Source organism: Leopardus geoffroyi, chromosome E2 (genome assembly GCF_018350155.1).
Source record: "Leopardus geoffroyi isolate Oge1 chromosome E2, O.geoffroyi_Oge1_pat1.0, whole genome shotgun sequence".
NCBI classification, from domain to species: domain Eukaryota; kingdom Metazoa; phylum Chordata; class Mammalia; order Carnivora; family Felidae; genus Leopardus; species Leopardus geoffroyi.
Window position 1 is genome coordinate 25,184,614 of NC_059335.1, and position 1,153,433 is coordinate 26,338,046.

The 1,153,433-nt window shown below is 38.2% G+C and overlaps 7 protein-coding genes, 6 long non-coding RNA genes, 1 other non-coding gene and 2 pseudogenes across 24 annotated transcripts; 8 read left to right on the forward strand and 8 right to left on the reverse strand.

Moving 5' to 3' along the window:
• Window positions 1–8,717: 8,717 nt before the first annotated feature.
• Window positions 8,718–34,525, reverse strand: LOC123577825 (annotated as a pseudogene).
• Window positions 34,526–35,333: 808 nt separating this feature from the next.
• LOC123577827 (60S ribosomal protein L30-like) lies at window positions 35,334–41,842 on the forward strand. The gene is made up of 2 exons (XM_045440115.1): window positions 35,334–35,404; window positions 41,430–41,842. The coding sequence occupies exons 1-2, from the start codon at window positions 35,334–35,336 to the stop codon at window positions 41,782–41,784; spliced, it is 426 nt and encodes a 141-aa protein (XP_045296071.1). The 3' UTR covers window positions 41,785–41,842.
• Window positions 41,843–46,577: 4,735 nt separating this feature from the next.
• On the forward strand, window positions 46,578–81,655 carry GPT2 (glutamic--pyruvic transaminase 2). The gene is made up of 12 exons (XM_045442636.1): window positions 46,578–46,684; window positions 46,902–47,166; window positions 54,901–54,990; window positions 57,092–57,200; window positions 62,056–62,189; window positions 64,772–65,015; window positions 69,082–69,161; window positions 71,288–71,424; window positions 74,615–74,789; window positions 76,264–76,419; window positions 77,508–77,620; window positions 79,129–81,655. Exons 2-12 carry the CDS (start codon window positions 46,924–46,926, stop codon window positions 79,217–79,219), a joined length of 1,572 nt encoding a protein of 523 aa, XP_045298592.1. The 5' UTR covers window positions 46,578–46,684; window positions 46,902–46,923; the 3' UTR covers window positions 79,220–81,655.
• Window positions 81,656–103,250: 21,595 nt separating this feature from the next.
• On the reverse strand, window positions 103,251–121,574 carry DNAJA2 (DnaJ heat shock protein family (Hsp40) member A2). Its single transcript, XM_045442637.1, has 9 exons — window positions 121,380–121,574; window positions 119,601–119,660; window positions 119,093–119,316; window positions 115,811–115,891; window positions 115,426–115,559; window positions 113,517–113,713; window positions 105,958–106,102; window positions 105,692–105,819; window positions 103,251–105,097 (listed from the first exon to the last, which is right to left on the reverse strand). The coding sequence occupies exons 1-9, from the start codon at window positions 121,455–121,457 to the stop codon at window positions 104,906–104,908; spliced, it is 1,239 nt and encodes a 412-aa protein (XP_045298593.1). The 5' UTR covers window positions 121,458–121,574; the 3' UTR covers window positions 103,251–104,905.
• Window positions 121,575–186,658: 65,084 nt separating this feature from the next.
• NETO2 (neuropilin and tolloid like 2) lies at window positions 186,659–246,663 on the reverse strand. Of its 4 annotated transcripts, none has more exons than XM_045442638.1 (9): window positions 246,209–246,663; window positions 234,409–234,465; window positions 231,518–231,658; window positions 230,356–230,604; window positions 226,487–226,531; window positions 226,277–226,404; window positions 208,301–208,529; window positions 193,015–193,128; window positions 186,659–191,235 (listed from the first exon to the last, which is right to left on the reverse strand). In XM_045442638.1, the coding sequence occupies exons 1-9, from the start codon at window positions 246,240–246,242 to the stop codon at window positions 190,655–190,657; spliced, it is 1,578 nt and encodes a 525-aa protein (XP_045298594.1). In that variant the 5' UTR covers window positions 246,243–246,663; the 3' UTR covers window positions 186,659–190,654. The 4 variants fall into 4 exon arrangements, with proteins under 4 accessions (XP_045298594.1, XP_045298595.1, XP_045298596.1 ...); XM_045442639.1 differs by having other exon boundaries at window positions 226,508–226,531; window positions 246,209–246,662; XM_045442640.1 differs by lacking the exon at window positions 234,409–234,465 and having other exon boundaries at window positions 246,209–246,656.
• Window positions 246,664–257,982: 11,319 nt separating this feature from the next.
• ITFG1 (integrin alpha FG-GAP repeat containing 1) lies at window positions 257,983–605,225 on the reverse strand. Of its 2 annotated transcripts, XM_045442649.1 has the most exons (18): window positions 604,779–605,225; window positions 603,001–603,073; window positions 596,929–597,074; window positions 595,054–595,111; window positions 593,522–593,596; window positions 569,306–569,400; window positions 520,590–520,651; window positions 504,751–504,832; window positions 452,131–452,225; window positions 443,653–443,825; window positions 385,619–385,769; window positions 382,512–382,620; window positions 343,937–343,980; window positions 319,439–319,517; window positions 269,889–270,013; window positions 265,047–265,129; window positions 261,646–261,763; window positions 257,983–258,114 (listed from the first exon to the last, which is right to left on the reverse strand). In XM_045442649.1, the coding sequence occupies exons 1-18, from the start codon at window positions 604,984–604,986 to the stop codon at window positions 258,055–258,057; spliced, it is 1,836 nt and encodes a 611-aa protein (XP_045298605.1). In that variant the 5' UTR covers window positions 604,987–605,225; the 3' UTR covers window positions 257,983–258,054. The 2 variants fall into 2 exon arrangements, with proteins under 2 accessions (XP_045298605.1, XP_045298606.1); XM_045442650.1 differs by lacking the exon at window positions 603,001–603,073 and having other exon boundaries at window positions 604,779–605,176.
• On the forward strand, window positions 328,465–329,668 carry LOC123579101. The gene is made up of 3 exons (XR_006702620.1): window positions 328,465–328,540; window positions 329,089–329,217; window positions 329,372–329,668. It is a non-coding gene; the product is annotated as an uncharacterized LOC123579101 (long non-coding RNA).
• On the reverse strand, window positions 337,759–337,862 carry LOC123579521. Its single transcript, XR_006702822.1, has one exon. It is a non-coding gene; the product is annotated as a U6 spliceosomal RNA (small nuclear RNA).
• LOC123579099 lies at window positions 554,258–555,059 on the reverse strand. Its single transcript, XR_006702619.1, has 2 exons — window positions 554,552–555,059; window positions 554,258–554,481 (listed from the first exon to the last, which is right to left on the reverse strand). It is a non-coding gene; the product is annotated as an uncharacterized LOC123579099 (long non-coding RNA).
• Window positions 605,226–605,246: 21 nt separating the features above from the next.
• PHKB (phosphorylase kinase regulatory subunit beta) lies at window positions 605,247–875,148 on the forward strand. Of its 7 annotated transcripts, XM_045442647.1 has the most exons (33): window positions 605,302–605,372; window positions 606,770–606,822; window positions 607,566–607,660; window positions 651,294–651,383; window positions 653,149–653,287; window positions 673,201–673,300; window positions 678,253–678,360; window positions 681,985–682,065; window positions 725,109–725,224; window positions 756,799–756,862; window positions 765,675–765,770; window positions 767,044–767,241; window positions 771,107–771,164; window positions 771,713–771,790; window positions 773,803–773,961; window positions 784,443–784,537; window positions 824,760–824,815; window positions 825,341–825,434; window positions 832,202–832,285; window positions 832,846–832,950; window positions 834,393–834,475; window positions 834,675–834,765; window positions 840,282–840,343; window positions 840,430–840,592; window positions 841,770–841,851; window positions 843,750–843,807; window positions 846,146–846,236; window positions 849,058–849,260; window positions 861,212–861,346; window positions 866,965–867,094; window positions 870,793–870,900; window positions 873,474–873,614; window positions 874,260–875,148. In XM_045442647.1, exons 3-33 carry the CDS (start codon window positions 607,606–607,608, stop codon window positions 874,395–874,397), a joined length of 3,261 nt encoding a protein of 1,086 aa, XP_045298603.1. In that variant the 5' UTR covers window positions 605,302–605,372; window positions 606,770–606,822; window positions 607,566–607,605; the 3' UTR covers window positions 874,398–875,148. The 7 variants fall into 7 exon arrangements, with proteins under 7 accessions (XP_045298599.1, XP_045298598.1, XP_045298600.1 ...); XM_045442644.1 differs by lacking the exon at window positions 606,770–606,822 and having other exon boundaries at window positions 605,250–605,372; window positions 607,548–607,660; XM_045442645.1 differs by lacking the exon at window positions 606,770–606,822 and having other exon boundaries at window positions 605,253–605,372.
• A 79,384-nt stretch (window positions 875,149–954,532) lies between these two features.
• On the forward strand, window positions 954,533–971,633 carry LOC123579104. The gene is made up of 3 exons (XR_006702623.1): window positions 954,533–954,605; window positions 956,618–956,632; window positions 971,588–971,633. It is a non-coding gene; the product is annotated as an uncharacterized LOC123579104 (long non-coding RNA).
• LOC123579102 lies at window positions 960,743–963,961 on the forward strand. The gene is made up of 2 exons (XR_006702621.1): window positions 960,743–961,248; window positions 962,533–963,961. It is a non-coding gene; the product is annotated as an uncharacterized LOC123579102 (long non-coding RNA).
• Window positions 971,408–987,436, reverse strand: LOC123579103. Its single transcript, XR_006702622.1, has 3 exons — window positions 987,357–987,436; window positions 975,274–975,278; window positions 971,408–971,466 (listed from the first exon to the last, which is right to left on the reverse strand). It is a non-coding gene; the product is annotated as an uncharacterized LOC123579103 (long non-coding RNA).
• Window positions 987,437–1,067,197: 79,761 nt separating this feature from the next.
• On the forward strand, window positions 1,067,198–1,067,851 carry LOC123577828 (annotated as a pseudogene).
• Window positions 1,067,852–1,110,410: 42,559 nt separating this feature from the next.
• LOC123578394 lies at window positions 1,110,411–1,144,418 on the forward strand. The gene is made up of 4 exons (XR_006702358.1): window positions 1,110,411–1,110,422; window positions 1,123,962–1,124,065; window positions 1,140,711–1,140,718; window positions 1,144,407–1,144,418. It is a non-coding gene; the product is annotated as an uncharacterized LOC123578394 (long non-coding RNA).
• LOC123578393 (dnaJ homolog subfamily A member 1-like) lies at window positions 1,126,733–1,128,080 on the reverse strand. Its single transcript, XM_045441309.1, has 2 exons — window positions 1,127,777–1,128,080; window positions 1,126,733–1,127,213 (listed from the first exon to the last, which is right to left on the reverse strand). The coding sequence occupies exons 1-2, from the start codon at window positions 1,128,078–1,128,080 to the stop codon at window positions 1,126,894–1,126,896; spliced, it is 624 nt and encodes a 207-aa protein (XP_045297265.1). The 3' UTR covers window positions 1,126,733–1,126,893.
• Window positions 1,144,419–1,153,433: the final 9,015 nt, after the last annotated feature.

Below are 1,153,433 nucleotides of genomic sequence, written 5' to 3' on the forward strand. Positions count from 1 at the left end.
GACATATCCACCATTATAGTATCACACAGAATAATTTCACTGCCCTAAAAATCATCTATGTTTCATTCATCCCACCTCCCCCTTAACCCTTAGCACCAACTGATCTTTTTACTGTCTCCTTAGTTTTGCCTTTTCCAGAAGGTCATATCGTTGGAATCATACAGTATGTACATTTCTCAGATTGGCTTCTTTCACTGACTAATATGCATTAAAGTTTTCTCCATGTCTTTTTAGGGCTTGATAGCTCATATCTTTTTAGCGCTGGATAATATTCCATCACCTAAACGTACCACAGTTTATTTATCCATTCACCCATTGAAGAACATCTTGCTTGCTTCCAAGTTTTGGCAATTATGAATTCAGCTGTTATAGGCATCCAGGTACAGGTTTTTTATGGACGTAAGTTTCGAAGTCACTTGGGGAAATGCCAATGAGCTCAATTCCTGGATCATACACCAAGAGTATGTTTAGTTTTGTAAGAAACTGCCAAACTGCTTTCAAAAGTGGCTGTATAATTTTGATTTCCACCAGCAACAAGTAAGAGTTCCTGTTGCTGCATTGGGTGTTATCAGTGTTATGGATTTTAGCTATTCTAACAGACGTGTAGTGGAATTTCATTGATTTAATTTGCATTTCCCTAACGACATATGATGTGGAGCATTTTTGCATATTCTTGTTTGACATCTATATATCATCTTTGGAGAGATGTTTGTTCAGGTCTAATGTTGAGCACCTTTTCATGCATGTGTTAGCCATTCATATATACTCTTTGGAAAAATATCTATTCTGGCCTTTGCCCATTTTTAGTTGGATTATTTGGGGGGGGGTTGCTAATGAATTACATGAATGAATTCTTTATATATTTGGCTGTTAACCCATCATTGGATATGTGGTTAGCAAATATTTTTTCCCATTCCTAGATTGCCTTTTCATTTTGTTAATTGTTTGTTTTGCTGTGTATAAACTTTTTAGTTTAATGTAGTCCTACTTATTTATTATTTCGTTGCTTTTGCTTTAGGAGTCATATCCAAAAAAATCATTGTGAAGACCCATGTCAACAAGTTTTTCCCTATTTTTTAATATAGGAGATATATGGTTTCAGGTCTTACATTTAAGTCTTTAATCCATTTCAGGTTAATTTTTGTGAGTAGTGTGAGATAGGGGTCTTCTGCAAGTAAATATCCAATTTTCACAGCACCATTTGTTAAAGAGACTGTGTTTTCTCCATTGAGTATTTTTGGCTTCCTTGTCAAATATTAGTTGATTATAAATGCATGGAATTATTTCTGGGCTCTTCATTCTATTACATTGACTATGTGTCTATTTTTACGCCAGTACTATACTGTTTTGATACTAAACATTTGTAATATAGTTTGAAATGAGGAAGTGTGGTGCTTCCAGCATTTCCCTTTTTTCCCAGGATTGGCTTGCCTATTCAGGGACTTTTGTGGTTCCTCATATGAAATCTTAATAAGGATTGCTTTGAATGTTTTGGGTAGTATGGACATTTTAACAATATTAATTCTTCCAATCCATGAACACCAAATATTTTTCCATTTACTTGTGCCTTCTTTAATTTCTTTTATCAACGTCTTTTTGTTTTGCCTCTTGGTTAAATTTATTCCTAAGTATTTTGTTTTTCATGTATTGTCAATGGGATTGTTTGCTTTATTTCCTTTTCTGAAAATTCATTGATACTGTATTGAAACACCACTGATTTCTGCAACTATACTGAATTTGTTGATTAAATCTAACAGTCCTTTGGTTGAGTCTCTAGGATTTTCTATATATAAAATCATCTGCAAATAGAGACAATTTTAGTTTTCCTTTCCATTTTTGGTAACTTTTATTTCTTTTTCTTGTCTGTCTGCTCTGACTAGAACTTCCAATACTATGTTGAATAGACGTGGTCTGAGTGGGCACCCTTGTCTTATTCCTGATCTTAGAAGAAAAGCTTTAACCTTTCACCATTGAGTATGATGGTAGCTATAGGCTTATCATATATGGTCTTTATCATGGTTAGGTAGGTTCCTTCTACACCTAATTTGTTGAGAGTTTTTTTTATCATGAATGGATATTGAATTTTTTCAAATGCTTTTTCTGTATCTACTGAGATGACCATATGATTTTTCTTTTTTTTTTAATTTTTTTTAACGTTTATTTTTGAGACAGAGAGAGAGCATGAACGGGGAGGGTCAGAGAGAGGGAGACACAGAATCTGAAACAGGCTCCAGGCTCTGAGCTGTCAGCACAGAGCCCGACGTGGGGCTCGAACTCACGGACCGTGAGATCATGACCTGAGCCGAAGTCAGCCGCTTAACCGACTGAGCCACCCAGGCGCCCCTGATTTTTCAATCTCATACTTCTAATGCAATGTATCATATGTATTGATTTGTATATGTTGAACCATCCTTGCATTCCAAGTATGAATTCCACTAAATCATGGTATGTGACCCTTTACTGTATTGCTTAATTTGGTTTGCTAGTATGTTGAGAATTTTTGTAAGGATCAAGGATATTGGCTTGTAGTTGTCATCAAGCCTTATCTGGGTTTTTTTCATTTTTTTTTATGTTTATTTATTTTTGAGACAGAGAAAGACAGAGCATGAATGGGGAAGGGTCAGAGAGAGAGGGAGACACAGAACCTGAAGCAGACTCCAGGCTCTGAGCCGTCAGCACAGAGCCCGACGCGGGGCTCGAACTCACGGACCATGAGATCATGACCTGAGCCGAAGTCGGACGCTTAACTGACTGAGCCACCCAGGCGCCCCAAGCCTTATCTGGTTTTGACATCAGAGTAATGTTTGATTCATAAGATAAGTTTGGAAGTTTTCCTTCCTCTTCAATTTTTTTGGAAGAGTTTGAGAAATATTGGTATTAATTCTTCTTTAAATGTTTAGTAGAACTCACTAGTTAAACAATTTGGTCCCGAGCTTTTCTTTGTCACAATGTTTTTGAAGTACTTACTCAATTTCCTTACTCATTGCTCAGATTCTCTGTTCTTCCTAATTCAGTTTTGGTAGATTGCATGTTTCTAGGAATTTATCCATTTCTTCTAAGTTGTCCAGTTTGTTGGCATTTAGTTGTTCATGTGTCTTATGATCCTTTGTATTTTTGTGGTATCAATTGTTATGTCTCTTCTTTCGTCCATGATTCCATTGCTTTGTGTTCTCTTCTCTTCTCTTCTCTTCTCTTCTCTTCTCTTCTCTCTCTCTCTCTCTCTCCCTCTCTCTCTCTCTCTCAATCTCTCTCGGGTAGTCTAGCTAAAGGATTGTCAATTTTGTTTACCTTTTCAAAGAACTAACTCAGTTTCATTGATCTTTTCTATTGTTTTTCCTTTATTTCATTTGTTTCTGCTCTTATCTTTGTTATCTCCTTCCTTCTGCTAACTGTGGGCTTAGTTTGTTCTTTTTCTAGTTCCTTTAGGTGTAGAATTAGGTTGTTTAATATATTTCTATTTTCTTGTTGTATGCTTATATATATAAACTTCCCTCTTAGAATTACTTTCACTGCATCCCATTAGTTCTGGTATATTGTGTTTCCATTTTATTTGTATCAAGATACTTTTTGATTTCTCTTTTAATTTCTGCTTTGATCCATTGTTTGTTTGGGAATATGTTGTTTAATTTCCACGTATTTGTGAGTTTTCCAGTTTTCCTGATATCTAGTTCCACACCATTGTGGTCAGTGAAGAAACTTGGAATGTTTTCAATTTTCTTAAATTTGCTAAGACTTAGGACGCCTGAGTGGCTCAGTCAGTTAAGCGTCCAACTCTTGATATCAGCTCAGGTCGTGATCTTATGGTGGTGGGATAGAGCCCTGCGTTGGGCTCCACACTGAGCATGGAAACTGCTTGGGATTCTCTCTCTCTGCCCATCCCCCACTCATGAGCACGCTCTCTCTCTTTCTCTCTTTCTCTCACAATAAATAAATAAACATTTTCAAAATCTGCTAAGACTTGTTTTGTGGCTCAACATTTGATTTATCCTGGAAAATACTCCATGTGTGCTTGAGAAGAATATGTATTCTGTTGTTGTGGTGGTGGTGGTTGTTTTTGTTGGATGGATTGGGTTTTAGACGTCTGGTAAATCCATTTGTCCTATAGTGTTGTTCAAATACACTGTTTCCTGTGGCACCTGGGTGGCTCAGTCGGTTGAGCGTCCGACTTCACCTCAGGTCAGGATCTCATGGTCCATGAGTTCGAGCCCCCAGGCTCTGGGCTGATGGCTCAGAGCCTGGAGCCTTCCGATTCTGTGTCTCCCTCTCTCTCTGCCCCTCCGCTGTTCATGCTCTGTCTCAAAATTAAACAAATGTTAAAAAAATTTTTTTTAAATACACTGTTTCCTTATTGATTCTCTGTCTGGTTGACCTACCCATTGTTGAGAGTAGAGTATTAAAGTCCTTAACTATTTGGGGCAACTGGCTTGGCTCAGTCAGTGGAACGTGCAACACTTGATCTCAGGGTTGTGAGTTCAAGCTCCATGTTGGGTTCAGAGGTTACTTACAAATGAATTTTTTAAATAAAAATTAAAAAATAAAGTCCTCAACTATTTTTTTTAATTTTTTTTTAATGTTTATTTATTTTTGAGACAGAGAGAGAGAGAGCATGAACAGGGGAGGGTCAGAGAGAGGGAGACACAGAATCTGAAACAGGCTCCAGGCTCTGAGCTGTCAGCACAGAGCCCGACGCGGGGCTCAAACTCACGGACCGTGAAATCATGACCTGAGCCGAAGTCAGCTGCTTAACCGACTGAGCCACCCAGGCGCCCCAGTCCTCAACTATTATTATATTGTTGTGTATTTCTCTTTTCAGTTCTGTTAGTATTTGCTTTATATTTTTAGATACTCTGATAATAGACACATAAAAAGTAGCAGTTTTATGTCTTCTTAGTGGATTGACCCTTTTATCATTATATAATGACTTTTGGTCTCTTTTGACCATTTTTTGCTTAAAGTCTATTTTTACTTGCATAAGAATAGCTCCCTTGCTTTCTTTTGTTTACCACTTGCTTGAATTATCTTTCTCTATCCCTTTACTCTTAGTCTATGTGCACCTTTAGAGCTAAAGTGGATGTCTTATAGGCAATATATCATTGAATCATGTTTATTTTTTTTTAACAATTCAGCCATTATGTCTTTTGATGGGATAATTTAATTCATTATTTTTAAAGTAATTATTGGTAGGTAAGTTCTTACTATTGTCATTTTGTGGGTTTTGGTTTGTTTTGCAGTACCATTGTTCCTTGTTTTTTTCTTATTGAGGTAAAATTAACATATAACATTATATTAGTTTCAGATGTACAACATAATGATTTGATATTTGTGTACACTGCCAAATAATCACAAGTCTAGTATATTCTTGTCACCATATAAAGTTACATAATATGCAATTCAATATTATTGGCTGTAGTTACCATACTGTACATTACATCCTCTTGATTTATTTTATAACTAGAAATTTATACATCTGGACCACTTTCTCCCCTTTTGCCCACCCCCTCACATCTCCTCCCCACTGACAACCCCATCTGTTCTCTGCCTCTATGAATTTTGTTTGTTTTGTTTTTTTAAGTTTTTATTTTAAATTCCAGTTAGTTAACATACAGTGCAATAGTAGTTTCAGGTATACAATGTAGTGATTCAACACTTCCATTGAACACCCAGTGCTCATCACAACAAGTACACTCCTTAATCCCCATCACCTATTTAACCCATCTCCCCCACTATCTCCCTCTGGTAACCATTAGTTTGCTGTCTATAGTTAAAAGCCTATTTCACACCACATGGGTGGCTCAGTCAGTTGGACATCCGACTCTTGATTTCAGCTCAGGTCATGGTCCTGGGATTGTAGGATTGAGCCCCACGTTCAGCTCTACACTGAGCGTGGAGCCTGCTTGAGATTCTCTCTCTGTCTCTGTCCGTTTACCCTGCTTGCATGTGCTCTCTAAAATAAATTTAAATTTTTTTAAAATAGTCTATTTCTTGGTTTGTCTCTCTCTTTTCCCCCGTGCTCATTTGTTTTCTTTCTTAAATTCCACATATGAACGAAATCATGGTATTTGTCTTTCTCTGACTTTTTTCCCTTAGCATTATACTCTCTAGCTCCATCCATGTCATTGCAAATGGGAAGATTTTATTTTTTTGATGACTGAGTAATATTCCATATTACTCCATATTACATATACATATATATGTATATATACATATATATATACCACATCTTCTTTATCCATTCATCAGTCAATGGACACTTAGGCTGTTTCCATAATTTAGCTATTATAGATAAAGCTGCTATAAACATCAGCGTGCATATATCCCTTTGAATAAGCATTTTTGTATTCTTTGGGTAAATATCTAGTAGTGCAATTGCTAGATCATAAGATAGTTCTATTTTTAACTCTTTGAGGAAACTTCATTCTGTTTTCCAGAGTGGCTGCACCAGTTTGCATTCCCACCAGCAGTGCAAAAGTGTTCCCCTTTCTTGCATTCTTGCCAACACTTGTTTTTTGTGTTGTTGGTTTTAGCCATTCTGACAAATGTGAGGCAATATTCATTGCAGTTTTGATTTGTACTTCCCTGATGATGAGTGATGTTGAGCATCTTTTCATGTGTCTGTTGTCCATCTGTGTGTCTTCTTTGGAAAAATCTACTTATATAATTTGCCCATTTTTAATTGGATTATTCATTTTTGGGGTGTTAAGTTTGAGAAGTTCTTTGCGTATTTTGGATATGAACTTTTTATGAGATATGTCATTTGCAAATATCTTCTCCCATCCTATAGTTTGCCTTTTAGCTTTGTTGATTGTTTCCTTCACTGTGCAGAAGTTTTTATTTTGATGAAGTCCCAATAGTTTATTTTTGCTTTTGTTTCCCCTGCCTCAGTAGACATATCTAAAAAGAAGTTGTTGTGGCCAATGTTAAAAACATTACTGCCTGTGTTAGTCTCTAGGATTTTTATGATTTCAGGTCTCGCATTTAGGTCTTTAATCCATCTTGAAATTGTTTTTGTGTATGGTGTAAGAAAGTGGTCCAGTTTCATTCTTTTGCATATTTCTGTCCAGTTTTCCTTAAATCATTTGTTAAGGAGACTTTTTCCCATTGGATATTCTTTTCTGTTTTGTTGAAAATTAGCTGGCCATATAATTGTGGGTTTGTTTCTGGGTTTTCTATTCCGTTCCATTGATCTATGTGTCTGTTTTTGTGACAGGACCTTACTGTTTTGTTCACTACTATAACTTGAAGTCTGGAATTGTGATGCTTCCAGCTTTGCTTTGCTTTTTCTAGGTTGCTTTGGCTATTCGAAGTCTTTTGTAATTCTATACAAATTTTAGGATTGCTTATTCTAGCTCCATGAAAATGCTGTTGGTATTTGATAGGAATTGCATTAAATGTATAGATTGCTTTGGGTAGTATAGGCATTTTAACAACATTTGTTCTCCCAACACTTGAGCGTGGGATATTTTTCCATTTCTTGGCATCATCTTGAATTTCTTTCATGAATGTTTATAGTTTTCAGAATACAGGTCTTTTGCCTGTTTAGCTAGGTATTTATTCCTAGGTATCTAATTGGTTTGGGTACAATTATAAATGGGATTGATTCCTTAATTTCTCTTTCTGCTGCTTCATTATTGGTGTATAGAAATGCAACAGGTTTCTGTATGTTGATTTTGTATCTTGCACCTTTACTGAACTTGTATATCACTTCTAACAGTTCTTTGGGGTTTTCTATATAGAGTATCATGTCATCTGCAAATAGTTTTACTTCTTCCTTGCCAATACGGATGCCTTTTTTTCTCTTTATGTTGTCTGATTGCTGTGGCTATGACTTCTAGTACTATGTTGAATACAGTGGTGAGAGTGGACATCCTTATCTCATTTCTGACCATAGAAGAAAAGCTCTCAGTTTTTCCCCATTGAGGATGATATTCGCTGTGGGTTTTTCCTATATGGTCTTTATTATGTTGAAGTATATTCCCTCTAAACCTACTTTGTTGATGGTTTCTATCATGAATGGATGTTACATTTTGTTATATACTTTTTCTGCATCTATTGAAATGATTGTAATGTTCTTACCCTTTCATTTATTAATGTGTTGTATCACAGTGATTGCCTTGTGAATATTGAATCACTGTTGCATCTCAAGAATAAATCCCACTTGATGGTGGTGAATGATTTTTTAAATGTATTGTTGGGGGACATCTGAGTGGCTCAATCAGTTGAGCATCTGACTCTTGGTTTTGGCTTGGGTCATGATCTCACATTTCATGACTTCATGCCCCATATTGGGCTCTGTGCTGACAGTGCAAAACCTGCTTGGGATTCTCTCTCTCTCTCTCTCTCTCTTCTCCTCCATTGCTCATGTTCTCTCTCCCTCTCTCCCTCTTTCTCTCAAACTAAATAAACTTTAAAAATAAACAAACAAGTTGTTGGAATCAGTATGCTCGTACTTTATTTAGAATTTTTTTTACCAATGTTTATCAGGGATATTGGCTTGTAGTTCTTTTTGCTGTTGTTGTTCTTTTGTTTTTATTCAATAATCATGAACTTAACTCTGCAATCCAGCTAGACTTGGAAGGGAATAAGGAAAATATGGAACCCATAGAACTGCAGTGAGAGCACAAAGATTATAGGATATTTCAAGCAGATGGGGACAAAAGGGTGCCCTCTTGAGGTACAGGAGTGGTCTGGAAGTTAAGATAAAACACAAGTCAAATTTATTAGATTTGTGCACAGTTAGCAATAGTTATCTTTTTGCTGGTCTTGCCATTCCTGGGCCCAAAGTGCTCCATGGCTTCCACAATATTCATGCACTCTTTCACCTTGCCAAAGACCACATGCTTGCCATCCAACCACTAGGTCTTGGCAGTGCAGATGAAAAACTGGAAACCATTTGTGTTGGGTCCAGCATTTGCCATGGACAAGATGCCAGGACTTGTATGCTTCAGAATGAAATTCTTATCATCAGATTTCTCCCCATAGACGGACTTGCCAGCAATGCCATTATGGCACGTGAAGGTACCACCCTGGCACATAAATGCTGGAATAATCCTGTGAAAGCAGGAACCTTTATAACCAATATTTTCTCCCCAGTGCTTACAGTACAAAAGTTTTCTGCTGTCTTTGGACCTTTGTCTGCAAACAGCTCAAAGGAGACACGGACCAAGTGCTCACTGTCTACAGCAATGTTGAAGAACAGTGAGGTTGACCATAGCTGGAAACCGCAGGTGGCTCCAGGGTGGCAGTGTCTGCAAGGCCTGTAGTTCTCTTTTCTAGTGGATTCTTTATCTGATTTTGATATGAGGCTAATGTGGCATCATAAAATGAATTTGGAAGTTTTCCTTCCTTTTCTATTATTTTGGAATAGTTCGAGAAGAAAGGTATTAACTCTTCTTTAAATGTTTGGTAGAATTCCCCGTGAAGCCATCTGGCCCTGTACTTTTGTTTGTTGGGAGATGTTTTGATTACTGATTCAGTTTCTTTGCTGGTTATCAGTCTGTTCAAGTTTTCTATTTCTTCCTGTTTCAATATTGGTCATTTATATGTTTCTAGGAATTCATCCATTTCTTCTAGATTGTCCAATTTGTTGGCATATAGTTTTTCATAATATTCCCTCACAATTGTTTGTATTTCTGTGGTGTTGGTTGTTATTTCTCTTCTCTCACTTGTGATTTTATTTATTTGGGTCCTTTCTCTTTTCCTTTTGATAAGTGTGGCTAAGGGTTTATCAACTATTAATTTTTTCAAAGAACCATCTCCTGATTTCATTGATCTGTTCTATTGGTTTTTTTGTTTGTTTGTTCTATATCATTTATTTTTGCTCTAATCTTTAATATTTCCTTCCTTCTGCTAGCTATAGGCTTCATTTGTTGTTCTTTTTTTTTTTTTTTTTTTTCTAGCTCCTTTGGGTGGAAAGTTAGGTTGTTTATATGAGATTTTTCTTGCTTCTTAAGGTAGGCCCGTATTGCTATTTACTTCTCTCTTTAGCTGCATCCCAAAGGAGTTAGACTGTGCTGTTTTCATTTTCATTTATTTCCATGTTTTTTTTTTTAAATTTCTTCTTTGATTTCCTGGTTGACCCATTCATTGTTTAGTAGCATGTTGTTTAACCTCCATGTCTTTGTGGCCTTTCCAAATTTTCTTCTTGCTGACTTCAAGTTTCATAGTGTTTTGGTATCTTTTTGTTTGTTGAGGCCTGATTGGTGACCTAGTATGTGATATATTTTGGAGAGTGTTCCATGTGCACTTGAAAAGAATGTGTATTCTGCTGTTTTAGGGTAGAATGTTCTCAATATATCTGTTAAGTCCATCTGGTCCAGTGTCTCACTGAATGTTATTGTTTATTGATTTTCTGTTTAGATGATCTGTCTGTCCATTGCTATAAGTGGGGTGTTAAACTCCCCTACTATTATTGTATTATTATCAATTAGTTCCTTTATGTTTGTTCTAATTGTTTGTTTTATATTTGAGTGCCTTATTGTTGGGTGTATAAATATTTATAATTCTTAAATCTTCTTGTTTATTATCATCTCTTGTTACAGTCTTTGTTTTAAAGTCTGGTTCATCTGATATAAGTATTGCTACTCTGGCTTTCTTTTGACATCCATTTGCATGATTGATGTTTCTCCATTCCCTGACTTTCGATTTGCAGGTGTCTTTAGGTCTAAAATGAATCTCTTTTAGCAGCATATAAATGGCCCTTGGTTGGTTTTTTTTTTATCTGTTCTGATACCATATGTCTTTGAATGTTTAGTCCATTTAGAATCAAAATAATTATTGATAAATATACATTTAGTGCATTTTATTATTTGTTTTGTCATTGTTTCTTGAGATTTTTCTCTGATCCTTTCTTGTCTTTCTCACTTTTGGTCTTTCCTTTCCACTCAGAATCCCCTTTAATATTTCTTGCAGAGCTGGTGTAGTGGTCACAAACTCCTTTAGTTTTTGTTTGTCTAGGAAACTATCTCCCCTTCTATTCTGAATGATAGCCTTGCTGGATAGAGTATTCTTGGCTAGAGATTTTTCTTATGCATATCATGCCACTCCCTTCTGACCTGCCAACTTTCTGTTGAGAAATCTACAGGTAGCATTATGGGTTCTCCCTTGTAAGTTAAGGAATTCTTTTGTCTTGCTGCTTTTGAGATTTTTTTCATTATCACTATATTTTGCAAATTTAATTACAATATCTTGACCATGGATGTTATAGGAGTTCTCTGTGCCTCCTGGATCTGGATGTCTGTTTCCTTTCCTACATTAGGGAAGTTTTTAACTAATAGTTAAATTTTTTTGCCTCTTTTTCTCTCTTCTTCTGGGACTCCTATAATAATCCTATAAATGTAATGTGATTACATTAGATGGAGTCACTAAGTTCTCTAAGTCTATTCTTGTGTTCCATAATTATTCTTTCTCTCTTTTGTTCAGTTTCATTATTTTCTATTATTTTGTCTTCTATGTTACTTTTTTGTTCCTTTGCTTCTTACAGTCTGCTGTTCATTGCATCAAGCCTGTTTCCAATCTCAGTTATTGTATTCTTCATTTTTGACTGATTCTTTTTTAACTTTTATCTCTGTGGTAAGGGTCTCCCTGATGTCTTCTATTCTTTTCTTAAGCCCAGCAAGTATCCTTATGATTGTTGCTTTAAATTCTCCATCAGGCATGCCACTTATATCGGTTTTGCTTAGATCTCTGGCCATGGCCTTATCTTGTTCTTCCATTTGGGATGAATTCCTCTGTTTTGACATTTTGTCTAAGTCTCTGCCTTCTTCTCTGTGTTAGAAAAGCCGATTGTGTTTCCTGCTCCTGAAGTAATGGCCTTTTGAAGAAGAGATTGTATAGTGTCCAGGGCCTGGCTCTTCCAGATTGTCTCTGGTGTGTGCTCTGTGCACCCTGGTGTTGTGTTTTGGCTGCTCTGTCCCTCAGGTCAGTCTCCTTCAGGGGCTCTCTTTGCCTGCAGTGGGCAGTGCTTGGTCCTTGGCCAGAATGTGGCAAGTTTTAACTAGGTGTGCTCTGGTTTGCTTGTTAAATGAGACCTGATACTACTTCAACTGAACTGAGGCTTTGCACAATTCTCTGGTTAGGAGATGTGGTTTGGGCAGCAGTTCCTGCTGCTCTTCTGGATGCCTTTTATTCTTTTTTTCTTATCTAATTGCTGTAGCTAGAACTTTATTTGTTCTTCTTTTTCTAGCTCCTTTAAATGTAAAGTTAAACTGTTTATTTGAGATTTTTCTTGTTCTTGAGGTGGGACCTTTATTGCTACAAAATTCCTTCTTACAACTGTTTTTGCTGCATCCCATACAGTTTGGAGTGTTGTGTTTTCATTTTCATTTGCCCCAAAGTACTTTTTATTTCTTGGTTGATTTCTTCATTGACTCATTGGTTGTTTGGAAGCATGTTGTTTGGTCTTCACATGTTGGTGTTATTTTCCACTTTTCTTCTTGTAGTTGATTTCTAGTTTCATGCACTGTGGTTGAAAAAGATGCTTGATATAATTTTAATCTTCTTAATTTACTCTTCTTAAATTTATTGACACTGTTTTGTTGCCTAATATGTGATTTATCCTGAAGAATGTCCCATGTGCACTTGAGAAGAATGTGTATTCTACTGTTCCTAGAAGGACTTTTCTCTGAGAGAGATTAAGTCTATTTGTTCTAATGTGTTGTTCAAGGTTAATGTTTCCTTATTAATCTTCTTTTATTTATTTATTTATTTATTAACCTGTTTTATTTTTTATTTTTTTAAATTTACATCCAAATTAGTTAGCATACAGTTCAACAATGATTTCAGGAGTAGATTCCTTAGTGCCCCTTACCCATTTAGCCCACTTAGCCCATCCCCCCCTCCCACAACCCCAACCTTATTAATCTTCTGTCTGGATGATCTATCCATTGATGTTCTCTCTCAATCCATTGTACTCTTCTATCCATTGATGTTCTCAAGGTTAATGTTTCCTTATTAATCTTCTGTTTGGTTGATCCATCCATTGATGTGAGTAGGGTTTTAAAGTTCCCTACTATTATCATATTACCGTCAATTTCTCTCTTTTTGTCTGTTAATATTTGCTTATATATTTAGGTGCTCCTATTGTGGGCACATAAATATTTATAAGTGTTATCTCTTCTTGTGGTTTGATTCCTTTATCATTATATAATGCCATTCTTTGTCAATTTTTACAGCCTTTGTCTAAAGTATATTTTGTCTGATATAATTATTGTTATCCCAACTTTCTTTTCCTTTCCATTTCCATCCCTCCTTCCTTCTGTGTGTGTCTTTGGATCTGAAGTGAGTCTCTTATAGGCAGCATATTTTTTATCCATTTAGCCACCTTATGTCTTTTGACTGGATTACATAACAACCTGTGTAATGTAGCAGTCTATTTTAAGTTGGTGGTCATTTAGGGGCACCTGGGTGGCTCCGTCAGTTGAGCATCCAACTTTGGCTCAGGCCATGATCTCATGGTTCATGAGTTTGAGCGCTGCATCAGGCTCTGTGCTGACAGCTCAGAGCCTGGAGCTGGCTTAGGATTCTGTGTTTCCTTCTCTCTCTGCGCCTCCCCCACTCATATTCTGTGTGTGTCTTTCTCTTTCTCAAAAATGAATATGAAAAAAAATGTTTAATTTGGTGGTCATTTATGTTCAGACACATTCCAAAAACACTACACTTTTAGTGTTTTGATGTCATAATTTCAATGTTTTTATTTAATGTATTTCTTATCTAATTAATGTAGATGTATTGGCTTTTACTACTTTTGTCTCTTAACTCTCATACTAGTTTTATAAGTGTTGATCCACTACCTTTTCTATATGTTTGCCTCTACCAGTTAGAATTTTTTCTTTCATTTATTTTCTTGTGTCCAGTTATGGCCTTTTCTTTCCATTTAAAGAAATCCCTTTAATGTTTCTTGTAAAGCACATTTGGTGGTGATGAAATCCTTTAGCTTTTGTTTGTCTGAGAAACTTTCTATCTCCCTTTCAATTCTGAATGATAATCTTGCTGGGTAGAATTTCCTTGGTTATAAGTTTTTTTCCTTTAAGTACTTGGGATATATTGTCCCACTTTCTTCTAGCTTGCAAAGTTTCTGCTGGAAAATCAGCTTCCCTTATATATAAGTTTCCCTTATATATAACTATTTGCTTTTCTTTTGCTGCTTTTAAGATTCTCTCTTCATCTTTACTTTCTGACATTTTAGTTGCAGCGTGTGTCTTGGTGTGGATCTCTGCATTCATCGTGTGTGGCAGTCTCTGTGATACCTGGTAGTTGTCTTTAAACTATCCTCATTTTTTTTTAAATTTTTTTTTCAACGTTTATTTATTTTTTGGGGGACAGAGAGAGACAGAGCATGAACGGGGGAGGGGCAGAGAGAGAGGGAGACACAGAAGTGGAAACAGGCTCCAGGCTCTGAGCCATCAGCCCAGAGCCTGACGCGGGGCTCGAACTCACGGACCGCGAGATCGTGACCTGGCTGAAGTCGGACACTTAACCGACTGTGCCACCCAGGCGCCCCTAAACTATCCTCATTTTTAAAGATACTTTTTTCTTTTTGCTGTTCAGTTTTGGTGATTTGCATTACCCTGTCTTCCAGATCACTGATTTGTTCTTCTGCATCATTTAATCTGCTGTTGATTCCCTCTAGCGTATTGTTTATTTCTGTTATAGTCTTCAGCTCTGATTGATACCTTCTCATATTTTCTATCTTTGTTGAAGTTTTCACTATGTTTATTCTTCTCCTGAGTTTGGTAAGCATCTTTATGACCATTACTTTAAACTCTTTATCAGGTATATTGCTTATCTTCACTTCATTTAGTTTTTTTCTAAGATTTCATCTCGTTCTTTCATTTAGAACATATTCCTCTCTTTCTTCATTTTGCCTAACTTTGTATGCTTGTTTCTGTGTATTAGGTAGTACAGCTAAGTATCCCAGTCTTGAAGGAATGGCCTTATAGTAAAGATGTTGTGTGGTACCCGGAAGTACAATCCCTGGCCACCAGAGCCACCTGCTCCAATTGTGTTGCCTTTGTAGTATGGCAGAGCCATAGGTGCTTTGGGTACACTGGTGGGGGGTATGGCTCCTGTCTCAGCTAACTATAAAGACCAGTTTTGACTGTTGCTGGTGCGCTGTGGGCAGAGTTATCATTCTGTCAGCTGTGAGGCCCAGCCAACACACAGGGTTGTGTGATGCTTTCAAAAAGTCATACCCCAAGGCATTAGCAATCTAGAAGGAGATTCCAAAATGGCAGCCATCACTGCTGGGATCAGCAGAGCAGAATGACGTAGCAAAAATGGTTGCTGCCAATTTCAATCCCCAGAGAGAGACCCAGCTGCCTCCTGCCTCCTGCCTCTCCAGCTGTTTCTCTCATTCATAAGTGGGTCTCCTTCACCTGTGATCTATGTACTTTTCCATCTGATGTTTTTGTGCTAGTTTCTAGGTCAAGTGAGTCTGCACACAAGCCCTTCAAAAGTGCATTTCCCAATAGTTCTATAGTTTTCCTTGAAGTATTCCCTGTTAGTTTTCAAAGATAGCTTTTTGCCAGATCATCTCTCTTGTGTAGAGTTAAGGTTTGGGGTGCCTGATTTGGAGCTCGAATATCTCACTCCTCAGGGAAAATTTCTGTACATTTGAGATCCCTCCTGACAGTGGAGTGCTGTACCTGGTGTGTAGTTTTTTTTCCTTAGCATAACCACATCTCTGCCTCTTCTACCCATCTCAGTGCCATCCCTTGCTGGGAGGGTCTGTCCATCCAGGTTCTAGGTCATCTTCAGAGGCAATTATTCTGAACGTAGGTGGAGATTTGTTGTGTCCATGGGAAGAGGTGAGATCAGGATCTTCCTAGGCTGTTATCTTGAAACCTCCCCTTATGTTTCATGTTTTAAGGAACTGTCAAACTGTTTTTTTCAAAAGGAGTTGCGCTATTTTTCTGTTGTCTTTTTAATCCAATAATATTTATTTTAAAAGATTATCTTGAAAAGAAAAAAAAAGATTTTGTAACTGTATGGTGACAGATATTAACTAGACTTATTGTCTAGTTGTCTTGACTTATTGTCCATGCTGCCCTGCTGCCCTGGCACCCATGGCCTAGGAGCAAGGAGAATGCGACCTATGCTGCCTGCTGGCCACGGGCTGCCACCTTCACCCCTGCTGCACTTGGCGCCACTCTACCCACCCTACCACCCCCTCCCCTGCCCTTGGAGCTGCTGGCATCTCAGCCACCTCCTGTATTTTTTTTTCTGACCTGAGATAATTCTTTTTATTTTGACCAAAAAGGTGAGTCAAGTAGGGACACCCAGCCTTCCACCAACAGTCACTTCTCCAAACAAGCCGCCTGTCCAGACACCTTGGTCCCAGGCCCAGCTAGTCCAGGGGCCCTCATGGGCAGCAGGAACAGGAGAGAGGAGGACACAGCAACAGGGTCAGGGTCCCTATGGGGCACCCCTGGCCACCCCCGCCCTACCCCACCCACTCTGAGCCGCCAACAGCCAAGATTCAAGCAAAACCAGGAGAGGGAGGCCTGGGGGGGGGGGGGGCGGGGAGGAATCTCTAAAATAACCCCACCCTGGAAACAAACCAAAGTGAGCCTAAGTTCCTCCTGGGAAGCAGCCCCAGCTCTCACTGGTGTATTTCTCTCAAAATAGCAGAGCCCTCAGCGGAGGTGGGGGCGGGGCGGACAGGGACCACTCTGAAGACTTGCCGTGGTGATCATTTAGCAATATATACATATACAATCATTATGTTGTATACTTGAAACTCATACAGTGTTATATGTCAGTTACCCCCTGATTTCTAAAAAGATTATTTTGGTTTTGAATTTATTTCTTTGTGGTTTTTAAAAATATTTATTTATGTATTTGTTTAATAATCTCTACCCCCAGCGTGGGGCCAGAACTCATGACCCCAAGATCAAAAGTCACATATTCTACTGCCTGAGCCAGCCAGGTGCCCCTTCTTTGTGTTTTGTATGTAAAGTCATTTACATTTTTATAGTTTTATTGTTTCATTAAGCAGTATATCTCCACAAATAATATACTACAGTCTTAGCTCTTGACTGTTAACTTTGGCTTTTCTTGGCAAAACCAAACCAAAAACAGTAAAGTTTCTTTTGCCACATTAGGATGAAAAAATAAGTAAATTTTCCTTCTCTAATTTAGCTGATAATAATAAATTACATGCATTTTTTAAGACTTAATTAAAACTTAAATGATTATAAATTTAGGAGCAGCTTAGCTGGGTGATTCTGGCATAGAATCTTTCATGAAGAGGTTGTAGTCAAGTTGTCAGCTAGAACCCAGCTATCTGTAGCCTTGACCAGAGCTGCAGGTTATGCCTCCTGGAAGACTCACTCCCATAGTTGTCAACTGGCAGTCCCAGTTCCCTGCTTCATGGATCTATCCACAGGGATGTTTGAGTGTCCTCATGTCAGGGAATTTCCCCCCAGATCACATAGTCTAAGAGAGACAGCAAGGGTAAAGTTGTGATTCCTTTCATGACTAAATCTCAGAAATCACAAATCATTATGTCTGCTATATTCTGTTCATTAAAAGTGAGCCAACAAGTCCAGTCACACTTAAGGAGAAAGGAATTAAGCTCCATTTCCTGAAGGGAGATGTATCAAAGAATCTGTGGACATCTTTTAAAAATACTGTCTTTTAATGACACAGCAGCTAAACTTCCACAGGGCAAGTGATCCAAGAGAGAACAAGAAGGATTCCACAATGTCTTTTATGGCCTAACTTCAGAAGTTATATGCTCATTTCTGCAATATCCTATTGGTCACACAGGTCAGCCTCATTCAGTGTAGGATGGTACTAAGTAAGGCCATGTAACCCAGGAAGCAGGTATCATTGGAGGCCATTCTGGATGCTGGCTACCACAGATACCAAAGGAAGCAATAATTAATTCTGCCAGGGCATGCTGGGGATGGCACCACAAGGGAAGTGACATAAATATGGGCTTTTGTGGTCCCCCAAGCCCTAAGAAAAATGAGAAAAAACAGTCGAAATCATCTAGTCTCTCCTTGACTTGAAGACAGGAAGAAAGTAAGAACCAGAGCAGGTGCCAGAGGACTCCACTTTCCACTGGCTTTTGATGTTATCTACTTTACCCAAGAGCTGTCATGCATGCTATTAAAGTAACTGTAGGTGCTCTAGTCTCACAATAAGCAATCAGACCAGGTAGGAGCTTCTTTAATAACAGGTATTAAGTGCTCAATGAACCAAAATAGCTATTCAAAGCCACTTTTTGCTCTCTGTAATAATTAGGACATGAACTTCCCCGGGGAGATTAGGAGAAATGAGATGTAGCAGCCTCCACCTCTACTGCTGTCATTGTTTTAACATTCAGAACACAGAGTCTCTACTAAGAAGTCTTTTAAAGGTTTGAAATTTTTGGTGGGAGAAGAGAAGAAGACCAGTGGGAAGCCCAGCAGATTTTTAAAATATAAAATTTCCCATTTCTCTCAGAAAACTAAAAATAGCTCTTGGGTTATAAATTATAAGTCTCTGTTCTTTCTTGTTTTGTTGTTGTTGTTTTTCCCCAAAGCTTTGGAATCAACACAATGCTGCAAATGTGGTCACATTTATTCTTTTTATTTTATTATAAACTTTACATACTTCCACAAAAGAACCATTTACATAGTTTACAATCAACAGTAACAAAAATAAATTCAAAGACTGTCCAGGTAAAGAAAAAGAGGATGACAATCCTCATCTTTGGCTAGAAAGAAGACTTGTTTTTACTCCTACATGGACAATAATGCACTGGGTCAGGGAACACTCATTGCAGAAAAGCCACAGGGTCACAGTGACTCAAGAGGCCAGTCCTGCTTTACAGCTGGGCCCCACTGGACAGCTCAACCAGGCACTATCCTTACTGAGTGCTGAACTCAGCCCACTGGCCTACCCTGGACACAGAGGTGCCTCCAGGGGTGTCTATACCTTGCTTTGCGCCCTTTGCTTTTTCCTCTCATAATATTAAGTGCTATTTATTGGGCATCTACTCTGTGCCTGTGCTTTACATTAATTGTCCCTCTTTCAACTCAAACCCTGCAAAATGGTATCATGAACCTCATTTACAGTTAAGTGAAGCTCAGGGAATGTATGAATCAGGAATCTTTCTTTTGCTGAAACAGAAAACCCAAACTCAAAATAACTTAAGCAGAGTATTTATTAGTTCACATAACCAAAAAAGCCAAGCATATTATGGGTGTCAGGCACAGCTGGATCTATGTGCTCATGTGAACCACAAGGGCCACGTTTCTCTCATGTTTCTCTCTCTGCCCCTTGTACCTATACTCCTTGTGGGCAGGCTCTTCCTTCTTAGTGTTAGGAGATGGCTGAGGCAACCAAATATGCTACATTTCATTAAGTGTGGCAGCTGTGGAGGTGCTCTGTTTGGATCTCCCTTCTAAAAGAAGTTGCTATTCAGCTGCAAGGAGACAGCCTCCAGTTGTGCCACCTTCAGGATCTTGCCTTTCCTGGTCAACTACCAGGCAATGACTAGACACGGCAACAAGTCACTGCTGCCCAGTGCATGACCCCTCTCATGATCAGTGTTTGCTCCAGAGTTCCCATGGGATTGGCTGACTGTCAGATATGACTGTGTTCTCAGCCTCCCCCTTTATTTTTCACAGGCATTACCTTCCTTCCCCCCAAACAATCCTTTTGTACTTCAAAACCATCTGTGTCTTCCTCCTTCACCACCTCCTTCTTGCTTCACCCAGATCCCTTTAGATCCCTTTGAACTGATTTTCAGTGTGTTCTTCTAACACCCAGCACCTACAGCTATGTTAAGGCAGTGTTTGCAGAGCCTCAAAACTACCCCTTCACCCTAACTGAACATTCAGAAAGTCTAGGACCTAGGTAACTCCCATGCTTCCTCCCCTCCCACCTAACTGGTGACTACCAGGTTGAGGGTTTCAATGCTAAGGCTCTCTGCCTCTAGGCAGGTCTTCTGAAACATAATCTACCCTCCAAAACTCCCCTATAGCATCAGGCTGAAACTACCCTCCAGAGGACTTTGCCTGGGATCACACTTTGCCTGGCTTTCTCACCTGTGCTGCCCTGCTTCTCACACTTCACTTCCCATCTGCCCTGGGAGTACTTCCTTAATAAATTACTTACAGATGAATCCTCTTCTTAGTGTGCTTCTCAGGAACCCAGTCAAGAACCAGCAGCTGGGACCACAGCACCTGTCAAGTGGCCTCTTCCATAGAGCAGATTCTGCTGGGTCCTCTCCCTCTTTTTCTTCCATCAGGCCTATGGGTTGTAGCTGCTTCCTACTGCCACTAACTCTAGCATGCTTCCCCAGGTCTTGATTGTTTCCCTGGGTTCCTTCTAGTGAGAAATAGTAGTCCTTTGTAAGTAGTCCTTTGATTAAACTCTCCCCAGGTACTGCTTTGGAGTGTGCTGTTTCTTGCCAGAACACTGAATCATAAATATGACCATTACAGGATTTATTTTTTTAATTACCTATCTACCCAACCATCCATCTATCCATTCATCCATCCATCCATCCACCCACCCACCTATCTTATCTATCTATCAAATCTATCTGGTCTATCTATAAAATTCATAGTACCCTAGAGGTTTGAAATGAGACAGAAGTTTAACATTGTGAGATGATTACCCTTTTCCCCTATCCAATCAGTTAGGCTCTGGGAGTGCAAGAAGGTAAATTGGAGATAATATAGAAAATCTGATTTTGAGTTTCTTCCTGATGTAAAGACAGAGGTAGTGACCTCCTCCTTCCAACTGGCCCTCAAAAACCTTCCAGCTGGAAATAGCCAGTAAACAACTTGCAAAAAGTGACATCTGGCGCTAGATGGCGGACATGACCCACCAGTGCCATTGCTCACAGAAGCCACTGACCGACCCAGCTTGCCTGGCTCTGCAGGTCCAGCAAAAACCAGTTTGCCTGCCAGCTCTCCACTCTTAAATCATGGTTGTTCCTCATTCCTCCAACACAGAGGCAGCTTGTGGTTTTCCAGCACCTCAGGTACCGGACCACCCTGCCTTGCCAGAGCCTGGGAAGGTTTGTATTTGTATCTCCCTATAACAGCTCTCCCTCAGTGCATCTGTTACTAGACACTAAACACTGATGCACACCCAAGGGTCTGGATCTCCGAGGAAGAGAATGTAGAATATAAAGGCTTGGGGGAATCCCTGTCAGTACAGGAAATATTAGTGTATTTCAGCTGCCTCTCCTTCTGGCTAACTGACCTCCACGATTGCTTTGGCTGGCCTCCCCCAAGCCCTTTTGGCTTTAGCAAATGAGTAACATCAGTTAAAATCATTGTATTAATAAAGACACTTTTAGTTGCAAGTCACTGAAGCCCTGTGAAAATGAGCTTAAGCCAAATAAAAAGATGGGAGGTTTAGCCAATAGCTTTGAGAGCCATATGTGAATTTAGACACAATTATTAAACTCATTAGACACATGAGTTTTAGGTATGGCTGGATCCAGGTGCTGAAAAAAAATCATCAAGAATCTACCTGTCTTCATCTATCTTTTTCCCTTTTCTTTTGAGTACAAACTCCCAAGCACTAAAAGAATAGTTTTGCTGAGACTCCCAGACTTGACTGAGGTCCAAATTCATCCCTAGACTAATCACATGATCACTAGTCAAATGCCTATTACTAAAAGAAGGCAGTGGTGAGAATGAAAATAAGGAAGGCTTAGATCCCCAAGAAGAAAAATCAGGGTAATATCACCTGGAGAAGGGACACAGGACAAGCCAAGTCAGCAGATGCCCATGATGACCAAGCAGCCTAGTTCCCTTTCCTCTCTCCCCTACTCACAATCTACTGACTCATTCAGTACACCTCAAAGTCTCCTGACAGAAAGCCCTCCTAGCTTTCCCTCTGCACTCCTACTCAGGCAAAAGTCCTGTTTATCCAACCTCTGTGTCCTCCTACCACACAGTCTCCTAATATCCTGTTCTTTTCCTTCAAAGCACTGATCAGTTCAAGATTGTAAAATGACGTGTAACTATTAACCTAGTGTGTATCTTTCTATGAGATTGTAATCTTCAAAGAAATAAGATCTTGTTGTCCCAAGAGCCTAGTACAGTCACTGGTACAGTAGGTACTTAGTAAATATGTGTTGATTCATCCACTGGAGATAGTAAGTCCAATCAGACACGGTCCCTGCCTGGCTTCTATGCTAGTGAAGGAGATAGCCGAGTAAATCACTGCTCACAGTCCAACTGCAATGCTTTCTCCAAGAAGGGTGGACCCAAGGGAGTCTAGGGGAGGAACATATAAATCAGAAGGATCCAGGAATGTTTTCCTGAAGAGTCATGATGTTGACCTAACTTTAGGAAAATAAGCAAGATGAATGACAGGAGGAAGATGCCCTTAGAATAATGTTAGAAAACAGGGAAATGTAACATAGCCTGATACAGTCCTGGGAGAATTGATGGCCTTGATCTCATTTCATTAGCCACCCAGAATAGGGATAACCATATAGGAATTAGGCCTTTTAGCTAAGACTATGCCTTTTAAAAAAAGAAGAAGAAAAGGAAAGAAAGGAAAGTGAAAGAAAGAAAAGGAAAGAAAAGAAAAGAAAAGAAAAGAAAAGAAAAGAAAAGAAAAGGGGGCAGTTCTAAAGTAGAGTTTGTTGGACAGAAAAACTAGCTTAAAAGGAGAGGGAGGAGCCTTCTGATTACACCAGCAACTGCCACATAGTAGGTCCTCATTAAATGTGTGAATGCCTGGATGAAAGTCATTGGAATCCATTGTTCTGCTTAAAAGCACAAGTAAAGCCAGACAAGGATATGGCCCATTAAGAATCCAAGCAGACTCCCAAAGGCACACAAAAGAAATAAAGGGCAAAAGAAAGTACTTTAAAGCAAGAAGATTTATATAACGCTGTCTGCGTAGAATAAAAATGTGCCCAGCTTTGCATGCCATTTTCTGCCAGGATCTGAGATTGTTACTAAGAAAAGGGTGGGAGGAGGTTGTTGGGAGAAATCAAATGCCAGGCGGAGACACAGGCACAGAGAATTCAACATTGGGGATTTGAAAAGAAGGCCTGGAACACAAGCCTCTTTTGTTTTTCAGGCTTCTCTTAATTACCATGTTCAAGACCTGAGATTTATGAAAAAGGCACTATTCAAAAGGACAATTTACACTCCATTAGAGAGAAAGTTCAGTCACAGTCCCCAGTTTCCCCTCTAGTTGCAACCTGAGTCATTTGTGGGATGGCTGTGTTAAGTATGGAGGAGAGCTAAAAATGGTTTATAAGTCAGCATGTTGCATCACAAACTGAAGTGGTTGCTGCTCCCAAGGCTGGGAGCAGAATCATGAATCAGAGTCTAAAGTTCTAGAACAATGTTTGTGAATCAAATCTCACAATGAGTTGCTCTTAATGGCATTCTACAGTGATGCCCTCACCCACCCCCCCATCTCCTCAATGCAAACCATACCTCATCATGCATATGCATGGAACCTGCAAGCATATCTTTCCAAACTAAGATGGATGAGTTGATGAAAGGGGTCACTTCCAGTCACTTTATCTTAGCTTATCCCACCTTAGATTAAAGGAACACTACCCTTTATTGAAGACTTGCTGTACGGAATATTTCCCCTACTTTCTCCTCAGGATCATTAAATCTGTCAATAATGGCAAAGACTTTAGATCTTATCCCATGCCTTTCTCTATTCTAAGTGTTTTATGCATATATAATCAATTTTATGTCGCACAATCTTATGGGGGGTATTGCTGTCATCCCCTACTTTTCAGATGAAGAAGCTGAGGCCCAAAGAGGTTTGGTAATTTCCCAAGGTCCATAACTCTTAAATGGTTATGTCAATTTTGGAACCAAGGTCATTAGGCTCCATAGTCAACACTCCCAACTGCTATGATATGTTGCCTTGTAAGAGGGGGTGCCATCTAAGTCAGATGGAACCATTCCTTGTCACAGCCCCACTCTGTTAACCATTCCTGGTGTCCTTCTACCCACTGCTACCACTCAAGAGATGCTAAAGAAGCTGCCAACCTTGATTAGGCATGAGCCAATCAGCACATCAGTTTTCTCCTGACCTCAGTGATTGGCTCAGAGCTGGGACTGTGACCCAATCAGAGCCAGTGAATCATGATGGAATTTTTCCTGGGGCCTTTGGGAGAAAGAAGTCCTCTGTTCTCTCCTGAGAAGCAAGTGGGGAGTGTGGGGAGATGAGTTACTACAGCACTTTACTGCTATGAAGAGAGACCACTAAGAGGGAGTCAACAGAGAAAGCAGAACAAAGAGAAGACCTCCCAGCACAGGACTATGGGGGCATTGCCAAGAGTACCTAGTGTTGGGCTCATGCCATGCAATATAATGGGAGCCCCTGAAGTTGAGTAAGGCATAGTATTGCCATGACCCCATTGGGGCCCTGAATCCAGTGACTCTTGAGGTGTCAAATACCTCCACACTGTGTGGTTCCATGAACCAGTGTATCCCTTTTTAATAGCCAATATGAGTACGGTTTTTTGCAACTTGAATCATAATGCACTATAATCAAAACAATCTCCACAAACCTTATGAAAGGGGAGCCCAAAAGCCCATTAGTTACCAATACTGTGGTGGAATAGTAAGATTTGCTGATCAAAGATAAAACAATGTCTAAGGCCCTCACCATGCTATAGAACAGAGAAAGAGCAAAATTTCTTAAATTCTCAACCATTCTCAAGTTTTACATTTTTTGTACAAATGGAAAACAGCACAGATAATCCTCCCCAAATGGCTATTAGCAGGTTCATTTTCATCATTACATTTAACTTTAGTTAATGTCAAAATGACTTTAAATGCTCTGTCAGCAGGGCAGAAGGTTATGGGACAGAAGTTTGTTGAAGATAGGGCAAAGTCAGCCAGGCATCAAAAAAACAGCCAGGGGATTTGGATTGGTGAGCTGGTCAAAGAGGACTTTAGCCTTATGTACGTGTTAATCTCTTATAAAGGAATGTATTTGTAAGTCATTCATATAATTAAAAGTTAACTTCAAAATAGGGTTAAAGGACAAGTCACGTAATTGCATTATCTTTGACAAGTATTATCATACTTTTGGTAGTTTTATGGTTTTATTAACACAAATATGATGTGCACATAAGCTGTATGTCTATTCATTTTCTTCACTACACAACCTGGTGCCACGATTGGTGACTCTGATGGCCAGCTGAGCTGCTTTTTCCCTAATGGCTTTGTGGTTCTTGGAGGAGACATTGTAAGCACTCTCTGCACAGTAAGATTTGTTGCACATTAGCAACACTTCAAGCTCCTTGACAGTTCAGACTAGGAACTTCTGGAAGCCACCAGGCAGCATGTGCTTTGTTTTCTTTTTGCTCCCTTAACCAATGTTGGGCATCAAGATCTAGCCCTTGAATCTTCTGAGCACCCTATGGCTCTGGGTTTCTACTAGTTTCACTTAATTTTGACATATGGGTCTGACTGGTACCAGATGAACTTCTTGGTCCTCTTTTTAATGATCTCAGGTTTCACCAGAGGTCTGAGGGTGACCATGATGAAGTAGGAAACTTCTGCCACCTCCTACAGACAGTGCTGAGGAAGAGCTATCATACCTTTCTTTTTTTTTTTAATAGTAGAATCCCTCAAATGAAATGTTACATAAAACACTGTAGTGAACATCTGTTGTTTCCTCTTTTTTGATATAGAGTTCAAAAATATGATAGCTTGCTTCCGGGGACCCATCTTCTCCTATTCACACTTAACTGTGGTTTAGGCACATGGTCCTGGATGAAAATATAATTTGCTTCCTGAGCTCTCCTGGCACGTTTCCCACCCACACCCCCCACCCCCCGACAATTCTGGAAAGAGACAGCAGTGGCATGGTTTTCTAATCTCCCTGAATCCCCTCCCCATCAAACAAAAAAAAAAACAACAAAAAAAAAGCAGACAGTAACTAGATACTAAAACCAAAAACAACTGTGGACAACAAGGTCAAATGACAAGGTGTCCCCGCAAAATTCAAAAACACGAGAGTGAGGACAACTAGTACCAGTATTACAAAATCTGCATTATATTCACATTGATACAGGAGAAAGCAGAGGGAAGAAACAGGGCAACTGATGGGATGGCAAAATTGTATTTATGGAAGGCAGAATGGGCTGATTCAAGCAAAGCAGTTGAAGCAACAGACGGTTTGCCTGTTCCAATATTGGATGAGTACAAGGGGTCTCCGATAAGATCTGAAGAGGCTGGAGCAGTTTAAACAACGTGGATTCCTAAAGCTAATTGACCAAGTTCCCTTCCACAAAATTGATGAAAAATATAAACTAGTATTTCAAAACTAGCTAAAAGATACTTCAAAAGATACAAGGTATCAAAGATTAACATGAATCAGAACTAGAAAAATACTGCAGTTAAATGACAAAACTTAAAGAAAATTCAGAATAAAAGTGATTTCAGAAATAAAACTAAACCAGAAAGAAACAAGAATATATATAGACTATAGATATTGCCTTATATGAGAAGTAGAAGGTGAAAAAAGAAAGCTTTTAAAGAATAAAGAGAAAGAAGATTTGATAGAAAGTGACAAACATTGAAGCCATGTAAATAATATATAACATGTTTTTTAGGGGTTACTGCAAATGAAAACCAAACCAAGGTAACAACATGACAAATAGTAAAAATAATTATTCAAGAAAACTTTCTTAAAATAAAGATTTTTAAACTACATTTTGAAAAGTCACCCCTTAAAACTGAAAATATTGACCCAGAAAGACAAACACTAAGACATATTCTAAACTTCAAAGAGAAAGAATAAAATTGATCCTTTTTTGTATCTAGGCCAAAAGGCCAAATGAATTATAATAGAAAAAAAATTAGATTTCCACTAGATTTTCAACAGCAATTCTTTATGCTGGAAGAAAATAGAGTCACATATTTAACATATCAAGGAAAGAAAATGTGAGCCAAAGATTTTGTATCCAACTGAGTATAAAGGGCACAGAAACAAACAACCTGCTATCAACATGCCAAAATTCAGGGAATCTTGCCCAGAATTGTAGTCGTTTTGAAAAAGGGTTGGTTGTGATTAAGATGAAACATGAATTACTTCTGAGTGGCCAGCAAAGTTCTATCTCTTATTGTAAGTGGTGGTTATAAGAGAGTTCACCTTATGTTAATTTTCAAAGCCATATGTTATGCTTGGTATAGTTTTCTGTATATGTGTTTTATTTTTTAATAAAAATTTTAAGGGGCACCTGGGTGGCTCAGTCAGTTGAGCATCTGACTCTTGATTTGGGCTCAGGTCATGATCCCAGGATCATGGGATCCAGGCCCATGTTGGGCTCCTTGCTGGTCATGGAGCCTGTTGAGGATTCTCTCTGTCTCTGTCTCTGTCTCTGTCTCTGTCTCTGTCTCTCTCTCCCTCTGCCCCTCTACATTACTCTCTTTCTCTCTCTCTCTCAAATAAAATTTTAAAATTAAAATTTAAAAAAAAGCTTAAAAACAACAAACAGGGGCACCTGAGTGGCTCAGTCAGTTTAAGCAGCCAACTCTTAATCTCAGCTCAGGTCATGATCTCACAATCATGAGATCAAGCCCCACATCAGGCTCCATGCTAAGCATGGAGCCTGCTCAAGATTCTCTCTCTCCATCTCCCTCTGCCCCCCACCACTTGCTCACAGGCACATGTGCGTGCTCTCTTTCAAAAAAGTAAAATAAAACACTAGACAATTACATTTAGAGAAATTTGAATATGACCAAAGATAATATTAGGAAACTATTGTTGTTAAATTTTTAGGTATAAAATAAGGGCATTGCAGTTATATAGTAGAATGTTCTTATTTTTTGGAGATGCATGCTGAAGAATTTACTTATTTTTTTTTCAATATATGAAGTTTATTGTCAAATTGGTTTCCATACAACACCCAGTGCTCATCCCAAAAGATGCCCTTCTCAATACCCATCACCCACCCTCCCCTCCCTCCCACCCCCCATCAACCCTCAGTTTGTTCTCAGTTTTTAAGAGTCTCTTATGCTTTGGCTCTCTTCCACTCTAACCTCTTTTTTTTTTTCTTCCCCTCCCCCATGGGTTTCTGTTAGTTTCTCAGGATCCACATAAGAGTGAAAACATATAGTATCTGTCCTTCTCTGTATGGCTTATTTCACTTAGCATAACACTCTCCAGTTCCATCCACGTTGCTACAAAGGGCCATATTTCATTCTTTCTCATTGCCATGTAGTACTCCATTGTGTATATAAACCACAATTTCTTTATCCATTCATCAGTTGATGGACACTTAGCCTCTTTCCATAATCTGGCTATTGTTGAGAGTGCTGCTATAAACATTGGGGTACAAGTGCCCCTATGCATCAGTACTCCTGTATCCCTTGGGTAAATTCCTAGCAGTGCTATTGCTGGGTCATAGGGTAGGTCTATTTTTAATTTTTTGAGGAACCTCCACACTGTTTTCCAGAGTGGCTGCACCAGTTTGCATTCCCACCAAGAGTGCAAGAGGGTTCCCATTTCTCCACATCCTCGCCAGCATCCATAGTCTCCTGATTTGTTCATTTTGGTCACTCTGACTGGCGTGGGGTGATATCTGAGTGTGGTTTTGATTTGTATTTCCCTGATGAGGAGCGACGTTGAGCATCTTTTCATGCGCCTGTTGGCCATCCGGATGTCTTCTTTAGAGAAGTGTCTATTCACGTTTTCTGCCCATTTCTTCACTGGGTTATTTGTTTTTCGGGTGTGGAGTTTGGTGAGCTCTTTATAGATTTTGGATACTAGCCCTTTGTCCGATATGTCATTTGCAAATATCTTTTCCTATTCCGTTGGTTGCCCTTTAATTTTGTTGGTTGTTTCCCTTGCTGTGCAGAAGCTTTTTATCTTCATAAGGTCCCAGTAGTTCATTTTTGCTTTTAATTCCCTTGCCTTTGGGGATGTGTCGAGTAAGAGATTGCTACGGCTGAGGTCAGAGAGGTCTTTTCCTGCTTTCTCCCCTAGGGTTTTGATGGTTTCCTGTCTCACATTCAGGTCCTTTATCCATTTTGAGTTTGCTTTTGTGAATGGTGTGAGAAAGTGGTCTAGTTTCAACCTTCTGCATGTTGCTGTCCAGTTCTCCCAGCACCATTTGTTAAAGAGACTGTCTTTTTTCCATTGGATGTTCTTTCCTGCTTTGTCAAAGATGAGTTGGCCATACGTTTGTGGGTCTAGTTCTGGGGTTTCTATTCTATTCCATTGGTCTATGTGTCTGTTTTTGTGCCAATACCATGCTGTCTTGATGATGACAGCTTTGTAGTAGAGGCTAAAGTCTGGGATTGTGATGCCTCCCGCTTTGGTCTTCTTCTTCAAAATTACTTTGGCTATTCGGGGCCTTTTGTGGTTCCATATGAATTTTAGGATTGCTTGTTCTAGTTTCGAGAAGAATGCTGGTGCAATTTTGATTGGGATTGCATTGAATGTGTAGATAGCTTTGGGTAGTATTGACATTTTGACAATATTTATTCTTCCAATCCATGAGCAGGGAATGTCTTTCCATTTCTTTATATCTTCTTCAATTACCTTCATAAGCTTTCTAGAGTTTTCAGCATACAGATCTTTTACATCTTTGGTTAGATTTATTCCTAGGTAATTTATGCTTCTTGGTGCAATTGTGAATGGCGTCAGTTTCTTTATTTGTCTTTCTGTTGCTTCATTATTAGTGTATAAGAATGCAACTGATTTCTGATTTTGTATCCTGCAACTTTGCTGAATTCATGTATCAGTTCTAGCAGACTTTTGGTGGAGTCTATCGGATTTTCCATGTATAATATCATGTCATCTGCAAAAAGTGAAAGCTTGACTTCATCTTTGCCAATTTTGATGCCTTTGATTTCCTTTTGTTGTCTGATTGCTGATGCTAGAACTTCCAACACTATGTTAAACAACAGCAGTGAGAGTGGACATCCCTGTCGTGTTCCTGATCTCAGGGAAAAAGCTCTCAGTTTTTCCCCATGAAGAATTTACTTTAATTTACCTTTTAAATGTTTTAGCAAAAACAAAAATCAATGTCAAGTCACATTTTGTTATTTTAATTTCTAACTGAGATATAATATAGTATTATGTATTATATACACATGTTAAATCTTACAAAGAAATGGGTTTTGATAAATGCCATTATTCTATCAAAATACAGAATATTTTCCTCAGAACATTTCCTCCTGCCTTTTCCAAATCAATCTTCTCTCCAGCCCCTCACTGAGGGAGCCACTGTTCTGATTATCTCTTTCACCATAGATCAGTTTTACCTGATGTAGGACTTCATATAGTGGAGTTATGTAACACACAATCTTTAGACACATTTCTTTTTTTATATCTTAATATCCCTAAAAATTGGAATGTATCTTAGAAATTGGTGGTGTTTAAACAATAGCAGTGTTTATTTTATTTTCATGTAAAATAATGGGGTGTCTTACAATCAGTGTCATCTTTGATTTGATGAATTATTTATATATAAATGAAACAAATATAGCAAAAATGTTAACAGTTGCTGAATCTTGTTGGTGGATATATGAATGTCCTACTTTTCTATGAGTTTGAGCATTTTTATATGAAAAAGTTTACTAAATAAATAAATAAAAGGATACCACAATTGTTATACCCTGCTTTGGCCTTTTTTCCTCCTTAATTAAAGTGACCCTTAAATAATGGAATTAGCTGGAGCCTTTCCTGACCTCTGTGAGACCCTGACTACAGTAGGGACCTGGGTGCTCTAGACTAGTACAAGTCTTTGTAGAATTTGCCTTTTTCTCAGATATGTTATTATTCTATGGTCTATTTTTCCAAATTTTTCAAAAGCTTCTGTCCTCTGTGTCCTGAGAAAGAGGAGCTCTGCACTTGTGATCAAAGTGCCTAGTCAGGTACCAAATCCAGCATGCTGAGGGCCTGAGTCTGAGGCAAGAAAGAAAAGCTAGGGCCCAGAACTAGCACCTTGAAAATGGAAGACCACGGTACTGGTTCTCTAAGTATAGACTTACTTCCAGTTCCTCCTTATGAATAATTGTAAATCCATATAATGGGTACAGAATATATAAAGATGGAATTTTGACATTAATAATATAAAATTTGGGAAGATGGAGCCATATAGAAGTAGAGTTTTTGTATGTGATTATAGTTAAGTTGGTATCAATTTAAAAATAGACTGTTACGGGGTGCTGTAATATATATATATATATATATATATGTAATATATATATATTATATATATTATATATAATGAGATATATATATTTATATATATAATGAAATATTTTTTAATGTTTACTTATTTTGAGAGGGGGGAGGGTCAGAGAGAGAGGTAAAGAGAGAGAATCCCAAGCAGGCTCTGTGCTCAGTGTGGAGCCTAATGTGGGGTTCCATCCCATGACCATGAGCTTAAGACCTGAACCGATATCAAGAGTTGGGAGCTTAACCAACTAAGCCACCCAGGCATCCCTGTATATATAATGGAATATTATTCAGCCATAAAAAGATAATGAAATCTTGCCATTTGTAACGACATGGATAGAGCTAGAGAGTATAATGCTAAGCGAAATGTCAGTCAGAAAAAGATAAATACTATATGATGTCACTCATATGTGGAATTTAAGAAACAAATGAGCAAAGAAAAAGACAGACAAACCAAGAAACAGACTTTTAAAAAAAATTTTTTTTAACATTTATTTATTTTTGAGACAGAGAGAGACAGAGCATGAACGGGGGAGGGTCAGAGAGAGGGAGACACAGAATCTGAAGCAGGCTCCAGGCTCTGAGCTGTCAGCACAGAGCCCGACACGGGGCTCGGGCTCACAGACCGCGAGATCATGACCTGAACCGAAGTCGGATGCTTAACCAACTGAGCCACCCAGGCTCCCCAGAAACAGACTCTTAACTACAGAAAACAAACTGATGGTTACCAGAGGGGAGGTGGGTGGGGATGTGGATGAAATAGGTGATAGGGATTAAAGAGACACTTATGATGAAAAAAAGTAAAATGAAATGATAAAACAAAACATATGTGGTCTTTGTTCTCAGTTCCCGGCACAGAGCTTCTAAAACCCTTGGAATATCATGAGTAATAGGAGTGTCTTTAGTTATTCATAATGAGTCCCTCTTAACCATATCTGAGTTTATGCTAAGAAGGTGGCTGAAGGTGAGCCCTTAGATAGTTTCAAGGGAGGAGCTGGCCATGCACCATGATTAGAGGATTGGAACTTTCAGCCCCACCTGTAAATTCCAGGGAGGTGAGTGAGTCTAGACATTGAGTTCAATCACCAATGGTCAATGATGTAATCAATCATGCCTATCTAATGAAGCTTTGATAAAAACTGAAACAAGGAGGCTAGGGGAGCTTGTGGGTTGGTGAATATTGATTTGCTGGGAGGATGTGTTGCAGGATTTTTTTTACCTCAATACCCAGTGTTTGTTGTCTCACTGCTTCAAAGAATGAAGAGGTGGACACAGAAAGAGCAGCTTGCAAAAATTTATTAGAGTATGAGATCAGAAAGGAAGAATAGTAGAAAAGCTCTCTTTATAGAGAGGAGGCATTGGAAAGTGAATGCCTGCAATTATAGGCAAGGGTCCTTGTTTTTCTGGTCGTTCTCCCCTTTCCTTCCCCCTTGTTCCTTCTCAGGTTCTACCCTTATTGGCTTGATAGCTCTAGGTGCTGGGTTGTCCATTCCTGATTGGCTCATTTCCATTGTATGAGGGGTGGTCTATGGCCATACTGTTCCTTGTGGGTCATACGTTTTATGGTCTATTACTTATTTTTAGTCAGGTCTTTGTCAAATTCCTGAGGGGAACCTTAGGGGGAGGAGATGTGTCTTACATTCTTAAGAGGAACCTTATGCCCAAGGGGCTTTGCTGTGGTCAGATGCTCCCAGCTATTCCCCTCTCTGAACATGTGACCCCTTTACCCCTAACTGCCTTTAGGAATTGGGACAAGACCAACAGATCTTAACTGCTTCCTGCTGATGGGCAGGCAGGGAGGGGTGGATGATGACAGAAAGACAGTCAGGGCAGGTTCAGCGGTCGATCCAGATGTCTGATATAATGGGAGGGTGTTTGGAAAATCTGCACTAGCAAAATTTTCTTGGATGTCTTATTTTTTTTTTTTTTGGCATATGCAACAGCATCTACAAATGACATATAAAAAGAATATTATACCAACAAACATCAATATTCCAAATGTAATGCCTCCTAGGGAGGAAGCCACACCATAGGAGAGAAAGACACATTGTAGCCATCAAAAAAATCGCTGGCATGTCTAGTCATATTTTTTATTAATTTGACTATAGTTTTTCCTCTCTTTCCCATACTTATTTGGATCTTGTAATAGTGTTGATTAGAATAACTAAGTACCTGAACTAGATTTTGGTTCTCAATCTTCAAATCTTCCTTTGGCCATCCAGTTTCTATAGGAACAACTCCATCAGGTGTAATTTACCTCAAGGAAAGATTGACCTTTGATATCCAGATTGCTGTAAGTTTAGGCAATTGTTTGTCTGTCCTGGAGCTAGTAGTTTCTAATTCAGTCATAATGTCTCTTTCTAGCAAGGGAGTGAGGCTCTCTGGCATTATCAAAAAAGAATGTGAAAAAATCAAGTCTCCCCATATGCACCCCAGTGGCTGAGAAAAAAAAATTTAGTCTTAAATTTTCTGGAGATGCCTCTAATAGTTACACTGCATTTGGATAGTTGGCCAGGAGGTGGAAAGGACAAAAAATGTGGCTCCAGTGTCAAGAAGGAAATCAACCATTTTTCCTTCTATATCTAGAGTTACCTGAGGTTCTGGATTTCCAATAAGTAATTGGTTGAGGGGAGCCACTGTAAAGAACCCTGGGCAGCATCAGTCCCTTTCAGGGACATTGGTTATCTGAGCCCTTGCAGATTGAGGTCCCTGAAGGCATTCAGATCTCCAGTGACTGTCTCCACACAAGGGGCCTGGCTTATGGGTTTCGACTTCAATTGTCCCCTCTGAGGACATTCTCATTTCCAGTGCCCTGAAAGGCCACATAATTGGCCCATGATAATTAATGAGTTGCTCATCCCCATATCTCTCAACCGCTACCAGAACCCCATGTTTCAGCATTAAGAGTCTGATTCAACAAAAGCATTGTATCTTTCCAGGTAAACTCAAAAACATACGTGATAGTCTGAAAGGCCTCTATATACTTACTTGGATCATCAGAAAATTTACCTAGATCTCCTTTTATCTGTCTTGAATCTTGTAATGAAAAAGGTACTTGTAATCTTATCATAGTGGTGCCTCTTTGTGTCCCTTCTCCTGGCACTCTAACTTCTTGTAGGGGAAACACACCTGTTACATTATGGGGAGGGCCTGAGTAAGGTGGGCAGCAGGGAGCAGAAGTGCACATTTGTGGGTTTTTTTCTTTTAAGTCTGGATATATAGATCGAGGACCCAAGGAGGAGGAAGTTGAGGTGGAAGATTTCCCTTCCTCCTTCTCTAGGTCTGCTTTGGGTACAGGTAATGGGCCCTTAATTGTTTCTTCTGATTTCTGGACCTTGGAAAGGGCTGCCAATAAGCCAGGGTTGACCTTGCATTGCATACACATGTCGCAATTTTTCTCTTAAAGCCCCAAAACATCAAACATAGGGGACTTCTCCCCATTTCCCCTCATGTTTACAAAACAAGTCCAATTGTAGGATAGTACTATAATTGGTATTTCCCCCTGGCGGCCAGGTTTCCTCCTCCAATTTGTACTCAGGCCAAGCCTCCATGCAAAAGAAAGTGAGTTGCTTTTTCAGAATGCATCCCAAAGGAGTTTGGCATTGGTTGGGGAATTGCTCAGCTATAGAAAAAAGGGGAAAAGGCATCCCTTATCTCAATTTCCTATGACTGGCCAGGAAAAAACTCATCTCCTGACCCCAATTGTTGGCCAGGAGAAGCTTCATCTCCTGGCCCTGCATTTTGGCTGGCTCTGTGAATGGCGGCCAAAAGCCCTGTCAGTCTCGTGAGGTGCTGGGAGGTACTTTTACCCGGGCTTGACCCTACCTCTAAGAGCTGGCCTGTCTTCCTCACTTTTTCCTACCCCTCCATTTCCCACCTGCAGGACTTTGGGGGTATCTACTATAAGCAAGACTCCCTTGGTTGTAGAAGGATGCACTAATTTTATTTTGGCCCAACAGCAATTTACATATCGATTATCAGCTGTTGAAGGGGGGTGCTGTAAGGGCCAAAGTCAAGGTCTAGTCCCCTGCCTCTTTCAGTAATGCCCACATAAATATGTTCCAGCTATGTGGGTGTCCATTTTAAAGTCACTAGATTGGTACAAGTCAGCATACACTGAGCTAAGTGTAACAAAATGGCTCCCATGTGTCCCGGTAAAAGCCCTTCATGTCATAGTCATCCATCCTTCAGGCATGGGGTGCATCTATTCCTCTGCTTTGCAGAAACAACACAAATGTGGAGCATTTGGAGGCCAGCAGTCAGGGTATCGCTGTCATTTCCCCAGTTTTTGGATCAAAGGAGGGGCAATTATAATCTTATATCAGTGTATATCATTTTAACCTTAGTCCATCCTGACCACACATAAAATTCCTTTCCAAAGATTTCCCTTCATGAACCTTCTACAACTTTTCTTTGCATCCAAATTTTGTCCCAAGCCATCTCTCTCCAAAGAACCAGTTTCACTCTAGGACAAAATTACTTCCTTTTACTTCAACAAAAATGTATTTCCATTCCTTATGTTGTTCTTACACATCTACTTTTCTATATACAGAGTTGCCTTCCTTATATCCATCAGTCTTAACCACATCTATAGAATTTTAACTCTTAGAAACCTTAGTCTCCAGTGAAAACTCAGTAGTAACCAGTGAACTGTTACATCAGAATTCCTTAAATGGCAAACTTATGAATCAATAAAGCACAAAGCATGTTTTCCAACAGACCCAAATATCCTTAGTTTTTCTGCAATAAGTCAAAAGCACAAACCTATGTTTAGTAAATAATGTTTCAGCATTCCATCCAATTTGGAAGAGGCCTAAATGTCCAATGAATTTAATCCAGTTTATCATCCAAGAAAAACTTTATAGTTTCAGGTTATCAAAGACCTGAAAGCTATCTTAATGATTACCCATGAAAACTTTAAGACAGACCAAATTAACTATCATTTTAAGTCATCTTTTTGCTAGCAAACTGCGACAGACATAACATGAGCTTATTTGACCTTCAGTAAACCTAGGTAGAAAAAGTTTTTTGGATTTAGTGCTGATAACTCTAAAGACATGTCTATCTTAATTAAACCAATAAACTAAAATCTGTTTAAATACTGAATATGTTCCACCTGTGTCCATTTAAAAGTCAATCAATTTGTTCACCATTGTCAATTTTTATCTGGGGCACCAGTGGGGAAATCTGAAGTAAGCGGTACAAGTAAGGGGGTGTTTTTTACCCCTGGACAGCAAAGGAGGAGTTAGAGCCAGTGGTCCCTGAGGCACCAAGGATTGTATAAGAACCAGTTTGTAGGCCGCACCCAAGGTGGGGCAGAAACAGGAATAGAGAGGGGAAGATGAAGAGGTGAGGTTCATAAAGAAGCCTGGACACAGATAAAAGCCCAGAGGGCTGAGAGAGAGGTCTCCTGGTCCTGCAGCCTGTCAGCTCAGACAGATGAGCAGATGCAGATATTTTTTTTTCTCCCACCAACAAGTGGAAATGGGCAGTCCATGTCAGGCCAGAAAAGATGGGGAAGTTCCTAGAAACAAAAGGAGTTTTGGCAGCTGCTTGGGAATATTCCTTACTTAAAGTCCCAATCCCAAGGTAGACTAACCAGAGACAGTTGGCTCTAATTATCATCTGCATCTTGAGGGAGCCTGCCAAATGTCTTCTCTCCCATCCACTCCATGGACATCAGGGGCAGGAGGAGGGTGGTGAGCCCAGGTGGCATGGAAGTCAGTGCTACTCTCTGCTCTGGAAGAGACATTTGAAAATCAAAGATCCAAAAAATGGGGACCTGGGAGGTGAGCCATGCCAGAGTGTCAAAAATGGAAGCAAGCACAGGACTGCCTTCCACTGTAGTTAGGAAACTTGTGAGTAAGACCCCTTGGAAGTCATCCAGATAACTCCTGGAGAATATCCAAGGGATCAGTCCTGGGCTCTTCCACCCATTTCCCAAAGGGAGAGGCTGGCCAAGACAGAAAGAGAATTCCACTGGTTACCCAAATGGATGATCAGGGATCAGGTCCTGCCAAAGGCCTTCAAGCATCCATCAAAAAGTCACCTTGATCAGGACCCACCAGTTGCTGTTTGGCCTCCCCTGAGCCCATGCATCCAGAAGTTTTTCTCAAAAGGAAATTGGGGCTCCACCACACTGACATTCCCAATTATATTGGGAGATCAGGTGCCCATTATTTAGTTTGAGAGTTTTATTTATGATAGAAAGAAAAGGGGGGGGGGTGCTGGCTACTCTTAACTTATGGTTGGAAGACACTGATATCCCAGACAAGCCCCCAAAGAAATGCTGTAGGATTTTTTACCTCAATACCCAGGTTTTGTTGTCTCACCACTTTGAAGAATGAAGAGGCGGACACAGGATGAGAAGCAGGAAAAAGCTTATTAGCGTATAAGGTCAGAAAGGAATAGTAGGAAAGCTCTTTTTGCAGAGAGGGGGTATTTGAAAGTGAATGCCTTTGACTACAGGCAAGGGTCCATGTTTTATAAGGTTCTGGTCGCTCCCCATCCCTTCCCCCTTGTTCCTTCTCGGGTTCTTCCCTTATTGGTTTGATAGCTCTAGGTGCTGGGTTGTCCATTCCTGATTGGCTTATTTCCATTGTATGAGGGGTGGCCTATGGCCACATCATTCCTTGTACGTCTACTTATAGATGTTTTATGATCTACTACTTATTTTTAGTCAGGTCTTTTGTCAAATTATTGAGGGAAACCTGAGGGGGAGTAGATGATATCTGTCACATTCTTAAGAGGAACTTTATGCCCAACGAGCTTTGCTGTGGTCAGATGCTCCCAGCATTGTTCCAAAACATGTGTTTTTCCCCACCCAGGGACCTCAGGTCATAATCTTTCCCTCTCTGCCTACTAAATGCTACCTTTTCCTATCATAGCTGGCTCGCCCAAAGAGGGCATGGAAGCTCTGTGCCGTCGCACTTCCCCCACCCGCCCATACTTTGCCCTGTTCATCTCTTCCATTTAGCTGCTCCTGAGTTGTATTCTTTATCATACAATTGTAATCATAAGTATATGGCTTTCCTGAGTGCTGTGAGTCATTCTAGAGAATTATTGAGCCTGAGTGGAGTGTCTCAGGAACGCTTGAGTTTGTAGTTGTTTAGGCAGAGTGCAGGTAGCTTGGAGACTCTACTTGTGACTAGTGTCAAAGTGGGAGCAGTCTTGTGGGACTGAGCCTTTGAGGTCTTAGGTTCAAATTTCAGCTCTGCCACTTATTAGCTATGTGATTGTCACAAGTAGCCCAATCTTTCTGAACATCAGTATTCCTGTCTATGTAACGGGGATCATAGTAGTAAGTATGTCATTGGGTTGTTCTGAAGCTTGTATGAGACAATGCAGTAGAGTGCTTAATACAGAACCTGACACATTTAAAATGCTTAATAAATATTAGCTATAATTAAAAAATATTATTAATAAAGAAAGCTTTGTGCCAAACCCAAATCACAGATAATGTTCTAGGTAAATATCTGTGCCTGTGTCCCCAGGCATAAAATAAGAAACAGATTTCCTTTCTTAAAATTTCTTAAAACACAGAAGAGTCTGAAGAATGAACAAGAGCTAGAATTTAAAAGCTAAAAGAGGGGTGCCTGGGTGGCTCAGTTGGTTAAGCCTCCGACTCTTGGTTTTAGCTCAGGTCATGATCTCACAGTTACCGAATTCAAGCCCCCAACAAGCTTGTGCTCACAGCACGAAGCCTGCTTGGGATTCTCTCTCTCTGCCCCTCTGCCCTGCATGCACTCTCTCTCAAAAAAAAAAAAAAAAAAACAAAAAACAAAAAACAAAAAACAAAAAACACCAACAACAACAAACCCCCCAAAAAGAAAACAAAAAAACAACAAAAAACACGTAAAGTTGAAAGGAAACTTTTTTTTTTTTTTAATCTAAAAGAATAAATGAGAACTACAAAACAAGGCCTTGCAGGGCACCTGGGTGGCTAAGTCGTTTAAGCTTCTGACTTTGGCTCAGGTCATGATCTCATGGTTTGTGAGTTTGAGCCCCACATTGGGCTCTTGCTGACAGCTCAGAGCCTGAAGCCTGCTTCAGATTCTGTGTCTCTTTCTCTCTCTGCCCTCCCCCACTTGTGCTTTGTCTCTCAAAAATAAATAAATGTAAAAAAAATTTTTTTAATAAAAAAATAAACATTAAAAAATTTTTTTTCAAAGCATAAGACCTTGCATAAATATTTTTTTTCTCCTAAGTTCCTAGGTCCTGAAACTATTTTGCAAGCCTCTCTAGGTGAAAGATTATGTGGCTTCATGAAGAAAATATCTGGGAAAAGTTGGAGAATAAAACAGCTGGAGATACTGATTCAAGCCATTGCTTAATATTTTGTCTGTGCTTTAAGGCACTGAATAGCTAAAATCACTGAGTTTGCTGCTAAGGGTTTTCTTTATATTGGTCTCTTGGACTGTTTCTGAAGTCTCCCCAATGTCCTTCATGGAAAAAGTAAAGTCAGAGTCCTCATACCCCCACAGGACCAGGAAGCAAGAAATCAAGGAATGTGGAACAACAAATACACTGAATGAAAGAGGCTGTATTTGCTCCTGAAGCTTATACAATTGCTCTTTCTCCTTTGCTTTTCTACCCTTTCCTCTCCTCATGTTCAGTACTTTCTGGATTTTTTTGATTTGGCTGCTAAGACTACAACATTCTACCTCTGCTTTGACATGTTGTCAATGCAATACTGAACTGTAAATACTGCTTTTGTGAAATGTCTTTATTCTGTCTCAATCTCTGTAAATTACACTTAAGTTGAACATGCCAGTTGCCTTGTCTAGCTTGGCTTTGTATCTTTACAAGTTTATCTTTAACCCACTTTGCAGGTCATTTCGAAAGCTTTACTGATACGTGTGTCCTGGCTATTAGCTCAACTCAACTAATATTTGCTTGTTAGGGAGGCAATAATTTGCCTCAAATTGACTCAGAGCAGACGGATCTCAGTGAAATTCCCTGCTAATTTTCTCCTCAAATCTCAAGACTGACTTTTTTAAAAAATTACCTTTATTTAGAAAGGAAACCATGAGGAGCAAGGATAGAAGCTGACTGGTTTGTGGCAGAGACAGAGAGAGATGGAGAAGCCTGAGCAAATGCTCCCAGATCCACTCACAGTAGCCATCTCTGAAATAACACCACAACAGTCTAAGAGTTACATTGTTTCCCTTTTTAAACTTTCCTGTGGGGCACCTGGATGCCTCAGTCAATAGCTTCCGATTTCCACTCAGGTCATGATCTCACAGTTGGTGACTTTGAGCCCCGCATCTTCTCTCTCTCTCTCACCTCTGTCTCTGCCCCATCCCCTTTCATTCTTGCTGTCTCTCTCTCTAAATAAGTAAAAAAAAAAAAAAAATTTCTTGCAACATACAGGAAATCCTTGTGATTACTTTTTATTATGGTAAAATATACATAAAATTTACTATTTTGAGCATTTTAAAATTTTATTTTATTTATTTATTTATTATTATTATTATTATTATTATCATTATTTGGAGAGACATAGAGAGCAGGGGAGGGGCAGAGAGAGGGAGACAGAGGATCCAAAGCTGGCTCCTCACTGTCAGCATGGAGCTGGACACAGGGCTTGAACCTACAAACAGTGAGGTCATGACCTTTTCAAGTTTTTTAAAATTTATTTATTTTGAGAGAGAGAAAGAGAGAGAGAGCACGAGTAGGGGAGTGCAGAGAGAGGGGGAAAGAGAATCCCAAGCAGGATCCACGCTGTCAGCACAGAGGCCCACACAGGGCTCCAATCCATAAACTGTGAGAACATAGCCTGAACCAAAATCAAGAGTTGGCCGCTTAACCAACTAAGCCACCCAGGTGCCCCTTATCATTATTTTTTAAAACATTGACAGTATGTTAAGCAAAAGGAAAAATTAGTCATCAATAAGCCCACCACTCAAAGATAACCATCATTAACAATGGACTGTTTATTCTTTCAGATTTTCAAATCTATCCTAATATCCATTAAAAAAGAAGTTAAAAAATATCATTTTAGGGGCACCTGCCTGGCTCAGTCTATAGAGCATGCAACTCTTAATCCAGGGATCATGAATTCAAGCTCCATGTTGGGCATAGAGCCTACTTAGAAAGAAAGAAACAAACAAACAAAGAAAGAAAGAAAGAAAGAAAGAAAGAAAGAAAGAAAGGGAGGGAGGGAGGGAGGGAGGGAGGGAGGGAGGAAGGAAGGAAAGAAGGAAGGAAGAAAGAAAGAAAAAAAGAAAAATATCATTTTAGTCTTGTCATTCCCAGGCATCTTGGTTGGGGCTGATTCACACCTAAAGCAGGAAGATAGTGGCAGCAAAGAAGATGAAAAAGTCGCTGGAGTTGGTCAATTCTAGTTTCCAACTCGTTATGACAAGTGGAAAGTACATGCTGGGGTACAAGCAGACTCTGAAAATAATCAGATATGGCAAAGTGAAACTGGTTGTCCTCGCCAACAACTGCCCAGCCTTGAGGAAATCTGAGATAGAATACTGTGGCATGTTGGCTAAAACTGGCGCCCATCACTACAGTGGCAATAATATTAATTTGAGCACAGCATGGAAGAAATATTACAGAGTTAGCACTCTGACTAGCATTGATCCAGGTGATTCTGATGTCATTAGAAGCATGCCAGAACAGATTGGTGAAAAGTAAATCATGCAAAACTTTTCTTTAATAAAACTGACCAGAGCTTGTTTTAAAAACACTGTTAAAAAAATTGTTTTTAACACTGTTTAATCCTCTCAGGAAGGATTAAACACTGTCATCACCTTACTGACAGGTAAGGAAACTGAGGCTCAGTGAGCAGAGGCTGCAGCTGTGACTGAGGGAGTCAGTTGGGCTTGAAGAGGAGGCTGAAATATCTTCAAGCTAGAGCCAGTAACTTAGAAATCAGGTAGAAATGCAGGTTGTTCTGCAGATGAGGAGGCTAAGGCCCAAGAAGAGGACAGTGCTGGCTCAAGGTCATACATACAACAGGATAGAGACAAATTTGGAACCAGAATTCAGAACTCTCTGATCTATGCTTTTTCCACTATGATACTGCCAAGCCTTGCCTTGCACCTGTGGTTCTCAAACTTTAGTGCACATCAAAATACTGATTATAGGAAAACCCTGGGTAAACCCACCCCTGGAGTTTCAGAACCAACAAATCCAAGTACAACTCTGAATCTGCATTTTAAGGAAACAATCAGGGGCTCCTCAATAACACTTTAGAATCACTGCCCTGGATCAAGGCATTTGATTATTAAGGGTACTAACTTCTACTGAGCTCCCCAAGTGTCCTTGGGAGCAAGAGACCAAGAGTTACCCTTAAGTCACCCGAGCACCCAGCTTGAGCATGATTTGACATTCTGGAATGTCATCCATCTCTCACTCCAGCACCATAATGCGCATCTGCTCTTGGAAGATCCTCTCACTTTCTGTTCTGGCCCTCACTGACTACAAGGACTGGCTGCTCTGCACTCTTGGGGGCTACTCTTAACACTTACTATGCACTGCCCATCTCCTGCTGGACTGCAAGGACTTTGAGAGCATGGACCTTGTAGAGAGCTCGGACCTTGTAGAGTCTACTCCATTCATTGATTCGACAGAGAACTTCTGTGTAAAAAGTAATATGCCTTTACTTTGCCCTTTAGACCAGATTGGAGATGCAGAAGAGCCTATTTCTCATCATCCATTCTTCAGTCCAGGCCAACAGTGGACCTTGCTGGGACCACAATCCATCCTCTCGCACCCTCTACAATCCATCTTCATGAAGCAGAGTTTAAACATAAATAGGATTGTGTCACTCCCCTACTTTAAGCTTTCCAGAGGCTTCTAATTGTTCTTAGGATGAAAACTTAAATTCTTACATTTAGGACCTAGGCCACCTGTCCAACACCACTCACCTCTGACCCTTGTCTTCTAGCTCTGCCCCTCTTCCTCACTGTCTGCTCTACAGTCACCCTAGCCTCCTTGGAGCTCCTCACCAGTCCCTGGCCTGGGATGTTGTCTGCCTCATCACTGACAGAGATGGAGTGTGAAGTGCAAGATGGATATTAGGGATCTACTTCTATAAGTGGAAGTGGGAGGAAGCAGGCTTGCCAAAGCCTCAGCCAACCTCCTGGGGAAGGCTTGGAGCAAATATTGCTCCAGCACTTGCTGAGTCTTGCTCTGTCACTAAGTTTAGGCTTCTCCAGTTAGGGTGTGATGGCAACCTCAGGCAAGGCAGTTCTGTGCAAGTGAGGCTGACACTGATGGCACTGACAGGTAGAGGCTGTCTGCTAACCACACCCCTTGGTTGAAGGCAAGTTCTCCCCTCCTATTTTTTAGGCAAGTTTTTCCTTGATGGGTGAGGGCACATCCCCATGTCTACCACATGGGTCAGTACTGCTATCCCTTATCATCCTGACAGGCTTCTGGGTAGTTCATAGGCTTCGTCCTCTGGGAAACCTTCACTCAGACCTCTGGGCTATAAGTGCTAATAAAACTCTGTCCTTTTTCTCCCCAGTAGTTATCACAGTTTGTAATCACATGCTTGTGTGTGTGTGTGATTATCTAACGGATGTCTGTCTTTCCTAAGACACTGTATGTTTGTGCAGGCAAGGACCATCTGTGTGACTCACTATAGTCCCAGAGCTCAGGCCAGTACCTGGTACATGGTAAGGAATGAAGTAAAAACTTGTTAAGAAATGAAGACTCGTACCATGTCTTGCAAACAAATGACTTTCCCAATTATGTGGATCGTCAAGAGCTTGCTGTGTATTTGGAGTTCTCATCCAGCTCACAGGGAGGACATTCATGACTATTTCAGGTTTTATCTTTAATATTTAGGAGGCTGCTCCTGCCCCACACCAACCTGGTCTAAAGGGCAAAGTAAAGGCAAAGTTCACACTATTACCACCATCAACATCACCACAACTACCACCCATAAGCCTTTTAAGGGCCCAGTGCATTGCAATGTCAGTGCAAATTTCCAAACCCAGAGAGCTATACGAGCCTGGTCCCTGCAGGTATGGGCTACATCACTGGGTTAGAAATCACAGTCCCTGCTCTACACTTAGCTGTGCCATCTGAATAAGTCACTTAATCTCTTTGAGCTTCACCTGTAAGATGGGGATAATGCCTGCCTTTTTCACTTCATTGATGTCAATCAGGTTCAAATGCAGTGATAGATAGGAAAGTGCTTTGCAGATTGTAAAGCATGGCTCATAGGAAAGAAAGGGAGCTTTCTTTTCATGTAATCGTGACAGGTTGGCAAAGGACATAATTGGGACACTAACTTGTTTTCTACCATGATGACGTGGGAGCCCACGTAGATGGACTGTGTGCTAGGCATTGTTTTTCCCAGTTGTGCAAATAGATTTGTGTTCCCCTCTATGCCTGCCCTTCCTTCTACCTCCTCTGCCCCTTCTGATCAGGGGTGGAGACAACAGGAAGTGCAGCAACCCTTGGGTGAACAGTGAGGGACTGTGTTGACATCAGATGCAGGTCAAGGTTAAGTGTGTTTAGAGGTGGAGGGGTGTGTGGGTGTGTTTCTCCACAACTGGGCAGAGCAGGTGAGAACATGACGTTGAAGGCAGTGTAGTCCTTAGGGAAGCCAAACTCCCTGGGGGGAAATCTTTTACCTGGAAACTGAATACCTGGCCACTGAGACCGAAGCCAGGAAGAAGACAGTATAGACATAGGTGCTGGAGGTGGAACCATTGATGAGACGCCCAAATAAACTTCCAGGGTCCTTGGTGGGCAAGCCAGTTTGCTAATAGGAATATTCAGAGAGATTTTTGGTTTCTGCTGCTCTCTCCATCCCATTTACGCTTTTATTGGTAATCAATTTATTTAATCCAGGTATATGGCATTCTCTTGACAAGGATGAATAAGACTGACCCACAGCACTAGGTTCCAAACTTTTGGCTTTTTCAGTTACCTCACTGAACTTTCTTCACAGCCCCATGACGTAAAACTAAGCTTACAAAGGCTAGGTAACATGCTCAAAGTCAATCAAGAGGTAAGGGACTATATGTAGCTACATTTAAACCTGGATTTTCCAGTACCTTCTCCCCTACACTGCTATGGAGGGTTTTTTGTTTTTAAAATTTGCTAATTTATTTTGAGAGAAAGAGAGAGAGAAAGCACAAGGGGAAGAGGGGCACAGAGAGAGGGAGGGAGGGAGAGAATCCCAGGCAGGCTCCACGCTGAGTGAGGACACCCACACTCACAATAGTGAGATCATGACCTGAACAGAAACCAAGAGCTGGTTGCTTAACTGACTGAGCCACCCAGGTGCCCCTACACTGCCGTGTTTTTTAAGTTCCCCTCCCCCTCCCCCTCCTACTTTTACACATCTACTGTGAGTGTGTGTGTTTATTGGGGTGAGGGAGCTTTGGGCTGTTTTTCTACCTGAAAAACACCTAGGCAGTGTTTCCAAGATGGGAAGGGACCTTATGGGTTACTTAATCCAATTTACTTTGCAGATAGAGAACCTGAGGCCCAGAGAGGGACAGTGACTTTTCTCACATACTCCCTGGATTTTGGGGTCTCAGACCTGGTGTCTTCCAGTCCTATTCTTGCCCACCCTCAGGGAGCCAGGGTGCCTCTGCCTGTTAATATCTTTGCCAAAAATAATAGCTATCCTATGCTGAGCAGTTATTCTTCAAATATTTACTAGTGCCTACTATGTGCCAGGAAACTTTACAGGTGCCATATGAATAGGATGAACAAAGAAAACTGCCCTTCTTGAGCTTACATGGTGAATGGAGCTTAACAAGTCAGTAAGAAGTATATAAATACGATAATTTCAGATGCTTGCAAGGAAATAAAGAGGCAATGACGGTGGGGTAAGACTCCAGATGGAGTAGTCAGGAAAAGTCTGACCACCTGGTACCTGCCAGGTGCTGATCCTTTAATTCTCACAATAACTCTTAAAATCTAGGTTCAGACCTCCGCTTTTCTAACAAGGAAACCCACATTCAGAAGGGGTAAGAGTGGCAGTGAAGTCCCAAACTCCTAACCTACCAGCCACTGTAGGGCCCTGGATGATGAAACTCCGGACGAGGACTGCACCATCTCTCAGCCTGCCTCCTCGCAGGTATTGGGTAGTGGGGGGAGGGGCTGTGGGAAGGCGGGATGCCCTCCAAGGAGACGCTGCAAATAGCTCTAAATTCGCAGAAGGCTGAAAGAACAGCCCCTGGCTGGCCCCAGCCCAACTCTGGCCGCAGCCCAACTCTCAGCACCCTCAGCGAGGACAAAGAGGCTGCCCCCTCCCACTCGGGCAGCTTCCGAAGACCGTTCCCGCCTCTTGTCCGGCCCCGAATCGGGCCGGCGCGGGGCACTTTGGGACTTGTAGTTGATCCAGTCCCCCACACCAGCTCCGGAAGCAGACTGGGGAACTACAAGGCCCAGGAGTCAGTGGGCAGGCCCGGGGCGGATCCGCCAGCTGTGGGTGTGCGATCGCTGGGGGCCGGGCTGTGCGGGTTGGGGCGCTGAGATGCGGCTGCTGGTGCCGGAGCCCGGGACCAGTTTTAAGCGCGCGCGCTAGCGGGGCGCGGCGAGGGGTGGCCAGGCGGTGGCGACAGGCACGTTGATGCATGCGTTAGGTGCAGCTTTTGCAAAACTGCTAGGCTCTGCAGTGGCGCGGTGGAGGGTCCGAGTCGCCGGGGGATGGGCACCCAGCCCCGGAGCCAGGCTGGCACTGCTCGCCGAAAAGGCCCTTGGCTGGGTTTGGGGGCGGGGGCACTGGTGCTTGCCTTGGATTGTGCACGACGTGTTCGTTCTTTTTCTTTTTGTGCCAGGGTTTTCCTGAGCGGGCGCGCGATGCAGCGGGCAGCGGCACTGGTCCGGCTGGGCTGTTGCCCTCGGACTCCAGGCCCGTGGGGCCGTAGTCAGAGCAGCGCGGCCGCCGAGGCCTCCGCGGTGCTCAAGGTGCGGCCGGAGCGGAGCCGGCGCGAGCGCATCCTTACGCTCGAGTCCATGAACCCGCAGGTGAAGGCTGTGGAGTACGCGGTGCGGGGACCCATCGTGCTCAAGGCCGGTGAGATAGAGCTCGAGCTGCAGCGGGTGAGTGCGGGCGCCGGGCTAGCGGGGTGGGAGGGCCCTAGTAGGGCCCAAGGGGAGCTGAAGTGGGGTAGGGGGAGAGCAGTAGCTGCCTGCGCCTGGGGTCCACCCGCTTGACTTACTCCCACCCCAGTGGCCAGCTCCTTAGTTGGCTAAAAGAAGAATGTCCATCTCCCATCCCTTCATCCAGTAGTGCCGGGCACCTGGCACAAAGTAAGGCCCTTAGATACCGTTCACTTGTTGAATTGAATTCATCAGTTGTAATTGAGCGACTGTAGTGCCAGGCACTGCACGTTATGTGACTGTCCTACCCAAGTGAAACCAAGATCCATGGGGGGAGGGCAACAACAAGCAGTAGAGAAATAGACGAGAATTTCAGATAGTGAATAGTGCTTTGAAGAAAGTAAAAGGGAGGAGCGGTGTAAGGAGGTGCTGGATGAGAGTGGTGGGAAGGATATCAAGTTAGGTTGGAGGAGAAGGAGGAAGGCTCTAAGACTTGGGTTTGTTCCCAAAGCCTTTTCCTTTCCATCTGAGACCTTTTGGGTCATTCTGCCAGTAATGATTTCATGACAAGAGTGGATGTGTGGAGGAGGATCCTGAACAATTCCTTCCTTTAGGCCCCTCACTGGAACCTTGATTAGCCACCACATTTTGTTTTCTGAGGACACATTCGTCCCTAGTGAGTAGTCAAAATCTTGGGCCTTTGGGGCCTTGGTAGGATGGCTCTGGGACTTTTTTCATCTCAGTGGCTGGCTGGCTAGGATCATGGCTTTAGTTCATAGTTGCTGTAAAGTGACCACATCCCCAGGGGTGACTTCTCCCTCCTTCCAACCGGGTGACTGGGTGTTTGTGAGAGATGCCCCTGTAGGACACCAGTTCTAATCTGAGTGGAATTTAGGAGGCCATGTCAAGAGGGGCAATGTAAAAAAAAAAAAAAAGTAAACACTGCTAAGATTTGTAAGATCTGATGAAATAGCTGCTTGCTTAAGATAGTTCTAACCCAGAGGGGGTGGGGGGGTGGGGGTGGGTTCCTTGATCTTGCTCTCAGAGGCACTAGAACTGGATGACTGGGGGGCAAGTTGATTACTTACTGTCCCTTGAATGCATGGGAAAAAGCTATGGTGGAATGCCCAGTTCTCCTGACTGAAATTAATGAGCTGGACAAATCAGAGTCCAGTGTCTCCCTCTGACTCCTTGGGTAGGGGTTTGATTGGGGTTTGGCTTAAAGGAGGCTGGCTCAGTTTCTATGGGCCAGGGGCAGAAAACATGAGTTTTGCTGCTCTGCTTCTTGTTGATATCTGGCTGACTGGAGGTGACGGTTCTGGAGACAACAGTCTTCCTGTTAAAACAAAGCTGAGATTAGATTGTTTCTGGTTTATCACTTTACAGCTAATTTCTCGGATTCCAGAGCTGGTAGGGGTTCCAGGGATTATCCCTATCTATCTTTTGCTAACTAACAGCTTGGTTGTGGGCTTCATGAAGTAGGAGGATGATTAGGACAGAAAGGGGCCCTGTCTTTGCCTTCAGGAGGTTGACTGCCATACGGTTCTCTAGGCCCGAGCCTCTCCTCCCCCAATTTTTTAAAGATTGGTGGGATTTTTTAGCAGAGAAAAATGTAAGAGCATTCCATGTGGGAGCAGGGCTGTGAGCAAAGACAGAAGGTTCGGAAATTCTGGGCATTTGTGGAAGGGGATGGTGCTGTTGGAAGAGCGCTATGGCAGGGGCATATGAGAGATGAATGGAACAGAAAAGGGGGACTGGAGTCTTGGGTGCTGGGCTCAGGACTTTATGGTGCAAAGTTTTGTGGTGTGAAGTGGGGGAACTATCAAGGGTTTCCAGTAGGGTATGGTTCCATGATTGAGGTGGACAAATTTATTGGTCATTTAAGCCAGAAACACCTGTGATTTCTGGTATAAACACCTGTGATTTCTGGTATAGACACCCTACACTCCCATGGCCTACTCCTGAGTGAGTAGAGGTGTTTTCTGTCCACTTTGCATCGTCTGGTGTTTTCATTCAAGCTCATCTCTTCGTGTTTTATTCTCACTTCATCCGAGTCTCTGTTTCCCAGTCTAGGTGCTGGAGACATAGCTCGACCAAGCTGGCATAGCCTCACCTAAACCTTTCTTTTTGGGAGACCACCTCTGTCCACTTTACTAGCTTACACAGGGCGCCTTCTGAGAGAGCCATATTTTCCCAGTCTTTTTTGGCATGCAGGGTGGGGGGTGGGGGGTGGGGAGAGGGCTGGGATTGACACAGCTTCATTTTTTTTTCTACCTCTGTTTTGTATTGCAGTGACCGAAACTGGACTGATGTTATAAAGGGTTTGATTGGGTAAAGATGGGATGAGCAAGGGTTTGCAGGGAGTAGGGTGACTTGGGGTGAATCTCCTATGCTCTCTGGGCTTTGGTTTCCCTGGTCTATAAGAGGAAAGAGGTGGCTTGTGGGCCCAAAGTCCCCCGCCCTGACTTTTGTACCATCTTGTCCATCTGAAGGTGTCCTGGCCATTATGCTACCTTATGGAATTATTTCACCATGCGCTCTGCAAACACTACCCACTGTTTGGCTGGACACATGGTTCTGATGTTTGACTTTGGGGTGGCTTGATGGGTGAGTCCCATCCTTCTTCCTTCTGTGATAGAGGGGAGAATCCTCAGGAAAGCCTGAAGGAGGGGGGAGGTTGGCTAAGTGGGTATGAAAGGCGCCATTCTCCAGTCCAGTCTGTGTGCTCTCAGGGAGGCCTTGTTTCTCCCTGACAGCAGCTCCAAGGGGGGAACACTGTTAGCTTTTCAGATCGTGCTGTTAGCTGGGAGCGGCACTTAAAAATAAGCTGCAATTAGCAGGAGTTTTGAAAAGATCTGTCAGTTCTTCCTCAACCTACTTCTTTTTTCCTTTACTGCAGGAGGGGAGGAAGTTGGCACAAGTAGAGACAGAGGAATGGCTTTACTTCTATTTGTAAAATACATACAGTTGAGGCAAAACATTCATAAATAGAGGGAAAAACTGGTTATGACTGTTAACATCAGTGTGTGCTCATCTAAACCCTGGTAAAAAATGGGGGGTGCTATAACACATGGTTATAGTCAGCTAAGAACTAAGATTGAAAACCCTGGCTATTCCAAGCACAGGTGGTGAAATCTAATTGGTCATTTTCTTCAGAGTTTAGATGCTACTTTAAAATAAATGTGTAGGGGCGCCTGGGTGGCGCAGTCGGTTAAGCGCCCGACTTCAGCCAGGTCACGATCTCGCGGTCCGTGAGTTCGAGCCCCGCATCAGGCTCTGGGCTGATGGCTCGGAGCCTGGAGCCTGTTTCTGATTCTGTGTCTCCCTCTCTCTCTGCCCCTCCCCCATTCATGCTCTGTCTCTCTCTGTCCCAAAAATAAATAAAGGTTGAAAAAAAAAAAAAAATTAAAAAAAAAAAAATAAAATAAATGTGTAGGTAGGGGCGCCTGAGTGTCCAATGCCTGATTTCAGCTCAAGCCATGATCCCAGCCAGAGTCATGGGATCGAGCCCTGCATTGGGCTCCATGCTGAGCGTGGAACCTGCTTGGGATTCTCTCTCTCCCCCACTTGCGTGCATGCTCTCTCTGTCTCTAAAATAAAGATGGGACACCTGCATGGCTCAGTAGGTTAAGCATCTGATTTCAGCTCAGGTCATGATCCCACAGTTCATTGGTTTGAGCCCTGTGTCAAGCTCTGTGCTGATAGCTCAAGCCCTGGAGCCTGCTTTGGATTCTGTGTCTCTCTCTCTCTCTCTGCCTCTCCCCCACTGTGCATGGGCATGCACGCATGCTCTCTCTCTCTCAAAAATAAAAAACAAAAAATAAAGATAAATAAAATAAATGTGTAGTGTGGGCTTATAATAGGATGAACCCTCTACCACCCACCCTGCTCAAGTCATCATAGACCTACACCCTGGGCTTTGCTTTTATGTGCTGTGGGCCTCAGACAGGTCTTTCAGACTACCTTGGCCTCAGTTTATTCCTTTGCAAAATATTTCTCCTAAAGCCTAGTTTGCAATGTCCGTAACAATGCTTTGAAAACAGCTAGAAGCCAGTTAGAACTCTTAAGAGCCGTTTTCTCAAACTAATGAGAGTTGCTTGAGGAGAGGCACCAATGGACCCCTGTCCTTGCCTTCGTGCTGAACCTCTTTGGGTCTGGGAATGTGCATTCTGTGGGGTTTGCTCTGTCTTTCCTGAGCCTTAGCCTTGCTGTCATGAATTATCCTATTTGGAGCTCATTCATCTTTCATCCCTGCTTCTGCCCCATGAGTCTCAGTTTCTATGGTTGACCCTCCCACAGACCCCCAGAGTTCAGAAGCCTACACCCAGCCTTCCCTGCTTTCGTGGTTAGGAAACTCAGACGTTGGAGCTCCCATCTAGTCTCTTAATTGTGGGCATTTATAGCTTCAGCTGGGTTTCTTCTGGCTTTGTTTGTCTTTCCACAATGGTTGGGACCAGACCCAGTGCTGAGCCTCAGTTTCCTCACTTGTGAAATGCACCTGTTTTCAGGGACAGTGGGGACTGGTTTGAGTTTGTCTCTGGGGCCTCCTTCTGGGGCTGTCTGTAGGACTTCCTGCATGCCCTAGTCCTGTCCACCACCTGAAGGTCTTTTCACATGGTGTTCCTGGCCTGGTACTTGCTGTGCCTTCTCTCCCTTTCCTGCACCCACGTGTTATTCGTTACCAGCCTGGGCTCTGAAGGGTGGTAGTATCTCCTGTTTTGCTCATTCCTGTCACTGGGCATGGGCAATCCATAAGTATTTGTTGAATGAGAAGGAAATTATCTGGGGAAAAACTGTCCTACCAAGCCTTTCCACCCACATGTCACATGAAATGACAGGGGCCATCACTCACTCAAGGAAACTGCCATGTGCCTGTTTGAATCATCTGTCATCCAGGGTGCCTGGGTGGCTCAGTCAGTTAAGCGTCCGACTCTTGATTTCAGCTGAGGTTTCTCACAGTTTGTAAATTCGAGCCCCGCATCAGGCTCTGTGCTGTGCATCAGGCTCTGTAGCCTCCTTGGGATTCTCTCTCTCTCTTTCTCTCTCTCTCTCTCTCTCTTTGCCTGTTCTCTCTCTCAAAATAAACTTAAAAAAAAAAAAATCATCTGGCATCCCCTCAGCCCTCATGGTGATGCTGGGCCTGTAAGCAGGGAAGACAATGATAATCTTTCTTTCTCCCTGCTAACACCTGCTGAAATATGCATCCCTAAGAACCCAGGGGCCTACTCCCCTGATCCTTACCTAAGCTGAATGTTGGGAAAGGAGCTCCCCTGGGTGGGACCTTCATTTCATTGCTGCACAGGGAGGCAGCTCTGGGCTGAATATATGCAGGTGGATTATCTAGATGGGCTCTAGGATACTGTGAGAGGAAACTAGGTTGCTAGTGCTGACCTGGCAGGCTCCTGGGCAGGGCTGAAGCAAGGTTAGCATTGGGTGTGCCTGTCAGACCTGGATGAGTCACTGTGAGCAGGAGTCTGTCCCTTGCTCCTTGGTATTTCCCATTCCATGTAGATCTTGAGTGTCCAGATACAGAAGTCTGCCCAGAAGTTTCCTCTATATGGTGGCCTTTTGGGCAGGCCCATTCACGGGAGCCAGTTTTCCACCCCACCCCCCAAAACATCCATCACAGCAAAGTGTCTGGGGTCTGTGGGTACCCAGACCCAAGAAAGATGTTCAGTGTTCCCAGGCTCCTTGTCAGCAGGCCCTGAATTGGTTGAGCAGTGCAGAGGGAGGGCACGGGAAAGGGACATCCAGCGCTCTGTTCCAGGCATCATTCCCTCCCTGCATTGGGTTGGCTGAGGGCCCGCAGCTGCATGTTTGTTCTTGGCCCTCGACTGTGACCGAGTTACTCCCTACCAAAGAATGGACTATGCCCATACCATGGAAATCACCTGTGTTCAGCTTGCTGAGCCTTGAGAACTATGCAATTCAGTCCGGCTGATAGAGGGACCTCTGCCAGGAGCCCAGGCCAGTGCCAAGGGCTGGGTCAGGCCTGCCCCTTTGCACACAATGGCCTGGGTCCCTCCCCCATCCCCAGCCTCTTGCCTCCCATCTGTGGGGCAAGCCCTGAGGCTGCATGTCTCACTGCCTGTCTCTAAGGTGCGTGCTCTCACTCCTGTCCTATCCCTGGAGCAGAGGGTGGTGTCACCCCATGCCTTGGCCCTCAGGACCCTTTGGCTGCTTCTCCCATTCACCCTGGGACCTCTTTCCATATTGGCCACCTCCAAAGAGCTCCGCAGAAGGAACACAAGGGAATTAAAAGGGAGCTTTCCCCCACAGAAGCTTTTGGAGACTTATCAAGCCCTGTTTATGAAGGTCTAGGGCCATTTATGGGACACCCTCCTCAGCCACCCATGCCTCTTTGCTCCAGAGCAGCCAGAGAATTTCTATAGAGGAGGGTCTTAGGGGTGGCAGATGAGGGTCAGGAAAACTTGTGTGCCACTGTTTTTTACTTAAAGTATACATTACTGATTTTAAAAAAGGGGAAGTTTTCTAAAGGTGCTTTTATTCACACATTGTGTGAAATGGAGAGAAGCGTCAAAGCCATAGAATTGTATGTTTAAAATTTGTGTTTAGCATGCCCTTGAGGAAAGGGCAGCTGGAGATGGGAAGGTGGCCAGGCCTTCTACCCAGGCCACCCCTCGGTCCTGCCACCTCCTTGCCCCACCTCCTTCTTCCTCCACCACGACCCTCTCAGCCTCGTCCTTGGTCCGGCTTTGTAAGATGATGTTTGTACTCTGCCAAGTGCTTTCGTACTGTTTGTCTCGGATAATCCTTCAGCCGCTCTGGGAGGTCCTGGAACCTGCTACTGATTCTTACTCTTCCAATGGCTAATTCTGGACTTATCAAGGAGCTCTGTGGAATCCCCACATTTCTAGATCCCCACAGTGCTTCATCCAAAGTGCATGAAGTTACATCAGCCAGGACTGACCCCTTCAGTCACCCCCAGTGACGTTGCCGTTGGTGAGGTCTCTGAGTTCCTCCTCTCTGGGACCTCCTTCCTGGGCTGAACACATTGTTCAGGCAGTAGCCATGAGTTTTCTCATCAGCCAGTCTTTCCATCCCTGATGCTTTTTTTTTTTTTTTTTTAAGTAAAAATCAACCCACATTTTTTATTCTGCAAAGTCAGATTGCAGGGGAACAACCTGAGAGGTCCCTGCTGATTGGGGTCTTCTGGAGGGGAGGGTGGCCTTAGTGCCCCTGCTATTTAGGCTGTCAAGGTGGAGCTGCACTTGGGGACGAGTAGTGGGAGCCTCTCCCTGATGTTGGCAGCCTCTGCTGCTGACCCCTGCCTTCCACCACTTTTGCCCCAAGGCCCTCTTTTAGGCATCCCTCCCAGGCCACAGCTGGCTGGCCCTGGACCTGCAGCTGCCTCAGGGTGCTGTGGCGGCCCTGGAGAGCTCTTTCAGCCTTCTCAGAAGGAGGGGGGGTGGTGCTGCGCAGTGAGCATAGTGGTTAAGAAGAGTGATCTTGGAGTGACCTCAGGCAAGTTTCTTAACTTTGAAGCCTCATTTTCCTCATTTGTAAAATGAGATTAATACTAGTTCTTCTTCATGGGGGTGGTGGTTAAGGTTAAATGGGGCTAGCCATGTCAAGGGCTTGGCACTATGCCGGACACCTGCTAAGGCTCAAATTAGGAGTGTTTATTAATATCCTGTGGGGGCATTGCTTGGCCTCTGGAATCCAGGATCTGAGAGTCTCCAAGTAACCACCTGTTGCCTTCTCTCTATTCAGGGTATCAAGAAACCATTCACTGAGGTCATCCGTGCCAACATTGGGGATGCCCAGGCCATGGGCCAGCAGCCAATAACCTTCCTCCGACAGGTAAGCTGGCCCTCAGGAGCAAAAGCTGCTGGGAGAGCAAGGTACTAGAGACTGGTAGAGCCAGCCCATTTCTCTGATGTCCCCTGGGTCTCTCCTTCAACCTCTTCTCCTTCCAAAGTTGTCTAGAATTCCTAGACTCATTTTGGGGTTACTCTAGTGTACAAGGCTCCCAGGCATGCCTTTCCACGGTCCATGGTCTTGGATACTGAATTTGGAGCTTGGTTGATGAGGGCATCAGAGAGGCAGCCTGGAGAGGTAGAGTCCCAATGGGCTGGGAGGTGGTATGTGGGAGTCCAGATACAGCTTCCCAAGTGAGACACCCCGAGTTTAAGTGTTAACTCTGCCATTTACCAGCTGTGTGGCTTTGAGCAAGTGGAGATCACCAGAGCATTGCCTTGGAGCACAGCTGGGGGCCTCAGTGCAATGATGAGTGTAAAACGCTCATCCCTAGCCCAGCAGGAGAGTGTGGGGTTGGTGATCACTGTCAGCTACTGCTCTCCTGGCTGCCTTGCTGATGTGACCCAGCTTGCTCCTGAGGTCTCCGGGAGACAGGTTTTAATGTTTCAGTTTGAGCACCAACCACAAGGATGCTGCATGAGCTCAAATTGTGGGATTGATGGGCTAGAGGGGTAAAAATAGGGCGTGAGAATGCCATAGGGCCTCCTGAACAGAGACTGGAGACCAGCTGTGATGAAAGCTGTTTCCTAGAGGAGAATTGGGGCCCTTTTTGGAGCAAAATATGGTCCTTGTGTGGTTAAGGTTCACAGGGTCAGGCAGGCAGGGAAGCTGAGCACTGAAGTCCCCAGTTCTTTTCTCAGCCTGTGTCTCCTGCTGCAGGGGGCGATACAGGGAGGGGCGACCCTGCCCAGCTCTTGGTGGAGGGGTGTGGGGGTGCTGGGGGACCTTAGCTCAGGGAGCACACATAGGGTATGAGGAAAAGAACCGAGGCTGACACTGACCTGAAGGACATCCATTGGCCTCCCCTGCTGTGGCCACTGCTGCTAACCTCAGGAGCATGCCAGCTGACTGTGAATATAAGAGACCCCAAACTGGGCCCAAGATGGAGAAATGGATCAGACCAAATAGAGCAGCTCAGCCAGGGAAGTGGAGGCAGGAGGAGGCTGGGGGGCCCTGGTTGTCCTGGAATCATGCAGCTTTGAAGGGGAGAGGCAAAAGATGTTCCCCACACATGTCTGGGACTCTGGGCATGAAGAGGCTCCTGTTGCCTCAACCTTTCTGTCTGGCTGACATGCTCCCAAATCCTGCTCTGCCTTGGCAAGCCCAGCCTCTCCTACCTGATGCTGGCCTCCTGCAGCCTTCACGCATCTCGTTTCTTCTTCACAAGTGCCCCTGGGAGGAGGGCTGGGTCACTGCCCTTGTACAAATGAAGAAGAATGAGGCTCCAAGAAGCCAGCACCTGCCTGAAGTCACCCAGCTGGGGTCAGAGCTATGAGCACCCTCCTCCCCTTAGTGGTCCTGGCACAGTTCCTAAGCTGCCAGCTTAGACTTGCCCAGTGAGCTGGGGTTTACCAGCACTTTTGCAAACATTTCCTTGATTAATCCTCTTAATTTGTGAAGTTAGGGTGATTTTCTCTGTTATAGAGATGAGAAAGCTGACCGGCTTTCAATTCTGGCCAGGAAAGGGGATGATGGTGAGAAAGGGGGAGGGGGCCTGGGGCACGGGGATCAGGGCCAGTCAGTCTGTGAGTTAGGAAGAGGTCTATATTCCTGTCAGTTGGGGCTTACCTGCTTGCTCAGTTCTCGCCCCTTCTCGGGAGCCCCCTGGTGTGTGGACTACTGTCCTCTTTGGAAGAGTTGGTGCCAGAGACTGAGTAACAGGCTAATTCTGTCCCATGGATCCTCTTCTGGAAGACCCCGTATGGGCCCCAAGCCCAGGTCCTGAGGGGGGTCCAGGACCCCACCTTTCAGCATGAGAGCCCAGTGTGCTCCTCCCCCACCCGCCCCCAAGCTCCTGCCAGCTGGAACCCTTGTGGAGCACATCTGCCACACATCCCCGAGTTGTCATCTTCGTACCCCTCCTGGGGCTCTGGGGTGGGGGTGGGGGGGTGCTGGGAGCCCAGCCATGCCTCTTTTCCCCCAGGTGATGGCACTCTGTACCTACCCAAACCTGTTGGACAGCCCCAGCTTCCCAGAAGATGCTAAGAAACGAGCCCGGAGGATCCTACAGGCTTGTGGCGGAAACAGCCTGGGTGAGGCCCCCAACTGGCCAGGTCCCAGAGGGTGTGAAATGAAAGTGTGCTCTGAGCGTGGGCTTGGGCCCTGACCCTGAATGGAGAGTTATTCATGTGAGTGAGTGTGTGAATGTTCATGGGATGGTGACCTGCAGAGTAAAGGGAAAAATAGTGTTCCTCTTCTTGTCTGTGCTCTGCTAACCTGTTAGCTAGGCAGTGAGGTCAATGCCCTCTTTGGTAAGTCGGGGCACATCAGGTACAAGAGCCTACATTTGCCTGGGTTTTGGTGTTACACCTGGGAGCCAGCTTGGATAGCTGAGCCCTCTGTCAGAGGAGAGAGTTTAACCCAGTGACTGGCCTCACTGACAGGCAGTTGGGTGCAGTGTGTGGCTTTGTCTAGCCTTCTTGCCTGTCTGTGGCCCCTGCCCAGCATCCAGCAAGTGGCAGTCAGTTACGGGAGAAGGGAAGTACCGTGAGATGCCTGTGACCCCTGTTTGGTGGCTTCCTTCCTTCTGGCTGTGCTTCCGCCACCCCAGCCTCTGGTCCTCTCTGCTGGAAGCCCATGTCCAGCCATTTGCCTCCTTATTGAGGGGGCACACCAGGCACCAGAGGGCTCCATGGAGGGAGGCCCCAGAAGTTGGCCCCTGTACATGTGAAAATGATATTCTCTCTCCCTTTGCTGCTGAGATGGATTTCCAGCCTCTGGCCCTCTGGCTCTTTGTTCTCATCTTATGTTCTTTGTTCTGTTTGTTTTTGCCCCGTTCCTTTGCCCAGCACCTACACAGGAGATCCAGCTTTCCTCACTACAGGAAAAACAGTTGTTCTTAGAGCTTTTTTAGGACATGTGCCTAAATGTTCTAGAATGTGGAAGAAGGATTCTTATGGCTTGTTCAGCAGAGGATCAGCTACCTTTGGCCTTTCTGCCATCTCCCTGCCTCTCCCCTCCCTTTTTCTGCTCTTTCCCTTTATTGAGAGCCCTATGTTTGCTTTCCTTGCCGTGGTTACCCCACCAGCCCTCTGTCCAAGTCTGTTACTGTCCTTTTTTTTTTTTTTTTTTAATGTTTATTTATTTTTGAGAGGGTGGGGAGGGGCAGAAAGAGGGAGACACAGAATCTGAAGCAGGCTCCAGGCTTTGAGCTATCAGCACAGAGACCTAATGCAGGACTCAAACTCATGAACCATGAGATCATGACCTGAGCCAAAGTCAGACGGTTAACTGACTGAACCACCTAGGTGCCCTGGTCACTGTCCTTAATGGTGTCCTTCTCAGGAAGGGGCCAGCTGCCCCTTGCTTCCTGCCCATCAGCCTGGGTAGGGTGTGGGCCAGCACCTTGTGTGGCAAGGCCGAAACCACTAGCTGGTAGAGAGCTGCCCAATAAGCCCAGAGGCCCGGCCTCCAAGCTCTTTTCCTTCTGCACCCTCTGCCCAGCCCAGAGGACAAAGGTGCTTCTCAAAGACCCCTTGGCCATGGGCCTAAGACTCTTGGAAGCTGCAAGGAGAGAGAGGAGGAGGGAGTGTTTGCCTTCTGTGTGTCTGGTGGGAATGTCTGGGGAAGGGGGAGGAGTTCTTTGTTTCATGTAGGAAACTTCATCAAGTTTTGCAACTCTGTCAGTCAGGCTATGGAAAAGAGTTTGAGAAGCCATGTTCCTGGGAGTCTCCTCTTGGGGTATTGTAGCAAGAAGAAAGTTGGCCTCTGGGGTTTTGGGGACCTGCACTGAGTTTTTTCTGAGGACCTTATGAGGATACGTGAGGTAGGTGCTCTCTGAGCCCCTCTCCTCATCCTTGAACTAGGAAATACTTTGTACTCATCTCCTAGGCTTGTGAAGAAGGTTGAGATATGTGCTAACCCCCCTTGTCAGGTATGGAGAAGCCCTGTCCCTGGAGGTTGCTACCAGTTCCTGTCCATTGCTGAGGACAGGGCAGTATCATCAGGGGGTGGTGCTCTGTCACCTAAGCCTTAGGCAGCCTAACAACCTGCCTGCCCATAAGGGTAAAGGAAATAGAAAATGTCAGTACCCAGGGCTACCCTGACCCAAGTGGGGATTATTAAATACACATACAAGGTCTTAAAGCTCACCCGGATATGTTTTTATCATGCCCTTCAAAATTACTTCTTACTAGAGTTTCCTTTATTATCTGTTTGACAAGTAATTCCACTCTCAAGTTGTATCTTGGATCTTAGGTAGGATTAAGGTGGAATCTAGCCCTTATCTAGTCCTCCCTGAGCACGCTCTAGGTGTTGAGGGACACTGGTGAACCAGGTGAATGGAATTTCCATGCTCACAAAGCTCACTGTCAAATTTGGGAGAAACAAACATTAAAAAGAATTGACAACAAAAAATGTTCTAGTTTTCATGAGTTCTTGGAGAAAGAGCAGAGAGTTATGGGGCTTTAACAAGGGATTCTAATGTCCAGGGAGGGTTTAAGGAGCAAATACCTCTCAAATTCATGTGGAGGGTGAGTAATAGAGAACCTGCAATGCATCAGAAGAAATGGTGTGTGCAAAGGCCCTGAGGTTTAAGAACTGGGTGATCAAGTGAAGAGGTCTGGATGGGGCGGTATGTGATGGGGCTGGGAAGTTTGGTAGTGGTGATGGTGCCAGTTTGTAGGCCATGGGAGGCAGGTTGCCATCAGCTTGAGGGCAGTGGGTCCCAAGCTGGGGTAGACCAGGCAGGGGGATAGGTGCTGTAGCAGAGATGCACAGAAGAATCCGGCCCCTGCCCTCAGGGAACTTATATTCAAGATGGGGAGGCAGGGCTTCGTAAATAACTGGAGAAATTGCAGGTCAGGAGAGAGGCTGGGGGTGGGGCAGTATCTTTATGACAGGCCCCCTGGAGAGAGACTAGATTAGAGCTTTGAAGGACTAGTGTGGTTTGGAGCATAACAGAAAAGTTAAAGGAAAAGGGTTGGAGGGTCATGGCCTACTGGAACAGGGCATTTGTGGATGGCAGAAGGCCTGGGAATTCAAGGAAGTGGATGAACTAGAGGCAAGAAGGAAGGGGAGACTTCATCCCATGGCGAATGGCCCATGGAATGAAGAGAGCATTGAGAGAAGGTTTAGGAAAATAGGGAGCCCTAGCAAGTTTCTGAGGATGGGAGTTCAGCAATAAGTAAGTCACTCAGTAGAGGGAGAATTCTCTAACACCAGCATTTGTACTTCCCCACTGTTTTAATTTACAAAATATTTCAAATGCAACAGAATACCCAAAGTAATGTAACAAAAGACTTTATACCTACCACCCAGATTTGATACATGTTAATGTTTGCCTTGTGAACTTTAGAGAATTGGCCCAGCCTCCCCTTCTTTTCCCCTTCCGTTTTATAGCTTGTCAGAGGGGAAGTGTGAGCCAGTTTCACACAGAGGCTGAGGCAGAGCCTGCCTGGCCTTCTTCAGCAGAGCCTCCAGGGTGCAGGGCCTGGACTGATATCCACTGAGGCCCAAAGAAGCCCCATCCTGCCTCCTGGTGGTGGTTTTGCAGTAGACTTAGAAGGAATAGGCTGGTTCTTTTTATTTTTTTTTTTTATTTATTTTTTTTTTTAAATTTTTTTTTTTCAATGTCCATTCATCCTTGGGACAGAGAGAGACAGAGCATGAACGGGGGAGGGGCAGAGAGAGAGGGAGACCCAGAATCGGAAACAGGCTCCAGGCTCTGAGCCATCAGCCCAGAGCCTGACGCGGGGCTCGAACTCACGGACCGCGAGATCGTGACCTGGCTGAAGTCGGACGCTTAACCGACCGCGCCACCCAGGCGCCCCTAGGCTGGTTCTTTTTAAATGTGGTATAAAATGTAAATGGTATCAAAGGATATAGAATGAAAACTCTGCCTCCCACCTCTGACCCCTAGCCTCCTCTTCACTTCCCCAGAGAGTTCAGCTCACCATTTTGAGACTCCTACCAGATCTTGTGCATGTGCAGCTACCTATTTCCAAATTCATTCTAAAAACATAGTGGCTTGACCTAAAAAAAAAAAAAAAAAACAGAAAAACCCAACAAACTCTTTATTTGAAGTATAGCAAACCTATAGTAAAATGCATAAATATTAATGTACAGCTCATAGTTTTTGCACATGTACACACCTGTGTAACCCCCACCCAGATCAAGACATTGAACATTTCCAGTGCTGCAGAAGGCTCCTTTGTGCCCCCTTGGCAGTCATACCCCCCCCCCCCCCCCCCCCCCGAGTGGTCACCACTGTTCTTCTACCTTCCAGCACCGGAAATTAGTTTTGCCTGTTTTTGAACTAAATGTAAATGGTAGTCTGGATTTTAATCCAAATGATAGCCTAAGGATATTGTTGACATGGGTGGGGGTAGGGGAGTCATGCCCAGCAGCCCCAGGGATCTGTGGTTAGTACCGATCAGGGCTCTGGACTCCTGGGGCTGGCAGCTGGTGCCATTTTGGGTTGACCCATTCTTCCAGGTTCTGTGGAACTGTGTGTAGGCAGAGGTGATAAAGACATAGCAAGCGTAGCTGTAATGATTTATACTATTGTAGAATGTATATAAATCCCACAAGGGTGGATAAAACAGGTATGGGCACATTTAACTGATTGGAAGCCAGGGCCTAGAATAATGCTTGACATATAATGGGTTCTCAGTGAATACTGAGTGGATGAATGGGGGGGGGGGGGGGGTAGATGAACAAATATGCAGATGGATGGATGGCAGGTGGATGGTTGGATGAGAGGGTGGGTGGATGAAGCCCGGATAGGTGATTAAACAGCTTGCCACCATTCCACAGCCTAGAGTAGTGGGAGTTGGGTCCCTTCCAAGACCTTCCCAACCCCACCCTAGCTAATTATATAGATTTCACTGACTCCATAGCACCAGTTACCATGCCTCTCTAGTCACTGTCTTGTTTGCTGTCTTGCAGGCTCTTACAGTGCTAGCCAGGGCGTCAATTGCATCCGTGAAGACGTGGCTGCCTACATTACCAGGAGAGATGGCGGTGTGCCTGCAGACCCAGACAACATTTACCTGACCACTGGTGCCAGTGACGGCATTTCTGTACGTGTTATCTAATGTTCACCCATGTGAAGAATAGCCTTGCATGCTAGGGCCAAGCGTGTGAGCCTACCAGCAGGGGGATGGGCCTGGGAGGGAGGGGTTGGCTACCCTCTGGTTCCTGCTGTGTCCCCCATCCTGCTGTCCTTACCCCATTCAGTCATCTTGAAGCTGGATATTCCTGCAGCCTTGGTTTCCCTCCAGAGTGCACACCTGCAGATCCAGCTGGAGAAGAGCCATGGGCACTCAAGGGTGCATTGGCCTTTCTCTCACTTAGTACATACTGGTGTTCCTTCTCTGCCAAGCACTGTACCAGGTGCTGGGGAGATGGTGGCAACCAAACACATTTGGCCTCTGTTTACATACTCGTGTTGGATCAGACTAGCCTTCATATCAAATAAATGTCTCATCACATGCTTTCAGTTTCTCTTCTGAGTGAACAAGACAAAATGCTACAGGAGGGGCAGCAGGTGGCAGGGGTGGCTGTCAGGGGGCAGAAATGTTTCTACAAGGATGGCTGAGCAGAGATCTGGAGGATATGTAGGTGTGAACAGGAGAGGCAGGGGTCAGGGTGTGTTTGGGACAGAAGGTCAACATGTGCAGAGGCTGTGAGCTGGAAGGAGGCTTCGTGTTTGGAAATGGAGAGATGAAGTGAATGAGCACCTGTAGCAAGGGCCAGTTTCCAGAAATGGGCTAGGGAGGCAACTGGAGCCCGAGTCCTATAGGGCTTTTGTGGCCATGTGAGGATTTAGGTCATTGTCCTAATAACAATGTCCATTGAAGGATTCGAAGGTGAGGGGAGTGATGTAAGGACATGGAGATAATTAAATTTGTGTTAAGTTTTAACTTTGGCAGGGAAGGGGCATGATCGGGATGAGGAGGACTAGGAGGGGGAAGAGGTGACTTGGGCTGCGGGTCAGCTGTGGATGGAGTGAAGAGGTGCTGGTATTAAAGTGTGCTTAGCAGAAGGGGCCTGAAGTCCTGGGTCTGAGGGACCTGTGGTCCATTCCCATGTAGTATGCCTCTTCCTGTGCCTAATCAGTGCTAGGCGCCTTCAATTCACTTATTTTCCCTCCTCAGGGAGTGTGTGCTGACCTTTCATTTTATTTATTTTTTTTTTTCAACGTTTATTTATTTTTGGGACAGAGAGAGACAGAGCATGAACGGGGGAGGGGCAGAGAGAGAGGGAGACACAGAATCGGAAACAGGCTCCAGGCTCTGAGCCATCAGCCCAGAGCCCGACGCGGGGCTCGAACTCACGGACCGCGAGATCGTGACCTGGCTGAAGTCGGACGCCCAACCGACTGCGCCACCCAGGCGCCCCTGACCTTTCATTTTAAATGGTTATCTTTGTCTTTTGACCTCCAAGGCTCTTGTTTCTAATGTTTACTGAGTGCTTTCATCCTTTCCCAAAAGCTTTCAGATGCTTTAAACTCTTACTGGAGACCATGAGGAAACAGGCCCAGTAATGTTAAGTGGTCTGCAGGCTTTAAATCAGCCTCTTGTGGAATTTGGGATTCGAGTGTTGAGGCTCAGGTCTTCAACCGCAGCATATTCCGTTGTGTTCTGTTGTCAGAGCCCCTTGTAATTCCCAGAGAAACCCACATACACGCAGAGGTCCTGGAGCAGGGGAGGGAGGTGTCTTCAAGATTTAGGGAAAAGAATCAAGTTGTTGAGCTTCTTAATTTGGTGGCGTTCTTGCAGCAAGGAACTGAGCCTGTGTGTAAGGTGGGGGCTCTGACAGAAGAGGGTTTCTTATGAACTACTGCCATGTCCACCAGTAGGCCACAGGACTCACATGACCTGATTTCTCAGGAGTCCTGCAAACCTTGAGCCCACACAGCTGTGGAGACAACCAGGTTGAAGCACCACCTGCTGATAGTAGATGGGTATTTTCTCCCAGTTTGACAATCCTTTCCTTGTTCAGGGGTCTGTCCAACCTTGGGCAATGGTAATTACTAACAAGACAGATTTCCACTGCCCATCCCCACCAGGACAGACGGAATGAGCTTAAGGGCTGAGGTCAAAATATTATTCCGAGACGGCCAGTTTGTAGACCACTGCTTTAGAAGACCTCTTTAAAAAGTAGAAGCATAGGGGCGCCTGGGTGGCGCAGTCGGTTAAGCGTCCGACTTCAGCCAGGTCACGATCTCGCGGTCCGTGAGTTCGAGCCCCGCATCAGGCTCTGGGCTGATGGCTCAGAGCCTGGAGCCTGTTTTCGATTCTGTGTCTCCCTCTCTCTCTGCCCCTCCCCCGTTCATGCTCTGTCTCTCTCTGTCCCAAAAAAAATAAATAAAAACGTTGAAAAAAAAAAAATTTAAAAAGTAGAAGCATTGAGTCTTTTAACTACTGTGCTGAGAACGTTAAAGCATTTCATTTTGCTTATTCCTCATAACAGACCTCATTTTACACATGGAGAAAGTGAGGCTCAGGGAAGCCAAGGGGCTCATGTGGGCTGCACTGCAGGCAGGCAGCAGGGTGGCTGGTGAAAGGCTAGAGGTGGGGCCTCCCGGAGTATCTGCCTGGCAGCCCCCAAAGGGTGCAGGGTGGCAGTATTCTTGGAAGACATGGCTTCTCTATTGCAGACAATCCTGAAGATCCTGGTCTCCGGGGGCGGCAAGTCACGGACCGGCGTCATGATCCCCATCCCACAGTACCCCCTCTACTCGGCCGTCATTTCTGAGCTCGATGCCATCCAGGTGAACTATTACCTGGATGAGGAGAACTGCTGGGCCCTAAATGTGAATGAGCTCCGGCGGGCTGTGCAGGAGGCCAAAGACCACTGTGACCCCAAGGTGCTGTGCATCATCAACCCCGGGAACCCCACAGGTCTGTGCTTCGCTTCACCACTTTATTGGGGAGTAGGGGCAGGGCAGCCGGTGTACTACAGGTCTGGACACGAAAGAGTTAAATAATGTGACGTTCTCTTTGCTCCCCTTTCCCAATCTAGTTCCAGATTTGTTAACATAAAGCCATAAAATCTGCCACAGGCCACCTTAGGAGATGAGCAAATGCGGGCATATTTTTTGGACAGGGTTGCATTATTATTAAGACCAGTTTTTTGGGTTTTTTTTTCTTTCTCCCATTCTTACATTTGCAAAGAATCTCCTTGAGGTTACTTACAACCCATCACCATTAATCATAGGCCTCATTTTACCTTTACTCCTAGTTGTTTTTCTGAACCAGTTTTCAGAATGCTGGTGTGTGCGTTTTTTTCTTTAACACAGCGTTACTGTGTACTTTGAGACCTGGAAAGGAAATGCCATATTAAAAACAAAAGCAAACAAACTGAAAAAACCTGTTTCCAGAAGTTGAAAAGTACGCCTAATTTTGCATATTTTTCTTTAAAAAAAACAAAAAAAGTCCAGCCCTGCATGTTTGGATCTTTCTGGGCTGCTGGCTTCATTTGCCCCCAGTGCTATTTGGATGCTGAGAACAAGGGCTCCTCTTTCCTCCTTTGTTGAGATAAATTGGGTCAGGGCCAAAACGCGTTGGAGTTGATTGTGGAATCTGCTTCTTTGGAACATTAAATGATGCTTCAATCAGCTGAAAGCACCACTTGAATTCCTGAGTGCAGAAAATGGGTGCGCCTGGCTGTAACACTCATTTATTTACATCAGCTCCCTGGGGGTAGGAATGCAGATTCTAGCTCTAATGCAATAGGAAAATGACTACAGCTGGGTTCTCAATCCTGGTTGCACATTAGAATCACAAAAGGAGCTTTTAAAAATGCCAAAGTCATGGCTGCATCCCAGAATCTCTGGGGATCGGGCCCAGGCATCAATATTCCTCACAGCTGATGATGAGAACCACCACGTTAGGACAGTGGTTCTCAGACTTAAGCTTGTTAAAAAGCAAACTGCTGGACCCCGCTCCAAGAGATTCTGATGTAATTAGGCTAAGTTGGGGCATGAGAGTTTGTATTTCTAATGAGCTCCCAGGTGATGCTGTTGCTGCTGGTCCCAACTTGAAGTAACAGTTCCTACATCTTGGGAAATACTCTGTATACCTAGTTTATATTAGAGGGTTGGTAACTTTTAAGGCCAGGTGTTTATGCATATCTTTTCACCTGGTTCTCTGGGAAGAAATAATTGCATCAGAGACTTTACTATTTTTTTTTTTTTTTTTTAATTTTTTTTTTCAACGTTTATTTATTTTTGGGACAGAGAGAGACAGAGCATGAACGGGGGAGGGGCAGAGAGAGAGGGAGACACAGAATCAGAAACAGGCTCCAGGCTCTGAGCCATCAACCCAGTGCCTGACTCGGGGCTCGAACTCACGGACCGCGAGATCGTGACCTGGCTGAAGTCGGACGCTTAACCGACTGCGCCACCCAGGCGCCCCGAGACTTTACTATTTTAGGTAAAGGGATCATGGGAGTGTATATTAATATGAGTAATTTTTAGAATAACTGTAAGTGGGCAGAGGCTGGTGTTGCTTTCTGGGGTCTGAAACATGTGAAAATTGGTGAGCTCTTGGAAGATGGGGGATGAAAAATAGAAACTCCCTGTGATGGCCATATCTTGTCTGGACCACACACTGACCACTTGGGCTGAAAGGTGTCAAAATGGACTGGGATATTAAACCAGGCCTCTGGGTTCTAAGATAGAAACCCAGCTCAAGATTGCAATTGGGTCATAGAACTGTAAAGTCCAGAGGTGAAGGAGCGCACCTGAATCAGCATCATTGTCATAGGAACCTCGGTCCATTTCCCAGGTCTCAGTTGGAGTCCTTCTCAGGAAGGATCTGTCCTTGGTGTGACCTTCAGCAGCTCCAGCCATGGCCCACCAGCTGAGCAACCTCAGCAGAGAGCCTCACCCATAGTTTTAACAAAAATTCCAGGCCAGACTCTCTTTGGCCCAGCTTAGGTCATCTGCCCATTCCTGCACCAGTCAAATCACCAAGACTGTGGCCAGGTCTGTGTCCCTTGGCCCTGCTGGAGTGCAAAGAGAAGCAGTTCCCCATATAATAGCTGAGCTCTGTCACTCAAAGGAGGGTAGGACACTGGGCAAACAAAGCAACAGATTTTCTCTTTGGGTTGTGGGAAATTTCCTTTGGCCTGGCCTCTGGTGAGAGGCACTTGGAAGACCCCTCTCCAGCCTTCTGTGTCAAAGCCATCCCTTCTATGAGGTGGTCTCATATCTCCCCCTGCTGGGCACAGCTGTGCCTTGGCCCTCTAAAGCCATTTATGACTGTCCCTTCTACAACACTGTATGTATTTGTCCACCCATTGGCTTAGAGGCATGTTCTGAGTGACTCCCAGACACTGGAGAGAAATAAGCTCTGTCCTTATCCTCAGGGTTGCGTTGCACACATCAGTGGAATTATTTACATATAGTGTGTCTGTTCCCTCTATTGAGCTGCAGGCTTTCTGAGGCCCTGGTCCTTGTTTACTTCCTTTTTGCACTCTCCTTGGCATTATATGCACATGGTTTTGATATTCTTGCTGCTCAAATCTTTGCTTGCATTCTAACAGGATAGTTTGTGGGATCAGAGGCATGGAAGGGCAAGCCCAGTAGGGTTTGCAGGCAGACTCAGCCCCCTGGGGAGCCAGCACCTGGCTGTCAGTGGGAAGAGTAGTTGTTTCCTTGTAGAATCCCGGGCTGACTCCTTTCCAGAATCCCAGAACCCTGAACTTCAGAGGAAGCCTGGTTTGGTGCTTGCTTGGCAAGAAAAAGCTGGACCTTTCACAAAGGAATTGAGCTTTAGTAAAATAATTGGTTCATTGCTTAGATAGTTCAAAGCCGAGATCCTGGCTGAATCATACTGTGCTCTTATATATCTATTTTTTTCCATACATGTCCTTGATATTTTCACACAGAGAAGACTATAGGTATTTTTATTTTTAACAAAAAGGTAACGTATTCTATGTATATAAATAGTACTTGTGCATACATATACACATACGTACAGAGTTATATGTGATATGCATAGAGACACATACATATACGTCTTTAAAAATGCTGTTTCTTTACTAAGTCAGTAAGTATTCTGACTTACTGGGATTCTGGGTGTTTTTCCGGAAGGTATGTGAGCACTGCTGATACCCCCAGTGCCACACCCATAGCAGGTCTCAGGAAACACTGGGGAAAGTTTCCATTTCCATCTTGCTGCATTTGTTTCTCCCCCATCTAAGCCCATGGCATTTCTGGTGAACTGGTAGAGTAATATTTTGCTATTTGTGCTCATTTCTGTTAAACGGGTGCTGATTATTTCCACTGTTTGTGTTGAGTCAAGTGCTCAAGGGTAGACCTTAAAAGGGAAGACTGCTGAGTGTTCTCCATCATCATCAGTGATACATACATAACTCCCACATGGCCACGAACAGGAGACACCAGAGCTGGCACACAGGCTTGTACATTTTGTGCTTACTTTGCAAATATTTACCGAGCACCTGCTGAGTATGGGCTTTGAGGATACCCGATGAGCCATACAGACCATGTCCCTGCCTCATGGAACTTGTGTGTGCCTCTCTGGGAAGTTGTGGTAACTGTCCATCAGCCAGTGTGATTCTCTTCGTTGGTTCCTGTTGGTGTGTGGTAAGGGGGGCTCAGAGATGATTGATTTAACCCCTTCCTGCTCCTTAAGACACTATCCTCCAACACAAACATACCCCACCACCCACCCACACACACCTCTCATAAGAATAACAAGAAAGTTGAGTGTGAAACACTTCTCCCTCCACATACCTGGCATAAGTGAGTCAGACAGATGGGGCTGAGACTTGGGAGTCCCTAGAGGTTGACTACATCCTATTAGGCACAGCAACTAGGGTGGTCCCTAAGGGTCATGCAGGAACACAGGACACCTGAGTGATTCTGGGTGGGATTCTTGTCCTAGGGACAATTTAAACAGCATTACAAACTGCATTCTGGTTTTGTTGGGGATTTTTTAGGTCAGGTCCAAAGCAGAAAGTGCATAGAAGATGTGATTCACTTTGCCTGGGAAGAGAAGCTCTTTCTTATGGCTGATGAGGTAAGAGTTGCCCAGCTCTCTCCTCCGTGAGGAGTGAGGCTGAGCTTTCTCTTCTAGGGGGAGGGAGCCAGGCCTGACTGTTCTGTACCACAGGGAAATTTCTAGGTGTTGGAGGAGTGATTCTAACCAAGGAGGAGGATGTTAACAACCTGTGAAACTGTGACCTAAATCATCCCTCTATTCGGTTGGATTCTTGATTATAAATTTCAGAAAGTTAACCCAAACCACTTTAAACTTTAAAAGAGGGGCATCTGGGTGGCTCAGTAGGTTAAGCATGTGACTCTTGATTTTGGCTCAGGTCATGATCTCAGGGTTTGTGAGATAGACCCCTGCATTGGGCTTTATGCTGATAGTGGAGCCTGCTTTGGATTCTTTCCCTCCCTCTCTGCCACCGCTCCCCCCCCCCCCCCCTGCCCCTCACCTTCCTGCCTGGTCATGCTCTCTCTCTCTCAGAATAAATAAATAAACTTGAAAAACAACAGTGGGGTAAAGGTGTGGGGCTAAGTTCAGGGACACAAACCATATCCCTCAGATTCACTCTCCTTCCACTTAGGCCTCACAACATTGCTATCTTCCCAGCCTAGAAAGAGAATTTCTCCCTGGTGATTCTAGCAAAAGTCTCAGAGTTGAGCCTGAATCACACAGCTTGGGTCACACACCCACTGCTGAACCAATCACTGTGGCTGTTGGTTGCAATATGCACATTGACCAGGCCCCATACAAGGGGCAAGCTGTCTTCCCTAAGAGCAGGGAGCAGTGTTCCCCGAGGGGAAATCAGGGGACTCTCTCTCAGGAAGGGAGAGTGGATGCTGGGTGGACATAATGCTGTGTTCCTGTGCCTCCTGTGCTTCCATATCTACCATCTCATTTAGTCCTCACTGCAGCCTGTGAAGGGAGGTGGGGAAATTTTAATTAATTTCATGGTTGCCACTCCTTGAACCCCAGTTCTGGAGCCAAGGCTCCCCATTTTTTTCTTGCTTTGCAAGGAAGAAACTCAAGGCCTGTCAGATTCTATTTCACTTCTTCATTTCTGCATGATTCTGGTTAGTGGTAGCTCCTAGCACCCTGGTTTCATTTCTTTGCTCATTAGCAACCCCCCCCCCCCACACACACACATAACTTACCCACTAAATTGTTGCCATGATTAGCAGATGGGCTAAAAATCTTCCTTTCTCTCTCTCTTTTTTAAATTCCAGTAGAGTTAACATACAGGGTTATATTTGTGTCAGGTGTTAAAAATCTTCATTTCTAAAGGAGAGAAGGGGCAGCAGAGTGACTTCGTGCACTAAACTCCTCCCCTTGAGGTCCAGGAAGAGGAGGGCATGAGGAAGTTCATCTCCAAGGGCAGAGGAAGGTGCTTGCCTGCTGAGTGTGGACTATGTGGACAGGGAAAAACAAAGCATGTGTGGGTGCCATTCATGTCTACAGTCTAGTGGGAAAGCTGGCAGTGAAATGAATAGAAAAACAGTAGTTCCAAAGGGGGTTGGTGTCGTAAAAAGCCAGGAGAGCAACACGTTCAGCTCTTCAAGTATGGAGGTCAGAGGATAGCTCCATGAACTGCTTCAGTTATTTTTTTTTAACTTTTTAAATTTTTATTTTTGAGAGAGAGAGAGAGCAGGGGAGGGGCAGAGAGAGGGAGACACAGAATCTGAAGCAGTCTCCAGGCTCTGAGCTGTCAGCACAGAGCCTGACATGGGGCTCGAACTCCTGAACAGTAAGATCATGAACTGAGCCAGTCAGACGCTTCACCGACTGAGCCACAGAGGTGCCCCTGAACTGCTTTCATTATTAATCTTATGGAAAGAAGTAAACATTCAGGGAGGAAACTTGCTTGGGCAAGTAGGAGTCCTGACATTGTCACTGGTCAGATGAGGTAGAAAGGAGATCTGAAAGTTGGGTGGAGGTGAGTGTGGGTGAATGGGAGAAATCAAGTGGGCATACAACTCAAAGCTTTTCTCCTTGCGTGTTCTACAAGGTTCCTTTGGGCACATCTGCCTTATTCCTGGAATGGGCTTTGTAGCACACAGCCTGACTGCAGGTTGACCCTGAACACCTGTGCCCTTCCTACATGGGCTCAGGCCTCTCGGGGAATATGGGTGACTGTCCCTGTGTCCCTGTTCCCCCAGGTGTACCAGGACAATGTGTACTCTCCGGACTGCAAATTCCACTCCTTTAAGAAGGTGCTTTATGAGATGGGGCCTGAGTACTCCAGCAACGTGGAGCTCGCCTCCTTCCACTCTACCTCCAAGGGCTACATGGGCGAGTATGTTGGCCCCCACCTTCCTCCCACTGCCTCTGGGCCTGCCCCATACCAGATCCCCTCTGCCCTGCCCCACACTCAACCTGAACAGAGAAGGCCGCCTTTATCTATGGCCTCTGCTGACCTTAGAATCAGGAGACAGGCCACATCTCCCCAAGGGGAAGCCCTGTGATGTGAGGACAGCAGGACAGCCTTGTGCAGAGGCTCATATAAAATAAGGTCATGCTTGAAAGAAACCTGACTGCAATAAACAATGCAAATGAAAGCAGGACCTACAGCAGCTTCCAACACTAGTGTTTTCTGCCAGCCCGGTTACTGTTGCTCCAACATTGACTGAAATCTGAGGGGCCGGAGAAGGCAGGTTGAGTGGACAGATGGCGTCAGGGCCAAGCTGTATGTGTACCTCACCCTAGCACTGGGGCCAGAGAGTCCACTTCAATCCTGTATTTGTTCATTCAGCTAATACTTTTTGATGACCTGCTCTGAGTCCAATACTGATCTCGGCACTGAGAATACAGCAGTGAGCAAACCACAGCAGTCCCTGCCCTAACAGCTTATGTTCTAGTGAAGAGAGAGGCAGTAGACAAATGAATAAAATCATGTGTCAAGTGGACAAAAATAGAGAAGAAATGGGAATGCGGGTGGTGGGGGTAGAGTCATTGAGGAGGAAAGAGGGAGCTATGCAGGTATCTGAGGGAGGAACATTCTAAGATGAGAAAATAGCATGTGTGAAGGCCCTGAGGCATGCCTGGAATATTCAAGGAGTAGCAAGGAAACTGGAAAAGAGTAAGTGAGGGGGAAAGTAGCAGACATGGAGGCCAAAGAAGTCGTAAGAGACCAGATCATCTGGGCTACTTAGGTTATTTTTTACTTTTACTCAGAGTGAGATGGGATCTGTTGGAGGATTATAGCAGAGGCATGAACTCACCTGACTTAAGTTTTACTGGATACTGTCTGGTTGCTGTCTGGTGAGGGCAGGAACAGAGACCAGTCAAGAGGCTGTTATAGCCAGGCAAGGTATATATATGACCGTGGACCAGGATCGAGATGGGGAGAAGACGCTGAATCCTGGATATATTTGAAGGTAGAGTGGACAGGAGTGGCTTGATGGAGAAGATGACTGTGAGACAGAGGAATCAAGAATGATTCCCAGGCTTTTTATTCAAACAACAGGAAGGATGAAGTAGCTAGCCATCAATGGATGAGGAAGGCTGTGGGTGAAGTAGGTTTGGGGGAAAGATTGGGAGTTGGGTTTTTGACGTGTTGAATTTGCAAATGCTCATTGCATGTCCAGATGGAGATGGATGTGTGAGTCCCCAGCTCAGGGCTGATAGCCAGCTGATTTAAGTTTGGGAGGTTCAGTGAATGAGTTGTTAGATCTCTGAACCTGGACATCTCACAAGGAGCGAGGTAGACCCTAGGTAGACCAGGGACTGGTTTAGGCCCTCACTGCTCAGAAGCTGGGGGAGAAGAGGAGGAACCTGCAGAAGAGAATGAGAAGGAAAGACTAGTGAGTTTACAGCTAAGGGCATTCATCCACCAACTTTGTGGGGGTTCTTTTATGCGCCAGCTGTCAGGTTCTCCCTTGTTAAGCTGAAGGCCGATGGAACCATGAAGCTTGGAGGAATATTTTGGCCAGGTTGATGGAGCTGCATCATGGGGATGATTACCCAGCTGGCTTTATTTGATGTAGGCAGGGGTTAATTTATGCTGGTCTTTCTGGTCTATACCAATAGCAGTGCTTTATCTCTGCTAGACTTTTGTGTGCTATGTAGCTCTTTTCCTAAACAAGTCTGTTCTCTATGAAGTCTTTTTTCAAACTCAGGTGTTTTTATCACGTACTTAGTCGTGTCTCCATCTGTGTTATTGATTATTGTTTTTAACAGTCTGCTGGATGTTGGTATCCTGAGTTATGACCTGTAGTCTTCAGATCCTGATTACCTGGGATTAGACTGCTCTTCTCAACTTGGTTTTCTGCTCATCAGCAGAGGATTAAGCAGAAAGTTGTTTCTTTCAGCCTTTGTTATGGGAAACCTTTCTGCAATACTAGAATTTCTCTTCTTGCCTTGGAAAGTCCAGTCAAGAGATGAGATGGGAACTGGCCTTTGCCAGTTCAGTTCTGCAGCCTAATTCCAGTGGCATTTTATTGAGTGTTTCACTGTGTCAGGTCTTCTGAGGTTGAGGGTGTGGAGTATACAGAGGAAGGTAAGACTAGGTACCCACCTCAGGGAGTCTGCATTTCTGCAGTCTTAGTCTGAACGTTATCTATCACAGTCCAGAGAAGGAGGTACAGCTCCAGAAAGTGTGACTGCTGGGGCAGATTCAGGTTCGAAAGTTTTTGTGTTTTTTTTTTTGTTTTGACTCATTGCAGATTTCATCTTACTTTCCTGTGATTTCAGTCTATATCAAATATCTATATCAGGATCCTAGTGGTGATAAGTAATGGAAACTAAACTTGAACTGACTTTCACCAAAGAGGTTTTTTAAAAAAAATTAATATCAGTAAAAAGTCTAGGAATCTTAAAGATGTCAGTAGGACTCTGTCCCTGATTTCTTGCTTTGCCTCATTGTCTTTCTCAGCTCTGCTCTCCTGTAGGTTAGCTTTGTTTTCAGAAAGCAGAAAGTTCCAGCAAAAGTCCTCAGACTATGTTCATAAGCTCCAGTGAATCAGGTACCTACCCCTGGAGCCTGTGCAGGCTTGAATCATGTGCCCCTTTAGAACAGGGGCTAGTGTATTAGTTAGGACTCAGGCTAAGCGGCTTTAACAAAGAGGCCCAAAAATATAGTGGCTAAAACAAGTGGACCTCTCTTTGACATAACAGACCAAAGGTAGGGGAAGTCCAGGACAGGCTGTGCTCCACGAGGTCATTCAAGGACTAGGCTGGTAGGACGGCTCTGCCATATCAACATGTGGCATCCATCTCTGGCACTGAGGCTGCTGCTCCAGTGTCTCATTTCTCAGGAAATGGGGGAAAAGAAGGAAAAAGAAGAGAGCATACTTTTTTCTTGTAAGGAAGTGATGTGGAATTTGCTCGTGTCACTTCTGTTCACCTTCCATTGGGAAGAACTTGGCCATATCTGACCACTCAGCATTAGGAATGGGGATGATTACAGAACATTCTGGCTGACCGGATTGCATTTAGTTGAGGCCTCTCTGTGACTGGTGGGTCCTCTCCCCATCTTCAACCTGCAGGTGTGGCTACCGAGGAGGCTACATGGAGGTGATCAACCTGCACCCTGAGATCAAAGGCCAGCTGGTGAAGCTGCTCTCTGTGCGACTGTGCCCGCCAGTGTCCGGGCAGGCTGCCATGGACATCGTTGTGAACCCCCCAGTGCCTGGAGAGGAGTCCTTTGAGCTGTTCCACAGGGTGAGTTGCTGTGTTCTGTAGCCCATCTGCATCCCTGCCACAACAAGGGTCATGGGTATTCATGGTGTATTCAGGATCACCGTGGCCAGCCTCTCTCCACACCTCTGATGGGTGCTCGTGGTTCCTCTTGATGCCTAAACCACCCCATGAGGTTCAGTGTGAAAATATAGTTGGGCTGTGTTCTGAAGTGGAGGACTGTCCATGCATGTGGGTGGGGGACCCCTACCCCTTCATCCCCTGTGAGCACCATAGATGGGCAGTGATCCCTGGAGGATTCTGTTACTAAACTAAAAAGGAGAAAAGGATGGGCGTGGCATTGGTTCTAGACCATAGGCCTGCCTTTGGCCCAACCAGATGTTCTCAGAGCTCAAAGTAATCCAGTTAGACCCTTTCCATTCATTGCAAGTGACAAAAACCCGACTTTAACTAGTCTACACACAAAGGAATTTGTGGGGCATGTAACCAAACAGTCAGTTCCCAGCCATTCTAGGCTCACATTTTTTTTTAATTGTGGTAAAATACACAGAACATAAAATTTACCATTTTAATCATTTTTCACTGAACATAAAATACACTGACATTGTTGTGCACCCATCACCACCATCGATCTCCAGAACCTTTTCCTCATCCCAGACTGAAACTCTATACCTGTTAAACACTAACTCCCCATTTCTCCGTCCCCCCCCAGCCCCTGGTGACTAACCTCTGTTCTACTTTCTGTCTCTATGAACATGACGACTCTAGGTACTTCATCTAAGTGGAACCATACAGTATTTGTCTTTTGTGACTGGTTTATTTCACTCAGCATAATGTCCTCAAGGTACATCTGTGTTGTAGCATGTGTTAGACTGGGCTTCCTTTGGAAGGCTGAGTAATATTCCACTGTGTGTGTAGACCATGTTTCCTTCATTATCAGGCCACAGCTTCCATCCCCTGTTCCAACAGTACTTGCAGAAGTCCTGGACTGACACATGTGCACCTCTGAGCCAGCCAGTGATTTGCTTTGCCTGAGTCACATGCCCTATGCATACCACATGGATTGAAAGTGGCCCCCCAAAATGAAGTGGTTGGGCCATCTCCTAGAAGCATGTTCTAGGGCTCTCTATCCAGGGCCAGGTCCACTCAGACCGCTGGGCAGGGATGAGGTTTTCTCATTTTGAGAAATAACCTCCCTCCTGGTAAGAGAATAGAAGCCATGACACAAGTTACCCAGGACCTACCTTTTTCCCAGAACTCCCTGCACTTATGGGCCTCAGGGCCCACAATAGCCTTTTGGGCTGAGCACCCAGAGAAGTTTCTGCAGAGGAATGTGTCACCCACCTCCTTGATTTGCTGTGTTCCTGCACACACAGGCTCGCTTTTTACCAGGCCACCCCATTCCCCTCCACCCCCGTGTTGAAGGGACAGTTTCCAGTAGCTAGAGCCATTCCATGATGCCCAGAGGTGCTGACTCTTGTTTTCTGTGTCTCATCAGGAGAAAGAGTCTGTCCTGGGTAATCTGGCCAAAAAGGCTAAGCTGACAGAAGACTTGTTTAACCAAGTCCCAGGAATTCACTGCAACCCCTTGCAGGGAGCTATGTATGCCTTTCCTCGGATCTTCATCCCCAGCAAAGCCGTGGAAGCAGCTCAGGTTTGGGGTGCTGGGCCGGGGCTCACTGGGTTCGCTTGGAATTGCTGGGTTGGGGGTTGGCTCTTGCCTTGGGGAGCAAAAGTGCTGGTTCTGGAGGCTCAGAATTTTTCGGACCCCTCGGCCAGATGGTGCTTATAGCATAAAGGTGATGGGCCCCCGGAGGCCCAGCCCTGCAGCATGCTGTGGTGAAGGGGCAGAGATGAGGTCAGCCCCAGGCGAGTGGTGCTGATCTGGGCTCTGTTACCTCCAGTGTTCTGAAGGCAGGTGCCCAAGCGTGACATGATGCATTTAAAACTGAACCCACGCTGGGGAAGCAGTGACAGTCGTCTCTTCTGCGCAGTGACTGCCCTAGAGCATCACTTCTCAGTCCTTGAATGTCAACACAAAATCACCTAGGGACCTTGTTAAAATGCCAGTGATGGTTCAGGAAGTCTGTGAAGGGGCCGAGATTCTGTGTTTGCAACAAGTTTTCAGGCCGTGCCATAGACATCTGCCTACTTTAAGGATCAGAAGCCAGAGCAGTGTTTCTGAAAGTGTTGTCCTTGTGTCCCTTAAACCTCCTCAATACCTTGTTAAACATTCAGAATCTGGGCCCTCCCCCACTCACTCAGACCTGCTGAGTCAGAATCCCTGGTGCCCGAGAAGCCATTTAACAGGTACCCCAGGTTGTAAAAACCAAGGTGCAAGAAGCACTATGAACAGAGCCCCCAAGCTGCTGTTCCCTAAAAGTCCCCCTGGGCACAGACCTCAGGGCCATGTTGTCAAAGGTTATGCAACTTGGCATATATATAGGGGACCACCATCAAAGCTTGTGGAGATAGTGCCTGGCTGTGGGGCACAAAGGAAAGGAACTCTCAGTCCTGGGCAGAGAGCGAAGTACCACAGCCCATGACCATCCTCAAGTAGCCCGCAGGTCCCAGCTTCTAGCAGTTTCCAGTGTCCCACCCTGGTCCTTGCAGGGAGGGTGGATGAGCCCTGTCACGGGAAAGAACCTACCGTTTCCATTGTGTTTGACTTTGAGTGTTCAGTGGTGTGTTTGTGCAGTGCAAAGCCGTAAATGAACTCTCAGTCCTGCCCTGCTCCCACAGGCCCATAAAATGGCCCCCGACATGTTCTACTGCATGAAGCTCCTTGAGGAGACTGGCATCTGTGTTGTACCTGGCAGCGGCTTCGGGCAGAGGGAAGGCACCTACCACTTCAGGTACTGCTGCCTCTCTGTGCCAGGGGACTGGTCCCAAGTTTGTCTTGGAAAAGACAACCTGTGTTATCATAGAACACAGGCTGGCTTCAGACACTGAGGTGTGTGCAGCCCCAAACTCACTGTGGCAAACCACCCGCCCTGCCCACTCCCATTCTGTCCTGTTGCAGAGCCAAGCCAAGACCTGGGTCTGGGGATTAAGGAAAACTATGGGTAGATTCCAAGGTCATCTCCTTGACCACTCTGTGCCCCCCTCCATTGCCTCCATCTGTCACATACTATCCAAAGTGTCCCCAGTGGGGGGGTGTTTTCTTCTTTATTTCCATGTCCTTTTCCAACTCCATGATAGCAGCTTGCAGTACCCAGGTGCTCAGTAGCTTATCCAAAAGTCTGCAGAGACACCACATCTAAAACAATGGAATTGGTTTCACTTACTATGACACATTTCACAGGGTGTGCCAACTCTGCCCCTGTGTGGATGGCAACCCCAGGAGCAGAGCAGGCTGGAGCAGCTCAGCCCAGGTTTCCCCTCTGAAGCCAGTTCTAACAGAACAGCATCTTCTCCACGCTTGGTGCTCTCAGATGTCTCCTGCAGCAGATGCTAAAAAAAGAAATGTCATGAGCTTAGTTAGCACCTGGAGCCAAGTCCTGACTCAGGTTGTGGGCAGTGTGCCCTGGATGGACAAATGTGTCTGGTTGGCCTTTCTACCCTAGTGAGGTCCACCTTGGCAGTTCACGGCTCATTCAAAAAAAAGGTTAAATCGAGAGGGCTGACTTTAAGGTGGTGAAGCAAACCAACAGTATTAGAGGAAGTATTAGTTACTATGGCAACTTGGGAGTTCTTTTGGAGGGAGAGTTGTAACTGGAGGTTCTCACTGTAAGAGAGATTTTTTTTTTTTTTTTTTTTTTTTTTTTGAGAGAGAGAGAGAGAGCAAGCAGGGGAGGAGCAGAGAGAGGGAGACAGAGAATCCCAAGCAGGCTCCACACTGTCAGCACAGAGCCCAATATGGGGCTTGAATTCACTAACCTGAGCCAAAATCAAGAGTCAGATGCTTAACCTACTGAGCCACCCAGGCACCCCAAAAGAGAAATTTTAAAAAGGCCCACCTACCAGGAAGAACATCTTGCTCTGTATCTGCAGGAAACACCAAGTCATGCTCTAGAGGAAGTTGTATACACAGGTCAGAATGTTGCATGGGCCTTCTGTGATAATGGGTGGACGTGTTAGTGAGATTAAATGCTGCCGGCATCTTACTGCTTTTGGTCATACATGTTACTTGAGTTAAAAGTAATGTACAAATTCGGGCAGGAGGTGGTTCAACAAGTCAACAAGTTCCAGGTTTTGTCCAGGGGCTGGTGTTATCGCAGTGGACAAGACAAGCCTTCCGCCTCCCACACTGTTTGCCCACATTGTCACAACTGCAACTGAAGGAAGGAGCTGCCAGGTTCATTCCTCTCCCCTTTTCCAAAACAACTTATGTCCAGGCTGATGCTATCTTCTTTCCTGACAGAATGACCATCCTCCCTCCGGTGGAGAAGCTGAAAACAGTTCTACAGAAGGTGAAGGACTTTCACATAAAGTTTCTGGAGAAGTACGCATGAGGATTGCTCGGGCCCAAAGGGAGACCCAGTTGTCAGGCCTTCCTCCTGATGGCCCGCCCACACCAGACTGAACTTGCCTTCCCCAGCGACTCTGCCTCAGGCCTCACAAAGGCCACTGGTGGCTTTTGTTGTCATTTTGCCCCAAGAGACTTCTTTCTTTGTGCCTTGATGTTGGGAGCACTTCTCTTCTGAGCAAATGTGAATTGGGGATATCTCAGAAGCCCTGTTTTTGTTTGTTTGTTTGTTTTTTGTTTTTTTAAGCAACCAAAGTAGAGGGGACTTGCTCAGCACATGTGGCCGGTGTTCTCTGAATCCATTATTGTGCTATTGGAGAGGCTATTTGGGGTTTAAAACAACCAGGGTATGTATGTTGGGTGACATGTTTCAGATCTGAAGAAACAAGAAGGTGCTGGGAAATGTATGATAACCATGGCAAGAAGTGGAAATCCTAAACTCACCACCGTGATCTGTGAAATAAAACCATTAGCGGTGTGAAAATCTAGTTCTTCAAACAGGAGAGCCTGGAAGTCCACTAGAGGCTCAGAGAGGGCCCACCATTCTGGCTTGTAGGCAGACAGCCTATCTCTCAGACAAGAATGGTGAAAGCAGTAGCATGTGGGTTGGACTAGATGCCAGGCTAGGTTGTGACAGGTACTGGGGGCAATGGCCAAGTCAAAGCGTTCTGCAGGGGAAGAGTGGGTGCAAGCCAGGCTCCGAGTTGAACCAGATCTCCACTTGGGAGCGCACATCAGGTAGTGAGGACTCTGCAACAGGTAATTGAGCAACAGGTAATGAGGGCTTTGGGGGTGAAACGTTCCCTTAAGCATGCTTAGGTTGGGACCCCCATCTGGGAGGTCTCCCTGGACTTCAGGGACACAGGGTACAGCCTGTCCCAGTCGCATGGAGGCGTTCTGCCTGCTGATGTGTGGATCCATCCTGCCCTTAGCCAATAGCTGTTTTCTACCAAGGGCTTGATTTCCACACATCGCCCTCTGTTGGTGACAGCAGGGACAAGGAAACACTGAAGATGTCCACAAATGAGGGGGGGGCATCCTCAAGGACTTGACCAATCAAGCCCCCTCCCCCTCCCCCAAACAATCCCCTCCTGTAGTGTCTGTTGTTTCAAATCAAATTCAGTCCATTTCCTAGCTGATAACTGGTCAAAGTGCCTGGTAGCTTGGCTGCTGTGGGCGAGTACATGTAATTGGATTCGAAGTTTATAAAAGTATTTTAACTTAATGCCAAGCGTTTTGCCTCACGTTTGCTGCTGGCTCCCCTTCCAGACTCTGCAGACTGTGCTGTAGCATCAGTCATGTCTCCAGCCAGGGGAGTATCCTCCACCAGGCCTGCTGCTTCCCTGGCATTAGCAAACCTGGGTCAGGGCCTGACCCACACTTTGAAAACAAATGGGTGCCATGGGAGCAGTAGGCTTATCTGAGAGACCCTTCCTACCATTGTCCTTCCCCAGTGGGCAGTGAGGGAAGCCAAGGCCAGCTATAGAGCCTGGGGGCCCAGCAAGTCCCAAATTGGAATCAAAGGAGCTGGAGAGACAAAAATGAAGAGAAGTGAACTTTGAAGGCAGCCTCCTATGCTGTAATTTCCACGCTTGGGCCCGTGCAGGGGAATATGATAGAACACTACAGACTGCCCCTACTTGCTAACATTACAGTTCCTGTGAAGAAAGTAGCCACAATCTACAGTAACAAAGGGAATGTTTGGGAACTTTTCCTTCCTTAAAAATTGAGAAAATTGCACTTGTGCTTGTTGGATGGCACATCAACCAGAATGTGTCCCAGAGTTGTGAGGTTTCTGGTGGAGAGGTTACATAGTAGAAGCTAGTCTATTTTTTATATTTTTGTAACAATTGCTTTTTTCATGAGGGGATGAGGGGGTTAGTATTTGTAGTCTTAACGAGTCTAGTAGTTTTTTATAAATCTCTTCAGATTATAAATAACATAAAAACTTTGCAATGTTTACATGATTTTTTAAAAGATGCTGTATGCACTTGGTTTGCTTTTAAAATAAAAATGTAATAGGTCAGCTGGTTTAGGAGGTTAACTTCATTCAGGGTAGGATTGCTGATCATGATAGATTTGATTTTTTACAGACTTTATTCTGGCATCTTGTTTGGGTACTGCCAGAGAAAGTCATTTGTCATTTGGGGTCGCACTTAAATCTACACCTGCAAAGTTTTTTGTTGTTCATCTAGGTCCGCACATGAGGAATGCCAGACTGTACCTCTGGTGGTTGATCACCTCGTATCCTGAGGCCCAGCATGTTGCTGTCCCAGTGTTGTGTGATTTTGCAGGAAGAGCTGACAGGCCTGCCTGTCCCTGTTTCCCAATTTAGATTCTCATAGGCATCTCCTGACAAAGGTACTTAATGATAGCTCTGCTGGAAATTTCTAAACAATAAAATACATGTCCAAAATGGTGATGGTGTTTAACTTTCCTTGTAGTTTAAAAGTCAAACAGATATCACTAATTATACATCTTCACTCTTTGTAATTTAATGGTCCTAGCACTAGAATGAACATTTTCCTCAAATACTACAAACTTCTCTCACAATTTCTCAGCTTCCGTTTCCTTTTAGGTGTCAATCCTCAGGACCCTGAGCTGCTTTTTGTTGCTTGAGGTAGGAAAACATAGATTCTTGAAATGAGATGTTGTTAAAATGAATACAGACCTTGGCTGTCTGGTGGAATCAGAATGAACATCCTCTTCACCGTGGTCAGGAGAAGCTTGAGAAGCACAGCAAGGTCAGTGGGGGAAAGGAGTCATTGATACAAGGGATTTCATTCCTTTTCCCTAGGCTTTCCCAGATCTACATCAGTTTTGATGTGTGGTTTTGAATTCAAAACTATTTTTCACTCAAAACTAAAATTTCTATGTTTTTATTAAAAAAGAATTGGAGGGGTGCCTGGGTGGCTCAGGGTGACTCAGTCAGTTGAGCATCCAACTCTTAGTTTCAGCTCAGGTCATGATCTCCCAGTTCATGGGATCGGGTCCCAAGCTGAGAGTATGGAGCCTGCTTGGGATTCTCTCGCTCCCTCTCTGCCCCTCACCCCCTTATTTATCTATTTAAATAAACATAAAAGAATTGGAAAATGGAAAAAAGTAGGATTCTTTCAGTTGGAAGAAATGGAAACCTACTCAGAATAGCCTGAAGTAGGAAAGAGGAATTTATTGAAGTCCTGGAGGGAAGCTGGCTTAGGTTCTCCTGTTCACTTTGTTAAATGCAAAGCCTGTCTTGTCCAGCTCCACGTTGAAAAATTCCAAGGAAGGACTTTGATTGGCTAGCTTTGTCCGTGTCCTTCCCTGAATCAGTCTCTGTGGTCCAGAGTGATTTGGCTGGCCCTGTGCTTGCTGGTGAGGCAAAGAGGGGCTTAGAGTCACCAGCCCCATCAGAGCCATTGGAGGAGCTGCTCTCTGTAGGATAGGGGACTTCATTTACTATATGTGGCTCTTTAGAGAGGACTGGGGGAGAGAATGGTGTGTTTAGGGTGTGTTGAGGGTCCTTACTGGTTGATAACCAAGGGAACTAGAGATGTTCTCTGCATCTTCCCTCATCATTCATTTACATGGAAACCTATACAACTTGCCTGGAGACTAAACTTTGTGTAGCTATTATACAGAGAGTTTATTAAATAGGGATTAGAAAAGACTTATTATTCAATATTATTTTTGGTATGGTTTGCTGTAACACACCTAGAAAGCTGTCAGCAAATGTTTGATAAGTACCATGAGCCATGGACTTCTAGGAAACAGGGAGTCAAAGCTAATAAAATATCACCGTCCTCAAAAAGCCATACGTGCAATGGCCACCAGACAGTTGAGTACTCAAATTCAATCCACCTAGTGTGCTGGGCTTAAAAGAAGCATGTGGGTCAGGCATAGGAGAAGGGGATGATGCTGTTCTCTACCAATTTAAGGATTGGTACTTTCTGAGAACCAGATATCTTTGGCTTTCATCCTGCCCCCAAGCCAGGAGACACCCCTCTCCCTAAGAAACAAAGAAGATGGAATTTACTGCCACTGCTCAGCTCTCTTCCTTAAGAGGCACAGGTCATCTAGAGTTTCTTATTAAAATTTCATTCTCCCACTTAAAAAACCATACTGATGTTTTTTGTCTCCCCAATTTCATCTGCCTTTGTTCTGAATGCACATAATGCGGCATCCCCTTGAAGTCCTTTTGAAGATATGAAATGTTGAAGATTTTAAAGATATTAAAGATTTTGAAGATATTTAAACATCCAGAATCCTAGTGATAACTGACAAGTTCAGACCACAAAAGTATGCATTCCACAAAAGTGTAAAACTCAAAAAATAATCTGATTAGCAAAGTAAACATGTTTGTGTGGAAAAGTTAGAAAAGAAAGAAAAGTTCAGAAAACTTGAAATCCCCTAACCAAAGTTAATTAGAAGCCTAACATTCTGGGAGATTTCCTTACTGTCCTTTTCTTGAGAGGATATATATATATATATATATATATATATATATATATATATATATATTCATTTTAAAATTTACATCCAAGTTAGCATATAGTGCAACAATGATTTCAGGAGTAGATTCCTTAATGCCCCTTACCCATTTAGCCCATCCCCACACACACAACCCCTCCAGCTACCCTCAGTTTGTTCTCCATATTGAAGAGTCTCTTATGTTTTGTCCTCCTCCCTGTTTTTATATTATTTTTGTTTCCCTTCTCTTGTGTTCATCTGTTCTGTGTCTTAAAGTCCTCATATGAGTGAAGTCATATGTCTTTCTCTGACTAACTTCGCTTAGCATAATACCCTGTAGCTCCATCCACATAGTTGCAAATGGCAAGATTTCATTCTTTTTGATTGCCAAGTAATACTCCACTGTATATATACCACATCTTCCTTATCCATTCATCCATCAATGGACATTTGGGCTCTTCCATACTTTGGCTATTGTTGATAGTGCTGTTACAAACATTGGGGTGCATGTGTCCCTTCGAAACAGCACACCTGTATCCCATGGATAAATACCTAGTAGTGCTATTACTGGGTCATAAGGTAGTTCTATTTTTAATTTTTTCAGGAACATCCATACTGTTTTTCAGAGTGGCTGCACCAGCTTGCATTCCCACCAGCAGTGCAAAAGAGATCCTCTTTCTCTGCATCCTCGCCAACTTCTGTTGTTGCCTGAGTTGTTAATGTTAGCCATTCTGACAGGTGTGAGGTGGTTCCTGAGAATATTTTTAATGTGGTTGAGGTGTGTATGTGTGTGTGTGGTTTGAATCCTGTTTACTCCCTCAGCATCACAACATGCTAATAAAGGTGCCTGATGAGCAATTTGGATGGTCACCTTACCAATTCTGTGGAGGATCCCATCATTTAGTTAACTGTACTCTTAAGCATTTAGATTGTATATTGTTCTTGGTTTTTAAAAATAATGCTGCATAACTAGCATCCTCACATTAAGAGGGTATCACACCTCCCTTGCCCTTGTATTTAGGCTTCTTGTGGAACATTCTTAGGATTCAGTGTTTGCCATGAGTTTCAAGGGCTTCCTCCCAAGGGCAGAGTCCAGAGTAGGGTAGACCATGGTGCACACCTAGGCTCTAGCTCTTACCAGTTGTGGAATCATTGTGCCCCTTTTCCCATCTGTAAAGTAGAGCTAATAATACCAACTCATGGAGTAATAGGATAATTATGAGGATTAAATGGGGGGATATTGTGTGTATGTGTGTGATTTAGCATATTTCCTGGCAAGTAGCCTCACTTATTGAGCATTTTCCATGATTATCTCCAGTTTAGAGTGGTGCTGATATGACCTATGTTTGATAATGTTGAAATTGAATGGGACAATATGCCAGATACAATATGAAAATGACAGAATCAGTGAGGACCATTTGCCAAAACTTCTGAACATATTCTATGAGGCAGAGTCCAATGGTTAGTTATTTTTTTGTCTGTGGTAACTTTTTTTTTTTTTTTTTAGCCATGGTTTCTGAAATAAAAATGCCTTGAGTCCAGTTACACTGGAGTCTTTATAAGGTAAGTCCAATTTAAAAATCACTTTTTACAACTGGACATTGTAACTGGACATTTGTTTTTGGTGTGGGTCCATCTTGACTGGCTGGTGCCAGTTAAGAACTGAAATTACTGGGCTCCTTGGCATTTACATGGGGTTGTGCCCTCCCTCAAAGGACCTCTGTGGGCCTTTATTCCTTTGTGGTTAAGGTAAACTGCTGTTTGCCATTGCTGACTTAAAACTTCAAAACAGGGTGCCCCCAATCTTTTGAGTCAGCATCATAGGACACACATTGGGTCCAAAACCCCACTCAAGGGTACAGAGTATGTAAGTTAGGGTTTTTCTGGTTGCACATGACAGAAGAACAGACCTGACAAGTTAAGAACTGGTACAAAGGTAAGAGAAAGGTACATTTCTCAGCTTCCCTTTCTTCTATATATGGCTACAAATTCAATGGGACATAAATAGCGTCACGTGGTAACTGCTGGGAACTTCCCTTAGCAGAAGGCTACCTCCCCTTTGTCCCTTTTCTTCCTTGTGCTCTCCTCTAGCTGCTTGGAATCTAGCTGTAATGGGTGGCATCTGAGCCATGACAACAAGGACAACATGTATGTACATAGTGAACACTGTGAGACTTAGCTATTATTTCTGCTGTTGTGTTACTCCACCCTAATCTAAAGACACAATCTATTGGGCTTTCAGAAACATCTGCCTGGAGTTTAGCTTGATTGTCCCATCTTGTTACCCACTAGGGCAGCTTAATAAGTGTTAGCAACATTCACAGATATGTTAGAGCTTCTTGTCATTCATGCTGGGTACAGTGCTCAGTAATGGGAACACAGCAGTGAATAAGACATGGTCCCATGATTTATAAGCTTAATGACCCATGCTAGTAAGAGTGGGGATACATATTGGTAGGAGTGTGAATTTGTACACCTTTTGGAAGGGCAACGTGGCGCTGTCAATGGTAAACATATATATGCCTACTATAGGAACCAAGACAGTATGGTGTTACTGAAAGGACAGACAAAAGAACAGAATAGAGTCTAGATATAGACTCATACATTTGTCACTGTAGCATAAAAAAAGACCACACACTCACATATGTACATATATATCTTTGATACACTTGTATTGACAAAATAACTCTTGATACAAAGCAATACAAGGAGAGGTGCCTGGGTGGCTGAGTTGGTTAAGCATTCAGCCTCAGCTCAGGTCATGATCTCACGGTTCATGAGTTCAAGCCCCGCATCTGGCTCTCTGCTGTCAGCATGGAAGATCCTCTGTCTCCCTCTCTGTCTGCCTGCCCCCCCCCACTTGCACACGCATGCTGTCTCTCAAAAATGAGTAAACATTAAAAGAAGACAAAGCTGGGGCGCCTGGGTGGCTCAGTCGGTTAAGCGTCCGACTTTGGCTCAGGTCATGATCTCACGGTCCGTGAGTTCGAGCCCCGCGTCAGGCTCTGTGCTGAGAGCTCAGAGCCTGGAGCCTGTTTCAGTCTGTGTCTCCCTCTCTCTCTGACCCTCCCCTGTTCATGCTCTGTCTCTCCCTGTCTCAAAAATAAATAAAATGTTAAAAAAAAATTAAAAAAAAAAAAAAGAAGACAAAGCAATACAATGGGAAAGAAAAGTCTCTTCAACAAATGGTACAGACCTAAAATGTGAGCTAAACTATAAATCTTCTGGAAGAAAACATAAGAGAACATCTTTGCCACTTTGAGGTAGATAAATATTTCTTAGGACAGAAAGGCACAAATCATAAAAGAAAAAATTGATAAATTGAACCACATCAAAATAAAAACTTCTGTTTTTTAAAGAACACCATTAAGAAATGAAAAAGCAAGGCTCAGAGAGAGAGAAGACATTCTCAGAACATAAATCTCATAAAGGACTTGTATCAAGAATATATAAAGAACTTTAAAACGTTAGTAACAAGACAACCCTATTAAAAACCAAAGGAAAGACTTGAACAGACATTTAACAAAAGGAAATATACAAATGGCCAATAAGCACATGGAAAAATGTTCAATATCATCGGTGCTCAAAAAGAATGCAAATTAAAAGTACTAAGATACCACTGGAATGGCTAAAATGAAAAAGAATGACAGTATCAAATGTCAGGGAGGTGGAGTGATCAAAATCTTGATCATGGGAGTGAAAAACAATCCAATCACTTTGGAAAACTGGTAGCTTCCTAACGAAGTTAAACCTACATCTACTCTATGACCCAGCAATGCCACTCCTAGATGGGAATTCATCCAAGAGAAATAAAAACACATGTCCTCGAAAGCATTGTATGAAAAGGCTTTGTTTGGGATTCTCCTCCTACACTGTGGCCTAAAACCTTTTGCTAGGCAGAAAGCTGGGGCACCCTGCAGCTTGTTCCATTTGTTCCTCATCTCTCAAAGAACACTATCTTGTGCTGCCTGTTGTTTAATACCTCGCCTATTGTTTTGTAGGGTTTTTTTCTCCAATTTTTTAGTTGATTAAGGTAGTCGGGTAAGTCCAGTCCCTGTTACTCCATCATGGCCTGGAACAAAGTTCTGTTCCATGTCTTCATAGAGCTGTGGGTTACACCACTGTATTCATTTGTCAAAACATATAGAACTGTCCACTTATGACCTGTGTATTCCACTGTATGTAAATTATAACCCAACAGACTTAATTGGGGCAGGGGGAATGCATATGTTCCTTGATCTAAAAATTCTACCTGTAGGAATGTATCCTAGAACATTTCCCACGTGTGAAAGATACATGTACAGGGATGTTCTAGGCAGCATTGTTGGCCATAGCAAAAGGGATGGGAAGACCTAAGTATCCATTAATAACGAATTTGTGTATCTCTTCAAAGGAATACCATGTAACTGTTAAACCAGTTTAAACTGTTAAACATCTATATCTACTGACATGAAAAGTCATTCAAGATACACTTTTTTTTTTTTTTTTTTTTTTTTAGACTGAGAGCACGAGCAGGGGAGGGGTAGAGGGAGAGAGAGAATCCCAAGCAGGCTCCACGCTCAATGCAGAGGCTGATGCAGGGCTTGATCCTACAACCCCTGAGCTGAAATCAAGAGTCAGACAGACGTTCAACTGACTGAGCCACCCAGGTACCTCAAGATACACTATTAACTAGGATTAGCAATTGCACTTGCCACATGTAGTATAGTGATGGACATCTGCAGTATTGTCTGATCAGACTCACCCCATCTATTTCCTGGGAATATTCTTCCCTCGCCCAAGTAAGGGAGCTGCTCTTAGGTAAACCTGCCAAACCCTTGGTCTTTGGATGAGCAGTAAGTCCATTCCCAGGATTTTCTAACTTGAAACAGAGTCTAACTCTCCAAAAACTGAAATTATTAAAACAAATAAATAAAAACAAAAACAACCCATGAAACTCGAACTCCAAAGACAACATGGATCTTGTTTCATGGAGGAAAAGGGATTTTCAGCCAAACTGACATTCGTAGAAAACCAGAGATGAGAGTCTATGGCCCAAAAGCTTAGCAACATCCCTGAACTTCTGATTTCTTATATTTTAAGGGTCAGTAAACCCTCCCTTTTGTCAAAATTAGCTGGAGTTGTTTCTACTACTTTCAGACAAACTACATCTCAGTATATACAGAGGGATTATATATATGTGGACTATAGATGCTCAAACTACTCAGCCTGATTTTTAGCAAAGAGAGCTGGGAGAAGGAAATGGTGTGACTAAAGCCATCCACAACTGTTGCCAGTTTTGTTGGAAGTGAAGCTGGGTCTGGTTTCAGCTGTTTAAAAGTAGAATTGTGTGGATTTTTTTTTATTATTGAAGTATAGTTGACATACCATATTATGAGTTTCAGATGTTCAACAGTGATTTGACAGTTCTATACATTACGCATTGCTCACTGCAATCAACATAGTTATCAGTTACTATTTGTAGTTACCAGTAACACATAAAGTTATTATAATATTATTAATGATATTCCCTATGCAGTACTTTTCATCCTCATGATTTATTTAATTTATAACTGGAAGTTTATGCTTCTTAATCCCTTCACCTATTTCACTTATTCCACTATCCTCTCTCCTCTGACAACACCAGTTTGTTCTCTGCATATGAGTCTATTTCTGCTTTTTGTTTGTTCATTTGTTCTGTTTTTTTAGATTCCACATATAAGTGAAATCATATGGTATTTGTCTTTCTCTGTCTGACTTAGTTCACTTAGCATAATACCCTCTTGGTCCATCTATGTTTTTGCGAATGGTAAGATCTCATTGTTTACTGTGGCTGAGTGATATTCCATTATATATATATATATTCCATATATGTGATATTCCACATATACACACACACACACACAGTAAAACCTTGGTTTGCAAGCATAATTCTTTCTGGAAACATGTTGTAATCCAAAGCATTTGTATATCAAAGCGAATTTCAAGAACCATTGGCTCAGTTGTGATCATGTAATGGTCAGCATCATGTACTATTCATATTCCAAGACATAGCTCATTTATCAAGTTAAAATTTATTAGAAATATTTGCTTGTCTTGCAGAACACTCACAGAACAAGTTACTAACAATACACAGTTTTACTGTGTGTGTGTGTGTGTGTGTGTGTGTGTGTGTGTATTTATCACATCTTCTTTATCCATTCATATGTGGATGGACACTTAGGTTGCTTCCAAATCTTGGTTGTTGTAAATAATGCTGCAGTAAACATAGGAGTGTATACATCTTTTCAAATTAGTGTTTTTGTTTTCATTGGGTAAATACCCAGAAGTGGAATTACTGGCTTGTATTTTGAGCAGAGAACAGGAACCTACTGGGTAACCTTGAGATAGAACTGTACCTACATAGTATCTGTTATGGGAATCAGTCTCTCTCACTTTCTCCCTCACTGTCTCTCTTGATTTCCATCTCTCAGGCTCTGCATCTCTCTTACAGACAAGGGATTTTCCCCTATAATGCTATTATTCTGTCCTAAATACTTAAGGAGAAAATTCTTAAGAAGTCTGAAGCATCATTACACTGCTAAAAAGTTGCAAGCCTTTATTTGTCTTTACAGCACTGCTGTATCCATCAGATTTAGTATTTAATTGCTTAATGTAATCAGTGTGTTTCTGAGGGGGGAAAATGTGTAAACCAAAGGATTTTTCTTTTTTTTTTTAAATATTTATTTATTTTTGAGAGGGAGGGCAGGGGCAGAGAGAGAGGGAGACAGAATCTGAAGCAGGTTCCAAGTTGTCATCACTGAGCCTAATGCAGGCTCGAACTCACAAACTGTGAGATCATGACCTGAACCGAAGTTGAACGCTTAACCAACAGAGCCACACAGGTACCCCAGAATTTTTCATTTAAAAAAAAATTTTTTAATGTTTATTTAATTTTGAGAGAGACACAGTGCAAGCAGGGGAGGGGCAGAGAGAGAGGGAGACTCAGAATCTGAAGCAGGCTCCAGACTCTGAGCTGTCAGCATAGAGCCTGACACGGGGTTCGAACCCACAAACTGTGAGATCATGACCTGAGCCAAAGTTGGACGCTCAACCAACTGAGCCACCCAGGCACCCCAGAATTTTTCATTTTTAAAAATTTTTTCTTTTAAATAATAGATGTTGTGTTTATCATAAAAAATTAGAAGACACAGAGAAGAAAAAAGAAGAGAAAATCATTCATGACAGTATGACTATAATCTGGGTAGTGCAGAATGCAAAGGGTTTAGTGGACATTTTGTTAAGTGTGATAATGGCATTGTAAACACACAAGAAATGTCCTTTTTAAAGATGCATCTTGGGGCGCCTGGGTGGCTCAGTCAGTTGGAAGTCCAACTTTGGCACAGGTCATGATCTCATTGTTTGTGGGTTCAAGCCCTGTGTCAGGCTCTGTGCTGGCAGCTCTGAGACTGGAGCCTGCTTCAGATTTTGTGTCTCCCTCTCCCCCCTCCCCCTCCCCACCCCTTCTTTCTCAAAAATAAATAAACATTAAAAAAATAAAATAAAGGTGCAGGTTGAAGTATGTAGGGATAAAACCCAGTGATATCTGATATTTGCTTTTAGGAGATGGTGGCTCTGTGAACTCACGGTTTGTGAGTTCAAGCCCCACATTGGGCTCTCTGCTGTCAGCACAGAGCCCACTTCAGATCCTCTGTCCCCCTTGCCTCTGCCTCTCCCCTGCTCTCTCTCTCTCTCTCTCTCTCTCTCTCTCTCTCTCTCTCTCTTTCTCTCTCTCAAAAATAAATAAATATTAAAAAGTGGGGCTCCTGGGTGGATCAGTCAGTTAAGCGTCCAACTTCGGTTCAGGACATGATCTCATGGCTCATGATTTCGAGCCCTGTGTCGGACTCTGTGCTGACAGCTAGGAGCCTGGAGCCTGCTTTGGATTCCATGTCTCCCTCTCTCTCTGCCCCTAACCCACTCACATTCTGTCTCTGTCTCTCTCAAAAATAAATAAAAACATTAAAAACATTTTTTTTTTTAATTTTTTTTTCAACGTTTATTTATTTTTGGGACAGAGAGAGACAGAGCATGAACGGGGGAGGGGCAGAGAGAGAGGGAGACACAGAATCGGAAACAGGCTCCAGGCTCCGAGTCATTAGCCCAGAGCCCGACGCGGGGCTCGAACTCACAGACCGCGAGATCGTGACCTGGCTGAAGTCGGACGCTTAACCGACTGTGCCACCCAGGCGCCCCTAAAAACATTTTTTTAAGTAAGATAAAATACTTCAAGAGAAAGTTCATTTTTTAAATATTTTTGAAAGAGCGCACAAGCAAGGGAGGGGCAAGGGAGGGAGACAGAGGTTCCAAATCAGGCTCCAGGCTGACAGCAGAAAGCATGAATGTGGGGCTTGAACTCCTGAGCCATGGGATCATGACTTGAGTAAGAGTCTGACAGTCAACCGACTGAGCCACCCAGGCGCCCTGAGAGGTCGGTTTTTATTTATTTATTTATTTATTTATTTATTTATTTATTTATTTATTTATTTTTAACGTTTTATTTATTTATTTTTGAGATACAGAGAGACAAAGCATGAACGGGGGAGGGTCAGAGAGAGGGAGACAAAGAATCCGAAACAGGCTCCAGGCTCTGAACTGTCAGCACAGAGCCCAACGCGGGGCTCGAACTCACGGACGGCGAGATCATGACCTGAGCCGAAGTCGGCCGCTTAACCGACTGAGCCACCCAGGCGCCCTGAGAAGTCAGTTTTTAAAAACAAAACAGGTGAAGCAAGGATGGCCAAATATTGATAATGAATTGGGGCAATGGATGTAGAGCAGCTCATTATATAATTCTGCTCAAGTGTGTATTTTCATAATAAAAATATCTTTAAACATATATAAATGTGAAACAGAGAAAACCATTATTTTCAACTTTGTGTACCTCCTGTCAGAATACTTTTGAAAGCACATATTTTTTTAAATAGTACCATATTGAATGCATTTGCTATTATATATTTAACATTATGTCATGAAGCATTCTTTAAAACATTGTGTTTTAACAAGTACATATGATGCATTGAGTGGATGTAACAAAATTTAATGGGGCATTTTCGGGTAATTTCTAATTTCTCACAAACATGAATGATCTTTCAGGGAACATTCTTGTATTGAATCTTGTAGCACAGCAATCTTTCCCTAATATAAAGACCTCAACGGGGATTTCCAGATAAAAACATGTTTAAGCACCAGGGGGAGCTGGTCACCTACAGGATCCCCACAGGCAGTTTTTGTTTTGATTTGTTTTAAAGCAAGCCCTCACAAAATTAGCAGCCGAGCCCATCTTGAACTTCCTATTTCAGCTTCATAAGATGAAAGTGTCAAACACCTGGCCATACAGCTCCTAAGCAGTGTCTGGTACCCAGTAACACTTAACAGATCCCCTGGACATATGCCAGTTACATGACTCTATCAATTTAGAGATCCTGTGCATAGAGGGAGGTGAGATGGGTGGTAGACATTCTTTCTTTATTACTCACTGGACAAGTTTCTTAGCCTACAGATGATTCTTTCTGGTGCATTCCTGTACATCCTCATAAGCCTTGGGGTTATTTTGACATTTTGATTGGCTTTGAGGACTTGATCAGAAGGAAACTGAGGGATGCCTGGCTGGCTCAGTCACTGGAACATGTCACTCTTGATCTCGGGTTTCTGGATTCCAGCCCCACAATGAGTGTAGGGATTGCTTAAAAATAAAATCTAAAAACAAATAAAAAAATAAAAATAAAGGAAACTGAGATGTTTAACAACTGACTTTCCTCAGAGATTGTGGAGATCCTAATTCAGAGTTCCTCAGGTCCAGATGCTGCCTCCAACTCCCATCCCTGAATAGATACACATTGGTCTGTCAGAAAAGGTGCTCTATTGGGGCGCCGGGGTGGCTTAGTCAGTTAAGTGTCTGACTTTGCCTCAGGTCATGATCTCGTGGATCGTGAGTTCGATGAGGCCCACGTCCAGCTCTGTGCTGAGAGCTCAGAACATGTAGCCTGCTTTGGGTTCTATGTCTTCTTCTGTCTCCCTCTCTCTCTGCCCGTCCCCTGCTGCTCTCTCTCTCTCTCTGTCAAAAAAAAATAAATAAACATTAAAAAAAAAAAAGGTACTCTAGGGATGACCTCCCAACAATTCAACTGGTCAAAGATGACAGTGGAGAAGGACAGAAGCACCAAGGCCAAGAGTAGAGGCAACACTACCTCCCTGCCCACCCCCAACAAATGAGGACAATTGATGTTTCTCAAACACATAAAATGCCATCACCTTCCATTCCCAAGCCCTTTCTATATGGACATGCACTGGCATTGCCTGGGTCATGTAGTTTAGATGAACATGCCCCCCCACCCCCCGCCCATGATCACGATTGGGGATGTAACCCAAGACCAGCAACCCTGACCCCAGTGACAGGTTTAAGGATGGCATATGTCCCACACAAGCCAACGAGAGCCCCACTCGGGACTTTTGCTCAAATTATGGAGAAAGAATTGCTGCTTTTACAGGGTTACTGACTTGGTTGTATAGCATCAGGTAGAAGAGCAAGTCCTTGAAGTTTGGACTTGAATTAGCATCCCCTCTTCATTACCTATTGGCTATGTAACCTTTATGAAATCCCTTAATATCTCTGAGATGTGTTTTCCTTATCTGTAAACTGGGGCAAGATAATTTTCTACTTTACAGCGTTGATGTGGGTTTCATATGATGTAACACATGTAAACTACTGGCACATATCAATCATTCCATGAAGTTTGTTGGTTATTATGACACCATCCTCAACCTGGCATATGAAGGCAGCAAGCTTCCATCTTGTTAAGCCTGTTAGTCCACAGTACTATTGCTCTCTCACCAAATATATGTGTATATTCTTTTATACTGTGTGTGTGTGTGTGTATAGTATCTTAATACTATAAGTATACTGTATATACTATATATATATATATATATATATATATATATATATATATATATATATAATCTTAATCAGATTGTGACCATACACCTGGGATTTGGGGGGGAAACTCCCAATATCAAGTATTTGATCCTGTTGGCAGAAAACAAGTAGCAGCTTCTGGTCAAAGGAACATACAGTCCCATCCATCATTGATAGGAAAGGACCATTGCTGCTGTTCTGGTCATGTATTTTAGGCCCTGCCAGGAGATAGATTTGTATCAGGCAGGCTTCAGTCAGTTGTCAAATGACAGAAAACCTAACTCAAACTGGGTCTAATCACAAGAACTGAGAGTGAGGAAGGTCTCTTGGGGCAGAACTGGGCAAACTTTTCCTGTATAGGATCAGATAGTAAATATTTTAGGCCTTATAGACTATATGGTCTCTGTTGTGACTAGTCAACCCTGCCATTGTAGCATAAAGGTACCATATAAAATACGTAAAAGAAAAATGAGTATGCCTGTGTTCCAATAAAACTTTATTTATAAAAACCTAAAGAGAGGAGATTGAAAGAAAGTAGCCAAAATATAGAAAATGCTATAATATAGAAAAGGCTTATAAACCTTTAATGCTCCTGACATACTCTGCATTTTCTGTCCTCTTCAAACAAACAAAATAATGTTGACTAGCTGGGCTAGGGATCTAGTCTATGTGGATATAACAAAGGGAGGTTCTTTCTCTCTGTGGATCTACTATATCGGGAGTTCAAATTCAGGACCTTAAAGAAGGGGATAGTGAATGCTGGGGAGCCTGTGTGCTGAGATTTTACTTCTTTATAAGCTGATTTCTTTTGTGCCAGCTCTAATTTCTTAGGCAGACATCTGGAGCCAGGATTGTCCATGGATCAAGACTCTTGGACTTTCAATGATACAAGATAGTGTATACATATTGTACACAAGATGGGTCTCACTGCTTCTTACAACTGGTGTGTCTTTGTTAATTACAATCACAAAATGTTTTAGATGTAAGTATGTACTGATCAGTGTTAGCAGAATGTTAATCAACCATTATGTACTTATGTTTTGAAGTGTCTTGGTCAGATAAATATGTATACCATTGGCAAAGGCATTCTAAGAACTTTCTGTGGACCAGATATTAGTTTGCTGAATCTTGTTTTGAAGAAATGTAGTCATTAGTCTTCTTTGAGTAAATATGAGGAATGACAAGGAAACTCTGTGGACAAATTCTTTGAGACCAAAGCCATTTTAATCATAAGGAGTCAAAGTTTCTAAAGGAGAAGGCATAGCTGTCCAGTGGATTACTGCTTCTCCATCCTTGAAGTATTAGAACTTTGCATCAACATAAGCTGTGACAAGAGCCTAACCTATAGCTACATAGGTTCACCTATAGTTGAATCTCTTCTCTTCGATAGCAAAAAATGAAACATTCAAAGCATAAATTCCTTTAATGGGACCACTACAATGGACATGTCTGGATTATTGGGATACATTGGGAAGATGCAATACTGTCTTTCCTAGGATAATAATTCTGGGTATCTAGCTACTGACTAATGTCTAGGACCAAGCCAGAGAGGACCTAGAACTTAAGGAGCTTTAGCTATAAGACATCCCTGGATCAACATGGTGAGAAAGAGAATGAGATGAAGTGTCACCATGTCTATCATGCCACTGCTACCCATATAGAGTCATGTTTGTAGAGCCTGCTCGTTAAGAGCATTGGGAACAAGAGATCAACTATGTCTTCAAAGAAAGAGCTCAACCCCCATTTTGTCTTTAGGTGCCTAAGCAAGGCCAAAGCCTTGGAGACTTTAGTCTAGCTGAAATCAATTGCGCATAAGGGAAGCCCAATTCTCAATGATATCAGTATTAGTTCATAAGGCTTGGTACTGAGCCATCTTTAGTTGGGTATTTCACTGAAGGATTATCTATAGTGTCTCAGGAAGTGGCATTCTCAGGCATTCTCCTTGACTGAATCTTGTGACTTCTAAAGTTAAGTAGACCACTTGAAATATAGATCCCCATTTTATGGTTTTGGTTCTACTGTGAGTTATATCATACCTTTCAGGACTGAAAATTGTGCCTTAATAAAGTAAAAATGTAAGTAACCATAATTTGTTTGGCAAGCAAAATATTTCAGCATGAGGTCTTTGGTACTGAAGAGGTTGAGAGACTCATTTTGGTTCTGTCCTCCAAATCTAGTGTTCTAAGAGGGATATATTATTCTCTAGAGTCCTTTTTCAGAGATTTTAGGTCATTATTTCATATCTTCCAGATTAGATTCAGAAGGTCAAGAGGCACTCCTTTCATTCAATAATTATTTATTTAAAGGCGCCTGGGTAGCTCAGTCAGTTAAGCATTTGACTCGATTTCAGCTCAGGTCATGATCTTACAGTTCGTCAGTTTGAGCACCACATCGGGCTCCGTGCTCATGGTGCAGAGACTGATTCTCTCCCCCCATCTCTCTCTACCCTTCCCCTGCTAATGCTCTCTCACTCTCAAAATAAACAAACAAACGAACTTTTTAAAAATAAGTATTTATTTAGGTTCTATGAGCCAGCATTCAATGCATTAGAAGCTTAACTTTATAATCGGTGGTTTGTGTACAAATGCACAAAGATGAGCACCTGGGTGGCTCAGTCAGTTAAGCATCCGACTCTTGATTTCGGCTCAGGTTATCATCTCTTGGTGCATGAGATCAAGCCCCACATCAGGCTCTGTGCTGGCAGCATGGAGTCTGCTTGGGACTCTCTCCTCCTCTCTCTCTGCGCCTCTTTCACTTGTGCACACTCTCTAAATAAATAAATAAATGTAAAAAAATGCACAAAGACATATTTATGGTGTTATTATCCATATTACTGCTTTCAATAAGACATAATTGGAAGCAATCCAAATATCTATTGTGAAAAGTAATGAGGGAAAATCTCATTTAGAATGAAGTCAAGAGAGGCACCTAAGTGGTACAGTTGGTTAAGTGGCTGACTCTTGATCTCAGCTCAGGTCTAGATCTCAGGGTCCTTGAGTTCAAGCCCCCCTGTTGGGCTCTATGTTGGGTGTGAAGCCTACTTAAAAAAAAAAAATGGAGTCAGGAAATCTGAATGGGGACCTCTCATACAGAAACTTTCTGTCACAGCTTACTTCACATTCCTGAGCAAGAGGTTCACATTACTGCCCCCAGCAAGAGCGAGGATTTTCTCCTTGCCCAGCAACAGTCCAGCTAGTGAGAAACTAACCACAACTCAGCCAATGAGAAGCCATCACCACCCTAAAGTCTTGCTTTCCTCCAATAGACTTGTTCAAAGCAGCCCCTCCTAGCTTCCTCATTTTCTCTATAAAATAACATTTTCCTCCTTTATTCTCCAGACTTGCCTATGTTTTGCCATAGCTTGCATGTCCTGAATTGCCATTCTTCTGCTATTTCACAAATAAACTCATTTTAACTGGCTATTTTTAAGGTCAACATTACCGATAGAGAATTGGATGATGGTTCATTCAAACATCAGAACTGTGAGGTCGTTAAAAGAAGACATAGACCATTATGTATTAGTATGCAAATATAGCAAAGGAATAAAAAGACCAAAGAAAAGTTGTTAAAGAAGTTGTATCCCATTTGCACAAACACACACATGAAAAATGGTAAAAGTGACTGTATCTGAGAAGAGGACTAAACATGGGACGTTTGGTACTATGTGTATTAAAAAAAAGTCTTGAAGAATAAAGACTGATCTGTTTGTATTGATAGTCTCATTAGTATGGTATTTGAGGAAAGCAGTTTATTCATTTTTTCACATCTCATTTTTTAATGATCATGTGCTTCCTTCCTAACAGAAAACATAATTTAAAAAAAATTTTTTAACATTTATTTATTTTTGAGACAGAGAGAGAGAGAGAGAGCATGAACAGGGGAGGGTCAGAGAGAGGGAGACACAGAATCTGAAACAGGCTCCAGGCTCTGAGCTGTCAGCACAGAGCCTGACACGGGGCTCGAACCCACAGACCGCGAGATCATGACCTGAGCCGAAGCTGGACGCTTAACCAACTGAGCCACCCAGGCGCCCCAATAATTTTTAGATCACAAGAGGGGATTAGCTGGTCACACATAGACTGGTAAAATACACCACTAATTGAAGGTCCTCAACCTTCCACTGCTGAAGAGCTTCCTCAGGTCCTTCTCTTTAGCCTGACTCATGGGGGTACTGGCAATAGGTTCACTTTGGCCAGAGATTTAACTGAACTTTCAGAAATTAAAAACAAACAAGAATCATACAACATTCTCTAGAAGGCTGTGCCAGACTAAGTCTGCTTCAGAATTTTATCAAATCGCTTGCAACTGGAGATGAATTAATCACAAGACTTTTGGAGTAATTATTAGATTACATGTATCTCTTTGTAATCAAACTCCAGCTATTTATATTAATATAAAATGTGTTTACTTGGCACTGAAAGAACATAAGAATTGCAAAGTAGCAAGCCAAAAAAGTCCAGGTTTATAGATCTAACTTACTCTGTATGGACAAAGTAAATGGGTTGGCAAGGAGAGACAAGAAAATGAGTACTATAAGTAGTACTTGAGGAAAAATACACAAGACCTAGTTGATACAATTGTTTTAAAAAATGTTTTTAATGTTTATTTATTCTTGAGAGACAGAGAGAGATAGAGCATGAGCGGGGGAGGGGCAGAGAGAGAGAGAGAGAGAGAGGGAGACACAGAATCTGAAGCAGGCTCCAGGCTCCGAGCTGTCAGCGCAGAGCCCAAGGTGGGGCTCAAACTCACGAGCCGTGAGATCATGACCTGAGCGGAAAGCGGACGCTTAACCCACTGAGCCACCCAGGTGCCCCTAATTGATACAATTGTTAACAGTAACTTCATGTGGGCTTCCCAAGTAAAATATCAGTTACCAGGTAGTATCTGCAATGTCCTTCCTACTCACCAGAACCAGATGACTGTTCTATGCAAAACAGTAGCTACTATACCAAAATAAACACTGAAGGTTTCAACTCCAGTGTTATATATTTTAGTTAAAATTCTTTATACGACCCAGAAGGACAAGTAACAAAAGAAAAAAAAATAGATAAATTGGGCTTAAAAATTAAGAATCTTTGTGCTTCAAAGGACACTATTAAAAAAATGAAGACAGCCCATGTAATTGGAAAAAGATTTTGCAAATCAAGTGTCTTAATAAAAGATAAACTGTTGGGGGCACCTGGGTGGCTCAGTCATGTAAGCGTCTGACTTCAGCTCAGGTCATGATCTCACAGTTTGTAGGTTCAAGCCCCGCGTCAGGCTCTGTGCTGATAGCTCGGAGCCTGGAGCCTTTGGATTCCTTGTCTCCCTCTCTCTCTCTGTCCCTCCCCCGCTTGTACTCTGCCTCTCTCTCTCTCAAAAGTAAATAAAATAAAACATTAAAAAAATGAAAAAAAAGATAAACTGTGGTACATCCATACAATAGAATCTTATTCGGCAATTATAAGAAATGAGTTATCAAGCCACAAAAAGATATTGCATGAATCTTAAATGGATATTGCTAAGTGAAATTCAGTCTGGAAAGATTATAATTGGCTCACTCCAATTATATGAAATTCTGGAAAAGCAAACAGTAAGAAGTGGTTGCCATGGGTTCAGGAGCAGGGAGGGGCAGTTGAATAGGTGAAGCACAGGATTTATTTTAGGGTGGTCACACTATTCCGTATGACATTGTAATAGTAGATACATGACAATGCATTTATCAAAACACTGAACTTTATAGTTCAATGATGTTTAATGTATGCAGATTTAAAAAACTCATCTAGGAGGTGGTGGGGGTTGTTCATAGGATGAAATGCAGAGCACAACAAAACCTAAGTGTGTTACAAACATAATAAATAGTCTCCCTGAAGAGGGTGAGGTTATTGACCTAAGTCACTTTGGAAATGATATCTATAAAATTAAAGGTAAAAGGAACTAAGTACTCCACGCTAGTTGATAAAGTTGTTTCCCATGTGGGCATGTGTTTATAGTTCTGCTACCACTATACACGTATACTGGAATTCAACAACTAAGCAAATGGTATGCAGATGGTAGGAGCAAGCTTTCTCAATGTTTCACTGAAAGAACACTAGACTGATTCATTCATGCAAGCAGGTCTGTTAGAAGCAAGTTTTATACATGTGCCTTTACAGAGTTTTAACAGGCAGCAGTGTGTGCTGAAGTGTTTCACTGAGATAATACTGTGAGATTGTGGTAGAATAAAAATACACGCATTTGGTCTTTATTCTTGGTTCCTGGCATAGAGCTCTTAAAACCCTTGGAATTTCCTGATAGGAGTGGGAGGAGTGCCTAGGAGTGGGAGGAGTGTGTTTTTTATTCATAACAAGATCCTTTCAACCATACCTGAGTTTATGCTAATAAGATGACTCTTGTAGGACATGCTGGGAGCTGGTTACCAGAGGAAACAACCACATGATTACAGGGGTGGAACTTTCAGTCCCACCTCCAGCCTGAGAGAGAGGCTGAAGATTAAGTCCAATCACAAATGGCCGATGACACAGTTCTGAGACCATTCTTCCACCACTAAGATTAGGGTGGCAGGTATCAGGGATAATATTCTTTTAGCCTTGTGAGCTCTCTGGGCATAGTTGTGACCTTGCCAGCTCCAGCTGCCCAGCTGCCTCCTGGTCCACTACTTTGATGACACCATTCAAGTTTAATTGTAAAAGACTGGTTAATTATAACAATGCATCATAAAATGTTCAGAAGAAAAGGAGAATGTTTTGTGAACCGTGTTTTGTGTGTGCGTGGCAGTTTTAGGTTATTAATTTTTAAAATAAGTACTTCTTAATGGAAACAATTTAGCCAAAAATCTGTCAATCTTGAGACCCATTAAAACAAAAGTTGAATGAGACAACAAAAATAAACCCATAAATGGCCAATGAACTTAATTATGCCTATGTAATGGAACCTCCACAAAAATCCTAAAGGACAGGTTCCGGATAGCTTCAAATTGGTGAACAACACATCAAGGTGCTGGGAGAGTGATGTGCTCAGAAAGGACATGGAAACTCCACATCCCTTGCCCTATTCATCTCTTCCCTTTGGGAGCTCCTGAGTTGTATCCTTTATAACTGACAGTTTAGTGTTTTCTATGAGTGTAGCAAATTATCAAACCTGAAGTGGCATTTGTGGGTAACCCAATTTATTACCAGTTAGAAGTACAGGCAACAACCTGGGACTGATGATGGACACTGAGGTCAGGGTAGTCTTGTGGGACTGAGACTTTAACCTGGGGGGTCCACACCAACCCCAGGTACTGTCGGAAGTGTTATGAGCAGAGGAAACAGGTTTTTCTTTATACTAATTTTTTCCTACAGCTAGTGATGTAAGAAACAACTTTACACGTGTAATCAAGGGACATTCTGTAGAAAACTTAATCAGTATTCCTCAAAATTGTGTTGGTCATCAAAAACAAAGCAAGTCTGATAAGTGTCACAGCAAAGAGGAGTCTACGAAGGCATGACTAAATGTAATATATCCTGGAACAGAAAAAGACAAAAACTAAGAAAATCTGAATAAAGTATGGTGCAAAGGGTTTGAATACATTTCTCTAAAGATATACAAATAGCTAGTAAGCACATGAAAAGATGCCTAACATCATTAGACATTAGACAAAGGCAAAAACCGCTTCATTACCCACTAAGGTGGCTATAATAAAGCCAGATACTAACAAGTGTTGGCAGTTAATGTGGAAACATTGAAATCTCATATATTGCTGGTAGGACTATAAGATGGTGCAGGCTTTTTGGAAAAATCTGGCAGTTTTTCTAAAGATTAAACACCATGTGACCCAGCAATTCCACTCCTGGGTATAGATCTAAAATAATTCATTATTCAAGTGGAAATAAAAAACGTATGTCCACCAACTGATAGATGTGAAAACAAATGCGTGGTATTGCTAGCTATATAATAGACTGGCAATAAAAATGAACGGATACATACTAGGATGGGGATAAACCTTGAAAACATAATGAACAGGTTACAAAAGGCCACATATTGTTGACTCCATTTTATATAAAATGTCCAACAGACAAATCCTTAGAAATGGGAGGTGGGGAATGGGATGGGAAGTGACTGCTAATGGATTTGGGGTCTCTTAATTCTTTTAAATGTTTATTCACTTCTGAGAGACAGAATGCAAGCAGGGGAGGGACAGGGAGGGAGACACAGAAACCCAGTTTCCAGACTCTGAGCTGTCAGCACAGAGCCAGATGTGGAGTTCGAACTCACGAGCCATGATCATGATGTGAGAAGTTGGACACTTCACCTAATGAGCCCCCCAGGCACCCCTTGGAGTTTCTTTTCTAGGGCAATGAAAATGTTCTGGAATTAGACTATGGTGGTGGTTGCAAACTCTAGAAATATACTGGAAACGACTGAGTCGTACACCTTTTATAAAAAGGTAGATTTAATGGCTTATGAATTGTTATTTCAATAAAGTTACTGAAAAGACTCTTTGTGCTGTTGATACTATACATGCTTATTCTGTAAACAGGTGCTCTACAAAAGCAGAGCACAACTGAGTGAAATAACAGATCTCAACAAGGTTTTATTCTCCTTCCATATGGTTTTCTTTGCTATGGCCAAAAAACCTGAGAATTAAAAGAAAGACTACACTGAACAACTCTAATGTTTTATAAACCTTTATTGGAAAGGCTACAAACTTCATATTGCCACTGCATTTCTTAACCTTAAAGTGGTTGTGGGGAAGTAACCTTGGATACAAAACTACTATGCTGTTGAATCTTGCCCAGGCTGGTTGTAAAATATTTTTTGTACAATGGAGGTAGAGTGGATAGGGCAATAATTTAATCCTCACAGGCCTTGATTAATGCCAGGACACTTCCTGACATCCCACCCCCACCCCCACCCACCCACCATTCAGGTTATCTAGTAGGCCTAGAAATAAACTACAAGTACTGTATTTAGGCTCAGGGATGGCATAATACATTTTTTAGTTTTCAGTTTTCCCCATTTGTTCTTTTACAAATGTAAAATGTATAACTGATGTCTCTTTTCCCTAAAATTAAAGTGTGTTCTAAAAATATCTACTCTGGGAATGAAAAGGTAGTAGAAGATGGAAAGAGCAACACAACATCCTTTTCATAGTTTTACCTGATTTTTCTCATACCAGCCTAAGAGTCTTACTTTTCTATAAAACATTAGTAATCGATGCTTCCCCCAATTTCAAATATTCAACTTAATGGAGACAGAGAATCTTTAACTTAACATTTAATGAAAACAGAGCATTTTAACAGGTTCTATGCAGACATGGTTCTAATATTGATTTGCTGTTACCTTATTTTTAAAAGGGGGAGGTGGTGGGGAAATACAGAGGCTAGGTTAACCTGGCCCCAATGCTCAGGATTATAACTTATGAGTTACAGAACTCAGATGTCCTTGACTGTACAAAGCATCAGTTGAAGCCAATAAAGCCTGTTTTTACCAACATGTCAAACTTTCTTTTTGCCTTTTAAAACTATAAAATGGGCATGTACCTGAAGCATAAGCTTCAGGCCAATGGGCTTTTAAGGGCTGCTTAAGAACCAGAATGAAGGATACATTCTCCAGCTTAAAGATACATTTTACAGTTCAAAGTATGTTTTTCCTTCTAAAAATGTGACACAAAGAATAATTTATACCAACTGCTTTTTATTATTGAGTCTCAGAAACCTTTCACAAGATGGTTAAAAAAAAAAAAAAAGAGGGGGGAAAGAAAAACAAAACAAAACAAAACAAAAAAAAAAAACTTTACAACCACAGCTAATGTTATTTTCTCCATTGTTCCCAGTCAGCTCCAAACCCATTGTGTGCAAAGCCCATTTTTCCATGCATCTAAATGATAGATACAGGCTATGAAATTCTTTATTCTATTTGTAGCAGCTTACGCAGGTGCAGCCAAACACAAAGCTTCAGGACAAATTGTACACAAACTTTACAATGTGGGATTTGGATTTAAAATATGAACATAAAATCTACACAAAACTGATAAAAATCAAGCACAGATACCAGGACTGAAACTTATAACCCATGTGTGAAAGGGAGTCTTGTTTCCTTTCAAGTGCTTTATTCTGCTACAGAACAGTCAAAATGAAGATGTAAAGCTTTGTGGTTAGTTTAAATTATACACTCTGTAGATACTATACCAATTTTAAAAGTTACACATAGACCAACAGATGTCCATCAGTTCATCTGGATTGACCAGACACTCCAGCTGGATAGCTGAAAGCAAACCGAGCAAATGTGGAAAGAAAATCCACCTGTGCAATTTGTTTGCAGAGTTTACTGATGGGCACATTGCACTCCTGGTCCATGATGGCTGCTGCTTTCTTCATCAGAGCTATCATTATAGGCTTCACGCCTCTGACCACCTCCTGAGCCCCGAGTGCTATCAAATTCTTGAAGCTCTACCTCCTCTGTATCTCCAATGATGTTTGGAACTTCTGGTCGAGATGGCAGAAGGTCTTCTAGTTCCTTCATTAAAACAAAACACAGATTAGCTGGGAAATATCTTCAACTTTCCTTTGGATACAATCCAAGATATATGCTTGAGAATTAAGATAGGTCAACCTATGTGCACTTTAAGCCAGAGATCACAAACTGATGACACACAGGCCAAATCTGCAGAAATCTTTTGTACAACCGAACTACTACTTAGAAAATAAAAAGCCAGAATCAGTTCCCAATATTAAAACACTGAAAGATTTCACATGAGACGTGCCTTCCCACATAGAACAGCTAAAAGATGCTAAGCTGGCATACTATGATATGTTGGATGCCTTTTCAGGTGAGGGATCTGGTCTCCAGAGAGCCCCAATCCTCCCAACACCAACTCATACCCAGTCTGCTTTACTTCTTTACTATTCCCTGCTTGGCCCTGTCAACATTTACACCAGCAAGCCTCGCATTTAATAACCACCAGAACGGCCCAACAATCACTCAAATGTTAAAAAAGTAAAATTTTATAAATTATGTGTTCTAATCTTAGCACTAAAAACAAATGAACGGTGACAAAGAAAAGCAACTATTATTAAACTTTAAGTTATCTGCTGCTTAAAGAACACTTACAGAAAGCTTGTCTGGGTTGATCCAGTTGTTTTCAGGAAACTGCACATCAAATTTTATGTATAGATCACCTTTTTCAAAGGGATTACGATACTGTGGCATTCCTTCACCTCGAACTACACGGACACATCCTATTGAGTAAAAAGGAAACTATTCAGAATTTATTCAAGAAGGTACTCAATAATTCTTTTGAGAGTCACTAGCTATAAAAAATTAAAAATCACAAAAGAACACATGGAATCCTGGGTCAAACAAAAATCAAGATCTACCTGGTTCAATTACTTTTCCAGGGGGGTATTTCACCACAATTTGACGTCCATCAAGGTGTTTAAATGTGAACTGAAATCCACACAAAGCTTCAACAAGTCCTATCTTGTATGTCATGTGCAAATCATTCCCGTCTCTCTGGAACACCTACAAATAAACCACACAAAACATTTTAAAAAAGTACGGAGCCATGACCTGTTGTGCTGTGCTCCTTGAAATAATTTCAAAACCTTAATTCTACCATTCATAGTAAAAGCCAAACTGTCATCATCCCTAATTCCCTAAATTTACATAAGGAAACTTAGCTATTTTCACTTCATATGCTAGAAAATTCTGTCAGAAAAGCACTGGAATCGAGAAAACAATGGCTCATAAGGCAGGCTGAGGCTCCAAAAAACAGAACCAGGTATATTCTGCAATTGTGGCCCATTTCCTGACTCTGCCTCTGAGCAAAAAAAAAAAAAAAATGGTGCAGACAGTCCAGTAAGATTCTGTAGAACAGGTTCACCTTAGGACTGTTCCCCAGATGTGATCCTAACAGGTAAAGGGGAGAGTCCAAATTCAACATAAAGTTCAACCAGTAATGTTCAGCCAGTAAACGGGCTCACACACATGTACAAAGAAGTTTTATCTCATCTAAAATTCAAAATTTGCTTAGGTGAATGTAAATCAAACAGCAAATGCTAAGGGTGACTAATTACACTATAAGCCTATTGACTAGGTAATGCAATGATTATTCAAGAAACATCAAATATGTTTCTGAGCTTTTAACGTATAGGAAAAATATATCCAACTTCACACATACCTGACTTACAATTTTTGCTTATTAGAATTTACAAATATCAGGGCACCTGGGTGGCTCAGTCAGTTAAGTGTCTGACTTTTGATTTCGGCTCACGTCCTTCTCATGGTTGAGATCAAGCCCTACTTCAGGTTCTGTGAGGAGTGTGGAGCCTGCTTAAGATTCTCTACCTCTCTCTGCTCCTCCCCTGCTCGCATACACTCTCTTTCAAAAAAAAAAAATAAAAATTTACAAATATCTATACTTAGCCTTTGAGATTTAGGATGAAACAAAATTTACAATGAAAGGTCACTAAGATTTTTTTCAATACAAAATAGTCTCTTCCAAAAAAACAATGCTGGCTAATTCAGGAAAAAGTGGAAATCTAAAAGATATCCTCTTTTCCTAAATTATCCTCCTAAATTTACCCATGAGGAAAAGTTAATCTCAAACCATTATCTTGGATCAGTAGTCCTGAACCAGCAGCCTCAGCAGCACCAGGCAACTCGTTAGGAATGCACATTCTTGGGCCACACCCCATACCTACTGCATCAGAAACTATGGAGGTAGGGCCTAGTAATTGTAGTTTTAACACCAGGTGATTCAGGGGCGCCTGGGTGGCTCAGTCGGTTAAGCGTCCGACTTCGGCCCAGGTCCGTGAGTTCGAGCCCCTCTTTGGGCTCTGTGCTGACAGTGCAGAGCCTGGAGCCTGTTTCAGATTCTGTGTCTCCCTCTCTCTCTGACCCTCCTGCATTCATGCTCTGTCTCTGTCTCAAAAATAAATAAACGTTAAAAAAAAAAAATTAAAAAAAAGAAACACCAGGTGATTCTAATGTATGTAAAAGTTGAGAACCACTGAATGTATATTACCTATGTGCATTTCTTTAAGTATTTCTCACAATGGGTGAAAAAATTAAGTTCAATAAGGATTCTTCAATGCAGAATGTTTTAATGCTCTAATATCTATAAAATGTTAGTGTTTCTAAACATCTTATAATATTATTGTTCCAAGAACCATCTATAACCAAATATCCTTTGATTAAAACTACATTAGAAATAGGGAACAAGGGGCACCTGGGTGGCTCAGTCAGTTAAGCATCTGACTCTAGATTTTGGCTCAGGCCATGATCTCATGGTTTATGAGTGCGAGCGCTAACAATGAGGTGCTTGGGATTCTCCCTCCCCTCCCCCCCCCCCCCCGACTCTCTCTCTCTCTAAATAAACTTAAAAAAAAAAAAAAAAAAAAAAAAAGGAATAAGAAGGGACACCATGCTCCTGGATAGAAGAGCTCAACTTAAAGTGATTCCAATTAAAAATGATATCAAGGCGACAGGGGGTGGCGGCAGGGACTAGTGGACAGGTGAGTAGATTAGAAAACCTGGTGCTAAAATTCAAACAGAATAAACAAGCAAGGACACTCAGGGAATTTTTTAAAAACCATGTTAATTAGAGGCCCCTGGGTGGCTCAGTCGGTTGAGTGTCCTTTTGTTTAGTGTCGGTTGTGTTTGACTTCAGCTCAGGTCGTGATATCAGAGTTCATGAGTTCGAGCCCCACATCAGGTTCTGTGCTGATAACTTTGGCGCCTGGAACCTGCTTCAAATTCTATCTTCCTCTCTCTGTCCCTCACCCGCTTACGCATACTCTCTCTCAAAAATAAATAAAAAACAACTAATTAAAAACCAAGAACCAGATAGTAAAAGACTTAAAAGCAGTAAGAATTTCTGGAAAACAAAGGTACAGAGAACAGAGAAGGGACTAACATCACCAGATATGGTGATTTTTTGCTATGCAAATGCACAATGGTAGCCATAACACCAGAACAGATACACACCTGTACTGAAAGATGAATACACATGATTTACTGCACTCTCAAAATCAAATGTTTTTTGATCAGAAGATTTATACTGTTTCAGCTAACAGCACCCACCCTAATCTCATGGCCTCATAATTCCTTCAGCACAAGTGTTGGGAGTGGGGGGGGAGAAAATAAAAGAAAAAAAAAAGCCCCTAACAAAAGAACTACAAGCTTTTTCATGAACTAGTTGAGACTACCCAACTTTTCTTAGAGGTTAATATTTTTGGGGCATCTGGGTGGCTCATTCGGTTGTGTCCAACTTCAGCTCAGGTCATAATCTCACAGTTCATGGGTTTGAGCCCCACGTCGGGTTCTGTGCTGACAGCTCAGAGCCTGGAGCCTGCTTTGGATTCTGCGTCTCCCTCCCTTTCCGCCCCTTCCCTGCCTGCACTCTGTGTCTCAAAAATGAATAAACATTAAAAAAAAAAGGAGGTTAATATTTTCAGTGGTATAAATGAAACAAGATGCCTAAATCCCACCCTGGGCTCAAATTTACTTTATTGGTCATAATAAAACCAAATCTTTGACCTCCTTCTAGCTGAACTTCCACTCTAACCTCTACCGTCTTTTATTTTCTACTTTACACAGTTACATTTACATCTGCTGTCTGTTGGAAATTCCATGCAATCCACACCTTCCAACAATTTTAAGAGGTGACCTTCTTCCAAATACCTCCCCATAGCCCTAAGAAAGAAAAGTAGCTTATTCATGATCTCATTTGATTCTACAATATCCTTCTAAGGGAGGCCTATCTTTGTATTTAGTAAAGCCAAGCCAAGCCCAGGGATCCCAAAGCTAGTAAATGGGGAGTCAGAACTTAAGTCCTTGTCTCCAAATCCAGTAATCTTCATTTAAAAAATTTCCATTTAATTATGTAGCAACATTAGAAACATCAGTTAGGCATTAGACTCCTGATTTTGGCTCAGGTCATGATCTCACAGTTCCTGAGATGGAGCTCCACGCTGTTAGTACAGGGCCTGCTTGGAGGATTCTCATTCCCTCTCTCTTTCTGCCCCTCCCCCGCCTGTGTGCTCTCTCAAAATAATTTTTTTTTTTTTTTTTATGTAGCAACATTAAAGAATGAATATAGGGATTAAAAAAAAAAAAAGATTTCACCATTAGTCTGACATACCAAAAACTCTCCGCCTAATAGAAGTTAAGCATTACTTAACTTCCCCATTACTCTCCCGCTACTACAGTGCCACACATCATTTGGTAACTGTTCCAACGATATAGCAACGAAAATACCCACGTGTTGTCTGAACCATCTCAAAATACAGTTTATACCCAAGCATACTATAAAGCTTATAAACATCTCAATTACTTGGCTATCTTTCTGCCTTCATCCTTTGTATGGTGGTGTGCATGAAAGGCATGACTGAACAAATGAGGAAGTAGCTAAAATACCAATTAACAGAGAATCTAGAGTTACAAATATTTCAACCTATAAGACCTTAAGACAGAATTCTAGGAATTACTGTTTTTTTAGCAGTCAAGAAGCCCTTGCTATTTGCAGGATTAGCAATATCCACAAAGGGCCTAGATGTAGATAGTAATTTATAGTTTTGCCAAGGCAAGAAATTTGCCCTGAGAAAAACAAAGGAGAGCAAGCCACAACCTAGCATGGGAATTGATCTAATCAAATTCCCAGAATCTGCATCTCAATATGGCTTTATTCTCTATTAGATTCGATTCTTTAAGTTTTATTTATTTACTTTGAGAGAGAGAGTGAGGATAGGGAGAGGGAGGGAGAGAATCCCAAGCAGTCTCTGTGTCAACACAGGCCTCGATCTCATGACCATGAGATTATAATCTGACCTCAAATTAAGAGCCAGACACTCAACCGACTGAGCCACCCAGGCACCCCGTGATTTTCAAAATTTATTTGTAGAAATCACCATCAAATGGGAGAAATTTTTAGTGTAAACTAATAAAGTGGTGACTTGTGATATAAAGACCTTCAGAGAAACTCAAGTCAATGAGATCAAGTAATGCCAGAACCCTGTCAAAGGCTTTTATAGTCAAGAATCTGGGTGATTACTAAACAAGTTTCCTGAATAGCTCCAGATACAGCTTTCAAGAATAAAGGCTTTTTACAACTGCACCAAGAACCATAAAGTACCTAGGAATAAACCTAACCAAAGAGGTAAAAGATCTGCACACTGAAAACTATAGAAAGCTTAGGAAAGAAAATGAAGACACAAAGAAATGGAAAAACATTCCATGCTCATGGATTGGAAGAACAAATTATTGTTAAAATGTCAATACCACCCAAAGCAGTCTACATAGTCAATGCAATCCCACTTGAAATAGCACCAGCATTCTTCTCAGAGCCAGAGCAATCCTAAAATTTGTATGGAACCACAAAAGACCCGAAATAGCCAAAGTAATGTTGAAAAAGAAAACCAAGGCAGAAGGCATCACAATCCTGGACTTTAGCCTCTACTACAAAGCTGTAATCATCAAGACAGGATGGTACTGGCACAAAAACAGGCACATAAACCAATGGAATAGAATAGAGAACCCAGAAATGTACCCACAAATGTATAACCAACTAATTTTTGACAAAGCAGGAAAGAATATCCAATGGAAAAAAGACAGTCTCTTTAGCAAATGGTGCTGGGAGAACTGGACGGCAACATGTAGAAGAATGAACCTGGACCACTTTTTTACACCATACACAAAAATAAATTCAAAATGGATGGAAGACCTAAACATGAGACAGGAAACCATCAAAATCCTAGAAGAGAAAACAGGCAGCAACCTCTTTGACCTCAGCCGCAGCAACTTCTTAATTGACAGGTTTCCAGAGGCAAGGGAAACGAAAGCAAAAATGAACTATTGAGACCTCATCAAGATAAAGATAAAAAGCTTCTGCACAGCAAAGGAAACAATCAACAAAACTAAAAGGCAACCAATGGAACAGGACAAGATATTTGCAAATGACATATAAGATAAAGGGTTAGTATCAAAAATCTATAAAGAATTTACAAAATTCAACACCTGAAAACCAAATAATCCCATCAAAAAATGAAAGACATGAATAGACACTTTTCCAAAGAAGATATACAGATGGCTAACAGACACATGAAAAGATGCTCAACATCACTCATTATCAGGGAAATACAAATCAAAACCACACTGAGATACCACCTCACACCAGTCAGAGTGGCTAAAATTAACAACTGAGGAAACAGATGTTGGCGAGGATGTGGAGAAAAGGGGACCCTCTTGCACTTTTGGTGGGAATACAAACTGGTGCAGTCACTCTGGAAAACAGTGTGGAGGTGCCTCAAAAAGTTAAAAAATAGAATTGCCCTATAACCCAGCAATAGCACTACTAGAAATTTATCTAAAAGGTACAGGAGTGCTGATTCGCAGGGGCACATGTGAAGAGCATGTGCTATTATAGCAGAGCTATCAACAGTAGCCAAAGTATGGAAAGAGCCCAAATGTCCATCAACTGATGAATGGATAAAGAAGATGTGGGGTGTGTGTGTATGTATCTACATACATACATACATACACACACACACACACACACACACGCAATGGAATACTACTCAGTGATGGAAAAGAATGAAATCTTGCCATTTGCAACATGGATGGAACTGGAGGGTATTATTTTTATTTTTATAATCATGTTTAATTTTTTTAATGTTTATTTATTTTGGAGAGAGACAGAGAGTGAGTGGGTGAGGGACAGAGACAGAGAGGAAGACACGGGATCTGAAGCAGGCTCCAGGCTCTGAGCTGTCAGTACAGAGCCTGACATGGGGCTCGAACTCACAAACGGCGAGATGATGACCTGAGCTGAAGTCGGACACTTAACCCACTGAATCACCCAGGCACCCCTGGAGGGTATTATACAGAGAACTGAGGGTTGATGGGGCTGGGGAGTTGGGGAAAATGGAAGATGGGCACTGAGGAGGGCACTTGTTGAGATGAGCACTGGGTGTTTCATGTAAGTGATGAATCATGAGAATCTACTCCCAAAGCCAAGACTACACTGTATACACTATATGTTAGCTAATGTGACAATAAGTTATTAAAAAAAAAAAAAAAAAAAAAAAAGAATAAAGGTTCACAGGGGCACCTGGGTGGCTCAGTCAGTTAAGTGTCCTACTTTGGCCCAGGTCATGATCTCAACAGTTTGTGGGTTCAAGCCCCACGTCAGGCTCTGTGCTGACAGCTCAGAGCCTGGAACCTGCTTTGGATTCTGTGTCTCCCTCTCTCTCTGTCCCTCCCCTGCTAGCATGCCCTCTCTCAAAAATTAATAAACATTAAACAAAGAAAAATAACAATACGCTCATAAACAAAATAAAGGCTCATACTATACTATATGGCACATCAGAAAATAGAGGTGCAATGGTATAATCAAAAGAATATACACTAGACCACATCGTTGGACCAGTTAATTATGCCTTGAACCTAAAATACAACATAAGAACAGAATAAATTTTTTTTAAACTGTAGTACTTTTTCTATCAAGAAAAGGTCACTTGGTTAACCCAACATGTAAAACAATTCAACAGAAAAGCACTGAGGACTGAAGCCCTATCTATCCACCATTCAACACCAATCAAAGGAGTTTCACAATGAAAAATAAGCTGCCTTAGATCATCTGGTCCAATGCCCTTATTTTCAAAAATAAGGAAACTGGGGTACAGAAACAACAGGATTACTTACGATTACAGTGTAATCAATGGCTGAGCTGCAACCAAAACTGACTCCTTTTCAGTGCTTCTGACTGCACCTGGCTTGTTGGTCTACTAGTCAGTTCTTATGAACTCAGCCCAAGCACTTAACAAGTTCATTTAAGTTCAAAGTTGTTCCAGAGAACCCAAAAAGATCTAACCCGTACCTTGAGCAAAAGACTCATTTCTGCATAAAACAAAAATCAAACAAACAAAAAGGAAATTACCTCATGTTCCTTCTCTTGGAGCAAAAGAACAATGTCTCCTGGTTCCACTCCTGGGGCCTGATCTGCTTCCCCAGTGAATGTAATTCTCTGTCCATGTTTCATGCCTTTGTCTACGTGGACTTCAAGAATCTTCACTTCTTTAATCACCTTCTTGCCTTCACATTTTTTACAGCGGTCCTTTTCATTAATTACCTCTCCTAGAAAGAGAGGTCATTCAAACTTCCAGCAAGAGAACCATACCGCACTCTTAAGATATGTCTTGATAATGCTTTTATTCATTAAATAAACGTTCCGAATCTAACTGCTATCTAAAGTTTTGTTTAAACTATCTTTCTTAGAAACTTGCATCTTACTACCCAGTCTCCTCTATTTCAGAGTATAATGTATTTTAAAATACACTTTCTTGGCTGACTCATCTCCTAAATTTAAAACAAAGTCCAAGGATCAACAAGGAAACAAAATGCGTGGTCAAATGCTAAAGCTTCTACAAGTGCTTCTTCATTTTTTGTTTTCAGTCTTAGTTTCATATAGGTTTAACTCTGTCAGAGACAACCCAAATAAAAATTTAAATACCCTTTATGGATCATTATTACATTGTATAATCGGTACTGGATTTTATTTATTTCATAGACTAACCCCTGTTCAGGTGTCCTATTATGGATCTTCCTTTTATTTAGGTGCACCATCATTGACAATTTCCAAAACCAAAGAAGAGATGGCTGAATTTTATCTGACACTGAGTATCTCCATACCATGTTTAGAACAACACAGCTTTTCTATGCATTCTTCTGAAACATTTAATTAGTGGTATAATGAAGTAAACATGAAGTTGTACATAACTTATTATGAAAAAATATCATTGATTTTTGATGGCTGATTATTGGCACACATTAATGCTTAGATGACACATATAATTAATGACCTCAGGGACTGTTTCTAGAACACTGCTTTCAAAAAGTATGTTCTGTAGAACACCAGTTCCTCACAATGGTAGTGGTACACAGGAAAAGATTTCAGTAAACTTGGTTCTTGACGGCAGAAACTGTTAGAAATTTTAATAAGGGAAAGTGCACTGAGACTTTACAAGAAGGGAATATAATATGTAGTTTCTCCATTATCTCATCACTTCCTGGAGCAATTTGGAAAAACATGCTCTAGAACTGTTTTCAGTGTGGTAGCCACCAACCATTTGTGGCTATTTAAAGTTTAAATTAATTAAAATTAAAAATTCAGTTACTCAGTTACACTAGCTAAATTTCAAGTACTCAATAGCCACAGGTGGCTAATGGTTACCATACTAGACATTGCATATACAGTATTTTTCCGTTATTGTAGAAAAATTTTATTAGATAGCACTGCTCTACAACAGGGTCTGGCAAACTAAAACCCACAGGCCAAATTGGGTATGCCCTTGTTTTTCTAAGAAATGTTTAGCTGGAAGTCAGTCATGCCCATTTAGTTATATATTGTCTGTGGCTATAAAAGCATTACAAGGATGGGGTGAGTAGTAGTTTCAAAAACCATTCTGAGCCTAAGTATTTCAAAGACATTCAAAGCCTAAAGTATTTACTTCTGTGAGAAGGACTTCAATCCCTGTAACTACCCTTAAAAGCTAGCAGCTCACAGTACAATCTGTTGCTATCTCCCTCTTTCTCAAATATAACCTTTAAAAATATAAAGGGACAAAAAACTTTGCTCATCTTTTTGGAACTTTAAAAGACTAACATTTCACTGAACATAACGTAAACTTACTATTTGTGTTCATTGGGCCTATACATAATAATTATTTTCATTTTTTCTTTTGGAACTGTATGAATACACATGTTAAAAAGAAAAAATATAAGCCTCTCCAATTCCTGCATTCCCAATCCATTTCAACATAAAAGCAGAGAAGTACTGGCATGCATACCTTCTCCATTACAGTCAGAACACACAGACTGCATCTGTTGTACCATTCCCGGAGCCAGCTGTCTTATCATAATGCGTACACCTCGACCCCGACAAGCACTACACTTCTGAACAGCTCCAGACTTTCCACCTTGGCTAAAGCAAGCAAAAGTGTAAATGAGATTTTTGCCCATAGACCATTCCAATAGGTCATGGAAAACAAGAATTGTGCTTTTCAACTTCATCTTCTCAACACCCAATGACCAGTATTTAAATGGACTTTCAGAAGTATCAGAAAATGTTGAGTTGGGTAGTTTAAATCATGAACAATTTTTACCTGGTAGAGACTAAATGTACCACTGAAAGATCAGATGAAATGCATTTTATAAACTAGAACACACACTTACCCACTGCATGCACTACAGAGTACATTCTTGCTAAGTTGTAGTTTGGTTGTCTTGCCATTATACAGATCTTCTAAAGATACTCTGGGGAGAAAAGAATTAGATTCAATCAAATTTTGCCAAGTTCTCCTAAATACAAGATATACATGACAGCTGACACAGCAAATTCCACTATAGCCTTTTAAAACAAAGAATTAAAAAACATCTTACACTAAGTCAACTAAGGTTTTATTTTGTGGCTCAAATTAACAGGATTTTATGGTTATGGACGGTATATATGGTGTCAAAACCAGAACCTACAGGATCGGGCCAACAATTTACTATGCTGCATTTTCTGATAAAGTTGATAACTGCACAAACTCAAGGATCAACCTTCTTCTGGCCTCAGGCAGGAGCCCCTCCATCTAATCCAACCCTGTGAATGTGGTACAATTATTATCCTCATCTTACAAGACAAAACTGACCCTACAGAGGTTAACTTGCCTTACTTGATCACACAGGCAGTTTGGCTCCAGAATCCATGCTCTACTAAAGACTCTGTTCCCCTCAAGGACAAATTTTAGAAAAGCTACAAAGTTACATTACAACTTATGGGAGTTATATGCAACTTAGATTGTATATGTCTCAAAAACAAAACAAACAAAAAAAAAAGTGACCTTGTCAACAGTGTGACAGAGAGGAGGAAAAGAACAGGTTTTCAAGAGAGAAGTTTTAGAGGTCTTAAGAAACCACTGACTTATAAGCAAAATTATATATTTGAGTTAACTTTTACCAAACTTTCAAAGGGGTCTATGATCAAAGTAGGGAGGTTTAGGGGCGCTTGAGTGGCTCAGTCGGCTAAGCTCCCAACTTTTCATTTTGGCTCAGGTCATGATCTCACGGTTTGTGAAATCAAGCCCCAGCATCAGGCTCCACACTGAACATGAAGCCTGCTCGGGATATATTCATTCTCTCTCTCTCGCTCGCTCGCTCGCTCTCTCTCTCCCTCCCTCCCTCCCTCCCTCTCTCTGGCCCTCCCCTGCTCATATGCATGGTCTCTCTCTCAAAATAAATAGACATTTATAAAAAAGGCAGAGCTTATAAGCCTATTAAAAATACACAACTGATAAAACCCAACTACCTTTATACAGCAGATGAATTATAGGACCATTCATTTCCAAACCAACCTCAAAAAAAATCTATATATATCAAGTCTCAAAAACACTATTCAGGGGCGCCTGGCAGGCTCAGTCAGTTAAGTGTTCACCTTCGGCTCAGGTCATGATCTCACGGTTCATGAGTTCAAAGCCCTGCATGGGGTGGGGGTGGGTCTTTCCTAATTTAATTTTTAAATTAAAAAAAAAATTTTTTTAACACTATTCATTTAGGATCTGAAAGCAATGCTTTTAATGTGCTTTTTTTACCCATCTCATTGTGTTTTTAAATTTCTTTCAGCAGTAAAGATTTACTTTAAAATAGAGCAACAATAGTTAAAAGTAATTTGCAAAGCACCCATAGTATTTATTTTGTGGTATTCAAACTTTCCCAAAATCATTATTTCAAGCTAATATTTGTACACATTCTAGGCAGTATAAGAATAAGACACTTAGGGACAAAACATTATCAACACTTGCAAATAATGACATAGCTACAGCTTAATCTTAGACAAAAGCAATTGGCTGCATCTTTCTTTTAGTACTCATAACAATCTTTAACCAAATCATTTACAGAAAAAAAAAATAGGTATGTCTTTTCCTCCTTGTATATTAAACTGCAATCAGTATGCAAAACCACTATCTAAGAGGCCAGAAAAATACGCACTTCAACATGGCCAATGGACAAAAAATGTGGGTAATAGTCTGGCCAAGCTGGCACTATCCACCAATGGTGCTAAACTGGCACAATCCTTTACAAGGCAATTTAGTTGTATCTATCAGCCTCAAAACACTGATGCCTGCCTGGGAATCTCTGCCAAGAAGAGACAAAGCTGTATATAAAGATACTCAAAGCAGTTACTCATTACAGAAAAATATTAGCAACAGCTTATAGAAAAGGTGAATGATTAAATAAATCATGGAATGGAATATTATAAAGCCACCCAAAATGAAATGTAACAACAGGTAAATTCTAAATAATATTAAAACAGGCATTTACTATATAATTTGAAAAAAATTTTAAGGAGAATATTAAGAATTTATTAAGGTACAGCAAGCACTCTCTTGATCCTATTTACTTCTTAGATCACTTCTGTATCAAAGAAAAAAGAACAGGGGCGCCTGGGTGGCGCAGTCGGTTAAGTGTCTGACTTCAGCCAGGTCACGATCTTGCGGTCCGGGAGTTCGAGCCCCGCGTCAGGCTCTGGGCTGATGGCTCAGAGCCTGGAGCCTGTTTCCGATTCTGTGTCTCCCTCTCTCTCTGCCCCTCCCCTGTTCATGCTCTGTCTCTCTCTGTCCCAAAAATAAATAAACGTTGAAAAAAAAAAATTTAAAAGAAAAAAGAACACACACCATACAAGTATTACTCTTCGAATAATATCCTAATGATAATTTCTGAGGATAAATTCTTTTAAAATACAAACAAATTTGAGAATGAGATTCAAACAATGTAACAGTTTACACTTCCTCTAATCTACTCAAATATATAAATTAGGTAATATGAAATATTTTAAATAAATGATGAAAGTCAAGTCTCTGGCATTTGCTAGTAAAACCATTATTGGTTCGTGAAGAGGATAAAAGACCTCACAAACTTTGCAAAGTAAAATAGCTATTTTCATACTGTAGAGGGCCATCGGTGGTTAGCAGTCTAAGATCAAGGTCAGACACCATTCATATGTTGGCAGGTTAATGTCAGGCTTGAAGCCAGCAAGCTCCATGGAAACCAATTTAGGAGAGTTCACATTGAGGATCAAGTAATGAGTGACTGTAACAGTGTAAACAAACTAGTCAGAGAGTCACTCACTTTGTAAGTTTTTAAGCAAAAAGTAACTTGTAAAGTTTAAATACTTAAAAAGCAAATAATCTTCATAATTGAAATTTTAAATGATTTAGTAAAAGCAACTTCAGACGCATATAACAAAACCACCTACCTACTCACTAAAAACACCATCCTTTCAGATCTGTAGCAAAGTACAAACACCTAGGTTACCAAATTCAATTTAGTCACCCAAAGAAGATAGCAAGGACATGGAAATTTTTTTTTTTTCTGACAAAGGATGAACATTTTTAATACATTTCTCTTTACTGAGCATTACTACATGAAAAAGTAGTACTTAATATTTTTTTAAGAAAGAAAAAAGATATTTACTTAAGTGGATGCATCATGTCTTCTCCTCTTCTTCTGCCATTTCGACTTCTACTCTGATTGCCCATAAAGCCGAACAATCCCCCACCAAAAATGTGAGAGAAAATATCATCCATGCCACCACCTCCGCCGCTACCTTCCCGAAGACCTTGTTCTCCATATCTGTCATATAATTCACGTTTCTCAGGATTTGACAGTACTTCATATGCAAAACTTATTTCTTTGAACTATAAAGAAAAGTAACAAGGAAAACAATTGGGTTCTCAGGAAGAAGAGTGGGGGAAAGGTTAAGGGAATCTGGAATCTAAAAGAAAAGCTACAAATTACATTTGGTTTGATTCTGGTCCTACCTCCCCCTGCCCAGAATGTGGGCATTCCCATTACAAAACCAAAATATTCTTAACGTAAAGATTTGGCTCTACAGGCATAGATGGGACTTTTCTTACAACGTTCCTGTTTTTAAGGAGGGCAATTTAAAACTGAAACCTCATGGGGAAAAGTGTCAACTTACTTTGTCACCAGCATTTGGATTCTTATCAGGATGATATTCCTTGGCTAACTTTCTGTATGCCTTCAATAAAAAAGAGAATTTTTAAAAAAGGTTACATACAAAATCTGCTTTAAAGATTTGTGAGTACTAAATATCCATTTTTCTGAGAAGCAATTGTTCTAAAATCAGAACCTTCCAAAAATTATCTTTTATTCACTAAGACTGTTTGGCATCTAGATTCGTAATTACTAATTTATCCATCCCAATACTGTTTACTCACTAACTTGATCCAAAAAAGCAGACAGCAGCTATACTTGAACAATGCCAGAGAAAAACCAAAATACTGGAAAATTCTGCATCTTCACTATTGTCAAATGACTTTGATGGCCAGTAACCAGACCAAGATGACTCCAATGAACTCTTAAGAAATGACTGTCAAGGGGCGCCTGGGTGGCTCAGTGGTTGAGCGGCCGACTTCTGCTCAGGTCATGATCTCGCAGTCCGTGGGTTCGAGCCCTGCGTCGGGCTCTGAGCTGACAGCTCAGAGCCTGGAGCCTGTTTCAGATTCTGTGTCTCCCTCTCTCTGACCCTCCCCTGTTCACGCTCTGTGTCTGTCTCAAAAATAAATAAACGTTAAAAAAAAAAAAATTAAAAAAAAAAAGAAAGAAATGACTGTCAAGCTTAGCAAACTGCAAAACATTACTACTAAAAATTAAACTAAGAATCTCTGCTCAGGATAGCTCCTGCCTTTCCTCTAGTTGAAATACCAGGAAAAAGCCAGGAGAAGCTTTTAATATTTCATGTGGTGGATTTATTAGGGTCTTAATTAATTGGAGTGACCTCAGTCTTCGCGAAGTTGCATACATTTTAGGTGGCTGGGATATACAGCACTTAAGTCTTTATTCACAGACACATGAAATTATATAATACAGACTAGCATTTCCGGTAAGGTAACAGGAAGTCCATTTTACTCTCAACTGTATTGGTCCCAGTGCCTAAGGAGCATTCTCATTTTTTCTCAGCTTACAAATCTGGATACTCTAAAATCGGGGAAGACGGTACAGGGTTTAATCAAATGCCGCAAGTGCCTTGAAATCCTTAGATCAAAGATTCGCAGCACTACAAACAACAATAAGGTCTTATATTTATTTTTAGTGTGCACTCAGATGTTTGGCCGAGACCCACGGCTTATTCCCGAAGCGGATACAGAACATCTAGGTTACCTGCCCACAGAACAATACATCCGAACACAGACCCAAGGGTCTGTGAGCGGAGGAGGAAAAGAGCGAGGTGCTCCTGCGGCCGCGACACCCAGGAAACATCCCCCACTGCCCGGAGGCACCGACGGGGGCGGCCTCAACCCTGCCGCCAGACCCTAGACCCAGCCCCGACTCGGCTCCGACGCCGACTACCACGACGTGGACAACTTCTCTCCCGGGGCGAGATGCGCTGCGCGCCTCTGTCCAACCTGTTTTTCCAGGGTGGTGACCTCCGCGCGGGGAGGGCCGAGCAGGCTGCAGCCTCCCGGGAGCGCCCAACCTCCGGCGCCCGCCGGGGGAGACAGGAAGGAAGCGTTCTTCTGGTGTTTGCGCAGGGGTGGGTTTTATTTGCTGCATTTGCGGGCGGGCGGGGCCGACAGCCCAAGGTCAGCCGAGGCCGGTCTCGCCGCCACCGCCCCCCAGCCTGGGCCCGCCGCGTCCGGCGCCGGCTCGTGGGCAGCCCCGTAGCGCGGCCTGGCCGCCCCAGCCACGCAGGCCCGCGCCCCTCACACCCTGCCTGCCCCGTCCCGCTCCCCACTACCTTCTTCAGCTCGTTCTCGCTGGCACCGGGTGGGACGCCCAGAATGTCGTACAGCTTAGTGTCGGCCACGTTCGCCATGGCGGCCGGCTGGGAAGCGCTCAGAGGAGAAAGCGACGGAGCGCAGCCAGGCCCACAGCGGCGTCGGCGGCAGCGCAGGCCGAGGAAGACAGCGAGGGGGAAGAGGGGCGGAGCTGAACTTTGACCCGGCGCACGGCGCGCCGTGACGTCACTACGCGGAGTCCGCCCCGAGCGCTTGGCAGCGACAGTTGAGGGTCGTGGTGGTGACCGAGCTTGTGGTGGTGGTGACCGAGCTTGCGGTGGGCTCGCTTTTGCTCAGGGTCCAAGCCCTGGGAAACTGAGACAACAGTGATCTGCGCTTTCCAAGGATTCAGCTCCCTGCGAAAGGCGTTTATGGAGGGTACTGAGGGGATGAAGAGGCTGTCCCTTTGGTCAGCTTCGAATCCGGCGGGCGAGAAAACCGGGCCGGGCCCCCGCGGGAGGCCCCGTTGAGGTAGTCCTCTGAATCCGAGATGCCGCAGGTGGACTCTCTGCGTCTAGTTCCCTCGGGGCTACGAGAAAAACAGCTCCTGGGGGGTGGGTGTGCGTGTCTTTCTGTCTGCGTGTTTGTTTTGTATTAAGGAATTTTTAAACACCAAAGGTAGTATGTTACACCGAGGAGTGCAACAGTTAGCTACATTTTACCGATTTTGTTTCATCTCCTCCAGCCTCATACTCCTTAATCTTAAGTGTTTTAAGGGAAACCATTTTATTCATAAACATAAATATATATGTCTCTAACATGAGTTTTTAAGGCATAATCACGTCATCACATTTAGCCCATGTTCAGATTTTCACAATTGCCTTAATCACAAATTGTCTTTTTACAATTTGTTTGTGGCTTCGGGATCCAAATTAAGGCCGACCCGTTGGGTCTGGGTCATGTGTTTAAGTCTCTAACTTGATAGCTTTAAAATTAGCAAACACCAGAATTCTAGATGGTATAAGGCAGCCTGACAGGACACAAAATCACCTGGTGATTGATGCCCGTTGAGATTTATATTCGCTTTTCAAAATGTTTGCGGTGCACCTACCACGTGCTGTGATGGTACAGACACGGACTGGGGGAGGGGTGTCACAAGAGAATAAGCCCTAGTGCCTGCCTTCAACTCACTAACGATTTATGGACAGGAAAATAAAATGTTCTGATCCTTTGCAACCTGAACTGGTGGTAAAGACTCCAACATAATTATCTCACTCAGGCTAAGCTCTCTTCCTCGGCATTCCTCCAGACCTAGTTGTGGAGGGCCTGGAGTACCATGCCCAGGAGTTTAAAGTTTATCCTGAAAACCCTGGGGAGTAATTGATGGGAAGTCATGGTACTGTTTCCACCTAACTCTTCCCTTTTCTTCCAATCCTACCCCAAATGCTGTTCTTTCAGTGAAGTCTTCTTTGATTCCCCAATCCGGTGAATACCACTGTCTCATCTGTGTTTCCACTACCTTAAGTTTGTGCCTCTCCTAGATGGGTCTGATGTGCAATTTAAATAGTTTTTTGGTGTGAGTCTGAACTCCATTAATAGGCTGTAGGTTACTCAGGGGAAATTCATTCTTCTGTACCCCACAGGGTCTGGTTTTGAATGCAGTAAAGGCCTCAGTAATTTCAGTTTCCCCACTTCCTTTTCACATTTTGAGACATTCATAAAAAGCAGTGTAAAGTTGTAGTGAAGTTAGATTATGTGGGTTGGTGGCCTGATTCTGCCATTTATTACAATGTGACCTTGAGCAAGTTACTTAATTTTTCTGAGGCTATTGCCTCATGTGTCAAGTTAGATTTAATAGTATTTATGTCATTGGCTTATTTTCAGGATTAAAAGAGTTAGTAGCATACTTAGAACAGGAGCTAAAACCAACTATATTAGCAGTTGGTTTTTACCCATTTGCCTGTAGGCTGTTTCCATATCTGTCTATTCGTTTTGTCTTTATTCGTTTAAATACCTGGCTTCCTGAGCGGGATTCCCCAGCTTCCTCCTTGCCTATGTGGAATGCCCCTCAGTCCTTTTTCATGATCTCACCTCTCCAGATCTCCCAGCTTACCAATTACCATACTTTCTTCTTCATTCAACAGTTCCTGCTCCACCTGAGAATATGAACTGAAAACTTGGTCATTATTGCAACCTTCATGTAGTTTACCTTATTTTCATCCTTTTTTTTTTTTTTTTTTTTTTTTGCCCATAAAGAGTTAAAAAGAGCTGGACTTTTCTGTTTCAGTTTTACTCAAACTTTTTTTTTTTTTTACAAGAAGGAAAAAAATCCTCATTTAGTTCAATTTTAGTTTCTGATATTCTATTGAAGAGTAGCTGGGTAAATTCCCTCCTTAGCTCAAAGTTATTTTTTTTTTTTTTTACCTGTCTCTAAGCCAGCACCATAGTTCATATTTTAATTTTGTTTTCATTTACTTATATTTTCTCCATTGCTGAGTGTTCATTGTAGTCAGTATGGTTATTTGCTAATTTTATAGGTCAACAAGTTATTTCAGAACAGTTCTGTGTGTTTCAGCTGACACATGCTCTCCTCCCTGTCATCACATACTGAGTCAAACCTGTGTCATTGTGAGCACTATAATATTTCAGCCACTGGCTTTGTGTTTTTAAGGTAGCTCTTTTATTTTAGCTCCATATTTAACTAATGCCATGAAGGGAACAAGACCTTTATCTCATTTCATGTGTCAGGCACCATAAAATGCTGAGTCACAGTCATCTGAGGGCTGCTGTCAGTAGGCAAATGATTTAAAGTTGGAGGCTCTAGTGATTTCAGATTTATGCCAGGCTTATATTCAATTCCTTTTTAAAATTTTTAATAATTTGGTGTAATTGTGCGGGGTTGGGGTGGGGAGGAGGTGGTGGGTAAGGACTAGGGACGAAGTGTATGAACTGTAAGAGTTTTAAGGCCATTCATACTGTTCACAACTAACACAATACAGACTATGTAATCCATTACTTTGCAGATAGCCCTGTATATATGATTTAGGCAGTTCAGACAGTTTTGCTTTCAGCTTTTTATCTAATTAGTTTTGAATGTACAGGGCAGGTGATGCCAGTTAAAATATTTTTCAGGGGATACAAAAGAAAGTGCTAATGGCTCTTGTCATGAAGATATTAAGACTACAGAATTGATGATTGTTGGTACTCTGGGGAGAAAAAATTGTGGGGTTCGGATCACTAAATTCTTTGCAGTTCCTCAACTAGATTGTTCAGTGATGGAGCAACATGGTTGTATATGGTGTATACATACAAATATTTATATACATACAAATATTTATATACATATACACACACAAATATATATACACATATGTGTATATGATTGTATATGGTGTATAGCCCCACTGCTAACCTGTCAAACCATGTCATGTCAAACTTTTCCATATCAATTAGCACACTGTAAAGGTTCAATTTGCTTATAAATTGCAATGGCATAGTAAGCATAAGAATGGATGTTTAGCTATCTAACTGTTTGGGAAAAAATAGTGGAGAAAATATCTCTACATATTCATTCATCATCAGATATATATTAGGGCCCATAATGTATCAGACATTATCAGGGTTAGGGATATAGTCATAAATAAAATCCCTGCCCTCAACTTCTATCTAGGGGGGAAGACAGTAAACAAATATATGGTATATCACATGGTAATATGTACTCTGGAGAAAAGGAAAAGGGATAGAGAGTATTGGGATTGGATACTATTTTTATTTAGGGTATATGGGGAAGACTTAATTGATAAGGTTACATTTGAATTTCAGTCTAAAAGAAGTGAGGATATTTGAGTGACCTCCCAGGCAGTGGGCCTGCCAAGGCCCTAAGGCAAAACAGGCCTGTCTTACTTACAGGAAGGAGGCAAATATGGCTGGGTACAGCATGTTAGGGAGATAATGGAAGGAGAGGTGGTAAAATCACAAGTTGTGAGAGACCCAATTAGGTCCATTTTATTTTATTTTTAAATTTTTTTTAACTTTTATTTATTTTTGAGACAGAGAGAGACAGAACATGAACTGGGGAGGAGCAGAGAGAGAGGGAGACACAGAATCTGAAACAGGCTCCAGGCTCTGAGCTGTCAGCACAGAGCCCGACGCGGGGCTCGAACTCACGGACCGTGAGATCATGACCTGAGCCGAAGTCGGATGCCCAACCGACCAAGCCACCCAGGCGCCCCTAATTAGGTCCATTTTAAAGACTTGGCTTTTATTCTGTGATGAGAAACCATTAAAAGGTTGTGAGCAGAGGGAAGACCTAAGTTACCATTTTAAATGTATCACTCTGATAGCTGTGCTGAGAAGCTATTGCAATAAAACCCAGGCTGAGACATGAAGTGGGCAGGATAGAAGAGGTGGGGTTGGTGAGGATTGGTTGGATTCTAGATGTATTTTGAACTTGGAGCTGACAGAATTAAATGTTTGTTGGAAATGGGAGTGTGGTAAAAATAAAAGTTCATGTTAAATTAGAGATGTTTATTAGATATTCATGGAGCAATGTTAAACAAATAGTTGGGTTTATAAGAATGGAATTTGAATGGGGAGTGTTTCAGGTTAAAGATGTAAATTTGGAACCCCTTCAACATATTGGTGGTGTATAGAGAGATAAGGCTGGGTAAATTTATCTAGGATGGTACATTGAATAACTGCATGTTAGAACCCCCTAGAGAAGCTTTTTAAAAATGGCAGTGCCTAAGTCTCTCCTCCCAGATGTCCTGACTGAATTGATCAGAAACAGGGTAGGGCATTGTATTTTTTTTTTAAAGTCTAAGGTGATTCTGTTTTTGAACACTTAGATTGTTTACCCTTTTTTAAAAACGTTGTAAACAATACTTATATGAGCTTATAGTCTAATTTTTGTGTATACTTTTTGTTGCTCCTGTAGGATACATTTCTAGAATATTGATAGTATTTCTGTCAGTTTCAAACATGAAGAACATATAATTTTGTTCTGGAGTACAGTTCTTAAAATACTCCAAAGCTATGAATTTGCTTAATAAAATTTCCATGCCTTAAGCATTACAATAATTGTTATTAAACAATTGATAATATAGATTAGGAAAAACATCCAAAATCTATAGTGACATTTAAGTGTCAAATCTTTCTCCTACACATAGTGCTAAGAGGTCTCGTGATTGTTTAATCAGAAAAAAAAATCATAGTTTACAAAAAACAAAAAAATGAATAGCGTACATAAAGCTTATTCAATTCTGATTTAGTCATTAAAGTAGTCACAATCTTGGATTCAGTTTTTTTTATCAGGCACCTTCTTTCTTGGTGAATTTCATCAAAGTAAAATCACAGTATCAAAGATACACAAAATAAAGTGTTATTAAATAAGGATTAAGGAAACCAATTAGGAAGCTTAATTGCAGGGACCCAGGAGAGAGAAAGGTAGACAATCTGGAGTAGGATGACAAAAGTGAAAATGGAGAGGAATGAATGGATTTGGTATATATCTCAGAAGTAAGGCTTGGAGGTAGGATGGATGATCCTCAAAGCTGTTTCCGTATATTTCTCCCTCCTGCATTCCTAAAAACAAAGCTTTTACTATCTAGTCACCAGACTATATCACCTACTACTCCATAATGCATCGTCAATTTATTAACCCTTAGAGTCATTCCCCCATATTTCTCAAAAATTTTAGCTCTTGGCTCACTCTTTCCAACTCTACTACTGTCTTAATTCTTGGCCTGAAATATATGTGTAAATGATCCTTCCAACACCCTGACCTCTCAGTTATTACAACTCAAATCCAATGATCTTGTCCTACACTGCCTTGGAACTACTTACTCTCATAGTTTTAGGACTTGATCATTGCCAAACTATCCTTAGTCCCATTTACTGACTAGCTTTCCATTCCCTCTAAGACTCTTGATTCTAACAATCTGTCAACCACACCAGGATTGGATTTAGCAAAGTGGAGACCATTAGTGAGAATAGTAGGACTTTGAGACTTTGCAGGGGAGAAATGATAATTTTTGACAGTGAGATTTTAACAAGAATGTGGTAAATTGACATTGTTAAATAGATTATGGGTCATGGCCTTATATGACTCACTGATTGTTTTAATGTGGATATTGAAAAGAAGAGAAGATGATGTCTAGAGTTTTGACTTGAGGCTAAGCTGCTGATAGAGTCATTTACATAGATAAAAAAGACTAAGGGGATAAAAAAGAGCCTAAGAGATAAAAAAACAAAAACAAAAACACAGATTTGCTGGTTATATGAATTATATTCTATCTAGTTAAATTTGAAATTCTAATATTTAACTAGAGCCGTAGGCTAAGGAATCAGACTGAATCACTTGGAACTCAGGGAATAAGTCAGGGCTGGGATACACTTGTAGCAGTTATCCTGTGGTAGCATTCAAAGTCTAGGGATTAGAGGGCAGGAAGCCCAGGGATAAGGAGGAAAAACAGGCACAGTTTGAGTGGCCTACAGGTTTTTCTTTGAACAAGAAGGCAAAGGTAAATTCAGAAAAGGGGATGGAACTATAGGAAATTTGATGGATGGTGAATTCTAGAGGAAGAATTTTAGCCTTATGATAATTTGGGACCCAATCCACAGGAATTTAAATTTCTAGTACCAGCCAGTATTGCTTTGAAACCTTTTCAGATCTGGTGTGATATGCTTCATAAACCCAAGATGATTTATTACAGAACTTTAGTTATATTAAAGGGTATCAGATATTTTTTCAATTCTAGCCTAATCAAGAGTCCTAATGCTTTCTTTCTAAATATCTGGGTCAGAAGGATTAACCAGTTTCTCAAATGAAAAAGGAAAAAAAAGTACTTGATTTAATCTACAATAGAAAAATTTCATTAAATGACTTTTGGGATCAACTGTTTGCTAGGATTATCTATCTCAACTTGAATGGTTCTTACACATATAAGTCCATAAATGTAGACATCTTGCTAACAAGATTACCTCACCCCATTGCCTATATTTCTTAACTTATCCTTCCATTTTTCTTTTAAGTTTATATTTATTTTGAGAGAGGAAGCACACAAGCACCTTGAGCAGAGGAGGGACAGAGAGGAAAGGAAAGGGGGGAAGGAGGGGCAGAGAGAGAGGGAAAGAGAATCATAAGCAGGCTCCTCTCAGCATGGAGCCTGATGCTGGGCTCCATCCCATGACTGTGAGATCACAACCTGAGCCCATATCAAGAGTCAGAAGCTCAACTGACGGAGCCATCCAGACACCCCCTTCTATTGTTTCTTTATACAAGTTAAATATTTATATTCTATCTCCACTTTTTGTTAATATGAAAATTAGAATACTATATGTACTTCTCAGCATTGGCTTTGATCACCTAATGAATCCTGAAAATTCTATATCAGTATATAGACTTATTTCATTTTTTTCTAATTTTTTTATAGGAACATACTTTGTGAGACTATACCATGATTAATTCTTTATTGATAGGCACTTGTTATCTGGTAATTAAGGTATGTATCTGTGCCAAAGATGAAAGTGCCTTAGAAGTTATTATTTCCCAACTTTTAGAAAATAAGATCCATTTCTTAAGGGACATCTATAAGGCTGAATCAAGTTTTGAATTTATTTTTAGTAGTTTAATTTGTAAAGGAAGTTGCTTTAATCAAAAGAAATTTTCAAATTTTCTTTGGAACAGAAGGCATTACTTTTAAATATCATGGAATTAAAGAGCTCCCGGGGGGGCTATATAAAGCCAACAGCCATCAGCATCAACATTTGCCATTTGAGCTTGAAGTTATTAGCTTTCTCCTATGATTCAGGGAAGGATACCTTGAAACTGAAAGAACAGTAGCTTTGAATTACAGTTTCTAGGTCAACGTAATGGAGACTACTTTAGCTGTGGTTTAGCTGTGGACTTGGCTAGCAGATCTTTCCTGCTAAGAAACAAGCTACTCAGGTCAAACTGGAAAAATACATAGAAGGAATCCAGAGGAATTTTGGTCTCAGTGATGGAAGACCTCTTTTCCTCCAAAAGAAACCATGTCAAAATACTGTGTCTTCTTGGAAAGAAGATCCCATTCTGAAATTTTATTTAGAGAAACCAAAGATAGGCCATTTAGATGCTTTTTATCTGGCAGATTAGTGGACTGGCAGACTGAGAAGGGTCATAAATGAATGGCCCACCTTATCTAGAAAGCCATCATTTCAATGGTGGCCTAAGGTGAAGTGCCACCTAGCTCCTACAAGAATTTCTTGAGTTCTTTTGTCTCTTTTCCTGGCAGGATTAATGAAGTCCTAAATGTTAGTTGTGACCACTCCCCTAAAAGTTGCTCTGGGAATTGCTGCAAGTTGTCATCAAATAACAACAATAACAGTTATTGAATGCTCATTCTTGCTAGGTGCTATAGAATGGGCATGACCTTTTTCCTCAAAGACCATGCACCATGAAATTTCAACACTGCCTGTTCTCCAGCAATTAGATTCCTGAACTGGATGGATATTGAGAAGTGAATGTGGTTCCATTGCTCTTTGAAGATGGGAGATAAACAGTAATTGTTAGGTTCCAGAATGCTCTATAAGGGTAAGGGAAATGTCATCTGTAGATATGTGCAGGCCAAAGACTGTGGTTCTTATGTTTTGTAGTAAGTATTCTGAGTGTGAAAGTAATTTAAAAATTCCTTCCCATTTTTCTATATGTTTCATGGGAGCAGTAACTACATCTCTCTTGTCAAAGCATGATAAGGAAGACTTTATTCATGGTGGGGGGGAGCACTATTGTGTGATAGGTATAGTAACCACTTGGATAGAATGTTGCAGTTTGACAGAGAGATTGGGCTCAACTCTGAATAGAACATGGACAAGTGGGAATTTATAGCCAAGGAATAGGGTGGGGTCAGTGGAATGAAAATTACTAAGAGGACACATTTGAGGTAAGGGGAGATTCCAGCTAAACTGACCTAACAAGATTCCTGCTGAAGGCAGGCCAGGATGATCATAGGCAGGCAGGGGATGGTGGAGGATGAGGAACCTGATTACATATTGAGGGTGATCAAATATGAAGGATGGGGGGGGGGGGGGTTCTGGTTAACTGATTTATCAGGATTCTTATTTAAATTGGACAAAGCAGAGGTAAATTAAGAAATCAAAAAGTTAGACCTCATTGAAAAAGAGTTCAGGGGAGTCTGAGTTTGCATTGAAATACTGTTCACATGTGTGTAAAGCAAAAATATAAAACTCCCTGAAAAAAAGTAATGCATGCCCCACTGAATTTCTTAACTTTGGGACATGTGCATGCTGGCATTTACCACACTGGATTATGTGCAACTTGAGTGTCTAACCCAGTAGACTTTAGGCTCTTAATGAGTAGGATTTATGGCTTTTGTCTTTATTTCCTATCAGAGTACCTGGTCTAGACAGTACATGTTTGCGGAGTGAATGAATTTTGTATTATGAATTTTGAATATATTATGTTTCCAGGCATTTTCCATATGAGTTTCCATTTAAATCTTTTTGTTTATAATATAAACACAAAGTTTTTTTGTGTTAAAAAATATACACATTACAAATGAGACCGGGGTTCTGTGTTGCTCAGAAACATCTGCTCTTGTGCTTTTATTGTGTATGTTGTAATTCAATAAAAATTCCTTTAGATTCCTATTGACCTTGTATTATTAATATATTCCCTATCAATTATAAGACATGCATTTGAGGATTTGTTTTATAATAAGTTTGATTTCTTCTAAGTTTCCATGTTCTGTTTGTTTTAAGAAGTTTGTAAAGCATAGGGATACCTGGGTGGCTCAGTCAGTTAAGCATCTGACTTCCTCATGGTTCGTGAGTTCAAGCCCCTCGTCGGGTTCTGTGCTGACAGTGTGGAGCCTGGAGCCTGCTTCAGATTCCTTGTCTCCCTCTCTTTCTGCCCCTCCCCTTCTCATGCTGTCTCTCTCTCTGTCCCGCAAATAAATGTTAAAAATAAATTTTAAAAAACAGTTTGTAAATCACAAAAGTGGCCCTGAACACACACAAGCCTCCACCTCCCCATTGTCCTAGCACTTCCACTTTCTATCCTAATGCCCTCATCCTTCCAGTTGCTCCCATCACAAACACACTCCCCCTTATTTCACCCTGAACTCGTTTTCCATTTCTATCCACTCATGTTATTTCATGCCTCTCTACTCTTAAACCAGCAATGAAGTGGCTTCTAAAGTACTTGTCAAATTCAATTTGGTGACTGGCTATCAGAGTTATATCAATTTTGAAAATAAAACTAAATCTTTTTGGACCTCTTTCATTTCCCACCTCCCCTACAACACCTGATAATGGAAACACAGTGGAAACCTTTCATTGTCTTTCCATCCCCAGCAATTATTCACATTCTCCTACTGAAAGTACTGAACTCTGCCCAGCAGACATTTTTCTTCCCAAATAGCCTTAAGTCTTTTGAATTTTCACCTCAGGAAATATGTGGAGTATTTAAAAAGCAGTCACTTTGGGAACACCTATTTATAAAATTTTATATAAATCTTTACCACATCAGCCATACTATAAAGAATATCAACCACCTTTATCTTAAAAGGCTAAATAAGACATGTGCCCAAATCACTCAACATGTAGAAGATTCAAATTTGGTCTAAAAGATTTCGTGGCATTAACATAATCCCAGTGAAACCTGTAGACATGGTGTTTGTAAAGGTAAAATCTATGCCTGCCAAACCTAGTATTCCTCCTAAAGTACAGTCACTTGATTTCTGTTTGTAAGTGTCATCTATACAGCACAAGTATTTATGTCAGATTCACAGAAGGTAGTATGTATGCAGATTTTTATAACCCATGTGTATCTTCTTTTCAACATCCAGCCATTGTGATTTCAATCTTTCCACAAATTTTTGTTGAGCACTTACTCTGTTAGACACAGTGCTAGAGACTAGAGATACATTCATGAATAAAACAGCAAATTTCTTGCTTTCATAGAGCTCGTATTTCAGTTAGAATTGGGGTGGGGGGAAGAAATACAAAAGAGAATATCTGATAGTGTCAAAAGCTAAGGGAAAAAGACAGAATGGGGCTACAGAGTGCTGGGAAAGCATGAGACTAGGGGTGGGAGAAGCTATCTTAAATAGGGTAGCCAGGGAGGACCTCACTAGAAAACAATTGAGCTGAGACCAGAAGGAAGGTTAGGGAACTGGCCATACTGCCATACTGCTCTTTGAGGGAAGAATGTGTTCAGTGGGCTTGGTTGATTAGGTTTTGTTTTTGTTTCCTTCAAGAAAGCTTCTTCTAACAGTCTCATTGAAAGAAAATATTTTTCTATTTCAGCAGGTCATTCCCATCCAATTACCATATACATTCTACCTTCTTTTAACTTTTGAAGGGTTTAAATGGATCATGAAGATCACAAAATCCATTTCCAACTGAAATACATTACTAAATGAAATGCATCATCATATCAATAACTGTAAAGACAGAATAGAGCCTATTAGTGATATGATACAGAATTCAGTCCATCTATTAGAATCATGGCCAAGATATAGCAGAAAAGAGACAACTCTCTTGCCTAGCTGTAAAGGGTGAAAAATGCAGAGTAAAAATGTGAGTTAGGCTCCTTCCCATTGCTAATAATGAAAGTAGATGAGCTGGGAGTACCTGATTTAGACATTTTGTTTTCAAATTAGCCTTTCTTCCCAAGGGATTGGTGATTTCAGTTAGGGTTCTTTGGGTGGCAAGGAACAGAGGTCCCCCTGAACTTATTTAAGTAAAGCAAGTTTTATTACAAGGATTTACAAGGTTTGACCCCTGAGTTCCCAGACCAGGAACCACTTTCCAGGAACCTGGGACCAGGAACTGTGCAGCTGTGGGAGCCCCCAATTCTGGTGTCCTACTCTGTCCTACTCTGTTCACTAGTTTCCTTTACCTATTCTCTAATAAATAGCTGTTGAGTTACCACTGGCTTTGGCTTTTGTTTTGACTAATTGCTGATTTTCCTTTTAATATTAAAGTAATACAGGGTCATCTGTGTGGCTCAGTGGTTAAGTGACAGACTCTTGATCTCGGCTCGGGTCATGATCTCACGGTTCAGCAGATCGAGCCCCACGTTGGGCTCTGCACTGATAGTGCAGAGCCTGCTTGGGATTCTCTCTTTCCCTCTCTCTCTGCCCATTCCACCCCCGCCCCCCGCCCCCTACTCACATGTGTGCATACGCTCTCAAAATAAATAAACTTATTTTGAAAAATAATGAGTTAAATAATAAGTTATGAAAAATAAATTAATACATTCATGAGTAACGAATTATTTCTCTCTCACTCCAGACCCTTAGCCTTGTCCTCCAGGAGGCAATTTCTTTCTTTCTTTCTTTCTTTCTTTCTTTCTTTCTTTCTTTCTTTCTTTCTTTCTTCTTTCTTTCTTTTTTGTTTATTTATTATTATTATAATTTTTATTTACATCCAAGTTGTTAGCACATTGTGCAGTAATGATTTCAGGAGTAGATTCCAGTGATTCATTCCCTATGTGTAATACCCGGTGCTTATCCCAACAAGTGTCTTCCTTAATGTTACTTGCCCATTTAGCCCATCCCCCCACCCACAACCTCTCCAGCTACCCTCAGTTTGTTCTCTATATTTAAGAGTCTTTTATGTTTTGTCCCCCTCCCTGTTTTCATATTATTTTTGCTTCCCTTCCTTTATGTTCATCTGTTTTGTATCTTAAATTCCACATATGCATGAAGTCATATGATATTTGTCTTTCTCTGATGGACTAATTTCGCTTGGCATAATACACTCTAGTTCTGTCCACGTTGTTGAAAATGGCAAGATTTCATTCTTTTTTTAAAATGTAATGTATATTTGGGGCACCTGGGTGGCTCAGTCGGTTGTGTATCCGACTTTGGCTCAGGTCATGATCTCACGGTTTGTGAGTTTGAGCCCTGTGTCAGGCTCTATGCTGATAGCTGGGAGCCTGGAGCCTGCTTCAGATTCTGTGTCTCCCTCTCTCTCTGCCCTTCCCCTGCTTGTGCTCTGCCTCTGTCTCTCAAAAATGAATAAATGTAAAAAAAAATTTTTTTAAATATATATTTATTTCACATGGTAGAAAGACTGTATTAAAATGACATCCTGGCCTAGTGTTAAAACTGAAACCAAAATAGGTAGGGAGGGGTGGGAATGTAATTCCTATTTATTTATTTATTTATTATATGAAATCTATTGTCAAATTGGTTTCCATACAACAACCAGTGCTCATCCCAACAGGTGCCCTCCTCAATGCCCATCACCCACTTTCCCTCTCCCCTAACCCCCATCAACCCTCAGTTTGTTCTCAGTATTTGAGTCTCTTAAGATTTCATTCTTTTTGATTGCCAAGTAATACTCCTTGTATGTATATACCACATCTTCTTTATCCATTCATCTGTCGATGGACATTTGGGCTCTTTCCATACTTTGGCTATTGTTGATAGCGCTGCTGTATACTTTGGGGTGCATGTGCCCCTTTGAAACAGCATACCTGTATCTCTTGTATAAATACCTAGTAGTGCAATTGCTGGGTCATAGGGTAGTTCTATTTTTAACTTTTTCAGGAAACTCCATACTGTTTTCCAGAGTGGCTGTACCACCTTGCATTGCCACAAACAATGCAAAAGAGATCCTCTTTCTCCTCATCTTCACCAACATCTGTTGTTGCCTGAGTTGTTAATGTTAACCATTCTGACAGGTGTGAGGTGGTATCTCATTGTGGTTTTGATTTGTATTTCCCTGATGATGAGTGATGTGGAGCATCTTTTCATGTGTCGGTTGGCCATCTGGATGTCTTCTTTGGAGAAGTGTCTATTCATGTCTTTTGCTTATTTCTTCACTGGATTATTTGTTTTTTGGGTGTGGAGTTTGAGAAGTTCTTTATAGATTTCAGATACTAACCCTTTATCTGATATGTCATTTGCAAATATCTTCTCCCACTCCATTGGTTGCCTTTTAGTTTTGCTGATTGTTTCCTTTGCTGTGCAGAACTTTTTATCTTGATGAGGTCCCAATAGTTCATTTTTGCTTTTGTTTCCCTTGCCTCCGGAGACGTGATGAGTAAGAAGTTGCTGCAGCCAAGGTCAAAGAGGTTTTTGCCTGCTTTCTCCTTGAGGATTTTGATGGCTTCCTGTCTTCTGTTTAGGTCTTTCACCCATTTTGAGTTTATTTTTGTGTATGGTGTAAGAAAGTGGTCCAAGTTCATTTTTCTACATGTAGCTGTCCAGTTTTCCCAATGCCACTTGCTGAAGAGAATGTCTTTATTTCACTGGATGTTCTTTCCTGCTTTGTCAAAGATTAGTTGGCCATGTTTGTGGGTCCATTTCTGGGTTCTCTATTCTGTTCCATTGATCTGAGTGTCTGTTTTTGTGCCAGTACCATACTGTCTTGATGATTACAGCTTTATAATACACCTTGAAGTCTGATTGTGATGCCTCCAGCTTTGGTTTTCTTTTTCAAGATTGCTTTGGCTATTCAGGGTCTCTTCTGGTTCCATACAAATTTTAGGATTGCTTGTTCTAATGCTGCTGTTATTTCGATAGGTATTTCACTGAATATGTAGATTGCTTTGGGTACTATCGACATTTTAACAATATTTGTTCTTCTAATCCAGAAACATGGAATATTTTTCCATTTTTTGTATCTTCTTCAATTTCTTTCATAATCTTTCTATAGTTTTCAGTGTATAGATTTTTCACCTCTTTGGTTAGATTTATTCCTATGTATTTTATGGTTTTTGGTGCAATTGTAAATGGGATCAATTCCGTGATTTCTCTTTCTGTTGCTTCATTATTGGTGTACAGGAATGCAACCGATTTCTGTGTATTGGTTTTATATTCTGCAACTTTGCTGAATTCATGGATCAGTTCTAGCAGGTTTTTTGGTGGAATCTTTTGGGTTTTTCATACAGAGTATCATGTCATCTGTGAAGAGTGAAAGTTTGACCTCCTCCTGGCCGATTTGGATGCTTTTATTTCTTTGTCTGATTGCTGAGGCTAAGACTTCCAATCCTCTGTTGAATAACAATGGCGAGAGTGGACATCCTTGCCTTGTTCCTGACCTTAGGAAGAAAGCTCTCAGTTTTTCCCCAAGGTTCTTCTTATTAAAAAAATGGAAATGTATAAAGTATAATAAAAACTTTTATCTTATTGAAATTAAACACTGATCTTCCAGTATTGGATATGGAGGGAGAGTCTCTGATGAGGAGGTATAGCCAGCTACTGTTATTCTACTTATGTGTATGATGCTTACAGCTTTTACTTAATATACTTAATTGTAGAAAATTTGGCAATTCAAGATAACCAAAAATAAAACAAAACTCTTCGTTACTTGGTGTTCAATAAATCATAACCTTGTTTTGTGGCATATCTGTACATCTGCAGAACACGTGGCACTGATGCACAGAATCACGACTCTACATTGTCTCCTGAAACCTCAAAGACTAAAACTTGCTAAGGAGGTATAGCATAGTTGATTCTGACGGTTGCTTGGCCGCTTACTGTGTAGCATGAGGCAAATTCACTGCTCTGCACTTCAGTTTCTTCATCTATAGAACTGGGATGGTAACAGTACCTACTTGAAGAGTTAGGAAGACTAAATGTGTAATAGCTGTAAAGTGCCAGGCACACTGTAAGTGCAATACAAATGTGTTATTACCATAGAAATCATTTTAATGTTTTAGCCCAATTCTTGCAAAATTGAGAACACATGTAGGTCTCATTTAATAGCTCTTATTTATCTAGAAGAATTGGTTAATCAGGGCACTGCCTTCCTTGACCATGTCAGATAACAGGAAATTTATTGTATTTGGTGTTGTAGAAGTATATATTCGAAAGGATGGTTATCATCATGGGTAGCTTAATATAGTCACAGAGTGATAGATACAGAAGTAATTACAGAGTGTGTGCATACATGATCTGGTACACATCTATATTTTTCCTAGCTTTGCCCACAGAGAGAGCCTTAGTAGCAATGAGCACATCCAATACTGAGATCTTGTTTTCTAAACACCATTCTCTAATAAAAGAAATCAAGTCTTGGGCTACATGGGTGTATCAGTTGAGCATCCAGCTTTGGCTCAGGTCATGATCTCTCAGCTGGTGAGTTCAAGCCCTGAGTCAGGCTCTGTGATGACAGCTCAGAGCCTGGAGCCTACTTTGGATTCTGTATGTGTCTCTCTCTCTCTGCCCTTCCCCCGCTAATTCTCTCTCTCTCTCTCTCTCTCAAAAATAAACATTAAAAATTTTTTAAAAACTAAAAAAACCCCAAAATATAAAATAAATATATAGGAGTCCATAGTGATATAAATACACAATTGAATAAATAAATAAGTAGAGAAGAGACAAATCTTCCTTGCCAAAGAATTTATATTGATAACCACCCCTCCTTGGGAAATGGAGCATAACCTCCACCCCAGCACCAGAGTGGGCTGCATTTAGTGATTTTCTTCCAAGAATAGAGTATGGGGGCACAGGAGAGTAACTTTACAGTGGAGAAATGTGGAAACACTACCTGAGCCTGGTAATCAAGGTTAACATCACCAATAAGTCATGTTGATAGCATGTACCCTGATAGCATGTGATGAAAAGGTTATTTCACCTCTGTGATGTTCTTCCTAAAAATGCATAATTCCATATCTAAGAAAATAATCAGACAAATCCAAATTGAGGGACAAAGCACATGATCAGTAATTCTCAAAACTGTCCCAGTCAGGAATAACAAGGAAAGATTGAGAAACTGTCATAGACCAGACAAGAGTAAGGAAGCTGGACAACTAAATGTAACATGATATTCTGGGTGTTACTTTGGAACAGAAAAAAGACATTAGTAGAATAAGTGAAATCAGAATAAAGTCTGGAGTTTAGTCAATCGTACCAAGTTGGTTTCTTAGCTATGACAGATATACCATGGCAACTTAGGATGCTAGCAATGGGGAAATTGGTTGAGGGGTTTATGTGAACTCTCTGTGCTATCTTTACAACTTTTCTCTAAATCTAAAGCTATTCTAAAATAAACAGTTTATTAACCCCACCTTTTTCCCAAAAAAGGATAGCCAAATATTTGTTCCTTCTGGGTGTCTGCTCCATTAGAGACTCTACTTAGTCTGTTCCTTATTTGGGTATCTGGGCCTTTAACAAACACTATGGTAGGACTGATTAGTCCTACTTGCCATTTATCAGTGTCCTTCCATTTATGCCCTTTCAGCCACTTTTCAATTCCTGTATTTTTATCCAAGTTATATTAAAATAATTCATAAAATAACTTTGAAACATCTATCATGTGCTTAGATACCAAAACCTTTTTCCTTCATACATTTATTTTATAATGCCATATCATTCTTCTCAAGTGGTTTGAGACCATATAGTCTTAATATTTGTTATTTACGATCCCATTGTCTTCTAGACTTTGGCACTTGATTTATTATTTAATTTTTTAAAAACCCAGAAAGTGGAATCCATAATCCCTCATTTATCAGTTCTTAAAGAACAATAGAAATGATTACAACTTTAAGACTGAAGTCTGATGGAAAGACTAATAATAAATCAATACTACATTTGTTAATCTGCCAAGATTTGGAGTGGATTATTTTAATTAAATGGAAATTATAAAAATAACTTTTAAATCCCATTAGTATCCTCAAAGGTATTTTCTCTGCAATTAGTGACTAGAATGTATTAAGATTTTCCAAGGGTACCTCAAGCAGCTTTTGTTATGTCCTTTTCTAAAAGATGTGTAAATTTTTTTAGTGAAAAATTTTCCTCTATTCTTATTCTCTGAAAAAAGGTGTCAATATTGCCATCATTTAGAAGGAGTTTTAATTTCTTACTCTTTTTCCTGTTTTAAAAATAAATTCTCTATTGTCTGTCTTGATTTGCCTATACTTGCCTATAGAGTCTTATGGGTTCATTTTTATAACAAAAGGAGCATAAACGAGAAAGTCTAAAATAGAAGTTGCAACCTGGTGACCCACAGGCCAAATATAACACAAAGATTTGTTTTGGTAGGTCCCATATAACTTAGAACTTTTTCACATGAAAGTCTAGATTTCCATATTCTCTTAAAACAGTTCTGACAATATGAGTCTCACATTTCCACCTGGCTGCAATTAGCCATACCTGAAAAGCGTCTTCCTTCATCTAGTTGTACAAATACTCCACAATGCCACAATCCTTATCAATCTAAATTGTAAGACACTCAGTTTACCCCCATTCATGCCTCTCTGCAGCTAATTGAATTTCCAAGTCCTGATGTAGAATATAAAATACTTTCCTGGTCTAAATGATTTTCTTTGAAGTGTCGTAAAGAGAAAGAAAAAATAACTAAAGCTATGTAGCAAAATGAACTTTGTACAAACCTTCCATAAAATGAATTTAAAGTGATCACTCTACACATATTTAGAAAAAGTGATAAAGAAATTAATGTTTTACTGTGAGTGTGCTACCTTTGGAATAATACTCTTGAAGGTGCCAACCAAAATTTGGGGTTGGTACTTATGGCAAGAAGTACAGTCACTTCCTAACCAGCACCTACCTTTGCTGTTGGGATACTACACAGCCCTAGTGACTTTAGATTACATGCCGAACGTCTTCTCAACTTGAAGCGTAATTGTGACTGAACAACATCAGTTCTCAGATGATGCAGTATGATCAATGGTATTGAAAGAAGTAAAGTGGCCTTTCTGCATCCTTTATCACAATGATGGCACAGTTACATGTGAGACTTTGCTGCTAAGAAGACAGAGCCTACCCAACATGACAGAGATGTAGATTCTCAGCCCAACTTCCTGGACTATATTGGACATTGAAATTTTAATGTTTATGCCATGGTGAACAAAACTGTACATATTTTCACATTTTCCTAAAAAGGTTAATCTATGATAATACTATATAACAACAACAACAACAAAAAAGGATTGTTTTCAGCTTAATAGCATATATATCCTACTTTTTCTCTACTTATTATAAGAAATTAATTTTGTCTTAAGTATTTCTAAAATTATCTGCTGATGCATCTTAGAGCCCTGAATCAAAAGTCATATACAGGGACATCTGTGTGGCTCAGCTGGTTAAGCGTCTGACTCTTGATTTTGGGTCAGGTAATGATCTCATGAACCCCGAGAGCCCCATGTAGACCTCTGGATTAATAATGTGGAGTCTGCTTGGGTTCTCTTTCTTTCCCTTTCTCTCTGCTCCTCCCCTGCTCATGCTCACTCTCTCTCTCAAAATAAATAAATAAATAAATAATAAAAAGAGTCATATATGCTGTCGATTAGCCTAATGACTTTTTTATATCCTTGTGTCTAAAGTCAGCAGGAGTTAGTGGAGATCTGGAAAGTTGGTTTGAAGGCAAGAAATCACGAAGACCAATTGTCCAGAAAGTAAAGAGGACCAGTATGACTTGGGGAGACATAGGCGGACATTGCTCCCACCCTGAAATTGTTCATTTCCTGGTATCAAAGAGTTGATCCAGGCCACTTCTTGGGCCTGGCAGCTCAGCCTCCTGCCTGAGTCTTCTCAGCTATTCTCATTAGGGCTTCTGTCCTCAGGAGCAGACTAAGAACAGATTCTATGGCCCTCTGGTTAGAGCTTACCAAGTCCCTTTTAACCCTAGGAAGTGAGATTGAAAAAAGAACACCAGATTTTAGTGAAAAGAGCCCCCTGGAAAATAATGCAAAGTAGAGCACATCCTATGGATTTTCCTTTATATGATGTAACAGGAGGGGGCTGATGTGCTGGGGCCAGCTGGGGTCAAATGTAGGTGGAAGGGAGGGCCAGCTGGGCAGTGACAGAAACCTAAAAGCAATGCTAACAGAGCAGTAGCACTGCAGCAGGATAATGGCTCCTTCTACCTGTTTGCTATTCACCCCCTCCCCGTGTCCATCTGTCCCAGACTAAGACAAAGACTGAGGGCTGATAGATTGGGGGAAAGGGATAAGAGGGGCAGGGAAAGTGATGAAGGTTTAGACCCGAGTGAAATCTGGATAAAGGGGGTCCAATGTTCACCAGTGGGAAGTGCATAAAGAAACATACTAAATCCCAAGAATCTGAGAGCAATAGATTTGTGCCATGCTTCTTGGGAAAGCTGCAAAATCCTAGAGAGGAAATGGTCACATAGTCTGGGTGGATGTGGGTATGGAGAGACACAGTTACTTCCCAAGCCCAGACACAGCAACGGAAGCAGCAGCAGAATGGCCCAGGTGCCATTCACTATAGTGTGGACCGCGCTATGCCACCACCAGGATCAGGCAGATGGGGGGAGGGACGGCTCCTTGGACAACTAGTAGGCAACAAACTCCAACTTCCTGGTATGACAAAAGCCTCTAGAGCTTAGATACAACCACAGGAAAGGGAGGAATTCCACATTTCCACAACCTCAGTCAAATAGGGGTCTTGATGGAAATTGAGTTATAGAACAACAGAAAAAGTTCTTTTTCTTGCACACTCCAATTGCGTGCCCAATACAAAATGTAAATTGATCTGGTTTTTACCAAAGCCTACAGCACTGTGAAGCTGAAATCCTAAAACATCCCTGCTTACACACAGCTATGGTCAGAGTCTGAAGTGAATAATGTGTGGTGGTGTATTGCTTATTGGTAATGAGTGATTTATTTTGTGATCTAAAGTTTAAACCCCTTAATATGCGATCCCAGGGTGGGAGTGGGGGAACGACTTGGAAATGTAAGAAGCAAAACTGAAGAATAAATAAGAATAGAGAAGAAGCAGAAAGTGTTTTAATGAAATTTTTCTAACATGAAATTTGCTTTAGCCAAACAAGGTAAATTAGTAAAGCAATCTGCTTCTTGGTACAACTTTTATTAAAATTTGGTGAAAATGGGAAATCTGTGTATAAAATGGGGACATATGTATTTATATGTGCATAGGAAATGTCTGCGATGATGCAGAAGAAACTGTTATCACTAACAGAAATTGCCTCCTGGAAGGCATCACAATCCTGGACTTCAAGATGTATTACAAAGCTGTAATCAAAAAAATATAAAAACAGGGAGGGGACAAAACATAAGAGGCTTTTCAATATGGAGAACAGAGCGTTACTGGAAGGGTTGTGGGAGGGGGGATGGGCTAAATGGGTAAGGGGCATTAAGGAATCTACTCTTGAAATCATTGTTTCACTATATGCTAACTAATTTGGATGTAAATTTAAAAAAAATAAATGAAATAAAAAAAAAAAAAAGAACCTTATACATTTCCCATTTCCCTTTGCCTGTAAGAAAGCTCAACATAACAACTGCACAGGTCCTTATGGCTGACTCAAAGATTTTCTTGGTTGTAATTTAATTCACTTTTAAAAATATTAAATCAGGGGTGCTTGGGTAGCTCAGTCAGTTGAGCATCCGACTTCAGCTCAGGTCATGATCTCACAGTTCATGGGTTCGAGCCCCACATTGGGCTCTGTGCTGACAGCATAGAGCCTGGAGCCTGCTTCGAATTCTGTGTCTCCCTCTCTCTCTGCTCCTCCCCCACTCATGCTTTTTCTCTCTCTCTCTCCTTCAGAAATAATAAAAAAAATTAAATCAGAGGTGCCTGGGTGGCTCAGAGGTTAAGCATCCAACTTCAGCTCAGGTCATGATCTCAAGGTTCATGGGTTCAAGCCCAGGATTGGTCTCTGTGCTGACAGTGCAGAGCCTATTTGGGATTCTCTCTGTCTCCCTCTCTTTCTGTCCCTCCCCTGCTTGTGCTCTCTCTCTCTCAAAATAAATAAATAAACATTAAAAAACATATATGTATATTTTTAAAAAGTTCAAATCCAAGGCTAAACTGAAAATAAAGAAAATTTCCCCAAGTGCCAAACAATAAAGGGAAACTCATACCAGAGTGGTACCCATGCAAGTTAGTGACATGATGGCCCAGAAGACAGTGGATCTGGATATTGCCCAAACATTTTATTGGCCACAGTGGGCCTCCAGCCACAAGTGGTGAGGGGTTGAACTTAACCACTGCATAAACCTGGGGTCTGGAATGGCTGCATCTCTGTGATTAGGGGACCAAAAACATTGTTCATCTACCCAAGCATGGGGGTTTATCTTGTCAGGGCTCTGGATAAAAAAAAAAAAAAAAAAAAAAAGAACAAATTGAGCACTTAAACATCCAAATTTCTTTTTTCTTAAATATATATATATATATGTATATGTATATGTGTATATATATATATATATATATATATACACAGAGAGAGAGAGAGAGAGAGAGAGAGAAAGTTGAGATAATTAAGTAATGTGAGAAATTACCCTGTGGAAAAATAATAGACTTGATAAAATTCATATATCTCTGGACTCAGGAAGCACCCAGGATGCTGAGCAGGATGGACAAACCTAATGTGCCCTTGAGGTGTTTGCTTTGTCAGTTCAGGTTTTCATAAATTTAGCGTTCTTAAAGGAGAGCTCACCATACACAGAGGGCCATCAGGAAGGATTTAGGAATGCTTTGGGCAGCCCCAACAAAAGAAGCCAGCCCTTTTTAGATGCCTGGACAAAGAAAGGCTCAAACCACAGAAACCCTTATTACCTGGAAGATTCTTCCATAGCACTCTGTCCCCCAGGGCTTGGCAGACCACTGGGTGTCTGCACAGGACACTGGATTAAACGGTTGTGGGTTGACATAGGAAGAAAGATTAGAAGAGCTAAAAATGACTACTGGGCAGAGTCACACAGTGAGCTGACCAGCTAGCTGCCCACTTAGTCCTGTGCTACGTGGAGCAGTCCACAGGGTTAGCAAAGGCAATGTCAGAAACTGAGAACAGGAAGTTGAGGATGTGAGCCAGGGGAAATCTGCCAGAAACACTTTCCTCAAGAAGAGAGGATGTTTGTAAGGAGAGAGGACTCAATACTACACAGGCTCTGCAGCATCTAATGAAGTTACTGTGCATCAGTTAGCTGGTTAATTTGGTCCATGAGACAATATGATCTGCCACTTGTTTTCTTATTCATCCTTCAAGACATGGCTACAAAGTCCCCTCTTGGAGAACGTTCTCTGCCTGTCTCTATCCCAGCTTCGGTTCTGCCCCCTCCTCAGTGTACCTTTGGTTCACGTCCATATGGTGTCTGTCTAGTAACCCTAACAAAAAGACCACAGTGGCTAAATCCTAGGGCAGTGACCTGGCATGATTTTGGATCATGGAGCCAAATGATGGAATGTCCAGACAAGCTCCCACACTCCACGCATTATTCAATTGGTGCCATACAGGTAAGGAGTTAAGTCAACTGCGCTAATAGAAGTTGATACAAATACAGTCTTGATGCTAATCAGGCAAATAGAATCCATTTATTAAGAAAAATCACAATTCAGTGGGGAGAGACCAAACAGGTTTCTTGACATGGTATAGAAAAGAGTTAATGGACTATGTTTTGCTCTTCATTGATATGTTTTGGCATCATTTACATGGTAGTAATAATTTTATCCCAACAGTTAAAAAAAAATTTTTAATTCCGTGGAACATTTTTTTTTATATATTTTCTGTCCAACTCTGAAGGAATGAGAAAAATCAGGAGAGCCAACAATCTATTTTTAAATGTTTAAGTACAGCTATATTATTATTTTTTTTTTTAACAGAAGATTTAAATATTTATTTTAGCTATTGTTAGTTATTGTTCCTTAAGGCTTTATGTGGATGCTGGTGGAACTCAAAGTGGGTTATATTCTTTGAATAGAGAGAAATACAGTCTGTATGAAATAAACCATGATTTAAATAGATTCCTTGACTTATTAAAAGTGGTTCTTATCATAAGCCCAAGTTTTGAATTGGTAAAGGCATTTGTTAGAAGCATGCTCCAGTGCTGAAATCAGAAGTAGGGCAACAAATTCATAAAAAATCCATTTATAAGCTCAGCAACTCTCCTTTTCACAAGCAGCAACTTCTCTCCTGAATTGGTTCAGACTCACAGCTCTTACTGCAGAGATGGTTCTGCTCTAGAAAGTGCCAACATGATTCCAGTCTATTAATGCCTTGAAGGACACAGAACTGTATCTTTTTTTTAAAATTTTTTTTTTCAACGTTTATTCATTTTTGGGACAGAGAGAGACAGAGCATGAACGGGGTAGGGGCAGAGAGAGAGGGAGACACAGAATCGGAAACAGGCTCCAGGCTCTGAGCCATCAGCCCAGAGCCTGACGCGGGGCTCGAACTCCCGGACCGCGAGATCGTGACCTGGCCGAAGTCGGACGCTCAACCGACCGCGCCACCCAGGCGCCCCAGAACTGTATCTTTAATGCAGCTCTTGGTCTAATCTTCCTGCCAGAAGGGAGCCTACAAATCTCCAGGAGCCAAAATTGTTGCTGTAAAATTGGAGAACAAAAAAGCGGTTTTTTCCTATCAAGCCACGTGTGCTGGGCTGAGGCACACATTCAGTGTCTCTCTGTGCAGATGAGGTGATAGGTGCTCCATTTCCGCTTCTAGGATGCTATGGCAAGGGAGGGGCACAGGGCTAGAGGTGCATGTGGTTACAGAATAAATGCTATCTTGGGACAGAGATTTAGTCAATAAACAAAGGACTTTCTAGATGGAGATGGTAAAAGGCTTGATTTGGAATATGCAGGCATGAAACTAGTTAACTCATTTATTTGTTCAAAGTAAGTGGTAAAATTGGGCCAAGTCTACAAACTGAGGCTTTGGGGGCCATTTTGTTTGGATTTGGGGAAATACAGTGGCTCCTCCTACATGGTCCTCAAACCTACCTGATCTTCAGTCACCCTGGGAACTTTTAAAATACAAATGCTTAGGCTTTCCCCTAGATTTACTGAATTAGGGGTGGGAGGGTGGGGCCCAGGAATCTTGAGTTTGGGATACACTGGACCTTAGAGAAAGAGTTCAAGCTTAAGACTAGGCAGATCTTGGGGCGCCTGGGTGGCTCAGTCGGTTAAGTGTCCGACTTCGGCTCGGGTCATAATCTCATGGTCCGTGAGTTCGAGCCCCACATCAGGCTCTGTGCTGATAGCTCAGAGCCTGGAGCCTGCTTCAGATTCTGTGTCTCCCTCTCTCTCTGACCCTCCCCCATTCATGATCTGTCTCTCTCTGTCTCAAAAATAAATAAACATTAAAAAAATAAAAAAAAAAAGACTAGGCAGATCTTGTTTTGTGACTCTGAGCATGTTTTGAGCTTTCTTAGCCTCAGAACCTCTAAGAAGAGCAACTTTGGGGTGAATCAATGAGATGCTAAAGATCTCAGAGGGTTGGTGCAGAGGCTGGACATTATTGGGTATTTGGTAACTGTATTAGTCCACTTGGGCTACCATAATAAAAATACCATAGACTGAGTGAATTAACAAATATTTACTTCTCACAGTTCTAAGGGCTGGGAAGTCTAAGGTCAAGGTGCCAGCAGATTTGGTTTCTGGGGACAGTCCTCTTCCTGGCTCATAGCTGACAGTCTTCTTGCTGCAACCTCACATTGGCCAAAGGGGCATGGGTGCTCTCTGGAGCCTCTTTTATGAGGGCACTAATTCCATTCATGAGGGTGCCACCCTCATACCTTAATCACCTCCCAAAGGCCCCATTTCCTAATACTATCACTTTGGGTCTTAGTATATCAACATATGCATTTTGTGGGGATACAAACATTTAATATATAGCAGTAACTGTGGGCTGCCATCTCCTTCCTAATTCCAGCACACGATGGCCTTTGGGATTTCCGTGGACATGGTGATACTTAAACCATAATTAGATGGCAACATGGCAGGTCAAGAAGCTGGCTAAATCACAAAGAGGAAGTACTTGACATCCTGGTGAGTTATGATAACCTCACAGTGAACCTGATTAAGTATGTGGCTGCCCAATCAAAGGCCAATAGCAGTTGGATGGAACCAGTTGAGCAGGCTGGCTTAAGCCTCACGGCTTCTGATTCATTGAGGGACATCTGTTGTCTGGGGTCCCCCAAGCACTTGATAATCATGCTTCATGCTCACCCTGGATATCTTCAAGGTTCGCTTCATTCTCACCAGAATTGGGTGGAGGATGGCCTGCAGGATTCCCCTGACAGCACCTTGCTGACCCAGGATCTTCCTCAGGGTGCAGAAATTAAAGGAACTCAGGGGCATTTGTAGCCACAGAATAAACATGGCTTCCTGGATTGTCCATTTTATTCAAATGCTAGAGGAAGCAGCATTGATTTTACACTAATAATAGCTGATGTTTATTGAGTGTTTGCTTTGTGCCAGGCACGTTCATCCTAATAACAATCTTATGAGGAAACCCTGTGAGGTAGGTACTATTATTATTTTTGTTTTAAAGATGAGGAAAAACTGAGAAACAGAAAGGTTAAATAACTAGACAAAGGAGTATTGAAGGGGAGTGAGGAATTTGAAGAGAAAAGGCATTCTTGGTAGAGGGCACAGGGCACGTGCAAAAGCCCTGGGGCAAAAAGAAACACTGAGAAAAAGAAAGGCCAGCATAGCTGCTGTGCAGAGAACAAGAAAGCAAGAATCACCAGATCATGCAGGGCCTCTCAGACCAACAATGATTTTGTTTGTTATCATAAAAGCAATGGGAAGCAGTTGAGATTTTTGTTTTTAATTTCCCTTTTATTATTGAAATTTAAACATATATATGGTAGCAGAAGAAAATAACAGACCCCTATGCACCATCATCCAGATTCAACAATTAACCATTTAAGCGTTTCAAACAGGAAAGTGACATGATTAGCTAGCTTTATGTTCAACCAACCAACCAACCAACCTTCTGGCTACTGTGGAAAAGGAATTGGAGGGAGCAAAGAGGACATGGAAAGAATGTTGAGAGGCCACTGCAGTGCTCCAGGCAACAAGTAGTATCCTGGCAAGGTGAGAACAAACACAGGGCAGCAGACAGATTGAGGAGAAATGAAAATGAAAAAAAAAAAAAAAAAGAGGAAATGAAAATTCAGGAGAGTCATGGGTTGGCTTTCCCCAGAAGTAAACTCTGATACAACTATTTGAGTTCAAGTGGAGTATTTGGGGGTCAGCAAATACTGATGGGAAAGAGGGGAAGAGAGATAGGGAAGGGAGGAGGGCAGACAGCTAGTGCTTTCCCAAGCCAGCTACCCCATGGGCAGGACCAGCTGCATTATTTGCAGGGCCTAGTGCAACATGAAAATGTGACGCCTGTTGCTTATAATTTATTAAGAATTTAAAAATAATGGCAGCAGAGTGGCCAAGCACAGGGCCTTTTGGCACTGGTGACTTAGGCAGTTATGTTGCATACCCATGAAACCTGTCCTGCCTTTGGACTTGATCCTGTGGGAACCTTGGGGAAATAGTATAAATTTCATCAGAGAGATGAGGGTTGAGATAGATGAGAGATGAGGGAGCCATTGGTCATTATTTGAAGGCTGCTCCTGGAGAGGTCGAACTTCCTGGCACTTCCAGCCTGCCTTGCCTAGGAAGAATGGCTTTCCCTGACTTCTTCATGCAGATCCTGACAGTTAGAAGATGAGAACCATTGCCAATGACCAGAGGTGCTCAGTCCTGTTGGCTGGATACCAACAACATCTGCTGTAGGCGCTGAGGATGGGGGGTGGTCCAAAGAGACATGAGGTGACTTCTAGGTCTCTAGCTTAGGCATTGGAAGGTCAGAGGGAACTTGAGACAGGGAACACCAAAGGGGAGCAAGTGGGGACAGGTCAGGGAAGCAACTTACTTTGGTCTGAATGTGTTGAGCTTGACTCATTCTCATGGAGCTGTCAAGAAGGCATTTGGAGTTTTGGCTCTTAGGCTTAGAGACAATACTGGCTATGGGCGTGGGCAAAAGTGCCTGGGGAGGGTAGACAGAGGGCTGTGAGACGCCTGATATCTGCAGTCCACAGGCTGAGGCCAGGCCACAGGCTGGCACTGGGGGCACTTAGTTAACTACAACTAAAATCTGCTCCCTCAGCCCCTGCTCCTCAGGCCCTGGCCTCTGAGCCAGGGCAGTCATGTGGCCACCTGCACTGATGGCCTCTCCAGGGAGGCAGCTAGAGCCATCGTCCTGCCCAGGCTCCTGTAAGTGTCTTCTTGTCCCAGCCTTGGTGGGAGCAGAGAGCAGATCCTCTAAAACCATCAAAGTCAGGATGACCTCTTGCCGTGCCCCCCCTGAACACTCCCCAAGCCAGGCCAGGGGTGGACAGAGGCAAAAGGAAGTTATAAAATCACCTGTACCAATACTGAAATCATTTTCCACCCTTATCTCCAGTTTCTGTTTCATGGATTTTCTCTGTGCAAATAAAACCCTAAGTTTACCAGTAAATATTAAAACAATGAATTTTCCCCCCAAATGGGGACATTGAAATGGCTAGAGTTTTATAGAATCTCATTACCAGGAGCAATGAAAGTGTTCAAAACTTAGTGTGTGGGTGTCCAGATGACACGGATACTTCTGCATACTTTAATGCCTATTTAAAGACAGGGCACCCAGGCTCCATTTGTGTCAAGAGAGGCTCCTGGAAGTCACTGTATTTCTGACCATTAAGTCAGTCTGAGTTTCCAAATAAAGAGGAAGATAAATGAGTCGGACCTGTCAGTCCCAGGCAACCCTGGGCTCCTTGGCCCAGTAATTGCTTCCTTATTGTTCTTTCTTTTCAAACACTCACTGCTCTCCCTTTTAGGGTGAGAAATCTTCCCAAGGGGCAATGGGGGGGGCCCAGGAGCCCACCACAGGGGGAGTCCAGGCACAGGCTAGGGCCTCCATCTTGCATGCTTATGGCTTTACTTCAGGTCTTCTTGGGCAGAGTCTTTCTACTTTTCTTGTGCTTGAAAGACCATACATACATGAAACTACCTCCCAGGTTTTGGTGTGGGCCAGTTGAAGCAATTTGAAAAAAGGCCAGAGTGCACATCTCCATTAGAACTTTTGGAAAATGGCAAAAATGATGAATGTATTCTATTTGTCATTGTGGAAAATTAAACATCTAGCCTGTTCATTAGTTTTTTTACTTTTTTACTTTTTTCTTTTTTTATGTTTTTGAGAGACAGAGAGAGAATGAGAGAGAGAGGGTGTGGGGGAGAGAGACAGTGCTCGTGCACACACACACACATTAGCATGAGCAGGAGAAGGGCAGAGAGAGAATCTTACGCAGGTTCCACACTCAATGCTGAGCCCAACAAAGGGCTGGAACTCACCTGAGTCCAAACCAAGCTCTGGACTCTTAACTGACTGAACCACTCAGGCGTCCCTAATTTTTTTACCTTTTTTTTTTTTTTTTTTTTTTTGAGAGAGAGGGCACAAGTGAGCAAGAAGCAGAGAGAGAGAGAGAGAGAATCACACAAGGGACAGAGAGAGAGAGGAAGACAGGGAGAGAGGGAGAAGCAGGGCTCACTGGAAGCAGGGCTCATGTTTTACTTGAAGCGGGGTATAAGCTTACCCGATGTGGGACTTGAACTCATGAAGTGTGAGATCACGACCTGAACTGAAGTCAGATGCCTAATGATGCCACCCAGGCACCCAATCTTATTTTTTTTTAATCCAGCTACTTTGACATGGCAGAAATACAGCCTGAGAGCCTCTTATTTATTATAATTTCATGCCTGTTTTACTCAGTGATGATATTTAAATCTTGAGCATTAGGTTTGACATGAACACCACCCCAAAATAGCCAGTATATGGTGTTGGTATGCATTGGCCTAATAACAGTCCTGCTGTCCTGTTCACTCTGGAAGTGAAGGGAGGAAGAAGGGGCATCGAGGCAAGACTTTAGGTGGCATTTCCATTTGTCCTGGTATCTTGCTGTAAACTGGAGATGGTGCAATGCTGGGGAAAAGGTGGAGCATTAGGTTGCCCTGGTGTTCCTGGGAACTCAGTTCTGGGGGGCTGGTGGCTGCCTGGCTGCCCTCCCCCAGGGCAGACCTGCTGCTTCTATCTGTCCTCTTGATACCAGAGTGGGTGAGAACACAGATACCAAGGACTTGGACTCCAAAGATGGATAATCTGTGATATAAAAAATGACACTCTAAATTGGTTCCAAATACAAGGATGTTTCGTAATGCTGCTGGTGCTGATTGTCTCCTGTAGCTTCATGCTTCAAATGTTTTCAGCCAAATAGAGAGGACTAATAGCCATCAAACTCTTGTCCAGTGTAATTACCATAAATCATTATAAATGGGTTCTAATATTGCTAGAAACATAGATGCACAGCCATGGTCACGGGGAAATGGGGCCAAGAGATTGTTTTGCTGAGGGAATGTGGTATCGCATTGTGTTCATGAGACTAGCTTGAACCCTTGCTCAAGAAGTGAAGGAGATCTCCCCAAAATGCTTTGTGACTATTACAGGTGCCATCAAATGTGGGAGAGAACTGGAATGTCGCACTATTCCAGGAGAAAAGTCAGTGGTCACCTCTCGGTAGGCAGTGTTCCAGCAATAACTATAAAGGTAAGAGCTAACATTACTCAAGCATTGGCTTTGTTTCCAGGTTTCATTCAAGGGACTTTACGTCAATTAACTAACTTGTAAGGTAGGCGTGGTTATTATTCCCATTTTACAGTGAGGAAATAGCTGGCAAGTGACACAGGCAGGTACTAACTACCTGGTTACAACTTTCTTTAATCCATTTCATACATATAGTGACACCTCCAGGTGCCTTGGGGGAAACACAGAAGACCCAACTTCAGCCCTTAAGGGTCTGCTCCCTGTGTCCTGCAGACACAAGTTTGAAGACAATGGAGGGAAGGCCCCTTGTGGTTGGAGGGGTCCCAGGGAAGACTGGGGACTGGGGATATTTGAGCAGAGCCTTGAGAATAGGTAAGGTTCTCCTTGTTTTCAACAGCTCATATCCCCATGGTGTGAATGTAAATTCCAGGTAAAAATGTGAAGTTTGCATTTTTATTTTATCTCTGGCCCCAAACTGGATTAAATCAGCCCCTCTGCCTATCCCAGCTTCTCTGGGACCTGCTTGCCCAGCCTTCCCCACCCCACCCCCTTAGGGCTTTTGCTAGAGGGTCAGGATGGTTGCCAGATTTAGCAAATAAAAATACAGGCTATTTGTTAAATTCTAATTTCAGATACACAGCAAAACAAATTTTTAGTTTAATTATGTCCATGCAATATTTGGGACATACTTATACTAAAAGAATTTTTCATTTGTTGTTTATCTGACATTCAGATTGAACTGGGCTGTCCAATGTTTTCATCTCACAACCTAATATCCAGCCTCTGGGAGATCACCCTCAGCCCCCTCAGGCCTGTGGCCCCGGCCTTGAACCCAGACCCTCCCAGTGGCCTTTCTCTGGTCTACTTGAAACGCATTCATTTAGTTTTTAGAAATGGCCTGAGCACTCACATGAAAGAGAGCCCCATGCTAGACTCTTTGGGGGTGAGATGAGCTGGCAGGGTGGGCCCTGGAGAACCTCTCACTCAGTGGGACAGAGGGGATATTGTCACAAGGGGAAGGGCCAAGTACAATGACTTGATTGTGGGCTGGGTGGAAGGTTCTAGGAGGAGGTGGTCTTGCAGGGGCACTTTGAAGGAAGGGCTGTACCTGGCGATCAAGGAGAATGAGGGCAGGGGCTGCCATGGAGCTGGGTTCAGGCCAGTTACCACAGCCTCCAGAGCATATTCCAGAGCGTATCCTCTGTTGGAAAGTCTGGTGAATAGAAATCAACACTGCTGGTTCCTAACTCTGGCCACCAGAGGGCGGGCTGGCTTGTGAAATGATTTTCCTCCACCGAGGGGAGGGAAAACCGACTGAGCCTCACCCGGCAGAGCTTCCCATTTTTTTTTTTTGCTCTGAAACCATGTCAAAGAGGAGAGAAAACCAAGGGTACATCCCCTCCTCCTTGTCAATGAAGGGTCTTGCTGAAAGTCTCATGAGAGCCAAGACAGCACCTTCTCAGGTCAGAAGAGAACCCCCAGCACATAGTGCAAGGCCCACCTTTCTGAGGGTGCCCAGGAAATGTGGGAAGAGAGGGAGGAAGAAGGAGGGGGGTAGAGAAGAAGGAAGGAAGGGAGAAGAAAGGAAGGAAGGAAGGAAGCAAGGAAGGGAGGGATGGAGGAAGGAAAGAAGGAAGAAAGAAAGGAAGGAAAGAAGGAAGGATGAAAAGAAGGAAGAAAGGAAGGGAGGGAGGGAGAGAGGAAGGAAGGAAAGAGGGTAGAACAGATGGAGGGAGGGAGGGAGGGAGGAAAGAGGTGAGAATACAAGAGAGGACACACACTCTGGGTGTGATCAGCATTTCCTCTACCCTCTTTCCCCTGTTAAACATTCTAGAGACCCTAGGGCCATAATTTTCTTATTTGCAGGAGAGAAGTTTCATTCATTATTCAACAAGCATTTACTGAGCCCACAGTCTCTGCTATCCCAGGAGGAACATTCTAGTAGGGCCACAGCATGTATGCCACAAGATTCCCTCAAGGGTCTCTATAGGGCTTCAGAGTTAATAAAGCATTTTTACAGGAGCTTTTGTATTTGTCCTCTAGGCAACCGAGGGCAGAGGCAGAGGCAAGATTATTTTTTTCTTTGATTTAGAGACAGGAAGCAAGGTCAGAGATCCCAAGTGCTGCCCAAGATGACTCAGTAGTGAGTGCATCCATTTGGCCTCTTTTTCAAGCAAATGCTTCAAATGTAGTGATTTGAGAAACGTAACAGGAGAAAGTGATCTTGTTTGAGGAATGAATTAATGAGCTGAGGAAAAACTGGAAACAAGCTGATGTTTGAAGGGGCAAAGAGGCTCAGCACCTCTGGACCACGGAAGGCTGTACCACTGTTCTCATGGCTTTGTGGGTTTTGAGATCATCACAGTGTTTTTCCATAATTTAGGGCCCTCAGTGTGCTGGGAACTCTGCCAAACTTTCCACATAGATTATCACGTAACCCTCACGACAGCGTCACAGGTAGGTACTCAGGGAGGTTGACTGACCCTTCAAGGTCACGCAGCTGGGAGTGGTGAGGGTGGTTCCAAGCCCAGGTGTCCACTCAGGAAACTGCCTTCTCTGGATCACAGCAGTGTGAGTGCCTAGCTCTCGGGCATGTTCATGGATGTTTGTAGAAAGTTTGTCATGTCCTAATGTCACCTAGTCATATTCCACTGACTTGTTGAGTGGGGAGGTAAAAAAAGGAAGTTACAGAACACCCCAGACTGGCGTGTTGAAAAACAAGATTTCATGTGGGCATATATTTTTGTTTATGGGAAGAATAATCCTCTGAGAGGACACTAACTAAGCTATTTTCAACGGTCACCTATGCAGTGAATGGAATTAGAGTGGGGGCAGAATAAGGGAGAATGTCTGACATTATTCTATGATCGTGGCTACTGTCTGAAATTTTATACTTTAGTAGTGCCTGGGTGTCTCCCTTGGTTAAGTGTCTAACTCTTGGTTTCTGCTCAGGTCATGACTTCATGGTTCATGAGTTCATGAACATTGGGTTCTCTGCTGTCAGCACAGATCCCACTTCAGATCCTTTGTCCCCCTGTCTCTCTACCCCTCTCCCCAACTCTTTCTCTCTTTCTCCCAAAAACAAACATTAAAAAAAGTTCTTAGCGCACCAGGGTGGCTCAGTCAGCTAAGCATCTGACTGTTGGTTTCAGCTCAGGTCATAATCTCATGGTGTATGGGTTTGATCGATCCCTGTGTCAGGCTCTGCACTCTTAGATTCTCTCCCTCTCTCTCTCTCTCTCCCCTTCCCTCCTCTCTCTCTCTCAAAATAAATAAACTTTAAAAAATTGAAATTCTTGTACTTTAAAGACCTTGGAAATCTATTGTTTGTATTGTGAAAATTTATGAACAACATAAATGCCTCTCACCAACACCATAGGTTCTCCCAGTGCATCTGGCCTGGCTGCCCTCCCAGTTCGACCTAGGGTGGGATTGAAGGTCTCCCCATCTGAGAATGGGAGTCAGCTCAGATTGGAGTAAAAGGAAAGGCAGTTGTGTGGCTGTGGCAGCCTCCCTCCCCCCGCAGTGGCTGCTGGGACTGGAACTGAAAGTCTGTGGGAGTGTGTGCACACACATATACACATACACAGACATATTACACCTCCCCCCTACACATACCCTATAATCTGACCTCTGCTCCATAATTCAGAGGCTTCTCTGTGCCTTCAGGCCTTGCCTCCTCCTGGAAGCCTGCTCAGGGCTGGGGATGCACATGTGTTCTCTGCCACAGGCCCCATCCCTGAGGACTCTCATGGCTAAGCTCTCTCCCTGACTTGCCTCTATACCTGATAACTCTGACAGCAATGGGCCTAGGAAAGGAGACCCAGGATCCTCTAGTGTCCTGGAAGATCAAGGCCTTGGGCAGTCAGCAATGATTCCAGGTTACCTTCTTGTTCCCCTTTTCAAAGGAGAGAAAGTCTTTCTCCTCCCAGCCCCTCCACAGGCCTTCCCTTGTCTAGAATACCTAGGCAGAGTGAGCTCCATCTACACAGGATCCCAGCTGGTAGTAAACATGTTGATACATATGCACATATATGTAGAGAAAATTTTGGGAGGTGTTGCCCAAAATGTTCACTGTGGTTACCTCTGGGTAGGGGATTGTGGATGAGCCTCACTTGTTCCTTTTCTCACATTTGTGGCTTGTATTTATTTAATTTTTAAAGTTTGCTCACAGCTCCAGAGAAAAAAATCATCCAGAGAGGAAGAAAGAGAAAAGAAGTAGAAGAGATACACAAAAAGCAAGAAGAACCAAAGAAGAAGCAATGAAGAGAGAATGAAATAAAATGAGAGAGGGTATAGGGGAGCAGAGAATAAGACTGGGAAGCAAAGAGCAGAGGAGAACTGGTGGTGGGCTGAACTCCTGGCAGCACCATGGTCTCCCTCTCAGGCCACACCTCAGGTCCTCTGGCACTTTGGGCAACCTGGCATCTCTGCTGGTGATGGAAGCAGCAGATGCTGGAAGGAGCCAGAGCAGTTGAGTGTTAGGAGACAATCCTCAAATGGGTCTCTCATATTTCTGCACATCTCCCAAGCAAGATACTGGAAAAAGTAGTCCAGTCTCATTCTTTGGCATGTAGCTATCCTGTTTTCCCAGCACCATTTGTTGGAGATACTGTCTTTTCCCCATTGTATATTCTTGCCTCTTGTCACAGATTAATGACCATATAAGTGTGTGTATACTTCCAGACCCTATTCTGTTCCATTGTCTGCTTTTGTGCCAGTGCCATACTCTTTTGATCACTATTGCTTTGTATTATGATTTGAAATCTGAGAGTGTGGTATCTCCAGCTTTGCTCTTCTTTCTCAAGATTTCTTTGGCTATTTGGGATCTTTTGTGGATCCATACAAATTTAGGATTATTTGTTCTATTTCGGTGAAAAATGTCATTGGTATTTTGTTGGGGATTGCATCGAATCTGTAGATTGCTTTGGATAGTATGGACATTTTAACAATGTTAATTCTTCTAATCCATGAGCACAGTATAGCTTTCTTTTATTTGTGTTGTCTTTAATTTTTTCATCAATGTCTTATAGTTTTCAGATTACAGGGCTTTTACCTCCTTGGTTAAATTTATTCCTAGGTATTTTGTTGTTTTTGATGCAATTGGAAATCGGATGGATTTCTTAATTTCTTCTTCTGATAGTTGGTTATTAGTTTACAGAAACTAACAGATTTTTGCATATTGATTTTGTATCCTGCAACTTTACTGAATTCATTTATTAGTTCTAGTGGTTTTTGGTGGAATCTTTAGGGTTTTCTCTGTATAATATCATGTTATCTGCAAATAGTGACAGTTTTTAAGTAAAAATTCCTTTCTAATTTGGATGCTTTTTGTTTCCTTTTCTTGCCTAATTGCTGTGTCTAGGACTTCTAATACTATATGGAAAAAAGAGTGGCAAGAGTGGCCATTCTTTTCTTGTTCTTGATCTTAGAGGAAGAACTTTCAGCTTTTCACCACTGAGGATGTAGTTAGCTGTGTGAGGAGATTCTTTCATAAAACAGTTTGAAGGTGGAAGGCAATATCCTGGTTTGGAAGGTGACAATGAAGCAAAGAGATCGTCCATTGCTCTATATAAGAAATGCAAGGAGGGGCACCTGGGTGGCTCAGTGGGTTGAGCATACAACTTTGGCTCAGATCATGGTCTCATGGTTCATGAGTTCAAGCCCCAAATTGTCTGTCAGCATAGAGCCCACTTCGGATCCTCTGTTCCCCTTTCTCTGCTCCCTCCCCCACTTGTTCTCTCTCCCAAATGAATAAATATTAAAAAAAAAAAAGAAAGAAATGCAAGGAGATTTTGGGTTGGGGTGGGGTAGTGAAGAGAAGACAGGAGGTAGGGTGGGAAATGAGGGACAAAGTGGCAGGAAGCTGATTCTTAGTAATAATTAGTAACCCTTACACAGACTTATTCTGTACTGGGCACCGTCCTAAGTTCTTTCTCAAGTATACACATGTACCTTACAAAATGATTTAATCCTCCATTCTGCAGGGATTACTGAGCACGTCACATGCTCAGTACGTGGTAGTGCTGGTATTTGAGCCAACACCATCTGGCTGTCAGTCTGAACTCTTAACTGCTAGGCTACACTGCCCCGGTGTCTTTGAAAACAGTCTCGTATGTCATTATATGTCATTTGTGAGTGGCCGTGTAAATCTTCTTTCCACCCCACCTCCATTTCAGTAGAGATTGTCTGGTTGGAGTGTCTGGGGAAGCGCTGAGTTGCATGTTGGCATCAGCATTAGCAGAGACACAAGAACAGACATGGGAGTGAGACAAGAGTCGTACTCAAATTGCAGACACCAGCAGGGGCAGGAGGGGACCCTGAGTGCAACCATCCCCAAGGAGTTGCAGATCTTGGGGACAAATATTGGATTTCTCATTGACAAGTGATCTGAGGCCCCCACAAGCTCAATTTAAATTTCAAAGAACAGCATATATATATATGCTATAACTGGCATCTGGGTTATAGGAAAGCTCTGTGATCTCCATTTCACAGAATAAGAATAACCCAGAGAGATGAAGAAACTTGTCCAAGGTCACACAGTGACATGGGGTTTGAACTACCTGTCCTAAAAAATACCTAGAGAAGATTTGTGCCCTAAGAATACAGTTCCTGTCACCTGGGTCCCCAGGCTGTTCCAAAGCTGGAAAAGTTCATGTAACCCTTTCTCTTCATCTATAGGCTGCCTGGATCTTTCAGGTAAATTACCTTCTTTGGCCTAGGAAAGCCAAAGGTGTTTCTTCACTTGCGATAAAGTACAACTAACAGATGGATGTAAGGCCTGCCCAGTGCCCAGCCTTGGCCTGGCCCTGGGCATGTAGGCCCAGCCTCTGCCCTGGGGGGGCTCATAGTCAGGAGGGAAGAAGCTGCCATTGTCAGAAGGAAGCTGATGAGAGGGTGTGTGTGCTACCCATCACCCAAAGCCTCACCTGAACTTCCCCAAAGACCGTCATCCTCCAGGAGCTGGGGCAGGAGTAGGGGCAGATGGGGGAGGGGGGACGTGTCCCTCATTTTCAGTGATGGGATTTGGATCTATAAATAGTCTTCAGAAATAGAGCAGAGAGAGAAGTCATTTGTGGGCTTACATTAATTCAGTAGTGGCCTTTTTCTTCCTTATTAGACGAGCTATTTGATTCTATTCAAACTGAAAAAGATAAAAACTACTTGATTCAAAAAGTCTATTCTGCCCCCTTGATGCCCCTCAGGATGGGGAGTCACATGTTATGAGGCCCTTGCCAGGGTGCGTGTGCAGGCAGATGGCTGACTGGTGTGGAGGAGGGACAATGAACTCCAGGGCCCCTTCTTTCCTTCTCTTTCCAACAAGGCAACAGAAAAAACTAATCAGCATCAGTAGCCACAGGGGAGAAATTCATTAGCAGATCTGGTTTTGCATAATTTAGTAGTTGGCATTAGCAAATTAAGTCTTTTTGGCTTTCTTCATTGTAATGGTCATTAGAGAAAACAAGAAGAAAACACAGGCTCATAATCCCAACAGTTTTCTGGGGATGATAATTAATAACAGCAATAATAAACTGCTAATAAGACTTTGCAATTTTCCCTTCCACTCGCGTTGTCCTGCTTTTCCTCACAACTGTAGCAGAGGAAAGCAAATCTGGATCATTGTCCTATTTGATGGACAGTGAAACTGAGGCCTGGGAGGCATATGCAGGTCAGGAGGGCCTCACTGCCTGCCTCAGGCATGTCCATGTGCTCGAACTCAGGGCCAGTGTGTGGTCTCAGGAGAACCAGGCTCAGGCAGGACTAATGGCCTTCTCAGTGGGAGCCTCAATTCTCCCTCAGCCAGAGCAAATCCTACTAACAGCAACAGCAACAATCATAAAGCTAACCTTTGTTGAGTACTTCCAGGCACCAAACGCTTTACATACGTACTATCTCAAAAATAACAGCCATGAAGTAGGCATTGACATTAGCCTCATTCATTCGTGAGGAAATTGTCTCAGAGAAGTGTAACAGACACTGATTGGAGTGGCTTCCTGGTTCCTAGTGAATCTTTTTCTCTAGGAGTGATGTAGACACATAGGAGGCCAGTGGCTCTGCCTTTGTCATGTGGCCCTTGACAAACCTGACTGGGCCAGGAATGGGCAACTGACTTGAGCTTGGCCAATTAAAGTCCCTCTCTGGGACTTGTCAGGGAGCTAAAGCAGGGGAGCAGTCCCCTTCTGGTGATGGCTGACATGGAAGAAGTCAGGAAGGCAGATGCAGTGATGGGGCAGGGAGGGGCGGGCAACACCCTGTGGTATTTGAGTCCTTTGTTCTAATTGTCCCTGAGGCACATGGGTGGTGAGAAGCCCCAGTGTCCCCCCTTTTCTGGTTTCTGTCTCTCTTTTTTTAATGTTTATTTATTTATTTTAAGAGATAGAAAAAAAGTGCGTGTGTACACAAGTGGAGGAGGGTCAGAGAGGAGGGAGAGAGAATCCCAAGCAGGCTCTGTGTTGTCAACATACAGCATGATGTGGGGCTTGAACTCATGAACTGTGAGATCATGACCTGAGCACAAACCAAGAGTTGGACACTTAACCAACTGAGCTACCCAGGTGCCCCAAGTTTCTGTCTCTTCAAACCATGAGTCATAAGCTAGGACCTTGCTTGGTGTCCCCCAAGGAAGCATGTGGTGTGGCAGGGATGGCAGTCTTATTCCCTTTCACCACAGTGTCCAAGGTCTCCTGAGCCTCTCCTGTCTAGCCATGTCTGGGGGCATGGGGGACAGCAGGGCAGACCTCTAGCTTTGATGGCCCCCTGGCAGTGGGGTCTGTAAGTCCTGTGCCCTGCAGAGGAACCATAGTGAAGGCAAAGTGCACTGAAGCTGAGTCTTCAGCTGAACCCTCAGTCACTAGTGTGGTGCATGGCTCAACCCCTATGCTCTGGTAGGACTGGCAATGTTGACCATTTGGGGCCTTGGAATTCCTGAGAAAGGAAGCCACAGCCATCTTGGGTCTGGAGGGAAGGGGTAGGTGAAGATGGCCATGAATCTGCTCCTGGCCTTTGCTCTAGACCCAGCCTGTGGCCATGCCTCTGGGGGCTCCCAATCCATGAATTACCATGGAGAGTTTCCCTGCCTTCTCGTCCCACTCCTGGGCTTTCCTGAATGTCAGGAATCTAGCAAGTGCTTTTCAGGATCTCTCTCCTCCCCATTTTACAAGTCTTTTGAGAAAAGTTGGCCCCAGGCTCCTATGGAATTCCCACAGTCCGGGCCTCCTGAGTAGACAGCCTGAGACGTGTGCCACAGGTGGTTGGCATACAGGGGCTGCCGTTAAACTGCGGAGGCTCTGCCATTGCTAGTCCTGTCATCTGTAGGGACATTCTTTGACCCCTCCATGCTTCCAGTTTCTAAATCTGTAACAAAAATCCAGCAGCCCTGACTGGAATTGAGCCGTGGTCTCTGACTCCAAAGCCCAGTTCCTTCCATCCCTGCCCCGCTGCATAGACCAGCTAGGAATAGTGAGGGGGCAGTAGGAAGGATCAGGATACTATGACGGGACATGAAGGTGGATGTGGTTTGAGAAATTTGATCCTCTGCATCTGGTCCTGTGGTACCATCACTCTAGGTGAAGTCAGAGGGCACACACTAAGAACTACCCTGGTGAGAAGTGACTTGTAGGCCATGTGCCCATCCTAACTGACCAACCGATATTCAGAACTTGGTGGAAACTTCTTTATGCTATTTATGAAACAACAAAGAAACAAATTCTAAAAAAAAAAAAACAAAACCCATCTCCTGGTGTCAGAAGCCACATACAGCACCAGAAGAGGATTGCTTATGGATGTGGCTTTCAATTGGTCACTGTCCTGAGGAAGGTGTCCTCTATCCCAATCCCTCCTATTTTCTATAGCTGGACAGGGTCCTCCAGTGGGGAGGACAGAGCCCTCTTCCACTGCACAAAGTTCACGGGACCCATCACTGCTGCTGGACCCCAGAGCTAAATGTTGGCGAGAACTTGGACCAGGCACAGTGGGGACAGGGAAGAATGGAGATCCAGCGAAAAAGATGGTCCATTGTGGTGGGCAAAGTTTAGCTCTTGAGGCCAAGATACTAGTCTTGCAGTGACTCTTCTCCTCACTTGTCTGTCCATCTGTCCACACACCCACTCAACACAAAGCACCTATTATCTAGTGCACTGAGGGGAGAGGCTGAAATAGGCGGTTCTTCCCTGGGTGGAGTCACTAGTCCCTAGTCCAACCCCAGTTCCCTGGGCTCTGAGTCTGTATCTGGCCAGCCCTTCTGAGCACACAGGATAAAGGGAAACTAACCCACAATCCAGAGTCCTGGGAGATGGAGGTAGAAATATATATTCACTGATTAGTCACCAGTGAGAATTACAACTGGCAGGCAGAGGTCCGTATGGCCTGACCAGTACATTTCCTCCCTGCTGACCAGTGATGCGGAAGGCCTGGTTATCAGAAGAGGTCATGATGGGCACGCTGCAAAGCCAATGACTTGTGCGTTGGGAAATGGTTGCCTGAGGCAGCCCCCATTCCCAGTGTGGCCCTGCCTTCTTCCAGAACCTCTCAGGTCAGGCATTTCTTCTTTTAAAGAACTGAAATGAGGCCACCATTCTCTTGGGAACTGCTTGGGAGGGTATGGTCTGTCTCTGTTGCTGATTTCCCCTCTTTCATACTTTCAGAGCCAGCCAACCCCCTGTGACAGAGACATTCTGTCTTTAGACATGTTATTAGTACTTGTAATCAGGTTATGGTTGGTCTTGCTGACTGAGGGCCCATCTCTCTAGAGTGACAATGTGTGATTCTGCTTTTCTCTGGGAAAATTTCATAGTTTAACTCTCAGAGAGTGATCTTCCTCCTTGTTTTCAAGTCTTTGAGTGCACCTGAAGCACACCTCCACTTGGCACAAGGCATGCAGAGATGAATAGCACACAGTCTCTGCCTTCCTTACAGTTGGGAGGGAACAAAAGGCATGCTCATGAACAATGAACTACATTCCTGGGAGTCTTTAGGAAAAGACTCATCCACTGGATGATCACTCCCCCATCCACTGGAGGCATATTGTTTGCTTGCAGGGATGCAGGCATCCAGTTGAAGCCATGAACATTCCTGGTTGGTGAACATTCCTGCAAATACTGGGAGATTAGTGAGGGCTGTAGCTATGGCATCCCAGGGTGCAGGGCCTCTGGCTCATCTTCTCTTATGTGCCCTCCACAACTTTCCTGGTATCCCCCATTCTCAGGCTGCCCTTCCTAGGTAATGTGAAGTCCCAGGATTATGTGGTATCCCTGGGTAGTGTGAGCCCCAATCTCTTTTGTGTCCTAACTCCGTCTACACTCAGCCTGGAGATCTTAAGGACTGAAAATGAGGTTACTATGTGCATTTTAGTAGGCTATGTTTGATGAGTTTGGTATTTTTTTTAATGTTTGTTTATTTATTTATTTTGAGAGAGAGAGAGAGAGAGAGAGAGAGAGAGATCAGGGGAGGGGCAGAGAGAGAGAGGGAGAGAGAATCCCAAGCAGACTCTGCACTGTCAGCACAGAGCCCAACGTGAGGCTCAAACTCATGAACTGTGAAATCACTACCTTAGACAAAATCAAGAGTCAGATGCTTAACTGACTGAGCCACTCAGACGCCCTGATGAGTTTGGTTTTAAAGTGAAGAAACTGAGTTCTTAATAGTGCAATTTCAGGCAAAATTGGGCACACTTAAGCCTCCTTAGAGCTTCCAGAATCTTAACAGGATGTAGACCTTCTCTCTTACTGGTGGGACCTGGGGCAGATCGTTTATCTTATTTGAAGATCAGTTCCTTTGTCTGTAAAGCAGGAATGGAAAATATCAGAACCCACCCACAGGGCTGTTGTGAGGGTTCATTGAGATGATATGTGTACAGGGCTTAACACTTGGTCTTAGTGCTTGTGAGGCAAGGATTCAAAAAACATCAGCTCTTCTTTTTCTGGTGGCATGGCCTCTCTGAGTTGGCTGTGTAAAGGGTATCTCTCTTTGCTTCTCTGTCCCTCTGGCTGTCCTATCTTTCATTTTTTTCCCCTCCTTAGCCCTGGCCCATTCCTCAGGAAGTGTGGCACTCCAGAAAGGAAGTGCCTGCAGAGGGCTTTGGGAATCTCACTTTGTGGGGTATTGGGGTTGACTTGGGTAGCAACACCCCAGCCCAGAGAAAGCCCCACTTTCTTCTTTTAATTAACTAAAATCTCTGCCTCCTGATTAATTCTTGTCAAGAAAATTGTTCTTCATAGTTTATAGCTATTTTCCTTTCCAATGAGTGTCTAATTCCTGGAATGCTGCCCTAATTGTATTGTGGCTGCTGAGGAGGTGATAAAGGTAGGGGCTGGTGTGTGTGTGTGTGTGTGTGTGTGTGTATTTGCTGGAGGAGGTTCCAGAAACTGGAACTGGGGAGCTCCTGTTGATTCCTTCTGGGTAGTGTACAGGGTAGAAATAGGTCCCTCCTGACTCTTCTTTCCCTCTTGGACTTTGTGCTGTGTCTGAAGTGGTGCCTGAGTGACCTGACTACTCTCCTTGAGCCACATCAGCTGACCTGAGACATGGGCTTGGAAGACAGAGTGGGTATGCTCTGCCCCTGGGATGCCCAGAAGGGCCACAGTGGCATATCTGGGTTCAACAGAGCAATTTCCGCTCCTGTCTTCTGGCCTTCACTCAGCCCTCATATGGCCAGCTGTTGTAGTCTCATCTGAAACAAGTCTGTGAAACCATGTATTTTATGAACTAGCTATATTTTTATATTAAATATATAACAATTTCAACAAAATAGTTCATGTTATGTTTTACCTAAAATCATCCCCATGTCCCACCAGTGGTAGCTGCCACTCTATGAAAACATCTTAGCTTGAGTTTTGGCTAAGGGAAAAGGGGTAAGAGTTCATGCCATGTGCACTTGCTAAAATCCCTCTTTCTAGGCTAGGAAGTGGGTGAGGATGGAGGCTGTAGTAAGGAGGACGGAACACATAGTAAGTAGCATGGTGTGGGTACAGGAAAGAACACAGCTTTGCATTCAGATCTGTGTTCAAAAACTAGGTGCCTGGGTGACTCAGTCAGTTAAGCATCTGACTTCAGTTCAGGTCATGATCTCACCACTTGTGAGTTTGAGTCAGGCTCTGTGCTGACAGCTCAGAGCCTGGAGCCTGCATCTGTCTCTTTCTCTCAAAAATAAATAAACATTAAAAAAATTTTTTAAAAAACAGCTCATGCTTTATTTTGTATCCAATTCAGGGGAAGCTAATTTATTTTGATCTTCTAGTCCATGTAACAGGGATAACCTCTATCTTGTAGTAGTGTTGGGAGGCCAAATGGGATAGTATATCCAGTACTTAGTATAGGGCAAACTCTTAATAGATGCCAATTCCCTTCCTTTCTCTCTTCTGGTATTTGATTAATCAATCTGTACCAAGCTGTTAGTGAGATAATGTGCCTCCCCCTTTCCCAAGGGAGTTTTTGCATTTACCCTCAAGGATGAGTCTCAAGGATCACAGGCAGTAGCAGTACAGCAGAGAGGCATTTAGGCTGAGTAGCAGCTCCCTGGTGGGCACCAAGGTCTCAGATTTCACCCTGGGGCCATCACTACTGCTGGCCTGGTAGGCAAGACTTAAAGTGGGATCGCAATCTCAAGTCATCCAGAGACTGGGCTTGTAGTAACAATGAGCACAGGATGACACCTGTGCGGGTGGCAGTGCTGACGGCACGCTGGAGAAAGCCTGATGGCACTCAGGTTCATGGGAAAGCAACAACACTTTATTGGCTAAATGAAACAGGTTTGACAAAACAAACAAACAAAAGCAGAAACAGACCCATAAATGCAGAGAACAAATTGATGGTTGCCAGAGGGAATGGGCAAAAAGGAGTGAAGGAGAGTGGGAGGTACAAGCTTCTAGATATGAAATGAATGAGAAAAAAAAAAAGAAACAGAATAAAAAAAAACCCCAGGGCACTGCTAGTTTACAACCTGTCAAAGCAGGCAGGAATTATAGTCACAATATTTAATGACTAGAAGGCTGGTTATGAGACACAAGCAGCTCCCCATTTCAAGCCTCTCCATCCCCTAAAACTCTGGGTGGAGGGAAGAATGAACTTCCCCCCTGGGTCCCCAAGGCCTGAGCTGCAGCTTCCTGTCCTCATTTTACACCCAGTCTATAAGGAGTCACTGTCCTCCTGGGCTCTGGCTCAACCTCTTTCTGGGCCTCCTTGCCTGGGGGCAGAGCTGCTGGGCAATGCTTGCTTCCAAGCTGTGTGGAGTCCTTAGCATGTGTAGGCTGCTCCTGCTGACCCTGAGGGGCCCTGCCACCCAAGATGGCCTGGCCTAACTGCAAATCCAGGCCACTCTGCCTGTGGTGGTTTGTAGCTCAGGTTTCTAGAGCTCAGTCTTTGGGGATCTGAAGCCTCTTTATTCTTGACTTCTGAGCCTCTTACTGATGGGAGAATGAGTTGTGCAGACTGGTTTATAACCTTCTCTGAGACTTGGCTTCCTGCATCCCAAGGGTGGGCTGAATAAGATGCCAATCTGCTTGGGACGGTGGAAATCATGAAGGTCAGGTACAAGGGTATATGTATGGCTTATATTTCCTCTGGCCCACCTACTGCAGGTCAGGAATGGCCTGTGACTGGTGACCGATCCAGCTCCAATGATCACATCATGGGGATTATCTGGTCCCTGTCCAGCCCTCCTGGTGTGAAGAGTCCCTCACACCTTATGTGTTCCAGTTTGAAAAGCACTTCTACTTCTACACTCCCTGGGAGCCTGTTCACTGCCGCCAATCTAGGCAGGACAGGGAATGATGTATTTATGGTTTTGGTAGAAGATGAGAGGTCAAGGGGCTTACCTAAAATCAAACAGAAAATCGAGGATAGTGTCTGGATTGGATAAAAGCACAGACCTGCCTCCAGGGGCTTTCCTCACCACCCTCTACCTCTCTTTCCCACATCTGCTACCCCCTGTTGAGGAGCATGGGGTGTGAATGGACACATTCCCTTCTATTAAACAGCTAGAGAGGGACAGTGAGATGTGAACAGAGGAGAGGGGAACAGTGGGCATTTAAAACCCAGTTAAAACCCATGTTTCAAGGCCCATTGTGGACATCTATCAGATTATGTGTGTCTCACAAAGTATACAACATCATCTATGATATTTTAGAGCCCCAAATGTTTCACTTGAATTCCTCAAGTGGAGGACCCAACTAAAGGACATTGCACTAAAGCAACCAGACAACCAAGAGGACATGGAACTCTGCAGGGCAAGTGGTCCAGTCTCTCCACCAAGTTTAATCACATAAAAGGAATACTGTGCTAGATTACAGGAGACCTAAGGAATGTACCAAGTGCCATTGGTGGTCCTGGATTGGACACTGGTTTGGTGAAGTGGCTGTAAGCAGGTGGGAAAATCTGATTGTTGTTTGTTCACATGAGCAATGTTCACATGATATGAACATTTACTAAAATGGAAGGGAGACTGTTAACTGAAGAAAATAGGTTAGGAAACAAAATAGGTTTGTATCAGACATATCCAAATTGAAAGACATTCCATAGAACAATTGACTGGGCCATTCAAAATGTTAATATCGTCAAGGACAAAAAAAAAAAAACGGGAAATATAATTTAAAGAAGATGGACAGAGGCACCTGGGTGGTCTGTCAGTTAAGCATCTGACTCTTAATCTTGGCTCAGGTCAAGATCTCATGGTTCATGAGTTTGAGCTCCTCATCAGGCTCTGCACTGACAGTGTGGAGCCTGCTTGAGATTCTCTCTCCCCATCTCTCCCTGCCCCTCTCCCTCACTGTAGCTCTCTCTCTCTTAAAATAAATAAATATTTTTAAAAAGATAAAGAAGGGGTGCCTGGGTGGCTCAGTCGGTTAAGCATCCAACTTCAGCTCAGGTCATGATCTCGTGGTTCGTGAGTTCGAGCCTCGTGTCAGGCTCTGTGCTGACATCTCAGAGCCTGGAGCCTGCTTCGGATTCTGTGTCTCCCTCTCTCTCAGGCCCTTCCCCTCTTGAGCTCTGTCTCTGTCTCTCTCTCAAAAGTACATAAACATTAAAAAAAATAAAAATAAAAAAGATAAAGAAGATGGACAACTTAGTCCAACTAGTGATCCTTGATTAGACCCAGATTTTAAAGAAAAAAAAAAAGAAAAGAAAAGAAAGTCTAGCTTTGTGCTACCCAGATGTCCCCTCAAGACTTGCTGACCAACTGGAGGAAGAGTAGTCAGCAGACAGCTCCTTCGGATCTGTTCCAGCTCATGCCCTTCCCAGGGTGATCCCAGGGAGTGACTGATCCAAGAGGGACCACAAAGCCCACTCTGGCTCCACACAGGACCTTCTGATGGGCAGCTCTAACTCCAGAGAATCTCCATTGGGTAGACTGAGGCTTCATCAGCTCTCATGCAACACTTCATGTCTTCCTCTACCTGATCATGCTTCCTACTGCTTCCTTTCACAGGAGTTGATCCCAGATGAACATCTTGCAACCCATACTCCATCTCGATGTGTCCATCCAAAGAACTCAACCTGTGACACCAACTCTAAAGGACTGCATTGGACAATTAGGGAATTTTGACTAAGGGCTGTATATTAGTTAGTAGTATTGTTTCTGTGTTAACATTGTTGAATATGGCAATTGCTGGGTGGTGGTATAAGCAGACTGTCCTTGTTCTTGGGAAACAGGTTAAAGTATTTCATAGAGAGAGGTCAACTTAGTCTCAAATGGTTCACATATATCTACATATCTGTGTTGCTATATTATCTATACAGATCTCCCTATATAGATATCCAGATACCTGGATGTAGATACATATGTAACTACATAGAAACCTATATATACTAGAAATAGAGACAGAGACAAAACAATTGCTGCAAAATGGTACCAATTCATGAATCTAGGTGAAATGCTTACAAATGCTCATTATATTAGTTCTTCAACTTCTTGTAAGTTTGAAATTTTTCCAAATAACAGCTGGGAGAAAAAATCAATAGCTATAGTTTGACTTCATTTTGGTAAAAACAATACACGTACATGTCTATGTGCAGAAAAGGTCTGGAAGGATGTACACTAAGGAGCCACAGTGTAATCTCTGAGTGGTTGGAAATGTGTTATTTTCATTTCACTTGTCAGCATTTTCTCCTTTGCTGAAATTCACATGTAATGAAAAATTACTAAAATAATTCATCAAGGCCAACAGCAGGGGAAATGTGGGCCTCCCTGTGACCCAGGAGGGCAGTGGGCTGGAAAAGGGGGACAACTCCTTCACTTCCTACCCTCCAACAAGTGAGATTAAAATTCCAATAATGTCACTGCTTCTACTGGCTGTCCAGCCTCAGGCTGACATGGCGCTGACTTGAGAAAATGAAATTATTGAATAGGAGATCACCAGTAACAGATGAGGCTGGCCCACTGGTGGAGAGTGTGGGCTGCTGGCTACTTCAGGTCGCCCAGAGCTCTGTCTACAGATACCAGACACATGTTATTTCTGTTTTCCAGCTGTGTGTTGGTGTGGAGAAAACATGAGTATTCTTTGAATTACATTTAAGATTGAATATTTGCACCTCTCTCAGGTGTCATTGTGCAACTATCAGTTCTGATATTTTTGTAACCTTTTTATTTTTTATCTTTATTTTTTTTAATTTTTAAAAAATATTTATTTATTATTTTTGAGAGAGATCTGTGTTGCTGGGATCCTGGGCACTGAATTGGGTCTGGGTGGGAGACACAACCCAAAGTTCAAGACAGTCACCTGGATGTCTCCCAGATGCTGCAAACTCAAAATTTTCTGCTTTGAAATCATATATTCAAACTCACTTCTATTCGTGGAGACCTTTCCCAAGCTCTAGGCTAGGCTTAGGACCTTGCCCTGTGCTCCTGCTGGTCCTTCTAATTCCTCTACATCACTCATCACATTAAAAAAAATTGCTTGTTTAAATCAGCCTGCTCTAAGAGCTTCTACATTCGTGAGGACAGGGACCATGTCTGTCTAATTCCCAATCCTTTATGCCTGGCAGTTGGTAACTCAACATTTGCTGAATGAATGACAGAGTGAAAATTCAAGTCACAGTTGGAGAGGGAAGATGGAAACCAGTCCAGGAAGAGCAGCAGCCTCAAGCACAGGTTTGAAATCAAAAGCCAGAGAGAAAATGAGGGATATGAAGCTACACTCAGGTATCGGCTGGGAGGTTGGGTAAGAAGACTATGGCCCAGGCAGGATGCTGGGATCTGACCACAGAAGGGACAAATCTCCTGGTAAGCTGATTTAGTCCCTGTTGTTAAGCTTTCTTCAGGCACCCAGAAGTTACTGAACACTGGATCCCAGATGACTGACTCTGCACCCATGGATTTTCTCTCTTGATGTGTGTGGAAGTCCTCAGCACAGATCTTGGCACTTAGCACTTACTGATGCTAAATTGACAGAGCAAAGTTATATTAGCCAAAGAAAGAAAGGCAGCTGTATTTATTAGGGTTCTCTGGTTACAAGCAAGAGAAACTGACTCTGGCTAACTTACACAAGCACTTAACTAGAAGAGAAGTGGAAGAAGCAGTCTTTGAGACTGACAGGATGAGTACAGCTCTGGGAATATGATATCAGAAACAGTGAGGTGTCTCGATAAGGAAGAATTTCCTTCATCCATCCTTAGTCCTTCTTACACCCAGCCCAGGAGGGATAGGCTCCTTGACAGTCCCATCAAGTCTGCATGCAGCAGGAAGGGGTTCCCCAAATGAAAGGGGTATAGATGTTTACACTCCCAGCCCCTGTGTTGACTCAGTGAGAGTCTCTCCTGGCACTGGCTGGGATGTCTTGCCTTGTCTAGTAATTTGTCCTTCACATAGAGTTGTTGTCCTTTCCCTAAGCCTTGAGCTATATGCCTGAAACTTTTTGGCTTTCTGGGCTACCCTGATCTGATTCCCCTTGTTTTGCATTTTGCATCCACAGGTTCAGCCTTCCTACCCTTAGTTCCAGAAGCTGATCCCCTCCCTTGCCTGGGAGGGGAGGTCAGATAAGTTCCCAGGAAATCTGAACCATCAGCAATCATAGATGTGAGCTGGAAATTGGAGGCCAAGAGGGGATAGATATGTTGTCACTATTGGTGCGTGAGTTAAGGGTAGATTCACAGCCATAGCCTAGGCTTCTCTGTTTCCTGGACAATACATTTTTGCTTTTAATTATAGAAGTAACATATGTTCATGAAAGAAAATCTAGAAAGTATGTGAAAGTGACAAGTACCCACCCCAATACACCCACCCATTTATATTTTAGACCCAAATCTTTTGACGTCTACCTAGTTTAGCTGGGGAGGCAATATAGCAAACTGGTTGAGAGAATGGGCTCTGGAGCTCCAGCCCTGCCAGTTAGTAGTTATATGACCTTTTAATGTTCATTAGCTTCCCTAAACTTCAGTTATCACCTAATGTAAAGAAAAAGCAGAGAGATGTTTGTTATATAGTAAGTACTTAACAAATCTTGGTAAGTGCTCAATAAACATTTAATTATATTAACATTTTATGCCCTGTCTATGCTGCCACACTGCCTGGCCCAATTCTTTCCCTGAATTATTTAGGCAACTTATCTCAATCCTGGCCTTCTGGGGTATCATCCATTTGTCTTGGGGAATAATTTTTTTTAAGCCATTTTTAAAAATGTTTATTTATTTTTGACAGAGAGAGAGAGAGAGAGACAGAGCACGAGCAGGGGAAGGGCAGAGAGAGACAGAGACACAGAATCCGAAGCAGGCTCCAGGCTCCCAGCTGTCAGCACAGAGCCCGACACGGGGCTCGAACCCATGGACCATGAGATCATGACCTGAGCCGAAGGTGGACGCTTAACTGACTGAGCCACCCAGGCGCCCCAGGGAATAATTTTCTTTATTGGACCCACTCCATGCCCTAAAAGCAAAGCTAGCATCCAGGAGATTACATGGAACGATTGGGGCAGGAAGTGTGGCGAGGATGAAGATGAAGTGCATGGAAGAGCCAACTGAGCATTATGTTGGCCCACAGCAGGTAGGCTCTGACTGCTCTCCCCTTCCAGTAATAGTGCCCTTACTCCCTTTTCCTTCAGGAAAGTCTTCTCCCTAGGTATTCCAACCCACTGCCTTTGTTGGTTCAGTAATTGGCAAGTGATCTCAGCTGGGCCCATTAGATTCTTCTTGGGGCTTCGTCTTTGGAATCAAGGCTGGAAGGATGTAAATGTGTGCTTGCCATATGGAGGAAGCCTGCTTGCAGGGAGAGAGAATGAGATCAATATCAAGAGATGCACAGATGAACCTGCAAGTGTCAAGTTCTGGGTTCCAGTCCCTGAAGCTCTGGTTCTTACAGGACTTCTGAATTATGTGGGTTTTCCCAGTATTCTTCCCAGCCATGTGAGCCATGTAATTTTCCTTTTTTTTTTTTTTTTCTTTTCTTAACTGAATTTTTTTTCTTAACTGAATTGTATTAGGCTGTTATTTCCAAGTCAAAGAGTCCTGACTAATACAAATGCTTTGTTTGTAAATGTGGAAAGACAGTTGTGTAATCATTCTGTAATTTTTTCCATTCTGTCTCTGATGAGCAGGAACATTCTCCCCAAGTATGTAGCATTCCCAGCACACTGACCAAGATCAAGAGAACCCCAATCTTTTGGGACTAGGTCTTGCTGATTACTTATTCAAGGCTCTCTGGAGTTGCTCTCTGTCTTATTGATTGCTGATATACTCTGAAACATTCACTCCATCAAGCAGAATTTGAGTCTCTCAAGCCTTTGGAGTTATTTGAAGAAACTGTGATCCTTTCATCTCTTCTGGTTTCCTTGGAGCTTGTTCTATCCCTTTCATCTCCAGCTCAGCACTATGAAAAGGTGTAATGGCATGAGATCCTGGAGTCTCGATGTGTATGAAAGTATATAAGCATATTCTGAGCAATCAGAATTAATAATGTGGCATCCATATCCTACTTGCTTTATTATCTCAGGCTTCTTTTTTCTTTTCTTTTTTTTTTAAAGCATGCCCGGATGAATGGGACATCCCAGGGAAGACTTGTGCAGTCCTCTGTCTGGTAGAGGTGCAGGAAGAGAGCTGGTCCCATGTAGTCAGGGATGCAACAGGCTTCCAGTTTGTTGCCAGCTTGAGGATTCCCCTGCAGTCAGAGACTGTCTTCCCATTGTCTGGGAAGCCTGCCCACCTTCTCATCAGGTTGTCACTCTCCTCTTTCAGGAAAGTGCACAGAACACTTCAGAAAGCCTTCTGGCTTGATTCCTTTCAGTGCCAATAAATCCAGCATTTGTTGTTTCTTACATGTGCTTTTTTTTTTTTTTTTTTAATTTCTTTGAGCCTTGGTACTTATTGGGGGCAAGAACAGTGTGTCCTTAGATTTCCTTTAAGAACGTCATAGAAAAAGCAAGAGACAAGGGGCTCAAGGCCAGTTTAATGGGTTCTGGGATATGTCTAGATTTCATCATCAAGGTGAGGATATAGAACTGGGGGAATAGGCTTTGTGGTGTGTACTTTCTAGGATAGAAATGCTGAGAGGGCTATGACCAACTTAGAGCTTTCAGTTGCATAAAATTCATAAGAAGAAATGAAAGAGGATGTTTTTCCTACTCTCTATTTGGTTTATCTCTGCTCTAATCATTAGTAATACTGTTTGCTAACTTTGGGTTTGGTTTGTTATTTTTCTAGTTTCTTGAGATGTGAAGTTAGGTAGTTGATTTGAGATCTTTTTTGATGTAAGCATTTATGGCCATAAACTTTTCTCTTGGCACTGCTTTCACTGCATTCCCTAAGATTTTAATAGGTTGTGTTTTTATTTTCATGTGTCTCAAGCTACTTTATAATTTCCTTTATGAGTTCTTCTTTGACCCACAGTTGTTTAAGACCATGTTGTTTAATTTCCACATTTCTATGGATTTTCCAGTTTTCCTTCTGCTATTCATTTTAGTTTCATTTTTATCATGGTTGAAAAAAGTTGTTTGTATGATTTCAGTCTTCTTAAATTTGTTAAGAATTGTTTTGTGTCTATCATGTGGTCTACCCTAGGGAATGACTCATTGCACTTGAAAAGAGGTGTATTCTGCTGCTTTAGGCAACAAAGTCTCCCTCCTCAACTAACCTGTAGTCAACTTCTGTAAGGAAATGAGGCCTCTGCCTTAGTGCCTGTCCTCATTGGGGCTGCCTCACCCAGTTGTAGCGATAAACTTGCTAAATTATCTTACAGAGAATCCCCCCACACTTGACATCTGGTCACCCTCAATCTCAAATCAAATTCTTCACCTGCTTCCATCCCCCCAAGTGATGTCTGATCATTTTGGTCTGCCCTCAGCAAGAATCCTGTTCAAGTGTATTTACTAGAATTTTTCCTTCCCTTTGATATTTCCTGTTAGTAATTTTCCATCCACTAACCCCACTCTGCTCCTTGGCTACAAATATTCAATTGTCCATGTTGTATTTGGAGTTGAACCCAGTTCAATATTGAAATCTCTTTTTCTTGATTGCAATAGTTCCTGAGTAAAATTTGTTTTTGTTTCTGTTTTTACCACTTTAACCACTGGTAGGTCTTGTTTTTCCTTAACATTGGAAGGAGGATTTTCTGAATATTCCCACAGATATAAATGTGCAAGTGACTTTTGGCTTGATTTGTTGGCATTTGCAAATATAAATGCTACTGTGATAATTTCGTTGCAAACCAGTCAACCGGTCATATCTGAGCAACAACAACAAAATTAAGACTTCTAACCAATGTTCTACTGGGCCTCTCGAGTGTTCTAAGGGGTCAGCAGAAGTTGTGAATCCCACCAGGATGAAGTGATCAGGTGATAAAGAGAAAATTGTAAAAGCAGTCAGAAAAAGAGACTTAGTATATATAGAAACAACAAATGGCCACAGACTTCCTGCCAGAAATGATGCAAGCCAGAAGACAATAATAATCCATCTTTAAAATGCTGAAAGACAAGAAAAATCTGTCACCTTAGAATTATATAACCAGCAAACATGTGTTCCAAAAATACTTTTTCAGACAAACCCCATGAGACCTATACTACAAATTGTACAGGAGTTCTTCAAGCAGGAAGAAAATGATACCAAATAGACACTTGAATCTTCACAAAGAAAGAGTGTAAGAAATAGTAAATATGTGGCTAAATGTAAGAGATCTCCTTTCAATAACTAACATATTTAAAAAAGAAAAGATAATTGAGGGGTGCCTGGGTGGCTCAGCCAGTTAAGATTTTAACTCTTGATTACCTCTCAGGCCATGATCTCACCAGTTGTGAGATCAAGCCCTGTGTGGGGGCTTCACACCTAGTGTGGAGCCTATTTAAGATTCTCTCTCTCTCTCTCTCTCTCTCTCTCTCTTTTTCTCTCTCTCTCTCTCTCTCTCTCCCTCTCCCTCTGCCGTTCCTCCATCCGTGCTCTCACACAAAAATAGAATAGAATAGAATAGAATAGAATAGAATAGAATAGAATAACGAATTAAAAAGATAATTGAATACTTAAAGCAAAAGTAGTAACAATGTATTGTGGGGTTTTAGTAAAATATATAACAACAAAAGTGGAAAGGATGGAAGGGAAAAAAGGAATGCTGCTGGTATAAGGTTCATGTATTACATGTGAAGGGAAATAAAATTATTTGAAGGTAGACTGTATAAGTTAAAAATGTGTATTGAAAACCCTAGAGCAACCACTTAAAAAGAAGCAAAGCTATAATAGCTAATAAGCCCTTAAGTAAAAATAAAATGTAAAAATAAAGAAAAAAAAAAACCAGTCTAACACAAAAGAAACCAGGAAAAGAAAAAAGAATAAAGAGTGGATGGGACAGGGGGCATCTGGGTGGCTCAGTCGGTTAAGCATCTGATTTTGGCTCAGGTCATGATCTCATGGTTCGTGAGGTCGAGCCCCATGTCAGGCTCTGTGCTGATAGCTCAGAGCCTGGAGCCTGCTTCAGATTCTGTGACTCCCTCTCTCTCTGCTCCCCGCCCCCCTCATGCTCTGTCTCTGTCTTTCTCTCAAAAAATAAACATTAAAAAAAAGAGTGGATGGGACAGATGGTACACATAGAAAATGGATAGCAAGATGGTAAATTAAAACCTAATTATATCAATAATTACATTAAATGTAAATGGTCTGCATTATCAAGGATTTAACTTGCAGGTCTATAATCATTACATTGTCAAGGATAAAGTGGATAATTTCATAATGATAAAGGGGTCAATTCAACAAGAAGATAATCTTTTTTTATTAATTTTATTTATTTATTTTCAAAAATTTACATCCAAATTAGTTACCATATAGTGCAACAATGATTTCAGGAGTAGATTCCTTAGTGCCCCTTACCAATTTAGCCCACGCCCCCTCCCACAACCCCTCCAGTAACCCTTAGTTTGTTCTCCATATTTATGAGTCTCTTCTGTTTTGTCCCCCTCCCTGTTTTTATATTATTTTTGTTTCCCTTCCCTTATGTTCATCTGTTTTGTCTCTTAAAGTCCTCATATGAGTGAAGTCATATGATTTTTGTCTTCCTCTGACTAATTTCACTTAGCATAATACCCTCCAGTTCCATCCACGTAGTTGCAAATGGCAAGATTTCATTCTTTTTGATTGCCGAGTAATACTCCATTGTATATATATATACTACATCTTTTTTATCCATTCATCCATCGATGGACAGACATTTGGGCTCTTTCCATACTTTGGCTATTGTTGATAGTGCTGTTATAAACATGGGGGTGCATGTGTCCCTTTGAAACAGCACACCTGTATCCCATGGATAAATGCCTAGTAGTGCAATTTCTGGGCCGTAGGGTAGTTTTATTTTTAGTTTTTTGATGAACCTCCATACTGTTTTCCAGACTGGCTGTACCAGCTTGCATTCCCAACAAGAAGATAATCTTATATGAGTTATGCATATAAAAGAACTTCAAAATTCTTGAAACAGAAAATGACAGAAGTGAAAGAAGAAATAGGCAAATCTACAGTTATAGTTTGAGATTTCAAAACACTTCCCTTAATAATTGATTAAAGGGGCACCTGGGTGGCTCAGTCAGTAAAGTGTCTGACTTCAGCTCGGGTCATAATCTCATGGCTTGTGAGTTCAAGCCATGATCTCATGGCTTGTGAGTTTGAGCCCCACATTGGGCTCTGTGCTGACAGCTCAAAGCCTGGAGTTTGCTTTCAATTCTGTGTCCCTCTGGCTCTGCCTCTCCCCTGCTCATTCTCTCTCTCTCTCTCTCTCTCTCTCTCTCTCTCTTTCTGTCTCTCTCAAGAATAAAAAAAAAACATTAAAAAACATTAAAAAAATAATTGATTAAAAAGCAATAGATATATAGAAGACTTCAATAATGCAATTGAAGACTTTCAACCAACTGTGCCAAATGATATTTATAGAACACTACATTCAGTAACTACACAACACAAATTCTTTTAACTTTCAAATAAAATATTTAGCAAGAGAAACCATATTCTGGGCCATAAAATGAATTTTAATAAATTAAAATGACAAAGATCACACAAGGGGTGTATTTTTAACCACACAAGAATTAAACTAGAAATCAGTAATGGAAATATTGCTAATAATAGAAAAGTCTAAAGCCAATGATCAAAGCTTCCACCTTAAGAAGCTAGAAAAATAACAAATCAAGCTGAAATCAAGTAGAAAGGAGAAAATAAAACTATAGAAGTGAAGTCAATAAATAGAAAATAGACAAACAATAGAGAAAATCAATTAAATCAAAGGCTGGACCTTGGTAAAAATCAATAAAGTTGCAATCTACCTGGACTGATAAAGGGAAAATGAGGAATTTCTAATATTGAGAACAAAGGAGGAATCAACAAAATTAAAAAGCAATACTGAATAGGAGAAGATATTTGCAGATGACATATCTGATAAAGGGTTAGTATCCAAAATATATAAAAACGTATACAATTCAACACAAAGAGCAAATAATCCAATTACAAAATGGGCAGAAGACATGAACAGATATTTCTCCAAAGAAGACATCCAGATGGACAACAGACACATGGAAAGATGCTCAACACACTCATCATCAGGGAAATGCAAATCAAAACTACAATAAGGTGTCACTTCACACCTGTCAGAATGGCTAAAATAAAAAACTCAAGAAACAACAACTGTTGACTCTCAAGGGAGAAAAAGGAAAGCTCCTTGCACTATTGGTGGGAATGCAAACTGGTGCAGCCACTGTGAAAAACAGTATGGAACTTCCTCAAAAAATTAAAAATAGAACTACCCTACAATCCAGTAATCACATTACTGGATATCTACTCAAAAAACACAAAAACAGTAATCTAAAGGGATATATGCACCCCTATATTTATGGCAGCAATATTTATAATAGCTAAATTATGGAAGCAGCCCAGTGTCCATTGATAGATGAATGGATAAAGAAGATGTGATATTTATAAACAATGGAATATTTTTTAGCCATAAAAAGAATGAAATCTTGCCATTTGAAATGACACAGATGTTGCAAGAGAGTATAATGCTAAGCAAAATAAGTCATTTAGACAAAGATAAATACCATACAATTTGACTCATATGTGGCATTTAAGAAACAAAACAAACGAACAAAGGAAAATAAAGAGAGACAGAGACAAATCAAGAAACAGACTTTTAACTATAGAGAATAAACTGATGGTTACCAGAGGGGAGGTGAGTGGGGGTGTGTGTGAAATAGGTGATGGGGATTAAGAAGAGCACTTGTCATGATGAGCACTGGGTGATGTATGGAATTGTTGAATCACTATATTGTACACCTGAAACTAATATAACACTGTATGTTAACTATACTGAAATGAAAAAAAAAAAAACATAGGAGGATTGCTTTGGCAACACATATACTAAGAACAAAGGAGGGGACATCACAAGAGATCCACAGAAATCTAAAGGATAAAAAGGAGATTTTATACTAATTTTATTCCAATAAAATCAACCTAAATGAAATGCCCAAATTCTTTGAATTCCAGAACAACCCCAAAAGGAAACAGAAAAACAAAATAGCCCGGTATCAATCTTTAAAGTGAATTTCCTATTAAAAGTCTTTAAACATGTTTAGTCATAGCTTCACTGGTAAATTTTATCAAACATTTAAGGCTGAAATAATACTAATTCTATGCAAAATCAGAAAATGCAGGAGGAAGTAAAATACTTCCCAACTCATTTCATGGGCCAGAATTGCCCTTACACTGAAGTCAAAGACATCACAAGAAACTTTATAAACCAATATTTCTCATCAACATAGATGCAAAAAATCATTAACAAACTATAAGAAATCAAATCTAGCAGTATATACAAAGTATAATATACACTATTACAAGTGAATTTATCCAAGGAATGCAAAATTTGTTAATCATTTGGAAAATCAACCAATGTAATTTACTGTATAAAAAAGAGAAAAACCATAAGATCATCTCAATAGATGCCAAAATAGCACTGGATAAAATTCTATGTAATAAAATCCCTTAGTAAAGTGTAAATAGAAGAGAACTTCATCAACCTGATAAAAAGCATCAATGAAAAATGTATATCAAAGTAATATTAAATGGTGAAAGACAGAATGCTTTCCCTCCAAGATCAAGAACAATAAAAGGATATCTACTCCCACATTTCTATCCAAAATCTTACTGAGAGCCTTAGCCAGTGTAGAAGGCAAGAAAGAGAAATAAAATGCATGCATCATGTAAAACTGCTTTTACTCACAGATGTTATGTTTGTGTGTATAGAAAATCTAAAGGAATCTATAAAATGCTAATAGAATGAGTGAGTTTTGCCATCTTGTGAATAAAGTCAGTATACAAAAAAATCAATTGCATTTCAATTTATCAGTAACAATTAGAAATTTAAACAATGAATTACTGAATACAGAATATAATTATGTTTAAATGTTTAAAGAAAAGAAGGAGAATAAAAACCAGGAAAATTTCACAATGCATATATCTGATATAAGACTTGTATTCAGTATATATATAACTATTATTGCACCATGAAAAGAACACAAGCCAATCTAAAAAATTTTGCCAAAATATTTGTATAAAAGCCTAACCAAAGAAGATATGTAAGCACATGTAAAAAAGCACAACATCACTAGTCATCAGGGAAATAGAAATTAAAACAATGTGGTATCATACTCATTAACATGGTTAAAATTAAAAAGACTAATCATACTAAGTAGATTAGTATGCAGTAGAGCAGATGGAAATTTCATACATTGTTGGTGAGGCTGTAAAATGGTACAACAATTTTGGGAAAACAATTTGACAATTTCTTAAAATGTTCAACATGTACGTAGACATAATCTAGCAATCCTACTCTTTGATATTGATATGAGATGTAAACATATATGTTCACACCAAGACTTGAATGTGAATGTACACAGAGGCATTATTATAGCCAAAATGGAAAACAATCCATATGTTCAACAAAAGAATAAATAGATTGAGGTATACTCAACTATGGAATACACTCAGCAATAAAAAGCTATGCACTATTGATACACACAGCAACATAGATCAATGGGAACATTATCTTGAGTAAAAAAGCCAGACATAAAAGAATACACAACATACAATTCCATTTTTAGAAAACTCTTGGAAATATAAATCTACACTATAGTGACAGAAAGCAAATCAGTGATGTGAGGGGTTAGGGGAAGGTGCTTAGGGAATCTTCTGGGGTTTTATATCTTGATTTGTATGTGCCTACAGAGGTGTGCATATTTATTAAAACTCATCCAACTAGGCACTTAATTATATGCATTTTGTTGAATGGCAATTATACTTTAATAGAATTAACAAAGAATTTCATAGTATCTGTGGGTTTTGAAAATCCCAATATGAGAAACTAATCTAAAGTCATCATGGGTTGAAAGAACCCTGGAGACATCTCACAGAAGCAAATGCAAATCCTTTGTGGATGCAATATACTCACACCTGTCTTCATCAGATTCCCACAGTTATAAAGCCTTTTCACAGATGTATTCACAATAAAAAGAAAGTTAACAGCCAAGCCACCCATGAAAACCAAGTACCACGTGCATAAGTCAACAGAAAGAATAAATAACTAAAACTCTCAAGAAAGTTTGGTAATGAAATTATGGAATACAGAATATAAAATTGTTTAAAGGAGAAAAGAGAATAAAAACACAAGAAAAGAAAAGGATACCATAAAAAGGAGCAGATAGTTTTAGAAAAGAACTAAATGGAATTTCTAGAAATAGTCAATATAATAGTTCAAGTTAAACACTCATTGGAACCCAAGAAAACCAACTATTGTGAGTTAAATAGAAGTTAGATACAACAAAACAGAATATGTAGCACATGGAAAATATGAAGGGATGGAAATACTGAGAGATTAAGAGACATGAAAGATAAAATTTTCTACAATGGAATCATATGGAACCACAAGAATAATATAAGTCCATATGTAGATATACTATAGGAAGTGACAGAATAGAAAAGAATATTGTACAATTATTAAGAGGGAAAAGAGGTTATAAATAAAAGAATTTAGATTTATAAAAGAAGCCAGCGGTGCCTGGATGACTCAGTTGGTTAAGCATCCAACTCTTGGTTTTGGTTCAGGTCATGATCTCCTGGATCATGAATTTGAGCCCTGTGCCAGGCTCCACACTGACAGTGCAAAACTTGCTTGGGATTCTCTCTCTCCCTTTCTCTCTGCCCCTCCCCTGCTCATTCTCTCTCTCTCTCTCTCTCTCTCTCTCTCTCTTCTTCTTCTTCTTCTTCTTCTCTCTCTCTCTCTCCCTCAAAATAAATACATAAACTTAAAAGAAAAAAGCCAGATCATCTAAACACTGAGAGAAAATAACTGTCAATGTAGACTTTTATACCCAGATAAATTTTCAGAAAAGCAAAAATTGGACAGATCACTAGGCAGAGTGTCTATAAATAACTTCCAAAGGAAAGCAGAAGGAAAGTGAGCCAGATGTAAGGTCTGGGATGCAAGAAGATATGAAGAGCAAATGAATTGAAAACCATAGAGCAAAGTTTAAATATTCAATATAAACATAAAAATATTGACCATTTTGGGGATATATAAAAAACAAATTAGAATTAAAATACCTGTAAGATGGAAGGTGGTAACTGGAAATAAGGCATTATATGATTCTTGTTCTGTTCAGAAAGATAGTAGATATATTAATTTCAGACTTGATGCATACATGAGATAATGTGAAGGTCAGTCACAAAAGTAAGACATAGGTATTTAACTTCTAAACAATATAGACATGGGAATGATAAAAACCAAATTCAGGAACTCTGAGGGATAGGGCTGGAGAGAGAGGTGAAACTGGAAAGTATTAAGCAGGGCTCTGGGTATGGGGTGCTCACTATTCTTTTTTTTTATTCTTTTTTTTAATGTTTATTTTTCAGAGAGAGAGAGAGAGAGAGAGAGAGAGAGAGAGAGAGAGAGAATGAGAACAGGAGCATGAGCAGGAGGCGCAGAGAGAGAGGGAGACAGAGGATCTGATCTGGGCTCCATGCTGACAGCAGAGAGCCTGATGCAGGGCTTGAATTTAGGGACTACGAGAGCACGAGCTAAGCCGAAGTCAGACATTTAACCGAGAGCCACCCAGGCACCTCTACCTCCCCTGTTTTTTTTTTTTAAATGTTGGGTGCCCTTTATTTTTTATACCTTTTCAGAAATCTGAAGTATTTCTTCAAAACAGAATTCAACAGCTTCTGGTTATTATTTTTCAAACCCTTTAATCTCTCTACAGCAGTGATTCTCAATCAAGGTTTATTTGAGCCCTCTCTCCAGGGGACATGTGGCCATAACTGGAGACATTTTTGGCTGTCACAAATGGGGGTGATGCTATTGGGACCTAGTGGGTAGAGGGCAGGAATGCTGGTAAACATTTCACTGTATGCAGAACATTCCGCCCATAACAGAGAATTATCTGGCTGTAAATGTTAATGGTGATAAGTTTGAGATATCCCATTCTTTTAGAATAAGCAAATTATTTTTTTCAAAATAGATTTTTCTCCCTCTCCCTTCCATTTAAAAGAAAATGAAACTCCATTTTGTAAATCATGAGAAGCAGAAATGATATCAGATGGTGACTTCATCCTCAGTACTTTTCATGTACATAATTATTTTCAGAAAGTAAAAATCCTTGATAAAGTCTTCAGGAAAAACATGAACTTTGTAAATAGGTAGTGTTAAAAATTAATTTACCTTTGGTTGATTGATAAAGCGCCATGAGCAGAGCAACAACTACTATGGCATGAGTTTGGAATTTATATACGAAGTTTCTATGAAATAATCACTTTCATTTTCTCCATCTCCAAGAAGGGACAAAAAGGTAACTGAGAAAGAAGCTGTTTGTTCTCTTGTTTTCTTGTTAGTGGCACATTAGTATTCGACAGTGATGCTGTACTAAATTCTGGAGCTGCTACTGAAATGTCATCATTAAATTCTGACTTTACACATCTGGCATGCTGCCTAAATGCAGCTCAGTGTATTAAAGTGTAGATTACAGTCCAACAAATCAATGCTCTTGAATTGTGAGTTTATGTAAACCTGCAATTATAAACAGTGTGCAATCACTTTCTATGCCTACCTGATGAGGGGAAGAAAAGCAAGCTGTTTTTCCAGGGTGAAGGGGTGAGAATGCCAGCTTAGAATAGAAGCATTCTCCAGCACATCCTTTAAGACATGGCTTTTGATAAAGGAATTTTTTTGCATACCTCTTAGCCTACTACTACCTGTACTGTTTAGGGAAGTTCCTTTCTTTTTCACTGACAGACTTGGGAGTTTCTTCAGGGAACTGGTTTGGTGTTTTAGTATTTCCTTAAAAAATCTGTGAGCATTTGTGGTAATAGGAAAACAAAACAAAACAAGAGCTACGAGGCCCCTAGTAGAAAGGCAGGCACTTCTAATCCCACAGAAAATGAAGTTTCAAGCAGCACACTCACTGACTGCTATCTAGCAATTAAAAATGGCAGGATGGGGAAGACCAGAGATTCTTTTTTTTTTTTCAAGTTTATTTATTTATTTTGAGAGAGGGAGAGGGAAAGAGGATCCAAAGCAGTCTCCACACTGTCAGCACAGAGTCTGATGTGGGGCTCTAACTCACGAACTGTGAGGTCATGACCTAAGCTGAAACCAAGAGTCAGATGCTTAACCAACTGAACTACCCAGGTCCCCAACCAGAGATCCTTTTGATGCTTTTGCAGAGATCAGAGTACAAGGAACAGGTACCATCCTATTTCTAGAGGCTAAGGTTTGATGGATTCATATTAGAAAAGGATTTGGGACACAATTATACCCACAGGGCAAAACAATGTCAGCAAAGTCAGCTTCAAACTCAAAGGAAAAATTTAAACACAGATACAATTAAAGATAGAACTTTATCTTCATAGCAGGTAGCTGGTGGCTGTCAGCCAGTTATTGAAAACAATTTTAGAAAGAAAAACTTTCCAGGGTTGGTCTTTCAATCATATTTTGGCCAAAATAAAGCAGAGTAAAAAAAAAAAAGCGTTTTCTCAGGAAATCTTTTTATTACAACAGAAAAATCTCTATATAGAAGTGTTTTTGGCCACATTTCTCATTTGAGAATAGGGTGGTTCTGGACATGAAATGCTTGTATTTCTTTTCTCAGTGACAGTCCCCTCCACCTTTTTTTTTGGAGGGGGGTTCCATTGCTTTTGGGAAAACCAGTTGTTCCAAGAGTCACCTTTTCATGTAATGATAGAGTTGTAACCAGCCCTGCAGTCTAGAAACTGTGATGGAAATGTGGAAGATGTTGACTGAATTATGGGAGCATGATACAGAATCTGAATAGAACTTTATTCTTTATACATTTCTAGATAAATTCATTTTCCTCAGAAACTTGATGAGTCACTTAAAAGGGGCACTATTCAAGGGTTAGGATTTCATTTAATCTAACCTACATTTCAAATGTAGAATCAAATTTCAGTGTTTTGCCATACTTGGGAGACAATGGATCTAGTTAAGTGTTTTTATCTGTGGCTAGGGAGGCTAAGATAGCTGACAGGTACTCATGTTGGAAGAAGACCAACTCTTCTTATTCCATGCTGCCAGATGCAAGATGATATGCCCATTGCTTTCAGGTTCTTTTGCAAACCTAAAACATCATGTTAAATTTTCATCAACTATTTTTCCCCCTGGGATCGAATTGGGATATGCCATTGTCCTTTTCTAGCTTTGTATTAGTTATCTATGGCTGCATAACAAGTTACTCCAAAATTCAGCTTAAAACAACACCTGTTATCTTGGATATCTGCATCAGCTATCTTGGTGGCATTCAAGGTCTTTCACAGGTTGCAATCAAGGTGTTGTCTGTGGTCATCTCAAGGCTCCAGTGTGGAGAGCACCTTCTTCTAGATGTGTTGCTGGCAGAATTTCAATTCTTTACAGGTGGTTGGATTGAGGACCTCTGTACCATGTTAACTATTGGCTGGAAATCCCCGTTTCTTGTCACATGGACCTCTCCAAAGAGCATCTCAGCACATCCCAATTGACTTCCATCTGGGCAGAAAATCACAAAACTACTAGTGTGTGAGCAAGACAGAAGCCAGTCTGTCACCTAATCTCAGAAGTGAGAGGTCACTTTTGGCACATTCTATTCATTAGAAGCAGGTCCCCAGATCCAGCTCACATGCAAAGGCAGGGGATGACAAAAGATTGTGAACACCAGGAGGCAGAATCCCTGGGAGTCAACCTAGAAGCCTCCTACCACAAGCTTTATTCATCTTTTTTATATTAAAAATGAATGAGGAAGTAAGATTGCCTTTAGACTGTGAACGTGAAAAACAGGGGCAGTTACAGCAAGTTTACTATTGTTAGTTGGATGCATTTTCAGAGCTAAACTGTCTTCTGAGGGTCTAGAAAGAACTCCCCTACAATTCATGTGACTATATTTTGGCTCAAAAGTTGTTATTTCTCTGAAACACTGTTTAATACAATAGGACAGTCATCAAAGCATGGTTCAATACCTAGATTTCTGATGAAAATTCCTTCTAGCAATCAGCCGTTACTCAAAATGTTTCAATAAAGTATGTACCCGCTGAGTGGCCTGCTGGCACCAGATGTTACAGAGTATGACAAAGCTTGGCAGGTGAGAGCACTTTCAGATAAATGCTGTTTCTTGATCCTAAATAACACAGAAAGTAAAATTGCTCTGTAACTATTTGCAGAGACAGACCAGTGGTAACTGCTTTTTCTTGTCTTTCTTTGCTCCTTGATCTTTGTCTATATGATTGTAAAATTCAAACGACTTTTTTTGCCTTCTGTTGCTTTCTCCTCAGTGAAATCCACTCATCCATTCCTGCTGAGCAGTGGCTGTGACAGTTACATTCCACACCTCAAAAGGACGGTGTGTTCTGATAGCCCACTCTGGAAGTCCTCGCTGCCACTTTAGTGACTGGGTGTAGCAGACTGTATTTGCAGGCAATCGAACACATATTCTCCTTTAAAAAGTTCTTTTCTTTTTCTTTTAGCTTAAGATTAACCTGGAAACTTAAATGGTGTAACAGCCTGAGGATGCTCTTATTTATTTATTTTTTTATCATAATTAAGATTACTTTGTCAAAGTAAAGCTTTGGTACTGGATAGGAAAGCCACTGGATAGGAAATGCCAACTTCGCCCTATAAGGAAATAAGGCTTCTTTGCCACTTCTGGAGACTTTGCAAATTGAGACAAGCAAGGAAAACAAAACACAAGTTTTGTTTCCAGCTCAAGGGTCATATTCCCTACTGTGAAGTGTCAAACCCAGGATTAAACATAGAAGAATTCTTATATGGTCTGGAAGTTCAACTCTAAAAAAATTAATTGCTTTAAAAAAACCATTTAGCTTTTTGGGCTTTTGTAGTCATTAAACCAATCACAGAAATATATGAAAAAGTTACTCAAAAAAATTCAGAATTTTTGTTATTAGTAGAGGTATATAAAACATGGAAAACTGATTTTGCAGGGACCTAAAAAGATATCTGAGGTCAACTTGTCATAATGGCTCATAACTCAAATCATTCTACAAACTCAAGAGATAATAGCACATAAATCTTTAATTTCTGGAGTATACATTATTTCCTTTAGATTAAAAAAAATCACAAAAGCAAAACACTGAAGCTGTTTTTATCTAGTGCCAAGCCTATAAATTGTTAACATTGTTTATTAAGAATTCACAGTAATTGTCTTGCAGTTTGCAGATGCCAAGAAGTCATGGCAACAAAATTGTAGAATAGTGTTACATAGATTAAAAAAAGGTAAAATATAATGCTTTGAAAAAATTATAGAATAAATTACATTTTAAATCAGAGTGGTAGACAAGCTTACATGGAACATCTGGGCTGCTGTTTAGAACTGTTTGACCTTTAAAACTTCCAGCCAGCTAAAGCAGGGAAAAACAGCAAAGGCAAGGAAAGACCATGGGACTAGTTCTGAGATATGGGTACTCTCTCCTCTTTTCTGGGCCTCAGAATTCTCATTAATAAAGCTGGAGCAGATCATCTTTCTTGGGATCTTAAAAAAAACCCCAAACTAGATTCCTTCTAATCATGAACAACATAGCACACACCATTTTAATAAGAGGGCATAATCCCCTTTGAGAATCACTCCTGGAATCACAACGGACTTTTTTCCTATTCTGTGTCCTCAGTTGACACACTCCTGAAGCCAGAAAGCATCCTGCTCATCTGACAATTGCACAACTATAAAAATGTTCAGAAGTAGTCACTTAGGAGGTCCTTTTAATGCCTAATAATTGCATGAAACATGACAAAGACACAAAACCTGTCATCCAGAGTTAACAAAGCCTTTTTAATCTCTTTTGTGATGTGAAATGTGGAAAATCCTTTGCTTTTTGTTAAACCTTTAGGTTGAACATTTCCCCCCACAAAAGGTACATCACACTTCATTCATACATACTTTAGATGTTGGGATTTGTAGGTTTCCTGCAATTTCTGGGCACTTGAGGGTTGGTATCTTGTGCTAAACTCAGGATCACAGATGAAAGGTAACAACAGTATAGTAGAGGTGTCCTTAATGCTGCTCCTGAATTGAAGATATTCTCCCCTCCAGATTTGTATTTTCCACTGTATGTTTTAACAACTGGCTACTACATTCTCTATGAAGGGTGTAATAACTTCCACAAGATGGCTGAAGTTCATCTCCATTACTAAAATTTATGGCTTTTACTTTAGTAAACAATTTGTCAAGTTTTCTCACTGACCTCAAAAATGATAGACTACATATGCAGCAATTAGCATTATGCTGGTAATAATGCCTAAAAATTAGTTCCATTCTCTTCCCTTCCTATAGTGTACTGCCAAAATAAATGTCTGACTAAAAAATAAATGAGGCCTAGTCCCCATCTATAGTTCAATGAAGGCATACAATACATGGCAGTTTAAGGCTGGCTTAGCTAATTTGATCATCTGGCTCTTCAGTTCTACCCCTGCAGACAGACTAACTCATCAGAAACCCCTGATCCTGGACCAAATTAAGAGGTGCCTTCACTACATAAAGATTTACTATTTAGACTTCTCTCTGCATTTTGCTTTTTTTTTTTCTTTCAATTCAGAGGAAATGTTGTTCTGTATAGAGACCCTCTCTTTCTTTAGTTGAAGAGAAAACTGCAAGTAAGTTTGGGTTGTCTACTGTGGAAAACAAAAACTATTTCTTTTGTTTCAGTAGCCAGAAAATTTAGAACAAACTCTGTTGTCCAAGATTTACTTGCTGAGTTGCCTGAAACTATGTACTTCTGTGCTCTTTTAATGTTAAATGTCTTCTTTAAAGGCTCTATTTTGTAGGCCTCTTCACGACCTTTTAAAAGAAAATAGGATACAAATTTCAAAAATAAAAATAAAAATATAGTTACAAGTGACTCTCATGAAGCATACTGTATTATTTTCTACTATAAGGTAGGTGTTAAAGATGAATTTAACAGCTGTTTTTATAATGCAGGTGATTTTACACAGAAAATATGCTAGCTTTCCTTCATCATGAAGAATGAGATCACAGTTATTATTATACTAAATAATTACTATGCAGTTCAAATGTTAGCTGGCTACTAATACTAGAATGACTATTCAACATAGCTACTGAAAGAATTTCTATCTAATCTGGCTCTGGTTCATTAGTTCAATGAATACTACATTCATTAAGTCTTTCTACCTTCCCAAATTCTATTTTTAGAACAGGAAATTATGCTGACTTAAAAAACAACTTAAATCATAAATATACTATGTATAGGTTTTTGTATCTCCTGGATATTATATTTAAAAAAATAAAAAATGTGATATAAGAAACATGTTGAAGGGGTATCATATATGTATATTATTTAAGGTCCCAGTTTTCACTAATCTGAGAAAATGCATGGATGTGATATCTTAAAAAATCAATGAAATTCCATGAAACTTCAATTTCTCATTTCACTAAGAATTTACTACAAAATATATCAAAAATGAGAATTTATCTCTTTTAAACGGCATGTCTGTATTAGTTATAATTTGATAAATGGTTCCTTTTCATATATTTTTTAAGATCCAAAATCTCAGTGTAATAACATGATTGAAGAATCATGTAACAATGTATATTTTAATATAAGATTTGTGTAGTGATTTGGAATAAATAACACACAGTGAAAAATTTATCATAAACTAAATGCAATAACAAAAAAAAACCAAAGCTATGTACACATTACCAAGGTCTTTACAATGAGTTATAACGTGGAGCTCCATCACAGCATACTTGTATACAAAGCCACTAATGTGAACACTGAAATAAATCTGTCATGTAGGTCTTTAATCTTGATTTAATAAAGTTTTGTACAGTATCAAATAATATCAAAAGTCTAAAAAAACACAATGAGTTTTTATATCATGTTTATAAATTATTGTTTATATACCATAAAAAACATAAGGTCAAAAGTGCAGTTTAAAAAAAAGTGGAAGTTGTTATTCTTGGTAAGAACTAGAAAAATGTACTATCCCAAGTACGAAGCCATCTGAGGGCTTTTACAGTTTCTTAGGAATTCTCCTTTTACTCTCACACAACCTTGGTTACCATACGCTATAAGATAAACCAATATAAAGGGAGCAAAATCATCTTCTTATAAAAATAACAGGGAACACAAATCTGGTGGTGAGAAATGCTGGAAATAAACATAATTACAGGCTTCTTCCAAAATGAATTAAATGACTTCGCTCACAGGAATGAATGGGCTATCACTGAATGTGACCAAATTTGGGAAATTTCAAAGGATTTTCAGAAATTCTAATCCTTAAGTTTTTAGTCATAACTGGCAAGGGTGCATACATCCTAGGATTATGAATTCTTCTAGTATAAGTAAGACAAGATAGGACCTAAAGGCGATAAATCATACCATTTACCATTCACAAAAAATAAACACTAAAAATCCAGTAACTAAAAGGCAGCAGTATAGAAATTAGTCAAGAAACAGATGGGCGAAACAGAACTCCGGGTCTTAATTGGCACTTACCACAGTAACTAGTTATATTTTGACAAATTCTAGAACAAATGCCTGTATTGAAATATGTGTGGTATGATAACCACTTATATTTAGCAAGAAACCAAAATGGTAAAATCACAAACTTATAAAACAAATTAAATTTAGAGAAAAGAAAAACAAAAGGAATGTAAAGAAAAACCTTATTTTTAAACTTATTGTGGGATCACAATATTGACAAACTGTATCAATCAAGAGCAGTATTCCTGAAGCAGCCTGAGCCTGGCTCAGCAGAACTACTTCACTCTTTAAATGCTATTTAACTGGTACTTTGTTTATGTGACACCAAGCAATAAATGATTATTATTTTTTTCACTGAATGGAGTAAGTTCCTTGGTTGGCTTAACATATAGACTGCCTGAGATAATAAAAACTTCACCATTACAATAGATTAATGGGAAATGAAGGTCTTCCTAGTTTCGACAGGAGAAAAGGGTTGGCTGCTGGAGAGAATGGGTGCTCTGTAGGCTGCATACGTACATACTTAATAATTAATGTCCCCTTTTGTAGAAGATTAAAAATCGATGGATATGGATGCTTGTGCAGAATCATCTCGCCCCCTGACATAAATTTCACAAGGAATCTCCTCCATTACTCTGTCTTCTAGGGCCTGTTCAGGGCACTCATGTGCCTGTTTGAAAGTGTAGCTACTCTTTTTGAAGGTGCTATTAAATGTTTTCATTGGCTGTGGTTGTGCAAAATCATTTCGGAAAGGCAGTTCCATGGAACTCAGGTTGGTCCTGCTTTGTTTGACACTGGATGCTTGCGATCCGCAGTGATGGTCATGAATGCACCGGGAGGCGGTGGAGGAGCGCCGCATCTTCTGGTAGTTGTCCAGTTCTTCTGACAGGTCGGCTAGGTCTGCAGAAATCTCTTTGTCCCTTAGTGAAAACAGTTCATAATGAGGAGGATCAAACACTTCCTGAAATCCAGTTTTATTAAAAGCAGTTTTGCAAGCCATGACCTTTTTTCGAGGTTGTTTCACTTGTACTAAAATAGAAATAATGAGAAGGACCAAGACAATCCCTGATGTAATGCCAATAATTGTTCCATGAGTTTTAGTGATTTGTTCAAATAGTCCTGCTTTTTTCTTTTCTGCAGAGAGAGAAAGAGAAACAATGAGGCTTTCAAAATTCATTAATGACCCCTGTCCCAAACTGGTAAGGTATTTTTAGGTAAAGCAGAACACATGGGTCAAACAGACCACAGATGATGCCACCTAAAATTAGGTTTTTGAACAAATAAAACAATACCATTATGATTTCTGGTTAAATTAGCCAATCATAATATGGCTAGATAGATTACATAAAAGAAAAAGGACTTGGTTCTTGCAAATTAAATTCAATACATGAACATAAAGAAAATGCCAGGGGCGCCTGGGTGGCTCAGTTGGTTAAGTGTCCGATTCTTGATTTTGGCTCAGGTCATGATCGCAGTTTGTGGGGTCCAGCCCCATGTTGGGCTCTGTGCTGACAGGAAGGAAGCTTGCTTGGGATTCTCTCTCTTTCTCTGTCCCCCCCCCTCCCCCAGCTCATGCACGCACATGTGCTCTCTCTCTCAAAATAAATAAACAAAAAAGGAAAATACCAAACAAATACTCTTATTCTATCAAGTTTAGCTTTCTGTTCTATGGTATATCTTTTTTTTTTTTTTTTAATGCTTACTTATTTTGAGAGGGAGAGAGTGTTCATGAGCAGAGGAGGGGTAGAGAGAGAGGAAGACAGAAAAACCCAAGCAGGCTCTGTACTCTCAGGGCAGAGCCCATCGTGGGGCTTGATCTCATGAACAAACCATGAGATCATGACCTATGCTGAAATCAAGAGTTGGATATTTAACTGACTGAGCCACCCGGGCTCCCCTATGGTATTTCTGACAAACTGCCATGTTGAGGTATATCCACAGTATCTCCACTAACCGCCATCAGCAAGAGAGAGCCTGTCAGGCTAACCCACTTAGGCATGTTATTATCACAATCTACATTTGAATGATTACCTTAAATTACTTCAAGTACTTAAGACAGCCGTATCAGATCACATTAACTTTTCACAGTAAGATATTTATTGAGCTTTTGGAGAATAAAAGGGAGGTAAACTTTAGGACTGAGACAGTGAGTTGATAATGTTTGTAGATATTCAACTATTACCACAAGTCACATTTACCTTAGATATACACTAGAAATAGAACATAGGAAATTTTATAAAATGAAAAAAAGCGGTTCTTACAAGTCTGTTTTTGCTTTAAAAAAATTTTTTTTTACATTGATTTATTTTTGAGAAACGGAGTGAGACAAAGCGTGAGCGGGGGAGGGGCAGAGAGAGAAGGAGACACAGAATCTGAAGCAGGCTCCAGGCTCTGAGCAAGTGGTCAGCACAGAGCCTGATGCGGGGCTCGAACTTACAAACTGTGAGATCATGACCTGAGCCGAAGTCGGACGCTCAACCGACTGAGCCACCCAGGTGCCCCTGTTTTTGCTGCTTTTTAAGACTGAATGCATCAATATTTATTAAACAGCATTTGTATATAATTTAAAAAATACTACTATTTTAGGTAACTTTATAAATTATTCAGAGAATAAGGTATCTTTACAATATGAATAAGAAAATAATGAAATATTAGAGCAGACTTTTGAACAACTTAAAAAACACAGTACATAAAAATGAATGCTTTTGTTGAGAATAAGTATTTTTCTTTACTTTCACCACATAACAGAGGTCTACACTCTATTTAAAACAAACATTTATATTTTATGTTTCCATTTCTGCCAAAGCAGCTATTGCTAAGTACAGTTGTAGAAAAGGGCATTTTAAGTCTTTCTTAATGAAGGGCAATGGTCACTTTTCTATGAAAAAGGTTGGCCTTTGCCATTGCACTCACCTTTACAATGATTTTCATCCCAAGGGTATGCACAGTTCTGAACACCATTACAGACTAAAGAATTATTGATGCACATGTTGCTGTGGCAAAAGAAAGTGCTACCTGTGCAGGGAGCTGCAGGAAAGAAAAACAATTTGTTGCTAAGAACTCATTTTGGTTTATTTACACTTAAACTTGTTTCATGAATACACTCCTACTATATAAACAATAAGACAAAGGCCAACACTCTCTGATATGGTCTCACCTAAACTTTTACTTAAGGGTGCCCAAGTGTCATTTAAAAAAAAAAAAATTTTTTTTAATGTTTTATTTATTTTTGACAGAGAGAGAGAGAGAGACAGAAGCATGAGCGGGTGAGGGTCAGAGAGAGAGGGAGACACAGAATCCGAAGCAGGCTCCAGGCCCTGAGCCGGCAGCACAGAGCCCGACGCGGGGCTCGAACTCACAGACCGAGAGATCATGACCTGAGTCGAAGTCAGACGCTCGACCGACTGAGCCATCCAGGCGCCCCCCCCAAGTGTCATTTTTAATGTAATGAGAATATGAATATATTTGCCATGGTTCTCAAGGAAGTAGTACATAGCCTGGTAGCATTCCAAACTGTTAGAAGAAAATGTTGGTGAGGATGTGGAGACACTGGAACCCTTGGTGCATTGCTGAAGGAAATGTAAAATGGTACAGTTGCTGTGCAAACAGTACGGAGTTTCCTCAGAAATTTACACAGATTACCATGTGCTGCAGCAATTCTATTTCTAGGTACATATCTCAAACAACTAAAAGCAAAGATTCAAACACATAACGTACAGCCATGTTCATGGCAGCATTATTGACAAGCACACAGCAGCATCATTCTACCAAAAGGTAGAAATAATCTGAATATCTGTTGATGGATGAATGGATAACCACAATGTGGTGTACACATATCTAATGAAATATTATTCAGTGTTAAAACTCAGAAGGAAATTCTGGCAAATGCTACAACATAGATAAATCTTGACATTCATTATGCTTGAAGGAAGCCAGACACAAAAGAACAAATATTGTAGGATTCCGGGTATATATATGGTACCTGGAGCAGTCAACTCATTGACAGAAAAAAAGCGCAATAGCTACCAGAACCTGGAGGAAGAGGGAAATGGGGAGTGTTTAATGGGAGAGTTTCAGTTGGGAATGATAAAAAAGTTCTGGAGATGGATGGTGGGGATGGTTGCAGAAAAATGTGAATGTACCTAATGCCACCAAACTATATACTCAAAAATGGTTAAAATGGCGAATTTTATGTTATATAGATTTTACCACACAAAAAAATAACTCTTTAGAATTTTAACATTAAAATTTTTTAAAACAACAAAGATTTTGGAACATATACCATGTAATTTTGTATTTTGTATAAACTGTTCTTTCAGCCTGAAATGTCTCCTTCCTCCTTTCCCTTCCTGGTGACCATCTACTCATCTTTCAAGATCATCCAAAATGTTGCCTTGTCTGTGAAGATTCCCTCAATTCTCCTAGGCAGCTAGGGACCCCTGTGTTCCGGTCATACTGTATATGTGCTTCCATCTAACACTTCTCCTTGTTTGTGTAAAAATTTGTTACACTAGATTAGGACTCAGTGTGTTTACTTTAGTTAGGAAATAAAGTCTTAGATCAGAGACAAAAGTACCAGCATAGTAATAACGTGTATTTCAGTGTAAAGACACACACACACACAAATCTGAAAGTCAAGAAGGATAGCTTATTTTTTCTTCCACTCAAAAAGACTGCAGAATTATGACAGAAGCTCCTAAAAATCAACTAACCATTTTGATTTCCAAAAATATACTCAAACACAATGTATTTCCTGTCTAAAAAATTCTACATTTATTTTGAGAAGATACATGTCACATCAAGGGAGGAAAACTGAGTACCACTCTCTATTATACTGACAGGCTTCAAATATTTATTTTATTTTTTATTATATGAAATTTATTGTCAAATTAGTTTCCATACAACACCCAGTGCTCATCCCAAAAGATGCCCTCTTCAATGCCCATCACCTCCCCTCCCCTCCCTCCCACCCCCCATCAACCCTCAGTTTGTTCTCAGTTTTTAAGAGTCTCTTATGCTTTGGCTCTCTCTCCTACTCTAACCTCTTTTTTTTCCCTCCCCTCCCCCATGGGTTTCTGTTAAGTTTCTCAGGATCCACGTAGAGTGAAAATATTTTTTATATTTTCTTTTTTTTTTTTTTTTTTTTTTTTTCAACGTTTATTTATTTTTGGGACAGAGAGAGACAGAGCATGAACGGGGGAGGGGCAGAGAGAGAGGGAGACACAGAATCGGAAACAGGCTCCAGGCTCTGAGCCATCAGCCCAGAGCCTGACGCGGGGCTCGAACTCACGGACCGCGAGATCGTGACCTGGCTGAAGTCGGACGCTTAACCGACTGCGCCACCCAGGCGCCCCTATATTTTCTTTTTAAAAGTTTCTTTTCAAGGTGTGCCTGAGTGGCTCAGTTGGTTAAGCACCTGACTCTTGATTTTGGCTCAGGTCATGATCTCACAGTTTGTGGGCTCTGGGCTGACAGTGAGGAGCCTGCTTGGGATTCTCTTGCTCTTTTTCTGCCCCTCCCATCTCACGTGTGAGCACACATGCTTTCTCTCTCTGAAAATATATTAATATTAAAAAAAAAGTTTCTTTTCAAGATGAAAAGAAATATCTAAAATTTTATGAGATTAATAACTGAATTTCTTCCCTAAAAGTATCTTTTTAAAAATAAATATACAATGAAACTTATTAAAACAATGAAGTTAGTATTTCTTTCCCTCTAAAGAGAAGGCCCTATCTTTAGGTTACAATCATAGGAAGCTTTGGAATACCTAACCACATTGTCCAATTGCATCATCAGTAATAAAACTGACAGTCTGATAAAAAACAAACAAACAAAAAACCAATACACACATAGAAAACAAAAACCTGACAGTTTGGTATCCACCTGCCTGACCCCTTTGTCTATTTCTCAGTTTGGCTCTGAAAATGGACTATAGAAACAGGTATTTATTGGGTCCCAAGGAAACCCTAAAACATCATCTGATATCTATCAAATATTTATTAGACTTATAATGTAGGTCAATAGACAACATCCATTGCATCACTAATCATCAGGGAAATGCAAATCAAAACGACAATGAGATATCACTTCACACCTGTCAGAATGGCTGTCGTGAAAAAGACAAGAAATAAGTGTCAGTGGAGATGTGGAAAAAAGGGAACCTTCATGCACTGTTGGTGAGAATGTATACTGGTGCAGCCCCTGCACCAGTATAAAGTTTCTCCAAACAGTATAAATGTCCCTCAAAAAGTTAAAAATAGAATTACCATATAATCCAGCAATTCCACTTTTGGGTATATATCTGAAGAAAATCAAAATACTAATTCAAAAAGATGTATGCACCCTTCTGTTCATTACATCATTATTTATAATAGCTAAGATATATAAGCAACCTAAGTGCCCATCCATGGATGAATCAATAAAAATGTGTGTGTGTATGTGTATACACACACATACATACAATGGAGTATTACTGAACCATAAAAAGGAATGAAATCTTGTCATGTGTAACAACACGGATGGACCTAAAGGGTATTATGCTAAGTGAAATAAAAGAAAAACAAATACTGATGATTTCATTTATATGTGGAATCTAAAAAAACAAATGTACAAACAAAACAGAAAGACTAGAAATAGAGAACTAATGGTTGCCAGAAGGAAGTAGGGGTGCGGGGGTGAGATAGGATGAAATAGGGGAAGGGGATTAAGAGGAACAGTCTTCAAATTATAAAACAAGTAAGTCATGGGAATATAATGTACAGCTTAGGGAATACAGTCAATAATATTATAACAATTTTGTATGTGACAGATGGAACCTAGACTTATGGTGGTGATCATTTCATAATGTATGTAAATATCAAATCACTGAATAGAATATCATCCACTGACTGAATGTCAATTATTCTTCAATTAAAATAACATCCAAAATTGCTTTGCTATTAGAGAGCAAATATAAGTTCTCTTTTTTTAAAAGACTGTTTATTTATTTATTTATTGAGATAGAGGGGAGGGCAGAGAGAGAGAGAGAGAGACAGAGAGAGAGAGAGACAGAGAGAGATAGAGGAAGAATCCCAAGCAGGCCCTGCACTGTCAGTGCAGAGCATAACGCAGGGCTCGATCTCACAAATGTGAGATCATGACCCGAGTCAAAATCAAGAGTCAGATGCCTTACCAACTGAGTCACTCAGGCACCCCTAAAATCTCTTTTTAAGGAAGAATCCCCCAAAAGTAATATTCACCCAAGTTCTAGTTCAGCAGGCTTATCTATGGTTAATCATTATGAACTAGGATTTGTTTATCTTTCCTCCCTCCCTATTATAAATTAAACGGAATGTAGGCATGACGTTTATATACAGTTAATTATTCAGTGCACTAAACTTTTAGGCTTGCTTATTTGCTAGGTACTTACCCACTCCAGTTTAAGTATAATAACCCTTAGGTGGCTCTGATAACTAAAGAATCTAAAATAGCTAAGAACTGTGAATAGCTTGGGAAATCATGCTATGAAGCACAGAATGGAAAAAAAAATGGATTAGTAATTAAGAAAAATTGTTTCTGTTATTAGTTAACCTGTCTACTTTGAGATTTTAACTAACTCCTTGGGTCGCTGTTTCCTCTTTTTAAATGAATGGGATAGACTGTTATCTCAGACTTCTGGTTCTAAAATCAATGAGACTATGAAATTAGTGGTTTCAATCATGTGGATAATTCTATTCTTAGAAGTATCATGTATATAACAAGTAATTTACTCAGAGACTGAACCCATCACATGTATCATTTAAACTATTAAGTAATATTTCATGATTCTTAAAAAAATGTTTGATGGTTTCAAAACTTACAAGGGCAATACATATGAGTTACATGAATAAGCCATTAGGTTGAGGGCAGAAAAGCCAAAGAAAACATATGATGGGGTGCTTGGGTGGCTCAGTCAGGTAAGTGTTGGGCCTTTGAGTTTGGCTCAGGTCATGATCTCATGGTCTGTGGGATTGAGCCCCACTTTGGGCTCTGAACTGACAATGCAGAGCCTGCTTGGGATTCTCTCCTCTGCCCCTCCTCTGCTTGCGTGCTCTCTCTCTTAAAATGAATAAATTGAAAAAAACCCAGTATGGTGGTATTTTATTTAAGTACAAACTTAGCTGGTAACCCACTTCAGTTGTGTCATGTATATTATAAAATTATATTACACCCATGTGTGCAGTTTAACATAACAAATGGCCTAGAGAACACACAGTATTTTTTAATTTCTCACTTCTAAAAACTGGAGTTTTCTGGCTTTTTGTTTATGTATCATACCACAATCCTAATACATACTATATCATATTACCTGCTGACCTCTAATTTTACCTATCTTATCCAGTTCACAAATGAGAATACAGGGAACAGAAGCTATTTTCAAGACAAGCTGAGTGAGGTTGTAAGTACTGTGGCTTCTAGGCATGCTGATTTTGAGTCAAACTATCATTAGCTCTTTAAGTTTATCCATAGAACATTGTGTGACCACATTTGGATTCTCTTTATGGTTCAAAAGTGGCAAAAAAAAAAAAAAAAAGACAGGTTTTCTGCTCAGAGTTTCTCACTGACTAAACAGTAAGTAGAAAACACCCTCATGAGGTTTTTATTTTATAGAATTCTTTACAATTGCTCCCCACATGATTTAAAGCAATTAGAAAGCAGCAGTGATATCAGGTTTTGTTTTGTAGAAATACATTATATTCATAATTACAGATGTATTAAGCTCTATGGATTTTCAGTGGGTAAGCATAGCTGTTTATGATGAGAATCAAAGTATCAGTTATTGACCTGGGATGCTAATGACATGCTTCAATTAAAAACTATAAAAAATGGCTGAATTATAGCAATTTATAAGTAAAGGGCAAAGAGAATAGCAAAAATAGTGCCAGTTATGAACTATTTTCTACTTCTAGCCTGAGGACTTTCTCTTTTCCCTTTCACTCACTACTGGATCATGGCATGAGAAAGAAGAAGGGTTATGGTTTCAGCCCCCCTTCCCTTCCCATGAGATGTGGCAATGATGCTGAAAGATGGTCTGTCCTTCAACTAGGCCCGCAGGGACCTATAGGCAGTATGTCACTGAAAATCACATTATGGATTTATTTTGACAAAAATAACTTCTGTTGCTTTCATGGTTGTAGTCCTAGAAATTATCTTCCTAAAACCATATCCTGTCTGAAAGAGTGAGGTGTATATTAGTATTCAGTGCTTGGGAAGAGGTCAAACATATTGACTGACTGTCATTCTGTATCTTTCACTTTAGCCAAGTTATATTATTTAGTCATATCTGTAATCCACAATGGGTAGGTATGAAGTGAATATCTCATGCAGATTTAGTCCATTTATGTAAACCTTTTCTGAAATATTGATTGTTTTCATGGATGGATTCATAACAGTTACAAATTATTAACAGTTTAGAGAAAAACAAAAAAGTTTAACAATTTGAATTAATGATGAGCATATAAAAATGTATGGTTTGGAGCTCTCTAATGTGATTAAAAGGAGATTTCCTGGGCACCTGGGTGGCTCAGTTGGTTAAGCATTTGACTCTTGATTTCGGCTCAGGTCATCACCTCACGGTTCATGGGTTCAAGCTCCATGTCAGGCTCCAAGCTGACAACATGGAGCTTGCTTAGGATTCTCTCCCTGTCCTTTCTCTCTACCCCTCCCCCACTCCCTTCCTCCCTCCCTCTCTCAAAATAAATAAACATTAAATAAAAAAAGGAGATTTCCAAACCAGGACTTTTGTTTTAGAAAACTTATAAAATCCTTTACTTTGATCACATACATATGACATTCGTTTTTTGGAGGGGTGGTTTTCTTGTTCTTCATGGATAATAAAGCTAAATTTAGGATATGGAGCTAAGTCTATTGCAACCTTTAACTTAGTTTTATATTTAATTATTGTAAAGACATCACTTGAGGGAGGCTTTTCACCTGTTTACTTATCAGATTTGTACTGATGGAGACATCACTAGTGCAGATACAGAAATACCTTAACTAAAACACATCAGAGAATAATTTTGCATTTAAGATTTAGACCAGTGTTACCCAAAATATAATGTAAGGCAAAATATGAACAAGTAGCCACAATAAAAAAGATATTTAGAAAGAAACAAGTGGAATTAATTTCACTAGTACCTTATTTAACCCTATATATCTTTGCAGAAAAGAGAAATATAGAAGGACTGAGGCTGCTACCTTTAGAAGGGTCTGTGTGCAAGTTTGGCCCTTAGTTTTGGCAACTGAGAACCTGACTTTCCTCCATTCTCTGACTGGTAAGGTTCATGGTGCCTAGAGTTGGTGTGAACAACATCATTTATGCCATATACCTTCTTTCCTTTCGTGAGTCTACAATTTTGGTACAGGCAAGGCAGATAGATGGTGCCTATGTGCCTAGCCCCCAACAAAAACTTGGGTGCTGAGCTCTAAGTGGGTTCTCTGGGCAGAAACGTACATGTTACTGCATTCTTTGTTGCTTAAGAAATGCACATGCTTAGTGTGCCCTTCATGGGAGGGAGAGAGGATAAGGAAGTCTGTGAAAGGATTTCTCCAGACTCAGACAGTATTTTTCCTTTGTTGATCCTATATCCTTTCACTGTAATAAATTTTAGCTGTGAGTATTCAAATGTATGCTGAGTCCTGTGAGTCCTTCTAGCAAATCACCTACCATGTGGGTGGTGTTAGGGAGCCCTGAAACAATATCCAAAATATCCTCATTTAACACGTATATAAAATATGAGGAGATATTTTACATTATTTCTTATCAAGTCTTTGAAATTCAGAATAAATCTTCATAATTATAGCACATTTCAATTTAGATGGGCCACATTATGAGTGTTCAATAGCTACATGTGGCTGATGGGTACTGTTGGAAAACACAGGTACAAGATGTTGGGAATAAATAAGACGAGGAGAAAGGAAAACGGCTGAAACGCTTTCTTGCTAACTTTAACTGTATCTTTGTATCAAGCACTGCTTTGTAGTCATTTGAAATAGTGAAGCAGCCTTTACATAGCTGTTTTTTTCAAGTTTGAAAAGTTGATAAAAATTTTCTGGACACAGTTGATATCCATCAATAGGGCAACAAGCAGCAGCAGCAGTATACTCCATGCAAGTATTACTGCTGAGCTCAACATTTCCCACTACTTGAGAAACTCACTAAATCCAAAATAACTCAAAGCTTTTTCCCTTCATCTGTCCAATTTTCACTTTCTAAGTCAATCAGACCCTAACTGTAGGTATCTTTGACTCATTTTGATCAGTCCCCAAATCTTGTGTATTCTACCTCCACAACTCTTCTTTCTTCTGTCACTGCTCTGGTTCAGACCTTCCTGGTCTCCCCCTCTGACTATGGAAGTTAGCCTCCTATGACCTCCACGCCCCAATTAAAGCACAGCTCTGATTACATCATCTTATAGTACAAGACCCTTCAAAACTCCCCAAAGCTTATAACATGAATTCTAATTTTATTTTATTTTATTCTAGAGAGTGTGTATTCACGCACACACAAGCTGGGGAGACAGGCAAAGGGAGGGAGGAAGGGGGAGAGAGAGAATGAATGAAATCTTAGCAGACTCTATGCTCAGTGTGGAGCCCAACACAAAGCTCAATCCCACGACCCTGGGATCTTGACCTCAGCAGAAATTAAGAGGCGGACGCTCAACAGACTGAGCTACATCATGAACTCTAGTTTTTGTCTTCCTAAAAAAAAATTTTTTTAAGTTCATTTTTTTCATTTTGAAATAAAGAGCATGAGTAGAGGAGGGGCAGAGAGAGGGAAGGAGAGAATCCTAAGCAGGCTCCACACTGTCAGCACTGAGCGCGATGTGGGGCTTGATGCCACAAACCATGAGATCATGACCTGAGCCAAAACCAACAGTCAGGTGCTCAACTGCCTGGGCTACTCAGGTGCCCCTACTTTTACCCTTTAATTTAAAGGCTTTCTAACTCTAGCTAGGCTCCATGCCCAGTGCGGAGCCTAAAGCAAGGATTGAACTCATGGCCTGGAGATCAAGACCTGAGCTGAGAGCAAGAGTCGGACGCTCAACCAACTGAGCCCACCCAGGCAACCCTAATCTTTTTTTTTTTTTTCAGTTTTTAATTTTCTTTAAGTTTATTTCTTTGTTTTGAGATAGAGTGAGAAAAAGCAAGAGCACAAGTAAGGTAGGGACAGAAATCAAGTTGATGCTCAACTGACTGAGCTATACAGGTGCTCCATGAGCTCTAATTTTAGCCTTTGTAAAAAAATTTTTTTTAAGTTTATTTATTAATTTTGAAAGAGAGAGCATGAGCAGGGGAGGGGCAGAGAAAGAAGGAAAGAGAATCCCAAGCAGGCTCCACACTGACAGTGCAGAGCCCAGTATGGGGCTCAAACTCATGAACTGTGATATCATGACCTGAGCCAAGATCAAGAGTCAAATGCTTAACCGAATGGGCCACCCAGGTGCCCCTCTAATCTACCTTTTGACTCATTTTTCTCTCTTCTTTCTTCTACTACTTCTTGTGGTCCAAATTGGCTCCATGCTTTTGTTCATTCTGTGGCCTCTGTTTGGAATAGCAACCTCAATTATCCAACATTTCTACCTTCTAAAATCTCAAGGATAAACTCCAAGGTCCTACCTTCAAGGACTACTTGCTCCATAATCAATGCTGTCTGCTAGAAGTAACCTGGATATTTAATCAGGAAGCACTTTGTTTTCTGTCTCAAACAGTCATTGTCATAGTCAATCCTGTAACTGCCTCATTTGCATCTATGTCACCTCACCTAAGTGACTATAATAAGATCCTTTAGAGCAGGGAATGTTTCATCCATTTCTGTATCTTCATAGCAAATAGCATCTTGTATGATAAATGTTAAATAAATGAATGGAAGGCAGGTAGGAAGGCTGGTTGGCTAAATTGGCTTCATAACCCAACTGCCCATCCGGCAATTCATCAAGTCTTGTAAAATTACAGACAGAAGAGTTCAGCTATAATAAAGCTTGTGTAGGTCACATACAATCATGATATTAATATAGAATCCATGGAACAATAATATTTTGAAATTATAAGTAAAGGGAAAAAGTACTAATTCCTAAATTTCTGAAGGAAAATATCTGATAGTATCTTACTCTTACACCTTTATATTTACAAATTTTGACTTGCAAAAATCATATAGTTTACCATTTTACTCTATTCACTTAGGATATAAAGGCGAAAATATTTCCTTCTCTTACGAGGACAATATAAACCAGTTATTTTAAAAATATATATGATGTGAACATACACACTAAACTATCTTGGGGCAGTCTGGATAAATCTTTAAATGGTGATTTTCTTCATACAGAGGTGACTGTGAGGAAAGGGATTAGTCAGAGAGGCTAATCAGCCCTCTCCAAATGTAGATTAAAGTTAAAGGCCACTTAAAACCAAGCCAAAAACATGAAGGTATTTTTGAAATCAGTTAAAAAAACTTTTTTAATGTTTACTTTTGAGAGAGAGAGAGAGAGAGTGAGAGTGAGCAGGGAGGGGCAGAGGGAGAAAGAAGGAGACACAGAATCTGAAGCAGGCTCCAGGCTCTGAGCTGTCAGCACAGAACCTGATGTGGGATTTGAACTCACAAGCCATTAGATCATGACCTGAGGTAAAGCCAGATGCTTAACCAACTGAGCCACCTAGGCACCCCTTGAAGACAGTTTTCTTTTTTATTTTTATTTATTTATTTATTTTTTGTTAATTTTTTTTTTCAATGTTTATTTATTTTTGGGACAGAGAGAGACAGAGCATGAATGGGGTAGGGGCAGAGAGAGAGGGAGACACAGAATCGGAAACAGGCTCCAGGCTCTGAGCCATCAGCCCAGAGCCTGACGCGGGGCTCGAACTCACGGACCGCGAGATCGTGACCTGGCTGAAGTCGGACGCTTAACCGACTGCGCCACCCAGGCGCCCCTCTTTTTTAAATCAAAGGTAATGTAATATGATTTACACTTACAATAAGCAAAATCAAAATAATTATCAAAAGTACTGACAAGTCACTTGGACTTTTACAGGAGATAGAAAGGCAATAGAACCAATTTTTCCTTGGGATTTGTTCATGTGAATTATCAGGAATTTAAGGGAAGAATCCTAAAATCTGTCCTCAGAGTTCTTCCACTTTTAAGCTGGATTAGTATCTACAGTGAGCTACAACATCCTTTAAGATGAAAAAATTCTCACACGCTCACAAATTAGTAAAGATGACTTTTAAAGACTTAACTAAGATAAAGAGAAAACCCCATTATAACTACAAAGAAAATTTCTGAAAATACACAAAAGGAAATTCAACTGTGTTGCCACAAAAAATCAATTAACCACAAAAGGAGGTTGTAATGAAGAAAATGAGGGAGAAAAAGCTTTAAGACATTTAAAAAACAAACAGCAAAAGTGTAGAAGTTCTTCCACCTTAGTAATTACTGTTAATGTAAATGAGTTAAACCCTCTATTCAAACAGCAGAGATTGGCAGAATAGATAACAAAACCCCCCCTAGATCCAACTATATACTGTCCTACAAAAGACTCACTTTAGATTTAAAGATACAAATTGGTTGAAAATAAAAAAAAAAAAAAAATGGAGAAAGATATTCCATGCAAACAGTTAACCAAAGAGAGCTGGGGTGGCTATACAAATATCAGACAAAAATAGACTTTAATGTCAGGGTACTGACTGTTGCAAATGATAAAAAGGGACAATGCAGATTGGTAAAAGGGATTCATCAAGAAAATACAATTATAAAAATATATAAATAAATAAAATATCAGAGCCCTAAATTATAAGAAGGAAACACTATCAGAATTTTAAGGGAGAATTAGATATTCTACAATAATGGCTGGAAACTTCAATATCCCACTTTTAATAATGGATACAACAACCAAACAGAAGATAAATAACCAAATGAAAGAATAACACTATAAGTCAACTGGAGGACCTAATAGATATGTAAAGAAAATTCCACCTAGCAACAGCAAAATATACATTTTTCTCATGTATAAGGAATTTTGTCCAGGATGGACCATATGTTAGGCCAGCCATATACACACAAAAATCTTAAAAGACTGATATCATACAAAGTTTCTTTTCCAATCACAATGAAGTAAAACTAGGTATCAGTCACAAAATAAAAACTAGAAAGTTTGTAAATATGTGGGAATTAAACTACACCCTCTTCACCAACTGGTCAAAGAAGAAATCACAAGGGAAAATTAGATAATACCTGAGACCAAAGAAAATGAAAACACAACATACCAAAACTTATGAGAAGCAATGAAACAGTGCTAAGAAAGAAATTTATAGCTATAAATGCCTACATTAAAAAAGGAGAAAGATCTGGAACCATTAACCTTAAAGAGCCAGAAAAGGAAGAGCAAACTAAACTCAAAGTTCTATGCCTTTGTCAGTAGTACTGAAATTATAAAGAGAGAGAATAGAAAAACTAAAGAAAAAACCAAAAAATGGTTCTTTGACGAGATCAACAAAATTGGCAAACTTTAGTTGCAATGATTAAGGAAAAAAAGAAACAGAGATAAAATGACTCAAATTACTAAAATCAGAAATGCAAGTGGAGACATTATTACAGATCTTATAGATATAAAAAGGATTAGAAGAGAATACTAACAACAATTCTACACCAATAAACTACTAATCTAGACGAAATAGACAAATTCCTAGAAACATACATTCTACCAAAATTGAATAAAAACCAAACAGGAAATCTGAACAGATCTCTAACTAGCAAGAATATTGAATCGGTAATCAAACTATTTCCCAACAAAGAAAAGCCCTGCACTGGATGGCCTCACTGATGAATTCTACCAAATGTTTACAGAATGTCAATTCTCAAACTCTTTCAAAAAGCTGAAGAGAAAGGATCACTTCTTACTTATTCTATGGATCAGCATAACCCTGATACCACAGCCAGACAAAGATACTACAAGAAATTAAACTACAGACCAATACCTCTTTATGCATATTGATGCAAAAATTCTCAACAAAATACTAGCACTGAATTCAACAACATATTAAAAGGATTATACACCATGACCAAGTGGGACTTATTCCTGGAACACAAAAACAGTTCCACATACAAAAATCAATGTAACACCCCACATTAACAGAATGAAGAGGGAAAAAATGACATGATCATCTCAACTGAATCAGAAAAAGCATTTGACAAAATTTCATGATGAAAACACTTAATAAACTAGGGCCAGAAGAAAATTTCCTCAATGTGATAAAGGCCATATATGAAAACCCCACAGCTAACACCATACTCAATGGTGAAAGGTTGAAAGCTTTTCTCTTAAGATCAGAAACAAGACAAGGATGTCTCCTTTCACTTCTATTCAACATAGTACTAGACGTTCTAGAGAGAGCAATTAGGCAAGAAAAGGCAATAAAAAGCATCCAAATGGGACAGGAAAATGTAAAATTATCTGTTTGCAGATAACATGATCTTATATGTAGAAAACCCTAATAAGATTACACACACACAGACACACACAGAGCTAATCCAGTAAAGTTGTAGGATACAAAAAACAGCATACAAAAGACAAAAGTAAGGAGCATTTCTACACACTAACAATGAAAAACTGGAAAAGAAAATAATTCCTTTGTAACAGCATTAAACAAAAAAATTCTTAGGAATAAATGTAACCAAGGAGATTCAAGACCTGTATACTAAAGAGTACAAAGCACTGTTGAAAGAAATTAAAGACAACAAATAAATGGGAAGACATCCTGGGTTCATGGACTGAAGACTTAATATTAGGATGACAATACTACTCAAAAGCAATCCACAGATTCATTATGATTTCTATTAAAAAACAAAAAAACAAAAGTGTTTTCTGAATGTTTTCTTTAAGAGAAGGAAAGAGCTTCTTGGAAATATGGTTGGTTCTAGGGCTGGACCAGGGAAAACACAGTTGAGCCTGGGCCATCTTGTGGTAACAGAAAGTAAGAAAGTGATTTTTTTTTTTAAAGGCACATCAAAAGGATAAAGGAGACAACTTGAAGGAGCTCCCAGTGGCCAAAGCTGGGATTCTGAGCAACAAAATAATGTCAGTACTATAATAATTATATATCATATATAATTATATATATAATAATGGCATAAAATAAAAATCCATAAACTCATACTGATATAAATAACTGAATAGATAAATGAGGGGGAAAAACAGCTCTTTCTCACAGTTTAATTACAATTAATAAGGGTAGAAGGAATAATGGAAACAGAAAACTCCCATTAGGTAAACACTACAGGAATACCTATTACATGAGAAACTAACAACAGTGAGCAAAAGGATATTACATAGTCTCAAAGAGAATTATTAATTAAGATGAAAAAATTAGTAACTTTATAGTGGAGGAACCTGACAGCACGTTAAGCAAGTGACTGAAGTTAATGTCAGACAAATCCACATTATGTACCCCTGCCTCACTGGTGTTATACACTGAGAAAGATATAATGTGATTTCTGGGGTACTGACAGAAATACGTAACTTCAAATGAATCCATGAGAAAACATCAGACAAACCTACACTGACAATCGACTAAATAAATGGCCAATGCCCTTCAAAAGTATTAAGGTCATTAAAGACTGAGGAACTGTCACAGATGGAGGACACTAAAGGACAGATGAAAGTAAATGCAATGTGGACATTAATGGGAAAACTAGTGACATGTAGATAAGGTCTATATACTGGTCAATAATACTGAGTCAGTGTTATTTTTCAGTTTTACTACATTATTAGGGGAACCTGAGTGAAAGGCATATGAAAACTCTACTATTTTCATAACGTTCTATATGCTTAAAATTATTTAAAAATAAAAAGTTAGAAAAAAAACAGCCTATCTAGATCTTTGATGAGCATGGTTTGGTAGATTCATAATTATTCACCATGCTGAATTACTACTGATAATTTTTTAAATCTTGAAAGAAGTCTCCACGTTCTGCATTCCCTATCACATTTATACCTTTATACTAAGGTAGTGCTCCAATTTAATGTATTAACATGGTTTTTCACCCAGGACAGTTAATTCCTTGAGAATAGGGGCTAAGACTTAGTTATTTCTACATCCTGTTACTAGTCTTTGCCAAAAGAAAATAGAACTGAATTCCGAATAAATGAAAATTATGTAAAAGATCTCAATGCTATAGGATTTACTTACGCTCCACAAAGGAAGTAAAGAGCATTCTGAACCTGCTTAGCCGACTACCTTCATCTGCCCACATTCGGATCACTCCAACTCCTGTTTTCAGCATGACATCATTGGCCACAGTGCTGCAAAACTTGGCCTTCAGGTTTTCAATAGAACTGCTTCCATCATAAACTGCAACGAAATTTCTCTTGCATTCATTTGAGTGCTCCATTTGATAATCTAGGAACCTCAAATAAATCTGTAACATTAAAACAGAGAAAAACACTGCTTTTGAAAATATAAATTTGAATTTTCTAGTTCTGCTATCCAATCAACATGGTAGACTAGATTATAGTAGCTGACAGATAAACAGATAAATCTAACAACAGACAAAAGGCTGGGGCCTAAGCAGTTAAAAGACTAAGACACTCTTTGGCCTCTTTCTTTGCCTTAATGGAACTAAGCATTTAAGGAATCTTAAGTTTGTGTTTGATCTATAAAGAGAAGAAACTTTTTGTTCCATGAGGCTCACCGGTTGTCTTAGTTTCCTTATTATGAAAGCAATCTTGTGGTACTGACAGATTGGGAAAATAAAAGAATCCCTCATAACAAATGTAGTTTTTTAAAAGTTTTTCTTCACGTTTTTAAAGCCCAAGTTTAGTAGTAAGGTATATACAACCTGGTTTTTCATGTAACACATCAAAACCATTTTTATATTACCTATACTCTTCATAACCATAAACATTCCCATGATGTGCTGTCATTTATTTACCCTTATTCTATACTGCATATTTAAGTGGCTTTAAAATTTCACCCCATAAATGACAATTTCTAAGGTTTCTGTCAGGAAGATGTAAACTGTAGTACCAAAATAAGCACTATTAGTATTCTAATTTGATTAGCACTCTTCTTCTTGAAATTTTATAGGCAGCTTGCCACCTGGCACTAAGTTCTTAAAATATGCTTGGTCCACTCTTGTTTAAAGATTTCCTTTAGATTGTAGGCTTAGAAGGACTGTGCGCATTAATGTTCAGGTTGCGGGTTTAGAAGGACATTGTGCTTATCTCTAAAATAACTGAATGAGGGGCGCCTGGGTGGCACAGTCGGTTAAGCGTCCGACTTCAGCCAGGTCACGATCTCACGGTCCGTGAGTTCGAGCCCCGCGTCAGGCTCTGAGCTGATGGCTCAGAGCCTGGAGCCTGTTTCCGATTCTGTGTCTCCCTCTCTCTGACCCTCCCCCGTTCATGCTCTGTCTCTCTCTGTCCCAAAAATAAATAAACGTTGAAAAAAAATTTTTTAAAATAACTGAATGAAGGAACTATTATTCTTTACAGGCAAGGAGAAAATGAAGACTCAGATAGATTAAGGAATTTGTCCAAAGTTACTCAGGGTGAAGATCTGACCTAGGCTGGACTGACTCTAACATTTGTGTTCTTCCCACTCTCTGGGATGCCCTTCATGCAGGCACAAGCACAGTTCAAAAGACTTGGGGCACCTGGGTGGCTAAATCAGTTAAGCATCTGACTCTTGGTTTCGGCTCAGATCACAATCTCACAGTTCATGGGTTTGAGCCCTGTGTTGGGCTATGCACTGACAGCACAGAGCCTGCTTGGGATTCTCTCTTCCTCTCTCTCTGCCCCTCCCAGCTCTCTCTCGCTCTTAAAATAAATAAATAAACTTAAAAAAAAAAAAAAAGACTTCATATAACAAAAACGTAATGTCATAGATCTCTTCTCTCTAAAATATCTTGATGGCACAAAACTAAGCAAACAAAAAAATATAGCTCAAAGGGTTAAATTTCGACCAAATAACTTTAGCTTACTTGAAATGACCAGTTTGCTACTTCCAAGAGAATGGTGGAAAATTGGTAACTAAATAGGATCACCATTTCAAAACCTCATAAAACCTTTATAAATGTATTACATATAAGCAATAGGTTTCCTTAAATATATCATTTATTCTCATTAATTCCATTGTTTACATAACCAAAGCATTCTGTCCATGGTTCTGTGGTAGTGAGCAAGTTTCATCAATACAGTAATTATTTGCCTTCCCTATTATACTGTAAGGTCTTCCAATGAGAGAATCATGTGCTAATTATATCTAGTGTAATTCTTGCTCATAGCAAGTAATGAATACATGGCTAGGCTTATAAAACTATGAACTGGTAGAGCTAAATATAAGAAAAACAATAAAGAAGTCTGAAGTATTTAACCTTTTCTGTAATCCAAAGAAACATGGTACTACACAAGACCACAGTAAATGCTTTAACTTTTTAAGCCAAAAGTTTTAAGTCCTATGATAATGACATTCTTTTCTGAGTGTAGCAAAATACTGAAATAAGTTTAGTTCAACTAATTTTCAGAAAATATTTCTAACAGTATGAACCTAACAAATTGAAATAGGTGGGAGGGGGGCACATATAACTCTTCTCTCACCCGGACTGCATGACAACAAATCTACTAAACGCTCATCTCTTATATCTCTTATCCCACTCCCACACCTTCCCCAGGGAGGTGGAGTTACTTTGATGGTGGGGAGTCTGGTCTCTCTTTCCCTGGACCACCAAGTAGGAAGCAGTGACCTTAGTGGGTTTCCTCTGCAGATGCAAACTTTCCTTGGGCTGGGATGGTCCAGGCTCGATTTAGGCGAGAAGTACAACTGGTGGGTAAGGAACTAGCAAGTCTAATATGACTCTCTCACTAGCCTTTGTTGTAATAAAGGAGTTATTTTGAATCTCCACATTCTCAGTGTGGAGGGAAAAGGGGATGCAGTCTACTGGAACTCCTGAAGACTCCAAAAGAAATGCAATGACATCCTCAGAAAGCAACTATGGACATATCTTGGAGGTACTGCATGTTTGGTTCCAGACCACAATCAAGTGAATACTACAATAAAGTGAGTCAAATGCATTTTTTGGTTTCCAAAACTGGCATATAAAAGTTGGCTTGCACAGTAGTCTGTTAAGCATGCAATAACATTGTCTAAAAAAAGTACATTCCTTAATTCAAAAATACCTTATTGCTAAAAAAAATGCTAACCAGCATCTGAGCTTTCAGCAAGTCATTATCTTTTTGCTGGTGGAGGATCCTGCCTCAATGTTGATGGCTGCTGAAGGCTGGGGTGACCGTGATGTCTTAAAATAAGGCAACAATGAAGTTTGCTGCATCAATTGACTCTTCTCACACAAATGATTTCTCTGCAGCATGCAATACTGTTTGGTAGCATTTTACCCACAGCAGAACTTCTTTTAAAATGGAGTCAATCCTCTCAAACCCTGCCACTACTTTATCAACTAAGTCATGTAATATTGTGAATCCTCTGTTGCCGTTTCAAGAATCTTCACTGTATCTTCACCAGGAAGAGATTCCATCTCAAGAAACCACTTTCTTGCTCATCATAAGAAGCAACTCATCTGTTAAAGTTCTATCATGAGTTGCAGAGATTCAGTCCCACCTCTAGGTTCCACTTCTAATTCTAGTTCTCTTGCTGTTTCCACCACATTTGTAGATACTTCTTCCCTGAAGTCTTGGATCTTTAATTTGTAAAAAATGCAGTAAAATGAAGTGTGCCGTATAGCATTCCAGATCAAAAGGAGATCCTTGATAATAGGCAGTACAACTACTGACATTAGATCCTTATCTTATAGTTGACATAAAATCAATCCTTAAATGTTAAAACCAAAGCACACAGATCAAAATACATAAGTGTAGTTCTACAACCTATGGTTAGGAAAGTTTATTAAAAAAAAACATAGAAGACACAAAGTATAAACCATAAAGATAAAAATAATCAATTTTACTACATTAAATAAATGGACTTCCAGAACCACCCAAGATGAAACAGTATGGCTTAACTAAAAAATCAGAATAAAATGTGGAAAGCAACTACATGAAGATTCTGGAAAGTAAAAGATGGGCCTTGAAGGAAGTCAAACTTGAATGACCCATAAAGGAGGTGAGATTCAGTTTTTTCTTTCTCCTTTGTGTCCTGGGCGGATTCATGGAACTCACAGCAAAAAACAGACAATGAACTCAGAGAAAGCACTCCAGCCAGAAGACTGAGAAATTGGGACGAGGTGTGTGTGTGTGTGTGTGTGTGTGTGTGTGTGTGTGTGTCTGGTTTGTTTTTCCCACTCTACCAGCTCTGCCCAGGGTCAGCACCAGTCACAGATTTGCATGCAGCAGCTACAGCAGCAACTGAAACCTCAAGAGAAATCCCACCTCCTGAACTAGCAGAACTAAGAAAAGGATATGATGATGTCAAGAGAGTGTGGAGGGAGTTCCCTCACCCCATTTTTTCCCCCCTCTCTCTCTTAGTCACTCAAAACTCACAGGTCAGGAGGCAGAAACACTGAAGAAACTTCTTTTTGGCCACCAGAGGAAATGAGAAAAGGAAACGTTATCTGGAGAATGTGAAGGAGTCTTGGAGAGCAGAGAACTAAAGAAAAAGCACTAATTCTGGCTTCCCTACATATTCATGGCATACCTATCTGGCTTACCTGCATATTCATGAAACAGAACTAAAGAAACATGACAAAGATGTTGAGAAACCAAATTCAAGTACCTGAGCAGGACATCCCGTGGATAAGCCTCTACAGCACAGCAAAGGCCCCAAAAACTCAACAAATGCTGGAACCACCACCCACACGAAATGACATGGTACATGCAATCTGAATCTAACTGGGTAGACTGTCTGACAAAATTAAAATAAATAATAACAAAAGCCAACATTTTCCAGGCATTTTTAACAGGACCCAGAGTCTCACAATGTTATATTGAAAATATCCAAGACATAATAAAAAATTACATATAAAGACCCAGGAAATGGGATTAATTCTGAAATGAAAAAATAGTCAACAGATCTCAATCCTAACAGGATCCAGATATTGGAACTGTCAACGCCTTTATTTTTTATTTTTATTTTTTAACGTTTATTTATTTTTGAGACAGAGACAGACAGAGCATGAACAGGGGAGGAGCAGATAGAGAGGGAGACACAGAATCTGAAACAGGCTCCAGGCTCTGAGCTGTCAGCACAGAGCCCGACGCGGGGCTCGAACTCACGGACCGCGAGATCATGACCTGAGCCAAAGTCCGACGCTTAACCGACCAAGCCACCCAGGTGCCCTTTTTTTTTTTTTTTTTTTTTAATTAAAAAAAATTTTTTTTGTCAATGCCTTTAAAGCAACAATATAAACATGCTCCGTGAGGTAAAGGCAAACGCTAAAGGAGTAGACAGATTATAGGAGAGAAATAGAAATTGTTAAAGAACCAAGTGGAAACCTTAGAACTGAAATTGAAAAATATAATGTCTGAAACTAAAAAAAAAGAATCCACTGTATGGGCCCAATAGGAGAATGGGGATGGCAGAGTGAAGTCAGTAAACTGGAAGAGGACTCCTGAGAATCTGAGATACTGAGTAAAAAGGGTTGAGAACATATGAACAGAGCCTCAGGGACTTGTGGAACAATTTCAAAAGGCTTAAAATTCATGTCCCTTAAGTCTCAGGAGAAGAGATTCTTACAGAAAAAAAGATTTGAAGAAATAATTGCTAAAACTGTCCCAAGTTTAGTGAAAGACAAAAATTTAGATTCAAAAAGCTCAGCAAACATAAAACAGGATAAAAGCAAACAAAAACCAAGGCCTACACACATCAAAAATCAAAATCAAAGACTTGAGAACTGACAGAGAAAAATGATGCATTTTGTAGAAGGGAACAATTTGAATGGCTGTGGATTGCTCTTCAGAAATCAGTGCCAAAGGCAGTCTATCAAAATTTTTAAATGTTGAAAAAGAGAACCTGTAAACTTTAGAATTTTATATACAGCAAACATGTTCTTTCAGGAACGAGGGCAAATAACACACCCGGGTGAAGATGTAAGAGACTCAGAGTTTGCTGTATACAGACCTGCTATAAAAGAAATGCTAAAGGAAGTTATTTATTTATTTATTTATTTATTTATTTATTTATTTATTTGAGACACAGAACGAACAAGCAAGAGAGGGGCAGAGATAGAAGGAAGCTAGCTATTTATTTATTTATTTATTTGTTTGTTTGTTTGTTTGAGACACAGAACGAACAAGCAAGAGAGGGGCAGAGATAGAGGGGGACAGAAGACCGGAAGTGGACTTTCTACTGTCAGCAGGTGCAGGGCTCAAACTCACAAGAAGGAACTCATGAACCTTGAGATCATGACCTGAGCCAGAAGTTGGACACGCAACAGACCAAGCCACCCAGGCACCCCTAAAGGAAGTTCTTAGGTAAAAGAGAAAGGCTACTAGAATGAATCCTAGAACTTTATGAATGAAAGGAAGCAGATATGGTAAAATATCTGGATAAATATAAACCATCAAGAATAAAAAAAAAAAGAGGATGGGGCGCCTGAGTGGCTCAGCTGGCTAAGAATCTGACTCTGGATATTGACTCAGGTCATGATCTCATGGTTCATGCATGGATTTAAGCCCTGTATCAGCCTCTGTGCTGACAGTGCAGAGCCTCCTTGGTATTCGCTCACTCCCTCTCAAAATAAATAAGCTTCAAAAGAAAAAGAAAGAAAAAAAGAGAATATCACTACAGACCCTACCATCATTAAGAAGACTGAAAAAAGGGGGTGCCTCACTGGCTTAGTTGGTGGGGCATACATCTCTTGATCTTGGGGTTGTAAGTTCGACCCCATGTTGAGTGTAGAGATTACTTAGAAATAAAATCTTTCAAACAAAACAATAAAAAAAATACAGTAAACAGTTCTATGCCCCCAAATCAGATGACTCAGATGAAATGGACAAATTCCTTAAAAGGGACAAACTGCCCAAACACTTCTAAGAAAAATATGTAACCTGAATGGCCATATCATTTATCAAAAATAATGAATTCATAGTTAAAAACCTTACAAAAAAAGCTCCAGGCCTAGGTGAATTCATGGTTAAATTATACCAACCATGCAAGGAAAAAGTTATGCCAATTCTTTTACCAAAGACATAAGGAATCTACTGATCAGTATTTCTGCTGTCATACTGTGTTTTATAATAAAATATACATATTTCATCTTCATCTCTGTTTCTGGCTCAGAGCTCCCAAAACCCTTGGAATTTCCTGAGCAATAGGAGCAATGGGAGGATCTTTTGTTGCATTTGGTCTCTTGTCCTCAGTTCCTGAAAATGTTCTAGAGCCATAAAGTTGAAATGGGTGTCTTGAGGCTCTTTCAACAATTATTTATGTTAGTGAGGTAACTTTTGGAAATCCCCTAAAGATGGGGGCTGGTCACTGGGGTAAATAACCATGAATTGAGGGTTTACACTTTCAGTTCCACCCCAACTTCTAGGGAGAAGAGAGGGCCAGGGCTGACAGCCGATGATTTAATTAGCCATGCTTATGTAATAAGGCCTCCATAAAAAAACTCAAAAGGAAAAGGTTTCAAGAGCTTTCAAGTTGGTGAACCAGAATGTTTCCATATGCCATTGTGCTAAACCCCATACTCCATGGGTACAGAAGCTCCTTTGTTCAGGACCTCACCTGTATTTTTTCATCTAGCTGTTGATTCTTATCCTTTAATATGCTCTGTAATTAACTGGCAATTTAAGTAAGCAAACTGGTTTCCTGAGTTTTCTAAGTGGCTCTAGCAAATTAATCAAACTCAAGAAGGGGCTCATAGAAACCTCTGATTTATAACCAGTTGGTCAGAAGCACAGGTGACAACCTGGATATAAGAATGGCATCTGAAGTGGAGGCCAGACTTGTGGGACTGAGCCCCTAACCTCAGGAATCTGATGCCATCTCAGGGTAGATACTGTCAGAACTGAGTTGAATCACTGGACACCCAGATGGTGTCTGAGAATTGCTTGGTGGTATAAGGGAAAAAAGCCCACAGTTGGAAATGGTATCAGAACCATCACTCCAGAAAATAGATGCAAAAATCCTCAATAAAATATTAGCTAATCTAATCCAGCAACATAGAAAAATGGTAATACTTTTACATAATCACAACCAAATATGGTTCATCCCAGGTATCCAAGGCTGGTTTAAATTATGAAGAATCAATATAAGTCTCCATTATAAACAGACTAAAAAAAAGAAGATACATGATCACTTTAATCTGTTAATCAACATCCATTCATGATGAAAATCTTAGAAAAACAGCAGAACTTCTGTAATCTGGTAAAGGGTATCTACAAAAACCCAGAGCTCACACCATACTTAATGGTGAAAACCTGAATGCTTTCCCCCTTAAAATCAATAACAAGGTAACTCCCATTCAGCACCATACTGGAAGCTGTAGAGTGCCAGAGTGTAGACTTTAAAGCTCCAATAATCAAAACAGTGTGGAACTGACAAAAGGACAGACACACAGATCCATGAAACAGAACAGAGCCCAGAAATAGATTCTTACAAATGAAGTTATTATTATTCTTTTAACGGAGGTACAAAAGCAATAATGGAGAAAGGATAGTCTTCAACAAATGGTGCTGGAAAAGTCAGACATCCATAAGCCAAAGAAAGAAAGAAAGAAAGAAAAAGAAAACAAACCTTGGGCTATACACAATACCTTATACAAAAATTAACTCAAAATGGGTCATAAAAATATAAAATTATATAACTTTCAGAAGTAAATATAGGAAAAAAATTATGACTTTGGGTCAGGCAAAGAGTTCTTAGATACTTTAAAGGAAAATTCATTAAAAAATGAATAATTTGACTACATTAAATTTTTTTCTCTGTGAAAGACACTGTTGAGTAAAAAGAGCCACCAACTGAGAGAAAATATTTGTATATCACTTGCCAAAAGACAACCCAGAACTCAAAAGTGAATAGTAAGAAAACTACTCAATCTTAAAATGGGCATAGCCAACACCACTAAAGATTTAGACATTGCAAATTTGCAAATTAAAACCCATTGCATTATATCTTCATTAGAGTAACTATAAAAAAAAAAAAAAAAAAACAAACAGCTGATAATACCAAGTGCTTAGAACTTACGTAGAGCAATTGAAAATCTGGTAACATTCCTTGTGGAAAGAAACGCAAAACAATATAACCACTCTGGAAAACAGCTTGCTGGTTTCTTATAAAGCTACCATGTGAATCAGCAGTCTCCTGGATGAATATCCAGAAAAATTAAAAACGTGTTTACACAAAACAGCCTGTACAGAAATGTGTATAGAAGTTTTATCAATAATAAAAAAAACTGGAAACAGTCCCCATGTTCTTCAGCTGTTAAGAATAAACTATAGTATATCCACATCATAAAATCTGTTCATCAATAAAAGAAATGAACTACTGGTACATGCAATAACAGAAGAATCTCAAGCGCATCATACTAAACAAAAGAATTCAGACTCATACATACTGTGTGATTCTAATTATAGGACGTTTGGAAATGGTAAAACTATAGAACAGTAAAAGATAATTAGTTGCCAGGGATCAAGATTAAAGACGGGTTTTGACTGCAAAGGAAGAGACCAAGATAATTTCATTGGGGTAATGGAATGGTTCTTGATTATGGTGGCTGTCAAATGACTCTAAGCATCTGTCAAAAAATTTGTATGTTACTTGATATGACCAAGTGTCAGCAAGGATTGAGTAATGAAAATACTCTTAAAAGAATAAATTGCCACTAACACTTTGGCAGCCTTTGGCATGCTCTGGTAAAGCTAAAGATGGTCATGTCCTACAACACAAAACTACACTTCTAGCTATATAACCAAAAGAAGTCATCATACATGGGCATAATGAAAATACAAAAATGTTTATAGCAGTATTATTTAATATATTAAAATGTGAAAGCAAATTAAATGTCTAAAAAGAGAATGGTGATTTATTTCTACAATTGATAAAAAATTTAAAAATATACAGAATAGTATATATTTTTATAGTACATAAATATGAAAATACAAAATTGTATAGAAATTATAAAACTCGAACTCAGGGTATGTAGGAAAGCTAAAGGGAACATATGAGGCTTCCTCTATACCTGTAATAGTTTTTATTTTTTAACGTGACAATATTTAATAATTATTTAAATGTTTAAGAAATTAGGGTTGCCTTGGTGGCTCAGTTGAGTGTCTGACCCTTAATTTCGGCTCAGGTCATGATCCCAGGGTTGTGGGATTGAGCCCCGTGTCAGGCTCCGCACTGAGTGTGGAGCCTGCTTAAGATTCTTTCTCCCTTTGCCCCTCTCCCAGTCTTGCACATGTACTCTCTTTTAAAAAGGTAAAAAATAAATGTTTAAGAAATTAATATTTCTTAGACCTTGTCTTTGAAGTACTTCATGAAGAAATAATTCGAGATTCAAAAATTTTTAGGAGTGTTATTTGGAATACTGAATATTGGAGAATGTTACTTTTTCAAAACAATTTTTTAATGTTTATTTTCTTATTTATTTATTTTTTTTAACGTTTTATTTATTTTTGAGACAGGGAGAGACAGAGCATGAACAGGGGAGGGTCAGAGAGAGGGAGACATAGAATCTGAAACAGGCTCCAGGCTCTGAGCTGTCAGCACAGAGCCCGACGCGGGGCTCGAACTCACGGACCGCGAGATCATGGCCTGAGCCGAAGTCGGACGCTTAACTGACTGAGCCACCCAGGCACCCCTAATGTTTATTTTTGAGAGTGAGCAAGGAGGGGAGGGGCAGACAGAGAGGGAAACAGAGAAATCTGAAGCAGGCTCCATGCTGTCAACGCAAAGCCTGATGTGGAGCCTGAACTCATGAACGGTGAGAGCATGACTTGAGCTGAAGTCCGACACTCAACCTCCTGAGGCAGCAGGGTGGCTCAGGTAGTTAAGTGTCGGACTTCAGCTCAGGTCATGCTCTCACTGTTCTGTCTGTTCAAGCCCTGTGTCGGGCTCTGTGCTGACAGCTCAGAGCCTGAAGCCTGCTTCAGATTCTGTGTCTCCCTCTTTTTGCCCCTCCCCTGCTCACACTGTGTCCCTCTCTCTCTCAAAAATAAACATTAAAAGAAATAATAAATAAAATTGTGTTAAACTAAATGACTAAACAGATGATATAAGAAAGTTAAAGGAAAACATGTTAAAGACCACCCTAACCCATGAATACTCAATATGGAGTAAACTAGTTAATGGGTGATGTTTCAGAAAAATCCACTTATAAAAATATATACAAAAGAAGTGTGCAAGTAGTGTTCCAGTCCATTGTTCTCAGTGGCCTTTCCACAAAAAGAGAGGCATACCTTATTTCATCTTGCTTCACAGATACTGCATTTTTTTTTTTTTTTTTTACATATTCAAAGTTTTTGGCAACCCTGCATCAAGCAAGTCTATCAGTGCCATTTTTTCCAACAGCATTTGCTCATTTTTGTCTCTCTGGATCACACTTGATAATTCTCACACTATTTCAAACTTTGGTATTATTATATTTGAATTGCAACCATCTCATGATAAAACTCTAACAGATGAAGTTTCTCATGGATGAGCAAAGAAAGTGATTTCTTCAGATGGAGTGTACTCCCGGTGAAGATGCTGTGAAGACTATTGGAATGAGAACAGAGAATTCAGAATATTACATGAATTTAGTTGATAAAGCAGCGGGAGGGCTTGAGAGGATTGACTCCATTTAAAAAGAAGTTCTACTGTGGGTAAAATGCTCCCAAACAGCATCGCATGCTGCAGAGAAATCATTTTTGAAAGGAGAGTCAATCACAGCAAATTCATTGTTGTCTTATTTTAAGAAATTGTCACAGTCACCGCAGCCTTCAGCAGCCACCACCCTGATCAGTCAGCAGCCGTCAATATCGAGGCAGCAAAAAGACTATGATTCACTGAAAGCTCATATCCTGGTTATTAGCATTTTTTAGCAATACAGTATTTTTGAATTAAGGCACATACACTGTTGTTCTAGACATAATACTATTGCACACTTAACAGATCAAAGTACAGTGTAAAACAACTTTTAGATGCACTGGGAAACTAAAAAATTCATTTGACTCACTTTATTATAATATTTTCAGGAGTACAATACAGTGATTCAACAATTCTATACATTACTCAGTGCTCAACACAGTAAGTGTAGTCACCAAACATTATTACAGTATTACTATATTCCCTATGCTATACCTTTCATGCCTGTGACTTATTTATTTTATAACTGGAAGTCTGTACCTCTTAATTTCCTTTGTCTACTTCACCTATTCCCTCACCCACCTCCCCTCTGGCAACTACCATATATGTGTAGTTTTACCTTTAGATACTTAATTCAATTTTATTAGTTTGTATATTCCACTGACAAATGCATTCTATCCAACTGCCACAACTTTATCTTGAAGGGTAAGTATCTCCACTTGTTTTTATTCAAAACTGTTATGGTTCTTCTGAATGCTTTCCTCTTCTATGTGAATTCTAGGATTAGCTTGCCAACTTCCCTAGAAAGCCCTCCTGGGATTTGGAATGGAATTACTTTAAATTGATAAATTAGAGAACAATGAACATTTTTGTGATACTGAATCTTCCCATCCATGAAAATGATCTCCCTCTCTCCCCCATTTCTGTAGGCCTTCTTTAATGCATTTCAATTGAAAAATTTGCTTCCTAGTACCTTATGATTTGTTCTTATTGTAAATAGTGCTTTAAAAAGTTTGATTTTCTAACTGCTTTTGGCTTTAGTTGAGAAAAGCAGTTGATCTTTATAATTGATGAACTTTTTTTCTCTCATTTTGATGCCCCAACCAGGATTTCAGAACACTAGCAAATAAAACAATGACAACAGACATCCCTGACTTATTCCTGACTTTAAAGGAAATACTTCTAAGGTTTCACCATTAATTACAACGTTTGAATTAGGGTTTTGGTAGATACTCTTCATCATGCTGAAGATATTCTTCTATGCTGGACTTACCAACGGTTTTTTTATCGATAGGTTTTAAGTTTCACTGAATATTTCCTCTGCATCCATTGACATAACTGGATTTTCTCCTTTAATCTGTTAATATGGGAAACTATATCATTTGATTTTCTAATATTAAACTGTCCAACAATTTCTAGGTCATGACTTTTAAAACAAAACCATTATAAATAATCCTGGTGTATAATTCTCTCATGCTATTTAGCTCTGATAGAACAGGCTGGGGGAATGTTCTTTTTTCTTCAATTTTTTTTTTTTTTTTTTTAATTTTTTTTTTCAACGTTTATTTATTTTTGGGACAGAGAGAGACAGAGCATGAACGGGGGAGGGGCAGAGAGAGAGGGAGACACAGAATCGGAAACAGGCTCCAGGCTCTGAGCCATCAGCCCAGAGCCCGACGCGGGGCTCGAACTCACGGACCGCGAGATCGTGACCTGGCTGAAGTCGGACGCTTAACCGACTGCGCCACCCAGGCGCCCCTTTTCTTCAATTTTTATTATGTAACATGTTCCTTGACTATTTGGTAAAATCTAACGTGACCAATTTTTCTTTTTTCTTTTGGTTTATTTATTTATTTAGAGAGAAAGGGAGAGAAATCCCAAGCAGGCCCCGTGCTGTCAGCGCAGAGCCCAAAGTGGAACTCAAACTCACAAACTGTGAGATCATGACCTGAGCTGAAGTTGGACACAACCAACTAAGCCACCCAGGCACCCCGACCAATTTTTCTGTTTACCTATTTTAAGTAAAAAATCAATTTTGATAATTTGGTAAGATTTATTCAGGTTTTCTATTTAATTAATTTTGGTAAACATATATATGTATGTAAATACGTATTGTACACACATATGTTTCAGGAAACTGTCCATTTAGACGGTTTGCAAATTTATCAGCAAAGAATTACTCTTAGTATCATCTTCTAGTCTAAAACAGTTTGATTATGGAAAATTTCAAATGTGCAAAAGCAGACAAAATAGTATCCTAAACTCATGCCCCATCTCCTAAGTTGTTAATTCAGCCAGTCTTGCTTGAACTGTAATACCCCTCCCACTTCTGCCTCACATACTGAGACAAATCCCAGAGAGATTCACAGGTCAACAGTTCTAGGTGTATTGCTATTGACCACTTAAAAAATAATCTCAGTACTATTATCAAACCAAATTCTTCATTATCAAATACCAGTGTTCAGACTTATGTCTTTTAATGTTTCCTTCTTTTACAGTTTGCTTGAATACACAAGTTCATTTGACTTTTATATTTCTTTTAATGTGTAGATTCTACTGCTGTGTTTTACCTGCCTTGTCATTTATTTAAGAAACACTCAGGTTTTTTGTTGTTGTTGTTTAGCAGGTCTTCTTCATAGTTTGTCTTATGATGGTTTTTAATCTCTGCTGTAGTTGATTCATGACTGTTTCCATTTCTAAATATTATTTAGGTCTTTTTTTCTAAATCAATCTTGGCAGAGGTGTGTCTATAGTAATCTTTTACAAATGGCCAGCTTTTGGTTTTGTTGATTCTTTTTATAACTTTGTTTTAAAATACTGTTTATTTCTGCTTTCATTATTACCGTTTCTTTGGATTCCTCTGGTCATTCTTCTAACTTCTTGAGTTGAATCTTAGCTTATTAAATTTAAATCTTTTTCTTCTTCTAAAATAAGCATTTATAAAACTCCCTTAAAGTACTTTTAGCTGCATACCACACATTTTGATATGTAGTATTTTCAATATTACTGAGTTTTAAATCTGTTTAAATTTATGTCCTGATTTCTTCTGTGACCTATTAAATACTAGCTGGCATATTATTAAATTTCTAAACATAAGGGTTTTAAAGGTATCTTTTGGTTACTGGTTCCCAATTTATGTGTATTTTTGTCAGAGGATGCTCTGCATGAAACTAAGCACTGGTACATATTTCAGACTTCTGTTTTTAGTTTTAGCGTATGGATCAGATTTTATAAATGTCTCACGCATGCTCGTAGAAAATGCTTATTTTCTGGATGTTGAAAGTAAAGTACCATGTCTTATCAGGCATACTGCATTATTTAAATCTTCTGAGACTTACTAATTTTTTTGTATGCTTAATTACTGAGAGGTGAAATTAATTACCCACTATAATTGTGGATCTGTCAGTTTTGCTCAGCAACTATCAATTCATGTTTTGTACATTTTGAGGCCATATTAATAGATAAAATTTAAAATTATTACCTTCCTTGCAAATTGGTGACATTCTTGATTTGTATTTTAATAGCTATATCATATATCTTTTGGTATTTGTGCTATTTCTTTTCTATTTTTGTTATTTCAAAATTTTCTATAGTTATCCTAAAACAGGATACACTTGGATTTTAACTGTAGTATTTGGTCCATTTATTTTTTGTGCTCAGAGATATTTTAATTTTGCCCATATTCTTAAATGATAGTTGAGTACTGAATTTTAGAATTTTAGCTTGGCAGTTATTTTTTTCTTAGCACTTTAAGGACATTAGTATCTTCTGGCTTCTATTTTGCTGTTAAGGATTCCGATATCTCTCTTTTATCTCTAGTTGTTTTAAAGATGTCTCATTGTCTATGGTGGCCAATGTAGGTAGGTGTCAATTAAAACTTTTTTCTTGCTTTGGGCATCACTTTGTGTCAATGTTTTTTGTCAGCTTGAACATCTTCTTTTCTTTTTCTTTCTTTGGTTTATTTATTTTTGAGAGAGAGAGAGAGAGAGAGAGAGAGAGATGGAGGGAGAGAGCATGAGCAGGGGAGGGCAGAAAGAGAGGGAGATAGAGAATTGGAAGTAGGTTCCAAGCTACAGCCTGGTATGGGGCTTGAACTCATGAACCATGAGATCATGAACTGAGCCAAAGTCGGATGAACTTACTGAGCCACCCAGGTGCCCCAGCTTTAACATTTTCTTTTTTTTTTTTTTAATTTTTTTTCAACGTTTATTTATTTTTGGGACAGAGAGAGACAGAGCATGAACGGGGGAGGGGCAGAGAGAGAGGGAGACACAGAATCGGAAACAGGCTCCAGGCTCCGAGCCATCAGCCCAGAGCCTGACGCGGGGCTGGAACTCACGGACCGCGAGATCGTGACCTGGCTGAAGTCGGACGCTTAACCGACTGCGCCACCCAGGCGCCCCAACATTTTCTTGATAAACTGCCACTACCCCACCCCCTGGGCAATTTTCTCAGATCTATCCTTTAATAACTATACCTTTTACTTCAAGAAGTTTTACTTGGTTATTTTAAAAGTGTACTTGGTCATTTTTCTTTCTCATCTTTTTGATTCCTTCTTATAAGGTACTTAAAACACTTATGTTCTTAGGGATCTAAGAAACTCCTTGCTGTTATGCCTGCTAATTCACTTGTGGTGAGTTGTCTGCTTATGTGGTTTTTTTTTTTTTTTTTTAATGTTTATTTTTGAGAGAGAGACAGAATACAGGCAGGGGAGGGGCAGAGAGAGAGGGAGACACAGAATCCCAAGCAGGCTCCAGGCTCTGAGCTGTGAGCATGGAGCCCAATGCAGGGCTCAAACTCATGAACAATGAGATCATGACCTCCGCAGAAGTTGGATGCTTAACCAACTGCACCACCCAAGCTCTAGTTGTTTTCTAATTTTGGGTTGTGAGCATACCTTCAGCGGTATTTTACTGGTGGCAATCCTGTAGCCTCCATGGTTATTTTGTATTTATTTTTGCCCGGTGTCTCTAAAAAGGTTATTTGAGGTCAGGACCATTTTGTTAATTTTTAGACTAATTGGTTCCTGGATTGGGCATGGAATGTAAATTACATACATCCCAACCTCTAATATAAACAGGTTTCTAGGTAAAAATTTTAGGGGAGACCCCAGCCTTATCCCTGAGACTGAGCCTGGAAAGATAAGCTTCTTCATTATCAACCTATGTTAGTGGAAGTTTTTTTTCTAAACTACCACTTCATAGCAATTATCTCTCTTTGAGAGTTCCAGCTTTATGTGAGGGATCTCACAAACACAAACCCCAGGCCTTTTCTGTCTCACCGTGGCCGTTAACACCAAGCTCCTGGCATGTCTTCCGGTGAATAGTCAGAGTGTACTGAAATCAGCAAGAGGCATTTGTACCATCGATTTCAGTTTTCAGTTTATTACTCTGGTTTATAGTTATCTCTCTTCATTTCTAGTCCATTAAGAATTATCTTTGGGGGGCGCCTGGGTGGCGCAGTCGGTTAAGCGTCCGACTTCAGCCAGGTCACGATCTCGCGGTCCGTGAGTTCGAGCCCCGCGTCAGGCTCTGGGCTGATGGCTCGGAGCCTGGAGCCTGTTTCTGATTCTGTGTCTCCCTCTCTCTCTGCCCCTCCCCCGTTCATGCTCTGTCTCTCTCTGTCCCAAAAATAAATAAAACGTTGAAAAAAAAAAAAAGAATTATCTTTGGAAATCTTACCTATGCTTTTAAAAGAGTATCTGTTATATTTTACCCAATATTTCTAGGTGTTTTGTAACAGGTAAGTTTTCATATAATCTAATCCATCATATTACCTTAACTCCAAATTTGATTTTCATAATTCTTTAAAGGTTTGTTCTCTTATCCTCACCCTCTCTTTTCACATGTATCCACATTAAATATAATTTTAACTGTGAATATTCCTAGAAGTATAAATTAAAAGATTTTTTGCAAAAGTAGTTAGCAACCAATCTCAATCTGCCAGAGTTATTTAAAAACATCCTTCCCTGTGGTACTTTCCAATCATAGTGCTACATCATTAGCACAAGACAGCATGGAAAGAAAGAACACAGAACTGAGACTCACTATATTTGTGTTTTGGTTTTGACACTATGACCAACTCTGAGAACCTTGATAAGACACTTCAACCTCCTGAGGTCTATTTTTCCTCCTTATAACATTTTTTTAAAGAATCTATGATCGTATGGATCAACACTTGTACTTTCCACTTAGGAATACACAGATTTTAAGAATCTCAAAATTTGTGTGATATTCCTGAATTTATATTGTAGTTTACTTAACTATAATAATGCTGTGATGCCCAATCTGATTGCAATAAAATCAATTTTTAAAAACTTGTAGTATCAGTTTATACAATAGTAAGTATCTGCAGGAATCAAAAAAATATATTATGCAATTCAATGTCTTGTTACGTTCTTTTCTAAAGTGACTCAGTACATAATAATACCTTGGCTTTTGGAGTAGCTTTAATTGTCCATATGCAATCAACTGCTTGGCCAGGTTTTGTTTTCTCTTCTTGTTCTACCTGACTAGAACGCACTATTCCATCAGCTCCCGAGAGCTCAAACTGGCAATCTAGAAAGAAAAGTTGAATGATGTTCAAAGGAAAATAAGACTGATCAAAATGCCATGAGGAAAAAGAGGTGATATACTAAACCTGGGATGGGATTTAAAATACCTCCTAGGTAAGTAAAGTCTGGATCTGTAACAGAAAAAAGAAGAAAGTCATTGGCATTGAGATAGTTTAGAGTTACTTTAAGGCTTAATGTCTTAAGTTCTATCTAATGCTAATTTAATAGCAAAAGCAAGAGAAAGCTTTCATTGGTATGGATTACAGATCACTGTTTCTGGGCATGCTTAGGTGTTTGTTTATAGGAGCAATGTTTTTTAAAATGCTAATATTTATACTTCTGATCCCATCATGAATAACTTATTTATGCCACCTGAAAACTCAGAACTCTCTGTCAATTGTGATAGCTAGTCCACTGAGGGATGAATGAATGTATATACAACACAGTGGAGTATTATTCAGCTTAACAAAGAAATGAAATTCTGACACAAACTACAACATGGATGAACCGTGAGAATCCTAGATTAGTCAAATTCATAGAGACAGTAAGTACCAGAAGCTGGAGGAAAGGGGGAATGGACAGTTAGTGTTTAATGGATACAGAGTTCCAGCGTGGGTTAACAAAACAGTTCTGGAAATGGGTAGTGGTGACCACTGCACAACATTGTAATAAATGTACTTGACATGTACTTGTACACTTAAAAAGGATTAAAATTGTGAATTTTATAAGTTATTTGTAATTCAACACATATACAAAGAAGTAGCTAGTGAGCTGTGTTTTCAAAATGGCAGGGAAAAAATGACTAGCTGATATACAGGGTATTCTGCCCTATGAAGTAGTTCATAGAAGACTGAGAACCAACAGCATATATCAAATAACTGATTAAAGTTAACTGGTCAGGTATTTGTTTTTATGAACTAAACCAATTAACTGAAGTAACGATATTTTGGTGTCAAAAAGGCTTAAAAAATCTTAAATATGAATCAAATCTTTACAAACTGAAACAAAAAAAAATCAAAAACAATGCTCTTAATACTGTTTTTAAATATTAAAAATCAGGCTTTTTAATATGTAAAGATTCTCACTTTAAAGAAAAGTAGCTCTTTTTCTATTAATGTATCATGAAAGCAATTTTATATGGATTATGGCTAAAATATAGACAAATTAGAAGAAAATGTGTAGGGTTTCTAGAGTGTATTACCTTACGTTTGCATTTTATAGTACTTCAGAATTTCTACACCCACTATGCTAATTATAGCAACATCAGGAAAACTATGTAATATTCTATTTTATAGATGAGGAAACTGAATGAGAGAGATAATGATTTTCTTAGACCATATATATAATGGCAAAGTCAGGACTAGATTGCAATTCTCCAGACAATTTTTGTTACCCTACCACCATGTTGCCTTTATAATGTGGGTAAGGCTGCCACAGTTTTACCACTGAAGAAAAAAATATCAAAATAAATAGGTAATGCATAATTGGCTAATTATGGTTGTGTCTAGGTATTTAAAATCATATTTATAAAATAAATTTTTCAATAGGGATCAATAAAATCAAGAAGATGACTACTACTACTAATGAGAAATTAGTATGTTTTAAATGGAATTCTTTAAGCTATTGGTGATATTTGTTGAGGCAGAGGACTCTTAATGTATTGCTACTTCCTGGAAGTAGCAACTGGGATAATTCTGGAAATTTTAATGCAATAATGACAAAATTCTACAATTCTTGCCTACACATGAAGAAACTCTGATTCATCTGGCAGGTAGTTCCTATGACTTTTTACTCCAATGCTGTTTAATTAAATTTGTCTTTGATATTTCTCTGCAAAAGAGCTGAAATGTCACTGACCCCTTTCAGCAAGGTTGATTTAGTTTATTAAGTTAAAAAAGAAAAGTCTGAGATGTATACTCAAGCTAAAAGTTTCTCCCCTACTTTTTTTTTTCAATATGGTAACCATGCATAAAGTATCTGTAATAAAAAACAATTTTAACAAGAATTGAGCATCCAGCTAAATACAATAAACTGTGATTGAAATAGGTTTTGCAGGCTATTTAAAGATTCTGAGATGTTTTAAACTAGCAGTTTTTTCATTCTGGCAGTTTGGTGTATATAGGTCCTATATGAACTTTCAAATTAAGTTTGATAACTCTGTAATTATTTAAAATTATTTTAAATTCTGGAAAGGACAAAACTATGGAGACAGTAAAGATCAGTGCTTGCCAAGAGCTAGGGGGAGGAATGAATAGGCGGAGCACAGAGGATTTTTAGGGCAGTGGGAATACTTGGTATGATACTGAAATGGTAGCCACACATTGTCATACATTTGTCTAAACACACAGAACACCCAACACCAAGAGTGAACCTAATCAATGTAAACTATGAACTTTGGGTGATGTTGTGTCAGTGTGGGTTCACTGACTGTAACAAATGGACCACTCAAGGAGCAGGATATTGATTATGGAGGCAGCTGTGTTTGTGCGGGGTTGGAGGTATATCCTAACTCTGTACTTCCTGCTTAGTTTTGCTGGGAACCTAAAACTGTCCTAAAAAATAAAAGTCTAGAGGTAAATTTTACTTTCTAAAAACGTTATCCTTTTGGTATTGAGAACATAAATATTGAAACAATGCTTAAAAATTTCCATAATGTTTACTGACAAGAAAAAAAAAAGTTGATTATGTTGTTTAGGCAAAAAAAGCAGGTAATATAGATACATGGTCTCAGTTATGTAAGACAAAAAGAGATACAGAAAAATATCTAAAGGGATACATACCAAATTGTTAACAGTGGTTTTTTATATAGAAGATGGTAAGATTATGGATATTTTTTCATTTAGATATATGTGTTTTTTAATTAACAAATTTCTTACAAAAACATAAAAGCAAAAAGATTATATAATTGATAAGTTACTTTTTCATTGTTTCAGTCTCTAAGTTGTTTGAAGACAGGAGCAATAACTTGTAGATCTTTGTGTTTCCGTATTAGGGATATGCATGGTTTTACACCAGAGAGGCTTTACAATTCTCACAGTGTTTATACATACCACAGGATAGGGAAGACTGGTGGAGTGGGCTGAATGGAGACCCTAATTTGAATCCTCAGAACCTGATAATATTACTTTATGTGGTTAAAAAAAAAAAGTTGAATATTACAAAAGACGTGACTAAGTTAAGGATTTTGAGAACAGAGGGTGATGTGAACATGGAGGCAGGGACTGGAGCGATGTGGCCACAAATCCAGGAACGCTGGGGCAGCCCCCAGAAGCTACGAGAGGTGAGGAATGGATTCTCCCCTAGAGGTCCCGGAAAAAAGGTGGCGCTCCTGGGTTTTCGGCCCTCCAGAACTCGAGAGAATAAAATTCCACTGTTTTCAGCTGCTAAATTTGTAGTTAATTAGTTAAGGCAGCCTTAGGGAACTAATACATCAGGTACTCCCATTTGACAAATAGCAACCGTCAGGCACAACTGTGCCTAAAGTCTTACAGCTATTAGGTAGCAGAGAAAGGATTCAAACCCAGATCTTTTCACCTCCAAGTGCAGAGCAATATTTTTTCTATTGCTCAATACTTCTTAGAGACTACTTATTCAAATGAGGGGTTAATTCAATCATTCCAATGCAAAAAGCTGCCAAAATAATTTTTGGTAAGGATTATGAAATTAAGACAATTTGCTGTATTATTTTTAAAGTGTATTTATCTTGATTTTTCACCCTTGATAAACACTATAAAACATAAATAAATCTAAGAAAAATGTGTTACCATCTATGAAATGCTTCAAATTCAAGTGATATAGTTCTATTTCCAATTTTTGGGTTTATTCACAGAGTGATTTCCCTCTGGCCTTGTTAATTTTTTTAAAACCTTAATTTGATTAACTTGACTAAATTCTCTTTTATATACATAAGATTCTAAAACCAGAGTGAGACCCACTGAAAAGATAACTTCATTACCTGGAATAAATGAATATTTTGCTCGAAATCCCAGTCCTTCAAGTTCTTCATCAGAACTAAACTTAATCCACATAAACCTCCCCGTTGATCTAATTAGTGGAGGGCTTTTCACACCACAATATCGATCTATAAGTGGAGAGAAACCAAATGGCCCATCTCGAACTTCCAAGTGGTCAAACCGACATTCAAATGATGGTTCTATATAATAATGTTCATCAAAGGTCAACTCTATTCTTTGACGTGGAGCAGCTAGAAAATAAGAGCAAGCAAATCAGGGCAACACAAACAAAGAAAAGTAATAAATGTCCTGACAAAAGTGGGGAAAGCAAAACAACTACCTACTATTTCACAGAGGAGCATCATAATGAGGATTGTTATGCATAAAATTCATAATTGATGTTATATTTTATTTTATTTTATTTATTTATTTTTTTAATTTTTTTTTCAACGTTTATTTATTTTTGGGACAGAGAGAGACAGAGCATGAACGGGGGAGGGGCAGAGAGAGAGGGAGACACAGAATCAGAAACAGGCTCCAGGCTCTGAGCCATCAGCCCAGAGCCTGACGCGGGGCTCGAACTCACGGACCGCGAGATTGTGACCTGGCTGAAGTCGGACGCTCAACCGACTGCGCCACCCAGGCGCCCCTGATGTTATATTTTATATCAATAGTAGCAATGCTACTTTGTAGAACTGTAGCAATCTTTCCCTTTGGCATATGCTGTTCATTAAATTAGTTAAATGTATTTAATTAAAATTACAGTAGAAAAGCTAATGCTGAGTTCATGAGATACAATATACAATGAATAGAAAAACAGAAGAAAGGAACTAATGTAACTATGGACATAAGTTTGCATAAAGCATGATAAGAGATGCCAGTAAATTTAAGTCTTAACAGAGAAGTTTCTCATATATACCAACACATCTGGTTGAATTATATTTTAAGAGATTCAAAATTCCTATAAATTTCAATTTTTTTAATTGTTAATGTGTTTGTTAATGTGTTCAGTACTCAGAAATATTTATAATTACTAGAGTTTAATTCAAATACATGTTTTTAGATTTTGTTCAAACTGGTTCAAACTGGGCATCTTACCTATGTAACTTAGTTTTACAAAAAAGTAAAAATTCATCCATTAAAAGATAGAAATTGGTCAGATACCTTCCAAAATGTAGATACACTCCTTGTTTGGTGGATAAGAGTCAGGATAATTTGGTGAAGCAAAATGACCTCCATTGCTGGTTCGAACCCAAATGCCACACTGGGTTGCAGGAACATGCTTGATTCCAATATTTTGTCCATCTTAGGGAAAAAAATCACATTTAAAACATGAATTACAGCAAAAGAGAATAGTATTCTCTTTTCCCCACAATTTAACTACACATTTGCTCACTAAATGTTACACATATACTGTATACAATTTTGCAAGAACCACCACTAAGTTTAGCATAAAAAACAACACAGTGAAGTGAGAGAAAGGTAAGATCGTATGCTGTGCTGGTGAGAAGAACTTGCTGCTAGAGGACAAGTTTACCCTGTAGGAGAGCAGGGAAATAAAATGCTTAGATTTTACAAGGGCAAAACCGTGTGGGAGAATCTGATAAATCAGTACAACTCTATAAAATTCAGTTCTGACATAAAAATAAAAATAAAAATAAAAGGATCCCAGGGGTTTATCTCTACTATGGTGCCTCTATATTTAGTTTAACACAAAAGCCAAATAGGATCCAAAGATTACAAAGGATTTTGGCTGAAAACTGTAGATTAAACACATGCATTTAGTTCTCTATCCTCAAACTCCACTTAACAGTAAAGGATGTTTTAAGGGCATAAATAAACCTTTAAAGAGGTCTAAACGTAGGTGCAATAACAACTGGCAGTGCCTGATATCTCTGGAAGCAGGACAGGTGTTGACAGGTGGTGGTAAAATTGTGCTTTTTAAAAATATGAGGCTTGGGTAAAGGTCTATTTAGAATCAATATGATTTCTAATACTCTCCCCTACTTCACAAAACCAGGTAGCTGCTACTCTATCACATCAGAAAATGAGGTTATTCCTTTGCAGAAGATAAAAGCAGGGTTACTACATTAGGAAGCACCAGGAACAGCTGACGGTGACAAGACCAACCTGCAAACAAAGAGACTCAGGAATGTTAACACAGTGGATGGCATTCCCAGCCTCTTCCCCTGCTCAACTCCCTTAAAGCTTCTAAGCAGGAAATGGAAAGCTTCCTCTCTAGGGACTCTAAACACTCCAAAGAAATCGAGATCCAAGCAAGAATGCAGACTCAGGAATTCCCCAGTGTTGGGTCACTCACCAGTGAGGGCCACAGTTAACAAGTCTTTCCTACACTTGCAGACAGCTAATGATCAGATTTTAGTGCTCTTCTCATAAATAAGTGGACATTCAGGGATCACCATATTTGAGGAAACCCTCTAATATGAAAAATGAATAAAAAAAAAAGAAAGCAAAGCTGAGGAAACAAAGATGTAAAAAAGAAACAAAAACAAAAAAACAAAAACAAACACACACACACACACACAAACATTTAATCTCCTTAGAGAAAGAGAGTATATCTATAAGAACAAGAATACTTTAAGAATATTTGGAAAACAAAAAGCTTCTAAAAATAAAAGAAATGAAAAATTAATAGAAAGTTTAATGAAGAGAGCTATAAATGGCCTGTGCCCTGTTTCTGTAAATAAAGATCACAATGGAAGACATCCTTTTCCACTCACATGCCTACCATCCATAGCTACTTTCACACTACAAGAGCAAAAGTGTATAGTTGCTTCTGAGACTGTAAGGCTGTAAAGTTTTAAATATTAACTATCTGGCTCTTTAAAGAAAAAGTTTTCCAGTTCCCGGTTTAGAGGATGAAGTTGAAGAAGTCTCAATAGAGACTACTGAGAAGAAAACAGAGTAGAAAGACAGGTGGAAAATAGAAAATAATAACAAAAATACCCCATAACTAAATAGAAGTTTCTTAAAGATAGAATAGAAAAAAATAGAGAAAGATAATTTAAGAAATTAAAGGGCACCAAACTGGCTCAGGCAGTACAGCATGTGATTCTTGATCCTGGGGTTGGGAGTTTGAGTCTCATGGGGGGTATAGAGATTACTTAAAAAAACAAAATCTTAAAAAAAATTTAAACAAGGAAAAAAGGAAATAAAAATTTCCTAAATTAAAAGACAAAATTTTCATATGGATAAAGTTTCATGAGTGACTTAATGTAAATTCTGAATACAGAGGTGACCAGAATTACAACACAATTACACTGAGACAGGTGGTATGGAAGGAAAGTAATAGAACATTTGTATATACTAGGGGGTAGAAAATGCATGAAAGAGCTAAATTCTCATCTTCTATGGTAGAAAATCATTATCTAATACCTAAGACTGAAATAATTAAGAATTAACAGTATATTTAGTAATATGCAGCAAAATTCCAAAAGATTCAGCTAAAATACTGGTTATCTCCATGGAGAAGGAAGTAGAGTAGCATAGGATGGAGGACTGCCTTTTCATCCTTAACTTTTGAATGCTTTGATTTTTGTCACATGTACGTATAACTTAGAGGAAAATAAAAAGTAAATCAGAAAGTGTATTAAACCCTGGCATGAAAATCTGGTTCAAAAATCACACTAGCTTATCTTCTTTCATAAACAAGGACAATCAGAACAGGTTACAGGGCTTTGAATAAGATACTGATGGAAGTATTTCACTTGTCTACCCTGAAAAAAGGGATTTTTATTTTTGCTGAGTGATAAGCACAAATCTCATTTAATTTCTGGATATAATCCATAGTGTGCTAGGAACCACTAGTAATGCCAATTTAAAAAATTTATCAATCAGGGCAAGACTTTATGTTGACAATTTAGTTAACTGCAGCTGAACCCAGTTAAATTGAGGCTGATAGGTTGACAGAAAGCCTTAGGTCATTGTAACACCCCAGAGGGACTATGGAAATAGTATTCAAAAGTTGCAATCCCTTCCTATAAGCCATCCCACTGTCCTGGATAAGTGGTAAGTTATCACTGTAAGTACTTTACCTTGGGTCTTTTGGGCCACAGCAATCCCTTCGACTACAAGTATTGTTATTAACAACACTAGAGAAATGACAGAAAAAAAAAGTTAAAAAAGTGAATCCATATTATCTTACTAAATTTTTAAGGAAAATCAGATGATAAAAAAAAGATTAATCAAGCCCTTTCTTGCTAACATTCATTCTCAAGATTTTTAAGGTCTAAATGTTGTGTTCTGATTTACTATTTCACAGTTAACCCAAGAAAAAACACGGTTGATACTGTACTCATTTACACAAACACTAACAGTGTATGGCATTTACAGCATTTTTCAATTTGTGACAGATTAAAAACACAGTTTTTTTGCAACAAACTTTGTTTGCCCTAATTTATATTTACTATGTAAGTACTGTAAAGTAAATATAGACTATATTGTATACATTTGTTGTACTCCATCTCAAAAGGTTTACATGCATTCTATGGCTGGCTCTGCAATGTATTATACCAAAGTTCAATTAGTGATTGTGAGAGCACTTATAATTAAGATGGAAGTAAGGGGGCAGCAGTCTCCCAGAAATCAATTCAAGATGTTTTATAGCTGCACATAACTATGCTGTGTCCTGTGTTACAAAAGCCAGCATATTTAGAAAATGAAGCTTTAGGCCGACTTCGGCTCAGGTCATGATCTTGCAGTTCGTGAGTTCGAGCCCCACGTCGGGCTCTGTGCTGACAGCTCAGAGCCTGGAGCCTGTTTCGGATTCTGTGTCTCCCTCTCTCTGACCCTCCCCTGTTCATGCTCTGTCTCTCTCTGTCTCAAAAATAAATAAACGTTAAAAAAAAAAAAATGAAGCTTTCTCCCTGAGTTGAACATTTCTGAGACCCAGTCACATTGAATTGTTTTGTGTATGTATGTATTTTGATGATTCTTTTAAACATTTTATTTTTATGAATGGTGCATGGATAGCTTTCTCTGTCCCTTTCAATGTAAAGTTCACTTGCCTCAAAATCTTGTGAACTGGAATTTTTATTATTCATTCAGTCAATAAGCACTTACAGAGTACCTACTGTCAAGGATAGCAGGCACTGAGGATGCACAGATGTTGGGGGAGAAATACGGCAAAATATTTAAGAGTATGGACATTACGAGTTCGGTGGATACAGGCTGAAGTTCAAGTTTTGCTGTGTACCAGCTGTGAGGCCTTTTTTTTTTTTTTTTCTGTGAGCCCTTTTTAACTCAGTTTACTTATTTGTAAAATGGAGATGCTGTACTAGTAGCACTAACCTCAAAAGGCTGTTGTGAAGATTAAATGAGATGATAGCACTGGTGTAGCACTGGTTACATGCTAGGCACTCTGTTACATAAATGATAGACCGGAAACTACCATCCTTGAGTTAGTCTATTGTCAATGACAGTTTACAATACAAGGTGAAATGAAGTTTAACAGGATTTATACAGAAAGCATAATGGAAGCAGGGATGGGAACCATTCATTCTGCTGAGGGTGAAGAATAAAATGAGGAAAATTTCAGAAACAGATGGTATATTCTATTTGTACCTTACAGTACCTCAACCCAGGATACAGAGAAAGAAACAGCTTAGACAAAACCACGAGTGAGCACTTGCTTATGGCAGGTCGGCAAACTCTGAGTTCTATACAGCAGGATGAGCATGTGGAGGACCAGTGGTGTATCAGGTGACAAACAGAATGAAGTCTGATGTTAAAAGTCTTGACAAGCATGCTGAAGAGTTTGGACTTTTGACTATAATGAGAAGTCATTGTGAGTTTTTAAAGTAGTGTGTGACATTATCACATCTGTGTTTTTGACCAATGATCCTGATGGTTGTGTGAAGGGTAAACTTTTAAAGAGAGGGGAGAAGGGGGTGCCTGGGTGGCTCAGTCGGTTGGGTGGCCGACTACGGCTCAGGTCATGATCTCACGGTCTGTGAGTTGGAGCCCCGCATCGGGCTCTGTGCTGACAGCTCAGAGCCTAGAGCCTGCTTCCGATTCTGTGCCTCCCTCTCTCTCTCTGCCCCTTTCCTGCTTGGTCTCTGTCTCTATCTCTCTCAAAAATAATAAACATTAAAAAAAAATTTTTAAAAAGAGAAGGGAGAAGGATATTCAAAATGGAAGCAAAGATGATGAGATCTCTAAGCGGAGCAGTGGTAGTGAAATGGAAAGGAGGAAAGAATTTATAACATGATTCAGATGTCGAGTTAATTGTAATTGGTGACTTACAGGATGAAAGCAGGGAGAGAGATGGGGGCATTGAATAGGTTGCTAGTTAAGTGACTGGTAGACAGTCACGCAATAGCATGTATTGAGTATCTACTTCCCAAGTCACCAAAGTAAAAAGATAATTCTTGCCATTCAGTTGTTTACATCTTAAAATCTAATTGCTTGGCATCTTCATCTTTAGTTTCCTGTATCCTTGCTGACCTTTGTCTCCTCTGTCTTCTGTCAGCACCTTTAATTTCCTCTTCCTTTTCTTTGGTGGCTAGTAGTGTTGAAGACCTCCTGTTATGTAGGACAATCAATCCTCCCTTCAAACTCTTCACAACTCTTCACTGGATCAGAGTTTGAAGAACAGAGAATTGAAACGTGTTTTTTTAAAAACAGAATATGTGTAATCAAAAAGAAAAACCTAGGGTAATATTAGATATCTGACAATTCAGCAAATAACACATCCATTTGTATCAATTTGTATCTTGTTAGAGGACACTACTTCCCAAGGCTATCATTCAGATGATACACAACTGATCAAAATTTTGTGCTCAGTATACCTTTCCTCCTGAATCACAGACATAACAATTTACTAGTCCTCACATTTATAATTCATGGTATATAAGTAACACAAAGCCAGGCAGAAAGGGCAAGTAAGGAATCAACAAACTGAATCCAGGAGAGCAAGAGTAAAGCTATGGCAAAGGGATGAACTATGCTAGTTCATTATTACATAATGATCAATAATTTGGCTACATAAAATATGGACTTAAGAATTTTACAGAGTGTGCAACTAAGGCAGATCATTTTAAAAATAAAATTATAAGCCCAAATAAACCTATTATTCTTTTCTACTCTATTCAGAGGGTGGCTCACAATTTTTTTCCCCTGAATCTTTAAAAAAAAAATATTCACAACTCAATAAACCAAATGAGCTATGCTACTGAATATAGAAATGATATATAAAGAATACGGTGAATCTGCATAACAATCAGGGATAGAAATATTTAGTGACACAGTTGTGACTACTAATCATTCTAAATTCCATATCATAATAAACATAGTTTCCTCCCAGTTGTATAATAGGATCTTTGCAAATTGCTTATTATAACAAGGCTGGGATATTAAAACAAACTCCATTAATGCCAAACACTGGAATTATTTAACTATAAGAAGCAGTGCCATGCTGCTTTGTTCTGTCTTTAGCCCCAACTATGTGCCACTGCTCCCTTCTTCCTCTTACCAAAAGGATCAATAATTTCTCAAATCTAGAAATACCACACACTTCAAATTAAAAGATAATGTACCCAAGAAGGCACTAATTCATTAAGGTAGAAATCCATGCCAAAATAAAAATTCTAAACTCCTTAACCATACAGTTTAATTACATAAAGAAGGGTTTGTGATTTGATGCTTAAAAGAGGGAATGCTCATTATTTATGCCCATACCTCTAGTTCTGGAGTTTAGGCGAGGCCTTGTAATGTGTGTACAGACCTGACTTAAAAATGAAGACTTAAATGATAAAGACAGATGCTATTCAAGGTGTTAAATACCAGTCCTCAATGCTACTCCTTTTACCTTGAAACACTGTCCTATTAACTCTATGCAGAGTCTTCTCCCCAGGGCTTTCAGTTTAAAGGCCTTACCCTGAACTATAAAAATCAAGATCAAGTTTATTCTTTCCACTGTTACTTAACAGTGGAAACTCTGGCCAATGCAATACTGGAAAGGAGACAAAATTATTATTTATAGATAATGTTACTTAAAACCTAGAAGTCCCAAGAGAATTACTAGGAAATTATTACACCTATTAAAAGAAGAAAGTAAGACTAAAACAAACAAACAAGTAAACAAATTTAATACAACGGAGTGACGATAGGTTTTGGATAATAAAACAATGTGAAGGTAACAATTCTTCCCAATAAGTTACATATTTAATGTTTTAATCAAAATCTTAGTTTTCTGGAGGACTTAAAATGTTGCTGATAACTCATCTTAAAAGCTTTTTCATACGGCCCAAGAAAAATTAAAAAATAAAAGACATAAAATACATAAAAATAATATATACTTATTACAAAGCTATAGTAATTCAAAATGTAGTAATGGTATAGGAAGAAACAGATGATCTGTCAACAAACATAACCAGCCCCACTGTATTACAGGCAGTGGTCAGTCCTTGAGGCTACAGCAATGAAGCAAGCAGCCCTGGTCCTTATTCTCAAGCTTAAAGATAAGAAGATAGAAGAAAAAGCTGAAGAAATGAAATGAAATAAAATAAATAAATAAATAAATAAATATATACATACATACACACACACACCACAATTTATTATATGTATGGTATTTGAAACTCTTGGTGAAATGATTCTGGGATAACTTGTTAATTATTAAAAAAAAAAGTAGGTCTGTTCCTTCAAGCTAAATAGAAAAATAAACACCATATTGAAAAAACAAAAAGTTGAATTATCTATGTATATTTTTGGGTGGAGAACACCTTCATTTACTAAAGACAAACAAATAAAAATTACAAATAACTGAGAAAAAAAGATTATGCCATAAGAAAAATGTGCCAAAACCAAAAACAATGAAGGACACCTGGGTGGCTCAGTCAGTTGACTGTCTGATTCTTGATTTGGGCTCAGGTCATGATCCTAGGGTCATGGGATTGAGCCCATGGAGTAGAGCCTGCCTAAGATTCTCTCTGTCTCAGTCTCTCTCTCTCCTCCTGTCCCTCTCCCCAGCTTGCATGCATGCTTCTCAAATAAATTTTTTAAAAATGCAAAAATTTAGCCTAATATAAAAAAAAGGCAGATTCTATTGTTGGTCAGGATATAGAAAACTGACATACACTGTCACTGGACTGTAAACTGGCATACCTTTTTGGAGGTTAATCTGGTAATATATACCAGTTTAAAAATGCACAAATCCCACCCAGCAAGTCTACTTCCAGGTGTGAGAACTGAATCAATCATCGGGACAGTAGCGTGCAATGTAAAAGATAATCACCCAGAGAACTTATTAAAACACAGATTTTGGAGTGGGGTGGCGGGGGTGGGTGCCTCCAGAGATTTTGACCCAGTAGGTCTGGGTTGGGGCTTGAGAACTTGCATTTTAACAAGGAAGTCCCCCATTGATGCTAAAAGCTTCTGGCCCTGGGAACATACTTTGCAAACCAACTACTACAATAAGAGAATGATGGTAGACTGTAAGAAATGGAAAGAGGCTGCCCATTTTCTCCATTGGTGATGGCAGGGGCAAGTTTGGGCCAAAATGGATGTGGCAGGGTAGGGGACTAGCAAAAAGGAGTTGATGAGTTGGTTTTGGAAATGTTGCTGAACGCTCTGCTACCTATTCTTATAATGTTCCTATAAATACTTCTTATTTCTGGGCATCTGCACTTGCCATGGATCACCCTTTGCTTCCACTAGAGTACCTTTGCACTGTTTAAGACATGCACTTTCAAAATTAATTTTATCTGATAGCATTCAGATTTTTCACTTCTGTGACTATTTAACAGTTCTCAATCTCTGCCTGGTTTTCTTTTACTGATTTTACACAGTTTACACAACATAGAATATATTTCTGCCAAGTATACAAACTGTGGAGGTAAGTAGTCAAGGGCTAGAGTGAAGGTTATATCATTACTAGGGATCTTCTATCTTATTCAGTTGTAGATGATTTAAAAATTTTTTTTTAATTTTTAAAATGTTTATTCATTTTTGAAAGAGAAAGAGCACAAGCAGGGGTGGGGCGGGGAGGGAGGGGGGGAACACAGAATCTGAAGCAGGCTCCAGGCTCTGAGCCCAACAAGGGGCTCAAACTCATGAACTGCGAGATCATGACCTGAGCCCAAGTCGGATGCTCAACCGACTGAGCCACCCAGGTGCCCCAGTTGTAGCTGATTTTAATTCCAAGTTCATCTTATGGTCCAATATGTATGCCAGAGTGCCAGTCAGTATATCTTCATTATAGCTACTCACTCCTGTGTCAGCAAAAATGAAGAAATGACACAGGACATTCCTCCTTCCTTTAAAAGACATTTGCCCAGAATTTACAGTGATTTCAAAATAAAATTTTTAACTGAACAAAAACACCACCACTTTCCCAAAGTTGCACACACATGTGATTGGCCAAACTTAGTCACATGACCACACCTAACCCTATGGAAAGCTGGAAAATCTAGTCTTTCTGTTGGGTATTCACGGGCTTAATTATAATTCAGAGAATTACTGAATTATAAAATGGATATTGGGAGACAACTGGCTATTCCTGCCACAGTTCCCTATAATCTATTCTGTACTCAGCAGCCAGTGATCCTTTCAAGACATAAACCAGATCATATCACAGCCTTTCATAAAATCTTCCAATACAGTCCCATTACATTTAGAATAAATCCAATACTCTTTACTCTGACTTCAGAGGTCCTACATGATCTAGCATCTGACCTCCCGATTGCTACCAATGGCTACACAGCCCTTCTTCTCATTACTTCTATACACCAAGCTAATTCTTGCTTTAGGGACTAGTTTATTCCTTTTGCCTAGAATCTCTCTGCATGGCTGGGTTCTTCTGGTCATTCAGGTTTTGTGACTGACTTCTAAAGAAACTCTACATTTTCTCCTTCATCCTACTTTATTATATAAATATTTTAATTACTATTTATATGACTTGGTATTTTCTTGCTTATTATTTGTCTCTTCTTACTAGAAAGAGGAGCATTGTCTGATTCACTGATGCCTCTCTAGTGACTAGAAGACTGTCTGGCCCACGACAGCATTCAATAAAAATTAGATGAATACATGAAATGACTAAGCATGATCCTGATTATGTCTTTTCTGTTGACTACAACATAGTACAGAGAGCCCTGCATTAACAAATTAAGCAGCACACATCTTGGTTAACAGTAATCACACAGATGACCCAGCTTCTTTTATTTGAGCATACGTCAGGGACAGGAAAAGAATTGATTTTTTTTTTTCTTTTCAGATATCTAGTCACTACTCTTACTTTCCTCAAGCTGGCTCAATTTACTTGTTAGTAACTGAGTGTGCCTCTTTCCAATAAGCCTTCTTGTTTTAAGCACTTAAGGTTTGTAGAATCTATCATGAGATGCCATGATGTAAAAACCACCTAACTCTTTACTGCTCTATAATGAGAACAGAATGGAGTTTGATGACAGTCCAAATGCTACTTGAGGTAGCAGTAACTTGTTTTCAATAAACTGTGTTCCACAGGATGGAGTACCCAAATGTAATCAAACTCAATTTTACTTATTATTATTAGTTAAGGAAGAAGATGGATTTGGGTGCCTGGGTGGCTCAATTGGTTAAGTGTCTGACTTTGGCTCAGGTCATAACCTCACAGTTCCTGAGTTCGAGCCCCACATCGGACTCCATGCTGACAGCTCAGAGCCTGGAGCTTGCTTCGGATTCTGTGTCTCGCTCTCACTCTCAAAAATTAGTAAACATTAAAACATTTTTTCAAAAAAAAAAAAAAGACACAAAGAAGATGGGTCTTGGCAAACTCTGGGATCACTCCAGCCTACATATGCTAATCCCACTGCCAACCACTTTAACAAAGATTAACTGTAGCAGTACTTTCTTTCCTGCAGAATGTGACAACCTCTTTGCTGGCCAAATGCTCTGCAGACAGCAGTTTTGTATCTTCTCATTTTACAGGAGCCTTCTTTAGACATCCACAGCAACTACCATCAAATTTTAACGTGACCAGATCACATTTTAAAGAGTGAGTCTTCTCACACACTAGTGCTGTTAATTTCCAACATGCTACTCTAGGCATATTTAAACCAACATGTTTTAATATCATTTTGCCTAGGAAGAACTGAACTTTCAGATTAGTAAACTGCAATTTTGTGAGTAATATAACAAACACATTAAAAAGTATCAGTTTTGGGGGGCCACTCTGATGAGCCTTTGAGAGGGTGAGGTCCCTCACCAATTAGAGCAACCTTGCTCTTATCTATTGTCTTTGTTTAGTTTTTAAGTACCTCCTCATAAGGGTTCCTTTGAGGTAGCTCTCCTGTTAACCTAAGTTTGGAAACCAGTGGGCTGGATAACATCTTTGGTTCCCCTTTCCAACTTGAAGACCATAATAACTGGGATCTCAAAGTGATTCAGGGATACATTTTTTAAAATGTCAACAATTACTGTGCAGGAGCATAATTCAAAAATGAGACTGGAAAAAAAACTGCAGGAGACTCTGAATAGGTAATAACCAAGAGGAGAACTTGGGATCGTTTTAAAACTTTAGATATGAATTTTACTTACAGTTTATCTTTTTCTATCTTATTCCAAAAAGGACTGAAGGTGGTTTTGGTTTGAATTTGTTTTATAATGCACGTGTGTCTGTATTACAGGGCTGCATGTTTTCTCTAACAGGTGATCATGGTTTCAAAACACAAATACACTGGATTCTAGTTTGAGGATTTACTACAATAAAACCAGTATTTACTCATACTTTTCAGTTTTCAGCATTAAAACATTTTCTTCAACTCCTGGGGGGAAAAGCTGAAAAGCTAATTTTTAACAAGACTGTGCTTAAAGACTTCACTATTAAAGGGACAGGTTTCCAGTACTGTACTTATTTTGGTATGGTTTACATTTTTGGATGATGTGTAAGAATGAAAGACAGGAATTAATTTTTGCCAGTCTAAGATTTTAAAAATACAGTGTTGAGGGATATTTATGATTTTAAAAATATAGCATAGAGGGATATTTATGCTCTTACACAATAAATTTAACCTCAGTTTATACAGATTTAAATATAACAGAGTCTAATAGGTTTCTCCAGAAGTGTGCAGAGTGAATAAAACAGTAAAAAATGGGTTTATAATACTAATGCAGTATTTTCATGTGACTATGATGTTTACTTAACTTTGGCAGAAAGTTAAATTTTATAAGACCTGGAGTGATCGCAAACAGTTAAAAGTGAACTATTCAGTAATAACATGTGAAAGATTTAAAAAGCCTAGTACAAGTTATCCTTTTGTTCTCACTGCTGAGAGTAAAACAAAAAGAATCAATGGCATCTTAAAGAAAATTACCTTCCATTTAAAATCTCACACACTCATTATGGATGATTTGTTTTAGTAGAAATTGACCATAATATTCCAAACAAGGCTTTAGGTAGGTAATATCTGTAATTATGCAAATACTAAAGAACTGCCTCTGATAAGAACCTCTTCAGCATTGAAACAATTCACCTTACAGAACACTTAAAGGCTGCCTTTTATGCCTTCATGCGCACAGTGAATGGCAGGATTCCAATATTTTTCCAAAAGATAATTAAAAAAAATTTTTTTAACGTTTATTTATTTTTGAGAGACAGAGAGACACAGAGTGTGAGTGGGGGAGGGGCAGAGAGAGAAAGACACAGAATCTGAAGAGGCTCCAGGCTCTGAACTGTCAGCACAGAGCCCAACACGGGGCTCAAACTCACAAGCTGTGAGATCATGACCTGAGCCGAAGTCGGACACTTAACCGACTGAGCCACCCAGGCGCCCCTGATAATTTTTTTAATTAAAAATGCCAATTTTTGTGTAGGTAACACACTTACTTGGTTAAAAAAAAAAAAAAAAATCAAGTGGTACAAATGGGCATACAGTGAAATAGAAGTGTTCCCCTCACTTTGGTCTCTGTCTCCCAGATTCCTTTCTCAGAATCAACTTTTGTTAATTTCTTTAATCTTTCCAGACCAATTTCCCATATTTACAAGAGCGCGTGCACACACACATACACTTTAGCAGACTTAAAAATAGCTTGTTTCATCTCTAGTAAGCCTACAACAACTTAATTTGAATTTTAAAAATACTTCAGCATGTAAAACTAGTGTAGGTTTTAGTGTACTTTAAAAAAGAAAAGCCAGATACTACATTGTTTTCACTGTCAGCTCTGTCATCACCACAGAATCCTTTCCTCAAAGGTGCAACAACTAAATGCTTCATCACAGTGGCCAGAGAGGGCACTGTGTACCAACGACAAAGGCATAGGCAGAAAAGCAGCGAATCCCTTCACCATTCAGGAGGACCAGAGATTCTCTCCTATCCAGCTCAGTTCTCTCAAGTTCAGCAGGAAGAGCTGTATAACAGGGCTAACTGATTTCTCCCCAAGGAGGCTACCCAGATGGACTGTCATGATGTTGATAACCTTAAAGCAATCAGAACAATGAAGCAAATTTGGATCATGAGGACTATCAGAAATCTTACTGTGCATATATGATTTATTTTGAAAGAGTAAAAGAGAATCTTAATTTCCAAGGAATGGCTATGTAAATTAGGATTTACAGATAGGAAAACTACATGAAATTAACCTCAGAGTTTTAAATTGTAACATAATAAAGGAATCACTAAGAATTTATGGGGTGACATGAAATATTCACAAGGTAGAAAGTCCTAGGTTACCTTAGTACAAACTGTATCTGTAAGCATACAGTTGGCTAGTTAAACATTTTAAATTAAACTGCTCAAATCTCCATTATGAATTTAGGTATGTCTGGAGAGCAGGTAATTTGTCCAATTAAAATTTAAAGCAAAATTAGACTGAATTTTCTAATAAACAAATTTGAGAAAAGTATTAATATGGAATGGGAAAAAACACCCAACATCTGTCACTGTACAAAAATCAGCATACAATAAGCTATATATGACACTAATACAATACCTTAACTCCTTACCCAGTATGAAAAAGAGAATATTTCATAACATTACGAACGTTACAGCTATTCAGTTTTTAATTTAAATCGGTAGGGAAAAAGGGAAGCCCTTTTTTTTGTGTGGTGGTGTTTTCCTCTGACGACTGAAAAAAGGACTTATTCAGTCCGAGTTTCGGAAGCAACTTTGTATCACAATCTTAATTACCTATGTATATAAATTTTAATCTAAAATAACACCTTCAGGAAAATGCAAAGCAGCTACAGCACGTTTGAGAGCTTTGTGCACTTGGCAAGTCCACTGTTTTAATTCCCGGCACAACAAATCAGAAAGAACTACACGACAGCAGCACGGTATTCCGAGGTCCTGGGAAGCGCCGGGGCGCGGCCACGAGCAGAGAGCTCCCGGCCGGGCAGACTCGGGTCGCGGCGCCCGCAGTGGTGCCGCAGCCTCCACGGCCGCAGCAGGTGGGACCCGGCCCGGCCCGCAGGCCGTTCCGCCACCCGCCATCGTGGGGCTTTTGGAGAGCCGCTCCGCGACTCCTCGGCTGGGGCTTTTGTTGTTTGTGTGGAATGACTTTCTGTCATTAAATGCTGAAAACAGACCAGTCTTCGCCCCACTTACACGAACCCCACAACTTTGCAAAGCGATGCGAGGAATTTTAAGAAAGAGGCGCGAGGACACAGCTCGGAGGGCCCCGCCGGGCCGCCGCTTCCTGATCTCCCGTTTGTTCCTACCAGTGCCCCCGGAGCCTGTCAGACACACAGAGCGTAGGGGAGAGGCGCTCGGAGAGCAAATCGATCCTGGGCGGGCGCGAGGGCTTGGCGGTCCGCGCGGACCAGACAAAGAGGCGCGTCGGGCGCCCGGCTCCAGGGAGGGACGCGAAGACGCCGGTCTCGGCCCGCAGGGGGCGCCGTCCGCGGCCCCGGGCGCTTACCTTTGAGGACCGCGCAGAGCTGCTCCAGGGCCATATTCCCGAGCGGCCCGGCGCTTCGCGAGGGGCCGAGGCGGCGGCTAGGAGGAGGCGGCGGCGGCGGCCCTCACGGCCCGGTGCGGCGGCAGTCCCGCTCGGTCCCCATCGCCGGCCACCAGGATACCTCCCCGCGGGGCACGGCTCAGGTCCTGCGGCCCGCCATGCTCGAGCACCCCGGCGGGCTCACGCGCTGCCCGAGCCCCCCGACGGGCGGCACCTTCTGCTCCGTGACGCTCCGTCCCATTGACCGCCCCGGAGGCGAGGCGCGCTGGCGAGAGGGACGGCACCGACGCTGGCCGCCACGCCTGCGGCCGCGGCGCGGACCCCTCCGAAGTGGCGGGCGCGGGGAGCCCAGGCTCATTTAAGCGGGGAGCGCGAGCGCCGCGTGCCGGCCGCGCCGCCTGCGCGCATGTGCCCGCCCCCCGCCTCCGCCCGCGTGCCCCTCGCACCCTCCTGGCCAATCGCCTGGCGGGCCCGCCCGCGGCCTCGCGCCCTGGGAGGGCTGCGCGCCCGCGACCGTTGAGCTGGGGGCGGGGCGAGGGGGTGCGGGGCGCCGCCGTCTCGACCCCTTCGGCTGCGAACTGCTGATCCAGAGAGGCCGGCGCTGAGGGAGAGCCCGGCCCATTCCCCGCCGCCGCAGGGCGTCCGGGGTAAGCAGGTCCGAGCCCTCGAGGCCTCTGGCCCCAGGGAGGGAACGGGGAGCCCCGAAGCCCTTCCCCACCTGGCCATCTCCGCGCGCCCTCTCAGATAGAAAGGGGAGCCGACCCCTCGGCCTCTTAGGACTCAGCTCAAGGTCAAAACTCTGCCCCAGTTTGCCCCTGCTGGACTATCTGCTTTGGGCAGGGGGCGTGGATCTGGGCGGGGCTCAGGGGCAGGGGGCGCTTGAGGCTCTCACCTTCCCTTAGCGTCAGGTAAGTTAACCTGACGGCCTTGGGGATTATTAACATTTCCTGAGCACTTCCCAGGTTGCCAGGCAGAATGCCAAACACTATGCATATCAACCCCTTTTAATCCTTACACCCAACTCATGCGGTAGGTACTGTTAGAGAGTGGGAATAACGAGGCCAGAAAGGTTAAGGAATTTGTCCAGAGCCACACAGCAAGGGAGAAAGACAGGGTTGTGAACCTGGAAAAGCTGCGGTATTGTCCACTAAGCCATGTTGATGGGGTTGCTCTACTCTGCTGCTAAAAAAATCCAAATTAGCAAACTGTATTAATATATCTTGTTTTATTTTCTCCATAGTAATTGTTATGCTCTGAAATTACCTAGCTCTTCTACTTGTTTTTTTGTTCATCACCTATTTCCCATTTACCCCTACACCACTAAAATATGAACTGCTTGAGGGCAGGAGGCTACATTCATAGAGACGCTCAACACATGCTTACTGAGTTAACTATGCAGAAAACAATAATAGGTGCTGGGGACTTAAGGCTGTGATTAAGACTCTACTTACCATAATAGAGTATTTGTGCCTGTATGTGACCTCCAGTAGGAACTCCACAAATACTTGTCTAACAAATTATAGTTAAGGACAATGTTAGGCAACCGAAAAAAACTCTTCCAGGATGCCAAGCTCTTTTTCCTTCTGTCCCTCCAAGAAAGGCACAAAAGTAAGTATTCACAAGGTTTGCAAGTAAAAACATATTTAACAGAAATTAATAGCAAGATATTTGGTCTTTTGCCATGTGCTATGGGAGGTATAAAAGATGTGTATGTTTGGGTTCCCAAGACAAATCACCTACAAATCACAAATCACTTGTGAACCAACTAGTAAATAAAACATTCAAGATCCTTTCCCACAAGTATAAAGTGACATATTGGAAGACTAGGACAGTAGTAAGTATTAAATTTAAGTCACAGACAAATGTGGACAAAAAGAATTAGGAGGAAGGAGTCCTCTCAACTTCTGGAACAGAATAGGTTTCTTAATGCATAGTTGTTGACTGAAGGAAGAATCAGTGTGTGTGATGTCATCAGAGAATACTTCATGAAGGAGATGACACACAAAGAATGGAAAGGCTGTGTATGGATGGCAAGTGGAGAGGAGAGAAGGCAGAAGAGCTTTCAAGTCAGGCAAGGAGCAAGTGTTAGCATTGCATTTGGGGCAAGTGCTGTGTCTGGTAGTAAAGATAGAATATGAAATTCTTGCTTGAATGCTAGGCAGAGGGGTTTGTGCTTGATTCAGGGGCCAGAGGCATAGTTTTTAATAGTGGAGTAATATAGTTCTGGAAAGATTAATCTGACAGTTCACTGAGGATATAGTGAAAGTGGGGAGGGTATTAGAGCAACTGTATTGATTCAAAAAGTGTATACACAGTACTCACATTTGGCCTAGTAGCTCTTACTGGTAGTATCATTTTGATGAAACCTAAAAAAGTTTTTTCCTCTAGGATATTGGCTATAGATTGGGGATGTTCATTTTTGGCTCCCTTTAAGACACCTATCTTTTGGCTGTACTAGTATAATTGTCTGTAGTACATTTTTCAAGGAATGTGATAAAGCACAATCATAGTTAGGACTACTGTGTGGCCATATGTTAATCAAAAGGAAAGCACTTTGCATATGTCTCAGTTGGAGACTTCTGTATTTGAATTAGTTTCTCTCAGAAGACCACCCAGTAGCACTCAAGTCTGTTTCTAGGTTACCTGCCAATTCCCAGGTGACTGGGGACTCTGCCTTCATTGCATCCTGCCCGATCTTCCAAGGCATAGATATAACTTCTCCAACTCCTCACAGAATCATTCCTAGTTTATATATTATTTTTTAAAAAAATGTTTACTTGTTTTTGAGAGAGAGAGTGTGTGAGCAAGGGAGGGGCAGAGAGGAAGGGAGACAAAGGATCCAAAGCAGGCTCCACACTGCCAGTGCATGGAACTCACGAACCCGTGAGATCGTGACCTGAGCCGAAGTCAGATGTTTAACCACCTGAGCCACCCAGGCACCACTCATTCCTATGGTTTAAGTTGGCTTTTCTCCGACCAGGTTCCCTGTTGCACTTGAATAGTATGTAGCACTGACTTACTATGAAAATGAGTCATAAAAAATACATCATTTTATCTCAGTGTATACTGAACAGCTTTTTTTTTTTTTTTTTTTTTTTTTTTTTTTTTTTTTTTAAAGAGAGAGAGAGAGAGCGAGCAGGGGCGGGGACACACAGAATCTGAAGCAGGCTCCAGGCCCTGCTGTCAGCACAGAGCCTGATGCGGGGCTTGAATTCATGAATGGTGAGATCATGACCTGAACCAAATTTGGACCCTTAACTGATTGAGCCACCCAGGCACTCCCTGAACAGCTTTTTGTTGTCTCTCTTTTTCACTAGAGTTTGGGAGCTCTAACATCTTATTAAATGATAGCCTAGGAAGGTTGGTGGTTCTGTTTAGAGATTTTTATGGACTGAATGTTTGTTTCCCTTAGAATTTATATGTTGAAGTCCTACTCCCCAGTATGACTATATTTGGAGATAGGACCTCTAAGGTTAAATGAGGAGGGGGCTCTATCTGATCAGATTAGTATCCTTAAAGAAGAGACACCAGGGAGTGATCCCTTCTCCTTTACACTCCAACACAGAGGAAATGACCTGGGAGGACAAAGTGACAAGGTGGCAGTCTACCAGCCAGGAAGAGTTCTCACCAGAAACCCAAATGGCTAGAGCCTTGAAATGGGACTTCTGCCTCCAGAACCAGGAGAAAATAAATGCTGCTAAAGCCACTCAGTGTATGGCATTTTGTTAGGGAAGCCTGAGCAGACTAATACAGAGATATGATTCAGGAAGACAGGAATTTACACATAACCAAGGTGATGTACAGAAACATTTTTTCATACTAAAGAAGCATAGGGGTCTTACACTGTTTTTCATATAGCGTGTGGATATGGCAACAATGATGGTGAAATTTAGTGAAAAACAATATCATATAGATGAAGATTTCATTGTAATTATACAACTGTAGGGACAGAAAAGAGGAACTTAAAAAAAATTTTAACCCATTGTATTAGTCTGCTTGGGCTGCCATAACAAAATACCACGTACTGGGTAGCTTAAACAATAGAAATATATTTTCTCACAGTTCTAGAGGCTGGAAGTCTAAGATAAATGTGCACATAGGGTTGGTTTCTGGTAAGTCTTCTCTTCCTGGCCTGCAGACTGCAGACTTCTCGCTGTGGCTTCACATGGCCCTTTCTCTGTGCACTGTAAATGTTTCTTCCAGTTATAAAGACACCTCAGACTGCATTAAGGTCCCACCCTTATGACCTCATATAATTTTAATTACATTCTCAAAAGCCCTTCTCCACCTGTATCACACTGAGGGTTAAAACTTCAACATATGGATTTGGGGGACACAATTCAGTCCATATACTCATATTAGGCACAATTCAGTCCATATACTTATACCTTCATGAACCAAAATTATTCCTTTGTTACCGATTTTGAAGAAGAGCTGCTTCCAGGGAGTCAAAACCAGTTCTTTCAGTAACACTGTCACCTACACTACACTTGTTTCCAAATTTCTACTTTTGTAATTCCAAAGCAAGGAAGTTTTTAAGAAATACTGCCTACCACCAGTACAAAAGTATTTCAACTTTATCAGGAGAATTTCTGATCAACCATTTACTTTCATTTGATTGTGAAAAACTAAAAAAGGTCCTAATGATAGTCCTTAGAATAACATTGCTAACATATATGGTATCATTTTCTTAAAAGCCAAAATCCCATTTTGGAGTATCTATTTACCTTATGCTTAAACCTGTTTATAACAAGCTGAAATGAATGCTGGATTATTTGTACAACATGAAACCATAATTAAACTGTAAAATTCTTTATATAGTTATTTGGTAATGTTTGATAGATAATAGAACTTTCCTATATGTTCAGCTTAAGGACTGAATAATATTTGTGCTGCTTTATATCCTATGCTATTAATGCTAGTGTGATTAGAATGTGTATATATTCAACTATATATTGGTGTTCTTCAATTTTAATTCTTGTAAGGAAGTATCTAAATTATTTTTTTATTAACAAAAATCTCAAAACTATTTTTTATGCTATAAAATACATAAGATTTATAATGAAACTTATATTTATAGATATGTGACCTACAAAAGGATCTTTGGGAAACTTTTGTAAGAGTATCTTAAAAGTTGTGAAATAAAATGACATATCTGATAAAGGGTTAGTATCCAAAATTTATAAAGAACCTAAACTCAATACCCCAAAACCAAATAATCCAGTTAAGAAATGGCAGAAGACATGAATGGACATTATTCCAAAGAAGACATCCAAATGGCTAATAGACACATGGAAAGATGCTCAACATTGCTCATCATCAGGAAAATACAAATCAAAACCACAATGAAATACCAACTCACACCTGTCAAAATGGTTAAAATTAACACAAGAAACAACAGATGATGGCGAGGATGGGGAGAAAGGGGAACACTCTTGCACTGGTAGTGGGAATGCAAATTGGTGCAGCTACTTGGAAGACGGTATGGAGGTTTCTCAAGAAGTTAAAAATAGAACTACCCTACAATCCAGCAACTGCACTATTAGATATTTACCCAAAGGATACAAAAATACAGATTCAAAGGGGTACATGAACCCTGATGTTTATAGCAGCATTATCAACAATAGCGAACTATGGAAACAACCTAAATGTCCATTGACTGATGAATGCATAAAGAAGATGTAGTATATATATATATATATATATATATATATATATATATATATAGTATATATGCAGTAAATATTACTCAGCCATTAAAAAGAATGAAATCTTGCCATTTGCAACAACGTGGATGGAGCTAGAGTGTGTTATGCTAAGTGAAATAAGCCAGTCAGAGAAAGACGAATACCCTATGATTTCACTCATATGTGGAATTTAAGAAACAAAACAGATGAACATATGGGAAAGGGGGTGTGGGCGAAAGAAGAGAGAGAAAGACAGTTCTCTGTCTCTTAAAGACAGAGAACAGGGGCACCTGGGTAGCTCAGTCGGTTGAGCATCCTACTTCAGCTCAGGTAATGATCTGGGGGTTTGTTCATGAGTTTGAGCCCCATGTTGGGCTCACTGCTATCAGCATGGAGCCCGCTTCGGATCCTCTGTCCCCCCCTTTCTGCCCCTCCCCTGTTCATGCTTTCCCTCTCTCTCTCTAAAATAAACATTAAAAAAGAACAAACAGGATTGACAAAGAGAGGTAGGTGGGAGATGGGCTAGATGGTTGATGGATACTAAGGAGGGCACTTGTGATGACCACTGGGTATTGTATGTAAGTGATGAATCACTGAATTCTACTCCTGAAATCAATATTGCAATGTATGTTAACTAACTAGAATTTAAATAAAAATTTGAAAAGGAAAAAAAATTGTGAAATATAATACTTATTCAGAGAACTGTCTGAAACAAACATGTATGTTAATTATAAAGCTAAGTGCCATGTAAACACAACCTAGATCAAGAAATAAAGCTTCACTTATACCCTGAAGCTCCCCATGTGCTTGTGCCTGATTATAATCTCTTATTTCCCCAGAGTTTATTACTATTCTTCATCATTTCCTTCCTTTTTTTTTTCCTCATGGAACATAACTATTTTTCTCCTTTTTAAAATTTTTTTAAACGTTTTATTTTTGAGAGCGAGAGAGAGAGAGAGAGAGAGAGAGAGGAAGAGTGTGAGTGGGGGAGGGGCAGAGAAAGAGGGAGACACAGAATCTGAAGCAGGCTCCAGGCTCCAAGGGTCAGCACAGAGCCGGATGCGGGGCTCGAATTCATGAATCGTGAGATCATGACCTGAGCCAAAGTCGGACGCCTAACTGACGGAGCCACTCAGTTGCCCCTCTCCTTTTTTTAAATTGAAGTATAGCTGACATACAATATTAGTTTAAGATGTACAACATAGTGATTTGATCATTGTATACGTTACAAAATGTTCACCATGATAAATGTAGACACCATCTGTCACCATTATTATAATCTTATGGACCTTACTCTCTCTGATGTACATTTCATCCCATAACAGTTATTGTGGAACTGGAAGTTTGTACCTCTTAATCCCCTTTACCTATTTTGCCCATCCCCTCACTCCCTCTTCTGTGGCAGCCACCAATTTGTTCCTGTTTCTGATGCTTTGTTTGTTTGCTTAATTTGCATTCCCTTAATTTGAACACCTTTTTATATGTTTATTGGCTACTTGGATTTCTTTTTTTGGTGAATGACCTGTTCAAAACTTTTGCCCAATTTTTTTACTGGGCTTTTAAAATCATTTTGTAGAATTTCTTTATTTTGGATACTAATCACTTATATGTGTTGAAATATTTTCTTTAATTTTATGGCTTTTCTTCCCCTTTTAATAGTGTCTGTGGTGAATGGAAGATATTAATTTTAATATGCTCTATACATACAAAATTTTACTTTATAGTATTCTGAGTGACTTGAATAAGAAACCCATCCCTACCCCAGGATCATGAACTTATTTATGTATGTTAAAAATACTAAAAGCTTATAAACTTGCATTTCACATTTAGGTCTTGAATCCACCGGTCTCTTTGCTAATACTACACTGTATTAATCATTATAACTTTATATTAAGTTTTGATATCTGATAGAGTAAGTTCTTGTTCTTTTTCGAGATAGTCTTGGCTATTCTTGGCCCTTTGTATTTCCATATGCATTTTATAAACAGCTTATCAAGTTTAGCAGCAACAACAACAACAAAAATCTGTTGGGATATTGAGTGGAGTTGGAGATGATTTGACATCTTTACAATACTTTGTCATCCTGTCCACAAATATGGTACAGATGTACATTTATTGAAGATTTCTTTAATTTTCCTCAAGAAAGTTTTATAAACCCCACTGAGATGTGATGCAACTTGTGTAATTGATTCCTGTATAGTTGACTTTATTTGATGCTCTTATAAATGTTACCTGTTTTAAAATCTATTTTGTATCTGATATAAATTATATATTCAATGCATATATAAAAATGTGTTTGATTTTAGAAACTACCAAAGTGTTCTCCAGAGTCGCTTTATTCTTTTATATTCCTACCAGGAATATGTGAGAATTTCAGTTTGCTCCAGTTGTTCCTCATCCATGTCAGCACTTGGAATTGTCAGTATTTTTTGTTTTAACTGTTATAATAGGTGTGCAATGGTATCTTTTCATGATTCTTCATATTCTTTTACCTAACAGCTAATGTGGGAAATCTTTTCATCTGATTAGTTGCCATTTGCATATCTTTTTTAGTAATGTGTCTTCCCCACTTTTAAATTGTATGTATTTTAATTTATTGTTGACTTTTGAGAGTTTACTATACATTCTGGATACAAGCCCATTTTCGGATATATGATTCGTAAATATTTTCTTCCCATATGCAGCTTGTCTATTCATACTCTTGAAAGTGTTTGGCAAAGAAAATGTTTTTAATTTAGATGAAGTCAAATTTGTCAATATTTTCTTTTATGGATCATACTTTTGGTGTCATTTTTAACAACACTTTGCCTAACCCCAGTTCATGAAGATATTCTTCTATGTTTTCTTCTAACAGTCTTATAGTTTTATGCTTTACACTTAAGTTTATGATCATATTATCATATGAGGTATTTTTGTTATTTATCATATAAGGTATGAAAGTTTAGGTCAAGGTCCCTTTTTTCTCTTTGCATATATCTGACCAATTATTCAAGCACTATCTGTTGAAAAGACTGTCTTCCACCTAATCACTTTTACACTTTTGTCAAAGATCAAATGGCTATATTTGTGTGGGTTTCTTTCTGGGCCCTCTACTTTGTTCCATTGCTCTTCTATTTATTTGTCAATACCACACTATCTTGATTTCTATAACTTTATTCTAAGACTTATTGTAAGTCTTAAAATCAGATAGTTTGATTCCTCCAACTTTGCCTTCTTTTTCAAAATTATTTTAAGCTACTTTAGTTCCTTTACTCTTTTATATAAATTTTACAATAATCTTGTCTATTTCTACAAAAACAACAACTGCTGGGATTTTGATAAGGATTAAATCTATAGATCACTTTGGGGAGTGTTACATTTTTGCTTGATTGAATCTTCCAACCCATGAACACAGTCTTTACATTCAAGTCTTCCTTGATTACTTTAATCAGCATTTTATAGTTTTCTGCATACATATCCCATGCATGCTTTGTTAATAGTTCCACATAAGAGTTTCATTGTGTTTATATAGAAATGATTGTGTTGGGGCACCTAGGTGGCTCAGTCATTTAAGCGTCTGACTTCAGCTTAGGTCATGATCTCATGGTTCATGGGTTCAAGCCCCGCATTGGGCTCTGTGCTGACAGCTCAGAGCCTGGAGGCTGCTTCAGATTGTCTCCCTCTCTCTCTCTGGCCTCCCTCCACTTACACACTCTCTCTCTCTCTCAAAGATAAACAAACTTAAAAAAAAATGATTGTGTTGACCACGAATTTGCTGAATTCACTTAGTTCTAGGAGGTTGTGTGGGTGTATAGATTCTTGGGAATTTTCTAGGCACTCATGTCATCTAATAGGGACAGTTTTATTTCTTCCTTTTCAATCTGTATGCCTTTTGTTTCATTTTCTTGGATTAAGATTTCCAGGACTATGTGGAAAGCTATCAGTGGGAGAGGACATACTTGCCTTGTTCCTAGTCATTGGGAGAAAGCATTTGGTCTCTCACCATTAAGTATGTGAGCAGATTAGCTCAGATTTAAAAAACATCATTAGCTGCAGATAAAAAAAAAAAAAAAATGCCCCTTAGGGTGAAGGAAGTTCTATTGATAGTTTGCCTAGATTTTTTTTTTTTAAATCAGGAATGATGTTAAATTTGTTAAATTTTCCTTCTGTGTCTATTGAGAGGATAAAAGATGGTTTTTCTGATTTATTAGTATGGTGAGTTCTACTGCTTTTTTTTTTTTTTTTTACCTCAAATAGTGAAATCAGTTTTGCATTCTGGAGGAAACCCACTTGATTATTACATGTTATCTGTCTACATATTTCTGGATACAATTAACTAATGTTCTGTTGAGTTTTGCATCTATATTGGCCTGTAGTTTTATTTTCTTGTAATGTACTTGGTTTTAGTGTTAGGGAAATATTGACCTTATTAAAGGAATTGTGAAGTATTCCTTTCTCTTCTTTTTTTCTTTTTAACATTTGGTTTGCTTATAACACTACTCCTCCATATATCCTGACTCCCAAGTGAGTTTTAAACCTCATGCTATATCAGTTTATAGATACTCAGCCTAACAGTCTTTAGGGACAGCGTGGAATAGTGCCTGGCACAGTATTGCTGTTGATAACTGTTTAGTGAATTTAACTGAGTACTGTAGTCAGGGGATTCTTATCTTGCATGAACTCACAAGGAGGCAATGGGTGAATCAATTTTCCTCTGTCTCATGGTCCAGAAGGTGATTTAGACTTTATAATTACTTACAAAATATTTACAAATTCACCAAAATACTTTGTTTCAATACACAGTATTTATTAAGGAGACATATTAACATGCATAGATACACAAAGTAAACCACTTATACACATGCCATTCCCAGTGAATTGTAAAGAAAAAAATAACACAAAGAACAAAATTAAATTTTGGGGGGTTTTTGTGTTTTATAGGCATCATATGTCCATTTGCACATTAGACAATCATTAGCACTGACATATAAACTTTTCCCAGTCTTAGGTTTAAATCTTAGGGTAACTTTTTGGTGAGGTGAAGTTCACAAAAATTTGCATTGAAGTGTGAGTGTAAATTAGAGAATGCTTTTGAGAATAAAAATGTGGTTGAAGATTTGCATTCTCAGATGCTATCTACAGCAGTTTCCTTTCAAGAAATCAAATACTCTTCATTATCACATGATTAGGATCAGTGTTCAAAAGAAAATTTTTAGTGCACGTTAATTCTTGGAGGGTACTATCATTTGTAGTTAATATGAGCAAGTAATAAATTGTTATATAAGGTGTCAACCACCCTAAGAATTTAGGCTTTCCAAAGAATATGATTTCTTCATGCCTGAAAATAAAATTCTATTGAGTCTATATATTTTGATAATTAGTTGTAGAAGTCTGTAAAAAGCAAATCTAAAAATAGTAACAATGACAACTACCACTTAATTGAGCACTAACTCTGTGCTAGGCACCAAGCTAAGCACTTCACATACATCATCCCATTTGATGTTTACAAACTCAAGTAAGTAGTATTCTTAGCCCCATTTGTAAACAAGAAAACTGAGGCTCACAGATTAAGCAATTAGCCAAATTCAATCACCTTGTGACTGGTGAAACTGGAAATTTAAGGCAAGCCTGTTGGACTGCAATTCCAAAGCCAGAGTACCCAATCACTACCCTGTGTGCCCTCAGTGAGTGATTCCTGGCCCACTGTGGCGAAGGTGAAATAACTTTACCTGTGATACATTCACAAAAGTATAATTTGCAGTTAGAAGAAAAAGCAAGACCAATTCAAATGGAACACAAAAATCCCTGCTCATTTATTTTTATTTATACATGTCTTTTTCCATCATCATTATTCTAATAAGATTATAAATACATAAACACCTGAGTACATGCAACACATTCCACAAAGGAACAAAAACATACAGCACATTTAAATAACCCAAATCTTTGTATACAAAGTGCTTTAAAAAAAGACCTTGTGACACATTCAGACCATATTTATTTGAATACTTTTCAATAATTACCAAAGGATACATCATTTATAAATAATATTCAAAATCCCCTATTTTCTTCTATCAGCCAAATTTAGTATTTCAATTAATCAAGTGAATAGCTGTTCCATTACATAATATTAAAGGCAAGTCACATAGCATCAAAATGAAACCGATGGGCTTCTTGTCGTTTTTCTCTATCATCTGCTTTCTGAAAAAGAATTTTAGACTAGGTTATAAATGATAGGAAAATGTCAATAAAAGCCATTTCTGAAACGTTAATTAAAAAAATCTTAAACCTCTAAGCCAGTAGTAGGTAAACGATGTGATTTTATTATGTAATAATGTTATGAAATTTTTGTAGTTTACAGTAGCTATTTTATAATTAAGAACCCACTAACTGAATTGAAAAACCAACAAGAATGGGCTAAATGGGTAAGGAGCACTAAGGAATCTACTAAGGAGCACTAAGGAATCATTGTTGCACTATATGTTAACTAATTTGGATGTAAATTTTAAAAAGTAAAAAATACAATTAAAAAAAACAAAGTACTGTCCAGGGGGAAGATAGATTTTCTTTTAAAGGGATAATAAACTCAAGAAAACAAAACAAAACAAACAAACAAAAACTAAAAAAGAAACAAAAAAACCCAACAAGAAATGTTCCTTTTCCTTAAATGCTGAGTTGGTTATCATTTATTATTTATTTGAAAGTAGTAGTAGAAATTTAATTCTACAAGGATGGAATTAACTATTTTTCCCATTCTTTCTTATTTTATTTTTTAATAAAGTTTATTTATTTTGAGAGAGACAGAGACAGTGCCAGCGGGGTAGGGGCAGAGAAAGGGAAAGAGAGGGAATCCCAAACAGGCTCTACACTATCAGTGCAGAGCCTGATGTGGGGCTTGAACTCATCAACTGTGACATCATGACCTGAGCCAAAGCCAAGAGTTGGAAGCTTAACCAACTGAACCACCCAGGCACCCCAACTATTTTTCCCATTCTTAACACTATAAGCAAATCTAAGCAAAGTACATTAATTATTTTTGCATTAACCTATTGATTTAGCATATATTCATTGACCTTCCACTCCCAGCAAAGTACTGTGCTTGGTATTTTGAGGGATTAGAAAAATCCTCAGTTTTGTATCTTGTTCTCAAGGAACTTAAAGCCTAGAGAGAAAAAAGCAAACCATATTGAATTGACTGTATTTCAGGGAAAAAAAGTGAAAAATGTCACTAATATTCTGGGAGAGAGATTACTTCTAGGTTGGAGTGAGGAAAGGGAAAGCTTTGAAAAGATAGTAGTCATGGAAATGAGGGGAAGGGGCATTCATTCCAAACTGGGCATGAAATAGGTATAATCATGCCAAGTGGGGCAGAAGCATGGAATACTTGAAAGCAACTGGTAACAAATAAGGTTGGAAAGGTATATGGTGGAGTCCTATGGAAGTTCTAAGAATGATAGGCTAAGGAGTTTACAGATTTTAGGCAGAGATTTTTGAACAGAGGAGTGACATGATTAAGGCTAAACTTGATGATGAATAATATGGCTGCAGTGCAATCAATGAAGTGGAAAGGGAAAGAATGAACTCCAGGAGACCAGGCAGGACCTAACAAGGAGCTGAACCTAAAGCCCCTGGGAGTAAGAATGCAGATGTGGGGTCAGCTGCAGGGATTGCTATGGAATCAAAATCAGTGGGGCAACTGATCAAATTTTATAGTTAAGTAGGAAAGAAGACAGACAAAGCTTTACAATATTGTTTGTTTTTTAAGTTTATTCCTTTTGAGACAGAGAAAGTGTACAAGCAGAGAAGGGCCAGAGAGAGAGAGGGAGAGAGAATCCTAAGCAGGCTCCACATCCAGCGCAGAGCCCTCCACTGGGGCTTGATCCCACAAACTGTGAGATCATGACCTGAGTTGAAATCCAGAGTCAAAGGGCTTAACCAACTTAGCCACCCAGGTGCCCCTACAATACTGGTTTTATGCTGCTTGTAAGTGATCTAGGTAGAGATGTCATGGAGACGGCTAGAAATGGGGGAAGAGACCTTTAGGGAGAGATGAGTGTTAGGGGTATTTGAAGTAATAGTGTGAAGTTATGCCTTTGGATAAAATTGGCAGGAAAACTGTACAAAGAAGACACCCTAAGGCAGACACCATGGTTAGGAAATGGTATGGGGCGCCTGGGTGGCGCAGTCGGTTAAGCGTCCGACTTCAGCCAGGTCACGATCTCGCGGTCCGTGAGTTCGAGCCCCGTGTCAGGCTCTGGATTGATGGCTCAGAGCCTGGAGCCTGTTTCCGATTCTGTGTCTCCCTCTCTCTCTGCCCCTCCCCCGTTCATGTTCTGTCTCTGTCCCAAAAAAAATAAATAAACGTTGAAAAAAAAAAAACTGTGGTTGTTCACTAAACAATTCAGACTTTAAAAAAAAAAAAAAAAGGAAATGGTAGAAGGGAGCACCCAGCATAGGTGAAAAAGAAGTGGTCAGAAAGGTAGAAGAACCACAGTACCAGAGTGGAGTATATATGGTTAAATACACATCTGTATTTAAAACTTCAATTTTCAGTCACTGAATCATTATTATTATAAGTCCACAATGTTTATCCTGTAATCAGATGATCTGAGGAATTAAGAAATTAATTTCCTTTCCTTTATAGGTCTAGAGCTATTTAATACTTCAGACTGTGTTCTGATACTTCTGGAAAAAAAATATGTAGGATCGCCCTTTATTTTACTTCTTAAGTTGCAATCTTAAAATTAACTGAATATGTAAGTTTCTGTTATCATTTTTGATGGAAAGGAGTAATTTTTTGGGAGAGACAAACCTATGAAAATTTATCAGAACAGTTAAATTTTTCTCTTTTTCATAAGTTAAAACAGCTAAAACACATGGTAAATTTAGTTAATAAAAAATAATTATAATGGGCATGACAATCCAGAGAGAGTAGTTACAAAAAAAAAAAAAAAAAGAAAACAGTTGTATGACACAAAGAAGACTTTTTTGGGGAACATTGTTGGAACCTGCTAGTTATATACTTTAATATATATTCCTATTAACACATGTATTTAATTCATATTCACATTTTCATAGAAATTGGTTTTTCAATTTATATCTCAACTGCTAGTAAATTTATGTGATAGCCTCTTCTTTCCTCCTCATAAACACTGTATAAGGAAAAACTATGTTTTTGGAGTGTTGTTTTTAATTATTTAGGAGTTATACTAAAGAATAGAAATATGTTTAGTGCAAAGAATACTTTACAAATAGAAAAGATGTTTATCACTTTAGTTGTTACTTCCCACCCAAACCTTGAGAAAATCATTTAACTTGTCTGTGTTTCAATTCTTTATATAGAGATAGCTGTTATTCCTGGAAAAAAGGGTTCATGGCTCTAAGTAGATCATAAACATAGGCTTGTTAAAAAAAATTATTTTTTAGGACTTTATGACATTGTTTTTAATTAAGTTTTTCTATATTTCTGGTAATTTTTGGGTGATCATTTTATTACTATTATACAGCATTGAAGTTTTAAAATAATTTTAAAATAATTTGTATGAATTGTTAAGAGACATTTGTAAGTTGAGAGGATGAAAGAAATTATCAGTAAGATGACATTATGGACAGAATGTGAAAAATCAGAAAATCTTAGTTACTTGAAAAAAGTTTAAAATATAATGTTTTTAGAGAGCAATGTATTACTATTCTAAGTTAATAAAAGTTAATATTTCATTTAAATGAACAAACCTTTTCCTGCCAATGTAAAATGCCAATTATTGCCAAGATGAAAACACAGACACCGATGAGAGCTATAGCAGTAAGTAGGACGATGTTACTTGGTGTAAGGTACAGCTTGGCACTCCAGCTGTAGATAAAACAGAATCATTAAAATTACACATTTAAATGAAAAATCACAAAATTCTACTGAGACCCAAAAGCAAATAGCTATTAATTAATGAAACAGTTGATTCATCAATTAATTAATTCTCCCAACTATCCATTCACTATAAATAAAACAACAGCACTTAAATTTAGATTGGGCTAAGAATACTAATGATCCTACAGAGTTCAGATTTCACTCAGAGAACTGAAACAGAATAGAATTTTTGATGAGATGCTTCATTATTTTTCTTTGATCCTGTGAGAATTATTCTTAAGTGAACCTATTAAGGGTACTTAGGACAATCTTAGAGATTGTTTTTATGTCTTGATTTACTTGCTGAATTTGCAAACTTGAACTTCAAGACTACATAATTTTGATATCACGTCACCTTATTTTCTGATCCTTGTTCATATATGTACTATGGCCAACTAAAACAGCCATATAACTAAGTGGGTATAGATAGATGGCTTGTGTAAAAACACTTCTACCATTTCTGAGCCATGTTGGAGGGTTTACATTACCACAATGACATTGAGACTTCTTACAAAATCACTTTTAGTCCCTCAGTGTTAATGACAATATACAGACTTTAGCATAAATAGAACTAGCTCTTTCCCTACTACGTAATATGGCACTTGCAAACCTTGAAAAGCTTAAGCTCTATATCACCAACACTGCAGGTGGTTATATACAAAGAATTTTATTCTCCCTGAAAATAGATGATGGATATATTTTCATTTTAAAGTCACCTACTGTTATTGTATTACTGTCAATTTCTCCCTTTAGGTCTGTTAATGGTTGCTTTATATATTTAGGTGCTCCTATGCTGGGTGCGTAAATATTTACAATTATTATATCCTCTGGGTTTTTTTGGACTCTTGTGTTATTATGTAATGCCCTTTGTCTTTTATTAAAGTCTTTGTTCTAAAATATTTTGTCTGAGATATATATATGTATATATCATATATGTATATATATACATATATGTATGTACATATATACATATATACATATATATATTATATATATGTATATATATATATAGCTACCCAGCTTTTTGTTTCCATTTGCATGAAACATCTTTTTTCCTTCCTTTGACTTTCAGTATGTGTGACTTTACATCTGAGGGGAGTCTCTTATAGGAAGCATATACATGGATTTTTAAAAAATATATTTAGCCTATTTTTATTTTAAAAGTTTAATGAAAGTAAGATCATTCCGATGAATAGCAAGTAGTAATTGACTTATTTTGGGATAATTAAAATTTATTGATCTGTAAGTTAGCCTCTAGTCAATAAATCTCAAAATACACCTCAAACTAAAATCAATTACGTTTTTATTATGTACATAAATTTGAAAAGAACATTTCTTCAGAAAAAGCAAGAGAAACATGAAAAATGTTGAGATTATAAAAGAAAACTGTAACAGAATTTTCCAAAATTCAAAAGTAAGAAAACCAAGAAAATGAATACTGTTAGTTGAGGTTAGTTATTCTCAGTACCTTACTTCATACTTAAAAAAAAAAAAAGTTCTTTCATGAGATTTTTTTGGTAGTTCTTTTAAAATAAACAACAAAAAAATGAAAAGACGTAAGAAAAAAATCTTGGTAAGAAAAAATATGGACAAAAGGCCAATGTTTAGTTTCTTACTCAGAAGCAATCAGTTCTTACCAATTTCCTGCATATCCTTCCAGAGATATTCTATACATACATAGACATATATGCACAAATATCTTCTTCAAATCACAAATGGTTGCTTATTGTACATACTCTAAATGCATTTCCCTTTGTCTTTTGCTTACCACTCTATTTTAAGAGATTGTTCTGTGTCATGATATTAGACCATATAGAAGTACCATAATTTATATAGTTTCCTATCCATAGTGCAGATTTTTTAGTTTTGTTATAAATTTCATGTATAAAAAAGTAACAAACACATAATATAGACTCATTAAAAAATATCTGAACTCAGACTATAACTGTTTCTAGAGATGTTCTCTCTTTTTAAAAAGATTTTATTTTTAAGTAATCTCTACACCCAACATGGGGCTTGACCCACAACCCCAAAATCCAGTCATGTGGTCCACTGATGGAGCTAGCCAAGTGCCCCTCTACTGATGTTATCTTATTTCATGCCTAATGATGTGATAAAGTTGTTTTCTTAAGTAGTTTGCTTCTAAAGCCCTTAAATCTACCATAAAATATATCCTGTAGTGAGCTGGTAAAGTGGCTCTCTCGGGTGGGGAAAAAAGACCTTATTGGCAGTTGCCAATTTTCATGTTGTAAATACTCCCATCATAGCTGATTTTAATGTTACCTCACTGAACACAGTGGGAAAAAGACGCATACCATCAGCTCATGAGATGGCATGAGCTGGTTCTAGCAAACCATTGAATATATTCCATTGAAAAATTTAATAAAGAACAATACAGCTTGGATTTTGAGAAGAAATGTAACAAAACAGCACCCTGCTGGTTACATATTCATAGATAAATTACACCCTTCCTCTTTGGTTATTTTCCATAACTGATATCAGACTAACTTTAAGGACAACTTGTATTCTTTCCAATGAAACAAGTGTTAGTGAATACTTTCATTACCTACTTTTTAAAAATGATGGAATGAATCTAGTATTTTAAAGAAAAATGAAAAAAGATAAGGAGTTAGATTTAAATGCTATTATTACAGGAGGAATATATTCTGCTAAAGATAAAAAACATCTACATTTCACTGAAAATTTACTCTATGCTGGGCACTGTCTTAAACATATTTCATCTTCATCTTTTTAAGGTAGGTGTTCTACTTCCCACTTCACAAATGCAGAAATTGACCATCAGCAGTGGGTCTTAGTTTCTAGTTTAGGTCTGTTTGACTCCAAAACGTGTGCCTAACCACTGTGGGATATATACCACTTCTCTAAGCATTTATTAAAAAGATCAATGCTTATTGAAAAATTCAGCACTCTGAAATTTTAGAATTTATAGCTAGTGAACTGAAGATCAGTTTATTTAATCAGAATATGTATAAATCCCTAATTAGTTAACCTGCTGTTTTTCTAATAGGGTTTAATTTGTTTTCCATAAAAAAAGTCAGGGACCTTTTGTGTAGGAATGTTTAGTCATTTAAGGTTTGCTGTAAGCAAATTAAATGATGGCACTCATGGGAACACAGCAGGAATAGAGACAGAGTTTTTAAAAGATGTAACTGTTTCTATGATTCTGAATTGACAGTATTTTTACCAAAATCAGTTCAAGCAAGGGCATTACCTTCGAGGAACATTGTGAGGATATGGAATAACAATTAGCTGGGAATTTGGAATGATTGCAGTCCACTCTTGTTTTCGTATAGACTGGAAAAAGAATGTTAAGAACATTTAACATCTAGTATACTTTAAAAACAATTATTAGATTAAATTGAAGGTGGCAGCATAGGAGGACACTGGGCTCACCTCGTCGTGCTGATCACTTCGATTCCACCCACATCTGCCTAAATAACCCAGAAAACTGCCAGAAGACTGGTCGAACGGACTCTCCAGAGCCAAGCGTAGACAAGAGGCCCATGGAGGAGGGTAGGAAGGGCAGAGAGGCAGTGCGTGCTACACGGACTGGTAGGAGGGAGCTGGGGCGGTGGAGGGGCAGCCCACCTGGCAAGGCAGAGCCCCCGAAGTCTGACTTGCAAAAGCAGAGGGGCCAGACCCTATGAGTTCTGACAGCCAGTGGGACTTACCATCTGGAATGTTAAAAGTCAACAGCTCTGTTCTCAGAGAGCGGGGAGGGCGAGAGGACACTGGGAGGGAGAGTTGTTGAGCCCCAGAACACAGAGCTCAGCTTGGCAGGAGAACAAAGGCGCTGGGAAGTGCCATTTCCCTCTCCCATCTCCCAGCTGAAATTCCAAAGGGAACCAGTTCCCCTCACCAAACTTGCTTGCACCGTGCAAATGCCCAACGCTGCTGTTCTGTGGATCCACGCCTCTGACGGGCCTACCTCCCTCCCCGTGCTGCAGGGTTTCTCCCACAGGGGACCACCCATGGCAAACCTAGCTAAGCCTGCCCCTCCCGCCCCTGTGCACCTTGCAGATCCACCCCGGCTAATACGCCCTTGGCCATATCCATTGAAGCAGCAGCACAAGCCTGGCACTGTGCAAGTAGCCCAGACAGGGGACACACCACTCCACAGTGAGTCCTGCCCTTGGAAGAAGGGAAGATAAGGTACACACCAGTATGACTGTGGCCCCAGCGGTGGGCTGGGGACAGACATCGGGTCTGACTGCGGCCTCGCCCACCACACAAGTTACTCCTGATAGCACAAGAAGTGGCCTACAGTTTGGAGTTACCACAGGGACTACCCAAAATAACAAAACGGAAGAACTCTCCTCAAAAGAAGCTCCAGGAAGTAGCAACAGCTAATGAATTAATCAAAACCGATTTAAACAATATAATGGAATAAGAATTTATAATAATGGTCATAAAATTAATCACTGGGCTTGAAGAAAGCACAGAGGCCATCAGAGAATCTATTGCTACAGAGATGAATTAAAAAATGCTATAAATGAGGTGAAAAATAAACGAAGGCGGCCATAGCACGGATTGAAGAGGCAGAGGAGAGAATAGGTGAATTAGAAGATAAAATTATGGAAAAAGAGGAAGCTGAGAAATAGAGAGATAAAAAAATCCAGGAGTATGAGGGGAGAATTAGAGAACTAAGTGATGAAATGAAACGGAGCAATATCCATATCATGGGAATTCCAGAAGGAGGAAGGAGAAAAAGGGGCTGAAGGTGTACTTGAATAAATCATAGCTGAGACCTTCTCTAATCTGGGGAAGGAAAAAGGCATTGAAATCCAAGAGGCACAGAGAACCCCCTTCAGACGTAACGTGAATTGATCATCTGCACGACATATCAGAGTGAAACTGGCAAAATACAAGGATAAAGAGAAAATTCTGAAACCAGCTAGGGATAAACAGGCTCTAATTTACAAAGGTAGACACATAATAGTAGTAGCAGACCTACCTACTGAAACTTGGCAGGCCAGAAAGGAATGGCAGGAAATCTTCAATATGATGAACAGAAAAAAAAAAAAAAAAAAAAAAAAAAAGCAGCCAAGAATCCTTTATCCAGCAAGCCTGTCATTCAGAATAGAAGGAGAGATAAAGATTTCCCCAAACAAACAAAAACTGAAGGAATTCATCACCACTAAACCAGCCCCAAAAGAGATCCTAAGGGGGATTCTGTGAGTGAAATGTTGCAAGGACCACAAAGGACCAGAGACATCACTACAAGCATGAAACCTACAGACATCACAATGACTCTAAACCCATATCTTTCTATAATAACACTGAATGTAAATGGACTGAATGCTCCAACCAAAAGATATAGGGTGTCAGAATGGATAAAAAAAACAAGACCCATCTATTTGCTGTCGATAAGAGATTCATTTTAGACCTGAGGACACCTTCAGATTGAAAGTGAGGGAATGGAGAACTATCTATCATGCTAGTGGAAGTCAAAAGAAAGCTGGAGTAGCCATACTTATATCAAACTAGACTTTAAATTAAAAGTTGTAACAAAAGATGAAGAAGGACATTTTATAATAATCACAGGGTATTATTATAAACAGGGTATAACAGCAACAGAAAGACAAAGAAACTGATCCCATTTACAACTGAACTAAGAATCACAAAGATCTGTATGCTGAAAACTATAGAAAACTTATGAAGGAAATCGAAGAAGATACAATGAAATGGAAAAATATTCCATGCTCATGGATTAGAAGAATAAATATTGTTTGAATGTCAATACTACCCAAAGCAATCTACACATTCAATGCAATCCCAATCAAAATTGCACCAGCATTCTTATCGAAGCTAGAACAAGCAATCCTAAAATTTGTACGGAACCACAAAAGACCCTGAATAGCCAAAGTAATATTGAAAAAGACCAAAGTGGGAGGCATCTCAATCCCAGACTTTAGCCTCTACTACAAAGCTGTCATCATCAAGGCAGCATGGTATTGGCACAAAAACAGACACATAGACAATGGAATAGAATAGAGACTCCAGAATTGGGCCCACAAAAGTACGGCCAAGTAATATTTGACAAAGCAGGAAAGAATATCCAATGGAAAAAAGACAGTCTCTTTAACAAATGGTGCTGGGAGAAGTGGACAGCAACATGCAGTAGAATTAAACTAGACCACTTTCTTACACCATTCACAAAAATAAACTCAAAATGGATGAAGGACCTGAATGTGAGACAGGAAACCATCAAACCCTAGAGTAGAAAGCAGGAAAAAAACCTCTCTGACCTCAGCCGTAGCAATTTCTTACTTGACACATCTCCAAAGGCAAGGGAATTAAAAGCAAAAATGAACTATTGGGACCTCATGAGATAAAAGGCTTCTGCACCGCAAAGGAAACAATCAACAAAACTAAAAGGCAACCAACGGAATGGGAAAAGATATTTGCAAATGACATATCGGACAAAGGGCTAGTATCCAAAGTCTATAAAGAACTCACCAAACTCCTCACCCGAAAAACAAATAACCCAGTGAAGAAATGGGCAGAAGACATGAATAGACACTTCTCTAAAGAAGACATCCAGGTGGCCAACAGGCACATGAAAAGATGCTCAACGTCGCTCCTCCTCAGGGAAATAGAAATCAAAACCACACTCAGATACCACCTCACGCCAGTCAGAGTGGCTAAAATGAACAAATAAGGAGACTATAGATGCTGGCGAGGATGTGGAGAAATGGGAACCCTCTTGCACTGTTGGTGGGAATGCAAACTGGTGCAGCTGCTCTGGAAAAGTGTGGAGGTTCCTCAAAAAATTAAAAATAGGTGTACCCTATGACCCAGCAGTAGCACTGCTAGGAATTTACCCAAGGGATACAGGAGTGCTGATGCATAGGTGCACTTGTACCCCAATGTTTATAGCAGCACTTTCAGCAATAGTCAAATTATGGAAAGAGCCTAAATGTCCATCAACTGATTAATGGATAAAGAAATGTTAGTTTATATATGCAATGGAATACTATTTGTCAATAAGAAAGAATGAAATATGGCCTTTTGTACAATGTGGATGCAACTGGAAAGTGTTATGTTAAGTGAAATAAGTCATACAGAGAAAGCAGATACCATATATTTTCACTCTTAGGTGGATCCTGAGAAACTTAACAGAAGCCCATGGGGGAGGGGAAGGGGAAAAAAAAGGTTAGAGAGGTAGGGAGCCAAACCATAAGAGACTTTTAAAAATAGAATAAACTGAGGGTTGATAGGGGGTGGAAGGGAGGGGAAAGTGAGTGATGGGCATTGGGGGGCACCTGTTGGGATGAGCACTGGCTATTGTATGGAAACCAATTTGACAATAAATTTCATATTAAAAAAAACCAAAAACCAAAAAAACCCCAATTATTATTATAAATAAATAAGGAAAAAGCTTAAGTACTCCTTGATTAATTGAAATCCTATGTATGGATTAAGCTAAATTGATATATAATAAGCACCAAATAGGGCTCCTGTGCCCTGGTGGCAATTTTTTTTTAATCTTTTGAAGGATTATATTTCTGTCTCTGAATATAATACTTATTCAACAGTGTATTCAATACACATTCAATACATTCAATACAACACATTCAATACACATTCAATACATTCAATACAGTGTATTCAATACACAACAGTGTATTCAATTTATTCAATAAATACTTATTCAACAGTGTAGGAGGCATTGTTCAAAGTGCTATGTACAAATGCTGCTTGAAGCTAAAATTCGAGTGGAGGTGGAGTATGACAAACAATAAAATACATATTATGTTAGATATTCAAGATGAAGAAAAAAAGGAGAAAAGAGGGATAGGAGGTCATGAGGTTTATGAGAGAGGTGCTAGAAAACTATATCTTCAAATTATGATGTGTTCTATGTAAGGCAAGTTTAGGTAGATCACTATTTCTTTTTCTTAAGTCATTATGTCTATTTTTCTACATCTCTTTAAAGAGATTAAAAAAGTTTGAATTATTTGAATTCAAATATTCAAATTGTTGAATTCAAATACTAAATAGTGAATGTTAAAACACAGATTCATTGTAAACAAAATAAATTTTTACTCACCTTCTCTCCGGATGGACGGGGAATGCCAACATAAAGATGATCAAGAAAATTTGCACTTCGACCTAAGCCAAGTACATTGTATGGTAGTTGGAGAGCTAAATGTGCTGACTGGCTGAGTTGTCCAGCTACATTTATTAAAAAAAAAAAAAAAAAAAGGCATCTTTGTAAACATTGCTCTTATCAAACATTAAAATGATAAAAATGTTAACAATTTAGGTGCCAGAACTTAATTCTTTAAGGATAAAAATGTGAAATGAAATGTCTCGATTATTAACATTAATGATTCACTTTTCAAAGAAAGCAGGTTTATTGAGATATAATTCACATACCATAAACATCACCAACTTAAAATGTGTAGTGTTTTTGAGTATATTAAAAACGTTGTTGAACTATAACCACAAATTTAGAACATTTTCATCACCCAAAAAGAAATCCCATACCCATTAGAAGTTACTCCTATTTCTAACCTTTACTCTTTCAGCTATGGGTAATCACTAATCAGTTTCTCTATAGATTTGCCTCTTCTAGAGATTCATATAAATACAATCATACAATGTGTGGTCTTTTTATGAATAATGCTGCTGTGTGAACATTCACATACAAGTCTTTGTGTCAACTTGTTTTCCAAAATGGCCACAGCATTCTATATTCTGTATTCCCACCAATAACGTATGAAGGTTCCAAGTTTTCCACATCCTTGCTAATGCTTCCTCTGTCTTTTTGATCATAGCCATCCCAGTGGTTGTGAAGTGGTATTTCTCATTGTGGCTTTTTTTGCATTTACCTAATGCCTAATGATGCTGAGCTGCTTTTCAAGTGTTATTGGCTATTTATGTAGCTTCCTTTTCTGTTAAGGTTGGTAATAGTATCCTCTTTCATTATGGACTTTAGCAATTTGAGTCTTCTCTCTTTTTTTTTTGTCAGTCTAGCTAAAGGTTTGTAAATTTTGTTAATCTTAAAAAAATCTTTTAATTGGTTTTCTTTATGTTTTTCTTCCCTTCTTATTTTCTTTCATTTTTGGCTTCTGCTTGCTTTGGGCTTAGTTTCCTTTTCCTTGGCTAATTCCTTCCTTCCTTCCTTCCTTCCTTCCTTCCTTCCTTCCTTCCTTCCTTCCTTCCTTCCAGTTTATTTATTTATTTTGAGAGAGAGAGAGAGAGAGAGAGAGAGAGAGAGAGATAGCGCACAAGCAGGGGAGGAGCAGAGAGAGAGAGAACCCCAAGCAGGCTCTGCACCACCAGCACGGAGCCTCATGTGGGGCTCTAACTCATGAACTGTGTGAGGTCATGACCTGAGCTGAAACCAAAAGTCAGATGCGTAACAGACCCACCCCAGGTGCCCCAGGTAGTTTCTTAAGGTGGTTATCAGTTTCAGATTTTTCCTATTCCTTAATATAGGCACTTACATCAATAAGTTTTCCTCTACAAACTGGTTTAGCTGCAGCCTATATATTTTGGTATGTTGTGTTTTTGTTTTCATGCACCTAAGTATTTTCTAGTTTCCCTTGTGATTTATTTGACCTATTGGTTTTTTAGGAGTCTGTTGTTTAATTTCCACATATTTGTGAATTTTCAAATTATTATTGATTTCTAATAGCATCCCATTGTAGTTAGGGAACATACCTAGGATGATTTCAATTCTTTTAAATTTATTGAGGCTTGTTTTATGACCTAGCATATGGTCAGTCTATTTTGGAGAATGTTCCATGTGTGTTTGGGAAGAATGCATATTCTGCTGTTGTTGGGTGGAGTGTTCTGTACAGTTCTGTTAGGTTTTGTTGGTTTGTAGTGTCATTTTCTCTTTCCTTAACAATCTTATGCCTGATTTGATCCATTATTGAAAGTGCAGTATTAAAGTCTCCAATAATTTATTTTGAATTATCAATTTCTGTCCTCAAGTCTTCATGTATTTGGGGTGCTCTGTGGTTAGATGCCTATGTCTTTATAGTTCTTATAGCTTCCTTATGGATTACCCTTTTTATGGTCATTATAAAACGTCCTTCTTTGTCTCTAGTAACAATTTTTTGTCTTAAAGTCCAGTTTAGTCTGATACTAGAATGGCCACTCCAGCTCTCTTTTGGTTACTTTTTGCATGGCATAATTTCCCCCATATTTTTACTTTCAAGTTATTTGTATCTTTTTTAAAAAAGATATTATTTTTTAAAGTAATCTGTATACCCAGTGTGGGGCTCAAGCTTACAATCCTGAGATTGAGAGTCACTGAGCCAGACAGGCACCCCCCTCCCCAAACTTATTTGTATCTTTGAACCTAAAGTGTCTTTTGTAGATGGCACATAATTGAGTCATATATTATCCATTCTACAAATCTCTGCCTTTTGATAAGAGTGTTTATTCCAATTACACTTAGTTTGATTGCTGATAAGGCAGGATTTATGTCTCCCATTTACTCTTAGTTTTGTACATGTTTTATGTCTTTTGAATTAAAGGCACTACTACTTTGTTAAATTATTTTAGTATACTATTTTAATTCCCTAGTTATTTCTTTTATAGTTTTTGAATTATTTTCTTCATGGTTGCCATAGAGATTACAATTAGCATATTAACTAACTTAATTCTTAGTGCATATAACAACTTTGCTCCAATATAGCTATTGTCCTCCCCTTTCTTTTGTGCTCTTATATGTTATATTTTTATACATAACCAGCTCATCAACACAGATTTACATGATTACTTTATGCACATTTAAGTCAGATAGGAAATAAGAGACATTACCATATTTTCTATTTATCTATAGTCTTACTGGTGTTTTTACTTAATTGTGTGGATTTTAATTACTGTCTAGTTGTCCTCTAAGCTCAGCCTGAAGGGCTCCCTTTAGCATTTCTTTTAGGGCTGGCCTGGTAGAGATGAATTGTCTGTTTAAAAAAAAATTTTTTTTAATTTTTATTTTAGAGAGATTAAGAGGGAGAGAGAGAAAGAGAGAAAGAGAGAGAGAGAGAGAGAGGGAGAGAGAGAGAGAGAGAGGGAGAGAGAGAGAGAATCTCAAGCAGGCTCCACATTCAGTACAGAGCCCAATGCAGGGCTTGATCCCACAATCGTGGGATCAAGACTTGAGCAGAAAACAAAAGTTGGACACTCAACTGACTGAGCCACCCAGGTGGCCCTGAATTGTCTGTATTGTTTATCTAGGAATGTCTAAATTTCTTCATTTTTGAAGAATCGTTTTGCCACATATAGAATTCTTCACTGACAGTCCCCCCCCCCCCCCCCCCCCCCACCTTTAGCATATATCCTCCTCCTCTGGCCTCTATGGTGTTTGTTGATAAGTCAGCTGTTGATCTTATTGAGGCTCTCATATATGTGATAAGTAGCATCTCTCTTGCTGCTATCAATAGAATTTTTGTCTTTGTTTTTTGACAGTTTGACTATGCGTGGATCTCTTCTTAGAATTTGCTGGGCTTCTTAGATGTGCATATTAATGCTTTTCATCAAATTTAGGTGCTTTTGGCCATTATTGCTTCAGATATTTATTTTGCCCCTTTCTTTTTCTCTTTTCCTTTTATGAATCCCCTTATACATATGTTGGTATGCTTGATGGTGGGTCCATAGGTCTCTGAGTTTTTTTTTTTCTTCTATAACTCAGGCTGTATATACTTCCTGTATACAGAAATTAGTATTCAAGTTTGATCCTATTCAAGTTTGCTTATTCTTTTGTCAACTCAAATCTGTTGAGTCCTCTGCTGAATTTTTCTCTTCAATTTCCATTTCCAGAATTTCTATTTGATTTTTAAAATGATCTTTATCTCCTTATTTCCATTTTCTATTTAGTGAGATATAGTTGTCATATTTACCCCTAATTCTTCAATCCTGGCTTCTTTTAGTTCTTTAAACATATTTATAATACCAACTTTATAGATTCTGTCAACTATGTCCAATATCTTTGGGTACATTTTCTGTTATTTTATTTTATTTTTTTAAAAATGTGTTTGTGGCATAATTTCCTGTTTCTTTGCATGTCATATAATTTTTGGTTGAAAGTGGATTTCTTAGATAATATAATGACTGTGGTATCAACCATCTCCTTTCAAGGATTTGTTGGTTTTTCTTTGTTGGTGGCGCTCATTTGTTCAGTGAGTTTCCTGGATGAATTCTATAGATCCTTCATTCCCTGCCACAAAGTTATTTTATTTTCTTATTTTTAAAGTTTTTATCTTAAGCCTGACTTCCTAGGGGATATACTTGAGTCAGCAATGACTGGTCACAAGATTTCTTTAAATATCTTGTCTATATGTCTTCCACACTTTGGGGGATTTGTGTGTGGAAGTATTCCTTCAAACTTCAGGCAGTTTACAGATTAATTTTAGTTTTCATGTATTGCTTAAGCAGGGCCACAAGGTAGTATTTGAATGAGGTAGTTTCATTTCTAGGCATGTTCACAGCCGTATAGATCCCTATGAATATATTGGAGTTTTTCAAAGTCATTTTGTTCCTCAAGATTTCCTTTTATACGTTGAACAGGTTCTTGTTTCACTATATCTGAAATCATAGGCCTAGGTAGCTTAGATTTTGCCAGCAGATGATTGTTCTTTTTGGTAATGCCCCAGGGATAGGGCTTTTTAAAATTTGTAAAATAAATTTTATTTTTTACTGCTGGGCTGAACTCTGAGTCAAATCAAACAGCCCCCAAATCCTGAGAATGGGGATTTTCCAAGGAGTTGCTAGTTTAGATAAAATATTGACAGTGCTATGGGGATCGGAATTTTAATGGAGCTCCAAAGGTCAGTCCTGTCCACTGACTGTGAGGCTGCTAGCTTTTCCTCGCTGCTGTACTGCTCAGTAGAGAAGGTAGTTCAGATGGGAATAGCCTGAAGTAAAAGTGCCACAGATCCTGCTGTCTTAGTGAGGATTAGTAGTTCTTCTTGGATACATACAGACACACTCCATTCTATAGCTTTGGTTAATTTCTTAAATTCTGAAATGGTTGATACTAGTTGTTTGGCCAGTATTTTTATTTCCCTTTTTGGGGAGAGCAGGTTCGTGTAGTCCTCACACTGGCATTCCAAAAGTCAATCTCTCCCTATGAGTATATATATTTGCTAGGTGTTTGTTACATAATTAAGCTGAACATTTAAACACTAAGACTGGGGTGCCTGTGTGGCTCAGTATGTTAAGTGGCTGACTTTGGCTGAGGTCATGATCTCGTGGTTCCCATGTTGAGCCCCACATTGGGCTCTGTGCAGACAGCTCAGAGCTTGAAGCCTGCTTCGAATTCTGTTTCCCTCTCTCTCTACCCCTCCTCCACTCGTGTTGTCTATCTCTAAAAATATAAAAATTAAAAAAAAAAAAGGATAAGACTAATATCTAAAAATTTTAATATTTAGTGGGACTCTCTTAACATCACTAACATTACCTAGAAATATGAAATAATTTGAAAGTATACATGATTTATTATATAGTTCTTATGTTATGTTATGATTTATTATATAGTTCTTATGTTAGAAATAGAAATGTATAATGGAAAGAGTGAACTTACGTATAGGCATTTAAAAAACGTTAATGTATATAAAATTGTAAAGCAATATAATGATTTGCAAATTAGAAGAATTAGTCTGCCTTATGGAGTTATGCTTATTGAATGAGAGTGCTTAAAAGTATCTTGTCCTGCCTGGTAAACACTAAATACAGGTTAGCTGTATTTGTTAAGATAAAATTTACTATTACATGGTTGAAGTAAAAATCAAATATGTATGGATTTTGCTACAGTACCAGCAAAGACTGACTTAATAGACATCAAACTACTCATATAAATTATTTTCCTATAATTACCTTGCTGTAAAGAACTAAAAATAAGAACATTTATCGAGTACTCTGTTAAGAACATAAATTTCAAATTAAAAGAGTATGTTTAGTAAGAAAACATGTGGCATGTGGATGGGTCAGTTGGTTAAGCAGCTGACATTGGATCATGTCATGATCTCGCGGTTCATGAATTTGAGACCTGCATTGGGCTCTGTGCTGACAGCTCAGAGACTGGAGACTGCTTCAGATTCTGTGTCTCCCTCACTCTCTGCCCCTCCCCCCCAACACTCTCGCTCTCAAAAATAAAGCAGTAAAAAATTGTTAAAAAAAATAAGGAAACTTAAAACTATTAAAAATAATTAGCATAAAATTATCCAAAATCTCAAAATGAAGACATAATTATTATATTTTAGCATACTTTCAATCATGTAATTTTTTTCCCTAGGTATATGCATGCACAGATAAACACATTAACATAGTTTGGTATTGTTGCTTTTCACTCAGTATTATTTTATGAATATTTTTTCATGTTATTAAAATTCTTTAAAAATAGGTAAGCAGAAAGATCATTGTAAAACTGAAATCCCATTAAGAGAAAACCAAAGTAACAGTTAAAAGACATTTATTATTATAAATGCCTTTAAAAATTATTTTTTCTAAAATCTACACAGACATGATCAAAAACATAATTTTAAGCAAAAATGAACTACTGGGACCTCATCAAACTAAACTGAACTAAACTAAACTAAACTTCTGCACAGAGAAGGAAACAATCAGCAAAACTAAAAGGCAACCAACAGAATGGGAGAAGATATTTGCAAATGACATATCAGATAAAGGGTTAGTATCCAAAATCTGTAAAGAACTTATCAAACTCAACACCTAAACAACATAATCCAGTGAAGAAATGGGCAAAAGACATGAATAGACACTTCTCCAGAGAAGACACCCAGATGGCTAACAGACACATGAAAAAATGCTCCAAATCACTCTTCATCAGCGACATACAAATTAAAACCACAATGAGATACTTTATACCTGTCAGAATGGCTAACATTAACAACTCGGGCAACAACAGATGTTGGTGAGGATGAGGAGAAAGAGGATCTCTTTTGCATTGTTGGTAGGAATGCAAGCTGGTGCAGCCACTCTGGAAAACAGTATGGAGGTTCCTCAAAAAGCTAAAAATAGAACTACCCCATGACCCAGCAATTGCAGTACTAGGCATTTATGCAAGGGATACAGGTATGCTGTTTTGAAGGGACACATGCACCCCCATGTTTATGGCAGCACTATCAACAATAGTCAAAGTATGGAAAGAGCCCAAATGCCCATTAATGGATGAATGGATAAAGAAGATGTGGTATATATATACAATGGAGTATTACTCGGCAATCAAAAATAATGAAACCTTGCCATTTGCAACTATGTGGATGGAACTGGAGGGTATTATGCTAAGTGAAGTTAGTCAGTCAGAGAAAGACAAAAATCATATGACTTCATTCATATGAGGACTTTAAGAGACAAAATAGATGAACATAAGGGAAGGGAAACTAATACAAAAACAGGGAGAGGGACAAAACAGAAGAGACTTATAAATATGGAGAAAAAAAATGAGAGTTACTGGAGGAGTTATGGGAGGGGGGTTGGGCTAGATGGGTAAGGGGCACTAAGGAATCTACTCCTGAAATCATTGTTGCACTATATGGTAACTAATTTGGATGTAAATTTTTAAAAATAAAAAATAAAATAAAATAAATTCCAGTTAACATACAGTGTAATATTAGTCACTCTACTTAAAAAAAATCTTAGTAAAGCAGTATCTTGAAAATCTTTATCAACATATAGAAGTCACCTTTTTTCATGAAGAGTGAAAAAGACAATGATTAAGACTCATCACATGAAGACTCTCTTTTGAAGTAAACAGAATGACATCTTGTAATAACTTTATAATTCCTTTCATATATGTTTCTCTTTGGGATTACATTACTCAGTGAAACTAGCAAAAAAGGGAAAGATGAAAATCTTAAGACACTCCAAAGTTAATTTCTCAAGATTTCACTGGTAGTCTGTGTTAGAGTCAGCCCACGAATATACTTAAAAATTTTTGTTTAATGTTTATTTATTATTTTTGAGAGAGAGAGAGAGAGAGAGAGAGAGAGAGAGAATGTGAGCAGGGGAGGGGCAGAAAGAGAGGGAGATACAGAATCCAAAGCAGGCTCCAGGCTCTGAGCTGTCAGCATAGAGCCTAATGTGGGGCTCTGAGATTATTGCCTGAGCTGAAGTCGGATGCTTAACCGACTGAGTATACTTTTAACTTCCTATCAGTGTTCTCTTCACTACATGAGATTGCCTTGGTGATGAATTCAAGACCATTGCATTACACAAAAATCCAATTCATTTTCCTTCAAAATTAACTTAATGATATGTATGATTACTGCTTTTGTTTAAGTGTCCTCTCTGCCAGTTTGTAAATCTTGTAAAAAATTCTTAAAAGCTATGTGAAGAGCTAATGGAGGATAAGAACATGAACTGTGGATGTAACTTTGTATTTGCTGTCCATTGCCTTAACAGAGATAGAAAATACATTGCTGTGACATGATGTGTCAACTTATAAACTTAGAGACTTATAAAACAATGCTATGTTACCATATGTATACTTTAAAAAAAGAAAAAAGAGGAATGTTAAAAAAGACCATAATTTTATTCCCTACATTAATCCTCTAATATCATCATTTTAAAAATCTACTGTTGGAGAGGGAGGAGCCAAGATGGTGGAATAGCATGTTGGTTTTTTTTGTGTCTCAAGTCCATGAAATACGGCCAGATCAACATTAAACCATCCTGCACACCTAGAAAACTGATTTGAGGATTAACACAACAATCTGCACAACCTGAACCACAGAACTCGGCAGGTATGCAGCACAGAGAGGTGAACTGGGTAAGAGAGAAACCACGGAGGGCAGGGAGCTATTTTTGCTTGTGGAGAGAGGATAGAAACAGGGGGAGAGTATTGGAAAAACACCCCCCCCCAAAAAAAAAAAAGCAGCTGGAGAGAAAGTGGAAAAGTGGAAAGAGCCACAGGGACTGAACTAAAAAGGGACAAAAGAGAAAGGAGAGTGTTTAAAATCCACTGAAACTCTATAAACAGGGGGAGCACAGCGTCTGAAACTCCACAGCTTGATACCTGGTGGTGCTCTGCTGGGAAGGGAGAATCCCCAGGGGTCCTCAAGCCACAGGGGAGAGGTGGTTCCCCAGTGGGGAGGATCTCTGGTATAGGCTGTGTGGCCCCCCACAGGCAAATGTGCCAGTAGACCCTGGAGAACAACCACATTTGCTGGTACTGGAACAAGATCGTTGAGGGTAAAGACTGGTGCCAGATGTGTGTTGAGATTTTACATAATCCCTGAAACACTGCTGCTACACGATCGTGTGAACATATTCTGGGGCGGGCTGGCAATCAGCCGTAGTCTCTGGGCGTTGGCAACAAACAGCATGGTCCCAGGAACATTCCTGGGTGTGGCTGGCACCTGGCCATTGCTTGGTGAGATCCTGCCCAGAAGGTCTGCGCAGGACAAAGCCACAGTCCCTCAGAAGTGAGGGGCTGGGAAACACAGTCACATCTGAAATAAAACTCAGGAGGGAGGCACCGCCTGGCAAAATGATGGCTTGGTCACAGACAGTGTAGAATCAAGGAGTGGATGGAAGCCAGAGACAAAGGATGGGTGTGTGATTGCTGATCTGGGAGAACGGAGTTCTGATACTAGAAACTGGATATCTGGGTGACACCATTTTCACCCCTCCCGCGCATGCGCATACACATCTACAAGCACCACAGCAATCCATTCCAGTAAGCTATGCAGCGCCATCTAGTGGAGAACAGACCCCTTACACTAAGCCCTGCCCAACTGGGCCAACCTCGCTTTCAGGAACACAAGTCTCTCTGCCTGCTTAGTTTACAGACCATACTTGCTTCATAGTTTCACTTCTAGGGGAAAATGATGTAATTTCAATCGTATTTCAGTCTGTTCACTGGTCCATCTATTTAATTTTACTTTTCTTTTGTTTTTCTTTTTTGTTTCTTGAATACAGAAAGAGAAAAAATTTATTTTCATTTTCAATTTTTATTAAAAATATTTTTTCTCCTGTATTTTTCACTTTTTTGTAAATTTTTCAAATTCTATTTTACTTCCATCATTTCATTTTATTCTATTTCAATGTATTCAGTTTTTCAAATTTTCAAATGTTTTCCTTTTTTTCTTTTTCCCTTTTTTCTCTAATCTGTCAAGATCCTTTCAACAACCAGACCAAAACACACCTAGGATCTAGCATCATTTATTTGATTCTTTTATGTGTATGTGTTGCTTTTCATCTTTTAATTTTAATTTTTTTGCTTTATTAATTCTTTTCTTCCTTCGAAATGATGAAATGAAGGAATTTACCCAAAAAAGAAAGAGCAGGTAGAAATGACAACCAGGGACTTAACACAGATACAAGCAAGATGTCTGAACCAGAATTTAGAATCACGATAATAAGAATACTAACTGGGGTCAAAAATAGATTAGAATCCCTCTCTGTGGAGATAAAAGAAGCAAAAGCTAGTCAGGATGAAATAAAAAATGCTATAACTGAACTGCAATCTCAAATGCATGCCATGGTGGCAAGGATGGATGAGACAGAGCAGCAAATCAGCGATATAGAGGACAAACTTATGGAGAATAATGAAGCAGAAAAAAAGAGGTAGACTAAGGCAAAAGAGCACAATTTAAGAATTAGAGAAATCAGTGACTCATTAAAAAGGAACAATATCAGAATCATAGGGGTTCCAGAAGAGGACGAGAGAGAAAACAGGGTAGAAGGGTAATGTGAGGAAATCATAGCAGAAAACTTTCCTAACCTGGGAAAAGACACAGACATCAAAATCCAGGATGCACAAGGGACTCCCATTAAATATTACAAAAACTTATCATCAACAAGGCATATCATAGTCAAATTCACAAAATACTCAGGCAAGGAAAGAATCATGAAAGCAGCAAGGGAAAAACAGTGCTTAACCTACAAGGGAAGACAGATCAGGTTTGAACCAGACCTATTCAGAGAAACCTGGTAGGCCAGAAAGGAGTAGCAGGATATATTCAATGTGCTGAATCGGAAACTATGGAGCCAAGAATACTTTATCCAAGAATTCTTTATAATTCAAAATAGAAGGAGAGATTAAAAGTTTTTCAGACAAAGAAAAATTACAGGAGTTTGTGACCACTAAACCAGCCCTGCAAGAAATTTTACGGGGGACTCTCTCAGGGGAGAAAAGACAGAAAAACAAAAACAGACCAAAAGCAACAAAGACTAGAAAGGACCAGAGAACACCATCAGAAACTCCCAACTCTACAGGCACACATACATATATACTATGGAGTATTACTTGACAATCAAAAAGAATGAAATCTTGCCATTTGCAACTATGTGGATGGAACTAGAGGGTATTATACTAAGTGAAATTAGTCAGAGAAAGACAAATATCATATGACTTCACTCATATGAGGACTTTAAGATAAAAAACAGATGAACATAAGGGAAGGGAAACAAAAATAATATAAAAACAGGGAGGGAGACAAAACATAGGAGACTCTTAAATATGGAGAAGAAACAGAGGGTTGCTGGAGGGGTTGTGGGAAGGGGGATGGGCTAAATGGGTAAGGGGCATTAAGGAATCTATTCCTGAAATCATTGTCGCTCTTTATGCTAACTGACTTGGATGTAAATTTAAAAAAAAAAAAATTAAAAAAAATCTATTGTTGGAGATGATGGATTTCTCCTTATTTTTCACTATTACATTAAACTGATAAGAATAGAGCCAAAAGACCGAGAAGTGATTAGTCTTTCACCATTGTAAATAATTCTTTAGTGAATATCTCTGCACATCAATATTTGTCTGCATGTAGATTAGTTTTTTTATATTCCTATATGTGGAATACTGGATCATGGAGTAGAACATTCATTAGATAAAAGAACAGTCTCTTCAACAAAGTGTGGTGGGACACCTGGATAATGATACAAAAAAGAAAACCCGATTTCTAAATGAGGTTGTATCTACTAGTTTTCAATGAAAGCACCTATTACACTCCATTTCATTTTTTTTTTTTTTAGGGTGAAATTCACATAATGTACAATTAACTACTTTAAAGTATAAAAATTAGGTGGTCTTTAGTATATTCACAATGTTGTGCAACCACCAGCTTTCTCTAGTCTCCAAACATTTCATCACCCCATAAATATAACCATACTCATTAAGTAAAAACTCCCCATTCCCTTCTCCTCTCGTAACCTCTAATCTGCTCTCAGTCTCATGTATCATATAAAAGGAATCATACAACACGTTACCATTTTTGTCTGGCTTCTTGCACGTAATGTTTTCAAGACCTATATAAATTGTAGCAATTATCAGTACTTTACTCCTTTTAATGGCTGAATAATATTCCTTGTATGTATATACTTTATTTAGCCATTCATCCACTGATAGACATTTGGATTAATATGTACATTAATGTACAAATATCACTTTGAGACCCAGCTTTCAGTTCTTTTGGGGTACATACTCAGAACTAGAACTCCTCAGTTATGTAAGTCTGTAGTTCTACTTACTTGGACTGGTAACCCTGTAGTTACAGTACTTTCCCTCCCTCATATATACACAGTCTTCCAAGAAGTCAAATATATGTATGTCCACAATGCAAACACATTTCTAACTTCATTGCTGTCATCTTGATCCAAGCTACATATCATCTCTGGCCTGAATTATTTTAATTGTTTTCTATTTGGTTTCTTTGCTTTAGCTGTTGTTCTTCCTATTGTTACTACTTCACTCAGAATAAAGATTTGTCCTACCTAGTTTACATTCTCCACTCCTCATTTAACTCCATTTCACCTTCTACTCCTTAATCTCCCTTCCTTCTTTTCTAAGACACTGGTCTTTTCACTGTTTCTTGGAAATTACAGGAATGCTTATACCTTCCAGGCTTGACACTGGCTTTCTCCTTTGTCAAGAATATTCTTCAAAAGAATAATAACTTTTCAAAAGAATAATAATATTCAAAATAATAATATTCAAAATTCAAATATCCAAAATTCATATTTTCAAAAAGAAAATATTTTTATTCAAAAGAATAGCATAACTTTATGTCTAACTCTCTTATCTCCTTCAAATCTTTGTTCAAATTGACACTTTCTCAGAGAGGCCCACTTTGGCCACTCTACACAAAATTGATCCTGGCTTTATTTTCTCCTGCCCCACAGTACTTATCACTTCCTAACAACTAAATAGTGTTAAATATATTACTTACTTATGTTTATTACCTCTCTCCCCCTACTAGGATGTAATCTCCATGAGGGGTAAATTTTAGGTCTGTTTTATTTATTTCCATATTAGAAGAGACTAGAACAGGCTAGGCATACATTAGGCACTCAGTACATATGTGCTCAACAAGTGAATGAATACATGAAGGAAATTTTACCCTCCAAATGCATCAGACCTGAGTCTTGTAATATACTCCCTGCTCAAAAATACTATGTCAGTTTATATCACATAGATAACCAGTACAGAAAGATTGTCTACCTAAAGGTAAATACATAAAATGCATTTGTGATACTCCAGCCACCAGATTCAAATGCCTGCAGGTTCTTTTATGCCTGCATCATAATTGGACTTTCAAAAAACAGTTCAAACAGACATTTATGTAATTAAAAAATTAACAGTTTTTAAAGTTGATTCGTTCTTATTCTCCAGGAGAATATTATACTGACATGCAATTCTGACTGGCAATTCTGAATGCCACTGTAAAATAGATTATGCTGTAATTTAAAATACTGAATTAAGTAAGAAGGTAGGACAGGAGATAAATTTCACTTGGTTTTGAGGTAAAATATTGAAGCCAACTTCATTGTTTAAGAGTACTAGATATTAACTTTTATCATAACTGTAGCTCTGATATCTTAAATAATGTATATATGCTGACATAAGAGGTGGGAAGAGTGGAAGGGAAAAGTCACTAGCTGAAGGGGGGAAAAGCCACTGAAATTTTATCTTTCTTGGTGTGTGTGTGTGTGTGTGTGTGTGTGTGTGTGTATGTGTGATTCTGAGTCAAAAGGACCTTGAATTCTATCTTCCCTGCAAGCCACAGGGAATTTGCATCTAACAGTAATGTGTGTAACTCCTCTGGCACTGCCCTGGCTTGAGGAAAAATAGCATCTCTATAAAAATGAGATAAAAGAACACATTCAAACACCCAAATTTTTATGCAACTTTGGAGAAAAATATGCCTCTTCTTGGGAGAGAAAATTGTTCTGAGAAGTATTCATTATCTCAGATGGATGGCTCTGAAACAATAGTACATTGACATCAATTAAAATGGAGATGAAGAACACCAAGAAAGGACAAAATATGAAAATTAAATACACTCTGTAAGCAATAAGAATTAACAGCTATTAAATGTGTCTGATTTGGGGCGCCTGGGTGGCTTGGTCGGTTGAGCGCCTGACTTCGGCTCAGGTCATGATCTCATGGTCTGTGAGTTCAAGCCCTGTGTCGGGCTCTGTGCTGACAGCTCAGAGCCTGGAGCCTCCTTCAGATTCTGTGTCTCTTTCTCTCTCTGCCCCCACCCCTCCACTCTCTGTCTGTCTCTGTCTCTCTCTGTCTCTCAAAAATAAATAGACATTAAAAAAGTGTCCAATATGCCAAAAACCGTGGCAAGTGCTTCTTGTATGTTATTTGTTAACAATAATTGCATGTGAATAGGTACTATTATTATCTCTACTTTATTGTGAGGAAATCAAGAGGTTAAGCAATTTGACTAAATGGTAGAGGTAGGGCTTTATTTTTGGCAGCCTAATTCCAAATCCCACACCCTTCATCATCACCTGTGATCTTATTTTCAGTTGAAAAAGAAGTGTGATGTTTGTCTTACTGCTCTATAAAAAGGGTTTCTAATGACACAGAATAACCCCCTCCAATGACATTTGATCTTTTACTGTTTGGATCTGTATAGTATTTGTGATATCCCAGGATATGGTCTGGGAATCTGTTTGTTGTTCCAGTTAACATGACATTTGTTAAGTTTTGATTTTTTTTTTTCAACGTTTATTTATTTTTGGGACAGAGAGAGACAGAGCATGAACGGGGGAGGGGCAGAGAGAGAGGGAGACACAGAATCGGAAACAGGCTCCAGGCTCTGAGCCATCAGCCCAGAGCCTGACGCGGGGCTCGAACTCACGGACCGCGAGATCGTGACCTGGCTGAAGTCGGACGCTTAATCGACTGCGCCACCCAGGCGTCCCGACATTTGTTAAGTTTTGTAAACCCAGGCTGTAAGGCCATATTTAATGGTTGTGGCATGTGGGCTTTGTGATGTTCTGGCTTTTTAAGGAATTCTGGGAGATGAGGCTGGTGTATTTTGTTGATCTTCTACAACAGGCACCAACTTGCTCAAGAGTTTAATCCAATTATATCCATGCAGGATTCGATTATGAAAAAGACTGTGCTCTGGATATAGACTAGCCCTTGATCTACACTAGAATAAACTCAGGTTCTCTGGCTCATTCAAGACAGTTAAAAGGGCAGAGTGAAAATTTTAGGACTAGTTTCATTGCTTATAGGGGGATTATAAAAAGAAATATCATCATATTTTTTGTCATGTGGTATGCATGATAAATTCTATTTTCCTATAAGAATTATGGAGATTCTAAGAATTAGTAAATTCTATTTCCTATAACAATTATGAGAATATCAGGTAGGGGACAATGTTTCTCTACAAGGAAAACCTGTAATTTTGAGAAATTGGATAATAACATGAGTGGTCAAGGTTAAGAAAAATGAAGGTAAGATTTATAAAGAAAAATATGCTCCTAAATAGATTTAATATTTTTTTATTTTTTTTATTAACGTTTATTTATTTTTGAGACAGAGAGAGACAGAGCATGAACAGGGGAGGGTCAGAGAGAGAGGGAGACACAGAATCGGAAACAGGCTCCAGGCTCTGAGCTGTCAGCATAGAGCCCGATGTGGGGCTCGAACTCACAGACTATGAGATCATGACCTGAGCCGAAGTCGGACGCTCAACCGACTAAGCCACCCAGGCGCCCCAATAGATTTAATATTAACTCTACTTCATTATATAGGAACTCTTCTATAAATTATTTGGCCAGCAGTGTTTCCTCTTACTCATTGGTATGTACTCTTTAATGGCCTGTTTCCAATTGTCTAGCTGCCTAAGAGAATCATGCTTTTGGTATAATGTCACTCTATCTTGAGTCTTTCCACTGTTAAGTAAGAGATGTTCCTTTAATCAATATGTTCTCTGTTCATTAGGTGATGTAGATATACCATCTCTTCCTGGCAGGGCAAAGAGATGGAGAAAGGGACTGTTCCAGGAACTGATGTTTTTTTTTCCCCCTCATAACAAAGTTGTCAAGAATGATTAGGATTCTATAAAAATCAATGGATTTAAAGTCTTGATAAATGGTAAAATTAAAAATCAAAAAATACATTATCACCTGCTTTCCCTTGCTGCTGGTATATTTTAATAGCTAACAGAATAAGTTTCTGATATAGGTAATAAAATATTACTGGCTAAAATAGTTATCACAGTCCCTGGTATGTAAATGACAACCTGAGGTAAAAATTTGTATTATTTCATATGATAAGTTTCGTTGTAAAATTTACCAAATCAGATATCCTAGCCAGAAAGTCTAGCAGTTAAGAAAACAAGTGCTAAAATGGATTAAAACAGTGATGATTTTTAAAATACTTGTTTGAATCTTTTATTCCTTAAAAATTTTTTTTTAAAATGTTTTTTTTTTGTTTTTTGTTTGTTTGTTTGTTTTTTTTTTTTTTGAGAGATATAGACAGAGCACAAGGCAGGTAGGGCAGAGGGAGAGACAAGGAGACCCAGAATCTGAAGTTGGCTCCAGGCTCAAAGTCGGCTCTGTCTGCACAGAACCCAATGCGGGGTTTGAACTCACAGAACCATGAGATCATGACCTGAGCTGAAGTTGGATGCTTAACTGACTGAGTCACTCAGGCGTCCCTCTTTTATTCTTTTTTTAAAATTCCAGTATAATTAACATACAGTGCTATAGTAGTTTCAGGTGTACAATATAATGATTCAACACTTCCATACAACACCTGGTACTCATCATGATAAGTGTACTTTTAATCCCCATCACCTATTTCCCCGGTCCTCCCCACCCCCCACCACCGCTAACCCTCTGGTAACCCCTAGTTTGTTCTCTATAGTTAAGAGTCAAAACAGTGATGATTTTTAACATTTAAATTCATTGCTGAAGTGTTTAGCCAGCTATGGGGAGAGATAGCTAATTCCTAAATACAGAACACAGTTAATTATGAAAAAGCTACTTGTTGTCAACAGTCTACACTTACCTGTCTTTCTCAATACCATACTATAATCTAACACCAGAATTTGAAGATGTATAAAAAGAAGACACAATAGATTTGGAAGGTAAGGAGAAATTTTGGAGAGAAATTTTGGAGAGAATAATAAAGTATTGATATTTCATTTTAAAAATTGGGTACATTTCAGCCTTAGTCACTTGACATTTAAAACATTTACCAAATTGGAGCTTAACTTCTTATTTTTGTTTTAAAATTCATTGATTTTAATTAAATGGATGGCTACCCACACAGAAAAAAAGAAGTGAAGCAGTTTTTTTTTTTTTCTTGATGGTAAAACCTCCTACTGGATTATATGACTAAAGCACATCATTTTATTGAACTTTGGGAAAAATCTAGTTTCCAGTAAGTGGATGTTCACTAATCACCAAGTTTGTGACTGCCTGGAGAAGCACCTTAACCAATCTATGGTCAAATTACAAATCTGAGACGTGTTAATTTAATGTCACTATATGCATATTCCTGTTTTTTAATAGTCCAATTTAGTAATCAGCTTAAGAATAAGAAATAGTTGGGGCGCCTGGGTGGCGCAGTCGGTTAAGCGTCCGACTTCAGCCAGGTCACGATCTCGCGGTCCGTGAGTTCGAGCCCCGCGTCAGGCTCTGGGGCTGATGGCTCAGAGCCTGGAGCCTGTTTCCGATTCTGTGTCTCCCTCTCTCTCTGCCCCTCCCCCGTTCATGCTCTGTCTCTCTCTGTCCCAAAAATAAATAAACGTTGAAAAAAAAAAAAAAAAGAATAAGAAATAGCCTGTCTTCATAGGAAGGCATAAATCCAAGCAGAGTAAGTTGCTAATACCTTTTAAAAAGTATGTGATGTTACTAAGGTGCTCTAGAATGTGGATGTAGAAGAAACATCCTGCATTATCTTACGTGAATAGTGTATGGACATTTGTGAGGTTACATGCTCAAATGCTAAATTCCTGGATTTCAGAAGTTAAAGGAGTACAGCTATGGAAAAATTCTTTAAAGAACTGTTGGCCTCTTTTCCTGGTAGTTGATGGGTGACTTATAATGGAGAGTGATGGAATCCACTGACATTTGACTGTTATTCCTTTGGAGTATTTTGAATTATATCTGAACTCAGCTTCTAGATAACCGACAAGGATAAAGTGATAAAATACGTGGGAGAACCTCCTACTAGATTGAAAATAGCTCCATGAAAAGAGGTGCTGAGGTGTTTTCAGTCTAGTGATGTATTCCTTTTTATGACCTATTTCTAGGGTATAGCATAGTGGCTGACACCTAACAGGCACTTGGTAAATATCTGTTGTACTGACCGGAAGATCTGGTAGTAAATAATAAAGTCTAATTTGTATAATTGTTTAACTTCAGGTTTTCCTGAGGTCTTACACAATACGCCATATCAATGATTACTGTTGAAGACATTCATTTTGCAGAGAACAAAAAAAGGGCATTGGTGGGGTAGGCAAAATGGGTGATGGGCAGTGAGGAGGGCACTTGTTGGGATGAGCACTGTGTATTGTATGTAAGCGATGAATCATGGGAATGTATTCCCGAAGTCAAGAGCACACTGTTTATACTGTATGATAGCTAACTTGACAATAAATTATATTAAAAAAAGACATTCATTTTAATAATAACCTGACATCAGCTTAACAACTGGCACTTGAACGAATGTATTCCTTAACACAGGAGGCTTGTGATGTGGTATTATGGAAAGCACATAGGATTTGAAGACCAAAGATGGTGTTTTAACACTGCTTTGTGTGATTTTTAGAAAGTTCCTGGATTTCTCTAAGACTTAATGTGTCTATTTATCCCAAAACATATATTGAATGCATACTATATATGCCTTTTACACAGAGATGAAAAAGAGACAAACCCTGACCTGGAAATCCTTAAAGATATAACTGAAAAATATAACTTGAATGTTTCTTCATTCTTAAAATTAGAATTACAATACCACTTATTCATGGACTTGGTGAAGTAATTACCACACTGGTACGTATTTTTTTTTTAACATTTATTTATTTTGAGACAGGGAGAGACAGCATGAACGGGGGAAGGTCAGAGAGAGAGGGAGACACAGAATCTGAAACAGGCTCCAGGCTCAGAGCTGTCAGCACAGAGCCTGACGCGGGGCTCGAACCCATGGACTGCGAGATCATGACCACGAGATCGTGACCTGGCTGAAGTCGGACGCCCAACCGACTGCGCCACCCAGGCGCCCCTAAACCACACTTTCTTTATCCACTCATCAGTTGATGGACATTTAGGCTCTTTCCATAATTTGGCTATTGTTGAAAGTGCTGCTATAAACATTGGGGTACAAGTGCTCCTATGTATCAGCACTCCTGTATCCCTTGGGTAAATTCCTAGCAGTGCTACTGCTGGGTCATAGGGTACATCTATTTTTAATTTTTTGAGGAACCTCCACACTGTTTTCCAGAGTGGCTGTACCAGTTTGCATTCCCACCAACAGTGCAAGAGGGTTCCTGTGTCTCCACATCCTCGCCAGCATCTATAGTCTCCTGATTTGTTCATTTTGGCCACTCTGACTGGCGTGAGGTGATATTTGAGTGTGGTTTTCATTTGTATTTCCCTGATGAAGAGTGAGATTGAGCATCTTTTCACGTGCCTGCTGGCCATCCGGATGTCTTCTTTAGAGAAGTGTCTATTCATGTTTTCTGCCCATTTCTTCACTGGGTTATTTGTTTTTCGGGTGAGGAGTTTGGTGAGCTCTTTATAGATTTTGGATACTAGCCCTTTGTCCGATATGTCATTTGCAAATATCTTTTCCCATTCCGTTGGTTGCCTTTTGTTTTGTTGGTTGTTTCCTTTGCTGCGCAGAAGCCTTTTATCTCATGAGGTCCCAATAGTTCATTTTTGCTTTTAATTCCCTTGCCTTTGGGGATGTGTCAAGTAAGAAATTGCTGTGGCTGAGGTCAGAGAGGTCTTTTCCTGCTTTCTCCTCTAGGGTTTTGATGGTTTCCTGTCTCACCTTCAGGTCCTTCATCCATTTTGAGTTTATTTTTGTGAATGGTGTGAGAAAGTTGTCTAGTTTCATCTTTCTGTATGTTGTTGTCCAGTTCTCCCAGCACCATTTGTTAAAGAGACTGTCTTTTTTCCATTGGATATTCTTTCCTGCTTTGTCAAAGATTAGTTGGCCATACGTTTGCGGGTCTAATTCTGGGGTTTCTATTCTATTCCATTGGTCCATGTGTCTGTTTTTGTGCCAATACCATGCTGTCTTGATGATGACAGCTTTGTAGTAAAGGCTAAAGTCTGGGATTGTGATGCCTCCTGCTTTGGTCTTCTTCCTCAATATTACTTTGGCTATTCGGGGTCTTTTGTGGTTCCATATGAATTTTAGGATTGCTTGTTCTAGCTTTGAGAAGAATGCTGGTGCAATTTTGATTGGGATTGCATTGAATATGTAGATTGCTTTGGGGGTATTGAAATTTTAACAATATTCTTCCAATCCATGAGCATGGAATATTTTTCCATTTCTTTATGTCTTCTTCAATTTCCTTCATTAGCTTTCTACAGTTTGCAGCATACAGATCTTTTACATCTTTGGTTAGGTTAATTCCTAGGTATTTTATGCTTCTTGGTGCAATTTTGAATGGGATCAGTTTCTTTACTTGTCTTTCTGTTGCTTCATTATTAGTGTATAAGAATGCAACTGATTTCTGTACATTGAATTGTATCCTGCAACTTTGCAAAATTCATGTACCAGTTTTAGCAGACTTTTGGTGGAGTCTATCAGATTTTCCATGTATAATATCATGTCATCTGCAAAAAGTGAAAGCTTAACTTCATCTTTGCCAATTTTGATGCCTTTGATTTCCTTTTGTTGTCTGATTGCTGATGCTAGCACTTCCAACACTGTGTGAAACAACAGCGGTGAGAGTGGACATCCCTGTTGTGTTCCTGATCTCAGGGAGAAAGCTCTCAGTTTTTCCCCATTGAGGATGATTTAAGCTGTGGGCTTTCATAAATGGCTTTATGATGTTTAAGTATGTTCCTTCCATCCCGACTTTCTCGAGGGTTTTTATTAAGAAAGGATGCTGAATTTTGTCAAATGCTTTTTCTCCATCGATTGACAGGATCATATGGTTCTTATCTTTTCTTTTATTTATGTGATGTATCACATTGATTGATTTACAAATTTTGAACCAGCCCTGCATCCCAGGAATAAATCCCACTTGATCATGGTGAATAATTCTTTTTATATGCTGTTGAATTCGATTTGCTAGTATCTTGTTGAGAATTTCTGCATCCATATTCATCAGGGATATTGGCCTGTAGTTCTCTTTTTTGCTGAGTCTCTGTCTGGTTTGGGAATCAAAGGAATGCTGGATTCATAGAATGAGTCTGGAAGTTTTCCTTCCCGTTCTATTTTTTGGAACAGCTTGAGAAGAATAGGTATTATCTCTGCTTTAAATGTCTGTTAGAATTCCCCAGGGAAGCCATCTGGTCCTGGACTCTTCTTTGTTGGGAGAGTTTTTTTTTTTTGTTTTTTTGTTTTTTTTTTTTCAACGTTTATTTATTTTTGGGACAGAGAGAGACAGAGCATGAACGGGGGAGGGGCAGAGAGAGAGGGAGACACAGAATCGGAAACAGGCTCCAGGCTCTGAGCCATCAGCCCAGAGCCCGACGCGGGGCTCGAACTCACGGACCGCGAGATCGTGACCTGGCTGAAGTCGGACGCTTAACCGACTGTGCCACCCAGGCGCCCCTGTTGGGAGAGTTTTGATAACTGATTCCATTTCTTCACTGGTTATGGGCCTGTTCAAGTTTTCTATTTCTTCCTGTTTGAGTTTTGGAAGTGTGTGGGTGCTTAGGAATTTGTCCATTTCTTCCAGGTTGTCCAGTTTGTTGGCATATAATTTTTCATAGTATTCCCTGATAACTGCTTGTATTTCTGAGGGATTGGTTGTAATAATTCCATTTTCATTCGTGATTTTATCAATTTGGGTCATCTCCCTTTTTGAGAAGCCTGCCTAGAGGTTTATCAATTTTGTTTATTTTTTCAAAAAACCAACTCTTGGTTTCCTTGATCTGCTCTACAGTTTTTTTAGATTCTATATTGTTTATTTCTGCTCTGATCTTTATTATTTCTCTTCTTCTGCTGAGTTTAGGCTGTCTTTGCTGTTCTGCTTCTATTTCCTTTAGGTGTGCTGTTAGATTTTGTATTTGGGATTTTTCTTGTTTCTTGAGATAGGCCTGGATTGCAATGTATTTTCCTCCCAGGACTGCCTTTGCTGCATCCCAAAGCGTTTGTATTTTTGTATTTTCATTTTCGTTTGTTTCCATATATTTTTTAATTTCTTCTCTAATTGCCTGGTTGACCCATTCATTCTTTAGTAGGGTGTTCTTTAACCTCCATGCTTTTGGAGGTTTTCCAGACTTTTTCCTGTGGTTGATTTCAAGCTTCATAGCATTGTGGTCTGAAAGTATACATGGTATGATCTCAATTCCTGTATACTTATGAAGGGCTGTTTTGTGACCCCGTATGTGATCTATCTTGGAGAATGTTCCATGTGCACTCGAGAAGAAAGTATATTCTGTTGCTTTGGGATGCAGAGTTCTAGATATATTTGTCAAGTCCATCTGATCCAATGTATCATTCAGGGCCTTTGTTTCTTTATTGATCCTGTGTCTAGATAATCTATCCATTGTTGTAAGTGGAGTATTAAAGTCCCCTGCAATTACCACATTCTTATCAATAAGGTTGCTTATGTTTGTGAGTAATTGTTTTATATATTTGGGGGCTCCCGTATTCGGCGCATAGACATTTATAATTGTTAGCTCTTCCTGATGGATAGACCCTGTTATTATATAATGCCTTCTTCATCTCCTGTTACAGCCTTTAATTTAAAGTCTAGTTTGTCTGATATAAGTATGGCTACTCCAGCTTTCTTTTGACTTCCACTAGCATGATAGTTCTCCATCCCCTCACTTTCAGTCTGAAGGTGTCCTCAGGTCTAAAAGGAGTCTCTTGTAGACAGCAAATAGATGGGTCTTGTTTTTTTATCCACTCTGATACCCTATATCTTTTGATTGGAGCATTTAGTCCATTTACATTCAGTGTTATTATAGAAAGATATGGGTTTAGAGTCACTGTGATGTCTGTAGGTTTCATGCTTATAGTGATCTCTGGTCCTTTGTGGTCCTTGCAACATTTCACTCACAGAATCCCCCTTAGGATCTCTTGTGGGGCTGGTTTAGTGGTGATGAATTCCTTCAGTTTTTGTTTGTTTGGGAAAATCTTTACCTCCCCTTCTATTCTGAGTGACAGACTTGCTGGATAAAGGATTCCTTTTTTTTTTTTTTTTTTTCTCTTCATCATATTGAAGATTTCCTGCCATTCCTTTCTGGCCTGCCAAGTTTAAGTAGATAGATATGTCACTAGTCTTATTGAGCTCCCTTTATATGTTAGAGCATGTTTATCCGTAGCTGCTTTCAGAATTTTCTCTTTATCCTTGTATTTTGCCAGTTTCACTCTGATATGTCGTGCAGAAGATCGATTCAAGTTATGTCTGAAGGGCGTTCTCTGTGCCTCTTGGATTTCAATGCCTTTTTCCTTCCCCAGATCAGGGAAGTTCTCAGCTATTATTTCTTCAAGTACACCTTCAGCAACTTTCTCTCTCTGTCCCTCCTCTGGAATCCCTATTATACGTATATTATTGTGTTTCATAGCATCACTTATTTCTCTAATTCTCCCCTCGTACTCCTGGTTTTTTTTTTTCTTTTTCTCAGCTTCCTCTTTTTCCATAATTTTATCTTCTTATTCACCTATTCTCCCCTCTGCCTCTTCAATCCGAGCTGTGGTCATCTCCATTTTATTTTGCACCTAATTTATAGCATTTTTTAGCCCCTCTTGACTGTTTCTTAGTCTCTTGATCTCTGTAGCAATAAATTCTTTGCTGTCCTCTATACTTTTTTTAAGCCCAGTGATTAATTTTATGTCTATTATTTTACATTCATTTTCTGTTATATTGCTTAAATCGTTTTTGATCAGTTCGTTAGCTGTCACTACTTCCTGCAGTTTCTGTTGAGGAGAATTCTTCCATTTCGTCATTTTGGATAGTACCTGGAGTGGTGCGGAACTGCAGGGCTCTTCCCCTGTGCTGTCTGGAGTAACTTGTGTTGGTGGGCAGGGCCACAGTCAGACCTGATGTCTGCCCCCAGCCCACCGCTGGGGCCACAGTCAGACTGGTATGTACCTTATCTTCCCCTCTCCCGGGGTCAGGACTCACTGTGGACTGGTGTGGCCCCTGTCTGGGCTTCTTGCACACTTCCAGGCTTGTGCTGCGGCTTCTGTGGGATCTGGCTATTAGCTGGGTTGGATCCACTAGGTGCACAGGGGTGGGAGGGGCAGGCTCAGCTTACTTTGCCTTTGGTCTGCTCTTTGCCTCTGGTCTGCTGTGGGAGGGGCCGTGCTGCACCGGGAGAGAGGCAGACCGGTCGGAAGGATGGATCCACAGAAGCACAGCCATTGGGTGTTTGCATGGTGCAAGCAAGTTCCGTGACAGGAACTGGTTCCTTTTGGGATTTTGGCTGGGGGATGGGCGAGGGAGATGGCGCTTCCCAGCGCCATTGTTCCCTGCCGAGCTGAGCTCTGTCCTCCGGGGCTCAACACCTCTCCCTCCCGTTGTCCTCTAGCCGTCCCGCTCTCCGAGCAGAGCTGTTGACTTATAACATTCTAGATGTTAGGTCCTGCTGGCTGTCAGAACACACTCCATCCTGCTCCTCCGCTTTTGCAAGTCAGACTCGGGGGCTCTGCCTTGCCGGGCGGGCCGCTCCTCCACTGCCCTGGCTCCCTCCCACCAGTCCCTGTATTGCACACAGCCTCTCCGCCCTTCCTACCCTCTTCCGTGGGCCTCTTGTCTATGCTTGGCTCCAGAGAGTCCATTCTGCTAGTCTTCTGGCAGTTTTCTGGGTTATTTATGCAGATGTGTGTGGAATCTAAGTGATCAGCAGGACACAGTAAGCACAGCGTCCTCCTATGCCATCTTCCTCAAAACTCTAGTGTAGGTATCATATGTTAATCAACTTGGAGAGACCTGGAGACAATCACCTGGCTATAATATACATAAAACAAAAGTACCTTATAGTTTTTCCTTTACCAAAGTCCTTTCTTTCACATGCAGCTTCTTTCTGGAGAACGTGATGAAAGTGTGACTGTCAGGAAGCGTGTTCTCTTAAACTCTTAAGTTCTCACCTTTTGCTTCTGTATATTTCTTTCCCTTTCCTGACTCCTTAAGTCTGCAATTACCAAACACACCTTTTTTTTTTTTTTTTTTTTAATGTTGACAGGTCCACCTCTGTAAATTCTTTCACATTTGGCTCTTAAGGAAAGCAGAATACACTTCTTTTAGTATTTATTGTTTTATAACAAACTGACCAAAAGTTTGGTGGCTTACAACTATAACCATTTTATTTCTTATGGCTGGGCAGTTTCTGCTGGTTTTGACTGGGCTCACTCTTATGGCTGCATTCAGCTGGTAGGTTGGCTGGGATGGCTGAGTAGGTCTCTCTCCTTTTAGGCTTAAATTCTCTAGGAGACTAGACTGGCTTCTTTACATGCAATCTCGGGACAGCATTCCAAAAGGGCAAGTATCTAGTGTAAGAGTTATCAAGGTTCTACTTGTGTCATTTTTGCTCATATCTTTTTGGTTAAGCAAAGTCAATATGGGAAGGGCCTATATTATGAGTTATTGGGGGTCATTGGTGTAGCAGTTTACACCTCGGTGGTCATTAAGCTAAATGATAGTTTTTTCTTTTTCTCTCTGATTTTTAGTTTGGGAAGTTTCTATTGACTTCTTCAAGCTTACCGATTCTTTCTTCAACCATGGCATTCTTAATTTCTGTTATGGTGCTTTTGGTTTCTAGCATTTCCTTTTTTTCTGTTTGAGCCCTTAGGATATTAATCACAGTTATTTTAAATTCGCAGTCTTGGGGTGCCTGGGTGGCTCAGTCGGTTAAGCGTCCGACTTCGGCTCAGGTCACGATCTCACGGTCCGTGAGTTCAAGCCCCGTGTCGGGCTCTGGGCTGATGGCTCAGAGCCTGGAGCCTGCTTCCGATTCTGTGTCTCCCTCTCTCTCTTCCCCCCCACCCCGTTCATGCTCTGTCTCTCTCTGTCTCAAAAATAAATAAACGTTAAAAAAAAAAATAAAAAAATAAATTCCCAGTCTTAGAATTCCAAATTCTCTGTCATAACTGATTCTGGTTCTGATGCTTGCTTTGTCTATTCAAATTGCCATTTTTGTTTGTTTTTTGCCACTTAGCATGCCTTTTGATTTTTGTTGAAAACTGGTCATGTATAGTGTGAGGCTTTATGTTTATCAAGGTATGAGTTAGGCTGCAATTCTTGGTTGCTGTAGCTGTGGGTGTCAGAGGCTAAAATTTCCTTTAGTGTCCTGTTTTCATCTTCTTTGTTATCTTTAGACTTCCTCAGAGACTCTTTTTTAAAAGGGCTTGATCCTTGCTCACCTGTAATCCCCTGTTATACAGGAGCCTGGTTAATGTTGTGGTAAGATGTTGGGGGAAAGGTTAAGTGTTCTATAGGTCTACAATTAGGTCTCACTCTTTTAGAAAGTCTATGGCCCTTTACATGTGTTTCTCAGGTCCCTTCCCCTCAACCTTCATCCATTCCCGATGGTGAGACAGGAAGACAAGATGGGGCTAGAGGTGGGTATTTCACTTCTCTTAAACCAGTTAAGTAAGATCTAAAAACCTAAGTTGATTAGGTTGTTGTATAAAAATTTCCCCTGAGATCAGGGCTTTGTTAACATGAACAGTAGCTCTGGGAGTCTTTAAAAATGTTTAATTTCCCCCTCTTCCAACAGCAGCACAAGGAGATTTTTTTTTTCCAGATTTTGACCCCAAGAAACTGGTATGGCTCCTAGATGTGAAACTCATGAAAGTGCGAAGTCCCCTAAGTCTGGACCTCCAGGACTTTTTAATCTCTTAAACTAGTCTCAAACTCCATCTCCAGCAATTAGTCAATTACCCTTTAATTGTTCTTGCTGGCCTCATTGTGACATCTGCTCTATTACGCTGTGATTCTATGTATTTGCCTCCTTTCCAGTTTTGGGGGCAGTGGTTTGCTTTGTGTTCTCAATTTTCTTATGAGTCTAAGAGGACTTGTTGATTTCCATTTTCACCTTTTTTTGGAGTTAGGGTGGGAGTATGAATTCCAAGCCCTTTACCTGTTGGACTAGAAACAGAAAGTCCCCAACACTGAACTTGTTAAAAGGAGATTTTTCATTCATTTGTTCATCATTCATTCATTCTTTCTTTCTTTAAAAATTTATTTCAAGAACTGGGCAACCAGGCATATTCTAAGATTGTTTATTGATTTTTAAAAAATATAAAATCCTTGAAATAAATTAAATAGGACTCATATTCCCAGTTACTACATACTGCGAATATGGCTAATTAAGTAACATATATTGTAATGGTTAGTAAACTCTCTAACTTAAACTTAGAAATAACAAATATTTTGTGTAAAGAACAATAACCATACTAAATTTCAGGGGTGCCTGGGTGGTTCAGTCGGTTAAGCATCTGACTTAGGCTCAGGTCATGATCTCACGGTTCATGAGTTCGAGCCCTGCATTGGGCTCTGTGCTGACAGCTCAGAGCCTGGAGCCTGCTTCAGATTCTGTGTCTCCCTCTCTCTCTGCCCCTCCCCAACTCATTCTCTGACTCTGTCTCTCTCTCTAAGATAAATAAACATTAAAAAATATTAAAAAAAAGAACAATAACTATACTAAATTCTTGGCTATTTTTCCAAGTTATACAAAGATACTAGAACAACTAAATGAAATCAATGGGAACATCCGTCTGGGATACTAGAGATTTTCCTCAATGCACTTAAGAAAGTAAAAGGAAATATTCAAAGATATTATAGCTTTTGTGTGTGGTATAGATTTCAAAAAACAGAACAAGATTTTATTAATTGTTAAATTATTTTCTTTTTGTGTTTTTGTACTTTCCTAATGTCACATTTTTCATATTTTGACTTTGATAATACTTCAAACTTCTTCTTCTTTTTAATGTTTGTTTTTGAGAGAGAGAGAGAGAGAGAGAGAGAGAGAGAGCATGCATGAGCAGGGGAGGGGCAGAGAGAGAAGAAGACACAGAATGCGAAGCAGGCTCTGTGCCACTGTCAGCACAAGCCAGACATGAGCTCAAACTCCCCAACTGTGAGATCATGACCTGAGCTGAGATCAAGAGTAGGCACCTCAACCAACTGAGCCACTCAGGCGCCCCCTTTACCTTTCTTCTTCTTCATTTTTCCTGATACATGTTGTACCAATCCTTCAAATGAAGACTTCCTCCACAAAGTGTTACCTGTCAATCAGTCCACAATGATCTTTTCTTTCTTTGAACTTCTTTTTTTTTTTTTAAGTTTATTTTTGAGAGAGAGAGAGCGAGCATGAACGGGCAGGGGCAGAGAGACAGGGAGACAGAATCTGAAGCAGGCTCCAGGCTCTGAGCTGTCAGCACAGAGGCTGACATGGGGCTTGAACTCACGAACTGTGAGATCACGACCTGAGGCGAAGACGGATGCTTAACTGACTGAGCCACCCAGGCACCCCTTTTTCTTTGAACTTCTATAGCACTTACTGTTTGCCATTAATTTGACACTTATTGCTTTGTAATTACTACCTATGAAGATATTTGAAAATATTTATGTTTAGCTTTATATGAAATATAAAGTTCCTCATGGTAGCAACTGCATCTTAACATTTTTGCACATAGCAACTGGCAAACTGTCCTGCTCAGTTATCCAGGCAAATAAGGTCAAGGGCATCAAATTTCTAGGAAGTCTTATAAGTAATGATATGGAATCCTTGTCTTTCTTATGACTCCACTCTAGATACATAAATCTCATAGAAGAAAGGGCCAGTGAATAGTGAAGTCATCATCTTCCAGAAAGTTGTCTTCTGACAAATCCTTTATTAGTTGGTTATCATGTTATAGCAGCATTATCAACAACAGCCAAATTATGGAAAGAGCCCCAGTGTCCATTGACTGATGAATGGATAAAGAAGATGTGGTATGTATATACACAATGGAATATTCTCAGCCATCAAAAAGAATGAAATTTTGCCATTTGCAAAGACAGGAATAGAGCTAGAGAGTATTATGCTAATAAGTGAAATAAGTTAGAGAAAAGTAAATTTTATATACTTTCACTCATATGTGGAATTTAAGAAAACAGAACAAACGATCATAGGGGGAAAAAAGAGAGAGGCAAACCAAGAAGCAGACTTTTAACTATAGAGAACAAACTGATGGTTAGCAGAGGGAGGGTGGGTGGGGGGATGGGCTGAATGGGTGGTGGGGATTAAGGAGGACACTTGTGAGTGATAAGCACTGGGTGTTGTAAGTGTTGAATCACTAAATTGTACACCTGAAACTAACACATTGTAGATTATGTTAACTAACTGGAATTTAAATAAAAACTAAAAAAAATCAGGTTATTTTTTCTTGTTATCTGTCCAAATAAACTGTAGACTTTTTGAGGATAATGAATATATTTCATACTGCTTTTTTTTTTTTTAAAGATTTTATTTTTTTAAAGTACTCTCTATACCTAATGTGGGGCTTGAATTCACAAACCTGAGATCAAGCATCGCATGCATTACTGACTGAAAAATTCCCTAATCTGGGAAAGGAAAAAAATATCCAGATCTAGGAGGCACAGAAACTACCATCAAAATCAGTAAAATCAGGCCAACACCATGACATATTGTAATTAAATTTGCAAAATATAGTGATAAAGAAAAAATCTTAAAAGCAGCAAGACAAAAGAAGTTAACTCACAAGGAAAAACCCATAAGGCTAGCTGGAGATTTTTCAACAGAAACGCGGCAAGCTAGAAAGGAGTGTCACGACATATTCAAAGTGCTGAATGGGAATAATCTGCAGCCAAGAATACTCTTATCTATCCAGCAAGGCTATCATTCAGAATAGAAGGAGAGATAAAGAGTTTCTCAGACAAACAAAAACTAAAGGAGTTCTGAACACTAAACCTGCTCTGCAAGAAAATATTAAAGGAAACTCCTTGAATGCAAAGGAGAGACCAAAAGTGACAGACAAGAAAGGATCAGAGAAAATCTCCAGAAACAATAAAACAAATAAAATGCAATAAATACATATCTATCTTTGAATATAAATGGACTTAATGCTCTCATCAAAAGACAAAGGGTGTCAGAATGGATTAAAAAGACAAGACCTATCTATACGCTGCCTACAAAAGACTCATTTTACATCTAAAGATACCTGCAGATTGAAAGTGAGGGAATAGAGAAACATTTATCATGCAAATAGATGTCAAAAGAAAGCCAGAGTAGCAATACCTATATTGGACAAACTAGACTTTAAAACAAAGACTGTAAAAAGAGACAATGAAGGGCATTATTATATAGTCATAAAGGGGACAATCTAATAGAAAGACCTAACAACTGTAAATATTTATGCACCCAACATTTCATAGAACCCAAAGAACATTCTAATTGACTTTTAAAATTTACGAAACTAGTTTTCAGTTTATGATTACAATGAGCCACACACTACTATCGTAGTAAAGAAAATCACTGGTTTTGGTTTGCCAAAAGAAATTTTTTTCTCCAATTCTGAACTGAATATTTCTCTTCATTGTCCCATCTTAAAAATGGATATTTTATTAACAAATCCATTAATGTATGTATTTCATAAAAGATATGCTTAAACCTTTTTCTAGATGAATTAGAAATCTATTTTAGAGCTCATTTCTTTTCTAATAGGGTCAAATACATGTGTCATGATCCTGCTTTTTAATTTTTGTTAGTCCTGTGGCAACTTAATCATATATGAATGTAGATTCAGTTGTAGAATATGAGTTAAAATATACTAATCAAAAAATATATGCAGAACTAAGTAAAATTATTTCAGATTTCTTGATCCTTTTAATGTGTACAGCTTGTTGGTGGTGACATTTTTCTTGCTGGGCACTTGCATTTTAAGGATTTTGTACTTTTCTGCTGTAGCTAAGATTTATGGTTTTATGGTACAGTTCTGATCTGTTGGGTAAGCTACAGCAGAGTTGCAGTCACTATGCTAAAAACCAAAAGAAACAGAGGTGCCATTTATATATTAGCAATATGCCTTACAGTCAACTATTTTATTTCAACTGAAAACAATATGACTAATGAGAAAACTTTAGTTAACGTAAACAGAGTAAGACTTTTATGCCTGAAACATGCTTAACAATAAGAGTAAATATCTTTCCCTAGGTGTTTTCCACACAGACATTCCATTTTTCCATTTTAACTGCTAAAATAATTTCTATTATTAATAATATAGTATATTAATTGTCATAAGTATCAATGGATAGAGGTACACACATAAAGGTACTTGTTTTTCATCCTTGGTAATTACCTGGAAATTGTACTATGCTCATATTGATCTTTTCTACCGACTAAGTTAAAATACTTATATAAGAATGATGATGTTAAAACAAAGTATATCCTAGAAAATAAACATTTTTAAATAGTGCTCTTAATAAAATGAGTCTAATTAATTGCAATGCCAAACAGTCCACTACACAACTGGTAGATTTCAAACGAGACTGTCAAATACTGTTAACATCTGAGTACCATAGCTCATTAATCAGAAATTCCTTCATTTTTGGTTCCATGATATATTCTTATATAATGTTCCCCTTCTCACATACATGAATGAGACAAATGAATCAATAAACAAATTGCTTGGTAGTATTGTATAAATGAAGTTTTATTAGATAGATAACTATTTTTTTTTTTATTAGAAAGTGAGAACAAGTATAGGAGAGGACCAGAGGGAGAGTGAGAGCGAAAGCAAGAGTGAGAGAGAATCCTAAGCAGGCTCCATGCTCAGTGTGGAGCCCAATGCAGGGCTCAACCCATGACCCTGGGATCATGACCTGAGCCCAAATCAAGAGTATCAAGAGTTACAGATGCTCAACCGACTGAGTCACCCAGGCACCCCTGTATATATTTTTATTCTAGAAGCTTAAAAAGTGACAGATGTAGAAACCAAGTCAGCTGTGTCATGAAAGTGAGGTTAAGACACACAAGTTTTAGGTTGTTGTATGCCTTTGCCACTGCCCCCACCCCCTAGATCTACTACTGTCATTCTCTCATTTGAGAAACTAAACCTCAATTGTGGCAAGAGGAACTGGCAACGTATAGACCAGAAAGTTTTTTTGTCCCATTCCTTCTGGATTAAAATCACTCAGGCTAAACTTTCCCTTCTGTGAAGATACTAATAGTGGATTCATGTTTCCTAATTCCTCCTGCTAAGTATAACTAAAATCCTGGAACTAGGTAGAAAGATCATGTCTTGAGACATTTTCCCCCCAGTTTTACTGAGATATAATTGACACAGAGTTCAAGGTATATAGCATAATAATTTGACTTAAACTGTAAAATGATTACCACAATAAGTTCAGTTAACATCTATAATCTCAAATAGATACATAAAGAAAAAGTTCTTTTCTTGTGATACGAACTCTTAGGATCTAATCTCGTAACTTTCAAATATACAACAGTGTTAATTATAGCCATCATGTTGTATCTTACATCTCTAGCACTTATAACTTATATGTGAGATCATACAGTGTTTTTTAAAAAAATATATTCATTTAGGGGCACCTGGGTAGCTCAGTTGGTTAAGTGTCTGACTTCAGCTCAGGTCACGATCTCACAGTTTGTGAGTTCGAGCCCCACATCAGGCTCCGTGCTGACAGCCCAGAGCCTACTTGCTTCAGATTCTGTGTCTCCCTCTCCCTCTGCCCCTTCCCTGCTCATGCTCTCTGTCTCTCAACAATAAATAGATGTTAAAAAATTAAAAAAAATATTCATTTATTCTGGGGAGGGCACAAGCAGGGGAGGGACAGAGAGAGGGGGACAAAGGATCTGAAGCAGCTGACAGGCTGACAGCAGCAAGCCCGATGTGGGTCTCCAACTCACGAATTGTGAGATCATGACCTGAGCTAAGTTGAACACTCAACTGACTGAGTCACCCAGGTGCCCCAGATGATGGAGTATTTATCTTTCTGTCTTACTTATTTCATTTAGCATAATGCCCTCAACGTCCATCCATGTTGCCACAAATGTCAGGCTTTCCTTTTTTTATGGCTGAATAATAGTCAATTTGTGTGTGTGTGTGTGTGTGTGTGTACACACACATGTCACAACTTCTTTATCCATTCTCTGTTGATGGACACTTAGGTTGTTTTCATATCTTGGGTACTGCACATAATGCTGCTGTATACATAGGGAGCAAATATGTCTTTGACATAGTATTTTAATTTCCTTCAGACATATTCTCAGAAGTGGAATTGCTGAATCATCTGGTAGTTCTATTTTTAATTATTTTCAGGAAACTCCATACTGTTTTCTATAGTGGCTGCACCAATGTACAGTGCTACCAACAGGGCAAGAGGGTTCCCTCTTCTCTATATCCTTACCAGCATTTGTTATCTCTCATCATTTTGATGATGGCCATTCTAACAGGCATGAGGTGATGTCTCATTATGCTTTTGATTTGCATTTCCTGATGATTAGTTACGTTGAGCACCTTTTCATGTACCTGTTGGTCATTAGTATACCTTTTTTTGGAAAAGTGTCTATTCAGCTCCATTGTCCATTTTTAAATTGGATTACTTGTTATTTTGCTATTGAGTTGTATGAATTCTATATATATATTGGATATTAACCCCTTATATATGATTTGCAAATATTTTTTTCCCATTCTGAGACTATCTTTTCATTTTTTTGATCACTTCTTTTGAAGCTTTTTAGTTTGATGTAGTCCTATATTTACTTTGTTTAATTTTGATTTTTTTTTTGTTTGTACTTTAGGTATCAGACCCAAAAAGCCATTGCCAAGACCCATGTCAAAGAAATTTTTTCCTGTGTTTTCTTCTAGTTTTATGGTTTCCAGTCTTATATTTAAGTTTTAGTCCATTTTGAGTTAATTTTGGTGAGTGTTATAAGACCGGAGTATAGTTCCATTCTTTCACAAGTGAATAACCAGTGTTCCCAACATCATTTATTGAAAAGATCATTATTTCCTCTGCTAAGTATTCTTGGCTCCCTTGTCAAATGTTAGTTGACCATGTATGTGGGGCTTTATTTCTGGGCTTTCCATTCTGCTCCACTGGTCTATGTGTCTATTTTTATGTCAGTTCCATACTGTTTTAGTTACTATAACTTTATAATATAGCTTTAAGTCAAAAAGTGTGATTCCTCTCACTTTGTCCTTCTTTGGAGACATTTTTGTTTGTCATGACCAGAGGGTGTTAGTGGAACCTAATGGGTTGAGGCCAGAAAGGCTGCTAAACAACCTATAATAAACAGAACAACACCCACAACAAAAAATTACCTGGCCCAAAATGTCAATAGTGCTAATTTGAGAAATCCTGCCATAGATTATAAAATACACAAATAATATAAAATTTATGAATATTTAGTTAGGATTCCCCCTTTCTATCTACTTGCCTAAATAATATTATCTGCCAGACACTTTATGGCACTGCAAACAAAAAGATGAATTGGGACAAGATTTGATATCGAGAACAAACTGAGGGTTGCTGGAGGGGTTTGGAGTAGGGGGATGGGCTAAGTGGGCAAGGGGCATTAAGGAGTACACTTATTGGGATGAGCACTTGGTATTATATGTAGGGGATACATCACCGGATTCTACTTCTGAAATCATTATTGCACTATATACTAACTTGGATGTAAATTAAAAAACAAAAATAAATATAAAAAAAGGGAAAATATTTGAAAATTGAGGAGCTTATAATTTAAGGGAAAAAGAGGAGAGGCAACTCTAGATGGCCCTGGGTTCATTTTCTCCTACCTTTTGACAACCTAGTAAGAAGTTGGCTCAGCAGGTCTGAGTTTGATCTATAAAAGAACAAGCTAATAACTGAAGCTTAGTTCCAGAGATTTTTCCTTTCTAAGAAGGCCATTTTCCTTAACCAGGAATTTCTCTTTTCATCTAGACATTCCTCATTTTCTTCCAAGATCTGTAAAAAATACATTCTCTGGACATTTTATCTTCTACTGGAGCATTCTCCATGGTGCATCCCACTACAGTTGATTAAGGTGTGCCTTGCTGTAATATAGTGAGAGGACAGAGGGCCATGTATTCTGCTGTTTCTCTCCCTGTCAGTTATCATTAAACCTCATTGCACTTTTACACTACTTGGTACAAGTGATGAGTGTGTGCATACCTCCTTTAAGAACAAGCAAGGAAGGAAACAATTAAACAAAAAAAGCTGTAATAGAGTTATAAACAAATGTGAAGAAACTAGAAGCTATCAAAGTATAAAAGTATTTCTTTTAGCGAAGTTATTGAATTTACTATCTGAAGTAGCACTTTAGAGGAAAAAAAGATGCTGTCTTTCACCCCCTTAATTAAGTTTATTCCTAGCTATTTTATTGTTTTTGGTGTAATTGTAAATGGAATTGTTTTCTTAATTTCTCTTTCTGTTGTATAGAAATGCAACAGATTTATGTACATTGATTTTGTATTGTTTGACCTTATTGAATTGATATTTATTAGTTCTAGTTGTGGAGTCTTTAGGATTTTCTACATATATTATCAAATCATCTGCAAACAGTGAATATTTTACTTATTCTTTACCAATTGAGATGCCTCTTACTTCTTTTTCTTGTCTTATTGCTGTGGCTAGGATTTCTAGCACTATGTTGAATACAAGTGGAGAGAGTGGAATCCTTTTCTTGTTCCTTATCTTAGGGGAATAGCTCTCAGTTTCCCCCCATTGATTATGATGTTCTCTGTGGGTTTTTCATACATGGCCTTTATTATGTTGAGGTATGTTCCCTTTAACCCTACTTTGTTGAGGGTTTTTTTTTTTTTTTAATAATGAATGGATGTTGTACTTTTTTAAATGCTTTTCATGTATCTACTGAAATGACCATATGTTATCCTTTCTCATGTTGATGTGATGTGTCACACTGATTGATTTGCAAATAGTAAAACATGCTATACAGGAATAAATCCCAGTTGATCGTGGCGAATGATTTTTTAATGTATTGTTGGATTCAGTTCATCAATATTTTGTTGAGGATTTTTGCATATATGTTCATTAGAGATACTGGACAGTAGTTCTCTTTTTTTGTAGTGCCTTCGCCTGGTTTTGGTGTCAGGGTAATCCTAGCTTTCCCTCCTCTTCTATTTTTTGGAATAGATTGAGAAGAATAGGAATTAACTCTTCTTTAAATGTTTGGTAGAATTCACCTGTGAAGCTTTCTGTTCCTAGACTTCTGTTTGTTGGGAGTTTTGAATACTGATTCAATTTCATTGCTGGTAATTGGTCTGTTCAAATTTTCTGTTTCTTCCTGCTTCAGATTTGGGAGATTATAGGTTTCTAGGAATTTATCAATTTCTTCAAGGTTGTCCAGTTTGTGATATAATTTTTCATAATATTCTATTACAATCCTTTGTATTTCTGTGATGCTGGTTATTATTTCTTCTTTTTTATTTCTTATTTTGTTTATTTGAGTTCTCTTTTTCTTGATTAGTATGGCTAAATGTTCATCAATTCTGTTGATTTTTTCAGAGTACCAGCTCCTGAATTTCATTGACATGTTGTATTTCACTTTTAGTTTCTATTTCATTTGTTTCTGCTCTAATCTATTATTTCCTTCAACTAGTTTTGGGTTTTGTTTGTTATTTTTTTTCTGGCAACTTTAGGTGTTGATAGGTTTAAGATTTTTCTTGTTTCTTGAGGTAGAACTGTATTGCTATAAACCTCCCTGATTGGGTTGTGTTTTCATTTTCATTTTTTTCCCCATGTATTTGGATTTCCTCTTTTATTTCTTGGTTGACCCATTCATTGTTTAGTAGCATGTTATTTAACTTCCATGGGTTTTTGTTCTTTTTAGATTTTTTCTTTTGGTTGATTTCTAGTTTCATAGTGCTGTGGTTAGAAAAGATACATTGTATGACTTCAATCTTTCTAAATTTGTTGAGACTTGTTTTGGGGCCTAATATGTGATCTATTCTGGAGAATGTTCCATGTGCACTTGAAGGAATGTGTATTCTGCTGTTTTAGGATGGATTGTTCTAAATATATCTGTTAGATCCATTTGATCCAGTGTATCATTCAAAGCCACTGTTTCCTTGTTGATTTTCTATTTGGATGATCTGTCCAATGTTTTAAGTGGGGTGTTCAAGCCCCCTAAAATTATTGTATTACTATCAATTACTTGCTTTATGTTTGTTATTAGCTGATTTATGTATTTAGGTGCTCTCATTTTTTTTTTTTTTTAAATTTTTTTTTTCAACGTTTATTTTATTTTTGGGACAGAGAGAGACAGAGCATGAACGGGGGAGGGGCAGAGAGAGAGGGAGACACAGAATCGGAAACAGGCTCCAGGCTCTGAGCCATCAGCCCAGAGCCCGACGCGGGGCTCGAACTCACGGACCGCGAGATCGTGACCTGGCTGAAGTCGGACGCTTAACCGACTGCGCCACCCAGGCGCCCCTAGGTGCTCTCATTTTGAGTGCACTAATATTTATAATTGTTTCAACGTCTTGTTGGATTGTTCCCTTTATGATTATATACTGTCCTTCTTTGTCTCCTATTAACTATCTTTGTTTTGAAGTCTATTTTGTCCAATATAAGTATTGCTACCCTGGCTTTATTTTCACTTTCATTTGCATGATAAATGCTTTTCCATTCCTTCCCTTTCTGCCTTCATGTGTTTGCACTGAGTCTCTTCTAGGCATCATATAGGTGGGTCTTGCTTTTTTATCCATTCGGTCACCTTATTTTGATTGGAGTGCTTAGTCCATTTACATTCAAAGTAATTATTGATAAGTATGTACTTTTTGTCATTTTGTTACTTGTTTTATGGTTGTTCTGGTAGTTCTTCTCTGTTCTTTTTTTCGCTTGCCCTCTTCCCTCATGGTTTGTTGGCTTTCTTTAGTGATATATTTGGAAACCTTTCTCTTTATTTTTTTTGCATATCTATTACTGGTTTTTGATTTGTGGTTACCATTAGTTTCATATATAACATTTTAGGTATATAGCAGGCTACATTAAGTTGATGGTCACTTAAGTTTGAATCCATTCTTTATTCTTTTCCCTTCACATTTTAGGTATATGGTATCATATTTCAAATCCTTTTATTTTCTGAATCCTTTGACTGATTTTTATAGATATTCTTAATTTTACTGCCTTTATGCTTCCTTCTTTTCTTACTCTTACTTATGGTCTTTCCTTTCCACTCAAAGAATCCCCTTTAACATTTCTTATAGAGCTGTTTTAGTGTCATGAATTCCTTTAATTTATGTTTGTCTCGGGAAAGTATCTCTCCTTCTATTCTGAATGAGAGCCTTGCTGGACTCTTCTTTCAGCAGTTTGAATACATCATGCCACTCCCTTCTGGCCTATAATGTTTCTGCTGTAAAATCAGCTGATAGCCTTATGGGGTTTACCTTGTATATAACTGTTTTATTTCCCCTTTCTGCTTTAAAAATTATCTTTATTGCTACTCTTTGCCATTTTAACTACCATATGTCTTAGTGTGGACCTCCATAGGTTGAGGGCACTCTGTGCCTCATGGATGTGCATTTCGGTTTCCTTCCCTAGATTTCTGAAGTTTTCAGATGTTATTTCTTCAAATACATTTTCTGCCCCCTTTTCTCTCTCCTCCCTTTGCGAATGTTATTATTCTTAATGATGTCCTAAGGTTCCCTAAGTCTCTTTTCATTTATTATTGTTATTTTTTCTCTCTTCTGTTCAGCATGCTTTCCATTACCATGTCCTTTAGGTCACTGATACATTCTTCTGCTTCATTCCCTCTAGTGTATTTTTCATTTCAGTTATTGAGTTCTTCATGTCTGATTGGTTCTTTTTCATATTTTTTAAGCCTCTTTGTTAAGTGTCTCACTGAGAACCTCCAGGCTTTTCTCCAGTTCAGTGAATACCTTCATGACCACTACTTTAAATGACCTATCAGGCATATAACTTATCTCTGTTTGGTTCAGTTTTCTTGCTACGATTTTGTCCTGTTCTTTTATCTGGGATATGTTCTCCTGTCTCCTTATTTTGTCTAAATATCTGAGTCTGTTTCTATGTGTTAGCAAAGTCAGCTATAGCTTCTGCCTTGAAAGTAGTGGCCGTAGGAAGAAGAGATCCTGTAGGGTCTTGCATTGCAATGTCTCCTGTTCACCAGAACCTGGCACTTCAGGGGTGTCTTCTGTATGTGCTGTGTGCACCTACTGTTGTGGCTAAGCTGCATTTGCTTTCAATCCAGTTGTCTGAAATGGTTTTTTTTTTTTTTTTTTTTGCCTGTTGTGGGCAGGTTTTGGTCCTGTGTTGTTAGTCGGCCAGTTTGGGGTTGCCTTGGCCTTGAGTTGAGTCATAGCTGGTGTTTGCCAGAGACGGAGTAGCAGCAAACTACCCAGCACTTTCCCTGTGTTGTCCCCTGAGAAGCTTTGGGTGGTGGATGGGGCCTGCAGCCAGACCAGCTATCTGTCCTTAGCTTACTGCTGGGGCCATAGCTGGACTGGTATGCGTGGTTATCTTTCTTTCTACCAGGGGCAGGAGTCACTTTATAGAGTGGTGCTGGCCTGTCGAGGCTGCTTGCATACCGTCAGGCTTGTGGCACCACTTTGAATGGATTCTGGACAAGGTGGGGTGGGTTCACAGGAGAACGCGGGAGTGGGGCACACTGTTAGCAAGCTAGGTGGGGTATGTTGGTGCTTTCCTGTTTTGCGTGGGTATCTGTGTATCTAGGCTGGGGAAATTGAGGGAAATGGTGTACACCAGCTTCACTGTTTCTGGAGAAGTCTCCCAATGATTCCTGCCCCGCCAGGTTATACTCTGAGATTAGTAACAAATCTTTCTCCCATATACCCAATGCATTTTGAAACTTGCTTCTATGCCGCATCCCCTTGGGCTGTTTGTGCTCTCTCCTCAAGGGTGGGGGACTCAATTTCCCACTGCCCTGCTGGCTCTTCTAGAGCTCAATGTGCTGTGTTTTTTGTTTTCGTTGTTATTTATTTTTTTTTTTTTGAGAGAGAGAGAGAGAGACAGTGCAAGTGAGGGAAAGGCAGAGGCAGAGAGAGAGAGAACATCCCAAGCAGGCTCCACAGTCAGCACAGAGCCAGACAGGGCTTGACATGGGGCTTGATCTCATGACTGTGACAGCACAACCTGAACCGAAATCAGGAATCAGATGTTTAACCGACTGAGCTACCCAGGTGCCTCAAATGCACTGTCTCTTAAACTCTCCTATTATTAACCACTTTTAACACAACAGATAGTTATGTTCAACAAATAGTTAGAATTTGATGAAAGTTATAGGTCCCCGAATCTGCTGATTTTTAAACTGCCAGATGTGAAGCCCCAATGACTGCAAGAGTTTGTGAAATTATGTCCCTCTGTTTTTCAAAGCCACGTTATGGGGATTAGTCTTCTGTGCCTGGGGTGCTTGGTGTGAGTGAATGTTTCTTTCCCTTCTCTGAGCTGCTGGGTCCCTCCTTCCTAAAGCCAGTCCTGCAGGTCCATTTAGCTCCAGACCACATCTCTGTCCTTCCTACCCTCTTGGATGTGACCTCTTCTGTACATTTAGCTGTGGAGAGTCTGTTCTGCCAGTCTTTGGGTTATCTTCTGGATTATTTACATTGATGTGGGGATTATCTACTTGTATCCTTGGGACAAGCTGAGCCCAGGATCATCCTATTCTGCCATTTTCCCTACAAGTTCTCTATCCATTCATCTGTTAATCTACACTTGGGTTGCTTTCACCTTTTGGCTTTTGTGAATCAAGCTGCTATGAACATGGGTTTACAAATATATTTTGGAGACCTTGTTTAAAATTCTTTTGGGTATGTACCCAGAAGTGAGACTGCTGGATCATATAGTAAATTCTGTTTAATTTTGTGAGAACTGTCATTCTGTTTTACATAGTGGCTGCACCATTTACATTATTGTCATGTCTGTCTCTTCAGACCGCTATAAAAAAAATGCCATAGGCTAGGTAGCTTATAAACAACAGTAATATATTTTGCACTGTTCTGGAGGTTGGGAAGTCAGAGATCAAGAAACTAGCATGATTGTATTCTGGTGAGAGTCTGCTTCCTGGTTCATAGTCAGAGCCTTCTTGCTGTGTCCTCGCATGATGGGAAGGGGGAGGCAATTCTCCAGGGCTTCTTTTATAAGGGCATTAATCACTTTCCAAAGGCCCCATCTTCTAATACCCTGGATATTAGGATTTCCACAGGAATTTTGGGGGAATATAAATTTCTGCCTATAGCATATGACTAGTATACAGGGTTCTATTTCTCTGCATCCTTACCAATGCTTGTTACTTTCTGCTTTTTTGTTTGGTTAGTAGTCATCCTAATAAGTGTGAGGTAGAATCTCATTATGGTTTTGATTTGTATTTCTCCAATGATCAGTTTTATTGGACACCTTTACAAGTATTATTAATCATTGGTATATCTTTTATGGAGAGTTATCTACCCAAGTTTTGTCCATTTTTGAATTGTTTTTGTTTTTGTTGTTGAGCACTGCCACAGATTTAAGATTTCTGTCTGAGGTAATAACTGATTCTAAGTGCTTTCCTATTATATTTCATTTAATAGTTACAACTGCATAGCAGCCTTTGAAATAACTATCCATTCACAGGGTAGAGTGTGAGAAGAATTAATGCTAGGAGAACCTTAATGAATATCAATTAGCTTGTGAAACATAGCAGACACTTAAAAAATTGATTACAAGGTTTGAATCTGTATATTTTTGTTCTTAATATTTAGTTTTTGAATCTGAGAACTAAGCCTGAGTTGGCCAATGTTATGGAATAATTTTTTTCTGTTTTCCATTTTAAGAAGTCTTTAGAACACTAGTGTCTCCTTTCTTAAACTACTTGAGTGTATTAAATGATATCTTCCTAGGTGAGAAAGATAATTTAACTCTTTAAAAAATTTTTTTTAAATGTTTATTTTTGAGAGAGACAGAGTGCGAGCAGAAGAGGGGTAGAGAGAGGGAGACACAGAATCTGAAGCAGGCTCCAGGCCCTGAGCTGTCAGCACAGAGCCCAATGCAGGGCTTGAACTCACAAACTGTGAGATCATGACCTGAGCCAAAGTCGGACGCTCAACTGCCTGAGCCACCCAGGCATCCCAAGATAATTTAACTCTTAATAACAAACACCCATTCCATCTCATCTACTAAATTATTCATATATCACTAAAATAAATTCTAAAATATTTACAGATTAAAGAATAAGTACTTCTTACTACCTACTTTAATATAAAGGAATAACAATAGTCACATAATATTTGGCAGAGTGTTCTATTTGGTTCCTAGTGTTTAGCCTATGAATACTGGGTTTTCTAACCTACGAATGTAACTAAACCATTCTTTTTGTTTTTTTACATAGAATGCCTGTTCTATGTATTATTGAAAAACTTTCAAAAGTATTTTTGCTTACATGGAAAAAGTTTAAGGATACCAAAATTAATATAGTAAAAACACATTTAATAAAACAATCTGGTCATACATTTTAATTTAATTATTTTATTTCTTTGGTTAAAATACCTGAATTTACTATAGTCTTAACTGTTGAAAATGTAATTTCTTTGTCTTAAATGAAGAATGTTAGAAATATTAGAAATTTTAAGGTACATCTATTATCTTCTTCAGAATGTATTAGGAAAATGGAAATCTATGTTCATTAAATCAAGGAAAAAAGAAATGCAAAAGCAGAATACCAGAATCATAACATTTCCTTGTTTTACTGAGAATTTTTCTCCTCTTCCTTATGTACCAATATATGTACTATTATGATACTAGAGTGCTTTTTAAAAAATTTTTTAAAATGTTTATTTATTTTTGAGAAAGAGACAGAGCATGAGCAGGCGAAGGGCAGAGAGAGAGGGAGACACAGAATCTGAAGCAGGCTCCAGGCTCTGAGCTGTCAGCACAGAGCCTGATGCAGGGCTCGAACTCACGAACCAGGAGATCATGACCTGAGCCCAAGTCGGATGCTTAACCAACTGAGCCACCCAGGCGCCCCACTAGAGTGCTTTTTTAATTCTTATGTATTTACATTTTAAAAGCTTTATGCACTATATATAGCTGAAAGGAAATTTTATGCCCAGTATTACAAATCAGAACATCCATGTACAATGCTTTGTACAATGCCTGGTCAGAGTAAGTACTAATCACTGTTGGCTATTATTATTACTGAAGAGTATCCTCAAGTCCTAAGGACATAAAAGATAGTAACAATGTCCCTTAGAAACAACATCAAGCAGTTTGTTAGAATCACTGGTCAATTTGACACATCTCTGAAGGCAAGGGAAATAAAAGCAAAAATGAACTACTGTAACCTCATCAAGATAAAAAGCTTCTGCACAGCAAAGGAAAAGGCAACCAATGGAATGGGAGAAGATATTTGCAAATGACATATTGGATAAAGGGTTCATGTCCAAAATCTATAAAGAACTTACCCAAACTCAACACCTGAAAAACAAATAACCAGTGTAGAAATGGGCAGAAGACATGAATAGACACTTTTCTAAAGAAGACATCCAGATGGCCAACAGACACATGAAAAGATGCTCAACATCACTCATCATCAGGGAAATAGAAATCAAAACCACATTGAGATACGACCTCATGGCTAAAATTAACAACTCAGGCAACAACAGATGCTGGCAAGGATGTGGAGAAACAGGAACTGGTGGGAATGCAAACTAGTGCAGCCAGTCTGGAAAGCAGTACAGAGGGTCCTCAAAAAATTAAAAATAGAATATCCAAGGGATACAGGAGTGCTGCTACATAGGGGCACATGTATCCCAATGTTTATAGCAGTGCTCTCAACAATAGCAAAATTATGGAAAGAGCCTAAGTGTCCATCAACTGATGAATGGATAAAGAAGATGTGGCTTATATATACAATGGAATACTCTTGGCAATGAGAAAGAATGAAATCCTGACATTTGCAACAACATGGATGGAACTGGAGGGTATTATGCTAAGTGAAATAAGTCAGAAAAAGACAGATATATGTTTTCACTCATATGTGGAATTGTAGAAACTTAACAGAAGACCATGGGAGAGGGGAAGGGGAAAAATAGCTTCAAACAGAGAGGGAGGCAAACCACAAGGGACTCTTAGATACAGAGAACAAAGTGAGGGTTGATAGTGGGGGGTAGAGGGGCAGGGTGAAAACGGGTGATAGGTATTGAGGAGGGCACTTGTTGGGATGAACACTGGGTGTTGTATGTAAGTGATGAATCACAGGAATCTACGCCTAAAATCAAGAGCATACTGTATACACTGTATGTTAGGTAACTTGACATATATATATAAATTGTGGGAAGAATCAGAGCTGAAGCAATACTTGCTCACTGATATGAACTAGCATTAACTTTACTATTTTACATTCACTTTAATGCTGCTGGGAGCTCCTATATAAAGAGCCTTTCAGAATGTTCTTTAAAATAAAACCAAGACTTGGAAAGCACAATAAAATTCAATTTATCCTGATCAAAACACAAAACAAACAAACAAACAAAAAAGCTTCACTGGTAAATTGACTCCTCCTGTCACTTAACTACTAAATAAAGTAGGATCAGCAACCTCCTAGAAAGTCAAAGGATGTACCCATTATTTAAATGCTGTTTCTGAAATCACTACAAAACACAAATCATTAAGTACAAAGTCTTAAGCCTAAACCAAAACCAAACATTATAAAACAACAGTTTATGTTTATTAAATTTAGTCATTTTCACTTTACACAGTTACCATGGTTAAAATAGAAATGAAACAAAGATTATTAGGGATAATTTCCTCTTTTTAGGATACCCTAAGCTTTTTACAAGATGACACTTAAAAATATTGTAGTAGTATTAAGAATGTACAGGTTTTGTAGCATCTTTTCATGTCTGGTAGTCATCTGGATGTCTTCTTTGGAAAAGTGTCAATTCATGTCTGCTGGCCATTTCTTCATTGGATTACTTGTTTTTGAGGTGTTGAGTTTGAGAAGTTCCTTATAGATTTTGGATACTAACCCTTTATCTGATATGTCATTTGTAAATACCTTCTCTCATTCTGTCAGTTGCCTTTTAGCTTTGTTGATTGTTTCCTTTGCTGTGTAGAAGTTTTTATCTTGATGAAGTCCCAATAGTTTATTTTGCTTTTATTTCCCTTGCCTCTGGAGACATGTCAGGTAAGAAGCTGCTGCAGCCAAGGTCAAAAAGGTTGCTGCCTGTTTTCTCCTCTAGGATTTTGGTGGTTTCCTGTCTTATATTTAGGTCTTTCATCCATTTTGAGTTTATTTTTGTGCATGGTGTAAGAAAGTAGTCCAAGTTCATTCTTCTGCATGTCACTGTGCAGTTTTCCCAACACAATTTGCTGAAGAGACTGTCTTTTTTCTACTGGATACTCTTTCCTGCTTTGTTGAAGATTAGTTGGTCATCTATATATGCCCATTACTGGGTTCTCTATTCTGTTCCATTGATCTATGTGTCTGTTTTTGTGCCAGTACCATACTGTCTTTATGATTACAGCTTTGTAATACAGCTTAAAGTCCAGAATTGTGATGCTTCCAGCTTTGGTTTTCTTTTTCAGGATTGCTTTGTCTATTCAGGGTCTTTTCTGGTTTCAAACAGATTTTAGGATTGTTTGTTCTAGTCTGTGAAGAATGCTGGTGTTATTTTGATAGAGATTGTATTGAATATGTAGATTGCTTTGGGTAGTATTGACATGTTAACAATATTTGTTCTTTCAATCCATGATAATGGAATGTTTTTCCATTTCTTCATGTGTTCTTCAGTTTCTTTCATAAGCTTTCTATAGTTTTCAGCATACACATCTTTTACCTCTTTGGATAGGTTTATTCCTAGGTCATTTATGTTTTTTGGTGCAATTGTTTTTTTTTATTTATTTTATTTTTTTTTTTTAAACATTTTTTTTTTCGTTTTATTTATTTTTGGGACAGAGAGAGACAGAGCATGAACGGGGGAGGGGCAGAGAGAGAAGGAGACACAGAATCGGAAACAGGCTCCAGGCTCTGAGCCATCAGCCCAGAGCCCGACGCGGGGCTCGAACTCACGGACCGCGAGATCGTGACCTGGCTGAAGTCGGACACTTAACCGACTGCGCCACCCAGGCACCCCTTTTGGTGCAATTGTAAACGGGATCGATTCCTTACTTTCTGTTTCTGCTGCTTCATTATTGATGTATAGAAATGCAACCGATTTCTGTACATTGATTTTATAGCCTGTGACTTTGCTGAATTCATGTATCAGTTCTAGCAGTTTTTTGGTGGAGTCTTTCAGGTTTTCCATGTAGAGTATCATGTCATCTGCAAGGAGTGATAGTTTGACTTCTTTTTTCCCAATTTGGATGCCTTTTATTTCTTTTTGTTGTCTGATTGCCGAGGCTAGGACTTCCAGTTCAATATCACTCATCAACAGGGAAATACAAATCAAAAACACACTGAGAAACCACCTCACACCTGTCAGAATGGCTAAAATGAACAACTCAGGAAACAACAGATGTTGGTAAGGATTGAGAGAAAGGGGAACCCTTCTGCACTATTGGGGGGAATGCAAACTGGTGCAGCCATTCTGGAAAACACTATGGAGGTTCCTCAAAAAATTAAAAATAGTACTACCCTATGATCCAGCAACTGTACTACTAGGTATTTATCCAAAGCATACAAAAATGCTGATTTGAAGGGATACATGCATCCCAATGTTTATGGCAGCAGTACCAACAATAGCCTAATTACGAAAAAAGCCCAAATGTCCCATCGACTGATGAATGGTTAGAGAAGATACGGGGTGTGTGTGTGTGTGTGTGTGTGTATAATGGAATACTACTCAGCAAGCAAAAAGAATGCAATCTTTCCATTTGCAACCACATGGATAGAACTGGAGTGTATTATGCTAAGAGAAGTAAGTCAGGCAGGGAAAGACAAATGTACAATTTCACTCATATGTGGAATCTGAGAAACACAACAGATGAACATAGGGGAAGGGAAGGAAAAATATGTTAACACAACAGAGAGGGAGGCAAACCATAAGAGACTGTAAAATACAGAGAACAAACTGCAGGTTCCTGGAGAGGAGGTGGGTGGAAGGATTGATGGGCATTAAGGAGGGCACTTGTTGGGATGAGCACTGGGTGTTATATGTAAGTGATGAATCACTGGGTTCTACTCCTGAAACCAATACTACACTGAATGTTAATTAACTTGACTTTATAAATACATTATAAGAAAGAAAAATAAAAGAATGTGTATGTTTTGTAGTTAGTGCTGAGTTTAAGTCCAGCTCTACTAGTTAAGAGCTGACTGAAACAGCTAAATTACTTGAGCTCCCGGAGCCTCAGCATCCTCAGGTGTAGACTGAGGGCTGCCATGCAAGGGTGCTGTGAAATTCAATGAGATACCATAGAGTGAGTCTGCAATAGTGGCCAGCACAAAGTAGAGGCTTTATAATAATAAACACAGATCTATTAATTTTAATTCAGTTTTTTCAATAGTTTATACTACTTTATGTTAGATGAAGAAATTGTTTTTGCAACCAGTTATGAACTGTCACTATAATCTATTTTGGTTAAGCTTTCTGTTCAAGTTTTCTGTCTCAAATCTTATTTTAAAGAAATATAAATCCTTGAACTGGTTTTATGTTAGCATTTCAACCAATACTTGGGTGTCCTAGAAAGGGCAAAGCACATAAAGACAAAATTAGGTATAGAACCAGTCTTTAATGAGTCTATAGTCTAATGGGAGATAAGACAGATATATAACTATTTTTTTTTTTTTAATTTTTTTTTCAACGTTTATTTTATTTTTGGGACAGAGAGAGACAGAGCATGAACGGGGGAGGGGCAGAGAGAGAGGGAGACACAGAATCGGAAACAGGCTCCAGGCTCCGAGCCATCAGCCCAGAGCCCGACGCGGGGCTCGAACTCACGGACCACGAGATCGTGACCTGGCTGAAGTCGGACGCTTAACCGACTGCGCCACCCAGGCGCCCCTATAACTATTGACACAAGGTAGAGTGTGGTAGGTGTTATAAGAGAGGTACACCATCAAGTTCTACTGACGTTTGCTGGGAAGAGAGTTTATTTCCAGTTTTTGAAGGAGGGTTAGTGAAAGACTGATTGCCTAAGTTATACTTACTTCATTAAATGAAATAAGTACATCTTTTTTTCATGTGTTCTGGAACAGCTTACCTAGCAATTAAATTATCTACATGTTAAAACTCAAACAGAATTAACTGATAAAAGATAAAACCAACTGGTCCCAGGAACTTTTTTGTACAGTTTGATATGTATCTGAACTAAAACATAGATAAGTTATTTGTTCAAATTGTCTATATCCTTATTCAAATCTTGACTAACAATGATGTATTAAAGTATTTGTTTTTAGTCGTGTTTGTCAATTTCTCCGTGAATTTTATTAAACAGCTTTTGTTTTATGGAATGTTTTTTATGCTGAAGCAGTATTACAATTGAGAGTCTTAAGTGTGTATAATTAGCTAAAAAGGAAACTCATTCTTTTATATTTCATTTATTGTTAAGCCATTATATAAAAAGAGAATGGTCATATACGGATTCTTCCTTTTTTTGGTGCATAAAAATGGACGAGTAACAGCAACTCTTTTTATAGCTCTTCATGGTTAGGACTCTAGGAATCTCAAAGAAGCCCATTAATATGTTAGGGTTCCTTTTCTTATTTAGGGAATTGAAATTAGAACAGTTGTATTTACTATGATTTGGACCTCCTCTCAGTCAGCTAGCCATCTGTCAAAAACGGACATCCTTTGCTTAGTCTTATTTCTTTTTTGTTTTGATTGCATTTCCCTTTATTATTTATTCAAATATACAACTAGAAGTTTTTATTTATAATCACATATTAAAAAACCTATATATAACATTGTAGCTTCTATTTCACATATGAGAAAACTAGAATTAGTCTAGGTTGTAGACTGGATTCCTAATTTTTACTTCTTCTAAGAATAGCTTTGTTAACTAAGTTACCACTTCACATTTTGGTCAAAATAACTCAGGTAATGTCTCCCAATTTCTCTGTTACTTCAACTGAAAAGTAAGGATAATGATTTGGCTCCAATATGGCTCATAATCGGGATATATGAGGAATGAACGTTAGTATATTTATCATAAGGATCTTTTTGTAATCTGATGGGCACAGTTTCTGGTGTGAAAAGATGATGATAATTTTTGTCATCCAGCTTACCTTGCCAATATATTGATTGAAGGTGTTTTTGTTTATTATGGATATTGTATCAAGTCTTACCTGAACCATTTTTCAGATATCCATTTGCATCTACAGTTGTATACATGATATAAGGTCCAGGCTGATTTACTCCAAAGGGCTGCAATAAAAAAGGAATAAATAGTTAAGCCTACAAAAGTAAGTAAGTCATTTGAAGTTTCAGACAAATCTCTTACAAATAAATTAAAACAGTTTTACAATAATTATATAGAATATATGTTATATATTATGTATATTATATATATACATATATACATATATATGTGTGTATATATATATATATGTATGAGTAAAAGATTCATGAGTAATACAACATATTACAATACAATATATATATATACACACACACACACACACATACATACATACATATATGGCAGTTAGAGAACATTTCCTTAAGTAGACAACCTGTTAAGTATTCAAAAGAAAACCTCTGTGGGGCGCCTGGGTGGCTCAGTCAGTTAAGCGGCCGACTTCGGCTCAGGTCATGATCTCGGGATCCATGAGTTCGAGCCCCGCGTCGGGCTCTGTGCTGACAGCTCAGAGCCTGGAGCCTGTTTCAGATTCTGTGTCTCCCTCTCCCTGACCCTCCCCCATTCATGCTTTGTCTCTCTCTGTCTCAAAAATAAATAAACGTTAAAAATTTTTTTTTTAAATAAAAAAAAGAAAACCTCTGTTAGTAGAAAATTCTCAACACTTTAAATGATTTCATAGTTGCATTTATAGTTATTTTATTGTATATTTCTAACATCTAATATTATTCTTTATTATATTAATGTGAATATTTTAAGCAAAATTTACTACTTTTGGTTCCACCTAGAATAGAGTTAGCAGAGTCTTATTATGACATTTCTGTTGAGTATAGAATTCCTTTTCCCTTCTGGGATGGATTAGACATAGTTTACATTTTCCCAAAATAAATATCAAAATGAATAAAATCCATCCATAATAATTATAAAAGATTGGAAAATATTAATGAATAGTTCCACCACATTTCTTCTCTTATGCTAGACTTCAGAGAATACATTATTTTCCAGTTTAGGAAAACACAACTGGCAGAGCCTAGTTACAGTCACGATGTTTGGCTCCAATTTGTGTATTTATTGTTCCTTACTTCTGGAACATTCCTCACACCTTGATACAATGATTTATTCTCTCTATATATCAACACTAATTAAATAGAGTACAAAGAAACCAATGTCTTTAATGGGTATCCTAAGAGGAGATGACAAAATGATTAAGAAATTCTTTGAACACTTCACAGAATTCAAAATTCTACTGTTCTTCCCACTAAAGTAGAGAAAAGTTAACTAAGACATGTAGATGGTCTAATGATGTGCTAGAAATGATTTTCCTCCAGGATGACAGGCCAGAAATAATGGATTTAATTGATATGACAACTACCTGATTGAATTTTAAGAGTGTTAGAAGTCTATGGACTTTCAATGGTCATGAGAAAACAGGTTGCTCTAAGAATGGAATTATTCATAAGATATAACTGAGTAAAAGATTCATGAGTAATACAACTACTAACAACAAACTTATCAATGAAGTCCTTTTTTTTCTTAAAATATTTTTTTAATATGTATTTATTTTTGAGAGAGAAAGAGTGAGAGCGTGAGCAGGGGAGGGGCAAAGAGAGAGGGAGACACAGAATCCGAAGCAGGCTCTGGGCTCTGAGCCGTCAGCACAGAGCCCGAGGTGGGGCTTGAACCCACAAGCCATGAGATCATGACCTGAGCTGAAGTTGGGTGCTCAACTGACTGAGCCACCCAGGAGCCCCAGTGAAGTCCTTTTCTGGAGGAAAAAAAAATATTTGTACACTTTGTACAACATATATTACTTCAATGAAAGAATGACCAAGACTCTTGCAAATGGGCAAGAGAAAGCATTGTTCTTTAGATATGCACAATTTTAAAGCAACTACAGGTAGTTTTATAGAAGTTACACTATGGAATTATCTTCATGCAATTATTCCTTTTTACTTTATAGTTTTATCATTTATGCAAATGTGTTAAAATATATTTGGTTATGCTTGTTTTAAATTTTTATGTAAATAGAACAATACTGTATGTATCTTTCTGTTTTTTTAAAACTTGCTTTTTAAAATATATTATTTTGAGATGTATTCATGATTAAGCATGTAGCTGTATAGTTCATTTACACTGCTTTGGAATATGCCATTCTATGATTAGGGTATATTTTTCATTCTATTGTTGATTGGCACTTGTTTCCTTTTTTTTTTTGCCATGATAAACATGGCATTCTTATGTATGTTACCTGATGCACAAGTGCTAATAACATTTATCAGGGGTTATGTACCCAGAGCAGAATTGTAAAGTCAGAGGATACGTGTGCATCTTCAAGTGTACTAGGTAGTGCCAGTTTTTTAAAAAAAGTTTTTATTTAAATTCCAGTTAACATACAGTGTGATATTAGTTTCAGGTGTACAATATAGTTATCCAACACTTCCATACAACACCTGTTGTTCATCACAACAAGTGCACTCCTTAATCCCCATCTCCTATTTCACCCATTGCCCTACCCACTTCCTATCTGGTAACCAGTTTGTTCTCTATCGTTAAAAGTTTGATTCTTAGTATGCCTTTCTCATTTCTCCTACCCCCCTCCCCCGCCCTGCCCTTTCTCCTTTGTTTCTTAAATTCCACATCAGTGAAGTCATATGGTATTTGTCTTTCTCTGACTTATTTTGCTTACCATAATAACCTCTAGTTTCATCCATGTCATTGCAAATAGCAAGATTTCATTATTTTTTATGACTAATATTCCATTACATAGATACCACATCTACTTTTTATCCTCTCAAATATAGGGTTAGAGTTAGGGCCAGGGTTAGGGTTAGGATTAGGGCCAGGGTAAAGGTATGTGCCTGGCATCCTGCAGTTCAGAGACCTTTCCATAGAGTTAGGTTTAGGGATTAGGGGCTAAGTGTTAGGTTAGGGGTAAGGTTTGGGTTACGCTATGTGCCTGGCATGCTGCAGTTGAACAACCTCCTCAGAGAACAAAACCCCAAACTTCTGCTGGGGTGAGAATAGACATGGAAGCCATCTACAAAGCTGAGGCAAGGAGAGGATTTGGGGCTCTAAACACTCTTTGAATAGATATTCAATATTTCCTTCTGTTTTTTCCATTATGTTGGTAGGTAGCAATATTATTATTATTATTACTGTTGTTAAGTTTTAATTTAAATTCCAGTTAGTTAATGTACAGTGTAATATTAGTTTCAGGTGTACAATATAGTGATTCAACGCTTCCATACAACACCAGGTGCTCATCACAAGTAGTGCCATTTCTTTCTTTCTTTCCCTTTCTTTCTTTCTCTCTCTCTCTCTTCTAAAGTGGTAATACAGGTTTACACTCCTACTAGCTGAATGTTGCTTCACATGCTTAGCAACAAACATTGCTAATGTGGTATACACTTCTTAATATGAATTATTTCATCTCTCCTAGGTTTATTTCTTTGGAATAGGGTATGCCCTTTCATAGTTTACTCTTGTCTCATCCCACTGAAGCTTGAAATAATATTTATGAGGCTACATTTATCACTGTGTTACAACCTCAAATTTACTTCATTACCCATGGTCTCGTCTATGTGCTGGAATATTGGTATCTTGAATATAAGCAGTGTTTTCAGTGAACTTCCCCAAATGTATTCTAGACTATTTTTTGTACTTCACACTTGAAAAATTTCATACTATTATCCACAGTACCTTATTTTACAGATTTACTTAGGCATGTTTTTCTCTCTTGTTCTATATTCATTTAAAAAATAAGGTCAGCAAGTCACTATTATGAGTCTTAAAGCTGAATTTCACTTCTCACCATGGGTCGGTCACTTTAATATTGAAATCCAGATTCAATTCCTCCATACAATAGTTCTGAGTATGGTGGAAGGTCCCTGGGTCCCTGGGATATCCCAAGGTCCCACTGTAAAAGGGTGAATAATCAGCAGTGGCACTAAACTATGGTTGTTCATTAGGTATTTCAATTTAGCCAACATTTTCTTGAAAATGACAAGGCAAGTCTGTCATTTGTAGGAAAATGACTGGCAGTATTCGTGGCTAATGATAAAATTTGAGGTTCTCAATGAAAATTGGAATTTTATTTATTTTTTAAATTTTAGAGAATGAGCGTAAGTAACGGAGGGGGCAGGGGTGGGGGGAAAAGGGGGAAGAGAGAGAGAGAGAGAGAAAGAAATATCTTAAGCAGGTTCCATGCTTAGCATGGAGCCTGATGTGAGGCTCAATTCCACAACCTGGGATCATGACCTGAGCTGAAATCAAGAGATGGACACTCAATGGACTGAGCGAGCCACCTAGGTGCCCTGAAAATTGGAATTTTAGAAGACTTGTATCCACCGTGAGCCTGAAATATTAAAAACTTAACAACTTTTCCGATGTGATCAGTGGTGATATAACAAGTGTGATTTTATTTTGTTTATTTAATTAATTAAATTTTTTAGTAGGCTTCAGGTCCAGTGTGGAGCTCAATGCTGGGCTTAAACTCATGACCCTGAGATCAAGACTTGAGCTGAGATCAAGAGTTGGACACTTAACTGACTCAGCCTCCCAGGCACCCCTAACAAGTGTGATTTTAAAATATTATATAATGAAATATGTTAATATTGGGAAGATCTGCATAACTTGGTAAACCAGTATTTTCCAAATGACCAATGCATGATGTTATTAAATCATTCATGGATAAAAGAAGATTCAAAGTACAAGACAGACCAATGGATTTTAAAATAATAGAGGAGAATCACTTCTAGAATGGTATAGTAAGGACCTCAAAAATCTCCTTCATAAAAGCAATGAGAACACTGGTAAAAAAAAAATTGTCAAATCCTTTCAGGACTCTGGAAATCAAAGTTTTGCAAGCATCTGAAAAGAAGAGAACTTCAAGAAAAGAACTGAATATTGTTAAGAATAGTGCACTTTGCTGCATTTTAATTTGTCCTATTCCTATAACCCTTTCCCTAGCTCTGAAGTAGGCTTTGAAATCAGCAGCTCTGCAACTACATTAGCGTGAAAATGAAAGCATAGCAGCTAATAGAGGGGCAGAACAGGTTGGGAGCTCCCAAAGCCTCATCCACAGAGAAATGTCACTATTTGCTGTGTCTGGCAGTTTTCACCAAAGCTCTATTCTAACTATCTTTATTTGGAAAGACTGAGAACTTGCTCTGGGTGGAGAGCCCTATCACACTGGGACATTTATTAAAAACAATCATTAGCAATTGCTTCTTTGATATCAGTTTGGGCTAATAAGAGGTTGACCAAATCTTAAAAGGCAAAATGTGAACAAGATGTTCAAAGACGGGCTTTGAAAAGCTCTGACATATTTCTGGAGACTAGCAGGCCACACACGTGTAACACTGTTTCCAGACAAAAGACCACAAAGGCCCTAATCTCTCATCTAATATCTCATTTAAGGAAATGTCTATCCAATTATATCTGACTCTTAGGCTGAGTAGGGAATTCAGTGGCTACACACAATAGAGACTTTAAAGTATTAGCCCAGGAAAATCACTGAAAAAACAGGAGCAACAACAACAAACACCAAAAACAACAAACCCAGGGGAGAGATCTCCATTATATAAAATGTCTGGTTTTTAACAGAAAATTATGACACAAATAGGAGAGTTTGGTTCATACATAGAGGGAAGAAAAGCAGTCAGTAGAAATTGCCCCCAAGGCAGCCTAGATGTTTGACTTACTAAGCAGAGATTTTATTTTTATTTTTTTATTATTTTTTAAAATTTAGGGGCGCCTGGGTGGCTCAGTCGGTTAAGCGTCCGACTTCGGCTCAGGTCACGATCTCGCGGTCCGTGAGTTTGAGCCCCGCGTTGGGCTGTGTGCTGACTGCTCAGAGCCTGGAGCCTGTTTCAGATTCTGTGTCTCCCTCTCTCTCTGACCCTCCCCCATTCATGCTCTCTCTCTGTCTCAAAAATAAAAACAAACATTAAAAGTTTATTTACAAAAAAAATTTAAATCCAAGTTTCTTAACATATAGTGTAATAATTATTTCAGGAATAGACTTTAGTGATTCATCACTTACATATGACACCCAGTGCTCAACCCAACAAGTGCCCTTTGTAATGCTCATCACCCATGTTAGCCCATCCTCCTACCCAACACCCCACCATCAACCCTCAATTTGTTCTCTGTATTTATGAGTCTCTTACGGTTTGTCTCCTTCTCTGTTTTTTTTTTTTAATTTTTATTACTTTTGCTTTCCTTCACTATGTTCATCTGTTTTGTTTCTTAAATTCCACAGATGAGTGAAATCATATATTTGTCTTTCTCTGACTTATTTCACTTAGTGTAATACACTCTAGTTCCCTCCACATTGTTGCAAATAGCAAGATTTCATTTTTTTATCGTCAATATTCCACTATGTGTGTGTGTGTGTACACACACACACACACCTTTATCCATTCATCTGTTGATGGACATTTGGGCTCTTTCCATACTTTGGCCATTGTTGATACTGCTGCTATAAACATTGACGTGCATGAATCCCTTCGAATCAGCACTCCTGTATACCTAGTAGTGCAACTGTTGGGTCATAGGGTAGTTCTATTTTTAATTTTTTCAGGAACATCCATGTTTTCCAGAATGACTGCACCAGTTTGCATTCCCACCAGCAGTGCAAAGGAGATCCTCTTCGCATCCTTGCCAACATCTGTTGTTGCCTGAGTTGTTAATTTTAGCCATTCTAACAGGTGTGAGGAGGTATGTCATTGTGGTTCATTGTGGTTTTTTTTGGGAGGGGGGCAAATAAAAGTTTATTTGAGTTAGCTTGAATGTGGGGCAATATAGTATAAAAAACATGTCTTTATTTTTTACTTTATTTTTATTTTTTTAAAAATATAATTTATTGTTAAGTTAGCTAACACACAGTATGATACAGTGTGCCCTTGGCTTTGGAAGTAGATTCCCATGATTCATCACTTACATGTAACACCCAGTGCTCATCCCAACAAGTGCCATCCTCAATGCCCATCACCCATTTTCCCCTCTCCCTTGTCCCCATTAACCCTCAATTTGTTCTCCATATTTAAGAGTCTGTTATGGTTGCCTCCCTCTCTTTTGAAACTATTTTTTTTCCCTTCCTTTCCCCCCATGGTCTTCTGTTAAGTTTCTCAAATTCCATATGAGTGAAAACATATGATGTCTCTTTCTCTGACTTATTTCACTTAGCAAGTAATTAATTAAAAAACCATGTTGTTGGCACATAATGCATGAAGATGTAATTTGTATGACAACAAAAGAACAAAAGAGGGGGGAGTAAACTGACGTATACTGGAGCAAAGTTTTTTTTATGCTATTGAAATTAAGTTGGCATTAATATGAATTAAATAGATTGTTTCTAAGATGGAAACTAATTCTGAGAGAAACTACTAAGAAAATAAGTTAAAAAAATAGAGTATAAGAAACAAGGGATTTAAAATCCCATCTAGATGGTAACCCAATTAGAGCTGGAGTGGCCGTACGACACTTTAAGACAAAATACACTTTAAGAGGAAATTTGTTACTAGAGACAAAAAGGACATTTTATAATGATAAAAGGAGATATAATTATACATTTTTTTAATGTTCATTTATTTTTGACAGAGAGAGAGAGCATGAGCAGGAGGGGCAGAGAGAGAGGGAGACACAGAATCTGAAGCAGGCTCCAGGCTCTGAGCTGCCAGCACAGAGCCTGACATGGGGCTCGAACTCACAGACCATGAGATCATGACCTGAGCCGAAGATGGACACTTAACCGACTGAGCCAGCCAGGCACCCCAAAAGGAGACATAATTATAAATGCACCTAACAACAGAGTTCCAAAATACATAAAGAATTGATGGGAGAAATAAATAATTCAACAATAATGGCTGGATACTATTATAATTATCAAAAAACCAGTTTTATTAATGTATAGTACAATGAGGCAGAAGATCAACAAGGAAATAGATGACTTAATACTATAAATCATTTAGATGTAGCAGATGTGGAAAGAACACTGCACTCATCTCCAGCAGAATGCATATTCTTATCAAGCACACATAGAACATTCTCCAGGGGGAACCAAGTAGTAGACCATAAAACAAGCCTCAATAAATGTAAATTCACAAATGTATGGAAAATTATTCAACAGACTTGTAAATAACCAGTGGGTAACGTAACAGAGGAAGAAAAATTCATTGATATGGTTTAAAATTCCTCACTACAAGCAACCTGTCAATAACTGCCACTTGTTCAGCCTCAGTATAGTATTAATCTGAACAGGAAATCAAACTTCCCCATTTTCTACTATACATGTGTGAGAAGTAAAATTTTTTTCATGTATTTCAACGAAAACAACAAAAAACTGAATGCAAAAAGAGAAGAATCTTCTGTCTTCTATTATGGCAGACATTAAAGAGATTTAAAAAAAAATGTAAAGCAATGCCACTCCACTAATTTTTAAATGTGGAAGGTATAGTTAATTTTTTCATAAAATATAGGTTATGTTAACATACAATGGGTTTATTGTTATTTTTAAATGAATTAATAGAAACATTAGCAATTATTTGTTTTTAATTTCAAATAGAGTAATAGTGATAGACATAACTCAAAGAAAACTCTTTGGGGTCCTTAGACCAAGAAGTTTTAAACCACTGTGTACATAATGAGTAATAAATCCTGCTTTACCTTCCCCATTTGAAATGATATGACTGATACCTCTGCCTATAAATCTTTTTGGTCTCTTACTCTATATGTCATAGCATTACACATGTTTCAGAGTTGTTTTTTTTTCCCCAAGATAGTGCCACTTGGCATTTATATGAATACTCAGTACAGAATATACTAAAAAATGATCATGCTTACACTGAGTGCCAAGATACTTGGAATAATTTTTACCCTGTGTCTCTTCTAATACAGTAGAAGTGCTGGTAGTATTGCTATATCTTTAGTATCTTTTACATATCTGTATTAAGAATTTCTGAAATAATTCCTCTAGTTCATGTAAGTATTTATGCACACATCTTAAATTCCTTTAGGTGAAACCTGAAAAGGTAATATGCCAGGAGCCCAAACTATGGGAATGTCAATCAGGAATGATGATAACACATCTGTGAGTTTCACATTAATTTCTTCTTCACACTTCCTCTGAAATGGATTTTTGTTCTGTTATGGACTGAATGTTTGTCTCCACCCCAAACTTATATGTTGAAGCCACGACTCCTAATGTGCTGGTATCTGGAAGGTAATTAGGGTTAGAGAGGTCATGAGAGTGCAACCCTCGAGACACCACAGAGCTTGCTCTCTCTCTCTCCATGTGCTCAAACCTAGAAAGGCCATATGAACACAAAGCAAGAAGGTGACCCTTGGCAAGCCAGGAAGAGAGCCTCCATCAAAACGTGACCATACTGGTACCCTGATCTTAGACTTCCAGGTTCCATAACTGTGAGAACATAAATTTCTACTGTATTTTGTAATGGTAGTTAGAGCTGATTAATACAATAATTTTAGGCCTGTGAGTTATTCCATATATTTCATATATTGAGAGTATTTTAGGTATTAGCTTTTCAAATCCTGAGAATAACAATGTAGTTTTTAGAGTCAGACAATATGGATTCAAATTTCTCCTCTTTAATTTATTTTCTGTGTGATCTTCGGCAGGTTACTTAACTCCTCCCTGTTTCAGTTCCCTCATCTTAAATTAAGGATAATCACAGTACCTCTCTCATAGGATTATAGTGAAGACTGAGCAAATATGTGTAAAATAATTAGAACAGTGCCTGGCACACAGTAAGTATCCAATATGTATGCATTATTGTTTTTTAATTTTGGTAATGAAATCTCCTTTTCAATTATGTTGAACTATTAAGTGAGCAAAATTATTTTGATTATAACCAGAAACATTTATCAAGTTCACCTTCTTTTTTTTTTTTTTTTTTTGTAGGATTCTAAAACTACATGAATAATTTCTTTGCGCAAGAATTTATCTTTGGAATAAAATTCCACTTCCAAGTATACATAATTGCTGTGTAAGACAAAGATGGCCTATAGTAAATCCCTTTCCCCAATGTCCAGGGCTGTGGACTGGACTTTCAAACTTTAGAAAGCACTGAACACCTGGAGTGACTGTTAAAATACAGATGGATTGAGTGCATCCTCAGATGTTCTTATTTCACATGTCTGGGTGAGCCCTTGGGAATGTGCATTTCTTACACTTTCCAGAGATGCTGATGCTGGTTGTTTGGGGACCCCACTTATCTACTAGGACTACATTTTGTATACTTTATAAAAATTATCAGCTTATGAGAGTATTTAGCATACCCTAAGTTTTTGTTTAATGATTGGATTTGATTGAATACAAGAGAATAAAACCATTGATTCAGTTGGGTACACAGAAAACACTGAGACACTTCTCATTCTTTTCAATTGCTTGTAGTGGTGTGGATTTTTTTTTTTTTTATAGTAGCAATGCACCTTTCTTAACCAACACAAATTTTGCAAAGCAGTAAAATGAGAGTTCATAGAATTGAAATTTCGCAGATTTGAAAGGCAGAGAGATTCAAGTTGGGAATCATTAAGCTTTCTGAATTGTGTGATATAATATGAAATGTTTATTTACTTTAAATTATTTAGCTCTTAAAAGGCATGATCTGAAAGTATTTATTGTGTAAGTGCTTTCACGTGGCCTATACTATTATGACTTGAGCATACTCAATTTTCATCTGTAACTACAAAATAGTGTGACCTTTTCCTCTTAAGGGCAAACTTAAGGCTACCAGATAGGTATATAAGTGAAGTGTAGGGTCTTGTTGGAATATGTGTGGGAGTAGAATTCCCTTGACAAGCAAGGAAGCAAGTAGTATACATAAGAAAATATGGATATTTCAGCATTAAATAACCTTTATTAAATTTGCAAGCAAATTTTAATTTGGAAGTGATTTAAATTGAGAGAAAGAACAATCATGTAGACGGAAGCACTCCTATCTTGAGCAATAAATCAGAGTATTTCAAATGAGAGAATCTTATAGCTTGTACAGTTTCACAAGAGATAGTTTAAAATGATTTGGAGGGAACATCTCTGAAACAGCAAATATTTGACTGAATGGATATTTAGGGTGCTAGCTTAAAAAGTTTAGTTAATCAGAGAAAGATGAGAGTAACTTTTACTTTCTATTGTTGTTATTCTGCCCAGATGTCTGCAAACATTTTCTCTATAGAGCCAGATAGACAGTAAATATTTTAGCCTTTGTGGACCATAAGGTCTTGCATTGCCAGTTACTTTGATATAGCATTAAAGTAGCCATAGATAATATGTAAATAAATGAGTGCGGCTGTGTCCCAATAATACTTAATTCACAAAAACAGTCAGGAAGCTGGATTTGTCCACTGGATGGTGTTTTCTTGCCCCTGTTCTATTCAACAGAAAGAACAATAAGGCAGAAATTATAAAATTCTAAGTAGTTTGTCTGATATGGATGATCACTCTAGCATAAGGTTTATATGTGCCAATGATGTGTTTTAACGTTTAGAAATGTTTTCCACATACATGGGATAAGGAAAAGGTACTTACTATAAATGGGAAGACTTGTAACAATACATAAAGTAAACAATCTCTTTTTTATCACTTTCTATATTAAGTAATTATCGAGTTCTTCACCATTTCATGAGAGTTTCTTCCTTTTTACAGTAAGACATCTAAGTTCCTGAATTGAACAGAAAAAGACACAGGTTTTTTTTTTTTTTTTTTGTCCCTGGTTTGTAAGTGGGGGAAGAAGGCTGAGTCAGGGTCTAGGAATGGACCTGGTGCTGCTTTGGAGGTCGTGAGTTTCATCTGAAGTTTACAGACACACTTTTGAGGATGTAACCTGTAGTAAGTGGTACAGTAATCTTGGTTGTCTAAGTGTTAAGAGTTCTTGCTTAATGAAACAAATGCATACTAGTTTCTATAAAATGAACTGTTTTCTCTTTGAAATTCCTCCCCCCTACAGAATTCACACTGAGGTCAATGTTCCCCCCTACACATTCCTATGGAGACCTAACATCCAGGATTAGCAAGAAGTGTATTAAATGTCTTTTTTTTTCGAGCTGCCCAAAGAGTGTCTTTGAAGACACTCTTGAATTGTTTTTGCTGTGGACATTTGATTTCCTAAACAATCCAAGCCCATTCCCCTCTTTTATGCTTTTACCCCATCCATTCCTCTCCCATCCCTCCAATTTTTAACTACCTGAATTGGGTATGTTCGCCCAGTTATAAGCACTCCTAACACTGGGTACTTTACTACTGAAGTGCTCATCATTCTTGTAATTCTTCATATGGTCTTGGATTGTGAATTCCATGAGGTTGGATACAATTTTGGATTTGTTCACTGCTGTATCCCAATGTTTTATAGTGGAGCCTGGATCATGGTAAGTGCTTAACAACTATTTTTTTTCAATGACTGAAGGAATGATGTGGTTTTATAATTCAGGTCACAAGAATTTACTCTTAGTAGCCCCAGGGCCTACAGCCACGTCAACCTTAGGCACTAAATAAATGATGCCTTCGCATATACTATTTTCCTCTACCTGGACTGCCCTCCTTCTGCTTCTGTACCTACTAAAATCCTAGTCCTTCAAGAATCAAGTCATGGTCACCATGGAAGACTCTACAGGTTGTCCATTTTACCACTCTAGGGGGTGCCACTGACATAGACTGTGACATGAATGGTGAAACCCTGGAGCTGTGCAATATAAAGGCCACTCCCAGCTCAAATATCTCATTCTACTAGTATGCTGTACTAGTGTACTAGACTGTGATCTCCATGAGGGCAGTGATTTTTGTCTCATGTAGCACCTAGAACATAGCAGGAAGTGAATAAATAAATATTGACTGAATACATGAATGACCTCCTCAGTCATAAAAAAATCATTGGTCCTTTATGTCTTACATCTTGTCCTTGCTTTTGGTTTGGCAACTTTTTTTGTGTGGAATGATGTTTATAAGTGCCTCACGATTATGACCCAGTTCCCAGTGATTCTGAATCTTCTTTTTTATACTGGAATGTGAGGGTTTTAGAGAGCCCATAATAGTAAGATTGAAGGCATGATGCCATATCTACACACAGGCAGATCAACTCTCCACAGAAATTTCTGGAAATTGTGCACAACCATGTTTTAATGTGGCCTGAAAATTTCACATCAGGGTGTGGTACATACAGTTTAGGTCACAAACCATGGTTTTTGAGAAGTGCTGTTTGAGAGTGAAGGCTCTGGAAACTTAGATAGGAAGCACAAATAAGCCTTAATGGATGACAGTTATACTCACAGGTGCCAGCCCAAACATAAGGTACACCACCAGGTAGTGATGGCTTGAATTGTATAAAAGAGTGGTGTCCCATGTTCTGAAGAGTTGGGGGAAGGGAGGGACTGTGTCATACGTGTGGGTGACCAAACCTCATGTTTTCAGCAATGATATCTAGTATATTGTGATTTCATATTCTGTGTATTTTGGGGTCTCAGATCATACAGGAGCATTTTTTCTCTTGGATTCACTGCAAAGCCCAAGGATTTACTCACACTTTCCTGGACACACCTCACTTAACATGACATTTGTACAATGATGTTTTGTATCAGGCTGAGTAAGTGGTAAAGCAGTCAATCATTGAGTGTATAACCCTAGGTAAGCATTGCCAAACAATGGCCCCTGTGGCAAACCTGGCCTGCATCCTATTTTCATAAATTTTTATTGGAACACAGATTTTTGCTCATTGCTTACATATTGTCTATGGCTGCTTTTACTTTAGAGTTGAGTAGTTGAGATGGAGACCATGTGACCCACACAAAGCTGAAACTACTCTCTGGTCTTTTACAGTTTGCCAACTTCTGACTTAGGAGACGAAGCCTCCTTCTGTCATTAGAAGAAGTCATGTTGTATTTTCGTTTTTAAATTGAAGTATAGTTAACATAGAATTTTACAGTAGTTTCAGTTTTTATCTTCAAGGCAGAAACATATTTGTTGAAAACATTTCATAAATTGAATTCATAAATTTTGGTAAGAAAAAATTAAGACATTAGCTATTCCTCTGGAATGCTGAGCCCTATACCCCATCATCTAGTAAGTTCACTTTCTGTGTGAAAATCAGTACAAATCTCTCACATTGTCCCAACTTTCCTTTTAAATGTCATGTCTGATATTCGTTTGAGAGAATTCAGAGAAGCTAAATGAAAAAATATTAGTGATCTCTCAAGTTTTCCATTCTAGAAGTAAACAAGGATTATATTTGGCTCATTTTTCTTGTTCTAGGATGTGTCATATTGATGCAACACTGTTTGGGTGCTGTATTATACAGATTGTTTTAAACTAACTGTCCTCTGTATGCCTGTTGAATTATAGAAAATCAGGGTTTGAATACATTTCTTTTCTTCATTAGACTATCTTTTTAAGTAGCCTAGACAAATCTTGGGGTTTTTAAGTCACTGTTAAGTGCCTGATTATCTAAGGATTTGTTTTAAGGTCTTGGGCTCCTACTTGGAGACTACAGTATATTTTACATCATTGGCTCTGGATGGTAAAACTAAACTGGAAGAACTTGTAAGACACATTGTGTTAGCTAAAATCAATATTAGGTTTAACTATGCAATATAAAGTTTATGATTCTAAAATGTTAGAAAGATAGGCGACTTACATATGGATTTATTTTTCTCATAGGTAATTTTTTTATCTTGTTCATGTTTTTATAAACACTCATGGATATTTTTCCTTATTTTCATTAGTGTTAACTGTATTGCCTAATTTAGTTCAATATTGAATTTTTTCTATTATTTCTTATTTGTTTAAGACATTAAATTCAGTAAATTATTTATTTAATTTTGGTTATTTTCCTGTTAAAAATGCAAGGAATTTTTCCCTTTGTAAAAGACTATAAAAGGACATTAAATGTAGAAAAATTTCAATTTTTTTCTATCCTTGGTAGAGGAAAGATGATATTGCCACCGTCAGGTGTGATAAAAAGGCAAATACTTAGAATTAAAGGTAGAATAATATTTTAAAAAGATATCAAATACATAAATCTGTTTTGATCAATAAATATTTGTTGTAGCAAAGACTAGTGTCTTTTAAAGATGGGAAGGTAAAAGTACTAAATCGGATTATTTTCCTTAAAATAAAGACAAAGAGAAACTTACTTGGCTTATACTTTCTCATATTATTCCTACACAGAACAAATACAAGCCTGAGAATATTTCTGATTGAAAAGATGAAAAAAAATGTTAAAGATACATCTTGTTCTGCTACATATATTAAAAATCTGTTTGTAGTAACAACTGAAACATCTGTCTCATAATGAGGTATCTCTGAGAACATAAATAAGGGATGTTTTCCCTTTATATCAGGGCTTTGCAGAATGCATTTCTCTTGTGAATAGCTTGTAATTTATTCTGCAAATGTTCAAACTTAACAATGAATATGTTAAGTGATTGTGGTTAAGAGGTGGTATGTGGATTGTGATTGTGGTTAAGAGGTGGTATGGTACATTTATCAATGAAGGCCCATAAAAAAAAAGGAAACCAAATTTTAGGAAAAGCTCATTTATTCATACATAAATATTTATTGTGCTACTATGTGTCAGGCCACTGTGTTAGGGAGTAAGTACAGAATAATAAACAAGACCCAGTCTCCTTCAAGGGCTGAACACAGAAAACTCACCAAATACAGAAGTGGTAAGTAGCAGGACTATGCATAGGGTGCTAAGAAACAACAGACGGTATATCCAGACCTATGTCAGTGGGGAGCCCAGGAATGATTCTCAGAGGAAATACTGTCTGAAAGCTGACCTGAAGGTCACATGAAGGACTCTAGGAGAAGGTGGAGAAGAGGAGGCTTCAGGACAGAGAAAAAACATGCAAGAGGCTGGAGATGAGACAGAATGGCAGAACAAATAGTTATGTGTGGCTGAGAGAGCTGGGAGTGGGTGTGAGGAGAAATGGCAAGGAATATGGCTGAAGAGGTAAACAAAAGCTCAAGCTAGGTCAAACTAGGTCTAACTAGATTTGGACCATTTTTCAAGGACAAAGAGAAGCCACTGAAGGTCTGTATTTTAGAAAGATCACTGGGGTACCTTTTTGAAGGATGGCTCAGATAACTCCCAACAGTCAGGCATGAAAAGCAAGAACAATGATAACCTGGACTAAATGATGATTGGATAGAGGAAGGATATTTAAGGGTTGAGACCAATAACCTAGTAGATCTGGGGGGTAAGGGAAAGGAAAAAGTAACTGAGAAAGGGAACATAAGAAGTGGACTGAGTTTTTGCGGGGAAACACTGGATTTCAGTTTTATCAGTCCCTGTAAGACACTCAGATATAAAGGTCTGAAGCTCAGGAGAGATGGCTGGAAAACAGGGTTGGGAGTGATCAGTATACAAATGGCAAAACCAAGCACCCCAAAACAAAACAAAACAAAACACCCACCAAACAAATAGGGGAGAGACTGAGATAACTGAGAGAGTAGAGTGAGAAGAGAACCTAGAGTGAGAGCCTGAGGAGCACCTGCATTTCCAGGTGGGCAGAGTAACTGTCCATAAAGGAAAAGGGAGAATGGCCAGAGAAGTGGAAGGGAGCCAGAAAGCATGAAAATAAAGGAAACCAAGGAAAGGAGAGTGTTCCTAAGAGTGGTCAGGAGAACCAGGCCTCAGGTCAAATGCTAGATTACGACAGTCGGTTAAGGATATGGAAGTAACTAATTGGGAGAGATCCAATGGTGGACAACTTAATAAATTTGACTGAGCAGAGAAAACCGAGATTAGGTAATAGCTGGAGAGGATGTGAGGTTCTGGAAAATATGCATATTTGCTCTTGCAGATAAGAGAGATTTGGGTACTCCTTAAATGCTGAAGGGAAGGCAGCAACAGAGAGGCGGAGGTTGAATACACAGGCTAGGTAGAATAAACAATGGAATGAGGTCTCTGAGATGTGGGACTCACAGCATAATTAGTACATTGATTAATAAAAAAAATAGCAAAAGGGATGGGTGTGGATGAAGAGATTATATTTAGTGCTATAGAAGATAACTGAAACTGGTAAGCACGGGCCCTGTGCTATGTTCTAGGACATACAGACAGGCAAAACAGATCCTTCCTCTGTCCTCATGAAACTACTTAAAAGGAATATGCATGGATTCTTTTTGTATATAGCAGATTAAAGGACTATTTCCAACCCTTTGTTCAATGAGAATACTCATATGCCTGCTTATAGACTCATAATCCATAAAGTGGGAAAAGTCAGCAGGCTTTGGTTAAAAGAATTACCAATTGACAGAGAAAGAAGCTATAATCTCTACTAACACAGTATATGTTATTATTTTTAAAATGTTTTTATTTATTTTTGAGACAGAGAGAGACAGAGCATGAGCAGGGGAGGGGCAGAGAGAGAGGGAGACACAGAATCTGAAGCAGGCTCCAGGCTCTGAGCTGTCAGCACAGAGCCTGACCCGGGGCTCAAACTCACAGACCGTGAGATCATGACCTGAGCTGGAGTCGGACGCTTAACCTACTGAACCACCCAGGCGTCCCCACAATATATGTTATATTGTGAATAAAAGATTAAAAAAAATTAGTTTGGTATTTAAAGAGAAAAATCAGGAAGTAGGAATAAACATACTCTTTAGATTCACAGATGTTTATGGTAGCTCTCACTAAAAATATTGATATCCATATTTCATAAATTTGTGATATATATCAAAAAAGATTTACATTATAAGAAAAAAGTCATGAAGTCAAATAGACCTCTAGTCTTATCTTGAAGGCAAACAGAACACCAGAATTTCTCAAAAATTTGGAACTCATTATCCTTGCTAATACAGGGATGTTATAGAGGCAGGAAAATAACCATTACCATTGACAAAGAATAGCAGATACACTTTTTGAGTATTTATTGTGTATTAGACCTCTGCTCTGATTTGCCTACATTAATTCTTCTAATCCTAATAAAAACCTTAGGAGGTAGTGTAGTAGGCAGAATAAGGGTCCCCTAAAGATGTTCACATCCTGGGGGCGCCTGGGTGGCGCAGTCGGTTGAGCGTCCGACTTCAGCCAGGTCACGATCTCGCGGTCCGTGAGTTCGAGCCCCGCGTCAGGCTCTGGGCTGATGGCTCAGAGCCTGGAGCCTGTTTCCGATTCTGTGTCTCCCTCTCTCTCTGCCCCTCCCCCGTTCATGCTCTGTCTCTCCCTGTCCCAAAAATAAATAAATGTTGGAAAAAAAAAAAAAAAGATGTTCACATCCTAGCTCCCAAAACCTGTTGATAATCTTATATTGCAAAAGGGAATTTGCCAATGTGATTAAGGATTTTTTTCCCTTAAGAATGTGGAATGCTTCATGAATTTGCATGTCGCTCTTACCCAGGAGCGATGCTAATCTCTGTATCACTCCAATTTTAGTATATGTGTTGCTGAAGCAAACACATGATTAAGGGTCTTGAGATGGAGAGATTATCTTGGATTGTCCAGATGGACCCAATATAATCACTACAGTCCTTATAAGTGAAAGAGGAAGGCAGGATTGGGTTAGGGTCAGTGGTATGAAGATGCTACATGGTTGGATTTAGAGATGGATAGAAGGGCCATAAGCCAAGGAATATAGGTGGCCTTGAGAAGTTAAGGGCAAGGGAATGGATTCTCCTTAAAGCCTCCAAAGGAATGGAGTCCTGCTCTGTGAAGCATATTTGTATTTTTGACTTCCACAACTGTAAAAGGATATATTTGTGCTGTTTGAGGCCACTAAATGTATGGTAATTTGTTACAGCAGGAATAGGAAGCTAACATAAATGCATACAATTAGTTTCCCATTATACAGATGTGGAAAATAAGGCTTAATAGGAGTTATATAACTTCCCCAAAGTTACTGAACACAGTTGAAGAAATTCTGATTTTACATTCTTATTTTCCCTTTGAAGTAGGAATCTAGGTCAATGACTGAGAAATGAATGTGGGGATGGATTTAAGAAGATGTTGGAAAGGATATAAAATAGTTTTTTTTATGAAAAAATGGGAGTTTCTGGTCTAACATGTAAAAAGTCCTTATCTTAGAGAGATATACATGGAAGTATTTACAGAATATAAGACATAATGGATTTTCCTTAAAATAGCTTAAGAGGGGCTGTGAATGGAATTAGTAGGTGGTGGTATATGATGATAGTGCTGAAGGTGGATGGTAGTATGGACACAAGGAGTTTTATTATATTAACCTATACTTCTATAGATGTTCAAATTTTAAAAAAAGTTAAACAAATTTCAAGGAAAAGAACAATAAATGACACAGAGGAAGACATATTGATAAAAGCCATGAAGTAACAAGAACAACTTTTAAAGTAAAGCAACACTCACAGAGAAGCTATCAGTGGTGACTGAGGAAAAGTAAGTAGCATAGGGAGGAGGGTCAGGGAAGGTGAGAAGGAGGGATAGCCAAGGGGCACAAAAAAACTTTTAGATATAGTATGTGTTTCATTATATTGGCATGATATATCCATATGTAATGGATATATATTTCCAAATAAATATATATATTGTGTATATATATATAATATATACATCATAACATCAAATTGAATATATTCATTATGTGCAGCTTATTGCATATCAGTTATGTTGGAATAAAGCTATAACAAGGAAAAATAAAGCAATACTGATAAAAATGCAAGGAGAGGGGCTCTTGGGTGCCTCAGACATTTAAGCATCCGACTTTTGATTTTAGCTCAGGTCATGCTTTAATAGTTCATAACATTGAGCCCCATGTCAGGCTCTACGCTGACAGTATGAAGCCTGCTTGGGATTCTCTCTCTCCCTCTCTCTCTCCCCTTCTCCTGCTCTCTCAAAATAAATTTACTTAAAAAAAATCTTTAAAGAAAAAATATGAGGAGAGTTTCTGGTCTGACCTGTAAAGAGCTTGGAAGTCCTAACTCCTCAGAAAAAGAACAAAAAAGCTGAAGTAAAAAAGCAATTCTCCTTAGATTCAGAGAACTCAGGTCACAGGGCAAACTGCTACCCTGACACTGGAGAGAGGGGTGGATACAGAATCACAGCTTACTGGGAGCAGAGGCCTAAAAGCAGATGACTGAAACTGGAGCTAGTACTGGTAGGACACTTAAACTGTAATGGAAAAATTGCTGGAAGCTCAATAGGAACTAGTTTGAGAATTCAAACTCTGGAAGAGGGAGGTAAACAGTCTTAGAGGAGCCCCACGCTTTTCTGAGTTTTACCTCCAGAAGTCCCACCAGATTCTCAGGGGTAAGATTGGGTCAGAACTCTCATGCTTCTAGCACAGGGAGGGGAAGTAAGCATTCTGACATAGGCCCAGAGCCCTTGGTTCTTAACACCTTACCCTCAAGGAAAACTATTTTACCAGATCTTAAGTGACCTGGGTTTAACCTGGGGGAAAGGAAATGCCTAACTTTAGCCCTTTCTGGCCTTCCTGTCTTGCTCATGGGGGAGGGGAAGCAAAGAAGAAGCACATGTGTATGCCACATCCCAGGGACACAGGCTCACTAAAAGCCCGAGACCTAATCATAGGAGTATAGGATGCATTTTCTAACTCCTGCGCCTTACCACCACATGAACTGGGCTTCTGTCTTATAATGGGATTATAGCTAAAAGCACTGCAAGCCTCAGACCCTGTTTAAGAAGTGGGAGAAAAACACAAAGACAATAGGGAAGAAAAAAGACACTGGAGAAAACTGCTTCCTCTGACAGCATAGCTACTGCAAACAGTAAACACAGTTGTTAGAGTTTTCCTAGCTGGATAAACATAAAACCTCATGCTAAAGGCCCATCTACCTTCGTTCCTTTCACCCAATATATAATATCCGATTTTCAACAAAAAATTTCAAGGCATGCTAAAAGGCAGAAAACAAAGTTCAAACTTTGTTTGGACAAAGCAAGCATTGGTACCAGATTCAGATATAGCAGAATGTTAGAATTAGCAGACCAGAAATTTAAAAGAACTATGATTAATACATTAAGGGCTCTACTGGAAAAAGTAGACAGCATGCAAAAACAGACTATTAATACAAGCAGAGAGATGGAAAGTCTTAAGAATCAAACAGAAATGATAGAAATAATAAAAATGAAGAAAGCCTGGATACGGCTGAACAAAGGATCAGTGAGCTTGAAGATCTAGCAATAGAAACTTCCAAAACTGAAACACACAGAGAAAAACTAATGAAAAAATTGAACAGAACTGTGGGACAAAGGTGTAACATATGTGTCACTGGATTACTGGAAGGAGAAGGAGAGAAAGGAATAGAAAGAAATGTTTGAAATAACATGACAATTTTCCAAAATTAGTGACATATCAAACCACAGATCCAGGAAGCTTAGAGAACACCAAACAGGAAAAATACTAAAAACCTATATTTATCTATGCATATCATATTCAATCAGCAGAAAACCCAAGACAAAGAGAAAATCCTGAAAGTAATCAGAGAAAAGGAATGGGCGAAAAGATGACTAGGAATCCATATAAGACTATGATACAATTAAGAATGCTCATTTCAGGTAAAGACTATGAACTAGTGGTGGTACCAATATGCAAGTATGTTTATTATTTTTTTTAGAAATGCCCAGGAGCCTAGGTCTAGGACTGAAGAAGGTAAATAGCTTGGGCTAACCCAGGGCTATAATTTTGCTAGGCAGGTACAGTAGAAGGAGAGTGCTTAATGGGAGTTAAAAGTAATGGCAGGAGTGAGGTTGATGTATGGTAGCTACACGAGGAAGGTAAAGGCAGGAGTGGGCTGATTACAGGTCAAGAGACTAACAGCCTTAAAGTTGAACAGGTGTAGTAATGGGAAAGAGAAGGCTGGAAAATAGTTTGTAGTCAAATAGCTGAATGGATGGCATTAAAATTTCAAAAGTAGGGTACCTGGGTAGCTCAGTAGGTTAAGCCTCTGACTCTTGATTTTAGGTCAGGTCATGATCTCACACTTTGTGAGATGAAGCCCTGAGTTGGGCTCTGGGCTGACAGCATGAAGCCTGCTGGGAGTTTCTCTCTTCCTTTCTCTCTGCCCCTCCCCTGCTCGCCTGCATGCCTCTCTCTCAAAATAAATAAATAAACAAACAATAAAAAAATTTCTAAAGTAAAATAGCTCTGGTAGATAAGGTCCAGAGTATGAGCAGGGGTTTTCAAAATGGAGATGAAGGAATTTGGGTGGGATTGGTTTCTGATTTGAATAATTCTTTCCTTTCTTCATATTATCAAATAGGTTGCCTGTATCAGGTGGGAACATATTAGTAGCACAAGAGCTATCCAACTCATAAATTAAAGTGGTAAAGAATATCATGTGGTAGGTACATTTTCCCTCTTAGTTTCACATAGGGTCATATACCTGATGTAAAACTTTATACTATGTTCAGTACAAAGCAATATGAAGAAGGCCTACTTCTTCATAAAATACAAGAGGGCATACATTTGATATATGGAAAACTGGGGAAGTATAGTGTGCATTTGTTTCTTTTAGGTTGTCATAAAATTGTGATTTGTGATATCAGTGAGGCAGGAAAATGATATATGTGAAGGCAGTTCAGCAGGATCTGAATTTCAAAGAAAATAATAAATGGACGAATGGGAGGCAGATCTGTCACCAAAAAAAAAAGCCCAAAGGTGCAGGACTGTTGGAGTAATCATCGTAAGAACATCTCTCTGCATGGTGAATTTTACTTATGTGACTTTCTAAAAAAAATTTTTTTAAACGTTTATTATTGAGAGACAGAGAGACACAGAGTGTGAGCAGGAAAGGGGAAGAGAGAGGAGGAGACACAGAATCTGAAGCAGGCTCCAGGCTGTCAGCACAGAGCCCGATGCAGGGCTCGAACCCACAAACCGGGGGATCATGACCTGAGCTGAAGTTGGACACTTAATCGACTGAGCCACCCAGGCACCCCAACTTATGCGACTTTCTAAATGAAAGTTCTCCATACAATTAAAGTTGCTTTTATTTTAAGATAAAGAGAATGGGAACATTATTGATCTCAGAAGTATTACCTGCAGCTGCTTTAATCATACAGCCTTTCCTATCCACTTTTCTGCCAGAACTTATAGGTAAAATGAGTGGGTTTCATTTCAATGTTTTACAGTTCTTTGCTTGACCATGTAATGAATATGGTCAATGACAGGAAGCAAGAGGAATTGAATAATTCACAGATTAGGTAGACAATACCTAAATCACCAAGTTAATCTTAAGCCTCTGATTAATTACATCTATACTTTAAAATTTTTAAAAAACAGACTTTCTTGTTTAGAGCAGTTTTAGATTCATAGCCAAATTAAGTAGAAAGTACAGAGAGTTCTCATACATCTTCTGCATTCTCCTCCCCATAGCCTCCCCTACTATATACATTTACATTTTTATAATGATATGAAAGCAGATGGACTTGACCAGGCACTCATATACATTCATAATAGATGTGATGCATTGTCCAGATATTTTCTTCAGGACTGAGGCACTTATTCCCTGAGCTCCTCAAAGTGTTGGCTGCTGATAGCTCACAGCCGGGTTCCTACCTGGACACTGTTTTCAGCCAAAGGGAGCTGGCTCCTACTAGCTATAAGCCTTTCCTGGAGACTGCCTGCAGGCAAAGTCTGATTAAAGCAGGAATACAAACGCCTGGCTTCTCTGCCTCTATTTAAGCCATTTCTGAAGGGCCAATAGCTGTTGCTTTGGAGTTGAGTCTAAATTAAATCTCTGCATGCAAATCTCTGGGTTAGGGTCTGTTTCCACATGTCTCAAATATGTGAAGTTTCCCAACCATACACAAAATGTTGGTCTTGCAGTGCTTAACTGGGGTAGTAAAAGTATGAGACTATAACCAGAACACCTAGCTTTGTGCTGTTCCAGTACTTCATAGCTCTATGATTAGATAATTTAATTTCACTAAGCTTTAGCTTCCTCATCTTTACATGGGGGGTAATTCCTCATGAAACAAGGTTATTATGAGGACCCAAGCAGGGATACGCCCACACCCATACACAATATAATATTCTTATTATAATTTATATGAACTGGCAATTTAAAAAACTAAGCCTAATTATTTTTACACTTTGTTATTTCACTGAAGCACAGAAAGTCAATATTAAGACTACACCAAAAAAAATCATTAATTATTTACTATATGCTTGACCTTCAGTTATGTACCAGGTATACATGATGAGAGGGTTCTTGACCTTAAGGGATGCCAGTCTAGTATAGAGAGGCATTTAATATAGAGACGTGAGCTCAAGTATTATATATGCTAAAATGGCGGTAGTATGCCTTATGCCAAGAAATTATGGGAAGGTATCAGAAAAGCCTTCATAAAGGAGGTGAATCTTGAGGTGAGAATCTTTTAGACAAGGTATTTTATTCTCAGTAAAGTTTTTTGAGCACTAAAGGATACTTTAATCACTTCTAAATAATAACAACTTGAATGTAACTTATAAGTATTTTGTGAGTATCTATTATGCAGAATATTTTCACTGAAAATTTTACAACTGAGATTTGTTTACTTACTGTTATCTTACGAGGACAGTCATTAGAACACAGACCACTAAGAACTGTGGAAAAATAAAGAAAAGGCTATTACTACTATATTATTACTTTAGCTTATATTTAAAGTTAACTCTAATTTTTCCCCTATAATCTATTAACATGCTCTACTGAATCATAATCACAGGCAGAAACCAAATCAATTCCTTTAGATCTGAGTAAATCAAGTTTCTATTGTTTATTTTATACTGATATTTTAAAAGCTTTTATTAAGCAGTTAAGATGTTGCTGTTTTGTGAAATATACAGGTGAAATAATTAATTATATTTATATCATACTATACCTGCTGTTGGTTCTATTTTCCAAGTATAAGACTTAGAATCTGACAGAAGTGCTAAATGCAAACCAATTAAAATGTATGCTGAGAAAAACATTTTATATCTCATATTAGACTTTTTCCCACTTATCTAGTCAAAGTTGTTGGGTCAAAGATTTTGGGTACCCTTGATAACTATTATGGAGAACACAACTATAAAGAATTGACGGGTCTGTAACAAATACACAAAAATAATTTAATGACACATTTATTCTATGATCACCAAAAAAGAAAAGGTTAGAGTATCTGAATATTCTTTATATAAGTAACATGAGTTTTGAAATATAATTATATTACCACCTCTTCATGTGAAGTGATACCTCTATAAGAAAGTGGACATTACCACTCCTGTAACTTTATTCAACACAGTGTTGGAAGTCCTAACCTCAGCAATCAGATAACAAAAAGAAATAAAAGACATCAGGGGTGGCTCAGTCATTAAGTATCCAACTTCGGCTCAGGTCATGATCTCATGGTCCGTGAGTTCGAGCCCCATGTCAGGCTCTGTGCTGTCAGTTCAGAGCCTGGAGCTTGCAGAGGATTCTGTGTCTCCCTCTCTCTCAGCTCCTCCCCCTCCCCTGCTCTCTGTCTCTCAAAAAAATGAATAAATGTTAAAAAAATTAAAAAAAAAGAAACAGAAATAAAAGACATCCAAATTGGCAAGGAGGAAGTCAAACTTTCACTCTTCACAGATGACTGGATATTCTTTGTGGAAAACCCAAAGGATTCCACAAAAAACTGCTAGAACTGATACATGAATTCAGCAAAGTCACAGGACATAAAATCAATGCACAGAAATCAGTTGCATTTCTATACACCAAAAGAAGCAGCAGAAACAGAAATCAAGGAGTTTATCTCATTTACAATTGCACCAAAACCCATAAAATACCTAGGAATAAACCTAACTAAAGAGGTGAAAAATCTATACACTGAAAACTATAGAAAGCTTATGAAAGAAATTGAAGACGCAAAGAAATGGAAAAACATTCCACGCTCATGGACTGAAGAACAAATGCAGTTAAAATGTCGATACCACCCAAAGCAATCTACATATTCAATGCAATCCCTATCAAAATAACACCAGCATTCTTTACAGAGCTAGAACAAACAATCCTAAAATTTGTATGGAACCACAGAAGACCCTGAATAGCCAAAGCAATGTTGAAAAAGAAAACCAAAGCTGGAGGCATCACATTTCCGGACTTCAAGCTGTTTTACAAAGCTGTAATCATCAAGACAGTATGGTACTGGCACGAAAACAGACACACAGATCAATGGAACAGAAAAGAGAACCCAGAAATAGACTCACAAACATGGTCAACTAATCTTTGACAAAGCAGGAAGGTGTATCCAATGGAAAAGAGACAGTCTCTTCAGCAAATGGTGCTAGGAAAACTGGACAGCAACATGCAGAAGAATGAACCTGGACCACTTTCTTACACCATGCACAAAAATAAACTCAAAATGGATGAAAGACCTAAATGTAAGAGAGGAAACCATCAAAATCCTAGAGGAGGAAACAGGCAACAATCTCTTTGTCCTCAGTTGCAGCAACTTCTTACTTGACATGTGTCCAGAGGCAAGGGAAACAAAAGCAAAAATGAACTACTGGGACCTCATCAAAACAAAAAGCTTCTGCACAGTGAAGGAAACAATCAGCAAAACTAAAAGGCAACCGATGGAATAGGAGAAGATATTTGCAAATGACATATCAGATACAGGGTTAGTATCCAAAATCTATAAAGAATTTATCAAACTCAACACCCAAAACACAAATAATCCAGTGAAGAAATGGGCAAAAGACATAAATAGACACTTTTCCAAAGAAGACATCCAGATGGCTAATAGACACATAAAAAGATGCTCAACATCACTCATCATCAGGGAAATATAAATCAAAACCACAATGAAATACCACCTCACACATGTCAGAATGGCTAACATCAACAACTCAGGCAACAACAGATGTTGGCAAGGATGTGGAGAAAGACGAAGTGCTTTTGCACTGCTGGTGGGAATACAAACTGGTGTAGCCACTCTGGAAAGCAATATGGAGGGTCCTCAAAATTCTAAAAATAGGACTACCCTATGACTCAGCAATTGCACTACTAGGTATTAAAGGATACAAAAACACTGATTTGAAGGGGTACATGCCCCCAATGTTTATAGCAGCACTATCGACAATAGCCAAATTATGGAAAGAGCCCAAATGTCTACTGAGTGACAAATGGATAAAGAAGATGTGGTATATATATACAATGGAATGTTACGCGGCAATCAAAAAGAATGGAATCTTGCAATTTGCAACAACATGGATGGAACTAGAGTGTATTATGCTAACCAAAATAAGTCAGAGAAAGACAAATATCACAGGATTTCACTCATATGTGCAATATAAGAAACAAAACAGATGAACACAGGGGAAGGGAAACAAAAATAATATAAAAACAGAGAGGGAGACAAACCATAAGAGACTCTTAAATACAGAGAGCAAACTGAGGGTTGCTGCTTGGGTGCTGGGTGGGGTATGGGCTAAATGAGTGATGGGTACTAAGGAGGGCACTTGTTGGGTTGAGCATTGGATGTTATATGTAAGTGATAAATCACTAAATTTATTCCTGAAATCATTATTACACTATATGTTAACTAACTTGGATTTAACTTAAAAAAAAAAAAGAAAAAAAAAGAAAGTGGCCATTATGTGCTATTAAATATTCTATATGTTATGCATTAAAGAGGGATGGCATACAGTTGTGCTTGGTAAACATGAATTATTTCAATAAAAACTGTAAATTTTTCATTCAAACATATCCATAGGAAAAAGGTATGCTACTTAGGTTAGGTATATAAAGTATATATAAGGTCTATACAGTATATACAGGACACCAGAAAATAAGCATGGCATACTTCACCACAAAGAAGATACCTGTTTGTTGACTATAGTGCACTTACATGAACTACAATCTGAGGAGACAGTAAACTAAACGTTTTATATTTGGAAAACAGTTTTCATTATTTAAGTTTCTTATCATAGCACAGAGCCTGGTTCTCTTTTATTCTCAAACTTTCCACGACCTAACTTTTTCTTTGTTCCTCTCTTCCCTCAACTCCAGGCAGATATTGGTCATTCTTTTCTTCTTGTCACAAAATGATTTTCATAAACTTCATTAAAATCATTATCTTGCTGAATAGTAATTATTTTCTCACAAGTCTGTCTTTGAACTAGTATGTAAGCTCTGCATCATTTTCTCCTTATTTTCTCAGGGTCTAACCCAACATATTTGCTCAATAAGTACCTGTTGAAGGAGGAAAAATATGGATTATTCAATAAATGGTCCTGGATAGTTGGCTACTTGGTGGAAAATAAACATAGATTTTAACTCATAAAAATTATATCTGGCAAAGACACAAATAATATAAAGAACTCATTTTATTTTTTTAATTTTAGTTTTTTAAAAAATTTACACCCAAATTAGTTAGCATATAGTGCAGCAATGATTTCAGGAGTAGATTCCTTAGTGCCCTTTACCCATTTAGCCCATCCCCCCTCCCACAACCCCTCCAGTAACCCTCAGTTTGTTCTCCATATTTATGAGTCTCTTATGTTTTGCCCCTCTCCCTGTTTTTATATTATTTTGTTTCCCTTCCCTTATGTACATCTGTTTTGTCTCTTAAAGTCCTCATATGAGTGAAGTCGTATGATGTTTGTGTTTCTCTGATTGACTAATTTCACTTAGCATAATACTCTCCAGTTCCATCCACGTAATTGCAAATGGCAAGATTTCATTCTTTTTGATTGCTGAGTAACACTCCATTGTATGTATGTGCACACACACACACACACACACACCACATCTTCTTTATCCATTCATCCATCGATGGACATTTGGGCTTTTTCCATAATTTGGCTATTGTTGATAGTGCTGCTATAAACATTGGGGTGCACGTGTCCCTTTGAAACAGCACACCTTTATCCCTTGGATAAATAACTGGTAGTGCAGTTGCTGGGTCGTAGGGTAGTTCTATTTTTAGTTTTTTGAGGAACCTCCATACTGTTTTCCAGAGTGGACACACCAGCTTGCATTGCCAGCAACAATGCAAAAGAGATCCTCTTTCTCCGCATCCTCGCCAACATCTGTCGTTGCCTGAGTTGTTCATGTTAGCCATTCTGACAGGTGTGAGGTGGTATCTCATTGTGGTTTTGATTTGTATTTCCCTGATGATGAGTGAAGTTGAGCATTTTTTTCATGTGTTGGTTAGCCATCTGGATGTTTTCTTTGGAAAAGTGTCTATTCATGTTTTTTGCTCATTTCTTCACTGGATTGTTTGATTTTTGGGTGTTGAGTTTGATAAGTTCTTTAAAGATTTTAGAGAACTCTTATATTTTAATAGAAAGACAGGCCAATTAAAAATTGGGCAAAGCATCTGAATAGCCACTTTTCCAAAGTAGATACAGAGATATACAAAGCTCAGGAAAAGATGCTCAGCATCATTAGCAATCAGGGAAACCAAACCACATCCACAATGCAACGCATATTTGCAATATCCAAGAGGTGGAAGTAACCCAATAAATGTCTGACAAATAAGTGGAAATAAATAAAATGTGGTATATATACACAATGGAACCTTATTCAGCTTTAAGAAGAAATCCTGTCACATGTTACAACATGAATGAACCTTGAAGACATTATGCTAAGTGAAACAAGCCAGTCACAAAAAGACAAATACTGTATGATTCCATTACGCAAGGTATCTAACAGTGAAATTCACAGAAACAAAAAGCAGAATGGTGGCTAAGGGTGAGGAGAAGAGGGGCAGTTGATAAATGGGTATAGAGTTTCATTTGTGCAAGATGCAAAAGTTCTGGAGATCTGTTCAACAACATGAATATACTTAACACTACCAAACTGTACATTAAAAAAAGGTTAAGATAGTAAATTTTATGTTTTTTTTTTTACCACAATAAAAAAAAATGGTTAAGATGGTAACAAAACAAAATGAAATAAACTCCCAAGATACCATTTCATACTAATTAGGATGGGTACAATAAAAAAGTCAGATAATAATGTTGGTAAGGATGTAGAGAAATAGGTCCCTCAAACATTTCCGGTAGGAATGTAAAATGGTTGAGCTACTTTGGAAAACAACCTGGCAATTCCTTAAAAGGATAAACACAGAGTTCCCATTTAACCCAGCAATTCCATTCCTAGGTATATCTCAAGAGGTATTAAAATAGAGAAATGAAAACATATGTCCACATGAAAAATTGACATGAATGTTCACAGTAGTATTATTCATAATTGCCCAAAGTCATCAGCTGATGAATAAATAAGCTGTGGTATATTCATATAATTAAATATTTTTTGGCAATTAAAAGGAATAAAGTACTGATAATGCTACAATATGGATGGATCTTAAAAACAGTATGTATGGTAAGTGAACGAAGTCAGTCACAAAAGACTACACTTTATATGATTCCATTTATATGAAATGTCTGGGATAGGCAAATTTATGGACACAGAAAGTAGTGGCTGCCTAGGGCTGGGGTAGGATGGGGTGGGGATAGGGGATTGAGAGTGATTACTAAAGGGCTTCTGTGGTAATAAACATTTTTAAAATGTATTGTGGTGATGGCTGCATAATTCTGTGAATAAGCTCAAAGCCACTTAAGTGTATACTTCAAATGGGTGAATAGTATGGTACATGAATTATATCTCAAAGCTGTTACAAAATAAAAAAGACCATAAAAATTTAAAAACTAATGAAGGGGTAAACTTTCTTTTAAACATACATTACAAAGGCATACTGTTGCTCATATACAAAGACCTTCTAGGTATGAGTTCAAAGATCATAATCCAACAGAAACAAAGGATATCAAGAAGCAATATCCAGAAAGAAAATGCAAATAATCAAAAGCCATGAAAACACTCAACCTTACTAGTCAGGGGAAAAAAAAAATCAATTTTATACCTAACAGGCACAAAATAAAAGGCTGAGAAAAATGTCTGCAGGAAAACAACAAAATCAAAGACAAATGACAAACTAGGAAAAATACTTGCAACACATGTCACAAAGGATTAACTTCCCTAATATATACTATGGTGCATTTATAAATAAGACAATGAAAAAGGGTAAGGACTGTTTGTAAAAATAAAAATACAGATGGCTCTCACACATATGAAAAGATGCTGAAATTTACTCAGTATAAGAAAGACACAAAATAAAAGAGACAATACTTTCACTTACATGACTGGCAAAACTAAAAAAGTTAATAACCCGTTGGGTTGGTGAAGGTATTAGGAAATATGCATTCTTATGTACTGCAGGTAAAAGTATAAGCTGATACAATTTCTATGAAGGGACATCCTATACTATACTGTAGTGTGTGTGTGTGTATGTGTACGTGTATGTGTATGTATGTATATATATATACACATACACATTCGAGCTACAAAGTTCGAAACTGGGCAGAATTAATCTATGGTGTTGGAAATTAAAATAGTGGATACTTTTAGGTGAAGAGGGTTAGTAACTAATAAGGTGGCATGAGGAAGCTTCTGATTACTGGTTATGTGTTTCTTGATTAGGTGTAATTACATGAGTACATTTATTTTGTGAAAATTTACAGACGTGTGTACTTAGATATATTTTTCTGTATGTATATTTCAATAATATGTTTATTTAAAAGATGCACATGTTATTTTTTAATAATTCCATTTTTAGAAATTTATCCTACAGGATATTCTCTGTGGCATTATTTATAATAACAATAAGAGATTGAAATAGCCTTGATATCTACTTTAAAAGAACTCATTAAATTATGTCCTATCCATACTATGTGATACTATTCAGTAGAAATAATGAATGAATAACTGATGCTATCAGTTAAAATAATGAGGCAGCTCTAGATTATATTACTGTGGTATAATCTTTAAGATATGTTGTTAAGTGGAGAAAGTAAAGCCTAGAACAACCATTTATGTACAATAAAAGTATATACACATATAAGCTCATATACACATAAAATATCTTGGAGCGATACAAAGAACTTGTCTTTGGGAATAGGAATTGGATCATTGGGAGACAGGTTAAAGGGAGACTAATTTTTCACTATATACTCTTGTATTTTTTTCATTGTTATCATGTATTACTTATTTTAAAAACCAAATTTATTAATGAAATAAAAACTTAGAGCTCTCAGATGAATATATGCGGGACAGTGTCATATGCTGGTGGGAATATAAATGTGTGTATCTTGTGGGAATGATAATTTGGTATTATCTATTAACATTAAAAACACAGCCCCTCAGCTTATCGATTTCATGCCTGGAAACCACCTATGTGTCTGCTGAGAGGAAACATTGGGTAAACTGTGGAATATCCATAGTATTATGGAATGGCATGGAGTTATTAAAAGAGTGAAAAAAGACCTGTTAAGTCCTAACTTGAAAGGGTGTTTATACTCTCTTGCTGAGGTAAAAAAAACAAGATGCAGGGAAACATGTTTAGTAAGATTCTATTTGCAAACGTATGTGTCGGATAAATCTCACAGACATAATGCTGAGCAAAAGAAGCCAGATGCAAAGGGTACAATCCTGTATTCTTGCTTTTACGTGACATTCAGAAAAGGGAAAATCATTCTACGGTGACAGAGATCAGGACAGTGGTTATACTTTTGCAGGGGAGTACTGACTGGCTTGGAGGATCTTCTAGGGTATGGCAAATATTTTATCTTGATCTAGGTGTGGTAGAAGGGGGTATACCTATGTAAAATTTCACCAAGCTGTAGACTTTCACCATATTTCCTTAGTAACCCCATCACTATTACTTTTCTTATCACTTCACACCGACCTGACTGTATGCCAAAGTGGTTACCCTGGATCTGAATTTTTCATTATGCACATCTATTTTTTTTCCTCTGAACACTGCTGCAAAATCTGTCTTCTTAATTCACACAATTGTGTGAACAAAGGCTCTCTTTGATGAAACATGTAAAGAGTGTGATAGTTTTTTGTGTAAACTTGACCAGGCCATGGGGTGCCTAGATGATTGGCCAAAAATTATTCTAGATGTTTCTGTGAGAGAAGTTTTGTATGAGATTAACATTTAATTGGTAAAATGAGTGAAAGAGAGAGACAAGAAAAAGGAAGATGGTGGCGCAGGAGGACGCTGGGCTTACCGTGTCCTGCTGATCACTTAGATTCCACCTACACCTGCCTAAATAACCCAGAAAACCGCCAGAAGACTAGCAGAACGGATTCTCCAGAGCCAAGCACAGAGGAGAGGCCTACGGAACAGGGTAGGAAGGGCTCAGAGGTGGTGCCCGCTACATGGACTGGGGGGAGGGAGCCAGGGTGGTGGGGCAGTCTGCCGGCCAAGCAGAGGCCCCAAGTCTGGCTTGCAAAAGCGGAGGGGCCGGGTGGAGTGTGTTCTGACAGCAAGCGGGACTTAACATCTGGGAGGTTATAAGTTAACACCTCTGCTTGGAGAGCGGAAAGGCTGGAGACAACAGGAGGGAGAGCTGTTGAGCCCCAGACGACCAGAGCTCAGCTTGGCGGGGAACAAAGGTGCTCGCCAGCACCATCTCCCTCGCCCATCCCCCAGCTAAAATCCCAAAGGGAACCAGTTCCTGTCAGGGAACTTGCTTGCACTGAGCAAACACCCAACGCTGTGCTTCTGCGGATCCATCCCTCCAGTGGCGGCGGGTCTGACTCCCTCCCGGTGCCTCAGGGCCCCTCCCAAAGTGGATCACTGAAGCATAAGCGAGCTGAGCCTACCCCGCCACCCACCCCCCCCCTCCGCCCCTGTGCACCCTGCTGAACCACCCCAGCTAATATGCCAGATCCCCAGCACCACAAGTCTGGCAGTGTGCAAGTAGCCCAGATGGGCCACGCCACCCCACAGTGAATCCCGCCCCTAGGAGAGGGGAAGAGAAGGTTCACACCAGTCTGACTGTGGCCCCAGCGGTGGGTTGGGGGCAGACATCAGGTCTGAATGCGGCCCCACCCACCAATGCAAGTTATTCAAGACAGCACAGGGGAAGTGCCCTGCAGTTCTGCGCCACTCCAGGGACTATCCAAAATGACGAAACAGAAGAATTCACCTCAAAAGAATCTCCAGGAAATAGCGACAGCTAACAAGCTGATCAAAAAGGATATAACAATATAACAGAAAGTGAATTTAGAATAATACTCATAAAATTAATTGCTGGGCTTGAAAACAGTATAGAGGACAGCAGAGAATCTATTGCTACAGAGATCAAGGGACTAAGGAACAGCCAGGAAGAGCTAAAAAATGCTATCAATGAGCTGCAAAATAAAATGGAGATGACCACAGCTCGGATTGAAGAGGCAGAGGAGAGAATAGGTGAACTAGAAGATAAAATTATGGAAAAAGAAGAAGCTGAGAAAAAGAGAGATAAAAAAATCCAGGAGTATGAGGAGAAAATTAGAGAACTAAGTGATACACTAAAGAGAAATAATCTACGCATAATTGGTATTCCAGAGTAGGAAGAGAGAGGGAAAGGTGCTGAAGGTATACTTGAAGAAATAACAGCTGAGAACGTCCCTGAGGTGGGGAAGGAAAAAGGCATTGAAATCCAAGAGGCACAGAGAACTCCCTTCAGACGGAACTTGAATCGATCTTCTGCATGATATATCATAGTGAAACTGGCAAAATACAAGGATGAAGAGAAAATTCTGAAAGCAGAAAGGGATAAATGTATTCTAACATATAAAGGGAGACTGATAAGACTCATGACCGATCTCTCTACTGAAACTTGGCAGGCCAGAAAGGAATGGCAGGAAATCTTCAATGTGATTAACAGAAAAAATATGCAGCCGAGAATCCTTTATCCAGCAAGTCTGTCATTTAGAATAGAAGGAGTAAACGTCTTCCCAAACAAACAAAAACTGAAGGAATTCGTCACCACTAAACCAGCCCTACAAGAGATCCTAAGGGGGATCCTGTGAGACAAAGTACCAGAGACATCGCTACAAGCATGAAACCTACAGACATCACAATGACTCTAAACCCATATCTTTCTATAATAACACTGAACATAAATGGACTAAATGCGCCAACCAAAGACATAGGTTATCAGAATGGATAAAAAAAAACAAGACCCATTTATTTGCTGTCTACAAGAGACTCATTTTAGACCTGAGGACACCTTCAGATTGAAAGGGAGGGGATGGAGAACTATTTATCATGCTACTGGAAGTCAAAAGAAAGCTGGAGTAGCCATACTTATATCAGACAAACTAGACTTAAATTAAAGGCTGAAACAAGAGATGGAGAAGGGCATTATATAATAATTACAGGGTCTATCCATCAGGAAGAGCTAACAATTATAAATGTCTATGTGCCGAATACGGGAGCCCCCAAATATATAAAACAATTACTCACATACATAAGCAACCTTATTAATAAGAATGTGGGAATTGCAGGGGACCTTAATACCCCACTCACAGCAATGGATAGATCATCTAGACACATGGTCAATAAAGAACAAGGGCCCTGAATGATACATTGGATCAGATGGACTTGACAGATATATTTAGAACTCTGCATCCCAAAGCAACAGAATATACTTTCTTCTCGAGTGCGCATGGAACATTCTCCAAGATAGATCACATATGGGGTCACAAAACAGCCCTTCATAAGTATACAAGAATTGAGATCATACCATGTATACTTTCAGACAACAATGCTATGAAGCTTGAAATCAACCACAGGAAAAAGTCTGGAAAGCCTCCAAAAGCATGGATGTTAAAGAATACCCTACTAAAGAATGAATGGGTCAACCAGGCAATTAGAAAAGAAATTAAAAAATACATGGAAACAAATGAAAATGAAAATACAACAATCCAAACGCTTTGGGATGCAGAAAAGGCAGTCCTGGGAGGAAAATACATTGCAATCCAGGCCTATCTCAAGAACAAGAAAAATCCCAAATACAAAATCTAACAGCACACCTAAAGGAAATAGAAGCAGAACAGCAAAGACAGCCTAAACCCAGAGGAAGAAGAGAAATAATAAAGATCAGAGCAGAAATAAACAATATAGAATCTAAAAAAACTGTAGAGAAGATCAACGAAACCAAGAGTTGATGTTTTGAAAAAATAAACAAAATTGACAAACCTCTGCCAGGCTTCTCAAATAGGAAAGGGATATGACCCAAATAGATAAAATCATGAATGAAAATGGAATTATTACATCCAATCCCTCAGAAATACAAGCAATTATCAGGGAATACTATGAAAAATTATATGCCAACAAACTGGACAACCTGGAAGAAATGGACAAATTCCTAAGCACCCACACACTTCCAAAACTCAATCAGGAGGAAATAGAAAGCTTGAACAGACCCATAACCAGTGAGGAAATGAAATCAGTTATTAAAACTCTCCCAACAAAGAAGAGTCCAGGACCAGATAGCTTCCCTGGGAAATTCTAACAGACAGTTAAAGCAGAGATAATACCTATTCTTCTCAAGCTGTTCCAAAAAATCAAAAGGGAAGGAAAATTTCCAGACTCACTCTATGAATCCAGCATTCCTTTGATTCCCAAACCAGACAGAAACTCAGCAAAAAAGAGAACTACAGGCCAATATCCCTAATGAATATGGATGTAAAAATCCTCAATAAGATACTAGCAAATCGAATTCAGCAGCATATAAAAAGAATTATTCACCATGATCAAGTGGGATTCATTCCTGGGATGCAGGGCTGGTTCAACATTCGCAAATCAATCAACGTGATACATCACATTAATAAAAGAAAAGAACCATATGATCCTGTCAATCGATGCAGAAAAAGCATTTGACAAAATTCAGCATTCTTTCTTAATAAAAACCCTCGAGAAAGTCGGGATAGAAGGAACATACTTAAACATCATGAAGCCATTTATGACAAGCCCACAGCTAACATCATCCTCAATGGGGAAAAACTGAGAGTTTTCCCCCTGAGATCAGGAACACGACAGGGATGTCTACTCTCACCGCTGTTGTTTAACATAGTGTTGGAAGTTCTAGCATCAGCAATCAGACAACAAAAGGAAATCAAAGGCATCAAAATTGGCAAAGATGAAGTTAAGCTTTCACTTTTTGCAGATGACATGATATTATACATGGAAAATCCGAGAGACTCCACCAAAAGTCTGCTAGAACTGGTACATGAATTTAGCAAAGTTGCAGGATACAAAATCAATGTACAGAAATCAGTTGCATTCTTATACACTCATAATGAAGCAACAGAAAGACAAGTCAAGAAACCGATCCCATTCACAATTGCACCAAGAAGCATAAAATACCTAGGGATAAATCTAACCAAAGATGTAAAAGATCTGTATGTTGAAAACTGTAGAAAGCTAATGAAGGAAATTGAAGAAGACATAAAGAAATGGGAAAACATTCCGTGCTTATGGATTGGAAGAATAAATAATGTCAAAATGTCAATACTACCCAAAGTTATCTACACATTCAATGCAATTCCAATCAAAATTGCACCAGCATTCTTCTCGAAGCTAGAACAAGCAATCCTAAAATTCATATGGAACCATAAAAGGCCCCGAATAGCCAAAGTAATTTTGAAGAAGACCAAAGCAGGAGGCATCACAATCCCAGACTTTAGCCTCTACTACAAAGCTGTCATCATCAAGACAGCATGGTATTGGCACAAAAACAGACACATAGACCAATGGAATAGAATAGAAACCCCAGAACTAGACCCACAAACGTATGGCCAACTCATCTTTGACAAAGCAGGAAAGAATATCTAATGGAAAAAAGACAGTCTCTTTAACAAATGGTGCTGGGAGAACTGGACAGCAACATGCAGAAGGATGAAACTAGACCACTTTCTCACACCATTCTCAAAAATAAACTCAAAATGGATAAAGGACCTGAAGGTGAGACAGGAAACCATCAAAACCCTAGAGGAGAAAGCAGGAAAAGACCTCTCTGATCTCAGCCACAGCAATTTCTTACTTGACATATCCCCAAAGGCAAGGGAATTAAAAGCAAAAGTGAACTACTGGGACCTTATGAAGATAAAAAGCTTCTGCACAGCAAAGGAAACAATCAAAATAAAAGGCAACCAACGGAATGGGAAAAGATATTTGCAAATGACATATTGGATAAAGGGCCAGTATCCAAAATCTATAAAGAGCTCACCAAACTCCACACCCGAAAAACAAATAATCCAGTGAAGAAGTGGGTAGAAAGCATGAATAGACACTTGTCTAAAGAAGACATCTGGATGGCCAACAGGCACATGAAAAGATGCTCAACGTCGCTCCTCAGCAGGGAAATACAAATCAAAACCATACTCAGATATCACCTTACGCCAGTCAGAGTGGCCAAAATGAACAAATCAGGAGACTATAGATGCTGGAGAGGATGTGGAAAAACGGGAACCCTCTTGCACTGTTGGTGGGAATGCAAATTGGTACAGCCACTCTGGAAAACAGTGTGGAGGTTCCTCAAAAAATTAAAAATAGACCTACCCTATGACCCAGCAGTAGCACTGCTAGGGATTTACCCAAGGGATACAGGAGTACTGATGTATAGGGGCACTTGTACCCCAATGTTTATAGCAGCACTCTCAACAATAGCCAAATGATGGAAAGAGTCTAAATGTCCATCAACTGATGAATGGATAAGGAAATTGTGGTTTATATACACAATGGAGTACTACATGGCAATGAGAAAGAATGAAATATGGCCCTTTGTAGCAACATGGATGGAACTGGAGAGTGTTATGCTAAGTGAAATAAGCCATACAGAGAAAGACAGATATCATATGTTTTCACTCTTATGTGGATCCTGAGAAACTTAACAGAAACCCATGGGGGAGGGGAAGACAAAAAAAAAAAAAAGAGGTTACAGTGGAAGAGAGCCAAAGCATAAGAGACTCTTAAAAACTGAGAACAAACTGAGGGTTGATGGGGGGTGGGAGGGAGGGGAGGGTGGGTGATGGGTATTGAGGAGGGCACCTTTTGGGATGAGCACTGGGTGTTGTATGGAAACCAATTTGACAATAAATTTCATATATTGAAAAAAAAATAGTGAAAGAGAGTGTTCTTCATACTGTGGATGGGCTCCACCCAATCAGTTGAAGGCCTGAATAGAACAAAAGTCTGACCCTCTCCTAAGTAAGAAGTCTCCCAACAGACAGCCTATACACTAGAACATGAGGTTTTCCAGGGACCCCTGGGTGGCTCAGTCAGTTAAGCATCCAACTTCAGCTCAGGTCATGATCTCACGGTTCGTGGGTTGGAGCCCCACATCTGAGCTATCTGTGCTGATGGCTCCGAGCTTGGAGCCTGCCTCAGACTCTGTGTCTTCCTCTCTCTTTGCCCCTCCCCCATTCACATTCTGTCTCTCTCTTTGTAAAAAATTAACATTTAAGAAAAAAAAAGAACATGAGGTTTTCCTGCCTGACGAACTGGGACACTGGTTTTTCCTAATTCTATAGCTGCCTGCTGGCTTTGTGACTCAAACTGGGACAGTTTACAGAGTGTCCAGATTCCAAATTATGGAAGACTTGGCAGCTTCCAACATTGCATGAATCAATTCATTATGCTGGTGGGATAATCTCTCTCTCTCTCTCTCTCTCTCTCTCATAGTCTATTGGTCCTGTTTCTCTGGAGAACAGTGAGTAATACAGTACGTTTCTGCAGTTATTGGGTCACTAACAATATTCTCTTTGCCATATATGCCATTCATCAGTGGATATCATCAATATTTTCCCTTATTGATCTTTAACACCATGCAAGAAGGTGAGTTAATTTCTACTTCTTACTTTTTGATCATGGCCTTCCACCTGGAATGTTGTGTTATTTCCCATTTTGGTTATTCCATTCCATCTTTCTGGAACTAGGTTCTCACCTATCATCTTCACAGAAACCTTCGTTGATATTAATCTTATAGCACATCTAATTTGAGTATAAAGTACTTTTCACTGTTTTTTTTAGCTATATTACAGGTATACATCTTCCTCTTTCAAATAGAGAAATTCTTAACAATAAATGTTTGTTATATAAATGGTAGTTTTTTCACTGAAAAAAACTTAGTAGTCAAAAGCCAAGACAATAATGTGCCATGTGGGTGAACATACTGTGTATGGTGACAGGAAGTGCTAATAAACAGATCTATTATCAAAACCCCTTACGTGTGTGCATGTGCACACACACACACACACACACACACACACATTTTGTAAAAGCCTTGAGATATAATTCACACACCATAGCAGTCACCCACTTACAGTGTCCTATTCAGTGGTCTTTAGTATATTCCCAGAGTTGTGTGACCACCATCATAATCACTTTTTATCACTTCTAAAAAGAAACCCTGTACCCTTTAGTGATCATGCCCTAGTCCTCCTATTTCCACCTCCAGCCCAAAGCAACCACTAATCTACTAATCATCCATTGTCTACAAACTTTTCTGAATATTTTGAGTACAGTATAGAAAAAAAAATGAAAAATGTAGACAAGAAGAAGAAAGTAAAAATCAATTGTGATCCAACCACTCAGATATTATTACCAATTTGTCACTATTACAGACTGAATGTGTTCCCCACAAAGTTCATATGTGGAAGTTCTAACCTCTATTGTTGCCATATTTGGTGATGGGGCTTCTAAGGAAAAATTAAGTTTAAATGAAGTTATAAGGGTGCAGTACAGATCTGATGGGTTTAGTGTCCTTATAAGAAGAGACATGAAAGAACTTGCTCTCTTGCTGTACGCACACAGAGGAGGTCATGTGAGCACACAAGGAGATGGAGGCCACATACAAGCCAAGAGAAGAGGCATTGGAGTAAAACCTATTTTGCTGGCACCTTGATCTTGGAATTTCCAGCCTCTAGAACTGTGAGAAGCAAATTTGTCTTGTTCAACCTGCCCAACCTGTGTATGGTCCTTTGTTATAGCAGCCTGAGTGGACTAATATACATAATTTAAAAAATGTACACATATGAAATCATGCTATACATAATTTTGTAATCTTCTTTTTGGTTAATATAATATAAACTTTTTCCATAGTATTAAATATGCTTCTACCACACAACTGTATTGTATATCACTGTAGTATAGATAGGTATATGCATAAAAACACACATCCATTCTTATTAGGACATTTAGGTTCTCCTCCACTCTATAATCCAACTCTTTTCCTCTTAAAAACACCACTGGGATGATCATCTTTACAGACATGGGGCATTATACACAAATCTTTGGCATATCTCTGATAATTTTCCTGGGATAATTGTATAGAATTAAAACTATTTTCAGGTTTAATCCTAAAGCTTTTGGAGTATATACTGAAATTATCCTTCATAAAGGTTATCAAGCATCTTTTTAGTAAACATTCACTGATCTGGAAAGTGCCAAACTCTGAACAGAAATTTGCTTTCATATATGCTCTTCCTTTATCCTCACAGCAAGATTGTGAGATGAATTTAGTTGGCCCCCACCACCTTCTTTTTTTCAGAAAAGGAAACTGAAGCTTGGGCCAGTACACCACTCAAGGTCACAAAACGAAGGGACCTTTTATGAAAGAACACGTGGCCACTAGACACTAACTCATTTAAAAAACACATTATCCTACTTTTATGGGAGATGGAAAAATCGATGAACCAGTGGATTATTTTATTTTCTGTACGAGATAACCTGTCTGTGTCTTGTTTAGCATAGTTGACAGTATTTACTCAAAATTATATAATAGTCTCTTTTATTTTGTATATAGCAAGCTAAAAATTGGGCTCCTGTACCTGTTTTTGTTTCTTTACAAGACTTCCTCTGTCAAATTTGAAGTTTCATATTATAGCAATAGGATCAAAATAAGATTTAAATGTATCATACCTATATACATATCATAAATATATGTCTACATACTATACATATATATGTCTTATAAAAGGAAATGTCTACATAATACAAATATGCATTTCCTTGTTTTCTATAAGCACAGTTACAAGAAGGAATGGTAACAATCCTTGGGCCTAATTAATATTCTGGTTGAAAATATTGTTTAATTAGGAATTCAGAACTCCTAAATACTATTATAAAAGTTAACCTGTTCTTAGCCTGAATGAATTATTTCATCTACAGAACAGCCTGACCATTTCTAGTGACATTTACCTGGTTACTGAAGGAGGGAAGGCAGACTTAGTTAGAGTGTATGGTTCTGGGCTTTACTACCTCTGTATGTTTGACATGAGGCAGTAAAAAAGAAATGCCTTTAGCTACGTTCAGCAATTACACTGCTTTTTCAAAGAATATTATAGAAGAGTGGAATTTTACTTTTAGCTTTGGCTTTATCACTAAATCCATTTCCCCTTTAGGTTTCCCATCAGAAAGGGACACACATACTCACATATACACTTCTATTTTTTTCCTCTCTTGAGTTCATAGTCATGATCTCATGGTTCTCTTGAGTTTGAGCCCTGCATTCAGCTCACTACTATCAGCACAGAGCCTGCTTCAGATTCTCTGTCCCCCCACTCTCTCTGCCCCTCCCCTGCTCACACTCTCTCTCTCAAAAATAAATAAAGCATTAAAAAATTCTGAAAAGTATTAGGTTTCTTCAAATGTACAGGCTATATTAGGAATATTTTTATTTCTCTACTACATTTTTCTGTATATTTATGTGATAGGCTCATCAGTACAGTTTAAATCATAGCTTATTAAAATTACATACAACTTCTCCAAAAGAAAGGAAGAAGTGTATTAAATGCTGCTGAGAATTCTGAATTTCAGTAATCCTGAAAAAGAAAACCAAAGCTGGAAGGATCACTATCCCAGACTTCAAGTTGTATTACAAAGCTTTAATCATCAAGACAGTATGGTACTGGTACAAAAGAGACACACAGACCAATGGTATAGAATAGAGAATCCAGAAATGGACCCACAAACTTACGGTCAACTAATCTTTGACAAAGCAGGAAAGAATATCCAATGGAATAAAGACTGTCTCTTCAGCAAATGGTATTGGGAAAACTAGACAGTGACATGCAGTAAAATGAACCTGGATGACTTCTTACACCATACACAAAAATGAACTCAAAATGGATGAAAGACTTAAATGTAAGACAGGAAACCACCAAAATCCTCAAGGAGAAAGCAGGCAAAAACCTCTTTGATCTTGGCCGCAGCAACTTCTTACTCAACACGTCTCAAGAGGCAAGGAAAACAAAAGCAAAAATGAACTATTGGGACCTCATCAAACTAAAAAGCTTCTGCACAGAGAAGGAAACAAGCAGCAAAACTAAAAGGCAACCGGAAGAATGGGAGAAGATAGTTGCAAATAACATATCAGATAAAGGGTAGTATCCAAAATCTATAAAGAACTTATCAAACTCCACACCAAAAAACAAATAATCCAGTGAAGAAATGGGCAAAAGACATGAATAGACACTTCTCCAGAGAAGACACTCAGATGGCTAACACACACATGAAAAAATGCTCAACATCACTCATCATCACTGAAATACAAATTAAAACCATAAGGAGATACCACCTCACACCAGTCAGGATGGCTAAAATGAACAACACAGGCAACAACAGATGTTGGTGAGGTTGCAGAGAAAGAGGATCTCTTTTGCACTGTTGGTGGCAATGCAAGGTGGTGCAGCCACTCTGGAAAACAGTATGGAGGTTCCTCAGAATGTTAAAAATAAACTACCCTACACCCAGCAATTGCACTACTAGGTATTTATCCAAGGGATACAGATATGCTGTTTCGAAGGGGCATATGCACCCCAATGTTTATAGCAATTCTATTGACACTAGCCAAAGTATGGAAAGAGCCCAAATGTCCATTGACAGATGAATGGATAAAGAAGATGTGGCATATATATATATATACACTGGAGTATTACTTGACAATCAAAAATAATGAATTCTTGCCATTTGCAACTATGTGGAACTGGAGGGTATTATGTTATGTGAAATTAGTCAATCAGAGAAAAATATCATATGACTTCACTCATATGAGGACTTTAAGATACAAAACAGATGAACATAAGGGAAGGGAAGAAAAAAGAATATATTTCTAATATTTAAGAAAAAATAATACAAAAACAAGGAGGGGGACAAAACATAAGAGACTCAAATACAGAGAACAAACTGAGGGTTGCTGGAGAGGTTGTGGGTAGGGGGATGGGCTAAATGGGTAAGCAGCATTAAGGAAGACACTTGTTTGGATGAGCACTGGGTGTTATACTGAATCACTGGAATCTACTCCTGAAATCACTGCAGTATATGCTAACTAACTTGGATATAAACAAACAAACAAACAAATAAATAAATAAAACATAGGTAAGTAAATAAATAAATACAATTAAAATAAAAGTATTAGTTTTCACTGCCACAGCTTCTTTTTTATGTGCTTGAGACTTTGGGAACCACCAAAAGCAAGCAGAATGGTCAGTGCTGATAGTATTTATATCTAATAAGTGGCAAAGGGCATAGCTTTTAAAAAATACTTCTCCAGATATTCCAAATGTTTTATAATAGGCTGCCTTATTTTGTAATCAGAAAAAGAAACAAGTGCTAAACCAAAACTTTACCAATATAAAAAGGAACAATGCTTTAAAATTCTCTTGCATAATCAAGAAAGTAAAAGGGTAGAATCTGATGGCATTTTTACAAATGTCACCCTGAAATTACAATTTTAAGACTCTATAATGTCAAGCTTAAGAGGTAAAAAGTACCAGTAGTCTATTAAATCATTGCAACAATGTAATTTCCACAGTGACATCAGAATCCATCCTTTATGCTTTTAGTGAGGAAAAAAAAAAAAAAAAGAAGAAAAAGAAGAAAAGAAAAAAAACACCAACTAGTCCTGAATGCTCCAAGGCAGAATTTATTATTATTACAGCAAAAGCTCACTTCCAAGAAGTGAGACAGTTTTACTTTTTATATAACAGCATATGGTTTTAAGTGAAGTAAAACATTTATCTTAAGCAGCTGCAACAACAACTGGGAAGATGTGCTAAAATAAGAGACCAAATGGAAAATGAAATTACAGGTACACAATTCCAGCCTTCTACTACTTGTGTTTTTCACCACTGTGAGCTTCTTGAAGGCAAGGACTGTTTTTTTTTTTTTTTTAATTTGTTTTAAGTTTATTTATTTATTTTGAGAATGGGGGGAGGGGCAGGGATAAAGGAAGAGAGAGAATTAGAAGCAGAACTTGAACTCACAAACTGTGGGATCATGACATGAGCAGAAATCAAGAGTTGGTCACTTAACTGACTGAGCCACCCAGGTTCCCCCTGTTTACTGGTTTTTAAGTGTCTGTTTCCCATTTCAGATGTCAGTGAATGTTTTCCTACTAACTAGCTGAACTTGGCTAACCACAGTCTAATTAGTTTCATAAGCTTTTGTAAATTATTAGTATGTATTTGTGACCATATTGTGAAATACTATTTAGATTTATTGTAACATTTTATAATACCCTTTTAAATAAACTGTTTTAAAAAGATTAATGGAATATAGATGACAGTCTATTCACAGAATTACATGAAAACTTGTAATTAAAATACTTAATGAGCTATTTGAAGTGCTGGTTATTAGTGATTAAATTAGTTTAAAACATGACTAATGGGATGTATAATTCATAACTTTTCTTTAAAATGACAATGCTTAGGATCTTTTTTTTTAAATGTTTTATTTATTCTTGATAGAGCATGAGTCAGGGAGGAGCAGAGTGAGAGAGGGACACAGAATCTGAAGCAGGCTCCAGGCTCTGAGCGGTCAGCACAGAGCCCAATGTGGGGCTTGAAGTCACAAGCAGCCAGATCATGACCTGAGCTGAAGTTGGATGGTTAACCGACTGAGCCACCCAGGTGCCCCGGGATCTTTTTTATTTTTTAAAGATTTTTTATTTTTAAGTAATTTCTACATCCAACATGGGGCTCAACCTCACAACGCTGAGATCAAGAGTTGCATGCTCTGTGGGCTGAACCAGCCAGGTGCTTCAACAATGCTTAGGATCTTAAGATTTCATGTTAAACAGGAGAGGCCAACATGGCGGAGAAGTAGGGGTATCATACTTCCTGTGTCTCTCAAACAAAGAAGGGCTGAAGCCAAAGGACTTTGAACACTGAGAGTCTGGGAGGAAAAGAGACTGAGTCTACCAGGGAGAAACCAGGACAACCTGACGGGCCATAGGTGGGTGACTGCGAACTGGAGGAGATAAAATGGGCCACAAAGGAATGGAAGGGAGGGATCCCCTTCTGCAGAGAGACAAAGGGAAGAGAAAGACTGCCTGGGGAAGTGTACGACTGTATCTGGACAAGAGAAAAAAACCTCGGACCAGGACAGAGAGGGATCCCATCTCTAACTGCAGGGCTTTCTTCAGACTGGGGCTGGCTGCACTGTTCGTGCACCTGGGGAGGAGGGGAGCCACCTCTGGGTTTGGTAGTAGGTCAGGGGCGCAGTCTGCAGCAGGAGAAACCAGTACTCTACCCTGAAGTGCTGTGGCACAGGACAAAACCAGCCAGGACCACATATTGGGAGATGTTTCCCCACTGCTGGGGCTCACAGAGAAGGAGTTGAAATCCCAGCCAAGCAATGGAGCACAGGAATGGGTGGAGAGAGACAGACAGCCTCTTGTGCACTCGTGGCACTGTGAGGGCATTTCCAAAGGAGTGATTTGGGACGCCAGGTGGTGGAGAAGAGACTGGGGTGGGGTGGGGGTTGTCATTTTTCTACCCACCACCACCAAGGCAGGGCCTCAGGGATCCACCATGGGGCCCAGAGTGGAGGCAGGACCAGCCTACACCAAACCACGTCCCTCCAAGCCAGGTAACTGCATATCTACTGGAGCGGGATACATGATGTGGAACCAGACAGACCCCTCCTCCAGACTAGTGCTGCCGCATTGCCTGGATTAATTCTAGGACAATTCTTGTTATATAGATACATTCGCCCTTCCATTTCTCTTTCTTATCTCTTCCCTCCTCTAGGCTGGGTACTCTGGTTACTGGTTTGTTTAAACAGACATATTTAATCCATTCTTTTGATACATGTTCTACACCTCCTTTCTTTCCTTTCCTTTCTCTCTCTCTGGAATAATCAAGCCAAGTAATATAGTTTCTTTGTCTGGGTAACTTTATCTTCCTTTTTCCCTGCCTCCATCCTTATTTCCCTTTTCTCAGGATTAAGCCTTTTAGACTCTCTGCCTGGTCAATGTTTATTTTTTCTCCCCCCACCCCCCTAGCCCCATCCCTCTCATTTCTCTCTCTTTGTACGTGCTCTTCCATCAGCACCGCCTCCACCCTGTTCTTTACTTGTAGGTGGTGTTTCTGGTTTTAGCTTTTGGATTGTTTTTAGTTTTTAGTTTTTGTTTGTTTGTTTGTTTGTTTTGTGTGTTTGCGTGTTTTTGTTTCCTGATGGTCTGTCTGTTTTCCTTTCCAGGGCTACTCCAAGGAACAAATCAAAGCATACCTGGTAGAGAGTCCAAAACATCACTATGAGTAGGGAAATAAAATAACCAAATTCACAACAACAGAGAGCAAGTAACACTCTCCAAAAAACACCTCCTGAAGAGCCAGGCCCTGGATAGTGTATGATCCCCCCCTTTAATATAGCAGACTCGCAGGTGCAGAGCACTTAACAAGCTTTTAACACTCCTAAGAGACAGAAAACTAGCTAAAATGATGAAACGGAAGAATTCTCCTCAAAAGAAATTCCAGGAAGAAGTGACAGCTAAAGAATTGATTAAAACAGATATAAGCAACATAACTGAACAAGAATTTAGAATAACAGTCATAACATTAATCACTGGGCTTGAAAAAAAACATGGAAGACAGCAGAGAATATATTCCTGCAGAGATCAAGGGACTAAAAAATAGTCATGATGAATTAAAAATGCTGTAAATGAGGTGCAAAATAAAATGGAGATAGCCACAGAGTGGACTGAAGAGGCAGAGGGGAGAATAGGTATTTTAGATGATAAAATTATGGAAAAAAGAGGAAGCTGAGAAAAAGAGAAATAAAAAAATCCAGGATCATGAGAATTAGAGAATTAAGTGATTCAATGAAATGGAACAATATTCATATCATAGGAATTCCAGAAGACAAAGAGAGAGAAGGCTGAAGGTGTAATTGAACAAATCATAGCTGAGAACTTCCCTGATCTGGGGAAGGAAACAGGCATGGAAATCCAAGAGGCACAGAGAACTCCCTTCAGACGTAACTTGAATCGATCTTCTGCACGACATATCAGAGTAAAACTGGCAAAATACAATGATAAAGACAAAATTCTTAAAGCAGCTGGGGATAAACAGGCTCTAACTTACAAAGGTAGACACATAATAGTAGTAGCAGACCTATCTACTGAAACTTGGCAGGCCAGAAAGGAATGGCAGGAAATCTTCAATATGATGAGCAGAAAAAAAAAAAAAAAAAAAAAAGCAGCCAAGAATCCTTTATCCAGCAAGCCTGTCATTCAGAATAGAAGGAGAGATAAGGTTTTCACAAACAAAAACTGAAGTTCATCACCACTAAACCAGTCCTACAAGAGATCCTAAGGGGGATTCTGTGAGTGAAATGTTGCAAAGACCACGAAGGACCAGAGATATCACTACAAGCATGAAACCTACAGATAACACAATGACTCTAAATCCAATTCTTTCAATAATAACACTGAATGTAAATACTAAATGCTCCAATCAAAAGAAACAGGTTATCAGAATGGATAAAAAAAAACAAGTCCTCATTTCAGACCTGAGGCCACCTTCAGACTGAAAGTGAGGAGACGGAGAACTATGTATCATGCTACTGGAAGTCAAAAGAAAGCTGGAGTAGCCATACTTACATCAGACAAACTGACTTTAAATTAAAGGCCGTAACAAGAGATGAAGAAAGGCATCATATAATGTTTACAGGGTCTATCCATCAGGAAGAGCTAACAATTATAAATGTCTATGCACTGAATTCGTCAGCACCCAAATATACAAAAAAATTAATCACAAACATAAGCAATCTTATTGGTAAGAATGTGGTAACTGTAGGGGATTTTTATACTCCATTTACAACAATGGACAGATCACCTAGACACAGGATCAATAAAGAAACAATGACCCTGAATGATACATTGGACCAGATGGACTTGACAGATATATTTAGAAGTTTTCATCCTAAAGCAGCAGAATATACCTTCTTGTCGAGTGCACATGGAACATTCTCCAAGATAGATCACATACGGGGTCACAAAACAGCCCTCAATAAGTATAAAAGGATTGAGATCATACCATGCACACTTACACATCACAATGCTATGAAACTTGAAATCAACCACAGGAAAAAGTCTGGAAAACCTCCAAGCGCATGGAGTTTAAAGAACACCCTACTAAAGAATGAATGGGTCAACCAGTAAATTAGAGGAGAAATTAAAAAATATATGGAAACAAATGAAAATGAAAACACAACAGTCCAAACCCTTTGGTGTGCAGCTAAGGCAATCCTGAGAGGAAAATACATTGCAATCCAGGCTGATCTCAAGAAACAAGAAAAATCCCAAATAGAAAATCTAACAGCACACCCAAAGGAACTAGAAGTAAAACAGCAAAGACACCCCAAACCCAGCAGAAGAGAAATAAGAAAGATCAGAGCAGAAATAAACAATATAAAAAAACAGTAGAACAGATCAATGAAACCAAGAGTTGGTTTTTTGAAAAAATAAACAAAATTGATACACTTCTAGCCAGGCTTCTCAAAGAGAAAAGACAGAGGACTCAAATAGATAAAATCACGAATGAAAATGGACTTATCACAACCCATCCCTCAGAAACACAAGAAATTACAGGGAATACTATGAAAAGTTATATGCCAACAAGCTGGAAACCTGGAAGAAATGGACAAATTCCTAAACATCCACACACTATGAAAACTCAAACAGGAAGAAATAGAAAATTTGAACAGACCCATAACGGTGAAGAAATTGAATCAGTTATCAAAAATCTCCCAACAAATAAGAGCCTGGACCAGATGGCTTCCGTGGGGAATTCTACCAGACATTTCAAGCAGAGTTAATACCTATCCTTCTCAAGTTGTTCCAAAAATAGAAATGGAAGGAAAACTTCCAGACTCATTCTATGAAGCCAACATTACTTTGATTCTCAAACCAGACAGAGACTCAGCAAAAAAGAGAACTACAGGCCAATATCCCTGATGAATATGGATGCAAAAATTCTCAACAAGACACTACCAAATAAAAATCAACAGCATAAATAATTCAAAAGAATTATTTACCATGATCAAGTAGGATTCATTACTGGGCTGCAGGGCTGGTTCAACAGTCACAAATCCATCAATGTGATACATCACATTACTAACAGAGAGGATAAGAACCATATGATCCTGTCAATAGATGCAGAAAAAGCATCTGACGAAACACAACATCCTTTCTTAATAAAAACCCTCAGGAAATTCAGAATAGAAGGAACATAGTTAAACATCATAAAAGCCTTTTATGAAAAGCTAATCACAGCTAATGTCATCCTCAGTGGGGAAAAACTGAGAGCTTTCCCCCTGAGATCAGGAACACGACAGGGATGTCCACTCTCACCACTGTTATTTAACATAGTGTTGGAAGTCCTAGCATCAGCAATCAGACAACAAAATGAAATCAAAGGCATCCAAATTGGCAAAGAGGAAGTCAAACTTTCACTTTTTGCGGATGACATGAAACTCTACACGGAAAACCCAAAAGACTCCACTAAAAGTCTGCTAGAACTGAGACATGAATTCAGCAAGGTCACAGGGTACAAAATCAATGTACAGAAATTGGTTGCATTTTTATACACCAATAGTGAAGCAACAGAAAAAGAAATAAAGAAACTGATCCCATTCACAATGGCACCAAGAACTATAAAATACCTAGGAATAAGCCTAACCAAAGATGTAAAAGATCTGTATGTTGAAAACTATAGAAACCTTATGAAGGAAACTGAAGAAGACACAATGAAATGGAAAAACCTTCCATGCTCATGGATTGGAAGAATAAATATGTTAAAATGTCAATACTACCCAAAGCAATCTACACATTCGATGCGAACCCAATCAAAATTGTACCAGCATTCTTCTCAAAGCTAGAACAAACAATCCTAAAATTTGTTTGGAACCACAGAAGACCCTGAATAGCCAAAGTAATATTGAAAGAGAAATCAAAGTGGGAGGCATCACAATCCCAGACTTTAGCCTCTACTACAAAGCTGTAATCATAAAGACAGGATGGTATTGGCACAAAAACAGACACATAGACCAATGGAATAGAAGAGAGAACCCAGAATTGGACCCAGAAATGTATGGCCAACTAATCTTTGACAAAGCAGGAAAGAGTATCCAATGGAAAAAAAGACAGTCTCTTTAACAAATGGTGCTGGGAGAACGGGACAGTGACATGCAGAAGAATGAAATTAGACCACTTTCTTACACCATTCACAAAAATAAACTCAAAATGGATGAAGGACCTGAATGTGAGACAGGACACCATCAAAACCCTAGAGGAGAAAACAGGAAAAAACCTCTTTGACCTCAGCCGCAGCAATTTCTTCCTCGACATATCTCCAAAGGAAGAGAATTAAAAGCAAAAATGAACTATTGGGACCTCATGAAGATAAAAAGCTTCTGTACTGCAAAGGAAACAATTAACAAAACTAAAAGGCAACCAACGGAATGGGAAAAGGTATTTGCAAATCAGATAAAGGGCTAGTATCCAACATCTATAAAGAACTCACGAAACTCCACACCCAAAAAACAAAGAATCCAGTGAAGAAATGGGCAGAAGACATGAAGAGACACTTTTCCAAAGAAGACATCCAGATGGCCAACAGACACATAAAAAGATGCTCAACGTCACTCATCTTCAGGGAAATACAACCACACTGAAATGCTACCTCACACTGGTCAGAGTGGCTAAAATGAACAAATCAGGAGACTGCAGATGCTGATGAGGATGTGGAGAAACAGGAACCCTCTTGCACTATTGGTGGGAATGCAAATTTGTGCAGCCATTCTGGAAAACAGTGTGGAGGTTCCTCAAAAAATTAAAAATAGATGTACCCTATGACCCAGCAATAGCACTGCTAGGAATTTACCCAAGGGATACAGGAGTGCTGATGCATAGGGGCACATATACTGCAATGTTTAGAGTAGCACTTTCAACAATAGCCAAATTTTGGAAAGACCCTAAATGTCCATCGACTGATGAATGGATAAAGAAGATGTGGTTTATACGCAGAATGGAATACTACTTGGTAATGAGAAAGAATGAAATCTGGCCATTTGCAGCAATGTGGATGGAACTGGAGGGTATTATGCTAAGTGAAATAAGTCAGAGAAAGATACCATATGTTTTCACTCATATGTGGATCTTGAGAAATTTAACAGAAGACCATGGGGGTAGGGAAGGAGAAAAAAAAAAGAGTCACAGAGAGGGAGGGAGGCCAACCATAAGAGACTGTTAAGTACTGAGAACAAACTGAGGGTTGATGGGAGGGGTAGGGGAAAGGAAAAGTGGGTGATGGGCATTGAGGAGGGTACTTGTTGGGATGAGCATGGGTGTTGTATGGAAACCAATTTGACAAATTATAGTAAGAAAAAGATTTCATGTTAAAACACATTATATGTTACAAGTCATGTATTCTTAAAGTATATTTAAGAATGCATATTTAGGGGCGCCTGGGTGGCTCAGTCGGTTAAGCCTCCGACTTCAGCTCAGGTCACGATTGAGTTCGAGCCCCGCGTCGGGCTCTGGGCTAATGGCTCAGAGCCTGGAGCCTGCTTCCGATTCTGTGTCTCCCTCTCTCTCTGCCCCTCCCCTGTTCATGCTCTGTCTCTCTCTGTCTCAAAAATAAATAAACGTTAAAAAAATTTTTTTAATAAAAAAATTAAAAAAAAGAATGTATATTTAAAGAATTTATATTCAAAGTATAGCTTAGTGAATCTAGTGATAGTCCAGTGACAGTATAGCTTATTTAAAGTTTACGTTAGCTGCTTCACACAAATGTCAAAACCAAAAAGCAGCAATAATCATGCATAAATACTGTAACACTAAACCACTGTGTAGGCTGGGAGAAGGATGAGTAGCAAAAAGTCAAAGCTATAAAGGTCAATACTGTATAATGGTTTTAGTAGCATTTAAAATGAAAAATCCTTGCCTGGATTATAGATGACTCCTCATATTTATTCTCTGAAAAGGTCTTTCATTTTTGTTTCTTTAAGACATGTGAATACAAAGCAAATATCATAATCAAATATCATGTGTGAAATAAAGGCTCCCCTCCCAGCTATTCCTGTTATTTAGACATTATTTGAGACATTTTGTGGAAAAATTTTTATGTTTAATTACCTTTCATTTGTTTAATTAAAAAATCATATGCTCATTGTAAAGAATTTAGATACAGAAAGTAAAAAATGACTAATCTTTCAAGTAATTTTGATCTTGTTCTCTACATGTGGAAACAGTTATTAAATGTGGTAGGCATATGTTTTATACACATATAACTTTATACACGTATTTTTATACACATATAAAATTATTAAAATTTATGCTAAATTCAGGAGAGGTCTGACATTTAAAAACATATTTGGTTCTAGGTAAATATGTCTGAAAAACTTTTAGCAAATAATTTAATATGCAAAACATATATTTACCTTCCTTAATTCCCTAAATATCACTACCATGATTAAGTAAATCTGAAAATAAAAGTGTTCAGTGATCAATGACAGCTATTTTGAGGAATTTCTAAAGGGTTTTAAATAGGTAAATAATATTGAGAAAATAGGCAATTAATGCTGACCAGGTCAGAGAGTCAATAGGGCACTGGAGGATGGACTCTCTAGTAGATCAATGAGAGATCTTGACTCAGAGCTGTGAAAGAGAACAAGGGCAAGCCGTGATGGGGGCGGGTAATGAGAAGGAGACAAAGGACCCCTGGAACTGTGTGGCTCACACAGGGAATAAGTGTATCTGTTACCTGGAGGTTCCTACTAGCTAATGAAAGTGGGGGATTTGCTGGTTCTCCTAGACAGTGTTCTAAATAATTTTAGAGTGTTGCCAAAAAAAAGAAACCTCTGAAACCACTTGGTGAAATGACACAAAAGGCTCAGGAAAGCAGCTGTGCCTCCCTGTAACTCCCCTTCTTTTCTCCCACTGGAAAGCACAACTCTGTTCAGACTCAAAGAATCTGATGATCTCCCAGGTTGAGGACAGAGGAATGAGTAAGTCAGAGACTCTTATAGTGTCCCTTGCTAGTGATTCTCACAGACGTGGGTGCAGTTCACCACCAATGCATCACTTGTGCTATGTTATTTGAGGACCCTGAAGACACCATCTTGTTCAAAATATTTGTTCCACTTCAGGTGCCTGCTCCCAGCTTTAGAGCCCCAAGGAGCTCCTGCATGGGGAGAGGAGAAAGGGAGTAGTGGCAATCGTCTGCTGGCCAGAATTGTATGTGACACATATGCTTTTCCTACCATATTACCTACCAACACTAATTCTTTCTAGAAATATAGGCAAAGGCATAGAAAAGTTATCAGACACAAGAAGAAAAACAACAGCTTAAGAGAAGGAAAGCCAAAGTGAGAAATCATGTAAATGATCATATACATGATATAAATGATCCCTACCTAAGCAAGGAAAAGGAGAGAATTCAAAGATTACCATACTATCTGCAAGAAGTAAACAGCACAATGTTTATAAAATTCTATATTAGCAAAATTAGTGTTGATATGTAAAAGCAAGAGAAAAAATATTTTAAGACATAATAGTACTCAGAAAATATATTAACCTATGTACAACTTTCTGAAAATCATCCGAGGCAGTACTCTATCAAAAGAGATAGGAATTCATGGGGTGCCTGGGTGGCTCAGTTGGTTGAGCGTCCGACTTTAGTTAAGGTCATGATCTCACGGTTCATGAGTTCGAGCCCCGCGTTGGGCTCTGTGCTGACAGCTTGGAGCCTGGAGCCTGCTTCAGATTCTGTGTCTCCCTCTCTCTGCCCCTTCCCCACTCATGCTCTGTCTCTCAAAGATAAATAAACATTAAAAAAAAATTAAAAAAAAAAAAGAGATAGGAATTCAAAAAAAGTAAGGGCAAGGGGTGGCATATAAGTAAAATGGTAGCAATAAAGCTGGTAAAACTTGTTAAGTTTAAATAATCATTGATAACATGGTTTTGAATTATTAAGAATTTGCAAAACAGAAGGCACAAAATTAAAACTGAATTAATCACCAGAAAAACACTTCCATATTATTTCAACAGAATCTTGAAACAAGCAGGGAAGTAAAACCTTTCTAAATGTGTCATGTCACTTGGGAAGTAAAAGTAAACACACTGTTAAAATTATAAAAGTGTGAGGGAAACAGGGTCAGATATTTGTTAGAAATTGGAGTTAAGTCCTGGTAGCACTGAATTAGAATGCAGAACCTTCCAGTGCAGCTGACAAAAGAGGAAAAAGAGCTAGGAATCAATTCTGATTCAAGGGAGTTTTACCTTTCTCTTGCCAATTTCTTGAATGTCCTTAACTGAAAAACAGTGACTTTTAGCACAGGCTAGTTTGAACTTTAGAGTAACAGTACAATTTTAGAGCAAAATCAATGGTGGACATTGTAGACAGCTTTGAAAGGATAATTATATACTAGTAAGTGTCTGACTTAAGGCCAAAAACTAATAATCAAAGGAAAGAGTGGAAGGGCATTCCAAAACAACTAGAAGGTTATTTTTCCCAAATGATTGCTTCAAATTGGTACCTCATTTCCCATGACCTTTTTGTAAAGTATGTTATTAATATTTATGTTAATATCTTTCATGTAAAGTTACCTTGTTTTCTAAAACTAAAACCTCCTGCACCAACTTGGCTCTGGGCCTGAGCTTGGAGATGTGTGGAGAAAACTTTCTTCAGGATACTGTTAATTAGATGCCAGTGCTATCCAGTGGTCCCCCCATCCCGACTCAGGCTAGGAAGTCACAGGCCACAGATTCTCAAGAGACTTTTAGGTATTTAAACTGTCTACATGGAATTTTTCAAATTATACAAAATTAGAAATACACGAAGGACCCCACTCACACTTCACACAAGTTCAGTGGTCAACAACACATAGCCAATCTTGTTAAATCTACCCTCCATTTCCTACTTCCCTGGATTACTTTAAAGAAACACCTCAACCATGTCATTCCATTTTCATGTAGTTTGTTTCATTATTTAATTGTTTAAATAAGTTTACTTTTTCCTGAGCAGTACCATCATGTATTCATGTATTCTGTTACTGTATTTGTGGTCTACTCTAAAGATAAAAACTGCAAAGATTTCATCAGGACTAATTGTTTTGTTATTCAACAGATATTTCTCCAGGGCCTGCTATACATCAGACATTAGTATCAACAGAAGTAAACTATGCACATTCGACTTCATACAGAATAAATATTCTGGCAACTATATTGACTCATAAAAGAAGTGTGTGTTCCTTTATGAGGAGGTGAGCTTTACTGCAAGGCATTCAAGCAGATGCTGGCTGAGGTGTTATGTTAGGGTGGACTTGGGCAAGATGCCTTCTAAGGCCTTTCCCATATCTAAGATTCTGATTGTTCTGTAATTTCTAAAAATGTAAATAAACAAATACAAAGGAAGGACTGAAGATCCTACATTATATGTATGTATTTTCCACATGGACAATTTCCAAATGATCAATATAAAAAAAAAATGTGAGACCGGTTTTTGCTTCATATGAGAAACTGCCTCCTTTCTTTAGCATTATTATTATTATTATTATTATTATTATTATTATTATTATTTTATTATCATTATTATTATTATGAGTAGGGATCTGGATCCCTTATCACTGTAGGAAAATCTTATGCTCTGATTTAACTTTATTTCACTGACAACCTCTGCTCTAGGAAAGAGTCTACAGGCATCAGCAAGGGAAGCAACAGCATCACATGCCCTCACACTAACTCAGATTTGGGAGTATATCACAAAAACTCAATCATATTTTTTTCAAGAGCACAAAACAAGTAATTTTTAGTAGAAAAGTAGTTTTAAGGCTTGAATAAAACAACCTGCTGAATGCAAGGGTGAACTTGATTTGTCCTAACCATATACAAATTAATACCCCTTTCACTGGAATTTTTCCTTACTACTCAATGAGTAACATCTATTGTAGAAACCATTAATTTTCAATCCATACAGACACACAAAAACACTTCAAATTCAGATGAACTAAGCAATAAATCTGTGGTTTTTTGGAAACTGTAAACTTGAGAAAATAGTTTCTTCAAAGTACACTGGCAAAACTCAAATCAAGGACACAAATAGTACAGCTATTTCATTACACAGAAAAAAAAAGAGAATTATTACTGTGAGTTTCAATATAAATTTTTGAGACAAATAACATTTATTCTAGGTTGGAATAAAAAGATGATTTTCACAGCATCCCATTAAGGTCATGAGAGAGAACCTCTCTCTTACTCATTGCATGATGTTCTTTCTGTACATTTTTCGTTTATAAGCCTGGGAAATTAAGTATTTCTAGTCACAGAGAATCCTAAAAGATAGGTAGATGTGAGAACTTAAGCCAGGGCAGAGTAACTAGCTCACTAAGATTAAATATTCTCTTTTCAAGAAATGAACTATTGACTAGCTATAGCTCTGACATCAGAGAACAGGTAAAGGTGCAAATATGTCCTTGAAATGGAGTTTCATCTTTTGGTAGAATGCTTCCTAGAGACAGAACATGGGCCTGAGGCATCAGGCATTAGGCCCTAGCACCATTGGGTACTAGGGGGAATACTTTTATTGTCTTAAAAAATTTTTTTTTCACGTTTATTTATTTTTGAGAGAGAGAGAGAGTGAGAGCGCACTTGAGTGGGGAAGGAGCAGAGAGAGGGGAAGACACAGAATTCAAAGCATCTCTAGGCTCTGAGCTGTCAGCACAGAGCCCATCGCAAACCCACAAGCTGTGAGATCATGACCTGAGCCAAAGTTAGACGCTTAACCAACTGAGCCACCCAGTTGTCCCTCTGAGCCACTCAGGTGCCCCAAGAGGGAATACTTTTATGTTATGTTATGTTATGTTATGTTATGTTATGTTATGTTATGTTATGTTAATTTTATTTTTAATATTTTTTAAATTTACATCCAAATTAGTTAGCATATAGTATAACAAGAATCTCAGGAGTAGGTTCCTTAATGCCCCTTACCCATTTAGCCCATCCAACATCCCACAACCCCTCCAGTAACCCTCTGTTTGTTCTCCATATTTAAAAGTCTCTTATGTTTTGTCCCCCTCCCTATTTTTATATTATTTTTGTTCCCTTTCCTTTATGTTCATCTGTTCTGTGTCTTAAAGTCCTCATATGAGTGAAGTCATATGATATTTGTCTTTCTCTGACTAATTTTGCTTAGCATAATACCCTTTAGTTCATCCACGTAGTTGCAAATAGCAAGATTTCATTCTTTTTGATTGCTGAGTAATACTCCATCTTATATATACATTCAATACATCTTCCTTATCCATTCATCCATCGATGGACATTTGGGCTCTTTCCATACTTTGGCTATTGTTGATAGTGCTGCTATAAACACTGAGGTGCATGTGCCCCTTCAAAACAGCATACCTATATCCCTTGGATAAATAACTGGTAGTGCAATTGCTGGGTCATAGGGTAGTTCTTTAATTTTTTGAGGAACCTCCATCCTGTTTTCCAGAGTGGCTGCACCAGTTTGCATTCCCACCAGCAATGCAAAGGAGATCCTCTTTCTCCACATCCTTGCCAACATCTGTTGTTGCTGGAGTTGTTAATGTTAGCCATTCTGACAGGTGTCAGGTGGTATCTCATTGTGGTTTTAATTTGTATTTCACTGATGATGAGTAATGTTGAGCATTTTTTCATGTGCCAGTTGGCCATCTGGATGTCTTCTTTGGAGAAGTGTCTATTCATGCCTTTTGCCCATTTCTTCACTGGATTATTTGTTTTTTGGGTGTGGAGTTTGGTAATTTCTTTATAGATTTTGGATACTAACCCTTTATCTGATATGTTGTTTGCAACTATCTTCTCCCATTCTTCCGGTTGCCTTTTAGTTTTGCTGCTTGTTTCCTTCTCTGTGCAAAAGCTTTTTAGTTTGATGAGGTCCCAGTAGTTTGTTTTTGCTTTTGTTTCCCTTACCTCTGGAGATGTGTTGAGTAAGAAGTTGCTATGGCCAAGATCAAAGAGGTTTTTGCCTGCTTTCTCCTTGAGGATTTTGATGGCTTCCTGTCTTCTGTTTAGGTCTTTCATCCATTTTGAGTTTATTTTTGTGTATGGTGTAAGAAAGTGGTCCAGGTTCATTCTTCTGCATGTTGCTGTCCAGTTTTCCCAGCACCACTTCTGAAGAGACTGTCTTTATTCCATTGGATATTCTTTCCTGCTTTGTCAAAGATTAGTTGGCCATATGTTTGTGGGTCCATTTCTGGGTTCTCTATTCTGTTCCATTGATCTGAGTGTCTGTTTTTGTGCCAAGAGGGAATACTTTTAAATTAAGATAGCCAGGGACGTCTGGGTGGCTCAAGTTGGTAAAATGTCCAACTCTTAGTTTTGGCTCAGATTATGATCTCATGGTTTGTGAGTTCAGGCTCCACATCCGGCTCTTCACTGACAATGTGGAGCCTGCTTGGGATTCTCTCTCTCATCCTCTCTCTTCCCCTCCCCCATTCGTACTTTCTCTCTCTCAAAAAAAAAATTAAAAAAATAATTCAGATAGACAATTCATGCCTTGAAAAGTAGCTGGCCAATTGTTTAACATAAATTTCCTAAATGCCTCCTATAAGCCAGGCCCTGTGTAAGGCACTGGGGAATCAAAGACAAATAAGACACAGATACTACTTTCAAGTCGTTTCGACTACCATAGCATGCTATGAGAAAAAGATGGTAAGCAAGTGACCTAAATAAATTTAGATTTCAGAGTGCTTCTCAAATAGCCTGGAATAGATGGGAGTTGGGGGTGGAGAGGAGATTATGTTATATTAAAATAAATGGGGGGGCGCCTGGGTGGCTCAGTCGGTTAAGCATCCGACTTCAGCTTAGGTCACGATCTCGCGGTCCGTGAGTTCGAACCCCGCGTCGGGCTCTGGGCTGATGGCTCAGAGCCTGGAGCCTACTTCCGATTCTGTGTCTCCCTCTCTCTGCCCCTCCCCCGTTCATGCTCTGTCTCTCTCTGTCTCAAAAATAAATAAACGTTAAAAAAATTAAAAAAAAATAAAATAAATGGGGACTAGGAGTATGCTGTCATTGACAAATGATAATTCTAGGGCACAGAACAGATATTTTAAGATGTATGCTTTTGTTGAATCTCCCCTTGGCAACCAGAGTCTGCATTAGTTGATGGCTGTACTAGACTTAGTTATGTATCTGTAGGGGACCAAATTCTAAACTCTTACTTTAACAGTGCTTGTTTCAATTTAATTGATTGAAAACGAGTTATTCTAATTACATATACATTTAGTGTCAGCAAAAATTTTAAGGATTCCTTGCCTTTTTATCTAGAGGATTAAAGTTGAAGGAAAATCGCTGAAAAAAAACACTTTATGTAAGTTAATAACATGACAACATACAACATAATTTAAATTTTTTTAGCTCTAAGATAGCCAAATAATATTCCCTTCAAAATGGCAAATGAGAGCATACAGTCACATGGATAAAAAGTATAGAAATGGGTAGACTCATATATCCATATTCTGAGACTGCAGTAGTAATGAAGACGGGAGTCACTCTTAGTTCATTCAAATAAGAATGAATTTGCTGATTAAAAAGGAAAATTATATTTTCTGTCATTTTCATTTCTCAAAATAAATTTCCCAATATTCATTCATTACTCTGTTGCTTTTCTGTGTTTAGCTACTTATGCCCATTTTAAAACTGTAATAAATATTTATATGAAGTATGTGTCACTTCATTAACAAATGACTGCTCTTGATGGCTATCTTAGTGTTGACTATAATAGTAACACAAAAACAGTAATTTCCAATAGCAATTCATGATAAAACTCTCAGAAAACTAGAAATAGGGTTAACTTCCTTAACACAATAGAGAGCATCTATAAAACCCAATAGCTAATAATATCATAATTAATGGTGAAAGAAGGAATGCTTTCCCCCAAGATCAGAAGCAAGGCAAGGATGTCCACTCCCACCAATCTTTTCAACATAGTAATGGAAATTTTAGCCCGGAAAAGAAAAACAAAAAAGGCATAGATTGGAAAGAAGAAATAGAACTGTCTCTCTCTGGGGTGCCTGGATGGCTCAGTTGGCTAAGCATCCAACTTCGGCTCACATGATGATCTTGTGGTTTATGAGTTTGAGCCCCAGGTTAGGCTCTGTGCTGACAGCTCAGAGCCTGGAGCCTGCATCCAATTCTGTGTTTCCCTCTCTCTGCCCCTCCCCTGCTTGCATCTGTCTCTGTCTCAAAAAATAAACACACGCACAAAAAAAAAAAAAAAAAAAAAAAAAAAGACTCTCTTTGTAGATAACATAATTGTCTATGTAGAAAATCCTATTGAATCTTAAGAAAACCTCCTAGAGGGGCGCCTGGGTGGCGCAGTCGGTTAAGCGTCCGACTTCAGCCAGGTCACGATCTCGCGGTCCGTGAGTTCGAGCCCCGCGTCAGGCTCTGGGCTGATGGCTCAGAGCCTGGAGCCTGTTTCCGATTCTGTATCTCCCTCTCTCTCTCTCTGCACCCCCCCCCCCCCCGTTCATGCTCTGTCTCTCTCTCTCCCAAAAATAAATAAACGTTGAAAAAAAAATTAAAAAAAAAAAAAAGAAAACCTCCTAGAGTCAATAAAGAAGTTGAGCAAGATTGCAGTATACAAGATTAACACACAAAAAAATCAATTGTATTTCTAATTACTAAAAACAAACATGTGGAAACCAAACTTAAAAACACAACATTTATAATCACCTAAAAAATGTAAAAGATCTCTGGTGAACATACGTGTCAGCTGGAGGAGATGGTTAGCATGGTTGGGAACAGGTAACAATGAACAAATAAATAAATATGTAGAGGAAAGTGGGAGCCGGGTTTCTCACTGCTAGAGAAGATATATACAGACAGAAAAGATTAGAAAGAAGTCTTGACATGCTGTGTTGGATCAGAAATGGAAGTAATGGCATAAGTTCATGGTTTTATAGTAAGTGAAGGTGATGTATACACATATATACATACACACATATAGTTATAGATATGTATATTTGTGTGTTGAGTATATAAAGCCGTATCTGTATTTCCTGCTCTGTCCATTGAGAGAAGCTAGAAGAAATGACAACTCAGAAACAACCAGCACACTGAAAATTTAGAACATGGCTTTTAAATACCATCTTTTACAAAAGGAAATGGGGATCCTTGGGGAGAGAGAAGATTCTAGACTTAGGGCAAGGGAAGAATAAGATGAGTCTGGAATATCTGTCTATCCCAGAGAACATGTAAAATAGATATAGGAGCCAGCCTGAAGGAGCTCCTACTGCTTCTATTGGGAATACTTTGAACATTAAAGGAAATGATTTTATTTATTGAATGTAATATGAATACATAGATGTATACTGATAAATGAATACATAAATACATGGGAGAGAAGCAAAAGATCTTCCTTACAGTAGAATGCCAACTATAAATGTGGAAAGAATGTTGGAAATAGAGAATTACTCTTTGACAACTATCTTAGAGAAGGCAATCACAAAGAGGGAAAAGAGTGAATTTAAGGTGGAGAGTCCTGGTGGTCACTAAGATGATCAGAAGCTCAAGGTAAACATTTTGGTGGTGAGATAGACTAACATCATGTGCTTCCTGATATAATGCACTGAGAAATGCACAGCACTGGTTATGCAATTCTATGCAGTGGAATTTCTGCAAAGAATGTATGACCTGAGTGGAAAGAGAAGAAACAGGGTTATGGTACAGAAGAAGGCCTGTATTCTTTAAAACTGATAAGGACCTAAAAAAGGAATTATTCCATATTGAAGAAGTCTGCAAAGATGTGACAATTAAAGAGGAATTCCTTTATAGAATCCTGAAACAGAAAAAAAAATCATTGTTAGGACAACTGGAAAAATTTGAAGAGTTGTATGTGTAACACACATAGGGGTGTGTCCTTATTCTTTGGAAAATTTGAGTTGACAGACAGAATACAAAAATAAATGTTAATAATTAATAATAAAACATATGAAACAAATACTCACCAATGACTTTAACAAAATAAGCATCTGCTTCAAAGTTATTTTTTAGTGTATGGATGGAAAAATCATTCTTTGTATATCCTTTACTTAGTACTACAATGTCCAAGATTCCCTGGAAAAAACATAAACAAAAGTCATAAGAACAAACCAGCAGACTGAAAAACTAATGAAAATACATGCATGTTTATCATGTAAGTTTAAACCTTATTTATTCAACTTGATGTTTAAAATAAAAATATTATTAAAAGTATAAATCCTTAGAGAGGGGCAAACCAAGAAACATACTCTTAACTATAGAGGACAAACTGATGGTTACCAGAGGGGAGGTTGGTGGGGTAATGGGGGAAATAGGTGATGGGGATTAAGGAGGGCACTTGTGATGAGCACCAGGTGATATATGGAAGTGCTGAATTACTATAGGGTACATTTGAAATTAATATTATACTCTTTGTTAACTAACTGGAGTTTAAATAAAAACCTAAAAAAAGAAAGACCTTGGCACAATACCCTCCAGTTCAATCCACGTTGCTGCTAATGGCAAGATTTCATTCCTTCTCATTGCCAAGTAGTATTCCATTGTATATATAAACCACATCTTTATCCATTCATCAGTTGATGGGCATTTGTGCTCTTTCCATATTTGGCTTTTGCTCATTGGCGTCCATGTGCCCCTATGAATCAGTACTCCTGTATTCTTTAGATAAATTCCTAGTAGTGCTATTGCTGGGTTGTAGGGTAATTCTATTTTTAATATTTTGAGGAACCTTCACACTGTTTTCCAGAGTGGCTGCACCAGTTTGCTTTCCCACCAAGAGTGCAAGAGGGTTCCCGTTCCTCGACATCCTTGCCAGCATCTGTTTTTTCCTGAGTTGTTAATTTTAGCCACTCTGACCAGTGTGAGGTGATATCTTGATGTGGTTAAGTAAAATAAGTCAGTCAGAGAAAGCCAGATAACATCTGTTTTCACTCATATGCAGAATTTGAGAAATGTAACAGAAGACCATGGAGGAAGGGAAGGGGAAAAAACTAGTTTCAAACAGAGAGGAAGGCAAACCATAAGACACTCTTAAATACAGAGAACAAACTGAGGGTTGATTGGTAGGGGGTAGGGGTAGGGGAGAGGGGAAAATGGGTGATGGGCATTGAGGAGGACACTTGTTGGGATGAGCACTTGGTGTCGTATGTAAGTGATGAATCATGGGACTCTACTCCCAAAGCCAAGAGCACATTGTTTACACTGTATGCTAGCTAACTTGACAATAAATTATAAAAAAAAAAAAAAAAAAAAAATCCCCGTGTTAAAAAAACCAAAACAAAACCTTGGAAATAGTAAAATATAAACAAAATGAAAAAAATCTGTAATTTTAATCCCTGGAGATAGCTGTTAACATTTTAGTAAATTTCTTTCTAGTCATATTTGCATGAATATTTAAAGGCCTATGAAACGGAAGGCGAAATTGTTTTCAACCATCAGAGAAAGAGAGCACCTTTTTAACTGTCCTGGTAACCACGGCATATTAACATTACTTTTCTGTAAAAAAGAGGGAGGCTTTGCTGATTATACTGGGGGGAAAAGGTGTGCTCATTTAAATTCCATTTCACTATTATTTATTTATTTATTAAACTTTTTCTGAGTATACCTGACACACAATGTTACATTAGTTTCAGGGGTACAACACAGTGACTCAGCCACTGTATACCTCATGTTATGCTTGCCACAAGTGCAGTTCATTCCACTGATTCTTTTTTTTTAAATTTTTTTTTTTTTTCCAACGTTTATTTATTTTTGGGACAGAGAGAGACAGAGCATGAATGGGGGAGGGGCAGAGAGAGAGGGAGACACAGAATCGGAAACAGGCTCCAGGCTCTGAGCCATCAGCCCAGAGCCCACGCGGGGCTCGAACTCACGGACCGCGAGATCGTGACCTGGCTGAAGTCGGACGCTTAACCGACTGCGCCACCCAGGCGCCCCTCATTCCACTGATTCTTAATCAAACTCATCATTTATCATATTTTTTCATATGTTAGCCACATATGTTTTTTCTGTAAATTCACTATGTTCTGTTTTTCCAGTGGGAGTTTTTGGTGACTTGTATCAGTATGCATAAACCCTTCTTATATTAATGATATTAGTTATTTGAGTCTTTCATAAATATTTTTCCCCAGATTTAAAAACAATTTAAATTTCATTTATGATGTTTTTTATGTGCAAAAATTAAAAATTTATTTGTAGCCAATTCTGTTGAGCTTTTCCCCCTTATGTAGTTATTTAGTTATTTATTTACAAACCAAACTAAACCAAACCAAACCAAACCAAAAATGGGGTTAGGAGACATAAATGTCCTGATAGGCACTGAATTTTTTTTTTTTAATATACTTTATGGTCAAATTGGCTTGCATACAACACCCAGTGCTCATCCCAACAAGTGCCCTCCTCAACGCCCATCACCCATTTTCCCCTCTCCCCACTCCCCCATGTACTCTCAGTTGGTTCTCTGTATTTAAGACCCTCTTAAAAAGACATGGGATGAATTTTTTAAATAATCACAGTATTTTACAAGGATATACTGTGATATATTAACTCTGGAATTTAATACATTTGGTATCAGAATTTATTATTTTTCTGCATGGTAAACTGGCTTTTCAAATTAGACTGGAGGAAACCAGTGCCTTGAGGGCCTTTCATTGTCACCTGGCAACTGCAGACAGAATCATAGGAATCCTTGGCAATAGTTCACAAAGTTAAAAGGGAGTAGTACTTCATTCACTCTTCTGTGATCTTGTACAGGTTTAAGACCCTGTTATCTGTTGGCTGTGCTTTTGTCTACTGGTGCATATACACATTTGCCCATCTCAGAGCATGATTCTCCAGTGGCTTAATCTAAATAGGCACAAAATGAGATAAAGGCGTTTTCATATTTCACTGTACTGATCAGCTAGCGGTGTCGATAAATTTGTTCCCTGTGCCATCTAACATTAAAAGGGGCTTTCTTTAACTCATTAGCTTTCATTATCTCATCTACATTTTCTTGGTCAAACATGGTGAAGTGAAAGTGAGATGAAGTGGATGGCAATTAGACTCCAAACATGAAGGAGACCTCTGAACTCACATCTTCATAAATGTCAAAGAAGGTGGCAACCATGGCATCTCTGATTTGATTTAGGTCCATCAGCTCCCAGTAGACTTTAAACATACGATGTGCCCCTTCACAGCTTGCATTATTACATGGAACATTCTCCAGTAAAAAGGCCTGTTGATTGCTGTAAGATAAAGGAAAGGCATTTAGTTAATATAACACACCATTGCTGTGTCGCATCAGCTGTGCTGTATGTCCTAGAATCAAAGATATGATAAATGGTATATAGTGAAATGATATGAAAAAAGCTCCACATTTTATTATTTTACTGTGTCATAAAAAACTGAAATTGTTGGCTATACTTTGTGAGCCTTTGACAAAAATCCTGAGGCTAAATTGGTTGCAAGCCTCTCTCCTCTTATGTGGAGTTTCCAGGTCCATCCCTCTTTCTTCCCTTGCTAATCCATAGCCATTGACCATGTGGTTCCATTTCTGAGTTCCTGGACACTGCCATTATCCCTTCTGATGTGTATAACTCCCCAAATGAATATTTGCATTTTAAATGGAACCACCTGATATCCCCAAGTCTTGTAAAACCCAAAGCAGTGAACCTACAATGATAGAATTTCCACTTCCAGACAGGCAGTAGGGTGGATATTGCTTAGGTCCTTTCAGACAAAAGAAGCACTGTACTTTGTACGGTTATGAAATCTTCCCTTTTATATGTGACTCTATAGGCGAAGTGGTTTTGAGCTTAGATTCTGGAGCCAGATTATGTGGATTCAAATTCTGACTGTCATTTAGCTGTTACTAACCTTGAGTAAATTAGTTAATCTCCTGAAGACTCCTATCCTTATTTGTAAACTGAGCAATGAGTACTTATATTAGGGGTGCCTGGGTGGCTCAGTAGGTTAAGCATCTGACTCTTGGTTTCAGCTCAGGTCATGATCTCATGGTTCATGAAACTGAGCCTCATGTCAGACTCTGCTAATAGCATGAAGCCTGCTTGGGATTCTGTCTTTCTCTCCCTCTCTCTCTCTGCTGCTCCCCTGCTCACACTCTCTCCCTCTCTCTCAAAAATAAATAAACTTTAAAAGAGTCAAGAATTATAAAAAGAGTTGTTATATTATAGGATTGTTATAAAAATAAAATGAAATACTGAATGCAAAATACTTAGAACAATTCTTGTTATCCAGTTAGATCTCAGTGAAAGTGTTTATGTTATCACCATTCTTATTTCTATAGTGCAATACCATGCCATGCAAAAATATTTCCTTTAGAAATAGAAGTAACTTTTGCAGTGTGATTTTATGTGATGGTTCCTATTATAGGCATTTCCCAATGTATATAGTTCTTTACTTCCCTCTACTTATACAAAAAGTAATAGGCTAAAGGTATTAAATTTTACTAGTGCTCAATTTTCTCTAATAGTTATTTTCAATAAAACTAAAAAGATATTTCCTTTTTTCCATATGAAAATACAACTTTGGGTATTAGCCTGAATCTGGACACTTTGGAAAAGAAAAAAAAATGAGGAAAATTTCTTTCTGTTCAACACAGTAAGGGAACCTATGTACAAAATATTCAATTTGTATACTGTACTAAATATATAATTGACTTCAAATTATTCTAGATAAAAAATTCCAACACAAATAGTTTAGAATAATTCTTTAACAAAGGAAAAAAACCCTCCCAGGTTGTAACAATTACCTGGAAAGCAATGAGGTGACTTTGCTCAAGACCTAACATATAACAGAAGGAATAATCATTTCTTCTTTGTCTCCTGTGTAGTAAGTGATTTTTAAATTATAATTTGTAATATTCTCCCCAGGTAATTTATCCATCGTACCTTTTTAGCCATGTAATTTTACTAGATATTTCACGGAAATGAAGACTATTCTATTTTGTTATTAAGGGATCATATTAAAACATGAGGACATGTGATAAAGGTAGCATTTCTACAATCTTCTGTAACCAAAGTATCATACTGGTCAACCTTTTGAGTGACTGTGCTGCACTAATTTCCTGTTTCAAAGTGAATGCATGGATTTCATTATTATAACTCTGGCTGCAACTTCAAATACACAACATAATCTACAACATTGTACAATTTAAAATGTTATTTTAATTTTTGTTATGAGTTTGTGAAGAGTATAAATGCCATGTACCTTGGTTCTTGTCTCAATGCTCACTAACTACCTTGGTTTTGCAGTATTGAACTTGGGGTCTGTAAAATTTCAGTCCTTTAAAGTTTTACTGAACCTACAGGCACAGTCCAACATCTCACTTTTATAAATAAAATTTCATTTAAGCACAGGAAGGAAAAACCTTGATCCATTTGGGTTTGAAATCTATGAGAAGAAATGATCTTGCTTATTTAGAGTCTGTCTCTTGATGTGTTCTTGTCAATTACAACACATGTATCTTTTTAAAAACTGTTTTTTCAAAACTATTACAAAGTTATTGCTAAATTCAAGTAACAGAGACATTTAAAAAACAAAATTCTTCCTTTCTAGGGATAACCATTGTTACTAATTTGGTATGCATGTTTCCAAACCTTCTAGGAACGTACAAATATGTAAGTATATATATCCTTAAAAAAACCTATTTAGGTTCTACTATACAGATTCTTTATGCAACTGATTTCTTTATGTCCCATAATACAGCATACACAGGGAGAAAGGGATATAGTCTGAATGAGGACTTCTAATATCTATTTTGAAAAGACCCCTCAGAGAAGTTGTACTAGTTTATATCTCCCAGCAGTAGCCCATCAAATTGCCTGTTTTTCCACATGTGCATTCTTTCCAATGGCTACTCCACAATATGGCTAAGCCATCATTCATTCATTTTAACACCCTGCTATTGATAAGTAGTCTTCAATTGTTTTCCGTTACAGCATATCACTCATTCACACACCTATAAATATGTTATTCTCCCTTGGGAATTTGTACATAAATTTCCAAATGATAGTTATGTGGTCAAACAATATGCATATTTTAAATATCCATAGGTTAAGTGAAATGATCCTCTAAAAAATGCACCAATTTGTACTTCTAGTGTATGGGTATATCACTCTTCATATTTTGCCAATGTTAGTGTTATTGCTTCCTATGCTTGCCAGGTGGGTAGCTTAAAAATCTCATTCTCCAGATTATAAGAGAAGCTGAGTATTACTTTCATATATATCAGCTATTTGTGCTTCTTCTGGGAACTGGCACTTTAATATATTTTTTTTTAATTATTGATTTTCAGGACATCTCTCAATGTTAGGGACCCTAACAACTTACCTGTTACTCTGACATCCTTGTTTGTAACGTAAGGGTAAAAACAGTATATTAATTCAAAAGGTTGTTTAAAGGATTAAATTAAAAAGTACAGAATAAATAGTTCAGTGTAGTACCTGGAACACAGCACAGCACACATTCAACATATGCTGTTATTATTATTGCTGTACGTGCTGTAATTATTACTGATATGTTATAAACGTTTTGCCCCAGCCTTTTATTTTGTTTTAAAAATTTATGGTGTTCTTCACTGAAAGGTTTATAATATTACAGTCATTTATGTCAATATTTTTCTTCATGGCACTGTAAGAAATGTTAAAGTCCATTGTGCAGATGGAAAATGAAACCAGATGAATATTACATTTATACAAAGCAGTGAAAATGTTAAATATATAGGCAAATAAATATTTTTTATTATTTAAATCTCTTTAAAGATAACAGATAATTAAACAACACAGTGTGACATGAATGATGTAAGTAGATGTAAAACATGTGAAACAACAGCACCAAGGTCAGAAGGGGAGAAATGAAAATGTGCTATATTGTGTGGTTTTTCAACTGTATGAGAAGTGGTATGATATTGTTTGGAGAGAGACTGGGATAAGTTAAAGATGCATCCACTAAAATGACAAGATAAAGTTAATAATTTAACAAAAAAGACAAAATGGACTCATAAAAAATGCTCATCTAATTCAAATGAAGGCAGAAAAGGGAAAAGGCAACACTGTTGGTGCGAGTGGAAAATCCGCTATGACAAATGGTATGGAGGCTCCTCGAAAAACTAAACACAGAACTACCATATGATGCAGCAATCCCACTTACATACTGAAAGGATCTAAAATCAGAATCTCAAAGAGATATCTGAACTCCCATGTTTGCCACAGCAGTATTTACAGTAGCTAAAATATGAAAACAATCTCAATGTCCATCAGTTGATGAATGGAGAGAATGGGGTGGTGTGTGTGTGTGTGTGTGCTGGAAAATTACTCAGACTTAAAAAAGAAAGAAATCCTGACATTTGAAACAACATGGGTGAACCTGGGGGACATTACACTAAGTGAAATAAGCCAGGCACAGGAAGACAAATACTGTATGATTTCACATGTAGAATCTAAAAACACTGAACTCTTAGAAACAGAAAGCAGCATGGTAGTTGCCAGCAGCCAAGGAGTAGGGGGAAATGGGAGATGTTGGTCAAAGAAAATAAATTTTCAGTTATAGGATGATTAAGTTCAGGGGATCTAATGTATAGCATGGTGATGATAGTTAACAGTACTGTACTGTATACTGAAAACTGTTATGAGAGTAAAGCTTTAATGTTCTCACTATAACAACAAGGATAAGAAAATGGTAATTACCTGAGATGAAGAATGTTAACTAATCTTAATGTAGTAAACATTTTGCAATATACATGTGTGTTTATCATCATATTTGCACATCTTAAATTTATACAATGTAATATGTAAACTATATGTCATCAGGCTGGAAAAAAAGAAAAGAGCAATCAGCAACGGTGACATTCAAAAATATTTGGAAGTTAAATGCTACTAAAAATCTATTGGTAAAAGAAGGGATCAAAAGGGAAATTACAAAGTACTTTGAATTGGACAAAAATGAAGACACACATATCAAGATTTGTAGTATGTCATTAAAACAGTATTTAGAGGGAAATTTATAACATTAGATACTTCACTAGGAAAGAAGAAAAGTCTCAAATGAATGACCTCAGTTTCTTTCTTAAGACAGTGGAACTAGAAGAGCAAATGAATAGTGAAATAAGACAGGAAATAATGACACAGAGAAAAGCAATTAAGTAGAAAACAACAACAGTACAGAAAATCAATGAAACCAAAAGACGGTTTTTTGTGAAGAATAACTTTGATAAACTTGATAACTTGATAAACCTCCAAATGAAATGGAAGAAGACACAAAATACAACTATCCTGAATAAGAGAGATAACACCAGTACAGAGTTTACTGGTATTAAAAGATAATAAAGAAATGTCACGAAAAACTTGTACCAATATAATTGACAAATCAGATGATTATCACAAGGGTGAGTACAGTACAATATTTTGAGAGACAGAGACCATATTCACCTAACTTAAACATTATAGTACATTATAATTCTATTTTATTATTAGTTATTATTGTTAATCGACTATGCTTAATTTACAAATTAAACTTTCTCATAGTTCTATATATATAGGAAAAAATAGTATATATAGGGCTCAGTACTATCAGCAGTTTCAGGTATCCATTGGGGGGTCTTGGAACATACTTCTCATGGAGAAGGGGTGAGAGGTGCTGTAATATCAAACAAAATTTCAGCAGACTCTTTTTTTTTTTGCAAAAATTGAAAAACAGCCTAAAATACAATAGAAAATGCCAAGGATCTAAAATAGCTAAAATAAGTTTGAAAAAGAGTAAAGTTGGAGGACTTACACTGTCTGAATTTACTACTCATATAAAACGACAGTGAAAGAGGTTTGGTTCTGTTGCAAAGAGGAACATCAGAACAGAATAGAATGAAGAAATATACCCACTGATATACATATGGCCAACTGGCTTTCATCGAAGTACAAAAGCAATTGAGTAGAAAAAGGAATTCTTTCCTCTTTCTTTCTTTTTAGTTTCAAGAGAGAAACAGAGTACGAGTGGGGGAGGGGCACAGAAAGAGGGAGACACAGAATCTGAAGCAGGCTCCAGGTTCCAGAGTGCGACATAGGGCTCGAACCCATGGATCGTGAGATCATGACCTGAGCCGAAGTCGGATGCTTAACCAACTGAGCCACCCAGATGCTCCTCTTCTTTGTTTTCTTTTCTTTCCCTTTCCTTTCTTTCTTTTTGGAATTCTTTTCAATAAATGGTGCTGGAACAGTTTACAAAAAAAGAAACTTGGATCCATACAGAAATATTAACTCAAAATGGATCACAGACCTAAATATAAAATGTTGGACTATAAAAAAATACTACAAGAAGGCACACGAGCAAATCTTTGTGACTGAGTTAGGTAAAGATTTCTTTCTTAGATATGACACTAAAAACCAGAGCCCATGTATGAATTTTTAAAAAGTTAAGCACTTCTTGCCCTTTAAAAGACACTGTTCAGAGAACAAAGGGATAAGCTAGAGATGAAAGAAAATATTTGCAAATAATAGTAATAAAGGATTTGTATACAAAGAGCTTTCAAAACTCAGCTGAGAAAACAAATATCCTGGGGCACCTGTATGGCTTGTTGGTTAAGGGTCCGACTCTTGATTTTGGCTCAGCTCATGATCCTAAGGTTGTGGGATTAAGCTCCATGGTCAGTGTGGAGCCTGCTTAAGATTCTCTCTCTCTCCCTCTGCCCCTCTCCCCAGCTCTCATGCATACATTCTTTGTCTATAAAAGAGAGAGAGAGAGAGAGAGAGAGAGAACGAACAAATGTCTCAAATAAAAGGCAAAAGACCTGAACAGAGACTTTACCAAATTTCTATGAAAAGCAAATAATTATATGAAAATATGTTAAATAATCATCAGTTATTAGAGAAACTGAAATTAATACTACAAAGAACTACACTACAAACAAAATAGCTGAAATTAAAAAGACTGACCATACCAATGTAGAAAATGTGAACCAAAAAATTAAATGTGCACCTTCCAAAAGACCAAACATTCCATTCCTTGACATTTGCCCAAGACAAATAAAAGCTTGCATGACTTTTATAAGAGTGATCATAGTAGACTATTTTTAACAAACAGACCTGGTAAGAACCCAATGTCCAGCAACATGTAAATGGATATAATAAGCAAATTGTGATATACCTGTACAATGGAATACTCCTCAGCTATAAGCAACAATGAACTAAGATACATGTAACAGCATGGATGAATCTCAATATTATAATGCAGAGTGAGAGAACCCAGACATAAAAGAGCATAAAATCCACGATTTCACTGATACAAAATAGTAGAAAATGCAATCTAATCTACAGAGATGAAAAGAAGATTGGTGGTTGCCTGTGGGATGAGGGAAGGGTAGAAGGAGTGGAAGGGTAGCTTACCAAGGGTTAAAAAGAAACATATGGGTTGTGTATATGTTCTTCATCTTGACTGTAGTATTATTTTCATAGGTGGTATATGTCAAAACTTATCAATGTACACACTTTAAAGACATGCACTTTACTTTGTGAATTAAACCTCAATGAAGCTTTTAAAAAATGTTACTCCTTCATGACAAAAAACGAAACACAAGCAAGAAAAGAAAAACTAATCTTGGCATCATTCAAACGAAAAACATTTGTGCCTCAAATGATACCATCAAGAAAGTGAAAAGATGATTCACAGGCCGAGAGCCAATTTTTGCAAATCACGTATCTAACAAAAGGGACTTGTATTTAGAAGATACAGAGAATTTTTAAAATTTATTTATTTATTTATTTATTTATTTGGAGAGAGAAAGAGAGAGAGAAAGCATGAGTGAGGGAGGGGCAAAGAGAGTAGGATAGAGACAATCCTGAGCAGACCCTGTGCTGTCAGTGCAGAGCCCAGCATAGGGTTTGATACAGTTGGATGCTTAAGTGACTGAGCCACCAGGTGCCCCAAGAATTCTTGTATCTCAATGATACAAAAGCAAATACCTATATTGTAAATGTGGGCAAAGTATCTAAATGGACGATTATTGTCTGGGTGGCTTTGATTTCAGCTCAGGTCATGATCTTATGGTTTGTGAGACTGTGCCTCTTGTAGGTCTCTGGGCTGACAGTGTGGAGCCCAGGTAGGGATTCTTTCTCTCTTCCCTCTCTCACAAAATAAATAAATATTAAAATAAATAAATAAATGGACAACTATCAAAGGAAGATATACAAACGGCCAAGAAGCACATGAAAAGCTCAAAATCATTAGTCATCGGGAAACTGCAAACCACAATGACATGATATTTCATACTCATTAGGATAGCTATAATAAAAAAGACAAATGCTGGTGAGGCTGTGGAGAAGCTTGAACCCTCATACACAGCTGGGGGAAAAGTAAAATGGTGCTGCTGCTTTGGAAAACATTCTGGTAGTTCCTCAAATGGTTAAACACAGAGCTCCATTCCACTTCCAGGTATGTCTCAAGAGAAATGAAAACATGTCTGCACAAAAACTTATATATGAATGTTGATAGTAGTATTATTCATAATAGCCAAAAAGTAGAGACAACTCATATGTCACATTCACTAGATGAATGAATAAAATGTGGTAAATCCATACAATGGAATATATTCAACAACAGAAAGAAATGAAATACTGGTATGAAAAACATGCTACCGAATGGATGAACCTGGACCCATTATTCCAAGTCAAACAAGCCAGTCATAGAATATCATGTATTATTTGATTGCATTTACATGAAATGACCAGAATAGGTAAAACTAGAGAGAGAGAGAGAGAGAGAGAGAGAGAGAGAGAAAGAGAGACAGAGTAGATGAGTGGTTTCCTAGGGCTGGCGAGATTGGAGACTGACTAAGGTACGTGGGGCTTCTTTTCAGGGTAATGAAAATGTTCTAATAGTGATTGTGGTGATGGATACGCAACTCTAAATATACTAAAAGCCACTGAATATAGAGGTAATGGGTGAATTGTATAGTGTGTGAATTCTATCTCAATAAAACTTATGTTAATAAAAAAACCCAGAATAGCAGAAAATTTTAACCCATTAAAAAATCCATGGGAAACGTTTAAAAGACATAAACATGTAAAATGCACATATCAAATGCCTTTTCTCTGAATAGGCTGGTATTTGCACATCTAGCATGCAGCCTTTTGAGTCTGGTTTTAATTTCTCTTTCAAGTCTATAAAATTGGTGGTGTTTCTTGATACATTACCACTTGACAAAGTTTGGTTTATTCTAGGTTGTTAATATGCTGTGTGCATCTGTCTTATTTCTCATTAAGAAAGGTAGCTGATGGATCATTTAACTTGAAGTTTGATTTTCTCCCTGGCTGCTCTTAGAGCTTGTGTGTCCACTTTAGTCATTTCTATCGCCAGTGAGTTCTGCTCTTCTAGATTGTCCTTAACTCTCTTCCTCTTAATTCCCCAATTTCATTATCAGCGTAGGCTCATATGGAAGGAAAAGACCTTCAATTTGAGGGTATGTCTATCTTTCTGTGTAAACCTTAAGAAAGGCAGCTCTACACACAGAAGAAATACAAATTAAGAAACACAAATATGTCCATTAGGCATACTCTAAAAATAAAATAATTCTTTTATTTTTGAATTGCTGCTCTGAAACCATGCTGCCAGCTACTGGTAAATGCAGAATCCTTGGCTAAGCTAATATAACAAAGTAAAACTTCCATTTTGAAATACTAAAAATTATTGAAGTCTTTCTGTAATACAGACTTACAACTGGAGATATTCAAAAGAGATGATAAATTTGATATCCAGAACAAAGTTCACGTGGGCTCTGGGTAAAAGCAATACATTTATTCCCCAAACAGCATCTAGGATGTAAGATTCAGTGGGCACAGAAAATGTTTCTTGAATGAAAGGAGGAAGCAAGCATGTTTTTGTACAGCAAGGCCAACTGAAAGGCAAAACTTAACAGGATATAAAACTTACTGCTAACCGTTCCTGTTAAATTATTGGTTAGAAAAGATTTTGCCATGTTTTAATATATCTTTATTCAAAGATGTACTTTATACTGGCCAACTTGGTAGCCGCTACAGCATCTTCTTTCTAGTTATTATTAGATGTAATTTTTTATTATGAAAAATGAAATATAAAATGGATCATTTTATTTGTTAGTTGGGTGAGACCAAAAACAGGATATTCAGACTTTAAGAATGAGAAATTCATGGATATAACACAATTTATAAAGTACATATGCAAAAGGAACAAGGATATGTTAGGAAATTATACCAGTTCTGGTTTAGATGTAGGGGAAAGGGAAAGAGGAAATGAGGAAAGAGGGAAATGAAGGACGACCTCCACATTTCTGATTTGAATAATGTAAGTGATGGTACCACCACCTGAGATAAACAGTACACTATGAACAGGTTTCGGGGAGAGAAGATACTTTCAGGTTTGGGATGCCATAGGTACAGCTTTCAGGAGAAGATCTATTAGGCACTAATATACACAGGTATAAGGCCTAGATAAAGGGATTTAAAAGTCTTAAGCTTATAAGTGGCATTTAGAATAGCCAAAGTAGGTGATGAACAGGCAGGAGAACAAAGGGCTGAGAATGCAACCCCAAGAAACACCAGTAGTTACAGTGGCCCAGATGAAAAGGGGTTCTCAGAAGAGATGGTATAGGAGCAGTTAGAGAGGGTACAGAGAGGACCAGAAGAATTTTAGGAGTAAATCATCAACAACCAACAATAGGCAAGAATCTGGTGACATAAAGACTAAGTGCTCACTGGATTTGTCAATTAGAAGTCATTGGGGCTGAATGAGATATTTAGTAGAGTCGAGTGGGTTGACGCTAAAATGACAGGTGAATCTGAAGTGATTATAGTAGAGATTTTCCAGAGTCACAAATTTTTTTTTTTAAATTCTGGAGAGACTTGCAATTACTTAAAGAATGAAGGAAAGAGGGTGGAATGAGAAGATTCTGAAGACAAAGGATGCAAAGATCCAGAGGATCCAGACGGAATTGAAATGGAGATGGCATCACAGAGGGACAGAGAAATCGATGAGGAAACTGTTACAGTAATTCTAGGTAGGGACAAAGTGACTTGATCCAGGGAGGTGGCAGTGATGATGGAAAAGAAAGGTAATTTAACTTTTCTAGGCTAAAATGATAGGGGCCATGATAATATCTTTGTAGTAAACTGGGAATTATGAGCAAGGGTTGGATGTAAAGAGAAGGGGAACTATGATTATGGTTGGATATCTACATGACAGACAAGACAAGGTGTGAGATACAGATCTGGGAGTTATTCACTTAGAGGTTAAGATAACTTGTGCTATAAATCTGAATGGAATAGCCCAGGAGAGAAATACAGTTAAGAAGTGTCAACAGCTGAAGATTCCACCTTGTAGAATGTCCTTGAGGGCAGACAAAGGGTAAAACAAAAAAAACCAAAACCCTGTGATTGAAAGAACATGTCATTCAACATTAGAAATGATTTCTTTGAATATGTGAACTTTAGCTAAATACGACATCTCATGTGATTTTTTTTTGAATTATGCTGCATGACAGTGCAAGCATTCAATTACTAAAGATTGGTTAAATCAACCCAATGGAATATTTTACAATTAAAATATTACAAAAGTAATTATTATTGACATAAAATTGTTCATAATACATTAAGTGAGAAAACATGTCACAAAACAGTATTAATGGTATGATCTTGTTTTGTAATACAAATGGAACACCATGCACATACTCATACACACACTTGTGGGCACACAGAGACTTAGAGCAGGTTTTGGAAGGATACATACCCAAGATGGATACATACCCAAGATTAATGGTGGTTGTCTCTTGGTAGGCAGGGTTTTAGGCATGTTTTACTTTATTTCTTTTGATTATGTACTTATATTTCTTTAGTAAGCAGAAAACAGTATTTTCTTATAGTCCCCAGTCATTCTCATATCACCTATTTTAATTCACTGCATAGTCTTAGCACTACTTTATATTTTTCTATTTTTGATTTCCTTGTTTATTGCCTACCTTTAGCAAATTTATCTCTCTTATTCACACTTGTATCTTCAGCATCCAAAGTCTGCTTCAATACAATAGGCACTCAATAAATATTTAAGTAAAAGTTTATAAGTAATGCTTTTGTAATAAGAAAAATAAACACTAAAACTTAATTTATTGTTAAGCCTGTTTCTCCTAAGTTTCTCTATTTTAGAAGTGACCAAATAAATTAGAAACAAAGGAAAATGGTGGAGATGTAGCTTACTTTACCCCCAATGGACTTTACCCACAATAACACTCTGAATCTGAAGACAGTCAAATATTTCTCTGGTCTGCCTACCGAGATACCTGACAAAGCCCAGACTAGCCTTGGATTGTTGCACAAGAAAAGACTGAAAGTGACAAGTTGATATGACTCATTTTTATAAAAAAGCAATCTCAGAACACACAAATCTTGCATCCTCCAGGTAAGCTCCTAGTAATGCTCTACACTTATTTCAATGTCATTGCTCACAGCTATGTGATTCCTCTTTGAGGATGCCGTCAGAAACTGCTGAGTCTTCTGTGATCTTCAGTGATGGTAAATCTTCAATGTGAGCAGTAAATGTGAACTTAGGTATTATTATTAAGGTCAGCAAATAGGTTCGTTAGTATAATATTTGTACAAAATCAAAGTATATATGAAGCAGTGAGACTTATGTAAACCTGACTCTTTAATGGACTTATTTTTATTGAAATATAATTCATACATCATAAAATTCACTATTTTAAAGTGTTCAGTTTAGTAGTGTAGTATATTCATAAGGTTATACAACCATTGGCATTATCAAATTTGAGATTATTTTCATCATGCTCACATAAAATCCCATACCCATTAGTAGTCACTTCCCATATAGGCAATTATTACAGAAGAATTTTTGAAATGTTTTAAACATTAGTAAAGAAATGACTATTCTATGAAGATGGCTTCTTTGGACAACTGATTCATCTGTATGTATTGTTTTTAGATAAATATCAGTCATATTCATTTGTATTTGGGGATACCAATGAAATTCAATCAAGGAAAACAAACTGTATTGGCACCAGGCATATTTTCTTTTTACATCACATTCTAAAACCAACTGTGAAATGTCCATTAGTTCACGAAAGATAAGAAATCCAAAGTACTTGATTACCTGTGAGACAAAAGAACTAATCACATTTAAGTTCAATTTTATCTTCTTGGGAACAGTCTGATAACATGCTGAGTTAAGATAATTATGTATCTTTAAAAAAGGGCATTGTCCCATCAATGAGAATACATTAAAATAAGATTAAACCAGGACTGTGTATATAATCACCTATTACACCCTTTATTAAGCAGAAGACAAAACATTTAGATAATTAACTAAAACTTTGAAAGAAAAAGCAGATGTAACACAATTAGTGCTTCTATAAAACTGAAAACTTTTTCCTAGTCAGGTCTTTCTTGGCCCTGAGTGACCCAAAGTGAACAAACTTAAGATTTAAGTTCATCATCTTAAGTTACTTTTTACCATTACTCAAAAGTAAGATAAAATTCTCTGTTCTTGGGATAATGATGGCTTTAAAACTGCCAGGTAATGGCACACTGATGATAATGAAACTTTATAGAAAATATTAACTATGACTCCCGTGTTAGGCTAATCATGCTAACAAATAATAAGTGGTTGAAAATGTAGAGTCTTGAACTACTGTGGAAAAGACCATGAGTTCACTTTATGTTCAATGGGAAAAAACCTGAGGAAGTGTATTTAAATACCTCAGTTATGATAAAAAAAAGGAGCCTGGATTTGGTCAGTCCATGGTTTCTCCTTTGCCCTTAAGAACTCTATTTCAAAGTCTATAGCATATGAAAAGTGACAAATATGTTCTATTCTCACTTTGGCGATCTGCTTGGCTTCTGATGTTCACTTATTCGGAAGGGAGGGAAGGAGTTTCTAAGACCTAAAAACATTTAAAAAGCATTTTAAAAGTTAACATGGGTTTTATACACCAGATTTCTGTTATTTTAATAGTTTCCCTTGCATGGATTCATGTTCCTAAATCTTTTGATGTTATTCTCCTTTGTTTAGTTGACATTAGTTGTCCACTTCCTGAAAGGACTAAGAATGAATACTATACATTCTTGGAATGTGAAAATCTGAGGCCTCTTCTCTGCTATTATATTTCTTAAATTGCTGTTTTTGCATTATAAAGGGCATCTTCTGTGAAATGCCAATCATGAGTCTAAACCAAAATGCAAGCAAATATACAAAAATAGATATTTATAAAATATGGTACCTTTTCATATGATGGAGTTGTACCTTAAACAAGCACAAGTGCTCAAGTCAGTGGAGTGAACATCATTTACATACTGGAGTTGATACACACACACACACACACACACACACACACATTTAAGGTCCTAAATTCTACTATATGTATAATGCTTCACAGACTGAGAGATTAATATATATGCTGTCCAATAATTCCAGAAATATAGTAAAAAGGCTAGAGAAATTTTTCATATGTATTTTCTATTTCACTTCACAATATATATTACGTGTTAACATGGATTACACAAATCCATATACAAATACACACACATACACATACATACATTTATGGGTGATTTAATGAATTTTCAAGAGTAATTTTGCCTTTTTCAGACTGATTTCCAAGCCTAAATTATGATTCTGCCATAGACCAAAATGCAAATAGTGATCATCTGTGGATGAAGTCATTATGGGTGCTTTTAATTTAGTTTTTTTTTCTTTTTCAAAATTTTCTTTAAATTCTAGTTAGTTAACATACAGTGCAATATTGGTTTCAGGAGTAGCATTCTGTGATTCATCATTTACATACAATACTCAGTGTTCATCATAACAAGTGCCCTCCTAAATATCAATCATCCGTCTAGTCCATCCCCCACCCACACCCCTCCATCACCCTCTATCATTGTTTGTTCTCTATTATTAAGAGTCTCTATGGTTTGTCTCCCTCTTTGCTTTTCTCCCTCCTCCAATATGTTCATCTGTTTTGTTTCTTAAATCCCACATATGAGTGAACTAATATGGTATTTGTCTGTCTCTGACTGATTTATTTCACTTAGCATAATGCACTCTAGCTCCATCCATGCTGTTGCAAATGGCAAGACTTCATTCGTTTTGATGGCTGAATATTCCATTGTATATATATCCCATATCTTTATCCATTCATCAGTTGATGGACACTTGGGCTCTGTCCGTAGTTTGGCCATTTGTATAATATTGCTATAAACACTGGGAAGCGTGTACCCCTTCAAATCTGTATTTTTGTATCTTTAGGTAATACCTAATAGTACAATTGCTGGGTCATGGAGTAGTTTTATTTTTAACTTTTTGAAAACCTCCATACAGTTTTCCAGAGTGGCTGCACCAATTTGCATTCCTACCAACAGTGCAAGAGGGTTCCCCTTTCTCTGCACCCTCATCAACATCTGTTGTGTCTTGTGTTGTTAATTTTGGCCATTCTGACGGGTGTGAGGTGGTGCTGCATTGTGGTTTTGATTTGTATTTCCCTGATGATGAGTGATGTGGAGCATCCTTTCATGTGTCTATTAGCCATCTGGATGTCTTCTTTGGAAAAGTGTCTATTCATGTCTTCTGCCCATTTCTTCACTGGATTATTTGTTTTTGGGTGCTGAGTTTGATAAGTTCATTATAGATTTTGGATAATAACCCTGTATCTGGTATGGCATTTGCAAATATCTCCTCCCATTCTGTTGGCTGCCTTTTAGTTTTGTTGATTGTTGCCTTTGCTGTGCAGAAGTTTTTTTATCTTGATGAAGTCCCAATAGTTCATTTTTTTGCTTTTGTTTCCCTTGCCTCTGGAGACATGTCAAATAAGAAGTTGCTCTGGCCGAGGTCAGACAGGTTGCTGCCTTTTTTCTCTTCCAGGATTTTGATGGTCTCCTGTATCACATTTAGGTCTTTCATCCACTTCGAATTTGTTTTTGTGTATGGTATAAGTAAGTTAGCCAATTTCATTCTCCTGTGTGTTGCTGTCCAGTTTCCCCAGCTCCATTTTCTGAAGAGACCTTTTTCCATTGGATATTCTTTCATGCATTGTTGAAGATTAGTAGATTATAGTTGTGGGTCCATTTTTGGGTTCTCTAATCTGTTCCATTTTATCTATGTCTTGATGACTACATACTGTCTTGACTACAGCTTTGTCATGTATTTTGACATCTGGAATCATGATATATCCAGATTTGCTTTTCTTTTTCAGGATTGCTTTGGCTATTTGGGGTGTTTTGTGATCCCATACAAATTTTGGGATTGTTTGTTCTAGATCTGTGAAATTTACTGGTGGTACTTTGATGGGGATTGCATTAAATGTGTAGATTGCCTTGGGTGGTACAGACATTTTAATAATGCTTGCTCTTTCAACCTACGAGCATTGAATGTTTTTGCATTTGTGTCCTCTTCAATTTCTTTCAAAAGAGTTCTGTAGTTTCCAGAGGACAGATCTTTTACCTCTTTGGGTATCTAATTGTTTTTGGTGCAATTGTAAATGAGATCATTTCCATGATTTCATTTTCTGCTGCTCCTCCATTATTGGTGTTTAGAAACACAACAGATTTCTGTACATTGATTTAAAATTTTTTAAATATTTATTTATTTTTGATAGAGAGAGATAGAGCACAAGTGGGGGAGGGGCAGAGATAGAAGGAGACACAGAATCCAAAGCAGGCTCCAGGCTCCGAGCTGTCAGCACAGAGCACGACATAGGGCTCAAACTCACAAACTGCAAGATCATGACCTGAGCTGAAGTTGGACGCCTAACCAACTGAGCCACCAGGTGCCCCTGTACATTGATTTTATATCCTGGGACATTGTTGAATTCATGTACTAGTTCTAGCAATTATTTGGCGGATTCTTTCTAGCAATTATTTGGCAGTCTTTTGGGTTTTCTACATAGAGTATCATGTTGTCTTCAAATAGTGAAAGTTTAACTCTTCCTTGCCAGTTTGGATGTCTTTATTTCTTTTTGTTGTCTGATTAGTGAGTCAAGACTTCTAGTACTATATTAAACAGCAGTGGTAAGAGTGGACATCCCTGTCTTGTTCCTGACTGAGGAGGAAAAGCTGTCAGTTTATCCCCATTGAGGATATTAACGGTAGGTCTTTAGTATAGGGCCTTTATGATGTGGAGGTATGTTCCAACTATCCATACTTTGTTGAGGGCTGTTATCAAGAATGGATGCTGTATTTTGTCAAATGCTTTTGCTGCATCTATTCAGAGGATCATATGGTTCTTATAATTTTTTTATTAATGTGATTTATTTGTGAATGTTGAACCAGCTCTGTAGCCCAGGAATAAATCCCATTTGATCATGGTAATTTTTTTAATGTACTTTTGGATTTGACTTGCTAGTACCTTTTTAGGAATTTTTGTATACCTGTCCATCAGGGAGATGGTCCTGTAATTCTCCTTTTTAGTGGGGTCTTTGGTTTTGGAATCAAGGTAATGCTGGCCTCATAGGAGTTTGGAAGCTTTCCTTCCATATCTATTTTTTTGGAATGGTTTGAGAGGAATAGGTATTAACTCTTCTTTAAATGTCTGGGAGAAGTCCCCTGGGAAGCCATCTGGCTCTGGGCTCTAGTTTGTTGGGAGATCTTTGATTATGAATTCAATTCCTTTGCTGGTTATGTTCAGATTTTCTATTTCTTCCTGTTTCAGTTTTGGTGGTTTGTATGATTCCAGGAATTTGTCCATTTCTTCCAGATTACCCAGTTTGTTGGTATATAGTTTTTCATAATATTCTCTATAATTGTTTGTATTTCTGTGGTGTTGACTGTGATCTCTCCTTCATTTGTGATTTTATTTGTGTCCTTTCTCTTTTCTTTTTGGTAAGTTTGGCTAGGAGGTTATCAATGTTATTATTTCAAAGAACCAGCTCACTGTGTTGACCCGATCTGTTTTTTGTTTCTATATCATTTATTTCTGCTCTAATCTTTATTATTTTCCTCCTTCTTTTTTTTTTTCTTAATTTTTTTTTTCAACGTTTATTTATTTTTGGGACAGAGAGAGACAGAGCATGAACGGGGGAGGGGCAGAGAGAGAGGGAGACACAGAATCGGAAACAGGCTCCAGGCTCTGAGCCATCAGCCCAGAGCCCGACGCGGGGCTCGAACTCACGGACCGCGAGATCGTGACCTGGCTGAAGTCGGACGCTTAACCGACTGCGCCACCCAGGCGCCCCTATTTTCCTCCTTCTGCTGACTTTAGGCTTTATTTGCTGTTCCTTTTCTACCTCCTTTAGGTGTAAGGTTAGGTTGTGTGTTTGAGACTTTTCTTGCTTCTTGATGTAGATCTATATTGTAAAATACTTCCTTCTTAGGACTGGTTTTGCTGCATTCCAAAGGTTTTAGACTGTCGTGTTTTCATTTTCATTTGTTTCCATGTACTTTTTAATTTCATCCTTTAATTCCCTGGTTATCCCATTCAGTTTTTAGTTCTTTAACCTCTGTGTATGTGTGGTCTTTTCAAAATTTTTATTGTGGTTGACTTCAAGTTTCATAGCATTGTGGTCAGAAAATATGCATGGTATGATCTCGATCTTTTTGTGCTTGTTAAGGACTGATTTGTGACCCAGTATGTGATCTGTTCTGGAGCATATTTCATGCGCACTTGAAAAGAACGTGGCTATAGGATGAAATGTTCTGAATATACCTGTTAAATCCATCTGGTGCAATGTGTCACTCAAAGCCATTATTTCCTTGTTGATGTTCTGTCCGTTGCTGTAAGTAGGGTGATAAAGCCCCCTACTATTATTGTATTATTATGAATGAGTTTATGTTTATTATTAATTGATCTATAAATCTGGGTACTTCCTGTTAGGGGCATAATTATTTACAATGGTTAGATCTTCTTGATGGATAGACCCCTTAATTACGATGTAATGCCCACCTTCATCCCTTGTTACAATCTTTTTTTTTTTTTTTTTAGTGTTTATTTTTAAATTAATTTTTTTCAACGTTTATTTATTTTTGGGACAGAGAGAGACAGAGCATGAACGGGGGAGGGGCAGAGAGAGAGGGAGACACAGAATCGGAAACAGGCTCCAGGCTCTGAGCCATCAGCCCAGAGCCCGACGCGGGGCTCGAACTCACAGACGGCGAGATCGTGACCTGGCTGAAGTCGGATGCTCAACCGACTGTGCCACCCAGGCGCCCCTAGTGTTTATTTTTTGAGAGAGGGAGAGAGAGAGAGAGAGAGAGAGAGAGAGAGAGAGAGAGAGAGACAGTGTGCGAACAGGGGAGGGGCAGAGAGAGGGAGATGCAGAATCCAAAGCAGGTTCCAGGCTGTGAGCTGTCAACACAAAGCCCCACATGGGGCTTGAAATCACGAACTGCAAGATCATGACCTGAGCTGAAGTTGGATGTTCAACCTACTGAGCTACCCAGCTGCTCCTAGGGTCTTTGTTTTAAAATTTAGTTTGTATGATAAAGTATGGGTACTCTGGTTTTCTTTTTCTTTCTTTTTTTTTTTTTTTTTACTTTACTTTTTCTTTTTTTTTTTTTTACCAGAGAGAGAGAGGGAGGCAGGGAGAATGAGAGAGAGATGGAGACGATTATGAGCAGGCTCCATGATCAGTGCAGAATCTGATGCCTGGCTTGATCCCATGACCCTGGGATCATTGACCTGAGCTGATATAAAGAGTTGGACGCTCAACCCAGTAAGCCACCCAGGCACCCCTCTGGTGTTTTTTTGACATCCTTTGCATGATAGATGCTTTCCCAACCCCTCACTTTCAGTATGCAGGTGTCTAGGTCTAAAATGAGTTCCTGTGTAGGCAGCATACAAATGAGTCTTGTTTTTTTAATCCATTCTGATATCCTATGTCTTTTGATTGGAGCATTTAGTCCATTTATATTCAGAATTACTGAAAGGTATGAATTTAGTGCCATTGTGTTAGTTGTAGAGTCACTGTTTCTGGAGATCTTCTCTGTTTTTAGTCTTTGTTGCTTTTTGTCTTTTCTTCCCTCCACTTAAAGAATCACCTTTTATTTCTTACAAGGCTGGTTTAGTGGTCATGAACTCCTTTTGTTTTTGATTGTCTGGGAAACTCTTTATCTCTCATTCTGAATGACAGCCTTGCTGGATAAACCAATCTTGGCTGCATATTTTTCCAATTCAGCATAGTGAACATATCCTGCCATTCACTCTGGCCTCCTATGTTTCTGTAGATCTGCTGTGAACCTGATCTGTCCTTCCTCGTAGGTTAAGGGTGTTTTTCCCTTGCTGATTTCAGGATTCTTTCCTTGTCTGTGGCTTGGCAATGGCCAGCTTTTGTTGAATCTAATGTGAGTTCTTGGTGCTTCTTGGATTTTGATGTGTGTATCCTTCCCCAGATTAGGGAAGTTTTCATCTACAATATGCTAAAATAAACTTCTGCTCCTTTTCCTCTCTTTTCATCTTCTGGACTCCTAGAATACAAATGTTATTCTGTTTTAAGAAGTCAGTGAGTTCCCTAAATCTACCTTTGTGATCCAATACCTTTCTTTCCCTCTCCTTTTAAGCTTATTTCCCATAATTTTATCTTCTATATTACTGATTCATTCCTCTGCTTCATCCACGCTTGTTGTCATGGCATCTATTTGGGTTTGCATCTCAGTTACAGCATTTTTAATTTTGGCCTGACTAGATTTTAGTTCTTTTATCTTTGTAGTAAGGGAGTCTCTAGCGTCTGCTACACTTTTTTCAAGCCTAGTTAGTATGCTTATAATTGTTGTTTTAAATTGTAATTCAGACATCCTACTTATATCTGTATTGATTAAATCCCTGGTTGTTACTCCTACTTCCTGTTCTTTCTTTTGGGGTGAATTCCTTCACCTTGTCATTTGGTCCAGGAAAAAAAAAAGCTAGATCGTAGGTATGTTTTGTTATGCTTATGAAAAGCTAGATCCAAAAAATAAAATCAAATATATATAATAAAAAAATAAGAAAAATTAAAAGAAATTTAAAAAATAAAAATAAAAAGGAAACCAGATCCTATTTTCCCTAGAGTAGAAGCTTCACAGCACTCTATGCTCAGTAGACTTGGCTCCTGTGAAAGGTTTGTGCTGCTGTTCTGGGGGCAGGGCCTGTTGACCTGATTCTCAGGTGGGCTTGCCTTAGAGTATATGAGCCTGTAGGGTGCAGGTGGGTAGGGCTTGGTGTAAAGGGCTCCAGCTTCCACTTGGTGGTGCTATTTTTCTCACTGAAGTGAGATATGGTCAGTGCTGATCGGGGAGGGGTGGTGGTGAAAATAGCATGGCCATGCTCTGTCATCCCTGGAGTGGGGAGCTTACCTGTGCCACCCCTCAGGAAGCCTTCATAGAAAAGCAAACAAGGACTTCTCCTGTGTCCCTGGCCTCTGTCAAGATACGTGCCTTCATGCTGCCTGTGTCTGATTTGTCTGCCTGCTAGGTGGTGAAGCACTCCTGTACTTTATCTCAGATTGCACAGCTGGGTTCCGAAACTCCAAATTGTAGAGATCTGTACACTTTGGTCTCATGTCTACCCCATGGGGGAGGGTCTGGCTGCCATGTGGCCACCTACCAGTTTGTTTCAGAAATCAGTTGCGAGACTATGCAGCAGCCTGGAGTTTATGGCAAAGCACAGCAGAGAGCTGGCTGGCACCAAGACTTGCAGCCCTCAGCCATAGCCTGTATTCCTATGCTAGCAAAAAGGGTAGCTCAATGGTGCCCACTGGGTCCCTCACCCCTGGAGAGGTCACGCTCCCTCTCCCAAATGCACTCCAAGCAGGGGAACTTCCTCTCCCCATGGTACCCAGGGGATCCTTGGACCATGCCCTCCTTCCTCATTAGAGCAGTGGTAAGGCTGCCAGGCACCACCCTGGCAATGTCACAGACCTCCAAAATTTCAGACTCTGTGTTTCACTGTTCATAACAACTTGATATAGTCCTCCTCTCTCTTTTCCTTAGCTGACAGTTTTGGAGAAGAGTTTTTCTTGTGCGATTCTCTGTGTGCAATTCTACTTTCTCTTTCTTTCTTGCTTCTCTTTCTGTGATCATGGCTCCCTTCCCATTGCAGCAATTGCATGTCTTCCATGCCTCAAATCAACTCTCTGCAGTTCCTACCTTCCATGACGTGGTGGTTTTTTCACCTTTAGTTGTGCATATTTGCTCTCTCAGTCCTCAGATGGATTTCTTGGGTATTCAAAATGATTTGATATTTATTGAGCTGTGTTCAAGGGATGAGGCAAGCCTAGGATCTCCCTAATTCTCTGCCATCTTAACTCCTCCTTTTATTTTTCATTTGTACTTTCTAAATTTCTGTAACTTGAAAAATACTTAAAAGAATACTATACTGTACTTACATTTACTCTACTAAATAATGCCAGTTTCTGTTTCATATTAATAAGTTTCTATTCTTTTGAATAGAAACATAATGTATCATCATGAACAAAGAAATGATGCCAGACAACACCATTACTACTCAACAATGTAATAATGAGAATCGTGGCCAATGCAGTAAGACCAACAAAAGAAAGAGGAGTTAAAACAATTCTATAGGAAGAGAACTAACTATCCTTATTTTCAAGTGAAATGATTATATACATGGGAAATCCAACAGAATATATAAACTATAAGAATAGAAGAATAAGGCAAGATTGGTGAACAGAAGATCTACACATCAAATTCAAGTCCTGTCATATACCAATGATAATCATTAGAAAATTACTAGAAAAATCTTATTCACAGTAACAACAAAATCTGTAAGCTATTAAGGGGCAATTTAATGAGAGATGTATAGCAGTTTTATGAAGGTAATTTCAAAATATTCCTACAGAATATTTAAGGAAAATATGAATAAAGGTTATGAACTGAAAGACTGAAAATCACAAATATGTCAACTCATCACAAATTGACCAGTAAATACAATGTAATCATATCAATCCAAGTCCCAACATAATTTTTTAGTCAGATAAGAAAAATTAGTTTTTAAATTTCTGTGGATAAACAAAGGGACAAGAATAATCAAGATAATTCTGAAGGAAGAAATCACACAGGAACATTTTCTCTATCAGATATCAAAACTTATCTTATAGCTACATAATTAACACAATGTGTAATCAGCACAGAGAGTGACAAACAAGATAAGGCACAAAAATAGAAGGCACAGAAATAGAACCATGCATATAAAGCAACTTGATATATGACAAACGTGGCATTAAAATCAGTGGGGTAAAAGAGACTAAATAAATATGGGGACAATTAGTTATCTAAGAAGAATATAATTAGATCCCTTTAATGTATGCAATACACAAAAATACATTTTTGGTAGATTAAAAGCCTACATGTGATATGGAAAAAATGTTAAAGTTTTATGATAAATACAGGAAAATACCTTTATGGCCATTGGATGTATCAGTATTATTGAATAAGATCAAGTAAGCTTAGACTACATATAAAATAATCTATTTATATTACATAAACATTTCTAATATTAAACTGGATATAATTACCTCACTCTGTAATATTTTGTCCCATAGGAAGGGTCTATTGAGTGCCAGTGTTTATCATTAATATTATGGTAGTTTATACACAATAAAATACAAAAACATTTTAGATTTTGTATTTAATTGAACCACATAGGTCATAAACGACACAAAATTATATTAAAACCAGTTTGCTTATTTATTAGAAATACAATCCATGCATTTTTATTTCTCAGTTATAAAAATTAAACATAAAATATATATTTACAATGAGTCCAACACCTGGGAACTTAAAGGTATGACCATTTTAGTATCCAATATTAAGTGGTAAAAAAAATGAAATTAGACTTGTAGCTACAAATTTGAATTTCCAGGCTGTTAGGAATGAGATGATTTAGTTCAAAACTGTGCTGTCTCATATGGCAGCAAGTAGGCCACAGATGGCTACTGAGCAATTGAACTGTGGCTAGACCAAATTCAGGTGTGCTGTAATGTAAAATACATAGTGAATTTGGAAGAATTAGTACATACACAAAACACACAATACAATAACAAAGCTGTGTTTTGAAGAGTATATTATTTACATTTATTATTCTGTGAGGAGATGGCTGTGTGATGTGCACACGTTTATTTTAGCTCTTAGATTTGGGAGGGAGCTTACATTTCCAGTTCAAGCTCAGAATTGCCTATAATCAATAAGAATGTATATCTTAGGTGAAAGGGTCCCAAAATTATATACAAGAAAAAGGCAGAAGAAATATGTTTCAACTTTATATCAAATATTTATTCAAATACCTTCCTCTCCTTGTTTCTTGATACTGCCACTGTCTAAAGAAGAGCTAACATTTATATCCATTCATTTGTGGGTCCAGAGTACTGTTTGTAGGGTTTGTTTAAAGTAAATAATAGATTACAAATGGGAGATTCTATGTGTAAAAGTGTCAGTGCATTAATACATGTAAATAAAAGATACACAAATCATGAGAGAGAACACAACATTCACAGAGGAGTCAGCTGTATTTGAATGATGTGAAGCAAATGTGACAAAAAGCTACGATTTCGTAGAGTAGCAGAGATTTGCCAGACGAATGGAAGAAGTCATTTACAAATTTCTTACCAGACATAAGGATTGGTTTAGTCAGTCTGATTCAGAAACAGACCAGGCAAGTATTGCTACCTCATTCCATACTCTAAATGGAAGATTATGCATAAGTGCCCAGAGTCCAGGTGGAATGGGAGAAAGACTAAAAGAGAAGAGAAGGTAAAGGAGGCAAGGAGCCTTCTTTCTATATCCCTGCCTGAACAGAAATTTGGCTGCTATTCTGAAACAGACCTGTCACACTCAGGCTTAGATAAAAAATATTTCTGCATAGGAAAAAATTGTGGAAGTAATATTTTGGAATTTCTGATGCTGCTACTGCAGGCAAAAACCAGTAGTGGTAATGGGGAGGAAGGGAGAGTGATACAATACATGAGGGGAAAATAACCCAGCAACTAGAGTTGAAACAGTGATGACTATCAGCTAATAGAAATCAACATCACACTAAATACTCACTGACAGCACAGCTATGTACAATCTATGATAAGAGGATAACTTAAGAAATGGTGAGTACTTATGAAAGCCTGGAAATTTCTTTATTCCAGGTTTAGCCCACATAAAAATTTTAGGAACCAGGCTATATTCTGAATCTTACTCTTTGCTTACTATTGAGTTTAGAGTTCTTCGTATATTATGGACACAAGTCCTTTTTGAGTATGAGATATGCAAATATTTTCTCCTAGTCTGTGGCTTAAAAAAAATCCCTTTAACAATATCTTTTGTGAAGCAAAATTTTTGAATTTTGATAAAGATCAACTTCCCAGTTTTGTTCTTTTCTTCCTAATTTTTTTTTTTTTTAACGTTTATTTATTTTTGGGACAGAGAGAGACAGAGCATGAACGGGGGAGGGGCAGAGAGAGGGAGACACAGAATCGGAGGCAGGCTCCAGGCTCTGAGCTGTCAGCACAGAGCCCGACGTTGGGCTTGAACTCACAGACTGCGAGATCATGACCTGAGCAGAAGTCGGATGCTCAACTGACTGAGCCACCCAGGCGCCCCTCCTAATGCTTATTTATTTTGAGAGAGAGAGTGAGCAGGGGAGGGGCAGAGAGAGAGGGAAAACAGGCTCTGCACTGTCAGCACAGAGCTGTATGGGGGGCTCGATCTCATGATTCATGAGATCATGACCTGAGCTGAAATCAAGAGTCGGATGTTTAGCCAACTGAGCCACACAGGTGCTCCAGTTTTGTTCTTTTATTAACTTTTTTTTTTTTTTTTTTTGATGTTATGTGTAAGAGCTCTTCAATTAACTCTAGGTCACAAAAATTTTCTCTGTACTCTTCTAAAAGTTTTACATTTTACACTTGTATTTATGGTCATTTTGAATTAATTTTCATATAATGTGTGAAGTTTGGGGTCAAGGTGACTCTTCATTTTTGCCTATGGATGTCCAATTTATTCAATACCTTTTGTTGAAAAGACAATGATTTCATCACTGAAATGCTACTGCACTTTTTGTCAAAAATCAGTTTGGTGTACTAGTCCGACTTTATAACTAGTTTCACTTATCTATGTGATCTTTGACCTATCTATTGCTTTGCCAATACTACTGTTACTAAATAGTAAAATCTTCTACTTAGGTACTGTGATTCCAACAATTTTCTTCTTTTTCAAAACAGATTTGGCTATTCTTGCTCTTTTGTCTTTCCACATAAGTTATAGTCAGTTTTTCTAAAAAATCCTATTGGATTTTGATAGGAATGACATTAAATCTTTGGGGAGATGGAGAGAAACAATACCTTTGCTCTGTTAAGTTTTCCAAAACAACAATGTCATGTCTCTTCATTCAGTCTTCTTTGATTTCTTTCATTAGCATTTTGGAGTTACTGGCATATAGATACTTACTTTTATTTATATTTAAGAATCTTGTTCTTCTATTTTATTTAATTTTAATTTATTTCTTTTATTTTGAGAGAGTGAGAGAGGGAGGGGCAGAGAGAGGGAGAAAGAGAATCCAAAGCATGCTCTGTTCCGTCAGTGCAGAACCCAATGTGGGGCTTGATCTCACGAACCATGAGATCATGATCTGAGCTGAAATCAAGAGTTGGATATCATGACCTGAGCTGAAATCAAGAGTTGGATACTTAACCAACTGAGCCACACAGGTGTCTCTGGTTTTTCTAGTTTAAACTGCATTCTATTGTTCATTGCTGTTTCCAACTGGTAGTTGCCAGTATATACATTTAAAAAAAAAAAATACTGATCCCATATCCTGCAAGTTTCCAAAACTCTTTATTACGTGAGGTTTTTTTTTTTCCTTCATGCTTCTAAATTTTCTACACAATCATGTCATCTACAATAAAGGAATTTTAATTTCTTCCTTTCCAATTTCCTTTTCTTGCCTTACTGCACAGGGAAAGATTTCCAGTAATGTGTTTAATGAGATTGATTGTTAAGAGTACACATATTTGCTTTTTTTCCAATTTAAGGAGAAACCATTAGTCTGCCTTTCACCATTAAGTATAGGATTAACTGCAGATTTTTTCTAGTTCTTTATCAAGTTGACAAAATTCCCTGTGTTCCCTTATTTCTGTGAGTTCATATCATGAATGATTGCGGGATTTTGTCAAATGACCTTTCTATGTTAATTGACATGATTTTTCCTCATTTAGAGTAGTAAATGGAAGATTATAACAATTTTTGAATATGAAACGAACCCTGCATTCATAGAATAAACTCTAGTTGGTCATGACATTCTTTTTTTTTTTAAGCAATCATTTTGGGGATAGTTTATTATTTAAAGTTTTTTTTCAAAGTTTATTTATTATTAATTAATTAATTAATTAACATCCAAGTTAGTTAGCATATAGTGCAATAATGATTTCAGGAGCAGGCTCCATTGATTCATCCCCTATGTATAACACTCAGTGCTCATCCCAACGTGTTGTCCTTAATGCCCCTTACCCATTTACCCCACCCCCCCACCCATAACCCCTCCAGCAACCCTCAGTTTGTTCTCTGTATTTAAGAGTCTCTTACGTTTTGTCCTCCTCCTTTTTTTCATATTATTTTTGCTTCCCTTCCCTTATGCTCATCTGTTTTGTATCTTAAATTCCTCATGTGTGAAGTCACATAGTATTTGTCTTTCTCTAATTTCACTTAGCACAATACACTCTATTTCCACCCACATTGTTGCAAATGGCAAGATTCATTCTTTTTGATTGCCAAGTAATACTCCATTGTGTGTGTGTGTGTGTGTGTGTGTGTGTGTGTGTGTGTGTCTATGTATATATACCACATCTTCTTTATCCATTCATCTGTTGATGGACATTTGGGCTCTTTCCATACTTTAGCTATTGTTGACAGTGCTGCTATAAACATTGGGTGCATGTGCTCCTCTAAAACAGAACACTTGTATCCCTTGGATAAATACCTAGTAGTGCAATTGCTGGGTTGTAGGGTAGTTCTATTTTTAATTTTTTGAGGAACCTCCATTGTTTTCCAGAGTGGCTGCACCAGTTTACATTCTCACTAGCAGTGCAAAAGAGATCCTCTTTATCTGCATCCTTGCCAACATCTGTTGTTGCCTGAGTTGTTAATTCAGCCATTCTGACTGGTGTGAGGTGGTATCTCATTGTGGTTTTAATTTGTATTGATTGTGATATTATTTTTTGATACAGTGCTGGAATTGTGTGACATAACAGAAAATATATGTCCTGTTCTTTGCACAGAGTGCCTAAAACCTTTGGAATTTCCTGTTGACAGAAGCATTTTTTGCTATTCAACACAAACCTCTTAGTCTATCCTAATGAAATGACTCTTGGTGGGGCCTTCTACGCCTTCAGGATGGGGTTAGATGCCAGAAAGAATAAGCCTTGGAACCTCCAGGAAGGAGAGGGACAGAAACTAGGGTAAATCAACAACGGCCAATGACTTAATCATGCCTAAACAAGGAAAACTCCATAAAACCCCTAAGCAACAGGGTTCAGAGGACATCCAAATTGGTTAACATAACCACATACCATTAGGGTGGTTCACCTCAACTCCATGGGGTCAGAGGCTCCTGTGCTTGGACTTTGACTTACATACCTCTGTATCTGGCTATTAATTTGTATTAGTAATAAACCAATAGTAAGTATAACATTTTCACAAGTTCTGTAAGTGGTTCTAACAAATTATCAATCCTGAAAGTCATGGGTGTGGTAGGAATCCTCGAATTTGTAGCCAAGTCAGGCTGAAGCGTCTAGAGACTGGGACTTACAACTGGCATCTGAAGTAAGAGCATTCCCATGAGACTGAACCCTTAAACCTGTGCAGTCTAAACTAACCCCTGGTAGTTGTGTCAGAACTAACCCCTGGTAGTTGTGTCAGAACAGGACTGAATTATTGGGGACACTCAACTGATATTGAGAATCAAAAAGATTTAATTTGCTAATACTTTGCTTGGTAATTTTGCATTCTTCATGAAGGATATTCGTAGTTTTATTTTTTGGATTCTGTAATTTGGTATCAAGGTAATGTAGGTCTCTTAAAAATGAGTTGACTCTGTCAATGAAACCTTCTTGATCTGGAGGTTCCTTTTTCAGAATGCTTCTACAAAAAAGATGGATTTTAAAAACAGTTATACAATGGTTAATATCACCTACTTCACTTTGGGTGAGTTTTGGTAGTTTGCAGTTTTCAAAGAATTGATCCATTATATTCAAGGTCAATTTGTGCATGTTGAGTTGTTCAGTCATCTCTTATTATCCTATAAAAGTCTGTGAGGTCTGTAGTGACAGCCTCTTTTTTATTGTTGGTATTTTCTATCACTTCTCTCTCTTTTTTTTAAATCAGTTTTGTTTAGATTACTAATCTTTTCAAATAACCAGTTTTAAGAAATTTTTAAAACCATTTTTTTTGAAAATTTTTTTAGAGAGAGAGCAAGCGTGTGTGCATGCAAATGAGGGAGGGGGAGAAAGGGAAGGAGGGAGAGAATTTAAAAAAAATTTTTTTTAATGTGTATTTATTTTTGAGACACAGAGAGACAAAGCACAAGTGGGGGAGGGGCAGCACAGAGCCGTATGCGGCCTCGAACCCATGAACCATGAGATCATGACCTGAGCCAAAGTTGGACGCTTAACTGACTGAGCCAACCAGTTGCCCCTGGGAGGGAGAGAATCTTAAGCAGACTCCACGCTCAGTGGGAGCCCAACATGGTGCTTGATCCCACTACCCTGGAATCATGACCTGAGCTGAAATCAAACATCGGATGTTAACTGACTGGGCCACCCAGACATCCCTCAAAGAACCAGCTTTTGATTTGACTATATCTACTGTTTTACTGTTTTAAATTTTATTGAATTCTTCTTTATCTGTATTATTTCCTTCCTTCTGTCTGCTTTGAGTTTATTTTGCTTTCTTTTTCTATTCTTTTCTAATGTATTTAGTGCTGTAAATTTTCTCATAAGAATTGCTTTGTTTGTATCCCACAGATTTTAATATGTTGTATTTTCATTTTCATTTAGTTCACTACATTTAAAAATTTTCCTTCAGACTTCCTCTTTGACCAACATACTATTTAGAAATGTGTTGTTTAATTTCCAAGTGTTCAGAGACTTTCCTGTTATCTTCAATTGACTTTTAGTTTAATTCCATCATGGTCATATGTTGTACAGGTAAATCTATTTAGGTATGTTTTATCTTGGTAAATGTTCCATGTGGTCACATGAAAAGAATGTGTATTCTTCCACTGTTGCATGAAGCCCTCTGTAAATGGGAATTAGATCTTGGGTAATAGCACTGCCCAATTCTTTTATATCTTGCTGATTTTTTGTTTAGTGGTTCTTCTCATTGAAAAAGTAGTACTGATGGTTTTCTCCACTGGCCACACCTCCTCAGTCTCTTGCTAGCTACTTCTTGTTTGTAACTTGTAAATGTTGAGGGCTCTATAACTCAGTTATGATACTACTTCTCTAGCTATACCAATTCCGTAAATTATCTCATTCAATCTTAAAGTTTTAAATATTATATATAAGCTGATCCTTCATTTTTTTTTTTTTTTTTTCAAACACAGCTTTGAATTATCTCTCCTGAGCTTCTTTTTATATATCTAGCTATCTATACAACAACTCTTCTGGGGTGGTTAATGAACATTCCAACCAAAGCATATCCAAAACAGATCTACATAATCCTTTCTTCAGTGCCCCAAACTGCTTCCCCCTACTGCTCCCCATATCAGGAAATGGTACCCTCATTCAACCAGCTAGTCAGGGCTCCTCTCATTCTCTTAGACTTTACATCCAATTCATAAGACACATGTTGGTTCTACCTTCAAATATATTAGCAAAACTTATCACTGTCCCATACCTTCACTGCTATCAATTTTAGTCACCACTATCTCTTATCTATAGTTGTGCAGCAGCCTCCTAATTGGTCTCTCTTATTCAAATCTTGCTCAACCTCACCTAAGCCCATTCTCCAAACAGTAGCAAGAATAATCAGAAATGATTCTTTTAAAACTTAAATCCTGTATCTTTTCAAATCCTCTAAAGTGGTCCTATGATACTTCAAGTAAAATCCAAAGCCTGACTATTGCCCATAAAGCTATAAATCATGAGGCTTCTTTCTATTTCTCTGGCCTCATTTCCTATAGTTTTCTGGATTACTCACTCCAGCCACACTCACTTTCGCAGAATATTCTAACATGGTATTTCAGGACCTTTTTCCTCTACTCACAGTGTTCTTTAACTAGATAGTCCCATGCCTTCTTGCTCATTGAATTCAGGTTTCTGCTCAAATGTCACCTCCACAAGAAGGCATCACCTGATTTCTATGTCCAAAATTATCTACCATGTTTTCACTGTCCTCTCCTTCTACTCTGTGACATATTACCTTGCTTAATTTTGTTTTTCTTGGCATTTATTTTGCACATTTTATATTTACATATATTTGTAATCTGCTCTTTCCACTATTATAATGTCAATCCTAGGAAATTCGGGATTCTATTAGTTTCATGCTGTTATTTTCCAAGTATACAAGAGGGCCAAGAATATGGTACATCCTCAACAAAATTTGTTCAATACGTAAATTACTGATCAGGTTTTATGATGTTAAGTAGTTCTCATGTGAATATCTCCTTATTATAATTTGAGCTTAATCTCAAATGTTATTACTTTGGCAATTCCTTATTTGACAAACCTAAATTAAAGTAGACATCTTGGCCTCAGCCCCAACCACTAGAAGGTAAAGCCCAATGAGAGGCAAGAGCTTTGTCTTTTTTTGTTCTTGCTCTAACACCTGAAAAAAATTCCCAGCACTATTTATTTTCTAAGTGAACGAATACGTGAACAAATATAACTTGCATAAGAGACAAGATACCTTCACAAACTAAAATAATACAAAGATTTAGAAGAAAAAACCCATATATATCAGTTTAGTTGATTACAAGAATATTTTAGGTATTTTCAAGGTTATTAGAAGACTGAGTTTTTTTTTTCCCTCTCCTATATTATATACATTAAAACACCTCCAGTTTTGCAGATGTAGATAACATTCTTAATATTCTACTATATGTTGAGGAAAATATAAATAATTGATCATTTTAACAATTTTAAAGTATACAGTTCAGTAGCTTCATGTACATTCACAGTGGTATGCAATCATCATCATTATCCATCTCCAGAACTTTTTTCATCTTCAAAAACTGAAACTGTATGCATTAAACACGGTTTCTTCACTCCTCTCAGCTCCTGGTAACCACAATTCTACTTTCTGTTTCTATGAATTTGACTATGTAGGTACTTCATATAAGTAGAATCATATAGTATTTGTCCTTTGGTGACTGGCATTTCACTTAGCATATCTTCAGTACTCATGCATATTGTAACGTGTGAGAAAATTTCCTTTTTTTTTAAGGCTGATAATATTCCACTGTTACCCACCACGTTTTGTTATTCATTCATCTGTTGATGGTTTCATGGATTGCTTTCTCCTTGGCTGTTGTGCTGCTGTGAAAGTGGTATACAAATATTTGCTGGAGTCCAATACCTTTGTATACCCAGAAATGGAATTGCTGGATCATATGGTAATTTTATTTTTAATTTTCTAACCAACCATCATACTGTTTTTCATAACAGCTACAGTTTACATTCTCACCAGAAATGCACAAGTGTTCTGATTTTTCCACCTCCTCGCCAAAATTTGTTCCTTTCTTTTTAAAATAATAGCCATCCTAACTCATGTGAAGTGGTATATTATTAAGGCTTTGATTTGATTTTCCTTAGTGCTTCATGATGTTAGGCATCTTTTCATGTGGTTATTGGTCATCTGTATATTTTCTTTGGAGAAATGTTTGTCCAAGTCCCTTGTCTGTTTTATGTTTTTGTGTTGTGTTGATCTGTTGGGAGTTCTTTATATATTACAGATATTAACCCCTTATTTATTAAGCATTTTCTCACATTCTTTGGGTTGCCTTCTCACTCTGTTGACAGTGGCCTTTAATGCACAAAAATTTATCATTCTGATGTAGTTCCATTAGTCTGTTTTTTGCCTTTGTTGCCTATGCTTTTGGCACAGTCATATCCAAGAAGTAATTGCCAAATCCAAAGTTGTGAATATTTTTTCCTGTTTTTATCTAAATGTTCTATAGTTTTAGCTCTTATCTTTAGATTTTGATTAATTTTGAGTTAGTTTTGAATACAGTATAAAGTAAGGGGCCAATTTTTTCTTTTTGCATGTGGATATTGTTTTCCCAACACTATTTATTAAAAAAAACTGTCCTTTCTCTTGAACGGTACTGCCATCTTGGTTAAAAATAATTTGGCCATATATATGAAGGTTTATTTCTAGACTTTCTATCTTATTGTCTGCCATTATGCCAGTAACATACTGTTCTGATTACTATGGTTTGTAAGTTTTGAAATCAGGAAGTTTGAGACCACCAACTTTGTTCTTCTTTTACGACTGGTTTGGCTATTCCACTAGGTTTTGAAAACTTAGTATTTTAAATACCATCCACCATCTCATATATGCTGTCATTTGTATTCACTTCATTCTGTGACAACCTTGTTTTGCTCATTGATAAAATGGGGTAACAACAGTACCAGCTTTTTGGGATAGCAGTGAGGGTTAAATGAAATACCATATTTAAACCTGTTATAAAAAAAAAATAAACTTCTTATCAAAGCACCAGGACACATCATCAATGCTCAGTAAAATTAGCAGTTATCTTGAGAAAAATGTACCAATATACAACCTGAGGAAGACAGAATAATGGCCACCCAAAGATGCTCACATTGTAATCCCCAGGACCTCTGTATATGTTAGCTCATATGGCAGAAAGAACTTTCAGAAGTGATCAAGTTAAGGATCTTGAGGTGTGGAGATTATCTTGTGTTATCTGGGTGGGCCCATTGTAATCACAATGGCACTCATGAGAGGGAGGGAGATCAAAGTTAGAGCTAGAAGGCCATGGTGAGGTCAGAAGCAGAGAGGAAGAAGGTGATGTGATGAGGGGCTTAGAGAACTGCTGATGTGGATGTTCGTAGAATGAGGATAGCTTCCAGAAGCTCTAATGGAAAGAATAAATTCTCCACTCGAGCCTCCAGAAGGAACTAGCCCTGGTAACACTTGTTTTTAGCTTAAAAAGACTCACATAGAAATTCTGACTTCCAGAATTGTTGCAGAATAAATTGTATTTAAAACTGTGTTGTTTTAGGCTGGTAAGTTTGCGGTAACATATCAGTAATATATCAGTAAATTAGTGGCAATAGGAAATTAATAAATATTTTGGTACCAGAAGGGGGGTGGTGCTGTAACAAATATCTAAAGATGTGAAAGTGGCTTTAAAATTGGGTAATTGGTAGAGGCTGGAACATGATAGAAAAAGCCTACGTTGCCTTGAACAGATGGCTGTTTGTTAAAGATTGGTAGTGAAGGCTGAGAAGGATGTGAGAAACATAATCAAGAACATCTGTATCTTTTTACAGAATATCTAAATCATCATGAACAGATTATTGGCAGGAACATGGACATTAAAAGCTCTACTTACTGGTAAGGGCTCAGAAAGAGGTGAGGACCATACTATTGGGAGGGAAGCTTAGTTGTGTCTTACTATTATATGGAAAGCAGAATAGCAAGTGATGAATGTGGACATTTAACTGAGGAGATTTTGAAGAGTTTTGAAGGTAAAACTTGGCTCTACTGCTCACAGTAAGATGGGAGATGAAAGATAAAGTGAGGAGAGAACGGTTAAACCCCAGAACTTGGTGATTTGGGAAATTTTCAGCCAATGCAGGTTGCAAAAGACACTTAAATTAAGATTCACTGTCAGGAAAGCATGCTTTAGAAAGAATGTCAAAAATGTGCCTGAGCAATATTTTGCTGGTATCTTGGAAGGATCAAAGATCAAAGCATTCAATCACAAATAGGGCTCTCTGCAGAGATCAGGTGTGTGACTTGTTTCTTTAGTCTTCTCAGAAGCCAAAAATGGGTGGGCTTGCACAAGAAAGATTTGTGGAGAAGTCTTTTGTCTAATGGAGAGAATCCCTTAGACACATGCAGGAGATGCACAGGGTTACTGAGAATGTTATACCAACAGAAACACTGTCAGGGGGGATGGAAAGGAAGAGCGAGAGTATTAAGTGAAAGAGGGGTGTCAGACTCTTAAAATCCTACAGCCAGGAAACAGGTCAATGAAATTACTCAGCCGCAAACATGTGGTACTCTTTGTGAAAACAAGGGATGACTCCAAGGATGAGCCCATGAGCCCAGTGGATGGAGCTGAGGGCCATGGAGGATTGGTCCTAGGCCCTGAAACCTAGTAGTATGCTGGATTGGATTTTGTAGTTGCTTGAGACCAAACCATTCCTTTTCCCCTTTAGTTTTCTCCCTTAAAAAGGAGAAAAATTCCTTTAAAAAATGGGAATGTCTAAAATTATTATCCCATGATTGTCCTACCATTGTATTTTGGTAACAAATTATTTGTTTTCTAGTTTCACAGGTTCGCGGATGGAGAACAATTGTGCCCTAAGGTTTACTTACAGCGACAGCCTTACATGTACCTAATTTATATGAGATTTGGGACTTTTGAGCTGAGACTTAGATGACATTCTGAACTTGATTTGATGCTGTAATGAATTGAGACTTTTGGGGATGTTGAAATGCAGTGAATATATTTTGCACACAGGATGAGGGTGAATATTTGGTAGGCCAGAGGGCAGATTGGTAGAATGAATAATGGCCCTCCAAAGAATACAACATTCTTTCCTTATAAAAGGGAAGAAGGAGGGAGGGAATGTGAGGAGATGATATAAAAATAGAGGTAGACCAGAAAGGAGAGAAGACATGATAGTTAAATGTGAGTTCTCAACCTGACTGGGCCATGGGGTCCCCAGATATTTGGTTGAACATTATTCTTGCTGTGTCTGTAAGAATGTTTCTGGATGAGATTAACATTCAAATTGGTAGACTGCATAAAGTAGATTGCCATCTCTAATGTGTGTGGGCCTCATCCCATCAACTGAAGATCTGAATAAAAAAGGCTGAGTTAAAGGGAACTCCTCCTTGAGCTAAGACATTGGTCTTTTCTGGTCTTTGGATCTGGACTGAAACACTGGCTCCTCGAATTTGGACTGGAACTTATACAATCAACTTTCCTGGTATTCAGGCCTTCAGACTAAGACTGAAAACTACACAAGGCCCTCTGGGCCTTGAGCTTGCTAACTGCTTATCTTGGGACTCGCTAGTCTCTATTATCATGTGAGCCAATTACTTTATGATAAATCTCTCTCTCTCACCATCTATCTATACATATCCTACTTGGTCCATTTCTCTGGAGAACACTAATACAAAGTTACTACACTGTTGGCTCTGACAATGGAGGAAAGGGCCATGAACCAAAGAATGTTGGCAGTCTTGAGAATTTGGAAAAGGCAAGGAACAGATTCTTCTCTACAGTTTCCAGAGAGAGCTAGCATTGCTAACACTCTGATGCTATCCCAGTGAAACTAATTTTAGATTTTTGACCTCTAGAATTATAACGGAATAAATGTTTTCATAAAATACTCTGTTTGTGGTAATACGTTAATACACAATACAGTGTCATTCTTGGTATCCTTCTACAATATTATGTCAGCCATGACTTGAAGCTTGGATAAATAAAATGTGTTATATTTATACTGTAGAATATCATTTGGCAGTAAAAAGAAAGAAGTACTGATACATGCTATAACATGGGTAAGCCCTGAAAACACCATGGTAAGTGAAAGAAACCAGAAAGAAACACATTGTGTGATTCCATTTATGTCAAATGCCCAGAATAGGCAAATCTATAGAGACGGAAAGTAGATTAGTAGTTGCCTATTGTTGCCTTGGGTTGGAGGTCTGGGGAGTGGTAATAGCTTACAGTTATATGGGTTTCTCTGTGGGGAAATAAATACTTTCTAAAATTGATTGTGGTGATGGACACAGAACTCTATGGATTTAGCTAAAGCTATCAAACTGTATACTTTAAATGGGTCAGTTTTATGGTATGTGTATTAATAAGGGTATGAAACAATTATACATCTATAAAAAATAAATGATAAAGTGGTACGAAAGTATCCTAACATCCTAGCAAAAACCTATAAATACAGAACCTATAAAATATACCACGTTTCTCTAGTCACAGTTGTATGCAACTTATTTAAGCAGACACTGTGTTCATTACATAGTAGCTTTAGAAATAGTATTGTTTCCTCACACTCACAAATGTTTTAATGCTGATAGAAAAAACTCAATTTTAATTTTTCTGATATATTTTTCAGTTGCAATGTATAATATAGCCATCATGTAAACAGGTGACAGATGTTTTCATAATAATTTTTGCTCCTCTTTCAACTTCAACCACCAGTCAGATCATTTCAGAAGGAGGTAGGTAAACTATGTCCACCATCCCCACATCCACTCTAATTAGAATTATTCTTTGTGTTCCTTAGAGGCACAAGAGAAATAAATGTAGTATTTTTGTACATATCTTTGAAGAAAATTCATGTGCATGGCATAATCCATGGATATAACTCACATATGATAAAATTTTAAAGTGTATAAGTGGGGTTTTTAATATATTTACTTAGGCGTGCAATCATCACCACTATCTAATTCCAAAATATTTCCATCACCCCAGAAAGAAACTCCATACCTATTCGCAGTCAGTCCCAATTCCTCTCTGCCCCTACCTCCTGATAACCACTAATCCTTTTTCAGTATCATAGATGTACCTATTCTGGAAATTTTAAATAAGTTGAATCATATATATGGGCCTCTGTGTTTGGCTTCATTAGCTTAGCATAATGTTTTCAAGATTCATCCATGTAGTAGTATCAGTACTTCTTTCAGTGGTATTTCATTATGGCTTTAATTTCTATTTTGCTAATGAAAAATGATGTCGAGCATGTTTTCATGTGTATTGGCTATTTGTAGATCTTTGTATAAGATTCACAGTTTGTTTTTAAGATGAAAAGTTGAGTATTAACTTCTATCTGTTTTGATTTAGAGTGAAAATAAGTAACTTCTATTACGGACTAGTAATATTTCTAATTTCTTTTAGCTAAATATTTTATATGACTGACAAATGGTAAATGACAAGAATATAGAGAATGGCTGAGTGATGTGACAGAGTATCAATTTGAGAACAATCTCATCTTTAAGTGATGCATACCTCGAACAAACTTTTCAAAGATCCCAGTTCAAATATTAACAGGTCTCGCTTTATTGGTTGACCAGAACCAGTCAGATTTTTTATTACCAGATTATAGTATTTGACAAGCTCAGAACTGCCCTCTCAACTCACTCCATTAGGTTATTTTTACGTGGATGAAAGGTACTGAGGAGGAAGCCAACCTTATGAATGTGACCATATCTAGTTTCTCCAAGTGACTTTTCACAATGAAAAACTGTGTCTCATTAAAAATGTAATGCTGTCATGCAGAATATTTGAAAAGAAGCATAAGAATAAATAAGATAAAAGGCAACCTCTATTAAAATATATTGGCTATTATTCTGTCCTTTACGAATCCTACTTGCCAGGAAGTTGTATTAGAATTTTACTATTAACAGGAATGCCTGGGTGGCTCAGTCGGTTAAGTGCCCAACTTTGGCTCAGGTCATGATCTCACGGTTTGTGGGTTTGAGCCCTGCGTCGGGCTCTGTGCTGAACTCTTGCTCAAGAGCCTGAAGCCTGCTTCAGATTCTGTGTCTCCTTCTCTCTCTGCCCCTCCCCTGCTCGTGCTCTCTCAAAAATAAATAATGTAAATAAATAAATAAATATATATATACACACATACACACACACACACACACACATATATATATATATATATATACATATAGGAATTTTACTATTAACAGAAGTGTTAGAGTCAAAATTTGTATTAGTTTTTTTTTAATTAACAGAAACATTAGAGTCAAAACTTGTGTTCATATTTACAAGAGTAGAGAAATCTGAATTTTTCTTGTAAAAAGTCTGCATATCTCCCAAATATTTCAATTAATAGAAGTATTACCAAGGAATAGACCTCTTCTTTAGCCATGATCTATCTTATTTGGTTTTATTATTATTATTATTATTATTTTTTAGCAATGTGAATGCCTAATATATAACTAAAGGAGATTATACCCCAACATTCAAGACTGCAATCTCTAAATGTTATGAATTAAAGCACTGTAAATACTTGCTTAGAGTAGTAAAAAACGGTTACCAAGAAATTAAACATTAAAATAAAGATTTAACTTAATAAAGCATTTTGTAGTTTTCTTTTGCATACATATTATCTTGTTTATTTTTATTTATTTAAAAAAAATTTTTTTAACGTTTATTTATTCTTGAGACAGAGAGAGACAGAGCATGAGCAGGGGAGGGGCAGAGAGAGAGGGAGACACAGAATCCGAAACAGGCTCCAGGCTCTGAGCTGTCAGCACAGAGCCCGACGCGGGGCTCGAACTCAGGGACCGTGAGATCATGACCTGAGCCGAAGTCGGACGCTTAACCGACCAAGCCACCCAGGCGCCCCACATATTATCTTGTTTAGACAACTTCTCTGTAACACAGCACAAGTATTTGCTTCATTTCACAGATGAGGAAATGATGACCCAAAGTCTGGATGCTAAGATAAATGTTTTCATCACATCTAATTCTCATCCTGTGTGCCCTGCTGCTTTGCTGCCTGGTCTACATTTGGTATGTTTGCATATTGTGGATACTGAGGATGAAAAGTCTGAATCAAGCCTCCCCTCTGTAAAAAAAAACAGCCCAGCTTTAAAAAATTCTATTTAGATTTAATTTAATGTCAAAGATACAAAGACAATGGGTAGCAGTGCTAATATATATTTTTGTTACATATTCTTTATGACTGTCCCTTTCTATTTGCTCATGAAGAAAATGAGAAAGGGTGATAGATTTACACAAAAAGGATCTTGCTACCACAGACTTTTTTTTTGTTTTAATTAATGTGTAATAATACTGAAAACAGTGACCCACTGTAGCATTTAATCTATCAGCCTTGTGGAAAAAAGCCTGCATATGGAAGATCTGGAAAGACTTGGACATTTTTAAGTTACTTTTTAAAGTCAATAGAAGAAACAATTCTACCTTTAGTTAAAACATTCAACTTGTGAGAGATAATTTTGAGACTGCTGTTTTCTACATAAATATGCTGTCTTTTGAAAGATTCTAATCTGACTAAACCACTTAGATTTGAAAAAAAAATTACATTATATGCTTAGATTGATATGTTTTAACTTACATATTTTAAATTTCTAACACATAAATTTGGGTTTAGGAGTTGTTATCGTTCAAAATTAGCCATCAGTTCTTTGCCTGACAATATAAATCCCTGTGGGGTTTATAGATCAGAGGTTACTTAGCTGTTACAGGCCTTGTGGAACTAAAGTCAACATTCATGTTATTGACAGTCTAGTTAAAAACAAACAAACATATATATATATATATATATATATATACACACACACACATATATATATTTAAAGGCTTATTTATTCATTTTGAGAGAGAGAGAGAGAAAGAGGGAGAGAGAAAGTGCACGTGCAGTGGAGGAGAAGGAGAGGGAGAGAGAGAGTGAAAATCCCAGGCAGGCTCCGCCCTGTCAGCATGGAGACTGAGGTGGGGCTTGAACTCATGAACTGTGAGATCATGCCCTGAGCCGAAATCAAGAGTCGGACACTTCACCAACTGAGCCACCAAAGTGCCTGATGGTGCTTTAAACAGTCTAATTTAAATATAGGCTTCTTAGTAAGGTAAGCTTGAGAGGGAAGGGGGGATGGAGTGGTATTTCATACAATCCTCACAAGAAATTTGTAAGGGAGGTAAAACCATACTTATTTTATAGATTTGGAGATAGATAAGATAAATATCTTGCTGATGGAAACAGAACTCCTAAGTGGCACCACTAACATTTAAACTGGAATCCAAAGTCTATGATTTTGTCTTTCTCTTGTAAGCTGCATTTAGAATTAAACTTTTCTTTTAAGCTTATGTGATAGATAATGTAGTGGAAGAAGTGTATATTTTATTTCTTCTTTTATTAATATATCTGACTGCAAGTACATACATAACAGAGAAGTCTGAATGTAAGACCTGTCTTATTCATGGACTAACAGGAGAGGCATTTTCCGTTCTGTCATCCTGAGAAATGGATTCCGTAGTGCCAGTTTCTACCGCCATGAGTCTAACTGATATAGCTGGTAAGAATTACAAAAATAGGAGATAAAAATCTTCCATGTTACTGCTCTTTTGAAGGACACTGTAACTGTTCCTTAGAGGTCATGAAACTGTGGCTACTTTTCTAGTAAGCAAGCTGATTTAAATGAAATAAAATGGATTTAAGTACATTATTCCTAGCACCTCCCGACCATTTATAAAAGTTAATTGTATATATGCTGATGATTCAATAGTTAGAAAGCTTAACTTACTCTATAACAGTATAATTTTATGCAAAAACAAAGTTAGCAATGTACTCATCAGTTATATTGAATTACTTATTGAATTTATCTTGGTAGTAATCCTGTGTAAATAATAAAATTTATCAACATAGTCTGTCTTGAAAGACTACTATATACATTCATACATTATCTACTACTCTTTGAAATTAATGATCCATGTTGCCCTATTCATATAAAAAACTTATAAAAATGATGCTCCTTATCCACTGTCAGTCATACTTTATGAGTTATTCTCATAGTGGTGATTAATAATCTGTATTAATGAAAACTAAAATTCTGTCCCATTCATTTCTGTAATGAAGGTAGTGAATTGAGCCAGATATTTTTCTAGAACTCAGCACATGAAAATGTGAGGGGATGAGATGAACAACAAAAGACGGATCTAGAAGTTCGTGCATTTGTTCTAACAAATGCTTAAGAAAAAAATGAACATGCAAACAAGAAAGAGTCAAGAGATTCAAAGAAAAGATACAAGTCACAAAAAGAAATTTAACACGGAGACAGATCCAACATGGCGGATAAGCACAGGGAACTGAAGTTCCCAAGTACCTCAAACACAGCAGTGTTGAGGCCAAAAAGACGTTGAATTCCAACGGGCTACAGAATGGCAAACACATCTCCAGGGGCCCACGGGGACAACCTGGCAGATCATAGGTGCATGATTCTGAATTGGGAGAGCTAAAACAGGCCGTGTAGGCATGGATGGGAAGGATCCCCTTCTGCGGAGAGACAACGGGAAGAGAATGAGAGGCTGGGGAAGCGTAGGACTGTATCTGGACAAGAGAAAAACCATGAACCAGGATGGACAAAGGTCCAATCTCTAACTGCCGGGCTTTCTCCACAATGGGGCCGGCTGCCCTGTTCATGCACCTGTAGAGGAAGGGAGCCAGCCCCAGGCTTGGTAAGTAGTTCAGAGGCGCAGTCTGAAGTGGGAAAAAATAAGCCCCTCCCTGGAGTGTTGTGGGAAGAAGGTATATAACTGTTCAAAGGACAAAGACTGCCTATGCCCGCCAGCCATAGGCCATAACTCAGAGATGCGGAGTGGCACTTACCCAGAACTGGGGTACACAGAGTGGGACCCTTTAAGACACTGGGATTTAAAACCCAGCTGAGCACCAGAGAGGCGAGTTGGGAGTCGGCGGAAAGGGACAAACCGTGCATGCCGCACTGTGAGGCGGCACAGGGTGGCTCTTCCCTAGAACTGGGGCGCATGGAGTGGGACTCTGTAAGACATGGAGGTTTAAATCCCAGCCAAGTGCCAGGGAGACTGGGAGTCAGCGGGAGCAGGACAAATCACCTCGTTCGCACCTGCCACACTATGAGGACTTCCTGAACAGAGTGGTTTGGGACACCGGGTCCATGGAGGAGACTGAGGTGTCGCCATTTTTCTCCTTATCACCAAGGTGGGGCTTCATGGAACAGAGCAGGCCCACAGAAGAGGCGGGATCTGCTTACACCAAACCACGCCCCTCCACGCCTGGAAACTGCAGCAGGATTGACAGTGATGAACCAGATAAACCCTCCTCCAGACCAGCGCTGTCACCGGTTCCAAGGCACCCAGTGGTTTTGCACTGCCTGATTTAATTCTTGGACAATTCTTATTTTATATACTTATATTTATATTTATATTTATATTTATATTTATATTTATATTTATATTTATATTTATATTTATATTTTCTTCCTTTTCTCCTTATTTCTTCCCTCCTCTAGTCTAGTTATTCTGGTTGTTGGTTTGTTAAGGCAGACTTATTTAATTTATTCTGTTTATACCTGTTCTGTATCTCCTTCCTTATTTTCCTCTCCCTCTCTCTCTCTCTCTCTCTCGTACTCAGGATTAAGCCATATAGTTTCTCTGCCTGGTCAATTTTCTTTTCTTCCCCCCCCCCCCCACCCCTGTCATTTCTCTCTTTGTATGGGATAAGGCCTCTTCCATCAACAACGCCCCCCACCCTGTTGTTTTGCTGTAGCTGGTGTGTTTTTGTTTTTGTTTTTTTTTTTCTTTTCCAGGGCTACTTTAGCCAACAAATCAAAGCACACCTGGTGGAGGGTCCAAAACATCACTATGAGTAGGGAGACAAACCAACCAGAGTAACAACAACAGAGAGCAAGTAATACCTTCCAAAAAAACTACCTCCTGAAGGGCCTAGCCCTGGACAGCACATGACCCCTCTTTAATATAGTAGTGCTCACAGGTGCAGGACACATAACAAGCTTTCAAAACACATAAGGAACAGAAAACTAGATAAAATGATGAAGCAGAAGAATTCTCAAAAGAAATTCCAGGAAAAAATGACAACTAAAGAATTGACCGAAACAGATATAAACTATATAACTGAACAAGAATTTAGAATAATAGTCATGAGATTAGTCACTGGGCTTGAAAAAAGCATAGAAGACAGCAGATAATCTATTGCTGCAGAGATCAAGGGACTAAAAAATAGTCATGATGAATTAAAAAAAATGCTGTAAATGAGTGCAAAATAAACTAGAGGTCGTGACAGCTAGGACTGAAGAGGCAGAGGAGAGAGTAAGTGAAATACAAGATAAAATCATGGAAAAAGATGAAGCTGAGAAAAAGTGAGAAAAAAATTTTTGGATTACAAGGGGAGAAATAGAGAACTAAGTGATTCAATGAAACGTAATCATATCCATATCATAGGAGTTCCAGAAGAAGAAAGGGGTGGAGGGTGTGCTTGAACAAATCATAGCTGAGAACTTCCCTGATCTAGGGAAGGAAACAGACCTTGAAATCCAGGAGGCACAGAGAACTCCTTTCAGATGTAACCTGAATCGACACATCATAGTGAAACTGGCACATTACAAAGATAAAGAGAGAATTCTGAAAGCAGCTAGGAACAAATGGGCCTTAACCTACAAGAACAGACACATATGGGTAGTAGCAGACCTATCTACTGAAACTTGGCAGGCCAGAAGGGAGTGGCAGGAAATATTCAATGTGATGAACAGGAAAAATATGCAGCCAAGAATCCTTTATCCAGCAAGCCTCTCATTCAGAATAGAAGGAGAGATAAAGGTTTTCCCAAACAAAAACTGAAGGAGTTCATCTCCACTAAACCAGCCCTACAAGAGATCCTAAGGGGGACTCTGTGAGTGGAATGTTGCAAAGACCACAAAGGACCACAGACATCACTACAAGCATGAAACCTACAGATAACATAATGACTCTAAATCCATGTCTTTCAATAATAACACTGAATGTAAATGGACTAAACGCTCCAATCAAAAGACACAGGGTACCAAAATGGATAAAAAAAACAAGACCTATCTATTTGATGTCTACAAGGGACTCATTTTAGACCTGAGGATACCTTCAGATTGAAAGTGAGGGGATGAAGAACCATCTATCATGCTAATGAAAGTCAAAAGAAAGCTGAAATAGCCATACTTATATCAGACAAACTAGATTTTAAACTAAAGGTTGTAACAAGAGACGAAAAAGGACATTATACCATAATTACGGGGTCTATCCATCAAGAAAAGCTCACAATTATAAATGTTTATGCACCTAATTCAGCAGCACCCAAATATATAAAACAATCACAAACATAAGCAATCTTATTGGTAAGAATGTGGTAACTGCAGGGGACTTTAATACTCCACTTACAACAATGGACAGATCATCTAGACAGACAACGAATAAAGAAACAATGGCCCTGAATAATACAGTGGACCAGATAGACTTGACAGGTATATTCAGAACTTTTCATCCTAAAGCAGAATACACATTCTTCTCAAGTGCGCATGGAAAATTCTCCAAGATAGATCACATACTGGGTCACAAAACAGCCCTCAATAAATGTAAAAGAATTGAGATCATACCATGCACATTTTCAGATCATAATACTATGAAACTTGAAATCAACCACAGGAAAAAGTTTAGAAAACCTCCAAACGCATGGAGTTTAAAGAACATCCTACTAAAGAATGAAAGGGTCAACCAGGCAATTAGAGGAGAAATAAAAAAATGTATGGAAACAAATGAAAATGAAAACACAACAGTCCAAACCCTTTGGGATGCAGCAAAAGCAGTCCTAAGAGGAAAATACATTGCAATTCAGGCTTATCTCAAGAAACAAGAAAAATCCCAAGTACAAAATCTAACAGCACAACTAAAGGAACTAAAAGTACAACAGCAAAGAAACTGCAAGGCCAGCAGAAGAGAAATAATAAGATCAGAGCAGAAATAAACAATATAGAATCCAAACAATACAAAACAAAACAAAACAAAGACAGAACAGATCAATGAAACTAAGAGCTGTTTTTTTTTTTTTAAGAAATAAACAAAATTGATGAACTCCTAGCCGACTTCTTAAAAAGAAAAGACAGAGGACCCAAATAGATAAGATCATGAATGAAAATGGACTTATCACAACCAATCACTAAGACATATAAGCAATTATCAGAATACTATGAAAAATTATGTGCCAACAAGCTGGAAAATCTGGAAGAAATGGACAAATTCCTAGACACCCACACACTACCAAAACTTAAATGGGAAGAAATAGAAAATTTGAAGAGACCCATAACCACAGAAGAAATTGAATCAGTTATCAAAAATCTCCCAACAAATAAGAGTCCTGGGTCAGATGGCTTCCCAGGGGAATTCTACCAGACACTTAAAGCAGAGTTAATACCTATCCTTCTCAAGCTGTTCCAAAAAATAGAAATGGAAGGAAAACTACTGGACTCATCCTATGAAACCAGCATTACCTTGGTTCCCAAACCAGACAGAGACCCACAAAAAAGGAGAATTACAGGCCAATATCCCTGATGAACATGGATGTAATAATTCTTAACAAGATACTAGGCAAATCAAATTGAACAGCATATAAAAAGAATTATTCACTATGATCAAGTCGGATTCATTCCTGGGCTGCAGGGCTGGTTCAATATTCACAAATCCATCAGTGTGATACAACACATTACTAAAAGAAAGGATAAGGACCATATGATCCTGTCAACAGATGCAGAAAAAGCATCTGACAAAACACAGCATCATTTCTTAATAAAAGCCCTCAAGAATGCTAGGATAGAAGGAACATATCTAAACACCATAAAAGCCATATATGAAAAGTCCACAGTTAATATCATCTTCAATGGGGAAAAACTGAGAGCTTTCCCCCTGAGATCAGGAACATGACAGGGATGTCCACTCTCACCACTGTTATTTAACATAGTGTTGGAAGTCCTAGCATCAGCAATCAGAGAACAAAATGAAATAAAAGGTATCAAAATTGGCAAAGAAGAAGTAAAACTTGCACTTTTTGCAGATGACATGATACTCCTGGAAAACCCATTAAGATTCCACCAAAAGGCTGCTAGAACTACTACCTGAATTCAGCAACGTCACAGGGTACAAAATCAATGTACAGAAATTGGTTGCATTTTTATACACCAAAAATGAGGCAACAGAAAGAGAAATCAAGAAACTGATCCCAGGGCGGCTAGGTGGCTGTCGGATGAGGTCATGATCTCACAGCTCGTAGGTTTGAGCCCCACATCGGGCTCTGTGCTGACAGCTCAGAGTCTGAAGCCTGCTTCAGATTCTGTGTTTCCCTCTCTCTCTGCAACTCCCCTGCTCACACTCTGTGTCTCTCTCTCTCAAAAATAAATAAACATTAAAAAAAATTAAAAAAAAAAAGAAACTGATTCCATTTACAATTGTACCAAGAAGCATAAAATACCTAGCAATAAACCTAACCAAAGATATAAAAGATGTATATGTTGAAAAGTATAGAAAACTTATGAAGGAAATTGAAGACGAGACAAAGAAATGGAAAAAAACATTCTATGCTTATGGGTTGGAAGAATAAATATTGTTAAAATGTCAATACTACCCAAAGCAATCTACACATTAAATGCAATCCCAATCAAAATTGTCCCAAAGCTAGAACAAAAAATCCTAAAATTTGTATGGAATCACAAAAGTCCCTAAATTGCCAAAGTAATATTGAAAAAGAAAACCAAAGCGGGAGGCATCACAATCCCAGACTTTTGCCTCTACTAAAAAGGCTAATCACCAAGACCATACAGTACTGGCACGAAAACAGACACAGAGATCAATGGAACAGCATAAAGAACACAGAAATGGACCCACAAACGTATGGCCAACTAATCTTTGATAAGGCAGGAAAGAGCATCCAATGGAAAAAAGTCTCTTTAGCAAATGGTGCTGAGACAACTGGACAGCAACATGCTGAAAAATGAAGCTAGACCACTTTTTTATACCACACACAAAAAATAAACTCAAACTAGAGGAAAGACCTAAATGTGAGACAGGAAACCACGAAAACCCTAGAGGAGAAAGCAGGGAACAATCTCTTTGACCTCAGCTGCAGCAATTTCTTGCTCGACACATCTCCAAAGGCAAGGGAATTAAAAGCAAAAATGAACTATTGGGACCTCATCAAGATAAAAACCTTCTGGGGGCGCCTGGGTGGCGCAGTCGGTTAAGCGTCCGACTTCAGCCGGGTCACGATTTCGCGGTCCGCGAGTTCGAGCCCCGCGTCGGGCTCTGGGCTGATGGCTCAGAGCCTGGAGCCTGTTTCCGATTCTGTGTCTCCCTCTCTCTCTGACCCTTCCCCGTTCATGCTCTGTCTCTCTCTGTCCCAAAAATAAATAAACGTTGAAAAAAAAAATTAAAAAAAAAAAAAAAATAAATAAAAAAAAAAAAAAAAAAAAAGATAAAAACCTTCTGCACTGCAAAGGAAACAATCAACAAAACTAAAAGGCAACTGACAGAATGGGAAAAGATATTTGCAAATGTCCTATCGGATAAAGGATTAGTATCCAAAATCTAGAAAGAACTCACCAACTCCACACCCGAAAAACGAATAATCCAGTGAAGAAATGGGAAGAAGACATGAAAAGAAACTTTTCTAAAGAAGACATCCAGATGGCCAACAGACACATGAATGATGCTCAACGTCACTCATTGTCAAGAAAATACAAATCAAAACCAAATCAAAACTGAGATACCACCTCACACTGGTCAAAGTGGTGAAAATTAACAACTGCGGAAACAACAGATGCTGGTGTGGATGTGGAGAAACGGGAACCCTCTTGCACTTTTGGTGGGAATGCAAACTGGTACAGCTGCTCTAGAGAACAGTGTGGAGGTTCCTCAAAAAATTAAAAATAGAACTACTCTAGACCAAGCCATAGCACTACTAGCAATTTATGCAAAGGATACAGGAGTGCTGATTCACAGAGGCACATGTACCCCAGTGTTTACAGCAGCACTTTCAACAATAGCCAAATTGAAAGAGCCCAAATGTCTATCAACTGATGAATGGATAAAGATGTGGTTTATATATACAATGGAATACTACTTGGCAATGAGAAAGAATGAAATACTGACATTTGCAGCAACTTGGAGGGAACTGGAAGGTATTATGCTAATTGAAATAAATCAGGCAGAAAAAGACAGATATGTCTTCACTCATATGGATCTTGAGAAACTTAACAGAAGATTATGGGGGAATGGTAGGGGAAAAATAGTTACAGAGAGGGAGGGAGGCAAACCATAAAAGACACTTAAATAAAGAGAACAAACTAAGGGTGGATGCGGGGATTGGGGAGAGGGCAAAATGGGTTTTGGACATTGAGGAGGGCACTTTGGGATGAGCACTGGGTATTATATGTAAGTGATGAACCACCGGAATCTATCCCAAAAACCAAGAGCACACTTTACACACTGTATGTTAGCCAATTTGACAACAATCAGATTAACAACAGACTTTTCACTAGCAAAATTAAGAATTGGAATTTAATTGTTAAATTAAATAAATGTTGTTTATTTATATAAAATAAAATGATTTTAACGCCAGAATCCTATACTCTTCTAAGTTAGCATTCCAGCTAGAGGAAAATAAGTTTTCAGACATGGAAAGTCAGAAAGACTCTGTATACTCTTGCTGATAGAATTATTTGATAACATATCTAGAAAAATAATACATGAATCAAAGAAAGAATGGACCACACCATGGTCAATGGTGATCAAAGAAACTACTAAACTTTATAGCCAAGTGTAAATAATTATAGCAATAAATGTTAAAATAAGTAAATAAATGGTGATGATATCACTGAATGGGGAGTGAGTGGAGTGGGGAAAGAGAGAACTGAATGTGTGCTAAAAGTTCTGTAAGTATTAATGTGTCTTTAGTAGTTCATTTAAAAATAAAATTTAAAAATATATACTAAACATTAAAGTATAACCACTACAACAGAAATAAAATTTATAATATATAAACCATGTTAGGAACTATAAAAGAAGAAATATTTAAATGATCCAGCAGAAGAGAGAAAAGAAGGGGAAAAAAACAAGAAAAACCATAATGAATACAAAACATAAAATGGCAGAAATAAAGCAAACATGTGTGACCACATATTATTAAATAATTAAAATAACAGATACACATAGAACTTACATTGTACCATGAAGTGTTCTTAAGTCCTTTGCATATGTTAACTCATTTGATCCTCACAATAACCTCATGACATAGGTACTATTATTATTCTCGTTAACACATATTAAAACTAAAACACAGGTCGGTAGCTGCCATGATCACACTGCCAATAAACAGTAGAGCCAGAATCTAAATCTAGGTTTTATCCACTAAATTGTATTTCTTGAAATGGATTATATTCTACTATTAAAAGACAGAGAATAATAGTTTTAAAAAATTCCCATTCCATCATATATTCCCTTTTTTATTTCACCTAAGATTTTTAAGATTCATTCATGTTGCTTCTTAATTTATTCTTTTTTATTATAGATATCATTAAGTTGTATAAATATGCCATCAATTATTTATCTATTTTCTTGTTAATGTACCTTTGATTTGCTTCCAATTTGATGCTATTATAAATAAATATACCATGAACAATTTTTGAAAGTCTTTTGGTAAACTTAAGTTTTCATTTCTCTTGCATAAGTACCTAGGAATAGAATTACTGTGTTGTAGGAAAGATAGGTGTTTAAGGTCATTAGAAACTGTCAGAGTTTTTCAAAATTAATGTTCAATTTTGCATTCCTATCAAAAAATATATGAGAGTTTCAGATGTTCTATATTCTCACCAACATTTGGTGTTATTGGTAGTTTTTGTTTTTTGTTTTTATTTTAGAGAGACAGAGAAAGAGAGTGTGCCCACTAACAGGGGAGAGGGGCAGGGGAGGGGAAGGAAAGAGAGAGTGAGAATCTTAAAAAGACTCCACACCCAGCACAAAGCCCAAGGTAGGGCTTGATTCCATGACTCTGGGATCATGACCTGAGCCAAAATCAAGAGCCAGATGCTGAAGTGACTGAGCCACCCAAGCACCCCCATGTTATTGGTAGTTTTAACTGCAACCATTCTAATGGGTGTGAAAAATATATAATGGGTTTAATTTTATTTCTCTAATTACCCATTGGTAACATGTAGAACATTTTCTCATATATTTATTGGCCTTTCATGTACGTTCCTCAATGAACTGCCTTGGCATCTATGCAAAAAAGTCAGTTTATTATAATATGTATAGCTCTATTTCTAGACTCTCTTTTATGTTCCACTGATCTCTGTAAGTATATATTATGTAAACACACAAGGTCTTGATTACTACAGCTTCATAGCAAGTCTTAAAGTGGCATGAGTCCTCCATCTTTGTTATTATTGTCAAGAAAATTTTGGCTAATCTAGCTTTTAATTTTAATTTTTTAATCTAGCTAATCTATTTTTTTTCACATAACTATTAGAATGAGTGTATACATTTTTTTAAAAAGCTTGTCGGGAATTTGATGAGAATTGCATTCAATCTATAGATGTAGGTGAAAAGAACTGACTTTCTAGCAATATTGAGTACTATGATGCATGAATATTTTCTCTCTACATTTTTTCTTAGGTCATTTGTAAACACTCTCTGCAGTATTCTGTGGTTCAAGAACAGGCAAAGCCAACCTATCTTGCTGGAAATCAAAACACTGGTTACCTATGAGGCTGGGGATTAACCAGAAGGGAAGCATGAGAGATTTTCTGGGGTGCTGAAAATGTTTTTGTATTTTAATTGGAGTACTAGTTATCAAATGTTATCAAAACTCATCCAATTATACATTTAAGGTTTTTGCATTTTATCAAATGTAAATTTTTTCCTTATGTGATATTTTGGCACATAAAAATTGAAAATAAAGGGATAGAAATATATGCATGGTAAATGCTTAGGAAAAGAAATAGCATGTAAATTTGATATTACAAAAAAGAAATCAAAGTAAAAAAAATTAAAAGGAAATATCCCTGTATTTCATGATTATATAAGAAGTGAGGAAGACAAAATATGCAAAAAGCCTTATGCACCTAATAATCAAAGCTGCATTTTTCAAATGAAAAACTGAGAAGCTGACAACTGTTAATTATGATTGTTAAGATTGTTAATCCCAAAAATGAACTACTGGGACCTCATCAAAATAAAAAGCTTCTGCACAGTGAAGGAAACAATCAGCAAAACTAAAAGGCAACTGACAGAATGGGAGAAGATATTTGCAAACGACATATCAGATAAAGGATTAGCATCCAAAATCTATAAAGAACTTACCAAACTCCACACCCAAAAAACAAATAATCCAGTGAAGAAAAGGGCAAAAGACACGAATAGACACTTTTCCAAAGAAGACATTCAGATGGCCAACCAACACATGAAAAAATGCTCCACATCAGTCATCATCAGGAAATACAAATCAAAACCACAATGAGATACCACCATATACCTGTCAGAATGGCTAACATTAACAACTCAGGCAACAATAGATGTTGGCGAGGATGCGGAGAAAGAGGATGTCTTTTGCATTGTTGGTGGGAATGCAAGCTGGTGCAGCCACTCTGGAAAACAGTATGGAGGTTCCTCAAAAAACTAAAAATAGAACTCCCCTAGACCCAGCAATTGTACTACTAGGCATTTATCCACAGGATACAGGTGTGCTGTTTCGAAGGGACACGTGCACCTCCATGTTTATAGCAGCACTATCAACGATAGACAAAGTATGGAAAGAGCCCAAATGTCCATCAATGGATGAATGGATAAAGAAGATGTGGTATATATGTATACGATGGAGTATTACTCAGCAATCAAAAAGAATGAAACCGTGCCATTTGCAACTACATGGATGAACTGGAGGTTATTATGCTAAGCGAAATTAGTCAGTCAGAGAAAGACAAAATCACATGACTTCACTCATATGAGGCCTTTAAGAGACAAAACAGATGAACATAAGGGAAGGAAAACAAAAATAATATAAAAACAGGGAGGGGGACTATACAGAAGAGACTCATAAATATGGAGAACAAACTGAGGGCTACTGGAGGGGTTGTGGGAGGGGGGATGGGTGAAATGGGTAAGGGGCATTAAGGAATCTACTCCTGAAATCATTGTTGCACTATATGCTAACTAATTTGTACATAAATTTAAAAAAATAAAAAAACCCCAAAAAACAAAACAAAAAAGATTGTTAATCCTAGTGAAGGATTAACATACTTTTAAAAGTAAAGAAAAATATGTAAGAGTATATAGAAGATTTAAATAACGTTATTTTTTAAAATTTTTTTTAAATGTTTATTTTTGAGAGAGAGAGAGAGAGAGAGAGAGACAGAGCATGAGTGGGGGAGGGGCAGAGAGAGAGAGGGAGATACAGAATCTGAAGCAGGCTCCAGGCTCTGAGCTATCAGCACAGAGCCCAACGCGGGGCTCGAACTCGCGAACCGTGAGATCATGACCTGAGCTGAAGTTGGACATTTAACCTACTGAGTCACCCAGGTGCCCCGATTTAAATAACGTTCTTAACATGAATGATATTTCAAATAATCATTCATCAGGCTATCAAAGTACCAGAAAATCTTAACAAATTTTAAAACGTGTTGCACAAGACACAATTCTGTATGCAATGCAGCAATTCTTCTTTAAGAAGAATTCTTTAAATTCTTCTTTAAGAAGAAACAATAAAAATATAGATCCAAACCTCAAAACAATACAAAACAACTCCCCAAACATATTTATGTGAACATTCAGGAAAGCTTTTAAAAATAACTCTTAGGTTAATGGAAACTTATAATTAAACAAACAAAAGAACGGTGAAAGCACCAATTATCAAAATATGTGGTCTGAAGTCAAGTACATAGGAAATGTTTAGTCTTAAAAAACACTTATTAGAGGATCACCTGTGTGGCTCAGTAGGTTAAGCGTTCGGCTTCAGCTCAGGTCATGATCTTGAAGTTCGTGAGTTCAAGCCCCACTTCCGGCTCTGTGCTAAAAGCTCAGAGCCTGGAGACTGCTTGGGATTCTATGTCTCCCTCTCTGTCCCTCCCCGCTTGCACTCTGTGTGTGCCTCTCACTCTCAAAAAATGAATAAACATTAAAATAATTTATTAAACACTTACTAGAAATATTTTGTTTTTATATTTAAGCTCTATTTTGTTTTAGGCTTATTTTTATTTTTTGCTTAAAAGTTGCTTTCATTGACTATTTTGATTTGTTTGGTACTTCCTCATATTTTCTCTATCTCTTTGTTGAAGTTCTCTTTGTGTTCATCCATTCTTCTGAGATTGGTGAACATCTATGTAAACATTACTTTATCAGGTAAATTACTTATCTCCATTTTAATAAGGTTTTTTTTGGGTTTTATTTTATTTTTCCACTCATCTGTTTCCTCATTTGCTTGAATCCCTGTGCTTGTTTCTATGTATTAGGAGAAACAGCTACTAAGTGGTAAGAAGAGTAGTAGTGTGTTTCAGTCTACTGTCTGTGCAGAGCCCTGGAGGTGGCAGCCTGCCAAAAACTGTCTCTCCCATTGTTTTAGTCCCATGAGGCAAGCTTCCCTGGCTACCAGAGTCAGGTGTTCAAGAGGCATTACCTATATGGACTATGCACATGCCCTGGCTTTGGTGGGACTGTGTGAAAGTGCAGACAGAGGTAAGCCTACTCGCCAACTTTGGTGGGGTGGTCCCAGGAGTTATGTCAGGCCAGGCATATCTGCTAATCAGATTTAGTGGGGGCAGGCTGTGTAAGAGTACCAGTTGGGTTTAGTAGGTTGGGCTGAAGGAGTGCTAGGCTGGGGCATGCCTGCTGGCGAGGCTTAGCAGGGTGGAGCTATGGGGATGCTTCTGGCTGGGGCATGTGTAACCTGGGGTTTAGTAAGCAATGCAGCAATGGTGCCCAGCAGTGCCTCTGTCTCTGGCACAACAATGTCATTTTAAGTTTTCCTTTCTTCTCTCAATAAAATGAAAATTCAGAGAATTACGACATGACTATACATAGAATATGACAAACTAAGGGCAACTGAGTATCAATGGGATAGCCAAGGGAAAAAAACAGGGTTTTCAGTCAGTGGTGGCATATATGTAAAATGACTGATCTCAGACCAGGCTGCTTCTATAAAATGTCACTAATAGAGAACTTTTTCATGTGCCATGATTTTAAAGATTAACTCATGATAAATTAGGCCTTTTGTATAAGAGAAAAAACAAATCTAAACAACTCTCTTCTCAAAACAAAAACACACAAGTTAACAAACTATGGTTTCAGAATTTCTCTTCATGAATTACATGTTGTGGATTTTATTCTTTCTGCATAATGTCTACCTCATTTTTAAAAACTGCAAAAAAAAAAAAAAAAAAAAAAAAAAGGAGACCAAATTCTCCAGGTAGCAACCCTTCAAATTAGAACCATCACCCTGCACTAATTTTCAGCAACACACCAATCTTGATGGCAGTTAAAAATTATAAAATCCTTTTTAGATAAAAGTAAATTCACACAGGAAAGAATTATCATGCACAATATATCTCCCCAACCCCTTTTTTAAAAGTCTGTTTATTTAATTTGAGAGTGGGAAGCAGAGGCAGAGAAAGAAGGAGAGAGAGAATTCCAAGCAGGCTCCATGCTGTCAGCACAGAGCCCAACACAGGGCTTGATCACACAAAGCATGAGATCATGACCTGAGCCGAAATCAAGAGTTGAATGCTTAACTGACTGAGCCACCCAGGTGCCTTTTTCCCTTCTTCTGTTTTTAGGAATATATTATGCTGAATTATCCTGGACACACATCTCCCTTTCAAGGATAAGGCTATTTTTCATTTAGTGATTTAATGAAAAATGAGATGTTAAAATCTATCCTACTAAAATCTAACCTTCAATTCTCATCTACCCCAAAAGAACCAAAGAGAAATCCCAGTTTTAAACAGTTGCTTTTATAAAAGCATCAAGTGTCTATGACTGACTGCCTCTTACATTATGTCTTCTGTGGAATTATACTGTTCCCTGCTGAATTAGCTGTGGATACCATCATTATTTCTGAATGGTAAAGGAACTTAAGTTAAATATTTGATGGTTTAAAAGAGAAAATATTAATAAAAACTTTTATAGCAATATATATACACATGAATATTCAGCCATAAAAAGAATGAAATCTTGCCATTTGCAAAAACATGGATGGAACTAGAGAGTATAATGCTAAATGAAATAAGTCAGTCAGAGAAAGACAAATACCGTATGGTTTCACTCATAAGTGGTATTTAAGAAATGGAACAAATGATCAAAGAAAATAAAAGAGAGAGAGAGACAAACCAAGCTACACACTCTTAAGTAAGAGAACAAATGGATGGTTACTGGGGGGTGGGTGAAATAGGTGACATAGATTAAGGAGAACACTTGTGATGAGGACCAGGTGTTGTATAGAAGTGTTGATTCACTATATTGCATACCTGAAACTAATATAACACTGTATTTAACTATACTGGGTTAAAAAAAAATAACAACAACAAAATACAACTCACTAGTTTAAAAATTAAAAAAAAATCCTTTATGACAAAAACAAAAATTGTTTGGATATTCCTCTAAGGATGAGTAATCACAGACTTAATCAATTTGGGATGGAATTTCTTATTCTTTTGAATAAGATTAATGTCCAGAATAAAGCAATTTTACATTTCTTTGTTTTTACGTGCCACTATACCTTTAAAAGGAATAATAATCACATTAAGTTCAGAGATTCATTTGGTTACATTAAATCTGTCTCACACACATAGGTTCTGAATGTACATACTCTGCATTATGAAGCATGATGATCATGACTGGAAAATTCTGTAAACATAACTTAGAGCAATTATAATTTCAAATCAAATTCTTAGAAAGTTTAAGTATTGTCTATAAATATTTAGGGACATTCACTAATAATATATGTTTCTCTAAGAATCAGATCTCTAGATGACACTGTTTGGTGCTAAAAGCAACAATAAATCTGATTTTTTCCAGGGAAGCAGTATTGCATCATAAGCCTGGTAGAAAATGTGAAGCTGAATTATCACTAATTCCAGAGTCAACAAATGAATTAATGCACAGAGGAAAAATTATGGATAGATATGATGTAGGAGATAATAAACAACAAGGGCCAAGAAAGAGAATTAATTGTGATAGGAAGAAAACAATAAGGTATTAAAATTTAGGAAGGATCATATTTATAGAATCTGCAAAGACTCAGGCTAATTATAAATTTAACTATTTTGGTTTACCTACTGGTACCTCTACTTAAGGAAACAAAAAGGAGCTGCAGTACTGAAAGTCACTGATAATGTGATAAATACACTATTATTATTATATATATATATATATATATAAATATACACATATATATATAAAATCATGTTTGAATTTTCATTGCAATTATAAACAAGCAACAGTAAGGTAACTCACTGAAAGTCTGCATGTGCTAGGTACTAATTGCTTCATTTATTTTTATCTCATTTAATCTTCACTACAACTACACAACACAGATACAATTAGTACTCTCATCCTAGGCTCAGCTCTTAATTATGAGGGTTTTCAGTCTGAAAATGTAACTGGGTCATTTGTTTTTCAAAAATTTTGGCCTATGAGTGGAGGGTTCTGGGAGATAAAGGCTTCTAGTTATGGAATGAATAAGTCATGGGAATAAAAGGCACAGCATAAGGAATACCACCAGTGGTTTTGTAATAGTGTTGTGACAGGTGGTAGCTACATTGTGAGAATAACATAAGGTACAAACTTGTCAAATCACTATGTTGTACACCTGAAATTACCATAACATTGTGTGTCAACTATACTCAAATACAGAAATAAAATAAAAAATAAATTCAGCTATTTCCAGGAAAAAAACACAAAAAAGAAAGGGTACCAATCATTCTGTCCTTTGTATATGCCTCTATTATTGAATGTAATAGGTTGTACTGCAATTACTTGCTTATAAGCCTGTCTCTACCTCCGGAATGGAAAACTTCTTAACTGTAAGGATCATGTGTAATTGCACATAAATAAGGCTCAGTTAATATTTAATGAATTGAATATTAAATTGCAGTCATTAAAAGAAAAAAATTTTGGCCTTTTAACAATAAAGTTTTGTTGAATCAAAAATGAGCTTTGTATTTTAGATTAGATGTTCACCTCTGTTCTACAGAAATTAAATCTATGGAAGACAACAGGTATTCTAAACAATTGGTAATTCAGGTACAGGGTAAAGAAACAGGAACTAAGCTCAACATGTTCCTTATTTAAGGCACTCTACCATATTTAGGTGCTATTCAGTTAGCGAAGTATCAAAGTGCAGATATTTTTACAATATTTTTCACTTAATTTCCATACCTTCCGGATGTATTCTTCAGTATGGCAAGAGCATCTGGATAGCCATCCATGTTGTAGTCTCCAATATGAAGGGTAATTGGAATTGGTATTTCTGTTGGTCGTTGTTCATGCACAAATGGCACAAAGCCCCAGAGTGTGCCCTTGTTGCTGAACTCCCGTAGGACTGGAACCCACTATGGAATCAAGAGGGAAAAGGTCAGATTTTATAGTTACTTGAGAAAAAAAAATTCACCATTTGCAAAACAAATGATCCATTAAAAGTCCTCAAGATAAGCGTCATCTTACTTCAATTTCTTTATCTCTACAATATGCTAGAGTATTATAATTTACTTTTAAGAACAGTAATTGACACTCTGGAAAAGTAAGTCCCCTTTAAAATTCATTACTAGTAATTTTTTCCTTAATCTGGCACATAGAGCCTTTGAAGGTTTTTCACAAAATCACAGACTCTTACGTTTGAACTGATGCTGATTCTGATAGTTGAATCCCCCATTTTAAACCTGTGTTGAGTGGAAATGTAATCTCAAGTGAGTATTTTTTAAAAATTACAGCAAACTGTAATATCATCTAATACTGATGTCCTTTTAGGAGGACCAGCTTAGGAAGAAAGTTAGAAGATGACGGAGTCTCCCTTGTTCCCCTGCTTTGCCTCTAATACATGATGATGACTTCAGTTACCATCTTCAGAGCCAAGAGTTCTGAGGCTTTCCTAATAACACCAGCACCAGCCCTGAAGAAGCTCTGCCTGCCCAGGGGGATGAGCTTTGTCACCAAAACAGCTGGAAGCTACATTTTTAGTAAATTTTTTATTTCTATATTGATTATAATGAAGAGAACAGAGAGAATAGGGTTGATTTCAAAAACAGCTTTCGGGAATCCATTTCTTTTTTGAATGCCCTAATCTTTACTTTTTAAAATTTTTTTTATTTTTTTAATTTTTTTTTTAATTTTTTTAATTTTTTTTTTTTGGTTGGCAAAGCAAACTATTTTTTTTTTAAGTACCATTAACATTTTATTTTTTTTTATTTTTTTTTATAATATATGAAATTTATTGTCCAAATTGGTTTCCATAAAACACCCAGTGCTCATCCCAAAAGGTGCCCTCCTCAATACCCATCACCCACCCTCTCCTCCCTCCCACCCCCCATCAACCTTCAGTTTGTTCTCAGTTTTTAACAGTCTCTTATGCTTTGGCTCTCTCCCACTCTAACCTCTTTTTTTTTTTTTTTTCTTTTTTCCTCCCCCTCCCCCATGGGTTCCTGCCAAGTTTCTCAGGACCACATAAGAGTGAAACCATATGGTATCTGTCTTTCTCTGTACGGCTTATTTCACTTAGCATCACACTCTCCAGTCCCATCCACGTTGCTACAAAAGGCCATATTTCATTTTTTCTCATTGCCACGTAGTATTCCATTGTGTATATAAACCACAATTTCTTTATCCATTCATCAGTTGATGGACATTTAGGCTCTTTCCATAATTTGGCTATTGTTGAGAGTGCTGCTATGAACATTGGGGTACAAGTGCCCCTATGCATCAGTACTCCTGTATCCCTTGGATAAATTCCTAGCAGTGCTATTGCTGGGTCATAGGGTAGGTCTATTTTTAATTTTCTGAGGAACCTCCACACTGCTTTCCAGAGCGGCTGCACCAATTTACATTCCCACCAACAGTGCAAGAGGGTTCCCGTTTCTCCACATCCTCTCCAGCATCTATAGTCTCCTGATTTGTTCATTTTGGCCACTCTGACTGGCGTGAGGTGATACCTGAGTGTGGTTTTGATTTGTATTTCCCTGATAAGGAGCGACGCTGAACATCTTTTCATGTGCCTGTTGGCCATCCGGATGTCTTCTTTAGAGAAGTGTCTATTCATGTTTTCTGCCCATTTCTTCACTGGGTTATTTGTTTTTCGGGTGTGGAGTTTGGTGAGCTCTTTATAGATTTTGGATACTAGCCCTTTGTCCGATATGTCATTTGCAAATATCTTTTCCCATTCCGTTGGTTGCCTTTTAGTTTTGTTGGTTGTTTCCTTTGCTGTGCAGAAGCTTTTTATCTTCATAAGGTCCCAGTAATTCACTTTTGCTTTTAATTCCCTTGCCTTTGGGGATGTGTCGAGTAAGAGATTGCTACGGCTGAGGTCAGAGAGGTCTTTTCCTGCTTTCTCCTCTAAGGTTTTGATGGTTTCCTGTCTCACATTCAGGTCCTTTATCCATTTTGAGTTTATTTTTGTGAATGGTGTGAGAAAGTGGTCTAGTTTCAACCTTCTGCATGTTGCTGTCCAGTTCTCCCAGTACCATTTGTTAAAGAGGCTGTCTTTTTTCCATTGGATGTTCTTTCCTGCTTTGTCAAAGATGAGTTGACCATACGTTTGTGGGTCTAGTTCTGGGGTTTCTATTCTATTCCATTGGTCTATGTGTCTGTTTTTGTGCCAATACCATGCTGTCTTGATAATGACAGCTTTGTAGTAGAGGCTAAAGTCTGGGATTGTGATGCCTCCTGCTTTGGTCTTCTTCTTCAAAATTACTTTGGCTATTCGGGGCCTTTTGTGGTTCCATATGAATTTTAGGATTGCTTGTTCTAGTTTCGAGAAGAATGCTGGTGCAATTTTGATTGGGATTGCATTGAATGTGTAGATAGCTTTGGGTAGTATTGACATTTTGACAATATTTATTTTTCCAATCCATGAGCAGGGAATGTCTTTCCATTTCTTTAAATCTTCTTCAATTTCCTTCGTAAGCTTTCTATAGTTTTCAGCATACAGATCCTTTACATCTTTGGTTAGATTTATTCCTAGGTATTTTATGCTTCTTGGTGCAATTGTGAATGGGGTCAGTTTCTTTATTTGTCTTTCTGTTGCTTCATTGTTAGTGTATAAGAATGCAACTGATTTCTGTACATTGATTTTGTATCCTGCGACTTTGCTGAATTCATGTATCAATTCTAGCAGACTTTTGGTGGAGTCTATCGGATTTTCCATGTATAATATCATGTCATCTGCAAAAAGCGAAAGCTTGACTTCATCTTTGCCAATTTTGATGCCTTTGATTTCCTTTTGTTGTCTGATTGCTGATGCTAGAACTTCCAGCACTATGTTAAACAACAGCGGTGAGAGTGGGCATCCCTGTCGCGTTCCTGATCTCAGGGGGAAAGCTCTCAGTTTTTCCCCGTTGAGGATGATGTTAGCTGTGGGCTTTTCATAAATGGCTTTTATGATCTTTAAGTATGTTCCTTCTATCCCGACTTTCTCAAGGGTTTTTATTAAGAAAGGGTGCTGGATTTTGTCAAAGGCCTTTTCTGCATCGATTGACAGGATCATATGGTTCTTCTCTTTTTTTTTGTTAATGTGATGTATCACGTTGATTGATTTGCGAATGTTGAACCAGCCCTGCATCCCAGGAATGAATCCCACTTGATCATGGTGAATAATTCTTTTTATATGCCGTTGAATTCAATTTGCTAGTATCTTATTGAGAATTTTTGCATCCATATTCATCAGGGATATTGGCCGGTAGTTCTCTTTCTTTACTGGGTCTCTGTCTGGTTTAGGAATCAAAGTCATACTGGCTTCATAGAATGAGTCTGGAAGTTTTCCTTCCCTTTCTATTTCTTGGAATAGCTTGAGAAGGATAGGTATTATCTCTGCTTTAAACGTCTGGTAGAACTCCCCTGGGAAGCCATCTGGTCCTGGACTCTTATTTGTTGGGAGATTTTTGATAACCGATTCAATTTCTTTGCTGGTTATGGGTCTGTTCAAGCTTTCTATTTCCTCCTGATTGAGTTTTGGAAGAGTGTGGGTGTTCAGGAATTTGTCCATTTCTTCCAGGTTGTCCAATTTGTTGGCATATAATTTTTCATAGTATTCCCTGATAATTGCTTGTATCTCTGAGGGATTGGTTGTAATAATTCCATTTTCATTCATGATTTTATCTATTTGGGTCATCTCCCTTTTCTTTTTGAGAAGCCTGGCTAGAGGTTTGTCAATTTTGTTTATTTTTTTCAAAAAACCAACTCTTGGTTTCGTTGATCTGCTCTACAGTTTTTTTAGACTCTATATTGTTTATTTCTGCTCTGATCTTTATTATTTCTCTTCTTCTGCTGGGTTTAGGCTGCCTTTGCTGTTCTGCTTCTATTTCCTTTAGGTGTGCTGTTAGATTTTGTATTTGGGATTTTTCTTGTTTCTTGAGATAGGCCTGGATTGCAATGTATTTTCCTCTCAGGACTGCCTTCGCTGCGTCCCAAAGCGTTTGGATTTTTGTATTTTCATTTTCGTTTGTTTCCATATATTTTTTAATTTCTTCTCTAATTGCCTGGTTGACCCACTCATTCGTTAGTAGGGTGTTCTTTAACCTCCATGCTTTTGGAGGTTTTCCAGACTTTTTTCTGTGGTTGATTTCAAGCTTCATAGCATTGTGGTCTGAAAGTATGCATGGTATAATTTCAATTCTGGTAAACTTATGGAGGGCTGTTTTGTGACCCAGTATATGATCTATCTTGGAGAATGTTCCATGTGCACTCGAGAAGAAAGTATATTCTGTTGCTTTGGGATGCAGAGTTCTAAATATATCTGTCAAGTCCATCTGATCCAATGTCTCATTCAGGGCCCTTGTTTCTTGATTGATCGTGTGTCTAGATGATCTATCCATTTCTGTAAGTGGGGTGTTAAAGTCCCCTGCAATTACCACATTCTTATCAATAAGGTTGCTTTTGTTTATGAGTAGTTGTTTTATATATTTGGGGGCTCCGGTATTCGGCGCATAGACATTTATAATTGTTAGCTCTTCCTGATGGATAGACCCTGTAACTATTATATAATGTCCTTCTTCATCTCTTGTTACAGCCTTTAATTTAAAGTCTAGTTTGTCTGATATAAGTATGGCTACTCCAGCTTTCTTTTGGCTTCCAGTAGCATGATAAATAGTTCTCCATCCCCTCACTCTCAATCTAAAGGTGTCCTCAGGTCTAAAATGAGTCTCTTGTAGACAGCAAATAGATGGGTCTTGTTTTTTTATCCATTCTGATACCCTATGTCTTTTGGTTGGCGCATTTAATCCATTTACATTCAGTGTTATTATAGAAAGATACGGGTTTAGAGTCATTGTGATGTCTGTATGTTTTATGCTTGTAGTGATGTCTCTGGAATTTTGTCTCACAGGGTCCCCCTTAGGATCTCTTGTAGGGCTGGTTTAGTGGTGACAAATTCCTTCAGTTTTTGTTTGTTTGGGAAGACCTTTATCTCTCCTTCTATTCTAAATGACAGACTTGCTGGATAAAGGATTCTCGGCTGCATATTTTTTCTGTCTAGCACACTGAAAATCTCGTGCCAATTCTTTCTGGCCTGCCAAGTTTCAAAAGAGAGATCAGTCACGAGTCTTATAGGTCTCCCTTTATATGTGAGGGCACGTTTACCCCTTGCTGCTTTCAGAATTTTCTCTTTATCCTTGTATTTTGCCAGTTTCACTATGATATGTCGTGCAGAAGATCAATTCAAGTTACGTCTGAAGGGAGTTCTCTGTGCCTCTTGGATTTCAATGCCTTTTTCCTTCCCCACCTCAGGGAAATTCTCAGCTATTATTTCTTCAAGTACCCCTTCAGCACCTTTCCCTCTCTCTTCCTCCTCTGGGATACCAATTATGCGTATATTATTTCTTTTTAGTGTATCACTTAGTTCTCTAATTTTCCCCTCATACTCCTGGATTTTTTTATCTCTCTTTCTCTCAGCTTCCTCTTTTTCCATAACTTTATCTTCTAGTTCACCTATTCTCTCCTCTGCCTCTTCAATCCGAGCCGTGGTGGTTTCCATTTTGTTTTGCATTTCATTTAAAGCGTTTTTCAGCTCCTCATGACTGTTCCTTAGTCCCTTGATCTCTGTAGCAAGGGATTCTCTGCTGTCTTGTATACTGTTTTCAAGCCCGGCGATTAATTTTATGACTATTATTCTAAATTCACTTTCTGTTATATTATTTAAACCCTTTTTGATCAGCTCATTAGCTGTTGTTATTTCCTGGAGATTCTTCTGAGGGGAATTCTTCCGCTTGGTCATTTTGGATAGTCCCTGGCGTGGTGAGGACCTGCAGGGCACTTCCCCTGTGCTGTGGTGTATAACTGGAGTTGGTGGGCGGGGCCGCAGTCCGACCTGATGTCTGCCCCCAGCCCACCACTGGGGCCACAGTCAAACTGGTGTGTGCCTTCTCTTCCCCTCTCCTAGGGGCGGGATTCACTGTGGGGTGGCGAGGCCCGTCTGGGCTACTTGCACACTGCCAGGCTTGTGATGCTGGGGATCTGGTGTATTAGCTGGGGTGGGTAGGCAAGGTGCACAGGGGCAGGAGGGGCAGGCTTAGCTCGCTTCTCCTTAGGTGATCCACTTCAGGAGGGGCCCTGTGGCAGCGGGAGGGAGTCAGATCCGCTGCTGGAGGTTTGGCTCCGCAGAAGCACAGAGTTGGGTGTTTGCGTGGAGGGAGCAAGTTCCCTGGCAGGAACTGGTTCTCTTTGGGATTTTGGCTGAGGGATGGGCGGGGGAGATGGCGCTGGCGAGCGCCTTTGTTCCCCACCAAACTGAGCTCTGTCGTCCGGGGGCTCAGCAGCTCTCCCTCCCTTTGTCCTCCAGCCTTCCCGCTTTCTGAGCAGAGCTGTTAACTTATGACCTCCCAGACGCTAAGTCGCGCTTGCTGTCGGAACACAGTCCGTCAGGCCCCTCCACTTTTGCAAGCCAGCCTCCGGGGCTCTGCTTGGCCGGCGAGCCGCCCCTCCGCCCCGGCTCCCTCCCGCCAGTCCGTGGAGCGCGCACCGCCTTGCCCCCCTTCCTACCCTCTTCCGTGGGCCTCTCGTCTGCGCTTGGCTCCGGCGACTCCGTTCTGCTAATCCTCTGGCGGTTTTCTGGGTTCTTTAGGCAGGTGTAGGTGGAATCTAATTGATCAGCAGGACGCGCGGTGAGCCCAGCGTCCTCCTACACCGCCATCTTCCCTCCCCTTTTCCCCTAATCTTTACTTTTGATAACCTAATGCAAACTAAAATCTGAAGAGTGGAAATCATACCATTAAAATTATAACTATGCCCATAATTAGTTAAGAGCATGAATACTGGCATACACTCTGAAGATATGCTAATAGGTGCAGCTGGCTTGAAGTGACAGTAGGACAAACATGACTAAATATATTTTTTTAAAGCAGGTGACTCTTTATGTGTCTCCAAGTCAAACTATACTAAAAATGGCTTCTTGGAAAGGGTTTAGTACATAGGGTATCCCAAACATTTTCTAGGTTTTCCAAAGAAAGCATATTTTGTCAAGGAAAAAGAAAAAAAATAGCTAATAGAAAACATATTTATAGAAAACAAGCTGTTTAAAAAAACTTATTTACATCTTTAGTCAACTTTTCAGTCTTCCCCAGAAGGAAAATAGTATTATGTAACATCAACATGTTTTAATGATTCACTTGACTTTGAAAAAAATAGTTTATTTTGGAAGAAGATGGGAAATTTCACAAAGTGCCACGTTATCACAAATTTCTGAAGAGGTTGACAGATTATTAATGAGGATAAAATATTCCTATTAAGGTAAACATATTAAGGTCTAAAAAGTAAAAAGATTTTTTATTAATATGACATCCTTATGAGTCACTAAAGAACTGTGGCATTTATTTTCCCAGAGAGAGATTACTGTATAATTTGAAAATATTCTCATAGTAGTCTGTCACTTGAAGCCAAGCTTTAATTACTGTGTTTACTTATACATATGAACCAATTATTAGGTGTTACTTGACCTCATGTTTTCAGGAATTCAAAACTTTAAAAACTTTAGGATAATAAAACTTATGGGTATAGTAAATGTTTATAGACTGTGACTGAAGATTTTTCTTTAGTGTCTTAGTATAAAATGTGGTTTCTTACGTATAAGGGTGATAAAAGTCAGTATGTTATTCTATCATTTATCACCCTAAGATAAAAAACAAAGCTGATTAATTCTACTACTATATTACTGGCTTTCTTTTTCTAGTGCTATCAATATGGAAGAATTCTCAGTGTTACAACCTATCATTCCCACATTAATCTTCTGCTATGACTATCAGATTCTAAATTGTTTACCTATAAGCCACAGGTAAAAAGTCAGCATGAGAGAATGAAACTGATTTATATGCCACAAATAAAGACAAGATTAGCCTTGACAATAGATGTGATGTTATTTTCCAAAACCTTTTATTATAGTTGCAGTGCATTTATCATATTCCCGGCCTATAAAATGCTAATGGATCATTTAATTATAGGAACAATAATAGGTTTTCTTCACCAGAAATGATTGTAACAGTGCTTTCCCCCCTCAATAAACAAACACAAGATTTATATGCCTTTCATTAAATTAAAATGAGGAAGTCAATGATTTACATTTGGTTTCTCTGTGTATGATTCTTCAGATACTTTTTCAAATCTCTGAAGATTTTCTTCAAGAAGGTAACTCTACTGACATTAAAAAACGAGCTGGTATACCTGCTTTGTTCCAGATCTTGCTAAGTAAATGATGCTTTTCTGGCAGTTTTTATCTTCACAGCCTGGCAGTAAGTGATCCATGTGTCCATCTCCATCTGCCAAAAGAAACTTTGAGAGTCCATTAACAGCTACAAAATAAAGTGTGCTTGTATAGCAGGTTACATTTCCTATTTGGTCAAAGTCTGTGTCAATCTGCATAAATGGAAGAATGTGACGGATGACTTTGTAATAAATGTGATTCAATTAAAACAATTACTCTGCCCCTTGCTACCTATTACCTGGATTGTATCTTGTTTTATTTTTATTTTAAAAAATTTTATTTATTCTTGACAGAAAGAGTGCGAGCATAAGTGGGAAAGGGGCAGAGAGAGAGGGAGAGAGAGAATCCCAAGCAGGCTCTGCACTGTCAGCTCAGAGTGTGACGCAGGGCTCAAACCTACAAACTGAGAAATCATGACCTGAGCTAAAATCAAGAGTCAGACTCAACAGACTAAGCCATCCAGGTGCTCCTAGATTTATCTTGTTTTAAATTGCTCACTTTAATGTAGTTAAAAATTTATCCAATGTTGGAAAAAGACCATTTTCAGGCTTCAATGTTAAAATCATCAATTTTTAAACAACATGGGTTTTGATTTATTTACATAATTATCATAGCTGCCACAGGAGAAAAACAAGCATGTCAATAGTAACTAGTTATTATATGGCTTATTTTAAATGTGTCTTTACACATATTCTTAAGTGTCTTTTATATAGTATGAACTTCAATTTAAGAGTTATAAAGCTCTCAGCCCCCTGGCTTCTAAAAAGCACCAATTAATTTTTATCAATAAAAAGGCAAATGAAGAGAATACAGATGTCATTTCTGGCTGACTGGTTAAAAAACTGCACAGTGTTTTGCGAAGACCTTCAGAAATGAGGTTACTGAGGCACCTGGGTGGATCAGTCGTTTGAGCATCTGACTTCAGCTCAGTTCATGGTCTCGCAGTTTGGGGGTTCAAGCCCCATGATGGGCTCTGTGCTTACAGCCCAGAGCCTGGAAGTTGCTTCAGATTCTGTGTCTCCCTCTCTCTCTGACCCTCCCCCACTTGTGTTCTCTCTCTCTCAAAAATAAATATTAAAGAAAATAAAAAAAATAGAAATGAGGTTACTGAGGAACCTCTCTCCTATCTACTGCCCCTTACCTGATAGAGTTTACTGCAGTTTATAGATTTTGATGTCCTAGAGCTAAATCTCTACAGTGACATGCACAGTGGAATAGTCATTTGGATTTTAAATTTTGTGTTGCTTTATTCACTGACTTATTTGCTATGGTTTAATATACAGTGTGTGTCTGAGGTAAGCACCTTCAGATGGAAGGAGGTAATAAGGATTAACAATAAAGAAATATTCATCCTTGTGTACACTTACATATTAAGAGAAATACAGAATTTAAACAAGCCTATCAAGTCTTCGGTAATATATTCACAAAGGAAAAAAGAATTTTAGGCTGAGTGGGTTGAAAATCTAGCCAATGGAAGCTGACCTCAGCAAGGAAAAAGGCACAGCATAGTGAAAAATAAATTTCTTTCATTTAATTTCATGGTTTAATTACTTATGATCCTTATGATTAATATCATTTGTGATAATATACCCTTACACAGAGGAGTAAAACATCAAATAAAATAGATGAATTGACAACGGAAAGTATAGAGAACATCTGTGATTTGACAGTGTATAGATTTGGATTACTGAGAAAGAAGCTGAGAGAAAGAGGTACAACTCTAGACAAATACTTGGAAAGTAGAAGACTTTCCAAGGGCATAAACATCTGTCATGGTTAAAAAAAAGAATAAAAAAGAGCCAGCTAAGTAAGAATGAGTTAAGTGAAAAATGTGATTTATAAGTAGGTTCTAGTAATATCATCAACATCATTAAAAGCCAAACCATTTTATCGCAAATTAATGGGGGACCAATTAGAAGACCATTACCAAGTCTCTGCCCTTCATTTTTACCCAATGGCAAAATACTCAGATTAGATTCTGATTTACACTTTGATTTCCCCCTAGTTGGTCTTTCTTCCAAGTAGTTTCCTATTTCCTACAAGTATTTCAACCATGACTTAGCTGATACTTAACGCTGGCAAGTAACCATCTAATAAACATAAAATAAACTCAAGTGATAACTCATATCTTTTAGTATAAATTATCAGCAATATTTTATAGATATGGTCTTAGAAATTGAGAACTCAATCATTGAGAATGCTCCTTGTACCCTCTCTAGGTGCTATTTTTTGATATTTAGGGAAATAGAGAAGCTTTCTGAGAGTTCAACTTCACATCCAGAGGAAAGTTTTCTTTCTTAAAGAAAAAAAACATTTAAATCACACGTTTCACTTTTCTGCAGGTTGTCTGTTACATTTTACTTGAAAATAATTTAAACTTAAAATTATAATAATAAAAATAGTGGATGGAATGCCTGTAAACCCTTTATCCAGATATTCCTATTGTTACCATTTCACCCCATTTGTTTTAACATTTGTATGCTCTATGAAATCAATCTTCTGCTGAACTACATACACAATTACATACATTATGGCCCTTTACCCCTAAATAATTGAGTGTTTGTTTCCTAGGAAAAGGGATATTCTCTGACATAACCACAGTAGTTATCAGTTCATCAATTCACACAAATACTTTTACCTAATGTACTATCTATATTCCAATTTTATCCATTGACTTAACAATGTCCTTTATAGCATTTTTGCCTCTTACCTATCTAATATAGGGGTAGGAATTGCATTTAGTTTTTTTTTTTAAGTTTATTTATTTATTTTGAGAGAGAGAGAGAAAGAGAAAGAACACACACTAGCGAGGGAGGGGCAGAGAGAGAGGGAGCAAAAATCCCATGCAGGCTCTGTGCTATCAGTGAAGAGCCTGATGTGGGGCTAGAACTCACCAAATGTGAGATTGTGACCTAAGCATCAAGAGTCAGATGCTTAACCAACTGAGCCACCCAGGCACCCCTGCATTTAGTTTTTAATTTTTAGCCTTCTTTAATCTAGACTATTTCCATAGCCACTGTCTTATAATCTGCATAACCTTTTTATCTCAGACTACAGTAGCCTTTTACTAAAAAAAAAAAAAAAAAAAAAAAAAACTTCCTCTTTTCCATAATTTTATCTTCTAATTCACCTATTCTCTCCTCTGCCTCTTCAATCCGTGCTATGGCTGCCTCCATTTTATTTTGCACCTCATTTATAGCATTTTTTAGCTCCTCATGACTATTTCTTAGTCCCCTGATCTCTGTAGCAATAGATTCTCTTCTGTCCTCTATGCTTTTTCAAACCCAGCAATTAATTTTATGATTATTATTCTAAATTCTTGTTTCATTATATTGCTTAAATCGTTTTTGATGGGTATTGAGGAGGGCACCTGTTGGGATGAACACTGGGGGTTGTATGGAAACCATTTTGACAATAAATTTCATATTAAAAAAAATAAATGTTTTAAAAAAATAAATAAAATAAAAAAAAAACAAAACTTTAATAATACTTTAACTTTTGTACCTAGGGAAGGAAATAGTTTCAGAAAAATAAATTTTACATGAATCAAAGGCCCAAGACTAGGAAATAATATTGATTTAAGAAAATTCTCTAAGAATAATGTGATTTTGAATAGACTATGAAGAAATCATGCTGATAGAGGTTCCAGTCTGTGAAGTTGGACACAGTCTTTAAAAAAAAATTCTTTTTAACGTTTATTCAGTTTTTGCGAAACAGAGAGAGACAGAGCGTGAGCGGGGGAGGGGTAGAGAGAGAGGAAGACACAGAATCAGAAGCAGGCTCTAGGTTCTGAGATGTCAGCACAGAGCCCAATATGGGGCCTGAACCATGAAATCATGACCTGAGCCTAAGCCAGCCACTTAACCAACTAAGTCACCCAGGTGCCCAAACTTGGATACATTCTTTAAAGAAGTCCCAGGAATTGGTAACTTTGTATTCCCCTCTCCCCAGGACTTCAGTACACTACATATCTCAAGTTTTCTTGAAGGCTAACATCACTTCTCAAAGACTCAACAGAAAATATAACAGAAGGAATGGTATTTTGATTATTTTATAAACTGCAGTGTAAAAATTGACCTTTGGAATGGCTGATCACTAGAGACTACAGTGCACATTGAACACATGTTAATTTCCATTTGATGCTGACCTTAGCCAATTTTCAAATGAAATTCTCCCTTAAAAACAGATAAGTAACTTACTGAAATAAATGTAATGATTCAAACAGATTTTTCTAAGACATTTTAACTTTAAAACCAAGAAGACACTAAAATTAAGTTACTGTTTTCATAAAAATGTATAATGAACTTTTATATAATAATTTTTATTTTTAATTAGCAGGGGATTAAGAAGATATACATAAGAAAGGGTAACATATATATATTACTTGTCTTCTTAAAAATTTATAATATTTCAGTCTCTTGAAGCTAAGTGACCTTTGGTATCATTTAAAAAAATTACAATTCATTGTTCTGGCCCCAGATCACATATTACCTATCCAACTTCGAACAGCACAGTTTCTCTAATGCAGTGATTCTCAAAGTGGAGTCTCAGTCCCCATAGCCTAAGTATCACCTGGGAACTTGTTAGAAATGTGAAATCTTAAGCCCCTGTCCAGATCTAATGAATCAGAACCTTGGAGAGTGGGGCCAAGCAATCTGTGTTTTTATTCGCTTTCTGGTTGATCTTGATGCATGGGAAGGTGTGGGAACCACGGCGCCAAGGTATTTACAATGGCCTTCCAGGGGTACCAGGGGGTGCTACATGGATCCCTACTTCTGTCCTGAATAAACTCCTCTTGCTAATCAAATTCCATTAGCTGCCTCCCCCCATTTTTTTATGTTTATTTGATTTTGAGAGAGAGAGAAAGAACGCAAACAGGGGAGCGGCAGAGAGAGAGGGAGACACAGAATTCGAAACAGGTTCCAGGTTCTGAGCTGTCAGCACACAGCCTGACATAGGCTCAAACCCACGAACTGTGGGATCAATCATGACCTGAGCCAAGTCAGACCCTCAACCAACTAAGCCACCCAGGAGCCCCTCCATTAACCCTTTAGTATGTATCCCTTCCTTCCTCAGGAGCTTTGTTCCATCTAGCCTCTTGGGACTGAGTCCATCTAATCTTCTACAAATTCTTGTTTCTCTTGTGCAGGTCAACTCATTATGGCAACAAAACAATTACTACTACATAAAATAACTGTTTTCTGTGAATGTCTTCCCACTCCATGAGAGTGTGTGTAAATTTTAATATAATAGAAAGATAGTAGAACCAGGATTAGACAGATTTGGATTCTTAACCTGACTTAGCTCCTAATAAGTAATTTGTCATGTGGTTTTGGGACAGAAACTGAAAAATAATCTTAAAATATTAGGACTTTTTGGGAACAAGTGCAGCATTTCTTTTCTTTTCTTTTTTTTTTTTTTTTATATATTTTTATAACTGTTCAAAGAGTATTCGGTTGTTTTTGAAATGTCTTCCTTCTATTTTTGTTGCTAGGTCCCCTCCAGAGTGGCAGCCACAAGCAGTTTCTTGTTTATCCTTTTTAAAAAAAAATTTTAATGTTTATTTATTTTTCAAAGAGAGAGGCAGAGCATGAGCGGGCGAAGGGCAGAGAGAGAGAGGGAGACACAGAATCTGAAGCAGGCTCCAGTCTCCAAGCTGTCATCACAAAGCCTGATGCGGGGCTTGAACCCACAAACCATGAGATCATGACTTGAGCCGAAGTTGGACGCTCAACCAACTGAACCACACAGGTGCCCTTGTGTATCCTTTTAACAGATAACATATGCATATACATATACTACATATAATTTTGTACAAAAGGCAGTGTAGTCTACATAGTTTTTGGCACCTTGAATTTTTTTTTTTTAACGTTTATTTATTTTTGAGGCAGAGAGAGACAGGGCATGAATGGGGGAGGGTCAGAGAGAGGGAGATACAGAATCTGAAACAGGCTCCAGGCTCTGAGCTGTCAGCACAGAGCCCGACACGGGCTCGAACTCACGGACCGCGAGATCATGACCTGAGCCGAAGTCGGCCGCTTAACCGACTGAGCCACCCAGGCGCCCCGGCACCTTGAATTTTTGGATTTAATGTATCGTTGAGATCTTTGCACATTGATAAATCTGTATGTGCCTCATCTGTGACACAGCATTACATTATATGGATATACCTCAACATAACCTTTATTGATGGGCAAACACTAGGTTGTTTCTGATCTTTTGATCAGAATATAACAATGAATAACTTTGTACATTTATTACCTCATCTTTTGAGATTATACCTGTAATATAAATTCCTAAAATGGAAATTACTATTTCAGTGGTTATAATGAACTTAAAGTTTTTATTTCAATCTCCATAAAGGAGTAGTTCTCAAACTTTTTAGTCTCAAAATTCTTAAAAACTCAAAAGCTGTGGACCCCAACAAGTTCTGTTTATGTGGATTATATCCATGGGTTATTAATCACATTAGAAATTAAGACAGAGGAATTTAAATATTAAGTTAAAAATAACAACCATAAATCTACATGTGAGCACAAATAACATTTCATGAAAAATAACTACTGTATTTTCCAAAAAAAAAAAAAAAAAACATTTTGCAAGAAGAGTAGCATTATTCGGCTTATTAGAAAAAAGCTGGATTTTCATGCTACTTTTGTACTCAATCTGTTGTTTTGGTTGACAAATGTAAAAATATATACCTGGAAGAAGTATTTCAATAGTTTTTTCAGAAAACTCTGGATATTCTTTCATATTACCACAAAAATTCAACAAGTAATATTTTCTTAAAGGTTAGTTGCAATGAATAATCTAGAGCCATAGCAATGAAGTTTTCCTACTAATTAAAATCCAACAATTTATTTTGCATTTTGAATGGATATTTTACCATTGCATGACTTTGTAAAACCACTATCAAACATTTAGAAAATACTGATTCACTGAGTTATGGAGATTTTCCAAATGTTGAAACATTTCATTACATAATATCAAACATTCCCATCTGTTAATATCACCATAAATCTCCTCAAAGTCTTTAGGAATTGGGAAGCTGTCAGTTCATGATATATTACAATTTTCTAAAATCCCAATTTTTGCTTGAAATATTAAATTTTATCATTGGTACCTTCCTGTCAGTTGTTACCTCAAAGTGATGAGTTCATTTTGTTCATTTTAGAGAAAATGTCTTTGGGATGAGCACTGGGTGTTGTATGGAAACCAATTTGACAACAAATTTCATATAATAAAAAAAAAAAAAAAAAGGTAAAAAAAAAAAAAAAAAAAAAAAAAAGAAAATGTCTACCAAACCCCAGATGTGAATAACCATAGTTTATCATTTGTTTCAAGTGTTATGTTAAAAAAAAGGGGGGGGGTGGTTAATTCAGCTTACAATTCAATATCTCCAATGCTTTTCATCAAGACAACCACCATATTCTGTATAGCAAAAAAGTTTTATGGACTTATTTTCCAACAAAGACTATTAAAAAGATGTGTACTCAAGAGTCAAGATGTAATAAAACTATGATTTTTTTGCTTGCTTCATCAAAAACATTCTTTAAAATTTCTTATTAACATTTATTTGAGACAGAGAGAGAGAGAGAGAGAGTGTGTGTGTGTCTGTGTGAGGGGGGAGGGGCAGAGAGAGAGGGAGACACAGAATCCAAAGCAGGCTCCAGGCTCTGAGCTGTCAGCACAGACCCTGGACTGGGGCTTTAATTCATGAACCGTGAGATCATGAGCTGCAGTCGGATGCTTAACCAACTGAGCCACCCAGGTGCCCCAATTTTTAGTTTTCTTATTAATAATGTTGTTGGCCTGTTCTTGCCAATTTGTAGGAGTCCATTCTACATTAGAAAATTATTTTTCTATGATTTATTAATATTTTTCTTTGTAGCATCTATGTTTGCTTATAAGTTACAAGTTTGCTTTTAAATTCACAGTACTTAGGGACACTTTTTGTTTTTAGGTCTTTGATTCACCTAGAATTTATTCTGGCTTAAGCTGTGAGTTATAATCCCACTGTATTTTTTTAAGAGATATATCCAGTTTCCCACACCACTTACTGAATAATCCAGTTTTCAGGAAACTCATTATCTCTGTATTATTTATCTACCATCTGGGGTCATTGTGAGGATTAAATGTGGGTGAAAGAATTTGGGAAATATTGTAAAACAGTAAACCACCATAAAGTAGTATATTATACCTATATATCCCCTCTATCACAGTGATATGCTGTACCTACTTAGGACAGTGGTATACTGTGCTGGTAGGCAACACAGAAAAAAAAAAAAAACAAACAAAAAAACAGGCATAACTCCTAGAAGGGCTACTTTTTCCTTCAGAGTTCTCATTTCTGGGAACCACTTAATGCTTCCACAGTAGGACACACTGAAACATCAGGTCATGAAAAATGAAAGTAACAATTTAGGATATTACTCCATAGATGGAGAAAAAAATCATAAGTAGAATCATTGAATATTCAGATTTATAACCTGGAACTCTGAGTTCAATAACAAAAATAAATCAGAAATTTCTGAGTTACAGAGTAGAACATGTCACGACAGCTCAAATGGAGAATAAGTCAAAATGACTCTTTCCACCATGTGGAAAATTTACTCATGGATGGCTATACCATGCATAGGATATAAATACCACAAGTCATATGACTAATTAATGGTAGAAGGTTCTAAATGGAACTCAAGGCTTTAACTTTTAACATGGGCGACCCAAGGCTGAAAGATTTCTGCACAGGGTTTTTAAAATTTTATTTCTTGCTAAAATAGACAAAGAATATAAGTAGAAGTAACAGCTTTTCTATCACATTTGTCAAGAGACTTGTAAGACATATGACAGATAATGTATTCACATATTAAACTACATTTTTTGTGATTATTAATAAAAAGCTGGAAATATGCATGCTAAAGTAAAAAACCATTTACCAAAAATCATTTCCTTTTTACTTCCATTGTAATATATGAAGCTTATGATTTTATATTTTTCAGAACACATCATTAACATTAGAGAAATTACTGACACAGAAATAAATTGAATCTGATACAAAATCTGTAATAGCCAGATTAGATTATTTTAAGGAAACAAAATTCAGATTTTTAAAATAAATGATGGGGTGCCTGGGTGGCTTAGTTGGTTAAACATCTGACTTCTGATTTTGGTTCAGGTCATGATCTCATGGTTCATAGGATTGAGCCCCATATCCAGCTCTCTGCTGACAGTGTGGAACCTGCTTGGGATTCTCTCTCTTCCTCTCCCTTGCTCTCTCTCTCTCTCTCAAAATAAATAAATATTAAAAAAAACAAATGATGAATTGTATAAGAAAAGAGGGCATGAATTAAAATACTTAATTTCTTTAGCTTAAAAAAATACTCATAAACCAAACTATGACAGTGAGAAACAGCCACTATATTACTTAAGAAAACAAGAGGAAAAAAGGATATTATCACATATGTAAAAGGAATAAACTTAATTTCTTCAAAATAATCATTTTTAAATGACAAAATGACAGAATTATGAATACATAATCAGTTTACTAAATTTTATTTTACATGTTAAATAGCATACAGGTTGATTTTTAACTATGTTCATATAAACCTAGTATTAATATACTTATGTGATTGAATATGAGTCTAGAAAGTACCAGGGACTTAACAAAATTTCACTGTTAAACACATATTGTCAAAGAATATGAAAATGATCAAAGAAAAATTATAATTCTTTAGGATGCTGCTGGTTACTATCAGACATGGTTATGCTTGAAAGCATGAAGTGGGACCAAGAATATACAAAGTTAATCAAATTTGCTTTAAAATATAGGCTTTGTGAGTAGCTAGTCTCAAATAGGACTTTCATAATGACTTAGTTTTCTTTTCTCAATTCTATTATTTGTTCTTATTGAAACGCTAAAATATTTTTTGTTGTTATTTCAATACCTAAATATCTATTAGGCTTCAATAATATCTGCAGGATACTTATCTGCTGATGCTTTCTGATTTGCTGAATACACTGATTCTTTGACTACCATGTCTTCATGATTTTTTTTCTTATTAAGAATTTTATAGAAGTCATGACCTATTCCACCTCCTGTTCTGAGTTTCCCCTGCTCTATTATGTGAATAGACATAAAAACCAACTGTTTTGGTGAGTAGGAGGTAATAGGGTAAAGAGGACTAATTCAAGCCCAGTTACCAGTAGGTAGTGGAAATGTCTCTCTAATATTCTAGATGGCAATGGCCTTATTTTACTTTCTGAAGTTGGGAAGAGAGTGAAGAGAGGAAGGTTCAACCAGGTTATTTTTAAGATTCTTAGGATTAAATCTAAAACTCTATTATTTTATGCTAATTATTAAATACTCTGTAAAATTATATTTCTTTTACCATTTCTTACCAAAACTGAACATTGTGCGTTTATTTAGCTACATATGTACACAGTAAAATTTTTCCATAATATTCATGATTACATAAATATATGAAATTATACATGGTTTTGAAAGCAAGAACTAAGACAAATTAAAAAATAGGACATTTTAATTTTTCGGGTGCCTGGGTGACTCAGTGAGTTATGTGTCCAGCTTGATTTTGGCTTAGGTCACAATCTCACAGCTGTGAGATTGAGCCCCATGTTTGGCTCCATGCTGAGTGTGGAGCCTGCTTAGGATTCTCTCTCTCTCCTTCTCTCTCTGCCCTTTCTCTGCTTGTGCACGCATGCACACGCTCTCTCTCTCTCTCTCAAAATAAGTAAACATTAAAAAAAAAAAAGATTGGGGCACTTGGGTGGTTCAGTCGATTAAGCATCCGACACTTGGTTTCAGCTCGGTCATGATCTCAGTTTCTGAGGTCGAGTCCTGCATCCGGCTCCGTGCTGACAGTGTGGAGCCTGCTTGGGATCTACCCCTCTCTCTGTCCCTCCACTCCCCCCCCACTCCCCGCCCCATTTTGCTCATGCTCTCTCAAAAAGAAAAAAAACAAACAAACCCTAATTTAAATTGAAAAAAAAAAAAAAAAAAACAAAGATAAAGTAACTTCCTCAAAAACACTGAGTAAGAGTAGTGAGAGGCAGAGCCAGAATAGTTAAAACCGAGGCAGACTGACTCTGGAGCCACTATTCCTAGCCACTGCCATTTGCATAATGCTTGGCACATACAAGCTTAATGGGAGATGGCTCCCATTAACATGGGCATCAATAATAACCACTAATTAGGGTTTTCTGACAACTTTTGCTACACTCACCCTTCATTGAAATATATATCTTTGGAAGATTCACCTTTGAGACACTTTTATAACTGGCAATATTTTAAATAAACGTGGACTAGTTTAGAAGTACTAAAAAAGGACAAATTTCAGAAATATGTAGATGAATATGAAATATTCTTTAAAAAATAAATGCTCTAGTCATGCTAATTTTGAGATTTCATGAAAAAATACTTTAGAGGATTTTAGTCATTTGGTTGTACAATCAATGAGCTAATTAGCACTTTTCTCAGAAGATAAACATCTTTAATCCCCTTCACAACTATAGAGTAGTTATAATTTCCACTGAGGCCACAATTTATTTAGGACGGCTATTAAACAACCAAATATGCAGCTTTATTAATACCCAACAAGTTATTAGGACATCAAGCTCTCAAGTCCTGGCTCCTTATCTTTAAGAAGTACGATTTTCCACCTAATAATATTCATAATAGATTCTTCTGTATGGAATGTCTGAAAGACTGCTTTTTCTAGCTTCGGCTGAATTCTGTTTCACTGATTGGCTGTGAACTTCCTGTCAGAAGGATGGGGATAGATGAAATAAACACTGGCAACAGTGATAATACCATTACTCTCACAAGATACTCATTTTCAAGATTAAAATCTTTATTACCCATCCTTGCAAATGAGAAACAGGGAATCAAACTCTATGAAGTTGCTAAGTACATAAGCAAAGTGAACTGAACAATGAATTCTACAGCAAGCTGTGATCCCTGTAATTATTTCATGGGCATTAATTAAAAGTAAAATATTTACCTATTAAGAAGTATAAAGATCCCTCATAACACCAGTGATTTATACACATATTTTCCTAATTATTAATCCCTTTTTTTAAATAGTCAACAGAATATAGCAATCAGCTTGACTAGATCAATTTCTTTTTTTTTAAATGGTTTATTTTTGAGACAGAGAGAGACAGAGTAGAGTGGGGGAGGGGCAGAGAGAGAGGGAGACACAGAATCCAAAGCAGGCTCCAGGCTCTGAGCTATCAGCACAGAGCCCAACGGGGCTCGAATTCAAAAAGGGTGAGATTATGACCTGAGCCGAAGTCGGATGCTTAACCTACTGAGCCACCCAGGCGCCCCTGACTAGATTAATTTCTTATTGATTTATATACTGATAAATTATATTGATAATTATATTGATAATATATTGATAATATATATTGATATATATTGATAAATTATATAATAGAAATATAAAGGGTCATAGAAATTATGTCCTTTATCTCTACATTTAAGGATGCGAATACTAAGTCTCAGAAAGATGAAATTATTTTTCTTGCATTACATGGAGAGGGAGAGCCAAGACTTGACTCCAGTCACATGTTCCTTCAACCATGCAAGCTCTATTTGGAAATGTCAGAATTTCAATTTGTTAGGCATAAGTCACTGTATAACATCAGAATATTGACATCATCTTTCCAACTACCTTCTCCATTAGAACAGCATTTATTTAAAGGTACCAGAGTGATTTAAAGGGTTATTCACCTATGAAATAATTGAAACATCATTTACTATCACATTTATAAACAATTATTTCAGTTGTGTTCATAAACACTAAAAAAATTAAAATACCATGGCTAAAGCTGCAGTTCTCAACTTTTTTACCCCACTCTGATACAAAGATACAAAGGAAGGGTATGTCTTGGAGTGGACAGGGGAAGAGAACAGATAATTTCTTAACATATGCTAAGTCCTAGTGGAGGTTTTTTTTTTTTTTTTTTTTTATACACACTATCACATTTTTCTGAAAAAAAACAAACAAACAATAAAGTAAACAATATTATTCTTATTTTATAGATGGGATAATGATGCTTGGCTATGTTAATCACCCAGGGAAAAGCCAGGAAAAAGTAGGAGGTAAACTTGGGATTTGAAATCAAGTGTGAGTTTATTATCCAAGATTGTCTCCTTCCTTCACTGAAACTGACACTTTCAAAGTTCAACCATATTTAGAGATCTAGCAAACAGGTAGGGAATACTGTTTTCTCTGGATTTTAACGGAGTGGACAGTAATGAATACATTCTCAAATATAACTTTACATCTTATTCTGAGTTGATCAGTTCAGGTGTAAGAAATGTGAACACTTGTTCTAAAATATTTGATTTAGCAAAATATATTAACACTGTATTTATTAACCACAATAGTAAATGGTCAAGTAACTTTGGTAAGTTCATACAGTTAGTTAGGAGAGGAGCAGGGATTCATACCAAAAACTGTCTGATTTTAAGGCCATAGGTAAGTTACTTTAGTTCATATATTCAATTTTCTAATCCACAAAACAAGCCAAGTGGACATGAGACCTTTTTAAAAATTAAATTAAATTAAATTTTTAAATTCAAATTCAAGTTAGTTAATATATAGTGTAGTATTGGTTTCAGGACTAGAATTTAGTAATTCATCATTTACAAATAATACCCAGTGCTCATCTCAACAAGTGTGGACATGAGACCTCATTAATGCTTTAAGGAATTGGTCCACTTTACTTTGTCCTGGGAACAGGAAAATAAATGTATTCTTCCTCACTGACTGGGCATTTACTAAGCAATATTAAACTTTGAAAACCCCAATGGCTCTAATTAAGATTTCAAAAGTCAACAATTGTGAAATCCACATCTTACATGACTTCACTGTAGATTAAATAGTACTTTATTAAATATTTACAGTAACATTTAAGACACAGCATTCACCATATTGCTACATTGGCCCACTACTAGGTATTGTGATAGAAGTGTTAGCATGTGAAGAGGATTTCAATTGTGTTCCATTTCATGTGGTTAATCACTGATTTTGCTAAGACAATGAAATGCACTAATGTTACTCCCATCCAAAGACCCTCTTCTTAACATAGGAGTATATTTTTTCTTGTTTCCTTGATAAATGATGTCATTTCCCTGTCTGATGAGTTATGGCTATAGGAAATACCTTTCATTCTATATTAATACTTAAGTGTAGGTGCAATGAACGTTAAAAAAATCCCAGACCAAGTAATTACAGAGGTTTTGTGTGTGTGTGTGTGTGTGTGTGTGTGTGTGTGTGTATGACTCATTTCTTAAAACCATGTTTCCAGGCAAATTATGTATCTTTATGTGGGTGAAGAACTGTCAGCTAAATTGCAATGCTGACATTGGGTCTAGGTAATTTCAACTCTGACACCCAAGAAATTTCTGCAGCTTCTTCCTCATTCTGAGCCATAGCAAATAATCATCAGTCAACATTAGTTAGTATAATCTCTCTAAAAGACTCCATTTTATGATACTATGATACTACTTTCCTTACACACAAATACTATGATTAGAAAATACTCTAAATAATACAACATTCTGAGATGATAAAAAATACATGTTGTTGATAAACATAACATTCAAGACCTTATTTTGAAATGAATCATAGAGATAGAGGGGGCCAAACCATAAGTGACTCTTAAAAAACAGAATAATCTGAGGGTTGATGAGGGGTGGGAGGGAAGGGAGGGTGAGTGATGGGCACTGAGGAGGGCACCTGTTGGGATGAGCACTGGGTGTTGTATGGAAACCAATTTGACAATAAATTTCATATTAAAAAAAAAAAAGAAATGAATCATAGACCTAAATGTAACAGGTAAAAATAGAAAACTTATAGAAGAAAACCTAGGAGAAAATGTTTCTGTTCTTGGGTTGGACAAAGATTTCTTAGATATGACACTAAAAGCATGATGAATAAAAGCAAAATCTGACAAATTAGACATTAGAAAAATGTAAAACTTTTGCTCTTCTAAAGACTCTATTAGGAAAATGAAGAGAAAGATAAGCCATAGACTGAGAGAAAAGACCATCAAATCATGTATCTGAAATACAATTTGTGTTGAGAATATACAAAGAAGTCCTACAACTTAGTAAGACAGACAACCAATTTTTAAAAAATGGACAAAAGACTGGAATAGATATTTCACTAAATAAAATATATAAATGGCAAATAAACATATAAAAATGCTCAGCATCATTAGTCATATTGGAAATGCAAATAAAAGGCATAATAAGAAATCACTATGCACTCAACAGTATTATTATAAGAAAAAAGAATCACAACACTAAGTGTTACAAGAGAAATTGTAACCCTTATACACTGTGGGTAATAACTTAAAAAAGATATAGCCACTTTACAGAACAGTTTGGCAACTTCATAAAAGTTAAGCATATACTTATTATAGAGACCTAGTGATTTTACTCCTAGTTATAACCATAGAAAAATGAAGCCACATATCTACACAGTCTTTTAACCAAATTTTCATAGTATTATTCTAACAGCTCCAAACTGAAAACTTTCTAAAATATTTGTCAATAGATGACAAATGAAATATGGTACACTCAGGGAATGGAATCCCACTAAGCTATAAAAAGAATCAAATTACTAATACACACTACAACATGAATGAACTTTGGAAACATGATGCTAACTGTAAAAATCCAGAAATATTGTATGATTCCATTTATATACAATTTCTAAAATAGGCAAAACTATAAAGACTAAGTAAATCAAGTGACATCAGCAAGATGGCAGGCTAGGCAGCTCTATCTAGGCTCTGTTCCCTCATAGACATACTTAAAAACAAACAAAAAACTCCAAATAAACAACCAACCAATCAACCAAATAAAATAATCACAAACAGAACTTACAGAAACAACTTTGTCAGAATGCTAAAAACAGTCAAATGTTGACAGCAACCAAGAAGACTGATTTATAAAAAAGACAAGTTAAAAATGGTTGATAAAGTTTGTGGCACTTCTACCTGTCCCTGCCCTATCCCTCTCAGTGTGACAGCAGTGCTGAAATAGTGATGGCTTGCATTCCCAGCATGAGACCCTGGATCCAGCATCAAGGACAGACCTTATCTGCAAATTACTGTATGTGTCTATTTTAACCTAAGGGCTCCCTGAAAGACATATGCAAGATGCTTCTGGTATTTTTGGCTAACTTGAAACTCAGGCCAGAAAAGCAGCAGGCACTGTTTAAAAACACTGCAAGGCCCACAGATGTGTGGGTAAGATACAGTTGGCTGCCTAAGTCATGGGAGGAAAATATGAAAGAGATTCTTTGTGAAATTTAGAAGTACTTGGGTGAGGGATAGATGTGATTGATTCAGAAAGCTACATAGCTAGAGCAAGACACATGCTTAGAAAAGACCCAAAATAAAAGTAACCCAAAGTTTTCACTCTGGGTTGCTCCATAGACTCAGTGGAAGCCTGGCTAAGATTTGAAGGAATGACTTAGCATAGAGCTAATATGTGAAGACTAGAAGTGGGTTTTTGTTGTTTGTTTGTTTCTGTTTTTTTTTTTTTTTTAAGCTCCTGGTATTCAAGGACATCTGTCAAATACCAGAAGAACATGAGCTAAAGGTATAGAGACTTTAGTGAGTGTACATGACAAAGAGCACAGTTTTTGTGAAAAGTCTGGAAAAGTACCTAAACAAATGGACTGCTTCAGACTAGAACTCTGGGAAAGGGTTAAGAATCTGATTTTCAGAGTTATCACATAATAATAATCAAGTATCCAGTTTAAATAACAACAAAAACCCACACAGGATTCAAAGAAACAGAAAAGGACAGCCCATTCAAAGAAACCAAAGTAACTAATGGAAACTGTCCTGAAGGAAACCCAGACAGACTCAGTAGACAAACACTTCAAAACAAATGTCTTTATATTCTCAAAGGGGTAAAAAACAAAAAGAAAAAAGAAACAACAACAACAACAACAACAACAACACAGAACTAAAAGAAATCAGAAAAATGATGTATAAACAAGTTGAGAGTATCTAAAGACATTACAGAAAGGAACCAAACAGATATTTGGAACTGAAAAATACAATAATTGAAATGAAAGGTTCACTAGAGAAGTTCAACATCAGATGTGAGTAGGAAGGAGAACAGTCAACTTGAAGATAGGACAATTGACATTAATAAGTCTGAAAAATAGAAAAATAAAAGATGAAGAAAAGTGAATAGAGCCTAAGCGACAAGTGGGATTCCATCTGTGGATCAACACAGGCATTATAGAAGACAGGGTACAGAGGGGGAGTAACAGAAGAAACATTTGAAGAAATAATGGCCAAATACTTCTCAAATTTGAGGAAAGACATGAATCTGAAGCTTAGCAAATTCCGAGTAGGATACTCTCAAGGAGACCCACTATAATAAAATTGTCAAAAGCCAGTAATAAAGGGAAAACCTTAAAAGCAGTAAGAGAAAAGCAACTCATGACGAAGAAGGGAGACTTAATAAAATTAGCAATCTTTCTCATCAGAAACCACGGAGGTCACAGGGTAGTGGGACGACATATTTAAAACACTAGCGGGAAAAAAAAAACACTGTTACTCATGAATTCTATATTTGGCAAAACAGTCCTTCAAAATTGAGGGACAAATTAAGATACTCCCAGATAACTAGAGGCTGAGTTTGTTATCATTAGATCTGACTTAGGAGATAAATGAGGGAACACTAGATAATAATTCAAAGCTATACGAAGGAAAAAGATTTTTGGTAAACATAAATACCTGGGCAAATACAAAAACCAGTGTTACTGAATCTTTTTTGACTCTACTTTTTATTGCCTACATGATTTAAAAGGCAAATACATTAAAATACTTATACAACTATGTTATTTGGCATGCATTATATATACGTGTAATCTGGAACAGCAAAATAAAGGGAGGGACAGAGCTGTATATGGGCAAGAGTTTTTGTACGTTAGAATGTTAGGTTGGTTTCATTTCAAACTAGATAATATAATTTTTGGTTCTTAATTGTAATCCCCATGGTAATATAAACACACAAAAATCTACAGAATCTATATAGATTGAAATAAGAAGGGAATCAAAAAAGTTCACTGCAAGTCAACTAAACACAAAAGAAAAGATATGGGGACAATACAGTTAAATAAACAAACAAATAGCATAATGGTAGAAGAAAGACCTTCTTTATCAATCACTTTAAGTGTACTTGAATTAAACTCTCCAATCAAAACGCAGAGACTGGCAAAATGGATTAAAAAACAAAGCGAATGACAAGAAACAATAACAAAAAACATGGTCTGTAAGAGACATATGTTATCTATAAGAGACAGCATACATCTAAAGACACAAATAAGTTGAAAGTGAAAGGACTGAGAAAGATATTCCACCAAAGTGGAAGAATAACCAGAGTGAGCTGGAGAGACTATATTCATATAAGAGAAAATAGCCTGTAAGTCGAAAATGGTTGAAAGAGACAAAAGATGTTATATAATGAAGAAAGGATAAGTTCACAAAGAAAATATAATAAATATAAACATATAATAAATATATAGCCCCAAAACAAATGGAGCAATCTTTGACAGAACTGAGAAAAGAGATAATTCTATAGTAGTTGGAGGCTTCAGTACTGCACTTTCTGTAATGAACACAACATCTAGACAGAAGATTAAAAAGGAAAAGGAGGAGTTATACAACACTAAAAAAAAACAGACCTAACAGAAATGTATAAAACAATCTAACCAACAATAGGAGAATATATATTCTCCTCAAGTGCACATGGAACATTGTCCAGGATAGATCACATGTTGGCCCACAAAACAAATCTCAATTTAAAAACATTGAAATCATACAGATTATCTTCTCTGAGCACAACAGAATGAAGCTAGAAATCAATACTGATGGAATACAGAAGTATTCACAAATATGTGAAAATTAAACAACATATTTTTAAACTACCAGTGGATCAAAGGAGAATCACTAGGGAAATTAGAAAGTACGTACGAGATGAATGAAAATGAAAACACAGCATACCCAAACTTATGGGATACAGTGAAGGCAGTGCTCAGAGGTAATTTATAGCTATAGATATAATGTCTACCCTAAAAAAGAATAAAGATCTCAAATCAATAGCCTAAGTACATACTTGGAGGAATAAGAAAAAAAGCAAACTACTCCAAAAGCAAGAAAAAGAAAGAAAATAAAGGGTACAGTGTAAAGAAAACAGAAGACAGAATATAAGATCAATGAAACTAAAAGTTGCTTTTTGAAAAGATCAAAAGAATTGACAAAACTTTAGTGAGACTGAAAAGACAGAAGATGCAAATCAATAAAATCAGTTATGAAAGTGAGAAATAAAAAGCGGTGTAAGAGAATATTTTGAACAATTTTATGGCAAAACAAAACAAAACAAAACAAAACAGATAATCTAGATGAAATGAACAAATTCTGAGAAACAGACAAATTACCTAAACTGAGTCAAGAAGAAATAGAAAATCGCACCAAACCTATAACAGGTAAAAAGACTGAATCACTAACCAAAAACTTTCCATCTAAACAAAATTAAAGCAGATGGCCTCTCTGGTGAATTTTGTTAATATTTATAGAATTAACACCAAATTCTCAAACTCATACAAATAATAAAAGAAGAAGGAACACTTTCTGACTCATTGTATGAGACTAGAATTATCCTGATACCAAAGTCAGACAAAGATATCAATGAACATTACAGATCAATATTCCTTATGATTTTTGGTGCAGAATTCAATAAAATACCAAGAAACAAAACCCAACAATATATTAAAATGATTATATACCATGAGTAAGTGGTATTTATGCCAGGAAGGCAAGGGGTGACACAACATAAGAAAATGAATTAAGGTAATACATAATAGTGGTAGAATAAAGAATGGGGGCGCCTGGGTGGCGCAGTCGGTTAAGCGTCCGACTTCAGCCAGGTCACGATCTCGCATTCCGTGAGTTCGAGCCCTGCGTCGGGCTCTGGGCTGATGGCTCAGAGCCTGGAGCCTGTTTCCAATTCTGTGTCTCCCTCTGTCTCTGCCCCTCCCCCGTTCATGCTCTGTCTCTTTCTGTCCAAAAAATAAATAAACGTTGAAAAAAAAAATAAAAAAAAAATAAAAAAAAGAATGAACACCCACATGACCATCTCACGTGACACAGGAAAGGCATCTGATAAAATCTAACATTCTTGATAAAATTTCTCAAAAACTATGAAGAGAAGGGAACTTTCTTTCTTTTTTTAAAATTTATTTATGTTGAGAGAAAGAGAGACAGCAGCATGAGCAGAGGAGGAGCAGAGAGGGAGAGAAAGAGAATCCCAAGCAGGCTTTGTGCTGTCAGCACATGGAGTCCAATGCAGGGCTCGAGCTCATGAATGGTGAGGTTGTGACCTGAGTCCACCCTTTGCCTAGAAGGGAACTTTCTTAACTTGATAAAGAGCATTTAGGAAAACCCACAGCTAACATCATACTCAATGGTGAAAACTTTTCCCCTAAGTTCAGGAAGAAGAAAAGGATGCCCACTTTCACCACTGCTATTCAACACTGGAAGTTCTAGCCAGAACAATTAGATAAGAAAAGAAATAAATGGCTTTCAAAATCAAAACTAAGAAATAAAACTCTATTTCCAGATATGATGCTACATGGAGAAACACCCAAAGGACCCACAAAAAAGCTATAGGATGTAACAATGTATGAATAATGGATGTAGTAGGGAAGTGGCAGAGCACAAGATCAACTAAGAAAAAGACTGGTTGTGTTTCTATATACCAACAATCAATCAATCAATCAATCAATCAATCAATAATTTTTTGACACCAAAAGCAAAGGCAACAAAAGCAGAAATAAGCAAGTTGGATTACATCAAATTAAGAAGCATCTGTACAGCAAAGGAAACCATTACCAAAATTAAAACACAGTCTACAGAATAAAAGAAAAATATTTGTAAGTCATATTTAACCACAACTAAAAAAACAGATTAGTGGTTGTCTGGGGCTAGGGGTGAGTGTAGACTACCTATGTGCATGAGGAAACTTTTTGGGTGATAAAAGTATTCCAGAATTGGGATTGAGGTCATGCTTGCACAACTGTATCACACTTTACTAAAACCCACTGAACTCTACACTTTTAATTAAAATGGAAGATTTTCATGGCATGCAAGTTATACGAAAATAAAGGTGTTAAAACTTTTAAAGGATTTATTTAAGCAAACCCCTCTCAAAGGAATTATTCATCAAACATTTACTAAGTGTTTATTGTGTGGTAACACTATTCTAGACACTAAATTATATATATGAAAAGTCATTCTCTGTCTCCAAAAAACCTTCTCGGTAAGTGGGGGAAACACAAGTAAATTAATCATTGCATGAGTACAGCAGGTGTTAAAACAGAGAAGGTACAGCAGGAGCAAACAGAAACTGGCAAGTCCCTCTAACTTGAAACTCTATCTCATATAATCACTTAATCGATCAGGTATAAGTAAGCAGCTTATTTATCTATCCAGCAAACACTTTCAGAGAGCCTATTATAGGTACTGTGGTTAGTTTGCTAAGTATAACTATTAATTAAGACCTGAAAAGTAAGTAAGGATCAAGTATGAAAGAGGAGGAAGGGGATTCCAGGGAAGGAAATCCCACATACAAAGGCTTGGAAATGAAATAGGAAAAGGAGTATGCTTTATTTGGAGGAGTGCACACACATCACTGTGTCTGTAAAGTCTTGCTGTAGTTAAGTAAAGAGAAGCCTGATCTAAAAGAGCCTGCCTGGTGTGCCATAGTGAACACTGGACCTTATCCTAAGGGCACAAGGAGTTTTTCAAGAATTTTAGTTTTATTTATTTTATTTTATAAAATGTATTTATTTTCTTTATTCAAGGATTTCAGATTTATTTTGTGTAGAAGGAGCACTACACAGTGGAGAATGGTTTGGAGAGGCACAAGAATAGAACTGGAAGATCAGTAATCTTTCAGTAAGTATCCACTGAAAAGGACAGTTAAAAAAAATTTTTTTTTAACGTTTATTTATTTTTGAGACAGAGAGAGACAGAGCGTGAACAGGGGAGGGGCAGAGAGAGAGGGAGACACAGAATCTGAAACAGGCTCCAGGCTCTGAGCTGTCAGCACAGAGCCTGACGCGGGGCGCGAACTCACAGACCGTGAGATCATGACCTGAGCCTGAGTCGGACGCTTAACCGACCGAGCCACCCAGGCGCCCCTGAAAAGGACAGTTTTAAAGTAATATGAAGGGAGTAAGACACATGCATTTTGGTGATTTGAGGAATACAGGGCAGTGAAGAGGCGGTAAAATTTTAGGTAGATATTCTGGGAGCAGTAGAGGAAAAAGGAGAAAGGTTTTAAAGAATGATTTTGTACTAGGAACTCCTCTCTTTATCTTTTGAAGAATATACTGAATAAAGAGGATATTAAACTATAAGTAAATGGTCTAAAATAGTATTATTGCAGCTCATATTTGTTCAGAATGAACCATGTGGAAGGCACTAAAGCAACTAAAATATCATTTTATTTTATGTTTCTCACAGACCTAGTTATAATCCCATATTATACATGAGAAAGTAGTTGGTTAGAGTTTGAATAACTTACCCAGAACTGAACTTTGAATCTAGACCTATATGAACTGAAAGCCTAAGGGGCACCTGGATGGCTCAGTCGGTTAAACATCTGATTTCGGCTCTGGTCATGATCTTGCAGTTTGTGAGTTTGAACCCTGTGTAGGGCTCTGTGGTGACAGCTCAGAGACTGAAGCCTGCTTCAGATTCTGTCTCTCTCTCTCTCTGCCCCTCCCTTGCTTGCACTCTGTCTTTCTTTCAAAAATAAATACATGTTAAAAAAAATGAAAACAAAGGGGCACCTGGGTGACAGTTGGTTAAGTGTCTGACTTCGACTCAGGTCACGATCTTGTGGTTTGTGAGTTGGTGAGCCCGCATCAGGCTCTGTGCTTACAGCTCAGAGCCTGGAGCCTGCTTCAGACTCTGTGTCTCCCTCTCTCTGTCCCTCCCCTGGTCAGGCTCTATCTCTTTCTGTCTCAAAAATAAACATTAAAAAAAAATTTTTTTTAATAAAAAAAAAAAGAAAGCCTAAGACAAATCTTTAATAACAAAATAGTACCATTATAAGTGATTTGTGAAGGAGTTAAAATAAAATACAAATTATATATTTTCTTTGTAAGTCCTCAATCACCTTTAATAGGTTCATGACTGATTTAAAAAAAAGTCTTATATACAATTTACTACAGTCCTATTCTCTGCTGCTTTCATTTATCATACAATATGCTACTGTTTTAAAACTTGCAGTTTATATTGCCTACAATAGACTCATTTCAGTCCTAAAGACACAAAGACTCAAAGGGAAGGGATAGAAAAAGATATTCCACACAAATGGAAGCAGAAAAAAAAAAAAGCAAGGGTAGCAATATTTATATCAGACAAAACAAACTGTAAGTCAAAGACAGTAGCAAGAGACAAACGGCACTACATAATGACAAAGAGAACAATCCAACAAGAGGTCAGAACAGTTAGAAGTATTACACACCCAATACTGGAGTACATAGATAAAGCGAATACATAATGCAATAATAATCGGAGACTTTAAAACCCCATTTACACCAATGGATAGATCATCTAGACAGACAGAAAATCAATGAGGAAACAGTGGATTTGAATGACACATTAGACTGACACATTAGACCAGGTGGACCTAATAGAACACTCCATCCAAAACCAGCAGAATACATTCTTTTAAAATACATGTGGAACATTCTCCAAGACAGATCATGTGAGACCACAAAACAAGCCTCAATAAATTTAAGACTGACATCATGCCAAGCTTCTTTTCTGACCATGACAGTATGAAACTAGAAATTAATCACAAGAAAAAAATCTAGAAAAACATGGGGCACTTGGGTGGCTCAGTTGGTTAAGGGTCTGACTGGTGGTTTCGGCTCAGGTCATGATCTCATGGTTTGTGAGTTCAAGCCCCTCACTGGGCTCTGCACTGAAAGCACAGAGCCTGCTTGGGATTTCTCTCTCCCTCTCTCTCTGCCCTTCCCGGTTTGCTCTTTCTCTCTCTCTCTCTCAAAAAATAAGTAAATAAACATGAAAAAATTAAAAAAGAAAAATAAAAAACACAAACACCAGAGACTAAATGCATGCCTCTAAACAATGAATGGGTCAGAGATGAAATCAAAGAGGAAATAAAAAAACGCATGGAGACAAATGAAAATAAAAACACAATAGTCTATAGTCTTTGGGACTCAGTAAAAGTATTCTAACAGGGATGCTTATAGCAATGTAGGGTTACATCAAGAAACAAGAAAAATCTCAAATAAACCACCTAACATTATACCTACAGGAGCTAGAAAAAGAACAATAAAGCCAAAACTAGTAGAAGGAAATAATAAGGATTAGATCAGAAATAAATGAAACAGAGACTAGAAAATCAATGGATAAGATCAATGAAATCAAGAGATGGCTCTTTGAAAAGATAAAATCGATAAACCTTTAGTCACACTCACCAAGGAAAAAAAAGGGCTCAAATAAAGTAAGAAATGAAGGAGAAGAAGTAAAACTGACACTATATAAATACAAAGAATTATAAGAGAATATTATGAAAAATTATATGACAAACAAAATGGACAACCAAGAAGAAATAGATAAATTCCTGGAAACTTCCAAAATTGAATCAGGGAGAAACAGAAAATCTGAACAGATGGATTACTAGTAATGAAACTGAATCACTAATAACAAAACTTCCAACAAACAAAAGTCCAGGTGAATTGTACCTAACATTTAAAGAAAAATTATACCTCTTTTTTTTAAAAACTATTCCAAAAAATAGAAAAGGAAAACTCACAAGTCCAGTATTACTCTGGTACCAAAACTAGACAAAGACACTAGAAAAAAAAGAAAACTACAGTCCAGTATCTCTGATGAACACAGACGCAAAGATCCTCAACAAAATATTAGCAAATTGAATTCAGCAATACATTAAAAAAAAATCATTCACCACAATCAGGTGGGATATATTTCAGGGATGCAGGGGTGGTTCAATATTTGCAAATCAATCAATGTGATATATAACATTAACAAAAGGACAAATAAAAACCATTATGATTAACTCAATATATATAGAAAATGTATGTGACAAAGTGTAACACACATTCATGATAAAAACTCTCACAAAATGGGTTTATAGGGAACATAACTCAACATAATAAAGGCCATATATGAAAACCCCACAGCTAACATCATATTCAGTGGTGAAAACTGAAAGCTTTCCCCCTAAGATCAGGAAGACAAGGATGTGTACTCTCAACACTTTTACTCAACACAGTGCTGGAAGTCCTAGCTACAGCAATTAGATAAGATAGAGAAGACATCCAGATTGGTAAGGAAGAAGTAAAACTGCTACTATTTGCAGATGACATTATACTATATATAGAAAACCCTAATGAGTCCACCAAAAAGCTATCAGAACTGATAAATCCATTTAGCAAAGTTGCAGGATAAAAATGAAAATATAGAAATATGTTAATATTTCTATACACTAATAATGAAGTAGCAAAAAGAGCTATTAAGAAATCAATTCCATTACAAACGCTCCAGGAATAAAATATACAGGATCAAAGTTAACCAAGGAAGTGAAAGACCTATACTGTGAAAACTCTAGGACACTGATGAAAGAAATCAAAGACAGAAGAAAGAAATGGGAAGATATTCCATACTCATGTATTGGAAGAATTGATATCATTAACATGTCAACCATACCCAAAGTAACCTATAGATTCAGTGCAATTCCCATCAAAATACAAATGAAATTTTTCACAGAACTCGAACAATCCTAAAATGTGTATGGAACCAGAAAAGACTTGAAATAGCCAAAGCAATGTTGAGAAAGAAGAAGAAAGTTGGAGGTATCACAATCTCAGATTTCAAGATATACTATAAGCTACAGTAATCAAAACAGTATGGTACTGGCACAAAAACAGACACAAATCAATGGAACTCGATAGAGAGCCCAGAAATAAAACCATACCTAGATGGTCAATTAATCTATGATAAAGGAGACAAGAATATATAATGGAAAAAAGACAGCCTTTTCAATAAATGGTGTTGGGAAAATCTGATACGTACATATCAGTAAATTAAACTGGACCACTTTCTTACAACATATGTACACACAAAGAATAAACTCAAAATGGATGAAAGACCTAAATGTGACTTGAAACCATAAATCTCCTAAAACATAGGCAGTCTCTTGGACACTGGCCTTAGTTACATATTTATGGATATGTCTCTTCAGGTAGGGAAACAAAGGAAAACATAAACTATTGGGACTATAGCAAAATAGTAAGCTTTTGCACAACAAAGGAAATGACCAACCCAACAAAAGGGCAACTAATTGAATGGGAGAAGATATTTATAAATGATAAATCCAATAAGGGATTCTATATAATTTATACAACTCAACACCATATAAATACATAATCCAATTAGAAATGGGCAGAGGACTTGAATGGACATTTTCCCTAAGAAGACAGTCAGATGACCAACAGACACATGAAAAGATGCTCAACATCACTATCAAGCAAATCCAAACCACAACAGGTTATCATCTTACACCAGTCAGAAAGGCTAGTATTAAAAAAATAAGAAATAACAAATGTTGGCAAGGATATGGAGAAAAAAGAACTCTTGTACTGTTGGTAGGAATGTAAACTGGTACAATCATGTGGAAAACAGTACAGGAGTTCCACAAAAAATTAAAAACAGAAATACCATATGATCCATTAATTACACTACTGGTTATTTACCCAAAGAAAACAAAACGCTGATTCAAAAGGAGATGTATACCCCTATGTTTACCGCAGCATTATTATAATAGCCAAGATACGGAAGCAAGCCAGGTGTCCATGATACATGAATACATGAAGACATGTGGTACACACACACACACACACACACTCATCCACAGTGCAGTATTACTCATCCACAAAAAAGAATGAAATCTTGCCATTTGTGACAATATATATGGACCTAGAGGGAACTATGCTAAGTGAAGTTAAGTCAGAGAGAGAAAAATAATGTAGGATTTTACTTTTGTGTTGAATTAAAAAAACAAAAAAACCCAACAGAAAACCCAGACTCTTAAATGTAGAGAACAAATTGGTTGCCAGAGGGGAGGTGAGTGGGAAGATGATGAAACAGATAATGGGGATTAAGATGTACAAGTCCCAAGTTATAATGTAAATAAACCATGGAGATGGAAAGTACAGCAAGCATTCAATAATGTATGGAATTAAAAAAAATTTTTTTTAATGTTTTATTTTATTTTTGCGAGACAGAGACAGCATGAGTGGGGGAGGAGCAGAGAGAGAGAGGGAGGCACAGAATCTGAAGCAGGCTCTAGGCTCCGAGCTGTCAGCACAGAACCCGACATGGGGCTCGAACCCACAAACAGTGAGATCATGACCTGAGCTGAAGTCGGATGCCCAACTGACTGAGTCACCCAGGTGTCTCCAATAATGTACAGGATTTTTGAATCAATATGTTGTACACCTGAAACTAATATAACATTGTATGTCAATTATGCTTCAATAAAATCAAAAGAAGCATATGTCAACAGGGACCTGCATCTATAAAAATAAATTAATTAAAATAAATAAGTAATGAATTAAAATTTACATAATGACAGCTTATTTTGAAAAGATTATATGAGATGTAGACTTAACGGACATCCTTAATAAGTGACAGATAACCGAAGTTTCAAATGAAGACTACTAAATCAAAGGAGAAGGAAAGAAAAAAAAAAGTCACTTGTATAATATGAAGCAAAACATTCTTGATTTAAAAAATACAAACTAAGAATTTATATACGAAAGAATGTATTTGAATACATTTAGAGAAATCCTGCTTTCAAAGGATGAGTTACAATTTAGAAGTGACTAAATAATATAGACATGTGGCTGAAAACCATAAACAACTGTAGTACGGGGAACAATAAAAATTAAAGGGAGATCAAGGAGCTCATTTCTAGGAAATGACCTCCCAAAAGTACTCAGAAAATTAACAGCTTTGCACTAATAATAACTAAAAATTTATTATACTTGATAGAGATATTCTGAAAAGTTGTTAATTCAAGTGATACTAATATATATAGTGAGTTTTTAAACCAAAATCACCAATTCTTGTGTTGATTTTTTTTTCTGGAATCCATAAGCATTATATATGTTAGAATCATTGATACACATAATCATATTTTTGAGATGGATAATTACTTGGGAAAATTGTCAGATAATGAAGAGATTCACCATTAACATACTATACAATTTTATAAAACTGAAACAGCACATACGAGGAGGTCATTGTTGGTGGCCATGAACAAGGATGGTCCCATATATTAATATGTAATGCAAAAGAAGAGTTATATAGTGTTTTCTTAAATTTTTTTTTTTTTTAACATTTATTTATTTTTGGGACAGAGAGAGGCAGAGCATGAACGGGGGAGGGGCAGAGAGAGAGGGAGACACAGAATCGGAAACAGGCTCCAGGCTCCGAGCCATCAGCCCAGAGCCCGACGCGGGGCTCGAACTCCCGGACCGCGAGATCGTGACCTGGCTGAAGTCGGACGCTTAACCGACTGCGCCACCCAGGCGCCCCTAGAGTTATATAGTGCTTAAGAGCATAGCTTGTGAGACAAAGAAAAGAATGATGTCCCAGCTCTGCCACTTACCAGCTCTGTGTCCTTGGGCAAGTTTTATAACTTCTCTGAACCCCTGTTACTACATCTGTATAATGAGGATAAATAATACTGCTTACCTCAGTAAAGTCTGGGAGGATTAACTGAGATAAATGTAAAAGTTCCTGCCAATAAGTTAAGTACTGTTAAGTATTATGAAAAGAAGTAAACAAACATTTGGAAAATACTAAACTGTTAAATCCTTAAATGTCACTAAGTAACAAGAACTCGAAACTTTCCTATGATTAAATTAAGAATACAAGGGGGAGGAGCCAAGATGGCAGAGCAGCATGGAAGTTTTTTCTGTATCTGAAGTCCATGAAATACAGTCAAAACAACACTAAACCATCCTGCACACCTAGAAAACTAATTTGAGGATTAACACAACAATCTGCACAACCTGAACCACAGAACACAGCAGGTAGGCAGCGTGGAGAGGTGAACTGGGGGAGTGAGAAGCCGTGGAGGAGGACAAGGAGCTGTTTTTGCTTGTGGAGACAGTACTGGGATGGGGGAAGAGTATGGGAAAAGCACCTCCCCCTCTCCCCGCTTCTCCCCCCCCCCCCCCCGCCCCCTCAAAAGCAGCTGGAGAGAAAATGGAAAAGTGGAAACAGCCGGTGGGACTGGGAAAAAAAAAAAAAAAAGGGAGAAAGGAGAAAGAAGAGGGTATAAATTCCATTAAGACTCTAAACAGGGGGAGTGCAGAGTCTGAAACCCTGCAGCTCTTTACCTGGAGGAGCTCTGGTGGGAAGGGCAAATCCCCAGGAGCAGAGAGTGAGGTCTGAGGGGTTCTTGGGCCACACAGGGAGAGGCAGTTTCCCTGCAGGGAGGACATTTGGTAGAGGCTGTGCAGTCACTCTACAGGCAAAGGTCCCAGCGGACCTTGGAGAACAACCACATTCACTGGTGCTGGAACAAGGACATTAAGGGGGAAGCCTAGTGCTAGATGTGTGTTCTGATTTTCCATAATCCCTCAAACGCTGCTGCTACACTATTGTGTGAACTTTTTCTGGGGCGGGATGGGACCCAGCCTCAGTCTTGGGGCATTGGCAGCAGCACGGTCCCATGAACGTTTCTGGGGTCAGGTGGACACCTGGTTATTGCTCAGTGACACCCTCCCCCAGAGGGTCAGAACAGGTCAAATCTGCATTCCCTCAGAAGTGAGGGGTTGGGAAACAGCCACATCTGAGATAAAACTCAGGAGGGAGGTGCTGCCTGGCAACCTGACGGCTTGGACACAGACTATAAAAGCAGGGAGTAGACAGAAATTGGAGACAAAGGGAAGGTGCGTAACTGTTGCTCGAGGAGAACAGAATTCTGATACAACAGACTGGGTAAATGGGTAACCCCATTTTTACCCCTCCCACGCATGTGCATACACACCTACTAGTGCGACAATCCACCCCAGTAGGCTAAGCAGTGCCATCTAGTGGAGAATGGAGCAATTACACTAAGCCCTGCCCAACTGGCCAACCTTGCTCTTCAGAGATCACAACTCTCTCCGCCTGCTGAGTTTACAGACTATAAGTTGCTTCACAGTTTGGGGTACCTGGGTGGCTCAGTCAGTTAAGCGTCTGACTTCGGCTCAGGTCATGATCTTACAGTTTGTGAGTTTAAGCCCCGCGTTGGGCTCTGTGCTGACAGCTAAGAGCTTGGATCCTGCTTCAGATTCTGTGTCTCCCTTTCTATCTGTTCCTTCCCCACTTGTACTCTGTCTCTCTCTCTCTCAAAAATCAATAAAGAATAAAAAAAAATTTATTGTAAATAATAAAAGTGCTTCATGGTTTGACTTCTAGGGGAAACTGATGTAATTTCAATTGTATTTCAGTCTGTTCACTGGTCTATCTATTCGGTTTTTTTTCTTTTTCTTTTCTTTTCATATTCTTGAATACAGAAAGAGAAAAAATTTATTTTCATTTTCAATTTTTATTAAAAATATTTTTCTTTAAAATTTTCTACTATATTTTTTGTTTTCATAAATTTTTCAAATTTTATATTACTTCCATAATTTCATTTTATTCTATTTCATTGTATTCATATTTTTCAAACCTTTTCCTTTTTTTTCTTTCTTTTCCTATTAAGGCCCTTTCAACAACCAGACCAAAACACACATAGGTTCTAGTATCATTGATTTTTTTGTGTTGTTAATTTTTTTAACCTTATTATTTCCTTTGCTTCCTTCAAAATGACAAAATGAAGGAATTCACCCCAAAAGAAAGAGCAGGAAGAAATGACAGCCAGGGACTTAATCAACAGAGATATAAGCAAGATATATGAACCAGAATTTACAATCGATAATAAGAATACTAGCTGGAATTTAAAATAGATTAGAAGACCTTTCTGAGGAGATAAAAGAAGTAAAACCTAGTGAGGAGGAAATAAAAAATGCTATAACTGAGCTGCTATCTCGAATGGATGTGGCAAGGATGGATGAGGCAGAGCAGTGAATCAGGGATATAGAGGATAAACTTATGGAGAATAATGAAGCAGAAAAAAGAGGGAGACTAAGGCAAAAGAGCACAATTTAAGAATTAGGGAAATCATTGCCTCATTAAAAAGGAACAACATCAGAATCATAGGGGTCCCAGAAGAGGAATGGAGAGAGAAAATGGGGTAGAAGGGTAATGTGAGGAAATCATAGCAGAAAACTTTCCTAACCTAGGGAAAGACACAGACATCAAAATCCAGGAAGCACAAAGGACTCCCATTGGACATTACAAGAACTGATCATCAACAAGGCAAATCATAGTCAAATTCACAAAATACTCAGGCAAGGAAAGAATCATGAAAGCAGCAAGGGAAAAACAGTCCTTAACCCACAAAGGCAGACAGATCAGGTTTGCAGCAGACCTACCCACAGAAACCTGGCAGGCCAGAAAGGACTGGCAGGATATATTCAATGTGCTGAATTGGAAAACTATGGAGCCAAGAATTCTTTATCCAGAAAGGCTGTCATTCAAAATAGGAGAGATAAAAAGTTTCCCAAACAAACAAAAATTAAAGGAGTTTGTGACCACTAAACCAGTCCTGCAAAAAATTTTAAGGGGGACTCTCTGAGGGGAGAAAAGACAAAAAAAAAAAAAAAAAAAAAAAAAAAAATCAAAAGCAACAAAGACTAGAAAAGGACCAGAGAACACCAGAAACTCTAACTCTACAGGCAACATAATGGCAATAAATTCATATCTTTTAGTACTCACTCTAAACGTCATTGGACTAAATGCTCCAATCAAAAGACATAGGGTAACAGAATGGATAAGAAAACAAGATCCATCTATATGCTGTTTACAAAAGACCCACTTTAGACCTAAAGACACCTTCAGATTGAAAGTAAGGGGATGGAGAACCATCTATCATGCTAATGGTTGACAAAAGAAAGCCGGAGTAGCCATACATATATCAGACAATCTAGACTTCAAAATAAAAAATGTAACAAGAGATGAAGAAGGATATTATATCAAAATTAAGGGATCTATCCACCAAGAAGACCTAACAATTGTAAACATATATGCTCCAAATGTGAGAGCACTCAAATATACAAATGAACTAATCACAAACATAAAAAAAAACAAAACAAAAACAAAAAACAAAAAAAACCCACCTCATTGATAGAATACAAGAATAGTACGGGACTTAAACACCCCACTGAAAATAATGGGTAGATTTTCTAAACATAAAATCAACAAGGAAACAAAGGCTTTGCATGACACACTGGATCAGATGGACTTAACAGATATATTAGAACATCTCATCCTAAAGCAGTGGAATATGCATTCTTCTCCAGTGCACATGGAACGTTCTCCAGAAGAGATCACATACTGGGACACAAATCAGCCCTCAACAAGTACGGAAAAACTGAGACCATACCGTGCATATTTTCAGACCACAAGGGTACGAAACTCAAAATTAACCACAAGAAAAAATTTGGAAAGATACCAAATACTTGGGAGACTAAAGAACATCTTACTAAAGAATGAATGGGCTAGCCAAGAAGTTAAAGAGGAAATTAAAAAGAACATGGAAGCCAATGAAAATCATAACAACACAGCCCAAAACCTCTGGGACACAGCAAAGACAGGCATAAGAGGGAAGTATATAGTAATCCAGGTGTTCCTAAAGAAGGAAGAAAGGTCTCAGATACACAACCTAACCTTACACCTTAAAGAGCTGGAAAAAGAACAGCAAATAAAACCAAAAACCAGCAGAAGACAGGAAATAATAAAGATTAGAGCAGAAATTAATGCTATTGAAATCAAAAAAACAGTAGAACTTATCAATGAAACCAGAAACTGGTTCTTTGAAAGAATTAACAAATTGATAAACCCCTAGCCAGTTTGATCAAAAACAAGGAAAGCACCTAAAGAAATAAAATCAAGAATGAAAGTGGAGAGATCACAACACAGCAGAAATACAAACTAATATGAAATTATATGCAATTATATGCCAATAAAATGGGTAATCTGGAAGAAATGGACAAATTCGTAAAACATATAAAATACCAAAACTGAAAAAGGAAGAAACAGAAAATTTGAATGGCCTCATAACCAGTAAAGAAATTGAATTAGTAATCAAAAGTCTCTCAAAAAACAAGAGTCCAAAGCCAGATGGCTTTCCAAGGGGAATTCTACCAAACATTTAAGGAAGAGTTAACACCTATTCTCTTGAAGCTGTTCCAAAAAATAGAAATGGAAAGAAAACTTCCAAACTCTTCCTATGAAGCCAGTATTACCTTGATTCCAAAACCAGACAGAGACCCCACTAAAAAGGAGAACTATAGACCAATTTCCCTGATGAACACGGATGCAAAACTCCTCAACAAGATATTCGGCAACCAGATCCAACAATACATTAAAAAAATTATTCACCACAGCCAAGTGGGATTTATACCTGGGATGCAGGGCTGATTCAATATCTGCAAAACAACTAATGCGATTCATTGCATCAATAAAAGAAATGACAGGAACTGCACGATCCTCTCAATAGATGCAGAGAAAGCATTTGACAAAATACAGCATCCTTTCTTGATAAAAACTCTCAAGAAAGTAGGGATAGAAGGCTCATACCTCGAGATCATAAAAGTCATTTATGAAAGACCCATGTCTAATATCATCCTCAATGGGGAATAACTGAGAGCTTTCCCCCTAAGGTCAGGAAAAGACAGGTATGTCCACTCTCACCACAGTTATTCAACATAGTATTGGAAGTCTTAGCCTCACCAATCAGACAACACAAAGAAATAAAAAGCATCCAAATTGGCCACGTGGAGATCAAACTTTCACTCTTTGCAGATGACATGACACTCTACATGAAAACACAAAAGATTCCACCAAAAAACTGCTAGAGCTGATGCATGAATTCAGCAAAGTCGCAGGATATAAAATCAATGCACAGAAATCAGTGCATTCCTATACACCAATAATGAAGCAACAGAAAGAAATCAAGGAATCGATCCCATTTACAATTGCATCAAAAATCATAAAATACCTAGGAATAAATCTAGGTGAAGAGGTGAGAAATCTGTAACTGAAAACTATAGAAAGCTTATGAAAGAAATTGAAGACACAAGAAAATGGAAAAATATTCCATGCTCCTGGATAGGAAGAACAAATATTGTTAAAATGTCAATACTACCCAAAGCAATCTACATATTCAATGCAATCCCTATCAAAATAACACCAGCACTCTTCACAGAGCTAGAACACACAATCCTAAAATTTGTATGGAACCAGAAAAGACCCTGAATAGCCAAAGCAATCTTGAAAAAGAAAACCAAAGCTGGAGGCAGCACGATCCTGGACTTGAAGCTGTATTAAAAAGCTGTAATCATAAAGACAGTATGGTACAGGCACAAAAACAAGACACTCAGATCAATGAAACAGAATAGAGAACCCAGAAATGGACTCACAAACGTATGGCCAACTGATCTTTGACAAAGCAGAAAAGAATATCCAATGGAATAAAGACAGTTTCTTCAGCAAGTGGTGCTGGGGAAACTGGACAACGACAAGTAGAAAAATGAACCTGGACCACTTTCTTACACCATACACAAAAATAAACTCAAATGGATGAAAGACCTAAATGTAAGACAGGAAGCCATCAAAATCCTCAAGGAGAAAGCAGGCAAAAACCTCTTGACCTTGGCCGCAGCAACTTTTTACTCAACGCGTTTCTGGAAGCAAGGTAAACAAAAGCAAAAGTGAACTATTGGGACCTCATCAAAATAAAAAGCTTCTGCACAGTGAAGGAAACAATCAACAACCAACAAAATGGGAGAAGATATTTGCAAACGACATATCAGATAAAGGGTTAGTATCCAAAATCTATAAAGAACTTATCAAACTCAACACCCTAAAAATAAATAATCCAGTGAAGAAATGGGCAAAAGTCATGAACAGACACTTCTCCAAAGAAGACACCCAGATGGCCAACCGACACATGAAAAAATGCTGCACATCACTCATCATCAGGGAAATACAAATCAAAACCACAATGAGCTATCACCTCACACCTATCAGAATGGCTAACATTAACAACTCAGACAACAACAGATGTTGGCAAGGATGTGGAGAAACAGGATGTCTTTTGCATTGTTGGTGGGAATGCAAGCTGGTGCAGCCACTCTGGAAAACAGTACGGAGGTTCCTCAAAAGATTAAAAATAGAACTACCCTACGACCCAGCAATTGCACTAGTAGTTATTTATCCAAGGGATACAGGTATGCTGTTTTGAAGGGGCACATGCACCCCCATGTTTATAGCAGCACTATCAACAATAGCCAAAGTATGCAAAGAATCCAATTGTCCATCGATGGGTGAATGCATAAAGAAGATATGGTATGTATGTATGTGTGTGTGTATATATATACACACACACACACACATATATATATATACACACACACACACACATACACATACACAATGGAATATTACTTGGCAATCAACAAGAATGAAATCTTGCCATTCACAATTATATGAATGGAACTAGAGGGTTTTTTGCTAAGCAAAATTAGTCAGAGAAAAACAAATATATGACTTCACTCATATGACGATTTTAAGATTCAAAACAGATGAACATAAGGGAAGGGAAGCAAAAATAATATAAAAGCAGGGAGGTGGACAAAATATAAGAGACTCTTAAATACGGAGAACAAACAGAGGGTTGCTGGAGTGGTTGTCGGAGGGGGGATGGGCTAAATGGGCTAGGGGGAGTAAGGAATCTACTCCTGGAATCATTGTTGCAGTATATGCTAACTTGGATGTAAATTCAAAAATAAATAAATTAATTATTGAGGTAAAATGATAAGGAAGGAGCAGTTTAAGTACAGATAATACCACTCATCTCTGTATGTGATAGGGAATAAAAAGGAATGACTTGCTACTGCTGGACAGAATAGGAAGATGGCATTGCTTCGTGAGAGCTGCTATGGGAATGGATTGCTCTGGACCAAGGATTGTCACAAAAGGTACTTTCACCCATCCATCCATCCACTACTCATCCACTATCTAACTATCCATCCATCCATCCATCCATCCATCCATCCATCCAATCCGTCACTCAACTCTTTAGTGGGTGAGGGTTAAGCACAGAAGAGCTGTGTACCTACCTACATCAAAGAATTACATCTTTGCTTTTGCTTATGAATGGATGGGGCATTTACACAGAATGAAAAAGCAGCATTTTGATGGATGAAAACGGGTTTGAAATGAAAGCCTAAGTTGTTTGAAAATGGAACAGGACATTTAGAAAGGGGGTGGCACTGGGACCTTCATAATTTATTCTCAGCCTTCTTTATTGCTCTGATAGCAGAGAATTCCCCTCCGGTGTAATATACCAAAGAGGAATAAATTTCACTGTCTTTCATCTTTCCCAGGTGGTATGTAACTACAAGATCTAAGAATAGGCCAGACCCTGCAATAATCACTTTCCTAGTACTGTGGCAATCAAATAACAAAAAAAATGCCTGCTGAAGTTCATAGGGCAGTCACATGGATTGCTCTACTTAGCAAAGATTCATTCTACTAATTGAGACAGGCTTAGAGAGACAAGTGTCCCAATTAAGTTGTGGGTTATATCAGAAAGTAGCAAGAATATCACCCGTTCAATTACAAATAGAAATGTAATAATGTAAAATAATTATCCTACAGAATTTTTAATATTCAAAGGGTGAATTATACACTCTAATACCTTGCATAATTAAAAAAATAAAAACAGTGTAGTTTTGAGAATATAGAATGTCTTCAGAGGTATAGTTTTACTAAAAACCTTCTTACCTACAAAGGCAAAAATTCATATTACATACACAAACCTGTACATAAAGGCTTTAGGGATTTAGGGTCCTGGTTTTTCCTCATGCTTGTGTATCTTAAAAGAAATGAATACAGCTTTAATTCTGCTTTAAATGCTGAGTATGTATAAAATCAGGACTCTGAAGCAGCAATTTTATAATTTGTATATAAATTACCATTCCAATCAAAAAGCATTCAAAATATTTTATCAGAATCACATCTGGCATCCATGACTCACCAAGATAGATGCCTGAGTCTTTGCTAGAAAGTAGAAACTCAGAGAATAATCACTTTTGCTATGGCAACCATTACAGTGCAATCACCATAGTGACATGGAATGGAACAAACTGGACTTAGAATATTCCAAAAACATCTATTCACTTTAGGCTCCAAATGGCAATGTGTGCATATAAAATATTTTAGTTTTATCAAAAATTTATAACAGTATTATCTTTGCTGTGATAGGGACAGGTCAGGTGGAGGGAAACCAAGGTCTAGCAGGTTAGAGAGAAAAATGTTTAAATTGGTTGCTTTTACTTTAATCATGTCTAGAAAGATAAAAAAAAATAGTGAGAAGCTATTCAAATACACTTGTTTCAGTGTTAAATAACATAAATACTATAGATAATACATGTTGTCAGAATTCACGAATTAGAAAAACAGAAATACGAGGACCAAGAATAAAAAACTGTAAGAACCCAGGATGTCTCCCAGTGAAATCAGCACTTATCTATTTCATTTTATTTTTTAAAGTTTATTTATTTATTTTTGAGAGAAGGGAGTGAGTGAGCAGGGGGTGCAGAGAGAGAGGGAGACAGAGAGAATCCTAAGCAGGCTCCACACCATCAGCACAGAGCCCGATGCAGGGCTCGAACCCATGAACCATGAGATCATGACCTGAGTCAAAAGCAAGAGCTGGATGCTTAACCGACTACGCCCCAGCACCCATCTATCTTAAAGATTCAGAACACTTTTTAGTTCAAGCACTTAGCTTTAATCAAAATGAGCAAAAATAATGTTAGATCAGTCCTCATCATGTAAATGACACTTAGAAGTTCTGGTTTAGTAGGATTAGGGTTAAAGATACTTAAAATATATCCTAAATTTGGGCCCAATTCTTAAAAACCAATTAGTTAAATAAACTAGAATATATTTTCATTTAATTAAATTATTCAAAATTATTCATTGAGAATTTACAAAGTGACTGGCACTGCTCCAGGCATGATATATAGCAGTGGACAAAACACAACAATGGAGTATATTCTAGTGAGTACAAGAGTAAAATGCAGCATATGCCACTCAATGCTATGGAGAAAAAATAAGAGGGAAAGGACATAGGAGTGCTGGGGGGGGGGGGGAGGGGTAGAATTTAAATACAGTGATCAGAGAAGGTAGCCTGCAATGGGCATTATTTTAGCAAGACTAGAAGGTTGTGAGGGAGTGACCCATGAGAAATATCTGGAGAAAGAACATTCTACAGAGAGGAATGAGCAAGGGCAGAAGCCCTCAGGGGAAACCATGCCTGGCCTGTCTGAAGGATACAAAGAGGCCAATGTGGCTGGAATACAGTTACATTTTTATACAATTAGGAAGAAAGGTGGGATACTTTGGGCAGGTACTCTTTCATTTACCCCTCATCCATCATCTAAAAGGCATTTTAACAAGGATACAATGATACCCAACTCTGTGCCTCTCCAGAGCTTGTATCTCCCATTTGTATCTTGTTTTAGTGTGGAACAGACATCTCAAACTTAACATGTCCAAAACAGAACTATTAACAGAACTTCCTCTTTCTACTCCTTTTCTACCTCGGTGAATGGTATCAATATCCAGACAGTTGTTCAAGCCCCAAACCTGTAAGTCATCCTTTCTTCTTCTCTTCCCTCCAATATCAATCAGTAAGTCCCATCAACTTTGTCTCCAACATCTCCTAAGTATGACCCCTTCTCTTATCTCCTAATGATTACACAGGTCCAAGTCATCATATCTTTTGCCTGGTTAATTGCATATCCTACTAACAAGTCTTCTTGAAGCTTCCAATTATATTTTGAATAAAATCCAAAGTCTTTACTTTGGTCTACAAGGCTCTAAAGACCTGGCCAAGTGCCAGACTTCTTTTTGTTCCTTCAACATTTGCTTAGGTGTTATCTCTACATGGAACAGTTTCCCAAAACCTCATGTGACTTCATCTTGGGTCAAATATGACCTCTAATCAGCTACAGAACATAGCCCCTCTCACTTCCCATTACAATACTTTATTTCTTCAAAGCTCTTACCACTTTCTAAAAACACCTTACTAATTTAATGAATTATTCTTGACTTTCTCCCCTCAAATGAATTTAAACTTCATAAGGACAGGGTTCTCATATGCTTCACTTGTGGTATATGCCAAGCAGCTAGAATAGAGCAGTCCAAACAGTAGGCACTCAAAAAATATTTTTTGAATACATTAACATCTTATATATCTTTTGGTATAAAACAGGAAGAAAACTGAATGGAAAAATAAGTGATCACCATACAATTTTAAAGAATAAACTATTTGATATGTTTGTATCATAAATTCATTCAAAGGAATACAAGTATTATATTTCAAATTCCTTCAATCTAAGAATTATATCTAATTTGCCCATACTCCATATATGAAAATATTCTGTATTTGAATCTACTTAGTAAATTCTGATTGGCAATGAAGGAGCTATGGTAGTACGTTTAAGAGAGAGTATCTGAAACCTCGAGCATTTTTTTTCTTTTACTGATTATTCTCAATTGGAATTCAGTGTCACTTTTTGATGAAAAAACAAATAAAGCTACTTAACAAAAGAGCAGCCAGTTTACAAGTGTGTGAAACAAACAAACAGACTCCACTATTAAGTCTTTGAAATAAAAGGCAGTCTTAAATGACTCATACTGAAAATAGGCCCAGGAAACATAACACCTAGAACTTTCCCCTATACAACCTCTTTTGTAGTATGATCATCATCTACTTGAAGGCATTTAATTTTCAAAATTCTTTTGTAAAAGAGAATATGAACATTCAGCTCTCCATTAGCATTCAGGCTAAATAATAAATTTAAATTTCCATACATGGCTCATCTGATTTATTAGCAAATCAAGCACTAACAAGAAATAATTTTAATTTAACAGCTTGTAATTAAATATATATCTAACTGTAAAACAAGAGAAAATATAACTGTCATGTTACTTTGAACTAAGCATTTCAGTTCTACCATGGTTAATTTGGATTAAAATCTAATTTTTATCTAGTAGCATCTAGACTTCATAAAATAATTTGATTTTGAAGTTTCTTGCTTTTTCTCTTTCACTTTAAGATTATCAATGATTATTTCCTGGGCTAGGCAAGGGAATACTCAATGAATATTTGGTCTCAACCAGCACAATATTTAAAGGGTTTGATATCTTGAAATATCAAGGGTGACCAAGTTTTTAATTTTCATTAGCCCTTTTATTTCCTATAAAATTATTTAGATGATCTGATTCACCATTTCCAGGCTTTACCAACAACATGCTAGATATCCTCCCTTCGCTTAGAGAATAAAATGTGATCTCCTTATGATGATCTGATATACACAAGTTAGCATCAGATTTGGATATATAAATTTATTTATTATGAGATTTAAAATGATTCAATCTATAGAATATGCTAACATTCTATGAAGGTTTCCTTTTTAAAAATATTTTTTAATGTTTACTTATTTTTGAGAGAAAGAGTGCATGAGCAGGGTAGGGGCAGAGAGAGAGGGAGATAGAGAATTCAAAGCAGGCTTCACGCTGTCATTGCGAAGTGCGAAGTGGGGCTCGAACCCAAGAACTGTGAGATCATGACCTGAGCTGAAGTTGGACACTCCAATGACTGAGCCACCCTATTAAGCTTTCTACTTTCCCTTTAGTTTTGTAGCTCTTTATTGATTTCTACTGTATCTGGCATTGTATACAAAATTAATGTTTTCTCTAAGCCTGGTATATATAATTCTATTTGATAGAAAAAATGTACCTTATGTTTCTTGACTTTTTTGTCCTATATAATTTAATAAAGAGGTACCATCTTATTTACAGAAATTCTAGAATATAATATTCTGACCCAACTCTAACATATAGTTTAAAAGTGTTACATAGTAGGATAAGATATAAAACATACTTTCTACAAGATGACTGCTTATTAGATGCATCTATGGGTTGCAGATTCCCCAAGTATCTCATCTGACACTAACCAGTGGCAGCCACTATTTATGAGCTGACCTCTAAGGCTCAGAGACTGCTAAAGAGTTCTGCAGACAATATCTTTTAGGCCATTAGTGCTCTTGTGACCTGTAAATGAAAAGGCCTTTTCTTGGTCATAATATTGTCAATGGTTTCTGACCACCTTGTAGTGCTTGTTTTTCTCCCTCCTTATTCCTCTGTAAAGTTGTTTATACCCCCTTCAGGTCTTGACTTCTTAGCTCTTGGAGGACTTTTAAACTTGCCTTGCTGTATTCCTGCAACTAGGTTTCTTAAATGTTCCCGCTTTGTTGTCTTATTAGTATAATTAATGTGATGACTCTAAAGTATCTGTAAGTATCCAAACAAGCTTTCTCTCCTAATTACCTATCTCTATGAAGGACGGTATAGAAAATAATTCTTTTAGTCATTCAGGGATTTTTTTTTTTAATTCACTACAGTCAAATCAATCACTAAAATGACTGATTGTTTCTTTATGTTTCTCACACTTGTTCCTCCATTAATTGATGTAGTTAAGTGCATGCTCTTAACACCTCATGCCTTGACCTGTCTCCTGACTGGTTTTTATCCCTATTAAAACCTGTATTTTAGGGGCGCCTGGGTGGCACAGTCGGTTAAGCGTCCGACTTCAGCCAGGTCACGATCTCACGGTCCGTGAGTTCGAGCCCCGCGTCGGGCTCTGGGCTGATGGCTCAGAGCCTGGAGCCTGTTTCCGATTCTGTGTCTCCCCCTCTCTCTGCCCCTCCCCCGTTCATGCTCTGTCTCTCTCTGTCCCAAAAATAAATAAACGTTGAAAAAAAAAAATTAAAAAAAAAAACACCTGTATTTTAAACTTTAAATGTGCCTCCCTTTTGATATAAAAATCTCAAGCATCTTAGAGATTCTAGTACTTTCCACTTGAATTCCTATTCTATGTCTAAGGAGCAATACCTTCTGCATGCCCTAAAAGACCAGAAGATTTTAACTTTACTTTCTGAAGTTAATTTAAAAAAGGTATTACCACAGAGATGTCCAAAACTGCTCTACTACTTCCCACTGCTTTCACTGCACAAAATTAACATTTGTTCACCTGCTACTCATTTGGTAATTCAATGTGTTCCCAGTCCATTTTTATGTTTTTACATTTTTATAGAAACTCTATTCAAGCCTAAGTCGTGTATTCACTAGTCACTAACCACACCCTGTTTTTATACCTCTATATATTTTTAACCAAACATCAGAGTTGTTTCAAAGTCCAGTCCAAAATCTCACATCTTCCATGAACCTTCCTACCCTTTCTTAGCCTAAAGTGATTCAATTTGCCATAAGACTTTACATCTTGTCTATGGCATTAATTCTGTAATTAACAGTGAAATACAGTCTGGTGTCTCTTATATTATGGTAGTTGTTTCTTTATTCCTGTGCTTTTTCAAATTTGTCTTTTGTTTTCCAAATTAGACTATATATATATATATATATATATATATATATATATATACACACACACACACACACACACATATATATATTTGAAAAAAATATATTTTTAGTTTATTTATTTAGAGACAGAGCATGTGAGTATGCACGCATGAGCGAGGGAGAGAATCCCAAGCAGTCTCTCCACTGCCAGTGCAGAGCCCCGTGCAAGGCTCAATTCCACGAACCCATGAGATTGTGACCTAAGCCAAAACTAAGAACCAGGTGCCCAAATGACTGAGCCACCCAGGTGCCCAAGACTACAAATTTTGTTCTTTCTTAAATTTTTTTTTTTTTCAACGTTTATTTATTTTTGGGACAGAGAGAGACAGAGCATGAACGGGGGAGGGGCAGAGAGAGAGGGAGACACAGAATCGGAAACAGGCTCCAGGCTCTGAGTCATCAGCCCAGAGCCCGACGCGGGGCTCGAACTCACGGACTGCGAGATCGTGACCTGGCTGAAGTCGGACGCTTAACCGACTGCGCCACCCAGGCGCCCCTGTTCTTTCTTCTTAATGTTTATTTATTTTTGAGAGAGAAAGAGCATGAGTGGGGGAGGGGCAAAGAGAGGAGACACAGAATCCAATGCAGGCTCCAGGCTGAGCTGTCAGCACAGAGCTTGACACAGGGCTTGAACTTACGAACTGTGAAATCAGGACCTGTGCCAAAGTTGGATGCTTAACCGACTGAGCCACAAGACTGAGCCACAAATTTATTTTTTTCTTAAATTTTTTTTTATGTTTATTCATTACCGAGAGAGAGAGAGAGAGAGAGAGAGACAGACAGACAGACAGAGAAAATGAACGGGGGAAGGGCAGAGAAAGCGGGAGACAGAATTCGAAGCAGGCTCCAGGCTCTGAGCCATCAGCACAGAGCCCAATGCAGGGCTTGAGCTCGTGAACTGAGAGATCATGACCTGAGCGTAAGTCAGATGCCCAACTGACTGAGCCACCCAGGCGTCCCAAGACTACAAATTACTTAAAGGCAAGGACCTTATCTTAAAAATCTCTGCATTCTTACATGGCATTCAGTATAATATTTGAAAGATAACAAAGGTCTAAGTTTTGTATTTTATTTGTAGGAGTTAAAGATCTTGTTAAAGTATATGACCACTCTAAAGAAGATTTCATGCAACTCAGAGGATAGGATCACTTATATATGAACTTAGTTGGAAATAGTATGACAAAAATATCTAACAACACTTTAAGCACATACTTTGCTGTCTTTCTTGCCATTGCTAATTATTACCCTTCCATTATTTACTTTTTCATAATTAAGCTCATATATTAAATCAATCTGACTACATAACAGAAAATATGAAACACAGGGAATAAGATAACCTATTAACCTGCTTTCACATAACCATGACTATCAGTCTGAAATATTCTTTCTAGTCTGGTTTTGTTTCAGATGATTACATTGTGTAACACTGTTCTGTTCTTTACTTTGAACAGAATCTTCATAACCATCATTTTCATCAGCTGCATAATACTCCATGGTGTTTTATTTAGCTAATTTCTGGTATAGAATTTGTCTTATAAAGGAAATAAACAACATAATTAGTCTGAACAATTATTCTGTTGATTTTTTGGTAAAGACTCTTGATTTGTGTGATTTCAAATCACCCTACCCTTATTCTATACCAGAATAGCCTAACTTTAAAGTAGATTTTTTTAATCTTTAACAAAATATTTTTTATTAGCAGCTAAAAACTTCATCATAACTGTAAAAAAACCTTCTGTTCCTAGACAACTTAAGTGAACTGGGAGCCATTTAAACCCTCTTTTCTGGTACAGGATTCTTCCTGTGAGCTCCATCATTTATTCCAGCATGTGCTTTTATTTTTTTTTTTTTTTTATCTATTTGGTAAATGGTGAATTTCTGAAATCATGCTGACTTCCTGGCTGTCAGTCAAACTTGACTTGGTTCTAAGAGAGTGCGGGTGGAGAAGGAGTTGAGGATGGAGGGCAGGATGCAATTCAAGATGTATTCTAATGTTTAGAAAATGTATATTTTGTTTATATTAATATTCATAACCTTATTCAATGCCATCTGCTTTTCTGCACTCATTAGCAGTCTTGTTTTTTAATAATACTCAACTAAAAATACATGGATTCTTTAAAAGACATTATGGATATTTACTTAGGGTTTACTGATATATTAAAAGTGTTTAGCAGGGAGAGGTTTGGAAGATGGTGGCGCAGGAGGACACTGGGCTCACCTCATCCTGCTGATCAGTTAGATTCCACCCATATCTGCCTAAATAACCCAGAAAGCTGCCAGAAGACTAGCAGAACAGACTCTCTGGAGCCAAGTGTAGACAAGAGGCTCACAGAAGAGGGTAGGAAGGGCAGAGAGGCGGTGCGTGCTACACGGACTGGCGGGAGGGAGATGGGGTGGTGGAAGGGCAGCCTGCTCAGCAAGGCGGAATCCCCGAATTTGGCTTGCAAAAGAAGAGGGGCTGGACTTCCTGAGTTCTGAGAGCCAGCAGGACTTACCATCTGGAATGTTATAAGTCAACAGCTCTGCTCGGAGAGCGGGAGGGTGAGAGAACACCCAGAGGGAAAGGTGTTGAGCCCTGGAAGACAGAGCTCAGCTCGGCAGGGAACAAAGGCGCTGGCCAGGGCCATCTCCCTCTCCCATCCCACACAAAATACCAAAGGGAACCAATTCCCATCAATGAACTTGCTTGCACAGTGCAAACACCCAACGCTGTGCTTCTCTGGACCCATCCCTCAGATGGGTCTGCCTGCCTGCCTCCCTCCCAGTGCTAAAGGGCCCCTCCCGCAGGGGACCACAAAGGGCAAAGCAAGCTAAACCTGCCCCTCCCACCCCTGAACACCTTGCGGATCCACTCCGGCTAATACACCAGATCCCATCAAAGCAGCACCACAAGCCTGGGAGTGTGCAAGTAGCCCAGACAGGGGCCACACCACTCCACAGTGAGTCCTGCCCCTGGGAGAGGGGAAGATAAGGTACACACCAGTCTGACTGTGGCCTCAGCGGTGGGCTGGGGACTGTGGCCCCGCCCACTAACACAAATTACTCCAGACAGCACAGGGGAAGTGCCCTGCAGTTCCGGGCCACCCCACGGACTATCCAAAATGACAAAATGGAAGAATTCTGCTCAAAAGAAACTCCAGGAAGTAGCGAGACCTAACGAACTGATCAAAAACGATTTAAGCAATATAACAGAACGAGAATTTAGAATAATAGTCATAAAATTAAACAATGGGTTTGAAAAAAATATAGACGACAGCAGAGAATCTATTGCTACAGAGATTAAGGGACTAAGAAATAGTCATGAGAAGCTAAAAAATGCTATAAACAAGGTGCAAAATAAAATGGAGATGACCACAGCTCGGATTAAAGAGGAATAGGAGAGAACAGGTGAAGAAGAAGATAAAATTATGGAAAAAGAGGAAGCTGAGAAAAAGAGAGATAAAAAAATCCAGGAGTATGAGGAAAGAATTCGAGAACTAAGTGATGCAATCATGCGAAACAATATCCATATCATGGGAATTCCAGAAGAAGAGGAAGAGAGAGAAAGGGGCTGAAGGTGTACTTGAACGTATCATAGCTGAGAACTTCCCTGATTTGGGGAAGGAAAAAGGCAGTGAAATCCAAGAGGCACAGAGAACTCCCTTCAGATGTAACTTGAATGGATCTTCTGCAAGACATATCATAGTGAAACTGGCAAAATACAAGGATAGAGAGAAAATTCTGAAAGCAGCTAGGGATAAACACACTCTAACATATAAAGGGAGATCCATAAGGCTAGTAGCAGACTTATTTACTGAAACTTGGAAGGCCAGAAAGGAATGGCAGGAAATCTTCGATGTGTTGAACAGAAAAAAAAATATGCAGCCGAGAATCCTTTATCATCCAGCAAGTCTGTCATTTAGAATAGAAGGAGAGATAAAGGTCTTCCCAAACAAACAAACACTGAAGGAATTCATCACCACTAAACCAGCCCTACAAGAGATCCTAAGGGGGGTTCTGTGAGTGAAATGTTGCAAGGACCACAAAGGACCAGAGACATCACTACAAGCATGAAACCTACAGACATCACAATGACTCTAAACCCATATCATTCTATAATAACACTGAATGTATATGGACTAAATGCTCCAACCAAAAGACATAGGGTATCAGAGTGGAAAAAAAAAACAAGACCGATCTATTTGCTGTCTAACAGAGACTCATTTTAGACCTTAAGACACCTTTAGATTGAAAGTGAAGGGATGGAGAACCATCTATCATGCTACTGGAAGTCAAAAGAAAGCTGGAGTAGCCATACTTATATCAGACAAACTAGACTTTAAATTAAAGGCTGTAACAAGAGAGGAAGAAGGGCATTATATAAGAATTACAGGGTCTATCCATCAGGAAGAGCTAACAATTATAAATGTCTATGCGCCGAATACGGGAGCCCCCAAATATATAAAACAATTAATCACAAACATAAGCAACCTTATTGATAAGAATGTGGTAATTGCAGGGGACTTTAATACTCCACTTACAACAATGAATACATCATCTAGACACAGGATCAATAAAGAAACAAGGGCCCTGAATGATACATTAGATCAGATGGACTTGACAATATATTTAGAACTCTGCATCCCAAAGCAACAGAATATACTTTCTTCTCGAGTGCACATGGAACATTGTCCAAGACAAATCACATCATAAGTATAAAAGAATTGAGATCCTACCATGCACACTTTCAGACCACAATGCTATGAAGCTTGAAATCAACCACAGGAAAAAGTCTGGAAAACCTCCAAAAGCATGGAGGTCAAAAACACCCTACTAAAGAATGAATGGGTCAACCAGGCAATTAGAGAAGAAATTAAAAAATATACAGAAACAAATGGAAACGAAAATACAACAATCCACACACATTGGGATGCAGTGAAGGCAGTCTTGAGAGGAAAATACATTGCAATCCAGGCCTATCTCAAGAAACAAGAAAAACCCCAAATACAAAATCTAACAGCACACCTAAAGGAAATAGAAGCAGAACAGCAAAGACACCCCAAACCCAGCAGAAGAAGAGAAATAATAAAGATCAGAACAGAAATAAACAATATAGAAAACTGTATTGCAGTTCAATGTAGAAAACTGTAGAGCAGATCAATGAAACGAAGAGTTGGTTGTGTGAAAAAATAAACAAAATTGATAAACCTCAAGGCAGGCTTCTCAAAAAGAAAAGGGAGATGACCCAAATTGATAAAATCATGAATCAAAATGGAATTTTTAAAACCAATCCCTCAGAAATACAAGCAATTATCAGGGAATACTATGAAATATTATATGCCAACAAACTGGACAACCTGGAAGAAATGGACAAAATCCCAAGCACCCACACACATTCAAAACTCAAACAGGAAGAAATAGAAAGCTTGAACAGACCCATAATCAGCAAAGAAAATGAATCAGTTATTAAAACTCTCCCAACAAATAAGAGTCTAGGACCAGATGGCTTCCCAGGGGAATTATACTAGACATTTAAAGCAGAGATGATACCTACTCTTCTCAAGCTGTTCCTAAAAATAGAAAGGGAAGGGAAACTTCCAGACTCATTCTATAAAGCCAGTATTACTTTGATTCCTAAACCAGACAGACACCCAGCAAAAAAAAAAAAAAAAAAAAAAAAGAAGTACAGGCCAATATCCCTGATGAATATGGATGCAAAAATTCTCACTAAGATACTAGCAAATTGAATTCAACAGCATATAAAAAGAATTATTCACCATGATCAAATGAGATCAAGTGGGATTCATGCCTGGGCTGCAGGGCTGGTTCAATATTTGCAAATCAATCAATGTGATACATCACATTAATAAAAGAAAAGAAAAGAACCATATGATCCTGTCAATCGATGCAGAAAAAGCATCTGATAAAATTCAGCATCCCTTCTTAATAAAAACGCTTGAGAAAGTCAGGATAGAAGGAACATACTTAAACATCATCAAAGCCGTTCATTAAAAACCCACAGCTAATATCATCCTCAATGGGGGAAAATTGAGAGCTTTCCCCCTGAGATCAGGAACACGACAGGGATGTCCACTCTCACCGCTGTTGTTTAACATAGTGTTGGAAGTGCTAGCATCAGCAATCAGACAACAAAATGAAATCAAAGGCATCAAAACTGGCAAAGATGAAGTCAAGCTTTCACTTTTTGCAGATGACATATTATACATGGAAAACCTGATAGACTCCACCAAAGGTCTGCTAGAACTGACACATGAATTCAGCAAAGTTGCAGGATACAAAATCAATGTACAGAAATCAGTTGCATTCTTATACACTAATAATGAGCAAAAGAAAGACAAATAAAGAAACAGATCCCATTGACAATTGCACCAAGAAGCATAAAATACCTAGGAATAAATCTAACCAAAGATGTAAAAGATCTGTACGCTGAAAGCTATAGAAAGCTTATGAAGGAAATCGAAGAAGATACAAAGAAATGGAATAACATTCCATGCTCATGGATTGGAAGAGTAAATATTGTTAAAATGTCAATACTACCCAAAGCTATCTACACATTCAATGCAATTCCAATCAAAATTGCACCAGCATTCTTCTCGAAGCTAGAACAAGCAATCCTAAAATTCATATGGAATCACAGAAGACCTTGAATAGCCAAAGTAATATTGAAGAAGAAGATCAAAGTGGGAGCCATCACAATTCCAGAGTTTAGCCTCTACTACAAAGCTGTCATCATCAAGACAGTATGGTATTGGCACAAAAACAGACACACAGACCAATAGAATAGAATAGAACCCCAGAATTAGATCCACAAAAGTACGGCCAACTAATCTTTGACAAAGCAGGAAAGAATATCCAATGGAAAAAAGACAGTCTCTTTAACAAATGGTGCTGGGAGAACTGGACAGCAACATGCAGTAGAATTAAACTAGACCACTTTCTTACACCATTCACAAAAACAAACTCAAAATGGATAAAGGACCTGAATGTGAGACAGGAAACCATCAAAACCCTAAAGGAGAAAGCAGGAAAAAACCTCTCTGACCTCAGCCTCAGCAATTTCTTACTTGACACATCCCCAAAGGCAAGGGAATTAAAAGCAAAAATGAACTATTGGGATCTCATGAGATAAAAGGCTTCTACGCAGCAAAGGAAACAATCAACAAAATAAAAGGCAACCAACGGAATGGGAAAAGATATTTGCAAATGACATATCAGATAAAGGGTTAGTATCCAAAATCTATAAAGAGCTCACCAATTCCACACCTGAAAAACAAATAATCCAGTGAAGAAATGGGCAGAAAACATGAATAGACACTTCTCTAAAGAAGACATCCAGATGGCCAACAAGCACATGAAAATATGCTCAACGTCGCTCCTCATCAGGGAAATACAAATCAAAAGCACACTCAGATATCACCTCATGCCATGTAAAGTGGTCAAATGAACAAATCAGGAGACTATAGATGCTGGCAAGGATGTGGAGAAACGGGAGCCCTCTTGCACTGTTGGTGGGAATGCAAACTGGTGCAGCCACTCTGGAAAATAGTGTGGAGGTTCCTCAAAAAATTAAAAATAGATTTACCCTATGACCCAGCAATGGCACTGCTAGGAATTTACCCAAGGGATACAGGAGTACTGATGCATAGGGGCACTTGTACCCCAATGTTTAGAGCAGAACTTTCAACAATAGCCAAATTATGGAAAGAGCCTAAATGTCCATCAACTGAAGAATGGATAAAGAAATTGTGGTTTATATACACAATGGAATACTACGTGGCAATGAGAAAGAATGAAATATGGCCTTTTTTAATAACGTGGATAGAACTGGAGAGTGTGATGCTAAGTGAAATAAGTCATACAGAGAAAGACAGATACCATATGTTTTCACTCTTATGTGGATCCTGAGAAACTTAACAGAAGACCATGGGGGAGGGGAAGAAAAAAAAACAGGTTAGAGAGGGAGAGAGGCAAAGCATAAGAGACTGTTAAAAACTGAGAACAAACTGCGAGTTGATGGGGGTGGGAGGGAGGGGTAGGTGGGTGATGGGTATTGAGGAGGGCACCAGTTGGGATGAGCACTGGGTGTTGTAGGGAAACCAATTTGAAAATAAATTTCATATTAAAAGAAAATGAATAAAAGTGTTTACTGATATGCTACCTAAAGTCATTAAAAATAGTAGGGAAATATAGTTATGTTTCTTAATGGGCTATATCCTATATTCTGCACATTTGAACAATACCTGCATGTAAAAGTCTATGGTTAGTCAAATTTAAATAAATTTTAAGAAAAGCTACCAATAATTTTGTTAAAGTCAAGGCACTTATATAAAACACACGATCATAACACCAATAGAAGTTCTTAACTAGAGTTAAGGGAGGTATGTGTACCCTTGAAAATTATATATATATTTTTTTTCTAGAGGAAGACTTGCAAAAGGATTTGTTGTCAATCCAACTTATCAAGTCAGTCAGCAAATTTAAAAATATTTTCATGTATAACTTCACTATTTGCTTATTAAAGACTATATGTAAATCAGGAACCAGAAATGAGCTCAAAGTCAAAGTAACATGCAACATAACCAAACTAAAATACAGTACAACATAGAGATGTTGATATTTCTATCAAATAACACTATTTTTTAAAGTTTATTTATTTATTTTTGAGAGAGTGTGCACGCACACATGCACACATATGAAGGGGCAGAGAGAGAAGGAGGGAGAGAATCCCAAGCAGGCTCTGCACTGTTGCAGAACCTGACATGAAGCTTAATCTCACGAACCACGAGATCATGACCTGACCCGAAATGAAGAGACCAGCGCTTAACTGACTGAGCCAGCCAGGTGCCCCTCAAATAACTATTAAACATGTTATAGCTGTCTTGGGATTCATTTCTATGACACTGAACAAAGAGCTGATTGAGCCAACTGAGCAAAGAGCAGTAATGACAACAAAAAAAACAGGTAAGTCCAATGAAAAGATGTTATACAGTAATTTATTGTCATATTACTATGTGCCAAATAGTGTACTTTATTCACATTGTGTTCCTCACTATAGTCTTGGGAGGTGGATACAACTGTCATTGAAATTTGACAAATGAGGGAGCTGAGGCCTCTGGACACGGTGCCATGTCATCTGGATTCTGAGGAAGAAGCTGAGGTATTTATTGGCAGAATGAAGGAAAAGTAGGAGGAGAGTGGGCTTTAAACTCCTAGGTAGTGGTCATCTAGACTACTTTACTATCTAATACAAAATCCTTTTTAATAATAACTGACAAATGATGAAAGAAGCATACATGCTTTGGAAGTTCCTAACCAAAGTGAACTTGATTTACAGTGTAGAATCTTAAGGAAAACAGAGATTCATGTGTCCTCATCTGGCAAATTCACAATAGATGTTACTCTTCTTTGAAATTATGATGTAAATAGAAATGGTTTTTAGTATTCAAGTTTCAAGAGGTCAGGTTAACTCCCAATTTTTTTTGTTCCATCATTTAGAAATGTATGAAGACTTCACGATAATCACTAGTTGGTATCCTTTAGAAAAGCCTCAAAAGACTTCCTTGTTTTGCATGTTACTCCTACAAACAGGAGTCCCTTAAGTTCAAATTATACTTTAAACATAAATGTCATAAATGGCCCTTTCTTGTGTTAAGGAATTGACCACATGCCATGTATAATACTGGAAAAGACACCTTTTAAATCTTTAATAGTTCTGAAGACAATACAATTATATTCAGGTATGGGAAATTAATATGACTAGGTTAGAGAGAGGGGTAGAATTTGAAAGATGAAAAGAATCTTACCAAAGTCTGCAAATGCTGACTGTCCAATCACCACCATATTTTGAGGTTTTTCAAATACAGTATTGACAGAGAAATTTCCATCCTGTTAATGGCAGAAAAGTTTGGATTAGCCTATTATAATCCATTCATCTGTCAAGTGTGAAACAAAGCATTTTAACTGAGGCAGGGAAATAAATAATTTAAGGCTTTTGTTGTACTACAAAAAAACTATTCACTTTCCTGTTCTACTTTTACCATAAAAAAAAGAAAGAAAAAGCAACTGCTGTGAGTTGATAAAAATTGCCTGGAGTGCTTTCCTTGCCTTCTGGTGTTATATTCTTTACTAAATCTTCATTATAATTTCAGACAAAATGAGTGTCTTCTCCTTTCAAGTACTGTGGAAATAGGAGTGTACTTGGTATATTCTTTATATTTGGAAATATAAAGAAGTATAAAAAATAGATCCTACCTTCAGGGAGCTTCCAGTTCAATTGGGAAATAAGATATGTCAAGAAAATAGAACTTCTGAAGGTAACACATAAGTGGTACAAGTAAGTAGCAAAGACACTGTTTTATAGATTTCAGAGGAAGACTTCTATTGGGTACAATTAAGAAAAAATATCAAGATTCAAATGAGATGAGGGGTGACTGGGTGGCTCAGTTGGTTGAGCATCTGACTTTTGATTTTGGCTCAGGTCATGATCCCAGGGTTGCGAGACAGAGCCCTACGTCAGGCTCTGCACTGAGCATGGAACCTTCTTCTTATGATTCATTCTTTCTCTTTCTCTGTCTCTCTCTCTCTCTCCCTATCTCTCCCCCAACCCATGACCCTCTCCCTGGCTTGTGTGTGATCTCTTTCTCTCTCTCTCAAAAAAAAAAAAAAAAAAAAAAAAAGCTTCAAATGAGATGATAATTCCATGGATCCTTAAAGGGCCATTCATTAGCAACTCAACTCAAGTTTGTGTATCATTGTGAAAAGGGAACAAAGGATTACAACAACTGGTAGGTGCTAAGGAGAGGAGGCTAAGCTAAACAAGAAAGAAAACCCATTAGAGATCCTTTGTTTCAGTTACTCTTTCCAAATGGAGAATTGCCTTTCCTTTCTATAATTTTATTTATTCATTCATTCATTTATACAGCACAAGCAGGGGAGAGAGACAGAGAGAGAGAAAGAGAGAGAGACAGACAGAGAGAGAGACAGAGAGAGAGACAGAGACAGAGACAGAGAGAGAGAGAGAAAGAGAGAGAGAGAGAGAGAGAGAGAGAGAGAGAGAGAGAGAGAGAGAGAGAATCTTAAGCAGGCTCTACGTTAACTGCAGAGCCCAACATGGACCCCAAATCCATGACCGTGGGATTTGACCTGAGCCAAAATCAAGAGTTGGGCACCCAGGTGCCCTCCTTTTCTACAATTTTAGATTACAACACCAGAAAAATCAACCAAAAAACTGAATTTGGAGCACTTAGTTCTATACAGAGCATTCTTTTTATCATTGACATTTCTACTCACTATTTGACATACTGACTTTGATTACTATATACTTTATGTCGATAACTATATGTTGAAAATATTATAAAAATTAAAAAATTTTCTAAGGATACTGCAGATTTGCAAGTTAATTTTATAAGGAGTCACTTCTGCTATTTTAGAGAAAGGCACTGCTGCATTGAAAACATGAAGACCAAATGCTCGAGGAACATGAGTAAGTGGGTAAGATTTGTCTTGTGACAAATCAAGTATTTTCCAATCATTTTAAGTGTTATCTGCATGCAGAAACATGTTTCCCCTACGATTACTAAAGTATCTGATACACTTTTTGAATGATGCTTCTATAGAAATCTTATTTACATAGTGTCTTAAACTTATGATTCCCCTCCAGTCTTATGGAGTACCTGAAGTTACATTAGAGATATATCAAAGGTGCCAAATCTCTGACTGAAGTTCCCACTGCCTTTGCACTTTAGAAACATCATAGCATATGTTCACTCTGTAGAGTGGACATAATGGTTCTAGGATAAATGGAAAAGCTCTTTTAAACTACATCAGCTTCACGTTAACATAAAGAGGAATGTCAACTCATTATACTGATTCAAGTGAACAAATTACTCCAGTGAAGTTCTGTTAAACTTAATAAGTATATGTAGAAGTGTTTCTGGATATAACCTCATGGTGCATTTCCATCAAGAAACACTGAGTACTTCCCAGGTGATGGTCTCCCATGTCTAAGATGCCATATTAACCCCGAACCTCAGTAGAACAAAAGCAATAGTTCCTTTCAGTCACTGGGGAAAAAGAACATATTCTTGCTACAGTGAGAGCATGCAGAATACATTATATATATGACATAATTAGGGGAAGATAATACTTTATCAAATTTAACTTCCCTTTATTATCATTACTTATTCTTTGCTCTAATTGGTAATAGAAAAGTATATAACTCAATCTCAATTCAGATTAGTATCATTCACATATTTAATATTTGATAAAAATGATTCTATAAACTTTATCAACATGTTATTACTCTTATTAGATAACACATTTTAAAGTGAAGTATGACCATACTTATTTTCACTTTTAACTTTATTTTTTTTTAAATTTAAATCCAAATTAGTTAGCAGATAGTGCAACAGTGATTTCAGGAGTAGATTCCTTAATGCCCCTTACCCATTTAGCCCAACTCCCCTCCCACAACCCCTCCAGTAACCCTCTGCTTGTTCTCCATATTTAAGAGTCTCTTATGTTTTGTCCCACTCCCTGTTTTTATATTATTTTTGTTTTTTCCCTTGTGTTTATCTGTTTTGTCTCTTACAGCCCTCATATGAGTGAAGTCATATATTTGCCTTTCTCTGACTAATTTTGCTTAGCATAATACACTTCAGTTCCATTCACGTAGTTGCAAATAGCAAGATTTCATTCTTTTTGATTCCAAGTAATACTCCATTATATATATATACCACATCTTCTTTATCCATTCACCCAATGATGGACATTTGGGCTCTTTCCTTACTTTGGCTATTGTTGATAGTGCTGCTATAAACATGGGGGTGCATGTGTCCCTTTGAAACAGCACATCTGTATCCCTTGGATAAATACCTAGTAGTGCAATTGCTGGGTCATAGGGTAGTTCTATTTTTAATCTTTTGAGGAACCTCCATACTGTTTTCCAGAGTGGTTGCACCAGCTTGCATTCCCACCAACAATGCAAAAGACATCCTCTTTCTCCACATCCTTGACAACATCTGTTGTTGCCTGAGTTGTTAATGTTAGCCATTCTAACAGGTGTGAGGTGGTAGCTCATTGTGGTTTTGATTTGTATTTCCCTGATGATGAGGGATGTGCAGCATTTTTTCATGTGTCGGTTGGCTATCTGGATGTCTTCTTTGGAGAAGTGTCTATTCATGTCTTTTGCCCATTTCTTCACTGGATTACTTGTTTTTTGGGTGTGGAGTTTGGTAAGTTCTTTATAGATTTTGGATACTAACCCTTTATCTGATATGTCGTTTGCAAGTATCTTCTCCCATTCCATCGGTTGCCTTTTAGTTTTACTGATTGTTTCCTTTGCTGTGCAGAAGCTTTTTATTTTGATGAGGTCCCAAAAGTTCATTTTTGCTTTTGTTTCCCTTGCCTCCAGAGACATGTTGAGTAAGAAGTTGCTGCGGCCAAGATCAAAGAGGTTTTTGCCTGCTTTCTCCTCGAGGATTTTGATGGCTTCCTGTCTTACATTTAGATCTTTCATTCATTTTGAGTTTATTTTTGTGTATGGTATAAGAAAGTGGTCCATGTTCATTCTTCCGCATGTTGCTGTCCAGTTTTCCCAGCAGCACTTGCTGAAGAGACTGTCTTTATTCCATTGGATATTCTTTCCTGCTTTGTCCATACTTATTTTCAAACATGAAATTGCTTTGTACCTATCTAACGTAGGAAATACTAGCATATAATCAAGACTCTTTCATACCTAGAGAGCAGAATAGACTAATGGAAAGGGCACTAGATGTAGAGTTAGATGACAGGGGTTCTAGTTCCGCTTTCATTGGTAAGTTGTATCACTTTGGAACAGCCACTTACTGTTGTGGGTCTCAGCTCTAAGCCCTTAGAAGGGGATAAACATATGGTCTACTTGAGGGTTCTATACGGTATCAATGCAATGACAGATTAGAAAGTATTCTACAAAATGTAAAGTTATTAGGCACTTATATAGTATTTTTATAATGGCAGTCCTATGCTTAGGAGCTGAGAGTACCTTTTTCATGGACTGCTATTTGACATGAATGCACTATACTTGGTCTCATTCTTTACCATGCTGTTCTCACTGGTCTTCACTGTTGAAGCCATTAGGGGTTCTGCTGCAGCTATGTCTTTTGCCTTTCCTTTTGTCTGTACAACGAACGACTTACAGGTAGAAATTTGAGAAACAGATTTCCTAGTTGAACTTCTGGCTCCACTGTTTGCTAGCTTTCAGGTCCAAATAAGTTAGCTCTACTCTAAAAGCATCTGTTTACTTATCTTGAAAATGTATTTTTACAAAGTTTTGTGAAGATTAGTGAGATAGTCCATATAAAGTGCTTAGTAGAATATATGCAGACAGTATGGATTTAGTAAACATTAACTATTATCACTAGTAGGAACACTAATAATAATAATACCACTATTCCTGCTACAAACACTACCATCTGCCATTGAAGCAGCTAACCCACTGCCAGTGACAGAGGACACTACCTGCCAGTTTCTGCTTAAATTCCAACCACAGGTGCAATGTTATAACAAGTATCTTTTTTTATAGATGGCTACCCATGCATTGGCCTATATGTTTTAATATTTAATGTTAAAATTGTTATATTTACAATGTTTGAGAAAATGACCAAGAAGTAATATCTGATGACTATTTTGTGTTTACATCTTTATTCATATAAAGTAATGATTCTCAACGGGGGGTGATTTTGTTCTCCAAGGACACTGGGCAATGTCTGGAGATCTTTTTGATTGTCAAAATCGGAGGTAGCTACTAGCATCTAAGTGAGTATAAGTCAGAGATACTGATAAACAACCTACAATGCATAAGACGGAACTCTATGATAAAGAATTATCTGGCCCCAAATGATAATAGTGTCAAGACTATAAGTTTCTAACATAAAGGGTGGTAGGTATTGCCCAAGGGTCTGGCTTTGCCATTTTTGTCCTTAGTCTTTTCCTTTGTGACACTTACCTAGTCTCTTCCTTGAACTCTAGTCTTATATTTCTTTTTTTTTTAATTAAAAATTTGTTTTTTAAATTTAGTTCCAAGTTAGGTAGCATATGGTGCAACAATGATTTCAGGAGTAGATTCCTTAATGCCCCTTACGCATTTAGCTCATGCCCACTCCCACAATCCCTCCAGTAACCCTCTGTTTGTTCTCCATATTTAAGAGTCTCTGATGTTTTGTTTCCCTCTCTGTTTTTATATTATTTTTGTTTCCCTTCCCTTATGTTCATCTGTTTTGTCTCTTAAAGCCCTCATATGAGTGAAGTCATATGATATTTGTCTTTCTCTGTCTACTCCTACATTACTAATTGCCTTCTTGATATGTCTCTTACCTGAAATAATTTTTTTTTTCCTACCTCAAATTAGATATTTCATTTGTCTTTTCTCTGGTCACTAGTACAAAACACAAATTACCCTTGCATTGATAAATATTTTTCATATTTATCCCTTCTAGGCCATTCCCAATACTTTATTCCTTTAATCATTCACCTCTTTCCCAGGTTATAGTAAATTCCACCTAAGTTATCTCCCTGCTTCCAGATTTTCCATGCAAACTTATCTGATATGCAGTAGTAAGATAATGGCAACAATGAGAACTCTGTTCATCTCACCTTCAGTCCTAAAAGGTTTAGAAGCTTCTCAATAAATATTTAAAAGATTAAATTACTTAGTTTAGAAGTCAAAGCTTCTGCTGATCTTGTCTAAACCAATTCTTCTTATCTTACCTTCCAGTATCTTTTCATGCTCTGGGCCAAACCAGCCATGTTCAACTCTCTGAATATGTCCTGGGTTCCTGTGTACTTCCTTCCCCATTTCTTTCTCTCACTTCCAACCACTAACATCCTGCTCATTTGTACTGGCCATTTCAAATACCACATCTTTATGGAGTCTTCCCTGATGATCCTTGGTAGACCAAACAGAAGTAACTGCTCTGTCTCTGAGCTACTTGTAGCATGAGGTTTGTATACCTCATTATACCAGCCAGAGCTGCCCATACTTAGCCTTCTTGGCCTATAAGCTCCATTCATTTCTGTGCCTCCCAGAGCACCTGCATGGGACTGTGTACACAATTCACATTCTAATGAGATTTGCTAAAGCTCTAGCTCTACTACCTAATATGGCTTTATAGATATTTGGAGGGTTTTTTTTTGGTCAACTAGTGTATCCTACAAATTGTTTGTCCAATCTCTAACTGAAAATAATCCTCCATTTAACAAAATCTACAATTTATTTAAACTAATTAATACTAAGTCTACATTTCCCTTAACTGTACGAGTGACTTATTAATTGTCAATATGGGTATATTACTGATCCAGCTGTTTTACTGCAAGAACAGCCCTTAGTCTCTACTGCCCATCACTTACTTTATCAACTTTCTTTAAAAGAAAACAATAGAAGAGACCAAATAAATATCTGGTCTCTTCTTGAAGGTTTTCCCCTACTACATTGCTTTACTAGGTTTAATTCCAAAGGCTGCCATGATTTGCAAGACCAGGAAACTTCCCTAATATACCCGACTTCTCTAATATATAACAGAGAGTCAGACAAAATGAAGAAACATAGGAATATTTCTTAAATGAAAGATATAAAGCCACAGCAAAAGATCTAAATGAAATGGAGATAAACACTATGCCTCATAAAGAATTCAAAGTAATGGTCATAAAGACACTCACTGGACTTGAGAAAAGAGTGTAGAACCTTAGTGAGACATTCAAAAAGAGATTGAAAATATAAAAAAGAACCAATTAGAGAACAAGAAGATAATAACTGAAATTAAAAAAGCACTAGAGGGAATTAATAGAAGATCAGAGGAGAGAGAAGAACAAATTAGTGACCTGGAAGACAGAGTAATGGAAAGCAACCAAGCTGAACAGCAGAGAGAAAGAAGAATAATAAAAAATGAGAATAGACTTATGGAAGTCAGTGACATCATCAACTGTAATAATATTTGCATTATAGGCATCCCAAATGGAGAAGAGACAAAGGGGCAGAAAATTTATTTGAAAAAATAATAGCTGAAAACATCCCTTGGTGAAAAACATTTGGTGAAGAAAACAGACATCCAGATTCGGGAGGCACAAAAAGCCCCCAACAAAATCAACCCAAGCAGGTTCATAATGATACACATAATAATTAAAATGGCATAAAGTACTGATAAAGAGAGAATTTTAAAAACAGTAAGAGAAAACAGTTACATTCAAGGGAAACCACATAAGGCTTATAAGCTTATTTGCCAGCAGAAAGTTTGCAGGTCAAAAGGGAGTGGAATGATATATTCAAAGTACTGAAAGGAAAAACCTGCAACCAAGAATATTCTACCCAACAAAGTTAACATTCAGAAGAGAAAGAGAGATAAAATGTTTCCTAGACACACAAAAGTTAAAGGAGTTCATCAACACTGAGCCTTCTGAGAAATGTTAAAGGCAATCTATGAATGGAGAGAGAAGGCCATAATAATTAGGAGTAAGAAAATTATGAAAGGAAAAAATTTCACAGGTAAATACAAACATAAGGAAAGCAGATTTATCACTTATAACACCAGTACAAAAGTTAAAGGGGACAAAAAGCAGTAAAAATCAATTATATCCGTAAAAACCAGTCAAGGGACTCACAAAATAAAAGGATGATGGGGCACCTGGGTGGCTCAGTCGGTGAGTGTCCACTTCAACTGAGGTCATGATCTCACTGTTCGTGAGTTTGAGTCCCATGTTGGGTTCTGTGCTGACAGCTCTGAGCCTGGAGTCTGCTTCAGATTCTGTGTCTCCCTCTCTCTGCCCCTCTCCTGCTCACACTCTTTGTCTCTCTCTCTCAAAAAGAAATAAACATTAAAAAAAAATAAAATAGGATGAAACATATGATGTCATGTACGTAAAACATAGTGGGGGGTGGGGAGTAAAAACAGTGCTTTTAGAATGGCTTAAATTTAAGTGACCATCAATTCAATACACAGTATTGTATGCATAAGATGTTATATATAAGCCTAAAGGTAACCATGTAATAAAAAAATTACACAAAAAATATACACAAAAAATAAAGAATAAGTAATCCAAGCATATCACTAAAGAAACCCATCAAACCACCAGGGAAGACAACAAAAGAAGAAAGGAACAGAGAAGAACTACAGAAACAGACATAAAACAAGTAACAAAATGGCAGTAAGTACATACCTATCAATAATTACACTGAATGTAAATGGACTGACTACTGCAACTAAAAGACACAGGATGACAGAATGTGTAGAAAGGCAAGACGCAGCTATCTGTTGCCTATAAGAGACTCATTTCAGACCTAAAAACACATGCAGATTGAAAGTAAAGTGAGGAAAACCATTTACCATGCAAATGCAAGTGAAAAGAAAACTGGGGTAGTAAAACTTATATCAAAGAAAAGAGACATTAAATAAAAGACTGTAGGGGTGCCTGGGTGCCTCAGTGGGTTAAGCGTCAGACTCTTGGTTTAGGCTCAGGTCACGATCTCACTGTTTCATGGGTTTGAGTCCTGCATCAGGCTCTGCACTGGCAGCATGGGGCCTGCTTGGGATTCTCTCTCATTCTCTCTCTGACCCTCCCCCATCAGCACTATGTCAGTTTCTCTCAAAATAAATAAATAAACTTATTTTATTTTTTATATGAAATTGTCAAATTGGTTTCCATACAACACCCAGTGCTCATCCCAAAAAGTGCCCTCCTCAATGCCCATCACCCACTTTCCCCTTCCCTCCACCCCCCATTAAATAAACTTAAAAAAAAAAAAAAAACCCAAAACACAAAGACTGCAACAAGAGACAAAGAAGGGCACTACATAATGATAAAGTGAACAATCCAACAAGAGTATGATACAGCTAATTGTAAATATTTATGTACCCCACATGGTAGTACCTAAATACATAAAGCAAATACTTACAGACATACAGGAAAAATCAACAGGAATACAATAATAGGGAGCTTTAACACCCCACCTACATCAATGGATAGATCATCCAGACAGAAAATCAACAAAGAAGCAATAGCATTGAATGACATACTGGATGGACCTACAGCAGTGGAATACTCATTCTTTTCAAGTGCACGTGGACCATTCTCCAGACTAGATCACATACTGGGTCTCAATAAATTCAAATACACTGGAAGCACATCATGTATCTTTTCTGACTACAACATCATGAAACTAGAAATAAATCACAAGAAAGAATCTGGAAAGGACACAAATACATGGAAGCTAAGTGATATGCTACTAAACAATGAATGGGTCAAGGAAGAAATCAAAGAGAAAATAAAAAAATACTGCAGACAAATGACCATGAAAACACAAGAATCCAAAATGTTGGGGATGTAGCAAAAGCGGTTCTAAGCAGGAAGTTTACAGTAATAGATGCCTCGAGAAACAAGAAAAATCTCAAATAAGCAACCTAACCTTACACCTAAAGGAGCTAGAAAATAAAAACAAATAAAATCCCAAACCAGTAGAAGGAATTAATAAAGATTAGAGCAGAAGTAAATGAAATAGAGATTAAAAAACAAGAGATCAATGAAACCAGAAGCTGATATATTAAAAAGATCAACAAATATTGATAAATCCTTAGCCAGAGTCATAAAAAAATCAGAAATGAAAGAGGAGTGCATGCGACATGCTGAAGAGTGAAACTAAACCACTTTCTTTTTTTTTTTTTTTTTTTTTAATTTTTTTTTTTTCAACGTTTATTTATTTTTGGGACAGAGAGAGACAGAGCATGAACGGGGGAGGGGCAGAGAGAGAGGGAGACACAGAATCGGAAACAGGCTCCAGGCTCTGAGCCATCAGCCCAGAGCCCGACGCGGGGCTCGAACTCCCGGACCGCGAGATCGTGACCTGGCTGAAGTCGGACGCTTAACCGACTGCGCCACCCAGGCGCCCCCCACTTTCTTAAACCATACACAAAAATGGATGAAAGACCTAAATGCGAGACAGGAAATCATCAAAATCCTAGAAGAGAACACAAGTAGCCACCTCTTTGACTTCGAACACATGAACTTATCAGACATGTCACCAAAGGAAAGGGAAAAAAAAGAAAACATGAACTATTAGGACTTCATCAAGATAAAAAGGACAGCAAAGGAAACAAAACGAAAAGGCAGCCAACAGAATGGGAGACTATATCTGCAAACAACGTATCTGATGAAGGGTTAGTATCAAAATCTACAAAGAACTTATCAAACTGAACACTCCAAAAAACAAACAACTCAGGTATGAAATGGGCAGAAGCCATGAATAGACATTTTCCCAAAGAAGACATTCAGATGGCTGACACATGAAAAGATGCTCAGCATCACTTATCATCAGAGAAATGCAAATCAAAACCATGATGAGATTATCACCACACACTTGTCAGAATGGCTAAAATTAACAACACAAGAGACAACAGGTGTTGACAAGGAGGCAGAGAAAGGGGAACCCTCTTGCACTGCTGGTGGGAGCACAAACTGGTGCAGCCATTGTGCAAAACAGTATGGGAGATTTCTCAAAGAACTAAAAATAGAACTACCTATGATCTAGCAAGTGTACTATTAGGTATTTACCCAAAGGATACAAAAATACAGATTTGAGTAGATGCATGCACTCCAATGTTTTTACAGCAGCAGTATCAACAATAGCCAAACTATGAAAGAGCCCAAATGTCTATTGACTAATGAATACATAAGGAGGATGTAGTATATATATACAATGGAATAGAACTCAACCATCAAAAAGAATGAAATCTTGCAACAATGTGGATGGAGCTAGAAAGTAAAATGCTAAGTGAAATAAGTTAATCAGAGAAAGACAAATACCATACGATTTTACTCGTATGTGGAATTTAAGAAACCAAACAGATGGACAAACAGGAAGCAGAAAAAGGAGAGGGAAACAAACCGCATGAGACAATACAACAAACGATATCTTAATGATAGAGAACAAACTGTGGGTTGAGGGAGGGAACTGGGGGGGACATGGGCTATATGGGTGATTAGTATTAAAAGGAGGGCACTTGTTGTGATGACCACTGGGTGTTATATATAAGTGATAAATCACTGAATTCTGCTCCTGAAATCAATATTGCAATGTATGTTAACTAAAATTTAAATAATAAAAAGAAATGAAAGAGGAGAAATAACAAGTGATGCCACAGAAATACAAAGGATTATAAGAGAAGAGTGTGTGAAAAATTATATGTCAACAAATTGGACAACCTAGAAGAAATGGCTAAATTCCTAGAAACTATAACTTCTTAAAACTGAATCGGGAAGAAATAGAAAATTTGACCATACCGATTACTAGCAGTGAAATTGAATCAATATCCAAAAAACTCCCAACAAACAGAAGTCCAGAACCAGATGGCTTCACAGATGAATTCTATCAAACATTAAAAGAAGAGTTAATACCTAATCTCAAACTATTCCAAAAAACAGATGAGAAAGGAAAGCCATCCAATTCATTCTATGAGGCCAGCATTACCCTGATACCAAAACCAGAAAAAGACACTACAAACAATGAAAATTATAGGACACTAACTCTGATGAACATAGATGGAAAGGTCCTCAACAAAGTATTAGCAAACCGAATCCAATATACATATAAAATCATTCACCATGATTAAGAGGATTTATTCCAGAGATGCAAGGGTGGTTTAATATTTTCAAAGCAGTTAATATGATATGTCACGTTAACAAGAGAAAGGATGAAAACCATGTGATCATATCAGCAAATACACAGCAAGCATTGGAGAATATACAACATCTATGCAAGATAAAAACTCTTAACAAAGTAGTTTTAGAGGAAACCTACCTCAACAAAATACAGGTCATATACGAAAAACTCATGGGTAATATATGCAATGATGAAATGCTGAGCTTTTCTCTAAGATCAGGAAGAAGACAAGAATATCCAGTCATCACTTTTATTCAACATAGTACTGGAAATCCTAGCCATGGCACTAAGACATCCAAATCATCCAAATTGGTAAGAAGTAAAATTTTCACTATTTGCAGATGATACGTATAGAAAAAAAAACCCTACTAAAATATGTACCAAAAATCTACTAGAACTTATAAATGAATTCAGTAAAGTCACAGGATATAAAATTAATATACAGACATCTGTTGCATTTACATACCCTAATAATGGAGTAGCAGCAGGAGAAGTTAAGAAAACAATGTCTTTTACAACTGCACCAAAAATAGTAAAATACTTACAAGTATACATATCCAAGAAGGTGAACGACATGTACTCCAAAAACTATAAAACTTGGGGCGCCTGGGTGGCGCAGTCGGTTAAGCGTCCGACTTCAGCCAGGTCACGATCTCGCGGTCCGTGAGTTCGAGCCCCGCGTTGGGCTCTGGGCTGAAGGCTCAGAGCCTGGAGCCTGTTTCCGATTCTGTGTCTCCCTCTCTCTCTGCCCCTCCCCCATTCATGCTCTGTCTCTCTCTGTCCCAAAAATAAAAATAAACGTTGAAAAAAAAAATTTCAAAAACTATAAAACTGATGAAAGAAACTGATGATGACACAAACAAATGGAAAGGTATTCCATGCTTGTGGATTGGAAGACCCACTATTGTTATAATTTCCATTATACAGTCTACAGATTTAATGCAATCCCTATCAAAATACAAGTAACATTTATCACAGAACTAGAACAAACAATCCTAAATTTGTATGGAATGAAAAAAAGACCCCAAATAGCCAAAGCAATCTTGAGAAAGAAGAAGAAAGCTAGAGATATCACAATCACAGATTTCAAAATAGAGTACAAAGCTATAGTAATCAAAGCAGTGTGGCACTGGCACAAAAATAAACACATAGATTAATGGAACAGAATATAGTCCAGATATAAACCCACACTTATATGTTCAAGTAAGAATATATAATGGGAAAAAGAAAGTCTCTTCAACAAATGGTATTGTGAAAACTGGACAGCTAAATGCAAAAGAGTGAAACTGACCACCTTCTTACACCATACAGAAAAATTAAATTCAAAACAGTTTAAAGACCTAAATGTGAGACCTGAAACCATAAAATTCCTTGGAAGAAAACATGTGGTAACTGCTTTGACATTGGCTGTAGCAATATTTTTCTAGATATCTCTCCTCAAGCAAGATAGACAAAAGCGAAATTAAACTATTGAGACTATACCAAAAATCAAAAGCTTTTGCACAGTAAAGGAAACCATCACCAAATCAAAAAGGCAACTTACTGAATGGGAGAAGTTATCCAACGGGATATAATAGGAAATGATATCCAAAAAGGGGTTGATATCCAAAATATATAAATACCTTATATAACTCAACATCAAAAAACCCAATAATTTGATTTAAAAATGGGCAGAGGAACTGAATGGACATTTTTCCAAAGAAGAAATAAATGGCCAACAGACACTTAAAAGATGTTCAACATCACTAACCATCATGGAAATTAAAATGATCATTAGATCATTTTACACCTGTCAGAATGGTTAAAATAAAAAATGTAAGAAATAACAAGTGTTGGCAAGGATGTGGGAAAAAAAGGAACGCTCTGTGTATTGACTGTAATGCAAATAGATGCAGCTACTGTGGAAAACAGCATAGAAGTTCTTCAAAAAGTTAAAAATAGAATTACCATATGGCCCAAGGATTCCACTCTAGGTATCAACCCAAAGAAAATAAAAGTACTAATTTGAAAAGATATATGCACCCCTATGTTTATTGCATCAGTATTTACAATAGCCAAGATATGGAAGCAACCCAAGTATCCATTCACAGATAAAGAAGAGGTGTTGTATATATGCAATGGAATATTACTCATCATAAATACAAATGAGATCTTGCCATTTGCAATAATATGGATGATTCTGGAGGGTATAATGATAAAAAACATTAGTCAGAGAAAGACAAATATCATGATTTTACTCATACGTGGAATTTAAGAAACAAACGCATAAAGAAAATGAGAGAAATTAAAAAATAGCCTCTTTAATATAGAGAACAAACTAGTTGCCAGAGGGGAAGGTGGGTGAGGGGATGCCTGACATAGATAAAGGGGATTAACAGTACAATTATCCTGATAAGCACTTAGAAGTGTATAGAGTTGCTGAATCATCATACTGTACACCTGAAATGAACATAACACTGCATGTTAATTATACTTAAATTAAAAAAAAATCTAACCTAGGGCAAAAGAAAATCAGCCTAGGCTGAGAGGATATCAAACAGTTAAAAGTATTTCATAATTTTATTACACCTTATATTTATGTGCAATGAGGCTTTCTGTCCTCCATATGGATATAGATTAATCAAAATGATTGATTTTCTCATATCTAATACCTCAAGATTCACTTTAGGTATTGTTTTCAAGGCCACCTAAAAAACAAATATCCCCCAGCAGTGGTAGATTTAATTTATAGTAATAATTAAGTATATAACAATCATATTTCTAATATCAGTAGAAGAAATATAATTAATTTTTTAAAAAGTAAAGAAAAATAAATCGTTCTGGTTTAGTTATATTTCTCACTTTTCCCATGTTAAGAAAAAAGAAGGATCAAGTTGTTTACTGTAGAAGTAGCATTTAGAAGTCCTGCTCTTATCTACGCACAGCTTCTCCACTCATCCTAGTTTCCTTCTATGAAGAATTTGAGTCATGACCAACATCAATTACTATGCTTTACTTGAAGGCTAATAATGAACTTCCTTCCACAAACTTGTACTGTACATTTTTTGAGATATGCTTATTTTCCATCCATATTTAATAAAAAATGTAAAATGTTATGGGTTTAATTTGAATTGAATAAAACACAATCATCAGTAAATAGATGAGAAATTGAGAGATCTAAAATTACAATTTGTTAAGTGTCTACTGGGTACCTGGCACTTCACACACATTGTTTCATTTAATCTTCACTTTCACATTACATGAAGCAGACACTCTTATTCTCGTTTTGCATATGAGGAAAGTCAGGTTCAATACTTGACCATTACTTGATGAAAGTCAGTTGGCCAATTTGGCCCGTCCTCAAATCCTGTCTTCTGTTACATAGCATGAAATTCAATTTTAAGACTTAGAGTGTTCTATTCTTCATTAATTAATATTTCATACAATCTACATCAAGCTAAAAGTAAAATAAAATAAAATCATCAGTTTGGGAGTCTTCTACTTGCAATTAAAAAAATATATATATTGGGAAAGACTCCTTAATCCTGGTCAAGCTGGCAGTCAGTTTAGTGTGTGTTGTTCTTATTATTTTATATAAGCCTGAAGGCAAGGAGGAAAAATTAGTCTTTTAAAAAAGGGTTTTTTTCAATAAACCATCATGCTGACAAATTAAATGATAGTAACCTCTCTCAACAGCTGACAGCCTAGCAGGGGCCCTGTTAACATTCACATTAGGGCAGACTGATTGGTTTAATTGGCAGTCATGCCTAAAAACCTGCAGAGGAATTGATGCTGAATGAATCATTTCCTTCAGCAATATTCAGCAGTTTGAATGCAGCAATGCAACCAAAGGCTCTTAAAGTTGTTCTATTTATTGTTGAAACCAACCAACCAAGTGATTACTTTCATTTTATTTTCTAAAATTGTGTGCTTTTACTGAAAGCCATCATTTAAAAATGCTTCAAAGAAAAGATTTCTTACCACATTTTCCCATATCTCAAACTGGAAAGTACTAGAGGCAGACAATGTCGTGAGGAACAAATCTAGAAGGAAAATAATAGAATTGTAAGTGTTGTTACTGATGTGTACATTTAAAACAGGAAGAAATGCATTACATAAAAATAGTTAATACAGTTGTACTTAAACATATTTTAAACTATATTTTAAGGAGCTTGATCCCATCAAAGAAAGCAAGCAGATGATCCTGTACTTGTAAATTAAGGAAAATGTATTTAAAGGGTGAATTTGGTGTTAATCCTTCAAAAGCATTCTTTCTTTCTTTTTAAAATATTTATTTATATTTTGGGGGGGGGGAGAGAGAGAGAGAGAGAGAGAGAGAGAGAGAGAGAGAGAGAGAGAGAGAGAATGGACAGGAGAGGGGCAGAGAGTGAGGGGGACAGAGGATCTGAAGCAGGCTCTGCGCTAATGGTAGAAGCCAGATGCGGGGCTCAAACTTTGAACTCACGAACCATGAGATCATTACCTGAGCTGAAGTCAGATGCTTAATCGACTGAGCCATCCAGGTGCCCCAAGCATTCTTTATTTTTAAGAGTGGTTATGCCATAAGAGGCTCTTAAATACAGAGAACAAACTGAGGGTTGATGGGGGGTGGGAGCAGGGAAAGTGGGTGATGGGCATTGAGGAGGGCACTTGTTAGGATGAGCACTGGGTGTTGTATGGAAGCCAATTTGACAATAAATTATATTACAATTTTTTTTAAATTAAAAAATAATAAAAATTTTCATTTTTGAATTAAAAAAAATAAGAGTGGCCATGCATACTAACCTTTTTATGACACACATTTTAGGTTAAGGTAGACTATATTAAAAAAAATATTCTAGTCAGAATCACATTGTGCTTTCTCAACTTAAAAGCTATGTTTCCTTATATGTCATAGCTGGGTTTCAGAATTATTTTAAATAACAGTATTTTAGCACAAAAATCTTTAGTACTCATGTTAGATGAACAACAAATTATATTCAAATTTTGAACAGAATTGTCCTTATATAGTCCAACTAAACAAAACTGTTTTATTGGAAAGTGCAAGATTTTAATAAAATTTATTGAAGAATAGGTTGACAGTCAAATCTAACATCCTATTAACAAAGGTCAGGTGAACTGCAAATCTATTCTAGTGCAGTATTTATTATATTTGCATAATGACAATTTTACTTAGTGAATATACAAAATTTCAAAATGATGAGTTGACTCAGGAATATTAAAATAACATTATGCTTTAAAAATGGGAATTAACTCAGTGATATGCAGACCATGACTATTTTAAAGAAACGTTTTTTTTCTTTTTTTTGCACCATTAAATACATTTAAGAGAAACATCCTTCACATTTTAATGTGTTTTCTGTAGAGCTTTTCATATGAATTTCATGAAGCTAATTTATATAATAGTTATAATAATAATTTTTATAGAATCCCCAAAAAACTAAGGAATATTCTTCACTGTGAGAATTTGTTATACTCAAACTCCTGATTCCAAGTAAGCGGAACTATTCTTTATGTCAATGTTTTTCTCTGTGTTTATTTTTACACTAAGATGCTTTGCCTGTGGACATACAAATGTAGACTTTAATGAAGGTAATTCCATTACTCCATCAAACATACACTCCCAGTGAGTGTCTATTTCCAGACTCATTTAGGAAAAATCCCATAGAATACCTGAGATTTGTGAGATGATATACCTATAGCCAACATGCTCTCTTCCTTCCATATACCCTCCACATTACCATCAGCATGATGAAAAATCAGAAGTGCAAATTTGATCTCATTCCTTCTCCTCCAGGACCTCTTCTCCCCCTGTGAAAAAGGCCTACTTACCTAAGCTTCCACGCTCATGTCCTGCTACTCCCTTACATGAAACTGACTCTCTGTAGTACCCTTTGACATCATAGCCATCTGGTATCCCCACCATTCCTGAGGCCATTCCTCTCTCTAGGCACAGCTTTCCCTCCATTATTATTCCACTATGATATCCATCAAGGGTTATTACAAGATACCATGATATTTCGATTTCACATCCGTCTTTCCTGAGCTGCTTGAAGGAGGAGTCATGCCTAACTGGTTTTTATCTTTGTGGTTCCTATGCACTTGGAAATAATATGTGCTCAAATGACTCTTTAATAATTAAATGATACCATATATATCTGTACATATACCACTGTATACAGTGTGTGTGTGTGTGTGTGTATATATATATATATAATTATATATATATATATATAATTATATATATATATTGAATCATTTAGTTATTCAATATATATAGTGGTTGTTGCAAATACAAAAACTAAACTAGAAATAGTTACTCTATTGCCGTTTTAAAGAGTCTTGGGAAAAGAATGGTCTTCTGTTAAAGCATTTCATTAAAATTAAGTATGACTGATTATAGTGACTACAGTCTTAAAAATGTTTAAAAGCTGTTAATTTTTATATTATCTGAAAAGGTGGGTGATCAGGTTAAGGAAGTGATTAGGGATTAACAGCCACAGAGATTTCTAAGAATCACTTAGAGCCATGTCAGTGCAAGCTCTGAGCTATTTGAAAGACATAAAAAAAGGGATAATTATGCTATTATTATATAACAGAGGTGAATTTGTTCAAACAGAAAGCATTACACTGTTGAAATTCTTAACGCATTTGAGAATAGATGAGAAGTCATCTTTCTGATGAGGGATCATAGACTTGTGGCCTTGATAAACCAGTTAGCTTTTTGGATTGGAAGAGCTATTTCATTACCATGAATGGCCATGCAGGGATATTTAGAAGGGAGGGGTGGATGGTTACCAGCAATCTCTCATCATTCCTGGAAAAATAACACAAAATGTGTTTTTTTTTTTTTTCTGTTGGTGTTGCACTTGTCTCAATATATTTGTATAAAAGGTTATAACTTAAGAGCTTTTTGCTCTTTCATTCATAGTTAGAAAATTGAACAACTATAACCACAATTTTTGCTGATTCTATTTTCATAGCTTCATGGGGTATTTATTAAGATTTTGGGATACAGTAAAGTGAAATGAAGGATTAGAAGTACCTTGTAAAACAGATTAAAAAAATCTTTTCCCTATTCAATTGTATAAAAAAGGTTATAGGAAAAATAAATGATTCATTAGGTGGAGAAAAAGAGACAATTATTAACAATTCAATATGAAGAATCACCTCTGACTCTGAATGAAATGAGAACGAAATAATAGCTAGAAAAAAATTTTAGTCAACAAAGCAACAAAGTTCTCACCCTCCTACATGGTTGAGAGTAATCCACACAATATAATGAAAGGTAGTGTTCCCAATGAAACTGTAGTGGTGCTGTGACATGCCACCCAGGTCCCCTCTTAGGATGAAGGACTTATTACTTCAGTTGCTGGAAATGCTACTGGAAGACAGCCCTTTGTAGTCGCCCTTTCTGGAACACCTTTGGGTGAAAAGAGCTACTCTGCCAAACGTTGTAGCCTGGCCTGCATCCAATAACTAATCAGTTCAGAGAAATAAAGGCTAGACCCTCTCACCATAACTCAGAACAACTCTTCAGGGCCACTGCACATTCAGAAGCCCAAGGTCAGTTGAGGCTTTTATTGACACTAAATCATGGCCCAACTCTGCTTCCTTCCCTTTTCCTCCAGCAGTACCAACTACCAGAGCAGTCCCTAAAATTAAACTTCTTGCACACTAGTTTCCATCTCAGAGCCTACATCCTAGGAAATGCAATCTACAACAACTGATACCAAGAGATCTGAGAAAGCAGATACTAAGATTTTGGAGTTGGATCACCTAACAAGGGACTGCCAATAAGGATTCTTTCACAGGGGTAAGCAGTGCACAGATGGCCATACTATCTTTTACTGGTATTATTGGGATGGTATTCTAGTGGAAAGGAATGCACTAGAGGGTGTGATCATTCAGGCTTTTTGAGAAAAAGGGGTAAATACTAACCAGAAGGACAGTGGAATTAGATAGGTGTTGCTAAGCTTACCTGAGGAAATACAGGAGAGACCAAAGGCTAACAATGACTGCTCACAAATTAAAAGCTATGTGTGAAAGCCAGAGGGCCTCTTAGGTAGCATCTAAAGAGGTTCTCATCTCCTGCAGTAGGAGGGCAAACATGGGCTGAAGACCAAGACCAGGATTTAATGGTAAGAGTAAAAGAGCTCCCAAGAAGGTTAAATTCTCAACCTAAGCAGGTCTTAACCTTAAGCAAGGTTAGGGCCCTACTTAGGAAAGAATGATACTTGTTTCATGGATTAGGAACTGTTAAAGGCTCCTATTTGAAAATGATGAAGTTTCTCCTAAATGCTAGTGTTCTCCCTTGTTTAAAGATGATGGAGAAGATTCTGCTGCCATTGGGCAACATGCTTCCCACTTCCTACAGTCTGTCTCATCTTCTCTACTGGCCACTATGCCAAAAAGTGGGGTTAAATTACAAAATAATCTGGCCAGGAATGGGATAGACATGAAAAGGAAAAAGAACTATAGCCTGAATTAAGTCCAGGACCTAGCTAACATTTAGTGGTAGGAGCCAGGACAGTATGCATGAGACTATACTCTGAGAGTGCTTGATCAAGACGGGGTAAAGGGTGGGGCAGGGAGTGGAGTATGGGGTGCAGCAGAATAAAGAGTTGGGGACAAGGTGACTACATTGGATCCCTTCCATCCTAGAAGAGGCAGCAATTCACTTTATAGGAGTAGACCATACTCTGGATCTGGATTTGCCTTTCCTGTCTTGGAAGCTAATTTTTAAAATGCTAATAGAAACAGTATGATGATAGCTGACATCACTGGTACTCACTTGAAGAAATAATCTTTAACAAAAGATCACATCATGAGTTACTGAAAAATTCAGGACATAAACCCCAAACTCAATTAAATCCTTTTTCATTAGAATCTTGTAACAAGTAAAATAGTGAAACTATTTAATGCACATGCATTCTTCTCCAGAAAACACAGACTCATAGTCAAGTGTGTACAAAAACATCAAATGGTATTGCTTCAATTATCTCCATTCACAGCTTGAAAGGAGTAAGCTACTGCATTTTTAAACATTGCCAAGTGCAGTGCAGTCTTCTTTTCAAATGAAAAGACTTCTGGTTAAAGTTGGCATCAAAAGGAAGCCCACTTAGGAGTTTTAAAAACTTAAATTGGAAGTTTGACTATGCAAACTAAACCATGTTAGGAAAAATCCGAAGTTTTATGACTGTGATTAAAGTTTAAAGTTAGATGGTAATGGGCACCTAACACCCTTTCGATATACTATGTATGATATGAAGGAAGAGGTTAAAAACTGTAATTTCTGGCACTGTACCCTTTCAGTGTTAAGTCTTGATGGTTTAAAAACATATTTTGGTGGAAATGTTTAAAAAGTATTCATAATGTCATTTAGACTTCCTGCATGAAGAAACTCTCCTTGATAGTGAAAGTCACTATATTTCCAAAGGAGTATATATTATGGTTCATTTGGAAAAATATAGTTAATAAAACATTTTTAGTATTTCCTGGAAGCATCACATCAGATATTTCCACAAAGAATGGTTCAAAGCAATATCATAGTTTGTGCTGTTTCAATGCTTGAGCCAGGAGGACATGCTAAGCTCATGTTTACATCTGTTCTATAATACTGTCCAGTATTTCTCAGGCCTGGTTATAGCAAAGATCAGCATAAGAGTGTAGAATAACAACAGATTTCCCCTGCTTCCACTTGCTCAAAGAAAAGCACACTGAAAGCCACATGACAGCTGAAATTGTGAAGACAAATGAGCTCTTCCCCTTCCCAGCAGCAGTTTGCACTCTGCGGTTCCGAGGTCATCAACTCACACACTGTTAGGCACGATGCCCCAAATTAAATAAGTTAGCAGGACCTAGTACAACCAAGATGATCAAATGCCCCACTTTTAACACCTGAGACTATATTGGTCTCAGGATGGATGATACAGTGGGAAGTAGGAGACCTAAAAGAAGTAACAAGTGCCTATCACTGACCAAAGAGGACAGCAACTAATTAGCTCCAGGCAATGGCAGGTATGGAAATATGGTTTTCTTAAATATGAAAAATTATATTTTAAAAATATTGAAATCTAATTCAAAATATTTTAAGCAGTAGGGGCACAAAATCAGAAACATGTCTGCAGACTCCAGTTTCAGCCACAGGTACTAGATTGAAACCTTTGATAAATGACTGCTTTGCTTATATATCTGTTTACACAGAAGCAACCCTCCTTCCTGTATTTCCCTATATCAAATAATACTGCCAAATCATATTCTGTACAGATGCAATAATTTAATAAGACATGAGGAAGCTGTTTAAATGGGTGTCCATTCACAAGACAATGTTCTTAGGAAAAAGTATACATTTCTAGGAATCATTTTTCAATTTTTTTTTTTTCAACGTTTATTTATTTTTGGGACAGAGAGAGACAGAATATGAACGGGGGAGGGGCAGAGAGAGAGGGAGACACAGAATCGGAAACGGGCTCCAGGCTCCGAGCCATCAGCCCAGAGCCGGACGCGGGGCTCGAACTCACGGACGGCGAGATCGTGACCTGGCTGAAGTCGGACGCTCAACCGACTGCGCCACCCAGGCGCCCCTCATTTTTCAATTTTTTAAGTTCATAACCTTTTATCTAGACTTCCCTTTCTTTTTCCTATCCTGAAACACTGGGCCCCATATGAAGATTCACTATACTTAGCAGAGAGCTCTGACTACCTCCAACTTAAGAGTATGTACACAAGATAACAGAAAGACTTAGCACACTGGAACACAGCAACACATTATAAGAGTGGAAGCCCAAAATCATGGGTAAACAATAAACAACTCCTGCCCACCTTCCCTCATCAGTGAAATCTTTACCAGAAGTACTTTTGTTGTAAGGAAAGAAAGAAAGAAAAAAAACCTTGAATTTACTTATTTCAGATTGTGTACGAACACAAAAATCTCAGGTGAAAAAAATAAACTTGAAGTAATAGGCTGCTGGCAACAAATGATGAGAGAGGCCTAGTAAGCACCCTGAAATTGAATGTTTAAGGGGATTATAATTTGCCTTTGGTGAGGATTATTAACAAATGAAGATATATTTTACTTACATTTTTTACCACAGGATATTTGTTTTTCAGAACTTGCATGTTGAATATTTAAGAGAAATGTGCTCAAGGTAATTATGATAAGTTAATAAGTCTTAGCAATGTTCTGAATTTTAGTGTTTTATACATATATTTCAATTGAAGTCACGTATTTCCTCTACTCCTAAGAGGTCAGGGTCTTAAAAGAATCCGAGAGAGTGTGCAGTTTTAATGTTTTAAATCTTATGTTTCTATGGGTGAACAGACATTATGATTCAAAATTCCAATATGAGAAGACACTTCATCTTCTAGAAGAGTTCTCTGTTTCAGAAGGTAAAGAATTCATTAGAGATGATAATACTTAATGATGGAAAGAACTGGAGAACAAGAACCTGGCATTAATCACCACTAAGATTTTCAGATTTTCCATCAACTGTCATTAAAGTAAATTTGAAATGAATGTTTTATAACACAAATCTTAGAACTGCATTTGGCCTGATGTTTTTTCTCAGGGCTATGACATCAACCTGCATCCACCTGACTTATACAATAAGGCAATCTACTTCCATTAGTCCTTTTATTCCAAAATCCTGAGCCTTTCTTATCACATCCACTTGTCTCATTTACAAATTTATGAAGACGTCATAGTTGCTAATTATTCAACAGTTGCCTACACAGCACTTACATGACATGTTGGAATTTTGAGTACTTATTTCCTCTGAATAAAAAGATTAAGCTACAGATGTTGGTGAGGATGTGGAGAAAGGAGATCCCTCTTACACTGTTGGTGGGAATGCAAACTGGTGCAGCCACTCTGAAAAACAGTATGGAGGTTCCTCAAAAAGTTAAAAATAGACCTGCCCTATGATCCAGCAATTGTAGTACTGTGTATTTACCCAAAGGATATGAAAATATTGTTTCAAGGGATACACGCACCCTGATGTTTATAGCAACATTATCAACAATAACCAAAGTATGGAAAGAGCTCAAATGTCCATCAACTGAAGAATAAAGAAGTTGTGGTATATATATACACAATGGAATATTACTCAGCCATCAAAAAATAAAATTTTGCCATTTGCAATGATATGAACTGAGCTAGAGAGTATTATGCTCAGTAAGTTAGAGAAACACAAATACCATATGATTTCAGTCATATGTGGAATTTAAAAAACAAAACAAATGAACATAGAGGTAAAAAAGAGAGAGGCAAATCTAAAATAGACTCTGAACTATAGAGAATAATGAAGGGGAGGGGAGGTGGGTTGGGGGTGGGCTCAATGGGTAATGGGTATTAAGGAGGGCACTTGTGATGAGCACTGTGTGTCATACGTAAGTGATGAATCACTAAATTTTACTGAAACTAGTATTAAGCTGTATGTTAACTAACTGGAATTTCAATAAAAGCTAAAAAAAAAACTTATGTGTAGAAGCATAAAGAAAAAAATATTGTGTGTCAGTCTATAATGATGTTAAAGGACCTTTAAAGGACCACAAATGTATCCTTTACAGATTTCTGTCTCCTGAGTTATATCATTTTTAACAGAATTCTTAATTTTCGCTACACAATGGGCTTCTACTCAGGGGGTTTGGGTTAGAGAAGAAACCTCAATTTTGCTCACAAAAACAGTTGCTAGACATTTAAAATCAAATTCAACTTGAAAGTAATTTAATTCTCAAGTGGCATGATTCAATCAAGGTGATGAATGCTCTAAAATTTATGAGTGGAAGCTGTTGATCTCTCTAATAATGGCTATGTCAGACTGAACTGCAAAACACAATACATATGGTCAGAAGAGTTCATCACATTATTCCTCTTGTAAATCCATGTGTAGGACAGTTTACCATACAAAAGGAATTATCTGAAATGCTCATAGTCACTCAAAGGCAAACTTCTAACAGTAGGCATTTATGCCCCATCCCATTTAGGAACTCTTCAATTGTGTGCCAGCTTCTCTTCTTACCTGGTCCCAGTCTCTTTCTTATAGGGATTTTTTTTTCTTTAAGTTTATTAATTAATTTTGAGACAGAGCAAGTGAGTGAAAGTGGGGGTGGGGCAGAGAGAGAATCCGAAGCAGGCTGTGCACTAAAAGTGCAGGGTTCGAACTCATGAACTGCAAGATCATGACCTGAGCTGAAGTCAGATGCTTGAGCCACCCAGGCGCCCCCATCCTAGTCTCCTTCAAAGCACCACAGAAGAACTTTCTGCAAACTAGAATAACAGTGACCCTCATGAGAGAATTCATTTGTATGTTTTCTACGCATCACATTTCTGGAACATATTAGATGGGAATACCTTTGCTAAATATAGAGCAGTGTGGTGATAAAATGCTTAAAGTGTAATAAATTCCAGTAAGTTGGAAAAAGTAAAGTAAAGCATTAACCTCTCTGGGCTTCATTTCCTTGCCTATAAAATGATGTGGTTAAACTAAAATGATCTTTAAGATTTCTTTCATATCATATCCACCCACTTGTTCAACATCTTTTGAGCACCTCTGATACACTTGGGACTTAATTAGGTATTAGATAAACACAAAGGGGGCGTACTCCTTACTTTTGAGGAACTTGTCTGTGGGGGAGACAGATGTAGAAAGACAAATAATGTCTGGTGATGGCTGTGCTAGAATTATACGTGTGTACCGTGGGAACTGAGTTGACAGAGATACTCACTGACTGCTTAGATGAATTTGGGGAGGGCTTCACTGAGAAGGTGACATTTGTATGGTCAGAAACTTAACAGGTAATTACTTTTAGAAGTTACAATACTCACATCAGTGAAGTGCTAACATTACCAACACATGATGTTTTATTGTATTAAAACTCCTCATATATGGAATAAGTTAAAACCAAACAATCAGATAATTAAAAAAATTCAAGTTAAAGCAATTAAAATAATGAGACATACAGCCCTCTCTTATTCAGAAACAAGTATTAGGTAAAGCTTATATTACTGATATAACATACATACTAAGTATGCTTGATAATTACAAAAATTGCTTATATACCCATTCCAGCTATACAAAATCTGAAGTTAATGGTAATTCTGAGAAGTAAATAATTTCCTCAAGATTATGGAATTTGATTAAAATAGTACCCAAATCTCACATGTGACATTACAAATGTATTTGTGAAGTAGAAACAAGCACTGTAGGGAGTAAACATAAAAATTAAATGTATATTAAATGCATTAAAGCTTCCTTTCAAATAGCTACATGAAATAATTTTAAAAACTTTACGTTAGCTCCAAAAGTACATATTTAGTGATATGGAAAGTGGACTATAGTAAACTTTACGGTGTCTATTAAACCTCTAATTAACCTTCTTTTAAGTATGTCTTCTCTGCCCATTGTAATAGCAGAATGTTATTTATAGGTCATGTTTTTAAGAGTGTTCACATCAGTAAGAAGAGAGTTAACCTTTCTTTTTTAATGTTAAAGGGCCTTACATGAGAATCAGAACTTCATTATTTAAAACTGAAAACCTAATTAAAACACTGTCAAAATTAAGAAAAGGAAAGGCTTGTTAAGCCAGATAGGAAAGTTCTAATGATGCTTTGTAAATTTATCATATTTACTTACAGAATAATCTCTAACATGACAGAATCCCATATAACATCATTATAAACCTTATCCTGAAAAAGCCCCACCAGAAAAAGCAAACAACAAAATTCAAGGCCATAGGCTTAAACAAAAACCACGGTCTGGCATTATGATGGACTCCTTAAGGTTGGCAAATGCCTACTAAATGTGAAAGTTCCATCTCTGGATCACAGCATGAGGAGGTAGTGTCACAGACCTGCTCCCCAGCAAAACAAGCAGGGAAAAAAACCCAGGGGAAAAAAATCATTTAAAAAACCCACAGCTGCTGAAAGTCTCTGGCCATTGTTATAAAAAGCCATTAGCAGATGGAGAAACATCTCATAAAAAAATATACTAAAACTCAATAAGAATAGTGAGATCTGTGGCATCTGAACCACAACCAGCTCTTTCCCTTCCCATCCTAGGTCAGTGTGACAGAAAACTCTGCTCTAGGCAGGTATGGAGCCAAAACAGAGGGTTCCCTTTCTCCCCAGCTACCAAACAATCTATTCCTCTATACCAATTTATTCTTCTAGAGTAATCAAGGGTTGTGGTATGTTCTTGGGAGGGGCAGGTGCCAGTATTTTTTTTTTACCTCTCCCAGCAATTGTTCCAGAGGCTAAATTTCAAGTGAGAATAGCTGAGATGTCAGGGGATCTCTTTTCAACTTGGCCTCCTCCTTAGGAGAATCTTCCCAAGGCAGAGCACATTTAAAATAGTGGTGCTCTGATCACCTGCACCACAGCTCATTTGTAGGGTGTTGGTTCTATGCTAGAGAGGTAAGCCAAGTGGATCAGAAGCTACCATCCTCAACCTGTGCTCTGCTCCTAAAGCAGGTATGTCACTTGCAGAATCACTGTCTTGGCTCCCAACTCTGGAGCCATGGCTCAAATATTTTACCTAGGAGGAGAGGCAGGAGGCACACAGAGAGCTCCCAAGCTCTTGTCTAAAAAACTGACTTTATTTGAAACAGAAAGTTGGGAAGTTCAAGCCTAAGGACACACTCAAAACCAATGAAAAAAAAGCAATTAAGAGTAGCCTATCAGTCTTCAAGAAAGAAACATCCTAAACCACACACAGGATAACTTAGCAGAGAGAATTATGGAAAGAAGAAATAAGAGCCTTTCTGGGGTGTAAACAACCTAAAACACTGACATAAAAAAACTAACCTGCAAGGAAGTCCAAAGTTAATTACATGAGACTATGGAGCAATTTATGCCCAAGGTAGGGGCACCTGCATGGCTCAGTCGGTTAAGTGTCTGACTTCGACTCAGTTCATGAACTTGCGGTTTGTGAGTTTGAGCCCTGTTGGGTTCTGTGATGACAGCTCAGAACCTGGAGCCTGCTTCAGATTCTGTATCACCCTCTCTCTCTGCTCTGCCCCTGCTTGCATTCATTCATTCATTCATTCATTCATTCATTCATTCATTCATTCATTCTCTCTCTCAAAAATAAAGATTAAAAAAATAACAGAGCAATCAGCTGGCAATTAGCCTAACAGTTGAGTGTGATCAGGGAGAGAGACAAAGATAGCCCCACTAAAACTACTATCATCCCAGGGTCACTGTGTACACGTCCAAAGCTGTAGCCTCTGAGGAGCAAAACCAGCTAACCAGTAGAGGGAAAAGTAAAACAATACACAGAAGCAGAGCTAGTAGAAAAGTGGTGTCACTGTGATTTTAGGACAACTGGAGCTTAGATGCTTAGGATGAAATAAGGAAGGTCACCTGGTCCCCAGAGTTTCCTGGATCTCTAACAACAGCCAAGGACACATCCACCTAATGTATCTGCTCCTTTTCTGACTATGTCATACTTCAGGGTGCCTGAGCCTGGAGGCCTGAGCCTCCAGTATAATTAAATAATCGGTAATGTAATGATACACCGCACACACAATACACACAATCCAAAGGGCTGTGCTGGTGTTCAAGTATTCTGGGAGTTCAAGAGAAGGTCTGTGGTAGATTAGAAAGATCCTACAAGAAAGAATGGCAAAGAGGCAGCAGGCAAATTTCGTTTTCTATAATTGCTTACAGAATTGATCTTTTCAAGTTTATTCAGTTAAGAGTGACTATAGGGGAAATGATTCTGGGAAGATGGCAAAGTAGGAAGCACCAAGAACCTGTCTCGCCACCAAGACAACAACTACATTGGCAGAATCTGTCTCATGTAATTATTTTGGAATTCTGTAGTCTATCAAAGGCTTACAATTTCCAGAGGAATGCATGGATGGTAAACTGCAGTTAAGTTTGGTCTATTTCAGCTCCCAGCCCAGTATCAGCCATTCATCTCTCATTCCCAGCTCCATGGAAGGTAGTGTGCACCTGTTCCTGAAGCAACATCAACAGTTTGCAGAAGCTGGGGATGGCAAAGAGGATCCTGTCCTCCAAATACCGGGAATCTATTCTCTGATCACTTATTGCTGTATCTGATCACAGAGGTTAAGGCAAAGAAGAGGGTAGCCATTGTTGTTGCACCTACCCTCACTGATGCATCCCCCTCACTTTCAGCTACAGTGACTTCAGGGGATCTAAAGGGTTAGTTCCCCCACCCGCATTTTTCTCTTTTTTTCCCCAATTTAGGAACCATACATTAAAGACTAGGACATTAAAAAACAACTGAATATACGGGAAAAATTAAAAAGTGACCATGCATGCTCAGGGAAAGGCTCAGGCCCAGAAGAAACCTGAAAAGACTTTAAGTTTACACCTCAGGTTGACCCTTGGCACTGAGAGAGCCTACAACAATCAAAAACAATAAACAATAACAACAACAAAAACCAGTTAGCCTGGGTAAGGGGAAGAATCTGGTTTCAAGGGTTAAAACATTATTAGATTCAAATGTCCAGTGTTTAGTAAGAATTCACAATGCATACAAAGAAAAAGTAAAGTATAGCCCATTCAAAGGAAAAAAAAAAAAAGAACCCAAAAAACAGAAACTGTCCCTGAAAAAGACCTCTTGGCAGATCTAGTAAACAAAGACTTTAAAGCAACCATCTTAAAGATGTTCAAAGAACTATAGGAAAATGTTCAGAATGTCAATAAAACAATATCTGAACAAAATGGAAATATCAATAAAGAGAAAACCTAAAAATAAACTTCCATAAAATTTTAGAGGTAAAAAGTACAGTAACTGATAAAACATCCACCAGAGGGAATCAAAAGCCGATCTGAGCAGGCAGAAGGGAAAAAAAAAAAAAAAAGGCATTGAACTTGAAGAAAGGATAGTGGAAATTACTAAGTCTGAAGAACAGAGAGATAAAAGATTGAAGAAAAAGGCATAATCTCTAAGGGGTCTGTGGGACACTGTGGAAGTCTCTAAAGGAGAAGAAGAGAGGAAGGGGCAAAGAGAAAATTTAAAGAACTAATGGTTAAAAAATTCCTTAATTTGATGAAAGACATGAATATAAACATCCAAGATGTCCAATGAACTCCAAAAAAAGAGATGAATTCAAAAGGAGCCACACCAAGACATTATAATCAAAACTTTCAAAAGACAAAGTCAAAGAGCGAATCTTGAAAGCAATTAATCACACACAAGAGATCCTAAATAAGATTAAAAGCAGATTTCTAATCAGAAATACTGGGAGGCCAGAAGGCAGTGCACCAATACATTCAAAATGCTAAATGGATCCTGGGAAGATGGCGGCATAGGAGGATGCTGGGCTCACCGCGCGTCCTGCTGATCACTTAGATTCAACCTACACCTGCCTAAATAACCCAGAAAACCGCCAGAAGACTAGCAGAACTGAGTCTCCGGAGCCAAGCACAGACGAGAGGCCCATGGAAGAGGGTAGGAAGGGCGGAGAGGCGGTGCGCGCTCCACAGACTGGCGGGAGGGAGCCGGGTCGGAGGGGCGGCCCGCCGGCCAAGCAGAGATACCGAGTCTGGCTGGCAAAAGCGGAGGGGTTGGATGGAGTTCCGACAGCAAGCGGGACTGGACATCTGGAAGGTTATAAGCTAACAGCTCTGCTCAGAGAACGGGAGGGCTGGAGGACAACGGGAGGGAGAGTTGTTGAGCCCGGACCACAGAGCTCAGCTTGGCAGGGAACAAAGGTGCTCGCCAGCGCCATCTCCCTTGCCCACCCCCCAGCCAAAATCCCAAAGGGAACCAGTTCCTGCCAGGGAACTTGCTTGCACCACGCAAACACCCATCGCTGTGCTTCTGCAGATCCGTCCCTCCGGCAGGTCTGACTCCCGCCCGGCGCCGTAGGGCCCCTCCAGAAGTGGATCTCTGAAGAAAAAGCGAGCTGAGCCTACCCCTCCCACCCCGTTGCACCTTGCCGATCCACCCCAGCTAATACGCCAGATCCCCAGCACCACAAGCCTGGCAATGTGCAAGTAGCCCAGACAGGCCACACCACCCCACAGTGATTCCCGCCCCTAGGAAAGGGGAAGAGAAGGCACACACCAGTCTGACTGTGGCCCCAGCGGTGGGCTGGGGGCAGACATCAGGTCTGACTGCAGCCCCACCCACCAACGCAAGTTATTCAAGACAGCACAGGGGAAGTGCCCGCAGTCCCGCACCACTCCAGGGACTATCCAAAATGACCAAACAGAAGAATTCCCCTCAGAAAAAACGTCCAGGAAATAACAACAGCTAACGAACTGATCAAAAATGATTTAAACAATATAACAGCGAGTGAATTTAGAATAATAGTCATAAAATTAATCACTGGGCTTGAAAACATATAAAGGGCAGCAGAGAATCTCTTGCTACAGAGATCAAGGGACTAAGGAACAGCCAGGAGGAGCTAAAAAATGCTATCAATGAACTGCAAAATAAAATTGAGACAACTACGGCTCAGATTGAAGAGGCAGAGGAGAGAATAGGGGAACTAGAAGATAAAATTATGGAAAAAGAAGAAGCTGAGAAAAAGAGAGATAAAAAAATCCAGGAGTATGAGGGGAAAATTAGAGAACTAAGTGATGCACTAAAGAGAAATAATATATGCGTAATTGGTATTCCACAGGAGGAAGAGAGAGGGAAAGGTGCTGAAGGTGTACTTGAAGAAATAATAACTGAGAACTTCGCGGATCTGGGGAAGGAAAAAGGCATTGAAATCCAAGAGGCACAGAGAACTCCCTTCAGACGGAACTTGAATCGAACTTCTGCACGACATATCATAGTCAAACTGGCAAAATACAAGGATAAAGAGAAAATTCTGAGCAGCTAGAGATAAATGTGCTGTAACATATAAAGGGAGACCTATAAGACTCGTGACTGATCTCTCCACTGAAACTTGGCAGGCCAGAAAGGAATGGCAGGAGATCTTCCATGTGATGAACAGAAAAAAATATGCAGCTGAGACTCCTTTATCCAGCAAGTCTGTCATTTAGAATAGAAGGAGAGATAAAGGTCTTCCCAAACAAACAAAAACTGAAGGAATTCATCACCACTAAACCAGCCCTACAAGAGATCCTAAGGGGGATCCTGTGAGACAAAGTACCAGAGACATCGCTACAAGCATGAAACCTACAGACATCACAATGACTCTAAACCCATATCTTTCTATAATAACACTGAATGTAAATGGACTAAATGCACCAGTCAAAAGACATAGGGTATCAGAATGGATAAAAAAACAAGACCCATCTATTTGCTCTCTACAAGAGACTCATTTTAGACTTGAGGACACCTTCATATTGAGAGTGAGGGGATGGAGAACTATTTACCATGCCACTGGAAGTCAAAAGAAAGCTGGAGTAGCCATACTTATATCAGACAAACTAGACTTTAAATTAAAGGCTGTAACAAGAGAGGAAGAAGGGCATTATATAATAATCACAGGGTCTACCCAGCAGGAAGAGCTAACAATTATAAATGTCTATGCGCCGAATACAACAGGAGCCTCCAAATATATAAAACAATTACTCACAAACATAAGCAACCTTATTGATAACAATGTGGGAATTGCAGGGGACTTTAACACTCCACTTACAGAAATGGATAGATCATCTAGACACACGGTCAATCAAGAAACAAGGGCCCTGAATGATACATTGGGTCAGATGGACTTGACAGATATATTTAGAACTCTGCATCCCAAAGCAACAGAATATACTTTCTTCTCGAGTGCACATGGAACATTCTCGAAGATAGATCACATACTGGGTCACAAAACAGCCCTTCATAAGTATACAAGAATTGAAATCATACCATGCATACTTTCAGACCACAATGCTATGAAGCTTGAAATCAACCACAGGAAAAAGTCTGGAAAACCTCCAAAAGCATGGAGGTTAAAGAACACCCTACTAAAGAACGAATGGGTCAACCAGGCAACTAGAGAAGAAATTAAAAAATACATGGAAACAAATGAAAATGAAAATACAACAATCCAAACGCTTTGGGATGCAGTGAAGGCAGTCCTGAGAGGAAAATACATTGCAATCCAGGCCTATCTTAAGAAACAAGAAAAATCCCAAATGCAAAATCTAACAGCACACCTAAAGGAAATAGAAGAAGAACAGCAAAGACAGCCTAAACTCAGCAGAAGAAGAGAAATAATAAAGATCAGAGCAGAAATAAACAATATAGAATCTAAAAAAAACTGTAGAGCAGATCGATGAAACCAAGAGTTGGTTTTTTGAAAAAATAAACAAAATTGACAAACCTCTAGGCAGGCTTCTCAAAAAGAAAAGGGAGATGACCCAAATAGATAAAATCATGAATGAAAATGGAATGATTACAACCAATCCCTCAGAGATACAAGCAATTATCAGGGAATACTATGAAAAAGTATATGCCAACAAACTGGACAACCTGGAAGAAATGGACAAATTGCTAAACACCCACATGCTTCCAAAACTCAATCAGGAGGAAATAGAAAGCTTGAACAGACCCATAACCAGTGAAGAAATTGAATCAGTCATCAAAAATCTCCTGACAAATAAGAGTCCAGGACCAGATGGCTTCCCAGGGGAGTTCTACCAGACGTTTAAAGCAGAGATAATACCTATCCTTCTCAAGCTATTCCAAAAAATAGAAAGGGAAGGAAAACTTCCAGACTTACTCTATGAAGCTAGTATGACTTTGATTCCTAAACCAGACAGAGACCCAGTAAAAAAAGAGAACTACAGGCCAATATCCCTGATGAATATGGATGCAAAAATTCTCAATAAGATACTAGCAAATCGAATTCAACAGCATATAAAAAGAATTATTCACCATGATCAAGTGGGATTCATTCCTGGGATGCAGGGAAGGGAGCATTTTCTAATTCATTCTATGAGGCTGGCATTATCTGATACGAAGGCTGGACAAAAAGACACTACAAGAAAAAAATAAAAATAAAAAACTGCAAGCCAATATCCTTTATGAACACTGATGGAAAAGTCTTCAGAAAATTCAGCAAATCAAATTCAGTAGCATACTAAACAGACTATAAACCATGATCAAGTGGGATTTATTCCTATAACACAAGGATGGTTCAACATACAAAAACTGATCAATATAATATACCATATTAACAGAATGAAAAAAAAAAGATACATGGTCAACTCAATTGATGCTGAAAAACCCTTTCACAAAATTCAATACCATTTCATGATAAACATCTAACCTAGAAATAGACAGAAACTACTTCAAGATAAATAAAAGCTAAACATGAAAAGCCCACAGTCAACATTATATTCGTAAAAGACTGAAAGCATTTCTCTAAGCTGAAGGATCAAAGTAAGGATGATCACTATCACCACTTCTGTTCAACAGAGTCCTAGATGTTCTACCCAGAGCAATTAGGCAAGAAAAAGAAACGAGAGGCATCCAATTAGAAAAGAAGAAGTAAAACTGTCTATGTTCACAGATGTAAGATCTTACTTGTTGAAAACCATAAATATGCCACAAAAAATATTGCAACTAATAAATGAACTTAGCAAAGTAGCAGTATACAAAAAAAACATGCCAAAGTCAATAGTATTAGTATACACTAACAATGAACAATCTAACAAGAAAATTAAGAATGCAGTTTCATTTACAATAGAATCAAAAAAATATAATAATCAGGATTTAACTTAACCAAGGAGGTAAACGACCTGTGAAATGAAAACTATAAAATAATGCTTAAAGAAATCATGAAGAAGACAAACAAATGGAAAAACATGCCCTGTTCCTGGATTGGAAAATAATGTTACAACAAAAGAAACAACAGATATACTGGACTTCATAAAAATTTAAAAAACATTTTTGCATTGATAATACTAATAGACTATAAAGGCATCCTACAGAAGGGGAGAATATGTTTGCAAATCAGGTATCTAATGAGGGAGTAAAATTTCAAGTACATAAAAAGCTCTCAAAGCTTAACAATAGAAGTAAGAAAAACAGCCTGATTAAGCAATGTGCAAAGGATTTGAATAAATACTTCTTCAAAGAAAATATGCAAATGGTCAATAAGTACATAAAAATATGCTTAACACCACTAAACATTACAGAAATGCAAATCAAAACTAGAACGAAATATCACTTTGCACCATTAGGATGGCTACTGTGGAGAGAAACAGAAAATAACAAGTGTCAGCAAGTAGGTGGAAAAACTGGAACCCTTGTGCACTGTTGGTGGGAATGTAAAATGACAAAGCTGCTGTGATGGCAAGTTCCTCAAAAATCTAAAAATAGAATTACCACAGTATCCAGCAATTGCACTTCTGGGTATATACCTAAAAGAATTAAAAACAAGGTCACCAGGGTATGTTTGTAAACCCACGTGCATAACAGCATTATTCACAAGCCAAAACATGTTAAGTACCCAAGTATTGTCCATCATCGAAGGGGGGCGGGGGGTAAGCAAAATGTGGTATCTACCTACAATTGAATATTATAAAGCCTTAAAAAGAAAGGGAATTCTGACATATGCTACAACATGGATGAATCTTGAGAATATAATGGGAAGTAAAATAAGCTGGTCATAAAAAGGCAAATACTTCATGATTCCAGTTAATGAGGGACTGAGAATAGTCAAAATCATAGAGTCATAAAGTAGAATGGTAGTTGCTAGGGGCTGGAATAAGAGGAGAATAAGTTAGTGTTTGATGTATATAGAGTTTCAGGTTTTTTTTTTTTTTTCTTCAGTTTATTTATTTTGAGAGAGAAAGAGCAAATGGGGGAGCAGTAAAGAGAGAGGACAGAGCAAGAATCCTAACAGGGTCTGCACCAGTGTGGAGCCTGATATGGGGCCTGAACCCATGAACCATGAAATCATGACCTGAGGTGAAGTCAGGTGCTTAATCAACTGAGCCAACCAGGTACCCATAGAGTTTCAGTTTTACAAGATGATTAGAATTATGGGAGGACTGCAGTGATGGTAGGTCCAGATTATGAATGGATTTAATATCAATGAAAAGTAAATTACAAATAGGTGGTATATACACAAATAAACTCAAAATGGATGAAAGCCCTAAACGTAAGACAGGAAGCCATCAAAATCCTTGAGGAAAAAGCAGGCAAAAACCTTTCTGAACTTGGTCGCAGCAACTTCTTACTCAACATGTCTCTGGAGGCAAGGGAAACCAAAGCAAAAATGAACTATTGGGACCTCATCAAAACAAAAAGCTTCTGCACAGCAAAGGAAACAATTAGCAAAACTAAAAGGCAACCGATGGAATGGGAGAAGATATTTGCAATCGACATATCAGATAAAGGGTTAGTATCCAAATCTATAAAGAACTTATCAAACTCAACACCCAAAAAGCAAATAATCCAGTGAAGAATAGGCAAAAGACATGAACAGACACTTCTCCAAAGAAGACATCCAGATGGCCACCGATACATGAAAAAAGTACTCAACATTGCTCATCATCGGGAATACAAATCAAAACCACAATGAGCTACCACCTCACACCTGTCAGAATGGCTAAAATGAACAACTCAGACAACACCAGATGTTGGCGAGGATGTGGAGAAAGAGCATCTCCTTTGCACTGCTGGTGGGAATGCAAGCTGGTGCAGCCACTCTGGAAAACAGTATGGAGGTTCCTCAAAAAATTAAAAATAGAACTACCCTACGACCCAGCAATTGCACTAGCAGTTATTTGTCCAAGGGATACAGGTATGCTGTTTTGAAGGGGCACATGCACCCCAATGTTTATAGCAGCACTATCAACAATAGCCAAAGTATGGAAAGAGCCCAAATGTCCATCGATGGATGAATGGATAAGGAAGATGTGTTGTATATATATATACGACGGAGTATTACTCGGCAATCAAAAAGAATGAAATCTTGCCATTTGCAACTACATAGACAGAACTGGAGGGTATTATGGAAGACAAATTCCATATGACTTCACTCATATGAGAACACTAAGATACAAAAAAGATGAACATAAGGGAAGGGAAGCAAAAATAATATAAAAACAGGGTGGGAGATAAAACATAAGAGACTCTTAAACATAGAGAACAAACAGCTTTGCTGGAGGGGTTGTGGGAGGGGGGATGGGCTAAATGGGTAAGGGGCATTAAAGAATCTACTCCTGAAATCATTGTTGCACCACGTGCTAACTTGGATGTATTTTATAAAATATAAATTATTAGATAAAATAAAATAAAATAAAATAAAATAAAATAAAATAAAATAAAATAAAATAAAATTGCTTGTATGTAATAACTAAAAACAACTAAAAAATAGGTGGTAAATTTTATCTTATGTGTATAAATAAAATACAAAGATTTAAAATTTTTCGAAAAAAAGAGTAACTTCATGTCACGATAAATATAAAGCTAGTTATTAAATACAAGACTGTGGAATTACAACAAACTTCATCAAATATTTGGCTGTTTTATGTTTTGGGGATTAACAAAACCATGGGCAACCATAACACATTAATAGTTCAGTGTCATTTAAAATATATAGCTTTTAATTTAAATCCCTTTAGGTAGGTGGAGTTCTCAATTACCAAAAGGATTAGGATTCATCCTTTGGCCGATTAAACATTTTATATACTTTGGTATGCAAGCTGGAATTACCATTTATTCTAGTACAAATACTAGTAATGCTTCTGTGAGCAATAGGGAGGAATTTACTCACTAGGAGCAGGCTTTAAAACCTCATTATTTTATGTTTAGCAATTCATACACTAAATGTTTTTGTAAGAGAACCCATTCATTTCTTTCATCTGCAATATATTTATAATGATCACAAAAAAATTAACTTTGGCTTAAGAGGACAGATATATTTAAAAGTAAGATATAAATGTGCTGTCTTGCAGATATATTCCATGCTGTTTTTAAGGAAAAAACAGTATGCATGAGTTTGGCATTCAGGTCATCATTTTATTTATTTTTATTTTTTGATTTTAAATTTATTTCTTTCAATTTAATTTAGTTAACATACAGTATAGTATTGATTTCAGGAGTAGAACCCAGTGACTCATCCCTTACATATAACTCCCAGTACTCATCCCAACAAGTGCTCTCCTTAATGCCCATCACCCATTTAGCACCCCTCCCCCCAACAAACCTCCCCTCTAGCAACCCCTAGTTTGTTCTCTATATTTAAGAGTCACTCATGGTTTGCCTCTCTCTCTGGTTTTATCTTATTTGTCTTTCCCTTCCCCTATGTTCATCTGTTGTGTTTCTTAAATTCCACAGATGAGTGAAATCATGTTGTCTTTCTATGTCTGATTATTTTTAGTTCCATCATATTTTAGTTCCATCCATGTTGCTGCAAATAGCACAATTTCATTCTATTTGAATGCCAAGTAGTATTCCATTGTTTGTGTGTGAGTGAGCGTGTGTGTGTTTGTGTGTGTGTGTGTGTGTGTGTATACATGTGTGTACTCACCAAATCTTCTTTATCCGTTCATCAGTCGATGGATGTTTGGGCTCTTTCAATAATTTGGCTATTGTTCATAGCACTGCTATAAACATTGGGTGCATGTGTCCCTTTGAATCAGGAGTTTTGTATCCTTTGGATAAATATTTAGTAGTGCAATTGCTGGGTCATAGAGTAGTTCTATTTTTAAGTTTTTGAGGAACCATCATACTCTTTTCCAGAGTGGTTGTACCAGTTTGCATTCCCACCAACAGTGCAAAAGAGATCCTCTTTCTCCGCATCTTCACCAATATCTGTTGGTTCCTGGGTTGTTCATTTTAGCCATTCTGACAGGTGTGAAGTGGTAGTTCATTGTGGTTTTGATTTGTATTTCCCTGATGATGAGTGATGTGGAGCATTTTTTCATGTCGGTTGGCCATCTGGGTGTCTTCTTTGGAGAAGTGTCTGTTCATGACTTTTGCCCATTTCTTCACTGGATTATTTGTTTTTTGGGTGTTAAGTTTGATAAGTTCTTTATAGATTTTGGATACTAACCCTTTATCTGATATGTCCTTTGCAAATATCTTCTCCCGTTCCATCACTTGCCTTCAAGTTTTGTTGATCTACGCTGTGTAGAAGCTTTTTATCTTGATGAGGTCCCAATAGTTCATTTTTGCTTTTGTTTCCCTTGTCATCTGGGACATGTCTACTAAGAAGTTGCTGTGGCTGAGGTCAAAAAGGTTGTTGCCTTCTTTCTCCTCTAGGATTTTGAAGGTTTCCTGCCTGACATTTAGGTCTTTCATCCATTTTGAGTTTATTTTTGTGTATGCTATTAGAAAGTGGTCCAGGTACATTCTTCTCACTTTCCAATTCTCCCAACACCATTTGTTGAAGAGACTGTCTTTTTTCCAGTGGATACTCTTTCCTAGTTTGTCAAAGATTAAATGGCCATACATTTGTGGGTCCATTTCTGAGTTCTCTATTCTGTTCCATTGATCTATATATCTGTTTTTGTGCCAGTACCATACTGTCTTGATGATTACAGCTTTGTAATACAGCTTGAAGTCCAGAATTGTGATCCCTCCCGCTTGGGTTTTCTTTTTCAACATTAATCTGGCTATTCAGGGTCTTTTCTGGTTCCATGCAAATTTTAGGATTGTTTGTTCTATCTCTGTGAAGAATGCTGGTGTGATTTTGATAGGGATTGCACTGAATATGTAGATTGCTTTGGGTAGTATTTACATTTTAACAATATTTGTTCTTCCAATCCATGAGCATGGAATGTTTCTACATTTTTTTGTGGCTTCTTCAATTTCTTTCATAAGCTTTCTATAGTTTTCAGCATACAGATCTTTTGCATCTTTGGTTAGATTTATTCCTAGGTATCTTATGGTTTCTGGTGCAATTGTATATGGGATCAATTCCTTGATTTCTGTTTCTCTGCTTCATTATTGGTATACAGAAATTATTGGTGTATAGAAATGCAACTGATGTTGATTTTATATCCTGCAACTTTGCTGAATTCACGTACCAGTTCTAGCAGTTTTTTGGTGGTTTCGGGTTTTCCAGGTTGAATATCATGACATCTGTGAAGAGTAGAAGATGGACTTCTTTGCAATTTGTATGCCATTTATTTCTTTTTGTTGTTTGACTGCTGAAGTTAGGACCTCCAGTACTATGTTGAACAACAGTGGTAAGGGTGGACATCCCTGTTGTGTTCCTGACCTTCAGGGGAAAGCTTTCAGTTTTTCCCCACTGAAGATGATATTAGCCTTGGGCTTTTCATATATGTGGCTTTTATAATGTTGAGGTATATTCCTTCTATCCCTACTGTTTGAGGGCTTTATCAAGAAAGGATGCTGTATTTTGTCAAAAGCTTTTCTGCATCTATTGATCCTTTCAACAGATCCCCATTTAAAAATTGTTTGGAATTAATAAATACTTTTACATCAGCTGATAGCTTGCAAAACTCTCCAGAGTCAACAGTACTATCTCAGCATGCTCTGCTCTCCTGACTGCTTTGTTTTAAATGTTATGACTCACCTGCAAAGACTGATTCTAGAGTTTATTTCAGAAACAAAAATTTTTTGTGCCTTAGGCCATGGGGTGTGGGGTGGAAGGAGAAAACCAAAAAACACTGTCTTTGAGAATGCTGACCAGATGCTGTGTCCCAGGCACTATGTGTTTTCCTAGAGTGGAAGGGCTAGGTCCTATTATTTGCCAGAAGCACTGCAATTTAAGTTCTTTCAAAAATCATATTAAAAAAGAAAAAAAGGATGGCCTCTTAATTTGTAAAAAGTAATGCTATATACTTTATTTCACCATACATTTTAATTACTTTGTATTTCTAAACATGGATACTAAAAGCATTCTCAAGTATTTTCAAAGCACCCAACTGGCATGAATGATACCAAGATCTTTGTGCTAAAAGAGTGCAATGGATTCTTCAGTCAATAAAAATTACAGTTTCTTCTTACTCCATAATTTCGGGTAGCTTTCCACAAAACATCAACGGAAAACTGGCTGTCTTCGTTTTGGGGAAAAGGCAGCCATGGTGCAACTAAATATTTCCTTTTGGGCATTTGTTTTACTTGTTAATATACAATATGCACAATCCGTTATGAGTATAGACAATTTCTATGAAGATAAATGTATACTTCTTGGTCAAAACATTTTTTTTTTTTTAATTTTTTTTTTTCAACGTTTTATTTATTTTTGGGACAGAGAGAGACAGAACATGAACGGGGGAGGGGCAGAGAGAGAGGGAGACACAGAATCGGAAACAGGCTCCAGGCTCTGAGCCATCAGCCCAGAGCCCGACGCGGGGCTCGAACTCACGGACCGCGAGATCGTGACCTGGCTGAAGTCGGACGCTTAACCGACTGCGCCACCCAGGCGCCCCCAAAACATTTTTAAGTGACTTAATTTAAATGTTAATTTTAAAATCTTCTTAACTGTACCAATGTAACAGTTTCAAGGCCCATGACATTTAACATTAATAGCCTTTTTTTAAAAATGTTTTTTTTAATGTTTATTTATTTTAGAGACAATGCGAGAGACAGACTGCAAGAAGAGGAGGGGCAGACAGAGGGAGACACAGAATCCGAAGCCGACTCCAGGCGCCGAGCTGCCAGCCCAGAGACAGATGCAGGGCTCAAACTCACGAACCATGAGATCATGACCTGAGTCGAAGTCGGACGCTTAACTGACTGAGCCACTCAGGCACCCCAATGTTAATTAATAGCCTTTAAGTTCATAGTACACCAACTATAATGGATAGAAACTGACTTAGTTCATGTTGAATATAAGTACATGACAGTTCAAAAAATTTTAGGTACTTAATGTACATTACTACACAGGGTATTAAAACATGATGAACTACCACAATCATTTAAGTTTTTTGGCATAATATGTGAGGCTTGGAGATGCCATGAAGTGTAAAAGACACTAGTGAAGTGCCCAAGTAAAGAAACTTGTTTTATTTTATTTATTTCTTTAAATTTTTTAAATGTTTTATTTCTGAGACAGAGAGAGAGCATGAGTGGGGGAGGGGAAGAGACACAGAATCAGAAGCAGGCTCTAGGCTCTGAGCGGTCAGCACAGAGCCTGATGGGGGACTTGAACTCACAAACCATGAGATCATGACCTGAGCCTAAGTAGGTCGCTCGACTGACTAAGCCACCCAGGCACCCTGAACAAACTTGTTTTAAAAGTCTATACTATAGGGGTGTGTGGGTGGCTCAGTCAATTGAGTGTCTGACTCTTGGTTTCAGCTCAGGTCATGGTCTCATGGTTTACAAGTTCGAGACCCACGTGGGGCTCTGAGCTGCTTATGCAGAGCCCACTTGGGATTCTCTCTCTCCTTCTCTCTCCCAAAATAGAGAAATAATCTTAAAAAAAAAAAAAGTCTATGTTACAATCTAAACCAATGAAAAGGTCACTAGGAAAAGTTAAAATGGCAGCACAATTCTGTCAATTACAGACAAAGATTGAAAGACATCTTCAGATAATTAAGAATCACTGTTTAGGGTACCTGACTACTTCGCAAGCACTGTATAATAGAGCAAAACATGTAATTTTATTTTCATTATTGTATAGTCAGTAAGAGCTGAGTATCTAAGGGTACCAAACACTGCTTTAAAATTAAATTTCTAAAGTTCTGTTAATAATATAAATACCCAATTTCATAATGTTGTCCAAAAAACCTGAGTTTCATAAACTTCCTTCCATTTATGTAGAAAATACAATATTATTGCGTTGTGTCTATCGTCAGCAGTATGCGATCCTGGATATCAGATTAAGAACACATCTATATTCAGAAAGCAGGTGTGAAGAAACATCAACCATGGAACATAATCTGCTACTAAATGTCATATCCGTCTCCTGGTAAAAGACTGCCTAATGTTTTAGATATCTGATGACCCAATTTACATCTACTCAGTTATCCAAAGAATATTTTGTTCAGCCTGCTTGATAGTAGCAGAAAACGTTCAACAGTCTCTTTTTATTTTCTTAAGAATATGGGTGTCTGTGGGGGGAGGTCTGTATTTGTCATTGAAGCCATTCAGAGCAAATACATTGCCAAAATGGAACAAGTACAGCTGTTGGCGGTTGTTGAAATGTGTGCATGGCTTTCTTCTCCCAAGGTAGTTGGAGGCAGGGAGGAGGAAGGGGAGAGGAAGAGGACAGATCACCTGCCATGTATCAGGATGACAAGAGACCAATTTTAAACTGTGACAGAGTGAAGAAAAAGTTCAGGAAATATGAGAGAATAAAATGAGGGCTTGACTTTAGAATGTCTGATTGAGATCAAGAACAGACCCCCCAACTCAATGATTTAATGTTTTTCTTGGAGAAATAACTGGGTTTGGCCAGGATTAGAGTGTTGGAATATTAGAGAATGATATAAATTAAGGGTATTTGCAAGAGACTGTAACGATGTATCATGGACAGGGAGAGAGGTGGAAGTGAGAGGGGGATGGGTAGATATAAAGCAGCAGAGATCTCAGTAAGGTACAAGAAATGTTGAAGGGAGGGCACTTAGGCAGGCAGCCTAGAAGGGCAGGTGGTAGTGGGAGAGTGGGACATATGATTAGTGACTCTTGGGACAGTATATTTTCTGGTACCTGCAAGGTACAGGGAGTTAACTGAAGTAGCTGAGGTGGGAAGGTTATGATGCTGGGTTGGGGTCATCTCTGTGGACCATGAAATCATCTGAAATTATGGCAGCACTTAGGTAACTGTCTGGGAGGCATTATACCTCCAGTAAACTAGCAAACTGGTAGGTGTTAGCCATGAAAAATGGAAGATGGTTGGTATAGCTAGGTGGCAGAAGCCTCAAAGGAATAAATGTGCAGAAATTTAGGGCAGACATAATTTGTGCATGTCATTTGCTTCCCAGGGGACGTATGGTGAAGTCTGGAGATATTTTTTTTTTTTTTTATTACTACTGGTATTTAGAGGTAGAGACCAGGAATACTGCTAAACCTCCTACAGTGCACATGACGGCTCCTCACAACAGAGGATTATCCAGCTCCATATGTCAATAACACTATGGTTGAGAAACTGTGAGGTAGGAGAAAGAGCATAAGCAAAGGCATGGCAATGAGGAAAACTAGTGCATGCTCAGTGCAGGACAGCAGCAGGGGAACTCCGGGATTAAAGCTGGATCTGAAGCGAGGGCTACACAGCATGCACCCTAGGGAACCAGCGTCTAACTTAGAGGACAAAGAGGAGCTACTCCAGGTCTCTGAGAAAAAACAATGACACAGTATCACTGACTTGGGAGGTTTGCATGATTGGGGCCTTGACAGCAATTTCTTTTCAGTTTACAAGCACTTTGTAAGCATGACTCTAACCGTAACACTTCAGTGAGGTCTCACATCCTTGACAGGAGAGACACTATGTCCCACAGTTGACCAGGCACACACAGCAGGCTAGCCTGAAGTTCAAACTTTAAACCACCACCCCACCACCTATACCTACTAAAAATAGAGAAAACGTGAAAAAGCTTTATTTCCTCTTTCGTCATTTCCAATGTTTAGTTAGAGGTGCTGAGGAACAAAAAATGGCAGGAAGCATGATGAGGGAAAAGAAAAAAAGGTCTTAATTAATATAAGAAATATGCAAATACTTCCTGAAAAATTGACTGCAAACTGTACTGCTCAATTTTGGAAATACTCACGAAAGCTAAAACATGGGTCACTATTCTTCATTTTAATTCCTTCTCTTCAAGAAGAAAATCACTAACTCAAGCTTCCTAAATTTTTTAGCTCTTCGGTAAGCTGTTTGGCTCACTTCAGTTACGTTCTATAATGATGGTAATTTATAAAAGGCTGAACATAACCAAGGCAATCTGTTTCTAAGAACAAAATATTACCTTGATTCAGGTTGCCGTTTCTATTCCTCTCCCTGAAAATAAACTAGACACTAAATAAGGTTACTAAGGCAATAATGCCCCCAAATAAATCAGATCCTTTCTGACAGGTAAAGAATTTAATCTGCTGGCAGAATGATAGCCATAATGCCAAAGTGTCACTTATTCCTTCTCAGTGCACCAAATGGAGCCTCAGTGACATTTAAGAGCTAATATGATTTCAATGGTGCTCTTTCCATACTTATGGAGAGCTTGTTTACCAGACAATGTTTTGGTGAACATTAATCAGAAAGAGAAGCCCAATTTTTCAAACTATATGTATGCATCAGACTAAATAAAATTTACAATGGAACTTTCCATATCAGGAAGGAAAGAGAGCTATTCTCCCTATAATTTTCATAGCTCAGATAAGAGTTTCCCTATGCACAGATCAAATTTTGAGGGCTAGGGCTACTCTGACATTGCAAAGAATATAAGACATGTTACCAAAGTGCAAGTAAATTAATCTGTATAACCAAATTATAGATAATAAGTCCAGTGAACATGAAATAAAAATTAAATGCAATAATACTGGTAGGTGGATTTTAACAGAGAGCTACAATTCACTTTTCTTCTGTAAGAAAAACACTGTATTTTATTTTATTTTATTAAAATTTACATCCAAATTAGTTAGCATATAGTGCAACAATGATTTCAGGAGTAGATTCCTTAATGCCCCTTACCCGTTTAGCCCATCCCCCCTCCCACAACCCCTCCAGTAACCCTTTGTTCTCCATATTTAAGAGTCTCTGATGTTTTGTCCCCCTCCCTGTTTTTATATTATTTTTGTTTCCCTTCCCTTATGTTCATCTGTTTTGTCTCTTAAAGTCCTCATATGAGTGAAGCCATGATATTTGTCTTTCTCTGACTGACGAATTTCACTTACAATAATATCCTCCAGTTCCATCCACATAGTTGCAAATGGCAAGATTTCATTCTTTTTGATTACTGAGTAATACTCCATCATACACACACACACACACACACCACATCTTCTTTATCCATTCATCCATCGATGGACATTTGGGCTCTTTCCATACTTCCATACTTTGGCTATTGTTGATAGTGCTGCTATAACATTGGGGTGCATGTGTCCCTTCGAAATAACACACCTGTATCCTGTGGATAAATACCTAGTAGTGCAATTGCTGGGTTGTAGGGTAGTTCTATTTTTAGTTTTTTGAGAAACCTCCATACTGTTTTCCCACCAACAATGCAAAAGAGATCCTCTTTCTCCGCATCCTCGCCAACATCTGTTGTTGCCTGGGTTGTTAATGTTAGCCATTCTGACAGGTGTGAGGTGGTAGCTCTGTGTGGTTTTGACTTGTGTTTCCCTGATGATGAGTGATGTAGAGCATTTTTTCATGTGTCAGTTGGCCATCTGGATGTCTTCTTTGGAGAAGTGTCTATTCATGTATTTTGCCCATTTCTTCACTGGATTATTTGCTTTTTGGGTGTTGAGTTTGATAAGTTCTTTATAGATTTTGGATATTAACCCTTTATCTGATGTATCATTTGCAAATATCTTCTCCCATTCTGTTGGTTGCCTTTTAGTTTTGTTGATTGTTTCCTTCGCTGTGCAGAAGCTTTTTATTTTGATGAGGTCCCAATAGTTCATTTTTGCTTTTGTTCCCCTTGCCTCCGCAGATGTGTTGAGTAAGAAGTTGCTGTGGCTAAGATCAAAGAGGTTTTTGCCTGCTTTCTCCTTGGGGATTTTAATGGCTTCCTGTCTTACATTTAGGTCTTTCATCCATTTTGAATTTATTGTATGGTGTAAGAAAGTGGTCCAGGTTCATTCTTCTGCATATCGCTGTCCAGTTTTCCCAGCACCATTTGCTGAAGAGACGGTCTTTATTCTATTGGATATTCTTTCCTGCTTTGCCAAAGATCAGTTGGCCATACATTTAAGGGTCCATTTCTGGGTTCTCTATTCTGTTCCACTTATCTGAGTGTCTGTTCTTGTGCCAGTACCATACCGTCTTGATGATTACAGTTTTGTAATGCAGGTTGAAGTCTACCTTATCCTGTATTTGTTATGCTACAGGCACTATGGTAGATACTCTTCGTGTGTTCTCTAATTTTATCCCTTACCCTACAATGTAGGAAATGTTAACATCCTCATTTGGGGGGTTTGAAGCTTATGTGAAATAATTTGTTCATGGGGCGCCTGGGTGGCGCAGTCGGTTAAGCGTCCGACTTCAGCCAGGTCACGATCTTGCGGTCCGTGAGTTCGAGCCCCGCGTCGGGCTCTGGGCTGATGGCTCAGAGCCTGGAGCCTGTTTCCGATTCTGTGTCCCCCTCTCTCTCTGCCCCTCCCCCATTCATGCTCTGTCTCTCTCTGTCCCAAAAATAAATAAACGTTGAAAAAAAAAATTTTTTTTTAAATTAAAAAAAAAAAATAATTTGTTCAGGTGGTCAGTGGTAAAGGCAGGATTAAAACCCAGACCTACTGGACTCCAAAGCCTGTATTCTTAAACACAGTGGTACACTGTCTGCCTTTATGGCTTTTTCTCACTTTCATTCTTTCCTTCGTCATTCAAATAGGCAATTGCTAGGCACAAGCCCTGTGTCAGGAGCTGGGGCTAAAATGATAAACAGAGCAGACAGACAACTCTTCTTAAGAGCTGACAATCTCCTACAGGAAAAGGACAAGTAAACAAGCAATTATGACAGAGTATTAGCTGTTACACTGGGGGTCAGAGACAGCTTCCCCCCAAAAAAGAGAGCGCTCAGTTGAGAGCTGAAGGATATGTAAAAGTCAGCCAGTTGAACAGAGGCATGGGAGTTCAGAGTGTCTTGGGCAGAAGAAATAGCAGGTAAGTTCCATGTGGCAGGAACACAAAGAGGGGGTTTAGAGAGAGCTCAGATGGCAGTAACACACAGCAGGGACTAGACTAGGGAGGGCTTTGGGTGCTGTGATCAGGAGCACAAAATTCTTCCTGATGGTTATGAGGTGTCACTAAGAGATTTTAATAAGGGTGTGATAAGATCAAATCTCTACTTTAGGATTTTATCTGAACACTGGACTTGAGAGAAGGACACTGGTGACTATGAGACCAAGTTAGAAGGCTGTTAAGGTATAGTAAGTAAGATATAATATAATATGGTGTAAACCTGGGTAGGTGAAATAGTGGCTTCAAAAGGCTGTTAGGAGGCAAAGTCATGAGGATTTGGTAACTGGAAGTAAGAGTGAGAAAGAGAGAGAATAAGAATGATTTTTGTAAATAGCTTGACCACCAGGGAGACAAGATAGAAAGCAAAGCAGAATGAGGAGGTTTGGAAGGTAACATAACATGTTCTATTTGGGACATGTGGAGTTTGAAATGCCTGTGAATTACAGGAATGGTAAAATCTGTAAGAGAGATCAGGATAGGAGACATAAATTTGGGAGGTGGGGGCATAACTAATGTAACTGATTTAAGCCAAGGAAGTGAACAATCAATAAAGTGCCCAAGAAGAGTGTTTAGTGTAAAAAGGGAAGAGGGCTGAGGACAAAATCCTGAGCCTTATCCAACATCTATGAGTCAGAGAGACAAAGAGGAGCCCATAGTGGGTTCTAAAAGGAAAGCAAGCCCATTTAAGAAAGCAAATATTATAAAGATAGAAAAGTTGTGTCAGATAGTGCCTAGAGATTAAATCAGAATCAAAAGGACAGGGGATTGTGGTAGGAATTCTGGGCGATAAGCAGTAGGTACGACTCGGGGACTGGTGCCTGAAATGAGGTGGGGGTGTTGACCCACAGGGATGGTTATTTAATAGAACAGACAGTTAAAGATTAAAATCATTTGGGAAAGTGTTTTGTGAAGTAATTATTTATGTGCTTAATTACAAGAGGATCATTTACAAAAAATCAGTGACCTCAGGAGACATGATTGAAAGCACAGTTTTCAAATTTGTCTAGTCAAGACAAGTTTCAAGAGCCTCACTGAAGCCTTCCCTCACTCTTGCTCTGGTTTCCTTTGTCCTTTCTCTCCAGTTTGAGCCACACCCTCATTCTGCAGCCTCCTATGCCCATTATAAAGCTGATCCCCCCTGGTATTCTTTCACATACCCACATGAAACACCATGCCCAGGTGTTTCTTTGTGGTTTAGTTGATAGTTCACAATGACCCCTTTTCTTGTGTATTTTCTCTCTTCCCCAAGGGGCTACAGGAAACAACAAAAAGCTAGGGACTGCCAGTTCTGTTCACACAGGTATGTGATAACTGTTCAAGATATGTTTGCTAACTGAATGACCAAAACGGTAGAATCATTTTGGTAGTAGAATCTGAAACTAATTGAATCTTTAGTGTTTTCAACCAAGGGCCACTACCTTTTATTGGGTCATGAAATCAATTTCATTAACATTTTAAAATAAAGTGTACCACACACAGTATGGGTGAAATCTGTTATGTAAAAATGTTTATTACATGTATAGGTATATACCTATAAATATACATGGTACAACTATGTGTATACAGGTTATGATGTAAAATGTTTTCTTACTATCGTTCTCAGTCAGAAACACTCTAAAGCCACTGCCTCAAGCTAGGTGATACAATCCCTAGTTTTACAAATGGGAGACAGTATCAAAGACCAACAAAGACTTGACCAAAACCAAGGCTGTGAGGGGAAAAACCCAAAGATCAACCTCATTGGATGCCAAGACACCGCTCCCTACAGAACCCTGGCTCTGGCCACTCATAGCCATTGTGCATGGTTGTTTAATAACGTTCACTTAACCTATGATTATAAATGTCTGAAATACAGTATCAAATGGAGAAATGACTTCAATTATCTTGTCTAATCTTAACAGCTTTTATAGGCTAAATTTATTGGTAAATGATTTAAATGACTCAATTGATCATGGATATAAGGAGATTATGTTTTTATTTCTAGAACCATAAAACATGAGTAACAAACACCTTTGCACAGGATCAAAGAACAGATGTACAACATATCTCACATACTGAAATATAATTGTGTTTTTAATGCACAGGAAAAAAATCATACTTCATGCAACAAATACCAAGAACCATTTGAATCAAAGGAAGAAATTCCATGTTGCTATTTCCATATAATAAATAATATATTGTACTAATATAGTAAGGAAAAAGATTACTTAAAAATGTTTGGTATATATATTGAACTTGAGAAGAGACTCTACAAAGTGGTTATGGCCAATACACTGCTCCCTCTATGGAAATACAACTAATATAATAAGCACTCATTACATTTGATCCTTCTTTTTCTTTCTTGCTTTCTTTTTTTTTTAAAGATAACATCTGTGGTATTGATAGCATTTTTACTTTTCTCTTCATAATTACAAAAAAAGTTCATCTTTGTCAAAGCATACTGAGCTTACTGGAGTACCTTCCATTTTTTTACAATAAGAAGTTGGTGTACAAAAGTTAAACACCATGTGGAAGCAACCAGATAAATACAGAATGTGGGGCATACTGTAATACAAGTGGTTTGGACTATTTAGAAAGTTAGTATCATTAAAAAAAGGGGAGGGGCAAGGTGGTAGCTAGATTAAGAGAAAGTAAAATAACTACATATGTGAGTTTTGATTGGATCCTAAATAGGAAAGAAAGAAAGGTAGTTATGAAGGTGTTTTTGTTTTTAAGTTTATTTATTTTTGAGACAGAGAGAGACACAGCATGAACGGGGGAGGGGCAGAGAGAGAGGGGGACACAGAATCGGAAGCAGGCTCCAGGCTCTGAGCCATCAGCCCAGAGCCCGACGCGGGGCTTGAACTCACGGACCGCGAGATTGTGACCTGAGCTGAAGTCAGACGCTTAACCGATTGAGCCACCCAGGCGCCCCATGAAGGTGTTTTTGAAACAACTGTAAAATGTGAATATAGATGGATTATTAAATGACATCATGGAATAACTACTAATTTTCTTAGATGTAATAACAGTATCATGGTTGTATATGAGAACATCAACTCACTTTCAATTAGTTCAGGAAAACTTTATTTACGTATATATAAATGAGCTATATATGTTAAAATATAGCAAAATGTTCAATATTGTTCAATGTAGGCTAAGAGTATTCTAACTCTAATAATCTTCTAAATATGTTGTACGTGCTTGAAAACTTCCAGAATAAAAATTTGGGAAAAGAAAACAAGAAGTCAGTGCTAAATGTAGAATGCTCTATTAAGTAAGCCAAAAGAAGATTTAGTGCTACATACAACAGTACACTGGCATTATAGCATGTGTTTACTTGAAGTTTAAATAAACTTTAGGGGCGCCTGGGTGGCTCAGTTGGTTAAGAATCCGACTTCAGCTCAGGTCATGATCTCGCGGTTCATGAGTTGCAGCCCCGCGTTGGGCTCTGTGCTGACAGTTCAGAGCCTGGAGCCTGCTTTGGATTCTGTGTCTCCCTCTCTCTCTGCCCCTCCTCCACTCATCCTCCCTCTCTCTCTCTCTCTCTCAAAAATATACATTAAAAAATTTTAAAAAGTAAACTTTAAACCAACAAAATTTATATTATATTTTTACTTTATTAAAATTTAATACTTTTTTTGTTTTACTTATCAAGCATTTAAAAAAAATTATTTACTGTTTAATTTATACCCAAGTTAGTTAGCATATGATGCAATTATGATTTCAGGAGTAGATTCCTTAATGCCTCTGACCCACTTAGCCCATCTCCCCCCCCCACCCCTCCAGCAAGCCTCTGTTTGTTCTCCATATTTAAGAGTCTCTTATGTTTTGTCCCTCTCCCTGTTTTTATATTATTTTTGCTTCCCTTCCCTTATGTTCATCTGTTTTGTATCTTGAAGTCCTCATATGAGTGAAGTCATATGATTTTTGTCTTTCTCTGACTGACTAATTTCACTTAGCATAATACCCTCTAGGTCCATCCACGTAGTTGCAAATTGCAAGATTTCATTCTTTTTGATTGCCGAGTAATACTCCATCGTATACATATATACCACATCTTCTTTATCTATTTATCCATTGATGGACATTTGGGCTCTTTCCATACTTTGGCTATTGTTGATAGTGCCGCTATAAACATTGGGGTACATGTGCCCCTTTGAAACAGCACACCTGTATCCCTTGGATAAATATCTAGTAGTGCAATTGCTGGGTCTGTAAGGTAGTTCTTTTTAATTTTTTGAGGAACCTCCACACTGTTTTCCACAGTGGCTGTACCAATGTGCATTCCCACCAGCAGTGCAAAAGAGATCCTCTTTCTCTGCATCCTCGCCAACATCTATTGTTGCCTGAGTTCATTCTGACAGGTGGTAGCTCATTGTAGTTTTGATTTGTATTTCCCTGATGATGAGTGATGTGAAGCATTTGTTCATGTGTCTGTTAGCCATCTGGATGTCTTCTTTGGAAAAGTGTCTATTCATGTCTTTGCCCATTTCTTCACTGGATTATTTGCTTTTTGGGTGTTGAGTTTGGTAAGTTCTTTCTAGATTTCGGATACTAAACTTTATCTGATATGTCATTTGCAAATATCTTCTCCCATTCCGTAGGCTGCCTTTTAGTTTTGCTGATTGTTTCCTTCGCTGTGCAGAACTTTTTATTTTGATGAGGTCCCAATAGTTCATTTTTGCTTTTGTTTCCTTTGCCTCCGGAGATGTGTTGAGTAAGAAGTTGCTGCGGCCGAGGTCCGTTGACCAGGTTTTTGCCTGATTTCTCCTCTAGGAGTTTGGTTTCCTGTCTTATGTAGAGATCTTTCATCCATTTTGAATTTATTTTTGTGTATGGTGTAAGATAGTGGTCTAGGTTCATTTTTCTGCATGTTGCTGTCCAGTTTTCCTAGTACCATTTGCTGAAGAGACTGTCTTTATTCATTAGCTATTTTTTCCTGCTTTGCCAAAGATTAGTTGGCCATATGTTTGTGGGTCCATTTCTGGGTTCTCTATTCTGTTCCATTGATCTGAGTGTCTGTTCTTGTGTCAGTATCATACTGTCTTCATGACTACATAAAATTTAAATTTTAAATCAACAAAGTAAAAGCCTTAAATCCATTGATGGTAGTGGTATTTACAGACAACATGCAAAATCCACATGAACACAGAGAATCCCTTCACAAACCAGAAGGTTTAGTAAGCAGCATTTATTACTGGCATTCTTTCCAATCTATGTTTAGTGGCAAGACTTAACATGTTAAAAGAATTACATATTCACACAAAAATAATTCAGCTATGATGTAGATGAAGTAATCTAAAGTACTGAGATAGAAGAAAGGTTTCTAAGAAATTAAGTGAAAAAAAGAATTGTGAAAATGGTATATATAGTTGGACCCTCATTTTTGGCAATCATTTTTAAAACTGTGAAATAAGTCATACAAATAAAATCTACCAAAGATAGAATGAATAATAAACACTTGGGGCACCTGTGTGGCTTAAGCAGTTAAGCATCCAACTCTTGATTTAGGCTCAGGTCATGATCTTACAGTTCATGAGATAATAAACAATCAAATACACATAATAAACACTCAAATATCTTCTGCTCCCTCAACAAAATGATCACTCTTTTGCCACTCAAATCCAGCAAATCTCTGCTGAATTTTTTCTTCCTCCTTCTCCATAAAGGTTTTGCATAGTTTTGAAATCTACCTAAAATCTCTCCTTGGACATTTTTTTTGCTGAACTAATTCTGAGATTTATTCATGTTAATGTGTATAGCAATTTTTTCACTATGCAGCGAGGGAAATCTCAATAATTTTTGCAGATCAGATGAGTATAAAATGTTACGGTTTTCATTTTAATTTCTCTGTTTAGAAGTTTATTTGAGAGAAAGAGCACACGTGTGTGGGGGAAGGGCAGACAGAGAAGGAGAGAGAGAATCCCAAGCAGGCTCTGCACCACTGTCAGCAAAGAGCCTGATGCAGGGCTCAAACCCACAAACTGTGATATCATGACCTGAGCCAAAACCAAGAGTCGGATGCTCAACCAACTGAGCCACTCAGGTCCCCCTCTCTGATTTCTACAGACATCCAATATGTACGTTTGCTAGTCTTTTTGTTCTTTTGTGATATGCCTCTCAGTATTTTTGCCTATTTTTCTAGTAAGCTGTCTTTTTTCTTGATTTATAGAAATTCTTTAGTTTGGAACTCAATCATGCTTGGTCACGTATGTTGGATATATCTTAATTTTAGTTTAATGATATTTTCTGATGAATAGAGAATTTACATTTTAATATAGTTCTTACATCATTAAGAAAAAAACAACACAAAAGAAATCTCATATAGTCACTTTTGTGCATAAAATATGCTTAGAAAAACAATGTGGTGAACACAGACCAAAGCAATAACAATGTTAATATCTAAGGGTTCAGGTAATATGGGACTTTGTTTTCTGCATTATATGTCTGTAATCTTTAAATGTCACTAGGTAAAATGAGGTGTATTATTTCCTTCTTCACTGGGGTCCTTCTAGGGAGTTTACAGATAGGGTCAGGGTGCTCATGAGCAAAACCTTTTATTTTTATGTGCATTTTTCTTCACAGAGGTTCCATAACTTTCCCTAGATTCTCAAAGGGGTTTTAGGATCACAACAATGCTAAGAATACAGCTCTACATGGTTATATAAATGTATAATGTTTAGAGGCAGAGAGTCTTTCTCGGGTTCCATGGTATGACTTTGGGGAAATTACTTAACCTCTCTATGTTGGTTTCATAATAGTGAGTTTATTAATAGAATTTGATCCATTAGGTTGTTGTAAGGTTCAAATAAGTGAATACTTACTAAATAAATAATACTTAAGCTGCTTAGAATAGGGCCACATTCATTTAAGTGTTCAATAAATGGTCATGATTCTTAATTCCTGACTATTTCAGATGAAAACTAAAAAAAGTTATGACAGATTCAGTACTTTAATAGACTTTTTTTGGGTAAGGGGCAGACATTCCTGATTAAGCCCACCTACTAAAAACAGGTACTAATAGTTATGAAATAAACAAGTGTAATATTGCTACAACAGACTAATATCTCTATAAAATCTCTCTCAGAAGTGTTTAAGAAGAAACTGTGTAAGTATCAAACAAGTTATAGGATGCTTACAAAAAAACATTTCCTATTATTTTGTCTCCCTGGTGCCCTATTCTTATCAGAGACCAGGATGATAACATCAGAAACAACTGCAATTTTTAGTAAACAGGTCTCTTCATCTTTGCTGATAAAGATCCACTATTATTTAGGACAGAATTTGAATCAGTTCAAACTGAATGCATTTAGAAGGGATTTATAAGATAACCTTATGATATCTTAAGAGTTGAAATGGCTTAATTTGTATTTTTTAAAAAGTGGACAGAGTTCTTAGGAAAATGTCTCCATTATTTTCTACATCTGCTTAGATAAAATTTCCATGGCCAAAGTTCCAAAGCTTTGTATATAGTTCTTAGAAAACCCTTATGGAGTTTTAAAAGAGAACCCACTTAACAATCTATGTTTGAACTTCTGTAAACAAATAACATTTTCCTCAAGAGCTTCCTTTGTTAGCCATTAAATCTTTAGCTGAAAGAGGCCTACCAATTAGGGCCAGTTTGACCACATATTTTTAATATGTTACCTGTCTTCAGGTTGTGTTCTGTTGCTAAATCTGTGACTATTTATTCAACAGATACGCTTACCTTTCTATTTGGTGCCAGGCATTGTTCTAGTGAACAGAACAAACAATAATCCCCACCCTCATATACTTTATGTTGTAGTATGAGAAGATATAATAAGAAAATAAGTAGACAGTATTTTAGCAAAGGAAAGGGCTTTGGGGAAACACTAAAGGAGAGCAAAGGTAAGGGGAGTGCTTTTGAGTTGCAATTCTGAATACAGCAGGACTAATGAGAAAGAAGATGACATCCGAATGAAGATGTGAAGGAAGTGAAGTAGATTTGGAGAAATAAGTTGAAGGAGGTGATATAGGTTTCTGGAAGAATAATATTCCAGGCAGAGAAAATAGTTACTTGACTGAAGCCCTGCAATTGGACCTTGCTTTGTAGTGTTTAAGGAACATCAAGGAAGTTAGTGTGGCTAATGCAAAGTATCAAAGGGCAAAGAGAACAGAAGGGTAAAGAGGTGATGGTGGGTAAAATTATGTTCACTTTACAGACTTTGGCTGGATCTCTAAATCTAATGAAGAAGCCACCGAAAAACTTTGAGAAGAGTGACATGACCTGATGTATATTTTTAAAGAATCACAACAACTCATGTGTTAAAAACAGACTGTAGGGGGATAAAGGCAGAAGGAAAGGAACAGTAACTGGAATAATTCAAATAAGAAATGATATTGTATTGAACTAGGTCTACTACAGTGCAGGTGGTGAGAAGTTGTCAGGTTGTGGATATATTTTTAAGGCAGAATGAGCAGTATTTCCTGACAGATCTGATGTTGGGTGTGAAAGAAAGAGGCAGTAAGGATCACTCTCAACATTATGACACAGTAAAGAAAGATGGGGCTACCACTGAGATGGAAGATTAGGGGTTGAGAACTTCTGATGGGAAAGATTGCGGATACAGTTTAGGAAACACTGTCTGATGTCTTATCAGACAGAGACATAGATGTGGAGATGGTTGGCACACAGTTGGATATGTGACTCTGGAGCTCAGAGGGCGATCTATCTTCGAAATATATAAATTTGGGAGTCATTAGCATGTGGATAATGCTTAAAACCATGAGATCACCAAGAATTTGCAAGGAAAGAAAGATAAAAAGAATCTTGTATAGCTCCACCAAATGCACTACAAGCAAATGCTCTTTAGCACTGACAAACACCTGGGTCTGAAATTGTGCTGCATTTTAAAACATTTAAGATGTAAATCAGTGTATTTAAAAATCAAATTTAAACTTTTGAATCCAGCATAAATAAAGTGCTGACTTGCTATAATAACGTCCTTGAGGTTCATGCTATTGTTGCATTTGAGTCTAGTGATCTTGTTTTTCATCTTTAAACCCCTGGTATCTAGCATAATGCCTTGTATAGAAGAAAAATCAGTAAGTAATTATTGTGATTGATGAATGAGAAAAAAAAATATTTGACTAGGGCAGCAGTTCTCAAGCTTTTTGGCCTCTGGATTTTACACTCTTAAAAAATTACTGAGGAGAAAGCAGGAAAAAAACCTCTCTGACCTCAGCCGCAGCAATTTCTTACTTGACACATCCCCAAAGGCAAGGGAATTAGAAGCAAAAATGAACTACTGGGACCTCATGAAGATAAAAAGCTTCTGCACTCCAAAGGAAACAATCAACAAAACTAAAAGGCAACCAATGGAATGGGAAAAGATATTTGCAAATGACATATCGGACAAAGGGCTAGTATCCAAAATCTATAAAGAGCTCACCAAACTCCTCATCCGAAAAACAAATAATCCAGTGAAGAAATGGGCAGAAGACATGAATAGACACTTCTCTAAAGAAAACATCCAGATGGCCAACCAACACATGAAAAAATCCTCCACATCACTCATCATCAGGGAAATACAAATCAAAACCACACTGAGATACCACCTCACACCTGTCAGAATGGCTAACATTAACAACTCAGGCAACAACAGATGTTGGCGAGGATGCAGAGAAAGAGGATCTCTTCTGCACTGCTGGTGGGAATGCAAACTGGTATAGCCGCTCTGGAAAACAGTGTGGAGGTTCCTCAAAAAATTAAAAATAGATCTACCCTATGACCCAGCAATAGCACTGCTAGGAATTTACCCAAGGGATACAGGAGTACTGATGCATAGGGGCACTTGTACCCCAATGTTTACAGCAGCACTTTCAACAATTGCGAAATTCTGGAAAGAGCCTAAATGTCCATCAACTGATGAATGGATAAAGACATTGTGGTTTATATACACAATGGAATACTACGTGGCAATGAGAAAGAATGAAATCTGGCCTTTTGTAGCAACATGGATGGAACTGGAGAGTGTGATGCTAAGTGAAATAAGTCATACAGAGAAACACAGATACCGTATGTTTTCACTCTTATGTGGATCCTGAGAAACTTAACAGAAACCCATGGGGGAGGGGAAGGGGGGGAAAAAAAAGGTTAGAGAGGGAGGTAGCCAAAACATAAGAGACTCTTAAAAACTGAGAACAAACTGAAGGTTGATGGGGGGTGCGAGGGAGGGGAGGGTGGGTGATGGGTATTGAGGAGGGCACCAGTTGGGATGAGCACTGGGTGTTGTATGGAAACCAATTTGACAACGTTTCATATTAAAAGAAAATAAATTAAAAAAAAAATAAAAAATACAAAAAAAAAATACTGAGGACCCCAAAGAGCTTTTGTTTGTGTGAGCTGTATCTATCATATAATAGATAAAACATTGATATAATCTACCAAATTAAAAATTGAATCACCTTTTTTTTTAAATAGGAAGGTCTTAATTAAAATAATAAGCATTTAAAATACATGATTACTGAAGTTACAATTATGTGAAAAACATATTTTACATGGTCAAAAGTCCAGGGCAGACTCTGCCAAATTTGTGTTGGAGATTTATTCAACAAACATTTATTGAACTTGGGTATTTGGCCACACACCATTTAAGCAGATATGCTAAAAACGTTAACAATACATAAACACACACACAGGATGTGAGAACAATGAACACATGTTTTTTAAAGTTTCTGGGAAACTATCTACTTAAGAAAGAAGGAGATCAAAGAGAATGACAGGGAAAAGAATGAGAGAGAATGAGGGTGAAAAACAATAATGTCTTATGGTTTTTATAAAAATTCTTTTGACCTCATTGACCCTCCAAAAGGGTGTTGGGAATCCTGAGGGATACCCAGACCACACTTAAAGCCTTCAGAAGGGCAATGTGGCAATGTTTCACTGTAGAAATCTTTATTCTTGTTTAACCAGGTATTTCACTTCTAGGAACTCTCCTTGAGGAACTTATGAGAGATGTATACAAAATAAGGCACCATACGTCTATTTAGAATTAAAAACAAAACAAAACCTAGAAACTACTGTTCAAAGAAAAGGATTAAATAAACTATATGTTACAACCATACAATGGATAAGAGTCATTAAAAGCCACTGTTTTGGTAATTATCAAAAAAATTAATAAACAAAAATGTTTAAAACATGTTTGTTATGGAGAACTCAGTATATTATATATTTTGTCTTGTCTCCCATAGGAAGTCTCACTTAGAACAAGAATTTCTTTTAGAGATAATTGTTTGGAAAAGCTTTATATTTTCTAAGGAATGAACATAGAACATATGATGGACAACGAGAAGCATATAACTCACTTCTTCCTTTGGCCAAATTCTTAGCTAACAGTCCCAAAAGCAGTGGGACTATCTCTTCCTACTACCCCTCTTATTAATAACAGTTTGCAACTACTATGCACTTACTTTATTCTGCCACATATCATGGCTAGACTTGTAAAGTCTCTCCCAGTAAACTAAATGCTCTTTAATGACTGAAAGCATTTCTTGTCATCTTTGTATTTCACATAACAAAGAGTAGAGGAGCAGGTACTCAATAACTTTGCTGAAATGATTTTAAAGACAGAGATAATGTTTTGAATAACACAAGACTAACAATAACAACTTTTAATATTTCCCCATATATTTTAAGTTAACTTTGGAAAGATTACTCAAATAGAATTTCTTTACTTTTTATATAATAGATTGCTTAGCTCAAAATAAGACCTCCTGTGAACAAACGGCTCTGATGTGTTTCACCACAAAATTTCTAAGGTAGATTTTGCTGACCGTGTAAGAATAGCCAAAAATTCTTTAAAAATTACTTAAATGCAAAGTCAATGTTGTTTAAGGAAGTCTAACATTACTTTACTAAAAAAAACCCTAAGTTCTAAAACCTCCTAAATAAGATAGATCCTTCCTGCAAAAGGAATTGTAAAAAAGAAAAAAAAAAAGTGTGTGTGTAGAATGAGAGAACAGAAAATGAGCTCAGAACTATTGATTTTCCTTATCTTGAAAAACAAGCTTTTACAACAACTTGCATGGCAGTATACTCAAACCTTATTACTGTGCTTTTACATGGTTTAGCATACCAGGTAAGCCACACTAAAAATAACCTCTCTTTTATCTTCTTCTTTGTTTATTATTAATTTTTTTAAAGTTTATTTATTTTTGAGGGAGGGAGAGAGTGGGAGAGAGAGCGAGCGAGCATGTGACAGGGGGAAGAGCAGAAACAGGAGGCAGAATGCATAGCAGGCTCCAGGCTCTGAGCTGTCAGCACAGAGCCCGACATGGGGCTTGAACTCAGGAACCATGAGATCATGACCTGAGCCGAAGTTGGATGCTTAACCGACAGAGCCACCCAGGTGCCAGCTCCCACTCTTTTCTTAAACTCTCTCTTCTCTTTCTGATCGGAATACACACACACACACACACACACACACACACACACACACACACAGGAACCTAAACTCTTAGAAAACTATAAAAAACTTACTGGGCAAATGGCTTAATTTGTGGTTATGTTTGTTAAATCAGTTAAAATCCAAAGTATCTGAGCACTAAAATGTTCTTGGCTTTGCAAATATTATCTTCATAATGAAAATGCTCTAGCAAAACTGTATAACAATGTTGGAAGAGCAGAATAGGTGTCTGAAAACTGGTAAAAATGGGATGAAGGGGAAAATTTTAAAAAGGTATCCATTTAGAAAGGAGGAATAAAATTATCTCTGCTCACAGATGACATGATTTTATTTGTAAAAAACCTTAAAGATTCCACCAAAAAGTGTCAGAACTAATAAATGAATTCAAAAAATAGTAAGATGCAAAATTAACACACAAAAATTGGTTGCATTTCTACACAATGACAATAAAAAAATCCAAAAAGTAAATTAAGAAAACCACTTCATTTATAACAGTATTAAAAGAATAAAATACTTAGGGATTAACCAAGGAGATGAAAGACATAAAGTATGAAAATTATAAACACTGCTGAAATAAATCATTAAAAGACATAAGTAAATGGAAACATAATCCATGTTCATCGATTGGAAGACAATATTGTTAAGATGTCAATATCACCCCAGGTGCCTGGATGGCTCAGTCAGTTGAGCATCCAACTCTTGACTGTGGCTAAAATCATGATCTCATGGTTCGTGGGTTTGAGCCCCACTGACAGCACAGAGACTGCTTGGGATTCTCTCTCCCCCCGCCCCTCTGCCCCTCCCCAATGCATGCTCTCTAAGTAAATAAACTTTAAAAAATAAAAAAAGATGTTAATATTCTCCAAAGTGATACAGATTCAGAATAATCCTTATCAAATTTGCAAGCGCATTTTTTTTCAAAAACAGGAAAACCTATCCTAAAATTCATATGGAATCTCAAAGGACACCAAATAGCCAAAACAATTCTGAAAAAGAACAAAGTTGAAGAACTCACACTTCCTGATTTCAAAATTTACTACACAGCTATAATAATCAAAATAGTGTGGTATTAGCATAAAGACAAATGTACATATAGACCACTGGAATAGAATAAAGAGCCCAGAAATAAATTCTACTAGGGGTACCTGGGTGGCTCAGCTGATTAAGTGTCCAAGTCTTAATTTTGGCTCAGGTCATGATCACACAGTTAGTGGGATAGAGCCCCGCGTCAGGCTCCGTGCTGAGTGTGGAGACTACTTGAGATTCTCTCTCTCCCAAAATAAATAAACGTTACAAAAAAAAAAAAAAAAAAAGAAAGAAAGAAAGAAAAAAAAGAAATCCTTCTTTTTTTTTTTTTTTTTTGAAAAGAAATCCTTCCATACATCATTAAATGACTTTTAACAAGGGTGCCAAGATCATTCAATGGGGAAATGCCAAGTCTTTTCAATAAATGGTGCTGGGAAAACTGGGTATCCATGCAAAAGAATGAGGCTGGACCCTTATCTAACACCATACACAAAAGTTAACACAAAATAGATAAAAGCTCTAAAAGTAAGAGATAAAAGTATAAAACTCTTATGAGAAAATATAGGGCAAAAGCTTCATGACACTGGACTTAGCAATGATTTCTTGGATAGACACCAAAGGCAAGACAACAAAGAAACAACAGACAAGATGGACTTAATGAAAATTGACACCATCAATGGAGTAAAAAAGGCATCCCCCAAAATAAGAAACTATTTGCAACTCATGTAACTGTGAGGAAGAAATATTCTGAATAGAGAATAATTCACACTTGACAACACCAAAAAAAAAAAAAAAACCAATTAAAAAATGGGCAAAGGACTTGAATAAACATTCCTACAAAGGAGATATGCAAATGGCTAATAAGGACATGTGAATGTTCAACATTATTAATCATTAGGGAAATTCATATCAAAACTATAATGAGATACCACCTTGCACCCATTAGGATAGCTACTATGAGAAACAGAAAGTAACAAATGTTGCCAAGTATGTAGAGAAATTGGAATCCTTGTGCACTCTTGGTGGGAATGCAAAATGGTGTAGCTGCTGTGATGGTGGTTCCTCAAAATCTAAAAAAATAAGAATTACCATATGGTCCAGCAATTCTACTTCCAAAGCAACTGAAAGGTTTTCTAAGAGACGTTTTTGTGCATTCATGTTTATAGCAGTATTATTCACAACAGCTAAAACATGGAAGTAACCCAAATGTCCATGAATGGATGAACGAATCAGCAAAATGTGGGATATAATATACACATTATTCATAATTATCCGTTATGAGTAATAATGAAGCTTTAAAGAGGAAGGAAATTGTGACATATGCCATAACATGGATGAACCTTGAGGACATTATGCTAAGTGAAGTTAAGTCAGTCACAAAATAATACTGTATGATTTCACTCATTTGATGTACTTAGGAGTAGTCAAAATCAGAGCCAGGACATAGAATAGGTGTTGCTAGAGGGTGAAGAAAGGGAATGAGCATTGCTTAATGAGTGTACAGTTTCACTTTTATAAAATGAAAAGAGTTACATTGTAGGTCAACATTATGAGTGTATTTAATACTTCTGAACTGTATATTTAAAAATGGTTAAGATGGCAAATTTTATGAGGATTAGAACACATTAAAAATATTTGGAAAAAAAATGGGGAGAAGGGGGGGAAAAATCCAGCATTTAACCTGCCTGTCTCAACTGTACCTCAGGTGACTAAAGAGCTAATGATGGAAGTTGCCTTTTTTATAAAATAGAAAATTCCAGATAATATACATATGAATGATAGGGTGCCACAATTTTGTTAACTCCTATTGAAATAATGGACATGACCATAAATATCAATAGCTGCTGACACTATTAGGAGAGCATTATAATGAATGGTCCATGCTGAGGAAAACTGAAGCCACTGATCAACCTTAACATCACAAAAGAGACAGAAGGTAAATACCTACCTCTTAATGAACTGAAAGAAATAGCAATACTACCTAGGAAGTATTCTTGATAACAACAACCACAAAAAAAAAAAAGCCCAATTCTGATCAAGACTCCAAATTTAACTACTGGTTACTGGTTTTGAAGAAATACAGGGGACAGAGTCACATGCTAACCCCATGGGGATAAGAACTGGCAAAATCCAGAGTTTGAGACATCCTACAATACAAATAATGTTTTTATGTACCTTGCTTAGCTCCCAATTTGACAAAAACATTTAGGAGATAACTGGGGCATTTTGAATAGTATTTGATGATATTAAGAAATTATTAATTTTTTTAGGTCTGAAAATGATCTTGTTAAAAATAAAGAAGTCCTTATCATTTAGAGATACAGATTAAAATATTTACAAATGAAATGAAACAACATTCGGGATTCCCTTTGAAATTATCTGGGTAGCAGGGGCTTGTGGATGGTTGTAATAATGAATTAAGTATAGCCACACACTGATAATTATTGAAGCTAAGAGATAATTGCTTATATCATATTATTCTACTTTTGTATGTTTAGAATTTTCCACAGGGCACCTGAGTGGCTCGGTTAGTTAAGTGACTCTTGGTTTCAGCTCTGGTCATGATCTCACAGTCTGGGTTTGAGCCCCACATTGGGCTCTATGCTGACAGTGCAGAACCTGCTTGGGATACTCTCTCCCTCCCTCGATCTGCCCCTCCCCTACTTGCTTGTGCACACGTGCTCTCTCTCTCTCTCTCTCAAAATAAACTTTAAAAAAAAAAGAATTTTGCATAATAAAAAGTTGTAAAAAGCCTTTGAAAATTTTAAATTCATAAGCTAAATATTTTCTTATGATTAAATTTAGAGCATTTATCAATAATTTTTTTTAATTTTTAATTTTTATTTATTTTTACTTTTTTTGAGAGGGCACATGTGCATGGGGAAGGGGTAAAGGGAGGGGGAGAGACAGAATCTTAAGCAGTTCCACGCTCAGCATGGAGGCTGAAGTGGGGCTCAATTTCACAACAGTGAGATCATAACCTGAGTTGAAATCAAGAGGCAGATGTTTAACCAACTGAGCCACCAGGTAGTACCCCTAGTCAATAATTTTTCAATTAAAGGGAAAGAAACATCGGGCAACAGGTGTCTAACTTATGAATTCGTTATAAGTGGAGAATCCAAAAATAACAAGTAAAGATTCATTTATTATATTTAGTACTTTTAATGTGTATTCAGTATCATTAACTTCCTTATAACCTTGTAACATTTTGGTTTTTACATTCAATTCAACAGGATTTTTTTTTTTTTTTTTTTTGAGAGAAAGAGAGGGTGCAAGTGAGCTAGGGGCAGCGAGAGACAGAGGGAGAATCCACAAGGGGCAGAGAGAGGGGGGAGAGAGAGAGAAGTCAGGGTCACCTGGGGCTTGTTTTACCCGAAGCAGGGCTTGAGCTCAACCAGTGGGACTTGAACTCACGAACTGTGAGATCATGACCTGAGCTGAACCCAGAAGTTTAACGACTGAGCCACCCAGGCGCCCTCAATAGGAAATTATTACTAAGAAAAGAGTAAATAAAATCTCATAATTCTTTGGCAGTTCTAAAGAAATATTTTACATTGATGTGCAACTTACCTGCTGTAAAATCTGCAGTCAGATCAATAAATGAATGAGAATGTGGAATTCGCATTTTACTTTTAGTGGTCAACGCAGGATGCCATGACAAATTCCTAAAAAAAAAAAAATAATTTTCTTAAGGCAAACGTCAAATAAGCATTGTTTTAAAACAGAAAAATCTCCGGGGCGCCTGGGTGGCTCAGTCGGTTAAGCGTCCGATTTCGGCTCAGGTCTGATGTCACTGTTGGTGAGTGTAAGCCCCACATCAGGCTCTGTGCTGATAGCTCAGAGCCTGGAACCTGCTTCAGATTCTGTGTCTCACTCTCTCTCTCTCTGTGACCCTCTCCTGCTCACGCTCTGTCTGTCTGTCTGTCTCTCTCTCTCAAAAGTAAATAAACATTAAAAATAAATAAATAAATAAAACAGAAAAATCTTTGCCTGTAAGATATTTTTAAAATTTATTGATTTTTGTTGAGATATTTCTCACACCATAAAATTCACTCTTTTGGAGTATCCAATTCAGCAGTTTTTAGTACAGGTTGCAACCATCACCACTAATGACTTTGAAAACATTTCATCACCTCCAAAAGAATCCCTGTATCCATTAGTTGCTTCCCATTCTCTTTTCCTTCCTGCCCTTGGCAACCAGTAATTTGCTTTCTATCACCTTGGATTTCCCTATTCTGGATATTACATATAAATGGAATCATAGAAAATGTGACCTTTTATGTCTGGTTTCTTTCACTTAGTATGCTAATTTCAGGTTCATCCGTGTTGTAGCATGTGTCAGTACTTTAGTACTTTAATGGCTGAATAATATTTCACTGTATGGCTACATTTTTTTGTTTATCCATTTTTCTGTTGATGGACATTTGACTTGTTTCCAGTCTTGGCTATTATAAATAATGGGGTAATGAATATTTCATGTACAAGTTTTTATGTAGACATATGTTTTAAGTTTTTTTGGGTATATAAGAATTGCTGGATCACATGGTAATTGTATGTTTAACTGTTTGAAGAACTATCAAACTGTTTTCTTACCAAGTGGCTTCACCATATTACGTTTTTAACTAGCAATGTCAGAGGGTTCCAACATCTACATCTCTTTATCAACATTTATTATTTATTGTCCTTTTGTTTTATTATAGCTATGCTAGAGGGTGTGTATCTCATGGTTTTGATTTGTATTTTCCTGGTGGTTAATGATGTTGAGCATGTTTTTATGTGTTTATTGGCCATTTGATCCTCTTCTTTGGAGAAAGGTCTATTCAAATCCTTTGCCTATTTTCAAATTAGATTATTAAATATAATGTTTTGAGTTGTAAGAGTCCTCACACTCTGCACATTGTCTTCTTACTTTCTTGATAGTGTCCTGTGATACACAGAAGTTTTAATTTTCATGAATCCAGTTCATCCTATTTTTTCTTTTTATTGTTCTTATGCTGTCATATCTAAGAATCCATTTCAAAATCCAAGTTCATAAAGATTTAGCCCCATGCTTTCTCCTGATAATTTTATAATTTAACTCTTATATTTGTCTTTGATCCTTTTAATTATAAAAAAGTGATTTAATATTATCATGGATCTTTTTTCAAGAGACTTTAGAATGATAATGATTACCTTTTATGAATATTAATCCCAACATTTTGAGCCAAGCAAAAGAATAAATTTAAAACCTTACCTCACACCATATGTCAAAAATTAACTCAAAATGCATCAAAGGGCTGAAACTATAAAACTCTTGAATGAAAGCATGGGAAAATGTTCATGACCTTGGATTTGGAAATGATTTTTTAAATATAACACCAAAAAAGGGGCACCTGGGTGGCTCAGCTGGTTAAGCACCAACTTCAGGTCAGGTCATGATCTCATGGTTTGTGAGTTTGAGCCTCACATCAGGCTTGCTGCTGTCTGCAAGTCAGTGCAGAGCCCACTTCAGATCCTCTGTCACCCTCTCTCTGCCCCTCCCCCATATGCACTCTCCCAATAAATATTTAAAAAAAAAAAAAAAACCATCTTCAAATATAACACCAAAAGAATATGCCACAAAAGAAGAAATAGATGAATTAAGTTAATCAAAATTAAAAACCTTTGTACATCAGAGGATACTATCAGGGAACTGAAAAGACAATTTCATAGAATGGGAAAAAATACTTGCAAATATCTTACCTCTGATAAAGATCTAATATCTAGACTATATTCAAAACTTTTACAACTCAATAATAAAAACCTGATTAAAAAATGGGCAAAGGACTAGATAGTTCTCCTAAGAATATACACAAATAGCTACTAAGCATGTCAAAAGATGCTCACCATCATTAGTCATTAAGAAATTGTAAAAGAAGACCATAATGAGAAACCACTTCACAATCACTATGATCGCCAAGAATCAAAAGCCAAGTTAAGTGTTGGGGATGAGTTGAAGAAATAGGAAATCTCATATACTGTTGGTGGGAATATAAAATGGTGCATTAGTTGTGGAAAACAGTTTGGAAACTGTGGAAAACAGTTCTTCAAAAAGTTCTTTCAAAAAGTGGAACACAGAGTTAACACATAATCGCATTTCTACACTTGGGTATATACCCAAAACAATGGAAGACAGGTATTCAAACAAATACTAGTACATGAATGCCTATTCACAAAAACCTGGAAATAACCTAAATGTCCACCAATGGATGAATGAATAAACAAAATACCATCTATTCATACAATAGAAATATTATTCAGTCAGAGGCATGTGGGTGGCTCAGTCGGTTAAGTGTTTGACTTGGGCTCAGGTCATGATCTCACGGTTCATGAGTTTGAGCCCTGCATTGGGCTCTCTGCTATCAGCACAGAGCCTGCTTCTGATCTTCTGTCTTCCTCTCTCTCTGTCCTTCCTCTGCTCTCTCAAAAATAAACATTAAAAAAATATTATTCAGTGATAAAAAAACTAAAGTACTGATACATGGTACAACATGAATGAACCGTTAACACATTATGCTATCTGAAAGAAGCCAGACACAAAAGGTCACATCCTGTATGATTTCACTTAGATAGAGAGAAAGTAGATTCGTGGTTGCCAAGGACTAGAGGTGGGGGGGGCGGGGGGAGGGAAAATGACTGCTTAATTGGTACAGGGTTCCCTTTAAGAATGATGAAAAGCTACTGGAAGTAGGTGATGGTTGTAAAACATTGTAAATATACTAAATATCATTAAATTGTATACTTCATATAGCTAATTATAGGTTATATAAATTTTATTTCATTATAAAAAAATAGTACATACTTTTCATATATTCCTCATCTAGTTTCCCCTAATACAACCATAGAATTATAAAACCATGAAGGTTACACTAGCAGACTGTTATGAACTATAGAAGAAGTTTAAATGAAATAATTTCTCTATTCCTCATCAGTAGAACACACTCCAGTGTCAAAGGGATTCCCATTTATGAAGGCCCCACTTTACTTTTCTTAGTGGTATCTGTGTACACTTTTCTCTACTATTAGCACGTTTTAAGATGCAAGCTCCTCTGGATATCCTGATTCAGAAATATTTCTATCTATATCACCTAACCAGGACATGGCTCCCAAGTAGTGGCTGAAATGAATCATGGTCCAAACAGCAAGTAACTTGCTGGACTACATTATACTTTCAAGTAGCATCACCTATTCTTCTCTACCTCTAGTAAGAACATGCTACTTTTTAAAAAAATAATATGTTCCAGTGAAATATGGAAGCACAGATGTCATCTCCAAAGATAAATTTAAGGCTAAGTAAGTCCAAATTAATTGTCAACATAGCATCCAATTGACTGGAGAGCAAACAAGGTTTATTTGAATTTGGTTTTGATGTATTGGGAAAGCAGAGAGAAAAAATTGACTAATTTGCTCTTGGCAGGTGGAATCTGGGAGAAAGAATAACAATCATCAGGAGAATATTCTCCCTGCACAAAGGGTCTAAGTTCTACAAACAGTAACCTCTTCCCTATAGCCTTCTTCCACATTTTTTAGCATACAGTAGGCCTCATCTGTTAACTAAACAAGACAGTAAAAACAAAACTAAGCAATGTTCGTATACCTTGATTTTATTTTTTAACCCAAATCCCATAATAAAAGGTTATGGCAATAAAATATTAAAATAAAGTGAGAAATCATATTCAGCATTAGCATTCATGTCATGTTCTTTTTTCACACTACACAACATGAGAAATGCCTAAAATAATTTCAATCAAGTCCAATTTAATAATGGCTGGTTCATTTCTTTTTAAGATAGACCATTTATTCATAAGTTCTTTAAATTCTAAGCATTGAAGTATTTTCAATTACTAACAAAATAATCAGATGCAGGTTAGAGAAATTCTACAAGTTTAACCCAAAGTCATTTCAGAAGAGTTTCCTAATGTTCTCAACAAGTTTGTAATTACAGGCCAAAAGTAAATTAAAAAACACAAGCTTCTATAGAATTGAGCTCAATAAAGTTAATCATGTGGTTGTTTTTAATTACTACCTGAGAAATTATCGATCTCATTCCCTAAAGAATTTTTTATAGGTATGCTTTGAAATTAATTACCATTAGAATTTTGGAAAACTTCAACTAACTCCTAGAAACTACTTGACAAAAATGTACATTTCAAATAAAGATTCCAGAAGAGTGATAAAGCAAAAATTATGAAGTGGCAGACTATAGGCCCAATTCAACATGAAAATGTGTTTTATTTAGCTCACACATTGTTTTAAATATTCTGAATTCGCTGGTAAAGCTTAAATTTAAAAAATCAGATTTCACATAAAAATCTGGATTTCCAGCTTCTCTTGAAATACCTGGTCAGGTAACCAACTAGCTCTTTTTAGACAGATCTATAGTGTTTATGGGCAGGTGAAATCCCAACCTTCTCAAACTGCTTCGCTCACTTTGGTTTCCTTCTGGGTCCCCTTAGACATTTGAGTTGCATCTCTTAACAAAATACTAATTATAATCTTGCTTTCTGGAACATTTCAAATCAATAGTCAAGGTCTTCATAGTATTTTAAGTTTTATACTTGTTGCCTATACTCTGTTAATTTACAGTAATGTCTCTTAAAAGGCAGTTAACTTGATCCTTATACTTTATAGTTTATTGTGGGGGGAGAAGGGAAGAGCTATTATTTCTTTTTGTGGAGCACTGTAAGATGGCTGAAAATTTAATGTACATACAGTTGTATATCAGAATTCAATTGTTTAAAAATTTACAGTTGAAAATAAAACTAATCTCTCCCTATTTTTACTGTTGTTCTTTGTGTGTATCACTTTTTCAATAAGAAGCAACAGATACCATCTTTAGAAGCAACTATGTTTATATAAACTATAATCTTCTCATATATGTGCTCAACTTCATTTGAAAGCAAAGGTCACAAATACAAACTGTTCTGATTACAAAGGAAGAAACAGCAGAGATGATAAAATGGGCAGTTCTGAACCATGTTGAGTCTATTTGTTGACATTTCTTGACCTCTGTAGAAAATTCCAATTATTAGCTCCCTACCAACCCCACAGGAAACATAATTATGTCAAGGTGTTCTAATTTGTGGGCACCATTACCCTTAATAACAAAGAATAGCATTTATCAAAAGATGAATTTAAATGTAATTAATGTCAGCTGTAGCTTTTGGTTGCCTATGGTAACTGCTCTTTGAAATGACTGGTAATCCACCCACTTTTCAGTGATCAGTCTATACTGAATTATCATTATTTTAGATAACCAGATAGAAGCAGTTACCAGGAAATGGGTCTTAGCATGCCTCACCAAGCTCCCTAGTTCTTTAGTCCAGTGGTCCTCAAACATTTTTGCTAAGATAGGCTCCAAAGTAATTTTTAAAAACCATGTATGCCTTCACACATTCAAGTGCATTTTTAAAAAATGTAATCTAAATATTTTCATCAGTTTAAATAGCTATAAATATGTAACTTTCAAACCCATTAGAATTATTGAGATTTTAAAATATACTTAAAAAAATTTTTTTTAAGTTTTATATATTTATTTTGAGAGAGAGAGAGAGAGAGAGAGAGAGAGCATGAGCAGGGGAGGTGGAGAGAGAGAATCCCAAGTAGACTCCACACTGTCAGTGTGGAGCCCTGATGTGGGGCCCGAACTTACGAATCATGAGATCATGACCCGAGCTGAAAATAGGAGTTGGACGCTCAATCGACTAAGCCACTCAGCAGCTCCTAAAATAATTATTCTTAAAAGTATATCTGTGGAATATAAATACCATACTGAATTTTTGTTCACCATCATCCACACACACAAAAATCACATGAGAAAGACGGCGTGAAAAATTGGGGGAGGAGGACCCTAAACTCACCTCATCCCACATACACAACTAGATAACACTCACATTAGTGTAAATAACCCAGGAAACAATCCAAAGATTGGCAGAACTCCAAAACTAAACATAGAGAAGTGGCCACATCTAAGAAGATAGGAAATGCAGAGACACTGTGGGGAGCCAAAAGGACCCACAGGACTGTTCACAGGAGGGAGAGATACTGTAGGGAGACAAACAGACTCTCACAACAGGAAGTTCCCACAGAGAAGAAGAATCTCCCTAACATTTGGCTTTGAAAACCAGAAGGGCCAAATTTCATGAGTTCTTACAATCAGCAGGATTAAAACTTGAAACCTCAAAAATTAGAGTCTCTACTCTGGGGGAGCTGGGAAGGCAAGAGAAAACTGAGTCACTGCCCTTAAAAACACGGCACAATAAACAGCCTGAGGAGATACAACACAGAAGCAGCAGTTTGAAAAGTGCCAGGGTCATATACAAGGGAAATTTGTTTATACTAATTTCAGAGTGTGTGCTGGAGGGGCAGGCCTCCGTGGGAGACTTCTCTGGGAACAAAGAGGATGGCAGGTGCCATTTCCCTCTCCTACTTCCCAGCATAAATACATGTCCACCTGCGGGGACTGGTGCAGTGCCAACACTCTCGATCTAACTTGCTTATACCACAAGTCCTGCTCCCACAGGTCCCTTCTCCCAGAGGACCCACACAAACCTTGCTAACACTGCACACCTGCCCCCACATACTTTGTGAATCTGTTCCCTCCAAACCAGGTGGCCTCAGTACTGGTGACTGCAGCTTCCCTCCTGCAAAGGACCTGCCTGCAAACCTCTCAAAAACTGCAGGTCCTACTCCAACACACTTTGCAGATCCACACCCTCAGATACTCTCTTGGCCAGTGCACATCCAAAACAACCAAAGGCCTGGTAGTGTGCAAGCAGTCCTGCCCAAAGTCAGAACAACTCCAAAGTAACTTCTGCCTCAGAAAGGGGGAAAGACAATCCCACACACACCAGTCAGATTAGGGACCCAACAGTGGGCTGGAGACAGACAGCTGGTCTGTGTGCAGTCCCAGCCCACCAATCAAAGCTTCAGGACACAGGGATGGCATCCTGCAGTTTGGTGTTACTGCACCTCTGACAAATGCCTGGTCTGACTAAACTAGTAACACAGGGACCAAACACTGCCCACAACAGACCAACAGAGCCATTGCCTGGACTGAAGGCAAAAGTGGCTCAGCCACAAAAGCAGGGCAAAGGCAACACAAATAGGAGAAATTCCTGAAGTGCTAGGTTCTGGTGAACAGGGGACACTACATGACCTCTTCCTCATAAGGACACAACTTTCAAGAGCAAGAGATGTAGCTACCTTTGCTAACATATAGAAACAGACTGGAGATTTAGGCAAAATGAGAAGAGAGAGGAATATGTCCTGAATGAAAGAACAGGACAAATCACAGCAAGACACCTAAGCAAAACAGAGATAAGTAATATGACTGATAGAGAATTTAAACTAATGATCATAAAGATACTCATTGGGTTTAAGAGTGTAGGACCTCAATGAGAACCTAAACAAAGAGACAGAAACCATGAAAAAGAACCAATCAGACTCAATAACTGAAATTAAAAATATACTAGAAGTAATCAATAGTAGAGTAGAGGAAGCAGAAGACCAGATCAGCAACTTGGAGGACTGAGTAATGGAAAGCAAGCAAACTGAACAGGAGAGAGGGAAAAAGATAATACAAAATGAGAATAGACTTAGGGAACTCAGCAACAACCATCAAATGTACTAACATTCCCATTATAGGGATCCCAGAAGAAGAAAAGAGAGAATAGGGGGCAGAAATTTTATCTGAATAAATAGCTGAAAACTTCCCAAATGTGGGGGAAGAAAACATATTCAGACTCAGAAGGCACAGAGATCTCCCAACAAACAAACCCAAAGAGGACCACACCATGACATAATATTAAAATGACAAAAAGTAGTTAGGGAGAATTTTAAAAGCAGAACAAGAAAAAGAAAACAGTTACAGAGGAAACCCCATAAAGCTATCAGCTCATTTTTCAACAGAAACTTTGCAGGCCACAGGGAATGGCATGATATATTCAAAGTACTGAATGGAAAAATCTTCAGCCAAGAATGCAACCAGACTACCATTCAGGATAGAAGGACAGATAAAAAGTTTCTCAAAGTTAAGGAATTCATGACCATTAAACCAGCCCCACAAGAAATCTTTAAGGGGACTCTTTGAATAGAAAGGATAGAATATAAGTAATAGCAAGAAAAGTAGGAAGCACAAAAGCAGAAAAATAAGTATATTGTAAAAATCAGTCAAGGGATTCACAAAATAAAAGGAAGTAAAGCATACTTTACCACATACCTAAAATGTGGGGGTGGAGGGGGGGGCGAGGAGCAAACAATGGTTCAAACTTAAGTGAGCATCAGCTTAATATAGACTGCTATATGCAGAAGATGTTACATACAAAGCAAATGGTAACCACAAATCAAAAACCAGAAAAAAGATTTACAAAAAATAAAGGGAAAGGAATCTAAGCATACCACTAAAGAAAGCCAACTAGCCATGAGAGAAAAGAGCAAGAGAGGAAAGGAGATAACTATAAAAACAACCATAAAACAAGGAATAAAATGGCAACTAAGTACGTAACTATCAATAATTACTTTGAATGTAAGTGGACTTGACACTCCAATCAAAAGACATAGGGTGAGGGGCGCCTGGGTGGTTCAGTCGGTTAAGCGTCTGACTTTGGCTCAGGTCATGATCTCAAGGTTCATGAGTTTGAGCCCCGCATCGGGCTCTGTCCTGACAGCTTGGAGCCTGAAGCCTGCTTCGGATTCTGTGTCTTCTTCTCTCTCTGCCCCTCCCCTGTTCATCCTCTGTCTTTCTCTGTCTCTCAATAATAAATAAATGTTAAAAATAATTTAAAAAGCCAATATTCCTGATGAACACAGATGCAAAAATTCTCAATAAAATACAAGCAAATTGAGTCAAGACAATACATGAAAAAATCCACCAAAAAACTCCACCAAAAAACTGCCAGAACTGTAACACAAATTCAGTAAAGTTGCAGGATACAAAATCTACACACAGAAATCTTTGCATTTCTACATACCAATAATGAAGCAGCAGAAAGAGAAATGAATGAATCTATCACATTTACAACAGCACCAAAAACCCTAAGATACCTAGGAATAAACCTACACAAAGAGTTAAAGACCTGTACTGTCTACACAACATTCATGAAAGAAACTGAAGGTAACACAAAGAAATGAAAAGAGACATTCTATGCTTATGGATCAGAAGAACAAATACTGTTAAAATGTCTATACTACCCAGAACAATCTACACATTTAATGTAATCCCTATCAAAATAGCAACAACATTTTTCACAGAGCTAGAGCAAACAATCCTAAAATTTGTATGGAACCACAAAAGACCCTAAATAACCAAAGCAAAAGCAAAGCTGGAGGAGGCATCACAATTCTGCACTTCAAGTTACATTACAAAGCTGTGGTAATCAAAACAGTCTGTACTGGCACAAAAACAGACACAGGTCAGTAGAACAGAAGAAAAAAACCACAGAAATGAACCCACAACTATATGGTCAATTAATCTTCACCAAAGCAAAAAGGAATATCCAAGTCTCTTCAACAAATGATGTTAGGAAAACTGGAAAGCAACATGCAAAAGAATGAAACTGGACCACTTAATTACACCATACACAAAAATAAATTCAAAGGATTAAAGACCTAAATGTGAAACCTGAAACTATAAAAATCCTAGAGATAACTTCTTTGATATCAGCCATACAAACTTCTTTCTAGATACATCTCCTGAGTCAAGGGAAGCAAAAGCAAAAGTAAACTATTGGGACTTCATCAAAATAAAAAGCTTCTACACAGTGAAGGAAACAATCAACAAAACTAACATGCCTATGGAATGGGAGAAGATATTTGCAAATGGCATATTTGTTAAACGGTTACTATCCAAAATATATACAGAATTTATACAACTCAATACTCAAAAAATAATAATCCAACTAAAAATGGACAAAAGACATGAGTACACATATTTCCAACAACATACACATGAAAAAGTGCTCTACATCACTGATTACCAGGGAAATAAAATCAAAGCTACAATGAGATATCACCTCAAACCTGTCAGAATGGCAAAATCAACAACACAAGAAACAACAGGTGTTGGCAAAGATGTAGAAAAAGGGGGACCCTCTTGCACTGTTGGTGGGAATGCAAGCCAGTGCATCTTGGGAAAACACTATGGAAGTTCCTCAAAAAGTTAAAAATACAACTACCCCATGATCCAGCAATTGCACTACTAGCTATTTACCCAAAGTATATACAAATATTAATTCAAAGGGATACATACATCCCCATGTATAGTAGCATTATGTACAATAGCAAATTATGGGAACAGCCCAAATGTCTATCAACTGATGAATGGATAAAGAATATGTGGTATGTATATACAATAGAATATTACCCATAAAAAGAACAGAATCTTGTCATTTGAAACAATATGGATGGAGCTAGAGAGTATTAGGCTAAGTGAAGTAAGTCAGAGAAAGACAAGTACCATATGATTTCACTCAGATGTGGCATTTAAGAAACAACAAAAAAGCAAAGGGGAAAAAAAAAAAGAGAAGGAGGCAAACCAAGAAACAGACTCTTAAGTATACAGAACAAACTGATGGTCACCACAAGGGAGCTGGGTGAGGGAATGGGTTAAACAGATGATGGGGAATAGGAGTGCACTTGTGATGAGCACTGGGTGATGTATGGAATCATTGAATCACTATATTGTATACCTAAAATTAATATTATACTTTATGGTAACTAACTGGAATTTAAATAAAAACTTAAAATGAGTGAGAGAACTACAGATCAATATTCTCTGATGAACATAGATGCAAACATCTTCAACAAAATATTAGCAAACTGAACCCAAGAACATATTAAAAAAATCATCTACCACAATCAAGTGTGGGATGCAAGAGGGGTTCAACATTGGCAATATCACAATAAGAGAAAGGATAAAAACTATATGATCATTTCAATAGCCATGGAAAAAGCATTTGACAAGGTACATTTATTCATGATAAAAAACCTCAACTGAGTAGGTTTAGAGGGAACATACTTTAACATAATAAAGGCCATATATGAAAAACCCACAGCTAACATCCTATTCAATGGTGAAAAACTGACAGCTTTTCCCCTAAGATGAGGAACAAGACAAGCTGTTCACCACTTTTATTCAACATAGCAATAGTAGTCCTAGCCACAGCAATCAGACTATGTTTATGAATAAAAGGCATCCAAATCAGTAGGGAAGAAGTAAAACTTTCTCTATTTGCAAATGACGTGATACTATACATAGAAAAAAATGCCTAGACTAGAATTGATAAATCAACTCAGTAAGGTCACGGGATACAAAATCAATACACAGAAATCTGTTGCATGTCTATATACTAATAATGGAGCAGCAGAAAGATAAATTGGGAAATTAGGAAAACAATCCAAATTATAATTGCACCAAAAATAATAAAATACCTAGGAAAAAACTTAATCAAGGACGTGAAAGCCTGTACTCTGAAAACTATAAAACATGATGAAAGAAATTAAAGACAACACAAATAAAAGATAGCTCATGTTAATGGATTGGAAGGACCAATATGATTATAAAGTCCATACTACCCAAAGCAACCTACGCACTTCAGGCAATCCCTATGAAAATACCAACAGCATTTTTCACAGAAGTATTGACAAAAATGTGGAGAAAAAGGAACCATTGTGTACTGTTGCTAAGAATGCAACAGGTGCAGCCAGTATGGAAAAGAGTATGGAGGTTCCTCAAAAAATTAAAATAGAACTACCTGTAATCGCACTAGTGGGTATTTACTCAAAGAATACAAAACCACTAATTTGAAAAGATATAGACACCCCCAGATTTGTTGCAGAATTATTTATAATGGTGAAATTATGGAAGCAGCCAGTGTGCCCATTGATAGATGAATGGATAAAGATGTGGTATATTTATATAATAGAATATTATTCAGCCTTAAAAAAGAATGAAATCTTGCCTACTGCAACAACATGGATGAAACTAGAGTGTAATACTAAACAAAATTAAGTCAGTCAGAGAAAGACAAATACATGATTTCAGTTACATGTGGAATTTAAGAAACAAACCAAAGAAAAAAGGAAAGAATAAATTAAAAAATCCAGAGTCTTAAACATAAAAAATAAACTGATGGTTACCAGAGGGGGATGGAGGATGGGTAAAACAGGTGAAAAGAGACATTTTTTTAAAATGTTTATTTTTGAGAGAGAGAGAGAGAGAGAGAGAGACAGAGCCCAAGTGAGGGAGGGGCAGAGAGAGAGAGAGAGTAAGACACAGAATCTGAGGCAGGCTCCAGGCTCTGAGCTGTCAGCATAGAGCCCGAAGTGGGGCTCAAACCCATGAACCGCAAGATCATGACTTGAGCCGAAGTCGGATGCTTAACCCACTGAGCCACCTAGGCACCCTGATTACAATTATCTTGATGAGCTCTGAATATAGAATTGTCGAATCATTATATTATATACTTGAAACTAATAAAACACCGTGTGTTAACTATAGTAGACTTAAAAAAAATATATGAGAATGAGGTCTTCTTTAATTATACACCTTTCCCTTTATCCTTGACTTTGTAATTCTATTCCATCTCTTAGAGAACTTTATCATGAACCAAAATGTTTTCATATCTGAAGCAATTTTAGTGGTCACTATATCTATCATACATCTATGAAGAAATGTATGTCTACAAATTGATAAACAAATTAAAATTGGTATTTAAGTTGGTTTTGTTTATATATCCAAGTATTAAAAGAGATCTCTTTGCAGTTGAATTATTTTAACTATTAGTGTACAACTGATGAAAACACCTATTATATAGTTTGATAATTTATTAAACAAAATGTAAAATTTTATTAGAAATGCATTTTTTGAAGAGGTGACCAGGACTTTAAAATACATTATTCATCCTTATAATAACATGACGTTACTAGAATGAGACAGTAGTCAGTATAAAGTCTATTCCTACTCTTCATCTTTATAGATATCAATGCTAAGAAATCTCGTTCATAAAGTTTTAAAACATCTCCCCGAAGATGATTCTTATTTAGGTATGGTAAAAATATTGAGACTATATATTTTTAAAATATTAGACATACTTTATAAATAGATATTGAAATATTTATAGATTAAAAATATCTTGGCTGTGGGTTAGAAGAGAGAAATGAGGGGAAGATGTGAAAGAAAAAAGACAGACCAAGTGTTGATAAATAAGTGTAACTGCCTGACAGGTACATTATAAGCAAATTAATTGTCCCATTCTCTGTACCTTGCATACCTTTAAATTTTCCATAATAAAAGTAAAAAACAAATTAGAACTGCTGAATTAATTCATTCTATTTATGGAGAATGTCTGCCGTATAATCCAATTAGCAAAGCCAGTTCTCACTGCCAAATGAATGTCATTTTCCATCAGAGTCTGACTTCAGTTTTTCAATTCAAATACATATGGGGCGTCTGAGTGGCTCAGTCACTTAAGCATTTAACTTCGGTTCAGGTCATGACCTCATGGTTTGTGAGTTTGAGCCCGTGTCGGGTGAACTCGAGCCCAAGTTGGGTGAGCACAAGTGCCATGTCAGGTGAGTCCTGCGTCCCTTTCCCTTTCCCTCTCTCTTTCTCTTTCTCTCTCTGACCCTCTTGGATTTCTCCCGCTCTCCCTCTTTCTCTCACTGTACCCCCTCTCTCTCTCTTTAAAAAAAAAAAAAAAATATATATATATATATATATATACACACACATATGTGTGTGTGTGTTAACACATCTTTCAAGGAATATGATTAAAAAAGCTGAGAAAAGTATAAGCAGTCAAGATTAAAATAATATAGTTCTTATAAAACTGACCTATTTTTATAAAATAGGTAATAAAAACAAGGCAGTAAGGCAACACGCTGTTTTTCAATTAACACAGCAATGCAATATAGCTAAAATAATTTATAATACAAGAAGCATGGTAAAAGAAGTTAGTTCTTCATTAAGTGTGCATGAATATTGACCTCTGGTCTGGAATAATTCAATAAAAGTTGAATATAAAAAAATAAAAAAAAATTGAGTATAAAAATGAGAAACAACACTGTTTTTTCTCATTTCTTTCAATAGAAGAAATGTTTCCTATGACTTTAATAAATGAGAAAGGTATATACTGCAAAAAATTACCTGGCTCAGGAGCCAGCATGTAAATTTAATTTTTATTAAGAGAAAGAAAATAATAAACGTCCCAAAAAGACATAATGAGATGCTTGACTTCAAATGGAATTTTCTTGATATGATTTGATAAAATAGGTTTCAGCTACATGACAGAAAAATGCATACCAAATATGAAGGAAATTATATAAAAGTTTCATCCATACGTTTGGTAGTCCAAGAGAACATTCCAGTCACATATAACATAATCACTGTCATCATCTAAAACTACATTGGGATGAAACTACCTTTCTTCCAGTTAATGTTGTATCCTAGGGACAGAGTACTAAGAAAAGCTGAAAGGTCTGCTTTGTGGAATTCAGTATTTATTATGGATGCTTTTTGCTTTGCTCTCCCAGGGCTCTCTCAACAGTAACAGATTTTTGACAATAGCCATGGAATGGAAGAGGCAAAGTCATTAAAACAAAAACTGTCTTTACTCCCACAACCCTATTCTACCACATCTGAATTCAGAATATCTCACTGTGGATCAAAATGTTCCCTTCTGCAGCCAAGCTTCATCTTAAGTGACATAGGTATCATGAAACAGAAATATAGGAAACAGTTTAGTATAGCTGTGTTTGGTGCCCTATGGGTTTTTACTCTCCAGGAAATGCATCAGTAAAATTTAGGAAGGGTAAGGAATATGGCATTCTCATATGAAGGAGGAGAAAGTTATAATGAAAACAGGTACATTCTCAGGCATCTCAATTTTGGGTAAGAGTACCTTTGAACCTGAGGATCTAGAAAGTGATTTACTTAAATGATTTGTTTGCATGTTTGTTGGTAGGTCTTCACTTATGGTAAAGTAAATACACACAGACTACTATGTTGTATTTCTAAAGATGATCACATTATTTCAATTCTGCCATGCCCACATATACAGGTAGTCTATAATCCTCCAATCCCCTTGAATCTTAGCTAGTTCCTTTATCTATTTTGACTAATAGAATGCAGCACAAGTGATGCTGTTTAACTTCTAGGACTGGATCTGGAAGAGATCTATAGCTTTTACCTACACCTCTCGGAATGCTCCTTCTTAGAAAACAGACACTATGCTATGAGGAAGTCCAAGCCAGCCATGTAGGAGCACCACCAAAGGCCCTCTGTGACTACAGCAATGGTAATGGCTGTACAGAAATAAAGGCAAGAGTACAGGCTTTAGAATTTGGAAGACCAAGATTCAAATCCCAGATCTACCACTTATTTTTATATTCCAAGCTTGTAATGGTCACTTCACCTCTGAATTAGCCTCTTTAAGCAGCCTCCCTGAAAGAGCCTCTTTAGCCTCACAAATTATCTGCTGTGAGAAAAAAATATAAGACAAGTGAGGTAAAGTGCCAAGCCCAGAGTTACCAAAAGGCCTGTTTAAGGTTTTCTTTTTTCTCTTCCTTGCTCATCCAACCCCAAGCCCCAAGTCTCAGATAAGCTGTGCAACCCCATGGTATGCCTCTCCTGGAGGGGCACAGTGAGGAGCAGAATCTAGGGAAGGTGGATCAAGAAGCATCACTGGAGAATAAAGTTACCCTGGCAACATGTGATGGGCCATTCACACACGCTGGGTCTGTGTTAGAACTCAAAGGTGTGGGATGGACCAGGTAAATCTTAAGGACCTCACAGAAATAACACGTCCATAGGAGAAAATATGGAGATTTTTTTTCAGCCATATTCTTACTTTGTCCCAGTATTCCTACCTCCATACAGTATGCATCATAATATTATATCTAGGAGACATGCCAAGTTGTTATAGTTCCTAGGGCAGGGAGATACAACAACAGGATAGGAAGTCTGAAGGGAAGCATAGGCCTGCACAGCTGAACTGACTCAGGACCATTGTGGAACACAGGAACTACAGCTTAGAGCCTAGGCCTGCATACTGGTAAAAATCATGTATTTGTAGGGCATTCTGAATAGCAAATACATTTTTTAAAAGTGCAATAGAAATCTAATGAAAGAGATTTAACCTGTATTTTCAGAAATAATAAACTATTTTGACTCATTTTACACTAAATTAGAACAGTATTACTAATCTTATTCAAAGTCTGTGTATCCAGTTTCTCTATGTTTTTCTTTTTCCAATTTTTTTTACTATGTGAAATGTACATGACATCAAATTTAGCACCTCAATCATTTTTAAGTATACAGTTTAGTGTATTCTATGCTTGTTTTAAAGTGGACTTTTTTCAATACATATGCAAGAAATAATGAAATATAAAAATAGTTTACCCTCAAAGAAGGAAACAAAACTTTGATGTATACTAATGGAAAGAGGCTGAAGCCAAGACATTTAAAAATATCATCAGTATTCATAATGACTTGTTACTATCAAAATTTGCACAGAAACTATAAAACTATGCTTTCTCAAAAGAAGTTGATTATCTTTCTGAATGATTACTACAAATACATATCTAAAAATTGTAAGATTTAACTGAAAGCAAAGTGAGTAAACCTTAAGAATAATATCTTAAATCACAAACATAAATAGACCCACTGATAATAATAATGTAATAGTAGGGGACTTCAATATCCCACTTACAGCAAAGGATGGATAATCTAAGGAGAAAATCAACAAGGAAACAATGGCTTTCAATGATACACTGGACCAGATGGACTTAACAGGTACATTCAGAACATTTCATCCTAAAGCAACAGGATACACATTCTTCTTGAATGCACATGGAATATTCTCCAGAATAGATCACATACTGGGTCACAAATCAGCCCTTGACAAGTACAAAAAGATCAAAATGATACCTTGCATATTTTCAGACCACAACACTATGAAACTCAAAATCAACTACAAGAAAAAATTTGGAAAGACCATGAATACTTGGAGATTAAAGAACATCCTACTAAAGAATGAATGGGTTAACCAAGAAATTAAAGAGGAAATTAAAAAGTACATGGAAGCCAATGAAAATGAAAACAAGACAGCCCAAAAACTCTGGGATGTAGCAAAGGTAGTCATAAGAGGGAAGTATATAGCAATCCAGGCATTCTTAAAGAAGGAAGAAAGGTTTCAAATATACAATCTATCACTACACCTTAAAGAGATGGAAAAAAACAGCAAAGAAAGCCCAAAACCAGCAGAAGATGGGAAATAATAAAGATTGGAGCAGAACTCAATGATATCAAAAGAAAAATAAATAAATAAATAAACCAGAACAGGAGCCGATTCTTTGAAAAAATTAACAAAATTGATAAACAACTAGCCAGAATGATCAAAAAGAAAAATGAAAGGACCCAAATAAAATCATGAATGAAAGAGGAGAGATCACAAACAAACAACACTGCAGAAATACAAACAATAATAAGGGAACATTATGAGCAAATATATGCCAATAAAATGGGCAATATAGAAGAAATAGACAAATTCCTAGAAACATATAAACTCCCAAAACTGTAATAGGAAGAAAGAGAAAAACTGAACAGACCCATTATAACCGGTAAAGAGATTAAATCAGTAATCAAAAATGTCCCAACAAACAACAGCCCAGGGCCGGATGGCTTTCCAGGGGTATTCTACCAAACATTTAAAGAAGAGTTAACACCTATTCTTTTGGAGATGTTCCCAAAAATAGAAATGGAAGAAAAACTTTCAAACTCATTCTACAAGGCTCCCAAAGCAATCTACCCATCCAATGCAATCCCTATCAAAATAACACCAGCATTCTTCACAGAGCTAGAACATACAATCCCAACATTTGTATGGAACTAGAAAAGACCCCAAATAGCCAAAGTAATGTTGAAAAAGAATACCAAAGCTGGAGGAATCACGATCCCAGATTTCAAGATGTATTACAAAGTTGTAATCATCAAGACAGTATGGTACTAGCACAAAAACAGACACACAGACCAATGGAACAGAATAGAGAACCCAGAAATGGACCCACAAACGTATGGACAATTAATCTTTGACAAAGCAGGAAAGAATATCCAATGGAAAAAAGACAGACTCTCCAGCAAATGGTGTGGGGAAAACTGAACAGTGACATACAGAAGAATGAAACCACTTTCTTACACCATACATATAAAAAAACTCAAAATGGTTGAAAAGAACTAAATGTGACCCAGGAAGCCATCAAAATCCTAGAGGAAAAACAGGCAACAATGTCTTTGACCTCAGCTGCAGCAACTTCTTACTTGACATGTCTCAGGAGACAAGGGAAACAAAAGAAAAAATGAACTATTGGGACCTAATCAAGATAAAAAGCTTCTGTAGGGCAAAGGAAACAATCAGCAAAACTAAAAGGCCACCGATGGAATGGGAGAAGATATTTACAAATGAAATATTAGATAAAGAGTTACTATCCAAAATCTATGAAGAATTTATCACAATACCTAATAAAAAAATTATCCAGTGAAGAAATGGGCAAAAGACATGAACAAATACTTTTCCAAAGAAGACATCCAGATGACTAACAGACACATGAAAAGATGCTCAACAACAGTCATCATCAGTTATATACAAATCAAAACCACAATGAGATACCACCTCACACCTGTCAGAACAGCTAAAATTAACAACTTGGGCAACAATAGATTTTGGTGAGGATGGGGAGAAAGGGGAACCCTTTTGCACTGCTGGTGGGAATGCAAAGTGGTGCAGCCACTCTGGAAAACAGTGTGGAGGCTCTTCAAAAAATTGAAAATAGAACTACTCTATGAACCAGCAATTGCATTTCTAGGTATTTATCCAAAGGATACAGGAGTGCTGTTTTGAAGGAGCACATGCACCCCAATATTTACAGCAGCACTATTGACAATAGCCAAAGTATGGAAAGGGCCCAGATGTTCACTGATTGATAAATAAAGAAGAGGTGATATATGTATATACACATATATAGATCACATATACACATAATGCATATACTTTGCATATGAAGCGTGACATTATATATATGTGTATATATATAATGGAATATTACTTGGTGATCAAAAAGAATGAAATCTTGCCTTTTAAAACAACATAGATGGAACTCGAGTTTATTATGCTAAGCGAAATAAGTCAAAGGCAAATATCTTATGACTTCATTCATATGTGGAATTTAAGATACAGAAGAGATGAACATAAGGGGAGGGAAGCAAAAATAACAGAAACTGGGAGGAAGAAAAACTGTAAGAGACTCTTAAATACAGAGAACAAACTGAGGGTTGCTGGAGGGGTGGTGGGTGGGGGGGATGGGCTAAATGGGCAAGGGGCATTGAGGACACTTGCTGGGTTGGGCACTGGGTGTTACAGGTAAGTGATGTATCACTAAATTCTATTCCTGAAATCACTACACTATATGTTAACTAACTTGGATATAAATTAAAAATAATAAAAAAAGAAACAAACCCCAAAACATCTTAAATCATACATTTACAAACAAAAATTCACTTATATACAATACTGTCAACCAATACCTCAAACAAAGCAGTATCATTAATCACCAGAGAATTGTGGGTCATTTGACCCCTGAAAAGGTCTCTGAAAATAAAGCCCCAATCTTGATTTTGGCTCAGGTCATGATCCCAAGGTCGTGATTTTCAGCCGTATGTTGGGCTCCGCGCTGAACATGGAGCCTGCTTAAGATTCTTTCTCTCTCTCCCTCTCCCCTTCTCCCCTGCTTTCTCTCTTTCAAAAAGTTCCTGGTGGGACTCCAGAAAAATAACATTAGGGATCCTTAAGTAACATGCCATTTGAAATAGTCACACCATATAAAATTCTGTCATCTCATAAAGCTTTTCACTATTTCTGTGGCTTAATTTTGAAAGGAAAAAGATTTAGATGAGAAACAGTGGGAAAATAAATGAATTTATCTCCAATAAAAAAGCTTCTTTAGGAAAAGAGGAAAGTTAGAAAACTGTTGTACTGATTCTAAGGAAATACCAATATTAAACTAATTTCTCAAGTTCTAATACATTCCATTCAAAAACAATGTTCCAAATATAAACGGTGTATAAGGTGAGAAGGGATGAAGGCTACTTGGGGAATAAGAGTATTTTCATATCTGAAAATATGAATCATCTCAAGCTACCTTTTATTGTCAAGATTATGAATACTAATGCTAATTACAAAGTTAAAAGCTGCCTTGATCATTTGGTTCCTTTTGTGTTATAAATCTTTAACTTTCATATTTTTTCAAAAAATAGATTTGTAACACAATATCATTTCATTAAAGACAATTATTTGCAATATTTTCCATAATGCATCAGCAAGCCAACAAAAGGAGCAGCAGTAAAAATGAAGGGGATTAAATAAATCAGTAATTGGTATAAAGTGAGAAAAGATTACATGGAAAAATAGGGATTTATACCTCTTGGATTGAGACTAGCTAACTATATTTAAACAGAAAATATATATATATTTTTTGGCATTGGAGGAAAATTACTCATCTACCTAACAGTTAAAAATGGCTGCTTTCAGTGCCACTAATATTCATTCAAAATTTTTATGCAATCACTTGTGAAGTAAACAGAGTATGGCAATTTATCACATACTTACATTAATATTCCCAAGTATACAACTTGGGCCTGACCCAGAAATGTGTTTGAACTCAGTACAGGAGTCACAGAATTTGAAAAGACTAATATTACATTTGACTTTGATTAAAATTACAAGTACAAATGTTTTCACTTCAATACTTAATATTCTGAATGTTTCTGCAACATCAGTTTCAAGCTCCCTTTTATAGAAAATGCTCATTGATCATAACCTCACATCATTGCAAAAGCCACCATAACACACTTAATGGGTAGGTGTTATTTTTAAGTAATATGACACATGACTACGTTATTTCAAGTCATTATAAAGTGGGGTTGAGACACAAACCAAAGCCTCACCTTTGACCATTTAACACAGTTATCTCTGGCACCTCAGTAGATTCAGCATCCTTCCTGTCCCTGTTAGATAGCCCCCACTGTGCCAATGAAAAGGGATTCTTTTGCCTATTACCACTGTCTTCTTAGACTGACCATATGTACTTTTACTCCAGCCAAATCAGTAATGCTAATTTTACTTGTGGGCAATCTCCTATTCTTATTCCTAACTGGACTAGGTTACAAGCTGTGGGCTTTTCAGCACAATCCTATGGGAGCATTTAGCACTCTATTTAAAGATCATTGCAAATTTCCCATAAAATTAAGGTGTTGGCAAAATTTAATTAAATTTAAGATAATCTTGGGTCTACTGTGCCCATAAAACACAATATTTAAGTTGCAAAAATTAGGTTAGATTTCTTGATAAATAAGATTGGGTTTCCAATCAGAGGTCACATGAAAAGTCCCAAATGTCAATGCTGTGGCTTTTTCACTTATGTACCTGTACATATGTCTGTATTTGTAAAAGTGGTATGGCCTAAATATAATTTTCTTATTTTAGTCACACATTAATGGTTGCTCCCAAAGGGACATATTCAGCTTTCTGTTATCTGAATCATGATATTGCCAGGCTATAGTTATCCTAAAATGCTACTGACAGGAATTCTTTTCTGCCAAGTTATATAATTTCATTCTCTAAACTGGAATTAAAATATCTTGGATACAAACTTGTTACTTATAATACAGTTAGCTATTATTGTTTAATCTGTATGAAAGTTTAAATGAGAAATATCAAAAAATACCAGGATATTACTATATTACTCCAGTGTACTAAAGTATGTCAGAATATAATGTCTAAAAAATAAAAGTGAATAAAAGTGAAAGTGAATTCTCCAGGCAGAATAAGTTTTAAAAGCTATCGTTTTTTAGGAAGCGACAGAGAAAAAATGAATGCAGAATTCGGAACAAGTAAATAAGCTATGACACTATCACATGATACTCTAAATAGTTTTCTTGTGGATTAAGTGGAAAATCCATAAAGACATTATTAGCTTTCCTTTCTGAATTAATAACAACAGCTGTTAAAAATTTTCAATTTCTAAGATCAAATGACATATTAAAGGTATTCCAAGTATTTCTTTGACTAAAATAGAAATTACCATGAAACAAAGCAGGCCAGAAGTTACCATCATGTTCTCAATCACATGTATGCCTTTATTTACTTGTGTTTTTAAGTTTTTATTTAAGTAATCTCTATACCTATGTGGGGCTCAAACTCACAACACTGGAATTGCACAGTCTTCTGACTGAGCTAGCCAGGCGCCCCCCACATGTATGCCTTTAAAGAGAGGAAATGAAAAAGACAACTTCCTGAATAGTCCCAGCCCAAGGCAAATAAGCTGGGCTTGCCATGGTAGGGGTGGCCTGTGCCTTCCTCCAACCCCACCCACATACAGTTCCCCTAGACAGGGCCACAACAGAACAAGCAAGATCTCCATCCAATTGGTCTCTAGAGCAGGGCTCTCTTCTAACTTTTTCAAAGTTTGGGGGAAAAAACAGGTTTCTCATTCAAGATCACAGTAAGTCCTTCAAAGGTCATTCTCCCTAGCATCAAAACACCCATATTCTTCATTGAAAACCTTCAGAAAGGGGCGCCTGGGTGGCTCAGTTGGTTAAGTGTCCGACTTTGGCTCAGGTCATGATCTCGCGGTCCATGAGTTCGAGCCTGCGTTGGGCTCTGTGCTGACCGCTCAGAGCCTGGAGCCTGTTTCAGATTCTGTGTCTCCCTCTCTCTCTGACCCTCCCCCGTTCATGCTCTGTCTCTCTCTGTCTCAAAAATAAATAAACGTTAAAAAAAAATTTTTAAAAAGAAAACCTTCAGAAAAAGTGATAGGAAATGTAACATTTTCTTCTCATAATACCTTAAATTTTGACAGTTTACTCATCTATGGGCTTATCAACCACAATTCAAAAGGTACATATAAAAAGATACAACTTTTCCAAAACACACAAAGGAAATTTGTTAGATTTCCAAACACTTGGGAAAGACAGAATGATAAAGGTAGTTCTCCACATTCACTGGAAAGTTAAAAAAGTAAATGTGTTCTGCATTCTTAAACTAAATTTTTGGCTTATCAGATACAGAAAAAATTAACCAAGCTGAAGGGATCTCATGAAAAGTATCTTGCTATAAATGTTAAGAGGCCAGTTCTATTTAAGTCTAGAGGAATTATATCTTTGAATTGCAAAATTCCAAACAGATTTTCCAAAGAATGGCACACAAGGATAGTGAGAGAATCCCAGCATACATGTCAGTCAAGGATAAAGTATACTTGGAAAAATTTCCAGAGCTCAGAGGAGTGTTTACATTCTTAGGCAATTATTGATTGCTCAGTGAACAAATAAAAGGAAGAAGGAACAGGCTTATCAGTAAAAGGCTCAGAGATAAAATGACTAATGTGGAGAATCCAATCAAGACGGCAGGTATCCATTCTGTTCAAATTAAATCTTTCCTAAAAAACAATGAATGAACATTCAAATTGGGACCTGTAAAGTTTGTATCTCTAATTTCCAGAAGGATAAATGGATTAAGCTGGCTTTACAAAGAGAGCAGTTGCAGATCAAATCCAAAACTGTGTGAGAAAGCTTATATGTCGACCAAATCTCTAAGAGCATGGATTTCCAATGAGCTACGTTTTTCCCTAATGGTTAAAGCAATCAGTTTACGTAGACACATAGTTCCTGTAACAGCAATAAGTACAATTAATTACATGGTTATAATCATGTTTACTCACCCTCCCAATAATATCTGTGGCTGGCTGGATTCATTTGTAACACCAAATACATCAGGAATTAAATCACCATTGAAGCTGAAAAGAAAACATTAAAAACATTAAGCAGCTATTTCATAAAATTCTCATGTTCCAGCTTTAAAAGGAAAATAACCTTTGGGAGGTGTGGTAGAAATCATAATGCTCACCAGTTTCTGCTATAGTCAATAAAATGTCAGCAAAAGTGTCAGACATGTGTTATTTCTAGGCCAAAGTGTTTGTTATTTATTACTGGACCTCCAGCCCTCTTTAAGCTGGTAGTAGCAATGAGACATGTGTTTCAGATGGTCCAGCTCCACAGACGACGGAGCCTCTGATATACCCTGAGTGATGGCACAGAGCAGAACCTACCACTGACCCACAGTGGACAGACACAAGATGTAAGAAATAAACTGTTGTTGTAGAATCTTAGGGTTGTCTGTAATTTCTGCATAACCTACCCTATTCTTGAGTGGTAAGAAAACAGTACATGTTTCAGAATCATGACCCAAACTGTTTAGTTTAGATGGGCTGAGGAGAAATAACCCACAAAAGTAATTCCCAGCTGGTATAAAAATTCATACTGGCCATTGATTATTTCAACAACAATGAAAATATACACAACTATAAATGAAATCAAGCTGAGGGTCTTTATGGATTTATAGTTCAGACTTCTGACTGCCACTGACCTATTGGTATATGATTATTATTTTAATAACTGTATGAAAGGCAACAATGAAAACAAGAATGTGGCTGTACATTACTTTAGCTCTCGAAATGATCTCTGTGTCATTACCAAAAATTCTGACAGGAATTTGGATTACATTTATCCTGGTACATGAGTGTACTTTGAGGAATAATAACACTAAGGAAGAGCTTTATAAAAAGGATAAGCTGGGGTGCCGGGTGGCTCAGTTGGTTGAACGTCGGACTTTGGCTCAGGTCATGGTCTTGCGGTCCCTGAATTTGAGCCTTGTGTCAGGCTATGTGCTGACAGCTCAGAGCCTGGAGCCTGCTTTGGATTCTGTGTCTCCCTCTCTCTGCACTTCCCCACTCAGCTCTCTCTCTCTCAAAAATAAACATTAAAAAAATTTTTTTAATACATTAAAAAAGGGTAAGTTTCTCCTTAATATAGACATCTGTCTAAATTTCTGGAAGAAATCCCATACCATTCATATCTATCAATCAAGCACTGATAGTTTTACCCTGAAACAGTTACCTTAATTCTTTGAGTAATGACATGGCTATAATCAACACAGATCCATAATGAAGATATTCAAAGCTACTGAAGCAAAAACAAAAACACAAAATTCTTCCTCTTTCCAAAATACTGAATTTCATTTTTCTTTTCCCTCCATCATGACAGATAAATATCATTTAATCAAGTACCAGCCTCTATCACCTTCAAAGGGAGAATGAATTTAGTGTCAATGCCATGTAGCAAAATAGTCTCTTATGTGAGAAATTTTATGTTTTTAAGTTTAAAATCATTCAAACGGTAGCAAGCACATACTTACTCCATAATTAGTGGTTCATCTTGAAAAGTCCTATTGAGTACAGTCATATTGTTAGGATCTGTATAGAAAAAAAAAAAAAAAATGTATATATATATATATATATATATAAGGCACTTTCTATTATTTTAAATTTTTTAAAAAAAAATGTTATTCATTTTTGAGACAGAGAGAGGAGAGAGAGAGAGACAGAGCATGAGTGGGGGAGGGGCAGAGAGAGAGGGACACAAAGAATCCAAACTAGGCTGCAGTCTCCAAGTCATCAGCACAGAGTCCAACGCAGGGCTTGAACCCATGAACTGTGACATCATGACCTGAGCTGAAGTTGGACACTTAACTGTCTGAGCCACCCTGGAGCCCCTATGATTTTTGATATCTACACTTGGGGTAAAATATCTGCATTCTTTTCAACGTTCATCTCTAATTAATTCCAACAATTACTATTAACAAGACACTATAAATCTAACTTAAACAGACATCCAAGTTTGTAAAGACAAAATCCTGGGGTTCATTCTTTTTTTTAAGTTTATTTTGAGAGAGAGAGAGAGAGAGAATATGTGGAGCAGGAGCAGAGAGAGAATCACAAGCAGGCACTGCAACGGCAGCACAGTGAGCCACCCAGACACCAACGGGGTTCATTCTATAGTTAAAACCATTACAAGAACTTTTTTTTAGAGGCTGCAATCTAAAAATCTTAGGTGAGTTTTCTTTAAATACAAATTTAGCAGTTGGCAATATGCACAAAACTACTTGATTCTAAAATATCCATGCTTATGTACACAAAATGCTTTACACATGGTACTATTTCTTCAGATATTTATTGACTGAATTAATTTGAAGTATTGAAACTACTGCTTAAGTTCAAATGTTACCAAAAACACAACTGCATCCCTTCCACCCCACCCTGAAAACTGGCCCCATGAACAAAGTCATCTATTTAGTTATAATTAATTCGTTTTTCAGATAAGTTCTGAAAGTTTAGGGGTGGATATAGTAGACTGACTCTCAATCTCCGCTACAACCTTTTTGTGCTTTTCTGTACTGGGAGGGACTAGAAACCAAAATAGCTATTCTCAGGTATCTTTGCATCTGAGATTCTGAATAAGATGTAAGCCTTGACAATCAGATACACTCTGAGTTTTGGAAGCTAGGAGTGAAGTGAAAGCTGTGTCTCTGGTATTTCTACCTCAGTGTCTGATCATTGAATTTGTGAGTATCAAGAGGCAGGGTGCAGGGTAACCATCTGGCTGGTGAGGGTCACAGCAGACACAATGTCATCCTAATAGTTATTGTGAACTGGCCATGTTCTGACAGTAAAAAGCCTTCCTTGAAGGCTTTGGGGATCGTTCCTGAAAGGTCAACCTAGAATGTGTTCTTTAGCCATCCCAATAATTCCATAGGCCATAAAAATCCTTTAATAATTCTCTCTCTTCCTTAAGCTAGCAAGAGCAGAGTTTGTTCAACCCCAGACTAGTCCTGGGTTGCAAAAGAAAAATAAAAAAATTGACTTTTAAAAAAGTTTTACAATTACTGATTTTTTTTTTTTGTTGTTAAGTTTAAATGTTTATTTTTGAAGAGTGAGAGAGAGGGAGGGAGCAGAGGAGGGGCAGAGAGAAAGGGGGACAGAGGATCAGAAGCAGACCAGTAGTGAGCCCGATGTGGGGCTCGAACTCACAACTGAGAGAAAATGACCTGAGCTGAAGTCGGATGCTCAACCAACTGAGCCACCCAGATGCCCCTACAATTACTGACTCTTAAGAACTGCATTACTGAACTGATTTCAGAACAATATTTTTGTTACATTTACCTAAGAATAAAAGGCATATTCTTCCTTTAATATCCAAAGACACATATTAAGAACTCTTAAAACAAATTCACCTAATGTTTGATTTTGTCCCCAGAAGATAACAGCTCCCAATTCACTGCTGGCATGATTTTTGGGAAGATACGTGAGGAGGACATCCATTTGTGAATCTCCATCATAATCCCCTGGGACTACACTTGTTATCAATGCACTGTGATTCCTATAAGAAACACACATTTTAAGGTATCTAGTCAGTCTATAATAGAAAAGGACAACATCTCTATATCTGTACTACATACAAATATTTTCAATGCAAAATTTAAAGTTTCACATTAATTTTATTCTCATTTTTAATATCTTATTATCCTTCATGTATGTAAGCCTCCTTGGTCTACAAAATAATTCAGGATGAAGGTAGAGCTATCTTAAATAAAAAATCTAAAATATTTCAAAAGAAACCACAGTTAAAAAAAAAAAAAAAAAAGAAAGCACAGTTTTACATTCATGCACTGCTTAATATAGTCCTTTTACTTAGTTCTTTTGTCAAGGACACCAGTGCATTTGGCTGGCTTATAAGAAATAGAGGCTCGGGGTGCCTGGGTGGCTCAGTTGGTTAAGCATCCAACTTCACCTCAGTTCATGATCTCACGGCTCAAGGGTTTAAGCCTCGCATCAGGCTCTGTGCTGACAGCTCAGAGCCTGGAGCCTGCTTCAGATTCTGTGTCTCCCTCTCTCTGTCCCTCCCCGGCTCGTGCTCTGTCTCTCTCTCAAAAATAAATAAAATAAACTTTAAAAAAAACTTAAAAAAAAAAAAAAGAAATGGAAGCTCATAATCAACTGTTAAAGCACTGTCACTTTATCAGTTAAAAGGTATTATTTGTGAAATATTTAATTTTGGATTTTAATGCAGATTTAAATTTTACAGTGAAAATTAATCATTTTATTTCTGAAAGATATTCAATATTCACAATGGAAAATAAGTTTTTACTAAACCTGGCAATATACTATCAAAACACATATACCTAATACTACATTATTAATAATGAAGTAATTCTGAATTTATTTATATTAACATTGAAAACGTAAAGCATGTCTTGTCATAACGCAGTTTGAATAACCCAACCAAAAAAATAGGCCTTGTGTTCAATTTATATTTAATTCCATTTAGAGCAAATAGCAAGGCAGCGAGTTTTCAAATATATAATTATTTTGAAAATACCATCAAAGTTCTAAAAATATATATATCAGATTTTATTTAAGATGAAAATGAGAAAAATACTGAAAAGGTTAAATAAGGTGAAGAAAAACAATACTATAGATTTATCATGATGCATCTACCTACTGTGTCCCACACATTACGTCAATGCTTAATAGCTATTAACTGATAAGTTTCCAAACCTGAAATAGGTACTGTCATTCTCACTGAATGGACTAGGAAACTGAAGTTTGTAGCAATTAAGTAGCTAAACCTAAAAGCTAATAGCGAACTACTAGTAGCTAGAAATTCAAATTGTGTCAGTCTCTAAAATTGATTTTCATTATGATAAAATCATTTTGGTAATGCCAATTTCCTCAAATAATTCCAATAAAACTTTAACTTTTCCATGAAAAACACCTGGTGTTTAAAAATGATGATATAGCAACCATACACGCTACTATGAGATACAGTACCAAACTATATCTAATTGTGGAGGCCTCTTCATGTGCATGTGTACATATGTATCCACAATAACACATACTGCACATACTTGGCAGTAATACCTGTTTATATATACTCATAATTTGGGGCTAAAAATATTCTGGAATAGATAGAAATATATTACAAAGGATTAGATGGAAATTTAACCTAATCAATGGGTTTTTTTCTTTTTCTTTTTAAATTTTTTAATGTTTGCTCATTTTTGAGAGACAGAGTGCAAGCGGGGTAGGGGCAGACAGAGAGGGAGATACAGAATCTGAAGCAGGCTCCAAGCTCTGAGCTATCTATCAGCACAGAGCCCAACCCGGGGCTCAAACTCACCAACCATGAGATCATGACCTGAGCCGAAGTCGGAAGCTTAACGGACAGGCGCCCCAACCTAATCAAGGTTTTATTGCCATAAATACCCAGCTTCTTTATGATTGTAAAAATACAAAGTAGAAGCATTTAAAGATATGAGATTAACTCATGTGTTTATCTTTTCTTCTTTCAAAGAATCCACTAAAATTATATGGAATGAACTTTAAAAACAAAAAAGGTATAGCCCCTCAGAAACAAAGAGATCACGAACGAAGATATTGATAACGGACTTAAATGGCAAGGAAACTGTAAGCTAAAGTGTCTGAAGGTAAAGTCTTAAGAAGAAAAGCTTTTGGCCCAGAACAACTGAGAGGCTCAGAATTTGCAGTCATCAGAAATTGTGAAACACAAGAGTGATGCAGAAGGCTGAATACAGGTTAAACTGAAAGTCTGTATTGTGAGTGACGGTCCCTTCTCTGTCTCTCTCTCTTAGCAAGACAAGGACCACAGAGTTTATTAATCATGCATTAGAGAGTTAAATTACAGCAGAGGGTAAGGTTTTAGCCATAAGCTAAAAACAGGGGGTTAATGGAAAGTCTACAGAAGGAACAGTTTGACCCTTCCTCCAGCTCTACCCTATTCCTGGACTGCTAGTCAGCCAGGAACATGACCACAGGGCAAGAGACAGGCAACATGTCCAACCATGCAAAGACTTTCCAATTAGCTCTTTATTGCCTTACTCTTAAATATGATACCCCGGCTTTTTGAAGAAAACTATGAATATCAAAGAGAACCAAAAAATAGCAATAAAGAATCTGAACAAAACAGATAGTAAGATGAATAAAGAAACTTCAAATTACACTTGAAGACATAAGAGAAGAACGTATGTCCATAAAACAAAAAGAAACAGCCTGCTTAAAAAAGGATAATAAGAGAACAAAGAAAACTTCTTGGAGATAAAAAATATGACAGCTAAAATAAAAAATTCAATAGAAGGCTTACAATAAAAGTGAGAACACTTCCTAGAAAGGGAAACAAAATGAAATGACAAAAACACAGATAAAATGAAGGAATAAAGGTTGGACTCAGCAGTCCAATAACAAAGTGATAAGAATCTTGATAGAACAAATAAATTACTAAAGAAATAAGAACATTTCAAAAAGCCCCCAAGGATAGAAGCTTCCAGTTTGAAGGGATCCACTTAATATCCAGCACGATAAATAAAAAATAATCTATATCAAGGTGCAACATCATGAAATACCAAAACAAAAGGGATAGAGAGACCCTAATAGCTTCCAAAATTAAAAATAAAACAAGTCACATTAGAAGGATTAGAAGAAAGAAAAGCATTGGATTTTAAAATAGCAACCCATGAAGCTAGAAGACTATAGGCCAATGAAATTATTAAGAGTAAAAAAATTGGGGGACATTGAACATACCATACATTCTATCTCAGGAATTTCCTAAAGGATGCATTCCAGTGAAGTAAATGAAGAAGCTAAGAATAAAATGGCACAGGATCCAAGAAAGAGGGATCCAACAAAGAACAGCAAAGGGAAAGTCTCCAAATACTAACCTTGCAGAAGGCTTAAAAATGAACTCTGATTGGGCAGAAGTGTATAGGACTCAAAGGGGAAAACAAAATGTACAATAGATATTTGGCCAATATGATGCAACATCTACCAAGAAATTAAGGATATGTACACAGAAAACTATGCAATTGATTGTTTTCAAGTTTATTTATTTTGAGAGGGAGAAAAAAGGAGTGTGAGTGTGCACATGAGCGGGAGAGGGGCAGAAAGAAAAGGAGAGAGAGAAGCCTAAGCAGGCTCCTCCTGTCAGCATGCAGCCCAACTCAGGCCTCCATCCCACGAACAGTGAGATAATGAGCTGAGCTGAAATCAAGAGTCGGAAGCTCGACCAACTGAGCCACCAGGCGCCCCTGCAATTGATTTTAAAAAGCAACGATTTACGGCAGGAGGAAAAACGATACAGAAATGAAATACGGGGGTGCCTGGGTGGCTCAGCTGGTTGGGCGTCTGACTTTGACTTGGGTCATGATCTCGTGGTCTATGAGTTCGAGCACGTTGGGCTCTGTGCTGACAGCTCAGAGCCTGGAGCCTGCTTCGGATTCTGTGTCTCCCTCTCTCTGTCTACACCTCCCCTGCTTGTGCTCTCTCTCTCTCAAAAATAAATAAACATTAAAAAAAATTAAAAAAAAATGAAATACTGTATGCTTCTTGGTTCTGAAGTGCACAGAATCTACATGGTCAAAATGTAAACAATGTTTACTGATTTAACTAAAAATATGATATAATGATAATTGAGATGATATAATTTAAAGATGGTAAACCCTCATCTATGCTAACAAAAATCCAAGAGATAAAGATAATTACTAAAGAGATTACAGTGTAAAAGCTTATTTTAAAATACGGAAATAAGCACCAGAAAAAAATAGCTTAAGTTTTTAAAAGTGGTTGCATCTGAGAAAGGAACAAGGGAGCGGGGGAAGTAAAGAATGAAGGAGAGTTATTTATACTTTGAAAAATATTCTTTTTGGTTTTTGGGTTTTTTTTGAGGGGGGAGGGGCAGGGAGCGAGAGGGAAAGAATCCCATGCAGACTCTGTGCTGTCAGCACCGAGCCCAAAGCGGGGCTTGAACCCGTGAACCCGTGAGATTATGACCTGAGCTGAAACAAAGAATCGGATGCTTAACTGACTGAGCCACCCAGAAGCCCCATATGCTTTGAAAGATATTCTAAATAAATAAAATAAAAACAAGTTTCTAAATTGTAATAGTATAGAAAACAACACTGCATTTGTTAATCAAGAAAAATGAAATGAATTGGGATTTTTTTTTTAACTTAGTGGAACCCTAGTCCTTTGTAGTTCAAACATTTCTTTCCAAGAAAAATTATTTGTAAGCAAGTCATTTCTTGTATATAATATTTATCTTTCTGTTCCCACTCCAAGCATGCTGATATCCAGTATGTAGGAAAATTTCTCACTAGGGTAAGTTTCTGTTTGTCCATTTAAAACTTTCCTTTCAATGTTCTAACTTAAGGCCATTTTTTAAAACATAAGTGTGAGTTTAAATATTGTAGACTCTGGGCAGTTATTAACCCACAAAGGAATTTAAATTTTTTTTAAACCATTTCCTAAGTAACCTCTGATCTTTCTGTAAACCAATTCATCCTGCACATGGTTAACAAGTAAATAAATTTAAAATACTGTTGTTTTTTCATCTCTCCTTTAAACAACAACCTATCATTCTCCACTTCTCATGGGATTGGGTTCAAACTCTTTCCGATATTTATGAAGGCTCCTAGTCTGCCCTAATCTCATCTTCTTGGTCCAAAACTCTCCAAAGTACACCCTACACTTCTGTTAGGTAAATCTTTCCACCTCCTCTTCACAATATGCTTACTGCCATCTTGTTAATGCTGTGTCGCCAAACTTGAAAGCCCTTACCTAAATTGTACTGAAGGTCACTGAAATTTTGTAACTTTCTGGAAGCTTCCACCTTAGTATGCACTAACTCATTTCTTCTTCCTTGAACCATCCAGCAATCAATCCTTGCTTCTATGTTTCAAAACTGTGCTGGCTCACTACTGAAGATCACTGAGTTTCAGGCAATGCCAGTCATATAAATGAAAGAACTATTATTTGAACATTTAAAGACTTCTGCTTGATTTAAATTCCTTCAAAATAAACCTTAAAAAACTCATCACCTACAAGTCAACAAACAAAAAGAAATTAGAACACCTCTTCCCCAGTGCAAATGAAGCCCCCCTCTCACCCTCAATACATAGTTGACCTGACAAGCCTGTGTTCCCACGGGCACACTCAGGATGAGGGACAATCCCCAACACATTCATGAAGGGGTACTATATTGCTAGAGAATGAAGGGTGTTTATGCAGGAATTGAGCTACTCAAATTTATTAATTTGTTTTCAAAAGTAAATGACTTTTAAACTTTGGTATATTCACTATTTTTCCTAACTAATTACTTGCTACTCACACCTCATAACTAGTGGTTTTGTGTCAACACAGTTAAAATTGATTTCAAAGACAACCCAACTAGCTATTACATATCAATCATTACAGTAATGATTGTTTTTTATAGGAACAGATACATTTGTACTTACTTCAAGGATACTTTTACTTTGGGTTTAAAATAGGGTGCATTCTGGTCTGCCAAAAAGACGATTAAATCATTTCCTAAAAGAAGCGAATATATGATATTAGAGAAAAGTTTCTAGGTAACACCTCCAATCAGTAGTTACAAAAAGCTTTCTGGGTGCTGTTCTTAACAAAAACACTTTTATTTTACTCTAGTTACTATGCCCTTTCAAGGTGAGTCCTACATGTCTAATGGAATGGAGATACTTAATAGTATATCACAAATTCAATGTTAAAAAAGTAGCAGAGAAATAGGAAGGATGAACAGTTGGTCAAAACAAACTGAAACCAATGGCTTTTTGCCAGGAATCAGATCAGTTGACTTAACCATGTAAAGAACATACCTTTTAATTATAGTATATGTCAAGCCTTGTTTCCCCAAGAATGTGACCCCTTATAAGCTGTTTAGTTCATCACGCAGATGCATCACACCAAGGACACAGGAACTCCTACTGTAGGTATCTGACTAGTAACAAGGACATGACTACATACTTAAGAAGAAAAAGATGAATCCTCCAAGACCCTCCTCTTGTGGCTCCTATGGAACCATTCCCCAGGATGGTGCATCTTTGGAACTCATTGGATGCATTCAGGAGGACTCACTGAACAGACTTTTGAAATGGTTTAATTAAACCCAAGCCATCTTTAACGTTAAGAGGAAAGTCTCTGCATCCAGTTTGGATGGAGTAGCTAGGGGTTTGATAGTGTGCACCTTTCTTGCAATAGATACATAGTCATACAAAGACAGGAAAAATATACAGAGTCCCCAGGGGGTTCTGGTATTGTGGCAAGAGCCCAAGAAACCTAGGCCAAGATCCTGTTAGTTGAGTTCTGTATAAACCCGCTTCACCTCCTTCCTTCATGGCCTTGACCTACCCAGTTTTGTGGGTACTCGAAAGAATGCTAACACCCTCTAATACCCGTGGTCAGCATCAAAATTTACAGTAAAGTTTGTTTAGTGATGTTTAGTTAAAGCAAAGAACTCCTAAGAACCTCGAGTTGACAAGGAAAGCAGAGATTTGGAAGACAACGGTGGTGACCAAAGTGAGGAAAAGGTCAGGGGCATATGAAAGACTAGACAGCTCAGGAGGGAGAAGAATCTACAGTTTGAGAATCTTTTCCCAAGGAGACACTGAGTTTATCAGTGGTCCCTGCAAAATGCTTGTGTGAGCTGTGGAGTGTTTAGGGCGCTGGGGAGTGGGGAGTAGGTTCAAAGAAAGCTGGGACCATGAAAAAGAGGAGGGGCAGGTGAATAAGGCAAATGAGGTAGGTAAAAGTCCCCTATGAGAAGACACTGTCAAGTTGCATCTTTTCCAGTTTATGAAAGGGGAAGGAGAACTGAAGAAGTAAAGCAGGAAGGAACGAAAGGACTTTAGGAGGGAACGCAGAGGCAAGCTACAAAGACTCCTGGGAATCAGGAAGGACTCTGAAAGGCAGGTGATTCCATGGGGAGGAGGGGGTACATGGGTGAAGGCCTACGGCTTCTCAGGAAAAAAAAAAACAAAACTGGGGTGTTTCCAGGACTTATGTGGGTAAATAAAACTGTGGGGTGGTCAGGACAAGGGGCTGGAAAACATGGAGAGAACGGGCAAACTGCAAAGGATGCTGAAGATAAAGGGAGAGACAGGGTCGGGAGAGAAGGGTTGGGAAATGCAGGAAGACTGGCCATCCGGGCTAAGGGTGTGGGGTACACCGGGAGGGGCACAGGGACAGCGGACAGAGGGAGGGCCGGGCAAGCACTGACTTTCCCGCAGCACGAAGAGGTCCGTCTGCTTGTCGGAGTTGAGGTCTCCGAAGGCCGCCAGGGTGCCCCAGGCCTCGGCCCCAAAGAGCTCGGCTGTGACGTTGTGCAGCGCCCGCGCCGGGACCGGCCCGACTCCCAGCAGTGCGAGCCCCCCAAGCAGCAGCGCCAGCAGCGCCCAGGAGCTCGGCAGCCGGCCCGCCGCCGCCATGGCAGCCCCTCGGCCCCCGCCCTCCGGCCCAGTGCCGCACTTGACGGCAGCCGGAAAGCACCGTGCTGCCGACCAAGAGAGAAAGCGCACAGCCTCCCCGCCCGTACGAGCCGCCACGGGCTCCCCTCTCACTTTCCCTTAGAACTACACATCTGACTCTTGGGAGGCCGTGAAGCTGGGTCGAAAATCGCCCCTGCGCTCACTTCCGGCAGGCGCGCCTCCCGACAGTGTCGTGCGTGGGGGCGGGGCCGGCCGGGCGGAGCTGACAGTAGGCCTTTGGGGCGGTGGCAAAGGCGGCGGCCTGAGAGAGATGGTGGGGGCGGCGGGGCTCATGGCTGAAGGGAACTGGAAGGTGTTGGAGCGAAGAGCCCGGGCCAAGCGCTCAGGTTTGGCTGGCTGGGGCGACACCCCCTCCCCTGCACCAGGGTGGTGTTCCCCCTCAAGCGCCTTGGGCGGGAGGCTGGTCGGGGTCCTGGAGTTGAACCTGTGCCCGCGTGTTTCCCCTTAGAAAGCAGACTGCGGTCCCGGCCTTCCTCTTCATGTTTACCCCCACCTCCCAAATTGGTGGTGCCCCCGACTACATGTGTTTTTCCCCAACGCTATTTCGTGTGTGTTTCGCTCAGAAATTAGGTGGTGGTGTCCACCAAAGCTGGAGTTTTACTCTTTAGAAATAAGGCGGCTGCCAGGTTCCTGGGAAAGACAGTGGGTCGTCCCTAAAAAATCAAATAGCTTCATTCTTAGATGTGATTATGATCTGGTCCTAGAAAACTGCCAGCAAAAAAGTTTTGCTTTATTTCATATCTCCCTTTTATGTTCTTCACAAGTTGTGAGCCCTAGCCGATTACTATGTGGCAGAAATTGAGTGGAGACAGGGCCTTAGACTATGAAGGGGGTCACGTTGAGTGTCATGCTTAAGGGCTCTGGAGGAAGCGGGTTCCTTCCCTGGGCAAGTGGCCTCTGGACACATAGTTCCCAGCTGTGCCTCCCAAATCCAAAGCCACCGAGGTCAGAAGACGCTGCGCAGGCAGTTACTACAGTTGGAAGTGTCCTGAACTGACTTGTTCAAATTGCAAAGTCACGTCTTTGAAGTTAGCACTTAGGGCCCATCAGTCCTCTGAGAGACAGGATTGAAACTTCCCTCGTTTCTGGCTGGCTGTATGTAATCTTGAGCTAAAAGTGTGCTTACAAAACAAAAGATGGTGGGATGACAAGTGTTCATTTAATCTTCCCTTTTAAAGGATTGACATTACTATTTGTCAGTGTTGAAAGATGCTACTGTTAAGGAAAGGCGTAGCCCTAGAAAACTAAGTCTGCATTTGCATTGATCCCTAGAGGGTTTTTTTTTTTTTTTTCTCAGCTAATATGCCCCCATTATGTTTGGGGTTTTACCCAATTTATGAAGTTCTTGGTTGTCCCTTGTGTAGTTTTCCTTTTTTAAATTTGAATAAAGTATCTAATTTCATAAATAATACAGGAGAAATTCATCCAATCTTTGTTGCTAATATCCATTATGTTTTTAAACTTTATTTATGAAGTTCTGCACTTATTTACTTAGATTATAGCAAAACTACCACAGAAATATGAAAGAATTTTTTAATAGTCCTTAGTACATTTAAGAGTAAGTATAGTTAGTTGGTATAGTCATATATTTGTGTTTCACACTTAAAATTTTTGTGTCATATTGAAGTATTGATTGACTGCTAACAATGTGTTTATTTGGGCTATAAAGGGAATTGGATTGATAATATCTGGTCAAAGAGAGTAACCTGAGTTTTCTTAACAGGGAACTGAGCTCTGCCCTCCACATCTATTTTACAGCATTTCTCTTTCCTCTTAATAAGCATATAGGATTTATTTTCTTTTCCAGTTTTTATTTTCTCTGAATTGCATGTCATAACAGTGAGCTTTGAAAACCTACCTTCTCTTTCTTAAGTGAGAAAAATCTCAAATTTTATTTAACTTTTGTTGAATGCAGTCACTTAAGTCCAGTTTCATGTGCAAAGTAGTTAAATGCATAGTATAAATGTTGGATGTTCCTATATTGTTTATATCATTGTAGTAAGAGATAGATACCATTTGAAGTCATTCAAATTCATTGAGGTTTCTGGTTCTAACTCTGTAAGGTATTGACTATATAGTTTCTTGAATGAATCCTTGACTTCCTATGTCATTGAAAACAACCAATCTGATTCTGTTTGTTACTTTTAGAAGAATATATAAACTCAGCTTAGTTTGAAACTTGGGCTAACCTGGCTCTGATATAGATGTCACTGCAAAGTTCTGAGCATTGTTACATAGTAGCATAATCACTGCACTGTTCAATAGAGGATGCCACTCTTATGTAATGTTAATAAGTGGATATTATGTATTTCCTGCCTCATCCATATAAGCAAATGTAATTTATTAAAGCAAAGAAAATCAAATTTTCAAGTCATTAAAAAGAAAATAAAATTAAAATGAACCTCAATTATTGCCTTTGTTGCACACTGCATCATGTTAATAACTGCTCACACTGCTTTCAATTAATCTAACGCTGATTGCTTCTAACCTTCACTAAACAGTTTTGAAAATTGCTCTAGTTTAGCCTGCGACGCTTATGATTAGAGTCAACAATTTGAAATGGCCAACTCACCTGATGCCATCGTCTCTTCTCCACCCGCTTTCTTAAGGTCTGGTAAGTGTGTAGACCCCAAAAGGGTCACTTGGTAATTTTAGATATCTTTGATTCTGAAGGTTGATGTCACCACATAATGTCATTTCGGTTTTATTTCCTCTTTGGTGGGCCCAAGCCCGAGTGCCAATTCTGCTGTTATTAGGCTCAGGTTTGTACTGTGTGTTGAATGTGGCCTGTAGTGGAGTTGTGTAGGGCATGAGAAGTGAAGACTGGAAACCTCTCTTTACATCAGCTCTGTTTGACCAGGGTTAGTTCCTCAGTAACTGGGACACTCAATTGTTAAATGGGTACTTAAAAAGGTTCTTCAGTGATTATTGTCTTATTGCATAATGGAGATAACTTTTATAAATCAGCAGTTTTTGGTAAAGGTTACAATTATTTACTCTTTATCAACTCCTTGTGAAAGAGGTATTTTTACATACAATTTCATAGACAAGAAATGGAAGCTCACAAAGGTGAAGCAATTTGCCCCAGGTCTCCAGACTATCATGTTTCAAGGCCATTGCTCTGCCTTCCAGCCCATGGCTTTTTGGTATAAGGGCTGGAGGAGGCATTTGCACAATGGCTCTTAGACTAACATGGACAGTCATGTTGATGAGACCCTTAGCAAGCTTGATGAAAGCTGATTGCTCCCCTGATGAGTGCCCAGGATTTTGAAAACAATTTCAAGGAAGTTCATGCATCCAAGAGAGACCACCTTTGTATTCCCATTAGGAACTCAGGTCTTTTGATGTATCTAGTCTACCTTTACAGAGGAAGAAAAGGCCTTTGTTTAATGGCCATCGAGCTAAAATGACAACTAAAGTCTTTAAGGCTTTTTTCTGTAGGTTGTGTTTCATTTTGGCCATTTAAAACCTGTTCATTAATGGAACACTCTGCAGAAGCCTAATGTCAAGAGGCTGGTTTTTGTCTCAAATATGCCTTAAGCAGAGCCTCAGGACTCATTAACAGGTAAATGTGAGATGAGCCTGCCTAAATCCTGACAGTGGTTCCCCTTTTATTTCCATTTAGATTTTAAATCCTGTTTTGGCAAGATTGAGGAGGAAAATCATGAAAAAGGAAGGAGCTTAAAGAAGAATCACAATCAGATATAAAGGAAAGCTTTTATTAAGGCCCAAAAATGACCCTTATCTTCAGTTGTCATCTGCTAAATAACAAAATGGTATATGTAACATTGCCAGTTGATTACTGATTTAATCTTTGAACTAAGAATAAGAGGACATATATCTTTGGACTGTGTTTTCTGTATTTAAGCACTGGACTCTTTTTCTATCTAGGCTTTCCTAATAAGGGTTTGGTGGGTTTCCAGCACTTAGCAAAGTCATTCAGCAGTTATAGGGAAACAGAATACTAAAGATATGCTTTTATGCATCAACAGTTCTGAAAATTTCAAAACCTAAGAACTGTACTTTAACATTATTTTGAGTGTTTGAAGGCATACACAAGAAGCGTTTCCAGTACCATATTATTAAATTGAAATAGAATGCACCAAGAAACAAAATAGAAATATACTAAACTTCATAGTTTTAAGCCATTTAAAGGAACTGATTTCTTATAAATTACTTTCAACATTTACACCTTTTTGGGGGGGGGGGTCCCCCTAACCTAAACTTAGTAATGGCTCTAAAAAAATCCTTAAATCTTTCATCTGTTAAAATAAAAGAGTTTGCATTTATAGTTTATTTACTAATTGAGAAATATTGCATTGGAATTGATTTGTTTTCTTCTATTATGGTTCTTTGGACATTACTATTGTAGGAGAGTGTTTTAAGGAATAATTTCATTTAACAGTTATTTAAAAGTATGTTCTCAGTTGACAGCGGAGCTTTTCCCTGGTACTTTTGGCTAGACACTATTCGGTGTTAGCAAAAATGGAAGCTAGTACCTTGATTTTGGAAAATTAACTTCCGGTGTTACCTAGATTGGTTTATGCATTGTAACCCTCTTTATTCCTTTTGGATTTATTTCTACTATTTTGTCTTTGTTTCTACTCTTCACTGAATTTAGTGTGTGTCCTGCGTTTATGTGTGTGCATGCTTGTTAAGTAGTGCTCTGACTGCTGATGTGTCAGTGTGTGCTTTGGTTGAATTTCTTTTGTTTTGACTGCTTAAATCCAAAGAGATAATGTGGAGGTCCAGGTTTCTCTTTAAAGAATCTAAAGAACCTTGGAGTAAAATGTACAAGACAATGAATTTATAGGCAAATTCCATAATGAAAATAATTAACTAATTAGGGAAGGAGTGTAGCATGCAGTACCTCAGATTGCTTTCATTTTCCATGTGACTACTACAGTTACACAATATGTTAGGTTGACAGAGTTAGGCAGCAATAGCAGTCACTTTGGTATTGCAGTTAAATTATTTGAGATAATTGTTATGAGCTAAGAAATGTCTTGGCATTTTTACTTTTATTCTTAAATGATAATTTTAAAAGTTACTCCTTAAAATGAAATATCACAACTCTATCTTGGCTCCCTAAATTTATTAACATCTAAGTGAGTTTATCAGCATGACTTTACTTTTTTCCTTTACTTATTTCTTTTTTGGTTCTTTTGGTTTTTACATGTCTCTTTCTTTATTTTACATGTCTCTTCTTTTTATACATTATAGCCTTGTTTTCAGCCTAATTCAGTAGTTAATCAGTAAGATTCTTATAGCTTAAAGAGACCATAGGCTTGGGCTCCTGGACCATTGTGGTTTTAGCCCCTTTTAAAAAAGCCTAAGGCAAGTGTACATGTTTTGTGTTCAGCTAAACCTGAATCTCCTCCTGGCTCTGTTGCTTACTATCTGTTTGATCTTGAGCAAGTTACTCTACATCTTTGAGAACTGGCTTCTTCCTCTATAAAACTTAAGGGTAATAAAACTTGCCTGGAAGGATTATTGTGCAAAACACTTGATATTTAATAGCTGCCCAATAAATTTTAGTTCTTATCTTTCCTAACACGGTCTTTTACAATATTGCTGATAGCTATTTAAGAGTAAGACTTACACAAAAACAGATAAGGTTGCTTGTCTGTTTCTCTCATTTTGATGTCTACCCTCTAAGTAGCCATTTGATTAAGAAAACTTGTCACACTGAAAGACAATTAGCTTGAATCAGATTACCCAGAATCTAGTTCTCATTTGACTCCAAGCCTATTTTGTTTTTGTCAATAATCACAAATCTAAGGAAATTCTTTGTGATAGATAGTTTCCATGGAAACTCCTGTCTGACAGCAGGGAGAGGTCATTATTTTATGTACAGTTAGGGTTTACTTTTGTCTTGTATTGGGTATGCAATGGATTCCCTTCAGATAGGATGGAATTTTCAGAAACACTTATAAATTGTATCCTGCTGGGAGCTGCTATCTCTTCTTAGTAGGTCCTGCCCTATAATCTTGTAAGATTTAAGAAATAGAGGCCACATGATATGGGTTAACTCTCTTGGCATGAATCTCATTGACCTTAAAGCTTACTTTCTTTCTGTATTATTATCCTCAGCAGAGATGATGCTTTATTTTCTATAAGTGAAATAGTTTCACGAGGAGTACAAGGTCTTGTCTCACTGTTGTAGATTGTTACAGAATACTCACATTATGCATTCTAAAATCTATGTTCCTCTTGATGTTTTCTGTATCTTCAGTCTTCTATGAAGCAAGAGAAAGGAAAAGACGAACTTCCAGGATTCCTGATTCTGATCCAGGTGCCTACTGAACATTTCCAGATGGGTATATGATGGGGATCTCAAATGAAACCTGGCTAAAGCTGTACTCTTATTTCTAACTCCTGTTCCTACCCCAAACATGTACCTCCCCTAATTTTCGTCACCTCAGTAAACTAAACCATTATAATACAGAGGTTAATCCTTTTTCCTTCATCTTTTTTATTCAGTTCATTTGTAAATCCTTTGTACTCCATCTCCTGAAATGTACACCAGAATCTGTCTATTTTTCTCCAGCTGTATTCCTGCCTCTCTAGTTAAAGCACTTTCATCTCAGGTCTAAACTACTGAGATAGCCTGGAAAGAATTCACATTTTTGTCTTACTACAATCTGTTTTCCATCCAGCAGTGAGTAGCTTCTTTTAAACATAATTCAGATCATGTCACTTTCCCATCATCCTTTATTACCTTTAAGCATAAAATCCACATTCCTTTCCCTTGAGTGACCCCAAGGCACCTGGCTGTTGCCTGCCTCTGTCATCTCATGGAATACTCCATTCCTCCCCCACTGCTGTTTGGCCATGCTGACTTGCTTTGTTTGCTTAAGACACAATTTTGTTTCACTTAGACTCTCTGTAGTAGCTATTTCCTGTGTCTGGAAAGCTCTCTATCCTGTTGTTTGGTACCTTGTGCTTGTCCCTTTTGATTGTCTTTTAGGTTCTCATCTTAAATTTAAATCTCCTTAGAAAGGCCTTTTCTGCCTATCTAATCTAAGTGACCCCCAGACACATCACTCTTAATTCTGAATCTCTGTGGTGGACTTCTCGCTGTTTGATATTTTTCTCTTATCTTGCCTGTCTCATGAGAGAAGAGACTTAACCTGTTTTGTTTCTCTTGTATGCTTCAGAGCCTAGAAGAACTCTTAGAGCATAGTAAATGTTCAGTAAATCATATGGCTTAGAAAATTATATTACTTATCACACTGAGTCCCTCCTGCCCCTTTTGAGAGACAGTGTCATAATGTGTTTAATATATAAACTTTAGACTCATAGTACTAGTCTCAGATCCCAGTATGATGCTTAAAAACTTTGCAAACTGGTTTTGTACCTACTTTCCCTCATTGTGTAGTAGAGATAATAGTATATCCTTCCTAAGTTCTTTTGTGAAGATGAAATGTCTCTGAAGTACTTGATGATTGTAGTAGTGGTACTAATAATAAAAATAATGATTATGATGTTGATGACAGCGGTGACTAATTTTTATTAGTAGCTAATTTTTATTAAGTACTTGGCATGTGACAAGCAGTGTTCTTTTCAGTGCTTTACATTTAAATCTCACAACAATCCTTTGACATAGATACTAGCTCTTGAAAAAAACCAAAACACAGAGATGCAAACTCATAAAGTACAAACTCTGGCAGAGCCACTGCTCCTCACCACTGCTGCCTTCCCCTTCTTCATTATGCATAGTGCCTAAGTGTTCAATAAATGAATGACAGTGATTATTGTTTGCATCTTGGTTATATTCACTGATGTTCTCACACTCATTTCAAATTAACTAATGTTTATGGGGTCTCTCTAATGTCATAGGAAGTTTGTAATATATAATAGTGGTCTTAGAGAGCTCATAGCCCAATGGAACTTTATGCAGAGCCAAAGATGACTTTAGTGTTCTTATATACATACGATCTCTGTTTCTCTCTGAGACTCTTATAGTTGTTTCCTACTTAGCTTCGCTGCCTATAGCTGTCATCTCCCTCATATCACCTCTAGCCAGTCCATTGTACAAGTTCCTGTCTGGATGATTTTTCTAAAATAAGGAATTAACCATTACTCCTTTGCTTTATACCACTTACCAGCTCCTCATCTCTTGCAGCATTAATGTGGGACATTAGTGAATGCTTCTATGGAAGTGACATTTGAGCTGAAGGAGAAAATAGGAGTCAAGTAAGAAGTTAGGGTGAGGAGGATTCTAGGCTAGGACCTTGGGGGTTGATAGAGATGGACATTTGAGGAGCACTGAGAAGACCAAAGGACAAAGCATTGTGAATGACAGGAATAGGAGAGAGAAGATGGCTGGGATGGGCAGAGCACTGGAAGCCTTGAAGATACTTGGATTTGATTATAAATGAGAGCGAAAGCTATTGAAAATTTGAAGTAATACAGCGATAAGACTGAGTAACATTTTATGAAGATCCTCTGGCTACTAAGTAAAAAATAAATTGGAGAGTGGGCAAAGGTAGGGAGCAGCTGATGCAGAAACCATGTATTATATGTCTGTCTCTGTTTGACACTTAGCACAGGACACAGTGCCAGGTGTGTGGGTCACTCAGTCCATTTTAGGTCATGAAAACACATATATTGACTCTGTCATCAGTCTAGATTCAGAAAATGTGGCCCCCTTGATTAAAATCCATTTATCATTTATTACATAATTCTTGACTCAACAGACTGACTTTTATTTTTATTTACTTTTTAATGTTTTTGAATGTGTTTTAAATTTTGAGAGAGAGAGACAGAGCGTGAGGCAGGGAAGGGCAGAGAGAGAGAGGGAGATACAAAATCCAAAGCAGGCTCCAGGCTCTGAGATATCAGCATGGAGGCTGATCTGGTACTCAAACCCACGAACCATGAGATCATGACCTGAGCTGAAGTCAGACACTTAACTGACTGAGCCACCCAGGCACCCCTTTACCGGTAAGCACTTAAACACAGTTAGGAGATGTCTGTTATGTATTTGGAGGGGGGCTTATTTTCAAATCCTTGAGCAGAAAACAAATAACGGAAAATTGTAAGTGTATGTTATATACGTGGTCTTGAAAAATTGGTAAATGCTTTTTGATGGTTCATTGTAGTTTTCTGTTTTTAATAAACTCACACTTATTCTCATTTTTGTCACATTAGGCCTTGGATGCCTTGATTACAGTGGTTTCTTAATGTTTTTTTAAATGTTCATTTATTGCTGAGAGAGACAGAGAGAGCGGGAGACACAGAATCCGAAGCAGGCTCCAGGCTCTGAGCTGTCAGCACAGAGCTGGATGCAGGGCTAGAATTCAAGAACTGTGAGATCATGACCTGAGCCGAAGTCAGATGTTTAACTGACTGAGCCACCCAGGCGCCCCGGAGGTGGTTTTTAAAAGATGAAAAAAATTGTTCCGGTTTTCTGTTTTGTTCCTTTTTTTTTCCTATGGATTTTATTAGTTACTTTTTACCAACAATGATATGACTACATATTAAGTCCTTTAAAAAGAATTATTCTTCATCTTTCAGTTCTTGATTTCATAGCTTGCTTCCCTTCCAGTTCATATTTCACCAATTTCTTGAGGAAGTTCCTTTTTACAGGTGCATAGATATGGCATATTAAGTGATTTCCATAAACCACAGTGGGAATCCTAAGTGTTTAATTGAAATTGGCTATTTTTATAGGTTCTGGTGTATGTCTTATATGTTCTTGTCTTTCAAAATACACATCGTTAGTTTTTACTTTGTTATATAAAAATTTTAAAAGCTTATTGTTGTATTTGCTAATAAAGCAATAATAAATCAGTAACCTCACACCATTTCCATGGCCTTCCTTTTTGGTCATTTAAGATTCAGGTCTTATGGCTCAGGACTGAATGTTTAGAAATACATAGGTCCCACTCATGGAGATGAACGGCCATGAAGTTTTTGGATAGTAGACTGCGTCTTACTGCTAAAGTTGTGAAGGTATTCTGACAAGGACAGGCACAGGGTTCAGAATTGGGCAGTTGAGTTTTGGACTATATTTTATCATATATGTGTTCTTTCCTGGTATGTTTTGAAAACATACTCATATCAGGTGTTTCTGATGTTCCTTTTGCATTTCAGTCTTCCTTTTGAACTTGAATCAGTGAAGAATTTTCTATGTATTTAAAATCTTTTTCTTTATGTGTTCGCATTAATTTTTAAAGCTTGGTCATAAACATCCAATGGTTGCTTATAGTTATAAAAAATCAGTTTGTCAAAAATATGACCTTGGCTTGCTGTGGTTGTAATCAGTGGACTATTTTTTCCATGAAGTTTTCAGCTTATAGGACAGTTAATTGTTTATGTAATTTACATCTGAACTTTTAACAGCTCTTGATTTACAAGGATTTCAGTCACATCTTTTTTTTTTTTTCTTTTCTGTCTTCTGAATATATTTCTTTCATGAATTTTTGTCTGTAACCTAATAGCAGTTGTGCAAATGTATCTAATTCTTCAGAAATTAAGGGTGAAGAAATAAACCTCTAAATGTACTATGATCTTTGATTTTAAATGTTTTTATATACTTTACTAATGTATTATGATATATTACAATTTACTGATGTATTTACTGATACGTTATGATGAAATTTTGGCATGTCTAAACTAACTCGTGTATGTGTAAAGCAGATGTCATAACCACTACACTGTGGAACCACAAGCCCCAACTAACTCGTGTGTGTGTGTGTGTGTGTGTGTGTGTGTGTGTGTATGTATGTATGTAATTTGACCATAGACCTTGTTGTCTTAATGTAGTGGCCTTACTTTGTTCTCTTTCTTTAAGTAAAAACAATGTATTTAATAAGTTTTGAACAACAGGACATCCTATGGCTAAGTGATTTCAAAGTGGTCAGCACTGTTAGGTTTTGACTATTTTGGTGTATAGATTTGGTTAGGTGACTTCATCATGAAATTGTTGAGGATTTTTATATCTATGTTCGTCAGAGATATTGGCCTGTAGTTTTTTTGTAGTGTCTTTGTCTGGTGTAGGTATCAGGATAATGCTGGCCTCATAGAATGGATTTTGAAGTTTTCCTTCATCTTCTATTTTTTGGAATAGTTTGAGAAGAAGAGGTATTAACTCTTTAACTCTTTAAACGTTTGGTAGAATTTACCTGTGAAGCCATCTGGTCCTGGACATTTGTTTGTTGGGAGGTTTTTGATTATTGATTCAGTCTCCATAGTAGTCATTGTTATATTTGCATTTTCTATTCATAATTCTATGTTGGAAGATTTTGTTTCTAGGAATTATCCATTTCTTCTAGGTTATCCCATTTGTAGCCATGTAATTAGTAATAGTCTCTTACAATCTTTTGTATTTGTCTGATAACAGTTGTAACTTCTTTCATTTCTGATTTTATTTGAGCCCTCTTTTTTCCTTATTGAGTCTAGCTAAAAGTTGGTTAATTTTGTTTATTTTTTCCAAGAAACAGCTCTTAGTTTCATTGGTCTTTTCTATTGTCTTTTTAAATCTTTATTTCATTTATTTCTGCTCTTAATTATGACCTTCCTTCTACTAACTTTGGCTTTGCTTGTTCGTTTTCTAATTCCTTTAGGTGTAAAGTTAGATTGTTAATTGAGATTTTTCTTGTTTTTTGAGGCAAGCCTTAATCATTATGAACTTCTTACTGAGAACTGCTTTTGCAACTTCTGTTGACTTCAGCATGCTGTATTTACATTTTTATTTTGTTCAAGGTATTTTTTTATTTCTCCTTTGATTTCTGTGTTGACCCATTTGTTGTTTTATAGTGTGTTATTTATCTTCATATATTTGTGATTTTTTTTTTTTTTTTTTTTTAGTTTTCTTCTTGTAACGGAGTTGTTTCATATCATTATGTTTAGAAAACATGCTTGATATGATCACAGTTTTAATTTATTGAACCTTGTGTTTGTGACCCAGCATATAATTTATTTTGGAAAATGTCCCATGTGATTTAGAGGAACTGTCCATTGATATAAGTGGAGGTACTGATGTTCCCTGATATTGTATTGCTGTCAATTTCTTGGTTTAGGTGTGATAACATCTGCTTTATATATTTAGGTATTTCTGTGTTGGGTGCATAAATATTTACAAATGTTTTATTGTCTTATTGCCTTAGCATTATGTAATACCCATCTTTATCTTTTATTATGGATTTGTTATAAAGTATTTTGTCATATATAAGTGTAACTGCCTCAGCTTTGTTTTTTGGTTTTTTTTTTTAATGTTTATTTATTTTTGAGATAAAGACAGAGCACGAACTGGGGAGGGGAAGAGACAGAGGGAGATATAGACTCCAAATCAGGCCCCAGGCTCTGAAATGTCATTCAGCACAGAGCCCAATGCAGAGCTCGAACCCACAAGCTGTGAGATCATGACCTGAGCTGAAGTTGGACGCTTAACTCACTGAGCCACCCAGGCACCACTCAGCTTTCTTTGTTTTCCATTTGCATGAAACATCTTGTTCCATCCCTTCACTTCTGGTCTGTGTATGTCCTTACATCAGAGGTTAACCCCTTGTACAAGTCATATTGATAGATGGGTCTTGTTTTTTTTTGTTTTTTGTTTTAATCCATTCATTCATATTTGTGTCTTTTGATTGGAGTATCAATCAAAATACAACTGCGTGTTGTCCAGTTTTCCAAGCACCATTTGCTAAAGAGACTGTCTTTGTTCCATTGGATATTCTTTCCTGCTTTGTCAAAGATTAGTTGGCCATAACCTTTGTGGGTCCATTTGTGGGTTTTTTATTCTGTTCCATTGATCTATGTGTCTGTTTTTGTGCCAGTACCATACTGTCTTCATGATTACAGCTTTTAATACATCTTGATGTCCGATTGTGATGCCTCCAGCTTTGGTTTTCTTTCTCAGGATTGCTTTTGCTATTCAGGGCCTTTTCTGGTTCCATAAAAATTTTAGGATTGTTTTTTTCTAGCTCTATGAAGAATGCTTATGTATTTTGATAGGGATTGCATTGAATATGTAGAGTGCTTTGGGTAGTATTCACATTTTAACAATATTTGTTGGTCCAATCCAGGAGCATGGAATATTTTTCCATTTTTTTATGTCTTCAATTTCTTTCATAGGCTTTCTAATGGTTTTCAGTGTATAGTTTTTTCACCTCTTTGGTTAGGTTTATTCCTATTTACTTTTGTGGGTTTTGGTGCAATTGTAAATAGGATCAACTCCTTGATTTCACTTTCTCTTGCTTCATTATTGATGTATAGAAATGCAACCAATTTCTGTGCTAAACCTAAGACAGGAAGCCATCAAAATCCTCAAGGAGAAAGCAAGCAAAAACCTCTTTGACCTCAGCTGCAGCATCTTGTTACTCAACATGTCTCCAGACGCAAGGGAATGAACTATTGGGACCTCATCAAAATACAAAGCTTCTGCACTGCAAAGAAAACAGTCAATAAAACTAAAAGACAACCAGTGGAGTGGGAGAAGATATTTGCAAATAACATATCAAATAAAGGGTTAGTATCCAAGATCTATAGAGAACTTATCACACTCAACACCCAAAAAACAAACAATCCAGTGAAGAAATAGGCAAAAGAAATGAATAGACACTTTTCCAAACAAGACATCCAGGTGGCTGGCAGACACATGAATAAATCCTCAATATCACTCAACATCAGGGAAATACAAATTAAAACCTCAAGGGGAAACCGAGGGGAGCCAACATGGCGGAACAGCATGGAAGTTTTTTGTGTGTCTTGCATCCGTGAAATACATCCATACCAACACTAAACCATCCTGCACACCGAAAACATGGATTGGAGGATTAACACAACAATCTGCACAACCTGAACCACAGAATTAAGCAGGTACCCGGCGTGGAGAGGTGAACTTGGGGAGCAAGAAGCAGCTGCAGGCAGGGAGCCACTTTTGTGGGCAGAGAGAGGACAGAGATGGTGGGGGGGGGGGGTTGGTGATTCGGAAAAAGTACCCCTCCCCAAAGAGCAGCTAGAGTGAAAGTGGAAAATTGGAAACAGCCGCAGGGGCTAAAATAAAAAGGGAGAAAGGAGAAAGAAGAGGGTTTAAATTCCATTAAGCCTGTAAACAAGGGGATTGCAGAGTCTGCAACTCCACAGCTCGATAGTTGGTGGTGCACTGGTGGGAAGGGCGAATCCCCAGGAGCAGTGTGGGATCTGGTACGTTCTTGGACCACATGGGGAAAAGCAGTTCCCCTGCTGGGAGTACATTTGGTAGAGATTGTTGAGGACCCCTCTTCCAGTAGACCCCAGGAAATGCCCACATTCGCTAGTGCTGGAACAAGGTGATTAAGGGTGAAGCCTGGTGCCGGATGTGTGTTGTGATTGTCCATAATCCCTGAAACGCTGCTGCTTACACTATCTCGCGAACTTTTTCTGGGGCTGGCTGGCACCTGGCCACAGTCTTGGTGCACGGGCAGCAGCAGGGTCCAGCCAGCTTTCCTGGGTGTATCCGACATTCGGCTATTGCTTGGTGAGATCCTCCCGCAGGGGGGCGGAACAGGTCAAAGCTGCAGTCCTTCAGACATAAGGTGGTGGGGAAAACAGTGGCATCCGAAACAAAATTTGGAAGAGAGGTACTTACTGGGGCTTGGTCACAGACAGTGACAAAGTGGGGAGTGGACCAAAGCTAAAGACAGAGGACGGGTGTGCGATGGCTGATCAGGAAGAACAGAGTTCTGACACTAGAAACCGGGTAGCTGGGTGACGCCATTTTCACTGCTCCCGTGCATGCACATACGCACCTACAAGCACCACAGCAATCCACCCCAGTAGGCTAGCAGTGCCATCTAGTGGAGAACGGAGCCGTTACCCAACTGGGTAAGCCCCTCCCAACTGGGCCAACCTCGTTCTTCAAGAACACAAGTCTCACTGCCTCCTTAGTTTATGGACTATAAAGTGCTTCATAGTCTGATTTCTAGGAGAAAAGGAAGTAATTTTAGTCATATTTCAATCTGTTAATCCATATAGGGTCCATCTGTGGATCTGTTGATCCAATAGGGTCCATCTATTCATTTTTCTTTTCTTTTGTTTCTCTTTTTCACTTCTTTTCTCTTTCTTGAATTCCGAAAGAAAAAATTCATTATTTTCAATTTTTATTAAAAATATTTTTCTTTAATTTTTTTACTATATTTTTTACTTTTATATAATTTTTTTCAAACTCTATTTTACTTTCATCATTATATTTTAGTCTACTACAGTGTATTCGCTTTTTCCAATTTTTGAATGTTTCCGTTTTTTTTTTCTCTTTTTCATTTATTTTTCTTGAATACAGAAAGAAAAAATTCATTTTTATTTTCAATTTTTATTAAAAATATTTTCTTTAATTTTTTCTACTATATTCTTTTGTGTAACTTTTTTAACATTCTATATTCCATCATTTTATGTTAGTCTCAATCAGTGTATTCACTTGTTTAAAATTCTCAAATGATTTCCTTTTTTTCCTCTCTAATCTATCAAACCACATTCAATACCCAGACAAAACACAACTAGGATCTAGCATCATTGATTCGATTTTGTGTGTGTTTTTAATTTTTTAATTTAATTTTTTTTAATTTTAAATTTTTTTAATTTTAATTTTTCTCCCTCACCAATTCCTTTTCTCCCTTCAAAATGACAAAATGAAGGAATTCACCCCAAAAGAAAGAGCACGAAGAAATGACAGCCAGGGATTTAACCAACACAGATACAAGCAAGATGTCTGATCCAGAATTTAGAATCACGGTAATAAGAATACTAGCTGGAGTGGAAAATAGACTAGAATCCTTTTCTGCGGAGTTAAAAGAAGTAAAAACTAGTCAGGATGAAATAAAAAATGCCATAACTGAGCTGCAATCAAGGACGGATGCCACAGCGGCAAGGATGGATGAGGCAGAACGGAATCAGCAATATAGAGGACAAACTTATGGACAATAATGAAACAGAAAAAAAAGAGGGAGATTAAGGCAAAAGAGCATGATTTAAGAATTAGGGAAATCAGTGACTCATTTAAAAGTAACATCAGAATCATAGGGGTCCCAAAAGAGGAAGAGAGAGAAATAGGGGTAGAAGGGTTATGTGAGCAAATCATGGCAGAAACCTTTCCTAATCTGGGGAAAGACACAGAGATCAAAATCCAGGAAGAACAGAGAACCCCCATTAGATTCAACAAAAACCGACCATCAACAAGGTACATCATAGTCAAATTCACAAAATAATCCGGCAAGAAGAGAATCACGAGAGCATCAAGGGAAAAAAAGTCCCTAACCTACAAAGGAAGTCAGATCAGGTTTGCAGCAGACCTATCCACAGAAACCTGGCTGGCCAGAAAAGAGTGGCAGGATATATTCAATGTGCTGATTCATAAAAATATGCAGCCAAGAATTCTTTATCCAGCAAGACTGTCATTCAAAATAGGAGAGAGAAAAGTTTCCCAGAAAAAAATTAAAGGAGTTTGTGACCACTAAACCAGCCCTGCAAGAAATTTTAATGGGGACTCTCTGAAGGGAGAAAAGATGAAAAAAATATATAAAAATAAATAAATACCAAAGGTGACAATGAATAGAAAGGAACAGAGAACACCACCAGAAACTCCCAACTCTACAAGCATCGTAATGGCAATAAATTCATATCTTTCAGTACTCACTCTTACTGTCAATGGACTCAATGCGCCAATCAAAAGACATTGGGTAACAGAATGAATAAGAAAACAAGATCCATCTATATGCTGTTTACAAGAGACCCACTTTAGACCTAAAGACACCTTCAGATTGAACGTAAGAGTATGGAGAATCATCTATCATGCTAATTGTCAACAAAAGAAAGTCAAATAGCCATACATATATCAGACAATCTAAACTTTTAAATAAAAACTGTATCAAGAGATGCAGAAGGGCATTATATCATAATCAAGGGGTCTATCCACCAAGAAGACCTAACAATTGTAAACATTTATGTGCCAAATGTGGGAGAACCCAAAAATATAAATCAATTAATCACAAACATAAACTCATCGATAGTAATACCTTAATAGTAGGAGACTTCAACACCCCACTCACTCACAGCAGTGGACAGATCATCTAATCAAAAAATCAACAAGGAAACAATGGCTTTGAATGACACACTGGACCAGATGGACTTAACAGATATATCCAGAACATTTTATCCTAAAGCAGCAGAATATACGTTCCTCTCCAGTGCACATGGAACCTTCTCCAGAATAGACCGTTTACTAGTACACAAATCAGCCCTCATCAAGTACAAAAAGATCAAGATCGTCCGTGCACAATTTCAGACCACTATGAAATTCGAAATCAACCACAAGAAAAAATTTGGAAAGGTAACATACTTGGAACATCCTACTAAAGAATGAATGGGCTAACCAAGAAATTAAAGAGGAAAGTAAAAAGTACATGGAACCCAATGAAAATGATAACACACAGCCAAAAACCTCTTGGACACAGCAAAGGCTGTCATAAGAGGAAAGTATACAGCAATTCAGGCCTTCCTAAAGAAGAAAGAAATATCTCAGATACACAACCTAACCTTATGCCTTAAAGAGCTGGAAAAAGAACAGCAAATAAAACCCAGAACCAGCCGAAGACAGGAAATAATAAAGATTAGAGCAGAAATTAATGCTATCAAAACCAAAAAGACAGTAGAACAGATCAATGAAACCAGAAGCTGGTTCTTTGAAAGAATTAACAAAATTGATAAACCACTAGTCAGTTTGATCAAAAAGAAAATGGAAAGGGCCCGAATAAATAAAATCAGGAATGAAAGAGGAGAGATCACAACCAACGCAGCAGAAGTAAACACAATAATAAGAAAGTATAAGGGCAATTATATGCCAATAAAATGGGCAATCTGGAAGAAATGGACAAATTCCTAGAAACATATACACTACCAAAACTGAAACAGGAAAAAATAGAAAATTTGAACAGATCCATAACCAGTAAGGAAATTGCATTAGTAATCAAAAATCTCCCAAAAATAAAAATCCAGGGCCATATGGCTTTCCAGGGGAATTCTACCAAACATTTAAGGAAGAGTTAGCACCTATTCTCTTGAAGCTGTTCCAAAAAATAGAAATGGAAGGGAAACTTCCAAACTCTTTCTATGAAGCCAGCATTACCTTGATTCCAAAACCAGACAGAGACCGCACTAAAAAGGACAACTATAGACCAATTTCCCTTATGAACATGGATGCAAAAATCCTCAACAAGATATTAGCCAACCAGATCCAACAATGCATTAAAAAAATTATTCACCACGACCATGTGGGATTTATACCTGGGATGCTAGGCTGGTTCAATATCTGCAAAACAATTAACGTGATTCATCATATCAATAAAAGAAACGACAAGAACCATATGATCATCTCAATAGATGCAGAGAAAGCATTTAACAAATACAATATCCTTTCTTGATAAAAACCGTCAAGAATGGAGGCCTAGAAGGAGCATACCTCGAGATCATAAAAGCCTTATAGGAATGACCCAACACTAATATCATCCTCAATGGGAAAAAACTGAGAGCTTTCCCCCTAAGGTTAGGAACAAGACAGGGATGTCCACTCTCGCCATTGTTATTTAACATAGTGTTGGAAGTTATAGCTTCACCAATCAGACAACACAGAGAAATAAAAGGCATGCAAATCAGCCAGGAGGAGGTCAAACTTTCAGTCTTTGCAGATGACATTATACTCTATATAGAAAACCCTAAAGATTCCACCAAAAAACTGCTGGAACTGATTCATGAATTCAGCAAGTGGCAGGATATAAAATCAGTGCAAAGAAATCCGTTGCATATTCCTATACACCTACAATGAAGCAACAGAAAGAGAAATCAAGGAGTCAGTCCCATTTACAATTGCACCAAAAACCATAAAATAGCTAGGAATAAATCTAACCAAATAGGCAAAAAATCTATACACTGAAAACTTTAGAAAGCTTATATAAGAAATTGAAGAAGACACAAGAAAATGGAAAAATATTCCATGCTCCTGGATAGGAAGAACAAATATTGTTAAAATGTCAATACTACCCAAAGCACTCTACATATTCAATGCAATCCCTATCAAAATAACACCAGCATTCTTCCCAGAGCTAGAACAAGTAATCCTAAAACTTGTATGGAACCAGAAAAGACCCCGATTAGCCAAAGCAATCTTGAAAATGAAAACCAATGCAGGAAGCATCACAATATGTATAGCTATACTACAAGGCTGTAACCATCAAGACAGTATGGTACTGGCAGAAGAACAAACACTCAGATCAATGGACAAGAATACAGAACCCAGAAATGGACCCACAAACGTATGGCCAACTAATCTTTGACAAAGCAGGAAAGAATATCCAATGGAATAAAGGCAGTCTTTTCAGCAAGTGGTGCTGGGAAAACTGGACAGCGACATGCAGAGGAATGAACCTGGACCACTTTCTTACACCATACACAGAAATAAACTGAAAATGGATGAAAGACCTAAATGGAAGACAGGAAGCCATCAAAATCCTTGAGGAGAAAGCAGACAAAAACCTCTTTGTTCTTAGCCACTGCAACTTCTTACTCAATACTTCTCTGGAGGCAAGGGAAACAAAAGCAAAAATGAACTATTGGGACCTCATCAAAATAAAAAGTTTCCATGGTGAAGGAAACAATCAGCAAAACTAAAAGGCAACTGACGGTATGGGAGAAGATACTTGCAAATGATATATCAGATAAAGGGTTAGTATCCAAAATCTATAAAGAACTTATCAAACTCAACACCGAAAAACATAATCCAGTGAAGAAATGGGCAAAGGACATGAATAGACACTTCTCCAAAGAAGACATCCAGATTCGCAACCGACACATGAAAATTACTGATCTTCACTCATCATCAGGGAAATACAAATCAAAACCATAATGAGATACCACCTTATACCTATACACATACATACCTATACATATCAGAATGGCTAACATGAACAACTCAGGCAACACCAGATGTTGGTGAGGATGTGGACAAAGAGGATCTCTGTTGCATTGCTGGTGGGAATGCAAGGTGGTGCAGCTACTCTGGAAAAAAGTATGGATGTTCCTCAAAAAACTGAAAATAGAACTACCCTATGACCCAGCAATTGCACTACTAGGCATTTATCCAAGGGAGATAGTTGTGCTGTTTCAAAGGGGCACATGCACCCCAATGTTTATAGCAGCATTATCAACAATAGCCAAAGTATGGAAAGAGCCCAAATGACCATCGATGGATGAATGGATAAAGAAGAAGTGGTATTGGGGCGCCTGGGTGGCTTGGTTGGTTGAGCGTCCGACTTTGGCTCAGGTCGTGATCTCACGGTCCGTGAGTTCGGGCCCGCGTTGGGCTCTGTGCTGACAGCTCAGAGCCTGGAGCCTGTTTCAGATTCTGTGTCTCCCTCTCTCTCTGCCCCTCCCCTGTTCATGCTCTGTCTCTCTCTCTCAAAAATAAATAAATGTTAAAAAAAAAAAGTGGTATATGTATATGTATATATATATATATATATATACGTATATATATATACACATATATATATACACACACAATGGAGTATTACTCAGCAATCAAAAAGAATGAAATCTTGCCATTTGCAACTATGTGGATGGAACTGGAGGGTATTATGGTAAGCAAAATTAGTCAGAGAAAGACAAATATCATATGACTTCACTCATATGAGGACTTTAAGATACAAAACAGATGAACATAAGGGAAGGGAAACAAAAATAATATAAAAATGGGGAGGGGGAAAAGACATTGAGACTCATAAATATGGAGAACCAATTGAGGGTTACTGGAGGGGTTGTTGGAGGGGTATGGGCCAAATGGTTAAGGGGCACTAAGGAATCTACTCCTGAAATCATTGTTTCACTACATGCTAACTAATTTGAATGTAAAGTATAAAAAAATAATAATAAAAAAATTTAAGAAAAAAAATTAAAAATAAATAATTAAGAAAAAAAAATCCTCAAATCCTCAAGGTATACCACCTCACACCTGTCAGAATGGCTAACATGAACAACTCAGGCAACAACAGATGTTGGTGAGGATGTGGACAAAGAGGATCTCTTTTGCACTGCTGGTGGGAAGGCAAACTGGTGCAGCCACTCTGGGTAACAGTATGGAGGTTCCTCAAAAAGTTAAAAATAGAACTGCCTTATGACCCAGTATTTGTACTACTGGGTATTTACCCAAAGAATATGAAAACACTCATTCAGATACTTGCACCCTGATGTTTATAGCAGTATTAACTATAGTAGTCGAATTACAGAAGCATCCCAAGTATCCACTGATAGATAAATGGGTAAAGAAGATGTGGTATATATACAGAATGGATTATTATTCAGCAAAAAAGAATGAAATCTTGCCATTTTCAATGACATGGGTGGAAGTAGAGGGTATTACGCTAAGCAAAATTATTCAGTCAGAGAAAGACAAATATCATATGGCTTTACTTATATGAGGAATCTAAGAAAGAAAACAGGTGAACATAAGGGATGGGACACAAAAACAATATAAAAACAAGGAGGGGTACAAAACATAAGAGATTCTTAAACACAGAGAACAGACTGAGGGTTGGTGGAGGGGTTTTGGTGGTGGGAAGGACTGTATGGGCAAGAGGCATTAAGGAAGAGACTTGTTGGGATGAGCACTGGGTGTTACACATAGTGGGTGAATCACTGGAATCTAGTCCTGAAATCATTCTTGCTGTATATGCTAACTAACTGGGATATAAATTAAAAAATAAATACGTAAATAAAATTAAATGTATTCTAAAACTACGTATTTACTCCCCCACACTTTCCAATAGTTTTGATATCATATTTTACATTTTTTTGTGTGTATGTCATTATTATTGTAGTTATTGCCATTTTGACTACTTTTGACTTTTAACCTTCATACTAGGTTTATAAATTTCCACTATTTTTACTTGTAGGTTTATTTTACCAGTGAAATTTTTTACTTTCGTATGTTTTCCTTTTCCTAATTAGTGACCTTTCTTTTAAGGCTAAGGAAGTCCCTTTAAGATTTCTTGAAAGGCCGGTATGGAGGTGATGAACTCCTTTAGCTTTTTTTTTTTTTTTTTTTTTTCCTCTCATCTGGAAGAGTCTTTTATCTCTCTTTCAATTCTGAATGTTAACCTTCTAGGTAGAGTATTTTTCATTGCAAATTTTTCCCTTTCAGTCCTTTGTATATGTCATCCATTCACTTCTGGCCTACAGGGTTTCTGTTGATAGTTTCATAGGGGTTGCGTTGTATATAAGAAATTGATTTTCTTTTGCTGGTTTTAAGTTTCTCTGTCTAACTTTTGGCATTTTAATTATAAAGTCTTAATGTGGCTCTCTTTTGATTCATCTTAATTTAGCTTTCTAGGCTTAACTGGATCTTGATGTTTGTTTCCTTCCCCAAGTTAGGCATGTTTTCTACCATTATTTCTTCAAATAAGTTTTCATCCCTTATCTCTTTCTTCTTTTTCTGGGACTCCTATAATGTGAATATTATTCCACTTGATGTTGTCCCATAGATCCCTTAAGCTATCTGTACTTTTTTTTTTTTTTCCTGCTTTGTTTGGGTGGGTTCCACTGCCTCTATTCTAGTTTACTAATCCTTTCTTGTACATTATCTAGTCTGGCTTTGAACTCGTCTAGAGTATTTTTAGTTCATTTATTATATTCTTCGACTTTGTCACTGCTGTTTGGTACTTTGTTTGTTTGTTTGTTTAGTATTTTTTATATTTCCTATCTGTTGAAGTTCTCTCTATATACATCCATTCTTCTCTTGAGATCATTATTTTGCACTCTTTATCAGGTAAGTTACTTATCTTTGTTTCATTAAGGTTTTTTTTCCTGAGGTTTCATCTTGTTCTCTGTGGAACATATACCTTTATTTTCTCATTTTTCTTGACTGTCTCTGTTCGTTTCTTGTTTGTGTTAGGTGAAGTAGCTATTTCTCCCAGCCTTGGACTAGTTATCTCATGTAGATGAACCTTATGGTTCAATCTTGCCCTAGCTCTTGGGCAGTGTGATTGTCTAAGCCGTCTAATTTATTCTTGATAGGTTGTTGTTGGGGTATGCCAAGACTTGTCAGTATTCCAAAGGGAGAGATCTCAGTCAGCACCTGGGTTCAGGCTGAATGTCAGTACTAGTTTCAGGCTTAATGGGTGGTAGACCCTCAGGCAGCAACCTTTAAAGTATGCAAATATGTACAGTCTTGTGGAGCTGCAGACCTAGCTAGCTACTTGTCCTGGCGATTCAGAGGTGTCCCTGGGCAAAAGTGCAAAATTTGGGGCCTCAGACGAATGTGTGAGCCCTTTCTGCTAGGTATCAGTGATCTGTAGTGAAGCCAAGGAAATAAGAAAAGATAGTTTTCCCCAGCCTGTGTTTCCTGAGATCACCTCCATAGCCTCTGTATGTGTTGGAAACCTGACACTTGCCCCTCAGGCTTAAGTTCCAAGACCAGTAAATAGGCCCTTTACAGGGAAACACTTGGGATGTGCTTTAGTCTGCTGTCTGTGCAGTGCCCTTTGGGTATCATCATGATGAGAACTATCTTTCCAATAGTTTCAGTCCCATGGGGCCCAGATATGCAAGACTCCCTGGCCTCCAGAACCAAGTGATCTACTTGCATCTCCTATGTGGACTGGGTGTGCCTGCTGGCTTTGGTAAGGTAGCAGAATAGTCCAGGGCTGAGATGTGTTTTCCAACTAGTGAGACAGCAGGAGAGTGTTCCTGCAAGTTGAGGCAAGGCAGCAGGAGACCATAGGGCCAGCACACATCTGGTAGCTCTAGTGAGGCAGTGTGAGAATACAGGGCCAGGGTGCACCTGCTCCCTGGGAGTTGCCTCGGGTGTGGGGCACCGTGGCAACTTAACTGCAGCAAGGGGACAGTGCTATTACTGTGCATGTCTACCAGCTCTATCAAGATGGAGGGAGAGCTTAGGAATGGTGCATGATAGCACTGGCACTAGCAAGGTAAAGGGGGAGTCCTGAAATGACCCCCATCCCCAGAGAGTCCCAACAGGCCCCACTCCTTTGTCAGACATTTTAAGATAAACAAATGAATCTCTACATACAGTGTAGGCACTTTTCAAACTTGGTTTCGTGCTGGGTCATAGGGTGAGTAAGTCTGAGGCAGCCCTGTATGACTGGAATCTCATTTCCCTACGTCTCTTTGGGTCTCCAGGACATAAACTCTCTTGGTTTTCAAAGGAAGACATTTGGAGTGCTTATCTCTCTGGTGTTATGTCCTAAGGGTTGGGGTCCTGATATGGAGTACAAATGCTTTTGTTCCTCAGGGAGAAGCTCTGTATTTTTGAGATCCCTCTGGTTTTGGGTTATTGCACTGGTGGTGGGGTTTTTGGTGAGACCATGTCTCTGCCTCTCCCACCTACCTTGATGTGGACCTTTTATTCTTTATTTTTGAGGAGTTGTTCAGCTAGTTTTCTGGGAAAGTATTCCATATGCACTTGCAGATTTGGTGTGTCCATGGTTGGAGGTGAGTTCAGGATCTTCCTATGCTGCCATCTTTTAATACCCCCACCATGTGGAATCTATCAGTTTTTATCATTTCTGTCAGTTCAGAGATCCTTGTGTTTGGTCATGTTATCTTGTTTTCATGGAAATACATAATGAAGCTCAATTAACTTGTTATACCCACTTAATCCCAATTCTCAATAGGCTTGTAGCTTTGATAATAATCATTTGCACAATAACCATAAGGATAAAAAAATCTTAGCAGGATGTAAAGTTAATTATCATAATTTAAATAAATGAAAACTATTTGGGGATTAGGAATTATCACTGGACTGTTTCTCCTGTGTATCACACTATGCAGTATTAATATTTTACCTAACACCTATATCAAATTTAAGCCTTTCCATAGTCTTATTTATTCTGTTTACTAAATATTTCTTGAATTTTTCCTCCCCTCTGCCTTCCTGCTGTGACTATTTTAATTCAACACTCTAGAATGAATGTTTTAACTAAAAGTGGACTCTTGGGCCAAGGGCTCACCAATGACCTTGCTGTCCTTCACAGTGCCAACAGAGTTATCTTTCTGAAGGTTTGATCATATGGTGGTCTTGTCTAAACCTCTTTAATAGCTCTCCATTACCCAAAAGATAAAATGCTAACCTAGAACCTACTGTTCAGCATCTTCCACTGGTAGATTTCCAGATGCTTTCCATTCTCCTCTCCCTCTTGCATTCTCCTCTGTAGTGCTACTAATCTGTAGCTCTCAAATGCGGCACATTCTGGCTTCTGCACCTTTATAGTGAGTTCCCCTCTATGTTAAATAGCCTTTCTCTATAAACTTGGTCTACCCCTGTAATCTTTTGTTCTGTTCCAATCATCTCTTCTTTACATATTTTCTGACTCCCCCTTTCCTCTGCAGCTGAGTTTTCAGTGAATTGCTCTACTTGTTCTTTGGCATCTTGTCCATGCTTCTTTTAGTTTTGATGCCACTGAATTGCTATTAGGTAATTAATTATATATCCATCTCCTTTCTGGGTTATGAATTCCTTTAGACCAGACTGAACTAGTTGTTGTTTTGTGTCAGTAGCCCCTTGATATAGGCTTGGTGCTGGGGACTTAAGTTGAATGAATCATACTAAAAAGAAATGGTTCAATTTTGGTACAGAATGAACTTGTCAGCAGTCTGTTTTGTCTGATTTCACCTTTATGTTTGGTAAATAAAATTTGATGAATTGATTTTCTAGCTGTTTTTGAGTAATAACATTTTGTGCTAAATATATTTCCCTTACTGGTCAAATCTAAAAAGTTTCAAAGTTCAAATTCAAAAAAGAAATATAATAAGTGAAGCAAAATAGTGACCTTAGAGTGTAATAACTTCCTGAGTTGGGCATTTTTGATTGTTTTCTTCACTTGTAGACAGCTTCTCCAGGACCCAACTGCATGGTTTGAACAACGTTTGTCCCTTGCTTAAAAACCTCGAGCAGTCTCTATGTGCTGAATATTGCTTTCCTTGAAAGGAAAATGTAAAAAATCCTATAGTTTTGCATCTATACAGTATTGTTATCAAAATGTCAGTCATCAGTAGCATGTTAAGTTTTTCATCCAAAGAGAGGTAAGTGCTATTAGCTTTACCTAAGATACCAAAAATTTTGAACTTGGCATTTAAATTTTAGGAATATGGAAGCACAATAAAATGATACCCTTTTAAATGAACTGGGAAGAAATTAGCCTCTTAAATGTTGGCATTTAAAGTAAGTACAAAATTTTTCAGAATAAAAAATGATACAAACTATATTTCTATAAAGATCTTAAATGCAATGCTACATAATACACTAGAGAAAAATCTGTTTTCATGTTAGACCTCTTCAGATCAAGCCTATCAGTTGTTATGTATGTAATTCATAGAAGAGAGCCCTTTTTATTCTTGTGCACTGCAGTTGTCTTAAGCTAATAGAAGTAAAGGGAAATGAAATCTAGGTAAAGGACAGGTGTGTCAGGTATAATGTCTGGTATAGATTATTTACATGATTAACATGGACAAAGTACAATGATCAACACTAGAATTGTTTGGAAAACAACTTAGTGCTTTGGACAAAATTATTGTGTTTTTTTATTTGTTTATTTATTTTTTTTACATTTATTTATTTTTGAGAAACAGAGTGAGACAAAGCATGAGCAAGGGGGAGGGGCAGAGAGAGAAGGAGACACAGAATCTGAAGCAGGCTCCAGGCTCTGAGTAAGTGGTCCGCACAGAGCCTGATGCGGGGCTGGAACCCATGAACTGTGAGATCATGACCTGAGCCGAAGTCAGACGCTCAACCAACTGAGCCACCCAGGCACCCCTGGACAAAATTATTGTTAAAGCAGTATTTCTGATTTAAATGTTTTTTGGAAGCAATTTATATATTTCTGTGAATCTGTGTTATTTCATAGAAATGAAATTTTCAAGAGAAGACCTTAAATAATAAGTATATAGTCATCTTTGTTTTGTTTTACCTGAAAGAAATAAAAAACCAAAACATACTTCAGTGTTTAAGACCTAGCTGTCTCACTTGCTAGCAGTAAGACTTTGGAAGAGTCACTTACCTCGGTATTTTTTAATCTTTAAAATGGAAATAATAATAGTCCCTACGTAATAGGGTTGTGAGGATTGAATGAAATCATGAATATAAACCTCTTAACAGTACTTTGCACATGGCAAATGCTCTAATAATATTTGCTATTTTTATTATGGTGGTAATAATGAGATTATATTCTTTACCTTTTTGATCTCTTTGGGTTAAAAGTGGATTTGTGTATTTGTATTCAGTCTGGCATGTTGCCTATTGACAGCTCACTTTAAGTATGGTGTTTGGGTATACTGGTAAATTATATTAACATTAAACAGTATCCTTCCCCTGGACATAGAGGTGAAAATAATGTAGATTTAAAAAAAAAATCAGATTCTGAAGAGAGAATCAGAAGATCTTGTTTCTTGTGTTATTCTGTTCTTAACTAACTCTGCAGTTTTGAGCAAATTGTGAATTTTTCCAGGAAATAAAAGGCTTAGACCAGATGCTTGTTCGTATTCCATCTGGCTTCAGAATATAATGGCTCTTGACCATTAACTTCAGGATAGTTAAGGGAGGATATTTATAGGGTTTCAGAACTTAGGCTGGGTGATTTTAAGGCAGATCTTACAAGATGAGGAATTGGTTGGGATTGAGCAGAGTTGATGGCATTATAACTTTGGATTGGTTATTACAGTGATTCAAAGTCTTGAAGCAAACCTCAGTGAGCAAGATATATTAATTGGTTCATAGTCTTACCTTCTAGAGATTGTATTTTCCTAAAGGTTGTATTTTTCTGTAGAGCTGGATTTTCCTAAGACAACAAGCTGCCATTTGGTTTTGATCCCCTCTTTCCCTCCTCTATCTTGTTTTTTACAAGATGGAGTTACTACTTCCTTAGAGCCTTGGGTCTCTTTAAAATGGAGACTCTCATTCAGCAGGTCTAAGATGGAGCCTCAGAGTCTGCGATTCTAACGTGTTTCCAGGCAAGGTCCTGCTGCTGGTGGTTAGATTACCATTTGAGGAGCAAAAGTCTACAAAGGACCATACTTGCTGAGCAGAGTTCTTTGTAGCATCTTCATCTCTTCTCTGCCTTGCATTGTAGACTCTAGATTGTGGGCTCTGAATTAGGCATCCTTGTGTTCCCAATCTTGAACTTTGTCTTTGGATAAATATGTCATTATCAGCATCCCTGATTCCCAATGGGCACAACTCCATAGTTCCTATGTGTGACCGGGGCTTGCTTCTGTAGCCTCCTTTCACTACTATGGCTCTCTGCCTGTACCAGTTTTATGGTCTACTTCAGGCTCTGACCTCTGCCTGGATTTACCTGGACCAAATCCTTTTACTAAGCTGAGCTGGAGCATTTGAGTTGCTAGTTCAGGGCTCTCATTTTGAGGCTATTTCTATACATTAAAACATAAGCCAAATTTTCTAACAGATATTATTAAAAATGGGTATTACTCACATTTCCTTCTAGTTTCTTTATCACACATGATTTCAGTGATCATATTTTGTGATCCTTTCTATGTCCAGGGGTTCATGTAGTCTCCATTTCAAAAGACAACTCTGTTTAGGATGTAATGACCCCCTCCATTTTTAGAGAGTTGTCTAGCCAATTGAATAGAAATGAGAGGAATAATTGGTCAGCACTGGAAGTTAGGCTGATTTTTTTCCCCCACAGTCCAGTTTATTTTCTAAAAGTATTTGTTTGAGAAACCAAAGTGCTGACTGTTTGAAGATCTTTGTGGAAGCCCCTGATGGTGGTGGTCATTTTGCAGGCAGGGGTGGGGAGTGAGAAGGATCTGGCTTCTTCATATCTTAGGATGCTTATCATTTAAAGCAGAATGTCAGTTAACACTAGCTTTAGAGGTTTTTTTCTTTTCTAGGCATCCTAGTTCTATAATGTTAAATGTATATTAGAAAGTAGATTTATTTACATTTTAATAATCTTCATTATAGCATGGGTGTGGCAGCCTAATACTCATCCTACACTTCTTAATGAGAGATTCGATTTGGCTCCCAAAGGTCTTAAGTTTGCTTTGTCTTCCCACGGACAGCATGCTTTCTTGGATGTTTGACACTTGGCCCTGAATTAGACTTGGAGGTTGGTAGTGACTTATTATTGAAATTAAGATGAGCTCAATAGTCATGCTTCAGAAATAATTATTCATTTTGGTTATAAAATTTTATTGAATACCTGTTAGCATCACTCCTATGTAGCAGAGGGTAATATTTCAGTGGGGCATTTCTCCCTCTTCTACCCTAAGTAATGCTTTTTCCTCTGGTTTAGTGAAAGTGATATCTTGATTTTCTATAGTTCCTGCATAAATACATAGGTACTAAACTACATATAGCACCCCAAGGGTACTTTAATATCACATTTACAGTTCAAATTCCACTCAGTTATCTTTTTGCCATTTCTTAAAGGTAATTTGTTATGTAAATTGATGATTTAGAATCACTGTATGGAGCATTCATCCTTGCATCAATCAAGATGCAATCAAGAGAGACCTCTCTTTTACTTGACTGAACTTTGGGGTTTAACTTCATTCCCTAAAGAGTAAAAGTTGGCTTGTAAAAGATATGGCTTGGATTCCATACAAGAATGTTCAGTCAGTTAGTGATTTAATTGCAGGTGGGTCTTAACAGAAGGCAGTTCATTGACACAGACTCTTTGGACAGCCTTGGAGCAAATCACCAAAGACTGAGGATATACTATAGGAAGTAACAGTGCTATCTCTGTGCTGCTTTACTTGGCCAGTTATCTAAACTTCAAAATAACTAGCTTTCATTATCTACAACTCTATACTGTCTTTTAGTAGTACTTCTACTTTTATTCTGGTTGTGAATGTTTTTGTTACTATGGTAAGCTTACTTGGCTAATTCATAGTTTATAATGATTTTTTTAAATTAACATTCCAGACTTCTCTATTCATGCCTGTTGTACAAAGTGTTATCAGGGCAGTTTTTACTTAGTGGTAATAACATTCATATTAAATGCATTTCTGAACTTTGCCAAGACTAGAAATACAGACCAGGCTTCATCAAAATGTAAATGATAAAGGGAATTGGTTCAGTCCCACTTTTCTAAGTGCTGAATGGCTTGAAAGTATAATGTCTTTCAGACTTGTGTATAATAACTTATGATGTAGCATAATGTCTAGTATCACATGCTTTTATCACTATGGTAACAGAAGACATAATAAAGCTAAATATATCTTGTAAAGATTGGGAATGGTGTATAGTGAAGTTCTTTTTCCTTCTCTGCATAATTCAATTAATGTTGAACTAAAGCTCTATTATTTAAGTCTTAGAAGTTTGGAATTTATTATTTTTACTTGTAGTATAAGTATGAAATAATGTCTCTGGGTTTCTCTTGAGAAAGCTTATATATCCAGATTGGCATTATCTTTTATAAAGTGACCCACTTGTAAGGCTATATACATTTATTCTAGTGACCAAACCATTTTTTAGTCATATCCTTTTATGATTTCATTCAGATCCTCCTTTATGAGCAATAGAAGAACAGAATAGAAGAGTAGAACAAGTTGAATTACTTTATGGTCACACCTTAGGTTATTGATAAGTGGGTCTTACCTAACTTCTTCTACCCTGACATATCATCTCATTCATTACAGTTGATTATGAGTAAATTTTGGCAAATATTAGATATCAGAAGATATTAATTTCATTGTTCATTAAATATTTATTGAGTGCTTACTGTATGCCGAGCACTGTTGGCACTGGGGTTATAACAGTAAAAGAAACAACCACTGTTGAGAAAACTTTACAACTTGTGCACTTCTGAATGCATCGTTTTCCATAGAGAGGAGTTCCAAAAACTTTTAAAAAGATTAGAATTGTTGGAATATAGCTATAACCTCACAGAAATTATACAAGTTCATGGTACATTATGGCAAGATATTCTTCTAGACTATAAATAAGAAAGGAAAATGAAATGGCTAATTGAGTGATTGGTATTCATAAGGTCAACACATGAAACATCAACTGGATTTAATATCCTTAAATAGATTTTATAGGTTGTGCTCCTTTTATAAAGGTCACTGGAAGAACTTAATACCTTTTTATTAAAAATAAAATGGGAATAGTAGAATGGCCTTTTCGCATCTTATTTGGATAAGTTGAACAGGCAAATTTTATTTCGTTTTTATAAAGTTGTGATATTTCATATTTGCCATTTCATATTTTACATTTAAAATGTTTCTTATCTAACTCACCATGAGAAACATACAGACATAAAAAGTTGAGGGTTCAAATGAACTGTGATCGTAAATTGGGGTTAAGTAAAAATATATATGTATGTATATGTACATATTATTTTGGAGCAAGCTCATAATTTTGAGGTTTCATTGTATAGGGAGAAGAGTACACATACAGTTTGTCTTCAGAGAGCCCTGTGTTCAGATTCACACTGCCAATTAATGATTTCTTTGTGACTCAATTTCATGCCAACCTCGGAGCTTTGTCAGATGATGAAATAGGACAATGTTTATAAAGTATCTTGTATAATACAGAGTAGTAAGCGTTCAAAATTTCTCATTTAAAATTTTTTTAATGTTTATTTATCTTTGAGGGAGAAAAGAGAGAGTGTGAGCAGGGGGAGGGGCAGAGAGAGAGGGAGACACGGAATCCAAAGCAGTCTCCAAGCTCTGAGCTGTCAGCATAGAGCCCAACGGGGGGCTTGAACTCACAAACCATGAGATCATGACCTGAGCTGAAGTCAGACACTTAACCGACCGAGCTACCCAGGCACCCCATCCATTTCTCATTTTAAAAAATTATGCAGGTAGTAAATGAATACCATCTTATGTAATATGTAGACAATCAGAAATACAGAGTAAAAATCATTGTCCCCTACCCAGTAGTAACATTTTTAACAGTTTGGTGTGTATCCTTTTTAGGCATTTTAAAGTTCTTAGTTATCTTTATGTGTATTTACATTTGTAAACATCACACATGTATAGTTATTTTTGGTTAGTTTTGCAACATGTAGTATCATACTGTAAATCTTATCCTGTGATGTTACTTTTTCCCACTATTTGTTTAGTGTTTCATGATATGAATCTATGTCAATAGATTCTACCTCATTCCTTTAACTGTTTCAAGGTACTTCATTGAAGTGTCATAATTTATTCATTCCCATCCATGGGGTACGTTTATTCCTTAATATTTTAAATTTCTGCACATGATGGAACTTAACAGTAAAGAAAATCATGGTTGAAGTTTTGTTTCTTTGTTTTGCAAGGAGATACTGGTCATCTTGAAGGTGCTTGAAATGTGTAGCCACGTATAGTATATTTAAATCTTTTAACTGTAAAAGTTAGCAGTATTCATTCTAAAGTTAGTGAGACAAGTTTTCCAAATGTCTAATTATGGAAGTCTGAAGAAGTGGGACATAATCATTAAATGAGAGGATGTGGATGGGGCAGTAACAGGAGATAGGGTAGCTTGTGAGAATAAAGTTGTAAAAGTAGTCATCAAAAATTTCCTGAAACACATTTTTGTCAGCTTCTCTCCTTTTCCTTCCTTCCTACCAAATCTTACTGCCATCTACTACTAACTAGGTGTGGTCTCTGTCATTGATCTGCTTCCAGTATAGTATAACACATTAATCAAATAGTGTAAGTAAAATGTATTGTGAAAAGGAAGAGCTATGATTAAAGTATTTTCAATGTGTTATAAGAATGTAGAAGATGGAACAATTAACTCTGTGGGAATTCAAGAAGGCCTCTTTCTGATCATGTGATTCACCTAATTCAATTTAATAAATATTTATTGAGTATATATATATATATAAATTATATATATTATATATATAAATAAATTATAATAAATAATTTAAAGATGAAGAAATCATCATCTGAAGTTAATGATGTAACTTAAATTTCAAAGTTTCTTGAAAATATATTGTATCTCAGGGGCGCCTGGGTGGCGCAGTCGGTTAAGCGTCCGACTTCAGCCAGGTCATGATCTCGCGGTCCGTGAGTTCGAGCCCCGCGTCGGGCTCTGGGCTGATGGCTCAGAGCCTGGAGCCTGTTTCCGATTCTGTGTCTCCCTCTCTCTGCCCCTCCCCCGTTCATGCTCTGTCTCTCTCTGTCCCAAAAATAAATAAACGTTGAAAAAAAAAAATTAAAAAAAAAAAAAAAGAAAATATATTGTATCTCATATGGATTTATATAGGATAAATGTATAGATTATTGTACTCTGAGAACTCTTGCTATCTTAGGAGCTCAAAAATTAATGTTTTAGTAATTTACTGATAAACCACAGATTTTTATCAGTAATTCACTGATAAAACACAATGGTTTGCATATACTTATGCATATCTGAGTACAAAGAATATATAAATCTTATGGAAACTATGGAATTATTTGACCGTCTAAAAATGCAGGGTCTTCAGGTTCTGCTTAGTTCTTAATTTGTGTAACATGTTAACTCAGGGATTTTGGGGTTTTTTTTTTTTTTTTTTTACTATTTTATTTTTTTGCACTACATCAGTGTATAAAAGTATTTATTTATTTACTTATTTATTCAATATATGAAATTTATTGTCAGTTTGGTTTCCATACAACACCCAGTGCTCATCCCAAAAGGTGGCCTCCTCAATACCCATCACCCACCCTCGCCTCCCTCCCACCCCCCATCAACCCTCAGTTTGTTCTCAGTTTTTTTTTCAATATATGAAATTTTTTTTTTATTATATGAAATTTATTGTCAAATTGGTTTCCATACAACACCCAGTGCTCATCCCAAAAGGTGCCCTCCTCAATACCCATCACCTCCCCTCCCCTCCCTCCCATCCCCCATCAACCCTGAGTTTGTTCTGTTTTTTTTTTTTTTTTTTTTTTTTAATTTTTTTTTTTCAACGTTTATTTATTTTTGGGACACAGAGAGACAGAGCATGAACGGGGGAGGGGCAGAGAGAGAGGGAGACACAGAATCGGAAACAGGCTCCAGGCTCTGAGCCATCAGCCCAGAGCCTGACGCGGGGCTCGAACTCCCGGACCGCGAGATCGTGACCTGGCTGAAGTCGGACGCTTAACCGACTGCGCCACCCAGGCGCCCCAAAGTTTGTTCTGTTTTTAAGAGTCTCTTATGCTTTGGTTCTCTCCCACTCTAGCCTCTTTTTTTTTTTTCTTCCCCTCCCCCATGGGTTTCATGAGAGTGAAAACCATATGGTATCTGTCTTTCTCTGTGTGGCTTATTTCACTTAGCATAACACTCTCCAGTTCCATCCACGTTGCTACAAAGGGCCATATTTCATTCTTTGTCATTGCCACGTAGTACTCCATTGTATATTTAAACCACAATTTCTTTATCCATTCATCAGTGGATGGACATTTAGGCTCTTTCCATCATTTGGCTATTGTTGAGAGTGCTGCTATAAACATTGGGGTACAAGTGCCCCTATGCATCAGTACTCCTGTATCCCTTGGGTAAATTCCTAGCAGTGCTATTGCTGGGTCATAGGGTAGGTCTATTTTTAATTTTCTGAGGAACCTCCACACTGTTTTCCAGAGTGGCTGCACCAGTTTGCATTCCCACCAACAGTGCAAGAGGGTTTCCGTTTCTCCACATCCTCTCCAGCATCTTTAGTCTCCTGATTTGTTCATTTTGGCCACTCTGACTGGCGTGAGGTGATATCTGAGTGTGGTTTTGATTTGTATTTCCCTGATAAGGAGTGACATTGAGCATCTTTTCATGTGCCTGTTGGCCATCCGGATGTCTTCTTTAGAGAAGTGTCTATTCATGTTTTCTGCCCATTTCTTCACTGGGTTATTTGTTTTTCGGGTGTGGAGTTTGGTGAGCTCTTTATAGATTTTGGTTACTAGCCCTTTGTCCGATATGTCATTTGCAAATATCTTTTCCCATTCCGTTGGTTGCCTTTTAGTTTTGTTGGTTGTTTCCTTTGCTGTGCAGAAGCTTTTTATCTTCATAAGGTCCCAGTAATTCATTTTTGCTTTTAATTCCCTTGCCTGTGGGGATGTGTCAAGTAAGAAATTGCTACGGCTGAGGTCAGAGAGGTCTTTTCCTGCTTTCTCCTCTAGGGTTTTGATGGTTTCCTGTCTCACATTCAGGTCCTTTATCCATTTTGAGTTTATTTTTGTGAATGGTGTAAGAAAGTGGTCTAGTTTCATCCTTCTGCATGTTGCTGTCCAGTTCTCCCAGCACCATTTGTTAAAGAGACGGTCTTTTTTCCATTGGATGTTCTTTCCTGCTTTGTCAAAGATGAGTTGGCTATACGTTTGTGGGTCTAGTTCTGGGGTTTCTATGCTATTCCATTGGTCTATGTGTCTGTTTTTCTGCCAATACCATGCTGTCTTGATGATGACAGCTTTGTAGTAGAGGCTAAAGTCTGGGATTGTGATGCCTCCCGCTTTGGTCTTCTTCTTCAAAATTACTTTGGCTATTCGGGGCCTTTTGTGGTTCCATATGAATTTTAGGATTGCTTGTTCTAGTTTCGAGAAGAATGGTGGTGCAATTTTGATTGGGATTGCATTGAATGTGTAGATAGCTTTGGGTAGTGTTGACATTTTGACAATATTTATTCTTCCAATCCATGAGCAGGGAATGTCTTTCCATTTCTTTATATCTTCTTCAATTACCTTCATAAGCTTTCTATAGTTTTCAGCATACAGATCTTTTACATCTTTGGTTAGGTTTATTCCTAGGTGTTTTATGCTTCTTGATGCAATTGTGAATGGGATCAGTTTCTTTATTTGTCTTTCTGTTGCTTCATTGTTAGTGTATAAGAATGCAACTGATTTCTGTACATTGATTTTGTATCCTGCAACTTTGCTGAATTCCTGTATCAGTTCTAGCAGACTTTTGGTGGAGTCTATCGGATTTTCCATGTATAATATCATGTCATCTGCAAAAAGCGAAAGCTTGACTTCATCTTTGCCAATTTTGATGCCTTTGATTTCCTTTTGTTGTCTGATTGCTGATGCTAGAACTTCCAAAACTATCTTAAACAACAGTGGTGAGAGTGGGCATCCCCGTCGTGTTCCTGATCTCAGGGAAAAAGCTCTCAGTTTTTCCCCATTGAGGATGTTAGCTGTGGGCTTTTCATAAATGGCTTTTATGATGTTTAAGTATGTTCCTTCTAGTCCGACTTTCTCAAGGGTTTTTATTAAGAAAGGGTGCTGAATTTTGTCAAAGGCCTTTTCTGCATCGATGGACAGGATCATACGGTTCTTATCTTTTCTTTTATTAATGTGATGTATCACGTTGATTGATTTGCTAATGTTGAACCAGCCCTGCATCCCACGAATGAGTCCCACTTGATCATGGTGAATAATTCTTTTTATATGCTGTTGAATTCGATTTGCTAGTATCTTAGTGAGAATTTTTGCATCCATATTCATCAGGGATATTGGCCTGTAGTTCTCTTTTTTTACTGGGTCTCTGTCTGGTTTAGGAATCAAAGTAATACTGGCTTCATAGAATGAGTCTGGAAGTTTTCCTTCCCCTTCTATTTCTTGGAATAGCTTGAGAAGGATAGGTATTATCTCTGCTTTAAACATCTGGTAGAACTCCCCTGGGAAGCCATCTGGTCCTGGACTCTTATTTGATGGGTGATTTTTGATAACCAATTCAATTTCTTCGCTGGTTATGGGTCTGTTCAAGCTTTCTATTTCCTCCTGATTGAGTTTTGGAAGCTTGTGGGTGTTTAGGAATTTGTCCATTTCTTCCACGTTGTCCAATTCGTTGGCATATAATTTTTCATAGTATTCCCTGATAATTGCTTGTATTTTTGAGGGATTGATTGTAATAATTCCATTTTCATTCATGATTTTATCTATTTGGGTCATATCCCTTTCCTATTTGAGAAGCCTCGCAGAGGTTTGTCAATTTTGTTTATTTTTTCAAAACATCAACTCTTGGTTTCGTTGATCTTCTCTACAGTTTTTTTAGATTCTATATTGTTTATTTTTGCTCTGATCTTTATTATTTCTCTTCTTCTGCTGGGTTTAGGCTGCCTTTGCTGTTCTGCTTCTATTTCCTTTAGGTGTGCTGTTAGATTTTGTATTTGGGATTTTTCTCGTTTCTTGAGATAGGCCTGGATTGCAATGTATTTTCCTCTCAGGACTGCCTTTTCTGCATCCCAAAGTGTTTGGATTGTTGTATTTTCATTTTCATTTGTTTCCATATATTTTTCAATTTCTTCTCTAATTGCTTGGTTGACCCATTCATTCTTTAGTAGGGTATTCTTTAACCTCCATGCTTTTGGAGGTTTTCCAGACTTTTTCCTGTGGTTGATTTCAAGCTTCATAGCATTGTGGTCTGAAAAGTATGCATGGTATGATTTCAATTATTGTATACTTATGAAGGGCTGTTTTGTCACCCAGTATATGATCTATCTTCGAGAATGTTCCATGTGCACTCGAGAAGAAAGTATATTCTGTTGCTTTGGGATGCAGAGTTCTAAATATATCTGTGAAGTCCATCTGATCCAATGTATCATTCGGGGCCCTTGTTTCTTTATTGACGTGTGACTAGCTGATCTATCCATTTCTGTAAGTGGAGTGTTAAAGTCCCCTGAAATTACCACATTGTTATCAATAAGGTTGCTTATGTTTATGAGTAATTGTTTTATATATTTGGGGGCTCCCATATTCGGTGCATAGACACTTATAATTGTTACCTCTTCCTGATGGATAGACCGTGTAATTATTATATAATGCCCTTCTTCATCTCTTGTTACAGCCTTTAATTTAAAGTGTAGTTTGTTTGATATAAGTATGTCAACTCCAGCTTTCTTTTGGCTTCCAGTAGCATGATAAATAGTTCTCCATCCCCTCACTCTCAATCTAAAGGTGTCCTCGGGTCTAAAATGAGTCTCTTGTAGACAGCAAATAGATGGGTCTTGTTTTTTTATCCATTCTGATACCCTATGTCTTTTGGTTGGCACATTTAATCCATTTACATTCAGTGTTATTATAGAAAGATAAGGGTTTAGAGTCATTGTGATGTCTGTATGTTTTATGCTTGTAGCAATGTCTCTGGTACTTTGTCTCCCAGGATCCCCCTAGGATCTCTTGTAGGGCTGGTTTAGTGGTGACGAATTCCTTCAGTTTTTGTTTGTTTGGGAAGACCTTTATCTCTCCTTCTATTCTAAATGACAGACTTGCTGGATAAAGGATTCTCGGCTGCATATTTTTTCCTTTCAACACATTGAAGATCTCCTGCCAATCCTTTCTGGCCTGCCAAGTTTCAAAAGAGAGATCAGTCACGAGTCTTACAGGTCTCCCTTTATATGTTAGGGAACGTTTATCCCTTTCTGCTTTCAGAATTTTCTCTTTATCCTTGTATTTTGCCAGTTTCACTATGATATGTCGTGCAGAAGATCAATTCAAGTTACGTCTGAAGGGAGTTCTCTGTGCCTCTTGGATTTCAATGCCTTTTTCCTTCCCCAGATCCGCGAAGTTCTCAGCTATTATTTCTTCAAGTACAGCTTCAGCACCTTTCCTTCCCTCTTCCTCCTCTGGGATACCAATTATGTGTATATTATTTCTTTTTAGTGTATCACTTCTCTAATTTTCCCCTTATACTCCTGGATTTTTTTATCTCTCTTTTTCTCAGCTTCCTCCCTTTTCCATAATTTTATCTTCTAGTTCACCTATTCTCTCCTCTGCCTCTTCAATCCGAGCCATGGTCGTTTCCATTTTATTTTGCATCTCATTTAAAGTGTGTTTCAGCTCCTCCTGACTGTTCCTTAGTCCCTTGATCTCTGTAGCAATAGATTCTCTGCTGTCCTCTATACTGTTTTCAAGCCCAGCGATTAATTTATGACTATTACTCTAAATTCACTTTCTGTTATATTATTTAAATCCTTTTTGGTCAGTTCATTAGCTGTTGTTATTTCCTAGAGATTCTTTTGAGGCGAATTCTTCCATTTGGTCATTTTGGATAGTCCCTGGAGTGGTGCGGACCTGCAGGGCACTTCCCCTGTGCTGTGGTGTATAACTGGAGTTGGTGGGCAGCCCGTAGTCAGACCTGATGTCTGCTCCCAGCCCACTGCTGGGGCACAGTCAGATGGGTGTGTGCCTCCTCTTCCCCTCTCCTAGGGGCAGGATTCACTGTGGGGTGGCGTGGCCCGTCTGGGCTACTTGCACACTGCCAGGCTTGTGGTGCTGGGGATCTGGCATATTAGCTGGGGTGGGTAGGCAAGGTGCACGGGGGCAGGAGGGGCAGGCTTAGCTCACTTCTCCTTAGGTGATCCACTTCAGGAGGGGTCCTGTGGCAGCGGGAGGGAGTCAGATCCGCTGCCGGAGGGGTGGCTCTGCAGAAGCACAGCGTTGGGTGTTTGCCCAGAGCAAGCAAGTTCCCTGGCAGGAACTGGTTCCCTTTGGGATTTTGGCTGGGGGATGGGTGAGGGAGATGGCGCTAGCAGCGCCTTTGTTCCCCACCAAACTGAGCTCTGTCGTCCCGGGGCTCAGCAACTCTCCCTCCATTTGTCCTCCAGCCTTTTCGCTTTCTGAGCAGAGCTGTTAACTTATGACCTCCCAGATGCTAAGTCACTCTTGCTGTCAGAACACACTCTGTCCAGCCCCTTCGCTTTTGCAAGCCAGACTTGGGGCCTCTGCTTGGCCGGTGGGCTGCCCCTCTGCCCCGGCTCCCTCCCGCCTTCCGTGTAGGGCGCACCACCTCTCTGCCCTTCCTACCCTCTTCTGTGGGCCTCTAGTCTGCGCTTGGCTCCAGAGACTCCATTCTGCTAGTCTTCTGGTGGTTTTCTGGGTTATTTAGGCAGGTGTAGGTGGAATCTAAGTGATCAGCAGGATGCGCGGTGATCCCAGAGTCCTCCTATGCCGCCATTTTCTTCGGTCCCCCCAAATATTACTATTTTAAATGTTTATTTATTTTTGAGAGAAAGAAAGAGAGAGAAGAGAGAATCCCAAGCAGGCTCTGTGCTGCGAGCGCAGAGCCTAATGCAGGGCTGAAACTCACCAACCCTGGACGTCAGAACCTCAGGGATTTTGGTTTTTTACTGCTTCTTTGTACATACTTTCTTATTAGTTTATTAGCCTCTACTTCACAGGCTTCAAAAACTACTCCTTAGGCTTTCAGATACTTGTTACTAACTGAAAAATCACAACTCTTAACATGTCCTCTATCTATAAAATTCGTTGCTTACGGTAAATTAGCTAAGGCAGGAGCAGATTCTAAAGTTGGAATCATTAGAACAGGTGCATTTCAGCTTGCTCTATTTCCAAAGTAGGCAATTAATCAATAATAAAATGCAGAAAGAAGATACTGATTGATTCTTTCCTTGGGCTAGGATTCTACTCACAAATTTGTGTATTTTTCTGCTAGAATCCAAGACCCAAAGAAAAATGAAAGTATGCTGTTTACTTTATGTTTTAACTTTGTGTCAATATTCAGTACCGAATGCTACGTAAAATACTTAAAAAAATCAGTATATGTTCCCTGAGGCAGTGATATTTTTAGAGACATGAATGCAATTAAACAAAAAGCTGACTTGTTTAAGCTATTTGCAAAGATTGTTTGTTCATGTTAGGTTTGAAATCTTGCATAAAATTGTAACTGTGAGAAAATATAAGTAGGCCATATGCTACATTATCAGACACTAGAGTTTTTATATAGCTTTTGAAAATTAAGTTATATTATTTCAAGAAGAAATGGTCTGTTTGAATCCCATAACTTGAGATGGTCTCTGCTTATAATTTGGGATGAATGGACCTTTCTATTCAGTATTCTGTAACAAAAAAAAAAAAAAAAAAAAAAAAAAAATTGGACCAATTTGATCCTTTTAAAATTCCGGGCCTCACTATTTACTTTAAAAGCACTTTAGAAAACAAATTCCCAGTGGATCAAAATTTCCCTAAATGGGAGAATTTATTATAAAAAGCTTAGAAGAAAGTTGAGGCAACTATATAACCTAGAGATTGTCAAAACCATTTTTAATTTATTATTTTTAAGTTCTTATTTAAATTTCTGTTAACATGTACTGTAATATTAATTTCAGGTGTACAGTATAGTTCAATACAATAGTTTAGTACAATAATATTCAACATTTCTATAGAACACCTGGTGCTCATCACAAGTGTACTCCTTAATCCCCATTATCTGTTTAACCCATCCTCCCACCCTTCTCCCTCTGGTAACCACCAGTTTGTTCTCCATAGTTAAGAGCCTGTTTCTTGGTTTGCCTTTCTCTCTCTCTCTCTCTCTCTCTGTCTCTCTCTGTCTCTTTTCTCCTTTGCTCATTTTGTCAAAAACCTTTCTAAACAGAAAGGAAAACTAGAACCAAGTGAGGAAAGATAGATATATTTAACTATTGAAAGTTTTTTATATTGTAGTATTGGTATACTAACGAAAACTCAGGGGAAAATATTTGAAATGAAATAGCAAAATAGCAAAATATTAAATAGCTTTTAGAAATTGATGACAAAAACACAAATAAAGCAATAGCAAATGGCAATAGGATGTATGCAATTCCTAGAAGAGCAAATCCACATGGCCAATCTGTAAAGATTTTTCAAACTCACTAATTGTATGAGAAATGAAAAACAAAAGTGAGATAACTACTTTGTTTTTATCAGATTGGAAAAACTTTTAAAAGTAAGGAGCACTTATATCTAGTAGACATGTGAATTGTTTTAGCCTTTAAAAAAATGCAATTTGCCATTATTTTGTAAAAAGTACACTTATTGCTTAATTTATTACTTCTAGGAATTTAGAGGTGAGTAAACTTCTTTTATAAAGGGCAAGATGGTAAAAATTTTAGGCCTTTGCAGACCATTTGTTTTTTGTCACAACTACTCAAATCTACATGACTTCACTGAATGTGGAGTTGGAAAGACATGTGTTGTAACATGCTATTATATGGTATTTCCAAGGTACAGATCTATAGGTATAAGTCAATTCAAGAGCATATATAATAGTAAAATGTAAAACTAGGAAGTGATGAATTTTGAATACTTATTACCTTTGTTTTTAATAATTATTCATCTATAAGCTTTTATAATTTAATTTTCATTTATGTGTTTCATAACCAGCTCCCAAAATTCCTGAAAATTTAACAGTTAACTCTTTTCAGCCAGTATTAATTGGTTCTAGCATACTACTGGCTGTATCTGTGTACACATAAGGATGTTTTGCAGGATTGTTTATGATGGCAAAAATAGAAAAGTATATACTTCTTGATAGGGTAATAACTGAGTAAATTATACTGTGTCAATACCCTGGAATATATAGCAGTCAAAGAGACAATCATTGCCTTTTTTGATTTCCATGTGTGTTGTCAAATGGGAGGAGCAGGAAGCAAGGAAGGGTCTATTTCATGACCCCATTTTTATAAAACAAGAGACAAAAGACTTCCTTCATTGATGCATATATATATTTTTAGATAAATATGGAAAAAGTATGTTTACATGGGAATGAGGACAGAAGAGGGCAAGAGGTGAGATAAGGGAGCAAAGGGCAAGTGTCCATGATAAAAAGAGCATGTATGTTACGAGTCCATGTGTAAATTGTGTGTATGTTTATATATATTGCTTAAAGAAATGCCTGAAAGGAATGTACCAAAATGTTAATGATGCTTGTTTTAGGGTGAGGAATGTTAGATATTTTTTAATCTGAAAAGAAATTATTTTAATTGAGGGAGAAAATCAGAATCCTGTAGGCTTTCTAAAGATTTAGGTTTATAATAAAATTCTTTCTCGTGAAAGATCATACTTGGATCAGTGTTCAATAAAATTTACCGTGTTAGTTATATATCTTTTCATGTGTATCACTTAAAACAAACAAACCCCTTGGTATGTAGTATCTTATTTCATAAGACCTTGTATCAGCTTTAGAGCTGTGATAGTATATCTGCAAGTTTGTATATATGTTTATGACTTCATGTTTAGTTGTTTTCTTCATTTTCAGATGGCAGTGCATTGTTTGAAATTGCTTTTATTTTCAAAGATTGCAAGTTAGAAGTTTCCTGTTCCCTCAGCCCCACAGGGACGCTGAATTTTCCTATCCTTTGTTTTTTAAGGAACCCACACTCTAACTCATATTACTCTTCTTCAAAACTTTATCTTACCTTTCCTACTAATCTGTGGGTCCTGGTGGCCTACTGGATGTATGATCCAGAGTTTTTTGCATACAATGCATATATTAATTGAGAACAAATAATGGTATTTATCTTCATCTATCACCATACATGGAAAAATGATAAAGTTAGTTTAGGGTTCACCAAAGCCTTGATTTAATAACATTTTTGTATATACAGTATTAAAGGGCTTTCAATCATATAATGAAAGATTGTATGCCCAAATAATAGAGTATTGAAATTGTTTTGGTTTGCTTATCCGCTTTCCACCTTGACTTCCCTTTTGAGTCCTCATTTTTATTCTTTTAGTGTTTGCTACTTGAATTACCAGTTCTGTCTTGTGATTGCTTAAGAGCCTCCCCCATAACACTTAGAAACCTTGTTGGTGTTTTATAGTGCCCAATTCAGAAAGTTTGTAGCTTTGTTAAGGTTATGCGCATTCTTGGTATTGTTTTTGTCTCATGGAAATTTCTTAGGAAATTCCTTGTTTAATCTCTTAAATAAAATAACCCTTCCTCTTACGTGATAAAACTGGAATATTACTCTGCCTCTTGTATTATTGTTCTTTGTCAGTGAATATCTTTGGTAGTAATGTGCTCTGAAATGAGACTAGATTGTATTTTTCTAATACCAAGAGAATTGACAGCTAAAAAATCAGATTGACATGTTTAAACTCATTTTACAAATTGGAGAAATGATAATTTTTATTTTACTTTGTGATGTTTAAATATAGGCATAATACAAATGGGAAAAACATGAAAAGGAAAAATTTACATTGAAAAGCTTCATTTCGTTTTGAACTCTAAACATTTAATAGTGTTTTCTGTTATTTTGCATCTTTCTCATTGTCTTTGGGAATTCATGCTCTATTGATTGCTTTCTCCACATTTTTATTTGCATTGAACCTTTTCAGGCTAATTCTTGTTTAAAATGTTACCATTGATTACTTTTCCTTTGACTTGAGATTTATGGTACTGTTTGCCATAAATTGTGTGGAACATCCTTGTTTAATTTTATGCATTTACCTCAGAAGCAATACAATGGTGATTATTAAAATGTTAACATTTATTTAGGTAAGCTGTTCTTAAGTCACCATGGGCTTTCTTGAAGATATAAGAACGTATAAGAAAATATTGATTCTTAGTGATTTTACTTTTATATTTTTCTGCTATACTTTAAACATCTTCTCTTTTAGCTCTTACTGCATTGGTATTTATTTTCCTGAAAAGTCTGGTTTTCCTTTTGTTTATTTTTGTTGTTTTTAAGAAGCTCCCTTCGGTGATTTTATTGAGAAACATTAGATGATAGAATCATTTTAGTCTTTTTTAGGATTTGAGGGGCACCTTAAATGTAATAGCACTTTTAAAAATAAGTATTTTTTACCCTAAAATCCAAGATACAATGTCATTAAAACAATCTTTCAAAATAAACTCACAAGTATTATGGTAGATACAACGGTGGATTTCAATTTTGCATATTCTATTTAAATTTTTATTCACATGCACATGTATTGTTTATCTATGTAATGAAAGTATATGTAACTTCTGGTGATGTTATTTTTCTTATATAAAGCAAAATATTAGCTCTTCTAATAATAGAGCTCTAAAAAAAAAAAAATGGAAATATCATTCATCCGCAATCCTTCCACCCAGCAAATGTGTCTTCTTTAATCTTTTTATATATGTACCCCAATTTACAACTTGTGATGATTTGTACCTGATTTTATTTTATTAATTGTTGTATGAACTTCACTGAGAGTGTGTAAACTCCTAAAGCTTAGCACCCAATGTGTAAGCAGTAGCCATATTATTTTTTTTCCCAGCTGCCAGGCTGCCTGTATACTTAACACTTACACAGAGCTATTGAATGCAGGGAGGCAGAGGGCATGGCCAAGCCCTGACCTCTTGTGCAGGAGTCCCGAAGCTTTCTTGTCTGTGTTGATAGGCCTTCCCATTCTTAGCTATGTGGCAATTCTGGTTGGTGTCATTGTGAAGATTCTTTTTTAGAAAATCTCTTCACTCAGAGGAAGTCATTTTATATTGCTGATTTTATGCACAAATCATCGTTCTTTCCAACATAAGTTAATGAGATTATTGCCTTAATATATAGATCCTTTCATTTCTTCCTTGTTTATTATCTTCCTAAACATAAAGGGATTCCAAATACCTTGGCTTTATATTAGCATACTGGACATTGCAATTTTAATTTTCTTTAAAAAAAAGATTCTTAATGCATGCCAACACATCCCCCACCCCCAGGTAAATTTTAGGGCCACTCTTGTGCTGTGTGGTTAGATTATATGATGTTTGTTACCTGAATCCAGTTGTGGATTCGTTGTGACCTTGAGATGTTTATAATTTGAGTGCTTTTAACAAAGAATGAGAGATAGTACTTAGTCTGATGGCTGAAGGTTCAGAGGTCTTCCTTTCAGTGAGCAGTTGAGAATGTGCACCAGTCAAGTGAACAATTTGCTGTATCTATTTTGTGGCAAATTATCATAATTATTGGGTATTCTGCAGCTTCTGAGCAGTATGCTCTGTTAATACCTTGGAGTAGTTTTCATGGATGAGAAGTAGAAATGGTTTCTGCTTTAGTACAGATAATATGGCATGAGTTTTATCTAACGAGGAGTAAGTAGAGTCTTCAGAATTTTAGTATGAAAACTCTCTGAATATTCATGGAGTGGATGACTTTGGAGCATGTCAGTATTATCTTTTTTCTTGAGATTTTTGGGGTATGATCATTTGGCAGAAAATTGCTTGATCATGAACATGAAGAATAAGGTTTGGATTTTAGGGCATTTAAGTAGATATTTCTCAAAGGGAACTGAAATTATTGACCTAGGGACTATCACATAAGTATTAGTGGTATTCGGGTTGTTGGGAACAGTATATATATTAATTAGCTATAGTAACTGCCAGGTGTTGGGGGTTTGGGGGTGTTCCCATAACATTTGGAACCCTTCTGTACTTGTTTCAAGGGCAATTTCTTCTCTCTCCCCCTACCAAACATTTGACCGGTAATATAATGTGTTAGTTCACATATAAAAATGAAAATTAGATTGCTAAGTAGTGCTTTTTCATTTATTTAGAAGTTTTGTTTATCTTGGTGAAAATGACTGAATTTGATGGGTTTTCATTTTTCTTTTAGGCTCAGTTTATGAACCTCTGAAAAGCATTAATCTTCCGAGACCTGATAATGAAACTCTATGGGATAAATTGGATCATTATTACAGGATTGGTAAGGAATACTTGAGGAAAACATGTCCTTAGGTAGTTATGATTAGTATTTACTCTACCTTATATTGCATATGTTACGTGCATGATGATGATCTCTCATTTGGATGTGGGGATAGTTTCATTGCTTAGGCAGCTATATATTCCAATTGGATCTTGACCCTGGGATTATAAAAGATTTTCAGCACATCATATCTGTCCCTTGAGTAATTTTAAAACTGTCACCAGTGTCCTCTGTGTCTTTTTACTCTCTTAAACATTACTAGATTTGAGAACTGGAGGCTGTTTCTTCATTACTACCTACATAAAGATTTTGTAAAAGTATTCCTTGCTTACTCATTTACTCATACATGGTTTCTAAGTAGTCCTAAACCTTTTGTATCTATTACTAATTCTTTGGGATACAAAAGATAATCTCAGGATACTATTACTAATATTAAGTACCTGTTATATTTGTTGTTGTTTTGTTTTGCCAAGAACAGCCTGGAAAATTTTGCTTTTTAATGTGAGTAAGCAATTTTGAGATATGTATGCATGGGACTCCTCTTGGTTCATCAGACTGTAAGTTAGAAAAGCCTATTAATTTTTGCCAGTTTGCTTCTTGTGCCATTTATGTGGCCTTGTATGGCAAATAATATAAAATTTAATTTATTTATTTCCCTAAGATAAGGATTTTTTTTGTTGTTGCTGTTTGTGTTAACCTCAGATAAAACCTTAATTCATCTTATTTTAGTCAAAATTCTAGAATATGTTCTTATGTGTCCCTTTTATTATCATTGTAGCCATAACTAGATGAAGAAATGTAAATACCTTTTTAAAGAAATGTCAGTTGTTTACTTGAGACTTTAAGGACCAATTCTTTCCTCTGGGAAAAATGATAAATACCCTGACATTCTAAAAGAAATGGTAATGATAATGTCAGGTTTGTCTGAGAAAAAGAAGAAAGTTAATTCTTTAATCTCTGTGAAGGAGAAGAATGCTTTAGACCTTTGAAAAACTGTCCTAAAAGTAGTTGACATACGTCAATCTAGATTAATTTAATGCATTTTGGTGAAAATCATTTATATTTAGGAATAAAATCACCTTTAGGAAATATAGTTTTAGTGTGTGTATTTTTATATTTTAGGATTCTTATAAAAGGTAATAAAACATTAATTTCAAACTTTTTTTTAAAGTAAAATGTTCTCAAAATAATTGTTTACTTGTTTTCACGTCATATGAGAATGGGATTTGGTTTTGAAATGATAAACATATCTCTAGCCTGTATAGTATAATATGTAAAATGAATATATTCCTCAGAAGTCTAGGCACAAATTAGTCATCATGGAAAATAGGATTCTGGTTTATTTAGCAGTGGAACTGGCTTTGGATTTAGCCATTAATGCCACTCTGTGTTGTACATTTGTTTTGTTTCTCTATTGAACTTCTGTTGAAAACAATAATAAAAAGATATTGATTTTTTTTTCTGTATCTGATGTTACAACACTTACTGACATTAAGTATGATATGCTAAAAGCTTTTTAATTGCTAATTAGCTGAGTCCTATCCTCAAAAGTAGAAATACCCTTCCTGCAGAGTGGATTCCCACTTGTGCTGGAGTGACTTACATGAAGTAATTTCTGCATTCTAAAAAGTTGTATACTATTGGTAGGTTTAGGAACAACAGAATTATCAGCAGTAGGATGAGGAAACGAAAGAAGATTGAGATCTTCAGCCCAAGGGAAATGGATGGCTGTACAGTTCATTCTTTTTCTTGTCTTCCATTCCAGTGAAGTCAACGTTGCTGCTATATCAAAGTCCAACCACAGGTCTCTTTCCCACTAAAACTTGCGGTGACGATCAGAAGGCAAAAATCCATGACAGTCTTTACTGTGCTGCTGGGGCCTGGGCTTTGGCTCTTGCATACAGGTAAGCTGGTGTGTGCTCTTCTAGTAACTGTAAGTCTGGATAATAGGGTTTTGTTGGCCCACGTTGAGCTGAGCATCTATCGTTTGGCTCTGCTGATGACTCATTGTGTGTGATCTGTGACTGCTCAAGGCCTCTAAACAAATTTTAAGTTTTCCTAAGGATTTATACCAGACTAGTTCTAACAGTTTAATGACCTTGTGACCAAAATTTTTTTCAACTGTAGGTTTTTAAATCATCATTACTTTTTGGCAGAATTATCTGCTCATTCTCTTTGAGTTATTTGCTTTCAATCAGGATTAATTGTTGATTGAATTTTGCAGATGATAAAACTGGGGCCCAGGTAGTTAGCAGATTTTTCCAAAAATACACAACTTGTTAATGATAGAGCCAGGGCCAGGACACCCCCCACTGCACCCCACCCCACTCTAGTTTAGTATTTTTTCCCAATGCAATTCATGGAGATATTTATCACTTGTTAAATGTGGTTGTAAATCAAATAATTATTTTATAAAGTTAAAAAAAATCCCTCTACAATACAAAATATCTTCTTATTTTGTGATATATGGAAAACATTCAGTGTGTGTGTCCTGACTCACCATCAGAGATAAACATTTTAACCATTGTTAAGATTTGGTTTCTGAATATTAATTTTCTGAAGGCAAAACATATGCATGTACTTCTGATTTGAAAATTGTATCTTTCACGTGAACATGAGTCCTCTGTTGAAAATTATTGATGTGTTGCACTTAGAAAATCAAATACTGAGATGATATGAAGTAATGGCCTTTAGCACACTTGTTTGCTAATGTCACTACAAGCATTTCCTAACATTCTATGTGAGCACAGTACAGTTTCCTTGAATGTCAAGCTAATACTGGTCCTATGAGTACAGAGAATGCCAGCAATACCTTAACCAAGTGGTCAGGCTAGTGAGGACAGGAGTTGCTTCACTGTGACACAGTGCTAAGTGCACATTGCCCATGTTGACTTCTTACCAAAATGATTAAATAGATCTACCTATGAATAAACAATCAGACAAAGCCAAATTGTGGCTACTTATAAGTCAACTTGCCTGGACTCTTAAAAAATGTAGCTATCAGAGAAGATTAGAAAGTAGTTATGAATATAACTTAGAGTAAGAAAGACTAAAGAAATGATTCAGGAAGATGGTAGAGCAGAAGGATCCTGAGGTAACTTTGTCCCACAAACACCCAAGATAACAGCCACATTAGTGTAACTAACTCTGAAAATGACCAAAAGACTCACAGAACAGACTTTAAACAGTTAACTGTAGAGAGGAGGCCACATGGAAAAGAGTAGGAAGGGCAGAGACATGGTTGGGAGCCAGACCCCCTGGGAGACTAACCACAAAGGGGATGCACACCACCAGCACAGAGGAGTGAGAGGATCAGGCTCCACATGGCACTCCAGGCACAGGGGACCCACACTGGGAAGATGGCTATATATAACATTAAACTTTGAAAGCTAGTGGGGCTTGAATTCTGGAGTTTTTACAATCAGCAAGGCTTAATTCTTCCTTTAAAAATTAGCAGGTTTAGCTCTGGCAGAGCTGGAGGGTGATAGGAAACCGAACACCTGACTTTAAAGAGCCAGCATAAGAAATAATGTGGTCACACAGTTTGAAAAGCATGTGGGGTGTTCATAAAAAAGATTTATTTACTAATGTAAATAAATCTTGTAAGAACAAGTGCTGGAGGGACAAGGATCTTGAGGATCTTTAGGAGACTTCTTCTGAGAACAAAAGAGGTGTCAGGTGCCATTTCTTTCCCCCTGTGTAGCCTAGAAAGCAGGACACTTGCAGAACCAGCACAAACACTTTCTACTTATCCTGCTAGTACTAAGCACCCTGCCCTGCGTTCTCCTGGGGATCAGCCCCATTTGGTAGGCGTGTCTCCAAAGCACCTCCTGCCCCAACATGCCCTGCAAGCAACCCTGGCTGGGACTGGCACCATTTTACAGTGACTCCTGCCCTGAGCAGTGGGGAAGATAACCATCCACACTAGCAAGTCCACAGCCCCAGCAGCTGAAATTTATAGCTAGCAGCACAGAGACAGTGCCTTGCCAATCAGTGTGACTGCGGTCCTGGCAGATAGACTGGGTGCAGGCATCTGTGCTGACTAATGGTCCTGCCCACAAATGAAAGCCTCTCAGGGGACAAAGCAGGGAGAGTGTCCTGCAGGTCAGTGTGACTGCTTTTCCAGATGACAGACTGGGGACAGCCATCTGGCTTGACTGCTAGCCCCAACCACTAATGAAAACTTGTCAGAGGACAAGGAAGGGAGACCGCCCCTAAGGTCAGTGCAACCAGCCCCAGCAAATGGGCTGAAGGCAGACATCTGGTCTGATTGGTGACACTACCCAAATAGAAGCCTGATGCATCCTCAGATTGGCTTCTTAACAGGTAGCAAAACCCTACCTGCTGAAACCACAACAGGCAAAGTGAGCCATTGCAGCCTAAAGAACTGAAGGCAAATGTGGCTTAACAACAGTGGGGCACATGCAACCCACATAGGAGATACCCCTGAAGTACCTGGTTCTGGTAAAGAGAGAGCATTGTGCTATAGGGCATTACAGGACCTCTTCTTCATAAGGCCATGACTTTCGAGATCAGGAGATGCAGCTGACTTTTCTAATACATGAAAACCAATAGATTGTTAGACAAAATGAGACAGAAATATATCCCAAATGAAAGAACAAGACAAAACCACAACAAAAGATCTAACTGAAATAGAAGTAAGCAATATGTCTAATTAAGAATTCAAAGTAATGGTCATAAAGATACTCACTGGATTTGAGAAAAGAGTGGAGGATATCAGTGAGACCTTCAAGAAGATAAAATATAAAAAAGAACCTGTCAGAGATATAAAAGTCCATAATTGAAACAAAAAATACACTAGAGGGAATCAACAGAAGATCAGAGGAGGCAGAAGAGTGGATCAGCGACCTGGAAGACTGGGTAAAGGAAAGCAACTGGGCTGAATAATAAGAGAAAAAAATATAATAAAAAATGAGAATAGGTTAAGGGAATTCAGCAACACCATCACATGTAATAACGTTCACATTATAGGGATCCCAGGAGGAAGGTCACAGAGAATGTATTTGAAGAAATAAAATCAAAGAAAGAAATAAAACCAAAAACTTACCAAATCTGGGGAAGTAAACATATCCAGATTCAGGGATCACAGAGATCCCGCAGTGAAATTAACCTAAGGAGGTTCACACCAAGAAACATAATATTAAAATGGCAAAAAGTACTAACAAAACATCTCAAAGGCAGCAAGAGAAAAAACAGTTACAAATAAGGGAAACCTCATAATGCTATCTGCTGATTTTTCAGTGAAAACTTGAATGTACAGAGATGGAGAAACATTTATAATACAAATGGAAGCTAAAAGAAAGATAGGGTAGCGATACTTTTATCAGACAAAATAGACTTTAAAACAAAGACTATAATAAGAGATAAAGGACACTACATAATGATAAAAGGAACAGTCCAACAGGATGGTATAACAATTGTAACTATTTATACACCCACCATGCTACCACCTAAATACATAAAGCAACTATTAATGGACATAAATGAAGAAACTGACAGGAATACAATAATAGTGGGTGACTTTAACACTCTGCTTATATCAATGGATAGATCATTTGGCCAGAAAATCAACAAGGAAACAGTGGCCTTGAATGACACATTGGGTCAATTGGGCCTAACAGATACATTCAGAACATTCCATTCAAAAGCAGTGGAATACGTATTCTTTTCAAGTGCACATGGAATGTCTCCAAAAGATATCACATGTTAGGTCACCAAAGAAGTCTCAATAAATTCAAAAAGACTGAAATAATGTTATGCATCTTTTCTGACCAAAACGATATGAAAATAGAAAGTAATCACAAGAAAAAATCTGGAAAGGGCACAAATACATGGAAACTAAATAACATTCTAACAAATAAGAAATGGGTCAACGGACAAACAGAATAAAAAATACATGCAGACAAATGAAAATGAAAACAGAATGGTCCAAAATTTGGGGGATAAAGCAAAACCTGTTCGAAAAGGAGTGATTACAGTCTATCTTAAGAAAAATTTCAGCTAAACAACCTAATATTACAACGAATGGAGCTTGAAAAAGAAGAGTGAACAAAGCTAGTAGAAGAAAGGAAATAATAAAGATTAGAGTAGAAATAAATGAAACAGAGACTAAAAACAAAGCAGAATAATTAATGAAACCAGGAAGTGGTTCTTCGAAAAGATGAACAAAAAAGGTAGACCTTTTGCCAGACTCAAAAAAAAAAAAAAAAAAAAAAAAAGGACTCAAAATCAGCAATGAAGAAATAACAACCAATACCACAGAAATACAAAGGATTATAAGAGAATATTATGAAAGACTATTTCCCAACACATTGGGCTACCTAGAAGAAATGTATAAATTTCTTAGATGCATATAACCTAACAAAACTGAAGCAGGAAGAAATAGAAAATTTACATGTTAATGTAAATAGCAAGATTTCATTCTTTTTCTGGCTGAGTAATGTGTGTGTGTGTATGTGTGTGTGTGTACATATATTACATCTTCTTTAACCATTCATCAATGATTGGACACTTGGATTCTTTCTATACCTAGGCTACTATTGTAAATAATGCTATACAAAACGTTGGGTGCATATATCTTGTTGAGTAAGTTTTTTCATTTTCTTTGGGTAAATACCAAGTAGAAGAATTACTGGATGATATGGTAATTCTATTTTTACATTTTTGAGGAACCTCCACAATGTTTTTCACAGTAGCTGCACCAATTTGCATTTCCTCCACTGACACACAAAGTGTTCACATCCTCTCCGACAATTGTTATTTCTTGTCATTTTGATTTTATCCATTCTGAGAGATGTAAATGATATCTCATTGTGTTTTAATTTGCACTCTCTGATGATTGGTGACGCTGACCTTTTCATGTGTCTGTTGGCTGTGTGTAGGTCTTCTCTAGAAAAATATCCATTCCAGTCCTCTGCCCATTTTTTAATTGAACTATTTGGTTTTTGTGTGTTGAATTGTGTTAAGTTCTTTATATATGTTGGATATTAACTCCCTCTCAAAGATATCACTTGCAAATATATTGTCCCACTCAGTAGGTTGCCTTTATGCCTCATTGCTGGTTTCCTTTGCTGTGCAAAAGCTTTTCATTTTGGCATTCCCAATGGTTTAATCTTGCTTTTGGTTCCCTTGCCTGAGGAAACGTATTTAGAAAAATGTTCTTATGGCCATTGTTGAAAACTTTGTTGCCCATGGTTTTTTTCTAAGAGTTTTATGGTTTCAAGATGGAATAGGAGAAGATGACGGTGTATGAGGACGCTGGCCTCACCGCGTCTTGCTGATCACTTAGATTCCACCCACATCTGCTAAATAACCCAGAAAACTGCCAGAAGACTAGCAGAACGGACTCTCTGGAGCAAAGTATAGACAAGGGGCCCACGGAAGAGCATAGGAAAGGCGGAGAGGCGGTGCATGCTACACGGACTGGTGGGAAGGAGCCAGGGCAGTGGAGGGGCAGCCTGCCTGGCAAGGCAGAGCCCCAGTCTGACTTGCAAAAGCGGAGGGGCTGGAATGTGTGAGTTCTGACAGCAAGCAGGACTTAACATCTGGAATGTTAAGTCAGCAGCTCGGCTCAGAGAGCAGGAGGGCAAGAGGACACCAGGAGGGAGAGTATTTGAGCCCTGGAAGACAGAGCTCACCTCAGTGGGGAAGAAAGGGTCTGGCCAATGCCATCTCCCTCTCCCATCCCCCAGCTGAAATCCCAAAGGGAACCAGTCCCTGTCACTGAACTTGCTTGCACCGTGCAAACACCCAATGCTGTGCTTCTGTGGATCCATCCCTCTGACTGTTCTGCCTGCCTTCTGGTGCTGCAGGGCCCCGCCCACAGGGGACCACCCAGGGCAAAACAAGCTAAGCCTGCCCCTCCCGCCCCTGTACACCTTGCGGATCCACCCCAGCTAATATGCCAGATCCCATCAAAGCAGCACCGAAGCCTGGGAGTGTGCAAGTAGCCCAGACAGGGGCCACACCACTCCAGTGTGACCTGCCCCTGGGAGAGGGGAAGAAAAGGAACACACCAGTCTGACTGTGGCCCTAGCTGTGGGCTGGGGACAGACATCAGGTCTGATTGCAGCTCCGCCAACCAACACAAGTTATTCCAGATAGCACAGTGGACATGCCGCACAGTTCTGCGCCCCTCCAGGGACTATCCAAAATGATGAAACGGAAGAATTCTCCTCAAAAGAAACTCCAGGAAGTAGCGACAGCTAACGAACTGATCAAAAACGATTTAAGCAATATAACGGACCATGAATATAGAATAATAATCATAAAATTAATCACTGAGCTTGAAAAAGTATAGAGGAGAGCAGAGAATCTATTGCTACAGAGATCAGGGGATGAAGAAACTGTCAGGAGGAGCTAAAAAATGCTATAAACAAGGTGCAAAATAAAATGGAGGAGACCGCAGCTTGGATTGAAGAGGCAGAGGAGAGAATAGGTGAACTAGAAGATAAAATTATGGAAAGAGGAAGCTGAGAAAAAGAGAGATAAAAAAATCCAGGAGTATGAGGGGGGAATTAGAGAACTAAGTGATGCAATCAAGCACAACAATATCCATATAATACGGATTCCAGAAGAGGAAGAGAGAGAAAAAGGTGCTGAAGGGGTACTTCCAACAAATCATAGTTGAGAAATTCTATGATCTGGGGAAGGAAACAGGCATTAAAATCCAAGAGGCACAGAGAACTCTCTTCAGACGTAACTTGAATTGATCTTCTGCGTGACATATCATAACAAAACTGGCAAACTACCAGGATAAAGAGAAAATTCTGAAAGCAGCTAGGGATAAGCACCCTCTAACATATAAAGGGAGACTGATAAGACTAGTGACGGATCTATCTAATGAAACTTGGCAGGTCAGAAAGGAATGGCAGGAAATCTTCAATGTGATGAACAGAAAAAATATGCAGCCGAGAATCCTTTATCCAGCAAGTCTGCCAATTCAGAATAGAAGGAGAGTTAAAGGTCTTCTCAAAAAAAAAAAAAAAAAAAAAAATGAAGGAATTCATCACCACTAAACCAGCCCTACAAATTATACTAAGGGGGATTCTGTGAGTGAAATGTTGCAAGGACCACAAAGGACCAGAGACATCAATACAAGCATGAAACCTACAGACATCACAATGACTCTAAACCCATATCATTCTATAACACTGTATGTAAATGGACTAAATGTTCCAACCAAAACACATATGGTATCAGAATGGCCAAAAAAACAAGACCCATCTATTTGCTGTCTACAAAAAGAGACTCCTTTTAGACTTGAGGACACCTTCAGATTGAAAGTGAGGGGATGGCAAACTATCTATCATGCTACTGGAAGTCAAAAGAAAGCTGGAGTAGCCATACTTCTATCAGACAAACTGATGTTAAATTAAAGGCTGTAACAAGAGATGAAGAAGGGCATTATATAATAATTACAGGGTCTATCCATCAGGAAGAGCTAACAACTATAAGTGTCTATGCACCAAATATGGGAGCCCCCAAATACACAAAACAATTACTCACAAACATAAGCAACCTTATTGATAACAATGTGGGAATTGCAGGGGACTTTAACACTCCACTTACAGAAATGGATAGATCAGCTAGACACACGGTCAATAAAGAAACAAGGGCCCTGAATGATACATTGGATCAGATGGACTTCACAGATATATTTAGAACTCTGTATCCCAAAGCAACAGAATATACTTTTTTCTCGAGTGCACATGGAACATTCTCGAAGATAGATCACATACTGGGTCACAAAACAGCCCTTCATAAGTATACAAGAATTGAAATCATACCTTGCATACTTTCAGACCACAATGCTATGAAGCTTGAAATCAACCACAGGAAAAAGTCTGGAAAACCTCCAAAACCATGGAGGTTAAAGAACACCCTACTAAAGAATGAATGGGTCAACCAGGCAATTAGAGAAGAAATTAAAAAATACATGGAAACAAATGAAAATGACAATACAACAATCCAAACACTTTGGGATGCAGCGAAGACAGTCCTGAGAGGAAAATAATTGCAGTCCAGGACTATCTCAAGAAACAAGAAAAATCCCAAATACAAAGTCTAACAGCACACCTAAAGGAAATAGAAGCAGAACAGTAAAGACACCCCAAACCCAGCAGAAGAAGAGAAATAATAAAGATCAGAACAGAAATAAACAACACAGAATCTAAAAAAACTGTAGAGCAGATCGATGAAACCAAGAGTTGGTTTTTTGAAAAAATAAACAAAATTGACAAACCTCTAGGCAGGCTTCTCAAAAAGAAAAGGGAGATGACCCAAATAGATAAAATCATGATGAAAATGGAATTATTACAACCAATCCCTCAGAAATACAAGCAATTATCAGGGAAGACTATGAAAAATTATATGCCAACAAACTGGACAACCTGGAAGAAATGGACAAATTCCTAAGCACCCACACACTTCCAAAACTCAAACAGTAAGAAATAGAAAACTTGAACAGACCCATAACCAGCGAAGAACTTGAATCAGTTATCAAAAATCTCCTCTAACAAATACGAGTCCAGGACCAGACGGCTTCACAAGGGAATTCTACCAGACATTTAAAGCAAAGATAATACCTATTCTTCTCAAGATGTTCCAAAAAATCAAAAGGGAAGGGAACCTTCCAGACTCATTCTATGAAGCCAGCATTACTTTGATTCCTAAACCAGAAAGACACCCAGCAAAAAAAGAGAACTACAGGCCAATATCCCTGATGAATATGGATGCAAAAATTCTCAATAAGATACTAGCAAATCGAATTCAACAGCATATAAAAAGGATTATTCACCATGATCAAGTGGGATTCATTCCTGGGATGCAGGGCTGGTTCAACATTCGCAAATCAATGTGATACATCACATTAATAAAACAAAAGGACCATATGATCCTCTCTATCGGTGCAGAAAAAGCATTTTACAAAATCCAGCATCCTTTCTTAATAAAACCCTTGAGAAAATCTTGATATAAGGAACATACTTAAACATCATAAAAGCCATTTATGAAGAGCCCACAGCTAATATCATCCTCAATGGGGAAAAACTGAGAGTTTTTCCCCTGAGGTCAGGAAAAGGACAGGGATGTCCACTCTCATCGCTGTTGTTTAACATAGTGTTGGAAGTTCTAGCATCAGCAATCAGACAACAATAGGAAATCATAGGCATCAAAATTGGCAATGATGATGTCAAGATTTCACTTTTTGCAGATGACATGATATTATTAATGGAAAACACGATAGGCTCCACCAATAGTCTGCTAGAACTGATAACATGAATTCAGCAATGTCTCAGGATACAAAATCGTACAGAAATCAGTTGCTTTTTTTTTTCAATATATGAAGTTTATTGTCAAATTGGTTTCCATACAACACCCAGTGCTCATCACAAAAGGTGCCCTCCTCAATACCCATCAACCACCCTCCCCTCACTCCCACCCCCCATCAACCCAGAGTTTGTTCTCCATTTTTAAGAGTCTCTTATGCTTTGGCTCTCTTCCACTCTAACCTCTTTATTTTTCTTTCCTTCCCCTCCCCCATGGGTTTCTGTTAAGTTTCTCAGGATCCACATAAGAGTGAAACCATATGGTATCAGTCTTTCTCTGTATGGCTTATTTCACTTAGCATAACACTCTCCAGTTCCATCCACGTTGCTACAAAGGGCCATATTTCATTCTTTCTCATTGCCATGTAGTATTCCATTGTGTATATAAACCACAATTTCTTTATCCATTCATCAGTGGATGGACATTTAGGCTCTTTCCATCATTTGGCTATTGTTGAGAGTGCTGCTATAAACATTGGGGTACAAGTGCCCCTATACACCAGTACTCCTGTATCCCTTGGGTAAATCCCTAGCAGTGCTATTGCTGGGTCATAGGGTAGGTCTATTTTTAATTTTCTGAGGAACCTCCACACTGCTTTCCAGAGTGGCTGCACAAATTTGCATTCCACAAACAGTTCAAAAGTGTTCCCGTTTCTCCACATCCTCTTCAGTTCTGTAGTCTCCTGATTTGTTCATTTTGGCCACTCTGACTGGCGTGAGGTGATATCTGAGTGTGGTTTTGATTTGTATTTCCCTGATGAAGAGCAACGTTGAGCATCTTTTCATGTGCCTGTTGGCCATCCGGATGTCTTCTTTAGAGAAGTGTCTACTCATGTCTTCTGCCCATTTCTTCACTGGGTTATTTGTTTTTCGGGTGTGGAGTTTGGTGAGCTCTTTATAGATTTTGGATACTAGCCCTTTGTCTAATATGTCATTTGCAAATATCTTTTCCCATTCCGTTGGTTGCCTTTTAGTTTTGTTGGTTGTTTCCTTTGCTGTGCAGAAGCTTTTTATCTTTTTGAGGTCCCAGGAGTTCATTTTTGCTTTTAATTCCCTTGCCTTTGGGGATGTGTCAAGTAAGAAATTGCTACGGCTGAGGTCAGAGAGGTCTTTTCCTGCTTTCTCCTCTAGGGTTTCGATGGTTTCCTGTCTCACATTCAGTTCCTTTATCCATTTTGAGTTTATTTTTGTGAATGGTGTGAGAAAGTGGTCTAGTTTCAATCTTCTGCATGTTGCTGTCCAGTTCTCCCAGCACCATTTGTTAAAGAGACGGTCTTTTTTCCATTGGATAACTTTCCTGCTTTGTCAAAGATTAGTTGGCCATACATTTGTGGGTCTAGTTCTGGGGTTTCTATTCTATTCCATTGGTCTATGTGTCTGTTTTTGTGCCAATACCATGCTGTCTTGATGATGACAGCTTTGTAGTGGAGGTTAAAGTCTGGGATTGTGATGCCTCATGCTTTGGTCTTCTTCTTCAAAATTACTTTGGCTATTCGGGGCCTTTTGTGGTTCCATATGAATTTTAGGATTGCTTGTACTAGCTTCGAGAAGAATGCTGGTACAATTTTGATTGGGATTGCATTGAATGTGTAGATAGCTTTCGTAGTATTGACACTTTAACAATATTTATTCTTCCAATTATTGAGCATGGAATGGTTTCCATTTCTTTATGTCTTCTAAAATTTCCTTCTAAACCATTCCATAGTTTTCAGCATACAGATCTTTTACATCTTTGGTTAGATTTATCCCTAGGTATTTTATGCTTCGTGGTGCAATTGTGAATGGGATCAGTTTCTTTATTTGTCTTTCTGTTGCTTCATTATGAGTGTATAAGAATGCAACTGATTTCTGTACATTGATTTTGTATCCTCCAACTTTGCTAAATTCATGTATCAGTTCTAGCAGGCTTTTGGTGGAGTCTCTCGGATTTTCCATGTATAATATGTCATCTGCAAAAAGTGAAAGCTTAACTTCATCTTTGCCAATTTTGATGCCTTTGATTTCCTTTTGTTGTCTGATTGCTGATGCTAGAACTTCCAACACTATGTTAAACAACAGCGGTGAGAGTGGGCATCCCTGTCATGTTCCTGATCTCAGGGAGAAAGCTCTCAGATTTTCCCCATTGAGGATGATGTTAGCTGTGGGCTTTTCATAAATGGCTTTTATGATGTTTAAGTATGTTCCTTCTATCCCGACTTTCTCAAGGGTTTTTATTAAGAAAGGGTGCTGAATTTTGTCAAAGGCCTTTTCTGCATCGATGGACAGGATCATACGGTTCTTATCTTTTCTTTAATTAATATGATGTATCACGTTGATTTGCGAATGTTGAACCAGCCCTGCATCCCAGGAATGAATCCCACTTGATCATGGTGAATAATTCTTTTTATATGCTGTTGAATTCGATTTGCTAGTATCTTATTGAGAATTTTTGCATCCATATTCATCAGGGATATTGGCCTGTAGTTCTCTTTTTTTGCTGGGTCTCTGTCTGGTTTAGGAATCAAAGTAATGCTGGCTTCATAGAATGAGTCTGGAAGTTTTCCTTCCCTTTCTATTTTTTGGAATAGCCTGAGAAGGATAGGTATTATCTCTGCTTTAAACGTCTGGTAGAACTCCCCAGGGAAGCCATCTGGTCCTGGACTCTTATTTGCTGGGTGATTTTTGATAACCAATTCAATTTCTTCTCTGGTTATGGGTCTGTTCAAGCTTTCTATTTCCTCCTGATTGAGTTTTGGAAGCTTGTGGGTGTTTAGGAATTTGTCCATTTCTTCTAGGTTGTCCAGTTTGTTGGCATATAATTTTTCATAGTCTTCCCTGATAATTGCTTGTATTTCTGAGGGATTGATTGTAATAATTCCATTTTCATTCATGATTTTATCTATTTGGGTCATCTCCCTTTTCTTTTTGAGAAGCCTGGCTAGAGGTTTATCAATTTTGTTTATTTTTTCAAAAAACCAACTCTTGGTTTCATCGATCTGCTCTACAGTTTTTTTAGATTCTGTGTTTTTTTTCTGTTCTGATCTTTATTATGTCTCTTCTTCTGCTGGGTTTAGCCTCTCTTTGATGTTCTGCTTCTATTTCCTTTAGGTGTGCTGTTAGATTTTGTGTTTGGGATTTTTCTTGTTTCTTGAGATAGGCCTGGATTGCAATGTATTTTCCTCCCAGGACTGCCTTTTCTGCATCCCAAAGCGTTTGGATTGTTGTATTTTCATTTTCATTTGTTTTAATGTATTTTTCAAATTCTTCTCTAATTGCCTGGTTGACCCATTCATTCTTTAGTAGGGTGTTCTTTAATGGCCATACTTTTGAAGGTTTTCCAGATTTTTTCCTGTGGTTGATTTCAAGCTTCACAGACTTTGTGGTCTGAAAGTATGCATGGTACGATCTCAATTCTTGTATACTTATGTAGGGCTGTTTTGTGACCCAGTATGTGATCTATCTTCGAGAATGTTCCATGTGCACTCGAGAAGAAAGTATATTCTGTTGCTTTGGGATGCAGAGTTCTAAATATATCTGTCAAGTCCTTCTGATCCAATGTATCATTCAGGGCCCTTGTTTCTTTATTGACCATGTGTCTAGATGATCTATCCATTTCTGTAAGTGAAGTGTTAAAATCCCCTGCAATTACCACATTCTTATCAGTAAGGTTGCTTATGTTTGTGATTGTTTTATATATTTTGGGGTACCTGTATTCGGCCCATACACATTTATAATTGTTAGCTCTTCCTGATGGATAGACCCTGTGATTATTATATAATGCCCTTCTTCATCTCTTTTTACAGCCTTTAAAGTCTAGTTTGTCTGATATAAGTATGGCTACTCCAGCTTTCTTTAGACTTACAGTGGCATGATAAATAGTTCTCCATCCCCTCACTCTCACTCTGAAGGTGTCCTCAGGTCTAAAACGAGTCTCTTGTAGACAGCAAATAGATGGTCTTGTTTTTTTATCCATTCTGATACCCTATCTCTTTTTGTTGGCGCATTTAGTCCATTTACATTCAGTGTTATAGAAAGATACTCTTTTAGAGTCATTGTGATGTCCGTAGGTTTCATGCTTGCAGTGATGTCTCTGGTATTTTGTCTCACAGGATCCCCCTTAGGATCTCTTGTAGGGCTGGTTTAGTGGTGACGAATTCCTTCAGTTTTTGTTTGTTTGGGAAGACCTTTATCTCTCCTTCTATTCTAAATGACAGACTTGCTCGATAAAGGAGTCTTGGCTGCGTATTTTTTCTGTTCATCACATGGAAGATCTCCTGCCATTCTTTCTGGCCTGCCAAGGTTCAGTAGAGAGATCAGTCACGAGTCTTATAGGTCTCCCTTTATATGTTACAGCATGTTTATCTCTAGCTGCTTTCAGAATTTTCTCTTTATCCTTGTATTTTGCCAGTTTTACTATGATATGTCGTGCAGAAGATCGATTCAAGTTCCGTCTGAAGGGAGTTCTCTGTGCCTCTTGGATTTCAATGCCTTTTTCCTTCCCCAGATGTGGGAAGTTCTCAGCTATTATTTCTTCAAGTACACCTTCAGCACCTTTCCCTTTCTCTTCCTCCTCTGGAATACCAATTATGCGTATATTATTTCTCTTTAGTGCATCACTTAGTTCTCTAATTTTCCCCTCAAACTCCTGGATTTTTTTATCTTTTTCTCAGCTTCCTCTTTTTCCATAATTTTATCTTCTAGTTCTCCTATTCTCTCCTCTGCCTCTTCAATCTGAGCCGTAGTTGTCTCCATTTTATTTTGCAGCTCATGGATAGCATTTTTTAGCTCCTCCTGGACGTTCCTTAGTCCCTTGATCTCTGTAGCAAGAGATTCTCTTTCAAGCCCAGCGATTAATTTTATGACTAGTATACTAAATTCACTTTCTGTTATATTGTTTAAATCATTTTTGATCAGTTCATTAGCTGTCGTTATTTCCTGGACGTTTTTCTGAGGGGAATTCTTCTGTTCATTTTGGACAATCCCTGGAGTGTTGCAGGACTGCGGGGCACTTCCCCTGTGCTGTCTTGAATAACTTGCGTTGGTGGGCGGGCCGGAGTCAGACGTGATGTCTGCCCCCAGCCCACCGCTCTGGCCACAGTCAGCCTGGTGTGTGCCTTCTCTTTCCCTCTCCTAGGGGCGGGATTCACTGTGGGGTGGCGGCCTGTCTGGGCTACTTGCACACTGCCAGTCTTGTAGTGCTGGGGATGGGGCATATTAGCTGGGGTGGATCCGCACGGTGCACAGGGGTGGGAGGGGCAGGCTCAGCTTGCTTTTCCATTGAAGATCCGCTTTGGGAGGGGCCCTGTGGTATCGGGGGAGGGATGGATCCGCATAAGCACATCATTGGGTGTTTGCGGGGTGCAAGCAAGTTCCCTGGCAGGAACTGGTTCCCTTTGGGATTTTGGCTGGGGAATGGGCAAGGGAGATGGCGCTGGCGAGCACCTTTGTTCCCTGCCAAGCTGAGTTCTTTCGTCTTGGTCTCAACGACTCTCCCTCCCATTGTCCTCCAGCCCTCCTGCTCTCTGAGTAGAGCTGTTAGCTTATAACCTTTCAGATGTCAAGTCCTGCTTGCTGTCGGAACACACTCCGTCCAGCCCCTCCGCTTTTGCAAGCCAGACTCGGGGGCTCTGCTTGGCCGGCAGGCCACCCTTCCCCCTCAGCTCCCTCCCGCCAGTTCGTGGAGCGCACACCGCCTCGCCGCCCTTCCTACCCTCTTCCGTGGGCCTCTCGTCTGCGCTTGGCTCTGGAGACTCCGTTCTACTAGTCTTCTGGTGGTTTTCTGGGTTATTTAGGCAGCTGTAGGTGGAATCTAAGTGATCAGCAGGACGTATGGTGAGCCTAGCATCCTCCTATGCCGCCATCTTCCCAGGATGTCTTCATCAGTTGCATTTTTAACACTAATAATGAAGCAACAGAAAGACAAAGAAACTGATCCCATTCACAATTGCACCACGAAGCATAAAATACTTATGAATAAACCTAACCAAAGAAGTAAAAGATGTGTATGCTGAAAACTATAGAATGGTTATGAGGAAAATTGAAGAAGACATAAAGAAATGGAAACCATTCCATGCTCAATAATTGGAAGAATAAATATTGTTAAAATGTCAATACTACCCAAAGCTATCTACACATTCAGTGCAATCCCAATCAAAATTGCACCACCATTCTTCTCAAAACTAGAACAAGCAATCCTGAAATTCATATGGAACCACAAAAGGCCCCGAATAGCCAAAGTAATTTTGAAGAAGAAGACCAAAGCAGGCTGCATCACAATCCCAGACTTTAGCCTCTACTACAAAGCCGTTATCATCAAGACAGCATGGTATTGGCACAAAAACAGACACATAGACCAATGGAATAGAATAGAAACCCCAGAACTAGACCCACAAATGTATGGCCAACTAATCTTTGACAAAGCAGGAAAGATATCCAATGGAAAAAAGACCGTCTCTTTAACAAATGGTGTTGGGAGAACTGGACAGCAACATGCAGAAGGATGAATCTAGACCACCTTCTCACACCATTCACAAAAGTAAACTCAAAATGGATAAAGGACCTGAATGTGAGACAGGAAACCATCGAAACCCTAGAGGAGAAATAGGAGAAAACCTCTCTGACTTCAGCCGCAGTAATTTCTCACATGACATATCCCCAAAGGCAGGGGAAGTAAAAGCAAAAATGAACTGTTGGGACCTCATGAAGATGACAAGCTTGTGCACTGCCAAGGAAATAATCAACAGAACTAAAAGCCAAGCAATAGAATGGGAAAAAATATTTGCAAATGACATATCAGACAAAGGGCTAGTATCCAAAATCTATAAAGAGCTTACCAAACTGCACACCCAAAAGACAAATAATCCAGTGAAGAAATGGGCAGAAGACATGAGTAGACACTTCTCTAAAGAGGACATCCAGATGGCCAACAGGCACATGAAATGATGCTCAATGTCGCTCCTCATTGGGGAAATACAAGTCAAAACCACACTCAGTTATCACCGCACACCAGTCAGAATGGCCAAAATGACCAAATCAGGAGACTGTAGATGCTGGCGAGGATGTAGAGAAATGGGAACCCTCTTGCACTGTTGGTCGGAATGCAAACCGGTGCAGTCGCTCTCAAAACAGTGTGGATGTTCCTCAAAACAGTAAAAATAGATCTACCCTGTGACCCAGCAATAGCACTGCTAGGAATTACCCAAGGGATATAGGAGTGCTGATGCATAGGGGCACTTGTACCCCAATGTTTATAGCAGCACTTTCAACAATAGCCAAATTAATGCAAAGAGGCTAAATGTCCATCAATTGATGAATGGATAAAGAAATTGTGGTTTATATACATAATGGAATACTACGTGGCAATGAGAAAGAATGAAATCTGGCCTTTTGTAGCAACGTGGATGGAACTGGAGAGTGTTGTGCTAAGTGAAGTAAGTTATACAGGGAAATACAGATACCATATGTTTTCACTCTTATGTGGATCCTGGGAAACTTAACAGAAGACCATGGGGTAGGGGGGAAAAAAAGCAGTTATAGAGGGAGGGAGCCAAAATGTAAGAGACTCTTAAAAACTGAGAACAGGGGCGCCTGGGTGGCGCAGTCGGTTAAGCATCCGACTTCAGCCAGGTCACGATCTTGCGGTCCGTGAGTTCGAGCCCCGCGTCGGGCTCTGGGCTGATGGCTCAGAGCCTGGAGCCTGTTTCCGATTCTGTGTCTCCCTCTCTCTCTGCCCCTCCCCCGTTCATGCTCTGTCTCTCTCTGTCCCAAAAATAAATAAACATTGAAAAAAAAATTAAAAAAAAAAACAAAACTGAGAACAAACAGGGTTGATGGGGGTTGGGAGGAATGCGAGTGTCGGTGATGGGTATTGAGGGGGGCACCAGTTGGAATGAGTACTGTGTGTTGTATGGAAACCAATTTGACAATAAATTTCATATTTTTAAAAATTAATTAAAAAAAAAGGTTTATGGTTTTGTGTCTCACAGTAATTCATTTGGAGTTTATTTTTGTGTGCAGTGTAAGGAACTGGTCCAGTTTTATTCTTTTGCATATAACTGTTTAGTTTTCCTGGCACCATTTATTGAAGAGACTGCCTTTTCCCATTTACACATTATTACTTCCTTTGTTGTCTATTAATCAACCATATAAGTGTGGGTTTATTTATTCATATGTGGAATTTAAGAAACCAAATAAATGAATGAACAAACAAAAAAGAGGCAAACAAAAAACCATACTCTTAAATGCAGGTAACAAACTGGTAGTTGCCAGAGAGGAGGTAGGTTGATGGGGGGGATAGGCAAAATAGATAAAGGAGATCAAGAATACACTTATCTTCAGGAATATTGAGTACCATATTGTTGACTCATTATATTATACACCTGAAACTAATATAACACTGTATGTTAATCATACTTCATTTAAAAAAAGAAAAAGGCAATAAAATGTTAAATTAGTCAACAAAATAAACATGGCACTCAAATGCAATCTTTTATTGTATCCCACATTAGAAATAAATCCTAAAAGGTATATCTTGGTAAATTTGATATTGCATATATATTAGATAATTTAGTAACAATATTAAATTCCTTGGGTGTGGTGATAATATTCCTTGGGTGTGGTGATAATTGAAGGCAAATGTCCTTGTTTTTAGGACATGTTTTTGAAGTGTGTGATAAGTAAATTCACGGATTATTATTCTTCCATTTATTCATTTTTTAGAATTAAAAGTATTCATCAGATCATATTAAAACTTGAGTTTACCTCCACAGAGCTTATTAAGGAGAGTGGAATATTGCTAGATCCTGGTAGAAAATAAAGGAATTATTTCAGGTCATCATATTCACCTTAAATCTGTGAAAAGGTAATAAATATATCCTGGCAGCCTAAATGTTTTTACTCAAATGCACCTGTTTTTTTGTTTGTTTGTTTGTTTGTTTGTTTGTTTTACTTTCTCCGTCAGAAGTGAAATATTCTTCTGGTTTCTACTTTATTTGGTGAAGAAAGGAGAAATAGGGGAACTCCATTAAAAGAGAAGAACTCTTCATAGTGGCTGATTTATTCTGGAATATTTTAGTTTTGGTTAAATGCTTATTAAAATTAGGGGCAGAAAATTATTTTAAAGACAATTTAATGGGGTGCCTGGTGGTTCTGTCAGTTAAGTGTCTGACTCTTGACTTTGGCTTAGGTTGTGATCTCAGAATTTGTGAGTTCGAGCCTTGCATTGAATGGGGCTGTCAGGGTGGAATCTCCTTGGGATTCTTTCTTTGCCTGGCTCTCTCTCTCTCTCTCAAAATAGATAAATAAACTTAAAAAATATAATTTTAGAAAAACTTGAATTTTATTTTGTTTTATTTTTAGATGAGGTTGGAATTGGACACAGATTTCATTGAGTTTATTCTACCCGAAGTATGCTCTTTCTCTTGTATGGTCCACTGTTACCTGTGCTATAATTTGCCTCTATTAAAACACTTGTGTTGGACATTAGACAGAAAAATGGATCATAGAGCAAAGTCATGGTAGTTTTACTACAGTACCTGCATTTGAGGAAGGAATGACATTCTAATAGCAACTTACTTTTGTCTGACATTGACAGTGCTATGTTTAAATGATCATTATTGTTTCTCATAGTGGTATATGAGATTCGAAGTTAGAATAGGAAGAAATTGTAGTCTACTTTTTAAGGAGATGGGTGATACTTTTTATCAAGGGAGGATGAGTGCCAGATATTTTAGTTAAGATTCAGTGAAACAATGAATAAGTTACTTTCATTTTTCAGTCATGGTTAAGTGTCATCTACCTTTTGATCCATGGTAAAAAAGGACCCTAAAGTTAGAAGAATATCTTCACCTTGCTAAATAGTTACATTTTAACTGATTTTTTTCTTTTTAAAAGCAAGAGATATAAACAATGGTCGATTGATTTTAAACTAAGACCCAAGCGTATAAAAGTGCCAAATACATCATGTGTCATACTGGATGTGTGTTTTTTTAAAGGAATATTTGACTAAAGTGCCCACCTTGACATTGGTAAACACATGGTAGACCAAAGAACGCATGTGCCTACATTAATCTGTGTTGCCTTGAATCCAACCATTGCATAACCTAAAGGGACTGGTGTTAAAAATCGCCTCTACTCTGTAACAGCATATTAAAAAAAAATCTTTTGGTTGGTTTTTCCAATTTAGAATATCCTTTAAAGTTTTAGCCGAGTCAGTGTAGAAACATTGTAAGCTATTTTGAAGCAATTGGCTAACTTCCTTAAAAGAAGGAGAAATCAACACAAGTTTCATCATAGGACTTTTTTTTTTTTTTTTTTTTTTTTATTGCAGCATTTCTACATCTGCTGGGAAAATGGAGTTTCACTGTTACAGAATTAGTAGATGTGGCCAGAACATAGGATTAGTCAGATAGTTAAATACTTAATTACTGGAAGCTCTGCTTCCTTTTCAAATGCATTTCCAATTTGTTTCATGAGTTATCTCTCTTACCCAGGCGCATTGATGATGACAAGGGAAGGACCCATGAGCTGGAGCACTCGGCTATAAAATGTATGAGAGGAATTCTCTACTGCTATATGCGTCAGGCCGATAAGGTAAAACACTGTAGTGTGGACTGGAATTCTCACATCGTTCTGAAGGATTAATTTAACCAGTATAGCAATAGCATCTTCTAAAGAAGAATGTACTTTCAAAAGGTAAAGTCACATCCTAGAGCAGTCTAGACAGCTTAAAACAGCCCTGCCTTCCCAGCCCAGGGTTTGAAATACTGAAATTAAAGAAACACCATAAGCAAGAGGTGACTGAGAATTGTTATTTAGGCTTTAATTTGTTTGTATGTTGGATCTGGTGTTTGCTTGATAAAGACTCAGTTTTTCAGGAACGTTACAATATCCATAATTGTAACCAATATATTACTTAAGAAAATTCTTATCCAAATCCTTTTGCACATGTGCTTGCCCTGGCTTAATTGAACTTTAAAAATACTTCATCATTTACATGTAAAGAGGACAGGAATTTTTGGCTGAGAAAATAGCAGATTTTACAGGGATATTGTGGAAAGTAAAATAATATACATAAAAATCAGTAATTATAATAATTATTATTAAAATAATATACATAATAAAAAGTCTAAGATTCTATGCAAATATAAGATGATAATTCTCCTACTTACCTACATATCTGTGTCACTGGGTCCATATACATCAGTGAGTATATGAGTCTCCAAGATCATCCCCAGGTTTGATGATTCAGTAGCAAAGATGTACATTAGTAATTATGAATGTTTTATGTTTTTATCACTTAATATTTTATGTTTTTATGTAAATATTACATTAAGTTTTTGTGATTGTATATTTTTTAAGATCTGTATCTGAAGTCAAAACTGAAAAAAAATTATACTCTATCAGAATGTGGCAACAAGAAAATGTTAGTTGGCAGAAAAAGTAAATTTATTCACCAGCTCATAATAGAGATATGTAACAAACCTGTAATTGTCTACTGAGATTTGACTTTGCAAATCATTATTATAAAGGTTTTTCAGTGCTTGAAATAAATCATATTGTCATACTTGACTTAAACTAGTATGTCATATATATTGAAGTAATTGTGATTAATTTTTTTTCCCTAAGTGTGAGAAGTTTACTGTTTATTTCACATTTATCATCTCATGAATGCCTAATGTCTGTGAATTAACTTTTTTCTCAAGGAAACATTGTGAGAACAGTGAATTTCATATGTTTATTAAGCAAGCTGACAGACTTAAATAAGTAATGTTTATCAAAAGGAAGGAAATGATGATAAAAAAGGGTCTTTGTGGCTTAACCAACTGTTAATATCCCTTTCTGAATATTACTCAACCTTACTAACCAATCTTCACAATTATGTGTTCTTTTGAATACAGCTTAAACTGTCTTGAATTTCTTATATTATAAAGAATTAACATTTCTTTCCTTTGTGTAGTTATGATGTTAGACAAAGTAAATGTGAGTTGTAAGAAGGTGTAGATCATATTAGGATTAGGTATGTATGCATACCACAAAATACAGGGTTTTACATATTTTAAAGCATTTTTATTGTTGTAATCTTTTCTGATCCCCATAACCTTCTAGAGTAGGAATGAAGGATATTTTCATAATTCACATGTGACTGTGAAGGACTGACTCAGAGATTTAACCACACATGCCCGGCTCACTGTCTGCTACCAAACCTTCACCTCATTGATGCCCACCATTTTCTTCATGATTCTGCAGCTGTAGAAATATGTAGTAGAATATTTAAAATATGTTTGCATATTTTAAAATGTGAAATATATATTTTTTGCCTTTTTTGTAAAACTAACGTGAAGTGTATTTATAGCAATAATTTTTTATTTGACTTTAAGGTTTATTTTCTTTGTCTTCTGAAGTAAAATCATGACATGCTTCCTGACACATTTTCTAAAAATACTACTGAAAAGATTTTAATTCATTATGCATTTGAATGAATAGAGTTGTCCTTGATTTGCAGAATGTAGAGCAATCTGATTTCTATTATTATCTTTCCACTTACTTATCTTAATGCCTACTTAGTCATATTAGGAATTGTTTTTTTACCTTTAAATGTTCATATTCTCTCATTTACTCTATTTTCTAATACCATCCCCACCGCCACCCCCACCCCTGGGAGAAGTATTCAGAATTTTTCAAAATAAATTCAATTTGCTTTGAGTAGTTTGGAAGGCAAAGATTTCCTTTATAATGGGCTATGAATGTTTCTGTCCCTAGCTATCTATATAAAAAATTTGTCTAAAATGTTACTGAGTAGTTTCTAGTTTATTAAAAGTCATTAAAATTTTATAAAATTTATTCTTCCGGGATTCCCTTATGAGATGATATTCCCACCTAAATTCTGTGTTAGGTCTATAAATTAAGAATGGATGACAAATTACTCACCTTTTCATAAATGATAAGCTGTTTATTCACAATTATTTAAGTTTCCAGGAAAAATCTAAAAATACAAGTTGAGAAAACATTATTTTAGATTTTTTTGGTTTAGAAAATTTTGCCTTAATTATTCTTTATTTTTACTTTCCTTTCCAGGTGCCCAACATATAAAATACTGATTAATGTCCCTTGTTTTGTTTGTTTGTTTGTTTTTGTTTTTGTTTTTGTTTTTTTACTGATTTCAAGAATAGTTGTTCTCTACAATTCACATATAATAATGCCTCATTAATTTTCAAAGCTTCTATAGTCTGGGTCTTCTTTTTTTCCCCTGGCACAGTGATTGAATATAAATTCTCATACTGGGTACTTGTGTATCTTGAAGACAAATGACAAACACTATGTTATCAACTGTAGCAATAACTTTTTTTTTTTAATGTTTATTTACTTATTTTGAGAGAGAGAGAGAGCTCATACAAGCACGGGATGGGTAGAGACAGACGGAGAGAGAGAGAATCCCAAACAGTTTCCAAGCTGTCAGCGCAGAGCCCTTCACAGGGCTCAGTCTCATGAACTGTTAAGACCATGACCTGAACTGAAATCAAGGGTTGGACACTTAAATGACTTACCCACCCCGGTGCCCTGTCATAATAACTTTCTTAAACTGATAAAAACCTTATTCTTTTAGATCTTTATCAACAGGCAAAATGTATTTTATTTTAATTTGAGCATATTTTTGTCTGAGAGCCCAGAGTAATGTTCATCACTTTGAGATAATAATCATGGTAGTGTAAAAGGGGTGACCGCATTGATTTCTATTTGTGTAGCCTAAGACTGTTGCCAGCAGTTTCAGATACTGAGAATGGATAGCCTTCTCATCTTCTTCTGTTAATACTGGATGTCTTGGTCATTTTATCTTTTTTTTTTTTTTAATTTTTTTTCAACGTTTATTTATTTTTGGGGGGACAGAGAGAGACAGAGCATGAACGGGGGAGGGGCAGAGAGAGAGGGAGACACAGAATCAGAAGCAGGCTCCAGGCTCTGAGCCATCAGCCCAAAGCCTGACCCAGAGCCTGACACGGGGCTCGAACTCACGGACCGCGAGATCGTGACCTGGCTGAAGTCGGACGCCCAACCGACTGCGCCACCCAGGCGCCCCTGTCTTGGTCATTTTATAGATAGAAGATATATATCTCTACCTTCATCCTCATCCTCTCATTCCTAACTATCTAATGGTAGGGCCTTGCTTTCATTTTCTTGACTTCAGTTATAAGGAAGGCTATGCATTTGTTTATGGGGTATTTGCAGGGCTCTTGAGGGTGTGCAAAAATATATTAGCCCTTTAGCACAGTAGTGTCCAGTGAACTTTCTGTGATAGTAGACATGCTCTGTATTACTGTGTTGAACTTTGAAGAAGCCACTAAGCACATACGGCTATTTGATATGTAGTCAGTGTAAATGAGGGACTGAATTTCTAAACTTTGTTTAATTGTAATTTAATTAGTTGCCTGTAGCTAGTAGCTCCATATCGGATAGTGTAACTTGTAGAAGCTTAAAGATAGTAAGAGTGTATAAAAAGAGAGAAGAAATTTTGAAGAATAAGCACCCTGATGGAGGAGTCCAGGGAAAGGAATTTGAGGTACAGTTCAGAAGGGACTTTATAAAAGAAGGTGTTTTTTGGAGATAGAGTTTTAAATATGAGAAGAAATTTGAAGGTGAGGAAGAGAATATAGCTCCATGTGCTTTCTTAGCCAAGTAAGTGAAACAAGACAAAATCATAACCATGCAGATACTATCATCACATATCTTTTCAAGGAGGAAAAGCTTCACATATAGCTTTGTGTTATTCTATCCATTCTCTGTTTTTATTCATCTCATAATTTCAGGGGCTGGCATAGTACTTGGCATATGATTGGTATCAGAAAATGTTTGCCAAATTGAATTGAACAAGCCCTAAAAAAGTAGATAGATTTTTTTTTCCCTTGGAGGTTGTTAGGTCATTTAGCATTTACTTAGTATTCTAAAATGGTTAGATTTTATATGCAGTTGATAAGTACAGGTATGATCTATGTTCTCTTGGAATTGGTGCCTTATAAGGAGAGTATATGTGGCAAAGGAAATGAAAAGAAAGGAGCATAGGTTACAATTTGTGATCCTTAGAGAAGGAAATAGCATTTGAAGTTTTGAACACCAACTGAATTAGAATGAGATTTGAAGCACTTTTTCATTGAGTATCATAGAAGCATTTTCAAATAGCAATACAGTGGGTTGTAATCACTGAAATCCTGTCCCACAGACTAAACCATTATTTGACTCTAAAATAAAATGATACAAAACGGTTGCAAAAGCCATTGCTACCACGTTAACAAGGTCCCTACTACACTTTATTTGCTATTTGTGAAATAATTAAATATTCAACAATCATGTTAACTATTAAAATTAGTAGTTATGAGTTTTTTTCTGTTTGCTTTCTTTAGAAAAAAATAACATTTCTGCTTTGCTCTGTCCTCTGCTTTTAAGCTATAGCTTTCGTCATTAAAAAGTTTCATGAAAAATAATTTATAACTTCCAAAGTTGGATGAAAATGTGAGTTATGAGTACTATTTGAATTTTGTGTTTAATTCTAGGTCCAGCAGTTTAAGCAGGACCCACGCCCAGCAACCTGTCTTCACTCTGTTTTCAATGTGCATACGGGAGATGAGATCCTCTCCCATGAGGAATATGGCCATCTTCAGGTAAAAGGAGAAGACTATAGGTTTTCTTCTTCTCTGTGTGCACTCAGGTTGTAGAAGATTTTAGGGTATTTATAAATTTCATAAAGTAGATTTCATAAATTGTTTAAAATAAAAGTAGAAAACCAACCATAAAATGGAGAAGTGAAATGAAAACTGCCAGGGCTGAGTTAGTTACTGTGATTGAGCATTAAGTCAGACTGAGGTCTTGGTCTGCAAGCAAAAAAGGGCAAGTGGATGGTTTATAATATTATTACTGTCTAAAAGAAGGGCTCTCACAGTTCTTTCCATGACAAAAGCTTGCACTTATAAAATTTAGAAGTACTTCAACACGTAGGAACTAGGGAATAAAAGACAGTTGACAGTGATATAACAGCAAATCAGAAATTTTTGTTACATGACAGCTCATTTTTGATATATCAACCTTCAACAAAGCTATAAACATACCCCTAAAGTGTAATTCCAAAAGGCATTGCTGGAGTCTATAAATTTTGTCTTATATATTATATTAAATTTTATACCTAGGCTAACCATGCACTGTAGGATTTTGTTTTGTTTTCACTTTTTTTTTCTCATATCTGTGTACTCTTTTTAGCTGGACATCCTGTTGCCTTGTTTTTAGGATATAAGTATTATATATGCTATTTATCTTTAATGAGTTTTCTTCCTGCTCATCATTTGATTCTGCTGTCTTTAGGACAGAATACTTATTATTCATATATTCCTTACTAAAATAAGAATATGTCCTTTTTATAGTCCCTCTCTCTCTAGAGATCTGAAATGTCTTACTTTAGTATGACTTCTGTAGACATAGAAAGCACAGTGTCCCCATTTCTATGTGGCAGAAACTCTTACACTTATTTCTAACCAATTCCTTGGGGAATTATTAGTATTATATGTTGCTCAACCTTCTCCTTATAATTATAACATAATTACGTTTTATGTACCTTTTGCTTTGACAAATATGTTTACTGTTTGAAATAGGATTTCCAGAAGATAATGGTTCATTTATTTTTGTATCCCAGAATTTAAGCTTAGTGCCTGGCTCATAGCAGATTTTAAATAAATGCTGGTCAACCTGTTATTTGGCTGTTTCTGTACAGTTTGCCACTTGATGATATTTTCTCACAGAAGCATCCCAGAAATGAGAGCAAAGAGCTCTTGGAAGTGTAGTTTGTAAATGGTTATCCATAGTGATGAAATTTCTTTGAAGTCATTTCTAATAGGCCAGTATCAGTGTTTACATGTAAGAAAATATTTGGGTAAACCTGGCAGTGGTTTGAAGCTCTTTTCCACCATGTTCTGAGAAGGGCCACTCAAAAGTTTATGTCAGTCTAAAAAACCTAAACCCAGAATCTTGTATCTTTCTGTCTGGCTTACTTGGACTTGACAAGACTCTTACACCCACTGGACTTTGAATGCTGAGAAGTCAGGAGACATCTAGGATAGTTCTGCTTCCTGAGAGAGCCACCTACTCTGCCAGGACCTGGTGGTGGTTTTAGGTAGTTTCAGTGAGCATCTTTGCTGCAAGAATTTTCGCTGCATGTATTTTCACCGCATAACTAATTGGCTGTAAGGCAATTTTACTTTGAAAGATAAAATCACAAAAAATAAAAGAGGGACATTAAAAAGGACATAATATAACATGAAAAACGAATGACAAAATTAAAAAGTCTTTTTTGTGAAATACCAAACGCTAAATGCATTTAAAATATGTATAGATTCATGGGAACATTGTGCAAATAACTGGTTTTATTTTTTGGATGTACCTGAGCATTTGTTTTCAAAATCTTTGGTTCAGAGTTAATACATCTTTCTTACTTGTTGATTTTCTCCTCATTTGGCATTAATTTTTTTCATTATTCACTAAAATTTCTTCCTTCACTGAGAGGGATATCAGTTTCCAAATACTAGGGTGCATATTTGTAATTGGTCTTTGCATTGCGTTGTGAAAGACATCTACCCTGTTGTTTGTTCTTGGCATCTTGTCACATGTTTATTCCTAGACATTTGATGGTTCTCTGGGAAATGTGGGTTCAAAACTCTGTGTCATTACATAGACCATTATGAGGTCTAAGATTTATATAATATAAAAAGTATGGAATACAAAAAGATGATTATGAAAATATAAGACATATAATATAAAATGGGAGTTTCACATCAGTGGAGAAATAAAACCAAACTGTCAAATCAAACTGTCAACCAGTTATTTTTTTATCTTTTACGGCCAAATTGCCTCATGGCCATTTAGTTTAGTGGAGAAAATATACACACTGAAAATGTTTGCAGTAAAATGCTTGTGATAAAGATGTCTAAGGCAAAGATGATTGGGCAAAGATACCCAACACACCTGATAGCACAGGCATGCTTTGTCCAAGGCGTCTCAGACACAAATAATTTTCTGCCCCAGCTTTCTGTCAGTTCCTTGGTAAGGATTGGAGGAAAGTCGAGGAAGGTACAAGACACCAAAGCTGTGGGAGGGTCATAATCTTCTGGGTTAGAATCACATAAGGACAAAATTACATTGTGCTTTCTCTTTGTTTTTAAATAATCATTTTCCTAGCTAATTTTTTACTGTTTCCTTTGTATGTATTTGTTTATTATATAACAGCTTTATTAAGAAACAATTCATATAACATACAATTCACCTATTTAAAGTGTACAATTCATTGGTTTTTATAATACAGAGTTGTACAACCACTATTATAGTCAATTTCATAATATTCTCATTATCCCATAAAGAAATCTGTGCTCATTAGCAGTCACTCCCCATCTCCCCCAAAGCCTCCCGCCCTAGGCAATCACCAGTCTTTCTATTTCTATAAATACTCCTATTCTGTAAATTTCATATACATGGAATCATACAATATATGGTCTTTTGTGACTGGCTTCTTTAGCATATTTTCAAGGTTTGTCTTTGTTGTAGTGTTTATCTTTCACTACTTGTTTACTTAAGACAATTTACACATCCCCTTCAGGATTTTTGTGAGAATCTTTTTTTGTTAAAGTGGACATTATTGTCTTTATTTTCTTTTCTATCATATAATGTCTATCTTTAATAGACAGACTAAAAGAAAAAAGTAAGTCATTTGTTTATAAAACTCATTTGTTCATATATTTTAAATTCTATGCTATACCATTGATTAAAATCAGTATGTCCCTGCAGTTGCTTACATCAATTGTGCATTCTCTGAGAATAAGACTGTTTTCAAGATTTGCTGCCTATTATTTATGGTGTACTGGCAAAGTCCTAATGTCTTACATGCCAAATAACTTTTTCATTTACATACATTTGAGATGAATTGACATTACATAGCTGCCTGTGGGGCAAAACTACTTCAAAGTAGGGTACGTTAGACTCAGAATTTGAAAATAAATCTTCTAAAACAAATGTTACAGAAACAGTTGCTAACAGTTCTATTTGTGGCCATTTTCCTAATCAGATATTAACCATCACAGGGAATTTGAGGATTTTAGAGTTTTATATTCAAAGCTGGGATTTTATTAGGAACTAAAAAAAGAAATAGTTTTTGTTTGCCACTATTAGAGCAAATGACTTATAATTTTAGCTCCTTCATAACATAGTCTTTCTGTTATTTCCTTTAACCTTTTAATATTGTTTTTCAGATAAATACAGTGTCACTCTATCTCCTTTACCTTGTGGAAATGATTTCCTCAGGACTCCAGATTATCTATAACACTGATGAGGTATGAATTTCCCAAATTCTAGTACTAAATTTCATCTCTGAAAATATCTTTTTTCCTTTTCCTTTTAAAAACTTATTTTATAAATGACTTATTCATATAATCAGATATTGGATTTTGGATGTGGGATCAAGAATGTTTATATTTTCAATGCGAAGCACTCTAAAAATGAATGAAATATATGAAGATTGCAAAGCTTTACACCTATGAAGTCTCTGCTTCAGGTGTTCTGAATGAAATATTAACTTGTTAACTTTCAGAAAATTTTAGTAACAGTGAAGGTAAAATAGCATTTGCAAATTTTCTTAGAGATTTTTTGTCTTTTTTTTTTCATATTGTTGCTTTTTGTAATCCATCTTTTTAAAAGTAAAAAGATACTTATATATATTTTTTTGTGGGAACCTCGGTAGGTTTCTTGACGTTTTTTTAAAAAATCAATACAATGTTCTTATTAGAAAATTTGAAAAGATGAAAAGCATCCCTTTCATAGGCACTAATGCTTGAACAGATGCACATGCTGACACATTTTGAAATATGCCACAGTGGGAGCAAAACGTTTTTATTGTTGAAATGGTACATAGAGTAAGACTCCATCAAAGAGCAGGTATGCTGTATATACTTGTTATTATTTCTGTGCGATGATCCATTCAGGGAGAACAAATGTATTATAAAATTAACACCCCAGTCATCATGGGACTGCAGTGAGGGTGCTGTGAAATGGTATATGTAGTCCTGTCCTCCAGTAGTGTATAGTCTTTTACATCCTTCCAGTTGTGCTTTTTTAATAGTAAGGAGAGTCTATTTAGATGTTCAGATAAATAGTAAAGAAGTAATTAATAGTGCCCACTTACGGTTTCTTCTGTTTGATCTATCAAAGAATTACATGTTTTATTTCATCCAAATAGTTCTCAGTTTTTATAGTATTGTGAAATAGTGGTATTCAGAGATTTTGGGTTGGGGAAGGTGCGGAAGAGTCCTTTTTCAGACCAATTTGAGCAGCATCCTAAAACACAAAACAAATGGAAGAAGCTTGATTCTAAAGGACAGAAGGGCTCCCAGAACCAGCGCATAGAGTTTTTCTAAGAAATTCCAAGATATCCATTATTAGAAGCAACAACTAACATCGAAAATTACAAGTGGCTTCCCAGTAATGTCACTGATAGTAGTGGTAAGATTGCCTTAGTTAGTGGTAACATTGTTTTGTTTGGCTGTTTGTCTTAATTTTTAATTTTTAACATTTTATTTTTTGCTTTCTCCATAACTACCATAGTTCATTTTAAATCTTCAGTTATCAACTGACAGTTTTCAAAAATGTGATACTGCTTTACCCTTTCCATTCTTTTTTATATGATTTGAATATACTTAAGCAATTTTGATATCTTCTTCTTAAGCTTTCTTTTGTCTTTTTTTTCTTATTTTTTTCCTTACCCTTACAGTTTTTATTCAGTAGATATAAAATTTTTATGTGACAAATTTCAATAGGCCTTTAACATGTATACTTAAAATCCTAGAATAACAAAACATGTTATTGAGGCTTACCATCTTTTTCCTTGAGTTTGTATGTACTGTGTCAGAAATTATATCAAGAAGCAATAAATGGTCCTGCATAGAATCTTTCAGAGAATGAAATTCCTTCTATCTAATTATTTCAGAGAAGTGAATCCTTTGTAAGATAGTACAACTTGGAACCATTTCTTTTTAATTATAACCTATACCCCGAATGGCAGGTTTGTAGCCCTGCCTCTTTTCTTCATTCCCAACCACATCATATCTCAGGACAACCTATAGACCTTTCTCTATTTACTGTCAAATTTTTAATTTACCCAAATCTTTATTTTTTTAGGATTGAAGACTACAGAGTTTACATACATACCCAACACACACACACACAGACATGTAATATACATACTGTCGACACTTTGGTTTATTTAAAAAAAAATTTTTGTGTGTTTATTTTTGAGAAAGAGAGTGTGAGCAGATGAGGGGCAGAGAGAAAGGGAGACACAATCTGAAGCAGTCTCCAATCTCTGAGCTGTCAGCACAGAGCCCGACATGGGATTCGAACTTGCTCACTGTGAGATCATGACCTGAGCTGAAGTCAGATGCTTAACCGACTGAGCTACCCAGGCGCCCCTATTTTTTAATGAATCATTTTCCTTAATTTAACAGCTTATCATCATATCTTTCCCGATTCTCTTGTTTTTATATACTTTGTACCCATATTGTATTTCCTTAAGGAAAAGGCCATTGTCTTTTTTTTTTTAACGTTTATTTATTTATTTTTAAGAGAGAGAGACAGAGAGACACAGAACAAGCATAGGAAGGGCAGAGAGAGAGGGGGAGACACAGAATCCGAAGCAGGCTCCAGGTTCCGAGCTGTCAGCACAGAGCCCGGTGCGGGACTCGAACTCACAAACTGGGAGATCATGACCTAAGCCTAAGTTGGACGCTTAACCAATTGAGCCACCCAGGCGCCCCAAGGCCATTGTCTTAAGGGTATGCTTCTTACGGTGGTGTGTAAAATAGTGAGTGCCAGTGTTTGAGCTCATGAATCTTGCTGGGGAACATATTTCCTAAAGGCAGGAACATTAGTGTATTTTCACGTGCTATGTCTTGTGGTTACCCAGTATAAATTGGTGTCTATAGAAGTATTGCCGTGAACTTTTGCAAATTGGATTTTTATTTAAAGAAAAAAGAAAAAAAAACCGTGAGGGTGCTTGAGTGGCTCAGTCGGTTGAGCATAGGACTTCGGCTCAGGTCATGATCTCGTGGTCTGTCAGTTCGAGTCCCGCATGGGCTGTGTGCTGACAGCTCAGAGCCTGGAGCCTACTTCAGATTCTGTGTCTCCCTCTCTCACCACTCCTCCCCTCCTCACGATGTCTCTCTGTCACAAAATAAATAAACTTTTTAAAAAAATTAAATTAAATAAACAAATAAATAAAAAACTGTGAAAGAGGCAACCTTCTATAGTTCTTTCCTGGCACTCTTACTTGCTTTCTCTTCTTTATCTGGACAGAAACCCATAATGTATGTTAAAATTACATATTTTAATAAAAGTTTATGTCTTTTATATATATATATATATGTATGTATATATATGTATATATATGTATATGTGTGTGTATATATACCGTATATATATATATATATATATATATATATATATACACCGTAAAATTCACCTAAGTCTGTCCTTCCCTCTATTAATGGGGATAACTCACATTTGTTGGAGTGGAGAAATGTAATGAACTACCACATGTAATTCAATGTCTTGTTTCATGACATTTTCCACAAATAAATTTCCTAAAAGTAGATTAAAAGAAACAAGAATCATTCAGAAATGGGTCCAGAGAAACTTACTTCATTTAAAAAATCAAGGACCCACCCCCCAATTTGTATAACAAATGATTTTTTGCTTTATGTTTAAGATAATTTTTTCTTGCTTTTTGGTTGAAAACCACAGTTTGGCGACCCCACAACTGTAAATATTAAAGAGGACTTTGAAAGGGAAGATATACAAGGTTAAAATTTTGTTCTCCCTTCTTAAGTTTTAGATTTGCTTTTATTTATTTTTTAATTTTTTTTTAATGTCTACTTATTCTTTGAGTGAGAGAGAGAGAGAGAGCATGAGCAGGGGAGGGGCAGAGAGAGGGAGACACAGAATCTGAAGCGGGTTCCAGGCTCTGAATTGTCAGCACAGAGCCTGATGTGGGACTTGAACTCACAAACCACAAGATCATGACCTGAGCCAAAGTCAGATTCTTAACCCACTGAGCCACCCATGATCCCCTAGATTTGCTTTTGTTTTTAATTAAGATATTAAATCTGTTAATTATATGTCTCAGTGTTATGTTATATTGGATAAATCTTTATACATGGAAGTGGAAAAAACTACCCGTATAGATTCTAATATCCCTTTTCCAGTGTCATGCTGTTATATGACTAATTTATTATTATTAAATTTTTATTATTATTAAATTTTTATCTTAATGTTTATTATTAAACATTATTTATTAAATAAATTTTTTTAATTTTTTGAGAAATGGAGAGAGAGATAGACTATGAGCAGGGGAGGGGCAGAGAGAGAGTGAGACACAGAATCTGAAACAGGCTCCAGGCTCTGAGCTGTCAGCACAGAGCCCGATGCAGGGCTCAAACTTACAAACCAGGAGATCATGACCTGAGCCCAAGTTGGACACTTAAACGATGAGCCACCCAGGTGCCCCTAATTTTGGTATTATTTAACGATGGGTCACAAGTCATAATGTCCTATCATTTTAGAAAATAACTAACCTCAGATAGTCTTCTTACAATCTTAAAATTTAAGGAGAAATAAGAATTAATTGGGGGTAATGCTTGGAATGGTCTGTCAAACCAATTGAATTGACAGAAGTTTGTGAAATAGTCCTCCATGCTCCAGTTCTCTTATATTATATTTTAATATAATTTATTGTCAAGTTAGCTAACATACAGTGTACACAGTGTGCTCTTGGTTTCAGGGATATAGATTCCTGTGATTCATCACTTACATACAACACCCAGTGCTCATCCTAACAGTTGTCCTCCTCAATGCCCATTACCCATTTTTCCTTCTCCCTGCACCTGTCATTAACCCTCAGTTTGTTCTCTGAATTTAAGAGTCTCTTATGGGTTTGCCTCCCTCTCTGTTTGAAACTGTCCCCATAGTCTTCTGTTAAGTTTCTCAAGTTCCACTTATGAGCGAAAAAATATGATGTCTGTCTTTCTTTTACATATATTTCACTTAGCAAAAAAAACCCTCCAGTTCCATCCACATTGTTGCAAATGGCAGGATTTCACTGTGTCTTGTTGCCAAGTAGTAGTTCATTGTATATATAAACCACAACTTCTTTCTCCATTTATCAGTTGATGGACATTTGGGCTCTTTCCATGATTTAAACAAAAATATTTGAATATTATTTCCATGAATGAAACTTGTTTATTCAGGAATGGTCAGTTACTTCTTCAGATTGTAAGTCTTCTAATAAAAATGCTGTTCAAAAGGCATGTGCTTATTCAACGTGAGACCTGGATGAGTCTCCTTTAGGACTGCCTCTCATGTCATTTACTTTTTGTTTTGCAAATATACCTTCTACCATCTGACCTAGAAGCTTTTTTCAGATGTTTTCAGATTGAATGACTCATGGAATTTCTTTCTTAATCTATTAAGTCTCTACTGACGTATGAGAAATTATCTCAGAATTTAGTGGCTTAAAATTAATAAACATTTATTATCTGATAGTTTTTGTAGGTTAGGAATTTGAGAGCAGCTATGCAGGGTGGTGCTGAGATGCAGTCTCTCATTTGTTGCACTGAAGCTGTCAGTCAGGTTGTTGAAGGTTTTCCTGAGGCTAGAGGACCCACCTGTAAGGTGACTCACTCACATGGCTATTGGCAAGAGGCCTCTCCAAAGAGTTGCTTGAGTGTCTTTACAATATGGCGAGTAGCTTCCTCCACAGGAAGTGATTCAACAAAGCATAATGGTAGTACAGTGTTTTTTATGACCTAGCCTCAGAAGTCACCCTCCACCAGTTTGTAATATCTTATTTATTATACAAGTCAGTGTGGGAGGGGAGCATAAATAGTGGGATTTGGAGAAGATTGGGAGCCAGCATTCTAAGCAATAGTTTTAGTTGAACTTTGTTAGAGACTTTTTTAAGTTACGATTTTTTTTCCTCACACACTAAAACTTATTTTTAATTTTAAAAATAGTCATTATTTTTCCTACTCCTATTATTTACTGAGTTTTGACTTTTGCTTTGTGTGCATGTTTTATTATAATACTAGCAGTTTTTTTGCTTCTGTTTATTGTACAGTTACTTTTATGTTATAGATGCTGTTTTTTGGTATGAAGTGGTTTACAGGCTGAATTTGAGGGGTCTCTGTCTTTTAAAAGAGTAAATCTCTTTGAGTAATTTTAGAGATGTTACAAGATATGCTTAGTTCCTGAATGTCAGCAATGTACACAGAAAAATGAATGTTACTCAAACTATTTACAGATACTTTTCTCTAAAAATAGAAAGATACTATTATTCTTATTTCTCAAAATTATACATAGCAATAATAACAGCTAACGTTTGTATAGCATTTATTATATGTTGTCACTGTTCAAAGTGATTTGCATATATATAAATTCATTTAATCTTTTCAACACTATCAAGTATATATAGTTTCTATCTTCATTTGAATGACAAAGGTAATGCAAAGAGCCAGTAAGTGGCTTGTCCAAGGTCTTTTCTGCAGTCAGTGGCAGGGCTGGGATTTAAACTGTGTGGTCTGGCAATAGAGTCATTTTCTATACTGACAGTCAGTCTTGTATCTTTGTTTACCTTGAGCAGATATGTATGACACATGTCAAGTGACATCATCATGTTCAAGTAATGAGGGCAACTGGTAAGACTCAGGGCTTACAGATTTATATATGTACAGATGCCTGTATTCATTTATGTACCCTTCCATGAATAATGCAATTATTTGACAAATATTTACTGAGTTTCTACAATGGACTAAACATTGAGAAAATGGCAGTGAAAAAAGAGATTAGTCTCTAACGTCATGAAGTCCACATTCTAGTGAGGAAAATAGAATTAATAAATGATTAAATATACAGTATCAGGTAGTGACATATAAATTATTTGAGTGTAAGGGGAAAATAGAAATAAAATTATAAAACTTTTTTAAGTAGAGTTATCAGGACCCTACTGAGTTTTAGGCTTTTCTGAAAAAGAACACTTGAGCAAATACCTTCATGAAATAAGGTAACAAGTTGTGCAAATATAAGAGGAAGAACACTTCAGGGAGAGGAAAAGAAAAGTGTTAAGCCTTCAAGATTGAATGTGCTTGCTGTGATTGAGGAATAGCTAGAAGGTTTTATAATTGGAGTGAGTAGATGGTCAGAGAGTAGTCGAGATTACTTCTGAGTAGTCAGATGCTGTGATGAGAACTTAGGATTTTATTTCAAGTGTGGTAGGATGCCATGGGAGCTTTTAAGTTAGTGGTATGATTAAAGTTATGTTTTAAAGGGTTTACTTTGGTTTCCATGTGGAGAATAGACTATATATAAGAGGGCAAGATTGGAATAAGGGAGACCAGTTCAGTTATTTTAATAGCCGGGGGAAGAATATTTATAGCTTGGACTAGCATGATGGCAGTGGAAGATATTTCATTTTTGATATGAAATAAAGGTAGTACCAACAAAATTAGCTTATGGGCTAGATAAGTAGTATGAGAGAAAAAGTTAAAGATCACACAACATTTATGGGTCTAAAAAACTGGATAATATTATTTAACTGACATAGTAGAGAAGATGGGAGAAGAGGTTTGGCTGTGTAGTGGTGATATGGGTAGGAATTGGGAGCTTGGTTTTAGATATGTTGAATTTTAGGTGCCTATTAGACACTAAAAGAGAGATCACATGGGCAGGTGGATAGCCTACTTAGAAGTCGAAGAGAGAAGTCAGGGGTGGCAATATGAATTTGGGAGTCATTATTCAGATGTTTAAATCCAAGGGACTAAATGAGATTACTTGGAGTATGAGTATAGCTAGAAGAGGGAAGGAGTAAACCCTGGGCACACTGGATGTGGGAAATAACAATAGTATCCAGCAAAGCAGTTTGAGGAGGAGAGCTCACTGGTAAACAAGGGAATGGGGTATCCTAGAAGCTAACCAAAGAAAGTGCTTCTAGGAGGAGGAAATAATCAACTATCCAGTAATGTCCAGAGGTCAAATAAGGTGAGGACTAAGAATTGATCGTTGTTTTTAGCACTGTAGTCATTCATGGGGTGACCACATAATTCCTTTTTTAACCAGGACATTTTTGATAGTGAAAGAGGACACCATTAATAATTATTCCACGACAACAGGCATAAGTAAGAATGATGCAAACATTACTGAAGTCACTGGTGAACTTGATAGGAAAAGTTTCAGTGGGAACAGTAACCCCGATTGGAGGAGAAGGGGAGAAAAGAAAATCACTTTACTGAGAAGTTTTCTTGAAAAGAGATCATGGAAATGGGATAGACTTTGAACCAAGTCAGTCATACTGGATTATAGATTCTTAGCCCTCTTGTAATTTTACTTCAATGTAACTTGAAAATAAATAAGTAGTGCTGTGTCAGGGGTCCCAAAGGCCACCCCTAAGTTGATGAGAGAGTCCTGGAAGAACTCGCAGGACTTGTCATGTTGTCATAGTCGTGGATGAGATTTATTATAGACAAAGAATATAAAGCAAACTCAGCCAAAGGAAAAGGCACATGAAGCAAAGCCTGGGAAAAAACAGGTTCAAGCTTTTAATAGTCCTTTCGTGATGCAATCATACAGAACATGCTTAATTCCTCCAGCATCAAATTGTGACAACATATCTGAAACTTTGTCTCTGCCATGTAAGCTCATTAGGGAGTTACTGCCCAAGGTGTTTACTGGGGTCTAGTAACGTGAACACCTTCTACCTAGCAAGTACCAAATTTCTAACTCTCAGGAAAGCAGGTATTCAGCATGACATCTGTTTAGGTAAAAAATATTGTTTGCATTAACAGTTTAGGTATAGCAAACCACAATTGTGACTTAATAAATTATTCCTTAGTCCTGCCTATCTATGAAAGAATATTTCATCATGTATTAGTCATCTTAATTACAGGAATTTATAGCTTATATATAAATGATAAAAACTATTTTGGATGTCAGAATATTTAGAGCTTTTTGTGTTAGACTAATGAGCAAGCATAATTGTTTCTAACAAATCAGAGTGTATATTATCACTTTTTGTTTATTTTAACCCAAATGGGAAAATTATATGTGAAAATTGAACCCAGTAGCCCCTTGTATATGAGAAATTTTAGAGATTTGAGCATACTCCAATATTCTTTTGTTGTGAATGTTAAATGAGAAAATATAGCTATGTCATGTTTGCCGTGATGCAGCCTAGTTTTCCAGATGCTTTTATTTCTTCTTAGGTACTCTTTTTCTGAGGTGTCTTGGCGTCTTGTAGTCTTCCTGGGTGTTATTAACCAAATTTTAGTGATGCCAGTTTACTGAACTTCACATTTTAAAATTTTTAAAAATATATTAAAATAATCAAGTATATTTTTCTACTTTGTTTCTTTGACCTTTATTAAACATATATTTAAGAAAACAAGTATTAAATTACAGTTCTTAATATATGGTGACTTGAAGAAATAAAAAGTTTCAAATATAATTTAGTACTTTTACTGATCTCAGCTCCCACTTATTACTGACCCATTATGGGGGGGGGCGGGTTTAGGTGCAGTGAATTATGTTTTACAAGAAAATTTTCTTTCAATCTAAATCCTCAAATACATTGGCATAAATTTTTTCATAATATCCTTTTATCATTTTAACAATTGTTGGTTCTGTAATGATGTCCTATTTTCAGTTCCTAAATTTGATAATTTGTGATATCTCTCTTTTCTGATTGGTCTTACTTACAGTTTTTTCAGTTTTATTAGTCTTTTTGAAGAACCAGTTTTTTAGCCTTGTTGAGTTTCTCTACTGTATGTTTTTGTTTCATCCATTTCTACTCATATCTTTATTTCCTTTCTTCTTTCCTTATATTTAATTTATCTCCTTTCAAGGTTTTTCTTTATATGGAAGTTCAGATCATTGATTTTTAGATTTTCTTCTGCCTAATGTATATGTTTAATACTTTAAATATTCCCTCTGTTGTATTCTAAAAGTTAGTTATACTCTTATTATCATTCAGTAAAAATATTTTCCAGTCACCATTATGATACACAGTTTCCCAGTGAGCTATTTAAAAATGTATTTCTTAATTTCCAGACACTTGGAGATTTTCTGTCTTTTTAATATGACTTCTAGTATAAATCTACAGTGGTCAGAGAACATATTCTGTATAATTACAATCCTTTAAATTTTTTTGTGATTTGCTTCTGATCCAGCATATGGTCATTATTGGTTAGTATTTCCTGGAAACATGACAAAGATACCTCTGGCTATACTCTGTTACAGGCTATTTATAACTTTTATGTGTTGTGCAATTTTCTGTTATGTTCATTCAGTCTCCTACTATGATTGTGAATGTTTTTCTCCATTTAATTCTGAAACGTTTTGACTTATGTATGTATACGCACATATGTGTATGTATGTATATTTAAAATTACATGCATATGATTTTAAATTGTTATACTTTTTTGTTGAGTTGGGACTGTCCTGTTTCAACTCATAAAATTTCTTTCTTACAATCTACTTTTTGTACCTAGACCAGTTTGTTTTGATCAGTATTTCCATAGTGTATCCTTTGTAAGCATCATATAATTATTGCTGTTTTTAAAATCCAGTCTGTAATCTTTTCCTTTTAATTGGAGTACTTAGTTCATTTGTAATTTAATGTAAATTTTGTTTTCAGTCTTTTCATATTTCTATTGTTGTTGGTTCCATCTATTCTTTGTACTTTTTTTCTCCTTTCTTACATTCTTTTGCATTTATTAAGTATTCATTAGTGTAGCATCCCTACTTCCGTTAATTCATTAGACTTTCTTTTGTTATTGTTTTAGTGGTAACTGTAGAAATCATACTATCCTTTCAGACCATTCAAAACCCTTAGCATATTTTAGCATTCCATATTATTGTTGGCATTTATTTTAATTCTACATATATTTTAAAGTGCATAAAACATTAGCACTTTTGCTCTATACCACAATAAAGAACTGCATATCCATTTATATACATATACCTTCATATGTACCGTTATGATGATCATCTTTCTTTCCTAGGATATTCTGTCTGGAATCATTCTCTATTCCTTACTTATTATTTTTCTGAAAATATCTTTGTTTTTATTTAATTTTTGAAATGTATTTTAGGTTATTTTTTTGAATACTTTAAATATGTCATTACATTATCTTCTGTCTCCCATTTTTTTATATAGATCAACTGCAATCCTCTTGTTGCTTCTATGAAAACATTGTCTTCTCGAGCAGCTTTGATATGTTTTTCTTTTTTTTTTTTCTTTTTTTTTTTTCAACGTTTATTTATTTTGAGACAGAGAGAGACACAGCATGAACGGGGGAGGGGCAGAGAGGGAGGGAGACACAGAATTGGAAACAGGCTCCAGGCTCTGAGCCATCAGCCCAGAGCCCGACGCGGGGCTCGAACTCACGGACCGCGAGATCGTGACCTGGCTGAAGTCGGACGCTTAACCGACTGCGCCACCCAGGCGTCCCTGTGTTTTTCTTTTTGATAAGTTTTATTAAGATGTGCTAGTTGTGCTATTCTTTGTATTTATAATCTTTCTTGGTACTTATAGAAGTCTTCAAGTCTAATAAGCTCAATGTCTTTCATAAGATTTAGAAAAGTCTCAGCTAGTATCTACTCAAATATTGCTTGTGCTCCATTCTTTTTTCCATTTTCCTTCTTTGAAACATCAAATACATGTGTGTTACACCTTGTCCCATATTCTTTCATCTCCTTTTTTCTATTCTTCTCCCTATCCTTTTTGCTATCTCTACTTTGATTTGGACTTTTTTTTTTTTATTTTTGCTGGTTTAGCTTCATATTCATTATTTACATGCTTTATATATCTAATAGTTACTAAAGCCTATTAATTGAATTTTTAATTTTAGGTATCATACTTTTTCATGCTAGAATTTGCATTCGATTTTTTTTAATTTTTAATTAAAAAATTGTTTTTTATGTTTATTCATTTTTGAAAGACAGGGAGAGACAGAGCACAAGCAGGGGTGGGGCGGAGAGATAGGGGGACACAGAATCTGAAGCAGGCTCCAGGCTCTTCACTGTCAGCACAGAGCCCGACACAGGGCTCGAACTCATGAACCACGAGATCATGACCTGAGCCAAAGTTGGACACTCAAAAGACTGAGCCACCCAGGCGCCCCAGATTTTTTTTTTTAGATTAATGTCTTCTACTTAAATTCTCATTTTTAAAATTTCTTTTTTGTCCTTTATTGTTGTATTAACTTCCATGTTTGATATAACTGATATAGCTGCAATGTATGGATTACCTATGGTTTTATTTTTATGATCTATTATGTTTCATCAGTTTTGTAATTTCTTTTTGTTTTCTTCCATGGCTATTGTGCTTCATAACTGATTGTTTTAACATTTTTTTTTTTTTTTTGTTTTACTGTATTCACTGAATTGTGAAACTAAAAGAAAAACTGGTACTTGTTACCAGTCATTCCCCATTTCCCTTTACTCCTGTCCCCCTGTCAACCACTGATCTACTTTTTCTCTCTATGGATTTGTTCATTTGGACATTTGACATTTAGGGACTCATATAACACCTGACTTTGTGTGTGTCGCTTTTTCATCTAGCCTATTTTCAAGATATATCCTTGTTATAGCATGTATCAATTCTTTATTTTCATGACTAAATATGTTAGATTTTATGTATATTCCACATTTTGTTTAACCATCCATCAGTTGCTAGAAATTTGGGTGATTTCTACTTTTTGACTATTACAAATAAATGCTGCTATGGATATTTGTGTTGCAGTGTTTGTGTGTAGGTATGTTTTCAGTACTCCTACGTGTATATATCTAGAAGTAGAATTGCTAGATCATATAAGTGAAGTTAATGTTTATGAGGAATTGCCACTGTTTGCCAAAGTCAATGCATCATTTTATATTCCCATCAGGAATGTATGAGCATCTATTTTCTCTGTGTCCTTCCTAATGTTTGTTCTTCTTGTGTTTTGTTTTGTTTTATAGCTATTCTGTTGGGTGTGAAGTGATATCTCGTAGTTTTGATTTGCATTTCTTTTCTTACTACTGATGTTCAGCATCCTTTATATTGTTTTTGGTCATTTGCTTATCTGTGGGAATTATCTACTCATATCATTTACCCCTTTTTAATTGAGTTGCTTGTCTTTTAATTGTTGACTTATAAGGATTTTTTAAATATATCCTGGATACTAGACCCTTATCAAATATATAATTTGCAAACATTTCTTCTATTCTGTGGGTTTTCTTTTCATTTTATTTCTTTTCATTTATAGTGTCCTCTGAAGCATAAAATTTAAAAAAACTTTTTGTGAAATCCAGTTTATCTAATTTTCCTCACCATCTGTACTTTAGGTGTCATAAATCTTCCTTAATTTTTCCAATGAGGTTTTGTATTTTTCAGTATATGTTTTCCTTTCTTTTTAAAATTTATTCCTGAATTTTTTTGTATGCTATTGTAAATGGAATTTCTTAATTTCCTTTTCAAACTGTTTATTCCAAGTGTATAGAAATATAATTGATTTTTTCATTTTATTTTATTATTTTTTTAATATGAAATTTATTGTCAAATTGGTTTCCATACAATACCCAGTGTTCATCCCAACAGGTGCCCTCCTCAATGCCCATCGCCCGCTTTCCCCTCCCTCCCATCCCCCATCAACCCTCAGTTTATTCTCAGTTTCTAAGAGTCTCTTATGGTTTGGTTCCCTCCCTCTCTAACTTTTTTTTTCCTTCCCCTCCCCCATGGTCTTCTGTTAAGTTTCTCAGCATATACTTTATTTTTTTAAATTGACCTTATATCCTGCAACCTTGCTGAACTTGTGTACATTTTAATAGTTTTTATAATAAGTCTGGCTAGTGGTTTATCAATTGTATCATTTTTTTTTTAAAGAACTAGCTCCTTGTTTCACTGACCTATTCTTTTGGTTTGTAGATCATTTATTTCTACTCTGATCTTTATTATTTCCTTCCTCCTGCTGGCTTTAGGCTTCATTTGTTGTTCTTTTTCTATATCCTTTAGGTATAAGGTTAGGTTGTTTATTTGAGATTTTTCTTGCTTCTTGAGGTAGGCCTGTATTGCTATCTACTCACCTCTTAGGATTGTTTTTGCTGCATCCTGAAGATTTTGGACCATTGCATATTTTCATTTTTTCCCCATGTATTTTTTTAAAATTTCTTCTTTGATTTCCTGTTTGATCCATTCATTGTTTAGTAAGCATGTTGTCTAACTTCCATGTATTTGTGGTCTTTCCAGAGTTTTTCTTGTGGTTGATTTCTAGTTTCATAGCATTGTGGTGAGAAAAGGTGGATGGTATGATTTCAATCTTCTTATATTTGTTGAGGCCTGTTTGGTCACCTAATATGTGACCTATTCTGAAGAATGTTCCATGTGTACCTGAAAGGAATGTATATTGATTCCTGAGGATTTTTTGTATAGAATACCATGTCATTTGCAAATAGTGATTGTTTACTTATTAATTTCTAGTAACAAATGTTTTTTCAACCTTTAACTTACCTAATTTCTCTGGGTACATCCTCGAATACAATGTTAAATGTAAGTGACAAGAGTGTACATCCTTGTTTTATTTCTGATTTTAGGGGGACATATGCTGTTACCTGAGGACTTTTTTGTAGATACCCTTTATTAGGCTGAGCAAGTTTTCTTCTCTTCCTAATTTCTTGGGTGCTTCTATCATGAAAAAGCATTCATTTTTCATATGCTGTTTTGGCATCTGTTGAGATGATCATGTGGTTTGTATTTTATTCTATTGATGTGGTGTATTGTAGCAATTGATTTTTTTATTTCAAACCAACCTAAAATTGGGATAAAAAGTATTCGGTCATGGTATATGATCCTTTTTTATGTATTGTTGTATTCCATTTTCTAGTATTGTTTGTGTATTTTCTACATCGATACTGTTAATGAATATTCATGTGTACTTTGTTGTTGTTGTTTTGTATTTGTTTTTTATTGTGACATCTCTGTCTGGATTTGGTATTAGTGTAATAATGCCCTCACAGAATGGGTTAGGAAGTGTGTCCTCCTCTTTTCTTGAAGAGTTTATGAAGGGTTGGTTTTAATTCTTTAAACATGTGGTCTAATTCACCACTGAAGCTAGATGGGGCTGGGCTATTCTTTATGGGAAAATTTTTTATTATGCTTTTAGTCAGTCTACTTATTATATGTCTATTTGGATTTTCTATTTATTCTTGAGTTGGCTTTGGTATATTCTCTCTTTCATTCTTTATTGTAGTATTGTATATCATATTTCCTCTTTTTTTCATCAGTCTAGCTAAAGGTTTATCGGGTTTTATTAATATTTTCAAAGGACCAATTTTTTGGTTTCATTGATTTTGTCTCCTATTTTTCTATTCTCTATTTTATTTGTTTCTCCTCTAGTTGGAATTGTTTACTTCCATTTGCTTTGTATGGAATTATTTGCTCTTATTCTAGTTTCTTAAGATAGAAGGTTAGATTATTGAGTTGAGATTTGTTCTGCTTTTCAAATATAGGCATTTTCAGTTATAAATTTCTTTCTATAGCCTCCTCTGCTGCATGTCATTATTTTTGATATGTTATTATATTCTGTTCATTCATCTAATTTCCCTTGTGATTTCTTCTTTGATTCATTGGTTATTTAGTAGTGTATTTTTTCATTTTCATGTATTTGTGAATGTACCAATTTTCTCTGTTATTGATCTATAATTCCATTCCCTGGTGACTGGAGAACTACTTGGAGTGATTGTATTAAAATTATTGAATACCATTATTCTCATTTTTGTCTTTTTTTTTCATTTTTATCCTTTCAACCCAAATTTTAATTTTGGTTCCTGTTAGTAATTTCTTTCTCTTTATTGACTCTCTTTATTGACTCTACCAAATTCTTACCAAATTATCTTTGGTTCTTTGTGCATACTTTCCTTTAGCCCTTTGAGCATAATTGATTTAAAGTCTTAAAATAAATTGATTATAATTGATTTAAAATAATTAATTAAAATAAATTGATTTAAAGTCTTTGTCTAGTAATTCCAATGTCTGGGTTTTATTTGGGATACTTTTTTTTTTAATTCAATTTTTTTTCTTTTTTTTTTTTAATAATTAAAAATAATTGATTTAAAATCTTTGTCTAGTATGTCCAATGTCTGGGTTTTATCAGGGATACTTTTTTTTATTTATTTATTTATTTTTTTTTTTTGAGAGAGAGAGTGAGTGTCCACACAAGCAGGAGAGGGGCAGAGGGAGAGAGGAAGAGAGAGAATCTTAAGAAGGTTACGTGCCCAGCATGGAGCCCATTGTGGGGCTTGATGTTAAAACTGTGAGATCATGACCTGAGCTGAAATCAAGAGTTAGACACTTAAGTGACTGAGTCACCCAGACACCCCTATCAGGGACACTTAAAATTTCTCCTATTCAGGTATATGGGCCATAATGTTTTGTTTCTTTGTATGCCTCATATATATATATATATATTTTTAAACTGGACATTTAAGATATGGACAATGTATCAATTCTGGTAATCTTATCCTCCTCCTCTAAGGTGTGTTGATGGTGTTGTGTTTCTGTTATTTGATTGTTTAGTGTCTTTCCCGAAAAATTTCTGTGAACTTTGTATTCTTTGTCATAGGTGGATATTGATGTTTTTGCTCAGTTAGCTAAGGGTCAGTTGAAGACAAGAATATCCTTAAAGGCTTTGAACAAATAAGTCTCCTAGCCTTTCCCAAGGTCTTCTGTGTGTGTTTGCTGCACAGCATTAGAGCTTTCACAGAGAGTATATCTCCTTTGGCCTACATTTTATCCTTTTGCAGAGCCTCAAGTTCAGCCAGAGTAATGATATTAATTATATCTCAGATCTTTTCTGGTTATAGGCGTAACCCTAAAAATGTGCACTGCCTCCTGGCTTTCTAGGAATATGTTGGAGATTTTCAAAACCTCTATGTACAGCTCATTTTCCATCTTAAGAAAGGTTTTTTCTGTTTGTTTGTTTCAGGAAGCTGCAGTGCGTAATCATTGCCTCTGATTGTTTTTGTTATATGCCTAGGGCAAAAGCTGTGCACATTGTGCAATCTCTGATTCAGGTCATTTAAAGATAAGCTCTGTGATGCCAATTTTTAAGAAGCTGCCAGACGATTCAATAATGACAGTTCACTGAGATGGTGATTTGGAAGAGTTTCAAACTTGTTATATCCTTTCTGGTGGCTGTTAGTTTGCTGATTTTCATGACTACTATGATTGTGTGGCACAGGCGGCAAAAGAGCTGGGATAGACAGAGGAATAGGACAATTTAATATGTTCCAAAGCTCACTCAACTGAGATTTCACTCATTTTTCTTGATTAAATGTTCTTTACATTGTTGTAAGGTCTTGTTTAATTTCTAGAGTTCTGAAAAAGTTGATTTTCATTTTTGTCATACTCTTATTGCTTTTATGGAAGACTAGATTTTCTGAGTTCTTTACCATTGCAATTCCATGAGTTGAATTCCCATTGTAATTATTTTTAATGTAACTTTCTATTTATACATTTTTTCCCAACAGCTTTTTATCCTGCAGTTTAGCCATTCCATAAGATCAGTTAACCCAGGAGTCCTAATGTATTTTTAACTGTATTTAAGAAAAAATTTTAATATTCTGCAACCATTTTGTCTCATTTAAACTTCTGAATAACAACACATTTAATAGCTATCTGAGATTCTATACCCTCTGTCAGAAATATGCAACTACAAGTGCCTGCTGTCCTTTCATTCTCAAATGTATAGTGAACACCTGTTGTGTGTGTGTGTTTTTTTTTTTTTTTAATTTTTTTTTTCAACGTTTATTTATTTTTGGGACAGAGAGAGACAGAGCATGAACGGGGGAGGGGCAGAGAGAGAGGGAGACACAGAATCGGAAACAGGCTCCAGGCTCCGAGCCATCAGCCCAGAGCCTGACGCGGGGCTCGAACTCACGGACCGCGAGATCGTGACCTGGCTGAAGTCGGACGCTTAACCGACTGCGCCACCCAGGCGCCCCACCTGTTGTGTGTTTTGACAGTGGTAGTGGCACCTATTGTTTGCTGGACATTATGTTTCTTTTATAACAGTAGTACTGTTATAAATTATTTTTTTGCTGAATATATGTACCTATTTGGTGCAGTATATTTGAGGAGTTGTTAAAATTTAACTATTACCTTGAGATTTTTTTTATCACTTCACTGATTTCATTATTAGGCAGTCAATTTTTACTTCTGCCCAAACTAGTATCTTTGAATTTTTAGAAAACTAAAATGGAACTCTCAAGTAATTATGTAGAAATTCTTTTGTAATTTTTGCTGGGTATGTGGCTGTTATTGAATAAATTTAGGGTTGTCATACTTAATAAAGTTTGTCTTATGAATAATTGAAATTTATCTTTCATTTTGGCCTTTGTAAAATTATAGCTCAACATGAAATGTTAGACTAATTCATCCTGTATCTTTTGGGAATTTACTACGGTGGCTTAAATGAAAAGGTGGTTAGTTTTTCTTCTATAATATGATGCCTGGAGATAGTTAGCTGCTTAGTCTGTTAGTTTCTCTTTATTATCTCAGAATGGCTGCTATAATTACTGGCATCATGACAAAAAAGAAGGGAGAAAGTTGATAAAAGTGGTATGTTAGGTATTTTTCATCTGAAATAGCCTTTTGTATCAGAAACCTCAAAAGCTTTCCCAAAAATCTCTAGCACACTCCTGCTTATGCCTTATATAAGGCTACTTCTAGCTAAGGAGGCAGGCTGGAAAATTATATTTGTTTGTTTGTTTTCCAGCCTCTACAGTTGGTCTGTTTAATAGAAATATAATGTGAGTCACTTGTGTGTGTAATTTAAAATTTCCAGTAGCTACATTAAAAACAGCAGACAAAATTAGTTTTTATAATGTATTTTACTTAACACAATATACTTAAATATCTTTATTTCAACGTGTAATAAATATAAACAATTATTAAGGAGCTATTCTTAAATTTTTGTTAAGTCTCCAAAAGTGGTACGTATTTTACACTGAAGTTTCATTTTACTTTAGACTAACTACATGGCAAGTAGACACATGTGGCTAATGGCTACCCTAGTTACTGCACATGGTTGTTTCCTATCTTTGCTTGTTTAAAGTATATTGAATTTTTGTAATGTAATAAAATGATTTTGTACAAGAATCAGAAAATTATTTTCCTTGAGATATTTTCCCATCCCCTGTCCTCTACTCCAAAACCCAGCTTTTCTTGATGAAAGAAAGGTTATTCTACCTCATTTTTTAATTGTTCTGGTAGTGACTCATAAAAGATTTAGTGTCTCATAAGCCAACTGTACATCCCACTATATATGGATATAATCTTAACCTGTTTTTTAATAGATAAAATGTTAACTTGTTACAAAAAGTTTGTTCTTTAAAGCACTATTCCAGTCATCAGATTCATTGTCTAACCATTGCTACCGTTCTGTGTCCCCATGGCCTTCCAGCCGCATATTCTGTCTCTTGAAATGTTCACATTCCTGAAACCTCTCCTCATATCTCAAATGGAAATTTGTCCTTTTCTTGTGGTGATACTTGTACACATAATTCAGACTGTATTATAGTGTTATTTAAGAGATATTTTGGTTATGACGTATTATAGAAAGAATTAAACACAAAGTGTCATCATCCATAGTACAGGTATTTTTTACAATATTACATCTAGGTTGGAGTGCTCTAATCTAAGTGGAATTATCAGACATGGGAGAGGATTCAGGTTTGTTACTGTTAGAAAAATAGCACCTTGTAGTGCTTACATCATTTTAAATTATGTAGAATAGATGCTAGAAGTGGACACACCTAAAAAGATATGGTTGGTATAGCTGATCTCTTGAGCTCTTTCCCAATCCAGTCTCCAAATATTTAAAAATAACAATTATATTCTGTTTTTGTCAGCCAAATAAAAATATTTCCCAAACATAAAAATTTGTTCCTAGTTTCCTATACATGCTTTGAAATTTAGAAATTGAATTTTATTTCAGTGTGTGTGTGCTGTTCGTATGAGATAAGAGAGATGGGGAAATTTAAACAATGTTCAATAGGATTAAAATGGATTTTTAATTGTTATTACAATAGCTTCTCATTTCAAGATAATGTTATAATTTGGGGAACTTAAAAAAATTAGGACTACAGTATGTTGGTATAGATTTCTTAATTAAAGAATAGTGTTGCCAAAAGATGTATTCCCAAATGTTATTACTGAAATAAAACAGATAGATGAAAAAATATTGGTAATTTCATGAGACATAGTAAGCTGGAATAGCCACTTCTCTCATTGCAGAAATTTATACAAATTAACCATATAAAATGGTCATTGGTTAATATGGATTTACTTTATATATGACATGTGATAGGAAAAAAATATAGTATTAGTAATTGTTCATAATCATTTTTTCAAATATGTTTACACTTAATAAGTAAAGAGTTGTAACCTTTACCATTATAGACAAGTTAAATATACATATAGTCAGAGTCTTCTCTTTCATCAGGAAACACTGATAGTTTAGTGAATGGCTGAATTACTTGTCTAAAAGTTTTTAATCTGTTATGTGGTATGACGTTTACTTTAGAATCAGATATAAGGAATTTCTTGTTTCCTGGGAAAATATCATTTGTGACAATTATTTCTATTTGTACAATAAAATGACTTCTTGTGAACTAGAATTCACTTGCATTGGCCAAACTAAAATATATCATGGTTAGCTACAAAGCAAATTCTGAATAATCATTCTTGAATCATAGCATAAAATTGAATTTTCAGAATTATTCCAAATTACTGTAAGAGGAAGGCAAGTTATTGAAATTTTGAACCATTCTCTTTCCACGTAATTAAGCAGCATTTAGGATATATATTCTTCCTATATTTTTTATTAAGAATTAAAAGAAAAGAGTCCTTAGTAACCTATAGTGTGACAGAAAAACCTTTTCAATGACTTACCTCTTTTTAATTGTTTCTTAGCCATTTCTTTGCAGCATCAGTGCATTTTGATTTCCTTACTATTAGTTGCATGTTCTCAACTACTATGGTAATGAAATGCTGATGATAAGATGAGGTACTAAAGTTAGGATGTAAATACTTGATTTGTGAATTATACTCTTTGAGGGTAATGTCTTTCAGTTCTGAAATTACTTTATTGTTATTTAATGTCCTGGGATGCCTTACTGGGAAATCTTGAGACTTTAGTATTTTTCTTTTTACTATTTCAAAATTCTATTTGGCTCACTTAAAAATTTGTAAAGGCCTTTTATGGGAATTTTAGATCAAGTTATATTATTTGATATTTAATGGTATATTATTTGGGTACAGTATCCTGAATCTGGAAAAGGGTTCTGATTTCTTTCCAGTAGAATTTTTGTTAGGATGACAAAAATTTTGTTTTCTGAAATTCCTGGATGAAAGTTCTGTACAGGTGAATGCACCTGCACTTGTCACCTATAACAGCATAACAGAGGATTAAGTCCTCATCAAAGACAAATTATTTTAATATTTTGGAAAGAAAGAAGGGTGTATTTCAGCTGAGAAAAGACTAATTTATTAATTTTAATATTCCTGATGTTTATGCACACAAATGATCACTGTTTAAGGGTAAGGAGGGCTTTTTCTTCAGTAATGCCAAAGCATTGAAAAGGTAATTGGCTTTTCTGTTGGTGTTTATAGATATGTTAAATATATGCCAATTTTTTCAACAAATATTTCTTGTGGACCTTGCATGTATTACCTATGGTAGGTATTGGGATAAAATGGTGAATAAGATACACAGCTCATCCAAACTTGGGAAATCAGGGAGGTTTTCCTCTTCTAGGAAGTTTCTCATCCAGGTTGATATCTGAAGGCAGTGTAGGAATTATAGGTGGGTGAAGCAGTGGAATAAGAATATAGTAAGGAGAGGCAATAATATTTAGAAATCACCAAACTTGGGAAAGAACATAGATTACTCTAGGAAAAACTAGAAGTTTCACTTGTAAATTCTGGGGGCAACCAGAAAGATAGGGTACCTATGAGAAGAGATATTTGGTCATGTTTCTGTAAATGTCACAATACAACTGACTAAGCTGATTTTTTAGCCTCTTTCACTCCAAAAATACATATGATTAAACTATAACAAAATGTATTTTCAAAAACTAAGTTACCAAGCACAAATGAAATAAAGAAAATCTCTAGATGCCAGAAATGCAGGCAAAATTAGGAAATTAGCATTTGATCTGATGATAGGGGTAAGCTCAGAAACCTAATAGATCCAGATATATTGTGTCACTTAACTATTATAATTTCTTAACAAAGCACTCCCAAATTTAGTGTCTTATCTACAACTTTTTCCCACAACTGGCTGGCCAATTCTGCTGGTTGTGACCAGGCTCAGCTGGTCTTGGCTGAGGTCACTCATGTAGGTTGTGGCTAGTTGACAGGTAGATAGCTGATTTAAGATGGCATTGACTGATGTAAGTGATCTGTGCTCCACATGGTCTTTCATCCCCCAGAAAGGAGTTAGGATTATTCTCAAGGCAAAGTAAGAGATCTGAAAGAGTAGATAGATGCATGTTAGGCTTCTTGACCTAGGCTCAGAATTGGTACACCCTCACTTCTGCCACATTCTGGTGGCCAAAGTAAATCATGTGTCTGACCTCTTGTTGGAAGGAACTATAAGATCATATTTCAAAGGGTCTAGATAAGAAGGGTGGAGGATTGAGTCCATTTTTGTGATCATTGTACATAGATTTTTTTTTAATGTTTATTTATATTGAAAGAGAGAAAAAAAGTACATGTGCACACAAGCAAGGAAGGGACAGAGAGAGAGGGAGACAGAAACCCCAAGCAGGCTCCATGCTGTCATTGCAGAGCCTGACACAGGGCTCAAGCTCACAAATCATGAGATCACGACCTGAACTGAAATCAAGAGCTGGACCCTTAACTGACTGAACCACCCAGGTTTCCCACTGTATCATAGATCCTATGGGCCCGGGGCTTGAGTTTTTAAAAAGTTACACTGGAACAAGAGATGCTGGCTTGGGCAAATTCAAGATGAGATGTCACATATGAATTCTATGCATGAAAAGAACTGTCTTCTCTGGAAGGAGAACAAAAAAATCTCTGCTCACTGGCCCAGAGAATAGGAAGGTACTGTTGTCTAAGACTGTAGATTGTGCCATGTGCTGATATGGGGTCTGAAACAAGATAAAATTGCTTTTTAGGTACATATCCACTGAAATGAGTTAAATAATACAAATAATAATTACAAATGATTACAAATTACATGAAGAAATGATTCAAAACAACCAGGTACAGCAAATAGGAAAGCTTGCACTCTGTGAATTTTAGATAATAGAAATATTTGAAAGAAACTCTAAAATAAAAATATTTAAATTGTTAAATATTAATATTCTAGAGACAAAATAAAGAGTCTAAAAGAATGTATGAAAAAGAACCAAAAGTGATTATTAGAAATAAAAATTATGAATAACTAAAAGGTTAGTGGATATGTTAAAGAGTAGATTAGATATTGCTGAAGATAGAATCTATGAACTAGAAGGTATGTACTGGGAGAAGAGAGGAGTGAAAAGATAGAAAATATGAAAGAAGGTTTAAGAGTAATTGAGGATTGAATGAGAATGTCCAAATTATGCTTCATAAGAATAAAGAGTAGAGAGAATTGGGGAAAGGCAATATTTGAAGAAGTGGAGACTGATCATGTGAATTGAGGAAAACATGTGCAAAACTTTGTCTTGCACAAAGTAGATAAAAATAAATTCTCCCCTCCTGCCGCCCCTCTTCCCCCACCCAGAAAACTCCTAGGGAATTATAAAACAAGTGATAGAGGAAATCTGGATCTCTAAATGACATTGTGGAACTAAGCTGCCCCATTAACCTGTGTTTTATAAAATTTAAAGGTTTTTTTTGATGGGGAAAAATGTTTTTGATGGCTGGAAACAACATAGTGATGCTCAGATGAAAGGCACAACTCTTGTTTACAGCTCTAAATGAGAGAAAGCCCCTATGTGGTGCCACACTGGGGGTTATAGCTGAGGACAGGGTAACAAGCTGCAACTATAGGGGACAGCATATGTATAGCAAGCAGGGTGGAATTTAGTAGGTTTTGTAGTCTCTCTGTGTACTGGCTAATTTGAATACTTCTGGAGCTGTAGGGTCTGTCTCTATTTTTATGGTGTCTAGTCCTGACGTAATTAGGGTGGCTGTATAATGCACAAAGTGTAAGAACCCAATAAGAGAAGTGGTTAGGATATGAACTTATTAATCAGTACTTAATCCTCTATCTTATACAGGAACTGGAAGTGACCAGTCTCCAACCAGCACGTCAAAATTGAGATAAGATAACATTAAAACAAAGAAGTAACCAAAACTATATCACACATGGACATACGATACTGTACAAGAAATCAATTATATCTTAAAATGCCATTGTATTTGGGGTTTTTCTTTTTACAGCAGTCTATTTTACCCTGTGTATCTAAGGTAAAGGTATAAAGATTGGCATTACTTAATGATTAAAGGATAAAATAGTACTGTACAAACCTAATAGTATATCCTCAAAATATATAAAGCAAAAATTTAAGAGAACAGGTAGGAAGGAGATTTTTAACACATTTACTTAGAAAGTGATAAAGGAGATAAAAAATAAAAGTTATGATATAGATTATTTGAAGAGCACAGTTATTCTCAACAAAACTCTACAAAGACCAATGAATACCAAAGAATAAGTAGATATATTTTCTGACCACATTACATTTAGAAGTCAATAGGTAAAGATGCCCACTAAATATTCAAAGTAATTTTTAGCTTTGAACACACATATTAGTAAAGAGTTATGATGAAAAGCTAGCAAGTTAAATTCAGAAAAAGAATACTGCTTTTAAATTCAGAAAAAGAATACTGTAGTAAACACAAAGTAGAAGGAAGCAAGTGAGAAAGATAGAAGTAATGGTATAAAATATGAAGTTGGAATAGAGATTTTCAGCAAAACCACAAACTGTATTTTTTTAAGGTTAATAACTTAAACCAACCTCTTAAAAATTTGCCAAGCAGAAAAGGAATACTCAAGCAGATGAGTAATATTAGGAATGAAAAGGAGAGTATAACTACAAATAAGTAGAATTTTTTTTTTTAAATGTTTGAGAGAAAGACAGTGCATGCATGCAATGGGGGGGTGAGGGGAAGAGAGAGGGGAGTAGACAGAATCCCAAGCTGGCTCCATACTCAGTGCAGAACCAGTAATGGGGCTTGATCCCAGGATGGTGAGATCATGACTTGAGCCAAAAGCAAGAGTCAGACACTTAACCAACTGAGCCACCCAGGTGCCCCAATAAATAAGTAGACATTTAAAGAGAGAGAATATACCATAAGAAATTATTTGCCAATAAATATCCAAATTAACCCAAATGGAATGTGTTCTAGGAAAACCATAGATTACTTTTATAAGCTGATTTGCGACCCCTCCCCAAATTCGTATGTTAAAATCCTAACCCCCAGTATCTCAAAATGTGGTCTTATATGGAAATAGGATTATTGCAGATGTATTTGGAGATAAGGCCTCAAAAGAAGAAAGTTTAAATCTGGCCCACAGAATGAGCCCTAATACAATCTGACTGGTGTCTTTATAAGAAGAGGAAATTGGAGGGGCACCTAGGTGGCTCAGTCTGTTGAGCGTCCAACTTCGGCTCAGATCATGATTTCGCAGTTCGTGAGTTCAAGCCCTGTGTTGGGCTTTGTGCTGACAGCTCAGAGCCTGGAACCTGCTTCGGATTCTGTGTCTCCATCTCTCTGCCCCTTCCCCGCTCATGCTCTGTCTCTCTGTGTCTCACAAAAATGAATAAACGTTAGAAAAATTAAAAAAAAAAAAAAAGGAGGAAGTTGGAACATACAAAGAGACACCATACACAGGGACATGTGTGATCAGAGGGACAACCATGTGAGACAAAGCAGCAAGAGGGTGGCCCACCTATAACTCAAGGAGAGAGGCCTTAGAAGAATCCAAACCAGCTGATACCCTGCTCTTGGTTTATGGCCTCCATAACTATGAGAAACTAAATTGTGTAAGCCTGCCAGTCTCTGACATGTTGCTGTCGAAGCCCTAGAAAACTAATACAGTTACTAAAACTAACTTAAGAAAGGGAAAAATAGAATAGACCTATTATGGTGTTTCTTAACCTTTTTGTTGTTATTGCCCCCAAGAGGGGGAAAACTAAGTTTTCTCTAATGTAAAAATTAGGGAATGAGTTTTGTCAAGGTAGAGTTGAGCATTCCATGGCCACACCCTATTGTAATATCTAAGATTTTTTTTGCTTCTGAGAACCAGTTTTCACCCTCTGAGGAATGCATGAAGTTGATATAATTTTATAAAATTTGACAGAGGTAGTATGAAAAATAAAATTCTAGGCCAATCTTACTTTTTTCCCGTTAAAAAAATGTTTTTAGGTCATTTAACCATTCAACAAATTGATTGAGTTGCTATCATGTAGAAATTACTGTTTTAGACACTAGGGATACAGAACGATGAAGATAGACAAGGTCCCTGCCTTGCAGAAATTGAATTTTAGATGGGAAAGTTGGCAAAAGCTTACTAAAATAGATAAAAGATAAGATTCAATGTAGCAAATTCAAATGGCATGATCTGATAAAGAATGACAAATATACTACTTTTGATTGAGTGGGCAGGGAAGTTTTAAGATTCTAAGTTGCAAACCAACTCCAGCTGTCAGGGGGAGAGAGGAGAAAGAGGAAAGGTGGAGAAATGAGAATGTGAAATGAGTCATGGATAATGTATAATTTAAGTTACATTTGGCAATAAGTAATAGAAAACCCAACAAAGATGGTTTCAACAGGTACAAATTTTATTTCATGCACCAACCAACAGTTTTGGAGGTTGGAAGTCCTGGGCTTTAACAGTAGCTGATCAATGTCAATAAGGATATAGACCTACTTTTTCTCCTATTCTGCCATCTTTAGCATTTGGACATTTATCCAAATAATTGTACAAAAGGTGCTATTCTTCCAGGTATCATGTATACACTAGTAGATAAGAATTGGGAAAGAAGAATGGGCTTTAAAAAAAGTATCTAGACGCCTGACCCAGTGACTTTAGCTTAATCTTATTGGTCAGAACTTGGTCACAAGTTTTTTTGTTTGTTTTGTTCTTAAATTTAAAAAAAAATTTTTTTTTCAACGTTTATTTATTTTTGGGACAGAGAGAGACAGAGCATGAACGGGGGAGGGGCAGAGAGAGAGGGAGACACAGAATCGGAAACAGGCTCCAGGCTCTGAGCCATCAGCCCAGAGCCTGACTCGGGGCTCGAACTCGCGGACCGCGAGATCGTGACCTGGCTGAAGTCGGACGCTTAACCGACTGCGCCACCCAGGCGCCCCTGTTCTTAAATTTTTTTTTAAAAATTTTTGTTTAACGTTTATTTATTTTTGAGACAGAGAGAGACAGAGCATGAACAGGGGAGGGGCAGAGAGAGAGGGAGACACAGAATCTGAAACAGGCTCCAGGCTCTGAGCGGTCAGCACAGAGCCCCGCGCGGGGCTCGAACTCACAGACCGTGAGATCATGACCTGAGCCGAAGTCGGACGCTTAACGGACTGAGCCACCCAGTCGCCCCTGTTCTTAAATTTTTTAACTTTTTTTTTTTTTTTTTTTTTTGAGAGAGAAAAAGAGAGAGCGAGAGACAGTGCAAGCAGGGGAGTGGCAGAAAGATAGGGAGACAGAATCCTAAGCAGGCTCCAGGCTGTGAGCTGTCAGCACAAAGCCTGATGGGGTCTCAAACCCACAAGCCATGAGATCATGACCTGAGCTGCAGTCAGATGCTTAACCAACTGAGCCACCCAGGCACCTCTCCCCCCTTTTTAAGGGGTATTATTTATGTGTTTATTAAGTTGATTTATTTTGAGAGAGGGAGACAGAGCATGTGAGTGGGGGAGGGGCAGAAAGAGAATCCCAAGCAGGCCCTGTACTGCCATTGGAGACCCCAGTGCTGGGCTTGAACCCTGGAACCATGAGATCATTACCTGAACCAGAGTCAAGAGCTGGATGCTTAACCAATTAACCACCCTGGTGCCCTGGTCATAGGTTTTTTTAAACTATGGAGGGCATTTTGGCAACATCTAGTAAAGTTGAAAGTGCACTTAGCACTTCAACTTTCAGCGATTCAACTTTCAGATATGTACCTTAGGTCAGAACTTTCCTACTAGGATACCACAAACAGGTTAAGATAGGCCAAAGAACTGAGTCCTTCATCCTAAAGCTCTTTGTGTCAGCTCCCAGGATAGTAACTTCTGGCTGCCAAGAGTCTTGTCCAGTTACTTCAGTGTGTTGTACAAATAACATTTCTATGTTGTCACAATGGTTAGGAAACTCTTTCCTAGAAGCATACTAAGATGTTCATTGCAATAATGTTACATAAAACATTTATTACAGTAGAATTCTAAATAATAAAAGTGAACAGGGAAATAGAAAATCATCTTTAGGCAAGAGCTACAGTAATAATTATTATATGGAAGATTTACTGATAAATGCTAAAATTATCGGGTGAAAACATGAAGAGAAACAATCTATATAGTCTTAAAGCATTTCCCTTAATATATTTATTAACTACAGAGGGAAAGATAGTAACATTATAGAGGAGAACCCCAGTAGGAACCACTATAAGTGACCAGGGTTATCACCACCTGTAAGAAGACATTGTCACCATCCCCCTGCTATGATGAACTAAGAAAGTCACGACATTATTTCTATCACATTTTTGCCAAAAATGCATAACCTGTTGCCAAATGTACATAACCTCAGTCCAGTTTTAAGAAAATATTAGGTAAACTAAAATTGTGATAAAATAACTGGTTAATACTCTTTAAAACTGTCAAGGTCATAAAAAACCAGGAGTGAGGGTAAAATAAACTAAGACTCCCCTAATTACAAACTAAATACAACGAGGAAGTATGCTGGTTAGGATACTGGAACAGAATGACATGAGTAAAAACAGATGAAATTCTAATACATTCTTTAGTTAATAGTATTGTACTAATGTTAATTTCTTGATTCTGATCATTTAATCACAGATAATAAGATGTTAACATTAGAGAAAGCTAGATGAGGGATATATGGAAACTGAACTCTTTTTAACTTCTGTGTAAGTCTAAAATTAGTCCAAAATTTAAAAATTTGTTAACCTAAATATCCATATTTAGGCAGACAAATGAGTGAATTGTGGCATTGTCAAATGATTGGAATATTATATAGGTGTTAAAACCAATTAGATTCACATATATCAACATGGATGAATTTAAAAAATAATGTTAGTTAAAAAAAAGTCAAGCTGTAAAAGGATACATATATATAGCATGATGCCATTTATACAAAATTTCAAGATGTAAAAACAACTGTTCTTCATATGTATGTGATAAAAGCTTGAAAACATTATGAAGAATTATTTACACCAATTTCAGGTTACTAGTTACTTCTGGGAGAAGTGGGAGGGACTTGGCTATAGAATAAGAGCTTCAACTGTTTCTGTTTCATGTGCTTAAAAGTAAGATCTAAAGCAGAGAAGGCAGCATGTTAACATTTGTTAAATTTATTTAATGATTCCATGGGTGTCTGTTATTTATTTTTTGTGCTTTTTATGCATGTGTGTAATGTTGTGTAACTTAAAAAATATAGTCCTTTAACTGAGTTCTTTGGAGGATCAAGACATTTCTGAGAGGTAAATTATCCCTATGCAGTACTTTAAAGAGTGAACATTTTGAGAAATGAGAATTTGAATAGAAAAATCTATGCCCTAAAGTAAAATTTTTTTCATCTTCTGAACCTTAACTTTTTGGTTAAGTTTGCACACAGTATGTAGAGCCTAGGCAAATTAAAGAAAACAGTGTTATTTGTATATTAACATATTTAGGAGTCTCTTGAAAAAAGAAAATTGACTTCAGTTTTCAAGCTTCTCCTACCTAGTAGAAAGTTACTCTAATGGAAAATTCTAATACACTTGAATTTAGTCTCAAAACCTTTTGTCCCCCTGCTGTGAGAATATTGAGTTCTATTTACATGAACTGTGAATCATTTTTGTTGAGGATACTTAGCAACAGAAAGAATTAAGTATTAGAAAAAATGGGAAGAGAAAACAGGGCAAAGCAAGAATGGAGGCTTTTGCTTTGAAAGTACCATAAGAGGAAAAGAAAACCAGGTGGAACTCACTTTCACACACCAATTGCTGAGGAGGTTGCTGTGCAGGCACTTTGGTAGCATATGCTTTGGTAGGTAGGTATGGTGCCAGAACTAAAACCACTTTACCTTGGGTTTCAAGGATGGTATATGTGAAATAAATTAAGGCCACCTACATCATTTTCCTTCCCTAGCAACCACTGCCTGAAGGTAGGGGCTCAATCATTCCAAAGAGTATGTAAAATCATGAAAGCCTTAAACCTTTAGATGACTACAAGATACAGGATGGAAAAACCCTTTCAATATGCACTTGTATTTAGGCAAACTTAATTTACAAATAAATATCTTTTGAAACTATGGAAAGGGGGCTTCTAACATATTTCTAGTAGGAAAGGAACAGTAAATCGAAATCAGTTTCATAGTACTCATTGCTAACTTAGCATGTATAATAAATCATTTAAACTTACATTTGGCATATGATCTGAATTGTTTTATTTTAGTGAATATTTGTCAAAAGCCTCATTTTTAAGGATTTTTAATTAAGTTATTTGCAATATTAGTCCTCCTTATCTGATTTCTCTATAGTGTCTTAACTTTTTTATTCACAAATTATCCTCTTATAAATGTTTATATATTTATATACACATATATATTATGTTTGATAATATATAGACATAGAGAGTTAAATTGTTCTTTGCCTTTGGAATTTATGGTAAACTAATTAAAATTGTATTTCCTTATTAAATGTGAGGCCTTCTTAATCTCTAATTGTCATTGTTTTTTTATTACACATACCTTAATTTTATTAAGTCCATTAAGATTTTGTTTTTAAGCACAGTGTTATACCAATTCACCATCTCCAAAATTGTGATCATTTCATTGACATTTAACTGTTTTGAAATGATATCTGATATTTGAGTTATTTATAGGTAAGCTAAACATATCCAGAAAAAGTCACTGGAAACATTTGATTATGACTGTTACAGCTCTTTCAGATTAGAAATCTTTCTCTATAGTCTTTTTTCCAAAAGTGGCTTTCAAAGATACATCTTCAAAGTAAGGCAACACAAACTAGAAATTGGTATGAAGATGAAGCAAAGGGCTAACAACATTGGGTACATAAACTGGGTTCAGAATTGGAGTTTGTACACAAAATACCCTGACCTTATAAATGGTTATGATCTTGATTTTCATATCCTAGCAATCTCTCCAAATGCCCAGTCCTTCTTATGAAAGCACAGCATTTTGTGTGGAAGACAACATACGTGTGTTTCTGAGTTTGTTTGTTTGTTTGTTTAAATATGAAATTTATTGTCAAATTGGTTTCCATACAATACCCAGTGCTCATCCCAAACGGTGCCTTCCTCAGTACCCATCTCCCACCACCAATCAACCCTCAGTTTGTTCTCAGTTTCTGAGTTTAAAGAAGTTATACAGGTTCGGGGCACCTGGGTGGCTCAGTCGGTTGAGCTTCTGACTTCGGCTCAGGTCATGATCTCACGGTTCATGAGTTTGAGCCCTGGGTCAGGCTTTGTGCTGACCACTTGGTGCCTGGAGCCTGCTTCGGATTCCGTGTCTCCCTCTCTCTCTGCCCCCCACTCACATTCTGTCTCTGTCTCTCTCAAAAATAAATAAACATTAAAAAAAAAAGTTATACAGGTCCTTAATTCCTTATATGAAGAAACATTTGGGACCAAATATGTTTTAGATATCAGAATTTGGGTTTTAAAAAAAGAAATACTGTTTAAATCAGGTACCTAAATCTTGGTTTGCCTCTCTCTGTGTATTTTTCCCTTTGCTCATTTGTTTCTTAAATTCCACAAATGAATAAAAATATATGGCATATGTCTTTTTCTGAGTCTTAATTATAGAGAACAAACTGATGGTTACCAGAGGGGAGGTGCATAGGGGGATGGTTTACATAGGTGATGGAGATTAAGGAGGGCATTTGTTGTGATGAGCAATGAGTGTTGTATGGAGGTGTTGAATCACTATATTGTACACCTGAAACTAATACTACATTTTATATTAACTGGAATTTAAATGAAAACTTAAAAAAAAAAAGATACCTTATTTATGTAATGGCCCCAGCACAGTTTAGGGCAAAATCTCATCATCACACATTAATATTTTTGCATAAGACATACACATATTCACATAAAGTGAGATGAATAAGGCAGATAACCTCATATCATTTCTGAATTTTGACAAATGAGTTAAACAAAAACAACTGGTTTCAGAGTTTGTGGGATTTTTGTGTTGCAAATAAAGGGTGGTAGACCTGGATAGTAAGTAGAGGTTGGGGGAAGATCACATAAAACAAAGGAAAATTAATAACTCTGGTCTTGACTCTAAGTGCAATTTGATTTAAGAGAAAGAAGTCAAAGGCTTCACCGGGGAGAAAAGGTTTGAAATGGGACTGAAGAAAGATTCATAGAAAACTGTTTCACTTGGAAATGAGCAAAACCAAGCTCAACTGGAATCTAATGTTCCTGTCAGACAATAGAGTATATATACAGAGGCACATGAGGATAGGGTGGGAAGATTGTGGAAGGTTTGAATGTCAGACATGATTCACAAGATTCACAAGATTCACAAAATCTTTATGACCAAAGAACTGATGTGAAAAATATCACGACTTGGTGTCAGAATGATATGGGTGATTAAGAAGACATAGTAGCAAAAATATGTTTCTAGACCAAGAGTAGGAAAAATCAGTTGTGTCATAGAGAAAAACAATTGAGAAGGGCTTACAAACTGTGGAACATAGTGTTTAATGGGAAATCCAAATGGAAATACTTGTATTTGGATATAGAAAGGAAGGTATGGGTTATAAGTATTCTGGTCTAGAATCCCAAAAATTACAGAATTGTAAGCATGCATTGTAAACATACAATGTTTGTTAAGGTTTTGGCCCATTTAAAAAATTGAGTTGGTTGTTTTTATTTTTTTTAATTCTACTTTTTTAATTAATTAAGTTTAATTTAGGAGAGAGAGAGAGTGACCAAGGGGCAGAGGGGGAGAGAGAATGAGAATCTTAAGTAGACCCCACACTCCATGCAGAGCCCAATGCAGGGCTCAGTCCCATGATCCTGGGATCAATACCTGAGCCAAAATCAAGAGTGGGACCCTCAACTGACTGAGTCACCCAGGCGCCCCTGGATTGGTTGTTTTCTTATTACTGAGTTTTAAGTGTTCTTTAGAGAATTCAGATTAGCAGTGCTCTATCAGATGTGTCTTTTGCAAATATTTTCTCCCAATCTGTGGCTTGTGTTCTCATTCTCTTGGTAGTGTCTTTAACAGAGCAGAAGTTGTAAATTGTATTCAAGTCCAGATTATCAATTATTTATTTCATGAATGATTTCTTTGGTGTTGTATCTAAAAAGGCGTCAATGGGGTGCCTGGGTGGCTCAGTCAGTTAAGCGACCGACTCGGTTTCCACTCAGATCATGATCTCACTGTTCATGAATTTGAGCCCTGCATCAGGCTCCACGCTGACAATGTGGAGCCTGCTTGGGATCCTCTGTCTCCCTCTCTCTGCTCCTCCCCTGTTGTCTCTCTCTCAAAATAAATAAACATTAAAAATAAAAAATAAAAAGGCAGCACTATACCTATGGTCATCTAGACTTTCTCCCATGTTGTTTTCTAGGAATTTTGTGGTTTAGCTTTTATATTTAGATTTATAATCCATTTTTAAGTTAATTTTTTTAAAGGGTGTAAGGTCTAGCTCTAGATTATTATTATTATTTTTTTTTTTTTTGTGGATGTCTACTTATTCCAGCACCATTATTGGAAGAGCCTATCTTTGTTCCATTGTGTTGCCTTTGTTCCTTTCTTACAGATCAATTGACTGTATTTATGGGGGTCTGTTTTGGGGATATCTATTTTGTTTTATTGATTTATTTGTTTATTCTTTTGCCTATACCACACAATCTTGATCACCACAGCTTTATACAGCTTTTTTTTACCATAGCTTTTGAAGTTGGGTAGTATGAATTCTCCAATTTTGTTGTTGTTTTTCAACATAGAGTTGGCTATTTGGGCCTTTGCTTCATTATACAACTTAAGAATCTGTTGATGTCCATAAAATAACTTGCTGGGATTGGGATTGGGATTTATAGAGTCTATAGATTTAGGAAGAAGTGATATCTTCACAATATTGAGTCTTCCTGACCCAACATGGAACATCTCTATTTATTTAGTCATCTTTGATTTCATTCATCAGTTTGTAGTTTTCTTCATATAAATCTTGTTCTTATAAATTTTGTTAGCTGTATGCCTAAGTATTTCATTTTTGGATGTGCTGTTTTTAATTTCAAATTCTATTTGTTTGTTGTTGGTATATAGGAGAGCAATTGACTTTTGTATATTACACTTACATCCTAAAACTTGTTATATTCACTTATTAGTTCCAGTTTCTTTGTTGATTCCTTTGGTTTTTCTAAATAGACAATTATGTCTCCTGTGGTGAAAAACAGTTACGTGCCTTCTTTCCCAATCCATGTACCTTTTATTTCCTTTTCTTGCCTTATTGCATTAACAAGGACTTGAGGTACAATGTTGAAACAAGTGGTAAGAAGGGACATATTTGCCTTGCATCTGATTTTAGTGAGAAGGATTAAGTTTCTCACCATTAAGTATGATTTTAGGTTTTTCATAGATAATCTTTGTCAAGCTGTGAAAGTTCCCCTCTATTCCTATTTTATTGAGATTTTTTATGATGAATGATGTTGGATTTTCTCAAATGCTTTTCTGCATCTGATGATCAAATGATTTTTCACTTTTACAGTGTTTATGTAATTTCTATGTTAATTGCTTTTCTAATAGGGAACCAGCTTTCATTCCTAAGATAAAGCCCAATTGGTTGTGTTGTGTAATACTTTTTATACTTTCTTGGAATCAATTTGCTAACATTTTGTTGAGGATTTTTCCATCTCTCTTCATAAGAGACTGGTCTTTAGTTTTTTAATAATGTATTTGTCTTGTTTTTGGTATTAGGGTATTGCTCATATAATGAAGTAGGAAGTATTCCTTCTGTTCCTATCCTCTGAAAGAGATTGTGGAGAATGGATATAATGTATTCTTTAAATGTTTGATAGACTTCACTAGTAAACTGTTTAGATCTGATGCTTTCTGTCTTATAAACTCATTTATTATTGATTCAATTTCTTTTTTTAATTTTTTTAATATGAAATTTATTGTCAAATTGGTTTCCATACAACACCCAGTGCTCATCCCAACAGGTGCCCTCCTCAATACCGATCACCCACCCTTCCCTCCCTCAACCCCCCATCAACCCTCAGTTCTCAGTTTTTAAGAGTCTCTTACATTTTGGTTCCCTCCCTCTCTAAACTTTTTTTCTTTTTCCATCCCCTCCCCCATGGTCTTCTGGTAAGTTTCTTAGGATCCACATAAGAGTGAAAACATATGGTATCTGTCTTTCTCTGTATGACGTATTTCACTTAGCATACCACTTTCCAGTTCCATCCACATTGCTACAAAAGGCCATATTTCATTCTTTCTCATTGCCATGTAGTATTCTTTTGTGTATATAAACCACAATTTCTTTATCCATTCATCAGTTGATGGATATTTAACCTCTTTGCATAATTTGGCTATTGTTGAAAGTGCTGCTATAGGATACAAAATCAATGTACAGAAATCAGTTGCATTCTTATACACTAATAATGAAGCAACAGAAAGACAAAGAAACTGATCCCATTCACAATTGCACCAAGAAGCATAAAATACCTAGGGATAAATCTAACCAAAGATGTAAAAGATCTGTATGCTGAAAACTATAGAAAGCTTATGAAGGAAATTGAAGAAGGTATAAAGAAATGGAAAAACATTCCGTGCCCATGGATTGGAAGAATAAATATTGTCAAAATGTCAATACTACCCAAAGCTATCTACACATTCAATGCAATTCCAATAAAAATTGCACCAGCATTCTTCTCGAAGCTAGAACAAGCAATCCTAAAATTCATATGGAACTACAAAAGGCCCCGAATAGCCAAAGTAGTTTTGAAAAAGACCAGGCAGGAGGCATCACAATCCCAGACTTTAACCTCTACTACAAAGCTGTCGTCGTCAAGACAGCATGGTATTGGCACAAAAACAGACACATAGACCAATGGAATAGAATAGAAACCCCAGAACTAGACCCACAAACGTATGGCCAACTAATCTTTGACAAAGCAGGAAAGAACATCCAATGGAAAAAAGACAGTCTCTTTAACAAATGGTGCTGGGAGAACTGGATAGCAACATGCAGAAGATTGAAACTAGACCACTTTCTCACACCATTCACAAAAATAAACTCAAAATGGATAAAGGTCCTGAACGTGAGACAGGAAACCATCAAAACCCTAGAGGAGAAAGCAGAAAAAGACCTCTCTGACCTCAGCCATAGCAATCTCTTACTCGACACATCCCCAAAGGCAAGGGAATTAAAAGCAAAAATGAACTACTGGGACCTCATGAAGATAAAAAGCTTCTGCACAGCAAAGGAAACCACCAACAAAACTAAAAGGCAACCAACGGAATGGGAAAAGATATTTGCAAATGACATATCGGACAAAGGGCTAGAATCCAAAATCTATAAAGAGCTCACCAAACTCCACACCCAAAAAACAAATAACCCAGTGAAGAAATGGGCAGAAAACATGAATAGACACTTCTCTAAAGAAGACATCTGGATGGCCAACAGGCACATGAAAAGATGCTCAACGTCGCTCCTCAGCAGGGAAATACAAATCAAAACCTCACTCAGATATCACCTCACGCCAGTCAGAGTGGCCAAAATGAACAAATCAGGAGACTATAGATGCTGGAGAGGATGTGGAGAAACGGGAACCCTCTTGCACTGTTGGTGGGAATGCAAACTGGTGCAGCCACTCTGGAAAACAGTGTGGAGGTTCCTCAAAAAATCAAAAATAGACCTACCCTATGACCCAGCAATAGCACTGCTAGGAATTTACCCAAGGGATACAGGAGTGCTGATGCATAGGGGCACTTGTACCCCAATGTTTATAGCAGCACTCTCAACAATAGCCAAATTAGGGAAAGAGCCTAAATGTCCATCTAATGATGAATGGATAAAGAAATTGTGTTTTGTATACACAATGGAGTACTACGTGGCAATGAGAAAGAATGAAATATGGCCTTTTGTAGCAACGTGGAAGGAACTGGAGAGTGTGATGCTAAGTGAAATAAGCCATACAGAGAAAGACAGATACCATATGGTTTCACTCTTACGTGGATCCCGAGAAACTTAACAGAAACCCATGGGGGAGGGGAAGGAAAAAAAAAAAAAGAGGTTAGAGTGGAAGAGAACCAAAGCATAAGAGACTCTTAAAAACTGAGAACAAACTGAGGGTTGATGGGGAGTGGGAGGGATGGGGTGGTGGGTGATGGGTATTGAGGACGGCACCTTTTGGGATGAGCACTGGGTGTTGTATGAAAACCAATTTGACAATAAACTTCATATATTGAAAAAAAATAAATGAGCATTTAAAAAAAAAGAGAGAGAAAGTCTGCTATAAACATTGGGGTACAAGTGCCCCTATGCATCAGCACTCCTGTATCCCTTGGGTAAATTCCTAGCAGTGCTATTGCTGGGTCATAGGGTAGATCTATTTTTGATTTTTTGAGGAACCTCCACACTGTTTTCCAGAGTGGCTGCACCTGTTTGCATTCCCACCAACAGTACAAGAGGGTTCCCGTTTCTCCACATCCTCCCCAGCATCTATAGTCTCCTGATTTGTTCATTTTAGCCATTCTGACTGGCATGAGGTGGTATCTGAGTGTCGTTTTGATTTGTATTTCCCTGATAAGGAGCAACGTTGAGCATCTTTTCATGTGCCTGTTGGCCATCTGGGTTACTTCTTTAAAGAAGTGTCTATTCGTGTCTTCTGCCCATTTCTTCACTGGGTTATTGTTTTTCGGGTGTGGAGTTTGGTGAGCTCTTTATAGATTTTGGATACTAGCCCTTTGTCCGATATGTCATTTGCAAATATCTTTTCCCATTCTGTTGCTTGGTTTGTAGTTTTGTTGATTGTTTCCTTTGGAGTGCAGAAGATTTTTATGTTCATGAGGTCCCAGTAGTTCATTTTTGCTTTTAATTCCCTTGCCTTTGGGGATGTGTCAAGTAAGAAATTGCTGCGGCTGAGGTCAGAGAGGTTTTTTCCTGCTTTCTCCTCTAGGGTTTCGATGGTTTCCTGTCTCACGTTCAGGACCTTTATCCATTTTGAGTTTATTTGTGTGAATGGTGTGAGAAAGTGGTCTAGTTTCAATCTTCTGCATGTTGCTGTCCAGTTCTCCCAGCACCATTTGTTAAAGAGACTGTCTTTTTTCCATTGGATATTCTTTCCTGCTTTGTCAAAGATTAGTTGGCCGTACTTTTGTGGGTCTAGTTCTGGGGTTTCTATTCTATTCCATTGGTCTACGTGTCTGTTTTTGTGCCAATACCATGCTGTCGTGATGATGACAGCTTTGTAGTAGAGGTTAAAGTCTGGGATTGTGATGCCTCCTGCTTTGATCTTCTTCAAAATTCCTTTGGCTATTCAGGGCCTTTTGTGGTTCCATACAGATTTTAGGATTGCTTGTTCTAGTTTCGAGAAGAATGCTGGTGCAATTTTTATTGGAATTGCATTGAATGTGTAGATAGCTTTGGGTAGTATAGACATTTTAACAGTATGTATTCTTCCAATCCATGAGCACGGAATGTTTTTCCATTTCTTTATACCTTCTTCAATTTCCTTCATAAACTTTCTATAGTTTTCAGCATAGAGATCTTATGCATCTTTGGTTAGGTTTATTTCTAGGTATTTGATGCTTCTTGGTGCAATTGTGAATGGGATCAGTTTCTTTATTTGTCTTTCTGTTGCTTCATTATTAGTGTATAAGAATGCAATTGATTTCTCTACATTGATTTTGTATCCTGCGACTTTGCTGAATTCATGTATCAGTTCTAGTAGACTTTTGGTGCAGTCTGTCGGGTTTTCCATGTGTAATATCATGTCATCTGCAAAAAGTGAAAGCTTGACTTCATCTTTGCCAATTTTGATGCCTTTGATTTCCTTCTGTTTTCTGCTGATGCTAGCTAGGACTTCCAACTATGTTGAACCACGGCGGTGAAAGTAGACATCCCTGTCGTGTTCCTGATCTCAGGGAAAAAGCTCTCAGTTTTTCCCTATTGAGGATGATATTAGCTGTGGGCTTTTTCGTAAATGGTTTTATGATGTTTAAGTATGTTCCTTCTATCCCGACTTTCTTGAGGGTTTTTATTAAGAAAGGGTGCTGAATTTTGTGAAATGCTTTTTCTGCATCGATTGACAGGGTCATATGGTTCTTATCTTTTCTTCTGTTAATGTGATGTATCACATTGATTTGCGAATGTTGAACCAGCCCTGCATCCCAGGAATGAATCCCACTTGATCATGGTGAATAATTCTTTTTATATGCTGTTGAATTCGATTTGCTAGTATCTTATTGAGGATTTTTGCATCTATATTCATCAGGGATATTGGCCTGTAATTCTCTTTTTTGGCTGGGTCTCTGTCTGGTTTAGGAATCAAAGTAATGCTGGCTTCATAGAATGAGTCTGGAAGTTTTCCTTCCCTTCCTATTTTTTGGAACAGCTTGAGAAGGATAGGTATTATCTCTGCTTTAAATGTCTGGTAGAACTCCCCTGGGAAGCCATCTGGTCCTTGACTCTTATTTGTTGGGAAATTTTTGATAACTGATTTAGTTTCTTCGCTGGTTATGGGTGTGTTCAAGTTTTCTATTTCTTCCTGTTTGAGTTTTGGAAGTGCGTGGGTGCTTAGGAATTTGTCCATTTCTTTCAGGTTGTCCAGTTTATTTGGCATATAATTTTTTATAGTATTCCCTGATAATTGCTTGTATTTCTGAGGGATTGGTGGTAATAATTCCATTTTCATTCATGATTTTATCTATTTGGGTCATCTCCCTTTTCTTTTTGAGAAGCCTGCCTAGAGGTTTATCAATTTTGTTTATTTTTTCAAAAAGCCAACTCTTGGTTTCATTGATCTGCTCTACAGTTCTTTTAGATTCTATATTGTTTATTTCTGCTCTGATCTTTATTACTTCTCTTCTTCGCCTGGGTTTGGGGTGTCTTTGTTGTTCTGCTTCTATTTCCTTTAGGTGTGCTGTTAGATTTTGTGTTTGGGATTTTTCTTGTTTCTTGAGATAGGCCTGGACTGCAATGTATTTTCCTCTCAGGGCTGCCTTTGTTACATCCCAAAGGTTTTGGACTGTTGTATTTTCATTTTCATTTGTTTCCATATATTTTTTAATTTCTTCTCTAATTGCCTGGTTGACCCATTCGTTCTTTAGTAGGGTGTTCTTTAACCTCCATGCTTTGGAGGTTTTCCAGACTTTTTCCTGTGGTTGATTTCAAGCTTCCTAGCATTGTGGTCTGAAAGTGTGCATGGTAGGATCTCAATTCTTGTATACTTATGAAGGGCTGTTTTGTGAACAAGTATGTGGTCTATCTTGGAGTGTTTCATGTGCACTCAAGAAGAAAGTACATTCTGTTGCTTTGGCATACAGAGTTCTAAATATATCTGTCAAGTCCATCTGATTCAATGTATCATTCAGGGCCCTTGTTTCTTTATTGATCCTCTGTCTAGATGGTCTATCCATTGTTGTAAGTGGAGTATTAAAGTCCCCTGCAATTACCACATTCTTATCAATAAGGTTGCTTATGTTTGTGATTAATTGTCTTATATATTTAGGGGCTCCTGTATTCGGCACATAGACATGTATAATTGTTAGCTCTTCCTGATGGATAGACCCTGTGATTATTATATAATGCCCTTCTTCCTCTCTTGTTACAGCTTTTAATGTAAAGTCTAGTTTGTCTGATATAAGTATGGCTACTCCAGCTTTCTTTTTACTTCCAGTAGCATGATAGATGGTTCTCCATCCCTTCACTTTCAATCTAAAGGTGTCCTCAGGTCTAAAAGGAGTCTCTTGTAGACAGCAAATAGATGGGTCTTGTTTTTTTATCCATTGTGATACCCTATGTCTTTTCGTTGGAGCATTTAGTCTTTTACATTCAGTGTTATGGAAAGATATGGGTTTAGAGTCATTGTGATGTCTGTAGGTTTCATGCTTGTAGTGATGTCTCTGGTCCTTTGTGGTCCTTGTAACATTTCACTCTCAGAATCCCCCTTAGGATCTCTTGTAAGGCTGGTTTAGTGGTGATGAATTCCTTCATTTTTTGTTTGTTTGGGAAGACCTTTATCTCTCCTCCTATTCTGAATGACAGACTTGCTGGATAAAGGATTCTCAGGTGCATATTTTTTTCTGTTCATCATATTGAAGATATCCTGCCATTCCTTTCTGGCCTGCCAAGTTTCAGTAGATAGGTCTGCTACTGCCCTTTTGTATCTACCTTAGTATGTTAGGTCCTGTGTATCCCTAGCTGCTTTCAGAATTCTCTCTATCCTTGTTTTTTTGTCAGTTTCACTGTGATATGTCCGGCAGAAGATCGATTGAAGTTATACTGAAGGGCGTTCTCTGTGCCTCTTGGATTTCAATGCCTGTTTCTTTCCCCAGATCAGGGAAGGTCTCAGCTATGATTTGTTCAAGTACACCTTCAGCCCATTTCTCTCTGTCTTCTTCTTGTGGAATTCCTATGATACAGATATTGTTCCTTTTGATTGCATCACTTAGTTCTCTAATTCTCCCCTCATACCTCTGGATTTTTTTAATCTCTTTTTCTCAGCTTCCTCTTTTTCCGTAATTTTATCTTCTAATTCACCTATTCTCTCTGCCTCTTCAATCCGTTCTATGGCCGCCTCCATTTTGTTTTGCACCTCATTTATAGCATTTTTTAATTTCTCATGACTATTTTTTAGTCCCTTGATCTCTGTAGCAGTAGATTCTCTGCTGTCCTCTATGCTTTTTTCAACCCCAGCGATTAATTTTATGACTATTATTCTAAATTCTTTTTCCGTTATATTGCTTAAATCAGTTTGATCACTTTGTTAGCTGTCGCTACTTCTGGAGTTCCTTTGAGGAGAATTCTTCCGTTCGTTATTTTGGCTAGGCCCTGCGTTAGCTCCAAACTGCAGGGCACTTCCCTTGTGGTGTCTGGAAAAACTTGTGTTGGCGGGCGGGGCCACACTCAGACTAGATGTCTGCCCCTTGCCCACCACTGGGCCACAGTCAGACTGGTGTGTACCTTATCTTCCCCTCTCCCAGGGCTAGGGCTCACTTTGGAGTGGTGTAGCCCCTGTCTGGGCTGCTTGCACACTGCCAGGCTTGTGGTGCTCCTTCAATGGGATCTGACCAAGGACGTATTAGCAGGGTGGATCCGCAAGGTGCACAGGGGCAGGAGGGGCAGGCTCAGCTTGCTTTGCCTTAGCTGGTCCGCTGCGGGAGGGGCCCTGCTGCACCAGGAGGGAGGCAGACCCGTGGGAGGGATGGAATCACAGAAGCGCAGCGTTGGGTATTTGTGCGGTGCAAGGAGATTCAGTGATGGGAACTGGTTCCCTTTGGAATTTTGGCTGGGGGATGGGAGAGGGAAATGGTGCTTGCCAGTGCCTTTGTTCCCCCGCTGGGCTCTGTCCTTCCAAGGCTCAACAACTCTCCCTCCTGGCGTCCTCTCTCCTTCCCTGCTCTCTGAGAGCAAAGCTGTTGACTTTTAACATTCCAGGTATTAAGTCCTGCTGGCTGTCAGAACTCATGGAGTCTGGCCCCTCAGCTTTTGCAGTCCAGACTTCAGGGGCTCTACCTTGCTAGGCGGGCTGCCCATCTCCCACTCCGGCTCCCTCCTGCCAATCCTTGTAGTCTGCATCACCTCTCTGTCCGCATAACGTCTTCCATGGGCCTCTTGTCTATGCTTGGCTCTGGAGAGTCTGCTCTGTTAGTCTTCTGGCAGTTTTCTGGGTTATTTAGGCATATGTGGGTGGAATCTATGTGAGATGAGCCCAGTGTCCTCCTATGCCACCATCTTCCCAGAACTCCCCTGAACTGTTAAAAGAGTGTTGGTAGGCAAGTGTCTAATTGGATTTCAAATGGTATCTAATATTCTTATCAGTATCTAAAGAGCCTGTTACTCCATGTGACCTTATGTTTCTTTTCTTTTCTTTTAGGTATCTTTTATTCAAAACCTGGTATTTTGTGTAGAAAGAGTTTACCGTGTACCTGACTTTGGTGTCTGGGAAAGAGGCAGCAAATATAATAATGGCAGCACAGAACTACATTCAAGGTAATTTGCTGATTTGAGTGTTTTTTTTGTTATTTAAATGTGTAGAATTTGAATAAAAATCAAAGTACTAGATTGCAGCTGTATTATTTGTCTTTTTATCTCTTATTTTTCTATATATGATAACAGATGAAATTCACTTAAAATTAAAGCAAGAAATTACTCTCAGTACCTATAAACAGGTCCAAGAAAAAGTACGGTATCTTTCCCAACCTGTCATGATGTCAGTATATGCATATCAGCCTCCAGTCCAAGTCTTGGCCTTTCTGCTAAACCAAATCTTTCTTTTTCCTTTTTGAAATGACGCCATTTGAAAGATCAAATATATTAGGATTGTCAAACACCAAATGTATACACATTTCATGTAAAATTCCCTTCCATATTGTAGAGCTGATTTTTTTTTATCCTAATCAGATACTCACACCTTTCATATAAAACTGAACATTTTTTTTTCTGTAGGTGGTGTGATCAACATCTTGAGTTCTGGTTTAGTGGGCTTGATAAACAATGATAACTGATGACTGATGTTAGTGGTGTATTAATTTCCTTTACTCCTTATGGTGAGAGAAATAGCTTTAGTAACTGACTGTACCTTTCAGATATCCAAATTTTTTGCCTGGTAGGTTATCTTTTAACTGAAAAGTATAGCTCAATTGCACACCTAGTTGAGTATAGCTCAACTAGGAATAAACTTAACCAAGGAAGTGAAAGACCTGTACTCCAAAAAGTATAAAACACTGATGAAAAAAATTGAAAATGATACAAAAAAGAAAAGATATTCTATGTTCATGGATTAGAAGAACCAATATTGTTATAGTGTCCATATTACTCATAGAAATCTACAGATACAATTACAGATGTAATTCCTATCAAAATTCCAGTGACATTTTTCACAGAACTAAAATAATCCTAAAATTTTATGGAATTACAAAATACCCCAAACATTGAGAAAGAAGAACAAAGCTGGTGGTATCACAATTTCATATTTAAAGATATACTACAACGCTGTAAAACCAAAACAGCATACTAGTGACACAGAAATAGACACAAAGATCAATGGAACAGAACACAGAGCCCAGAAATAAATCCATACTTATATGGTCAATTAACCTGCATCAGAGGGGGAAAGGATATACAATGTTATACGAATGGTACTGGAAAAAATGGAAAGCCACATTGGAAAAGAATGAAACTGGATCAGTTTCTTACATAATACACAAAAATAATCTCAAAATGGATTAAAGACCTAAATGGTGAGGCCTGAAACTCTAAGAGTCCTAGAAGGAAAACTGGACAGTGTTTTTTTTTGACATTAGCCATAGAAACATTTTTCTAGATATGTCTCTAGAGGTAAGGGAAACAAAAACAAAGTTAAACTGTTGGGACTACACCAAAATAAAAAGCTTTTGCCCAGTGAAGGAAACCACCAACAAAAAGGCAGTGTACTCACTGGGAGAAGATATTTGCAAATGGCATGTCTGATGAGGGGTTAATATCCAAAATATATAAATAACTTATACAGTTTAACACCAAAGAAACAAAGAATTTGATTTAAAAATGGGCAGAGGACCAGAATAGACGTTTTTCAAAGAAGACATACATGTGGCCAACAGTCACATGATAAGATGGTCAACATCACTAATTATCAGGGAAATGGTAATTGAAAGCACAATAAGATACCATTCTACACCTGTCAGAATAGCTAAAATAAAAAACATAAACCACCAGCGTTGACAAAGATGTGGAGAAAAGGAATCCTTGTGTACTGTTGGTGGGAATGCAAATTGGTATAGCCTCTGTGGAGAATAGTATAGAGTTCCTCAAAAAATTAAAAATAGAATTACCATATGATCCAGTAGCTCCACTATTGAGTATTTACCCAAAGAAAATGAAAACACTAATTTGTAAAGATATGTAAACCCCAAATGCCCATTGATAGAGGAATAAATAAAGATGATGTGGCGCGCGCACACACACACACACACACACACACATAGGGATGTTATTCAGCCATAAAAAAGAATGAGATATTCCCATCCACAACAACATGGATGGACCCAGAAGGTATCATGCTAAGTGAAATAAGTCAGAGAAAGACAAATTCCATATGATATCACTCATATATGGAATTTACAAAACAAAACAAAGATAAAAAGAGAAAAACAAAAAACCAACTCTTAAATGCAGAGAACAAACTTGTGGTTGCTAGAGGAGAGGTGGCTGGGGGGATGGGTCAAATAAAGAGAATTAAGAATACACATACCTTTAAAAATTATTTTTTAAGTAGGCCTCATGCCCAATGTGGGCCTTGAATTTATGACTCTGACATTAAGAGTCACATCCTTTACTGACTGAACCAGTCAGATGCCCCAAGAGTATACATATCTTAATGAGCACTGACTAATGTATAGAATTGAGTCATTATATTGTGCACCTTAAACTAATATAACACTGTGTTAATTATACTGGAATTAAAAAAAGAAAAGTATAGTTCAATTAATTAGCTCAATCCAATTCACACTAAAAAACTTATTAAGAGCTTAATGGTTCTCAGCTATAGGTCAGTTTAGGTCAGTGAGACTTAAATGAACTAGAGAAACAGTGTGGGAAACACTGGTTAAGAGGATATACTTTTTTTTTTTTCAACGTTTATTTTTTATTTTTGGGACAGAGAGAGACAGAGCATGAACGGGGGAGGGGCAGAGAGAGAGGGAGACACAGAATCGGAAACAGGCTCCAGGCTCCGAGCCATCAGCCCAGAGCCTGACGCGGGGCTCGAACTCACGGACCGCGAGATCGTGACCTGGCTGAAGTCGGACGCTTAACCGACTGCGCCACCCAGGCGCCCCGAGAGGATATACTTTTTTGAATACAAGGACTAATCACACACACAAAAATTAAGCTGATATAAGATACTTAGTAAACTAAAAATTGGGTCCAGGTCATTAGCTGTATACTATCCCTATGCCTCAGTTTCCTTCTCTACAAAATGAAGACGATAATAGTTTCTACTTTATGAAGTTGCTATAATGATTAAGTTAATTTATACAAATAATTTGAATACCTAGCAGAAGTAAGCACTAGAATGCAGGTGTACTCACACATTTCAGAATATGTTAATAACAAATATTGAAACAAAGAGGTTTTTCCTATTAACTCTGGGAAAGTAATATGCACACATTTTTCTATAAGTTTTATGATTTATATGAAGCATTTTGAAGTATAGAGCAGAATACTAGCAATCAGAAAAGAAGTCAGTGAAGTAGAGAAATGATTTGTGGGAAAGTTCAGTTCAAACATTAAACAAATTCTGGAAAATACTAAAAATAGGAAAATAAATAGGAAGTTATATTTCAGCTGTCATTCAAATTAAGTTCTTAACACTCCAGATTATCATTCAAATTGTAAGAAAAAGTGGATCTAATTAGAAAAGATGATATTTTAAAATGTACCTTTACAGTATTTATGATTTATCAGCCCCCTTCTCTGCTTTTTTTTTTTTTTGTTAACTATTTTGTATATTCCAATGTGAACCCAGTGACATTTTCAGTATAAAATATTTAGAGTTTGGGATTTTCTGTTTACAAAAAAAAAAAAAAATGTAAACTCAGAAAGTACCTTGAGTTAAAGTTAACATTACCCCTAGAAAGTGAGGGTATTGGAATGTCCCCAGTGAAAAAAAACAGAAACTCCAACATGTGTAACTGAAGTGCCAACCTTTAAATTGAATCATTAAGGATTTTATTTCAAGACTCCGAAGATCATTATGTAATATTCTTTGCTATCTTTTGCTTGCAAAATCAATCTTAATTTGTGGCATGTTAGTTTTATTCAAATGGATGGGAAATGAAGTTTGCTATTTGGATTTGGATGATGGGTTTTACACATTTAACATTTCTCTCCTACTTTTCTATGGTGTATCACTTTGCAATTCCCCAAAAAAGAACTTTAAGCATTTTTATTTTCCCCCAAACATTACTGAACTCAGGTCTCCACATGTGTGTTTTGGGTGTGTCATGTCTGGTGCCAAAAGAGTCTGTTGTAAAATCGCAGAATTGAGCCTCATGGCACTCATGGACTCAGTGATGGCAGTGGTGGTAGGAGGCTGGTAGCCTCTGCTTACACGTGGGTAGTGGAATGTAGAGCTGCTACTAACCAGGGACTCTGTCTCTTGTTGCTGAGACATCCCAGAAATATCTCTTCCTAGTTGTATGTGTTTTTTACTACTTAATACAATATCCTTTTTATATCATTAAGCTGTTCCATAATTTCAGACATCCTGAAATAGTATATGATAATTCTTGCTATAAGAACTCATACTTCTCTGTGTTCTGACTTTCTTTGCCTCTCTTCATCTCTAGGCCATTTAGTCTCCTTGGCAGGAGTCAGAGAAAGAGCACAATCTGACTAGTTCCGGTGCTCACCAAGGCCTTGGCCAAAGTGACTGGCTTGAGAAATGTTTCTTTCTTTCCTTGCCACACTGCACACATCCCTTCTAAGCTGCACCTTGTGCAAAAAAGATTACCACCTCTGGGCCCCCACTACACATTCACATAGTATTCTGAGGTCAGAGGCTCCCTCTTCAGCATCCATACTCAGGTGTTCTTTAATCATTGCCATCTGTGTCTCTGTACAGTTATAGTATGTTTTTTATTTAGTCCACACAGGGAACATATTACTGTCTTTTATGGGAGGAAGCTGAAGTTTAGAAGGTTTTGTGATTCTCCTCCCACATACCTTAAATAGTGCAAATCACTGTGTGGTACAGCTAGAACTGGATTCCAGTGGTTGGCCTTCAAATGAAAGTTGTTTCTACTGGATCATGTTGTTATTTAAAGTCTTAAAAAGTTTTCTAAAGTTTGAAATAGCATAGGTGTGCAATCTTGGTGAAATTTTCGTAAGTTTTAAAGATATCTTTAATCATTAAAGTTTGATTTAGCTCAATGCTTTGGTCAGTCCCTTCCCAATCTGCTCTTTTCAGTCCCAGGTTTGCTGGTATCTATCTCTTTTAGTTCAAGTTCCTTAATTATTTTGTATTTCTTAGATAAATCCCGGAAGTTTCTTTTGTAAAAAGTGATTTCATTACATTTATCTGAATGTCATTCTAGCAGAAACTACCCTTTTCAGGGCTTTAGTAAAAGAACCTATTGACCTAAGCTTATTGTGATTCTCTTAAAATGTTTCCTAAGGAACTGTTCCCATTTCTTCTGGTTTTACTGTTGACCTCACTTTCCTCAAGCAACATGCTCCTTTCAGTTGCTACTAGTGGGGTTAGAACTATATCAGATAATTCTCTCTTCTTCTGTTCAATCTCTAAGTCTTCTAGTAAGTTCCTATACACTTAAGAATCCTATTTTTTTATTTAATTGCATTTTCCTCCAAATATAATCTTGGTACATATTTAATGTAGCATAAGTCTTCTTAGCCCCTGGAGTTAAGTATCCAAGTAGTCTTCTCAACCGCTCCAAGTTCAATTTAGGTATTTTAATCTTAATATTTCCCCCTCTTCATTTATGTAAGGATATTCCTGTTCCTCATGGCTGTCTTTAAACCAAAACTCTTTGTTTTGGAGAAGAACGGAGTCTTCTATAAAATAAGAATTTAATCTCAAACCTAACTTTGAACTGTTTTGGTTATTGGGAAGCAAAAAGGAAACCTGTATTTAATAACTTAGTAATGCAGATATATACCCAAATGGAAAGATAAGTTTTTGAAAGGTTGACTCCTAAATAGAACTTTACATTTAACAGCATAATTACCTTTTTTCACTTTGTGAAATCTTGTATTTGCAGTATGAAGAAGACCTTAGAAGCAAGGAATTTAAATGTGATTTTTCAAGCTTTTTATTTTTTAATGGTTTTATGTTCTATTCTCTTGGCTTTTCCAATAAAGAAAGTTATCATTAAAATATCAAATAAGTAACCATCATAACGATACTTTACTCCATTTAAGATGCCTTTAGTGACCATTTTTTTCCCATACACTGTTATTTAAAGTAACTACTTAGTCTTTTTAAGTTATTTTTTTACATCATTTTCTAGTCATTGAGTTATGATACAAGCAACTATCGATCTGTTTTGCTTCATTTTATGAATTTTTACCACACTGAACAATTCATGAACATCCATTAAAACCATAGTACTGTAAAGTCCTTGTTCTTTCAGTATGATTGGGTAACTCAGGGAGTTAAAACATAGTGTTAATAAGCAAGAGACTGAATTTAGTTCCCATGCTTGCCAGTTCATTTTTTGGATTCCATAGTGAGTTATAAATCACTTTGTCCAAACCCATCCTTTGTCTAGTAAAACTTGATTTATGTAACAAATCATATTATTACAAGCTATATCCCAAGAAATGTCGCTTTTAGTTCTTTTAAATGAATGTTGAGGTAACACCTTGCAAGAATCAAATTGGTGTACGTTCTATTGATAATAGTCCCCTAATATTAATATATTCAATTGCTAATCATAGAATAACTTAATTTTCTGAGTGTCTTATGCCAGTAAAGTATTTTTAATTCTTACAACATAATGTATTATATTTGCCAGTAAAATGTAAATCACATTAGGAGTATGTTTGAATATCTGAATAACTTGATTTAAATAAGCATTGAATAGTAATTTAACATATTTGTGAATTTCAATTAAGTCCAATTATTTAACCAGTTACATTGGGAAAGAAAGTTAAAATGGGAAGATTTCAACATTTACTATATTCCAGTACAACGTTTATTTCTTTTGTAATGGTTTATTTGGAAGACTATTTCTAAATTCATCTCTTAGCCATCTTTTTATACCATTATTAAAGACAGAACCTTGGGCTGGCTACATTATGTATTTCTTTTAGCACAGACTTTCTTATGTATTTGCCTTTTGAATAAGTTACTTTTTTTCTCACTTCTCAAAATACTGCAAACAATCTTAATAACACATACCTCACAGTGTAGGGGGAAGTTTTCTGGTTTTACTAGGTTAGATGCATGTGTTTGTACATAAACCACCACATATACTTTACTTGGACTTAATCCCTTTAGGTTCCAGGTCTTGTCATTGCTCTAAAATGTCTTTGGATATGAAAAGAGACCACTCTCCTTGTCTTGAGTATACTAGCAGTACCATGTGAAATGTTATGTAATTTGTTTAACCTGTGTGAAATGCTAGACTGCAGATTTGAGTCAGTAGGACAGTATCTTAAACCCAGATTATTGGCTCATTTGTTCTTGAAAACCGGGGTAAAGTGGTCAGCATAGATTCTAGTAGGGAACAGAGATTTCACCAAAGACAGAGTGAGGATGCATTTGAAAGCTACTTACATTTAATCTCTTGGGACTTTAGTATGTGTCCTCATTTTAGAAGTAGGAGTTAATGAAAGAAAGATGACTTGTACATTGAAAACTACAAAAAAAAATGTTGAGAGAAATTAAAGACAACATACAAAAATGGAAAGATATGCTGTGTTCTGTGTAATCTATACCAAAATCCAACTGTCTTTTTGCAGAAATTGACAAACTGATCCTAAAATTCATGTGGAAATGCAAGGAACCCAGAATAGCTAAAGCCATCTTGAGAAATAACAAAGTTGGCTCACACTTTTCATTTTCAAAGTTTACTACTGTACTATGGCTTATTATATATACAATAATATGCTATAATAATTAAATAATGTGATGATGGCTTGAGAACGGATATAGAGATCAATAGAATAGAATTGACCGTTTAGAAATAAATCCATATGTTTGTGGTCAGTTGATTTTGATGAAGGTGCAGACAATTCACTAGTCTTTTCAACAAATGATGATGGGGCAACTGGGTATCTGCATGCAAAAGAGTGAATTTGGATCCCTACTTCACACCATATACAAAAATTAATTGGAAATGGATCAAAGACCTATATGTAACAGATAAAACTGTAAAACTGTTAGAAGAAAACATAGTTGTAAATCATTGTGACCTTGGGTTAGACAAGGTCACACTTTAGATATAACACCTAAGGTACAAGCAGGCAGCTACAACAGAAAGATTCTCTACAGGTTTTTGTGTGAACAAAAGATTTCGGTTTTCTGGGATGAATGCCCAATAATACAGACAGTAGGTAGTTGCGCATTTAGATTTCAAAGAAACTGTAAGACTTTTTTCAGAGTCCTATTTTACTTTCCTACCAGCAATGTATAAATGATACAATTTGTTTGCATCTTTGCCAGCATTTGGTGTTATCACTATTTATTATTTTAGTTACTCAGATTGGTTTATAGTGCTATCTCCTTGTGGCTTTAATTTGCATTTCCTAGTGGATAATGATGTTGGATCTTTTCATGTGCTTATTTGCCATCTGTAGATTCTCTTCAGTGACATGTCTCTTCATTCAGGTTTTTTGTTCACTTTCTGCTTGGGTTGTTTTTTTAATATTGATTTCTTGATAGTTTTGCTTTTTAAATTTTTTTCATGTTTCTTTATTTTTGAGAGAGATAGAGCTGGGGAGGGGCAAAGAGAGAGGGAGACACAGAATCCAAAGCAGGGTCCAGGATCTGAGTTGTCAGCACAGAGCCCAACGCAGGGCTCGAACTGACGAATTGTGAGATCATGACCTGAGTTGAAGTCTGACACAACTGACTGAGCCACCCAGGCACCCAGATTTCTTGATAGTTTTTAATGTAATTCCAGATACTAGTCCTTTGTCAGATAAGTGTTTTGCAAATATACTCTCCCAATGTATATCGTGCCTTTGCATCCTCTTAACAGAGTCTTTCACAGAGCAAAAATTTTTAATTTTAACAAAATTCAACTTATCAAGTTTTCCTTTTATGGGTTGTACATTGGTATAGTCTGATAACTACTTGCCTGACCCTTGATCCTTAAGATTTTCTCCAACAACTTGTTTTCCAAGAGTTGTATAATTTTATGTCTTATATTTAAGTTCACGGTCCATTTTAAGTTAATAATCTATAAGGTTCGATGAGACTAAGGTTGAAGTTCTTTTTTCTTTTTTTACCTAAGAATGTCCAGTTGTTCCAGAATCATTTGTGTTTGTTAAAAAGACTATCATTCCTCCATTGAAATGCCTTTGAGCTATTAAAAATGAAGTGTGCACATTTGTATCAGTATATTTTGGGGTTCTATATGTCTGTACCTTCACCAATACTATACAGATTTGATATAATCATGAGATTTTTCTTCTTTAGGCTGTTAATATTATGATTGCTTATATTGATTGCATTTTGATTACTGAAGCAGGCTTGTGTCTCTGGAATCAAGTCTACGTGGTCAGTTATGGTGATAATTCATTTCATATGTTGCTAAATTGTTTAGTCATTTGTTGAAAAGGATATTAATATCTATATAGGTGAGGGATATTGGTGTATAGTTGTCTTTTTGGGTACTGTCTTTGTCTGGTTTTGGTATCGGTGTAATGCCAGCTTCATAAAATAAACCCCAAAGTTCTCTCCTGTTTTCTGGAAGAGAGTGTATAGAATTTTGGTATTAACTTTTTTTTTGGCCATTTTGAAATTATGGATTAAATATCCTTAAAAGTTATAGGACTATTCAAATGATTTATTTCATATGGGTGAGTAGTGGTAATTTTTTTCTAAGAATTCATTATTTTTTTCTAAGTTGTCAAATTCATGTATATAGAATTATTTACAGTGTTTTATTATATTTTTGCTGTATACTGTGTCTTTTATGATATTTCCTTTTATTCCTCACATTGGTCATTTCTATCTTTTATCTTATTTCTTTGTCAGATCTGCTAGAGGTTTGTCAATTTTCACTAGCTTTTCAAAGAATGAGTTATTTCACTGATTTTTTCTACTATTTTCCTGTTTTGAATTTCATTGATTTCTGTTCTTATCTATATATTTTTTCTTTTTGATTTGGGTTTATTTTGTTCTTTTTCTAAGTTCTTTATGATGGAGATAGGTAATTGATTTGAGGCTTTTTCTCTTTCTAGGATATGCATTTAGTGTTATAAATTTCCCTCTCAGCACTCCTTTAGCTGTTCTACTCAAATTTTGATGTTATATATTCATTTTCTTTTTTTCCAGTTTTTAAAAAATGTATTTGTTTAAACTCAGGTTAGTTAGCATACAGTACAGTGTTGCTTTCATGATTAGAACCCTGCAATTAATCACTTACATATAACACACAGTGCTCATCCCAAGCGCCCTCCTTAAATGCCCATCACCCATTTAGCCCATCCCCCTACACACCTCCCCTCCAGCCACCCTCAGTTTCTTTTCTGTATTTAAGAGTTTCTTATGATTTTACCTCCATCTCTGTTTTTATCTTATTTTTCCTTCACTTCCCCTATGTTCATCTGTTGTGCTTCTTGAATTCAGTGTATGCATGAAATCATACATTTGTCTTTCTCTGCCTGACTTATTTTACTTAGCATAATACCCTCTAGTTCAATCCACGTTGTTGGAACTGGTAAGATTTCATTGTTTTTGACTGCCGAGTCATATCCCATTTACCATATTCTTTTTTCCTTTTAAGGGAAATAACACATTTATTTATTATTTATTTATTTATTTATTTATTTATTTTAATATAATTTATTGTCAGATTGGTTAACATACAGTGTGTAAAGTGTGCTCTTGGTTTTTGAATTCGATTCCCGTGGTTCATCACTTACATACCACACCCAGTGCTCATCCCAGCAAGTGCCCTCCTCAGTGCCCATCACCCATTTCCCCCTCTCCCCCACCCTCCCATCCACTCTCAGTTTATTCTCTTTATTTAAGTGTCTCTTATGCTTTGCCTCCCTTCCTCTCTGTTTGTAACTATTTTTTTCCCTTCCCTACCCCCATGGTCTTCTGTTCAGTTTCTCAAGATCCACATATGAGTAAAAACATATGATATCTGTCCTTCTCTGACTGACTTATTTCACTCAGCATAACACCTTCCAGTTCCATCCATGACGCTGCAAGTAGCATGATTTCATCCTTTGTCATTGCCAGGTAGTATTCCATTGTATATAAAAACCACATCTTCTTTATCCATTCATCAGTTGATAGACATTTAGGCTCTTTCCATAATTTGGCTATTGTCGATAGAGCTGCTATATACATTGGGGTACATGTGCCCCTATGAATCAGCACTCCTGATTTTTTTTTAAATACAAATTTTTTGTTTTATTTTGTAATTCATTGTTGCACAGTATCAGAAGATGATCCAAGCTGCGGTTCATTATTAATATCATTTCTTCTTTGTTCTCCTGGCAATTCTGATGACATGCTTGATATAGGCGTGTGGTGGAATGGTACTGAGTAGTCTGCTAATGAAGGTGGAATAGCAGCCGGATCAACCGAAGTCACACTGGGCACCCTTACAGAAGATGGCTGATACATGAGAACCCCTTTGATTGGGCTGCTTTGTGTTTCTGACATAAAGATGTATTTCCTTTTGGCAGGAGGGTCTTCCTGTATATCAGAAGAGCTTTCTATAGTCAAGTCAATAATATCCACTTTCTTCTTTTTTTTTTTTAAATTTTTTTTTTTTAACATTTATTTATTTTTGAGACAGAGAGAGACAGAGCATGAACGGGGGAGGGGCAGAGAGAGAGGGAGACACAGAATCGGAAGCAGGCTCCAGGCTCTGAGCCATCAGCCCAGAGCCTGACGCGGGGCTCGAACTCACAGACCGCGAGATCATGACCTGAGCCAAAGTCGGACGCTCAACCGACTGAGCCACCCAGGTGCCCCAATATCCACTTTCTTCTTGCTTGTCTCATTGGCTACCGTCACTGAACAAGGCTTACTGAGGACACTTGAACTGTATCCCTGTATCCCTTAGATAAATTGCTAGCAGTGCTATTGCTGGGCCATAGGGTAGTTGTATTTTTAATTTTTTGAGGAATCTCTACACTGTTTTCCAGAGCAGCTGCAACAATTTGCATTCCCACCAACAGTGAAAGAGGGTTCCCATTTCTCCTCTTCCTCACCAGCATCTGTTGTTTCCTAAGTTGTTAATTTTAGCCACTCTGACCAGTGTGAGGTGGTATCTAGGTGTGGTGTTGATTTGTATTTCCCTGATGGTGAGTGATGTTGAGCATCTTTTCATGTGTCTGTTCGCCATCTGGATGTTTTGAAAAGTGTCTATTAATGTCTTCTTCCCATTTCTTCACTAGATTATTTGTTTTGGGGTGTTAAGTTTGGTTAAATTCTTTATAGATTTTGGATACTAACCCTTTATCAAATATGTCATTTGCAAATATCTTTTCGCATTCCATCTTGCTTGACTCTTAGTTTTGTTGATTGTTTCCTTTGCTGTGCAGAAGCTTTTTATCTTGATAGGTCCTAACAGTTCATTTTTGCTTTTAAGTCCCTTGCCTTTGGATATGTTGAGCAAGAAATTGCTGCAGCTGAGGTCAAACAGGGTGTTGCCTTCTTTCTACTCTTGGGTTTTGATGGTTTCCTGTCACACATTTAGGTCTTTCATCCATTTTGAGTTTATTTTTCTGTATGGTATAAGAAAGTGGTCTAGTTTCATTCTTCTGCATATTGCTGTCCAGTTCTCCCAGCAACTTTTGCTAAAGAGACTGCCCCCCCCCCCACTGGATACTCTTTCCTGCTTTGTCAAAGATTAGGTGACCATACATTTGTGGGTCTATTTCTGGGTTCTTTATTCCATTGATCTTTGTGTCTGTTTTTGTGCCAATACTACACTGTCTTGAATGATTGTGCTTTGTAGTAGAGGCTAAAGTCTGGGATTGTGAGGCCTCCCACTTTTGTTTTCTTCCTCAATATTACTTTAATTATTTGGGATCTTTTGTGGTTCCATACAAATTTTAGGATTATTCGTTCTAGCTTTGAGAAGAATCCTGGTGCAATTTTGATTAGGATTGCATTGAATGTGTAGATTGCTTTGCGTAGTATTGACATTTGAACAATCCATGAGCATGGAATGTTTTTCCATTTCTATGTGTCTTCGTCAATTTTACTCATAAGTTTTCTATAGTTTTCAGCACATAGATCTTTTATAACTTTGGTTAGGTTTATTCCCTAGGTATTTTATGGTTCTTGGTGCAATTGTGAATGGGATCAGTTTCTTTATTTGTCTTTCTGTTGCTTCATTATTGGTGTATAAAAATGCAACCGGTTTCTGTACATTGATTTTATATCCTGCAACTTTGCTGAATTTATGTATCAGATCTAGCAGCTTTTTGGTGGAGTCTTTCGGGTTTTCCATGCCACCTGCAAAAAGTGAGAGTTTGACTTCTTTGACAGTTTGGATTCCTTTTTTTGTCTAATTGCTGATGCTAGGATTTCCAACACTATGTTAACCAACAGTGGTGATAATGGACATCGCTGTCATGTTCCTGATGTCAGTGAGAAAACTCTCAGTTTTTCTCCATTGAGGATGGTATTAGCTGTGGGCTTTTCATATATGGCTTTTATGATGTTTAAGTATGTTCTTTCTATCCCAACTTTCTTGAGGGTTTTTGTTAAGAAAGGATGCTGTATTTTGTCAAATGATCTTTCTGTATCTATTGACAGGATCATACGGTTCTTATCCTTTCTTTTAGTAGTGTGATGTATCACATTGGTTGATTTGCAAATATTGAACCAACCCTGCAGCCCAGGAATGAATCCCACTTGATCATGGTGAATAATTTTTTTAATATGCTGTTGAATTCGATTTGCTAGTATCTTGTTGAGAATTTTTGTCTCCATGTTCATCAGTGATATTGGCCTTTAATTCTTTTTTGTGGGTCTCTGTCTGGTTTGGGAATCAAGGTAATGCTGGCTTCATAGAATGAGTCTGGAAGTTTTCCTTCCTTTTCCATTTTTTGGAACAGCTTGCGAAGGATAGGTATTATCTCTGCTTTAAATGTCTGGTAGGAATCCTCTGGGAAGCCATCTGGCCAGGACTCTTATTTGTTGGGAGATTTTTGATAACTGATTCAATTTCTTCACCGTTATGGGTCTGTTCAAATTTTCTATTTCTTCTCATTTGAGTTTTGTTAGTGTGTGGGTGTCTAGGAATTTGTCCCTTTCTTCCAGAGTGTCTAGTTTGTTAGCATATAATTTTTCATAGTATTCTCTAATAATTGCTTGTATTTCTGAGGGATTGGTTGTGATAAGTCCATTTTAATTCGTAATTTTTTTCTATTCAGGTCCTCTTTCTTTTCTTTATGAGCAGTCTAGCTAGGGATTTATCAATTTGGTTTATTTAAAAAAAAACAGCTCTTACTTTCATTCATTTGTTCGTTTTTTTTTTTTTTTTTTTTTGGATTCTGTATTGTTTATTTCTTCTCTGATCTTAATTATTTCTCTTCTTCTACTGGGTTTGGGGTTTCTTTGTTGTTCTGCTTCCTTTAGGTGGGCTGTTAGATTTTGTATTTGGGATTTTTTTTTTTGTTTTTTGAGATAGACCTGGATTGCAATGTATTTTCCTCCTAGGACTGCCTTTGCTGCATCCCAAACCATTTGGATTGTGTGTTTTAATTTTTCTTGTGTTAAATTTTGTGTTTTCATTTCTTTCCATATATTTTTAAATTTCTTGTTTAATTGTCTGGTTGAACCATTCAATCTTTAGTAGGATGTTCTGTAACCTCCATGCATTTGGAGGTTTTCCAGACTGTTTCCTGTGGTTGATTTCAAAATTCAAAGCATTTTGATATGAAAGTGTGCATGGTATGATCTCACTTCTTTGATATTTATTGAGAGCTGTTTTGTGACCCAGTATGTTATCTATCTTGAAGAGTGTTCCATGTGCACTCGAGAAGAATGAGTATTCTGCTGCTTCAGGATGAAAAGTTCCAAATATATCTGTCAAATCCATCTGGTCCAGTGCGTCATTCAGGGCTGTTGTTTCTTTATTGATCTTCTGTCTAGATGATCTGTCCACTGTTGTAAGTGGAGTATTAAAGTCCCCTGCAATTGCCACATTCTTACCAATAAGATTGCTTATGATTGTGAATAATTGTTTTATATATTTTGGTGATACCAAATTGGGTGCATAAACATTTACAATCGTTAGCTCTTCTTGATGGATAGACCCTGTAATTATGATATAATTTCCTTCTTCATCTCTTGTTATAGCCTTTAGATTAAAATATAGTTTGTCTGATATAAGGATGGCTATCCCAGCTTTCTTTTGACTTCCAGTAGCATGATAGATTGTTCTCCATCCCCTCACTTTCAATCTGAAGGTGTCCTCGGGTCTAAAATTTATCCTTTGTAGACAGCAAATAGATGGGTCTTGTATTTTTTATCCATTCTGATACCCTATGTCTTTTGGTTGGAGCATTTAGTCCATTTACATTCAGTGTTATTATAGAAAGGTATGGTTTTAGAGTCATTTTGATGTCTGTAGGTTTCATGCTTGTAGTTCTGTCTCTGGTCCTTTTTGGTCTTTGCAACGTTATACTCACAGAGTATAGGATCTATTGTAGGGCTGGTTTAGTGGTGATGAATTCCTTCAGTTTTTGCTTGTCTGGGAAAACCTTGATCCCTCCTTCTATTCTGAATGACAGGCTTGCTGGATAAAGGATTCTTGACTGCATATTTTTCCTATTCAGCACATTGAAAATTTCCTGCCACTCCTTTCTGGCCTGACAAGTTTCAGTGGATAGGTCTGCTACTACCCTTATGTGTCTACCCTTATAGGTTAAGGCCCATTTGTCCATAGCTGCTTTCAGAATTCTCTCTTTATCTTTGTATTTTGCTAGTTTCACTATGATATGTTGTACAGATCGATTCAAGTTATGTCTGAAGGGAGTGTTCTATGCCTCCTGAGTTTCAATGTCTGTTTTCTTCCCCAGATTGGGGAAGTTCTCAGCTATGCTTTTTAAGTACATGTTTGGCCCCTTTCTCTCTTCTTCTTCTTCTTCTTCTTCTTCTGGAACTCCTATTATATGGATATTGTTCTGTTTCATTGAATCACTTAGTTCTCTAATTCTCCCCTCCTGGTCCAGAATTTTTTTACCTCTCTTTTTCTCAGCTTCCTCTTTTTCCATAATTTTATCTTCTATTTCACTTAATCTCCCCTCTGCCTCTTCAATCCTCACTCTCACTGCCTCTAGTTTATTTTGCACCTCATTTACAGCATTTTAAAATTCATCATGACTATTTTTTAGTTCCTTGATTTCTGCAGCAGTATATTTTCTGCTGTCTTCTATGCTTTTGTTCAAGTCCAGCAATTAATTTTATGACTATTTTTCTAAATTCTTGTTCAGCTATATTGTTTATATCTGGTTTGATCATTTCTTCAGCTGTCATTCTTCCTGGAATTTCTTTTGGGGAGAATTCTTCTGTTTTGTCATTTTGGCTAGTTTTCCATCCCTTATGTGTTTGTTCATGTGTTTGTTCATGAAAGCTTGTTCATGTGCTGCACCTGTGAGCACTACTATATTAAAGAGGGGTCACACACTATCCAGGAGTGTTTTTTGGCCCTTCAGGAGTTGTTTTTTGGAGAGTGTTGCTTGCTGTCTGTTTTTGTGACTTTGGTTACTTTATCTCTTTAATCGTAATGATGTTTTGGACCCCCCATGAGATGTGCTTTGGTTTGTTCATTGAAGTTGCCCTGGAAAGGAAAACAGGCAATCAAAAAACAAACAGAAAAGAAAAACACGCAAACAAAAAAACCGCAAGAAACCAGAAACACCAGGTGTAAGTAAACAACAGGGTAGAAGTGGTGTTGATGGAACAACCCTTATCCCATACAAGGAATGAAATGACAGGTGAATGGAAAAAGAAAGGAAAATAAAAGAAAAATTGACCAGAGAGAGAAACTATACAGCTTAATCCAGAGAGAGAGTGAGAAAGTAAAATAAAGAAGGAGATGGGGATAAAGAAAAGAAAACTGACCAGACAGAGAAAGTGTACGGCCTAATCCTGAGATAGGAAAATAGGGGCACCAGGGTGGCTCAATTGGTTTAGCGTTCAACTTTGGCTTGGGTCACGATGTCATGGCTCATGGGTTCAAGCCCTGTGTCGGGCTCTGTGCTCACAGCTCAGAGCCTGGAGTCCGTTTTGGATTCTGTGTCTCTCTCTCTCTCTGCCCCTCCCCTGCTTGTGCTCTGGCTCTCTCTCTTCTTCTCTCTGTCTCTCTCAAAGAAGTAAATAAATGTGAAACAATAAAAATTTTACAAAAAGAAAGGAAAATAAAGAAGGAGTTGTAGAACATGCTCACTGTTCTTCAGGCACAAAGGAGGCGGTTGTCTTGCTCTGCTGCCTCCCATACCTCCCTGGTGCTCAGCTGGGATTAAAATCCTGATATCTTTAAGGTTCACACTCTGTGTGCTCTGGTTTTGGGAAAGTGCTGTTCCGTGCTGCCCGATATATGGTCTCTGACTGGCAAGCACAGGCAGTCTTTGTCCTTTGAATGGATATATACCTTCTTCCCACAGCACTCCAGGGAAGGGGTTGCTTTCTCCAACTGTGAACTGCGCCTCTGAACTAGTTACCAAGCCTGAGTCAGCCTCCCCTCCTCCCCAGGTGCGTTGACAGGGCAGCCCACCCCAGTCCACAGAAAGTTCCACAGTTAAAGATTTGATCTTTCTCTGTCCCAGTCCGTGGTTTTTCTCTTGTCCAGATACAGTCCTATGCTTCCCCAGCCTCTCTTTCTCTTCCCTTTATCTCTCCATAGAAGGGGATCCCTCCCCTCTGTTCCTCTGCTGCCAGTTTTATCTCTCCCAGTTTGCAATCGTGCACCTATGGCCTGTCAGGTTATTCTGGTGGGTCCTTGGATGCGTTTCTGTCACTTTGCTGCCCAGACTCTTGGAGTTCAAAGTCCTTTGGCTTCAACACTGCTGTGTTTGGGAGACAAGGAAACTTCAGATGCCCCTACTTCTCTGCCCTGTTGGCCCCCTGTTTGCCACATACTCTTTATCCATTCATCAGTTGATGGACATTTGGGGCTTTTCTATAATTTGGCTATTGTTTATAGCACTCCTATAAAAAATTGGAGTGAATGTGGCCCTTCATCAGCATTTTTCTATCTTTGGATAAATCCCTAGTAGTGCAATTGCTGAGTCGTAGGGTAGTTCTGTTTTTAATTTTTGAGGAACCTCCATACTGTTTTCCAGCATGGCTGCACCAGCTTGCATTCCCACTAGCAGTGCAAAAGAGATCCTCTTTCTCCTTATCTTCACCAACATCTGTTGTTGCCTGAGTTGTTAATGTTAGCCATTCTGACAGGTGTGAGGTAGTATCTTATTGTGGTTTTGATTTGTATTTTCCTGATGAGTGATGTTGAGCATTTTTTCATGTGTCAGTTGGCCATCAGAATGTCTTCTTTGGAAAAGTTTCTATTCATGTCTTTTTCCCATTTTTTTTATTGGATTATTTGTTTTCTGGGGTGTTGAGTGTGGTAAGTTTTTTATAGATTTTGGATACTAAACCTTATCTGATATCATTTGCAAATATTTTCTCCCTTTCCATCAGTTGACTGTTTCCTTCACCGTGCAGAAGGCTTTTATTTTGATGAGGTCCCAATAGTTATTTTTGCTTTTGTTTACTTTGCTTCTGGAGACATGATGAGTAAGAAGTTGCTACAGCCAAGGTCATAGAGATTTTTGTCTGTTTTCTCATCTAGGAGTTTGATGGCTTCCTGTCTTCTGTTTAGGTCTTTCATCCATTTTGAGTTTATTTTTGTGTATAGTGTAAGAAAGTGGTCCAGGTTCGTTCTTCTGCATGTCGCTGTCCAGTTTTCCCAGCACCACTTGCTGAAGAGACTGTCTTTATTCCACTGGCTATTCTTTCCTCCTTTGTCACAGATCAATTAGCGATACGTTTGTGGGTCCATTTCTGGGTTCTCTATTCTGTTCCATTGATCATTAGAACAATTTCATTGATCAGTGTCTGTTTTTGTGCCTGTAGTGTACTATCTTGATGGTTACACCTTTGTAATATGTCTTGAAGTCTGGGAGTGTGATGCTTCCAGCTTTGGTGTTTTTTCAAGTTTGCTTTGGCTATTTGGGTCTTCTGTGGTTACATACAAATTTTAGGATTGTCTATTTTAGCTCTGTGAAGAATGCTGGTGTTATTTTGATAGGGATTGCATTCAATATATTGATTGCTTTGGGTAGTATCGACATTTTGACAATATTTGTTCTTCGTATCCAGGAGCATTGAATATTTTTCTTTTTCTTTTTCTTTTTCTTCTTCTTTTTTTCTTGTTTTTGTTTTTTGTGCATCTCTTCAGTTTGTTTCCTAAGCTTTGTATAGTTTTCAGTGTACAGATTTTTCACCTCTTTGGTTAGATTTATTCCTAGGTATTTTATAGTTTTCGGTGCAATTTTAAATAGGATTAATTCCTTGATTTCTCTTTCTGCTGTTTCATTATTGGTGTCTAGGAATGAAACCCGTTTCTGTGCATTGATTTTATACCTGTGCCTTTGCTAAATTCATGGATCAGTTCTATCAGTTTTTTGGTGGAATCTTTTGGGTTTTCCATATAGAGTACCATGTCATCTGTGAAGCGAAATTTTGACTTCCTCTTCACCAATTTGAATGCCTTTATTCCATTCTGTTGTCAGATTGCTGAGGCTAAGACTTCCAATACTATGTTGAATAATAGTGCTGAGAGTGGACATCCCTGTTGTGTTTCTGAGCTCTCGGGTTTTCCTCATTGAGGATGATATTAGCAATGGGTCTTTCATATATGGCTTTTATGGTCTCGAGGCATGATCCTTCTATCCCTACTTTCTTGAGGGTTTTTATCAAGGAAGGATGCTGTATTTTGTCAAATGTATTCTCTGTATCTATTGAGAGGATCATGTGCTTCTTGTCCTTTCTTTTATTGATGTGATGTATCACATTGATTGTTTTGCAGATATTGAACCAAGCCTGTATCCCAGGTGTAAATCCCACATGGTTGTGGTGAATAATTCTTTTAATGAATTGTTGGATCCGGTTGGCTAATATCTTGTTTAGGATTTTTGCATCTGCGTTCATCAGGAAAATTGGTGTGTAGTTCCCCTTTTTAGTGGGGTCTGTGTCTGGTTTTGGAATCAAGGTAACGCTGGCTTCATCGAAAGAGTTTGGAACTTTTCCTTCCATTTCTACTTTTCAAAAGAACAAGTGTTAACTCTTCTTCAAATGTTTGGTAGAATTCCCCTGGAAAGCCATCTGGCCCTGGACTCTTGTTTTTTGGGGAGATTTTTGATTACTAATTCTATTTCTTTACTGGTTATGGGCCTCTTCAAATTTTCTGTTTCTTCCTGTTTCAATTTTGATAATTTATATGTTTCTAGGAATTTGTCCATTTCTTTTATATTGCCCATTTTATTGGCATGTAATTGCTCATAATATTCTCTTATTATTGTTTGTATTTCTGTTATGTTGATTGTGGTCTCTCTTCTTTCATTCTTGATTTTATTTGGTTGCTTTCCTTTCCTTTTTTTTTTTTTTTTAATCAAACTAGCTAGGGGTTTATCAATTTTGTTAATTCTTTCAAAGAACCAGCTTCTGGTTTCATGGATCTGTTCTACTGTTTTTTTGGGTTTTGTTTTGGTTTTTGTTTTTGTTTTGGTTTTTGTTTTTGTTTTTGTTTTTTTTTGGTTTCGATAGCATTGATTTCTGCTCTAATCTTAATATTTCCTGCCTTTTACTGGTTTGGGGTTTTATTTGCTGTTCTTTTTCCAGCTCTTTAAGGTATAAGGTTAGGTTGTATATCTGAGACCTTTTTTCTTCTTTAGGAATGCCTGGATTGCTACATTCTTCCCTCTTATGACTACCTTTGCTACATCCCAGAGGTTTTCGGCTGTATGTTATCATCTTCATTGGCTTCCATGTACTTTTTAATTTCCTCTTTAACTTCTTGGTTAGCCCATTCATTCTTCAGTAGGATGTTCTGTAGTCTCCAAATATTTGTTATCTTTCCAAATTTTTTCTTGTGGTTGATTTCAAATTTCATAGTATTGTGGTCTGAAAATATGCACGGTACGATCTTGATCTTTTTGTACTAGTTGAGGGCTGATTTGTGTCCCAAAATGTGATCTATTCTGGAGAACGTTCCATGTGCACAGAAGAAGAATGTGTGTTCTGCTGCTTTAGGATGAAATGTTCTGTGTATATCTGTTAAGTGCATCCGGCCCAGTGTGTCATTCAAAGCCGTTGTCTTCTTGGTGATTTTCTGTTTATATGATATATCCATTGCTGTAAGTGGGGTGTTGAAATCTCCTACAATTGTGGTATTATTATCAATGAGTTTCTTTATGTTGGTGATTCATTGATTTATATATTTGGGTGGCACCATGTTTGGAGCATAAATGTTTACCTTCTACGTTTGGAGCATAAGTGTTTACAATAGTTACATCTTCTTGGTGTACATACCCCTTAATTATGATATGATGCCCTTCTTCATCTCTTGTTCCAGTCTTTATTTTAAAATCTTGATTGTCTGATATAACTGTGGCTTCTCCAGATTTCTTTTGGTGACCATTTGCATGATAGATGGTTCTCCATTTCCTTCTTTCAATCTGAAAGTGTCTTTAGGTCTTAAATGGGTCTCTTGTAAACAGCCTATAGATGGATCTTGTTTTCTTATCCATCTGTTACCCTAAAGTTTTGATTGGAATGTTTAGAGTGAGCATTGACATTTAGAGTGAGTATTGAAACATATGAATTTATTGCCATTATGTTTCCTGTAGAATTGAAGTTTCTGTTGATGTTCTCTGGTCCTGTGTAGTCTTTGCTGCTTTTGGTCTTTTTGGGGTTTTTTTTTTGTTTGTTTTGTTGTTGTTGTTGTTGTTGTTGTTGTTTGGTATTGTGCCCCCTCGGAGAGCTCCCTTAAAGTTTCTTGCAGGGCTGGTTTAGTGGTCATGAACTCCTTTAATTTTTTTTTTTTTTTTTTTTTGTCTGGGAAACTTTTTTCTCTCCTTCTATTTGTTGTTTTTTTTTTTTTTTAATTTTTTTTTCAACGTTTATTTATTTTTGGGACAGAGAGAGACAGAGCATGAACGGGGGAGGGGCAGAGAGAGAGGGAGACACAGAATCAGAAACAGGCTCCAGGCTCTGAGCCATCAGCCCAGAGCCCGACGCGGGGCTCAAACTCACGGACCGCGAGATCGTGACCTGGCTGAAGTCGGGCGCTTAACCGACTGCGCCACCCAGGCGCCCCTCTCTCCTTCTATTTGAATGACAGCCTTGCTGGATAAAGATTTCTTGGCTACATATTTTTCTTATTCATCACATTGAATATATCCTGCCACTCCTTTCTGGCTTGCCAAGTATCTGTGGATAGGTCTGCTACGAACCTGATCTGTCTTCCCTTGTAGGTTAAGGACTTTTTTCCTTTGCTGCTTTCATGATTCTTTCTTTGCCTGAGTAGTTTGTGAATTTGACTATAGATGTCTATTGGATGGTCAGTTTTTTTTTAATCTAATGGGAGCCCTCAGTGCTTTCTGAATTGTGATCTGTGTCTTTCCCCAGGTTAGGAAAGTTTTCCACTATGATTTTCTCACATAACCCTTCTACCCCTTTTTCCTCTCTCTTCATCTTCTGGGAACTCTATGATTCTAATGTTATTCGTTTTTAATGAGTCACTGAGTTCGCTAATTAAAAAAAATTTTTTTTTTAACATTTATTTGTTATTGAGAGACAGAGATAGACAGAATGTGAGCAGGGGAGGGGCAGAGAGAGAGGGAGATGCAGAATCCAAAGCAGCTCCAGGCTGTGAACTGTCAGCACAGAGCTTGACGTGGGGCTCAAACTCACAAATGGTGAGATCATGACCTGAGCTGAAGTCGGTCGCTGAAGTGACTGAGCCACTCAGGTGCTCCGAGTTCTCTAATTCTTATATCGTGCTCATTTGTCTTAGGCTTTCTCTTTTTTTCTCCTTCATTATTGTCGTAAGTTTGTCCTCTATATTGCTGATTCGCTGCTCTGCTTAATCCATAGTTGCCGCTGTGACAACTATTCTTGATTGCAGTTTAGGTATAGCATTTTTAATTTCATCTGTTTACTTCTTTTATCTCTACAGAAAGGGATTCTAATCTATTTTCAACCCAGCCAGTGTTCTTATTATCGTGATTGTAAATTCTGGTTCAGACATTTTGGTTGTATCTATGTTGATTAAGACCATGACTGTCATTTCTTCCTGGTCTTTCTTTTAGGGTGAATTCCTTTGTTTCATCATTCTGAAGGAAGAAAAGATATTAAAAAACTAAAAAAATATATACAAATTAAAAAATTAAAAACAGCACAAAAATATCAGATAAAGAATGCTAGAGGGGCGCCTTGGTGGCTCAGTCGGTTAAGCGTCTGACTTCAGCTCAGGTCATGATCTCATGGTCCATGAGTTCAAACCCCACATTAGGCTCTGTGCTGACAGCTCGGAGCCTGGAGCCTCCTTCAGATTCTGTGTCTCCCTCTCTCTCTGACCCTCCCCAATTCATGCTCTATGTCTTAAAAATAAACGTTAAAAAAAAATTAAAAAAAAAAAAAGAATGCTAGATCCTAGGTGTGTTTTGGTCAGGTTGTTGAAAAAGACCTGAAAGATTAGAGAAAAAAGGGGAAGATAGAAAAGAAAAGGAAAGAAAATAAAAGGAAAAGGAAAAAAGACAAAAAAGGAAAACGTATGAAAATTTGAAAAAATGGATACAATAAATTAGAATAAAATGAAATGATGTCAGTAAAATAGAATTTAAATTTCCAAAAAAAGTGAAAAATATAGTAGGAAAAATCTAAAGAAAAACATTTTTAACAAAAATAGAAATTAAAAATAGTTTTTTTTCTTTCTGTATTCAAGAATAAGAAAAGAAAGGAAAACAAATTGAATAGATGTGCCATTGAACTGAATCAAATATGATTGTAATTATATCTGGTTTCCCATAGAAGTCAAATTGTGAAACACTTTATAGTCCATAAACTAAGCATGCAGTGAGACTTGTGGTGTTGTTCTTCAAGAGTGTGGTTGGTCCACTTGGGTGGGGTTTAGTGTAATGGCTCCATTCACCACTAGATGGCACTCCTTAGTTTACTGGGGTGGATTACTGTCCTATGTCTAGGCGTGTATGCACATGTGCTGGAGGGGTGAAAATGGCATCACCCAACTACCCAGTCTCTAGTCTCAGAACTCTGTGCTCTCCTGCACTGACATTTAAGCACCCGTACTTTGTCTCCGGCTTCTGTCCACTCCCTGCTTCTACACTGTCTATGACCAAGTCGTCAGGTTGCCAGGCTGCACCTTCCTCCTGTGTTTTATTTCAGATGGGGCTGTGTTTCCCAACCCCTCACTTCTGTGTGACTGGGGCTTTGACCCATTTTGGCTCCCTGGGAGAGGGTTTTGCTGATCAATGCCTGGGTACAGGCCTGTCCCCAGAAACATTTGCAAGACCGTGTCCTTGCAAAGGCCCAGTGACTGCAGCTGGGCACCAGCCCGCTCCATAAAATGTTCGTGCCATCATGTAGCAGCAGTGTTTCAGGGATTATCACAAATCACAACACACATCTGGCAAGAGGCTTCACCCTTAACGTCCTTGTTCCAATACCAGCAAATGTGGCCTTTTTCTGGGTTCCACTAGTACCTTTGCCTATGGGGGGGTGCTGCACTGCCTCTACCAAATGTCTCCTAGCAGGGGAGCCGCCTCTCCCTGTGTGGCCTGAGGACCCCGAGGACCTCGCAGTCTGCTCCCGAGGATTCACCCTTCCCACCAGAGCACCACAAGGTTGAGCTGTGGAGTTTTAGACTCTGAACTCCCCCTGTTTACACAGTCTTAATGTAATTTAAACCCTCTCCTTTTCCTTTCTCCTTTTTTTTGTTCAGTCCCTTGCAATGTTTCCCCTATGACTTTTTCTTTTTCTCTCCAGCTGCTTTTTGGGTGGGAGTACTTTTCCTGTACTCTACTCCCCATCTCCATCTTGTCTCTGAAATAAGAATGTTCCTTGCCCTCTGTGGCTTTTCTCTCCCCCAGTTTACCTCTCCATGCTGTGCACCTGCCGAATTCTGTGGTTCAAGTTGTCCAGATTGTTGTGCTAATCCTGAAAGCAGTCTTCAAGGTATCCAAAATGGTTTAGTGTTGATCTGGCTGCATTTCAGCAATGAGAGACGCCAAGAAAAATTTTTCATTCTGTCCCGCCATTTTGGCCCCTCTCCTCATTTTTGCTTTAATTACCCTTGCTTCCTGAGACACGTCTCAGTATAATGTTGCTGTGGCTGAGGTCGGAGAGGCTTTTGTCTGTTTTCTCTTCCATGATTTTTTGATTTCCAGTGTTACATTTCGGTCTTTCATCCATTTTGAATTTATTTTTGTGCATGGTGTAAGAAAGTGGTGCACATTCATTTTTCTGCACATCACTGTCCAGTTTTCCCAACACCATTTACTAAGGAGACAATCTTTTTTCCACTGGATACTCTTTCCTGCTTTGTTGAACATTATTTGGCCATCCATTTGTGGGTCCGTTTATTGGTTTTATATTCCGTTTCATTGATCTATGTCTGGTTTGTTTTTTTGTTTGTTTGTTTGTTTGTTGGGTTGTTTTTTTGTTTTGTTTTGTTTTGTTTTTTGTTTTGTTTTTTTTTGCCAGTGCCATACTGTCTTGATGATTACAGCTTTGTAATACAGCTTAATATCCAGAATTGTGATGCCTCCAGCTTTGGTTTTCTTTTTCAACGTTACTTTGGCTGTCTGGGGTCTTCTCTGGTTCCACACAAATTTTAGGTTTGTTTCTTCTAGTTTTGTGAAGAATGCTGGTGGAGTTTTGACAAGGAATGCATTGAATATGTAGATTGCTTTGGCTAGTATAGACATCTTAACAATATTTTTCTACCAATACATGAGCACAGAATGTTTTCCCATTTTTTTGTGTCTTCCTCAATTTATATCATAAGCTTTTTGTAGTTTTCAGCATATAGATCTTATACTGCTCTGGTTACATTTGTTCCTAGGTATCTTATGTTTTTTGTTGCAATTATAAATTGGATCAATTCCTTGATTTCTGTTTTTGTGCTTCATTATTGGTGTATAGAAATGCAACTGATTTCTGTTCATTGATTTATATCCTGTGACTTTGATGAAATCACATATCAGTGCTAGCAGATTTTTAGTGGTGTCTTTCAGTTATTCCAAGTAAAGTATCATGTCATCTGCAAAGAGTGAAAGTTTGACTTCTTCTTTGCCAGTTTGGATGCCTTTTATTTCTTTTTGTTGTCTGATTACTGAGAGTAGGACTTCCAATACTATGTTGGACAACAGTGGTGAGAGTGGTCATCACTTCATGTTACTGACTAGGGAGAGAGCTCTCAGTTTTCCCCCATTGAGGATGATATTAACTGTGGGCCTTTCATATCTGGCCTTTATAATGTTATGTTCTTTTTCCCCCTACTTTCTTGAGGGTTGTAATCAAAAAAGGATGCTGTATTTTGTCAAATGCTTCTTCTGCATCCAATGAAAGGACCTTATAGTTCTTATCCTTTCTTTTGCTAATGTGGTGTATCATGTTGATTGATTTGTGAATATTGAAACAGTTCTGCAGCCCAGGAATAAATCCCACTTGATAATGGTGAGTCATCTCTTAATGTACTCTCAAATTCAATTTACTAGTATCTTGTTGAGAATTTTTGCATCCAGGTTCATCAGAGATATTGGTATGTAATTCCCCTTTTTAGTGGGGTCTTTGTCAGATTTTGGAATCAAGGTAATGCTGGCTTCTTAGAATGAGTTGGGAAGCTTTCCTTCCGTTTCTACTTTTGGAACAGTTTGAGAGGAATAGGTAGTAACTCTTCTTTAAATGTCTGGTAGAATTCCCCTGGGAAGCCATCTGGCCCAGGACTCTTATTTGTTGGGAGATTTTTGATAACTGATTCAATTTCTTTGCTGGTCATGTTCAGTATTTTTTTTTTTTTTAATTTCACTTGAGACTTTCTTTCACCCATGTGGATTGTGTTGATGGACAGGTATTGTTTTGTTTACAAGTGTTGGGAGATTTTCCTATTGCCTTGTGTTATTGATTCTAATTTGATGCCATTGTAGTCAGAAAACACATTGTGATTTTAGTAGCTTTATATTTTTGAGGTTTTATTTATGGCCAAGATATTGTCTATCTTGGTATATGTTAGTGGGCACTTGAAAAAAACAAGGTATACTCAACTTTCGTTATGTAGATTTTTATTAGTCAGCTTGGGCTATCATAAAATACCATAGACTGGATAGCTTAAATAATATAAATTTATTTTGTATAGTTCTAGAGACTAGAAAGTCCAAAGGCAAGACCAAAGTGCCAGCTAATTTGATTCTGTGTTGAAGACTCTCTTTCTGGTTTGCTGATGGTTATCTCTGATATCTCGTAGGGATACCAAGGCCATCATTAGGGCGACACTTCATGATCTAATCTAAATGTGATTACCTTCTAAAGGCTCCATATTCAAATATATAACATTGGAGGTTAAGGCTTTAATGTATGTATATTTGAGGGGAACATAATTCAGCCCATAGCAAGAATGTTATAAAAATATTGACTGGATTCTGCTGTATAATGGTCCTTCTGTATCCTCACTGATTTTATATATAGTTGTTTTACTCATTGTTGAAAAAGAAGTGTTAAAGTCGCCACCTATAATTATGATTTTGTCTATTTATCCTTTTAGTTCTATCAGTTTTGCTTCACATGTTGTGCAGCTCTTTTATTTGCTGCATGTACATTGAATATTGCTATATTTTCTTGGTGAATTGATTATTTTCATCATTATATTATATCCCTCTTTGTAGTAATTTTCTTTGCTCTGATATCTACTTTGTCTGATATTAATATAGTCACTCTTTCTTGTTGTAATGTTTGCATGAGATTTCTTTTTTATCCTTTTACTTTCAATCTGCCTATATTGTTATATTTGAAGTGAGTGTCCAATAGACAATATATAATTGGGTCATGTTTTTAAATAAACACTGCCAATCTTTCTTTTAATTGACATATTTAGACCTTTTACATTTAATGTAATTACTGATATGTTTGGAGTTAATTCTGGCATTCTATTTTATTTGTTTTGTGTTTCTCTTGTTTTCATTTCTCTTTTCTTACCTTCGTGTGAGTTCTTGAACATTTTTTAGAATTCCATTTTGACTTATATATATTAGATTTGAATGGATCTTTTTGTATAGCTTTTAAGTGCTTGTTGTAGGTATTACACATATACAGATACAGATACATTTACATTTACAACAATGCAACTTATTGATATCACCGTTTTACCAGTTGGAGGGAAATACAGAAATCTTACCTCCCTTTATGTGATATTACCCTCTCCCATTTATAATATAAATATCCTAAGCATTTCCTCCCCATACATTTAGAACCACAATTTTACAACTTTTGCTGTAACCATCACACAGAACAAAAGCCTATTGTATTTACACGTATTTTTGCTTACCATCTTCCCTTTTTCTTTTTAATTGTTCCAAGATGGTTGATTTCTTTCCCTCTCTCTTTCTGTCATTTCCTTTCTGTTTTGAGAACTTATTTTAATCACAGTTTTAGAGTAGATCTGCTGGTGACAGAACTCTTCTTTTTCTTTTATCTGAGAATGTCTTGCCTAGATAGATAGATAGATAGATAGATAGATAGATAGATAGACAGACAAAATAATATATTTACTGGTATAAGATTCTGGGTTGACAGTCCTTTTCTTTCCATGCTTAAAAACTTTTGTGCCGCATCCTTTTAGCCTTCATGGTTTCTGATAAACAAGTCACTGCTATTCAGTTAGTTTTCCTCCTATAGGTAAGGTCTTTTCTCAGGCCTCTTTCAAGACTTTTTTTTTTTTTTAAGATTTTTTTGTTTTTAAGTAATCTCCACACCCAACATGTAGCTCAGACTCACTAACCTGAGATCAAGAATGGCAAGCTCCACTGACTGAGCCAGCCACGTGCCCCCTTTCAAGATTTTTAATTTGTATTAGTTTTCAAAACTATGGTGTGCCCTAGCATAGATATTTTTATTTTATTCTGTTTGAGTTAGCTGCTTGAATCTGTAGCTTTTGTCATTTGCTAATTAGGAAGTTTTCTGCCATAATTTCAAGTACTTTTTTTAGCCCTGCCCTTTTTCTCCTCTCCTTCAGGGAGTCCAGTGACTTGAATGTTAGATTTTTTGTTACAGTCCCATAGATCCCTGAGGCTCTCTTTTCATTGTTTTTTAGAGTCTTTTGTTAAGACTGGATAATTTCTATTGTTTTATCTTTTAATCTAGTTGTTTTTTCTTCTGTCTTCTCCATTCTGCCATCAATCCTGTCCATTAAGCCTTTTGCTCTGATTATTGTATTTTTCAGTTCTAAGAGGTTTGCTGAGACTGCCTGTTTCTTAGCTGAGGCTTTCTATCTTGTCATTTGTTTCACTCATATTCATAATTGCTCAATGAAGCATTTTTATCATGGCTGTTTTAAAATTTTGTCCCATAATTCTAACATCTCTTCCATTAGCATTTATTGATTATCTTTTTCATTCAGTTTGAGATCTTTCTGTTTTTAGATATGATGAGTGATTTTTTTTTATTAAGGCATGGACATCTGGGTATTATATTATAAAACTCTGAATCTTTTTTTAACCTTTTACTTTAGCTGTATTTTATTGACACCATTCTGGTAGGGGAAGGGGACAGGAGCATCACTCTATTATTGCCAGTTTAGAATGTATTGCCAGGTTTTTTGTTGACACCCAAGATAGAGAGTCTTCATTCCTTCTGGATCTGGGTGGGAAGTATCACTCCCCAGTTGGCTTCCACTGATACCTTCCTGGTTGGAAGGGATAGGAATGCTTCATTACTTATTCCCAACAGGCCTCCATTTATATGATAGGGAAAGGGTGTAGCCTTAGAGCTGGGCATTAGTGAAAGACCTAACTCTCCATTGGACCTCCTATGATGACATTCCAGCAGGACGGGGAGGTTCATTTCATTACTGATGGGTAGGAGTGGAAATCTAGGCTCTCCATGTGATCCTCACAGTATGAGGAGGGGAAACTTCTTACCACCCATTGGGAATAAAAAGTCTTGGCTTCTTTCTTGGGCTTCTGATATCACCACAGCTGAGAGGGTTGGTGATTGGGTATGGTTCCTCATTATAGACTCTGGAATGTAGATGTCTAGGTTTCCCATTCAGCCTTTATAGGACTGGGTGGAGATAAGGACCACGGTCTTTTTCTGAATGGTTATTGTCTAAAGTTTTCTGTTTTATTGGGCTTCCCTATTCCTCGTCCTTTGGCTAGAGAGAGCAGGCTTTTGTTGGGGTTTTTTTAAATGTACCTACTGACATTTCCTAGTTGTTGACTTCGTTAAGTCTGTTATATATGAGGCAAAAAGGAAACTCAAGGTGTTTACCACAGTGTTGTTCCTAAAATCCCGAGGTTCTTAGCCAGTCTGCCTTTTTCCCCCATTTTCTGAACCTTTTTATGTTTGCTTATATAATGTCCAAGGTTTTTAGTTATATTTAGTGAAAGGAATAGGGAAAGTTATGTCTGCTCCACCTTTCCATCCAAAATAAGTATTTCAAAATACTTATTTCAAAATAAGTTTCCCACTTCTTTCTATTCTTTCAAAATAGATTTCCCTATCTGGTAATAAAAGTAGTAGTCTTACTTGAGAACATTTCGTGTAAACAGCTCATAGAAAATATGGATGGCAATGACATGATTAGCTTAAAACAGTGCTTCTCAAATTTAAAGTATATTCAAGAATGTAGAGGGCTTTTTAACACTGTTGGATCCCACTCCCAGAGAGGAGTGAGAACTGGCATTTCTAACAAGTTCCCAGGGAATGCTGCTGCTCTGGGGACCACACTGCACTGCTCTGGGGATTACTGCACTGTAATCACTGCTTTAAAGAAATATTTAAATGATGACAGGTCATGACTTTTAAATGATATTAATGGCATACGCAGTTGCTTTAAGTAAAAAAAAAAAAAAAAGAAATTATAATAAGTAAAATAAGCCAGGTATTTGATCTAAAATACTTAAAGGTTGGTATTTATAAGATGACAGTGTCACATTTTTAATGAAATTGGGGTCTTCCCACTTTTTAGCACTATTGTATATGACATTTGAGAGGCCAAAAGGGTACAGAATTTACACAAAGAGAAGAGTATAGCAAAGAAATGAGAGGTGTGGTGATCATTTGTTCTTTGAGCATAAAATAATGCCAATTTTATTGGACCCTAAGCAAAGAGCATTTGAATGGTTGTATTAAACTCCTATTAAACTCTGGTAAGTGTATGACGTGCAAGATCTTTTTTAAAGCTCAGAGTTGATGTCAGAAAAGTTCTGTTAAATTGATCTGAACTAATGATGCCCAATCTGGTTATTACTGAGTACATGTCATCATAATACACCTTCCTCTAAAGTTCATCTTTTTTTTTTTTCTTGAGTTAGTGAATATAAATGATACTGGGATTAAAACTACTCCCACCAACAGTATGACCATTTGTCTAGATCAAGGTGAACTTAGAAATATTTTTCCCAGAAGATCACTAACCATAAAAAAGAAAAATTAAAATAGTGAAATGTCAGGTTAAAGTCTCTTAGACATTATTTTTCTCATGGAAGTTGTTGTAAGTGATAATAAAGAAACTTGCTTGTGAATATTCATTAGATAATGGTTATTTTGTAGCCATATACATCAGAATTATACAGTATTTCCTTTTTCCTTTTAGCTCTGTTGGCTTAGCAAAAGCAGCTCTAGAAGCAATTAATGGATTCAACCTCTTTGGCAACCAGGTAAAAAGAAACAAAAAACAAAAACAGCAATATCAACAATAAATTTTGATTATTTTGTTGAATAGTATGATTAATTAACGTGGCCATTCATTTACCCAGTCATTCCTTATGATCAAAGAATGTCTGGAATTTATGTAGTTGCTCATGGTTGAACAACCTTTCCTTTGAATTTGATTTGCCAGTTAAATTTTAAATTTAATTTTCTAACTAAAAAACATGCTTAATTTAAAAATATCTTTTCATAAAGAATTGTCATTTTCTTTGTTCAATAAGTTTTCTCTCATATCTCTTGTTGAGCTTTTACATTTTTATTTCTCTTTCTTTTTTTAAGTAAGTTCTACGTCTAGCATGGGGCTTGAACTCAAGACCCCAAGATCAAGAGTCTGATACTGTACCAACTGAGTCAGCCAGACACCCCCAGTTTTCACATTTTAAAATATTCTTGACATTATAAATCATATATTTTCCATGTCAGTTCCCATGTTAATTTCACCTTAATGTGTATCAATATATATCATGGATAAGGGAGTTTGTGTAATGTGTACAACCAAAGAATTGGAAACTTTGATCCTAGCTTAACCTTCAGCTGGCTGTAATTTTATGTCAATATCTCATTTTCTTTGGGATTAAAAGGAAACCCTGAGGGTTATCGTAAATTTTCATAAGATGTTTAACTAGTTTCTGCACCTAATCAAGTGACCATGGACTGAGTTGTCAAATGGAAGGAAATAATATGTAGGAATACAGGTTGCTTTTCTGGGTCAAGGAGTAAACTAAATTTCGTTAGCAATTTTTGTAGATTTCTAAGATGGGAGGGTAAAGGAAGTTTCCAATTGATACTATAATTAACCCTAAGCTATTAAAATGCTAAGTCAGTGAACATACATTTTAGGAAGTTATTGCAAAATGTGACATGGTTTTTGTTATAGCAGTTATAATACTGTTCACCTCAAGTCTTTAATTTAAGAAAGTTTCAAGTTAGAGTATGGTAGCACAACTGCCTTTCTGCCCCTTCCTATATATGCAGTCTCTTTTCTTCTCACTCCCATTTCCTCTGGAGGATGGACTCTGATTATATCCAGTCCATGAAGAATGAAGAATGAGCACAGACATGAAAGGATTGGGAAAAGGAGAGCAACACCCCATTCTGGGTTCCCAAGAGGTGACTCTAAATCACCCACTCCCATACTCTTCTTCCTCTCTCAAGACTTCTGGCTGGAGAAATGGAGGGATCAGAGAACATGGGTACTTAGCAGTGTGTGAGCCTACGGAAAATCATGAGTATTAATATTATGCCTCTCCTGGAGATTCTTGGTTCCCCTGGCACTGTAGGATCCCTTGCCTTGTACCAACATGTCTGTCTCTCTGGAAGAGTCAACATACTCAAGAAAATCCCACCATATATATATATATATATATATATATATATATATATATATATATATATGTGTGTGTGTGTGTGTGTGTGTGTGTGTGTGTGTGTATTGAAAAGTGTGTGTATATAAATATATATATATACATGTGAATTTATGTGTGTAAATATAAATATGTAGAGAATACATATATAGAGAGATAGGTAGATAAATAGGGGTAGATAGGAAGGAAGGAAGGGGAGAGCAGTATGGCCTAAAGGATGACATTGTTTTCGGAGTCAGGAAACAGGATCACTGTGTGCTCTGTACTCCCACCTGTGAGCTCTGTAACTTTGGCTAGTTATTTATCTATGTCTCATCTTCCTCATCTAAAAAGATAGAGAAAATGATACTAGGACCTAACTCAGAAGGTTTTTATGCAATTAAAAAACTTAATTAGCATAATGCTTGGCAAAGATTAAACCCTCAATAAGTGTTAATCTCTTGTTATTATTAATGAATTACTGGTAATACTGGTAATCCTAAAGAAAGGAAATGAAGAGAAGGACTGAGAAACCTCTAGAGAGTATCTCAAGGGGACTGAGAAGAGTCATAGACTAAACCAGTAGTGTTAAAGTCTGGAAAGATGCAGGTCTTGCTCTTCTGTTCTCTATGGCCTACCAAATAGTGGCTGAGTTGTGTGTCTAGGTTGGATGTTAAGAAGTAGTGATTAGCTCTTTTTTGCAGTTGTGCCATCTCCTTTGATGTACCTGAGTTGTAGCATATGTTACTTCTGTATCTACTATGTATACCTCCTCCACCTACTTAGATACCCACACCCCTATCTCTAATACCCCATCTCTCAGAGCTCTGCCTTCAGGCTGCTTTTCCCAGGAAGCTTTAATAGATTGCTTAGCCATAATTCTAAAAGCACTGAATTGCTTTTTTATGCATTCTGATTTTGAGTTATAAATATACTGCTGGTATTGTTACCCAGCCATAATTTCTCAATCTTGGCTGCACATTGAAATTATTTGAGGAGCTTAAAAACAATGGTGATGCCTGGGCTCTACCCCTAGAAATTCTGATTGAATTGGTCTGGGGGAAGCATTGGTTTTGAGGTTTTCCTGTACTGCCCAGGAATTCTGATGTGCAGCCAAGGATGAGAATAACTGTTCTAAGCAGAGTTCATTCTTGATCTTGTTTAGCTCATGTATGTTTACAGCAGAGCCATGCACCAAATGTTCACTGACTTGAGTATTTCTTGATTATTTCAAATGGGCAAATAATATCTTATTCCTGTGGCCACATAGATGTTACCTATTGCAAGTAAAATCCCTCTCCATCTTCCATTTTTTTGGATAATATCAGAGAGAATCCTAGTTTTACAAATTCCCACCACTACACCAATTAAATTAGAGAGGTACCTGCTAAAGAGTAACACATTTAAAAGTGCATGCGATCTTTTTAGTGTTTAATGATCTTATAATATTGCTTCGTGTACTTTAAAGAGCTGTGATCTAATTAAAAGTCAGTGGTTAGAAAAATAACTAATAACAAAAAAAAATGTTTTTATTCAAATGAAAATGCTAAGAAACCTCTTCAAGACTTGAGGGATTTCAGGTCACATGTATATTCTCAGTTATTTCTAACAACCATTGATACAGTGTTTTGGAAGACCTGATCATGTGTCTTTAATTCAGAGCTTTCAAAAAATGCTTTTCCTGTTGGTGGCAACTTAGAGAGTCATTGATCTTTGGAGTTGGAAGGGCCCTTCTCTCTGAGTGATCAGAGTTGAGATGGCTTTTCACAGGTTATGAAACGGAGAGGCAAACCAAGGAATTAAACCAAAGACACTTGGTAATGAATCTGGAATATCAGATATTAGTACAGGAAACCTTGGATCTTGAATGCTTTCCACCTGTAGAAGTGACAGCTGTGCTTTTTCTTGGAAAACTCTTAAGGCACTTAAGAGTCAAAAAGTTCTTAATTTTTTAAATTAAATTAAATTTTGTATTGAGAGAATTAATATAAAACATTAATTTCAGGTGTGTGACATAAGGATTAGATATTTGTACATGTTACAAAATGATCACCACATTAAAGTCTAGTTTAACATCCATCAACACACATAGTTACAATTTTTTTTTTCTTGTGGTGGGAACTTTTAAGATCTATTCCCTTAGTAATACTCAAATATACAATACAGTGTTATTAATTAGAGTCACCATGCTGTATATCACATTCCCATATTTATTTCATAACTGAGAGTTTATACCTTTTGACCACACCATTTTCTTCTTAATTATTGAACTTTTGAAGGAAGTATCCATTTATCAAACAATGTGAAAGCCCTGCCTTTAACCCTTAGTGTACTTTGGTGTAAGAGATAACATGGATGTTAACTTTTATTTTGATGGGAAATTATTAGGTGGAATAAGCCTTTAGCTTTCATTATGATTATCATCTTTCTACTTCTTTTCTTTTTTTTGATATCAGACTTGCTTTATTATTCAAGAAAAAACCCATTATTTAAATATTCACTCTGAAACTATTTTCAAAACTTATTTTCCTTTGTGAAAGAATATCTAGGAAGAAAATATGATAAAATGGCCCAGTTTATTTACTGATCAGTTTAAAATAAAGGCTAATTTGTAACATTTAGAAGCATAACTCATATAACCCTAAATATAAGAATTATATATTTCATCATAGTTTCAATATATATTCCATAAAAATATAGTGACAATATGTAGAAAAATTATTAGCAATATTTAAATCAATCATACTTTATACTCAGGAAATGTCGTAGACATTGTTAGCAACAGTGTTGTGATTCCTGAGTCTAAGTCTCAGCTCTGCTCTTCCGAAACCCTGAAAATTAACACTCAGGCTCATCTTTCCCTGTAGTTTGAAATTTCCTTCAACAGTATGTGAGTAGGATTTTCGGTAGAGAAAAGAAGCCTGGCTTGTGGGAGGGGCTACTGGAGGTTCCTGTTGGGTCAGTATATAAAAGTTGGCACCTGGGTGATTCAGTTGGTTAAGCATCAGACTCTTGATTTTGGCTCAGGTCATCATCTTATGGGCTGACAGTGGGGAGCCTGCTTAGGATTCTTTCTCTCCCTCTCTCTCTGCCCCTTCCCTGTTAGTACTTTCTCTTTCCCTCTCAAAATAAATAAATAAACATTTAAAAAAAAGTTAGGGGCTTCTGGGTGGCTCAGTCAGTTAAGTGTCCAACTCTTAATCTTGGCTCAGGTCATGATCTCTTGGTTTGTGAAATTGAATCCCTGCTTGGGATTCTCTCTCTCTGTGCCTCCTCTGCTTGTTCTCACTCTGTCTTTCTGTCTCTCAAAATAAATAAGTAAACTTTAAATTAAAAAAATATTTTAAAAACGTTGGCTATTTACACACCCATGCCACCCACAGCCATGGTGCAGAGGGGTAATGCCCACCAGCAAATATCCTTTCTGTAAGAATGCCACTAGCCAGGATCTGCCACAAAACTAGAGGACAGTCTGATGCTGAACTAGGGAAGAATGTGGTGTGATTAGAGTGGTGTGGTTTTGTTTTCAGAAGAATAGAAAAGATATCATGTATAGTAGATATATTGACCAGTTTCACTGTTTAATTCTTTGCTGCTAGATGAGGGCAGCAAGCCCATTAACTCAGGTTCAGAGAAGTGATTAATGGGGAAAAGAAAGGCTCAGACAATCCTTCAAATCATTTCACTTTGAATTGAGACTAAAGAGATCATCAGTGTCTTATGGTCATAGATATCACCCTTGGTACCATCCCAGAAATGTTTGTTGTGGTCATGGAGCCTTGAGAACACGTCTCAGTACAGCTCTTACCCACCACTAAAGCTCAAGTCCCCATGACAGTAGTCAGGTTGACTAAAATTCTAGTGTATTATTTACTAGGACACAATTGCAGAAACTCAATTTGGGGATTAAAGTTTGAACTATCTGTCTTAAAATATGTCCCTCAGCTGAAGTTGGGATGTTATGGCAGAGATGTAATGATTTCAGGAAATGGAAGGTGAAAATAAAATATCCAAAGCTAATCAGATATTTTGCAGTGACATATGCATAATAAACATCCTTTCAGATTTGTGTCTTTAGTTGGAGAAATCAAGATACTGACAGATGCACTGAGTCCAGAATCTAAAAGGTGATGACCAGAGAGATTGCTCATATTATGAAAAGTGTTGAAAGTAATGGAGACATATGTAGCTTCCTTTGAAGTTTATGGTCCTAAAATTAACATGTCTGATAATTTAAAGTAGGTGATAATTAATTCCATATGTATGTTCTCCTTGATGGCTTTTTTATAAAGTTGTTTCTGAATAGGAATAGCAGCCGATGGCCTTGGATGAATTTTATTCTCCTGTAAATCTGGGTTATATATCTAAAGCATGTTATATTTTTTAAGAAGTTAGCTAAACAGTATAGTTAACCAACCCTTGATCTCAGTGTTTAAATATGGTAACATTATGAGATTATTTTTCCTTTTGTGCATATTTCTTAGAGGCTGGCAGAGGAAGAGACCTCAACCAATACTTTGAAATTAGATAAATAAGCCATTTATTTGTGCCCATAAAATAGAAGTTTCCTCTTTATATTAATCAAAGAGGGACAGGAATTGCCAGATTTCTCATTTCACCTTATTACTTAAAAAGATTGCCCTACTTAGACTGCATCTTTTAAAAATTCAGTTCAAGGCAGACTGATTTGGCATACAACTAACTTTATTAATTATCAGCCTAAGGGTAAACTGTAAGTCCTATTTTCTATACTCACAGATTCCCAACATCACATGCCTATTTATTTCTCTATTTTGTTCTAACCACCCTACTAGCTTCCTTTTCCCCAAAATTCATATCCTAGTTTACCTTCTCCATTAAGTGTCCCAGGTTCCCTATTGTTTTTCTCCTGTTGACTTAAGTTTATTGTCATTAGTATTCTTTCATCTAAGCCAATCATTTGGTATATAGTTTTGTACTGCCATGTGCAGTCTTTTTGTTTTGCTTAATATTTATCTTATTTAGGAATATCACCTGGGTCAGTTACTTGAGAGAAGAGATCAAGTTCTTTCTTGTTTATTTTCCTCAAAGGAGAGAGTACTTACTCTGACAATGGCAGCTACTGCATCAAACTTTGTGAGCTCAGTTTTGTGGGTGGCGATGAGAAGCTGAGACTTTAAAATCATAGAAAGGACAGTTTAGCATTAATCTCATTGTTGAGAGTCAGCTTTACTCATTCATTTTTTATTAATTTATCAGAGTTAAGAGAGATTTAATAAATGATACCATGAATGAAAAATTATTCTATTTTTAGAGATAATATTCACGTATGAACAGGTTAACAGGAAAAATATACATATAGTGAATCTGATATTTTGATGTAGAGTGTAGTAGTACTAGATTTTGAGTCCGTCTAGGTGATTGATTTGAAATATTTCAGTTTCAGGGTGAATACATCTTTGAGGCTGGTGTAAATTTGGATGAGATTTAGAGGGTAATATTAAAGTAACATGAAAGTTATAGAGTTCTCTTCTTCCTTTCCCCATGTATTTTTCTGAGTATTGTCTTATTATGGAAGCAGTCTCTGTATACCAATTTCATTCCCTGCATTTTCTTTTTTTAACACTCATTATTGATTTAATACCTTTTTAAATTTCCCCCTTTGCTTCTTGGTGTTTTTTTTTTCCAGTAGATTCATGCTAATCAGGATACAAATAAGGTCCACACCTTGTATTTTGTTATGTCTTTTAATTTTATGTCACAAAATGTGATTTGTCTTTGTAAATGTTCCATGCACACATGAGAAAAAATGGGTATTTTGCTGTTGTTTGGTAGAATGTCCTGTCTATTAGGTCAAGATAGTTGAATGTTTTAATATCTACTATTTTTTCACAGAATTTCTTTCTATTTGTTCTATCAATTACTAAGAGATTGTTATTAAATTCTCTAACTTACAATTGTGGATTTGTCTATTTCTCCTTTCAAGTCTATCAGTTTTCATCATTTATTTGGATGCTCTGTTTTTTTGGTACATAAAAATTTAGTATTGATTCATCTTCTTGATAAATTGACCCTATTATCATTATGAAAATATTTAGCTCCCCAATAAAATAAAAAAAGCCATATTTGCTTATGACGATTCTCTTGAATATGAAAAGTGCTAATAGTAAATTAAAAAAAAATTTTTAATGTTTTATTTATTTTTTAATTAATTAATTTATTTTTTTAGATGTTTTTATTTATTTTTGAGACAGAGAGAAACAGAGCGTGAGCAGGGGAGGGGCAGAGAGAGAGGGAGACACAGAATCTGAAGCAGGCTCCAGGCTCCGAGCTGTCAGCACAGAGCCCGACGTGGGGCTCGAGCTCACAAACCGTGAGATCATGACCTGAGCTGAAGTCAGATGCTCAACTGACTGAGCCACCTAGGCGCCCCCAATGTTTTATTTATTTTTAAGACAGAGAGAGACAGAGCATGAGTGGGTATGGGGCAGAGAGAGAGAGGGAGACACAGAATCTGAAGCAGGCTCCAGGCTCCGAGCTGTCAGCACAGAGCCCCATGTGGGGCTCGAGCTCACAAACTGTGAGATCATGACCTGAGCTGAAGTCGGATGCTCAACAGACTGAGCCCCCCGGGCGCCCCAGTAATTTATTTTTAACTTGGTTATTAAACCAATTGCCATTTTTTGGGTACCTATTTTTCTGTTAAAGTTTTTGGTTCTTACTTGAAAGATATATTTTAATGTGGGAAATTGTGTAACTCATGTTAAGACATGAGCTTTTACGTCAAAGACCTGATTTTTGAACCCTTCCTCTGTTAAACTAGCAGTCAGCATCCTCTTCATTAAAAGGAGCATAATAATATCTACATATTGGGGATTAAGTGAGATAATCCATGTGAAGAACAGTGCTTGACATTATGAATATTAGCTAGCATTATGTGGCATTATTATTATTAGAGATGCTCCTATCCTTTATACTGTAATCAAATAGTTTTTTATGTCTCTAATTATAGATTATATCTAACTTTGTTTAGTTAGATCATATAATCAATGTTCTTTTTAGGACTGTATAATTCAGATTTCATGAATTCTGATTAGTTCTTGCTTTATTCCTTATCAAAAATGCTAGCTAAACAATTTTTATCTTTATTAAAATAAATATCCTTAATTGATTAGTTATCTTGTAATCACTATGTTTTGATTTATAAGAAAATTAAGGAGAAATATGGAAAATGTAAAAATAATATTTATTTTTATATAAAATTGATATGTTTATTGCAAAAAATTTGGGAAATACTGGAAATATTAAAACAAAATTAAATCTTCTGTAAGGTCACTCTAAAATGCAACAAATGTTAGAATTTTTGTGAAATTTCTTGCATCATTCTAAAAGTTCTTTTTTCTTGATTTAGGAAATGTGTTTTTCTCTCTTGTTCCAGGGATGTTCTTGGTCGGTTATATTTGTGGATCTTGATGCTCACAATCGCAATAGGCAAACTTTGTGTTCACTGTTACCCAGAGAATCAAGATCTCATGTGAGATATTATTATTTTTTCTAAATGTTTATTTATTTATTTTGAGGGGGGAGGGGCAGAGAGAGAGGGAAAGAGAGAGAATCCCAAGCAGGCTCCATGCTCAGTGAGGAGCTTGATGCATGGCTTGATCTCATGATTGTGAGATCATGACCTGAGCTGATATCAGGAGTTGGTTGCTTAACCAACTGAGTCACCCAAGCACCGTAAGATATTGTCATAATAAATTAACATGAACTACCATTTATGATTGCTTCCCCCAAGAAAATGCTTAAAATGTTAGAGGTTGCGAGAGGAAGTGAGGAGATTAAATGTTGCCCCTCACTCTGCTGTCCTGTGGAAGTTTAGTTTAGGAAGTGAACAGAGCTGTGGACAAAGCTATTTTGTCCTTGAGTCTTTGTAGAACTATAGAAAACTAGACCTATTTTGGAGGGGGAGGAGGAGAGGGTAGCAACATTATACCCAAATGAATTTTTTGGTCATAGAATATTAGAAAAATGTTTTTCATGATTTATATTTCTTTTGAATAAAATTACCTGCTTTGTTTCTTTTCAATCATGTGATTCATCTTTAAACTTTTATATGCCTATAGTACCTGATTATAGATTTTTCTAGGGTTTTTTTGGCTCTGTTCTTAGAAAACATCCCAAATAAAATAATGTGATTATGTAAAAAGAACTATTTCATAGAAGTAATATAAGATTATGATAAAAAAAAAGAACCCACAAATAAAAATATAATAATGTGACATCCACTCATTTTACCACTTAGTTATACTTTTAGGGTGACAACATTTGGGTCTGTATGTTAGCACATAGTTTTATGTACATATGTAATATTTTTATTTTATAAAATGGAAGAATATTATTTATAATGCTTGATAACCTAGTTCTATGAATGGGCATATTTCCACATCTATAAACATTTCTACAATATAAATTTTAATGACTGCTAGTTTACTCAGCTAATTGTGGGACATTCAGATTGTTTTCTGTTTTCACCATTATAAACCAATGTTATGACAGACTAAGTTGTAATTACTAATTATCGGTGTTAAATTTTTACACACTTCCTTAGAGTTTGAGTCCAGTCAAATATTGAAAATACTCCTTATTAATGGATAAATTTTTATCTTCTCTGTAAGGTTTGCTAATTCATGTCCTCATTGTCAGTTATGTAACCTGATTGACTTTTTCATCTCCCTGATTCTCACTGGGCTGTGTTGATCATATCATTGCAGGCACTTACATTACCTTCTTTTTCCTGTTGCCCCCAGAACACAGATGCTGCCCTACTACCTTGCATCAGTTATCCTGCATTTGCCCTGGATGATGAAGCTTTGTTTAGCCAGACACTTGATAAAGTAGTTAGAAAATTAAAAGGAAAATATGGATTTAAGCGTTTCTTGAGAGATGGTTATAGAACATCATTGGAAGATCCCAACCGACGCTACTACAAACCAGCTGAAATTAAGGTATCAAAAAAGATTTCATACCATAACAGAGTGGTCAAAAGCACTGATTCAGGAAACAGGCTTCTTAGGTTTGAATTCTGGCTCTGCCACTTACTAGCTATCTGGCCTTGGGCAAGTTAATCAACCTCTGTGTGTTTAATAATTTTCATTGGTAAAATAATCATACTATTATTGAAGTTCTTATGGGGATTAAATGAGTTAACATATATCTAAAAGTGCTTCAAATGGTTCTTGACACAGAGTAAGCACTCAGTAAGTGTTAGCCTTATTAGTAGTAAGGCCCATTTGCTAATATTGAGCCATGTTGATTCACTGGATGAATAATTTTTCTAACTGCACTTTCAGTACTTTGCCTGCCTGCTCCATATTGTTTGCCTTATATAATAGGAAATATCTATTTGTGATTCAGCTTTCAGTCTTTTAAACAAATGCTCTTTTTTTTCTGTTTCACTTAGATATTTCCCTTTGAAATATAGTCTTCTTAATATTTAGTTTTATTTTTTATTTTTTATTTTTTAAAGAGAAAGCAGTATTTTCATTTATTTTTTTTTTTCAATGTTTATTTATTTTTGGGACAGAGAGAGACAGAGCATGAACGGGGGAGGGGCAGAGAGAGAGGGAGACACAGAATCGGAAACAGGCTCCAGGCTCTGAGCCATCAGCCCAGAGCCCGACGCAGGGCTCGAACTCACGGACCGCGAGATCGTGACCTGGCTGAAGTCAGACGCTTAACCGACTGCGCCACCCAGGCACCCCTAATATTTAGTTTTAAAGCAGTTATTTCAAGTGCACATACATACCACTTTATCTAGGTTTACTGTAGCTATTTTTAAGCTGTCCAGAAAATTATAACACCCCAAAGAAAGGGTAAGCATCCATCCACATTGCTAAAGACTTCCCTTTAGTGGTATATGTGCTGCCGAAGGGAGCACTTCCCTTTGGTGGTGTAGACTGAAAACTATTTTTGTAAGCATGGTCCTAACTTTGAAGATAGGTGAGGAAGATCCCATGGATCTGTATATAGAAAATGTCTTGGCAACATTGTACCTTGTAATTTGTTAGGCAATTAAGTGCCACTCTTTAATATTTAATACCTAGTTTTGCTGGACAACTAGACAAGCTATTTGTCATTTTACTTAATTTCACAATTATCATCTAGAAGCAGTAGGAGCCATTTTATTGTGTACATATTTGAAACTTTATAGCAGTCTACTAGGTTGGGTCACAAGATCCATTTATCTCTTAAGCACTTTCAGATATCTCTTCTCTATTTAATAACATTTCTGAGCTGATTTACAGCACTTACATTTGAATTGGACTTGCTGTAACTACTGCCCTGAATATTGTCAAATATGGGTCAGTCGAGCAGAGTTTCCTTATTTCTGTAACTGCTGCTGAGCACCACCACGGAAAGCCACAGCACCGTGGACAGATGCCACCCCACATTCAGAACACCCATCTTGGTTCAGTCCTCATCATTGATTTCACTCCTTGTCAGTACTGCTGTGTGACTCTGCTAGGAACTCCCCTTACAAGCTTTTCCAGCTTTTTTTTTTTCTATTTGTGTTCAAGTTCTCAGACTTTACTTCTTACTCCATAGCCTTTCATTTCTTTTTTTCTCTGTTTTTTCATTTAAAAAATTTTTTTTTCAACGTTTATTTATTTTCGGGACAGAGAGAGACAGAGGATGAACGGGGGAGGGTCAGAGAGAGAGGGAAGCACAGAATCGGAAACAGGCTCCAGGCTCTGAGCCATCAGCCCAGAGCCTGACGCGGGGCTCGAACTCACGGACCGCGAGATCGTGACCTGGCTGAAGTCGGACGCTTAACCGACTGCGCCACCCAGGGGCCCCTGTTTTTTCATTTTTAAAAAAATTTTTTTTAAATTTGTTTATTTTTGAGAGAGAGAGAGAGACAGAATGCGAGCGGGGGAAGGGCAGAGAGAGGGAGACACAGAATCCAAAACAGACTCTAGGCTTTGAGCTGTCAGCACAGAGCCTGACGCAAGACTCAAACTCACCCACCGCAAGATCATGACCTGAGCCAAAGTCAGGCGCTTAACCGACTGAGCCACCTGTTTTTTTAATGCCTATTTATTTTTGAGACACACACACACACACACACACACACACACACACACACCGCGATGGGGGAGGGGCAGAGAGAGTGGGAGACACAGAATCCAAAGCAGGCTCCAGGCTCTACGGGGTCAGCACAGAGCCCTACATGGGGCTCAAACCAACCAGCAGCGAGATCATGACCTTTGCCAAAGTCAGACGCTCAACTGACTACCACCCAGGCACCCCATAGCCTTTCATTTCTGTTTGACATCCTCCATTCCATCTGTCCTTCATCCATACCTACCTTCATCTCTCTTGTCTCACAGAAGGTGCTGTCTGTTCTTTATCCTACGGCTAACCCTCCACATGTACACCTTAACCTGTTCTCTTTTACTTCCTTGGGTCTCTTACTCTATCATTTGTTTTCTTCTCTGGTAGAAGGATGTCTGTCTCTATCTTTTTCTTTTTATCCTCCTCATCTTCCTCACTTTCCCTTTCCTTCGTCTTGCTTTCCCCCCAACTCCAATCAGCTTCTTTTCCTCAGCATAAACACAGTGATGTTCATAATTAGAAGAAAAAAAAACCCAAAAAACCTTACTCCTGTCTGTCTCCAATCCTCTCTGTCTCTTTGTAGCCACACTTTTGAAATGCATAGTCTATTCTTGGTGTGTATCCTTGTTTGCTTCCTACTCACTCCTTCATGTTACACTCCAGCTCTTCAGCATTTACCAGTAGCTGTGTTGGTTTCAGTTAGTTTAGGTCACTGGTGGTAGTGGATGATTTTCACTGAACCTCTCCTTGACATTTGAATGCTTTAATGGAGACCTCTTTCTTGGAACTTTCTTCATTTTCTGTGATCCTATGCTCTTCCTAATTCTCTTTTGTCATTGTCTTTCTTAGTTCCTTTTCAGATTCTTCTTCTGCCACCTCCTAAGCATTGCTCTTCTCCTGAGTTCCATCCTTACTTAGTCCTATTCTCTTTTCATGCAATCATAGCTTCAGCTATCACTCTTAACTCCAGATCTCTATCCCTAACCTATACTTCTCCCTCTTAGTGCCCTACTGTGTATCCAACTGCCTCCTTCTGGATATCCTTAATTACTTTACTTGCCAGGCCCTTTCTAATCTGGCTAGCCTGGTCCCCCCACCTCTTGGGTATTAGCTTTCATGATTTCTTTCTTGTTTGTTCCAGAAATACTGACTTGCTGGTAGTCTAACAAACTTTGTCTTCTTATACATCTGTAGTTTGTAGTATTGTTTTCTCTGCATTGAGTTCCCTTAGTTCATCTCCCCAGAAAAATCCATCAAGCATTAATTGAAGCATCTCCTTTCTTATAAACCCTTCCAACCCTAGGCAGATTCAGTTGTTTCATTTCCTGTGTTCCTGATGTAACATGTGTAGACATCTCATATGATACTACAGTTGTTTATTGACATGCCTGACTCCCCACTAGGCTGTGAGCCCTTGAGGGCAAGTCCCCTCTTTTTTGGCCTTCATAGCCCCCTTTCTAGTTGGTGCCAGGCATTACAAAGGACTTAGTAAATATTTATTGAATGAATGATTAGTATATGATGTATTAAATGAATGTGGTTTTGAATAATAAGAGTTCTAAGAATTCTTTTTAAAAGAACAATGAAGCTACTTATATCAGTCCAGTTTTGTTATTACTATATAAATCATCTATGTATACCCTAACTACAATTGTTCAGTATATATAATTAATATATTTGTTCTAATTACCATCATTGTTATAATTGTTCTAATTAATTTTAGTGAAATTTTTAATATTTTGTCTTCTGTTTTAGCTCTTTGATGGCATTGAATGTGAATTTCCCATATTTTTCCTTTACATGATGATTGATGGTAAGTACACTTTTTTCCTGAAATTTAAGGTATAGAATATAAGTGGTTTAAAGAAAAGCAGATGAAATATGACCCTTTCAGCTAGTAAAATAGACTATACCTCAGTGATGTTAACTGCTCTGCATTTTTATATGCTATATGCTATTCTGCTTTCTGAGTGAATATTAAATCATTTAAAGAATTAAAAAATATACTTTGGAGTTATTAAGAAATGATACAAATATATTTTCCTATTTGCAAAGAAAAATTTTTTATGAATAGTAATAATGAATATTATAATCTGTGACATTGTGAATATCTATAACATTTATACTTAAAAATAGACAAATTTCAATTAAAATTCAATTTTCACTTCTAAATGCTAACATGACCTTCTAAAATCAATTTCCTGGAATACTGTGATACATATTTGCATTACCTTTTTTCAATTTTATTTTTATCATTTACATACAAAATTACCAAAATAATCATAACTGGGATTTTTTTTAAGGTAAAATTTCTGTGGTGCTTATCCTCAGATGCTATTGGATTAATATTTTACATTTTAGGAGTTTTTAGAGGCAATCCCAAACAAGTAAAGGAATATCAGGATCTTTTGACTCCAGTACTTCATCAGACCACAGAAGGTATAGTTGGATTGTTTTTTAAGAAATTCTTCCTGCTGATATTTCCTTAATGTTCCTTTGTAATGCATTAAATGATGCCATTTTAAATAAAGCTATTTATATTAAAGTGAAAAAATGAATGGAGCCTTGAATGAATTATAAAGAATAATCTATTCATTGGTTATTATAAGTTTGTCTTTATAAAAGGAGTTCATTGGGCAAGACAAGGATGGGGAGTAAATTTAGGTGGTTATGGCCATAATCGTTGCAAAATAGTTTGCCAGATGGGCAGTGGTTCTTATTCTGATTACCTACTATGAAAACTCCTTCACTCTGTGTAGTGTGACAATAATATAGAGTGACCGATTTTTGTCCAGATCATCAGAAATGCTGTGTTCAGGTAAATGCTGCCCCTTCCAGAGGGCTACCTTAAGAGGCTCTGCCCTAGCCTAAAGGTACTACCATTTCCAAAAACATTCAGCCTCCTCTTTGGAGTTGTTTCTTTGATCTTTAGCATGTTATTTTAAATGTCTGCCTTGTGCTAATGCCTCATCCTTTGAGGATAGATTTAATATTTTAGAAATGGCTTAAAGACTCTTAGGAGTCTTTAGTTGGTTTTAGTTAAACACCAGTAGGGCGCATAGTCAGTATGACTAAAAAACTAATTCTCAAAGAATTCCAAAGAAGAAGCTCCAAATACTTCAGGGTTTGGAAGTATTAATAAAATAAGAATATGTACTAAATAAATAAATAAATAAATAAATAAATAAATAATATATATGTGAACAGCTTTGAAAACATATTTATCTGAAAATTTAAAAAATTATGTGTGGGTAAAAAGTGGGTGGTCTTATGGACATGGTGTACAAACTTGCAATTATAGCATTGGGCCCGTTCTTACCTCACACGAAGTTTGTGATATTCTTTACGGTTTTCCACAAGTATCTTAGAAGAAAAACTTCACAGTATGTGCTCACCCTTGAAAATTCTTGTAATGTTAAAATAGTGAAATATTTGTGGATAAACATTGAATTCCAAATAAATATTAAATTTTAAAACCAGTTACTTATATCTTTATGCTACAAATAGTAATTTGTCCAATGTGAGATATAATGTAATGCATGTTATAATGAATATACTATTTGAAATCCCTTGAATCAGATTGTTAGTATTCAGTGGTACATTATTGATGCATTGAGGTGGTAGTTCAGTGTACAGCAGTTCAGTCTTTATCATGTTCAGAGAGTGATTTTCAAACTATTCTTTGTGTATCATAGACCTTTTTACTGATTTTAGATACAAATATAACTATTGATGGATGTATGAAGGAAGCAAATTTTAGAGAAATGTGTGCAATTTTATTAGGAAAATTAAGTGTACTGTGGGCTGATAGTGCAAAGTCTTCTGTAGCATTGTATTAGAATGTTATTGTTATTTTTTTTTTCCTTTTATGTCATCCACAAAGATTTTAGTCTTTGAATAATAAATTTTAGTTTCTATCAAGGAATGTTTTTAAATGGGTCGGTCAAGGAGACAATGGATTTTATTTTCCCTTCAATGATATTGAATGGTAGATAATGGACTTAATGTTTAAAATGGGGATTCCTTTGCTTTAAGCAATGGCTCAGGGTTATAATTCTTCATTTGGGATTACACAATATCTCATTTGTAATGCTTCTACAGACTAATCCTATTAAAGATAGCTTCTATGGCTCTAAATGTTTGCCTACTGTATTTTTATCAATTCATTTAAAGGTGTTAAAATTAAATGTTGTTAAAGGAGATTATGTACACATTATTGGCTAAAGCATAACATATGCTGTCAAATTAGTGTTTTAAAATCAAGGAGCTTTATCCACATTTTTCACTGGCAATTTCTGAAAGCCAAAATAACCAATTTTCTATAGCTTATCAAATCTGTTACCTTCTTTACAACCTATTTCTCTGCTTTCTAACATTGCAATTTCTTGAAGGGAAAATTTGAGGAGGACACTGATTTTTGTATTTCAAATATTTATTTTAAAACTCCACAGGTTATCCTGTCATACCAAAGTACTATTATGTGCCAGCAGATTTTGTAGAATATGAGAAAAGAAACCCTGGTAGTCAAAAGCGATTTCCTAGCAACTGTGGCCGTGACGGAAAACTCTTTCTTTGGGGACAAGCCCTTTATATCATTGCAAAACTTCTGGGTAAGTGGAGAAGGTTGGGAAGATTTTTTTCCCTTGTAATCAAGCTATTAGAAATAAGTATGTTTCAGGGCACCTGGGTGGTTCAGTTGGTTAAGCATCCAACTCTTGATTTTGGCTCAGGTCATGATCTCATAGTTTGTGAGATCGACCTCCATGTTGGGCTACATAATAGTGCCTGCTTGAGATTTTTTTCTCCCTCTCTCTCTCTGCCCTTCCCCCCTCAAAATAAATAAATAAACATTTATTTTTATGTTTTTTTAAATTTTTTTATGTTTTATTTCCCATTTATGGGAACTTTGAGTTACTTTTATATAATGTGAAAAAAATTCTGATTTTATGCTTGGTCATAGCTTTAGTAAACCACTTGCCAAAAGGAATTGGTTATCTCAAAGTTCTCTTCCTTCTCATAAATACACATTGACAATTTACTCAGTTAGCTTAGACCATTATTCATAGTTTTTTAAGAATTATTTTCCAGCTTATCCTAAAACTTCTGCTAAATATGAGTACTCTTTGGACACATTGAGATGAAGGCTAATTTAAAGAACACACACAAAAAAGCATTATTATGCATCTTCCTGCATCATTGCTTGCTAACATTTCGAATATTATTAGCATTCCCATCAAAAAGGCTATCATGTTAGAGTCAGAATTCCTTTATGGCAAATAAATTATGAAACAGGCTGATTGTAAATAGTATATATACCTGCACTAAAAGAACTGCTTAGTGTGTGAAGTAGTGTTATTGTCTTTATTGTTCCTAGTATTATTCTATAAATGCTAAATTTGTTTGTGTTGTAAAAGTAATCATCTTTGGTTTCTTTTTTTACATTCCATTAGGGAAGAATATTTCAGATTTCCAATTCAAACTTTACACAAATGATATGTAAGGAGCAGATAGAAGCTAACCAAAGAAGAGAAAATCAAGTTAATGCTGTTTTCAATTTGCTTGTTTCCTAACTATATATTCTGGGTCTCCATATATACTTAATGCTAATTTAAGAACCTGTAGGAAAATTTACTTCTTTAAGGGGACAACTTTTTGATAAGGAGTTGATATTATTTATACAGGTCTTGCTTTTCGATTTTTTCAAAAGAAAAAAAATATATACATGAAATAGATTTCTTAAAATCAAGCCAAGTTGGCAAGATTATCTCTGGTTAGAATGTTATTTCCATCTCACTAGCATGAATACAAAGAAGCCTTCTGGTGATACTCACAGCTAAATAAAACATGTTATAGTAGAGAAGTAGTTAACCTATCTAAGATAAAGAATTTTAATATTAGAATCATAAATTTCTATATACTACAGCTTGGAAATTACAGATGAGCATGATGAAATTTTTCAGATTCTGAGGTTGAATTTTTCAGATTCTTGGGGTATTGGATTTGAGATCTAAACGTTTATCGTCCTGATTTTTGCTCTATATCTGGTCTAGGATTGAGTGCTAGAAAGAATGCTATTTGAGAAAAGCCTGTAGATAAAATTGAGAAGGCTGATGAATTGGGAGTGCAGAATTGACTATATTCTACATAAGCAAATTGGGCTTTTAAAAAGGAAAAGGTTGAAAGTAGTATCAATCAGTAAAAAAGCATTAGATCAACCTTACTCTGAAATAAATGTATTGAATGTAGACAGATTTTGAGTGTAGATAGCATTTTCTTATGTTAAGACCAGTGTGAACAGAAATAGTTTAGGCCATGCCTTCTCATCTCTGTTTCATGACCAAAAGGAAGAAAAACTTCAAAGAAATAGTCAATTTCTCTTTTCCCTGCTGAGCTACTAAAAAGGCAGCAGAGAACATACAGAAGGTGTGTTGCAAACCCTGAGATCACATACTTTCTCTCCCACTGAAAAAAGGAGATGCTCCGTGTTCATTATCACTCTGACCTAGCTGTGTGTCATCTGGTTAACAAACTCACTGGTTAAGAAGAATAATATCTCAGAAGATTCAGTCATGTAGTTGCTCTTAACTATTATATCCTTGCCTCAAGAACATCAAACTTCTATGGATGTTATTAAGATTCCAGTCACCACATTTACTTACAAAGTCTTATGTATTCATTAAATGAGGTTTGGTTAGATATCTGCTTGACAGCATTTTGTGGGCAGTTAATTGGAGTTACTTGAAAATAATAGAACAGTAAATCTTTGAAAATATTCTATAATATATGCCTTCCACTAATTCAGGCCAGTTTGTATCCAGTGAAATCTAATAAGAATATTTTGCTTTTGTGTGTGTGTCTGTGTGTGTGTGTGTGTGTGTATAATGAATATATATATATATATATATATATATATATATAAAGAATGAATGAATATATATATAATGAATATATATGTGTGTGTGTATATAATGAATATATATATATACATATATATATACATATATATATATATATATATATATATGAAGAAAATGTTGTGATGCTAGTTGCTACTTCATCATTGATCTTTTCCATGATTTAGCTGGTATTTGTAGAGGACTACTGTATGTTAGTCACTGATATCCAGTAGCTCTATAGCAAGAATCAAATGTGACAACCTAGGAAATATTTCTGTCTCTCTGAGGGCAGCCTAATTACTCTGATATACTATTTCCTAATTACAGTGTTTGTAACTAAGGTAAGTCCACTTGCATTTGATTTCATTCATGGTATTTTTTTTGTCCAATTGACATCAGATGTAAAAGCTACTGATTAAGTCTGGAAATCTAATGCTTTTTTAAAGTTAAAGTTAGTGATCAAGTGCCCCCTAGTGTGCATGAGGACATAAGAAAAGGAGGTCTTGATTTTCATTGGTCTCTTGACTTCAAATGCAGTTGGCTCCTTACTCAATATAGCACATGGTTTTGTTACTGATCAGTTAAAGATAAAACGAACAGATAAGAGTATACAGATATATTTCTACATTGTGGTTGCTAAGAGATTTCCCAGCTGTTACACTTCAGTAAACTTTAAGCAGTAAGACATGGATTTCTGAGCACTTTTGTTATCTTTTTCATGCTATCTGTGTGATTGCTAGTGCCCTAATGTGGGATTTCTGTGCAGCATGCATTAAAAACATCTTCAGAGTACATGTAATACAGTATTACTTTAATAGCTTCACCCAAGGAAGTTTTCTTCCTGTAGCTTATTGTATAAATCTCTAGTTTTCTTAAAACTAAAATTTTTAGTTTAACTGCTACTAGAGCTAGAAAACTTGTATAAAGATTTATGATCCCACCCTTAAATATATTAGTAAATTAGTATATATTAGTAAAATTGAATGTAAATATATTAGTAAATTGAATGTAAAATATATTAGTAAATATATATACTAACATATATTAGTAAAATTGAATGTAAAAGCAGTGATGCCTAGAGTCTGAGAAGACTACATATATACTGTCAGACTGTTTCCCAGAAATACTAATAATACTTGCCTTAAAATGTGTCTGATTCTGTGCTCTGCCCTTTACAAGTATTATCCTGACTAGTATTACAAGTATTATTCCTAGCTTCTCTATGAGATGGATACTGTATGTCATAACTGAGGTTTAGAAGAGTTTAGCAACTCACCCAAGGTCACATAGCCCACAACTGGGACTTTACTGATTTACTTGCAGGATGATTGTGTCACCTGTAACCTTTATGGCACTAAATATGATCATTAAAAATAAAAACCTTGCTAACTTAATAAGATATTAATTCGTATACTGTTTTCATTTACATGCTTATTGTTAAAGACATATTTCTTAGTCATTTCTTGTCCTCTGTGAATTTTCCAGTTTGCTTTGCCCATTTAACCTTAATTTTATGGTCTTCACAGTCTGCATGAATGTTTTACATATTAGGTATACTAATCCTCTCTGGTATTTTCCTAGGTTGTTTGCCAATTAATTTTACACTGTTTCTTGATGAACGAAATTTGAAATCTTTATATAATTAGATCTATCATTGTTTTTCAATTTAATTCTGACCATGGAATTTAACATTTAATTTTAGGAAGTCTATCCCTATTAGTTAATTGAGTTAAAAACATTGGTAATTTTGGAATTTTTTTGGTATAACATATGAGGTTGAGGATCTACATTTTCTTTTTCTCTCTAGCTTATTTCTTAATACATGTGTTACTAATATGTGTCACTGCAGCTGAGAATCAGTCTTTGAAGCACATAATTTTACCCCTTAAATTATCTGCTGAGCCTATTTTAGTGTGTCCTATGTAATTTTTGTGTCATGATAAAAAAAATTACTTGCTCTGTTAAATTTCCTGTGAATTGTCATTTTATTAAAGAAACAAAAATTCTTCTTGATATTCTCTTTTTGCCCTTAATAATGATTGTTTGAAGTAAACCCAAGGTGTATTTCATAAAATTTCTGTGCATAAAAAATACAAATATTAATGAAGCTAATCTGTCTTATAAAGATTTAAAGATGGCTGTCCCTATTTATAGAAATGCTTGGTTATCTGTGAGGTTTCGTACTGTAATGAAATGTAGAAAGCCATTGCTCTTTTATCCTTGTTCTCTTATTTTCATTTTAAATATTCTGTAGTTGGTCAGGCACAAGTGCTTTCAGGCTTGTCCTTTTTCACCAAAAAGCCAGTGCCATAGAATCAGCACAGTGAGGAACTCTTGTTTTGCCTCCTGAATGATAAAAAGCAATGCAGTAAAAAAAATACGTCTATTAACCTGACCTTTGTAAGGCGTTAGTCACTTTTACCATTATGGAAATTAAAACAATGATTACAGCAATTATGTTTCTGAATTTGTTAATCCACCAATTTATTATTTTGTTTAATAAGTCTCTTAAGTGCCTACTATATGGAAGGTGCTGTGCTGGAAAGTCGGGTATATCCATGAATAAGAAGCATACAACCTGTGGGGTTATAGATGAGCACACAGTGTAAATTGGAACATTAAGCTAGATACACGGGTACAGTACAAATAGAGAAATGAGAAAGGAATGCCAAGAAATAAGCTTTTTCAAGAGATGTTGTTAACTATTTGATTCATATCAATTTTAATAGATTAGCATTTATGCCTTCCAAGGATATAAGATTTCTTCATTTTTCTGTCATCATTTATAAATAACAAAATAATAAAGATAGAATTTCATTTTTGTAGAAACAGTGAAACATTAATTATGTAAAATGCTTGTTGGTAGTGGAGATTTTTTCACATCTCAATGATCAGACAAATGAGATGGGAAATAATTTGGTGCTATTTAGAATATCACTGTACTAATCAACCCTGCATCATGAGCTCCACTGATATTAATAAATAGAAATTATATGTCGATATTTGCCATAATTAAGCCTATATTGGTTTGTTTTGAATTTTGCACAAGTATATTTTTTTTTCAGAGAGAGAGGAATGTTCTGTGATATGCTCCCTGATTTGAATAGGAAAAATATAACATATCAAGATCTAAATTATTTGTTTAATGTTTTCTCCTCCTGGTATCTTCTCCATCTGTGTTGTATACAGTGTCAGTGTTCTTACAGGGCAGGATTAGTATGGGCTAAGAACGTAGACCCCAGAGAGAGACAGCCTGTGTTTGAATCTAAGCTCTGTCACTTACCTGCCATGTGCAAGTTGCTTAGCTGCTCAACGCCTCCATTTTGTCATCTGTAAAATGATAAGGATGTTGTGATGGTTAATGATTAATTGATTAATTAATTAATCCAACAAGGCCAGGAACATAGGAAGCACTGTGTAAACGTTGCTGTGGTTGCTGTTGCAGAGGCGGCAGTGGCTGTGGTGGCTTCTGTGGCTGCTGCAATTGCTGTTCTTCCTTCTTTTTCTTATCATGCTACTAGTAATATCACTTTTAATATTATTATTTTTTTTTAATTTTTTTTTCAACGTTTATTTATTTTTGGGACAGAGAGAGACAGAGCATGAACGGGGGAGGGGCAGAGAGAGAGGGAGACACAGAATCGGAAACAGGCTCCAGGCTCCGAGCCATCAGCCCAGAGCCTGACGCAGGGCTCGAACTCACGGACTGCGAGATCGTGACCTGGCTGAAGTCTGACGCTTAACCGACTGCGCCACCCAGGCGCCCCATCACTTTTAATATTATTAAAAGCATCTTTCAGGAGTTACTAAAAACACCTTTGGTGATAACATTGAATATGTGCCCTAAAGTTACCCTAGAATAGAAAAACCTGTATAATGAGAAACATTACCACAGCTGCAAAGAAATTTACAAGCATTTTTGTGGTTGACTCTCTGCTCTGTTTTTCAGAATTATTCACTGACTAAAAGAAGTATCTAAAAAGCTATGGAAAATGAGGTGTATTTTTGAATTAAATATTAAACATGGGTGAATTTAAACAAAAATCAACATGGTGTCATTTTTATGTAGTCAGTATAGAACTGAAGATCGAATATGAAGTAGCACATTTTCATAACTTGAGTGCAGCAAAAATAAAATGTTCTGATTCACTTTGGGAGAAGTTAAATTCTTTTTTTTATGTTATTATTCAATTAACTTTTACATGTCTGAATGTAACTAAGATAACCTTACAGATTTGCAGTTGCTGGGACAGAGTATGCCTGCTATAAATTTGCATAGATACTGTCAACTTATACTCCAATGAGGTTAGGCAGAATTTCATTTCAAGGTTTTGTTCCCACCACCCCTTCTCAGCATAGTCCTTTTCACATCCGTGGAGAATCCCTGCTACACTGAGCCTCTGGTGCTGAATCTCTCTGAGGTGCATTACAACAGAAGATAGCAGAGAACCACTGACTCAGAGTACCTTCTCCACACCCTCCCCTTCCAAACTCTCTAAATTGCCTTCCTTATTATGTCCTTGGACTTAATAAGTTGCCACAAGGAACTACCACATGAAAAGGGCTTCCGTGTTTATAGAACAATAGCAGTAGTAGACATTGTTTTCATGCTGGTTAGTGCCCTTTGAAAAATGCCCTGTCTCAGAAATGTTAGAATTTAGTATCAGGAAGCACTTTGTCTCCCCTTCGTGAACTGGTTTCCTTTCTTGAGAGAATGCGAATACATTCTTTTTAGAACAGCTTTATTTAGGTATAACTTACATACTATATCTTAACCTATTCAAGGTTTACAATTCAGTGGTTTTTTGATACATTCAGAGTTGTACAACTATAACCACAATCAATTTTGGAATATTTACATCACCCCTCAAAAAATGTCTTACCCACTCTCCACTTAACCCTAATCATTTCACCCTTTCCCCCAACACCAGACACTCACTAATGTACATTTTATCCTTGTGTATTTGCCTATTCTGGACATTTCATATACCTTGAATCGTATAATGTGTTGTTTTCAAGGTTCATTCATGTATCAACAGCTTAATTCTTTTTTCTGGCCAAATAATCTTCCACTGTATGTATATACCACATTTGATTTATCTGTTCATCTGGTGGTGGACATTTGGATTATTTCCACTTTTTTTTTTTTTTGCTTTTATAATCATGCTGCTGTGAACTTTCATGTACAAGTTATTGTTTGACATGTTTTTCTTTCTCTTAGGTATATACCTAGGGGTAGAATTGCTGAGTCATATGGTAACTCTGTGTTTAACATTTTGAGCAATTCCAGACTGATTTCCAAAGTAACTGTACCAATATGCATTCCATCCAGCAATGTGTGAGGGTTCCAATTTCCCTACATCCTTTCCAACCCTTGTTCTTGTTTCTTTTTTTGACAATAGCCATCCTAATGGGTATGAAGTGGTATCTCATTGTGATTTTGATAAGCATTTCCCAAATGACTAATGTCGAGCATCTTTTTACGTGCTTACTGGTAATTTATATACCTTTGGAGAAATGTCTATTCAGATACTGTGGCCATTTTTAAATTGTGTTGTCTTTTTATTATTGAATCATAAGAGTTTTTTTAATATATATATTCAAGACAGAAATCCCTTACAAGATACGCAGTTTGTAAATATTTTCTCCCATTCTGTGAGTTGTCATTTCACTTTTTTTGATGGTGTCTTTTGAGGTCCAAAAGGTTATAATTTGACAAAATTCAGTTTATCTCATTTTTTCTTTTGTCACTTATGTTTTGATTTTTAGTTTTGCTTAATCCAAAGTCACAAAAGTTTACTCTTTTATTTTCTTCTAACAGTTTTATAATTTTAGGTCTTATATTTAACTTTTGATCTATTTTGAGTTTTATAGATGATTTGATGAAGGAGTCCAACTTTATTCTTTTGTCCATAAATATCGAGTTGTCCCAGCACTATTTGTGAAAAAAACCTATTCTTTCCCCCATTGAATTGTTTTGGCATGCTGTCAAAACTCAGTGGAACATAAATGTAAGGATTTATTTCTACACTTTCACTTCTACTCCATTAATCTATCTTTATACTAGTACCACATTATCCTTTTTGTAAAATTAAAAAAAAAAAACGTTTATTTGTTTATGGAGCATCTAGATGACTCAGTCAGTTAAACGTATGACTCCTGATTTCAGCTCAGGTCATGAACCCAGGGTTGTGAGATTGAACCCCATGTTGGGCTATGTACTGAGTGTGGAACCTGCTTAAGATTCTCTCTCTCTCTCTCTCTCTCTCTCTCTCTCTCCCCCTCTCCCCCTCGCTCCCTCGGTCCCTTGCTCCCTCCCTTTGCCCCTCTCCCCCACTCATGCTCTCTCTCTCTCAAATCAAAATAATAATAATTTAAGTGTTTATTTATTTATATTGAAAGAGAGAGAGTCCCAAGTAGGCACTGTGCTCTCAATGCAGAGCCCAACACAGTCTCACCAGCCACAAGATCATGACCTAAGCTGAAATCAAGAGTCAGGTCACTGAGCCAACTGAGCCACCCAGGTGCCCCTAGTAGCACATTATCTTAGTTACTTTAGATTCTTCCTTTCAATCTGGATGACTTTTATTATTTTTTTCTTGCCTTGCTTGACTTTTCTGGCTATAACCTCCAATACACTGTTGAATAAAAGTGACAGGAGTTGACATCATTGTCTTATTCCTGATCTTTGGCGCAAAGCATTCAGTCTTACCTATGAATATGATGTTAGCTTTGGGTTTTCATAGATTCCCTTTATCAGGTCAAGGAAGTTTCATTCTATCCTAGTTTGTTGAATGCTTTTTATCATGAAAGAATGTTGAATTTTGTCAAATGTATTTTCTGTGTCTACTGAGATGATTTTGTAGGGTTTTTTTTTTTTTTTTTTTTGTCCTTTATTCTGTTGATATTGTATTACTACAATAATTGATTTGGGGAAGTTAAGTTATCCTTGCACTTGTGGTATAAATCCCACTTGGTCATTGTGTGTAATCTTTTTTATATGTTAATGGATTTAGTTTGCTACTATTTTTTTTTTTGTTGAGGATTTTTCTATCTATATTCAGAAGAGATTTGGATTTGTAATTTTCTTGTGGTGAATATAATTTTTTTATTAGGGTAATACTGGCCTCTTAGAATGAGTTGGGAAGTATTTCCCCTACTATTTTGGAAACGTTTGTGAAAGATTGGTTTTACTTCTTCTTTAACTGTTTGGTAGAATTCACCAATGAAGCCATCAGGTCCTGGTCTTTTGCTTCTCACCACCCCCCCCACCCCCTTTCCCCCCCGCCCCCCGCCCCAGAAGGTTTCAGTTCCTTTTGTAAATCTGTTCATATTTCCTATTCTTTTTTGAGTTAGTCTTTTTGTAATGTGTATATTTCTAGGAATTTGTTCATATCCATCTGGGTTATCTAAATTATTGGCATACATTTGTTCATAGAATTCTCTTGTAATCCTTAAGGATATTCTTAATTTCCATTCCTGATTTAGTAATTTGAGTCTTTTTTCTTTTTTTCTTTGTCAGTCTAGCTAAAGGTTTGTCAGCTTTTGAGTTTCTCAGGAATCTACTTTTAGTTTTATTTATTATTCTCTTTTGTTTTTCCACATTCTATTTCATTAATTTCCACTCTAATCTTTATTATTTCCTTCCTTCTGCTTGCTTTTGATTTAGTTTTCTCAGTTTTATCCACTGTCTGAAGATGGAAAGATAGGTTGTGGATTTGAAATTTTTCTCCCTTGTTTAATATGGGCATTTACAGCTCCAGATTTTCTTCCTAGCATTGCTTTAGTTACATCCATAAATTTTGGTATATTTTGTCTTCATTTTCAATCATCTTATCAGAACATGTATTAGAAAGTATCTTCTTATTTCCCATTTGTTTTCTTCTTTGACACATTAGTTATGGTGTGTTATTTAGTTTCCACATATTTGTGAATTTCTAAAACTTCTCCTGTTTATTGAATTCTAATTTCATTCTTTTGTGGTCAGAATCATACTTTATAGAATTTTAATTCTTTAAATTTATTGAGGATTGTTCTATATGGCCTCATATATGGAAGATGTTCTATGTGCATCAAGGAATATATATATTCTGGTCTTGTTGGATGAAGTGTCTATTAGGTCATTAGGTCTAGTTGACTTATAAAGTGTGTAGATGCATTTTTGATAATGTCATTTCTCTTCTCTTTTTTTTCAGCTGATGAATTAATCAGTCCTAAAGACATTGATCCTGTCCAGCGCTATATCCCACTACAGAATCAACGCAACGTGAGCATGAGGTTTTCCAATCAAGTAAAGATATTTTTTTTTCCTTAATTTAGACTCATCTAAAGACATTTAAAAGTTAATTTTAAAAGAAATTTTATTCTTAATGGGTTTTTATTGCTTTTTTTGAAGGCAAGGCTTTTCCCTTTTCTGGTTATTTAAGATTTACTTGTGGCAAAGGATTATTTGTTAATGAAGAAATACGAGTCAGATGTGTCCAACAAGATGTCTTCCAGGCAAACACTTTCATCTTCACAGTGGTTGAGTTTAAGGTGATAAATGTCTTTGGGAGGATGCAGTATGTATGGATAGGCAAGGGGACAGATGCGATGGGATTATTATTGAAGGAAGTGAGGTCCCATGAAAGGCCCTGTGCTTAATGTCTCTCCATTGCTGTGTCTCTATGACAGCACTGAGTAACTGACAGAGTTGTTCTTAGTACTTGGTGACATGTTTGGTGAAGGAATAATTTAAATTTTTTTTTACATTTAGTAGCTATGGATTCAGACTGTGTTGTGTCAACAAAATAAGTGTTTGCAGGATCAGCAAGATTGATGTTGATTTGAGCAAACCCTCAAGTATTAAATGATACCAGTAATGAGGACTGTTAAAATGAAAATGTTGTAGATTATGGAAACTGCCTGAGGAGAGAGGGAATGAACCTGAGTGTGTGCCTGGGATTCCAAGCAGTTAACATTTATTTAACAAGAATAGCATCAGCACTTCCGGAATATATGCTTATGAAATCAAAAATGCTCCTTTTATTTAAAAAAAAAAATGCATATGCATATAACACACACACACACACACACACACACACACACACACACACACACACACACATAAATGCTTATTTTAATGACAGAATGAGAAAGCCAGCCAGGTCCATTAGATTCTATCACACTATTTCTCTGATTCTTTTGCTGCTCTTCAACAAAATATGTAATTACTCTGAATGGTTTATAGATGAGAAGCTATTTGGGAGACTTATAAATAAATGTTAAGATTTTCTCAAGAACATAAAATCCTTCTGTTAATACGTGTTAGAAATTTTTCACTGCCCTGTTGACTCCTGTGTAAGGTGAGGATTTGGCCTCATTACCACTCATGTCAGTACACTACAAGTATACATTCTGTACAGATTTGAGATACACAATTTCACTTGAAGAAATGGTAAAATAGAGAATACATATAACTTCATATTACACAGTGCTGTGACTGAGCCATTTGAAGACTAGTATTTATCATTTACATAGCATTTCACATGTGTGACCCACTTCTCTAGGGTAATGAAATCTCAAAGACTTTTCTTAGAAAATAAAGTAATAGGTCGCATATTTGAGTTGTGGGGACAGGAGCTAGAGAGCATAAAATCACATAGCTAACAAAATCAACAATTTGAACAGCTATTTCATGCTTGATACATATAATGAAGGCTGTGGGTTATGTGTAATTTTTAACATACAGTATACCTCCAACTCTTTCTTTCTTACTCAAGGAAGCTTATCAGAGTACAAGTGAGTGAGAGTGGATTTTATGGAGAATTCACTCTATTTCTTATATTGAAAACATTTTCTAATGTTGCTACTAAATAATCTGTGCCATGCCTCCCAGGTGGAACCACATTCCTACATACAAGACTTGCTATAGGGTAAGGACAAGGGCTTCTCTCCTTCAGCTTCATGGGTATCACATCTGTGCAGAGTTGGGTACAGTCCCTGAGAAGGAGATGATTCAAGGATTAACAGCAGAAAATTGCTGGGAACCATAATGCCCCACCCTGGTTGCAGCTTGGTGATATATAAAATGGTGAGGTGTCAGGGCACCTGGGTGGCTCAGTTGGTTAAGTGACCAACCAACTTTTGATTTCAGCTCAGGTCATGATCTCATGGTTTGTGAGTTTGAGCTCTGCATCGAACTCTGTGCTCACTGTACAGAGTCTACTTCCGATCCTTTGTCTCCCTCTTTCTGAACCTTTCCCTCTCCTGCTTTCTCTGTCTCTCTCAAATATAAACATTAAAAATAATTTTTTTTAATAAAATAAAATGGTGAGGGGCCGTTGCCACTTTCTCAGCAATTTAAGCAGTAGCCAAGACCAGGCATGACCTTGTCCATTGCTGGGACTGGATGGCATGGACTGATGAAATAAAGAGGTCAGACATAGCCCTCTGCTTTGAAGGTTGATGTTAGAGACCTCTTGGTCATTATTGACCAGGTCAGACTTTGACCAGGTGCTTCAAACCCTGCCAAATGATGAAAAAAATTAGAGAGAGAGTAGTAGAGTTCAGACAATTTCTGAAAATGAGAGAAATCCCTGACTTTGAAGGAAGATATATCAGGGGTCCCCATTTATCCTTTGCCTCAGTGATTCACTAGATGAACTCACAGGACTCAGAAGCTGTGATACTTACACTTATGGTTTATTACAGTGAAAGGATACAGGGTAAAATCAGCAGAGGCACACAGGGCAAGTCTTGAGGAAACCAGTCATAAGCTTCCCAGTGTTCATTCCCAGTGGAGTTATGTGAGACACAGTTACCCAGCAACAATGTGTAAAAGTTGCAAAGTGTTGCCAACCAACTGCTTAAGCTTGACTGTCCAGTTTTTATTGAGGGTCAGTCATGTAGGCATGTAGAACCTGCAGGTTTGACCTTGGCTATTCAAGCTCTAGCTCCCCAGAGGAAAAAAAAAAACAGATGTTCACCATAAATCACATTGTTAGCATAAACCATCTGGACAAACTGGAACAGGATGGCCCAGTGCCATAATTAAGCATGCAAAAACACTCTTCTCTGACAGGACATTCCAAGAAGCCAGCTTTCAAGTATAGCTTTCTTGGGAATGTTCAGAGTTTGAACAGCTCAGGACTACTGAATCAACTCATTCCTTCACAGAAAGTTTATGGCAGAAGGAAGTTTCCAGAATCCAGTAAGCAGGGAGTGTGCCAGAACTGTAGAATCGTCTACTCCTTCAAGTATACATAGGGCTATTGGCAAATTACAAACCTGAAACATTGAGGACTAAATTGAGAGCTGTTGATTTTTGTAGAAATACCATAATAGCAAACTAATTTCATAAAAGGGAAATACTTTTCTACCTGTGTTTAAGACTGGGGTTGGAAAGGCACCTGGATGACTCCATTGGTTAAGCATCTTAGTCTTGATTTTGGCTCAGGTCATGATTTCATGGTCTGTGGGTTCAAGCCCTGTGTCGGACTCTGCACTGTCAGTGCAGACCCTGGTTCGGAATCTCTCTCTCTCCCTGTCTCTCTGCCCCTTCTCTGCTCTCACTCTCTCTCTCAAAATAAATAAATAAACTTAAAAACAAAAACAAAAACTTGGGTTGGAAAAACATGGTATCATCTGGGATGACCCTCCCCACTACTTGCTTCCTAGTCAGAAATTGCTGTTTTCTTTTGCTGTTACTTAGAGAATAAAACAAATCCCCTTTTATAAGCAAGTTTAGAGGAGTAGAAAGAAAAGCATTGTAAACAATAGCATATATGCTTGATAGTATTGTGAGCTTTTGACAGCCCCTCCCCCAAAACCCCACCTTTTGGAGATCTTAGTATGTAAGTTCCCACAGGTCAGAGACCACGTTTAATTTATTTTTGTAGCTTCAGTATCGTCATAATATCATAACACCTGTTATATAGAAGGTAGTCAATGTTTAACTTGATTGAGTGTGCTTGCAGGTATGTGTGGGAGGAAGGTGTGTCATGGGAAATAGTGGACTTCTCATGCAGATGTCTCTAATTTTAGATCTCTAATTAGATCTAATTAGAATCTAATTTAGATTCCTAATATGTAACCTTGAATTTCCAACTACTTAATGATCATCTCTCCACACAGATGTAGTATTTAAAACCCAGTATTTCTGGATGTATACTTGTTTCTTCTCATCCAGTTGTATACATTAAATATATACACCTTTTTAGATGTCAATCGTATATCAATGAGGTCGTTTAAAAATGAAACACATTTAGGGGCGCCTGGGTGGCTCAGTCAGTTGAGCGTCTGACTTTGGCTCAGGTCATGGTCTCGTGGTCTGTGAGTTCGAGCCCCGTGTCGGACTCAGTGCTGACAGCTCAGAGCCTGGAGCCTGCTTCAGATTCTGGGCCTCCCTCTCTCTCTGCCCCTCCCCTGCTCATGCTCTGTCTCTCTCTCTGTCAAAAATAAATAAACATTAAAAAAAATTTTTTTAATGAAACACATTTCTTTTTTTATGAATTAACTTTTTTAAGGTTTTAATTCTAGTTAGTTAACATACAATGTTATATTAGTTTCAGGTGTACAATATAGTGATTCAACACTTCCATACAACACCCAGTATTCATCACAAGTGCCCTCATTAATATCCATTACCAATTTAACCCATCGCCCCCCCCCCTCCACTCTGGTAACCATCAGATTGTTCTCTACAGTTACGAGTCTCTTTCTTGCTTTTACTCTCTCTCTTGCTCTCATTTTTTTTCCTTTGCTTGTTTTTTGTTTCTTATATTCCACATATGAGTGAAATAATATGGTATTTGTGTTTGTCTAACTTATTTCGCTTAGAATTATACTCTCTAGCTCCATCCATGTCTTTTTTATTGCTAGATAATATTCCATTGTGTGTATATATAACACATCTTCTTTATCCATTCATCAGTCAATGGACACTTGGGCTGCTTCCATAATTTGGCTATTGTAAATAATGCTGCTTTATAGGGATGTATGTATCCCTTTGAATTAGTGTTTTTGTATTTTGGGGTAACTACCCAGTAGTGTGATTGCCGGATCATAAGGTAGTTCTACTATTAACTTTTTGAGGAACCTCCAAACTGTGGCTATACCAGTTTCAATCCCACCAACAGAACATGAGTGTTCCTTTTTCTCCACATCCTCCCCAACACCTCTTGTTTCTTGTGTTTTTGATTTTAGCCATTCTGACAGGTATGAGGTTGTATCTCATTGTAGTTTTGATTTGCATTTCCCTGATAAGTGATGATGAGCAAAAACACAATATTTCTAATGCCAAATGTGTTACCTTGTCTCTTCAAATCTGCCATTCTCTCCATGGTCATTGTCTTGGATAAGGACATTGCCTTCAGTAGTCCCTTCTCATGCCAATAGCTCTTCTGTCCAGATGGTTCTTACATTGTCTCTGCCTTCACAGTATCATTCATATTGGTCTCTTCTTATTCATCCCCACTGCCATGTACTGCTTAGACTTCATTACTACTCAGTGGCATGGTTTTTATCTCTCTCTGTCTCCAGTCTCTCTGTTTATTCTCTGTGCTTGAGAACACATGATCTTATAACACCTGTGTCTATTAGTGGATTCCTGCATAAAACCTTCCATGACTCCCTACTCTCCTCAGGATATAGTGTAAACTCCATATCTTGACATTTGAGGCCCTGCACAGCACTCAATACCTTGTTTTTCACCTGTATCTTGAAGTTTCTCCAAATTTCTCCCAACCTTCCTGTTCTACAGTCTCAGCAGACTTGTTGATCTAATATAACACTCAGGGTTCACCCACTTCCAGGCCTCTACACTCAGTGCAACCTTCATCCCAACTGAAAATGGCCTCTTTTCAGTCAGAATCCTTAAAATCCAAGACCCAGACAGTGCCTTTTTTTTTAATATGTATAAAAATTGTTTAAATGCATATTTTGAAAAGTGAAATAATGCAGTTGAGATTACAGTGCAATTGCATAACATTGTATTGGGAATATCAGGCATTCTGCCACTTCGTTATCTCCAGAAAAACATTTATTTAAGAACCATATCTATTTTCACCTCTGTCTCAAAACTTCTGAATAATGTATTTGTAACTCTTTTTGCTTGATATTTTACCATTGCACAGTGTCTGTTGTTTCTTTGTTTTGAAAGGTCATTTGCATACCTCAACCTCCTTTCCATCTTACTCTCCTAATATTTACTAGTTATTTTTAGTTATTTTATGTATCACCTTTGTTACCCTAAACATTGTAATAAAACTACATTTTTGGCATCATATCCTTTTGGAAACTTGTCTTTATTTTTGGTGTTTCATGGGAACCTGTTTTTCTGTGTGTTAAATGGGGATTTGTTCTGCTTCGCACTTGGGCCCTTTCAATTTGTGACTTTATTCAGCTGTGGGAGATTTTCTTAAATTATTTCTTTACTTTTTCTATTTTTTTTCTGTTAGGGCTCTTTTATTAGATCCTAGTCCTATAGGAGTGGTCCCCTGAATCTCTTCCCTTTTATCCAAATGGTTTCTATTTCTTTGGGTTTTTGTTTGGTTTGGTTTTTGGATTTTTTTTTTTTTTCAGAGACTCTTCCTCAACTTTTTGTTCCAGCTGTTCTGTTGAATTTTTTTCAAAGTCTTTTTAAAATTTCTAATAGCTCATCTTTGTTCTCTGATTATTATTTCATAGATTCCTTGTTTTTTGTTTAAAATTATTGCCACAATTATTCAAAATTTAGAGAATCAAAAAATTTTGAGGTGTTAATTTAATAAATGTTTTTAACTTTTAATTTTGAAGTAAGTGTAGATCCACAAGAAATTGCAAAGAAATGTCCAGAGAGGGCCTGTGAACCCTTCATTACCATTCCACAATGTTAACATCTTATATAACTGTAGTGCAACATGAAAACTAGAAATTAAAATTAATACAATTCATAGAGCTTATTCACATTTTGTTATATATGTACACTCATTCGTATCTGTGTGTATATAGCTATATCCATTTTCATTACATATGTAACTTTGTGTAACCACCACCAGAATCAATGGTACTAAAATGTACCATTACCTTATCATCCTAAGACTTCCTTGTGTTACCCTTTTATAACCACACCCACTCCCTCACTGCCCTCCTTAACCCTAGGCAATCACTAATCCGTTCTCCATTTTATAGTTTTGTCATTTCATAATGTTATATAAATGGAACTGTATGGTATATAACCTTTTAGATTGGCTTTCTTCACTCCAAAGAGATAAGTCCAAGCTGTTGCAATATATCAAGTTGGTCCTGTGTATTGCTGAGTAGTATGTCACAGTGTGACCATACCACTGTTCAACCATTCATTCATTGAAGGACATCTTGTGGGTAGTTGAACTTTTTTTAGAATTCCATTTTGATTTATTTATAATTACTTTTAGTATATTGATTTCTTAAATTTTCTTAGTGGTTCTTCCAGGAATTACCATATACATAGTTATCGAAAGTCCTACTAATATCAATATTTTTGTTTGAGTGTAGAAACCTTACTTCCATTTAGTTTTCTTTCCTTTTTTTATTTTTTAAAGTATTTCCTCTGTGTTTATTGAGCAGCATATCAGATTGTGTCAAAAGTTTTGCTTCAACCATAAAATTTGATTGAAGATATTCCTGAGGTAAAAGTCTATTGTGCTTATCTCAACTTTTACCATTCAACTGTTGTTTCCTTTCTGAATGTCTTAGCCTTTTTCTGTTATTATTTTCTTTCTGTTTAATAGCTTTTTTAAATTTTTTATTTTAATTTTTTATTTTTTTTTTTTTAATGTTTTATTTCTTTGTGAGAGAGCGCAAGCAGGGGAGGGGCAGAGAGAGGGGGAAAGAGGATCTGAAGTGGGCTCTGCGCTCATAGCAATGAGTCCAATGTGGGGCTTGAACTCAAAAACTGTGAGATCATGACCTGAACCGAAGTCAGATGCTCAACCAACTAAGCCACACAGGTGCCCCTAATAGCTGTTTGTTAGACATTATTTATGAGTAGGTCTGCTAGAAACATAATTCTTAGTTTTCTTTTGTCTGACAATGTCTTTATTTCCCCCTCATTCCTAAAGGATAGACCCAGAATTTTTGTTTGATAGTTGTTTTCTTTTAGCACTGAGAATTATTGTGCTTTCTTTGGACTCCTACTTACAGTTGATACATCCTTTAGATTTGTGTTTTATAGGTAATATGCCATTTCTCCCTGGCCACTGAGTTGAAGACTAGGAGACACCAAGCTCAGCTGATGTGGGTGGATCAGCCTACTTACTGGTTCCCCAGATGTGGAACAGGGATTGAGTAGGCTTGTCACTGCTATGAAGCTGCTGCTGCAGGCAGATCAGACTGTCTGCTGGTGCGCTGGTTGTGCAGTGGGTTTTGAGATGGCTCTCAGAGCTTTGCTACTGCTACTGCAGGTGAATTGGACTGCCCATGGAAGCCCAATTTACAGAGCAGACATCAGGACAGTTCACTGGGGCTTCTTTGTTGATGCTACAGTCATACCGGCCCACCAGTGACCCAGTGTGAAGCAGAGGTTGGGTGGGTCCACTACAGCTTTGAATCTCCTGCTGAAAAAGGTGAATTGGCCAACTAACTGGTTGGGAGCTCAGTTGAGGAGCTAGGGTTGGATCTCCCAACTCAGTCTCTGTTGTGCTTCCTATTTCTGAGTCCTGTAGCCAGAACAATTAGACTTTTATTGTTCTTGTGTTTATTTATTTATTTATTTATTTATTTATTTATTTATTTATTTATTTATTTTTGTTTATACCTGTTGGTTGTTTTAGGCCTCAGGCCTCTGTGGTGCTTAGCCCAGCATATGTGGGATCTCAGGAGTCTGACCGCATTGCCTCAAGTTCTGAAGTTCTTAGCCAGTTCAGTCTATCTTCTTCCCAGCTCCCAGAGTCCTTTAATCATTATCTATTGAATTATTTGTAGGGTAAATAGTTGTATTAAGAGCAGGAGGGAAAATTGAGTCTAAGCCATCATATTCCCACCTCCCTTTCTTTTAGTAGATAATCTGTCTTCATAAGTCTATCTAGGAGTAGGAATCAGAGTTAAGATTTCTTCTATTCCTTGAATCATCTTTTTTTCCTCCAGAGTAATTTTTTAAAACAATAATGACTATAATTTATTGAGCATTTATTTTTTTAGTTAAAGCTTTATTGATATATAATTAATACTATCCAATTCACCAATTTAAAGTGCATAATTCAGTGGACCTTAGTATATTCACCATGATTAATTTTACACATTTTCATTATCCCCAAAGGAAACTCTGTAGCCTTTAATAGTCACTCTCCACTTTCCTCAACTTTCCTCTCTCTCTCTCTCTCTCTCTCTCTCTGTCTCTACACCAACCTTAGGCAACTACTAATCTACTTTCTGTCTGTATGGATTTTCCTATTCTGGAGATATATAAGTGGCTTCATATAATATGTGGCTTCATATAATTTGTGCCTGGCTTTTTTCACTTCACATTATGTTTCCAAAGTTCTTCAATGTTGTAGCATGTGTCTGTACTTCATTCCTTTTTATGGTTGAATAATATTCCATTATATGGGTGTACCGCATTTTATTTACCTATTCATATGGTGAATTCATCTAGTTATTAATGTTGTTGAGCATCTATTCATGTGTTTTTTGGCAATTTGTATATATATCTTCTTTGGAGAAATGGCTCTTAAGATACCATGGTCATTTTTAACTTAGGTTATTTGTCTTTTTATTATTCTGTTGTAAATGTTCTTTATTCTAGATATGAGTCCCTTATATGATTTGCAAATATTTTCTCCCATTCTATAGACTAGCAGTCTAATTTCTTGATTGTGTCATTTGAAGCACAGAAGTTTTTCATTTCATATATCTGTTTTTTGTTTTTTTGTTTTTTGTTTTTGTTTTTGTTTTTGTTTTTGTTTTTGCTTCTGGTATCATATCTAAGAAACCATACCTAATCCAGGGTCATCAAGATTTATGCCTATGTTCACAAAAAAAAAAAAAAAAAAAAAAAAAAAAAGCCTCCCATCAGGCTCACTGCTGTCTGAGCAGATCCTCTTTTCCCATCTCTCTTGCTGCTCCTCCCCTGCTCTCAACTCTCTCTCTCAAAAATAAATAAATGTTAAAAAAAAAAGATTTATGTCTGTTTTCTTCTAAGAATTTTATTGGTTTAGTTCTTACATTTAGGTCTCTGATACATTTTGAGTTAATTTTTGTATACCATGTGAGGTAGGCATCCAGTTTCATTCTTTGCATGTGGATATTCAGTCGTCATAGTGCCATTTGTTCAATTTCCAAACTGACTTTTAAAGTCTCTTTTATTACTGTGGTGCAATATACATTACCTAATATTTCTCATTTTAACCATTAATAAGTATACAGTTTAGTGGCATTGAATACATTTCAGTGTTGTGTAACCATCACTGCTATCTGTATTCAAAACTTTCTCATCATCCCTAACAAAACTCTGTGACCTTTAAATGATGATTCCCCCTTCTCTCCTCCCTCTAGTCCCTGGTAATCTCTATCCTACTTTCTGTCTCTATAAATTTACCTATTCTTGGCACTTCATATAAAATATGAGGAATAGTACAATATTTGCCTGTGTCTGGTTTATTTCACTAAGCATAATGTCCAAGGTTATTTTTGTGTTTCATTAATGTGGTGTTTCTCTTTTTTCCTGCTATTTATTTTGTCACAAACCTGATGATCTTCATTTATCTAATTACATATTGTATGATAGTCTGGTTATTCTCAGTATATTAAGTAGTCTCCTCCCCCCACCACCTCAACAAGAGGTGAGGAAGATGGGATTGGGAGCTTTGTTTCTCAAGAATCTGGTGGGGAGCAAACTAGACCCTCACCACCTTTGCTAAATGCAAGAATGTAAAGGACTTTACTTTAAGGAAGGTATTGCTTACACTAGAAGCATTACCTTACCATAGCCAGTTTATTTAGTTTATTAAGAGAGAACCCTGATTTTTTGCTGACTGTGGTTTCCTGTGAGGGACATGGAGCTGGTTCCTGTGGCCTTGTATTAGTTCTGTGTCATGTCCCACTTCTCCTATCTGCCCTCCATTGTACCTGCCCCTCTGCAGCCCCTCTATTTGTGGGTCAGCTCCCACAGCTGTGGTAGCATTTGGTGATACTGGTAGCTGGTGGTATGGTGGTATATATAGGTTATATACACTTTCTCTGCTCTGCTTTATTCATTAATACACTTCCACTGGCCATCTTTTGTACTAGAAATGTGAAGTATCTTATTTGATGGCCCTCTTTCTTTTTTCTATTCATTGCTGTAATTTAAGTCTTTTATGTTCATTTTAAATATCTATATGGTCATTTCTGTGACGTGAGGAGGAATGAGAATTCTCACTTTTGCTGTCTAGAACCAGAAGCCTAGACTTCACCTCCTATGCTTCAGTCTTATCTCATTTTGTTAAATATGTTTTTCTCCATCTACATTCTATTGCTGCTTCACATCTTGGTTGATGAGTCTAACACTGGGATTTGAGTAGAGTAGATGTTCATTAAGCAGTTGTGATGCCCCAAGTAGATGCAAACCAAGTAAATTAAATGTGAAAATTATTCAAATTGTCTGATAAAGAAATATTTGAAAGAAAATAATTTACCCCAAACTGTTAGTCTGTCCTTTATTCTTATAAATAGAGTGACCTTGTCTGCTTCACTTACCTTGCTTTCCTCTGCCACATTTGATTTGGAAAAGATAAATTATACAAAAGACCATATTATCCAGTCATCCCATAAATTACTCCCTGGAAACAGGTCTTATGGGTTTGGAAACTATGCCATTAAGCCTGCTTTCCTATGGTCCTTTTCATACTCCATGTTACAACACTTGCCATACTATTACAGTTGTTGATTTACATGCCTTCCTGTTGGCAGTGGTCCTCAGAACAGAGGATACATCATATTCTTCTTGGTCTTCTATCACTGTAGTTTGGTTTTGACAGGGCAAGAGAAAGGAAGTGAGAGAAATGAAAATAACCACTATTCTTTGTGCTCCTACTGTTTATAAGCACTGTTCAAATAATTTTATATGTATTATGTGTTATTTCAATAGTTTTGAAATAAATATTATCATACCAGTTTTATAGATAGATAATGTGAGTCTTAGAGAAGGTTAGTGTTTTTCCAAGGTCACACTTTTGTCAAGTAGCAGAACCAAAATGAAGGTGTTAACTGAAGAAGGAAAGGAGGAAGAGGTATCAGGCATTTGGAAGCAATGATTTTCGTAATGGTGTAAAGGAATTAATAGAGGAAATAGCTTGTTTCCTCAGCAGCCTACCTCAGTATCACATCACAGAAAAATAGTTGCATCTGCCTCTCTAGGCCCTCTAGGCCTGTGGAAATGATCTGAAAATTAAGTACAAAATGTGGGCTCGAATACATTATATTTAACGTTTATAATTATTAAGGGGGTCTAAGTGTTACTTTTTTCTTCCCTGCTAGCATTAGGATGAAACCAAGTGCACAAGTCTAACCATTAGTAATTTTCCTAGGGATTTCCCTCTTCCTTATCTAAAGGAAAGTACTTTCAGGAGGCTAGCAAGCTTTCATTGTTCACACTGCAGTGCCTCTACCCTATTAATGTGAGATAATGACCATTTGTTTCCAGCCTTTGCTGCTCCTTCATATTTGGAAGAGGTCTGATTACTGCAGAAACTAAGCAGCTGACTATGTACATTTCACTGATTCAATATATTCTGCATTATAGTTGTCCACTGGGAATAAGGTAACTAGAGGACATCCATTTATAGCAAGTAGGGGGTAGGTTTCTGGAGTTGTATAGCAAATGGACTTTACTTTGAAATGTGTGTTAATACTAATCAGAATACAAAATATTTCTGGTTAAATAGGAAAAATCACTTAATTCCTTTTGGCAGGATTTGCAGGATTCTATCTGAAACTAACATATGTAACAGGTAATAGCATAAGACTAGCCAGGAGTTGGAGGGGCAGAGATTCTTTTTTTTTTTTTTTTAAGCCAATTTGAGAAAAATTGATCTTGTTTCTTGAAATAGATGTGGAATTAAACAGAATTTTTATATAAGCAAGCCATTCTAATATCAAAGGAAGAGTCACAGAAAACAGCACTCTGATATATGAAAATGTTATTTTAATATTCAAGAATATAAATAGATTTCTTTTTTTAAAAAAAGTTTATTTATTTTGAGAGAAAGTACACACAAGCTGGGGAGGGACAGAGAGAAAAGGAGAGGGGGCAGAGAGAGAATCCCAAGCAGGCTCTGCACTGTCAGCACAGAGCCCAACGCGGGGCTCAAACTCACAAACTGTGAGATCATAACCTAAGCTGAAATCAAGAGCCGGACGCTTAACTGATGGAGTCACCCAGCCACCCCTAAATAGGAGATTTCTTATTGCTGGACATTCTGCCTAGCAAAACAGTGAAGAGCACAGCTTCTGGAAACACAATGTGTGGGTTTGAATCCAAGCTTGGGCAAGCTGATTAACCTCTGTGTACCTTAGTTTCATTACATGTAAAATCAGAATAGTACCTCATAGAGTTATGGTAAGGATTAGATGAGTTAATACAGATAAAGAGCTTAGAACAGTTCCTGGTTTATAATTAAGAACTCAACAAATGTTAGCTATTTTATTTGCATTTTGGTAGTACCAATGTAGACATGGTAGTTAATTGAGGCACCCAGCAGTTAATTAAAAGAAAAGGTACAAGGTTATGTTACTATTAACATGGTTCATGGTGGAAAGTGAAACTATGAGAGCAGACAATTCTTGGAGAGCCAGATGTGAGGCTTAGTTTTTTGCCAGGGTATAGGGAGTACAGATGTTGGAATAAAGGGATGTTCAAAGAAAGGGCAGAACAAAGGAATCCAGCAAGAAGGTAAAACAGTGTCAATGGATGAGAAAATGTGGAGGATTTTGACTCTGAGACAACGATTCAAGAAGGCAGTCTACCTAGTTGGCTGGGAAGTATGGCACAGCACTGGCAGAAATTCAGGTGAGAGTCTTCAGACCTTGCATGGTTCACCAGCAGTGTGATCTGGGGAAGGTCTACTAACATATCTGGGGTATAGTTCTCTAATCTATAGAATTATTTGTCTGGGTTTGATTCGTAAATCTACTTCTAGCACTTCTGTTGCTGGCTTCCATGATCCTAGGTTGTTGGTAACCGTTGAGTGATTTTAGTGGATAGTGTGCCCAGAAGCCAGATTGTAGGGAGTTAAAGAGTGACTAAATGGTAGAAGACCATCTGTTCAGGAACTGAGTTTGCTCCAATCCACAAAAGGTTATAAGCCTCTCTTAATTTAGTAGACTCATTGTACAGCACTCCTACAATATGGACTTATACCTGCTTCTCTTTTTTATTCTTGTTTCATGTCTGTTCACAGTTTTTAGAGGTTTATTTATTAATCTTAGGTGATTTAAAGAAATTTTGCATGAGGCTCAGTTTTATTTGGTTCAGTTCATTCTAATGCTCACAAATAGTTTAACCAGATTTAGACATAATTTCTACTTAAGGGATTAAAAAAAAAAAAAGAAACAAAACTCTACTTCATTAGCTTGGCAAAGAAAGAAAGTATTTGTGTGGAACCAAAAAGCCAAATTTATCTACAAGCATGGGAATAAATTTGAGTACTGAACAGAAGTTCTTTGATTATCATAATAAAACAGAATAAAATAGTCAAGACATCAAAAATGCTTATGAAAGCCTAGCTTGCATATGCCACAGCTACACAAAGGTTCTCTTCAGGTAATAATGTCTGTAGTCTTTAAGGGAAATGAGTTTCCTATCAACTGGTATTTATACCAGAGGCAATGAAAATCAAATGCCTTGATCAAAAATATCCAGAACTGAAAAATGTTAAATTGGAAAAAAAAAAAAACTCAAACACTTTTAATAGCATCATTCTAATTAACCCACTGAACTTAATAAAATTAAAAGTTCCAATAATAGACATGAGATATAATGAAATATTTCATCAACAAGATGAAGACTTCTTTAAGTTATGGCTGAACTGTAAAAGAGGAAAAACAGATCCAAGTAAAAAAGCAAGGCTTTTGGTCAAAAATAAAGATGTACAGGAATATTATGATCTAGTATTGTTTTAGTGAGCCTACTGCTGGTCTCAATGTATGCCCCTGCTCTAGTCCAACCTGCTGAGCCTAGCAATATTCCTAGTATTTTATTCTAAGAAAAAAAATCTTATTTTTTCAAAAATATAAATAAATTTATGAACTTACCTGTGACTTTCCTACTCCCCTTTTTTCTTATTTGGAGTCTATTAAAATTTTAAACATCTATTGATTTTTGAATAAAAACTTAACCCTTTAGTCCTATTCTAACCACCTCTTATATAATGACCCATATTTTGAGAAACCACCCTCTTCTAAGCCAGAGGACTGGGCTTCAGGAGCCCCTACTTCCCCAAGGAGTGATGTTCACTCATGAGGTCCTGGGAGAGTTCCAGGTATTTTTGCCATCATACTGGTGAATAAAATAGGAGTATTTTTTGTCAGGTACTTGAAGCAGTATTTTACATTTATGGCATAATTATCATGAGAAAGCAGATCGTGTGTTGAAGCACCCTTAAGAGAACTCAGTTTCACATTTATCATTTTCAGTGACACCCAAGCTTTGAATCTGAGAAGTAGACTGGCACATTTAATATTCCAATTAAAATGGATTGATCTACTTTGACAGTCTTTGGAGAAAAGGCCAATATGAAAGGAATGATTTTTAGTCATAATAAGAGCTTATTTTCCAAGGTGCAGAAGTTCTAAATTTAGAGTGGAAGTCAGTACTTACTTACTAAATCATGTATATATTTATACAGATCTCAGTTACAAACATGTACACTTGTTGGTCTCTCATTTTTCAAATTAATGAAGAAAAGAGGGGACTCATATTTTGTTTTTCTGAAAATGCAGGTGCATAAAATTTTGCACAAATTATCTTCCTGAAGATTAAAGAATACCACATATATTTTTAAGAAGGTGACATAGTATAGTGACTTTGCATTATATAGGCCCAGCTATAAAACCAGTCTCTTCTACTGATTAACTGTGTGACCTTGGACAATTTAATTAATCTCTCTAAGCCTCACTTTCCTCATCTATTAAGTAGTGATAACCATTTCTAACTTACGGTGGTCATATATGATAAAATAATAATGTATATAGAGCTCTTAACAAAATGCCTGACACATTATAAGAACTAAATGAATATTATGCTATTTTTATTTTACTCCAAATAATTTATTTTGTAAACAATATTACTTTATCTTTAATGAAAATAAAATCCTGAAATGAATCCTGAAAAGTCTGGAGGAAAACATTATATTTCCAACACTTTGGCTATAACTGTGCATAAGCTTTCTTTATTATGTGTTTACAGCCTTACTGGATATTCAGTTTTGCAGTCACGAACATTTATCCTATGTTACTTTTCATACTATTTCTATAAAATATTATCTTAAATCCCTTTATGGTGGTTTTTTTTTGTTGTTGTTGTTGTTCATTTGGCTATACCAAGGTTTCCTTTACCTAACACCTAACAATTTCTATTCTAGATGTTTATCCTAATAAACATTAAGATTCAATGTTTAGTGCAGCATTATAGCATTTTTAAAACTAGTGGTGTGGCTAACTTGCTATTCATTAAAAGATCTCTACTTACTACTTTTCTGTTGCTATATGAAATATTTTATGTTCCGTAGTATTCATTAGCTAATGAAAATAAGACAAGAGACTATAAGGTAAAACAATTTAAGTTTACAAGTGTAAATAAAAATCATAAAATCAAAAATCACTTTCCAAAAATGTTCCTTCCCTAAGACATACATGATCCAAACATATTGTTTTAGATCTTTGGTCAGATTTGAGAATGTTTTATTTATTAATCAAATGTGTCTGGATAAGCCATGAAGCTACCTATAACTCTGTAGCAAAGAGGAGTTGATTTCTTCTTGTTTCACTGATAAAGCTCAAAATCTGTGATTTTATGTTTTATATTTATATTTATTGCCTGTGCCTCACATACATGGTAGAATATTAAGAGAATTAGGAGAATATTAAGATTATCAAGAGTATCTTATTTAATTCCCTCATTTTATGGAACAGGAAAGGATTCAAAGAGAAATGACATGTCTAAGGTCACAAAGTTACAGATCCAAACCTGGAACCCAGGGTTATTGAAGTGTGGCCAGGTGAGCCAGGTACACCATGTTTACATTATGGCGTACATGGTTGTATGGCAGTGAACATGGTGGATACAGTGTGGTAAAAAATATACATTATTGCATGGTATTAAAAAATAAAACTATTTGGTGATGCTTATTAAAGATGATAAGGCAAACTTTATTCCAGACCATCACAGTATGTATGGGGACCATTGCAATGGTGTTTTACAATAGGAGAGAGAGAGTGCGCTCAATTCTAAATACAGCTTGAGCAAGTGGGAATTTATAGCTAAGGAGCAGGGTGGGGGTCAGTGGATGGAAGTTACTAAGAGGAAACATCACAGATAAGAAAGATTCTGGCTAAACCAACCAAACAGGGTTCTTGCTGAAGACAGGCCAGTGTTATCAGACATCATCACCTGAGGGATGGTGGAAGATGAGGAGCCTGATCAGATATCAAGCATTATCAGATATCATTAGCAGGCTTCTTGTAAAAACTATTTTACAAAGAAGCACATGGATGAGCCTAGGAAAAGTTTCAGGGGCCTGACTAAAGTTTGGTTAAGCAGAGAATCATTGTTATTCATGGTATTATTTGTTAATTGTTTGTTAACTGTTAATCATTTATTATTAATGACATTTTTTTGTGTTCTCATCATTCCTTAATTATGACTTAGCTAGATTAGTTGGAAGCAGTATCTCTTATAGTATTGCATCTTCCATGCGAACAAGTAGCGTATAGCTAGGCTAACAAATATTCATTTATCAGCCAATTACTTAGCAGTAGTAATGTGAAATCAGAATGTAGTTTCTGCCATTCTTTTGCTTTCTCCTAATTTGGAACATTTTTCATTTTTTTGTTTTTTGAGTAGTCAGAGAGAGTTTGACCTTACTACTATCATCATATAGTAAAATACTTCTTGTATAAATTTTTACAATTTCTCTTAATTAAACACTATAGTGGGCTACTTTTCAGAAGATACAATTCGAATTTGTGAAGAATTAGAAAGGATATAAAGGAAGCATTGGCCTCATTAAGTAAGGAACAATTTGAATATATTTTTTAGATTATATTCAACTTAGAAAAACTTAAAATTTGAGTATTTGACCTGTTAAATTCCTTTTATCTCTGTGCATGTCTCTAGTTAAGAGTATCCCTATACACATTCAAGCCAATATTTTAATTTGGACCGGTTCTTTTTTAAATTTGAAATATAGTTCCATTTTAAAAATTAATCATATATAGGTAGGGTTTTTTGGTTTTTTTGAAAGAGAGGAAGCTAGTAAGTGAGCAGGGGAGGGGCAGAGAGAATCTTAAGCAGGCTCCACACCCAGCATGGAGCCTGACATGGGGCTTGATCTCACAGCTACACCCAAGCACCCCCATATATTGATAGTTTTGATTTGGTGTAGATACAACTTAATTGTCCATTGCCTGTTTCAGATTGCATTATCCTGTTGCATACCATACTTTTTAAGAAAATAATTGAATTAGAAATGTCAGAATATAAGGCCCAAGAAATGTATCTTTTTTTAGTTTAAATTTATTTATTTATTTATTTTGAGAGAGATGGAGACAGCACAAGTGGGGGAGGGGCAGAAAGAGAAGGAGAGACAAAATCCCAAGCAAGCTTTGTACTGTCAGCACAGTACCTGATGCAGGGTTCGCACACACAAAACCATGAGACCATAATCTGAGCTGAAACCAAGAGTTGACACTGAACTGACTGAGCCACCCAGGCGTCCCAGAAATGTATATTTTGAAAATCACTTTCAGAAGCTAGGAGAAGGCAATATTCGTATAATACATATAATTTTCATATAATTTAATAATTTTCATAAATGTCATGAACTTTAATGGGAAAGTCTTTATATTTTATTTTTCTCCTTATTTATTTTTGTGACCATCTTATTATTTTCATCAGTCTTATTTAAAACATCTTCCATAGTGAGAGCCTACAGTCAGGAGAGCCAGATGCTTTATGAAGATGAATTTTAAGGGACACTGTGGCATGGTCAGATAATTGACACTGATTATGACTCTTCTAATCATATTATTAATTAGAGACTGAAGAAACTAATAAAGTCAGCCCAAGATACGAGTTAAATATGGGAATGAAGAGTGAATAATCCTATATAGTAGAGCATGATCCTTTCCTGTTGCCCTAGGTCAAATTGTTAACAGTGGGAGATAAGAGTTTTAAGTTCTAAGAAGCGTTTATAAACATAAAGATTAAAACTAGACTAATGGATTCTAGTATATGCTGAGATCCTTGCTGCTAATTCTGAAGTGAACTATTCTTCTGAATCCCAGAAGTCTAAGAAAAAACCCCATTCCAGGCATTAAGTCACCCAACTTTTTCCCCCTCAACCTTTAACCTGTTCTGTGTTGATATCCATTCTTCTATATTTCAACCTTTTTCTACTTATTTCTTCTTCTGAATCTATAAGCTTTTTTTATTGTCTCTTGACCTAAAAAAAATATTTCCTCAACTATGTCTCTCTTTTTTTTTTAATGTTTTTTATTTGTTTTTGAGAGAGAAAGAGACAGAGTGTGAGTGGGAATGGGGCAGAGAGAGAGGAAGACTCAGAATCCATGAAGCAGGCTCCAGGCTCTAAGCTGTCAGCACAGAGCCCGATGCAGGGTTCAAACTCATGTACCACAATATCATGACCTGAGCCAAAGCCAGATGGTTAACTGAGCCACCCAGGCACCCCCCCTCCCCACTTTTTTATGTTTTTAATTTATTTTTGAGAGAGAAAGAGACAGAGTATGAGCAGGGGAGGGGCAGAGAGAGAGAACTGTGCCTCTGACTTCCCTTGTCTCCTTCCATTCAGACATTGTGGGAAAGTACTTGCCACCATCTCCTGTTTTCTCAACTCCCAGTCACTCATTGTACAGGATCAGGCTGCTTATACCACCACTACGCTAAAACCACATGCAAAAGGTTACTAATTACCTTCTAATTGATATATCCAATGATCTCTTTTCAGATTTAACTCTGTTTGCCCCCAAGACATTCAACACCATTGAATACTCCCTCTTTCTTTTAAACTCTATAAAAGTATAGAAGTGCTTTTGATTTCTCTCTGCTTATGTGACTACTTCTCCCCTTCCAAATCCAGTCCTGCCAATTCTATTTCCTAAATGTTCTTGAAATCTTTCCATTTGCTCCTTCATTCCCATTGCTATAGCCATGTCACCATCATCTCTCAACTACAGCCTGCAGCTAACCTCCTTGTGTCTACCCTGCTATCTTCAAACCATGTCTATATGGTAGCCATCCTAATATAAGTTAATATAGATAAAATACTTGGGCAGGATCTGGCCTATATAGTGTGTTCAATATATGTATTTAATACTGTTATCCTAAAAATGTAAATTCCATTGCCTTTTTTTTGTTTGAAACCCTTTCACTAGTTTTTCATTCCACTTGGTTGAAAACTGAATACCTTGTTGACTCAGTAAGCCCTGCTAGGCCTGACTTCCACCTTAATCTCTTAACATTCTTTTGCTTGCCTGCTTTGTTCCAAACATTCTCCTCTCAGTTCCTCAAATCTTTCAAGTGTTTCCATCCCAAGGCCTTTGCACATGCTATTCCTTCTGCCTGAATTGCTCATTACCACATCTTGTTCCTTTTTTGTTACTGAATTCAGTCTCAGATTTAATGACACCCCCTAAGAGGATTATTTTCTGATCATCAATCTAAAGTAGCTCCTATCTTCAGTCACTCTATTATATTACCCTTTACATTTATCCTGGCATTTATCATCATTTTTTATTATTTAATAATTTATACATTTTATTTATTTTTTAATTTTTTCTCCACCACTGAAATGTAAGTTTCATGAGAGAAGGACTTTGTCTTATTTGTCTGATACATAATAGAAGATAAATATTTACTAAATAAATTCATCAATGGTAAGTTTTTATCTTTTTTTTTTTTATTATTTTTTATTTATTTTTTTTTTTTCAACGTTTATTTATTTTTGGGACAGAGAGAGACAGAGCATGAACGGGGGAGGGGCAGAGAGAGAGGGAGACACAGAATCGGAAACAGGCTCCAGGCTCTGAGCCATCAGCCCAGAGCCCGACGCGGGGCTCGAACTCACGGACCGCGAGATCGTGACCTGGCTGAAGTCGGACGCTTAACCGACTGCGCCACCCAGGCGCCCCAAGTTTTTATCTTTTAAGAACAAACACCTCAGATACCTTTACTATAAATTTCTTCTCATTTCTCTAAGGCTAAATTAGATGCTCCCTCTTTTGCCCTCAGAACAACCTTTAAGAGCACACTGTATTTAGTATCCTACTGAACTCCATGTATAGTTTGTCTTTTCTGTTATATGGGAACTTCATGAAGGTTAGCGTTTCTTCATCTGTCTTTCTGCCATCCCTGGTGCCTGCCATGATGTCTGGATGAATGAACGAATGAGAAAACCCTTTAAGGCAGGAGCATTTCTAGTACACAACACTGTTGAATTGTGCTAAATAGCAATGGAAGACATTTAGGTTTACTCTGCTAAGAGTGATCGTTGAGTGTCTCCTCCATAGTCAGGTACTTACTGAGAATCCACACGAGAAACATTTTGGCCTCAACCAGTGAAGACAGCTGTATATAGTTAAAGGCTTGCTGGATTCCTCTGTCGCTGTTTGATCTCTAATGCAGTGGCTGTTAATCTTGCCACACATTCTCCCTTGCATTGTCTTACCAGCCCAAACTTCTTGTCCTTGGGATGAGTATATAATGCCGAAAGACAAAGTAGCACAGGTTTTTATATTCCTCTCCCTTTAAACCACCCTTCTTAGGTGGCTTTCACATTGCAGTAACTGCATATGTCCGTTCATTTCCACTCCTATGTGGAATCGCGTGTTTGACATTTCCCTAGCATACTGACATGTTGACTGTATAGACGGTAAGATGAAGCAGTCTGACATAGTAGAGAGAACTTTGGACCAAATCAGTCCAGAGACCTGGATTCTGCTGCTGGGTCTGCCATTTCCTCTGTCTGGGCCCCAGTGTGCATATCCATCAAGTGGATTACTGATTTTTATCAAGGAAACCTGTTTTCACACAAAATCTTAGGCAGAATCTCAGCATATACAGTAGCTCAAAGTTATGCTGCTCTATGTTAATTATGCTGGAATTAAAATTAAAAAAACAAAAAACAACAGCAACAAAAAAAATAGTACTGCTCTGTCTGAAGTGGAGTCCTGACACCTAGTCTTTCTCATAGACCTCCTCATACCTTTTTCATTACCCACTTCCCAAGTCCCAGGTGATAAAAATCTGACATTTTCAGCTCACACAACAGGTAACTAATCTACTCAGTATACCCAAAGGGAAAAACGAAAGCAAGTTCGTTTGCTGTATACTTGCTTCCTTTCCCTCCATGAATCCAAATAGGGGGTTTCCTTTTGTCAACCATATAGAGGCCTTTCATTGGTGGTAAATGGGGACCTGAAGCCCTTTGAAACAACAGAAACCCTGAGAGGAAAATGAGTAGCGTTTTGAAGACTATGCTTCCCTCTTTTGCCTCTGCCTCCCCTGTCTCACTTCATCTTACCAGTCTTTCCTGATGTTGTGTTTCTAGAAGTTTTCATAATATGTTCTTCCCTCTGGTTGTGATTAAAGCTGTATGAACACCATGAGTCAGCCTTTCTCCACCTGGGTCGAGTAGTCATTTTAGCGTTGTTTCCAAGAAGTAGCAAGATCTTTCACACTGTCATTTCTTTAAGATAAAAATATAGAAACATCCTGTTATAGCAAGTGCTTACAGAGGAGTGAAAACAGTTTTACAAATCAATTCATTGTGACAAAGTGATGATCAGTATTCTCTTCCAAGATAATTGCACTCATTGAATGTCCTGCTGTCAAAAGACATTGTCTAATTTATTCATTCCAGCATTTGAACCTATGTGTCTGAGGTCTGGGAATACTTTTTAAAATTCATTTGGGGCGCCTGGGTGGCTCAGTCGGTTAAGCGGCCGACTTCAGCTCAGGTCATGATCTCGCCGTCCGTGAGTTCAAGCCCCGCGTCGGGCACTGTGCTGACAGCTCAGAGCCTGGAGCCTGTTTCAGATTCTGTGTCTCCCTCTCTCTGACCCTCCCCCGTTCATGCTCTGTCTCTCTCTGTCTCAAAAATAAATAAACATTAAAAAAAATTTTTTTTTTAATAAAAAAAAAATAAATAAAATTCATTTGTTTTCCTCTTAAATAGGAAGCTTATATTATCAGTAATGCAGCATATAAATACAAGGATCCTACAGGGCCATTTTTTTCCCTGGCCAGCTCTACTCTTAAGCTGAGGTTAGCTTTTTAACCATGCTTGATGTTGTTATTCCTCAGGTATTTCTACTTATCTTTTCTCTGCTTCCCTATTAGTTTTCTCCATGTTGCTGCTTTGGCTTGGTTGGAAATGTCAGAACAAGATGCCAATGTGTTCCAGTCAGGATGTGCCTGTGTTCAAACTGCTGTATCCTGTTACTTGGCTCCTACAGGAAAAATACTGCGGTTGCAGTGTCTCCAGTTGGAATTGAGATGTATAAAGCATCTGCTTGGTTTCTTCAGCTAATGAGGTTTTGCTGAAAAATGAATGTAATGAAAAAATGCTGGCTATTGGCAGGACCTACTGAGGAAGGCTAATGAGCATAAATGAGTTTCTGTAAGGCCCCAAAAGCAGAGGCATAGAATGTTTCAAGTGCACTACCCTTGAGGCAAGACCAGCCTTGGATGAGGTGTGACCCGTTTATTTGTTGGCTTCTTTTTTCTTTCCTTCTCTCCCTCCTCTCTTGCTCTTCTCTCAATAAAAGACCCATTCAAGCCAACCACAATAGATGATTTTATGCAGCATAAGGCATTTAAAAAATAAAGCTTAGACTAGGGTTCAATACAATGTTCCAAAAGTAAGAATTATGAATTCTACATACTGTTATACATTATTTAATAGAAGAGATAATTTTTAAATTTAATTGCCAAGAATGTAAGAATTATATGCTATCTTAAGAGACTCTTAAAAACTGAGAACAAACTGAGGGTTGATGGGGGGTGGGAGGGAGGGGGAGGGTGCGTGATGGGTATTGAGGAGGGCACCTTTTGGGATGAGCACTGGGTGTTGTATGGAAACCAATTTGACAATAAATTTCATATATTGAAAAAAAAGAATTATATGCTATCAAAAAGCAAATTAAAAATAGGTATTTTTTAAACAACAGTTGGAATGAGTTTTCTTAAAACCTGATCTCAAATGGATGAAGAGTGGACTGTTGGGTCACAATGGCTTTTGCTTGCCACTCTGCCCCCCATGATTGTAACACATTCCTACAACCACGCGATGGTTAATTTTATGTGTCAGCTTGACTGGCACACACTGTGCCAAATATCTGGTCAGACATTCTGGATGAGGGTGAGAGTATTTGGGGACAAGATTAACATTTAACTCAGACTAAGCAAGTCAGATTGCTTTCCCTAATGTGGGCAGACTTCATCCATGTAAACCTGAATAGAACACAGAGGCTGACCCTTCCATGAGTAAGAGAGGAATTTCCCTGCCTGATGGCCTTGAAACTCGGACATCAGCTTTTTTCCTACCTCTGGATTTGAACTCAGTATTGAGCCTCCTGGCCTTCAGATGAACTATACTATCAATTCTCCTGGGACTTGCACTGCAGATCTGGGAACTTACCAGACATCATAATTACCTGAACCAACACTTTCTTTTCTTTTTTTTTTTTAACGTTTATTTATTTTTGAGACAGAGAGAGACAGAGCATGAATGGGGGAGGGGCAGAGAGAGAGGGAGACACAGAATCGGAAGCAGGCTCCAGGCTCTGAGCCATCAGCCCAGAGCTGACGCGGGGCTTGAACTCACGGACCGTGAGATCGTGACCTGAGCTGAAGTCGGAGGCTTAACCGACTGAGCCACCCAGGCGCCCCCCAACACTTTCTTTTAAAATTTTTTATTTGAATTTTTTAAGTGTTTATTTATTTTTTTTTTTTTTGAGAGAGAGAGAGAGAGAGAGCACATGCAAGTGGGGGAGGAACAGAGAGAGAGGGAGAAAGAGAATCCGAAGCAGGCTCCAGGCTCTTAGCTGTCAGCGCAGAGCCTGACATAGGGCTCGAACCCACGAACCGTGAGATCATTACCTGAGCCGAAGTCGGATACACCCAGGCATCCCCTGAACCAGTTCTTAATAGTGAATCTTTTTCTGCTCTTTACACAGACACACACTCTATCATTTCTGATTTCTGGAGAACCCAGACTACTGCAAACCACAATAGCAGTCAGCATATAATCTATGAAATATATACTATGACATGTACCTTTGGACATAGACATACCTGCAGTCAGGTTTAAGCTCTACCACTGGCTAGACATATGACCTTTGACAAATTATTTCATCTTTCTCCATATCAATTTCCTTATCTTTAAATATGGGAATTCTTGTGACATTATATAACATAGTTCTTAAATAATACATAGCAGGCTATCAAGATACACTAGTTTTTTGACATTCTAAACTGGACTTCAAAACAAATATAACCAATAAAATAATAATATAAATATTATTAATAGTTTTAATAAATCATGTTATTTCCATGAATGAGTTGTGCAGGCATACCTCAGAGATATTGTGGGTTGGCTTCAGACTACTGCAATAAACCAAATATCTCAGCAAGCAAGTCAAATGAAATTTTGGTTTCCCAGTGCATATAAAAGTTATGTTTACCTATACTGTAGCCTGTTTAGTATGCAATAGCATTATGTCTAAAACAACACTGAATATACCTGAATTAAAAAATACTTTATTGCTGAAAAATGATAATTAGCATCTGAGCTTTTAGCAAATCGTAATCTTTTTGCTGATGAAGAGTCTTGCCTTGATCATGATGGCTGCTGCCTGATCAGGGCGGTGGTTGCTGAAGGTTGGGGTGACTGTGGCTATTTCTTAAACTAAGACAATAATGAAGCTTGCCACATTGATTGATTCTTTCATAATGATTTCTCTGTAACATGTGATGCTGTTTGGTAACATTTTACCCACCATAAGACTTCTTTCAGAACTGGGAACAATCCTCTCAAACCCTGCTGTTGTTTTATCAACTAGTATATGTAATATTCTAAATCCTTTGTAGTCATTTCAACAATCTTTATAGTATCTTCGCCAGGAATAGATTCCATCTCAAGAAACCACTTTTTTGATCATCATAAGTAGCAACTCGTCATCTGTTAACGTTTGATCATGAGATTGCAGAGATTCAGTCCCATCTCCAGGCTCCACTTCTCATTCCGTTCTCTTGCTGTTTCTACCACATCTGCAGATATTTCTCCACTGAAGTCTTGAACCCCTCCAAATTATCTGTGAGGGTGGGAATAAACTTCTTCCAAGCTCCTTTTCATGTTTGTATTTTGACCCCTTCCCATGAATCATGAATGTTCTTGATGGCATCTAGAATGGTGAATCCCTTCCAGAGGGTTTTCCATTTACTTTGCCCAGGCCCACCAGAGGATTTACTATCTATGGCATCTATAGCCTTAAGAAATGTATTTCTTAAATAAGAAGACTTGAAAGTCAAAATTACTCTTTGATCCATGGATGTTGTGTTAACATACATGAAAACATTAATCTCATTGTACATCATCAGAGCTCTTGGATGACCAGGTGCATGGCCAATGAGCAGTTATATTTTGAAAGGAATCTTTTTTCTCTGTGCAGTAGATCTCAACAGTGGGCTTGAAATATTCAGTAACCCATGTTGTAAACATATGGGCTGTCATCCAGCTTTTGTTGTTCCATTTATAGTGCATAGGCAGAGTAGATTTAGCATAATTCTTAAGGGCCCTAAGATTTTCAGAATGGTAAATGCACATTGGCTTCAATTTAAAGTCACCGGCTGCATTAGCTTCTAATAAGAGAATCAGCCTGTCCTTTGGAGCTTTAAAGCCAGGCATTGACTTCTTCTAAGTAACTTTCAAAGTTTTAGATGACATAGAAGGTAGTTTTATCTACACTGAAAACCTTTTGTTTATTGTAGCCACCTTTATTAATTATGTTAGTTAGATCCTCCAGAAAACTCACTGCAGTTTCTACATCAGCACTTGCTGCTTCACTTTGCACTTTGATGTAATGAAGATAGCTTCTTTCCTTAAACCTTGTAAAACAACCTCTGCTAGCTTCAAACTTTTCTTCTGCAGCTTCCTCATCTCTCTCTGCCTTCTTAGAATTGAAGAGAGTTGAGGGCCTTGTTCTGAACTAGGTCTTGGCTTAGCGAATGCTGTGACTGGTTGGATCTATCAGGACTACTAAAACTTTCTCCATATCAGCAATTAGGGTATTTCACTTTCCGATCATTTGTGGCATAGCACTTTTCATTTCCTTCAATAACTTTCCCTTTTTTTTTTTTACAACTTGACTAATTGGCATAAGAGGCCCAGCTCTCAGTCTGTCTTATATGCCTTCCTCACAGAACTTAATCATTTCTAGCTTTTGGTCTAAAATGAGAGACATATGACTCTTCCTTTTACTTGCATACTTAGAGGCAATTGTAGGGTTATTAATTGGCTTACTTTCAACATTGCTGTATCTTGAGGAATAGGGAAGCCTGAGGAGAGGGAAAGAGACAGGCCAGTCAGTGGAACAGTCAGAACACACACAACATTTATCAGTTAAATTTGCTGCCTTTTATGGACACAATTTGTGGCACCCCAAAACAATTACAATCATAACATCAAAGATCACTGATCACAGATAACCATAACAACTATAATAATAATGAGAAAATTTGAAATATTGTGAGAATTACCAAAGTGTGACACACAGACACAAAGTGGGGAAATGCTGTTGGAAAAATGGTGCCGATAGCCTTGCTTTATATAGGGTTACAATACTTCAATTTGTAAAAAACTTAATTATCTGCAGGGGCCACAAGTAGGAAGGAGAGACACTTCACTGAAAACTTAAATAATTTTGAAATTTTGAACCATATAAATTAATTATCTGTTGAAAAATTAAATTAAGAACAGAACAAGGGGAAGGAAACCATTAGGGCACATTCACATTAAAGTTTCTCTGTATACCCTTTGAAAGTTGTATTACACTGTTTTATTTATAGTTCCCAGCTGCAAATCTCCTAGCTTTGCTGCTTTGACCTGATTTGGGTAATTTAAAAACTAGAATCTAGACAGATGTACATGCAGTGCTTTAATTATCATAGTTTAAATTTTTAGCAAGATCAGTTAGTGTTAATATAGGTAGTGCCTATCTTATGGGCAAGTTGTGCTATAAAAATTTCTACTGTACACTTAAACCTGGTTAAGATGGTAAATTTTGTGTTATGTGGTTTTTATCACAATAAAACTTTTAAACCTAACTTGATTCATTTGTAAAGGTGAAAGTTTTAAATCAGAATATTTCCAACTACAGGCTGTTGGTTCTCAATCATGTGATTAAAATGACCTGTATACATTCCTTGATGGCTTATATAAATGTGTACACTATGTTATGATTATTTCCCTTTGTTAAAAATAGCAATATTTGTAAATATTTGTGTGTATTCAAGGAGTGATTTGTGTATTATTAATAAATGTAAACAGCAATACTTTAAAAAACAAGATTCTTCTTTCAGACCACCAAGTGAGCACTGTCTTTCTTTTAATATAAGGTGGTGTATACATGCTAGGTAAGAAAAGTGAACACATGGGCCCCTTACGGGGTTCACTCTGTAGTTATATAGACCACTTAAAACCATGCAAAAAGCCTTCCAATGAGATGGTATGAATATTGTCAAGTGACTCATACAGACAATACCTGCTCTTGCTGACAGGAACAGAAGATTTCTGGGCACCTTGATGTTTGGGGAGTTTATAGAGGACACTATTGAAAAAGTGGGTCAGGATCTGTATAGACAGGAAGAAAAGAGCAGTTCAAATGTAGAATAACAGAAGAACAGTAGACAGAAACTTGAGATGGACAAGAATGAACTGTTTTTAGTGGAGTGCTCTCAGGCAAACAGATGGGAGAGAAATAAGGGAACCATAGGTAGCAGTGACATTGTAAAAGGTCTTCTGGAAGTTGGGCTTTATTTGGGAAGCACTGGTTTTAGAGTATGGAAGTGATATCGTAAACATTACGTAGATATATGTTTACTCACCCATATTTCCTCCCTTTTCTTCATTCATTCAACAAATATTTTTTGACCACTTCCTTTGTGCAAATCACTGATATAAGAAAATTAGCCTGACCATAAAGTACGGAAGATGGGCAGAGGCAAGTATGAAACAGAAATTCAAGGATTGTGGTTATACTTCTGGAGTTGATGAGAAGGCTAATGTTTTTTGAACACTTAAGAGGATATGTGAGATACTGTGTTAAATGCTTATATGTGCTCTCTATTATCTTCATAATACTATGAAATAGATACTCTTATTCCAGTGTACCAGTGAAGAAACAGGTTTAGCAAGGTTAGTTGACACAGATTATCACAGAACAAATAGTGTAAATATCATGTGTTTAGGAGATCAGTAATATTTTTTTTATTGATTCTCCCCCTGTGTGGTAGGCATATTACATATCATTATTCTTGTTTTAGAGATAAACAGAATTGAGGTACTTGCTTGGGCAGTCATTTAACAAATAGTAAGCACCAACTATATGCTCAGGTTTTCTTCTAGGCAATTGGCGCATAACAATGGATAAGATAGATCAAGGTTCCTGTCTTTAGGAAGTTACTTTCTGGTGGGAATGAATAACACTGAGCATTTATGTAAATAATGTAATATAATTTTTGGAGCTGGCAAGTACTATGATGTAGACAAAATAAGTAAGGTAAAATGATAGAGGGGCTGGCTGTCTTAGAGAGAAGGCCTTTCTGTGGAAGGGATAATGGCTGAGACCTGCATAACAAAAAGGCATTCTCGAAACAATTGGAAGGAAAAACATTCCAAACAGAAGTTCAACAAGTGCAGAGGCCCAGTGATAGGAACACAGCTGGCATGTTCAAGCGACAGACACAACACCTTGTGGCTTAAACATGGTGAAGGAAAGGAGGAAGAATGAGTAAGAAGAGGTATGCTTGGAGCTAGGTCATGCAAGCCATGGTAGGTCATGGTAAGCAGTTTGGTTCTTACTCTGTGGGCAATAGGAAACCACTGGAGAGTTATAAACAGAGTGTCCATGTATGTATGCCTGGAGGTGGGGTGGGGTGAGGTGGTGGTGAGATGGTATGATTTACACTTAAAAAAAAATTATGTAGTTAAATTTTTGTTAGTTAACATACAGTGTAGTATTGGTTTTAGGAGTAGAACCCAGAGATTCATCACTTACATATAACACCCAGTGCCCATCCCATCAAATGCCACTTCCTGAAAAAAATCTCCTCATTGCTGTTTGCAGGATGGGGGACTGTGCATGGTGAGATAAGACTGAGGTAGTTACACAGTTAATTGATCAACTGAAAGATCATGGTGACTTTGAGTAGAGGTTGGTAGCAGAGGTGATTGTGACAGAAGTGATGTGTTTGAAACATGCTTTACAAGTGGAACCATATAACTGATTGGTGAATTCACACATTAGATAGGCAGACACTATAATGTTTAAGAGATAGATGAAATTGCCCAGATGTGAATTCCCCCTTTTCCATTTATTATCTGTGTGATATTGGCTAAGTTTTTAACTACTCCATGCTTCAGTTGTCTCATCAGTAAATGAGAATAATAATAGGAACCTACCTAGTATGGGTGTTTTAATGAGTAATTTACTATGGTTACATAATCCTCAATAAGTGTTTTGTTGTTGTTGTTGTTGTTGTTTAGAAGGTTTGAAGGAAAAAGGAATTGAGAATGACTTACATATTATTTGCCATATCAAATGAGTACATAGTGTGGGGCCTTAAAGACACAAGAAATACTTTGCGGATGAGTCGTTCTAAAGATGGAATTCAGTGGCTCAGTCTTGTCCATAACAAATTTAAGGCATCTATTAGATGACCCAGATCGTGCCAGGATAAAGTAATAAAATAGGATTTGTATGTGGATCTTTCCAGTCTTAACACCCACCCTTTTCCACTCTCTGAGAGACAAAATAAGTCAGTGAATATGAGCACAGATTCCTCAAACTTGTTGGATCTATTTTTAAAAAATTTTTTTAAATATGAAATTTATTGTCAAATTGGTTTCCATACAACACCCAGTGCTCATCCCAAAAGGTGCCCTCCTCAATACCCATCACCCACCCCCCCCTTCCACCCCCCATCAACCCTCAGTTTGTTCTCAGTTTTTAAGAGTCTCTTATGGTTTGGCTCCCTCCCTCTCTAACCTCTTTTTTTTTTTTTTTCCTTCCCCTCCCCAATGGTCTTCTATTAACTTTCTCAGGATCCACATAAGAGTGAAAACATATGGTATCTGTCCTTCTCTGTATGACTTATTTCACTTAGCATAACACTCTCCAGTTCCATCCACGTTGCTACAAAAGGCCAGATTTCATTCTTTCTCATTGCCACGTTGTATTCCATTGTGTATATGAACCACAATTTCTTTATCCATTCATCAGTTGATGGACATTTAGGCTCTTTCCAGAATGTGGCAATTGTTGAGAGTGCCGCTATAAACATTGGGGTACAAGTGCCCCTATGCATCAGCACTCCTGTATCCCTTGGGTAAATTCCTAGCAGTGCTATTGCTGGGTCATAGGGTAGATCTAGTTTTAATGTTTTGAGGAACCACCACACCATTTTCCAGAGCAGCTGCACCAGTTTGCATTCCCACCAACAGTGCAAGAGGGTTCCCGTTTCTCCACATCCTCGCCAGCACCTATAGTCTCCTGATTTGTTCATTTTAGCCACTCTGACTGGTGTGAGGTGGTATCTGAGTGTGGTTTTGATTTGTATTTCCCTGATGAGGAACGACGTTGAGCGTCTTTTCGCGTGCCTGTTGGCCACTTCTTTAGAGAAGTGTCTGTTCATGTCTTCTGCCCATTTCTTCACTGGGTTATTTGTTTTTCGGGTGTGGAGTTTGGTGAGCTCTTTATAGATTTTGGATACTAGCCCTTTGTCCGATATGTCATTTGCAAATATCTTTTCCCATTCCGTTGGTTGCCTTTTAGTTTTGTTGGTTGTTTCCTTTGCTGTGCAGAAGCTTTTTATCTTCATGAGGTCCCAATAGTTCATTTTTGCTTTTAATTTCCTTGCCTTTGGGGATGTGTCAAGTAAGAAATTGCTGCAGCTGAGATCAGAGAGATTTTTTCCAGCTTTCTCCTGTAGGGTTTTGATGGTTTCCTGTCTCACATTCAGGTCCTTTATCCATTTTGAGTTTGTTTTTGTGAATGGTGTAAGAAAGTGGTCTAGTTTCAACCTTCTGCATGTTGCTGTCCAGTTCTCCCAGCACCATTTGTTAAAGAGACTGTCTTTTTTCCATTGGATATTCTTTCCTGCTTTGTCAAAGATTAGTTGGCCATACGTTTGTGGGTCTAGTTCTGGGGTTTCTATTCTATTCCATTGGTCTATGTGCCTGTTTTTGTGCCAATATCATGCTATCTTGATGATTACAGTGTTGTAGTAGAGGCTAAAGTTTGGGATTGTGATGCCTCCTGCTTTGGTCTTCTTCTTCAAAATTCCTTTGGCTATTCAGGGCCTTTTGTGGTTCCATACAGATTTTAGGATTGCTTGTTCTAGTTTCGAGAAGAATGCTGGTGCAATTTTGATTGGGATTGCATTGAATGTGTAGATAGCTTTGGGTAGTATTGACATTTTGACAATATTTATTCTTCCAATCCATCAGCACAGAATGTTTTCCATTTCTTTATATCTTCTTCAATTTCCTTCATAAGCTTTCTATAGTTTTCAGCATACAGATCTTTACATCTTTGGTTAGGTTTATTCCTAGGTATTTTATGCTTCTTGGTGCAGTTGTGAGTGGGATCAGTTTATTTGTCTTTCTGTTGCTTCATTATGAGCGTATAAGAATGCAACTGATTTCTCTACATTGATTTTGTATCCTGCGACTTTGCTGAATTCATGTATCAGTTCTAGGAGACTTTTAGTGGAGTCTGTTGGGTTTTCCATGTATCATATCATGTCATCTGCATAAAGTGAAAGCTTGACTTCCAGCATTGCCAATTTTGATGCCTTTGATTTCCTTTTGTTGCCTGATTGCTGATGCTAGCACTTCCAACACTATGTTAAACAACAGTGGTTAGAGTGGACATCCCTGTCGTGTCCCTGATCTCAGGGAAAAAGCTCTCAGTTTTTCCCCATTGAGGATGATATTAGCTGTGGGCTTTTCATAAATGGCTTTTATGATGTTTAAGTATGTTCCTTCTAGCCCGACTTTCTTGAGCGTTTTTATTAAGAAAGGATGCTGAATTTTGTCAAATGCTTTTTCGGCATCGATTGACAGGGTCATATGGTTCTTATCTTTTCTTTTATTAATGTGATGTATCACATTGATTTGTGAATGTTGAACCAGCCCTGCAGCCCAGGAATGAATCCCACTTGATCATGGTGAATGATTCTTTTTATATGCTGTTGAATTCGATTTGCTAGTATCTTATTGAGAATTTTTGCATCTATATTCATCAGGGATATTGGCCTGTAGTTCACTTTTTTTGCTGGGTCTCTGTCTGGTTTAGGAATCAAAGTAATGCTGGCTTCATAGAATGAGTCTGGAAGTTTTCCTTCCCTTCCTATTTTTTGGAACAGCTTGAGAAGGATAGGTATTATCTCTGCTTTAAATGTCTGGTAGAACTCCCCAGGGAAGCCATCTGGTCCTGGACTCATTTGTTGGGAGATTTTTGATAACTGATTTAATTTCGTTGCTGGTTATGGGTGTGTTCAAGTTTTCTATTTCTTTCTGTTTGAGTTTTGGAAGTGCGTGGATGCTTAGGAATTTGTCCATTTCTTCCAGGTTGTCCAGTTTATTGGTATATAATTTTCATAGTATTCCCTGATAATTGCTTGTGTTTCTGAGGGATTGGTTGTAATAATTCCATTTTCATTAATGATTTTATCAATTTGGGTCATCTCCCTTTTCTTTTTGAGAAGCCTGCCTAGAGGTTTATCAATTTTGTTTATTTTTTCAAAAAGCCAACTCTTGGTTTCATTTTCTGCTCTACAGTTTTTTTAGATTCTATATTGTTTAATTCTGCTCTGATCTTTATTATTTCTCTTCTTCTGCTGGGTTTGGGGTGTCTTTGTTGATCTGCTTCTATTTCCTTTAGGTGTGCTGTTAGATTTTGTGTTTGGGATTTTTCTTGTTTCTTAAGATAGGCCTGGACTGCAATTATTTTCCTTTCAGGACTGTCTTCACTGCATCCCAAAGAGTTTGGATTGTTGTATTTTCATTTTCATTTGTTTCCATATATTTTTAAATTTCTTCTCTAATTGCCTGGTTGACCCACTCATTCTTTAGTAGGTTGTTCTTTAACCTCCATGTTTTTGGAGGTTTTCCAGACTTTTTCCTGTGGTTGAGCATTGTGGTCTGAAAGTGTGCATGGTAGGATCTCAATTCTTTTATACTTATGAAGGACTGTTTTGTGACCCAGTATGTAATCTATCTTGGAGAATGTTGCATATGCACTCGAGAAGAAAGTATATTCTGTGGCTTTGGGATGCAGAGTTCTAAATATATCTGTCAAATCATTCTGGTCCAATGTATCATTCAGGGCCCTTGTTTCTTTATTGACCGTGTGTCTAGCTGATCTATCCATTGTTGTAAGTGGTGTATTAAAGTCCCCTGCAATTACCACATTCTTATCAATAAGGTTGCTTATGTTTGTGATTAATTGTTTTATATATTTGGGGGCTCCTGTATTCGGCACATAGACATTTATGATTGTTAGCTCTTCCTGATGGATAGACCCTCTAATTATTATATAATGCTCTTCTTCATCTCTTGTTACAGCCTTTAATTTAAATTCTAGTTTGTCTGATATAAGTATGGCTTCCAGCTTTCTTTTGACCTCCAGTAGCATGATAGATAGTTTTCCATCCCCTCACTTTCAATCTGAAGGTTCCTCAGGTCTAAAAGGAGTCTCTTTTAGACAGACAGCAAATAGATGGGTCTTGTTTTTTTATCCATTCTGATACCCTATGTCTTTTGGTTGGAGCATTTAGTCCATTTACATTCAATGTTATTATAGAAAGATATGAGTTTAGAGTCATTGTGATGTCTGTAGGTTTCATGCTTGTAGTGATGTCTCTGCTCCTTTGTGGTCCTTGCAACATTTCACTCACAGAACCCCCCTTAGGATGTCTTGTAGGGCTGGTTTAGTGGTGATGAATTCCTTCAGTGTTTGTTTGTTTGGGAAGACCTTTATCTCTCCTTCTATTCTGAATGACAGACTTGCTGGATAAAGGATTCTCGGGTGCACATTTTTTCTGTTCATCACATTGAAGATTTTCTGCCATTCCTTTCTGGCCTGCCAAGTTTCAGTAGATAGATCTGCCACTAGTCTTACCGTTCTCCCTTTATATGTTAGAGCGTGTTTATCCCTAGCTGCTTTCAGAGTTTTCTCTTTATCCTTGTATTTTGCCAGTTTCACTATGATATGTTGTGCAGAAGATCGATTCAAGTTACGTCTGAAGGGAGTTCTCTGTGCCTCTTGGATTTCAATGCCTGTTTCATTCCCCATATCAGGGAAGTTCTCAGCCATGATTTGTTCAAATACACCTTCAGCCCCTTTCTCTCTTCCTCTTCTGGAATTCTATTATACGGATATTGTTCCTTTTGATTGCATCACTTAGTTCTCTAATTCTCCCCTCATACTCCTTGATTTTTTTATCTCTCTTTTTCTCAGCTTCCTCTTTTTTCCATAATTTTATGTTCTAATTCACCTATTCTCTCCTCTGCCTCTTCAATCCGAGTTGTGGTCGCCTCCATTTTATATAGCACCTCATTTATTTTTATTTTTTAGCTCCTCATGAGTGTTTCTTACTCCCCTGATCTCTGTAGCAATAGATTCTCTGTTGTCCTCTATACTTTTTTCAAGCCCAGTGATTAATTTTATGACTATTATTCTCAATTCTTGTTCTGTTATATTGCTTAAATTGTTTTTGATCAATTCGTTAGCTGTCGCTACTTCCTGGAGTTTCTTTTCAGCAGAATTCTTCCATTTCATCATTTAGAATAGTCCCTGGAGTGGCATGGAACTGCAGGGCACTTCCTGTGCTGTCTGGAGTAACTTGTTTTGGTGGGCAGGGCCGCAGTCAGACCTGATGTCTGTCCCCTGCCCACCACTGAGGCCACATTCAGACTGGTGTTTACCTTATCTTACCCTCTCCCAGGGGCAGGACTCACTGTGGAGTGGTGTGGCCCCTGTCTGGGCTACTTGCACACTCCCAGGCTTATGGTGCTGCTTTGATGGCATCTGGTGTGTTAGCCAGGGTGGATCCGCAAGGTGCACAGGGGTGGGAGGGGCAGGCTTAGCTGGCTTTGCCATCAGTAGTCCCCTGCGGGAGAGGCCCTGCAGCACCGGGAGGGAGGCAGGCAGGCAGACCCATCAGAGGGATGGGTCCAGAGAAGCACAGCGTTGGGTGTTTGCGCTATGCACGTAAGTCCGGTGATGGGAGCTGGTTCCTTTTGGGATTTCGCCTATGTGATGGGAGAGGGAGATGGCCCTGGCCAGCGCCTTTGTTCCCTGCCGAGCTGAGCTCTGTCTTCCAGGGCTCAACACCTCTCCCTCCGGATGTCCTCTTGCCCTCCTGCTGTCCAAGCAGAACTGTTGACTTATAACATTCCAGATGTTAAGTCCCGCTGGCTGTCAGAACTCACTCCGTCCGGCCCATCCACTTTTGCAAGTCAGACTCAGGGGCTCTGCTTTGCGGGCGGGGGGGGGGGGGGGGGGGGGGGGGGGGAGGGGGCTGCTGCCCCTCCACCACCCCGGCTCCCTCCCACCAGTCCGTCTAGCGTGCACCACCTCTCCACCCTTCCTACCTTCTTCCATTGGCCTCTTGTCTACGCTTGGCTCCAGAGAGTCCATTCTGCTAGTCTTCTGGCAGTTTTCTGGGTTATTTAGGCAGATGTGGGTAGAATCTAAGTGATCAGTAGGACGCAGTGAGCCTAACGTCCTCCTATGGCGCCATCTTCTCCATAAGATCTTGGATCTAAATTCTAGCCCTGTTGTTTGCTGTTTGCTGGATAGGTTACTTAAGCTTTCTTTGTGTCGGTTTTATTACCTGGAAAATGGAAATAATGGTTTGTTATTATAAAATAATGGTTTGTTGGTACCATACCCTGCACATAGAATGTCAAATGTTACATAAAGTGTTTGTTGCTATTGTTGGTACTTTCCAATCCTGAATATCGCTATAGAAAGGAAAAGAAAAGAATGTTCAAGACACTTTATGAAGAAAAGATTTAACAGGATTTTGGTGACAAATTGGATATGGAGGGTAATAATCAGGAGTCAAAGATGATTCTGACATTCTGAGCTGGAAGTGAGCTTGTTTGGGGTGGAGATAGGGTTAGTGAGGAGTTGAATTTTAGAATTTTTACCTTTGGAAATAGCCAAGAGAAAATGTCCAGAAAGCACTTAAAAATATGGGCACTGGAACTCAGAGAAAGTTTAAGACTAGAAATATAAATATGAAATCATCTGCTTAGAGGTGGTAACTAAAGCTACAGAGTGATTGAGTTTGGTGAGAGAGACAAGGAAAGAGAAGTGCAATGAGTAGAAAACCAAGGACTTAAGTGTAAGGATTTCCGTCTCTAAAGGCAAAGTATGTTGGAAGGCAAAGTGCAGAATTATAGAGGCAAGAAAGGTAAGAAAATAGCTGTAGTCTATGTTTGAGAAATAAAAGAAAAAATTGGAAAGTGGTAAGTCACCTGAGGATTTCTTTTAAAAGATGTTTGGAATTCTTTGGAGAAGAACTAGCCATACAAAAATGGGATAATGGATGGTCCTAATGTGTTAGAATGATGGAAGCCAATGAGATTTAAGTTGACACAGGTATTACAGCAAATCTCAACAAGGAAGAGAGGAGCAGCTGTCCTAGGATAGCTGTGAAAATAATAAGTACAACTGCAGCAAGTATTAGTGCCCTTTATTTTTGTTATGTGCCAAATACTGTGCTTAGCAGTTTGTTCTCTCCCTAAATCCTTAGCAATTCTCCAAGATAAGGACAATTATTATATTATTCTCTGCAGAAGTGAAATATTGGAAACCACCTAAATGTCCACCAAAATAAACATTCCTTAAATAAATTATGGTATGTCCATATAATGTAATGCCCTACAACCATTTTTTCAAAAATAAGGTAGATCTATACTACCAAAGGAAGCTATCAGTGAAATACTTTTATGTGATAATAAATACCTGTTGTTCATATGTCCCAGTATACTCTAAACTCCTCATGGAGGGACACTGGGTTGTTTTCCTCTTGCAACATCAGGCTCTAACATGAGGCCTTGTATATTAGAATGCCTTGATGAGTAAATAAATACAGGTAAAATGGAGAATACCAGTACCATACAGGCCTTCAGTATCTGTATGCATATGTATATGTGTACACTTCACAAACCTAAAAGCAGAAAATATTATAGTAATATTAAGGGAAATACCATTCAGAAATAGAATTTAACAACTCCTATTAGGATGTTTTCAGAGAGACTTCATTAGTTTAGACAACAATGCTGGTGCTTTGAAGAAAATGGTGAAAACAGAAAAGGTGGTTCCAACTTTGGCAATGAAAGGAAGAGAATTACTGGGTTGGGATTGTACATGCTGAATTCTGTCTGTGGGTAGAAATGAGGTGAAAGGTCCCACTTGGGCTGTGGTTGAAGGCCTAAGATCAGCATAGAAGGTTTGTGAATTAGAAATTTCTGAAATGCTGAGTTTTTACAATGAAAAAATTCTTCAACCAAATATAGTCCCCTAACCAAATACTCATTACAATTCAACGTGTGTAGGGAGAATTTTAGATCTAAGTACTCTGTCATACAAATGGAAACAACATTATCCTAAACAGGTCTGTGATTCAAAAAGAAGATACCAATTTGCCAATTAGGATCTGTAAGCTGCCTTATTTATTGTTACTGAAATATCATCCGCATTCTTGTATATGTATTCATTTGTTTTTTATTTAAGAATCTCTAATTGTCTTGAAGATTGTAGATAATTGCCCACTCTAAGGTTACTCCTTTTGATGAAGTAAATACTAGATTTCATCTGAGAGAAATAAGACTTAATGTGTTAGAAATCTTGATGAGATTCTGAATAATTAATTTTTTCTCATTCTTCTGAGTAACATTAACTTTTAAGATCTTTATCAAATAAAAATAGAATTTATGGCATTTTTAATGTATATTTATTTTTGTTGGGTTGTTATATCTCATTTTCTCCTATATATTCATTTAAATCATATGGAAGTCTGCCTGAAATGCATTTTCACGATGATTCTGGGAACCATCCTTTTGATTGTAGGATATTTACTGCTGATATATGTATTCTGGTGTTTCTTGCTTTCCATCATACATAAATTCTAGTGACATATTGAATACCATAGAGGGTAACTGACTGATGGTAAATCAAACATTTTACAGCATACTTTTGGGAATGTTGGATTCATTACTATAAAGGAATTATATTTGATCAGTATTTTCAGAGCTTCCTAATACTGTAATTTATTGATGCTTCTTAACGTTCTCTGTTAATTAATACATGCTCAAAATTGGGTTCATTTTAGCAGTATATAATATATGCTATAGTGAATCTTTTCCATACACACACAAGAAGGAGTAGCAAATATCCAACACTATCTTTGATTAGAACTATTAAGCCCAACAGCTTGTATTTATTGAACAAAGTGTTAATTACATAGTCAACTGGGTAGTTCATTCTCTAGTATAGGAATTATATATTAGAATAAAGCTATTTTGATGTATAGGTGCCAAAGGAAAATTGGCTAACAAGAAAGAGAATAGCCTTATATGTGATTAAGATACCAAATGAACAGTTTTAACTCACGATCATTTTTAATAGAGAATACGTAAGCTGGGTTTTTATTTTTAGTTCCTCCCTTTCCCTCCAGAGTTAAATGATGGAAAATGACTCTCAGTTCCCAGACTACTCTTATGCATCATTCAAAATAGTCCTGACAGGCTAGCCCCTCTGGTAGCGGTGAGATTTATGGCTTTCCGTTCCTTGGTGTTCCATTACTCTGTCTACACCATCAAATTGATTAGTAGGTAGTGGAGAGCAAGGAAAGAGAGGTGACTGCATGGAGCCAGTAGGTGTTCATCATTTTAATGAACTGCTTAGAGATGGTTAATATTGTCCTTGATTCTCATTGTATCTGATGATGACTGGATCTTTTAAAATGTCCCCCCCACCCCACCCCTTATTCTGTATTACAGGGCCCACTGGAAAATGATTTGGTAGTTCACGTAGCACTCATAGCAGAAAGTCAACGGTATGAAACCCAGATGGGTGGTGTGTTCCTTTGGGAAGTGGGGGGTTGGGGGGCTTATTGCTTTATGTTGCAATATTGAGTCTCTTGGGAGAGATTAATTTCACAAACCCCTTGACAGGGTTTCAAGGATGTCTGTCATTAATGTTACTTTAAGTGCCAGAACAACAATCTTTTCATGATTAAAAATAACTTTGTTTTAGTTGATGTGAATATTAAAGACTGTGACCTGTGCCAGTGTTGTCTAGGGTGTAGTTTTGAGAAGTTAGTGCAACAAATAATGGAGATTCCCCAAAATCAGTGCTTACTCTTTCTTCCAGCCCTCAGAGCTCCCATCTAATACCTTGTGAAGAACCCAAGTGGGCCTCTGGAACCCAGGGCAGATGGCATATTGCTCGTGTTAATAAATGAAAACGTTCTCCAAGCTAGTGTAGTCTCATCTCTCTCCTCCTCTTTCTCCTCCACCATTCTCCACACTTTACATGCATTTCCTAAAAATGTCTCTCATTTTTTCCCTATTTTCTTTAGCCTTCAAGTTTTCCTCAACACGTATGGTATTCAGACTCAAACACCTCAACAGGTAGAGCCCATTCAGATTTGGGCTCAGCAGGAGCTGGTGAAAGTAAGTGATTCTGCTTCTTTGTTGACTTTGTGGAGGTGCTAGAGCATGATTATTAGACTTGGTTTACAGTCAGGTGGCATAGTTAAAGCCTGATTCTGAAATAGGGTCATTAATCTAAAAGCCTTTCTACTTAAGTTGAAAAACCTACTTTATCAGACATTATTAACTAAAAAAAAAAAAAAAAAAAACACACACACACACACACAAAAAAAAACCAAAAAAAAAAAACCTAAATTGTATGTATATACATTATATTCATAAGTCTTATTGATTCTTACTCCCTTCTAAAGTCTATTACTGACCTAGACTGAGCACTTGAATAATGAATTAACCTTAATTTTAGTACTCGTGTGTAAAATTAATCTTTACATTGGATTTGATAATTTTCCCTTACATTAACTATTAAAGAAACCTTGTAAATATTTATTGGTAATAATTACTTCCCTTTTTCTCTTGCCTTATCATTTGAGGTCTGAAGTAATTCTACACTTTTGGTTTGCTGGGTTCAAAGTAATTATAAAGTAACATCTGAGTTTATCTTGTATGCAGTTAAATATGTATCTGAATTGGATTAAAAGGTGACTTTTGAGGTCTTTTGCATGCACTGCTCTGCCGATATATTCAGAAATGCCTGTTTAGGAATATTCCTGTCTATTAGGGACAGGAAATTGTTGACTTCCACTAGTTATTTATAAACTATCACTTTTACTTAGTAATTATTAAAAACATTACAGGAACAAACTCTGAAGTGTTTGGGGTAAGTATTTAGAATTATCTCTCTCAAATGATCAAGGTCAGCTCATTTAGATTGATATACATGTGTGTGGTCAAAGCCTTGATGCTATAGCAAAGAAGAAAAGCTTAGAGAAGTGAGGTGCACATTGCATGGGAGAAGGCAGGGTCTCAGAGCATCACTGCTAATCAGACAGGACCCTATCCATTGGCAACAAAACCAGAATCTGGGTGTCAGATTACCCAGAGCACCAGATCTTTGAGAGCTCTTAAACCTCCTTTAACAAATTTAGAACTCTTCCCACCCTGATTAAAGAGCTAGCGCTGAAATGCAAGGATCCCTAGAGTAGGTAACACTGTAAAATCACACAAAGATGTAAATGGGTTTGGAGTGGAAAAGGAGAGGAACTGAAGAGCCACAAGACAAGCAGAGGAGGCAGCATGGAAGTGGAGAAAATCTAAGGCTGTAACACTGCATTTATCATTAAGTTATAGGCTATGTTTGCTGATAAACTTTTTATGGTTCTTCACTGAAAGCTCCAGAGAATAGTAACAAAGATTATTATTCTTTGATAAACATGAGCTCAAAGCAAATTAACCTGAATCTGTTTTTTTCAGGCCTAATTTATATTGCAACTTTTTTATGCTAGGTGAGTCTGTACTCTACCAGACAACACGCAGTCAGGATTTAAAAGACCAGCATGGCTCCAAATGACTTAAATGTGGCATTTTATTCATTCATTAATGAACACCTGCTATGAGCAGAGTTTTGTGTCAGGCACTCAGATAAAATGGCTCTATGCTCTGTTCCTGTTCTCAGTGAACTCTGAATCTATTAGTATGACAGAAAAAATAGCTAATTATAATCCACTTTGATAAGTTTATACAGGGTGCTGTGGAGATGATAGAAAGCATTCCATTAAGGGTAAGGTGAAGACTTACAACTGGTCCTTACTTATTTTATATTTTGTTGTTTTAAAGATGATATGAACAAATGGTTTAGAGTTTGGGTATGTGGTATGGTTAAAACAAGATTTGGAACCAAGGGCCTAACTTCCCTAAGCATGTATCAAGATGGAAGATTTTCTGTGGCTACAGCCTCTATGTTCCAAGCTAGCTGCTCTTTGGGATTTGTCCTCTAAGATATACTGCCTAATATATTGCTTCTTATAAGCTCAACTTTAAAAAAGTTTTAATTCCTCAGCAAAGTTGCAGGATATAAAATCAATGCACAGAAATCAGTTGCATTCCTATTCACTAACAATGAAGCAACAGAAAGAGTAATCAAAGAATCGATCCCATTTACAGTTGCATCAAAAACCATAAAATACCTAGGAATAAATCTAACCAAAGAGTGAAAAATCTATGTACTGAAAACTATAGAAAGCTTATGAAAGAAATTGAAGAAAACACAAAAAAATGGAAAAAGATTCCATGCTCCTGGATAGGAAGAACAAATATTGTTAAAATGTTGATACTATCCAGGGCAATCTACATATTCAATGCAATCCCTATCAAAATAATACCAGCCTTCTTCACAGAGCTAGAACAAATAATCCTAAAATTTGTATGGAACCAGAAAAGACCCCAAATAGCCAAAGCAAGCTTAAAAAAGAAAACTGAAACAGGAGGCATCATAATCCCGGACTTTAAGCTATACGACAAAGCTGTAATCATCAAGACAGTATGGTACTGGCACAAGAACAGACACTCAAATCAATGGAACAGAATAGAGAACCCAGAAATGGACCCACAAACATATGGCCAACTAATCTTTGACAAAGCAGGAAAGAATATCCAGTGGAATAAAGACAGTCTCTTCAGCAAGTGGTGCTGGGAAAACTGGACAGCGACATGCAGAGGAATGAACCTGGACCACTTTCTTACACCATACACAAAAATAAACTCAAAATGGATGAAAGACCTAAACAGAAGACAGGAAGCCATCAAAATCCTCAAGGAGAAAGCAGGCTAAAACCTCTTTGATCTTGGCCGCAGCAACGTCTTACTCAACACATCTTCAGAGGCAAGGGAAACAAAAGCAAAAATGAACTACTGGAACCTCACCAAAATAAAAAGTCTCTGCATAGCGAAGGAAACAATCAGCAAAACTAAAAGGCAACTGATGGAATGGGAGAAGATACTTGCAAACAACATATCAGATAAAGGGATAGTATCTAAAATCTATAAAGAACTTATCAAACTCAACACCCAAAAACATAATCCAGTGAAGAAATGGGCAAAAGACATGAATAGACACTTCTCCAAAGAAGACATCCAGATGGCCAATTGACACATGAAAAAATGCTCCACATCACTCATCATCAGGGAAATACATATCAAAACCACAATGAGATACCACCTTATGCCTGTCAGAATGGCTAACATTAACAACTCAGGCAACAACAGATGTTGATGAGGATGTGGAGAAGGAGGATGTCTTTTGCATTGCTGGTGGGAATGCAAGCTGGGGCAGCCACTCTGGAAAACAGTATGGAGGTTCCTCAAAAAGTTAAAAATAGAACTACCCTATGACCCAACAATTGCACTACTAGGTATTTATCCAAGGGATACAGGTATGCTGTTTCGAAGGGGCACATGCACCCCAATGTTTATAGCAGCACTATCAACAATAGCCAAAGTATGGAAAGAGCCCAAATGTCCATCGATGGATGAATGGAAAAAGAATATGTGGTATATATGTATACAATGGAATATTACTTGGCAATCAGAAAGAATGAAATCTTGCCATTTGCAACTATGTGGACAGAACTAGAGAGTATTATGGTAAGTGAAATTAGAGGACAAATATCATATGACTTCACTCATATGAGGACTTTAAGAGACAGAACAAATGAACATAAGGGAAGGGAAACAAAAATAATATAAAAACAGAGAGGGGGACAAAACATAAGAGACTCTTAAATATGGAGAACAAACAGAGGGTTACTGGAAGGGTTGTGGGAGGGGGAATGGGCTAAATGTGTAACGGGCATTAAGGAATCTACTCCTGAAATCATTGTTGCACTATATGCTAATTTGGATGTAAATTTAAAAAAAATTAATTAAAAAAAATTTAATTCCTGTGTAGTTAATATACAGTGTTATATTAGTTTCAAGTGCACACTGTAGTGATTTCACAGTTCTATGTATTACTCAATAATAATTCCACCTTTTAAAAGTAAAAATGTTCCCGCAAATCTTAGTTAATACACATATTCTTATGCCAATGGCTAATCTTTCTGTTCTGAGGAGCTGCATCCTTCTTCAACCAACTTAAGAGTATGTGAGGACAGGGCTTTTACCGTGTGTGGTTAACGTTTCATGATGCGGTGATTGGTGTGGTTTTTGCTTTATGGGGGATATGAATATAGTGCAGACCTAGGATGAAGTACTTCTGTACTTCTGGGTCATTTAGCCATTACTATATCCTATTTCAGTGGATTAAATGGTGTGAATATGTACAATGTGGGGACAGTATAATATGCACAGGGGAATGCAGAAAGCATTCCAGGTCTGTCTACTTACTGTCATAGACCTGCTGTACTGTGGTTCAGAAAGTTAAGGAAAACTCTTTTACTGTGATAGAGTAGTATTTAAAGGAAATCTAGATTGGTCCATTTTAACTTGTAAATGGTTGATTAGTCACTTGTCCAAAAGAAGAAATCTAAAATAGTTTAGAACATTTATTTCAGAAAATTTGAAAGTATTTGTGGGAAAGGAGTTTCCATCTAGCATAATGTGCGATAGTTTCAGTACAGCTATATATCCTAATGCTTATATAGTACTTTTCCTGGCAGTAAAACCAGTGCTATTCAAGAATCAGATTTCACAGCACATGTAGCTTTGGAGGACATGCTCCCTCATTCATCCATCAGGTGTTTGCTGAGCACCAGCTATATGCCGGGCAGAGTGCCAGCCAACCCAGGATATGCTGTTCTGTAGGGAGAGAACAATGCAGAAAGAGAAAGAGACACAGACGTAACTCTGACACGGAAGTGTACACCATAGCAGAATCAAAGAGACATTAATTTTGTGTATAGTGAGGTAGATATTTGAAGTCAGTTCAAATCATAATCAGTAGATTATGTAGAAACAGTTGGTTTGATTTTCCACTTAGGAAAACAGGTTAGATTTCTACCCCTCATCAAACAGAAAAATAAATTCCAGACAGATTAAAGATTTAATGCATTTAAAACCTTGAATTGCAAATAACTTGTTCTACATGTGCTCAGCAAGACAAGTAAGTATTTCTAATAAATTTTAACTGATAAATGAGCAGTATCTTGTAGTACGAGTATTACATGATGGTGAATGTCACATGATCACAACTGAGCCAATGGTTCTTGAAATTTGCTTTGATATACAAGTGCTTGGGATTACAAGCATGTGTCTGGAATGAATTAGTCTTGCAAACCAAAGTTTTACTTATTTTTTAAAAAATGATTTAAGCATAAAATCACTAGGAAAAAAATTGAAGAGCAGTTTACAGCTGTTTGGAGTGAAAATCCATTCTTAGAATAATACAAGTGCTAAAAAAGCCATTAAGGAAATGATTGACAAATTTGACTAAATATAGCTGAAGATGAACCAGGCATATCAAAAAGTAATATACATACATATACATACATATACAAAAGGTAATATTCTTAATATACCGAGACCTCTTACAAATCAAAAAAGAATGAAAAGTGCCCAATAGAAAAGGGAACAAATGGAAAACTTTATAGAACATACAAGTAGCCATTAAATATATGGGAAAATGGTCAACCATAAATTATTTGAATTGAGTAGTTTAAGATGAAATATCATTTTGACCCAAGAAAAAGGCCTATGCACTGTTAATGCCAATGTAAATTGGTCCATTATTTCTACACGGTGACCAACCTGGCATTATATTGCAAAGAAAACATATATTCTCTTTGATCCAGCAAGTCTAGGAGATTATCCTACAGAAACAATAGTACACCATCCAGAGATGTTTGTTGAATTGGTTTGAAATAACAAAAAGTTGGGAACTACCTTCATCAAGGGATAGGTGTTAAATAGGATTGGGTAAGGAGGCTTCTAATTGGATTAAATGCTCAGCTCTGGCACTGATTAACAACTGAATTATTCCAAGTCCATCTGTTTTTACTTTGTAGAAATTCTAGAAGTTTCTTCTCCACTGTGGCACCCTTTTCTGTTTTCCAGTAGTAAGGGCTACAGATATTTTTTTGGGTCTTTATATTTCTTCCATTATTTCAATATTGAAATGTACAGTAAATGCATACACTCAGTTTACCATCTTGAAACTGAACACCACAGTACTAAATTTTAACAAGTAGGACACCAAAGAGATATATATAGTATATGAACCCATTTCTGTAAACATATATACATACTGATTTATGTGTGTAATATGGATATATATTTATCTGTGTATTTTTAAAAATCTGTAACCCTGCCTATACTTCACATGTTTTTTAGGGCTCACACAATGAATTACACTTCCTTCAACATACATCAAAGTGCAAGAGTTATCACCTACAGGGTTGTGAGAGTAAATAGCACCATTCACTTGGAGCACATGGCTTACATTTTTCATAAAATTCATATTATCAAAAAAATCAATAAAGACATTTCCATTTTTGTGGGAAATACTTGAAAGTCGGAATCTAGTAGGAGATGTGAGTCCCTGAATTTTAAAACTTTCATCAGATTTTTTATTACACAGGAAACATTTGCCTCTTTGTGTTCTTTTATGAATTGGACAGAACCCTGCAAGTTGTACGTTTATGATAGCACAAGAAAAATGTCAACTTTTAGAATGTTGCTTTGCAGATCTGCAAAGATATGCTCTCAAATCTCTCAGTGCTCCCAAATCTAAGTTGACATCATTGGCTGGCTTATTTTCCTACAAATGTATTGAATAAGGTTTCCCTGGCCATTTTTCCTCTGGAAAGATCAGAAGTTAGGGCATTAGGGGGACAAAGGGGGCAAAAAAGGAAAAGCATGGATTCTTCTTGCCTAATTTATAAATTTATTTCTTACAGGCTTATTTCAACCTGGGTATCAATGAAAAATTAGGACTCTCCGGAAGACCGGATAGACCCATTGGCTGCCTCGGTACATCAAAGGTGGTTATGAAATTTCCTTGTGGAGCAGTGTTCAGATTATAAAACCACAGAATGAAATGATGTTTAATCTGCTATGCATCCATTCTCACATTTCATTACATACTTAGGCTGCTTATCTGAATTATTATTTTCTACGAGTAAATCTTACTGTTTATTTTGTATGATATCACAGAAGGCTTCTAGGAATGAATAAGCATCTAACTGCTATATTATTTCTGAACATTGTAGGATACCTGATTATGACAGTTTTTATTCAAACAGGCTTTTTCCATCACAGTAGAGATGGATTACTCTTAGTATACTGATCTTACTGATCTAATCAAGAAACTTTAAAATTTCATTATCAGTTTTAATTTTTTATTACGGCTTATGCTACTGTACCTGTGTCTTTGGTTCTGTTATATATATACATATAACATATATATATATATTATATATATATATATATATACACATAATAACACATGTATATATATATATATATACATAATAACACATGTATATATATATATGTGTGTGTGTGTATATATATATATTTTTTTTTAAATTATCTCTTACAGATTTATCGCATTCTAGGAAAGACTGTGGTTTGTTACCCTATCATCTTCGACTTAAGTGATTTCTACATGTCTCAAGATGTTTTACTGCTGATAGATGACATAAAGGTAGTTTCAGAGCCCCTTTTTATTGAAATTGAATGACTTTGTTTCTACTGATTTTATCATATGAAATTGAGTGCTCCTGGAGTCTGTGACACTGGGTTAACACAGTGTAAAATATGAAAGTAAAACAATGTCTGCGTGGCTTTGGAGAAAGAGTTAAATTGCTTGCAGCATTAGAGTAATAGATGGAGTGTGTTTTATATTAAGTTGTATGACTTTGCTTGATAGACCATTCTACAAATGGAATGAAAATATATAGTTTATAAAGCAGAAGGGAAGCCATGTTCATATGACAGCAGTAGTTTATCTCTTTTTGAACAAAAGTTGAGTTAGCAAGATAATTTTATTTATGAAGAATGTCAAAACCTCAACTGACTCATAACACACAGTCAGTTAAAAGTTTCCTCCACTCCCTTTTCCATTTGCAGAGTAGAGAAGCTTAGAGTCGTGGTTCAGAGCATGAAGTCTAGACCCAGATTCCATTTGTTAAGATATTGGCTCTACTGTTTATTTACCAGCTGTGTGATCTTGGGCAAGTCACTTGGGCAAGTTACTTGGGCAAGACACAGAGAAGTCTCTTTTCTCATCTGTATAACTGAATAATAATAAGGATATTCTGAGAATTAAATAAGTATGTAAAACACTCAGTATAGTGCCTGACATATAGTGAAGTGTTATGTAAGTCTTTGATATGATGATGATGACAACGACAGTAGAAATTGAGTCAAAAAAAAAACTCTTTCCACATTTCTGATGGTCTGTATAGATTCTGTCTAGGTTCTTCTACCTGCTGTAATAAATGCACAGTAATGTGGAGTGAGGATTAATCTTTTAAGAGACAACCCCTGGGTTGATTTTTCCTCCCTGGGACCATTCTTTGTTTTTTTTTCTTTTTTAAGTATTTATTGTAATTCCAGTATAGTTAACATACAGTGTTATATTAGTTTCAGGTATACAATATAGTGATTCAGCAATTCCATACATCACCTGGTGCTCATCACAACAAGTGCACTCCTTAATCTCCATCACCCATTTCATCCTCCCACCCACCTCCCCTCTGGTAACCACCAGTTTGTTCTCTACAGTTAAGAGTAAATTTCTTGATTTGTCTCTCTCTTTTTTTTTCTTCCTCTGGGACCATTCTTGAATTGTATTTCTTAGGCCACCAAAAAAGAAGCAGCCTTAAAATATGTGCAATCTGATTACTTCTAAGAATAAAGTTTAAAGTCAAAAAAGTTTCAAACTTAACTTGTATATATTCATACTTGTAACATGTATGTATCAGAACATTTCTACACCTATGTAGTCTATCCTACCCAGAGTTTGACTCTGAACTGTCTTGATATATGAGAGTTTTTTTTGGCTCTTTGCCACAACTGGTTAAACATCCTGATCAGCTCAGATATGGTGCCATTACATTCTACCTCACTCTTATGTTTTGATAGAATGCACTACAGTTCATTAAGCAATACTGGAAAATGCATGGACGCCCACTTTTCCTTGTTCTCATCCGGGAAGACAATATACGGTAGGTTGATGAAAGAAAAGAGGTATGCCCATCTTCCATCTTTAAGACTGTGAACCCTTTGGCAGCAGAGCTTCCTCCTATTTTTATATCTTTGTCAGCATGTGTCAGAGAGACTTGCATATGTAAAGGATACTTAGTATTAGATTTTTTTCTCATTCTGTTGTTAATAATGCACCTTTTGTCTGTTTATATTTTTTAGAGGTAGCCGATTCAACCCCATATTAGATATGTTGGCAGCCTTTAAAAAAGGAATGGTTGGAGGAGTCAAAGTTCATGTTGATCGTCTACAGGTAGTCTTCTGAATTTCAGTGTGTTTCTGTTTTCATGACAAGTAAGGCACAGATGCAGCTGTATTTCTTCATATATGTTCTGTTTAAGGCTTTTGCTTAAGCTTTTATTTTGTGCCTTCCTTCCTATTCGTGTTGTAACCATCTGTTTATCTTATTCCTCCAATCTGATGCTTGAACAATTGGAGTGGTTTCCCAACCTGAATTTTAGACTTTAATAACTCATCTCCAACCTCTGTTTTGCAGTTGAGGAAGCTGGTGTCCAGAGTAGTGAAGTGACCTGCTATATAATCTTGTGCCTTTAGGCACAGGTACCAGTTGCCTAACTCCCTGGTCCAATGTTCTTTTCCCTGCTCCACAGTAATATCCAACCTGGAGATAATCTCCATTCATTTCAGGACCTCACAGCACCGTTTCTCAACTCCTAAATAACAAAGCCCCTTGTGGTTCCCTATTAGCCAGAACAGCCTCCCTGCCCAGTTATCTCCTACTAAACACTTTGTGTTTCAGCCAATACAGATGAATTACTGTGTTCTGACTTTGTGAGGTTCTGCCCCTCTGCTCATGCCATTTCCTCTGCCTGGAATAAACTTCCTTCTTTCAAGGTGTCTGCTCTTTAAAATCTTAACAAATGTTAGGAGCGCCTGGGTGGCTCAGTTGGTTAAGTGTCCAACTCTTGATTTCAGGTGAGGTCATGATCTCACTGTTCACGCTTCAAGCCCTACATCGAGCTCTGTGTTGACAGCACACAGACCCTGCTTGGGATTCTCTCTCACCTCTCTCTCTGCTCCTCTTCCCTGCTCACACTCACATGTGCTTTCTCTTTCTCACTCTCTCTCTCTCAAATAAACTTAAAAAATAATATAAAATAAAATAAAGTAAAAAAAATAAAATAAAAGTAAAATCTTACCAAACTTTAGGGCCAGTTCTGCAAAATCACCTACGCCAAAAGTAACAGTACTCTTCTTGAACATCCTTTTATGACCTTTGACATGAACTACTTGGATTGTAGTCCATCATGGACTTAAGTGCCTTACTTATTTCCTATGAAGAATTGTGATTATCTTGTAGAGTCTTTCATGTAGTAGGTTCTCAATATTGAGTAAGAAAAAAGGAAAATTTATAGAGGGACCTATATAGATAATATTACAAATGGCATGTTTACATACTTATTCACCAGTGCTTGTGTTTTGCATATTTGATTGATTTTTATCTAGTTTTTTAAATATCTTTCCTCGTTATTTTCTGTCACTTTCTGTTGCTATTCTATTGTCTTTTTGCCATGGTTCCTGGAAAAATTTCTTTCATATTTATCATGCAGCTTCTCTGTTAAGTTTTGTATTTTGACTATCATGGTTTTAATTTTCCATTTTCATAATATCATGTTTTTATTTTCTAGATATTATAATTTATCTTCCTGAGATTATCAACTAGACAGGTTTTGAAATTTTATTCTTTGCCTTATATCTTTCAGGTTTCTTTTTTCTGTTTTGTGTGTGTGTGTGTGTGTGTGCGCACATGTGTGCACTCAGTATTTTCATGTTGGAGGCATTTGTCAGATATGTGGTAATCTTTAGCTATCCATTCATTTTTAAGAGTGAAAGAATAAGAAGTTTATTGGGAGCTCTGTGTTTAGGAACAAAGATTCTTGTCATGATGAAGTCATTTATCAGGTAGTCTGGTGGCAAGGGCTCTTTTTGTTGGGGGAAACCCCAGCTGCCAGTATCTGGAGATTTTTTTCTCTTAGGCTCTTCAGTTTCCAAAATAATCATCTAACTTTTTGTCTGAATGGCATGCATTTTGCTTTCATGTGCTGAGAACAGGGTTAGGGAAGAAGCCAGGGGGTCCCACAGTACTGTGTAGTCTTTCACCTTAGTCTACTGTTGAATATTTGTGTCCACTGATCTCTGTTGTGCCTTATACCCTTGAGAACAGAGTCTTTAACCAAAGAATAGGCTTCTTTTCATTTTGTAGAATGGAAACTTTATACTTATTAAACAACAACCCTCATCCCCCCCACCCTAGCCTTCATCTTCTCTTTAATATAGTAAATGAAAATAGCATCTATATGCTTCTCTTGGATTTCATATCAAGTCCTTTCAAATTTCCTTAGTCTGTGATCCATGGGTTCTCTTGTCACTGGGCCTCAGCCTCCCTTCATAGCTTCATCACCCAGGATCTTTCCATCTAGCTCATTCCTTGCCCTGCTTTCCACTCCCCAAGTATACTGGGTACTTTCAAAATCCCTAAATGTAATTGGAATTTTTTCCTGCTCATGCTGTTATTCTATTCTAGAGTTGTTGTTTTTTTTCTTTTTCTTTTTTCTTTTCCTTCTAAATACTTTAATTTTATAATTTAGGTCAATGTCACCTCTTTAGTGAAGTCTCCAAGGTTGAATTAATTTTTCATTCCAGTGTGTTTCTGTGGCATTTTGCTTGAACCTTTGCTATAGCTCTTAATTTAGGTGTAGCTAGTTTCTTGTGTCTGCTTCTCTCTGTGGATTGAAAACTCTTTCAGGCCAAGTTTGATTCATCTCTGAATTCCCAGAGTGATCTGCTCACTACTGTTCTCTCTGTAGGAAATGTGTAAATATTGGTTCACTGATTCAACAGATATTGATTGAGCTCCCTCTCTAGGCACTGGGGATAAAATAGTGAGAAAAAAAAAAAGAAAAAGAAAAAAGCCAGGTAGGGATGCAGGATGACAGGATGGAGTACAGTCTTTGGTAGAATGTTCAGCTAGAAAGGATCTTCATAGGATAGAATTAGGTATTGCAGAGCAGGATACCTTTTTGAATATTATATTTCATTTGACATATATATAATAATATTAGGTTATTTAATTACCATCAGAACTAAAGTATTAATGCCTAGTAAAGCTTTTTTATAAAACTAATTTAGGAGCCTCTGTTAACAAACTGATTTTTTTTTTTTTTTTTTTTATCTAAAGCTCTAGAGGGGTGCCTGGGTGACTCAGTTGGTTAGGCAACTGACTTCGGCTCAGGTCATGATCTCACGGATCATGAGTTCAAGCCCCACTTTGGGCTCTGTGCTGACAGCTCAGAGCCTGGAGCCTACTTCAGATTCTGTGTCTCCCCCTCTCTCTACCCCTCTCCTGCTCACACTCTGTGTCTCTCCATCCCTCAATAATAAACAAATGTTAAAAAAAAAATGTAAAGCTCTAGAGACTATTAATGGAATTTAACATTTGCCTATTAACATTTACCTTATGGGCTTAATCAGTACATAGGGTGGATAGACTAAAAATAGAAAATATTAAAATGATTTTTCTTATGTTTTCAGAATTAACTATTAGCTTTAGCATCAAATAATTCTTGATTCTTCTTTTTTTTTCATACTTTACACTTTTACAATCCATTATCAAATCTGGTTTTCTCTACCCTCAGATTATATCCAGAATCTAACCACTTTCCATCACCTCTAACACTAACATCATGGCCCAAGTTACCATCATACCTCACCTATATTTTTACAGCAGTTTCCTAAATTCCTACTGGCCATAAGACAGTTAGCATCTTCATACTCTGCCTGGTCATAAGACAGTTAGATTATGCCACATATCCTAAGCCTCCAATGACTTTCTCTCACTTAAAATGAAAACCAAAGTCCTTCCAGTGGCCTTTGTGCTGTCCATGATCTGGACCTTTTTTTCTGACCTCATCTCCTAATGATCTTCCCTGTCTACTGTACTTTATCCACATTCTCCTCTTTACTGCTCCTAAAGCACATCAAGCATGCTTCTACCTCAGGACCTTTGCACTTGCTATTCCCTCAGCCCAACACATCCTTCCTTAAGATCGATATTGTTGACTACCATCTTTCCTTCAGTCTCCGTTTACATGTCACCCTACTAGAGAAGCCTTTTCTGATCACCTGTATAAAATGACAAACCTTCCTCCTCCTACTCCCCCACCCCACTTCCCATCCTCTACTTTTCTTATTTCTACTTTGCCCTTAACATCATCAGATAGAACATATTTAGTTTTTTGTTTATATTGTCTACTTCCTACACATACCTAAGGTCAATTTCAAGAAAGCAAGGATTTTGTGTATTTTATTCTTGCTATATTCTTAATACCTAGTTGAGTGCCTGGAACATGGTAGGTGTTCAATAAATATTTGTCTAACAAACCAGAGAGTAAGATGTGGAGATGTAAGCCTGAATATTAGGAAATAATTACTCAACAGACTTCTGTTATGCTCAACATTGCTATCTGCCCAGGTACAGACTGTTCTCAGACCCTGAGTATTGCTGGGCCACATGAAAATGTGCAGATCGGTTGTATGTTTGGCCTTCTTCACTCAAACTCTGCACGGAGACTTTAGTATGATTGCTGGTAATATGTCCATCCTGACATTTGTAGTGGGTATTTGTTGATTGAGATCTACTTTTGTTTATGAGTTTCCAGTAGAGGAGAAGGCAGCACAACTCTGGGTGGTTAGCCAACAAGTGAAACATTTCCTGTGTCATGTTGCTTCATATTTGAAAAGAACAGTGTGAAAACAAAAAAAGTAGTATATATAAGACAGTTTTGATTAAAGAATAACCTTATTTTTAAAACAATAATCTTATGGCTTTTTTTAATGCAGTACATTTCTCAATTTTATCTGACAGTTCATCAGATAATTAAAAACGACACATATTGCTAAAAACACCATTGTGGGTTATCATTCATTTATGTTCTTTACCCATGAACCATGGACCAACAAAAACTGTGTTTGAGTTTGGCCTTATTTAGTTTGCTAACCTATAATCAGGAACTAATGAAAAATAAAATCTGAATATGGGTTGCCAGAATGTAGAGAAGCACTGGCCTCTATAATCAACACCTTCATGTTCCTGAAAATGGAGATTGGCAGTATCCCATCATTGGATGTCCCTGAAATATTATGGTAACAGAATTCATAGTGCAATTTCACATCATTTTTCCCAAAATAATTATAGCATTTCTAGTTGTTTTTTTTTATTTCACACTATTTTTAAACATTTTAATAGTACTGAATTTTAATTCTAGCTTAAAAGTAAATGCCCACACTTCTAAGAATAGAGAAAAAATACAGTTCCTTTCATGTTGACTTTCCTATTTATTATGGCCCATGAACTTGTAGCTTGATTTGTATGTTCTTTTCTTTTTTAAGTTTATTTATTTATTTTGAGGGGGTGGGGGGGCAGAGAGAGAGAGAATCCCAAGCAGGCTCCGCACTGCCAGTGCATAGCCTGATGCAGGGCTCAAACTCACAAACCATGAGATCATGACCTAAGCCAAAATTGGACACTTAACTGACTGAGCCACCCAGGTGCCCCTATGTGATCTCTTTTTAAGAGGGTTTTGTTGTATATGAAAACTTATCTGATTTTAGAGTGCTCATTTAAGAAATTACTTAAAAGAGTTGTGTGTAGTTTTTTAAGTAAACTTTTTTGAAGTATTACATACTACAGATCATAAGTGTATGGCTTCATGAATTTAAGAGTTGTGATTTTTCTCAACTACATTTCAGACACTAATATCTGGAGCTGTAGTAGAACAACTTGACTTCCTACGAATCAGTGACACAGAAGAGTAAGTCCTTTTGGGTTTTTATTAGAAAAGCAGGAAATTAGAATTAGAAATACAGGAAACCTGAAACTTTTTCTTTTAATTTCTAGGCTTCCAGAATTTAAGAGTTTTGAGGAACTAGAACTTCCCAAACATTCAAAAGTCAAACGACAAAGCAGTACCCCCAGTACTCCTGAACTAGAACAGCAACCAGATGTCGCCATTACCGAATGGAAGAACAAGCCCACCCATGAAATTCTTCAAAAACTGAATGTGAGGAAGATGTATTTCCCACATGGCTCTGAGTGAGGTTGGCAGGCAGGAATTCTCAGGGGCAAGCCATCTTTCTTTTGTCCTCTCAGAGAAGGTAGATAAAAGTGCCTGGGTAGATGGCCTCTCTATATTAGGGGCAGTAATGAGAGAGATTGTTCTCATTGTTAAGACATTAGCATGGACATCTTAAACATGCTTAAGGAGTAGGGATAAATTGGGTTGCCTTGGGTATGAAGGTATTGTATGAGCCATTAAAGAAGTTATGTCAGGAATAATTCCCTTTGGGATCTCCAGACTTCTCTTTTAGTACACTTCCCTTCTTTTTCCCAACTTAGATCTCCTCTCCTGCCCTAGTGTTTAGGTCTTAATGTTTGCTGTAAGTCTCTCCAGTCACTGTGGAAAGCAATCCTATGACCACATCCATGTGAATATTATGTTACCAACTTAATTTTTACCTTCCCTAAGATTATTTGCATTTTAAAAGAGGTAGTGCAAGAGTGGAGTATAGTAGTTACTCGAGGAAATGAAATTCTAATGATAGAACTAAAATACTATGACATCTTATTGGGCTGTACCACAAATTTGAGCATGTAGGTTAAATATATATCTTTCCAGACATTAGTAGTCCTTGTTATTGATTGACATTATCTATAGATCTCCATTACCATGAGTATGATATGGTAGGCATAAAACACATAGCATGGTGTCATAATACATATAAAGCACTCTATATATGTCGTCTTCTTTTATCCATCTCCTCATAATAGGTTGATAGCAACATGGTCTCTCACTTATGAATAAGCAATGTACAAAAGGGAATGGTTGAATGGCATGGCCAAATTTCTCAGAGAGTGACAGAATCAAGTATTAATCAAGTATTAGTGCTTGTAGACATTTTCTATCCCTTGCTTATCTTATTTACTGGAAAATTTGATTATTAAATACTACCACATGAGGAAGCCAACTTGTCTACTCTCTGTCTCCAAGACACCTTAGATAAATAGTTGTATAATGTCATCTGATGCTTGGTAATATATCAGTAACAATTGATCTGGCAGATCTGGCAGATCAGTAACAATTCCATGGCAGATTTCCTCTCTGCATCATGTGGTTACATTTCTGTGGTAAATTTTGTACCCATTTTATTCCAGTTAGTCACAGTGATTTGTATTTTTAGGACTGCAGTTGTCTGGCTAGCCAAGTCATCCTGCTGGGTATACTGCTCAAAAGAGAAGGCCCCAACTTCATCACCAAGGAAGGTAAATATACATGCCTAACAGAAAAATTTTAAATAATGAGATCTCTCTATTCTTGGGTATATATCAAATATACCTTATGAATAGATACTAAAATGTTATGTTATTTTATCCTCCATTAAATGCTTTTTTTTAACCTTTAAATGGAAAATGTTTATTCATACCCCCTAGAGTAGAATAGACTGATGTATGAACTCCTAAATTGCTTTCATGCAGTGATGCTTGATTGTTTCTCTGATTGTCTGAATGGTGTTAGAGCCTCATTCTGCCTGTGACTGTTAACCTTTGATGACTTCTTTCATAGTTGTTTATTGACAGTTTCTGTTTCCAGTTTTATTTTCTGTCTGTTTTTAAGAATAATATTGAATCATTAAAGCTATAAAAATTAGCTCCTTCATGGTCTGCAGCAGCCATTTGAAATGGAACATGATATTTAATAGAATTGTGCTCTAAACATTGTTAACAAAAATAAATCATTTCTAATCATGTCCATTCTGCATTAAGGATGTAACCCAATTATCCCTGAAACCCACACTTGTATGTTGAGTCACTCTAAGGGAGTCTTGAATTCTATATCATGATCTGCTTCTGTCATTTTATTATATAGAATAATATAGAATACATTCCAAGATACTCAAAGTTTTTGGCTCATCTGAAAATCCTCTGTTAAAGGGGCATGTTCCTTTGGTTAGGATTAGAAACTGAGTCAGTGTTCTGAACAACAATGTAATTAATAAGACTTATAGTTTTGGTAGTAAACAAACATAATTGTGTATTCAGATAAGGTCTACTTAGTTTTTACATTATTGTAGCTAAGAGATAAACTTCTTGAATATTATATATGTCAACTGAATAGTCCTAATTTTCTTAACTGAGTAAAGGCAGAAAAACTTTCAACAAATTTCAGACAGAAGACTTCATGTTTTTAATTAGTCTTGAAACTATAAGCAGAATCCCAGTTATATTGAGGACATTGATTGAAATTCATACTTTAACTAAAACAATAGGATTTTTAAAAGGCAAACATTTTATTAGGAACCTAGAATTCAGAATGGCTATTTTAGTAGTGCTTTAAAATAAAACAAAGTTTATATAAAATTGTTTATAATGAAAATGCTGAGAGAATTATTTTTTAAACTATTTTTATAAGCAGGAATAATACTCATATTTTGCTTAGATATTTGAAAGATTGAGTTTTAAATCTACAAAATCTTTTACATTGAAAATCATAAGCATCTACAGAATCTGAATATAATTTTATCCAATTTGTTATAAAGCTATAAAAAATATATTCATGGTAAAATGATAAAGATCTTGTTCTCTATCCTTGTTTTCTTTTTGCTACTCTCTCCTGTCACCATGATTAATTTATTGTTGACAAGCCAGTCATGAGGCCAGACCACATGTAAATTGCCAAAGAATGAAGTCCAGTGGTGTCTTTTAGACTAGTATATATTGGAAGGATCATACACATAACAGAGTCTCTATAAAAGTTGTCTGAAACAGATAAATGAAGAATCATATATATTCAGAGTCTATAGGATTTGTGCAATTTGCTGCATTCTGTTTATTTTCTTTAGTAAATTAAAATAACTTATTTTTAATTGTTAAAAATTTAGATTGCATATTAATTAAGAAGACAATAAATTTCAAGAAATAAAGTACTCACCAAAATCATATACTCAAAGTAAATAGTAACAAGTGCTGGGACATTCACACTATATATTTGGGTTACATATTTAAATATGTCAAGTAGTTCAGAATACTAATGGATGTGCATGTATTAACTCTAGTGGAATAAAAATGAAATTCAAGAGTAGTATTTTTAAGGAGAATAAATGTTATGCATTTAATTAAAAGGTTTTTTTTTTTCAACAAAGACTTTATTATCTAATGTCTAGGAACCGTTTCTGATCACATTGAGAGAGTCTATAGAAGAGCTGGCAGCAAAAAGCTTTGGTTCGTATTAGTGTCCTTGTCATTATGTTTTATTTTTTGTGTTGTCATGTTTAAAGGCATAAAGGTAATAGACCAATCTTAAAGATGGTTATTTATCCAAATTTTTACCCTTTTTTAATTTTAGAGAGAAAAAGAGTGTGAGCGAGGGAGAGAGAGAGAAACCTAAGCAGGCTCCACGCTGAGTGCAGAGCCCAACGTGGGGCTTGATCCCACGACCCTGAGATCATCACCTGAGCCGAAATCAAGAGTCAGACATTCAATTGACTGAGCCACCCAGGCGCTCCAAATTTTTACTTTTAAACTCCAAGGTTATGGCCATGATTCTGTCTACTTTCTAAGGACCTGCCTACATTCCATTGTATCATGGCTCTCCCAAGATATTAAAAATAATGTCTGGGAATAAAGACCTCCATAGGAATAGAAACTAGAGAGCATATTCACTGGAGTGATATGCTAATGAGTCTTTCCTACACCACACCTGCTCTGTCCCAGCAATGTGCTTTAGGTTCTACTTTGTATTCAGGAAATCTATTCTGTGATCATAGAAGGCCATGAAAAGAGACCAATGGTTCATTTAATCATAAGCAAAAATAATAGAAGGCTGTTCTCTTACCACTTAAGTTAGAATGAATCCCAGTGATTACAGTTGCTTCATGTAAAATAACTAATATGTTCTGCAAAAGTAGTCTCCCAGGGACTGAAAAAAAATTAGGTAAGTTGAGATAAAATTGTTTCAATTCACAGTGGGGGTAGGTATGCCTAAATGCATAGCCCTCTGTATTTGGAAGCAATTGTAGCCATTTTACTAGAAGAATCTAACATTTTGAAAGTAAGAGTACATGTATTTTTTAAACAACCCATTATTATCTCATTTTGAAAAAAAAAAGATCTCAAGCAATGTGATAAGAAACTCTCATAACCTCAATAAGCCTCAGATGTCTAATCACTAAGGGGATTTGACGAAACAATTTCTTAGCAGTATTTCAACTCTATGATTTATAGTAAATATATTATTCCAACCAGAAGAAATAAGATAATAATCCTCTCACTAAATCTCAAATTTTCACTGTAAATTCTCAACACAGTAAGGCATATAAGCCAATAGATGTTTCTTTAAGCCAGTAAGTTTCAAATGTGGTCTATAGTCTTATTTTTTGCTAAGCAGACTTGTTTTTGCTTTATGTTATTATACTTGGATTGTAGATAAAGCATTAACTAGCACATATTTAGAGTGCTGTTATGTTTAAAAGAACAAATGCCTGTAAGTTTATTTACTGTATTTTCCCTTTTATGGCTTTCCACTGACACATCCAGGTTGGCGGTACGCTATGGGGCTGCCTTTACCCAGAAATTTTCTTCCTCTATAGCCCCACACATTACTACTTTTCTGGTACATGGGAAACAGGTAACACACACAGAATGTGGAAAAACTCAAGCTGCTTGAAACGTGTGGGCTTATTTGCATTCTGAGGGTTAAGTATGTCTTTTGGTCTTCAAGTGTGTGGGCGAAAGCTTCTCTAAAAGTAGGAAGTGTTTGTTTCACTAACTTTATCAGTTATTGACTTAATTTTCTACTCATCCATCTATGTTGAGATTAAAGAATATAAATGCTTTTTATAGGACAGCATCCATGGATATCCTGAAATACAGGAAAACAGTTTTAAACCTATATTTTCATTTTATTTTTTTCATCTAGAAGTTCCACATGAATTTTACTTTTGAGGGAAAAAATGTCTTATATATTGCATGTGCCATGCATTAAAAAAATCTGTTCTCTCTACAGTCTGAGACTTTTCCAGAAATGTAAAAATAGCAGTGTGAATTCCGTCCTCCAACATTCTGGCTTTATCAAGAAAAAAATGCTGGTATTTCATTGTGTCACTTCCTAAAATTGAGTACTAAGAGAGTCCCCAATCCAGGGATTTGGTTATCTAGGCACCAAAAGAAACATGATTTAAAGTGGTTACAGGAATAGATGACATTTACCAGTGACATACTTAATAATGAATTTTTTAATGCAAAGTCAGAATACTCACTTAATTCCTCCTCCTACTCCTCATCAAAGGCATGGTTACGCCCCCTTTTTCTTTTTTTTAAATTGATAATGGCATGAACAGTGCTGGTAACAGAGGTGAGGATGAGGAATCCCTCCCTAATTCTGGATGGTCTGCAGTCTGGGAGACTTCAGCTGTTAGGTCCAGGGTCGGCTAAGTATTTCCTCCAAATTATTATGTGAGGACCTAACTGCACATTTTTCAGTCTCTTCCATCAGGGACCCCATTCATTCATCATCTTTTAGATTTGTCAACCTCTGGCGTGCTCTCTTCTTTGCCCCCAGGTCGGTTGTGCGCTGTGCAGCAAGTCTTTTAAGTAAAGTAGTGGACAGCCTGGCCCCATCCATTACTAATGTCTTAGTGCAGGGAAAACAGGTAAGTATCTGATTTTCAGACTGTCACTTGGTCACAATCACAAGTTTCTGGATAGGACTCTTGCTTTTAAATCTAGCAAGCCTCAGTGTCCTAGGCCTCTCAACCATATTAACAATGGCTCGGGCATTTCTACAGAAGGCTCCTTCCCCAAGCAAAACCTGGTCTTAAAAATGCACAGTTACTAAGTAGACCACTCCTTTTTCCTGCTGTACCTTAGAGCTGTGATTTTCAGTTCCTGTGTTTAGATCAGTGAAGATGCTGACCCAGAAAATGGATTAATCCCTACTGAGGTACTCCAGACAGGTTTAGGATAGGCAGGGCAAAGACAGGTGAATAGTGAAGGGCACATTTTTCCTTCTACTCCACATGAGAGTCTTCTCACCCTTAGAAATGCACTGACTCCCCAGATCCTTAACCTTTTGAGCCACGTCTCCCTGTAGCTCCTCCACTCCCACAAGGGACAGCTCTCAGCAGCTCCTTCTCACAGAACCATTGCAGAACCAGCAGCCCTTCTCTCCACTGGGTTCTCAAAACAGGCCTCTGACACTTCTCACAATCTGCCCTGGATTCCAGTTCATTTCAATGTGTGTCTCTCTACCCCAGGGTAGGCTGTGAACCCCTGGAAGTCAGGGCCCAGGTCTGGTCCTGTCCCAGCATGGGGTCTGGCTTGGAGTAGGCACTTGATGAATGTGGCTTGAATTGAGCCTGTGCATGTGGGTATGCAGTGTGGAATGTGGCTGCTCATTTCTTGTTTTGTTTTCTATAAGCTCTAATTACCTGGCTGAACCACCATTTGATTGGAATGAAAACCTGTTTGCTTTTTTTCTCTTCTTTGGGAATGTGTGTGCTTTATTGTGTTTTCCTGACAGATAACCTAGGGGTATAATAAGCTTTAATAATATGAAATACTTGTAACCTTCTTTAATAGAATCAGCCCATTGCTTACATTTCAGGGCTCTTAATTCATTGAAATTATATCATCTTGACATCCAGCTTGAAATGTTAGAATAGTAAGTTATTTTATCCTGTAGCATTTAATAACAATGACAAAGCAATAATACTAATTAAAACCCTTAAGAAAAAGTTAAATCACTTTCATGTATATTATTATCTCTATTTTCTCCAAATTATTAAGAGGTAGAATTTTCATCCTCATTTGTCAGCTACATAGACCAAGGTACAGGAAGTACCTTATCCAGTGCCCTTCCTCACCACGGTCCTCACCTCCAGCCATAGTCTCATACTATTGCCCTGGACTGAACCACCTCTGAAAGAAAGTAAATGGGCTTTGGGAAGCTACTTTTCCTTGGATTTTAGGTCCCTGTAGTATATTTGAAAATACAGTTAATTCTACTGTCTATGAATAGATGAGAGGGTTTTGGAGGTCTTTGTCGTCTCCAAATGGCACCTGACACTTGGAGAAGGGTAGGTTAGTCATGTCCATTCTTTGCATTATATAGAGGCTCTTGCAGCTTGTGATCCTGAGACTCTGCTCCCCATATCCCGGAAGCCTTGGAACCTGTCCTGAGGCTGTGGCTGGACCATTGCCCATCAGACCATCACATGTCCCAGGGAAATAGTCACTTACGAGCTGAGTAAGCCTGGGAGGCTGATAGTTCAGGTGCATGAAGTCCATTCACTGACTGCATCTTACCCCTTTACAAAAAAGAAATGAGAATGGAGCAAAGTTTGCATTCTCTGATTCATGAAATGCTGAAAGTTAATACTGTTTAAACAAAGCACTTTCAGATCACCTCAAGCTCTCTGGAATGAAATAGTGGTTTAGTCATCAATGCTTCCAGAGGCAGTAATGTGCCTTCTATTTGTTTTCTTCTTTACACACTGGCATTTTAATAAAAGTAATCGCACTTGGACTAACTGGTTGGTACCACTTGTGATATAATAAACCAGCAGTTCTCAGTTTTCACTCCATCACAGAGTTGGGGCAAAAGACCCCATGTTCTGCTCTCTCCCCTCATCTCTGAAAATACAAGGGCCCTTTGATAAGCTCTTCATTTTCCTGCCTCTTATAATCGTGCACTGTCCATGGAAGAGAGAAAGAGAAGGGTAATGAGGGGGAAGGCAGACTCTTCTGGGAGACAAGATGCCAAGGAGAGAGGAGAGAGAGAAACCCAGTATTCCTCTTGCCAGCTTCAGCAGCACTCTCTGCTTTGAGTATTTGTTGTCATTTCCCTCTGTGCTTTCTCATTTCCTAGGCCTGTGGGCAGCCTCATTTATCCCTCTCCACAGGTGAGAGATACATCAACAAGTATTTTAATACTCACTAGGTATCTAACACTATGCCAAGAAAAGTGGGGGCTACACTACAACCATATGACCTTGCATCTGCCTTTGAAAAGGTTATAGTGGCGTTAAAGAGCAAAAGTTCCACATGAGAAACTATAAAAGAAGTGAAAAATATACTCTCAAATACTAAATTGTATAGACTGTGCAGTAAAGTAAAACTATCCAATGTATTTTGGTTTCTCTGGGGAGTTTCTAGTACTAAAGTCATTCAGAATAATTTTCTCTTAATAGTTATTTATATTCCTTCCCTGCTTTTATCCACTCACCTTCACTCCCCTAACTGGGACCCTTACCTGCCCTCATATTTTACACCAGACTGTGAACCATCATGAACTCCAGTGGGAGTCACACTTTGAAAGCCATTTTAATAAATAGCAGGAACAGTTATTCTACCTAATTCCCTAGCTCGCATAGAGTAATTTCAGCCTGCCAGTCATCCTGAGCCTTGATTTTTTTTTTTCTTTTATCTTTTAGTAGCTAGGAAGTTTTTGCAATAAAATTCTGCTACTTATAGGTAACTCTGGGTGCCTTTGGGCATGAAGAAGAGGTTATCTCTAATCCTTTGTCTCCAAGAGTGATTAAGAACATCATCTATTACAAGTGTAATACCCATGATGAGAGGGAGGCGGTCATTCAGCAAGAACTGGTCATCCATATTGGCTGGATCATCTCCAATAACCCTGAGTTATTCAGTGGCATGCTGAAAATACGAATTGGGTGAGTAAAGTGCTTTGTGTTTGCGTAAACAGAATTGTTCAAGGTGTCCTCCAACAGACTTGGCCTACCCCAGGCCTGGTGCGTATCTAGGAAAGCACATCTTTCTCTGAAGTAATAGAGGCAACATCTGGTGGTTTGAAGAAATAAATACATATGAACTGAAAGAATCTTCCTGTTTTTTTAACTCCCGTGTTAGACATAACGACGTAACTGTTCTCTGGAAAATCAAGCTCCAGGGATTTAAACAGCTACATCATGTTTTAAAAAGAAAACAACAACAAAACATAAGCATAATACTTGTAAAACTTTCTATAAATAAAATGGATAAGGCTTAAGAGAAGAATGATTTTCAGTAAAATTGGGTGTGAGGAAGATATACACTCAAGTAAAATTTTTGTTCTTTTAACAATATTCTGCTGCATCCATTTTCTACCAGAATCTAATTTTTAATTATTAAAATCATAAATGTTCTGTTTGGAGGAGAAATTAAAAGTAAGGATCTGACAACCTTGAATCCTCTTAATCAAGAATTTTATGAGGCAGTGTGGTAGGGCCAGTTGACGAGGCTTCAGCATTCAGAATTGAGTGTGGGTCCTGGCCACCACTTACCACTTTAGTGACCTGAGATAAATGATGCTGAGCCTCTCTAGCCTCACTTTCATACCAGACTCATTGTTTTATGTGAGATGAAATGAGAGAATATGTTTTAAAACACTACCACAACCAAATAAAGTATAAATGCTTTTATTTAACATATTTTTATTGTAACATACATGAATATATTGTAATTGTAAGAATCAAACAATACTGCACATATAAAGTAATCTAATATATGGCCAATTGAGGGATGTTCTTTAAGTGTTTAAAAAGAATATATAGTCTGTCAGACACAAATATATGTGAGTGTGTGTGAGTATGAATAAGTGTATAACCTCCTAATTATATTAATGTATCGTTAGTATCTTTACTATTTCTATCCTACTTGATTTTTGGTGAAACATATTAATTTCTCATTTTAGTTATGGATTTATCTCCTCCTTGCATTTTTATCAGTTTTGTTTTGTATATTTTAAAGGGTTTTTTTTGTTTGTTTGTGGGACTTTATAATTTTAAAAATATATCTTCCCTTGTGCCATTTATTTTCTACTTGAATTCTTTTAAAAATATTTTAATTTCAAACATCTACAAAAGTATAGAGACTAGTAATAAAATCTTATGTGCCCATACTTTCACTCAGTTTCAACAATATCATCCTATGCCCTACCTATGACCCACCCTACCAACACCCCCTCTAGGTTAAAACAAATCCATCATATCATTCAATCTGTAAATACTTGAGTGTGCATAACGAATTATTTTTTGACTGATATTACTGCCATACCTGCTTTCTTTTTCTGTCATTATTAGCTTAGTATACTGTCTTCTATCTTTTTACCTTTAATGTTCTTTTTTCATTTAGTATAGATATATCTTTTATATTCAGGATTTATGCTGTATTTATTTCTAATTCAATCTTAGATTATCTTTTCATTTGTGCCTTTCATTTCATTTCATTTGTGCCATTTCCTCTCTATTTTGACTTACTCATTCCTACCTTTCTTTTTCTGTTTACCATTACAACTAAGGTTTTAGTTTTGCACATGAGTATGAAGCACTTTATGAGAAATGATTACCTAGTTTTTCCTTCAAAAAATTACATATAAAAAAACTAGTTGCTTATTTGGCAGGATCTGCCAACCTCTTGTTTCAACAATTCTCATTCTAGGAATTTAGACCTGTTTTACAGGACTCTTCATTCCAACAGTGTTTGAAAGAGTGAAACATTGGGAACAAGCTGCATATCCATCACTAGCAAATTGTTTAAATAAATTGTGATAGCCATGTAGTAAAATGCCTTGCAGCCATTACAAGTAACAAGAGAAAGCCTATACTGACATTTATAAATGTCCAAGATAAATTAAGTGAAACAGTAAGTAAGTTGCAAATGTATTGTTCCATTTTTTAATAAAAGAGAAATAATAATACTGTACATATATGTATATATGGGGAAATATCTGAAAAATGGAAATAAAATTAGTGTCTGTTATATTCTCTAGATTTCTACTTTTAAGTTATATTTTTCAGTTTTATTTCAAGTTTTTTATTTGAGATTATTATTTTTAAACTTTTTGCCTGATTTCAGTTATAACATATTTCAGGTGAATTTCCCAATCTTTGGTCCCCTTTCTTTTGATATCAAGAAGTGAGTTTACTCAGCATAGAACTTGACCTTAATTTTTATCTCTTAAAATTGTTCTTTTAAAAGATTTAGAGGTATTACAAATAAATTATAAAGACTTTGAGTCATACCCTGATTTGTTCGGTGTGTTTGCTCTAGTATTTTTAACTCCAACCTCTTGACTACATATAAGGATACAGAAATGAGTCTTTCATGTATGTTGTCTGTGTGTTGTCGGTAAATGAAAGGAAATGTGATTCTCTGTATCCATACAAGGTATTAAAAGTACTCTATTGTCCCAGACTCAGGCATTGCTCTGAAGCTGAGAAGCAAAGGTTATAACTCTTCCAAAGCACATTCTTTGTAATAAATGTTCTATTCAGGAAAGCCTCTTTAAGTGATAGTCATCCTGGCAGAGGTCTAAACAAAGCCTTGGAGTAAAAGTTAACGGTTTCCCAAGATGTTACTTCCAGTGCTGTGTTTTTCAGCCTTTAGTGCTTTTCCTTTACTGCTTATTCAGCATTTTAGGCTAATTTATTTTCTTCCAAAAACCCATTGGAATTTCCTTTCTTGAATTCAAATCTGACCTGAAGCTTCTTTCTCTTCATGGAAATGAAATATGTTTAATTTATTCTAAAAATAGTTTTCTTCCTGGTTTTGTTTTTGTTTTTGTTTGTCTTTGGGTTTTTTTGGTATCTGCTACTCTATATGTTTAGTGCCTTCCATGAGAAATAACATACTCTTTTTTCCTTAAACTGTGTCACCCAAAATAAAAATGTCAGGACAGCAGCATGTGACTTAGTATTTAATGATAGCAGAAAACCTCCTAATGAAGATTTGCCATGAAACTTTAATTATTCATTGTCCTGAAACTCATCCTGGAATTAATTATGGCATTATATTTCCATTTTGAGTATTTTGAGTATTAATAGTGTCCCTGCCTAACTCATTAATGTGTATTTCCCTCTCACGTGGGACTCACAGGGTCAGCCCTAAATACTGGTACATTTTCAGTTGGAGAGAAGTCTGTTTTTTCAAAAACGTGTAATTTATTTGAGAAATTTACTTCTGCTGAGGACTTGGACCACATCTTATCTTCCTGTATGTATCAGGTCTAGCTCAGAGGTCTAGCTCAATAAAATTTGAGCATTGTTTAATATATAGGTTATAAGTAGATTCAGATAGCAGATTCAGACAGACAGTGATGGGGATTTTAGGAAAAATAAAAGATAGCATATCTCTGTGCTTATTAGATAAAGAAATAAAGGACTCTTTTACTTTTGATAAATACCCTTGATTTGTACAAGTTGTGTCCTTCAGGATATTACCAAGTTAAATAGGGCTTTGTTAAATGAAAATGCAGTCATACATGTAGAAGGTAGAAGGATATAGCACTTTCACCATCATTTATTAGTTGAGTGGTACAGTTAATCACATCAGAGTATGGTATGAGTTGCCTTATAACGGTACCTCTCTAAACAGCATTCCCAATAAGGATCTAAGGGGATACCCATATAAATAACAAACATGTGGTTAGTGCACTCAGAAGTTCACTGTGATAAACTATTTCCTCCTCTTCTTCCAACATAACCACAGAAATTATTTATTGAATGCCTATTATATACTACACAATATGCTAAAATACTCACATATATTATCTGATTAATCCATTCAATAAGTTTGAGGCAGGCACTAGTACCATTTTAAAATCAACAAACTGGGATTCAGAGCTTAGATAACCTGTCTTAGTCAAACCAGTATGTCAAAGTGAGATTTATACCCAGATCTGCCTGACTCCAAAGTTCTTGTTCTTTGATCTTAAGTACTTCGTGTGTGCTTTCACTTATGTATACTGTTGCTGTTTTCTCAGGAAACAGGCGTTGATGTTTTTCTAAAACCTTATGGCCTTTATGGTGTCTTCCACATGATTTCCACTTATGACCCATTTTGTGTTCAAGTATTCATGTAGCAATTATGATGTACTTTGGCTCCGGATGGTATTTGTCTTTTGTTTATCACTCCTCTAATTTGGCATGAGTACAGTTTAACATTGTACAATGCGAGGCACACCAAAAAGCCTCAATAGTTAGAAGTTAATATGAGAAATGAGATTTTGCCCCTTTATTCATCATGAGACCAAACAAATGGGGATGATTTGGAATTGATTCTAAATTAGCCCTTTGTACACTGTAAGAAATGCATTAAGATGCAATGAAAATTTAGCAAAGTAACTTGCCCAAGGTCACAAGACCATGAACCAGGAATTGAACCTAGAGTGAATGTCTCCAGTGTTCATGTTTCCCCATCCCCTATTCCAGCTTTCTTGTCTATAAAATAAGGAAGCTATTCCTGCTTTGGCTTCCTCAGTGGATTGTGGGGATTTTGGGTAAGCAATGTGAAAATGTTTTGCAAAGCTTCAACATTATTTCTGTGACATTGAATAATTTGAGGTCCTCTATCATGTGGCTTTTGGAGAACAGGTGGCTCTAGGGATATCTTTATACATGCCATAAATCCCAAGAAGAAGGAACCTCTCACATCCAACACACATTCATATTCTCTCTCTCTCTCTCTCTCTCTCTCTCTCTCTCTCTCTCTCTCATATCTTCCAGTCCTAGGCTTGCAAAGACCCTCTGATCCCACAAGATACATTCACCCTCAAGGTATCCCTTTCTGCCATGATTGTTTCTCCTTGAGAACCCAGTGCAAATGATCCCCAAGCATTTCACACAGAAACCTTAAGTCAAAATCCCTTTTGGATTCTCTGCTGCCATCTGACATGGTCACACCCCTCCATCACTTGATCTTCCCTCATGAAATACTTGGCAACCACCTGTGCCCATAGTGCTCTTCTACCACATTGACAGAAAGGTCTTGGAACCTTGTTTGTATTCTAGGGATGTAGACAACATGAGAGCAGCACAGTTATCCTGTCTGTGGAGCTTTTGATAGTGTCCCTCTGAAAGATCTTTTTGTATCTTTTTAATATCTTTTTATTGCATTTTATCCTAATCAGTTTTACTCAGACCTCAGCTCCCTTAAGTGAATGGCTTCCTTGCGTGTTAGTTTACTACCAGCAGCAAACACATGTTTCTTTACAAGAATTTACCTTGAATTAGTTCCTGGAAGGTTTTAGTTTGCTTAATGATGAGCAAATTATTTATTTTTAGGGTCCTTGAATGTCAAGTTTCTTATAAATTGTTGAACTTGTTGCTCCTCTAAGTCACTTGTTTGTGTATTATCGTGATTGCAGCATGATTTAAAAAAAAAAGGGGGTAGTGTTATAGAAAACATTCTTTGTTTTACTTCCTTAGTTAATTAAAGCGTTTCGGACTCATTCACATCAAAATTTTTACTATTGTTTCTCTTATTGATTATGAATAAAGAGATTGATAGTTCAGTTAGCTTTTAACACCATATTCTTCCCAAGATGCCAACACTCACTAGGCTGAATGGACATAAGATATAAGGACATTTGTCTTAGTCACAGCACACATACCTGGAACTCCTCAGCCCTATGTATACTTTTATCTCTCTGTTTTAACCTTTCTCTCTGAGGTTTTGGGTTTTTTTTTTTAATGTATTTATTTACATCACCCACTGCCTCAGTTGCTTTAAACCAGTATTTCTTTTCTCTTTTTTCCAAGGTTAATCCTGCCAGTGCGATTTCTCAACATTACTGCGATAGGCACTCCTGTGAACAAAATTAACCTGCTCACAGGAACGGTATTCTAGTCTGATAATGATTTGATTTGCTGTCTCATTATTGATTTGTGCTCCAGCTTTCATGTTGAAATAGATCAAGTTCCTGACAGGCCCATTACTGTAAAGATCTCCAATCAACTGCTTTCTGCTCTAGGTCTGTCAGTCAGGCTTTAGTGGGAGATAACCCCTGAGGATATATGTTATCAAGCCTTTTTCATCTCTGCTTTTCATACTGCCAGGACATCCTCTGTAAGTAATTATGATTTAGGCATGTCTTGTCTTCTGATGCCCACAACTGAGTTTGTAGATCATACATGTGGTGCTTAGAGAAGGCCGTTGATGTCATAGGTACTAGACTGTAACATTGCTTGTGCAGTAAAGGAAAGAGGAGGTAATTAGAGCTCTGAGTTCATTAGCATGGCTTGATACTCATTCAATGGTCTTTGTTTTTGACATTTGATATGAGGTGAGGAAGTGAGATGATGGAGCTCCCCTACCTCTATTCTGATTATTTCAGGGGTAGAGTGAGTGAGTCATTGTTCTCCAGCTTCTATAGGAAGCTCAGTTTGCCTTATGAAATCATCACTCTCTCTGTATTAATATGAATCAAGCAGAAAAGTCCCTTTCTGCAATTTTCCCATCTCCTCTTATATGGCTTAGTAAATGCTTGCAGAGAGTTATTCATTCACTTGTTTAACAGCAAACTTGGCAAACGCTGAGTATCTTCAAATAGGCTTAAAATGATTATTTTTAAAATTGTTTCTGGCTATGAATTAGTTATATTCTGTATGGCATGTTTTCAAAAAATGTCAGCTGTCCTGGTTTACCAATGATGTCAGATTTCCATATACTTCATTGTATATTTCACTCCTTGATTGGGGCATGTTGGAAAGAAAAATACAAACACATATACAATATGCTTACTAACCTCACAACAAGAGAGTTTTTAGACGAGATCGGGCGCGTTCAGGGTGGTATGGCGGTAGACAACAAGAGAGTTTTTAGAAGGATAAGGTTATCCCTAGGACTATATAGGAATACTATTCCACCTTTTCATAGTTTTCCAGCAGCGCTGAAGAATTCATTATTCTCAAATTAAACCTTGATACATATGAAGGTTGATCTGGTCAGTCGTGTGTATCTGCCACTTTCTCATTTGCTTATTGGCAAGTAAAGCATGTCCCTTGTTCTTTAGACAGACTGAATTTATACGGATGTGGTCCAAGGACAACCTTCATTTTTTTGAACTTCCACATCTGCTTGCTTGCTTGCTTGCTTTCCCCATCTTGCGTTAAGTGATTTTACATTGGAATTGTCACATCAGATTTGATGACTTTGTTAGTGAGAATGAGGGTAAGAAGTGAGACATTCTCATGCAAAGGAATTGATGCCCTTTTGTATTAGTAGTTCTAAAAATGGATTAAATGTCTTTGAATTTTTGCACTGTGTTACTCACTTGGTAATTTACTTTCTCGGTCTCTGACTGCTGTATAGTAGTTTATGTCTAAGACTTTTGCTATGTTTTAGTCCTTTGAATAATTCCAAGCTAAAAAGATTAGTTTGGACAATATTTTTGAATGAATAAATGTATTTTAATAATCTGACAGATAAATTATATTCATTTGTGCTGGAATGAATGAAAGACAGTCACTTTGTTTCTTTGGTGACTGTTGAGTGCAGTGTTTTCTATAATTTGGCTCACAGAACTGCTGAGATTTTGTAAACAGAAAGAAGAAGCCCGAGGGAAATTTTTATATCTCCAACTATCTTTGTTTCTGGTACTAAATATTTTAAAAGGTAAATGTGATAAGTAATGTTCAGTTTTAATAACTCAAGTTTTGGAGGACTTTAGAATGGTAGCATTTAAAAATTAAGTTACTTATTTTAGAAGAGGACACCTCCTTTTTTTGGTTTCATTTTTTTTAACAATTGTATTTATTTTTTATTTATTTATTTTTTTAATATGAAATTTATTGTCAAATTGGTTTCCATACAATACCCAGTGCTCATCCCAACAGGTGCCCTCCTCAATACGCATCACCTATCCCCCCCTCCCTTCCACCCCCCATCAACCCTCAGTTTGTTCTCAGTTTGTAAGAGTCTCTTATGTTTTGGCTCCCTCCCTCTCTCAACTTTTTCTTTTTCCTTTCCCTCCCCATAGTCTTCTGTTAAGTTTCTCAGGATCCACATAAGAGTGAAAACATATGGTATCTGTGTTTCTCTGTATGACTTATTTCACTTAGCATAACACTCTCCAGTTCCATCCACGTTGCTACAAAAGGCCAGATTTCATTCTTTCTCATTGCCACGTAGTATTCCATTGTGTCTATAAACCACAATTTCTTTATCCATTCATCAGTTGATGGACATTTAGGCTCTTTCCAGAATTTGGCAATTGTTGAAAATGCTGCTATAAACACTGGGGTACAAGTGCCCCTATGCATCAGCACTCCTGTATCCCTTGGGTAAATTCCTAGCAGTGCTATTGCTGGGTCATAGGGTAGGTCTATTTTTAATTTTTAGGAACCTCCACACTGTTTTCCAGAGCAGCTGCACCAGTTTGCATTCCCATCAACAGTGCAAGAGGGTTCCTGTTTCTCCACATCCTCGCCAGCACCTATAGTCTCCTGATTTGTTCATTTTAGCCACTCTGACTGGTGTGAGGTGGTATCTGAGTGTGGTTTTGATTTGTATTTCCCTGATGAGGAACAACGTTGAGCGTCTTTTCACGTGCCTGTTGGCCACTTCTTTAGAGAAGTGTTCATGCCTTCTGCCCATTTCTTCACTGGGTTATTTGTTTTTCGGGTGTGGAGTTTGGTGAGCTCTTTATAGATTTTGGATACTAGCCTTTTGTCCGATATGTCATTTGCAAATATCTTTCCCCATTCCGTTGGTTGCTTTTAGTTTTGTTGATTGTTTCCTTTGGAGTGCAGAAGTTTTTATCTTCATGAGGTCCCAGTAGTTCATTTTTGCTTTTAATTTCCTTGCCTTTGGGGATGTGTCAAGTAAGAAATTGCTGCGGCTGAGGTCAGAGAGGTTTTTTCCTGCTTTTTCCTCTAGGGTTTTGATGGTTTCCTGTCTCACATTCAGGAGAAGAGGACACCTCCTGAAGTTAAGTGGATATGGCTCTTGCTTAAGTAATTCTAAGAATTGAATTTAAAAGTTTTATTACCTTTCTCCAACCTGAGCCTCTCAGGAGTCAGATAAAAGGAGTTTGCTAACATTTTTTATGACTCTAATTTCAAAAGGTTTTTAACATACATTATCTCATTTTTTTCTCAAAATAATTCCATAAAATTAGCTGAACAAGTAATAATAATGTTCCCATTTGAAAAATAATTTGTTAGTGGGGTACAGTTGGTAAGTGACAGAATTGGTATTTAATCCTGTCTTTATTGTTTTTGCTTTTCATTATAAAAATTTTTAAATGTTTAATAATAGAATAATTTGGTATAGTCCCATATGCCCTTTATTTAAAATGAACATAGGCAGTTGTTAGCAATTTACATTTGCTGTATTTGCTTCATCTTTTTTGGGGGAGGCGGGGCCTGTAGTTTATAAAGCAAATCCCAGACATTTTTGTTTTTACTCCTTAATATTTTAATAAGTATATGTCTCTTAAAAAGAACATTTTCTCAGTAATCACAATACCATTATCACACCTAACAAAATTAGCAGTAATTCCTTAATATCACCTAATATCCAGTTCTTATTCAGATTTCTCTAGTTGTCCGCATAATAACTTCAAAAAAAAAAAAAAATCAGGATCCCAAACAAGGCACACACATGGCATTAGTTGTCTCTTAAATCACTTTTAATCTAGAACAAGATGTCCAAACCCCACTTTCTTTTCATGCCATTGACTAAAAGTCAGGTCTTTAGATTTTTAATTTGATTTTCTTTCTTTTATACTAAGTTGCCTCAAATGTAAATGTTAAATAAACAAAATGATAGAGGATAATTATAACCTATAAAATTAAAAACATAATTTTTTTATTTAAAGAGAGGTCCATGGAGCAGTTATTATCACTGAAATGTTGCTTTAATGGGTAATTTCATAAACAACTTTAACATCAAAGTATCCAAAGTAACTATATCCTTGTGGCTTTTATCCTGATATAACATTTTTACTAATACAGTTCATAATAATGAACAATCGAAGACATTCTAGTCTTTCGCAATAACATAGCTTTAGTCCAGCTTTTCTTTTCAACTGATTAGAGAAATATAAATCATACATCTTAATTCTGTCACACATTCTGTTGTTTTGTTTATTGTTTGCAAATGCTTTGTCATCTTTATTGTTCTTACCAATGAGCAACTACTAAATATTTATTATGTACTATCAATAGTAATAGTAATAATAACATATATTTTAAATTATTATGTTCCATCCTTGTGTATCTCTTATGCATCTCAGTGGTCTTCAACACATACTATGCAATTAACTGGTAGTCTAGTTAAATTCCTAACTTCCAAAAATGGCACCAACAAAGAATATGGGAGAGGGTAGAGAAAAGAGCTGAGAGTTGCTTCAGCAGAAGGCAGTGAGATTGGAGCAGTCACAGAGCAGGGATCCTTGTGGCCTGTGGCCTGGCCCAGCAGGCAGGGATATATGCCTGGCTGATATCACCTGGACTCAACTGGGAGGGCTTCACGTTTTTCCTGTTTTTTCCTTCTGAGAGACATTAAAGGTATCCCATCACTGTTGCATCACTGTTGTTTTGCAAAGCAGCCTTGGCAGAAAGAAAGACTTTAATCTTTTGATTATTTCCACCCAACTTTTTCATCTCTGTACCTGCAATAGCCTTGTGGGTTGTCTTTCAGAGAAGTGTATCAGGGGAAAGATAATGACATATTTGAGTGCAATAAGTTAGCCACTTTAAATCTTTACTGCTGTAACTAGACATTTCTCCCAGTGGGTTGGCTACACAGTCCCCCTTTGGGAGACAAAGTAGCATGGGCGAATGAAGGCACATTCTTTCTAGCTGCTGAGTTGCACTGTCTCTGTTTGTTATTAAGTGTTCGCCGAAGGATTTAAGGATAAAGCATAGGAATCTGCTGTGTAAAACTAATTCCCTAGCTCTTCCTAATGGTGTGTAGAGTTCTGGTTCCCTAAGGCACAGTATTATTCCATGATTTTCTTTGGTTTGCATAACTAGTTTATCTGAGTTCTTTTCTCACAATACAGTAAATGAAAGAAATGAGATGAAACTGTATAAGTACTTATTAAAAGCTTCTGGAATTAAAAAGTAAAATAACGTACATATAAAATAATTAAATATTAGACCTTGGAAAATACAAGGCACACAAATAGTACTCCATAAGTGCTTGTCTAAGTAATTACATTAAAGCTTCTGCAATAAAAAAATATATATATATTTTATGAACAACATTTAAATATCTATTAAAGGATACATTCTTTAAGAATAGGTACATGAACAGCATTTAAATATCTATATTTAAATATCTATAAAGAAGACTTTCTGAAACGTATTTGTTAAATAAAGTGTGTTCTCTAATATATTAGTATGATTGAGTTATAACTAACTGCGTCCATGTATTTCAAAGTCAGGTTCTTCTCTGTGCCCTCCAATCACAAGGGATTGACTGCAAAATAAAGGAAATAGGTGAAAGTGTCCTTCCTGGGAAAGAAACATTTCTATAATAGCATATCTCAGCCCATTTCTTAAAATGAATTGTTTTTATCCTATTTGTTTTTTGCATAGATCTAGTATAATGAAAATAATAGTGTAGCAGCTATTGTATACAGTATGCTTTAAGTACTTACCTATTTTCATGTTTACTACCTAACCACATATGCAAGAGCAGGCCTCTTTTTTAGGAATCTGATCGTGTCACATAATCTTGATGGAAGTAATTATATCAGCAGTTTAGAAAATTCAGATGGCCTTTTCTTCATTCCCCTTTGAATGGGTCAGTGCTGTTAACAGGAGCATTGCCATGAGAAGCATGAGATGATTTTATTTCAAGAGTTATTGATTCATGCTTCTCCTCTTTTGTTCAGGTGGATCATCCATGCTATGGAGTATGAACTACAGATCCGTGGTGGAGACAAGCCAGCCAGAGACTTGTATCAGCTGTCACCTAGTGAAGTTAAACAGCTTCTGTTGGATATTCTTCAGCCTCAACAGAATGGAGGGTAATGAGAACCTTTTATTACCCATAGAACATTCTGGATTTACAGTAACATCATACTTGGATATATACACAAAATTAATAAGATAGTAATAAGAAATAAAATGCAACAGAGTATCAGAGGTCACCTTACTAGGTAGACAGTGTACATAGAGATGCTAATTAAAATGTCTATCTTCAGTTGTGATTTTCTGTTGATTTTAATTTTGTACTTTTTTCAGGTATAGTTTATCAGTGTTTCTTAATTATTATTATTTTGTGCAAACTGTAATGCTCCATACCACTTTGCTCAGTTCCCTTTCTGAACCTTTGTAGCACTCACCATCTTCTCCCAACATTTTGGCATGAAGATTTGTGTTTGGTAACATTATTTAAATAAGTTGCCTGGGACTCTGTCTCTCTAAATAGACTATAAACTTCTTCAAATGGGCTAAACCATTTGATAGACTTAACTTGTACTAAGCTTAGAATAAGAGCAAAACAAGTACTTATGCAATGTATTGAATTGAAGAACATTTTATTACAGAAAGAAGTTTAATATAATTATTTAGGCAAGCATTTATTAGCACTATTTGTGTGCCTGATATTTTCTAAGGTGGTATAGTTATATGCCTAGGAAACAAGTTTTCCATAAAAGTAGATTTGAGCAAATGGAGAGACATCTTTGTTCTTAGAGAGGCACACTCGACATTAAAAAGGTATCAGTTATAAATGTAATGCAATTCCAAAAAAAATTCCAACAAACTGTTTATGGAGTTAGACTAGTTAATATTAAACTTCATATGGAGAAACAAACATGCAAGAATAACCAGAGGACTTTCCCTAACAGGGAAACATACCATAGAGCCTCTGTGATAAAAACAGTGTGAAGCTGGCACATGAACGCATAAAGAGGCCAGCTGAACAGAATGGAAGGTCCAGAAATAGACCTGAACACATATGGAAATTTAACAGGTGATAAAGGTGATGTCTCATATTACTGGGTCAAGGATGGACTTTTTAAATAGTGATGGGACAACTGGATAGCCATTTAGGAAAAGATAAAATCAAATCCATACTTTATACTATACACAAGAATAAACTCTAAATAGATCTGATATCTGAATGTAAAAAATGAAACCATACCAGTGCTAAAAGAAGACATGGGTAAATTCTGCTTTAACCTCAGTATGGGAAAGGCTTTCTAACTCTGGCTCAAATCTAGGGGCATTAAAAGATTAATAAGACTATATAAAAATTTAAAACATCATTTTGCATGGTAGAAAATACACAGTTTCAGAAGACAGCTGAGAAACTGGAACAAAACATAGACTATAAAGAGCTAATGTCCAAGAATTCTTAAAAACTGTGGGACAAAGAACCAATAACCCAAGAGATAAACAGGAAAAAAAATACAATTAATCAATTCCTTTAAAACATAAAAAAAAATGGACCTTAGATATTTGAAAAGATGTTTGAACTAAGTCATAATTGGAGAAATGTAAATTAAAACATCTATTGGATACCATTTCTCATCTATCAGACTGGCAAAAGTTAAACAGCATGAGAGACATTTGCTGAGGCTGTAGGAAAAGACACTCTCATACATAGCTGGTGGGTACAGCCCTTCTGTATGGGAATTTGGCAACATCTAAAACAAGTCTACATGTATATTTACCCTTTGACTTTCAGGAATCTATTCGGAAAATGTGCTTCCAACCATATGAAAATACATATGTATGCAATATTATTCATTGCATCATTGTTTATAATTATAAATTTTGGAACACCCATTACCGAAATGCCCATACATGGGAGATTATTTGAATAAGCTGTGGCGCATGCACACAGTAGGGTATGAGGCAGCTGTGAAAACAAGGAGAGTTGTCTCTGAACTGATACGGAATCATTTCTAGGCTATATTGTTACATGAAAACAACAAAACGCAAAGATCATCTGTAGTATGCTACTCTTCATGTAAGAAAGAAGGAGATTATCTCCTCATTTGTACGGAAGAAATACAGAAAGGTTAAATCAGATACTAAGGAGATTGGTTACCTCCCTGGTTACCTTCAGGGAGTGGGTGGGAACAGGGTGGAAAGAAAGGACAGCTGGGTACAGGGTAATAGGGCTGAATGAGAGAGCAGTAATTCCCTGAATATGCCTTTTTTAAATAGCTCTGATTCTTAAACTTTAGTAATATTTTATATGCCTAAAATGTAAATAATTAACATTAATCCAAATGTGGAAAAAAAAATAAAACAATATGAATAGTAACAAATGAACCTAACTGTATTACAAATGAATAATATTCCCACCCTGAAGGGAGGGGAGAAGAAAAGAATTAACCCAAGTACCTTTGGAAAACATTTCTAGATACTATAAAGCTAAAGGAAAAAAAAAAAGAGCTATACACAAATACTGTACTTATTAGTTAATAAGGTTTTTTTTTCCTCACAGAGGTAGGGATTGGTAATTTTGAAATTGCTGTATATATTGTGTAAATATATTTTGAGTAATGAGAGCCGGATTTCTCTCTGTCAGAGAATGTAGTTAGAAATGAGTGAAGAGGGGGCGCCTGGGTGGCTCAGTCGGTTAAGCGTCCGACTTTAGCCAGGTCACGATCTCGCAGTCCGTGAGTTGGAGCCCCGCGTCGGGCTCTGGGCTGACGGCTCAGAGCCTGGAGCCTGTTTCCGATTCTGTGTCTCCCTCTCTCTCTGCCCCTCCCCCGTTCATGCTCTGTCTCTCTCTCTGTCCCAAAAATAAATAAACGTTGAAAAAAAAAAAATTAAAAAAAAAAAAAAAAAAAAAAAAGAAATGAGTGAAGGGGAAGGATTAGAATATACCCTGTAGTGGTGGATTGAAATTGAAAATGTCAGTATGAATTCATGGTTTTCACACAGATGGACAGCTACAGAAATAAACGTGGATATGTGTGTATATGTGAGTATACGTCCATATCTTTTTTGGCTCTGTTCACTGAGAGGACCCAGAAGCAGTGAAACTCCCACAACAGTGAGCAAACCTACTGCCCAGATACTGATTTCTAAATAATATTTTTTAAGAGGAACCAACATTTCATGGAAAAAATGTTTGATTCCAGGGTTGGGGTAAGAAAAATACAGGATGAGCCTAGAGCATCTTATGGTACCAGAAGTAAGATAATGCTCCAAAAAATTATAGAAATGTGTTAGAAGGATACTGGAGACATACTGGAGGAGGCTCAATGGCCAAAGCTAGGATAATTTGAGCAAGAAAAGAAATAATAATAGTATTGAATAAGAACCCATAGGATAAATGTCCAAGAGTCCATGCTGATATAAATAGATAAATGGGATAGAAGGGATTCTTCTTGATAGTAGAATTCCAATTAATAAGTGTAGATGGAATGATGAAAATAGAAACTCATCATTAGACAAATACAATAGTAATAATTGTTGCAAGCAAGAACCATCAATGGATGGTCAAATTTAGTGGGTGGAAGTAGGATGAGAAATGAAAAATTTGTATAATTTAAAAGTATTTCCACTCAAGATACTTTTTTTTTTTTAATTTTTTTTTTTTCAACGTTTATTTATTTTTGGGACAGAGAGAGACAGAGCATGAACGGGGGAGGGGCAGAGAGAGAGAGGGAGACACAGAATCGGAAACAGGCTCCAGGCTCTGAGCCATCAGCCCAGAGCCCGACGCGGGGCTCGAACTCACGGACCGTGAGATCGTGACCTGGCTGAAGTCGGACGCCTAACCGACTGCGCCACCCAGGCGCCCCTCAAGATACTTTTTAATTGCAAAAGAAAAATATTAACTTTATAATGAAGAAACCCAGTTGACTCTACCTTAGTCAAATGATCAAGGATAGCATCCCAGGAATAAGACACATCAGTATCATGTATTCCCTGACAATGATGTACTGAAAAGGCACAACTACTTCCAGGTATTCTTGCCAAAAATGCATAATCTAATTCTAATCATGAGAAAACATCAGATAAACCCAAAGTGAGGAATATTCAACAAAATAACTGACATTTCTAAAATGTTAAATTCATGAAAGATGAAAGAAAATTGAGGAACTGTCACAGATTGGAAGAACCTAAGGGGACTTGGAAATCAAATGCAGTGTGGGGTCCTGGATTGGACCCATGACCAAAACAAGGACTTTAGTGGTAAAATGGCATAATTTGAATAAGATCCGTAACTAATAGTATTGTGTCAATGTTCATTTCCTGGTTCTGATAGTTGTTATGTACTATAACAGACTAGGGGAAGCTGAGTATACAGGAACTTTGTGAATTACTTTTTGACTTTTCTGTAAGTCTAAAATTTTTCAAAGTAAAAAGCCAAAAAATAAAAACAAAAGAGAGGTCCTCAAAAATAATTCTTCATCTCCATTATGAGTATTCACACACTTCTATTTTGTTGTTCTAAGCAAACATCTCCTTTTTGTAATATTAATCGTGACTGTACAGAACTCTGAAAATACCATTTTTTCTGGTTGCCATACAAAAGTGATAGGAAAAAAAATCAAATGCAGAGTACTGGGTATTCAGTTTGCACACCCATTATCCAAAGTAAAACATCACCAAGGAACCCCTACACCTCTGGGCTTTTTCTCTTTGGCATAGCACTGAACCGAGCCACACAAGTCTGGGCCTGCCAAAAAAAATCTGTGAATCCAAAAAAGATGCTTCACTCATTTATGCAGTTTTAAATTTTTACTGGTCCTCTTCCATCAGAACCAAAATAATCTTTTTCAGTATACTGTCTCCTGCATAGTCATTTTCCTACCTAGAAATATTGTTGGTCACATACTTACCTTGTGGCTGATGGTATATTTCATTTGATGCTTGTTTTAATACCAAGTATAAAAAGTATATATCTGTTCCTAGCTTCACCTTTTGGAACAATATGCTACTGTGTCATTTGTATGTTCTTTTCAAATTATGCAAGTTCTGCATCTTTAGCAATTTGGGAGTATTATATCTTTAAGATGTAATACTTAATCCATGGAAATAAGAGATCTAGAATTTTGGCTTATCACTATGGTGTGATTACTGTGACATGTAAGATTTTGTAGCTGATTTTTCAGCACTGGTACTTTGGCCATATTTAAATAGAAAATGAATGTAAAGTTTAAAGTTTAAAACAAGATATATTTCGTTAGATACATAATGCTTTTTTGAGTCTTCATTACTTATCAAATGTTTATTAATCATCTTTCTGGGAGGGGTATATAGGAGTGATCAAGCCATATGATGTCCATGCTTTCATGAAGTTTTTATTTTATTGCATATAAGGACCACATGAAGTTATTTCAAAATTGGCTGCTTCTGTGTTTTTAAATGGAGCTTCTTTGCATATTAGGAAGTTATTTGATCACATAGTGAGCAACCTTATAACTTACTAGAGAATATCATTTTGCCTATTAAATTTTTTAAAATCTTGGGGATTTTCTCCTATCCTGCAAGCTCTGTTTTCACTATGAAATATTTAGTAACCTCTGTAACACATGGTAGATATGCATCATTGATGGATTTTGGCTTTTATTGCTTACCCTATTGGAACAATTAATCCATATTGAAAACCCTGCTCTCTGCCAGAACAAGCTTGTTTTTCAACTCTGAGGCATTTTCTTTTGGTCTACAGATGTTGGCTGAACAGGCGTCAGATTGATGGGTCTTTGAATAGAACTCCTGCTGGGTTCTATGACCGAGTATGGCAGATCCTGGAGCGAACTCCCAATGGTATCATTGTAGCTGGGAAGCATTTGCCACAGGTACAGCCCCATTATGTTTGTATCATTTAAAGGGACCTAAGGGCATAGGGAATTCTTTCCCCTTCTGCATTGCAAATAACCTTTCTGCTTATCCCGGTTTTTAAGAGTGTTTAAAGGAAGGGTATCCAGATACCTGAAGGGAGGAAATACTAGAAAGTAAGATACCTAATCAATTGGATTGGAAATATATTTTCCCAGTCTGAGTTACTTTAATTTTAGTGCCCCTCTATACAAAAGCCTTGCTTTACCAAATGGATATTTTGCTTAAACTTTGTATTTAGTCAAAAACAATTTTGTGTTATTATATTTCAGATGTTTCAGGGAAGCTCTGTGTTGAAAGGAACCATGTGCCCAACCCTTTTGCTAAGCAACTGTCTTTCCCTTATTTATTAGTGAACTTAGGGTTTCTTATGTTGGCATTGCTATGAATGGTGGTACTTCTTTACCACCAGGTGATAGTGGGCTAGTGCCTAGGGGACCTCACAATTGGTAAAACATACATTCAGAATACAGAACCAAATCAGAACTAAGAAGCAAGGTGACTTAGTAATGCTATGGATAAGGAAAGGACTGTGAATTTCAGTGAATGTGAAAAGTGTAATAACTCATTAGGTCAGGAGATAATCATTTAATTTACTCAAGATATAATTTACCCTTGGTCCAAATGAATTAGTGCCCCCTCCTTCAAATGGTTTCCCAAGTTATATGAACTGGCCTGCTTCTTTGATTTACTTATTTTGTTGAATACTGACATCTAACTCATTCTGCTTATACACAAACATGAATAATTAGGCTTTTTGGAAATGGAGTACTGTATTTGTTCTTTGTGTTGAAACATCAACCAAATTATTTTTGATGAAGGTCTTTATACAAATATAGTATTCTTAACTACACATGCCCACACTCATTTTGTTTATACACACAGAAACACACACACATACATACATACACAGAGTGGTTTTGGAAGGACCCACAAGAAATTGGTAACATTCTTTTCTTTGCCTTAGGGAAAGGGAACCATGGTTACAGGACACAGGGTGGGCTTTTCACTGAAAACCTTTTTTAACCATTCAAATTTTGAACTATGAATCTATGACTTATTTTTTTAATGAATGAAACCTGTTAAAAGGTATTCTTTTTTTTTTCAATATATGAAATGTATTGTCAAATTGGTTTCCATACAACACCCAGTGCTCATCCCAAAAGGTGCCCTCCTCAATACCCATCACCCACCCTCCCCTCCCTCCCGCCCCCCATCAACCCTCAGTTTGTTCTCAGTTTTTAACAGTCTCCTATGCTTTGGCTCTCTCCCACTCTAACCTCTTTTTTTTTTTTTTCCTTCCCCTCCCCCATGGGTTTCTGTTAAGTTTCTCAGGATCCACATAAGAGTGAAACCATATGGTATCTGTCCTTCTCTGTATGGTTTATTTCACTTAGCATCACACTCTCCAGTTCCATCCACCTTGCTACAAAAGGCCATATTTCATTCTTTCTCATTGCCACGTAGTATTCCATTGTGTATATAAACCACAATTTCTTTATCCATTCATCAGTTGATGGACATTTAGGCTCTAAAAAGTATTCTTTATACTATTAACAAACTACTGAGTGGTTGTATTTGGTTGCCAGTATAGGTGCCCTATTCCTTTCCCAGATGCTCTGTGATCATTGGGTGGAGCAGCACTGTCTCCTATGAGCAGGGAACAGGCTTCCATTATTCATGCTCTGCTTCTTCTGTTAGGCTTTGTGTCTACATACAGTGGACTATGGCAACCTTTTTGTTAGCTGCTTTCCCAGCCCCCACTAATACCTACCAGATTTTCATTTAATTGTCTGATTGCCCAGGCCACTTATATTTTGTCTCCTCTCTTTCCTAACATCAATAACAGCAGGTGCATGTCAAGTATTTTTATATTTTATATATATATATGCACACACTTTCTTAGGTGCTCCTTTAAAATCCTCACAAAAATCTTTTGGTGTAGGTACTTTATTATTCCCACTTGACAGATGAGGAAAATGAGGCCCAGCAAAGTGATTTTCCCAAGGTCATACATCTAGGAAGTAGCTGACCCAGAGTGTGACACCTATCCCCTGCCCTATCCCCGGTAATTTGACTTCTAAGCCTTTTGTCTTAACTTTTCTGCTATACTGCCTACCCTAAGTTCTTCCAGAGAGTGGGAAATAAAGCAAGTTTGATGTTTCTTCTCTAGATTTATCATAGTTGCACAATAGCTAGGTGACTTTTCAAATGAGATATATTAAAAGGAAATTGATATGAAACCATGACAGGATTTTCCTTAACTTCTGTAGCCCTACTAATCCCATTGCTAGACATATAAACAATTATAAATACTGTGTTCAACAAATGGGCTTCACTTTCCCCAAATTAGGTACTACCTGTAAACATTAATAATATGTTAGATTATATTGAATACAGAATACAGTAGATGGACCATAATGAATTACAGGGCTGGTGCATTATTATACCAGGCCAAACAACTTTGCTGTTACTTGATTTCAAGGGAACTTTCCTGCTAGGTCCCATTTGGAGTAGTAAGTAGATACACATTGTTCTGAGGCTACGATCAAGTTCACTGTAAATCATCAAGGTAGAAGCAAATAAGTATGACTCATCATTTCTTCATCTCTGGTAATAAGTCTGGTGACTACACCTGCTTTCCAACATACAAACCTAACATTTAGAGCCTTCTCTTCAATCCTTTGAGAGTTATCCACCATGCCCAAATTTGGATTTGGATTTGAGTTTATTTGCTGCTTTCATTTGGTTTGTAAAAAGTGAGTGGAAGACTATGCAATACTCTCGTTTTAAATGAAATATAGAGAGTAAATTCTTTTAGTTTTGCTTTTTTTCTGTGTTTTCTTGCCATTTCTACATGTAATGTTGTTTTTGCTTATTTGTATGCATTTCTATGCTGCCAGCTCAGAAAGGATCTGCCACAGAAATGATGTAAATCAGTAGCAAGTGACTTACATGGTAAAGTGTGACAGCAAGCATAACTTCTTGTGTTAATTCTTAAAGCAATATGTACTCTATTTGTTGTCTCAATTTTTGGCTGTTCCTTTTGTGTATTGAAGTGGATTTCCAAGATAGCCCCTCTCTCTTAACACTTGTATAGTGAAGATAACCACTAAAAACAAGAGGTTTAATTTATCACAATAGTCAGCTGATTGGCTTCAGTAGTTTGACATATATAAAATCCAGTCATATAGCTGAAAATGCTAAGGTTTTATAGAAACTCAAAAAGATTGTTGATTAGAAAATGAAATTCCTTGCTTCAGATTCTGTGTCTCCCTCTCTCTCTGCCCCTCCCCTGCTCATGCTCTGTTTCTCTCTGTGTCAAAAGTAAATAAAACCATTAAAAAAAATTTTTTTAAAAAGGGGCACTTGGGTGGCTTAGTCGGTTAAACGTCTGACTTCAGCTCCGGTCATGATCTCACAGTCTGTGAGTTCGAGCCCTGTATCGGGCTCTGTGCTAACAGCTCAGAGCCTGGAGCCTGCTTCAGATTCTGTGTCTCCCTCTCTCTCTGCCCCTCCCCTGCTCATGCTCTGTCTCTCTCTGTCTCAAAAATAAATAAAAACATTTAAAAAAATTTAAAAAAGAAAATGAAATTCCTCTATTAGGTGGAAACCACAGTGTAAGAATGCATGTTAATATTGAGTTATTGTTTTCCAGCAACCAACCCTGTCAGATATGACCATGTATGAGATGAATTTCTCTCTCCTTGTTGAAGATATGTTGGGGAATATTGACCAGCCAAAGTACAGACAGATTGTTGTGGAGGTTTGTATTTAGAAATGTAGATTGCTGAAGAAATGCTTTCTATCTGTTCCCTGAAAACTAACATAAAAGAAACTGCCCAAGAGACTAGGAATTCTACTCCTTACCTATCCCGATCTCCTCTAGTTGAGTCCTGGAGGATATAGCCATCCTTGACTCAAGTCAAAGTACATGAACAATTCAGTGCCCTTCAATGGCAAGTGCATGAATGCCACTAAAAAACAGAGGAAGCAACCTTATCCTGTTTGCTTCAATTTCAGGGTTTTTTTTTTTTTTTCTGTTTAGAGAAATAGCACATGACTATTATATAAAGTTTTAATTCAGAAAATTACAGAAAAGAAAAAAATTCCCCACACCCAGTAGCAATAGATCACTGATGTTGATATTTTGAGGGACATCTTTCCAAACATCCTCTGTGAACAGAGAATACATGTAATTTTGTACTGTATCATTATTTTATATAAAGTTAAATGCTCAAATACACACACACATCCATGCACGTGTATACATGTGCTCTTTTGCCATTTTAAAACATTATGCTGAATACATAGAGAATTCCCATAATGAATGGATTTAATACATAGTCCATCTTCACTTTGTGTCTTTTTCTGGGTAGACTTTGTGTCTCTTGTGGGTAGGTAACATGTCTTAGTGATACAGAAGATCTCAGTAAATGCCAAACTGGTTGTGGCACCTGAAATGCAGCGTGTCTGGACCTACAGCCAGAGTGGAGTGAGATTCAATCCTATCTCAGATGTGCCAGGATTCATAAACAGTATCAGCAGCATGTGGGAAGTCAGGCAGACTGGGGTCAGAAAGAGATGGGGTTATTGGAAAGGTGAATGCCTTCCTTGTGCTGTTAGCCTTTCAGTGTTTAGTGCCCAGCATCTGGGACCTACAATGGACATGGAGGTCCTTCTTGTTGATTAAAATGAGGGTCCCTTTGCAGAAGAAATTTTTCTTCAGAACTAGAGCAACACTTCATATTCTCCTGGCTAAATCCCTGCCCCAAGATTTTCCACATTTTGACACCTGAATTTTTCTGAAAGTGTTTCCTTTGGTTCTTTCAGGTTCTGTTTTGGAAACATTTAGTTGAAGTACAGTCAGGAAGAATCCCAAATTTGGAATTATGAGGCCTTTTTTCCTGTTCCATATGCAAAGTAGGGAGGCATAATAAAGATCAGAAAGTCTTTACCAAGCATTGTGTACTCAGACACAGTCTTTGTGTATAATGGTTTGTCATCTAAAAAAATGTCAGTAGGGCACCTGAGTGGCTCAGTCAGTTAAGCATCTGACTTTGGCTCAGGTCATGATCTCGTGATCTGTGAGTTTCAGCCCTGCATCGGGCTCCGTGCTGACAGCTCAGAGCCTGGAGCCTACTTCAAATTCTGCATCTCCCCCTCTCTCTGCCCCTCTCCCACTTACACTCTGTAAGTAAGAGAGACAGGGAGAGTTTGAGAGAAAGAGACAGTGGAAGTTGGAGAGGGGCAGAGAGAGAGGAAGACACAGAATCCGAAGCAGGCTCCAGGCTCTCAGCTGTCAGCACAGAACCCGACGTGGGGCTTGAACCTACAAACCATATATCATGACCTGATCTGAAGTTGGATGCTTAACCGACTGAGCCACCCAGGTGCCCTAAAAAAGAAAAAAAGATTAAAATGAATGTTAGTACTTAGGATGAATGTATGAGATAGACAAACAATAGGATGATGCATTAAACTAAGACATGTAGACCAAATAGTACTCATATCAAAGAGGTCAGAGTTAGGTGTATTTTTTAAAACATAACCATACCCTGAGAAACTACTGTGATGTCACAGTATTATACTCATTTTAGGGTGCTGGGCTCCAAGTCATTTGATTAGAGGCTCCACTGAACTCTCACCTGCCTTCTTTGCTTTGCTGCCTACCACCTCTTCTAGGGCAGCCTCCGCTCCACTGGACACTGGTTTTAGTGTTTTGCCAACAAGGATTAATGCCCAAAAGCAAGAATGTTCAGGCACTTTGGGTGAACAGGGCACTATGTACTACAGACAAGATTAGGAAAATCATTTTTCAAAGTTCTTAGTTTCATTTAAGTAACTAAAAAACATTTCTGCTCAGCTATAAAGATATATACAATGAAAAAAAATGTGCAGTTTCCAAACAGAACTTATGCTACTAGTTTTTAAGATTAGAAAGATTCCAGGAGCGCCTGGGTGTCTCATTCGGTTAAGCGTCTCACTTCAGCTCAGGTCATGATCTCTCAGTCCCTGAGTTCGAGCCCCGCATTGGGCTCTCTGCTGACAGCTCAGAGCCTGGAGCCTGCTTCAGGTTCTGTGTCTCCCTCTCTCTCTGGCCCTTCCCCTCTCGAGCTCTGTCACTCTCTCTCTCTCTCAAAAATAAATAAACATTAAAAAAATTGTTTTAAAAGATTAGAAAGATTCCATTCACAATGATCCAAAAACCTGTCATCGTGCAGAACACATTATGGAATATGAGGATCATCCATTAGTCTGACTAAAGAATGAAAACATGTCCAGGCTGTGTTGTTTTTATGGTTCATATAATTGGCTTTCAATGTCTGTCTCTTCTAGTTACTAATGGTTGTATCCATTGTACTGGAAAGAAACCCTGAGCTAGAATTTCAAGACAAAGTAGATCTAGACAAACTGGTGAAAGAAGCATTTCATGAATTTCAAAAAGACGAGAGTCGACTAAAGGAAGTTGAAAAACAAGTAAGTGGATAAAACAGCCTTTTGTAGAGTTTTTTCATTGTCTCAACTCTTCAAAATATCCCTAATCTCTTATCATTTAACTTACAAAACAGATTTATAGAGTGCAAAATGTAGTACTCGAGGGGCAGGGAGGAAGTCTGGCTTATTTGAGGAATTAGTGGTACGTTTTAGTTAATTACTAGTCAGTTCAGCTATGAAGCTTTGACTAAAAAGAAAACTAGGAAGACATAAATTTCCTTTATATAGTTAGCAGTTAAAATTGTTTTACCAGAAAGGAGCCATAGATTCCAGAAGGCTATAAAATTAAATTCTGGGGAGGATGGGAATGCGTAACAGGCTACCTTGGTGCTGTGTATACTACTAATATAGTCCCTTCCAGGCTCTCTGTTTAATATTTTATGCTCATCTGTAAAAAGGTTCTTTAAGTAAATAAAAATTATCAGCAAGGAGAATACTGAAAACATCTGTCTTTGTTTTATATGCTGAGAAGATGCCTTAGGAAAATGAAAGAAAAGCTCAAGATTCTGTTTTCCACAAGGAAATCTTTCTGTGAATTTATTTTCCCCCCTAGGCTGACACTGATTCTACCTGTCAACTCTTTACAAACAAAAAATCAAACGACTTGCTTACTGTTTTCCTTTGTAGGATGACATGACTTCCTTTTACAACACTCCCCCACTGGGAAAAAGAGGAACATGCAGCTATCTGACAAAGGTTGTGATGAATTTGCTGCTAGAAGGAGAAGTCAAACCAAGCAATGATGACCCATGTCTGGTTAGCTAGTGAGAAAGGTGTAAAAGGCTCTGTTGAGACATGTTTTCTAGTAGTGTGTTGAGTTTTGTGTTGAAGCTTAGTTCAGGCCACCATTAATGTATGGACTGAGTATGTTGGTGAGGTGGTTGCCATGTCCTTGGCAGAGCCACTGGACCTCTTGCACTCCATAGCCAATCTAATGGTAAGAAATGCTGTAACTAGGTGGAAAAAAGTTCTGATGATTATTATGCCAACTACAATAATAATCTTTACTGAATGATAGAAATAGTTTATGAATTGAAAGTTCACTACTGCATGTTTTATGATCAAATAACTCATCAAAATGAATCTTTGCTCTTTGGACTAAATTCCCACCTTACTGCCATTAAAATGAATTTGTCAGCTAGTGATGCATACTGGATATTGAAAGAATGATGAACTTAACTTAGTATCATTGTTATACTAAAAAAGATATTAAAAATCATAAAAGCAAATCTGCCAGCTAATGTTTTGATTCTCAAAAACTGCATTGTTGATGAAATTTTAGTATACAGAACTATTGTACAACTTTTACCTTATAAACATGACTATAGTTGTGTATTTGTGCTGACTTTAGGGGTTGGACTAAAATACAGTGTAATCTATACCTGATTAGACATTTTTCTTTGAGCTCTTACTAGAAATATGGCATATGTAAGATTTTTCAGAAGTATGGACTGTTAACCTAGTTTGTACTAGTAAAAAAAATTGAAAATCATTAAATTTTACTTCTGAATTAATGAATATATCTGGATATATCTTTTTGTTCTCATGTTCACGATATTAAGTTTATTACTCCTGAATATTTCCATTTAATTGATCTGGAGATAGAATGGAAGAGAATATATGGTACCTACCATTACACATATTTTGTTATGAAATTTACTTAAGCAAACTTTAGTGAAACTAGAAAATAGATTAAACATTTAAGTTTTATCAATTTATTTCCTTACTGAATGTTATAGTAAAGCCCATTAGTTTGAGCCATGGACCCAAGGAAAATCATTTTTCTGACCATTCTTATTATGGAACTATCACCTGAGAAGTAAAACTTGTTACACAAAGAATGCAGCCCATTTTTAGAGTCTTGAAAGGACCTAAGAAAGATAGGACAAGTGGCTTCAGTAACAAGTCAAATTGATATCAAATAAATGGATGTTTCAGCACATGGGAAAAATTGCAGAGTCAGGCACATTTCTCATAACTTTGAAGTATACTGCCTGGATCTCGCATAAAAAATCATATATGCACTGGTTGGCAAAATTGAGAAGAATGAGGTAAAATCTAACCTTATAGAACATCTTAAGGAGAGCGATATGACAAAGAAGATAATTACTTCATAAATTAAGAGAGTTTATGAAAAGATAATAATGAACCTTGTTTATAAAAACAAGCATACAAAAAACCTTAAACTGGAAACCCATGGAGAATTGAGGACTGACACTTCATAGCTGGAGAAACTGGAAATAAGAAAAAAAAACCCTGGAATATTTAATATTTGCTGAAACCTAATGGAAGGAAAGTGTTGTATTTTTAAGAATTTTTAAAAAGTCTGATAAGCTGAGCAAAGTTGTCATAAACTTGTCACTGTCTTTATTGAAATCAAACATCGAATGCAAATGTATATTTCCTGAATGAGTTTTAGTTTCCTGCTTATATGTTACATATGCAGAATTCTAGTTTTCCCATGTTGCTGAAGGCATTCAGAATCTGTGACATATGTACCAACTTTGTATTTAGATGAAACTCAAAATTTATTGTACTGAAAGATATGATGGGATCAGTAATCCTTGATGTACACCTCTACAGAAGCCAATGTCTGTTTTCTTTTTTTTTTTTTAATATATGAAATTTATTGTCAAATTGGTTTCCATACAACACCCAGTGCTCATCCCAACAGGTGCAATGTCTGTTTTCTAACTAGAGAAGCAAAATATAGTGAGAATTAGAACACAGAACTCATATGAATTTTAGAAGTCCCATTTGACCTACAGAGCTAAAATGTTTTAACAGCTGTATGAGAGACTGACTGAAAATATTAGCACATTTATCCAGGCATGACAAGATTTAAATCTGATTTAAAGCTTCCTCTATCACAATGGCAGATTCACTGTGTAAGTTTATTGTACTAGCAACGTCTGTTGGAAACTCCTGACTGAATATCAAATTCAACTACATTTCCAGAGCTATCATTTTAAGACACATAGTGTTTTCCAGATTTCCTTCCATTTTATTTAAGTCTGAAGAAGTCGTATTTCAATTTTAAAAATCAGAGTGTGGGATCATCTTGATGTCATCCTCAATATGTGATAAACTTGCAGTGCCTTATGGACACCAAATAACATTTCTAGAACACCTGAATAAATTTAACTTTTCACCAGAACTCTAAAGAGTAGGTTCAGACATGCTTGTAGCCCTTCATGAACATGCATATTAAATAGATGGCATATAAAAGTGTAAGAGCACAGTTATGGCAGCACAGAGAGACCACATCTAAATCAAGGAGAGACTGGAAGTAGCATGTTAGTATGCAGCCAGATCATAAAACGACTCTATTTTAGAAACTAAAAACATGAATGAGAAATGAGGGAGGAAGAATCAACAAAACAACACCAGCAGCATTCAAACAGAGGAAGCAATACAACCTCATACCATAAACTCTGAAAAGCAGCAGGAAGACAAAAGACTCCTTGGAATTTGTATTTGGCTCCTATACTCTGGCATTCCAGAAGCTGTGCATGGTGGGGATAAGGCAAGTAGATAAATTATGAAAAACCTCATGCATTTGGAGGGAATCAGATAAGGGAGTCAGTGTCTATGGGAAAAGACAGAAAATGTCCTTCCAGGGTGGAAGTCCTTCCCCTACTACACATATCACCGTCTGGCATTAATCTCCCACAGTGCTGCTGCCAACCCACGTGGTATCTCTGTGAGTTAGAAAAAGGCACCCTTTTGGGGCATACTCAACCCTGTGGGCACAGGGCTAAACACCTTTGTGCAAAGGAAAAAGTCCTTTCTCTTAACAGATATAACTCCATCCCAGGACATGTGTGTCAGAGAGCCAATTGTAAACTGGATTTCAGTCCCCCTGTTGCCCTCTCAACTGAGCACCTTTGTGCAGTGCACGAACTGCATGACTGCCATAGTTGTGCTCCCCAAGGAAGTAAATTGCTATTGGGAGTGGCCATTTTGATTTTTCATCTGGGAGGGTGGTAGATGAAGAGCAAGGGTGACCACAATCCCCAGAACCAATTATCTATAAGAATACATAGTTGAGAACTAGTACCACAGACCCGTGTTTTGTTGCCTGAGAGGGAGCTTATGGGGAGTGGTGATTAGATTTATGACTACCCTTTTTTTTTTTTCTGAAATTGTATTTTATTTTTTTACATCTTTTGAGAGAGAGTGAGTGGGGGAGGGGAAGAAAGAGAGAAGGAGAAAGAGAGAATCCCAAGCAGGCTCCATGCTCAGTGCAGAGTCCCACACGGGGCTCAATCTCACGAGTGTGAGATCATGACCTGAGCTGAAATTGAGTCAGATGCTTAACCGACTGAGCCACACAGGCATCCCTGAAATTTTGTTTTAATACTATGAGACCTGAATTCACTCTGCCTAATCAAGGGCATATCCCGTTTCCAAAGATGGTGCCTTATAGTACGCAATTGTTCCTCTAAACTGGGTAAACTTAGGCACTTACTGCCTGAGAAGGAGGGACTCAGCTGGAAATAGCTAGGAGAGAACAAAAGAGCTCAGATTGGGAAAAGGTTCAGAATACTGCCCACACTGCATCCAGGTGCCCACAAAGTTGCTTGTGCCAATCATGAGAAAGATGGAAAGAAGCTACCTATAAACTATGTAAAAATACTATAGAAAAAAAAAAAAAGAACAGATACGGAACTCTTTCTCTATGCTCAATGCTCTCAAAGAAATTAAAGAGAAAAGGAATTGAAAGAAGAAATCAAAGACAAAATAAGACAACCAATAAGATAGAAAAATAGAGCTGACAAAACAAGTTTCATAAATTAGAAACAGCAAAGAACAAAATATACATAACTGAAAACTGAATTGCTGACATACAGGGAGAGCTTGAGATAATTCAGTCAAATACTTATTGAGCATCAACTGTATGCTGGACACTGTTCTGGCATGGTAATGAAAAAAAGGACAAATTTCCTCTCGTGGAGTTTATGTTCTAGTTGGTGTTGGGGACATAGTAACACATAGTAATAAATGCTATGAAGAAAAATAAGACAGGAGGGGAAGAGAAAGAGTGACAGACATTATTAGTTTTCCTGTGGCTGTGGAAAGGTCTTACTTCATAAGAAATAATCAGAGTAGGGGTACCTGTGGGGCTCAGTTGGTTAAGTGACTGACTTTGGTTCAGGTCATGATCTCGCGGTTCAGGGGTTAGAGCCCCGCGTCAGGGTCTGTGCTGACAGCTCAGCCTGGAGCCTGCTTTAGATTCTGTGTCTCCTTCTCTCTCTACCCCTCCCCCACTCACACTCTGTCTCTCAAAAATAAACGTTAAAAAAAAAAAGAATCAGAGTCACTGCTGATGGAAAAGAATCTACACGGGGGTGGAGAAGGTTGATCCAACATAAAGAAAATTAGTATCCATGGGTACAGAAAGCTACGATTGACACAGAAGAAAAAAAAAATTCAAAGACAAAAAGTTTTTCCTAAATAAGGAAGAACTTTCATTGTTCTGGAAAAATTTGATGCAAAATGAACAACACTGACACATCTTGGAGAAGTTAAAATGAAAAAAAAAAATCATCTTCTAGGGCTCAATTTCACACCAGTTCAACATCACACAATAAGGGTGGTCTAAGATTTTTTTTCCCACCTAGTTGTAAAGGCAAAGAATTCTTAAATATACAGTAACTCAGGAATCATAACAAACACTGAGAATCTTTCTTGAAAATAACACTTGACTAAATCCAATAAACCAAGAGAATCAATGTGAATAGTGCAGTAATGGAGAAAACATAATACATAAGAAGTACTCATAAATTGTTAACCCATTAAAATATAAAATTAACAGTAATAACAAGGCAATTTACAGTTATAGAAAAGAGTCACCTGAAAGAAAAACTTTGCAATTTAAAATGATGTAATTAATGGACTGGGATGAAAATCATACAGAAGGCTAACAAAACTCGGTAGGGGCTGAGAAGGAAGTATAAGTGAGTTAATTTCCTTGTTTTTCACAGAAAGACATATTATTCACTTCATTTTTTAAAGTTAATAATCAAGAAATAAAGTTTTTTAAAGTTTACCATTTGAAATACAAGCAGTTTTAAATTACCAGAAGGTGCCTGGTAGGAGGGGTGGGTAGCATTCAGAAAATTAACCATCTAGAAAAAGATAGAAAACAAAAATGACACTGTCCAGATCCCTTATCATTGCAGCTCTCCACTTTAATGTCAGACCACTTTTAATTAAAAGTAAAAAAGCATTACATTTGTACTAGAATTCAAATGGCCTAAATCTGTATACAAAACTAAACAACATCATGGCAGAAATTTCTGGCCGTCCATCAAAATCTATTCTCCACTTCCATAGTAACAGAATTACAGCTGTACATATATGGCTGCTCAGATATACCACACATTGTATTACCCCACAGGGTATGCCCTTGTGACTTTAGTGGAATGTTCTTTAATGAGATATGAGCAGTGCCACTTCTAAGCCTGGTCCATAAGTCGCCATGCTTGCCCCCTCTACCCTTCACCCCCTGGCCCTGTGCTCCTTGCCCATTCCTTTGGGCTGGGATGACTTTGAACAAGGTCAGTGTGGTAGCCATTTGTGGAAGATGGCCAAATTGCCTCCATGTCAGTTCCTGTCTAGTGGTGGGCCAGTTTGTACCCCTTCACTCCCCACTCTGCTTACTCTAACACCTGTCATTGACCACTGAGCCAGGATTCTGTCAGGACACAGAAACTATCCCAGTTATTTAGACAGAAAGAATGTAATGTAAAGAATTGTTTAACCAAATATAAATGATGAAACCAAGTATGTGTATGAGCCATTATATTTATTCTAGCAGTTCACTCTAACCAACGGCAAGATACATAAAGTGTCTGAAAATGCAAGGAGAAACAAAAACATAATCAGTAACTTACCTATGACCAATGAAATCTGAAAACAAATAATGATAGCATAGGAATAATATAATCACTAATATATAAATATTTAATCTGTATCCAAACCATTGTGATTATACCTTCTAGTTTCCCTCAAACATTTTGAAGCTGACCTTATTCCAGGTGCCAAAGAAAATCTCCATGCATTTCAAAATTAGAAATAGTGAAGACTGCATTCTTATGTCTGACAAAAGAAAAAAAAAGCCACAGTTTAATAACCAAAATAGAAAAGAATAAAGCCAACCTCTTGTAAATTTTGAAATTCTAAATTGAAACCAAATTGAAATTTCAGAATATCAAATTACTACATATAAGATGGCTATGACCATATTCAGACAAAAATTCATGGTCCTAAACATAGTACTAAGTAAGATTGAATGGGCGTCAAATACTACAAGAAATCTTAAAATTAAAGCAGAATAAGGAAAGCACAAGAAAGAAAATGATCAAGTGAAACTAACTCAAGAACGAAAAAAAGAATAAATCCAATAGCTGGTTTAAAAACAAAAAACTTTAGATAACTATACCACCAGCTAGCCTAATCAAGTAATAATAGGGGCTAATAATAGCTTACATTTCCTGAGCAAGTAATCTACCATGCATTGGGCTTAGTTCTTTATATTAAAATGTAATATGCATATATAACATATAAGCATATAGTGCTATATGTATATTATGAAGTAGCAGCTATTAGTACCCTCATTTTACATATGAGGAAACTGAGGAACAGAGATTAAGCATCTTTTCCAAGGTCCCACAAATTGTAAGTGACTGAACAGTCAGAGTCCAGATCACAAAATTAGAATTTAGAAAATTGAAATAATTATTTCACAAATGTGTAGGAAATTAAAAATTTTTTAATGATACGTATTAACATTAGAAAATTCTCAAATTTGTAATATGACTGGTTCAAATATGCTTTATAAAGAAACAAGTTCATCTACATTTTTCCCCTAGCCTCTGCCCACTTTACAACAGCATTGCTTCCTCTGTGATGTGTAAGGTGTCGACTGAACAACACAGTGGGAACACAAGGGAGCAGTTTTTCTAAACTGCTGGAAACCCTGCAGTTCTGAGAGAAGTACATTTACACTGGAATCTGGCTTAATCCTCCTTCCTTGCAAAAAGATCATCTGAGACATATCCATGTGACAGAAAAGGCAGGTCCTAGTTACAGCTTGCTGAAATCATTGAAGGGTGCTAAATAAGTACAAAAGTTCACAGCATGAGTGTATTTCACTTTCTTTTTGAGCCCACAATAAAATGAGAACAAAGAAATTCAATAACATCACTCACTCACCATCAAGTGCCCACCCTGCCATGTTCCTGTGTTTGGTAGAGAAATACAACATGAGGTGGGTAATTAATTCTCCCAACTTGTGCACTCAGTACAGTGAACTACAGGGGCAGGTTTAAGTGGCAATTTTGGTTCAAATACTGGCTGAGCCACCAGTAAAGATGACAAGTTCATAAGGGGTTTGGAACATTTAGAGAAGTGTATGTTTTCTGAGTCCGAGAGTGGGTGCTGTAATCAGAAATCTTTCATGTGGCACGCGTTCCCAGCTCTTCAGATTCAATTGTTTTTTGATGGAGATACTGCAAATTATGAAAGCACAGATCACGCCTTAGAAATTTGGCCGCACAATGAAGTTTTCCTTCTGGTCAACTTCATGCACAAGTCTGGGCTGAAAAGAAGCAGGATGATTCCACCAGAAAAGAAATGTTTGAATCTGATTTTTTCTACTACTTCCTTATCCTGAAAAAAAAAAAATAGGAGAATGACTTTCCAACCTTTGAAATCATTAATCTACCCTCAATTAAAGAGACTCTGTTTCATTTAAAAGACATTTTTCTGGTTTTGCTTTAGTCGGTGTTTCTTACTGACCTATGTTAGAGGACAAAGTATAGTAGTAGTAGTCAAAATTCCTTGACTCATGTTTATTTTTCCCCAATTTAGAAGTTCACGATTGCCAATTTCATCCCCATGGTCAATATTAATTAACATTCACCTTGCACACAGCCATTTCCTGGTCTCCAGCTTAGCACTGTGAGAAAGGACAAAAACTGGGAATCTGAGAACTTGGTCTCCTGCCACCGGTCTCTCATTTTCTGGATGTTGTGAACCACTTGACTTATCACTGATGCTCTCTGAACTTCAGTTTCCTTCTCTTTAAAGTGACTGAGTTGGGCTAGATTTCTGCAAAGGCCCCTTCAACTTTACCATTTTATCAAATCATCTTGTATTTGTGTAACTGTATGCATCCCCTTTCCTTTATACCTTCACTCCCTGTGTTGCTAGGTGCTGTTTTTCAAAGAGCATCTCCATTCTCTTGCCTTAAATATCACCTCAGTCCTCATAAGTCTCATAAGTCTCTCTCATGTATATATATATATATATATATATATATATATATATATATATATATATATATAAAATGAGAGAGTTGCATGATTTGTCTCATTTAACCCAAACTAAGGTACTGTTATTACTCCTATTTTACAGATGAGGAGACTGCATAATTTCAGATCTGGGCTCTTATCTCACTACATTTATTTGCCTCACTTTCTTATACAGCTGGTTTATTTTATTTTTTGAGCCATCTGTCTATCTTTTTTACAATAATGGCTAAGAAAAAGCAAGTTGAAACAGTGTCCTCTGTTGATTTGGCTTCTGCTCCATTACATCCCTCCTCCTCACATTAATGGAGCCCCCAGGCCATTTAGGGGTAACTAGCTCTCTTTAGAACCCAGGAGACTGGACCTTATCTCTTGGGGGGGCGTACTTCCCTAGTCCAGAATTCCCACGGACTGGTACATTTGATTGACAGGGACAGGGACAGGGACTGGTACATTTGATTGACATCTCTTCCTATCTAAAACTTAAAACCTTTTAAGATCCATGGTCTCATAACCAAACATGGCTTTGATTTAAACTATGGCTTTTATATGGTATGAGCAGGAGGTGATGAGATGGAAGTCTTTCTTTTTTTTTTTTTTAAATATGAAATTTATTGTCAAATTGGTTTCCATACAACACCCAGTGCTCATTCCAAAAGGTGCCCTCCTCAATACACATCACCCACCCTCCCTCCCACCACCCCCCCCCACCACCCCCCCATCAACTCTCAGTTTGTTCTCAGTTTTTGAGAATCTCTTATGTTTTGGCTTCTACCTGTGCCCTTTCCCTGATCCTGGTGAGGCCCGACCTGGAGCTGAGACTCCTGCTAAATGTTCTCATACTCCCATACGTCCTCTTGGGTTCTTTTGTTCTTCCTGGGCTCCTCCCCGGCAGGGGATGTGGGAATCACTTTCTTACCCTAGAACTATACCACTGCCAAATACTTGGACTGTATCCTCCACTCACGCAGTTTGAGGTCTCAAGTCTAATTACCATTCCCTTCTAGCCATTGCAAAACTGAATGTAAACACTTTGTTCATCTTGTAAATAAACCTTCAATGACTCTCTATTTTCTGACTTTTTGAGTCTGTCCAGGCTACTTACAGTCTTCAAAACAGACACAGATGTGGTCTCCTTGCCTGATATATACTTCTCGTCCTTCTCTCTTATTTCTTTCTTCCATTCTCATGACCCCTCCTCCTCCTAATAGTCTCTGTCTCGGCATGCCCAAGGATGCCACAGATTCCACACAGTTATAGAATATAGACTCTCCACTGGTGCATTTATTATTTCATGAAGCCAATGCTTTCTTTAGATGGAATATAAGCCTTCTGCATCCTAGCATTCAGTAAAGGCTGAATAAATTGGGTGTCTCCACCCACTACCAAGTAATAATAAATTTATTATGAATGGGATTTTTTCCAAAGGGAAATGTTACTGTCTGGCTGTCTGAAAATAGGAACTAAGGGCTGTTTTTGTAGTTTTATATATGACTGTTCAGCAAGAGAGAAATTCAGTTTACCTGTACATGTTTATCTCATCTAGAAAAATAAAGGTAAAAAATGTAATCTCAGTGTTTATGAGAATTACTGATGAATGACTATAGTCATCTGAAAGCAAAAAGCTGAGAATTCCAACTTTGTAAAAATAGCTTTAGACTCACATTCTGAAACTGGAAGATTTTACGCAAATTAATAATACAAGTGATTTTTCAACTTCTATTGAGCAGGGAAGTAAATAACTAGAACTAGCAGAGTCAGCAGTTAGTTAAGTGGTTCTCCCAAATGCATCAAGTGCAGGGCCATTAATTTTCTCTGTTGTGGAGGTGGAGGATGATCTCAACACAATTCCTTCTACTTTTGGCCCGGTGCCCCGTATCCTTGACAAGAGTTTAGCTGGCAACGTTTGGTTAAAATACATTATGCCAGTGAATTTTTCCTTAGATTCTTTAACTAAGAAGAGACCCAAGGCAGCAGCACATAGTATTAGCTGGAGCAAACCCTTGCCTTTGTCACTTGCTTTACTATGAAGTAGAGGGAACACACGTTCATCCATAGGTCTTGGCTCCTCTCTCCTCATCAGATGCATGAGGGAAACCTCAGAGGGCCACTGTGAGGAAAAAGTGGGGTGATAAATGAGAAAGTGCACTGATAAATAACACTGTAATATATAGCATATTGTCATTGAAGTTTCTGGATATAAAACAACAGGTCTGCATAGTAGTTATTCCATTACACAACTTATAAAATGAAGTTTCAACTATGTACAGGGAGACTGTTTTGTTGCACACATGGGAGACTGACTTGAATATGCCCATTTGGTACTAGAATAGTGACTACATAGGCCTTTGGCCCAAAACTCCCATGCAGGCCGGAGGTCCATATGAATCTTTGCCAGATGCTTCCAACATAATGATTCATGACAATATTAGCCACCTGTTCAAGGACCTTTCCCAGCCACCATCTCCTTTTACCCTCATAATCACTGGGCCTCTGCTCTGGGGTGGTTCCCCTCCTCCTAAAGTGGTGGCCCAACATGGAGCCCAGGTCTCACCACCACGCAACCACACTGGAGTTGCCCCAAAGGCCATTCCACCTGAATTCTGTGATTAGAGAAAGGGGGCAGCTGCCTCTATCATAGTTTAGGCCTGAGGTTTTATGAATTTTGTAGATCTCAGGGGCAGCAGCTATTCTTCTCTGTTGCCACTGTTCCATTTAGTGCCTATCTTGTTGGCTTTGGGCAACACTGACACAAACACCACCTCTCTGGAGTGATATTATGCTCCCAACTCTCCTTTTACCACTTATTACGTGTCAATTGGTCTGCCCATGGGACCTGGCCATTTGTTATCATCCTGAGAAGGTGAAGGATGGACAATCTGAACTCTGAGAGCAGGAAGAATGGTAAAAAGGTGCTTTGACGTGTGAAGTGTATACTGAGGTCTCAGCTGTGCCAGAGAAAGCCTTTGGGCAGGAGGCAGAAGTAGGGTCTCCTATGAGGTTTCTGTTTCCAAAACACATGATTAATGAGTGCACATTCATGCATGCGTGTGTGTGTGTGTGTGTGTGTGTGTGTGTGTGTGTGTATGTGTGTCAGCAGGGAGGGGGGTGACAGGCAAGAAGAAATCTCATCCCACAACCAGTGCATGGTGAAGAGCAATTGATACCCAATGAGGCTTTTTTAGAATGTCGTTTTTGCTGCCAGCGCAGCATGGCTCCATCTCTGGCTATAGCTGAAAGCAGGGTTTGCCTCAGGCTTCTCAGGACATAAGCAGGTTTCTCTTTCAACCCCAGCCAACCCCTGCAGCTATGCTGGGATCTCACCCCTCTGGTCTTTTTAGGCACTTTACCCATCAGTCATCTCCTTTCTGTTCTACTCTTTACTGAATCCTTATTAACATTAACATTTGCTTACATTCTCCCAGCTTACAAAAACCTTCCTCCCTCACCCCACATGGCCCTTCATCCACATAACCTTTCTTCTCTTCGCTTCCCATCCACAAACAAATTTCTCAAGACAATCTGCACATATTCTATTTTTTCACACTCCTGTCTCAGAAATGACTCTTACTAAGGTCTCCAATAATTTTCATGTGACCAAGTCTAAAGGACATTTTTTTTAGGCTTCATCCCTTCAGCAGTATTTAAACAACCTCTCCTGCCTGAAAGCACTATCTTCCTTTGGTTTCCAGGTCACTACATCTCCTGGTTTACCTCCTCCTCCCTGGAAGCTCCTTCTCATCTGCTTTAACCAGCTCATCCTCTTCTATCCACCAGGGGAATGTTGGCATTCCCCTTTGGCTTCACCCAAGACCCCCTATTCTACTCTGTTGTCTCCTCCTGGGTGGTCTTGCTTGTAGGACATCAATGGTCCAGAACCTACTGTACAATGACTCCTGTGTTTATATCTTTAACCCAGATCTCACCTCTGACACCAGACCCATATTCAACTACTTACTTGACAGCTCAGTCTATGGACACTTCATCATCAGTATATCCAATATCAAACCTATAATGATCTCTCTCCCAACTCCTAAAATCCTGATTTCTTCCAGTTTTCCTTCCATAATCCATATACCCAGCCACGGAGGCATCATATTTGGAATTCATCACACCCATAGTCAGTTACTAAGGTCTTGCAATTCAGGTCTCAATAGACCTTATATTAACTCACTGCTCTTGTTTCCTTTGAGTTAGGCCACCATCATCTTGTAGCTGAACTAATGTGATACACTCCTAACGAGTCTTCCTGTTTTCTCTCTTGCCTTCCTCAGTCTATTTTCTAGCCATCAGCAGGGGATGTACTTTTGGGAACGAAAATCTTAAAGGGGGCTTGGGTATTGAGGGGAGAGCAGGGAGACTTGAGACTCTTAAAAAGTAGAAAATCAATTGTTCTAAGATAAAATTCAAAATTCTTTTTTGTGTTTCTCAGATTCACCACAAAGCCTTTCTCCTGTTTTCTCTGCTGCCTCCTCACTTCACTCCTTTTGTCAGGCTCTCTCCTATTCAGCCATCAGCCCTCAATTCAATTGTCGTTCTGCAGGAAGCCTTCTTGGAGCCCCAAGACCAGAAAGCTCCTGATGTTTCAAGCTTCATTCTCTCAAGGACGTAGAAGCAATGATCACAATTGTAATTCAATAATTGATGAAGGGATTAGCTCCTTAAAAACCTTACACTATCCTAAAAAAAACCTATTGTGGTGATGGTTGAACAACTCCATGAACATATGAAAAGCCATTAAATTGTACACCTGAAATGTGAGAATTGTACAGTATGTGAATTATATTTCAATAAGCAGTCTTTTAAAAAAGCCTTACATGAGAATGAAAGCTCTAGAGGAGGCAGGAAACTTGTCTATCTTGTTTATCATTGAGAACCTGGCACACAACAGGGTGCCTTGCACATAGTGTGTGCCTAAATATTGGTTGAATGGTGGTGTATAGTGTGAGTGGATACCAGGGCTGTTCTTCTGAATGGGTCTGGCTTTCTAAATGTTTTGTGTTTTCTTTAATTTGGGAAATAAAGGTTGGCTTTGATCTATTCCACCCTAATTATTTTAGTACTTTTTACATAAATGCCCTTAGACCTCTGTCACGCAGCAAGGGGAAGCTGTGACCCTGAGTTTAGAGGTTCCAAGCCCATCAGAACCTGGAGTTTTTGCATTTCCCCTCTGAAAGCCTGCGCCTGGTAGCACCAGGCCAACCCTATACCTGCAGATATAGTGAAATGGTGTCAGGTGTCTCAGTCCTCCACACAGTGTTCTTACCTACAGTTCCTAGGGAAACACAGCTGATTACTGCCATTATCATTACTGTTTTACATCTCCTGACTGGTTTCTTTGTGGTTTGGTATGGCTCCACAGAGGTGCCACACACATTCATGTCAACACTGAGGAAATTCGTAACCAATAAATCAATCACAGAGGGAGCCATCAGAGAGAATTCCGACTGACCAAAGACCCTTCTTTCTACAAAGCATTAACCTTTATTTATTTTACAATTATTCTAAAGGGAACCAAGCACAATGAGTCTGACCCCATTTGCTTCCATCTCTTTTTACTCTCCTTTCTCTATCACTGACTCCAGATGAAACAAAATATGCTCCAGTGAGCATGCTTATGGTTTGCATCATAGCTGGAAAAGCTGCCTTATTTGTGTTCCCTGGGTGAGCGTGTGGCAGCCTGGGACAACACCAAAATAGATGTGTAAGAGGAGTAGATAGGTAAGTGTACTTCAGAAGGAGATTCTAATTGCAATTTTTCTTTTCATCACAAATCCCTTTCCCAAGCAGTGCATCACTCTGACTTTGAAATTACTGCCTGTGCAGACTGCCTGAGACCTAAAAGACTTTCCAACTGAAGCCCCTTGTGGCTTGTTTATGTAGGATATTAATGGGGCTGATTGCAGGATGCATCTCTGGGTAAAAATACCCACCAATGAATGTAATAATTCTGGGGCGGGAAAGCTAGAACTTCTGGTTTTTTACTATATAACAATTTCCTACAAATTACTTCTGTCTTCTATCAAATGCCATCCAGGAGCACAAGGGTTGGGGGAACTGGAGTAATGACTCTGGTCAAGACACATGCAGGAGTCTCCATACAATACTGCCAGATTGGCATATTTCCACATGTACTTGCCCAATTGCTGAGATCTTTAAAGATTTATTTCTAGATTTTTAATTGTTGTGAGTCTCCTAACACAGTCATTCATTCATTCAAAAATATTGATTAAGCACATTATAGGCACTAGGGATCTAGTGGCAAGCAGGACAAGGGAGGTCTCTGTCCTCAAGGAGCTTACATTCTAGTGTGGAGAGACAGAACAATAAGGCAAGAAATACAATAATGTCAGAGATTAAGGATAAAATGAAACAAAACCAGGACAATGATTAGAGAGTTATGAAGGGAGAAACAATATTTTAGGGAACATCAGAAAGGCTTCTATGAGCAAGTAGAATTTGAACTAAATGATGGGAAGGCATCAGCCATCCTGATTAGACAGAAGAGCAATTCAGGAGGAGTGAACTTCAAATGCCAAGGTTCTGGGGCTGGAACATGTTAGTTGTGTGCATAGAACAGAAAGAAGTCCAGAGTTGCTGGACCAGCGTGAACAAAGGGGAATGGGTAGATGTGAGTTTTGAGCAGGGTTGGAACTAAATCAAGTGGGGACCCTGCAGCCCTCGGCTAGGGGTTTTGTGTTTAGTCTAAGTGCTGTGGGAAGACATTGGACAGTTTTAAGCAGTGAGTGTAGGGGATGATGTGAATGCCTCGGAGTGACGAAGAATTTGGAGGACTCATTGCAGTGTTGGAAACACAGGCACAGCCCCTGGTAAGGCCAAGGCCAGTTGATGTTTGTCCAGCATCTAAGCCAAGGGCCAGAAATACTAGCTCTCACTAAACCATCTCCTTTGGCACTGGTTAACCAGTGGGCCTTTAAGTTGAGACTAACTTTAAGAAAACCCGACTAAAAATCTTGTGTCTTTAGCTGTGTATTTCATCAGTGCCCTCCATCCTTTCCAAACTCAGGTGCTATTTCTTTTTAATGAAGAGGCTCTGGCCTTAAGATGACTTGGCCACATTTGCAGAGTTAACATCCTACCTTTAAAACCACTGTCACCAAATTGCTGGGTGCCTGAAGCCAGCCAGCCACCTCCAAAAGCTGCTTTTCTCTATGCCTCCCTGTCAGGAGATGGGTAGACACCTAAGGGCTTCTGGGGACCTCTTATTAAAGTGCTGGACAAGGCTCTTCTGTGACATTTGTCATGGTTCTTAGAAGCAGAGAATTCTCAATTAGCCATGTAGTCTGCTTTTAGAATCTAGTTCAAACATCATATCCTCAAATACACTAAATTATAATTTTTTTCTGCCGATTACAGATAAGAGATCCAAGCATTTTAAAACATATTGCTCTTTTCTAGGGGAGGAATAAAAATCTTTACACTTAAAAATTGCAGCAACCAACCATCATGTTTTTCCTATGATGTAAAGGAGCAAATCCTTATGTTCTTCACAAATAAAGGTACTGTCTGGGTCAGAGTGGAGTGTGGGAGGTGAAAATGGCTTCATGATGAATTTTGGTTCCACTTTATTCTCTGCCTACTTGTGATTTTCAACTCCCACTAGTGTTTTCCAGTAACCTAATACTGAATTACAGCATTCTTTTCTTTAGCAAGGTCTCTTGACAGTTAGAACTAAGGTAATAATAATGGGAGGCAGGAGGAGGAAATGGATCTTTAACCAGCTTTTATGGTCTATGATAGACGGAGAAAGCAGAGCACGCGGTTAGCTTTGAGTGAAGCCCAGGGACAGGGTCCGGTAACAGGTCTGACAATTTTAAAATCTATTCTGCACATTAAAAAAAGTTAATCATCAAATTGCTTTCATAATAGTCCCTCAGAAGCAAGACATGATTCTGCCAATTTTTCAAAGAACCAGCAAGGAGGCTTTGGTGGCTAAACTCCACCACTGGATCAGAAGATGGCACAAGAGGGAAGGACAGGAACTCAGATGATGGAACAGCAAAAGACATCTGTCTCTGCCTTTCTTAGGAGTCTTTGGTCGATGTGAGTGGAGAAGATGTTCTCTGGGTATGGCCTCTTCCAGCTAAGGAAAGCAAGACATGCTGTAGCAGGGCTTGGGAAACTTCAGTGCCCCCTTTCCAGACATTCTCACCCATATAACCTCATTGACATGGATTCATCATGCAGGCTGCCTAAGGGCAGAGCCAAGAGGCAATTTCCACCCATTTGCACTTTGCATTTTCATCTTCAAAATCTCTCATTTCCACTCCTCCCAATTACCTCTTCCCACCAGCTTTGCAAACCTGAGTTTTATCTTTTAGGCCCAACTTGCCTACAAGCATCATATCCAACCAGTTCCCCTCCTGCTCAGAAACATTTCTTGAATCCCCACTGTTTACAGAATAGGGTTCAGACTTAACTAAATTGTGTGTTGGAAAAGTCACAAAGCTGTACTCCGCAACTGACTAGCTCTCTGCTAAGGGGAGAGTCCTGCAACCCATTTGGTCCAGAAGCAGAGTGAAGGGACTGTCAAGACCACACCCGTCCCTTTGCCTATGGGTACAGATGATAGGAAATATTTATCTCCTTTTCTATGTTGCAGTCTTTAGATTTGTTGAAATGTCAACTTCATGAACACATCTGGGTTTCTCTATGTATTTACCCATTTCCAGATAAATTCTGAAGAGGCAGAGGGAGAGCATGTACAAACACATTACACCAACTCTTTCTCTATCCCTGTTTGAGGCTCCTCTCTGTGCAATAGGAAAAACAACACTTAGTTCAGTGGCTTGTACATGAAAGTGACACTCTGTCATATCTGGTCCCAACACTTCATTTTATTCCCCTCCACACCCCCTCTTACAGCTCTGTAAGCTCTGCAGTGCCTAGAAGGGTGCCTCACATATTAGTAGCTTAGTACTCTGTGAGAGACAGTGTGATGGGGGAAGAGCTGAGAGAGAATCCCAAGCAGGTTCCACACTGAACTCATGAACCAGGAGATCATGACCTGAGCTGAAATCAAGAGATGCTTAACTGACTGAGCCACCCAGGTGCCTCAATTCTGATGTCTTTTACTCACTTTGCTATGGGATGTCTTTCCTCAAGGTCTCTCCACGAAAAACCAAAAAATGCATCTCTCCAAGTTTTGCTGTCCTGGTTATTTCTGATCCATTAACACAGAATGGTCTGCCCTATGAATGGCCGCAGTGGCCAGGCTGCCATCCTTCAGTGGGTTTCTTAGGGAGTGGGGAGTAATGCCATAGCAATTTAATTTCGTCTCTGCTCCCCAATCAGATGTGGCAGATGGCTGGCCTGGGGAGCCAGCAGATCTAAATTGAGTCTCTTACAGCACACCCTGTGTTCAAGGTTCATCTTGTTCAAGGGTACAGTGCAAAGAACGGAGTCTCAATCAAAGTGAAAGCCATAGGTGATAAGGCTTCCACTTCCTCCAGCTCCACATTCCTCTGCCTCCAGCTCCAGCATTACCAAGAGCACAGCTCTGCCTCTGATAATAAACAATAACAAACAAAACAAAACAAAACAAAAAAACAATAGACCAGACTTCCTACCCGATCCCTCCTGCCTGGTTGAGTTTGGGTGGTAATTCCCATTTAATTACTGCTTTATCACCAACATGGCAAATGATCTCCAGTTGCTTTTCACATCCATCTGTTGGAAGTTGCTTTAGCTAAAGCTCTCAAGCTACTCCAGTAAGGAATTGAAAGGAGATTAAACCAAGGAAGATAATGTAATAAATAATAATAGCCAGCATTGACTGAATATGTTGTGTGTCAGGTAATGTGCTAAGTACTTTGCATGAATTATTACTTAATTGAATCCCCCTTGCAACTTTGTAAGGTAGAGGGGAGTATCTCCATCTTAGTGATGAAGAAACCAAGTCTCAGTTCCACAGCTGAGGGGTTCCACAGGTTCCGCAGCTTTGTCAAGGTCATAGAGCTATAAATGGTAAAATTAGAATTCAAACCCAAGTTGGTCTGCTTCCAGAGTCCATGCTCTTAATCATGTCTCAGTTTTCTGGGAAGAACTGAACCCCAGACTTGTTTTCTCGAATTGTCCAACAGCATTTTCTTATTCTGCATCTTATCTCTTGCCTGTCTGTCCCAAATTATTGACCCATTCTGAACTTCAAGGTCCCCATATAGAGTGGTTAAAAGTAAAGGTATCACATGAACTGAGTGCTTTGTCAACGTTGTATCAGCCAGAGCAGAGATTCAGAAAATGCTACTTACATTTCTCAAGAGGAACCTCTACATGGATACTTCGTTTTTAAACCAAAACATTTAAAACATTTGGATGTTAAAATGTCTCTTGGTTTAGAGACATTTGGATGTACCCATTCTGTGAAAGATTTCTTTTACAAGTCACTTTATCCAATGTAAAGACTAGTCTTGCTAATGAATGATGTCAGTGAAGTAAGCTGTTTCCTCTCGAAGATTTATGTTCTAGTAGCCAAGGTGAGTCCACCCAGCTTGGTCAGCCTAGAGGGTAAGAAACAATGAGAGGCCAGGTGTGATTTCACAATGAGGCATTCATGGGCAGCTTCACATTTACCTTCTTTGGCTGAACCACATCCTCTGCTTGCTGAAGACCATGCAGGAGAAGAAGAACCTTGTTTCACTTCTACCCCTCATACACCTAGGAGCAAATTGAACCCTTTGTGATTAAAGCCTATTGAAGTCCTGGGGCTTCCTTCTTTAATTTGATTTTTCCTCCTGGTTTTCTAGGGGTTTGTTTCAGGAGAGGCTTGAGAAATCATGCAGTGTAATTGGATGATTGGTGTCCTTTAATTAAGGCAGCGAAATGCAATGTGCAGCACATTTCAGGTTGATTGTAGTAAGGCTAGGCAGTTGTCTGCTATATAAAGCTCAGAGAGGCTTATTTTAATAACCTGCGAGGTGAAATTGCCATCTGTAGTTTGGTCTGTGCTGTTAAGACTATGGGGTTACATTTGTATGTAAAAACTAGTGAGGCTTCTGAATGATCACCCCTTAATCTAGCCCCATGTGGGTCCTGTCTTAATGAATTATGATGACCAGTTCCCTGGTAGTCAGGAAATTGTCATTGCATGGAATTAAATGATCTCTTGATAAATTTTAAATCAGTCTGGTTTCCTTCCAGCCCTCACAGCTATCCTCTCTAATCATGCAGTTTGTGCCTAGTTGAATATTTAACTAATTTTACTACTAGATTAGAGCACAATTCGGGAAGTTAAGAAGGAAAGTATCCTTAAAATTCAACATATTCGTAGCTCAGATGTAAATTACTTTTAGATTACTTGGTATTTTGGAAAATGTGCTACAATTGTATTGAAAACCAAATGTGCAAAGATAAAGTTTCCCTTAATTTTAAAAATAAATGCTCAGAAAACTTGGGAGTATAGATAATTATAAGATATGTACATGGCTAGGGTGGAAGTAAGTACTATTTTATCATGGTGATACTTATGCATCCAGATGGCATCCCATAGAAAGCTTTCTAAGAATTGGTATTGACAGGAACTTATAAAAAAATGCTTTTGTTGTGTATCCTGATTCACATGTCTGGGTTGCTCTTGTCTCATTGGTTACACTTGGGACCATTTCTTTCTCTGGGGGCTCACCTATCCCAGATTGTGTCAGCTCAAGATAATGTGAGGAAATGACAACAGTGACCTACCTCTCAGGAGATAAGGATGATTCAATGAGACAAATATAGCATTGTCACTGTGTGTGTGTGCATGTGTGTGTGAGAGAGGATAAATAAACAGATATCCAGGACATACCTCTAAAGATATGTATTTAATAAAAAGGATCCTGCATACAAATGGCCAACAAATACATGAAAAGATGTTCAACAAAATAAGATACCACCTCACACGTGTTAGGATGCCTCTTATCAAAAAGACAAAAGATAACAAGTGTCAGGGAGGATATGGAGAAATGGGAACACTTGAACACTGTCAGTGGGAATATATATTGGTAGAGGCATATAGAAAACAATATGGATGGGGCGCCTGGGTGGCGCAGTCGGTTAAGCGTCCGACTTCAGCCAGGTCACGATCTCGCCGTCCGTGAGTTCGAGCCCCGCGTCGGGCTCTGGGCTGATGGCTCGGAGCCTGGAGCCTGGAGCCTGTTTCCAATTCTGTGTCTCCCTCTCTCTCTGCCCTTCCCCCGTTCATGCTGTGTCTCTCTCTGTCCCAAAAATAAATAAACGTTGAAAAAAAAAATTAAAAAAAAAAAAAAAAAGAAAACAATATGGAGGCTCTGAAAAAAAATTAAAACTAGAATTATCAACATAATGATTCAACAATTCTATAGATTGCCTCAATGTTCACCATGGTAAGTGTAGTCACCACACAATGTTATTATAATATTATTGACTATATTCCCTATGCTGTACTTTTCATCTCTGTGACTTATTTATAACTACAAGTTAGTACCTCTTAATCCCCTTAATATGTTTTGCCCATCCCCCTCCACCTCCCCTCTGGCAACAACCAGATATTTTTTGTATTTAAGAGTCTGTTTTTTTGTTTGTTTGCTTTGTTTTTTAAATTCAAATATAATTAACATACAGTGTTATATTAGTTTCAGGTGTGCAATATATGATTCAGTAATTCTACACATTACTCAGTACTCATTATGATAACTGTACTCTTAATCACCTTCGCCTCTTTTACCTATCCCCCCACCCACCTCCCCTTTGGAAACCATGAGTTTGTTCTCTATAATTAAGAGTCTATTTTTTTGGTCTCTTTTTGTTGTCGTTCATTTGTTTTTTTTCTTTTTACATTCCACGTACCAATGAAATCATAGGGTATTTGTGTTTCTCTGACTTATTTCACTTAGCATTATACCCTCTAGATCCATCCATGTTGTTACAAATGGCAAGATCTCATTTTTAATGTCTGAGTAATATTCCGTTGTGTATGTATAATATATATAGTATCTTCTTTATCCATTCATCTGTCAATGGACATTTAAGTTGCCTCTATATCTTGGCTATTATAGATAATAATGCTGCTATAACCATAGTGCATTAATTATACTTAAAAAAATTAAACTAGAACTGTCATGTGATACAGTAATCCCACTTCTGAATATATATCCAAAGGAAATGAAATCAGTATCTTGAAGAGATATCTGCACTTCCATGTTCAGTGTAGCATTATTCACAATAGCCAAGATATGGAAATGACTTAAATATCCATCAACAGATGAATGGATAAAGAAAATATATGTGTATATGTGTACACACACACACACACTGGCATATTACTTAGCCTTAAAAAAGAAGGAAATCTGCCCATTTGTGACAACATGTGGATAAACCTGGAGGACATAATGCTAAGTAAATAAGCCAGACACAGAAGGACAGAATCCTCTTGATCTCACTTATATTTGAAATCTAAAATAGTGAAACTCATAGAGGCTGAGAGAAGAATGGTGATTGCCAGGAACTTTGTGGGGGGGGGGGAATGGGGAGAGGCTTTTCAAGGAGTGCAGAGTTTCAGTTATGCGAGATGAATAAGATCTGCAGAGCTAATGTATAGCATGGTGACTATCGTTAACAATACTGAAGTGTATATTTGACATTTGCAGTGAGGGAAGACTTCAGTGTTCTTCCCACATACACAAAAGAAAATGGTGACTATGTGAGGTGACATGTTAATTTTGATTGTTTGTGGTGATCATTTCACAGTATTCACACTATATGTCAAAGCATCAAGTTATACACCTTAAATATATACATTTTTATTTGTTAATGATGTCTCAACCATGCTGTTATAAACAAACAGGCAGGGTCCTTTGAGGACTACTTGATTTCTCCTATGGCCTTCCCTGACCTGCCCAGTTCACAGTGGCTCTGCTGTCCCCTAGCTCTGGTAACTCTGGTACCATTCTCCTTCTGAACCACACCTCCTAGCAGAATTGATCTATACACTACTGATCTCAGGTATGTCCTTCTTGTCTCCTTAGTCAGCCTATTAGCTCCTTCACAGCAGTAACTATATAGGAAATGGCTTCTCTGCTCCTCATAATACCTATACACATGGTCATGTACTTAGCTTACTAGCCTTGCTATTAGGAGGGAAAAGGCAAGCAAAGTTGACAAGAAAGCTTTCTATTTACCTGGAATTAAGACTGCTGTAGACCTGGCTTTTCACTATGAATCTTGCTAATCTTTGGGCTGCTTCTTAAAAGCCTCAAAAGCCACGGACGGCCTGAAATTGGGATTATGTGGCTGGTTTTGTTCTTTTCTTAACAAACTCAAGTTAGCTATGAAGGCTAGGAGTTTTCAGAAATCTGGCTTTCATCCTGTATGACAGGAAGCTACATGCAGAATAATGTTCTTTTCCACAAAGCTGTCTACTGTTAAATGATTGAACACCACTCATAATTTGTTAGAGGAGGGGAGCATCAAGTCTGTTGTGCATGTGGCATCTTTTAAATGCTGACTTTTTTTTTTCTATTCTTTTGCTATTTGAGCTCAATTTTAAACTGATTTTCAGAGCTAGTGAGAATATTGAAAGTAGTTTTTTTCTGAAACAGTTCAGTTTTCTTAGGAAGTTTATAGAAAACCTTAAGATATGTAATGCTACCATTGTTTGGGAAATCATACCAATTTTACAAGATGGACATACCTGAGAACAATGATGCATAGATCAGTACTGCAAAGAGGTATGGTTCAGATGGTAATTCTTACTAAGTCATAGAAATTATCTAAGTATGAATCCATATACTTAGTGTTATTCAGAATATGAGCCATTGTTCACATTTAAATTTAGTCTCCAAATTAAGATGCTCAATAACATGGGGTTGGAAATATAAAAGGAGTAGTAGTGATGGTAGAATTAGGAAGTAGAGAGAAATCACTATCAGATGCTGGTCACTAGGGATATCCTCTGAATATGCACCACCTCCAAAGAGCTGGCTCCATTTTTGCTCAGCTCCTTGACCTAGGTAAGTAATTCAGCATTACCAACATGGCCCAATGGAGGGACAAAGTTGATGATAAAGCCTTGTCATTCTTTTCTTGGTCTTTCTAGTTTAGCTTAACCATTTTTTTAAATTATTTCTATAGACTCCATTTCTTTAGAAATTTATTTTTAAAGTTTATTTACTTTGAGAGAGAGGTAGAGAGCAAGTGGGGGAGGGATAGAGAGAGAGGGAGTGAGAATCCCAAGCAGGCTCCATGCTGTAAGCACAGAGCTTGATGCAGGGCTCAAGCTCAGGAGCCATGAGATCATGACCTGAGCCCAAGTCAGGAGTCAATCGCTTAACTGACTGAGCTATTCAACGCCCCTCCTAAGAAATTTAATATCTAAGTGGAAATTCCCTGTCTGAGCTATCCAACGCCCCTCTTTAGAAATTTAATATCTAAGTGGCAATTCCCTGAGCTAAGTATATCATTTAGATATTACCATGTAACAAATCACTCCAAAAAAAAATCAAGCATTTATGTAACTCATGATTCTGTGGACTGGTTGGGTAATTTCTCTGTTCTCCTCTGGGCTTGCTCATGCACCTTTGGTCAGCTCTGGGTCAGATAGGTACTTGCAGATATTGGCTGGACTTTCTTAAATGTTGGGAGTCAACTGGCTGCCAGCTGGTTTAGGAAGACCTTGAGTCTTCTCCAAGTTCAGATAATCCAGCTTGCTCACACTGCAGTAGTAGGGGTCCAAAGACAGAGAAGCAGTGAACAGGGTCTCTTGATGCTTAGGTTCAGAACATGCACAGTGTCACTTCTGCCTACTCTGTTGGGCAAAAGAACTCACCACACCAGCCCAGATTCAAAGGATGGAGTATTAGACTCTATCTCTGGAGGGGAGGGGCTGCAAGTCACATTGAAAAGATCATGGATACAAGGAAGGTAAAGAATTATGGGTTTGGTTTTTGTTTACAGTTTATCACACTGGGAAAATCTTACACAGATACAAACAAAAAATCATATTTTAGCTACTGAAATGTGGGAGCAATGATCAGAGTGCAAAATTAGGTGTCATAATTTAAAAGAAAATGTTTATCCTGTATTCTAATTTTAGGTGTCCATTCTCTCAGGGGTTGACCTTGGTTATTTTGCTATTGTTGCTCTCTCTTCTCATTTGGCTACATTTTCAAAAAAATAGGATTTTCAGATGCCTGAGATCATTTAAGATGCAGGTCTTAAATGTGTGTTTGGAATCTTTGTTCTGTGTAATTAATTTCTTTGGCTATAATAGTTTAGTTTTTCTACGATGTTTATACTCAATGTTTCTTTGCAGCGTTTAAGAAAGTCCTGTCTTCTAATTTAGCCATTAAATTAAAAATGTTTTTGAAACAGTGTTCTGAGTGAAAAAAAAAAAAGATCTGGCAATATTCATGAACCTTCAATTTGCAACTACCATGAAAGTCTTTTATTTTATTTTATTTTATTTTATTTTATTTTATTTTATTTTATATTTTTATTCCAGGATAGTTAAGATACAGTGTAATATTAATTTCAGGTGTATAATATAGTGATTCAACACTTCCTTACATCACCCTGTTCTCATCATGACAAGTACACTTAATCCCTATCACCTAATTCACCCATCCCCCCACCCACCTTCCTTCTGGTAACCATCTGTTCTCCATGTTAAGAGTCTATTTCTTGGTTTCTCTCTCTCTTTACCTTTGTTCCTTTATTTTTTTCTTAAATTCTATGTATGAGTGAAGTCATATAGTATTTGTCTTTCTCTGACTGACTTATTTCACTTAGCAGTATACGCTATAGCTCCATCCATGTTGTTGTGTCTTGAGACTCCAGGCCAGGGGTGGCCAACTCACTGACCAAGGCAGATAAGGTCTGAGTGAACTGCTGGGTGTGTTATCTCAGACGCAATAGAGAGTGGGGTGATCCGGAGGTAAACTAGCAATTCCTGACATTTGATACATGTTAAAATCACCTAACGAGTTTTAAAAAAGTGCCCAGGCTGTGTTCCAGACTCATTAAAACAGAATCCTTGGAAATAAAAAACAGATATCAGTATATTTTTAAAGCTCCTTGGGTAATCTCAACGTACAGCCCGATTTATGAACAAATAGATTAAGCCAGGATGTCTCAATCTTTGATGTGCAGACAAATGACCTGGAGATTCAGATGTAGATACATCAGGTTTAAGGTGGGACTGAGATTCTGCATTTTTAGTGAGTTCCTGAGTGATGCCAATGCTGTTGGTTTTCAGACCATACTACAAAAAACAAGAATCTAAAGATCTCAAGCAGCCCACAGAGAGTTTTGTGGGCTTTTTTTTTTGGTTGGTCTATTGCATATTTAAACACAAATTGAGTCAACATTTCAAAATTGAGAGATTTCTCATAAAAATTCATATTTCTGATTTCTCATGAAAAAAGCAAATGATCTCATGATACCAGCTCTGCATTTCCACATAGATTAGCGCTGAAGAGCGACTGCCCCTGATAAGAGGGTGCAAGTGATTCACCAAGGGAGGCTTTGAAGTGCTTTTCCCTGTGTTTGTTTATGAATAGTATAAATGTATCTTTTTCCATGTGGACTGGCACAACGAGTGCACACGTGCATGCTCAGCAAAATCCATAAAGGCAAAAGCCAAGCAATGAAGTGGGAAAAGGTGAAAGGAGAGGAAAAGAAGAATAATTCCTTAAAACTTAGATATGTTTATTAGTAAGGACCCTAATTGGTTGCATCAGAAACCTACTGGATCTCTTTAAGGGGAGAAAACAATTGAGGGGGAATTTAGTATATATGGGTAGCTCATGGATCCACGATGCAGCTGGGTTTCAGAAAAGAATAAACTCAAGGACATGGATGTCATCAAGGCAGACCTTCTCTTTGACTTCATCCTGGCTGCCCTCTGCACATCTTCCTTTATTCCATGTCCTTGCTTCCTCTGTTCTATAGTTCACCTGGTGTAAGACATGGCCACCAGCAACAACTGGGTTTACATGCTGAGGATCTTGCTACGAGTCCCACTCCATATTCCTGAGGAAGGGATTATGAATGGCTCAGCATGGAGGATGACCTGAGAGGCTTCTGTTACTCTCAGAAAACTTACTGCAGTTGAGCAGGAAGTTGAACCCTCCCGCCAGAGAGGCAGAACTAATGATCCGGAAGTCTAGAGTGACCCCAGCCCAACCTAGAGGCAGGGGACAGACATGAAGGTCTATGGACTCCTTCACTCATGAGGTATCTTTGCCCTTTACAGGAGGAAGGTCCAATTGCAGAGTTAACTGCAATAATAACAATAATACCTGAGGATGAAGCAAGGGGAGCAGGTACTAGCTTCATTGATTTCTCTCCTCTCCAAAACACAATGCAAAGCATGAAAATGACATGAAGAGGGGCGCCTGGGTGGCGCAGTCGGTTAAGCGTCCGACTTCAGCCAGGTCACGATCTCGCGGTCCGTGAGTTCGAGCCCCGCGTCGGGCTCTGGGCTGATGGCTCGGAGCCTGGAGCCTGGAGCCTGTTTCCAATTCTGTGTCTCCCTCTCTCTCTGCCCCTCTCCCGTTCATGCTCTGTCTCTCTCTGTCCCAAAAATAAATAAAAGTTGAAAAAAAAAATTTGGGGGCGCCTGGGTGGCGCAGTCGGTTGGGCGTCCGACTTCAGCCAGGTCATGATCTCGCCGTCCGTGAGTTCGAGCCCCGCGTCCGGCTCTGGGCTGATGGCTCAGAGCCTGGAGCCTGTTTCCGATTCTGTGTCTCCCTCTCTCTCTGCCCCTCCCCCGTTCATGCTCTGTCTCTCTGTGTCCCAAAAATAAATAAACGTTGAAAAAAAAAAAAGAAAAGAAAATGACATAAAGATGTCATTTCCTGACAACCCACTACAGGCAAACTTTTGGTTATGAGTGTGACTGTGTGGGTAGCATTAAGTAAATAACCCACAGAAACCATCTCTGGAAATGAATTCAAGGGAACTCAGCCAAAAGTACACAAGGCAGAGATGCTCCTGCTGAATTTCAAAAGGTGAGGAAACTAGGTGAAATGTGAAAATGGGAAAAGAGAAGAGGAAAATGTTAATAAGCCAGGTTATTGAGAAATCTGAAAAGTGGTTCACAAGAGCGTGCATTTACTCCCCTATAATGAGATCTGGGATTATCTGTAAAAACATTTAGCTCTGATTGTTTTAAAGAGAAGAGATAAAATGTTGAATATGTGGCACCCTAGAGTGTGCCATTTTTCCTTATTTCAAATGATAATCCTAATGAAACACCTATAATGTGTAAGAGATCAAGTCGTATAGCTTCCCATCAGAGAGTGCAATTGAGAACAAAGGCACAGATGTTGTATATTCAAATGACGTGGTGAGAGCAGATTTGAGGATAGAAGGAACTAAAGTGCCTAATACAAGACTATATGAATACTCCCACCTGGTCCTAGGACTCACCTGTCTGACTTTGATCAAGATGTTTTATAATGCACAGGGCCAAATGATGAGTCTACCTTATAAGTTTAAATATACCCCAAGGCTCTTGAGATCTGAAAAAATGTGATTGTACTAATAATTATAATGAGTCATTGGGCCCAGACCAGTGACCTACAAGCCTGAGAGAATGCACATCCATATGTAGTGAGGAAATATTGAAATCCCATTTGTTCTGGGGTACAATCTTCAGTTAAGTTTGTCAGGGGTCCTAAAGCTTATCTATTTGTCTTTGTATTAAATCTATAGGTACTGGCCATTCTTTCTGGAAAAGTAAAAGTGGTACCTTCTCCCAAATAATCTCAGGTTAGGTTTGATTCCTACAAAAGCCGAGTGGATTCACATGGAGACAGACATGGAAATGTCTCCCTGGCTCCTTTTTCCTCCTCCCCTTCCTTCCCTTCTTTACTTAGAATCAGGCCCTCGTTAACAATGCATTCAAATAAATCCGAGTGGTACCAGAATAAGAATACATTTTCATTGAGGCATGGCTTCTTTCCACAAGGAAGGCTATGCAGACAACTAAATCCTGCTTGGTGAGGTCTCTGAAATGAGAGCAGGACTAACTGCCTCTTTTTACCTGTGCTGGCACAGCTGGCTCTCTTCCCTTAGCCAGTGAGTGGGACTCTGCTCTATTGTGCTTAAACACTCCCTTTCAGAAAAGCCAAACTGCCCTTTCACTTATGCTGATTACATTAATATTTGCTCTAAACACTTTCTGGCTACTCCAAGCAGGCAAATTCCAGCAACCTCCAGTTTCTGCCTTCACACATGGTGATTTTTAAGAGTCTTTCATGGAAGACGAAACATCTACCTTTTCTTGACAGGAAATAGGTCTTTGCACTCTTCTGAAGAAATCAACAGATAGACAGTTTGAATCACTCTCTTCATTAGTGACTTCTTAAATTGTCCTTAAACTCAGGATACTTGTGACTTCTGAAGTAGTGAATGCTTTCAAAAACGGATCTAAAAATATTCTTTTTGTGCTTTGTATGCTTCATCTAAAGAAAAAGAATAAGGAAATGACTAACCACACATATGCAAAAAAAGAATAGAGGAAAACCAGGAAAATGAGGTGAGTGACAGAATATCTATAAATATATATGGATGGATTGATGCTGTGCAATAAGAGAAAACAGTAAGTGTATGGTGGTGGTGGTGGGGATTCTGATAAACGCTCAGTAAATTGATGAGCTGGGAGGCAGAGATGCAGGTGAAGTGAAAAGTTCCAGAAATCTTTTTTTTTTTTTAATTTTTTTTTTCAACGTTTATTTATTTTTGGGACAGAGAGAGACACAGCATGAACGGGGGAGGGGCAGAGAGAGAGGGAGACACAGAATCGGAAACAGGCTCCAGGCTCTGAGCCATCAGCCCAGAGCCCGACGCGGGGCTCGAACTCACGGACGGCGAGATCGTGACCTGGCTGAAGTCGGACGCTTAACCGACTGCGCCACCCAGGCGCCCCTAAAAGTTCCAGAAATCTTAAATGAGGTGAGTATGAAATAGACTATGAAGAAGAGGGAGTGAGGGTATAAAGTAAAAGCAGAGCAAAGATCCCACGTCACCGTGGTCACGTAGAAACCATGTGTACCATGGGTCCCCTACAATAGCTCAGTTAAAATCAAAGAGGAATTTAAGGGTTAAAACACTAAACAGGATACAACAGGAATATTATGCAATGATAAAATCAGATATGCTTGTACCAAAAATAATAGTAACTAAATACAGATAGGAAGAACTGAAAAGAATTTAAAGTGGGCACTCAACCATCTCTCTCAAAATCTTAACGATAGTTTTATTTTATTTTTTAAAGTTTATTTATTTATTCTGAGACAGAGTGAGAGAGAGAGCACGAGCAGGGGAGAGGTAGAGAGAATCCCAAACAGGCTCTGCATTGTCAGAACAGAGACTGACGTGGGGGGCTTAAACTCACAAACTGTGAGATCATGACCTCACAAAACCAAGAGTTGGCCACTTAACTGACAGAGCCACCGAGGTGCCTGGTAATGATAGTTTTAAAAGTAAATTATAGTTTTAGCATAGTTTTAGATAAAAGAAGCACTGTGCATGTAGTATAGAGAGTTCCCCTATACCCCACATTCAGTTTCTCCTATTATTAACATCTTAACAGTATTATGGTACATTTGTCACTATTAATTAACCAATATATTTAATCATTTTTAACTGAAGTATAATCGACATATAATATTCCATTAATTTCATGTGTACAACAAAGTGACCCCACATTTGTGCCTGCTGCAAGCTAATCACCACAATAAGTCTAGTTACCATCTGTCACCACACAAAATTAACACCATATTATTGCCTGTATTCCCTATGCCTTACCTTACATCCCCATGACCTGATTTATTTCATAACGTGAAGTTTGTACCTCTTGGTCTCCTTCATTCATTTTGCCTCTTCCTGGCATCCCCTGGGTAGTATTCCATATATATATATATATATATATATATATATATATATATCTCACATCTTCTTTTATCCATTCACCTATTGATGAACACTCAGGTTGTTTTCATATCTTGGCTTGTATAAATAATGCTGCAATGAACATCAGGGTGCATATATCTTTTTAAATTAATATTTTGAGTTCCTTTGGGTAGATATCCAGAAATGGAATTGCTGAAGCATATAATAGTTCTAGTTTTAATTTTTCGAGAGACCTCCATAATGTTTTCCATAGTGATTGTACCAATTTACATTCCCACAAACAATACAGAAGACTTCTCTTTTCTGCTCTTTCTTCTACACTTATTATTTCCATCTTTTTTTTAATTTAATTTTTATATTTATTTTTTATAAAAATTGTTTAAATGTTTATTTGTTTTTGAGAGAGAGAGAGAGAGAGAGAGAGAGAGAGAGCAAGTGGGGTAGGGGCAGAGAGAGAGGGAGACACAGAATCTGGAGGAGGCTCCAGGCTCTGAGCTGTCAGCACAGAGCCCAACACAGAGCTCGAATTCACGAACTGGGAGATGACCTGAGCCGAAGTTGGATGTTTAACCAACTGAGCCACCCAGGTGCTCCTTTATATTTAGTTTTAATAAAAGTAAACTTGACATGCAATATTGTATTAGTTTCAGGTGTACAACATAGTGATTTGACAATTAAATACATTAAAAAATACTCAAGAAAATAAGTGCAGTTACCTTCTGTCACCATTCAAAGCTATTACAACATTATTGTCCATATTCCTTATGCTGTATTTCTTATCCCTGTGATGTATTTATTTTATAACTGGAATTTTGTACCTCTAATCCCCTTCATCTATTCCTCGTATCCCCCTCTTCTTCCCCTCTGGCGACTATCAATTTGTTCTTTGTATTTATGAATCTGTTTTTCTTTTGTTTGTTCATTTTTTTTTAGATTCTACATATAGGTGAAATTGTACATATTTGTCTTTCTCTGTCTTATTTTACTTAGCATAATGCAATCTAAGTTTATCCATATTGTTGCAAATGTTAAGATTTAATTCCTTTTCATGGCTAAGTAATATTCCATTGTACATACATACCACTTCTTTTTTATCCATTCATCCATCAGTGGACATTTGGGTTGCTTTCATACCTTAGCTATTATAAATAATGCTGCAATAAACACAGGGATGCATATATGTTTTCCAATTAAGGTTTTTCTTTTCTTTTTTTTTTTAATTTTTTTAATGTTTATTTATTTTTGAGACAGAGAGAGGCAGAGCATGAACGGGGGAGGGTCAGAGAGAGAGGGAGACTCAGAATCTGAAATAGGCTCCAGGCTCTGAGCTGTCAGCACAGAGCCCAACGCGGGGCTTGAACTCATGGACTGCGAGATCATGACCTGAGCCGAAGTCGGACACTTAACCAACTGAGCCGCCCAGGCACCCTTATTTTCTTCAGATAAATACTGAGAAGTAGAATCTCTATTTTCAATCTTTTGAGGAACCTCCATACTGTTTTCCACAGTGGCTGCACCAATTTATATTCCTATCAACAGTGCACAAGGGTCCATCTTCCTCCTAATCCCCACCAATACTTGGTATTTCTTATTTTTTTGATGCTAGCCATTGTGACAGGTATGAGGTAATATCTCATTGTGTTTTTGGTTTGCATTTCCCTAATGATTAGTGATGTTGAACACCTTTTTATGTCTGTTGGCCATCTGAGTATCTTCTTTGGAAAAACGTATCTTCAGTTCTCTACCCATTTTTAGTCAGATGATGATGGCGATGATTTTTGAGGCTAAATTTTATGAATTCTTTATGTATTTTGGATATTAACCCTTTCTTGGATATAATCGTTTGCAATTCTCTTCTCCCATTCATTGCCTTTTCATTTTTGATGATGGTTTCCTTCGCTATGCAAAATCTTTTTAGTTTGATGAGTCACAATTGCTTATTTTTCCTTTTGTTTCCCTTGCCTGGGGAGACAGATACAGAAAAATATTTCTGAGGTTGATGTCCAAGAGTTTACTGCCTATTCTTTTAGGAATTTCATGGTTTCAGGAGTTACATTTCAGTCTTTAGTCCATTTTGGGCTTATTTTTTTTTGTATGTGGTGTACAAAGGTGTCCAATTTCATTCTTTTGCATGTAGTTGTCCAGTTTTCCCAGCATCAACCACCAAAGAAACTGGCCTTCCCCCATTATATATTTGACTCCTTTGCTGTAAACTAACCATATATGCATTGGTTTATTTCTGGGCTCTCTATTCTGTTCTACTGATCTATGTCTGTTTTTATGCAATATCATACTGTTTTGGTTGCTATAGCTTTGTGGTATAGTTTGTAATCAGGGAGCATGATACCTCCAGCTTTGTTCTTCTTTCTCAAGATTACTTTGGCCTCATCAGGTCTTTTGTGTTTCCATACAGGTATTAGGATTATTTGCTCTAGTTCTATGAAACAATGCTATTGGAATTCTGATAGGAATTGCACTGAATTTATATATTGCTTGGGGTAGTAAGGAAATTTTAACAATTTGGTTTGCTAATATGTTGCTAGGATTTTTGCATCTGTATTCATCAGGCATACTGGCTAATAATTTTCTTTTTTTGTGTGTGTGCGATGTTTTTGGTATCAGGGGAATGCTGGCCTTGTAAAATGAGTTTAGAAGCATTCCCTCACTTCAGTTTTTTGGAAATGCTTGAGAAGAATAGGTATTCAATCTTGCATGTTTGGTAAAATTCACCACTAAAGCCATCTGGCCCTGGAATTTTGTTTGTTGAGGGTTTTTTTTTTTTTAACTGTTTCAATCTCCTTGTTAGCAATCAGTTTATTCAAATTTTCTATTCATGATTCAGTCTTGGAAGATTGTGTTTCTAGAAATTTTTCTGTTTCTCCTAGGTTGTACAATTTACTGGCACATTATTGTCCATAGTAGTCAATTTTAATCCTTTGTATTTATTTGATATCAGTTGTAACTTCTCTTTCACTTCTAATTTTATTTGTGCCTTCTCTCTTTTTTTCTTGATGAGTCTAGCTTAAGGCTTATCAGTTTTATTTATCTTTTCAAAGAACCAGCTCTCAGATTCATTGATTTTTTTCTATTGTCTTTTAAGTCTCTATTACATTTATTTCCATTCTGATTTTTATTATTTCTTTCTTTCTACTAATTTTGTGTTTAATTTTTCTTTTTCTAGTTTGTTTAGGTGTAAAGTTAGATTGTTTATTTGATATTTGTCTTGTTTATTCATGTAGGCCTGTATAATTATGAAATTCCCTCTTAGAACTGCCTTTGCTGTGGTGCCTGTGTGACTTTGTCAATTAGACATCTGATCTTGATTTTGGCTTGGGTCATGATCTTGAGGTTTGTGAGTTCAAGCCCTGCACCCAGCTCTGCGCTGATAGTGTAGAGCCTGCTTGGGATTCTCTTTCTCTTCCTCTCTCTCTCTCTGCCCCTTCTGCATATTCTCTCTCTCTCTCTCAAAATAAATTAAAAAAAAACTGCCTGTGCTGTATCCCATAGATTTTGGGATATTTCTGTTTTAATTTGTCTGTAGGTATTTTCTGATTGCTTCTTTGATTTCTTCAATGACCTATTGAACATGTTCAGTAGTATGTTGTTAAATCTCCACTTTTTTTAGTTTATTTCTTGTAATTGATCTCTAGTTTTATATCATTGTAGACAGAACATTTTTAAATAAAATTTCTATCTTCTTGAATTTACTGAGACTTGTTTTATGGCCTTATATATGATCTATCCTGGAGAATGCTGCCTATGCACTTGAGAAGAATGTGTATTCTGCTGTTTTGGATGGAATGTTCAGTATAATTCAATTATGTCCATCTGGCTTCATGTGTCATTTAAGGTGGATATTTCCTTATTGACTTTCTGTCTGGATGATCTATCCATTGATGTAAGTGGGTATTAAAGTCCTCTACTATTATTGTATCACTGTCAATTTCTCCTTTTAGGTCTGTTAATCTGCTTTATATATTTTGATGCTCTTATCTTGGGTGCTTACATATTTACAAATGTTATGTCTTCTTGGTGGATTGATCCCTTTATTATTATGGAATGCCCTTCTTTGTCTTTTATCACAGTCTTTGCTTTAAAGTCTATTTTATCTGATATGAGTATAGTTATACCTGGATCCCATCCAGAACACCAGATTATATTTATTCATCATGTGTTTTCAGGCTCCTCTTAGCTATGAAAGTTTCTCAGAATTTCCTTGTTTTTGATGACTTAGACCATTGTTTATTTACTTGTTTTGTTTTCATAACAGCTTTACTGAGATATAATTTATATACCATACATGGCATAAAACAGACACTCAGATCGATGGAACAGAATAGAGAACTCAGAAATGGACCCACAAACATATGGCCAACTAATCTTTGACAAAGCAGGAAAGAATACCCAATGGAATAAAGACAGTCTCTTCGGCAAGTGGTCCTGGGAAAACTGGACAGCGACATGCAGAAGAATGAACCTGGACCACTTTCTTACACCATACACAAAAATAAACTCAAAATGGATGAAAGACCTAAACGTAAGACAGGAAGCCATCAAAATCCTCCAGGAGAAAGCAGGCTAAAACCTCTTTGATCTTGCCCGCAGCAACGTCTTACTCATCACGTCTCTGGAGGCAAGGGAGACAAAAGCAAAAATGAACTATTGGGACCTCATCAAAATAAAAAGCTTCTTCACAGTGAAGGAAACAATCAGCAAAACTAAAAGGCAACCAACAGAATGGGAGAAGATATTTGCAAATGACATATCAGATAAAGGGTTAGTATCCAAAATCTGTAAAGAACTTACCAAACTCAACACCCAAAAAACAAATAATCCAGTGAAGAAATGGGCAAAAGACATGAATAGACACTTCTCCAAAGAAGACATCCAGATCGCCAACCGACACATGAAAAAATGCCCCACATCACTCATCATTAGGGAAATACAAATCAAAACCACAATGAGCTACCACCTCACACCTGTCAGAATGGCTAACATTAACAACTCAGGCAACAACAGATGGTGAGGATGTGGAGAAACAGGATGTCTTTTGCATTGCTGGTGGGAATGCAAGCTGGTGCAGCCACTCTGGAAAACAGTATGAAGGTTCCTCAAAAAGTTAAAAATAGAACTACTCTACGACCCATCAATTGCACTACTAGGTATTTATCCAAGGGATACAGATGTGCTGTTTCGAAGGGGCACATGCACCCCAATGTTTATAGCAGCACTATCAACAATAGCCAAAGTATGGAAAGAGCCCAAATGTCCATCAATGAATGAATGGATAAAGAAGATGTTGTATATAGGTACACAATGGAGTATTACTCAGCAATCAAAAAGAATGAAATCTTGCCATTTGCAACTATGTGGATGGAGCTAGAGGGTATTATGCTAAGTGACATTAGTCAGTCAGAGAAAGACAAAAATCATATGACTTCACTCATATGAGGACTTTAAGACACAGAACAGATTAACACAAGGCAAGGGAATCAAAAATAATATAAAAACAGGGGAGGGGGGACAAAACATAAGAGACTCTTAAATATGGAGAACAAACAGAGGGTTGCTGTAGGGGTTGTGGGAAGGGGGATGGGCTAAATGGGTAAGGGACATTAAGGAATCTACTCCTGAAATCATTGTTGCACTAAATGCTAACTAATTTGGATGTAAATTAAAAAAATAAAATTAAAAATTAAAATTAAAAGTAAAAAAATTTATATACTATACAATTTACATACCATTTGAAGTATAAAATTCGATATTTTTTAGTATATCTATAGAGTTGTATAACTGTTACTGCAATCAATCATCACATTTAAATAACCCTAAAAATAAACACTGTTCTTTTTTTAGTCCTCCCAACCCTCCCTGAGCAAACTTATTATCCCTTCAGCCCCATGCAATCACTAATTTACTTTCTGTCTCTATGGATTTGTCTAATCTGGACATTTCACAAGGATGGAATATATAATATATGGCCTTACTTAGCAAAGATTCACATATGTTGTATATCAGCACTTCATTCCTTTTTATGACCAAGTAACAATCCACTGTATGTATTTACCACATTTTGTTTATCCAAACATCAATTGATGGACATTGGGTTGGTTTCTATTTCATGAGTATTATGAATACTGCTGCTAATTTCCTTCAACATTGCATAGTTTTCAGTGTACAAGTTTTGCATATTTTTGTTAAATTATTTCTAAGCATCTTATTTGTTTTTATACTATTATAAATAGAATTGTTTTTCTTGATGTCATTTTTAATTGTTCATTGAAAGTACAGTTGACTTTTGAATCATATAGGAGTTAGGTATGCTAACCCTGCCATACACAGTCAAAAATCTATGTATATATTTTGACTCCCCCAAAATTTAGCTACTAATAGCCTACTGTTGACTGGAAGCCCTACCAATGACATAAACAGTCAATTAGCACATATTTTGTATAGGTATTATATACCATATTCTTATAATAAAGTAAGCTTGAGAAAATAAAATATTATTAAGAAAATCATAAGGAAGAGAAAATACACTTACAGTACTATACTGTATTTATAAAAAATGAAACCCACATATAAGTGGACTCATACAGTTTAAACCTGTGTTGTTCAAGAGTCAACTGTATACAGAAATACAATTGTTTTTGCATATTGATCTTCTATCTTGCAACCCTGCTGAACACATTTATTAGTCTACTAGTTTTTGTGTGCATGTATTTTTTAGAGTTTTCTATAAGATCATATTATCTGTGTGTAGACATAGTTTTACTTCTTCTTTTCCTGTCTGAATGCCTTTTATTTCTTTTTCTGGACTAGTTGCTCTGGCTAGAACCTCTAGTACAATGTTGAATAGAAGTGATCAGAGCAGGCATCCATGTTTTGCTCCTGATCTTTGGGAAAGCATTCACTTTTTCACCATTAAGTATTATGTTGGCTATGTGTTTTTCATAGATGCTCTTTGAAAGGTTGAGGAAGGTCTCTTCCTAGTTAATCATGAAGGAATGTTGAATTTTCTCAATGTTTTTCTGCATCCATTAGGATGATTGTGTGGTTTTTAAAAAATTATTCTATTGTTATGGTATGTTATATTGATTATGTTATGTTCAGATGTTAAGCCAATCTTAGATTCCTGGGATAAAAATCTATTTGTTCATGATGTATAATTCTTTCTATATGCTGCTGAATTCTGTTTTCTAGTACTCTGTTGAGGATTTTGCATGTATTTTCATGTAGTTTTCTTTTATAATGGTATCTGTCTGGTTTTGGTATCAAAGTAATCAATATTTCTTCCTTTCCTTTTTAAAGGAGTTTGAGAAGGATTAGTATTAAATATTTTTTAAATGTTTAGTAGAATTAACCAGTGAAGTGATCTGATTCTGAGAATTTTTTGTGGGAATTATTTTGATTAGTAACTTAGTCTTTAACTTATCATTCAGAATTTCTATTTCTTCTTGAGTCAGTTTTTAAATTGCCTCTTTCTAGAAGTGTGTCCACTTCACCTAAGTTATATGATATGTTGGTATAAATTGTTCATAGTATTCCATTATCAACCTTTTATTTCTGTAAGGTTGGTAGTAATGTGCTCTCTTTCATTCCCAACTTTAATCATTTGAAACTTATCTAAAAAGATATATATTCTTGAATTATTTTCATAGTAACTTACCTGAAAATTACCATGAACAGTCTTAATTGATAATAATCTAACTTGGACATCAACTGAATTTAAATTTATGTAAAACTTTCCTCTTATATAAGCTCTGTTTCTTCACTCCTTTATGCTGTTATTGTCACAAATTACATCTTTGTACAAAGTGTGCCCATCAACCTAGGTTTATAATTCTTGCTGTATGTAGTTTTTTTTTAAATAAGACAAGAAAAAAGGATCACAAATAAAAAATACATTTGTAATGTCATTTATATTTAACTATGTAGTTAACTTTACTAGTGCTTTTTATTTCTTTATATGGACTCAAGTACTGCCTAGTGTCCATTTATTTTAACCTGAAGGACTCTCTTCAATACTTCTTGTAGCACAATTCTAATTCTGCAAGCAATAAATTCACAGTTTTTGCTTTCCTGGGAATGCCTAAAATTCCCTTTCATTTTTTGAAGAATAATTTTGCTGAATATAGAATTCTTGGTTTACAAGTTTTTTTTGTTTTAGCACTTTCAACATGTTATGCCATTGCCTTCTAGCCTCCAAGGTTTCTGATGAGAAATCAACCATTAATCTTATCGACAACCACTTTTTATGAATAATGACTTGCTGTTTTACATATTCTCTTTTTGTCTTTGGCTTTCAACTGTTGATTATGATGTCTAGATGTGGATCTCTTTATATATATTTTACTTGGAGTTTATTGAGCTTCTTTATGTGTATATTAATTTCTTTCACCAATATTTGATAAGTTTCCACCCATTATTTCTTTGAATATTCTTTCTGTCCTTTTCTCTTACTTTCTCTTCTTTCTTTCTGGGATTTGTATTATTCTTGTGATGGTATGCTTGATGGTGCCATCAAAGACCCTTACATATCCTTGAGATTCTGTTTATTTTGCTTCATTTTTAAAAACATTTTCATACAGAATAAACTCAATTGATCTATGTTCATGTTCTGATTCTTTTTCTTCTTTATATCTGCCTTTTATCTTATACTGAGCCCATCTAGTGAATTTTTAATTTCAGATAGTATGCTTTAATCCAGCTTTTCTATTTGGTTCCTTTCTAAAGTTTCTTTTTATTGATATTTTCTAGTTGTTCTCCTGATTCCTTAAATGCCTAGAACCTGTAATCTATGGGTATTTGCCAAGGGAGTCTGTGTACATGTTTGGGAATGTCTTCAACACTCAGCCAAAGTGAGTTCCAACTTTGTCTCGGTCTTCACTTGCTGCTTACACTTGCCTCAAAGTCAAGCGGTGGTGAGAATTTAGTACTTTCCTCTAGTGTCTGGTGTTTCCTGAACATGTGTATATTCCTAAACATGTACGTGACCTTTTAGCCCTTATGGACATCTTATTCCTCAGCTTTTTCTTTCAAACTTTTTGATTAGTCTATAGTTTGCCCCAACTAGTATTCATTGCCTCAGGCAGCCAACATTTAAAGATGTTTGACAAATGTCTTCCAAGGAGAATATTTTAGCACTTGAGTGCTAAAAACACTTGATTTTAGATTTGAGTGACATCAAGTAAAGGCAAGCCTTTGGAGTGAGGTCTTCCAGGGAGCCACCAAATTGATCAAATAATGATTCCTTTTTGGTCACAAGGCTTTGAGATAGAGCTCCAGCTCCATTTTGCTCCCTCTTATACTAGGAATACAGGCTACTATTTTTCAAGGCCTCCACAGTGCTGAAGAGTGGGAAATGGGAAGTTAAAATGTGACAAAACTTGCTGCTTTTGCTGAGATTCTGTTTCATTTTTTGTTTTGTTTTTTGGCTAAATGCTCTCAAATTTATAGCAAGTGTTCCTTTAGTTTCCAGAGTTTTAAGAAAGTTGATTCTGACCATTTTTGCCAGTTTTTCCCCATGGCTTTTATGGAGGGATAACTTTGGTGTAGTAAGTCCTTATTCTGCCTTCTTTATTGATATCTCAATCTTGACAGTTTTGAGTACTAGTCAGATATTTTGTAAAGGGTACTTTAAGTGGAATTTGCCTGATTATTTTTTCCTCATGATTAGACTGGAGTTATGATTCTTGGAGAGAAATATCACAGTGGTAAAGTGTGATGTCCTATTAGATCAGGTCAAGGGGACGTACTATAAGGGCACTTGGGTGACTCAGTTAAGCATCCGAATTCAACTCAGGTCGTGATCTCATGGCTTGTGGATCCAAGCCCTGTGTCGGGCTGTGTGCTGACAGCTCAGAGCCTAGAGCCTACTTCAGATTCTGTGTCTTCTTTTCTCTCTTCCCTTCCCCCACTCATGCTCTGTCTCTCTCTGTTTCTCAAAATAAATAAACGTTAAAAAATAAAGGTGGATATACTATCAGAGTGACTTAGCATGTAGATGTCAACTTTGGCCACCTGGATAAAGTAGTGTTTGTCATGTTTCTCTACTGTAAGGTTATTTCCCCCCTCTTTCTTCCATACTGTACTCTGGGGAAGAAAGTCATCATGCACAGCCCACACTTAAGAAGTGGGTGTTATTCTCCATGTCCTTGAGAGTAAAGTTGTTACATAAAATATTTGGAATTCTGCGCAGGAGATTTGTCTATTCTTTCCCCAATTATCTATTTATTCAATCATTTATTTATATTAGTATGGACTCATGAAGCTTTATTTTATATTTTAGGTTGTAACTTCTTACTATTTGTTTTGTTGCTCAAATTTGTTCTAGTTTTGGGAATTGGATATTCTTTCAGTAGGCTCCAGTCTGTCTGTGAGAAAGATTTTTTTAAAGAAATCATATAGTGGAAATTGATCACACTCAAACTTGATTTGATAACTATAGATAGAACTTTGTATCTTTCAAATGCAAAATGGAGTTTTTCTATGTTCATGTACTTATTTAAAAAATGGACTTGGCCATGAAGAAAACCTTAAAAATTTTTGACCTTACTCTCTGGTTATAACCCAATAAATGTGGAAATAATAATGAAAGAGTGATTTAAAAATCTTAATTACTTGGAAATTAAGAAACATACTTTTAGAAAACCTGAATCAGAGAGAAAATTTTTTAAATTACTAGTAAAATAAAATGACCCAATACAACAGAATTCTCTAGAGCTTTAAGTGTCTTAATTTTTAAAGAAGAAAGACAAGTCTATTGAAGTAGGTGATGGGCATTGAGGAGGGGCCCTGTTGGGATAAGTACTGGGTGTTGTATGGAAACCAATTTGACAATAAATTTTGTATAAAAATAAATAAATAAAGTAACAAAATACTCATCATATAAAGTTATGAAAAGAAATAAGCTTAGTAATTAAGAATAAGGAATTAATAGAGATAAAGTCTGAAACAATGAAACAGAAAAAAGAAAAAATGAATAAATCCAGATAGTGGTTCCTTGGGGGCTGGGGGGGAAATGTAAAACAGAAACATTTGCAAGCATAAATAAGATGGGACAGAGAGCAAAAATAGGCAAGATCTGGAAAGAGTAAAGGGGCTATCACCATTTAAAATTTACAGAAGAGAGATGTCTGGGTGGCTGTCAGTTAAGCGTCTAACTCCTGATTTCAGCTCAGGTCATACATAATCTCATGGTTTGTGGGATTGAGCCCTGCATCAGCTTCTGTGCTGACAGTGTGGAGCCTGCTTGGAATTCTCTTTCTCTCTGTCCCTTTCCCCACTGGCATGTGATTTCTCTCTCAAAATAAAAATAGAATTTACAGAAGAATTTTGCCTGCAACTCTATGACATCAAATTTAAGACCTAAAGGAAATAGATCATTCCTAGCAAAATAGATATCACTAAATTTGACTCAGAAATTGGAAAACTTGAATAAACTAATGATCATAGGAAAAACTAAACTTTTATTCAAGTTCTATCATTGGAAAAATGTGAACCTTTTTTATGAAAACAGCATAATTTTAACACCTAATAATGATAATTCTCATATAAAATGTCAACAGCCAATTTTGCTTATGAGTTGTAGAACCATTGCTAGACTCTATTTGCTATTTTTAAACCTTTTTTTTGCATCAAATAAGTGACAGATGATACAGTGTTTAGAATATATTTAAAAGAAAGGAACTGACCCATTTGAACATAATTATAAAATCTTACTGATAATGGAAAGGTCTCTCCAAGAAACTTATTCTTGAATATAAAGACTTCTTGTTAGTGTTGGTTCATTCCAATTGAATATAGAAACTCCATGCAATTTCAATTAGTAATATAGATACTTTTAAAAATATGGGTAAGAAATTCTAGAAAATACATAAAAGAATAAATACCTAGGAATATCCTAGAAAGCCCCAAAGAATAACCATGAAGAGGATTTGCTTTTTAATATGCCACAAAGTCACTGTATTTAAACTAATGTGGTACTTGTATGAGAATGAACAGATCAGGAAAATTAAAAACAGACTCTAAAATAAATACCAATGCTTGAGAATTTAACATATGACAAAAATGGTAACTTCTATGGGAAAAGGTGAGTAATCTTATCTGATACCATATCCAATGATAAATTTGTCACAGGTTAAAAAAAAAGTTTGTTATGGACTAAGTCCATACCAAATAACCTGTCCACATTCCACTACAGAAAAAAATTATAAAAGATAGACTTAATACAAAAAGCAATGACCTGGGGCGCCTGAGTGGCTCAGTCCGTTAAGCATCTGACTTCGGCTCAGGTCATGATCATGGTTTGTGAGTTCGAGCCCCGCATGGGGCTCTGTGCTGACAGCTTGGAGCCTGGAGCCTGTTTCGGATTGTGTCTCCCTCTGCCCCTCCGCTGCTTGCACTCTGTCTCTCACATTGTCTCAAAAATAAACATTAAAAAAAAAAAGCAATTACCTGAAAGTGTGGGTGAGTGAAGAGAAGCTGACAGATTCTAATGGGAAGTGCACATTTTCTTGGGGTGGGGAAAATGAAATGCTCCCTACATTCTTATCTGTGGCTCCACACACTGGTGCACACAGCAGCTGTGGGGGTACATGTGGACAAACTTGCCTTCTTTCAGGAACCAGAAGGTTGAAGCTGGAATCCTGTGAACACTGAAGAGAGTTGGAGGTGGTGATGTACCCACATCTCTGGCTCTCAAACTACACATATGCAGAAGACTGAGAGCGGCTCAGCTAAAGACAAAAGATCTGAACCAAGACTACTGTCACTGCTCAAGGGACAGATTTGAAGTTTAAGAACTAGGCAAGAACATTATCTGCTAAAAACACTCATAAGGGGAAAATAACAGGATCCAGAATTTTCACGATTTAACATTCATAATGTTCAGGATATAATCCCAAATTATCTAAAATAATTAAAAAAATGGAACATATTCTCAAGAGAAGAAAAATCATACAAGCATGACATTCAAGATGAACCAGATGCTGTAACAGACAACGTAATTTAAATGACTATTATAAATGTCCTTGATAAAGTAAAACATTTTCAATTAGTGAAAACTTTAGCATGGAAAAGGAAATCTCAGGAGAGGAAATAGACACAGTAAAAGGAAACAAATAGACATTCTAGAAATGAAAAATACACCTTCTGAAGTTAAAAATTTACTGGATGGCCTTAAAATCCAAATGGATATGACAGAAGGAAATGTGATGAATTTGAAGTTAGACTGAAAAAATTATCCAAGGAGAAGGACAGAAAGAGGATTGAAAAACAGTTTGATATGTTGTTATTTTGAAATACTTCTCATTTCTCTACTTATCATGTTCAATCTTCTTCTAGCTTTTTGAACATACGGGATGCAGGTATAATGACTATATTAATGTCCTTATCTCCTAACTCTATCATATGTGTCATTTCTGGTAAATTTGATCGACTTTTGTCCTTACAATGGGTTATATTTTTTCTACTTTTTCACATGCTTTGTAATTATGTATGTATGTATGTATTTTAATTTACAAACAATTTAATTAGCATATATTGCACCAATGATTTCAGGAGTAGATTCCAGTGATTGATCCCCTATGTATAACACCCAGTACTCATCCCAAGAAGTGTCTTCCTTCATGCCCCTTACCCATTTAGCCCACCCCCCACACACAACCCCTACAGCAACCCTCTGTTCTCTATATTTAAGAGTCTCTTATGTTTTGTCCCCCTCCCTGTTTTTATGTTATTTTTGCTTCCTTTCCCTTATGTTCATATGTTTTGTATCTTAAAATTTTTTTTAAACGTTTATTTATTTTTGAGACAGAGAGAGAGACAGAGCATGAACGGGGGAGGGTCAGAGAGAGGGAGACACAGAATCTGAAACAGGCTCCAGGTTCTGAGCTGTCAGCACATAGCCCGACGCGGGGCTCGAACTCACAGACCATGAGATCATGACCTGAGCCAAAGTCGGCCGCTTAACCGACTGAGCCACCCAGGCGCCCCCCATCTGTTTTGTATCTTAAAGTCCTCATATGAGTGAAGTCATATGATATTTGACTTCTCTGACTGACTAATTTCACTTAGCATAATACCCTCTAGTTCCATTCATGTAGGCGCAAATGGCAAGATTTCATTCTTTTTGATTGCTGAGGAATATCCACATATATATATATATATATATATATATATATATATACACCACATCTTATTTATCCATTCATCTGTCAATGGACATTTGGGCTCTTTCCATACTTTGGCTATTGCCAATAGTACTACTGTAAACATTGGGGTGCATGTGCCCCTTCAAAACAGCACACCTGTATCCCTTGGATAAATACCTAGTAGCGCAATTGCTGGGTCATAGGGTAGTTCTATTTTTAATTTTTTGAGGAATATTCATACTATTTTCCAGAGTGGTTGCACCTGTTTGCTTTCCCACCAACAGTGCAAAAGAGATCCTTTCTCCATATCCTCGCCAACGTCTATTGTTGCCTGCATTGTTAATTTTAGCCATTCTGACTAAATGTGAGGTGATAGCTCATTGTGGTTTTAATTTGTATTTCTCTGATGATGAGTGATATTGAGATTTTTTCATGTATCTGTTAGTCATCTGGATGTCTTCTTTAGAGAAGTGTCTATTCATGTCTTTTTCCCAGTTTTTCACTGGATTATTTGTTTTTTGGGTGTTGAGCATGATAAGGCCTTTATAGATTTCAGATACTAACCCTTTATCTGATATGTCATCTGCAAATATCTTCCCCCATTCCGCTGGTGCCTTATAGTTTCACTGATTGTTTCCTCACTGTGCAGAAGTCTTTTATTTTGATGAGGTTCCAGTGGTTCATTTTTGTTTTTGTTTCCCTTGCCTCTGGAGATGTGTTGAGTAAGAAATTGCTGCAGCCAAGGTGAAAGAAGTTTTTGCCACTTTCTCCTCTAGTATTTTGATGGCTTCCTGTCTTAGGTTTAGGTCTTCCATCCATTTTGAGTTTATTTTTGTGTATGGTGTAAGAAAAATGGTGCAGGTTCATTCTTCTGTATATTGCTTTCCAGTTTTCCCAGGACCACTTGCTGAAAAGACTGTCTTTATTCCATTGGATATTCTTTCCTGCTTTGTCAAAGATTAGTTGGCCATACGTTTGTGGGTCCATTTCCGGGTTCTCTGTTCTGTTCCATTGATCTGAGTGTCTGTTCTTGTGCCAGTACCATACTGCCTTGATGATTACAGCTTTGTAGTATAGCTTGAAGTCCGGAATTGTGATGCCTCCAGCTTTGGTTTTCTTTCTCAAGATCGCTTTGGCTATTCAGAATCTTTTCTGCTTCCATATAAATTTTAAGATTTTTTTTTGTTCTAGCTGGTGAAGAATGCTGCTGTTATTTTGATAGGAATTGTATTGAATATGCAGATTGCTTTGGATAGTATCGACATTTTAACAATATTTCTTCTTCCTATCCAGGAGCATGGAATATTTTTCCATTTTTTTCTGTGTCTTCAATTTCTTTCATAAGCTTTCTATAGTTTTCAGTGTATAGATTTTCTACCTCTTTGGTTAGATTTATTCCTAGGTATTCTATGTTTTTTTTGGTGCAATTGTAAATGGGATCAAGTCCTTGATTTCTCTTTCTGTTACTTCATTATGTGTGTATAGGAATGCAACTGATTTCTGTTCATTGATTTTATATCCTGTGACTTTGCTGAATACATGGATCAGTTTTAGCAGTTTCTTGGAATTTTTTGGGTTTTGCATATAGAATATCATGTCATCTGCTAAGAGTGAAAGTTTGACCCCCTCCTAGATGACTTGGATGCCTTTTATTCCTTTGTTTTGTCTGATTGCTGAGACTCACTTCCAATACTATGTTGAATAACAGTGGTAAGAGTGGGCATCCCTGTCGTGTTCCTGACCTTAGGGGGGAAAGCTGTCAGTTTTTCCCCAATGAGGATGATATTAGTGGTGGGTCTTTCATATATGGCTTTAGGATCTTGAGTTATGATCTTTTTATCCCTACTTTCTTGAGGGTTTTTATCCAGAAAGCATGCGTATTTTGTCAAATGCTTTCTCTGCATCTATTCAGAGGATCATGTGGTTCTTGTCCTTTCTTTATTGATGTGATGTATCACATTGATTGTTTTGCAGATATTGAGCCAGCCTTGCATTTCAGGTATAAATTCCACTTGGTCATGGTGAATAATTCTTCTAATATATTGTTGGATCTGGTTAGTTAGTATCTTGTTGAGGATTTTGCATCCATGTTCATCAGGAAAATTAGTCTGTTGTTCTCCTTTTTAGTGGGGTCTTTGTCTGGTTTTGGAATCAAGGTAATGCTGGCTTCATAGAAAGAGTTTGGAAGTTTTCCTTCTATTTCTACTTTTTGGAACAGCTTCAAAAGAATAGATGTTAACTTTTCTTTAAATGTTTGGTAGAATTCCCCTGGAAAGGCATGTGGCCCTGGACTCTTGTTTTTTGGGGAGAGTTTTGATTACTAATTCCCTTTCTTTACTTGTTATGGGTCTGTTCAAATTTTCTATTTCTTCCTGTTTCAGCTTCGGTAATGTATATGTTTCTAGTGATTTGTCCATTTCTTCCATATTACCCATTTTATTGGCATATAATTGCTCATAATATTCTCTTACTATTGTTTGTATTTCTGCTGTGTTGGTTGTGCTCTCTCTTCTTTCATTCTTGATTTTATTTATTGGGGTCTTTTTTCTTTTTGATCAAACTGGCTAGGGGTTTATCAATTTTGTTAATTCTTTCAAAGAACCAGATCCTGGTTTCATTAATCTGTTCTACTGGTTTTTGTTTTTTGGGTTTTTTTGGTTTTGAAAGCACTGATTTCTGCTCTAATCTTTATTATTTCCCATATTCTGCCGGTTTGGGGTTTTATTTGCTGTTCTTTTTCCAGCTCTTTAAGTTGTAAGGTTAGGTTGTATATCTGACACCTTTCTTCCTTCTTTAGGAACGCCTGGATTGCTATATACTTCCCTCTTATGACTGCCTTTGCTGCGTCCCAGTGGTTTGGGGTTGTGGTGTTATCATTTTCATTGGCTTTCTTGTACTTTTTAATTTCCTGTTTAACTTCTTGGTTAGCCCATTCATTCTTTAGTAGGATGTTCTTTATTCTCCAAGTATTTGTTATCTTTCCAAATTTTTTCGTGTGGTTGATTTTGAATTTCATAGTGTTGTGGTCAGAATATATGCACAGTATGATCTCAATCTTTTTGTAGTTTTTGAGGGCTGATTTATGTCCCAGGATGTGATCTATTCTGGAGAACATTCCATGTGCACTTGAGAAGAATGTATATTCTGCTGCTTTAGGATGAAATGTTCTGAATATATCTGTTAAGTCCATCTGGTGCAGTGTGTCATTCAAAGCCATTGTTTCCTTGTTGATTTTCTGTTTAGATGATCTGTCCATGCTGTAAGTGAGGTGTTGAAGCCCCCTACTCTTATGGTATTATTATCAATGAGGTTCTTTATGCTTGTGATTGACTTATATACTTGGGTGTTTCCATGTTTGAAGCATAAATGTTTAAAATTGTTAGGTTTTCTTGGTAGATAGACCCCTTAATTATGATATGATGCCCTTCTTCATCTTTTGTTACAGTCTCTATTTTAAAATCTAGATTGTCTGATATAAGTATGGCTACTCTGGCTTTCTTTTGTTGACCATTAGCATGATAGATGGTTCTCCATCTCCTTACTTTCAATCTGAAGGTGTCTTTAGGTCTAAAGTGGGTCTCTTGTAAACAGCCTATAGATGGATCTTATTTTCTTATCCATTCTGTTACCTCATGTCTTTTGATTGGAGCATTTAGTCCATTGATGTTTAGAGTGAGTGCTGAAAGATATGAATATATTGCCATTATGTTACCTGTAGAGCTGGAGTTTCTGGTGGTGTTCTTTGGTCCTTGCTTGTCTTTGTTGCTGCTGGTGTTTTTGTTTTTGTTTTTGTTTTTGTTTTTGTTTTTTAAATCTTATCTCCCCTCGGAGAGTCCCCCTTAAAATTTTTTGCAAGGCTGGTTTAGTGGTCACAAACTCCTTTAGTTTTTGTTTGTCTGGGAAATTCTCTCTCCTTCTATTTTGAATGACAGTCTTTCTGGATAAAGAATTCTTGGTTGCATATTTTTCCAGTTCAGCACATTGAATATATCCTGCTACTCCTTTCTGGCCTGCCAAGTTTCTGTGGATAGGTCTGCTGCAAACCTGACCTGTCTTTCCTTGTAGGTTAAGGACTTTTTTCCCCCTTGCTGCTTTCATGATTATTTCCTTGCCTGAGTATTTTGTGAATTTGACTGTGATAAGCCTTGTCGATGGCTGGTTTTTGTTGATTTTAATGGGAGTTCTTTGTACTGCCTGGATTTTGATGTTTGTGTCTTTACCCAGGTTAGGAAAGTTTTCTGCTATGATTTGCTCACATAAAACTTCTACCCTCTTTTCTCTCTCTTTTCATTTTCTGGGACCCCTATAATTCTGATGTTATTGCTTTTAGTGAGTCACTGAGTTCTTTAATTCTGATATTGTATTCTTTTGCCTTAGTCTCCTTCTTTTTTTCTGCTTCATTATTCTCCAAAAGTTTGTCCTCTATATCACTGACTCGCTGCTCTGCTTCATCCATCCGTGCTGCTGTGACATCCATTCAAGATTACAGCTCAGTTACAACATTTTTTATTTCATCCTGACTAGTTTTACTTTTATCTCTGCAGAAAGTGATTCTAATCTATTTTCAACCCCAGCTAGTGTTCTTATTATCGTGATTTTAAATTCTGGTTCAAACATCTGTGTTAAGTCCCTGGCTGTCATTTCTTCCTGTTCTTTCTTTTCTTTTCCTTCATTTCATCATTTTGAAGGAAGGAATTAATAAAGTAAAAAACAAAACTAACAATTAAAAATTAAAAACAGCACCAAAGTAATCAAATAAAGGATGCTATATCTTATGTTTATTTTGTTCTGGTTATTGAAAGAAGCTTGATAGAGTAGAGAAAAAAGGGAAAGAAAAAAGAGAAAAACATTTGAAATTTTGAAAATGAATACAATAAAATAGAATAAAGTGAGATGATGAAAGTAATATAGATAAAAAAATTTACAAAGAAGTGAAAATTATAGTAGAAACAATTAAAGAAAAATCTTTCTTATATAAAAAATGGAAAATAGGGGCGCCTGGGTGGCTTAGTCGGTGAAGCGTCCAACTTCAGTTCAGGTCGTGATCTCATAGTCTGTGAGTTCAAGCCCCGCATTGGGCTCTGTGCTGACAGCTTAGAGCCTGGAGCCTGCTTCAGATTCTGTGTCTCCCTCTCTCTCTGCCCCTCCCCTGCTCATGCTCTGTCTCTCTCTGTCTCAAAAATAAATAAAAACATTAAAAAAATTTTTTTAAATGGAAAATAAAAATGATTTTTTTCTCTTTCTGTATTCAAGAAAAAGAAAGAAAAAAGAAAAAATCAAATAGATGAACCAGCGAACAGAATGAAATAAATTCAAATTACATCCAGTTTCCCCTAGAAGTCAAATTACAAAGCACTTTATAATCTGTAAACTAAGCAGGTGGAGAGACTTGTGGTGTTCCTCAAGAGCACTGTTGGCCCATTTGGGTGGAGCTTCATGTAATGTTTCCATTCTCCACTAGATGGCACTGCTTAGCTTACTGGGGTGGATTGTTGTTGTACGTGTAGGCGTGTATGCACATGCACCAGAGAGGTGAAAATGGCATCACCCAGCTACCCATTCTGTAATTTCAGAACTCTGTACTCTCATGGTCTGACAATCAGGCTCCCCTCCTTTGTCTCCAACTTCTTGACCCTCTCTTTGCTTCATAAGTTTTGAATGTATACCATAGCTTTGTGAACTTTTCCTTGTTGAATGATCTACATTATTGTATTCCTATGAATATACTTGAGCTTTATTTTGGGATGCAGTTAAGTTACTTGGAAATAATTTGATCCTTTTGAGTCTGGCTTTCAGCTTTGTTAGGAGGGCACAGAGCAGTGTTTAGCCAAGGGCAAAATTTTCCCTGCTACTGAGGCAAAACTCTTCAGCATTCTACCGGTACTAAAGTATAAGGATTTTCCACTCTGGATGGTCTGAACAGGCACTATTCTGGCCCTTGGTAGTTTTCAAGGACTTGCTCCCCTAATCCTTTTAGTTCTTTTCTCACATGCATGTGTGAAGAAGACTGGGACTCTCCTAGATCTTCAGTTTTTTTCCTTGTAGCTGTTGCCTCTTCAACACCCTGCCCTGCTAATTCCAGCTGCCTTAGAATCCCTGGATCCCCATCCTTTTCAACTTAGGAAGAAGTTGTGCTCCATGTGAATTGCCCCTCCCTGTGCTTCTACCTAGAAATTCTCTCCAGCCCATAGCTAGAGCAACTGTAAGAGTTATTTCATTTGTTTCTCATCTTTAAGGGATTAGTGTCCTTCTTTACTTGATGTACAATGTCTTAAAAAACCTTCTTTCATATATTTTGTCCAATTTGTTAGTGTTTCAGGCAGAAAAAGAAATCAATTTCTTGTTATTCCATCTACTCTGGGCCCCATCAATAGCCACCTTTCCCAGTTCTGGGCTTTATATCTGGGATGCTCCAGTATCTGAGAAGATAAAAACCAACAGACTTTTTAAAGAAAGTGACAGATTTAAAAGTTTATATAGAAAGGCAATAGACATAAAAAGCTAAAATAATTTTGAAAAAGAGGAATCCATTTGGAAAACTTACACTACCTGATTTCAAAATTTACTATAAAACAATAGCAGTAAGATTGGCATAAGGATAGTCATATAGACCAGTGGAACAGAACAAAGGCCAACATGAGAACCACATTTAAATGGCTATATGAGTGTTAAGGCAAGTCAGTGGAGATAGGATAGGCCTTTTAACAAATGTGCTGGAGGGGCACCTGGGTGGTGTCCAACTCTTAATTTTGGCTCAGGTCTTGATCTCATAGTTGTGGGATTGAGCCCTTCATTGGGCTCTGTGCTGACAGTGTGGAGTCTGCTTGGGATTCTCTCTCTCCCTCTGTCTCTGCCCCTCCCTCTCTCTGTCTCTCTTTCTTTCTCAAAATAAATAAACTTTAAAAAAATGTCCTGGAATACTTGTATATTCATGTGCAAAAATAAAAAAATAACTCAACCCTTACCTAAAATTATACAAAAATTATTCCCAGTGGATTACAGACCTAAGTGTAAGAATTAAAAGTATAAAACTTCTGGGGCATCTGGGCGGCTCAGTCAGTTAAGTGTCTGACTCGTGATTTCAGTTCAGGTCATGATCTCACAGTTTGTGAGTTTCAGCCTCATATCAGGCTCTGCACTGATGGTACAGAACCTGTTTGGGATTCTTTATCTCTCTCTTTATACCTCTGCCTACTCTCCCTCTATCTCTTTCTCTCTCTTTATCAAAAGCAAAAACAAAAACAAAAACAACACTATAAAGCTCTGGAAGGAAGCATAGGAGAAATCTTTGTGACCTTTGGTTATACTAAGGTTTCTTAAATAGTACACAAAAAGCATAAAATTTAAATTTAAAAAGTGATAAAATAGAATTCATCAGATGAAAAGCTTTTGGGTTTTAAGAGACACAGTTAAGAAAATAAAAGTTCAAGCCAAAGACTGGGAACATTTTTTTGCAAAACACACATCACACAAAAGACTTGTATCTAGAATACATAAAGAGCTCTTATAACTCAAAAATAACAAGTCAAATATTCCAGCAAAAGGAAAGGACCAAAATTGTCAATAGATATTTTACAAATGAAGATATATGAATAGTCATAAGCATATAAAAAGATTCTCTACATCATTAGTTATCACAGAAATGTCAATTAAAAACCACAATGACATGCATAGTAGAATGGCTGAATTAAAAATTGACAATAACAAATGTTAGTGAAGATATAGAATAATTGTTAAGTCTCATTAATTGCTGGTTGAAATACTAAATGTTATAGTCACTTTGAAAAACAGTCTGGTAGTATCCCTAACTGTATGACATACACTTACCTTTTGACCCAGAAGTTCCACTTCTAGATATTTACCCAAGAGAAAGAAAAATTTATATCCACAGAGACATGTATGCAATGTTTATAGCAGGACAATCTGTAAGAGACAAAAACTGGTGAATGGATAAATAAATTTTGATTTATCTATACTATGAAATTCTACACTACAATAAAAAGTAACCAAAGATTAATGCATTCAGCACCATTGTTGAATCTCAAAAACATTATGGTGAGTGAAAGAAGTCAAACACAGAAATCTATACTGGATGATTTCCATTGATACTAAATTTTAGAAAAAGACAAAACAGAAAATAGATCAGTGGTTGCCTGGGTCTAGGGTAGGGGGTATAAAGAGACATAAGAAAACATTTTATAGTGATGAAACTATTTTACATCTATAAAGCAATTACTTTATCATATACAATTAACCACAATTCATCAAATTGTACACTTAAATGCATTTTATTTTATATAAATTATACTTTAACTTTTAAAAATCAAAAAAAAGGAAAAATAGGTTCTTCATGATTTAAATGCTCAAGTATAAAAAATCAAAACCAAAAAAAAAAAGAAAAACAACTCTTGCAAGAACACCTTGTAATGTAGGGATCAAAGAGAACTTAAGAGCAGAAACTTGGGTGCTATAAAAAATGGTAATAACCTTGTGTGGCTAAAAGAGCAATTAAAACCAATGGATAAATTGATTGGGGTAAAATAGTGTAATACAAATGCAAACAAGATGTAAGCTGTCCATATTATTCAAAGTGTTTCTCCAAACTGAGAAGAAAAATACAACACTGTTAAATAATTGACTAAGGAAAAGTCATAGAAGAGCAAATGTAAATGGTCACAGATATATGAAAAGATGCTTAAATTCCCTGGTAACCAGGAGAATGCAAATTTAAAGAGCAATGAGATAGCAGTTTACATTCATTAGAAAGAGCTACACACTTAATACTCCTGGCAATTTAAAGAAAATAATACTCTCATATTCCTGGTGGAAATGTGCAGTGTTATAGCCTTTGGCAGAAGTAAATAGCAACATTTATTAAAAATAAAAACACATACATCATTTAACCTTACTAGGCTTCTCCCAAGAATGCCAATAGAAATAAAAGCAGATGTATTAAGGGGCATGGGCACTAAAGTGTTTATTGAAGCATTGTTCCTAATGGCACAAAACTAGATTAAAGTGGATGCTTGGTCAAGAAGGGACTGGTTGAATAAATTCTGTTGCATGTGTACTACATTTTATTCAACAATCAGTAAAATGAGTGAATTAGAGCTATAGTAGGTGACTTTATTTCACCACTTTTTGTTGAGTAAGAAATGCAAGATATATACCTCTTTCTTTTTGTGTAAAGCAAACACTAAAATCCCACATATATTTGTATAGTATTATGAGCATGAAGGGAAAATATGAAAGGATACACACTAGATTTTTAAATCCTTCTACCAAGGTGACCCAAGTCATTTGTGTTGATATATATAAGGTAGGGGTAGAGCCAAGCAACAAGCAAGCCAAACAACAAAGTCTGCATTTGGAAAGCATCTATACAATCAGATGTGTATTGTATTAGGATAGATTAGTTTATTCTCCAGTAGTAAATGGTCCAACATCTCAGTGCATTAATATAAAAAAATATTTACTTCTTGCTCACACAAAGTCTGAGGGTCTGGGAGACTTTCCAGAGCAATTTTCTCAACAGGTTAGCTTAAACCTCCAGGCCATTTAGACTTTATGGAATCTTCCTATCAACTTTGTGTTTTTATTATTGCTACAGCTCAGGCAGAAAGAAAATGGAGAATTGTGTACCAGCAATTAAAATTTGCCTGGATTTGATGCATGTCATTTCCTTTTTTTTTTTTTCCAAATCAGGGCACATAGCCATATATAAATTCATGGAATTATGGAAATCTATTTCTCCTGTGCTCCTCTGGAAGGGGAGAAGAAGTGGAAATATTAGTGAGAAGAAATATGTCTAACTATATATACATTTATGAAATTGTTTATACAGGATAAAGAACCTAATTTTTTTAATTTAAATTAACATACAGTGCAATATTGGTTTCAGGAGTAGAATGCAGTGATTTATCACTTACATACAACACCCAGTGCTCATCACAACAAGTGCCCTTTTTAATACTCCTCACCCATCTAGCTCATCTCCCATTCACCTTCCTCCATCAATTCTCAGTTTGTTTTCTATTGTTAAGAGCCCCTTGTGGTTTGTTTCCCTCTCTTCTCTCCCCACCTCCCATGTGTTTATCTGTTTTTTCTTAAATTCCACATATAAGTGAAATCATATAATTGTTTTATTCTGATTGACTTATTTTGATTAGCATAATACATTCTAGCACCATCCATGTCATGTAAATGGCAAGATTTCATTTTTGATGGCTGAGTAATAGTCCATTGTGTGTGTGTGTGTGTGTGTGTGTGTGTGTGTGTGTATGTGTGTGTGTGTGTACATACCACATCGTCTTTATCCACTCGTCAGTTGATGGGCATTTGGGCTATCTCCATCATGATGATTTTTTTGATAATGGTGCTATAAACATTGAGATGTATGTACACCTTCAAATCTGTATTTTTGTACCCTTTGGGTAAATACCTAATAGTGCAATTGCTTGATAGTAGGGTAGTTCTATTTTTAGTAAGTAACTAAGTTTTAAGATGTCTTTGAAATGACTTTATGAACAAGAAATTTATAAGCTATAAGAAAATTATCAGTAAAAATAAATTTATGCAAATTAATTAAGATTATAAATGTTGATAGGGACCGGTGATGATGAAAGTGTGGGAAAAAGAGAAATTCTCATATGTTCCTTGTGTGAGAATAAATTTGTACAGTACTGAAATATAATCAGGCTAGATATCAAGTGTAAGTTTTGAATTATCTTTTGGCCCAGTAATATGACTTAAAAGAATTCACCCTTGGGGTGCCTGGGTGGCTCCGTCAATTGAGCTCTCAATCTCAGCTCAGGTCATGATCTCATAGTCCTGAGATTGATCCCCACATCAGGCTCTGTGTTAGGCGTGGAGTCTGCTCAAGATTCTCTCTCTCCCCACTTTGCCCCTTCTCCACTCTTTCTCTTTCTCAAAAAAAAAGGGGGGGGGTGGACTCTTGAAAATGATCAGACATGTGCATAGGTAAAGAAATGTTCCCTGCAGTATTATTTATGATTAATAAAAGGGAAGGGGTACCTGGGTGACTCAGTTGGTTAAGGGTCCAACTTCAGCTCATGTCATGATCTCAGGGTTCATGAGTTTGAGCCTCACATCAGGTTCTGTGCTGATAGCTCAGAGCCTGGAACATGTTTCAGATTCTGTGTCTCCCTCTCTCTCTGCCCCATCCCCTGCTTATGCTGTTTTTCTATCTCTCAAAAATTAATAAACATTAAAAAATTAAAAATAAAAAGGAAAACAGTCTAAAAGTATAATTATTAGGAATGAGTTAACATATGGTAAATGCATATAATAGAATACTATAAGAGCCACTAAAAGAGACAAGGTGGATTTAATTTGTTTTAACATAAAAAATATTCAAAGAATATGCTTTGGTTATCTAATTGCTTTGTTACACTCAACCCTGAAACTTCTGAGTTTAAAACAATGATTTTACTCTGCAATGATTCTGTACATGGAATGAAAAAAGGCTCAGCTGGAAGGTTTGTTACATGTATTCAGCTGGGTCAGCTGGGATGAAAGTTTCGACTTCCAAGATGACTTAATTTACTGCCGCCTTGGTGAACTTTGGTTTCTTTATCTCTCAACAAGGAATCTCATCCTCCAGGCCTCCTTGGGCTTCCTCACAGCATGGCAGTCTTAGGATAGTCTTAGTTTTTACAAGATGTCCACCTTCCAAGAAGAAGAGAGTGGAAGTTGCCAGTCCAGTTAAGGGCTATGCACAGAACTAGTGTAACACAGTAGCCTTATTCAATTGATCAAAGTAGTCCAAAGACTTGCTCAGATTCCAGGGGGTAGAAAAATAGCAGTTTTTAAAAAGTTTATTTATTTTTGAGAGAGAAAGAGACAGAAAGAGAGAGAGAGAGAGAGTGATTGAGAACACAGTAGGGGAGGGGCAGAAAGAGAGGGAGACACAGAATCTGAAGCAGGCTCCAGGCTCTGAGCTGTCAGCACAGAGCCCCATGTGGGGCTCGAACTCTCCTACAGTGAGATCATGACCTGAGCTGAAGTCAGACACTCAACCGACTGAGCCACCCAAGCGCCCTGAGAAATAGTGTTTCTTAATGAGAGAGTGATAAGGATACTTGCAGAAAAACATGCAGGATGGGTATATTGCTGTGGCTGTCTTTGGAAAACAAGTCTGCCACAATATCATGTGATTCGATATATATAAATATTGATTTTTCTTTATATTTAAAAATCTAGAAAAATATGAAGACAAAACAATGTTTCTCTGAGGTATAGCAATTTTGAGTACACTTTGCTTTCTATATTAGATTCTTCAGTGTTTTTTATAGTAAGCACAAATTACTTTTACAATCAGCAAAATTTTTAAAAATCCCAATTTTGATATGAAAAAGAAATAGGTTGTTTAAAGTTGTTTGCTCACAGATTTTGCAGTGCTCAAGGCATGCATTTAAAAAGATGACTTTTTTTCCCTATGGAAAATTTCAGGAGGAACTTCTACATTTAAGTTTCCATATTTGCAGATAGAGTAGGAGTGATAGCTTCTTGGCAAAATTGAATTTAAATAATAGATTTAAATAATAGAAGCCATTATTCAGGTTGAGCTTAATGCAGTTCCCACCCAGCTAAACGATTTAGGCAGTGAAATGGAACACATAAAGCTTGACAGTTGCTTCATGCAAATTATGTTTTATTAAAAACTTAACAAAAAAATTAAAAATTAGCAGAACGAAAACTTCAAGAAGAAAGGGCTGAGGGGTTAAATGACCTTTTCAGCAGTCAGAAAAATGATCTCAGCCTTCAGTGAGCATCTGTCTGGTTCCTACTCTCTATTTTCAGCATCATCATTCATGTGGCTGTGAGTTATCAGAATAACAACAAATGTGTATATTCGAAGATTTTTCATTGCCTTCAACCATCTTCTCAAACATACCCAGAAGTCATAATGCTAGAATTACACTGACACAATCATCCCCATGGAAACAGAGCCTGGTGTCATAAACATGGCATTATGACTTCTCAGCAGGAGGAGGCAGATGGAATTTTGGCACTGAATCTGTAAGATTTATTTAAAAACACAAATGTCTTAGAGAATGACATCAAAGCAGAAAGGGGGGGGGGTGGAGTTGTCCCTATGATATGCATGGCTTTTTTTTGTTTGTTTTTAATGTTTTCCAAGGATTTGTTCACCGCTGGCAGGACTTGATTTCGCCTATTCTTTTTCATTGTTGTGCTTAGCACATTATGTTCTCAGCGTATTCATTAGCTGTTCATCTTGGCAGGTGTTGCATTCTCAGATGGAGAAGTTGAGGCTCAGAGAAGGGAACTGACCTCCTTGTTAGCAGATCTGTTGAAGCCAGAGCCCTTCTCCTGACTTCCAATCCACACAGTTTAGCTTCCTTTTTAATGTCTCAGTTTTACTCGAGAGCATAATTTATACATGAGTTACATCATTGTTTTGGCCATTCTAATGAGATTCCCTCTCAAATCAAAGTGTTTTAAACAAAGTAGAAGTTTTTTCTCTCTTTCCAAGCAGGTGTTTGGGACCAGTCCCAGGTGTTAGGGACCATGCGGTCAAGGACCCAGGCTGTTTCTGTCATTTTTCTGCTCTCTCTAGTAGTTGACCTCATCTACTAGCACAGCACGTCACACACCAGAACTGCATTCCAGTCAGAATAAGAGAGAGCATTCCTTCCACATTTTAAGAGCACAATCTGAAAGCTGCATATATCACTTCTGTTAACATCTCATTGACAATAATTTAGCCTTATAGCTGTACCTATAGTTCTATAACCATGTGATCAGCTAAATGAGGGTGAATTATTATGGGAAAAGAGGAGAACACATACTGGCAATGACTAGTAGTGTCTGCCAGAACTTGCGTTTCCTCTAACAGAGTTGTTTTCAGAGGGCTATCAAGTAATTTCTTTTTACTTAAAGTAATGGCTGGATACTGATTATGGTATTTATTTCCCTGAAGATATTTAAAACAGTAATTACTATATTATTTATAGAGGTCACAAAATTGATAAAGACTGGACATCAGACCTGAGATCAAGGCAAATTAATTGACTATTAGAAATGTGTTAGGATTATAACAGAGACCCTGTAATTAAGTAGGTGTAAAAACAAATAAATTTCTTTTTCACCCAACAGTCCAAGATGTGTGATCCAGTGTTGGTGAAGCTTTGTTCTGTGCTCTATTCAAGGATTCAGGTTTACAATAGTGCTTACGTTTTCAACATATGGCTTCTAAGGTCCCTCTGCTCATTGCCAATCCTGTCTCAGGAGGGGAGAAAGAACAGTTCAGGGTTGGGTCTCTTTGTTTTTGTTTTTGGTTTTTTTTTATGTGTGAGGCAGGAATTGTTCTTCTCATTCTGTTTCTGAGAGCTTAGTCATTTGGCATCATGAGAGCTGGGTTGCTGCATCCCATATTCAACTCCATTACTATGGAAGATGGTTGCATAGATATTAATGGACAACTAGTGGTTTCCTTTATAGGGTGCTACAGCTGGAATGACTGAGCTCCAGGAATTTCTTTCTTTCATCCAAGTATCTTTTCACTTAAAAATGAGAGAGAGAATTTTTAAAAATTTTGAATTTATTTATGTAAATTCAAGTTAGTTAACATACAGTGTAGTCTTGGCTTCAGGAGTAGAACTCAGTGATTCATCTCTTATATATGACACTCAATGCTCATCCCAACAAGTTCCCTCCTTAATGCCCATCACTCATTTAGCCCATACCCCCACCAGCTTCCTTCCAACAACCCCCAGTTGGATTGTTGACTGTATTTAAGAGTACCTTATGGTTTGCCTCCCTGTTTTTATCTTATTTTTTCTTCCCATCCCCTATGTTCATCTGTTGTGTCTTAAATTCCACATATGAGGGAAATCATATGATATTTGTCTTTCTCTGCCTGACTTATTGCATTTAGCATAATATACTCTAGTTCCATCCACATTGTTGCAAATGGTAAGATGTCATTCTTTTTGATTGCCAAGTAGTATTCCAATGTATATATATGTGTGTGTGTGTGTGTGTGTGTGTGTGTGTGTGTGCGTGCGCGCGTATCACATCTTCTTCATCCATTCATTGGTCGATAGATGTTTGGGCTCTTTCCATAATTTGGCTGTTAATAGCACTGCTATAAACATTGGGGTGCATGTGCCCCTTCAAATCAGCACTCCTGTATCCTTTGCGTAAATACCTAGTAGTGCAATTGCTGGGTCATAGAATAGTTCTATTGTTAATTTTTTGAGGAAACTCCATACTGCTTTCCAGAGTGACTGCACCAGTTTGCCTTCCCACCAACAGTGCAAGAGGGTTCCCGTTTCTCCACATCTTCAGGAATTAGAACTGACTCACAGCTGGAATCCAGTAATTTCTGAATGATCTCAGTATTTTCATTTCTTTAATGATCAGTTACCCTGGCCACTAGACCCATTTGCCATGGCAAGGAGGGAGATTTCTGGTACATAGTTGTGCTATATCAACATTCATATTCAATGTTTCCTGGCTTCCCCTTTATTCCAGGGATTCTAGGTCTATAAATTGATTCAATCCTTGGAACTAAGTAATGGGCTGTGATTATCTTCATATTGACTCAAGTAAGTCTTCTTTGCCAGACACATAGCATGTTCAATCATACTGAACAAGAAGGACTATAGAGCTGTTCATCTGTTTTGGTCCTAGAGACGCCAGTGATCAATTGACTTCCATCAAATATTTCAAATATTTCTAATTACTACTTGGACTCCACTGTCTATTACTATTCTCAGGTAGCAGCAATATTTAACTGCTGCCAGCTCTGTTCTGTCACTCCTGGATAGCATCATCCTCCTGGAAAAAGGAGGATCTCCTTTGAAGGGTGGGCTTTCCTATCTTAGTCTCTTGCTTGCAAAAGATAGCTTCTGTATCTTTACAAATATATTCCTATGCCAGAAATGCAAAGTTCATTGAACATTTGAAAATAAACAATGTATGATTTATGAACAGACCAGAAAACAAAAAGCCCCACATTTTAATAGATGCATAAAAATCAATTGACAGAATCTATCATCTAGTTATGATAAAAAATAAAGCAAACTTGTAATAAAGGGACTTTTCTTAACCTGATAGAGGACACCTACAAAAAACCCTTATATAAATGTCATATTTAACAGTGAAAAACTGAATACTTTCTTCCTAAAATCTCCCCAATTTTATTGAATATTTTGTTGGAGGTCTTAGCCAGCACAAGAAGGCAAGAAAAAGAAATGAAAGGCAACCATATTGAGAAAGAAGAGGTTAACTGTTTTTATTGGCAGATGGCATGATCATTTATGAAAATAATCCTATGGAATCTACCCAAAAACTATTTGAACAAATAAGTGAGTTTAGTCAAATTGCAGGGTACAAGACCAGTATAGAAAAATCAACTGTATTTCTACATACTTAGAATAAAAAATCTAATTAGAAATTTAAAAAAATGATACCACTTATAATATCAAGACATATGAAAAATATTAGGGACAAAATTGACAAAGTATGTGCAAGACCTGTGCACCAAAAGCTGCAAAACATTGCTGACAGAAATTAATGGAATGATAGATCATTTTAGACATTGGAAGACTCAATATTATTAGGGTATCATCAGTTCTTTGTCGCGGCCGGCACGACAAACACCGAGGTCAGGGTCCTGAGGGTAGGGGAATGCAAGAAAAAAAGAGAGAAGAGAAAGTTTGGGAACAGGAGGGTCCCCTGGGCTGATGGCCCAAGTGACGGCTTTATTGTTGCTGTACACAATCTTTTATAACCAGACTCTTATGGGTTAGGTCATTCTAAGAATAAACAGGTTTCACATAATTGCTGCCAACTAAAACATTTAGTTCTGTGTTTCTTGTGCATTTTCTAGACGGGTCACAAGACCTTGTTGATAAGATTGCTAGCAAAACACAATTCCCATGTTTGTTTCTATCTGACTCGGGGTAGAAAAAGGGAGGTAGCATTACTGCCAACACCTGCAGACCACAGTCTTCAGGAATTAACTTTCTTAGCCTTGACAAGGCTTTCGTATGCCCTTGAAAGTGGGGGAATGGGAGGGGGAACCACCGGGTTGGCTTGAGTCAACGGGGAACATTGCTCGACCCGGTCTCAGCCTGGCACCGGGGCCTGGCCCCCACAGTTCTTCCCAAATTGATCTATAGATTCAATTAAATCCCAATAAAAACCTACAGGCATTATTTGTAGAAATGAACAAACTTACTTACAAGTTTATGGAAAAATGCAAAGAAACTGAAATAACCAAAATTATTTTGAAGAAAAAGAACAAAAAGAGAGGACATTATTACTTGATTTCTAGACTTATTATAAAGCTTCAGGAATCAAAATGGTGTGTACTAACCTAAAGACAGATAGTGGGGAGCCTAGGCTTCCACCCTCATGAGGCTGTAAAGAGTCACCCCAACACCCAATAAGGTGTTGTCAGGGAAGGCCAAGTAGGAATGTGGCTTGCTGGCAGCTAATGATGCTTAACCCCTATGGTATCAGTGGACCACCTGTATATCCACTCCACACAGCAGTTAAAAGACACTCATTGGTGTCAAAACAAGACTAGTGGAGAGTAAGGACTTTCACTGTAGCCCAATGGTAATGATGCTACCCCCACCAGAGTTTCAGTGGAGATCACATAGGACGCTGGAAGTCCCACTGCTGCTCAGCAGTAATGAGGAGCCCTCAATGCACAGGTGTCAGTAGACACTGAGTGGGGAAACTAGACTGCTACTCCCATCTGGTACTAACAAAGCAGTGCCCCCATTCCCCTGCCAGAGCAGTGTCAAAAAAATCCCACCAAAAAACATTGTAAATAATATCCTGTTTCATAACAAATGTGGAGATGTCCATTTTTCAATTAAAAAGTCACTCGTCATACCAGGAAGAACAGAAAGATTCCAAATTGAATGAAAATGTCATTAATACATGTCAACACCAAAATGACAGAAATTTTAGAATTAACTGACAAAGATTTGAAAGCAGCCATGATATGGATGCTTCAATGAGCAATTATGAACATGTTTGTAACAAGGGAAAAAATAGAAAGCAACAGTAAATAAATAGAACTATAAAAAACAATTAAATGCAAATTTTAGAACTGAAAAATGCAATAATTAGAAAAAAAATCAGTTGATAAGATCAACAGCGGAATGGAGAGAGCAGAAGAAAGAGTAAGTGAAAACAGAAAAATACAAACACCCAATCTAAACAGATTTAGACCTTTCTATTTTGAGAGAAAATAGAGTGAAAACAATTGAACAGAGCTTCAGGGATCTATGGGACTATAACAAAAGATCTAACATTTGTGTCATCAAGAGTCTCTGAAGGAGGGAGAAAGAGAGCATGACTAAAAAAGTGCCTAAAGAAATAATGACTGGAAACTCCCCAAATTTGACAAGAGAGGTAAACCTACAGATTCAACAAGCTGAACAAACTCCAAATGGGATAATCTCAAAAAAATCAATGTCAAGATACATCACAATTAAACTGAAAAAGACAAAGTCTTGAAAGTCAGAAAAATATCACGCCTTAACCATGAATAAAAAAAAATTAGGGGGCGCCTGGGTGGCTCAGTCAGTTGAGCGTCTGACTTTAGCTCAGGTCATGATCTCACAGTTGAGACCACAGTTGAGCCCCGCGTCTGGCTCTGTGCTGACAGCTTGGAGCCTGGAGCCTGCTTCAGATTCTGTGTCTCCCTCTCTCTGCCCCTTCCCCACTCATGCTCCATTTCTCTCTGTCTCTCAAAGAAAATAAATGTAAAAAAAAAAAAAAATTAGAATGACAGCAGATTTCTAAAAGAAATAATGAAGGTCTGGGGCACCTGGTTGGCTCAGTCAGTTAAGCATCCGACTTCAGCTCAGGTCATGAACTCATGGTTCATGGGTTTGAACCCCACATCAGGCTCTATGCTGACAGCTCAAAGCCTGGAGCCTGCTTCAGATTCTGTTTTTCCCTCTCTCTCTGTTCCTCCCCAGCTCATGCTCTGCTCTGCTTCTCTCTCTCTTAAAAGTAAACATTAAAAAAAAAAAAAAAAAGGAAATAATGAAGGTCAGAAAAAAGTGGCACATTTTCCAAGAGCTGAAATTATCAATGCAGATTCCTATATCCCATGAAAATATTTTTCCGGAATGAAGGGGAAATCAATATATTCCCAGATAAAGTACGTAAAAGAATTTGTTGCCTGGAGACTTACCCTAAAAGAATGACCAAAGAAAATTCTTTAAATATAAAGAAAATAATAAAAGCAAAAATCTAGGCACATCAGGAAGGAAAAATATGAGTAGAAAAAAATACAATTTCCTCTCCTCTTGAGTTTTCAAAATGATGTTTAACTTTTGAAGCAAAATTATAACACTATCTGGTGTGGATCTAAATGTATGTAAGACAAACATTTAAGATAATTATATTACAAATTGGGGGGGCTTCAAGTAAGTAAAAGGAGGTGAAATTTCCATATGTTCTTCAAACTGGTAAAATGATGATACCAGTAGACTATGACAAATTATGTATATAAAATGTTACACCTAGAGCAACCACTAAAGAAGTCATACTAAGAACTTAATACACTTATAAATTTAAAATCACTATAGATCAATCAAAGTGGAATTCTAAAACAATGTTGAAGTAACCCACAGGAAGGCAGAGAAAAGAAACTAGAGAAATAAAAAATGGAAAGAACAAACAGAAAACAAACAAACAGCAACGTAAACCTTAACACATCAATAATTACATTAAATATAAATGTTCTGAATAATCCAAATTAAATTTTAATTATCCAATTTTTTTTGAATTTTTATTTTTTAATTTAAAAACTTTCATTTTAATTCTAGTTAATATACAATATTATAATAGTTTCAGGTGTACAACATAGTGATTCTACAATACCATACATCATCTGGTGCTTATTATGACCAGTGTACTCCTTAATCCCCCTCACCTATTTCACCCATGCCCCCACCTACCTCTTCTCTGGTAACCATCAGTTTGTTCTCTATAATTAAAAGTGTTTCTTGATTTGTTTTTTTCTCTCTCTTTTTTTCCCCTTGCTCACTGTTTTGTTTCTTAAGATCCACATATGTGTGAAATCATATTGTATTTGTCTTTCTTTAGCTGACTTATTTCACTTAGTATTATACTCTCTGGATCCATTCATGTTGTTGCAATGCCAAGCTTTCATTCTTTTTTATGGCTGAATAATATTTCATTACATCTATCTATCTATCTATCTATCTATCTATCTATCTTCTTTATCCATTCTTCAGTTGATGGGGCTGAGCTCCTTCCATAATTGGCTATTGTAAATAATGCTCCTATAAACATTGAGTTGCATGTATCCCTTTGAAATAGTAGTTTTGTATTCTTTGGGCAAATACCCAATAGTGCAATTGCTGGATTGTAGGGTGGTGTTATTTTAACTTTTTGAGGAATCTCCACACTGTTTTCCACAGCAGCTGCACCAGTTTGCATTTCTAACAAGAGTACACAAGAATTCCTTTTTCTCCATGTCCTTACTAGCATCTGTTGTTTCTTGTGTTGTTGATTTCAGCCATTCTGACAGGTGTGAGGTGATATCTCATTGTAGTTTTGATATACATTTCAATGAGTATGAGTAATGTTAAGCATCTTCATGTGTCATCTGGATGTCTTCTTTGGAAAAATGTCTGTTCCTGTCCTCTGACCATTTTTAAATTTGATTATTTGTTTTTTGGGTGTTGAGTTTTATTTTTAATTTATTTATTTCTTTATTTTTTTTCAATATATGAAATTTATTGTTAAATTGGTTTCCATACAACACCCAGTGCTCATCCCAAAAGGTGCCCTCCTCAATACCCATCACCCACCCTCCCCTCCCTCCCACCCCCCATCAACCCTCAGTTTGTTCTCAGTTTTTAAGTCTCTTATGTTTTGGCTCCCTCTCTCTCTAACCTCTTTTTTTTTCTTCCCCTCCCCCATGGTCTTCTGTTAAGTTTCTCAGGATCCACATAAGAGTGAAAACATATGGTATCTTTCTCTGTATGGCTTATTTCACTTAGCATAACACTCTCCAGTTCCATCCACGTTGCTACAAAAGGCCATATTTCATTCTTTCTTTCTCATTGCCATGTAGTATTCCATTGTGTATATAAACCACAATTTCTTTATCCATTCATCAGTAGATGGACATTTAGGCTCTTTCCAGAATTTGGCTATTGTTGAGAGTGCTGCTATAAACATTGGGGTACAAGTGCCCCTATACATCAGTACTCCTATATCCCTTGGGTAAATTCCTAGCAGTGCTACTGCTGGGTCATAGGGTAGGTCTATTTTTAATTTTTTGAGGAACCTCCACACTGTTTTCCAGAGTGGCTGCACCAATTTGCATTCCCACCAACAGTGCAAGAGGGTTCTGGTTTCTCCACATCCTCTCCAGCATCTATAGTCTCCTGATTTGTTCATTTTGGCCACTCTGACTGGCGTGAAGTGATATCTGAGTGTGGTTTTGATTTGTATTTCCCTGATAAGGAGTGACGTTGAGCATCTTTTCATGTGCCTGTTGGCCATCCAGATGTCTTCTTTAGAGAAGTGTCTATTCATGTTTTCTTCCCATTTCTTCACTGGGTTATTTGTTTTTCGGGTGTGGAGTTTGGTGAGCTCTTTATAGATTTTGGATACTAGCCCTTTGTCCGATACGTCATTTGCAAATATCTTTTCCCATTCCTTGGTCGCCTTTTAGTTTTGTTGAATGTTTCCTTTGCTGTGCGGAAGCTTTTTATCTTCATGAGGTCCCAGTAGTTCATTTTTGCTTTTAATTCCCTTGCCTTTGGGGATGTGTCAAGTAAGAAATTGCTGTGGCTGAGGTCAGAGAGGTCTTTTCCTGCTTTCTCCTCTAGGATTTTGATGGTTTCCTGTCTCACATTTGGATCCTTTATCCATTTTGAGTTTGCTTTTGTGAATGGTGTAAGAAAGTGGTCTAGTTTCATCCTTCTGCATGTTGCTGTCCAGTTCTCCCAGCACCATTTGTTAAAGAGACTTTTTTCCATTGGATGTTCTTTCCTGCTTTGTCAAAGGTTAGTTGGCCATACATTTGTGGGTCTAGTTCTGGGGTTTCTATTCCACTCCATTGGTCTATGTGTCTGTTTTTGTGCCAATACCATGCTGTCTTGATGATGACAGCTTTGTAGTAGAGGCTAAAGTCTGGGATTGTGATGCCTCCCGCTTTGGTCTTCTTCTTCAAAATTACTTTGGCTATTCGGGGCCTTTTGTGGTTCCATATGAATTTTAGGATTGCTTGTTCTAGTTTCGAGAAGAATGCTGGTGCAATTTTGATTGGGATTGCATTGAATGTGTAGATAGCTTTGGGTAGTATTGACATTTTGACAATATTTATTCTTCCAATCCATGAGCTTGGAATGTTTTTCCATTTCTTTATGTCTTCTTCAATTTCCTTCATAAGCTTTCTATAGTTTTTAGCATACAGATCTTTTACATCTTTGGTTAGGTTTATTCCTAGGTATTTTATGCTTCTTGGTGCAATTGTGAATGGGATCAGTTTGTCTTTCTGTTGATTCATTATGAGTGTATAAGAATGCAACTGATTTCTGTACATTGATTTTGTATCCTGCAACTTTGGTAAATTCATGTTTCAGTTATAGCAGACTTTTGGTGGAGTCTATCAGATTTTCCATGTATAATAACATGTCATCTGCAAAAAGTGAAAGCTTAACTTCATCTTTGCCAATTTTGGTGCCTTTAATTTCCTTTTGTTGTCTGATTGCTGATGCTAGAACTTCCAACACTATGTTAAACAACAGCAGTGAGAGTGGGCATCCCTGTCGTGTTCCTGATCTCAGGGAAAAGGCTCTGTTTTTCCCCATTGAGGATAATGTTAGCTGTGGGCTTTTTAGAAATGGCTTTTATGATGTTTAAGTATGTTCCTTCTATTCCAACTTTCTCGAGGGTTTTTATTAAGAAAGGTTGCTGGATTTTGTCAAAGGTCTTTTCTGCATCAATTGACAGGATCATATGGTTCTTATATTTTCTTTTACCAATGTGATGTATCATGTTGATTGATTTGCGAATGTTGAACCAGCCCTGCATCCCAGGAATGAATCCCACTTGATCATGGTGAATAATTTTTTTATATGTTGTTGAATTCGATTTGCTAGTATCTTATTGAGAATTTTTGCATCCATATTCATCAGGGATATTGGCCTGTAGTTCTCTTTTTTTACTGGGTCTCTGTCTGGTTTAGGAATCAAAGTAATACTGCCTTCATAGAATAAGTCTGGAAGTTTTCCTTCCCCTTCTATTTCTTGGAATAGCTTGAGAAGGATAGGTATTATCTCTGCTTTAAACGTCTGGTAGAACTCCCCAGGGAAGCCATCTGGTCCTGGACTCTTATTTTTTGGGAGATTTTTGATAACTGATTCAATTTCCTTGGTGGTTATGGATCTGTTCAAGCTTTCTAATTCCTCCTGATTGAGTTTTGGAAGTGTGTGGGTGTTTAGAAATTTGTCCATTTCTTCCAGGTTGTCCAGTTTGTTGGCATATAATATTTCATAGTATTCCCTGATGATTGCTTTTATTTCTGAGGGATTGGTTGTAATAATTCGATTTTCATTCATGATTTTATCTATTTGGGTCATCTCCCTTTTCTTTTTGAGAAGCCTGCTAGAGGTTTATCAACTTTATTTTTTCAAAAAACCAACTCTTGGTTTCATCGATCTGCTCTATAGTTTTTTTTAGATTCTATATAGTTTATTTCTGCTCTGATCTTTATTATTTCTCTTCTTCTGCTGGGTTTAGGCTGTCTTTGCTGTTCTGCTTCTATTTCCTTTAGGTGTGCTGTTAGATTTTGTATTTGGGATTTTTCTCGTTTCTTGAGATAGGCCTGGATTGCAATGTATTTTCCTCTCAAGACTACTTTTGCTGCATCCCAAAGTGTTTGGATTGTTGTATTTTCATTTTCATTTGTTTCCATATATCTTTTAATTTCTTCTCTAATTGCCTGGTTGACCCACTCATTCTTTAGTAGGGTGTTCTTTAGTCTCCATGCTTTTGGAGGTTTTCCAGACTTTTTCCTGTGGTTGATTTCAAGCTTCCTAGCTTTGTGGTCTGAAAGTGTGCATGGTAGGATCTCAAATCTTGTATACTTATGAAGGGCTGTTTTGTGACCCAGTATGTGATCTATCTTGGAGAATGTTCCATGTGCACTCAAGAAGAAAGTATATTCTGTTGCTTTGGGATGAAGAGTTCTAAATATATCTGTCAAGTCCATCTGATCCAATGTATCATTCAGGGCCCTTGTTTCTTTATTGACCGTGTGTCTAGATGATCTATCCATTTCTGTAAGTGGAGTGTTAAAGTCCCTTGCAATTACCACATTGTTATCAATAAGGTTGCTTATGTTTGTGAGTAATTGTTTAATATATTTGGGGGCTCCCATATTCGGCGCATAGACATTTCTAATTTTTAGCTCTTCCTGATGGATAGACCCTGTAATTATTATATAATGCTCATCTTCATCTCTTGTTACAGCCTTTAATTGAAAGTCTGGCTTGCCTGATATAAGTATGGCTACTCCAGCTTTCTTTTGACTTCCAGTAGCATGATAAATAGTTCTCCATCCCCTCATTTTCAATCTGAAGGTGTCCTCAGGTGTCAATCAGGAGGTGTCCTCATTTTAATGAGTCTCCTGTAGACAGCAAATAGATGGGTCTTGTTTTTTTATCCATTCTCCTACCCTATGTCTTTTGGTTGGTGCATTTAGTCCATTTACGTTCAGTGTTATTATAGAAAGATATGGGTTTAGAGTCATTGTGATGTCTATAGGTTTCATGCTTGTAGCGATGTCTCTGGTACTTTGTCTCACAGGATCCCCCTTAGGATCTCTTGTAGGGCTGGTTTAGTGGTGACAAATTCCTTCAGTTTTTGTTTGTTTATCTTTTGTTTGTTCTTTTGTTTGTTTGTTTGTTACCTTTATCTCTCCTTCTATTCTAAACGACAGACTTGCTGGATAAAGGAGTCTCGGCTGCATATTTTTTCTGTTTAGCACATTGAAGCTCTCCTGCCATTCCTTTCTGGCCTGCCAAGTTTCAGTAGAGAGATTCATTACGAGTCTTATCAGTCTCCCTTTTTATGTTAGAGCACGTTTATCCCTAGCTGCTTTCAGAATTTTCTCTTTATCCTTGTATTTTGCCAGTTTCACTATGATATGTCATGCAGAAGATTGATTCAAGTTACGTCTGAAGGGAGTTCTCTGTGCCTCTTGGATTTCAATGCCTTTTTCCTTCCCCAGATGCGGGAAGTCTCAGCTATTATTTCTTCAAGTACGCCTTCAGCACCTTTTCCTCTCTTTTCCTCCTCTGGAATACCAATTATACTCAGATTATTTCTCTTTAGTGCATCACTTAGTTCTCTAATTTTCCCCTCATATTCCTGGATTTTTTTTATCTCTCTTTTTATCAGCTTCCTCTTTTTCCATAATTTTATCTTCTAGTTCCCCTATTCTTTCCTCTGCCTCTTCAATCTGAGCCGTGGTTGTCTCCATTTTATTTTGCAGCTCATGGATAGCATTTTTTAGCTCCTCCTGGCTGTTCCTTAGTCCCTTGATCTCTGTAGCAATAGATTCTCTGCTGTCCTCTATACTGTTTTCAAGCCCAGCGATTAATTTTATGACTATTATACTAAATTCACTTTCTGTTATATTGTTTAAATAGTTTTTGATCAGTTCATTAGCTGTCGTTATTTCCTGGAGATTCTTTTGAGGTGAATTCTTCTGTTTCATCATTTTGGATAGTCCCTGGAGTGGTGCAGAACTTCAGGGCACTTCCCCTGTGCTGTCTTGAATACCTTGCGTTGGTGGGCAGGGCCACAGTCAGACCTGATATCTGCCCCCAGCGCACCGCTGGGGCCACAGTCAGACTGGTGTGTACCTTCTCTTCCCCTCTCCTAGGGGCAGGATTCACTGTGGGGTGGCATGGCCCGTCTGGGCTACTTGCACACTGCCAGACTTGTTGTGCTGGAGATCTGGCATATTAGCTGGGGTGGATCAGCAAGGTGCACAGGGGCAGGAGGGGCAGGCTCAGCTTGCTTATGCTTCAGTGGTCCGCTTTGGGAGGGGCCCTGAGGCACCTGGAGGGAGTCAGACCCCTGGCTGCTGGGGGATGGATCCGCAGAAGCACAGTTTTGGGTGTTTGCTCGGTGCAAGCAAGTTCCCTGACAGGAACTGGTTCCCTTTGGGATTTTGGCTGGGGAATGGGCGTTGGAGATGGTGCTGGCGAGCACCTTTGTTCCCTGCCAAGCTGAGCTCTGTCGTCTGGGGCTCAACAACTCTCCCTCCCATTGTCCTCCAGCCTTCCTGCTCTCTGAGCAGAGCTGCTAACTTATAACCTCCCAGATGTGGAGTCCCACTTGCCATCGGAATACACTCTGTCCGGCCCCTCCGCTTTTGCAAGCCAGACTCTAGGCCTCTGCTTGGCCGGTGGGCTGCCCCTCTGCCCAGGCTCCCTCACGCCAGTCCGTGCAGCACGCACGGCCTCTCCGCCCTTCCTACCTTCTTCCATGGCCTCTCGTCTACGCTTGGCTCCAGAGAATCCATTCTGCTAGTCTCCTGGCAGTTTTCTGGGTTATTTAGGCAGGTGTAGGTGGAATCTAAGTGGTCAGCAGGACACGGTGATCCCAGTGTCCTCCTATGCCGCCATCTTCTGGAGGGTGTTCTTAATTATCCAATTAAAAGAGATTGGCAGGCTGGATAATGACACAATGCTTACTAGAAAAGCACTTCTTTTTGAATCATCTTTTCCAGTTTTATTGAGATTGACATACAACACTAAGTTTAAGGGGTGCAGCATAGTGACTTGACAGGCAAGTAGTCTGCAAAACGATCACCACAATAAGTTAATATCCATTACTTCATATAGTTACAAAAAATGATTTTCCTTGTGATGAATAATTTTAGGATTTATTTTCTTTGCAACTTTCAAATATACTATACAGCATTGTAAACTATAGTCACCATGCTATACATTAATTCTCAGGACTTTTTTATTTTATAGCTGGATGTTTGTACGTTTTGACCACTTTCATCAGCTCCTTCTCTCCACCCCTCATCCCTTCTGTTAACCACTAATATGTTCTCTGTGTGTCTATGCATTCAAGGGGATTTTTTAGATGCCAAATATAAGTAAAATCATATGGCATTTGTCTTTGTTTGACTTACTCCATTTAGCATAGGGCCCTCAAGATCCACCTATGTTGTTGCAAATGGCAGACTTCCCTTCTTTTTTATGGCTGAATAATATATATCCTTATGGATATAGACCACATTTTCTTTATTTATCAGTGGCCATTTAGGATGCTTCTATATCTTGGCTAATGTAAATAATGTTTAGGGGTTGCAGATAACTTTATGAGTTAGTGTTTTTGTTTCCTTCTGATATATACTTGAAGAGGAATTGCTGGATCATATGATAGTTCTATTTTTAATTTTTTGAGGAACTTCTGTACTGTTTTCCATAGTGGCTTCACCAATTTACATTGTCACCAGCAAAGCATGAGGATTCCTTTTAGAAACTCACTTTTAATATAATGATATAGATAGGTTGAAAGAAAAAAAATATTAAAATATATTAAATTAAAATTAATAAAAAGAAAGCTGAAATAGCTATATGAATATGAGATAAAGTAGACTTGAGGGCAAAGAAAATTACCAGAGACAGAAAGGGATGCTTTATAATGATAAAAGTGTCTATTTACTGTATATGATCCAAACAACAGAGTTTCAAAATATGTGAAACAAAAACTGATAGAACTAAAAGAGAAATCCACAGTTATAACTGGAGATTTAATACACCTCTCTCAAGAAGTGCTAGAACAACTAGATAGAAAATACGTCAGCATACAGAAGAACTGAACAGCATCATCAACCACCAGGAATAAATAGATATTTATAGAAGGTTCTACCCACAACAGAATAATTCACATTCTTTTCAAGTGCCTGTAACATATGCCAAGAAAGATCAAATTTGAGCCATAAAACAAATCCCAAAAATTTTTTTTAATTGAAATCATACAGAGTATGAGTACAACCAGAAAAGAATCAAACTAGAAATCAATAAGAGAAAGATAACAGGAAAATCTCCAGACATTTGGCAACTAAACAATGTATTTCTAAACAATCCATTTGCTAAATAGGAAGTTCTTAAGCAGATCAAAAAATACATTGAACTGAATGAAAATGAAAATATAACATATCAAAATTTGTGTAACACAGCTAAAGAAGTGAAGAAATGGAAATTTAGCGCTGTATGTATACATTAGAAAAGCAGAAAAAATCTCAAACCAATAATCTAAGCTCCCACTTTAAGATTCAAAAAAAAAAAAAAAAAAATAGAAAAATCAGCTCAAATCAAGAAGAAGGGAGGAGAAATTAAAGATATGTCAATAGAAATTCCAAAAACTGAGATGCAAAGAGAAGAAAGAACAAATAAAATGGAGGAGACTATCCAAGAACTGTGCAATATTTACAAACAGTGTAACATATACATATTGTAAATACTAGTAGGGAAAGAGATAAATATTTGAAACAATAATATTTGAGAATTTTCCAAAATTAATGACAGATGTCAAACCACAGATCCAGGAAACTCAGGCAGGATAAATACTATATATATATATATATATATATATATATATATATATATATATATACCCAGGCATATCATATACAAACTACAGAAAAATAAAGATAAAGAGAAAATCTTGAAAAGGCTAGGGGACAAAAATACTTAACTTATAGAGAAACAGGAATAAGAATTGCATTGAACTTCGATTCAGAAGCTGTGCAAATAAGGAGTGGGGTGAGATATTTAATGTGTTGAAAGAAAAAAAAAAGCCACCAATCAAAATTACCCTTTAAAAATGGAGGAGAAATAAACATTATCTTGGACAATAGAAACTGAGGGAATTGAGGGAATTTGTTGCCAATAGACCTGCCTTGCATAAAAAAAATGTTAAAAGAGGTTCTTTAGAGAGAAAGAATGATATAAGTCTACATAAAGAGAGGATGAGCAATAGAAAAAGAATAAATAAAGGTAAAATAAAATCTTTTATTTTTATAATTCTTAACAGATCTGATAAGAGTTTATTCAAAATAATAATAACAATAATGAATTTGGTGATTATGGTTATAGATAAGTGAAATAAATAACTATGGTGTTACAAGGGATGAGAGAGAGAATTTGGAAATACTCTGTTACAAGTTATTTGCACTACCCATGAAGCAGTATAGTTTTATTTGAAAGTGGACTTAGATTAGACAAAAGTGTATATTGCAACCTCTAGAGCAACCACTAAAAATATGTAAAACGAAGTATAACCAATATGCTAGTAGAGGAGATAAAGTGGAGTCATATAAAATGTTCAATTAAAACCACAAAAGGAAAAAATAAGTGGAAGACAGAAAAAGAAAAAAAAAGAGCAAGGGTAACAAATAGAAAAGTTATAAATATAGTGGAAATAAATGATATAAGCAATTACTCTAAATGTGAAAGTCTAAATATACAATTAAAAGACAGAGACTATGAGAGTGGATAAAAACTTCCAATCTCACTTCACCACTGTCCCCCACCTCTGGGGAAGGAGTGGGACTGGAGATTGAGTTCATTCACCAATGGCCAATGACTTAATCAATAATGCTTACATAATGAGGCCTACATTAAAATTCTAAGCTAGAGGAGCATCCAGGTTGGTGATCACTCTGATATGCTAAGAAGATAGAGTGCCTGGAGAGAGCATGGAAGGTCTGTGCTGTACCCCCACCCTCATACCTTGCTCTGTGCATCTCTTCTGTGTGGCTGCTCCTGAGTTGTATCCTTTACAATAAAATTATAATAGTAAGTACCGTGCTTTCCTAAGTTTTATGTATAATTCTGATTCTAATTCCAATTGTCAAACTTGAGAAAGGTGGCTAGGTTATGGGAGCCCTTGAATTTGTAGTTTGCTGGGCAGAAATGTGGGTAGGCTAGGGATCCTGTTTGTAGATGGCTTCTGAAGTGCAGGCAGTCTGGTCGGACTGAGCACTTAACTTGTGGGGTCTGTGATAACTCTGGTTAGTGTCAGAGTTGAATAGAATTGTAGGACACTGAATGGTGTTGGAAAATTGGAGAGTTGGTTATTGTGGGGAAAAGATTCAGAATGGTTTGACGTTAGCTGTTGGAGGACAATATGAAGGGTACCAACAGTGGAAAAAGCAGGAAGACCAATCAGGAACCTAGTATAGTAATCCAGGAAAGACACAGAAAGTGGCCATGATGAGACATGTTTGGATTATGGATGTATTTTGAAGGCAAAGCCAACATGGTTTCCTGATGGATTAGGTGTGCGATAGAGAAAGAGGAGATGAGCTTGATTCAAAGTCTGGGTGTGTGGAAATGTAATGTATTTCTCAATGCCTTAGTGAAGGATGGTTCCTCTGGGCCTCCTCAAAAAATATTCTAAAATATTGTGTGAGTTGGTCACACATGATAAATCTCTAGCAACACTCCCATCCTTATGTCTGTGGATTTCTTCTGCTATATTATACCAAGAAATTTCTGGCATTTATACTACATTCAGTGCAGTCACCGATTAGTCCAATTTTACCCAACCAAGTAAGCAAACACTTAACAACCACAATTAGCTCTAGCTAACACACTGAATCCAGAGTCTCTGGTAAGAACATTCACATTGATAGATATAGCCTGAACTAAAACTTCTTCTGCCTTCTGTGCTTAGCACCTTCAGAATCTATTTCCTACATTTCCCCCAAGTTTTTGCTCATAAATTTGCAAATCCTGCCTTCATTTTTAGTGTTTTGGCCTTTACCTGGGTTTGACTTTGAGTTTGATCCAATAGGTCTAGGGTTCAGCCTAAACACAATGGGAAGTGCTGGGTGTGGGATTTAAAGAGAATTAAGATCTCCTAATGTAACCGCCTCAGGTGAGGTCATTATGGGCTCTTCAATTGAAGCAACACAACCTTCAGATGGAATCTACTGCAAAAGGGATATCAGTGGGGTTTTGGGGGTGATAATATTCAAAGACAACTAACTCCTCCCAAATATTACCAATCCAGTTCTCAAGGTGCCATTTCCCCCCATTCAATGTCTTAGCACTCACATAAGGGTTAGAAAAGTGTATGAATTTGGCAGCCCATAGGGTCAGTCTTTGCTTCTCATTTTTGCTTATATCTACCCTATGGATATATAAAAAAAGGATTTTTTTTTGTAGTAGTTACAAAAACTCTCTTATCATGCTTTGAGCCAAAAGTGTATAGCTCAGAGCCTATAATTTTTCCCTTTAAGTTTTTAGTACAGTGAGAGATATCTTACATTCTTTGTGAGTACATGATGATATATCCCATCAGCCATTCTGTCCACCTAAGTTCTGATGTCAATAGACTCTTGATTTCAAGTGGCTTCATAACTTTTACCTTTGGAGCCAAGGACCACTAGGTCACTAGATATTTTCTGTCTTCAAACCCAATCACATCACTTAGATACTTCCATATTTTCATCCCCTTGAGGACTTTTTTGATCTTGAAGCACTCTTGTGGTTTACTCTAATGGTTGGAATTCTTAGTCTCACAAAGCTAGTTTAAGGAAAAGACATTGATTAAGAGCTATAGGTATATCACAGAATAATTTATAGGGCTTAATGAGCAGAACTGTGACTGTTAACTTTATGTGTTAACTTGACTGGGCCATGAGGGTGCTTCTGGATGAGATTAACATCTAAACTGGTAGACTGAGTAAAGCAGGTTGCCTTCCCTAATCTGAGTAGGTCTCATCCAATCAGTTGAAAGCCCAAATAGAACAAAAAGCCAGCATCCCCGACCCCAAGTAAAAGAGAGTACTCCCTGCCTGATTGCTTTCAAGCTGGAATATTGGCTTTTTCCTGGGTTTGGGCTCAAAGTAAAACATTGACTGTTCTTGGGTCTTAATTCTGCTTGCCTTAAGAACCACATGATCAGCTTTCCTTGTTCTCAAGCTTCTTGATTTGGACTGAACTAAACTATCATCTCTCCTGGGTTTCCAGTTTACAACTTAGCCTGTAAATCTTGGAAATTGCCAGTCTTTATAATCACATAACCAATTCTTTATTAAAAATCTCTCTTTCCTTCTCTCTCTCTCTCCTTTCCTCTTTCTGTTTCTCTTTGTCTCTCTGTCTGTCTCTCTCTATCTCTCAAGGGATCTCCTCTCTGGAGAGCACTAAGACAATAATACAAAAGCCTAGGCTGATATTCCAGCAATAAATCAGCACTGTAGCACTGACCAACCAAGGAATTGCTGCCCCTGCCCAATCAGGAAGCTACCACCAAAGCTATAGCTTCCTCAGCAGTAATCCATGCCAAAAAAATGAACACCCTGTTCCTTTAAACTCCATGTCCACATAAACACTGTTCTGAATGGGTCTCAAATGAATGCATCTAACTGATGGAACCTAAGCCATGTCTAGAACCCCAGACTGTGAGGAGTAGATTTGATCTCTCCAACCTCTGCAATATAGAAATGTATGTCTTATGCAGTTGGAATGCTTGAGCCAAACCACAGTGCCCCCAAAGGCAGTTGTGGGCTGTTGGAAAGAGCGTTGATCCTTGGTATTACAAAATGCAACAAATGTTCAATTAAATTACTTAATGCTTGAGTTACAAAAAAAATCTCAAATATCTGCTAATCAAAAATTTTCAAACATGAATACTTAAGGAAGAAAAGTTTATCTTCGCTTCCTGTTTCAACCAAATCTTACCAACCTCTTCATAGTTAACCAGTGTTTTTAACCCTTCCAAATAATTTCCTATGCATTTGTACATATGTGTATATCTAGCTTTTTTCATAAATATTATGCTACTATTTTGGCAACCAGGTATGGTGACCTGCAGAGAGGGAGAGTAAACACCTTGACCTCCCTTCCCACTGTCACTGATTTGTTGGGGCCTCCCATCAGCTGAGAGGGAAGCCTCTTGATGTGGCTGACACAGGTCAGCCTCCCAGCACAAAGCACAGTGTGGAGAGGAGACCTGGAGGGGCAAAGGAGAAAATTCAGTCTAGAAAGACAGAAGACAGGAGAGGAGAACATTACTTGTGAGCGTTGTGTAAGGAGTAGTCATAAATGGCATAGATCCCACAATCACTTACTCCTGCTTGGTCAGGGTAGTTTGATGGGGCAGCTGCATTAATATCTTCATGTTATTCCCCTGCACTACCACTTCTGCAGGGAAGGGTGGGGGCTTCCCCATACTTGTAGTGTTCTCTGATCTACTCCTTGCAGTCATGAATCAGGTACACTATCCCTGCCTTTGCCTGCAGGCTGGGCTAAGATGAATGTTATCTTTTCAATGACACCCCTCAGCAGTCCACTCCATGCTCCTTGGCCACCCCTCCCTCTGTCCCAAGCCAATCCAGTCACCTGGAAGGTCCTGAAAATGCCATATTTCCCTGTGGAAGGATTTAACTGGCCTCTCATTCTCTGCAGGATGTAAACAGCTGCTGAGATGGATAAAATCCACCTTTATTTTCCTGACTCAGGCCATAGAGACTAACACTCTGGCTGGGCTGCTGCCTGGCACAGGGTGTGAGTCAGGCATTGGCATCTTTGGGTGGAACCATTTCAAAAACAAATTTGCCTCAAAACTTTCTATCCAATGCCCATGAGAGCACTATTGTCCTGAAAAGCCTCTGTCCCCTTAAAAACATTCTGTGTTAATTAGGCAATAACAGGTTTCAGTAAAAGCTTTGGATGGCCCTTTTTACTTTTACTCTTAATGCCTTGCAGGTCTCTGTTTCAGTTATATTTTCTTGGTCAAACATAATTTTTTCTCCTTCCTTCAAAAGCTAGCTGCAGGTTCATTTTTGATGACAGGCTTCCTTGGGCATCTTAATTCCTACTTCTATTCTGGTGACAGGGTATATCGAAGCCCAATCTTTTGTTGTTCCACTTCTAAGCACACAAGAGCAGTGTTGTGGACAAAAAGTGTTGTAGAAAGACCCCAACCTGGGTGTGGGAGGGTCCAGGTGTGGTGTGGCCCCAGATGGCTCTGAGACTTTAGATAAATCTTTTCTCTTATTGATTGGTGGGGTCTGCACACTGGGCCAATGGACCAGATCTGGTTCCAGATATTCTGTTTGTCCTAAAAAGTGCTGCTAAACATTGTAAAATGTCTATACTATCCAAAGCAATCTACACATTTAATGCAATCCCTATCAAAATACCAACAGCATTTTTCACAGAGCTAGAACAAACAATCCTAAAATTTGTATGGAACCACAAAAGACCCCAAATAGCCAAAGAAATCCTGAAAAAACAAAGCAAAGCAGGAGGTCTCATGATTTCAGACTTCAAGTTATATTACAAAGCTGTAGTCGTCAAGACAGTATGGTACTGGCACAAAAACAGACACATTGAATGATGGAACAGAATAGAAAAACCAGAAGTGGACCTACAACTCTATGGTCAGCTGATATTTGACAAAGCAGATAAAAATGTCCAATAGAAAAAAAAAAGACAGTCTCTTCAACAAATGGTGTTGGGAAAACTGGACAGTGATGTGCAAAAGAATGAAACTGGACCACTTTCTTACACCATCCACAAAAATAAATTCAAAATGGATGAAAGACCTAAATGTGAGATGGGAAACCATCAAAATCCTAGAGGAGAAAACAGGCACAAACCTCTTTGACCATGGCTGCCGCAACTTCTTACTAGACATGTCTCAGGAGGCAAGGGAAACAAAAGCAAAAATGAACTATTGGGGCCTCATCAAGATAAAAAAACTTCTGCATAGCAAAGGAAACAATCAACAAAACTAAAAGGCAGCCTATGGAATGGGAAAAGATATTTGCAAATGACATATCTGATAAAAGGTTAGTATCCAAAATCTATAAAGAACATATCAAACTCAACACCGAAAAAACAAATAATCCAGTAAAGAAATGTGCAGAAGACATGAATAGGTATTTTTCCAAAGAAGAGATCCAGATGGTTAATGAACACAGGAAAAGATGCTCAACATCACTCATCATTAGGGAAATACAAATCAAAACCATGATGAGTTGCTGCCTCACACCTGTCAGAATGGTTAAAATTAACAACTCAGGAAGCAACAAATGTTGGTGAGGATGCAAAGAAAGGGGAACACTTTTGCACTCTTGGTGGGAGTGCAAACTGGCACAGCCACTCTGGAAAACAGTATGGATTTTCCTCAAACGTTAAAAATAGAATTACTCTATGATCCAGCAATTGCACTATTAAGTATTTACTCAAAGGATACAAAAATATAGATTTGAAGAGATACATACACCCCAATGTTTATAGAGACATTACCAACAATAACCAAACTATAGAAAGAGCCCAAATGTCCATTGACTGATGAATGGATAAATAAGATGTGGTATATAAACACAATGGAATATTACTCAGCCATCAAAAAAATGAAATCTTGCCATTTGCAATGATATGGATGGAGCTAGAGTGTATGATGCTAAACAAAGTAAGTCAGTCAGAGAAAGACAAATATCACATGATTTCACTCATATGTGGAATTTAAGAAACAAAACAGATGAACATATGGGAAGGGTGGGGAACAAGGTGGGAAACAAACCATAATGATGGAGAATAAACAGGGTTGATGAAGGGAGGTAGGTGGGGGAAGGGCTAGATGGGTGATGGGCATTAAGGAGGAAACTTATTGTGATGAGCACTGGGTGTTGTATGTAAGTGATGAATCACTGAATTCTACTTCTGAAACCAGTATTGCACTGTTTGTTAACTAACTAGAATTTAAACAAAATTTAAGAAGAAAAAATTGCTTTTACTATGTATGTTTTGAAATGTGAATGTGCCTTCCAGATCACTGTATCCCTTTCATATCTCCACCTAACCTGTTTGATACATTTAGACTGTCTTTGTGGTCCTTACTGGTATGTGCTCTTGACTCCTGATTCTTGGTCATTTATTCTTGAGATTTTGGGGGATGTGGAGCCTCTTGAGAATCAGTGAAAACTTTCTACTCTCTTCCTGAAATGACTCACATATCACACATAGGTAAAATATTGCATATAATTTCAGGGTACTTAGCAAACACTCTGGATCCATCCATGGATGAGTCCTCCCAGAAGTGCATGAAGCCCTTCATTTAAATGATCTTGAAGGCCACTTGATGGCCTAGAGATGGGAGATTCTTGATAATCTTCTGCTTCTCTGAGGTGGAATGCACTCAACTATAGTTCACAGATAACTTCCAATGTGGCTGTTGTGCTGTCACAGCCCATGCGGAGCAAGCATGAGGGGAGTTGGGTTGAAGGTCCTGGTACTCCTTCCCAGAGACCCAGGAAAGGATTGACTTCTGCCAGATACTGGATGAACACTGAACATATTGCTGTTGAGCTGTTTCCTGTTCCTGTAAAGAAAAAAGACATTTCCTAAGGTCAAAGCCTCTTTCCAACCACATTCAGTGTCAGAAGGAGAAGAGTTTTTCAAAGAGGCCAGAATCAGCATACGGCTGCTTACCCCTACAAGCTGTTGATTATTTTCATTAAAAATTGCCATGGTGACTAGAAGAAGTTCTGTTGGTGGCTCCTTCCCACGGGCAAGGTGGAGAGCTAGCTTTTATTGGAAGTACCCCACACCTTCCACTGAGGGTGGATAATGAGCAACATGGAGTCAAGAAGAGCAGCAAGCCTGTTTGCCAAGAGATCTGAATTCTAATTCTGCACAATCATAATGATAGCTGGCTTCTGACTACTGCTTATATCATGTAAAACAGTCATAAGCTTATGAAATAGGACTTATTATTCCTGTGGACATGGAGGACATGTGGATGTGGACATGGAGGCTCAGAGAGGTAAGGTGACTTGCCCCAGGTCACACAGCTCAGAGGCAGTGGGTTAGGCCAATCTGACTCTGTCCTGTAAGTTCTTATCTAGGATGTTGAGAGTTGCTGGGTGTGTGAGTGGGTGAGTGACTCAGGCTCCCCACCCCATGGTGAGTCATACTTGGTTGTGTAGGGAGGAGGAAAAGGAGGAGGGAGGCTATGCCAGCCAACTCCTGCAACATCTGCCCACAAACCCAGCACCACAGAATAGCAACTGAGGCTGGGAGGAGGAAGGGGTGAGTCCCCCACTACTGCTAATCATTCTCCTTGACAACCCCTCTTGACTGCCTCAGCCCTGAGCCCCCACTGTGGCCTAACTCAGGAGAGACAGGAGTCCCCTAGGAGAGCCCAGAAGGGACTGAGTAAGAATGGGAAGCAGACACTCAATCTAGACTCTCACTCTGAAAGTGTGAAAATCCTTGGCTCTGACTCAATAAAAGTTAAATTAGCACTTAAAACTCTCCAGATCTCTTCCCTGGCATTATTTCATTTTCCCCTGAAATAACCCTCAGGCATTGTACATTTATTTCATCTGCTTTTCTGTTTGTATATTATATCTCAAACATAAAAAAGGTAAAAGAATGCATATCTACAATTCAAGTGGGGTGGCTGGTATTATTCCCTTTTTATAGATGGGGAAATAGAGGCACATAAGTTAATAACTTGACTAAACAGAGTTGCCGCATCCAATTTTGCAGATTTTTCACTGTATAAGGAACATAGCAGAGAGGTAAATAGAGCTGAAATATCATCTACACTAGATAGTCAGGCTGTCCATAGGCTGCATCTACCTGGGAGAAGGGACACCTTTTTCTGTTTTGCAGGAAACAGAAGTCTTTATGCAGCCTAGTGCCTAGGGTGGGAGGTGGGTCAGGGCCATCACTGGGAAGAGAGGCCAGATCTCCAAACTCTTGCAGCAAGCTCACTTATCATACCCATTGTCCACGCCCTCTGTCCCTATCCACCTTCAGTTATTTTCAGTCTCTGCCTACAACCTTCCCACCCTGTTTTCTAAATTCAATAGCCTTGGGGAGAGAAAGAGAAAAAAATAATGCAAAGGGAGGGCAAGTGGAAGTGAAAACAGAAATGTAATGGGCTTTAGAAAAGCATTAGTGGCTTCTACAGGCAGGGATAGGAAGGTATACAGATAGAGGGGCGCCTGGGTGGCGCAGTCGGTTAAGCATCCGACTTCAGCCAGGTCACGATCTCGCGGTCCGTGAGTTCGAGCCCCGCGTCAGGCTCTGGGCTGATGGCTCAGAGCCTGGAGCCTGTTTCCGATTCTGTGTCTCCCTCTCTCTCTGCCCCTCCCCCATTCATGCTCTGTCTCTCTCTGTCCCAAAAATAAATAAACGTCGAAAGGTATACAGATAGAGAAAGATGGGATTGTCTCTTCCTGAGGCTCCTCAGGAGGCAGGTGAGTGCTGCTTGCTTTTCTCTGTTGATGCCTTTGGGTTCCTGGCACCCTGCCAGATGCTGCTAAAAAGTCTTATTTTAATGTGTAATTTAGTGATTTCTTTTTACCTCCTTGTTTCCCTGGAGTAGGTTTATTCACTCCATCTTGGTGAACCTTCCTTGGGGTTCCTTCTGACCTGCCTACTGCTTCCTTTGGATTAGAATCTCCCTGGTTTTCACTTCCATTACTTCCAGGCTTCTGCCCCCTGGACAGACAACCATACCCCTGGATGGTGGGATTTCCTGTGGACTCAGAGGCTCTGGCATCTGGAAGTGGGCGGGGTTACATCCCTGATGGGTGGACAAGGGAGGATGGTGCTCGCCTTTGCAGCAGACTCTCCCAGCTCAGGTTCATTATCATCTCACATCTGAGTTGTGTGTTCTTACTTCTACCCTCCCAGAATTCATCTCCCTGTCCAGTAGCACGCAGGTTCCTCGGGAAGTTTCCTCTTTCCCAGGATTTGCTGCCTTAGGGATAGGCCTGTTTCAGGTCCTGTGTCCATTGCAGAAACTGAGAACAGAGCCTTTCTCTCCCCACCCTAGTTTTCTGGGGACTGGCCAATGGAACATGACTTCTTGGGAGTCAGACTCAGAGCAGAGAACACACAGAGAGGGTGACTCTTGTCCTGTGTAGGTTCTTCAGATGTGAGAAGGTGCTGTGCTTCCTGATGCCCATCTCCTGGCATTGTGACACCCTCTCATTTCCTGCTTTACCAAGTTCACTGTTGCACAGATTCTACAACTGTCCTGGAATCCTCAACAGATTCTCTGTTTTTGTTGCTCACAGCCAAGAACCCTGTCTTAGTCAGCTTGGGCTGCCATAACAAAATACCACAGACAGGGTGGTTTAAACAACACACATTTATTTCTCACAGTTCTGGAGGCTGGAAAGTCCAAGGTCAAGGTGCTGGATGATTCAGTTCTTGGTGAGAGCTCTTCTCCTGGCTTGCAGATGACTGTGTACTTGCTGTGTGTTCACATGATCTCTTCTCTGTAAGCACTTCGAGAGAGAGGTCTCTTGTCTCTTTCTCTTCTTCTAAGGGCACTAATCCCATCCTGAGGGCTCCATTCATGTGACCTAATCTAAACCTAATTATCTCCAAAGACCCCACCTCCTAATACCACCCCATGGTACGGGGGTAGTTAGGGCTTTACCATATGAGTTTTGGGAAGACACAAACATTCAGCTCCAAACAGACCAGGACTGATCCAACCCCCAAATTTCTGGACTTCGTATGCTATAGCAGCCCAGTAGTAAACAGTTTCTACCATTTTAATGAAGTCTTAATCTGAGGAAAGGAGGCTGTGAACACAGTTTATGGATAGTGTAACCATTTATCCTGCCCCTGAGTCTCTGCCCAGTGCTTTCCTTACCCCCCCACAAAGAGAATACTTCTTTACCCAAAATTGGCTGCCTGAAGGCAGCACCTCCCTAGCTCCCACCTTCTTGTTTCTTAAGACAGACACCCACATACTTGTATTATTATGCAAGTATAGGAGGAACTCAGCAGGAGGTAACAACGACAATAAGCTTAAAGAATTTTTATAAGGATTAAAACTCAAATTCTCTTTGATTCTGTGGTATAAAACCCCAGTCTGGGAATTTCCTGACTGTGTTGTCATGGGCATATTACTGAATCATCCATGTCCCCAGGTTGTCATCTAAAATATGGTATAATATTATCTATATCTTAGTAATTTTGTGATGGTCAAATGACAAAATAAACCTAATGTGCTTTGTATATTTCTTCATATATAAGTGCTTCAACATGAGCTATTAAATGATTGTTATTATTATTAGATTAGTATTTGTAATTATAGGGTTTTTTCATTTCTCCAGGCTCATGAACTTTGATGATTCAGGAAGGTCCCTTTCTAGCCCTTTGGGCTTCCTTCCTGTGACTCTTGGGAGTAAAATGTTCAAGTCTTCGCCCTTTGGGAACAATTGACCACTTTTGCATTGAATGCACTCAGCCTGGCTACACACACACACACACACACACACACACACGCACACACACACGCACACACACACCTCCCCATGTGAATCTGTGTGCCTCTGAGCCCTGCACTGGTAGAGCATGCTGACCTCAGGAGCTGCTCCCTACAGCGTGTGTCTAATCTCTTAGCCTCTCTACCTCTATGGAGAAAGTCCCATCCCTTTTGCTTCAGGCTTCTCTGTGACTTCTTGACTTTTTCATTCACTCTTACTGAAAGTTCTTTAGCTGCCTGCTCCTGCAACCCACCTCCTCCAGGAAATGCTGTCTGAATAGCTGACAGCACAGTGACGATTTTCTCCAGGGATGCAGCCTACTCAGAAGTCCTTCTTGTCTTCACATGCTGGGGAAGAAACTGCCTCTGAGGACTGTCACTCCTGGGACCTGTGGGGATACCATCACCTGTCAGAGGGAGAGAGAGGAAGCTCCCTGGCATCCTCCTATTGTAGTGCTGTAGGGTCCTAATGCAAACTCATAGACTCCTAGAACTCAGAATTTCAAGGAACATCAAACAATCACCTACTTTCACTAAAGACAGACTCATATGGTTGTTGAGGTCATGTGGACACAACAGGATCACATGGCTGGAGCAAAAAGGTGACCTAGAATTGAGTCTTCCTTCTCCTGATCAGAAGAATTGCTAGGAGAGCCATTCTCTACCCCAAGCAAGCCCATTCTCCAGAAACTGTGTGGCTTTCATTCTCTCTCTCTCTCTCTCTCTCTCTCTCTCTCGGTGTAGGGGATAGGGATGGGAGGTATTTCTTGACTTCCTCCCCCACAACCCAGCCCTGCTCACTGACTGCTGAAACTTGGCTATGCCTCTCCTTGCAGCATGGTGGGTGCTGTTCCCCGCATCCTGGTTCTTCTTTATGAGGCAGGTTAGCCTCTCATTGGCATCACTGCTTCCACGATTATAATTGGCCTGAAGATTTTGAGCCTCAGTCTATCTGTTTGATTTCTCATTGAGTCTCACCACATACTTAGGACTTAAATAATTGACTTTAAGTGTACAAATTCACAGATTATAGATGCTATTAGAAGAAGCCAAGCTTTTCTTGTCTTCCTAAATGTAAGGAGAGTACTTATTCAGGACCCAGGATATTACTTGCTGATTTTTCTCCACTTAGAGCATTTACATATAGGTTGAACATTTTTCAGATGTTGAATTTTCATTCTTTTGTGAATTAAAGCAAGATGTTAACTTGGTTTGGAGTCTCTGGTGTGTATAAGGGCCACATTTTAAAGTGTTAACCGACTCTTTAATAAAAGATGAGAGAAAGCAAGTGGCAGTGAAAATGTTCTTCTTCTTCTTTTTTTCCAGTTAAGGAACTTGGAATTCTGAACATTTACATGTAAAATTCAGCTGCAGCGTATCTGGCATAAATAATACATTGAACATTTTATGTAGTTAAGCATTACAGGAGTCGGACAAGCTCTGTTAAGGATTTGCATTTAATTCTGTTTTTTTTTTAAAAATGTGTTAACTAAAAATAAACTAATTTCAGGCATAAAAAGTAACTAAGACAGTAGGAGAATTTGCAATAGAAAATGATCTGTTTAATTTAGTGCCTGTATCTTAAACCATTCATGGGATTAATTAACCACTCACAGGGAGAAGGTCACCCTAGGGGTGGGAGGAGGAAGCTGCTCTGAATTACAAGCCAGGACGTTGGTTTTGGCCTTCAGATATGTCCCACCTTACTCCTTCCTGGCTCTTCACAGAGCCAGCTCTCCTTTCATTAAGCAATGCCAGAGAAATGTTCCTGCAGTCAGAGAGGCCACAGATGTGGGCTAAGACAGGAGGCGAGAGGAAAGGAAGAGAATAGGAACATCTGGAGACTCCACTCCCTTTGCATTTGCCTTCACCTTGATTCATCATTTGGGGCTTCTTCTTGGGGTAAGACACTTCTGAGCAGGCATCCAACAGCCTCTTGGTGACCATATTCATCTGCTTGTGCTGCCATAACAAATGCCACAGACTGGGTGACTTATCCAACAAACATTTATTTCTCACAATCCTGGATGCTGTAGGTCCAAGACCTGAGTGTTAGCAGGTGGATGTCTCCTGAGGCCTCTCTCCTTGGCTTGCAAATGGCACCTTCTCACTGTGTCCTTACTTGGCCTTTTCTCTGTGAACACACATTCTAGTATCTCTTCCTTTTCTTATAAAGACACAAATTATATTGAATTAGGGCTTCACTTATGATCCCATTTAACTTTAATGACCTCTTTAAAGGCTTTCTCTCCAAATATAGTCCCATTAGGGATTTGGGCTTCAACATATGAATTTTTCAGAGACACAATTCAATCCACTATAGTAATCATAGTCCTATAGGGGCTGAGTGTATGTGTGTGTGAGGGGGTGGTGCTCAGAAAGGAGTCCTCCCTTTCCATCCCCCATGTGACCTGAGTGAGTATATTATACAACCTTTCAGGTCTTGGTTTCTTTCTGTAATAAAAGTTGGAATTACAAAGTGATATCTTTGATCTGTCTCAATTCTGGGATTCCAGATGGCCCTTCAGACTCATAGTCACCAGACATCTATATTCCTGGGGTTTAGATCCAGATTCATTCCCAGTTACTCTCTAAGCTTATCTAATAATAAATGTATGCTCCAGACCCCATGTTGGGCACCAGGGACATATAGCTGACCACAATCCAGTCCTTCTCATAAGGAGTCCCCAGACAAATAAAGCAAAGGCTACTATGCATATAGGTGCTGGGTTATGGGAGAGTAAATAGTGCTTCAAGAGGTGTGTCCCCTTTTTAGTGAGATGGCACTCACTCTGTGCCATTTCCTATGCCAAGTGCCCTGTTAGCTTGGCACAGCAGACCAACCATACCATGTGCTCCATACACACTCAATTTCGTTCAGTCACATGATCTCACTATGGAATAGGCACTCTCTTTTCATGGAGGTAAATTTTATATAACATGAAATTCACTATTTTAAGCATTTTTAAGTAAGGTATATAGTAGCTTCTAGTACATTCACAACGTTGTGCAACCATCACCCTATCTAATTCGAAATGTTCTTACCACCCCAAAAGAAATCCTGTCACTCTCCATTCCTCCTAAAAACCAGTAATCTCTGATTTATGCCTAGGAGTGGAATTTCTGGGTTATACAGTAACTCCATGTTTAATGTTTTGAGTAACCACTATTATTCTCACTTAACAGGTAAAGAAATTGTAGAGCTGGGAATCCCACTAAGAACCTCTCACTCCAGAATTCATGAACCAACCACTTCATGACGCTGCCTTAAAGGTGATGATGGAGCTGGATTCTGAAGGACCAGAAGTTATCTTGGTTGATGGGGCAGGAAATGTGGTCTGGGCATATGTGTTATGCACTAGAAGTAGGAGAGAGCTTTTTGCATTTACACAGCGGGAGGCAGTTGAGGACATCTACAGCATGCATTTTTTTGTGGGATGAATTTCCAGGGAAGAAGCGGAAGGACCAAACCCTAAAGGGTCTTACATACCATGCTCAGAAGTTGAGTGCATAAAGATCTTAAACAAAAGAATAAGTATGAAAAAATATATGTATGTAAAGCAAAAATGAAACCCACAAGTCAAATGAAAAGGCAAACACACTGAGAAAAAATATTTGCAAACCATATGACATTGGGTTAATAGCTTTGTTATATAAAGAACTCCTAAAACTGATTATGAAAACATTTAAACTGAACTAGATAAATGGGCAAAGGACATGAACAGATGATTCACAAAATAAGAAATGCAAAGCAGTAAACAAACATATGGAAAAATGTGCAACTTCCTGTATAATCAAAGACATGCAAATTTAAACAACAGTAAGAGAACCATTCTTTGCCTATCGGATTAGTAAATGTTTGTCAAAATGGTAATAGCTGATTCTGGCAAGAATGAGCTGCAAAAGGAATCCCTGCACATAAGTATGTTCGAATCCCGGATGCCAAATGTTCCTTTCCCTATAATTCTGTAATTCCAGTTCTGGTAATCAATTCTCTCTGAGGCTACATTTATATACTGTTTGCAATAAAGAAAAAATTGGAAACAAGGAGACAGAAGGTACAGGTGACCAAAGTTTAGAACATCACTTCCGTGTGGACACCAGAAACATTTTTCTAGCCCTGACCTCTTTTTTGAGTTCCAGAACTACCCCAAGCTGAACTCTTTATTGTTTTCTCCAAATCTGGTTTGCCACATTCATTTTCATGTTTCATTAATGGTATCACAGGCTATATTGTAATCCAAGCCAAACCTTAGAAATTATCCTTTCTTCCTTGCTATGGTCTAGATATTTGTGTCCTTTACCACCCCCACACCACAAATTCATATGTTAAAAACCCTAACTCCCACAGATGACAGTATTAGGAGATGGGGCCTTTGGAAGTGTTTAAATATAGCGTAGAGCCCTCATGAATGGGATTAGGGCCTTATGAAAGAGACCCCATAGAAATCCCTAGTCCCTTCCACCATGTGAGGACAAGGACAAGGACAAGGTGAGACCGCTTTGTTTATGAACCAGAAAGTGGGCGGTTACCAAACACCAAATCTGGTGGCACAACCATCTTGGGCTTCCAGCCTCCAGACTGTGAGAAATAAATTCTGTTGTTTATAAGCCATGTAGTCTGTGGTATTCTGTTATAGGAGCCTGAAAGGACCCAGACAACCCTCTTCTCCTTCATTTATTCTATTCACCTCAAATTTTGTCAGTTCCACCTCAGGAGGCTTCTTTGTGTTTTTTTTTTTCTATTTTATTTTATTTTATTTTATTATTTTATTTTATTTTATTTTATTTTATTTCATTTTTTATATGTTATTTTATTTTCTTCCCAGTATAGCTAACATACAGTGTTATATTAGTTTCAGGTATATAATATAGACACTTTTTGAATCCGTTCTCTCATCTTCTATATAGTTGCCATTGTCTTAAACTACCCCTTATATTTTCACCCTGAATTGTTCCAAGTCTCCTATCACAGGCCATTCACCTGGAGGCTGCTGAGTAAGAGAGGAGGGCCATATTGAGGGGAGAGCTACAAGTGAGGCTCCAACAGGGTTTCTGAGTTTTTTCTTTTTTCTTTTTAGAAGACCTGAAGCAAATATCTTAAAAAGTTGAGGTTTGTTGAATCTGGTATGGATAAGATGTTCATTACATTCTCTATTTTTTTTTTTGTATTTTGAGTATTTAGTAATAAAAATGTGACAAGTCTCTTTTCTGATCTCCTTTTGCAAGTTCCCCTTCATTCATATCCCTACTTCACAATTCCACTAAATATTTTAAGAATAAAAAATCAAATTTTGTCATTCTCTACTTGAAAACCTCCATTACACTAGTTTCATATTTCTTACAGAATAAAATCTGAATTTATTAGCTTGACACAACAGACACTCCACACCCTATGCCCAAGCCATGCTAAATTTTATAGGTCCCAAACCCTAACCTAAATGACTCTAGACCCTACTCATACCTCTGTACATGCCCTGCTTCACATGTCCACCTCCATCTCCCCATCTGGAAGACCTCAACTCACTTTTCAAAACCAAGATTCAACATCTGTTCCAGAAGAAAGCTTTCTCTGAGCAGAAGTTGGTCATTCCTTCTAAAAAAATTTGTTCATGACATTTATCACTGCTCTTACCACATTGTTCTGAAATCTTTTTTTTCACTGTTTCTTCAACACACTGTGGGCTCTTCATGGAGACGGCTGGTGTCCTCTTTATCTTTGCAAGCCCCGGACTGAGTGTAATGCCAAGAACTTCAGAAACCCTTCGAGTGCTGTTAGAATGGAGGAATGAGGATAAGGAGAGAGCCAACATGCACTAGATCATGAAACTTTTCTCTCCACAAGAGAAACTTGAGAAAGTGAGGATAGAAATGTGTGTAAGAGATGTAGTTTGGATCAGTAATCAGACTACTGTCTGGAAAAGAATCTCATCCAAGGAAAGAAGGCAGGATGGAAATTTCAAATGTTTGAAGGCAATCTGTGAGGACAGACTCCTAGCCCAGACTAACCAGGCATGCTACTGGCCCTCAGTGATATAACAAATGCCCTGGCTTGCAGCCCAGATCTGCACTTTAGGACTAAGCCATTCCCCCAGCTGTTGAAAGTGTGGCAGCCATTGGCTCTAAGTTGAGTCACTCTCTGAGAATTGTCCCCAGCCGAAGAAAGCCCTCCTCCAAGTTCATGCCCCTTCCTGAAGGTACCCCTCATCCACTGACTAGTTAATGAGGTCCAGCCCACTTACCTCGAGACTGAACAATGCTAAAGGGCCCTCCCAGCACCAGAGCTCCACATGGAGCCAGCCTAGGCCTTTTATGGTATCCACAACAAAGTTCAGCTTCTCTCCTTGCTCATTCCTCCTTCCTTCACTCCTAACAGGTATTCATTCCTAAGACACTGTCTAATGAATACATTTTCGGCATGTAAATCTCCATCTCCAGAGTCTATTTTCCAGAGAAATGATCTAAGACAAATGTTCTTGGGCTTAGAGTTCCATCCCAATATTTTCGCTAGATTGGAAGATACTTCCTTGGACACAGATGCCAAGATCACCTCCACAGATTCTTGAAGATTCTTTTGTCATTTTTGGAATTTTGTTAGTAGCCCCAAGACCACTGCCAAATAGTCACACCTCCTCACCCATGTTCTGACTGATATTTTTGTAATGATTGTTAAGGTGTCACTTATTTAAAGTCATATTTGTTTTGTCAGACAGAAGTCTGAAATTAAAATAGTTAGTGGTAAACTAGGAGCAGACAGAAAACATTAACATTTTGGTCTCCTCTATTAGCTAACTTTTATTTTTTAAATTTTTATTACTTTTAAATTTTTTATTGATTTACTGATTGATTTAATATAATTTATTGTCAAATTGGCCAACATACAGTGTGTACAGTGTGCTCCTTGTTTTGGGGTAGATTCTTGTGACTCATCACTTACATACAACACCCAGTGCTGATCCCAACAAGTGCCCACCTGAATGCCCATCACCCTTTTTCCCCTCTCCCCCACCGCTCCATCAACCCTCAGTTTGTTCTCTGTATTTAAGAGTTTCTTATGGTTTGCCTTCCTCCCCTCTCTGTTGGTATCTATTTTTTCCCCTTCCCTTCCCCCATGGTTTGCTGTTAAGTGTCTCAAGATCCACATATGAGTGAAAATATATATCTTTCTCTAACTGACTTATTTTACTTAGCATGATGCCTTCCAGTTCCATCCATGTTGATGCATATGGCATGATTAGCTAACTTTTAAAGGATAACTTAACTTTAAAGAAAAATTCCAACTTTTGGAGGAAAGATGGCTATGGCCAGACATGTTTTTTGTCCTAGTTAGCTGAGTTAGAAGGATGGGAGTCCGTTTACTCTAGATCAGTGGAAGTCACTGAGGACAAGGCTGTGGTTGGGAGTGGGGCCAAAGTATGTTTGGGATTCTTAATTCATGGACCTAGGTGCCAATTGTTTACTTGAGGTAGCAAATGTGGAGTTGGTCAGACATCCAATCATTGTGGGTGTTTGCCCCTGAATGTTCCATCCCAACAATGCATTTCCCTTGCTTTGAGTATGTGGATGGCTATGGTGGGGCACTGGAAGGCCAGTAGAATCTGTGGGAGAGTTCTTGTTAGAAGGACAGTCTCTCTCCTCCTTCCTTCCCTTCAATTTTTTTCTTTATAATTAACATAACTTCCTTTGTCTCTAATCCCTCCTGGGACTCAGTCCTCACTTTTGACCCTCAACTCCAGCAGGGCCTCTTCTCTCTAGCAGTCTATATAGCTTCTGCCTCTTCATCCACATTCCTGTTCATGTTGTGGCAAATTTTCTCCAGGTTCCTCAATTCATTGTTTCATAGAATTGTTTTTTAATATTTGTGAATTCATTTGGCAGGCAGACATTGCAATTATGGACAAGATTGACTATTAGGAGAAATCCTCCCCCTTCCCACCTCCCCAGGAGCAATTGAATAGCACACCACACATTAAATCAAATGAGCAGGCATTAGCATCAGTTGTAAACAATTTACACTGCAGAACTCCTGCCATCTTGCCAAATGCCCTAAGAATTAAATGTGGATTCCAACTCACCTTGCTAATTAATTCAGAACAAGAAGATATCCCAAAAAGCAATACTCTTTCATACTGGTGGAGAGTGACACAGACATTTAAAAATACTTGGAATATCCACTCTGTTATTTTTAGCTTAAGATTTCTTTGCCAAAGCCTGCTTCCAAAATTTCATCACTTTCTGAGAAAAATAGTGTGTATGGAAGCATGTGGCTGTTATTGCTGCCTCATTCATTTTGAAACCCCCTCACCTAACACAGTTCTGGGCATATTGTAAACACTCAGTTGTTATTATATTGAATTAAATCATAGAGCACTCCTCTAGTGCAGTAGCCAATTCAGGAATTCACAAGGATAATCAAGATAAATTCCAGTACACCTCCAAATGTTCACCACTTTAGGCTGCCATAACAGAATACCATAGACTGGGTGGCTTATAAACAATGAGAATGTATTTCTTATAGTTATGGAGGCTGAGAGTCCCAGATCCAGATGCCAGCACCATCAGGTTCTTGTGAGAGCACTCTTCTGGATTGCAGGCTGCTAACTTCTCACTGTATTCTCACATGGTGGACAACAGAGAGGGGAAGCAAGCAAGCTCTCTGGTGACCCTTCTAAGGGCACTAATCCCATTATGAGGGCTCCAACCCCATGACATCTAATTCTGATTACCTCCCAAAGGTCCCATTCTTATACTATCTCATTGGGGGTGGGGCTTTCAACATATAAATTTTGAGGGAACACATTCAGTTTCTAACACTTTAGTGATACCTATATTGTGTGCTTTTGTAACCAACTTTTAAGGACGGAGTTTGCCCAAGGTTAGTAGGTAGGAGGGCTGAGGGATCAGATTTGGAATTCAGTACTGTTTGATTCCAAGGCTTACTGTCTCTCTCTCTCTCACCATGCTGGAGGATCTGTTTTCAAGGTCTGTCCTTGGCAATTTTGTTTGGTCTCAGGTGCACATGTGTTTTTGCCTTTTGAAAGACTTCTCCCTGCATTCAGAACCTCAGACATCCAGTGCTTTCACCCCTCCTGGACTGCAATGGGAATGGGAAAAGGAATATGATCAATAGATTCCAATCAAGATGCTAACACCCATCAAGGATGTTTGTGTGATTCAAGTCACTGAAATATGTTCACTCAACAGCACAAGTGTCATTCCCCATCTTAAAACCTCCCAATTGGCCTCCCATTGCATATGGAATACACTTCAACTCTACACCATGGCCTACAAGGGTCTACATGATCTGGCTTCTGCCAGCCTCCCTGGTTCCAACTCATCCCACTGTCTCCTTAGTGTGAGGTTACTAACCTGATTCCCTGAACACACTGGACTCATTCACAACTCAGAGCCTCACATCCACCATTCCTACTGCTTGGAATGCTTTTCCCCTGGATATTTTCCATGGCTGCCTCCTTCCCATTTTTTTCAGGTCTACTTTGAGAAGTCTTCTTTTATCACCTAACTCCAAACTGTCTTCCATTCCAAGCCATTCTCTATTTGCTGATCTTCTTTTCATTTATTTATAACATTTATCATTATCTTGTTATTTGTGTGCTACCTGTCAACTCCCACTAGGATGTAAAACTCTCTGATTGCAGGGACCTTATCTTTCTTCTTCACTGCTGGTATCTCTCATGCCCAGAACACTGCCTGGCACATAGTAGGTGCTCATTAAACATCTTTGAAATGAATGAACATCTTCAAAAGTGAAGTCCAGATCTTTGTAGAAGCAGGAAAAGGGAGGAGGAGTTTGGAAGTCAGAGAATATCTCTGAAGGGAGCCCATCACCTCTCCCTCATCTTTAGATGTGCAGACCCTTTCTTAGCTCTGGTACCAGATGCGTCACTGATCTGGAGCTGTAGTTGGAGTCTGAGAACTGACAAATGTGTGTCGCTGTTCCCTTCAAGGTGCTTGGAGGCCCCTCCATGGGTGGTGTTGTACAACACCAGTGGCAACATTGTACTATGGAACTCATTGTGTTCACATGAAGCAATGAACTACATTTTATTGAGGAGGTAAAGGTAGTTGTTGCTGTTGAGCAAATTCCTTGTGAGCATCCTGTCCTCTCTATTATGAGGCTCCCAGAGAGCCCTGCATAATAGGATTTCCTGCCAGCCATTACCTATTCACACCAGAGGTAGGAGTAGCAGATGCTTACGTCGAGAGGGGTTATTTTAGTGACTGAGTGGATTGAAAAATCACTCTGGGCAGCCACTTTAATGAAATAAGTTCCTGCATTAAATGACACACACCTGCACTTAAAACCTGGTTAAAACTTCCTTCACTTGCTTTGGTACGGCCGAGTTTTTCAATGTAACTGAGTAGCTTCACTGCTCGTGGTTCTGAAACAATTTTTCTTTCAACAGGCAACTGATAAGAAATAACATTTCTGCCATCATCCATTTTGATGCTACAGAGAGATTTATGGGTTTCAAAACTCTTTTCACACATATCTTAGTTTTCTTCCTGAGAGTTTTGTAAACTTTGTAAAGAAGGTGGCTATCCCCACATTTTATACGCTTGGAATCCTTTGCTGGAATCTACAAACCTGTACTTTGATTGGAATTTCTTTCATTTTGACAGATGTCCCTTAAAACAACTATTTTTTACATATGTAAACAAAGTTAATTGTGGAAATTTCAAAAAGACAGATAAACAGTTCCCACACCCAGAAAGAACTACTGTTAGCATTTTGATTAATATTCCCTGATATAGATACATAGATAGATGGAAAGAAGATACATGATCTAATATTGTGTACACTGTTTTACAACCATATTTTTCACTTAGAAAATTATTAGATACTTTTTCTATGTTAGTAAATATATTTTCACAGCTTTTCAAAAGAGGTGAATACTATATGATTGTGGGTTTATACCATACTTTATATAACCAATTTTTGTTGCACATTTAGATGATTTCTTTTGTCTTTGTGATTGTAAGCAATATTTTAATAAGAACTCTCATAGCTAAATGTTTATACATATTCCTATTTATTTCCTCAAGAAAACTTCTGAAAGAAAAATTTCTCGGTCACACAATTTAAGTTCTTTTGATCCAATAGTCCACTTTGTATAGCTATTGGCACCTCATTTTCCTCAATACTCATACACTGTGAGTATTACTATTCAAAAAAAAAAGTTTTTTTAATTTATGGGTACACAAAAATGAACTCAAAATGGATGAAAGACCTAAATGTAAGACAGGAAGCAATCAAAATCCTAGAGGAGAAAATAGGCAACAACCTCTTTGATCTTGGCCACAGCGACTTCTTATTTGTCATGTCTCAGGAGGCAAGGGAAACAAAAGCAAAAATGAATTATTGGGACCTCATCAAGATAAAAAGCTTCTGCACAGCAAAAGAAACAATCAGCAAAACTAAAAGGTAACTGACAGAATGGGAGAAGATATTTACAAATGGCATATCAGATAAAGGGTTAGTATCCAAAATCTATAAAGATCTTATCAAACTCAACACCCAAAAAACAAATAATCCAGTGAAGAAATGGGCAAAATACATGAATAGACACTTCTCCAAAGAAGACATCCAGATGGCCAACTGACACATGAAAAAATGCTCAACATCACTCATCGTCAGGGAAATACAAATCAAAACCACAATGAAATACCACCTTACACCTGTCAGAATGGCTAACATTAACAACTCAGCCAACATCAGATGTTGGCAAGGATGCGGAGAAAGTGGAATACTTTTGCACTGGTGCAGTCACTGTGGAAAACAGTATGGAGTTTCCTCAAAAAATTAAAAATAGAACTACCATACAACCCATCAATTGCACTACTAGGTGTTAAAGGGTACAAAAATGTTGATTCGAAGGGGCACATGCACCCCCATGTTTATAGCAGCACTATCCACAATAGCCAAATTATGGAAAGAGCCCAAATGTCTATCGAGTGACAAATGGATAAATAAGATGTGGTATATATATATATATATATATATATATATATATATATACAATGGAATATTACTCGACAGTCGAAAAGAATGAAATCTTGTCATTTGCAATGACGTGGATGGAACTAGAGTGCATTATGCTAAGCAAAATAAGTCAGTCAGAGAAAGGCAAACATCATGATTTCACTCATATATGGAATTTAAGAAACACAACAGATGAAGATAAGAGAAGGGAAGAAAAAATAATATAAAAACAGAAAGGGAGACAAACCATAAAAGGCTCTTAAATACAGAGAACAAACTGAGGGTGGCTGGCAGGATTTTGGGGTGGGGGATGAGCTAAATGGGCAATAGGCATTAAGGAAGACACTTGTTGGAATGAGCACTGGGTGTTTTATGTAAGTGATGAATCACTAAATTCTATTCCTGAAATCATTCTTACACTATATGTTAACTAACTTGGATTTAAATTTTAAAAATAATAATAAAATAAAATAAATAAACTTTATGGTTGGAAATAACATCTTGCCATTCTTATTTGCCTTTCTTACATTATTGGTGAGATTGGATATGTTTAAAGTATTTGAGGCCATTTGAATCTTTCTTTTCTTTACTTCCTTCTCATGATCTTTTATCACTTTCCTGTTTGAGAGTTTTGAAATCTAGGCCTTCTGTTTCTAAATTCAATGCTCTTTCTTCGAATTACAAGGTATAGCTATTAAGACAATATGTATGTGTCCAGGAAGCGTCCTTCGGTTGTAAAGGTGGTTCTTGCCTTTTAGGTTCTTCTCCTTCAGGCTTCCAGTGCTGTTCCAATTCCAGCTATGATGACTCACTAGTACCTATGTTGCTTTATTACTTATATATTGCTTCCTTCAATTCTTACAAGAGTCCTAAGAGGCAGATGGGTCAAACAATGGTGTCTGTATAACAGGTGAAACTGAGGCACGTTGAGACTAATGGACTTACCCAAGATCACAAACAGATACCTAAATCAAGGTAAATCTTTTTTTTAATTAAAAAAATTTTTTTTAATCTTTATTTTTGAGAGAGAGAGAGAGAGAGAGCGAGTGGGGGAGGGGCAGAGACAGAAGGAAACACAGAATCTGAAACAGACTCCAGGCTCTGAGCTGTCAGCACAAAGCCCGACGCGGGGCTGGAACTCACGAACCACGAGATCATGACCTGAGCCGAAGTCGGACACTTAACCAACTGATCCACCGAGGTGCCCCAATCCAGGTAATCTTGAACCAGGATCTCTTAGGAATCTAGTGGGGAGGTGAAATAAGCAAATCATCTTTCCCAGGGTTATTTGCATTAAACAGAGAGGAACATGAAGCAGTCACTACTTAATGTGCCCTGTGAAGCCAGAGGAAGAACTATTTTAGGGTCTGGAGCCTGCCCACTCCTTAAATCACACTATGTAGATATCCACCTACTGCATCTATGCATGGTCCTGGCACTTCTGTCTCAATGTGGGTTGACTTGAGACACCAACAATGACAATCTGAATATATACAATATAATGCCCCAAACATGAAGAAAATAAAGGCTGTTTCTCTCTCTTTCTCACCCCTCTCTCTCTGTTCCCTCATTTTAAAACTGTCTTTTTTGAGCAGAAAACTGTCTTTCCATTTTCTTTACAACCTTACTCAGCACCTCTTTTCCTTTTCTTTTGAAGCTAGTGAGTTACTAAGTGTCTCTCAGAAATGGTCTCTAAGCACCCAAAAGAACAATAACCAGTTAGCTAGAAAGTCATGGAACACTGAGCAGCAGGGACAGCATCTCTCTGCTGACCCACTGTCTGATGAATTCAGGTTTTAGTTTCTCACAGCTTGCCTGGCCCACAGACATTAAGTGGTAGACCCACCTTAGGCCCTTAGTGGACACCAAGCTTCATCAGAGCAGGTGGGGATATCTCTGAACACCACCCCTCTAGTACTATTATTGTGTGGTGACATTTCTCATTGTGCAAAACCACAAAGATATATCAAGACCCCTCAGGGGTCTAGTCCTCCCTCATTTTGGATGTCGGCCTTCAACTGCCATCTCTGCCTTTGTTTTCTCCTTGATAGGTTTCACCATAATGACTTTAAACGTGTTATGAGAGGAGGCTTTACAATATTTGGGGGCAGTATTTTTTGCAAAATATTTGGTAATATTTTGCTGGTATTCATTTAATAATAATTGAAGAGAATTGCTTTTTTCAGTGACCATCTAGTGCCTTATCTATATTTTCTTACTTAACTCTATACCATCTTTAGAAGAATATTCTAAAGGTCTTTTTGGTACTTTAAGTTTTGTGCAATTAACACACCAATGCTAGGAATCCTGAGGCTCAAAGTAGACTGGTATAGCCTAGCATTATGAATTTTTTCTTCTATGAAGATGTGAAGTTTGACATAATTTATAGTCAACTGTAAATTGGCTGGTGATTACAGGAAGGAAGAAGATCACAGATAGATTCACACTTTGATTAATACAGTTAAATTTTTTATTCAGTGGTGGATTAACCATGGTCAAGATAAGAAAGATCTGAGAACAATCTCATATCTCCAGGGGGAAATAATCAGGCAGGAGATAATCACTACTAATTGATACCTCCCACTGATGTGCATGTGTGTGTGTGTGTGTGTGTAGCAATAGGGATATCATGCTCTCTGTATGGGTCAGGATCCATCTTAACTCATCCTGGACCTTTTCATGGTCCACAGGTTTCTTCTCCATCAAATGGTGATAATAATCCTTGCTTTATAAACCAAATAGGGTGGAAATCAACAGTAAAATGGAAGGAATTTGACAAGAAGACAGTGCTATACAAATGTAAAGGATTTTGATTTCCTGCTGTTTATTGGAGCAAAGGGCTCACATAGGGATCCAGAGCACATGGTCGGCAGGTCCACGAGAGCTGGATAACTAAGACATCAGGAAGGGTAGCTGCAAGGCCCCATACTGAAGTGCTTACATCTTTGAAGAAAACTTTTCAGATGTTGAATGACAGATGTCTGAGAATCAATTTTTTGATACACAACCTTTTTCAGTATGAAAGGAGCCTACATAATTTGTTTCAGAGAAATACATGTCCCAGCCACAAGAGTCAGCTCTCAGAGTGTCTTGGGCGGTTTCACATCTGTGCACATGGGCGGCAGAGCTGCCCACATGAGCAGAAAGGGCACTAGCCTCATGGCAGGCAGCTGTTCCTGCTGGAGCCAGAACTATACTTTCCTCTCATTTTGTCAGAAACAAAGTGTTATTTTGGTAACTCTTTATTTTCCACACTGCAGCTTCCCATGTAATTATTGAATACAATTAGATATTCCATGCTGCGTAATTACTCAGTTATCTGTGCCTCTGAAAGATATGAGAATAAATGATCATGAAAGTCCATAGTGAAGAGCCTCCATCCAAAGAATAAGAATGGGCTATCTACCTGACAATGTGTCTGAATCAGAAAAAAATAAAACTTGAACATTTTGGGTTTTTCCTCCATCTGCTATACTCACAGACAAAATTTTGCATTAGAAAGCAGAACAAACTGGCTTGGTTGACTTTTCTTCGTCATCTAAAGCTATGGCTTCCTATTCTGGTTTTTGTAGACATCTAAATAAAACTTGTACATGGCATGAAAAAAGGAGTGACAGATCAGAGTCCAAAGATGATCCATAAATCCGGCTTAACTAATTCACAGGGTAGCTGAAAGGTCCTGCTATCTCTACATCAAATTCATTCTTTTGCACAAAGAAGAAAAAAATAGCAAGGTGTATTAAAGTAGAGAAAGGGCTTTGCTTTTTGTACACATCTATATTAACCAAGATTCTTTTCATTGCAAGTGACAGAAACCCAATTCCAGCCATCTGCAAACAAGGGATTTAGTAACATGATACTGGAATAAAACATTGCAGAAATACACAAAACTCAGACTGGAACTGAAGACTTGATACCAGGACTTTGCCTTCTTCTATTCATCTCTTTGTTTTTCTCTCTGTCTTGGCTTTATTCTCTTGCATTATCAGAAAAGTTTTGGCAGTGATCATGCTACTACTGGAAACTCTGGGATCACAACTCTGAAACTTATATAAAAGTGGAAAAGGGAGTCTTTCATGTCAGTTCTATTAAGAAAAAACAACAAGGGCACCTGGGTGGTGGTTGGTTAAGTGTCTGACTTCAGCTCAGGTCATGATCTTGCAGTTGGTGAGATCAAGCCCCGCATTTGTCTCTCCACTGTCAGTGTAGAACCTGCTTTGGATCCTCTGTCTCCCTCTCTCTCTGCCCCTTCCCCTCTCTCTCTCTCTCTCTATCAAAAATAAATAAACATTTAAAAAATTAAAAAAGAAAAAAACAATAGTGAAGTACTCTGATTGACTTAGATTGGGTCAAGTACCTTTCCCTGGACCAATTTCTGGCTTAAGGAGTAGGTTAAAGCATTAAGACTGGCCTGGCCTGAGTCATATACCCAAACCTGTGCAGGGAACAAGGTTTATAACCAGAAGAAGGTGGGGTCTGAGACAGGAGAAAGCATACTGGAGAGAGGACAATAGTAGCACCAAAGCATCAAAATATGCATTTGTGCAAACTCAGGGAGCATCTTCAGGACCCAAGGCAATAACCCAAAGTATACTGAAGTGAGGTCATTTTATGTATGATCTTAGAATTCAGTTTTCTAATGGAACTTGTACTTTCTCTCATGACCTGGAACCTAGTGAGGCCACAAAGAAATGTATAAGAATTTCAGGCAGAATTATTTTCAAAAGATAGACAACATCAAAACCTTAGATATGCTGGCAGTGAATGGTGATGGTAAGGACAGGCAAAGCCTCAGGTAGCTAGTGGTAAGAATCATTGTTTTATTGGGTTCAAGCCAACCAAAGCAGCTGTGAAAGAAAGAATATTGGCTATTTCCCCCCACTCAGATAGAAATCTCAGTGATGACAAAGTCCATGTCTTTTTCTTGCCTCATTTAAAGATAATTTCTGAAAGGAACTTTATCTCTTTCTCTAGGTAGAGAGACAAAATTGCCCAATGATGCTCTGTTCTAACACTGTCACAAATCAAGTAGAGAACATTGGGTATTTCCATTGTACCATAAACTTCACATTGCTTAATTTGATCCATGAATATTCTCAGTATCTTAGCTCAGTTTCCCCTGAGCAAAGCTTGTGACAAAGCTCAAGGACTAACTCTTTATTAGAGAATAAAATCCCAAGAAGCAGGAGTGAGGGACAGAGGTAATGAGGCAGAGGAGAGAAAGCCCGTATTAGGGTGTCTTGATAAAACTGGTCATCACTTACTAAGTGTAACTGGTTTCTCTATCTCATGAGGCCATCTTCTACAATGATAAACAAAAAGATGCTTCTTAAAATAATCCACCTGGTTGAGTAAGGGAGAATTTCTGCCAGATCCCATCTCCCATCAGTCCAATGTTTGACCAATAGGGCTTGAATGCCCTTGTACTTTCAGTGTGAGTGTTCTTACCTCAGTGCTAAGTGGAGAAGTTCCAGGACAAGAGGCTGATGGTAGGCAGTGCAGTCCTGAGGCAAGGCACTGTCCATGTGAGGCTGAGGCTGAGTTTGGCTCAGTTGGTCATCACAGTGTTGGTTGGCTTGGCCTAGAACAAGTGGCCCAAGGCGCTGTGGCACATGAGGCCCAGAGGAGAAGACTCTATTTCACCCAGAATTAGAATTTCAAAACTAGAATAAACCTTAGAGGTACTTTTCCCATTAGCAAATTAAAAGACAGAGTTTAAGGGACTTGCTAAATAAACTCACAACCAGTTGTTCCAGTTAGTGACAGAGCCTAGAACCTGCCCCACACCCAACTCTTTCTATTCCTCGCTTCTCCATGGCTTTCTAACAGCAGCTCCCCATTTGTGGCAAAATTTCCCAAATGCCTTGTGAGGTGAGAAGCAAGTCAACACTTTCTAAATATTCATGAGCTATTTAACAGTTCAATTTTGGTGGGTAGCAATATGTCTATCAGGATCTATTTATTCTCATTACTTCAGTGCTGTTCTGGCGCGATGCATTATAAACAATTTATGATGTGTTGACAGGACAAATGAATGCTAGGATAATAGGCTGAAGAGCAGAAAATCTCACCGTTGCAGACAAAATGCAGAGATGTGACTCAGAAGGCTGATGAGAAAGATTTTGATGGTTTGTGTGCTTGGCCATTTATGTGCTAGCCTGCAGTCCTGCTAGTTTTGTGCCACAGCAGTTGTGGGTCTACCTTAGCCTCTGTTTGCATTGGGTATCTTTGTCATGGAACTTGTAGAATCTCTGCATCCCAAAAGGAGGGTATCATGGCTGGGGAGGCCTATAGCCTGTGAGCAGGAATATCCCTGAATTCCTGATGCCTCAGTAACTTTTGGATGGGAATATCACCTTTCTCAGCCAATCCAAAAGTCATCAGGCTCAAGTTTTGGGTGAAGATTAAGTTTCCAAAAGTCAAGTCCATTTAGTAGCTCAGGCTAAGTAGTCTAATAATTTAGAGCTGCTGTTTTGACAAGAACAGAACAGAGGATTCTCTTAAATGCTGAATATTTCTTTGCCATTCAAAGCAGTAGTCTATGTTTACAACTCACCCAGAGATAGGACAGGACTCTGCTTTCATGTCTCCCCCACATACCTCTCCTATAAAAAGCCCCAAACACATAAACAAAAACCGTGTTAAGCTTTTTCCCCTCAAGATACACGTTTTGGGAAAAAATATTTGTTAAGTACCTGTTAGCTATTATCCACATTTTTCAGAAGAGACAAAAGAGGTAAAAAGGGGTTAAGAAATTTGTTCCAGAAGACAGAAATGGCATGTATTACAGCCAGAAATCTAGGTCTGATTGGTGAGCTCTTGCCGTCTGTGCTGTGAACATTATCATGCCTTCAAGTGGCCTTGAGAAATGGCGCTTACTTCTCAGTGTCTCATATTTCTCATCTATAAAATGTGGGTTTAGATAAATTGCCTACATGCCTTAAAGGCAGGATCTGAGGGTAAAATAAATGGATAAATCTAAAAGCACATTGAAAAAAGTTAAAAGACATGGGGAAAACAAAGGAAGGGTTTTCTCCCTTTGTCTTGTTGTTGTTAGTTTATTTCCTTCCAGAGTCTTGAGTATCCTTTGGATGGTCTCAACAAGCTGTCCCTCCTATCTACCATGGAGGCAAACTGCAGTGTTCTAAAAAGCACACTTATGCACATCCTTCCCATCTGATCCTCCAAATTTTGAGAGCGGGGATGATGCCACTTTATTTCTGATAAAGCAAGTCTCCCATGGACTGATTTGCCCAGAGCTGGTGAATGATATGCCCAACATTGCACAGCGCTAGGGACAGAGCAGAGCCCTCCTCTGCTGCCTGGGTGTTCTATTCACACACCACCAGGCTCATTGTGCCTATACTAAGTTTTGGCATAAAGAAATCTTGAAATCAGAGCTGGCAGTGTGTGCTGGGCAGGTTCCTAGAGCTTACAGTGAGGCAAAGAGGATTCTGGAGATGTCCTTGTTCGCTTTCAGTTCTTCCTGCCCTTCTGAGCTGCCATGCACCTCTCTGAAGTACCTTTACATCCTCTCAGACCTGGGTTCTGATCCCCTCTTTTGTCCTCAGGCCAAGTCTAGAGGGATATGAGGCAAGAGGGCGGGAGAGATGACAGCAAGACCACGTTGCTATCCCAACATTTGCTTGATTTAATTATCATGCCTTGTAGCTGCAACTATTTTTAACTCTTGGTATTTATGTTGTATAAATCAATGAGTGCCTTTTAAGTGGCACAATGGGAGACTTAGAAGAGCTCGCCTGCTCATGTGCACCTCTCATGTGTTGAGAGTTGCTCCAGCTGCGTGATGGATAGATGGGGTTCATTAGATCAGCGGCCTGTACACTTCCTGTTAAAAAGCCAGACAGTAAATATTTCAGGCTTTCAGGACTCCAGTCTTGGTTGCAACTACCCAGCACTGCTCTTGTAGCAGGGAAGCAATCATGGACAGTGTGTAAATGTGGCTGCTTTCCAATAAAACTTTACCAAAGCAGGTGGCAGGCCAGATTTGGCCTGTGAGACAAAATTTGCCAATCCATGCTTTATTCCATCTAGTTTAGTAGACGTTTTAAATCTTCTGTGGTAAAACATGAAAATATTTGTGCCTGAAGTTAGAGGTGATCATTTCTTAAAGTGAAACCATAGTTAACAAAATTCTTACCCTCTGTTGCTGTATGCAGAACACAGGTCACCTAATAGTAAGCACATTTTGCTAAAAGTAAGCTTTTTTCATATGAATGAAGTAGAATGTCATCAATTGTCTTAAATTTGTTGGTGGCAGCTACATAGTCTCTCTACAAACTTTGGGATAAAAACAAATCTAATTTTGTCTAAATTATTTAGACTGACTGGTGAGGCTCAGCTGGGGAGTTGGGTGTCAAATACGGCAGAAGTCTTTTTACTTTCCAAAGTCAATAATCTATAAACTCCAGCTGTGTGGCTTATGCCGCGGGCTGGGCAGGTGCAATTTAGGAAGTGACAGTCTTGCTCTCAGGCAGCAATTGTTTCTGACGCTCACTAAAGCCAATTCTCACTCCTCTGCTATCACTTCTGTTTCCATGGAAATGGACACGAGCTCGACTAAAACAAGGTAACTGAGGTTTTAAAACAATGATTATTTGGACTCTTCAGTTTCTTTTTTTTTTTTTTTTTAATTTTTTTTTCAACGTTTATTTATTTTTGGGACAGAGACAGAGCATGAACGGGGGAGGGGCAGAGAGAGGGAGACACAGAATCGGAAACAGGCTCCAGGCTCTGAGCCATCAGCCCAGAGCCCGACGCGGGGCTCGAACCCACGGACCGTGAGATCGTGACCTGGCTGAAGTCGGACGCTTAACCGACTGCACCACCCAGGCGCCCCTGGACTCTTCAGTTTCTATGGAAATCACAGTTTGCAAGCAAGGATCACTATTTAGATCATGAATTTTTTCATCCCTGACATAGGATACCAAACTTTGTGCAACAGTCTCATCTGTAAAATGGACATGAGCAAAGTACCTGCCTCATAGGAACACTCCAGATAACAAAAGACAAAGAATAAATTAAAATATATAATGCAGCTATTAAAAATAGCACTATGATGAGTGATGATAGGCAGGTAAGATGCTTCCATTAAAAAGTTAAGTAAAAAAGCAAGATAGAAATTATCTAAATGTTATTATCTCAATAACTTAAAAATATGCATAGTGAAAAACTGGAAGTATTATTGTGAACAGGATTCTCAGTAGTAAACTCACAAATTATTTTCATCTTTGCAAAGTGGGTCTATGTTCAGTGGTTTATACTGGCTTCTAGAATGATGAATTGCTTTGTGTGACTACATTTTAGGTATGCTTGATTTTCATATGATCTGAATGTTTCAAAAATAACCTGCAGTGAAGTAGAATGGTGGTTACTAGGGCCTGGGGGAGGGGGAGGGAAGCTGTTGTTCAATGGATACAGAATTTCAGTTTTGCAGGATAAATAAGTCCTAGAGATCTGTTGTACAACCATGTGTAGATAGTTAACACTACTGAACTATACAGTTAAAATGGTTAAGATGGTTAGTTTTATGTTCTGTGTGCTTTACCTCGATATAAAAATGTGCTTCTAAATAAAGCAGTGAGGTCTCCATCTCTGTACTGTCATGGAATAATCGCTAGCATGCATTATTATGTGAAAAAAGCAAGGTGCCAGCAATGACAACCACCACAAAAACCAATTGTGAGTGTGTTTCCTGGGGGGCAAAAAGCTGTTTTTTGTTTATACAATATAAAACAATGTTTTGAATTCAACCATTTGATAAAAGCACTTCTCAAGGTATTTAAAATGTCTTGTAAAATAAAATGAGCGTTCTGTGTTGTTTGGGGCAAAGGTTAGTTCCCCATACAGGACAGAGTTCCGGGTTCTTCCACTCTCCTGCAGGATGGAGCAAGCAGACTTAGCTCAGATGCCAACACCAACAACATTTGTTTCTGTGCCTACATGTGGCTGGGGCTTGGAGGGTGGTCTCAGATTAAGAGAGTAACATGACAATTGAAATAATATGTAGTTGAAAAACAAAGCTTTCTGCCAAGAAGTAAGTGATTTTATTCTATCTGCCCTTCCTGGGAGCTGATTCACTCAATGTTTGCCCACTGCCATTATTTTAGCTGGGAGAAGAGTGCTATTTCTCTTGTGTCTATCTCTCTCTTTGTCTCTCTCTGTCTCTGTCTCTGTCACACACACACACACACACACACACACACACACACCCCTTTCTTCTTTCTATAATGAAGCTATATCTTAGACAAATTAAACTATTTTATAGAATTCCTTTCTGAGAAACCTAAAAAAAGAAATTAGAGAATTGTTAAAAAGTAAAACCTCCCAATCCTGATAAGCTGCTCTCATGTACTGCTGGTTAAAGCGACCCAATCTTTCTGAAAACAACAAGGCAGAATATATCAAAGTCCTTTGCAATGTTTATATGCTTCAATAAGTTAATTCCTGTCCTGGGAATTTAACTCAAGGAAACTATCCAGAATGTTGACAAAGATGTTCTTTGAAGTGGTATTTTCCCTGCCAAGGAGGTAAAACTGAAACTAACTCCAATGCTCTTTAGGAGTGAATGGTTAGTAAATTATAACTTACATACACAGATGGACCTTTGTGCAACCATTAAAGATGTTTACAAAAACAATAAAGTACTTAAACTTAACCAAGGAAGCAAAAGATCTATACAATGAAAACTACAAGACTTTGGTGAATGAAATTGAAGAAGACACACACAAATGGAAAAATATCCTATGTTCATGGGTCAGAAGAATTAATATTGTTAAAATGTTTGTACTATCCAAAGCTATCTCCATTGCAATCCCTATCAAAATTCCAATGGCATTTTTCACAGATATAGAAAAAAATTCTAAATTTGTATGGAGCCATAAAAGACTGATAGTCAAGGCAATCCTGAGAAAGAAGAACAAAGCCAGAAGTATCACACTTCCTGATTTCAAACTATACTTCAAAGCTAAAATAATTAAAACAGTATGGTACTGGCATAAAAATAGACACATAGACTAGTGGAATGTAATAGAGAGCCCAGAATTAAACTTGCATATGTGGTCAACTAATATTTGACAAGGAAGCAAAGTATACTCAGTGGAGAAATAATAGTCTCTTAAATAAATGGTGTTGGGAAAACTGGACAATCACATGCAGAAGAATGAAATTGGACCCCAATCTTATCTACCACTCACAAAAGTTAACACAAAATGGATTAAAGATTTAAACATAAGATCTGAAACCATGAAACTCCTAGAAGAAAACGTAAGGTCTTGGCAACAATTTTTGGGTTAGGAAGCAAAAGCACACACACACACACACACACACACACACATGTACACACAAAGAAAAAATAAAGAAGTGGGACTACATCAAATTAAAAAGGTTTTGCATAGCAAAAGAAATTATCAACAATATGAAAAGATAACCTATGGAATAGGAGAAAATACTTGTAAACCTTATATTGGATAAGAGGTTAATATAAAAATATATAAGGAATTTGTACAACTCAGTAAAAACAAGCCCCAAAAATCCAATTTAAAAGTGAGCAGAGAAAGTGAATACACACATTTCCAAAGAAGACATACAAATGGCCAACAGATACATGAAAAGATGTTGAACATCATTAATCATCAGGAAAAATGTCAATCAAAACCACAATGAGATGTCACCTCATACCTGTGAGGATAGTTATCACCAAAAAGACAAGAGGCAATACGTGTTGGTGAGGACATGGAGGAAAAGAAACTTTTGTGAACTGTTGGTAGGAATGTAAATTGTTATAGCCATTAAGGAAAGGTTCCTTAAAACCTTTTGAGTATGGAGGTTTCTCAAAAAATGTAAAATAAAACTGCCATATGATCCATCAATCGCACTTCTGAGTATACACCCCAAGGAAATGAAATCAATATCTCAAAGAGATATCTGAACTCCCATGTTTTTTTTTTTTTTAGCATTCTTCATAGTTGACAAGATATGGAAACAATCTAAGTGTCTGTCAATGGATAAATGGATAAAGGAGATGTCACACACACACACACACACACACACACACACTGGAATATTATTCAGCCATGAGAAAGAAGGAAATTTTGCCATTTGGGACAACATAGATGGATCTTGAGGACATTATGCTCAGTGAGATAAGTCAGAGAGAAAGACAAATGCTGTATGATTTCATTTACATGGGAATCATAGAAACTGAGGGAAGGGGAGATGGTGAAATTGGGGAGATGTTGGTCACAGTGTTAGAAGATGACTAAGTTCTGGAGATTTAATGCCTAGCACTATGATTATAGCCAACCACAGTATATTATATTCTTTAAAGTTGCATATTCTTTAAAGTTGCATAAATGTAGCATAAAGTTACATATAAATTCATAAAGTTACATATAAATGTAGCCAATCAACACATTGTATACCTTAAACTTACACACTATTAAATGTCAAATATGTCTCAACTTAAAAACTAAAGCTTCTGTTAGCAGACTTTTAAAAACATTTATAAAGTTTTAAAAAATAAATTATTATGGCATGATTACTAAAACTCAAGATTTCAGTTTACAAATATAGTCTATTCATATCTATGTAATAACATAACATATAATAACATATAAAATGGAAAGATAGCCAAACAAAATAATCACAATTTATTTTTCAATTAATTTTAAAAATTGAGATCTATTTGACGTATAAAGTTATGTTAGTTTCAGGTGTACAACATAATGATTTGATATTTGTATATGTTGCTAAATGATCACCACTAAATCTAGTTAACATCTGTCACCGCACATAGTAAATTCATTTTTGATTATAAGAAATACATGAATACATTTTTTAAAAAAAAATTAGAGACAGCTTAAGTGGGGGACGGACAGAGGGGGAGAAAGAGAGAGAGAGTCCTAAGCAGGCTTCACATTAAACATGGAGCCTGACACAGAGCTTGATCCCATGACCCTGGGATCATGACCTGAGCTGAAATCAAGAGTCCAACACTCAACTGACTGAGATACGGAGGAGACACCACTTTTTATTTAAAAAAAAAAAAAAAGAGCTAAATCCCCTTTGACCACTGTGCTCAGTTCTAAGCACTGGCCCTCCCCCTCTGAGATTTTCACTTGTATTAGTTTGGTGTATCGGATTTTTAAAAAACCTTCTTCATACTTGTTTATTTTCTCTCAAGTTTTCTGTATTTCTTCATTAACTGTATTACTTTTATAATGTATGTATATACTTTTGCAATCATAAAATGATTTAAAACAGAAATACAAAATAAAATAATCGTAAGATACCATTTCACACCCATCAGACTGGAAAATATTTAAAAAATCTAATAACATTTGTTTGCAAGGATGTGGGGGAAGAATAGAGAATGACTATCCATTGCCAATAGGAGTGCTTACAGATACAACTACTTTAGAGAGTATTTTATAATACATAGAATATATCTCTTTACTCAGCAATGACACTTCTAGGCACATGTTCTAGAAAAATTCTTACAATGGACACAAGAAAATATGTACAAGAGTGTTCATTCCAATGCTGCAATAGTAAAAAGTTAGAAACAAACATTCATTGGTAGGAAATGCAGTAACACATGTGTGTATATGAGATAATATGGTAATATACAATTAAATAAAATATTAAGTTAAGTGAATGATACAGTCTGGTACAATTTATACAAAAATTTAGAAATACACACAGTATTTCTAGTTACAATGGGGCAAACACACTCCATCCTGTTTCTCCTACTGAGTGTTAAGTAAAAGCCCTGGACAGAATACATGGCACGTCTATCTGAGGACTCCAAAAAGTAAATGATATCAGGCTGACTGAGGAAGAAAACATGAACTTGAAGTAAGATTGATATGTTGGTGATTTTCCTGCCTTTTCCCTCCTCCGTATATTCTGGTATTGGTTCCAACACATCAGAATCCTGGAGCAGCTCATTGAATGGGTAGAAAGCACTCTAAGAGAAGCTCTCCTTTCTTGTCAGAGGCATAGGAAGAGGAGTTCGTATTAGACAGAGAATGGGGGAAACTTCCTGTATTTTTTTCTTTTTCTCTCCCATCCTGAAAGTGAAATTTGGTGGAGGCAATGGTGGCATCAGTGATCAGGCAGGCATCTAAACTTCTAAAGAAGATGAATCCTCCTCTCAAACCCTACTGGTGTCTGAAGAGTAAGAGAGGATCCATTGCTTCTCTCTCTATATATGTCCTTCCACCATTTGTCCTTGGAAGCAAACCCAATGGTGAGAAGTGCACAGCACTCTAGGGAGACAAAAACACTAGATTTCTAGTCAGAGGATAGAAATGTGCTCCTGGGAGAGAGTGTGGAGTTGTAAAGAGCAGGAAGCTTGAGAAAGAGATCCCACAAAGTTGTTGTGGGTGAGCTCCTGGGCCCAACCTCCAAGATGTATATGGGTGGATTTGGTTTTATTTTTTTATTTTTTATTTTTTTTTAATTTTTTTTTTCAACGTTTATTTATTTTTGGGACAGAGAGAGACAGAGCATGAACAGGGGAGGGGCAGAGAGAGAGGGAGACACAGAATCGGAAACAGGCTCCAGGCTCTGAGCCATCAGCCCAGAGCCCGACACGGGGCTCGAACTCCCGGACCGCGAGATCGTGACCTGGCTGAAGTCGGACGCTTAACCGACTGCGCCACCCAGGCGCCCCTGGATTTGGTTTTAAATAGTGTACTGACTACTTTGAGAAATGAGCTTTGGTGGTGGATCACCATCCAGGTCCTTAGCTGGCCCCTGGGTAACACATTCAGAATACATCTGATTAACACTACAATACTTGAAAAGCAGAGCTTGAGGTCCCAGCCACACTTCAGGAGTCCTCAGGCTGTACTTATGACCAACTGGCTATAAGTTTGAGGGTACTCACAACACTCTCAGGTTTGATAATTCACTAGAATGACTCCTAGAACTCAGGAAAGTGTTATACTTACAATTACAACTTCATTATACAGGGCGAGATCTGGTGGGGTCCTGAACACAGAGCTTCTCTGCCCTCTTCTGGAGTTAGGCCATGTCCCTTTCCTGGCACATCAATGTGTTCACCAACCAGGAAGCTCCACTGAGCTTTGGTATCCAGAAGTTTTTTTTTTTTTTTTAAATATAATTTATTGTCAAATTGGCTTCTATACAACACCTAGTGCTCATCCCAACAAGTGCCCTCCTCAATGTCCATCACCCACTTTCCCCTCTCCCCCACTCCTATCAACCCTCAGTTTGTTCTCTGTATTTAAGAGTCTCTTGTGGTTTGCCTCCCTCCCTCTTTGTTTGTAACTATTTTTTCCCCTTTCCCTTTCCCCATGGTCTTCTGTTAAGTTTCTCAAGATCCACATATGAGTGAAAACATATGATATCTGTCTTTCTCTGACTGACTTATTTCATTTAGCATAATACCCTCCAGTTCCATCCATGTTGCTGCAAATGGCAGGATTTCATTCTTTCTCATTGCCAAGTAGTATTCCATTATATATATAAAGCACAATTTCTTTATCCATTCATCAGTTGATGGACCTTTAAACTCTTTCCATAATTTGGCTATTGTTGAAAGCACTGCTATAAACATTGGGGTACATGTGCCCCTATGCATCAGCACTCCTGTATCCCTTGGGTAAATTCCTAGTAGTTCTATTGCTGGATTGAAGGGTAGTTCTATTTTTAATTTTTTGAGGAACCTCCACGCTGTTTTTGGTATCCAGACTTTTTATTTGGTTTCATTACATAGGAAGGATTGATTAAATTCTTGGCCCGTGTCATTGAACTCAATCTCCAGGCCCATATTTTTCTCCAGAGATTGATCTGGCCCAAGGTTACTATTCTTTAATCACCTTTCTGGTTTTTATGGTGACCAAGTTCCATCCTAAAGCTATTTAAGCAACCACCAGGAGTCACCTTATTAGCATAACAAAGACACTCTTATCAGTTAAGAAATCCCAAGGGTAGATGGAACTATAATGTATCATACTAAGCGAAATAAGTCAGAGAAAGACAAATACCATGTGATTTCACTCATATGTGGAATTTAATAAAACAGATGAACATAGGGAAAGGGAACGAAAAATAAGATAAAAAAACAGAGAGAGAGGCAAACCATAAAAGAATGCAGAGAACAAACCACAGGTTTCTGGAGGGGAGTTGGGTGGGGAATGGGCTAGATGGGTGATGGGTACTAAGGAGGGAACTTGTGATGGACACTGGGTGTTATATGTAAGTGACGAATCACTAAATTCTACTCTCGAAACCATTATTACACTATATGTTAACTAACTTGGATTTAAATAAAGTTAAAAAAAAAAAGAAACCCCAAGGGTTTGGAAGCTCTCTCCAGGTAACTGTGACATGGAGCACACAAATTATTATACCACCGCATCTAATAAGTACTCTTTGATTAGGATGAGAGATTCTATCCTCCCCAGAAGATAAAAGACACATTCCAAAGCCAGAAGGCATGCTATAGTAAAAGACAGAAGGCAAGTATTTTTTTAAAAAATATATTTTGCTTCCGAACTTAATCCAGCTCAAGGTGCATATAGCTCAGCAATTCAATGAATGCCTTTTTAAAATGAGAGTTACTACATAGAATTTTCTTTGACTTCTCAAGTGTGAGTTTTATAGGTGTTGGTAATGTGTTTACTAGAAATCCTTTTCTATTAGCCAAAGATAACAGTTTTGGGGATTTTTGCTTTGCAGAATGCTCTGCTTCACAAAGCAGTCACCAGCTGAAATGTGTTTTAGATGCTTTTCAATGTTGTCAAATCATTTTTCTGTAAGAAAATATTAAGAGTGAAAAAAAAGAGATAGCGTTGAATCCTAGGGTTAGTAAAGTTCTCAAGGTCTTCTTGTTCAATCCTGTATATGATACCTGAAAATATGCAGAGGCACAATTTTCCAACTGATATTTCTAGCTCTGATCCTTGGAATCTATGAATGAAAGATCAGGGGGCCTGACAAAAAGATAAGGGACATTCTATCAAAGATGTGTGAGAACAGACCTTCCTGCAGGCAGAAGAGGGGTCCTGATGTCCTATGAGTGTTTCAGTTTCAGGAAAGATGGTGGTTAAGAACCTGTCTCATGGTTCTTCTTAGCTATCAGTCAGGAATTTTAGCACAAGGAAATTTACTACTAATGATGAATAAAAGCAGATAAAATAACAGCTAACATTTTTGATGCCATTATGTGCCAGGTACTGTGCTAGAAGCTTTCCTTGCATGATGTCACTGAATTTTGAAAACAATTCTATATGGTAGACACTATTGCTGTTATCACCTTACAGATAGGTTCACTGAAGCTTCAGAGAGGTCAGATAACTTTCTCAAGGTCCCTCAATTAAGGTAGCTAGTTCTAAACCTTAAACCTTAACTCTAGAATACATATTTTTAGTTGTTAACACAACACTAAATTCCACTTTAATTTAATTTAATTTTTTTAATGTTTATTCATTTAATTTGAGAAATGGGGGGGAGGCCGAGGGAGGGGGGAGCAAGAATCCTGAGCAGGGTACACAGTCATCACAGAGCCTGATATGGGGCTCAAGTCCACAAACCATGAAATCATGACCTGAGCCAAAATCAAGAGTTGGACACTTAACCAAATGAACCACCCAGGTGCTCTTCCACTTTAATTTTTTTTTTTTTTTAATTTTTTTTTTCAACGTTTATTTATTTTTGGGACAGAGAGAGACAGAGCATGAACGGGGGAGGGGCAGAGAGAGAGGGAGACACAGAATCGGAAACAGGCTCCAGGCTCTGAGCCATCAGCCCAGAGCCCGACGCGGGGCTCGAACTCACGGACCGCGAGATCATGACCTGGCTGAAGTTGGACGCTTAACCAACTGCGCCACCCAGGCGCCCCACTTCCACTTTAATTTTAATGACACGTATGGGTTGCTGGTTTGTTTTGCCTGAAGCTAAGAGTCTTTTGTCTTCAGATCTTCCTGTATGCCATTTGCTTTGGAGAGATGCACTATCACCTTGGACAGGGGTAGGACAGTTTGGGTAGCTGGAGTCCTGGTGTGAGTTGGTAGCAGGAGCACAGGAGAAAGAAACAAAATGAAACCCCCCAAATGGTCCCTAGTACCAGAATCTAACTCTGTAACTGATGCCTTCAGAGTCTTTTTTTTTAATCTAGACAACTTTCTTGGGAATATCCCACTCCAGGGCATGTTACCAACTGGATGTCACTGCACAATAACTTTTCTAGATGATTAGTGCCACCAAGAATGTTGGCTTGAAATTGCCTCGCAGATTAGTAACTGTCCAGGGTCATGGTAATTTAGTAAGTGAAGGTTCTTCTGGGTTTTAGATGACAAATAGCCCTCACAGTGAAAGGCTCAGGGATGGGGCAATGAAAAGAAGGTTTTATGGAGTCCCATCAGAGAATGAACCCAGGGTCTCTCTCCATTTATTCACCCTCAAATCCTTCATGTGGTATCTGACTGTACTTGTTCAAGATGCTGCAGTTAGTAAAATATACACAGTTTCTGCCCTGTGAATTATCTTCAAGAAATCCATCCAGGCATCATGGGACTACAGAGATGAATCACCTGTCATATCTGCCTTAGAAATCAAGAGATCAACATAAAAAATAAGATGAATGTGTGAATCACAGTCAGGACATGTAACAAGTGGTGAGAGAGAGAGAGAGAGAGAGAGGCAAAATGATGAGGTTTCCAAAGGAGAGAGTGGTCATCTCCTCTCCTTGGGAACCAAAGGAGTCTTCACTAAAAAGGTGGAATTTTAATCCAGAGATTACAAACTGGAGGCCAACATCTGAATGTAGTCCATAGATGTGGGAACAGTAAAGGATACAGCCTGCATGAGACAGCATATCAGACAAACATGAAAATTGTATAAAACTCTTCTCTGGATTTGTTGCAATAGAGACTGAACAGGAGAAATGAGAGATTGAATTTAAAAGGTAGGCTAGGACTAGATTAGGGAATCTAATCTGCCAAATAATTGGAATTTTCCTTCTTATTGAGTATATGCCAGAAAAAAGGGTCCTCATAAGGTAAAATTATCCTGTAACTCTATAGCCCTCCTCTCCAGGGGAACACTGAAGAATGACAAAAATGAAAATTATCAAAAGACTTGGGCCATTCCTGCTTATCTGGTGATAGTATTTGTGCCAAAAGCGGTTATCATTATGGGACTTGGAAATCCCCAAGAGGATTAGCAGATGCAATATTTTTGTGATTAAAACAAGAAATAAGCACATCTTAAATTGCATGTTACTATTAATAAAATGTATTCTGTGTGAACTTCACTATTAATACAATATACAAAGATTCGCAAAGGAGCCAGCTGGGAACCATGGCCCCTGCCATCCTTCCTGCTCTCTTCCTTCCATGGAATAAATCACACCTGCCATCCTTCCTGCTCTCTTCCAACAAGCCAGTCTCTGCTCCGGGTATTTCAGGTTGGAAGAACTCCACCTTTAGTCTCACTTTATTTTCATTTAATATGCCAAATACAGGTCTTGCTGATCTACTCATGGGCAGTTTTCCAGAAGACCTGTCTCACTTTGTGTAGATCAAATCAATTATGCTGATTCAATTCCATTGGCAGCACATGTGGGACAATTATTACCAGGTTCTCTACTTTTCATTCCTGATTTAGGTCTGTAGCTTATTTTAATCACTTCTTTTCTTCTTGTACCTCATCTCTGTCTGGACTCAGGTCCTGGGGTTACTCTCTTTGCCTGAAGAATGGTGAATTCAGCATTGCTACTCCAGAGTCAGTATAGAATTGTTTGAATGCAAAGCTCCATTGGCTATGTAGCGATGTCTTGGTGCCACAGAAACTTAGCTGGCTTTTCCAGAATGTGATGACATCATTAAACAGATCTGGGGAATCAGGCTCATAGGTCTGACTCTGCCAGTAACTTTCTGTCATGGACAACTGTGATTGTATCGATTTTCTCTCCTCTTCACAATAGCATCCAACATTTCTCAGCCATGAGGTTTGGGTGAACTGATTCTACCTCCAGCTCTTGGGCTAGGCCCTGTTTTCTTCAAACAAGTCCGCATATCCCATTGCAGTGGCCACAGCGATGGTTTCAGAGGTATACTACATGCCAAGCCAGGTGATGGCCAAGCTGTGGCCAATAAAACCAACTTCTGGAGCATTGGTTGAATTATTGGGGAAATGGAATCCAGTGGGGAAATATGTAGTTGTAGTTCTGGGGTGTCTTAGGGTCCATTTTGGTACCACAATAGGAGAGCCGGAGAATGAGAGAGGGAGGGAGAGAGAGAATGTGTGTGTGTGTGTGTGTGTGTGTGTGTGAGAGAGAGAGAGAGAGAGAGAGAGAGAGAGAGAGAGACACTCACTAATCCCGATATCAATCTCATCATTGGGGTCCCAGATCATGTCTTATCTAAAGATAGACATACCCCTGGATGGTTCGGCTACATGACTCGATAGGTTCTCTTTTTGTGTAAGCCAATTTGGGTTGAGATTTATATTTCTTGCAACCAAAAGCATTTGAACTGCCATGTGGTAAGCCAAATATGGTAAGTTACTTTCCCAATCTGAACCTCAGTTTCTTCATCTGCACACAAGGGGCTGGGAAGATTAAGCTCCATTCTGGCTCTGAGATTCTGAGACTTTTTTAATCCCTTGCTTCCAATTCTTTACAATGCACCTGGCCATTTTCCCTGATGAGAAAGAAAGGAAGCGTGAATGTAGATCTTGTGTATCATAGTGTAGTTGGTGATAGGAGTGGACCAGGAATGGCTACTCTGAGGAAAGTGTTTATTTTTAGTTGAGGCATGAAGAATGAGGGGTGGTGAGGATGGTGCACATGATGTGTACTCTCCAGGCGGTGGGAACAGCCAGTTGTAAATGGGAGATTTCAGAACAGGTTGGTTTGATGTCTTCATATAAAATTGTAAAAGTAAGCATCTGTCCATCCTTGATTCCATATTTCTGTCCTCTGGCATATCTGCCTTCATGAAGATTTTCCTCTCCCTCATATAGTATCTTCTATTTCTATTGTAACTACAAATTCCTTGAGGACACAGGTCATGGTTTCATTGACTCAGTGCCTCTGGAGTGCCTAGCACAATGTTTTCAATGGACATGATGAGTTGAATTTCAACCCACAAGATGAGTAAACTCTCAAAAGTGGGAAAATGCAAGACAAGTTTGACAATGAAAAGGAGACAGGCTGGTTGCAATAGGGACTTAGAAAAGGAAAGGAAATGGGGCTACAAAATTGTAGAGAGACTCTCAAATGCCAAGATAAGGTATTGGGGCCACAAGTTGCCTTTATACAGGAAACTAAACAGCAAGGTTATCAAAGGACACATTTGTGTAACCAAAATGCATTCCATCTCTTTAACTATCCAGGCCATTGATGGATCATTTGGCAACAGGGGATTTGTGTGAGCTGAAAATACATTATGCTCTGGAGACAGCTTGGGGAGTTTCTGGCTTTAGCTTTTACTCTTGGCAACCTTCCAAGAATAATCAGTTATATATTTAGGCTCATTCCCCACAGGTGTGGACAATCAGGGTGCTGGGAAAGAGGATAACTCAAGTGGGAATGCAGCACATTCAGACAGTTATTGGAGGTGGACCCAGAACAAGCCAAGCCCAGCATTGATCTAACCCCCTCCAATACACACATATTGTGTTTAGCATCTGTTCTTATCCAAATCCTCAGAGGAACCTGGAGTCTGAACAGGCTGTGAACTACTCTTTCAACTCAACATATCCAAAATATCCAAAAAGCAAACTCATTCTTGTCCTCACTCAACCCTAATCTTCTGTCTGACTTAAGCATTTCCACTTTTCTCTTTTCTAATAGGGCGCCAATATCTTCTCAATCTTCCAGGCCCGAAAACTGACAGTCATCTTAGTCTCAACCTCTATTGCTGCCCCTTTATCTCAACAGTTTCTGAGTCTTGCCAGTTTTCGCCTTCCCCAACCTGTCCTCTTTCTGGTAAAGGCTCTGATAACTCCATGCTTATATTTTCATTGAGCCTTAACTGAACAACTGTTAACATTCAGTCAACCTTCATTTTTTGAAACAACCTCAAACTTTCATAAAGTTGTAAAAACAATATAAATTATTTGAGAATACGTCGCTAATATGATGCTCCATTACCCTTTAATATTTTGGTTACTGCAAAAACTATAATACAACCATCTAATTTAGGAAATTAAAATTGGTACATCACTATAATTTAATCCTCAGACTTCAAGTTTTCCCAGTTTGTTTCAGCATCCTTTTTTAGTGAAAGGATGAAGCTCAGGATTGCATGATGTATTTAGTTGTTATGTCTATTTAGTCTTCTTCACACTGTAATAGTGCCTGTCCTTTCTTGATTTTTAAGATTTGGACACTTTTGAAGATTATAGACCCCTTATTTTGTAAAACGTCCCTTGATCTGGGTTTGTTTGACGTTTCCTCATGATTAGACAGGTTATGTATCTTTGATTTCCTCATGATTAGACAGGTTATGTATGACAGAAGGGATATAATGTGTGTCTTATTGTACCTTAAGGTGGCACATGATGACTTGTCTCATTACTGGTGATGTCAGCTTTGATCGTTTAATAAAGGGCTGCCTATTAGGATTTATAAAGTTATTCTTTTTCCCTGTGTAACTTACAAATTTTTCTTGGTTGGTGGACACTTTGAGACTAGGTTGATATTTTATTTCTCCTCAAACTTTCATTTATTATGTCCATTGATATGGGTTAATTGATCTCTTATTTAGCAAATTAGTTATAACCTGTTACTATTGCTCATTTTGATGCACTAATTATCTTAGATTTGAAGAGTGGAAGCCCCTTTGAGATGTCTTCTGTGACCCTTTGGCATGACCCCATCAATATTTGAACACTTAGATTTATTTTGTACTTGTCCTCATCCTGCCCTAAAATAAATCATTTCTTCAAGGACCCCTGGTCCTTTTATAGAAGAATGGTATTTAGAAACCAAGATCTGGTGTGACTATTGATACTAGGGTGTCACTATCCTAGGCCTTCACAGTGATGAGTTAGGGAATTTATATTTACACGTTTTCATCTATATTTATTTCCATATTAATTTACATATATTTAAAAACCTTAAGTTCATACCAATATCATCTATTCATTCTAATTTACATAAAATCTACTATATTAAATGTCTTTTCTTTTGAAGAGTAGAAGTTTTAAATTTTGATGAAGTCCAATTTATCAGATTTTTCTTTATGGGTCATGTTTTTGTATCATACCAAAAAACCTTTGTCTAACCCATGGTCACAGAGATTTTCCTCCTTTCTTCTAGAAATTTTATCGTTGTATGTTTTATGATTTTGCTTATAATTCAATTTGTACATTTGTGTACATGGTATGAAGGATGGGTAAAGATTCATTTTGTTGCATATGTATACCCAATTAGTACAGACAATTTAATGAAAAAACTATGATTTCTCCATTGAACTGCCTTTTCACCTTTGTGTAAAAAACAATAGATGAGGGTCATGTGAGCAAGATGGTGGCGTAAGAAGCTTCAGGCCATCATTTCCCACCCCTCCTGAGACACTATATAAATAGCAATATATTGGACAAAATACTATTATGGATATTCTAGAAATCAGCTTTGAAGCTGAAGAACCCAGGAGAACATGTAGCCAAGAAAAAAACGACTGAAAATATGAGGAAAGTTTGTGCCACTTTGAGTACTCTAGCCCTTTCCCCACCCAATGCACTGCATCCCAATTGGGAAGAAACCTCTGAAGTCTTACCTCCTCCCTGGGAACAGAAATGAAAGAGTCGAATTTGTGTCCAATATTCTGGCGTGGCTGGTGGTTGCCTGAGGAACTGATTTCTATTGTATACTTTGGAGCACTGATGGCAATAGCAGCATTGTTTAGATACCAGGTTGGAGATCATGCTGAAAAACAAAGGCAAGCACTGCAGCATGTTAGAGCAGGAGGGAGTCTCAAGTTCCACAGGCAGACATCAGGGGAACAAGAGATTACAGGCAAAGGAATACAATAGAAGCAGAAACAAAAACTCCTGAGAAGAAGCCAGAGTGAAACTCTTAGAGAAATTAAGATAGTTAAAAGCAGTCATATGTACAGAAACAGAGGCACACACACAAGCACAGAGACTATGAATACCACAAAAAGTTTTGAGAGCTCCCAGGATCTCAAGGTAGGCTGATTAGTAAAGGTCTTCCCTTGTACAAAATCAGTCTATAAAGAGGCTGTTTAGTCAAATGCTCAAACCTCAACAAAAAATCACAAGGGATACAAGGAAACAGAATTGGGGATACTCAGGCAAATGAAAAGAATAAAACAAATCACCAGATACTGGCCCTAGAGATACACAGATCTCTGAATTGCTTGTCAAAGAATTTAAAACAACTGTCTTGAAAATGCTGCATGAGATAAAAGAGAACACACATGGGTAACTAAATGAATCTGAACAAAGGTGCATGAGCAGAATGAGAATATTAACAAAAAGAAACTGTAAAAGAGAACCAAATAGAATTTCTGGAGCCCAAAGGTACAGTAATTGAATTAAAAAAAATTACTAGAGGGGCTCAATAGTAAACTTGATCAGGCAAAAGAAAAAATCAATAAACTTGAAGGCAAGTCACTTGAAATTATCAAGTCAGAGAAGCAAAAAAAGAAAAGAATCAGGAAAAAGTGAGAGTCTAAAGGACTTAGGGTACACTATCAAACAGATAAATATGGGGGTCCCAGAAGGAGAAGAGAGAAAGGGCTAGAAAATTTACTTGAAGATATAATGTCTGAAAGCTCTCCAAACTTGAGGAAAATAAATGGACATAAATTCAAGAGGTGAAATAATTTCAAGTAGGATAAACTCAAAATTTCCCACACCAAGACACATTACAATCAAACTGTCAATTTCAACAACAAAGAGAGAATCGAGATTGGCAAGAGAAAAGTGAATTATCATATACAAGAGAGTCTCCACAAGATTATTAGTGGATTTCTCAGCAGAAATTTTATAAGCCAGAAGGCAGTAGGATGATATATTCAGAGTACTGAAAGAGAGAAAAAAAATATGTCAACCAAGAATACTATATCCAGAAACTGTCCTTCAAAAATGAAAGAGAAATTAAGACTTTTCCAGATGAGCAAAAGGTGAGGAAGTTCATTGCCACTAGGCTTGTCCCACAATAAATGTTACAAGGAATCCTTAAAGCTGAAATGAAAAGATGCTAGACATTAACATGAAGCTACATGAGACTGTAAAGTTCCCTGGTAAAGGTAAATATTCGAAAAAATAGACAGCCTGTAGCATTTGAATTGGGTGCATAAATCTGCTTCTAATTATTATATGTAAGTTTTAAAAAGCATAAAAACAATTATAAATTTATATTAATGGGCACACAAGAGATAAAGATGTAATTTGTGACATCAGTAACTTGAAATGGGGTGAGGGTAGAGCTGTAGAAGAGCAGTCTTTGTGTGTCATTAAAGTTAAGTTGTTGTTAGCTTAAAATAGATTGCTATAATTTTAAGATGTTTTATGTAATTACAATAGTAACCACAAAGAAATATCTATGAAATATACACAAAAGGAAATGAGAAGGGAGTCACCACAAAAAGATCAATGAAATACAAAGGAAGGAAGTAAGAAAGGAAAGAAGGTACATGAAAGCTGGAAGATACACAGAAAACAATTAAAATGGCAATAGAAGTCCTTCCTTATCAGCGATTACCTTAAACATATATGGATTAAACTTCCTAATCAAAAGACATGACAGGCCGAACTGATAGTTAAACAAGTTCCAACTAAATGCCATTTATATGAGATTCACTTTAGATCTAAAGACACACATAAGCAGAAAGTGAAAAGATAGAAAAATATTCCCTGCAAATATTAACCAAAAGAGAGCAGGAGCATCTATCCTAATATCAGAATTTAAGTAAAAAATTGTTATAAGAGGTTAGAGTGGGAGAGAGACAAAGCATAAGAGACTCTTAAAAACTGAGAACAAACTGAGGGTTGATGGGGGGTGGGAGGGAGGGGAGGGTAGGTGATGGGTATTGAAGAGGGCATCCTTTGGGATGAGCACTGGGTGTTGTATGGAAATCAATTTGACAATAAATTTCATATATTAAAAAAAAGATAAATAAACGTTAAAAAAATTAAAAAATTGTTATAAGAGACAAGTTGAGCATTATATAATAACAAAAATGGTCAATTTGCCAGGAAGATATAACAATTATAAATCTATATGCACCAAATATCAGAGGTCCTACAGATATGAAGCAAACTTGGCACAACTGAAGTGAGAAATACACAGTGCTAGAGTAATAATAGAAAACTTTCAATAACAGATAGAATAACCTGATAGAAGATCAGTTAGGAAACAGAGGACTTGAATAACATTATGAGCCAATTAGACCTAAGGGACATACCGAACACTCTACCCCAAATCAGCAAAATACACATTCTTCTCAAGTGTGTATGGAACATTCTCCAGATCAAGCACCTGTTAAGCCACAAAAAAACTCCTAAAATTTTAATTGACGTTGCAGTATCTTAAAATTTTTAAAACAACTGAAACCATGCGGAGTATCTTTTCCAACCACAGTGGAGTGAAATTAGAAATCAGTAGCAGAAGGAAAGCTGGAAAATTCACAAATATGTGGAAAATAAACACCACACTTTTAAAACAACCAATGGGTTAAAGAAGAAATGACAGGGGAAATTAGAAAATCTCAGGACAGATGAAAATGAAAGCACAACATAGATTTATGGATTCAGTGAAATCAAAGTTGAAAGGGAAGTTTGTAGCTATAAATGCTTACATTAAAAAAGAGAAATGGCTCGCAAATCAACAGCCTAACCTTACACCTCAAAGAATTAGAAAAAGAAGAACAAACTAAACCCAGATCTAGTGGAAGAGAGAAAATATGAAAGATTAGAGCAAGGATAAATACAGAATAGGAAAAAAAATCAATGAAGCTAAGAGGTTTTCTTTTTAATTCTTTAATGTTTATTTATTTTGACAGAGAGACAGAGAGCGAGGGAGGGACAGAGAGAGAGGGAGATACAGAATTCGAAGCAGGCTCCTGGCTCCGAGCTGTCAGCACAGAGCCCAATGCGGGACTCGAACCCACAAACTGTGAGATCATGACTGGAGCCAAAGTCAGGTGCTCAACTTACTGAGCCACCTAGGCGCCCTTAGAGTTTTTTGAAAATATCAACAAAAATGACAAATCTTTAGCTAGTTTAATACAAGAGAGAGAAGACTCAAATGAATAAAATCAAAATTAATGAGAGGACATTACAAGCAATGCCACAGAAACAAAAATAATTATGAGAGTAACATGAAAAATTAAATGCAACAAATTATATAATCTAAATGAAATGAATAAATTTCTAGAGAAACATAACCTACCAAGATTGAATCAGGTAGAAATAGAAAATCAACATAGACCTAAAACTAGTGAGACTGAGGCAGTAATCAAAAACCTCCCAACAAAGAAACCCAGAATCATGACATCACTGGAGAATTCTGTTAAATATTTAAAGAAGAATTAATACCAGTTCTCCTCAAACTCTTGCAAAAACAAAACAAAACAAAACAAAACTGAAGAAGAGGGCAGTTTCCAATTTCATTACATGGGGCTAGGATTACCCTGATATCAAGGCCAGAGAAAGATACTATAAGACAAAACAAACAAAAAGAAAAACAAAAATAAAACTTCCCCAAACATCCAAAAAGCTTATAAAAATGTCTTTGATGACTACTGCCGCAAAAATCCCCAATAGAATACTAGCAAGCTTAAATCAACACCATATTAAAATGATTATACACTGTGACCAAGTTGGATTTATTCCTGAAATTCAAGGATGGTTGAACAAAAAAAAAAAAAAAACAATCAATTTAATATACCACATTACCAGAATGAAGGGGGAAACCCCACATGACCATTTCAATTGATCCAAAAAAAATCAGTGATAAAATTCTACACTCCTTCATGATAAAAACACTCAACAAATCAGGAATAAAGTGAAATAACTTCAACATAATAAAGGATATGTATGAAAAGATGTCAACTAACATCATACTCAATGGTGAATGACCCAAAGCTTTTCCTCTAAGATCAGGAATAAGATAAGAATGCCTACTCTCATCACTTTCATTCAACAAAGTACTAGAATTACTAGCCAGAGCAATTCTCCATGAAAAATAAATAAAGTCATCCAAATTGGAAAGGAAGACATAAAATTACCTCTGTTTGAAGACGACATGATATTATACGTAGAAAACCTTCAAGATTCTACAAAAACATGTATTAGAACTAATAATAAATTAAACAAAATAATAGGATACAAAATCAACCCATAAAAGTCAACTATGTTTCTACACATCAACAATGAACAATCAGAAAAGGAAAATAAGAAATCAGTTCCATTTACAATAGCATGGAAAAGGAATAAAACACTCAAAGCTAACCAAGGAGATAAAAGATGTATACACTAAAAACTACAAAACATTACTGAAAGTGATGCAAGAAAACAGAAATTAATGGAAAGATATCTTTTGCTTATGGACTGAGAGACTCCATATTTTTTAAGATGTCAATACTTCCCAAAGCAATCTGTAGATTCAGTGCAGTCCCTCTCAAAATCTCAATGGCACTTTTTATGGAAATAGAAAAATCCATGCTAAAATTCATGTGGAATGTCCAGGGACCCCAAAAAGCCAAGACAATCTTGAAAAAGAAGAATAAAGTTGGAGGCCTCATGGTTCCTGACTTCTAAACATACTACAAAGCTGAAAGACAGACATATAGAATGACTGAATAGAATAGAGCCCAGAAGTACACCTCTGTGCATACAGTCAAATGATTTTTTGACAAGAGTGCCAAGACCACTTAATAGGGAAAGGAAAAATAGTTTTAGAAAAACCTGATATGCACATACAATGGAATGAAATTGGATTCTTACCTTACACCATATTAAAAAAAAATAATTCAAATGGATTAAAGACCTACATATAGATCCAAAACTATAACATTCCCAGAAGAAAACACAGGGGAAATTTTTCATAACACTGGATTTGGCAATGATTTTTTTTGATATGACACCAAAAGCATAGGCAACAAAAGCGAAAATGGACAAATGGAACTACATCAAACTTATCTTTATCAAAAGACTCAATCAACAGAAATGACAACATACAGAATGGAAGAAAATATTTGCAAATCATGTATCTGGTAAGAGGCTAATATCCAGAATATATAAAGAATTGCTACAACTTAACAACAACATAAAACAAGTAACATGATTAAAAATTGGCAAAGGATTTGAGTAGACATTTCTCCAAAGTTGATATACAAATGGTCTAACATGAAAACATGAATTTTTTTAAATGTTTATTTATTTTGAGAGAAAGCATGTGACCAGGGGAGGAGCAGAATGAGAGAGAGAGAGAGAGAGATTGAGAGAGAGAGAGAGAAAGAGAGAGAATCCCAAGCAGGCTACTTGCTGTCAGCATGGAGCCTGATGCAGGGCTCGATCCCATGAACCGTGAGATCACAGTTCTTGAGCTGAGATCAAGAACTGATTAAGAGTCACCACTTAAGCGACTGAGCCACCCAGGTGTTCCCTGATTTTTAATATCACTAATCACTAGTGAAATGCAAATCAAAAGTACAATGAGTGATCTCCTCACCCTCATTAGTATGGCTACATTAGAAGAACAAAACAAAACAAAACAAAACAAAACACAAAATAACAAATATTGGTGAGGATGTGGAGAAATTAGAACTCTTGGTCCAGCCACTTTGGAAAACAGTATGGAGTTTTCTCAAAAAATTAAAAATAGAATTATCACACGATCCAATAATTCCACTTTTAGCTACAAATCCAATAGCATTGAAAGCAGGGTCTTGAAGAGATACTTGTACCCCTATGTTCATAGCAACATTATTTCCTATAGCCATGAGATGAAAACAGCCCAAATGTCCACTGACAAATGATTGAATAAACAAAATGTAGTATATACATATGTATTAATTTTCTAGGGCTGCCATAACAAAATACCACAAACTGAGTGGCTTAAACAACAGAAATTTATTTTATTTTTTTTTAAAGATTCTTTTAGTATTTACTTTTGAGAGAGAGAGAGAGAGGGAGACAGAGGATCTGAAGCAGGCTCTGTGCTGACAGCAAAGAGCCCGATGTGAGGCTCAAACTCGCCAACCATGAGATCATGACCTGAGCCGAAGTTGAATGCTCAACCGACTGAGCCACCCCAGGTGCCCCCAGAAATCTATTGTCTCACAGTTCTGGAGGCTGGAAGTCTAAGAAGAAGGTGCAAACAAGGTTGGTTTCTACTGAGGCTTCTCTGGTTTGCAGAAGGCTGCCAGCTTGCTGTGTCCTCACAATGCCTTTTCCCTGTGCCCATGCCTCCCTGGTGTCTCTTCCCTTTACTTAAGGGTGAATCAGAACTCCACCCTCATGATCTCATTTAACCCTAACTACCTCTTTTAAGGCCCAATATCCAAATGTAGTCACATGGAAGTTAGAGCTTCAACATAAGAATTTTGGGGAGACACAGTTCAGTCCATAACAACGCACAAGGAAATATTATGCAGCCTTAAAAAGAGAGGAAATCCTGGTACAAGCTGCCACATGGTGAACCTTGAGGACATTATCACCTAATGTCCTATATGAAAGACCTCTATGATTTTATTTTATAACCTGCCCCCTCTCCTGCTCCCAGAACACTCATCCCTTCTAACCATATACTGTCGGTCACATGCCCCTCGGCCTTTGCACATGTCTGTTCTGTCTCCTGGAATACCTTTACTTCACTCCTCCCATCAGAGGGAGTCTCATCCATTCTTCAATGCCCACCCAAAATATTGTCTTCAAGGTTCCTGATCCTCAGGGAGTTCATTTCGCCTTGTCTGTTCTTTGTATAACACAGTTATACAGTTCTTTGTATAACACACTGTGTTTTGACTCTCTTTTTTCAGCCTGTTCCCTCCACTACTTATAAGCTCCCAAAGGCACAAGGCTCTTCCTCTTGTCACCTACACCTAACACAGACCCCATGTATAGTAGATACTCAGTAATGCCTGTTGAACACATGTAGGCGTAGGCATGTAAACAGAGGTAAGGGAATTGAGACTCTCATGACTCAACCAGACTTAGTCCAGTCTTGGCAAAGTGGCTAAGTGTGGTGTGTTTATCAATAGTGACCCACAGGGTGACTTTTAGGTGGCACCTAGGATGAACACTTTTTTTTAATAGTTATACATGTATTTTAATGTGTCCAAAAAATATACCTACATCTTAAACCTGTGCATTCGTGAATCTCATTGCTTCTCATGGGGCCAAGTAAAAAGCAGTGAGTCAATTTAATTAAAATTATCTAGTAAATCGTGCTACTGGTGGTACACGGCCATGGTAAAAATCCCAAATAGCTAAAGATAGAGAAACCCTGGGCCAAACCCTTTGGCCCCAGCCTTGGGCAAAATTATAGACTGATGTCCCCAACGACATTTGGATCACGATATTTTGCATGATTTATTCCGTTTTTCAGTCTTCAAGAGCAGGTATGGGGTGAGCTGGGGAGGGGAAATGAAGGCGACTTCACCATGTCTCCACCTGTCCTCCTAGATGCTGTCTTCGGTTTTATCCTGAGTGAGGAATGATGAGGCATTCTTGCAGAGAACATCAGCTCGTTCCTTTCATAGCCGAGCTCATTAGCATTTCTGGTGATTGTACATTGTGGTATCTGCAAACAAGTGATATATATTCTGCAGGCTTCTCTATCAGGATGTTTGTAAGATACATGTTAAAAAGATGGTTCTTTGGTTTGCTTCCAAGTCACAAAGACATAAGCCCTCTTTTAAAAATGTTCTTTATGCCTAAAGCTGACCTTACAGAATAGAGTGGGTAGGGGCAGGTGACCACCAGGAGGGGCCGAGTGGCAGGGAGAGGAAGAGTGAGATGGGGGCAGGTGGTAGTGGTGTTTTTATATTACAGAAAGATTCTTTGCCTTACAAAAGGATTAATCACAGGGTTCCTTTTAAACAGAAAGTTCCATGCATTTTAAAAGAGGATTTGATTTACAAGAAACTTTTCAGGAACACAGCTGCTGGGCAAGCAAGCTATTTACACTGACTTGAAATCCATTTTATGAGCCAGGAGTCTGGGGTGTTGGGGGGGAAGGATAAAGCTCCTTTAGTTCTTAATTGACGAGTGATATTGACTAGCACAGTTAGGGGCCTAGGTACTGGGCCTTGGCCAGTGTGTTTCTGTAGTAAATATGTGTGAATGTGCTGAGTGGTTGAGTATTGATTCATTTATGTACCTGTTTGGCTTTTTGCTGTAAAGGGCTTTGTACTTTGCTGCTTTAGAGCCAAGCTGGCTTTCACAGAAGCCTGTGTCAGAATGTACCAGGTTGTACAGCATGAATCATCTGGCTCAGTGGCCTCTGGGGAGGGGCCTGGCCTTGGACAGCACTGCAATGAGATAGACTCAAAGACATCTGCCCAGAGAAAGGTCACTGGGGGCGAGAGGGCCGCACAAGTTGGGAGATGACATCTTGGCCTTGGAAACAAACCTCAGGGTTTCTTTTAATCCCTATTCCCACCACCCCCCCCTCCCCCCCCACTCAGACTGCTAATCCTATTCTCCCTTGAAGTTGTCCCACTCCATTGAGTTTTTATTATCACCTTTGTCTTGTGGAAATTCCACATGAGCCACTGGGGTCCTTAAATGGTTCCCTCTTTCCCGGCTCCCTGCTGCAATGGCACAATAGCAGAGTGTCAGGTTGAGAGCTTCCAGGAGAGACAGTCCCACTGCTGCCTCTAATCTTAACCAGGTGAAGAAAGCCAGACCAGGCCTTTGTTCCACAGGTTCTAAGACCCACCTGGAACACTGTCCACAGGATTTCATCCTGGAGCTGGCAAAATAAGGGTATCTTGCAGAAAGAAGTGCCTCTTTCCTCAGAGAGTAAAGCTATTAGAAATTCAGTCTCTGTCATGGCCAATTAGTGGGTGTCCGAAGAGGTGGGAATTCTTTAGACACAGTTTGCATAATTAGGAGGAAAAATGGAGACTGACTTCAAGGAGCTTACAATCTATAAGGAGAGAAAGGGCAAAAAACATGTTCATTACTCTGCCAAAAGGACTGTAGGACTGTGCAGCAGACGTGCACCCCTCCTGGGTCACATAACCCCACATGACTTGCTTTAGCTGATGAAATGTGAAGGAGCCTAAGAGGCATCTGTGCTGGACTTCCTTCTTTCCCTCAGGCCAGTACAGAAGTTCTCTGTCAACTGACCCCTGAGTGAGAACAACAAAGATGACAATGTCGATGGTGATGCCTAAGCAAAGCCCCCAGCTCACCTGGAGGGAACACAGAGCCTGAACGGGAGATAAACCTTTGTAGTTTTAAGCCCTGAGATTTTAGTGCTATTCACTAGCACAGCATAAACTAGCCTCTGATTGATACACTTCGGCTTTTTTCTGATTAGCTGCAAAGCTCAATCTTAAATGGATCTTATCTGACCAATGTCAACTTATCTTCATTTTATAGTAAATATCTGATGGGTGCTGAGGAAATCAATATAAAACCAGAATTTAGGGGAAGGAAAGGACCTTTGAGATTTGTCCCATCCGGGCATTTTATCATTGATATTCTGCTATATTTGCTTGTTCGGATGTCTCTCAATCTATCATTCCTCTGTGCATCCATCAAGCCACTTAGGACTGGCACATTTCATGTAAAGTTCCACTCTGACACTTTTAGATGATTATCATTTATATTACTGATTTTGGCTGGGGTCGGACACTAGTACTTCATGTTGAGTTCATGTAGTTGTGAAGTTCAACTGAAATGAGGAATTTTTGATAAGTTAACAGAGCATTCAAATATGCTTAGCTGGGGGCACCTGGGTGGCTCAGTCCGTTGAGTTGGAGGACTCTTGATTTTGGCTCAGGTCATGATCTCAGGGATGTGGGATTGAGCTCCACGTCAGGCTCTGCACTGAGTGTGGAGCCTGCTTAAGATTCTCTCCCTCTCTCTTTCTGCCCCTCCCCCACTGATGCCTGCACATGTTGTTTTTCTCCCTATCTCTCAAATTAAGGAAAAAACAAAAACAAAAAACAAATATGCTTGTCTGATAAATATTTATTGAGAATGTCAGTGATAGGCATAGTTTTGTGTGAGGTCCTGGGGGGCACAAAGATGAATCATTGTCTCTGCATTGGAGGAACTTAAAGTCTTCACCACCAGGACAAAGTTTGGCTTCATTTTCCTGTGTCGATATCTGTGATTTTAATTTAGCCTCAGGATCACCAATGACCATCTTTGTAATAGGCAAACACACTGACATTTGAACTAGTTAATTTGCTTCTTCGTTCCCCCTCTTCAGACCTCCAAGGCATTTAATCTTCAACTCTAGTAGAAATAGATAGATGCATACTTTGTAAGAGCAGAGTTGTACACACACACACACAAGTTTGGGTTAATGTGAATGCAACTAGCATCATGCACAACAGACTTTGAAAGAAGTCAGTGATTTAAAAGATCACATGGAATAGAACGAGCTCTTCTAGCTCTGAGTCTTTAATTCCTTTTTGCACTTTTGGGACCAGTTTTGGGGAGGAAGGGAGAAAAATCCTCTCTGCCAGCATGAGTCAGGACTGAAGCGCAAAGCAGTTTCAGGACCAAGGGGCAGAAGCGTCATTCTGGGTTGGTGGTATCCATGGCAACTCGGGTGCCTGATGGAGTTAATAGCCTTGTTTTTCAGATCTCAGCTGCTCTCCTCTGGTGGGGAGAGGACTGGGCTTGGTTCATTTTTAAATTTTTATGAATTTCCCAGTTGGTGCATTGGGTCAGAGGCACTGGTCCCTTCCTATTACATAACCAGCAGGGCTCACTCATTCAGTGGGGCGGGATAGGCCTGAATGAGACCCAGCAGCTGTGAGGGCTTTGGGCAGCCTTTGGGGTTCCCTGTGGGACACAGAGTAGTGTTTGTTGCAAACTGCTCCCTCCTAACAGACAAAGAATAGCCTCCTTTGCTGCACCCCAAAATCAAGTTCGCCTTGGTGCCATGTCGTCTCCTCAATCCTGCCTTGTTTCCTGGCATCTGAATTCATGGCTGCTGGATGTCCCACAGTGTTTTAGCCTCAAGTTGCTGCATCCATGTTCAAATCCTAATTTGGCCACTCACAGTTTCCTTATCCTCCTTGTGCCTTGGTTTCCTCATCTTTAAAAATCATAAGTATGTTAACTAGATGAAATACCCTGTGTCCAGCATTTAGAGTGGTGCCTGGCATATGTTACAACTGTGTTATTACGTGTGCTGCTGGGGAAGCTCACTGGGGACTGAGGCATGCCTGGGAGGAACAAGGGTGCATTGCAGCCCAGCAAGCAGGTGGGTGAGGCTGACACAGGAAGATGAGCTAACGATTCCGTGACTGAAAATAGCTCAAGCTTGTCAGTTTCTCCCCGCCTCCACACCCACCCACAAAACCTGCCCATCTTACAGTCTTCTCCATCTTAGCAAGTGACACTCTCCCCTACCCCCACCCCCCTGCCAACCCATTACCATAGCCAGTAGTCTGGTGCCATCTGTAACTCCTCTCTTTGCCTCCTTTCCCAACCAGTCACCAACTCATGTCAGTTCTTGGATTACTTAGTTAATTCCTTCAACAAATACAAATTCGGCTTCTACTGTGTATTAGACATTGTTCTAGGACCTTGGATATATCAGTTAACAGAGCAGTCAGAGCAGCCTTACCTTTGTGAAACTAGAAGAGACAAAATAAACACAACAAACCAGTAATTCCTATAATATTGTCAGCGTCCCCCAGGCAGAGGGCACTGGGAACACAGGTGTAGTTGGGCACGTTGGATTTATTGCTCTGCACCAAAGGAGATTCCCATGGCTCCCCTGGTATATCATGTCTGTCATTGCAGCAGTGACAATCTGAGCATGTCCCACCTCAGCCTTCTGGTCTTTTGCTCCTAGGAATAGACAATTAGGAGGGAAGTGCTATAGAGAAAGCAAAGCAAGGTATAAAGAGGGGCATTAGAGGTACCCCGGGGGCAGATTGCAGTACTAAATAGGCGTACATGGTGAGCTTCACCTGGAAGGTGAGATTTGTGCAGAGAAAGTAAGGGTCATGAGGGGAAGTGGAGAGGGCATCCCAGGTGTAGTCAGCCTCCAGAGGCAAAGTGCTACAGGGAAGGTCTTCTGAAGTGAGTGGGGAGGTACCAGGCCAGGCCACAGGGGGCCTTGTGAGGACTTCGGCTTTTACACAGGGGAAAATGGGGAGCTTTTGGACAGTACTGAGCAGAAGCATGACATGATCCTACTGACGTTTTAATGGGATTGTTTTGCCTGTGAAATTGAAATGAACCACAGTGGTGCAAAGGACCAGTTGGAAAATTATTACATGGAATGCTCATTTCTCCTCATTCCCTTCCCCAGCACACTTAAAACAACACCCTAGTTCTCCTAGGATAAAGTACAACTCCTGAACACAATCTACAAAGTCCTGCCTCACCTGACCTCCCCCAGGTCCATGCTTCTTCCCATTCTCCCATCTTACCTCTCTCCCAGGCACAATTTTGCTCCAGTCATATTGATTTTCAATGTTTTGTAAACCCCATGTTGAAATGGCACATTCTTCCTGAACTCCCAAATTTAGGATTATCATCCCTGAATACTCCTCAATGGTCACTTAAGTACTGTACTGGAGGTTGTCACTCATTTTCTTCACTCTCCTCACCCCAGCACACACACACACACACACACACACACACACACACACACTGACTGTAACTCCCTACAGGAAGGAACTGTGTCTATCTTGTTGAGTGTTGTAACTCTGTGCCCAGCACTATGCCTGGGGTATAAGACATTTCCTAATTATTTGAAACAAATGAATGCATCAAGATAGAACTTTACACACTATTTCTAAATTTCACACACACACAAAAACCACCTGGAAGGTTTGTAAATTATCCTCATTATCTGGAGGATGAAATGGAAGCTGAGAGGCTGTGCCCAGGGTCACGGTCATTAACCATTCCAAGCTCTAATATCCTCTTTTGTAAACTTGGGATAATCCTACCAACCCTCTAAGAGCACTGGAAGAAATCACCCAGCTGTTCTGAGCACAGGGTCACCTGTTTCCCTGCCTTCATCCACCTCGCAGGGCCCTGGCCATGCAAAACCCTGGGAATCCACATTCAGCTAGGGTAATTCTCTCTCTTCTGAGAGACACTGTGGTGGGGCTGAGGTGTCTGAACCTTAGGGGTTTAGAAGCATCCAGGGTGGCCAGAAAAGAAGTTGGAAGAAGAGGCAAGAGATCCTGATCCTAACAGAATGTGGGTCAAGACACTTGTCAAGCCTGCTGAGGATACAGTCACATTTATACAGATTAATGGGGTGGTGCTGAGTTTGGAGCATGGCTCCCTAACCTGGCCCATAGGATGGGCTGGACAGCTGGACTCAACTGCATCTCTGGACCCATGAGCTCCCGCAACTATTCTGATGCTCCTTCGAGGCTTGGGTAGACATGCTGCAGAATTCAGTCCCGCTGGTCTCCACTTTGCTTGCATGCTATAGTTTGATTTCCTAAAATACTGTTTCTGTAGGCAGGACTCCCCAAAATCTCAGCTGGGCATTCTGCCTGTGTCTTTCTCTATGCCCCTCCCCCACACCATCACATCATTCCATGCTAATGATAACAACCTACCTTACATATGGCAAGGATTTTTGTGTTTAAAATCCTACTGGTCCTTTAAGGCCTGACCTGAACTTGACCTCTTCCTGGAACCTCTTTTTGATTTCTTCTCTACGCAGAACCCATTGCTTCATTCTCTGCATGCCCACAGACTCTTGTTTGTGCTCTTTGGCATTTAATTCATTCTGCTCACTTAACAGGTAAATGAGTAAAGCAGACTGGGTGGAGGGAAGCAGGGAATGGAGGGGACCAGAGCAAACTAGGGAGCACATGCCCTACCCCAAAACAGCAGCTAGTGCTGTGGCCAGTTCTCACTGAATGTCACCATGTGTGAATATGGCCAGTTATTGCCGCATCTCATAGGTTTAGAAGCTAAAAATGTGGCATTGAATGTAAAACATCCTGTCTTTTTAATATTGGCAATAAATCAATTTAGAAAAAAAAAAAACACATAGGATGAGGAAAATATGGCCAAACAGTTTGTGACCCTTTTTTCACTTCTGTTTTGCCTAAGATGGTGAGCCTCTCAAGGGCAAATCAAACAGGAAGAGCAGAAGTTGCAAACTGCGACTTAGTCCTCTTTGGGGAATTCCTACTACCCAGGAGTACCTGATGAGCCTAATCTCACCCTAGTGCTACCAGCTTACTTCCCAGAAAGGGCCCATGTGAGGCTCAAGGAAGCTAGTGCTGGTGCCTGGAGTGTAAAGTGCCCTCACGGTCTTCCAGTAGTAACTGATGTCGTGGCTCAGTGTCTAGCACACAGTATGTGCCTAATAATTGTGGAGTGGATGCATATTCTGTGAGCACGTTCACTTGCTCTAGAGTAGCAAGGAGACTGGTGCTCTGATAAGGAGTTCAGAAGAACAGGGCTAAATTTTGGTTTCTCTATTTTCAGCATATGACATTGGGTAAGTTATTTAACCTCCTTAATTCTGTTTCATCATCTGAAACTGGACTGATAAAGAGATAAAGTGCTTAAAGTCCTGGCACATCATAGACAATTAATAGTAGCTCTCAAAATGGGATTTGGCTTTGTGTGAGAACATTATGTGCCTCTAGCCACAGTGCTTGGTTCATGGGTTAGCATGTCATCCAAGTAGGGCCAATCAGAACCATGGCCATTCTTTGCTGGGATTTTTGCTGACATATTAGCAAAGAAAACCTCTGTCTCAGGGTGGCTCTGCAAGCTTGGGAAGGGGAGCTGCTGGGATCCATCTTTGTAGCATGGAATAAATCAGAGAAACCCATGTCTGTCTGGCAGTAGTTTTTGGACATTTTGATCCAGTGATGCCTGACTACCACTAAGCTTCTCCATCACAGGGACACTATGTCCCTTTCCTTGATTAACCCAATTCCAGTTGGGTTTCTGTCATCTGCAGTCAAGGAGTCCTGACCAGTATAAACCTGTCTAAGTGAGAATGAGGACCTCAGGAAGACAGTGAGTTATTTCTAAATGCACATGCTTGCTGGAGATTTGAATGAGTGGTTTCTGTGTCAACCACAAGTCTGCATTTGTGTAGCTGATAATTTATGCATAGAACACAGTGGCTTTCAGAGGGGTCTGGTTTATTCATGTGGAGGGTTAACTTATGATTGTCCAGGCTTCCTGGTCAAAACAGGGTGGGCAAAGGCCCTGGGAATGGTGTGTTTGTATGAGCGAGGTGAAATTGGTTTTACAGATTCCTGACTCTGAGGTTTTAGGAAGCAAGAAGGTGTCTGTTTTACAGGACTCATGTCATAATCAGAAGTGACAAAGGAGCTATGATGATGTGGCAACATGGTTTGGCAGCCAAATGCTGCCCCTGGCAACTCTTATCGCCCTGCAAGACCTTCTCCAAGGTGGACAAGAATCTTTGTCTGTCCTTAGCTGCTCTGATTCCTCATTAACATGCAGGCTTTCATAAGCTGTGACTCCAAGTCAGTCACAAGGGCACAGCATCCATAACCTTTGTCTCTAGTGCCCTGATGTGGCCAAACGGCAGCTCATAGGCATTTCTGAACTGTTCTCATGTGTCTCTATCCATGGGGCTTCTCCACACACTACCTTGTGCTCTGACAAGGGAGCTAAAATAAACCATTGTTTTACCAGCCTTCTGAGGCACGGCTGACACAGTGTGCTGTGGCAAAAGAACTGAGTTGGGTGGAGGTGGGGGGCAGTGCAGGGAGAAAGAAAGGATTGCATGCTAACTCTCTCCCTCTCAAAGATGACTTGGCATGAAACCTGTGTTTCGATTTTATTTTGACAGTTCCGGGCCAGGAGTCATAGGACTGTAGCTTTAGAAAGCATAAGAAACACATTTTTTGTTATCCCATCAAAATATTCCAGGGGAGCCAAGTTGTTGGGGCAAGTTTTGTGTCATTGTTGGCATCAAAGGATAGAAAAGAAATAAATGGTCTGACTCATGTACTGGAGCTGTCATCACAGGAGGGAAAAGGAACCTTTCCTGAGCCCCAGCCATAGCAAAAACAAACATTTATTGAGCATGTGTTGGGCACTGTGCTCAATCCTTGATGGGCATGAATCAGTGACCCTTCTGCTCATCCTCTCAGGCAGGTTACTCTGTTATCCCATTTGAAGGATGAAGCAATGGAGGCTCAGAAGGACCAGGTGATGTGTCCAGGGTTCATCACAATAAGTGGTGGAAGTGGGATTTGAACTGGCTTGTCTGGCCCAGAGCTCATGCTCTTACAATGCTGGGACGCTCGACTGCAAAGAGTAGGGGTCCCTCCTCAGACCCAGGACCTGTGCTGTGAGTTACATGCATTATCTCATTTAATCTTTGCAACAACCCTGAGGCATAGACATTATTAGCCCTGCCCTACAGAAGAAAAAACTAAGGTCTAAGGAGGCTGGGTGATGCCCAAGGTCACACCATTTATAAACAGCAGGGTCAAGGCACCCTGCTGAGTTTTCTGCTTCCAAGTCCAGTGATTTTTCCACTGATTTTTACCAACATGGAAGGCAGAAAGGATCACTTGTTCAGGTTAGAGCTGAATTCAATATAGAAACAAGCAGAGAGTATGTATTTGTTCTGTTTCTTTCTGTTTTTGATCATTTTTCTTAAACATGGACATATATAACAGGTTTTCTTTTTGGACCAGGTTGCTCAGAGCAGGGTACTCTCTTAGCTGAACTGCAAGCAACAGTAACAGACTTGGGCTAGATGGAATTAAAAAGGATTCATTGGAAGGGTATGTGCTTTATTATTATTCACTGAAAAACTATTGAGCACCTAATATATGGCAGGCATTATTCTAGGTGTTGGGGTACTTCAGAGAAGAAAAAAAAAACAGACAAAGATCTCTGAGCTCATAGAACTTAGTCTCTTGCTGGGGAAGGGAAAGGGCTGTTGGGCAGACAGATAGTAAACAATGAGGAAAAATAAGTTACAGGATATATGAGAAGTGATGTTAAATAAAACAAACAAAAGTAGAGCAAAGCAAGTGTCAGGGGTTGCACTTTTAGCAGGGTGACCAGGGCAGACCACACTGAGAAGGGGTGCTTGAAGTTGGTGAGGCATCAGCCATGCCAGTCAGAGCTCTTGAAGGCAGACACATACCTGGTGTGGTCCAGGAGCAGCAAACGGAGCCATGTGCTGGAGCAGAGAGAGGGGAGGGTGGCAATAGAGGAGGCTGGAGAGATAAAGGAGTCCCCAAACTATTTGGGCCCTTACCAGCCATGGCAGGGACTTTGGGTTTCACTCTGAGTTAAATGGTGAACCTGGAAGGTGTGCACAGAGGAGTGATGTGCTCTGAATTTCACTTTGGAAGATACACTTTGGGAGAGTAAGCTGTAGAAGCAAGAAGGCCGATTATGAGGCAGTTGCAATAAGTCCTGCAAGAGATAATGGTGGCCAGGAGGTGGTGAGGGGCTAGATTCTGAATAGGCTTTGAATATACTTCAAGATGGCCTCATATGTTGCATGTGGAGGGTGAGAGAAAGACAGGAGACACAAATGGCTCCAAGGTCATTGACTTGAGTGACTGGAAGAATCAAATTGCTAACCAATGAGATAGGGAAGGCTGTGGCCAGAATACATTTAGGGGGAAGATCAGGAGCTAGATTGGAGTTTTGGGTGTCTGCTAATTATCTAAATGCCTATGTTGGATATATGAGTGGAGTTTGAGAGAGGTCTGGGTGGGAGATGTAAATAGTTCACAAAAATCTAAGTAATTATGAAAAAACTTTGGAAAAGACAGGATCTATGGCAATTTCTCAGGAGCAAGAACACCAGGGATTTTCCCCTAAGGAAAATCAGAGTGTTCTGAACATGTAGACAGAGCACAAGGAGCATTCAGAGATGTCCACTGCAGGGCCACATTCTGGGCATCATGACATTTCTTGCCAAGTCTTCCTGTTATTGTCAAATGAGGCTAAGTGATGTTCATGATAGCCTGCTTTCCCATCTGCTCAGAAAAATCTCCATGTCTGGGTGAAGAGTGATGGCATGTTTAGGCTATCTTATTAAACACTGTTTATCTCCTAAAAACAGTCAGCAGTGTGTTTAATCAAAGTCAGGGCAGATGTGATTTGCAACTTCCAAAAGTCACTTTTCATTCTGTATTCTCTTCCTTAGGGAGGACCAGCCCCTCACCCTCACCCTGAATCCTGGAGGAAAGTGATGGGCTAATAATGGGCATCTCAGTCATGGGGAACAGACCGGAAGAGGTCATCCCTCATTTGTCCCTGACAACCTTACCCTTTGTTCTCAGAGTCTTGATACTTTGGAAATGGAAAAAAAAAGGGGAATCTAAAATAAAAGTCAACAATGTCTGAGTTATTCTTATTCTTGATAAATCACGGAAGAATCAGCTCACTGCTTTTCCCTTCTTGGGACTTCCCACCAGAGATCATTTCCCTTTTTACTCTTGAAGAAATGTAGCCAATGAATCTATGCTCCTGTATCTTCCATTTCTGCCCACAAATATCTGAGGAAATAAACTCTATCCTGAAGGTAGAAGCTGAATTGTGTCTCCCCAGCCCCATCCCTATGTTGAGATTCTAAACCCCAGAACCTCCAAAAGTGACTGTATTTGAACATAGAGACCTTGAAAAGGTATTTAAGTTAAAATGACGTTATTAGGGTGGTTTCTATTCCAATATGACTGATATCCTTATAAGAAGAGAAAATTTGGATGCAGACATGTGCAGAGGGAAGACCATGTGATGACACAGGGGAATGGTGGCCACTTGCAAGCTAAGAGAGAGGCTTCAGAAGAAACCAGCCTACTGACACCTTGGTCTCAGACTTTGAGCATCCACAATTGTGAGGAAGTACATTTCTGTTGTTGTCACCTAGTCTGTGCCCCCCCTTTTTTGTGGCCCTTTGTTATGGCAGCCTTAGCAAAGTAATATACCTCATTTAAGGGTTAAAGACTGTTTTGACCAAACCCTAAAGTTTAACTGTTCAAGTTTGCCTTTTCTTATGAGAGATGGTAAGGAAGGCCAAAGATTTCCAATGCAGTCCTGAAATGAGATACACCGAGTAGTGTTGAAAGGAGTTTTAAGAAGGGCAACCAATTATTAGAAAACATTTGTGACTTAATGTTTAGAAGATGTTTTCAAGATAATTTTGTCTTAATAGCCTAACTGAGGAAAATATTTATAGATATTCCCTGAGTGGGCAAACTCGTGGGACATCTTTGGCAGTGTTTGGACGTCTTTGCACACTCCATGGTAATGTTTCATTTTCTTCCAACAGTCACCTCGTCTACTTTTCTTTAGGAAATGTTTGCTGAGGGAGAAAAAAAATCTTCCTCCTGGAACTGAATGATTTAGTGTTTGGGATGCTGGCCAATTAAATGTGAGTCCAGGATATATTTAACCTTGAAAATGCTTTCATTTCAAACAGAAATGCAGCCCCAGGGTGAGAGGGTGACTTATTGCCTCCAGAAATGCTGTGCTGGTCTATACTCCGTTCAAGACATATTTATTGAGTTCTTAGCATGTACCAGGCACTGTTTCAGGTGAGCAGTATTCAGTGCCATGGACACGGAGTCTATGGAGAAAAGACAGGTAACTAAGTGGACAATTATAACCATGTGTGATAGATGCTACAATAGAAGGAGTCATGAGGTCTTGAATATTAGAGGAGAATTTTTGGAGCAAGTGACATCTTAGCTGATCTTAAAGACTGTGCCTGGGTGGCTCATAGGTTAAGCATCTGACTCTTGACTTTGGCTCAGGTCATGATCCCAGCCAGATCCCTGCATGTTGCTCCGTGCTGAGCATGGAGCTCTGCTTAAGATTATCTCTCTCTCTCTCTCTCTCTCTCTCTCTCTCTCTCCCTCTGTTCCTCTCCCCTACTCGTGCTCTCTCTCTTTCTAAAAAAAAAAAAAAAAAAAGACTGGTAGGAGTTAGCAGGCTAAGAGGCAATGGGAGATCATGGCAGACAGAGACATGCAAATAAGCAGGCTTTTTCAGAGAACTCAAAGTAGAGCAGTGTGACCAAGAGTTTGGACACTTAGTGGTGAGAATCTGTTTGTGTTCAAGGTCAAGTCTGAACTCTTACTAAGCAACCTTAGGTAACTAAGAGAATGACTGAACCATTTATTTTTCCTTTCTTTCAATTTTTTAAAGTCTTCCTTCCCTCCACTCATTTTCTGTCTAGAGCCCGGGGTTCCATTCTGCTTTCACTGTACTGCTTTGGGTACAAATGGTTGCAAGTCACCAAGCAGTAGCAGTGATTGAGACCATCTCAGAAAGAAATAACTTTTTGAGATGAATTTGCACTTTATTTAATTGTCTCCTGTTCATTCTTCACCTTGTAAGATTCTTAAATAAGGATTTTCCTTGCCACGGAACAACCTGTGGTTAAAAATTCTCATTGTTTTCCTTCTTCTTTTCTATGCCTCAGGCAGCTTCCTAAGAACGCGTGTACACAAAGGGAAATGGACATTTTTCTGTCTCACTCAGAGGCTCTGGGTTTCATTCCTAACATTCAAAAAGAACCATGCACAGCAGGGTTCCCTAGAGCCGGCCCATGAATCTCCAAATGCATCCAAGGGTAGAGGTGCCTCCTGTTAATATTAATAGGCTTCAGCTGGCTCTCTAGAGGAATTTTCAAAGGACTCATTTTCCTGCCTCCTTTCTCCTCCCTAGCCCTCATTGATTTTTTTTAAAGTTTGGATTGCTTAAATCAAATATAGAAAAAGCAAATTTGTCTCTTGGAGGACAGTTTGTGTTTCTCAACTCTTTCAAGTCTTCCTGGACTGGTGCTGCCCACTAAAGTAAATTTCAGTATTTCTTTTTTCTGCTCCTTCTCTATGGAAAGAGTCTGTGTGTGAAAGAGCATGTAGAGCCAAAAGGTCATTCTGTGCTTTCTGAGAGAAGATGCAGCATTTCCCCACAATTCCCTTTTGCAATGAGGAAGAATAGAGACACTTCCACTTTTGATGCTTAGATATGATATAGAAGGTCTTTCAGAAATATGAGAGTATTCATCATTGAGGCTTCAATGTTTGTGAGAATGCTCCATGAATTCCTTACATTCTGATTCTTCTAAATTATTTAAAGTCAGAGAATAGTTTGTGTAATGTGGTAAAATAAATCACAGAGGTACAAAGAATTTGTGGAGAAAATTCAGAGTGTATTCAGAAAAGTTGAAAGATTACTGTAGGGCAAGTTTCTTAAAGGACATCCAAATTGCGTAAGATTGTCTATACTGCCTGGAAGACAAGCCCAGCAAGTCAACAAATGTTAATTTCACAAATATTTATTGAGCACTTGCTTTGAACAATAGTTTGCAAATAGTTTGATTTCCTTTTCCCTGGAAGAAAATGCAAGATAATAAGCCAAATAACTATTAATTCTCAAAAGTGTTTGGTAATATGGTCAAATACAAACACCACAAAAATTGTTATCCTTATATCATTAATAACCAATTTAAAAACATAAAGGGGAAAGGGTCTCATTCACAAAAGCAAAACAAACCGAATATTTAGTGTTTCTACATAAGAGAAACACTAAAATTTACTGAGGACATGAAAGAAGACCTAGATAAATGGAGATACATACCATACTGTTTAAATTTTTTTTTAATATTTTTATTTATTTTTGAGACAGAGAGAGACAAAGCATGAGCAGGGGACGGGCAGAGAGAGAGGGAGACACAGAATCTGAAGCAGGCTCCAGGCTCCCAGCCATCAGCCCACAGCCCAACACGAGGCTTGAACTCATGGACTGTGAGATCATGACTTGAGCTGAAGTCAGACGCTTAACCGACTGAGCCACCCAGGAGCCCCAATACATACCATACTGTTAGGAAATCTAATATGAATTCTTCCCAATTAAACTAAAAACTCTCAATTATAAAATCTCAATTAAAATTACAATAGGAAACTTAAAAAGTTTTACCTATTGCATAATGTCAATACCCAAAAGTAGCCAAAAACAATGAGAAATGGTTTGCCAAATTGTTTACAAGCCATTTCTAATGAATGACAATGAAAGCACTACAAATAAAAAACAATGGGAGATGGCCAGTATGGTACTCAGAGGATAATGTGTAGCTTTAAGAGCATACACTAGAAACTGAGAAATATTGAAAATTAATGAACTCATATTTAACATAGGAAGTTAGAAAAAACAATAAATAAACCAATAAAGTTAAAAGGCTAAATAAAATTAGTAAAAATTAATTTCTATTAATGAGATAGAAAATAACTAAACTTGATTAATAAGATCAAATTGAGTAGAGATTTAAAAAAATACCTGAGAATACAAATAATCATGCAAGAAATTGGGAAGGCAATGAGAGATATATCCCTAAAAGTATACTAGTATAATGTAATAAGTGAGTTCTACTAAGTCATTAAAGAATGGGTAATTTCTGTCATTATTTTTATTCATATACAGTGGCCATTAACCATATACACACACTTTCAGGATTATAGAAAATGGTATAAAAGGTTCTAACCTATTGTCTGAATTTATCATAGTATTATTAAAATATTTCATGTGATATACAATCTTACAAAGAATGAATGACATAAGTCTATATGGGCCATGAACATGCATGTAAAAAGTCTGAGCTGGAGATGTTGGCTGGGAGAAATCAATGCAGGAATGATAACAAAACCCACCCCTCCATGAAATTAAGCATTGAGTTAAAGGTATACTACATCATGACCAAGTATGGTTGATGAATGCCCCAAGACATCTACTTCAGTAACTGATTAAAGAATAAACACTATGTGATCATTTCAATCAATTCAGGGGGAAAAAAACAATTTATAAAACCAACACCTATGTGTTTTATATAAAAAAAATCATAGTAAGCTAAGAATAGAAGGAAAACCCTCAATTTGATAGTTTTGCCACCTCTAACAATCAGAAACAAGGTAAAAGTGTCCACCAATGCTATGAATATTGGCAGTGGAAAGACGTGTGGAAAGTGAGGAGCAAATGTGGGTGATAAAGACCCATGTTTAATAGAACCTCATCCTCTATTGGATGTGGCTTGGGTGAGAGGTAAGTAACTGTGAGATGAGATTACGCTTTCTGGCCGGGGCCCCTGGCTGGGATGGTTATTGATGAGATTAGGAGCACAGTAATAGCAGACCTAAGGGGGCTGAGAAAGAAAGCTTAGGACATGGTATCTATGAAAGCCCCATTTTAAAAAACTTATTTATTAGTTTATTTAATTTATTGTCAAATTGACTTACTTACAACACCCAGTGCTCATCCCAACAAGTGCCTTCCTCAATGCCCATCACCCACTTTCCCCTCCCCCCCAGCCCACCATCCACCCTCAGTTTGTTCTTTGTATTTAAGAATTCCTGTGGTTTGCCTCCCTTTCTCTTTGTTTGTAACTATTTTCCCCCCTTCCCCTTCTCCCATGGTCTGTTAAGTTTCTCAAGATCTACATATGAGTGAAAACATATTATATCTGTCCTCTGATTGACTTATTTCACTCAGCGTAATACCTTCAAGTTCTATCCATGTTGCTGCAAATGGCATGATTTCATTCTTTCTCATTGCCAAGTAGTATTCCATTGAATATATAAACCACATCTTGTTTATCCATTCATCAGTTGATGGACATTCAGGCTCTTTCCATAATTTGATTATTGTTGAAAGTGCTGCTATAAACATTGGGGTACATGTGCCCCTATTCATCAGCACTCCTGTGTCCCTGGGGTAAATTCCTAGTAGTGCTATTGCTGGGTCGAAGGGTAGTTCTATTTTTATTTTGTGAGGAACCTCCACACTGTTTTCCAGAATGGCTGCACCAGTTTGCATTCCTACCAACAGTGCAAGAGGGTTCCCGTTTCTCCACATCCTTGCCAGCATCTGTAGTTTCCTGATTTGTCTATTTATAGCCACTCTAACTGGTATGAGGTGGTATCTCAGTGTGGCTTTGATTTGTATTTCCCTGATGATGAGTGATGTTGAGCAACCTTTCATTTGTCTGTTGAGAGCCCCATTTGAAGTGGCAGTTGGAGAAGTCTGAGTTGAAGATATATTTTAAAAGTCAGCACAAAAATGAAAAAGGAAGCCACAGGACTAGCTAAGATTGCCCAGAGAAGTAGATGACAAGACTGCAGTCCGTGCTCTAGCCAAAGCAAACAATGGGTATGTTTCAAACCTGCTGTATTCCCTCATCTCAGTGCATTTGCTGCCTTCATCCCCCATTCAACTTTCCCTTGACCAGCTTTTACATGTTCATCTTAATTATCAACACTTCCTTCCCTGATCAACCACAATAAGGTTGGGTTCCACCTCTATGCTCCCATTGGGTCAGTGATTTCACACAAAGGGCCAGGTTTCTACTATAAGGTTGTGTAACAAACTGACAAACCTCAACAAGTCACAGAAATATTTAATTTCCTTACTCATGGGTAGAGGTGTTATCTAGGGCAGTTTTGCTACAGGCTGAAGTTGGTAAGATGTGTTCTTCATATCTCTCATTCGAAGACACCATCTTTATCACTGCAGGTGGCAGAAGTACAAGAAGCTAAGCAGTGTGAGCACATTTAAAGACTCTACCTCCTTATGTCTGCTCATATTCCATTGGCCAAACCAAACCACATGGTCAAGCCCAAAGTCAGAGGGCAGGGAATACCCACAGCACATATTCATAAGGCAGAGCACATGGGCATACATGCAATTCCATTATAGGAAGAGAGTGAAAAGTTGGGGACAACAACCCAATCTGCCACCTCAATGTCAAGTGTTATGACATTGGCCTGTTTACTGGTCTTCCCACTGAATTCTTAGTGGCTTCAGGGCCGGACTCTGGGTATCCTGCTTATTAGTGAGTCCCCAGTTCTGACCTTGGTGCCTGTTCTGGTGTGTAGTGATGATTAATGCACAGTTACTCCGTGCAGAAATGGATGAAGGTGCCCCCGAGCCAAGGTGGGAGAGTGTTTCAGGAAAGCAGAGAGTGATCAATGTCTGGGAGACATCAAGACTGAAAATGGCTCTTTAGATTGAATAATTAGAAGTTCATCATGGACTCTGGAAAGTAGTTTCAGGGAAGTTCCAGGGTGAAAGAGACAGAAGTCAGACTACAAGGGCATGAGCAGTGAGTGGGTAGTGAAGAAGTGTAGGTGGTGAGTGAATGGCTTTTCAACTCTTGGTAGGGAAAGATTAGGTGATAATAGATTATAGGCAGTTAATTGGTAAAGGAGTTTTTTTTTTAATGATGGGAGAGATTCAAACATGTTTATAGGCTAAAGGAAAAGGGCCACCAGAGGGAGAAATTAAATATACTTGCAAGAGAAAGGGTGGTTGAGAGAGAGAGGAACTTTACAAAGTGGGACAGGGATGAGATGCAGAGCATAGGCAAGGGTGTGTGTGTGTCTTAATGAACATTTGCCATGTTTGGGGTGTTCAGCTTCTAGCCCATCCTCCTGTGCTGGAGAAATTCCCCCACTGAGTATGGTCTTGGAGGAGGCAGTGCCCTGCCTCTGGCTGTGGAAGCTGAGGGAAATGTTTTTCTTCTTCCCTCTCTCTGGCAGATGGTGCACTGGCTTGCTTGTGACTTGTGCTCAGCCAGTTAGAACCCACCACCAGGCTATGAATCTTGAGGGAGGGACACACTGATGTGTGGTCCATTAAGACTCTTTCATGGTAGTGATGGCTTCATTCTTCCAGAAATTCTTGTGCTTCCTCTTTTTGGTCTTCAGGGGCTGCCTTAATTAGAAACTCTCTCTTGTTTCTATAAGTCCCTATTCTCCTTCCAGTATATTTGTTGTCTCTCAGTTTGTGTTTTGTTGGTGGTGGTTGTTTCTGTCACCTGCACCCTAATTATTCCTAACAGAAGAATGAGTGAGGTGTTTTTGGAACTGGAAAGAGAACATTCTGTGGACCATGGTGTCTAGGTGATGAAGGAATGGATCAAGAGGCCAGGACAGGCTGGTGCCAAGTTCTAACTTATGCTCATTCTGGTTGACCCCTGCCATGTGAAGATTAACAGATGTTCACAGGAAAAATTTGACAGTGTTTTCCAAATTTCAGTCTTTGATATAGCACTCCCAAATATTTGCCATGTCCACATGGCACTTTATGTATAAATGCATTATTATGTGCTACCACATAATATTTTCTTCAAATTGATTATATTTTATTTAAATACATTGATTTAGAAATCATGATTCCAAGCAAAAAAAGCAGAATAACTTTGCTTTAATTAAACACAGACATAATGCAAAAAACAAAACAAAAACAGATACAATAAAAAAAAATAATGCTATTAAGTTCTAGATGGATATTAATGCAAGATGAAGGTTCTCATCCAGAGCTCCCTCTCTGTTAAAAAGGAAGATTAGCAAGTGTTGTTAAAAGCATATTAGTATCACCAAGACTTTCTTTTTGACTTAATCAGATGCACTGACATAGAAGCAAAAAGGAATCAACTTTCACACTCTGCGATTTAATGTTATTTCAGGTTGAGTCAGTTTACCCTTAAGTCATCTAACATATCATTAATAGTGTGCATTTCTTGCTGGGGGAAAGCAGGTTGAGCAATACACATAAGTGCATGGAAAATGCCAAAGGGAGGCACCAGAATATTTGTAGTATTAGAATGGTCATGGAAGGTTTCAGGGAGAATGTAGAATGTGAGTTCTGAAAGACAGAGTGGAGAGCAGAGGTCATTTCTGGCAGGAAAACATGAAAGTATGGGGATGCAAATAAACAGCATGGTTATGGGACAATGCTAGACCAGCCTGGCTAGAAGGCAGAATATATGTTAGACTTAAGCTCACAAAAGGTTGGTATCTGTTCTTTTCTCTCACAATGTCCCCTACTCCACCCTTTGTGGGCAGGATCTTTGACTTTGCTATCTCATCCTGTGACTCATGTCTTAACCTGTCCCTGTCCTTGGGATGGGAGGTGTGCGGTGGCCAGTTGTGAATTCTCACATGGTAGCCACTGTTTCACAGTGACTTGGTCTAGGACTCTCAGTGGGTCTGGGTGGACTGCCTGACACTCTGCTAGCTTCCATGCCAGTGCTGAGCTCACTCCATGGATAGGGTGAGCACAGCAAGTCCCCAGCTGCTGGGAATCAGACTGCATGCTTTTTTGCCAACTCCATGTCCAATGCATACTGTTACTTAATAATTACTGAATAATGAAAGTGACTCACTTTTAAATGGCATTTCATATCACTATCATAAATCCAGAACCAGCATCAGTTGCTATAAACATGAGATAGCACTTTAAAATAAATGTATAATTTTTAAACAATGTTTTCCAAGTATCATGTAAAATCCCAGATAATATGTTAATTCCCACTTCTCCTGAAGAATGAAGCAGACCTATTTTTGCTGGAAAGGGGAGAATCTTACAGCTGGAAAGGGCATTAGTAAGAATATAGGCAGTTGTTTGTAAGCTATTGTTTTCCCCCACAAGTGATAGATACCATTTTGTCATCCCCTTATCCTCCTCCTTCTTCTTGTTCTTCTTGTTCTTCTTCTTCTTCTTCTTCTTCTTCTTCTTCTTCTTTTTTAAAGCTGGGGATGATACATAAAGCCACAGAACGCATGGTTGCTCTGGCTGAACCCTTTCATGGATTCTCCCTGTTTCTCTGGGAAAGCCAAATCTCCCAAGAAGCTGGAACCTTCTCCCCCAATTCCTTCCTCCCTCTGTCCCATGCACACCCTCATGTTTGGCCCTTCCACAGACAAGCAGCAAAAGTGTCCTCAGCAGCCAAGCAGATGCAGAAGCATGTTGGAGGCCAAGCAGTGGGATGGGCTGTGGAGAGCCTACACTCTGTGTGACACTGGTGCACCCCAGCATTTGCTAGGCACCTCAGAACTTCATCAAACACTGACTTCCATGCCTGCAAGCCCTGCAAAAAATACCCCATGAGCTTCCAGCTTCCTTTCAGAAGCATATCAGCCTGGGTCTCTGTTCTCTCATGCCAGGCACTGGGGAGTTTTAAAGAGCAGGCAGTTGCCTTTCTCTGCTTGTGCATTCATGCTTTGCTCCATCTTATCCTCCCCGTGGTTTCCCTGACACTCTTTTTTCCTGAATATCATTTCTTTCCCTTTCTCTGGCAACACAAAAGCTCAACACGAGTTTATTCTGTGAGCTTGACCTTTTGCTTCCCCCGCTTGGCTCGCTCAAACGCCACTTGCAAAAATGTAAATCTTAGCGACGCTGAGTGCAGTTTTTGCTGCCCCTTTCCAAGTTCCTTGCTTAACTCTATAGCATTGTTTGGTTCTGTGCTGAGGGGTCAGAGCAGCATCAGGCCTGGGAGAATCTACTAGGTGAGCTAATGCTCATCCCCTGGGCATGGACTTAGAGACAGCCCTAGCCTGGTCCAGTAGAAAGTAAGACTCTAATTCTGGTCCTGCCACTTACTGTGAGACCACTCCTGACCTTGGCTTTATTTCCATTATAAAGATAAGAGATCTTTCTTGTAAAGCTCACTGGGTTGTGGGGGGGACCGAAGGGGAAGACTTGTGGGCCTGAAATGCTGTAATAGCGAGGACATTCTCTTTGTTAGCTGTGTGTAAGACCTTCCCAGGGGGTTGAGCAGTTTCCTTAGAAAAAAATCTTTTGCAAATTGGCTGAATTCTACCTTCTCCCCAGACCTCCAATGCCAGCAAATGATTTTCTGGAGGTGGTAGGTAGAGGAATGTTTATGCAAATTGCATCCTGATTAGATGAAGAAAAGAATAATAATTGTTGACTGCTTTTTGAGGGTTCATTTTTATCTGAGGGTTTGTTTGCACATTAGATGCACACAATGTGATTTACATCATTGGCCTCACCCTGTCTTATTTGCCTTAATGTAATTGTCTGTTCAGATCCACTGATGGTGAAAATTGCATTTGTCCTTATCAGTGGAGATATTCTAAAAATGAGAAGTTCAAAGAAGGCAGAGGCTTTAACACAGGAAAAGTGTGTTTATTTTCTTAGCTCCTTTGAAATAATTTTATTCCCTGAAATGGAATAGTCTCTTTGCAGAACACCAAATGGATGGTTCTCAGTAACCCCTGATCAGGACAGTTGCTAAAAAAAAAAAAAAAAAAAAAAAAAAAAAAAAAAAAAAAGTGGCCTGATTCAGAGCATCCCTGTCACTTCAACAGTGTTCACGGGTAACCTTGAAAGATTTGAGGATTTTCTGAGAAGTCCATAATGTGTGCCTTGCCTTGAGTGCAAAGGGTACTCCAAACATTTCCTTTACTGGAATGCTTGTAGTAGGTCACATCCCTAAGTTGGGGGGACACACAGAAAGACTGGCAGTTAGATGTGGAGAAGGGAAGTCTTCGCAATGCAGAATAGGTTCTCTTTGTTCAATATTGAAAGTCCATATGTATAGAGCTCTTTTGTTTTCTGGCTTAGTACTAAACATTTGGTTACATGCTCTCTTCCAACCTTACTTGTCTTCATTTGGCCATGGAATTGTAGCTTCACACGGAGTTTTTAGCTATTGGTTAAGTGTAGGTTTGTCAGACTACATAAAATAAAATAATAGCTAACATTCATTGTGTGCCACGTGCTAGACGCTGCTCTAAGGGCTCAACGTGAATCATTTCATTTAATCCTCACAAGAGCATTCAGAGACAGGTTCCATTGCCTTTCTCCTTGTGGTTTGCATTTACCCCAGGTGACACAGCCAGTAATTGGGAAGCTGGGATTTGAATCCAGATGTATGGCCTCTGTAGCAGTGGGCTTACCTATGATGTCAGGAGTTCCTGGGCACATGGTGTGCATCAGGCTCACCCAGAAAATCTAGATAAAATGAAATTATTATGAAGTGTCACTTGAGAGGGTCCCAGGGATGTGTGCTTTAAGATGGTCATGTTTAGCTTGGATAAGAACCACATCCTAAGATAGGCTGGTATTGCAGCTTGCCTGGCTCCCAGAATAAATCAGGGGCATTTTTTTTATAAATACAGGTTCTCATGCCCCATTTTGGAGCTCCTGAATCAGAATCCCTGCAAAAGCACCAGAGAAACTTATTTTAAGAAATCTCTTGTCCTGAGTGCTTACCTAAGGACTGTGTATCAAAAGGTGCTCAGTAGGAATGTACTAAATGAGTGAGATGATTCACATAGAAGGTCATTTTTTTCCATTTGCGGGGAAGAGTGCTTTGGACTAAGTCCTGGTCCTATTCTTCTCTGCTCTCACCAGCTGGGCAACCTCTGATAAGTCAGGTCCTCTCTCCAGACCTCAGTGTTCCCAGGTGTAAAATGGGGATTGGCCAAGATGACACTTCCAGACTCTCATCTTTGAATACCTTTAAAATTTCCTAAACCCACTTTTATAAGAATCTAAACCCAAGCCTGAAGTTTCCCCAAAACTAATTTTTAGGGTAAAATACCTTAATTTGCTGTCAAACAGTGAATCTTTATGGAGGGGAGTCAGTTGTCTTGTGAATGTTAAACACTGATACAGCAGCTGTCTAACCCAGGTGTAACTTCTGGGTAAACCCTGGAGACATTACCCAATGTGTGTGATCAGAAGGTATACCTGGGAGAGGCTTCCTCCTGTGTGATCAGAAGGTATACCTGGGAGAGGCTGAGGAGATAGACCAGGCAAGTGATGAACATACTTCCATTGTCCTCAGTTTCCCAACTCCTTCCAAACCCATGACCTCACCTGAACTAGACACAGATATGTAGGGTGAACAGGTCAGGGGGTGTTACTCTCTCCTGATCAAGGAGGTCCCATAGGTAGTTAATGGGGATGCTTTCTCAACTTCTCCAATGTAGGTGTGTGTTCCTCTGAATAAGATGTAAGTGTCATGAGAGAAGAGAGCTCAACCATCTTGTTCAGCCTTGCACCCAGAACAGTGTTGAAACACAGTGGGCACTAATAATTATCTGTTGAATGAGTGAATAAGTCTGGCCTTCATTCCCTGACCATGGCCTCTCTGAAAATTTAAAGAGGTGCATGGTGGTATGTAGGTGCCTGGAAAATAATTTTTATTACCACTGTCATGTTTATTGTTCACATGATGATTGTTGAACCCTCCTTTTTGGAATGGTGTTGGGAAGTCTAGGTGGCTCAGTCAGTCAAGCGTCTGACTCTTGATCTCAGCTTAGATCAGATCTCAGGGTCATGAGTTTGAGCCCCGCATTTGGGCTCCACACTGGGAGTGGCACCTACTTAAATAAAATAACAGTGTTGAAAGGCTATGAAAGCAGATGTCCTGGCATGTGAGCTAGAAGAAACCAATTCATGGTGTCACTGCCCTTGAGAATTCCCATCTTTGTGTGGTGGGTGAAAAATGAATAGGAAAACTTCATTCTTTCAGAAGCTCCTGATCTAAGGCTGCCACCCCTCTGATGAGGGGGCTCACCTGCAGGAGGTGGTAGTGTCACAAAACAATTGGTTGGCTTGGGGAAAAAGACAAAACTTTGTATCAATAGATCGGACAACTCTGAGATGTGCTCTATACAGGAACCTCCCTCAAGATGGGCTTTTTCTTGGGATGTGATAAAGACCTTGTAAGGTGACAGGTACCTATTGTATCAGAAGCTATAAACTGGGACCAGCATATGAGCTTTGTTTAGCCTGCATAGTGTTTTTTAAATTTTTTAAATTAGCGATATATTTGAAAATGAAAAGATTTCAAATAAAACTTAGATTTGTAGTTTCTCTTAAATACTAGGTCCATATTCTTGCATGGCCAACAATTGGTTGGAGCTAAGTAGCTCTTACAGTTTCTCGCTGACATGCGGTCTGTTGCCTTTTGCATAGCAGAGAACTAGTATTCCGTACCTATGGCAGGCATCATTGGCACCTGGCCTGCTTCCTCTGGGCCTGTTCTGTCTTCACACACTCCAGCCAGACAACTTGGGACTGTTCTGACCTGTCCTTCTTTTCCTTGGAGTTTCTCTGGCCACCTGAACATTCTCCACATACCTACAGGGTGGGCTAGAAATGTCAGGGGGCTTCCCCTGGGAGCAGCTCTCAAAATATGATGGACAGGAATTGGTGGATAAATACCCTGAATCTGAGGCACAATCTAAGCGATGCCTGAGGCCCTCAGCAGGGTTGAATCCCAGCTGACCCCAGTGGGACTTGATCATAAACACTCCACATTGGCTCCCTTCCCTTCGCTTTCCTCCTGGTTTTCTTGGGATCACCTCCCAAATAAGTGACTGTACTAAATAATCATCTCACAAGGCACCTGGGTGGCTCGGTGAATTAAGCATCTGACTCTTGATTCCAGCTCAGGTCATGATCTCGTGGTTTGTGAGATTGAGCCCCATGTCGGGCTCCATGCTGACAGTGCATAGCCTGCTTAGGATTCTCTCTTCCTCTATCTCTGTCCCTCTCCTTCTCTCTCAATCTCTCTCCCCCCCCCCCCCCCCCGCCCCTCTCTCTCTCAAAATAAATGAACTTTAGAAAAAATAATCATCTCAGGATTTGTTTCTGGAGAAGCTCAACCTGAGACAATATGCTTGAATTATCCCAAAAGTGAAATGACAGAAAGACTCTGTAGCAGGTATTTCTTATTCCAGTGTCCTCCAAGATCACATCTCTGGTGATGCTCAAGAAGTCAGGTGACAAGCCATTCCTTTCACTGCAGAAGTGGCCTTGAGCATCACTGAGCAGCATGAGGCTTGTCTTTAGGGTTGTTTTGCCTTGAGATGGAACACCCATGCCTAGGACTATCAGGAGGTCATCACAACTGGATGGTGTCCCTTGACTATTCTTCAATCATTTCAGGGCCAGTGACCTGCTAAACAAATCTATGACTTGCATAATTGACAGCTGCAGGAAAGGATCTGTCACTTCTCCCAGTATTACCTATTCTGGTACAAGAGCCCACTTCTTCATTTTGAAAAGCTGTTTCTCATCTGACCTCATTCTGTGAGGTTTGGGAGTAGGATTTAAAGAGAGCTAAAGCTACCCCAAAAGGATTCTTAACCACTACTGTGGCATTGCTGATAACTCAGATTCTTGAGTGAGATCTGCCACAGTGCACATCTCAGCTGCACCTGTTACCAGCTGTAAGGTGGGGTTAATCTTGTTCACCTTTCTAGACCCCAATTTCTTCATCTCTTTCACGGGCTTGTGAGAATTTAAATGATATAATAATCAGAAAGCACCTAGCATAGTTCTGGGCTCATTGAAAGTGCTCAACAAATAACTATTAATATTTAAGTTATTAAGATTCTAGTAGGCTGAGTGACATGAATATAGACACAAAGTCTGAGCTATAGTCTCTGAGCCACATGCTTGATGCTACTAGAGAACTCAGACTTTTTATTTTTTCCCTTCTATCTCTCCTCCCTCATCGTGTGTGTGTGTGTGTGTGTGTGTGTGTGCGTGTGTGAAATCACAACCCATTGAACATGCTTCCTGAGGCTTAGCTAAGTAAGCTCCCTGCCAGGAACTTATGTATGGCCAACCAGGAATTGAGACATCAAATAATATTTAATTTCACTTCTCCCTAAATATTATTGAATTCATTCCCACTAACTTTTCTTTTTGACTAGCGCTTTTTGCAGCAGTTCAAGTGGAAAAAGAAATTTCTTAGATGCAAGTAAAAGAAACTCATTTAAAAAAAAGTCTTGAGCTAAATGCAAGGGACTGGGAGATCTTGTGTTTTATGTCATGTACATTATTTAGCATAAAGATTATCTTACATGTCTGTTTTTATTTATTTATTTTAGGGACTGCTTTTTCCATTCCCCTTGGGAGAGAATTTTTAGCTCCATGGAGCATGAATTTTTCACTTATCTAGTGATTATTAGGTATAAAAATCCCCTTTGGTAAAAGATTCCACCTTTACTGGTCTCTTCAATGAACACTTTTCTGTAAATATCATATAAGCTTATTCAGGGAAAAGTAATGCTCTGGTCTCTGGATCCTTTGTAAACCCCTTCTGACAGCACCTGCTAAGTCCTTGTGAATCTGTGGAGCTGACTCAGATTCCAGTACTGGAGTCTGACATTGTGTTTGAATGTGTGACCTTGAACGAGTTATTTCTGTCTGGCTCATTTTCCTGATCTGTAAAATGGAGATAATATCAGGAGCTACTTCATATGGCTTTGGTGAACATTAAATGAATTAACGATGTACAGTGTAATGTAGTGTGCTCAGAAAAGTGCCCAGACACAGTGAGTACTTTATATGTCAGCTTATCATCATCACTCAGTCCAAGTAGTTTCTTTACTTTCAACATACATGGGCTACTAAGAGGATGATCATAAATATAATTCCCCTTGTGTGGCAGGAGTGAACTCACCTATAAAAGGGTATAAATTTGTTGTGAAGATTGGATGAGCTAATGAATGTGAGGTGACTAATCCAGGGCCTCACTTACAGTAGGTATTCAAGAAATGTTAACTTCAAGTCCTATTAGAGCCATTGCTTTCAACTTAGCACTGTAAAGAGATTAACTATGCAAGGCAAAAATGCAATGAATTCACTCCTTTAGTCCTTATGAGACTGAAGCGCTACCTACTGCGCTAATGAGGCACCTATTCCTTTAGTCCTGAAACAGTTATTAGTGCTTTCTGTGCGCCTTCTAGCCTTGAGTGAAGGTTAAGTATTGAATACAACCATCAACTGACAAGGTCTTTACTCCATCTATTCTCATGTGAGGTAACTCACAACAAACAAATTTTTTTTTCAACGTTTATTTATTTTTTTTGGGACAGAGAGAGACAGAGCATGAACGGGGGAGGGGCAGAGAGAGAGGGAGACACAGAATCGGAAACAGGCTCCAGGCTCTGAGCCATCAGCCCAGAGCCCGACGCGGGGCTCGAACTCATGGACCGCGAGATCGTAACCTGGCTGAAGTCGGACGCTTAACCGACTGCGCCACCCAGGCGCCCCCAAATTTTTATATCATGTGGTAATAAGTGCTGTAGAAAAAAACATAAGGCAGTATAGGAGTATGCAGAATAAAGGAGGTCAGGAAGGAGAGAAAGGAGAGGGAATGTTAAAATAAATAGGATGACCTAGTAAAATCTCTCTATTGGGGTGACATTTGAGCAGGGGCCAGAGGGAAGTGAAGAAGTGAGGGAAGTCTGGCTGCTGTGGGAAGAACCTTTTAAACAGAAGGTATGGTCAATGCCAAGAACCTGAGGCAGCCAGGATCTTCTTGGAGACTATAATATTCTTTCCTTTTTTCAATTTTCTCTCCAGTCTTGGAGTTAAAGGTTCTCAAAGGGATTTCAAGAAGAGATAAACTTTAGGGAATCCAAGGTTCAACTACTTAAGAACACTTGAAGTCTTTAACAAATTCCCCACATTACTTCCTACCACTTCCCTGTCAAGCTTCCTGTTTAGGTCTGAGTAGTCAATTGCGGTCTCTAAATTGCTGATACAGCACATCAGCTAATTAAATTACTGCACATTGCCAGTTGCAAGGCTAAAGCCAGTGGAGTGATTTGTTATTATCCTCTTGAAGAACAATCCTTGAGCAAAATATTACTAGATTTGATTTTTCTAAGAAGCTGGGAGTGAAGCTATTTAATTAAGATTGTGTCAAAGCATGGCTCTATTTTTCCCTTTGGCCTTTTTCTATTCATCTAAAATATGAAAGGTTTCCTATTGGAAAAATGTAAAACAAAATATTTGTTTCCATTATTACTGAGAACAAATTTTATTTAATCTATCTATTGTCAATCCATATTGTAAACTTGCTTTCAGGGCTTTGCAGGAAGAGTCTAATCAAATATAATCCATGCTAGCTAGGGTATAGCTGAACTTCGTTTTATGTCAAGAATCCCAACAAGGGGTCATATCCTGGATGGGGACTTTGGGTATAGCTCTTCATTCATCTCTTCACCATTCATTCACTCCATATCAGCTGAGATCCTAATGTGTGCAAGATACTGTGCTAGGGATTCAGTGTACAATTAAAGAAAATACAAGGTTATAATGCCTCCTGCTGAAAGCCCTTAAACAGGAAAACTATCAGTAGAAGAGAAATGACTTGGTGCCACCAAATTTCATTTGTTACTTCCTAGAAATAGCCTTTCCTCCCCACTTGTCCAAACCTAATCTGTCCTTTAAACTCTTGCTCAGATTAGGTCTCTTCTATAAGGCTTTCCCTGAATACTTCATTCTTTACTTGGAATTCTTTTTTGCTTTTTCCACCTAAGTTTTCTCTGAACAATTTATACCACCTAATTTTGCATTTAATTAAAATTGCATTGTAACTTATATATTGTCTTATTTCTGAATTCGAGTGCAGCTTTTTTAAGGGCTTAGACGATATCTCCTACATATTGTGTCAAAACACCCACCATCTTTTTGTCTTGCATAAAGCAGGGACTCATTTGATGAACAACGAACAAACCTAATGGTAGTGTTCCTCAATTGATCTGATTTGACTAGAAGAGTCTGCTTATATCCATCATCTGTCTATCCATCCTCCTATCCATCCTCCTTTATCTATCTACTAGCCAGCCAGCCAACCATCTACTCACCATACATCCATCTGTCCGCCACCATTCATCTACCCAACTACCTCGTCCATTCATTCATTCACCAGGTAAATGTTTATTAAAAGCTAGTTCAATTATGTCAATAATCTATAGCTTTAAAAAAAACCTTTTATCTTATGACTAATATTAATTGCTATATCAAAAATATCAAGAAAGAAAACACAGAAAATAAATATCAGAAATGAGAACAGGTGCACTGATTGGCCTTGATGACATTTGTTATTTCTTCCCACTCAGATATTCTTTAGTTCTTAGAAGGCAGAAGAAGTCATCTTGTAAACATTTAAGTAATAGAAATAGTGCCACAGTTTGGACTGAGACTTACAAATCTTTATTTTATAATGGTTTAGTAGTCATTGGACATCTATAATTTAAGCCATTTAACTTGCTTTCAAATGTTTTGTTTTAGAAGCAATTTATGCTAATATAATTGTTATATTAAAAATGGTACTAATTTAAGCTTTCCAAGAATACAAATATATACAGCTCATAACTGTTCTGTTATCATTAGTCACACACAAGAGAACATGACACAAGGTAGGTATTTTGTCTCTTGGAAACAAAAACAGTTTGGAAGAACAAAAGATTGCACATTAACTCCTAGGGGAGGGGGGGAATGCCAGGCAATTGGAGTATATCCTATAAAACATTAGTGATAAAAGAAAGGTAAGAGAGAAGACAGAGACAGAGGAGGTGAGGAGGGGAGAAAAGGAGAGGAGGGAGTGAAGAAGGTTTTCTGAATGGCTAAGGAAACAAAAGAGAAAGATAGACCCAGAAAAGAGAGTGTCCCATGATCTCCTGGAGGCACTGAGTTAGTTGCTGGCTGGAAGGAAAATCCCCATGGAGCCAGGGCTGCTCTTTCTGGCAGGCCTGTCTTCTCCCCATCACCATTCAATTCACACCTGGGTCACTTGGGCAGTGGGCTGTCTTTCAGTACCTTCCCCAGAAAACTACCTAATCCTCTTTCCCCAGCCAAGTTTATAATCCTCTGCTGGCTCACCGAATACAAGACCCACAGCATCCAAACACAATTAATTGACTTAATGCCCTTCTTTACTGCCAAGCAGGTCTGCATAACAAAAGAGCCATTAAAAAAAGCAATGTGGCTGCTAACTACATAGAAAAACAGAATCATTGGCATCTACTGGTAGAGGCTGTTGGCTTGAATTGTGTCAATAATCACTCCAGACCTTCCCTCTAATATAAAATGTGAAAATGGTCATGGAGAAGTTTATTCATAATTTGTTTGGAGGAAAAAGAAGATACTAGTGCTATAAAACCATAAACCAAAAAGAAAGAAAAAGGTTCTGTTTATTTTTGAAGAATATGATTACCAGCCTTCACAGTGTTTGAGGAAATATTTCAGGAGACACTGATAATTTGCTAGAAGAGTATGACATGAACTTGAGAGGCATTTGTACAGCTTTTCTAAAATAGAAAAGAAATAAAAAGAGACAATGGTTTGTTATCCCAAGAAGTAGAAATGCAGAAGGAGTCATAGTATCTTGAAAAAGAAGAGGATGTTCTGGCTTCTTGCCTTGTTATTGTGCAATTATTTAAAAATATTTCAAATGATTACTTTGCTGAATTTCCTTTTCCTAAAGGAGCTTGAGAAGAACATGTATAAGTAATACTTCTCTCTCTTGCTTTCCAATTTATATTTATTTTGCTAAATATAACTGCATTTAGAGAAAACAAAGGATTATCTTTGAAGTTCCAGCCAGAATCTTGAAGCCTCTACACTGGCATGGAGGGGAAGGAAAAAGCCTCAGTGATGTCCATGCCTGAAACAATGCCAGTCTTTTCTCTTCACAATGGCATTTCATTTTTCCCCTCAGAAAACAGTTTGCTTGGGTAAAGCTATCTAACTATTCCTTTCTTGTTCTTGTGGGAATATCGGCTAGTCCCTCCAATATTCCCTTTCTTCTGAGCCAAATGGTTAGGAAATTATGAAAAGTAGATTTGAATAGCAACAAGTCTGGGACTGAGACTAGAATCCCAGGCCTGATTTGCTGTGTGACCTTGGATAAGATAGTTAGCCTGTCTGTGCCACAGTTTCTTCATTGACAGAACAGGGATAATAATCTGCATATTTCATAGGGTTTGTTGAATGTTCACAAAAAACCCACAAGGGTATGTACTTAACACCCAACAAATGTTAACAATTGTTGACTCCCAAATAGCAGCCCCCACCCCAAAAGCAGTGCCTCTTCCAGGAAACAGATTTTGTCCTAACTCTCTGTAAATTTCCTGTTTCCAAAGTTGTTCATGTGTTTTCTCTATAATTTACATCACAATTTTTTGCAGTGAGTCAATTTATTCTTGATATCCTTATTTGATGTAATTCTTCTCAGTAGTGCCTGACAAAATCAAATTAAAAAAAAAGCCTCAACATTTATAGGTGCCTTATGCTGGATTTACTTGCATTAGTTATTTAGATCCTTCTCTCTCGCTTGGCATTTGGCACCTTTTGCTTAACTATTTTTCATCCCAGAAGACTGACATCTTTGTATCCTTCTATGGTGCTTTGCATCTTGTTTTTTACACGGATGCCTACTCTCAAGTCAGCGATGAGATATTGATTCTTTTCTTGTCATTTAACATTCTCACGGAGACCCTGGCAGACCAATTTACAAATGATTGCAAAAGTGCTTTGGCAAATTGAGAGTGTTTTTGACTGAGAAAGAAAAACACAGACTATGAAAATTTCACACCTTTCAATTGGGCTCGCTTAATGCTGCACAGGCTCTCCCCTAATGAGCATTTTCAATCACTGCTAAAAATCTTCCATTCTGTGATTCACAGAGCTCCCTCATTCAGGCAGGATGTCTCATCCTGCACTTTGTGGGCTGGAGTTGATCCTTTCATGCCCGGGGGGCCTTGCCTCCATGCCTGCTCCTCTAGTTGAGGTTAGTCTTTGCCTAAACAGGCCAATTTGTTCTGAAGGCACCACCTTGGGGTTAATTTGCAGGTCCTCCACCCACCAGGCAGACACCACATTTCTGACTCTTCTGTCAGGCGCCACAATTCATGGTCCTCCCTAGGGCAGAAGCCACGAGCTACAGAGCAAAGCTGCAGTCAGATTGTATATTTCAGGGTTATTTATTAGTCTTTGGCTTGGAAGTCTAGCCAGGAGGTTTTCACTCGGGGTCTGTTTGCCTTACGCAGTCTGTCTCCAAAGTGCAATTTAGAGATATAGAGACGTCAGGGTAATTTTCCGTCCTCTGGTGACAGTGTTATTATGGAGAAGGAAGGATGAGGGTTGCTTACTGTGCTAATGACTGCTTCTCATTTCATCCAGGAGCCCTGGGATGTAAACGACTATTCATGGCCAGGTTCCCTGGGAGCCTCACCTGGAGATCCTCTCCCTGGGGAGGTGCTATTAATGGCTTTCTTTGCAAATTCCTCTCCACCCCCTGTCTCCTTACGGGATTGGAGAACCACTGTGTCTAGATGCCCCAAGGAGCTTTTGGGATTTCCCTGAACCTGTTTTTGCTTGTTTATTGTGCTGTCTCACCTGGAGGCTGTGTCAACACTCATTCTGGGCAAAGGTAATGCTGAGATCAAATCCTGAAAGTCCCTGCCTCCTTTTGGAAGTCTTCCTGTGCAGTCTCTGTACCCAGTCACAATAGCCCTCTTCACTTCCTCCCGCATCCCTTGATGCTGCCCTTTTCAGAGCTCCAAGAAAGCCCCCAGCCTGGACTGTTCCTCCTTTCTTCTCTTCATCTTCGTAATGCCCTCCCGTGCTCTGTAAGCCATTCATCAGAGAACACTCCATGCCTTCACTCCAGATTGGGTGAGGGCCCTGCTGGAAGCTCTTAGATTTTCTGGTTCATTTCCTTTGGTGCCTTTCCACATTTCCATTTAATGTTTGTGTGAGAATGTGTTTGGCCTCCTGCCCCAGACAAGCCCATGGTCTCCTGGGAGCAAGGGCAGCCAGCCTAGCTCACTAGCATTGCACCAAGGACAGTTCCTAACCCCAGGAGTTATTTTTCTTCATCTTTATTGCAGGGACAACTATGAGGGACTAGCCTTGGGGTATTCAGGGTGGGTTTGAGTCAGAGTTGGGATGTATAATGTGTACTCACCTGAAAATGGTCTTTTCTCTTTCAGTTACCCTGGGAAAAGGATGGAAAAGGAGCCACTCTATGGTGGGTTAGATGGAAAAAGGAGGGCACACCATCCAGTCATGGTTTACTCATTTAGACGTGATAGATGTGTGTGAATAGCCATCAGGAGCAAACTCAAATCTTAATGATGTCATTTCCAGTAGACCTTTGGATTGAACAGCAAGCAATTGTCTGTTTAAAGCTGGTGTGTGTGTGTGTGTGTGTGTGTGTGTGTGTGTGTGTGCATACACAGAACTGTATGTAGAAGACAGAAGTTTAAATATCAAATGAAGTAAACACTGAAGCCCTGAAAAAAAATCATGTTCTTCCATGGAATGGTATTGCCTGAAATAGAGAACAGATAAGCACATCTTAATGTTTTTCATTCTCTTTTTTGATTGTAAAAATCCCTTTATTCTCCCTATCTACCTCTTCAATGACCCAAACACCCAGCTTTCTCAGGAATTTGGTAGTTTGAGTCTTCTGCATTCATTTAGGAAATACCCACCAGGCAGTGGCTTTGTGCTGGGTGCTTTGACCATGTTTCAAAATCCTTCAGGACACAGGTCCTGTCCTCGGATTATATGGGAAGGTGTGAAAAACCTTGAGTTGAGGACTGTGAGTTGGAGTCGAAAATCTACCATTAACAAACAGTACCAACTTGGGTAAGATATTTAATCTCCCCATCCCGCAATCCTACCTCCATAAAGTGATGTTAATGCTACTTCTCTCTTAAGGTTATTTCAAAGATTAAATGACACACAACCATGTAAAAAGTAAATCAGATCATGGCATGACCTCACTCAAAACCGTCCAAAGACTGTTGTGAAGTTTGGAATAGAGTCCAGAGTCCTTAACATGGCAACGTGATTTGGCCCTTGTCCACGTCTCTAAATCTTTATTGTCTTGCTTCTTGGGCATACATTGCCCTGCTCCCTGTTTCTCCAGCACTCAAACATAGTCTCACTTCAGGACCTCTCTGTGTTGGCTGCTTCCTCTGACTAGAATGCTCTTCCTCCCAATAGTCATGAGACTTGCTGCTCACATCATTCAGGCCACTGTTTCAGGGCTTCCTCCTCAGAAAGCCCTTCCTGACACCCTCAACTCAAAATATTTCCCATCACTCTTGTGTCTTCAACCTGCTTCAATTCTCTACATAGAAATCATTCCTATCTGACATGATATCATGTTTTCCTTGGCTTACTCTCTCCCCTTACTGGACTGGAAACTCAGCGATGGCAGGGACTTTAGTTTTTTCATTGCTGACACCCCAGTCCCTACGACAGTGCCTATATTGAAATATTTGTTGAGCAATATTCAAGCTGAATAATCATGATGAACATGGTCTTACCCAGTGCTTAGCATGTAGTAGAAACTCAATAAATGTCAGTTCTCTTCCTCTGCTCTTCTCAGCAAGGAGCTTAAACTTTACAGCTGAAGATAAGACAGTAGGAGATGGATTTTTTTGGATTTAGTTAAGCCACTTGGATCTTTTTACATCCCAACAACTACATACCACAGAGCCTAACAGAAAGTGAATCCTCTTTTTATGTTTTAATCAATTTGTTCCACATAAAGTATGTCTGGGGTGATAAGAGCAAGTGTTAGAAAAAAAAATAAAGCTCTAGAACAATTGATGGATTTGCTTATTAGTTCTTGTTCTCTTTAGCACTGCTTGCCTTGAAAGAAGGAACTGGGTAGAGAAAAAGAGTCACATTGACTCTCAGGAGGGAACATCACAATTAACACTCTCCTTTAATGAATCCTATGTGAACTTTGCTATTGAAAGATGCATCAAAGGAAACTATTTCTGTCTGTTGCTTTATGAATGAATTATATGGAGATGTTTCTCTGATGTAGTAAAAAGCATCCTACGTGGAGCACATGCTCTGTGTTTGCTGCTCCCTAATTGACTCATGTGTTTATGGAGTGCAGATTACCAGTCCTGTGTGGTGGGTTGAGAATAGGGAGGTGGGGAAGAAACGTTGGCAGGTGCTATGAGAGTGCATAGCGGGGCCTGGATCAAGCGGTGCGGGAAAGTCAGAGAACACTTGCCAGAAGAAGGGATGTTTGAGCTGAGATTTTAAAATTTATAGGCATTGACTAGGCAAGAGGGTGGTATGGGGACAGTGGTGCAGAATGAGAAGCATTGTAGGCAGAGGGAAGAGCATTTGGAAAACTGTATCCTGAGTTTGTATTCTACCTTTGCCCCAGGGAGGTGCATCCCCTTTCTGTGCTTCAGTTTCCCCAAATGTATTGTGAGTGGATGGATTAGATGATTTCTTAAGTTCTAGGCAGAAAGGAATTCTGTCTGCTCCTGTAGAGCTCTCTTTTTCCTTCCCTCCCCATTCTGTCTACTGCCCTCCTATGAAGTTCATTTCCCTTTCCCTTTCTTCCTTGACTGTATCCCATATTTTTTTTGCATGTTTGTCAAGTTGCCAAGGGCAAGAGAGAACATTATTTAATGTATTTGGGAATACCTGGGGCAGAAGGAATGGCAGATTGCTGCTTTAGCAATTATTCTCAAATTTTATAGGCAGAATAGTAAGTGGGTATGCTAAATCCCATGGTGGTAAAAAGGAAAATTGAGTTCAACATTTGGGTAAAGAGTTTTTTTTTTAAATGAAATGGATAGTCACTCTACATTTAATAATAATCATGGACTGTGATTGGATTCTTCCTATATTCCTATATTATACCACAGAACTCTTATAGCAGGTACGTATCAGTTATTATCCCTAAATTATGGGTAGGGAAACTGAGACTCCAAGAAGACACTAAGCTAGCAAGTGGTAGAACCAAGCTCAGATCTCTGGTAGCCAGATCCCAGAGTTAATGCATCCATATTGGCAGATATGCCCCAGGTCATGCTGGCCATGTGACCCTGGCTCAGTCACTTCCCCTCTGGGCTTCAGTTTTCCCAGCTGATATCTACAAAGATTCTATCAGCTCTAACCTTCTGATTTGGTCACAAGCTCTTATTCTTTCCCTGTGTCTGAAGTCACCATGAGACAGGAGGAAAAAACAGCAAAGGACTTGCTGGCTCTGTAGGAAATGCTCCTAACTATTTCAATGACTGGGTATTTATTTAACTCAAGGACAAAGTGAAGGACAGGTTGAGTTTGGTATACTGGGATGGAGAAGAGAGTAAATTTAGAGCATAGGACAATTTATAGGACTGCAAAGAGAACAATAAAAATCAGATTCTGCAGTAGGGAAAAGAAACCTCTCATTCCATCTGGGCCAGATTTATACCCAGGGAGTAGTTTTGGCAAGTGGAGAACCTTGGTTTGTTAAATATTAAACAAAAAATATTAATAATCTGGCTCACTCTTCGTGGCTGACTCTGGTGGTACAACAACTCCTAATTCACATTTCCTCTTCATTCTCTCTTAGTTAAGCTGATATTTGATTCTAAGAGAATTTATTTTAATAGCTAGTGGTAAGCCTCCAAAAGGTTTGCCAGAAGATAGATTCATGAGAACTGTGTCTCCTTTCCTCGAGAATGCAAGAGCTGGAGACAGGAAGGGTATAAGAGACTCTTAAGTATTGCTTGGCCATAGAACAGGAACAGCACACAGCACTTCTCTTTCCTTGGCACTGGTCTTCCCTCCATGAAAAGGGACGTGCTCTCAGAAGACACACAATGGACCAGATTCAAGAGTATAATTGTATATATCAAATCCAAATATTTCAGAGCTAGCTCTTCAGAGGAAGGAGAAATAGGCTCCAGTACCCTCAAGTCCTACAAGATCAAACAAAGTGATGGAATGGATGAGGTAATGAGAAGTGTCAGAATCTGCCTGCAGACACAAAGGGATGAGAAAGATCACTGAAGAAGAAGATATGAAAGTGAATGAAATGTAGCTTGAATTATGGCACAGGAATGTGACTAGAAGTTCCTGAAACCATGAGATTAGGGCATTATAAATAATATATAAAGATACTAGTTCCTGTCTTACTTATTTCCCATCATATTTAAAATATACGGACTGCCTCCACTGTTTGATATAGCACCGTTTATAAAATAGGTAGAGCACACACCCAGAGTTCATTGTCCTTCCAGATGTAATTTAACCAAATTAGCAGCCATATTTTGTTTTCCATTTCCTATAAAAATGTTTGAAAAATATCTCTAAACAAAGACATACTTAACTGATGTTTAAAAACAAAAACTGCATGCCAAATAAAATAGCAGGATGTTAAGAGCTCTTTAATAAATGCATACACTTTAAAGGCCTAAATGTACACACTCATTTCAAGTACATTTCATGAAATAATTTACTCTCAGTCTGTTTTGAATAATTATACAAAAATAGTTTATAAGCATAATAAATCTTTAACATACCCTTTTCTTGCATGCTGTTCCTGAAAGTCTCAATTTGAAGATTATACTTAATGGAATTGTCTGTCAATTTCCATCACTATCATCTGGGGCAGATGGCTCTTTGATTGTGCATTTAATATGCAGAAAACTCCCATGCCTCTTCAGCTTTTGAGTCAGCTGTCCGACAACTCACGTTATAATGGGTAGCTTTCCTTTTAGAAAATGGCTTCCCTGAAACACCAGACATCATGTATCATTACAAATAAATATATACAGATGAATTTTTTCATCTCCTTTATTTTGTTCACCTCACATATTAGCATTTGAAATGATACTCATTTGGGGTTTGTTATATAGATGCTAATTTTAAGAGGAGTATATGCAGAGCTCCCACTAAAGCCAGAACCACAAAGGCAGCTGGACGTCTCATGGGAGCAAGATTCATCTGAGGCAGGGACAAGTGCATACAGCCTGAGTTTGAGAAGCTGCCTCATATCTCATGCCTTGCTCTTATGATACTGGACTCCCTCTGGCAAGCCAGTGTCTCCCAGCAGGTCAAAGTTTTGGTATATACTCTTGACTCATATGTATTGGGCTTTTCTCCCAGGATTTTGTCTTAATTTTTATCCAGCATACCTCTAGGGTGAGTGGAATAAGGAGGCATAAACACCATGGTGTCAGAATTCTCACTTGTGATGGGCCTTAGACCAGGCAGATGACTTCAATTGTGAAAATGATGGTTACCATTTTAGTTATGTTCCAAGCATCTGCTAATGCAGCCACAACTCTATATTTAGTATAAACAGATCTAAGTATATAATATCATTTGTGAATCTTATGTCACCGGGTGACATAGTAGCAAAAACATAGGTTTTGGAATCATAATACTCAGGTTTGAATTTTAGTTGCTCTCCTTGGGAGGGAGTTTAGAGTTTAGGCAAAAAAGGTGGCTCTGGGGTCTACGTGGCTGAATCTCATCTCCTCAGCTAGTAGCTATGTGACTTTGCCTGTGAACTTAACCTCTTTATATCTGTTTCCTCATCTGTAAAGTGGGGATAGGAATAAGGTTGTTATGACGATTACATGAGATAAGGCATGTAACATTAAGAGGCAACTACAAAATGCTAGTCAAAGGTGACAATTATATACCAGTACCTGGCATTGCATAGTTGTTCGAGAGATATTTATTCATCCAAAGATGGACACTGAGGTTCTTTCTGTATCTTGACTATTATAAATAATGCTGCAATGAACATAAAGGTGCATATATCTTTTTGAACTAGTGTTTTTATTTTCTTCAGATAGATATCCAGTAGTGAACTTGCTGGATGATAGGATAGTTCTATTTTTAACTTTTTGAGCAACGTCCATACTGTTTTCAGAGTAGCTACACAAGTTTGCATTTCTACCACAGTGCACAAAAGTTCCTTTTTCTCCACATTCTCACCAACATTTCTTATTTCTTGTATTTTTGATAATATCCATTATTATGGGTATAATGTGATATCTTATTGTGCTTTTGATTTACATTTCCCTGAAGATTAGCAATGTTGAGCATTTTTCCATGTGTCTGTTGGCCATTTGTAGGTCTTCTTTGGAGAAATGTTCATTCAGACCCTCTGCCTATTTTTTAACTAGGATTACTGGGGTTTTTTGTCATTGAATTGTATGAGTTTTTAAAATATATTTTGGGGGCGCCTGGGTGGCGCAGTCGGTTAAGCGTCTGACTTCAGCCAGGTCACGATCTCGCGGTCCATGAGTTCGAGCCCCGCGTCAGGCTCTGGGCTGATGGCTCAGAGCCTGGAGCCTGTTTCCGATTCTGTGTCTCCCTCTCTCTCTGCCCCTCCCCCGTTCATACTCTGTCTCTCTCTGTCCCAAAAATAAATAAACGTTGAAAAAAAAATTAAAAAATATATATATTTTGGATATTAACCCCTTGTCAGATATATGATTTGACAATATCTTCTCCCACTTAGTAGGCTGCCTTTTTGCTTTATTGATGATTTCCTTCACTGTGCAGGAGCTTTTTAGCTTGACGTAGTCCCACTTATTTATTTTTGCTTTTGTTTCTCTTAACTTTTGGAGTCAGATCCAAAAAGAAAAAAAATGCCACTAAGACCAATGTCAAGGAGCTTACTGCCTGTACTTTTTTTGTAGGTGTTTTATGGGTTTAGGTCTTATATACAAATCTTTGATACATTTGAGTTAATTTTTATATATGGTGTAAGATAGTGAACCACTATTTGTTGTTTTGCATGTAGCTAGCAGTCCCAGTTTCCCAAGAACAATTATTGAAGACACTGTTCTTTTCCCACTGTATATTCTTGCCTCCCTTGTCATAAATGAATTGACTATATATGTGTAGGTTTATTTATGGTCTCTCTCTTCTCTTCCATTGGTCAGTGTGTCTGTTTTTATGCCAATACCATACTGCTTTGATTACTGTATCAAACTTGACAAAGGTGCTCTCCCCTTGTGTATGCATTTCCTTTATGGGCCTTCAGCCACCTGGCAGTGAGGAGAGGTGGAGTAGGGGGGGAGGCCCTCCACTTAGGCCCTGCTTGTTAGAAACTATGATTCTTAAACAATCCTGTGAATCAAGAGAAAAGCAATATTTGATTCACAAAAATTTAATTTGCATCCACGGTTTCCTTATTCCATAGAATATGCTCTCTCTCTGAGCAGTGATGCCCTGTGTGTGAACCACACATTATGCTGCAGATGCATCTTCATTAGTGACCAGAGTGGTATTAGAAATGGGTAAATTGGATCATTTAATATCATTGCTCTTACCTCCAGAAAAAAAGAGATTGAGGTATTTTTCCCCATTATAGTTAATAAGACTTGAAAGGCTAAATTTTCATTAGGAAGGCAAAAGCATTCTTATAAATTCTGTCTCTATGAAGAAGGGCTGAAGATGGAAAAGCATTAAAACTGGCAGCCATGGTTACTATCTTCCCAGAGGAAAAATCCTCGTGGTCTGTGGTCTGCTCTTTGGTATTAAGTCTTTGGGAGTTCAATCTCTACAGCCCAAAAGGGTTCTTTTGTTTGTTTGTTCACTTGTTGTGTTGTTGTTGTTTTGATTTGACAATTCATATTCCTCTTCTCTGAAATTAAATTGAGAGCTCACTTCCTCCAGGAAGCCCTCTCCACTTATCTACCACAGCCTGGTCATGTTCTGTGTGTCCCACTTGAAGCCACTTTTAGACTCCATGTCAGGTATTCTCCCCAAAGCAGAGCCTGAGGCAGGTACTTGGGAGTGGGTGCTTCATTTGGGAGGTGATCCCAGGGATCACGTGTAAGGCACTAGGGAGAGCAAGACAGGAGATAAGGAAAAGACAGTATGACAATGTATGACTGAGATCATTGTTATGTGCACTGGGGTGGATTCCACCAGAACCTCCCAAATAACCTGCAGAACACCTTCCAGGGATGTTTGCCTGACATATGGGGTGAAGGGAGCAGTGAAGGCTACTGCCTCTGTTAGTTGTATTTTGCCCCTGGGGCACTAATCTCATACCAGGGGCGACACTTGTGTTCTGATCTAGTGAAATCCCAGAGTATGGGAGAAGACCCTGGGAGAGAATGCAAATCTGTGAGTGCTTGAGGTGAGAGCCGGCAAGAGACAAGTCAGGGCTGCCATAAGACCATCCACCACCTGTGGCTGAAACCAGATGTAGTGGGCAGTGGGAAGCAGGATAGCCAAGGCACCTGCTGCAGGAGTAATAAAAGAAACTAACATTTATCGAGTACTTACATATCATTTATTTCTCATTCATTAACAAACACTCATCAAGAGTCTTTTTGTCAAATACTCTTCTAGACTCAACTCCAAGGATACTATAGTGAATAGTACAAAATAAATAAACAGTATAATTTCAGGTTGGGATGTACTATGAAAAAAGTAAAAGGAGGGTAAAGGGATAGAGCATCAGGGACAGCATGTTTTTATTTTAGATAAAGTGATCATGGAAGAGGTGGCTTAGCTGAATGAAGTTAAGGAATAAGCCAAGAGAACATGGGGGATGGGTGGGGTGGTGAGAGCAATCTGGATGAAGAACAGCCAAGCAAAGGCCCTGAGGTGGGAGGAAGTCTCTGTATTGGAACAACAAGAAGGTCAGTGTGCCTGGGGCTGAGTAAACAGTAGGAGAGTGGGGGACATGAGGCTGCAGAGATAGCAGAGTGAGATTGTGCAGGGCCTGCACTTGTAAGGCATGACTGGATCTTGTTCCCTCTGTGGTAGGAAGCTGGTGGAGGAAGGATGTGAGATGATTAAGCTTTCCAATAAGAGCTTTTAGCCAAGTGTGTAACAAACATTATACATGTTCTAATTTTTAGTCCTTATAAGAACCTCATGAGGTTTTAGATGGGAAGCAACTTCCCAAGGTAACACAATTTTCATGCACATACAGGATCCAAACCCAGGGAGTCTGGCTCCAGAGACCCAGATCTCATGCTGTATCATTTTCTGCAGCTTCAAGTCATTTCCATAGGACTGTGCCCTGGATCCTCACCTGACAGCACCTCTTCCAGGTCAGAGACACTCTTACATCTTTTTTCTACTTCCCACAGCACCCAGTGCTGCTCTTGCCTGCTATTGCTGAGCAATGGGCTGGCCTGCCTGAGGGCACATCCTGGGGGCAGAGAGGAACAGGTGCTGGTGGGAAGTGACTGTGATGTTTTGTCCTGCGTTAGTCAGTCCGTGCTCCCTGCCTTCTGGAGCTAAGGTTTTTGCAGGCATATGGCTTTTCTGGACCAATGTGGCCAGACAATTCCTGGGGGGTGGGGTTGGGGTGGGGGTGAAGTCAGGCTCATCCTGGAGGTTTCTGAGGCCAACACACAGCTACTTGATGGATGAGTGAGAGACCTCAGCAGTGGGAGGAAGTAGAAGGGACTGACATTTTGCAATTTTTCTATCTCTAAAAATAAACTCAAACAACTTCAACAATTTGATTTGAGCCAATGTTCTGACCTACACATGGCCTTTTTCATCCAGTGAGTGAAAAGGAAGGTGTTAATTTTTCCTCTGCACTTAGAAGTTTCCTTGACCACCAAGGACATTGGGTCAGCTCACCCTTTAAAGGTGGCAACTCCAATTTAGAAGATTTAAGTTTGGGAAAATGTGCTCTCTCCTAGGAGCCCAAGAACAGAGTCATAAAAAACTCACTCGCCAGTCCAGCAAGCAGTGGTTTATGTGGGTTCATTCTGGAACCTTTCAATGGTGTAATAAAGTTGAGAGTGACTCTCCTGTTCCCTGACTTCAGGGGCGACTGGCCTCACAGGTCAGTGGGCAGCTTGCTCTGCCCCTGCTTTGAGGAAGAACAGCACCTGGTCAGAGAGGTGTCTTGCTTGAGGCACAAGACAGGTAGTGACTAAAGAGTTCCAAGAAAGCTCATTAATCAAGGCTGCAATGTTGGGGCTGTTGCAACTTCAGAGGTCAGTGATGGAGCTCCCGGAGTCAATTGGAATGAAAGACCAGAGGCAGGGATGGCTTCTCTGTGATCCATATACTAGTTCCATAAAGAGAGGTGAACAGATCTTATTTGCCTATTTTCACAATGCCAGTAGCAGACTTCCTGGACCTGTGTTTGAAGCTTTGATACAAAAAGAAATGAAAGACCAGCCTAACCTAGTGTTATCAGCCTGAGAAATACAATGCCCCAAGATACAGATTCTGAGCAAAACCATAAAGTTTTGGAGGGAGGTTGAAATAAGGTAGAAGAGAGTAACTTCCTCTGGGATTTGGCTTCTGGGAGGAGGATCATCATAATACTTGAATCTCCCTCAGTAAACCTATCAGAGGGACCTCCTCAGTTGGATGGACTGTGGCACTGACCCAAGAGAGAAATGCTGGTCTCTTTAATGTTTGGTGTAAGTGGCTGTGACTTTAGTTATAGGTTGACTTTCTAAATCTTTGGGTGCAGAAGTGAGTGTGCAGGCACAAGTTGGGGTCAAATGCCAGAGACCTGAACTTTTCCCTGTATAGTAGCCTGGTCATAATGACTGCCATAGTTGTGACAACTAATATTTATTTAGCACTCATGTACCAGACACTGTGATAAGTGCTTTTCATACTTTCTTACATCTACTCTTCCCAGTAATTCTAGAAAGTAGGTTTGAATCATTAGTCCTGTTGGACACTTGAGAAAATGGAGCCACAAACTAACTTGACTAGGTTCACCCTAGTAGGTGGGGCAGAACTGGGATTTGTCTTTGAGTCACTATGTCCCTCTAAGCACTGGTTTACAATCTTTTCATCTGTCATTACTGTCCCTGAAGCTTGAACTTTCCTTGAGAGAATTTCTGCACCCATTAAATTTGGAGGAAAAAGTGCATTGGTTGGGGGAGAGTGGGAAAGTAGTGCTCTGGCTAATAGTGAGCTGACCAAGGTCAAAACCCTGGAAATCCAAGGAAGATGACTCCCCTCTCCCCTTCCCTGGGTCAAGTGTAGTCAACCCAAGTCAAGAGTTGGTCCCAGTCTTTTGAAGAATCTGTCCTTCAAGTCAGTCAGATCTGTTTTGGGAAACAGAAGCCCTAGATAATTTCTTAACATTTGAGAGAAATTATAATTTGATTAAGACATTTCATATGTCTGGTAGCAGCAGTTCATCTGTAGAAATGATTTGAGGTCTGGGAAAAATAGCTACATTGAAAGAGAGTTTCTGAGCTGTTGAAAAGGACAATGTGAACAAAACTTAATTAGGAGTACGGGCTAATGGAATTGAGAGGGAGGCAAGACGAATTCATTATATTAATAATAAACCTGAACTTAGGGAAGGGAAAGCAGATGGAAAGAAAGGAACGCATAATGCGTTATGTTTCATTTCTCCTGAATAAAGTGTAGTGTGCTGAAATGTAACGAGATTATCCATCCTCTCCATCTGCTTTTGTCTAAATAAATTCAGGTTTTTCACAAATGTAATGAATTTTCAGCTTGTAATTTGCTGTCTCCGGTGTGTGTAGTGAGGAGAAGACCTGAGATGCTCCCTCTGAAGCCCATTTACTGCATGCCCCAGGCCTGGGACTTCCATTAAGCACCAGCGCCTCACATACTATCAGCACAAAGGTTCAAAGTCATCCTACTCTCAGCATGGGTGGGATGTTCTGTTACAGCAGCAACCTGGGGGGTCGCACAGCACAGGTTGACAGAGAAGGATAGTGGTCTGGATTTGCGGTGTGGGTCTAGGGTAGCAGGATGAGTCTTTTCTGCAAATTCTGGGAGAGAGATGAAAATTCATGAAGGTCTGCTCCCTTCTTATTTATCACTCATTTACCACCACGTCTTTATTCATGATGTTTTCTCCACCAGGAATTCCATGTCTCCTATACTCTTATTTTCCAAATTCTATTAATTTTTCAAACTCACCTATTTCAAAGTGTCTTCTTCAACTGCATTAGAACACACAGATTTATTCTCTTGTCCCAGATCTCCTATTCCCTTTTACTTGAATTCAACTCTGCACTCAGTTATTTAACTACTTGTATTGTTTCTCCTGAATAAGATGATAAGGTCCTCCTCTTTCCTCTTTTTAACAAATCTTTGTTGAATACCTTCCATTTGCTAGTCACTGTATTGGAGTTTCAGTGGTAAACAAAATACACATGGTTCTTGGCTTTAATAGAGCTTGAGGGCTAAAAAGGAAGATGTGTTAAATAGCATTCTTTCAAATAAACAGGTGTGATGGTTAATTTTATGTGTTAACTTGGCTGGTCTAAGAGTTGTCCATGTAGCTGATGAAACACTATTTTTGGGTACCTCTCTGAGGGTGTTTCCAGAAGATATTAGCTTTTGAATTGGTGAACTTAGTAAAGCAGAAGGCCCTTCCCAATGTGGGTTGGCATTATCTTATTCACTGATGGCCTGAATTGAACAAAAAGGTAGAGGAAGGGTGAGTTTGCTCTCTCTGCCTGAGCTGAGATATTCATCTTCTCCTGTCCATGGACTTCAGGGCACATGGTTCTTATGCTTTCAGACTCAAACTGGGACTTATACCAACTGCTCCCCAATTCTCGAGACTTCAGATTTGAGCTTTCCTGGTTCTCCAGCTTGCAGATGGCAGATAATGGAACTTGTCAGTCTCCATAACCAAATGAGACAATTCCTGTATTAAATCTCATATATACATCTCTCTGTATATATCCTATTGGTTCTGTTTCTCTGGAGAACCCTGACTAATACAATTACAAAATTTAGTAAGTGTCAAATTTAAGTCAGTGTTATTGAGATAAAATTTTATGTAATAAAATTCACATATTTTAAATATACAAGTCAATGATTTGACAAATATAGCCACCATGCCAAATAAAACTTGGAACATTTCCATCTTCCCAAAAGTTTCCTCATACCTCTTCCTAATCTCCTGCCCAAATCCTAACTGCCTATCTACCACCACAGATCTGATTTCTATCACTATAGGTTATTTTTACCTTCTCTAGAATTTCACATAAATGAAATAGTATAGTATTTAATCTTTTGTGTCTGGCTTCTTTCACTAAGTCCAACTATGAGATTCTTCAGTATTGTATTTACAAGTAATTTGTTCCTTTCTGTTGCTGAATATATACATGAGGATATAACAAATTATTTATTTATCAATTCACTTACTGCTGGACATTTGGTATGTTGATAGCTTTTGGCTCTGATGAATAAAGCTACTGTGAATATTTGTATTCAAGTCTTTCTGTGGTGTATATTTTTATTGCTCTTGAATAATAGGAGTGGAATTGCTGGGTTATGTGGAAAATATATGTTTGAATTTATAAGAGACTCCAAAGTGTTTTCCAAATGGATCACAGACTTACACATGAGAGCTACAACTATGAAAATTCTATAAGAAAACATAGGAGAAAGTTTTCACAACCCTGGGGTAAGATTTCTTAGGCATGCTATGCTTTTACACAATTTTTTTTAAAAAACCTTTGGATTTAATCAAAATTAAAAATCTGTGCTTTTCAAAAAAAAAAAAAGCCTTAGGAATTTTAAAGGCAAGTCACAGATTGGGCTAAAATATATGTAAAATGTATTTGGCAAAGTAGCTGCATCCAGAATATATAAGGAACTCTTACAATTCAATAATGAGATACAACTCAAAAAAAAAAAAAAAAGAAAATATTTGAATTAATACTATATAGAATGACCAAAAAGCACATGAAAATGTGTTCAATATCATTAGTCTCCAAGGAAATGCAAATTAAAACTACAGTGATATACCTCTTCACACCCACTAGGAGGTGTTAAAAAGAATGAAAATCCCAAGGGTTAGTACTGATATAGAACCACAAAGTAGTGCAAGCATCTTGGAAATGAGGTGGGTAATATTTTGTGAAGCTAAACATGCTCTTACAATGTGACCCAACAATTCCACTCAGATAACTGCTCAAGATAAATGAAAAAGTACTTCTCACAAACAGTTGTACACAAAAGCTCATAACAGCTTTAATAATAATAATCCAAGCTGGAAAGAATCCAAATGCCCATTACCTAATGAACAGATAAACAAATTGTGATACATTCATGCAATGCTAGCAAAAAAAGGAACAAACTTTACAGACATTATGCTGAGGGAAAAAGATGGACACAAAAGAATATGTGTGACATGGTTTCATTTACATGAAACTATAAAAAAAGGGAAATCTAATTTACAGCAAGAGAAACAGATCAGTGATTTTCTGGGGCTGTCTTGTGAGGATTAGCTGCAAAGAGATAGAAGGGAAATTTCTAGGGTTATGCTAATGCCCTATGTTTTGATTGCATGGTTATGTGGGTGCATATATTTGTCAGTTACCAACCTGAACACTTAAAATGGATCTAATCCTTTGAATGTACATTATACCTCAATAATGTTGATCAAAACAAACAGCACAGACCTACTAGTGTGACTGTCTATAGATGACTCTTCTTGTTCCTTCCACCATTTTCCCAGTGAGAAAATGGATTCAGTACGCAGAAGAATGCATCCTTTTGCAGAGACCCTATTCATCCTGTGAGAGCATGTTAGCAGTCTACTGGGGTGCTGGTGATTTAGTTCTATATTATGCTGCAGAAAATGAAACAAAAAGTGGATTCCATGTGACACTTGCATTTATTAGCAGAGAAAACAAAGGATCTGCTAAGAAGAGTGACACTCTATTGTGTGGATGTCACTTCTAATAGTCAAGTTGCAGAAAACATTCAGCTAAGTCTTCAGCTTGTTAAACCTGAAAGAGCTGTTTACAAGTTTTGTATTTGCCTCATGTGAACTATTAAGTATTCCTTCTAATTTGCAAAGGTAGAACAGGTTTTCTTGATGACTTGGTTCCTTTGGGATGAATGCTGAGAACCACACTATCAGTTCCAATGGATCTGGTCTCTATTAAGACAGTTGGAGTCTTAAACTGAGGGCACCCAAGCACCAGGAGTTGCAGCCTATCTAAGTTACTGTGCTATGTCCATTCACAGAGAAGTCATGCCTGGACTGATCCTTGACTCTCACTAGGGCTAGTCTTTTGTCCTCTAGCATAGGGAGGCTCAGAAGAGTGCTCAAAATGCTGCTCCTTCTTCACACACGATAGTCAGTTGTGAGCAAAACTCTGTTTCCATCACTACCCATACCTTTAATCCAGGGTCAGGGGGGACATACCTGTATGGACAATAGGGAGAAAAGAGAGAGAAATCTCAGAGGACTGCAGCCACTGTGACTGACTAAAAATTATGCACTATTGTATGAGCACACACAAAAAAAAGAGCAGCAGAATAACTTACTGAATGTCCTGGGTCTCTTGGAGTCCAGAAGTTTCTGCCCCACTTTTAATGAACAGTCACTTTTAATGAACAAAACATTAGATATAGCCTACAGAAGGGTCAACTTCCTAAATTTGGAAGGAGGACAACATCTGGAAGCAGAAGGGATTCAAGGGGTGCCGTACTCTGTCTAACAGGGATTCAGATACATTAAATGATGTCAGACAAGCCACTTAGCTCTTCTGATGAAGTTTCCTCACCTATGAATTAAGTTAAAACCCAATGCTGATAACCAGCCGACAGCAATTTCTTTGTCTTTGCTTACCACCAAGATGGAAACAAAATCTAAATATCCTGAAAGAACCCACTCACCTGAAGAGTATAAATGAGCAAAGCTAACTTTATTGAAGATCTGGCAAGGGGAATAAGAGAGGGATTTTTATTGAACTTCCCACACCTAAGGAATATTACAAAGGGACTCTGTATATATCTGAGTGTATGTATGAATATGCGTGTGCTGGCATGTGTGTGTATGTACCCATGTGCATGTGTCTGTGTGTTTAAAGCTTCTTGTTCTTCCTCCTGCAGTGCCCGGAATCCTCACCTTTCTTCCATCTCCTGGCCTTCCTCCCAAGAATTTTATACTTCTCTATCTTCCATCAAGCATTTCTGCCTACTCCCCAGTGTGTATACCCAGACTTACCTGGGTGCTGGGCAAACAAGGGGCCTCCACTGGACTCCTTCCTTCAGAAGACGGCTTGGTGATCATCTTTTAGACTTGTGCATAATTTGGTGTTTCTCTCCTTGCATGTAAAATAGCCCATACAAATCTCTATATTTCATCAATTCTAAGACCAAGATTTTCTCATATTTTAACATCTCTGAAATTAGGATGCTATTTACAATAGAAGACATCTTACAATTACAAATGACAACATTTTTCTTTCTTAGCATCTTAGATTTGATTAAATATGGCATTTTCAGCAGCTTAATGCAGGGCTATTTCTCTCCAAGACCAATTATCATTATTATAAACTTATGGTATAAAATTTTCTCTGTCTCAAAACAAAAAATATCTCAAAGTCTATGGGGTTCCTAGGCCTGGTTAAGAAATTACACATACAGATATGCCAATCCCTGCTTCTGACTTACTCTCTCTTACTGTAAAGCATAAAGACAAACAGCTGGGAATAAGGAGGGGAAATTGTCTATTCAAATATATGAAGTGGATTCTTTTCAGCAGGAATGGTTCATCAGCGTAATTGGGACGTACCTAGTAATGAGTTGATTCTTAAAATGCGGTCCAAAGACTACATCAAAATTCCCTGGCAGGCTTACTATAAAGTTTGGCTTTCTGGAGCATATTTTATTCAAAACTACATTACTAGTTTTTTGGAAAGCTGAGTACCCATCCTAGACCACAACTTCCATTTCAATTCATTATGATTTAAAACTCCCAAATACCCTTTAAAGATGTGCATATGTCTTATGTTTGCAGTGGGTAAATGGAGGCACGAAGAACCTGAGGCACAAAGAATCTACCTAGAAAGTGGTGGTGACTGGATGTGAATCTGCCTATCTGACTCCAGGGCTTTCTGAGCCCAATCTTGTCTGCACTGAACTCAGAACAGAATTTGTACAGCCTTTTCAGAATGCAATTTAACAAAAATCTATTGACGTTAACATGCCTAATGCCTCTACCAGGCAATCCCATTTCAAGGAGTTATACTACAGAAACACTCAAGCGTTGGTGCATGTGCATACACGCACATGAATTTTCACTGTAGCACTACTTATAGTAGTAAAAAAATGATCAGAAATGATCTATAGGGTCCTCAATAGCAGGATGGTCAAATTATGATCCTGTCATGCTATGAAATACTATGTAGCAGTAAAAGAAATGTACAATTATATATAATAGCATGAAAAGATCTCTATGTCATATGATTAAATGTGAAAAAGTGAATTTAAGTACAAAAGTTTCAAGAAGAGTGTTGTTATGTAAAACAAAAAAGCATGTTTATGTTACAAATGTGAAGGCATAGATAGAAAAATATCTAGAAAGTTATATACTAAATTGCAAATAAAAAAAACAAAAAAAATAAAATAAAAAAATAAAATAAAAAATAAAATAAAAAAATAAATTGCAAATCATGGTTACCTTTTAGGAGGTGAGTTGTATTTGAAGTGCATGGGGCTGGAAATGTAGGGGTGAAGGTCACTTTGAATATTTATTCTTACTTGTACGTTGTATTAAGTTTTACCATGAGAATTCAGGTGTCAGATACAATTTTAAATTTTTTTTTTCAACGTTTATTTATTTTTTGGGGGACAGAGAGAGACAGAGCATGAACGGGGGAGGGGCAGAGAGAGAGGGAGACACAGAATTGGAAACAGGCTCCAGGCTCCGAGCCATCAGCCCAGAGCCTGACGCGGGGCTCGAACTCACGGACCGCGAGATCGTGACCTGGCTGAAGTCGGACGCTTAACCGACTGCGCCACCCAGGCGCCCCTCAGATACAATTTTAAATTAAAAAAAAAAGGCAAAACATGCCTACACTGGGCACGCACACCTTTTCAACACTGAGGTTAGATGCAAAAGTGGCTGAAGGCTGTAGTTTCTGCAGAATAGTTAATATAAAAGATCTTTGTTGTTTCTTGTTATGAATTATGTACTCTGTCTAATGGGGGTAGCTTGTTTTTCTTAATCTCAAATCAGAACTGTAAAGTATAAAAATATAACTCAGCAAAATCTACAAGTGCAACCTGAGTTGGTGAAACATTTCTATTAATGGTAATGTTGGGCTTGTTGGAAACTAGTCATATTTCATTTTATGCTTAGCTGCTCCCAAGTTTTAATAAAGATCCCATAATATCTGCTATTTACCAAGGGAATTTAAGAAAGCTCATCAAAATGTATACAAAAGAACAAAGACGAATTACATGCAGTGAACTGCCACATTCTTCTTGGTATATTAATGAAAAATGACAACTTTACTGAAAATTGCTATCCCTTGTGTCCTTTTTGTTTTGAAAAACCCAAATTGGCTCATAGCAGAGAATTTCAATACCTGCCCCATTTGTCTTGAAGAGGTCTTTAAAATATGCCTATAATTACAGGTTTTGTGCTATAAATCATTTAATTCTTAATAAAGAATAGGCTCATTGAGGGAAAGCTGCAGTAATGTGGCTTGAAGTATGGACTGGGCAGTTTTTCATGACTTTCCCTGGGCAAGGAAATGAAACAGAAATTTTCATTATTCTCAGCACCAATAACTCATCTTGCCCCCCTCATTGGATTGACTCACTGATTTTATTCCTTTACTGTGTTGTCTACTTGTATTCACCCACTACAGGTAATGGGGTATATCCTCTAAAAGCTGTGTGACCTTGAAAAAGTCACTTATTCACTGTGAATCTCATTTCTTCATTTATAAAACAAAAGAAGTTCCCAAGATAATCATGCATGGCTTCATTCTAGAGTTAAGAATTTGTAGCTTCTTCCATCAAAAAAGGTCAATGGGAAAAGTCTGGGCTGTCCTTGGGATTTGCTTTTACCAAGAGAATGTGATGGAAGAGACATTGTTCCAGTTCTAAGGCTAAGCCTCAAGACATCTTGCATGTTTCCACTCTCACTTTAAAAATCCTGCTAGCTTCCATGCGAACAAGCTCGAACTAGGCTCCAGGAAGATGAGAGACAATGTGGAGCAGAGATGAGCTGACCTAGCATGACCTACATGAGTGAGCTCATCCAGGATAAAAGAAACAAACAGTTGAGCCCATATTTAAATGGTCAGCCTGCAGAACTGTGGGTTAAATAAATAGTTATTGTTTCCAGCCACTAAGGAGTGGTTTGTTACACACTGAAAGAGAACTGTTACGATGGTGGATATAGAGACAACTGAAATAGTGTTCAGACACTAAATGGTCATATGTGTGATTTTCAGTGCCAAGACTAGCAATGATTTCATGCCAATTCCCAACATTTTTCACTTAGTAAAAAATAATCAGAATAAAAAGAAGTCTCCCTAGAGTTCAAAAGATTGATGAGACATATTTTTGGTGACATATTTCCTTCCTCATATCACACTGCCATATATTTACATCATTATCAATTGGTATGACACCCTTTGGAGGATAATTTTGGCAATATCCATCAATTTAAATGCATATACCAATTTTCCCAGAAATTACTAGGAATTTATCCTAAGATATACCTCATAAAAGATATATGTGTAAAGATGTTCACTGAAGCAAAACACTGGAAACCATGTAAATGCAAGAAGGACCTGGTTAAATAAGTCATCCACTACTTATACAGTGAGCCAATATCCAAATATTAAGATAGATACAAGCTGATATAGAGTGATTAAGCTGTGTTATGGACTGAATGTGCCCCCCCACCTTGAATTCATATATTGAGCCTAATCCCCAATGTGATAGTATTTGGAAGTGGAGCCTTTGGGAGGTAATTAGGTCATGAGGATGGAGCCCACACATGATGAGATTAATGCCCTGATAAGAAAAGACAGAAGAGAGTTTTCTTCCTCTCTCTCTGCACTCTGCCATGTGAAGATACAATGAGAAGACAGCCATATTCAAACCAGGAAGTGGGTTCTCACTAGACACCAAATCTGCTGGCACTTTGCTCTTGGACTTCCCAAACTCCACAACTGTGAGAAATAAATGTTTGTTTTTTAAGCTTGCCAGTCCATGTCATTTTGTTTTGGCAGCCCAAACTGACTAAAACAATCCATAAGGTATATTGTTGGATAAAAAAAACAAAAGTGTAACACTGTAATTTGCTCCCTTATAAGTATGATTTTACATAATTCATATGTGCACATATAAGCATAGATATGAATCTCCCCATGAAAAAGTGGAGTAGAATCCTGGAACTGGAATTTAATCCTGAAATTTCCTTTAACATCTAATTCACCATCTGGTGCAGACATTCACATTATGACTTTCTGTCATTCACCCTGGGCTTATGGAACATCTTATTGATGGAGAGTTCATTATCTGTGTATTTAGCATACCTCAAAAGAGCTGTTCTAGCATCCTCTCTCAAACCTTAAGAACTGCTGGCATGGGGAAAATGTATTGTCTTCAACTAAGGCTTGACTTCTACCTAAGAGTAAGAACTGTAGGAATGGGCTACAGGATGAATACCTAGAACAGACAAGGTGTCCTGACACTGCTGATGCCCAGTCCTAGAAAAATACCATGATAGAGTGCAAAGATCATGGGTCTTGAAGTCAGGCGGGTTGGAAACTCTAACAGGTTTTTGTGACTGGCATCATTTCCACTCAGCTTTGATTTCAGCTGTAATTATGGCCATACATACAGATCCACACACATACAGAACACATTTCTCTCAAAGGCCAGCTGAATCAGCCTATCAGCTTTCCTGCCTCAAAAGTCTCCTCCAAAGCTAGGGGACCTCTTTCAGCTCAAATGTGGAACATTCCAGAAGTTTAATGCCAGAAGATTCCAGAAGATTAATGCCCAGCCTCTTATTCTTTGAAGGGACAATTCTGAGGCACATTCCTACACAGTTCTTCAAAGACTCTCTAGTGGGATTGAGCCCCGTTGCACAGCAGGAACTAGCTCAATAACACTGTTGGCTCTTTCTCCCTTCCTCATATTACACTCCCTTACTCCTGTTTACTGGGATCACCTTAAAATAAAGTAACTACACTCAAATCTTTTCTCAAGTTCTGATGTGGGGACAAACCAAAATACTTAGTCAACTTTCCTGAAGTCTGATTTTCTTATAAGTACACACACACACACACACACACACACACACAAATATGTACATATATGCATATATATAAATATATATTACTTTGTGAAATTAAATATTACATGTCTATCTGGTACCATCTATCTATCATTTATCTATCTACTTGGCACATTGCAAGTGTTCAACAAGTAGTAAGTAGGTCCTAGTCAGAGAGCATCCTTACTCCAGTTCTGGCCCAAATTCTTTAGCTCTTCCTGAGCCTGTGAATCTCTGTTCTTCACTCCGGCAGCTTTGCCTCACATACACAGAGACACGGTGGAACATAGAAGATTAGTTAGTAAAGCATGTCTTAACACTTGGAATTTATCACTTGACCTTCAGCCTTCTGTCTGCTGCGCCTTGCAAGTTTCATTTCTGTTTAGAAGAGCATGCTTTCCAAAAGGATGCTTGGGGAGCAGAGGCAATGTGCCCAGTTTCACCATGTCATCCTGACTTTTGGGGAAAAACCTGCTCAGCTCTTCAATTAGCAGCCCTGCTGGTGGCCTAGGCAATGGTTTTCAGAGACTAGCAGCAGGAAATCCATTGAAAAGCCACTGTTTATGTAGCAAAATAAAGAATACTAGTTGTCTGTTTATAGCCAGTGACCCTGGCAGGTAGAATTGAATTCATGACCACACTGTGCTTAATTTAGGATATCTTTATTCCTTCAGCATGGCCCATGCATTCTAGTATATTTCTTTTGAGAAAAATCATTAGATTTCTTCAATGGAGAAGCCATTTCCTAGGTTGCAATGTATTGTAAGAATAACTCTGTGTGTGTGTGTGTGTGTGTGTGTGTGTGTGTGTGTGACAGAGAGAGAGAGAGAGAGAGAGAGAGGGAGGATGTTTAATTAGTGATTTTTCATGTGTGGTCCTTTTATCAGGGACTTTTTTGACCATGATTCCCAAACCATATTTTTGAAACTGTGACAATTTTCCACTTTGTATCAGAATTATTTGCAGACTGAATGAGATCTCAGTAAAAAAAAAGTTATTTTGAGGGGTGCCTGAGCATCTCAGTCAGTTAAGCATCTGACTTGGACTCAGGTCATGATCTCACGGTTCGTGAGTTTGAGCCCCGCATCAGGTTCTCTGCTGTCACCACAGAGCCCATTTTGGATCCTCTGTCCCCCTCTCTCTCTGCCCCTCTCCCTCTCATGCATGCATTCCCTCTTTCTTTCAAAAATAGATGAATGTTTTTTAAAAAGAAAAAAAGTTATTTTGATATTTATTTCTCCATGCCCAAGCCCCTTCTTTCCCCAGCCCCAGTGCCTAACTTGATTATTCCAGGGGAGAAGGGAAGAGAAGGAAGTGTCTTTTCTTTGGCTATCCTCTGCTTCTAAGTAGGAGATCAGGTAAATTGCAATCATTCTGTTGGATGGATATGGTGATAGGAAAGAGCCACTTTCCTGCCCTGGGCCCCGGCATCAAATTAAGAGTCCTGAAGGCATAGAGGGAAGGAACTGGTCCTTGCATTAAATATGTAATGAGGAAAGAATTTGTGACCAAATGAGGATCCTAAGTCCCTCACTCATTTGGAAAGGAGTAAGAGAAAGGTCTTGCTGACTCAGGACATGATGTAGGTGTATAGTTTAAAAATGGAGCACATCTGACTCTGATTTCATCCAAAGCAAGATTCAGATATTAGGCCTCAGGGCGGGTGTGGATTGAACCTTTCCCCTGACATCCTGATGACAGCATCATGATCATATATACCTTTCCTGTCACTCCTAATGCAGAAAACTTGGTGTAGGAGCCAGTGGAGAGACTTTATGCACAATCAGCTTTAACCCCCTATTATCTGGTGCTGTGGCAATGCCGCCTTTTAGTGACTCTGGATTGCAAGTGTAAACACCTGAGTTCAAGTCCTCAGGGCTTGCTTCTGCAAATGTGAACATTTGTGCTTGAACCTGAGGTCTGCTAAATTCCCTCAAGCTCTGCTGTTTTGTGATGTTAAGGAGACCTATCTCCCATCTCTCTCCTGCCAGGGGGTGGGTACTTCTATAAGAGAGATGGTTTGTTTCACTCATCATGCTGTGTAGGAATGGCTCCAATTAGCGCATGCTCTCTCTCTAGGGCAATATCAACTCTCCCTTTTACACAGCAAATGGTCCAGATTATGGGTGTTTCAGGTATTAGATTTCTCCTTGTTTTCTTTTCCTTCTTGATATTTTTAGGGTTTATTTAAGTCAAGCATTTATTGCAGCCTAATAGCAGAAACATGGGAGGGAAAAAAGTTGATGGTCCGCAAACCACATTTTCTGTGCAATTAACCTCTGCAGTAAGCTACTTAGTCACAAATTTGCCTATGGGGGAAACCAGCCTTCTAGACAGAGATTACACAATTATAGGCTGGGGCAGAAATGTCTCTAAAGAGATCTACTAGTGTGGCCCCAGATATCAGGCAGAGAAAATGTATCCCCATTTCACAGATGAGGAACTAATGCTGAATTATGAAGACAAGAGAATAGAGAAAGTCTTTTCTTGGACTGCCTCAGTAGAAAAAACTAGTCTTGGAAACAAGAACTCATGGTTAAGAAGTAGTAAGGTAGGAAAATGTGTGGAAAATTGTTTTCCTGATTTCTACTACCTACCCTATACCCAGCCTAATTCCCCAAAGAGACCTGTAGATTATAGCATTACATTGCTATAAAATTACTTTCTTCTTGTTCAGAAAATAATGAGTAAATTTTATGTGCCAGGCACTGTTGTGCAATGGAAATAGAGTGGTAAGCAAAAATTAGGGTTTCTTTCTTTACAGAATTAGGGAAGTAGACATTACATAAACACAGAGTTAAACGTATCACCATTGTGAATATGGTAATGACATAGAGAAAGAAAAGCAGGTATACAGTCACGTTAGAGGACTGTTTGGCAGTTTCTCACAAAAGTAAATATACTCTTGCCATACATTCCACAATCATGCTTCTTGGTATTTACGCAAAGGAGTTGAAAACTTATGTCCACACAAAAACCTGCATATGGATGTTTTTACAGCAGCTTTATTTGTATTTGCCAAAACTTGGAAGCAACCAAGATGTCCTTCAGTAGGTGAATGGATACATAAACTGTGGCACATCCAGGCAGTGAATCTTATTCAGCACTGAAAAGAACTGAGCTATCAAGCTATGAATAGACATGGAGGAAACTTCAGTGCATCTTAGTAAGTGGAAGAAGCCAAACTGAAATGGTTACATGCTGTATGATTTCAATTATATGACATTCTGGAAAAGGCAAAACTATGGAGACAGTAAAAAGATCAGTGCCAGGGAGTGGGAGTTAGATGAATAGATAGAGCACAGAGGAGTTTTAGGGCAGTGAATATACTCTGTATGATATTATCATGGTGGATATGTCGTTATACATTTTACATTTGTTTAAACCAATAGAATGTACATCACCAAAAGTGAATCCCAAGGTAAACTATGGACTTTAGGTGATTATGACATGTCACTGTAGCTTTATCCTTGGTAAAAAAATTGTACCATGTGATGTTAAGAATGGGAGAGGCTATGCATATATGGAGGCATGGGTATATGGGAAATCTCTGTTCCTTCTTCTTAAATTTTGTTGTAAACCTAAAACTGCTTTAAAAATGTTTCTTGATGTGTGGGGGGGCACCTGGGTGGCTCAGTCAGGTAAGTGTCGTTCGAGCCCCACATTAGGCTTTGTGCTGACAGTGAAGAGCCTGCTTGGGATTCTCTCTCTCCCTCTCTCTCTCTGCCTCTCCCCTGCTCATCTCTCCCTCTCAAGCCATTTGTCCATTTGAGGAAATGAGAAGAAATCCCACACGACTGGAGTATGGTGGCTGGTTGGGGGAGAAGCATTTTAAAAAGTTGGAAAAGGAGTTAAATCCAGTCAAGAGGGGCCTTGTAGATATTCACAAAAGTTTGAACTTTGTCCAAAAGCAGTGGGAAACCTTTGAAGCAGCACTATCCAATTGAATGCTCCTATGTTCTATACTCTATGCTGTTCAATATGGCAGTCACTTGCCACAGGTGACTATTGAACACACAAAATGTGGTTGGTGCAACAGAGAACTGAATGTTTACTTTTATTTAATTTTAATTAATTTAAATTTAATAATCACATGTGGCTGCTGGCTATTACATTAGAGCAGCTTTGAAAGATCTTATGGAAGAGAGTTACAAGATCAGTTTTATCTTTTAAAAAGATTAGCTCTGGCTGCAGTCTGGAGAATAAATTGGAGAGGGCAGGAATGGAAGTCAAATGGCCAGTCAGGAGTTTGGGTTGGAATGGAGGCAGTGACTCTAGGGAAACATGGGTGCATCTATGATATATTCTAGGGTAGGCTCATAGGACTCAGTTATGGAGAGTGTCTACTGGGTAGTGAAAAGAAGTAAAGAGGTGTCAAGAATGATGCCCTGTGTCCTAGTTTGAAAAACTGTTGTATGAGGGTGTTACTCACTAAGGCAGACATGAGGGGAAGGGGGACATATTTGAGACTTGGGATAGAGATAGGAAAAAGAAATGCTTAGTTTTGAATATTTAAGCATTGTGATATGGGTAGGATATATAAGTGAACATGTCAATAGGCTGCTGAATACTGGGGACTGGGGCTCTGTAAAACATTCTATGGACACTCTGGGTTTCAGAGATTGAGTATTAACAAAAGAAGACTAAACATTACCTTGGTTGGGTGTGAAAGAATATGAGACAAATAGGGTGAAGTCTAGAGATAATTTGGGGCTTTCTCTTAACAATATTCTTTTGCCCACATTCCTCTATTTTAAAGAAATAGTGCTTCTTTAAAAAAAAAAAAGAAGAAGAAGCAGGTTACCCTTATACATCTACTCAGCATTTATTAAGTATATATTTGGGTCACTGCATTCCAGTGTTTCCTAAAGAATAGACCAAACACTTACAGTGACATAGGAAATGATTTTAAGTAAACACAGAAGGTTATATAACATTCAAACCTATCAAGAGAAAGTTATTTTCCTTTCTAATTTCTTTCACTCTTTTATGGCAGAATAAAGTATCTGTTTATAATTATGTCCTTTTTAAAATATTTATTTTGAGAGACAGTGCACACATGCATGAGTGAGCAGGGGAGGGGCAGAGAGAGAGGGAGAGAACCCAAGCAGGGTGCTCGATCTCACATGAGATCTCACCTAAGCTGGAATGAAGAGTCCTATGCTCAACTTACTGAGCCACCCAGGCACCCCTAATAAGCATGTCCTTAATACCAAACACTTGTTAATCTCCATTTAAAAAAGAGAGTGGAGACTTCAGGCTCCCAGCCCTTAGCAGGCAACCCAATGTAGTATTTAACATTTTGTTTTCATTGTACTTATTTTATAGTCACTTTCTTTTTAAACTAAAATAATCTTTAATATGAACCAACCTCAAATGTACAGATAAGTTTAAGAAATTTACATAATATTTTTTCCCTATTGAAGAGTAAGTTGTTGACATGAAGCTCATCACCCCTGAATATTTGACTATAATTCCTACAAACAAGCACATTCTCTTCATGACCACAAATATAACCCTTAAAATTGGGAAGCTAATGCCGAGATGCAATTATCCTATAAGTCACAGCCCTCAATTAGATTTCACCAATTGCACCAAAAATAGACATCTTTTCTAGCAAAATAATCCAGTTTAAGTTCACTGTATTTAGTTGTCATATCTCTTTAGTTTTTTTTTTTTCAGTCTGAAACAGTTTGTCAGTCTTTCCTTGACTTTCATGATCTCAACACTTTCAAAGATCCCAGGTGAGTTATTTTGTAAAGTGTCCTTCAATTTGCATTTGTCTGACATTTCTTCATGATTAGATCCAGATTATGCATCTTTGGCAAAATATCACAGAGGTGATATATCATTCCTCTCTGCATCCTCTCGGAGAGCACATGTGTTGATTTGTCCCATTACTGATAATGTTAACTCTGATTACTTAACTAAGGTGATGTCTGCCAGTTTTTCCACTGTAAAGAAAGCTACTCTTTTATCTTTTGTAATTTATACACTTTGTAGAAATGTATTTTGTAGGGAGATACATTGATATTATGTAAATATCCTGTTCCTTGTTACATTTTAAGGACTAATTTTAGCATCCATTGATGTTTCTTGGATGAATTAATCATTACTCTGATGGTTATCAAACAGTGAATTTCTCATTCTGTTATTCTATGAACATTTCTGCTGAGAGAAAAAAAAAACTTTTTTTCTATCCATGAAATTATTTATGTCTGTGTATACTCATAAAATCCTATCTTATTCTATTGGCTCTAATCTCTTATAGATCATTATTTATTTTGGTATTCAAATTGTCTCAGGTTTGGTCAGTAAGAAGCTCTCCAGTATGTCCTTTCTCCTTTTGACATGTCCAATCATTCTCTGAGCACTTCCTTGCTTCCCTCCACAAGGTTCTCTAGGATCTTCAGCCATAGCCCTAGAATCAGCCATTTCCCTAAGGAGTTCTGGTTACTTTTAGTGGAGAATGGTATTTAGAAACCAAGGTCTGGGTATTATGTGTGCTCATTGGTATTGGGATGTCATTGTTCCCAAGCCCTCTCTGTTTGTTTGTTTGTTTACTTGTTTATTTTTAACTCTTCTATCTCTCTATCTCACTACTATCATTAGTTCATACTAAATTCAATCCAACACCTCAGGTTTCATTCCACTTTCTTCCCTTTTATATTTATAACTCCCTTCTCCAACAATGAGAAAACTGGCTCCCATTACCATCCATCTATTTCAATCTATTTAATTCTTGGAGCAACCCTCTTATATATAGACAGTCTCCAATCATCATGACTGTCCCATGCACAGACGCCTTTCACCCTACTTGGGCTTTGGCATCTTACACTGACTAATACCTTTTGTATCTCCATTACATGTATCCTTCTGACCCTGCTCAGGCTCCAACATCCTGCATTGGCTGCTGCTACCATCACCCCTCAATACACAGTTTTCTTCTTCATCTTTCCTGGACCTGACACCCTACCCCATGGTTGCCATCTTTACCCAGCTAGAGTTCTAAAACTCCATACTGTCTTACACAGTTTCTTCTTTATCCCACTTGCTGCCCTACGCCCTATCCATCTTACCTTACATGCACCTCTTTACCATGTGTGGATAAATTCTTCACTCTTCCCAGGCTTCGACACATTGCATTGGGTCATCACCACCACTGCCTCCATGCATAGACTCTGGTATCCCATCCCATGTTGCAGGGATGTTATCCTCTTGATATTTGTGACACTTCACAGTGGGCTGCTCCACAATCCACACAGACTTACTCTGCTTGGAACCACCTGCTGACTTTTGGACTGAATTTTTCAGGAAAGGAAGCAAGGAATAAAGGAAGCTAGAGTTATTTTCTGTTCATAGCTAATAATGGTTTTTCATTTACAGAATATATATAATAAATTTTCTCTTTTTAAATGACTTTATTAAGAGCAGTTTTAGACTCACAGCAAAATTAAGTGGAAGGTACACAGATTTCCCATATATACCCTGCCCCACTACACATAACCACCCCTAATATTAAAATCCTTTGATGTAATAGTATATTTGTTATAATCACTGAACCTACATTAGCGCATTATCACCCAAAGTTCATAGTTTATGTGAGAGCTTTTTATTGGTGTTGTACATTCCTTGGGCTTTGACAAACGTAAAATGACATGTATTCACCACTATAGTATCATCCAGAATAAGTTTGCTTCCCTAGAAATCCTCTGTGTTCCACTTGCTCATCCCTCCCTTTCCCCCAACCCCTGGCAACCACTGATCTTTTTAGTGTCTCTATAGTTTTGCCTTTTTCAGGGTACCATATAGTTGGAATCATACACTATGTAGCTTTCCAGATTGGTTTCTTTCACTTAATAATATGAATTGAAGTTTCCTCAGTATCTTTTCATGGCTTCATAAGATCACTTCTTTTTAGCACTGAATAATATTCAATTTTTTGAATGTACCAGTTTATTTATTCATTCACCTACTAAAGGACATCTTTCTTGCTTCCAAATATAGGCAATCATGAATAAATCTGCTATAAACATCCATGTGCAGGTTGTTATGTAAACATACATTTTCAAGTAATTTGTGTAAATACCAAAGAACTTGATTGCTGGATCTTATGGAAAGTGTATGTTTAGTAGTATAGGAGACTTGCAAAATGTCTTCCAAAGTGGCTGTACCATTTTGCTTTCCTGCCAACAAAGAATGAGAGTTCCTGTTGATCCACATCTTCACCAGTATTTGTTGTCATCAGTGTTCTAGATTTGACTATTCTGACAGGTGTATAGTGGAATTTCATTGTTTTAATTTGAATTTCCCTAATGACATATGATGTGGGGCATCTTTTCCTATGCTTACCTGCATCTGTGTATTTTCTTTGGTGAGGTATTTCTTTGGGTCTGTTTCCCATTATTTAATTGAGCACATTTTCTTATCATTGAGTTTTGAAGAATTCTTTATATTTTGACTAACAGGTATTTATAATCCTTTTGCAAATATTTTCTTCCATTCTGTGGCTTATATTCTCATTCTCTTTGACATTGTCTTTTGCAGAGCAGAAGTTTTTAATTATAATGAAATCCAGCTTATTATTTGTTTCTTTCACAGATTGTGCATTGGTGTTATACCTAAAAAGTCATTGCCAAAGCCAAAGTCATCTAGATTAGGAGAAAACTATGTTATTCTCTAGAAGTTTTATAGTTTTGAATCTTGCATTTAGGTATATGATCCATTTCGAATTAATTTTTGTGAAGGATGTAAGGTCTGTGTTTAGATTCAGTTCTTTGTATGTGAAGGTCCAGTTGTTCCAGCACCATTTATTGAAAAGACCATCTTTTCTCCAATGCCTTTATACCTTTGTCAAAGATTAGTTAACAATATGTATATGAGTCTATTTCTGGACTCTCCATTCTGTTCCATTGATCTATTTGTCTATTTTTTCACTAATACCACACTGTCTTGATTATGTAGCCTTATAGTAAGTCTTGAGGTCAAGTAGTATCAGTTTTCTGACTTTGTTCTTCTCCTTCAATATTGGGTTGGATATTTTTCTTTGATTTTGTTTTTGTCTTTCCATATAGAAAGAATCAGTTTGTTGATATCCAAAAACTGGTGGGGTTTTTATCGGGATTGTATTGACTCTATGGTTCAAGTTGGGAAGAACTGACACCTTGGCAATATCTTCTTATCCATGAACATGGAATATGTCTCCATTTATTTAGTTCTTTGAGTTCTTCTATCAGAGTTTGTAGTTTCTTTGTATATATCTTGCACATATTTTATTAGATTTATCTTTAAATATGTTATTTGAGGGGGATGGGACACAGCGGGAGGTGGTGTGGGCAAGTGTCCTCCTTTTATGCGACTGCTGGTGGCTTGGCAAGAAACTGAGAACTGGAGTTTGAATAATTCATTCAAGGTTACCAAGTTGATAGAATGACAAGAACAGAATCACCAGCACTGGCTGAAGATTTCTTTCAGTAGAAGAGGTACCTTAACATGAGGAATCTTAAAGTTTTGACATGCACAGATGTTGAGCAGGGGTCAAATTTTTTCCTTGAGTTTTAAAATGCCCAGCCTAAAGAGTTTGAGAAGGAAATTTGTAATCAGGTGAATGTAGTATTAAAAGATGCAGAAGGTATCTTGGAAGATTTGCAATAACATAGAGGAGGTGGCCATGAAATACGAGATGCAATCCAGCATCCAGCAGATGAGAAGGCTTGAGGTGCAGTTGTTCCACTAGTATGCAAATTAAAGAAATTTGGGGGCCCCTGGGTGGCTGAGTCGGTTGAGCATCCAACTTCGGCTCAGGTCATGATCTCGCGGTCTGTGAGTTCGAGCCCCGCATCGGGCTCTGTGCTGACAGTTCAGAGCCTGGAGCCTGTTTCAGATTCTGTGTCTCCTGCTCTCTCTTGCCCCTCCCCTGCTCATGCTCTGTGTCTCTCTCTGTCAAAAATAAACATTAAGGGGCGCCTGGGTGGCGCAGTCGGTTAAGCGTCCGACTTCAGCCAGGTCACGATCTCGCGGTCCGTGAGTTCGAGCCCCGCGTCGGGCTCTGGGCTGATGGCTCAGAGCCTGGAGCCTGTTTCTGATTCTGTGTCTCCCTCTCTCTCTGCCCCTCCCCCGTTCATGCTCTGTCTCTCTCTGTCCCAAAAATAAATAAACGTTGAAAAAAAAAAATTAAAAAAAAAAAATAAACATTAAAAAAATTTTTTAAAGAAATTTTACGAATTTTCTTAGAGGTTAGAAGAAGCACTAAGAGATCTGGGAGCCTTGACAAGTACCCCATACTCTTCCACGCAGCATCTAGAGTGAGAGCAGGCTCTTGCTAAACAGTTTGCGGAGACTCTTCACACTCCGGTTGGACAAACTCAAGATGACAAATCCCTCCATACAGAATGATTTCTGTATTATAGAAGAACATTGAGTCTTATGGGGATTAATAATGTTGCAGCAAAAGGAGAAAATGAAGTAAATAATAAATTGGCAAATCGACTGTCTTTGTTTTATGCTGGGGCAGTCCCAATGCTGAAAATATTAAATGATGCCACAACAAAATTTGTATCAGAAAACAAAAATTTACCAAAGAAAATACCACAGATTGTCTAAGCACCACGGCTAGTGTGTGCAGAGTCACGCTCGAAACACCGGAATACAGAAGCAGATTTACAAACGAAGAGACGGTGTCATTCTGATTGAGGGTAATGGTGGGTGTCATAATACTCTATGACATGTACAATTTAGTGGGAGCATTTGCCAAAACTTCAAAAATTGATATGAAAGGTTGTATCAAAGTTCTTAAGGACCAATATCCCAATAGTGTAGAAAGTCTTCTAAATGCTCTCAGGTAAACAACAAAACATTTGAATGACGAGACTATCTCCAAGCAAATCGGATCCATGCTGCACAATAGCAGCTCTGGGACAGGCGCCTGCTGTGGATAGAAGACAGTATTCTGTAGTGGCTGAGAATGCAGTTTTTAGTGATTGCAACTTTGATCTCATGTACTTTACTCCTGCTTTTTCTTTCTTCTATTCCTCTTCCCTCTTTTTTAATCATGTTCTCATTCTCAAGACTTCTTTTCTGTGCCCAAATCAGTAACGTTATACTCTGAAGGGACATTGTCCTTTCAAATGGGCCATCTAAGGCAGTTAATTATGCATCTCAGGGGTCTCTACTGAGAAAAATATTGTGACTTGAACTACATATTTTTAAATGTGGATTTTTTTTTTGAAAACTGGTATTTAATATTGCTTCTCCTTCAAGGCAAAATTGCTTATTCTGCTATTTGAAAATCCTCAGTCATTTTATTTTCTACTGCCGCTTTTTTCATGTGCAGCCAAAATGAAAATGTTTAAATTAATTGTGTTGTACAAATGGTACCCAACACAAATTTTTTTTTAAGTTAGTAAGACTTTTGTTTAAATTTTTAAGTTTGCATTTGACTTTTTTTGTAAGGATATATGTTGTATGTTTAACCTTCATTAACTAATGTTAAAAACTGTGATGTGTAGAATACTAGATATGTGTGTTCATATTTAAAGAATAGCTACTGATGATAAAATAAAAACCAGCTTTCATTTTTCTAAAATAAATAAATAAATAAATAAATAAGTTTTTTGAGGGAGTGTTAATATAAATGGTAATGTGTAAATTTCTCTTGTTCATTAATAGTACATAGAAAAGTAATTGACTTTCAACATTTTTCAATCTTTAAATATATTTTTTCATTATTAACTTTCTATTTTGCAACCTTGCTATAATTACTTATTACTTCTGGGAGAGTTTCTTTTTTGTCAATTAGTTTGGATTTTCTGATCATGTCATCTGTGAGCAAAGAATTTTATTTTTCTCTTCCTAATCAGCATACCTTTTATCTTGTTTTTTTGTTTTACTGTGTTAGTTAGGGCTTCCAATATGATCTTGAAAACATGTGGCAAGATGGGACATCCTTGCCTTATTCTTGATTTTAGTGGGAAAGCTTCTATTTCTCATCATTAAATATAATGTTAGCTATAGGTTTTGTAGATGACCTTTATCAAGTTGAGGAAGTTTCTCTCTATTCCTAATTTACCAAGAGTTATTTTTCAAATGATGAATAGGTGCTGGATTTTGTCATGCCTTTTTTTAAATATATTTTTTTAACGTTTTATTTATTTTTGAGACAGGAAGAGACAGAGCATGAACAGGGGAGGGTCAGAGAGAGGGAGACACAGAATCTGAAACAGGCTCCAGGCTCTGAGCTGTCAGCACAGAGCCCGACGCGGGGCTCTAACTAACCGACTGCGAGATCATGACCTGAGCTGAAGTCGGCCGCTCAACCGACTGAGCCACCCAGGTGCCCCTTGTCATGCTTTTTATACATAATATAATGTGCTATTTCTTCTTTATGCTGTTGATGTGATGGGTTACATTAATTGATTTCCAATGTTGAACCAGGCTTGCATATCCAGGATAAATTCCACTTGGTTGTGGTATATAATTCTTTTTAACATTGTTGAATCCACTTGGTAATATTTTGTCTAGGATTTTTGCATCTATGTTCATGAGAGATATTGGTCTCTAGTTTTCTTTTTTGTAATATCTTTGTCTGGTTTTGGTATTACCAAATAAATTAGGAAGTATTTCCTCTGTTTCTATCTTCTGGAAGAGATTGTAGAGAATTGGTATAATTTCTTCCTTAAATCTTTGGTAGAATTCACCAATGAACTCTTCTGAGCCTGGTGTATTTTGTGTTGGAATATTAATAATTATTGTTTCCACTTCTTTAATAGATATAGGCTATTCAGATTGTATATTTATTCTCATATCAGTTTTGGAAGATTGTGTCTTTCAAGGAACTGGTCCATTACATCTAGGGTATTGAATGTGTGGGCATAGAATTGTTCATAATATTCTTTTATTATTCTTTTAATGTCCATGAGATCTGTACTGATGCCTCCTCTTTAATTTCTGGTATACATAATTTGTATCTTCTCTTTCTTATTTTTAGTTAGATTGATTTTATTAATATTTCCAAAAACCAGCTTTAGTTTTGTTGATTATTTTCTATTGACTTCTTGTTTTCAATGTCTTTGATTTCTGTTCTAATTTTTATTATTTCTTTTATTCTTCTTGGCTAAGAGCCTTAATTTGCTCTCCTTTTTCTAATTTCCTACAGAAGAAACTTAGATTATTGATTTTTTATCTTTCTTCTTTTCTTTTTATACATTCAATGCTATAATTTCCCTCCAGGTGCTGCTTTTGCTGCATCTCACAAATTTTAATAAGTTATATTTTCATTTTCATGTAGTTCAAAATATGTTTAATTTTTTGTGTTATTTATTATGTGTTAATTTCTTATGTGATATTTAGAATTCTATTGCTTAACCTCCAAGTACTTTTCATTTTTCCAGATATCTCTTTGTTATTGGTTTCTAGTTTAATTCTGTTGAGGACTGAGAGCAGACATGGTATGATTTATCTTCTTTTAAATTTGTTAAGCTGTTCTTTATGCCCAGAATGTGGTGTAGTTTGGTTAATGTTCCATTTGAACTGGAGAAGAATATGTATTCTGCTCTTGTTGAATGAAGTAGTCTATAGATGTCAATTATATCTGGTTGATTGATGGTGTTGTTGAGTCCTACTATCCCCTTACTGATTTTCTACTTGCTGGATCTGTCTGTTTCTGATAGAGGGGTGTTAAAGTCTCCACCTCTAATTATGGATTCATCTTATTTTTTCAGTTCTATCAATTTTTGCCTCATGCATTTTGATGCTCTGTTGTTAGATGCATGCACATTAAGAATTGTTATGTAGGGGCGCCTGGGTGGCGCAGTCGGTTAAGCGTCCGACTTCAGCCAGGTCACGATCTCGCGGTCCGTGAGTTCGAGCCCCGCGTCAGGCTCTGGGCTGATGGCTCGGAGCCTGGAGCCTGTTTCCGATTCTGTGTCTCCCTCTCTCTCTGCCCCTCCCCCGTTCATGCTCTGTCTCTCTCTGTCCCAAAAATAAATAAACGTTGAAAAAAAAAAAATTTAAAAAAAAAAAAAAAAGAATTGTTATGTAATCTTGGAGAATTGATCCTTTATTATTGTGCAATTCCCCTCTTTATGCTTGATAACTTTCTTTATTGTGAGGTCTGCTGTGTCTAAAATTAATATAGATATTCCAGCCTTCTTTCGATTAGTGTTAGCATGGTATATCTTTTTCCATTTACTTTTCATTTATATGTGTCTTTATATTTGAAGTGGGATTCTTATAGACAACATATAATTGGGTATTGTTTTTTGGTTCATTCTGACAATCTCTGTCCATTGTAAAGGAGCAGTTGTAAATAGGTCTTTAATATTGTGGGGGGGAGAGAAAGTAAGTGTTCTGTACTCTTCTGATTTGGTTTCAGTCTTTTGATGAGCTTGTGCCTTTGAACTTGAAACTTTACAAATGCTTCTCAGTCCCTTCTTCCTCCTTAGGTGGGACAAGATGGCTAGAGTGGGCTGGAGTTGAGTATTTCCTTTCCCCAGGTTGATTGGGCTCTGAAAAAACCCCAATAGTTTAGGCTTTGTTAAAATTTTGTTATTGTTTTTTTGTTTTTGTTTTTAGGGTAGACCTTGTTAAAAACAAAACAAAACAAAACAAAACAAAACAAAACAAAGTGCTCCGGCATATTTCAAAATGGTTCTTTTCCTTCTCCCTCTTCTGAGAGCATGAGGACATTTTTTTTCCAATATTGACTGTGAGAATTTGGTTGAGCTCTTAGAGGTAAAACTCACAAAAGTGTGGAGGCCCCCATGACTGGGTCTTCCTGGAGTTTTTAAGAACTTTTCACACTGAGCTCCCAGCAACATGTCAGTTATAGTTCAGGTTTTCCTGCCTGGGTCCTGGTTCCCAAGGAAGTTTCTGCTCTAGTAAGCTATGATTTTCTGTATTCACTGTCCGTCTCTCTAACTTTAGGGACTTAAGTTTGCCATGTGACCTCACTTTTCTGACAGATCTAAGGAGTTATTGCTTTTTAAATCTGTTTAGCTTTTTACTTGTTACTGGAGCATAGTAACAGTTTTCAAGCTGTCTACATACTAGACCAGAAATGAAAGTCTAAAAGTTCTTTTAAAAATATATTTATTAGGATTAAAAAAATTGACTTCAAGTAAAATGACAACATTATTAAATAATAGTACAATTAATATTCTAATAGCTTTAGTTTGGGAAATGCTTTGTGGTCCATGGTGGGTGGGGGCAGAAACAATCTCCTTGTTTACTTTAGCTCTCTAGACTAATAACCACTCCAGGATACACATGCACTTCCCCAACTACAAAAAATACACATCATGCTCCAGTGGCCATCTGTCCCTGAAACAAAAGGTGTGCACAGCAGAGAGCCCCTGCCTTGTCAGCTGTGATTTATGAGCTCCTGTGTTTGGAGGAGCTGCTCAGCCAGGCCGTGCTGACTCAGCACCCCAAGGGCAACCTGTCCTGGCATCCTAGCCTCTCCTGGGGAGCACGTGAGGGTATATTACTGTCCAGACCTGGAACCCCAAGAGTGATCTTCTTCTCATGCTTGCCTACTTCATCCCCAGCATTTCCTCTTTTTTCCTCCCTTCTTTGGAGAAGACACCATCCCCTCCCAGCCCATCTCACACAGCTTCCCTACCTCCTCTTAGCTAGTCCAGTATGACGAACCTTGGTTCTCCCTCTACAATTGTGAGGTTTATCTAAGTTCCATATTCAATATCCACTTCTTTTTGGTGCTTCTGCCCACCATATCTCCCCTCACACTTACGAGATTCTGTTCTAGAAGAGTAGAAAAAGAGGACCATGAGTCAAAAGACATGGGTGCAAATCCTCAGTCTCTACTAAAAATGTGTGTGTCTGTGTGTGTGTACGTGTGTGTGCGGGGGCGGGGGGTGAGGAAGGGAGAAATAGAGAAAGACAGAGAGAATACTTGACCAAGACATTAATAGTCCCAAAACTATATTTTCCAGTGATCCTCTAGAATTGTAGGTTGTCCTGAAACAAACACTCTTTTACCTGTTAATAGCCTTATTTGGCTAATATCCCATTGTGTACTTTTGATGAAGTATAGTTCCTCTGCCCACCTCCTGCCACGGAAAGAGAGGTGTCCAGTCCTTTCTCTAATTTCCCTCTACCTCCAATCCTAGCCAGGGGACAGGCAGCTTACTGATGTAAGCTCAGTCAGTCAGCTCCTCCTTTCTATATGACCTTGCCAATTGGTAAAAACTAGAGGGACCATCTGGAGGTGTTATCCTTGCCCATGCAATTAGGAGTGTGGGCCAGACAGGTCCTACTGCATGACCTTGGTTCCCAGTCACCCCCAAGCCTGGTTCTGTGACTTCCCAGTGATTCTTTGAATCCCCAATATCTTTTCATTAAGTTCCATTTTTGTCTAAGAAAGCCAATCTTTTTTTTTTTTTGCAACTAACTGTCCAATTGGCACAGCCTCTGCCTGAAAAACAAGAAAAATAATATCTACCTAACAAGGGTTTTGTGATGATTAAATGAGGAAGTATGCCAACACTCCTAGCTTGGTGCCTGGAATATAAAAGCTAAGTTTACAAAAAGCTTAGTATTATTAAGCCCTGAGAGAAGCAATATAGCTCATAGCATCCTCAAAACAAACCCATGAAGACACTACTGTTTTGCCAAGGTGGAAACTGAGACATGGGAAAGTTAGGTAACTTTTTAAGGCCACCCTGTTATAAGATGCAGAACTGGGATTTGTTTCCAGGTCTATCTAGTATTAGAAATGTGTATCCACTCTCCTTCCTCATTTCTACCTCTTCCTGTCCAACGCAGCTTTGAGGCCTATCAATGTGTGCTTGGAAGTAAAATCTAAGGTAGTTGTAGGAACCATGAATCCAGGACACAGCCCTCAGCGTAAGGTCCCACAGGCACCACCTCTATTAATTTGGAGAGTAACACCTCTGATACACTGAATAGTGCTTTCCTCATTGTCCTTCCTTGAAATATCTCCTGGGGCAAAACTCAGCCCAGGAAGGCAGCCAATTCTACTTTGGGTTCACAGGTTATGAACTTCTTGAAAATGTAACTCAGGTGAGAGCGCACAGGTCACAGTGATTCACAAAGTGTAGATCAACTGGAGCGAGTTCCCTGCAACAGTTTTGAAGGCTGATGGGACATTCCCATGGGAGAGAGCTGGGGAAGAGGAAGGAGTGGGGAAGGGAGGGAATAAAGAAGAGGGTGGGCTCTGTGAGTCTGCAGCCTCTGCAGACCTCACTAACCACAGAAGTCAGCTGGCCTCTGAGATATCCCAGCTCAGTTCTGCAACATTCCTAGGATCCCTCCAGCAGTACCAGGGCCCTGGAAATTCTAGTACTTTTGTGGTATCTGCCTTTGTACTGGCTAGAACTCCTTCAGCTGCAACAGACAACTTAAAACTACCTTTTAAGTGGTGCCTGGTTGGCTCAGGAGGTTAAGTATCCGACTCTTGATTTTAAGTCAGGTCATGATCTCATGGTTCGTGAGTTTGAGCTCTACATCAGGCTTTGTGCTGACAGTGTGGAGCCTGTTTAGGATTCTCTGTCTCCCTCTCTCTCTGCCCCTCCCTGACTTGCTATCTCTAAAAAATAATAAACATTAAGAAAATCTTTTAAAAACTACATTATAAAAGATGAATTCATGCTCCCGACAACTAGGCAGGACAAGAGATCAGCTGCCATTAGTCACAACTGGATGTAAATGCTCAAGTTGTGTCATCAAGACTGCTTTTCCCTATAGTTTGGCTTTGCCTTACTCTGAGGGCCTTCTTTCCCCTCAACTCCCCTTAATGGCAAACATAGCCCCCAGCAGCTTCTGGCCCACTTTCTCCAGCTTAGCAGTCACAGTGAAGGAAAGTACTTTTCCTATCATCACCAAAGAAAGTCCTGGGCCTGATTCTTACAAGTCTGATTTGATCAAGTGCAGCTGACTACTGTGGTAAGTGGCATGGACTGCCCTGGTTGTCCATTCCTGGGAAAGAGAGGAGCAGGGTGGGGTCAGTCCTGCCCAGACTGTGGGAACTCCACCTGAGGTAGATGTCCATTACTATTTCTAGCAGTACCTTTGCTAGAATTTGTGTGTGTGTAATGAGAACTTCTAAGATTTATTCTCTTAGCAACTTTCAAATATGCAATACAGTATTATTTAAATTTTTTTTTCAACGTTTATTTATTTTTGGGACAGAGAGAGACAGAGCATGAACGGGGGAGGGGCAGAGAGAGAGGGAGACACAGAATCAGAAACAGGCTCCAGGCTCTGAGCCATCAGCCCAGAGCCCGACGCGGGACTCGAACTCACGGACCGTGAGATCGTGACCTGACTGAAGTCGGACGCTTAACCGACTGCGCCACCCAGGCGCCCCGCAATACAGTATTATTAACAATAGTCACCATGCTGTACATTATATCTTTATGACTTATTTATTTTCCATCTGTAAGTTTGTACCTTTTGATCCCTTCCACCCCCCAAGTGGTTTTTCCCCCCTCTAAATACTCCTTTATTAATTTGTTTATTAATGACATACTATTCTTGTTTCATGGATGTGTTATTCTCTCTCTTCTCTGAGGAATTTTCCTCTCTATGCAGAGGCTTTATTTCCTCAGAAATATCTTTTTAAATTTTAATTTTAGTTAACATACAGTGTAATATTAGTTCCGAGTGTACAATATAGTGATTCAACACTTCCTAACAACACCAGGTGCTCATCACAAGAAGTGTCCTCCTTAATTCCCATCACCTATTTAAACCACCCCCACCTCCCTTCTGGTAATCATCAGTTTGTTCTCCATATTTAAGAGTCTGGGGATTTTTTGTTTGTCTTTTTTTTTTCTTTGTTTGTTTGCTTGGTTTCTTAAATTCCCTATATGGGTGAAGTCATGCAGTATCTGTCTTTCTTTAACTGACTTATTTCACTTAGCATTATACTCTAGCCCCACCCATGTCATTGCACACAGTGGCTCATTTTTCACTCCAGAAACCTCTCCATGTGTTCTGAGGATCAGGTGTGTCCTTTTTTTTTTTTTTTTTTTTTGTATCTCTTCTCTTTGCCCCCTGTGACTTACACATAATAGATGTGTAGAAAAACTAGAAAACATGTGTAGAAAAGTAGAAAAACTTGTTGACTTTGATGGTAGAATATTGAGAGAAGAAAGCAAAGGGGGCAGTCCCTACCAAGCAACTTCCAGCCCCTTGTAGTTGGAACAGGGTAGTCACCTCTCTGAGTTCCAGGACAAGACTACTGTCATGGCCACTTTCCCTGCCCAATCCATGTTGTCAGATACCACGAAGGGAGAGTAGCAGGAGACAGAAAAGAGCAGGTGCTGCTCTGTCCAGAGGAACTGAGAACAGAGGTGGTGTACCATTCTGGGAAGTGGTCAAGTCCAAGGCACTGCCTCTCCCCCTCCCCCAACCCGCTGCAAGGCTCTGGGCTATAGAGCTGGCTGCAAATGTTAATTGGGCACAGCTTAACTTTATATGACTGCAATAGTGCTGCTGTAATAATCCATAAAGAGCAGAATGTGCATCAGATGCAAGTTTATTGCGTAAAAGCTGTATCTTAATCATATTAATTGAAGTTTCAGAGCAGATGGGTTTCCTTTTCAAGCCACATTTTATTACATTTCATTAGGATCATGTTAACGGCAGCACAATAGAAGAAACTCCAGACATTAAAACAATTTTCTGATGGCTCAACTACATTTTCTGTGCAGTTAACTCAAATGCTAGCCTGGTTAGTCAGGACTTTTCTGCTGGTTGAAATATGCCCTCTTTCTGTATGTCTACAGAAATTCCTGAAGCAGAGGAAAAACCCAAGTTATAATATTTGGAATGATTTTTACCAAGTTAATAGTTTTTTTAGCCTCCAAGCCTCCAAAGGATCTTGCTTTAGAGACATGGCTGGTCCTAGGCCTCAAATTTTTCCTTCCTTCCCTCCTTCCTTCCTTCCCTGATTATTCCAATATGGATTTGAAGTGATTTATAAAACATACACAATAGGGTAAAAATAAGTAAGATCAGCATAAAGGGATGCTTGAATTCAAATTCTGACCCCATCACTTCTTCATTGTGTGACCTTAGACAAGTGATTTTTCTTTTCTTTTTTTTTATTTTTATATTTTATTTTTGAGAGACAGAAAGAGAGAGAGAGATAAAGAGAGAGAGAGCACATAGCTGGTGAGGGGAAGAGGGAAGGAAGGAGAGACAGAATCTTAAGCAGGCTCCACACCCAGTGTGGAACCTGATGCAAGGGCTCCATCTCAAGACTGTGGGGTCATGACCTGAGCTGAAATCAAGAGTCTGATACTCAACTGACTGGGCCATCCAGGTGCCCCATGACTTTGCTTTTCTGAGCCTCAGTTTCCTCCTCTGTAAAAAGATGTCAGAGTCTGCTCCTCGTGCAGCTGGTGTGAAGGTGAAATGTAAGGTGCTGGGTGGTCTATGCACCTGGTATGAGCAGAGGTCAGCTCAGGCAAACCCATGAGGTCCAAGTAGGACCCGCTTTGTCTTCAGGGAGGAAAGTGACCACTGGAAGATTGCCAGTAGAACACAAAGGGGGCCTTGGTCTGACTTACATTGTAAAAGATGTGTCTGGGATGCATGGGTGGCTCAGTTGTTAAGCATCTGACTCTTGGTTTCAGCTCAGGTCATGATCTTATGGTTTCATGGGTTCAAGCCTCTGTCAGCATAGAGCCTGCTTGAGATTCTCTCCCTATTTCTCTGCCCCTCCCCCACTTATGCTGTCTCTGTCTCTCCCAAAATAAATAAACTTTAAAAATTAAATAAATAAAAAATAAAATAGTTGCTTTATGCCACTAAATTTTTTTAAATGTGTCTTACTGTTGTGTGGGGAGTAGACTGTAGGGGCAAAGGTGGAATCAGGGACCACTGAGGAGACTCTTGTGAAGGATGGCCTTCTCACTCACACTAGTGAGAAGGCATGGTGGGACTCATTTGGAAGGGGAAGCCGAGAGGGTTCACTGAGAGGCTGGATGGGGATGTGACAGACAGAGAGGAGCCGAGGGGGGTTAGGGAACGGAGGGGCACTGAGTGCCCACCTTGCCAGGCCTGTTATAGCCCTGAGGTGCAGGGCTACACCCTCTGCCTCACCATCTGCTTTGTTAGCAGGAAGAATTCAACCTTAGCTTCTGAGGAGCAGGGCTGGAATCACACCAGTGGTGTAAGAGGACAGGGTACTGGGGGGCTCTCAGATGGACTAGGAGGATCACACTCTGGTACCTTGACTGTATATATTGCCTTCCATATTCTCTAAAGTGCTTTCACATAGTTTACCAGAGATTTCTTTCTAGGCCGATCCCACGTATTGGAGCATTAAGTTATCCCACTTCACAGATAAGCAAACTGAAACCTGGACAAGGTGAGTGACACCCCCAAGGGTGTATGCTTAGCTGTTACTGTATGAGAACAACTGAAATAACACCATGATAACTTCCTAATGAATAAGGCTAGACAAGTACAAGATATTCTGATTTTATGAAAAGATACTTATGTGAAATCTAATAATAAATTTTGAAGTGTTCATATTTAAATATTTAAGATATTTAAAATATAATCAATATAATTCTTCCCTCCCCATTTGTCTAATGATTTGGGGATCTAGTTTCCTAAATAAGAAACTGAATGGAGCTGATGTTTGATCTACTTTTGTAAAACCATATGTATTACATAGATTTTCTCAGTTAATACTAGTAAGGACCCTAAGAATAAGCATTCCTACCCCCCACCCCCTTTATTGTTATGGTTGTGGATCCACATGGGGCCCTCAAATAGCTTGTATTCTGTATGATGCCTGTGTCTCACACTCAGTGAGATAGTCTTTATGAAAAGCTGAGCCAGGAAGCAGTTTGCACACCATGTACCTTCCATTCAGAAGGGTTTTCACATCGGGGCTATTCCTCCAGGAGCTTTTTAATGTCAGCCCCAAATATGGATGTCAAAACATATCACCCTCTGAGGAGGCTGCAGCCATCTCAAGACTGCATGTTTAAATGACTAAAACAGAAAAATATAGCTCTTGTATTTATGACATCCTGGCAGAGCCGTGTATCAGGCAACCTGGCAGGGGCATGAGGGGTTGCCAGCACCCTCCGGGGTCCCCAGAGGATGTGCAGGTAGCAATAGGCCTGGCCTGTGGCTGGGAATCCATCCCGATAGTCAAGTCCCTGTCTTGTCGTTTGTCAAGCAAGCAGGCGATGTCACAGTAGATTATGCTGGTGTCAAAGAGAACATCCTGGCTGAAAACACATCCTACTCAAAAGATGGAGTAGTTTGAGGAACAAATGTTCTGGAGAAGATTGGTAGGCAGGTGTGGATGTAAATTTTCCTCCATTAATGACATGGGGCAGACATCTTCAAAACTGTGCATGTTGGTCACAAGACAGGGCTTCTCAAAAGACACCTGTGACTGTTCACTAGCAAAACAGTCTAGAAACACCCTTGTGATCGAGAGAGTAGGCTAAGGAAAACATATTTAAATCAGAGGTCATAACCCATTTCCCCCTAGATCAAATGTGGCCCACAAATGTGTAGGGTGAAGTTTTTATTGGGCCAATTTAGCATTTAAACAAAATATTTAAATTGTGAACTAAAAAGAAATTGAAAATAAAAACCCAGAATTTTGGCTTTTCTGGAAACAGAAGATCTGGCAATTCTGGGCCCATTTTCTAGCATAAGGAGTTGGCTGAGTTGAGCAACAGCTGTCCCCTTTTAGATAGAGAACGGACTCTCCAGTTGGTTATGTTCTTCACTTATTTATCTAAATTACCTGCCTAGCCCTGCTGGCATACACGTTTGCAGTCCTGATTTAAATGTAGTGTCCCAGTCCCAAATTATTTAAAGGTCCCCCCCCCCCACCATGACCCCTTCCTGTTGCATTTTCTACCCTCAACCTCGCCCAGGCAACCCCTTGAGGGTCAGCTTTGCATGTGAACAGAAAAAGAATCCCACCTCCCCTGTGGCTTTATAAAGAATAACATTTTTGAAAGGGCCCCCATGAGTACATCAGAGTCTTCCCATTCCTTTCCCTTTCTATCTGGTCCCAAGTGGAAGGGACATCACTTCAAAATTGAAAGAGAAGGGTCACCTGGGTGGCGCAGTCGGTTAAGCGTCCGACTTCAGCCAGGTCACGATCTTGCGGTCCGTGAGTTTGAGCCCCGCGTCAGGCTCTGGGGTGATGGCTCAGAGCCTGGAGCCTGTTTCCGATTCTGTGTCTCCCTCTCTCTGTCCCTCCCCCGTTCATGCTCTGTCTCTCTCTGTCCCAAAAATAAATAAACGTTGAAAAAAAAATCAAAATTGAAAGAGAAGCCATTTTATATTTATTTTGAAGTTGCAGATATGGGAAAATAATCCCCCCCACACACCTTTCCCTTAGTTATTTCTGCCTATTTTGTTCTTCTAATAGCAAGAAAGGGTAGAATTTTAATAATATCTCCCTGGAATGACTTTCTTCATGCATGAATTATTTCTCATTTACAAAGGTTTGGGAGATGCTTTTTTTTCTCTTTTTTTTGCTGTGGAAAATGATGACTGTTTTCATTGCTAGACACATTACTGTCAGAACTCATGAAGCTGATGGTCAGGCCTGTTTTCCCACGGAGTCCCTCTCCAGCAGACAGCTCAGCTTGTCACGTCCCTGAAATAGTAGCTCTTGTCAAGGCATGTATAGGAATGTCACAGTCATGGTGGCTAATGGCAGGTGATTGCTGTGGTTACACAGAATAAAGGGAGATGAAAGGCCTGCTCTCTCTCCCTTGATCCTCACAAAAATCTTTTTGGAGGAGGTATTATTATCATCATTTTTATAGACAAAGAAACAGGAGCTCAGAGAAGTTAAGTCACTTTTCCAAGGTCACCCAGCTAATAAATGGCAGAACTGGTATTGAAATCTGGCATTGCAGACTTCCAGCACTTTAACCACTACACCGGGCTACCATTCCTGTGTTCTCTTGGGGGGATTTCATCCAGGAGCCTGGTTTACCTTGCGGGATGAGAGATGATTTCTGAGGTGTATGGGTACAAGATGGTGCCAAGAAGAACTAGCCATGGTGGTCTTTCAGGAGCCATGCATACCCCTGAAAGCGTTAGTGGATTTGAGCTCCTGCAGCATGCACAGAGCACTGGAGCACTTCCTAAACCTCACTACCGTTAAGCCTTCTAGCACTTGGTTGAGGTGGGTATTGTTTATCCCCGCTTTACAAATGAAAAAATCTATACTCACTATGTTGAGTATCTCCAGCATAGAGATTCCAGAATGTGAATTAGATCTCTAGAATTTGTTCATCTTCTGGTTGCAAGTTTGTAACCTCAAATATCACCTCCCCAATCCCTGCCCCTGGTAACCACCACTCTTTTCTCTGATTCTATGAGTTTAGCTCTTTTAAGTTCAACATATAAGTGAAAGTACTTATCTTTCTCTATCTGACTTATCTCACTTAGAATAAGGCCCTCAAGGTCCATTCATGTTGTCACAAATGGCAAGGTTATTCATGGCTGAATAATATTCCATTGCATATGTACACAACATCTTTAAAAAAATATTTATTTATTTTTGAGAGAGAGAGCATGTGTGAGGGAGGGGCAGAGAGAGAGGAAAAGAGAGAATCCCAAGCAGGCTCCACACTGTCAGCACAGAGCCCAACTCGGGGGTTCAATGATGACCTAAGCTGAAACCAAGAGTCGGGTACCAACTGACTGAGCCACCCAGGCATCCCCCACAACATCTTCTTTATCCATCCATCTCTTATGCTTCAAAGTTGCTAAGAGCCTAGAACTTAAATTTTTTCATGACATATGAGATAATCATGTAATGTGATAGAGGTGGTAGCTAACAAATCAACATGTTGTACACCTTAGACTTACACAATGTCATATGTCAATTATAAATCAGCTGAACAAATTTAAATGCAAAAGCTGAGTCTTACAGAGTTTTTGTGACTTGCCAAAGATTGAATAACCTAGAAAGGGAATTGAACTCAGGCCTGTCTGGCTCCAAGAACCACCGTCCTTTGCTATTCCCTTTTCTAGGACCTTCTGGGTCAAGAGTCCCAAAGTAAGGTTCATTTATCACCGGGGGGTTGTGAAATCATTTCAAGAATTTTATGGCCAAACCTTTTTTATTTTAATGGTATGCATTTACTATGATATGTGCAGGAAAAAATATTTTAGAAACACACCAAACCCAGTTTTATGACATTATTGCTCCGGCCAAGGCCAAAATTTACTTAAGTAAATAAAACAAGTGAGTTGATTTTAAAAAATCCAACTTCAGCTGTGGTCATGATCTCATGGTGTGAGTTTGAGCTACGCATCAGGCTGTGCTGACAGTGCAGAACCTGCTTGGGAATCTCTCTCTCCCTCTCTCCCTGCCTCTTCCCCTTCCCCACTCACACACATATATGTGCACCCATGCTTTCTTCCTCTCTCTCAAAAATAAATGAACTTTAATAAATAAATAAATAATTATGTAGATAATAGGAGCGGTGGTACTAAAGATGGCAAGAGTTATCAAGATGGTTTGTGAGTGATTGAAGCTTGGGAAACACAGAATAATCATCAGGTGACATTAAAAAATAGGATTTTGTGTACTAGGTCCCTACACAGTGAGGGCATAGGGAACAAACTTGGGGTGCCTCCTAGTTTGCCATGTAATTACCCTTTCTCTGATAACTGTCTGCTCTGCACCCCAGTTTTTTTTTTCCAGTGAGAGAAATCATGTTCATATAGCATGGCCACACACTGAAGGCTACCATTGGTGGTTGATCTACAGTGGCCAGTTCTATCTGGCCAGTCAGGTCCTCCCCAATAAACACAGACTGAAATTAAGAGACGGCAGTTTCAGTTGATTGCTCTGTTGAAAGTAGGCCATGTGAATTTGGGACTGTTGGTGACCGCTCTTCTGCCTTGTGGATAGGAAAGGGGAGTTAGCTATTCAGTAGGGTGAAAAAGAATAAAGCGGGTATGCTGAAAAAATAGATAGGACACCCTGAGCTCCCTACAGGGATCCAATTACTGAGTCCCTGAAACCCAGTGGGTTCCATAAGACACTTCCGTATTCTTGTTTTTTCTCCTCTTGGCCAATGCCAGCTCCAGGGAGGATCAGTAATTGTAACCAGAAGAGTTGTAACCTGTACAAAGGTACTCAGATTAGTCTTTGTCAGCTCCCTACACCAGCTTCATGCCCTCCTCTGGGTATTGCTTTAATACCCTCTGCCAAGAGAGGTAGCTGGGGTATACACCCCACCTCCCAGCATGGGGCCTTCAATATGAGATAGGTCTGTTCCACTTCTCAAAATGACAATTAGGACTAGTTGGCACAGGTCAATCTGGAGGTCCAAAATCTTGATGTGCAGCTGCCACTGCAGTCAGGAATGTGGAGATCTCCACTTCTCTGGCAGGTGAGGAAGAGCAGCCTCTATAATGAGAGGAGGCAGGTCATTAAACTGCTCACAATAGCTCTTCTTTGCATAGAATGGGGTTCCGCAACTGAGCCCTGGATCTCATAGGCTTGCTCTCTCTGGTCGTCTTCCCTGGGAAGGCATTTCTAGGAGGGGTTGTAGGATACACCACCCCAGCCCCTCCCCAGGGAGACTGGAGCCCAATACTAAAGTATTTCTACAGTACAGGCTTGCCATTGCCTAAAAGATACTGTACATAACCCTATGGCCTCTTCGCTGCTCAACTTCTGTAATCCAACCCCATCCCAAATTCTTTTCAACACAAACTCTCTATTCTGGTTCAGCTGCCCTATAGTTGATACACTTGTGGAGTTCCTGTTTTGCCTAGACTCCCTTCTCTGAAAATTGCCCTTCCACCACCATGGGAGCAGATTCCTGCAGCCCTAGATGTCCCCCTTTCCATACCACACCTGACTGGACCTGGAAGGGGTCTGGGGACTCTCATGGAGACTCTACTTAGATGTAGAGCTAGATTGGAAGGTCTTATGGACATGGAGAGGGATTTGTGGTGGTGAGTTGGGATGACCAGTCTGGACCATGTACAGATGGAATGAATAAAGCTGATCCAAGGGAAGTGAGGTGTGGAGAGGTAAGATGTCTCTGATCTGTGATCTTGCCAGCATTCCACGTCCTTGTTGCTGTCCATCTTGACAACTGGTCATGTTTCTTCAACTTGTTATCAGGAAATAAACTTATAATAAATACTCTTTTTGATTGAGTTATAATTTATATACAGTAAACTGTTCAAATCTTGAGGGAGTTGTTGTTTCTAGATGCCACATTATGCCATTTACCCCACATGATGACTATTTCACTGTCCTGCATTTGTTTATGCTGCCCCTGCTTCAGTGGTGTCCTCTCACTGCTCTGTGCTTAAGTGAATATTTTCCATCCTCCTTGAACCCCACTTATTCCTCTCTAAGCCCAGAAAAGTCTCCTAGTACCGTGAGCCTGTTTTAGTTCAGGCTACTATAGCAGAAATACCATAGACTACATGGCTTAAACAACAGAAATCCATGCAGTTCTGAAGGCTGGGAAGTCCAAGATTAAGGTGCTGGCCAATTTTGTTCTTGATGAGCTCTCTTTCTGGTTTGCAAGATGGCTTCCTTCTTGCTCTGTCTTCACAAGGCAGAGAAAGAGGTAATTTCTCTAGTTAGTATCTCTTTTTATAAGGGCATTAATCCCATTCAAAAGGGCTCCATCCTCGTGACCTAATTGTCTCCCAAGGACCCCACCTGCAAATGCCATCACACTGGGGATTAGGTTTCAATATATAAATTTATGCGGATGCAAACATTCAGCCAACAGCAAATCTTAAGGATTTGACTCTACAGTGAAGCAATTCAGTTAACAATCTTGAAGTGATGTTCCTCTCTGGGTGAGGCTTGTGATGGACTCTGGGGACACAAAAACATAGAGATACAGTATTCCCTCTAGGTGCTCATAGCAGTGGAGACAGAAATGTAAAAAAAAAAAATCAACCATAATGCCATGTGACACATGTTAAAACTGCAGGAACCTTTCATTCTTTTGGAGGAGGTATGGGGTCCTCAGAGAAAAATGGAAAACAAGGTGACACTGGAATTCAAGGATAAATGAAACTTTGCCAGGTACATTAGGGGGCATAAGACCTTCCACAGTCTTAATGTGTAGTTAAAGAAAAGGTTATTCTGACACTTATTAAAATGGTAAGGAAGACTGTTCAAGACTTTTGCAATAAGAGTATTGCAATAGAGATGAGAGATTGGGCTCAGCTCCAAATACTGCAAGGACAAGTGGGCATTTATAGCCAAGGATCAAGGTGAGAGGGTCAATGGATGGAAAATTAATAAGAGGAGACATTAAGGGATGGGTGGATCTTGCTAAACTGACTTCCTAGGATTCTTGCTAAAAGCAGGCATCAAAAGTGGAAGATGAAGGACTTGATCAGATATCAAAGGTCAAGAATGACAGAGCAGGATTTTTTGTTCAGCCAGGTCTGAGCAGGCCAAAGATAGGACAGAGGCCAGGGTGGAATTCTCATGGAAAAGTGGGATCAGAGGAGTCTGCCAAATATTTGGTCAAGGAGAGAGCCTGTTATAATCCAGGTCCTGCAACATTGTTTAATTATTATGTGTAAAACAGACTTCTCTCCTTCACTGTCCCAGTCATTGGTGTAGGGTGAAGGAACCATCTGCTCTCTGATACGGGGACCAGCTCTCTTCTCTTCATTCCTCCCACTGACTTCATCTTCTTCCTTGTCTCAACTATTTCAATTTCCAGTTTCCTTTTAGAGATCCAGGAATCTGAGCATCTGGAAACTCCTCTCTGTCTGTCTCTCTCTCTCTCTTTCTCTCTCTCTCTCTCATACACACATGCATGTACACACACACACACACACACACACACACACACACACACACTATGATAATGGAACCATCTTGGACATGTATTGAGATGTAAAAAAGGAAGAGGAAAAACCCTACTTCCTGCAGTCATAAAGGAGTAAGAATTGAAGCTAACAGGAAAGGAGACAGGACTGGAGGTGGTCCCCTGGAGTAGACAAAGGCTGGTAAATAAGGAAAACCACATGTAGGAACCACCCAGCTTTAGGATCAAGGTGCAGAATCAATGTTGGGCTTATAGTTTTGCAGCAAAGAGGAAGGAGGCCTGATTTATTTATGTGAGATGCCGCAGACTCTGCTCCATTCCTATTGCAGCCATCTCTACAGCCCCTCAGTGCTTTACACAGAGGAGTGCTTCAGTAAGCATTTGTCATATCAAATAAAATTTAATTAAAAGCCACTGCTTAGTTACCCTACTCACAAATGATAGTATGATTTACTGTCAGGACCCAAGGTAAATTGAGTGATGGACCAAAAATATATTGCAAGGTGTTAAAAGGAATTTGGAACAGCCTGCCCTTCTTTTCAAATATCTTTTCTTCCATTCATTTTTCTTGACAAGAATTTTGAAATAATGAGTGCTAGTAGGTGATACATGAGTGCTCTTGGTTTCTTATAGCTATGAAAAGAAAAGCACAAGGAGCTTGGCTACAGAATCCCATCTTTATTATCATCTACCCCTGTTGGATATGTTAACTGGTACTCCCTTCAAGGAGGAGATTTGACAGTATCTCTCAAAATCATAAGAACACCTTTCCTTCCATCCAGCAATCCTAATTCTAAGCATTCTTTTCTGGTTATCTACTGTTGCATAACAAACTAAGCCAAAACTTAGTAGCTTAAAACAACAATTTATTATTATTGCTCACACTTCTTCAGGTTGACCAGGTGAATCTCACTTAGGATCTCTTACATGGTTGCAATCAGATGGAGACTGGGGCTGTGGTCATCTGAAGGCTTAACTGCACTAGACATCCAAGATGGCAGTTGGTTCTGGCTGGCAGATGAGAGCTCCAATGGGGCTATTGACTGGATTATTTCACAGGGCTTCTCCATGTGAATTGGACTTTCATAGCATGGTGGCTTATCTTATCAGTAAGTTTTCCAAAGAGCAAATAATGGAAGATTCCAGGCCAGTTAAGGGCAATGTCTAGAATTGGCACAGCATCACTTCTGCCATATTTTATTGGTCATAGCAGACACTGAGTCTAACCTCCCACCAAAGGCCCATGTGCCCCATGCTCTCTTAATATGTTCTTTGAAATGTTTTCCCAAATTCTTTATCCTTCTTGTTTATAAAATATTAGAATTCTTTTATATGCTAAGTTTTTTCAGTTAGGGTTCTTTGACCGTAAGAAACAAAAATTGGTTGCAAGGAGTAGAGAATTTATTGAATAAGAAGTGGTTAAGGAATCAGCTTGGAACAAGAAGGAAGAGCTTAGCAGTCTCTCTTGAGTTCTGTTGCTGGAATGAATGAATTCTATGACTGAGTCCGTCCTTGCTCCTCAGCTCAGGAGTCACTATCCCAGGAGAGAGACACTGGTTGGACAAGCTTAGGTCATGAGCCAAACCCTTGTCTGTGAGGAATGGGAGAGATCTGGCAGAAGGACCTATCTGTAGTGTAGTCCTACAGGTTCTATGGTGGAAGACAGGTGTCTGGATCTCTATCCAAGTAGGGGAAAGACAATATCCCAAAAGGGACCATGGATACTGGATTAACAGACAGTAATGGCTATCTCCTTCACTGGGTTTACTTTCTAATGCCTCCTCCTGGATGGATACACAGATGTTACACACTGTATCCACAACCAGATAGAAATCTGAGGTAAAGTCCAAGGTGGATAGACCTTGGAGCCAGGCATGGACAATCACTTAATCTTTCCTGGACTCAGTTTTCTTATCTGTAACATGGAGGTGAATAGTGCCTAATTTTCAGGGTTCATGTGAGGATTAGAGATAACCTACACAAAGTACTTTTCACAGCCTCTGGCCCACAGTAATAGTAAAAAATAAATGGCAGCCATTGTGTCATTCTTCATTGTGAAGCAGCAACAAACCTTGTCTCCCTCCCACCACCACCATGGGACATCTGTTCTTCCTCCATATTGGGTGATGAACTCACCAGGTATCTAAAGGGGAGAGGCACTCTTAGGCCTAATCATTGTATGAATTGGGTGTGAAGTGTGGAGCTTCAGAACACACTAGGAAGGGAGCATGGCTGCCAGAGAGCCCTTGCCCACTTCAGTATAGTGGCAGTTGCCAGCACCCAGAATTTTGGAAAGAGGGCTCAACTCTCACATCATGTGCCAGCATGTTTGAGCACAGATGCTCTCATGGTTTTTGCTCCTTCACAGGACACCAGACACACTATGTGCTATTTTTAAGCTGTGATTCCACATGCATTTAAATTTCCCCTCTTTTATTCCTAGGCTTCTCTGTTCTTTAAACAGAGCTTTGTTCTTTTTTTTTTTTTTTTTTATGTTTCCTGTCCCTCTAAAAGTAATAGGATGAGTTCATGACTCCTGACATCCTCAGAATTGCCTGTCTTTGAGATTGTATTCACAATCCTTTAATGGTGCTTTAATGTCAGGTGCAAAATGAAGCTTTTCCCAAATCTTTATAACATGCTTGAAGGGACAAAGTGGTCTTGTCATAGGATGCTGCGATGCTCCCAGAGCTTTGCCACAATTCATCTTGTAACAGATGGACTCTTCATTAGGTGTGCACATTGCATTCACCTGGGAATTCACCACCTTTAGTTGAGAGATTTGATTTCAGCTGCAGATAATTACTTCCTTTCTTGTCCTGACCTTTAGTTCAAAGATTATCAGCAAATTCAAATTCTCCTGTCTTTTTCTTTTCTGCTGGATTGGAATGCTAGAAATAGGTTGGATGAAACCAGCCTTCTTTCATACACCTTGGCTTGGACTCAAATACCAAGACCAAGGTTATTAGTGTTTGGCAGGGACTGCAACATGGGGTTTCTGGCATTCACATCCATGAAAATCACTGATGACAACAGATTCCATTTCTATTGCTCTTGGTATCACTCCACTGCAAGTTCAGGTTAAGGCTCCAATGACCTCTACATTGTGAAATTATGCTTAAAATGCTCCCTTCCTTATCCTGATTTTATTCCTATCACTCTGAGCCTTATGTCTGTCTTTTTACAAGTTTATTTTGGCTCATGAAATATTGAGGAAGCTCCCTTATTCTTGAATCTCTTCTTATAAATTTTGTCTTTGCACACGACTTCAATTATCTCCAACGGGCTGATGACTCACAAACTCTAGTTTGAAGAGCTTAAACAAGTCCTGTGAATCTCAGACCCACATGCCTTACCACCTTCCTGACATCTTCACATAGATGTGTCAAGGGCCTCTCAAACTCGGCCTGTTAAAACCTAAAGTCAGTAATTCCCCTCAGAAGTTTGTCTTTTTCCACGATTCCCATCTTCATGAATGGCAGCTCCATCCACCAATCTTCAACAATAAACGAAAGTATCTTCCTTGACATGTCTTTTACCACTCTCTCCTATCCACTCTATCATTAATCACTGCAATTCTATCATTTTAATATCGCACATCGGTCCATTTATTTGCACCGAACCACCATCACTCTGTCCTACATCATCTTTCTGGCCTACTGCTCTACATTGCGCCTGGCCCCAAAGGGACTTCCATGTTGTAAGCTTTCCAAAACATAAATTAAATCATGTTAACCCTCTGCTTAAAAAGCTTCAGGGTTTTCCAGTTGATATTAAGATAAGAACTTAAAACCTTAGTACATCCATAAGGTCATTCTTGGTCTGACTCCTCTCCCCACACCTCCTGCTTTGTCTTCCCTTTGCCTGTTTATGAGGTCACCATATCTAGGCTTTGTATATGCTGTTTGTCCTGCATTCTGCACCCCTTCCCTTATTTTAGATAACTTACTCTTACTCTTGTTCATATCTCTGTTCAATTATTATTCCCTCAAGAAAGGCTTCCCCTTACCTCACAGACAGGTCAGGTCTCCCTAGGGAGTGCTCTCAGAGCAGTCACAGTACTTACCAAATGGATTTGTGGGATTCTTTGCAATTACTTGGCTCTATTCCTTTAAGGACTGTAATAAGGACTGTATTTCTTTTTGCTCATTATGTTGCAGTACCCAGCACAGTGACCATACACATACTAACTGCTCAGTAAATAAATATTTTCAAATTAATAAATGACTAATAGAAGTCCAGATTCTGGATAAAAATGGAGAGGAAAGGGAAGAGTTACTCAAAGTATGGTTTGTGGCTAGGGGATTCTGTGGCTTCTGCCCTTTATCATGAAGGTTTTTTTAGTGTCCTTGGTGTCAGTAAGTGTCCACTGGGGCTTCTTCACTGGCACAAGCTGGGAGTGTGATGGGAAGGAATGCTCTATCAGAGCATAGTGTTCCATCTGACTTCTCAGTTAGTTGCTAATGCTTAATTCTACTGTGTCCCATTGTTGTGCTCACTGAATTCAAGGAGCTCACAGTCTGGTGGAAGGGCCAGGGTAAATGAACATGAAATGTGAGTATTGCAGCATAAGGTGAGAGAATTGGGTTTAGAGTTACCTCTTCCATTTTCTAGATGTGAGACCTCCAACATGTTTCTTACCCATCCCTCTAAGCCCAGTTTCTTCATCTGTAGAGTGAGGGTCACAAAATCAAGGTGGGGTTGAAAATTCATTGAGATAATATGGGTGGGGTGCTCTGTGCTGTGAGTAAAGTCTTGAGTTATAAGAACTGATCATGACTACATGGGTTCTGAGAATGGGGAAGGAGGGAACAGAGGGGAGATGGGGTCACAGAGGAAGGGACCTGGGCAGGGCCTTGAAATATGTGGAGATGTAGGATAGGAAGAGAAGAGAGAAGCAGGTTTCAGTGAGAGAAAAGTGAAGTAAGGAAGTGAGCTTGCCTTGGGTGGGAGGTGAACAGACCCACAGAGGGTTAGATGTCATGCTGTGGTGAGCCTGGGTAGCTCTGTTACCAGAGGAAGCACTTACTCTTTCTTACAACATATCCCTTTATTAAAAATCAAGAATAAATAAATAAAGCTGACCATGTAGAGTTTGGTTTTGGCTTTGTTAAGTATTTTTATAATGCAAACAGAATAGTAAATCGCTTGGGATCTAGGGTAAATATTTTGGCACTTGATTTTACAAGCAAAAAGAAGAATACACACAGGTTTTCATATCCAGCTATATAACAATAACATGATGTCATTAACCTCTCTCAACCTCAGTTTTCTCATCTTTTAAATGGAATTAAAATGCCATCTAACAATGGTAAATAGCTTCTATGTGTCAGGCTTTGAAATTTGTTAAGTAATTAAGACACATTCATTGAACACTGCTTTGCATGCTTTACATAATTTGAAACTCATGACAACCCATTGAGGTAGGATTATTACTATCCCCATTCTACCTGGGAGGCACAGAATGGTTAAGTAAATTGTTTTGGCAGACTCCAGAGCTCTCTGACCCCTGAGGCTGGACCATCCTAATTACCACTTCATAGGGTTGCATTTGGAACATGGAAAACATGTAGCCCACCGCCTGGTTTGTATTAAACACTCAATACAAGTTAGTTCTCTCACATTTGATTGTATTTAGCTCAGTAATTTATCAATACTATTTCTTATTTAGTTCAGGTGTTTTTCTTTTCATCCAATAACAATAGTAAGTAAATTTCTTAAAGGAAAGGTATTAAAACTTGTGGTTCTTTGGCAGCTTTCATGGTGCATCTAGAGGTTCTCAGTAGAAATTTCTTAAAATGTGCAGAATAATGCTTACTGGTTGAATTAATGAAGTATTCAGTAAAAAGAAAATGCAAAATATGATTGATTGGCTTTTATAGCTTCTATTTATTATACCCCACCAAATTCTAAAAAAGAATTTGAGGAGAATTATAAAAATATGAAAGATTCAACAGGATAAAAACAAACAAGTGAGAAAATTGGAGTAAAGGGAAAAGAAAACATAATCAAGGATGTTTATTTCTTTGTCATTTCTTGATAGAAATTTTTCAGTATATTTCCAAGATTAAACCCAGAAACTTAACCAAGAATTGGAATTTATTCCTGGAGGGTGTTTGCTTGGATTCTGTTGGGACACAACTTGAATCTCAAAGGGGGAATTTGGGTGGGCAAATTCAGGAAATGTGGTGCTGTCTCTGGTATGGCTCCTAAGAAAATATCAGTTTTACCTTGAGACCAATGCACCCAGACCTGACTTTATAAAGAGGTAGTTTTCTCAGAGGTAAAGAGACTTATGTTCTACTGGCTCACATTACCACATCAAACCTTTCTCAATTCTATGTCTATTTCATCTCCAAGATCTAACAATATGTCTGGAAGGCTTGGAAGAGACTTCTTAATCACCCCAGTCTCTCTGGACTTAGAATCCATTAAGAATAGGTAGGGTCTTGTGGAAACAAAGGATAGTGGAATAATTTTAAAATGTTTTGAGTAAGGCTACTTGCCCCTTCCATCTATCTCGGCCTCTCTACAGCTGTGGTTCTTAGTCTTGGCTGCACATCAGAATCACCTGGTAGATTTTAAAAATTACCAATGCCTGAGCACCATGCGTAAAGCATCTAATTTAACTGATCTGGATGGGGCCGGTCATTCATTTTTAAAGCTTCTAAAATGATTCTAGCGTGCAGCCAATGTTTAGAACCACTTAAAATACATACAAATCCCCTGCAGGGCTTGTTAAAACATAGATTGCTGAGCCCCACCCCAGTTATTTATCCAGAAGGTGTAGGGTGGGGTCTGAGAATTTGCATTTCTAACAACTTTGTAGGTGACACTGATGTTGCTGGTCCCATGACCACACTTCTTTAGTCAGAGAATCTCAATGCTTGCAACAATTTCATTATGATATAAGTATTTCTTTATTATTACGGAGGTAATTTTGGGTGTCTTGATTTTTGATTTAATGAGTAATATTAGAAAAAAAATGGAAATGGAACCCACAAGATCCCAGAACCTTTACACACAGACCACTGTATTGTGAAACAACAGCAGCAGCTGTCAGAGATAGCATCTATTACAAGTTTATTATTTCTAAGGTGTGAACTCAAACTTGATGGGCATTCTTTCCTTCTAACTCCATGAAACCCCTATGAAGTAGCCACCTTACTATCCCATTTTACAGATGGGAAATTTGTAACACAAAGAAATTATAATGGGTATTTTATACACTTGTATCCAGAGCATAAAATCAGCTTCTTGATACAATGACATATTTTCTATGCTGTATGTATTATTCCATTGCAGTCACATATCAGTTTTTTTCTCATTGGATATTTAGGCAATTTCCATCTTTTACCATTATAGTTAAGACAGCAATAATCAATTTCATTTAGTGCTCATCTTAAATTATTTTCTTAGGATAGAGTCTCAATTGGTCAAAAAGTAAAATTGCCTGGCTTTGGTTACAATGTACCAGAACAGAAAATGTTTTTTTTTTTTTTTATTTTTAAAAAATTTTTTTTTCAACGTTTATTTATTTTTGGGACAGAGAGAGACAGAGCATGAACGGGGGAGGGGCAGAGAGAGAGGGAGACACAGAATCGGAAACAGGCTCCAGGCTCTGAGCCATCAGCCCAGAGCCTGACGCGGGGCTCGAACTCCCGGACCGCGAGATCGTGACCTGGCTGAAGTCGGACGCTTAACCGACTGCGCCACCCAGGCGCCCCTAAAAGGTATTTCATATAATCCAGCCTCATCCCCAAATCACTCCGAGTGCTACCTCCCAAGCACCCAAGTGCTTTGACAAAACTTCCAGATTTCTGATGGCAAAAAGGTGTTTCTGCCCTCTTCTATTACAGTCACCCCTAAACAACAAGGAAATAAGAACTAGAAACACAACTGCATCTGGGACAATTGCAGAAGACATCTGTAATTCAGAACTCCCATTGTGTAAGTAGGTGTGGGAGGAAGGTGAAACCTAAGTGCCTAAAGAAAGGCTCACGAGGGGTGCCTGAATGGTTCATTTGATTAAGCATCTGACTTTGGCTCAGGTCATGATCTCAAGGTTCATGAGTTCAAAATCCTCATTGGGCTCTCTGCTGTCAGCACAGAGCCCACTTCAGATCCTCTGTCTCCTCTCTTCTGTCCTTCCCCCGCTCCCTCTCTCCCTCTCAAAAATAAATTTAAAAAAAAGAAAGAAGGAAAGCTCAGGAATCTAAGGCACCAGCTTACTGCAAAAGGTGAGCAAAAGCAGCTGCAAACTGGGAACTATGTAAAAATCTATAAGGGACAGGCAGAGCCCCCAGATCTCCACTCATGTTGCCAAGAAGCAGGAGGTAATTCCCTAGAGAAATTAAATAGAAAGCCTCCAGCTACAGGCACAGTGGAGGGCAGATGGGCCAGACCAGACCCAGGGGATTGGGTGGAGGTCTGCACCTCAAATACGGAGGCCTCTAGCCCCTTACCCAGGTGCTGTGTGGTCACCTGACTGACTCAGCAGGGAGCCAATGTGTCCTTGATGTTGAAAACACTTCGTATGGATTTATTCAAAAGTTATGATAATCATATTGGAGGTTGAATTTAAGACAGGTAGGATGTTAGAGAGCTATATCTATTTACTTTAATAGGAAATTGTATTCAATATGAAAATATTTGCAAATATTAAGGTAAATAAAGAGCATACAGCTAAAATTGTTAAAAGTGCTTGCCTCTGTAAACTGGGGTGAGAGAGGAGATATTATACGTGTGGGGACTGCTATTTTTTCTCATAAGCTTTTAAGTACTAATTACTTTTTAATGATGTAAGTGTATTTCTTGATAAATTAAAATTGAGGGGAAAAAGGGAAAATTGCCTGGGCACTTAGATGTCTACTATTTAATTTATGTGCCTGATGAGTTGGATTTCCATAAATAGATTTTATTCGAGAAAGCCACTCATGGAGATTGCAGGCCATAAATAAGAATTGATGATATTGGGAGGTAATTAATTAGTCAGTAGCCAAGGAGAGAACACTGAGTCTGATGAGAGAGATGTCTGGGCTCCACTTGAAGGGTAAGATTTCTGCTGTGGGCTTCATTCTGGCCCAAATTCTAAGAGAAACATTTTACTAACCCACCCTTTGCAATGCAATTCATCTGATAAGTCACCCATGCTGTTGGTGAGAGTCTAACTAACCATCATTCCAACTAGGAAAGTGCTCATGCCTGCTCTCTGTTGCCATAGAAACAGAGCAGCGCAAGTCTCTTTGTTGCTTTGGTAACCCACCCCCATTTCCTCACATCACTACTGCTGGGGTATTTTGCTGCCAAGATAATGGCCTCTATTGTGGATTGCATGTTAATGGAGCAGGACTCTACCCCAGACTACACCCAGACCCCCTCTACAGCTCCACATTTTAAGGCTTTGTCTAAGTGGCATCTCAGTGAAATGATAATAGACACTCAAATCAGAGGAAGAGGAGCTGTAGTGGTGGGGGTGGTGGCGGTTCCTTATTATGGTGAAAGGAGGGCTCAGCTCCTAATCTTGAGAAGGGAAGGAATGGTATCTAAGAACTCAGAGATCATTCGCAAGAGGGCCTCAGCTGTGTGTCAGGGCCTGAAGCCATTCCTCCCAATCAATAAAGAATAATGATCATAAATAAAGCTTACTGGGTAATGAATATGTGCTAGGTGCTGGGTTGAGCAATTTATGCCCACTTAATCCCTATTTTACAGAAGAAGAAAAGAGTAAGTAACCTATTCAGTATCACACAGATTCAGAATTTAAACTCAAATCTTAGTCACTGAACTAAGCTGCCACTCACTTGAGATTGGGGAAAAACATGAGAAGCATCAGAGAGTGTTCTTGAACCAAAAGAGCTTACTCTTCAAATGGGAAAAGAAACTTAACACAAAGCAAAAATATGAGAAGATAATACCTCACAGGGTGTGATTAAATGTGAAGTTCAGGTACTGTGTTCACCAAGAAGCTGAAGTAGGCACAGAACTCATAACAGACTTTCCATAGGGAAAAAGAAAGGGGAGGATCCTCTAGACACTAGGAGAGTTCCAGGGGACAAATCTTATACAGCAGGAATCAGGGTCAAGTGTAGGCCCCAGCCCAGAGCAGGTGTTTAACCTCAGTCACCTCTTGCTGATGGCAGGCTTTCTGCTACCCAGCAAAGGTAAACCTTGTGCTCCTCTTCTTCCTTGTGTCCGTAAACCTATGAGATTCAAATTCACTTGATACTATCTGACTCTTTTACTTTGAAATACAAAAAATATTAAAGTTTCATATAAAATTGTTTTAAATTTTATAGCTCTCAATTTCACAATCCAATAATTCTATTTGCTTTCCAAGTAGATTTTTTTTAGCCACCTCAAGTCTTCACAGCATTAAGTGGAGTATAAATCTTCAGAAATAGAATTTTTATGGTGTCTTGATTTTTTATCAGAATTAAAAGTCAGACTTGTCCTTGTGTATATTCTAATTTGCCCTGCTCTCCTCCCTTTGTCACTCCAAGGCATGACAGCAGGCTGAAGACCCCATGCAGAGCTATAATGGAGACACTGAATTCTCCAAGGAGACCTCAAGGGTGAAGCATCCTGACATCCCCATCTGTGGGGTCTTTTAAGCCCCTAGCTCTGGTTCTCGATCCTGAGTTCTCTCAAGTCATCTCAAAGGGCATCAAAAATACTCAACTCAGTTTAAAGCCAAATGAATATAAACTTGCTTTTAATTTTTATAATGTATATGTATGTTGTCAGGAAATCTTAGAGGGACTTGAAGGCAAAGACTCATCTGAGAGTAGTATTGATTGCTAAGATGGTGGCTCGTGAGCAACACTGACTAGATTTGATCCAGCCCAACCTCTCTCTGTTTCTTCCTGTCTCTCCTCTCCTAGTTCTTTTCTCTCCTAAAAGCTATGTGATATTGGGCAAGTCACTTCATCTTCTTAAGCCTCAGTTTCCTCATCTGCAAAAGGGGGAAATAAAGTTAAATCATTTTTTGTACAGGTTAAATGAGACTGTACACACAGAGTTTACAGTGGTACAAGGCACATGATGCTTGGCAGAGATTACCATTTTTATTCTTGCAAAAAGGAACCCAGTAGGTGTTCAAGGTTGTCAGAAAGATTCCTTTTCCTTAAGGACTGGCTTCTTTCTTAAGTCTTAGCTGGTTTCAGCATGTGAACTTTGTAATGTGGCATTTCCCAACTCTTCTGGCAGCTTTTCTTCCAGACTTGTACATGGATTTGGTAATTCGGCTTGATGTGTCAAGCTTCTGACCCTGCTTAATCCTTACATACACCCACTGCAACCTTCTGCATTATAATTTCTGTGGTTCTGCTTCTGGAATCAGGACTAGATCCTGAATTTTAGTTGCACCCTTGCTTGGCCATAAATTTCTGATATTCTTGATGATACACTGTATCCTGATTTATAATTAACAAGATTATGAAAGGGATTGAGGGCCCTTGTAGGAAGAAATCAGGTGTCTTAATCAGATGAATTGGAAATTGCTGTCCCGGAATGCAGAGGAAAATTTATTTATCAACTACTGTGTGTCAGGTGTCAGGGTTTAGACTTTAGGGAATTTCTAGCAAGAGAGTACAGCGAGTCTTGAATGGCTGAATATTGTTGCCTGTGAATTTTGAAACATGCTATCTCCTATCTTCTTCTGCTCCCCCTCTCCTGTCCATAACTAGCCTATAATTCAGAGGCTCCCCCAGCCCACCTCTCCAGGCTCTGCTCTCCCCACTCTCACACTTGTCTTGGGTTCCAACCACACTGTCACTTCTTTCTATTTTCTATATTATCATCAAGGCTTTGAACAAAATGTACCTTCCATTTGGAACGCTACTATTCCATATTCTTGATCTTGTTAGCTCCTATTTGCTAGGATGACCCTGCCTTCTTATCCATAACCTTCTGCTGACTAGATTAAGTAATCCTGTTCAAATCTCTCATCCTGCCCTATTTGTTCTCTTCCTTATACTCAATAAAGTGTGAGCCTCAATTATATATACTTATTTGTGTGTTTATTTAGTTACTGTTGATCTTATTTCTGGAAACTCAAGGAGGTCAAGCACTATCCATCTTATTCACCACTGTATCCCTAGAACCTGGAACAATGATTGACAAGAAATAGATCCTCAGGAAATATCTGTTGATCAAATACATGCTTGAATACATAAATTAGATAATGAATAAATTTATTAATAGGAATCTGGATGGAACCAGCACTTGTTTACAATATCCATTACTATAGGTAGCCAAGTCTCTTAGCCCCTCCCTGTCCTTTTCCAAAGAGCTCTGACCTTCCCAGATCCTTACCTCTGAATTCCACATAGCTATGTTTCTGTCTGTTGTGTGAGTCCTGTCCCTTATAGAACCCGACAGTTGTGCCTGTAGTTATAGTTGTGCTGCAGGACATCCTTGATATAAGCTCCTATCCCCCTGGCACACAGTAGCTGCCTTTGCTTTCCCATGTGTATACCTCAAATTGGTTTCCTCTCTCCAAGGTACTGACCTCCCTTTATGCTTGTTTCTCCCTCCTTGGAAAAAGAGGGTATATAAGTATACTGAGGGTTAATTTGGCAGAGTATCTTGCTGGAGCCTGAAATGACACTTTTGTTTTGACCTGTAGAGTCCTTGTGACTTTCCAGAAATGGATTTGGGTAATGACTTGTCATTATGAGTAATTAGCATTTGTGGAAGTCTCAGAAGACATGCCCTTTTTTTTTCCTTAGCTTTGGAAACTTTACTACCCTTTTGACACTTCTATTGAGGTTGCTCATTTGGTAAGGGGTTAGATAAAATCATGGGAATAAAAGGTTATCCTTCAATGCCTATAATTAACTCTTCACCATACTGAAAGAAGTGAAAAGGTTTACTTTTCAAGAGGTATCTAGATGTATCTTCCAGGCTAGACCACACTTCCTTTAAAATTTTTAGATTTTTTTTAAAAAGTAAGCTCTATGTCCAATATGAGGCTTGGACTCACCACCCTGAGATCAAGAGTTGCATGCTCTACTGACTGAGCCAACCAGGCACCCAAAAAAACATTCAAGCATAAATTTCATTGTGGTACTAATTCAGGATCTAGAATTTTTCCTTTAAACACTTCAAAGTTAGCACTTATAAGTTGATATTTGGAAGCTAAGAAGAGAGCCATAGTTCTCCTTTCTTATTCAATTTGTTTGATGATGCTCTATCATCTGCCATATTCCGTGTTTGAGGATGTCTGTGACTGCTTACTGCTGCTAGATATTCTTGTTGATTTACAAGATGTTAGAACCAGAATGAATCTTAGACTTTAACTTGTCCTGTCCTCTCATTTCACAGATGAAGAAACCAAGGTCCCCTAAAAGATAAAGTGATTTTGTTTTTTACTACTTAATTCATAGTTTGGAGATTGGACTAGATGACCTTTAAAATTCTTTCCAAATATGTGAAATACAGAGCAAAGTATTTTAGAGAGTTTCAGCACTTGTAGGGAATCTCTGGGCTCACAATAGCATTGACCTTATTTAGTTCTATTAAAACAAATTCTGGCATGTTCACAAATGGATTGTCTCAGTTGAGACATAATAAGTACCTTAACTGTTCTATTATCAGGGCTGCATTGTGCTGGAATCTCAGTCAAAAGCCTGGAAACTGAATGGCAAAAAACAAATAAACAGTGCTGCTAGACTGCTTTCCAGAATGGAGAGGTATTGACCATAAAAACATTCATAGGCTCTCACAAGAATCAGGGAAGCCATGAATGAGGGATACTGTTACTCTCTGTCTTACCAAAGTCAATAAATTGTAAATTGGAATGAGGAAAATGTGGGAAATAGCTTGATGTTCCCTTGACTAAGCCAAGCTTGTTGCTTGCAAGTTAAAATAACAATATCATAAAATGATCCTGTGTATAATGCAGTTGGTTTCCAAAAAAAAAAAAAAAAAAAAAAAAAAATCTGTGTGGCTTTAGAATTCTCTCCCTTTCACTCTCCTCCTCTCCTTCTTTTCTTTATTCCTTGTTTCCCTCCCTTCATCCATACATCTTCCCTTACCTCTGTCCTCTCCCTCTTCCTCCCCCCATTCCTCTCTCTTTCCTCTTTTTCTTTTTTTCTTTCTGCATATTATTCTTGGCTTCCTTCACTTTTATCCCCCTAACTAGATTTTTTGGGGTGTTTTTTTTATGTTTATTTATTTTTGAGACAGAGAGAGACAGAGCATGAACGGGGGAGGGTCAGAGAGAGGGAGACACAGAATCTGAAACAGGCTCCAGGCTCTGAGCTGTCAGCACAGAGCCCAACTTGGGGCTGGAACTCACGGACCGCGAGATCATGACCTGAGCCAAAGTCTGCCGCTTAACCGACTGAGCCACCCAGGCACCCCTAGATTTTTCTGTTTTAATTAAGAGTGCTGATACAGTCTAGAAGTTCTGGATTAATTGCAAGAGGATCCTTTGTTATGCAGAAGTAGAAATTCTAGTTCTATTTATTGTATCTACAATATGAAAAATTGGGTTTTACTAATATATCATTATGTGTTTACTGATAGTGGTAAAAGATAAAAGATGTTTGGATTTCTTTGGTTTGATCAGAGCAGTAAGGACTTGATATGGAATGAAAAACAGTAATGGTTTTAGTCTTGAATCTAAGCAACTTTCTATGTGATCTTCACCAAGATACTTGATTTATTAGAGGTTTTGTGCCTTTATTTGTAGTTAGGCATGGGAATGTGTCACAAGTTTAGCTTCCTTCTTGTAATGTGCCTTGTTGCTTTTCTTCAGCTGCCAGGTCAACTATGGGTTTATGAAATCTTCCTTCTTTTTTTTTTTTTAAATCTTCCTTCTTAGCATATTGCAAAAGCAGGTGCTCATCCCAGACACCCTGTAGTGGTGCAGAGTTAGGACCAGCTTTTTACATGGGAATACAGTGGGTGTGTGTGTGTGTGTGTGTGTGTGTGTGCATGACTAATGTGGAATTGGGCCCATTGCCACATTTTGGTAAATATTTACTGAGTATCTCTAGGTAGGGTACTATGAGCCAAGAACTTGGGATGCAAAAATGAATAGGGATGAGCTCCATGCTCTGGTGGCAGACACAGACAATCACAATAGAATGTGATAGGTGCTTTGACAGAAATACAATAGGTAAGCTATGATGCAGAGATATCTGGAGTGGGTGCTTAAGGCACTCTCTTCCCATTACCAACGATATTTAAAAATGTGGTGCATGAACCCTGGGAAGCTTGGAGAATGTGTAGATTCCCAGCCACAACCCCAGAACTGTGGAGTTATCAAAGGTAGAACCTGGGAATATACAATTTATAGCAAGGTCCCAGATAATTTATAAGTGATTCAGTGGAATATAGCATTTAAACTATCTGAAAATAGGATACAAAATTAACATACAGAAGTCAGTTGCATTTCTATACACTAATAACAAACTCTCAGAAAGAAAAACTGAGAAAACAATCCCAAATGTAATGGCATCAAACAGAATAAAATACCTAGGAATAAACTGAACTAAGGAGGTGAACAACTTGTATTCTGAAAACTATAAGACACTGATGAAAGAAATTGAATATGACACAAATAAATACAAAGATATACCATGGTTCATAGATTGGGAGAATTAATAGTGTTAAATTATCCATACTATTCAAAGCAACCTACAGATTCAATGCAATTCCCATCAAAATACCAATGGAATTTTTTCAAAGAAACAGAACAAAGAATCATAAGACTCTGAATAGCCAAAGCAATCTTGAGAAAGAATAACAAAACTGCCCAGATTTCAACCTGTACTACAAACCTATAGTAATCAAAACAGTATGGTATTGTCATGAAAAGACACATAGATCAATGGAATAGAATAGAGAGCTCAGAAATAAACCAACCGCATATGGTCAATTAATCTATGGCAAAGGGGGTAAGAATATGTAATGAGAAAAAGGCAGTCTTTTCAATAATTGGTGTTAGGAAAACTGGACAGCTACGTTGCAAAAGAATGAAATGGGACCACTATATTATACCAAATACAAAACTAAATTAAAAATAATTAAAGACATGGATATACTACCTACAACCATAAAAATCCTATAAGAAAAGATAGGCAGTAAGCTCTATTACATTTGTCTTAACAATATTTTTTTGAACCAGTCTCCTCAGGCAAAGGCAACAAAAGCAAGCATAAACAAATGGGACTACATGAAATCAGAAAGCTTCTGCCAAAACCATCGGGAAAATGAAAAGGCAACCTACTAAATAGGAGGAGATATTTGCAAATCGTACATCTAATAAGGAGTTAATACCCAAGATACGTAAAGACCTTATATGACTTAATATCAAACAAACAACAAATCAATTAAACAATGAGCAGAGGACTTGAATAGACTTTTTCTCAAGAAATACATACAAATGGCCAACAGGCACATGAAAAGATCCTCAATATTACTAATCATCATGGAATGCAAATCAAAACTACAGTGAGGTATCACCTCACATGGTGAGATTGGCTATTATCAAAAAGATAAAAGAGAAAAAGATTTGGTGAGTATGTGGAAAAAGGGAAACTTCATTCACTGTTGGTGGGAATGTAAATTGGTGTAATCACTGTGGAAAACATTATAAAGGGTCCTCAAGAAATTAAAAACTGAACTACCATATACTCCAGCAATTCCACTTCTGGGAGTATATATGAAGAAAATGAAAACACCAATTCAAAGAGATGTATGTACCCCTATGTTTATTGCAGCATCATGTACAATAGCCAAGATATGGAAGCAATCCAAGCATCCATTGATACATGAATGGATAAAGAAGACTTGGTATATATATATATATATATATATACATATATATATATATATATATATATACAATGGAGTATCACTCAGCCATAAAAAAGAATGAAATCTTGCCATTTGTAACAACATGGATGGACCTAGTAGGTATTATGGTAAGTGAAGTAAATCCTACAGAGAAAGAAAAAAATCTGTATAATTTCCCTTTCATGTGGAATCTAAAAAACAAAACAAACAAAACAGAAATAAACTTGTAAATACAGAAAAAAAGTATTGATTCTCAGAGTGGGAGGAGTTGGGGGCAGGTTAAATAGGTGAAGCGGATAAAGTGATACAAACTGCCAATTATAAAAAAAACAGTAAGTCATGAGGATGTAATGTACAGCATAGAGAATATGGTCAACAATATTGTAATAACTTTAAATGGTGACAGATGGTGACTATACTATTGTGGGGATCATTTTGTAATGTGTAAACATGTCAAATCACTATAGCATACACCTGAAACTATTTGTATGTCAGTTATACTTTAACTAACTAAAGCTAAAAATTCACCCTTTGAGATCTATTTTTTAGGCCTTAAAATCCTTTAGGCTTAACAAATCCCAGTTTAAAATGCATGTACAGGCATCGCTCCCTGTTGGGAGAGAACCTGTCTCATATCTTTACATACATTCTTTCCCATCCTTGCTCATGCTCAGCATCCTCTAGTATTCAGTGACTGCATATAAAAGACATGCTAAGTATTATCGGCTGACTCCTAACTTTAGGGGTTGGAGCAGAGCACTTAGGACACATAGTTGGATTTAAACAATTGAGAATAAGCCGAGGACCATGGGCGACAAATTAGGAACATGGGAGTCAAGAGAAGGACCCTGAAAGGGAAAGTGGGAGTGAAATAAGAAAAAAATCTGTTTTGCAATTCCAATAACTTTTATCAGGTGAGACTGGCCACTAATGAGGACAAACTTTACCTCTAATTTTTGTATTCTATCACTACCACTATTTGCTATTAAGATATGGCCAAATTATAAAATATATGTACATTTTAAACTTAAAGATGAAACTTAGTATCTTGTCAGATTTGATATTTTGAGTCCATCACCCAATAGCTACCTAACTTGGTTAACTCTTTAATTTCTCTTAGATTTTGTTAGTTTGTCTATAAAATTGGAAATCCTTTGCCTGAATTACAGGATTCTTCTAATGACCAAATGAAACAATAAAAACGTATTTTTAAAACTGTATTGAGCTATATCTAAAATATCAGCTCCAAGAAAGTGAAAATTTTTGTCCAGTGTTCACTGCTGTGTCCCCAGCACCTGAGGCATTGCCAGCTCATTGTAGACTCTCAAATAATGGCAGATGAATGACTTCTGGTAACTTATCTGATGAAGTAGATGAATGCTGTAGAGCAAGCATAGACTTTAGACCGAGATAGAATTCAGTTCAGATTAGTAAGTCCTATCTCTGATTGTTGTGTGACCTTGGGCGAATTACTGAGCATCCCTGATCCTCATTTATCAACATGGAATTGATAATGCCCACTATATAAAGTTAGACAATATATATAAAGTATTTGGTACAGTACCCGGCATTTAGTTGATAGTCGAAGGCAACTGTATTATTGGCCAGAAGCTTAAAAACTGAAGGTATAAGAATTTAGAAGGCACAGAATTACATTCTAGAGTCATAAGCACTTCTGATAACCACACTTTTCAGAAAAAAATTCAAATACATATTATACATAAAGTATTGCATATAATTGCAGAATTATCTTGAAGTCATCATGGACGCATAGTGATTGACCTTTTTTTGAATCATGATTTTTTAACTTTTTAAAAAGTTTATTTATTTATTTTGAGAGAGAGAGAGAGAGTGAGCACAAGCAAGGGAGGGGCAAAGAGAGAATCCCAAGCAGGCTCCACACTGCCAGTGCAGAGCCTGACACAAGGCTCGAACTCACAAACTATGAGATCATGACCTGAGCCAAAATCAAGAGTCCAACACTTAACCTACAGATCCACCCAGGCTCCCCTAGTCATGATTTTGTTTTTAAACATAGTACATGATCATGGCAAAAATGTAAACATCATGCTAAATGAAATAAAGACAAATTCCCTATGATCTCTTTTATATGTGGAATCTAAACAAAACAAAACAAGCCCACCCAAGCTCATAGATAAAAGGAACAGATTGATGGTGTCAGAAGTGAAGTGTAGGAGATGGGATAAATGGATGAAGGGGGTCAAAAGGTAAAAAGAAAAAAAAAATGCAAACAAGACAGAAAAGAACAAATATTGAAGCAACAAATTAACTAAACTCCTACTGCCTAGAAATGACTAATATTAACACTTGGTGAACATGTTTCCAGAAATCCCTGTATGAATGTACATATGGAGCAAGAGAGAGAAATCTGTGAAGATACATGCTTTTTAAAAAAAATAAAAACATTTGCATTTTATTTTGTATGAATTTAATACAAGGCAAAGAAACTGATGCAAATTAAAAGAATTTCCCAACTTCTATTAAACACTTTTTATTACAAGCACCATTTATTCCCAAAAGATTCTCTATGGTCAAGAAAATATAAAAACTTTAAGAGTTCACTCTGTTGTTAATTCTACTGTTTGAAGTGACTTTTGGTCTTTACTGTGGTAGATGAACTGATTAACCTGATTATATTTTTGTCTCCTTCCTCTCTTCACAACACAATTTTTGTTGGTTATATTATTTGTAGTTTATCAGGCATTATATGTTTACATTCCATACTGAAACCACAATCCCCTATCACTTAATGTTTATTCTATCCTTACCAGAAGTATTTTATAGCACTTATCCCATTTCACTGGAAGTCAGTTTGGGATGGAAGTGTCAGGATATAGATATTATAATGTTATTTTCAAGTGGTCCAAGAGATGAAAAATGTTGACATAAATCTGTGGACCAATGGACAGAAGGGTAAGATGTAATCTGACCAAATTATTTGAGGAATGTAGGCAAAGGGCTGGAGCACAAGCCTACTGGTCAACCACAGCTTGTGAGAAGTTGGGCTCCACGTCCTGGGAGAAGCCATTGGCTGCAAATTCTCTGGACAAGACAATCTGTTAGACTTCATCTTCAACCCCCTCCCCCAAGCCACTTGGAAGAGGCTAGTTGAGTGAGCCCCCTGGGGTATCATACCTAGTCTACTCCCAAACCTATTGCTGGGCTGATGTTTGCCATTCTTTTAACGGTAATATCCTCTTTTCTACAAATGCCAGTAAAATATTTAAAATGAGGAAGTGGACATGCCTAACCCACCCTTTGCCACATACATGCTCCACTAATGTTTACTCAAAATGCAAGCTGAAGTAACAATTTGGTGTTTTATCTATGTTCAGTCAGCCAACACTTATGGGTTAAGACCTGCTGTCAGCTCCTTCTCAGTATATACTGAGGGAAGGATCTGGAGTGTAAGTGAGGTAAGAGGGACCAGTAGAAAGAGGAAGAAGCCAGAAAGGTAGACTGAGGTCATAGATGATGCAGCTCATGCTCTGCATTAGAGGGGTGCTGTTTATCATCAACAAGATGGGAGAAATAGACGTTGTGCACTGAGGTATTTTTGTCGTGCAGCTGCATAAGCAGGCAGCTCATTTTGCATGATTTATAAGGACCTTTCTGGCTTGTTCTTTTTAACCTAGCTGACTGCAAGAAAGAGCTTCATGCTCTGGGGAATCAAGTGAGGTATCCCTCAAAATAAGAAAGTCTTTACAGAAGCATGGCTCTGAAGAGGTCTTTTAGAGATCATCTCATCTAGGGATCTCAGTCCTGGCAGCACGTGGGAATCTCCTGAGGTGTTTTTAACAACTTGTGCCTGGGATCTACCACTAGGAAATTAAAAGTTATTAATTTACATATAGAGGGAGCCATGCATATGCATGTTTTAAAGCTCCCTCAGGTGATGCTACTGTGCAGCCAGAGTTGAGAACCTCTGAACTATTTCAACCCTCTCATGGTACAGATGGGAAAGTGAAGCTTTCAGTGTTGCGGTTCTAGGTACAGTGTACAGTTCTAGGTACAGGTTACAGTGTCACAGTTCTAGGCTTATATAATAATATTTTCTGTTTTGTCTATTTTAATATTTATCAGTGTCTTATCATTTGAGTCTTGTTTTTACAGGATATGTGTCTTTTGCTGTAAGCTACCTCACATCTTTTGGAAAGTAGTCAGGAGTATAAATAATAAATGGCTCATAAGGAGTTTAACCCAGCCATGATCTGAATGCCAACAATATCACACCACAACTCACAGCATCATGGCACCTGCATAAATGACAGTGCCTTCCCTCAGAGGTCCTTGCTTGCTTGCTGTGATGTTACTATTTGAAGTATTCATTCTCTGCTCCTTGGATAGATACAGGAGACTAGGGGAAGCTATTCTTTCCACCAAAGAGCTTAAATTCTAGGCCTTTTGGTCAAACTTTTCAAAGGTGACTTTCCTTAACTTACTTACTGCATCTCAAATGCCTTCAAAGCAAGTTAAGGATGAAAACTGGGTTGTAAGGTAGATGGTGGAGGGGAAGGAGCATAGATGAATAGAGGTACTGGGAAAAGTCTGCTCTTACAGCTCCGGACACTCGTGCTGAGTCCTTCAAGGTCTTAGCCACCCATTTATGAGAAAGCCACTGTCCCCTAAAATGAAATTTCCTGACAGATTTCTTTATTTTGAAAGTGTTTGTGCTGATTAAGTCAAAGTAAGCTCCTTCCACCCATTCACAATGTGCTCCCTGCCTGTGGATTTAAGAGCAAGGGGCACAGGCCATTTTATATTTATAGTGAAGTCTTGTGAGCAAGCCCAGTCTGAAAGAGTGTCCAGACCAGAGCATTCTTTTTTTTTTTGCAGTATCACCATGGCTGGTGATAAAAGTCAAGAAGTAATAGGGCGAGAGCAAGCTCCACACTTCAAATTACCAGTCAAAGCAGTTGCTGGATGGTCTTTACCTTCCTGGTTCTATTAATCTGGGATGGCCATTAATACCAGGCTACAGAAGTATCTGCCATCTGGGGAGGTGGAGTTGTCAGCCCAGGTAGCAGCAGGGGAGAAAATAAAGCCAGTGGAAAGGTGTTCTTTTGTCTGTTGACTTGATTTTCTATGAAGCACTCTCTATATATATTTGTCCCAGGACTATTAAAATGGCCAATATCATCTTTAATGAAGTAAGAACGTTGTCAAGAGCAACTAATGTGACTTCTCTGTCTTTTCTCGCAATCCTAGGAACATGAAAATAGGTACTGTCACATCAATCTCTCTCCCAGTCTGGGTGACAGCAACTTTTTGGTAAGGAAATTATACCCCATTTTCCTTTCTCCTGCCTCATTGTCTGTCTATGTAAAGGGCCCTAAAAGCAATTGAAGAATTATTCTCTATGCACGGATGGTGGACAAGGATTGTGCTCTGTTATCTAAAGCCATACCATGGTCTCCTGAAACGTCATTAAAAATGATTTTTTTTATAACTTGGCTGGTCTATTCTTAGGGTAATGAGAGCATAAATTTGGGAAACACACAGATCTAGATTCCTATCTGTGTCCCACTCTCCACATACATTCTCCTTACTAAGTGTGTGGCCTAGGATAAATGACTACTCACAAAGCCTACTTGCTCATATATAAAATGAAGATAATCATAGCATCTACCTCATGGGGATGTTGTGTGGAGATGTATTAAGTGAAACACACATGGACATGCCTAGCAAAGTGCCTGGCACACAGCAAGTGCTCAATAAAGGGGGTGGTCACTACTTAGTATAGAGGGTAGCAACATCCAAAGACACTTATCCAGGGAAGCTCCTGAGAATCAAAGAAATAAACGTTGGCAAACTATTTTTCAAAAGACTTTTAAGGCTCAGTTCACAGATCTCCAAGTTCTGCAGAATAGCAGCTCTGAAAATTCACATCTGATTTGCTATGTCCATGCAGCTCAGCAGAAGACATAACATGCAGCCTTAAATAGATCTAGAGAAAACTGGAAGTATATTAAAATTGGCCACAAAAACAAGCAAAAATCAAGCTCTGTAATTAATGTTCAGCCATCCATAGACTGTGAAGTTTAACAAGATGGTCTAAAGGTCATGAGTGGGACTTACTCAGCTAGACCCAGAGAGAGAGAGAGAGAGAGAGAGAGAGAGCAAGAGAAAGGAAACACATGGCTGTGGCCGTTGCTTCCAAGTTCTTTAACTCAGAACCTCGTGTTGGGGAATTAGAGGAATTCTAATTAAGCCCTTTCGTTTTGATTTCTCATTAGACCCTTAGAATATCTGCAGAAAATTAAATCGAACTAGAGATCTCCAGCCGGGAGATTTATCCGATTTAATGTTTTGAAAGAGACTTATTATCTTGTCAGGAATAATTCGAAAATCCAAATAAGAGCAATTGAATCAGCAGAATTTAGGCCTCAAGATAACAATCATTCTGTACAACCAACCATAGCATTTAAACAGCTGAAGTGGCACTTCCAAAGCTGCCGCTCCTGGCACTTTTGTCCTTCCAACAGCTCAGCCCTTCAAAACTATACCCTCTCTCCCTTCCTGACCATCACTCACTGCTCAAAATTTTTTTAAATATTTATTTATTTATTTATTTTGAGAGAGGGAGAGAGAGAGCTCACACCAGCAGGAGAGCAGCAGAGAGAAGGAGAGAGAGAAAGAATCCCAAGCAGGCTCTGTGCTGACAGTCTCAATGTGGGACTCCATCTCACAACTGTGAGATCATGACCTGAGCCAAAATCAAGGGACTGATGCTCAACTGAATGAGCAACCCAGGTGCCCCATCACTCACCAGTTTTTAAAGACCACAACAAAAGACCACAGCAATAGCATTCAAATTGAGCCCATAACTGGGATCTTCATTCTTGCTTTACTTGTCTTCACTCATTGCTGTGCAGACAGGCTGTAGCCTGATGGTTTTCCAACCTGTTTGTCCTTTTCTGTTGGGTGTCTTTGGCAGACTGTGTTCTCCATGGGAAATAGTATCCAGCTACCTCCCTCATCCTCTCCTGAGACAGGGGCTCACTTCTAGAAATAATTAAGTGGGTTTCAAAATGTAATTGGACTTTTGTTTTTGTTTTTGTTTTTGTTTTTTACAACCTTTCAGCTACTACAGCAACTACACTAAGAAATCTGAGCATGCTATTTCATTAATAACCAGACTATTCAGGTAAAGTCAGGAGGTGTGCTCTGTAATAGCTTCCCCCACAATCCCTATGGAGACCATGTGGATTCTGGGATTTATCCCAATGACTTATGTCTCAGTCCTGAAGGAGAAGGTCCCTCTAAGTATTGTCAGCTGCCCTTGGTGCTGCCTAACCCCTAGGTCTCCAGACTTCCCTGCTGAGGGTAGGTGGGGAAAGAGTAGGAAGCAGATAACAAACTTTAAACTTGCCAAATAATGGTTTCTCCGACTTGAGTTATTTAAAGAATCTCTTTTAGTTTAGAACAGTCTCTATTGGGTAAATATTTGGTTAATTCAGAGCCATTTCTTCTTTCTCTCTCCTTCCTTACTTCTGGGTATGGAGAAAGTGTTGAGAACTCCCGGCATGAAGGTTGTGACACCTGGTCCAATGCTGTCCTCTTTCTCTGATCTTTGCTGTAGGGTGGCTGAGCTGGTCTGATGGCTGAACTGGTGTTTGCTTGGGTATCACTGTGCCTCACTGAAATCCCTCCCTTGACAGCTTCCTTTTCCTGACCCAAGCTTTTGCTATACCAATAGTCTTCTCTGTAACTTTGTCTCCTTCACAAGAATATGTAGGAACTCTGGGTCCCATGCAGCCCATAGACAAGCTTGAGAGAACCTGTTCTATCTGACCCTCTCAAACTGAGATGCTGTATCCTCCTGTGCCACATTGGGTGTGGCCATGTATGTGTAGTTTTCCTCCAGGCAATGCCCACTGAAGTATGCTACCTTCCAACCACAGCTTCATGATGATATTGGCTCTCCCTTGCCTATCAGGTTATTTATACAACTCCAGCAAAACTTCTACCCAATGAGGAGAGTAGTGGGGGCATGTGTCTAACATCTTCTCCCTACTTCTTCCCATACTTCACTATGGTGAAAAGGGTGTTTTATTTCACACTTTCTCTTTGGAAAGCACTTACCCTATTCTCCAGGGTATTGAGTCTCATGGCTCAGACTTAATAGCAGAAGAGGGAGCATTCTTGCTACACCACAAAAGAAACTATGATCTGAACCTATCAGGCATGGTTCTTGATGTGTGTGCTCACGATGACTAGGAACATAGAATTACTGGGGACAAAGTTATACTATTTTATTGTCCCTCCAAATGTCCTCACTGTATTTACAATCCACCCTGCTTTCTAGAGAAAGTGGATCCCAAGGAGGAGACTTTCTTATTGAGCAAGGGTTGAGTGTAAGGATGCTCCCAGGAGAAGCTGAGAGAGTGAATCTTACTGCCCTGTCCAAAGAAGGGATGACAAGGACACACAAAATGTGGGTAGTCTCTGATAGAAAGGGACTAGCATTGTTGAGAAAGCTGTGGGAAGGACCATTCTGGAGAAGAAAGAGTATATCAGTAGGCTAGTAGCTAGAGAGGACTTTGGGGACGGATAAGAAATGTTTAAAAGAAATATTCATGAAGTTTGGCCACATGGTGTGAAATCTAACCTCCCTTTTCCTCATCCCAACCTCTTGGAAATATAATACTCCTTCATTGAGATCTAATTCTGGAATGTGTGACAGCAGAGCCCTGCTTCAAGGTAGGCATGGAGTGAGAACCAGGGCTGCATACAAGGACCCAATCACATTGTAGCCCCATTTCTATCTCTCCTGCATTCTGCACCTACATGGACTCAGGAAATCAATGGTGTCTGCAGATATCTCTTAATTCCCTTAGTCACTCTTCATTTTTTACAGGGGAGTTTGTCCATACTTTTTGTTGAGCTGTTTGTTTTTATTTTTTGTCACCCTTATTTCAGATAATGAGTTTTAAAAATTTTAAAATTTCTGGAATGCAAACTGGTGCAGCCACTCTGGTAAATAATATGGATGTTCCTTAAAAAGTTAAAAATAGAGCTGCCCTATGATTCAGCAATTGCACTACTAGGTATTTACCCAAAGTATACAAAAATACTGATTCAAAGGGATACATGCACCCTAATGTTTATAGTAACATTATCAACAATAACCAAATTATGGAAATAGCCCAAATGTCCATTGATTAATCAATGGATAAAGAAGATGTGGTGTGTGTGTGTGTGTGTGTGTGTGTGTGTGTGTGTATGTGTGTGTGTCTATATCTATAACTATATATCTATATATCTTGCCATTTGCAATAACATGAATGGAACTAGAGTGTATTATGCTAAGCAAAATAAGTCAGAGAAAGACAAATACTATATGACTTCACCCATATGTGGAATTTAAGAAACAAGACAGATGAACATAGGGGTAAAAAAAAAAAGAGAGATAGAGAGAGAGGTAAACCATAAAACAGACTCTTAACCATAAAGAATAAACTGACAGTTGCTGAGGGGATTTGGGTGGGGGATGGGTTAAATGAGTGATAGGTATTAAGGAGGGCACTTGTGATGAGCAATGGGTGTTGTATGTAAGTGATGAATCACTAAATTCTCCTAAAATTAACATTTCATTATATGTTAACTAACTGGAATGTAAATAAAAACTTGAAACAATAAATAAAAAGAAAGAAGAAAGAAAGAAAGAAAGAAAGAAAGAAAGAAAGAAAGAAAGAAAGAAAGGAAGAAAGTTAGTTCTGGGTTGAAAAAAATTAAACAATTCTTTCCCATGGGGCGCAGCTTAGTCGGTTGAATGTCTAACTCTTGATTTCAGCTCAGGTCATGATATCACAGTTTGTGAGCTCAAGCCCCATGTCAGTGCAGAGTCTGCTTTGGATTCTCCCTCCCTCCCTCTCTCTCTCTCCCCCATTCATGCTCTCTTCCTCTCTCTCTGAAAATAAATAAGCATTAAAAAAAATTATTTCCCTTTACTAATAAGTCAGTCAGTTTGTAAATATTTATTGAGTACCCACTTTATAGGAGGCAAAGTTCTAGGTATCGAGGAAAGAGTTATAATAACAGGCATATGGCACACCATGCAGTTTTGTGAGGAAGACAAACATTAAATAAAGGAATATTAGATAATTTAGTGGATAATTCCATGTGTGTGAAGTGCTACAACAGAGGAAATGTGAGGGGGTACCTCTCATCAGACTCAGTATCCTCCAAGGGTTCAGGAGCAGCTCCTCAGAGGAAGGGGCATTTGGTTGAGTTGTGTCCTGAAGGATGAGCAGACATGAATTAGAGAAAAAGAAGACCTAGAATGTTCCAGAAAGAGGACCAATAAGTTCAAAATTTTGGAGGCAACATCTAGGACTGGAAATGGCCAGCCTGGGCTGATCTTAGGGAGTGAGGAAGGTAGTGGTTATGGGAAATCAAATAGCTATCTCCTGGGTTAGGAGATTATAGGAAATGCATTGCAAAGCAGAACACTGCTTTCTGGCCTTGCTGAAAACAGCAGGCTTCACTTCGCTTATCTAGTTAATGTATATCTAGGGGTTGGGTCCTGCCTGTGCTCATAAATTCCTTAGACCATGTTATCGTATCTTGTTTTCCACCCCGTTTTCTATATCTGCTCTTTTGTAGTCTTTCAATACATTCTTACTGATACATAGGTCTCTGACGAACTGTACATTGTTTTCCTAAATGTATACTTAATAAATATGCGAGCTTGAGAGCAGCTTAGGGAGACTTCCTTTAGCCTCCCTCTCACCTCTCTTGACTTGCATAAAGTCTTAAGTAATCCTTTCTGCCACCCTCAGCTTTGCTGGACAAAGCCAAAAGCCAAACCCACAAATGGTGACCCCGACGTGATAGTGATCGCTTCCATATGAAGATTTTCAGGTGGCAGAATTACCACATTCAGGAAAGGAAAATGAAACCATTGGGACTTCAAACAGAACACATCCCAGTAAGGGACATCAGTACCTACTTGGGATAGCTGCCAATGTGTCTAGTATTCAGTGAGAGTATTTCTTTTCTCTTTCTTTACTATGGGCCAACAAATGACAAAGGAACAGCTATTATATTTAAAAACCTTACAGCAGCTTTTAAAGGCTGTTGTACTGTTGTACTGTTACAAAAGATCAATTAAGTAAATTGTTACAAACAATGCAAGACATCGGCGCTTGGTTTCCTGACCATGGTACAGTTGATTTAGATCTATGGGAACAAATAGGAAGACATCTTAAAAGAAAACATGAAAAGGGAGAGAAAATTCCTGCTTCCATCTTAGTGACCTGGAGTTTAGTCTGTATGGTATGATGTCAGTTACATATATCTCCTGAGAAAGAACAAATTAAAAAAGAAAGCTTAACACCCACCTCTCATACAGCACCTCCTACAATGGACGAGACAATTTGTAATCTATTTTGGGGTATTCCGATAGGAGTAAAACTGCTACGAGGCTTCAAGTCTGGACTTTTCATCTGGACTCTGGCCCAGTGCAAACTTGGTAAATACTTTCTCTTTTCTTCCTTTACTCTCATTTCAGGGGCTTTTTGAGAAGTATGGGCTTATTGGAACACTTTCATGTTGATTGCTCAGGCTGCAATCCTCTAGCCTGTGGCTACTCTATGGGGAAGAGAAAGCCTGCCTTTTGGCTGGAAGTTAATATGCTGGCCAGAATGGCAATAGGATGCAGAAACTTGATGCTCTCTCTTTATTCCTGTCCTTAAACAAAGCTGTCTATCTTGGGCATGGGACAGCCACCTAAGTGACTAGCATGGCTGCCAATCTTAAGGCTTCTGTGTGAGGTTTCCTCCTCATTGGTCTAATGTGATGCCCTCCAAATCCCTGGTGTAGCCATTTCTGGCCACAGGATCTCCACTGGGAGCCGGCAGAAACCAGTACCCAATTGAATTAAAACCCATCTGGGGATAATTTCCTAAGAAGTTGGCTGTAAAGACTATACGTGTTGGAATGTTACTTAGTACATGATAGATTTCTGTCTCTACTGTTTTCTATCAATGTCCTCTACCAACTACCTAAATTAAAAAATTGGGTAATTCCCCCTTGTAAGACTTTTCCAGTGTTTTCCATGGGCTAAAAATGGTGGTTTTTCTCAGCCTTTCCTGCAAGGCCAGAAAGCACTGTTCTGCTTTGCAATGCATTCCCTATAATCTCCTAATTCAGGACATAACTATTTGATTTCCCACAAGTGGTAAGCAATGATGAGGCTATAGAGTTTGCCAGAGCCTATGTTGATGGAGACAATACTACACAGAAAGTCTGATTCCCAGATGTGTGGCCTTGAGGATTTACTTAACCTCTCTAAGGTTAATGCATCTGAGTCATAGACTTATTTTGAGTATTAAATGAGATAATCCACAAAAATCACTTAGCTCATAAGTGCTAAGCCTGGCACATAAACAGGATAAACACTATGTATGGCTTTGTAGGCCACAATGAGGAATTTGGATTATATTTTGCAAGCAATGGGAAACCATTAATGAGGTTTTTTTTAAGTTTATTTATTTATTTTGAGAGAGAGAGAGAAAGGGAGAGAGCAGGGGTGGAGCATAGAAAGAAGGAGAGAATCTGTACTGACAGTGCAGAGCCTGATGTGAGGCTCGATCTCACGAACAGTGAGATCATGACCTGAGCTTAAATCAAGAGTCAGATACTTAACCGACTGAGCCACCCTGGTGCCCTCCCCCTTCATCAGTGAGTTTTCAAAAGTATTTCATGATCTGTCTTTTGCCTTTAAAGCACTGTTATAGCAGCAGAGAGAAAAAGGGGCTGGAGGGGAAGATAAGATATGAGGGGTGCAATGGGAAGATTGTGGCAGCTATACAGGAGTTGTCTGGCTTAGCATCCAATTCAGTTTCCATGAAACATGCTTTCCTGTACTGCAGAGGCTGCAGAAGACCAGGTTATAGCTCAGGTTCTGGAGCAAATAAGATTCCATCAATTACATACATCTTATATGTACATACATCAGAAAATGCTCTCATCTGGCAAGATTAGTTGTGGACATTGACTTTCTCTGAAGCAGCAGTCCAGTGTCAAAAACTAGCAAAGTGGTGACAAGAGGCAGCTTCACTGGGTTTGTGATTCCTAGGTCACGTCTAAGGTCAACAGTGTCAGTGATGGTTCCCTAGTTCTCCACCTTCCTGACTGGTAGGGAAGTAGTTCCCCTGATGGGTTCATTCTGTTGTGTTGTTATGGATGTTATTTCTGGAAGCCTAACCCAGAGTCTTCCAGTCCATTGAGGATTGTGAAAGCTCCTTGTTTTCTACATTAAATCCTTTTATACTTAAAAGCTAAAGTGATTTCTACTTCCTGCAACTAACCTCCAATTGATATAGAGATTATAGATATTGATACAGAGATTATTGCAATACTTCAGACAAAAAAATGATAGCTAAAGTAACACATTGTCATGGGAGAATGCATAGAAGGGGATACATTTGAGAGAGGTTGAATATATTGAATTAATAGGACTCATTTCATTGATTTAAATGAGGTTGGAGAGGACTAACAACTGACTCATAAATTATTGACTAGAGAAATTATGTGGGTGGTGGTGCCATTTCTTAAGGCTATCAAGCTTGCAATGGGAAAGTTTGGGTAGAAAAACTGCATTTAATTCTGGACATATTCTGTTTAAGGTATATTTCAAGTATCCACACGGAGATGTGGAAGGTCTGTTGAATATATATGTCTGGAGTTCAGAGGAATGACCTGGGCTGGATATTTGGATATGCATTGCATGGAGATGGTGATTAAAACTTTGGGACTGCATAGCGTTGCCTAGGTCTCATGAAGAGTGAAAAAATAAAAAGATCCAGACAGATTTCTGAGAGATACCATCACTGAATGGGTGTTGAGGGAAAGAGGACCTGAAAAAGGAACCAAAGGAGCAGCCAGACAGGCAGGAGCAATACAAAGAGAGAGAAAAAGAATGAGGGACAGAAATCAAGTAAGATGGAAACTGAAAGGTGTCCATTAGATTTAGCAACAAGGAGGTCAGAAGGAAAGTGGCAGGGGGAAGAAACCAGATTGGAGTGGGTTGCAAAAAGAGTAGGAGGTAAGGGAATGGAGGAGATACATGTAAACACAACACCATGGGGCATTCACCAGCTCATATGCCAGAAAATCTCAAAATAACAAGTAGAATGGCAGGCGCATCCTTAAAGGGCTTCCTTCTGGCCATATCTTGAGTCCTTCAAAATCTCTAATCTTTCCATAATGTGGACCGTTTATCTTCTACACTTGAGGAAGAAATGTAACTATGAAAAAAATATTTAAAAACTCCAACAACTTAATGCTGTAGTTTGGCTATGAAAGAGAAAAGAGAGGGATGCAGTAGCTGGAAAGGAGATGGGGTTGAGGGAAGATTTATTTTTTAAGATGGGAGAGGCTTGAGTTTGTTTTTGTCCTAATAGAAAGAAGCCAAGAAAAAGAAAAAGGATTATTGATTGCTGAAATTTCCTGCTAAGACAGAACAGCATGGGGTCCAGAACACAGGAGGAAACATTGGCCTTGAACAAGAGCAGGGATCACTCAGTTCCAGTAGGAGGAAAGGAGAAAAAAAGTTGATGGGTATCTTAGGTCAAGTTCCTTAGAAGCAGATCCCAAGATGGGGGTTTCTGTGCAAGTGATTTACTGAAGGAGTTTTCTCAAGAAAAATGTGTAAGGGAGTATGGGAAGCAGCATTTTGCAGGGCCAAAGCTAGACAGAGGTATGGATTCAGAAATCCAGCCTCAGTCTGATCCCTCAGGAAGTTCTGGCATGTGAACTGCTTCCACCGAGTTTGTCTTTGAGGGCTGCATCAGTCAGTCATTAGCCTTGGTTACCATCTTGGAAGTGGAATGGAGTGCATAACCTCCCAGGTATCTCTGGGTGAGGCAGCTTCCACAGTCCAAGGGCAATCTTCCAGAGAAGGGTGCAGGCATAAGCCATTAGTTTGCCAACTTCCACAGCAGTTGGGGAATGGGTGTGCCTACCTGTAAAGAAGATCTCAGTAGGACCCCAAGGACAGGTGCTATAGTGCTAGTGCAGGAACATTTGCATATTTGGTTTTGAGGATATACAGTAAGTGAGGAAGCAAAGGACTCAGATTTAAGAAAATGAAAAAAAGTTTGAATTTGGCAATCAAAAAGAATGAAATCTTGCCATTTGCAACTGCGTGGATGGAACCAGAGGGTATTATGCTAAGTGAAATTAGTCAGAGAAAGACAAATATCATATGACTTCACTCATATGAGGACTTTAAGATACAAAACAGATGAACATAAGAGAACGGAAGCAAAAATAATGTAGAAATAGGGAGGGGACAAAACATAAGAGACTCTTAAAAATGGAGAACAGAGGGTTACTGGAGGGGTTGTGGGGGAGGAGGGATAGGCTAAGTAGGTAAGGGGCACTAAGGAATCTACTCCTGAAATCATTGTTGCACTATATGCTAACTAACTTGGATGTAAATTTAAAAAATAAATTAAATAAATAACAATATTGAAAATAATAAGAGTGTGAACTGACAAGAAAACGTAGTAGTAGACTTTCTGGACAGTTGAGATTTGTGACTATGAATTTTCAGTGGTACCATGAGCCCACTTGTATAATTTTCTCCATTAGTGCCCAGCAGTAGTTAGCCATAGAGAAAATGCCATGGGCAGAGGCAGCCACGAAGAAAGTGGTAGTCAAATTCACTGAGGGCTAGAGTCAAGTAGGTGCTTTGAAAGGACAAAAGATGAGGGAAATTTAGGTACCAATTATGGTCCTTAGATTCTAGCTGGCATAAGGAGAGGAGGAGGAGACTGATTGGAGAGGGAGAAAGAAGGTAAGAGTCAATGGTTGGAGGTTTCCATGAGGTTGAAAAACAGTTCTGGTGGGGGGTTATTCAGTGACCCTACTTAAATTTTAAAATTTCATAGATGGAAAGATCTATTTGGACCTTGGATCTTGACAGCATGGATTATGGCAAAATGATAGCTGATTTGAGCCAAATACGAGAGTCATCAATGAATGAGGCTGGAAATGACTGAAAAATAGAGAGTGTAGCAAACTGATACGGAGAGTGTTGCAACTGGAAGGCACACTCCTCAAAAGTAAAGAGACTGTACAATGAGGCTTTCTTTCAAGGCTTTGGGGAACCCCCTAAATCTTGTAGCAGGATTTGGTTACCAAGGCAACCTCCACCATCCAGCTCAGTCTTCATTGTTCCTGAGTGAACAGTCCTCTTACACACCAGGCTTCTTCAATAAGCTTTGATCATTTGTGTTTCCATTTCTATTGTTCCCTACAAGTTCTCAAACTCTGTTGTGTTTTTTCCCCTTGAGGTATGATAGACTATTTGTTATATTCAGAAGGGAAAGCTATAGGCATAGTGGTATAAGGTGGGCATTTCAGGGGCACCTGGGTGGTTTAGTCGGTTAAGCGTCCAACTTTGGCTCAGGTCATAATCTCACAGTTCCTGAGTTTGAGCCTCGTGTCGGTCTCTGTGCTGACAGCTGAGAGCCTGTGGTCTGCTTTGGATTCTGTGTCTCCCTCTCTTTCTGCTTCTCTCCCACTTGCACTCTGTCTGTCTCTCTCTCTCTCTCTCTCTAAAAAATAAAGATAAAAAAAAATTTTAAGGTAGGCATTTCAGCCTCAGTGGAGCCTTGTGTCCTCAGGGTCGGTACCAAAGTAGCATTGCTTTAGGACACTGTCAGAGATAACAACACCAATTTTCTTTGGGGGATAATGTTATGTAAATACTATGCCTGCAGGGGCTTTGGGAACAGGTAGCACTGTCTCCTTTCTTTTCACCTTGGGAAGGAGGCAGAATGCTCAGTGATTTCATGATTGAAAAGCCTGCCTTGATTTGATCCCCAGCTCTGAGTTTCTGGTTCTCCAAGTGTGCTTTGTTCTCTGTAAACTGTAGCCTATGACACTACTTTCTTAACAAGTTTTTGGTAAGGAAGTTATGCATTACAGCCATTAGTACAGTTTCTGACACATAGAAACAGTCCACCTCCTTTCATAAGTAGTGAGACATCATGGAAATATTGGTCTTTGGAGTCAATGTGGCTTCTCCACCTGTTGGTTATATATGATCTGGACAATTACTTACAACTTAGAACCTTGGTTTCTTCATATATAAAATGGGGGTAAACTCATGGAAGCAAAGGATTGAATTGGTGGTTTTCAGGGACTGTGGGCAGGGAGAGAAGGAAAATTGCTAATCAATGGGTAAAAAATTTCAGTTATACAAGATATATAAGTTCTAAATCTCTACTGCATGACCTTGTGCCCATAAGTAACAATACTGTATTATACCCTTAAAAATATGCTAAAAGAGTAGATCTCATGTTAAGTTCTTTTATCACAATGATTCAATCGATCAATAAGTGCTTTAAGTTGTCAATACCAAAAAAATGGGAGTAATAGGAGTTGGTAAGAATTAAATGAGATACTACACACAGGAAAGTGAATGGTCAACTACTGTCCATGCTGTTTTTATTTTTGCTCAGAAATGCAGCAATGCTGGGGCGCCTGGGTGGCGCAGTCGGTTAAGTGTCCGACTTCAGCCAGGTCACGATCTCGCGGTTCGTGAGTTCGAGCCCCGCGTCAGGCTCTGGGCTGATGGCTCAGAGCCTGGAGCCTGTTTCCGATTCTGTGTCTCCCTCTGTCTCTGCCCCTCCCCCGTTCATGCTCTGTCTCTCTCTGTCCCAAAAATAAATAAACGTTGAAAAAAAAAAAAAAAAGAAAAGAAATGCAGCAATGCTAACATTGCTGAAAAGAACTAGTTACCTGGACATTTGTACTAAATCTAAAGCTTTGACCAAAGCATCTCAAGAGTTTTCCACATTGATAATGGATAGAGGAGAAAGCTTGTTATTCACATGTTCAGTTTAATAAGAATTGGATGTTTACACAGGGTGGAGCCTCTTATTTATGTTGACTGTAAAAGCCACAAGAGCCCTTACAGTCCATCCAGTTCACCCATTCTTTGTACTTGGGGAACTTTGGCCTCAGGGGATGGTGGGACTGCCTTAGCATTGAGCTGGTACCTACACGATGACAGTCCACAATTTAAAGGGGTACCACAACCACATAAGCCTTGCAAATAAAGTACTGCTAACACAGCCCTCCAAGAAAAAGAGACATTAAAGAGAAAATGACATGGATTTCACTAGATCAGAGATGTGTTTCCACCAAAGGCATTGAACATTGAATAATTTGGTTGGCAGGAGAGTTTTAGCGTGTTGTCCTAATAGCTCTTTAAGACTATTCCTCCCACCTGATAGATGTGCCAAAGGCATGATAGCTTTTCAGTATGGAGACCCATGGGGGGTCTCTGATTCAAGGGGAGGATCTAATTGAATTTTATTCTAGAATATAAGAATGGAAGACACTTCCTCCAGGATTATTTCTATTCACATTTTGAATCCTTTATTGACCCAAGTTGCACCTCAAAGACAGGAATCACTATAAAAGAAATGTCATATTTTTAAAAATCATTTATAAATTCCCTGGCAGGAAATATCCTTTGTGAAGCCTATGTTTATTTTACTTTACATTTACACAGAATGCTCTGTGTCACTCAAATCAGTCCACACAAGCTGTATGTCCAAATCATCTACACACCTCGTATTCCATGACCTCGATGTTTTATTCATCAACACCTGCTTCTCTGAGTGTCACTGGCACTTGTTTTGCTCAGTGTAGCTCCCTTTCAGCTTTTTATCAAATAATTTCCAATCCTCCGTTAATAATTCGATGGGAAAAGGCTAGAGGTGATGTTCTCTGCAGTGTGACAAATATGCCAGTGATTTCATCTGAATTACAGCAATGGAGTGTCTACCTTTGTAACCAATGATTTTTCCTCTTTCCTGGGATGATAATAATTTTTTATTATAGTAGTGTTCAACAAACTCAGTAACATTCCCTGGTGATTTTCTATAACAGCAGCCATATGGAACTGTAATTTCAAAGTCCCTCTGATCTCATTCAGTTTTATGCTATTGAATTAAATGTCAAAGTTGTCTTTGTACCATCTGCAAGATTTCTTCTGTTTTGAATACTCTTAGTTTGCTCTCAGTTATCTGGTGAACCATTCTGTACATTTATCACTAGTATTAAATTTCTAACTTAAAGGAAGATTTTCAACATAATTTATTTTACTGCCTCTAGTTTTAATAATATTGTAGTAAAATTGATTCCCAAGTGTCTAGAACTATAGAGGTAGATCAACTGGGGAGAAAGCTCGATCTTAAAAAGCATCACACACATCCCTAAGATACTGACTAATAAAAACATCTCATAATGTTTCAAAATGCATTGATGTATATTTTTCTTAATCTCCTTCCCCAGAACATGGTTGGAAGTAGTATGACTAAACAGGTTGAGGATGAAGAGCATTATTGAAGACAGAAACTATTGGAAACAATTCAAATGTCTATCTATAGAATATTCATTAAACAAATATAGTAGCCTATGCTATGAATATATAGTCATTACAGAGAATTCTGAGGGCCAAAAGTATTAAAAGGGATAATAATTTTTGTTAATAAAAATTATATTACACAAAGAAGAAAGTAAGAGATGTGTATTTTATACAACAAACAAATGAACAGGGAAATAAGTATAATGTATATATTTAGAAATGTAACAAAGAATTTGATAAAACCATATTAGTATTGGGAGTCTTTGATCAAGATCTCTTGAAATTTGACAGATTAATTAAACAAAACACAAAAAGGGTGTAAATGATATGAAATTTATTTATGTTTTCACCTTATTCCATAAGTTTTAGTATGTTGTTTTGTTATTATTTGCCTTAAAATATTTTTTAACTTCCCTTGTTACTATTTTTTGACTCCTTGATTATTTAAGAATGTGTTGTATTTTCCACATATTTGTGGATTTTTTAATTAAAAATTTTTTTTACTGTTTATTTATTTTTTAGAGAGAGAGAGAGAGAGAGAGAGAGAGAGAGAGGAGTAGGGGCAGAGAGAGAGGGAGACACAGAATCCGAAGCAGGCTCCAGGCTCTGAGCTGTCAGCACAGAGCCCTACGTGGGGCTCTAACCCATGAACCATGAGGTCATGACCTAAGCTGAAGTCAGATGCTTAACTGACTGAGCCACCTAGGTGCCCCTGCATATTTGTGGATTTTTAAGCTTTCTTTTTGCCATTGATTTCTAATCTATTCCACTGGGATCAGAAAAGATACTTTGTATGATTTTAAACTTCTTGAATGATTGTGTGTTCTAACAGGTGATCTATCTTGGAGGATATTCCATGTGCATTGGCAAGAATGTATATTCTGCTATTGTTTGGTTGAGTGTTCTGCATGTCTCTTATATCCAATTGGCCTATAGTGTTGTACACATCCTCTTTTCCTTATTGATATTTCTGTCTTTTTTTCTATCCATTATTGAAAGTGTGGTATTGAAGTCTCATACTTTTATTGTGTCACTGTCTAGTTCTCCCTTCAATTCTCTCAAAGTTTGCTTGCTATTACAAGAGCTCTGAGGTTTAGGGCAAATATATTTATAATTGCTATACCTTCTTTGTGAATTGACCACTTTATTATTATATAATATCCTTCTTTGTCTCATATAACAATTTTTTACTTAAAGTGTATTGTCTGTCTACTCTCTTTTGGTTAGTATTTGCCTGGAATATCTTTTTTCATGCTTTGATTTTCAACCTATGTGTACTTAGATCTAAAATGAATCTCCTGTAGGCATCATATTGTTGGATATTGTTTTTTAATTCATTCAGCCAATCTATATCTTTTCATTGGTAAGTTTATCCATTTATATTTAAAGTACTGATAGGGAAGGACTTACTATTGCCACTTTGTTGGGTTTTTTTGTATATCTTTTAACTTTTTTGTCCCTCCTCTCCTCTCTTATTCCCTGCCTTTGTGTTTTATTTATTTTTTGTAGTGACATGATTTGATTTCCTTCTCATTTCCTTTTGTTTATATTCTGCAGATATGTTCTGTAGCTATTTCTGTAGAAATATTCTGTAGATATTTTCATTGTGATTATTGCAATCACATAAAACATCTTAAAGTTGTAACATTCTACTCTTTTTTTGCTTTGTAATCAGTATATTAAGGAGACATTCATACATCTTAAGAATTGCTTAATTCTGATATCCAGATTTAAGATTGTGAACATGACTTTTAAACATACAATTAAAGCTATACATCATAATTTGCTATACTACCAACATTGAATTACAGTTACTTTGGAGTGTAAGTTAAATGGTTTAAAGTAAGCCTGTAACATACCTAAAAAACACCTTCTTAGCTCATACATGCAAATTCACTTTTCCGTGTAAATATCTCTTTACTCTAAGTTACCCTGCTCCCGAAGTCACTACTCTGAAGCTTATCATGGTCCAGAGAGAAGGAATAAAAGTGTAACCAGGATATATATATATTTAAAAAAAAAGATGGCACAGCAGAAGGGAATGCAATTCTACAAGTGCAAGCCCTCAAACAGCAGATTATGATAAACCCCTTCTTTAGAAAGTTAGGCTTTCCACCATTGATACCACAGGCCAAATTACACAGCATGCCATCTTCAAGTAACAGTTGAGGCAATAGAATAAATGCAGAAGCATCACAATGAATCTCCATAGAACTACAGACCAACACTTCTCTACAATTTCCTTTTCTGGTTGCCAATTAAACACAAGTTTTAACTTCATAGCTTAACAATTAAGGATCATACACTGAAGTCAATACATATACCTAGCATTTTCAGTCTAAACTATTTCATGTACATAGAGCTGAATTCAATTACAAGGTAGGCCCTCTAAGAAATGCCAGGGGAGAGTTTTTTATTTTTATTTTTTTTAATTTTTTTAAATATGAAATTTATTGTCAAATTGGTTTCCATACAACACCCAGTGCTCATCCCAACAGGTGCCCTCCTCAATACCCATCACCCACCCTCCCCTCCCTCCCACCCCCCAACCCTCAGTTTGTTCTCAGTTTTTAAGAGTCTCTTATGTTTTGGCTCCCTCCCTCTCCAACCTCTTTTTTTTTTTCCCCTTCCCCTCCCCAGTCGTCTTCTGTTAAGTTTCTCAGGATCCACATAAGAGTGAAAACATATGGTATCTGTCTTTCTCCCTATGACTTATTTCACTTAGCATAACACTCTCCAGTTCCATCCACATTTCTACAAAAAGCCATATTTCATTCTTTCTTATTGCCATGTAGTATTCCATTGTGTATATAAACCACACTTTCTTTATCCATTGATCAGTTAATGGACATTTAGGCTCTTTCCATAGTTTGGCTATTGTTGAAGTGCTACTATAAACATTGGGGTACAAGTGCCCCTGTTCATCAGCACTCCTGTATCCCTTGGGTCAATTCCTAGCAGTGCTATTGCTGGGTCATAGGGTAGATCTAGTTTTAATTTTTTGAGGAACCTCCAAACTATTTTCCAGAGCGGCTGCACCAGTTTGCATTCTCACCAACAGTTCAAGAGGGTTCCTGTTTCTTCACATCCTCGCCAGCATCTATAGTCTCCTGATTTGTTCATTTTAGCCACTCTGACTGGCGTGAGGTGGTATCTGAGTGTGGTTTTGATTTGTATTTCCCTGATGAGGAGCGACATTAAGCATCTTTTCATGTGCCTGTTGGCCATCTGGATGTCTTCTTTAGAGAAGTGTCTATTCATGTCTTCTGCCCACTTCTTCACTGGATTATTTGTTTTTCGGGTGTGGAGTTTGGTGAGCTCTTTATAGATTTTGGATACTAGCCCTTTGTCCGATATGTCATTTGCAAATATCTTTTCCCATTCAGTTGGATTCATTCCTGGGCTGCAGGCCTGGCTCAACATTCGCAAATCAATGTGATACATCACATTAATAAAAGAAAAGATAAGAACCATATGATCCTGTCCATCGATGCAGAAAACGCATTTGACAAAATTCAGCATCCTTTCTTAATAAAAACCCTCGAGAAAGTCGGGATAGAAGGAACATACTTTAACATCATCAAAGCCATTTATGAAAAGCCCACAGCTAATATCATCCTCAATGGGGAAAAACTGAGAGCTTTCCCCCTGAGATCAGGAACAGGACAGGGATGTCCACTCTCACCGCTTTTGTTTAACATAGTGTTGGAAGTGCTAGCTAGCATCAGCAATCAGACAACAAAAAGGAAATCAAAGGCATCAGAATTGGCAAAGATGAAGTCAAGCTTTCACTTTTTGCAGATGACATGATATTATACATAGAAAACCCGATAGACTCCACCAGAAGTCTGCTAGAACTGATGAATTCAGCAAAGTTGCAGGATACAAAATCAATAATGAAGCATCAGAAAGACACATAAAGAAACTGATCCCATTCACAATTGCACCAAGGATCATAAAATACCTAGGAATAAAGCTAACCAAAGATGTAAAACATCTGTATGCTAAGAACTATAGAAAGCTTATGAAGAAAATTGAAGAGGGTATAAAGAAATGGAAAAACATTCCATGCTCATGGATTGGAAGAATAAATATTGTTAAAATGTCAATAGCTATCTACACATTCAATGCAATCCCAATCAAAATTGCACCAGTATTCTTCTTGAGGCTAGAACAAGCAATCCTAAAACTTGTATGGAACCACAAAAGACCCCGAATAGCCAAAGTAATTTTGAAGAAGACCAAAGCAGGAGGCATCACAATCCCAGACTTTAGACTCTACTACAAAGCTGTCATCATCAAGACAGCATGATATTGGCACAAAAACAGACACATAGACCAATGAAATAGAATAGAAACCCCAGAATTAGACCACAAAAGTATGGCCAACTAATCTTTGACAAAGCAGGAAAGAATATCCAATGGAAAAAAGACAGTCTCTTTAACAAATGGTGCTGGGAGAACTGGACAGCAACATGCAGAAGGATGAAACTAGACCACTTTCTTACACCATTCACAAAAGCAAACTCAAAATGGATAAAGGACCTGAATGGGAGACAGGAAACCATCAAAACTCTAGAGGAGAAAGGAGGAAAATACCTCTCTGGCCTCAGCCGCAGAAATTTCTTACTTGACACATCCCCAAAAGCAAGGGAATTAAAAGCAAAAATGAACTATTGGGACCTCATGGGGAAATGTTTTTTTAAAGTAGTTTTTACAAGTATTAAATGTATCTTGCACACTGAAGTCATCATACATACAGGGCAAAGTCAGAGCTTTTATATTTTTTACTCTTCATTTAACTTTTAAAACACTACTATAGTTGAATATTAAAACAAAAACAATAATAGCAAGTAGTGAGCTATGATTATAGTCCTTCATTCGTTCACTACTGCATATAAAATGCCAGCAGTGTTCTTCAGTGGCCCCATTAAGAGGTCTGACACTGAACACCTCCCCTAGGGTGATGTTCATCATCCTCATATGCTTCTCCATTGTAATGGCGCTGTCTTTCCTGATTTGGATCAAAGTCCACCAGTTCTACCTGGTCCATTTCATCAGTCTTTTCTACTTCCTTCCTCTCAGGTAGGAGTTTTTCCAGCAAAGAGAGTTTATCAGGAGAGAGAAAGCCATTCTCAGGAAAGTTTACCTTAAATTTGATGATTAGGCAACCCTTTTCATATGGTCTATGATTAATTGGCATGCCTTCATTCAGCACACACTTGATATCTCCATGTTTGACAATCTGACCTGGATGAGAGGTAATGACAATTGTTCTGTTGTCAAGAGTAGACATTGGTTTTGAAAGCTGCACAGTGCTTCAACCAGCTGTATGTCCATACACATGAAAAGATCCTCTCCTCGCCTAGTAAAAACAGCATGGTCCTTCTGATCTAAAACAATGATAATATCTCCTGGTTCCAATCCAGGTTCTTGGTCTCCTTCACCATGGAATGTTATCTTCTGGCCATCTTTCATGACTTTGTCAAAATAAACTTCTAGAATTTTCTTTTCTCGAACTATTTTCCTTCCATTGCAGCTTTTACATCTATCTTTAGGACTGATCCATTCCCCATGGCCCTGGCACTCCATGCAAACAGATTGAATTTGCTGAACCATTCCAGGTCCTATCTGATGAATTCTTATTTTCATTCCAGTACCTCAGCAATTGGGACAACATTCTACCACTCCTTCCTTACCACCCTGGCCTTCATATTCGTTGCAAATCACATTCTTTTGCAAAGCTAGTTTTTTTGTTGTACCATTATACAAATCTTCTAAAGTTACAAAGAGCTGGTGCACAGCATTTTTACTTTTCCTTTCTCTCTGAATTCTTCCTCCTCCTCCAAAAAACATATCAAAGATATCCATGGGGGAGCCAAAACCACCACCTTCTCCACCTTCTTTAATTGCCTGTTCTTCTCCTTTGTCATATAATTTCCTTTTCTTCGCATCAGAGAGCACTTCATAAGCTTGAGAAATCTGTTTAAACTTCTTTCCATTTGCATTCTTGTCAGGGTTGTACTTCAAAGACAATTTCCTGTAAGCCTTTTTCAATTCTTCCTGGGTGGCATTGGGTTTGACCCCCAAAATGTAGTAAGTAGTTTCTTTCACCATTTTCTACAGCTGGTGAGGGGGCTGAGGTCAGTGTGGGGGAGCTGGAAGGAGCACATTGCTGGGTGCAGCTCGGGCAGCCACCGCTTCTCCGTTTTTCCCTGAACGTTCTAGAAAGTTCCTGTAACATTCTATTTTAAACTGGTAATTTCAATCATGTACAAAAATTCTATCCTCTACAGCTCCATCCCCCCACTTCACGTCATTAATGTCAAAAATTATGTCTTATTTGTTGTATACCTATTAACATCGATTTATATCTTTTTTTTTTGCTGGATTTTCACCTCTAATTTTATGCACCAAAAATCACAACAGTACAGTTTACTATAATTTTCCATATATTTACCTTTATTGGAGAACCTTATATTTTCATACAGCTTCAAGCTGCTTTCTACCATCTTTTTTTTTTTAACTTGAAGGACTCCCTTTAGCATTTCTTATAGGACAGGTCAGGTCTAGTGGTAAAGAACTCTCTCAGCTTTTGCTTTTCTGGGAAAATATTAATTTCTCCATTTTGAAAGACAGTTTTGTCAGATACAGCATCCTTGATTGACATTTTTTTTTCCTTTCAGCACTCTGAATATATTATCCCTTCTTGCCTGTAAGTTGTCTGCTGATAATCTTACAGAGGCTCCCTTGTACATGACGAGTCAATTTTGTCTTGCTGCTTTCAAGATTCTCTCTTTGTTTCTTTGGGTTTATCCTATTTGGAATTTTTGAGCTTCTTGAATATGTATGAGTTCATGAATATGAATGAAAATTTCTTTCCCAACATTTGGGAGTTTTCAGCCATTATTTTTTCAAATAAACTTTCTGTCCTGTCCCTTTCTCTCTTTTTTTTCTTCTTCTGAGATTCCCATCATACAGCTATTGATCTACTCTCTAGCATCCTATAAGTCCTTTAGGCTTTCTTCACTTCTCTCCATTCTTTTTTTTCTTTTTGCTTCTCTAGCTGATCTCCAGTGACATATCTTCAAGTTCACTGGTTCCTTCTTCTGCATGATCAAGTTTGATATTGAGCCTCACTAGAAAATTTTTTTAGTTTAGTTATTGTAATTTTCAGCTCCATAATTTGTTTGGGTCTTCTTGATAGTTTCTCTTTGTTGATATTCTCATTTTGTTAGTGCAATGTTTTCCTAATTTCATTTAGTTTTCTATCAGTGTTCTCTTTTAGCTCAATGAGCATCTTTATGACAGTTAAGTTCTTTGTCAAGCACCTTAGAGATCTACATTCATTTAAGGTCTGAAGTTTTATTTTGTTCCTTTGGGCCCTGTTTCCCTGTGTCTTTGTATGCCTTGTGATTTTTTTTTTTTTTTGAGATTTGTGCATTTGAATAAGCAGCTACCTCTCCAAATCTTTAAGTACTGGCTTTGTGCAGAGGAAGAATTTCATAATTAACCTGAGTAGAAGTTCTAAGACCATTCAAACCTTTTCTGATGTCTTGTAACCTTTTATGTATGCATGCAGAACTGTAGCTGTAATGTCCTGAAATGCTTGCCTTTGTTTTCAGCAGCTTCCAAACTCTGGCACCAGTACCATCAATGTTGTAAGTCAGACAATACAGAAACCAATACCTCAGTCATCCCCCAGACAACCCGAAAAGTTGGATGCACAGTCCACCATTTTGTTTCAGACCCTAGGAAAGATCTCTGGTATTGGTATGGATGAATGTTGTGACTTGCTATGCTGGGTAGAGAGAGGTTATAGTTTTGCAAAATCTCATAAATTTTTCTACCTCTTACTCTGGAATTCTTTCTTGATTTTACATTGGCTTGAGTGCCATAGCTCTTCAACTCTTTCCAGAGTTTTCACAGGGGTATCATGGTCCATATATTGTTGTTAATTTATTGTTTCTGTGGAAGACAGAGGACCAGGATTTTCCTAGTCTGGCAACATGCTCTAACTAGTGTATACTTAAACAGAAGACTGGGCATCTAGGATGAGAAGCTCTTTATGGTCTATTATTTTGTACTATTTTAAATAATTCAAGCTATACTACTATTTAAAAGTTAAGTAACATTATTGAACAATTGATATGGCAGTGCTTATTATGGGTAAGCAGAGAAGAGAGAGATTATGAGGTGGTTTTCTGTTTGAAAAAAAATTTTCTAGCCAAGAAAAATGAATCTATTCCAGGTATCCAAATAATGAGAATTTAATATGGAGGACTCATTACCAGGATATAAAGTTGATTGGAAGATATGAGAAGACAAACAGGGTTAGTGAGGCAGCCCAGAGATTAACAACTGCAGAGGCTAGAGTTGACCATGAAGGAGCCGAGTCGCTATCAGAGATGCCACTCTTCAAAGATGTCCTCTGGCTTCTTACCTCCTATTGGATGAATGTACCTGGAAACCAGTTAGCACAGTTATCAAGAGAGCCTAGGAAGCAGAGTTTCCATGGATTAGTTCCCTACATACAGAGCAGAACAGGCAAAATGTGGCAATGAATTGAAGAACGAAAGGTAAGTGACACTTGGTAGTTCTCCACAAATGTGGGAATCAAACCAAGCTTTAAGCAATGGATGAGATTTGGGATAAGTTGAAAGAAGGATATGGATGTCAGAGGTAAAAATAATCATGAAGCTTTGGAGGACTGAGGAAGCAACCCCAGATACAGTACTTGGAGATGAGATTGGTTTAGGAGATTGGATCCCCACTGTATGTAGTTTTGAGCACTAGGAATTTATGGAGAATCATGACAAACTCGTGTTTTAAGACACTAAACACTAAAACATTGCCCATCTGTGCAGAGGACAGACTGAAAGGGGCTTAGACTGGAGTTTAAAAGCCTACTTGAGCATTTCCTAAATATTCTGTGCAATTAATATTGGATATAGACAGCCTGGACAAGACCAATCTGATTTAACATCTCTTATTTCTCTTTTAAAATGTGGAAACATGGATTCCTGGGTGGCTCCATCAATTAAGCATCCGACTCCTGATTTCAACTCAGATCACGATCTCATGGTTTGTGGGAATCAGCCTCACATCAGCTCTGCACTGATGGAACTTGCTTGGGATTCTCTCTTTCCCTCTGCCCCTCCCCCAGTTTTGCATATGCTCTCTCTCTGTCTGTCTCAATATAAACTTTAAAAAAAATAAATAAAATGTGGAAACAGGAGAAACTTCATGCTAACAGAGCACTAAGAAACTATATTTTTTTCTATAGTAATTTTTCCTTTGATAAGGCACAGTAATATGGGTTATGCTATGAATTCTTTACCAAAAAAAGGAAATTTGGAGACCACATACTGATTAATCTTGGTCAAAACATTTCTCTTGAACCATTAAGATAACAGCCTGAGATGAGTGTTTCCCTGAATTATTCATATATATTCTCAGTTTTCCACTTTATTTTTTAGACACAGTTTTGGGCTCTAGTTTCAATGTCCCACTGGGTTCTTTCCTGAGGTTATCTTTGCTTTGTCTGCCCACATCCTCTCTTCTTCTGAAGATACTACCCTTTTTCTTTGGGTGATAACTGCTGCTGATCCCAGTTCTTTGCTCCCATAACCCGTGGCCAATTAGAATAGTTTACTAGGATATTTTTGAACTAAAGCTGGGGCAAAGATGTGGCTTGTCAACGTGAAATGAGACTCAATTTCAACCGTGTTGTTTACTATAGGTCGGAGAGAATAAAACCAACACATTGAAGCAGTGGGGGGAAAAACTTACAAGCCTTGAGCCTGGTTCTAGTTGTCTGTCCCTTGAGCCTGGTTGCATCTTTGCTCTTATCACAGTCATGTGAGCCTTTTTAACCAAGTTGATTCAAACTGGGTTTCTGTCACTTGCAATAGGAAGAACCTTGTCATAATCAATCTTTCAAATGCATACAAGCTTTTTTTGGGAAATCAAAGTCTCAAAGAGATCAAGGACCCATAGAAGATCAAGAATCTTTATTGTAGGCTTTCTAGTGAAATATTTGTCTTCTGTATACTACATTCATAGTCCTTGATTTCTTCATCCAGATATCAGCCTTACTATCCCATGGTGTGCCCCAAAGCCAGAGATCATCGCTTCTGGCAGACCTGGGAAAATTTTCCGTAAAGGATATCTTCCTGGAAGAAAGAGCTATGGAGAGTGTGAAGAGTTCCTTGTTGGCTGGTAATGACAGGTACGTGGATTGCATGAAAGGCACTCTATTAGAGTATGGATTCTAGAACCATTCTATCTGGATTTGAATCCCAGCTTTTCCTCAAGCTGAATCTACAACCTTAGACAAATTACTTACTTTTTCTGTGTTGTAGTTATCTCATCCATAAAATGAGGAAGGATATAACCAGCAGACACTCCAGACCACCATCTTATCATCCTAAGAAAAAACAGAAAGTCCAAATCTTTTTCCCAATAATTCCAGTAAAAGTCTCAAAAATGAGTCTGATGAGCCAGCCTTGGGTGACATGTCCCATTATGTACCAATCAGAGGGATGGAAAAGCCTTATGGTTAATCCTGAGTCATGTGACTATCTATGAATTTGAGAAGGAAGGTACTAAAAAGTCACACAATCTGAGAGTGGAATAGGGATGGTTCCTCAAAGAAAATCAGATTTCTTTGGGTGGCATAAAGGGAAATGGACTGCAAGCCTTCTGAGGGCAGAGATCACAACTTATGCCTTTCTGAGCACAATCTCAGGCCCTGCGAGTACATTGCATGTGGTCAATAAATAATTTCCCCTTTACCCTGGCTATCATCAAGTATGATTCCTATTGAAAACTCCTGGACTCTTAATGCTATGATTCCATCTTGCTTTTTAGGCAGAAAGGCCTGGGGCAATACTTGTGGCCAGAAATATAGAATAAACACTTTTAAAACATTTCTCTGATTTTGTTCAAATTTGTGAACAGCCTAGGACTGAACAGCAGACCTCAAAAGTGTCTCTGAAGACTCTCAGGTGGGGCTAATGGTTTTTAAAAAATTTTTTTTACATTTATTTATTTTTTGATAGAGAGAGAGCACAAGCGGGGGGAAGGGCAGAGAGAGAAGGAGACACAGAATTCTAAGCAGGCTCCAGGCTCCGAGCTGTCAGCACAAAGCCTGACGTGGGGCTCGAACTCAAAAACCTGCGAGATCATGACCTGATCCAAAGTCGGATGCTTAACTGACTGAACCACCCAGATGCCCCGCTAATGGTCTTTTAAATACACTGACCATGCTCAGTGGTGTTATTTTTTTTTTTTAATTTTTTTAATATATGAAATTTATTGTCAAACTGGTTTCCATACAACACCCAGTGCTCATCCCAAAAGGTGCCCTCCTCAATACCCATCACCCACCCTCCCCTCCCTCCCACCCCCCATCAACCCTCAGTTTGTTCTCAGTTTTTAAGAGTCTCTTATGCTTTGGCTCTCTCCCACTCTAACTTCTTTTTTTTTTTCCTTCCCCTCCCCCTTGGGTTTCTGTTAAGTTTCTCAGGATCCACATAAGAGTGAAACCATATGGTATCTGTCTTTCTCTGTATGGCTTATTTCACTTAGCATCACACTCTCCAGTTTCATCCACGTTGCTACAAAAGGCCATATTTCATTTTTTCTCATTGCCACGTAGTATTCCATTGTGTATATAAACCACAATTTCTTTATCCATTCATCAGTTGATGGACATTTAGGCTCTTTCCATAATTTGGCTATTGTTGAGAGTGCTGCTATAAACATTGGGGTACAAGTGCCCCTATGCATCAGTACTCCTGTATCCCTTGGATAAATTCCTAGCAGTGCTATTGCTGGGTCATAGGGTAGCTCTATTTTTAATTTTCTGAGGAACCTCCACACTGCTTTCCAGAGTGGCTGCACCAATTTGCATTCCCACCAACAGTGCAAGAGGGTTCCCGTTTCTCCACATCCTCTCCAGCATCTATAGTCTCCTGATTTGTTCATTTTGGCCACTCTGACTGGCGTGAGGTGATATCTGAGTGTGGTTTTGATTTGTATGTGGTGTTATTTTAAATAGTCCTTCATGTGGACGCTGTGCAGGGTCTGTGATCTCCCTTGAGAGGACAGTGAGCAGTTTCTCTGGGGATCCCTGTGGGGACACTGCTGTGTCAGATTTATGGCCCTGCTCAGCTGGGAAGAAGGTTTCCCAGGACACAGTAGGTTTTGCTTTTCAGCTAATATGCTATGAAGAGGAAGTGTTTGCCCGCCTGTAAATCTGCTCAAAACAAATGCAGAGACAATTCTTTACAGGCAAGGATATTCTGACCAACATAAAACACAGATGGAGACTGCTTGGTTAAATGTCACAAAACAAAGGAATTAGGATAATAACAAGAATGAAGAGAAAGCTTCTCTGTCTTCTTGCCAACAGCTTTGAGGCTGTTCCAACTAGGGAGTAGTACTGGGTGGGCTTAGGGAAGGGAGATTAGGTGACCAGATGCCTTGATTCCACCATAAGGTGTGAATTTGGAGCAATGGGTCTTTAGAAGATTTTGATCTTTAGATTATTTTTAAAGTACAAGAATACATTGGGAAGGATCACATTTTAAGACCCTAACATGTAATCTTTTGTTGGAAAGAGAGACAGAATATTTCTGCATATGTGCCAGGGATGCAGATGATAACCTCATTATCTCTTATTGCTAATAAGAAGTAAGATGTAGAGAAGGGGGTACATCTTAGGAAAGGCTTGTCATAGTGGGACAGAGAAAACATTGCATAAATGGCTTTGAAATACATGGACAGTTGGTGGAGAAAGAAGTGAAGGGCATGCTAGTGGATACCTTCTGCTTTATCTGCCCAGCACCACTGGCACTTTCTGCTGGGAACTCCTTCAATGCCTCCTTTTACCCATGGGTTCTGTCATGATCTTATGTGCTCCTCCCTTAGTGATAGTTGATTGGTAAAAGGTGGGCACCTGACCTAATCTGGACCAATCATCCTGGTCATGGCTGATCAGTCCAAGATTGGGCCTCTGATCCACTTGATTCAATAATCCTCTTTTCTGGGAATTTATATTGGAAACACAGAGGTTGTCAATCCAATGCATCTCTAGTAGTTGTAGTTAACATGGAACCATGTTCTCTGACATGTAGAGAAAGCCCTGCAGAGAGGGGGTGATGGAGCTGATGTGTAGAAGGAAGCAGAGATGCAGAAGTTTGGTGGCATTTGAGGGCTGCACTCCATCTGCTCCTGAGGGCTATGCCTAACTTTCTGTGACCGACTGCCCAACACTTTCTTGGACTCTCTTGAGCTTATAAATTTCTTTTATTGCTTTAGCAGTTTCCAGTGGCTTCTGTTACTTATGGCTAAAAGAGCTCTAAAAGCGTAGGCACTTAAAATGGTCCCAAGAAGACAGAAGGTAGAAGTGTGGTTGCCAGGGTTTGGGGAAGGCAGAATGGGTAGTAGTTCAGTGTGCACAGTTTCAATTTTGCAAGAATAAAAGAATTCTGGAGACTGGTTGCACAACATTATGAATGTACTTAACACGACTGAACTCTACACTTAAAAAACTTTAGAAAGGCAAATTTTGTTATGTATATCTTACCACAATTTTAAAAATGGTCTTGAGAAGTACAAAACAAAAACAACTCTGCAAAATCTCAGAGTGAAAGATCAACGCTGCTGTGGATTCAGACTACCAATTATTTTCTGGATATCAGCTTTGCAACTGAGCTTGAAACTCTTTTAACCCCAGGCTGACTCTTCCCTGCCCCTTCCAGATCCCATCACTGACCACTCCTGCTTTGTGTGACCTTAATTTAATAACATGGAGTCTATTAGGCCAAGTAATCCAGAAAATACATTGGCATCCTCTGAACCAAGTTCCTTCAATTTCTTCCAAAGCCTTGTAGAAACGATGTGGGACTCTCAGCCTTGCTGCCACCCTCCATCGGCACAGATAGCTCAGAGCAGCCTGAGCAGATGCACAAGTATGAGAGGGAGGTCTTTTGTCTAGATGTAGGTCTCATGAAGAACAAGAGAAAAAGGCTTTGATCACAGGTGTATCTTAAAATCCCTTTGTGTGGCTGAAATTGGGGGAAGTGGCTTCTAACGGACACAGTGTGGTCCCCAATCCATGCAACACACTCTCTCCTAGCTTCAGGCTCCTGAGCAAGTCAGCTGAAGGAGGATGATAATGGAGATAGGGATGCACATTTTCCCACTTTGGGGAGCTTTTCATCAAGGGCTCAGGCAGAGGCAAAGTAATCAACAAAGACAGGATTTCAATAACGAAAACTCAAGAGCTTATTTCTCTTTGCCATGTAGAAAAAACCTATCAAGCACAAATGATAGCTTTGTCCTTCAGATCCTCAAATATTTTGTATTTGTGTGTCTAATATTCTTATCCACAAGCTGAGAAATCCCTTTCTTTTCAAAATATGCTATTAAAATATAAAAATCATCAAAACCCATTTAAAGGGAATTGACTTGTTGAGATGAAAATCCCCCCAAAGAGGTGAAAATAGAAAAAAAGAATATGTAAAATACTGTGGAGAAGGTGATTTGAGCTTTGAAAGATGCAAAAGAAACAAAGGCAGGGGAGTAATAGACCTGCATATGGAAACACATTTATTTTTCAGAGCTAAATGTTGAAGGTGTTTTAAGAGTGCAAAGTGAAATTTTATAAAATCCTTTGGCTTTAAATAAGTGCATGTGTGTATCCATGAGAACGTCCTGACAAGGTAGCTGTGCTGCCCATGCAGTGCATTAACATTCTGGATGGCAGCAAAATTACTTGATTTTACCAAATATGAGAAGCTATTAATAAAAGCAGAATTGAAATAAATCACTATCGTGTGGATGCTGGCTGCTGGACTTTGAGGGAAGGCAAGATTCGTGAGACTGTACAGCATGAAAAACAATTAAAGTGTTCTGACTGGGTGCTATAGTAAAACCGCCAGCTCTCTCTGCTGGAAGGAATTGCCCTGCTGATGTCAACTTGCTGAGCATTCCTCTCAGGGCTGTACAGGTCTGGACAAACTCTTATTCTGGCCTTGTGTTCCTTTCTTTTTCTTTTTTCTTTTTTATTTTTCTATTTCAAAGGACATGTATGTACACTGGATTTCATCTGTAAGCACTTCTAGAAAAATGTGATTCACCTTTTCAAGAAGGCCAATTGCTCTGGAAGAAGTTTTTTAAGGCTTGGGAAAAAATGATAGAAATATATATTCTGCTTTTCACAAAATTCTTAGAAATGGACTTGGACAGTTATAAAATAGATGAGGTATGTCTCATTCATGAGCCCATAACTTCCTTTGGCATTACCCTCCTATAACCACCTTGGTGTGTTTTCCCAAAGCCCATTCTGGCACCCTTTGACTTTTAGGTGTTCCCCCAAACATGCATTCCATTCCTCAGATCCTTGTCTTTTCTAGGGAATAACTGATGCCATGGTTTAGTCACCAGACTATGAACCCTACTCAGTTAACTTTCAAGGGAATAAATCTGTAATTTAATGACAGTATACATTTTTTAATATTTATTTATTTTTGAGAGAGAGAGAGGGAGGGACAGAGTGTGAGTGGGGTAGGGGCAGAGACAGAAGGAGACAGAGAACCCTAAGCAGGCTCCAGGCTCTGAGCTGTCAGCACAGAGCCCGATGCTGGGCTTGAACCCACAAACAGCAAGATAATGACCTCAGCTGAACTAGGATGCTCAAACAACTGAGCCACCCAGGAGCCTGTAGTTAGAGTATATATTTTTAAGAAGTCCTTGTAGTTCAGTTGGTCATATTGGAGGGTCTTTAAAACACAACAGGCATCCAGTGAGATGGAGATATTGGGAGGCTGTTTGTGTCAAGGTATTCTTTTTGACCTTTGCCTGCAACAAGCTTTAAATCTTGGTATTTGACAAATTTCCTTCTCTCCCGACCATGCCAGTTCACTTTCTGCTCATGGGTTTGCTGAAAACAAAATTAAGTGCCTGGTATTTAAACAAGGTAAGAAGGGGCGCCTGGGTGGCTCAGTCGGTTAAGCATCCAACTTCAGCTCAGGTCACGATCTCGCAGTCCTTGAGTTCGAGCCCCCCATCGGGCTCTGGGCTGACAGCTCAGAGCCTGGAACCTGCTTCGGATTCTGTGTCTCCCTCTCTCTCTGCCCCTCCCCCGCTCATGCTCTGTCTCTCTCTGTCTCAAAAATAAATAAAAGTTAAAAAAATTAAAAAAAATAAACAAGGCAAGAATTATTACTTATAACCAAAATGATAGTACTGTAACAGGGACATTATGCCCATCAAGAGATGGCTTTCAACATGTGGGGTTTCACTGCCATATTCCCATTTTACATCTCTAGACTTCTGTGGCACTAGCCTACCAGTACAAAGCTGAAAAAGGAGTTAAGAACTTGTTGTTTGGATGCTGAGATGACATACAAATCAGTATCACTGGTCCTGACAGTTGTTATCTTTTTAAAGCGTATGAGTTTATATGAAGAAACATAAAACTGTCATTCAAAATGACCCCTGATCATTGGTCAGGTGAAGTGTGTGCTACGATGGCTCTTGCAATCATTATTTCCAAGAAGAGGGTGATGGAGTCAGCTCTTGTCTGGACTTCAGGCAGCTGGGAAGTTCTGATACTAGCAACTGACATTGCTACATTACTTGATTGAACAAAAAGATGTGGAGGAGGGCAGAGTGTTAATTTAACAACAACAACAACAACAACAACAAAACCAAAAAGATTATTCAAGGAATTCTATGACTGCTATATTTATCTTAAGCCTTTGAAACAGACTTCATGACCACAAGAAGCACACAACGTGTATTTTAGGTCAATGTCATCAAGCGTGTTTGTATGTGCATGATGGTGTGTATGTGTGCACATATGTGAGTTTGTGTTCTTGATGCTATATGCTGGCAAGACTATAAAAACTTGAAGAAAGCAGATTGAAGGCAGCATGGAAATGCTCTGTTCCCCAGGAATGCTGAACATTCTGCTGTTCCCAGAAAGGCTCCAAGGCATCATGCTGTTCCATACACTTCTGTTTTTGCAATCATCTTCATGAGCTAGAATGTCCTCTCCTATTGGTCTTTCAAGGTTCAGCTTAATCATCTCTCAAAACCTTCCTGGACTGTAAGAAGGCAATTAACCATTTTGTCATTGGTGCCCACTGAAACTTGTAGCCTCCTCTGATTGGAGGAGAACATCAAGCTTGATGTTATTGTTTTTTTTTTTAATATAATTTATTGTCAAGTTAGCTAACATACAGTGTGTACGGTGTGTTCTTGGCTTCTGGAGTAGATTACTGTGATTCATCACTTACATACGACACCAAGAGCTCATCTCAACCAGTGCCCTCCTCAATGCCCATCACCCATTTTCCCCTCTCCCCTGCCCCCCCCCACCATAAATCCTCAGTTTGTTCTCTGTATTTAAGAGTCTCTTATGGTTTGCATCCCTCTCTGTTTGAAACTATTTTGCCCCTTCCCTTCCCCCATGGTCTTCTGTTAAGTTTCTCAAGTTCCACATATAAGTGAAAACATATGGTACGTGTCTTACTCTGCCTGACTTATTTCACTTAGCATAATACCCTCCAGTTCCATCCATGTTATTGCAAATGGCAGGATTTCATTCTTTCTCATTGCCAAGTAGTATTCTATTGTATATATAAACCACATCTTCTTTATCCATTCATCTGTTGATGGACATTTGGGCTCTTTCCATAATTTAGCTATGTTGAAGGTGCTGCTATAAACATTGGAGTACATGTGCCCCTATGAATCAGCACTCCTGTATCCTTTGGATAAATTCCTAGTAGTGCTATTGCTGGGTTGTAGAGTAGTTCTATTTTTAACTTTTTGAGGAACCTCCACACTGTTTTCCAGAGCGGCTGCACAAGTTTGTATTCCCACTAATAGTGCAAGAGGATTCCTATTTCTCCACATCCTTGCCAACATCCGTTGTTTCCTGAGTTGTTAATTTTAGCCACTCTGACCACTGTGAGGTGGTATCTCAGTCTGGTTTTGATTTGTATTTACCTGATGATGAGTGATGTTGAGCATCTTTTCATGTGTCTGTTAGACGTCTGGATGCCTTCTTTGGAAAAGTGTCTATTCATGTCTTCTGCTGAAAAAACTATACCAAAAAGCTGCTAGAACTGACACATGAATTCAGCAAAGTCACAGGATACAAAATCAATGTACAGAAATTGGTTGCATTTCTATAAGCCAATAATGAAGCAACAGAAAGAAAAATCAAGAAATCGATCTCATTTACAATATTACCAAGAACCATAAAATACCTAGGGATAAACCTAACCAAAGTTGTAAAAGATCTGTATGCTTGAAAGCTATAGAAAACTGATGAAGGAAATTGAAGAAGGCACAAAGAAATGGAAAAACATTCCAAGATCATGGATTGGAAGAATAAATATTGTTAAAATGTCAATACTACCCAAAGCAGTCTACACATTCAATGCAATCCCAATCAAAATTGCACTGGCCTTCTTCTCAAAGCTAGAACAAATAATCCTAAAATTTGTGTGGAACCACAAAAGACCCCAAATAGCCAAATTAATGTTGAAAAAAAAAAACAAAGTGGGAGGTGTCACAATCCCAGACTTTAGCCTCTACTACAAAGCTGTAATCATCAAAATAGTACTGGCACAAAACAGACACATAGGCCAATGGAATAGAATAGAGAACCCAAAATTGGACCCACAAATGTACGACCAACTAATTTTTGACAAAGCAGGAAAGAGTATCCAGTGGAAAAAAAGACAGTCTATTTAGCAAACGTGCTGGGAGAACTGGATAGCAACATGTGGAAGAATGAAACTGGACCACTCTCCTACACCATACACAATAATAAACTTAAAATGGATGAAAGACCTAAATGTGAGACAGAAAACCATCAAAACCCTAGAGGAGAAAACAGACAATGACCTCTTTGACCTCAGCCGCAGCAACTTCTTACTTGACACATCTCCAAAGGCAAGGGAAATAAAAGCAAAAATGAACTATTGGGACATCATCTAGATAAAAAAAAAAAAAAAAAAAAAAAAAAAAAAAAACTTCTGCACTGCAAAGGAAACCATCAACAAAACTAAAAGGCGACTGACAGAATAGAAGATATTTGCAAATGACATATCAGATAAATGGTTAGTATCCAAAATCTATGAAGAACTTACCAAACTCAACACCTGAAAAACAAATAATCCAGTGAAGAAATGGGCAGAAGCTTGATGTTTTGGTTATCAGTATTCATTTACATGTTTTTCTTTCCCACTGGCTCAGTTAGAGCAGGGATTATATCAGACAAGTGATGCAATGTGAAGAGCATGGAGGTATTCATCTGTGAGGAAAACACTAACACTGGATGGTTACTGACTGAGGCACCATCTGTGGGGCACCATTTGTGTGCACTGAGTGATTGACTATAATATCATGACAGAAGTGACCAGGATCATTCTAGCATCTTATAAGAACTTCTAAGGACTTCAAACAAAATCTCAAACCAAAGGATATAATCAATTTGTTTCAGATTTTGTTTGAAGAATATTTTGATGTTACAGAAGAGTTTTAGAAAATTAAGATATTCCTTTTTAGGTATAATTGATTTTCTTGATGTCATTTGTGTATGAGACAGAAGGTTTTAATTTTGCATGCCATCTTAGGATTTGCCATTTGTTCATTTACTCATTTGGTTAATGTTTATCTGGCATCTGAACTTTAACTTTAAAATTATCTCATGCACCTAAACACGACACAAAAATTTTTATTCAGTGTTGTAATGTGGGATTTAGAAATTTTGTAAATAAAGTCACTGTATTATACATCTGTGGTAGCTATCTCCCTTCCCCAATCTTAATCTTCCCTCTAAGAAGCCCAGAAACCCTGCTCATGGGGTTTACAGGAAGCTTACCAGTCCCTTCTATGAACACCTGCTACTGCATGCAATGGGAAAAGCAAAAAAAAAAAAAAAAAAAAATCATGAGATATTCCAATTCTGTTGAGGTCTGATATAAAAATACTACTAACAGTGAGGTTGAAGGAAAGAGAAGAGTTTCAAACTTTGTCAAGCCCCCATTTGTTAAGATGCATCTTAAGCCAAAATAACTTTTTTTTTTTAATTTTTTTTTCAACGTTTATTTATTTTTGGGACAGAGAGAGACAGAACATGAACGGGGGAGGGGCAGAGAGAGAGGGAGACACAGAATCGGAAACAGGCTCCAGGCTCTGAGCCATCAGCCCAGAGCCCGACGCGGGGCTCGAACTCACGGACCGCGAGATCGTGACCTGGCTGAAGTCGGACGCTTAACCGACTGCGCAACCCAGGCGCCCCCAAAATAACTTTTTAAAAAAGTTTTTTAATGTTTATTTATTTTTGAGAGAGAGAGACTCGGAGACAGAGCATGAGTGGGGGAGGGGCAGAGAGAGAGAGGGAGACACAGAATCTGAAGCAGCCTCCAGGCTCTGAGCTTTCAGCAAGAGCCCAACGCAGGGCTCAAACTCATGAACCATAAGATCATGACCTGAGCTGAAGTCAGATGCTTAACCAACTGAACCACGCAGGCGCCCCAAACCAAAATAACTGTTAAGGACATATACATATGTACATACCTACATACATACAGATTTTTCTTGGTCACTTTCTTTCCCATTTATTTATTCATTCATTTAACAAACTTTATGGAATTCCCAGGTGCCTGACATGATTCTAAGGACTGAGGATGCAGTGGCGCACAAGATAAAGTTCCTGACTTTAAGGATCTTTTATTCTGGTGAGGAGGCAAATAAGCAAGATTATATCAGTTTTTGACAAGTCCCATGAAGGATGAAGGTATTAAGTTACTGGGAAGAGTCTCTTAACATGTTCTAGTCAGGGAAGTTGCCCTTAAAAGGTGACATTTGAACTAAGACTCAAAAGATAAAAACAGAGCCATATGAAGAGTTGATGGGTAGAGAGGAGGATATTTTAGAGTTGGGAAATACCCACTAAACAACTGTGCCTTCAGGCCTTGATCCACTTTTAGCCCCTTGTAATAGGACATAACCATCAGTCAGGGCACACCGGGTTATTGTACAATAGTAAGCAACTTCCAATCTTAGTGATGTATATTGATACAGGCTTACTGGCAGTCATGGCACATGTCCATGGCAGATTGGAGGGGAGGGCATTCTGCTTCATGGGTCCTCATCCCGGGACCCAAGCTGAAGGAGCAGCCTGCATCTTAATGCTGGTTCTTGTGGTAGAGAGAAAGAGAGAAAGAGAGAGCATGATCAACCCCACACTGGCTCTTACAGTGTTTACCTGGAGGAGACCATACACATTTTATTGAACAAGTGGTGCCACATGTGCACACCTAACTCGAAGGGGATAATGCAGTAGAATCCAACATTGTATCAGGAGAATGAGAAATGTCTAGTAAATAGCACTAATGACTACCTTATATGGGAAAGGTAATGAATTTATATTTCTTCCTTATCTGGTACATGAACTCAAAAATTTAAGCTGTGGAGGTTTGTTACTGAGTTGCAAGAAGTTTGGTCATAGTCTAAGCGAGCTCTCTGAACAAAGGAGCAAGGCTAGCTTCTGTTGCTAACACTCTTGTCTTAGTTTACACGGGCTGCCATAAATATAATACCCTAGATGGGTTAAACAACAGAAACTTATCTCTCCCAGTCTAGAGGCTGGTAAGTTCAAGATTCTGATGGCTGCCTTCTCTCTGTGACTCACATGGCCTTTCCTCAGTGCACACTTATGGAGAGAGAAAGAGCTCTTGTGTCTCAGACTTCTTGCAAAAGGCACTAATCACATCATGACAGCACCACCCTCATGACCTCATCTAAACCTAGTGACCTTCTGAAGGACCCACCTCTAAATACCCATCATGTCAGGGGGCAGGGTGTTCCAAACATTTAGTCCATCATAGTTCTCTCCTGTCATGTGGTCTTTCAAAGCCAGCTTTATTTCTGTACACTCATTCCCCTAAAATGAAGGACAATAAAATCACCAAAGATTCTGCAGGCAAACAAATGTGTCTTAATTTCCATTACCTTGGGACCCTAGGACCCACAGCAAGAGATAGGTCTTAGGAGCCAAGGTAACCATGAGGTTGTGGGGGAATCTGGAGAAACAAAGGATCAACGTAGGATGAAGTAAATATACACTGGAGGATGGCTTGGACTGAACCTAAAGGAAGTGCCTGTGTGTAAGAGGAACAACTTGGCTTCACAGCAACTGCCCTCCCTCAGGAACAGAAACCCCAGCAAGAGATGCTCTATTTGACAGAATCTCAGTTCCTTGAAGCTCATGTTCCAAACTTTCAGATAGCCACCCAGAAAAGTTCTTGGATCTTATGTGCATGGGTTGGGGCCACAAGGAGAACTCAGAAGGTGGTAGAGAAGCTGAGACTTTGGTTTTTAATGACAGTGGGAAAGTGCCAGGAGAAGGATGGGAAGAGAGGGGAGGCTGAAATATTTGAAGCATTTCTGATGAAAGAGCTCAGTGAGGTGAATGTACAAAGAGGGAGACGAGAGACCCAGAAAGCAAAGGTAATAAGGCAGTACAAGTGCAGGTGAGGGAGAGTATCAGAAGAGCAGGGTGTCCTCTCGGTGCAAAAGGGGAATGCCTGGCAGAGACCAGCTAGGCACAGCTGCTCTTGTCTGGCCAGTCTTCTTGGGGAGAGATTGGTTCATATCAGCACCTTATAAAGCAGTGGATGCAGGATTTGGTTGCTGGGTGTCTGTTCACCATGTCTATGTATATACCAGAGAGCAAGGGTTAAGGACAGATGCTATTTTTGCCAGTCTTGCATCCATCCCTTCTGCTGCTGCTCACAGCAGCCTGGTTTTCAACTGGGATCTCTCCTTATGACCATGTCATTTCTTTCCACCTTTACATTGTGACAGAGTTGGACATATAACCCAGGTTTGATCAATGTGAGCACAGTATCAACCAAATGATTGGTTTGGGGTTGACATGTGACCAATCACATTAACCATGTCAATTCTAACACTTGGTTGAAATGGTGGGGGATAGGTCACCTTTTTATCCAGAGACTACTAAGCTGGCAGGACATCAGTCTGAAACTGCCAACGGCCATCCTTGCCACCACCTGGGGAGAGTCTGAGAATGAGCCAAAGGAGAGGAGGGTGGGCTGGGCTGAGGGACTGAGCATCTGCTGGATTCATTGTGCTTGCAGTTTGTGCATCCTCAGGCATCTTTGTATTTTGAGCATCTAAAATTATTTTGTTCCTTAAGACTGCCTGAGATGGATTTCTGTCACCGAAAGGGCCCAACTCTGGTTCCCACCTTTTCTGGCAGCAGGCTCACTTTCTGCCCAGCTTTCTATGAGTATACTAACTTGGCTTCTTCCCATGGCTACCACCTAAATTCTGGGTCCTAATGAGTGGTTTGAATCCTAGATCTGCTATTTACTAAGTGTGAGAACTTGAGTAAGTTCCTCACACTCTCTGTGCTTATTTCCTCATCTGTAAAATGGGGATAACAATACTATTTATCTCATCAGGTTGTTGGGAAAATTAAATGAGTCAATAGATGTCGATTGCTTCGAACAATACCTAACACATAGCAAGGTCTTAATAAGTATCAGGGAGCTTGTCCCATCACATATCTCATAAGCTGATCCAAGAAGAAATGCAAAACAGTTGCCATTGCCAAATGGTCTCTCCTTGCTGAGCGTGCTCTTAGAATACTGGGCTGACACAAATTTGGCTTTCCTCCCACACCTCCTGTTACCTTGAAAGCATGCAAAGGACAGAGTGTTGATATGTGGCCTGATTTCAGGGTGCAGGTAGCCATGGCCCTGGAAGGGAGTGGAGTAGCCCTGCCTTATTGGCAGCAGGAAAGGTGTGGGCTCTAAAGGGGCTCAGCAGCCTGCAGGGTGGGGGCTGTCAATCAGTGGGAAGTGCTTTCTGCAGCAGGGCATTGAACAGCTTCAAATAGGATAGAGCAGTGATCCCTTCATCCTTTGAAACTTCACTGACAGGCTTAGAACCATGTTTAAAAGTTTATTTGTGGGTCTGTTGCCTGCATAGTAATTGAATTATGCACCCCTGAGAATTCACTCTCAGCCACAATTTCCTCCTCTTCATCTTATTTTCTGAAGTCTTAAATTGTCCTTATATAGAAAGGCAAAAGGTGAAATTGTAAAGAGAATAAACTAAGAAACCCTGATATCTCTAATACTCCACTTGTTGGGACCATTTCTGCAGTGTTGATGCTGTTTGCCTTTGACACATGGCAGGGTAGCCCTCCAAGTGCCCAGGATTCATTTTCAATTCCCTACATTTCAGAGCACACACAGTCCTTTCTTCATGGACCCTCCGTTTGGCTTGTTACCATAGAAACTGCTGCCTGTGTCAGAGCACCTCTGAGAGGGTAGGAAGGAGGCATGAGCTGCTGCCATAGCAACACACATCTCCACAGCAGCAGCCCACACTTGGTGCCATCTTGATTCCAAAGAGAGAGTAATCATCGTATGGGATACCTGGGTAGTTTTCATAGGCTGGGAAGTGGCAACTGAAATAACTGATCCTTATCAGTAATTCAGGCAGCTCTGCCTGGAATGGAAGAATCAGAAAAATTTACTTCAAAGTTCTAAGATGACCACATGGGCCAGAACCTATTTGAAGCCATAGTACCAATGAGGCCACTTGCCACTGTTGAAAAAGTTAAAGGATCAATCCTGATGTTTCTACCAACATTATGCTTACCTTAGTAATATATATAGCATCATGATTAAAAGTGTAAATTTAGGGGCCAGACTCCCTGGAATCGAATGCTGTCTTTGTCACTTACTGGCTCTGTGACCTTGGGTAAATCAACTTGTCTGGACCTCAATTTTCTTATCTGCAAAATGACAATAATAGTCCCTACTTCACAGGGTTGCTATGAGAACTAAGTCACTGAATTTATGAAAAGCTCTAAAGCCTATCAGACAGTAATTCCCCAATACACCTTAACTGTTAGGATTATTACTAATAATTATGAGATAGCACTTATGAGTGCTTACTTGGTGCCAAGCATAGTGCTAAGCACTTTATTTGCAGAGTGGCCTTCAACCCTTACAGTAACCCCACAAGGAGGTATTCTTGTTATCCTGTATTAGTATACAGACAAGGAGCTGAGATCTAAAGAGGCTAGGTACTACCAACACTATTTCTCTACAGCATTCATTCCCAACAGGGCAAAATTACCCTCAAGGGGCACAAAGATCCACACAGCACGTGTAAATAGATGCTTAGTGTATCTATGGTATGTGTTGGGGAGAGTGGAAGACAAGTAGGGAAAAATGTCTAAAAAGGCTCTTTAGGGATGTGCTAATAAAAACAGGATTTAAGAAAGCAAAAGTCAGATGGGAAGATTTGGGAAGCTATGCTGCAGGCAAATCCAACCACAGCCCACAGTCTGCACAGGTAATCAAGGCCTTTTTCCCCACCCCAGTATTAAGAACTCTCAGTGAAACCACACCTTCCACAGTGACCTTGGAAAAAATGAGCCCAACATCCAAGAAATTACTTTGAACTTGTTAGAAGAAAGGCCCTGTGTAAACCCATAGGACTGGTGTGATTCTTGGCGCTGATGGTGAAGTCTGAGATTGCTTAGGAATCAATCAACCTGTGAAAGGACAGCCAGCAAAGGCCTTGGGGGTGGGACTAGCAGATTCCTGGCCCAGCTCTCCCTGGGAAGCTGACAGCCAGCTTCGGGTGGGTGAGCTTAGGCCCTGGCTAGCCCTCCAATGTCTGGGAAAAGGTTGAAAAACTAAATCCTCATAGAAACACTTCCCAAAGGACTGGAAGCTTTTCCATCCCTGCCACCTACGCAGCTAACCTCTGGGCATTGAGGTTCTAATTGGAAGGAATGGTACCTGGAGGGCCAGCAGGCTGCAGCAGCCACAGGGCAGTGAAATGGGAGATTCCCTGGAGCCCATGAAGATGGTCCCGGAACACCTATCCATCTCCATCCACCGCCAGAGATGTGAACAAAACCACTCCGCAACAGTAAAAATCAACCTGGAACTTTCCTATGATTTTATGATTTGCTGAGCAATTTCACATCCATCAGAGCCACAAGAAATCATTGTTGTTAATATTATTATAATCAGGAAAGGTAGGGAGGAGAGAGGGCAGGACCTCAACTCAAAACATCCAGCATTTTCCCGGAGGAACTCCACAGACCAGAGACTTCCAAACTGGTTTTGGTTGTGACTTAACTTAGGACACACACTTCACATGGCAAACAGGTACAAGTACACCTGTGCACATCAAATTAAAATAAAAATGTTGTGAAATAATACTTGTCTGTAATGTGGATGATACACTTTGATATTCCTTGGTGTAGCCTAGTGTAGTCTGTTTTAAAGGGTGCGTGATTCACTAAAACAACTTCATGGGTCATGAGCCAAGATTTGAAGATTACTGCTGAAGACCACACGTTACTCTTTAAGGCAGTGATGCATGGAAGTTAAGAACTTGGATTATGGCATCAGACTCACATGGTTCAAGTTCAAGATTACCAGTCACTGCTGGGGAGATTTCAGCCAAGTTAGTTCATTTCTCTAATCCTCATTTCCTCAGTAACACGGTGGGACTGTTTGTAGTACCTGCCCCCCAAGGACTGCTCATGAATTAAATGCTCGTAAGGCATCTAGCACAGTGCTTGGTGTATGGAAAGTGGCCTCTTACTGATAAGGATCATCATTATTGCTGTTGCCATTGTGGCGTTTGTTGCTTTTAAAGAATGTAGAAATCAGTATGTGTACAAAAGGATGGTCATTTGGGAGTTCAAAGCAAGACAAAATAGAGTTGTAAATAAAACCAGGTCTGAAGGAATATGAGGGTGTGCCCTAGTGAAGCAAGAGGGGGCACCCTAGTCAGAGAGAAACAGGGTGAGTAACCCCCAGTGTGGATTGGACCAGGGTATTATTCCCACAACGAGGCCATGTATGTTGAGAACACAGAGTGGGGTGCTCAGAGATCCTCACATATGAAATATTTTTCCTTCCTTGCAAAAGTCCAGGGCTCATTTGTTTTTAGGCCATGAACAGTCACAAAACACATTCCAGAAGGTTGTAGCCTGGGCAAACCTGGAAGCTTGCAGTGCGCTAATGAAAATTATACACTTGGCTTTCTGACTGCCAACTGCCGTCCAAGGATGATCTTAAATATGGGTCTGAGCACACAGTTTACCCGACTCCAGATTTGCAGGCTGTGTTTATTAAGCAGTCTAAACTGCTGGTGAACCTGCAGAAATACCCCAGTTTAGCCTACAAATCATTGTGTTCAGGCCAGAAGCTGCATGCCAGCTCCTTGCCTTTGCCCTCACCTACAGGACAGCCAAATCCAGGTGCCCCTCGAGCCAGGTGACCAAGGGAGGGATGGGTGGGTGGGTGTACATGTGAGTGTGCTTGTGTGAACATATGTGGGCATGTGTCTACATGGAGGGTACCAAAACAGACAGCTCCCAAGAGCAGTGAAGGAGGAAGCTATGTTCCCAGATTATTTGATCCCTGCACTTGAGAACCGGGATAGGAAAGGAGGAGTCAGTGACGAGCAAGGTATTAGAAAAGTGGCTGATATTTGTTGAATACTTACTTTGCAATAGGTATGGTACTAAGCTCTTCAATTGTAAAGTTACATTTACTCTTCAAAATAGGTGTGTGAGACTGCTGTTACTATTACCCTCACTTTACAGAAGAGGAATCTGGGGATCAGGAATGTCAAGCAGCTGGTCAGTGGCCAAGCAAGGACTTGGGCAGTTTGACTTAAAGCATCATCCTTAGGGAAGCAGCCAACAGATGCATTTGCCCTCTGGGAAAAGGTAGTGTTCCATACTAGGTTTGTAGCTGTCCCGGCTTTCCATCTTGAGATACAGGGGGTCTGCTGACATCTCCAGACAGGTTCAGATATTGGGGATGAATAGGGGTTCAGGGGACAGGAAGGAGAACTGGAGGGCTTTGCTTGAAAGCTGTCTTTCCAAGGAGTGTAAACTCTAAAATATGTGAGCTGGAATGGGCCTTTGGCTTTACAGATGGTGAAATTGAGACCTGGAAACGTGAAGTGACTTGCTCAATGCCACACAGCAAGTTATGAGAGAATCTGCATTGATGGACTCCCAGTCCAGAATGTTCTTTTCACAGTCCCAGTAACAGAAGTAATAGCAATACCATGCACATATATCGAGTGCCTACTATTCCATCAAAAACCATGTTCTGTATGTTATATGTATTAACTCAGTTGTGCCTAACAACAACCTGATAGGGTATGTACTACTATTATCCACAAGCCACAGCTAAGGAAACAGTGACACAGAGAGGTTAAGCAACTTGCTCAAGATCACACAGCAAGGAAATACTCTGTCCTTTAAGACCTGGAAAAAGGGTCGTTGCCCATCTTGTTTCATTTTCTCAATTTAATTGGCCTGATTTCCTCCCAATTTCATGTGCCCACAGCTGCTTGCTCTTCTCTCTACCCCACCCTTCCCTGAGAACCCAAATGATCTTTTCCTGGCCTTGATCTCAAGGAAGTTAGGTTGAAGAGTCTAGAAAAGGTGGGGAAGGAAGTCTATGGGACCTAGAGCAGGGGCTTTGCTCTTCTGAACAGAGAGCTTCCCCAGCAGCCTGGCTGCTTCCCTTCCTCATCACGCTGAATGTCTAGTCACCCAATCAGCTCCCAGCCCCTGGGCTGGGGTGTGCCCCCTGGGTCTGATGGGCTCACACCAGAATTTATCTGTGAGTCAGGACTAATCGCTCCCCACCTGCCCCCAAATTCCATTTTGATCAGGTGTCACCTTAGACAGAAAAGGCTTTTGTTTAATTTGGGTTATCTGGGTGGCACTTGTTTTTTTTTTTTTTTAACTGCACCTTACCCTTTTTATAGCTATAGATAATCTTTCTTTTTGTAGACAGGCCCAGAAATGTAACTGTATTTATGGGTCAGGCTTTGCACACAATCATCACTCAGAGGACGGAGATGGAGCAGTAACTCACTGGAACAGCCGTGCCACCTTCACTCACCTGGTTCTCTCTTCCTGAAGTTCACTCCCATGGAGGGTTGGTGAAGGTGACCCCCTCTGGAGTGGAAGAGAGCTGAGATTCCAGCCCAGCAGCAAGGAGATTGAAAACAGGATGAAGCAGCAGTCCAGAGGCCTAAAGGGGCATGTGTAAAAGGTGGTTAATGACCTGTGATGACCTGCCCAGCATGGGGGAACAGAGCCTGGGCCTTTGACTTGCCCAATGTGGGAAACGGAGCCCTTGTCTTTGACCTGCCCAGTACTGGGGGCAGAGTCCAGGCCTCTGACCTGCACAGCATGGGGGACAGAGCCCTGGCATTTGACCCCCCCAGCACAGGGGAAAGAGTGCCATGTGCTTCGGGCCTCAAGCTCTGGAGTCAGACACAGCAGCTTAAATTCTGATGGCTCCATTGAAGAGCAATGTGCTCTGAGCATGTTACTTAACCTCTCTAAACTTAGTTTCCTCAGCTGTAAAATGGAAATAATAACACACCGTGGGATTATTACAAGGATTGTAAGAATATGAAGTGCCATACACAGTGTCTGATGAGCCAGAAGGGTTTGAAAATGTTGGATGTTATTTGCAAGAGTGTAGATGAACCTTAAATTGTTTTGTTGCATGAAAGAAGACAGACAAAAGAGCACATGCTGTATGATTTTACTGAGTAGTTTCCCCTAAGGTGAGAGTTGGGGACAGAGGGAAGGACCACAAGGGATTTATTTTCCAAGGGTGATGACATTGTTCCATGTCTGATAGGAGTATACATGCATTTGTCAAGACTCACTGAACTGAATACTGAAGATCTGGATTTAACTGTGTATAAATTATACCCTCATTAAAAAGTTACTGGTAAAAATCACAATTATTATTCTACTTGTGCTTAACATTTTGTAAATATTAATGAGGAGTCTTTTAGTGATGGGGACAACACTAGATTAAACAAAAATGGCATTTATTGACTGTCTTGGCTGGAAAGTTTAGGAGCAGTTTGACTTCAGGAACAGCTAGATTCAGGGGCTATGTCTCTTCTTCTCTCAGCCTCCTGCCTACCACACCAACTTCATTCTCAGGGAGCCTATCCCTGAGAGGGCTTCAGCAGCTCCACACTTATCAACTACCAATAGGGAGACCCTGAGCATAAGGGGCTGGCCTTTTGGCTAATTACTCCTACAGAAGCCCTGGGGTTGACTCTGGGGTTTCTCTTGGATGAAGAACGAGGGAGGATGCCTCAGAGATTTCAGTCAAAAATGGTGTCCATTTTAGGCCATGTTTTGTTGTGGTTGCTGTTGATCTTGTTCTTAAACCCTCTGATAAGGAAATTAAATAAATTGATTGAGGGGCGCCTGGGTGGCGCAGTCGGTTAAGCGTCCGACTTCAGCCAGGTCACGATCTCGCGGTCCGTGAGTTCGAGCCCCGTGTCGGGCTCTGGGCTGATGGCTCAGAGCCTGGAGCCTGTTTCCGATTCTGTGTCTCCCTCTCTCTCTGCCCCTCCCCCGTTCATGCTCTGTCTCTCTCTGTCCCAAAAATAAATAAACGTTGAAAAAAAAAAAAAATAAATTGATTGAATTGAATTGAGAGTCAACCCTGACAAAATTAAATAATTTTTAAGCCTTTTAAATATCTTTATATGAAGCAATACTTCAACTTCCCTAAGACTCAAACTCAGAAAATCCAAAGGACATTCATTTCTTATTGATGTCTCTGTGACCTTATTTCTATTTTGTGAAGACTTTTCTCTAACTGTGGAGTCCCTTCAGTGGAGCTGTTTGTAGACCCTCATTCATGGGCCAACAGAGTTTATTGCAGATTTGATATCATATAGGCTTCGCTTTCTATTCCTCCCAAGACAAGGTGATTATCAAATAACCTGAGGACATTTTCATCTTTAAAAAGTTGCTTTAGGAAGATAATATGTTCCAAATGCCCTACTGGTCCCTGCACGCAGTTGTTTTTACTCCTGCTGACCTGTGTGTGACCTTGGGCTATCATTCACCTCTTCTATAAAATGAGGATGATGTTGGCTATCCAGCATGCATCATGGGGATTATAAGTTCCAAAGAAGCTAATCAAGTGAGAGTATTTTGAAAACAGCAAGCACTTATAAAACCTTGTGAGTTATAAGAAAGAATCCTAAATGCCCAGGTAGAGAGACTCCTGTCTGCCCCACAGCCACCTGCAGATTGCCAGTTTCCTTGGCTAGGGCTCTGAAAGAGGAATTTGCTCTCCTCCTAAGCTGCAACCCACTCTTGAGCAGAGAGATGTTGATTTAACCCATTGTCAGGAAGCAGCAGTGGCCTCACAGCGCCTGCAGCCCTTGTGGACCTTCTGCACCTCTGCCACATCTCTGGGGCATAATTTGAACCCTACATACCCTTTGACCAAGCAGTTACATTACAGAGATTCTCCCTTACTGAAGCGTTCATTCACGCATACTAAAAAACCT

What these genes read in the sequence shown, in the direction of transcription:
- LOC123577827 (XM_045440115.1), top strand. Translation starts at nt 35,334, where the DNA reads ATGGGGTGCATCTATTCCTCTGCTTTGCAGAAACAACACAAATGTGGA. An exon ending in TTTGGAGGCCAGCAGTCAGG is followed by an intron (nt 35,405 to 41,429) that starts GTATCGCTGTCA and finishes TCACACCTAAAG; the next exon opens with CAGGAAGATAGTGGCAGCAA.
- GPT2 (XM_045442636.1), top strand. Translation starts at nt 46,924, where the DNA reads ATGCAGCGGGCAGCGGCACTGGTCCGGCTGGGCTGTTGCCCTCGGACT. An exon ending in CAATAACCTTCCTCCGACAG is followed by an intron (nt 54,991 to 57,091) that starts GTAAGCTGGCCC and finishes CTTTTCCCCCAG; the next exon opens with GTGATGGCACTCTGTACCTA. An exon ending in GTGCCAGTGACGGCATTTCT is followed by an intron (nt 62,190 to 64,771) that starts GTACGTGTTATC and finishes TCTCTATTGCAG; the next exon opens with ACAATCCTGAAGATCCTGGT.
- DNAJA2 (XM_045442637.1), bottom strand. Translation starts at nt 121,457, where the DNA reads ATGGCGAACGTGGCCGACACTAAGCTGTACGACATTCTGGGCGTCCCA. An exon ending in ATCCAAATGCTGGTGACAAA is followed by an intron (nt 119,317 to 119,600) that starts GTAAGTTGACAC and finishes TTTTCTTTATAG; the next exon opens with TTCAAAGAAATAAGTTTTGC. An exon ending in GACATGATGCATCCACTTAA is followed by an intron (nt 115,892 to 119,092) that starts GTAAATATCTTT and finishes TTTTCTCCCCAG; the next exon opens with AGTATCTTTAGAAGATCTGT.
- NETO2 (XM_045442638.1), bottom strand. Translation starts at nt 246,242, where the DNA reads ATGGCCCTGGAGCAGCTCTGCGCGGTCCTCAAAG. An exon ending in AAGCTACTCCAAAAGCCAAG is followed by an intron (nt 208,530 to 226,276) that starts GTATTATTATGT and finishes TTAATGTTACAG; the next exon opens with ATTTATTTGAGGTTCCTAGA. An exon ending in GGATGAAAATCATTGTAAAG is followed by an intron (nt 191,236 to 193,014) that starts GTGAGTGCAATG and finishes CTCTCTCTGCAG; the next exon opens with AAAAGAAAAAAGCAGGACTA.
- ITFG1 (XM_045442649.1), bottom strand. Translation starts at nt 604,986, where the DNA reads ATGGCGGCGGCGGGCCGGCTGCCGAGCTCCTGGGCGCTGCTGGCGCTG. An exon ending in CCACAGATATTATTGGGAGG is followed by an intron (nt 569,401 to 593,521) that starts GTGAGTAAACAT and finishes TTTTTTTTTTAG; the next exon opens with GAATTTGTCATGGCATCCTG. An exon ending in ACTGTCCTCGTAAGATAACA is followed by an intron (nt 319,518 to 343,936) that starts GTAAGTAAACAA and finishes TTTTTATTGCAG; the next exon opens with CCCTTTGGAGTAAATCAGCC.
- PHKB (XM_045442643.1), top strand. Translation starts at nt 605,297, where the DNA reads ATGGTGGGGGCGGCGGGGCTCATGGCTGAAGGGAACTGGAAGGTGTTG. An exon ending in TGCTGATAGATGACATAAAG is followed by an intron (nt 832,951 to 834,392) that starts GTAGTTTCAGAG and finishes ATGTTTTGATAG; the next exon opens with AATGCACTACAGTTCATTAA. An exon ending in TTCTGGTACATGGGAAACAG is followed by an intron (nt 845,213 to 849,057) that starts GTAACACACACA and finishes TGCTACTTATAG; the next exon opens with GTAACTCTGGGTGCCTTTGG.
- LOC123578393 (XM_045441309.1), bottom strand. Translation starts at nt 1,128,080, where the DNA reads ATGGTGAAAGAAACTACTTACTACATTTTGGGGGTCAAACCCAATGCC. An exon ending in AATTCAGAGAGAAAGGAAAA is followed by an intron (nt 1,127,214 to 1,127,776) that starts GTAAAAATGCTG and finishes CCTCTCATCCAG; the next exon opens with GTCAGATTGTCAAACATGGA.